The sequence below is a fragment of the Cutaneotrichosporon cavernicola genome (assembly GCF_030864355.1).
Source record: "Cutaneotrichosporon cavernicola HIS019 DNA, chromosome: 3".
NCBI lineage: Eukaryota > Fungi > Basidiomycota > Tremellomycetes > Trichosporonales > Trichosporonaceae > Cutaneotrichosporon > Cutaneotrichosporon cavernicola.
Genome location: NC_083395.1, coordinates 1,139,897 through 2,167,986, shown reverse-complemented (window position 1 = coordinate 2,167,986; position 1,028,090 = coordinate 1,139,897). Strand labels below are relative to the sequence as shown.

At 58.5% G+C, this 1,028,090-nt stretch overlaps 381 protein-coding genes across 381 annotated transcripts in view; 205 read left to right on the top strand and 176 right to left on the bottom strand.

The window, feature by feature from the left end:
• BET2 (uncharacterized protein) overlaps nt 1-194 on the bottom strand; it is a gene marked incomplete at both ends in the record, with an annotated part of 1,167 nt that extends 973 nt beyond the window's left edge. Inside the window, 2 exons of the mRNA XM_060599297.1 lie at nt 1-97; nt 132-194. The exon at nt 1-97 is cut by the window's left edge and continues 171 nt beyond it. Coding sequence (XP_060456005.1) covers nt 1-97; nt 132-194 — 160 coding nt within the window. The remainder of the gene's footprint in view (nt 98-131) is intronic.
• Nucleotides 195-1,301: 1,107 nt separating this feature from the next.
• On the bottom strand, nt 1,302-2,619 carry CcaverHIS019_0308090 (uncharacterized protein; the record flags this gene model as incomplete). Its single annotated transcript, XM_060599296.1, has 4 exons — nt 1,302-2,237; nt 2,273-2,407; nt 2,443-2,521; nt 2,561-2,619. 4 exons carry the CDS (start codon nt 2,617-2,619, stop codon nt 1,302-1,304), a joined length of 1,209 nt encoding a protein of 402 aa, XP_060456004.1.
• Nucleotides 2,620-3,432: 813 nt separating this feature from the next.
• Nucleotides 3,433-12,569, top strand: FMP27 (uncharacterized protein; the record flags this gene model as incomplete). The annotated part of the gene is made up of 11 exons (XM_060599295.1): nt 3,433-3,678; nt 3,787-4,572; nt 4,611-8,104; nt 8,140-8,357; nt 8,397-8,622; nt 8,660-9,425; nt 9,461-9,741; nt 9,777-11,097; nt 11,134-11,688; nt 11,723-12,319; nt 12,357-12,569. The coding sequence occupies 11 exons, from the start codon at nt 3,433-3,435 to the stop codon at nt 12,567-12,569; spliced, it is 8,703 nt and encodes a 2,900-aa protein (XP_060456003.1).
• Nucleotides 12,570-12,646: 77 nt separating this feature from the next.
• CcaverHIS019_0308070 (uncharacterized protein) lies at nt 12,647-13,582 on the bottom strand (the record flags this gene model as incomplete). The annotated part of the gene is made up of 3 exons (XM_060599294.1): nt 12,647-12,988; nt 13,050-13,418; nt 13,505-13,582. The coding sequence occupies 3 exons, from the start codon at nt 13,580-13,582 to the stop codon at nt 12,647-12,649; spliced, it is 789 nt and encodes a 262-aa protein (XP_060456002.1).
• Nucleotides 13,583-15,003: 1,421 nt separating this feature from the next.
• On the top strand, nt 15,004-19,731 carry TRS120 (uncharacterized protein; the record flags this gene model as incomplete). Its single annotated transcript, XM_060599293.1, has 7 exons — nt 15,004-15,756; nt 15,793-16,443; nt 16,485-17,424; nt 17,461-17,869; nt 17,906-18,571; nt 18,606-19,360; nt 19,394-19,731. The coding sequence occupies 7 exons, from the start codon at nt 15,004-15,006 to the stop codon at nt 19,729-19,731; spliced, it is 4,512 nt and encodes a 1,503-aa protein (XP_060456001.1).
• A 104-nt stretch (nt 19,732-19,835) lies between these two features.
• SMC5 (uncharacterized protein) lies at nt 19,836-24,046 on the bottom strand (the record flags this gene model as incomplete). The annotated part of the gene is made up of 21 exons (XM_060599292.1): nt 19,836-20,171; nt 20,208-20,489; nt 20,533-20,652; nt 20,689-20,804; nt 20,840-20,924; nt 21,027-21,151; nt 21,189-21,261; nt 21,304-21,446; nt 21,482-21,662; nt 21,695-21,793; nt 21,841-21,931; nt 22,089-22,226; nt 22,266-22,387; nt 22,424-22,603; nt 22,641-22,752; nt 22,787-22,932; nt 22,969-23,073; nt 23,109-23,262; nt 23,304-23,530; nt 23,604-23,769; nt 23,805-24,046. 21 exons carry the CDS (start codon nt 24,044-24,046, stop codon nt 19,836-19,838), a joined length of 3,243 nt encoding a protein of 1,080 aa, XP_060456000.1.
• Nucleotides 24,047-24,427: 381 nt separating this feature from the next.
• CcaverHIS019_0308040 (uncharacterized protein) lies at nt 24,428-25,256 on the top strand (the record flags this gene model as incomplete). The annotated part of the gene is made up of 4 exons (XM_060599291.1): nt 24,428-24,430; nt 24,477-24,518; nt 25,049-25,197; nt 25,244-25,256. The coding sequence occupies 4 exons, from the start codon at nt 24,428-24,430 to the stop codon at nt 25,254-25,256; spliced, it is 207 nt and encodes a 68-aa protein (XP_060455999.1).
• Nucleotides 25,257-25,480: 224 nt separating this feature from the next.
• CcaverHIS019_0308030 (uncharacterized protein) lies at nt 25,481-25,946 on the top strand (the record flags this gene model as incomplete). The annotated part of the gene is made up of 4 exons (XM_060599290.1): nt 25,481-25,577; nt 25,609-25,666; nt 25,706-25,734; nt 25,771-25,946. The coding sequence occupies 4 exons, from the start codon at nt 25,481-25,483 to the stop codon at nt 25,944-25,946; spliced, it is 360 nt and encodes a 119-aa protein (XP_060455998.1).
• A 267-nt stretch (nt 25,947-26,213) lies between these two features.
• On the top strand, nt 26,214-28,097 carry DPS1 (uncharacterized protein; the record flags this gene model as incomplete). Its single annotated transcript, XM_060599288.1, has 7 exons — nt 26,214-26,457; nt 26,493-26,585; nt 26,624-26,751; nt 26,788-26,955; nt 26,989-27,723; nt 27,757-27,826; nt 27,862-28,097. 7 exons carry the CDS (start codon nt 26,214-26,216, stop codon nt 28,095-28,097), a joined length of 1,674 nt encoding a protein of 557 aa, XP_060455997.1.
• Nucleotides 28,098-29,211: 1,114 nt separating this feature from the next.
• On the bottom strand, nt 29,212-29,492 carry CcaverHIS019_0308010 (uncharacterized protein; the record flags this gene model as incomplete). The annotated part of the gene is made up of 2 exons (XM_060599287.1): nt 29,212-29,379; nt 29,415-29,492. The coding sequence occupies 2 exons, from the start codon at nt 29,490-29,492 to the stop codon at nt 29,212-29,214; spliced, it is 246 nt and encodes an 81-aa protein (XP_060455996.1).
• A 1,236-nt stretch (nt 29,493-30,728) lies between these two features.
• On the bottom strand, nt 30,729-34,582 carry TEF3 (uncharacterized protein; the record flags this gene model as incomplete). Its single annotated transcript, XM_060599286.1, has 5 exons — nt 30,729-30,789; nt 30,835-33,773; nt 33,832-34,018; nt 34,108-34,168; nt 34,531-34,582. 5 exons carry the CDS (start codon nt 34,580-34,582, stop codon nt 30,729-30,731), a joined length of 3,300 nt encoding a protein of 1,099 aa, XP_060455995.1.
• A 2,750-nt stretch (nt 34,583-37,332) lies between these two features.
• On the top strand, nt 37,333-41,334 carry CcaverHIS019_0307990 (uncharacterized protein; the record flags this gene model as incomplete). Its single annotated transcript, XM_060599285.1, has 16 exons — nt 37,333-37,907; nt 37,948-38,176; nt 38,214-38,420; nt 38,459-38,519; nt 38,553-38,657; nt 38,692-38,775; nt 38,810-39,131; nt 39,166-39,362; nt 39,399-39,615; nt 39,672-39,856; nt 40,114-40,421; nt 40,467-40,568; nt 40,609-40,620; nt 40,664-40,712; nt 41,046-41,143; nt 41,179-41,334. 16 exons carry the CDS (start codon nt 37,333-37,335, stop codon nt 41,332-41,334), a joined length of 2,907 nt encoding a protein of 968 aa, XP_060455994.1.
• A 150-nt stretch (nt 41,335-41,484) lies between these two features.
• rpl22 (uncharacterized protein) lies at nt 41,485-42,112 on the bottom strand (the record flags this gene model as incomplete). The annotated part of the gene is made up of 5 exons (XM_060599284.1): nt 41,485-41,563; nt 41,600-41,652; nt 41,712-41,737; nt 41,808-41,991; nt 42,110-42,112. 5 exons carry the CDS (start codon nt 42,110-42,112, stop codon nt 41,485-41,487), a joined length of 345 nt encoding a protein of 114 aa, XP_060455993.1.
• A 113-nt stretch (nt 42,113-42,225) lies between these two features.
• Nucleotides 42,226-44,350, bottom strand: CcaverHIS019_0307970 (uncharacterized protein; the record flags this gene model as incomplete). Its single annotated transcript, XM_060599283.1, has 9 exons — nt 42,226-42,231; nt 42,272-42,340; nt 42,376-42,710; nt 42,749-42,848; nt 42,900-43,182; nt 43,219-43,547; nt 43,582-43,881; nt 43,922-44,173; nt 44,213-44,350. 9 exons carry the CDS (start codon nt 44,348-44,350, stop codon nt 42,226-42,228), a joined length of 1,812 nt encoding a protein of 603 aa, XP_060455992.1.
• Nucleotides 44,351-45,278: 928 nt separating this feature from the next.
• VPS26B (uncharacterized protein) lies at nt 45,279-49,524 on the bottom strand (the record flags this gene model as incomplete). Its single annotated transcript, XM_060599282.1, has 13 exons — nt 45,279-45,393; nt 45,442-45,611; nt 45,644-46,240; nt 46,289-46,861; nt 46,899-47,084; nt 47,119-47,259; nt 47,294-47,408; nt 47,449-47,628; nt 47,664-48,553; nt 48,607-49,105; nt 49,140-49,370; nt 49,420-49,437; nt 49,496-49,524. The coding sequence occupies 13 exons, from the start codon at nt 49,522-49,524 to the stop codon at nt 45,279-45,281; spliced, it is 3,744 nt and encodes a 1,247-aa protein (XP_060455991.1).
• A 1,004-nt stretch (nt 49,525-50,528) lies between these two features.
• On the bottom strand, nt 50,529-51,677 carry vps26 (uncharacterized protein; the record flags this gene model as incomplete). The annotated part of the gene is made up of 6 exons (XM_060599281.1): nt 50,529-50,538; nt 50,592-50,933; nt 50,968-51,132; nt 51,191-51,347; nt 51,385-51,457; nt 51,525-51,677. The coding sequence occupies 6 exons, from the start codon at nt 51,675-51,677 to the stop codon at nt 50,529-50,531; spliced, it is 900 nt and encodes a 299-aa protein (XP_060455990.1).
• A 621-nt stretch (nt 51,678-52,298) lies between these two features.
• On the top strand, nt 52,299-54,405 carry IKS1 (uncharacterized protein; the record flags this gene model as incomplete). The annotated part of the gene is made up of 10 exons (XM_060599280.1): nt 52,299-52,354; nt 52,412-52,932; nt 52,972-53,420; nt 53,457-53,530; nt 53,566-53,659; nt 53,698-53,773; nt 53,810-54,013; nt 54,129-54,138; nt 54,174-54,344; nt 54,399-54,405. 10 exons carry the CDS (start codon nt 52,299-52,301, stop codon nt 54,403-54,405), a joined length of 1,662 nt encoding a protein of 553 aa, XP_060455989.1.
• Nucleotides 54,406-55,310: 905 nt separating this feature from the next.
• Nucleotides 55,311-58,985, top strand: STE11 (uncharacterized protein; the record flags this gene model as incomplete). The annotated part of the gene is made up of 6 exons (XM_060599279.1): nt 55,311-56,625; nt 56,667-57,866; nt 57,914-58,144; nt 58,200-58,457; nt 58,493-58,677; nt 58,728-58,985. The coding sequence occupies 6 exons, from the start codon at nt 55,311-55,313 to the stop codon at nt 58,983-58,985; spliced, it is 3,447 nt and encodes a 1,148-aa protein (XP_060455988.1).
• A 91-nt stretch (nt 58,986-59,076) lies between these two features.
• Nucleotides 59,077-61,958, bottom strand: TSR1 (uncharacterized protein; the record flags this gene model as incomplete). The annotated part of the gene is made up of 12 exons (XM_060599277.1): nt 59,077-59,151; nt 59,199-59,506; nt 59,546-59,753; nt 59,788-59,961; nt 59,997-60,249; nt 60,287-60,392; nt 60,432-60,762; nt 60,802-61,170; nt 61,208-61,554; nt 61,591-61,749; nt 61,804-61,864; nt 61,917-61,958. The coding sequence occupies 12 exons, from the start codon at nt 61,956-61,958 to the stop codon at nt 59,077-59,079; spliced, it is 2,433 nt and encodes an 810-aa protein (XP_060455987.1).
• A 786-nt stretch (nt 61,959-62,744) lies between these two features.
• Nucleotides 62,745-68,287, bottom strand: MYO2 (uncharacterized protein; the record flags this gene model as incomplete). The annotated part of the gene is made up of 17 exons (XM_060599276.1): nt 62,745-62,803; nt 62,845-63,094; nt 63,137-63,222; nt 63,261-63,296; nt 63,333-63,876; nt 63,916-65,044; nt 65,081-65,168; nt 65,205-65,623; nt 65,660-66,345; nt 66,379-66,477; nt 66,513-66,602; nt 66,645-67,214; nt 67,253-67,490; nt 67,531-67,699; nt 67,737-67,770; nt 67,812-67,876; nt 67,936-68,287. The coding sequence occupies 17 exons, from the start codon at nt 68,285-68,287 to the stop codon at nt 62,745-62,747; spliced, it is 4,914 nt and encodes a 1,637-aa protein (XP_060455986.1).
• Nucleotides 68,288-69,590: 1,303 nt separating this feature from the next.
• Nucleotides 69,591-71,844, bottom strand: CcaverHIS019_0307900 (uncharacterized protein; the record flags this gene model as incomplete). The annotated part of the gene is made up of 7 exons (XM_060599275.1): nt 69,591-69,738; nt 69,791-69,918; nt 69,964-70,532; nt 70,574-70,693; nt 70,887-71,079; nt 71,123-71,546; nt 71,582-71,844. 7 exons carry the CDS (start codon nt 71,842-71,844, stop codon nt 69,591-69,593), a joined length of 1,845 nt encoding a protein of 614 aa, XP_060455985.1.
• Nucleotides 71,845-72,295: 451 nt separating this feature from the next.
• On the bottom strand, nt 72,296-74,569 carry ATG7 (uncharacterized protein; the record flags this gene model as incomplete). Its single annotated transcript, XM_060599274.1, has 10 exons — nt 72,296-72,485; nt 72,545-72,660; nt 72,700-73,017; nt 73,060-73,218; nt 73,265-73,409; nt 73,446-73,717; nt 73,755-73,907; nt 73,945-74,109; nt 74,156-74,267; nt 74,310-74,569. 10 exons carry the CDS (start codon nt 74,567-74,569, stop codon nt 72,296-72,298), a joined length of 1,890 nt encoding a protein of 629 aa, XP_060455984.1.
• Nucleotides 74,570-74,941: 372 nt separating this feature from the next.
• RPN6 (uncharacterized protein) lies at nt 74,942-76,628 on the bottom strand (the record flags this gene model as incomplete). Its single annotated transcript, XM_060599273.1, has 11 exons — nt 74,942-74,959; nt 75,007-75,075; nt 75,120-75,210; nt 75,250-75,406; nt 75,449-75,593; nt 75,631-75,861; nt 75,902-76,055; nt 76,095-76,230; nt 76,283-76,365; nt 76,402-76,471; nt 76,508-76,628. 11 exons carry the CDS (start codon nt 76,626-76,628, stop codon nt 74,942-74,944), a joined length of 1,275 nt encoding a protein of 424 aa, XP_060455983.1.
• A 2,665-nt stretch (nt 76,629-79,293) lies between these two features.
• CcaverHIS019_0307870 (uncharacterized protein) lies at nt 79,294-81,497 on the top strand (the record flags this gene model as incomplete). Its single annotated transcript, XM_060599272.1, has 10 exons — nt 79,294-79,365; nt 79,417-79,656; nt 79,702-80,048; nt 80,091-80,114; nt 80,167-80,550; nt 80,591-80,693; nt 80,729-80,960; nt 80,997-81,154; nt 81,208-81,435; nt 81,471-81,497. The coding sequence occupies 10 exons, from the start codon at nt 79,294-79,296 to the stop codon at nt 81,495-81,497; spliced, it is 1,815 nt and encodes a 604-aa protein (XP_060455982.1).
• A 179-nt stretch (nt 81,498-81,676) lies between these two features.
• Nucleotides 81,677-82,915, bottom strand: CcaverHIS019_0307860 (uncharacterized protein; the record flags this gene model as incomplete). The annotated part of the gene is made up of 6 exons (XM_060599271.1): nt 81,677-81,806; nt 81,846-81,989; nt 82,036-82,232; nt 82,286-82,403; nt 82,443-82,609; nt 82,673-82,915. 6 exons carry the CDS (start codon nt 82,913-82,915, stop codon nt 81,677-81,679), a joined length of 999 nt encoding a protein of 332 aa, XP_060455981.1.
• Nucleotides 82,916-83,653: 738 nt separating this feature from the next.
• On the top strand, nt 83,654-86,063 carry CcaverHIS019_0307850 (uncharacterized protein; the record flags this gene model as incomplete). The annotated part of the gene is made up of 8 exons (XM_060599270.1): nt 83,654-83,746; nt 83,799-84,086; nt 84,135-84,263; nt 84,593-84,650; nt 84,945-85,605; nt 85,639-85,822; nt 85,862-85,936; nt 85,971-86,063. The coding sequence occupies 8 exons, from the start codon at nt 83,654-83,656 to the stop codon at nt 86,061-86,063; spliced, it is 1,581 nt and encodes a 526-aa protein (XP_060455980.1).
• A 941-nt stretch (nt 86,064-87,004) lies between these two features.
• Nucleotides 87,005-89,459, bottom strand: DBP10 (uncharacterized protein; the record flags this gene model as incomplete). Its single annotated transcript, XM_060599269.1, has 7 exons — nt 87,005-87,049; nt 87,091-87,436; nt 87,481-87,566; nt 87,617-88,751; nt 88,786-88,881; nt 88,919-89,303; nt 89,351-89,459. 7 exons carry the CDS (start codon nt 89,457-89,459, stop codon nt 87,005-87,007), a joined length of 2,202 nt encoding a protein of 733 aa, XP_060455979.1.
• A 265-nt stretch (nt 89,460-89,724) lies between these two features.
• REI1 (uncharacterized protein) lies at nt 89,725-91,157 on the top strand (the record flags this gene model as incomplete). The annotated part of the gene is made up of 5 exons (XM_060599268.1): nt 89,725-89,936; nt 89,972-90,662; nt 90,697-91,048; nt 91,091-91,108; nt 91,150-91,157. The coding sequence occupies 5 exons, from the start codon at nt 89,725-89,727 to the stop codon at nt 91,155-91,157; spliced, it is 1,281 nt and encodes a 426-aa protein (XP_060455978.1).
• A 579-nt stretch (nt 91,158-91,736) lies between these two features.
• Nucleotides 91,737-92,481, top strand: CcaverHIS019_0307820 (uncharacterized protein; the record flags this gene model as incomplete). The annotated part of the gene is made up of 3 exons (XM_060599266.1): nt 91,737-91,755; nt 91,964-92,355; nt 92,401-92,481. 3 exons carry the CDS (start codon nt 91,737-91,739, stop codon nt 92,479-92,481), a joined length of 492 nt encoding a protein of 163 aa, XP_060455977.1.
• Nucleotides 92,482-94,584: 2,103 nt separating this feature from the next.
• On the bottom strand, nt 94,585-96,539 carry UBP6 (uncharacterized protein; the record flags this gene model as incomplete). The annotated part of the gene is made up of 14 exons (XM_060599265.1): nt 94,585-94,600; nt 94,641-94,728; nt 94,780-94,890; nt 94,927-95,222; nt 95,261-95,397; nt 95,435-95,661; nt 95,694-95,866; nt 95,904-96,007; nt 96,047-96,081; nt 96,114-96,168; nt 96,207-96,221; nt 96,257-96,327; nt 96,366-96,470; nt 96,506-96,539. The coding sequence occupies 14 exons, from the start codon at nt 96,537-96,539 to the stop codon at nt 94,585-94,587; spliced, it is 1,467 nt and encodes a 488-aa protein (XP_060455976.1).
• Nucleotides 96,540-97,319: 780 nt separating this feature from the next.
• Nucleotides 97,320-99,620, top strand: CcaverHIS019_0307800 (uncharacterized protein; the record flags this gene model as incomplete). The annotated part of the gene is made up of 4 exons (XM_060599264.1): nt 97,320-98,260; nt 98,322-99,023; nt 99,055-99,268; nt 99,321-99,620. The coding sequence occupies 4 exons, from the start codon at nt 97,320-97,322 to the stop codon at nt 99,618-99,620; spliced, it is 2,157 nt and encodes a 718-aa protein (XP_060455975.1).
• A 105-nt stretch (nt 99,621-99,725) lies between these two features.
• On the bottom strand, nt 99,726-101,805 carry VPS33 (uncharacterized protein; the record flags this gene model as incomplete). The annotated part of the gene is made up of 4 exons (XM_060599263.1): nt 99,726-100,504; nt 100,573-101,410; nt 101,540-101,620; nt 101,653-101,805. 4 exons carry the CDS (start codon nt 101,803-101,805, stop codon nt 99,726-99,728), a joined length of 1,851 nt encoding a protein of 616 aa, XP_060455974.1.
• Nucleotides 101,806-101,971: 166 nt separating this feature from the next.
• CKB2 (uncharacterized protein) lies at nt 101,972-103,205 on the top strand (the record flags this gene model as incomplete). The annotated part of the gene is made up of 5 exons (XM_060599262.1): nt 101,972-102,015; nt 102,048-102,081; nt 102,115-102,232; nt 102,367-102,479; nt 102,744-103,205. The coding sequence occupies 5 exons, from the start codon at nt 101,972-101,974 to the stop codon at nt 103,203-103,205; spliced, it is 771 nt and encodes a 256-aa protein (XP_060455973.1).
• Nucleotides 103,206-103,244: 39 nt separating this feature from the next.
• CcaverHIS019_0307770 (uncharacterized protein) lies at nt 103,245-105,809 on the bottom strand (the record flags this gene model as incomplete). The annotated part of the gene is made up of 6 exons (XM_060599261.1): nt 103,245-104,513; nt 104,549-105,337; nt 105,369-105,432; nt 105,480-105,502; nt 105,547-105,706; nt 105,739-105,809. 6 exons carry the CDS (start codon nt 105,807-105,809, stop codon nt 103,245-103,247), a joined length of 2,376 nt encoding a protein of 791 aa, XP_060455972.1.
• Nucleotides 105,810-106,190: 381 nt separating this feature from the next.
• On the top strand, nt 106,191-106,805 carry CcaverHIS019_0307760 (uncharacterized protein; the record flags this gene model as incomplete). Its single annotated transcript, XM_060599260.1, has 3 exons — nt 106,191-106,365; nt 106,398-106,525; nt 106,557-106,805. 3 exons carry the CDS (start codon nt 106,191-106,193, stop codon nt 106,803-106,805), a joined length of 552 nt encoding a protein of 183 aa, XP_060455971.1.
• A 330-nt stretch (nt 106,806-107,135) lies between these two features.
• Nucleotides 107,136-116,578, top strand: CcaverHIS019_0307750 (uncharacterized protein; the record flags this gene model as incomplete). The annotated part of the gene is made up of 10 exons (XM_060599259.1): nt 107,136-107,185; nt 107,246-107,730; nt 107,784-107,860; nt 108,014-108,083; nt 108,448-108,733; nt 108,805-109,091; nt 110,212-110,370; nt 110,434-112,115; nt 112,152-113,610; nt 113,652-116,578. 10 exons carry the CDS (start codon nt 107,136-107,138, stop codon nt 116,576-116,578), a joined length of 7,482 nt encoding a protein of 2,493 aa, XP_060455970.1.
• A 286-nt stretch (nt 116,579-116,864) lies between these two features.
• On the top strand, nt 116,865-118,664 carry CcaverHIS019_0307740 (uncharacterized protein; the record flags this gene model as incomplete). Its single annotated transcript, XM_060599258.1, has 4 exons — nt 116,865-117,265; nt 117,369-117,653; nt 117,760-118,376; nt 118,429-118,664. The coding sequence occupies 4 exons, from the start codon at nt 116,865-116,867 to the stop codon at nt 118,662-118,664; spliced, it is 1,539 nt and encodes a 512-aa protein (XP_060455969.1).
• Nucleotides 118,665-118,742: 78 nt separating this feature from the next.
• On the bottom strand, nt 118,743-119,835 carry CcaverHIS019_0307730 (uncharacterized protein; the record flags this gene model as incomplete). Its single annotated transcript, XM_060599257.1, has 4 exons — nt 118,743-118,823; nt 118,934-119,080; nt 119,273-119,392; nt 119,425-119,835. 4 exons carry the CDS (start codon nt 119,833-119,835, stop codon nt 118,743-118,745), a joined length of 759 nt encoding a protein of 252 aa, XP_060455968.1.
• Nucleotides 119,836-120,037: 202 nt separating this feature from the next.
• CcaverHIS019_0307720 (uncharacterized protein) lies at nt 120,038-121,984 on the bottom strand (the record flags this gene model as incomplete). Its single annotated transcript, XM_060599255.1, has 1 exon — nt 120,038-121,984. One exon carries the CDS (start codon nt 121,982-121,984, stop codon nt 120,038-120,040), a length of 1,947 nt encoding a protein of 648 aa, XP_060455967.1.
• A 194-nt stretch (nt 121,985-122,178) lies between these two features.
• Nucleotides 122,179-126,312, top strand: CcaverHIS019_0307710 (uncharacterized protein; the record flags this gene model as incomplete). The annotated part of the gene is made up of 5 exons (XM_060599254.1): nt 122,179-122,197; nt 122,231-122,691; nt 122,725-123,323; nt 123,356-123,826; nt 124,536-126,312. 5 exons carry the CDS (start codon nt 122,179-122,181, stop codon nt 126,310-126,312), a joined length of 3,327 nt encoding a protein of 1,108 aa, XP_060455966.1.
• A 232-nt stretch (nt 126,313-126,544) lies between these two features.
• On the bottom strand, nt 126,545-129,021 carry CcaverHIS019_0307700 (uncharacterized protein; the record flags this gene model as incomplete). The annotated part of the gene is made up of 2 exons (XM_060599253.1): nt 126,545-128,599; nt 128,638-129,021. The coding sequence occupies 2 exons, from the start codon at nt 129,019-129,021 to the stop codon at nt 126,545-126,547; spliced, it is 2,439 nt and encodes an 812-aa protein (XP_060455965.1).
• A 3,982-nt stretch (nt 129,022-133,003) lies between these two features.
• On the top strand, nt 133,004-135,518 carry CcaverHIS019_0307690 (uncharacterized protein; the record flags this gene model as incomplete). Its single annotated transcript, XM_060599252.1, has 4 exons — nt 133,004-133,297; nt 133,344-133,690; nt 133,744-134,369; nt 134,404-135,518. The coding sequence occupies 4 exons, from the start codon at nt 133,004-133,006 to the stop codon at nt 135,516-135,518; spliced, it is 2,382 nt and encodes a 793-aa protein (XP_060455964.1).
• Nucleotides 135,519-137,391: 1,873 nt separating this feature from the next.
• Nucleotides 137,392-139,204, top strand: CcaverHIS019_0307680 (uncharacterized protein; the record flags this gene model as incomplete). Its single annotated transcript, XM_060599251.1, has 3 exons — nt 137,392-137,400; nt 137,434-137,645; nt 137,830-139,204. The coding sequence occupies 3 exons, from the start codon at nt 137,392-137,394 to the stop codon at nt 139,202-139,204; spliced, it is 1,596 nt and encodes a 531-aa protein (XP_060455963.1).
• Nucleotides 139,205-140,646: 1,442 nt separating this feature from the next.
• Nucleotides 140,647-142,214, top strand: CcaverHIS019_0307670 (uncharacterized protein; the record flags this gene model as incomplete). The annotated part of the gene is made up of 5 exons (XM_060599250.1): nt 140,647-140,772; nt 140,809-141,300; nt 141,378-141,659; nt 141,704-141,979; nt 142,017-142,214. 5 exons carry the CDS (start codon nt 140,647-140,649, stop codon nt 142,212-142,214), a joined length of 1,374 nt encoding a protein of 457 aa, XP_060455962.1.
• A 2,139-nt stretch (nt 142,215-144,353) lies between these two features.
• Nucleotides 144,354-146,225, top strand: CcaverHIS019_0307660 (uncharacterized protein; the record flags this gene model as incomplete). The annotated part of the gene is made up of 7 exons (XM_060599249.1): nt 144,354-144,380; nt 144,416-144,472; nt 144,528-144,814; nt 144,859-144,942; nt 144,975-145,258; nt 145,297-145,488; nt 145,549-146,225. The coding sequence occupies 7 exons, from the start codon at nt 144,354-144,356 to the stop codon at nt 146,223-146,225; spliced, it is 1,608 nt and encodes a 535-aa protein (XP_060455961.1).
• Nucleotides 146,226-146,488: 263 nt separating this feature from the next.
• On the top strand, nt 146,489-147,249 carry RPL17B (uncharacterized protein; the record flags this gene model as incomplete). The annotated part of the gene is made up of 4 exons (XM_060599248.1): nt 146,489-146,491; nt 146,544-146,589; nt 146,712-147,078; nt 147,123-147,249. The coding sequence occupies 4 exons, from the start codon at nt 146,489-146,491 to the stop codon at nt 147,247-147,249; spliced, it is 543 nt and encodes a 180-aa protein (XP_060455960.1).
• A 447-nt stretch (nt 147,250-147,696) lies between these two features.
• CcaverHIS019_0307640 (uncharacterized protein) lies at nt 147,697-148,184 on the top strand (the record flags this gene model as incomplete). The annotated part of the gene is made up of 4 exons (XM_060599247.1): nt 147,697-147,801; nt 147,850-147,927; nt 148,031-148,135; nt 148,170-148,184. The coding sequence occupies 4 exons, from the start codon at nt 147,697-147,699 to the stop codon at nt 148,182-148,184; spliced, it is 303 nt and encodes a 100-aa protein (XP_060455959.1).
• A 257-nt stretch (nt 148,185-148,441) lies between these two features.
• Nucleotides 148,442-150,298, bottom strand: CcaverHIS019_0307630 (uncharacterized protein; the record flags this gene model as incomplete). The annotated part of the gene is made up of 4 exons (XM_060599246.1): nt 148,442-149,292; nt 149,452-149,675; nt 150,108-150,197; nt 150,231-150,298. 4 exons carry the CDS (start codon nt 150,296-150,298, stop codon nt 148,442-148,444), a joined length of 1,233 nt encoding a protein of 410 aa, XP_060455958.1.
• A 305-nt stretch (nt 150,299-150,603) lies between these two features.
• Nucleotides 150,604-152,021, bottom strand: CcaverHIS019_0307620 (uncharacterized protein; the record flags this gene model as incomplete). Its single annotated transcript, XM_060599244.1, has 5 exons — nt 150,604-150,699; nt 150,738-151,134; nt 151,166-151,443; nt 151,478-151,740; nt 151,778-152,021. The coding sequence occupies 5 exons, from the start codon at nt 152,019-152,021 to the stop codon at nt 150,604-150,606; spliced, it is 1,278 nt and encodes a 425-aa protein (XP_060455957.1).
• A 931-nt stretch (nt 152,022-152,952) lies between these two features.
• Nucleotides 152,953-153,951, top strand: CcaverHIS019_0307610 (uncharacterized protein; the record flags this gene model as incomplete). Its single annotated transcript, XM_060599243.1, has 1 exon — nt 152,953-153,951. The coding sequence occupies one exon, from the start codon at nt 152,953-152,955 to the stop codon at nt 153,949-153,951; it is 999 nt and encodes a 332-aa protein (XP_060455956.1).
• Nucleotides 153,952-154,109: 158 nt separating this feature from the next.
• GST2 (uncharacterized protein) lies at nt 154,110-155,066 on the bottom strand (the record flags this gene model as incomplete). The annotated part of the gene is made up of 3 exons (XM_060599242.1): nt 154,110-154,122; nt 154,173-154,777; nt 154,851-155,066. 3 exons carry the CDS (start codon nt 155,064-155,066, stop codon nt 154,110-154,112), a joined length of 834 nt encoding a protein of 277 aa, XP_060455955.1.
• A 780-nt stretch (nt 155,067-155,846) lies between these two features.
• Nucleotides 155,847-156,713, bottom strand: RPS0 (uncharacterized protein; the record flags this gene model as incomplete). The annotated part of the gene is made up of 1 exon (XM_060599241.1): nt 155,847-156,713. The coding sequence occupies one exon, from the start codon at nt 156,711-156,713 to the stop codon at nt 155,847-155,849; it is 867 nt and encodes a 288-aa protein (XP_060455954.1).
• Nucleotides 156,714-159,901: 3,188 nt separating this feature from the next.
• CcaverHIS019_0307580 (uncharacterized protein) lies at nt 159,902-162,757 on the top strand (the record flags this gene model as incomplete). Its single annotated transcript, XM_060599240.1, has 4 exons — nt 159,902-162,102; nt 162,140-162,229; nt 162,270-162,385; nt 162,441-162,757. The coding sequence occupies 4 exons, from the start codon at nt 159,902-159,904 to the stop codon at nt 162,755-162,757; spliced, it is 2,724 nt and encodes a 907-aa protein (XP_060455953.1).
• Nucleotides 162,758-164,035: 1,278 nt separating this feature from the next.
• CcaverHIS019_0307570 (uncharacterized protein) lies at nt 164,036-166,437 on the top strand (the record flags this gene model as incomplete). The annotated part of the gene is made up of 6 exons (XM_060599239.1): nt 164,036-164,247; nt 164,333-164,463; nt 164,529-164,927; nt 165,429-165,612; nt 165,649-165,939; nt 165,978-166,437. 6 exons carry the CDS (start codon nt 164,036-164,038, stop codon nt 166,435-166,437), a joined length of 1,677 nt encoding a protein of 558 aa, XP_060455952.1.
• Nucleotides 166,438-168,812: 2,375 nt separating this feature from the next.
• CcaverHIS019_0307560 (uncharacterized protein) lies at nt 168,813-169,028 on the top strand (the record flags this gene model as incomplete). The annotated part of the gene is made up of 1 exon (XM_060599238.1): nt 168,813-169,028. The coding sequence occupies one exon, from the start codon at nt 168,813-168,815 to the stop codon at nt 169,026-169,028; it is 216 nt and encodes a 71-aa protein (XP_060455951.1).
• Nucleotides 169,029-169,746: 718 nt separating this feature from the next.
• Nucleotides 169,747-171,788, bottom strand: PDK2 (uncharacterized protein; the record flags this gene model as incomplete). Its single annotated transcript, XM_060599237.1, has 10 exons — nt 169,747-169,927; nt 169,969-170,017; nt 170,053-170,135; nt 170,187-170,456; nt 170,490-170,688; nt 170,756-171,156; nt 171,191-171,261; nt 171,353-171,505; nt 171,635-171,658; nt 171,699-171,788. 10 exons carry the CDS (start codon nt 171,786-171,788, stop codon nt 169,747-169,749), a joined length of 1,521 nt encoding a protein of 506 aa, XP_060455950.1.
• A 3,332-nt stretch (nt 171,789-175,120) lies between these two features.
• Nucleotides 175,121-175,741, bottom strand: CcaverHIS019_0307540 (uncharacterized protein; the record flags this gene model as incomplete). The annotated part of the gene is made up of 1 exon (XM_060599236.1): nt 175,121-175,741. The coding sequence occupies one exon, from the start codon at nt 175,739-175,741 to the stop codon at nt 175,121-175,123; it is 621 nt and encodes a 206-aa protein (XP_060455949.1).
• A 5,995-nt stretch (nt 175,742-181,736) lies between these two features.
• CcaverHIS019_0307530 (uncharacterized protein) lies at nt 181,737-185,116 on the bottom strand (the record flags this gene model as incomplete). Its single annotated transcript, XM_060599235.1, has 8 exons — nt 181,737-181,758; nt 181,791-182,582; nt 182,655-183,025; nt 183,367-183,602; nt 183,637-183,948; nt 183,983-184,238; nt 184,275-185,064; nt 185,097-185,116. The coding sequence occupies 8 exons, from the start codon at nt 185,114-185,116 to the stop codon at nt 181,737-181,739; spliced, it is 2,799 nt and encodes a 932-aa protein (XP_060455948.1).
• Nucleotides 185,117-185,395: 279 nt separating this feature from the next.
• On the top strand, nt 185,396-186,774 carry CcaverHIS019_0307520 (uncharacterized protein; the record flags this gene model as incomplete). Its single annotated transcript, XM_060599232.1, has 3 exons — nt 185,396-185,706; nt 185,795-186,289; nt 186,324-186,774. 3 exons carry the CDS (start codon nt 185,396-185,398, stop codon nt 186,772-186,774), a joined length of 1,257 nt encoding a protein of 418 aa, XP_060455947.1.
• A 399-nt stretch (nt 186,775-187,173) lies between these two features.
• Nucleotides 187,174-187,969, bottom strand: CcaverHIS019_0307510 (uncharacterized protein; the record flags this gene model as incomplete). The annotated part of the gene is made up of 3 exons (XM_060599231.1): nt 187,174-187,215; nt 187,251-187,382; nt 187,415-187,969. 3 exons carry the CDS (start codon nt 187,967-187,969, stop codon nt 187,174-187,176), a joined length of 729 nt encoding a protein of 242 aa, XP_060455946.1.
• A 1,266-nt stretch (nt 187,970-189,235) lies between these two features.
• CcaverHIS019_0307500 (uncharacterized protein) lies at nt 189,236-190,158 on the top strand (the record flags this gene model as incomplete). Its single annotated transcript, XM_060599230.1, has 3 exons — nt 189,236-189,272; nt 189,311-189,498; nt 189,535-190,158. The coding sequence occupies 3 exons, from the start codon at nt 189,236-189,238 to the stop codon at nt 190,156-190,158; spliced, it is 849 nt and encodes a 282-aa protein (XP_060455945.1).
• A 2,789-nt stretch (nt 190,159-192,947) lies between these two features.
• serA (uncharacterized protein) lies at nt 192,948-194,642 on the bottom strand (the record flags this gene model as incomplete). The annotated part of the gene is made up of 1 exon (XM_060599229.1): nt 192,948-194,642. One exon carries the CDS (start codon nt 194,640-194,642, stop codon nt 192,948-192,950), a length of 1,695 nt encoding a protein of 564 aa, XP_060455944.1.
• A 530-nt stretch (nt 194,643-195,172) lies between these two features.
• Nucleotides 195,173-196,246, bottom strand: CcaverHIS019_0307480 (uncharacterized protein; the record flags this gene model as incomplete). Its single annotated transcript, XM_060599228.1, has 1 exon — nt 195,173-196,246. One exon carries the CDS (start codon nt 196,244-196,246, stop codon nt 195,173-195,175), a length of 1,074 nt encoding a protein of 357 aa, XP_060455943.1.
• Nucleotides 196,247-196,503: 257 nt separating this feature from the next.
• Nucleotides 196,504-197,451, bottom strand: CcaverHIS019_0307470 (uncharacterized protein; the record flags this gene model as incomplete). Its single annotated transcript, XM_060599227.1, has 1 exon — nt 196,504-197,451. The coding sequence occupies one exon, from the start codon at nt 197,449-197,451 to the stop codon at nt 196,504-196,506; it is 948 nt and encodes a 315-aa protein (XP_060455942.1).
• Nucleotides 197,452-197,902: 451 nt separating this feature from the next.
• Nucleotides 197,903-198,802, top strand: CcaverHIS019_0307460 (uncharacterized protein; the record flags this gene model as incomplete). Its single annotated transcript, XM_060599226.1, has 1 exon — nt 197,903-198,802. One exon carries the CDS (start codon nt 197,903-197,905, stop codon nt 198,800-198,802), a length of 900 nt encoding a protein of 299 aa, XP_060455941.1.
• A 1,321-nt stretch (nt 198,803-200,123) lies between these two features.
• Nucleotides 200,124-203,481, bottom strand: CcaverHIS019_0307450 (uncharacterized protein; the record flags this gene model as incomplete). The annotated part of the gene is made up of 4 exons (XM_060599225.1): nt 200,124-201,380; nt 201,425-201,596; nt 201,719-203,018; nt 203,382-203,481. The coding sequence occupies 4 exons, from the start codon at nt 203,479-203,481 to the stop codon at nt 200,124-200,126; spliced, it is 2,829 nt and encodes a 942-aa protein (XP_060455940.1).
• A 5,839-nt stretch (nt 203,482-209,320) lies between these two features.
• Nucleotides 209,321-211,761, top strand: PRD1 (uncharacterized protein; the record flags this gene model as incomplete). The annotated part of the gene is made up of 8 exons (XM_060599224.1): nt 209,321-209,333; nt 209,369-209,640; nt 209,805-210,169; nt 210,208-210,364; nt 210,399-210,747; nt 210,781-211,144; nt 211,182-211,478; nt 211,527-211,761. The coding sequence occupies 8 exons, from the start codon at nt 209,321-209,323 to the stop codon at nt 211,759-211,761; spliced, it is 2,052 nt and encodes a 683-aa protein (XP_060455939.1).
• Nucleotides 211,762-211,827: 66 nt separating this feature from the next.
• Nucleotides 211,828-213,248, bottom strand: CcaverHIS019_0307430 (uncharacterized protein; the record flags this gene model as incomplete). Its single annotated transcript, XM_060599223.1, has 6 exons — nt 211,828-212,065; nt 212,233-212,408; nt 212,449-212,481; nt 212,560-212,908; nt 213,051-213,187; nt 213,219-213,248. The coding sequence occupies 6 exons, from the start codon at nt 213,246-213,248 to the stop codon at nt 211,828-211,830; spliced, it is 963 nt and encodes a 320-aa protein (XP_060455938.1).
• Nucleotides 213,249-214,064: 816 nt separating this feature from the next.
• CcaverHIS019_0307420 (uncharacterized protein) lies at nt 214,065-215,133 on the top strand (the record flags this gene model as incomplete). Its single annotated transcript, XM_060599221.1, has 4 exons — nt 214,065-214,250; nt 214,296-214,486; nt 214,538-214,701; nt 214,751-215,133. 4 exons carry the CDS (start codon nt 214,065-214,067, stop codon nt 215,131-215,133), a joined length of 924 nt encoding a protein of 307 aa, XP_060455937.1.
• A 735-nt stretch (nt 215,134-215,868) lies between these two features.
• N19M (uncharacterized protein) lies at nt 215,869-216,520 on the top strand (the record flags this gene model as incomplete). The annotated part of the gene is made up of 4 exons (XM_060599220.1): nt 215,869-215,892; nt 215,991-216,048; nt 216,103-216,186; nt 216,474-216,520. The coding sequence occupies 4 exons, from the start codon at nt 215,869-215,871 to the stop codon at nt 216,518-216,520; spliced, it is 213 nt and encodes a 70-aa protein (XP_060455936.1).
• Nucleotides 216,521-217,715: 1,195 nt separating this feature from the next.
• Nucleotides 217,716-218,374, bottom strand: atg12 (uncharacterized protein; the record flags this gene model as incomplete). The annotated part of the gene is made up of 4 exons (XM_060599219.1): nt 217,716-217,838; nt 217,952-218,088; nt 218,244-218,318; nt 218,359-218,374. The coding sequence occupies 4 exons, from the start codon at nt 218,372-218,374 to the stop codon at nt 217,716-217,718; spliced, it is 351 nt and encodes a 116-aa protein (XP_060455935.1).
• A 220-nt stretch (nt 218,375-218,594) lies between these two features.
• Nucleotides 218,595-219,836, top strand: CcaverHIS019_0307390 (uncharacterized protein; the record flags this gene model as incomplete). Its single annotated transcript, XM_060599218.1, has 1 exon — nt 218,595-219,836. The coding sequence occupies one exon, from the start codon at nt 218,595-218,597 to the stop codon at nt 219,834-219,836; it is 1,242 nt and encodes a 413-aa protein (XP_060455934.1).
• Nucleotides 219,837-219,924: 88 nt separating this feature from the next.
• fcp1 (uncharacterized protein) lies at nt 219,925-222,931 on the bottom strand (the record flags this gene model as incomplete). The annotated part of the gene is made up of 9 exons (XM_060599217.1): nt 219,925-219,961; nt 220,002-220,358; nt 220,425-221,535; nt 221,571-221,687; nt 221,720-221,877; nt 221,914-222,347; nt 222,382-222,484; nt 222,516-222,602; nt 222,684-222,931. The coding sequence occupies 9 exons, from the start codon at nt 222,929-222,931 to the stop codon at nt 219,925-219,927; spliced, it is 2,652 nt and encodes an 883-aa protein (XP_060455933.1).
• Nucleotides 222,932-223,166: 235 nt separating this feature from the next.
• Nucleotides 223,167-227,639, top strand: SKI2 (uncharacterized protein; the record flags this gene model as incomplete). The annotated part of the gene is made up of 18 exons (XM_060599216.1): nt 223,167-223,734; nt 223,772-223,866; nt 223,905-224,006; nt 224,044-224,142; nt 224,176-224,208; nt 224,245-224,390; nt 224,426-224,558; nt 224,593-224,697; nt 224,732-224,838; nt 224,874-225,002; nt 225,039-225,511; nt 225,550-225,585; nt 225,682-225,926; nt 225,974-226,162; nt 226,198-226,863; nt 226,901-227,368; nt 227,406-227,574; nt 227,611-227,639. 18 exons carry the CDS (start codon nt 223,167-223,169, stop codon nt 227,637-227,639), a joined length of 3,792 nt encoding a protein of 1,263 aa, XP_060455932.1.
• An 85-nt stretch (nt 227,640-227,724) lies between these two features.
• CcaverHIS019_0307360 (uncharacterized protein) lies at nt 227,725-228,680 on the bottom strand (the record flags this gene model as incomplete). The annotated part of the gene is made up of 2 exons (XM_060599215.1): nt 227,725-228,177; nt 228,210-228,680. 2 exons carry the CDS (start codon nt 228,678-228,680, stop codon nt 227,725-227,727), a joined length of 924 nt encoding a protein of 307 aa, XP_060455931.1.
• An 871-nt stretch (nt 228,681-229,551) lies between these two features.
• CcaverHIS019_0307350 (uncharacterized protein) lies at nt 229,552-232,497 on the bottom strand (the record flags this gene model as incomplete). Its single annotated transcript, XM_060599214.1, has 3 exons — nt 229,552-231,998; nt 232,032-232,186; nt 232,220-232,497. The coding sequence occupies 3 exons, from the start codon at nt 232,495-232,497 to the stop codon at nt 229,552-229,554; spliced, it is 2,880 nt and encodes a 959-aa protein (XP_060455930.1).
• A 446-nt stretch (nt 232,498-232,943) lies between these two features.
• On the top strand, nt 232,944-234,266 carry CcaverHIS019_0307340 (uncharacterized protein; the record flags this gene model as incomplete). The annotated part of the gene is made up of 1 exon (XM_060599213.1): nt 232,944-234,266. The coding sequence occupies one exon, from the start codon at nt 232,944-232,946 to the stop codon at nt 234,264-234,266; it is 1,323 nt and encodes a 440-aa protein (XP_060455929.1).
• Nucleotides 234,267-235,514: 1,248 nt separating this feature from the next.
• On the top strand, nt 235,515-236,477 carry CcaverHIS019_0307330 (uncharacterized protein; the record flags this gene model as incomplete). The annotated part of the gene is made up of 1 exon (XM_060599212.1): nt 235,515-236,477. The coding sequence occupies one exon, from the start codon at nt 235,515-235,517 to the stop codon at nt 236,475-236,477; it is 963 nt and encodes a 320-aa protein (XP_060455928.1).
• A 1,262-nt stretch (nt 236,478-237,739) lies between these two features.
• Nucleotides 237,740-238,876, top strand: CcaverHIS019_0307320 (uncharacterized protein; the record flags this gene model as incomplete). The annotated part of the gene is made up of 1 exon (XM_060599210.1): nt 237,740-238,876. The coding sequence occupies one exon, from the start codon at nt 237,740-237,742 to the stop codon at nt 238,874-238,876; it is 1,137 nt and encodes a 378-aa protein (XP_060455927.1).
• A 203-nt stretch (nt 238,877-239,079) lies between these two features.
• On the bottom strand, nt 239,080-240,294 carry CcaverHIS019_0307310 (uncharacterized protein; the record flags this gene model as incomplete). Its single annotated transcript, XM_060599209.1, has 2 exons — nt 239,080-240,042; nt 240,100-240,294. 2 exons carry the CDS (start codon nt 240,292-240,294, stop codon nt 239,080-239,082), a joined length of 1,158 nt encoding a protein of 385 aa, XP_060455926.1.
• Nucleotides 240,295-241,049: 755 nt separating this feature from the next.
• CcaverHIS019_0307300 (uncharacterized protein) lies at nt 241,050-242,120 on the top strand (the record flags this gene model as incomplete). The annotated part of the gene is made up of 1 exon (XM_060599208.1): nt 241,050-242,120. One exon carries the CDS (start codon nt 241,050-241,052, stop codon nt 242,118-242,120), a length of 1,071 nt encoding a protein of 356 aa, XP_060455925.1.
• A 45-nt stretch (nt 242,121-242,165) lies between these two features.
• On the bottom strand, nt 242,166-243,866 carry CcaverHIS019_0307290 (uncharacterized protein; the record flags this gene model as incomplete). The annotated part of the gene is made up of 3 exons (XM_060599207.1): nt 242,166-242,808; nt 242,841-243,690; nt 243,722-243,866. The coding sequence occupies 3 exons, from the start codon at nt 243,864-243,866 to the stop codon at nt 242,166-242,168; spliced, it is 1,638 nt and encodes a 545-aa protein (XP_060455924.1).
• Nucleotides 243,867-244,218: 352 nt separating this feature from the next.
• On the bottom strand, nt 244,219-245,688 carry CcaverHIS019_0307280 (uncharacterized protein; the record flags this gene model as incomplete). The annotated part of the gene is made up of 1 exon (XM_060599206.1): nt 244,219-245,688. The coding sequence occupies one exon, from the start codon at nt 245,686-245,688 to the stop codon at nt 244,219-244,221; it is 1,470 nt and encodes a 489-aa protein (XP_060455923.1).
• Nucleotides 245,689-246,055: 367 nt separating this feature from the next.
• On the top strand, nt 246,056-247,977 carry CcaverHIS019_0307270 (uncharacterized protein; the record flags this gene model as incomplete). The annotated part of the gene is made up of 9 exons (XM_060599205.1): nt 246,056-246,325; nt 246,366-246,506; nt 246,539-246,796; nt 246,827-246,959; nt 246,992-247,222; nt 247,257-247,294; nt 247,330-247,706; nt 247,742-247,875; nt 247,910-247,977. The coding sequence occupies 9 exons, from the start codon at nt 246,056-246,058 to the stop codon at nt 247,975-247,977; spliced, it is 1,650 nt and encodes a 549-aa protein (XP_060455922.1).
• A 300-nt stretch (nt 247,978-248,277) lies between these two features.
• CTBP1 (uncharacterized protein) lies at nt 248,278-249,432 on the top strand (the record flags this gene model as incomplete). Its single annotated transcript, XM_060599204.1, has 5 exons — nt 248,278-248,377; nt 248,410-248,760; nt 248,791-248,927; nt 249,021-249,108; nt 249,140-249,432. 5 exons carry the CDS (start codon nt 248,278-248,280, stop codon nt 249,430-249,432), a joined length of 969 nt encoding a protein of 322 aa, XP_060455921.1.
• Nucleotides 249,433-251,020: 1,588 nt separating this feature from the next.
• On the top strand, nt 251,021-252,888 carry CcaverHIS019_0307250 (uncharacterized protein; the record flags this gene model as incomplete). Its single annotated transcript, XM_060599203.1, has 4 exons — nt 251,021-251,137; nt 251,172-251,473; nt 252,230-252,617; nt 252,655-252,888. The coding sequence occupies 4 exons, from the start codon at nt 251,021-251,023 to the stop codon at nt 252,886-252,888; spliced, it is 1,041 nt and encodes a 346-aa protein (XP_060455920.1).
• Nucleotides 252,889-253,257: 369 nt separating this feature from the next.
• On the top strand, nt 253,258-254,920 carry CcaverHIS019_0307240 (uncharacterized protein; the record flags this gene model as incomplete). Its single annotated transcript, XM_060599202.1, has 5 exons — nt 253,258-253,366; nt 253,400-253,558; nt 253,602-253,969; nt 254,029-254,301; nt 254,333-254,920. The coding sequence occupies 5 exons, from the start codon at nt 253,258-253,260 to the stop codon at nt 254,918-254,920; spliced, it is 1,497 nt and encodes a 498-aa protein (XP_060455919.1).
• Nucleotides 254,921-257,430: 2,510 nt separating this feature from the next.
• CcaverHIS019_0307230 (uncharacterized protein) lies at nt 257,431-259,409 on the top strand (the record flags this gene model as incomplete). Its single annotated transcript, XM_060599201.1, has 6 exons — nt 257,431-257,975; nt 258,008-258,499; nt 258,532-258,583; nt 258,616-258,760; nt 258,793-259,024; nt 259,058-259,409. 6 exons carry the CDS (start codon nt 257,431-257,433, stop codon nt 259,407-259,409), a joined length of 1,818 nt encoding a protein of 605 aa, XP_060455918.1.
• Nucleotides 259,410-264,043: 4,634 nt separating this feature from the next.
• On the top strand, nt 264,044-265,748 carry CcaverHIS019_0307220 (uncharacterized protein; the record flags this gene model as incomplete). The annotated part of the gene is made up of 4 exons (XM_060599199.1): nt 264,044-264,687; nt 264,722-265,029; nt 265,065-265,386; nt 265,439-265,748. The coding sequence occupies 4 exons, from the start codon at nt 264,044-264,046 to the stop codon at nt 265,746-265,748; spliced, it is 1,584 nt and encodes a 527-aa protein (XP_060455917.1).
• A 236-nt stretch (nt 265,749-265,984) lies between these two features.
• Nucleotides 265,985-266,948, bottom strand: CcaverHIS019_0307210 (uncharacterized protein; the record flags this gene model as incomplete). The annotated part of the gene is made up of 3 exons (XM_060599198.1): nt 265,985-266,590; nt 266,628-266,689; nt 266,726-266,948. 3 exons carry the CDS (start codon nt 266,946-266,948, stop codon nt 265,985-265,987), a joined length of 891 nt encoding a protein of 296 aa, XP_060455916.1.
• Nucleotides 266,949-268,119: 1,171 nt separating this feature from the next.
• On the bottom strand, nt 268,120-269,901 carry CcaverHIS019_0307200 (uncharacterized protein; the record flags this gene model as incomplete). Its single annotated transcript, XM_060599197.1, has 2 exons — nt 268,120-269,539; nt 269,597-269,901. The coding sequence occupies 2 exons, from the start codon at nt 269,899-269,901 to the stop codon at nt 268,120-268,122; spliced, it is 1,725 nt and encodes a 574-aa protein (XP_060455915.1).
• A 3,640-nt stretch (nt 269,902-273,541) lies between these two features.
• CcaverHIS019_0307190 (uncharacterized protein) lies at nt 273,542-275,210 on the top strand (the record flags this gene model as incomplete). Its single annotated transcript, XM_060599196.1, has 4 exons — nt 273,542-273,880; nt 273,983-274,056; nt 274,098-274,376; nt 274,424-275,210. 4 exons carry the CDS (start codon nt 273,542-273,544, stop codon nt 275,208-275,210), a joined length of 1,479 nt encoding a protein of 492 aa, XP_060455914.1.
• A 1,219-nt stretch (nt 275,211-276,429) lies between these two features.
• CcaverHIS019_0307180 (uncharacterized protein) lies at nt 276,430-276,939 on the bottom strand (the record flags this gene model as incomplete). Its single annotated transcript, XM_060599195.1, has 1 exon — nt 276,430-276,939. The coding sequence occupies one exon, from the start codon at nt 276,937-276,939 to the stop codon at nt 276,430-276,432; it is 510 nt and encodes a 169-aa protein (XP_060455913.1).
• A 953-nt stretch (nt 276,940-277,892) lies between these two features.
• Nucleotides 277,893-279,103, top strand: CcaverHIS019_0307170 (uncharacterized protein; the record flags this gene model as incomplete). Its single annotated transcript, XM_060599194.1, has 4 exons — nt 277,893-277,955; nt 277,998-278,090; nt 278,355-278,447; nt 278,501-279,103. The coding sequence occupies 4 exons, from the start codon at nt 277,893-277,895 to the stop codon at nt 279,101-279,103; spliced, it is 852 nt and encodes a 283-aa protein (XP_060455912.1).
• A 1,002-nt stretch (nt 279,104-280,105) lies between these two features.
• Nucleotides 280,106-281,569, top strand: CcaverHIS019_0307160 (uncharacterized protein; the record flags this gene model as incomplete). Its single annotated transcript, XM_060599193.1, has 1 exon — nt 280,106-281,569. The coding sequence occupies one exon, from the start codon at nt 280,106-280,108 to the stop codon at nt 281,567-281,569; it is 1,464 nt and encodes a 487-aa protein (XP_060455911.1).
• Nucleotides 281,570-282,007: 438 nt separating this feature from the next.
• Nucleotides 282,008-283,077, bottom strand: CcaverHIS019_0307150 (uncharacterized protein; the record flags this gene model as incomplete). Its single annotated transcript, XM_060599192.1, has 6 exons — nt 282,008-282,368; nt 282,404-282,483; nt 282,516-282,725; nt 282,761-282,900; nt 282,930-283,009; nt 283,046-283,077. The coding sequence occupies 6 exons, from the start codon at nt 283,075-283,077 to the stop codon at nt 282,008-282,010; spliced, it is 903 nt and encodes a 300-aa protein (XP_060455910.1).
• Nucleotides 283,078-284,318: 1,241 nt separating this feature from the next.
• On the bottom strand, nt 284,319-285,801 carry CcaverHIS019_0307140 (uncharacterized protein; the record flags this gene model as incomplete). The annotated part of the gene is made up of 3 exons (XM_060599191.1): nt 284,319-285,410; nt 285,452-285,608; nt 285,641-285,801. The coding sequence occupies 3 exons, from the start codon at nt 285,799-285,801 to the stop codon at nt 284,319-284,321; spliced, it is 1,410 nt and encodes a 469-aa protein (XP_060455909.1).
• A 1,857-nt stretch (nt 285,802-287,658) lies between these two features.
• CcaverHIS019_0307130 (uncharacterized protein) lies at nt 287,659-288,247 on the top strand (the record flags this gene model as incomplete). Its single annotated transcript, XM_060599190.1, has 3 exons — nt 287,659-288,028; nt 288,059-288,107; nt 288,139-288,247. The coding sequence occupies 3 exons, from the start codon at nt 287,659-287,661 to the stop codon at nt 288,245-288,247; spliced, it is 528 nt and encodes a 175-aa protein (XP_060455908.1).
• A 355-nt stretch (nt 288,248-288,602) lies between these two features.
• On the bottom strand, nt 288,603-292,300 carry CcaverHIS019_0307120 (uncharacterized protein; the record flags this gene model as incomplete). Its single annotated transcript, XM_060599188.1, has 9 exons — nt 288,603-289,679; nt 289,716-289,984; nt 290,018-290,814; nt 290,849-291,292; nt 291,380-291,584; nt 291,618-291,851; nt 291,921-291,976; nt 292,009-292,236; nt 292,284-292,300. The coding sequence occupies 9 exons, from the start codon at nt 292,298-292,300 to the stop codon at nt 288,603-288,605; spliced, it is 3,327 nt and encodes a 1,108-aa protein (XP_060455907.1).
• A 536-nt stretch (nt 292,301-292,836) lies between these two features.
• CcaverHIS019_0307110 (uncharacterized protein) lies at nt 292,837-296,093 on the bottom strand (the record flags this gene model as incomplete). The annotated part of the gene is made up of 4 exons (XM_060599187.1): nt 292,837-294,393; nt 294,423-295,333; nt 295,372-295,614; nt 295,649-296,093. The coding sequence occupies 4 exons, from the start codon at nt 296,091-296,093 to the stop codon at nt 292,837-292,839; spliced, it is 3,156 nt and encodes a 1,051-aa protein (XP_060455906.1).
• A 391-nt stretch (nt 296,094-296,484) lies between these two features.
• On the top strand, nt 296,485-297,842 carry CcaverHIS019_0307100 (uncharacterized protein; the record flags this gene model as incomplete). The annotated part of the gene is made up of 3 exons (XM_060599186.1): nt 296,485-296,683; nt 296,723-297,693; nt 297,744-297,842. The coding sequence occupies 3 exons, from the start codon at nt 296,485-296,487 to the stop codon at nt 297,840-297,842; spliced, it is 1,269 nt and encodes a 422-aa protein (XP_060455905.1).
• A 216-nt stretch (nt 297,843-298,058) lies between these two features.
• IAH1 (uncharacterized protein) lies at nt 298,059-299,424 on the bottom strand (the record flags this gene model as incomplete). The annotated part of the gene is made up of 7 exons (XM_060599185.1): nt 298,059-298,137; nt 298,174-298,305; nt 298,473-298,857; nt 299,015-299,100; nt 299,157-299,217; nt 299,294-299,351; nt 299,389-299,424. The coding sequence occupies 7 exons, from the start codon at nt 299,422-299,424 to the stop codon at nt 298,059-298,061; spliced, it is 837 nt and encodes a 278-aa protein (XP_060455904.1).
• A 274-nt stretch (nt 299,425-299,698) lies between these two features.
• On the bottom strand, nt 299,699-300,523 carry CcaverHIS019_0307080 (uncharacterized protein; the record flags this gene model as incomplete). The annotated part of the gene is made up of 4 exons (XM_060599184.1): nt 299,699-299,786; nt 300,105-300,128; nt 300,189-300,303; nt 300,367-300,523. 4 exons carry the CDS (start codon nt 300,521-300,523, stop codon nt 299,699-299,701), a joined length of 384 nt encoding a protein of 127 aa, XP_060455903.1.
• Nucleotides 300,524-301,276: 753 nt separating this feature from the next.
• Nucleotides 301,277-303,273, top strand: CcaverHIS019_0307070 (uncharacterized protein; the record flags this gene model as incomplete). Its single annotated transcript, XM_060599183.1, has 3 exons — nt 301,277-301,668; nt 301,701-302,428; nt 302,465-303,273. 3 exons carry the CDS (start codon nt 301,277-301,279, stop codon nt 303,271-303,273), a joined length of 1,929 nt encoding a protein of 642 aa, XP_060455902.1.
• A 2,001-nt stretch (nt 303,274-305,274) lies between these two features.
• Nucleotides 305,275-307,540, top strand: CcaverHIS019_0307060 (uncharacterized protein; the record flags this gene model as incomplete). Its single annotated transcript, XM_060599182.1, has 3 exons — nt 305,275-305,282; nt 305,951-306,082; nt 306,145-307,540. The coding sequence occupies 3 exons, from the start codon at nt 305,275-305,277 to the stop codon at nt 307,538-307,540; spliced, it is 1,536 nt and encodes a 511-aa protein (XP_060455901.1).
• A 596-nt stretch (nt 307,541-308,136) lies between these two features.
• Nucleotides 308,137-309,267, top strand: CcaverHIS019_0307050 (uncharacterized protein; the record flags this gene model as incomplete). Its single annotated transcript, XM_060599181.1, has 2 exons — nt 308,137-308,300; nt 308,343-309,267. 2 exons carry the CDS (start codon nt 308,137-308,139, stop codon nt 309,265-309,267), a joined length of 1,089 nt encoding a protein of 362 aa, XP_060455900.1.
• A 576-nt stretch (nt 309,268-309,843) lies between these two features.
• On the top strand, nt 309,844-310,760 carry CcaverHIS019_0307040 (uncharacterized protein; the record flags this gene model as incomplete). The annotated part of the gene is made up of 2 exons (XM_060599180.1): nt 309,844-310,089; nt 310,248-310,760. 2 exons carry the CDS (start codon nt 309,844-309,846, stop codon nt 310,758-310,760), a joined length of 759 nt encoding a protein of 252 aa, XP_060455899.1.
• Nucleotides 310,761-310,804: 44 nt separating this feature from the next.
• CcaverHIS019_0307030 (uncharacterized protein) lies at nt 310,805-311,588 on the bottom strand (the record flags this gene model as incomplete). Its single annotated transcript, XM_060599179.1, has 2 exons — nt 310,805-311,366; nt 311,398-311,588. 2 exons carry the CDS (start codon nt 311,586-311,588, stop codon nt 310,805-310,807), a joined length of 753 nt encoding a protein of 250 aa, XP_060455898.1.
• A 485-nt stretch (nt 311,589-312,073) lies between these two features.
• On the top strand, nt 312,074-313,507 carry CcaverHIS019_0307020 (uncharacterized protein; the record flags this gene model as incomplete). Its single annotated transcript, XM_060599177.1, has 7 exons — nt 312,074-312,137; nt 312,171-312,301; nt 312,337-312,471; nt 312,508-312,816; nt 312,872-312,961; nt 312,994-313,168; nt 313,203-313,507. The coding sequence occupies 7 exons, from the start codon at nt 312,074-312,076 to the stop codon at nt 313,505-313,507; spliced, it is 1,209 nt and encodes a 402-aa protein (XP_060455897.1).
• Nucleotides 313,508-313,776: 269 nt separating this feature from the next.
• On the top strand, nt 313,777-317,341 carry CcaverHIS019_0307010 (uncharacterized protein; the record flags this gene model as incomplete). Its single annotated transcript, XM_060599176.1, has 8 exons — nt 313,777-313,856; nt 314,000-314,479; nt 314,511-314,888; nt 314,920-316,278; nt 316,311-316,437; nt 316,650-316,754; nt 316,788-316,969; nt 317,200-317,341. The coding sequence occupies 8 exons, from the start codon at nt 313,777-313,779 to the stop codon at nt 317,339-317,341; spliced, it is 2,853 nt and encodes a 950-aa protein (XP_060455896.1).
• A 1,030-nt stretch (nt 317,342-318,371) lies between these two features.
• On the top strand, nt 318,372-321,117 carry CcaverHIS019_0307000 (uncharacterized protein; the record flags this gene model as incomplete). The annotated part of the gene is made up of 2 exons (XM_060599175.1): nt 318,372-319,361; nt 319,396-321,117. 2 exons carry the CDS (start codon nt 318,372-318,374, stop codon nt 321,115-321,117), a joined length of 2,712 nt encoding a protein of 903 aa, XP_060455895.1.
• Nucleotides 321,118-321,430: 313 nt separating this feature from the next.
• On the top strand, nt 321,431-322,546 carry CcaverHIS019_0306990 (uncharacterized protein; the record flags this gene model as incomplete). The annotated part of the gene is made up of 4 exons (XM_060599174.1): nt 321,431-321,491; nt 321,675-321,838; nt 321,878-322,004; nt 322,137-322,546. The coding sequence occupies 4 exons, from the start codon at nt 321,431-321,433 to the stop codon at nt 322,544-322,546; spliced, it is 762 nt and encodes a 253-aa protein (XP_060455894.1).
• Nucleotides 322,547-322,943: 397 nt separating this feature from the next.
• sgf73 (uncharacterized protein) lies at nt 322,944-324,547 on the bottom strand (the record flags this gene model as incomplete). Its single annotated transcript, XM_060599173.1, has 4 exons — nt 322,944-323,488; nt 323,837-324,040; nt 324,081-324,176; nt 324,304-324,547. The coding sequence occupies 4 exons, from the start codon at nt 324,545-324,547 to the stop codon at nt 322,944-322,946; spliced, it is 1,089 nt and encodes a 362-aa protein (XP_060455893.1).
• Nucleotides 324,548-325,384: 837 nt separating this feature from the next.
• On the top strand, nt 325,385-326,084 carry CcaverHIS019_0306970 (uncharacterized protein; the record flags this gene model as incomplete). The annotated part of the gene is made up of 5 exons (XM_060599172.1): nt 325,385-325,433; nt 325,520-325,559; nt 325,603-325,681; nt 325,733-325,932; nt 325,976-326,084. 5 exons carry the CDS (start codon nt 325,385-325,387, stop codon nt 326,082-326,084), a joined length of 477 nt encoding a protein of 158 aa, XP_060455892.1.
• A 925-nt stretch (nt 326,085-327,009) lies between these two features.
• Nucleotides 327,010-328,255, bottom strand: RPS8A (uncharacterized protein; the record flags this gene model as incomplete). The annotated part of the gene is made up of 5 exons (XM_060599171.1): nt 327,010-327,387; nt 327,435-327,618; nt 327,757-327,820; nt 328,130-328,167; nt 328,215-328,255. The coding sequence occupies 5 exons, from the start codon at nt 328,253-328,255 to the stop codon at nt 327,010-327,012; spliced, it is 705 nt and encodes a 234-aa protein (XP_060455891.1).
• Nucleotides 328,256-328,360: 105 nt separating this feature from the next.
• On the top strand, nt 328,361-329,216 carry URA5 (uncharacterized protein; the record flags this gene model as incomplete). The annotated part of the gene is made up of 3 exons (XM_060599170.1): nt 328,361-328,408; nt 328,459-328,616; nt 328,652-329,216. The coding sequence occupies 3 exons, from the start codon at nt 328,361-328,363 to the stop codon at nt 329,214-329,216; spliced, it is 771 nt and encodes a 256-aa protein (XP_060455890.1).
• A 703-nt stretch (nt 329,217-329,919) lies between these two features.
• Nucleotides 329,920-331,091, bottom strand: CcaverHIS019_0306940 (uncharacterized protein; the record flags this gene model as incomplete). Its single annotated transcript, XM_060599169.1, has 4 exons — nt 329,920-330,041; nt 330,073-330,375; nt 330,408-330,810; nt 331,077-331,091. 4 exons carry the CDS (start codon nt 331,089-331,091, stop codon nt 329,920-329,922), a joined length of 843 nt encoding a protein of 280 aa, XP_060455889.1.
• A 558-nt stretch (nt 331,092-331,649) lies between these two features.
• Nucleotides 331,650-334,378, top strand: PWP2 (uncharacterized protein; the record flags this gene model as incomplete). Its single annotated transcript, XM_060599168.1, has 3 exons — nt 331,650-331,780; nt 331,815-331,909; nt 331,944-334,378. The coding sequence occupies 3 exons, from the start codon at nt 331,650-331,652 to the stop codon at nt 334,376-334,378; spliced, it is 2,661 nt and encodes an 886-aa protein (XP_060455888.1).
• Nucleotides 334,379-334,912: 534 nt separating this feature from the next.
• On the top strand, nt 334,913-335,911 carry CcaverHIS019_0306920 (uncharacterized protein; the record flags this gene model as incomplete). Its single annotated transcript, XM_060599166.1, has 2 exons — nt 334,913-334,967; nt 335,001-335,911. 2 exons carry the CDS (start codon nt 334,913-334,915, stop codon nt 335,909-335,911), a joined length of 966 nt encoding a protein of 321 aa, XP_060455887.1.
• Nucleotides 335,912-336,168: 257 nt separating this feature from the next.
• Nucleotides 336,169-336,837, top strand: CcaverHIS019_0306910 (uncharacterized protein; the record flags this gene model as incomplete). The annotated part of the gene is made up of 3 exons (XM_060599165.1): nt 336,169-336,282; nt 336,320-336,655; nt 336,694-336,837. 3 exons carry the CDS (start codon nt 336,169-336,171, stop codon nt 336,835-336,837), a joined length of 594 nt encoding a protein of 197 aa, XP_060455886.1.
• A 134-nt stretch (nt 336,838-336,971) lies between these two features.
• Nucleotides 336,972-337,435, bottom strand: CcaverHIS019_0306900 (uncharacterized protein; the record flags this gene model as incomplete). The annotated part of the gene is made up of 2 exons (XM_060599164.1): nt 336,972-337,307; nt 337,343-337,435. The coding sequence occupies 2 exons, from the start codon at nt 337,433-337,435 to the stop codon at nt 336,972-336,974; spliced, it is 429 nt and encodes a 142-aa protein (XP_060455885.1).
• Nucleotides 337,436-337,949: 514 nt separating this feature from the next.
• Nucleotides 337,950-340,031, top strand: CcaverHIS019_0306890 (uncharacterized protein; the record flags this gene model as incomplete). Its single annotated transcript, XM_060599163.1, has 1 exon — nt 337,950-340,031. One exon carries the CDS (start codon nt 337,950-337,952, stop codon nt 340,029-340,031), a length of 2,082 nt encoding a protein of 693 aa, XP_060455884.1.
• A 217-nt stretch (nt 340,032-340,248) lies between these two features.
• CcaverHIS019_0306880 (uncharacterized protein) lies at nt 340,249-342,202 on the top strand (the record flags this gene model as incomplete). The annotated part of the gene is made up of 6 exons (XM_060599162.1): nt 340,249-340,510; nt 340,686-340,777; nt 340,809-340,956; nt 341,128-341,969; nt 342,014-342,085; nt 342,119-342,202. The coding sequence occupies 6 exons, from the start codon at nt 340,249-340,251 to the stop codon at nt 342,200-342,202; spliced, it is 1,500 nt and encodes a 499-aa protein (XP_060455883.1).
• A 215-nt stretch (nt 342,203-342,417) lies between these two features.
• CcaverHIS019_0306870 (uncharacterized protein) lies at nt 342,418-344,715 on the bottom strand (the record flags this gene model as incomplete). The annotated part of the gene is made up of 5 exons (XM_060599161.1): nt 342,418-342,588; nt 342,626-343,686; nt 343,730-343,971; nt 344,127-344,189; nt 344,339-344,715. 5 exons carry the CDS (start codon nt 344,713-344,715, stop codon nt 342,418-342,420), a joined length of 1,914 nt encoding a protein of 637 aa, XP_060455882.1.
• A 2,209-nt stretch (nt 344,716-346,924) lies between these two features.
• Nucleotides 346,925-348,179, top strand: CcaverHIS019_0306860 (uncharacterized protein; the record flags this gene model as incomplete). The annotated part of the gene is made up of 3 exons (XM_060599160.1): nt 346,925-347,540; nt 347,581-347,893; nt 348,056-348,179. 3 exons carry the CDS (start codon nt 346,925-346,927, stop codon nt 348,177-348,179), a joined length of 1,053 nt encoding a protein of 350 aa, XP_060455881.1.
• Nucleotides 348,180-348,995: 816 nt separating this feature from the next.
• Nucleotides 348,996-350,654, bottom strand: CcaverHIS019_0306850 (uncharacterized protein; the record flags this gene model as incomplete). Its single annotated transcript, XM_060599159.1, has 1 exon — nt 348,996-350,654. One exon carries the CDS (start codon nt 350,652-350,654, stop codon nt 348,996-348,998), a length of 1,659 nt encoding a protein of 552 aa, XP_060455880.1.
• Nucleotides 350,655-351,319: 665 nt separating this feature from the next.
• CcaverHIS019_0306840 (uncharacterized protein) lies at nt 351,320-352,031 on the top strand (the record flags this gene model as incomplete). Its single annotated transcript, XM_060599158.1, has 2 exons — nt 351,320-351,504; nt 351,551-352,031. 2 exons carry the CDS (start codon nt 351,320-351,322, stop codon nt 352,029-352,031), a joined length of 666 nt encoding a protein of 221 aa, XP_060455879.1.
• Nucleotides 352,032-352,814: 783 nt separating this feature from the next.
• Nucleotides 352,815-354,372, top strand: CcaverHIS019_0306830 (uncharacterized protein; the record flags this gene model as incomplete). Its single annotated transcript, XM_060599157.1, has 2 exons — nt 352,815-354,308; nt 354,340-354,372. The coding sequence occupies 2 exons, from the start codon at nt 352,815-352,817 to the stop codon at nt 354,370-354,372; spliced, it is 1,527 nt and encodes a 508-aa protein (XP_060455878.1).
• An 872-nt stretch (nt 354,373-355,244) lies between these two features.
• On the top strand, nt 355,245-356,079 carry CcaverHIS019_0306820 (uncharacterized protein; the record flags this gene model as incomplete). Its single annotated transcript, XM_060599155.1, has 2 exons — nt 355,245-355,335; nt 355,370-356,079. 2 exons carry the CDS (start codon nt 355,245-355,247, stop codon nt 356,077-356,079), a joined length of 801 nt encoding a protein of 266 aa, XP_060455877.1.
• Nucleotides 356,080-356,434: 355 nt separating this feature from the next.
• On the bottom strand, nt 356,435-358,009 carry CcaverHIS019_0306810 (uncharacterized protein; the record flags this gene model as incomplete). The annotated part of the gene is made up of 3 exons (XM_060599154.1): nt 356,435-357,106; nt 357,137-357,215; nt 357,246-358,009. 3 exons carry the CDS (start codon nt 358,007-358,009, stop codon nt 356,435-356,437), a joined length of 1,515 nt encoding a protein of 504 aa, XP_060455876.1.
• A 1,045-nt stretch (nt 358,010-359,054) lies between these two features.
• On the top strand, nt 359,055-360,931 carry CcaverHIS019_0306800 (uncharacterized protein; the record flags this gene model as incomplete). The annotated part of the gene is made up of 4 exons (XM_060599153.1): nt 359,055-359,677; nt 359,799-360,034; nt 360,066-360,791; nt 360,852-360,931. The coding sequence occupies 4 exons, from the start codon at nt 359,055-359,057 to the stop codon at nt 360,929-360,931; spliced, it is 1,665 nt and encodes a 554-aa protein (XP_060455875.1).
• Nucleotides 360,932-360,990: 59 nt separating this feature from the next.
• Nucleotides 360,991-361,976, bottom strand: CDC31 (uncharacterized protein; the record flags this gene model as incomplete). The annotated part of the gene is made up of 3 exons (XM_060599152.1): nt 360,991-361,078; nt 361,532-361,679; nt 361,721-361,976. The coding sequence occupies 3 exons, from the start codon at nt 361,974-361,976 to the stop codon at nt 360,991-360,993; spliced, it is 492 nt and encodes a 163-aa protein (XP_060455874.1).
• A 731-nt stretch (nt 361,977-362,707) lies between these two features.
• Nucleotides 362,708-364,301, top strand: CcaverHIS019_0306780 (uncharacterized protein; the record flags this gene model as incomplete). The annotated part of the gene is made up of 2 exons (XM_060599151.1): nt 362,708-362,926; nt 363,045-364,301. 2 exons carry the CDS (start codon nt 362,708-362,710, stop codon nt 364,299-364,301), a joined length of 1,476 nt encoding a protein of 491 aa, XP_060455873.1.
• Nucleotides 364,302-365,695: 1,394 nt separating this feature from the next.
• CAT2 (uncharacterized protein) lies at nt 365,696-367,940 on the top strand (the record flags this gene model as incomplete). Its single annotated transcript, XM_060599150.1, has 3 exons — nt 365,696-365,743; nt 365,797-366,236; nt 366,548-367,940. 3 exons carry the CDS (start codon nt 365,696-365,698, stop codon nt 367,938-367,940), a joined length of 1,881 nt encoding a protein of 626 aa, XP_060455872.1.
• Nucleotides 367,941-368,480: 540 nt separating this feature from the next.
• On the top strand, nt 368,481-370,084 carry NSR1 (uncharacterized protein; the record flags this gene model as incomplete). The annotated part of the gene is made up of 3 exons (XM_060599149.1): nt 368,481-368,552; nt 368,702-368,869; nt 368,918-370,084. The coding sequence occupies 3 exons, from the start codon at nt 368,481-368,483 to the stop codon at nt 370,082-370,084; spliced, it is 1,407 nt and encodes a 468-aa protein (XP_060455871.1).
• Nucleotides 370,085-370,438: 354 nt separating this feature from the next.
• Nucleotides 370,439-374,325, top strand: POL3 (uncharacterized protein; the record flags this gene model as incomplete). The annotated part of the gene is made up of 18 exons (XM_060599148.1): nt 370,439-370,556; nt 370,588-370,659; nt 370,694-370,881; nt 371,027-371,176; nt 371,224-371,310; nt 371,344-371,441; nt 371,480-371,640; nt 371,678-371,920; nt 371,958-372,223; nt 372,260-372,653; nt 372,689-372,840; nt 372,879-373,283; nt 373,321-373,415; nt 373,452-373,537; nt 373,575-373,691; nt 373,729-373,878; nt 373,915-374,034; nt 374,072-374,325. The coding sequence occupies 18 exons, from the start codon at nt 370,439-370,441 to the stop codon at nt 374,323-374,325; spliced, it is 3,156 nt and encodes a 1,051-aa protein (XP_060455870.1).
• A 66-nt stretch (nt 374,326-374,391) lies between these two features.
• On the bottom strand, nt 374,392-375,953 carry SEN54 (uncharacterized protein; the record flags this gene model as incomplete). Its single annotated transcript, XM_060599147.1, has 4 exons — nt 374,392-374,719; nt 374,769-375,006; nt 375,040-375,821; nt 375,856-375,953. The coding sequence occupies 4 exons, from the start codon at nt 375,951-375,953 to the stop codon at nt 374,392-374,394; spliced, it is 1,446 nt and encodes a 481-aa protein (XP_060455869.1).
• Nucleotides 375,954-376,238: 285 nt separating this feature from the next.
• Nucleotides 376,239-378,344, bottom strand: CcaverHIS019_0306730 (uncharacterized protein; the record flags this gene model as incomplete). Its single annotated transcript, XM_060599146.1, has 5 exons — nt 376,239-376,308; nt 376,346-376,656; nt 376,714-377,008; nt 377,043-377,598; nt 377,636-378,344. The coding sequence occupies 5 exons, from the start codon at nt 378,342-378,344 to the stop codon at nt 376,239-376,241; spliced, it is 1,941 nt and encodes a 646-aa protein (XP_060455868.1).
• Nucleotides 378,345-378,777: 433 nt separating this feature from the next.
• CcaverHIS019_0306720 (uncharacterized protein) lies at nt 378,778-379,801 on the top strand (the record flags this gene model as incomplete). Its single annotated transcript, XM_060599144.1, has 4 exons — nt 378,778-378,993; nt 379,038-379,383; nt 379,418-379,516; nt 379,560-379,801. 4 exons carry the CDS (start codon nt 378,778-378,780, stop codon nt 379,799-379,801), a joined length of 903 nt encoding a protein of 300 aa, XP_060455867.1.
• A 61-nt stretch (nt 379,802-379,862) lies between these two features.
• ALG7 (uncharacterized protein) lies at nt 379,863-381,583 on the bottom strand (the record flags this gene model as incomplete). Its single annotated transcript, XM_060599143.1, has 6 exons — nt 379,863-380,226; nt 380,265-380,453; nt 380,495-380,801; nt 380,836-381,079; nt 381,115-381,250; nt 381,285-381,583. 6 exons carry the CDS (start codon nt 381,581-381,583, stop codon nt 379,863-379,865), a joined length of 1,539 nt encoding a protein of 512 aa, XP_060455866.1.
• Nucleotides 381,584-382,257: 674 nt separating this feature from the next.
• Nucleotides 382,258-383,337, top strand: CcaverHIS019_0306700 (uncharacterized protein; the record flags this gene model as incomplete). Its single annotated transcript, XM_060599142.1, has 10 exons — nt 382,258-382,275; nt 382,309-382,330; nt 382,361-382,414; nt 382,453-382,460; nt 382,493-382,576; nt 382,608-382,689; nt 382,724-382,838; nt 382,870-383,030; nt 383,063-383,073; nt 383,107-383,337. 10 exons carry the CDS (start codon nt 382,258-382,260, stop codon nt 383,335-383,337), a joined length of 786 nt encoding a protein of 261 aa, XP_060455865.1.
• A 36-nt stretch (nt 383,338-383,373) lies between these two features.
• Nucleotides 383,374-384,709, bottom strand: MRF1 (uncharacterized protein; the record flags this gene model as incomplete). Its single annotated transcript, XM_060599141.1, has 4 exons — nt 383,374-383,532; nt 383,565-384,311; nt 384,385-384,489; nt 384,521-384,709. The coding sequence occupies 4 exons, from the start codon at nt 384,707-384,709 to the stop codon at nt 383,374-383,376; spliced, it is 1,200 nt and encodes a 399-aa protein (XP_060455864.1).
• A 2,351-nt stretch (nt 384,710-387,060) lies between these two features.
• CcaverHIS019_0306680 (uncharacterized protein) lies at nt 387,061-388,596 on the top strand (the record flags this gene model as incomplete). Its single annotated transcript, XM_060599140.1, has 1 exon — nt 387,061-388,596. The coding sequence occupies one exon, from the start codon at nt 387,061-387,063 to the stop codon at nt 388,594-388,596; it is 1,536 nt and encodes a 511-aa protein (XP_060455863.1).
• Nucleotides 388,597-389,423: 827 nt separating this feature from the next.
• XPT1 (uncharacterized protein) lies at nt 389,424-393,029 on the top strand (the record flags this gene model as incomplete). The annotated part of the gene is made up of 13 exons (XM_060599139.1): nt 389,424-389,435; nt 389,474-389,579; nt 389,632-389,650; nt 389,682-389,692; nt 389,725-389,796; nt 389,828-389,898; nt 389,928-390,018; nt 391,225-391,658; nt 391,694-391,747; nt 391,778-392,053; nt 392,090-392,330; nt 392,361-392,540; nt 392,578-393,029. The coding sequence occupies 13 exons, from the start codon at nt 389,424-389,426 to the stop codon at nt 393,027-393,029; spliced, it is 2,019 nt and encodes a 672-aa protein (XP_060455862.1).
• A 334-nt stretch (nt 393,030-393,363) lies between these two features.
• Nucleotides 393,364-396,279, bottom strand: CcaverHIS019_0306660 (uncharacterized protein; the record flags this gene model as incomplete). Its single annotated transcript, XM_060599138.1, has 2 exons — nt 393,364-395,522; nt 395,562-396,279. The coding sequence occupies 2 exons, from the start codon at nt 396,277-396,279 to the stop codon at nt 393,364-393,366; spliced, it is 2,877 nt and encodes a 958-aa protein (XP_060455861.1).
• A 3,265-nt stretch (nt 396,280-399,544) lies between these two features.
• CcaverHIS019_0306650 (uncharacterized protein) lies at nt 399,545-402,362 on the bottom strand (the record flags this gene model as incomplete). The annotated part of the gene is made up of 2 exons (XM_060599137.1): nt 399,545-401,947; nt 401,988-402,362. 2 exons carry the CDS (start codon nt 402,360-402,362, stop codon nt 399,545-399,547), a joined length of 2,778 nt encoding a protein of 925 aa, XP_060455860.1.
• A 4,142-nt stretch (nt 402,363-406,504) lies between these two features.
• Nucleotides 406,505-407,312, bottom strand: CcaverHIS019_0306640 (uncharacterized protein; the record flags this gene model as incomplete). Its single annotated transcript, XM_060599136.1, has 3 exons — nt 406,505-406,677; nt 406,917-407,018; nt 407,183-407,312. The coding sequence occupies 3 exons, from the start codon at nt 407,310-407,312 to the stop codon at nt 406,505-406,507; spliced, it is 405 nt and encodes a 134-aa protein (XP_060455859.1).
• A 597-nt stretch (nt 407,313-407,909) lies between these two features.
• On the bottom strand, nt 407,910-408,419 carry CcaverHIS019_0306630 (uncharacterized protein; the record flags this gene model as incomplete). The annotated part of the gene is made up of 2 exons (XM_060599135.1): nt 407,910-408,108; nt 408,139-408,419. The coding sequence occupies 2 exons, from the start codon at nt 408,417-408,419 to the stop codon at nt 407,910-407,912; spliced, it is 480 nt and encodes a 159-aa protein (XP_060455858.1).
• Nucleotides 408,420-408,503: 84 nt separating this feature from the next.
• On the bottom strand, nt 408,504-409,304 carry CcaverHIS019_0306620 (uncharacterized protein; the record flags this gene model as incomplete). Its single annotated transcript, XM_060599133.1, has 1 exon — nt 408,504-409,304. The coding sequence occupies one exon, from the start codon at nt 409,302-409,304 to the stop codon at nt 408,504-408,506; it is 801 nt and encodes a 266-aa protein (XP_060455857.1).
• A 715-nt stretch (nt 409,305-410,019) lies between these two features.
• CcaverHIS019_0306610 (uncharacterized protein) lies at nt 410,020-411,529 on the bottom strand (the record flags this gene model as incomplete). The annotated part of the gene is made up of 5 exons (XM_060599132.1): nt 410,020-410,280; nt 410,313-410,665; nt 410,698-410,910; nt 410,946-411,066; nt 411,104-411,529. The coding sequence occupies 5 exons, from the start codon at nt 411,527-411,529 to the stop codon at nt 410,020-410,022; spliced, it is 1,374 nt and encodes a 457-aa protein (XP_060455856.1).
• A 710-nt stretch (nt 411,530-412,239) lies between these two features.
• IFM1 (uncharacterized protein) lies at nt 412,240-414,857 on the top strand (the record flags this gene model as incomplete). The annotated part of the gene is made up of 2 exons (XM_060599131.1): nt 412,240-413,183; nt 413,219-414,857. 2 exons carry the CDS (start codon nt 412,240-412,242, stop codon nt 414,855-414,857), a joined length of 2,583 nt encoding a protein of 860 aa, XP_060455855.1.
• Nucleotides 414,858-415,141: 284 nt separating this feature from the next.
• CcaverHIS019_0306590 (uncharacterized protein) lies at nt 415,142-416,690 on the top strand (the record flags this gene model as incomplete). The annotated part of the gene is made up of 2 exons (XM_060599130.1): nt 415,142-415,421; nt 415,510-416,690. The coding sequence occupies 2 exons, from the start codon at nt 415,142-415,144 to the stop codon at nt 416,688-416,690; spliced, it is 1,461 nt and encodes a 486-aa protein (XP_060455854.1).
• A 1,180-nt stretch (nt 416,691-417,870) lies between these two features.
• On the top strand, nt 417,871-421,113 carry CcaverHIS019_0306580 (uncharacterized protein; the record flags this gene model as incomplete). Its single annotated transcript, XM_060599129.1, has 11 exons — nt 417,871-417,924; nt 417,961-418,044; nt 418,077-418,998; nt 419,036-419,689; nt 419,724-419,786; nt 419,828-420,008; nt 420,042-420,095; nt 420,129-420,204; nt 420,241-420,714; nt 420,747-420,969; nt 421,004-421,113. The coding sequence occupies 11 exons, from the start codon at nt 417,871-417,873 to the stop codon at nt 421,111-421,113; spliced, it is 2,895 nt and encodes a 964-aa protein (XP_060455853.1).
• Nucleotides 421,114-421,320: 207 nt separating this feature from the next.
• TIM44 (uncharacterized protein) lies at nt 421,321-423,044 on the top strand (the record flags this gene model as incomplete). The annotated part of the gene is made up of 3 exons (XM_060599128.1): nt 421,321-421,668; nt 421,922-422,277; nt 422,378-423,044. 3 exons carry the CDS (start codon nt 421,321-421,323, stop codon nt 423,042-423,044), a joined length of 1,371 nt encoding a protein of 456 aa, XP_060455852.1.
• A 1,332-nt stretch (nt 423,045-424,376) lies between these two features.
• On the top strand, nt 424,377-426,877 carry CcaverHIS019_0306560 (uncharacterized protein; the record flags this gene model as incomplete). Its single annotated transcript, XM_060599127.1, has 2 exons — nt 424,377-426,422; nt 426,476-426,877. 2 exons carry the CDS (start codon nt 424,377-424,379, stop codon nt 426,875-426,877), a joined length of 2,448 nt encoding a protein of 815 aa, XP_060455851.1.
• Nucleotides 426,878-427,600: 723 nt separating this feature from the next.
• On the bottom strand, nt 427,601-428,938 carry CcaverHIS019_0306550 (uncharacterized protein; the record flags this gene model as incomplete). The annotated part of the gene is made up of 2 exons (XM_060599126.1): nt 427,601-428,590; nt 428,624-428,938. The coding sequence occupies 2 exons, from the start codon at nt 428,936-428,938 to the stop codon at nt 427,601-427,603; spliced, it is 1,305 nt and encodes a 434-aa protein (XP_060455850.1).
• A 627-nt stretch (nt 428,939-429,565) lies between these two features.
• Nucleotides 429,566-431,881, bottom strand: CcaverHIS019_0306540 (uncharacterized protein; the record flags this gene model as incomplete). Its single annotated transcript, XM_060599125.1, has 3 exons — nt 429,566-430,879; nt 430,915-431,004; nt 431,297-431,881. 3 exons carry the CDS (start codon nt 431,879-431,881, stop codon nt 429,566-429,568), a joined length of 1,989 nt encoding a protein of 662 aa, XP_060455849.1.
• A 1,852-nt stretch (nt 431,882-433,733) lies between these two features.
• CcaverHIS019_0306530 (uncharacterized protein) lies at nt 433,734-437,343 on the bottom strand (the record flags this gene model as incomplete). The annotated part of the gene is made up of 7 exons (XM_060599124.1): nt 433,734-433,975; nt 434,032-434,144; nt 434,185-435,486; nt 435,524-435,721; nt 435,839-435,948; nt 435,982-436,436; nt 437,085-437,343. 7 exons carry the CDS (start codon nt 437,341-437,343, stop codon nt 433,734-433,736), a joined length of 2,679 nt encoding a protein of 892 aa, XP_060455848.1.
• A 172-nt stretch (nt 437,344-437,515) lies between these two features.
• On the top strand, nt 437,516-438,510 carry CcaverHIS019_0306520 (uncharacterized protein; the record flags this gene model as incomplete). Its single annotated transcript, XM_060599121.1, has 2 exons — nt 437,516-438,115; nt 438,154-438,510. 2 exons carry the CDS (start codon nt 437,516-437,518, stop codon nt 438,508-438,510), a joined length of 957 nt encoding a protein of 318 aa, XP_060455847.1.
• Nucleotides 438,511-438,549: 39 nt separating this feature from the next.
• TGL2 (uncharacterized protein) lies at nt 438,550-440,335 on the bottom strand (the record flags this gene model as incomplete). The annotated part of the gene is made up of 2 exons (XM_060599120.1): nt 438,550-438,579; nt 438,647-440,335. 2 exons carry the CDS (start codon nt 440,333-440,335, stop codon nt 438,550-438,552), a joined length of 1,719 nt encoding a protein of 572 aa, XP_060455846.1.
• Nucleotides 440,336-440,522: 187 nt separating this feature from the next.
• On the top strand, nt 440,523-442,881 carry CcaverHIS019_0306500 (uncharacterized protein; the record flags this gene model as incomplete). Its single annotated transcript, XM_060599119.1, has 6 exons — nt 440,523-440,738; nt 440,770-440,940; nt 440,972-441,017; nt 441,053-441,268; nt 441,307-441,551; nt 441,586-442,881. 6 exons carry the CDS (start codon nt 440,523-440,525, stop codon nt 442,879-442,881), a joined length of 2,190 nt encoding a protein of 729 aa, XP_060455845.1.
• A 96-nt stretch (nt 442,882-442,977) lies between these two features.
• Nucleotides 442,978-444,860, bottom strand: CcaverHIS019_0306490 (uncharacterized protein; the record flags this gene model as incomplete). The annotated part of the gene is made up of 3 exons (XM_060599118.1): nt 442,978-443,829; nt 443,929-444,512; nt 444,548-444,860. 3 exons carry the CDS (start codon nt 444,858-444,860, stop codon nt 442,978-442,980), a joined length of 1,749 nt encoding a protein of 582 aa, XP_060455844.1.
• A 422-nt stretch (nt 444,861-445,282) lies between these two features.
• On the bottom strand, nt 445,283-446,471 carry LSM2 (uncharacterized protein; the record flags this gene model as incomplete). The annotated part of the gene is made up of 6 exons (XM_060599117.1): nt 445,283-445,305; nt 445,378-445,480; nt 445,568-445,628; nt 445,979-446,065; nt 446,416-446,426; nt 446,469-446,471. The coding sequence occupies 6 exons, from the start codon at nt 446,469-446,471 to the stop codon at nt 445,283-445,285; spliced, it is 288 nt and encodes a 95-aa protein (XP_060455843.1).
• A 1,208-nt stretch (nt 446,472-447,679) lies between these two features.
• Nucleotides 447,680-448,057, top strand: CcaverHIS019_0306470 (uncharacterized protein; the record flags this gene model as incomplete). Its single annotated transcript, XM_060599116.1, has 1 exon — nt 447,680-448,057. One exon carries the CDS (start codon nt 447,680-447,682, stop codon nt 448,055-448,057), a length of 378 nt encoding a protein of 125 aa, XP_060455842.1.
• Nucleotides 448,058-448,825: 768 nt separating this feature from the next.
• Nucleotides 448,826-449,972, top strand: CcaverHIS019_0306460 (uncharacterized protein; the record flags this gene model as incomplete). The annotated part of the gene is made up of 10 exons (XM_060599115.1): nt 448,826-448,961; nt 449,005-449,036; nt 449,122-449,193; nt 449,223-449,273; nt 449,320-449,379; nt 449,410-449,619; nt 449,649-449,745; nt 449,775-449,804; nt 449,842-449,928; nt 449,959-449,972. 10 exons carry the CDS (start codon nt 448,826-448,828, stop codon nt 449,970-449,972), a joined length of 789 nt encoding a protein of 262 aa, XP_060455841.1.
• A 20-nt stretch (nt 449,973-449,992) lies between these two features.
• COQ2 (uncharacterized protein) lies at nt 449,993-451,227 on the bottom strand (the record flags this gene model as incomplete). Its single annotated transcript, XM_060599114.1, has 3 exons — nt 449,993-450,004; nt 450,037-450,342; nt 450,373-451,227. 3 exons carry the CDS (start codon nt 451,225-451,227, stop codon nt 449,993-449,995), a joined length of 1,173 nt encoding a protein of 390 aa, XP_060455840.1.
• A 273-nt stretch (nt 451,228-451,500) lies between these two features.
• Nucleotides 451,501-454,159, bottom strand: DNM1 (uncharacterized protein; the record flags this gene model as incomplete). The annotated part of the gene is made up of 5 exons (XM_060599113.1): nt 451,501-451,686; nt 451,721-453,061; nt 453,095-453,437; nt 453,474-453,640; nt 453,698-454,159. 5 exons carry the CDS (start codon nt 454,157-454,159, stop codon nt 451,501-451,503), a joined length of 2,499 nt encoding a protein of 832 aa, XP_060455839.1.
• A 2,936-nt stretch (nt 454,160-457,095) lies between these two features.
• On the bottom strand, nt 457,096-458,667 carry ERG26 (uncharacterized protein; the record flags this gene model as incomplete). Its single annotated transcript, XM_060599112.1, has 3 exons — nt 457,096-458,190; nt 458,245-458,287; nt 458,525-458,667. The coding sequence occupies 3 exons, from the start codon at nt 458,665-458,667 to the stop codon at nt 457,096-457,098; spliced, it is 1,281 nt and encodes a 426-aa protein (XP_060455838.1).
• Nucleotides 458,668-459,012: 345 nt separating this feature from the next.
• Nucleotides 459,013-460,203, bottom strand: CcaverHIS019_0306420 (uncharacterized protein; the record flags this gene model as incomplete). Its single annotated transcript, XM_060599110.1, has 3 exons — nt 459,013-459,250; nt 459,289-460,158; nt 460,190-460,203. 3 exons carry the CDS (start codon nt 460,201-460,203, stop codon nt 459,013-459,015), a joined length of 1,122 nt encoding a protein of 373 aa, XP_060455837.1.
• A 726-nt stretch (nt 460,204-460,929) lies between these two features.
• On the top strand, nt 460,930-463,061 carry FUM1 (uncharacterized protein; the record flags this gene model as incomplete). The annotated part of the gene is made up of 3 exons (XM_060599109.1): nt 460,930-460,956; nt 461,422-462,696; nt 462,888-463,061. The coding sequence occupies 3 exons, from the start codon at nt 460,930-460,932 to the stop codon at nt 463,059-463,061; spliced, it is 1,476 nt and encodes a 491-aa protein (XP_060455836.1).
• A 1,232-nt stretch (nt 463,062-464,293) lies between these two features.
• Nucleotides 464,294-466,768, top strand: CcaverHIS019_0306400 (uncharacterized protein; the record flags this gene model as incomplete). Its single annotated transcript, XM_060599108.1, has 3 exons — nt 464,294-464,570; nt 464,616-466,005; nt 466,045-466,768. The coding sequence occupies 3 exons, from the start codon at nt 464,294-464,296 to the stop codon at nt 466,766-466,768; spliced, it is 2,391 nt and encodes a 796-aa protein (XP_060455835.1).
• Nucleotides 466,769-469,291: 2,523 nt separating this feature from the next.
• On the bottom strand, nt 469,292-471,059 carry CcaverHIS019_0306390 (uncharacterized protein; the record flags this gene model as incomplete). Its single annotated transcript, XM_060599107.1, has 2 exons — nt 469,292-470,779; nt 470,823-471,059. 2 exons carry the CDS (start codon nt 471,057-471,059, stop codon nt 469,292-469,294), a joined length of 1,725 nt encoding a protein of 574 aa, XP_060455834.1.
• Nucleotides 471,060-473,848: 2,789 nt separating this feature from the next.
• On the top strand, nt 473,849-474,896 carry CcaverHIS019_0306380 (uncharacterized protein; the record flags this gene model as incomplete). The annotated part of the gene is made up of 4 exons (XM_060599106.1): nt 473,849-473,882; nt 473,974-474,051; nt 474,403-474,716; nt 474,855-474,896. 4 exons carry the CDS (start codon nt 473,849-473,851, stop codon nt 474,894-474,896), a joined length of 468 nt encoding a protein of 155 aa, XP_060455833.1.
• A 719-nt stretch (nt 474,897-475,615) lies between these two features.
• CcaverHIS019_0306370 (uncharacterized protein) lies at nt 475,616-477,610 on the top strand (the record flags this gene model as incomplete). Its single annotated transcript, XM_060599105.1, has 3 exons — nt 475,616-475,896; nt 476,048-476,351; nt 476,453-477,610. 3 exons carry the CDS (start codon nt 475,616-475,618, stop codon nt 477,608-477,610), a joined length of 1,743 nt encoding a protein of 580 aa, XP_060455832.1.
• A 407-nt stretch (nt 477,611-478,017) lies between these two features.
• Nucleotides 478,018-481,569, bottom strand: CcaverHIS019_0306360 (uncharacterized protein; the record flags this gene model as incomplete). Its single annotated transcript, XM_060599104.1, has 3 exons — nt 478,018-479,300; nt 479,338-481,389; nt 481,497-481,569. 3 exons carry the CDS (start codon nt 481,567-481,569, stop codon nt 478,018-478,020), a joined length of 3,408 nt encoding a protein of 1,135 aa, XP_060455831.1.
• Nucleotides 481,570-481,780: 211 nt separating this feature from the next.
• Nucleotides 481,781-482,847, top strand: SHP1 (uncharacterized protein; the record flags this gene model as incomplete). Its single annotated transcript, XM_060599103.1, has 3 exons — nt 481,781-481,959; nt 481,991-482,689; nt 482,724-482,847. 3 exons carry the CDS (start codon nt 481,781-481,783, stop codon nt 482,845-482,847), a joined length of 1,002 nt encoding a protein of 333 aa, XP_060455830.1.
• Nucleotides 482,848-482,928: 81 nt separating this feature from the next.
• CcaverHIS019_0306340 (uncharacterized protein) lies at nt 482,929-483,901 on the bottom strand (the record flags this gene model as incomplete). The annotated part of the gene is made up of 2 exons (XM_060599102.1): nt 482,929-483,126; nt 483,158-483,901. 2 exons carry the CDS (start codon nt 483,899-483,901, stop codon nt 482,929-482,931), a joined length of 942 nt encoding a protein of 313 aa, XP_060455829.1.
• A 1,466-nt stretch (nt 483,902-485,367) lies between these two features.
• Nucleotides 485,368-487,823, top strand: PRP43 (uncharacterized protein; the record flags this gene model as incomplete). Its single annotated transcript, XM_060599101.1, has 4 exons — nt 485,368-485,441; nt 485,489-485,621; nt 485,662-485,959; nt 485,995-487,823. 4 exons carry the CDS (start codon nt 485,368-485,370, stop codon nt 487,821-487,823), a joined length of 2,334 nt encoding a protein of 777 aa, XP_060455828.1.
• Nucleotides 487,824-488,219: 396 nt separating this feature from the next.
• PRP40 (uncharacterized protein) lies at nt 488,220-490,414 on the bottom strand (the record flags this gene model as incomplete). Its single annotated transcript, XM_060599099.1, has 4 exons — nt 488,220-489,870; nt 489,905-490,005; nt 490,161-490,343; nt 490,376-490,414. 4 exons carry the CDS (start codon nt 490,412-490,414, stop codon nt 488,220-488,222), a joined length of 1,974 nt encoding a protein of 657 aa, XP_060455827.1.
• Nucleotides 490,415-490,692: 278 nt separating this feature from the next.
• Nucleotides 490,693-496,933, bottom strand: CcaverHIS019_0306310 (uncharacterized protein; the record flags this gene model as incomplete). Its single annotated transcript, XM_060599098.1, has 7 exons — nt 490,693-491,054; nt 491,099-492,112; nt 492,238-492,383; nt 493,004-495,564; nt 495,600-496,121; nt 496,153-496,821; nt 496,877-496,933. The coding sequence occupies 7 exons, from the start codon at nt 496,931-496,933 to the stop codon at nt 490,693-490,695; spliced, it is 5,331 nt and encodes a 1,776-aa protein (XP_060455826.1).
• Nucleotides 496,934-498,536: 1,603 nt separating this feature from the next.
• On the top strand, nt 498,537-499,718 carry CcaverHIS019_0306300 (uncharacterized protein; the record flags this gene model as incomplete). Its single annotated transcript, XM_060599097.1, has 2 exons — nt 498,537-499,049; nt 499,107-499,718. The coding sequence occupies 2 exons, from the start codon at nt 498,537-498,539 to the stop codon at nt 499,716-499,718; spliced, it is 1,125 nt and encodes a 374-aa protein (XP_060455825.1).
• Nucleotides 499,719-500,727: 1,009 nt separating this feature from the next.
• Nucleotides 500,728-501,036, top strand: CcaverHIS019_0306290 (uncharacterized protein; the record flags this gene model as incomplete). Its single annotated transcript, XM_060599096.1, has 2 exons — nt 500,728-500,879; nt 500,916-501,036. The coding sequence occupies 2 exons, from the start codon at nt 500,728-500,730 to the stop codon at nt 501,034-501,036; spliced, it is 273 nt and encodes a 90-aa protein (XP_060455824.1).
• A 1,310-nt stretch (nt 501,037-502,346) lies between these two features.
• CcaverHIS019_0306280 (uncharacterized protein) lies at nt 502,347-503,900 on the top strand (the record flags this gene model as incomplete). The annotated part of the gene is made up of 4 exons (XM_060599095.1): nt 502,347-502,744; nt 502,781-503,197; nt 503,232-503,507; nt 503,543-503,900. The coding sequence occupies 4 exons, from the start codon at nt 502,347-502,349 to the stop codon at nt 503,898-503,900; spliced, it is 1,449 nt and encodes a 482-aa protein (XP_060455823.1).
• Nucleotides 503,901-504,913: 1,013 nt separating this feature from the next.
• CcaverHIS019_0306270 (uncharacterized protein) lies at nt 504,914-505,534 on the bottom strand (the record flags this gene model as incomplete). Its single annotated transcript, XM_060599094.1, has 1 exon — nt 504,914-505,534. The coding sequence occupies one exon, from the start codon at nt 505,532-505,534 to the stop codon at nt 504,914-504,916; it is 621 nt and encodes a 206-aa protein (XP_060455822.1).
• A 331-nt stretch (nt 505,535-505,865) lies between these two features.
• Nucleotides 505,866-506,921, top strand: CcaverHIS019_0306260 (uncharacterized protein; the record flags this gene model as incomplete). Its single annotated transcript, XM_060599093.1, has 1 exon — nt 505,866-506,921. The coding sequence occupies one exon, from the start codon at nt 505,866-505,868 to the stop codon at nt 506,919-506,921; it is 1,056 nt and encodes a 351-aa protein (XP_060455821.1).
• A 355-nt stretch (nt 506,922-507,276) lies between these two features.
• Nucleotides 507,277-509,466, bottom strand: TIM17 (uncharacterized protein; the record flags this gene model as incomplete). Its single annotated transcript, XM_060599092.1, has 7 exons — nt 507,277-507,413; nt 507,527-507,665; nt 507,708-508,086; nt 508,509-508,656; nt 508,766-508,952; nt 509,254-509,353; nt 509,435-509,466. 7 exons carry the CDS (start codon nt 509,464-509,466, stop codon nt 507,277-507,279), a joined length of 1,122 nt encoding a protein of 373 aa, XP_060455820.1.
• A 223-nt stretch (nt 509,467-509,689) lies between these two features.
• Nucleotides 509,690-510,219, top strand: RPB8 (uncharacterized protein; the record flags this gene model as incomplete). The annotated part of the gene is made up of 2 exons (XM_060599091.1): nt 509,690-509,740; nt 509,788-510,219. 2 exons carry the CDS (start codon nt 509,690-509,692, stop codon nt 510,217-510,219), a joined length of 483 nt encoding a protein of 160 aa, XP_060455819.1.
• Nucleotides 510,220-510,321: 102 nt separating this feature from the next.
• On the bottom strand, nt 510,322-516,285 carry STT4 (uncharacterized protein; the record flags this gene model as incomplete). The annotated part of the gene is made up of 3 exons (XM_060599090.1): nt 510,322-513,921; nt 513,958-516,193; nt 516,278-516,285. 3 exons carry the CDS (start codon nt 516,283-516,285, stop codon nt 510,322-510,324), a joined length of 5,844 nt encoding a protein of 1,947 aa, XP_060455818.1.
• Nucleotides 516,286-516,473: 188 nt separating this feature from the next.
• On the top strand, nt 516,474-517,604 carry CcaverHIS019_0306220 (uncharacterized protein; the record flags this gene model as incomplete). Its single annotated transcript, XM_060599088.1, has 3 exons — nt 516,474-516,662; nt 516,698-516,870; nt 516,908-517,604. 3 exons carry the CDS (start codon nt 516,474-516,476, stop codon nt 517,602-517,604), a joined length of 1,059 nt encoding a protein of 352 aa, XP_060455817.1.
• Nucleotides 517,605-517,695: 91 nt separating this feature from the next.
• Nucleotides 517,696-518,693, bottom strand: CcaverHIS019_0306210 (uncharacterized protein; the record flags this gene model as incomplete). Its single annotated transcript, XM_060599087.1, has 6 exons — nt 517,696-517,987; nt 518,034-518,156; nt 518,203-518,360; nt 518,427-518,497; nt 518,543-518,601; nt 518,644-518,693. The coding sequence occupies 6 exons, from the start codon at nt 518,691-518,693 to the stop codon at nt 517,696-517,698; spliced, it is 753 nt and encodes a 250-aa protein (XP_060455816.1).
• Nucleotides 518,694-519,085: 392 nt separating this feature from the next.
• Nucleotides 519,086-520,819, top strand: CcaverHIS019_0306200 (uncharacterized protein; the record flags this gene model as incomplete). Its single annotated transcript, XM_060599086.1, has 3 exons — nt 519,086-519,331; nt 519,369-520,152; nt 520,185-520,819. 3 exons carry the CDS (start codon nt 519,086-519,088, stop codon nt 520,817-520,819), a joined length of 1,665 nt encoding a protein of 554 aa, XP_060455815.1.
• Nucleotides 520,820-521,069: 250 nt separating this feature from the next.
• Nucleotides 521,070-523,450, top strand: CcaverHIS019_0306190 (uncharacterized protein; the record flags this gene model as incomplete). Its single annotated transcript, XM_060599085.1, has 4 exons — nt 521,070-521,954; nt 521,988-522,509; nt 522,542-522,728; nt 522,762-523,450. The coding sequence occupies 4 exons, from the start codon at nt 521,070-521,072 to the stop codon at nt 523,448-523,450; spliced, it is 2,283 nt and encodes a 760-aa protein (XP_060455814.1).
• A 378-nt stretch (nt 523,451-523,828) lies between these two features.
• CcaverHIS019_0306180 (uncharacterized protein) lies at nt 523,829-524,495 on the bottom strand (the record flags this gene model as incomplete). The annotated part of the gene is made up of 3 exons (XM_060599084.1): nt 523,829-524,216; nt 524,265-524,343; nt 524,381-524,495. 3 exons carry the CDS (start codon nt 524,493-524,495, stop codon nt 523,829-523,831), a joined length of 582 nt encoding a protein of 193 aa, XP_060455813.1.
• A 1,577-nt stretch (nt 524,496-526,072) lies between these two features.
• Nucleotides 526,073-526,936, top strand: CcaverHIS019_0306170 (uncharacterized protein; the record flags this gene model as incomplete). Its single annotated transcript, XM_060599083.1, has 2 exons — nt 526,073-526,382; nt 526,548-526,936. 2 exons carry the CDS (start codon nt 526,073-526,075, stop codon nt 526,934-526,936), a joined length of 699 nt encoding a protein of 232 aa, XP_060455812.1.
• Nucleotides 526,937-527,035: 99 nt separating this feature from the next.
• DBP6 (uncharacterized protein) lies at nt 527,036-529,262 on the bottom strand (the record flags this gene model as incomplete). Its single annotated transcript, XM_060599082.1, has 4 exons — nt 527,036-528,130; nt 528,165-528,950; nt 529,011-529,121; nt 529,152-529,262. The coding sequence occupies 4 exons, from the start codon at nt 529,260-529,262 to the stop codon at nt 527,036-527,038; spliced, it is 2,103 nt and encodes a 700-aa protein (XP_060455811.1).
• Nucleotides 529,263-529,387: 125 nt separating this feature from the next.
• On the top strand, nt 529,388-530,614 carry CcaverHIS019_0306150 (uncharacterized protein; the record flags this gene model as incomplete). Its single annotated transcript, XM_060599081.1, has 9 exons — nt 529,388-529,447; nt 529,478-529,506; nt 529,585-529,601; nt 529,632-529,690; nt 529,737-529,770; nt 529,809-529,853; nt 529,951-529,966; nt 530,035-530,210; nt 530,268-530,614. 9 exons carry the CDS (start codon nt 529,388-529,390, stop codon nt 530,612-530,614), a joined length of 783 nt encoding a protein of 260 aa, XP_060455810.1.
• Nucleotides 530,615-530,771: 157 nt separating this feature from the next.
• On the bottom strand, nt 530,772-531,733 carry CcaverHIS019_0306140 (uncharacterized protein; the record flags this gene model as incomplete). The annotated part of the gene is made up of 4 exons (XM_060599080.1): nt 530,772-530,847; nt 530,889-530,973; nt 531,008-531,547; nt 531,628-531,733. The coding sequence occupies 4 exons, from the start codon at nt 531,731-531,733 to the stop codon at nt 530,772-530,774; spliced, it is 807 nt and encodes a 268-aa protein (XP_060455809.1).
• A 726-nt stretch (nt 531,734-532,459) lies between these two features.
• CcaverHIS019_0306130 (uncharacterized protein) lies at nt 532,460-538,580 on the top strand (the record flags this gene model as incomplete). Its single annotated transcript, XM_060599079.1, has 19 exons — nt 532,460-532,541; nt 532,573-532,676; nt 532,707-532,886; nt 533,012-533,209; nt 533,249-533,343; nt 533,994-534,084; nt 534,247-534,436; nt 534,471-534,951; nt 535,008-535,872; nt 535,909-536,037; nt 536,074-536,219; nt 536,257-536,374; nt 536,412-536,591; nt 536,629-536,981; nt 537,018-537,308; nt 537,346-537,801; nt 537,837-537,981; nt 538,018-538,160; nt 538,196-538,580. 19 exons carry the CDS (start codon nt 532,460-532,462, stop codon nt 538,578-538,580), a joined length of 4,632 nt encoding a protein of 1,543 aa, XP_060455808.1.
• Nucleotides 538,581-538,959: 379 nt separating this feature from the next.
• Nucleotides 538,960-541,600, top strand: CcaverHIS019_0306120 (uncharacterized protein; the record flags this gene model as incomplete). The annotated part of the gene is made up of 4 exons (XM_060599077.1): nt 538,960-539,542; nt 539,606-539,734; nt 539,772-539,962; nt 539,999-541,600. 4 exons carry the CDS (start codon nt 538,960-538,962, stop codon nt 541,598-541,600), a joined length of 2,505 nt encoding a protein of 834 aa, XP_060455807.1.
• A 382-nt stretch (nt 541,601-541,982) lies between these two features.
• Nucleotides 541,983-543,930, top strand: TOM70 (uncharacterized protein; the record flags this gene model as incomplete). Its single annotated transcript, XM_060599076.1, has 3 exons — nt 541,983-542,358; nt 542,392-542,727; nt 542,765-543,930. 3 exons carry the CDS (start codon nt 541,983-541,985, stop codon nt 543,928-543,930), a joined length of 1,878 nt encoding a protein of 625 aa, XP_060455806.1.
• Nucleotides 543,931-545,267: 1,337 nt separating this feature from the next.
• Nucleotides 545,268-546,573, top strand: CcaverHIS019_0306100 (uncharacterized protein; the record flags this gene model as incomplete). The annotated part of the gene is made up of 5 exons (XM_060599075.1): nt 545,268-545,417; nt 545,449-545,648; nt 545,684-545,828; nt 545,959-546,221; nt 546,294-546,573. 5 exons carry the CDS (start codon nt 545,268-545,270, stop codon nt 546,571-546,573), a joined length of 1,038 nt encoding a protein of 345 aa, XP_060455805.1.
• Nucleotides 546,574-546,986: 413 nt separating this feature from the next.
• On the bottom strand, nt 546,987-549,223 carry CcaverHIS019_0306090 (uncharacterized protein; the record flags this gene model as incomplete). The annotated part of the gene is made up of 4 exons (XM_060599074.1): nt 546,987-547,233; nt 547,273-548,385; nt 548,419-548,507; nt 548,546-549,223. The coding sequence occupies 4 exons, from the start codon at nt 549,221-549,223 to the stop codon at nt 546,987-546,989; spliced, it is 2,127 nt and encodes a 708-aa protein (XP_060455804.1).
• Nucleotides 549,224-549,620: 397 nt separating this feature from the next.
• On the top strand, nt 549,621-550,597 carry PNO1 (uncharacterized protein; the record flags this gene model as incomplete). Its single annotated transcript, XM_060599073.1, has 6 exons — nt 549,621-549,986; nt 550,022-550,105; nt 550,140-550,239; nt 550,281-550,359; nt 550,415-550,497; nt 550,542-550,597. 6 exons carry the CDS (start codon nt 549,621-549,623, stop codon nt 550,595-550,597), a joined length of 768 nt encoding a protein of 255 aa, XP_060455803.1.
• A 310-nt stretch (nt 550,598-550,907) lies between these two features.
• Nucleotides 550,908-552,223, top strand: TIF34 (uncharacterized protein; the record flags this gene model as incomplete). Its single annotated transcript, XM_060599072.1, has 8 exons — nt 550,908-550,910; nt 550,960-550,978; nt 551,035-551,196; nt 551,230-551,350; nt 551,392-551,821; nt 551,866-551,990; nt 552,029-552,113; nt 552,161-552,223. The coding sequence occupies 8 exons, from the start codon at nt 550,908-550,910 to the stop codon at nt 552,221-552,223; spliced, it is 1,008 nt and encodes a 335-aa protein (XP_060455802.1).
• A 225-nt stretch (nt 552,224-552,448) lies between these two features.
• CcaverHIS019_0306060 (uncharacterized protein) lies at nt 552,449-553,165 on the bottom strand (the record flags this gene model as incomplete). Its single annotated transcript, XM_060599071.1, has 3 exons — nt 552,449-552,518; nt 552,924-552,999; nt 553,072-553,165. The coding sequence occupies 3 exons, from the start codon at nt 553,163-553,165 to the stop codon at nt 552,449-552,451; spliced, it is 240 nt and encodes a 79-aa protein (XP_060455801.1).
• Nucleotides 553,166-553,422: 257 nt separating this feature from the next.
• QCR8 (uncharacterized protein) lies at nt 553,423-554,323 on the top strand (the record flags this gene model as incomplete). Its single annotated transcript, XM_060599070.1, has 5 exons — nt 553,423-553,462; nt 553,495-553,505; nt 553,713-553,767; nt 554,067-554,211; nt 554,257-554,323. 5 exons carry the CDS (start codon nt 553,423-553,425, stop codon nt 554,321-554,323), a joined length of 318 nt encoding a protein of 105 aa, XP_060455800.1.
• Nucleotides 554,324-554,465: 142 nt separating this feature from the next.
• CcaverHIS019_0306040 (uncharacterized protein) lies at nt 554,466-555,296 on the top strand (the record flags this gene model as incomplete). The annotated part of the gene is made up of 4 exons (XM_060599069.1): nt 554,466-554,741; nt 554,772-554,934; nt 554,963-555,159; nt 555,192-555,296. The coding sequence occupies 4 exons, from the start codon at nt 554,466-554,468 to the stop codon at nt 555,294-555,296; spliced, it is 741 nt and encodes a 246-aa protein (XP_060455799.1).
• Nucleotides 555,297-556,510: 1,214 nt separating this feature from the next.
• Nucleotides 556,511-558,862, top strand: CcaverHIS019_0306030 (uncharacterized protein; the record flags this gene model as incomplete). Its single annotated transcript, XM_060599068.1, has 5 exons — nt 556,511-556,711; nt 556,937-557,048; nt 557,088-558,018; nt 558,082-558,327; nt 558,811-558,862. The coding sequence occupies 5 exons, from the start codon at nt 556,511-556,513 to the stop codon at nt 558,860-558,862; spliced, it is 1,542 nt and encodes a 513-aa protein (XP_060455798.1).
• Nucleotides 558,863-559,288: 426 nt separating this feature from the next.
• Nucleotides 559,289-561,192, top strand: rio2 (uncharacterized protein; the record flags this gene model as incomplete). Its single annotated transcript, XM_060599066.1, has 5 exons — nt 559,289-559,351; nt 559,456-559,772; nt 559,809-560,213; nt 560,247-560,631; nt 560,671-561,192. 5 exons carry the CDS (start codon nt 559,289-559,291, stop codon nt 561,190-561,192), a joined length of 1,692 nt encoding a protein of 563 aa, XP_060455797.1.
• A 430-nt stretch (nt 561,193-561,622) lies between these two features.
• Nucleotides 561,623-562,914, bottom strand: CcaverHIS019_0306010 (uncharacterized protein; the record flags this gene model as incomplete). Its single annotated transcript, XM_060599065.1, has 3 exons — nt 561,623-561,978; nt 562,026-562,350; nt 562,381-562,914. 3 exons carry the CDS (start codon nt 562,912-562,914, stop codon nt 561,623-561,625), a joined length of 1,215 nt encoding a protein of 404 aa, XP_060455796.1.
• Nucleotides 562,915-564,120: 1,206 nt separating this feature from the next.
• CcaverHIS019_0306000 (uncharacterized protein) lies at nt 564,121-565,291 on the top strand (the record flags this gene model as incomplete). The annotated part of the gene is made up of 4 exons (XM_060599064.1): nt 564,121-564,387; nt 564,486-565,085; nt 565,117-565,230; nt 565,286-565,291. 4 exons carry the CDS (start codon nt 564,121-564,123, stop codon nt 565,289-565,291), a joined length of 987 nt encoding a protein of 328 aa, XP_060455795.1.
• Nucleotides 565,292-565,476: 185 nt separating this feature from the next.
• Nucleotides 565,477-566,356, bottom strand: CcaverHIS019_0305990 (uncharacterized protein; the record flags this gene model as incomplete). Its single annotated transcript, XM_060599063.1, has 2 exons — nt 565,477-565,674; nt 565,709-566,356. 2 exons carry the CDS (start codon nt 566,354-566,356, stop codon nt 565,477-565,479), a joined length of 846 nt encoding a protein of 281 aa, XP_060455794.1.
• A 1,239-nt stretch (nt 566,357-567,595) lies between these two features.
• On the top strand, nt 567,596-569,700 carry CcaverHIS019_0305980 (uncharacterized protein; the record flags this gene model as incomplete). The annotated part of the gene is made up of 3 exons (XM_060599062.1): nt 567,596-567,865; nt 567,905-568,500; nt 568,542-569,700. 3 exons carry the CDS (start codon nt 567,596-567,598, stop codon nt 569,698-569,700), a joined length of 2,025 nt encoding a protein of 674 aa, XP_060455793.1.
• An 857-nt stretch (nt 569,701-570,557) lies between these two features.
• CcaverHIS019_0305970 (uncharacterized protein) lies at nt 570,558-571,307 on the top strand (the record flags this gene model as incomplete). The annotated part of the gene is made up of 3 exons (XM_060599061.1): nt 570,558-570,772; nt 570,919-571,196; nt 571,237-571,307. The coding sequence occupies 3 exons, from the start codon at nt 570,558-570,560 to the stop codon at nt 571,305-571,307; spliced, it is 564 nt and encodes a 187-aa protein (XP_060455792.1).
• Nucleotides 571,308-572,026: 719 nt separating this feature from the next.
• Nucleotides 572,027-573,184, top strand: CcaverHIS019_0305960 (uncharacterized protein; the record flags this gene model as incomplete). Its single annotated transcript, XM_060599060.1, has 1 exon — nt 572,027-573,184. The coding sequence occupies one exon, from the start codon at nt 572,027-572,029 to the stop codon at nt 573,182-573,184; it is 1,158 nt and encodes a 385-aa protein (XP_060455791.1).
• Nucleotides 573,185-573,608: 424 nt separating this feature from the next.
• On the bottom strand, nt 573,609-575,635 carry HFD1 (uncharacterized protein; the record flags this gene model as incomplete). The annotated part of the gene is made up of 10 exons (XM_060599059.1): nt 573,609-573,883; nt 573,921-574,070; nt 574,113-574,203; nt 574,249-574,528; nt 574,563-574,812; nt 574,847-574,982; nt 575,017-575,103; nt 575,159-575,196; nt 575,231-575,507; nt 575,585-575,635. The coding sequence occupies 10 exons, from the start codon at nt 575,633-575,635 to the stop codon at nt 573,609-573,611; spliced, it is 1,635 nt and encodes a 544-aa protein (XP_060455790.1).
• Nucleotides 575,636-577,504: 1,869 nt separating this feature from the next.
• On the bottom strand, nt 577,505-579,002 carry CcaverHIS019_0305940 (uncharacterized protein; the record flags this gene model as incomplete). Its single annotated transcript, XM_060599058.1, has 7 exons — nt 577,505-577,792; nt 577,911-578,000; nt 578,033-578,410; nt 578,451-578,589; nt 578,691-578,802; nt 578,835-578,887; nt 578,923-579,002. 7 exons carry the CDS (start codon nt 579,000-579,002, stop codon nt 577,505-577,507), a joined length of 1,140 nt encoding a protein of 379 aa, XP_060455789.1.
• A 714-nt stretch (nt 579,003-579,716) lies between these two features.
• FMO1 (uncharacterized protein) lies at nt 579,717-581,225 on the top strand (the record flags this gene model as incomplete). The annotated part of the gene is made up of 3 exons (XM_060599057.1): nt 579,717-579,996; nt 580,034-580,903; nt 580,936-581,225. The coding sequence occupies 3 exons, from the start codon at nt 579,717-579,719 to the stop codon at nt 581,223-581,225; spliced, it is 1,440 nt and encodes a 479-aa protein (XP_060455788.1).
• A 162-nt stretch (nt 581,226-581,387) lies between these two features.
• CcaverHIS019_0305920 (uncharacterized protein) lies at nt 581,388-583,330 on the bottom strand (the record flags this gene model as incomplete). Its single annotated transcript, XM_060599055.1, has 6 exons — nt 581,388-581,892; nt 581,927-582,932; nt 582,967-583,030; nt 583,063-583,113; nt 583,146-583,176; nt 583,209-583,330. The coding sequence occupies 6 exons, from the start codon at nt 583,328-583,330 to the stop codon at nt 581,388-581,390; spliced, it is 1,779 nt and encodes a 592-aa protein (XP_060455787.1).
• Nucleotides 583,331-583,714: 384 nt separating this feature from the next.
• SRP40 (uncharacterized protein) lies at nt 583,715-585,116 on the top strand (the record flags this gene model as incomplete). Its single annotated transcript, XM_060599054.1, has 2 exons — nt 583,715-583,733; nt 583,774-585,116. 2 exons carry the CDS (start codon nt 583,715-583,717, stop codon nt 585,114-585,116), a joined length of 1,362 nt encoding a protein of 453 aa, XP_060455786.1.
• A 344-nt stretch (nt 585,117-585,460) lies between these two features.
• CcaverHIS019_0305900 (uncharacterized protein) lies at nt 585,461-586,018 on the bottom strand (the record flags this gene model as incomplete). The annotated part of the gene is made up of 1 exon (XM_060599053.1): nt 585,461-586,018. One exon carries the CDS (start codon nt 586,016-586,018, stop codon nt 585,461-585,463), a length of 558 nt encoding a protein of 185 aa, XP_060455785.1.
• A 276-nt stretch (nt 586,019-586,294) lies between these two features.
• CcaverHIS019_0305890 (uncharacterized protein) lies at nt 586,295-587,155 on the bottom strand (the record flags this gene model as incomplete). The annotated part of the gene is made up of 1 exon (XM_060599052.1): nt 586,295-587,155. The coding sequence occupies one exon, from the start codon at nt 587,153-587,155 to the stop codon at nt 586,295-586,297; it is 861 nt and encodes a 286-aa protein (XP_060455784.1).
• A 433-nt stretch (nt 587,156-587,588) lies between these two features.
• CcaverHIS019_0305880 (uncharacterized protein) lies at nt 587,589-588,590 on the bottom strand (the record flags this gene model as incomplete). Its single annotated transcript, XM_060599051.1, has 2 exons — nt 587,589-588,508; nt 588,545-588,590. The coding sequence occupies 2 exons, from the start codon at nt 588,588-588,590 to the stop codon at nt 587,589-587,591; spliced, it is 966 nt and encodes a 321-aa protein (XP_060455783.1).
• Nucleotides 588,591-590,097: 1,507 nt separating this feature from the next.
• On the top strand, nt 590,098-591,158 carry CcaverHIS019_0305870 (uncharacterized protein; the record flags this gene model as incomplete). Its single annotated transcript, XM_060599050.1, has 3 exons — nt 590,098-590,423; nt 590,471-590,569; nt 590,606-591,158. The coding sequence occupies 3 exons, from the start codon at nt 590,098-590,100 to the stop codon at nt 591,156-591,158; spliced, it is 978 nt and encodes a 325-aa protein (XP_060455782.1).
• A 384-nt stretch (nt 591,159-591,542) lies between these two features.
• On the top strand, nt 591,543-592,934 carry CcaverHIS019_0305860 (uncharacterized protein; the record flags this gene model as incomplete). The annotated part of the gene is made up of 10 exons (XM_060599049.1): nt 591,543-591,779; nt 591,814-591,944; nt 591,987-592,121; nt 592,157-592,291; nt 592,325-592,392; nt 592,423-592,536; nt 592,575-592,615; nt 592,647-592,709; nt 592,745-592,866; nt 592,904-592,934. The coding sequence occupies 10 exons, from the start codon at nt 591,543-591,545 to the stop codon at nt 592,932-592,934; spliced, it is 1,077 nt and encodes a 358-aa protein (XP_060455781.1).
• A 30-nt stretch (nt 592,935-592,964) lies between these two features.
• Nucleotides 592,965-593,532, bottom strand: CcaverHIS019_0305850 (uncharacterized protein; the record flags this gene model as incomplete). The annotated part of the gene is made up of 4 exons (XM_060599048.1): nt 592,965-593,279; nt 593,311-593,361; nt 593,403-593,479; nt 593,514-593,532. The coding sequence occupies 4 exons, from the start codon at nt 593,530-593,532 to the stop codon at nt 592,965-592,967; spliced, it is 462 nt and encodes a 153-aa protein (XP_060455780.1).
• Nucleotides 593,533-593,745: 213 nt separating this feature from the next.
• Nucleotides 593,746-595,242, top strand: GCD7 (uncharacterized protein; the record flags this gene model as incomplete). The annotated part of the gene is made up of 5 exons (XM_060599047.1): nt 593,746-593,757; nt 593,792-593,850; nt 593,884-594,029; nt 594,088-595,132; nt 595,170-595,242. 5 exons carry the CDS (start codon nt 593,746-593,748, stop codon nt 595,240-595,242), a joined length of 1,335 nt encoding a protein of 444 aa, XP_060455779.1.
• Nucleotides 595,243-595,749: 507 nt separating this feature from the next.
• Nucleotides 595,750-599,534, bottom strand: GUF1 (uncharacterized protein; the record flags this gene model as incomplete). The annotated part of the gene is made up of 8 exons (XM_060599046.1): nt 595,750-597,482; nt 597,524-597,838; nt 597,874-598,079; nt 598,130-598,211; nt 598,246-598,333; nt 598,371-598,447; nt 598,482-598,967; nt 599,000-599,534. The coding sequence occupies 8 exons, from the start codon at nt 599,532-599,534 to the stop codon at nt 595,750-595,752; spliced, it is 3,522 nt and encodes a 1,173-aa protein (XP_060455778.1).
• A 1,352-nt stretch (nt 599,535-600,886) lies between these two features.
• TEL2 (uncharacterized protein) lies at nt 600,887-604,154 on the bottom strand (the record flags this gene model as incomplete). The annotated part of the gene is made up of 4 exons (XM_060599044.1): nt 600,887-601,898; nt 601,935-602,904; nt 602,940-603,023; nt 603,059-604,154. The coding sequence occupies 4 exons, from the start codon at nt 604,152-604,154 to the stop codon at nt 600,887-600,889; spliced, it is 3,162 nt and encodes a 1,053-aa protein (XP_060455777.1).
• A 148-nt stretch (nt 604,155-604,302) lies between these two features.
• Nucleotides 604,303-604,897, top strand: CcaverHIS019_0305810 (uncharacterized protein; the record flags this gene model as incomplete). The annotated part of the gene is made up of 2 exons (XM_060599043.1): nt 604,303-604,494; nt 604,556-604,897. The coding sequence occupies 2 exons, from the start codon at nt 604,303-604,305 to the stop codon at nt 604,895-604,897; spliced, it is 534 nt and encodes a 177-aa protein (XP_060455776.1).
• Nucleotides 604,898-605,081: 184 nt separating this feature from the next.
• CcaverHIS019_0305800 (uncharacterized protein) lies at nt 605,082-606,809 on the bottom strand (the record flags this gene model as incomplete). The annotated part of the gene is made up of 7 exons (XM_060599042.1): nt 605,082-605,289; nt 605,325-606,294; nt 606,372-606,434; nt 606,472-606,554; nt 606,652-606,673; nt 606,729-606,755; nt 606,803-606,809. 7 exons carry the CDS (start codon nt 606,807-606,809, stop codon nt 605,082-605,084), a joined length of 1,380 nt encoding a protein of 459 aa, XP_060455775.1.
• Nucleotides 606,810-608,939: 2,130 nt separating this feature from the next.
• CcaverHIS019_0305790 (uncharacterized protein) lies at nt 608,940-611,655 on the bottom strand (the record flags this gene model as incomplete). The annotated part of the gene is made up of 3 exons (XM_060599041.1): nt 608,940-610,267; nt 610,313-611,552; nt 611,587-611,655. 3 exons carry the CDS (start codon nt 611,653-611,655, stop codon nt 608,940-608,942), a joined length of 2,637 nt encoding a protein of 878 aa, XP_060455774.1.
• A 330-nt stretch (nt 611,656-611,985) lies between these two features.
• Nucleotides 611,986-612,273, top strand: CcaverHIS019_0305780 (uncharacterized protein; the record flags this gene model as incomplete). Its single annotated transcript, XM_060599040.1, has 1 exon — nt 611,986-612,273. One exon carries the CDS (start codon nt 611,986-611,988, stop codon nt 612,271-612,273), a length of 288 nt encoding a protein of 95 aa, XP_060455773.1.
• An 81-nt stretch (nt 612,274-612,354) lies between these two features.
• CcaverHIS019_0305770 (uncharacterized protein) lies at nt 612,355-613,089 on the bottom strand (the record flags this gene model as incomplete). The annotated part of the gene is made up of 4 exons (XM_060599039.1): nt 612,355-612,429; nt 612,462-612,568; nt 612,601-612,807; nt 612,840-613,089. The coding sequence occupies 4 exons, from the start codon at nt 613,087-613,089 to the stop codon at nt 612,355-612,357; spliced, it is 639 nt and encodes a 212-aa protein (XP_060455772.1).
• Nucleotides 613,090-613,703: 614 nt separating this feature from the next.
• Nucleotides 613,704-615,720, top strand: cmk1 (uncharacterized protein; the record flags this gene model as incomplete). The annotated part of the gene is made up of 15 exons (XM_060599038.1): nt 613,704-613,733; nt 613,842-613,867; nt 613,916-613,924; nt 613,993-614,023; nt 614,061-614,108; nt 614,151-614,165; nt 614,218-614,313; nt 614,399-614,469; nt 614,515-614,588; nt 614,632-614,702; nt 614,747-614,800; nt 614,836-614,918; nt 615,081-615,391; nt 615,426-615,568; nt 615,628-615,720. The coding sequence occupies 15 exons, from the start codon at nt 613,704-613,706 to the stop codon at nt 615,718-615,720; spliced, it is 1,155 nt and encodes a 384-aa protein (XP_060455771.1).
• A 3,447-nt stretch (nt 615,721-619,167) lies between these two features.
• CcaverHIS019_0305750 (uncharacterized protein) lies at nt 619,168-620,178 on the bottom strand (the record flags this gene model as incomplete). Its single annotated transcript, XM_060599037.1, has 1 exon — nt 619,168-620,178. One exon carries the CDS (start codon nt 620,176-620,178, stop codon nt 619,168-619,170), a length of 1,011 nt encoding a protein of 336 aa, XP_060455770.1.
• Nucleotides 620,179-634,732: 14,554 nt separating this feature from the next.
• CcaverHIS019_0305740 (uncharacterized protein) lies at nt 634,733-635,612 on the bottom strand (the record flags this gene model as incomplete). Its single annotated transcript, XM_060599036.1, has 5 exons — nt 634,733-634,756; nt 634,798-634,891; nt 634,937-635,382; nt 635,431-635,560; nt 635,596-635,612. The coding sequence occupies 5 exons, from the start codon at nt 635,610-635,612 to the stop codon at nt 634,733-634,735; spliced, it is 711 nt and encodes a 236-aa protein (XP_060455769.1).
• Nucleotides 635,613-636,132: 520 nt separating this feature from the next.
• CcaverHIS019_0305730 (uncharacterized protein) lies at nt 636,133-638,475 on the top strand (the record flags this gene model as incomplete). Its single annotated transcript, XM_060599035.1, has 4 exons — nt 636,133-636,166; nt 636,232-637,322; nt 637,373-638,030; nt 638,084-638,475. The coding sequence occupies 4 exons, from the start codon at nt 636,133-636,135 to the stop codon at nt 638,473-638,475; spliced, it is 2,175 nt and encodes a 724-aa protein (XP_060455768.1).
• A 2,933-nt stretch (nt 638,476-641,408) lies between these two features.
• PCK1 (uncharacterized protein) lies at nt 641,409-643,192 on the top strand (the record flags this gene model as incomplete). The annotated part of the gene is made up of 2 exons (XM_060599033.1): nt 641,409-641,501; nt 641,642-643,192. 2 exons carry the CDS (start codon nt 641,409-641,411, stop codon nt 643,190-643,192), a joined length of 1,644 nt encoding a protein of 547 aa, XP_060455767.1.
• An 879-nt stretch (nt 643,193-644,071) lies between these two features.
• On the top strand, nt 644,072-645,037 carry CcaverHIS019_0305710 (uncharacterized protein; the record flags this gene model as incomplete). The annotated part of the gene is made up of 2 exons (XM_060599032.1): nt 644,072-644,375; nt 644,409-645,037. 2 exons carry the CDS (start codon nt 644,072-644,074, stop codon nt 645,035-645,037), a joined length of 933 nt encoding a protein of 310 aa, XP_060455766.1.
• Nucleotides 645,038-645,247: 210 nt separating this feature from the next.
• CcaverHIS019_0305700 (uncharacterized protein) lies at nt 645,248-646,809 on the top strand (the record flags this gene model as incomplete). The annotated part of the gene is made up of 8 exons (XM_060599031.1): nt 645,248-645,263; nt 645,299-645,337; nt 645,381-645,456; nt 645,489-645,591; nt 645,625-645,698; nt 645,733-646,121; nt 646,157-646,726; nt 646,772-646,809. 8 exons carry the CDS (start codon nt 645,248-645,250, stop codon nt 646,807-646,809), a joined length of 1,305 nt encoding a protein of 434 aa, XP_060455765.1.
• A 382-nt stretch (nt 646,810-647,191) lies between these two features.
• sec1 (uncharacterized protein) lies at nt 647,192-649,759 on the top strand (the record flags this gene model as incomplete). The annotated part of the gene is made up of 7 exons (XM_060599030.1): nt 647,192-647,219; nt 647,324-647,449; nt 647,482-647,631; nt 647,667-647,759; nt 647,798-647,931; nt 647,967-648,544; nt 648,580-649,759. 7 exons carry the CDS (start codon nt 647,192-647,194, stop codon nt 649,757-649,759), a joined length of 2,289 nt encoding a protein of 762 aa, XP_060455764.1.
• A 930-nt stretch (nt 649,760-650,689) lies between these two features.
• CcaverHIS019_0305680 (uncharacterized protein) lies at nt 650,690-651,961 on the bottom strand (the record flags this gene model as incomplete). Its single annotated transcript, XM_060599029.1, has 3 exons — nt 650,690-650,805; nt 650,867-651,725; nt 651,854-651,961. 3 exons carry the CDS (start codon nt 651,959-651,961, stop codon nt 650,690-650,692), a joined length of 1,083 nt encoding a protein of 360 aa, XP_060455763.1.
• A 1,770-nt stretch (nt 651,962-653,731) lies between these two features.
• CcaverHIS019_0305670 (uncharacterized protein) lies at nt 653,732-656,653 on the bottom strand (the record flags this gene model as incomplete). The annotated part of the gene is made up of 3 exons (XM_060599028.1): nt 653,732-653,767; nt 653,809-654,698; nt 654,736-656,653. 3 exons carry the CDS (start codon nt 656,651-656,653, stop codon nt 653,732-653,734), a joined length of 2,844 nt encoding a protein of 947 aa, XP_060455762.1.
• A 999-nt stretch (nt 656,654-657,652) lies between these two features.
• Nucleotides 657,653-659,564, bottom strand: CCT6 (uncharacterized protein; the record flags this gene model as incomplete). Its single annotated transcript, XM_060599027.1, has 7 exons — nt 657,653-657,680; nt 657,719-658,172; nt 658,212-659,187; nt 659,230-659,265; nt 659,302-659,360; nt 659,404-659,446; nt 659,493-659,564. 7 exons carry the CDS (start codon nt 659,562-659,564, stop codon nt 657,653-657,655), a joined length of 1,668 nt encoding a protein of 555 aa, XP_060455761.1.
• A 323-nt stretch (nt 659,565-659,887) lies between these two features.
• Nucleotides 659,888-661,255, top strand: CcaverHIS019_0305650 (uncharacterized protein; the record flags this gene model as incomplete). The annotated part of the gene is made up of 3 exons (XM_060599026.1): nt 659,888-660,075; nt 660,112-661,033; nt 661,070-661,255. The coding sequence occupies 3 exons, from the start codon at nt 659,888-659,890 to the stop codon at nt 661,253-661,255; spliced, it is 1,296 nt and encodes a 431-aa protein (XP_060455760.1).
• Nucleotides 661,256-661,347: 92 nt separating this feature from the next.
• On the bottom strand, nt 661,348-662,041 carry CcaverHIS019_0305640 (uncharacterized protein; the record flags this gene model as incomplete). Its single annotated transcript, XM_060599025.1, has 7 exons — nt 661,348-661,383; nt 661,417-661,459; nt 661,494-661,695; nt 661,731-661,805; nt 661,839-661,902; nt 661,951-661,988; nt 662,020-662,041. 7 exons carry the CDS (start codon nt 662,039-662,041, stop codon nt 661,348-661,350), a joined length of 480 nt encoding a protein of 159 aa, XP_060455759.1.
• Nucleotides 662,042-662,434: 393 nt separating this feature from the next.
• On the top strand, nt 662,435-663,348 carry CcaverHIS019_0305630 (uncharacterized protein; the record flags this gene model as incomplete). Its single annotated transcript, XM_060599024.1, has 2 exons — nt 662,435-662,765; nt 662,810-663,348. The coding sequence occupies 2 exons, from the start codon at nt 662,435-662,437 to the stop codon at nt 663,346-663,348; spliced, it is 870 nt and encodes a 289-aa protein (XP_060455758.1).
• Nucleotides 663,349-663,866: 518 nt separating this feature from the next.
• On the top strand, nt 663,867-664,838 carry CcaverHIS019_0305620 (uncharacterized protein; the record flags this gene model as incomplete). The annotated part of the gene is made up of 4 exons (XM_060599022.1): nt 663,867-663,899; nt 663,932-664,101; nt 664,625-664,769; nt 664,803-664,838. The coding sequence occupies 4 exons, from the start codon at nt 663,867-663,869 to the stop codon at nt 664,836-664,838; spliced, it is 384 nt and encodes a 127-aa protein (XP_060455757.1).
• Nucleotides 664,839-664,955: 117 nt separating this feature from the next.
• Nucleotides 664,956-665,821, bottom strand: EGD2 (uncharacterized protein; the record flags this gene model as incomplete). Its single annotated transcript, XM_060599021.1, has 3 exons — nt 664,956-664,975; nt 665,021-665,187; nt 665,442-665,821. 3 exons carry the CDS (start codon nt 665,819-665,821, stop codon nt 664,956-664,958), a joined length of 567 nt encoding a protein of 188 aa, XP_060455756.1.
• Nucleotides 665,822-666,222: 401 nt separating this feature from the next.
• Nucleotides 666,223-666,600, top strand: CcaverHIS019_0305600 (uncharacterized protein; the record flags this gene model as incomplete). Its single annotated transcript, XM_060599020.1, has 1 exon — nt 666,223-666,600. The coding sequence occupies one exon, from the start codon at nt 666,223-666,225 to the stop codon at nt 666,598-666,600; it is 378 nt and encodes a 125-aa protein (XP_060455755.1).
• Nucleotides 666,601-666,896: 296 nt separating this feature from the next.
• Nucleotides 666,897-668,104, top strand: CcaverHIS019_0305590 (uncharacterized protein; the record flags this gene model as incomplete). Its single annotated transcript, XM_060599019.1, has 2 exons — nt 666,897-667,040; nt 667,091-668,104. 2 exons carry the CDS (start codon nt 666,897-666,899, stop codon nt 668,102-668,104), a joined length of 1,158 nt encoding a protein of 385 aa, XP_060455754.1.
• Nucleotides 668,105-668,896: 792 nt separating this feature from the next.
• On the top strand, nt 668,897-670,370 carry CcaverHIS019_0305580 (uncharacterized protein; the record flags this gene model as incomplete). Its single annotated transcript, XM_060599018.1, has 5 exons — nt 668,897-668,900; nt 668,938-669,161; nt 669,198-669,479; nt 669,521-669,940; nt 669,975-670,370. The coding sequence occupies 5 exons, from the start codon at nt 668,897-668,899 to the stop codon at nt 670,368-670,370; spliced, it is 1,326 nt and encodes a 441-aa protein (XP_060455753.1).
• Nucleotides 670,371-670,621: 251 nt separating this feature from the next.
• Nucleotides 670,622-671,367, top strand: CcaverHIS019_0305570 (uncharacterized protein; the record flags this gene model as incomplete). The annotated part of the gene is made up of 6 exons (XM_060599017.1): nt 670,622-670,676; nt 670,711-670,779; nt 670,864-670,932; nt 670,966-671,012; nt 671,168-671,245; nt 671,278-671,367. The coding sequence occupies 6 exons, from the start codon at nt 670,622-670,624 to the stop codon at nt 671,365-671,367; spliced, it is 408 nt and encodes a 135-aa protein (XP_060455752.1).
• A 1,270-nt stretch (nt 671,368-672,637) lies between these two features.
• On the top strand, nt 672,638-673,372 carry CcaverHIS019_0305560 (uncharacterized protein; the record flags this gene model as incomplete). The annotated part of the gene is made up of 4 exons (XM_060599016.1): nt 672,638-672,852; nt 672,888-673,076; nt 673,113-673,318; nt 673,353-673,372. 4 exons carry the CDS (start codon nt 672,638-672,640, stop codon nt 673,370-673,372), a joined length of 630 nt encoding a protein of 209 aa, XP_060455751.1.
• Nucleotides 673,373-674,138: 766 nt separating this feature from the next.
• On the top strand, nt 674,139-675,560 carry CcaverHIS019_0305550 (uncharacterized protein; the record flags this gene model as incomplete). The annotated part of the gene is made up of 3 exons (XM_060599015.1): nt 674,139-674,272; nt 674,454-675,213; nt 675,531-675,560. The coding sequence occupies 3 exons, from the start codon at nt 674,139-674,141 to the stop codon at nt 675,558-675,560; spliced, it is 924 nt and encodes a 307-aa protein (XP_060455750.1).
• Nucleotides 675,561-676,251: 691 nt separating this feature from the next.
• Nucleotides 676,252-676,995, bottom strand: CcaverHIS019_0305540 (uncharacterized protein; the record flags this gene model as incomplete). Its single annotated transcript, XM_060599014.1, has 4 exons — nt 676,252-676,282; nt 676,340-676,691; nt 676,731-676,836; nt 676,957-676,995. The coding sequence occupies 4 exons, from the start codon at nt 676,993-676,995 to the stop codon at nt 676,252-676,254; spliced, it is 528 nt and encodes a 175-aa protein (XP_060455749.1).
• A 173-nt stretch (nt 676,996-677,168) lies between these two features.
• CcaverHIS019_0305530 (uncharacterized protein) lies at nt 677,169-678,319 on the top strand (the record flags this gene model as incomplete). The annotated part of the gene is made up of 2 exons (XM_060599013.1): nt 677,169-677,566; nt 677,599-678,319. The coding sequence occupies 2 exons, from the start codon at nt 677,169-677,171 to the stop codon at nt 678,317-678,319; spliced, it is 1,119 nt and encodes a 372-aa protein (XP_060455748.1).
• Nucleotides 678,320-678,373: 54 nt separating this feature from the next.
• CcaverHIS019_0305520 (uncharacterized protein) lies at nt 678,374-679,275 on the bottom strand (the record flags this gene model as incomplete). The annotated part of the gene is made up of 3 exons (XM_060599010.1): nt 678,374-678,515; nt 678,552-679,128; nt 679,164-679,275. 3 exons carry the CDS (start codon nt 679,273-679,275, stop codon nt 678,374-678,376), a joined length of 831 nt encoding a protein of 276 aa, XP_060455747.1.
• Nucleotides 679,276-680,459: 1,184 nt separating this feature from the next.
• CcaverHIS019_0305510 (uncharacterized protein) lies at nt 680,460-680,693 on the top strand (the record flags this gene model as incomplete). The annotated part of the gene is made up of 1 exon (XM_060599009.1): nt 680,460-680,693. One exon carries the CDS (start codon nt 680,460-680,462, stop codon nt 680,691-680,693), a length of 234 nt encoding a protein of 77 aa, XP_060455746.1.
• A 165-nt stretch (nt 680,694-680,858) lies between these two features.
• On the bottom strand, nt 680,859-683,191 carry CcaverHIS019_0305500 (uncharacterized protein; the record flags this gene model as incomplete). The annotated part of the gene is made up of 3 exons (XM_060599008.1): nt 680,859-682,717; nt 682,806-682,911; nt 682,949-683,191. 3 exons carry the CDS (start codon nt 683,189-683,191, stop codon nt 680,859-680,861), a joined length of 2,208 nt encoding a protein of 735 aa, XP_060455745.1.
• A 1,070-nt stretch (nt 683,192-684,261) lies between these two features.
• On the top strand, nt 684,262-687,561 carry CcaverHIS019_0305490 (uncharacterized protein; the record flags this gene model as incomplete). The annotated part of the gene is made up of 11 exons (XM_060599007.1): nt 684,262-684,300; nt 684,684-684,749; nt 684,794-684,874; nt 684,914-685,031; nt 685,067-685,395; nt 685,429-685,599; nt 685,635-685,862; nt 685,897-686,408; nt 686,444-686,598; nt 686,635-687,270; nt 687,317-687,561. 11 exons carry the CDS (start codon nt 684,262-684,264, stop codon nt 687,559-687,561), a joined length of 2,580 nt encoding a protein of 859 aa, XP_060455744.1.
• A 220-nt stretch (nt 687,562-687,781) lies between these two features.
• On the top strand, nt 687,782-689,488 carry ARH1 (uncharacterized protein; the record flags this gene model as incomplete). Its single annotated transcript, XM_060599006.1, has 2 exons — nt 687,782-688,039; nt 688,202-689,488. 2 exons carry the CDS (start codon nt 687,782-687,784, stop codon nt 689,486-689,488), a joined length of 1,545 nt encoding a protein of 514 aa, XP_060455743.1.
• Nucleotides 689,489-689,946: 458 nt separating this feature from the next.
• On the bottom strand, nt 689,947-691,191 carry CcaverHIS019_0305470 (uncharacterized protein; the record flags this gene model as incomplete). Its single annotated transcript, XM_060599005.1, has 5 exons — nt 689,947-690,692; nt 690,733-690,803; nt 690,845-690,909; nt 690,945-691,059; nt 691,106-691,191. The coding sequence occupies 5 exons, from the start codon at nt 691,189-691,191 to the stop codon at nt 689,947-689,949; spliced, it is 1,083 nt and encodes a 360-aa protein (XP_060455742.1).
• Nucleotides 691,192-692,444: 1,253 nt separating this feature from the next.
• CcaverHIS019_0305460 (uncharacterized protein) lies at nt 692,445-695,033 on the top strand (the record flags this gene model as incomplete). The annotated part of the gene is made up of 8 exons (XM_060599004.1): nt 692,445-692,915; nt 692,950-693,462; nt 693,495-693,652; nt 693,688-693,878; nt 694,029-694,193; nt 694,224-694,429; nt 694,465-694,839; nt 694,875-695,033. The coding sequence occupies 8 exons, from the start codon at nt 692,445-692,447 to the stop codon at nt 695,031-695,033; spliced, it is 2,238 nt and encodes a 745-aa protein (XP_060455741.1).
• A 397-nt stretch (nt 695,034-695,430) lies between these two features.
• Nucleotides 695,431-697,677, top strand: CcaverHIS019_0305450 (uncharacterized protein; the record flags this gene model as incomplete). The annotated part of the gene is made up of 5 exons (XM_060599003.1): nt 695,431-695,734; nt 695,770-696,074; nt 696,113-696,444; nt 696,485-697,547; nt 697,582-697,677. 5 exons carry the CDS (start codon nt 695,431-695,433, stop codon nt 697,675-697,677), a joined length of 2,100 nt encoding a protein of 699 aa, XP_060455740.1.
• A 572-nt stretch (nt 697,678-698,249) lies between these two features.
• On the bottom strand, nt 698,250-705,950 carry STE23 (uncharacterized protein; the record flags this gene model as incomplete). The annotated part of the gene is made up of 14 exons (XM_060599002.1): nt 698,250-700,369; nt 700,406-700,661; nt 700,737-701,300; nt 701,334-701,364; nt 701,400-701,702; nt 702,088-702,145; nt 702,732-702,988; nt 703,042-703,079; nt 703,119-703,241; nt 703,285-703,948; nt 703,985-704,152; nt 704,194-704,526; nt 704,563-704,912; nt 705,021-705,950. The coding sequence occupies 14 exons, from the start codon at nt 705,948-705,950 to the stop codon at nt 698,250-698,252; spliced, it is 6,195 nt and encodes a 2,064-aa protein (XP_060455739.1).
• A 1,141-nt stretch (nt 705,951-707,091) lies between these two features.
• GCS1 (uncharacterized protein) lies at nt 707,092-708,486 on the top strand (the record flags this gene model as incomplete). The annotated part of the gene is made up of 4 exons (XM_060599001.1): nt 707,092-707,152; nt 707,266-707,355; nt 707,389-707,465; nt 707,509-708,486. 4 exons carry the CDS (start codon nt 707,092-707,094, stop codon nt 708,484-708,486), a joined length of 1,206 nt encoding a protein of 401 aa, XP_060455738.1.
• A 135-nt stretch (nt 708,487-708,621) lies between these two features.
• On the bottom strand, nt 708,622-709,951 carry NdufS8 (uncharacterized protein; the record flags this gene model as incomplete). The annotated part of the gene is made up of 5 exons (XM_060598999.1): nt 708,622-708,633; nt 708,667-708,785; nt 708,835-708,999; nt 709,315-709,452; nt 709,738-709,951. The coding sequence occupies 5 exons, from the start codon at nt 709,949-709,951 to the stop codon at nt 708,622-708,624; spliced, it is 648 nt and encodes a 215-aa protein (XP_060455737.1).
• Nucleotides 709,952-710,403: 452 nt separating this feature from the next.
• CcaverHIS019_0305410 (uncharacterized protein) lies at nt 710,404-712,501 on the bottom strand (the record flags this gene model as incomplete). The annotated part of the gene is made up of 4 exons (XM_060598998.1): nt 710,404-710,580; nt 710,614-712,090; nt 712,232-712,370; nt 712,444-712,501. The coding sequence occupies 4 exons, from the start codon at nt 712,499-712,501 to the stop codon at nt 710,404-710,406; spliced, it is 1,851 nt and encodes a 616-aa protein (XP_060455736.1).
• Nucleotides 712,502-712,666: 165 nt separating this feature from the next.
• Nucleotides 712,667-715,282, bottom strand: GBP2 (uncharacterized protein; the record flags this gene model as incomplete). Its single annotated transcript, XM_060598997.1, has 8 exons — nt 712,667-712,936; nt 712,978-713,351; nt 713,383-713,656; nt 713,693-713,786; nt 713,839-713,902; nt 714,393-714,825; nt 715,022-715,209; nt 715,261-715,282. 8 exons carry the CDS (start codon nt 715,280-715,282, stop codon nt 712,667-712,669), a joined length of 1,719 nt encoding a protein of 572 aa, XP_060455735.1.
• A 301-nt stretch (nt 715,283-715,583) lies between these two features.
• On the bottom strand, nt 715,584-722,097 carry RTC1 (uncharacterized protein; the record flags this gene model as incomplete). The annotated part of the gene is made up of 15 exons (XM_060598996.1): nt 715,584-715,629; nt 715,686-716,395; nt 716,480-717,621; nt 717,692-717,721; nt 718,463-718,687; nt 718,735-718,817; nt 718,855-719,074; nt 719,111-719,207; nt 719,244-720,240; nt 720,277-720,758; nt 720,792-721,073; nt 721,110-721,300; nt 721,337-721,510; nt 721,543-722,021; nt 722,069-722,097. The coding sequence occupies 15 exons, from the start codon at nt 722,095-722,097 to the stop codon at nt 715,584-715,586; spliced, it is 5,187 nt and encodes a 1,728-aa protein (XP_060455734.1).
• Nucleotides 722,098-722,461: 364 nt separating this feature from the next.
• MGR2 (uncharacterized protein) lies at nt 722,462-723,322 on the top strand (the record flags this gene model as incomplete). The annotated part of the gene is made up of 5 exons (XM_060598995.1): nt 722,462-722,510; nt 722,619-722,674; nt 722,770-722,789; nt 722,837-722,930; nt 723,200-723,322. 5 exons carry the CDS (start codon nt 722,462-722,464, stop codon nt 723,320-723,322), a joined length of 342 nt encoding a protein of 113 aa, XP_060455733.1.
• Nucleotides 723,323-723,427: 105 nt separating this feature from the next.
• CcaverHIS019_0305370 (uncharacterized protein) lies at nt 723,428-724,529 on the bottom strand (the record flags this gene model as incomplete). The annotated part of the gene is made up of 2 exons (XM_060598994.1): nt 723,428-724,420; nt 724,452-724,529. The coding sequence occupies 2 exons, from the start codon at nt 724,527-724,529 to the stop codon at nt 723,428-723,430; spliced, it is 1,071 nt and encodes a 356-aa protein (XP_060455732.1).
• A 991-nt stretch (nt 724,530-725,520) lies between these two features.
• kri1 (uncharacterized protein) lies at nt 725,521-727,736 on the bottom strand (the record flags this gene model as incomplete). The annotated part of the gene is made up of 3 exons (XM_060598993.1): nt 725,521-726,919; nt 726,952-727,687; nt 727,727-727,736. The coding sequence occupies 3 exons, from the start codon at nt 727,734-727,736 to the stop codon at nt 725,521-725,523; spliced, it is 2,145 nt and encodes a 714-aa protein (XP_060455731.1).
• Nucleotides 727,737-728,074: 338 nt separating this feature from the next.
• Nucleotides 728,075-729,709, top strand: COQ1 (uncharacterized protein; the record flags this gene model as incomplete). Its single annotated transcript, XM_060598992.1, has 2 exons — nt 728,075-729,187; nt 729,371-729,709. 2 exons carry the CDS (start codon nt 728,075-728,077, stop codon nt 729,707-729,709), a joined length of 1,452 nt encoding a protein of 483 aa, XP_060455730.1.
• Nucleotides 729,710-730,816: 1,107 nt separating this feature from the next.
• Nucleotides 730,817-732,301, bottom strand: CcaverHIS019_0305340 (uncharacterized protein; the record flags this gene model as incomplete). Its single annotated transcript, XM_060598991.1, has 2 exons — nt 730,817-731,532; nt 731,569-732,301. 2 exons carry the CDS (start codon nt 732,299-732,301, stop codon nt 730,817-730,819), a joined length of 1,449 nt encoding a protein of 482 aa, XP_060455729.1.
• A 2,045-nt stretch (nt 732,302-734,346) lies between these two features.
• On the top strand, nt 734,347-735,658 carry CcaverHIS019_0305330 (uncharacterized protein; the record flags this gene model as incomplete). The annotated part of the gene is made up of 3 exons (XM_060598990.1): nt 734,347-734,423; nt 734,475-735,209; nt 735,253-735,658. The coding sequence occupies 3 exons, from the start codon at nt 734,347-734,349 to the stop codon at nt 735,656-735,658; spliced, it is 1,218 nt and encodes a 405-aa protein (XP_060455728.1).
• Nucleotides 735,659-739,519: 3,861 nt separating this feature from the next.
• On the top strand, nt 739,520-741,667 carry CcaverHIS019_0305320 (uncharacterized protein; the record flags this gene model as incomplete). Its single annotated transcript, XM_060598988.1, has 2 exons — nt 739,520-739,651; nt 739,808-741,667. 2 exons carry the CDS (start codon nt 739,520-739,522, stop codon nt 741,665-741,667), a joined length of 1,992 nt encoding a protein of 663 aa, XP_060455727.1.
• Nucleotides 741,668-744,580: 2,913 nt separating this feature from the next.
• On the top strand, nt 744,581-746,391 carry GIT2 (uncharacterized protein; the record flags this gene model as incomplete). The annotated part of the gene is made up of 8 exons (XM_060598987.1): nt 744,581-744,678; nt 744,713-744,725; nt 744,782-744,823; nt 744,857-744,965; nt 745,007-745,189; nt 745,237-745,603; nt 745,639-746,027; nt 746,066-746,391. 8 exons carry the CDS (start codon nt 744,581-744,583, stop codon nt 746,389-746,391), a joined length of 1,527 nt encoding a protein of 508 aa, XP_060455726.1.
• A 1,810-nt stretch (nt 746,392-748,201) lies between these two features.
• CcaverHIS019_0305300 (uncharacterized protein) lies at nt 748,202-751,324 on the top strand (the record flags this gene model as incomplete). Its single annotated transcript, XM_060598986.1, has 3 exons — nt 748,202-748,215; nt 748,886-750,190; nt 750,226-751,324. 3 exons carry the CDS (start codon nt 748,202-748,204, stop codon nt 751,322-751,324), a joined length of 2,418 nt encoding a protein of 805 aa, XP_060455725.1.
• A 500-nt stretch (nt 751,325-751,824) lies between these two features.
• CcaverHIS019_0305290 (uncharacterized protein) lies at nt 751,825-753,358 on the top strand (the record flags this gene model as incomplete). The annotated part of the gene is made up of 6 exons (XM_060598985.1): nt 751,825-751,848; nt 752,196-752,213; nt 752,541-752,587; nt 752,766-752,915; nt 753,078-753,219; nt 753,299-753,358. 6 exons carry the CDS (start codon nt 751,825-751,827, stop codon nt 753,356-753,358), a joined length of 441 nt encoding a protein of 146 aa, XP_060455724.1.
• A 1,045-nt stretch (nt 753,359-754,403) lies between these two features.
• HHF1 (uncharacterized protein) lies at nt 754,404-754,762 on the bottom strand (the record flags this gene model as incomplete). The annotated part of the gene is made up of 2 exons (XM_060598984.1): nt 754,404-754,632; nt 754,680-754,762. The coding sequence occupies 2 exons, from the start codon at nt 754,760-754,762 to the stop codon at nt 754,404-754,406; spliced, it is 312 nt and encodes a 103-aa protein (XP_060455723.1).
• A 570-nt stretch (nt 754,763-755,332) lies between these two features.
• CcaverHIS019_0305270 (uncharacterized protein) lies at nt 755,333-756,757 on the top strand (the record flags this gene model as incomplete). Its single annotated transcript, XM_060598983.1, has 1 exon — nt 755,333-756,757. One exon carries the CDS (start codon nt 755,333-755,335, stop codon nt 756,755-756,757), a length of 1,425 nt encoding a protein of 474 aa, XP_060455722.1.
• Nucleotides 756,758-756,795: 38 nt separating this feature from the next.
• On the bottom strand, nt 756,796-760,107 carry MAK21 (uncharacterized protein; the record flags this gene model as incomplete). Its single annotated transcript, XM_060598982.1, has 4 exons — nt 756,796-759,049; nt 759,082-759,485; nt 759,521-759,844; nt 759,883-760,107. 4 exons carry the CDS (start codon nt 760,105-760,107, stop codon nt 756,796-756,798), a joined length of 3,207 nt encoding a protein of 1,068 aa, XP_060455721.1.
• Nucleotides 760,108-760,310: 203 nt separating this feature from the next.
• CcaverHIS019_0305250 (uncharacterized protein) lies at nt 760,311-760,834 on the top strand (the record flags this gene model as incomplete). The annotated part of the gene is made up of 4 exons (XM_060598981.1): nt 760,311-760,350; nt 760,386-760,433; nt 760,483-760,622; nt 760,793-760,834. The coding sequence occupies 4 exons, from the start codon at nt 760,311-760,313 to the stop codon at nt 760,832-760,834; spliced, it is 270 nt and encodes an 89-aa protein (XP_060455720.1).
• A 214-nt stretch (nt 760,835-761,048) lies between these two features.
• On the top strand, nt 761,049-762,398 carry CcaverHIS019_0305240 (uncharacterized protein; the record flags this gene model as incomplete). The annotated part of the gene is made up of 2 exons (XM_060598980.1): nt 761,049-762,222; nt 762,256-762,398. 2 exons carry the CDS (start codon nt 761,049-761,051, stop codon nt 762,396-762,398), a joined length of 1,317 nt encoding a protein of 438 aa, XP_060455719.1.
• A 15-nt stretch (nt 762,399-762,413) lies between these two features.
• On the bottom strand, nt 762,414-762,939 carry CcaverHIS019_0305230 (uncharacterized protein; the record flags this gene model as incomplete). The annotated part of the gene is made up of 4 exons (XM_060598979.1): nt 762,414-762,525; nt 762,560-762,683; nt 762,731-762,758; nt 762,796-762,939. 4 exons carry the CDS (start codon nt 762,937-762,939, stop codon nt 762,414-762,416), a joined length of 408 nt encoding a protein of 135 aa, XP_060455718.1.
• Nucleotides 762,940-763,136: 197 nt separating this feature from the next.
• UTP10 (uncharacterized protein) lies at nt 763,137-769,064 on the top strand (the record flags this gene model as incomplete). The annotated part of the gene is made up of 1 exon (XM_060598977.1): nt 763,137-769,064. One exon carries the CDS (start codon nt 763,137-763,139, stop codon nt 769,062-769,064), a length of 5,928 nt encoding a protein of 1,975 aa, XP_060455717.1.
• A 139-nt stretch (nt 769,065-769,203) lies between these two features.
• Nucleotides 769,204-770,915, bottom strand: HSV2 (uncharacterized protein; the record flags this gene model as incomplete). Its single annotated transcript, XM_060598976.1, has 3 exons — nt 769,204-770,548; nt 770,582-770,732; nt 770,765-770,915. 3 exons carry the CDS (start codon nt 770,913-770,915, stop codon nt 769,204-769,206), a joined length of 1,647 nt encoding a protein of 548 aa, XP_060455716.1.
• A 3,855-nt stretch (nt 770,916-774,770) lies between these two features.
• Nucleotides 774,771-775,449, bottom strand: CcaverHIS019_0305200 (uncharacterized protein; the record flags this gene model as incomplete). The annotated part of the gene is made up of 2 exons (XM_060598975.1): nt 774,771-775,171; nt 775,203-775,449. The coding sequence occupies 2 exons, from the start codon at nt 775,447-775,449 to the stop codon at nt 774,771-774,773; spliced, it is 648 nt and encodes a 215-aa protein (XP_060455715.1).
• Nucleotides 775,450-776,233: 784 nt separating this feature from the next.
• Nucleotides 776,234-777,210, top strand: CcaverHIS019_0305190 (uncharacterized protein; the record flags this gene model as incomplete). Its single annotated transcript, XM_060598974.1, has 2 exons — nt 776,234-776,270; nt 776,303-777,210. The coding sequence occupies 2 exons, from the start codon at nt 776,234-776,236 to the stop codon at nt 777,208-777,210; spliced, it is 945 nt and encodes a 314-aa protein (XP_060455714.1).
• A 281-nt stretch (nt 777,211-777,491) lies between these two features.
• On the bottom strand, nt 777,492-778,864 carry CBR1 (uncharacterized protein; the record flags this gene model as incomplete). Its single annotated transcript, XM_060598973.1, has 5 exons — nt 777,492-777,775; nt 777,992-778,232; nt 778,343-778,499; nt 778,610-778,703; nt 778,777-778,864. 5 exons carry the CDS (start codon nt 778,862-778,864, stop codon nt 777,492-777,494), a joined length of 864 nt encoding a protein of 287 aa, XP_060455713.1.
• Nucleotides 778,865-779,440: 576 nt separating this feature from the next.
• CcaverHIS019_0305170 (uncharacterized protein) lies at nt 779,441-781,461 on the top strand (the record flags this gene model as incomplete). Its single annotated transcript, XM_060598972.1, has 2 exons — nt 779,441-780,189; nt 780,234-781,461. The coding sequence occupies 2 exons, from the start codon at nt 779,441-779,443 to the stop codon at nt 781,459-781,461; spliced, it is 1,977 nt and encodes a 658-aa protein (XP_060455712.1).
• Nucleotides 781,462-781,642: 181 nt separating this feature from the next.
• Nucleotides 781,643-784,850, bottom strand: RPN2 (uncharacterized protein; the record flags this gene model as incomplete). Its single annotated transcript, XM_060598971.1, has 5 exons — nt 781,643-783,046; nt 783,085-783,332; nt 783,368-784,325; nt 784,366-784,781; nt 784,820-784,850. 5 exons carry the CDS (start codon nt 784,848-784,850, stop codon nt 781,643-781,645), a joined length of 3,057 nt encoding a protein of 1,018 aa, XP_060455711.1.
• Nucleotides 784,851-785,186: 336 nt separating this feature from the next.
• Nucleotides 785,187-786,077, top strand: CcaverHIS019_0305150 (uncharacterized protein; the record flags this gene model as incomplete). The annotated part of the gene is made up of 6 exons (XM_060598970.1): nt 785,187-785,190; nt 785,240-785,303; nt 785,393-785,520; nt 785,562-785,707; nt 785,771-785,851; nt 785,886-786,077. The coding sequence occupies 6 exons, from the start codon at nt 785,187-785,189 to the stop codon at nt 786,075-786,077; spliced, it is 615 nt and encodes a 204-aa protein (XP_060455710.1).
• An 83-nt stretch (nt 786,078-786,160) lies between these two features.
• On the bottom strand, nt 786,161-786,877 carry CcaverHIS019_0305140 (uncharacterized protein; the record flags this gene model as incomplete). Its single annotated transcript, XM_060598969.1, has 1 exon — nt 786,161-786,877. One exon carries the CDS (start codon nt 786,875-786,877, stop codon nt 786,161-786,163), a length of 717 nt encoding a protein of 238 aa, XP_060455709.1.
• A 411-nt stretch (nt 786,878-787,288) lies between these two features.
• Nucleotides 787,289-788,550, top strand: CcaverHIS019_0305130 (uncharacterized protein; the record flags this gene model as incomplete). Its single annotated transcript, XM_060598968.1, has 3 exons — nt 787,289-787,994; nt 788,026-788,295; nt 788,357-788,550. The coding sequence occupies 3 exons, from the start codon at nt 787,289-787,291 to the stop codon at nt 788,548-788,550; spliced, it is 1,170 nt and encodes a 389-aa protein (XP_060455708.1).
• A 178-nt stretch (nt 788,551-788,728) lies between these two features.
• GLE2 (uncharacterized protein) lies at nt 788,729-790,026 on the bottom strand (the record flags this gene model as incomplete). Its single annotated transcript, XM_060598966.1, has 6 exons — nt 788,729-788,955; nt 788,991-789,184; nt 789,235-789,524; nt 789,561-789,734; nt 789,769-789,861; nt 789,898-790,026. 6 exons carry the CDS (start codon nt 790,024-790,026, stop codon nt 788,729-788,731), a joined length of 1,107 nt encoding a protein of 368 aa, XP_060455707.1.
• A 423-nt stretch (nt 790,027-790,449) lies between these two features.
• Nucleotides 790,450-791,955, top strand: HGH1 (uncharacterized protein; the record flags this gene model as incomplete). Its single annotated transcript, XM_060598965.1, has 5 exons — nt 790,450-790,803; nt 790,837-791,202; nt 791,236-791,550; nt 791,592-791,703; nt 791,744-791,955. 5 exons carry the CDS (start codon nt 790,450-790,452, stop codon nt 791,953-791,955), a joined length of 1,359 nt encoding a protein of 452 aa, XP_060455706.1.
• A 1,845-nt stretch (nt 791,956-793,800) lies between these two features.
• Nucleotides 793,801-796,668, bottom strand: YME1 (uncharacterized protein; the record flags this gene model as incomplete). The annotated part of the gene is made up of 5 exons (XM_060598964.1): nt 793,801-794,095; nt 794,129-794,384; nt 794,431-794,625; nt 794,954-795,424; nt 795,462-796,668. The coding sequence occupies 5 exons, from the start codon at nt 796,666-796,668 to the stop codon at nt 793,801-793,803; spliced, it is 2,424 nt and encodes an 807-aa protein (XP_060455705.1).
• Nucleotides 796,669-797,515: 847 nt separating this feature from the next.
• Nucleotides 797,516-799,005, bottom strand: CcaverHIS019_0305090 (uncharacterized protein; the record flags this gene model as incomplete). Its single annotated transcript, XM_060598963.1, has 2 exons — nt 797,516-798,691; nt 798,745-799,005. 2 exons carry the CDS (start codon nt 799,003-799,005, stop codon nt 797,516-797,518), a joined length of 1,437 nt encoding a protein of 478 aa, XP_060455704.1.
• Nucleotides 799,006-803,134: 4,129 nt separating this feature from the next.
• Nucleotides 803,135-803,794, top strand: CcaverHIS019_0305080 (uncharacterized protein; the record flags this gene model as incomplete). Its single annotated transcript, XM_060598962.1, has 3 exons — nt 803,135-803,363; nt 803,591-803,659; nt 803,760-803,794. 3 exons carry the CDS (start codon nt 803,135-803,137, stop codon nt 803,792-803,794), a joined length of 333 nt encoding a protein of 110 aa, XP_060455703.1.
• A 7,449-nt stretch (nt 803,795-811,243) lies between these two features.
• Nucleotides 811,244-813,308, bottom strand: CcaverHIS019_0305070 (uncharacterized protein; the record flags this gene model as incomplete). Its single annotated transcript, XM_060598961.1, has 2 exons — nt 811,244-812,768; nt 812,869-813,308. 2 exons carry the CDS (start codon nt 813,306-813,308, stop codon nt 811,244-811,246), a joined length of 1,965 nt encoding a protein of 654 aa, XP_060455702.1.
• Nucleotides 813,309-817,837: 4,529 nt separating this feature from the next.
• POL30 (uncharacterized protein) lies at nt 817,838-818,980 on the bottom strand (the record flags this gene model as incomplete). The annotated part of the gene is made up of 5 exons (XM_060598960.1): nt 817,838-818,469; nt 818,506-818,611; nt 818,650-818,757; nt 818,796-818,848; nt 818,929-818,980. The coding sequence occupies 5 exons, from the start codon at nt 818,978-818,980 to the stop codon at nt 817,838-817,840; spliced, it is 951 nt and encodes a 316-aa protein (XP_060455701.1).
• Nucleotides 818,981-819,404: 424 nt separating this feature from the next.
• SAC1 (uncharacterized protein) lies at nt 819,405-821,780 on the top strand (the record flags this gene model as incomplete). The annotated part of the gene is made up of 9 exons (XM_060598959.1): nt 819,405-819,428; nt 819,465-819,630; nt 819,669-819,746; nt 819,781-820,139; nt 820,186-820,219; nt 820,259-821,250; nt 821,286-821,442; nt 821,476-821,549; nt 821,583-821,780. The coding sequence occupies 9 exons, from the start codon at nt 819,405-819,407 to the stop codon at nt 821,778-821,780; spliced, it is 2,082 nt and encodes a 693-aa protein (XP_060455700.1).
• A 109-nt stretch (nt 821,781-821,889) lies between these two features.
• On the bottom strand, nt 821,890-824,025 carry CcaverHIS019_0305040 (uncharacterized protein; the record flags this gene model as incomplete). Its single annotated transcript, XM_060598958.1, has 6 exons — nt 821,890-822,101; nt 822,207-822,436; nt 822,466-822,705; nt 823,201-823,390; nt 823,436-823,921; nt 823,983-824,025. 6 exons carry the CDS (start codon nt 824,023-824,025, stop codon nt 821,890-821,892), a joined length of 1,401 nt encoding a protein of 466 aa, XP_060455699.1.
• Nucleotides 824,026-824,955: 930 nt separating this feature from the next.
• Nucleotides 824,956-829,123, bottom strand: CcaverHIS019_0305030 (uncharacterized protein; the record flags this gene model as incomplete). Its single annotated transcript, XM_060598957.1, has 3 exons — nt 824,956-828,727; nt 828,763-828,959; nt 828,995-829,123. The coding sequence occupies 3 exons, from the start codon at nt 829,121-829,123 to the stop codon at nt 824,956-824,958; spliced, it is 4,098 nt and encodes a 1,365-aa protein (XP_060455698.1).
• Nucleotides 829,124-829,476: 353 nt separating this feature from the next.
• SSN3 (uncharacterized protein) lies at nt 829,477-831,196 on the top strand (the record flags this gene model as incomplete). The annotated part of the gene is made up of 8 exons (XM_060598955.1): nt 829,477-829,559; nt 829,594-829,634; nt 829,680-829,960; nt 830,050-830,154; nt 830,192-830,504; nt 830,544-830,693; nt 830,733-831,042; nt 831,094-831,196. The coding sequence occupies 8 exons, from the start codon at nt 829,477-829,479 to the stop codon at nt 831,194-831,196; spliced, it is 1,386 nt and encodes a 461-aa protein (XP_060455697.1).
• Nucleotides 831,197-831,429: 233 nt separating this feature from the next.
• NdufS4 (uncharacterized protein) lies at nt 831,430-832,520 on the top strand (the record flags this gene model as incomplete). Its single annotated transcript, XM_060598954.1, has 2 exons — nt 831,430-831,804; nt 832,398-832,520. 2 exons carry the CDS (start codon nt 831,430-831,432, stop codon nt 832,518-832,520), a joined length of 498 nt encoding a protein of 165 aa, XP_060455696.1.
• Nucleotides 832,521-832,763: 243 nt separating this feature from the next.
• Nucleotides 832,764-834,354, bottom strand: CcaverHIS019_0305000 (uncharacterized protein; the record flags this gene model as incomplete). The annotated part of the gene is made up of 7 exons (XM_060598953.1): nt 832,764-832,925; nt 833,015-833,122; nt 833,157-833,232; nt 833,278-833,532; nt 833,570-834,230; nt 834,275-834,292; nt 834,327-834,354. 7 exons carry the CDS (start codon nt 834,352-834,354, stop codon nt 832,764-832,766), a joined length of 1,308 nt encoding a protein of 435 aa, XP_060455695.1.
• Nucleotides 834,355-835,854: 1,500 nt separating this feature from the next.
• MPH1 (uncharacterized protein) lies at nt 835,855-839,977 on the top strand (the record flags this gene model as incomplete). Its single annotated transcript, XM_060598952.1, has 11 exons — nt 835,855-836,494; nt 836,531-836,719; nt 836,758-836,918; nt 836,956-837,055; nt 837,091-837,278; nt 837,335-837,412; nt 837,448-837,633; nt 837,672-837,902; nt 837,941-838,051; nt 838,104-838,211; nt 838,250-839,977. The coding sequence occupies 11 exons, from the start codon at nt 835,855-835,857 to the stop codon at nt 839,975-839,977; spliced, it is 3,720 nt and encodes a 1,239-aa protein (XP_060455694.1).
• Nucleotides 839,978-840,172: 195 nt separating this feature from the next.
• On the top strand, nt 840,173-842,545 carry CcaverHIS019_0304980 (uncharacterized protein; the record flags this gene model as incomplete). The annotated part of the gene is made up of 9 exons (XM_060598951.1): nt 840,173-840,191; nt 840,224-840,274; nt 840,313-840,361; nt 840,392-840,514; nt 840,547-840,693; nt 840,757-841,470; nt 841,504-841,823; nt 841,856-842,055; nt 842,123-842,545. The coding sequence occupies 9 exons, from the start codon at nt 840,173-840,175 to the stop codon at nt 842,543-842,545; spliced, it is 2,046 nt and encodes a 681-aa protein (XP_060455693.1).
• A 174-nt stretch (nt 842,546-842,719) lies between these two features.
• Nucleotides 842,720-848,524, bottom strand: GCN2 (uncharacterized protein; the record flags this gene model as incomplete). Its single annotated transcript, XM_060598950.1, has 20 exons — nt 842,720-842,761; nt 842,814-843,061; nt 843,096-843,594; nt 843,629-844,227; nt 844,263-844,273; nt 844,446-844,881; nt 844,917-845,190; nt 845,256-845,363; nt 845,402-846,156; nt 846,195-846,261; nt 846,315-846,481; nt 846,515-846,664; nt 846,699-846,841; nt 846,944-847,028; nt 847,062-847,125; nt 847,161-847,778; nt 847,813-847,929; nt 847,997-848,134; nt 848,175-848,306; nt 848,462-848,524. The coding sequence occupies 20 exons, from the start codon at nt 848,522-848,524 to the stop codon at nt 842,720-842,722; spliced, it is 4,716 nt and encodes a 1,571-aa protein (XP_060455692.1).
• A 282-nt stretch (nt 848,525-848,806) lies between these two features.
• CcaverHIS019_0304960 (uncharacterized protein) lies at nt 848,807-849,810 on the top strand (the record flags this gene model as incomplete). The annotated part of the gene is made up of 4 exons (XM_060598949.1): nt 848,807-848,846; nt 848,882-849,211; nt 849,374-849,605; nt 849,642-849,810. The coding sequence occupies 4 exons, from the start codon at nt 848,807-848,809 to the stop codon at nt 849,808-849,810; spliced, it is 771 nt and encodes a 256-aa protein (XP_060455691.1).
• Nucleotides 849,811-849,909: 99 nt separating this feature from the next.
• Nucleotides 849,910-852,953, bottom strand: CDC54 (uncharacterized protein; the record flags this gene model as incomplete). Its single annotated transcript, XM_060598948.1, has 3 exons — nt 849,910-850,971; nt 851,017-852,782; nt 852,818-852,953. The coding sequence occupies 3 exons, from the start codon at nt 852,951-852,953 to the stop codon at nt 849,910-849,912; spliced, it is 2,964 nt and encodes a 987-aa protein (XP_060455690.1).
• Nucleotides 852,954-853,249: 296 nt separating this feature from the next.
• On the bottom strand, nt 853,250-854,393 carry CcaverHIS019_0304940 (uncharacterized protein; the record flags this gene model as incomplete). The annotated part of the gene is made up of 2 exons (XM_060598947.1): nt 853,250-853,987; nt 854,142-854,393. 2 exons carry the CDS (start codon nt 854,391-854,393, stop codon nt 853,250-853,252), a joined length of 990 nt encoding a protein of 329 aa, XP_060455689.1.
• Nucleotides 854,394-854,804: 411 nt separating this feature from the next.
• Nucleotides 854,805-856,459, bottom strand: CcaverHIS019_0304930 (uncharacterized protein; the record flags this gene model as incomplete). Its single annotated transcript, XM_060598946.1, has 4 exons — nt 854,805-855,443; nt 855,478-855,912; nt 856,075-856,170; nt 856,310-856,459. 4 exons carry the CDS (start codon nt 856,457-856,459, stop codon nt 854,805-854,807), a joined length of 1,320 nt encoding a protein of 439 aa, XP_060455688.1.
• A 3,640-nt stretch (nt 856,460-860,099) lies between these two features.
• Nucleotides 860,100-862,781, top strand: CcaverHIS019_0304920 (uncharacterized protein; the record flags this gene model as incomplete). Its single annotated transcript, XM_060598944.1, has 8 exons — nt 860,100-860,155; nt 860,187-860,316; nt 860,349-860,726; nt 860,759-860,992; nt 861,025-861,164; nt 861,202-861,344; nt 861,383-861,780; nt 861,822-862,781. The coding sequence occupies 8 exons, from the start codon at nt 860,100-860,102 to the stop codon at nt 862,779-862,781; spliced, it is 2,439 nt and encodes an 812-aa protein (XP_060455687.1).
• Nucleotides 862,782-863,155: 374 nt separating this feature from the next.
• Nucleotides 863,156-865,588, top strand: CcaverHIS019_0304910 (uncharacterized protein; the record flags this gene model as incomplete). Its single annotated transcript, XM_060598943.1, has 1 exon — nt 863,156-865,588. The coding sequence occupies one exon, from the start codon at nt 863,156-863,158 to the stop codon at nt 865,586-865,588; it is 2,433 nt and encodes an 810-aa protein (XP_060455686.1).
• A 1,024-nt stretch (nt 865,589-866,612) lies between these two features.
• CcaverHIS019_0304900 (uncharacterized protein) lies at nt 866,613-868,493 on the top strand (the record flags this gene model as incomplete). The annotated part of the gene is made up of 1 exon (XM_060598942.1): nt 866,613-868,493. The coding sequence occupies one exon, from the start codon at nt 866,613-866,615 to the stop codon at nt 868,491-868,493; it is 1,881 nt and encodes a 626-aa protein (XP_060455685.1).
• Nucleotides 868,494-868,727: 234 nt separating this feature from the next.
• Nucleotides 868,728-871,692, bottom strand: GEF1 (uncharacterized protein; the record flags this gene model as incomplete). Its single annotated transcript, XM_060598941.1, has 12 exons — nt 868,728-869,500; nt 869,546-869,681; nt 869,719-869,902; nt 869,938-870,329; nt 870,376-870,561; nt 870,598-870,689; nt 870,735-870,849; nt 870,881-871,033; nt 871,069-871,274; nt 871,311-871,481; nt 871,519-871,544; nt 871,580-871,692. 12 exons carry the CDS (start codon nt 871,690-871,692, stop codon nt 868,728-868,730), a joined length of 2,547 nt encoding a protein of 848 aa, XP_060455684.1.
• Nucleotides 871,693-872,286: 594 nt separating this feature from the next.
• On the top strand, nt 872,287-876,087 carry CcaverHIS019_0304880 (uncharacterized protein; the record flags this gene model as incomplete). Its single annotated transcript, XM_060598940.1, has 5 exons — nt 872,287-872,324; nt 872,459-872,536; nt 872,705-872,724; nt 873,428-874,543; nt 874,586-876,087. 5 exons carry the CDS (start codon nt 872,287-872,289, stop codon nt 876,085-876,087), a joined length of 2,754 nt encoding a protein of 917 aa, XP_060455683.1.
• An 836-nt stretch (nt 876,088-876,923) lies between these two features.
• CcaverHIS019_0304870 (uncharacterized protein) lies at nt 876,924-878,218 on the top strand (the record flags this gene model as incomplete). Its single annotated transcript, XM_060598939.1, has 3 exons — nt 876,924-877,127; nt 877,359-877,645; nt 877,909-878,218. 3 exons carry the CDS (start codon nt 876,924-876,926, stop codon nt 878,216-878,218), a joined length of 801 nt encoding a protein of 266 aa, XP_060455682.1.
• A 246-nt stretch (nt 878,219-878,464) lies between these two features.
• Nucleotides 878,465-879,560, top strand: CcaverHIS019_0304860 (uncharacterized protein; the record flags this gene model as incomplete). The annotated part of the gene is made up of 3 exons (XM_060598938.1): nt 878,465-878,517; nt 878,553-879,007; nt 879,076-879,560. The coding sequence occupies 3 exons, from the start codon at nt 878,465-878,467 to the stop codon at nt 879,558-879,560; spliced, it is 993 nt and encodes a 330-aa protein (XP_060455681.1).
• Nucleotides 879,561-879,782: 222 nt separating this feature from the next.
• CcaverHIS019_0304850 (uncharacterized protein) lies at nt 879,783-880,847 on the top strand (the record flags this gene model as incomplete). The annotated part of the gene is made up of 4 exons (XM_060598937.1): nt 879,783-879,875; nt 880,007-880,083; nt 880,296-880,660; nt 880,693-880,847. 4 exons carry the CDS (start codon nt 879,783-879,785, stop codon nt 880,845-880,847), a joined length of 690 nt encoding a protein of 229 aa, XP_060455680.1.
• A 306-nt stretch (nt 880,848-881,153) lies between these two features.
• Nucleotides 881,154-882,014, bottom strand: CcaverHIS019_0304840 (uncharacterized protein; the record flags this gene model as incomplete). The annotated part of the gene is made up of 2 exons (XM_060598936.1): nt 881,154-881,320; nt 881,354-882,014. The coding sequence occupies 2 exons, from the start codon at nt 882,012-882,014 to the stop codon at nt 881,154-881,156; spliced, it is 828 nt and encodes a 275-aa protein (XP_060455679.1).
• Nucleotides 882,015-883,090: 1,076 nt separating this feature from the next.
• SSE1 (uncharacterized protein) lies at nt 883,091-885,709 on the top strand (the record flags this gene model as incomplete). The annotated part of the gene is made up of 3 exons (XM_060598935.1): nt 883,091-883,096; nt 883,293-883,396; nt 883,507-885,709. 3 exons carry the CDS (start codon nt 883,091-883,093, stop codon nt 885,707-885,709), a joined length of 2,313 nt encoding a protein of 770 aa, XP_060455678.1.
• A 580-nt stretch (nt 885,710-886,289) lies between these two features.
• TPD3 (uncharacterized protein) lies at nt 886,290-888,348 on the top strand (the record flags this gene model as incomplete). The annotated part of the gene is made up of 5 exons (XM_060598933.1): nt 886,290-886,463; nt 886,589-886,990; nt 887,028-887,640; nt 887,676-888,237; nt 888,279-888,348. The coding sequence occupies 5 exons, from the start codon at nt 886,290-886,292 to the stop codon at nt 888,346-888,348; spliced, it is 1,821 nt and encodes a 606-aa protein (XP_060455677.1).
• Nucleotides 888,349-888,869: 521 nt separating this feature from the next.
• Nucleotides 888,870-889,240, bottom strand: CcaverHIS019_0304810 (uncharacterized protein; the record flags this gene model as incomplete). The annotated part of the gene is made up of 2 exons (XM_060598932.1): nt 888,870-889,025; nt 889,058-889,240. The coding sequence occupies 2 exons, from the start codon at nt 889,238-889,240 to the stop codon at nt 888,870-888,872; spliced, it is 339 nt and encodes a 112-aa protein (XP_060455676.1).
• A 663-nt stretch (nt 889,241-889,903) lies between these two features.
• On the bottom strand, nt 889,904-890,154 carry CcaverHIS019_0304800 (uncharacterized protein; the record flags this gene model as incomplete). The annotated part of the gene is made up of 2 exons (XM_060598931.1): nt 889,904-890,032; nt 890,071-890,154. 2 exons carry the CDS (start codon nt 890,152-890,154, stop codon nt 889,904-889,906), a joined length of 213 nt encoding a protein of 70 aa, XP_060455675.1.
• Nucleotides 890,155-891,116: 962 nt separating this feature from the next.
• On the bottom strand, nt 891,117-892,439 carry ENV7 (uncharacterized protein; the record flags this gene model as incomplete). The annotated part of the gene is made up of 6 exons (XM_060598930.1): nt 891,117-891,167; nt 891,217-891,544; nt 891,607-891,954; nt 892,000-892,269; nt 892,317-892,330; nt 892,365-892,439. 6 exons carry the CDS (start codon nt 892,437-892,439, stop codon nt 891,117-891,119), a joined length of 1,086 nt encoding a protein of 361 aa, XP_060455674.1.
• A 227-nt stretch (nt 892,440-892,666) lies between these two features.
• On the top strand, nt 892,667-894,344 carry CCA1 (uncharacterized protein; the record flags this gene model as incomplete). Its single annotated transcript, XM_060598929.1, has 5 exons — nt 892,667-892,813; nt 892,855-893,103; nt 893,136-893,741; nt 893,775-894,059; nt 894,111-894,344. The coding sequence occupies 5 exons, from the start codon at nt 892,667-892,669 to the stop codon at nt 894,342-894,344; spliced, it is 1,521 nt and encodes a 506-aa protein (XP_060455673.1).
• An 88-nt stretch (nt 894,345-894,432) lies between these two features.
• CcaverHIS019_0304770 (uncharacterized protein) lies at nt 894,433-896,219 on the bottom strand (the record flags this gene model as incomplete). The annotated part of the gene is made up of 2 exons (XM_060598928.1): nt 894,433-895,436; nt 895,496-896,219. The coding sequence occupies 2 exons, from the start codon at nt 896,217-896,219 to the stop codon at nt 894,433-894,435; spliced, it is 1,728 nt and encodes a 575-aa protein (XP_060455672.1).
• A 389-nt stretch (nt 896,220-896,608) lies between these two features.
• On the top strand, nt 896,609-897,810 carry CcaverHIS019_0304760 (uncharacterized protein; the record flags this gene model as incomplete). The annotated part of the gene is made up of 7 exons (XM_060598927.1): nt 896,609-896,654; nt 896,686-896,756; nt 896,792-896,991; nt 897,023-897,224; nt 897,256-897,311; nt 897,342-897,610; nt 897,647-897,810. The coding sequence occupies 7 exons, from the start codon at nt 896,609-896,611 to the stop codon at nt 897,808-897,810; spliced, it is 1,008 nt and encodes a 335-aa protein (XP_060455671.1).
• Nucleotides 897,811-898,027: 217 nt separating this feature from the next.
• On the bottom strand, nt 898,028-898,597 carry HTZ1 (uncharacterized protein; the record flags this gene model as incomplete). The annotated part of the gene is made up of 5 exons (XM_060598926.1): nt 898,028-898,078; nt 898,111-898,247; nt 898,297-898,403; nt 898,435-898,457; nt 898,502-898,597. The coding sequence occupies 5 exons, from the start codon at nt 898,595-898,597 to the stop codon at nt 898,028-898,030; spliced, it is 414 nt and encodes a 137-aa protein (XP_060455670.1).
• Nucleotides 898,598-898,945: 348 nt separating this feature from the next.
• NUP192 (uncharacterized protein) lies at nt 898,946-904,493 on the top strand (the record flags this gene model as incomplete). Its single annotated transcript, XM_060598925.1, has 4 exons — nt 898,946-899,842; nt 899,875-903,427; nt 903,463-904,167; nt 904,201-904,493. 4 exons carry the CDS (start codon nt 898,946-898,948, stop codon nt 904,491-904,493), a joined length of 5,448 nt encoding a protein of 1,815 aa, XP_060455669.1.
• A 388-nt stretch (nt 904,494-904,881) lies between these two features.
• MTQ2 (uncharacterized protein) lies at nt 904,882-908,857 on the top strand (the record flags this gene model as incomplete). Its single annotated transcript, XM_060598924.1, has 6 exons — nt 904,882-904,910; nt 904,941-905,032; nt 905,255-905,373; nt 905,406-905,450; nt 905,653-908,535; nt 908,570-908,857. The coding sequence occupies 6 exons, from the start codon at nt 904,882-904,884 to the stop codon at nt 908,855-908,857; spliced, it is 3,456 nt and encodes a 1,151-aa protein (XP_060455668.1).
• A 310-nt stretch (nt 908,858-909,167) lies between these two features.
• On the top strand, nt 909,168-911,284 carry SRV2 (uncharacterized protein; the record flags this gene model as incomplete). The annotated part of the gene is made up of 5 exons (XM_060598922.1): nt 909,168-909,217; nt 909,251-909,264; nt 909,576-909,868; nt 909,973-910,401; nt 910,478-911,284. The coding sequence occupies 5 exons, from the start codon at nt 909,168-909,170 to the stop codon at nt 911,282-911,284; spliced, it is 1,593 nt and encodes a 530-aa protein (XP_060455667.1).
• A 27-nt stretch (nt 911,285-911,311) lies between these two features.
• rec14 (uncharacterized protein) lies at nt 911,312-912,547 on the bottom strand (the record flags this gene model as incomplete). Its single annotated transcript, XM_060598921.1, has 5 exons — nt 911,312-911,504; nt 911,537-911,999; nt 912,064-912,315; nt 912,425-912,458; nt 912,503-912,547. The coding sequence occupies 5 exons, from the start codon at nt 912,545-912,547 to the stop codon at nt 911,312-911,314; spliced, it is 987 nt and encodes a 328-aa protein (XP_060455666.1).
• Nucleotides 912,548-912,696: 149 nt separating this feature from the next.
• On the top strand, nt 912,697-913,557 carry CcaverHIS019_0304700 (uncharacterized protein; the record flags this gene model as incomplete). Its single annotated transcript, XM_060598920.1, has 9 exons — nt 912,697-912,716; nt 912,748-912,880; nt 912,931-912,950; nt 912,984-912,997; nt 913,032-913,044; nt 913,075-913,131; nt 913,180-913,276; nt 913,421-913,478; nt 913,511-913,557. The coding sequence occupies 9 exons, from the start codon at nt 912,697-912,699 to the stop codon at nt 913,555-913,557; spliced, it is 459 nt and encodes a 152-aa protein (XP_060455665.1).
• A 32-nt stretch (nt 913,558-913,589) lies between these two features.
• On the bottom strand, nt 913,590-914,800 carry RMT2 (uncharacterized protein; the record flags this gene model as incomplete). The annotated part of the gene is made up of 4 exons (XM_060598919.1): nt 913,590-913,777; nt 913,809-913,895; nt 913,929-914,258; nt 914,290-914,800. The coding sequence occupies 4 exons, from the start codon at nt 914,798-914,800 to the stop codon at nt 913,590-913,592; spliced, it is 1,116 nt and encodes a 371-aa protein (XP_060455664.1).
• Nucleotides 914,801-914,992: 192 nt separating this feature from the next.
• On the top strand, nt 914,993-917,156 carry CcaverHIS019_0304680 (uncharacterized protein; the record flags this gene model as incomplete). The annotated part of the gene is made up of 2 exons (XM_060598918.1): nt 914,993-916,808; nt 916,840-917,156. 2 exons carry the CDS (start codon nt 914,993-914,995, stop codon nt 917,154-917,156), a joined length of 2,133 nt encoding a protein of 710 aa, XP_060455663.1.
• A 212-nt stretch (nt 917,157-917,368) lies between these two features.
• CcaverHIS019_0304670 (uncharacterized protein) lies at nt 917,369-919,415 on the bottom strand (the record flags this gene model as incomplete). The annotated part of the gene is made up of 6 exons (XM_060598917.1): nt 917,369-917,508; nt 917,645-917,986; nt 918,069-918,634; nt 918,768-918,849; nt 919,061-919,094; nt 919,395-919,415. 6 exons carry the CDS (start codon nt 919,413-919,415, stop codon nt 917,369-917,371), a joined length of 1,185 nt encoding a protein of 394 aa, XP_060455662.1.
• Nucleotides 919,416-922,109: 2,694 nt separating this feature from the next.
• Nucleotides 922,110-925,543, top strand: CcaverHIS019_0304660 (uncharacterized protein; the record flags this gene model as incomplete). The annotated part of the gene is made up of 3 exons (XM_060598916.1): nt 922,110-922,175; nt 923,385-923,401; nt 923,635-925,543. The coding sequence occupies 3 exons, from the start codon at nt 922,110-922,112 to the stop codon at nt 925,541-925,543; spliced, it is 1,992 nt and encodes a 663-aa protein (XP_060455661.1).
• Nucleotides 925,544-926,221: 678 nt separating this feature from the next.
• On the bottom strand, nt 926,222-927,337 carry CcaverHIS019_0304650 (uncharacterized protein; the record flags this gene model as incomplete). Its single annotated transcript, XM_060598915.1, has 4 exons — nt 926,222-926,302; nt 926,340-926,752; nt 926,936-927,244; nt 927,283-927,337. 4 exons carry the CDS (start codon nt 927,335-927,337, stop codon nt 926,222-926,224), a joined length of 858 nt encoding a protein of 285 aa, XP_060455660.1.
• Nucleotides 927,338-927,927: 590 nt separating this feature from the next.
• On the bottom strand, nt 927,928-930,316 carry AKR1 (uncharacterized protein; the record flags this gene model as incomplete). Its single annotated transcript, XM_060598914.1, has 7 exons — nt 927,928-928,697; nt 928,753-929,167; nt 929,200-929,609; nt 929,642-929,714; nt 929,752-929,881; nt 929,912-930,141; nt 930,179-930,316. The coding sequence occupies 7 exons, from the start codon at nt 930,314-930,316 to the stop codon at nt 927,928-927,930; spliced, it is 2,166 nt and encodes a 721-aa protein (XP_060455659.1).
• Nucleotides 930,317-930,598: 282 nt separating this feature from the next.
• APC11 (uncharacterized protein) lies at nt 930,599-931,186 on the bottom strand (the record flags this gene model as incomplete). The annotated part of the gene is made up of 3 exons (XM_060598913.1): nt 930,599-930,759; nt 930,845-930,946; nt 930,988-931,186. The coding sequence occupies 3 exons, from the start codon at nt 931,184-931,186 to the stop codon at nt 930,599-930,601; spliced, it is 462 nt and encodes a 153-aa protein (XP_060455658.1).
• Nucleotides 931,187-931,594: 408 nt separating this feature from the next.
• Nucleotides 931,595-932,787, top strand: CcaverHIS019_0304620 (uncharacterized protein; the record flags this gene model as incomplete). The annotated part of the gene is made up of 3 exons (XM_060598911.1): nt 931,595-931,608; nt 931,646-931,727; nt 931,837-932,787. 3 exons carry the CDS (start codon nt 931,595-931,597, stop codon nt 932,785-932,787), a joined length of 1,047 nt encoding a protein of 348 aa, XP_060455657.1.
• Nucleotides 932,788-932,859: 72 nt separating this feature from the next.
• CcaverHIS019_0304610 (uncharacterized protein) lies at nt 932,860-936,384 on the bottom strand (the record flags this gene model as incomplete). The annotated part of the gene is made up of 5 exons (XM_060598910.1): nt 932,860-935,341; nt 935,483-935,739; nt 935,851-935,986; nt 936,077-936,267; nt 936,325-936,384. 5 exons carry the CDS (start codon nt 936,382-936,384, stop codon nt 932,860-932,862), a joined length of 3,126 nt encoding a protein of 1,041 aa, XP_060455656.1.
• Nucleotides 936,385-941,419: 5,035 nt separating this feature from the next.
• CcaverHIS019_0304600 (uncharacterized protein) lies at nt 941,420-943,154 on the bottom strand (the record flags this gene model as incomplete). Its single annotated transcript, XM_060598909.1, has 6 exons — nt 941,420-941,984; nt 942,018-942,215; nt 942,262-942,638; nt 942,672-942,766; nt 942,802-942,846; nt 942,890-943,154. 6 exons carry the CDS (start codon nt 943,152-943,154, stop codon nt 941,420-941,422), a joined length of 1,545 nt encoding a protein of 514 aa, XP_060455655.1.
• Nucleotides 943,155-947,011: 3,857 nt separating this feature from the next.
• CcaverHIS019_0304590 (uncharacterized protein) lies at nt 947,012-950,345 on the top strand (the record flags this gene model as incomplete). Its single annotated transcript, XM_060598908.1, has 9 exons — nt 947,012-947,098; nt 947,389-947,419; nt 947,571-947,625; nt 947,859-947,943; nt 947,978-948,141; nt 948,187-949,708; nt 949,749-949,783; nt 949,902-949,917; nt 949,959-950,345. 9 exons carry the CDS (start codon nt 947,012-947,014, stop codon nt 950,343-950,345), a joined length of 2,382 nt encoding a protein of 793 aa, XP_060455654.1.
• A 206-nt stretch (nt 950,346-950,551) lies between these two features.
• CcaverHIS019_0304580 (uncharacterized protein) lies at nt 950,552-951,566 on the bottom strand (the record flags this gene model as incomplete). The annotated part of the gene is made up of 3 exons (XM_060598907.1): nt 950,552-950,862; nt 950,991-951,300; nt 951,357-951,566. The coding sequence occupies 3 exons, from the start codon at nt 951,564-951,566 to the stop codon at nt 950,552-950,554; spliced, it is 831 nt and encodes a 276-aa protein (XP_060455653.1).
• Nucleotides 951,567-951,776: 210 nt separating this feature from the next.
• Nucleotides 951,777-953,274, top strand: RMS1 (uncharacterized protein; the record flags this gene model as incomplete). Its single annotated transcript, XM_060598906.1, has 3 exons — nt 951,777-952,170; nt 952,203-952,609; nt 952,645-953,274. 3 exons carry the CDS (start codon nt 951,777-951,779, stop codon nt 953,272-953,274), a joined length of 1,431 nt encoding a protein of 476 aa, XP_060455652.1.
• A 39-nt stretch (nt 953,275-953,313) lies between these two features.
• Nucleotides 953,314-954,907, bottom strand: CcaverHIS019_0304560 (uncharacterized protein; the record flags this gene model as incomplete). The annotated part of the gene is made up of 3 exons (XM_060598905.1): nt 953,314-953,658; nt 953,808-954,462; nt 954,495-954,907. 3 exons carry the CDS (start codon nt 954,905-954,907, stop codon nt 953,314-953,316), a joined length of 1,413 nt encoding a protein of 470 aa, XP_060455651.1.
• A 186-nt stretch (nt 954,908-955,093) lies between these two features.
• Nucleotides 955,094-957,720, top strand: SEC18 (uncharacterized protein; the record flags this gene model as incomplete). Its single annotated transcript, XM_060598904.1, has 2 exons — nt 955,094-955,509; nt 955,548-957,720. 2 exons carry the CDS (start codon nt 955,094-955,096, stop codon nt 957,718-957,720), a joined length of 2,589 nt encoding a protein of 862 aa, XP_060455650.1.
• A 275-nt stretch (nt 957,721-957,995) lies between these two features.
• Nucleotides 957,996-960,502, bottom strand: CcaverHIS019_0304540 (uncharacterized protein; the record flags this gene model as incomplete). The annotated part of the gene is made up of 7 exons (XM_060598903.1): nt 957,996-959,276; nt 959,310-959,365; nt 959,403-959,529; nt 959,567-959,726; nt 959,774-959,967; nt 960,030-960,313; nt 960,364-960,502. 7 exons carry the CDS (start codon nt 960,500-960,502, stop codon nt 957,996-957,998), a joined length of 2,241 nt encoding a protein of 746 aa, XP_060455649.1.
• Nucleotides 960,503-961,286: 784 nt separating this feature from the next.
• CcaverHIS019_0304530 (uncharacterized protein) lies at nt 961,287-962,969 on the top strand (the record flags this gene model as incomplete). Its single annotated transcript, XM_060598902.1, has 3 exons — nt 961,287-961,604; nt 961,655-962,672; nt 962,707-962,969. 3 exons carry the CDS (start codon nt 961,287-961,289, stop codon nt 962,967-962,969), a joined length of 1,599 nt encoding a protein of 532 aa, XP_060455648.1.
• A 1,562-nt stretch (nt 962,970-964,531) lies between these two features.
• On the top strand, nt 964,532-967,001 carry CcaverHIS019_0304520 (uncharacterized protein; the record flags this gene model as incomplete). Its single annotated transcript, XM_060598899.1, has 4 exons — nt 964,532-964,547; nt 965,442-965,465; nt 965,604-965,860; nt 965,976-967,001. 4 exons carry the CDS (start codon nt 964,532-964,534, stop codon nt 966,999-967,001), a joined length of 1,323 nt encoding a protein of 440 aa, XP_060455647.1.
• Nucleotides 967,002-967,219: 218 nt separating this feature from the next.
• On the bottom strand, nt 967,220-968,661 carry APA2 (uncharacterized protein; the record flags this gene model as incomplete). Its single annotated transcript, XM_060598898.1, has 6 exons — nt 967,220-967,271; nt 967,304-967,564; nt 967,616-967,829; nt 967,964-968,225; nt 968,271-968,468; nt 968,530-968,661. The coding sequence occupies 6 exons, from the start codon at nt 968,659-968,661 to the stop codon at nt 967,220-967,222; spliced, it is 1,119 nt and encodes a 372-aa protein (XP_060455646.1).
• Nucleotides 968,662-968,817: 156 nt separating this feature from the next.
• BUD31 (uncharacterized protein) lies at nt 968,818-969,636 on the bottom strand (the record flags this gene model as incomplete). The annotated part of the gene is made up of 5 exons (XM_060598897.1): nt 968,818-969,016; nt 969,201-969,221; nt 969,264-969,383; nt 969,461-969,544; nt 969,578-969,636. 5 exons carry the CDS (start codon nt 969,634-969,636, stop codon nt 968,818-968,820), a joined length of 483 nt encoding a protein of 160 aa, XP_060455645.1.
• Nucleotides 969,637-969,957: 321 nt separating this feature from the next.
• CcaverHIS019_0304490 (uncharacterized protein) lies at nt 969,958-971,133 on the top strand (the record flags this gene model as incomplete). Its single annotated transcript, XM_060598896.1, has 3 exons — nt 969,958-970,019; nt 970,139-970,271; nt 970,318-971,133. The coding sequence occupies 3 exons, from the start codon at nt 969,958-969,960 to the stop codon at nt 971,131-971,133; spliced, it is 1,011 nt and encodes a 336-aa protein (XP_060455644.1).
• Nucleotides 971,134-977,965: 6,832 nt separating this feature from the next.
• Nucleotides 977,966-979,125, top strand: NRG1 (uncharacterized protein; the record flags this gene model as incomplete). The annotated part of the gene is made up of 2 exons (XM_060598895.1): nt 977,966-979,070; nt 979,121-979,125. The coding sequence occupies 2 exons, from the start codon at nt 977,966-977,968 to the stop codon at nt 979,123-979,125; spliced, it is 1,110 nt and encodes a 369-aa protein (XP_060455643.1).
• Nucleotides 979,126-981,297: 2,172 nt separating this feature from the next.
• Nucleotides 981,298-982,026, bottom strand: CcaverHIS019_0304470 (uncharacterized protein; the record flags this gene model as incomplete). The annotated part of the gene is made up of 3 exons (XM_060598894.1): nt 981,298-981,334; nt 981,364-981,774; nt 981,860-982,026. 3 exons carry the CDS (start codon nt 982,024-982,026, stop codon nt 981,298-981,300), a joined length of 615 nt encoding a protein of 204 aa, XP_060455642.1.
• A 286-nt stretch (nt 982,027-982,312) lies between these two features.
• CAF17 (uncharacterized protein) lies at nt 982,313-983,550 on the bottom strand (the record flags this gene model as incomplete). The annotated part of the gene is made up of 2 exons (XM_060598893.1): nt 982,313-983,314; nt 983,374-983,550. 2 exons carry the CDS (start codon nt 983,548-983,550, stop codon nt 982,313-982,315), a joined length of 1,179 nt encoding a protein of 392 aa, XP_060455641.1.
• Nucleotides 983,551-984,322: 772 nt separating this feature from the next.
• MSS4 (uncharacterized protein) lies at nt 984,323-987,702 on the top strand (the record flags this gene model as incomplete). The annotated part of the gene is made up of 2 exons (XM_060598892.1): nt 984,323-984,446; nt 984,497-987,702. The coding sequence occupies 2 exons, from the start codon at nt 984,323-984,325 to the stop codon at nt 987,700-987,702; spliced, it is 3,330 nt and encodes a 1,109-aa protein (XP_060455640.1).
• A 312-nt stretch (nt 987,703-988,014) lies between these two features.
• CcaverHIS019_0304440 (uncharacterized protein) lies at nt 988,015-988,847 on the top strand (the record flags this gene model as incomplete). The annotated part of the gene is made up of 4 exons (XM_060598891.1): nt 988,015-988,183; nt 988,381-988,548; nt 988,725-988,789; nt 988,833-988,847. The coding sequence occupies 4 exons, from the start codon at nt 988,015-988,017 to the stop codon at nt 988,845-988,847; spliced, it is 417 nt and encodes a 138-aa protein (XP_060455639.1).
• Nucleotides 988,848-989,449: 602 nt separating this feature from the next.
• CcaverHIS019_0304430 (uncharacterized protein) lies at nt 989,450-992,707 on the bottom strand (the record flags this gene model as incomplete). The annotated part of the gene is made up of 1 exon (XM_060598890.1): nt 989,450-992,707. One exon carries the CDS (start codon nt 992,705-992,707, stop codon nt 989,450-989,452), a length of 3,258 nt encoding a protein of 1,085 aa, XP_060455638.1.
• A 778-nt stretch (nt 992,708-993,485) lies between these two features.
• On the top strand, nt 993,486-996,287 carry PRM10 (uncharacterized protein; the record flags this gene model as incomplete). Its single annotated transcript, XM_060598888.1, has 1 exon — nt 993,486-996,287. One exon carries the CDS (start codon nt 993,486-993,488, stop codon nt 996,285-996,287), a length of 2,802 nt encoding a protein of 933 aa, XP_060455637.1.
• A 238-nt stretch (nt 996,288-996,525) lies between these two features.
• SWA2 (uncharacterized protein) lies at nt 996,526-999,397 on the bottom strand (the record flags this gene model as incomplete). The annotated part of the gene is made up of 3 exons (XM_060598887.1): nt 996,526-996,547; nt 996,580-998,447; nt 998,504-999,397. 3 exons carry the CDS (start codon nt 999,395-999,397, stop codon nt 996,526-996,528), a joined length of 2,784 nt encoding a protein of 927 aa, XP_060455636.1.
• Nucleotides 999,398-999,562: 165 nt separating this feature from the next.
• CcaverHIS019_0304400 (uncharacterized protein) lies at nt 999,563-1,001,364 on the bottom strand (the record flags this gene model as incomplete). Its single annotated transcript, XM_060598886.1, has 5 exons — nt 999,563-999,584; nt 999,620-999,938; nt 999,981-1,000,270; nt 1,000,312-1,000,596; nt 1,000,643-1,001,364. The coding sequence occupies 5 exons, from the start codon at nt 1,001,362-1,001,364 to the stop codon at nt 999,563-999,565; spliced, it is 1,638 nt and encodes a 545-aa protein (XP_060455635.1).
• Nucleotides 1,001,365-1,001,588: 224 nt separating this feature from the next.
• On the top strand, nt 1,001,589-1,003,002 carry CcaverHIS019_0304390 (uncharacterized protein; the record flags this gene model as incomplete). Its single annotated transcript, XM_060598885.1, has 5 exons — nt 1,001,589-1,001,676; nt 1,001,711-1,002,317; nt 1,002,445-1,002,736; nt 1,002,767-1,002,839; nt 1,002,872-1,003,002. The coding sequence occupies 5 exons, from the start codon at nt 1,001,589-1,001,591 to the stop codon at nt 1,003,000-1,003,002; spliced, it is 1,191 nt and encodes a 396-aa protein (XP_060455634.1).
• A 112-nt stretch (nt 1,003,003-1,003,114) lies between these two features.
• Nucleotides 1,003,115-1,004,828, bottom strand: DUS1 (uncharacterized protein; the record flags this gene model as incomplete). The annotated part of the gene is made up of 2 exons (XM_060598884.1): nt 1,003,115-1,004,377; nt 1,004,412-1,004,828. The coding sequence occupies 2 exons, from the start codon at nt 1,004,826-1,004,828 to the stop codon at nt 1,003,115-1,003,117; spliced, it is 1,680 nt and encodes a 559-aa protein (XP_060455633.1).
• A 458-nt stretch (nt 1,004,829-1,005,286) lies between these two features.
• KIC1 (uncharacterized protein) lies at nt 1,005,287-1,007,675 on the top strand (the record flags this gene model as incomplete). Its single annotated transcript, XM_060598883.1, has 4 exons — nt 1,005,287-1,005,385; nt 1,005,417-1,005,707; nt 1,005,742-1,005,850; nt 1,005,883-1,007,675. 4 exons carry the CDS (start codon nt 1,005,287-1,005,289, stop codon nt 1,007,673-1,007,675), a joined length of 2,292 nt encoding a protein of 763 aa, XP_060455632.1.
• Nucleotides 1,007,676-1,007,716: 41 nt separating this feature from the next.
• Nucleotides 1,007,717-1,009,193, bottom strand: GPI14 (uncharacterized protein; the record flags this gene model as incomplete). The annotated part of the gene is made up of 3 exons (XM_060598882.1): nt 1,007,717-1,008,034; nt 1,008,142-1,008,427; nt 1,008,475-1,009,193. The coding sequence occupies 3 exons, from the start codon at nt 1,009,191-1,009,193 to the stop codon at nt 1,007,717-1,007,719; spliced, it is 1,323 nt and encodes a 440-aa protein (XP_060455631.1).
• A 243-nt stretch (nt 1,009,194-1,009,436) lies between these two features.
• Nucleotides 1,009,437-1,011,505, top strand: CcaverHIS019_0304350 (uncharacterized protein; the record flags this gene model as incomplete). The annotated part of the gene is made up of 11 exons (XM_060598881.1): nt 1,009,437-1,009,531; nt 1,009,563-1,009,597; nt 1,009,638-1,009,647; nt 1,009,734-1,009,841; nt 1,009,877-1,009,914; nt 1,010,019-1,010,085; nt 1,010,173-1,010,297; nt 1,010,332-1,010,548; nt 1,010,606-1,010,695; nt 1,010,777-1,010,828; nt 1,011,356-1,011,505. The coding sequence occupies 11 exons, from the start codon at nt 1,009,437-1,009,439 to the stop codon at nt 1,011,503-1,011,505; spliced, it is 987 nt and encodes a 328-aa protein (XP_060455630.1).
• A 1,236-nt stretch (nt 1,011,506-1,012,741) lies between these two features.
• On the top strand, nt 1,012,742-1,015,461 carry CcaverHIS019_0304340 (uncharacterized protein; the record flags this gene model as incomplete). Its single annotated transcript, XM_060598880.1, has 2 exons — nt 1,012,742-1,014,475; nt 1,014,532-1,015,461. 2 exons carry the CDS (start codon nt 1,012,742-1,012,744, stop codon nt 1,015,459-1,015,461), a joined length of 2,664 nt encoding a protein of 887 aa, XP_060455629.1.
• A 135-nt stretch (nt 1,015,462-1,015,596) lies between these two features.
• On the bottom strand, nt 1,015,597-1,016,651 carry CcaverHIS019_0304330 (uncharacterized protein; the record flags this gene model as incomplete). Its single annotated transcript, XM_060598879.1, has 2 exons — nt 1,015,597-1,016,367; nt 1,016,412-1,016,651. 2 exons carry the CDS (start codon nt 1,016,649-1,016,651, stop codon nt 1,015,597-1,015,599), a joined length of 1,011 nt encoding a protein of 336 aa, XP_060455628.1.
• A 1,069-nt stretch (nt 1,016,652-1,017,720) lies between these two features.
• On the top strand, nt 1,017,721-1,021,042 carry CcaverHIS019_0304320 (uncharacterized protein; the record flags this gene model as incomplete). The annotated part of the gene is made up of 4 exons (XM_060598877.1): nt 1,017,721-1,017,733; nt 1,018,678-1,020,501; nt 1,020,542-1,020,861; nt 1,020,947-1,021,042. The coding sequence occupies 4 exons, from the start codon at nt 1,017,721-1,017,723 to the stop codon at nt 1,021,040-1,021,042; spliced, it is 2,253 nt and encodes a 750-aa protein (XP_060455627.1).
• A 381-nt stretch (nt 1,021,043-1,021,423) lies between these two features.
• CcaverHIS019_0304310 (uncharacterized protein) lies at nt 1,021,424-1,022,506 on the top strand (the record flags this gene model as incomplete). Its single annotated transcript, XM_060598876.1, has 3 exons — nt 1,021,424-1,021,787; nt 1,021,907-1,022,037; nt 1,022,114-1,022,506. 3 exons carry the CDS (start codon nt 1,021,424-1,021,426, stop codon nt 1,022,504-1,022,506), a joined length of 888 nt encoding a protein of 295 aa, XP_060455626.1.
• Nucleotides 1,022,507-1,024,864: 2,358 nt separating this feature from the next.
• Nucleotides 1,024,865-1,027,704, top strand: CcaverHIS019_0304300 (uncharacterized protein; the record flags this gene model as incomplete). The annotated part of the gene is made up of 3 exons (XM_060598875.1): nt 1,024,865-1,027,414; nt 1,027,448-1,027,513; nt 1,027,546-1,027,704. 3 exons carry the CDS (start codon nt 1,024,865-1,024,867, stop codon nt 1,027,702-1,027,704), a joined length of 2,775 nt encoding a protein of 924 aa, XP_060455625.1.
• Between the last annotated feature and the right edge of the window lie 386 nt (nt 1,027,705-1,028,090).

Sequence of the window (1,028,090 nt, the reverse complement as noted above, 5' to 3'; positions counted from 1 at the left end):
GCGCATCCTTGTGTCCCATGATACACAGGGCTGTGAGGCCCCAGTATACGCCGTTCAGGCGCAGGTGTTCGGTCAGGTGATACGCCAAGTCCTTCTTCTGCCTGTCAGCAAAGGCGGAGGAGGAAGCGCACCTTATCGAGCTGCTGGATGTACTTGACGTGTAATGGCACGTCGAGGGGCGTGGAAGCTGGCATGGCTAGAGGGTGGCGATAGAAGATGAGTGAACTTGGCAGTGAAGATGACGGTGGTGGAGGGCTAGTTGATTTGGTTCCGTGTGTGGCGGCTGATGCCACTTCCTATCCCCTTCTGTTGTCAGACACGCGTAGCAGTGGTCAGCGCCGACGAGGTCTTCTCGTCCCTAAAACCGTACAGGATTTTGAATTGAGTACCCAAGGCCATGTCCATCTGTGATTGTGATTGACTCACTGACATCCCTCCAAGTCTGCCATTCACATTCCTGGTCTCCCTCCTCCCCACTCAGGTCACACAAAAAGATTCACTCAAACCAATTGCAAACTGTAAGATTGAGAATATTCCTCCTAGCCGACTCGAACGACTGACCTCGACATTACTAGTGTCGCGCTCTACCAACTGAGCTAAGGAGGAGATGATGTTGCGCTGATGTGTTGGAAACTGCCCGTTGAGTTGGCCGCAGAAGTGCCACCAGCCTGGAATTTCGCCCCCCCACCTCCATCTATCGCACAGGCCACTTCCACCCTCTGATATCTACCTAGCCCGCAGTACCGTTTCTATGCAACTACACATCACTCCTCCACACGGGCTACTCCGGAAGCTACATTCCTGCATCCCGGAGGACCTCCAGCTTCAATCTGGAGGCACAACATCTAACATGATGACCTTGTTTTCGCTGCGTGAAGCTTTCACAGCTCAGTTACCAGACTGAGCACAACCGACAGCAGGTCCCATGTTAACCAAGCCCCCCGTGCGGGTGTTTGAATCACGGGCCCCAGACGGGTAGACGCTAGCTGAGATATCCACCTGACCGGTTTCGTGGTCCTAGAGCTGTTGCGATGTACTTGCCCCTCGGTTCCAGTACCAGTCTCATTGCGGAGGGAGGTGAGGCTTGAAGCAGTTGAATGGGTTTCGGAGGTATCCCTGCCATTGTGCGCTCCTATGTGTCGCACGCACACAAGCCGCTCCCTTCTGCAACCTCGACGGCTGGGTTTATTAACATCTGCCCTCTTAGTCGACAAAGGTAATGTGGGCTCTCGCTGAGGCATCGTGGCCTTATATACATACAGATAGCCAAGATAGATATTAACACTGGGCGAAGCCAGTCCTCAACCCGACTTGCGCACCCACCCGCACTCTAGGCAGCTCCAGAACCCCATCTCACGCGGACCCGCGCCACAGAACTCGCACCACCAGCCGTCGTCGGTATTCTGCGCGGGACGCGGGGACTCGCACGCCTCGCAGCGGTGCGCAGACAGAGGATTGATTAAGGTGCAGATGCCACATGTCCATGTGGTAGGAGGCTTGGGAGGAGGTTTGGGTCGAGAGGCTGAGGCAGAGACAGGGACGGACGCGACCGGCTTATTGCCCTTGCTACTACTTGGCTTGGTGTTAACCGGAACGGAGGGCTTCGGATTAGCGACTGCCGAAGAAGGACGGGATGTCGGCGGGGTACTGGCCGCCGAGACAGTCCTCGACGATGGTGTCGACTCCGCGGAAGACCCTCCAATGGCCAAGGTCGGACGCTGACGTGACGGTCCAGGAACGTCCTCAGGATCGTCATCGACGACGATTGGGGCGTCCTTGGTCCCAGTCTCGCTCAGCGAGCGCTTGTGACTGGGCCCAGCCTCCACTTGGCCCGTCGCGTCCACGTCGGTTGCGTCGACCACTATACTCTCCTCCTGTGCTTTACGCGCCTCCTCCTCAGCCTCCTTCGAGTCGACCTTGCATGTCTTGTCATCCTTGAGCCGGCGCCCGGCTGCCTCCGCTACGATCTCGCGCATGCTCTTCCCACCAGTCCCTGACCCGCCGAGCACACCGCCGCGGCCCATGACCTTCTGCTGCTGAAAGCGCTTTTCTGCGGCCGCAAGCCCGCGCCGCCGCCCCTCGTACTCGTTCAGCCGTGTGCCCTGCAGTCGGTTCCCGTCGCTGTGGAAGCCCTCTCCAGAGAACCCCTTGCGCTTGAGATCGTAGTACTCCTCCTCGAGCTCGGCCAGAAGCTTGTAGAACGACGCGTCATGAGGCCCATGCACGATGTGTGTGAGCTTCTGTCAGCTCACCCCGGTTAAAGTAGTGTCACCTCATGCAACATGACAAGGACGAGCTGTTCAAAGTCGTAGAACCCTGACGGATTGTCGGGAGGACGCAGGCGTAGGTTAATACGCTGACCGTGGTTGATGTTGATCCCAAGTAGCGAGGGATTGGCGGGAAAGAACTGCTGTCAGGTCCATCTGTTAGCAAAATGCTCACCTCGCCGAGCACCCCAACCTTCCACCCCCGCTTCTTCATTATGGGCTTGACTTGACTGGCGATCTTCTCGAGAATAGGCCTGGAGTCAGTTCATAGCACCAGAACGAGAGCTACTCACGTCGCCTCTGAAGCCTTGGGCCGCCCAGGGAGATGGGCGAACTTGCCGATGAGTGACATGGTTCAGGAACTGGCTGTTGCGCTCCAAGAGTAGGGTTGCAGTTACGAGTCGAAGAGTTGTGAGAGAGTGAGATGTGGGTTCGGGAACATGTTGTGGCTTGAGAAGGGCAAACGCTTTGTCAGCGTTGAGGATGGGGATGGGATGGGTGTGCGCCCTTCATCCAAGGTGATCCACCTCCACCGCGAGTTAGGGAGTTAGCCGTCCGGGCGTGAATGTACGGAACTAAATTCGTAGAATTGTCAAATTCTATATCTAGTCCAAAATGTGGAGGAGTGGAGGAATGACGACAAAGGCATGGAAGGGAAGGCGGCCGAGGTTGTACACGGGCTGCATCGATCGTCACCTAGAACCTCGAGGTCAAGTGTACGTCAACGAGTCAATAACGCCTTCACTTTCATCCCACATTCATTCACTCATCCCAAATCTCACTCTTCGCTGCATGCTGGTCATCTCACACTCTCTTCTCATCTCCGTCAATACCGGCACGGGACTCCATTAAAGCCACCTGGCTTTTGTTGTGAATGGCACTTGGTAGGTGGTGATCCGCAAGATGTCAGCTGCGGCCAAAGGCTACGCTCCCCTCTATGGCCTTTGTCTCTATGGCCTTTATTGCTGATTTCGGCATCTCGCGACTCAACCAGTGAAACATTCATCTCACGCTTCATTTGTATTCTAAGGATACACGACGCTCACACGTTCACAGGAAACTCGTCCTTAGGTTCCGGTCTTCGTCATTGCTCTTCCCATCGCATCCCCTGCTCCGCCACTACATTTCCATCAGCATCCTCCCATCGCACTCCGACTTCGACGCCATGACGTGGCTCACGCTGCTCATCTGGCTCGTAGTCGTCGCGTTCATCGACACCCGCTTCGTCCTCCCATGGGTGGTCCGTCTGGTTTCCAAGTTCCGCATCACAGCGTCAGAACTATCGTTATTCCGGGTGCGCGACTTAGGATGGTACATGAAGGGCCAGGACAAGTCGACAGGCCCCAACCTTGGCGTCGAGTTAATCAACTGGTCGTTTGGAGGCTCAACGCCTGGAAAACTCACCTTCAAAGTCCAGGGTGTGTCCATTCGCATTCCCAAAACGCAACCAGACGACGGCAGTGACAAGCCACCCCCAATAAAGGCAAGCCCCAGCTGTGGGAATATGCTGACGCTGTAGCGCAAATGGCAAGTCCCATCCTGGTTCAAGCCCGTCGTCGATTACTTCCTCCACCTCCTACTTCACCATTGGATTGCCGTCTTGGACTTCCTCTCGGTCCACCTCACCGACATTCGCATCATCGTCGAGGAACTCGACGACGTCGAGATTCGCATCAGTGACGTGCGACTCGCGTTCGGGGAAGATATCTCAGTGCCGCCGGCATACCAGGACCCTCTTCAGCCTGACGAGTACCATGCGCGGAGGTCATCAACTCCAGACGCCGCGTCGGGGACGCCCCGGGCTCGCCGACATGCGCCGTCGCCATCAATCACACAGATGTCCAAGGCTGTGTGGTCGCACGCTATTGGTAATGCCATCGGCCGAATGGCTTTCTCTCTGCGCGTGCAAGACGTCACGGTCCTGCTTCCGCGCCCATTGGCAGCACCGGCGGAGGAGCTGCCACAAACGGAGGAGAGCCATGCGGCGCTACCCTCTCTCAGCTCTGTCCTCAGGAACCGGAAGAGGAGAAGCAAGGTCGACGCCGCCCTGCGGCCCTCGCCGTCCGGATATCAACGAATTGCGTCACTGGAGACTCCCTCCATTATCCTGTTGTCGCTGGGCATCGGCCCTGCGACCCAGGTCTTCGACAAGGACAACCTTCGTGCGGACGTGCAGCTCGGTCATCTCCAGCTCGGCCTTGAGGGTGTGGAAAAACTCATTGCTATCAATAAGGCTCGCAGGAAGTTGAAAAGCCCCTCGAGCAACACACGGTCACGGGTCTGGACTCAAGGCTCCTTGGCTAGGGTAAGTCACTCCATGGCTTGATGGGTGCTGACAATCAGCGAGTTGTTCGTGCACTCGAGTCTGTCACCACGTCCTGCGAGAAGGCTTCCGTGTACCATGCCCTTCCATTGCAAAAGCCCGACATTCCTTCTGCTTCTTCCGCAGTGTCCGAAGCGAGCGAAGTGAACGCGCCTGGTCTGGCCTTGTCGCTGGACGTCTCTGCGTTGTCCATGCGTATCGCGGCCACTCACTCCGGTATTGATCCGCGTATGGGCAAGGTCTTTGGTACCAGCCAAAAAAAGAGTTCGCGTGTCCACGGTATCACGGCGTCGCTGTCGTGGTTGGCAATTGAGCTGCAGTGCGTCGCACCTGGGGAACCAGCGGACGACAAGTCCCAGGTGGCCGCAATTCGCCAAGCCGACTTCGACGTACTCACCACTTGGGCACCCGAGGGTTTCGAACGTCGCGAGGCGCTGTTTAGCGACGATCCCGAGCTCTCCATCATCATTGCTCGCGGTTATGTGGCGTCTCTGGGGGTGTCGAGCGATTTGCAGCTCATCAGCGAGCTTTCTCGCTCTTGGAAAGACACCCACCCTGCCAGCTCCGAGGCAGTGCTGCCTCCCTCAGCTCCAAGGACACATTGGCCCAAGCCACCCCGCGTTCGGTTTTTCATTGACCTTGGGCACATGTCTGTGATTATCGCGAGCAGTGCAGCTGAGGACTCGGCGGCAATCAGTCTGTCGTCAGATGGTATCTCCCTCGGTGCGACCGCCAATTTCGATGACCATGGGGCGCCGTCACCTTCAACGGATGAATCCCCGTCTCTGTCCGCTGAGGATGATAGTTCGTCGACGTCGTCCATAGACAGCGAGCGTCCCACCTTCGGCATGATGGGGAACGGCTTTGCTGCCATCGAGCCGATCAATCTTCGCATCGTGCTTGGCACACAGAACGAGAAAACGTACGAGCTCGCCAAGGTCGGCCGCATCCAGACCAAGGTTATCGGGCACATCTCCGGCTCTTGTCGCACCTTGCAGTCGGGTGTGGATGACTACCGTCTTCTGCCCAACACGCTCGCGACCGACGTCGAGGTTGTCATCGACGATGGCGTCAAGATGCAGCTTTGGCATCCGGATGTAATTAATGCCCTCATTCACTTGGCACGCCTGAAGCAACCTGCGGCAGTTTCCAAGACCTCCAAGCAGCGCAAAGACCCACTGGACATCCTTCCCGGTGGCCTGTCCGTTCGACTGGCACTCGGCTCGGCCAGCATCTTCATTGGACATCAAGATCTCAACCCCACGTGCGACATCTTGCTGGCGCGAGGTATCTTCCTCCAGACCACTGTCGTGTTCGACTACGCTCGCTTTCGGACGATGAAGGCTAGTGGCAGCGCCCGACACTTGAGGAATCTGAAGATGCGTGACCGTCTCAAGCTCTTCAAGGACGTAACGGCGTCGGCGTTCGACCATACCCACAAGCTCGAGCATCGCGGGGCGCAGGCGGCGCTGTTCTCCTTGTTGCTCCGCGAGACGGGTGTCAAGACAGTCTTCAATGGCGAAGTCTTCGTGGAGAACGGAGGCACCGACCGGCTCATGGACCCACCCACTTCAAGCATTCCAACTCCACCGCCCGCAGACCCCGAGTTTGTGGCTTGGGGCTGGACCGGAGGACGACGTCGCGAGAAAGCGCCGCGCAAACCTCATCCCAGCCACGTCCCGCAGGCGTACATTTCGGCATCTCACCTCCTCTACGTCCCGCATCTCCACTTCACTGCCAAGGTACATCAGCCTGTGCCTCAAGAACCGTCACAGGTCCAAGTTTACGGGCGAGTCGAGTTGCTACATGTTGTTACGCACATCTCCGACTTGTACTGTGTATTGATCGCGGTACACTCTGTGCTGGAGATCGTGAGCGCACTCAAGCATTCACAAGAGCCTTCAGACGCCAAGGCAAAGGCAGACCGATCTGCACTCACCCACGCCGTTAAGCGCAGTATACCGTTCACCGTCGGACTGGCCGTCCACAAGGTGTGGCTGCACATCCACTTCCCGTTACAGGAGCAAGCCTTCATCGCCATGGAGAACGTCGGCGTGGAGCGCAGTCTTGACAAGCGGACTACCGCCAAGTCCGATTACGTGGTGTTGTACATCCAAAACGAGAGGCAGCCGGGCATGTGGGATGAGCTCGGTCGCATCAAGCGTCTCACGCTGGCGGTCGACCCTTCACACAGGGTGAACATCAGTGCGATCGCGTTCCGCATCCGCATCCCATACGCGTTCCTTATGTCGCAGCTCATTTTCAACATCAACATGGCTGTCAAGACCACCAAGCTCATCCTCAGAAACTTGCGCACAGGCAACTTCTCACTTTACAAGAAGTCCGGGCCTGAGCCCCCAAAGAAGCTGCCTCACATCCGCATTCAGGTCGACCTGGTCCACTTCGAGGCGCGAGATCATCCTGTCGAAAACACGCTCAATCTCGCCAACCGCGTCGGTCTCTACGAGCAGAAGACGCGCCTCGACCTAGACGAGCTGTTCGAGCAGAAGCTGGCCATTATGGCGGAGAACGGGGAGGGCACTCGATCCCATTCCAATCTCTCGACCTCACAATCGGTCACCGATGAGGAAGCGCGGTATCGTCTGGACTGGCATTTCTCGCGCAACTGGGTTCGCCGCATCCGCCGAGCCAAGGCTGAGCAGAGACGCCGCGAAGAGTTAGCGCAGAGGCGCTTACTCATCTCACCCTGCAAGCTGCCCATCCCGGTCCTCGAGCTCGAGCAGACGGTGCCCCTCTTCCGCTTCTCGTTCGTCGGCGTCAACGTCACCTTGGCGCCTCCCAACAAGTCGCGCGCCCAGCTGATCAAGTACATGGGCGACGTATCTGCGCCATTCAAGGACGGCGTGCAGTTCTCCCTCATGATTCCTTTCAATCTGACGTGGACCATGCTGGAAGCCAAGGTCCAGCTTCGCGACTATCCTCTGCCCCTGCTACGGATCTTACCGGGTCCAGACAAGACGGCCGGCTGGCATGTCACCACGCTCTTCATCATCGCTGAAGAGCTGTCGGATGACGACTCAACGATGTTCTTCCCGATCGAGATTGTGCCCGGACAGTGTGGCCACGACACGGTCGGGCCCCTTATCGTCAACATCGGTAAGGCCATCATGCCTACCAAGACGTACGCTCGTCCGATGATCAAGGTTCTCTCCCCTGAGGCTACGAGATTCACCTGGTGCAACTCGTACAAGCCTGGCATGTCCGATTTGACGCGCATCTTCGAGACCCTCAGCAATCCTCCACTGGACCCGTCGCCGAAGATTGGTTTTTGGGACAAGCTCCGTCTGGCCTTCCACTGGCGAGTCATCCTAGACTTCGCCAGTACCGTGCGTTGGTACATCAAGGGCAGCCAAAACCCGTATTCCATCACGGGTTTCGGAGCGGGCTTCGCTCTCGTCTGGCGTCGAAACGTGTGCATCGAGATTGGACAGCCGAACGCCGAGGGAGAACTCGTACAGGTCATGGCTGACGAGTTATTAGTCAGCATACCAGAGTACGTTAAAGCTAGTCGCCTGCAGCTGACTCCAGCCTCAACGAGCTCCAAGACCAAGCAGCGGTTGGCATATCGGACGATCAGCCAGAGATGGATGAAGACGAAGCCGATAGAAGACTCATCGAAAGACGAAGTACAAAGCCGTGTGCCAGATTCCTCAACGGCGTTCGCTTTGGTCTCGGCTTCGTTTTCGAGCGTACCTGTCGGCCTTGGTCCTGTGACAAGTGCGGTAGCACGCAGAACCTTCTCCATCGTCAGTGTCGGATGTTCGAGTTCAGACCCCACAACACAGTCGTTCTCAAGCACCCCAAGGTCGCAGAACGTCTCGCGATGGAGCTCGGCCACGCCTTTGACTCGTACGAAGGCTTCCGGTCCGACTACATCCACTTCTCCGTGTCTCTCGTGGCTCCACGCGAGGCAGGTGGTGTTGAGCCCATGGCGACGGGATCTGCGGCCATAACGCACAGCAGCATTCACATGAACCCAAAGGCGTTCGCGCACTTTTTCAACTGGTGGAAGTACGTGTTCACGCCTGTAACTGTTTGCTAACTACAGCTTGTTTCGGAGCAAGATCCCGGCGCCAATTCGACAGGGTAGAGCGTTCCCAGATAACCCGCGGTCGTCACAAAGTTTCGGTGCGTCGCTGGCGACCATCAAGTACAGATGCGACATCGCGCCAATCTACGTCTCGCACATGTACAGCGTCTCCTCTGAAGATATGTGGACCAAGGGCCTCGCTCAGAGCTTGGGCTTCAAGCTCCGTGCTGCCCGGTTTCGACTCGACGGCCATCAGCGTCAGCAAGAACAGCGGCAGTATAGCGAGGCCCTCAAAGGAGTCAAGATTGTCACCCATAAGCCGTTCTACGCGGCCGACCTCCTTTTGGACGAGATCACCTTTAAGGGCATGGTTGCCGGCTTCAACGAGGCACATATCTATCCTGACAACCCAGCTCTGGATACCACTTATCCGCACGCATCGGACCTCTCAGAGGAGGGCAAGGTCTGGTATAACTACTTCGATTTCATCGACGCCGACCAAAAACCATTTGACCGTAACCCTCGTGTGAAGATTGTGCACATGGGCGACTGCCCACATGTCTTCCTCTCGCGCCGTGTCAAGGCGGTGGCAACTACGCCCAACGACGAGTTGCTCAATCTGCCGCCAGGCAAGGAGGCGTCCAAGTTCGGACACGAGAAGACCCACATCTGCTATCTGGGCGCTGCTCTCGGCGTCGGTCCGATGCAGTCGCAAATTGCTCAAGAGCGTGTGGTCTTCTTGCAGGAGATCCTCAGCAGCTTCACCGAGGAGGACAGAGAGAACGTGAGATCCGCGAAGTTTGCGACGCTGACATGAAGGATCCCCAGCATGTTGCTTCGATCAAGCACCGCATCAACATCTTGGAACACCACATTGACGACCTTGCGCAGACCGAAACCCGCCACATGGACAACTCGACTCTGGGCCTTCCCGTTGAGAAATCTGGTGACGATGACGGAGAAGACGAGACAGTGTTCGACAACACGCTCCATGTCCACAATCCCCGTCTCTTCTTCAACAACGAGAGTCGCAACGTGCTCTACAAGTATCTTTACGCCAGGAAGAGCCGCAAGCGAGAGGAGTACACCACCTCTTATGCGTGAGTGTGGTTGACGCGAACACTGCTGATTACAGTGCGCTGAGGGCTATCCGGGACGGTGTGAAGCAGCGGCGGCAGCGGGCGGCGAACGGTTTGAGCCGAGACGACGTAATGGACAATGTCCCCGGGGACGAGGTCGCCGAGCTCCTTCGAACACTGGAGAAGAGGGCTGAGCAAGGGCTGTCAGCACGCTTCAAGATCGATGATAGCTTCTTGTCGCACCAAGGCACAGCGAAGTTGCCAGCGCAAGGTCTCCCATCTGACTGCGCCGCGCATCCCCAGTGGCGCGTCCTGGTCCTCAAACCGCAGATCGCGCTTCGCTCCACAGCGGACCCTGCAGCTGTCGTCCTCGTCACGTTGGAAGAGATGGCCATGAAGGGCTACGTCGTTTTAGACACGACGGCTGCCGACTCGGTGGTAAGCGAGGTTCTCTCTCGCTCGTTCGCCGTTTGCAAAGGGCTTCAAGCCTTCTATCCGACCACGGAGACGATGGCGAGGTCCACCACGGGGGCGCCAAACTACAGGGAGATGGACTTTGTCCCGCTCGAGATCTTCCTCGATGCGAAGAGTGAAGCGACCGACTACGATCGTATAATCCTTAGATCCGATATGGGTCTCGCTTGGGACGAGTTCAACCATCTTCGAGCTGCACGGGGCCTCGAGTGGCCCGAGACGGTGAATGATTTTGGCGATCCCATCGAGCATCTTCGTCTTCACCAGAACATGACGTCAATCTGCATGCCGATGCTCACCGCTACAGCCAACGCCACACACTGGACGGCGCTGTACTATATCATCACCGACCTGATGATGTACACGCTTCCTGAAGAACGGTTGAGAAAGCAGAAAGTGGATGGCTTCCTCCTCAAGTTTGATCGCCGAGACCGCGACCCACAGCAGCTGATGTGGAACTTGTTCGTTATCCAGCAGCACATGCGCGGCTTAGCGGAGTTGCAACGTGGTTACCAGGCCAATCTCCAGAGACTCACTGTCGAGGGCAAGCGCGAACTGTTCAACATCCGCGCCGATTTTCTCCAAGAATACGAGACGCTCAACACGGTCTTCGACGTTATCAACCTCAACAGATCGTATGAGGAAGCACGCGAGGCTCTGCAAACCCAGAGTCAGATCAACGTCGGTGTTGGCAACATTGCGTGGCACATGTTAAAGGACGACGTCAAGCCTCTACTGAAGCTCAACATGAAGCACGCACTGTTCGCAATGGACCACAACCAAGACGGGTCGACAGACTGGGCGATCGCAGTCGCGGACCTCGAAGCCCTCAACAGCAACGCTGATGCGCTATTCACTGAGGTGCTCACAAAAAGCTCCAAGGAGCTCAGCAAGATGAAGATGGTATGTAAAGTTGCGGCAATATACTGACACGGCCAGCATTCCAACTGCTTCATGTCGGCCTCATTTTCTACCCTCCCACAGGTTGGTGGCATCAGTATCATCAAGGAATTGCAGGCCTTCCTTCACCCAGTGAGGTTCCGTCTCGAGCAGAAAGTCGGAGCAGCCGTCATCGACTACATCTTCAACGACAAGACCAAGTCGCACATGGGGAGTAGTGGTGGCACCGCCGACAAGGATAAGCAGCCAGAGAAGACCAAGCAATCCGACAAGGGCAAGCACGCAGACAAGGGCAAGCATGACAAGGGCAAGCACTCAGACAAGGCCAAGCAGCTCGGACCCAGCTGCTCCAGTGCGAACAACGTTGCAGCTGTGCCGAACTCAACCGACAGCCTCACGTTGCCGCGCAACCAGTCGCAGATGACTGTGGGATCTGGACATTCCGTTGCGAGCACCTGCCCGCCTCAAGGTGACCAAGACAGGCACGACATGGACGGGGACGTGGACGCTGAGGAGATGCGTCGCCGCGCATCCCAGAACCGAACTTTCATGAACGTTGTGATTGGGTCAATCTTTATCGCCTTGGACTACAAGGTGGGCAGGCGGTATCTGGCACGACTGACACTAGCGTGATGAAACGAGAAAGAAGCACGGCTTCGTGCCCGAGATGGCCGACTTCAAGCTCACCGTCCCCGACCTTACCTACAAGGACGAGGTGTGGAGCGGCAAGGACTTCCTTAAGGCCGTTACACGTGACCTCATCCGTTCGGTTTGGTCGCAGAGAGGCGACCTGATGTCGCAGGTGATGAAGAAGACGTCGGTGTTTCGCTCCAAGAAGCACCTTCGCCACATTGCTGGTATCAACCCCGATGTGGAGAAACTGAGCTCGCCCAAGTCTCCTCTACGGTTCAGTGTCCAGCCGTCGACGCCATTAGACATGGACGACTATGAACCGGCGCCAGAGGAAGGTTCGTACCCAGCAGAGGTGGCTGCTGGTTCAAGCTCGAAAGCCGCGACGGAGGACATGACCCCGCGGAACACGCTCGAGGGCACCGTTACGCCACGCACGACAGGGAGACGACCGTCGCTTGGCGTCGCGAACAGCAACGGTAGTGGCAACGGCAACGTCGACGGCGGAGACGCGGACGACGAGGGCGATCTACCAAAGAAGCGCACACGATTGTTTAGTCGGTTACGCAAGCTTAGCAAGGGGGAGGACGAGAAGGTGAGTTCTCGTTTAATTGATCGAGGACTGACGGCAGGCAGTGGTGACGCCTCAAGTGCGCACAAGACTTGGGTCTGTGAGCGAAGGAGGGTACGCCTCACAGATGTCGCAGACGACGCCGCAGCAGCAGCGCACCGCGTCGGCGGACTACGGTGGCGGGGCGAGTTTGCGGTCATCGCGATCAGCACAGTCGTCTACTTCGCGCTTGACGCCAGAGGTAATACAACGACAGGTCAGCAAGGGAGGTTAATATGTAGGAGGTTGTAGCCATATTTGCATCTATTTTCCTATCAAGAAGTGGAAGTGGCTATACTACATACAGGGTATCTAGAGACGCGAAGGGGTGGCAACGGATCCACCGTCGATGGGGACGATGGTACCAGTGACCCACTCGCCCCCACGACCCGAGAGCCATAGGCAGGCGGCACCGACGTCCTCGGGGGTGCCGATTCGCTGGGAGGGGAGAACGCCAGCGATATGCTGCTCGGCGGCGTCGAGTGTCGCCTTCATCATCTTGGACCGGAAGGGGCCGAGGGCGAGGGCGTTGACGGTCACGTTGCCGGGGACCTGCATCGCGAGGTGGCGGGTGAGCTGGTGGAGTGCCGCCTTGGATGACGAGTAAGCATAAGTCTCCATGGCAGGAACAGTGAGGCCGTTCACCGAGCCGATCTTAGGTCAGCATGAGTGAGCTCGGAATGGGCGGATTGGGGGGTCAGCAAACAGCACTCACGTTGATAACACGCCCGACACCGTCACGGTCGGCGCCCTTCTTAATCATGGGCAGCAGCGCCTGCGTGAGCGTAAACACGCGCTGAACGTTGAGGGTGAACAGCTTGGTGAAGGCCGCGTCCGGGTACTCGGCGAGGGGAGCACCCCAGGTCGCGCCCGAGTTGTTGACGAGAACGTTGAGGACCTCCTCACGGTTGCCGATCTCCTTGGCCAGGCGCTGGCACTCGTCATACTTGCTCAAGTCGCCAGCGATGGCGATACACTTGCCCGGCCCGCGGGCAGTGAGCTCAGCTGCAGTGGCTTCGCATGCCTTGGCATCGCGCGAGGAGATGTAGACCTTAGCACCGTTGGCGACGTAGGTCTCGGCGATCTGGGATTAGGACTGGCGAGGGGAAGGAATAGTGAAGAGGTTGAAGGGGTATGGCTCGGCACAAACGCCCAAGCCAACGCACTCACCATCTCGCCGACACCGCGACCACCGCCGGTGACGAGGACAACCTTGTCCTTGACGTTGAAGAGGGAAGAGGCGTCCATGATTAAGGTGTTTGAGAGAGTGAGATTGGAAGGAGTCGCATGTGGAAGGCTCCTGCTTATGAATGATTGTGCAGTGGTGGTTCAGAAATGTCTTATGGCCGGGTATGGTACCGATGCCGAGCCGGAAGTGGGCCAGTTGGGGGCGGATCAGGAAATAGTCATGCGATACCCAGGCAAACGGCCCTTCTCCTTGACCAGTCTATATCCTGCTATATCCTGACCGGAAATGTCACGAGGGTCTCACGCGATGTCCACATGGATGATACCCTAGTTACTAGTGACCCTTGAGCCCAGATTGTTCCTCGGGCCTCGTTGCCTGTGTATTACCAGGGTTCCTAGTAATGAGGTCATGGCGGTCCGGCGATTGAACTTGGTGCAATGAACAATCTCTCCACCAAAGGGAAGACAAAGCATTCATTGAGTAGGCCCCAGTCGCCACCCAAGCAACAGTTTACCGCAGATCGAAAGCTACAGGCTACCCGCTACAGGCTACAGGCAATAAAACCAGTGGCGGAACGTAAATCAGGCCTGTTTCTCTAACTCTCATCATCAACAACCACCACTTGACCCAATCAACCAACTCGCTACACCAAAGTTGTATACACAACTCTCTACGCCTTTCCGCCCACTACTACCCTTTCTCACCCACATCTACAAACAATGTGCCGCCGCGCCGTTTGCCCCAATGACGGAAAGCCCACCTGGTGGGGCTGTGGTGAGTTTCAACCCATCCCATCCCATCTTTTCTGACGACAGGTAACCACATCGAGCAGGCGCTCGCAGGCGTCCCCGAGGCCGACCGCTGCACCTGTCCCCACGAGCCGGTCGAGGGCAACCCCACAATGAAGGAGGTCAAGAAGCGCACCGCAGCCGAGGCCACCGCATAAGCCAGCCCTACCCGCTTTATTCGCTCTACGCGGACACTCTTTCCTCTAGCCTTGTATGCCATGTCACATTGATCATCACAGCCTACCCAGGCAGCTGTCGCTACCAGAGCCATCTCTACGCCAGCTTGCTTCACGTTTGTGCAATAAGGACAAATATGGGAGATACTGGGTCAGACCCTTCTGGGCGGCGGGTCATCGGACTTGTTGCAGAACATCGAGGTTGACGGTGTCTCACAATGATTGAGCACTCGGCCATGTTCAGCTTTATCTTTGGCCCATCATTTTGCTAACTTGTAAGACGAGAGCGGGTTCTTTTGATAAAGGCACAGCTCAGGATTCGGTTCAACTCTGTCACGTGGACACCTCGTGAGGACTCTACCCTCACCACGCCAACCGTCGCGCACCGTGGCATGCCATGACATACGTGCCGCGTTTCAAACCTCATCTCGACTCTGGACGTTATCCAACACACCCCATCTCCCGCCCGTTGGCGTCCCTCCTCCAGCCTTCACCTCTGACGCGCAAGTTGTCGCAATGAGCACGCCGGCGCCGCTCAGCGCCCTCGCCGACCCAATGGCGCTGGCCCGCCTTCAGGTCCTCCTCGTTCCAGTGCATCGCGACGGCGCCGAACCCCTCCTCGAGCCCGTGTACGAGCACTGGTCCCAGCTCTTCCGGAACCACCATACACTGCGCGGTGACGAGATCGTGCACGGAACCCAGGGATCCCCGGCGCATCGACGTGGGGTACCCGAGTCGCCGCGCAGCCGCTTCCTTCCAAGCGCACCAGGCTCGTCAATCTCACGCGCGGCAGGCGCCAGTACCGTTCAGCTCGCGTTCCCCTCCCAGCCACCTTCAAAGCACCTGAACGCACTTAGTTTGCTGCGCATGTCGGCATTCCCTCTCGTCGTCATCGGCATTGGCGTTGACGACGCAAATGGCTACTCTGTCGGTAACGAGACGCCCACGCAGGACAAGACGGCCGCGGCGCAAGCGTGGGCCCAGACGTTCACCCAGGTTCTCGCAGGCATCATGCCCCCGACATCGGCGTTCCCTCTCGTCAAGCGCCTCGTACTCGTGCCCTCCCAGTTGTCAGCGGCCGACCCACGTTCTCCGGGGCGGGACACCCCCGGTGCGTCGTCACTGGGTACACAGCGGGCGTCGATTACCCGAAGCGGATCGCCCACCTTTAGTTTCATCCGGCACGCGCCCTCGGAAGGTGGTGACAGCTGGGTCACCAAGCTGTTAGGAGAAGCTGTCGGCGAAGTGTATGGCGAGCTCGGCGAACTGGTGAGGTAGATACGGCGCTCATGCTCCTGACCCAAGGTTGCATCACTCGAGTCTCAGGCCGGCATGAAGACGCTGTCGAGCACGCTCCTCCCGTCTCTTTGCGGCATTCCGGAACAAGGGAACACAGCGACACCTCGCTCCTCCATCCAGTCTCCGACGTCTGGGTCAGCGAGCCCGAGTCACAGTCGCCGATCCTCCGGTATGATCAGGACCAACTCGATGCCGGCGGTCCCGACAATGACTAGACATCCTTCCCGGACGCTCACGCCTGGCGGCCGTCCCATCTCTGTCCAGGGGCCATCTGCCCCTCCAATCCAGTCAAGCACGATCTCCCCCGCCGCACCTTCGCCGACGTCAGCGAACCTCTTCAAGCGCTCGTCGATGCTCTCGTCCCCCTTCAACCGCGCATCCTCTGCCGGTACTCCCGCTGCCAGCAAGGAGAACAAGGACTCGATGAGCGTCACGCGCCTCACATCGGCTCCCCTGACTGGTATCGCTGGCGGTCGTCTGCTCAAGCTCCTCGGCGACATGTACCTCCTCACCGGCAAGTACAACGACGCCATCATGTGCTACGACGAAGGTGCAGAGAAGTCGCGTGTCGTTGGGGACGTGCTGTGGGAAGCATTGGCCCGCGAAGGACGAGCGGTCGCCGGTATCGGCGAGGCTTGGGAAGGCCGAGACGGATCTGTGAGTAGAGCGGGTAGTCTTCAAGTCCCGCTGACCCGCAGACACACTCTACTCCATTCCCGTCATCCCCGATCCCGGTCGAGATCTTGTCTCACTACCTCTCGGCGCTAGCATGTCTGTCACGCGCCCCTCTGCCGTTCCCTCCCAGCTCGACGATCCTGTCTCCATCACCTCAGCGTGATTCGTTGTCCCTCCCACCCCCTGTCGCACCATCTCCAACCCAAGTTGGCACCGGAGAAGGGCTGCTCGCCTACCTCTACAGCGCGCTGTGTATCCGCATAAGCCACTTTGTCCTCACCATTTTTGCCGCTGGCGGCTGGGGCTCCATCGCTGTCTCGTCCCTCATCGCCCACACCCTCCCCCGTTCCTTCCCGCCCCTGGTCGAGGATGGCAACATCCGGAGCCTTCGCACGCGTCATTTAGCATTGGCCCAGCTAGCCGCTGAGTCGCAATTAACGCGCCACTCCATTCTGGGACACGCGGAGGCTGGTGTCGCGTCGTTTCGAAAGGCGATGACCAAGCCAGAGCAGCTCTCTGTGTTTGTGGAGGTCGTCCGCATCGCACGGTGGCTCGAGATGGGCCGCAAGGAGGCCGCCGCTACGAGAGAAGTCCTCAAGCTCGTAGCCGCGATCGTCGTCGAGGGCCGCGAAGAACATCGCCGGCTTCTGTCCCAAACTGTTGCGAGAGCACAGGGTGCCGATTCGTCCAGAATGGATGGTGCGGCGGTGTACGGCTTGGGCGTGACGATCCCTGCTGCGGTGGCTCGCCGAAAAGAGACGGCCGACGGTAACTGTGGTATCGCCGAACTCGTTGAACGCATCTGCGCCGTCCTCGGCGTCGATGTCCTATCATTTGGCGACCCTCGCAAGGAGTACGAGGTCTCAAGGCCGAGAGAAAATCGGGACGAGCCTCACTTTGGCTGGCCAGAGCTCCAAGTTGAGGTCATCAAGGAAGCAATCACCATCGCCGAGTCGCTGCCAGGTGAGTTGCAACACTGTGGGTCGCTTACACCGTCAGATCAGCTCAGCGTCGTCCGCCTCTGCCTCTCGGCGCTGCACTCGTTACATCCGTATCTCAACCAGTCGAACCAGACACAGCTGTCCAAACTCTACGTACAGGCGATTGCCACTCTGCGAAGGCGCGCCATAGAAATGGGGCCACTTCCGTGGTGGATTCCAGGCCGCATGGTGCTCAGCGTAGAAATTGCCAGCTTGACGCCTAACAAGGTGCCATTCGAGCACACTCGTGCGGAGATCGTGCCAACAGACAAGAAGAAGGGTGCCAAGGACCCGTTCCTATACAATCCTCGCCTGAAGGCTGTAGAGCAGGGCAAGACCGTGCTGGTTGCCAACGAGCAGGTGGACGTTTTCGTCACCCTCCGAAACCCGCTCGCGGTCGACTTGGAAATCCAGGACTTGTCTCTCCTGTGGGTGGATTGACATGTGCTTACTAACTCCTGCAGGACTTCGGGATCGCCGTTCGTCACCAACCCCTTGCCCCTTGTGCTCCCAGCGTTGTCAGTCCAGACGGTCCGCGTTACTGGCAATGCGCCTGTGCCCGGCGCACTCCAGGTTCGCGGCGTCAACATCCGCCTCGCGGACGGCTCGTCGGCCGAGTTCCTCGTTCCCATTGCGGACGTCTCAGGAAAGAAGAGTGGGAGCAAACGCCGCAGTGCCGCCCTCGCAGACCTCGCCAAGGTCAAGAGGCAAGGACTTGAGGCTCGGAGATCGGTTACCCTGGGCACGGATGCCATTCCTGTCTCTGAGGATGACAGGCAGTGGCTCGAGTGCACCGTAGTGGAGGAGCAACCTCTGCTGTGGATCAAGAAGACGTCACTCAACCACGGCACCGTCATGCTCTACGACGGTGAGACGTCGGTGATCCGCATCACTGTCGAGAACAGCTCGGCTGTGCCCGTCGACTTTGTCAAGCTCTCCTTCGAGGACTCGGTCACCCGTGAGGCACAATACCTCCTCTCGGACGGGGAACAAACGCCGCAGAAAGCGTACGAACTAGACTACGACATCTCCAAGCAGCCGGTGTTCACGTGGGACAACACCGCGCCCCTTTCTATTCCTCCCGGCGGCCGAGCGACGCTCTCGGTTCAGGTGTTGGGCAAGGTTGGATGGTGAGCTCCATCACTGGAAACAGCTGACATGAAGTACGGACGGCACGATTCACGTCAACTACGGCTTTGTGAACCGCGCCGAGTCGTCGGGCACGTTCTACTCGCGTCGACTGACGTATCCTGTGCTCTTTACAGTGTACCGGACGCTGGAATGTTTCGCGCTCGATCTCGCCAGCATGCGGAGCGACTCGCAGGCCGAGGCGCGCCAACGCTTAGCGAACGGGACCACGCCGAGGTCAACCAAGTTTGCAGCCTCCAGCGACGAGGAGCTTAAGCGTGCACTTGCCCGCGGCGACGACCGCAGCGTGCTCTTCTGCATCAACTTGCGCAACGTCTTCAGCGTGCCGTTTGAGGTAGCGCTAGCAGCGGCCGAGAGTGAGAGTGGGTCGGTGGTGACGCGTCTCGTCCCGCCAGGCGCGACGGAACGGCTCGTCCTTCCGATCCAACGACAGTCCCTCAGCGCTGAGCTGCGCGCACAACCGATCCCATCTGCAGGGCGGCAGTACGTCGTCGACAAGAAGAAGAAGACGGCCGACGAGCTCGCCCTCGAGCGCGAGACATTCTGGTACCGTGAGCGCCTGCTCGAGATGGTCAACGTCAGCTGGCGCGAGCCCAGCTCGCTCCGTGCTGGCCGCCTGTCGCTCCGCGAGCAGTCGCTCACAACCGTCCACCTCGACGCGCTGAGACTCAATGAAGTAGCCGTCAGCCTCTCGGTCATTCCACGCAACAACGACGGGCCTAGGGCCATGGACTTTGTCGACCTCCACATCACTGTCACAAACCACCTCGGTGAGTTGGAGATTCAGCGCAAACTGACAACAGAACGCAGCCTGCGCCCGTATGTCCGTCTCGAGGCCCTCCCGACCTCCTCGACCGATACCTCGTGGTCTGTCCCCGCCCCGCCCCCGGCGCCCCGCCGCTTGAGCAGCTTACCTGCAACGCCGATGCCGCTGCCCAAGACGGTCGCATTCGACGGCGTGCTCGCCGCCACTCTGCCTTCTCTCGGGCCAGGTGACAGTGCGAGCCACACCGTCGGCGCAATCCTCCTCGCCTCGGGCTCGTACACTTTCCGTGCTGCTGCCGAGGAAGTCTCTCAGGCAGTGGCGACTGCGCCTCCAAGCATTTGCTTCTCCCCCTCGGTGACAGTTCACATCCCCTAGACTCTACTCTTCATGGTCGTAATCTTCATACCCTGCATGCACAACCCATTGTATCAACACTAGTATATCAACCACACATCGTAACCGAGCAAATGAGGCACAGACTATCTGGTCGCGACCATGTTGTGCTTGTAGGTCGCCAGACGGGCAGAGAGCGCGCCAAAGTTGATGTCTGCCGAGTCGGGTAGGTACGACCCGTTGCTGACAGTGAGGACACGCATATTCTCGTGATAGTCGAGGTCGGTGAGGAGCTTGGGCGTGATCAGGAAATACTGCCCAGTGTTGTCACCGCCTGTGCAGGTCACCTTGACCATCTGGTTGTGCACACTGCGCTCTGCGCGCGCGTCCATTCCCTGATTGATTTCGTCGACGAGCGAGAACGGCGTGCGAGCCATCTCGGAAAGACTCATCAAGTATGTGACAGTGGCGAGAGAGCGTTCCTAAAGGTTAGTTTCAGATGAGATCGTTGCACTCACTCCTCCAGACTGGCGGCTGGCCCTCAGAACCTCGAGATCCTGCCCGTCGCGGTAGCTGACGAGAATCTCGATTCCCCACTCGGCGTAGTTGCCGGGTACGCGACTAACGCGCACCTCGCCCGTACAACCGATACGCTCGAATGCCGACGAAAACTTTGCACTCGTCTCTTGCACCAGACTATCGAGCGCGGGGTTGAAGTTGGACAAGATAGAGGAGACTGCGTGACGGAGCTGCTCAAACTGCGCCTCGGTTGTCGAAACATCGTGCTCCTTGGCTTCCAACTGCGTTGTCAGCGTGCTCTGAACGGGATTTGGTGGAACTCACGTCGTCCTTAAGACGGTGATATCGCTCGATGGTATTCCCGTCAACATTGAGAGATAGCTCGAGCTGCGCCTGGATGTCGTGGACGGCAGCCCTGGCCTCCTCCACAGATTTTGTCGTGTTCTTCCTATCAGTCCGTGTAACGCCCCAGTCACTCACCGCACCGGCTGCCTGGGCCTCTCCCCGGTATTCGTTGGGCATCTGGTCGAGAATTTGTTTCACATTGTTGAGCAGGTACGTCTGGCGGTCCTTGGCCCGTTTCAGTGCCTCCACGTCTGCGAGTCAGAGCCAGTATGGAAATCATGCTCACGCTCGTCATGTTCTTTGCCCAACGTTTCTATTCTCCCTTCACGCTTGTTGGAGACCTCGTCGACAGCTAGCAGATTACTTGCAGCCTGGCATTGGACCAAGACACCCTTGTCGAGAGTTCCACAGACGTCAACCATTTTGGTGGCCGACGACAGGACGAATCAGCTCAGCGATATCATGCCACCCACCATGTAGTCCTTCCACGCCTCGAACGCGCTCTTGGCATGCGTTTCGATCTGGTCGCGGAGGCTTTTACGCTGGGCTTCCGCGGTTGGTCTGCTACGAAGGTCCTTCAGACGGTTCTGATAACGCTCTGTAGTGTCAACGGGCTCCTGTCAGGGAATGCTCACCCAGATTCTGTCCAGCCAGGTCTGACTTGTTGAGCTCCTCGCGCAGCTTCCGGATGTCGACTTCAGATTGACCCTGTCTATTAACGTCTACTGCGAACCAAAACCAACAACGCACTTGGACATCCTTGAACGCCTGGATCTTTGCGTTGGATTGCTCAATGTCAAGCTTGACCTTGGCTTGCGGTTGTTCCAGAGCGCGCTGGCGTCGCCGAAGGTCGGCCATTTGGTCGGCGATCCGCTTGACAGCATCCTGATCCACTGGTCATGAGCATGAGGAATACACCAATACGCACCAGTCATGCCGAGGAAGGAGCGCTGGCCAGCAGGTAATGCGTTTGTCGTGATTTGCATATCACGTTTGCCGTATCGCGACTGGACTGCACGGCTGAAATGCGTTGATGAGAACCAGGTCAGGATGTTTGCCCGAAGCAGACGCTCGGGGCTGAGTTGGTTGTGTGGCTTCAGAGTGATACCCTGCTGTTAGATGATCAATCGCCACAACGCACGATGCGATCCAGTTGACCAACTTGGCATAGGAAAGTGCGCATGGCAGGTTCCGCCTCCATGAAGTCGACAACAAAGCCATCGAGTCCGAGATCTGCCATCTGTAAACGCGTCAGACACAAGCATCACAAAGAACAAAAAGGCGTACTTGGTCAGGCGGTGCATGGGGCGGGCCAGGATTCGCCGCCTCAATGGTAGCAAGGTTGAGTCTGACAGCCCCGCCGTTCGGAGTGCGCATCCTGTTAAGCTTGAGCAATGTCGAATAATCTTCCTGGTTTTGACAAACAAAGGTCTGGGTAAACACAAGCACCGAAAAGATGTCATACCTTTCGAGTTGGGCCCATCATGCTGTTCTCAACGAGCTTGGCATATCGCTTGTCTGGGACATTAAGTGACATAAGTGGAGGGTAGAGCACGCGGTCCCGGAGTTTGTCTTGGTTGTTCTCAATCCACGTCACGGCGAACTCGATGGAAGGGTCACTGTTGAACACTGCTCGCCGGCGGTGAGCCTCGACATTGGAGTTCTCGGCCTCCCTAGGGGATTAGAACGATTTCACACACTGAAGGGCTCACTCTTGGCTGAGAAGGTTCATGTTGACGGTGATGTCGCTCAATTCGCTGCGAATGCGCTCCAGCTCCGTATGTTGATTCTGTCTCTGTGCGTCTGCCGCTCGCTTGTCGCTACCAGCCTTTTGCTAAAAAGTCAGCTGGTGTCCCATGCTGCTACTCACTTGGGCCTTGAGTTTGACGTCGAGCTGTGATCGAATCGCTTCCTTATCCGAGTCGGGGCTTTCGAGGATCTCCTGCTGTTTACGGATTAAGCTCTCCGTGTTCCTGATCTGGTCGCGGATGCCCCTGGCATTGTCGTTGACGGCCTCGAGTTCGCCGGCGAGACCATCAGCATGACGCATCTGCGCTCGGTCAACGAAGCTGCAATTTGGCACTTACAGCACTGCGATGAGACCGGTCAGACTTCTCGAGATCCGCTGCTTCTCTCCTAAGGCCGTCCTCGAGCCTTGCGCGAACTCCCTGTGCCTTCTTTTCCTTCTGCACTTGTGCCCTGCGGTGAGCATTGGCAAGTCTTCGGCTCTTACTGTTGAAGTTCACGAAGAGGGGCTTGCTGCCGGTGCATGCTCTTTAGCTTCTCCTTGACCTTGTTTGCTGCCTTTTTGTGTTCCGCGGCCTTGGCCATGGAGTCCTTCCATAGCACCGACGCAGCCTCTACCTCTGCAATGTGGAGCTTTAACATTAGCTGCGACTGTACCATGGATCTCACCTGCTTCTTCAAACCCTGCTGTCGCTCGTAGTTGCGAACTTCCGGTTCCAGTTCGTCGACCTGAAGTCGCAGCGTGTCACGCCTCTGCGTCTTCGCAGTGAGAGACTGCAAGTTAACCAGAGCAAAGACATGAAACCCACGGTTTCAACTTCCCGCGCCGTCTTGCCGTTTGCGACCAGGTCCTCGTGCCACTGTGATAGATGCGGGTCACCCGCCGCGCGCATCGTCTCCTTGAGCACAGTGACGGGGTTCATCTTGGCAAAGTCGGCGACCTTATCCTGGGGGAGGAAGGAGCTATGGGTCAGCGAGCGGGCGCTTTGACTGCCAGCGCATACCAGAGGTTGTCGGCTTGGACGCCAAAGCTCTGAATGAGGTTCTGAATTTCCTTGCGCGTGGACGCCTTGCTGTTGAGCTTCCACTCCGACTTGTCCGAGTCGCGTCCGAACCGGCGCCAGATGACGGGATTCGCCTTGCGTTTATGGCCCTTGAGCTCAATTTCAATCTCGGCGACCTCTGTGCCTTGCTTGACGTATGAGCGCACATCATGTGCGCGGCCCATCACCTGTTGTCAGCTCGGCCCAAAAAAACAAAGGAAGGAAAGAAGCCCTCTCTGCCATAGGAAACTGCGCCCTCACCTTTGGGTGGAAGCCGAGGCCAATGGCGATGGCAGCGGCGATAGAGCTCTTGCCAGTGCCATTAGGCCCTAGGATCATGTTGAGATGAGGACCAGGCCGGAACTCGACGTGGTCGTAGGTCATGAAACCCGTGATCTTGACACGCACGATCGAGCCGGCAACGTAGCTATTGTCAACATGAGGTCGGTGGAAGTGTCTCACCCGTCCTCTCCGCGCTCCAGCTCTGGACGGTAGGCCTGTTGCACGACAAACTCGTCGTCGCCGCTTTCCGTGCCTTCGTCACTGTCCGGGACGATGGCCCGGCCTTTGCCCTTGACTCGTGATGGGGACTGGGACGCGTCCATGGAGCTGTTGCGCGCGCGGCGCCTTACTGGCGACTGCGCCTCGAATTCGTCGTCATCCGATACGTCTTGTACGCGGCGCTTAAGGCGGCGCTGAGACATGTTGTTCGGACAGAAAGAGGGGTGGAAATGGAGAGTGAAGGTGTAGGATCAGGAGGGAAGATGACAACAAGTTTGTAGATGATGTAACCCGGTCCAAGGTTAAGTGTGGTTCCCTGGATCCTGGATCCCTGGAACTGAACTCTTGATGATAACAAGTCAAGACGCGAATCAGGCACGAATCGATTCCACGTGGGTTATCACGAAAAAGGTTGAAAATGAGGTGTCATGTCCCGAAATCATCGCTAAACTTTTCGTTAACTCCGACACCTTGGACTTGCCTGATTGGGAAGGTGTACGGTTGCCACCTGGGTCTGGCTGGCCAAGGGTGGTTGGATGGTCAACGAGACTCGGCAGCCCTTCCCTTCAACCAGCAACAACAAAATGGTGAGCACCCCGCCAGCGGTAGTGAGAGCGTCGCTAACGTCAACAGGAGTCCAGCAAGACCCCCGTCAAGCTCGCTCGTGTCCTCAAGGTGCGTCGCGTCGCGATGATCGCTGTTTCCCGCGCGTTGGTGGAAGGATTCGATGGGGAAGACGGAAGGATGGCAGGACAGAGTGATGGCGGGCGGCCAGATCAGGATGAAGGGGCTGGGAGTGCGCGCGATCGTGGAGCATCCGTCGGTGCGAATGCGCGTGTGGATGCGCTAGGATCGCGTGCGGAGAGGTGGAACTGGCATCGAGGCGGTCCGCGCATGTGGGCGCCGGACGTGGACCACCACGCCGACCACCGCTTCGCGCGCTCTGCGCATCCCAGCGAGGAGGATTCTGTGTGGAGGGTGCGCACAGATGAGGAGCAGGATGTGTGCGCGCAGGGGATGGGATCGTTGTCTCGCCGCCCAGAGTGAATGCTGACCTTGTGCTTTCTTCGACACCGAATTTCTTTCCGTGCTTCACGACCCGTTTATCACACGTCCCCATCCCTTCTCCCACCGCTTCCCGACCGCTTCTCGATTACGCACGCGCTCTCGCCATTCTCCACTCGATCCTTGCTTTTCCTCTACAGGTCCTCGGCCGCACCGGCTCGCGTGGTGGTGTCACCCAGGTCCGCGTCGAGTTCATGGACGACACTTCGCGCTCCATCATCCGCAACGTCAAGGGCCCCGTCCGCGTCAACGACATCCTCGCTCTCCTCGAGTCGGAGCGTGAGGCCCGGTGAGTACCTTGGGCTATGGCTTCATGAACCCCCGCTGACGTGCAGCCGCCTCCGTTAAACACCTGGGATGGTTGTAGAGGAGTGTACAGCGTGGTAGTGTCTCTTGCCCTACGGGGCTATGCGATCCGGCATTCATATCATAGCTGTGCGTGCGTCGGCGCGCGCGGTGGTTTGGGTCATCAGATTGAGCGTTGCGCATCATGAACATGACAGTTGCTTCCGCCTGGATTTGTCAGAAGCTTAGATCGAAACTCGCCAGCTGTCAGCGTTCACCCACCCACCATGTCTGGCGACGTGCAGATGGCATCCACAGAGTCGCCAACACCCAAGGCATGGGCACCTCCGCGAGAGCTCCGACGCCAACAGGTGCTGCCTGACCGTGAGGGTTAGCGCTGCTCGATCTAATACAGGCGCATCGACTCGTGAGGACATTGCCAACGCGTTGGGCAAGGAGTCAGATCCCACACGGTAAGCTTCCAAGGTTCCAAGCCGCGGGGCTGACAAGAGAATGGGCATCTTCCTGTGCCTTCTGGACGGTGCGGAGCGGGAGCTGTGGTGTAGACTGACAACAGAACGCCCTCACCTCCACCCATCGCTTCAAGCTCTCCATGCACACCGCGCACGCGTACACGGGCGCCCAGTGCCAGACCCTACGCGAGAGTCACCGGGCCAGGGCTCAGAGTGGACAGCGTGGAAGCTCACGCCTGAAGAGGAGGCCCGGCGAGCAGCGTGGCTGGCCCATCCTTGAGCCCGGTCAGGAACAACGAAAGCCAGCTCGACTCGAACCCAGATCTGCGCTGAGTCGACACCCTTGTATCTAGTCACTTGAACTTAGTCATAGTAATGTACATGCATCTCTCGAGTCCCGTGTGAACTGTGCGGTGGTCAGCACGAGCAACCGGCCCATTATCCGGAAATGGATCGAACATCCACCGCCAGAGGACGAAACGAGTCGCAAATACTTTTCCTGAAATGCAAAGTGGAGGACTCTGAAACTACTTTCGTACCATCCACAATGTCCGAGCAGCCTCAGAACCCCGCCCAGCCTCCTGCTGCCGCCCCCGCCGAGGGTGGCCCCGCCGCCCCCTCCAAGTCGGAGATTAAGAAGCGCGCCAAGGAGGCTGAGAAGGCCAAGAAGGCCGCTGAGAGAGCCGCCCGCGAGGAGGAGGAACGCAGGAAGCGCGAAGCCGCTGCGTCCGTAGACAACGCCTCGCAGAACTACGGCAAGCTGCCCCTGCACCAGTCGCAGGAGCGCCTTGGTAAGACCTGAGAGAGGGCCGCGTCTGATAGCCAGGCCGCCAGTACCTCCAGTTCGACAAGATCTCGGACGCCGATGTCGGCAAGCAGGTCGTGTTCCGTGCGCGCATGCACAACACCCGCGCTCAGGGTGAGTCGGGCAGTGCGCGATGGGCCTACTGACAACAGGCGCCAAGATGGTCTTCCTCCAGTTCCGCCAGCAGACCGAGACGCTCCAGGGCGTGCTTGTCCAGTCCAAGGACACTGACGAGCACCAGGTCTCGAAGCAGATGCTCAAGTATGCGATCACCGTTCCCGTGAGCTTTGCAGGTACCATGCGGTGCTGATAGCAGGCCGAGTCCATTGTCATTGTTGAGGGTGTGATCAAGGCGGCTGAGGTCAAGTCGTGCACGATCCAGACGTACGAGGTCTCGGTCCAGAAGCTCTACACTGCCGTAGAGGCCCAGACCCTCCCCTTCTCGATGGCCGATGCGTCGCGTGACGAGGCCGACTTCCAGAAGGTACACCAAGTCACTGAGTTTGGCTGACAGCAGGCGGAGCTCGACGAGAACCTCCAGTACTCGCGCGTCAACCTCACCACCCGCCTCGACCACCGTGTCATGGACCTGCGCACGCCCGCTAACCAGGCCATCTTCCGCATGCAATCGGGCATCTGCCAGCTGTTCCGTGACCACCTCAACGGCCTCGGCTTTGTCGAGATTCACACCCCCAAGCTCCAGGGCGCTGCCACCGAGTCGGGAGCGTCCGTCTTCAAGGTTAAGTACTTTGAAGGGGAGGCGTTCCTCGCCCAGTCGCCCCAGCTCGCCAAGCAGATGTGCATTGCTGCCGACATGGAGCGCGTGTACGAGATCGCCCCCGTGTTCCGTGCCGAGAACTCGAACACTCACCGTCACATGACCGAGTTTATGGGCCTCGATCTCGAGATGGCCATCACCGAGCACTACCACGAGGCGCTCGAGGTCATCGACTCGATGCTCAAGGCCATCTTCCACGGCCTCAAGGGCAAGTTTGGCAAGGAGATCGAGGTCATCCGCCGCCAGTTCCCCAGCGAGGACTTTGTCGTGCTCGACAAGACGCCGATCATCGAGTTCAAGGAGGCTGTGAAGATGCTCCAGGAGGCCGGCGCAACCGAGTCGGACGGCTCGGCCCTCCAGGACAACGCCGACCTTAGCACTGAGAACGAAAAGTTCCTCGGCAAGCTCGTCAAGGAGAAGTACAACGGTGCCGACTACTACATTGTCGACAAGTTCCCCTCCGACTTCCGTCCCGTAAGCAGCCTCTTACTGCAAGGCTGACCGCAGTTCTACTCCATGCCCACCCCCGGGAACCCTGCGACTGTCAACTCGTACGACATCTACATGCGCGGAGAAGGTTCGTAACCAGCAGCTGGTCCCGCTGACCGTCAGAGATCCTTTCCGGCGCCCAGCGTATCCACGACCCCGAGTTCCTCACTCAGCGCATCAAGGAGCTCGGCATGAACCCGGACGAGCTGAAGGACTACATTGACGCCTTCCGCCTCGGCTGCCCTCCCCACGCCGGAGGTGGTATCGGTCTCGAGCGTGTGCTCATGTTCTACCTCGGCCTTGGCAACATTCGCCGCGCCTCGCTCTTCCCCCGCGACCCCAAGCGCCTTAAGCCTTGATCTGTCTGATGTCCACTTTATCTGAGCTTAAAACGTGATCGTACCGATATGCATAGCCTGGTTTTTTGCGCGGCCTCGTGGGATGGGTTGGTGTGTGGCTTCAGGCGTTGTCGACCCGAGAGGGCTTTGAGAACATCATCTACCCGTCTGGAAGATCCTTCCACCCTCATGTCCATTACCTGCTCGCTCCATTCCGACAGCTACTCCCACTCCCTGCTCCTGTCAGTGATGTTCACCCCCAATACGAAACTGTGGATCATCGTTCTGTTGCGGATTATCTTGCCGGTCCCTTGAGAGGCCATCCCTCTTCGGCCTGTCACCCAAGTCCAGACGTATCGTGTCTGCTGGAATGTATTTCATCACCACAACAGGCAAACGTTCGACTATGAGTAAGATGGAGGCAAGGGGCAGTTTCCGAATACTTCTGGACTCGTCTGTTGTCGAGTCCAGGCATGGGCGTTGGGTGACATGCTCCATCTGAATCTGTGCTGTCAGGAAGTCGGATCCACACATCGCCCCAGTCATGTTGGGTTACTTCCGTTTCAGCATCACTCGTCACTGACCACCAGACGAATTGCTAGTCCTGCAGAACCTATATCCGTCTCTCTGAGAGTTGGGCAAGGGCGCACACACTGTCCATTCCGGGGGAGCGACATTTGTGGCACTCGTTGCCACAGTGCCTTGTCTGAATGGTGGCTCTCGGGCGTCGGTGGCTCTCCCGTCCTGTCCATACCGCAGGGAATTTAGTAATAGCTAGAGTACATTACCCAAGTATCGACAGCAATGGAATGCTGCGTGTGGTCACACTATATATGTATGCTGTGCTATAGAGAGGGGATTATGTATAGTTACTGTTTCATTCAATTAACTAAACGAGCCGAAATAGGTTAAGGAGATTATATGCAAGTGGCGTTCGTGATGGCACACCGGTTGCATGTGTGCATTTCGCTAGACGATGGCATTACGGGCCAATGCAGCCGCCGCCTCCTCGAAGTTGGTGACGCCGAACTCGTCGTTGAGATCTGGCTGATCGTGCTGACACAGTCGCCGTCGCTCGGCGACTGTGTTGGCAAACGCCACAGCAAGGCGCCGGAAAACTCCTCGGCGGCGCACCTCACGACAGCCCTGTCGCGATTGCGGCGTCGGCGTTATTGGACCTGATGGCCTTGAAGAGACGCTCGGCCGCTTTGGGGTTGTTGTGGAAGAACTCAGGGTGGTGGGCCCACAACGCGGACGTCTCGTTGATCGCCGACGAGAACCACAGTTGCGGGACTGTGGCGCGCTTCGGAGCAGGTTTGTCCATGCTCCGAAACGCACCACAGCGGATGGTGTCTCCCTTGCGCGGTTGGTGATGGCCTTGCGGCTGAATCGAATGGGAATGTCGGCGCGGAGCATGTTCAAGATGGCTTGAACAGCCCCAGCCGGGAGTTGTTGCCCCTTGCGGCATGCGGCATACATGCATGATAACCACGTTACCTTGGCTGGTTCGTGCACGACAACGGCCTAGCAGACGGCGCGCGCGGCCGAGTCCGACAACAGGAGGATGTCATTTAGTGTCCCCAAGTTGCGCGGACATCGGGAGGCCAATAGGCCGTTGAAGTCGTTAAAGGACGGGGCCAAGGTGATGTGGCAGTGCGATGTGCGGCTGTCGGCCAGCTCTCGCCATGTGGATGTCGATCCACTGCCACCCGTCCAGGCGAAACGCGTTTGGCGCTCGTCGTCCTCGTCGACTTCATGGCTACGACTGATCTCGCGGCCGGCGTTGGCATCGATGTACATGCCACCAGTTGGTGCGACTGGCGAAGCGTCCACCGTCTCGTCCTCCAGGTATCCGTGTTGGTGTACTCACAAGAGGTGGCAAATGATGCCGACATTCTACTTTATGTTTTATCAAATAAGTGGAGGAGGCGCTGGCGCGTAAGCGACGGCTGGGTCGTTGTTTGGAATGGGTAGAAGGTGGTGAAGAGATGGAGAGGTGAACGTACCAGGTTTGAGGTGAATTTTGGTTCAGAAGAACAGTAGAAGACGCTTCCCAGTCTATATGAGAGTAGAAAGCCTACGGACGCTACTGTACATAAAGCCGCTCCTCGGACAAGAAAAGGTCTGGCCAGGGTGGGGAGATGATATGGATTGATGGGACCAAAGGTCGTCACCTTGGTTAGTTTGGCTGGTAGCTCGCTGCTCTTAGCTCTACCAGTACATGTGAGAAAGGCATTCAATTTCAGACCATCGTCGAGCAACATGTTACAAGTTGCGAGGAGTGAATTAGACGCAAATCATGACTAATCGTCATGATAGGCCCAGTAGACTAGAAGGGGACTGGGGAGGAGACGGTTGACGTTGACTTATAAGAAGAGTCCACTCTTCACTCTGGAACGGGGGGCTTGAGTGGTATTGTCGGATCACGTGATAGCGAATTGTTAGTTGAACAAGTTGGCAGGCGCCAATCAGGTACCTGCAGTGGTTGTGAAAAGTACAGTATTCTCTTTCCACACTCATCAACGACATTGTAAAGAGAGTCAGTGCATAGGGAGCGACTAATTATCACAATGACGGTCCCCATAGGTCTACCGGTCTAAGAGTACAGAAGAATGCCAAGGAATCCACTACACGACGATGAGTTTCTTGAGCTTAGAACTCCTCCTCGTCGGTGAACACCTCCTCGCCACGCTTGCGACGAGCCATGCGGTCCCTGCAAAGTCAGCAATGATTCAACAACAGCATTATTCAAGCTCACTTCTTCTTCTTGCGGAGCTCCGCAGCGTTCAGCTTCTTCGCCTTCTTGGCCTTGACGATGGGGTTGCCGAGCGCGTCGTACTCGATCTCCTCCTCGTCGCCCTCCTTCTTGTCGATGCGGGCACCGGAGCCCTGGCCCTCGACCCAGTTGTGGCCGGAGGCGACAAGGTAACCGTTGTTCATGGCCCACACCTCAGAGCAGACACCCTCCGAGAACTCCTTGTTGTGGGTAATGACGAGGACACCACCCTCGAAGTTCTTGAGGGCCGCAGTGAGAGCGGCGAGCGACTCGCGGTCGAGGTAGTTGGTAGGCTCGTCAAGGCAGATGATGTGAGGGCGACGCCACGTAGCGGCACCAAGGACGACCTTGACCTTCTGGCCACCCGAGAGACCACGCATCGAGTTGTGGGTAACGAACTCGGCCTCGAGGCCGAAGTCCTCAAAGTGCTTCTCGATCTCGCGACGGACGAGAGGGCGCATGAGACCCAGGCGCTGGGCCTCACGGGTGTCAAGCTCGAGAACCTTCTTCTCGAACCCACGCGAGATAAGCTCGTCGCGCGACAGCCACATGTTCTCGGCCGACGACTGGCCCTTGAACGAGACCTCGTACTCGTAAGACTGCTTGAGCTTCTTACGGGCAACGAGCTCGTCGATGGTGCGCTTGACGCCCTCGATGACGACGACGGCACCCTCGGCCATCTTCTTCTTCTCCTCCTCGGTGAGGACACGAGAAGCCTTGCTGAGCTCCTCGAGGTCCTCACCGGTCTGGTAGCGCCAGAGCATGTACTCGAGAGGAGTCTTGTCGAGGTGGTGGTCAATGTGGTGGAAGGCGTGCTGGGCAACGTAACCAATGACGAGGTTAGGGTGCTTCCAGACAGTGCCGCCGAGGTTGGGCTCGGTCTCGCCGGTAAGGAGCTTGACGAGAGTCGACTTGCCCGAACCGTTGGGACCGAGAACGGCGACACGCGACGAGAGCGAGACCTGGAGGTTGATGTTGTAGAGCTGCTGGACCTTCGAGCCAGGGTACTGGAACGAGACGTCCTTCATCTTCATCAGCGACTTCTCCTTGGTCTTGACACCGTCAAGAAGAGGGGGGTTGGGGAGCTTGAACTGGTAGTCCTCGGCCACGTCGAGCTGGAAGTACGAGCGGGCCTCGGGGACGTGCTCAACAAACTTCTCAAGGTTGCCGGGGTAACGCTTGAGCTTGAAGTTGTTAAGGTGAAGGGTGTCGGTGATGGTGCGGTTAAGGAAGTCCGAGTCGTGCGAGACCATGATCGACGTGCACTGGGTGAGCGACGTAAGGTAGTCGACCAGCCAGGTGATGTTGATGACGTCGAGGTGGTTGGTGGGCTCGTCGAGGAGGAGAATGTCGGCCTTGAAGATGATGGCGCGGGCAAGTGCAAGCTTCATCTTCCAACCGCCCGAGAGCGAGCCGATGGTCTCGGTCTGGCGCTTCTCGTCGAAGCCGACGGCCTCGAGAGTCTTGACCATCTCCTCCTCAGTCGCGACGGCGGTGAGGCGGGGGTCGGCCTTGACCCAGTCGATAATCGAGATGGTCTCCTCCGAGCCATCGATGTCGTGGGCAACGTACCAGGTGCGGACGACCGACGGGTCGGGGAAGCCCTCAACCTGGTTGTTGACAATGGCGTTCATAAGAGTCGACTTGCCCGAACCGTTACGGCCGAGGAGACCGTAGCGGTGGCCACGCTTGAGGCGCATCGAGGCGTGGTGAAGAAGAATCTTGGCACCGTAGGCAAGGTTGAACTGCTCAATGTTGCAGAGGTCTTCACCCTCCTCCTCGTCGTCAAACTTGATGTCGTCGGTAGTCTCCTCGTCGGCCTTCTTCTGGAGAAGTTCACGGACAGCCGGGAGGACATCGGTGCCAACAGCAGAGAGCTGGGCAAGAGGGGGGACAGCAGCCTCCCAGGTCTTCTGGTCGTAGATGTGGGCGTTGCAGATGGCAGCGGCGTAGACACCAGCCTGGGCGATACCGCTGTGGGTGGGGTCGATCACCGGGCCACCGAGCTTCTTGATGAAGTCAGCGAGCTCGGCAGCGAGTGCAGGGCCCTCGGCAACACGGAGGGGAGGAAGGTCGGTGCCGTCCGAGTCGGCAGGGACCTTGCCGATGCGGCGGAGGGTGACGATAGCACGGCCGGCAACGGCACGGGCCTCCGGGTCACCGATGGTGTCCTGGACCTTGATGAGGCGGGGGAGGAGCTGGGGGAGGAAGGGGCGAACAGTGTACTCAGAGTCGACAAGCTTGGACATGTTGTCGGCAATGAGGGAGACCTTACGCTTAATGGCGGTCTGACGCTCGTCGAGGCCACGAACAAGAAGGGGCGCGAGGAGCGAGATGGTGGGAGCAGTCACCTCAGCGACGAAGGTGGTGGCACCGAGCGCCTTGACAGCGTTGGGGACCTCCTCGACGGGGTTGATAAGAGCCTTCTTGAGCTCGGGGATGAAGCGGATAATGTCGGGGTTCTCGCAGAGCTTGCACACCTTGTCAAGAGCCTTGGTCGCGGCCTTGGCGACCTTGTCCTTGGTGTCGTGAACACCGTTGGCGAGGACAGGGACAAGGATGGGGGTGGCGAGGGCCATCTGGGTAGGCGCGGCAGTGGTGAGGGTCGAGATGAGGCTGAAGCCAATCTTCTTCTCCTGCCACTTGCCCGACTTGGCGACACGGTCGGTGATGAGGGGGAGGATGACCTGGGTACCCCAAGGGTTCATGTTCTGAACGGTCGACTTGAGCGCAGCCTCGCAAGCCTCGGCAACGGGCTTCTCCTTGTCGGCGACGCCGGCGAGGAGAGCGGCAAGAAGACCGTCCTGCGAGCCGTTGATAAGGTAAGGCTCGAGGAGCTGCATGGCACCGTTCTCGATCAGAGTCGAGACGGCGGCGGCAGCGCCCTCACGGGCGGCGGCGTTCTTCTTGTTGCTCAGGGCCTAATGCGGTGTTAGTAACCAGGGCTCAAATTTTAAAGCCACTAAAAATCCAACATACCTTGAGCGAAGCGTCGGCAAAGCCAATCTGGCCAAGAGCCTCGACACCGTTGGCCTTGACAAACGTGGCAAGGCTAAGCGAAGCCTCGTCACGGCCAGCCTTGTCGGCGACGAAGATCGACTGAACGTCGAACTTGCCCTTGGCGGGAGCGGATGCGGACTGAGCAGCGGGCGCCATCATTGGATAACTAAAAGGTCAGCAGTGATACTTGAGGAGGCAAACATTCGAGATCGACTAGTGATCATCGAAGAGGGTAGCAGTGTAGATGATACTCACCTAGATTGCAAGGGGGGATGATAAAGTGAGATGGGGGAAGAAATATTTTTGTGCTCGAAAGCTTTTCAACGCCTAGAGTGTTTTAGACGACAAAGAGAGACGTCTTTGTCTAAACGTGTGTTGTTGAGTTGTTGAAGCAGTAAACTGCCTTTTGGGAGAATGGGCGGAGTTGAGAGGGGGAGAGGGAGAAAAGGGGGGAGATGGATGAGAGAGTGAGATAGAGAGGAGGAGAGAGTGAGACAGGAAGAAAGAGGGGGCAAATGGGGTGGAGCCTTCGCCACTTAAGTAACAATCTTCACCCTGTATTCCCCTCTACCCTTGGTCACCATTCCTTTTCAAGCACGCTGGTTGGCTCCTTTGTCACATTTCACTTGCTGACGGGGGCAAATTTTTTATAATCCCCTTTGAATGGGCGTGTTTTACCCTGAATTGGCCCAACGGTTAGCCCATGACGCCCAGTAGCCCAGACAATCATAGTGTCTGAGTGGCGACAGTTTGAGGAGGAAGAGCAGAGGTTGATTTGAATTCCAAACTTGTACAATAAATTCAGTAATTAGTAATCATTAACATTGAATACGGGTCAAGTCGGGCTTGAATAGTACACTCGACTGGTCAGCCCCATTGCCTTACAAGCATACACCACACGACACCCCACCCGGTGGTCCTCCGATCCGCCGACCATTAGCGATTTGTGTGGCAGTTACTCTAGACTACTCGTAGACGTGTAGACTAGTAGCAGCCACTGACCGCCCACTTGACTCGGTTTCATGACACGACTGATTGGCTAAAATTGCCTAATCGATCATGGATCATGGCTAATAGCTAATGGGCCTTGGGTAACACAAGCATCTCATATCTTGTGTCTTACACTAAAGACATTCACCAATTCACCAACACTCGTACAGTGCTGTACTGTACAGCCGCCACCCAGTTCGATATTCATTACATGCTATTCATAACATCATAACATTCAATACGACATAATGTCACCTTTCCACCAGCCTTCATATTGAAATGCGCTGGCATTGAGATGCGGCGCTCCCAAACACTACTGTACTATTCCGATGTTCTAACTTGGCACGCGGGCCAAATACGCCCGGCCGCCCTCCCGCCCGGCCCTTTCAACACACCATCGCTTCTGAACATGGACAATTGATCCGAGGATTGCAAGGTCGTCGGAGGTGAATCTGAGAGGTGTTAGTTTAGAATACCCAAGGATCCAAGAGCCAATCGAGCCGAGAACGGGTTTAAACGGTCAATGGGTTTCAGGGTAGAACGCATCATCGATCCTCATGACACTGCAAAATTCCCTGAGCCCGATGCACAAGACCCGAGGGTTACTGATCGCCACTTGGCCACTATCCCATCGCACTTGTGTTCCGTATAGTATAACCGGTCAGGCAGTCAGTCGGTCAGGAGGTCAGGTGGTCAGACCACTGGTCTCTCTAGCAATAGCTGCCATTCCAGATACCCCAAGCCCACTACTAGTACGTTCATGGGGACACTGGATGGGGTTGACGTGGGGCCAGACATTCGCCACCGTATCTCTTGGCCATAGAGTGGCTCTTGCTAGCCTCTGGTCTCCTGCCCCATGAGGTACGACAATCCGCCGTTACCGTCTTGTCAGCCAGGCTTGCCAGGTGAGCCCCGAATAACGCACACAGCTATCGCTGCTTCTCGGCCGGTGGCCGGTGGCCAACGGACAGCGGGCAGCGGATGACGGTCGGATGACGCGTCGACTAGACCCAACATCCGTTGTCCCGGTCTGGTTGGGAATCTACGGAACTAGCATATCCAGCATTGTCATCATCGCGTTTGTGCGTTCACAAGAGAACAGATTGTCCGTCCTGCCCGCCCCGACCGACAAGTCTCAAATTGGGCGGGAACTCTTGACATACTCCAATACTCCAATGCACCCGTGGCTTCGACAAGCGGGCATTCATACCGCAGATCGGTGCGACTCTGCGGTCCAACGGCGAGGATTGTATTCCCTTTACAAGTGGAGTTGAGCCTGGGCCCATGTTTTTCAATCTCGCTAGTGAGCATACGGTACGTATAATACCTTATGTAGATTCTGCTGCATACCTGGAGATCCAAGATCCAGTTGAGCCAAGACTAGTACTGGCCTTTGCACCCAATCAATCGCACCATTACTTGCATCGTCACATCGTCACACGGTACAGACCTTTTGTCTTATCTCTGCATCTTTGGACGCTCCTAACAATTCTCAAGTTCTCGAACCAACTTGCATCGTTGGGCCTGAATGCTGCTGACACTTGCCACCTCGAAGGCTGTTGCGATCATTCTCCTACCTCGGCTCTTGCCAAACCTTGTCAGCTTTGAGGACGGGGCGTCACGCGTTGCCACCTGCTTCCAGCAATCTCGGAGGGCGTTTAGGATATTCAGCTCATCCTCGCATTGCAACCAAAGCGGCTGCCACCAGGTATGAAAAGGTTCGTGGCTGCTTTCTGTCCTCGATCGCCTCAATTGTTTGTTGCTTCTGCCTCACTTTAATGCGTTGGTTTTCGGATCATGCCGGCGGCCAGAGACATTCAAACCAGCGGCTAAACTTGAAACCAATTGCCTGTCTCGCGTCCCTTGCATGGGCTTGCATGGTTGTGGCAATAACACCTCCCACCCGAGTGATCAGGAGGCCAAGAAGTTTGAAGCACAAGGTCAAGTGGCCAGCATGAGGGATGAGGGATGATTGGGTAAGGTTGTTGGAAGGAAGATGTAACGCCGCACCGTCATTTGGCCAGAGCAGTAGTGGAGTTTGACCCTGATGCCGATCCAGCTGATGACCTTTGGACATTGTATAGCAAAGGGGCGCTGAGTGATGGCAGCGCAGTATGCTAGAGTGTTATTACTAGACACAGCTTGCATCTCATCATCATCATCTACATACTGGACGAGACACTGACTGCCACGTACTCTACGCTTCATAGATTGACTGGCTGTTTATTTTGCCATAGTTGAACAAAACAGCATGCGTGCGCTCTCATCTGGAGAGAGTTTGTCGGTTAGCTCCGAGGTTCTGCGAAAGGTTGCACGTGGCGTTGTACCTTCCTTACCTGGTGGCGCGTTGAATGGCAAAGGACCAGATGACTTGAAATCAAGGAGCAGAGAGCTCCAACTGACCTCCCGCCCACCAACTACCCTTTGCTCACCCCACCTTCACTCTTCTACTCTTACTCTCCATCTTGGACTTCCGGATCTCTTCTCACCATGTCTGATAACAGACCCATTCCCTCCGAGGTTGGCTCGTCTTCCAGCCCCAGTAGAGCAATCGCGTCAGTCACCTCTGGCACTCCTCGACTCGCCCAAATTCCACCTCGTAATGGAGCTGCTGGTTCCTTCCAGGCCGCGCGCTCTGTGGGCCGTGACAGCGGCATCCAGCGTACCGCGACTCCGCCTCCTGGTTCTGACACGGATCTCGGAACCAAAGCTCCGGTTGCGGAGCCGTCGCAGCCAAAGTCGGCCCTCACTGCCGCCTTGGGCAAATCGAGCACTGGCAAAGACGCCGCCTCAACCCCTGACCATGCAAGCGGCTCTGCAACTCCCGCCAACCCAGACGAGTCTGCGTTCTCCAATCTCGCCGAGGTCCCCGACGAGGAGAAGGCCCGCGTGCTTCGCCGCCATCTGGTGTCCGCCGAAGAACGTGGTGGCGGGTCCAAGGTCGCGACGCCAGGTCAAGATGCCACACCCGTGGAAGACAGCAGCCAGGCGGGCGACAGCTCTGTGGTGCAGGCGCCCGAAGAATCCTTCCCCATCCCGTACGACGCACCAGGAGGCGATGTAACGTACGTCACAGTCACAAGGAAGATCAAAGCTGACAGTTAGCCACAGCCTGTACAAGTGGCAGCAGGGTGCTAGACCGCGCCGCCCCAGCCGTGCTGCATCATTCTCGCACGCGGATCGCTCGGGTATCATTGACCCCGCTGTTACACAGATGAAGGAGCCTGGAGGCTTCCGACGTAACTTCTTGTCAGCAAGGGCACAGGAGCGCGGCGATGAGGTTCCGCCCATGATCCGCAACGTCGTCGACTTCCTCTTCCTTTATGGCCACTTTGTAAGGTTGCTGATTCGTCTTTAATACTGACCGCCAGGCTGGTGAAGACCTAGACGAGGACGAAGACGTCGATGACGACGACGAGCTTGCAGAGGCGGAGGAGGGCATGGATGGCTCTGCTGCCCGTGCTGGTCCTGCTTCTGAACGCACGCCTCTCCTCCAGCGGACCATGAGCAAAAACCGCAGACGTTCCAAGAGCGTCCACAATCAGGGGACGGCGAGCGTCACTCAGGCCGTGCTCATGGTGAGTCACATGCGTCAGTGCATCAACTGATCTGTCAGCTTCTAAAGGGCTTTGTCGGAACGGGCGTCCTCTTCATGGGCAAGGCCTTCTACAACGGAGGTGAGTGGGTTTGTCAGTCTGTTCTAACGGCAGGTATCCTCTTTTCGACTGTAGTGCTTCTCGCGATTGGCGCCATCTCGCTCTGGTCTTTCCTTCTCCTTGTCCAGACCTGGATGAAGGTCCCCGGTTCCTTTGGAGGTTGGTGATCTTGTGGCATGAGCTGACCCCGCAGACATCGGAGGGCAGCTGTATGGCAACTGGCTCCGTATCACCATCCTGTTCTCGATCACCGTGTCCCAGATTGGGTTCGTGGCAGGTGGGTAACAGCTACAGGATCAAGCTCATACCAGCGTACACCATCTTCATCGCCGAGAACCTCAGGGCCTTCTTCCTTGCAGTAACAGACTGCAAGCTGGACATCCCAACTTCCGCCCTTATCTTCGCCCAGCTGTTCCTCTTCCTTCCTCTCGCCATGATCCGCAACCTAGCCAAGCTCTCTGGTACCGCCCTTGTCGCCGATGCCTTCATCTTGATCGGCCTCATTTACATCGCCTCGTCCGAGATTGGGACTATTGTGGAGAAGGGTGTTGCACCTGATGTTGTCCTGTTCAACCCCGACCATTTCCCGCTCCTCATTGGAACTGCCGTGTTTGCGTTCGAGGGAGTCGGACTGTAGGTGCTCTGTAAGGTCGTCACTGAAACACAGCGTGATTCCGATCACGGAGACAATGAAGGAGCCGCAGAAGTTCTCGCGCGCACTCTCGGGTGTCTTACTCTTCGTCGCTGTGCTGTTCTCGACTTTCGGCGTCCTCGGCTACGCCGCGTACGGCAGCGAGGTCCAGACCGTGGTTCTCGTCAACCTACCACAGCAGGAGAAGTTTGTGCAAGTATCCCAGTTCCTCTGTACGTCCTCTGTTCCGGTTGCTTACTGATACGTAGACTCTATCGCCATTCTTCTCTCGATCCCTCTCCAGCTCTTCCCAGCAGTCCGCATCATGGAGACGGGTCTCTTCTCCCGCAGTGGAAAACACAACCGCCGCGTCAAATGGCAGAAGAATGTCTTCCGCGCCGGTACTGTAATCTTCTGCTCACTCCTGTCCTGGGCGGGTTCGTCCGAGCTTGACAAATTTGTGTCTCTGGTCGGCGCTTTCGCATGGTGAGTGAGACACGCCGCCGGCCCAACAGATTTGGTCCAAGCTGACTGTACCTCAGTCTTCCGCTATGCTTCATTTATCCTCCTATGCTGCACCTGCGCGGATGTGCAACCACACGTACGGCCAAGGCCCTTGACTACCTGTTGCTGGCCTTTGGCATCGTGGTTGGTGTCTACTCGACAGTTCAGACCCTTCGTAGTCTGTTTGCCCCAAGCAATGGGGACTCACCAACGTTTGGCAAATGTTAGTATGTAACCGTATAGTTTGAACGATGCTTCCACGTGTGTGAGGGTCCCTGTGCCTTGTGCCTGAGATTGTCGCATCTGGGTATTGTGGAGAGGGAGACAAAGGAATGACCCTCCACATTCCCTCGTCACTTCATCAGTGAACAGAACAATCGCCACTATTCATCCTCTGCCAACCTCAACTCCTCTCTCACCGTTTGACTCCTCACTTTTCCACTGCTTAGTGGGCGCAGCCATTAGGTTAAGTCATAGAAGTGTTCTCGCTTCCAAGTCCTTCGATGTCGACACCGCAAGCCTTCACCATTAGTTCCGAGGCCCTTGCTCGCTTCCCAGCCGCCATCCAAAGGACGATTGTCGACGTTGTCCAGTCTGAACTGGAGAAAGCTAGGAGCAACTGCATTCAGGTGCTCGCGAGCCCGCCTCGAGCGGAGCCTGCTTCCGCGCAAGAACCTCGAGCCCCAATGGATGAGGCCTGGCAACGTGAAGCAACCCGCTTCGTGCACTCGATTGAGGGGTTCCTCAACTCATGCCCGAGCGTCAAGCGAGGCCCGAATTTCAAAGCAGTGAGTGCTTCGGACAGTTGAGTATCCACACTGCTGATGGGCCAGAACTCGAAGCATATCTTAGAGGATGCCTTCCGGAGGTCGCAGTTCCTCAACAAAGCGGAGTGTCGAATTGTGGCCAAGGCAGCGGGGTTGTCTTCTCAACAGGTACGTTGCAATCCTTAAGTCTGATTGTTGATTACGCCAGGTCCGCACATGGGTCAGTCGAGCCCTCGTCTGGACTGCTTTATTGACGAATGCAGTTCCAGAACAAGCGTAATCGTTCCTCTAAGAAGCCGTCCAAAGCCACTGGTAAGCGGCCCTCACCCGGCCATTCCAGCAAGTCAGCTTCCAGAGCAATTCCCTCGCCTCTCGCTTCTGTGACGACCACTGCTTCTCGGGCGGCGTCATGCTCGACCGCCGGGTCGAATGGTTTTGCTTACCAAGCGCCGCCGGTTGAGACTGACCTGGCCTCGGGATCCAAAGTGATACTTGCAGTGCCTCACCGCATTCAAGAAGTTGGCCTCGCAATGCAAGGTGCGTACTCATTCACCCTTCATCTGATAACCTCAGGTGGTGCCTCTCATGTCTTGTCCTTGGGGCCCGCATCGTATTGTCCGGCGGTAAGCGACGCTTCATCGGCAGGAGAAGCTCAGTTGTGGTTTGAGGATGTGGTCGGCCGTCCAGGGTCCCCGTCGCTCCACACTCCAACTGCCGACTGGGACTGGAGCAAGATCCACCAAGTGAGTGAAGGCTGATAGAGGTATTGATGAACCAGAGTCTGTGGCTGCAGTACGCGGGCCCAAGCGCTGGTGTTATGTGGGACCCGCCACAGGTCCAGGGTGACAGCTGGCTGCCTCGCGACACAGCGGCGCTTGCCATGGCCGCCTCCAATTTCATAGATTTTCAGGAGCCTGCCACCGAATCTAAATAGTCACAAACTCGCAAGGCACGTGACAGAGAACAAGGCGGGGCCCAGAAGAGATAGCCTACGTCCCGCACAGTACGAAAGTGCAGATAGATCACACGCAGTAGATGTCCATCAAAGATCCCAGTGTACACACTACGGCGCTCAGTGAGCATATTACTCCTCGTCGTCGGCCTCGTCCTGGTCGACCTTGAAGTAACGCAGCGAGTAGGTGTCCTTGGAGGTGGCAACAACACTGGCATGTCAGCTCACGAAAAAAAAGTTCACGTACCGGAGGAAGTTCTCGAACGAGTTCTTCTTGAGGTGCTTCTTCGTAAGGTACTGCTTGGTTAGCCGGCTTTTTCATTGTCACTTGCCTTCAGGTAGCGCTTCGAGAAGGGGACCTGCGACGTGAGGACGAGCTTGTTGGCTGTATCGAGTCAGAGGCGGTCTGGGTGCCAACTTCGCACGAGTACCATCTAGGCATTCGCAGCACTTACCCTCCTTCGTGATCTGGATGGAGTCACCAAGCTGGCCGGTCTTGCCGTCGACCTTGATGCGGTCGTGAAGGAACTTCTCGAAAGAGGCAGGGTCGAAGACGTTGTCGTTGACGGGGACCGAGTAGTCAACGTAGAACTTGTGCAGGGCCTTGCCCGCGTTCTTGGTGGAGGAAGTGGCCTTGGGCTGTAGGGAACGCGTCAGAACAAACGATCGGCAGATGCGGGGAGAGAATGCCTCAGAGGACGATGGTGACAACGTGGATGGCCATGCAGATGCAGGCAGCGTTAGGTTGGAGACGTACCATGTCTACAGGTGATTTCTGCAAAACGATGGTTATTGTGTGGAAGAAACGAAGATAGAGGCTGCATAAAACTGAAAACGGCATGACCGGCGTTTCGGGATTTATCTAGTGGCATCTCAACCCTGATGTCAGGAACATAACACGACGACCTCCATTACTTACCAGTGCCTGGCGGAAACGCAACAACGGTGCAAGATCCTTCACAGGACACGCAAGTCGTAAGAAGTCGTGCTGCGTGTCAACTAATGCTAGTCGATGGATCATACCTTGAGCAGCTCAGTTGAAGTCGCACGGAAGTTGACGTCCACACATAGGCAGACACTCAGGAAGTGCTTCAAGTCCTGGCTCAGTTTGTCGGGTTGCTTGAGTGTGGGTGTGCCGTTGGTCGCAATGAGATAGAGAGCTTTGAGAGGCTCCTCGTCAAGATAGGGTGGTTCGTTCTCGATCATCTCGATGGCCATGATGCCCAACGACCAGATGTCAACCTTCGAGCCGTACTCCTTCTGCTTCACCACTTCCGGTGCCATCCAATACGGAGTGCCGACCATTGTCGCCCGCTTCGACTTCTGGTCTGTGAGTTTGGCGCAGAAACCGAAATCGGCTGCTATGTCAGTGAAGTCTCCGTGACGTCAGGCTCACTGATCTTGACCTCGCCGAAAGCATTCATTAGCAGATTGTCAGACTTAATGTCGCGATGAATGATGGAGCGCGAATGCAGATGCTGCAGCCCGCGACATGTCTGATTCTGTCAGTTGACCCATCACGTTCGTCAGCTCTGGTTATAGCTCACCTCGAGACAGATCGAGGCAATCTGGTCCTCGGCCAACTTGTTGTTTTCGATGACGTCTGTGAGGGCGCCGCCCTCCATGTACTCCATGACAACCCAGAGCTCGGTGTTCTTGACGAGGAACGCTTCCAGGAAGTTGACGACGTTGGGATGCTGAGACTCTTTCATGACGATAATCTCGTTGACAATAAGTTCCTTGCGAGGTTGTTGTGCAAGGTCCATTTGCTTGATGGCCACCTTCTTGCCAGTAGCAAGAGTCTTGGCGACAAAGACCATCCCAGACGCGCTGTTGTTCAGCGCTGGTAACAGGACCATGACTCACCCTTGTCCCACTTTCTTGATCTTGGCGTACATCGTTGATGGGTCGTCGGAGCTTACCACAGATCGCAGCTTGTCCATGATCTGGGCCTCGTTCATCGTACTGATCCTTCGTTCAACTGGCCTAGAAGCAGCGGGCGCAGCTGTCGCTGGAGTAGTGGCAGGCCCACCAGTCTCGGCAGGCTTCGCCCGCTGTTGGGTTGGTGCTGCGTTGGGCGCCATGGCCGGCGAGGCTGTCGGCTCGGTAGGCCTGCCAGGAGGAGCAACAGGCGGGCGTGGTGGTGGGGGGGCCTTGCGCTCCGCAGCAAGCTGAGGCTTCGGGACCGGCTTGGGCTGTTCGTCAGAAAGGATATCTAGAGTAGCTCACCTCATCACGCGTGGCTTCCATTTGCCTTGAAGGCGTGGGTTGCGCAGGGTAAGCGTCCCTTGAGGGTGTTTGCTGTGGAGGCTGTTGCTGCATGCGATACCCAGTGCCGTCAACGAACCGCGGCGCCGAAGAGGGCTGTCGCTCTGGTATAGATGCGGCTGGCGGGGGATAATCGGACTGCATCATTTGCTGGTTTGTGTAGAACTGCAGGACGTCGAGGACGGCCTCTGGATGGCGAGCAGCTTCCTCCTTAGTGATCGCAGACGAAGTAAGAAGCTTTGACCATTGAGGCGGTAGCCCCTGCGAGATGTCAGTCAGGTTCGTCAATCCAGTCACGTACGGTGAAGCCCCCAGACACCGGATCAAAGCCGACGTGCACTTGGTGAACGAAGTTGGTGGGCCGGCTGACGCCCATGAGCGGCGAGCGCGAGTAGATGTCTTCCATCCAGCCGTAGAGCTCTTCGTCGGAGCGGAACGCGAAGAACATCAACTTGTCTTTGATCTCAACCTCGATACAGAAGGGCTTGGCGTCGACACGCTGAACATCGACGACGTCGACCAGCTGGAGAACGAGGGAGGGGGAGGACGATTGCTGGAGTCAGGTTGCGAGCAGTTGAGCTGCAAAACGTACCTCATTCTTGAAGATCTGCAGCTCGTTAATGGTGAGGACGAGCCATTTCTTGCTCCATAGGAAGCTCCTGATGCCTTCCTCCTTGACACTCGCTGCACCTGTTCGAACGATGGCGCTGATAGCCTCATTCGAAGGCATCGCGCTCGTGTTGTGGAGGACGGGATAGGAGCTGGCATACGTGCGCGACGAGTAAGCCGCAACGCCCGGTTGCCTAGGTGGGCCTCGAGATGAAGGTGGTAAGCTGGATGGGGATCCACGCGCTCCCGGCGGGGGGGGAGCAGGCCGGGAGGGGGTGAGAGAGGCTTGGGACCATTGTGACATGGCCTCTGCGTCGCTTATGGGTGGTTGGCAAGCGCACAGTGAGAAGAAGCTGGGTTACAGTAAACCAGATGACGACGGGGCTGGTCAGGCCTTGGCTTGGGGCCTATGGTGAGGAACGGTTTGGCTTGGGGCAATGGCGGGTGAATGGATGGGGTGGAACGAGTAGAAGTAGGGATGAGCACTTAAGTTCTTGTTTGGATGTGGTGTGGTAGAAGTGGGGTTGAAGAGGGGAAAAAGGAAGGAGGGGGAGGATGTGTCTCCAGGAGATTGTTGAATGGATGGAGGGATTATTGTGGTAGTTGAAAGTGGTGTTGGTGTTTGATAGTCGGGGGTTATGGTGTGGTGGTGGTGATAATGGTGGTGGTGGTGGTGGTGGTCGTGGAGAGCGTGGAGGCTCGCCGGCCGTGCCGTAATGGGCTGGTGTGTGCCATTTGCCACGTGCCATGTGCAAAGGAAGGGGTCAAATGGGCTCAGAGCCCCAGTAGTCTCAGAAACCCCTGTACTTCAAGTCCATTTTCAACTTTGAGGCAGACGACTGTACACCTAAACGCTCCTGTAGTTTTAAGGGATTGAGGCATTGAGGGATTGGGCTCAAAAGAATCGTTGCCTCCAACAGGGATCTCAGCCCCACTGTGCTTCCTCAAACCGTCACCAATCTGGTTACTGTACTTATATCGAGGCAGACACGCTCTCAAGCGCCCAATTACACAGTGGATCATTACGGCTCATGTTAATGCTACAGCTTCTATCCACGCATCCCAGCCTGGCGACGGCTCTTACTCTTTGAACGGCCAGAATCCTCTAGCTTGACAGCATTCAGCGTCTGAATCTGTTGAGCTAGAAACTCATGCGTCCCTTCCCTACATGTCAGCAAGAGTCGGGTCCAACTCCTGCAGAAGTAGGCTCACCTCATTCGCAGAATCTTCATCATCAACTCGGTATGATTGCCAGCTTGCGGAACGGAGCGCTTCGCAGTCTTGCGCGCTCGGATGGTGCCCAGGTTGCGCTGTCCAATGATCGATTTGCTGGGTTTCATTGCCTTGTTCTTGAGTGTGCTTTGGAAGCCGCGAATGCATTCCTGATTGTCAGCCAACTCAAAATACAGCCTACTTCCATGAGATCATCCGTGCTCCAGTCGTAGTATATAGGCACGCTCATAATCTCGTTGAACTTCGCGTTTTGTAGCGTCGATAGAGGCACTCCGCTGTCATCACCTCCTGCGTAAAAGAAGTCACGCAGGAACTTCAACCAACGAAGAGCAACATCCAACTCGCTTCCCGACAGCGCCCTCATGATGCTCGGCTTGTCACTCAAAGGTGGCACGATGAGTGCCTCAATAGTCGTGAGAATCTGCTTCCAGAGCTTGGCCATGACCATCTGCATGGCGTCTGGCGACAGAGTCGACGCGAGGGTATGGTTGTTCGTGTCCAAGTAGTCAAACAGAGGGTGGATCGCCGCCTCAATCTCAGCGTCGGAGGGGCCACGCTTGACGGGCTGGGCGTTTGGCTTCGCCTGCTCAGATGGAGGCAGCGGGATGGCGTACTCATCTTGACCAGTACCGACTGCGTTTCGATAAGCAGCAGAGATGCGCCCAATGGCATCGTTTGAAATGCGAAGGGCATCGTTGTAATCAATACCTCCCACGTTGGGTTTCAGCACAGACTTGATGGCGTTCCGCGACAGAGTGTGGCGAAGAACGGGAGTCATCTTGGAGTCAGCTCACGAGCATGCGGCTCATGCATGTTGGGGTCCCACCTTGTCAACGAAAAGGCGCACCATGTCGGACTCGGTGCGCTTCAGCCATCGGAACGCTCGTCCAAAATGGAATTGAATGTCGTCGCGTTCGCCTTCCATGCTCACCCGCAGGAGTACATGTCCCTTGGTGGTCAATGGAAGCAAGACGTCCTTGCTAATGAGGTCAACATATTGAGAGGGGTCAAGTTGCAGGTACGCTCGCCCGATGAGGTCGTGCTTGCCAGCCAGGTTGCGATGCCGAATAGTGACCATGAACCACGCAGGGCGCCGCACAGCAATGTCAAATGTCTCGTCCCAGCGCGGGTCGTGGTCGTCGTAAATTGTGCGTGTTTTGGCGTACCTGTTGCCATGCTCATCAGACAGGACGACGAAAGCGTCTGGGGCTCGAGATGATCCCTCGGCCACCAAACCCTCTCCAAGAACGATCTTGATGGTGAAGAGAGAGGCTACTTGAGTGGGCGTTGCGACAGGCTTGTTCACGTCCAGAGAAGCGAACTCGTCGACACGCATCTCCTGATAAAGCTGGTCTAGTTCGTGTCGAGCGGCATCGATGTTATTGAGTTTGACGCACGACTGCCATTAGCGAGGTCAAATCTTGAGGAAGGCGTACCGCAGGAGTGAAGTTGAAGAACGCTTGGATCTTGCGGTCGCCTTGAAGATGCGCAATGGTGCTCCGTGCTTTCTCGATCCAAGCCTGCTGTTTAGCCGTGGACTGGTGGCTCTCTATTTGGTTCATTTCCGCGCTGAACAGTCGTTCGAGTTTGGTGCAGTAGTCGTCAACGGAGAGGCTGATGATCTGGGTTAGCGGAAGAATCAGCTTCGCAGCGCACCTTGGAAAGACGTGTCGCGAAGGCAGCCATCTGCTCCGGATCATCCCAGTCCAAGTCGAGAAGAAACGACATGGCACTGTGGAACGAGGCAAAGAGGTCGGTCACAGACGATGAATGCCCGTTGGCGGTCAGAGGGGAGAACTGGGTGTCAGAACGATCTAACAACGGTCCTCACGTCGTCGATGCGAAGAGCGTTGTCAGCCCATTGCCGCATCTTCACGGCGGTCTCGTCCAGCCAAGCCGAGATAACAGGCTCAAAAATGGAGGACAGAGAAAACTGTGACGGATCGCTTTGCGTTAATCCCTGAATACGACGATGGTATCACTTACATTCCAAACGCCACACCCATGCTCTGGAGCTTCTGTGCGCGGTGGTACATCGCGAGAGATTCTTCGAAGCCGCTGCTCGGCGCGGAAGATGGGTCATTGGATGAGGCCATGGCTTCCTCAAGGTCTCGAACCCAGAGCGACAACTGTTGCTTAAGTACCAACGCGACGATGTCGACTTGCCTTGGGCGTCAGAGAGTGGTAGCATGTGTACTTACGGTAGCAGCGGCTCTGAGAACCATTTGTTCAGGCGCTTGCCGTTGGACTCGATCCAAGATGCGAGGGCCATGGCAAAGGGCTTGTTCTTACCACCTTCCTGGGCGTACTTTTCACTGGCCTCTTCAATGTATTTGGCGTAGGCTTGTTGTCTCAGGCGATCGCAAATGGCTCGTTGGGTCCGCTGGAACGCTGGATGTTCATCGTTGTCAGCTCCGAGGTTGCACCAATGGTTGACTGCTTGGCGAAACTCGGGTGCCATGTAGCCGGCAGGATCGTTGAGAGATATCTCGATGTCATTGAGGAAGAAGAGATCGCGGCGAAGCAGGACTGATTGCAGTCCCGCTTGGTCAGAAGCCGCCCAATCCGATACTGGGAACTCCTGTGACGCACGGCCCACACCTCCAACCGCTTCAAACACACAGTCCGGGGGGACATCGCCTTGCTCATAATGGTCTTCAATCGCCTCGAAGAAGACCCACGCGCGAAAGGATTGAGGGATCCTCCAACGCAGGGCACACTCTCCCAACAGGGCCGTGTGCTCTGGAGACAAGATACCCAAGGACACATCCTGGTCCTCCGGGAGAGTTCGAAGAACCTGGAGATCGTAGTCCAGACATGCTCGCAAGAGCTGGCGAAAGACCTCGCGAGGGTCGGGAGGAACAAAGGTGAAGTTACGGTCGTCGAGCTTGAGGCCGTCGACCGACCGTACCAGGTCGATCTGGTCCGACCGTTCGCTGGCCATGAGCGGATCCGCCTTGAGCATGGAGACCGTTAGGTCAGACAACGCCGTAATCTCCTTGCCACGGTAGGCGGCCCATTGGCCATCGTCCACAAAATCCTTCGCACCATAGGGGATAGAGCGATCGGTGCTGAGACGCTGCAGGAAGATCTATGCAGTCAGTACGTTGTCCGGCGAAGCCGAGGGGGGTCAGTGCGTCGTACCTTGAGATCTTCCAGCGCCGCATCGACGGTGCAGATCTGGCGGATTGGCTGTAGACGCTCTGAGAGTGTCGTATTGTCGAGATGGAACAGCTCGGCGACCACGTTCGTGGAGATGATGGAATCCGACTGCAGCAAAACGGGGCCATCCTCTTCTTTCGAAGCCGTTGGAGCTGGCAACACACTTTTCCGGTTGTCAGCTTGGAGACCCGTTCGATATGTGCTGAGGCGACTCCGAAGCTCAACGGCTGTTGAGCCTATCGAGGTGAGATTGTCGCTTAACAGGGTGAGGAAGACGAGGATCTGCGAGTTGAGCTCGGCCTTCCAACCGCCGTCCACGAGGTCTAGCTCCTTCTTCAATGCACGCGTTGAGGCTGAAACGAACGCAAGGATAATATCCTCCATCTTCCGCGACTCCTTGAGCTGTCGCTGAAATGTCTTGTCTGCCCAGCTCGATGACCAGAATAATGCAATCGACCGTCGAAATCGTTGGTCTGTATGTCTTGGGTGTCAGCGTCGTCTCCGCTGACACTCACTTAGGGTCCTGTCCCATTGCAATTCGTTGCAGGGAAGTGTCCATGATCTTGATGAACTTCTCCGGGTAGCGAGGCGACTTGACGCTGTCACGACCAAGTAAGGATCCCAAGTCTAGAGAGAAAACTGAAGCCGAGTCTTGAGATTTACTGGCAACTGTGGAAGGACCAGGATCGGATGGAGGTGCAGGGACTGCCATGCGCCGTCGTCGCTCAATCTCCTCGTGGAGACATCTAGATTGTGGTCAGTTGTGTACAGAGGGGCTAGAACGCAGCAACCTACGCAACGCGAAGGGCATATCTGAAGAATTCGTCAGCGCATGGCAGGGTGAGGGTTCAGAGGGGTTCCAGCAACCTACTCTAGTGCAATGTCAGTTGTGTCTGACATTGCTCTGTTGACCCGGGTGCCGGGGGATGACGACGCCGAGTGGTAGAAAAGGTGTTGGATGTGGTCTGATGACGCAGGAAGAGGGTGGGAGTGAGGGTGAGGCTGATGATGACGAGGAAGGCGGGAGCGGTGGCGAAGCAGGCGAAGAGTCAGCTGCTGTTCAGGGATGCGTGATGTGTGATGTGTGATGTGTTGAGGGAGAGAATGAGATTGGTAGAAGGAAATATGTATGGATGTGGAAGGTTGCAAGAAGCGATGATGAAGGTGGTGATGATGATGATGATGATGTTGATGACGAGGAAGGGATGGTGAGGGTGGCGAGTAAGTACAGTAGTGGAGGACATAGGTTATAGGACGCCAGGCAGGACCCAGTACGCATTCAGGATATAGCTATACAGTGCACAGTGGCAGTGGCAGTGACCGTAACTTCTGACGCGCAGCCAGCCAGTCTTAACGCTTTAATGCATTGGCTGACCCTCCACCCTCCTTCTCCTCGGGCTCCTTTGACACCCCTCCCCACCCATACCCTTAAGCCTCGTTGATTGTTGCTTGTTCCTCTACCCTACCCTACCTCACCGAACATACTGTACTGTATCACTGTATGTTGGCCAAAGCAGGCCTTTGGATCCCATACCGCTTACAGCTCTTACACTTCAAACAGCTCTGACAGCCTTCTCACCCCACAGGCCCACAACCCACAGGCCTCACAGGGCCATAACCTGCTTCTTGACCCAAGTCAACACAGACAATTACGTAAACACACCCAACCACCTCCACCTCCACACTTCAAGTCTAACCCTCTAATATATCGTCGTTCGGCTCGCCTGCGATCACTCGGCCGCCAGCCGCCAGAACCTCGGCGACACCAGTCTCTAGAATACCTACTACTATACAATCAATCCTCCATCCCAGCTGTGTGTGTGCGCGTGAGTGCGCACAGCTAGCTCTTAATACCCCTGAAGCCGTTTCTTAGAAGGCAACTCCACACTCGACGGAATAAATTCTCAGTTTTCGCTTAAAGCGTGAGCACCATGCTGTCCTTTCGATGCGTCAACAGCCAAACTCACGGGATACGATAGACGGTAATCTCTTGCTGTTTGAAATAGCGTCGGTTCTCCTCGTCTATCAGAACAAGGTTCAGGTAATACCGGACCGAGAACTTCTTGTTCACGTCCCGGAATGTTGGTGTAAGCTCAAAGCCGCCTAGGAAGAGGCGGATGGGGATAGTTTCCCCTCGAACCGGAGCCCCATCCATGATCTCAAACTTGGTAATCGTCTCCGACTCGTTGTAAGGGTTGGGGGCGGCTCCCGTCGTCTCGCGTCGAATGATGGCGAGCTCCATGTGCTTGATCTTGATTCGGACAAGAAGAAAGTAGATTTTGCCAACAATCACGTCCTTGAGGTGGTACCTGGGCATCAGCAACGGGTGTGTCGACCACATACTTGGCCTTCTTGTACTCGAACTCGATATGAAGGCAGTCCGCAATGCCCACTTCCATCTTGATGCTCGTGTTACTGTCAGGTGGCATGCGGTACGAATGCACCCAGAACTCTCGCTCCTTGCTCATCTCGCCCGCGCGCCTCATCAGAGTCACGCGGATATAGTAGCTGTAAAGGTTAGCTCCAGACTCTGGGTTGTTATCCGCATTCACTGCTGGGAACTCACCGCAGTTTAACGTTGATACCCGAGTAACTCTCGTACTGCTTCTCCACGTTCTTGAAGGTGAAGTCGAACGACTGCGCCTGGCGCATCTCTCCCGGGCCTGCTAGTTCTTGGCTCAGAGATACGAACTCGTAATGGTTTCCGCGGTCGTAAAAGAGTTCTAGGTTGTGTGAGTTATGTAGGGCGCGGTCACTCACCAATCGAGCCCACAAGCTCGATGCGGATGCCATCATGCTGGAACTTCTTGCCGTCCTTGACGCGCACGAGAACCTATGACAGTTAGGAATGTGGCACCAGTAAATTGACTGAGGGAGACGGGAAGGGAGACGTTACATACTTGGCCATCGACGCTTTCCCCATCGTAATAGACTGGGCAGAGCTCCCTGCGATCCTTTTCGCCTTTGAGTTCGACTTGTTTCCGCTCTTCCTCGCCTTTGAGTCGAATTTCGACGTCAACTGGAGCTGCGGCAAAGCCGAAGAAGGAGGACATATGGGGCAGGACCGAGTGACAAGAGGGATGGTGGGACGAAGGTGGGATGAGAGATGAGCAGTCATCAAGAGTCAGCGACTTGCGCGACCAGTTGGCTGGCTAGCTGGCTACGCGGCGAGCTGCGTGTGATGACGAGTCTAAAGTAGGAGGGATGGGCGTGGGAGAGTTGGCCACGCGAAAGGCCTGGGGTATGTAGCATCAACCAACCGGTCGCTGACTATCTGAGCGTGGCTGAGCATCAATGACGCAGGACAATTGACGACAGCTGTACATCTATCTATACGCTATACACATACGAATGCTACCATAGCTAACATGACCGCATGACCGAGGTGGATGTCTTTCGCATCTATAGATCATCATCCATCATCCATCATCCATCATCTATCATCCATCATCCATCATCTATCATCCATCATCCACAGTTCAACAATCATTCTCCAGATCCCCCATTACTCCCTCAAACTCTCAATCTCTCTGCCCAGCTGCCCGTACTCTATCCACAGTGATCCATAAATCCGCTCCCTTCACTCCCAAATCACCTCAACTCTTGTTCAACCTTGAACCTCCTTCACGCTAGACCCAAGCACCTGCCTCGTCTCGGGGCTCGCTTCGACTTCAATGCAAGCTGGATTTGATACGGATTCTCCTGATAGTCGCTCCTGGACACCTATCGGGTATGTTGCTCGGTCGTCCTCGTGACTTCGTTGACGTTGGCTGACCACCCTCTTCAGTGAAACTTCGAATCAACTCATTGTCTATCATGCATCGTCTCATGCTATTCAAGTCGTTCCCCACCCTCGTCATGACCCATCTCATCCGTCCTCCTCGAACCAGCTTCGCGTTTTGCCAACTCAAGTCACCAAGGCCAAACCCGCCCGTTTGAACCCTCCGTCAGAATCCGACAAGTGTCCCTTGTGCGGACACGACCGTTTTCCTTTTGCCCAGTCCGCCCACGACAGTCCCCTCAGTTCCGACTATGATGAGGCTGCTGAAGGACACTACTTTCGTGTCCTCGAACGTGCTCACGAATCCAGTCGCCCAGGGACTCCAGTCTCAGCAAGACCGGACCGTTCCACCCACTCGCCGTCTTCTACCCCCACAGGCCGTGGCGAGCGCCTGCCAAACGAGGATGCATCTGATCTGCCCGCCATGGGATACTATCGGCGTTTTTTCAAGGAAGAGAGACGTCTAGGGATCGGCGCTGAAGGCAGCGTATTCCTCGCTACGCATGTCATCGGCGGCAACGTGCTAGGTATGTCTCAAAGGTTCGGTATTTGGCTAATCCTGGCAGGTCAGTACGCTGTGAAGAAGATTGCAGTCGGTACCTCTAAAGAGTATCTCGTGCGCATCCTGCGCGAAGTGCGCTTGCTCGAAGCTCTACGGCATCCCAACATCATCCCTTACTATCATTCATGGGTGGACGAAACCCAGTTTTCAGCCTTTGGTCCGCCCATTCTGGCGCTCCACGTCCTCATGATGTACGCAACTGCTGGTAATCTCGACTCGTTCCTTCTGAACCGGAGCTATGGCGATCCTTCTCAGCCTCCCCAAAGCGCTGCAGATGTTGGGGACGCGGAAAACATCGATCTGCTCCCCAAAGCGGAACGAATCAAAGCGTTCAAGCGCCGGCGCCAGAGTGGCAACCACGGTCGTCGGGGCGAGACTCGAGGAGTTCTCTTGCTGGGGCTCGATGAGATCCTGAAGCTGTTCGGGGACGTCGTGTCCGGCCTTGCGTTCTTGGTACGGTCCGTTATTTTGCAGGCTGACATCTTCTAGCACTCCAACTCCATCCTGCACCTCGATCTCAAGTGTTCCAATGTTCTCCTTCATTGGGAGGAAGGCGAGGTCATGTAAGTTGATGGCTGTTTGTCCGCTTACCCCCTAGCCCAAAGGCACTGCTTTCCGACTTTGGCACATCAGAGGAGATGCTTCGGGGCAGCCGGGAGCGATCAGGCCACACGGGCACTATGGAGTACATGGTATGTTGCATGTCGTTTGGAGCCGCCGCTAATGCAAGGCCCCCGAGACGATTGTAACTGATACGCGTGGCAACTGGAGGCCGTCGGACTCTCACGCTGACATGTGGTCGCTGGGTTAGCGGCTGTTGGCCGGATAGTGCTGACTGTCAGGAATGGTGCTCCACAAACTCCTTTTCCTTCGTCTGCCCTACGAGTTCACGGAAGACTTGCAACGACTGCATGTAGAGATCGTCGCCTATCCCGGCTTTGAGGCGACGCCCAGTCTGGTCGAGACATGCGAGAGACGCCACATTCCCCGAAACGTACTCCTGCTCCTGGAGAAACTTCTACACCTCTCGCCTGATCAACGTCCCAGTGCGGAGCGTGTTCGGCTGGCTATCGATGCCCTCCGAACCGGATCAATGCGTCGGAATGCAAGCAGGCCGTGGCGAAAGAAAGCCACAGGTACTGGCGCAAACGCTACCGACAGCTATCGAAACGTGAGTGTGTTGGCGATGTCAGCTGACCGCAACAGTATCAAAAGCGCAGTCCTGAATCAAGCTCGCCGATACGCAGTCTTCTGGCACTCCCTCCGCCTTCTGAGCCTGTTATTGGCACACAATTGCTGGAGCCAACGGTGGATATGGTTCCTCAGTCTGCAGTCTACTCATTCCAACTGGCTCGCAGCGTGGTATTCGTCCTCAAGGTGAGCGATGATGCTTAGCAGTATTGGAAGTTGGACCCGCTGACGATGGTACAGGTTCTAAGTGTGCAACCTAGTCTGGGTGGAGCTGATCTTGGGCCTGCTGCGGTGTTGATGTTGATGGGATTGGCTTTATGGGACGTGATAATCCCTGAGGTTGGGATAGAATGGAGTGTGGGGCTATGTCTTGTACATGTAGGTGTGGTAGTGGCTCGCATCTTGAAGGGTTAGACGTGGGTTGTGGCATGCATAGTCTTCCGTCATTTTACAATGGTTGTGCCTGGAATACTGGATACGGAGCCGGGCTAGTACAAAACGTACAGTACAGTACAGTTACAGTACAGTATATTACATTACATTATATTACATCACATTACAGTACATTACTGTCTACTGTAGTGTAGTGTAATGTACAAGGGCCAAAGGTTAAAGACCAAAGGTTAAATGACAACCGACTTTTGGACCCTGGATAATATTAGTTGTCAAACCCGTCTTTGTTTCATCACTACTCCCACTATCCCCACTACTCCATATCCTCACACGCCATCCACTCATCGATCCAACTCCTCCGTCAACACAACTCTCACATAACCGCCTCTACTCCTCAACGTCACCTTGCCATGTCACTCAGGCCCAATCGCTACCATCCACGTCAACACTAGTGTATTACCAACAATTCCCCCCCCCCCCTCTCATCTAGGCAGGCCGTTTACCCGTAAGCGCGTCACAGATTCCCTCAACCATTGCAAGTCTGCATCTCCTGTCAGTGTCTCACTTGTCCCGTTCTACCTCTTCCTCCATCGCCATGTAACTTACCATGGCCATCTCATTCATTCAGTCATTATTCGCTTCAGAGGCTCTTTCCCACCCTTGAAACGTACTGACAGCAGCTCCGTTTCACACTTAATCACGGCGTGTAGGTCGCGTGTTTGACAGTCGAGTCCATCTGCTGCGTACTGTAGGACCACAATGTCGCTCGCGCTTTCAGAGGAATCGTCCAACACTACACCAACTTCGGCCGGTTTCTCCTCCAAGCATGATGGTACCACCGACGCCATTCTGAACAGGCGTGGCGACTTGGCCGCTTCTCCAGCGTCGGATGCGCCAGGCCGTCGACCGTTGACGCCTCCCCTTCTGCGCCCTCCAAATGGCCAAACTTTCGTGGGCCACGTCAAGTCCTGGGGAGACTCTGAGATTGCAGGCTTCCTGAGCCTCTACCGGTGTGATCAGTACACCCCTTTGTTCCATCACAACGACATCGATGGTAAAGTCCTCCTCGATCTCGACATGTCCAGTCTCAAAGAGATCGGTATCACCAAGATCGGCGATCGTGTCAAGCTGCTCAGCGGCGTGCGCGAGCTCCGGAAACGAGCAGCCCGTGTGCCACTGCCTCCGCCACCCTTGAACAGGAGTGTTTACGTCACGAACGCATCGGCCGAGAACAGCCCAATCCCTCTCGAACATGACACCAAGGGTTCGCAAGTTCCCAAAAGACTGGCCACCGCTCTCGTCTCGAAGCGACTTCAGCTTTCACGGCCACCACCGTTGAACCTCCAACGACCTGGACCGGCGACGTCACCGGAGGGTGCACTATCAATCGCATCCCCGTCATCTCGAGTTGTCACACCCAAGTCCTACCATCCACCGAACACCTTCAAGACACCGGGACCAGCTGATCCGATAACAGGCAAGTCAACCCAGGATCCGACTACGTCGCTGCGGCCCCCTCTCTCGCGGGACTATCGACGGTCGCCTAGCCCAAACCTGGATGAAAGTGGGATTTCAAGCTTTGGACGAGCAGATGCGCAGAAACATCGTGCAGCAATGCCCTGGCTCTCTGACTCTCCACACCGGAATGACCCGAAAGCCATGTCTCCGACGCAACGTTCCGTCCGCGATGGCAATGCACCACATCCTTTTGCGTCCGCGCTGCGAGCAGACGGGAACAAGGCTGGCCCAGACGCCCTCCGAAGGCCTTTCTCTCGGCCAGTTCATCTTGGAAACCATGGAATGTCAGCAGACCCCTCGGTACGTCCGGGTCAGCCGTCGTTGGAGGATCTGCGTCGACACGTCGTCAAGTTTGTTAATTCTGAGGATGGACGCACGACAAAGCTTGACGTGTCCACATGCACGAGTGGAGTCGAGGTTCTCGAGCGGGTTCTCAAGAAATTTGGTAAAGGGAATACGGGGATGAGCAGCTTTGGGGCAGACAATGACAACGAGAACGATCGGCTGGAGGTTGATGGTTGGGGCGTCTTTATCCAGTCTGGAGGTTCAGAGGAAGGTAGGTGTGCCCCAATCGTTACCATCGCTCATCAAATGCAGAAGTTCCACTGTCGGAGTCTGCGTTGCTGGACATTTGTCAAGGGCACCGATCCGTTCGCGTTGGCATGCACAATGACCCAGCAGTGCTCAGAGAGAACGGCCTCGTGTTACGGCGCGTATCGCACTCCGTCAATCGCAAAAACATGGAGATCTTCTTTGGTGACCCACCGCCTCCACCTCGCTCTCCTCACTCGCCTCTATACTACAGTGCCGGAGTGCCTCGGCTCGGCGAGACTCGCGATCAGGAGTCCCCTTCAAAGGCGATCGCCAGCAAAAAGACGAATAGGGCCAGCACGGTGTCGATCATGTCCAGCCTCGGAGTCCCTGGAGCCATGGATCCGGCGCCGCCCACTGACTCGGCGAGGTCGTCAACGATTGGAGCCACTTCTCGCAAGAAGATGTACAACTTCTTCGGACACCGGCCCCCCAGCGAGCTCATTTCCAATCATCTTGCCGACTACTTCCCGTCTGCTCGTAAGCGCGATCTCGAGAAGACCGTGCGGCAAAGCATGATGCGTCTGTCTCAAGGCCAGGCTCAAGGCCTCGCCGTCGGTGCGGTCCACCCTGCAGCGGCTTCTAGCACATCCCTCCACTCAGGACCGTCCGGAGTGCAGGATGCGGCTAGCCCGAGTCGGAAGGCGCGACCTCCCTCGACGCGGACTGTCTCATCATCCACAACCCACGACGCCATTCCAGAAGAGGTCGAAATGTCTAACAAGGCAGGCGATGCAATGGCGTCCGCGACTGCTGAACACGCTGCTCCTGTTGACACCCACCCTCCTCTTCTACCACCTTTCGAGTCGACTGGCGAAAGCCTGGTAGATTCTCTGCAGCAGTACTCCCCTGCACCATCAACAGTTCGTCCGGCATTGCGTCAGGGGAGGCGTGGTTCCTCAGGATCCAATCTCAGTCGCATCAGCGTCATCTCCTCCATTCGGAAAAGCAAGGACAAGAGCGACACGGCGAGCCTTCTCACTGTCGACGAGATTACTGCTGAGGTCGAGAACCGCCGAGCCAGCATGTCCACCCTCAATGACTCCCAAGAACACGATCGCCCGTTCACGCCTGCCGCCTCGGATGTCTTCCCTAGTGAAGACGACACGTCCGATTCGAGTCCCTCGGACACCGAATCTGAAGAGTCCTGCAACTCCACTGATAGTGAAGATCATGGTCAAGGGCGTGCAATTTCCTCTACGGGTTGTGAGTCATTCGTGAAGTCCAATTTTCAGCGCTGACCTACCTCTCAGCGAGACAAATCATCAAGTGGATCAAGGGCGCATTGATTGGAGCCGGATCCTTTGGCTCTGTCTTTCTCGGAATGGACGCCCATTCGGGGCTTCTCATGGCCGTCAAGCAGGTCGACTTGCCCTCTGGAGACGCGAGGAACGAGGAGAAAAAGCGCAGCACGGTACAAGCCTTGGAGAGAGAGATAGAGCTCCTGAGGGAGCTTCAGCACGAGAATATTGTCCAGTACCTCGGTGAGCCGTCCGACCAATGTCTACATGTGAATTTGTGTTCTCGCTGATGACATAGACTCTGCCACCGACGGCAACAATCTCTACATTTTCTTGGAGTACGTCCCGGGCGGCTCTGTGGCCGCTCTGCTGAGTAGCTACGGGGCCTTTGAGGAGGCACTTGTTCGAAACTTCTCGCGCCAAATTCTCACGGGTCTCAACTATCTCCACGAACGCAACATTATACACCGCGATATCAAGGGTGCAAACATATTGGTCGACAATAAGGGTGGGATCAAGATTTCAGACTTTGGCATCTCGAAGAAGATGGAGAGCAGTGAGTGAGCAAGTGGACCAGCTGGCTGACGAAAGGCTTGATGGAGCGGCCGAATCGACCATCTCTCCAAGGCTCGGTATTCTGGATGGCCCCCGAAGTTGTCAAGCAGACTAGCTACACCTCCAAAGCCGACATCTGGAGCGTTGGCTGTCTCGTGGTGGAGATGTTGACTGGCACTCATCCTTGGGCTGATCTGACACAGATGCAAGCCATCTTTCGGGTACGTGACGTGCGAAAGTATAGACATTGCCAGTTGCTGACTACTTCCAGATCGGGTCACTTGCACGGCCAGCAACACCCAATGATATTTCACCAGACGCCACCGACTTCCTCCGTCTTACTTTCGAAATCAATCACAATGCCCGTCCGCCCGCTTCCACGTTGCTCAACCACCCGTTCATCGCGGCGCAACCAGCCTCTACGCGAACGCCCATCTCACTGGAGCAAGCAAACGCCACTTTGGAGGCCGTTGCCGCGACCCGAAAGCAGCCTATGCCACCTGGTATGGGCATGAGCATGGGCGGATAAGGACATGGCGCGACGAAGCTTTGGCACTCGACGAAGCGGTGCGAAAGCCGTACAAGCACATACACATACATGCACGCAACCCAGCATGAGATTACTCTAACTCCATGCTCGTGTTGTCATCCTCCTTGACGGCAGTCACAGTAGGCGGCTGGAACGTGGTCGACCACTGTGGCGTCAGCAAAGAATGCGCCAATGAACAACAATCCAACTTACCTTCGGGAACTGGCGCTTGTAGAGGCTCATGCAGACAGTATCCATCTGCTGGATGGGGCCGTCAAAGTGTGCCTTGAAATAGCCATGGGTTCCGAGAGCTTCCGTGATGTGTCCAGTGCGGCCATACTTGGTGTGAAGTTCGACAGACTGGAAGTACTGGACATCATCACGGTTGAAGAACATGTAACGGATGGTCGCTGTCTTCTTGTGAACCTTGAACGGATGCCCTGTGAGAACGATGCGCTTTGCAATAATCCGCGTAGGATCAGACGAAAGGAACGAGCCCATCGCCACCAAATCAGGAAGACCTGCAAGTGTCAATTGAAAACCGTTCGCTGGCAACGTACCACTTTGAGAATCTTGCTTGAGCAGGAGACATGGGAGCTTGCCAAAGCAGGCTGGGCCATACGTAGTCACAACAGTCGTCGATCCGGGCTTGAGATAGCGCTCCGACTTATGGACATTATTGACACCTCTTCCGCCCCCTCGAACATGCTGGGAGAAGAGAGGGTTGATGTTGTAGCGCCGCGGCCCGGCACACAACACCAGCGGATCCTAGAGGTCAGCTCCGACGGCTTCCTGAACCTACTTTGGCGCGCACGGGCTCCGTGTACTCGGTGTTTCTCTGTACCACGAAGTGAAGCACAGTCTGCTTGTGCTCGTGACGGAGGAGGCCATGGACAACAAATGGCGATCCATAACTTCTGCCGGCAATTGCCTTGCGCGGAACATTGCTGAGTACCAAAGTTACGCGAGTGCCGAGCTCATCGTCAGCACAATCCGGGCTGAACAACGTACCTCGACACCTTCCTCACGGGCCTCGCGCTCCACCCTCTTCTGGGTCGCTGCAAAGTTCTCGAACTGGAAGATCTCGCCATAACCCAGAGGCAGATTCTCGTATGGATCCCACGGGCTTGTGCGGAAGCTACGCAGTCCACGATAACGTTGGAAGCGCACACTGGCAGCCAAGTGCCTGGGGGTATCGATCTCATCCGGAAAGTTGATGTCGTCTCGCTGCGCACACTCGCGCTCACGGAGATATGCTTCGTACCTAAGAGTGAGCATCATCGAACAATATGGCTGCTCACTCGGCCTCTTCTTCCTCAGCTGTCATCTCTTGGTGAGCCTCGCTGCGAGCATCAAGTTCCACCTCCTCCAGCTCTTCCGTCTCGTCTTGGATCGGAGAGTCCAGGTCTGAAGAAGGTGAGCACGCACGACAAGCCAATGTCATACCTGATTCCATGGCTTCAGTGTCCATCATATCGCTGGCAGATTCGGCATCATCGCCCGCAGTGCCCTCATCGTCCTCATCGTCATCGTCGACGATCCAGGCCGCCTGATAGGCACTGGTACCTTTAGGCACACGCTTCACACGCTTGGGGAGGTCGTCTGTCTCAGTTCCTTGGGCTCCCATCATCTCCTCCTCGGTTGGCCAAGTCTGCTCGTTGGCAAGCAGATCCGGCACATTGTTGGCAGTCAAGTCATCAGCCTCATCGCCGGGCGAAGAAAGACAGACGGCCGAAGGGTAGCCATCGCGCGTGGACAGAGATGGTGCTGCCGAGATCTGTTCATGTCAGGACCATGAGGAAATCACCAATCTCACCTCGGAGATCTGGAAGTCCCCCAAACCAGGTAGATGCACAAGACGGTTCGCACTGAGGCGCCCGCCTCGCACAGTGCCAGTTACCCTGAGCGACCCGCACTCAGAGAGTTGCTGTTGATCGTTGTTTACTGTGTCCTCTGCCGAAAACCACATAGGCTCCTCTTCCGCAACCAACCATGCCCGTCCGTCCGGATGTTGAATGAAAGCAGGTGGCGTTTCGCATAATGCACGGGCCAGGAGAATCGCGTCGTTCACAGTATCGGCGGAGAAGACCTTGTTCACGGACGGAAAGAAGTAACGGGAGAAGGATAAGAGCGACTTGTGCACCAGCGACTTTGTTGCACCTGCCAGTGGTGTCGACTCTGGGGACTGCGATCTTAGACGTCATCAAGCGAAAGGAACATACCTGAACACAAGCGAAAGCGGTCACGCCACCAGCCTGTCCTTGGAGACACCTCAAGACGGCTTCGCCCTCGAGCTGGACTTCATCCACGCTGCTGAGGAGGAGGATGACAATGTCACTGGCGAGAGCGGCGTCGAGGGCGGAGAAGACTTGGAGCGGGGGCAAGATGTTGAAGTGGATAGACGACTTGAATCGGGGAGCCATGGTAACGAAAGACGAGTGGCCATCCCAATGAAGCCCAGCAATGTCGTTCTCGGAGAGGCCGAGAGCCGGCAGCAGGTCGTAAACCAAACGTTCACAGGAGAGTGACGGCAGAAGCGGGACAATGGAGACAATGCGGGGGACCTTGCCTGTCCTGGTAAACGCAATGCATTGTCGTCACTCACCTCCATTGGAGCTCATAGAGAAGAACTTGGCGTCCTCCCGGCCCGCACGTTGTTTGACGTCTCGCTTTTGAGCCTGTTGGTTCAGGCGAGTCTTCTTTGAGCCAGCGTCGACCGCTTTGCGAGTAGACGCATTGGGAGCAGTAATAGCTGCAGTCTTGCCTGAAACGTAGTTAGAGAACAGGCTTCCATATGAGGGTCGAGGATGCAGCTCACCTTTAGCAGCGGCCTTCCTCGCACCTTTAGAGGCATGCTTGGACTTGAACGACTTGTTGGACTTGGGGGAGCAGTGAGTAAATGAGGTTGACCCAATGTCGAAGTGGACTCACCTGTTTGAGAGTAGGTCGATGATGATGAGCTTGAGGAGCCATCGCGATGGATGTCGATGCGTCGTGCGTTGTGTCAAGCGAAGGAAGGCTTAAGGCGAGGGAAGATGACAAGGTGGTGATGGAGTTAACCAACTTTTGCGTTGTCGGCAACAAACCGAGAATCACGTGATCCCACGTGGCAGTCAACTGGTTTCCTACCTTCTTCTGTTGTGCCCAATTGCCCCATTGCCCCAGTGCGTCTTTACGCCTTTGCGCCAGTTGCACTCCTCAAGCATTAGCTCTACAACTCTTAACAACTATACCGACTCTCCTTGATCCTCGCGTATCCTCGAATACTATATCGACAAACTATTCTGTAACGAGCTCCTACGCGAATTCTAACCCACCACAAGGTCCAGGAATGGACAACTCTCTGTTTGCCTTCTCTGTGGTCGTCATATTCGTATGGTTCGTCCTCTTCATTCGGATCCTCTTGAAGAGCCTAGCTAACAGTTTGCGTGGCGGCTGTCATCTACTGCTTCCTCTCCACATGTATCGGGCAACAGATTTGTCGTTCCGAGGTCTGGGATGCCATTTTCCCCAGCCGGACTGCAGGGTCTCCTGGCTTCCACAGTGTCCAGCGTAACCAGTACCATTATGACGACGATAGTGGCCTGGTATGGGATCACGACCATCGGTCGCCTAATGAGAACATCGAGATGATGTCCACTCCAAGTAACCGATACCACTTGTAATTCATGTTCTCGGGCTCATGCCTGAAGCTCCGACGGTCATTCATGCCTCGTTTCATCTGTACATTGGGAACATGAGACTCTCGTTTCTATGGCATTACGCAACAAACGTCGCCAGACGGCGAATGAGGGGAACGTTGAGCCAGGCGGGGACATCTAGGAGAAGTGTCAGCAAGTGCGTATTTAAGACCACGTACAAGTCTCTAAGCCAGCAATATCACGCGGCGGTGGGATCTGGTACGGCCCAACCTCGTCCTGCTCTGTCTGCAAAAGTAGCTGGTCGTTCTTGTCCTCTGGGCGAACGCGAGCAGCTACCGCCTTGAGGATATCGGGGGAGATCGGAGCTTCGTAGTCGGCATTGTGGTATTGCGAGATCAGCTTCTGGATCTGAGACGGCGAGAGAATCCAGCAGACGTCGAACAGGATCTCGATATCACCGAGAGTTGCCTGGGCAGTGAGTACTCCGATCGAATACACCTGCACACTCACCTTCTTCAACTGCAGCAGCTTTGTAGCCTGCATGAGATGCTCGAGTTGAAGGAGCCCTTCGGGCATGTCGTGGGCCTTGCACCACTCTACGATGGGTGAGCAAGACGCAACAACTGCTACTTACCTTCGATGCGAGTAATGTTGTACTGGATCTGCATGGCTGCACTAGTCAGTTTCATCACGATAATGGACGTACCTCGCTTCCATGAGCAAAAGTTACGCCGCATGATGAGGTCATTGAAAGCGATGGTGCCGATCAACTTGAGCAGCTCCGTGACGACTTGCTGCATGACGCTCTCCTCCATGTAGTAGCTCTTGAGACACTTCCAGACCTTGTTGAGGAGATTGAGAATGTCGTCCATGCTCGCAGCTGGCTGGTTGTTGCCGCCGCCCATGCCGATCATGCGTGAGAACATCCTGCCACTGCCATCCGATGTGATGAATCCGGGCAAAGACTGCGACTCGATCAACGCCGGAATCACCATCTTGCCAAGCTTCTTCTTGACCTCGAGCATCCACGTGTGGTAAATGTTGTACTCGAGGCTGTCCAAATCATGCTTGACAATGCCAACAAGGCGCTCGTACGCTTCCCAGTCCAGCTCCCGCGCGCCCGGTTCGTCCATGCCTGGGGCAACACCTTGCTGCGCGTCCGACTCGGCGACGCAGATAAAGGAAAGGATTTCCTGGACATTGGAGAGCCAGAAAATGCCTGGCACTATCACGTCCTCGCCCTTGAATTGCTAACGGTCAGCTTCAACAAGATGAGGCCCGAAACTGACCATGACGTAGCTCTGGATGCTCTGCATGACGTTGGCGAGGAAGCGCTCGCTCTCGGGGATCATTCCAAGCTTCCACATCTCGTTGGAGACAAGCGAGATGAGGTGCGCAGGGAAGATTACCTCCTTCGCCAATGGCGGGTTGTGGAGGCTCGCTGCTGGGATCTTGAGGTTGGCAATGAGTCCATGGAGCACGTCATCATCTAGCCCCTCCTCGTCCTCAAGAAGACGAAGGACCTCATCTGGCGTCGAGTCGTTTACCGTCGGGAGGCCATTGGAGTCTCGGCCACGAAGAGCCGTACCCTGCGGATACATCACGGACACCGCCCGAGGGTTGTTGGAAGTCGATTTCTTGAAGTCGAACCCATCGTCATCAGAATGGACAACGGCTGACGAGCCGTGCCCGGTGGTGCTGTGCCGCCGCTGGCGTCGGCGTGTTGAACCGTTTCCTCGCTCGGCAGTATGGAGTCCGTTGGCAAAGTCACGGAGACCACGGTCAAACGTAGGAGACGTGGGAGGTTCGCGTGACCCCTTCGTAAGAGCGTGAAGTGCGTTGGCACGGCTGATTTGCTCCTTCAACGACGCTACCTCTTGCCGCAAAGCCGACATCGTCGCCGCGTCTTCGTTGTGTCTCGCCACTGCGCTGTCGATCGCTGCCTGTCGCTCGTGGAACTCTGCCGTTGCACGTTCCAGCTGACTGGTGAGGCGGGCGACGTCTTCCTCCTGCTCTGTAACACGCTTCATGGCGGCGCGCAGACGAGACTCGGCATCGTTCTTCGCGCCCAGCATGTCGTTGAACTTGGACTGTGGGACTGTGGGTAAAGCAAGCTTCGCCTCCAGGTCGAGTGCGCGGTTGTGGCTCTCGTCGTGCTTGGAGTGCCAGACTGCAAGTTCCTTCTCCAGGTCTGCGATGCGCACGTTGAGACTCTTGTTCTCGACAGTGCGCTTCTGCAAGGACTTGGTGAGCTCCACGACCTTGTTCTCGAGCTGATAGGAAATCTCCTTGAGCTTGGATGCAGACTTGGCCTCCGCCCTCAAAGCGTGGAGCTCACGAACAGCCAACTTCCTGCGCCAGAGCGTCTGGAGAATAATGATACGCTTCGTCTCCTCTGCAGCCCGCTTTCTCGCCGCACTGAACGTCAGTGTCAAGTTGTACAGATGGACATACCGTCCACGGAACAGGCTTTGCAGGGTCTCGGCCGCGGCCACAATGCGGCCTTCGTGGTAGCGTTTGCGGGCTTGATAGCCCCGCACAGCTGGGAAGTCAGCAGCGAATCAGACCTGTCACTAACCGGACTGAATAATAACAACCGCCTGCCTCGTCTGTTGGTAAGAGCGGCGCTGCATGTACGCCCGAGACGCGCGTTGAATGAGCACAGCAGCGGCGTGTTTCCGCGTCTCCTCAGCAAGTCGCCGACCGAGGACACCACGCCACCAGGCTTGAATGGCAATCGTCTTCTTTCGAAGATCCTGGTATTGCTTGTACGCAATGCGGCGGCGAACGTTCTTCTGGACGAGTGTGACGAGAGCGTTCAGCCTGGCCGTGCGTAAGGCTTCGAGTTGGGCGACCATGCCAGCGCGGAAGAAGATCTTCGAGAGGCCGATCTGATACTTGTCTTCATCGCGCAACGTCCGCTGCAGTAGCAGTTGGCAGAACGCCTTGACATCCGAGTTGCCTTCCCACTCCTTCGAGTTGACGAGGACGTAGTATCTGTATGTCAGATGATGTGTAAAGCCGTCAACTTACCGATTGGCGAATTCGGCAAATGTCCAACGACTGGGATAACCAGCACAGCTGATCCGAATAGTCTCCAGAACACCGCAGGCCCGCAGCTGAGAAAGCACTTGCTGGGGTTCGAACGTCCACGCCCTCTTCGACTCGTTCGGTTTGATGCAGCGAATGTAATGGACGTTGGTATTGTTGATCGTGTCCATTAGGCTGATGAGGGAGTGCTTGAAAATGGAGCCGAGAGAAGGTTTCCGCGCGGCCGGTCCACTGCGCTTCGCTCCTGACTTGGCGCCAGGAGCTGTTGATGCCGTGCTCGCCACGGCCAAAGACCGTTCGACTGCCTCCCGGAGGAAGTCGTTGGATGCGTTCTGCAAGAGTGTGAGGTGCTCGTCAGGGACAGTGTCGCGATTCTTCTCCAGGAAGCCATCCACCTCGTACGTTACGTCATGAGCATAGTGTGCGATGGTGAAGGCATTCTGATTGAACCGAGGCTTTTTGAAGACGCCCTTGTACACTGGCTTGCCGAGTTGCTGGTGGAGCTTGTTAGCAAAAGACGCGTCCGCCCCCGATGGAAGACGAGACTCTTCGTCAAGCAGCGCGAGGACACCCATCTTGCCCTCGATGACATCGATGCAAGCTTGGTTGTCCGTGAAGTCGATAAAAGTCCAATTGATCTGCTCTCGCATATACTCCTCCTGCTCAAGCTGATGTTAGCCTCGGCTGCTTTCAACCAGTACCTTGAAAACGTGAGCATTGAACTGTTGCTGAAGCTTCTCGTTCGCCCAGTTGATGCAGAACTGCTCAAACGAGTTCTTCTTGAAGTGCTCAAAGCCATACTGGACATCAGCACGAAAGGTTCGAGAGCACTCACGATATCCAAGACACCGATGAACTTGCTCGACCTCTGTGCACCAGCCCCATTCTCGCCGGCCAGACTCTCGTTGATGACGCTTACGAGCCACTGCAACGTTAGACACCAGCCATGACCAACAAGATGACGTACGTCAAAGAGACAAGAGTAGATAAACTTGGCAACCGAATCGCGCACAACAGTAGCCTGAGCCGCAGTCAGATTGGTTGTGACAGACTCCGTTCGTGTTGCGAGCTGCTTCTTGATCGTCCACTTCTTGAAGTCGGTGACTGGCAATCCCAAAAGGTTGGCAGCCAAAATCAGCGACTCATCGTCATCGGAGAGAACAGCGTCGGTCCGCGCTTGGGTGATGTTGACATTGCCCAGGTGAAGAAGTGCGGCCAGAACCTTGAAGATGCTCCACTGACGTTCGACGGAGATGCCGACTGTGCTGAGGGCCTCCTGAGTATCACGGAACTCTTTACTGTCGTCGACGCCAGGGATGGTTGATGACGACGGACCTCCTCCTGCAAGGTAGGCAAACTGTTGGGGGTCCATGGGGAGGGAGAGGTCCTTGCGCTCCTTTGACGGGGCGCCAGAGAGCAGTTGATAAAAGATGTGGTAGTTGCGTTCCGTCTCCGGTTGATAAACGAGACGCGATCGCTCCAGAAGGTAAGTCCGGATGCGAGCTCCAACGATCCTGTTCTCCTTGTCAAACAACACCTGTTTCGCAGTCAGTCACATTCAAGTTGGTACTTCACCTCAATGTACTTTCCGAAACGCGAACTGTTGTCGTTGCGGGTAGTCTTTGCGTTGCCAAACGCTTCCATGATTGGATTGCTCGCAAGGATCTGTCGCTCGATCTCACTCATCCCTTCCTCGTCGTTGCCTGCGCCATCGGTCCAGCGACGTTCACCGTTCGACTCGTTGCGCGAGTGGTTGTACACCGATGCAAAGTAACGGAGAATGTATTTGGCGGACACTGTCTTGCCCGCTCCGCTGCCCGTCAGCCAGCCGTACAAACCAAACCAAAGCTTACCTTTCTCCACTGACAACAATCGTTTGGTCACCCGCACCCGTGGGGTCCACGCCGCCTCCCCCACTTCCCCTGCGCATGTCGTCCAGCGCCTCTTCAGCGATAGCGAACAGATGAGGTTCAAGTTCGCCCTTCTTCTTTCCAGCGTATGCGTGAAGAATGTCGTTGCCATCTGCATATCAGTCTACGTTCCGACTGGGAAGGCTCACAGAGTGGAACTGGACTGAATGGATTGAGAGCAACCTGCACACATGTCAGCGTCCGACATCATCCTGTCAACTCACAAGAACAATACCGGAATAAGTGTACGGCTGATGTGCTTCGTAGCGGGTCGCGATGGCATGTAGCACTAGCACGTTAGCACCGTTGTATCAGAATTAGAGCGGGTCAGATGCAGTGACAACGCACCACTGGGCTCGTTGAGGTTACTCAAGCTGGCCAAGTCTTCCGAACTCTCGAGTAGAGGAGGATTGCGCAAGGGGGGCGGCACGTCTTGGGAAGAGTTGGCGGGAGAGGCAGAGAGCACACTCGAGTTGGGCTCTGAGGCTGCTTGGAGGGCCGCCAAAGTGCACTTGATGTCTTGAGTAGCTCCGGCATGATCGGCAGGTGCTCCGTCGACGGCCACCGAAATGGTGGCGACAGAAGACGGCTCCCTATCTGCTGGCAGGGAGACGGCAGTGACAGTTCCTGGTATCCAGCCTGCGGCTGAGTCGGGAAGCCAGACCCGCGTGCCCTTTGCGTACACTAACGCCGCCGCCATTGGGACAACGAGCGATGGAAACTGGTTGCAGGAGCGAGAGGCGGGAAAGGGTTAGCAGTCGTAAAAGGGTTGTCAAAAGACGACAACAGAGGTAGAACGACGGCAGTACCAATGTCAAGATACTGGGTTGTTGAGCGATGAGCGACTGTTGAAGCCAGTAAGCACGCGCGACGAGGGAGGGGTTGACGGGCAGATGCGGCTGGTTGGGCACTTGGGGAACCGTGCAGAGTCGTAATAGTCGAGGCTGAGAGGGATGAGATAGAGAGGAAGGGAGGAAGGGAGGGAGTGGTGGAAGGGTGAAAGGGTAGAAGCGTAGAAGGGAGAGGGGGGGGGGGGGACGAGTGGAGAAATGGCTAACAGAGAGTAAGACAAGCGAGAAGGAGAAGAGATGAAGGATAGGAATAGTATTAGAGTGGATAGAAAGTGGATTGGATTGGGTTCATGGGCGCGTGCGTGTGTAAAGCGCGTGTTATGGCATGGTCCATCGTGTCTCAGTCTTGCATTCTTGATCAGGTCTAACACTATTGCCACGCGGCCAAGCGGGAGCTCGGAGCAATAGGGTAAACTAGGGGGAATAGGGGAGGGGGGGGGGAGAGAGCGTGGATCAGGGGGAGGTGAGGAGATAGTGGGGTAGGTGGTGGGGTGGGAGGGGGGGTAGGATGTTGGACAACTACACATAAGTACGTAAGCTAACCAAGGGCTACAGGTTAAACAGACAAGGGGGGGAAAAGTGAGGAAAGTGACCAAGGGCTTTTGCCTTTGGTCCATGGCTCATTGCCCTCGTGAGCCTCAATGGCCCAACGTTTGCCACGTTGCCACGGTCGCTGGTCCTTGCCAGTAAAACCCAGTTAACCCAATGGCCTATCCAACAAAGTGCATCGGGTACATCATCGTATCTGCACATGTTGGCAAACCGCAGCTGACACTTGATCCCAAGCTTCACCACAAGCTCATTGTGGAGGTGGCCAAAAGTGAGTGAGAGAGGACCAGGTTGGGAACTGTAGCACATATTAGACGAGCTCAAGCCCATTGTGCTGCGCAGAGCGTTGGTGCAGGCGCAGGGAGAGGCACATGAGAACACACCAGACAGTCTGCTAACATTACACTTACCGCCATTACAATATTTCTATATGGGTTAGGATTAATCATAACCCTAGGGTTGGTGCTCAGGGCTTGCTAGGGCTGCCGGTTGGGATTGGATGAAGTGACGCGTCAGTAGTAATTCATGTACAAGCCACCCTGGCATACTATCGCACATACATAATCTCTGCCAACAACATCACATGTACGCCTCACAACTCCGTCAGTCTTGCCGCTCAGCAAAGCGCATCACCGACTCGAGACTCTCCTCAGTGCGACTTTTGCACGACGATATGGCCTCGACGTGACCGAGGAGTTCAGTGAGGGCTTGTACCTGGAGCTGCTGAGTCTTCTGTAGCAAGCTATCGAACCTGCACACTGTGTTAACCGCCATACTATTGCCACGTAGCCAAACCAACTTACACCATCTTTGACCTGTCCAGGCGAGCCTTGGCCTGCACCACCCCGCCTTGAGGCAAACCATTCCCCCTGACTTCCGCTTCAAGATTGGATATGGCCATCCCGTGCTCACTCTTCTCCTCCTTGAGCATCTTTGACCATAAGCTTCTGCTCGGCTGGTATGCGTGGCAACTCACCTCCCTCTGCTCGTCGACCTGCTTGCGTTCCTTGTCATACCGAATCTGCCGCCGAACTACCTCCTCGCGCTTGTTGTCGACGCTCTCCATCAAGTCTTGATGCCTCCGCTCGAGCGTTGTTTCCTCTTCACAAAGCTTGTCAACCTGGCCACGCGACCCTTGGGCGTAGCTGTCCAAGGCAGGCCGAATGGTCTCCAGTTTTGAGCGCCCACTCTGCAGAATCGCTTGAGCATCTTCGGCGCCAAGATGCATGTTGAGTGAATAGTCGACGCGAACAAAGCTGGATGGCAAAGGGTCGGCGGCGACCCCCAACGTGCCGATTCTGCCCCCGAGACGGTCGTAGGCATCGAGGTGTTTGTCGCACTCATCCATACAATGTGTTGCGCGCATCTCCTGGTCGTGACATAGACGCTTGGCCTCTGCGATCTTGTTACCTATGTCCTGCAGTTGCTGTGTGAGGGCAACCTTGTCGTGTTGCATGCGACTGATCTCATCTGGTGACAAATTCTGCGCAGCAACCTCGGCTTCGACATTGGCAAGATGCTGGCGGGTCGTGGCAGTTCGCTGGACTTGCGAGTTAGCCCAACACCAAAAGAGCGCCGTCACTCACCGAGGTCCATTATCGCCCCACCCACTCCTTCGATCCTATGGTTGAGGTTGTCGACTTTCTCGCGGTGCTTCTCAATAAAGTTGTCGAACTTGAGCTTGTCGCTCATGAACCGCTCATACTCTTCATCAATCATCTTGATAGGAGACTAGAGGCCATCAGCAATGACCGCACAGTAACCTCACATCGTCACTTTGGAGGAGTCGGAGTTCGGTTTCCCTCTCCCCAATCTCACGCTCCAGCCGGTCACATTCTTCAACAGATGACGCCGAAATCTTTTCTGAACGATCAGTAAACGTCACTCACTGCCGCTCACCGTACGCTTCCTCCAGCAGTCGCTGAGCAGGTCCAAATTCCTCGACGTCACTCTCGAACCACTCTGTGTATGTTTCGGAAACAAAGTCCCAGAACAATCGCTCTTCAAGCTGGGGATGCTGAAGAGACAGTTCACTTGCCCGGCAGAGAAGGGAATCAGACACTGATGCAGGATCTTGCCAACGCTGTTGCGCCTGTAACACGCGTCAGTAACTACAGGTGCCGTTGGAAACCCACTTTGCACAATCCTACCATCCAGTCGAGCATGGCGAGGATGAGAGGCCAAGATTGGTGACTGCCAGGGGCCGTGACAGCGGTCTTGCTGAGGGTGTCGAGAACGGGATAGTGAAGGTCGCGCAAGATGGACAAGCAGTCTTTCTCAAAACTCTTTCCCCATGGATAGTTCGGGCCAACAAGCCCGGTAGCGAGGAAGCGGAAGAGATCTTGGAACTCGCGAGCCGTAGGCGAGGCCTGCCAATTTGCGCTCAATGATAACTGTGCCCGACAACTGGCCAGGTACCCTGCAATGTTCTCTTTGCACTGGCTGGTAAAAGTGGGGACCTTGACTGGGCGGGGATCCTTGAACGTGTGGGATCCGTACGAGGGCGCGAGGGTTGATTGACGCCCACCAGTCGGGCCAAAAGCAGACGATCGACGAGTACTGAGCGTCAACTGGATTATAAAATGACCACATACCTAGTAAGGGCACGTCCCGGCTGAGGCGTTTTGCCATTCGAAGCTCCGTCGCTGCGGTTCGCGCTCGCCGAAAGAAAGCCATCGGCCGGACGGCTTGGGGGCATCATGCTCCGTCGCTTTTGATTGGGGCCGTCGCCCACGGCACTCGACAAACGAGCGAGAGGAGCATACGGATGCGACGCCATGGATGCACGCGGCAGCCCGCTGCTTCGAACAGGAGGCTTCCTTATTGAAGTTGGCAGGGCGGCGGGGTTTGCAGGCATGGCCGTGTTACCAGCAGGGCCGGTTGAAGTCAACGTTCGCCGCCGTGAATACATGGAGTGTGGGGAGCTAAAGGGTTGCGGTTGTAGAGCGAGCGATTGAGCGTCGAGTGTATCGTGATGGTGACGATGAGAATGGGAGGTGGCGAGTTGATGGGAATGGGAATGCATCAACTCAAACTGGACGCGCCTGGCTTTGTTTACATGAAACGCAGAGACGGGATCAAACTGTACAAAACATTACGTAACGCATACCACTGCCTCCCCACACTCATCCTACAACGAAGTCGAAGTATCACTTCCTTCTTCCCAGTCGACACTGTCCAGTGCCGCCTCCGCCTCCTCGTACAGCTTGTCCAGCCCAGTTACCTTTTCTAGCAAGCCTTGTTCGTTAAACACTCTGTAGAGGAACTCAACTCCACCGTCCTGATAGGCTGCAACTACCTAGATTCCCTTAGCACATAGTCTCAGAACTGCTCACCTTCTCGCTGCAAGCCGTGCAGCGCTCGAACGCATAACCTTCCACAATAGATGTGTTCCATTGGCGGAGAGCACCCCGGAGCTGATGAGGCACTGGTCCAAGGGGAGAGCCCGGTTGAGTTTCCGAGATAACATTGCCCGGCCGCTCGGCGGGGGCACCTCGCCTGATCGTTAGCAATCGTCAGGAGCATGATCGTAGTAAGTCTGCATTGGCGTTACTCACCCAAGAGGATGCTGAATGACGGCCGCAAGTAACTCGACAGCTGACGCCGCAGCGATAGGCGCAATGCCGGGGCGAGTGACTGTACACATTTGATCCAGAGTGCGGTCCGTCAAGGACTGGGTATAGTCAGCATCGGTGCTGCACAAGATCCTTACGTCCACCGGCGCGACGATGTCGTTGCAAAAATAGCAGCCCAAACGTTTCGAGTGGCTCTCGAACGCCCCAACACCGTGACGCATCACAAGGTAGCTATCGAAGCCGAGAGCAGCATTGATGACGAGTTTGCCCTGGCTCGCGGCGATCAACGTCGGCAGCCAGCGGGACTCCCGAGAGTCCATCAGGAGGAAAACGACGTCATGCTCAGAGATGAGACGCTCCAAGAGCTCTACACTGTCCTTGGCATCATGAGCCGTCTCTCTGTCACCAACTGGGTGCCCAGGCATGGGAATCGTGAACGAGTGTCCTATAGCATTCTGGCGTTAAAAGCTGGAGCGGACCGAACGACGAAAACCTACCATCGAAGGAAAGATCTCCCTCAGCCGCCCCGCAGCACATGCAGCCTTAGGCTTGCCTCCATCAAGACAGTCCTCAAATCGAAACAGGGGCTGTCGCACAGGGTTGGAGAATGACACTCGGGCCGAGTCGACAAATGTGATTGTTCTAATGCCCCATCCCTTCAAGTAAGCCCTCGGATGACAGGAGTGCTGAGATCACGCTTACCATGAGGGCGCGCGCGACGTAACATCCCAGTGTACCCGCCCCTAAGAGCAGACACCGTGTTGATGCCACCTTGTCCAGATCGAGTTCCGGCATAATTCGCCAGCGCATCAGCTTCAGGTTTAAATCGACGGCCTGCTCGGCGAGACTGCTATCAGCTTTTCGGATTATCTGGTGATCTCACCGAGCTGGGTCAAGAGAGGCTCCAAGGTCTGCTCGTTTGCTCGCCAAGGCCCCGTTATGGTCGCGCTCCCATCCAACTGCCTGTGGCTTGGCGTGCGGGTCACCAGAATCGGCAGTCGACACGCTTCCCACGAGACTGGCTTCGCCTTGACGGAGACAGAGGACGTTGACGGCGGAAATGCCCTGGTGCACTTGTAAGAAGTAGAGGGCGTTGCGCAACGGCCATCCCGGGTTGTTGGGAAGAGCTGACGGGTCATGGAAGACGACCATTCTCTGGCGAGTCAGCGACACGGCAGAACGCGCACCGTACCTCTTTATCAGGAATGCCGTCAAAGAAAGCTTTGGCTTGTGTGATGGGCGCAAGTTGACGCTGCCCTGGAGTACCCTTCACGATAAACGCATCCAAATTCTTGACTGAGAAGTCGGAATCATGAGCCACGAGCGCGCGAACTTCATCAACATCCTGCACATTAGCCAGGAGGACTCTACGCAGCAAATACCATTCTCTCGGCCTGCCTAAACCCGCCCTCGACTAGCCAGGCAGGTTTGGAGACCAGCGCCGGGAATGCAAAGCGATAGTGATAGCTGTACTTTTTGAGGTCGGCAAATGCAAACATGAGGAAGCTGTTCAAGATGGGCTGATCGGTTGTAAACGACTCGATCATCTACGTGTGAGTAATCCACCAGCAGGCTCCCCAATGAAACACCCACTCGCGCCACCATCGAGTCAAATAGCGCTTTTTTGGCTTGCGGAGAACGAAACTCCTCGAGTGTGTTGAAGTTTTTGAACTCGCCTTTGAAGACCATGGAGTGTTGGTTTGCCCTGGTGTCAGTGAGCGATAGGATGGCGGCAGACCTATCTCACGTCGTGACATTTAGCTCCTCAAAGGCAGTTGCCGACAGCAGAACACCACCATGAACATAGTGCTGCAGGCTATGATCCTGGGCGTTTTTCGTCTGGTGGTGAGACCCAGGAGTGGAGATTTGACGACCCTCATCGACAATCGCGTGGATGGGCAGAACGGAGTCGTCCAGCCCAAGCTTGTCGAGCTTGAGGGCAGTCAGAGATGCCCAGAACTCTGGCGTTGGCTGGGACTGCAATGGCTGAAATTGTAGCGTTGTCATGGTGTATTGGTGTTGATGGATAAAAGGCAAATAGGAGCGTTTGAAGAGAGACACGTATAGAAAAGATGGTGATTGGTGTGAGCAGATGAAAGAGTCGTCAGTCGCTGACGAGTTGGAGTGGTAAGAGGAGGAATGTCAAAGCGCAGAGCACAACCTTGGAACCTTGGTATCATGGAGCCCCATCCTTGCAACCTCGTTGTCATTTGCTCATCCTGCACTGGAACCAAACCCACGTGGCGACATCTTCCAGTCCCATGCAGATAGATGCAGCACCGACAGTAGCCCCCATACCAGGTTGTCATCGTCGTCTCATCTACAGAGGAATGTACCACATCGCCAGTCACCTACTGAACCACAATCGCTCCTTGTCGTCTAGGATAAGCTCGTCGCCTGAACATTAGCCTTGCACATGGGATCAAAAGCCTGTCAAGCCTTACCTTCTCATAGAGGGCTTGGATAACGCTCCCCATCTGCTTCATCGTGTCGTACGCTCCGCTGAGCAGACCCTGCTCGTTAGCACATTCGACGCCCACATTTCAAATGGACTCACTTCAGACTGCATTTCCCCAAAGACTTCCAGAGTCCCAGCCTTCTCGTTCAAGACGCCAAAGAATACCTGGTCGAGGATCATCTGGCTCAACCTGGCTATCAGCCTAACAGGGTCACAAGACTGCACTTACTTTTCCTCAACGACATCGCGCCCTTGACCAACTTCGTGCGCGATCCACGACAGCTCGACTGACGAGTACGGCTCAATGACACGAAGGAGGTTCTGCTCCAAGAGCGTGTCATACAGCGCAGAAAGATGGGACCGGATGAGGGGGTCCTTGTGGAGTTCTGATATGCGTCAATCGTGGATAACGAGTCTCCTTTGCTCACGATCTTGGTAGTCCTGGAGAGTCGTCTTGAACATCTCCAGACTCCGCTCCGTTTGAGCACGAGCCACTGCCTTCATAGCATCCAGGTCCTTGCCAGCAAAACGTGCCGCCGACTTCATAGTCAGAAGCGCCGTGACGTCGTCGGGCTGAAAAAGTCAGGAGAATCTGGGATAAATAACTCACCAGTCCCATCATAATCTTGCAGAGCAACATGTACTTGAGAGAGCTGAGTGCCCTTGGGTCGTTCTCGTCAACCTGAATGAAACCCTCGAACGCTTCGAAGAAGTACGAGTACCCAGTCTTATAGTCCTTGTCGTCCGCATTAAGAGCGCCCGCCTGCAAGTCAAGTTGCGCCTGCAGGATAGGAGGACAGTAGATCGAATTGGCAGTCGTGCGCGCCGAAGTCAGGGCGGCCTGGTCTTGTCAACAAGGTGCCAGGGTGCTCATCACGTACCTTTGAGCGAGGAAGGTTCTGGATGGCATGGGCGGCACGCGATTCCAGAAGGAAAACCTCTGTGAGAATGATCTTGTCGTCAAGCTGCTTGAGCTCCTTGAGCAACTCCTCAGTCATGGTAAGCGCCTGGCGATAATTCTGCGCATCGATGTGGCTGGAGAAAGAGTCAGTAACCGCAGTCCTCAAGACTCACAGAGCAACAAGCTTGATTTCAAGACTCTGACGCAGGAAGACGCGCTTCTCCTTCCTGGCCCACTCGATGTTCTCACTCGTGACCTGCATTTGGAGCTCGCGTGAGGAAGGAGGGAAGAGGTCGATCAGAGCACGGACTGAAAGGTACGTGTCAGCGAGGAGAAATATTCATAGGCATGGCCGACTCACTGAGCTTTGCCGTCTTGGCCTTGGCCACTGTGGACATGTATCCACGCGAGTCAACGACCAGTTGCGCAAGTTCGTTCATCTTCCTGGCGGTCAGCAGACAACAACGCCGTACGACTTACTTCCCGTCACGATACAGCGATCCCAGTTTGAGGAGAGCTGTCTCTTGGTCCTTGAGCTCCTGCTCATCGGCTGTGGAGGTAAGCCAAGCAAGATCTCATCACTCACTGGTCTGCTTGGACAGCACCGAGCGATAACCCGCCTCTGCTGCAGCTGGGTCGGACTGCCGGAGCCCGTTGGCCTGCTCCAACTGGCGCGCAGTGCTCAAGCCTTGAGTCTGGATGGTCATGACGTGGGCTTGGAGGTTGGATTGAGGAAACGAGATGATGGACACTTGAAGGCAGCCTGAGGTCGTCTACCGTTAACAATAATGACGACGTTCGCTGACATGGCTGGCATGGCTGGACGACGCGTGTTGGGACCACGTGAATATAGGATTAATCGAATAGTAATGTTGAAAAATAGATACGTTAAGCATACTTAGACCTCTTTCGCGGAACAAGTGCGACCACGGAACAGATGCACACTGTCAACGACTTGGAGAATTGGAATTCATGGCAGGAGAGGGTATTGGCAAACTATGCCAACACCACTCACTGTGCAGCCCTTGCAGCTTGCGACGTTGCGTCGGGGCTGGAATACATTACTCGGTGGGGTTAATAAATCCCCATGCCCACTGCACTGTTACACAGCTTTGTCCTGGTGATTGCAGGCCCTACACGACGGTAAACCCAGCCTGGAGCCGAACTGCAGATCCGCAGACCATTAGATGACTTGCAATGGGAACGCATCATGTGCAGAATGTGCGGACCAGTCGCCAAGCTCGTTCGTGAATTCGGTGACGAGCAGGTGTGGTCTTGGGTTCTCACGAGACTCAAGCAAGCATATTACCATCTACTCTAAAGGATTGTAAACCTAACTCAGCAATTACCCCCCCCCCCCCCCCCCCGGCCGTATGCTGCAGTTGGTTAGTAAAAGGGACATGGGAAGTTTAGGGCTAATCATCGTGTTGTTTATTCACAGTATGAGAGACAGTCACATTCATTCACATATTCACATGCAAGCAATCAGCTGGCAACGTGGCAATCCATAATCCAACGGAGTGATACCTACAGTATAATGGCTAGTAGGAATGACCACCCTGGATGCTTGGATGACCCTCAATCCTGAAGCCCTGAGACTTCTAAGGGCAATTGGGGAACGGCCTGTGCAGCTTGAATAATATACCTACAGTTACACCCGTACAGCTGATGCTACGCAGCATAACAGCGCAGCAGCTAACAAGAGGGAGCGGCCACTGGCCACCGGCCACTGGATCACGGGAGGATTCGGAGGAAAAGGGTACGGGGGGACTGTAACAGGGCATGCAGGGCCATATACAGGGTAATACTGGCATGAAGATCACATGCTTCAGCCATGGCGGACGAGTGCATCTCCTTTTCTCTCGATCTTAAGCTCTGCACCTCTGAAGCCATACTCGCACCACTCCCAGTAGACCCCTCAAACTGGGCCAATGTCCATCCCCACAACCCTTGCCAGCCACGTTTTCACTTAGTATTCTCGACATCAAGTATCAAGCTATATCAAGGTATCAATGCTATCAAGTACATCAAAGGAAAATAACATGAAAATTAATTTTGGAACAGATTTAGAATACAACTGGCTAATTGGCGGCTAAGTGATAGGAGACTTCTCAAACAAAGCCCTACAGAACGGAAAGCTGGGGTCGAGGGGAGTAAACCTTTGACATGTTGTGCCAAGTTTCATGCTTACTGTACCTTACTGGCCTACTCTACAATCCGGAACTACAGTATATTAGAGTCCCTGCCAAGGCGGTAGTTGCAAACTGGGCAGCTGGCAACTAGCATGCATCAAGCAGGGAAAGTGCTTTGGCTTACAAGTCTCTTTGAGCCGTACGTTTCAAAAGCCTTTCGAGATGGTAAATACGCAGTCGCTCAATAAATCAATAAGAATTGGCTGACACCCTTTGATTGGCAATTTGATTAGGTTGGAAACAATAGCAGTTTGAAGGTTGGATTACTGGTGTAGGGGAGTTTGGCGCGTGTAACAGTACGGTATATCCAGCGCTGGAGTTTGAGAGGCCAGAGAGTTGCACCGCCCCTAGTACGACACCCGTACACCCCTAACCCTGTTGACCCAACACACCAACCAGCACGCACACCTCACCTCTCCCTACCTCGCTCCTTCGTTCCTCGCTCCTTCCCCCCCCTCATTCCCTCCTCTCACCTCTCTCCTCTCTCCTCTCTCCTCCTGTCCTCTCTTCTTGCCTCTCACCCTTCCTTCCCTCTGCTTTTGCGTAGTAGACTAGTCGTCATCCTTGCCTGACTGCCCTCTTCCTGGCCCTCCTCACTCTGTCACGCAGGCTCCTTTGATCATCAACTCAACACCTAACAACCAACACATTCAACCCTACTCCCGATTCTCATCTCCTCTCAATCCTCAATCCTCCCATCCAGGTCATCCACACCTCGTCTCTTAACTCTTAGACTCTTATCCTCTGTTCTTCTATCCAATCCGCCTTCTACTTGAGATCCCTATCCACTTCCGAAACATCACCTCGCTCGAACACCAACCCCAACCTCCTCTCGCCCTTTCCCTACCTCCTCCGCCATCACCACTCCAACTTATACACACACACACAGCACGACTTGCCTTGCCACGGACAGCTGCGTACGACTCATACAAGGCACTGCATCACACTGCCTTGATCAACCTCTGTCAACCTCGTTCCCAGCACTTGCAGCGGTTTGAACCACAATCAAACCTCTGTGCGCTCTCCACTCTCCCACAATAGTAATTGGCGTCCACTTTGAGTCACGTTGCCGTTTGAGTTTTGAGACATCGCTTTCGAAACTTCGTGTCCAAGGCCAGAGTCGTTGCACAACACCCCTTCGGCGTCGTGTGCAACTAGCCAGTTGACCATCTCCGACACAATGTCGGCCTCTGGAGACCAAAGTGCGCTCTTGCCACCGGGCACTCGTAGTCCCAACCTCGACTACAGCCAGGTATGTTACGCCAGTCTTTCTGGCGGCAGGATCCCGTGCTGACTGTAGCAGCGATCCTCGAGACGCTACGGGCCAGCAGCTTCGACTGACCCTGTCCCCTCAACTGCATCTTTGCTCGGAGGCTCTGCTGGTTCGCGTTTGTCGTCTGGTTCGCGGTTGTCGGCTCCCAGGTCGACATCTACCCACGGTACCCGTGGTGGAGCAGCATCAAGTGCCAGCGACGGATGGGGCTGGAACGACCCCGAGGCTGACGACTATCTCCACAACCCAGACCCCAAGCGTGACCGCAAGGTGTGTCCCGCGACTGGAAGCGAACCTTGGCTGACACGGCAACAGAATGATCGCGGCGGCTCAATCTTCACTCTGCGTGGTATCGTGAACATTGGGTGCCTTGTCCTCCTTCTACTTTGCCTCATCACTCTCTTCGCTGGGTACCCGATTATCACCACCTACACGGACCGCCACCAAACTAACAACGGCGCGTTCAACCTCGGGGGCACGAATGCCACTGGCCAAGTCCCGTTGATCCCTGGGTTTCCAAGCCTCATCGACCCAGACACGCCTCTGGCGGCTCACAGTCGCGTGGGCTACGACGGGAAGGGTTACGACCTCGTCTTCTCGGACGAGTTTAACAAGGAAGGTCGGACATTCTACCCTGGCGATGATCCATTCTGGACTGGAGTGTAAGTTGACCCTCGTTTTGTTGTTCCAAGACTGACCGGAAGCGATTTGCATTACTGGCCCACTGTGTAAGTATTCGGCAATGACACACACATGCGCTAGGCTGCTACTGACTGTCAGGGACCTGGAATGGTACCACCCCTCTGCGATTACCACGGAGGGTGGGAACCTCCGGATCACCATGACGCAGGAGCCCATCAACGACCTCCAGTTCAAGTCCGGTATGTTGCAGTCGTGGAACCAGATGTGTTTCCAGTGGAGCTACTACTTCGAAATCTCCGTGTCCCTCCCCGGCAACAATCGTATTGGTGGCTTCTGGCCCGGTGTATGGACTCTTGGTAACCTAGGCCGGGCTGGTTACGGCGGCACTACCGACGGTCTTTGGCCGTACACGTACACCGCTTGCGACGTTGGCACCCTGCCTAACCAGACTTGGCCGGCTGGTTCTGGACAGACCACGCCTCCTGGTGGCATGACGACGTCAGACGGTGATCCGTTGTCCTTGTGAGTTGCTAGCCTGGCTTCTGTACGCTAACCACATCAGCCTTCCGGGTCAACGTCTTTCCTCGTGCACATGCAAGGGCGAGGATCACCCCGGGCCCAATGTTGGTGTAGGGCGGGGAGCGCCAGAGATTGACGTTATTGAGGTGCGTTAAGACAGCCATGTCCTTGCTGACTTTAGGGCCAAATCGACACGTCGAGGAGAAGGGGTCAGATGTCGCAATCTGCGCAGGTCGCTCCGTTCGACGCCGATTACCAGTTCGACAACTCTTCAGCGGGTGCGACCATTTGGGCCACAGACATCACCATGTGGAACTCATACCTGGGCGGTGTCTATCAGCAGGCCGTCTCAGGTTTGGTGTATGTGGAAAACAGCGTTTACACTGGCACCAATGGTGATTTCAACATCTACGGTGGGTGATTGTTGACGAATCGCTCTGACTCTGCAGGTGTCGAGGTGTTCGCCGACAAGAATGACGAGAGCAAGGGATACGTTACCTGGGTGTCTGGCAACGAGAAGTCGTGGACCATGGAGGCCAAGTCCACAGGACCGAACCCGCTCTCGGGTGTCAGCCAGCGGCCCATCACGCAGGAACCCATGTACTTGGTGAGCCTATGGTGGTCGCAGCAACCTGCAGCTGTGAATAAGCTAATGTTCAGATCATCAACTTTGGCATGTCAAACGGCTTCCAGCAGGTCGACTTCCAGAACCTCCAGTGGCCAGCTTACATGCTCATCGACTACGTACGTGTGTACCAGATCCCCGACTACGGTTATCTTGGTTGCGACCCTGAGGACCACCCCACAGCGGCGTACATCAACTCTCATCCCGAGCCGTACAACAACCCGAACATCACGCTTTTCAGCCAAGCCGGCTACAACTTCCCTGTAAGTTTGCCATTGCGAACCCGCTGACAATACAGAAGAACAGTCTGCTGGAGACATGTTAGGACTTGTCAACCACACTTATCTACCGCTCTCTCTTCCCAGTATGCAGAACATTGACCCGTAACCGATGGACTTTGATGAATAGATTAGACTTGTCACGATGGTAAAGCGTCTCATGTTGAATAAAGTTCATCTCCTCCAGTCAACGTAAGGGTTCGAACCCGAGGCTTCCACCTGCCAACTACTGAGTGTTAGAACCTTCGGGTGCGGGTTCGGTGGTGGTGCCCGGGGTTTGCGTTGTCGTAGGTGGAGCCGGTGGCGCCGGCGACGAAGTGGCCAAACGAGCATCAAGAGCCCTCAAGGCCAGCTCACTGGAGAATCAGTTAGATGTCGCAGAATGAGGCACTGACCGTCGGCGCTCGGCCTCCGCCCTGGCGCCGCCTGGACCAGGGAGCACAGCGTAGGGCGTGCCCATCGTGTCCTCCCAAGGCTGAACCAGTCGCATCTTCACCGCGAGGTGAAACACATGATTGGAAACGACGACAATGTAGGGCCTGAGGTGGTAAGCTTCATCCTCGCATATACGAATTTTGTGCTCACCGAACAATAGGAGGGAACCAGTACTGGAAAGCGAACGTCTCGCTCCTGTCACCTCGATACTCGCCGTTCTCTGACAGCTTGAAGAAGCGTAGGTACACCCAAGCGACAAAGAAGCCGAACTGGATCAGGATGTATGGAGACGGTCCAAGGATCACAACGAGTACGTTGGAGACGAGAAGGAAGACGCCAGGGATGGTCTAAGGCGTTAGTATGAGCGCGACGCTAACATGTCATGAAACCCCACACTCACCTTGACTCGCGCTTTCAGAACACCGAAAAGCTGAATCTGGTGCTCTGGGATGATCTGCGTAAACGCCACCAGAATGCCTGACTGAAGAGCAGACAGGCCATGGAACGGCAAGCCTGCGCTATACTGTCAGTCGATCCCTGCAGTAGCTGCAACTTACATGACCGCATCAGAGCCGAGAACGATGTAGAGGATCCAGGCAAACCCAAACGCAATGATGTTGGACGCCACGATGACCACGCATGTGAATCGAGCGAGCTCTCGGATGCCCCAGAGTCGTTCCAGATAACGACATGCCAGAGGGACCGTGACAAGAGAGAAGACGAGCTGCAGACCATGTCAGCAAGTAGGACCGATGGTGATGGGATTGTCGGAGTTGTGTTTGCTCACCTCGATGAGATTCAGCTCGACGAAGCCAGATGTGAGGAGGGTCCATGGAAACTTCCAACTCGTCTTTGGGACCAGTACCAGCCAGGGTAGTTCGTGTCCATATGAGGGCAAGACGGACGAGTTTTCACGAACGATCGAGGAAAGGACGAACTGCGTGAGGGAGGCAAAGATGAGGAGCGCGGTTAAGACGCGTGTGCCCCATGGCACAGTTTGTAGGAAAGGGAGGAAGGAAATTGGCGGCATGATGAGGCTTGGATGACGGGGAGCGGCAGGAGGAGGAGGGGGGGCGCGGGCAGAGAGAAATAGGGTTGACCGATGAGCTTCACGGGAGGGCTGTGAGGAGTGGTGAAATGACGATGGGATGTGTGATGTGATGTGTGAGCGAGTTGTTCAAGTAGTTGTGACAAGATCTCACGTCGTGTTCCAACGTTCCAACCGGGTCCTGGTGGCATCAAGAGACGCGTGCAGAGGGGATGCTGGAAATGCAGGGCTTGCATGGCCAGGGTAGCCACGCTTCAACCACGCGGTCAACAAGTTGAATGTGTGGTGGTTGTGGCGGCTGTGGCAGCTGCGGCGGCATGACGGCGATAAACAATTGTGGCCGTTACTGTAAGCAGCAGTTGGCATTTGGCCACCAAGCTAGATATCTAGACCGAACTAACCTCCACCAGCTTGCCAACTCCCCATCATCACCAGATCACCGTAACCATCAACATCAACATCACCATCATTATCATCATTACCACCATCCACTTCCCACTCCTCCCGACCCTCCTTTAACTGTGCCCTCGTACGATTGTGCGCTTCCTTCCTCATCCGTATCCTCGTCCTCATCCCCAACCACTCATCCATCCATCCCTCCTTCGTCTAGTCGTCCTTCCTTGGGCCCTCCTTCCTCAACTCCTCACATATCCTTTCCCCAATACCGATTGCCTCCTACCACTTCGGCCATCGCGACTGTTTATCACCTCATAACTCTACATGGCCCCCGAAAACGGACCTGCCATTGGGCAGTTGGCGGGGCCTGGTAATGTTCACCTCACAAGCGAGGAGATCAACATTCTCATCTACCTCGTCAGTATGATTGCGCGCTCTGCAACATCTCGATGTGCTGAAACCACTCCAGTATTTGCTCGAGTCCAACTTCAAGCACACGGCTTTCACTCTCCTATCCGAGTCGGCGCTTCCTTCGACTGCTCTGTTCCAACAGTTCAACCCTGGGTACCCTGTCCCCCCCTCCCAACGATCTGCTTCCAACACCTTTGGTAGCAGCCGCACCAACGGTGCTACCCGGGGGTCAGCGTCAGAAACTTTCGGTGCTCCTCAGGACAAGATCGCTCGCGGAGAGTTGATTCGCAAGCTGTGGAAGGCCTTGCGATGGGAAGAGATCGAGCGCCACACTACGACTGAACCTGTATGTCCTGCAAGGCCATAATCGCAGCTTTGTGCGCTAACTTTATAGGACGCGTTTATGCCAGCCTGTAACTCCCGGTTTCAGCTCCTCGTCCCACACACTTGCTCGCCTGAGGGTGAATTGTCTGTTCCAGGGGTGTCGTCCTCGCCACCCCCCAGACGTCCAGACACCTTTCCAGTCCGTCAGATACAAGAACCTCCTGCTGCTGACCATGGTGGTAACTCCCCTCCTCCGTCTCGTGACATGGACGTACCATCCCCACTTGCTATAGGCAAGGGCAAGAGGAAGAGTGCCAGTGATGCCACGGTGACTGCCAAGGCGGCAGACCTTTCGCGAAGTGGCCGAACCGCTAGCCCTCGACATGGACTAACGGATGCAAGCATCCCTTCCGGCGAAACGGGGATTACGACCCCCGCATCCAAAAGGATCCGCGATGACGATCGTAGGAAATCGAAGGCGGAGGATGTCAAGGACCCGAAGCTCGCATCAAGAGGCTCTAAATCCAGTGGCATCCTGGGCCTTGCTGCAAGCGAGGGAAGCTCCTGGACGGAGCATCGCGATGCTGTAGGTGACTTTTTTCAGGCGAGTTCCTCATCCGCAGGTCACATGCCTCGCCTGGAATCCTAAGGACAAGGAGGTGCTGGTGACCGGTAGCAATGATGGAACTGCTCGGCGGTGGCATTTCATGGAGGCCGCGGATTCATCCAGCCACGCCCTCCAATTGCAGCAGAAGCCCACGTCTATCAGCCACAAGGCGATTGATAGTTCGAAGAAGGCCGTCACTGCACTGGCGTGGCATCCCGATGGGACAGTGTTTGTGACAGGTACGCGTGTGGATGGTAAGATGCTGACGACAAGCGTCCGATGGTGTCGGTCGCCTTTTCACCCCCTCTGGACAATTGCAAGGCATTCTAAGCTACGGACGCGGGACCATCAATTCTCTCAAATTTAACCCCTCGGGCAACTCGTTATTGGCCGCCAAGGACGACTTCACAGTTTGCCTGTTCCTTCTCAACTTTGATTTGCAGTCACCCAAGCAACTGAGCTTCGAGTCACACACCAAGGAAGTGAACGATGTCGACTGGCTCGATGACGATGTCTTTGCGTCCGGCGGTAACGACCACACAATCTTCATCTATCGATCCAATGACCGTCGCCCACGATTCACCCTCAAAGGCCACTCAGATGATGTAACAAGGGTCAAGTGGTCGCCAGCTCGTCCTGGCGAGGGTGACCAACAACGCCTACTTGCGTCTGTCTCGGACGATGGATCCATCATGATCTGGAAGCTTCCACATTACCCAGCGGACCGTGGCACAGTAAGCCGTTCGCTCTCGCCGAGTAAGCAGCCCCGAGAGAAGGAGCCGTCGACGGACGAGTTTTTCCAAATGACGGTGTTGCCAGGATCCGAATACTGCGTCAATCGCCTCCAAGTGGTCAACAGCAGCACCGACAACAAGCGCATGAATACGGTCGAATGGGGCCCTACGTGTAAAGATGGCCGAATGATCATCGCAGCGTGAGCTCTCGTTTTCGAACTCGTTAACGCTAGGGGTGGCCAAGACTCAACGGTCAAATTGTTCGATGCGAGCTCAGGTGAATGTCTCCACGCTCTGGCTGGCCTTGAACATGGCACTGGCTCAATCGCGTTCTCACCAACCTCAAGCTTGACTCGCCCCGGGGGTGTGCTCGCGGGAGGCGGATGGAATGGCAAGGCCATTCTCTGGGACGTAGTGGTATGTTTCGGACGATGTTCGTATCTTAACTTACCCCAGACTGGCGAAGTCCTCAAGGAGTATGAAGTCGAAGAGGAACTGGAGCGACAAAGTACCCGTGACCGGCCGATGATGGTAGGATTCGATCTGATTTGACAACTAACTGAAGATGACAATGGCTTGGCGACACGACGGCCAACAGCTGGCTGTTGGGCTCCACAACAAGTCCCTCATGACCGCCTATGTGGGATCGCTCCTGTAGTTATCCTCAAACTGCTTCTTGGTATGAAAAGCTACCTGTGCTCCAGAACCCAGACCCATGTCCCAGTCACTGGTTGATGGACGACATGCCCGTCCTTGGTGCTCGTTGTCGGCTGCAACCTCGCGGGAATTTTGGCGACCACTCGCCACCTTCCGTCTGGGCGATGTGCCAGGAAGTCGAACCTCCTGGGAGAGTACGAGACGCTGACCCATCGGCAATGTTGAGAGGCTACAGCGCTGAGGTTGTTGCAAAGGACGTCGAGCGCGTCAACTTGGTCTGCTCCAGACTCTTGATTCGACGGTGATGAGCTGGGTAACGGGGGGTGACATGAGATCGCATCCGCTGTAGACTTGTCGACGAGGACGTCCCATCCATCAGCCGGCGTGATGGATCTCAACGAATTCAGGTCAAGGACATCAATCTCGTGAAGAGGAACTTGAAGGGACCAAGGCGTGTCGGACAAGTTGGGGGTCGGTTCGCGCGAATGCAAGCTTGAACTGGCGTAGTCGGCGTCTGAGACTGCAACCCGGTCACCGAGATGCCTTTGGAGTTCAATGCCAAGTGAAGAGGAGCCACATCCAAAATGGAGGATTGAGATTCGAGTAGTTGTCGATTTCAAGTCGCCGACAACCTGGGAGATGGTGGACAAGACGTCGGAGGAAGGGACGAGCCATTCGAAACCTTGGTCCTTCTCCTTCGAGAGGCGGACGCGCCAATAGCTCTGACTGGAGTAGTCGATGGCCATGATAAAATAATGTGTCTCAAAGCTCCATCGCCAGTAGTCCCTCGAGATAAACAACCGTGCGCCACAACGCTAAAGCCGGACTTCCCCGCTATTCATTCAATAGACACCGCGTTGCATGTTTCTTCGTTCATGTTTCTTTGATCGTGACAGCCTGCAGCCAGAAGAATCACCAGTCTCATTCACTCTTGTACAGCCACTACAACCGACGCTTTTTGGAAATGCGACCATTCTTCTGCTGGCGCTAAATCGGTTAGCATTGCAATTGGTGTGGCTACTACTCACCTTCTCCTTCTCACGCCGGCCCTTGAGAATGGTTTCAGCGTTCGCGAGGCCAGCCGAGTTTTGAGACTGCGGCCCAGTGCGCTGGCCTGAGAGTCGGTGTGCAGTCTTCTTCCATTCAGCGAAGCGGCCGCTCTTGAATGTGGCGGGAAGCAGTGCGCCACTCTCGCCCCTGATCATCTTCTTGTTGTCCTCGCCAGGGGTGTCCTTGACGAACCGCTTCCGCTTCTTGTCCCACTTGAGCTGGCTCGCTTTTTGAGCACGTTGCGGGTCTGCATCGTCGGCATTCAGATCCATCGTCGCAGACCGGGCCTGCTCCGCGAATGAGGTCCCTTCGGAGAGGGAGTAGCTGTTATGTTAGTCCGGGACGCACACATCACCAAGAAGTCTCACCCTTTGGATCGGTTTGTCTCAACATTCTCATGGGGCAAGAAGAAGTTGGGATCACGGTAAGACTTGGTGGGTTTCGTAACGTGAATCTGCTTGTCAGTGTCAAGGCATCAAGGCTTGGTGTTGCAATAGCACTCACGTCGCCATCAGTGTCGGCTGGATCAAACCCCAGATCAACTCCCCCTTCAGAGGCGAGAGGTTGTTGCCTGCGCGCCCGACTCCGAGCCAACGCCTGTCGGCGCTGCTTCATCACCACTGCCGTTGCTTGTTGGCCACCACGCGCTCCCACCTCGAAGATCGTCTCGTGAGGGTTGTAAGATTGGATCGCGGCGAGGAGTGTCGCCCTCTTTTCTTCCCCCCCGTTCTCTTCTTCGAGGGATAGGAAAGCCGAATGTGTACGGGTCGTATTCCGACTCTCCTTGCCAGCTTTGAGAGCGCGATAACCCTCACGACTCGCCTTGTTCCGGGATCGTTCGAACATTGCCTGACCACGCTTCATGACGCTCCGCAATGATTCAAGTTGGGATTCAGACGTCTCCAAGTTGTGGAGGATGTACTCCAAAGTTGCCTCGAGGCTGTCTCGAGGAACTGTACCGAAAGCGCCTGCGTCGGAGACGATGGGACGCTCCAGGAAGGTTTCTAGGTCATGTAAGTATGGCAGGTCATCGCGGGTGACCAAGCTCCAGGCGTGACCCTTTTGTCCAGCACGCGCCGTGCGGCCAACCCGATGCACAAAGACCCTCACTCCCGACGGGAAGTCGAAATTGATGACGTGGCCCATCGCGGGGATGTCAAGCCCTCGGGCTGCGACGTCGGTGACAACGAGTACCTCCGACTTCCCGTCGCGGAAGTGGCGAAGTTGCTGCTGGCGAGCAACTTGGTCCAGGGAACCATAGATGTAGGAAGTCCGGTAGTTCGCCGCTTTGAGTAGAGTCGAGATATACTCAACATGATGTTTTGTAGACGCAAAGATGATGGCGCGAGGGCTGTCGTCCGTGGCAGTACTGGCGACGGGGATGTGGATGACTTCGCGCAAGAGTACGAGGAGTGCCGCCTCTTTCTCGTCCGGCTTGACCGAAAGGAAAGCAAGTTCGAGGTCGGGGCTAATCCGATGCTCAGTGTCCAGCCGGATGAATGCCGGATTGTTCAAGCCGGCTTTGGCGAACTCTGCGAGCGTCGTTGGAAGTGTCGCCGAGAACAGCAAGTTGTGTCGCGTCGTCGGCAGGCGATGCAGAATCTCGCGCAGTTGCACCTCGAACCCCATCTCGAACAAGCTAAAGTCAGAACCATACAGCGGCAAGCGCTCACTGATCAGCTTCATCGTAAACCACCACCTGCACTTGCCGCAGGTCGAGGTCCATCTCAACAGCCAGATGGAGCAAGCGACCAGGAGTAGCGATGACGCTGGGATCAATTACTCTCTGCACGACAATCGACTTACATATCAGGGTTCGCAGACATTGCCTCAAACTGGGCATCAAGCGACTCGCCGCCCATGATGATGCTCCATTTCAATGGTTGGGCGCCTTTGTTGGCCCCGGCCAAGCTTCTCGACAAGTCTTTGCCGACTTTGAGGACTTGGACGGCAAGTTCACGGCTGGGACACAGGATTAAGGATCGAATGCCTGAGGATTCCTTGCGAGCTCCTCCAAGCGACTGGATGAGGGGAATCAAGTAAGCCAGCGTTTTCCCCGAGCCAGTGCGTGCCATCCCGAGAACATCTTTGGAAGGGTTGGCCATGGCTGGAGGAAGAGCGGCCCGCTGGATCGGGGTGGGGTTCTTGAAACCCCGAAGATTGAGGGCGCGGGCGAGTGGCTGGGAGACTCCTTCATAGTTGAGCGAGTGCAGTTTGGTTGCAAAATGCATCACTTACCGAGCGTGGCCCACGTTCCGCCCGAAGACTTTGTCTTCTTGGGATTATCGGACGAAGGAGCATTGTCTTTGCCAGTGATCCAATCAGCTCTGAAGTCGTGTGTTGACATTGTGGAGTGAGGGGGGAGAGAAGTGAGAAAGAGGGGAGGCAGATACAGATAAAGCAGCGAAGATTTCGAGAACCCCCAAAGTGGAGGTGGAGGAGTGGCCAACCAAATATTGAATCACGTGATTTTGCTTTCTCATCAGTTTCCAATTCAGAATTAGTGAAGCTTCAACTGACTCGGCTCACAACTCAACTCTTCATCTTCATTCTCTTTCTCATCAATACTTGATTTTCATTACTCTCTTACATCGCAATCCCTCTAGCCCACCATGTTCACCTGCATATCATGCCGAATCGCTTTCGAGACCGCTGAAGAACAGCGTTCCCATTTCGGGACTGACTGGCATCGCTACAACATGAAGCGTCGAGTGGCGAACCTTCCTCCTGTCGCCGCTCAGGCCTTCAATGAAAAGGTCATCGAGCGCCGTGAGCAAAACGCTGTGCGGCCAGACCCAAGGGGCATGTTTTGCTCGTCTTGCAAGTGAGAACATGGGAACCGCAGAGCTGATGTATTAGCAAGGCATTCTCGTCTGAGAACTCATTCCGCTCTCACGTCCTGTCCAAGAAGCACCGGGATCGCGAGGCTAGTCTGGCACGCGACACTTTACACCAAGCCGACCAAGGCCCGTCGGCAGCACCCCTGCTGGACAATGTTGGTCACGAGGGGAACCACGAGGGCGACGTAGCCATGTGGCCAAGCAGTGGCGCGGAGGTGATGTCTGGCGAAGGCGTCGACAGCGATTTGGACAACGATGTGGATTCGGATGCCGAAGCCGACGCCGACAGCGACATCGAGGCTCGTATCGCAGCATCGCGGCGGCGCATCAACCCAAACGACTGTCTGTTCTGCAACCATCGGTCCACAGATGCCCAGAGCAACCTGGAGCACATGTCACGAGCGCATAGTTTCTTCGTCCCCGACCGCGACCTTCTTATTGACCTGAGCGGACTGCTTGCGTATCTTGGTGAGAAGGTGGCAATTGGAAACTTGTGCTTGTTCTGCCCGAATGGCGGAAAGGAATTTAGCAGTCTCGCCGCCGTCCGCAAGCACATGATCGACAAGGCCCACTGCAAGATCGCTTACGAAACTGAGGAAGATCGTGTCGAGCTGGCTGATTTCTACGATTTCGGGGGCGGCCTCGCGTCGGACCAGTCTGAGTGGGAAGATGTTGACGAGGATGGAGGCGATGATGCGTTTGGCGTGGAGGTATGTGGATAATAACGCACGCAGTTGACCACAGGTGCCACGCATTGCAGGTGATGGTCTGTCCTTGGTGCTACCGTCGGGTCGTGTTCTTGGTCATCGCTCCCTCAAGGTGTATTACGCTCAGCGACTGCGCGGTGCGCCAATGGACTCGGACGATCCTGTTCGCGCGAAGGTCGCTGCCGTTCGTCAGCGTCTCGCAGATCCGAGCGCTGCTTTGGTTCCGGTGGCTGGTGGCCATGGTGCCTTTGGGCGCGGCCTCGATGTGGTCAAAGCGCGCAACGCCGGGGAGGCTAACTGGGCGAAGAAGCAGGGCAAGTCTTTCAAGGACCAGAAGGCAAGGGAGCACTTCCGCACCAAGATCGGCTTCCGCCACAACAGCCAAAAGCGTAAGTTGATTCTATTCTCCGTGTTGCGAAGCTTACTCGCAGACTTCAGGGACCCCCTCCGTACGTTCACGCCCTTCATGGTAATGTTACTAACTGGGCAGTTCAGTAGCCAGAGAACAAAGCGCGTGCTGCATGTGCCCTCAAGGCTCAGCTTTCAGATACTCTTATGTAATATACATTACACCCTGCTCCGTCTCGAGAGAGTCCTCTTTGTTCCTGTGGTGCATAAAGGTGGCAACACCCCATAGTCCCCTATTGAAACCCCTTCTCACTCGCTGTCCTCATTTCCCCCACTGCATATTACTCTACATTGCCCAACTCACCATGCGCCGTCCCGAGTATCCTTTTTGGAGCTCTGTTTGCCTCGTGCTTCTTCTTATCCCAGCTCCCTGGCACTGGAGGGCTCGCAATGCTCCCCTCGTTTGTCTCATCGGCTGGCTGTGGTTAACCCACTTCGTGACTCTGGTCAACACCTTGGTGTGGGCCGACAACTTCGTCGACAGCGCTCCCATCTGGAGCGACATCAGTAAGTCTGCGAATGGGCTAATCTTACCGACAGGCGCTCGTGTCCACATGCTCTTGTTGTATACCGTCCCGCTTTGCTCTCTTGCTCAGATGAGGCGCTTGGCCTCTGTCGCATCACCAAAACGCAACCTTGTGCTGGATCAACCGCGGAAGCGGTACCGCTATGCCGAGGAGCTCTTTCTGTGTGTGGTCTGCCCTCTCATCATGTTGCCCGTCAATTACACAGTACAAGGCCATCGCTACGACATCGCGGAGACGTGGGGTCCAATGATCCCCTCCGTTAGCTCCTGGCCAACACTGGTAATTCGATTCATCCTCCCCACCCTCATTGCCTGTGCCTCTCTCTTTTACGCCTGTGAGGCAAACACCCGGGTCCCCAACTGACAGCAGCTCTCTCCATTCACTGGTTCTTTGTTCGTCGCGCACAGTTTCGCTCAATCCTCTCTGGATCTGGCCTCACAACTGGTGTCTACCTTCGCCTGCTGGGACTCGCGGTCACAGATAGCATCCTATTGATGTTCGCCACGGTCTTCAACATTCTCTTCCTGCTGGTCGGCCACCCAGGCGAACTCCAGCCGACCGCAAGCTGGGACCGCACCCACAGCAACTTTGGTCTCGTTTCCCAGTTCCCTGAAGAGTTCTTCAACGGGGCCACAACACTAGATGTGCCCTTCTACCTCTCTGTGCTATACGCAATGAGTGTGTTCGCCTTCTTCAGCTTCGGTGAAGACGCTGTGGGCCAGTACCTAAACGTGTGGCGGTTTGTCAAGCGCGTCGTCAACGTGAGGCACAGAGAGTGAGTTTGAGATGAAAGCTGAGCTAACAAGGAGGACAGTGGAAATCCCGATGCTGGGATCCACAATTGTGACTCTCACGGGGCCTGCGTGGGAGGAGGAACGTCGTGTTAGCGGATGCGGCGCCAAAGACGAGAGATTGTCAGAGAATTGTCCTAGTGGAACTCGCATTGCCGTGACCGTGGAGCACTCGGTTGTTTGAGATGGATCTCGGTTCTGGTAACCTGAGATGCTGAGATTACTTCTATAATAAATGCCTTCGTACATACTTCGTAACTGTTCATATATGCAGATGATTGTCCCCAGTATAATCAGGGAACCTGCGTTCTCCGTCAGTGTGGCCCCTCATCCCTTTCAAGTGCGTCGACATTTCCGCGGTGGTTGGGCATTCAACACCAGTGGGGAATGCCCGAAGGAGCAATTCCTCTGAGCATCAAGGGAAGGCGATTAAGGACGGGTAACCATACACCTGTTCCCTTCGCGCTCGAGACATTCTTCATGAATGCTACCGCTACGACCTAATGGGCAGCCCAGGCTCAATGACTGAATTATATCAGGACCCAAGAAGCAGAAAGAAGGTGGAGTTTAGAGACTAAATATATGCATCGTTGCGACTAATGTATTGGAACGATGGGGACCGTCGAAGGTCGCGCACGTGAGCGGATCGCCTGTCAATTAGCTTGGACAACTGAGTTTTGCGTTGCTTACTTAGGCGATGGTGCACCAGAGGGCTGGGGGGTACCAGTTGTCGTCCGACTCGTAGTTCTTGGGCTGCTCGAAAACGGTGGTGAAGGCCGACATTGTTGGGTTGGTTGGTTGGGTTGGGTGGGTTGGTTGGGTAGGCTGGAGGAGCTGTTGTGAAGAGGAGTTGATGTTGTTGATGGGTCTAAAGAGCGTCTCCTGGTTGTGCTTATATGCGAAATCGGGCTCCACTGTACCGTCAAAATCGCAGACTTTGCAACCCAACACGTCCATGCATCCAAGAACTTGACTCGAATGAACAATGGCTGAGTATGTCTGCCCCGCCCCGCGCGGTTCGGTCAGATTGAGGGGAGTGTGACCACCACAGCCCCCCTTGGCTCCCTGCTCCCTCTCCCTTCGGACTTGGGTGATGTGCCCCATGCGTCCATTGTCTTGGACGGTATGTGGATGATCGCGCCCACATCGGCTCGTACGAGGGTGTATAGTGATGGCGGGATATGTCCAAAGCCATGGGTTGCGGTCCTCTGTGTGGGGGGATGCGATACGCCACCGCCGAGATGCCCAATCCAACCCGGTGAACAGGACTCACGATACCTCCGAGCCGCCCGCTCCGGTCAGTTTGAGGGAGGTGGTGGCGCGCATCCACCTGGGGTAAGGGTATCGGGCCAGCTGTTCATCTCACCATGTCACTCAAGTACTCAAGTACCGATCTCATTGACAAAAGAAAAGGGAAACTGAACGATCAGCCAAGTCGACATGCCGCTTTGCTTTGTGTGGCTTGTGTGGCTTGTGTGGAGTGGCAGATTGTTCAGGCACCACCCGATCTGACCAGTTTGATTCCATTCCAAAAGGAATCAGCCATTTCAGTGTCTCGTCACCGTGCAGTGGCGGCGGCGTTCGAAATCCGTCTCCGTGAGGGTGTAAGCAAACCCCACACACGCCACTGAAAAACGAGCTCGGACCATAGTGACCATATCGTACTGTCACTTTTGCAGCCGCCACCAGTCTGGGGTGTTCACGTGTTCAAAAGTTGGTAGGGTTACACAGGTTTAAAGATGGTAACGGAATGTGAATACAAGGTGCTTCTGTTGACCCCGACCTGTCTCTCGCCCGACAGTCTCGCACCCGATTAACGCACAGGTAGGTACAACTCGGCGTCAGCAACCACAGCCGTACGAGGCCGGTACAGTCAAGTGTACCCATCGAAATCGTTCCTCGTTCAACACAATGTTGTCGAGGATGTCGACGTGGAAGTGGAAGTAAAAGTGGCTCGGCACCCATCAGTAGCGTCTGGGGGGTTTCGTGGACCCAGACCACCTCTTGGCCTCCACATCCATCCGCCTAACAGTCTCACTCACACCCCATAGGCTCATCCTAGTAACATCGTACCTCACTCACTACATGCCCACGTGCAGCTACACGGCACAAACCATTGTCATGAAGCGTATGCATAAGGCTGCTGGGTACAGAACGGAACGATGGGGAAGGGATGCAGCCGAATCGTGTCTAGACTTTCTAGATGTCGACAGAGCTGCGAGTCAGTCGAGTCCGAGATTAACAGCAAGACGTACCGGTAGAGGAGGATGTATGCGACCGAATCCTCGCCGCCACCGTCCATTGACGTGATCTTGTCCGCCGTCACTTCCGAAACCTTGTCGTCTGGCGTCAGCCTCTCCTTACTCGCAATCTGGCAACCTCCTTCTTACTCACCGTCGAACTTGTACCACTCCTCTTCGCCAGACGGCACGAACCCGCCCTCCTTGCGCGCCCAGCCGATGTAGTGTCCCGAGTCGGCCGACGCACCCTTGTGCGTAACCATGGCTGCTCGTCAGCACCCGTCCTTGGCCATCGACTCACCACACAGCTCGTACATGCCCGACGAACTCGTGCCCGGTGCAACTCCAGCCTTCTCGATGAGCTCGGCGACCTTTTTGTGCTCCTCCTCGCGGTGCTGATCCTCTGTCTTCTCGTCGGCGGGGGCGTTCTTGGCCTTTGCGCGCTTGGCAACCTTGGCTCGGTCATCCCGCTCATTGAGCACCTGCTTCACTTCTGCGTTGACGGGGCCGAGCTTTTCCCGAAGCTCGTCCGTGGCGATGTCGAGAGCGTCCAGCTGGAGCGGGAACTTGACCTTGCGCATGATCTTCGCCTTCTTTCTGGAGGTCAGCCTCTGGCTCCAATGTTCTCAGCTCACTGGATGTCGCGGCGCCAGTAGAAGCGCACGAGGTGCACGACGAGGTAGCCAGGGAGTCTCGAGATGCGCGTCTTCTGGTTGTACATAACCGAGCGGCCCAAAGACGTACTGTTCTTCTCGATCTGCTCATCAAGGCTCTTTCTGTCAGCATTGAGTCGCTTGCCCCGAGCTCACGTCCATGATACCGGACATCAAGAAGTTGGTGTTGATCGAGATGTTGCACGACAGCTTGAGTGCCTTCTCTGTGGACGTCGATGGGGCCTCGTCCGGCGCCTCTGGTGTCGAAAGCGTCTTCGTGAGCTCAATCGACATCCAGTCGTCGACGAACGACCCCTGTGCGTTCTGGCCGGGGAGCGATGAGCGGAGCGCCGACACCACCTGCGTCCACGCCTCGTCCGCGTCTGCCATCAGCGATGCTACCCCCACCACCCACCCTGCTGAGCAAAGCCACCCCGCTGGTCCTGCTCGGCAAATTGAGGCGCCAGGGTGCGGAGATTGGAGATCAAAGCGAAAGGAGTGACCGGCTCGGTTGTCTGCGCCATGCCCGAGTACAGGTTCTTGACCGACATCGTAAGCCGGCTCTCTGGTCCGCTGCTGCTTGAGAAGCTGGGATCAGTGGGAGGTAACAGCCTGGGGAGCTCACTTTTCTAGCGCAGTCTGAAGCTGCGGCACCGCGCGCAGAGCCTGGAGGGTCGAATTAAGGTAGCAAGTGTTGCCGAGGTTGACGAGGCCTGGTGGGGAGCGGGTCTGCGGTTAGCTGGGGCCCGTGAAGTAGGAGGTACTCACCATAAGGGCGAGATCTGAGTCGTCCATGTCCTCAACTGTACGTCAGCGGGCTCACGCAAATACACACTGAAGACGACAGTCTGCTGCGGCGCCTCAGGCAGTGGGCCGGCAGTGCCGACGACCTGGCATTAGTTCTGCCACAGTTCGCTTAGGTACACACGGTAATGACCTGGCCCTGTCCGTTAGCTGGTTCAAGTGCGGTTAACCTACAGGCTTGAGGCCGAGCTTGGACATGTCGGCGTCGTCCTTGAGGATACCCTTGATCATGACTTTCATGCGGTCTGAGGTTAGTGGGCTCCTTCCTTGTCGGTAGACGTACCAGTCGGGACGCCGGTGAGCTGGTAGATCGACTGCTTGAAGGCGGTCGCTGGCGCGGCGACGTCGACGTCGACGGGATACGACTTGCCCGCGTGCTTGATCGTGACTGATGTCAGCTAATAGCAGCCGCTCACAGCTCACCGTTCATTCCGTCTGGTGTTCTGGAGGGAGGCATGAGATGGGAAGATGAGCAAGAGCTGTGTGGGGTTGACTTTGTACTCACTGCAACATTGCATGACGCGCGTCGAATGTTTACTCCCGCTTATTACCCACGTGGTCATTTGAACTAGGTTGTAATGTTATTAGGTTTGATTAATGTTATTAGGTTTGATTACTGAGCCACCTGGGTCAAGCAGTCGTCCATATCTCTCACCATGCAAGTCTGCAATGGGTTTTGATATTTCTATGGGAATATCCAAGTGGTATAGTTGAATAATCTTGGTAGAACATATGCATAGGATTTGGGTTGTCGGATTAGTCTTGCTGGGGTGGGCCATGTCAACTGACATATGTCAGCAACGCTACCCCTTCCTCAAGCTAAACACTTCAAGTATCCCCGAGCATGTGGAAGCTGTCCCCATATAGGAGGGATCGAGCTCGAAGGGGAAGAAATGTCTTGATCGAGATGCGGTAAGCCCAGCGAGGAGATGAAGGTAGGTGAACCAACCAAGTGCCGCATTTACCGAGCTAGACATCGTCACCACACATCCCCACCCAGGTCTAACATATCCACTAATAATATCACGTTACCTCTCTCACGATACTAACTGGTGTTTGAGAGATTCCGATGTCTAGCAGCTTCGAGACAAGCAGTTGGGTTCTCCCAACGTCTATCCCAGCGCCACAATCAAAACTGTCCGGTTCAGGATCTGTACCTCAAGGTCGCGTGGCAATTACGTTCCTGAACCCATCCTATCTGTGATCTGCAACAACAAAGACGCGTCTGACATTCACCATGCTCGCAGAGGTCCTCCTCGTCCTCGGCGGCTACCCCTCCTCCCTTATCACGCCGTTAGGCGTGGCCCCCGCCCTCGCCGAACACCTCCACCCCGGCGAGGTAGCGACGCTGGCCACCCTCGGCCGTCTCGCGGGTGACTACCGCACAGTACGCGACTGGGCTCACAGCACCCAAGGCGCGGCGCGCGGCGCGGTTCTCCACAAACCCCGACCAGGTGAACCACACGAAGCCGGGGTTGGACAATACACCGCTGTCCTGGCTGGTGCGGTGTGTGGCGTGCTGGACGAGTACATCGACCTCCTGGTGGAGACAGAGGCGCGTATCCTCGCGCGTGACAACGCGGTGGTCCAGCCCTCCGACTCTGGCGCCTACGTCCCCCTCTCACTTCTCTTAGCCACTTTTGACGAGTGGCACGCCCCACTCGCCTCACTCACCGCTCTCATCCATTCCCTCCCCCCAACGCCAGGCGAGCTCCTCTCCCACCTCTCTACCCTTTCCTCTTCAGGCCACACGACCTTGCGGAGGATATACACCGCCCTCCTCGGCGCCGTGTGGCGCCTATTCCTCTCCCACCTCTGCGTCTTCCTCCTTGATGGGCTCGCACCAGAGTCCTCTTCTCCTGCCGCACCAGCCCTTGGCCTCGACGCAGGAGCAGATCCACCCCACAGGCTGTACCGTCTCAACCCGGACCTCCTTCCCACCAGCGTTGGCGGAAGCGCGCGCGAGAGCATCCTTTATGTGGGGAGGGTCGCCGCTACGCTCAAACGCGAGGGTCGTGCCCTCCCGCGCGCCGTCACCGAGCCCGCACGACAGCGTGTCATGGCCTCTGACCCTGGCGGGCTAAACAAGGCGCTGCAGTGTGTGCGTGCCGACGTCGGCGAGTGGCTGTGGACGCACATCCTCACTGGCAAGCAAGTCGCCGATGCCATTGAAGGATTGTGAGTGCGGCAACTGACCAATTGCCGAATAGCTGCCTGTCGTCTCCTTCGCTGACATCAGCGCAAACTACTTCCTCACGCGCGATGCCGACTTTGCCCTCAACGTGATCCGCGAAATCGCTCGCCTGCGACACGACCGCCTCGTGACCGCCAACCCCACGAGCTCGTCTTCCGTCATCCGCCAGCACGACTTGGACCTGGCGCTCCTCCGCGCCTCAGTCGGGACGGACGTCGAGCGCGACAAGGGTCTCGAGGCGCTGCACTGGACGATGCCACAGGGCCCATTAAAACCCTCCTCGCTCCTCATCCCACCAAAGTCGGAAGATGTGCGCGGCCTCTTTGCTCCGGCCCTCCTCGGCGCCCCGATCCATCTCACAGCCACCGTCTCGTGGCCGCTCAACCTCTTCATGACGCCGCCGGCCCTCGCAGCATACGGTGAGATGCATGCGTACCTCCTCGCGTTGCGTGACGCCCACGCCCGTGTTCTGGACGTCTGGACGGCTCTAAGTCACGCACAGAGGAGGCGGAGACTGTACACGGGCACTCACGAAGGTGGCGCCGACGCCGAGGAGCAGGCACGACGAAGTGCGCTCGCCCGCTCGTCTTGGGGACTCGTGAGGGGGATGTTATTCGTCCTCGACCAGCTCCTCGGGCACTTCATGGCGGACATTGTCGGGACACAGCACCGTCGTCTCCTCGACACGTTGGGGGACGGCGGGACTCCGGGTCGTGGCACGGCGTATCTCGACTTCTTGACATTGCGGTGGGTACAGAGGAGACGGCGCTGACCTCAGACAAATGCATGCGCGACACCTGGCGTTCCTGCGTGAGGGGCTGCTGATAGCGGACCGCGAGAGCGCGTTGTTGGTGAGGGATATTCTCGACACGTGTAAGGGTTTCTGCGGACTCGTTGAGCGGTGGGGCGGGGATGTGCTCCCCGAACTGCTGTCCGACGACGAGGGGGACGTGGTCGGCGAGCGTGCAAAGGTGGTCGACGAGGTCAACGATGTAAGTTGGATTTGCACGTTGAGCTGTGCCCCGAAGACTCAGCTCACTCCAGACACTCCACGACATTGTCGCGGACCTCTTCCGCCTCCTGCTCGAGTCGCAGGCTCCGCCGCCTGTCGCCGACACGAGCATGAGCGGCAGCGCGAGTGCCACGGGCTCGGTGTCCACTCGCGCAAGTATTTCGAGGGCGAGTCTGAGCCGCCGCGTTGGGCTTATGAGCAAGAGCCGCCTTGACGAGGGTGAGGTGGCTGGCCGACACGTTGAACAGCTCCTCCTCCGCCTCGACTTCAATGGTGTCCTCACAGCTTGGCAGGAAGGACGAGTGGGCAGCGTGTTGGTGGGGTTGGATTAGGATGCCGGACAGCTCTAAGTGTATTCATATGTACAACTAGTCTAGTTCTGCTCAATCGCAGCTGCCATTCGGGTAACCTGAATGTAGCAGCTGCGCTTGCTATCACTATCGCTGCTGCTCTAGCGGCACCGGATCCGCATCGCCAAAGCTCTTGAGCAGCGTCGTGCCATTAACCATACCCGTTGTCGCGACCATAAACTGCCGCCCACCCTGGCTGCTCATGAAGCGCAGCGCACTAATCTCGGCATACGTGCAACCGCCAAGGAAGAAGACGAGCGTCGTCCCGGCCGCGTGACGGCCAACCGGCCCAGAGTCCGAGCTTGCACCAGGGAGGGCTGCGACGGCGTCCTCGAGCCCGCGGAAGCCCGTGATGGGCCGCCGGCCCTCCATGCGCACCACGTCGGCCTTGTCGCCGCTCAACCCACTGCGCTGAGAAGCCGCCTGCACGAGGCGGATACTCGCCGGCGCGTACCCGGAATACGCGTACGAGATGTCTTTGGGGTTGGCGTCGTCGACGTCGTCTACGACCAGGCGAAGCGACTTGCGGACAGAGAGAGGCGGCTGGGCGGGCGAGGGAGCGCGCACAAGCAGGCCTAACTCTTGCAGAGATACGAGGAGGGGCAGGTGGTGGTAACCGTACGTCTGGAGGAAGTCGCGCTTGAACGCCTCGAGAGGCTTTGGACGGATACCGCCCGCAGTTAAGGACATGAGCACTGCGCTGCGAAGGACGGCTGGCATGCTCGCTTCTTGCGCAAGCAGGTCCTCGATGATCACAAGCTGTGCGGCTGGGTCGAACCCCGCCACGAGGTTCTGCTGTGCCTCGAGCGTCTTGTTGAACTCGTCCGTTTGGGTAAGGGGCATGAGCTGCTCCGCAAGGCTGGTGTCTGGAGTCAGCTTGCAACGGGAGGGACACCAATGCTTGACTTGATCGATAAGCGTTAGAGACACTCACGCAGGCGCAGACTCTCCTGCTCACTCTTGAGCCCGCCAAGCTTGCCGACAAAGTCGCGCATCTGGGTGACGCTCTTGAGGTTCTTGGCGCCGCCGTAGTCGGTCTCGAGGCGGCGTGCGAGCTTGCTGAGCCTGCTCCCCACAACCGCAAAGTTGAGATCGCGCAGATCGCCAAAGAGCCTATCCGCCGAGGAGAGGTGGTGCTTCCTCTTCTTGCCGGCGCTGGCGTTGGGATCAAGCAGCTTGGGGTCGACCTCCATGTGAGCGTGGTGGATGCCGATAAACTCGTCGAGCATGCCCTCATAAGTGAGCTGGGTACACATGGGCGTGACCCAGTCGACGGCGCGATCGATGATGATCAAGCTGTCGATGTGCTCGCTGGGCGGCACGTCAGGCTTATGCCGGTTCAGCAGGGCGGCGAGTTTCTGCGCCGCATCACCTTTGGCCAGAACTCGTGGGATGCTCCCGAACGCGCGTTGCAGCGTACCAAGCGCGAGGGCCGAGTAGTAGATAGGCGTGTCGTCTCCGCGGAGGAAGATATCGCGCGCAACGTCATCGAGCTCGAGGCTCAGTACGTCGTTCTCGATCGGAATGAGCTCAAGCTTGAACTCGGCCAGGGTTATGTCGCCGACGACGCCTTCATCTTCCAGTACTCTCCGGCACAGCTCGGTGACGCGGGGAACGAGGAGGACTGTATAGACGAGGCCGGGGGCGGCGCGGACCTGCTCGGCGATGATGCGCATGTGTGCGCGCTTCGGGCGGCAGAGCCATACCACATTGCGGGTCGAGACGTTGAGCGGGCCGGGCTCGAGCCAGAACATCTTGTCGACGCCGTGGTGCTGGTGTCAGCTTTGTTGACGAGGAGGAGCGGAGTGGGCTAGAGTGCCCATGAGGCCAGACGTCGGTGACGGCTGGCGATTGGCACATCTCGCGACTAGCGAGGACACACCGCAGAACGACCGACCCACCTTCAAGCTCGCAACGTCCGTTACGAGGCCAAGCGGCCCCGCTAACGCCGAATCCAACACAAGCGTCTTGGTACCTTGCACCTGCCGTCAGCCCCACAACACAAACGACCTACCTCATTGAGGGCCTCGACGAGCGCCTGCTTCCCCAGCTCGCGCAGGACAGCCACATCAGGCCCAACACGAGGAGGAACGATAGACTCCGAGTCGCCCGACGTCGATGGGGCCGTAACCTGAGTTGGAGGTCGCGAGGGACCAGCTACGGACATGGTGGTTTAGAGATGGTGGATGGTGGGATGGCGGAATGCGCTGGCCAGGCTGGACATGGCCACCAAATCTCAGGCACGCGTGGCTTGGGGAACAATCGGCAATCCTCTCAACTTGCAACTCTCAACTCGATCTTGATCTTACATCCATCCTCTTGCGAGATATATCATGGACGACCTCTCAACGGGCACCGACAGCGATTACGCCAACTCGTAAGATGTCCCATGATGTTGCTGACGGATAGGTGGATCAGCTGGTTCCTCTCGACCAAGGGGAATGTGCGGACCAAACATGAACAGAACTGATGGTAGGAATACTTCGCAGAGGTCGACGAGGACTACATCCTAGACCGGTTCAACCTTACGGGACTTAACGGGGAGGTCGTGAGCGAGTACCAGCGCGCACTGGACTTGATCACCGACACGCTAGGTTAGTCGCGCTTTCACGCCTTCCTCCACCTTCCACCTCTCGTCTCTTTCTGTTCTCATTTGTATGGGACTCCCGGGGAGTAGAGGACGACCCTAGAATGTAGAGGCGCTCCAGGAAACCCCCCCTGACGCCAGACGATGGCGACCTCGACGAAGAGACGCGCGACACGGTCGAGTCGTCGGCGAGATTCCTGTATGGCCTCATCCACGCGCGCTACGTGATCACCACCCGCGGGCTTCAAAAGATGGTGAGTTCGGATTGGGGCTTGGGAAGCGAAGTGAAGAAGTCGCGAGGTGATGGACGCTTGGAAGGTTGGGTGGATAGAGGTGATGTGCGTGCCAGTCTTGGCATTGTCTTCTCCCCCAAGATCCCAAGCCTACCCACTGCGGCAGACTCTTCGCCGGTCGAGATGCGCCGTGCCGCTCTTGCTTCGCCTGCGTTTGCCAGCCGTTTTGACATCGTGCTTCCACCACGGTTACCCTCCCTCCGTCCTCGAACCCGCTAACTCCAGCTCGACAAGTACCGTAAGGCCGACTTTGGCCGCTGCCCCCGTGTCTACTGCTACTCGCAGCCCCTCCTTCCTGTTGGCCTGACCGACATTCCATTCCAGAAGCCCGTCAAGCTTTACTGCCCCCGCTGCGAGGACATTTACTCGCCCAAGAGCAACAGGCACGGCAGCATCGACGGCGCGTACTTTGGCACAACCTTCCCACACATGCTGTTCATGAATTATCCCCAGATGATCCCCAGCAAGGGTCAGCCGAGCGTGAGCGACCGCTCTGACCTGCGCCGCGAGCCTGCAGGCGTGGGGGCCATCTCTACTGCCAAGGCGGCACTCAAGGCCGAGCGGTATGACCCCAAGATCTTTGGTTTCCGGCCGCACGAGGACGCACAGCTCTCGCGCTGGCGTACGGCGCGGCGCGACGCGCAGATCGCACGTCTCGAGGCCCTCGAGAACAACCCCGACTTGTAATGATAGATACATGCAGTGGCTTATGATTCGTTGAAATGCTTATGGATCCGATGCGCTCCCATCCTGCGATGGATCGGCTGCAGAGTCGGGCATGGCTGCGCTTACCTCGCCCGAGTCGAGAAAGACGTCGTCGCCGTTTAAGCCATTCCCGGCCGCAGCGGCGTCCGCGCGCCACTCGGGAGTGCCGAGGTCGACTTCATCGTCCGAAAGGCTCGAATCGGATCCTCCGCCGAGCCAGGCTGAGAGGCTGCGCCGTGACCGGGAACGGTTCTTGAGCCCGAACGCGGCGAGTGGTGAGCTGCGCATTTGGCGGAACGTGTCGCCGAACGACGGCGCAGTGTTTGAGCGGAGGAGCTCGTTCGAAGAGGTGACGGCCTGCACATCCGTGACATTCAGGTTGCGAGGGATCTGCAGGCGGTCGGGACGTCTCCGACGGCCGCTCCCACTCCCCTGCCCGTCGGCACGACGCGCACGAAGTGCGATTGCTGTGTCCGCGTCCGACTCGATCGGCATCGTACCCGTTGGCGCCGCGCTTGGCCGTTCACGTGCCAGAGCCATGCGCACCTCGGCGCGCCCGCGGTAGATCGCGTTCTCGATCTTGGCACGGTTGTGCACCATGTGGACCGTCGGCCAAGTAGCACGCTGTCCGACGAGAATCATGCGCTCCAGGCCCTTGCGGTCCGGGTCGTCGAGGATGTGCAACCAGTCAAGGAGGCGGCTCTTGGGGATGAGGTTGAGGTCGCCGAAAAAGCGCTGCAGGAAGACACCACTCCAGTCACTCTGGAGGAGCTGCGGGAGAAGGTCCAAGTCGCGGATGACCTTGAAGTGTTTGGAGAGATCAAGCTTGATGTACGACTCGAGCGCACTGAGGATGAAGCCGCCTCGCCACCCGCGGCCCTTGCGGTGCGCCACAGGCCGCCCAACGGCGCCACGCGGTGCGAAGAAGAACAAATGGATGTGGGGATTTGTCTGCGAGACGATTGAGAAGTTGCAGTTGAACTGTGTGTGTAGGGAACTAAGCGGGATATCCTCGCGCAGGCTCCCGTCCTTGAACCGCGAACCGCCGAGGTTGTGCGGCCTCACCGAGCCGTCACGGTCCTTAGCCATGAGCACGACGGGGTTGAGGATGCCTGGTACAGCAGCGGAGGCAATAATCGCGGACCAGATGACGCAATTTGGCGCTGTGAGATGGTTGAGCAGGATGGTGGGCGAGTGGCGGTCAGCAGGCACGACTGAGACGTTGAGGGCACGACCAGTGCGCTCATATGCCTCCTTGAACGTGAGAGAACCGCGAGTGAAGTACATGGCCTTGCGTCAGCTTCGATCAGGTTCCGCTAGTTCACCTTCCGCGCCCACTCGAGGGCGGAGAAGCGGGCGCCCGTCTGCATCCATCGGCGGATCCAGACGGAGAACGGGTCCTCGAGAGCGGTGATTTTGTCCGCAAGTTCGGGCCGAATAAGCTGCTTGAGCTCCGAGTCGGTGTAGGTGCACACCAGGGCAGCGATCAGGCCGCCAGCAGACGTTCCCGTGATGATGCGCGGGAGCAGGCCGTGGTCGAGGAGGGCGCGCGCTACGCCAAAGTGGTAGTACCCGAACGACGCGCCGCCACTCAGGCACAGTGCTGAGGTCCCGTAATTCTTGTTGAGGCGGCGGAAGAATGCGCGCTTCTCCTCAAGCGTCACGCTGGACGAGGTGCGGACAAAGTCGAGGCCGGCAGCCACTTCCTTGACGTGCGCCTCAACGAGCGTCTTGGTGCCGTAGAACGTCTCCGAGTACATCCGTGCGCTCTCGGTACCGGCAAAGTTCGGACGGACACAGATACTTAACGCGTCCATGAGGGCCCTTGTGTCCTTGGCGACGCGGAGTTTGTAGAGCGTCGCACGGACACGCCGGACAAGGCTCGCGTCAAAGTACCCGTCATTGTCTGTCTCCTTCCAGTCGTCGAAGCCAAGGTTGTCGTCGAGCTCCTTGGCCGTCTTGCGCCACTCCTCATACGATTTAGATTTGCGCAGCTGCCGTTTGAGCACGCGCTTGATGCCGCGCCACGCGAACAGCCACTCGAACACATTCACCACTTGGCGGGTGAGAACGTAGGCGCTGAACTCGAGCCAGATGATGAGGAAAAAGAACATCTGTCGTCAGCGCGATCAGCTGCGCACGCACGAGAAGAGGCCATCGGATGAGGTGGTATGTGAGCCCGAGGCTCTGTTGCCCGACTGATCGGCGCCTTTAGTTAGCAGCAGCAGCAGTTTGAGGTTCTAAGCGGAGACCTACTTCCGCACGCGCGAATGGATCGGCTGGGGCGTTAGTCGATCACTGGAGTGAAGCTTGGGACACCCACCGCAAAGTCCGACGTCGCCGTCAGCTTCTCCACCCCTTGGGACCATTCCGGTGCGTCGTGGGGAGTCAGTGGTGGCGACTTTAGTATCGCGGGTGAAGCGTCGCCCTCGGTCGGTGCGGTGTCCTGGAGCGACAGTGCATGCTCGAACGCAGCGAGATGCCTGTGTAAGTTGAGCCACAATCCAAAGCTTACTCTTCGTTGATGTGATTGTAGGTCCAGAGCGTCGGGTCGACGCCCTCTGGAATGTCGTCTATGGGGCCCATGGTATCGTCTATTGCTGGGGCATTTGAGGGAAGAGACAGATTGATGCGATATGCAAGGTAGTCGAGTTTGAACAGATGAAGAGAGAGTGAGAGATGCAGAAATGAGAGATGCGATGCGTTGTGGGGTTCAGATGTTGGTTGTAAAGAGGGTTAATGGTGGCTTCTTCATTGTAATGGTACCTTAAGAGGCGCGATCAGTAAACGAGCACCTTCCCTCATTCGCCACTTAGGCGGCCAGTTGATTCATATCCTATCCAATGTCGTCACCATACCCACCCTTTGTCCGCGCAGCCTTATTGTAACCACCATCAACAATTACAACTGCTCTCTCCCTCTCTCTCTCTTCCACTTCTGCGCGCGCACAGTTCCCTGCACGCGGCCATGTCAACCCCGCTCCTCGCACAGTTCCCCTCCCTCGCCGCTTACCCTCCATCTTTCCTCAAGGACCTCCTCTCCTCCCCGGAACTCACCGAGGCATTCCTCTACTCGCTCCCAGAAGTCCAGGAGCTCGTTGGGGAGGTCGAGCAGCTGGGCCGTGAGAATGTTGAGCTAGCACGTACGTGCCCACTTATCCCCTTCTGATGGCAGAACAAAACCTCGCGCTGCGCGACGAGCTCATCGCTCTTCGGGACGCAACGGCGCAGTCTTACTCACACGCCGAGGCCCTCAAGGCGCATTGGGCCGAGCTTGAGAAGACCCAGGCCAACCTGTACCAAGTGCGTTTCCGCGACGCCGAGCTGACAGCAGCGGCAACGGCCATCGTTCCTGCATATGCGCCTGAAGCACAGCCTCACCGCGCAGGACGACGACAGCGAGAAGATTGCCACGACGTTCATCGAGGGCCGCACGGACTCACCTGCGGCGGGCGAGAGTGGACGCGATGCTGCGCTCGACGCGTTCATCGCCGAGTTCAAGGCCGCGCGTAAGACATACCACAAGCGCAATATTTGGGCTGAGAGGTGGTCACGCGGCGAGGTCGCCTGGCGCGACGACTGACGTTGTATTATATAACGGGTGTGCATAGCATAGCATTTCTCGGCGCCTGCGTTGATTCGCTTCGACGTGCAACGCCTGTCGAGAGCGTACAATGTCGCTTCAGCCGATTGGACTGAGCTAGCTGGAAAGGGTTAAGCCATCAGCGGAGTTGGCCGCCAGGTGGGCTGAGGCATTGGTGGCAACTGTTAATGTAACGACTGCGGAATCGGAGTCACTCCAAGCGCTCCCCCACTACCCAACCACAGTTTGGTATTCCCACCCCCTCATCTCTCATCTTGCAATCTCTCCATCACTTACCCCCATAACTTTATCACCAAAGAACACTCAAACATGTCCTCAAACCCAGACACTCGACCCCTCCCAGACGGCTGGGTAACCCAGTACGTCACCAGCGGGTCACTGCCCACCATCTCGCCATCCATGACAGAGCTAACAGCCAGGCTCAACACCCAGTACGGTACTTGGTTCTACGTCAACACAAAGGCCCCTGGCGGACCGCAGTCCCAGTGGGCGCACCCGGCGGACGACAAACCACCTCCTCACGAGTTCGCCTCCCCATCCGGCCCGCCTCCAAGCCAGAACGAAAAGTCATCCTACAACGCGGAGAAGAGCGAGTATGGCCAGTCTTCGCAGCAAATCCCCTACGACCAGCAACAGCAGTATGCACAGCAGCAGCAGTACCAGCAGCCGTACCAGCAGACTCCGCCGCCGCAGCAGGAGAAGCGTAGCTTCCTCTCCAAGCTCACTGGCAAGTCATCTGGCCAGCAGCAGGGATTCCCAGGCGGCTACGGCACTCCGCCGCCGCCGGGCTACGCCCAGCCCATGGGTTACGGCCAGCAGCCGATGTACGGCGGATACCCGCAGCAAGGCATGTACGGTCAGCAGCCCATGATGATGCAGGGCGGGCGCCGTAGGCCTGGCATGGGTGAGTGTCGCGTAATCAAAGCGCTCGATTGAAGCAACGGCGCTAACCTCCAGGTGCTGGTGGTGGCATGGCCCTCGGCGCGGGCGCCGGTCTTCTTGGCGGCATGATGCTCGGCAATGCTATGTCGGACGTGAGTACCTAGAAGCGTGCTGCAAACATCCGTGTTTCCCACTTCCTCACACGCCTCCACCACAGGTGGTACACTGGGCCGCACTTGTCACCATCACATCTCCCCAACCCCTCCAACGCCCTCTCTCGTTGACGAGCGCTGCTAACACACCAGAACGACGGCTCCTATGCCGATGGGTATCAGGATGGAGCAGGCGATTTCGGGGGCGGCGGCGGAGATTTTGGTGATTTTGGCGGGGACTTTTAGCTGGACGGTCCAACTCCGGCGTTGACAGGGGCATCTTGATCTCTGAGCAGACTGTTTGCGCCGCTCTAGACATCCATTTCGATTTATTGCCTAGTCCGTCTAGCTCTAATCCCATACACGGGCATGTTTTGCAATGTTGTTGATCTTGCAGTAGGGTGGAGTGGACGCGCAAGTGTTGGGCGAGGGATATATGCGGTGGCTGCACGTGGCGGTTGGTTGTGACTACCAGGTTATCAGGATGATATGATGTCACAGTTAATGTGGTGGTGCAAACAAGCATGACCCTATGAATATGTGACTAACCGCTTCTCAACTGTTCCACTTGTCGCACAATGACTTAGGCCCGATGTCAAAGCCCAAATCCTTCACAGACCTCAACCCCGACGTACTCTTGCACGTCGCCGATTTCCTCGCACCCCCTACCTGGGCGCTAGGGGTGCACTGGCTCAATGGTCCGCAGCCGCTACTGAGCAATGCGGACATACGCGCTCTCCGCTCGACCTGCCGGCACGCCCGCGACGCCCTTCCTCCTCCCGATCTCAGTCCGCGCATCAAGAATGGCTTCAACGTGGGCGCCGAGCTTAGGTGCTGGGCTCAGGCGCCGGCGGGCGTGTTGGAGCGGGCCAAGTTAGTCGGAGTCTGTACTGCTTCTGCCTTCCCTCATCCCAACCCCGCTAGACAACACCTATTCATGCCAGACGCATCACTCTCCCATCATCGGACCGACGCCAGGACGACCTCAATTTTCCGACCGCGCAATCACGTTTCGACGACTTCACCACCTTGCTCTTTCGCTGCCCGAACCTCACCACACTCGACATTGCGCACAGCCCCTTCTGCGTACATGACTCGTATGGTCTGGGAATGATACGCGCCTTTGCCCTCACACTGCCCCACAACCCCAGCCTCTCGATATCCACCCTCAGCGTAGCCCTCAAATGTAGGGTCTGTGCTCTGGGGCTCACGCGCGTCCTCGCGTCCTGGTGTACGCTCACCTCTCTTCGTGCGAGCGTCATGTGGTTGTACTCAACCCCCCTCATTCTCATCCCTCTTGTCTACCATTTATCGGCCCTACGCACCCTTCATTTGAAGGTTCCAGACGACTGGCAATTGACGGCGATACTCCACGCCCTGAGGCCGTGTAGGTTGCTGAGGGAGCTACACGTTGCGCCCTACGGAGCGAGCCGCAAGGTGGCCGTCGTGGACAACTTGGGCGATGTGCCACCCGTTGTCGGGTCTATGAATGGAATGGGGGAGGTTACAGAGGAGTTCCTCACCGCGCTCAGCGCCTTTGATCTCGAGGAGCTCGATCTCTGTCTCTCCCCTGCGGCATTTGATCGCTCCCTGGCGGACTTGGAGGATGGTCCGGTGTGGTGTGAGGGGGCCACCAGGGCAGCAGAGAGACTCATCGAGGCGTGTCCTACACTCCGTCGCGGATGGTGGTGGATCCAGGTGGTGGATCTGGACTACGGCCAACTCAAAGGGTATAAGCGCTGGAACTGGACGGTTGAAGATGGTGAGGTCACACTCTCCGACGAGCCGCATCACCTGTCGCCAATGTTGGTCCGGAACCAGGATGGTCAAGGAACGAGTGTGGATATCCCATCTGAAGAGTGGAATTAATGTACAGTATTCTCTCTTTTGTTTGTTATTGCATATGCGATTTAGTACTTTGTCATTTGACTTTGGGTATTATTGTGCCTGATTAACCAACATTACGACGCGTGGGTTTGTACAGTGAGCATCCCTGTGGCCCTGTGGCCCTGTGACCAGCCGTCTTATTTACCCTGAATGATACATTGTCATTAGGACGCGTCTGACCTTTTGCTTCAATTCCCTCCAAACCATTTCATTCAATCCCACTCTAAACATCCAAACCAAAATCACCATCATCACCTTCCTCTCTCATCTTCTCTTTCCTCGCTATCATCACCATTGGTCCACTAGCATACCATTGTCTCTCTCTCTCTCTCTCACTCCTCACCACTCCAACGCCGTGCAACACCCTCCAAACGCGTCATCTCTCCAGTCTTGATTTTGGCCAACCAGGCCACTGGACCGCGCTACTATCCCCCACCCTCCTCTCCGTCTTCACAACATGCCAGCCATCCCCTCGTCACGACCATCCGCGGCACCCTTCGTCAGCTCGAAGACCTCACCCTCCGTGACAAGAACACCCATCACGTCAAAGTACGCGGCGTCAGCCTTCACCACGCCCTCCACCGCCAGTTCGACGCGGCCATTACACGCGACCAAGGTCGTCCGTGAGTCGCGAATGCGAATCGACGGGAATCGCCGTCTCATACTTGTTCCACTAACACTTCCAGCTGGTACTGGTACGGAAAGGCGGAGAAGTGTTGCTTTCGCGACGCAGAACCAGACCAAAGAGTTTGCTAAGGACTCGCCCATTGTCCCTGAGACAGCCCCACCACCATCAATTCGCTCATACTCACCAGCCACTAGCTCACCTCTCCCATCCAGCGACCGCGCGTCATCACCATCGGGTCCACGACGGCCCATCCTCAAAGCCAGCGACCCGTCGTCCATTCGCGTGGCGCGAACTGTGCGCGAGGGCTCGTGGGCCAATCGCGAACCAGCTAGGAGGCTCGTCGTCGGAAACCATCCAAAAGGCATGGCGCGCGGAGGCTCCCTCGCTCAGCTCTGCGACACAGCAGAGGACGGTGTCGCGGGCAAGCTGCCCAGCGACGACGATGTTCCTGGCTCGGACGATAGCGCAGGCGGGGCTGACGCGCCGGGCGGCGACGGGAGTGACGAGGAGTCGGAGGAGATCGAGTGCATGCACCCCACATCTCTCGTCAGCGTCATCCTTGAAGGCGCCGAGGACCTCCTCACCCTCGAAGAGGCGTACTGCACCCTCACCGCCAAGATGCGCGAGGTGTTGTACAGCATTGGTCCGGTGACCGAGGATACGCAGCTGCACCTGGACACGGTCGCCGAGCCCATCTCGGATGAGGCGCCGGCCCTCGTCCGCGCCATGACGCGTGACCTCAGCCGTCTAATGGGCAAGGTTCCACAGTCTGAGCACTCGCAATCGTCGACACCGTTCCGCGGTCTGCAGCCAGAAACCAGGCCAGCGACAGCACGACTTCCCCCTTCGCCATCCAACACGCCATCAAGGAGGGGTTATTCCGAGGCCGAGATTCGGTACCGCCGCGAGGCGTCTAGTGTTGGTGCAGCGGCTCTCAGATTCCTCGCGGCCCTGTTCAGCTCCCCACGCCTCTTCAGTGCGTTCTCCGAGGCCGACCTCATCCAGCTGCTCGAGCAGGTCATCATGATCCCAAAGACACCAGTGCTGCCGACGCCCATTCCGAAGCGCACATACTCGTTAGCGCTCTCAGTAATGGCACACCTCAGATTTCCATCTCGTTGGGTCGCGCAGGTCCAGGACAAGATCCTCGACGCGCTCGACAGCGCCTGGAACACGCTCGGCAACGGCGGTCCTCCTTTCGCCTTCAAGGACTCAACAATGGTCAAGCGCGAGGCTTTCCACGCTCTCTCTTCCCTCCTCCGCTACTACCCGGAGATCATGGTCCCTGGATACCAGCGCTACCTGGCCACCTCGCTGCGCGCCGTGTCTGCGACGGACATAGAGATGCGCCGCCTGGCCTCGGGCGCTGTCTCAGCCTTCGTCAAGGCCCGCTACCAGCTACTTGCCGACGCCGAGTTGGCAGTGCGGTTCGAATGCGATGACCACGCCACGTTGGAGTGGGAGGACATGCGGAACCTGGTCCGCAAGAGCGAGCAGCACACGATCAACTTCTTCAAGACCATGGCCAAGTTCTCACCAAAGCGTTTCAACGACACCAGGTCGGATAAGGGCCAGCAGATGCGCTCTGAATGGAGCTCACTTGAGGCGGCGTTCAGGTCGTTAGTCGGCAAGCCCGAGGATGTTGCCTGGGCCTGCTCGACCTGGGCAGCTGTCGCAACTCTACTGGGTTCGTCGTACAACTCATCCCCATTTGTCCTCCACATGGACCACATCATGGACGTGAGTTACTCATTGGCGTTTCCGAACTGACAACAGCGCTCGCTACAGCCGTCAACCAACTCGGTCCGTCCCGTTCTTGCCTGCACTGCATGGCAGCACGCCATCCACGCCTACCTGCTTGCTGGATCCTCTTGTTCCATTTCCGACGGCCGCATGGTACGCTCGTTCAACCCCTTCATCGCGTCGTCGGGGCAGGATGTCACCGCTCGCGTTAACAGGATCATGTTTCCCTTCAGGACGGCTGTGCAGGAGGCCCTCAACGTCGACAATTTCGCGCGCGCGCTCGTCGAGTTTCCCGAGTTCCGCAACGAAAAGCGTTGGACGTGGAAGCGAGCCGAGAAGCCGCGCAAGACGGCGTACATGGTCTCAGCCGGTTCGATCGCACCGGCCATCGTCTACGCATACAGCACGCTCGCGCTCGACCACGAGGACCCGACCGCCAAGGAAGTCTCGCGGCTCTCGGGGTTACCGTCCTCTGACGGCGTCGCGCCCGATCTCACGCCCGAGGAACTTCGCCTGCCGCGGCTGGACAGGACATTCGAGCTTATTCTCTTGCCCATCTTGAAGCAATCATTCCCGATTTGCGGCGTCGACCCGCTCAAGAACCAGGCGTGGTCGATCCTAGAGGCCGTCACTGCTGAACCTCCCACCCCCACTCCTCAGAGGTCTATCGACCGACTCCTCTCGTGGCGGTACTTTAATGGCGACGTCGTCCACTTGGAGGCAACGGACCCGACACTCGTGCAAGAGCTGATCCGCGCGTTCGAGGGCGACCGCATTAAACCCTCCGAGATCCCGGCATGGGGCAAGCTCTGGGTCGCCAAGAGACTAGGCAAGCTTCTTACCCTATTTGTTGACGCGTTCGATGGCATTGGCGGCATCAACAACCTCAGCTCCGTCGAATGGGTGTGCAACGTCGACGGCATTGTGCTCCTCCCTCAGACGTTGTCGCATGTGTGGACCAACCTCCTCTGTGCCATGTCAATCACCCATGTCCCAGAAGGTGCGGCGACGCCGCTCTTCAAGATTGGCCTGTATGCTGTCACGAAGACGCTCCTCGAAATCTTTGACCGCGATCCCGTGGAGTACATGCCCATCTGCTTGCTCAACGAGGATGGCCATTCGACGCTGAGCCCCTCGGCGATCCGCCTCGGCGTGGTCATGCACCTCATCCGCGTAGCCGAGGAGGTCCTCGGTGAGCGTGCGCTCGGCACAGTGCAGATCGAGTCTCCCACTCAGTCCCGCACCCTGGAGGAAGACGAGGCTTTCGGCAACCCCACAGTGGCGGGACATGTCCTCAAGCACATCCTCCGCTCCAAGCACTTGACGCAGACTATGGACGACAAGACGCGCGAGCGGTTCAGGGAGCTCGTCTCGTGGCTCCTCCGGATCGGGTCTAGGCAGAACACACGTATGCTGGGACATGTCGCCAACGCGATGCCGTGGATCTTCGAGAACCACGAGCGCCTGCATTTCGACGTCTGGCGTACACTCTGTGAGCTAAACCCTGACCCAGCGAGCCCAAGCTAACACCAGCCCTTGCATGGATCGGCGCGGTTGACCTGCAGCCTGCGGACACGGCGGCCAAGACCAACTACACCGGCGACTTGTTGGTTAGTCTCCTCTCGTGCCCGTTCCGCAGCGAGAGCTCCGACTCGGTCTGGTACAATACCCCAGCCGACGAGGATCTCGCTGCGTGGGACTCGCTTCTTGAGACTACTGTCTTGCGCTTCCGCGCCAAGCGCGTTGGCTCGAACTTTGGCGTCCTCGAGACACTCGCCGCCCACTTGGAGGACTTTGCAGCTGTGTCGGGTGACTATGTCGAGACAAAGCGTCGCCTGGCCTCGCCGACCATGCTGCACTGCCTCGCGGTCGCGTCGTCCAAGGTCTCGTTGGTGCCTACTGAGCACTACCACGCGTCGCACTTCAGCATTAACGAGAACTATGTCCCCGTCGACTTCCTCAGTTTCATCTCGTCTGTGCTAGACGCATCATACCCCGCTGCCGAGCCGGGTGCAGTCGCTCGTCTTGTCAACACCGTCTCAGACGTCTTCCGCGCGCTCCCGGCCAACGCTGTGCCCGACGTCCTGGAGCCTCTTCGCACGTCGCTCGTCATGTGGATGAAGGACGAGGAGAAGGCCGCCGGTGGTGACCTTGTCCACGAGCTCGATGGGTTGTACATCGCCATCCTGAGCGCGATCACCCTCGCCATCGAGAGCGGCAGCATGCCTGCCTCGAGCGCTACGATGAACAGCCTTATCGACATTTATGCTCCACGTCTCTCGTGCGCTCGCAGTGCTGCCGTCCCCACTGCGTTCCAGGACTTCTGGCGGCGGTCGTTCCAGCCTGCGGGCCGCCTCGAGTACTCGGACGACGTCGCGGGATTCCTCCAGGACGTCCTTACCGCCGTGCCGGGTCTCATCATTGTCGAGGGTCTGTACTCTGACGAGTCACAGTCGTGTGCCAGCGACCGCTTCCCGTTCGCTGGATCTGTCCAGCCGCAGATCGCCGAGCCAGCTGTCACCCAGGACTCCGAAGACATCGTACCAGAGACGCAGAACAGCCGCGGCGAATACGAGGAGGAAGCGGATGAGGCTGTCGACCTGTCCCTCGACGAAGCTGAAAGCCCGCGTCCGACGCCTGCGAACCCGTCGACCGACTCTCACACCGACTACGACGCCGACGTCTCGCAGTCGCAGCCGCAGCTCAAGCGGAAACCCGAGGTGCTCATTGACTCGTCGCCGTCTTCGGCCGGGTCGACAGACGTCTTCGGCCCCAAGAAGCGCGCCAAGAGCACGAAGACGAGTCGCAGACGCACTCGGTCGAAAGCTGCGCGCTCGCGCGCCTCAAGCCCCGGCGTAGGCAACGACACGGTCATTTTCGGCACGGACATCGAGGACGAGCCGACTCCCCCACGCCAGTCGCGCGACGCGAATCGGCCCGAGTCGATTTTCGGCAAGCTCCTGCGCCGCGTGCCAAGCATTGGCTCGTTCTTCGCCGAGCACGTGCCCGCCAGCTATGAGCTGGAGGACACGGACGTTGACGAGGACGAGCCTGGAAACAACACATACGAGTCGATCAACGAGGAACATGTCGGGAACAACACGTACGACGAGTCAGCGAGCCAGGGCGACATTGTGGACGAGTTGCGCAAGGAGCCCGTCCAGCCTGAGGTCGTCCTGTCGGCGCCAGTTGTGACGGACGAGCCTTCTCCCGCCGAGATGGACGTCGAGTCCGTCGAGCCACCAGCACGCAAGCCGACACCCGCAGCCCGCGTGATGAGGCGCTCGCAGAGCAAGCAGTCGACGCCTTCGCTCGAGCCGACACAGGTCAACTCGGAGCCCGAGTCGCAGGTCGAGTCGCAGTCTGAACCGCGCAGACGCTCCCGCCGCGTTGCGAACCAGTCGCTCGCAGCTGAGGTGCGGCCCACACACTCACGCAAGACCCCAAGTGTTGAGCCCACTATAGCCGAGGAGCCCGAGCCTCAACTGGGAGTCCGGCCCGCTCTTCCTGAGCCAGTCACCAGGCTCCGGTCAGCTGAGCCAGCCTCCCAGCCCGCCGCCGCCCAGCCGGAGAAGGGCCAGTCACAGCGCTCCACACGCTCATCGGCCCGCCGCAAGCGCGAGTCGGAGAGCATAGTCGAGGAATCCGCCAACCGCCGTCCCAAGCGCCTACGCACGACTGCATCTGCTCCGAACCCAAAAACCGAGGCCAAGGATGCGCGCTCGCTCCGCCGTGAGCGGCGGCAGACGGTGTCCAGGACGACCAGTGCTGAGCCTCGGTCGATCGAGGAAACTCCAGAGGTGGGGGAGCCTAAAACCCAAGTCGGGGAGCCGATCGAGGAGGAGCCCGCCGAGGAGCCTGCCGAGGGCGACCAGCCCATCGCCGACGTTGCGGCCGTCGGCGAGCCGATTGAGGTCGACGCCCCAGAGGAGCAGCTCGAGCCGGAGCTCGAACAGGAGGAGCAGATCGAGGTCGACGAGACACCTTCCGACGTCGGCTTCTCTACTGTGGTCAAGGACCTCGCCGGACAGCTCGACCTTGAGGAGCCTGCGGACCGCAGCGAGGCCATTCCCTCTGCGTTCCAGGATGCGCCCTCTGTCCTCGAGGACGGCCCTTCTGCCTTCTTGGACGCGCTCGACCGTTCTGAAGCGATCCCGTCGGCCTTCCAGGATGCTCCCACCCCGACCCGCCCTGCTCTTGCACGTATTCCAGGCCCCGCCTCTGCCAATGAGGACGAGGAGGACGAGGAGGAGGTCGAGCGCCTGACTGCCCAGCACCGCCTCCTCGCGACGCTGGACGCGGCCGTGGGTGACGATACGGCATTGGTCAACCTCGACCTGACCGGCGCCCACGCGGTCCTTGGGTACGCGCGTCGGTTGCATGACGCTGCGATGGCAACTCTGGCTGCGTTTGCGCGTGAGGGTGAGGCCAGCCGTCTCCGCCGCACGCGCACTTTATAGTAGTATCAATTAGCATTTTGCATAGTTTGGTAGTTTGGTAGAAGGCAACGTAGCTTGTTGCAATGTATTGTACTTGTTGCTCTATGCATCGCGGAGCGGGTTGGACTTTGCATTGATGCTGTTCGTTGCAGCTTCCAGCTTCCAGTAGTGTACTTTGATTTGTGGTTTGAAACCCAAACAGAGTGGGGCAGAACTTCTCTCCTCCACCTTGACCAATTGTTACCCCGTTTTTCTTCCTGTATTCTTCACATCTCCAACCTCCACATCAGTGGTCCACTTTGACACAATGTCCTACTCCCCGCAGATGGACTTGACCCGCGAGCTAGAAAACCAAGCTGCCGTCGAGGCCGTGGCAGCAGCCGTAGCCGCGCAGGACGACTACCCTCCCCAGCCGGGCCATGGTCCTCCTCCACCACCTGCGTACGCGCGCGCCCGACAGGCGTTCCCCTTCGGCCCGCCGCACAGACAAGCCCCAGACTCGCCGTTGAGTAATGCACAACAACTCATGGTCCTCCGCGAGTTTTATGCCCGGAATCCGAACCCGAGCAAGCGCGAGCTGGAGATATTGGCCGAGAGGACCGGGAGGCCGTGGAATAAGATTAGGGAGTATTTCAGGCAGAGGAGGAACAAGTTGCGCGGACTGAGTGACTTGGAGGGGATGGAGGAGCCGGGAAGGGCTAGTAGCTGGTACGTTCAACACTTGTTCTCTTCTCGTTGTCTTCCCCTTCCCCGCTCCCTCCCCCCCTCCCTCCCTCCCTCCCTCCCTCCCCCTACCCCAACCTAACCCCAGGCTCCAAGTCACGTACCGTCCCGGACCACCCTCGGTCTCCGTCTCCCAACTAACCCTGTACAACGCCTACAAGTCGCGCTTTGATCCGTACTCCACCTCGGCCCCGCTCCTCGGCGGACAGGAGTTGATACAGCTCGCATGCTCTACCTTCCCCGGGTGTGAGATGGCGCGCGATGATGGCGATTACGTACTTCGTGGGCTTAGGGATAAGGATGGGGCCGTTATCGAGGCTGAGTGGGATCGCGGGGTTGATGCCATGGTTGAGCCGTTGCGGGGGACGACTTGGTAAGTGGCGAAAAGGTCGAGCCGGATGGTGGGGACGCGCAGACCAGCTGCAATCCAGGTAACCTGAATGTAGCAGCTGCTCTTGTCTGGCGGCAGCTGACACCAGGCTCCTCAGCAATTACCAGCACCAAGGTGAAGGCGTCGGGCCCTCACTTACCCAAACAGAGCTGTACACCGCTTATGCGGCGCGCTTCTCCTCTCTCCTCCCTGTGGCTGAGGAGGAGGTGGATCAAGTGGACCAAGCCGAACAGGTTGACCAGGTCGGCCACGAACAGGTGAACCACGAACAGGTGGACCAAATCCAGGTCGACCAAGTCAACCAAAGCGAGGTGGACCCGGTAGAAGGCGAGGTGGATCTCAGCGAGCTCGGCGTCGAGCACGCCGAACTCAAGGACTTTGAGGCCAACATGGGTATGGAGGGGGACATGTTCCTGCAAGATGCCGAGCACGCCGAGCACGCTCAGCGCGGTGAGCACGCTGAGCACACCGAGCACAACGAGCACTCACAACCCGACGAGCCTGACGACTCGGATGAACGCGTGCCGCCGCGCATGCTCAATCCCGTCGAACTTATTGCACTTGCACGCATGACGTTTCCGAAGTGCGAGCCGGCAGTGGATGAGGATGGACGATTCGTTATTCGCGGACTGGAACGGCGCGAGGGCGTCGAGAAGGGGCGGGGAGTCAAGGCTGCCGACATGTTCCCTTTTGCGCTTGCGAGCGGTGAGTCTCCGATCAATTCGGCTTGAGTGTTTTCTTTGGCAGCTGACGCCAGTGCCTGCACCTTCTGACCCTGCGCACCCGTTGACGTCCATACTCAAGCGCAAGCTTGCGCTACTCAACCCCGAACCCGACGAGCCGTCTAAGCGCCGCAGCGGTATCGGAGTCAACATTGCCCTCGACGCCGAGCCCGAGCTCACCGACGAGGACAGGGAACTGCTCGATGGTCTCCGGCGCTTCCGGTACTCCAAACTGGGGCGCGAGGTGCGCGACACGTGTGTGCAGCAGTAGCCATGTTGTATATAGAACAAGTGTACATCACGCCATGTAGTCATACTCTATCTCTACCGTGGCCGCGCACCATACCCACTACTCTGTACATGGTCGTACCGCGCCACGCGCCCGCCAGCAGCGCTCGTGGGCCGACTCCGCGACGGGATCCCCGTACCCCTCCCAGCAGTCCCAGTCCCAGACGCAGACGCAGCCGGCCGCCGCGTCCCAAACCCAGAGCTGGCGCCGAAGCCGCGTCCCCGTCCCCGTCCACGCGCTGCTTCGCGCACCCGTTCACGTTCCCTTTCTCGCTCGCGCTCGCGCTCCTTCTCCGCCTCGGCCTCGGCGAGTGCTTGCTCGGCTGCGAGTCGCGCGTCCTCCTCAGCCTGGAGGGAGGCAATGCGGCGTTCGTCAGCTTCCTGGATAGCGGCTACGTCCTGATGTCAGCTGAGATCGGGTACAAACAGCTTGACAATGAGATGGCAGATATATGATGAGGTAGAAGGGTGGGAGAGGGGCGGATGGAAAGAGAGAGAGAGAGCAAGGAAGGGAGAAAGACGGCAAGGGAGAACAGACGACAAGGAGAAGGAAGAAAGGGGAGAAGGAAAAGGGAGGAAAGAAACACCCACATCGTGCATCCCCGTCCACTTGGGATTCAACAGCAGCTGCTTGGTATGGTGCGTCTGGCTCATGAGGCCGACATAATCGTCGAGCAACCGTCGACTCTGCTTGACCTTCTCCTCTAGGCGCTGGAGTCAGTCCAATACTCAATCTCACGCACCTGGTTATGCCCCTTTACCGCTTCAAGGGCATTAAGAAATCCGTCCATGACGCCGTTGATGCGCCGCAGATCGGAAAGCGACCCGCGGAGTTGCTCGTCGCGCGCGGCATCGTTTCCCCCCTCTTCATGATCAGGTCGCGGTCCGGGAGTCGGGGATGAGCGAGCACTCGATCTCGCACTTGATCTCGTACTTGATCTAGCGCTGTCGTCTTGGGCGAGGCTCGCTGTCAGGCTTGAATCTTGTGGCCGGTATGGGGCGCGTGAGGACGACGCCATCGATGGAGGGGGAAGACCTAGCGGGTGTGCGTCCCCGTCAAAGGTCTCGTCCGCTAAGGAGAGGTCTGCGAGTTGTAGGGTCTCGTCTTCAAAGTCGCGGAGAGGGCGGAGGGTGAAGGGTGAGTCGGCGTCCATCGTAGGTGGAGGTGTGGAGGATGTTGCTGATGAGAGATTCATTCCGATCTCGACGCGTTTGTTTTTGCCGCCATCCGAGCGGGTATGCCGGCTATTTAATTCAAGGTGCCTCGTTCTCCGCCTATCCTCGTGCCCTCCCTCCTGCGTTGATTGTAATGTAACCTTGCATAGTAGTACAAGATGCAATGCATCTATTCATCCTCTAACCCCAGTTGGGAGGCTCCTCTTCCCTCTCCAGCTCCGTTGCTCCCTTGCGTTCCCTCGCCGATGCCTTCCACCCCTTCCGGCGCTCGGCCTGGAATGCCGCGCGAGGGAGGTACTTTGCAAACTCGTCGAGGTCGCGGTACAGTCGTGCGAGGTAGGTGTGGGCAAGGAAGGAGCGCTTGTTGCGCATGAATCGCAGTTCCTTTGGCGACACATCTGGTGGGGCGAGGACAATGCGCTCGTGCTCCCCCCCTTCCACGACCTTGAACTCGCAGTGCGGTGTCTCGGAGGCGGTCACCACCTCGATCTTCTGTGCCGTCCAAGCCACTACCTTCTCGAGGAGTGACACGGTGCGCTGTGCATGCCGGTCATACGCCTGGGTGTATTCCGCTAGGGCGCTGGCGAACCATTCGGGCGATATCCTCCCTGGCCGAGGCAGGTTGATCCTCTCCGCTGGAGGGGTGGCCAGGTACACCGAGAGCCATGCCGAGTCGGTTGCCAAGGCGTCTGCCACGCTTACTTCCAGGATGCGCTGGAGGAGGCCCCACTCGTCCTCCCTGCGCGCAGCCCTCAGGAGGAGCACTACCGTGTCCGCGTCGTAGCGTTCTTTGGCCGCGGGTTTCGAAGCGTCGGCGACGACTTGCAGAGGCCACACCGGCTTCGGGAGGTAGTCGGATACGGAGCGAATTGTCTGGAAGTCAGGTGGTGAAGTGGATGAGATGGGATCGGATGCATGAGACGGCGTGGGTTCCCCAGAAGGTGCAGGCGCCGACTCAAAGTACGCGGCCCTGTTCATCTTGCGGCCCCACCAGTTGGTGCGGTCGGGATCGCTCTCGGCCTGGGCCGTTGCGTTCGCGAGGTTCGGCACGTCATCGTCCTCTTCTTCTTCAAAAGCCCGTTTGTTGGGTACTGGTGTTTCGGACGTGAGCACGTCAAACGCCGCGAACAGCTGGTGCGCGTTCCTCCCGGACACACTGAGGTGGTCGAGGACGGCGTTAAGGACAACGGGAGGCATGGCGCGGAACTGGCCAGGTGTCTCGGCCAATCGGTCCGCCGAGCTCGGAATGGCATCAATATCGACGCCGTACCCCTTCTCCAACACCACGCGGAGGATGCGGTGGAGCGCCTCAAATGCGTCCTCGATCCGTGCGGTCTCCAAGCTCCGCTGCCCAACGCGGTGCATGAGCGCTGCGAGGTCGGCGCTCGCCACACACAGGATCCGGTGTGTGATGGGAACAGTCTTGACACTCGGGTCCTGGAACACAGTAAACGCGTCCCAGAATGCTCGGTATGCCGTGTCCAGCTCGTCCGGTAGAGGGGCGACGAAGGCGTCGCGAGCATTCTTCGCCCACCGCGACACAGTCCCCAAGCGGAGCTCGGCAAACTCGCGGTCCTTTCGCAGCTTGGCCGGCAGCACCTGCCAAATCGACTCGACGGCGCTGACCGCGCCGACCTTGAGTAACGTCTGGAGGATAAAATGCCAGTCGGCGCGGGTGTCAATGTCGCGCTGGACCATCTCGGCAATCACGGTTCGCAGTTTGCGGCCCCACGTGTCGGCGAGCGTGTCGTTCATCGCCTTGCGCTTGCGTGGAGAGGAGCGCTGCACCGCGCGCCATCCAGCGTCGTGCCGAGGGACGATGGCGCGCAGGATCGCTCGCATGTTTTCGGGAGAGAGTGACGCGCGCTCCAGTGGTGACAGCGACGTATAACTCTCGTAGACGTCTGCGCGTGCTCGATTAGTTCCTCGCTCCTTGGCGCTGTTGACAAGCGCGTTCATCTGGCTGGAGAGCTGGTCGGGGGGGAGGGGACGGAGGCGGCTGGCTTCGGCCAGCTGGCGATGCTCGCGAGCAGCGTGTGCTGGTGGTGGTGCCTCCGCGACAGCGGCAGAGGCCAGCTGTCGCATCAAGGAGGCACGCGAGGGCCCGGCGAGGCGGCGTGTAAGCATCGCGCGGGATGTCGCACAAGATGTAAGTTGTATGGTGTATGGCTTTTCAGAATTCGGCCAAAGTCGAGCTGTAGGCCAGTTCCAGCCGTGATTGTGCCTGAAACCTGACGTGGACTTTTTGGTACTTGTTTCCACTCAATGGGTTACAACCAACTTCGGCCAGTTGCCACCCAACGTCAACCAAAACACACGCCATGGACCTCGACGAGCTCGGTAAGCTGTTATGGCTGCACTAGCTAACACCAGTCATTGACAACAACTATGTGCTCGGAGGCTCGGATGACGAGCGCGAGCGCGAGCAGAATGCGCTCCTCCACCAGCAGCTGGAGCGGCGCAACCGCATGCGCTCGATGGCCGTGCCGACCGATGACAGCAAGGTGCGAGAGCGGCTGCGCGCGTACGGCGAGCCGATCACGTTGTTCGGTGAGGGCCCAGGGGACCGCCGCGACCGACTCAAGACGGTGCAGGAGCGCTATGAAGTGATGAAGGGGCGTCCGCTGGCGATCGACAGCGACGGCGAGAGCAGCGATAGCGATGAGGGCGAGTTTTACACTGAGGGCAGCAACGAACTTCTGCAGGCACGCAGGAATATTGCGCGATATTCGCTCGTTCGCGCGAAGCGGCGCATCGCGCGGCAGCGCGTCGAGAGCAGTGTGCCTCTGAGTCGCATCATCAACATTCGCAAAGAGGTGTTCTCTGAGCTCCAAGTGAGTCTATTCAAGATGTATAGCTGATGACAGACATTCCAGAACCTCGGCTCGCAGTTCGGCGACGACCGCCCACTGTCCACCATCCGCTTCTCGCCGAACTCGAAGCTCATCCTGACTACAAGCTGGACGGGCACGAGCAAGGTGTGGGACCTGCCGAACTTGAACCAGGTCGCTGTGAGGCGCGGGCACGCTGAGAAGATCTCGGGTGCCGCATGGCACCCTGACGCGACCCTCGGCCTCTCAGACAGCGCGGCCAACTTTGCCACTGGCGGTGCGGAGGGAGACGTCAAGCTGTGGTCCATGGACGCGGAGAAGCCCATCGCCACGCTGTCGGGGCACACGAACCGCGTGGGCCGCGTCGAGTTCCACCCATCGGGCGCGTACCTCGCCTCGGCGGGGTTCGATGGGACATGGCGGTTGTGGGATGTGGCGACGCATAAGGAGCTGCTTGTGCAGGAAGGTCACAGCAAAGAGGTGATGGCTCTGGCGTTCCAGGACGACGGCGCGTTGGTCGCATCAGGTGGCTTCGACGCCATCGGGCGCGTGTGGGACACGCGTACCGGGCGCACAGCGATGGTACTCGACGGACATGTCAAGGAGATCCTCAGCATGGACTTTGCGCCCAACGGGTGAGCCAGTGGTCTAGGCAAGCTGACATAAGGTTCCAAGTGGCAACCGGCTCTGGAGATAACACTGTGCGCATCTGGGACTTGCGCGCACTGCGCACGCAGCACGCCATCCCGGCACACAAGAGCAGCGTGTCTGACGTGCGCTTCTTCCGCGCGACCGGCGAGAACCCGTTCGTCGCGCTCGGTGCGGAACAATTGGGTGGAGAGGAGAACGGACACGCGAACGGCAGCGAGATGGACGTCGACGGCGAAGAAAAGGAGAAGGAGGAGAAGGAGGAGGAGCCAAAACCCGAGACACCTCTCCCCCGATCCGGCCTCTTCCTCGTGACGGGCGGGTTTGACGGACACGTGCGCATGTGGAGCGCCGACGAATGGGCACCGGTGCGCGACCTGGCCACAGACGCGGGCAAGGTGATGAGCGCGGACGTCAGTGGCGACGGGCGTTTCATCGCCAGCGCGAGCTACTCGCGCAGTTTCCACCTGTTTGGCGGCGACCATTCGTTGTAGGTGAGACAGATGATGTTGACGTGTGACTGCGTGGACCATTCCATGGTCTGTTGACCACTCACTAAAACTGCCAGTGGCGTTCTGTGGCAATTGATTCGGGAGAGACTGATTTAGACTGAGTGCGACGCGTGAGACTTTCCTCTACCAGTTCCCTAACATTTAATCGAGTCAACTCAGTCAATTCATCCCATCCATTTCTGTCTACCACCTTGCGCGTTAAACCATGACCATGCGGTGCCACGCCTCGCCACCGTGGCGATACCACTTATAATGTTCGCAACGACCTCTCTCAATCTTCCTTCTTCCAAACCTCCATCCTCGTCCTCTACCCCAGGCCTCCCTCTCGGCCTCCCCCTCGTCCATCCAATCCTGTCACCCTACTCACTACCACATTACACTTGCCCCCCTGCCACGGATGTTGTTTCCACTCCTCTTCCCTGTGTCCGTCAGCTTCAAACACGCACCTTCCTCTTCCTCAACAGAGAAATCAATCTCACCGGACTTGTCCCTTCGACTCCTGCCTCCTAATCCATTCAGCTACATCCACAACACGTCACCAGCACCCTTTCCCAGGCAGCGACCCTCCGTCTTGTCACCCTCCTGCTTCCAACGGCCGCAGACCATTGTAAACCGCGCGTCTCTCGCTCCCACAGAGAGCAGCAAATTTGTGGTGAGGAGCAAGCTGGAAGTCCCAAGACGGAACAGGAAGCTTGAGCTTGCCGAGGCCCAGAAACTCTGGGATACTGTCGCATTCGGCGATTTCGCAGAACAACACGCCACCCTGGTGCTGGAAGCGCAGAGGCTCACCAGGCTCATCGACACGTGTCCTATCACTGGCGACACTGAGACTCTCTTGGACACAGACGCGCTTGGAGTAGACTCGGACAAGGACCCTATCGACACGTACGTCACCGATACGCTTGTGCGAGACGCAGAGGCCTGGAGAGATCTCAGCATGGAGTTGAACGGTGGGCTCGAGGCGGATACCGACACAGTCATGGACAGCCGGGAAGAGTTTGAGGATGGCGACTGTGGTCCCAGCCCCGCAGTAGCCACACACTTGACCGACGACCCGACGGACGTGGACGACAGCAACGCACATGGGGATGAAGGGGACAGGCTGCGCGTAAACGACCGCGACGATGATGCCGTCTGTAGTTTCGGCGGGAGCTCGACGTTTAACATAGAGTTGCCCCTCCTTCACCACATTCCAACCCCTCCCTCGCCACGGCCGAGTCAAACGGAACACCTTGGCGCTGCTCTCCCACCCGACACGCCGCTCCCACCCGACACGCCGCCCCCACCCACGCCAAGTCTCCGCCCAATGGATCTCGGCATGTTGGTTGCTCTACCGCAAACCATAACCCCTCCACATGGACCCAATGCGCTCATGGCCGGGCAGGGCACTAGCCCCACGGAATTCGGCATTGTCGCGTTGGGCGGCGACGACGACGGCAGCGACGACGACCACAGGGCGATCGGCCCTGGTCTGCATCCCATTAGCATGTCGTCGTCGCGCCCATCGACGAAGCGTTCGTTGTCTTCCACGGAACCGCGTAGGAGGATATCCTCGCGTCGCTTGCCGAGAGGGCCACTTCCTTCCCTGCTTCTGCCACCGATCAAGCTCCCCCCTCCGTATGATGCCGCCCCGGAACCCAGATCACCCACCTACTGGACATCGTTGGTACAGTCTAAATCCCCCAAGATCTCCGCCGCGCCAATGGAGCGCAGTACTGCCCAGCAGGAGAGCATGAGGGATCCCCAGGCCTCTTCTTCGCCGTCTGAAAAGCTGCCCATCGGCTTCCTTCCCTACGGTAGGTCCAAGACACCGGCAACAAAGACTCTACAGCGAACCCATCGTCGGGAATCCATCCCGATCAGCCCCAAGACCTGTGCTAAGATTGTGGTTAGCACAATGTACGCGCGCAACCTCCGTGACCGCAATTGGCCCATCGCTGTGTGCATCGACACTGGAGAAGACGGCAAGTACAAAGGATATTTCGCTCCGTGTGCGACCCTGGGCCTCAGTCACTTTGTCTTCCCGGGCTGGTCCCATCTCGAGGTGGTGATATTCCACGATGCGCATATTGCGCTCCTGCGCGGCTCGGGGAGGGCTCGCCTCTTCCTCCCCTGCGTCGAGTACATCCTCGCATTTGGGCCGAACCCTCCTGAGACGGAAGAACCGTGGGAAAACATGGCCCAGATCGTTGGAAGCCTGATCCGTGTATTTGAGCAACGCGAGGTCAGCCGCGTCCAGGTAATCATTCCTTTTGATGCGTGTGGTACGCTCCTCCCAACCTTGGCGTGTGCAAAGCCTGGGACGACCTCTATGTCACCAAGGAGCCATGACTTGCCCTCCATGGCTCGGCACTTGATACTGGGCGACAGGTCAACGGATGTCGAGATCGACTTTCTCCCCGTTGAGTTGTTCAAAACCGGCTGCCCATCCTGCGGCCACCATTGGATCAGGACCTCCTTTTGACCGGACAATACTGCCTGGAACTGGGATGCGTCGAGGCACTCGATACTAGCTGATGAATCCTTTTGTCCCGTTCACGATCTATACATGCAAAGTGGAGCACAATGGCCCAATAGTGTGTGTGTATTGTGACAGTGGAATGCGTGGGATACGAAGAGGGGTGTACAAATACAATTGCAGTTGCAGATGGCAAGTCGCTCTCGTGCTGGGCTTCACAAACAGACTGGTGACTCGGTTAGACCTTGCGCTTGTCCTTGCGTCCGAATCCGCTGAACTCTTCTCGTGCGACGAGCCACATGGCTGTGACGCTCACGACGTCCTTGAGGTTCTCCTCCGTCAGGCACACCTCGTCGCGAACCCGCGCGGCAATGCCGGAAACAGGTCCCGACTTGTCGGCAGACGCCGGAACGTCCGTGAGCGACAAGCCCTTGAGCACCGACGGGACCCTGAGCACAGCGATGACTTTGGGGTGGTGCGGGGCCGGGGTGAGGGTCGCGAGCAGCTGGCGGTAGCCCGTGCGCTTGACCCACACGCTGCACGCCCATGGAGTCTCGCTGTCCTCGGGATCCGAGTCGTAGCCGTCATCCTCGGGCGTCAGCGGCTGGTCCGGCTCGTGGACGGCGGGCACGACGCCATGCTCATCCACGTCGAGGTTGACGAGGGTGACGTTCACGTCGGCGGACGCGGCCTCATCCGACGAGCGTGTTGTCGGAGGTGATACACGGCGCTTGCTCGGGGCAGGCGAAGGTGGTGCTGGCCCCTTGCGAGCCTTGATGGTCGCGTCGAGGTTGGTACGCTGGCGCTGCACAAGGTTGATGCGCGATCCGGCGGGGCTGGCGCCCGGGGATGGACTCGGCAGCAATGGGCGCGTACGTCTGAGGAGGTTGGCACCCTCTGACGCCGCTGGGTGGCGCCGGAGGGCCGCGATCGCGTCCTCGTTTGTTGTGCAGAACCGCATCTTGACCCACTCGAACACGACCTCATCGGCGCCATCACCCGGTATCGAATTGCCAACCATATCGAGGCCCGCCGCCGCAGCGGCGACGATGTGCGACGCCCATCCCTCCATGTTCTTCTTTGCCCATCGGCGAACCGTCCAGGTGTAGCCCACAGGGCGGCCAGACCGGACAATGTTCATCACGTCCGACTCTAGTCCTTCGGGCTTCGGCACGTCGCCGATGAGGCCGACAATCGCGCCGTTCATGTCGAGGTTGGTCACGGACGAGTTGCGTGCCATTATATTCGGCGCGAGACCGAATGTGGGATGCCCAATCTTCTCAAGCTCTGCAGCGCCGTTGAAGTGCACTGCAGGCGCCAATGGAGGTGTGGACGGGACCTTGAGGCCACCGGCCACATCAGGATTGAAGTAGGAGGTCGATCGCGAAACGCTTCCTCTTCTTGGCGGCTCGATTGGCTCAGCCGTCGCGTGGCGCTTGCGGAAGATCTTGCCAAAGAACTTCTTGGGGCCCTCATCTTGCACGCGGAGGCCATGGGCATCGACCTTACCAGGCTTGCCGCCAGTCTCGATATTCGGTCTCTTTACGTCTTCACGTGTTACGGCAGGAGAGAGGAGCGACATGTTAGAGATCATTGACGCGGGACGCGCGAGTCTCCCGCCATTATTGGGGTCGAAAGATGGCCGGGGGGAGTTGCCAGGAACCGAGCCCACTGCGCTACCTGGGAGAGGGAGCCACACTTCTGACGGTTCGAGGATCCCAACACCGTTGATGTCGAGATTCCGCTTGAGGAACTTGGCCACCCGGCTGTCGGTTCCGGCGTCCGTTACGATGGTCGGCTGGACCACGTTGTGCACCGAGAGGTTGTAAAGTGGGACTATGCGCTGCTTGCCCGAGACACTGCTGACCATCGAAGCATTGCTAGTCGAAGTTTGGGACCCGGTCGATGATCGCCGCCGGACGGTCGGGGCCTGATTCTCAGGTAACGATGGAAGGTTCGGAGCACCAGATGCCGCTTCAGAAAGTGGTGCGTCCGACGTCACGGACCCCGATGTCGTCGATGCAGCGACGTCCGATATGCCGTTGGGGACCCCGTCGCTAGCCAGAGACGTCTCAAATGATTGTCTGGCTGGCGTAGAGGGTTCTGACGCTTCTGCGGCGGCCTGCGCTGCGGGCAAGGTGGCTGTGGGCGTTGGGAGGGGAGGGATCATAGCCCTTGAGGCCGCGTCCGAACCTGCTCTAGGCCGTCCAGATTTGGCCGGCATGACGAGCTGGAGCTGCAGGTTCAACGGGTTCTTGGACGAGGTTGGTGGAGGCTTGACGAGGACGAACGTCTGGGAACAGTCAGCTAGAGCCGTGAATGGCAACGCACCTCGACACGCCCTTTACGTCGACCGACCGCTCCCGCGATTCCACCGGAGCCACGGCTTGCGGAGCTGAGACCCCGGCGGCGATTGCCCTCCACGTTTGTTCGTTGCCCATCGCCGTCCACACCAAGGTTTGCGATGACGACACTTGCCTTGCCAGGGCGCGATGGGCTCGACCCGGACGAGGAGCTGCCATCTGGGTCTGTCCGCAGTGCGGGTCGAATCGGCGTAGGCGACCCTTCTCCGGACTCTGGTTCAGCCACGATCGTCTTCTGAGGCGTGCTGGGGTTGGAGTTGAGGGTGAAGACATCAAGGCCCTTGGAAATCATGGAGACGAATCTAGACGCGGTTCCTTCGTCGGCATTTAAGGACTGAGCGTTGGCAGCCATCGAGTTGGAGGAGGAGGAAGATGGGAGGTGTTTGTTCGACGTGCTGGTGCTGGTGGTAGGAGATGATGGTGATTGTGATTCCTGTTGAGCATCGTCATTATTGAAGATGTTCAATGGGTTTGGGAGGTTTGAGAGGCCAGGGATGGCCGAGAGGAAGCCGCGGGACATCGTGCCACTCGAGGCTCTAGCCAGACTAGTCAGACTCTTTCAACCTTTGGGCTGAAGGGAATGACAGCGCGACAGGGCCCAGGTTGTCACGACGCACGATGCAGGATCAACTATGCACGGCTTTTGCCCCCACCAACGCAACGTCTATTTCAACGGCGGCCAGGCCTCTTAATGAGCAAGGGTAAGAATGGGACCGTCTGGCACGTCAAAGTGGAGGACGCGACGTGTGACGGGAAAGGGGGTGAAGTGTGGATTGAGACGTGTCGTGGTCGGGATAGGACTAGTTGAAATGGGTATTTGGATAATGATGATGATGAGGAGGAGGTTGAAGGGGAAAAGGTGAAGGGAAAGGGGAAGGTGGCGTCAAGGATGAACAAGAGCGGCCGCCGAGGGATATGATCAATGAGTGGCGATGTTTTGAGTGGCCAACTTGTAAAGGGTGGCGCGGATTGTTACCGAGGGGAGGGAGGGAGGTAGGGAGGTAGGGAACTTGTCTCGCCGTGACAGGAAAAGCAACAACTGGAGGAATGCAAACGCCGGTCGGTCCCAAGCCGAAGAGTCTTTGATGATGCTCTCTTTACAAGCAGTTCTAAATCTATCCGAGTCAGCGTGCATATGCGGTATTTATCAAGTCGTGTGATGGCGTACATGTGAGAAACTGTGACGAGTTGGAGGCCGAGGCAAGGGCGCAAGGAAGGCTCTTAAACGCCTTGGGGTGCGACGCGGCACAGGCGGATAGTGTAACGCAAACGCGCGACAGTCACCTCACTTGCTCAGTCCATTGCTGGCCTGCTGGCCACACATGACTTGGGATAATAAAACGTACCTGATGTAGAAGGAGTGATGGAATCAACGCGCGACTTTGATGATGGAGTAGTTTGATCAAGAAGAGTAGTAGGGAGTAGTAGTGATCGTTTGGTAGCTGAACAAGGTGTGATGGTGATGGTTATGGTGGGGTGGAGCTAAAAGGGTGTAAAGGGGCCCACAAAGATTCAAAGCAGGCGGCCTGCTGCGGAATCGGGGAGGTGGGGTTGGGATTACTTTCAAACGGCACAAGACCAGAGGTAGGAGGTAGAACCGAGTTTCACAACAAATGTCATTATGATGTTATTATTAATAAACAGAGTTCATTTGTTACTTGTAATTCAAGCCTTCAAAAGTCCATCCTATTGATTGTATTTTATATTGTATCCATGGCCGCCGGTGAGCGCATAGTTCGCTCCCCTCGTTTCCCCTTTCCCTTCTCTCCGGACCCTGAAAAAGGCAGCATCAATCGATTCAGGGTTGATGGGTATCAGGTATATCAGGGAAGATGGTAACTGAACTCTACCTATTAACCTATTGTATTGAATCTAGTCATCTTGTACAATTTCTTCCTTTATCAACATACATCATCATGATGACACGATGACAGATCTTGTCATCAGTGGCGTCCCAACAATGTCCACATGCCCAACATGGTGCTCATGTGTTCAATCCTGGACAATCACATGGGAACATTCAGTATCAATCTTGTGTGATCCGCAAGAGTCCAAGACGGTAAACTCCGAGAGCCTGGATTGAGGGCTTGAGGCTTTGAGGATGAGGGCGGATGAGCCGATCATGGTGGCGGGTTAAGTGGCGCCCGGCCCGAGCTCTTGGTCTCTAGACCAAGTAAAGGGTTTGACCAGTGAGCAAACTCGGTCTCTCCGGGACGCCGAGCCTAACGCGGATGAGATGGCTCGGACTGTTCCAAGAATACATTCCGAACAGCAATGTAGACTTGGCCGAGGGCCGAATGATGGCCGAGGTGGGAGCCGAGGCCCGAGGCCCGAGGCCGTCAGCGAGCAGGGCCGGCGGCCCGGCGGCCTGGCTATCTCTCACTGTCAGTCGTCATGGCGAGTCCAAAGAGGTACTGCCGCGATTTCTTCACTGCCCCTCGTCAATTCCCGACCTCGCAGTCGTAGCACAGCAACAGATCTGCAAACGTATACATCGGCTCCGAGTCGACACCATCACATGATTCAGTCCTTATCCAAGTCCAAAGGTGGCGGTGCACTGAGAGACATGTGCCCAGCTGTCGCTCCTTCTAAAGGCCAAAGTGACATGCTGGACCAAATCCATACATATCATGTCATCATCCCACATGCCCTCAGGATTAACATTAGGGAACGGGGCCCGACTTTGCAACTTTGAATGTACGTACACTTGAAATTGAACAGTTGCTGCGGTGCATGACGTAGTAAGGATATGGTAAAGTACGGAACCCGGAGACTGAAGATTATGCAGATCTGAAGCTTGTCGACCGGATTCGGCTGAGCACCTGGAACGGCTGTTTGAGCTCTGCCGAATCCGGTCGACAAGGAGAATAAGGAGGAGATTGGAGGACAAGACGCGTTTCCTTTCAGCATGCGCTAGAATTGTGCTGGGATTCCCGACTCGGTCGGGAAACCCCCATGTAACAAAACAATTCCTAATACCTGAAGCTTTCGCGTCATCCTGCATCATCCCGCATAGGGCCACGAGACACGGAGAGATCCAGACGGTAGACGATCGTTACAAAAGCAGTAGGCGAAGGCCAGAGTATGACATCTCCCAAACTAACCTCTCGCACAATGGCACATTGAGCGCGTACACATTAATGTCGATTGGCCGTGATGATATCCTCGATCGTTCCTGGGATAGTGGAACAAACAAGCTATTAGTCGAGCCACGTGCCAATCATATGCCTCGTATGTCAAGTTCAATACCTTGAAATCAGATCTCCAGCTCTCCAAATGTGGACAACAAGTAGCGCAGTGAGAATTGAAACCCTTGCGAGGCCGTCATGTATCTATGTATCAGGTATCTACGTAACAAGATGACACGGTGACAACCACGTCAAAAGTGGGAGCGGTCTCTTGTGACATTACAACTACTGGCAACATGACACGGCGCGGGGCTTATCATCTGCCAAGGTAGGTTTGTAAGTAGGTGGGTAGTCACCTAGGTGGTGACTTGGGTTGAAGATTCGCTTTTTGGAAAGCATCCGCGTCTCTTCCCCCCCCTCCCCCCCCCCTCCCCTGACACATTTTGTCGTTAGCTTCGGCCTCTGCTCCACTTCGGTTATCCCGCTCTCAACGTGTCAACCTCGCAAGATAACACGCCTCTTCTCCCTGCTCCAGCTTTAACATGGGCTCGTAGCCCGGCTGTCCCCAATTCTTCGCTGTCCTTGGTATGGTGCAGCTTGTGGCTTGCGGCGTGAGGTGCGGTGGCTGACTGAAATTTCATGGACGAACATGTGATGATGACGTGCCCCCCAGATTGTAGGTACTGTAGTATGGTGTGCCTTTTAAAGCATTGCTACGCGCGCTGTCCATCTTCGCGTCGTTGGCGAACGCCCCCAGCTGTGCCCCCCCTGGGTGAAAGAACGCGCTTTCCTTCATTTACATTAACCTCTACCTGTCAATGGGCTCTATATAACGCCAAGTATCACTCTACCTACACTACTCGACGCGATTAGAACAGCCTTCGTCTCCGACTACTGCGGATCAGTATTAGCATTCCACAGGTCAAATCGGTCCCAGGACCACCCAGCTCCACTCAATTCCACCCCTGCATACATACATCCCTTTCCACTCTACTCTGTCCGTCATTCTCAACTGGCAACCCACTACCAACCTTACATTCAACGCGCCAAGTCTTCCCACCACCACCACCACCACCTTTTTCCTTCCCGCAGCACCATCCTGCCTGAAACCCGCAAAGCCTTCCATCCCGATAGGCGGAACCTGATTCGCAACCAAGCTGCGACCAGCTCCATCGTCTTATCCTTCAAGCTTCCCAACCCAAACCAATGGGAAGCAGCTTCCACCCCTTCGACGTTGATGCGGCGCACTTAGCGTACACCATCCTCGGCGGGTTCACTGTCCTCTTCGGCCTCTTCTCCCTCTTCATCAAGGAAAGGCTCTACCTCGGCGAGGCGCCCCTTGCCACTGTTGTCGGCATCATCTGTGGACGCTATGCTGCCAAAATCTTTGATCCAATAAGCTGGGGTGGAAAGGAAAGCGTCATCGACGAGATCACCCTCGAGGTCACGCGTGTAGTCATTGCGCTTGGTGTGTTCTCCGTCGGCGTCGAACTGCCAAAGGTAAGTCATGTCATCCAGCAGGCCAGCCGAGGGTCGCTAACAACAGGCCTATGTCAAGAAGCACTGGCGCACCCTCTTCTTCCTCCTCGGACCCTGCATGATCTGGGGCTGGCTCGTGTCGGCCCTCTTCATCTGGGGTCTCGTCCCCAAGCTGACGTACAAGTCGGCTCTTGTCATTAGCGCATGCCTTTCGCCCACAGACCCCATTCTCGCGCAGGCCGTCGTCGGCGGTACGTTTGCTGAGAAGCACGTCCCTACACATATCCGTCACATGCTCTCTGCCGAGTCTGGTGTAAACGATGGAGCAGCCTTCCCATTCCTCTACATTGCACTTTACCTCACGCTCGACTCGAGCCCCGGGCATGCCGTTGCCGAATGGTTCTACATGACATGGTGAGTGGATCAGCGGAATTGGTTGTCGTCGTGGAGCACACTGATCATCATAGGCTTTACGAGGTCTGTTTAGGAACGGTAATCGGCGGGGTCCTCGGTTACTCGGCGCGCAAGGTCATGCAGTTCTCGGAGCGAAAGAAACTCATCGACCGTCAGTCGTACGTCGCACAGTACGTATCGCTTTCGTTACTCTCCATCGGCATCTGCACTTTACTGGGTTCGGATGATCTCCTTGCGGCGTTTGCGTGCGGAACCGCTTTTGCGTGGGATGGACACTTCAACAAGGCCACAGAGGACTCGGTCTTCTCCAACGTTGTCGACCTGCTCTTCAACTGTGCTGCGTTCATCTACATTGGTGCCATTATTCCATTCGCCGACTTTAACCACTTTGGCCTCACGCCCTGGCGCCTGGTCGTCATCACACTTCTCATCCTCCTCTTCCGTCGCCTGCCCATCATCCTTGCCCTCTACAAGTGGATCCCCGACATCAAGACGTTCCGCGAGGCACTGTTCAGCGGATGGTTCGGGCCCATGGGCGTCGGCGCCATCTTCATCTCGACCCTCGCGCGCCACCACATTCCTCATCCCGAGCCGGACGGCGACACGTCGCAAGTCGACCTCCTTCAGGAGACGATTGTGCCGGTTGTCTCCTTCCTTGTCCTGGCATCGGTTGTAACCCGTGAGCATCGAGTTTGGTATCCAGCTGACACCAGACGGCCTGTCCATCCCATTCTTCGTCTCGGGCCGCCGCGTGCAAAGCATGACATACACGTGGTCACGCAACCCGTCGATAGCACCTGGCGATGAGCCGGCATGGACAACGCACACGACGCGCGTGCAGGAGGCCGGCGACGTCGTTGTCAACCGCGACACCGATGAGGGCGACATCGGCATGCAGGGACGACCGGGGATAGTCCGTGAGAAGCGAAGCCGGGGCAGCTCGGGTGACAGCTCGGGAACGCATACGAACACGAGCGAGCACGACGACGAGGCTCCTTCGGATCCTCCGACTAACGTCCCACGCCATGCGGTGTACCGTGAGGGTCAACACTTGGTGACGGAGCGTACTGATAATGGGGGGCGCGAGGTACACGTCAACGTCGAGCGTAACGTGTTCAGAACCTCGGAGGAGAAGAAGGCGTTCGACGAGGATGGTGTGATTCCCAATCACTCCCTTGAGAGGGTCGCGAGCATTGGGGCGCCCATGAGGCCCCTGGAGCGCTCACCGTCTGCGGACAGCCACTCGACGAACGCCATGTCAGACGTCGCGTCCAGTAAGGGCGACGGCTTCCGCCGCCGACCATACCACTGGAACAGCCCGTCGCCAACGCCTCCGGCCGCCGAGCCCACGCAGTCGACACACTCGGACCGCGACCCAGCAGATGCGCCGACCAACCCGATCCACTCGTACATATCCGCCGATCGGGTGCAAAAGAAGCAGCCCGAGAGCGGCTGGCGCCGCGTCTTGCGGACCTGGACAGGTGACTCGAGCAACTCGAATCACTCGTACGCAGAGGAGGGGCGGGCTGGCGAGACGGGCTTCCTTCCCGCCCGCACGCGGACGGGTGATCCGCGCCGCCCAAGTCTCACGGATCGGCTAGCGCCGTGGAACCGTTCGCAGACTGGGGAGCCGCCGGGCGATGTCTCATTGACTCGCACTATTTCGTTCGCGCCACAAGCCGCGCCGTCAAGTGATGTGGCGCCTAGCGTGGCCAACTACGGCTCGGCCGCACCAGGTTTTAAGAAGACGCCAAGTTTGGGCATGTTCCGCACCTCGAGTATACGTCCCGAGGACGAGGGGGCGGAGGCGGGCCCAGCAGCGCCATGACGTGAGCCGCGATGGGCGAGCGGTGTCGTGTCAAGACTCTAGTTATGCTATGCATTGTTTGCGCACCAAGGTGCGAGCGGCTGTGGGAGGGCAGCCAGGCTCAATCCCCGTGCTGATGATATCAGCTGATGCTCTCCATACGCTGTCCGTGCTCGCCACGATCCACATCAAAAGGGGATCTCTTCGATCCTTTCCCACACTCTCTGACGGAGAATTGAACTCCGGTCTCCCGCGGTCAGTCATGACAAGCGAGCATACTAGCCACTATACGATCAGAGATGGTTGATGGAAATGTTGGCACCGTCCTGGTGTAGTCGCAACCCTCTTCACATATGGTTTGCTTTCACCTTGCATCCTCGCTCCAACTCCGACGCGTGCGGGGCAATCACCTCCACTCTGCATCTACGTGGGGTCGGCGAAGCATCATCAGCCTGGCAGGCAGGACGAGTCGTTATCGCACCCAACTCACTGTCGTTTCACCCATACCGCACTCTGGGCAGGTTGCGGGGCCACATTCCGCCCTCTGCAAGGCCCCATCGCACTCCTATCAGCTCTGCAAGGCCCCATCGCACTCCTATCAGCTCTGCACTCTGGCATCGCTGTAGACTGTAGATACGTAGATAACCTTCTCGAAGAGATATCCAGGCACGCCACTGTCGTCGGCTAGCGACGGCAACGGCAGACGGTCGGACCGAACACTTCCAGCCGATACCCGCCAATTGCCGCTCCTTCGGCCGTAACTCTGTCCCTCTGCCTGATCAAGCCTCGTGACCATCAGCGTGGGAGTGTTGAGTGATGGCCGCAGAGTTATGCAGTCAATCCAACAGAGGATCGTGTTTGATAGAGGGGAGGGCGAGTTGTGTTTTGTATGTCTCTTGTGATTGAACTCGGTTGCGTTGCAGCGAGCTGTTCCATTCCGTCTGCTTACGGTAATCAGTTACGCCCCGCTGTATCAGTTACAAAGCCCAAACCAGGCCAATCAACACTCACTACTCGCAATCAACACCGCCCAAACAATAGCGAGATAACCACGCGGCAAGGGATATGGCTCCAGTGTCGCTTGTAGGGTTGGAGTTGTACCCGACCAACCACCTCCACACTGAACCGTGTCGCCGGGCCGCCGGCGCGCTCTCGGGAACAAAGCATCGCCGTTAGGGTGACAACGGCATTGCGGCCCATCGCGAATCGTCTAGGCGACGCCGGCCCGGTTTCCGGCCCACCGATCCACCACAGATCGTGCCAACACTCCCATCGAGCCACATCATCATACACGTACTCCACAGTCACGTTTCTTTCTGTTAAGCTGATTCATGTATGCTTGGCCCACGATGAGCACAATGGGGGTAGGCTACCAGGGGATGTTGGAGTGAACAGTGATGGTGGAATGAGAGTGTGTCATCTCATCCGCCAATAACCGCCCCGTCATTCTTCCGGCATACCCCTATCTCCCCGCTCCAGGATGCTCTGGCCAGCTGAGCCAAGACCTCCCTAAGCAAACCTTGCTGCGGTCAGCTGTCAGGGACAGTATGGAGTAATGTACAGGCAGTCTCGCGGGGCCTTGCTCTGATGCCTCGACCACTCTCTTGTCAACAGGATCACCAGAGAATAACCGGTTTTGTCTTGGCTCATTTGCCCATCGCTCCAACACTTCTTGGCTCACAACCCTGGACCGTCCACTCGGGGGACCTGGGGCCTAATGGGGTCATTTCATGCTCATTTTGGTGCCGAACCGACGATTGCCTCCCATCTCCCACTCATTCCCGACATCTATACACCCGCGAATTGCCGTATCGGCCCTAATTGTTCCCCGCCACCGCAAGCATTAATAAGAAGCTGCAACTTACAGCTGACCTCCATTCCCCCCAAGTCCACCATGGCGACAGTAAGTGGTCGTACACGCGCCGGCTGACATAAGCTCTCCTCCTCACCTTCGCAGGACAACAGGACCAGTATCGACGTCGGCTCGCACGATGTTGAGAAGCGCCTCTCCCTCTCGCATCATGACATGACCAAGCCACACGACAGGGCGCTTGACGCGCTCGGTGACGAAATGGTCGAGATGACCGACGAGCAGAGCCGCCTGGTTTGCCGCAAAATCGACAAGGCGATCCTGCCGATCCTCATGTGGTGAGTTGCTGTTTGGGCCGTGCCCACTTTTGGGGTCATGTGCTCCATGCCGAGCTACAGCACAACTGTGCCCGCCGTCGAGCTAGGTGCTCGTTCTTGCAGTCTCCATTCCTGGATCCCTGGATTGACGTCGTGCCAAGCTCTGACGTATCCTGCTCTCGCTTTCAAACAGCGCTGACTCCAGGGTGTACTTCCTGCAGATTCTCGACAAAAGTTGCGTCGGTTACGGTGCCGCGTTCGGAATGAAGGAGGAGGCAGGCCTCGTCGGTGACCAGTACTCGACGGTCTCGTCAGCAGGCTACTGGGCCCAGCTGGCGCTCTGCTGTGGTCCCACCGCGTTCTTGATCGTCAAGGTCAAGACAAGGTTGCTGCTCGGTGCGTGCATCCTTTTCTGGGGCACGGCGATGATTGGCCTCGCCTTCTCCAAGAACTTTGGCGCCCTCCTCGCCAACCGCTTCCTCCTCGGCCTGTTCGAGGCCGTCGCCATCCCCCTCTTCACCGTCATCACTGCGACCTGGTACCGCCGCCGTGAGCAGCCCCTCCGCATTGCTTGCTGGTACGGCACGAACGGTGTCGCTTCCATGCTTGGCTCGCTGCTCGCATACGGGCTTTCGTTCATCAAGTCTCCCCACCTCTACGTCTACCAGATCTTGTTCCTGACTGTCGGCCTCGCCACCGTCCTCACGGCTCCGCTCCTGTACTGGCGTCTCGACAACTCGCCTGCCGAGGCCCGCTTCCTCACCGACGAGGAGAAGCGCTGGGCCATCGAGCGCCTCCGCGACAACCAGACCGGCGTCGAGACAAAGGTCATCAAGTGGAACCAGGTCTGGGAGACGTTCTACGCTCCCCCCATGATCTTCTACGCCCTCATCACTTTCTGTGTCAACACCGGTGCCTCGGTCACCAACACTTTCGGCCCCCTCATCATCCGCGGCTTTGGCTTCAACGCCCGCCAGACCATGCTGCTCAACATCCCCTTCGGATTCGTGCAGACCTGCGTGTGCTTTGCCGGCTGCCTCATGGCTGCGCGCTTCGGCTACAAGGGCTTCATCCTCATGGCCTTCATGATCCCGTGCGTCTTCGGCAGTGCGATGCTCTATGGCATCGGTAATCGCCTCAACGGTCTCCGCCTCTTCTCATACTACTGCATCGCCTTCCTCTTCGGCTGCAACCCGCTCATCTTCTCGTGGCTTGCCGCCAACACGGGTGGACACACCAAGAAGTCGCTCTCAATCTCTCTATGCAACGCCGCGTCCGCCGTCGGCAACATGGTCGGACCCTACATGTTCACCCACGGCGCACCACTGTACCACACCGGTCTTGGTGCTTGCATGGGCATCTTCTGCGCCTGCTTTGCCCTTTCTGGCGGCCTCGTCCTGGTCCTCATTGCCATGAACAAGCGCAAGGAGAAGCAACGCGTTGCCAACGGCAAGCCCGCCAAGATTGCCAACGCCTCCATGGAGAAGGAGTACCGTCGCACCGCTGATGGCGTGCTCGGCCAGCAGGCGTTTGACGATCTTACGGACCTGCAAAACGACGAGTTCGTTTACGGAATCTGAGGGAGAATTGAGTCGGACGGAAAACACAAAGGCGGAGGATACGTGTTGTTGTGTGGGTGTTGGACCTCTGGCGCAGAAGCAGATCTCCCAATCGTGAGGTTATTAGGACGAGTAGGATTTTTATAGTAATGCAGAAGTTGATTATTCAGTCGAGGTAGCCGGGGCTCATGTGCGGGATGGCGTGCATGACCAACCCTCACGTACGTGGTGCGTTCGCAGTACGACCGAAGGCGAGAGTGGGGGACTGACGATCGGTCCACTGCTGAAGCAACACTATGGATCAACTGGGTTTATCCCGTCTTGAACATGGCAGTGCGGTTCTGATGTGTGCCAGGAGACGCAGTTACGTCTGGTGCATGAGATATTAACCGTGTTTATCAGTGGTGCAACAATAACAGGTGACAATCAGCGGACCGAAGCTGCGAACTCTGCAAACGTGTGGTGGTGGTTTCATCCATGTAAACCACACGGAGACCGGTCAAATTCGACTGTCCGTCAATGTAAACCTCCAGCAGCCACCACTCGCGAAAGTCGAACTGGCCCTTTGCATTCTCCCGCACCCTGTACGGAACGAATTGCTCGTGCGCCGCGAGGTCAATATCGGATGCAGTATCCCGCAGCGCGGTGCGCCAAGAATCTAGCTAATTCCGACCAGTACGTTATCATGCGTCCCAGGCCCTGCAGCGTTGCGGTAGACATTCATCGCGAGCTTCATCTCCATCACCTTCTTATTCTGCCTGAGCCTTGAGCAAATTGAGCTCGTCTTACCGGCAACAAGGTCGTCCACCTTGCCGAGAGGCGTCTAAGCGGGAGTGTCGTCCGAAAGCGAAAGGCCCAAGGCGAGAATCAAATCGAGTAGCGGGAAAATGGGGAAACTAGTATTGTTATTCAGTACATGTATTCGAGAGGAGAAAGTATGCATCGCGATCGTGAGCGCCGGAAAGTTGCAAACAAGCCGACGGCTCGCGGCCGGGAGATTAGATAACTCGGTCCGAGTCCAAGCTCGAATCATTGTCCGCGGATTCTTCCTCCATTCGTTCATCTCGCCAACAACTACATCTTCAATCGGCATTGGACTGGACTTGGAGTTGGCACAAAAGCCAACATAAACAGTCCCTGACCTCATCGGCATCTCGGCTGCATGTCGTGCCCAAAACTCCTTAGGAACATAGGGCCACGGCGAATCAGCTGGGCCCACATGAGTGAGGGAAAAACATGCCCCACCTCCCCCGCACGACTGGTCCGTGGATTTGCCCATCTCAAGCCGCCGTTTAGCGCTCCCCACACGACGCACGCAATTAACTCGTGAATACGAACAGCAATGAAGGAGAAACAGTCGAGTCGTTCGGCCTAGTGCGGTGCCTTGCCGAGCTACTGCTCGCTACTGCTACTCTCGGTTGTTTCGCTGTTCAGTTCTCACTATCCCTCACTGACACATTGCCATGGACGTCGAGCAATACGCTATCGACAACAAGAGCGAGACTAAGATCGCCCAGGTCCAAGATGAAGCCTGGGTCGACCCGCAGGCCGAGCGCCGCCTCCTCTGGAAAATGGACCTACACCTTGTCGTGAGTCGCTCACCCGCCCCGCCAGTCTAACAACAGCCAATCCTCTGGGTCATGTGGACGTTCTCCAACCTCGACCGCTCCAACATCGGTAACGCCTATGCTGGCGGTATGAAGGAATCTCTGAAAATGAGCAGCACCGACTACTCAGTCGCCTTGCTTGTCTTCTTCATTGGCTATGTGGTATTTGAGATCCCGTCGAATATGATCCTCGTACGCCTCCGGCCCTCCATTTACTTGCCAGCTATCATGTTCTGGTGGGGCGGAGTAGCAATCGCTCTGGCTGGATGCAAGAACACGCCGTCACTCGCTGGCGTGCGCGTCATTCTTGGACTGGCTGAATCGGGATTCGCCCCAGGCGTTCTATACCTCCTCTCGACATGGTATAAGAAAAAGGAACTCGCACGCCGCTACACCCTCTTCTGGCTCGGCACACCAGTTAGCGGCATGGTCGGCGGTATTCTCGCCGGAGCGATTATCGAGCGCATGGAGGGCGTCTCGGGACTGCACGGTTGGCAGTGGCTTTTCGTGGTGCGTACTACAGATCAGTTAAAGCACACTTTCGGGTATAGCCGTCTCGATCGATATTAGGCTAGAGCTGACACCAGATCGAGGGTATTGCGACATGCGTTGTGGCGGTCGCGGCGGTCTTCATCCTCCCAGACTACCCGACTACCACGCGCTGGCTCTCCGACGAGGAAAAGGAGTTGATCGTGCGCCGCCTCAGCACCGAGAACCTCAACACGACAGGCGAGCACCTGGGCCACATGGAGAGTCTGCGCCTCGCCTTTGCCGATTGGCGCACTTACCTTTTCCTGTTCCTGTACGCCATGGCGACAGGTTCCATGACCATCACCTACTTCATTCCCACACTGGTCAAGGGTCTGGGCGTACGTTTAACCCAACTCCCAATCCCCAATTTGGCTGACATCAGTACACGGGCTCGCAGACGCAGTACATGACTGCTCCGATCTACGCTGTCGGCATTGTCATTGTCCTCATCGTCTGTTTCACCTCGGATTACTTTGGCGAGCGTGGCTTCTACGTCGTCGGAGCAGGTCTCATCGGGTCCATCTGCTTCGCCGTCATCATGGGCGTCACCAACCGTATTGTGCAGTACGTCTTCCTCTGCTTTGGCCTCGCTTGCATCTTCTCAAGCGTGCCCACGTTATTGGTATGGGCCTCGAATGAGATTTCACACCCTCGCGAAGTAAGTCATATCATAAAGATTAGGGGGCTGATGGAAGAAACGCGCCATTATCCAGGCAGCCATGAACGTCGCTGGAAACCTCGCATCCATCTACGGAGCGTTCCTGTGGCCGGCATCGGATGCGCCCAGGTACCTTACGGGCTGGGGGTGCACGCTCGCGTTCGTGTTCACTATGGCCGCAGTTGCGTTCGCGTCCCGCACTCTGTTCAAGAAACACCCATACCCCGAGGCCTAACCCTATATAGCGCTGAGGGAATGTAGGCGCGGCAGTGTGTCGAGGAGGCGCAGCAGTGTGTCGAGGAGGGCAAGCAACGTTTCAAAGATGTATTAGAAGTTTAAATGCCAGAGGATATTGACTCGAGCATTTCAGAAACGCCACACTGTCACACATACGGCCATCTTTCCTCACCGTGAGCGTCACAGGATACAACGTATCAGTTGTCTGTAATCTGCAATCCGTAATCTTTAAAGCACTCGGCAATCCTGTTGAGTCGGGGGTAACCTGTCCAAGAGCAACAAGGCACCGCCCCATGGCGTGTGGCGGCCGCTCCAACCGGATCTGTGGTGATTCATTGTCTACCATCACGCCGAGCGCTTCCTGTGGTACACGACTTGTCTACTCTGGTAAAGATCTCAGTACTATTCTCAACAGAGCGAGAGAGAGATGGCCAGAACACAGCGCTCCCCCTCTCATTCCACCATTCTGTACCACGACCGAGGGGTTTTTCCCAAAAGTCATCCATCAGCATCTCTGATCGTATAGTGGCTAGTATGCTCGCTTGTCATTACTGACCGCGGGAGACCGGAGTTCAATTCTCCGTCAGAGAGAGCGAGAGTCCGCGAGTGACTCTCTTTTGGTACGCGAGTGAACGCACAGGCCATCAGTGTGCTGGAGGGTCTTATTTCTGGGCGTCGAGATCATGTCAGCTGTGAAGGACACGCGTAAGGGAGAGGACCAGTCGACTGAGGCATGTACACCTAGGGGAGAACCACTCTTTTGGCTGCACGAACCCTTGAGCTGAATGACAAAAACTCAGTCACGGCTGAGAGGTCCTTCTGAGTACACCTTTTAAGTGTACTCGAACCCAGTTCCTATTCGTTCTGATGCTGATGCTGATTCCTAATTCGTTCTGATGCTGATGCTGATTCCTATGGTGGCTTGTCGACTTTTGCGCAAATGATGGATTTGCGGTGATTCGAACCCACTTCCGCCGGCTTTCTGACAGGGTGGCGTTATACACCTGTTATCCCCTGGGCCATGGCATTGCTCGCCATGGCCAATAGTCTGGTGATTCAGTCACACATATACCCCTCCAAACCTCTCCAGCCTCCGCATCCATCCACCTCGCAAGAGTCCAAACCCATCCAACATCCAGAGCATCAGTTTGCTTGCTTGGATGGATGATTGTGCACAATCATCGTATTCTTAAGAAATCGAATGCAGGGTTTAGCCGAACGGCGGAATGTCAACCATAAACTCCGACCAGGGCCAGTGCAGGTAGTCATCCCCTCTCCAGAGAGAGATGGGCCTTACGACGAGTAGTGTCACTGCAAGCAGCTGGCCGTACGGCCGTCAGACTGTTGTCTGGGCCGAGGTCATGATCATTCGCAACGGTAATCTAGATCTAGATTGTAGACTCTACCGTGCAGACAGTCCCAACGTCTATTCGTCTCGTGCAGAACCTCGGCACCGAAACCCCTTCAATATAAGAGAGGACGACATTCCTTGTGGGGCTGGGGCGTCCACCTGCTTCTCTTTGAGGACATATGCGGTAAATCGCGGCCCACTCGTCCGCGACTTGCCTAACGCAGTCTATTGTCTATTCGCGCTCTTGTAGTCCAGCTCTACGGGAAAACGAAGATGGCAAAAGTGTGCGGCTAGTCCTCACGTTGCTCAGGAGCTCCCGCAGTCTGCCGGAAGTTGGGGTATCCAGCGACTGATTGTTCGACAGCCATCGTAAGAGGGTGAGGGTGATGGTCAAACTGCTCGTTAACAGTTCTAGGTGATCCACTGGCTAGAGAGTTGATTATGTTGCGTTCCCTTAGGTGGGCCTTAGGCTCATATTAGAGCCGGGCCGGCGAAAGATCGTGTCCGCATGCGGCCTTGTCTGCCGACTGACTGCTGCTCGACCGCTTCGACAGGACGCCCCCTTGGCGTTTGTTGGCTTTCGTCTCGACATGGTGGTGATAGGAGAGTAGTGGGATGTCCGTGCGTTCCAGAGGTCAAGATGCCGATCGGGAATCGGTGTGGCGATGGCGGACGAGTGCCACGGCCGAGATTGAGCCAGTTTGACTGCTGTCACTCCTCCATCTTGCATTACCAGTTGTACGTCCTATTTGTCTTCCCCAACTCTTTCAAGTTAGCCAAGCAGAGATGACCCACGTCAAGGATATCCTCACTGTGAGGTATCATGTTTGTGACGCAGCTGATACCAGGCGCTCAACCTCAGCCGCCTAGCTGACACGGAACATGTTGCCTCCTTCCATGGTTCGGTACGTATCCCCGCGCAATAGAATGTCGACCTCGGTTGGATGCCAATAACACCAGGTACACCACTTTGACGTGCCGTATGTCGTGTTGGTGGGCACGCCCAGCGTCGAGGTCATTGCGCACATTGCGGCCGCCAACCCCCAGACCGGGATCGGGCTGATCGTGCCCCTCAAGGCTGGGCGGGAAGAGGAACACCGTGCCGCTGTGTCGGGCGTGTTCTCCGAGACAGCACACAAGATCATCGACGCGAGTGAGGTCGTATACCTCGGACCCAAGGTGTCGTCGGCTGCGGCATTCAAGGTCATCGAGGAGGCGATGTGGGGTACAAACACAATGATCGCCAGGTCCGTCGCGATTCCAGCTACCGAGTGGATTACTCTGATGACAGGGAGACGTATATTCTCGCTGCGAAGAACGGGGTTGACCTTAACCTGCTGTACGGCGCGCTCGCTAACGGCGCCGCCGGCTCTCAGTGAGTAAAGAAAGTTGCACCGCTGACACCAGGGCATTCCGTGATCTCTGGCCACATCTGCTCGTTGGCAACACATTCAAGGCCGACGCACAGCTCGCAACGGCCCACGAAGCACTGGAAGCCGGACTGGAACTCGCTGGCAACGAGGTGTTCTACGCGCCGCTCATGGGGCTGGCCAAACAGGAGGCCGTCACGCCCATGGGCAATGTGCGGCCGGCAGTCGAGAGCAACATCAAGCTCGAGGACATTACGTCGGTGGAGCCGAGCAAGGTCGGCTTTGTGGGCCTCGGCGCGATGGGCAGGCCGATGTCTCTTGGTACGCAGCTTATTCCACGCCACCTCAGCTGACGCCAGTCCTCCACAATGCGGGCCTTAACGTCATCGGCTACGACGTCTGGGACGGCGCGAGAGAGGCATATGGCAAGGCTGGAGGAAAGGTGGCAGAGACCGTCCTCGACTGCGCCGAGGGGAGCGACGTCTTCCTCCTCATCGTCGTCAACGCCGCACAAGTCGAGGACATTCTCTTCGCACAGGGCGCTCTGACTGGTGGGTGGTACCAGAAGCTTTACTAGCTGCTCCTCTCATCCAACGCAATACTGACCACAGCTCTTGCACAGGACGCCACAGTCCTGGTCATGGCGACCGTGCCATCCTCCGAGATCCGGAGGTTGTCTGAGCGCATCGCCAGGATACGGTCCGACGTATCCCTTGTCGACTGCCCTGTATCCGGTGCGACGCCACGCGCTGCCACAGGCGACCTGATGGTCTTCTGCGGCGGGCTCGACGAGTCGCTGTCCAAGGGCAAGGCGTACCGCGTGCTCCGCCTCCTCTCCTCATCGCAGGGCAACGAGCACTACCTTGTGCGCGTTCCCGGCGGCGTGGGGAGGGGCTCGGCAGTCAAGCTCTCGAACCAGCATCTTGCCGGTACACATATATCATGCGTTGCCGAGATTCAGGCACTTGTAGCCAAACTCGGCATGCGCGGCCGCGACGCACACCACCTGCTCATGACTGGGCCGGGATGGTGCTGGGTGCTGGGACACCGCGGGGTCAGCATGCTGAATGGTCTGATCCAGCCGCCGACGTCGGCCGTGACCATCTTTGTCAAGGACATGGGGATTGTCGTGGCCGAGGCGGGAGTGCTGCGGGAGCGCTGCCCGCTGGCGGCGCTCGTGCAGCAACAGTACGTGTTCGCAAAGAGCCTTGGATGGGGCAACGACGACGACTCGGGACTGGTGAGGGTGTGGAAGTTTGCAGAAATAGATGTCGCGATTGTGGAGTAGCTAGACTCATATGAGGACCATGGGAACAAGGCGACTTGGCATGCATTCATCTTAGAACAGTGCGCAAGCGGTGGGGCCAGTGCCACATCTCACCAGTTGACTGATTGAAAGAAACGCCGCTAACGCCGGATTGACCAAACTGTCAGCCCAGGTACCGTTGTTTAACCCCCCCTGTTAGTTTGAATGTGGGAGGGGGCAGTCGATGGATTCGAGGTCGACGTCCAACTCTGGTCTCCTCCTTGTCCAGCAAAAAAACAATCGAGATGGTGAGCACGGGCAACGGGGTGACATCGACAAGCACTTGAAGCTGACGTATAGGTTCGCTACGCCTCCGCCCACCTCGTCAACTCGAACCCCGAGAAGTGTGCGTATCGCGCGTGAGGCCCAGATTGGAGTTTGGTGGTTGAGGTGGTTGGGGAGATTTGGACGGCGCAGAGTTGCGGGTTGGGGGACTAGTTGACTAGTTGGGACTAGTGCTGATGGCAGTCGCCAAGGCTCGGGGCGAGTATGTTCGCACGCACTTCAAGAACACGCGCGAGGTTGCCGCCGCCATCTCGGGCATGAAGCTCTCCAAGGCGTACGCTTACCTCGGCGACGTCCAGGAGAAGAAGCAGTGCATCCCCTTCCGCCGGTTCGACGGGTCGATGGGCCGTACTGGCCAGGCCAAGGCGTTCAAGACGACCAAGGGTCGCTGGCCCGTCAAGTCTGTCGGCTTCGTTCTTCGTCTCCTTAAGAACGCCGAGTCGAACGCCGACGCCAAGGACCTTGCTTCGGACGAGCTCTTCATCAAGAACATTGTCGTCCAGCAGGCCCCCAAGACCCGCCGCCGCACTTACCGCGCCCACGGTCGCATGTGAGTCTTGTTACTAGGTTGCTAGATTAAGAGCTAACCCTCAGCAACCCCTTCCAGGGTCACCCGTGCCACATCGAGATCATCCTCTCGACTCCCGAGTCCGAGGTCGCGCGCTCCAAGGACCTTGACCACGTCAAGACCGGCAAGACCGTCGCTGCCATTGAGGCATGAGCGGATTTAGCATTGGGGGACAACGCGGGGACACCGCGGTGTCGTGTATGATGGATCATATCCTTTACGGGGCACACGAGGGACAGTTGCGAGTGGCGAGTGGGCCGACACGAGGGCAATGTGCAGTGAGCGAGCGATGCGGGGGCAGCGAGTGTGGGGTTGGAGCAGCAGCGGGTAGGTTGGGTTCGCGTTCGCGTGCAGATGGCCTGGATCACATGGGCTGTACTATGGCTCATAAGCACCGGTCAGAGTGGGGCAGGATATCAGAACGAACAAGTTGCTAAGTCTTTCAGCTCAGAATACTCCCGCTCCATTTCTGCACGTGGTTTAGATTCCGCCTTCATACCTCCACCCCACCCCACCTCCACTCCCGCGTTCCAGGTCTCCACTGTCATCAGTATCAGTCTCAGTCTCAGTATCATTATCCCCCCAGTCAGATTATCCGTCATGAGCTCGACTGGACCGCCCGCAGAGGCAAAACAGGCGCAGGCGAGCGCGTTGGCTGAACTCGAGGCTGCGCAGCGTAAGAAGCGGGCGATTGACACGACCTTGGTGCGTAGGAGGAAGGGAGAGCAGCAACATCGGGGTGGCTAACAACAGTCAAATCTCGAAGCGTCAATTTGGGCGTTTGAGGGATCGTACCTTGACGAGACGGCTGCTAGTGGGAACATTATCAAGGTGGGTAGGTGGAGCATGGGGGAATGTAGAAAGAAAAAGGAGAGCAGAAGAGCAGGATGGCGCAAGTGGTGATAGTTGTTACGCAGACATATGCTGATTCCAGGGCTTTGACAATTACCTCAAGCCGCCGGCTAGTGGGACTAAGAAGAAGACGGACGCAAACGAGGTCGACCGCCTGTTCTCCACCAGCAGTGTCACGTCTCACCAGGTGAGCTTTGACAAAGCATTCCAGCTCACACCAGCCTCTGCCCAAGTAGACCTTTGCCAAAGGTACAGCTTCAACATCCCGACTAGCGCCTCTACCTCCCCCACCCTGCTATCCCCATCTTACCCCTCTCGATCTAGTTGTAGTGTTCATTCAATGTACAGTAGTCTAGCGACGACTCTACCGGGTTAATGTGCTGCGGTATAGCGATGGTGGTTTGCGAGTTGCGAATTGCGAATTGTTGATAGATGCTTGTCGAATTGTCAAGGGCGAACGCGAGGCGAGGCGAGATCACAATGGTCACAGTCGTTACCGGTCCTCCTGGACGTGCGGGATACCGTCTTCCTCGGGCAGGCGGATGCTCTCGGGGGCGAAGAAGGCTGGTTCGAGAAGACCGTTGAACACAAACGTGCCGTACACGAGCAAGCCAAAACCAGTAACCTGGAGGAGCGAGAACGGCCACACGAGTTCCTCCCACCCTATGGCGAGCGAGACAATCCAGATACCGAGGGTACGGCACGTGTCAATCGTCGAGCGGGTTGTCGCGCTCACGCGGGTGGTGACGCTCAGGCCGAAGAAATTGAACGCGCCGATGCTGAGGGCAATCATGAAGGCCAGCCACATGACCGCCGGGTTCTGGGTAATCTGGGCCCAACCCCGGGGCATGTCAAAGTACGAGCTCTTCTTGTGGAACAGAATGTGCAGGATGGGCATGGCGCCCAGAGTCGTGAGACCGCCCCACATACCCTCGAGCGAGACGGCGGCGAGCGGGTCAATCGTGTAGTACGCCATAATCTTCTCCTCGACGACGTACTGTGAGGCCGTGAATATTTGGGCAAAGAGGATGAGCGAGACGCCGAGGGCTACCTTTGCCGGGTCGTCGTCGGCGCGAGTTGCGGCGTAGACGAGGGCGTTGACAATGTCGGTAGGGCCAGGGTTGGAGGGCAACGCGTCACGCTTGATGAGCGTGCCAGCCAGACCGACGAGCATGACACCGAGTGTGACGATGAGGAGCGAGGCCCACTGGTACAGGTAGAGGTGGCGACGAAGGAAGAGGACAGAGAGGACACCGACCCAGAGGACGAGGGCGCCGCGAGACATCTGGTAGATCGAGACGGGGGTGAGGATGAGGCCGACGTTCATGAGGGTAGTCCCGCAAACTGAGGGTCAGTGTGAGTGCTGGGGTGTGATGGTAACGAGGTCAGGGAGGGCGGGGAGAGCAAGTGTGCGTGTGCAACACACCTCCTCGTTCCGTCGATCCTTGCTGCACAGACACCATCGTCCGTCTCGCGCTTCGTCGCACCTGAGAGTAAACTCACTGTCAAAGAATGCTGGGAACCACATCCAGCAAACAGCCCACCCGCGCATCGGAATGTGGTCGAGCGTCTCCTCCTCCTCCTCTTCCTCCTCCTGAGAGATCGCGCCGTAGCTTGCTTGCGGGCGCTTGAGCAAGCGGTCGAGATATGACGCGCGCCCCTTGCGTGCGGTCGCAAACCAGTTCAACAGTAAAGGAAGGACGCAGAGGAACTCGCCGATGAACATGCTGATGTTAGCGAGTGTCATGGCATGGGGTGCGGTTTGGAGGAGCGTAGCGGGGTATAAGATGTAGTCGGGCGACAAGTGACAGTGCAGCCCCAAGCACGTTCATGCAAAAGTGCGATGCAGAGGCGGGTATATGTCCCACTCGGCGGGTGGCAACACTGATATGCGGACGGGACCAGTGGCGTTGGCGGTGGCAATCCTCGTCAGAGTTGTCCCCTCGTCACCCGTGACAGCGAGCACATGTCCAAGTACCTGGCCGTAATGGCGGCTTGCGCGCGCCCTCTTGGTTGTACAAAGTACGTGGGCCAAACTGTGTTGGTGGCCCGTGCGTCGCATTTCTTCGACACTCTGCCCAGTGCGCCTTCTCCCTTGTTCGCCCCCCAGCACGCGCCCCAGCCCGTGACTGCCCCGACCTCTCTCCGAAGCAACTCACTTGAGCGTCTGGTACACTGGCTGTTCAAAGTGTACGCGCGTTGCCATGTCGTCGCAGTTCTCGACACACAACATGTCCTGTTTCTTTGTCCTTTGTGTCAGCTAGCTCCAAACCAAGGCATACAAGAGGGAGTTGGCACATCCTGTTAGGAACATGCCCGCTACGAGGGAGCTGACTCCGATATCCGACATTGTGGGATGATGGTGTAGTGGTTAGTGAGTATTGAATGATGGAGATGAAGACGAGACGCGTGTCTGATATCTGGATGTTCTGCTCGACACGGGGCAGGTACACACAGCCTACCTGGGGTTTACCTTTAGGTGACGCCACTGGGCCACTCGGGGAAGGTAAGGTAACCCGGGACCGGAACCAAATCGCGTGCTCTGACGTAGGCATATTGACATTTGCCACCCAGGCACAGCTACTGTCATCGCATCAACAAACCAGACAACTGGGTAACATTGGACCTAAAGAGATACAAGCTAGCTTAACGCGGTTACTCCAACGCCGCGTAGATCGCCCGCTCCATCGCGTCCTTGAAACTCTTCGTGGCCGGCCCAGACCCGGGAAGAACCTGCGTTGTGAACACTGCCTATGGTCAGCAAACCTATCAATTGTCAAGCGACTCACAGCAATCCCCGCCGCCTCGTCGATCCAGTACTGTGTCCCGGCCGCGCCGCCCCACCCGACGCTTCCTGCAAGGCGGCCGAATCCCGCGCGCCTCCGCCCATCGGTCGGGGCATAGATCGCCATTCCAGTCGTCCAGTTGGCCTCGCCCAGCTCAAACTTCTCCTTGGGGCCAAAGGTCCACTCGAACATCTCGACTATGGCGGGGAGGGCAGCATCAGGCAGCGTACCCGTAAAGAGAGAGTTGAGGGAGGTGTCGGAGAGGATAGTTGTTTCGGGTCGGGTGGCACGGCCGGAGAGAGAGAGACGGTGCTGGAGTAGGTGGTGCAGAACCTTGATGTAGTCTGAGGAGGACGAGTAGATGCCTCCGCCGGCGACGGGGTATTCTATGTCTTGGCGCCTGGTGTCAGATAGAAAAAGAGGAAACATACTTCCTCGGAAGGGTTAGGAGTGGCAGTTGGTCCTTGAGCTCCTCATACCCGGTCTCAGACCGGAAGCGGAGGGGAAGGAGGCGGTCGGTCCACTCGGGATGGTCGGGGTAGAAAGACGTGTTGGCCATTCCGAGCGGGCGTAAAAGGTGAGTCTGGAAATACTCTTCCGTGCTCATCCCAACCAGGGTGGGGAGGATGAGGCCGAGCCATTCCGCCGAGTTGCCGTACTCGTACGACGTTCCCGGTGCGAAGCAGAGCGGTGTGTGGATGAGGTTGTCCTGGGGTCAGCCACAGATCCCAGAAGGAACTCACAATCTTGCACGAGTTGACAAACCCGGTCCCCTTGTCCGCGACCTTCTTCCAGAGAGGTACCTTGTCCCCAAACTCTTTCCCAAACCCGCTCGTCTGATTAAGCATCTGCCCTAGGGTGACTGGCGCGTCATTGCTTTCCATTATCGGCTTTCCCTTATCAAAGCCTTTAATGATCTGGGACGCAGCCAAATCCAGGGGTGGAAAGAGGGATCGCATGTTCGTGTCGAGAGTAAGCTTGCCCTCGTCCACGAGTTGGAGGTAGCCTATTGTCAGTGGTCAGATAGGTTAAGATAGGCTCACAGATAGATGTAAGCAGCTTGGTCGTGCTTGCGAACCACATCACGTCGTCGCTCTCCACATCCCTGCCTGGGGTGAGGGGATCAAATGGTCCAGCTTCGAGGTGGAGGAACACTCCGTCCGCGTCCGCAAGGGCGAGTGTGGTCGGCGCACCGAGGTCCTTTGCTGCGGACGAGAGCGCGGCTTGGAGTGATGCCGCGCCGTCAGATGTCAGGCGGAGGGACTTGGACTTGGGCGCGTTAGTCATTCTGAGTAGGGGGGAAGATGCAGAGACATGCTCGCGTTGGCCTAGTGTTATGCTTTGGTTGGGTGGATGAGTGTTCGGGTTCGGGACACCGGTGCGGCACCATGGTCAACACCGGCCCGGTGCCCGAGGATTATCCGGACGGGGTTGGAATATGCCGGTGCCGTTGATGGCGGTGATATTAATCAGCAGTGGTCAGCATCTGAATTAGACAGAGTGGTTCCAATGGCCAATGGGCCCATGTTGACTGGCAAGCTCGCTGCAATGGACAAGTCGCAGTGGGGTAAAGGTGAATTGGGAGAGTGATGATGATCCCGCGACCCAGCGAATGATAAGCCTTCCTCTTGAGGAGACCTTTCAGCTTTCACCGTCACATCAGCTCACAGCTCATCTTGAATTCATCCGTTATCGACCTACCGCTGAGGCGTGGATGACATGTGGGCGGCAACTGCTGGCGAGGTTGGTAGGACACGGACCACAATGGGGTTCTTCCGATGAAACAAGTAGAGGGTTGTTAGAGGGGAGGAGGATTGAGGAACAAGAACAAGTATTTGTTAAAGGCACTCGTCCCTGCTTCATACTCTTCATTCAAACTCACTCACTTGACTACTCACTTTCCCATGTATCACTTACTCAGGTCCTATACAACCCGACTCGTCAACCTCGCAACCCTGCAAACCCCACTCCCACCCTCACCCTCAAGCCGTAGGTCCGTAGGAGATAGGAGACCTCAGATGCGACCGAGGCCCAGGCTCAGTACACTCGAGCCCTGCGATCAGACTGTACATTATGATTCTCACAGCTCACAGCCTTACAATTTACACAACTAGCATATCTTCCATCTTCATTTCATCTTCATCTTCATCTTATCTCTCTCGTCCTCATACCATCTTGCATCTTGCGCGCCCACGACCACGACGACGCAATGTCCAACATGCTCGACGCCAATACTTACCCCCACATCCTGAGGTCCATCGTCACTGCCACTCCTCCAAACGGCCTCCTCTGTCTTCGAACCGCATCCAAATCCCTGCGCAACGCCGTCGATGCCCGCCTCTCCTCCCACATCCTGGTCTGGGAAAACGGGCGTATCTCCTCTCGTCTCCTCCCATTCCAGTGTCTTCCGAGGCCTCTTCCAGAACTAGCCGAACACGTAAAGATTCTGGACATCCAAGCTCCGCATGTCGAATGGGGGGACGAGGAGAACCGGATGTGTGACCTCTCCATCTCCAACTCTTCCCGCTCCATCTCTCGCCCCAGCTCCACTCCGACATGTCGGTGCGGCTGGAGCGCCTTACCCCACGCCCTCCCACCTCTCCCAAACCTGCAAACGGTGCGCCGCTGGGGTCCGCATACTTGTTCTGCGCCCCCTTCGCCACAAACTGTGACGCACTACGGTCCGGCCATCGATGCCGAGGGCGGACCCGTACCGGACAAATTGGTGTGGTATCTTCTCTCGCCGGCCGCCGTGTCGCGGTTTAATCGGATCGATGATGGCGGTGTGCCGCGCTATGTTGTGGCGGGGGCGCGGACGGGGGCTTTGTTCAACATCATCGACGAGTTGGGGTTTAAGAAGGAGGTGGAGGGTGTAGACGAGCTGGAGGCCGACAACGACTCCAATGAAACGAACGAGGCGGTGTCACTCGCCTACCACTTTGCGGCCCTGCTCTCCATGTTTTGGCTCGACGACGAAGACGAAGACGCGACGTGGGCGCTCGTCGACGTCGAGAGCTGGCCTCAATTCGAAGGGGTGGAGGTTAAAGACGCGATTCGGGCGCGTGTGGCCCGTTGCTGTGCTGCTGCGAATTGGGATGAGGGCCAGATGGAGGGCATTGACCAGAAGCTCAGGTTCCTTACCATGTCCCAATATCAGCAGGAGATCGGCGAGGTTGCGGCGCTCGAGCGGGATGACCATGGGTGGGCATTTGAGTAGCGAGGTAGGACCTAGGACATAGAGCATAGGATGTATCGTGCTGTGCATGGTATGCCAGGTGTATGTATGATAGGCAGGTATCAGTACTAGCCGGTAGCAGGTCAGTCATTGCATCAACCCTCACTCAGCATCACATCTATACATTCCACTGCTCGCTACTAAATCCGGCTCCTGGTCTCAGCCTCGCGCGACCATCGACCATCGACCCGCTCATGGCTCACTTCTGCTTAGCCGCCTCGATCTCCGCATCGGCCTTCTTAACCCATTCCTTGACTTCGGCGTACGCCTCGTCCTCCTCAGCCTGCGTAAGTGCCCGAGGAGCAGTAGGAACCTCGAGGCCCTTCTTAGTGGCCGGTCGGGCCTCGATCGTCTCAATCCATTTATGAAGCAGGGGGAATGGGCGGGTATCGACGCCGGCCCAACCATGACTGCGGGCCCATCCGAAAAGGTTAATGTCGACGATACTAAACTTGCCGCCGACGAGCCAGCCGTTGGTCCCCTTGAGTCCGTCCTCGATGACCGAATACAGACGCGCCGTCTCCTCAGTGTACCGCTTGATGCCGTAGGGAACCTTGACGGGAGCGTAGCGGTAGAAGTGGTTGGCCTGGCCCTGCATCGGTCCCAGACCGCCTTGGGCCCAAAAGATCCAACTGAGGGCGAGAGAGCGCTCGAGAGGGTCTGAGAACCAGAGCTTGAACTCGGGGTCGTAGTTTTCGACGAGCCAGATTTGGACCGAGGCGGATTCAAAGACGTTGTGGCCGCCAAAATTGTCGTCGGTGATGGCGGGGATGCGGCCGTTCGGGTTGATCTTGAGGAAGTCGGGGTGCTGGAGTCAGCGGCCGAGCGTAGGGGGGTTGCTGGTGGCGTTTAAAGCTGGTCCACGCCAGCTCATAGCTCACCTTCTGCTCATTCTTCCAAATGGAGATAGCGCTGACGTCGTAACTAAGCTTTCCCTTTGCCTCTTCGGGATAAGCAGCCCTCAGCTCTTCGAGAGTCACGCTAGCCTTGTATCCGTTCGGCGTACCGGCGGTGAACAAGTGGATTTTGGGGGGTCCCTGTCCGGGCACGGAGCCGGCCTGAGAGGGCCCAAGGGGCGGTGGGTGTGGGAAGGACATTGTAGTTGGGAGGAAGGGGTTGGAGAAGTGGCGCACAAAAGGAATGGAGGAGAAAGAGCCCAAAGACAAGGCGCGGTGTATAAGAGTGAATGGTCGCATGAGTATATCTGGAGTGGTGGGAAGTCGGGGTATTTTATTTGTGGGCAGCACGTCATTGCTCAGCAAGCGAGCGTCACCATCACCTGTTGGCGACCCTGGTACCGAGATTTGACGCGTGGTCTCCAGCCTCCGGCTTAGTAACTCTCCCCCATCGGCCGTGGTGAGATTCATAAGCGATGCAGGGTGGTCAAACGTGAGCCGGTACACCCTATTCGCGCTTTCCTATTCATGCTTGTTCAGCTAGTGTGCTTGCTGATAACTCTGCATCCTACTCGTTTTACGGCTTTGCACAAATCCGTACCGCCAGTGACTCTATGGTCGATCAGTGGACGTCTGAGCGTTGGAGGCCTTGATGTTTAGCCGCAATCACTGCTTGCGAAGCAATTTGTCATACGCCTAGAGGTTGCTGCTAGCCATCGACAAGCCAGATATCGGTAGCAACAGCTGTCTACGGCCAAGGGCGCTGCTTGGCCCACTCCTTCAACTCCGCTAACATGAACCTAGACCTCGCTCACCAACCAAGGAACAACTCGTGCTCATGACGCACACAAATTCGCTAATGAACAACCCCACTCTCGCTCACACAGTGCAAATCAGAACCGATCACATCTCTACTCCAGTACAGATGGGCGCGCGCGACGCATCACGCGCGCAACTTGATGCGGAACCCGAGACGGGCGATTACCAGCCGTCAGCGGCGTCGGCCGACGCGGCGGGCTCAGCCGACCAGTCGCCAGTGCCGGGCTCGGCTGACCAGTCGAGGCCCTCAGCGGCGGCGGGGGCGCCCGAGAAGGCAGCGTCAGTCTGGGTGCCGGCGGCCCACTCCTCGGTGGCGGCGGCGGGGGCAGCGGCAGCCTCGGCCTCAGCCTCGGCGGCGGCGGCCTTCTCGGCCTGCTCGCGCTCAATCTCCTCCGGGTCACGGTAGAAGAAGAGGTCGGGGAGGACGTCCCAGCCCGAGGGGCCGGTGGGGCCACGGGGAACCGAGCCCTTGAGGCGGAGGACCTCACGGCAGAGGAGGTACCACATGAGGCCGACCGAGTGGCGGGCCTTGTTGTTGCAGGGGATGGCAACGTCAACAAACTTGAGGGGGGCGTCGGTGTCGCAGAAAGCAATGACGGGGATGTTGACGTAGGCAGCCTCGCGGATAGCCTGGTGGTCGACACGGGGGTCGGTCACAATGATGATGCGGGGCTCCTTGAACGAGCGGGTGATGTAGTTGGTGAACGAACCGGGGGTGAAGCGGCCGGCGATCGCCTGGGCGCCGGTGAACGACGCAAACTTGAGAGTGGCACGGTGGCCGTAGGGGCGGGCCGAGATGACACAGATGTCGTTGGGGTTCTCGATCGCGGCGAGGATACGGGCCGCGAAGACGAGCTTCTCCCAAGTCTTGCCGGCGTTGATGACGTGGATGCCGTCGGCGCGACGCTTGAAGACGTAGGGCTCCATGGCCTTCTCGCAGTTCTTGGTGCCGAGGTGGGCCTGGGCAGCAAGGAGGAGCTGGATGTCCTCCTCAGTGGCGTTGAGGGCAGCGGGGAGCTTGTCCGACATGTTGGATAATGTGTTGGGGTTGGGGGGGTTGGTTTTAGGGAAGGCGGAGGGGGCTTGCAAACTTGAAAATGAGACCTCGAGTCAGATAGACCTGCTGTTAGATGTTGTCTGGGGTGGAAAGAGATCGGTGCACGAGCGGGAACGTGGGCATCGAGAATACAGTGAAAGAGAAATTTGGCGGCCTTGCGAATGAGAGCGACGAGTGGATGTTGGCTTTGGAGGACTTTGGACAGGATGAGATCACAGGAGCGCGTCCTACGTCTCGTACGAGGCTGCTTTGGTGCTTCGGGGCTGCCTCGCTGACTGCTGCGGACGTTGCAGTAGCTCGCCGAGTGAAAGGCCCAAAGCAGCCAACGCGGATTGGGTCCGGTTCGGTTCGCGATGCCGGACACCACCCTCACCGCCGCGACTGCGCCAAACACCCTCCCACGCGCTCCACGGCTTGCCTGTCCTCCTCACAATCCCATCTTCAATCATCCCTCTCGTAACACCGACATCTCCCTTCTCTCTCTCCTCTCCCCTCCGACACCTTCCCCGCCGGTCCGGGCCGCCGCTCGCGACCGCGACGCTCGCGATGTGCTGCCGGAGCAATGTCGATTCCCGCTGTCCGCGCGTGCCAGTGTCGAGTCAACTCACCAAGGACTAGATCAATATGTCGTGGCGAGCCAGCACGGTTTTGGTTAGAGAACAGAGACAGTGTGCAGACAACTCGAGGCCGTCGAAACTCAATTTGCTCCCGCGGTTTGGCGACGAGCTGCGGGATCAATTTGAAGGTAGTCACGTGAGTTTGGCTCAAGATAAGTTAACCGTGGGAGAGGTGATAGATGTTACAGCCCGTGGGAAAGTGAGTCGCGTGGTTCATCTGTTATCTTGTGGTGATCTGGTGACGTGTTTCCGGGGTTTTCCAATTTTTGCATACCGATGATCTGTGATTGGCTTTGACCCGGGGTGATCATTCAGGAACAAGGGGCATGGAGCGGTAGTGTATACAAAATGCGATTTGACTATCAAATACTCCCATAGGCCGAAAAGGCCCACAAGGCCTGGTGCACGTCCATTAACTCAGTGGCGGGGCCTTGGGGTACAACAGGCCGTAGGGCCATTAAAGACTCGGGCCTGCACCGCTTGCTTGACATTGCCACTGGCGCCGACGCCGACGCCGAGACCGAGCCTTAACACTCACTTACACCGTCCACTATTTTCTGGTGTCTTTTCCTGAACGAGAGATGGTCCCATGGCCATGGCCACTTTGGACAGAGTTTAATCAAGGACCCAGTTGTGCGGGTGGGTGGAGTGATCATGTGATGTTTTATAGGACATGATTGTCATTGGGCGACGATGACAAGAGGAAGACATGAGGAGGGATAAGACCAAGCCAGGGCTGTCAAAGGCTTGTTTGAGGCTCCCACACATACAAAGTGTTCGTACAAACGTCATCTCGGTTTTGCCCACTCCTTCTGCCCGCATCACCTGGTCCAACCTCGGATGTCGATTGTCCTGCAATCGCCTCTTCGGCACCTCGGCCGCCTTGGATGAGATGCATTCCATGCTGTGTTATACCAACTAGGCTGTGATGATGCCTCCTTGCCACTCGTATTTTCGTTGAGCCCGTGGTCTTGTTGTGGAGTGAGGTCGTAAGTAATAGTTGTGAGAAAGTAAGTCTATACTGTACAGCTTAATATTGGACTTTTTTGGTGGTTGGCCCCGCAAAGAGTGGTGAGTCTATTGATGGCCTTTCTCCACACCCTTCTTCCGGTACCTTTAGTTTTTTGCCCAACCCTGGTACCCTGCGCCCTGTCGCGAGATGGCCTGATCACCCTTTCAGGCGAGCCGCGCCAATACTTCACCCTTATGACTGTATCGGCTTCCCCCCAAACCCCAAACACGAGGTACTAGTGGCCTGTTGGACAACTGTACTACTAGTAGAGTGGCAACAATGGTTTGCCACCTTTACTTGGTCACTAATGAATATCTTACTTCCTTTCAATACCATCCCAATCCTATCTATTCTCATTCATCATCCTCCTCCTCCCCCCATCCCACATCACTATCCAACACTTCGCCTCCCCCCACCATCCCACATCACTATCCAACACTTCGCCTTTGCACTCTTACTACACTTGTCCTAACATCCTATCAGTTCATCATTACACGCACAAAACGCAAACAGCGCAAAAGGAAAAACTCGACCGTCGAGTAGGCAAGGAAGGCAATTGCCACCAACCAAACCAAACCTGACCGAGGTTTCGCCACCCCAGCCCTCGTAAACGTAAACCAACCGACCAACACTCTAGAGGTCTATACGGGTCACAACAATCAACCCGCACCTCATCTCACCACTCTACTCTACGTACACCACTCTTGACGCAATGTCCTCGTTCGAAACCGCCCGCGCTCTCGGTCAGCAGTAATATTCACCTCCGAAATTACCGCTTTCCTCGACGTCGGGCCTTCCAACTCCCCCTCCACCACTGTCACATCACTGAACGATCCTTAACTCGTTGTTTTTCCGCCAGAGCATCAACATCTGTTTCTTTGGCAGCAAACTTTGGGCACTCATCGTCGCTCGCAATCGCTTCTGGATCTCTTTCACGCCGTCGTTTGGTTTACTGGTCATCCGCTTTCCTCCCTATCCGTTACTACGTTTCAACAATTGGACAAACTCTATTCCCACCCAACCACCCCCCACCGCTTTGCCACCCGCATCTATCACACGCCACCCATCCAAAGTCGATCACTTCGTCGCCTTCGTCGTCTTCGAACTTGATTCACGCTGTGCAAACTTGGATCCTGAGCACGTTGTTGATTGCGTGGGTCATTACCGAATCGCCACCGATCCACCTTGCTCCGTCTTACATCCCTCCCCCCCCCCCACTTTTGCCACTCCAATTTGGCCCGAGTGTCTGCCTCTCCCTCGCCCTATTTGATCAGATTGATCGGCAAAGCCTCCGCCCTCCACCCTCCGCCCTCCGCCCTCCACCCTCCAATATCCACCAGCCTTGATCCGCCACCCTCCACTTTCACTTCCACTTGCACTTGTATCGTCGTCAGCCTTCCACCTGCGCACTAACACATCTCATAGTCGCAGACAGGAGCGAAGTGAACGGTCGTCATTTGAATCATAGCCATACCGACGAGCGCACTCCTTCGCCGACCTCCCCTTCCATCCGATCCCCAATCTCCACACCATGTCTCGCACCGCGACCCCGCCACCAACCCACTTCCCTCACAAGATCGCGTCACCGTCTGCACGCCATGCTAGCAAGGGAGGCAGCTCCGCGCTCCCTGCGGGGTATAGCTTCCCGAGCCGGATCAAGAAGGCCAGGGACAAGTCGTCCCCACTCAAGGCGTCCGCTGTTGCGCCCATGTCTGCGTCGGACGTTCTGGGCATCGACACGCCCAAGGCCAGCCCCGATCCGATGTCACGGGCGTTGTCGGCGTCGATAGTGGACGACGATACTTCGTCTATCGCCACATCGACGCCTTCGCTTGCCACGGACCGCTCAGTAGACTCTTTTGGGACAACTCTCGCCACCCCCGAGTCGACCCCATCTTTGTCCGGTGACGCTGGCAACGTCAACGTTGCGATGCCGCAGCCAGCCGCTTCACCGCGATTATGGGTGTCGGGCCTCAGCAAGGGTGTGGCGCGCGCCGCCAATGGCATTATGTCCACTTGGTCCCGCCGTCGCGAAGGAGAGTCGCCTCGGCTGACGGCGTCACCAGCGATGGTCCCGTCTTCCGCAATCGCACCCCTGCACCCTTCGTCGATTACGTCGACCTCCCCGTACATCGCCCCGTCGCCTCACAGTCCCGCCTATGTCGCTCCGTCACCGGCCATGTCGCCACATACGCCCATGTCGCCCACGGCTTACGTGCTGACGCCGGCGCCAGAGGTGGCCGAGATGCTCGATCCTCAGCCGCTCCCTCCCCATGCCCTTCCCCCTGCCATTGCGCACCCGCACAACATGCCACCGGCGCTCACGGCCGAGTCTCCAAACATAGACAACCCTGCAGAGGCACTTCGTCGCTACGAGTGGGCTGAGGAGCAGCGCAAACAGGTCACTGAGTTTGCCCGTCTGTGTTCGCAATGGCCACAGAGCAGCTATAACCTTGCCAAGTGGGGACCTAATGGTTGCCCACATGTTCAATACATTCCGCAGTCTTGGGCCAACCCGCGTCACGTCGTACGCACTATGCAGCGGCAAGCCGAGCTTGAGCGCGTCATGTGCACCGAGGATACGACATTCTACACCGCGGCTCCCCGATCGACCCGCAGCTCGTCTACGGACGAGGACCCAGAACCCAGCCTCTACTCGTTCGTGTCTTCACATTCGTCGGTGGCCACCACCGTCTCGCGTGGGTCCGATAAGGAGGGCCGGGAAGAACGGCTCTGTGCGGCCGTCTGGGCGGCAACGGCCACTAGCATGGTCAGCAAACCGTTGTCGACTGAGGAAGCCTTCAGAGCTACCGAACAGAAGACTGCTGCTGAACTTCATGCTGCCATGTCGTCGCCTATGGTCGATGCCTGGAGAGGCGAGGAGTCGATTGTCTCGGTGTCGTCTGCGGTGTCGGTTGCGTCGGTCGTGTCGGAAGAGAGCAAGACGACGTCGGCGTGGGCTTCCCTGGCCTGCTCGACAAAGTCTCTCAGTGAGCTAGACCGCATGGCGGACCTGGCGACGACCGATGAGATGGATGTAGACGAGCCCGAGGTCCTGGCCTCTATTCCCCATGTTGGTGGTTCGCATCCCTCGCCGCCTCGCTCGCCAAGCATGCGGCCGTCGTCGTGCCCCGCCAAACGGCCATTGACCATGATCGCGGACGACGAGGACAAGCGGCGTCGGGTCGACGACATGGTTGTTGATGACTCTACCCCAGTCTTCTCTGAGGAGCCAGCAGCGCTTCCTCCATACATGTCGGCGTCTGTGCCCAACCTCCGCATGGTCTCGGCTACCAGTAGTGGTCATGTGATCAAGACTTCTGAGACGCATCCCATCATCATCTCGCCCTTCATCCCCACCGAGATTCTGTCGGTGCTTGGCAAGTACCTCGTCACGATCCCGACTGAGGCTACGAAACCACTCCTTCTCAACTCGGACGTTGATGTTCCTTCGCTTCTGCTGTCGTGCGCTCCACCTAACCAGTGCGCGAGCGAGGCTGGCCTTGTTGGCACCACCATGTTCAGCAGTGGCCAGAAGACCTTGATCAGGAACCTCTACCGGCCGTCGAACGGTACGCGCCAACCTACCCGCCTCGGTAATCTGCTTCTTAGCTCGTGCCCCGGCAAGCGGCTGCGCATGGACGGCCCTGTCAAGGGCCGTGGACCCGTGTGCCGCGATCTGCGTGCTGACATGCGCCGCATCAAGGGAGAGGGTGTCGGTGCCATTGTTTGGTAAGTGACGATCAGTCGACGATTGCTAACCGTTCAGCTGCCTCGACGATGAGGAGCTCGCGCTCCTCGGTGTCCCCTGGGACTACTATCGCGAGGTTGCGTCTGACATTGGCCTCGACATCATCCGGTAATGCTTCACCCGCGACTCTTCCGCTTACCAGTTCCAGCCTGCCGATGCCTGATGGTTTCACTCCCGTCTCGCTTCAGCTCTTTGATGCGCAAGTGTCTCTCATCACTCAGAGGTATACCCTCCAGGGTATCAACGTCCTTGTTCATTGCCGCGGTTAGTTTTCTTAGTCATCCCGGTCCCCGTCGAATCTAGACTGATCCTCTTCCAGGCGGTATTGGTCGTGCAGGCCTCACTGCTTGCGCGTGGGCGATCAAGATGGGTTTTGTCCAGCCTCATCCGTCGCTGGTCAACACTGTTAGCAAGGCATCTGAGTCCAGCTCCTCGTCGTCTTCTAAGAAGAAGTCAAAGTCACGCTCCACGCCAGTGGTGCCGGCCAACGAGGACGAGCGGCAGATTGTCATGTCGGTTGTCGAGCGCGTCATTGCCATGATCCGTTCAAGACGCGGTCTCAAGGCGATTGAGAGCATGGAACAGGTCCAGTTCCTTTCGACCTACGTCACCTGGCTCCGCGAGTGCACCTCGTAGTGTACGCCATATGGATCTCATCAATGTTTAGCTAGTCCTGTATCTTGTCTCGTCCAATCCGTTACCCAACAACAGCCTTTCATCTCAAAAGGGGCGGCTTTGACCGCCCTATCCAACTGGCCCTCATTCCCCTTTACGCCATCTGCAACCGGCATTCATGGCATAGATATCCCGGTCGGCAACCCCGACCATCAAAAGCCCACCATCGCGTCGAAACATTGTATAAAGCGGCTAACCGCGTGCTGTGCGTTGTCCACTTGGATGCTCGCAGCAAAAGTATATTGGAGGTGGCTGCGGTGGGTACATGCTGCGCAAGATGAGGCAGGCGCATCCAGGTATGCGTCAAGTAACAGCTGCGTCTTGAGTCTTGATTGGATATCGCGCCTTATACTTGAAGGCACGAGCTTGCAGGGCGGGTTGAGGTTGGGTAGCGTTAAGCGGCCCCGCTTGATCCGGCGGCAAAGGACAGTGGGGGATCCGGGGATCCGGGGATCCGGAGTTGCTCATCAGGATATTCCACTCTTCTTCTCACTCTTCAAAAGCATCATCAAGGGACAGTCCCACCCATTTCCGAACCAATGTTTATGTCACCATCGACATGTCTGCCATCTCTGCATCATGCATAGTCCTTTTTGTTCATGTCTTTGATTGGGGCAAGGACGGATGATCCATGTGTGACCATGTGAATGACAGTGCTTATGTGTGCATGGCAGGCTCTGGCGCTAATGTTTAGCTGGATCTTTTACGTGGCTACATTCCGGCGAGAGGAAAGGGCAAGGAAGGGGGAAGGCAATCCGCCTAGTAGGATGCGGGTATAGCCCACCATTTCATCCGAGCTTTACCCACATGTATCCCACAAGTGAGACATCTTCTGTATCTCTCAAAGCATTCAAACGTTCAAACATATTAGTCTCTTACTCAATCTCTCTCTCTCTCTACTCTATCCAAACATCTGGACCTGTCAACACCTCGTTATCGTTAGCCAACACGCGATCGCTTCCTCGACATCTTCTCAGCCAGCCCCGGCACATCCATCGCTCATCGCCCATTGCCCATCGCCCATCGCCCACCCACTGGTGACACAACACCTACACCTGCTACCCAGCTACCCAGTCGAGTCAACCACTACATTCAACATAGCCCAATCGCAGCCCCATTCAAACTAGTTGAATCGCAATCACCCCAGACCATCTACCAACTGCCCAAAAATAGGCGGTACCACCTTCCCCCGGCACCATACATTTCCGCATCTCCCACTTGTCAATTCCGCCAACGTAGATGGCATCACCCACGACGAGCTTTTCCCTCGGCGCCTCGCCGACGAACCCGGCCGTCTCGCCTCCGGGCGAGTTCCGTCGCCGATCGTCAAAGGCCTGCGAACACTGCCGGGCAAAGCGGACGCGTTGCAGTGGCACGTCGCCTTGTGAAGCGTGTGTCGCGCTCGGACTGGGAGATGGGTGTTATGTCCGCGACAAGGCGAGGCCTAGACGGTGAGTCGTTGTGATGAGGCCATGTTTGGTCGACCGTGTCATGCAGCAACGATCGGCCAGCGAGTGCGTATGAGACTGACGCCAGCGCTCCGGCCGCTTCGAAACGGCGCAAGAAGAGCTCGTCGCCTAATGGTATCGGGCCACGTCCGGGGGAGGCACACGCCCATTTCGTGCGCGATGTCGAGCTGGCGATCGACTCGTGGCTCGAAAGTACAGGTGAATCAACATTTCTTCATCACCTCCTCCCTTTGGTGGTCGTTTATGACAAGCACTGACGGCAGGTAACTCTGAGCGTCTGTCGCTTCCCGGCCCAAGCCGCCTGAGCAGCTTCACTGCCACTGCGCTACCAGCCGACCGCTCCGACCTCGCGGTTCTCGAGGACCGCCTCCTTGTCTCGTACCGCGCCGTTCAGCACTTTGAGTTCCTGTCACCCTCCCGCGTTGCCGACCTGTATGCACGCCATCGCGATCTCCCAGAATCCCTCGTGCCCGACCAGCGGGCGCTGCTCGCCTCTGTGCTCTGCCTCGGACGCCTCAGTGAGCTCTCCTTCGAACTCACGAAGGAGGGCGGGAATCGCATGCGGCCCATCGCACCCGGTGAGGCTCGCGAAGACGTCACGTACTTTCGCATGGCGCTCGGCCATCTCGATGCCTTTGGGGCGGCGTCATGCACTGCGCTGTGTGAGTTTACCATCCACGCATCGAATGTCCGCTCACGTTCTTCCCGCTCTCCTTGCATACTTACTCTTACCTCACACCCAAACCATCCCCCTCAATCCATCACATAACCCCTGCGCACGTACCACCCACCGGTTGAATGGTCGTGGCTGAACTTGGCAACCGATCCCCATATGCCGGTGCCGCTTACCCGGTTGCCCACTCGGCATTCCACACCCCCTAATCGGCATCCTCCGGTTACAAACGCCTCACGCTTGTTGTGCATCAACACTGTCGCCTGGTCATCGGGTGGATGCCGCGTTGAGCGCTGGTTGACTGCGCACATTCGAAATGCGCTCAACTGATCAACTGTCCACTATGTCGGAACCCCACCGCCCTCCACATGCCTTGATTCGGTTACACTCCAAACTAAATCATGATGCTCCCGCAAACTTACGACTGGCTTCCGATACATTCCCACGCGTGGTCAAACTATACTACATCACTGCGGATGACGTACAATAGGCGCTCTCCATTGTCTGCACCTGTTTGCGCAGATCATCGGCGGGCCTGAGGACACGCGCGAGCTCCTCGGCGCCATGGCGTGGCAGGCTCGTGAGCTTGGCCTGCACCGCCGCGAGACCGCCGCAGCCTACCCCGCTGCTGACCGCGTCGGCCAGCTCTTCTTCAGCACAATGTACAAGGACACGTGAGCTGGTAGTCATCCTCAATAAACTGACATTAGCTGGTTTGCGACGCTCGTCGACGCCCCGCCATTCACACGCTGGGGCGAGTACGACTATGATCCGAGCGTGAGCACCGACGTACCGCAGACGCAGGGCATCCTCTCGCGCCTCGCCGTTCTCGAGAGCGAGTTGCTCTCACAGATCCATTCTGGACGTGTCGACACAACCACTCCCGACTTTGTGCTCTCAACCGAGAGTCGCTGGTGGCCGCTCATGCGCGAGTGCGGTGACGAGCGCAATGACCGTCTACTTGCCAGCATCCATCCGTACGCGGACATCCGCTTTAATTGGTGCGCCCGACGCCTACACGGAACTCTGCTGACTTTAGGATCCGCCTCCTCTTGCGCGCGCCCTGCCTCAGCCACCCGACGCTCGGTGCGTCTTCGACACCCATCGTCGCCCGCTCCCTCTCCCGTATCCTCCATACGTACGCGAGCCTCGCAGCTACGGACCTCTTTCACCCGTGCTACGCGCAGCTCCGGCGCATCGTCACGTGCGGGCAGCTGCTCGTGCTCTGCCACACGGCCCGCGAGCTGGGTCGCCACGAGGCCGAGGAGCTGTTTGCCGTCTTCCTCGGACTTGTCAAGGAGCACCGTGGCAAGTTTGACTTTATCCCACAGCTCATTGCGAGCTTTGAGAGCGTCGGCGAGTTGCTTGGTCTGGTGATCCCCGCTGCGCCGCAGCCCGCCGCACGGTTTAGCGTCGACCTGCCTATCATGTTCGACTACAGCCTCCCGACATGGTTTGACACGTTCTACGAGCCGCACCTCGCACCGGAGCCCATTTAGGACGTACCGCCGGCCATAGATTAATTATATGTATGGTAACATGGAGTGTTTACGGAGGGAAAATGAACCCGTGGTCGTCGTTCTCGAGGCGGGCCAACTCTGGCCCAATGTCGGCAACGTATTCGTCCCAAGTAACGAAGCCGAGACGCGGCTCGACAGCCTGTATCTGCTCCTCGCTAAGTCCAGCAACAACGAGGCGGGATCGAATGCCCTCCTTCAACCCTGCCTCAACAGAGAGAGGCGCATGTTTCTCATCGGACCAAGAAGGCCAGCTCCCAGCATCAACAAGCACCCAAGTTTGCAGCTCATCTGGGGGCATATTCACCCAGAAATCCGCAATAACTCGCGCACACCGATCCACCAACCCCGTATCCTCCTGATCTTCTTCCGGATCCTCCCAATTTATACTCCACGGATCCTCGGCTTGCCGCGCCTTTGGATGTCGTATCGCCTCTAGGATATGTCGAACTCCCTCTCCCGCCAACGCAAAGACTTCACTCTCACCCCGTCGAATCATGTTTGCGCGTGACTCGGAAGAGGGACTGAAAATATACCCCTTCCCCCTACCGCTAGTATATGCGCTGCCTAGATGTTCGAGGGCATTAGCCCCGCGGGGCACCCAGCACTCGTGTGGCCCCGACCTCCGGACCGTTGTTGAGGAGAGGTCGAGGCCGTTGAGTGGGGCGAGGTGGCGTGGGAGGGGTCGATGGGATTGGGTAGAGTTGGGAGAGTTGGGAGAGAGGGATCTCGAGCTTGAGGGGTTGTTGGAGGTTGGGAGAGAGTGTACTTCGCCACTCGCATCCCATCCCGTGGGAGGATGCATCGGCGCACCGCACGGACAGGCGTCGTCCCAATTTCCCACGTCGCGCAGTTCGGCCCAATCAAAGTGGGGACACTGGATATCCACTACTTGAACTTTGATTCCGGCATCCGCGAGCGCGACGGGGGTGAGGACTGGCAGGTTGGGTCCGCGGTGTTCTACGAGTGCGAGTGCGGCGAGATCCTCGCTCAGGCCCGGGGGAAGGAGAGGTATCCTTGCTCTTGGAGCTAGACGGGACGCGACGCGCCCATCCGCGAACACGAGGATATGTTCGTACAGTCGGGCATCGCATCTACTTCGGAGGGAATGGGATGCGGTGCGGAGCGCGAGGAGAGAAGGATAAGATGCGTTGGCGAGGACTGCGTCGAGGATGTGTGGGTAGACTGCAGCGTCTAGGGTTGGGGGGAGGGGGGGTGGGGTGGCTGGACGAGGTGAGGTGGGGTTAGGGATGGGTGTAGGTGAGGACATGTTACCTGTTGAGAGAGATGAGATGAACGAGAACAAGTGGTTCGATGAGGCCCACCTACAGTAGCATAAAGAGTGGTCATATTCGTGACGCAAGACTCAGACTCAGGGTGTCATTCGGGGATCGATGTCACGTGCCACAGTGCGGACATATTGTATGCATATATGAACACTGCATTGCTCCAGATTTGGCAACCACAAGTCGACTACCAGCCTGTGGATCAAATTGAATCCCTTGGCCATTGATTTTGGTTCTTGCCAGGCAGGACGAGGTTGAATTCAAAAGGTCAGAGGGTGTCTGATAGACTCAATGGGATGTGTGTGGCTCAAAACACAATCTTGGACTGATCGTCGAGTCACGGGTCGGTCGGGCTGAGGCACCAAACATGAGCACACGGCAGGCTCCAATTGAGCCCAGTCATTACACCCCAGCCCTGAATATGCCCAAACCCATCGCAAACAAAAACAAAAGATTGCGCGCACGCTGAGTCGAACAGCGGTTGGCTCAGATACAGAGAAAACTCCACAACGAACAGTGATAACCACCTACACTATACACGCGTTGGATGTTGCTGATCACAAATGACCAGGAAGGGTTATGTCCTGAAGGACAAAGTCGGTTCCTGCCCCACTCGGTCCAACTGGATTGGTGACATTCTTAGCCATGGACCTAATCCTCCAGAGTCCTTGAGCCTATACTTTTGTGGAACCGACGTGCGACACGTTCGACATGTACAACATGCATGTCTCGAATGCACCGAATGCGTCGAGTGCGCTCGAGCGAGTCGCAGCCACCCGTCGAAGCGCCTGAGCGACCTTTGGCCGAGTCGATGAACTCACCAGGCGAGCTCGCCGAGTTCGCTCGAAGTCAACAATCACCAACAGCGACATCCAAGGGACTTGTCATTGGCCACGGTGACTACGTCGCACACATGCATCTCCTCTCGATACGCTCCCCTGGTTGGAGATGTAGAGATGTGACACGACGTCGACCCTGACGACTTCGAACGTATCAGGTACTTACTCGACCCCGAGACCAACATGTGCGGGTACAAACAAGTCGAGGAGTCCGACCCACATAACGGGAATCATGTTGGTCGATTACGAGGGTTCGGAGTATGCGGCACACGCCAATAACCTGTACCGCCGCCGAGATTACGACTTTGAAGACAAGAACGTCTCGTTCCTCACCCTGGACGAGTACGTCAAGTCGGTCGGCGACGCCACCATGTACGACAATGATGGCCACCAGTTCGACATCGAGCCCCAGAGTCGCAAGCGCGTTCGACAGAGTCTCGGTCTGTAACCTGGATGGGCGGGGAGCGGTCGCGTTGATTCAGAACAATGACATTGGCGGTGGTGGTGGAAACCCTCCAACAGAGATGCTACGAGTGCATGTGGTAGTGGGGGGTTCTGCTTGCGGACTGCGGGGGAAAGCAGTCTTGGTGCACCTGACCGACTTGTACTTCAGTGTGGGAACGAACGTCAAACAAACTCGGCCGACAGCGGTTACGTTAGCCAGCAGTTCCTCTTGAGCTCCTCGGCCACGCTGAGGAAGAGACCAGCCGACTGATCGTAAGCCCACCAGATTCACAATATTGTTCAGTAGTCAGCGTTCACAAGTGCTTCAGTGGCAAGGCGCTGTTCTATAATATGGGACGACAACGCCGTCAGCAATGATGTCATCCCCTTTGACGACCAGCGAGGACGAGCCAGTGGTGGGGACCATCCGCATTGACACCTTGGAGAGTATGGGCAGCGATCCACTGCATGTTGACCAGTGTCACCAGGGCCGCGAGCAGGTGCAATCAGTTGTCGGTGCTTTAATCAGATCTGTAGTGATTGGCAGGGTTGCTTGTGGGAGGGCAAATGAGCCAGCCGCAGCAGTTGGGTTACGGAGCCGCCCGGCCGCCTCTAGGGCCGAGCAAGTGCATGCGATGTGTTTAGGGATTCAGAGTTACTTTTAAATGCCAGCGACTTCAGCTTTGGTTGGAGTCGATGATGTTTCGAGGTGAGTGAATGCCTCAGGGAGCCATGGCTCGCTCGACGGCCTCGGTCTGCTGGATGTGGGCTAGCTCTTGCTTCCGTTCTAGGGCGGCCCTCTGCTCATCGGTCGCCAGGTATTCTTCTGGTGAACCCCAACCCTCGTCGGGTGCGAGTCCAGCCTTTCCGGCAGATTGGAGCCAGTTGGGATCGATGATCGTGCTGTTCGATAAGTGCATAGTTCTACTGTACAGGATATTCACGGGAGAGGCTCCTGGCTGGAGGACAACTTGTTGAGGGAAATGTACACATCTGCAAAGTTCAGCACGCCTAAGTCGATGACTCACCGGTGCCGTATCCGTCCATCGAGATAAGGCGAAGGTCGCCACCGAAGTAGCGAGCGTAGAGGCGCGAGAGTGGTAGACCATAACTGTGCATGTGAGTGAGTGTCGGCCAGAGGCTAGTGGAGCGTTCGACTGACCCAAAGCCAGCCATCGGAGCCTTGAAGTCTGACTCCTGAATTGTACTCTCGAGGCCCTCGTCACTCATCGTAGTGTACAGGTAGGTCCAGATCATGGGGAGTGCTGAGCGCGGGATGCCGCCACCCTCGTCCGAGAGCTTGATGGTGATGTCCTCGGAGCCCTCAACGACGATGACCTTGACAGGCGGGAACTGGTCCTCGTTGTCGACGCCGTACCGCTCCACGACTGCGCGTAACGAGTTCTTGAGGAGCTCAAAGCAGATGTGCGAACTCAAGTTAACTACTGTGGAGTTGGAAACTCACAGATGACCAGGGATGTAAGGGAATGTAAGGTCGCGCGGGCAGAGGAGCTGGATGGGCGGTCCCTTGAAGAGACCGTAGTGCTCTTCACAGACAAAGCGCGCATTCTCAATGGCCTCGTGGCAGATGTCGTGCACGTTGGCATTGGTGCAGATGATGCCGACATAGTCTGGATGCGGCTTGAGGGTATTCAGGGCGACGTCTGCGACATGAGCAAGTCTATGCGGGCGGCGCTGATGCCAAGACGTCAGCCCCATCAGATAACTCACGCTGTCCGATTAGTGCGCGGATACCAATGCGCGAGAGGTAGAACCGGTCCAGCCACTCCTGGATGTTTTGTCCAATGCGGCCGTGCTTCTGTGATCGCTTCCACTCGAGAACGCCCTGCGCAACACTTGTGACAGTCGGGTCGTGACGGTGCTTGATCTTCTGGAGCAGCTGAGTAAACTTCTCGTTATACTCGTGCACCTCGGGAGGATAGACCGTATTGACGGGCGGCGGAGAGAAGTACATGCGGTCGATAGGGATCCTCATCCTCACTCCGCCCTTGCCGATCACATGCTGATGTTGGCGTGGGCGGTCCGAGTACAGGATGCGCGAGCCCGTTGGCCCTTCATTGAGAACGGGGTCCAGCGATGGATTGGGGATCGCCCTGGGAAAGGCAATCGGACTGGCGTTAGCTCAACGGACAACCGAAATATCACTGAGTAGGCGGCATGCGCAGAATCTCCTCAATGTTCGCCGGCAGCTTGGGCTTAGGGAAGCTTATGAGTTCCTGGGGCATCAGCACGCAGCCCTGCAAGGTACCAGTGTGGTTCTGGGTGTAGCCGGTGGGCGCTGTAACGCTGGGCGCAGCCGGTTCTTACCTCAAAGCTCTCAGCGTACCATTCCTTGACGCGGTTGATGCTCGGCATCTTGGACAGGCCATCTGGGAGCGACTCTAGCTCAACGACACGATGCGAGAGTCGGATCGGTAGCTCCTCACCGAGGAACTGGGCGGCCTTGATGAGCGTTCCTTGCTGTAGTGGGCAACGGTGGGTCAACGGCAGAGGAAGGTGTGGAGCGTCGCGTGACGTATGTCGATAGAGTATCAGTATGGCCTTCCTTCACAACCAGCAGATGTGCTGGCACTGCGAGTTGCGACTCACGCTCGGGCGTTCGCCAAAGAGGATCTAGAGAGGTTAGCGGCGGTCGTGCGAGGTTGTCGCTCACCATTTGCTGCAGCGACACACCCGTGGGCGGGAAGCTGGCAAAGTGGTGGATCTTGTCCCACAGCTGGGGGGTAATCTTGAACTTGGACATTGTTGGCCGACGTGCACTGAGGTGGTGGATGGATCAAACAGGCAAGGTCGGCGGCGGGGTGGGGCTGTGGGAAGACGAGAGCCGGTCCGGGGGTGGCTTGTTGGCCGGGAGGGGTGGAGGACCGGCGAGGTCGAAGTGGGTGGGAGGGGTTAGTTGATTGTTGTTATGGTCGAGTCTAATGATGACAAGATGGTACAAAATGGAGTTGGACAAGATGAGAGATGAAGGATCAAGTCGGAAGTCGAGGAGGACCGAGTCGAGATGACTAGTAGTGGGTTATGGGTGGGTGATGGTTGGTGTGGGTCAGTGCGGTCAGTGCCGGAAGTAGGTGGGGAGGGGAGAGGGGGGGAAGGGGGAAGGTGACCTCACATTGTAGTAATTGGGATTTGGCCAATGAACTTGAGCTTGGGTGGGGGCTTAACATGTGCAAAGGGGGGAAGGTGTGACGGAATCATTCGCCTGCAGATCCCGAGCACTCCATTATACCCGGTTACCCGGCAATTACACACTCTATTAGCGGAATCTTTTGACATTTAACAATGTGCCTAGTCGGATAATTAGGATTAGAGTAACCCCTCTGGGTTCAGTCTGAACCCACTCACCGAACAAAGGAAATAGAGTCCCCTTTGTCTCATGGAAAGGTACTTTCCAGAATTCTCGCCAGCTCGCTGGATCGCGTATCAATCGCTGTTCTAGATGACGAGATGCAGCGTCGTGTGTGTGCCATGTACCATCACTCGTTTCATTTACACCAGTGATGAACTTGACATGGGGTGGCACGGGGTGGGTGAGGGCTGATGGCTGACATAAGTGCGGGGATCTGACTCGGTCATCATATCATGGGGAGTGGTGTGGCTGACGTCACGTGACCATCATTATTAATGACGTCGAATCTCTTGATCAACATTAGATGTCTCCTATCTATGAATCTAGCTCACTCACGATCAGTGGCGCATCATCATTATATCAACGCGTTCCAAGGTGTGTGGCACTGAAGGTATAGGTCATCACTGACGAATTGACTTCAGTTGATCGTGTCCAACTTATTGATTGCTTGCACCCCGTTACCAGAGCTGCTCGTGGCTTTCATCAGCCTTCTTGGCGAAGAGACACCGTCCATCTTTAGCCCGGAGAAGTCGGTTACATGATCGTCTACCAGAGCATTTGGTCCTCATGGTGAGCTGCCTGATTTCTTGGCTGGGCTGGCTGGGCTGGCTGCTGCCAACATTGTCACAATGTCAGTCGATGATTGTGGACGACGATGCGCAGCAAATCGGCGACGGGAGAGGCCACTTTGGAGACCATATCTCTATCATTGGGCTATGAGGCTCCAGCCTATGGACGGGGTGCCTCGACGGCTGGCTACTCGCCTCCTCGCGCCCCAACCATACCCACACACCCCTTCCCGCCCGCCTCTCACACCCTCCTACTATCAACCCCATCCCGAGAACACGCCAAAGCCTTTGCCCCACTGTCCAACATCCCACACCGAAGGGCGTGCACGCCTTGTTCCCCACCAGGCAGCTGTACCCTTCTCTTTCGCGGTCATGCTGTCCTTTTTGACAGGGGGGCTCTCTGGCAGCTCTCGACTGAGAGGCGAATTTACTAATCGATATACTAGTGAAGAGGCTTGAAAAAGCGGTTTCGCGACCCCCAGGTCACCTCCGGCCTTGTGCGGGGCCGTCGGGGCTTGGGGCGGCTTGTTGTATAACAGAGCACGAGGTTCTGCGCCAGGTGTGGCGCTTATTCATGGGGTTATCGTTCAGCTAGAGGGGAGGGCAATGTAGGCGCCAGGGGTATCTTGGGAAGGAGGATGGGAAGTTGGTCGAAAAACGCGAAATTGTGTTGCCGGCGCGATTGCAGGAGTTCGCCCCACACTGCGTCCGCACTTCCACTGCAGCGGTTTGTGCCCGCTGGTGGCTGTCGGGCTTGTTCTGTATACGCCCAATCCTATCCGTAGTGGCATTTCAACACTAGATCAATTGGCATTCTTTGCCTATCGCAATGACTTTGGCAGCAGGCGGCAGTCTGATGGGCCGGGCCCTCAAACTCGCACAGCAAGAACTCGCACAGCGGCTTGTCGCCGCGCGTAGTCTCAAGTATGGCATGTTCGTCTCTCTTCATAGGTTCGGACCGAAGTCACCGGAAAACAACAACCCTGGGCCAGAGTAAATCTCATCTAAGCCCACCTGCCTCTCTCCTTCGCCTGGCAGCTTGAAGACGGACCGTGCTCATCGTCGTATTCGCCAGTCACAAGTTATATTGGCTTTTCAGGCTGAAGTTAATGCCTGCCAGTGAAGCAAACGTAACCTCCACTGCATCTTGGCTGATCTGCCAGATGCATACGACTACCAAATGACGTCCAGCGCACTGCAACGCCCGGCTGTGCCTTCCTCGCCATTTTCCCAACTCCCCCGCGAGCGCCACATCAGTGCTCCTACGCCAAAAATTGTCACCGGTTGAATCGTATAACGGTCAGTACACAAGATTCTGATGACAATTAGTTCTTGTAGCCTGGGTTCGACTCCCAGTTCGACCTGATGCAGTGGCCTGAGCCACTAGCGTTTTTGTTTCTTACAGCCTCTGTGTACGAACAGCGACCTGCGCGAACTTAGTTGTGAAGTGTCAGTGACAGTGAGCGGAACGGAGGTACCCGAGAAGAGTCGAACGTGCCGTAGTCCCGAGGCCTACTGCAGTTTGCAACACCGTTGCACCCAAAGAACCGGCAGCCATGCCGACACCATCCCTCGGCTTTACGCGCCAGCCGCGGTGCCTCACAGCGCGAATCATTGCTCACCCACCTCACGCCAGCACTCGCTTGCCCGTTTGGCGTGCGTACTCTGCCACCCCATCGGCGAAGAACTCACCGTGCGGGGCAAGCAGGAAGTCACCTTGTTGCGAAGCTGGCGGTAGGACGCGCGTAGCTCAAGGAGCACGCCGTACAGAGCTGCTGTGAGGATCCCGCCGCGGATATACGGGTATGTTTTGAAGGATAAGACGGCCATTTACTATAGCAGTTCGATGAGGAGGAGTAAGACATGTATGATAGGACAATCGGAAGGCGCAAGAGTCAGTCAGACCTTGGGCGACCAAATGACCTAATGGTGCCTGCCTGGGCTGGTCCAGATTGAACCATTTGGCTTTATGGCATCCCGGCCCGAAAACCAGTGGAGCAAACGTCGTGCAGTGCAGTGCTTACAAATATCTATGAATCTATCATTACAGCTGTGATGGTATGCGTACAAACTCGAAACCCAAATGCAGTCTAATGCGTGTGTTGTGATGCGTGTGTGGTGCGTGGAGCTACCCAGAACAATTGTGAGATGGCGATGTTACGCAGCCGTGACGCTCGGACGCAGCGCGTACAGACTCGAGAGGTGTTTGTCGAGGTTCCACCGGGTTCCGATGGGTGTACGCACCCCCTCGGCCTCCTCCTCGGGACACCGCCACTCGCGTATGGCTTCGAGGCGGTCAAAGTGGACGAGACCACGGACAGGCGCACATGAGCAAGGACACCCATCCTCGCCTTCACCAGAGCACGGAGTAGGAGGGGATGCGCCGGGCATAGCCTGCCCAGGGCAGTGGTAGCGGTCGATTTGGCGCGCCGTGCAGAAGATGAACGGCTTGACTGTGCGGGGGCGGAACCAACTTCTTCCACCCGCGACGGAGCGGCACCACGCGTCGACCATGGGCGCGATGTCAACGCCCTCGAACTGCTCCTCTGCCGATGGGGAGGGGCGGCGCGGAACGGCGCGGAGAGATCCATCAGGTCCGGCAACGATGTGCGCGAAACGCGCGTCGACGAGGGCCTTCATTCCTCGGCAGGTCTGGCGGAGGGCCAGAAGGGAGGAGAGGTCCGCCGCTTCGACGATGCCATCAACGATGTGCGGGTACGCGTCGATCTCGAGCGGCGTGGGCGGGGTCGGGAAGAGCCAGGAGTAGAGCGAGAACATTGTGGGTGGGATCGGACCGAACTTTCTGGGCCTTGGAGACTGGCTGGGGAGAACCGACTTGAAAGCGAGTTGACGTTGAAGCGCAATGTCAGGAGATGAGAAGATATCCGAGAAACGAGGAGATGGAAAGAAGAGATAAGAGGGAAATGGGCTAGATATCTCTTGAGGCATGCACGCCGACTCTTTTCCCCCACAATCCGTACAGCCAGCATGCTGGGTCAGGAAAAATCGACATCAATGCATGGGTGGCGATGGTGGTGGGGACGGCGTCGCACTCTCGCACTCTCGCTAGTCAGGGTATATCCCGTGCCATATCACTGCGTCCTATGTCTTGCTGCCGTTACTGTAAGTTGGCACAACCCCAACGTCCCTCACGTTCCTTGGTGCCTTCTTGACCCCTCACCCCGCAGTTCGGACTTGGGACGGGAGGACGGGGATGCCCTCCGATTAGGTGTGGCGCTCGGAAAGAGCCCGCTGTGCAGCGGGAAATCTGCGCGGGCATAGAATGCAGATCTGATAGATTGACATGAAAGTTGGAAGGGTTACATCGCTTCCGACCCCCGCTTGGGTTGACCTTGTTCAGCTCATGTGGAATGCTAAGAGAGTCTCGATTACGCGCCAACGCTCCACAACGAGTGACCATCCATTTCCTTGTTGAGCTGACGGCAGGCCTTTGGCATGAGGGACGGGTGCAGATGACGGGTGGAGATCAAGACCCACAACGGAGGGCATGCAGCCTATAGCCGAGACAGGCCCGATTAACGCGCGCCCCGAATCGACTTACTGGAATAGCAATTCGTCAACGTCCCGATACAAGAACGGGAGGCGGTTGCTGGTATAGAGCAGACGGGCAGCGAAATAGGACCCGCTCCCCGAGGACCAGAACCTAAACTGACAAGACGCTACCGGAGAGAGAAAATCATCAAGCACTCTGGGGCCGCCCGACGCCACATGTGCGCGGGCCGAGGCGGATCCACAAGACTGGGTGCCTTTGTACGGCAGCGGGTGTTCAGTATTGGCGACAAAAATGTTCCTGTTGGACATCTGGGTGCGGATGCAACTAGGCACTTTGCATTCTAAAAATGGGAGGGTGAATAGGAGAGAGCGACCATGAAAGGATGGAGGACGAGGAGAGGCAGACAAGGTGCTGACGTGAGATGTGCCTTAATCCGGAAACAGAATCTGGGGTGATCGGAGTGATGGAGACGATTTATCCGATCAACAAGAATTGTCCTGCGAGGCAAAAAGCTCGTATTCCGGGAAGCTAATCCCGATGGTCCTCGCCGCGATTCGAACGCGGGGCCACTCCCATAGCTAGACCCTAAGAGAGTATGATAACCACTACACCACGAGGACACGACGTTTTTCCAGCTCGCCTCTCAAACTGATTCTGACACCAGTGGCCAAACCCGCATCGCCGCGTTTTCTGCATGGCCGCAGCCTGTAAGAAAGCTTTGTTTTTGCCAAAGGAGTTCGGGAGAGAGTGCAGGGTATTGTGGGCCAGGTAGGAGAGCCTTCTGGATCAAGTTGCGCGATGGCGGGTGCTGAATGCTTGATGGACCTCCTTGACTCCTCGCCACCCTATGACATTCTCTACACCATCGGCCTAACGATGCACACCCACGGCACCGGTTCGTTACTCGGCGTCATTTCGCGTCACAGTCGGTGCAGCGTGACGGTGGCCGCGGAGTCGGCGTGACGGACTGTGTGACGTGCCTCAGGCATTCCGCCTTCCGCTCGTTCCTGTCCTCGCGGTCTCGGACTCCGTGACATGCGCCTAAGCCATTTCAGCTTCGCTCCAGGAGCGAATCCAACGTCCCGCGTCCTGGATATGCTGTTATGTCCTTCGCGGTGGCACAGGTGTAGGGGTACTGCATGGATCCTCACGTGACTGAGCCAATACCCATCTAGTGGTGTGGTCGCTAAAACCGCAACACTACTCACAAGACAGTGTCCTTCCATACGCTACTCTATCCGATCTCTGCCTTAGGGAGTGGGTTCCTACAGAGAATAACAGCAGTGTGTGTGTTTAGCGCCAGGCGAGATTTGACCATTGCTACATCTCGTAGAAGCTGGAGAAACGTTGCACAACTGTTTGCGGCCAGCTCTCACAGCTCTGCAGCCACTTTTATCCACCAAGCACCTCGATGATACGCGAGCCAAAAGATGTGCCCCCACTCAGAATCGAACTGAGGGCTAGAGATTATGAGACTCACGTGTTACCATTACACCATAGGGGCTGATATCTTTCAGCTTTTAGCCATGTTGGAGAGCGCGCGCGGAAGCCCCCAGGTTGGGTGCAGCGGACGCTTGAGAGGGTTTTCGCAAGCAGCCGACATGCAGGGCTTGCCGATGCTTGGGCAGGAGGCTTGCTGCTGTTGTGGGAGTGGCGGACTGTGGGGCATGTGAAGCCATGTAAAGCGATGTAATTGGGTGCCACATGCGCAAAGCCAACCTCCGCATGATTGCCATTGCCCCCTGTTTGACCCGTACAGCAACTCACGAAGATGGGAGCAGCTCTCTGACTCTGCTCCTGTCGTCTTTCAACGTCTGGCCTTCATCTAGCAGTTGCAGATCAATTCTTCATCGCCATCGCTCTGGTATTCGCTCTCAGCCTGTTCACGACGCGACAGTGCCGCCTGACGAAGGTGACCTGCTGGTGGCCATAAGGGACCGCAATTTACCAACTCCCACATCCCCTCATATTCGCTCTCCTCCAGACTTGAACACATCACCACCCCCTCCAATACCAAAAGAGCAAGTCTTCCCCGCCCAAGGCAGGAAAAGTACACCGTAAGGGAGTCGAACCCCTGCCGCGTCGACGTTCCTGTAACCATTGGAAGTCCTATGATCGGATGGCAACGACGCATGATACCGTTTCACCAACGGTGTAGACGTTTTTGCTTGGAAAATGTGTTTGAGAGTGGTACAAGTGCCGATTGTTATGAAGGTAGGGCGGGATCAGAACGGGTACATTCTGACTCGAAACCTGACTCTGTATCCCATACTATCCCTAGGCACTGTCCTTCCGTTCCTGGCTATGCCGCTCATTCGCGCTCTGCGAGGCGTCGCCTTCCACAGCGACACAATGACTCGGTCCAGGTGCGTAAGCAATTCAGTGCACTATAACCGCATCGACTGTAGGGCTTGCGACAGTCCCGACGTAGGCTCGCCGTTCGGTGCAAATTGTGCTGATGGTTATGAGCCGCCCAGAGTTGATTTTCCGAACAAATTGATCCCAGACCGCTCCCTCCAACCACACTCGCCTTCAACCGTTCGCGTTGCGGTATGTGTTGGGATACAGATGCCTAGAATGCCTCATTCGAAAGCTGTGCCAGCAGCAAGACCTAGGCTCAATTTTGCCACCTCGCCGACCGACCCCGAGTCTTCTTCTGCAGATACCCTCGAATTCTGGGAGTGGAGAGGGCCGGGACCAAGGTTGCAAACATGTCGGTGAGGGCCTGCAGTATAGCTCTTTTGTTCTGACAGGTCAAACGCCCGATTTAGCCATTCCCATAGGTCGAAGGGAACGAGGACGGCCTGTGAGCTGCAGCCCAGGGATGTCTGTGCTTGGAAGTGTCAAGCTGTGTGCGAGAGTCACCGCGTTTAGGGCGCATATGGGTGGCGGAAATCCAGGTATATCTATGCTTGAAGCTGTAGAGCTGTGGGTTAGTGACGCTGCGTCCAGGGCACATAAGGAAGCCCTTGGCCTATCTGTATTGGAATGGTAGAGCTGTGTTCTAGTCACACGCTGCTTGGCTATCCAGGAAGAAGGCAAAGAGGAACTTTGAGTCAGCGCCAACTCGGAGGGGCTCCGGGGTATTCAAGATCTTGCTGACATTGTTCGACGGGAAGAATGTGTGCAGAGGGTGAATGTGCAGTCTACTCGATACGAGCATAAGTGGGGCCTTGGGGCCAATCAGTGCGGCGCCCCGCCACAGCCATCATTTGAGGAATGTTCGGAACATTTTCCCGGCCAATGTATATACAACCCGGTTTCTACAGCCCTTCCACTCCCGTATGCAACACAAGGCTGGGTGACAGAGGCAAGCGGTGTGCCGCGGAGGAGTGGAGTGAAGCTGACGAGGGGCTTCTAAGCCTATGGTGGGCCTAGACACTACAACGCATATTCCTGGTCGCTGGCGCCGCTTTACAATCAAGTCTGCGCCAGCGATTTGCCACTGATACAGTGATCAGTGAGTGACTTAAAAGTCCTGACTGCAGCGGTTCTTTAGTCACTCAGGCTGTTGTCTGCCCACTCAAGTCCACCACCCCACCCGCACAAGATTCGTGGTTTAATCCGCACGCCATGTCGGATCTGGTCGAATCCACCGCCCCAACCTCTCAGACCGTGCTGGTCGAGACCTCGCCAGTCGCAAAGGACCCCAGTACAGCCACTCTCAACATCGACTCCTTCCCTCACATCCTCGACTCGATCCTCGACCACTGTTCATTCAGCACATTACTCGCGCTCCGTGGTGCCTCCCGCGCTCTCCGGGATCGAGCAGATGCCCACCTGGTCGCACATGTAGCGCTCGTCTTAATGAAGCCTCCATTTCCCCCCAGTAGCGTACGTTCGATGGCAAGCCTTCCAACGAAAAGTTTCGACATGGACAAATGGCACACTGAACTGCCCGAAGTCCACGATTGGCGGACGCATAGGTGGCCCATGATAAAGGCCCGTCGTGGAGGTGAATACCATCGTATCCCACGCAACTGCTGGATGGACGTACCGACGCTAGGTGCCGCGGTCCGTGTGCTCGACCTTAACGACTCAGCTTACTCGCGTTTCATTTCCCGCCTCAACTTTCTCACATCACACCTTCCCCACCTCGCCGTCATCCGAACCAATCACTGGTGTGGGCCCGACCCTGTCGAGATTCCCTGCCGAATTTGTGGCTATGCGGAGTGCCCAACAGCGGTGTCATACGCTATTTGGTTCCACGGCGAATCTGCAGAGGCTCGCTATCACCCTGTTTACGACACCAACAGCAGGCACCTCAGAAAGTGGCGTGTTCTCCCCTCCCAGCCCCTGCCTTCAACCGGTTGGCATTTTGTGGTTCTCGTCAAGGAACCCCATTCAATCATCAAGCGTGGCCTCTCGTCCAAAAGCGTCGCCCGAATTTCCCGTCAGCAATCTCTCAAGGTCGCAGTCATCCCCTCCATCTCAGCGGCTTTCCGGAGCGGTAGACCCAGTATCATAGTTGGGCTGGAGGAGTGGGCGCCGGACCTAGGCGACTCACCACAGAGTTTGCTGATCGACGAGCTCTCGACCTTGCTGGATGCCTACTGGAAGCGGGTAGGAGCCTCCACCTACAGCAAGGAGGAGCTGTCCGAGCGTCGCCATCTCTTCATCCTCATGACTCGGAGAGAGTACGTTGAGACCATGGGTATCGACGCAATGGATCTGCAGTTGTACGGATTAGGCGAATTGGTTTGGTGAGGTTCCCTGGTTGGTACTTAGGCTTAGTGGTTCCGTAGCTAGATGGATCAGCGCCAGGAACATCTTGCCGGAGTTTGGAGCAGATGGCGGCAGATGTGATGTCAGTGAGGTGGAAGTAGTAGCACCCGACCTCAGGTGTTATCTCAAGGGGAGCTGAGGCTGTGCCATTAGCTTGCAAAGGTTCAGATGGGCTTTGCTAATGTCAGAGATTGTGCGTCTCGCGAGTGATGCCTATAACGACGGCCCGCGCGTTGCTTCAGGTGAAAGGAATCTGGTGGTCAAGAGGCCCCGAGACTCCAGCCCGCAGAATGCGACACAGAAGTGTACATACTCGTACAGCAGCATGAGTGACTTTGTGGTATGGTGCACTGCGCTCGACCCACGTACGCTGGCTGGACGAAGATGGAGAGGTGATGAACCGCAAAGCAGACGTCGCGGATCTGACGCCCAGACCTTGAATGCGGTCTCAAAAGCTCATAGCACCATGTTTGACGAGCCTTGGCCATGGACAGTGCCCACTCGTCAAGACAGAAGCGCGGGCTGTCATCGCGTCTACGCCCACAACCGCGTGATCCTGCTGTCAGCCTAGCACATGTGATACCTTACGCTACTTCGTCTTCATCTCCCAACCCCTGCGCTGTAGCCAGCACGAACACCTGTTGCGCGGAAGCGGCAACTGGCATCGCAAGTGGGATGCTATTCATGACGTCGAGCACGCTCGACAGCTCCTCGAGTGCGGTGGCAACTGAGGTTTGATCGCGTCTTGTTCGGCTGACAGCGCGGTCGAGACTGCGGTCAGGGCTGCGTATGTCGATATCAGCCAATCGTTCGCCAGCACGTAGGCAGCGCATAGCCTCGCCCATGGTGTCGAGCACCCAGCTCCCGCCCGGACCCTGCGCGAGGCATTGTACGACATCCCCTACTTGCATGCCCAAGCCCGAGGCGAGGCCCAGCGTTTCAGCGAGAACAGCGGCATTCGCGTGGCGTAGAAGTCGGCGGATAATCTCCAGCCGGCGCGGCGCATCGACACTGTGTCCCGGTCCCGCCAGCTGTTCGGCGATTCGCCCAGGGGAGGGGTACGAGTTGACGACCGTCGCGCTTGGGTCGGTCCCGGACGTGTGTGGGTCGCGGTGCCATGACGCAGTTGAGATATAAGCCTGCCATGCGGCGCTGCGCATCGGCGTGGGGACGGGAGGGGAGAGCGAGGCCGCGAGGGTGATTGATATACGGAGGGCGGCGCGAGCGGTAGAGAGAGTCAGGCCTGGCGGACTGTTTTCTAGCTCGAGCATGGTGGGTCCCTGGTGCTCGATTGACCAGGAACGCCCCTGGCTCGCCATCATGTAATCGTACGCGACTTGTGATGTGACGCCGAGCGCGCGGGCGGATGCGCAGGCCTCGCTGGAGTCAGCAGGTGGGCAAGGCGAGTTGGGGCCAGAGAATGCCCTGGCGTCCGCTGGGAACAGCACTTACGCCGCTATGGCTGTCTGGACAGCCACGAGGCCCTCTTCGAGCACCCTATACTCGGCGGCAAGGCCGATACGCTCGCCAAGCCACATCATACCGTTACCAACTATCGCCGCGCGCGCTTCCGCGTCAAGACGACCTGCACATACAATCCGGCGTGCATGTCTGTGTACAGAATCCGGTGCCGGGTCTTTGTGTGCGATGGGGACGACGAGAAGTGTGCTTGACGGCAGGAGAGGGAGGAGGGCGGAGAGAGCGCGGTACCCGCTGTCAGCAATGACGAGGGTCCGGGTGTCGTCTGACAGCGAGGGAAGCGAGGTCGGGTCGAGGTCCGACGACCGCAGGATGAGGTGCGTCGATTGCAGGCTGCGGATGTGCTGCATCACGCTTGTTGTTGCTTTCAATGCCTGGATGCTTTGGTGGGTGAGGATGTGGTGTTTGCAGATTGTGGATTAGTTGAGTACCGAATCAGCCTGATTGGCTGACGTCATCAGCCGCGGTCCTACACCCATCATTCCCGTTCCTGCTTCTCGCACCTCTTGGCGATACATGACATGTATTAGCAGACAGGAGTATGCCAATGTTACTGCCATAACGATACACTCTGACACTACTCTGATCCAGCGGTCCACAGCTGAATTCTCCCCGACGTGTTACCCCCTACCACGCAGTCGACCCGCCCAGGATGAGATGCAGTAACCGCCGGTACAGCAGTCACGCCCTCGGCCCACAGAGCTACAATCTTGTCGCCTGTAGCGGCGAACACGTCCAGCGTGCGTTTCATGTTGCCCACAGTGAAGTGAGGCATGTAGTCCGTGTTCAGCGACCAGTTCGCGCGTAGTATTGTCAGCCATCGCCCTGTCTGGCAGTTGTGGATGATTGACTTGGACGGCTTGAATTGTGTTACCGGCAGCGGTTGGTCGAGTATGAACGACTGTGGGTTGAGAGTCCAGACTAATGTTAGTGACCAGGATTCAACTTGGCTTACTCCGCAACTTGTCGTCATAACTTGTGGTGAGGATACGTCGCCCTGTTGGGTCCCAGTAAGCCGCCGAGCAGCTCTTGCCGTGCTGGTACGCAGCACGTAGCAGCCCCTTCCCCTTGGAGCCCTGCATGTAGTTCTCGATTCTTTCGACGGGGATCGAGCTGGTCGGGAAAGTGTCCAGTGCTTCATCTGGTCGGTCTTCGGGAGGCGCCAGTGACTCGGCGGCCTTGGGAGTAATACGGCCCAGGTGCCGCACATCCCATATTCGGAGGTGCTGGTCGTTGCCTGCGGTGCAGATTAAGTGCGGCTGTAGTGCTGCTGTCAACCAAGACCAGAGACGACAACTCACGGTTCACGCTCACGCCGCCGAGCTTGGCCGCCCGCCCCCCCTCTTGCACCACCCATCGTCGGCGCTCTCCACCTTCACGGAAGTCGCAGTGAGAGATACCGCCGTTCTTGTCAACGAGCCACGCTTCCTGTCCGCTCGGGGTGAGGTCAAAATGCGTGATAAGCATATCGTCGTCGTCGAACGCAAACTGCTCTGTCGACACGCATGTCGCGAAGTCGAGCTTGCGCAGCGAGCAGTCGTATGACGAGGAGTAAAGCTGAATTCAGCACAAAACTGACGGTCACCAACTCACGCTGGAACCCGCGATCGGGTCGACCTTCATGCACGAGATCGAGTTCTTGGCATGCGCCTGTACGCGCCAGACACGCCCCTCCGTGTCCTCGCCCTCGTCCGCTTCGGTGAAGGACGGGCCCAGAGCGTCCCAGATTCCTAGCTGGCCATATTTGTCGCCGACGAGGACGAGGTTCTTGGTGGGTTCGGGATGCACGACCATGGAGAAGACGCGCTCCGTCGTGACCTTGGCATTGGCACTCAGAACCATGCCCTTGAAGGCGTCCTTGAGACGAGCCACTTCGGCCGGCAGCGCATCCGCGTCGGCGTACGCATCATGCGCACTGTCTTTCATGCTGGGGAAGGTCCGTGCCGCCTTCTTCTCCGCAATATCAGTCAGGAATGCCTCGAGCTCCTTAGCGCGCTCCTCCTCTCGTGCCCGCTCCACTTTGGCCTCCTCACTCTCGTCCTCGGCTTTTACTGGCGGCAAGTCCTCCTCGTGCATCTCAGCGATCGGCATCATCTGCCGTCTCGGCCGACGGTCGCGCACGCGCGCTTCTTCGACCGCCTTCTCCTCGACTGCCTGCTTCAGCGCCGCCTCGTACCCGTCAGCTTCTAAGCCGGCGATCCGTCCACTGCGCCGCCGCGGCTCGCGCTCGACCTTGGCCGGCGGGGCCTTGCGTTTCCGGGTCGCCGCGGGTTTCGGCTTGGGGGCTGGCGTCAGGTGGAGTTTGGCCTCGCCGCCCGAGTCGAGGCCGAGCGAGTCGAGCAGCGCCCGGTTCTCTGCGATTGTCTTCTGCCTCTCGAGCTCGCTACGAGTCAGCGTTGACACTGTGTTACTCACTATTCGTTATCTTTGGGCATGTTTGCAACGTGATGAAATGGAGTGAAGTGGAGGGAGGTGGTAATGTTTCGTGTCGCCACATTGCTGGACGCGTCCACCAAAGTCGCGTCACCGAGGCCCCGCGTGGATACGTGCCTAAAGGGTGTGGGAGTGTTTGGTTCCGCATGCCTATTGATGTGGGGAACCCCTTCCGGGTCTCCAAACACCCCCGCGCGCCTCACGGACTATGGGTGTTAACAACCGCGGCTTTACGTTGCTGACCAATGCAATATCTAACCTCCCTATCCACCATAGCCACCATGCCCGACATGCCTGACGTCCAGCCCTCTCGCGATGTCGTCGACACCAGGCACTCGTCTGTAAACCTCGAGGATACCACTCTTGTCCTCTCCAGTGATGCGCAGTGGCACACGGCCCAGGTAAACCAGTATCCCACCTGGTTTGAGGCGCGAGGCTACAGGGACTTTGACGACTTTATCGAAAGGCGCCGCCTGTTCTTTGACCGCACAGCACGGTGGAACGCAACTGACGGAAAGCCAACCTTCCTGACGTGGGCACTTGTCCCGCGCAGCGATCCGGGCACGGGAAACATCCTGTGTGGCTGCGAAACGTGAGTCATGAGAATAGCTTCAAGCTATGTGGTGTCTACGCTGCGGATGAGTTGCGTTGAGGCGTTTTACTATTGCAGCTGACCACAGCTACCTCCGTCCAGGCGTGTATCTGCCACCCGGTTCTTCGGAGCCCATCGACTGCACGAGCTACGGCATCGCGTGCGTGTACACGAATGCCGCACATCGTGGTAACGGCTACGCGCGGCATATGATGCGGCTGCTACACTATATCCTTGCGCCGGCTGACACACTGCCTCCCTTCCCATTAACGTGGGGCAAGCCGCCAGTGATTCCCTCCGGCATGCAGGACGCGGTATTTAGCGTTCTCTACAGCGGAGTTGGCAAGGAATTCTACGCCAAGTGCACGAAGGGCGAAAATGAGCCTGGTTGGATGCCCGAGGAGCTTATCGTTCGTCAGTGGAACGTCCAGCAGCCCGCCACGGAGCCAGACCTCGAGGGCTGGACGTGGCTGCACCGAGACGAGCTGCCTGCGTGGGAGCAGGAGGCATCACACCGTATCCGCCGCGACCTGATCAATAAGGGTGACAAGAACAAGACTCGCCTCGCTATCCTGCCTGATCCGTGAGCCCTATCCTACTACGCTCGTTAACCCAAGTGGCTGCTTCGGTGTGCACGCAGTGCGGTACGAAGTCATCCCTGGGGCGCGGCCAGAAGCAGCCTACGGCCTCGTGCTTCCGGAAGTTGATGGCGAACGGCCGTTCTTCACGTATAGCGTCAAGCCTGGGGCACGCAGGAAGCCTGAGGAGTTGCGTGACTCAGAAACGGAGCCGCAGGACTCTCCTGAGGCGTACAATGCTCACGACCGCGCACGCCTAGTCGTTATGTACTCGACCCCAGGCGTGCCGTGGTACGCGGTTGTTGCCGCGGCGACTCGGGAAGGGGTGAATCGCATCGAGGCATGGCAAGGGTACGGGTGGGATGAGGAAGCGGGGGGTGCAGTTATGCTCCCAGAAGAGAACCAGCCGTGTCTGGCAGTGTATGGGGTAACTGACAACGACGTCGAGTGGGAGTTTGATGAGAAGTGGGTCTGGGGCAGGCAGAACTGACGACAGGTACGCGTGGGTGTGAGCGGAGCAAGTGGGGGTAGAAACCCTGGAATAGGTGCTACAGTATCTCGCTACGGCACAGCTTCGACAAGATGGTCACAGCCCGGTCGTTGAATTCACTCACACATTGAAGAGCATCCCATGAATGTTTCACGCCCTCTCTCTCTCCGCGAGGTCAACCTGCTCGAGCAGCACTGGATACCCGAATCCCCCTCGCTGCCGCCTTGGACTGAATCAGAGCCCACACCTACGGACGGTGGCTATGACGCTATGATGAGCGTTATGTTTATATCAGAATTATGCTTCTCAAAGACACATCTGGCTTCGTATTCCACTCGCATTTGACTACGACTTCTGATTTGTTTGCATCTACATGGTCCACCTAGCAACTCCCAGGGTTTACGAGCACACGCCGTTCCAGCAGTTCTTGCCAGGCTCGCACTGGCTGTCAGCTTTCATCGGCGAGGTTTGCTCACCTTGTTATTACACTTGCCGCAGTGCCGGTTGTCGTTCTGCTTGTTGACGCATCCGACACCGCCACAGTAGTCCTGGGGACACGTCGTTTTGGGCGTGCAGGTGCCATCGACACAGTTCTGGCCATCTGCGCACTTGCGTCAGCTCTGCCCAACATAGACCTCACCATGACGCGGCACCGGCCGCAGTTCTCGTTGTCGTTCTGGATGTTCCGACAGCTGCCATCGCACCAAAGGAAACCCTTCTGGCACGATTGGTCTAGCAAAGGGGGGATAGGCGGTGCGTTCGCGTCGTCGACACACTCGCCGCCCTTGCAGGTCTGGTGGTCGCGGCAGCGGATAAAGCAGTTACCGCAGTTTGTCACGTCGTTCTGCAAGTCTGTGCAAGTGAAGGGGAAATACCCGCCGGGCCCACCCTCACATCCAGTCCAGCCTTTCTGACAGGCGTTTGGGTCGTTGGCCGGGCAATAGCCATTGGTACAGCGGCCAAAGGAGGCGCCGCACATTTCGCCGCACGCGCCGCAGTTGCTCGGGTCGTTCTTGAGGTTGGCGCACCATCCGCCGGTGCCGTCAGCTAGGACAGGGTCGCAAAGTGTGTCGCCCGGGCGGCAACCTCCATCCTGGGGGAGGTATCCACGTGTGCCGAGGCGCATGGAGACGAGACGAGCGGGCGTGGCGGTGACGACCGCCAGGGAAGCGAGGCAGAGTGAGGAGAAGAGCATGGTGGATCAAGTTGTCACTCCGGTAAGTCCTCGATGCATCCCCCTTTTATGTCATTCAGATGGTACTCATTACTTGGTCAAATGATCTCTCGCCTTGATTCACGACCTGCCCACTTTATCGTCCCATAGCCATGGTCCCCATCCGACAAGTACAGTTGCCATGCTAGCCGATTTCCAGCGGATTCCCATCGCCGATCGCCGCTGGTCATGCCGACCGGATGGTAGTCACCTAACGAAACCGTTTCGCACAGCTAGATGGCGCGTGGGGCCCTCCGGCCACAGGTATCTGCCTTCCCAGAAACACCAGGTACCCGGCCTCCCATGCCGACTGAGGCACGCCTCGTCTGATTACGTCCGGTTAGAAATGGGGTCTTCCGAGGTCTTGGAGCTTTACTGTGCTGAGCTTGGGCGGTTGATTGTGCAGCCAGATCACGATTCCCACAGATGTCTACAGCACGTTGGTATCCGTTCCCGAGGAGCCCGGGGTCCAACACGTCGTCGCTACCGATATCCATGTTGCAAGGCTCATTGCTGCCGCCATCTCGGGCCAGACACGGTACCTGCAACAGACACGGAGTAGCTTGGGTGTCATGTCAATGTTTGTGCGCGTGACCTCCCCGCATTACGGCTGTCTCTTTGCCCAGCCACATATAATCTCGGGTATCAATGTCCGTTGTTAGGTTGAGCATGCCAACGCCCGATGGGAAGCGTGCCTGTGCGTTCATTGATTGTTGCGGATGCTGGCATGGAACATTGTGATTTGATGGACATCACTTGGACACAGGCACACATTACTTTGATTACGACACAAGTCATGTCCAGCGTGCCTGGACACCTCGCGTTCCACCTCCTGTTTCGCGTATCATCTGCTGCTTTATCGCGCCGCGGTCATGATACTGTAGTACCGCCGCGTCTGCGGGTGCACTGATCCCCACTCACTCCCGTGAACCAAAGCTCGTGGTTAGCGCTTGGGTCGACCCTCGAACTTTGGGGTGGGGATGAGATGGAACTACCTCGCGACGCTAGTGCGCGGGATCGCAATACGTGGAAGTGAATGTGAACCGCGTAACTGCTGGTGAGGGTGGTGTGGTGAGAGGGGAGGGAGAAGCCGTCCGCGCAAAGCGGGGAGGAGACGGGAAAGAACTAGCTGAACAGGACGTAGTGCCACGACTGAACCTGGCTGGGATCCAGAAAGACATAAAAGCCGTCGGGGTGTGGGGACATGCTTATCCGTAAATATCTTCATCCATACTCGATACTCCTACCATGGTCTCCAAGATCCTCATTCTCTTCACCGCCTTGGGTTAGTTTCTTCCCTCTATCCGCCCACACTGACCCTAGCCACAGTGCAGGCGGCTGTTCTGCCATCATCAGACTCGGCTCCCACCTCCCCGAGTGCGACCCCGAGTCCGTCCGACGAGCCGCCCCGGGATACCCCTTGTGGACCTAACGGCGAGAAGTACTGTGGCGATGGCAAGTGCTACGATCTCATGAACGATCCCCTCAACTGTGGCGAGTGCGTTAACGAGGTGAGTTGTTGTGAGGTAGACCGGGGTTGACATCAGTGCTTGCGCGGCCAGGCATGCGAGAACGGCCAGTGCATCAAGAAGCAGTGCCAGCCTGGATGGGAACAGTGCCTTTTTGAAGAGGACTGTGTCGACCTCTCGAGCAATGCTAACAACTGCGGCTATTGCAACTTCCGATGCCCGGAGGGCATGATCTGCACGGGTGGTAGCTGTGACTGGCCTTCTGGTCAAAATGATACCAGCGTCGTGCCCGAGCCCACGTTCAGTCTCGTACCGGCACCCTCATTCAGCTACACGAAATCCCCAGCGCCTCCGGTCTACCCGAGTGCCAACCCCGAGGAGCCCAGTGTCAGCGCCGGCCACGCCTGCAACAACGGTGCGCAGGGCTTCCTCTACTGTGGGGCCACCCACGGACCCGGCTTCGAGTGCTTCAACACCCTCAACGACAACCGGCACTGCGGGTCGTGCGGGAACTGGTGCCGAGTCGGGGAGAACTGCGTCAACGGCGTCTGCAACAATATCGGGGGTTGCGGTGCCCAGACGTACTGCCCTGGCGGCCACACTGGCGAGTGCGTCAACCTCGACAACGATAACAACAACTGCGGTGGGTGCAACAACCAGTGCAAAGTTGGGCAGAACTGCTCGGGTGGCAAGTGTCGTTAGGCAGAGTGGTGGTAGAAACGGACAGTCCCAGCCTGAGCTGGTCAGAAATTAGAAGTTAATGCAGGTAAACATTGCATCGAAGAGGAAACGGTCGGGAGAAGTCAAGAGGTGGTGGGGAATGATGATGTGCCTGTAATGGACTGGCCTGTCAATACAGTTCAGTCTTGCTGCCTCCTGCAGCTGATCAAATTGACAATGATTACTGCGGTGGACGACAGTACGCCTCGAGGGCGTACATCTCTTTCCCGATCGAGTTGCGGTACTCGTACCGGCACATTTGACGCCGACTTGCTGCCACAGCTGTCCTCGCGGCCACTGGTCCGGTACGCAAACCAGAGCCTCTTGGCCAAACTCTCCCTGAACATTTCTTCGACGACGTCGCGGTCCAAAAAACCCCTTGTGCTCTTGGGCTGCTCATAATGGGGCCCATGCTCGCTCATACGCCCAACAGAAGGCAGCATCTTGTACTTGTCTCGATTCTGTTCTCTTCAGGATCAACTCCGTGACTGCGCCCCTGCGTCTGTATCCTTTCTTCGTTGTCTGTCGAGACGTTCAACCCGGTCCTGCGTCGTAGCGCTACCATGCCGCTCCCACCGTCGCCTCCAACTCTCTCATCTGCGCGAGCGGTAGACAAGTCCCCACCGAGGTGTGGGCGCCCCCATAGTCTATGGTTTGGGAAGACTGGACCTCGTAGGGAATCGCATGGTGGAAGCGGCGATACGAGGTTAGTGGTGAGGTCGTGGGAATGAAAGGTACCCGCGCGGGGGGTCAGGACTGGAGTGTGGTCGACTTTACCGAGTTGTCAGATTGCCAGTCAGCATGAGCTTGCATGTTCAACCAGCGCCGACTTGCTCACAAGGATACCTGGAGTTTACCATGTGGCAGTCACATGGTTTGCCTATGTGTACAGCTGTCCGGCGCTGTTCAACGACAGTTGTTCAATTCTGTTAATTAAATAAAAGCCGGGCCGGTTACGACCGGATCCGACATCAGATGAACCCCCGAGTAGTCCACTGGCCACTCTGGCCCTGTACACCACTTCTCCACCTCTCCACTTTCAAACCCAAGATGCGTATCCACTAGCCTCCCATTCCAGCGCAACCACTTTGCCAGGCCATCGCAAAACGCTTCGGGTGGACATCCGGTTCCCGCGCCCCTCATCCCACGCTCGTAGTCGAGGCTGACATCCACTCCTCGCCGGAGTAATGGGGCAACGAGGGCAGGCATGAGGCTTCCAATAGCCCACGTGATGTCTCGGCGCGGATGCGGGCCTGTGATATGGATCGCGGCGTTCGTCACCGTCCCCAAAGGCGACCACGGTCGTACGCCCGGGTTATCGCCTGTTGTGGAGATAGTCGCAACGAGCGTCGTTGGTGGCGAGTATGGGCCGTCCGAGAGGAGGGAGTGGAATACGATCCTCTCAGCGATAATGGGGATCGCGCAGACGTGCATTCCCCAGCTCCGGATGGTTTTAACCTTAACCAAAGCCGCCATCCCGGCCAGGAGGGGAATTGGGACACCACGTCGGGCACCGCACCAGCAATCTTGGGAGGCCCAGGCTGCTCGATGTCCCGCTGCGTTCCATGCGGAAAAGCCGGAGAGTGCTTCGAGGCGGTCGAGAGCCTCCCCCATGCTGATACGCTCCATGGTCCAGCGTACATCCCCACTCGTTGGGGTGAAGGAGCAAATGAGGTCGGCGGCGTTGGGGAGGGATACGGTCCGGACAGAGGGGACGAGGGAGAGCGTGTGCACTGCCTTGGCGTGGGTCCGCCAGTCGGCAGGCAGGCGAACTAGCTCGTCGTCCATTATGGCTCGCACTTCGCCGCCGGGAAGACGGACGGCCAAGTGTGAGCACAGGCGCGCGTCCACTTGGTCTCTGACGGCTTTGGAGGTCGCACGTAGTCGGAGGAGGGAGGGGTAGGAGGCGGCCGAGAAAATGGCGTCCCAAAGGTGTGGGTAGGCGTCCGCGAAGGTCATTGTTGGGAGTGGGGGGTGGGGGAAGGAGGAAACAGGAAGGAGGAAGGGAGGGAGCTTAGGGGAAGGCAAGGATGGATGATGGATGAGAGATGTAAGAGATGACGTTTTGGGGATCTATGGAATCTCTTAAGAGCACTGATCGTCGCGGGTGGGGATGGGGTTGGGCTGGATGGGATGTGGACTGGGAGGTCCGAGCGCGCACGACTTGTGCGAACCAAGAACTGCCACGACCCCTGGCTCTTCTGCCTAGCGAAAGCGGCAGGGGGGTGAGGAGTGCCGAGGTCCTACGGTTAAGACCCAGCAGTTGCTTGTCCTTGACTCTTGTCTGTGGCCTGTGCATCTGAGGAATCTGACCAGTATCAATTCATCAACCCAGATCCAGATTCACAACTTCAAGGTTCAAGTCGTACAGTGCATGGGCCTGGTCTGGATCCAGCAACGCCAGACCATTACACACGCCCCAACAACGTCTTCTCGCGCCCACGCAAGATGACAAGCCAACCAGACCCGTCTTTCTTGGTACTGTATTGGATGTGGACAGTCATTGGCTCAACCTCGTCGTTGCTTCAGGGCCAGGCTTCTGCTTCTGTCTCAGCGTTGCGGTCACCAGATCCCGTGTCGGCTGCACAAGCCCCTAGGCGATGCATGAATATGAATCTATTTACAACTGAATTGCTTCACTGTTTCCACTCTTTAACTCTTCCGACTTCCGACTCGCAACTATCCAGCACGATCCAACAAGATGCTGGCAAGTTGACAAGATCTCTCTCTATGTCTGTATTCTTCAGAAAGACCCTCTCCTTTTTCGTTCACTACGTCTCCGTGATCTCGATCTGGCGCAGCGTGTCGGCGGCAATAGCGTCGCGGAGCACCTCGATGAGGTCGTCATTAAGCGGGCTGTCGACCGTAAGCACGGACAGCGCGCGGCCGCCAGCGGTCGCACGGCTGATCTGCATGCCGTTAATGTTGATGCCCATCTCGCCGAGCTTGGCGCCGTACACGGCGACAATACCCGGGCGGTCGCGGTAGATCATGACCAAGTGGTGGCGCTCGAACGGAATCTCGAGCGTGAACCCATTAATGCCGACCAGCTTCTCAGTCTGCTTGGGACCGGTACACGTTCCGCTGACGCTGATCTTGCTCCCGTCCGCAAGAGTACCCGAGAGCGTGATGACGTTACGGTACTCGTCGGTGTGGTCGTCGACGACGAGCCGGACGTCGATACCGCGGCTCTCGGCGAGAAGGGGGGCGTTGACGTACGATACCGACTCGCTCACAATATTCGTGAAGACGCCCTTGAGGGCCGCGAGCTTGAGGATTTGCACCGGGTATGCGCTAAGCTCGCCGTGCACCTCGACATCAAGGGCCGTGACCGGAGAGCGCGCGAGTGCGGAGAAGAACTGGCCGAGCTTCTCGGCCAGAGGGATACCGGGGCGGACGTACGGGTCGATCGTGCCGCCAGCGACATTGACAGCGTCGGGCACGATCTCGCCGCTAAGAGCGAGGCGCACGCTCTTGGCCACGCTGATACCCGCCTTCTCTTGCGCCTCGTGGGTCGACGCGCCGAGATGAGGCGTAACCACAACATTGGGGAGAGAGAGGAGGCGAACGGCCGTTCCGGTGGGCGGCTCCGTCGAGAAGACGTCGAGGCCGGCACCGGCGATCTCGCCAGCCACAAGGGCGTCATACAGAGCCGCCTCGTCGATGAGGCCGCCGCGAGCGACGTTGATCACGCACGCGGTGGGCTTCATGTGCTTGAACTGGGGGCCAGAGAGCAGCCCAGTCGTCTCGGGCGTCTTGGGCATGTGGATCGTGACAAAGTCAGCCTCGGACAGCAGCTCGTCGAGCGTCTTGCTCTCGACGCCGAGCTGCTGCGACCGCGCGGCCGTGATGTAGGGATCGTAAGCGATAACGCGCATGCCGAACGCCTGCATACGCGTCGCGATGAGTGTACCAATACGGCCCAGTCCGATAATGCCGAGTGTCTTCTCAAACAGTTCGGTACCCGAAAACGCGGAGCGCTTCCACGCCCCAGCAGCCAGGGACGCGTGAGCGGCCGGGACGCGGCGCGCGAGCGACAGAATATGTCCGATAGTCAGCTCGGCCGCCGAGATAATATTAGACGTGGGGGCGTTAACGACCATGACACCCGCCTTTGTCGCCGACTTGATGTCCACGTTGTCCAGTCCGACGCCGGCACGGGCGACGACCTTGAGCTGCGGGGCTGCCGCGAGGGCCTCGGCATCAATCTGCGTCGCACTACGCACTAGGACTGCGTGCGCGTCCACCAGAGCCGCGAGGAGAGCCACACGGTCCGTTCCGTCCACATTGCGCACCTCAAAATCGGGTCCGAGCGCGTCAAGGGTTGCAGGGCTCAGCTCCTCGGCGATGACGACAACGGGAGCGGCGAGCGACATGTCCTTGATAATGGGCTTGATGCCCATGGGCGTCGTGGCGCCGTTTGGCTTTGCAGGCTTTGGGTTGAAGACTGGGCTCCAGGTCGTCATTTTTGAGAGGGTGAAGGGGGGGTGGAAGGGGGGTGGAAGGGGGGGTGGAAGGGGGAGGAAGAGTACGTGGAATGGAGATCAGTTATCTGTAACAAACAGAGAAGCGGGGAGTTTTGAGCCCCGCTCTGGGGAAAGCACGTGACCTACGCTCTCATTGGCTGATGACTGAGTTTCACACGGACGTTACTCTGTGCTTATCAGTTGTCGCCCTGGGCATGTTGGGGTCGGCGTTGCCGCGGCCCCGTGGGATTGCGGGGTCGGCGAATGATCGTGAGTGGCTATGGTCCACTGCATCACAATGACGATGAGCGTGTGATGCGGAGCGCTCAGACTCGTGCGGGGCAGATGGCATGTGATCAAGCGTTAGCAGCCATTCTATCGCCCCTTGCTCTGCTTCCGGTACAGCACTCATGCTACATTCGCAGAGGAAGATATATTTGTAGGATAATATGTGATGGTCATGATGGGAGGACCGGAGCGCGCATCAGAGCGCTCGTCGCAATACACCTGGTCTTGGCGCCCTCCTCCTCCTAAACCTCGATCTGCTCGCAGTACGCTTCAAGCACGTACCGCCACTTCCCAACCAGTCTGCGGTACTCCTCTTCCGTGAGGACGCAAACGTACCGGTCCACCCAGCGCTTCGCGTCCTTCTCGGGGACATGCTCGAAGTACTGTAGACAGTTGAGGAGCCCGAGCTTGACCTCTCTGCGGAAGTACGCGTCATACGGGGAGAGGCGCCACCGCTCTAAACCGACGAGCGTGATTGCGACGCCATTGGAGATCTGGCGCGCGAGGAGGCCAATGAGGGTGCTAACCGGGTGGGTTTCTGTGCCAGCGCTGTAGAGCGCCGCGGGTTCCTCAGTACGGTCCGTGTTCGCGGGCGGCGCGATACGCACGATGATGTGACCCACGAGCTGTGGAAAGTTGTGATGCTGGAAGACAGGCGTTGGCGTGTAGCCAATGTGCACGATGTGGCAGGATGACGTCTCCGCATCCCCGTTGAGGAAAGCTTGGGTGGGGTTCACTGTCGCGGCTGGAAGGAACGTTATCGTGCGTTGAGCTTCGATGAGCTGGCGGCAGCGGTGACCACGCCAGCGCCGAATGAGATCGACATGCTTGAGCCGCATCGACAAGTAGAGGTTGAACGAGGACGTGTCCACCGTGTCCTGATTGCACCAGCAGCGGGGTGTACCGATGGGAGGTGGATTTGACATGCGGTGCTGGCCGCGAAGTCGAATAGCCTCTGCCCGCTCGACGTTGTAAATACGCGCAGCTTCCTCGTCCTCTTGCGTCGCAATCATGTCGACGACCTGCACGGCCTCCGTGAGTTCGGGCAAGTCGAGCCAGTTCGAACGTGGGATGCGCTTGTGACCCTCTGGCAGGTTGGCCAACACCATACTCGATGAGTGGTATACCGCAACGTGGGTAACGAGGAGCTTGTCGATCGCGTCGCGCACCGGTCGCGAAACCGTGCGGAGCGCTAGAAGCCCTGCATGGGGAACATTGTGGACGAGGATGTCGAGAATGCACGGGTGAGAATCAAGCGGGATGAAAATGTGGGGGCGGGAGTCGAGTGTAATGGGAGTCACCGTGACAGGCCGCATTGCTGCCGAACAGAGGTGCAATGGGTGGTTCAAGTCGAGAGTAGTGGATAGGAGGTGTGAAAGGGATGAGCGATTGTGGATGCGGCGAGGTTGAGATATAAGTGACGAGGTGACGAGGTGACGAGGGCGAGCGAGAAGCCAAAAATTCTAGTGTTGCCGAGGACGTTGCGAGGAGCCGCGGGTGGCGTTGATGGTGGTCGAGTCGGAATCCCCGCCGTACCGCCCGATGTCTTTGCCAGATCGCAATAGCGCAGTGTTCATCTTGTTTCATCCCTGTCAGACTTGCCAGTCTCGGAATCATCCAGTAGCCGCGGCTGAGGCCATGTCTCAACAGTCGGTGGCTGCATGTAGGTCTCGAGCGCATACACCTCCTCGTCAGTCTCAGCGCGGTATTCTTCGTCGGTAATGAAGCGCAAGTGTTGTTCCAAGATGTCCGGTGCTTCGTCCTCCTCGACATAGTATTCGGAGATGAGCTCAACGGCGACGTTGCCCTTGATCTTCTCGCGCACGTCCACATCGCCCGCCCAGGCACGGAAGAAAGGCAGCTCTTCAAAGCCGACGAGCGTGACCCGCTTGGCGAGGCAGATTGGGCGCGCGAGATCGTAAGAGAGAATGGCGGCGTCTAGGAAATTTCTGTCGCTCGGCTGCGCGCGGATGATGACCTCGCCAAGCCCGGCACCTTGGCAATAGAGTGACCCAGGCGCACAGTGGAAGACGGCAGTCGGCGCCATGGTAGGTTGGGATACATTGTTGTGTTTCATGTCGGAGAGGAAGAACACACGGCGCGGGGACGTGATCTCAGCACACCAGTGCATCTCTCTCCACTCGCGCACGACCTGAACGCAGTGCAGCTTGGTAGCAAGTGGATCCTCAACCTTCCTTCCGCACCAGCATCGCCCCATCTCCCCCGTGGCTTTCCGAATTTCCCTTCCGCCAACTATTCCGCTGCAGAGGTCGACGAGACGCACTGCATCCGCCACGGCTGGAACGTCCCACCACTCTGCGCGCGGAATGCGAATCTGCCGCCCTTTCCAGGCTCCGCGAATGTCTTCCCCGAAGAAGGCGATGTGACCGACGAAGAGTGGGTCGATTCTGTCCCGCAGTTCGCGAGAGGCCGCGCGGAGAACGAGGAGAGACTCATAGGGCGCGTGGTCTAGGATTGCGTCCAGGATGTGAGGATGGGTGTCGAGTGGGATCGAGGTCATGATGGAAAGTGTTATCAAGTGGAATGAAGAAGCAACGAGTTGATAAACCGAGAGTGAGCAAACTATGACCAAACCATTCACTGGGTGGATCCGTGCAAACGGAGGGAAGGTAAAATCGGATATCCCCGACTGGTGCGACGACATCTCTCTCAGCAATTCAGCAACAATATAAAACAACAACCTCGTTGACAACCATTGGCATTCCATCAGATGCGCTCCGCTCGCTACCGCTTGACCCGCCTACCCTTCCCAGCCAATCCGGCAATGTCGGTTGCTGAGTGTAGCTCAGGGTTGGGCTTCAACCAATTAGTAGATTTGTAATGAGGTTGATTAGGGTTAGGAAGTACATTACAGTATTAACGGATGCAAATGGGGAAGTCAGGCGCGTTGTGTTGTGACGTGACGCGTCGCGACTCAATGTTCTCTCGTAGTCCCATATCACCACACCACCATGGATCCACCAACGCACTTGTGCATCCGCGTCTCCCCCAGCAACGAACTGAGCGTTCTAACGCCCTCTGGCGCGATCCCTTTCACCTCATACGCCGCGACCACCTCCCTCGCGGCCGTCCGCATCCTCGACTTGGACCTAGAACCTACCGCAGGTTCTGGCTGCGCATGTGGCCGCACGACCTTGCCAGCGAGCATGGCGCCACTCAATGATCTGGACCTGGACATGGTGCGCCGATGGACGCCGCATTCGTGTGCTGCGCCAAAGGCGCGGCGAGTCATCAACCTCGACTGTACGGGCTTATCTGGGGGTGGCGACGGAGACGAGTTCCACCTCGCAGGGCAGGAGGACGAGGAGAGAGGGGTGGGCGTGTATAATGGGTTGTGGGAGTATGACGAGTTCCCCCGGTTTGTTGTTGAGGGGCCATTGCCGGCGCAGGTGGTGGTGCGCGTTATGGCGCCTGGTGATGAGGAGGAACTGGAGGAGGGAAAGGAGGGAAAGGAGGGTGGGGAGCAGGAAGCGGGTGATGAAGAGGGTGATGAGGAGGAGGGCGTGTGGGAGGACGAGAATGACGACGCCGACGCAGATGAGTACGCGGACGACGAGCTCCATACCGACTCGCAAGAGGTCAAGATCCGCGCACTCATGGCCCAGACCAAGTACCTTCCCCTGGCGGCGTTCATCGCGCAGGCCAAGAACACGCGGTTCACGCTCGTCGACGTTGAGAGCTGGGACGAGGACGAGGACGGTGTCGAGGACAAGATCCGTGCCGAGATCGGCAAGGCACTCGCTGGCCGCGATGTTGACGACGTCGTGGGCTTCGTGTCGCTCGAGGCGTACCGTACTGAAGTGGGGCGGGATGCGTTCCGCCTCGAGAGCCAAAACTCACCGCCGTGGTAGCATAGTTTTGGGGTGCGGAGATGTATGCGTCGCGACGTCGTGGGTTACCGAGAGAGTTTAGTCCAAAAATATCAACCGCCCACACGCCCCGGAAACATGCATCCGGACTTATCTTCAGATTCAACACAAACGTACACAAAGAACAAGAAAGTTGTAACCAGAAATTTGAAAGTTACTGCGCGGAGACGATTGGCACCACCGCGACGCGCCCGCGTGCTCGTACGTCGATCACGAGTAGTTCTATTACTATCGAACGACTTGTCCGGGAAACTCGATATCTTGCGCAAGGTGAAGTAGACAGCGTAATAGGAGTAGGTCAGCTGGTGGCGGACTCTGCCAACACTCTTCACATTCTCTCCTTTCAAACCCTCTCCCACACACAGTATGCACACAGACCGTCCCCACACCCCAGCGAGCCAAAAGTTCTCCACCAGGGAGTTGAACCCTGCTCTTTCGCGGTCATGCCGTGCTCCTTGAACAAGGAGGGTGTCCAGCAACTCTCGACTGAGAGGCGAATATACTAACCGATATACTAGTGAAGATGTCTGGAGTGAGTGTTGAGATGGCAAATGACGGAATCGGCGTGCCCCTCGGCGTCACGTGACCTTATGACCCGATACGTTCTAGTCAAGCAACCGCTCGTATTCTATCGAAGCCGCGCGAGCGTACAGCGCTGCGGGCGGTTCCGCGCGCAGTTGCAGATACGCCAAATCTGCAGTTCCAACAGTGCGTACATCTCCGGTGGCGACGGTGGGGAGGACGTACGATGGTGAGCAAGGCCCTTATAGAGTGCAGTAGAGAGTGGGAAGGGTCTGCGCAGTGGTGGTAGGGCTCTGTTGTCTGAAAAACAATGAGGACAACCTTGTAACACCTCCAACTGAATGTACCAGTGTCCTCGTGCGGGGGTAGGAACACTTCAACTTTGAGACGGCTACTCTGCAAGGCCAAGGCACAGTTTCAATGATTCCACTACTGTATTGCTACAAACTCTGTCAACCAAATCATGTGCAGTAGCGGGTGTACTGCCAGTTGGCCTTGCAGTTATGCCAGGCGTACATGCGGGCACAACTCGTCCACGATCTGGGGTGTCAACCGTGGGAGAGGTCTTCCCGCCTCCAGTTACTCACCACACAACAGCTCAGAGTGGCGCTTCCAACAAGGCGAGCTTTCGCGGTAAGTCCCTAGTGCCAGCACGGTTCAGACGTAAAACCCATGTAGAAATACATGCCAGCAGAGATATTTGCTGATCTATTACAACGGTGTACAATATGTACGTGTATACTTCTGACTGTGCCGGCTCGTCGCCGCACAATTTTTGTCATCATGGCAGTAGTAGGCGCATGAGGACGTTGTGGTTATCGTTCATGACGCTCGTGCCAAGGGTGCCAGCGAGGACGGCGGCGTATGCGATCGGCCCGGCGCAGCGGTTTTTCCCAGGCATGGAGGGGAGGTGTTCGGGGCGCACGTGCCCAAGTCGGGCGAGGTAATCGAGTGCGTCGCGGCGGGCGAGAGTCGGCTCGACCTTGGCCTCCCCATTCGGCAGGAGAACCAGGTACGCTTCAGCGCCCTGGCGAGGTCCCTCATGAACAGCGGAATATGCCCAGATGACGAGCGCCGCGATGTAGATGCAGATGGGGGTGATGCTCGCCACGCGGGGATTACGCCGTTCGTGCGCCCAACTAAAGACGCCGTCGAGGAGCTGCACTGCTGCGTGGAAGGCTCGGGCGCCGTCCATGTTCTGCGCCCAGGCGCGCACGTACTTGTTCGCGGCACCCCACTCTGCCGCTGAGACTGAACGCCCGGCGGCTGCCCGTTCGCCGGCAAAGATCCGGAGCGATTTCGTGTCGGACAGCACGAGGATCTTGCCGAGTTGCGCGAGAGGAATGCCTGTCCAGTAGACGTGGAGGTCGAGGGGCGTGTCGTGCGCGGCCCGCCGTTGGGCCAGCAGCCCCGAGAGGCGGTCGCCGACAACACCGAAGGCGCGGCGCAGGCTGTTCTTCCATCGCCTGACGCGAGCCGCGGGGATCATGGAGAGGTCGCCGAGGTCGCGCCAGAGCACGGTTGAGGAGACGGACAGGAGCCCATGGAGGAGGATCCAGAGCGAGAACTCGGAGATGGGCGGGAGAGTGCCGCGCGCAATCACGTCCTTGAGCGACGCGTGGAAGGGTGGCAGACGAGGCGCGTCGCGCTGATACGTGCTCCACTCGTATGGCTCGCGTGCGTTCCATACCGCATCGCCGGCTGGCCAGTCGAGCTTGACGCTGAAGCAGTGCACGATGTGGACATGCCGGAAGAGAGTGGCGTTGGACGTGTCCATGAGGAACGCGAACCAGCCGACCCTCTTGCGCTCCTCAAATGCAACCCACTCAAGCCAGTGGTCGAGCGGGTTGTGCGTGCGGTGCAGTAGTGGTGGGGCGGGGACGAGGACGCCGGCCAGGCGCGCCATGATTATGCTCGACGAGTGGAAGACTTGCGCAACTTGATGCTCCTTCACGCCGCAGTAGGCGCGGCTGAAGTGGTTGATGAGGAGGATGGTCTGGAGGGTGTGGAGGGGGGCTTTGGGCTCGTCTTCGACTTGCTGGTGGGTCAGCCTGTGTCCGGGGAGATTCAAGATGGACTCACCTCGAAGATACGATTGCGAAGCCGTTTGTGGATCCGCATTGCAATGCGGAAACCCTCTCTGTCCTCGTAAAAGGTCGTACCAATGCACAGCATGGTGAGGAGGAGGTCGGGTGGGAGACGCCTGTATGCCAGGCTCGGACGGTGGATAATAGGGTACAGTGGGGCGAAGTGACTATAATAGCAGGCATGGGAGGTGCGGGATCGAGTCGGTAGCAAGAGCAGCGTGTCTCAGCACACCACTCTGCTCGATACTCGAGGCCGCACCTGGCGAGGTAGCGCACCATGCCCACTCACATAAAGTAGAGCTCGAGATAAAGGCGCATCTGGTTGAGGCTGAACGCGGGGGAGAGCATGTCGTCGCGAATCGACCCTTCGAACAGGTTCAGGACCTCGTCGCGGGCGCGGCCGTCGAGAACGTCAGCAGCTGGTGGCAGGCACCACTGCCAGCCCTCGCGCCACTGGTCCGGGAGGGGTGGAAACGGCTGGCCAGTGTAAGGGAGGGAGCGAGGGTTGGCCTGTTGCGAGGAGAGACGGTCGTCCAGACCGTGGATGCTCGAGTGGGGGGTCCCAGGCGAGGTGAGGAGAGACGAGCTCATGTCGGCGTCGGTGAAGATGGCGACGTCATCTTTTGCGGACTCGTCGACTGGCGTGTTGGGCCAAACCGCACTCGAGGCCGAGTTTGAGACGTTGAAGAACCATGAGAAGAGATCGTCGACCGACTCGTGGGACTCTGAGTCGGACCCCGACCCCGAGGCCCAGGTGAGGTCCGGAGTGACCTCCGCAGGCATGACACTGGGAAACTCGACCCCGGAGCCGGCCTGCTGCCCACTGGCGACAGGTGCGAGGGTGGGCATGCCGTCACCACCGAGGGTAAGATTGAAGCGCTCGGTACGGGCTGGAAAATCATTGTCAGGCTTGGGTGTGAATGAGAGAGGCCCTAGAGTTTCTGGCGTTGCGGCAAAAGCCGGGGCAAGGGGGAGGTCGAGCGAAGCACCGGCGCGGGCCGGTCCGTCGGCAGTACCTTCGGTCGCCTCGTCGCGCACAAGGCGGGGCGAGAGTGATGAAGAAGGGAGCATGGTGCGGGTGAAGCGTGGGCTGTCATCGAATTGTGGCGAAGTCGAGTCCTCGCGGTCGCTCAGGGCCGACTCTCCCTCGAGGTTCCGGAGGAGTTCGCTGCGCGAACCGGCGATGGCTTCGTAGCGCCCGTCCAGGCGCCCATTGAGGCGAGAGTCGAGGCGGCCAAGACGGTCGAGTCGGTCACGCTCAATGCTGTCGAGCCCGAAGCTAGAGTGTGGAGAGATGAAGCTGGAGGAGCTTGGAAATGAATAACCACGGGCAAAGGTTGGCTGCTTGAGGGGGCGTGGGTTGCCGTCGTCTGACCCTGGGCTGTCTGCCGAGACGTTGGTGTCGCGGCGCTGTGGGCGGCGGCGCTTGCGGGGTACGAGAGCGTCCTCCTCGGCAGTGGTGAGAGGTGCCGGTGCGTCACCGTCAGAACCGCGGCGACTCTTGCACGACGTTGAGAGGTGCTTGCGGAGCACGTCAGGACGGGCAAAGCCCTTGCCGCATGCTGGACAGACGGATCGGGGACGGGTGTCTTGTTGGTCAGTATGCGTCGTACGTTGGCGTCATGGTCAAGGTCCGTCCACCAAAGCTAGGTGGGGTCACAAGGAGCACGTGAATGAGGTCCCCCATGTTCATGTGCCATGTGCCATGTATGTAACCGAGGTCAAAACCAAGTGGGGGAGACGGGATGATGACGAGAGAGTGGTTAAAGGCAGAGTGGGGTGGGAGAATGGATTGCTAAACGGCAAGTCCGGTGCCTGTCGGCAACCTCGCCTTGACCAGGGTGGAACCTTGGACCATCCGCCGATTTCCGCTATACCCACTCCACATATGCCATACCTTCCTCTTGCATCCTCTGACCACGACCTGTCTCGAACACGCAGACGACACTCACGGTTCAGCTCGTGACGTTCAAGATAGTCCTTGCGAGCATAACGCTTGGGACAGTGCTGGCAGACATAGATGCGGTCGTTGTCGCTCGTTGGCGAGGCCATTTCGTGCAGTCGTGACAGGGTGGGGATTCGTGGCGGCTACTTGTGGGGGAAGGTCGGCAGTGGTAGTCGCCGGGGTTGGTGCCGAGAGGAGAAGACTTTGGACGTCGGCGGCAGAGATCAAGTTGTGGACGAGGACGAGCAAGGCAAATGGAACACTGGATAGATGTAAGAAGATGAGAGAAGATGAGATGAAGATGAGGTGCGGGAGAGGGCGAGGAATGGGATGGGACGAAGAGTCAGACCTAAAGAGCGAAGCGGCAGTCGGCGGATACGGGGACTGGCTTATCACATCTGAAGCGTACATTCAAGTCAGGTAGTCGTCGTATCCCAAATGATCAGGGCGCTGGCTGAGATTCCCCCGGGGGGCGCCACCTACGCCCTCCACCAGGATGTAGCCAAGCGCTAGACACGGCACCCTCAGCCTCGTGTTACCTTTTTACGTTTTGCCGCTGTACGCTGTACGGTTCAAGTTGAATAGTGGAGGTTGAGGTTGGGGGTAGGGTGGGGCAGAGAGGGGGGGCTGGGTGTCTGGCATCCGACCAGCGCGGGTTGAGGGTGACGAGCACGTTAGGGTAATAACCAGGGAGGTACGGTAAGGGCCTGGGTTAAGGTGTGAGGGTGGCATTGAGGGCTGGACGGCTGGACGCTGGACGGCTTGACGGCTGGCTGGACGGCTCTTGTGGTTTGAATACGGGTGTGGACGGAACACGGCACCAGGGCAGAGCTTGAGCGCGTATCTCAACCGTCGGCACGAACGGGCGGGTCAGCTGACATTACGCTCACTGGGTTGGACAACCGCATTCAGTTCTGCCTCATTACCCTTTACCCCAAGTCGTTAGTGGCGGCGCCCCCTCCTACATTTGTTTGGCTCGTTACGCGTTCTCCATCACCTCGCCGAGCTGCGGAATACCGAACAAAACCCCCAACGTATGATAGCATGTGTGCTTGGCTGTACTGTTCGGCCTGCCAAGGCAATGGCGCCATATGCCCGGGCAAAGCTGCGCTGCAGTGTATTAATATTGCTATTTCGTCACAACCCCTGCTGGCGCCCGTGCGCGGAGTTTCATCAATGCCGGGTCGCACAGAAGTTGGTCTAGGTGAACATATCCAGGCATATGCACGAGGGAGTCAAAAGGAGGAGAGGCAGAGAGCAGAGGATGAAAGCAATGGCCCTGGACATGCTGCCGAGGCCCGTTAGTCATTTATCGGCGGTGCCGCGGCACAGCGAAGAGGAGTGCAGAGTTCCTGCTAAATTATTCTGTGGGGCACCCTTTGCGGAATGTTTGTGTCTCGTTCGTCTTTCCCTTAGCTGGATCGGTCCGGTCGTCGTATGAGGCCATGAGGGTCTCGTATGAGCACGGCGCAAAGTCATCCCTTGGCCCTTGGTTTGCCCGTCATCCTCTGCTATTGTGCCGGTATCGTTTCAATGTAACAAACCAAGGCCGGGCCTTCTCTCCTTTGCACCCTCACACGCTTCTCCCTGCTGCCATACATTCTTGTCAGGGGCATCATTACTTGCAGTGCCCAGTGTAGAGGCACAGAGGCACAGAGCACAAAGGGCCAAAGGATCAAGAGGGTTCCAGGAGTACAGGAAGAGGCAACGTGGGAAGGTCCCAAGTCACTCCAAGGGTTAGTTGGAATGGTTAGAATGAATTTCGAACAATCGCCTATCGCTTCTCGTCGCATGCGGCCGCAATTCCGCGGAAGCCCGTTTGCCGCCGGCAAGCGCTACTGTTCTGTTTAGTGTCCTCAGAATGTCTCACCCAACAATACATGCATGCTGTTTGATCCACAGGGCGTTATCACCAGTACCAGCGCCACCGATTGCGGCGCACCGTGCATTGGCAGCGCCACTGTACGGGCTGCGAGAAGCACGAAGCACGCCACTCGCGGCACCACGTTCATCATTCAGCAAAGTTGGTTCACACTGCATGGCGTGACTCAGCCCCCATATCTAGCGCTGTGCCAGGAAGCAAAAGTCCGCTTCTGCCGGGTTAGGACAATGATTCAGTAGGCCGGGGGCCAGGCTGCCGCCGCCGGATCTTGTCGGAACCCTGGGTGAGGGTGGTGTAGGTCGAGTGTGGCAACCATATCGGCAGGCATCAAAGCTGAGGCGGGTATGGCGAGCAAGGCAAGGGATGGCAGTCGGGATCCGGAGGGTTCAAATCCGCTGTGGCGCGTGTTCGTCGACGTCACTGGCCCTCACATGCCAACAATAGATACCCAGCACCTCAACCATCCCTGTCCTGTCGTCGTCTCCAGACACATGCACCCTCCCTGTTTGGCAGTCCTCGCTGCTATCACATGGGACCCCAACCCCGCATTCCCATCCCTTGTGCCCCATTTCAGTGCAGCCATTCCCATTGCGTCGGCAGCAAGCGCTTGGAAATGGTGCGAGGAGACTCTCGGCATACCCCGGACATCGCCGAACCTGAGCCTTTCTCCGGCCCGAAGTCGGTAAACGAGGAAATAGTTTGTCATTGGACATCCGTCCTCCTGTTCACCCCAGTGTACCCCAAGTTGTACGTCGTCCAGATCCCAAGCACCACGTATGCGCAGTGCGTCTCCCTTTCCCCGTCCGTTAAGCCTCACTGCCACTAGAACCTTTGAGGACATCAAGAGGGCGCTTGCGCGCTTGGACGTTGTGTGCAAGCACGGTGTCGATCCCACATGATCACACAGGTACGCTCGGAGCTCCAGGTACACTCGGCAGGAACCTGGACCGTCACGGGGCCAAGGTGCCCCACACCTACCCCAGCGACCAGTCACGATGAGGGGAGCGCACTCTTACTGGACGCGCAAAGCCGTTGATCGGGCAGTCCCAAGTGAACCAAGCACAACGCCGACCAGAGCCGGCAGCGGTTGGTTGCGCGCTTCTTGCGATCTCGTAGCAGGCAGAGGCTGGCTTGCACCGGCGTGCGGAAGTCGAGCGCATGCTGGCTGGATGTGGTGACGGATGGTCGGGCAGATTCGCGTGGTGAGGACCGCGTCGGTTCGGTCCGCTAGACCGTTTGTGCCTAATCAGTTAGCGTCTTAGTCAGAACCGTGAACACCATTAATCGCCCAGGCGATGATGAGCTAGAGCGTCACGATGGCAGCTGATAAGACCGATAGAGAGAAACCCGTGATACGGCACATGACAGTTGTTTATGCTTGCTGATGCCCACCGACGATCACAGCGAGCGCCGCAGTGACTACCCCTCGTTTAGTGCCCACCATATCTACTCCACCAACTCCACGATCCGCAACGCGGTGATCTACATTGCCCTGCCGTACTCCACAGCCTCCCCCGGATTCTTTATCCAGCCTCCAACTCCCCTATTGTCGTAGCGGACGCGGAGTTGCGTCTCGCTTGCAGCTCACAGAAGCAGCTCTCAGAATGAAAGACATCGTCGCCTGATTGCCGGTGCCCAAAGCCAGCCGACAGGGACTGAGATATATTTCGGCCTTTGGGCACAGCCGCGGCAGAAGGCCCTGCTCCAAATGCTCCATCCTCATATTCACCGACCACATCGGAGCCGGCGCTAACCGGTGGCCGTCGCCGCGAGTCCTGTGCCCTGCCCCACTACCCCCACCTCCCCCACATGCCTCCCTCCATCTCCTTCCACCAACTCCCGCTTCGGAAATCAGCCTTCGAAATACGGAAATCCAATATCGCTCGTTCTAATGAGATCTGAAAATAATGGCATATTCTAACGAGATCTGACATGGATTGGATCTCCCACGGGCGGTCAGCCAGCCGTTCACTGCATCCAAGTCGGCTTGGACCGACGGTTCAGCATCATCCGCGGCTCGCCTATCCCAATGTCCAGCGGGTGTCAGCTTGTTCGGTCAGCTGCATGCATTGAGTGGGGGGCGATCTGGGTAACGCCGCGGCATGTTCTGCAGCCACCCATCACATGCCAAGGCGATCATAGCAACCCACCCCCACCTTCACTGATACAGTGTCTTAAGACGCTGTTTTACCTCGCTCACCCGCGTCATCACGAGTGACTAACAGCGCAGCTTTCCATTCATCTGTTACTCTCTGCGAGGCTCACGGGGCCGCGGGGCTTAGGACAGCCAATATACCCCACTACATTGCGCGATCGAGCGGCTGGGCACTGGTCATGGGACGAACGAAGTTGGTCACCAGAGGGCTTCTTCTGAACCATGTCGGCGGTGCGAGGGATGTGGCAGACAAGAGTGGGGCACAGAAGAGGAGCTTGAGTGTACCCAAGTTGCCCCTGCCCCTTCTGCCTTCAAGCTCCAGGCGCTGCTGCGCACGCCCAACGAACCGAGGTGTCACAAAGAGGCTTCGCCCTGTAGCCACAGTTACAGCAGTGTTGTCAAATGAGGCCCAATCCCAGCGACCTGCGCACTGCCCAACAATGACAGCAGACAAGCGTGCGTCAAGCTGTGCAGGTTGCTGTTAATACGATTGCTTCCAAGGTGACGCCACGGCACAAATTAAATTCCTGCGATAAAATGGATATCCTATGTGAACCGTGTGTTGACAGGTCCTTGCTGAAAAGCCCAGTCACATCCTTCGAGCGAATTCGAGCACAGGCATCCGGGAGCACATGCCCTCCAGAGCAACTGTACGGGCTCCGATCCAGGTCCAAAGGCCAAGTCGATGCTGTGCACTGATCACCGAATCGCGTGCTCTCTTTGACCCTTCTGCGCCATTCCTTATCCCGGCCCACATGGTCCGCGCCCATCTGTGGGCCGAATGCGGTTTGTATGTCCTTGGGCTGCCTCCACCCGCCACGATGTAGGCCACGCATAGACCTCACCATACCTTTCTGATTCACTCGGTTCAGCCGGAAAAGAGTGTTCGAAAGGAAGGCGGGGATGCAGCGGGGACTCCAGTCGTCACAAACCCCGGAGTTGCCTGAGTCTTGATCAACGTCCGCTGGACAAAGACCATACATTCTCACCCTCGGCAACAGAGAGACGGTGTTGTGGGACACAGGTGAGCACTTGGTCGCTGCTCTCGTCCCTCGAGACTGCCAGTTGCAAGAGGCAGTTACCAGCCATCAGGAGCAGGCGCGTTGAGGTCACGTACGATCCCGTAAGCAGATTTTCAGGCCTCTTCACTAGTATATCGGTTAGTATATTCGCCTCTCAGTCGAGAGCTGCCGGAAATCCCCTTGACGATCGTCATCGTGAAGGAAGGCATGACCGCGAAAGAGCAGGGTTCAACTCCCTGGTGGAGAACAGCTTCCTTTTGGGATCTGGGACAGCCAGTGGTCGATTTTTGGGACTCTAAAGGGAGACTCTTTGAAGCTGTGGGGTGGTTAGAGGAGAGGACGGTCGGTGAGTGCTGGTTCGAGGGTGTGAGAGGGGGTGGAGAGGCCGTTCGTTCTTATGGGCAGAAAAGAGGTCTGCGGCGTAGGTGTGACTTGTCAGCTGGTCAGATCTTTAGCTGTAAGTTGTTGTAGCCCATGAGGAAACAGTGAAATCGCCGTCAGTGTTGGTTATGAGGTTTGGATTGAAGAAGGTGCTTGTGAGAAAGAGAATTCCGGTCAAGTCCGGCGATCAAGTTTGAGTGAGAGTGTGCCTGAATTTCGGCCAAGTGGCAGGTTGAATCGATGACGCGTCCAACCCAACGCGCCTTCCCTCACTCGCTCACTCCATCGCTCCCTCGTTTCCTCGTTTTCTTTCATCCTCATCGTTCTAGTCCTCAGCACTACCTCTTCTACCTAGTTCACCACAAATCGCCACAGTGCTGCGCTACTGGGTGACCGCTCTCTTGTGTATGCTGCTGGCCTCGCTCATCCCCCGCATCGCCAGACTCTCTCCGCTGGCACACTCTCCGTACTTCACACAAATCCGCTCCCTCTCCCTCTTCTCCAACATGCCCGCTACCTGTGAGTGCAACACACCTCTTACGAGCTGACACCAGACCCTAAGCCCCCTACAGCGCCCCCGCACTGGGTGTATACTCCTAAGAACATCGAGACCAACGTCGAGAGTTACATCACTGATACGGACAAGCTCCTCGATCAGATCGCTGCGCTGCCCCAGGGCCAGCGCACGTTCGACAACACGGTCCGCCGCATGGCCTTCCACGACTCAGCGGCGGACAAGGGCATCGAGCCCGGGCTCTTCCTGCAGTACGTGAGCCAGGACGAGGGTGTGCGCAATGCGTCCGTCGACGCCGACAAGAAGCTCCAGGTGAGTATCGCAGTGACATGCCTTCTTCGAGTCCACGTACCTTCCCTATCACCCGCCGTCAAACTCCTCAAGTAGAGCTTCTCCCACCTTGGTCGATCCTCCCTTCTCGGTCCACGTCTCTAATCTCTTTGGCCTCACTATTCCTGTGCAGCGACTGATAACAGGAATACGGACTCAAGACGATTGCTCGCGAGGATATCTACCAGGCGCTCCTTGACGCCGAGGCCGACGCCAAGGCCGAGAACAAGCTCAACTCCGAGGAGCAGCGTCTCATGGACCGCATGATCCGAGACCGCAAGCGCAACGGTTTAGGCCTTGAGAAGAGCAAGCGCGACGAGCTTCTCAAGATCCAGACCAAGATCATGGGCCTCGAAGTTGACTTCCAGCGTGCCTGCAACGAGGAGAAGGGCTTCCTTCTCTTCACCGAAGAGGAGCTCGTCGGCGTGCCTGAGGCCGCGATCGAGGGCTACCCTAAGGAAGGTGACAAGTACAAGGTCACCTACAAGACTCCTGACATCGTGCCCATCTTGTGAGTGGCCTTTCCCGGGGAGTGGAGCTGACTTCCAGCCAGTACGCGGACAACCCCGAGACGCGCCGCCGTGCCCAGCTCGGATACGAGGGAAAGACGATTCAGAACGTGCCTGTGCTCGAGGAGATTATCGAGCTCCGCAAGCAGGTCGCCGACATCCTTGGGTTCGAGAACTTTGCCGACTACATCCTTGACGTAGGTGTTCGTCAGGATGTTCACTGACGCCCAGATCAAGATGGCCAAGGACTCAAAGACGGTGATGGACTTCCTGAACGACTTGCGCACGAAGCTCACGCCGCTCGGCGAGGCGGAGAAGAAGAACTTCCTCGAGCTCAAGAAGGAGGTTCACAAGGAGAAGGGTTACGCGCCGGACGACGAGCTCAACCTCTGGGACTACCGCTACTACGACCGTCTCTGGACAGAGCGCAAGCTCGCGCTCGACGACGAGAAGGTCAAGGAGTACTTCCCCGTGAGCAAGGTCGTGCCCACTATCCTCGACATCTACAAGCAGCTTCTGAGCGTGCAATTCTACCCTGTCCCTCGCGACGAGGAGCATGGGGGTAACACATGGCACAACGGTAAGCAATCGTGGCAGCTGCAGCTAACCTCAGACGCCGAGGCGTACGCCGTGTGGGACCACCAGGACGGTAAGGACACCGAGTTCCTCGGGTACATGTATCTCGACCTCTTCCCGCGCGAGAACAAATACGGCCACGCCGCCGTCTGGGGCCTGATCCCCGGCTGGACCAAGGAGGACGGCGGGCGCTCGTACCCAACCGTTTGCATGGTTGCCAACCTCGCCAAGCCTACGCCCAAGCGCCCCGCGCTGATGAAGCACTCGGACGTTGTGACGTTTTTCCACGAGATGGGTCACGCTTTCCACGGCCTGTGCTCCAGGACGCAGTTCAGCCGTTTCCACGGCACTCACGTGGCAAGAGACTTCGTCGAGGCCCCGTCGCAGATGCTTGAGAACTGGTGCGTAATGCGGTCGCGTCCGAGCCTCTGACCCCAGGTGCTGGCTCCCTGAGCAGCTCAAGAGCATGTCGTCGCACTACGAGACCGGCGAGAGCCTCCCGGACGACCTGATCCAGAGCATTGTCAAGAGCAAGAATGTCAACCAGGGCCTGTTTAACCTCCGCCAGCTCTTCTTCGGGCTGTACGACATGACGCTCCACACGTCCAAGGAGAACATCGACCAGACCAAGCTGTGGTGCGACCTGCGCAAGGACGTCTCGCTCGTGACCACCAAGGGCGAGTACATCGGTGGCCAGAGTGGCTTCGCGCACATCGTCGGCGGCTATGGTGCTGGGTGAGTCTTCCTTCCAGCCAACTGCTATCGGGTGTTAGCTGACCCCAGCTACTACGGCTACCTCTACTCGCTTGTGTTTGCAGCGGACATGTTCGAGACCGTGTTCAGCAAGGCACCAATGTCGCCAGAGAACGGTATGAAGTACCGGAATGAGATCCTCAAGGTTGGCGGCAGCCGTGACGAGATGGACTCGCTCGTCGCTCTGCTCGGCCGCAAGCCGACTAACGACGCGTTCCTGCGCGACCTCCTGGGCGGTGCAGAGGGTGAGGCTGCGCGCCTGTGAGAAGAAGAAGAAGCATGGTGTGCATTACTGGACATCGTATGTAGAAGAAGATAAAGCACGCATAGGTTACAAGCTGTTCATGATGTTGCGGCGCACCTCGAACAGGGCGGCGCGCGTCTGTTCCAGGCGTTGCAAAGCAGCCTGCGCAGCGGGGCTGCTCGAGCCGACTTGCCGCTGGACCTGCTCGATGATGACCCCGAGGCTCTTGCGCGCATTCTGTAGATGGGTGTCAGCTGCGTCAATCCGACCCTGGAATGCGAGCTCGGACCAGGTCGTGTCGAAGAAGACGTCGGCGACCATGTTGCTGCGGTCAGTACTGTCCAGTTTGAGGGCATAGTGAGGGCGTGTGTGTGAAGCTCGGCCATCACTGCGTGGAGTCCGCTGGTGCCCAGTCGTCTGAATGCCAGGCGTCGGGGCCCAGATAGTCTCGTTCTGTGGGCATGCTCTCGTGCTCTATTCCTCCTCACTCACCCCTTGGGTAGCTCCACCGCCTGGATTCCCGGCATACCCGGTAGCACCTGTCCCGCCTGCTGGACGAGAAGACGCGCCTGGTCCGCGTCGCGCTGCGCGCCGGCGAGCTCACTGCGCTCTAGAATATCAAAGTTGGCCGGCCCGCCGTATGAGTTGATCGTCGCAAAGTCTCCCGCCTTATGTCAGCCCTCCTCCCCTCATCTCTGATGGGCTCACTCCACGCGTAGTCTTGATCGCGCTACCCAACAACTGATCAGCTTCCTTAAGAAGCCTTAACGCCTCCCCCTCAGCCCATCTCGCCCCCTGCGCAGTCTCATACTCCCTTACAGCGGCGGTGTAGGCCCCCTCAACCGCGTCCTCCTGCGGAAACTGGGGAGTAGGACCATCAAACGCGACAGAGTAGAGGGCCTGCAGAGCCGCCGCGGCGCGGGCGTTCGAATCGGCCACAGAAGACAGTTGCCCAACTTGTTGCTGTAGAGCAGTAGATTGCGACTTGAGCAAATCGAGCCGGGCAGCGGCGGACAGTTCGGCCGTTCGCGCTGCAACGTACTCGGCCTCCTCTTTTGCTTCGAGGTCGGTCAGGCGTTCGCGGCCGTGGATCGGGTGCTTGACGCGTACCCATAGACGTTTGAGGGTGCGGGTTTCGATGTCGCGCCAGTCTTTGTGTTCCCTCTCACTGATGTCAGCTACAATCTCCGCCTCCTCCCGGACCTCCTCCCCACGTTTGCCTCAACTCCCCGACCTCGGCTGTTCCTCCACCATCCTCCACCCCACCTTCCTTTTCCTCCCTATCCCAAGGCCTCCACCTCGGCACTCACGTCCGCCGCTTCAGCGCGTCCAGGCCAGCCTGGTCAGCCGCGATGGCGGCAAGCACGCGCTCGGCCTGCGCACGAACCTGGGCGAGCGTGGGCGGCGCGTACGCTGTCGCGCTTAACTGCGCCTCGAGGTTGCGGTGCTGCTGTCAGAACAGTACGGGAGTTGCGTACCTCGGCGATGACTGCCTGAGTAATGGGCATGATGATGGCTGATGTGAGAGAAGAGTGAAGAGTGATGGGGATGAACGGGACTGACTTTCAGGGACGCGGAATGATGATCACAAGTCACAATCATACCCCCTGGTAATCCTGGTAATTCAGCCTCAAGCCTGCAAGAGCGCCGACGACCTCCCACCCGACTTGTTTCACCAGAAGAGCTGTTCGTCTCCCTCATGCTAACCGTTGGAGTCACAACAGCCGTGTGGTTGAGGTTGGAAGCGAGTATGTCCACTCCATCCAGCGGTAGTGGCTGTGACGTGGCTCGCTGCTGGTCGACACGATGCGTTTGTTCGTACCTCGAGGCAAAGCAGGAGGGTGGGACTCGGATCAGTCACAACGATAGTCACCATTATGTAGCTCCAGGATGTAAGTACGTCTCGCCAAAACGATCATAGAGACGCCGTGAGCGGGTCGAACAGAGCAGGGGGTCAGGGCTGTGTTGGTTGAATGACATGCCGCTCGCGGTGGTTCTATATGTCTCCGTGCTGCATTGGGGACATGTTCGCGATGTAGGGCAGCGGAATGCAGTGCGTCCCAGATAGCGGCGGTACTCTTGAGCCGTGGACCTAAGCTTATCCGACACCAGATTCCACGGCCGCGGAGGGGGAGGGGGTGTTCGGTTTTCGGCGTCGGGGATCGCCGGGGCCCACCTTGACCCCACACCGGTTATCACCACATCCCCATCGCTCGATATCGTCCGCAACGTTCTTGTCTTCTTGTTTCAGTGACACTCTATCTCTTTATCTCTCTATTTCTGTTCTCTGGCAGCTGCTCGATCATTCCCTCACCACCACCACCATGTCGATCCCCAAGATCCCCTCGCGCCGCCTGGGCAACCAGGACCCAGCTCACGTCATGGACTTCCCATCGCTCAACCTCGGGTACAAGCCGTGCTCAAAGACGCCCTTCACTCTCGTCGACCTCGACATTACAGTGTACGGTCTTGAGGAGATCAAGGGCGGTGACAAGCCCGTTGCGGTTGTTGTGAGTTGACGGCCTTGGTCATCCTGGGTCATGTGCTGACGTCAGATCGTGGCGCACGGGTGGGCGAACAACGCGGCCCAGATGGAGAATATGTGCCACGGCCTCGTTGGGGAGATGACCAAGCTCGGCGCGCGGAGGACGCGCGACGTCATTGTCGTGACCTACGACCAGCGTAACCATGGTACCCGTAAGCTCAAGAAGGACACACTGTCGTACAACAAGAACCCGCTTCGTCTGTGAGTATCCTGCCTCTCGGCTTCTGAGACTGAGGCTGAGGCTGACTTTAGTGTCGCAATGGCCACGACGCTCACGGGTGCCGTCGAGGACCACCAGCTCATCATGGACATGCTCGAGGACTACGTCTTCCCGCTGGGCGAGCGCAAGATTGTCGAGTTCATGTGCACCGGCGTCTCGCTCGGTGGACACGCTGTGTGGCGTCTGATGAAGACTGGTGAGTCGTCGCCTCGTGCAACTATTTTGGCCCGCGTTGCTCACACCAGACCCCCGTGTTCGCATTGCCGTGCCGATCATCTCGGTTCCTCCCGATTCGCTCAATCAGGTGCACACCACCCGTTTCCGCGCCGACGGAACAATCGGTACAGACAAGATGTACTTCCCCAAGGCGACGCGCGAGTTCTATGAGGGCAAGACGGCGCCCGGAACGTTCAAGGACAAGTACATCCTCGCTCTGTGTGGTGGTGTCGACGAGGTCGTGCCTCCGTCATTTGGGAACGAGGACTGGGAAAAGGTTCGGGCCGACGCACGCGCGACCGACCAGTGGATCCAGCCAGGGATCGGGCATATCTGCACGCCTGAGATGGTCGCGCGTGCCGCGGAATGGTTTGCGCGCTGGGGCCTTGGGGGTGGCAACGCAAAGCTTTAAGATATGTACATGATGTATCACGAGCTAAACATCCTCGACAGGAACAGTTATCCAGTGTTGGAGGAGCGCCGAGGGCGGAGGAGAGAAACTGGAGACCGCAAGCAGAGATTGTGGACTGTCACTACAGGCGAAGAACATAGGTGGAGCAAGGCAAGGCGGCTAACCCCGACTCATCAACACTCCTGTTGTTACCCACACTCTTGTCTATCATCTGTCACCTTCTACCGCACAGTACCTATATCAGCGCGCTGAACTGCCGAGCTCATACACCTCCTCATCCACGAGCGTGCGATATTCCTCCCCGGTAATGACCGTAAGACGGGTTTCTATGACCAGTATCGTATGCGTCGGTTTTCGGCATCTTCATCGCTCTCCTCCAAAGACGAGTTCCAACTCGGGCTCCAGCGCTCGCGGTTGGCCACAGGCGTAGCTGCACGCTACAACATCAAAGCCTGCCATACACCGAGCAGAACCTTGCGGCTCTACTATACAGCACAGCCCTGCAGCTGGCCAGTTGACCAGCTGACCAGTCACCAGGCTTCAGACTCTTCGATCTCGACTTATGGCAATTGACAAGCTGTGACAAGCTGTGGCTATGTCAGTTGAAGCACTGGGTGGCAATTTCACTTTCCCACGGTGGTGCACCCACGTGGAATTGGCTCCGCTCTTCCCAACGTCTGTACTCTGGTTGGCCAACCTTGGGCATCCCATCTCGACATCAGCAACAACATCGCCATGTCCGCCATCTACCGCGCTTTCGTACGTCTCAACATCAACGGGACGAGGACAGAGGGAGCAGAAGCGTCTAGCTTTCCCGGTCTCGTTTTGGGGTCAGGGGACGCAGAAGCTGACAGCAGCAACGCACTGCGCACGAGCAGCCCGTCATCTTCTACTCGCTCGTGATCGGCTTTGCGGGTACGCCTTGAGAGAGATGGGGGATGAGAGAGAAGGAGATAATGCTGATTGCAGGCCCGGCGCTTGTGTTTGGCGTCCCTCCGATTCGCAAGTCGATGGGCTGGAAGCCCGCGAACCGCGTGCCGACGACGTACCCTAGTGAGTTTTCCGCGAGGGAGTGAGCGGCGTATTTGTGGTCTGGGAGGGGGTAAGGGGTGGACGAGGATGTGGAAGGGAGAGGGGGAGTAGAGGGAAGGGAAGGGAAGAGAAGATATCAGTCGGTGGCGTTAGTGGGTTGACTGGATGATGGAGGGAGGTGGAGGTCTGACATGGCATCGGGGATAATTATCCCGCACACAATTGCTGGCGACTGGTTGGCGGCGGGTTTCCTGTGACGACGAGTTGGGCCCAGCTGGGCAACGCACCACGGAAGATACTGACGCCAGTCCCCGACCGCCCACGGCGCGCTGTGGCTGGGTTTGAGGACCCATAGACGATGTAACACTGTCTCGGCTAGACAGATGACCGGCAGAGTACTGAATAACTAACATCTGTCATTGATGGCCTCGCCTTACACGTACCTCTCGTCCGCAAGGTGTTCGTGTTGCTGGTGGCGACGTGTCGCAGCAACGCTCTGTTGGGGCACTTCGTGACATCCTACCAGAGAAGGAGGGTCAAAGTGTTAGCCTGCGTGAGGATGTGCTCTGAAGTGGGGTTGCTTGCCTTGTTGAGGACTGCGTCGTACTGGGCACTGAGAGACGGCTATCGTCGAGGCTGCGCTGAGGTGCTGGATTATGGCTGACGAGGTGTTACGACGGCCGGCGGGTCCGGATGAGGAGCTGGAGGAGTTACCGTCTTGGAAGCAGCTGCAGACACTGCAACGCGCTCCATGGATCGGTATTAGTCAGGGAAAGGAGAGGTTATCGCTCTCGGTCCAGTGAGACTGGTTAGGGGCGGTAGAGGACGCGGGCATGAGGCCACGGCTGACAAAGCTTGATGTTGTTCACCATGATTAGGGGTTAGGTGGCGTCGTCCAATGCTCTGCAGCGCTCTCCCATGCAGCGTTCCCATCGCGTCGGAGACCGGAGATAGCCTGTGCATGGGGGTAATGCTACCGCGGCCGAGTACGCCAACCAGTACACGCGTGCGTTTTGCAGAGCAAGAGCGTCTGAGACACATCACATCTCTGGAATGAAGTGTGCCTGTTGAGCGAAATTGACGGGACCCTCCACATCGTTTCCAAACCCTTCTCATGCCGTACTCGCGGCCCACAACCCTTCAGTTCTCCAGACCATCCATTGCCTCGAACAGCACGCTCACTACCTGGTCACGGCAGTCACGTGACCACAGAAAATAGAGAACGTGTGCAAGGGCGTGTAGCTCAGTTGGTAGAGCGTGTCATTAGCATTCATTAGCATTGCTATTAGGATCTCTTGACAAGGTCTTTGGTTCGATTCCTAACCCGTCCATAACAGCTTATCTTTTGGCTTGCAGAGCTTGTGCAGGGCATGGGGCACGAGAATGAGGGGGCTTATGATCGCGTAGATGGTGTTCCAGCGCCATATACCCGCACCAGCTCCTCTCAGCGGTCGTCCAGCTCCCAGTCCTCGAGGGCGAACCCCGTTCGGCCGTCCGCGTCAGCGTAAGATTACATGTGATGGTACAGCGGGTATGTCCTTGTCCAGCGCCTATCCCCAAGCCTGCGTGTTGCTGTAATTGACAATGAGCCGTTCGCCCGTCTGGAAGCAGTCGTACAGGTTACCGACGATGTCGTCGGGTGTTGGTGCAAACGCGCCGTTAATATACGTGAACTGTTGTCAGCTAGTGTACTATGAATAGTAGCTAGAAGATATGCGACAGAATGGGAGCCCCATCACGCCACAGTCCGGGGAAGGGTGGTGAGAGCAGTCTCAGCGGGACGCACCAGTGGATCTCCAGCCTTGAACCCCAGCTGCTTTCGCAGGAACGAGTTGACGGTGTGGAACTTGTTGTTCGCGCTAATCTTGAATACATTGTTCTTCATGATCGGTGCAGAGCCGATAGACTTGAACAGCACGACGACTAGTGTGAGCGCGAGTGTGACGCAGGCAACAATGGATGGGTCTAACACGCTCATGATGACGCGCTGCAGCTTGACGCGAATAGTCGGGGGAGCTGCTACGCCGCGCCACTAGACAACCACAGCCCAACGTCCGCGGTTCGCGCATCCCACTCACCCTTGGTATCCTTGTGTCCGGCCTTGTACTTGTCGAGCGCGGCTAGCGTCGCCGCCGGGATAGTTGGTGGTGGCGCTTCCATCAGTCTCCTCCCCTCCACTCGCATAAAACATACCCTCGACGGCCGACATGGATGCAGCTGGGATGGAGTTGGGAGTGTCGATGTCGACGTCAACAATGACCCCAAGCGCGTCTTGCTCGAGCGGTGGAGGTCGGTCCAGCGGCAACGGGATCAATTCCACGTGAATAGAGGGGAGCGGGCGTACCTGGGTGGCCACCGGGAACACTGTTGCCGATACACCCACTTCATCTTCCATCTTCTTCATCTCCGTCATCTCCATCGCCATCGCCATGCCCAACGACCCACCAGCTCCTTCCTCAGCGCCGCTCGGCGAGGCAGTATCGGCCCCCGAAGCAACTGTCACTCCGCCATCGGAGGCCAGCTTCGCTAGCCCTCCGCCGATCGTGGAGTCACCAGCAGTGCCCACCTCTGCACCAGCTGCTCCAACCGAGTCCCCGCTCACCTCTGCACCGATCGAGACAGCTCCCATCGAGACCGCTTCCACTTCTATCCCTCCTGTGCCTGCTGCATCCGCGACAGTATCTGCCACTAGCGCACCCGAGACAACCCCAGCCCCAGCTTCTGCCCCAACGCCCACGGCACCCGCATCCATTCCTCCCGCATACCCCGTGATCCCCGCCGCAGCCGCGGCCTTCCCTCCCACCGTAACGCACCTGAAGAACGCTCCGCGACCCCTCAGCACTTTACCCCAACAACTGAAGCGCCTTACGTATGTCGTCTCCCTCCTCGTCGGCGGTTCGGCCCTCCTCGCTGGCGCATGGAGTGTCTTCCTCCTCCCGCTACTACATGCGACCTATTCAGCACGTAATGCGATCGCCGGCGCGCAAAAGGACCGCTGGCGCGCTCTCCTCGAGAAGCTGCAACTCGTCCGCGGCCTCGGGATGTTCCCCCTAGCCCTGAATGCCGAGGAGACGGCCGAGCGCGACGAGGCTATCGCAAAGATCGAGGCCGAGCGGGCCGAGAAGGCTGCCGCGAAGGAACAGGAGAAGGACAAGCAGATCGCGCTGCCTGGCCAGGAGCCAGAGAGCCCAAAGTCGGCCATTACCAGTCTCGAGGACGAGTTCCCCCCAGCCACTAAGCCGCCCCCTGTCCCTCTCCGCGCTGATGTTGGCGACCTTTCTGCCGCGCTTAAGGACCTCGCGGCCAACCTTGATGCTACGGCTACTACCCGCACGTCGCTCGTTAGCACATTGGAGGGATACACTTCCGGGCTGCACCGCGAACTCTTCCTCGCTCGATCGGGCGGGCCGAGCACACCATGGGGACCGGTGCCGGGCGCCACCAACACTGGTCGCGTCGGCTTGGGTACCCTCAGCGCCAACCTCGCCAGCGCGGGTGGCAAGGTCGCCGGCCAACCCGAGCCGTCGCCACTCGGGATCCCGCCGGCTCGGAGCGAGGAGTGGGACAACGTCCGCCGCGAGGTGCGCGCTATCAAGGGCTTGTTGCTCAACCGCCGCAACTTTAACGTTCCAGCGCGGGCAGCTCCGACGATGTTGGAGAGAGCAGAGTAGATGCGAGATGGCGGTGTGTGAAGGGTGAGAGCTTGTAATGACCCGACGGCTTGTCAAGTCCTATGCATGCCTATGGCTACATGTCACATCACGCAATCGCGAGGCGCGCTAGGGCGGCAGAACTACTGGTCGTCAGCGAGGCTTGCCTCAAGCATCCTGGCGAACTCTTCATCATCGGAATCGGCAGCAGCCTCCGACGCGGTGCGTGACACCCCTTCCGCATTGGAGGACTCGCCGTTGGACCAGTCCATCTTGCCGCCAAATTCGAGTTTGTTTGCCTCGGGTACGTCGTCGTCGTCGCTCGGCGCCGTGAGCATGAGGATCTTGCGCTTCTTGCGCGGCGGATAGGACACGATCTCGCCAGGCTGTGGCTCTCTTATCCGCTCTAATGGCTGATTCTCGTCGTCAGCCCACGCGACCGTCTTGGGCGTCTCGCGCCCCGGCGACGTGTCACGGCCCGGGGATGGGGCTCTGGACAATATGGACGGACCGGGGGTTGACGCGCGCGACCACGAGTGCCATCTGCTGTCAGCCAAACTCATGGTCCTAGCAGGTTGTGCAACTCTGCGGCCCGTTTTCGTTACTCACTCGCCGTTGTCGATAACAGAGACGGGAGACTTGGAGCCGTCCAGGTCCTGGCGGTCATCCTCGCCAGCCGTTTGCGAACCGTCACCGTCGTCGCTCGCGTTCAGGAACTCCTCGAACTCGGCGTCCGCAGCTGCATCCCACGCCATCGCTTTTCGTCTGAACTCCTCATCCGAGTCCGAGTTTTCTTCCTCCTTCTCCTCCTCCATGGGCAGAGACGGCTCTCGTTCCCCCTCCTCGCGAGCCTTTTCCCATGCTGGATGTGAAGCAAGGAACGGCCCCTCTGGCTCGTGCTTCCACAGGGCGACGCAGGACTGAAGCCACGCGAGCCACACGATCTTTAGCCCCGGTATCCGTCCAGCGTCGTGCATCTTCTTGGTCTGGAGGTTCGCCGTCACGAGATGAGTCATGGATGGGTCCAGATCCCTCACGCACTGCGCGCCGAAGGCCTCTGCGACCTTCCAAGTCTCGTAGTCTTCGGGCGGTGTGTGGATTGGGATCACGCCCGTGAACCCGATCACGCATCCACGGAGGACTTCATCCTTGAGCTCCTGGATGATGAGCGTCGTGTCGCACAGCATTGGCAAAGTATCAGACGTCCGGTCGCGCCGGCTGTACGCCTCGTAGTACTGTGAGTGGATGACCCGGAGGATGCCACCGACCCGATCGAGCTCCACGTCGTCATCTTTGAGAACCGCTTTGCGGTGGTGCGGGTGCCGGAGATGCAGGACGTGCGGAGCATGCTTCTCTCTGTCCTCGTTGGACTGCTCGCCATCCTCCGACTTCTCCTCGGGCTTCAGTGGCTCCTTGTCGTTCGAAGCTTCGCCCTCTCCCTCGTGACCTTCGATACACTCGTCATCATTCTCCTCGCTCTCACGCTCGAGCTTGGCGAGTGGACGCGCCTCGGTCATTTGGTCAAGAATCTTAGACTGGAGCATTAAGCCATCCTCTGTGCTAGGAATGTCACTCGGGGTGGCAAGTGGTGGTGTCGAGGCAGCTGAAGACGAGCGATCGGAAACCGGTGGCTGAGTCCTCCCGGGAGGCATGGTAATGGTGGGCTGAGCCGGGGGTAAGAAGGAACTGTTGATGTCGCCGATGCCGACGAAGAAGTCGTCTACCGTTAGCCCAGGGGATCATTGGACAGCTCACAGGGCACGACCTTGATAAGGTTCGGGCTGTCAGCCCAGACGTCGGCGCGGTCGTCGATGATGACGACCATGCTCTGGTCTGTTGGAAACAAACGCATCAAGCTCTTCGAGCTCATGCCTTTTGTCAGCGCCGCTTATAGGGTCACTCACTCCCACTCTCGTCGCGGCTGAGAATTCGCCCGCCAAATATCTTGCCGTCCGGGTCGATGATGCGACAAATGGCGTCGGCGTAGGTCCGTGTGCCCATCGTGTAGACATGCATCTCGTACAGCTTGGAAAGGTCGGCGAGGAACTCCGGTAACCCGGGTCTTTGAGTTAGCTACATCGAACGGAAAGAAGCTTACCGAGGTTTGGTGTAGTACCATCGCGAGGGCGGTTGGCCCCTGCCCGGAATCTTGCCTGGGGGGAGGTCCTCAGCGAGCTGGAACCGGGCGACGTCCTTCAAGGCCTCGGCGTTGGGGTTGGGTTCCCGCTTGGGTTTGGGTGATCCAGGTGGTGTTGTGGAGGCCTCCGCGGGCCGGCCACTGTCGTCCTTCATAACCACCTCAGCTTCTTCGCCGTCCTTAGGCGTGCCGTCCGGGCCCTTCGTATCATCGTCGCCGTCCCTTGCCTTAGCCTTAGCCTGAGCCTTGGCGTCCTCGGCGCACTCGTCCAGCCACTCCCCCACAGTAGGGTCAACAGTTGTGTGGATGATCGTCTGGTCGAGATCAACGATGAGTGAGAGCTTCCTCGCCTTGAGAAGGCCGTCACGCGTCTGCGTCTCCAGCCGCTTCGCTTCCTGCTGTCAGCTATAGTCAACCATGGCAGTTCACGCTCGCCGACACAGTGACACCTGACGAGTCGTGTGCCATCTCAAAACCGCTAGGATAGCGTGAGGGCCCTGCCTCGTTAGAAGGCCTTGAGAGGTAGTCGTCGCTGCTGTCAGCACCGCCTCACAACTACACACTTGGTGATGTTGGCACCACAAATGCCACACATGCCGTTGAACTGCACAGGATGGGTGCAAGGCTGCTCTATCCTCACAACTGGCTTGCTGTTGTCAGCGCACTCTCAACTAACGCACGTCGCGCTGCGCCGCTCAAACAAGACGCCTGGCTTGACCGATGAATCCCACCGCTTGACCTCCCCATCGATGGGGCTCTCCCAACTGCCGATCATGTCGTTCCCGCGCAGCTGGGACGGCGGTTCTTTACCCTCCTTGGCCAACTTGTCGAGCTCTTTGCGCCGAGTCGCTGACATAAAGGAGTACTCGAGCATCCTGTCGCCGCGGCGGACGTTTGTACCTTTCTCGACTGAGACGCGTGTGATAGTAATGGGGTACGGGAGGTCCTCCGGGAGCTTGAGGGGTGTTAGGTCGCTCATGATGTTGGTTGAGAAGAAGTGAGTAACAGAACAATCGAAATGACGGAGTGTGGTCGGGTGACACCAGCCACCACCACCGCAGACCTCCACCCTAGTCCTCGCGTTACGTAAATGTATTCTTTCCATGACGGAGCCGCATGTCGACTCATCTCAATCATTGAAAGACAACACAACAGTTCAACAACGTTCTCTCTCCTCTCATCAAACTATTAGTCTCACCACTCTTTCCGACGACATGGGGGACAATAAAACTCCCAATGGCGGGTTTATCGATTCTGAGCGCTTCCTAGAGCTCGTTGCTGCCGCTGCGCATCCTGCAAGCTCCAATCTTCCTTCCGACAACCTCGCTCAGTCACTGGGCATCCAGGGCCTCCCAACCGCTTCCGATGCCATCAAGCAGCTGGAGTCTGACGTATTATCTCCTCCTAAGGACCTCTCTGAGGACTTGTGGCGCTGGCAGGTCCCTCTGCCTACGCAGGTTCCCTTCCCTCCGTTGACCCTAACCCCGCTTCCGGCAACGCACACCGTCGCCCCAACCTTCCGCGGCATTGACGGCACGTTCACGCATTGGCGCGATGCCCTCGCTCCTAAGCAACCGTTGCACCCCAACCTCTCGTCATCAATGCAGCGTGAGCCAGGCGCGCTCAAGAACTTTGTCCGCGGCAAGAGCACGAACGCGCCTTTCCTTCCAGGTGGACTGGAACCGGCTGTGACCCCTGAAGAGGTGGAGGAGGACCTTGCTGAGGAAGAGGGATGGAAGACGCGGGCGCCAGGCCTCAAGCGCGGCCTTCAGTTGGACGGCGGTAGGTTCAGCACGTAGGCATCGCTAACTCTTCCCAGCGGACGAGTTCCTCGTTGAGATGCTTGGGCAGCAGTCGATGGCAACTAAGGCAAGAAGGCGAAGGCGTGGCGGTGACGAGTCTCCGACACTCGAGGTGAACTCACGGTGTGTCTATGTGGAGCTGACTCCCAGGTCTCGCGGCTGGGTGACGATGACATCGCCACGCCGGACAGCGAGGAGCGGCTCGGCGCACCTTCTTCTCGCAAGAACGTGGACGATCTGCTACCTGTCGGCGTATGTTGATGCATATGGCCTGTGCTAACAACTACAGCGTTTGCCAGCCCCACCGCCGGCTCGGAGAAATCTTATTAAGGCGGCCGAGAAGAAGGAGTGGGCCCACGTCGTTGACGTTAACCAGGAGCTCGTCAACGTGAGCCCAGTTGTGTTATTTGACTGACAACAGTTCCGCGAGCTGGTCCCCGAGATGGCTCGAGAGGTGAGCTGATTCGAGCTGTTCCACCGCTGACCCTAGTACCCCTTCGAGCTCGACAATTTCCAGAAGGAGGCCGTGTACCGTCTTGAGATGGGTGACTCTGTCTTCGTCGCCGCGCACACATCGGCCGGTAAGACTGTCGTGGCAGAATATGCCATCGCCCTTGCTGCGAAGCACATGACTCGGTGAGCTGCGCCTTCCTGCACCAACTAACATTCAGCGCTATTTACACCTCGCCTATCAAGGCGCTGTCAAATCAGAAGTTCAGAGACTTCAAGACGACGTTTGACCCATCGACCGTGGGCATTCTAACAGGAGATGTTCAGATCAACTCGGAAGGAAGCTGTTTGATCGTGAGCTTCCGGGTCCTCGACGGGCTGACGACAGATGACGACCGAGATTCTGCGAAGCATGCTCTACAAGGGTGCAGACTTGATCCGTGACGTCGAGTTTGTAATCTTTGACGAAGTGCACTACGTCAACGACGCGGAGGTGAGCTAGACGGCATAGTTGCAACTGACGACAGCGTGGTGTCGTGTGGGAGGAGGTTATCATCATGTTGCCCGAGCACGTGAATATCATCCTGCTTTCCGCCACTGTGCCAAATACCAAGGAGTTCGCAGACTGGGTTGGGTAAGCTCTTAGGTTAGACGTCGCTAACTGTGCAGGCGGACGAAGAAGAAGAACATCTACGTCATCTCAACCCCCATGCGCCCAGTCCCTCTTGAGCACTTCCTCTGGGCAGGTAAGGAGCTGCACAAGATTGTCGACTCGAAGGGCCAGTTTTTGGGCAACGGGTGAGATGAGGGTTTACTTCGTTTACTGACGTACAGATACAAGAATGCGGGGGATGCGCTGCGGCGGAAGCAAGACAAGGAGCGCGAGGCCGCCGGCCTTCCTCCACTCACCCGCACCGGCGGACGAGGAGGTGCCCCGACAAAGGCGCGCGACCTCCCCACTGGCAAGCCGGCCCCATTCACGCGCGTCGGCGGCGGTCGGACACACGCCAACCGTGGGGGTGGCCAAGGCGCACCCGGTTCAGCTCAACGGGGCGGCGGCGGCGGCGGGGGTGGTGGTGGTGGAGGAGGTGGGCGTCGACCAGGTCGCGGGCAGCTCGACCAGAACGTCTGGACGCACCTCATCGCCCACCTGCGCAAGAACAATCTTCTTCCTGTTGTCAACTTCGTCTTCAGCAAGAAGCGCTGCGAGGAGTACGCGCAGACCTTATCGAGCACAGACCTGTGCGACGCCAAGGAGAAGAGCGAGGTTCACATTGTGTGGGACCGCGCGCTCCAGCGCCTGAAGGGTGAGCTGTCGCTCATGTAATAGTCGCTGACGGCACAGGGTCGGACAGGACACTGCCTCAAATCTTGCGCATGCGTGAGCTCCTTAGCCGTGGCATTGGGGTGCACCACAGTGGCTTATTGCCCCTCGTGAAAGGCAGGTTACATTGATAGGTATAATACTTACCCACAGAGGTTGTCGAGATCCTCTTCGCGCGCGGTCTCGTCAAGGTGCTCTTCGCGACAGAGACGTTCGCCATGGGTGTCAACATGCCAGCAAAGAGCGTCGTCTTCTCTGGTATCCGGAAGCACGACGGCACAGGCTTCCGCAACCTGCTCCCGGGAGAGTACACGCAGATGGCTGGGCGTGCTGGTCGACGTGGTCTCGACACGACTGGCACTGTCATTATCCTCAGCGGTGGCGACGAGCTTCCAGGTGTGAGTACCCAGCAGCTTTTTGCTTGTTCTATGGCTGATTCATCCAGGTCAAGGAGTTGCAGGAGATGATGCTCGGGGTGCCCAATCGACTCACGTCACAGTTCCGCCTCACATACAACATGATCCTCAATCTTCTCCGCGTGGAGGCTCTCAAGGTCGAGGAGATGATCAAGCGTTCGTTTTCGGAGAACGCGGCGCAGAAGCTCGCGCCAGAGCAGCAGAAGCAGGTCGAGCAGGTGAGCTCTTCAACAATATTGGGACCTGACGGTAGACGGAAAAGCTCCTTGCGAAGCTGCCGAACGTCGAGTGTGACGTGTGCAGTACCGACATCAGCGCGTTCTATGACCTCTCCACAGAGGTGGTGCGCCTGAATGCGCAGATCATGCGCCAGGCCGCGTGGGCCCCTGGAAAACAGTTCGTCCCTGGCCGCATCGTTCTCCTCCGCGATGGGCATTACCCAGGCAACGTCGCCGTCATCTTGAGGAACGCCCCGTCGATTGTGCAGGAGGGCACCAAGCGTGATACCCGGGCGTTCTGGGTTATTGCGCTTGTCACCAAGGGCCAGAAGAGCAAGCGTGAGGACATCAAGGACTCGGAAGTGATGCCGCGCTGGCCCCCAGCCCTGCCGAACAGCATTAATTACCCCCACTGGGAGCTCGCCGCGGTGGACTCCACTTCAGTTGCCTTTGTGACGAGCCGTATCCACAAGGCCGATGTGATATCGATCCTCGACAAGCGCTCGAAGGAGGCCTCATTCCAGACTATGGACGAGCTGGTTAAGATTCAAGCCGAGTTGGCATCAGGAAACTCGTTCGAGGAGTTTGACTGGTCGCGCCTGTCCAAGCTCGAGTTCCAGGATCTGCTCCGACACCGCATCGCGCTTTCGGACCGTATCTCGAAGCTGGGCTGCCAGCTATGCAAGGACTTTGAGGACCACGTGAGCTCGCCTGGCCAGGTTTTCCAACTGACTACAGTACGAGATCATCCATGAGCGCAAACAGGTCGAGAACAGCCTCAAGGCGCTGCAACTGGCGCTCTCCGACCAGAACCTTGAACTCCTGCCTGACTACAACTCGCGCATAGAAGTGCTCAAGGAGCTGCAGTTCATCGACGAGAACGCGACCGTGCTTCTCAAGGGCCGCGTGGCGTGCGAGATCAATTCGGCCCACGAGCTCATCCTCACAGAACTGATACTCGACAACGTGCTCGCAGACTATTCGCCGGAAGAGGCCGTCGCCTTGCTCTCCGTTTTCGTTTTCGTCGAGAAGACTGAGTCGCAGCCCCAGATCCCCGCCAAAATTGCGCAGGGACTGGACATTATCTACGCGATCGCGGACAAGGTGGAGAACACGCAATTACGGCAGCACGTTGCGTTCGATGACTTCCGAGAGAAGTTCAAGCCTGGCCTTGTCGAGGTGGTGTATGAATGGGCCCGTGGAATGGTGAGTCATCTTGGTCTGGTATTGGAACTAACGACAGCCGTTCTCGGAGATCACGAACCTCACGGACGTGCCCGAGGGCAGTATCGTGCGTATCATCACGCGCTTAGATGAGACATGCCGCGAGGTCCGCGACGCGGCGCGCGTCATTGGTGACGCGGACCTGTTCCAGAAGATGGAGGCCGCGCAGGCGCTAATTAAGCGTGACAGTGAGTATGATGAGTGCGGCAGCGCTGACATCACAGTTGTGTTCGCGGCCAGCTTGTACCTTTAGACACCTACAGAAGTTGACGTTGGCATTGTATGCTATATGGCTATCGTGTATGGCGTCAGGACGACCTTCTATTGCTCAACCACACTCATGCGTAAATCTTGGCCGGGTTGGCGACCATCATCTTGTTGAAAAGGTCCTCACCCAACCACTCCCGCAGCAGCGTAATCCACTTCGGCATGTCCTCAGGGTGGAATGTAACCTCTGTGTCTCCACGTTCCTTGCTCGCCTTGATCTCGGCGGGCGTCGGAACAAACGGCCAGTCGGAGGCCCACACAATGCGCTCCGGTGCAGCCTTTGCGACGGCCTTGACGAGACCCTCGAGCGCCTCGTACCGCGAGGTGAGGCGGTACGGGGCGCTGAGCTTGATGTACGTGTTCTTCCGGGATAGCAGAGCGAGCACGGCGTCGACGTGCGGGAGCTTGCAGCATTCCTCTGCGGTGGGAATTAGAGGGGGATTCTGGTTCCACGGCCCGGGGAGGAAGCCCAGGTGGTCGATCATGAGGATCTGGTCCGGCATAGTATCGACGATAGCGAGGAGCTGGAGTCAGACCTTCCTTTATGCAGACCTACATGGTCCCATACCCCCGGCGTCGCAGCCTCTTGGACAGCGACGGTCCATCGCACGCCGGCCTCCTGCAACCTCTCCATCATGGACTTTATCTCCCTGGCCTTGCCCTTTGCATCCTCGGCCTTTGTAACGGCGCGAATACCCCGCACCCCCTCCCTCTGGCGGTGGACGATCTCGTCCGCCCCCATATCGTCGGTGAGGAGGACGAGGGCGCGTCGCTCTCCCGCCCCACTCCCACCAACCCACTGTTCGAGGGATGAGAGGTCTGCGAGCGCAAAGCTATGCGCTAGGACGCGATTGGGCGTCCCGAGCTGTGAATGGAACCGCTCATCCTCAGATAACGGGATGCGGGGCGGCGTAAATGGTGCGTTTGGGGCTAGAGGCGCCGATGGTGGGAAGATGTGGAAGTGCGTGTCCCACGAACCCCTCGGGAGAGGGGGGTTGATGCGCGCAGAAGAGGGGGTGTAGGGCATTTTTAGGTAGATGGAGATGAAGATGGGAGATGGAAGTGTTCAAGATGCATTCAGGGGACTGGAACTGGCTTAAGAGCTCGAGATGAAGGCTTGGAGTGCTATGCTGGTAGTTGTGTGAGTCAGAGGTGGGCGACACGAGCTTGTCGCGTGTAATGACGGCAAGTCGCGGTATGCGGAGCGGGCCGTCGGTCCGGAGTCGGGAGGCTCCCGGACTGCCAAAGAATTAGAATCAATGCCAAGGGTGACAATGTCATTCCGCGGGTACATGTCCAAGGAGGATGTTGCATCGATGAGGCTGCTGCATAGATGAGGATGCTGTGCAATGCAAAAGCCACATAGTGGAGAGAAGGGTAGGTTGTCCGCAGAGGGAGTGATGGGGTTGCTTGTCCAAAACACCCAGGACAAAAGAGAAGCCTCGTGTGGGGCTCGAACCCACGACCGAATGATCAACCGGACCTAACCGCATTAAGAGTCATTTAATCTACCGACTGATATAACGAGGCAATGAAGACGCGATGAAAATTGAAGTGTTGGGTAGGTATTTATATCGCATTTTGGAACTCTGAGTGGCTGGAATCCGCTGTATCAGCTTGTCCCTTTTCCCCAGGCATGCGTATGTGGACTGCACAGGAGGTGTACTCGGTTCTCAAGAACTCTGCGTCATGTATACCAATGCGACACTTAATGGTCGTCACTCGGCTGGTGGAATGATTGCCACCAGAACCGAAGCCTCCACCTCATCATCACCCACTGACCAACTAACGACTAAGCACAGGCATGCATCCACAACTGAGCCCATTTCACACTACAAGCCAACGGGTATCGTACTAAGGTATCATTGTCAAGACAGGTATCGTCTTACAGTGTCCTCTTACACCTCCGCCTCAAACCAGCCCCCACCCCAACTGTCCTGGATGGGTTTGCGCGACCTCTCGAGGAAGTTGCCCAAGTGGCCCACCGCCCGCATATACTCCTGGTTAGTCGGGAACGTGATGCGCTCCTCGACCTCCCCCCACATCCGCCGTGGAACATGTGCCCGCACGCGTGCCTTGAACGCTGTCTCAAACGGCTCAAAGTTCCCGCAGAGCCAGTGGGCTGCGAACTCCCCACGCAGCGTGTACCTTGTTTTCCTGGAGATGCTGAGGTGGGTGCCTATTGTGTGGGCGAGTTCGTCAAAGAATGTGCGGTTGCCCACCATGTCACGGAGCATCTTGTCCACGACGTAGTATGGGATCCCGTCGTCGGGTTTGGGACCATGCACGACGAGCGTCTCGCCCTCGCGGCACTGGAGAAACTTACTGGGGAGGATGCGCGCGCCTTCGTCCGTTACGTGAATCACCAGCTCCTCGAGGTCGGGCAGTGGCCACTCGCTGCCAATGATGTGCGCGGGCCGGTCCCAGTGGTCCACACCCAGGGTGAAGGCAACGCGCCGCGCGCCCGCGGGTACATGTGGAGCGGGGATTGTGCGCTTGTCGATGGAGCCACGGAGGCTCTCGAAGAAGGTGAGTGTCGTCTCTTTGCCCCACTGCCCGGGCATCGGCACCTCGTTGCGCTCAAGGCGTAGGTAGGGAATCGCGTTGCGAGCGGGTGGCGGCTCCAGGCCAGGTGGGAAGGCTGGGGCGGGCGGTGGAGGAGGCGGCACCCGGATAGCCAGGGAGAGCGGTTTGGGTGCCCGTTTGTGGAACTTGGCGGCGAACGAGGGACCGGGGCCGAAGTCTGCGCCGCCATTGGCTCTGGCGAACTCGAACCCTGCAAGTGCGGGGATGACCTTCGTCGCCGTCCAGTCTGGCTTGAGGCATCCGGGCTTGAGAGGCGAGGGGATCTGGACAAACTCAGGCTTGCTCCAATCCGTGATGACCTTGAGCTGGGGCTTAGGCTGAGGCTTGGGGGGGAAGAAGTCGTCCTCCATCGCGTCGAACAGGATTGGCTTCGTGATCGACGTAGGCGAGTCTCGGTTCACGGTTGGGTCGAGGTAGTTGGCGATAGGGACAGGGACATCGGTACACTCGACGACAGGACCTTGGTTGCTGCGGCCCACCTCTGGCTGTCGAAGGAAAGCGACTTGGTCCTCGGTGTAGACTCTCGTCCACTGGACAGGAGGTGGATCGGAAAACAGAATGACCACCCGCTTCAACGGGCGCGAAGCGGGCTTAGGTTTGCGCAGGCACAAGAAGTAGTCCTCTTCCGTGTCGGCAAAGGGGTCGACTGTCTTCGCCGCAGGAGTCTTGGTACGGGAACCTGGCTTGGCCTCGGGCTCTGCAATGGTAGCTACCACGTCCTCGGCCTTCATGTCGGCAACAAACATCTCGTCCACGAGCTCGGGCTCGGCGGCGACTCGCTCGTCGTCAGGCGAGGCTACCCTGATCTCCACTCCATCATTGTGCTCTGGTGGCGTCACAGGGCCACGGCTGTCCTGGGTCAGGAAGCTATCACTCGAGCCCATCGGGGCCTCGGCGCTAGTGGTGGTGATGCGGTGTTTCTCCCGCATGTTCTGCTCAATGGCCTTGTGCTGTGTCCCAGCCATGCGCTTCCAGCGGCTAGCTTCACCGGGCCGCTTGAAGTAGTGGCTCGGGTTGACCGTACGGCGAGAGGACTTCGGCTTAACAGACACGATGTCGACAGACTCAGGGTTGGCCTCTGTCACCGTCTCGACGTTATTCCTCGCCTCCACGACCGACTCGTGCTCCTGGGGTGGCACGCTCGAAATTTCCTCGATCTTGGCGCAGGCGTCAGACGAAAGTTGACCCCACTTGGTCTCACCACCACCGAAGGTTGCAAGAGCACGGGCGACATCGCGGTGATCCATGTCCATGGGCACTAGTCGGGGCGCATCGTGGTAACGCGGGCGCTGATCACCCGGCTCGCTGGCGTCCTTGCGGCCCTCAGCCTCCTCAGTGTTGTGGGTGGCGGACTGGGAGCCGATTATCTCGGCATCCAAGGTGGGGTTATTCTTCTTGGCAAGGCGGCTCCACACAACGCTGAGGGGGGAGACCGGAGAATCACCCTTGGAATCACTGTTGACAGCGACTGGGTGTTCAACAGGGTTCGCCCGGCTCTTGGCTTGCCTGGGGTTCTCGTGTACCTGGTCCATTATGTTGTGTGTCGTGGCGTCCTCGTTGGTGTTGGCGGGAGCATTCGATGAATAGGAAGCGGCAAGAGTCGAAGGCGTCGATGTTTGGCCTACACCAACAGGCTGGATTGGCCCCTTGGGGGAAGTCGACTCAATGGCGGGATGGTTGATGTTCCGCAGGGAAGGAGAGGGGGCCGACTGGGTAATGTGTGGGGGACAAGTGGCCTCGATGTCGTTTGTGGCGGTCACTGACATCAACGCCACCCTACTGGGTGACTCACCTGTGACAGCCACGTCGTCAATCTGCTCCTTGGTGACGTCCTTGACGTTCTTACCAACGGTGTGGCTGGGAAGCTCTGCATCCGTCGGCAAAACATGCATGTCGAGATTGGCAGAGTCATCGAGCTCGTTCTTGATGCTGGCATTTGTGGGAGCACTTGGGTTAGATGGTCTCTGCTGGCAGACGCACCAAGTGGCGACGAGCTGGTTCGAACCCTCGTCCTCAATGCGAACGGCGTCCTCAAGCTCGTTGAGGTAAGTCGTGCCATTGAGCTCTTTGAGGTTGTTGCCAGTGGAACGGATGACAAAGCCCGCTACCGCTAGCAGGAGAGCGAACTTGATCGCGTCGGCGACGAAACCAACAACGACGGCGAGCGACGCATCGACACGGGCGAAGACAACAGGGGTGGCGATGAGAGCCAGGATGGCTAGGAGAGTGTGTAGAGCTGGGTGGGTAGTATCAAGCATGGTTGAGAGAGTGTGTAAGAAAGAGAAGGAGGATGTGTTGACTGCGAGTATTTGTGACCAGAAGTGTTTCGGCGGAGGATGTGTGATGCCTCGAGGCTGGAGGGGTTTGCCTTCACCTGCTACTCAAATCATACATTGTGATACAGTACGGTGATGGCGAGAGCAGTGCGAACGCTTGTGCTGTGTCATCGCGCCGTTTCATTGATCCACGATCAGTATATCACTGATGCCATCTTGTTCCGCGCAGATATCCATTGTGCCGCGCCAGCAGGTTGCATCGACATGGCTTGATGCACTCAGACTCCCCGTCTCGGCCAATTCCGAAGGTGGACGACCTCCACCACGGCAACCCGGTTCCACCCAGCAGTCATAACCGATGATGACCGATGATGTATTCCCCAAGCCCCACCAACCTACACTGTCTTTGTTCCACTCACTCATCCACGATGCAGCCGCCGAAAGACTACGGCGGAGCGGGCCGCGCCATCCAAGGGCAGATCTACTCTCTCGGTGCGGTGGGCCACAAGCCCAAGGTGCCCACCGACCCGCTCGCGCTTGCATACGCCGCATCGAACAAGATGACCCCCGAGGCGTACTGGTATGTCGCAGGTAGCGCCGGCATGCAGAGGACCGCCGAGGCCAACGTGACCGCTTTCGAGCGTTACCAGATCGTTCCGCACATGCTGCGTGACGTGCGCGAGCGTTCAACTGCCACCACAGTTCTCGGGACCCACGTCCCAGCGCCAGTCATGTTCGCGCCGATCGGCGTGCTCGAGATGGCGCATCCCCAAGCCGAAGTTGCAGTTGCCCAAGCAGCCGCCTCGCTCGGCGTCCCCATGGTCCTCTCAACCCAGGGAAGCCGGCCGATGGAGGAGACGGCTGCGAGCCTCGGACCCGCGCCGATGTGGTACCAACTCTACTGGAGCAACAACAACGACCTGATGAGATCGCTTGTCACGCGTGCAGAGGCAGCAGGCGCGCAGGCAATTGTGGTGACGCTGGACACCCACACCATTGGTTGGCGCACGCGTGACCTCGACCTCGGCTTCCTCCCCTTCGCCAAGGGAATGGGACTCGCACAGTACTTCTCTGACCCTGTGTTCCTCGAGCTCGTCAAGCAGCGCGTCGAGAACCCACCGCCCAAAGACGCGTCTATTCCCGCGCCCCGCCCAACCCTTGCCGCTCTCGGAACGCTGTGGTCCCAGGCCAGTCACTACCCGGGTAACACGTTTAGCAACCTCCTCTCCGGCTATCCCCGTGCTGCTGTGGAGACATTCCTTGACGTCTTCCCCTGCTCGGGTATCAAGTGGACCGACCTCGCCCTGCTCAAGAGTATCACCAAGCTCCCCATCATCCTCAAGGGTATCCAAACCTCGAGCGACGCTGAACTTGCCCTCCGCTACGGTGTCGACGGCATTGTCGTGTCCAACCACGGCGGGCGGCAGGTCGACGGCGCCATTGCCTCCGTTGACGCGCTTGAGGTCGTCGCGCGCGAGCTCGAGGGCCGCATCCCAATCATCTTCGACAGCGGCATCAGATCTGGTGCGGACGTGTTCAAGGCACTCGCCCTCGGTGCGAGTGCCGTCTTCGTCGGCAGGCCCTGGCTGTACGGCCTCGCGCTCGATGGTGCTGAGGGCGCCAAGGCGGTCATGGAGCGCATAATCGCAGAACTTGACATCACTATGGCCCTTGCAGGTGTCAAGAACCTCAGCGAGATTAACCAGCGGTGCATTAGACGCGCCGGGGCAGCGAGCGGCGCCAAGCTGTGAGGAGTGAAAGAGAAGGCTGTGCAGTAGTGACAAGTGATGGCATGTGCTTCAAAAGGTGATCTATGCTTTTCTGCGCATGCTGATGCGAACCTCTAACTCGCTACCATAGGTGCTGATGGCCGCATTCCGACTGTCTGGAACCCCCGCGGCGCGATCCGGTAGCCACGCACAGGCGATCAAGGGGTCGAGGGAGCGGAACACAGCCGGACGCCCTTTCCTCTTGTTAATGTGATGATCGTGTATGGTTTCGCACTGCCACAGCTGACACTACCCTCGGATGCGCTTGCCCCGAATGCCCCTCACGCTGAGGACCTTGGCTCCGTTTGGTGCCGAGATCTGCATTCGGTGGGGTCTACCCCTAGTCCGAAGCGTCCCAAACGATGGCACCCTCGCCCATACAGGTGCAAGCCTCCTTTAGAATCAGCAGCCTGACTTGGCGCCGCCACACGACACTGGCGCGCGTACATCACGCTTTACACATGCGGCATAAGAACCCGCATCGCCAACGGTTCCGCCACGTCACAAGACCAACATGCGCACCCACCAACAACCCTTCGTGTAGCCACATGCAGAAGGCCGCGCACTTGGCATCCAGGTGGAAGATTCTAGCCGAAGACTTCTCCTGGCCCACCCGACAACACGCTGCGCGCCGAAATCTCTCTTGAGATGGAGTTGCACATAGGTCCGCGCCTTCTGGAGCTGGAGAAGCGCTCATTCAACCAACTCGTTGATGAGAGCTCCGTTGCTTACAGGGGGTATTGGGCCCGGAAGTGGGGCTTCCGCACCAGATCCTCAACGAGATCCGCCAGGTGGCCCCGCCCGAGGCGGCCGGCAGCTCGGCGAGCGCTTCCCAGCCCGCCACTAGCGCTTCGCCTGCTGTGAACCACTACCCCTCGCAGTTCCAGTAGGGAGTCCTCGTCGGAAAGGTGACGCGTTCCGAGATCTAGTCTACGCTCGCCCTCCTAGCTCCTTTTGTATATCGTTTGCATATGATTAGATAGAAGCGTCAAGCGTGGCCCTTCAGCAGCCCTCGCACTCGTTTCAGATTGCAACCATGTTGCTTCAGGAGAATTATCAGTAGTTCGTCGTGGTCACAGAGCGAGTATGCACGACGAGCTGTCCTTGGCAAAGTGACCTGCCCTGCTATTGCAACACTTATTGGGGGCAGAGCTCAGCTACTTAAGGCCGCCCAACTTGTAACCCAAGGTCACCACAACTCCATCAACTTCTCCTCACGTTTCCACAACCATGGCCCGCATCACTCAAGTTTACCAGGGGACCTACCTCGCGCGCCCCGCGGACATCATGTCCCTGCCCGACCTCGTTGACCGTACCGCCAACGTGTATACCAACGCCACTCGTAACATGAAACTTTGGGAGGACACTCTCATCGCGCTTCCCCACAACCCCGAGTACCCCATTGGTAGTCCGAACCCGATCGATCCCAACACGATCAGTTTCCTGGACCTCACCGCGATTCCTGCCGGCTCTCCTGTGCCCTTCTTTCCCAACCTCCGCGCGGTGCATGTTCGCCCGGAGAGCGCCTTTGTCCCCGCTCCCGTCGTCATCCACACCATCCAAGCACGAGCGGGTGAGAACTGGGGCATCAACCCCGGCCTCATCCCCCGCGTTTACAATATGGAAGCATATCAGCGCATCCAGCGCGTCGTGTGCATTGTTCGTGCTGATACGGGCGTCGAAATCGCCGCCTCGTCCATGGACATCGACGAGTGGATCGATGTTCTCAGCAGCCTCGGTTCTGCTGTGACACGCGAGAAGGACCCTGGAGACAAGGACCGGCCTCCTTCTCTGAAACTTGTCCTCCGCATCCTCCCAGCTTCCATCCAGCGTGTCCCACTCCCTTCCAACTGGGACGTCAACTATTCGGCACTCGCCCAACTCGGTATCGCGGTTGGAGCTCACCTCCCTGACGTAAAACTCTATCTCGACGGCCCGGAGATGTGGGACATGGAGTGGCTCGGCTTCAACTTCTTTGCCCAGCGACCCGATTACCATGCGGCATACCAGCACATCGCGACTTTGGTCGGCCAGAAGCAGATTGGGACTTGGAAAGTTGTCGATGAGCATATGGGCTACGACAAGTGGCTTGAACGTAAGCTCATTGGACATGTCGCCGCGCTCCGTCAAGGCGAGTACGAGAAGGCCGTTCGTGCCGAGGGTCTCTGGGAGTTCGAGACTAGTCGCCAGTAGCCGTTACAAGGAGATAGCATGTTTTTCGTGGATCTGTGAAGGCTCAATGTATTAAAACTGAATGTTGGCAATCATCGGCAGAGATAGGAGCTGCTAAGGCATCTGACAGAGAGTAAGACGCATGCAGCTACTGTACTGTGGGTCAGTCACTTCCCCAAATAGCTCACCATATTCGTTGGCTCCACTACTGCCACCTCCGCCTCACCTCCACTGCAACAATCAGAGACACAACCATTCTCCCAGCCACTGCACCCCTCTTGCCCCTGTTCTTGGAGGTGTCAAATAGATGCAGAGGAGTGTACCCACCATGCCAAATTGCACCCCGAACCATGAAGCCAGAGGTGGGTTTGATGGCTGGAGCAAGGCAGTCCAGATCAAGGCTCTCATGAGCACAACAGGTTACCCAGATGCGACCTGCGGCACCAATCTTGAGCTGCACTTCCTCCCCAAATAGAGTGGCATGCCAGTTCCTTTTCCTGCGGACCAGAGCCCACTTGCGGCGCGCACGCGGTGCTGCTGCATTGAGGAAAGGCTTCCTCTTAGCAATGTAGCGTTTATGGCCAAAGGAATGCAGCTGCTTGCGGAAAGTGGTGAGTAACTTGATAGGTGTGAGGTGTTGGCACTTCTGGAGGAGCTCCTTCACTGGGAGCAGTGGCATCGGGGACCATCACATTCCCAACGTCACGAGGGATCTTAGAGGTGAACACGGGGACGATGTCGGGTACCCCCGCCTCAAGAACGACTTATAAAGTATACACTCGGCTCGCTGCTGAGGGGTTTGGCCTGGTGATGGCAGGGAATGGACCTATACGCCTTTCATATCACGCCATTGTCCACGTACAATCACTTGCAATCAACATTGAACTTATGCTCTCGTGTCATGATACACTCTCCCCAGCCACCAGACGCATTTTGACTTTTTTAGTAGTGTGCTTAACCGTTTCGCCCCATTATGGGTACCTTCAATTGTCTAGCAGACGCGTATGGCGAGTGGTTTCGAGGCTTCAACTGGTTCGCGTTGCGATATGTGAAGAGTACAGTATACACACGCCAAACAACACAACACCTCAACAGCCAAACCAAATCAACCACAACAACCTCGAATATGCACCTCCTCCCACAACCGCAACAACCTCGAATATCCATTCCCTCCCTCTTTATCCTTCATCTCTCGTCCTCTCTTCTAGCGTTACACAATCTCTCGCAAACCCCCAACAATGTCTGCTGGTTCGCCTGGTCAACAACCTCCCAACTCTCCTGCCATGTCGCCGAAGCGACGGACGATCCTTGAGCTAATTCGCACCGGCCACGGCATTAACCTCAGTGCTTCCCGCACCCATCTGCCCTCCCCCTTTAGACCCACCGAGCCCAACAAGCCCTCTGACAAGGCCAAACTTCCCCCTATCCTTGACGTCTCGATGTTCCCGCATCTCGTCGAGGAGCTCCTTCTTCATCTCGACCGCTCGACGCTCAAGAGCCTACGTGGTGTGCATCGCTCCCTCCGCGACTATGTTGACATGGCAACCCTCGTCAGAGCCACTCTCACACCCCAGGGCTTCCTCCAGACCTACCTTGGCATTAACCTCCGTATGGGGCTTGGTAACCTCGACGCTGCCCACGCCTCCCGCATCCGCCATCTCAAGACCAGCGAGCTTACCCACGGCTGTGGCAATCTTCTCGGCTGCATTCCACCCGACCTCAAACTCGAGATACTCGAATGCGGAGAGCACAGCCCATTGATTCCTGCCCCCCTGGTCATCACCACAACTCGTCTCTTTGGAGCCGAGCTCAATTTTACCACTCCTGAAGGCTTTAAACTCCACAAGCCCGTCCGTGCGGCTTTAAATCCTTGCGTAGCAGCCGAGGAACTCGTCTGGATATTCCAATTCAAGGACACGAAGAACTGGTGGCACTCACGTTTGCGCAGCGTTGACTCGTTCTACCCACACTTTGATACCCAGTTCCTCGGCAACCCTTACGATCAGCTAGAGCCCAACAGTCTGCACGGCGGTGCCAAGCTCCGCTTTCCATCTAATGTTAAGCGCGTCCAGTTTCGTGCCGAGCACGTGCCAGGAGAGTCATTCTCTTTGAGGTGGGCGGATCAGATGGTTTACCCTGTTCTGCAGGGCCTTGCTTGTATGATCGCCGACCAGCTTGACGATATCGACTTCACATTTGTGGGAAACTGGGAGTTGACCTGGATCGGCCCCATTGACGCTGAGAACCTCACTTTCAATGACATGTTCACCCTGCTGGTGGCACAGAGGCGCGCGGAGATGGACAAGATGGACGGCATCACCCATGTTTTCGGGGAGGAACTGAGCGCGTTGATGTTCGCGGACTATGATGATACAGCAGAGCTCAAGATCAGCCAGATTGTTCCGGGCGCTTGGGTTTAGGTGGGATGTTGATTAACATAGTACATTTCTCGATTTTCCATCATTATGCATCGTTTTTGCTTCTTGCGTCGCGCACCGGTCTAGCAGAATCGTCAGTCATGACGATAAATCAGGGTAAGGCGACGACCATTGCATTCGATCCCTTCCTGTGTTTCACCCCATCCCACTCTTCGGCTGGGAACACAAACCATCATTGTTACGAACTAAAAACTGAGTGAAACAAGTCTCTCCGAGTCGTTGAGCTCCTGGAAGCGGTCAACCTTGTCGAAAATGTCGTCGGTGTCGTATAGCTTCACGTTGCGAGCGAGCTCCTCCAGCACCTCGTCTCTGTCAACGAAAGTGATCTTCGGCATAGCCGCGCCTTCCTCCGCCACGCCTCCCTCCGCCGCGCCTCCCTCCTCCACGAGGTTGACTTCCGAGCTGGGGCCACCTGGGAGCAAGTCACTGCTACCAGACGCAACCTTGGCAACAACGGCGAGGAAGTCGTCCTCAAAGCCATTCGGGTTGGTGATCCCAAGCCATGAGTCACTCCAATGCTGGGCTCCAACAAAGTGCCACTCGACGTTGCTATGACGGACCATCAGTTTGGCCAGGCAACCGAAGAACCCTACCGGATTCTTTTTGCGGATCACGTCCTGGCGCCAGTGGAAATGAAAGGGGTTGAACCTCCGGAAGCCGGAAACTCTCTCTCCGGGAGGAAAGGGGGCAATGCCGTCGGGGCACCATACGTCGCTCAAGAGGCATTCGCCGCGCATTTGCCCTCCCGTGCAGGAGCACCAGAAGCCGTCGGGGATTGGTACTAGCGGCTCGGCGTCAACCCAGATGATTGTAACGCGCTTGACCTCGGGAAACTTGAGGGTGGTGGCCACGGCAGCGTTGGGAATTTCTTGGGAACTCCCGCTGAGGACCCAGAGTACGTGGTCGCTCACGATCTTGGGGTTGAGGCGAGCATACAGGACCCGACGTGCCTCCGAACGACGACGCGGCTGTAGGATAGATAACTGAACCATGAGGGGAGCCGGGATGGTAGGAGAGCATTGGGAAATCTCGACAGCCCAGAGGTTGGGAAGGGTGGTCGACACCTGGCTCGGAGATTTGGGAAGAACTAAATCACCAGACCGCTCGTAGAAAAGTAAACCAGTGAGGTTGAGGATCTTAATGCACTTCTTTCAGTTGTGGGGGAGGCTGTTTGCCGAAATAATTGCCCCCGACTCGGTGATTACGCAGAGGGGGTCGATGGTTGTGATCACGGAGTGCTCAAGGGAGCGACGGTCGACGGCCATCTTCCAGTCGTTGCTCACGAAGCGAAATTCGCGGAGGCTGGTACGATCCAGGTGGGCGACAATGATCTCTCGAAGGTGGGAGTACATCTGGAGGTCGAGCCAACACTCGTCGGGGGAGTTTAGAGGGTGCGACATATTTGCTGGGGCCGACGAAAACGTAGGAGACAGGGGGGGGGGGCGCTCCTAGTGTCTCGGGGTGGGGAGATTGCGAGTTGTTGTGGTGCTTTCAGAGAAGCTAGGCAATATTGTACCAGGGGTGATGGGCAAGTTTGAAAGGGGTGATGGACAGTGATCCCGCCTTAAATCTCGCCCACAGTCCCCCATCGCCCAACCTCTCACATACGTGGGGATATTCAGCGCTCACTGACGTCCTCTGTCGGTGGAATTTGGGACGACGGGCTGGGAAGGAGGCGCGGCGGAATTCTCACCAGAGCCTGGCGAACTGAGAACTAGATCGCCGCCACAGATTGCCTCCAATGTTCGCACACCGTCCCGGAAGCTTTGAGATAATTTCTCCGTCTGTCGTAGACCTGGGACCGCAACCGCCCCAGTTTAGAGTGGGACATTGTACGCGTTAGCATCCGCCGCCTCGTTGACACTGCTGAGAAGAAACACACGCCCAGATCCCTCACATGGGTGGGAAACCTGTCCAACACCGCCTCCTGTCGCGCGTTGAGTCATTTTCCCTCATTCTTCACAGTTTCCCAGGCGTAGCTAGTGCTCTGAGTTGCTCAACCCGTACGGGGGGTTCCGCGCCGAATCACCGGGCTAGATAATATCGGGGGCTCTGTCGTTGTCATCATCGACAACAACATCAACCCAGCTGCTCACTGCCATTTTCTCCCATTGTTCTCATAGCATTACATCACTTCGCCGCTGCAATCATCATCATGGTCTCCACCATCTCTATCATCGCCCCTCCCACCGCCGTTCCCATCAAGGGCAATGCCTCCATCTTCAACATCGGGAACTTCCCCGGCATCTTCGACCGCATCTTCCGCGCCGCCACCAAGAGCAGCCTTCTGGACGCGCGTGCCACCTGTCTGGCCTGGAGCAACCGGATTGACGAACTCACACTCGCCTATGCGACCATCATGGAGTACAAGTTCGTCGACTCCGAACCCCCTCCTTATGGGCAAACCAAAACCTGCTCTTTCCAGGTCCGCCACTTTGTTCGGAGCACCATCGGCGCCTTGTTCCCGAGCAGCATTCTCACCACACCTGCTGCCATGGTTATCACCACCCTTGACGTGCGCGGATGCACCTCGCTTCCACCGCTCGTCCTCCCAAACCTAACAGTGCTCGTCATTGACGAGTACTGCCCGATCATCCCGGCGCCCCGAGTCGTCCAAGTTTCCCAGCTCTTTGCGACTCATCTCAACGCGACGAGGAACGTTCACATCTCGCTCAACCCCGCTCTACGAGATGAGGTCACATGGCTCTTCGAATACGCGACGCACGAGGACTTCGTTTTCGCTCGCCACCCCTTGAACATCCCCACGCGTGTGAAGGCGGTAGCACTGGCGGCAGTGCGTGTCCCTCTTCGAGTCGTTCGTCCCAACTCATGGACTTGCAACAACTGCCACTTAGTGGTTCCAGACTGGTTCGCCGTTCCCACGGCCTCTGAGCCTCACGTCCATGACAGGAGCCACCTCCAGCCGGCTGACTTCACACCCGCACTTCTCGAAGACCTTGCGACGGAGGTGAGTAACAGCACAGCGACCACCTTCAAGTTCGTTGGGACATGGGACAGGCGGTGGGTCATGCAGTACCGTGACGACGCGTCATTCGAAGACAAGCTCCGCTGGGCGGCGTGTAACTACATCCCTCACGAAGCGTATACGGGGGAGGACTTTGACGCCGACTTCACTGTCCATCAGGTCCCCAACGTACAGTTTGTGGAGGCGGATGAGGGGGTGGACGATGTGATGGAGCGCATGGCGTCATTGACACTGGGATGAGGATTGTCATAGCACCAGTAGACAACTATCCATATATTTGCACATTTACTTAGTGGGCCACTCTGCTGCGTCATATCCATTTTGCACCGGTCCTCGTCCGACGCCAATCGTCACTCCCTCGAGCTTGACTATCGGGCGAACGGTGCGCACCACTGCGCCCTCACCATAACTTGGTGCTGGCAGCTCATGCCAGAACTTAGGGTTGACGAACACATCCGGGCGCCGCGCGTACAGCTCCGGGATGATGAGGGGCAGCATGGTCCCCATTTCCCAGTCGTGCCGCAGCTTGGCGGCGGGGCGGATCTTGTCCCACACGGCATCGGGGTAGCATCCGAGCTTCATGAGCCAGACGTCATAGTAAGATAGGGCCGCGTCGACGTTCCACACCCCGCCCTCGGTTGCACGGCGGTACAGCGCATTGAGCGTGCCGACGAGGCCGCTGGCACCCGCGCCGTAATCAGAGTTCGGGAAGATCGGGACAACACTCTCGCCATCCGAAAGACCGAGCTTCTCGCCAAAGGCATGCGACAGACCGACGAAACAGTCGGCGATCTGCTGCCACCCGCTACGGTGTGACCAGGGCCCGTGGAAGCCGTAGCAGTTCTCGCGGACGTAGATGATGTTGGGGTTGATCTCACGCACGGCATCGCGGCCGAAGCCGAGACGCTCGATTGCACCGGGGCGGTACCTGATATTAGCTGAGCGAGTCGGGAAGCCTACCCATCGATGACCACGTCGGCATCCTTGACGAGCTCGCGCAGCTTGGCTTTGCCAGTCTCGCTCTTCAGGTCGAGGATGGCGACATGCTTGCCCTGGTTCAAGTCCGGGAGGAGGACGCTCATGTCTGGCAGCTTGTCTGTAACGATGCGGAGGACGGTGGCGCCATGCTCTGCAAGACCCTTGCCAATGGCGGGAGATGCGATGACGCGCGTGAGGTCGAGTACCTTGATCCCGCTAAGGGGCTTGTTCTCGTTCGCCTCGGGCCAGGGCACAGCTTGTGCTTCAGCAGCCTTGGAGAGCTCGTACACTGGCGCATTGATAATGGCTTGGCCGGCTGGGAGAGCCTTGAACTCATCGAATGAGTAGCAGATGGTGCCGGCCTGTTTGAGTTCGTCGTTGGCGACGCGGTCGATCTCGACCGCGTCCCACTTCTCCACTGCGGCCTGGTAGATCGGAACGATTTCATTGCGGTCCGTCAACTTGAGCCGCTCGGGATCGTCGTGGTCCAGCCCGACCATTGTCATACTGGCCCGCGTGTTAAGCGAGCCGTGTAGGTGGAAGAAGCGGCCATCGCGCGTGCGGTAGATGTTGGTCGTGAATGCGCGCCAGCGATACTTGAGGGCGCCGGCAAAGTCCCAGTTGTCAACCTTGGCCGAGAGGCGTGGGTCGAGCGCGACCATCCCGTTGATGGTGGTGGTGAATCCTGAGAAGACGAAGAGCGCCGCATGGTCCGTGTTGATGATGACCTGCTTGGGCGTGGTACCGAAGCGCGAGGCGGCGATGGCGGACGCGAACGCTGCCTCAAGGCCCTTGATGGTGCTGATCGCCTCAGTGAACTTGAACGGGACACCTTGGGTAAGCTGAGAGGTGTCGGAACATACAGAGATACGGGAGGGAGGAGCCCTCGAACTCGACGTTGGCCGCCTCGACTACCGCAGGGGGGAGACAAAGGCGCTCGTCAGCAAGCAGATCGGCGAAGATGCCTGCTGCGGCTGTGGGCACATCATACTCTGGCTCTGTGACCATGATGAGATCGGAGATTGGGAAGTTGGGTTACGAGGGAGTGAGCTGTCATGGTAATGAACATTGTCTGAGCTTGGATTAAGTACAAGTCAGTGTCGGATAGGAGGCTGCCGACCGGTCAAGTGCCCGGCCAATTGCCCGGCCAATTGATAAGCGGGAACACCGAACACCGCTGCCTTACCCGCTTGAGACCAGCGTCCTGGCGGCCAGGCAGCCAGGGTTGGCTAGTCTGGAGCGTAGCAAGTCAGCTGGTAGACTGTTAGCCCTGTAGCTAACACACTGTTTATCATACATTGCCAAGCTGGCCCTGAGACTGGAGCCAGCTGATCACCGGCCTCTATCAACACCGCCAGTCCTACCAACCCTCCCACTCATCGGCTGTTACGAAACTGAGCTGCTGCTGGAGCTTCCTCGCCTGCTTCGGGTCAACTCCCCGCTCAGAGATCGCGGCACGCATCATCTCCCGGAACCGCTCTTTCACGTCGAAGCTGTCCACGGGGTACGTATAATACGCGGGTCCCAATGCCTCAGTGCCCACAACGACGAGCTTCAGATCAAGCCTTGCGAAGCGCCCTAATACCGCTGCGAGCTTGTCGAAGAAACCCACAGTATCCTGGATCGGACCAGGAAAACAGTCAAACAACGATCGTTCGGGGTTTTCAAAGTGCACGAGCTCCTGCCCCACCTCGAGCTCTGGATCGTCATTGGGATTGATCACCTCATCCAACACGCTATCGGGCGTCGTCGTGCAGAGTATACGCTCTGGGACGGGGGCGAGTTCGCCAACATACGGCTTGAGGACAACAGCTAAACGGCGCACACCCTGGCAAATGGTCCAGTGCGGGTTTGCACGCAGAAGTAAAGAGGTTGAGGCGTACGTGATCTCGTAGATGATGTTAGTGGGGTGCGTGAGGGTTGGGAGGCGGAGTGTCGGCGCAGTGATCCACTGTTGCTGGGTGAGGGGCGCAACAACGGCCTCAATGATAGCAGTTGGGGCGCGCACCGTCCATAGCGCTGGCAGGCCTGCCTGGGTGCACCGAACGCGGGTGATGGCCGTGAGGAGGTCGAGCCGGGTCGTTAGAGGGTTGGGCGGAAGAGAGCGAATCGTGAGGGTACGTGGCGCGCTGCGGAGGTGGGGATAGTTGATGAAGTCGGAGCGGGGTGGGCGACCGCGAGCTGTGGTGATACCAGAGGCCGTGATGATGATGTCTGCGAGGAGATCATAATCGACTCGATCACAGAGATGCTTGGTAACGAGCCGGAGAATGAGACGCGATGGGCCGTCGAGGTGGGAAATAACACCGTCGGTGATGTGAGTGAGAGCGGGGTGCTGTAGGATGGTAGATGGACAGGCAGACTGTGGATGGACGGGTGAATGCTCTGCCTCGACAGGAGGGGCTGTGGTCGCAAGCTGTGCTGAGTTGGACCCTCTGGACGCGCCCACGTTCGAGTAGACTTTACGTCCGACCACATCCTCGAGCCCTCTTCGAAGGTCCGCCACGCCGAACGCGGCAGATTTAGAGAACGTCGACACCGCAGACGTGGGTTTCGCAGATGATCGGCCGAGAACAGGCATCCCCAGCAACCCAGCGACGACATTGGGGTCGTCCATGGCCGCAACCTGCTCTTCGACACTCAATCCCGCCAGCTTTTGCACGAGGTTGAGATCGACCTGAGCCGCCAGCACTGGCGCGATGTGTTCCGCCGCTACAGGGGCCGCGGTATCGTGCTGGGAAGACTGGAGATACGCCTCGCGCGCCGAGGGCGGTAGGAGTGCGGCCATGCGCAGCCGCGTGATGTCGGCGAGCAGCCCCGCGCTGGACATGAGTGATTGTTGAAAAATGTGTTCTGCCGTTTGTGAGTTGTAGCCGTGCCTTCCTACCACATGTACCCTTGCTGGAGCTTGATTAGCAGGGTGGGGAAAAGCGATCGGGGTAGGGAATGTGATCAGATGACACAGATAAGTTCATCTGCGCTGCAGCAAGGCTCCGACATTACGGAAGTTCCAAGTCTGGGCTTGCATGCATCGTCTCATCATCTCAGTCTCCGTTCTTCATATGCACGACGACGACTTCCAGCCACTGCATGGCATCTCAGTCGATCCGGGCCACATGACCTCACCGACGCCAAGGACCCGCCAATATCAAGCGTGACTTCCCTCTCGATCACAATCTCTCACCCACTCCATCACCATGCTCACAGCAATCGCCTTGCTGACCAACCTCCTCCTCGTCGCCTCGGCGCCGGTGGGAGTCACGACAGCGGACGTCTTCCCGCCACCCAATACCGAGGTCGACACGGGCCTCTTTCCTGACCGTACGGTCGTCGGCTTCCCGCACGTGACGCGTACTGGTGCCGAGCCCGGTGCCTTCTTCACCGCACCGGCGGACCAGTTCCCCCGCGTACAACAGCCATTCGGACCTGTCGTACTACCTCGGCCCAAGGATGGAAAGGCTCCCAAGGTGAGCGTCTCGGGGGAGGGAAGGCTGTGCTAACAGGTAGAAGCCCAAGAAAGGCCAGTTCGAGCCCATCACCTCGTGGGGGTACCTCACGCCGCGTTACTCACTGGACCCGTGCACTTGGGGTGCATGCGACGCGTCACCCATTGTACCGGAGCAGTGTACGCTGAGCTCTGTCCACCAAGTGAGCCGTATCAATGTTGGAAGCTGATCCAGCTCATGCGTCACGGGGCCCGCTACCCGACAGCGGGGGATGCGGCCGAGGTCTTTGCCACCCGGCTCCTGAACGCTTCCACCATGGGCGACTTTGAAGCCAGTGGGGACCTCGCCTTCCTCAATGACTGGACGTACAAGCTCGGCAGTGACATCCTGATCCCTTTTGGACGGCTGCAGTGCATGGAGCTCGGCGTAAGAAGCCGCCTCGCATACGGCCAGCTCCTCAACGACTTCACCGAGAAGGGCACCCTCCCAGTGGTGAGTAGCCTGCCAACGAGGCTGAGCCAGTTCCGCACCGGTAGCATCGACCGGATGGTAGAGACGATGGAGGCATTTGGACAGGGCTTCTTCGGACGCGATTCCAACAAGCAGTTCAGCATGACGATCGCGATTGAGAGCAATGGCATCAATGCCACCGTATGTGAGTCACCTCACGAGATGGAGCTGACGCAGATCCTGGTGGGGGAACGTGCCCCAACTCGGCTCTGGACGTCGCCGCTTCCAAGCTCGGTATGGCCGAGTTCGTCAACCGCACGATGGCGGGGACGGCCGCCCGCCTCCAGGCCCATGTGAAGGGATTCACGATCACGCCCGCGGACGTGCAGACGATGCTGAGCCTGTGCGCTTATGAGACGCTCGCGTTGGGGTACAGCACGTTCTGCCCCTTATTCACGGAGGAGGACTGTAAGTTGTTCGTGCTGGGTGTCACTGATAAAAGTCCGGAACATGGCATACGCCTACGACATCATGTTCTACGTGAGCTATAATTGCCTATGGTGGAGCTCACGCAGTATGGTAATGGGTTCGGTGGCCAGACGACTGCGGCGCAGGGCAAGGGCTGGGTGCAGGAATTCCTCGCGCGGCTCACGCACACCCCCATCGAAGTGTACGACAGCAGCACTAACTCGACCCTCGACGACAACCCGGAGACGTTCCCGCTCAACCAGAGCATCTACGTGGACGCATCGCACGACTCGTACATGATGAGCACGATGGTTGCTCTCAACTTGACCGCCCTCAACTCGTTCGGGCGCCTCCCTACCGACGTGGACAGGAGTCTCGACGACCGCCCGTTCTACTCATCCAAGATTGTGCCGTTTAACACCAATTTTGTCGCGCAGGTCATGCGGTGTGATGGGAGGGAGGGGGAGCAGATCCGGTTCATCCTGTACGCTGGGGAGGAATGAGAGACGCTGACAGCAGCAACGACGCGATCATCCCCCTGCACGAGACGTACGCCGGGTGCGAAGGCGACGACGATGGACTGTGTGCGCTCGAACACGTTGTCGCTGCGCTGCAGACGCGGGTGGCTGAGATCGACTACCACAAGGCATGCAGTAAGTGGGGAATTGGTCCACGAGCTGACACCAGATGGGCCGCTCATCAACATCACGGAGACGAGCCAGCTGAGGGACAGTAACGGCATGCCGTACGTGTAATGGAGGCAGGACGTGTACCATAAGCCGTTATTAGTGTTGGAGTGTAGCGTTTCCGCGATGGATGAGTATGTGTGATGGATCTCTTGAAACCTGGATGTTAGCGCCTCGGAGCTCAGAGAGCAGTTGCCTCTCCCTCGGCTAGCGGGCGTCCTAGCGAGCAGTGCGCAGCTCGCACTTGTACTGAGAGTGACCATCTGGGACGAGCCAGCCTGAGTTGCCTTCTTCCGTCGGCCATCTCCGCCGGGGGCCCACCTAATTCCCGACTTTGTCATTCCTCAGCTCACCATCGCACAATCCACAATGGCCGGATTCTTCGCAACTCCTCCAACCTTGGAGGGCAAGCTCCTCACTACCGTTCCCAAGAGCCTCTATGCCGAGGGCACGTCGGACTGGTCTCCCGGTAAGTTGTTCCGTCGACTGAGCTGACGACAGGCAACGGACCCCCTCCCCCAATCTTCCTTGAGGGCATCACGACCGACACGCAGGGCAACCTTTGGGTTGTGGACATCGGGCATGGTCGCATCCTTCGCTTCGACTTGACAGGGGAACGGAAGGCCGCCACGCAATTCGACTCGACAGGGGAATGGAAGGCCGCCACACAGTTCCAGGGCAACCCGAACGGCCTTGCGATCGCGCGCGACGGCCGCATCATGATCGCAGACTACGCCGAGGGTATCCTCGCATACGACCCGACGTCGGGAGTCGCGCCACACCTGGCGCGCCGAAACTTGGAGCGCTTCAAGGGTCCAAACGACCTGATTGTCGGTAGGAATGGCGACCTCTGTACGTCTGAGTAGGACTGGGCTGACGTAGACTTTACGGACCAGGGACAGACGGACATGGCAGACCCGACTGGAAGGGTGTATCGCCTATCGGAGACTGGAAAGCTCGACATGCTGATCGGAAATGGACCGAGTCCGAATGGGCTGGTTTTGAGTCCCGATGAGAGTGTGAGTGACTTGCAGGTGCTGTGGCACTGATATGACTTACCCCTTTTCCTTGTGTACCCCACCCATCTCCATATCCTTGACAGCTGACAGCAGATCCTTTATGTGGCGATGACGCGCGACAACTCGGTCTGGCGCTGCCCCCTTCACAAGGACGGCACGACGACCAAAGTTGCCCGTTTCTGTAGGTGGATTTCTGTCAATGCTAACACAAGTCTCAACAAACGGGAGTACGGGCCCTGACGGTCTGACGGTTGACGTTGAAGGTAACCTCTTCATTTGCATGCCACCTCTTGGCGCCATATTCGTCATCTCACCCCTCGGCGAACCCGTTGCGCGGATCATCGCTCCGAAGACGGACAAGTCCGCCATGCTCACCAACTGTATCTTCGGGAGCCGGCCGACGGACAGGAAGCGCCTGTACTTCTGCGACTCACTGGCTGGCGCGGTCGGGTACATCGACTGGCATTGCGAGGGCGGAACGCCACTGCGCTCGACCAAGGAGTAAGTAGGCCGCAAGGGCGTGCGCTGGAGTGGTTCTGGTGGGCTGGGCACCGATCGCGTCGGCAGAGACATCTAGTGTTCTTGAGCTCTCTGTGATTACGCGTCTGGGCACTCTCCTCGCGCTCTTCACCTCTGTACGCCGCAACGCATCGTCTGTTTCCATCGACCAGGCTGTAACAACTTGCTGTCGATCGCTCTCACCCTGCCGCTCTCCGACCCCCATCAAAGGCGTACACCCACCGACCTCACAACCAGACTTTATCGACACGAAATCGATATAGCGTTCCTTATGAGAGCCTCGGGGACGACAACTTGTCACCACGAGCTTTATCTCCATGATGTCTGACACATGCTGGAAACGCAACTTGCCACCAAGCTTCCCAAACGGTCATGGTCCATTGAGATGGAAAAAGAGAAGTGTGGACGGGTTAGGAATCGAACCAAAGACCTTGTCAAGATCAGAACCAATTGGAATGCTAATGACACGCTCTACCAACTGAGCTACACGCCCTTCGTTGTTGCTACAAACTCCGCTATCTATATATAGAAACTTCCCCAGCATCCCGTTACCTAAAACTCGAACAGCTCAAGAGAATCAATCTCTGCCCTCCTCGTCAACCCCGATGCCTCTCCAAGTATCCCGCGCCCGCCGACAACACCGAGTGCTTTCAACACCCTCACATCCACACCAGAGAAATTCGCACTCACAGCGCGCTGGGTATTGTATGGCGTGGAGTTCAAACTGAACGAGTCTGTTGGACTATAGCCTACTAGTTTACGTGGCAAGGCATGGCGTTTGTTGATTTCCAGATGTGACAATCATAGATCCCCAGCGTGCCTCCTCCTTATGATTCTCACATTGCCGCCACCTCACCTCAATCGGAGTCACCTTATCAGTCACGTGTTGGGCAGCAACTGAGAACGCAGATCATGTTCCCCACGCCCCATCCCCACGAACATGGGTAAAAGCAACCTCGGTCCCTTTCCCGCCAGCGCAAGACCTCGGTTCGATTCCCACCGTGCACCGCTGACACGCCCATACGCACCCTTTGACATTCCGATGGTGTATGGAAAATACAGGGATGTGGGGAGTGACTTGAGGCTCCGTGCACCCCGTCGAGGTTATAATTGCGGCCCCAACTGCCCCAACTGAGCTCTTGAATGTTGTTACTGGAGGCGTTGTCAATGTCTTGGTACGTTTGCAATCCCCACGAGCTCATCAAAGTCGATGGGATTTCCCTCATCCTCTGGTAATTTGTCATTCCCTCCGCACTCACTCGGCGATCATCATTGATCGAGTCGCCATAGCGGCCTGTGCGCATTGAGGGATGGGTTGGGTTGGGTTGGGGTAAACAGACGCGTCGGCGCGTCGGTGTGGGTGGGTGACCCAATCACCCCTTTGGTTCATGTGACAAGCACACTCACTCGGCACCCAAACCTCAAGTCGCAAGTCGCACCTTCGCTCGCCCTCTGGTACATAATCAAACTTGAACCGCCCACTCAACCTTTCCCTCTTCTTCCTCATTCTTCACTCTTCACTCTCCACACTCCACTGTACACCTCACCTTTCCATTCTTCTCACTCTTGTAGCCATGGCCTACAGACGCGACAGACGTGATCGGCGTGGCATCTTCAAAGGCCTTGATATCTTCATCCACCGTGGAGCCCGCCATAAAGAACAGTTTTTCAGCGATATTAAAGCCCTCACCGTGAGTGCTCAGCTAAATGCATGCTCATCCACAGGAGAACGGTGCCGCGCTTGTGCACCACCCAATCACTTTCCTCGCCCCCATTCTGATAATCGTCGAGGTTTCCACATCGACGCGCGTGAAGGACTTTGTCTACAAGATTAACTCCGTCCCCGCTGGACAGTCTAGAGTCAGGGAAGAAGGAGAGGTCACCGACTGGAACTTGGACCAGGTGATGGGCTACTTTTCGCAAGCACCAAGGGAGATACCAGTGTTGCAGCACCATTGGATCAAAGACTGCCTTGAGCATAGGCGCATCCTGGGCAAGGCAGACAACTGGGGAGGCTGGCATGTCAAGTGAGTCACTCGCCTATTCAAACATACTTGTCAACTGGCAGCAATTGTGGCATCACGGTAGACATTATCATGAAGAGAGCGCTAACAACATAGGGCTACCCGTGACCCGCGGCTTTCCAAGTTGACAGACTCAGCGGCGGCAGTTCACGGAGCCTACGCTGCTCGTCGAGCCAACGTTGAGTCAGAAAACACGTCAGCATCTGATCAACGCCCCTCCCTTAAACGCCACCGCAGCGACTCGCCGACTCGCTCACCCTACCCCGGACCGCTATGCCGACGCGACGCCTTTGCTGCTGATCACCTTGCTAAAAGGGGGGTAACCTCATCTCGCCCCAACGGCTTCACTGCGCCAGCTTCTCTCCGCAGGAACCCCTCCCTACTACCTCGCCTGGATACAGTACCCACCCAAGGCCCAACCCTACCTTCCACCCCTGGAATGATGGAGCCTTCCCATGCTGACTTCGCCCACATGACAACTCCAGGGACGTTGACCAGCGCACCCAATTCTGGAGGGGCCAGGTTGACTTCCACTACTCCCATCAGATTAACTTCCACTACTCCCATCTCTCCGCTCGATGCAAGCATTTTAAGCACAGCATCAATTAACGAAGCGACAAGGGTGGCCGACTGCTTAGGGTTACCAGACAGCCGAAGCAAACACCTGCTTCCAAGAGGACGAATCTCGGCTGGTGTCAAAGGGGAGACCAGTCCAGGTCATGAGCTGGCTCGATGTGGGGCTTCGCAGAACAACCACAGCAACCTCAAGTTTAGGGAGGAATGCCTTCTGACCGTTCCGTCGGCATCAGGCCGTTCCCCGAAGCTGGAGGAGAGGAACGAAATCAAAGACGAGAGCGTTACCTCCACCCGCGACTCAACAGCTCCTTGCGACGTCGAGGTGGAGGACAACTCGCTCTTCGGCTCGCCAGACTCCCCGTCCATTAAGGCCGAGACGCCTTTTTCGAACCTTGACCAAGCCAGTGTTGCTCTCGAGGAAGGCTTATCCTTCCTTTCAGTGACCTCCAATATCGAGAAGTCTCATACCCAGCCCTATTCGGTCCCCCAGATCTTTGTGCTGGGGCCGAACCGCATGCTGTTCCATGTTATGGACTCACCCGGTCGCGCCTTTCTCCAGGCGGCCATTACTGTACGCCTCTCTGTTGTTACATGTTGGCTAACAGCAGGCGGGAGGCGGTAGCATGATGGAGCTCTGCTGGGCCACGTACGTGATTGTTGCTCCTGGCACAACCGCTGAGAGCATGATGACTTTCGCTTCCGATAAGAGCATCTGTGCCCGGCTGGTTCGCTCGCACTGGATCACCGACTCGATGGTGGCAGCCAAACTGCTGGATCCCGGCCCGTACGAGGTCAGCCATGAAGACCAGGCTAAGCTTCTCGGTGACGAAGTGCAATGTTGAGCATAAAGGGTATTTGGTACTTTGGGACTAGATTAGGGTGTATAGTGACAAGGATAGCTGTGGTGTAGTTTATGTAGTGTATTCGCAGGTTGTATTGACCGACCATGTATATGGTTGGGTAGGTTGGATGGGTCAAGGCAAGTGGACTGGGAAGAAGAGTCAAATCCAATGTATAGGTAGAGTCGAGCCACAAGGATCTGTTTCGAGTCTGACGAATACTTATCAACAAACTTCCCAATCTCGGCACATCGGCATCAGTTGTTGGCGAGATAAGCGAATGAGCGTGACCCACCCAGGACAGGCGAGCTTTGTGACTCGGCTTGTCAACACCACCCTCCACCATGTCCGGTTGAACGTACTCCATCTGCCATGTCTGAGGATAAAGAGAGCACAATACGCGTCGGGCGTGCCCCCGAGAGGAGCTTCTCGCTCCTCAGCTGCCTCGGGCTGGCGTTCACGACGCTGAACTCGTGGTGCGGTGCGTCCACCACTACTGTCCCGCTGACACCAGCCGTCGCGGCTTCGTTCCCCCTCGTCCTCCCGTCTGGCGGGTCTGTGTCCATGGTGTGGGGCCTTGTGGTCTCCACGATTGGAACGATGGCGATGGCCATCAGCCTGGCCGAGATCTGCCACGCTTTCCCAACAAGTGGAGGACAATACGACTGGGCGTGTGAGTTTCCCTCCTTTTGGAATGGCTGAGAAGCTGATGCAAGACATGCTTGCACCACCCGCCCTCAGCCGGCCCCTCTCCTTCTTGACGGCCTGGAACGTGACGGCAGGCTGGGTTGCGTTAGGCGCAACGGCGGCCACTGTTGGCGCCCGCTTCATCCTAGGCATCGTCGCGCTGTGGAACGGAAGTGCACCGCGGGCATGGCAGGTGTTCCTTATCACACTCGCGTTTGTGCTGCACGCGGCGGTACTGAACATCTTCGGCGCGCGGCTGCTGCCCCTCATCAACCGAGTGAGCGGAGTGTGGAGTATCCTTGGCATCATGGTTATCGTCGTGACCGTGCTCGCTTGCAGCAGCGGCGAGTACCAACCTGCAGATGAGGTGTTTGCGCGGTGGACAAATGAGACCGGCGTGAGTCACTCGATCTCGCAAAACCTGCTGCTAACAAGCTTTGGACAAGCTGACGGAAGTGGCCCGACGGAATGGCGTTCATCCTCGGTCTCCTCCAGTCCACTTTTGGACTCACGGCGTTTGACAGCGTCGCATTCATGGTCGACCACATGCCGCGTCCGGCAATCAACGCGCCCAAGACGATGGTCATCGCTGTTCTCCTTGGCGCAGTCACGAGCTGGGTATACCTCATCGCCCTCCTATTCTGCATCAAGGACCTGCGTGCAGTCATGTCTTCCCCCACCGGTCCTCTGTTGCAGATGTACTTCCAAGCGACGGGATCGAAAGCTGGAGTGAGTAATCTACTTACACGACTAACCCAAGTCGACGATCCTCATGATCTTCAACCTCGGTGCGATGCTCTTCGCTTCGCAAGGCCTCATCACCGTTTCTTCCCGTCTTGTCCTCCGCTTCGCACGTGACCGTGGCCTCGGCGCGCTCTCCTCACCTCTCTCAACCATCCACCCAGCACTAAATGTCCCCCTATTCGCAATTCTCGCAGTGACGACCGCGGTCCTCGCCATCGCGGCGATCAATCTCGGCTCAAGCATCGCACTCAACGCAGTGCTGTCCGCCACGGTCGTACTCCTCCAGGTCTCGTACACTGTACCCATCGCACTGCTGTTTATGCGTGGCGGCAGTGTGCTCGGCGATACCGAGCGGCGGTGGGCGCTCGGCCGCTGGCGCCGAATCGTCAATGGCGGCGCTCTCGTATTCCTCCTCGTCACAACTGTCACGTTCTTATTCCCGCCCAAGGTGCCCGTCCGCGGTGGGGACAGCATGAACTGGGTGGTCGTCGTTGCGGGTGTGGTGTGGCTTGCGTGTGGCATCACGTGGGCAGTCGACGGCCGACGACGCTTCCACGGACCCAGCGAGCTCGCCGATCGACTCGCAGCTGCCAAGGCGGCATAACTTCGAGTTGTCTGTGTTTGCGGCACACATCGCCGCGTAACCAGCGTATTTGCCGTGAGCTCCGCTACCACGCGATCAGCCCAGTCGTTCCGTCACTGTATATGAAACTTGTATGCTATCTATACTTGCCAGTAGAGTTGGACCTATGTTCCTCGCCGATACCCCACAGTTGCGATCCAATCACCAAACTGAGCAGCTAAATCAAGAGACCATGGACGACACTGCCGCCACTTAATCCAGAGGTTCAAAAGCAGGTTTGGCCACTAAATCCAGATGTTCAAAGCAGGTTTGGGGAGGTCAAAAGCAGGTTTGGGGATGTATAATCACGTGGCGCTCTTGGCCAAGAGGCTAAGGCGTGGTCTTCCGGTTTCGCACCGTTTGGCCAAGATCGTCGGTTCGACTCCGGCAGGGCGCTCGTTTTTGGCTCCGCTTGCGGTGGGTGTTCCTCAAGGTTCCGGTTGAGGTAAGCCGTGGAATGCGCAAAGACGAGTAGAGGTAGAAACTCGTAAGACGGAGTGGCATTCTTCGCCACTCCCGAATCCGCAAGAGAGGAACTCGAACTCTCGATCTCCGCTGCGGTCTCGTTGGAGCTAGCAGTAATGTGAATTCAGTCTACGAACGGGAAACTAGCGCCCGAGGCTCGTAAGATGAGATTCGGTCGGGGTTTGGGGTTGGCGAGCGACAACCAGGGGGTGGTGTGGTGTAGACTGAGGAAATTGACCTCCACCAGCGCGACTGACTTTGTCACGTGGCGACCTACCATACTCGTCTTCAAGACCTGCTATCGCTATCGTTCATCTTGTACACTGAACGCGCCTCGAACCGCTCCCTCCCCATCTATTAATGGCACTGACTTCTCGGCACACATACAGGGGTTATCTGTGGCATTTACGGAGCCCCTCTTCCCTTCTGCCCCACCGGGTTGACAAAAGAGCATACGCATCTGCCAGTGAAGACAGCTGGTCCTCGCCGCGATTCGAACGCGGGGCCACTCCCATAGCTAGACCCTAAGAGAGTATGATAACCACTACACCACGAGGACGTGTGCTGATGTTGTTGGGGCCGGTGCTTCCGAAGCAACCGAGTGTCGATGAGCACGACCCGAAGGGGTGCACGCAACCTGAAAGCCTGAGGCAAAAGGGAATCAGGGTGGATGATGAGGCGCACCCAGACGGTGTGCCACGGCAGGTGTACGCAACACCTGGACGGCGTGCACTTCCAACAGGGGCTACGCGCCAGGGCCGGATTCCACACGACAAGAGTTGGGCAATTAGACATCTGTTACTCGCTCACCTCATTTTCGACATGGGCTGTAAACATGACCATGGCCCCTGCGTTCTCTTCCCACGTCCCACGCTCCTCAGTAGGTCAAGTTTAGTTTTTGAGAACATGGCCAGATCACTTGCCTGCGAGTATCTGCTCCGAGCTCCGGCGTTACACTGGTTGCCCCAATTCGTCGGCGAGTGCGAGATATACGACTGAAAGCCTATGATCATGTTCGAGCCCCTCGGATCGTCGGATTCTCTCCCATTCTCGCCTGCTGCCTGTCGCCTGTGACCTGTAGGTTCCTGCACAGCTTTCCTCATCATTTGATGTGCTCACGCCTCCATTCGCCACCGGCCATCACACAAAGCCAATCTTCTCCTCCTTGGTTCTTGTCCTTGAAGCTTCACACGCCGTGCGCTTTGCGGCTCTTGTACACACTCGTCAGTAACGTGCTAACACTGCAAATCAGGTTCCTCAGGGCAGTTGCACAACTGTACCCTCAACTACGCCAATCGAGGGGATCCGTAGCTCGGCGATGCATGGGAGGTGATGTTGACCCCAGGACAATTGGGATCCCACCAGTTGGCTGCAATGCAGCTCGTGATAAAGTGTGGGATAAGGTGTGCTTGATGCATACAAGGGGGTTGGGTGAATGTGGCGAATGTGATGGATGGGGTGTCGATTCGTCAGGCAATGCCGCATAGCTCCTGCTATACTGCTACAAAGTTACGCATACTATGCTGCTTCGGTCTCCAATCCAGCATTCCTTGAAAGGCGCCCTGCCATACCAGGCCATCCCCTCCTCCCCTACCTCCCTCCCTCCCCTCCCTCCCTCCCTCCCAGTACTGATCCACTGATCTCCAAAGACATCCTTATCACAGCCACTGCCTTCACACTCCTTGATCCGTACTCCTCTGCCTCTACCAGTTTGAATGATAGGGTGGTAGCTGAAGGAGAGGCCATCCTTTGCGCCTGATCTACAGATGTGCGTTGGCAACAGAGTGGGAGTGAAAGGGATGGAGAATGCGGTGTTCCGTGTGGGTGAATTTGTTCGGGCACAACAACAACCAACCGTCTCACCCGCACGCACACACGTACGCATGCACATGAAGCCTGAGAATTGATTCGCCCCACCTTAGGTCCTCCATCCCCCCATCCTTCCTCCTTCCTTTCTTCATCTACTCTTCCATTTACCCATCTCCTCACTCCATCTATCAGTCAACCACTTGGTCATGGTTGCCCCCATGGTGGCCTTCGCGCTCGCTCTGGCGTTCGCTGTCTCCGTCTATTCGGTAACCGTCCCCATCACCTTCGACTCGTACAGCCTCAATGCGGTGTACTTGCCCCGCGTTAACGGATCGCTTACCGAAACCGGTTATTGGAACGCCAGTTTCACGGACACCCCATGGTCTACTCGTTCCCAAGGCACTGAAGGAGCCGGACTAGGTTACCACTACGCGTCCTATAACTCGAGCCTCGATCCACCATCCGTCTCGTACGGCTTTTACGGCACGGGCATTCAGTTCTTCGGCTACTGGGGCTACCTTGGTGAGGGAAAAATGACTGCCGGTGGCTCCGGGGAAACCACTCTGTATATCGACTCAGACGGATACACCGGCGTACAGAATATCGCACTTGAAGGCCGTTCCGATCAACGCCCTATGAAGAGAGCGCAGCCTACGCTTCTGTGTCACGTCAAGGATCTTCCCGTTGGGTTTTACACGGTGACCCTTAGGGTCACATCCGGGACTGTTTCCTTCACGCACTCTGTGATAGACGTGGACTTTGGGTGAGTCTAACCACTCGCCAGTCTGATCCCAGGGCAACACAGCCTGAAATTGACCTTGTGCGTCAGAATCCTGAGGTCCGCTCTCCAATTGTCGAAAACGCGCTGGGCGAGTCTGTGCGCAATGATGCCTTCGGTAACTGGAGTGGAACTAGCTGGAGCGTCATACCTCAGCGCCGTGTTATTGGCACATCTGCCATAAACGACTCTGTGGTTATCGACCTCGGCACAGGCAACTACTGGATGAGACTCAAAGGCGGCCGTGGTTATTCCGGTAGCTACTTCCGCTACTCGATTAGCCCGCCCCCAACCATGCTTCTCAAGCAGTCTGACGACCTGCGGACGTTCGCACCGTGGGAGGTGTACAACGTATCCCTCCTAGCCACAACCCTCGATCCCGGTCAGCGCTACAATCTAACGCTTACGAATCTTAACAACAATGGATGGGACTACGGGGTTGAGCAGCTCAACAATGCTGCTTCGTGGTTCGAAATCGCATCCCTCGAGCTTTGGAGGAAAGACATAGTGTGAGGGTTGTCGGTGAACTAGCTTACCCAAGGCCTCCGCCTTCGAAAGGTCTCCCCATCGGCGTGATTGTAGGCAGCGTTGTGGTGAGTGTATCCCAAGAAACTCCTAATTGCAGGGTGGTGTTTTCGCGACCATTGTCGGCGTTGCCGGGGTCTGGTGGTGCGTGTGGGGCCGCTGGCGTCGCCACGGAACCATCAGCCCGGCGGAAGGCTTTGAAGTCGACGAGTCACCCGGTGCAGTCTCAACGCCGTTCGTCACATGTACGTCTCTCCTGCGATCTCCCTGACCCAAGCCTCTTTCACAACGGAGAGTGGCCAGCCATCGTACTTTCCTTCCCGGGTGCCTCCCATGCGCGATGCCCGCGGCAAGCGAGTTTCGATGTCGTCGGGGCCGGGCGGAGAGATGTCCATGTCCCTCGTATCCGAGGCTGTCTCATCACAGAAGCTCCGTCAACTGGGAAACCAGCCGCTTTCCCCGGACCGCCGCTACTCGTCGGATTCGAGCGGCACCAATTTGACTCGACTGTAGGAGAGAGCCGTTTCACAGTTGACAGACAGTACCGGAGCCACGGTTGGGCAGTCCAATCTCGGCATAAGCAGCGGCATGTCCAACCCGTTCGGCGGTGATCGCCCCACATTCCAAGGCCTTGACGCGGGTCCCATCCAATCGCCAATGGAAGTTCCTCCTTCGTATGACCCCGAGTGGGAGCCGCGTGCGCGCGTCGAAAGCACGGCTCGGCAGTCCACGGCCACTTTGATGTCAAGCAGCGCCTTCGTCGAGGAACCTCAAGTCCTGTGTAAATCTGACGCTTCTCCTGAGGGCGTTGAGCTCTCTAAGCCGAACGCGGAGGTGGACGAGGGGCAGGGTCATGGTTCCTCTGCTGCAGAACGGGCCAGTCCCACGCCGTGAGTCGATGCGTCGCGGAGGAGGAGCCCGCCAAGTCTCTCACTTTGTGGGATTCTGTGAAGGTTCGCACGGCTTCAAACCGCGTTGGGGTTTAGGGATATCCATGGACGTTGATCGTTCTCGCCTGAACATTGTAGATCAAAAGAGCAGGCACCGTCGTTGTGATCACGGACATATGCATTGTATATCATGTGCACCTGGTCGCCTTGTCCCTTGATAGGGTTCTACGATATCTCTCTGGTGTACGGTTTCTGCGAACGTAGAGAGCCAAAATGGAGGACAACGCAGCGGGTCACGTGATGCTGGCCACCACCAACTATCAGCCACACTGATAGTGTAGTGGTTAGCATAAGTGCCTTCCAATGGATTAGCACTTGACCGGGGTTCGAATCCCCGTCAGTGTATCTTTTTCTGTGGGGAGTAGAGCTTTTAGGTGCAGCCTTGGGCGTTGGGGTCACCCGTTAAATCTGGATCATGGTGTGACTCTTCTGCGCTGGGTTGTCGAGGTCGCCCAGTTTCCTTTTTTGATACAGGGCTAATACCTGCTTGTTCTTGTGTCAGAGTGACTATCCTGAGTGGCGACATGTGTGATTCAGGGTCCACACTCTTTTCCACCACGGGCACCGCCCCCACCCCACCACCACCACCACCACCACCACAACGCCCTCGCTCGCTGCGCCCTCGCTCGCTGCGCCGCTCTACAACAGAGACGCCAAAAGAAGCAGACGAGCCGAGACAGTGATTCGAACACTGGAACCTTTCGGTAGTTAGTCTACTACTAGTAGCCAACCGCAATAACCACTATGCGACCTCGGCTTGGTGGAGCGTTCTCTGGGGCCTGGCAAGGCTCGCATCGGACGCCCCGCCTGCTGTCCATCCACCTCAATCGCAGCGCTGCCGGAAACAGTGGTGCACGATGCAGTGTAAATGTCCTATCAGTCGTTCTGATCGAAGGCTGGGCTGTAAGGTACCGAGGGGTAAGTCCCCGTCACTATTCCCAGCAGTGTTTGCCTCGCCACCCACTTGAGTTGCGCATGAGACTCAAGCATCAGAGGAGGTTTGATCAGCATGTGTTGCAGACCTCTGAACAGATCGGCACACAAAACATGCTTCCGCACTGTCTCGTCCCACACGGAAACGCAGACGTACGCGACATGAATCCAAAGGAATTGACTGCTGCCAGTGCTGCACTGCACCGACATTAGTCAGCCGCGCTAGCCACTCGTCACATCAGAGCCCCCGTCAGAGGGCTGATAAGAGTATGCGTACGACCGTGTCTACAATGCAAAGTATACGTAGCGAATATTCCCTCGTCAAATCTCGGGGACGGGGGTCACACGCCCTGGGGACGCGCTAATGACGTGGGGCGCTGGAGGCGCGTAAACGACGTGCGGGGCCGCTTGTGCCAAAGTACAGGTCGAGTTCGGGCATGACGGACCGCGCCGCCGACTGGTGCGTGTGCTTGACAATAGGGATGGGATGCGGTGGACACGGTGCTGGTCCGGTTGCGAGTCCCGGGCGCGGTGTATTCAAGGGCGTGGGACCGATTGCGGAGCTTGGCGTCCACTCGGTGTACCAGTGGAGGGAAGCACCTTTACTCCTCGCGCGCGGAACACCAAATGGGTGGGTGAGGGAACGCGAGCCTTCCGAGCCTCCCTCGCTTGCACTCTTACTCTTGAGGAACTGAGGCCGAGGTGGGCAAGGCTGGGCGGGAAGACAGAGACGGAAGATGGTCAGTGGGTCTGGGTGCGCGGTCCGCGCGAGCGAGATGGCAGTTGGACGGCTACGTGGTCCGCGACGAGCGCAGAAACTGCACTGCCGTGACGCTGGGGTAAGTGGATACCGAGGGGGTTTCTTGCCTTGAGATGAGGGACCTTGACACCAATCAATGCGAGATAAGGGGAGACGCTCGCACATGGTTTATGCCCAAGTAGACAAGTGGCGATGGCGGACATGGGCACTGTGATGACGATCACGATATGCCAGTCTTATATCAGCCAGGCACCGAGGCACCATCTCTACATCGTCGTGCGGTGCTACGGAGCAGGCTTGATGATCCAACGCCACCAGATCCGGGGCGCTCGCCGGTGGCGCCGCCGTCGACCTGCCGTTCTGGGATGGTGGTCTTGCCGCTCCTGACGGCTCGCTTGCATGCGATTACGGCGTCGTCGTGCGTGACGTACCCCTGCAAAGCTGGATGTGGCCGTCTGGGACCGTGCATAGCCGACTGGGGAATGCTGCGTCACGGGGGGTGGAGGGGGGCGCGGGCTGCGGGCTGCGGGCACGCGTCGTCGTCGGGCGTGCGCCAGGCATTCGCCTCGGGCCCGGGGCCTAGCGCTCGGTGTCACGATCTCTTGCTTTTCCTTGCTCTCCTTTCCTCGGCCCTCGCCGTCAAGGCGATGAGCCCATCCCCGAGCTACTACTCCCGTTCCCGATCCCAATGGTCTCTGTCTCTCGCACCACTCTCCCTGTCGCTCGCACCAACGCTCAGACACTGAAAAGTCTCGGTGCGAGTGTTTGTTGTCCCATCAGGGTTCTGTTGCAGAATGTACACTGCCCCGAGCCGCCGGTACAGTGTGGGGCGGAGAAACAATCCGCGTTGCCCCGGTTCGCCCCGCCGGTGCCCCAAGGCAAGGGCCCGGCTCGCAAGTGATCCCGGTGCTTGGGCCGGAGCACGGGCTGTTCGGGTGGCGTAGTAGCCAACCAGACAATGGGGCTGATGTCTGTGACAGGGGTAATGAGCTGATAAGCGACAGGCGTGTTGGTTTAGCGAGATGGGCAGGGCAGAGAGATGGAGATGGAGATGGAAAACTTCGGCTGTTTCGGAGACTAGACAGGGCGTAGGCGCCGATGTGTGGAGGGAAAGCGGAGGTGGATAGGCCTGTGGCCGAGTCAGTTGCGAGTGGACCCAGACGAGTCCCCTCTTCCTCTTCCTCTTCCTCTTCCTCTTCCTCTTCCTCTTCCTCTTCCTCTTCCTCTTCCTCTTCCTCTTCCTCTTCCTCTTCCTCTTCCTCTTCCTCTTCCTCTTCCTCTTCCTCTTCTCTTCCAGCACAACATCTTCTCTTCCAGCACAACATCTTCACCTCCATCTGAGCTGGGAACGCGCCTCCTTCGCGCCTGTCCTTGCGGGCTGTCCAGTCGGGCGGTATCACGAGGGACATGCCCGGCACCTTGGTCAGTGTTGCCAGCGCAGGTGACCATGTACTGAACCCAAGTCAAGGCTGGCAAGCAGACGGTGTAGACGTCGTCCGAGCTTGAGCCCAGCCCAATTACGTTGGCTCGGATACGCTGCATCAATGTGGGCGTGGCAATGGCGCTGTCGTGGCATTGAGCCCACGAGGTCCGGCTGATGGCTCCTTCCGGAGGATGAGACCAAGCCGACACGCTCCACCGAGTAGTTGTCCGTTCACCGACCCCGTTCTCAATGGAGACATGTCAAAGCGGTCGACTCGATGTCCATGTCCATGTCCAGTCCGAACCCTCGATGTCCATACCGCTGGTGCCATAGAAGATCGCGGTTGGGTCGGCGTCAGGCGTCAATGATGAGTGAGCGTCAGTGGTTTCGCGTGGGAGAAGGTGGGGGTGGGTGGGGGTGGAGGTGAATGGAGAGGTCAAGGTGGGTGTGCAAGTGGAGGTCAGCTGAATGTGAGTGAATGTGAATGTGGACCTGGACCTGGACCTGGTTTACGCATACGACTCCCAGTCAACATTGCGTTCTAGTCTCATCGGCGATATGAGATGTTGACATGTTGATGATGGATGTTGTCTCGCAAGTATTTGGACAAGAACGCTTCGGTAGTGGGTGCAGGTCACCAGCCGACCCTCAGATCTGGTCTCGAGGTATGGGTGGGGAGTGTATTGGCCTGGCAAGAGGGGTAGAGGAGAAAGCAAGAGAGGAAGAGGGAGAAAGCAAGAGAGAGAGGGAGAGAGGGAGAAAGCAAGAGAGAGAGGGAGAGAGGGAGAAAGCAGGAGAGAGAAGAAAAGAGCGGTCGAGGATGGAAATAGATGTCACCCCTTCCTCCTCCATCGTCTTAAACTGATGATATATGGCAAGGCCAGCCAGCGCGCAACTGCGTCTCCAAAACGGACAAAGTCAGTGAGAAGTTCCGAGTCTAATAGTCTAATATCGTGGGAACTGATGATTTTAGAGATCGCGCGAAAGGTGATAACAGTGTAACTAAGGCCCCAGAGTCGCCTGGAAGTGTCAGAAAACGTGTACGGAGACCTTGCGTAAACTTGCCTACCCCCCTCCACCGAGGGTCATGTTCCAGAAAATGAGCGTTTTGACAAGTGCCCCCACCAAGAACCATGGGCCTTGGGACCGCAAAAGCGTTTGCAAGTGTCAGACCGAGTGTAGCTTGAGCCTGTGCCTCGTATTCTGTTTCAGGACCAGGCGGGAGGCTTGACACCGACACCTTGACAGGCCAGACAGGCACATCTACTAATCCACAAACCAAACCAAAAACGCAGTTGGGCACCCCACCGACCTTGACAACCGTATCACCACGTCGCGTTACGGTAGCAAACTCTACACTTTAGTTACGGTAACCATATATGGTACCCAACCCACTTAGAGTCCACTACAACCCACGCGCCTTTGACTATGAACTTGAACTTGAACTAGCAACACACACATCATGGCCGTCGAGTTCTCTCTGCAGTTGCCGTCGTCCAGGCGCGCTCGACTGGGTCTGTACGCGGCCCTTATCGCGAGCTGGGTGCTCGTCATCTCCCTCCTCTTCACCACCCTCCAACACCCACAGATCGTATCGGGTGTCGCGCACTATGTTGTCTCGGCCGTGCGTCCGGGTCTCGGTCTCGATCAAGTGACCAAGGCCAAACTCGAGCGTCTCGAGACTCTCGAAGAGCAAGCCAACGCGTATGTCGTCGCGCATGGCAGGTGTGATCCCCACCTCTCGACTTTGCTGGAGGATCTCGACGCCAGGTGGGGCCGCACAGCTCTTGATATGAGTGTCGGGTTCGAGGGGAGTGGGATACGCGTTCGCCGTGTCGCACAAAAACTCCTCGCGGGTGAGCGCGTCGGCATCACTGTCCTCGGTGGCAGTATCACCTTTGGACACAGTATACCAGAAGGAGGGCGGCCGTGGCCCATCCTCCTCGCCGAGCAGCTCAAACGCGCGTTTCCCAAAGCCAACGTCCACCTCGAGAACAACGCCATCGGAGCGACTGGAAGCGACTACTTTGGCGCCTGTTACCCACACCACACAGCAGAGGGGACAGACCTGTTCCTCCTCGAGTTTGCCGTAAACGACGCTATCATGTGAGTCCACACGCAGGCACGCGGCTGACCTCAGCGAGATGGCCGCCCAGCACAAGCTCGACACAATCTGGCACTCTGAGCACCTCGTCCGCGCCATTGGCCACACCCACCCCGACGCCGCGCTTGTCTTCTTGTCCACATGGCAGAGACCTCAACACTACATGACTGGTGCAGACGCCCACGCTACCGTCAGCGAGTACTACGACATCCCACGCGTCAGCAGTCGCACGTTCCTGTACCGCTACATGCTCCAGCACCGCGACGAGATCGAGGACCACTATGTCCCTTCGGACAACTACTCGCATCAGAACCAGAAGGGCCACCAGTATATGGCCGACATCAGTGCGTAACCATGTCAGCTTGGATGCTGACCCCAGTGTTCCGTTACATCCTGCAGCAGGCATGTCGTGTGCAGGGTGCTGGCGGGGTCTTGGAGCAGCTGGTACGCGAGGCCGTTACCGAACCCGTGACCGGCTTTCGGGGGAGCCAACTACCATCGGCGTACGACCCGTGGTCCTTGCCGCCCCTGCGCGTCCGGCAGAGGATCGAAGACCAGGAGTTGCTGCCTGACGCCAAGCCCTTCTGCTCCAGTGTCCGCGTTCGCATCCAGGACGGCAGCGCGCACGGGCAACCCCAACTCCAGCCAAGCGCCAATAATGGATATGAGCAGTTCGAGTGGAACGACAAGTGGTTCTGGAAGTGAGTTGCCCAAGGTTTCGACAGCCGCCCGCCTGTCAGGCGCTTACTATAGGTCCGAGAACGCCGGTTCGCAGATCACGTTCCCCAACATCACCGTGGTCGACGGCACCATCTCCCTCTACTTCCTCCGCTCGTGGGGCCACGACATGGGTGACCTGCTGTGCTGGGTTGACAATGACGAGGGTAACGCAGCCCTTCTCACTGGTTGGTGGGGCTTTGTGTCGGTCGGCGCTCGACAGCTCGTGTCACAGGACATCAAGCCCGGGACGCACAGCCTTACCTGCCGAAGCCAGGAGGCGAAAGCCCACAATGACGAAAAGCCTGGGACGCGCACCCAGATCATTGCCGTCATGGCCACTTAACTGTTTCGATCTTCGATCTTGGGTCTTGAGTAAATTTAGAGTATCGCCGGAAAGGCTCAGGGGTTGATGCGTTCGGGCCGCGACCTGGACGCGATCTATGATCAGTAGGCATGGTCACGACGGTGTCGCCAGCCTCGGTTGTGTTCATCCTGGAGTGCGGGTAATTTGTACAATATGACTCTATACAACATGTCGATGAGAGTCTAGATGTAGGATTTGAAGAAGCACGTGAGATACTACCTGCGTTGCCCCGAGGCCTTCCGATGGCCAGTCCCGCGCGTGACCTTGGGTGCCGCCTCGAGCGCCGTTGTGTGGTCAGGAGACTGTGGAGGAGGGCTCAGGATAGATGAGACAGCAACTGCAGGAGCTAGGTCTAATACTGGTTCGACAGGCGCCTTTGCGCGCCGCGCATAGAAGGTGCGAGTGCGTACGGGCGGTGGCAGGGGAGGGACAAGCGCAAGCTTCGGCGCAGTCGTCTTCTTCTTGGGTAGGAGATCAGCGACGCCCTCGGCAGCCGTGGAGGGCTTAAACGCAGGCTTTATGCCAGCCTGCTTTGTGGTCGGAGCTTTCATCGCAGGTTTGATAGCCGTCGTCAGCCTTGCGGCTGCCTTGCGAGCCGCAGCAGGCGTACCAGTGGCAGTAGCTTTCCTCCCCGTAATGGTCTTCTTCGAGACGGCTATCTTGTTAGCTGCGGCGCGCTCAACGTTGGGCTCTTCTTTGACAACAGGGGGCCCCGGACAGCTTCGCTTCGGTTTAAGGGCAACTTCTGCCAAGGCATCGCCTTTGCGCTTCACGCCTTGCTTGGTCATCTTTGGGCTGATCTTGGTTAGGTTGGCTGGGCTCTGAATCGTCAGGCCTGCATCCCACATATGAGCTCACGTCGTAGGAGTCGTCCGTCCAAACATCCGTAAGGCTGCCGGCTCTGAGGTGCTTGTCTACATCTGCATGTCAGACCTTGCTCGTACATGATCACTCACCCGCGTACCACTGTGCAAAGCGTACCTGCGGGTCGACATACTCCAACCTCTTCCCCAGGCGAGCTAGCAAATCGTCGATGGGCTCCTCGCTGACATCGGACGGAGGCGCGGAAAAGTTGCTCGCTCTATCATCGGGGGCTATGTCGGGCACGCAGGGCAGCAGGTCTGCCACATGTGGGGGCTTGCGTTTGGTTGCGGCACGTTTCGAGGGACGGACGGGCATGGCAGTAATGTCGGGAATGTACGGATGCCTGAGTGTCACGTGGACCGGCTGTGAGACAAACTTCGGATCGGTGGATGAGTATGCGCTGCCGCGGTAAAGGGAAGGTCCGGAACGATAATGACGCGGCGCTGGGCGTTGGTTGAGCGACTGGGAGTAACAAGTCCGATCAGGTCGGATGTCGATTTGGAAGGGCGCAGACACCAAACTAGTATCGTGGAACCCGAGTGGAGTTTGTCGCTGGCAAGCTGCGAGTGGTGCTACGGATGGACCTGTGTCGTCCGAGAGTCGAGTGCTGCCTTCCGGCTGTTCGTTGTGTGGATTGTGGGCTGGAGCCGAGCTGGACAGCCTTGATCGAGTGGGTATGGGTCTGGGTTGGGTGGAGCGCAGTGGTGCAAGTGCGTGCGGAAGTGGGCTGAGCTGGGGCTGTGGGTGTGTAATGTTGGTTCGTAAGAGTGGAGAGGGAAGGAGTGGGAGAAGGATACCAGCTGTAACAGCGATTGAAAGGAAGGCAAGTGTGATGCCAAAGGACAGGTGGATGGATCGAGGATGAGAAGGACAAGTGTGTGTTGGGTGTTGGTCGTGTGGTGGACAATGCGGCCCTCGCCATCAACTTGCCTCCACTCACCACTCACCACCCAGGACAATACACACAGACCACCATCACCCCTCAGCTCCGCTTCCTCACCTCCACTGGAACAGTTGTACTTGTTTGCGCTCGTCATGGTGCAAGATCCGAACCCGCAACGCTGCGCACCTATCAATTGTACTGTGAGTGATGGGCATGTAGTAGTGAAACAGAATAGTAGCCTCCTCAGACTCTACTTGACTCACTCGCCAGCCTTTCGTGTCACCCGCCGCGATCACTTGCTTTTTTGCCTCTTCTTCGCCCCTCCGTCTCCGCTCCGTCGACCGTCGACCGTTGATTGTAACCTAATGACAACTGCTAATGCATGGCACAACCCATATTGGTGCGCAGGTATTTTGGTACGCGGCAGGCTATCATGGCGCCATGCCCGTCCATCCTCGTCCGACCGACCCCAACCGTGCCCTCGTCGATTTAACCATCGACTTTGACCTTGCAAACCCAGCCGGCCAGTCGCAAGTGTGGACTATGTGCTGTACAACCCTCTCGACTCCATTCGTTGAATCTTCTGAACCCTTCTTTCGACGTTTAGTGGGTGTTGTCAACCTCCTCTTCCTCGCTCTCCCCTGGGAGGACAACGTTGAGGAAGACGCCAAGGACTGCAGCGATGAGGTACGGCTCCTGGACGATGAGGGTGATGGCCTGGATGAAACCCTTGAGGCCAGTGTTGTCGCCCTTGTACGTGAAGATGTAACCAAACCAGTCGGGAACGCAAAGGGACGAGAAGCCCAGGGCAGCCGAGACGGAAACGACGAAACGGTCGCGACGAGTCCACTTGGCGTAGGCCATGACACGTAGACCAGACGTGGTGACGGCGCCGAAGAGGAAAGTTGTGAAACCACCAATGACGGCGGGGGGAGCGGCAACGAAGATTGCACCAAACTTGCCGATGATTCCCATAAGGAGTAGGAAGAAGGCGCAAGCGTAACCGGATGAACGCGAGGCATTGCGAGTGAGAGCAATGACACCAGCGTTCTGCGCAAAGGTGGTGAGGGCGGGGACGGTCACGAGACCAGCGATAGTGGCGGTGATGGAGTCGGAAAGAATACCGCCCTGGATGCGCGACATGAAGCGCTCGCCCTCAATCTCGAGACCCGAGACATCGCACGACGCGGTGATGTTACCGATGCACTCGACGATGATGATGCACCAAGCGGCAATCATGGGAAGGACAAGCTGGCCACGAACAGCCAGGGGGAAGCGGTGGACGAAGAGGAAAGTGCCGCCAGGTGCTTCCTTAATAACCTTGCTGTTGAAGTAGCCGGTACCAGCAGCGATGGCGAGACCAACAATGAGACCGAGGAAGACGGCAGCCGACTTCATGAACGCGGACCCGAAGACCTCGCAGATGATGATGACGACAAAGCACGAAAGACCGAGTCCGAGGAACTGGGCGGAACCCCACCTGTGAGCCTGGCTACCAGCAACGCAGTTGATGTCGTGGTTGGTGCGGCAAGGGCCAGCGCCACCAGCCCAGTTGGTCACACCCGAAGTGATGAGGACACCGCCGATGAGGGTAAGCATGAGACCGCAGATGAGGGGCGGGAAGAGCTTGCGGATAATGCGGGGAGGCACAAAGGCAAGGGCGATAGCAAATGCACCGGTGGCGACCGTTGTGCCGAGAATGGCACCAAACTCGGACTCGCATGGGAGCTTTGTGCCATCGGGAAGCGTTTGGCAAGTCCCGTTCTGGTACGACTGCTGGAGATACTTGAGGGCGACGTTGGCGAATGCGAACGAAGTGCCGGTGACAGAGACAATACCAGTGCCGATGTAGTAACGAGTGCCGAAAAGACGTGTGCGCTGAATCTGGATGACTGTTCCGACCGAGCACCAAATGAGAGAAGCCGAGATCAAGTACTGCTGGACTTCGGTAGGGAGGTTGGCGCCGGTGACACCACCAAGCAGCAATGGAGGGACGACAAGACCGCCAACCATGGCGAGAGCGCTGGTTGTTAGCCAGGGTTCCGGCAAAAAGGATTAACAGAAGATGGATATGACTTACTGTTGAAGACCGAGAATGATGATGAGGAGGTACGGCAGCTTGTCGTTTGGCCCGTAGAAGGGAAGCTCGCGCTTCTTGAACAGCCCCGGGATGTTGGGAATGAACAGTGCTCCGTAGTCGTAGTCTGCAAACCAGGCTTCCTTGGATTTCAATGACGCGCCAAACTCTTTGAGCCGCACACCAAGAGGGCGCTTGGTCCGTGGGGTGTGTGCGAGGTCACCTTCAGCAGAGTCGTCGACGTCCTGAATGTCGACCTTGGCCTCGACCTTTTGGTCCTCATCGTAAGCGGTACTTGGGGTAGTCATGCTGTGTGAATGTGGGTGTGTGTGTGTGAGGGCCGGGTTGAGTGAAGAGGAGTGAGGCTGAGTGAGCTCAATTGGCCATGGGATCCGTCGTATTGAGCTCGAATCGCGAGGTGATAAGTAGTAGTTTGGCCATTAGGTGATAAGAGATGCCAAGGGCGGGAGGGTGGGAGTAGCCGACCAGCACGGCCCATACAGCCCACCGCGTACCTCGCCTTGGCTACCTACGAGTGGAGGGGAACTCGCATAGCCGCGGGGTCTCAAACCTGGTTTGCAAATTGAGTACGGATGACCCACTTCCCCCACCCAGCGTGAGAGACGAGATTAGGCAATGCGCTCCGTTCAGGGCGGACGAGACAGCATTCGGCGTGGTGACTCCGCGGCGCCCCCCAAAGCCGAGGGTATCTCCCTGCCTGCGGCTGTCCCAGCCTGTACATTAGATCACGGGGTTCAGGTTGTGAGGCATGTCATTCTAACCCTCGCAGCTCGTAAGCCACTCATCACTGACGAGTCCTCAGGTCCCAAGCTCCCACAACTATATACCTCTGGACCCTGACTCGTCTCGTTCCTTGAGCCCCGATGAGGCCGGCATCCCTTCACAGCCAGCTTTCGAGTCAGCTGACCTCATCTTACCTTGCGTCGTCACTACCTCGCTGATCAGTACAGAGATAGTTGATCCTGGCGGCCTTGGCCGATCCTGGTTTCGGTTCAAGTGGCTTGAAAGCTTCAGGCAAAACCCTGGGTTGGGCACATTTACCGTTATCAGAGATACAAGGTACAGATGTATCATACACGCCGTTGTGTATCAGCAATGGCGTCGCTTTGGCTGATAACATCAGCGCCAGTGTCTGTGCGCTCGGGTCATTGCGCATGCTACATCGTGAGTCACTGTTGCCATGTCGAGGTAGACGTTGTGGAGAGCTGCCGAAGTCCGGGGGAAAAACCCGAACGAGGTCCGACCACGTCGGAGCTGCCTATGTACTTCAAAGGCCGATGTGGTCGGACCTAACAGGCGCGCCGATTGGGCCTATTTCTAACGTTGCCAGTGGTCAGGGTGAGGTTGGAGACTCCGCATGTGCAAGTGGTACTCCACATTCCAGCTGTTGAATAAATACTGCCCGCAGTACATTAGCAAGTCCAACAGTGTGAGTCCGACGCCCACGGCACAGCTGTAAATAAACCACATGCCTCCAGCTGTGCCGGCGGCAATGGCATGACCCAACAGGGCGAAGCGCTCCATGACTGTGTCACTGCCACAGGTCGTAGGACTCCACGGGCCCCGAATACACTCAGTACTTCGGCAAAGCTGGCCTCGAATAGAGGCCCGATGAGAACGGGGATTTCTATTTTGCAATACCCCTTGCCGCAAAATTCTAATCACGATCCAATACCGAGCTTCCAAGCCACCGTTGCCTGGCAGGCTCAGGTTTGAAGATAAGCGGTCGAGCAAAGTCGCCACGACCACATGCGCATCCCTTCCATGTCTTCCAAGCCCACCGTGCTCGAATTGCAGTTGCGGGGCCGTCGGTGCTCCGCGTTCCTGGGGAATGGGCATGCCCATGCCCCTACGATGCACCTGGCGCCCATCTGGGACCAGCGGAGCGGTGAGAGTGCAGCCGACGACAGTGTCCAGTGCGGACATCCCAAGATGAAAGAAGGGAGGAGAAATCACGGCTTACGTCAGCAGATTCCAGCAACACTCTCATCATAGCAAACCTCCACTTTCCATGTGGGTTTGCTCCCGGCTGACTTTGAGCTTGCGTTCCGACGAAATCATGCACGAGCCGCTGCACCTTGCAGAACATGGACTTTGCCCACATCAATCACCTCTAACTACCGGAGACCGTAGGCTACGCCACCTGCCACACCCCGCGGACCACCTGACCGAATCTGACATCTCTAACATAGAAGGTTCCTTGTTGGAACTGCCGATTTGACGTATCTGCAGCCGCCCGCGGACCGCCCGCGGCGTTGTACGCTCCCGCGACTTTGGATAGAATATGGCGGTGGCCTGAGTAGAACGGGCTCGCGCACGTGTAAATAGGGCTAATGGTCACGTGGTGCTCCGTTGTGGCGTGAGGCTTTCTTGCAGCAATTGCGTCATTGCGTCATTTGCCATCTCCGCTTTCCTGTCACGGTGATCGTCTAGTGGTTTAGGATTCACCCTTCCCATCGGTTTGGCAGTTCCTGCTTACCAGTTTAGGGTGTGACACGGGTTCGAACCCCGTTCGCCGTAGTTGTTTTTTTCCACTCGTCTGACCTCTTTCATTCCACTGCTGATGTTGATGGATGGACATGTATGTGCATGAGCGCGACGCTGACTAAACCGGCGGCCCGTGAAGACGATCGACTCAAGCCCTTGCGGCCATCGCCGCGCATTCCCTTGCGGTGCAACCGAATTAAGCTCTGCGAATGCGACTGTCCACATGCTCATAACATGTGTAATCTGTCATGAGTCACATGCAGCTTCGGTTCGGTGCGGGTTCGGTGGAGCCTCGATCGCCTTATCGAACCAGTTACCATTTCCAAGTATTCTATTTGAACTTGTTCGTTCTGGTCCTCACGGGTTCGTTTCAGCATGTAGATGATTGGTTGGAAGTAAATTGATTTCAAGTGGTTTACCCGCAAGCACGTACCCCCAATCGAACACCACGCCAAGTCAACACCAGCCACACGCTCAATGCCAGATAGTGGACGTGCGCGGCATGTCAGTCAGTCCTAGCCAGACGCCGTGCCCACCTCCGCCGCCCGGACGTTCAAGGTCTTGCTGCATGGCCGTCCACACCGCTTTACGTCCGCTCCATCTACATTCAAGGCTGACAAGTCCGTGCACCGGCATTCGGTGCTAGTGTTTTGAAACGCATTACATTGTGGCAAAGCGCGCAATTAACTCGCATTACATTGTGGCAAAGCGCGCAATTACCTCTCAACTCTGGACCTCATCCCCTCGCTGCTCCGCAACCGAGCAGTGCCCGTATCTGGGTTACTCGTGGCTCGGTTAGAACTTACGATATGCTCGCTCGCCTTGCCCTCTCACAGCATGCGATCAGACCACCCAAACCCGATTGGATTGGCGGCACGTGCCTGCGTGGAGCAATGTTACGCTGGCCAAAGCGTTGAGACCAAGTGGGCTCAATCTTGCTTTTTCCGGCTTGGCCCCAGATTCATTTTTCCCTACCCTACGAACTGAAAGACTTGATTCTCGGGATAAGCAACTTCGACAGCGACGCCACAGTTTGACATCCAGCCCACTCATGCCGATTAGATGCGCGTTTGTCACCGGGGCCAGTGGCCCGCTCGTTAAATCCAAGGCACGATCACACCCATCACGGAGGTGACTAGCGCCCCCCCCCCGCGCGCGATGGGATCCCCAGATCCCTAAACGGGCCCCCGCGGGTAAACGGTGGCGCACGATGGTTGTGTAAGCTTCCCAAGGCGGGGATTACCCGCCCACGGGGTCCCAGCACTTGCTTGCGCGAAAGTGATACGGAATGTACGCAAATCGGCCACTGCATCCACGTTAGCATTCTCCTCTCGACAGCTTTATCCGTTTCAGCTCGGTCAATGACCATGGGAAAGGTACATAAGCTCACGGCGACTAGGTTCCTCAACATTGACTCCACCCACTCTCACTCTTACTATCATGACGACCACATCGAAGAGCGACTACAAGGCCGATGTCGAGGTCGCCGAGGTGGCGGTGAACGAGAAGGTGACCAGCGTCAACGAGGGTCCCATCGACATCGACGATGGATACTCGCCGGCGTTCGTTCGCTCAGTCACTCGCAAAGTTGACCGCCGCCTCATTCCGGTCCTGTCCCTCCTTTACTGTATCAGTTTCATCGACCGTACCAATCTCTCGCTCGCACGTGCCGCCAACGACCAAGCTATGAACACCGAGCTCGACCTTGTCAACGGTAACAACCGTTATGGTATCGCCACCATGATTTTCTTCGTCCCGTACATCATTTTTGAGATCCCAGTGAGTGTTTGATCTAGAGACGAAACCGGTTGTCGCATTCCCGCCACCGCCACTGCCACCAATTCCGTTTATTTTTTCCTCAAACATCGAGGCTAACACCAGTCCCAACTTGGTCTCCGCGCGTTCGGTGCCCGCTGGTGGCTCGGCATGGCTTGCTTCCTTTGGGGTGTTGTGATGTGAGTACCAGAATTGGTTAGAATGACAGGCTGACCGGCAGGATGTGCTTCGGTTTCATCCAGACATGGCAGGCACTGATCGGTCTGCGTGCTGTCCTCGGTCTCTTTGAATGTGCGCTTTTCCCGGGTGCGACCTACCTCATTTCATGCTGGTACCCACGCCACCAGATGGCGACGCGTACCACTTTCTTCTACGTTCTGTCCGTGGTTGTGTGCGGTCTCAGTGCCACTCTGGCTTACGGCCTCTCCCAGCTCCACGGCCGTGGCGGGCTCAGTGGTTGGCGCTGGATCTTCATCATCAACGGTATCATGACCATGGTGTAAGTCGCCCGCATTTTTTTCACCAACAAAACTTGGCTGACAACAGCATCGCTTGCGTCGGTATGCTCTTCATCGTCGATTTCCCCGACAAGGCCAAGTTCCTCAAGCCTGAGGAGAAGGAGCTCATCGAGACCCGTATTGAACGCGACCGCGGTGACGCCGAGTACGACCCCATGACCATGGCCAAGTTCTGGTCGTACGTGTGCGACGTCAAGCTCTGGGTCTTTGCCTACATCTTCTGCACTTCCGGCACTTCGACCTACGCGCTCAGCTACTTCCTTCCCCGTATCCTTAAGCAGATGGGCTTCAATGGGTTCAAGAACGTCATTCTCGTCGCCCCGCCCTACGTGTGGGTCCCGATTCCTGCCATGGCCACCGCCATCCTCGCCGACCGGTACCACCAGCGTGCTCTGGCCATTTCCCTCAACTCTCTCCAGGTCATCATCGGCACTTGCATGTACAGCCAGCTGGGTGCTTCTCACCTCGCTGCGCGCTACGCCGGTGTCTTCATCGCTGTCGGTGGCTCCAACGCCAACATGCCCCTCGCCATCTCGTGGGCTCAGACCGCCATTCGCCGCCAGAGCAAGCGTGGATACACCTCAGCCATTGTCGTTGCATTCGGCGGTCTCTCGGGCATCATCGCCGGTGTCTCGTTCATCGAGAAGGAGGCGCCACACGGATACCCCACTGGTATCCGCATCACGCTCGCCATGACCGCTGCCTCGATCCTCTGCTGCTTCGGCCTCTGGGTCTACTTCAAGCTCGAGAACCGCAAGGCCGACCGCGACGGCAAGGTTCTCGAGGGCCACCCTGACTTCCGCTACCAGATGTAGGGTTCGAATTGTCCTTTCTGTTTGATATATAGGGGTTGGTAACGTAGTTGGAAGATATGTACTATGGTAATCAGTACTGGCGACATGATCCAAGAGCGAGCTCGAGCTCACGATCTGTTCCCGCGAGCGACCTTGCTCATATACCTGGCCGCAATCTGGCCGGGCTGTTGAGGAAGTGAGACAGTATCCCGCCGCAATCTCGGCAGGCTGTTGAGGAAGTGAGACAGTATCCCAATCCACCCGGTAAATGTCTCTGATAATGCTTATCTAAGCCTGTGGGGTTGAGGGCAGGTAAGACAGCCTGTGGGGTCGAGGGCAGGTAAGACCGGGGCCATAGATATTAGACAGAGTGATGATCGACCGGCTAAACCTGGCCTAAACATAAACCCAGACGGCGCTGACTGGCATCTACAGCATAACCCTCGCAAAAATCGTGAGTCGTGCGCAACCACGGCAGTCAGTACACTTAGCCAGGCGGAATCGGGCCAACAACAGGTGGGAGCGGATAGCTCGGCAGTCAAGCTGCCTGTGCCACAAACTGTGGGCAACTCTCGCGGATGTTACGTAAACGTGACATGAGCCAGGCACTGTGGCGGTATGTTCACCAACTGGGTCGGGACGCAAAATGTATAGAGACGTGAAAATCCAATAACCATCCGGCGAGATGGCCGAGCGGTCTAAGGCGCTGTGTTAAGGTATTCTCTGGAATATCCGCAGTCTTCGGACGTGGGTTCGAATCCCACTCTCGTCAAACGAGGATTCAGTTCCTCAGCCTATCCTTTTTGATCCACTCTCCTTGCCCTGTCCTCGTCGAGCCACTGCATACTCTCGCCGATTATACTGTCCTCTGAAGCCAACGCAGCGTGCGCCGGCACAACTTCTACAACTGTACAGAACCTGCGAGGCAGAGAGGGTGTCGCCTGTACCCTTGTGCTCGAGGCGAGAGGCCTCGTTGGCGATGCGCTCCACATCTGGGCTGTTTCCCCGCTTTCGCCGCATAGAATGAGGCGAGCGATTGAACCGTCTCCGCTTTGGCACTTGTATTTCGAGTGTTCGACGTGGCTTGGTAACATTCGAGACTAATCATCCACCTGAGCACTGGGTGTTTACGACGTCAAGAAGACGGGATGGCGTTTACGAGGCCAAGAAGACGGGATGGCGTTTGCGAGGCCAAGAAGACGGGATAATGTCAAAGCTGCACAGTCCTCCCTTAAGACATTCAGAGCGGTTTCTTGAACCCCTCATGGCTAGCGACCCATCCCAGCCGGGAATACAACCTGTGCGCCTCGGGACGCTTCTTGTCGCTGGTGAGCTGGGCAAACTGTGCCCCAGACGCGCGTCCCATGTCGTCGATCCACGCGAGGAGAGCGCTGCCAAGCCCACGCCCTTGCAAGCACGTAGCGACATGCAGGCCCTCAACCTGAAGGCGAAGGGCTCCGCCCCGCGTCAGGCCTGGGATGAGGGTGAGTTGGGCGCAGCCTACCACATGCTCCGACGAGGGGGAGGGGGAAGAACAAGCTATCATAACGGCGAGGAACTGGTGTGGGTCCGAGTCGACGTCCGCGAACGCCGCATAGTACCTCTCCAGCTGGCCCGAGGCTGGCTCGCGGGCCGCAGATATGGGGTCCTCGAGGAGGAGACCAGCGATGGCCGATACGTCATCGCGGACCGCGCGTCGCACTTTGTAACCTTGAAGTGTGAGGGATGGGATGGTTTCTGGGAATGGCATTGGGATGTGGAGACGTCGGTTGATGAACAGCTCGGTTCGATGTTGTCGACGAGAACACCGATACCGGTCTGGGCAAGCTCGCCGTGTTCCGCACCTGTCAATATATCCCTAGCCTCCAGCCTTGTATGGCGATCCCTATTGGCTCCACCCCTATATAGCGCATTCCCTATTAGCTCATCCATTAATTGCCGGCGTAGTTAAGTAGTTGAGAACGTAGAGGGCAGTAATCAAGGAAGGTGCCGTTATCGCGGATACGCGCCTGTTCGTTCCCGTTATTCGCCCGTCTCCCTGTTCCCAGCTCGCCCTGTCTCAGTTCCCGACTCGCCTCGTGGAAGTTCCCACCTCGCCTCGTCTCTAACAGCTTCTGTATCCTTGTATAATCGTGGGATCCTCATCCCTTCATTCGATGGATCTCATTCATTTTCCACAGGCGTGCCTCAACCGTATGGCGCGTGGCACGTGCCCTCCTGTTCCTGTACCGCACGCCATGGCCAGAGCAGGACCAACCACCACATGGCGGCCGTGCCTGAACCACACAACAGGACTGTCCTAGCAGCTAGCAGTCGCTGCGGCATTGCCCAGTGTCCGCCTTCACTCGTATCGTCTGGCCGTCTGATCGTATGCACCGCACCATATGTTATCCACACAGCTCCACTCAATTCACTCGACGATCTAACAGCAACCCCTGCACTACTCGGCACCGCCACCGTCGCCCACGCGTTCCCCTCCACGTCCGGCCACGCACCGCGACCTTCCCTCCCTTTCCCACAAAACCTCCAAGAGGTCCTCTCTTTCTCTCTCTCTCTCTCCATCTCTCTCTCCATATAATATATATATACATATATATATCTCTCATCTTTCATCTCTCATCTCTCATCTCTCATCTCTCATCAGCTCATTTCTCATCTCTCATCAGCTCATTCACATTTCGTATTGCAGTCCTCTTCCTCGCCATGATGCCCATTGAACAGCCCGAGGCATCGACCCCTGCCACCACCTTCGGAGACCCACTTGCGGTGGGTGCTCCTATTGACAGCGGTTTGAGCTAATTTGTACAGATTCTGGGCGCTGCCGATACCGGCGACGCGCATCGCCGCGAGGCGCTTGGAGAGTTGGGTGTCAACGAGCTGCCGGCGGGCTTCGTGCCGTGGGTAAGTTGATCCGTGAGCAGTCACCTTCCCCCGTCCACCCAGCAAGTGAAGAGTCACCTTCCCCCGTCCACCCAGCAAGTGAAGAGTCACCTTCCCCCGTCCACCCAGCAAGTGAAGAGTCACCTTCCCCCGTCCACCCAGCAAGTGAAGAGTCACCTTCCCCCGTCCACCCAGCAAGTGAAGAGTCACCTTCCCCACTGCCCAGCGCGCGAGCACCACCCACCGAGCACCCACGATCCCCGGTCTCCAATCTGCTAACTGCAGTCTGTCGACCTCCTCAGGAGCGTGCCGGACGCTGTTGGAGTCGCTCTCACTGGCGAGACAGACCCTGCAGTCTACCTTGGCACCAAGGCCCCGGTGGGTGTGCTGATGCAGAGGCTGACATCCCAGTGAAGGTGGCTGACGGCCAGAACGCCGGCGAGGCCGCCAAGAACGGTAACCGGCCCACCCAAACCTCCTCGAATGTGTTGCGGACGCCGTCAGAGGCCAAAGAGGCTGACCTCACTGCAATGACGCTCATGCTGCGAAATGCTGCCGTGATCGAGCGCCTCGCTGACCTCGCGTCTGTTAGCCGCGTCAATGCTCAGATTGACCTGGCGCGTCTCAAGCTTGAGGCCGTTCGCGCAGGTCAGCCCGTGGAGATTGCGATTGACGGCATTGACGTGGGGCTCATCGAAACCCCCTACCAGCTCGGCCCCAGGGAGGCAAAGCTCGCCCAGGCGAAGATCAGTGTCACCAAGGCGGCACCAACTGAGCCAAACCTGCTCAAACCTGGGCCGAAACGCGCCCCGAGGCGTAAGTCGCAGGTCGTGGAGGTCGAAGACAACAGCGAGGACGAGTTTATCCCCTCCACTAAGACTCCCGCCAAGGGCGCCAAGGGCGCCAAGCGCGCTAGGGGGGTCTACGAGAAGGAGCCTCTTGCGCCCAAGAAGACTGTCAAGCGTACACAGAGCGACAACAACACGAACCCGAAGGGCGTCACTGAGCTTGAACGTGATGAGCATGAAGCCTGAACGGTGCACGACGCGGTAAACGACGACGCGCGCTGCCAACTGAATTTCAAGTGGTGAGTATCATGTTTAACTGCCGGATCATTCTGACACATCGTAGCTTCCCAAGGTCATCTGTTGTAAATCAGTGAGGTAAATAGTTGTATGTAGTTCTCAGTTAGAAGTGATGACATGGACTGTGTAGTAAGTGTTGCGGTGTCATCCTGTGACCATGCGGCAAGTGTCAGAGCTCGGCCAGGAAGTGGGCGATGTCAATATATCCCTAGCCTCCAGCTATTCCTTGGATGGCGATCCTTATTGGTTCCACCCCTATATAGCGCATTCCCTATTAGGTCATCCCCATAGGGGTTCCATATATCCAGGATTGCGTGTGCATCCCCATGTTTATGTCATCCTCACAATCTGACATCGCCGCCATCCGACCGACAAGCGGTCGTACCTTGGCAGCTCACATGCTCTCACAATTCGAACAGACGGCACCAACCTCCACTTGATAATCGTACCGCAGTGTACTCGGGTCGGTGAAAGCCGTGCGGAATCGTAATCGATAAGTGCCTAGGCTGGAACTAGTCGGGTTTCCGGAACAATCCACAACGCCACAACCTTACCACTGCCTCTGCTATCTTACACCAACTCATGCTCACCGACTTGCGATAAGGCACTTGGACATACGATATTGCCAACGGCATACTATGTACTGCACAAGAACAACACAACCTGCCCAGGGCCGTATACGACGAGCGAGCGCTCACCATCCAGCCCACCACTGCGCGACCATCCTCTAGCCCACCACTGCGCGACCATCCTTCCTCTAGCCCACCACTGCGGGATACTCCGGATCGATGCGCGAGAGCAGTGGGGCCCAGTGACAACGAGTGGGGCCGGGTGACAACAAGTGGGGCCGAGTGACAACGAGTGGGCCCCCAATGGGGCCACATGTTAGGCAGATAAGCATCACTGGTTATATAACCAGGAGCTTGATGCCCCGTTCTCACCACGCCCACCATGGATGACAAGGAATCTATCTACAAGGAACCGTTCGCTGTCGCCGACCACCTGGCCGTAAACCTCCCCGACTCGCTCGCCTCCTTGAGCGAGGAGGAGCGAGAGGAGATTGCGAAACGCGCGACCCGCAAGGTGGACATCATGCTCATTCCCGCCCTCACACTACTTTATTTGCTCAACTTTCTAGACAGACAGAATTTGTCTTCAGCATTTGTTGCTGGGATCGCCCAAGACCTAGGTCTTTCGACGCAGCAATACGGCACCTGCGTTGCCGTCCTGTTCGCCGGCTATGTCGCGCTCCAGATCCCATCAAACATGATCGTCGGCAAGATCAAGTACCCAGCCTATTACCTGTGTTTCAACGCGTCGTTGTGGGGCATTGTGAGCGCAAGTACTGGCGCAGTGACGAGTTACACTGGTCTCGCCGTGTGTCGCACCATGCTTGGCGTCGTCGAGGCGGCCTTCTTCCCCGGCGCCGTGTTCCTTGTCTCGCTCTTCTACCCTCGCCGTCAAATGGCTCTGCGCACCGCAGCGTTCTACACTGGCTCACAGATCGGTAATGCCTTCGGAGGCCTGTTCGCCATAGGTATCCTAAAACTCGATGGGAAGCACGGACTCGCCGGCTGGCGGTGGCTCTTCATCGTCGAGGGAGCGATGACATTCGGCGTCGCTATCATGTGCGCGTTCGTCATGCCGAACCGTCCTCAGACCGTACGCTGGCTCACCCCGATCGAGAAGGACATGCTGCTCTGGCGCCTCGAGAGTGACCGTGGAACCAAGGATGAGAACGACGAAGTCCCCGTCCTACAGGCGCTCAAGATGGCACTACTCGACCCCAAGACTTGGCTCCTTAACCTCACCCTTCAATTTGCGTTCATTGCCGCTACCGTCACCAACTTTTTCCCCATCGTCGTCCAAGGCCTCGGGTTCAAGCGCACAACTACTCTGGCAATCACCGCGCCGCCATACATTCTCTGCGCGATTGGACTGCTTATTAACGGCTTCAGCTCTGACCGCACCCGCAACCGTTCGTACCACATCGCCATCCCAATGTGCTTTACTCTTCTCGGCAATATCATCGGAGTTGCAACTACAAAGACAGCGCCCCGCTACTTTGCCATGTGCCTCCTCCCATTCGGCTTCTACGCTGCGTCCACCATCATCCTCTCCTGGGTCGGTGCCAACATGACTGGCCCAAGTGCTAAGCGTGCAATCGTGTATGCGATCCTCAACGCGTTCGCACAGACACCCAACATCTGGAGCTCGTATCTGTACTTTTCGCCGCCGCGGTTCGTACCTGCATTCATCGTCAACCTCGTCGCCAGTGCGCTGTGCATCGGCATGGCTCTCGTCACTAGGTGGTACTTTAAGCGCGAGAACCGTAAGATGGATGAGGGCCGCAACCTGGGTCGGCACGGGCCCAGCGAGGTCCAGCTGGCCGCCAAGTTCCGGTACCAGCTGTAAGCTGTACTGTAGCGTTGTTTCGTTGTACATGGAGATGTAGCTGTCTGATGTTTGAAGGTCATGTTCCATCTTCTAGACTAAGGTTCGCATTTCGATTACCGCCTCTGCAAGAAAATGTGCATAACGTCACCCAAAGTCTTGAGAGAGATGGAATGGCTGTGCTCAACGTCGAGCCTGGGTTGGAGGTTGGGTTAAACCCCTCGTGTAACGAACGGCTTACACCCTTGATCACTGTGTAGTCTCGGCGGCCGCGCACGGACGGCGCGGCCGCCGCACCCAATCTCATTGCTGGTCCATGCGTCGCATCTATGGGGTATATGCGGTCGGGGTCAGGTTTGTACAGTAACTCCAGATTCTCTATTTCTGCGTTCTCTCCGTTGCCTAGGCCGCCGGCCGATCATAGCTTGTACCAGCTCATCACTCGTCGATTGCACTCAATCATGCCTTGTCGTAAGAGCTCCCAGTTGTGACGGGCCCATAAGTCGAGCCTCCCATGCTTGTGAGGTCGTACTCGTGCCCGTGCTCGTGCGTCGCAGCCCACTTGTCACTCTCGACAAGGATGCTGGGCGGCCACACGACGGCCCACACCACAATAGCCAGGAAAAGGGGCAGTGTGTCGAGGACGTAGTAGCACCACTCGGTGGTGCGGAGGTACCCGCTGTATCCTTGGGAGAACTCGATAACGCGGAAAACGCAGCGCACCATGATGCCGATACACGTCCACTGGAGGGCCCAGTAGAGCGCCTTCCAGCCTTTGAACCCACTCCCACTCGCCCACTTGTTTGAGTGATTACTGCGCCTGCTGTCAGATTCCGAAAGGAAGGGGGGACGCACAGACGGAATGCAAAGACGACGAGGAGGACCCAGAAGAGGCCGAAGCTGACGCATTGAATGATGAGGCCGATGAGTGCGATCTGGGTCAGTTACATTGACCGTTTCAACCTACTTTCTCGCCGGTGGACGCCATTGATTCCATGGCGGTCATACCGCCACCAGCCGCCTGGATAAGGAACGTGCAGATATCTGAGCCGATGAAGATTCGGGCAATGAGGCGCGACGAGAGGAACAAGCAGTCCTCGGCGTCGAGCCATGTTGCGAGACGAGGGAGGAGAACGTAATCCTGAGCAAGGAACGCGCAGGGAGAAAGAAGCGTGAACTTAGTTATGTCAGCACCATCTCGCCAATCCGTACCAGAGTGGTGGCGATGTAGATGCCCAGGCTCCCTGGGTCGTTTGTCATGGGGATGCGGGCGCCAAAGCCGACCGCCATCGTAAACGTGCCGATCGTCACCCATAACATGTATTTGGGTCTAGGCCTGGTGCGGAAGAAGACTCATCAGCGCCGCTTGAGGATGACTTACAGAATACGCAGCAGGCCGAGAGGAGGAAATATGCGGCGATCGCGACTCCCGTCAGCGCGAGCTTGGGCACGTAGCCCGTACTGCTGTCAGCGACGACATGGATGCGATAAGCTTACATGAGTCGTGTTCCGTTCTCGTCGTATTTCATGGTTGTGTGGTGATGGAGTGAGTCGGCCCCACTGCCCGCGATATATATTGCCTCTGAGCAGGGGCAACGGGATGACCGAACCGAGATCCGGGAAACCCGAATACGGGGTCGGAACCCCCAATGGTGATTTGGTGGCAGTGCAAACTATCGGTCCATCATGCAAGTCGGTCGATGCTGCGCATGGCCATTACGTAGAACTGTGCAACCATTCTGCAGGCTGCGGGCACACTCTCGGAGCATCTGCGGTAGCGAGATCCTTGACTCCGAACCAGAGTTCGGGGAATCCGCACGTTGCCGTCGCGTGCGTGCCTCTGACCGGATCTCGGACCTCGGGCCGGAATAAAGAGATGACAGGATGGATAGATTGGCTTGACCGACTCTTGAGATGACAGGATTGATAGACTGGCTTGACGAAACAGTCGGTCACGTCGCCACGATCCAGTTGATCAAGCCGACCCCTCGGCCCAATTCCGGTAGTCAAAACAGACCGGAAAAAATCCAAAAATTAATTCAGGTCGAACTGGGAGTCGAACCCAGGCTACAAGAACTGATCCTGCATCAGAATCTTGTGTACTGACCGTTATACGATTCAACCTATGAGTATAGCGGTTGCCAACATCCCCTTTATACTGGCCCGACACGTCTCTGGTCTCTGCATCACGGTTCTGACGGTCCACCTCTGGCCTACTTATCTCTGCATCATTGCTCTTACGGTCCACCTCTGGCCTACTTGGGCAGCGTCAGGAGGTTCGAATTTTCCACGCGTCGAGAGCGGTGAGTCCCAGTTTCGAGAGGCGTAGAGCGAGAAGGCAGCAATGTGCGCCCAGGACGCGACTGGCTGGGCCGGTCAGGAATCACCCACCACTTACGATATAGTTAGTGGTTGTCATGACCCTCGTCCTGCAACTTGAGGTGCATGGACACCTCGCCCTCTTTCGGGACAGGTACGGAGCCTTGTCATTCTGGGGCAGAGTCACAACAATGCCAGACGGGTGACTGGCAGAGTCACAATGCCAGACAGGTGACTGGCACAGTCACAACACCAGACGGGTGACTTTTTACGCGTCACTGCAGGGGCCAATCGCAGGCACCGGGACCGGGGTTGCAAACTCAAGCCGCGCCACGAGCCTAACTGGGCGATTTACTCGTGCATACACGTCGAGCATTATATGGTACATGCAGTGTCCAGGAGTTCAGAGTTCGGGACCAGATACTAGTCTGGGATGGGAGATGGAGGAGTTCTACTTGTGCCAGTGCCAGTTCCAGTACCCACGCCAGCCACCGTCGTCACTGCGGTTGTCGCTGTTGTCGCTGTTGTCGATATTGTCGCCGCTGTCGTCACCGCTGTCTCCGCTGTCGCCGCTGTCTCCGCTGTCTCCGCTGTCGTCGCCATCGTCGCCGCTGTTGTCGTCAACAGGGGCAGGTGGACCAGCGCCGCCTAGGGCCGGCTCGGTGGTGGACTGTGGGGCTGGCTGCGTAGGCTGGGCTGGGGCGGTGACAGTCGATGTCATGGTCGAGGTTGAGGACGATGTGGGGTTCGCGTCTGCAGGCGAGCTGTTCACCGTGGCTGCTGGAGTGTCGGCTGGAGGGGGCTGGACGGCGCCAGTCGCCTGTGCCGCCGCCGCAGCGGCAGCGTCCGGGGTGGCAGCAGCGTCGCCATCAGGACCATAGATCCTCAGGCTGTTGATGAGGAAGTACGCCTCGGTGAGCTTTTCGGGTTGGTTGAGGATAAGGTCATAGATCGAGCCTTGGCTTTCGCAGCCCTGGTTCTTGTAGTTTGCTTCGGCCCACTGTCCACCCATGGCAATGTTGAAAATGATCTGGTGGTCGGTAAACTCTTGGCTAAAGTCACATCCATCGCCAGCAATGCCATTCCAGAAGGGGAAGTCGGCGACCTTGAGGCCAAGAGCATCCTCGTCGACGGTGCCCCACCCATTCTTGATCGCGTCGGGAACGTTGCCATTGCGCTCGTAGAACCACACGGCGTACCCGCCGCGGTTGCGGCGCATGACGTACCATCCTCCTCCGTTGGCGTTGAACGGCGCAGCCCACGCCTTGGGGTTGGGGTCCTGAATGCTGCACCCGGGTCCACCGAAGCAGTTCGATATCTTCACGTCACCCGAGAAATCGCTCATGCCAGGGACCTTGGTCTTTGGGATGCTGCACTTGTCGGTGTCGGTGTGGAGGGTGATGCGGTTTCCCCAGCCCCCGTTGGTGCCTTCGATAATGTCAAATTCGCCGCCAGCCGGCCAGGGCCCGTACCCGTTTGTCCAGTAGGCGGGCCAGGTGCCACATCCAGTGGGCATGTGTGCAATGTCAGCGACGACGAGCACCTGGGTGTCAGCTGGCGCAAACTTTAATCTGCAACACTCACCTCGCCGTACCAACCCTTGGAGTGGATGCGCACAGAGTCGCGTCCGCGCACGGACGTGTCGTTGGGCACAATACTGGAAGTGTCGCAAGTCATACCGAACTGGTTACCGCGAGTCCATGCCAACCCGCGGTTCCGAGCAGTATCCTGGTCGACGTAGCTGTTGTCAGCGCCACTTGTTGGTTTGCTCACTTGGTCTTGCCCTTTGTCGGATCGTCAAAGGTGACAAAGTCAAAGTCGCGGTAAAAGTCTTCGCCCATGGTGGTCTGGAAGAGGCCCCATGTCTTCTGGGCGCGCTTGGTTTTGATGGGGGACGCGGCCGCGAGGGCGGCCAAGAGGAGAATGGTAAACATTTGGACAAGTCTTGATGGTTGGGAAGAAGCATGGACTGGGACTAGGTTATATGTTCTGCTGTGCTGAGTGTTTACCCAGTGAGCTACAGTAGTTGCGAGCTGGGATGATTGCTTCTCATCTTGCCCTGTGCTCGCATCCTATCAGTCACCGCTTCCTCTGTTGACGCAGCGGCGATCACCATAAGCTCCTTCACAACGACTGAAACGCATCCCGTTTCGCCACTCCAGGTATTCTTGGGACGCCAAGGTACATTGTTATTCCAATCGCGCGATGCAAGGTGCAAGGTGCAAGATGCAGGAAACAGATTGCAAGATATGGCCGGTCAGGGGCGAGTATTCAGTATAAGCGTTGACAACGGTACACGTCCGACGCGACATGTCAGTGACCCTGGGTTCAAGGTCGTTTTGGCTGGGGCGGGAATGCAACTATAACGTGGTCCAGAGATGAAAGTGTAAAGTGTGCCGTTAGAGGAGTGTAAACATGTAAACAAGCTCTCTACCTCTACAGTACCATCTCAACATGTTCGACCATCCATCCAAAATCCCAAGCAATGCAATGTTTGAATCCCCGCCATCGCATGCTCAACAACCGTCACTATGGCGATGGCCCACCCATCCCCATCCCACGGGCAAAGCAGCAATATCGGACCTGGACATGACATTACCGTGCCTGCTTGCAATGTCCGTCTACCCAATGGTCAATTGCTCCCGTCTCACCTCAGCTACGCCCGCCTAATCTCGTCCATCTGATGCACCCCTCGTTTTTCCACTCTTCTTGCTCACCTCGCGTTACGCGTGACAAGGCACATCCGACGCGACGCGCTCATGACTCATTCAGCGAGGTCCCGGGCCCCGGGTGACTCTGCGTCCCGGACATGGAGCTTGTCTGTCCCGGCGCTGCTCCGTCACCTCGACAGCCCAGCCAACCCAGCCTGCGTGAGGCAATCTGGGTCTGGACGAGTCTCTCCATACAGTACTTTGGACATTCGATCCCGCTGCCTGCCTCTTCACGAACCAACCAACTCCGGTAGACGATACTTCCCGCTGTCCGTCCCGCCTCCATTCTGGCTTTGCCCAAGTGCTGTGGATTAGACATCTGCACTCTAGCAGTGTCCACATCTCTGATCGTGAGACTTCCGATGTCAGGATCCTGCCGAGTGCGGGAGCGACTGTTCACGCAGCTAGAGAGTTACTCGTGACTCGTGACTGGAGTCCATATCATCCATTATAGACATGTTCTATAATGGACAGATGCTCAGATACGGCACATGTGTCGTCCTTGGGGCTTATTTGGTTCCCCCGGTTGTGTCCGCATCGCGTTTCCACGCTCACTGCGCTACACGACTAGGCAGAGGATGAGCCAGTTGACGGAGGCCAGAGAGAGGGCTTACACGAACACGGCACGGGTAGGGCCTGCTGCCTGTGTGTGGCTCTGCCACGCGACGTTTCCATCGGAACCACGGTGTTTAGTGGGGTTAAGGTTGAAACAACCTCAAACATGCTTAGGCAATCCGACGGGAAAATGTGACTGCAAAGACTCGAGCGGAAGTGACTTGGTGTTCCAAGGGATCCTGATACTGCGCCAATGGACGCAATAGAATATACCAAGTACAGTACTCACCTCAAGGCGGATACAGCCCGGGATGCCGAGGGGTATCGACGCGTCGTTCCGCTCTCGTGTCGTTCGGCTCCCGCGTCGTACTCATTCTCGCGTTGTTTCGCTCTCGCGTCGTACTCGTTCTCGCGTCGTTCTCACGTCGTCCTCGCTGTCGCGTCGCATCGATTGACGCGCTCTGAACAATATATATACCCCCCCTCTCTCCCTTCTTGTCCGTATCAACCATATCCTCATCGACCATGTTCGCCAAGACTCTCCTCGCCGTCGCCCTCGCCGTTTTCGTCGCCGCCAACGCCGATGCCGACATGGTCCCGAAACTATCCCTCGAGGCGCCGCTCCAAGCCCGCGCCCTCCTCGTCGACCGCCAGGTCTCTGGTTCTAGCTCCTCTTCCTCTGGCACTGGCTCTGGCTCCTCTGGCTCCTCTGGCTCCTCTGGCTCCTCTGGCTCCTCTGCAAGCTCCGACACCTGTCGGCCCGGTTACGAGGTTTGTGGTGCTGGCTGCATGTTGGCCTCGTCCACCTGCTGTGGCGCGACTGGCGACTACTGTCTCGCAGGACAGACGTGCTGCGGTAACGGCTGTGCGCCGATCGGATCAAAGTGTTGTCCCGGTACGTCAGAGTATGGCACGACTAATGTAGATGGAAAGTCGTCGTGTCCGGCCGGCAACACGTGTCTTGAGAACGGATGGTGAGTCGCATTCAGACGAGGCTGACACCAGCTGCCCGGCGGGCAAGAAGTGTATTGGCGGCGGCGGCAAGCAGAGCGGTGCGATGGCTCTCGCGCCTGGTCTCGCGGCCGTTCTCGGTGCCGCCGTTGCGTGGGTGTAGGTGGTGTGGCGTTGTGGTGGCCGTTAGTAAGGTCCCCTTGTGGCAAGCTGGCCTGGTGCAAGGTGGCCTTGTGGTGGTGTGGAGATAAATACTTGCGTGTTCTTCAGATGAATCCAAGATTGCTTCGAATTCCTGTATTCCGTTCGCAGCCGTGACCAAGCTTCCTTTGCTCGATGCCACTAAATACGCAGCCACTAGAACTCAGCATTACGCAGGATAAAAATCGTCGTGAGCGACGCCAGGACATACACTGGAGACGTAGGACATCAACTAAAATTGGATACAACTGGGTTAATCACCATCTTACTTGTGGTGCTATACGCCTCACACATACATGCATACAATTGAAATCTCTCTACTTGTCATCTGGGGCTGGGCCGACGACGAGCACGCGGTTCTTCGCGTCCAGTACAGCATTGCGCGTCGTGCTCTTGACGCCCTCCTTCCTGTTCTCGCGGACCTGCTCGGGCGCGACGCCGAGGTCGTCCTGCGGTAACCAGATGATGGGCTGCGGCTGGTGCGTGGCAGGATGGAAGAATGCTGCTGGCGACGCACTGTCGTCTGGTGGACGAATGACACCAGGCCCACCGGGGCGCGCAAAGTAGCGCCTAATGTCTTCCTGGTTGGCTTCGATCGACCGGCTCGTCGACGATCGGCGCAGCTCCCATTGCGGCGCCGAGTTGGATCGCTTATGCCGGTGGTCTTCCCACGGGGCCAGTGACATGGACCGACTCCGGCCACCAGAGACGAGGCGCGGCCGGTTAATTGGCGTCTCCGAGTGCAGGTCCTCGGTGACCTCGTCAGTCTGTGCGTCGTCCGACGTCGGGGACGGCGTGACTGCAGACAATGGGGATGGACCGATGGCGGATGTCGGGGTGTGAGGGACGGCGGATGTTGGAGATGGAGGGACGGCGGATGTTGGAGATGGGGGGACGGCCGACGTTGGAGACGGGGGGACGGCGGTCCAACTCGTGACTGTGGCCCGCCGTGTCGCGCGCAGGTCGCTCATCTCGACGTCCTCAGGTTTCGTGGCTACTGGTTTCGGTGAGGGCAGCACGAGTGGCGGAACGGCTGGGGAGCTTGTCGCGGACGGCCGCACGAGTGGCGGAACGGCTGGGGAGCTTGTCGCGGACGGCCGCCCGTGAGCACGAACGCGAGGAGAGTTCTGTGGTAGCTGCCAGCTTCGCATGCTGATCACGCTCTGGCGCTTGGAGACGCCCTTGCTGACCGGGCTGACCGGGTCCCTGTACCACATAGCGTCCTCGTCGTCCACACCCGTGGTCCCGTTCGATAAGTCGGGCACTTTGTCGTCCTGATCGTCGTCCGACTTGGCGTCCGCCGACGGCTGGCCGTGCGTGAGATGCGCCAGCGACAGGGGCAGGGGGTTCAGCAGGGGCTTGTACGCAGTGACAAGCATGTACTGGACCGCAACCTGGATCATTAGCATCTCCTACTCGGCCAAGCGTACCGATGCAACAATTAGGATGATCATCAAGATGGCCAGCGGCAGCGTATCGATGCCCTTGCCAAAGAAGATGATGGTCAGGGCGACTTCGCCGATATAGATGCCGACAAACACATGCGTGATGGCCCGTGGAAAGAACTCGCCGCCCGTGTCGAGCGTCGGCTTCTGTTCCAGGACCCACAGGTACAAGTACTTGTAGACGTGGTACGCGACGACGGCGAGGATGGCGCCGAAACCATTGATAACGGGCGCGATGACCATGTACACGATGACTGGGATTAGCCAAAGAAGATGCTGCCGCTCACGGATAACAAAGTACACGGTCATGTTTGGCCATTCCGATCCCCAGGCGGGGCTGTTCATCTTATACCGGGCGTTGTAAAACGATCGCGGGGTGCCGCTTCCAAGAATGACCTTTGAGTAGTAGATAATGAGCGTGATGGGCGAGAACAGCTGGACAAACTGGCCAGTCACCTGCAGGAGCAGTAGCGTGATGAAAAAGGTCGATGCCTGTGGGAGCTGAATCTCGAACGCCTTCTGGAGTGCTTTGGATGCGCCCTGGCTAAAGTCAGGCCACCATTGCACCTGAGTCGTGTTGCCTTCAGGGAGCAGTGTTGCAATCGTGGGGATGAGGAATCGCTCGATGAGCAGGAACGCAAAGTAGCGGTCCATAACGTCAAGCTCTATCTCCGTCTTGGTGAAGTTGTGCAGCTTGGCCAACTGTCGCAGCAGCGTCGGCGCAATCATCAGGATGAGCATGAGGAGGATGGGGGGTACGAGACCTGTGAGCAGGCCTAGAAGGAGCTTTGAGCCAAAGCCCTCCCCTTTGACAGCGATGCTGCCCACTCCCCACACGTTTCCGATAATGGACGTGTTGGCCGCTCGTGGCAAAACAAAGGTTGCAAGCACGACTGGGAAGATGAACGCGATCACCAGGCCTGCCGTAATCAGGAAAGACACAGCTGTGCGCAGGTGAAGCTCGTAATCCGACTTGATGCCCATGTTGCCCCAGATGACATTGTCAGGAGACAGCTCGATGTATCGGTGCGCCATGTGATATGGCTCGCCGTACGGCAGGAAAACCTTTGCGATATGAGCAGCACTATCAGTTAGCGCAATTACGCACAACCACCCACATTTGCTGATTGAAGCAGATGAACGCCGCGGAGAGCGGCTTGTAAAAGTCCTGGGCATTACCAGGTGTGAGGATGTCGTGCTCGAGCTGCTTCCGCTGCTTGGTGAGCGTGATGGTGCACTCCTCGACCTCTTTGCGATAGTAGGTGATGGCATCAACCTTCTCGCCCACGCCCAGCCACCCGAGGGAGAACGGTGCCCACGACGGCTTGAGTCTGATTTTCGGTCGGGAGGCATCCGGTACGATCTCTGCAGTCGCTGTCCCGTTCTCGCCCTCCTTTGACGGTGCGCGGAGTGACTCAGGAACGGGCTTGTTATGCGCTTCGAGGTTTCGAACCTTGTCGTCGATCTTGTTGGCCGTACGGATCAGAGCAGTTTGGGCGTCCTCTAGGGCATGACATGCGCTGATTCGCTTCTGCCACACCTTTGGCATGTCCCGCAGGTCACTGTGGTCAGATGGAAGCCCTCGTTGTCATCAGCCATCGCGCCTTCCTGGTACGTCCAGGGTGCAGGCTGGCGACAAGATCACTCACCGCTGAAGCCACACGCGATAGACACCACCAGGCAAGTACGAGTAGAGCTTGGTGAGCGCGTCCTCGTCCATGAGTTCCTCGGGAATGCCAGTGATGAGCACTGTACTGGCTTGCGCGGTGCACGAGTGCTTGGGAGACACGAGCCATTCTTGGCGGGTCTTGAGCCACACTTTCATCTCGAGCCATAGAAGCGTCATGATCCAGCCTGTTCGTCAGCCGCTGCCGATGTTGTACTCACCGTTGAACAAGTACGCGAGGCACAGGTGCGCCCAGTACCGCTTCAGTTTGGGGCTGTTCGACATGGCGAACATGTCCAGTCCCGTTCTACTCGCTCCGCCTACCGAGTTGATGGGAAAGAGAACGACCCAGCTCACCAGCCAGATGGGGATCACGGCCTTCATGAGCAACCGTAAGAAGCGCACGAAAATGTATGGGTCGACCCCGTTCTTGTTCAGAATCTCCTTTGGGTCGGCTGGTATCAGTTTCACAAGAGGCTAGAACTCGCCCATGAGGACCGTCCAGATCGGCTTGAACCAGTGACTGCCCAGCGGTGGGGCCTGCTGATCTCGTGGGGGAATGTACGTGCGCGGCTCATATCTCAAGGTCAGCCATGAAGATGGGGTACGTACACAGCCTTGACGACGCGCCGGAGTCCGTTCCATAGCAGGAACCACAAGCTCGCGAGCACCATGTTCGTCCACAACGACGCGAGGAAGGTGCCTGTGTCATAGGTCTGCATGAACGACTGGTCGGTCTCGTTGGACGAAGCCCCCCCAGCCGTCACGCTCGCCGCGCGGAGGACAAGCCCGAGGGGCAGGCTGGGAGGAAGCCAGCCGGCATCCATGGTCTCCATGTGGCTGAGGTGAGCTCGTGAGACGTCGGCAGCCGGGTCGCGAGGACATACTGTGGGGCATCGGGCATGATAGGGGCTCACGCCTGGCAAGTAAGGTATAGGATAGTGGGATGATAATCTAATGCGGAGGGATCTATGTTACATTGACAATAACAGTGGCGATGAGGAGTGGATGAGATGATGAGATGGTGGGAGGTGGATAGGTCGAAAGTATTCGGTCATGCTCGTTTCGGATCAGGTTCTACTGGAGTCCCTGTCTCCACTGCAGCCCCTGCCTCCCTGCTGGCCCTGCCGATATCCTGCTGATCCTGAATGGTATTGACCCAAAATTGCAAAACAAAGCACTTGTTCGGCCTGGAATGACGTCACACCACCTCCCATCATCATCATCATCATCATCATCATCATCACTGCGCCAACTTGGCCTACTGTGCACGAGTAGGCCAACGTCGTTTAGTAAGGCTGTCCAGGTCCCCATACTCTGTACGTAAAGCTGCACTTGGCAGTTGTTGTTACAGCAGCACAACTGCCATCTCCTTAGATCTAGATCACGCCCTGTCTGGGACGATCAAATACAGGGTTGAATCCCTTAATGTTTCTTCTTTCAACTGGTTAACTGGACAAAGTCAAAATACGCGCCACGCTTGGCGAGCATCTCCTGGTGCGTGCCCGTTTCTACGACTCCACCATCCGACATGAAGTAGATCATGTCCGCTTTCTGGATTGTCGATAAACGGGAGGTAACGGCGAGAACAGTGCGTCCAGCCGACGCATTGTCGAGTGCCTCCTGTACCACACGTTCCGACGCAGAGTCAAGTTCGGCCTTTTGTACCACACGTTCAGACGCAGAGTCAAGTTCGGCAGGCGTCTCGTCCAGAAGCAACACGCGGGGTTGGCGGATGAGCGCGCGCGCAATCGCCAGGAGCTGCCTCTGCTCACAGGAGAGCTGCAGGCCCTCGCTGCCGAGCTCGGTATTGAAGCCGTCGGGCAAGCCCATGATGAAGTCGTAGATGTTGGCATCGCGGCACGCCTGCTCGATTTGCGCTTCGGTTGCGGTGTCAGGCTCGATCGCGGTCAAGAGTATGTTAAATCTGATGGAGCCGGTGAACAACGACGGTGCCTGTGATACAAGCGCCATGTGGGAGCGGTACGAGGCCACGTTGAGGGTGCGGATATCGGCGCCGCCGAGGGTGACCGAGCCGCTGATAGGGTCATAGAGGCGTTGGATGAGCTGCACGGCTGTCGACTTGCCACATCCCGCCGGGCCAACTAGCGCGACGTACTTGCCACTCGGGATGTCGAGGGTCAGGCCCTCGAGGACAGGCACATCCGGGCGAGAGGGGTAGCGGAAAGTGACATTGTTCAACTTGATGTCACCGCAGGCCTGGGAAGGGTCCAGCATGATGCCGTCGGACGAGGTCATGTCAATCTTGGGCGTGTTGTCGATCAGTTTGAAGAGGTCGCGCAATAGCCGCGCTGCACGCGACGCAGTGGAGACTGACCCGAATATGCCACTCGCTTGGAGAGAGGAGAGGATGACCGCACTGAAGCAGATGAAGAACTTGTCCGTCGTGTATCGGCCTTCGGCGAGCCAGAGTGAACCCATGTAGCACATGGCGGCGGTGATGAACAAGAGAGTCGCTTGTGATATGGAATAGAGTGCTTGTGACTGCCACGCCATGCGAGTCGAGATCGTTTCAGCCGCACGGAGCGCCTGCGAGTAGTTGCTCATCACTTGACTCTTGCACGCCAGCGAGGTTACAGTACCGATATATACACACTCCGCCGCCTCGGTTGCCAGCTTGGTGCTCTTGGCGTATGTCTTCTTCAAGCGCTGTTCCTTGAGATCAATGGCGCGTAGACGGACGTAGCTTGAAGCCATGATGAGAGGTATGAAAGCGATTCCCATGAGCGCCAATAGGGGGGCATGGAGAAGACCGATGATGATACCTGCCACAATGGTCGCGAGTGAGGTGGCAACGCAGAATGTCACTAAAAACAGGCTCCGCAGCTGCCCCTCCTGCACGTCGTCCTCGAGACTAGCAGTGACATTCCCAGCCTCGTTCTTGTCGAACCACTCGACGTCGTGGCGCATGATGGCACGGAACGCCCTGGTGTGTAGTGTGGCAGTTACGTTCGACTCCATCTTACACACCTCGCACTTCAGCGAGCGCAATACCAGAGACTCACAAATGTCCAGGACAGCGAGTAAACAACTCCTGTTGCGAGTCCCGCAATGCAGTACCAGAAGGCTTTGCTGGCAAGGTTTCGCTTCACCTCTTGGAGGTCTGGGTTCTCGAAGGCAGCGATGGACTTGCCGAACAGAATCGCAGTCGCGGGGGGTGCCACACCGACCGCTACTGCCCCAACCAGAGCAATGAAGCACCACTGCCCGTGCAGCAGGTCGAGGTTGACGATGCGGGGAAATAATCCCCAAAGATCAACTATTTCATCCGTGCCTTCCTCGGGTCCAGAGGCCAGAAGCGTCCTGTCGACGCGCTCGAGGTCTGCTCGGCCTGGCCCACGGTTACGTTCACCCGAGTCCACGGCTCCAAGGGCAGGTTCCGTTTGATGAGATGCTGAGTCGATCATGGACACGGTGTCGATGGTGTGGAAAATCTTGGCGGCAGCACCCTGTGCGTTGACGACTGCCTCGAAGTTGGGCCTGGAAGGGGTAAACGGGCCAAGCATCACGAAGAGGACGCTGATGACCGCCACCACGTCAACCTTTTGCTGAGCGTAGAGGACACCACCAAAGTAGAAGGCGGTGGCGTGAGCCGCATACTCAAGTAAGACCGATTCGCCTATAAATAGGCCGGCGATGACGGCAACCTTGCTGTCAACCTTGTGCCGATTCTCGACGAGGCTATCAAACCGGTCGGCGAGAAGCTTGATGCTGGTCATCGACTGGACGGTACGGATCGATGAGACCGCTTCCCCGGCCAGGGAGGATGACTTTGCTCTGTCATCCCCCGGTGCGGCAAAGTACAGGTATACTGGAATCGCCACCCCCATGAGTACACTAGCAATGATAAACAAGATCAAGATCACGGTAGCCGTGCCAGCCAGGGATCGTGATTGGACATAGGCGACAACGAAATCTGGCGTGTCAGCGACCCATGCCAACGCCGCTACGTACTCATGATGCACGCCGAGAGTACCTCCATAGTGATTGGAATATTCTCGCCGATGCCGATCTGGACGAGAAATGAGTCCGACTCGATGCGCGACGCAATCTCACGCCCACCGAACGTGTCCAACGGCTTGACCTCTTTTCGCAGAACGGCTCCGAGATACTGCTCACGGATGCGTTGCGCCTGACGCCCTGATGTCCAGTTCCAGATGAGTGTGTACGTGTAGGAGCAGATCAAGGTTGTGATGCCTGGCTTCAGCAATCGCACTCGTACACTATGTACCAATTGCAGTGATCCAAAGAACTGTCCTGCTGGCGTCGTGCTTGAGGTTGCGTTTTGCGGCTTCATGTTCGGCGTAGATACCGCCAGACATGTTGTCCGTGCTGGGCCAGCCAACAATCCGTCCATAGTCTGTGAACACCTTGGCAATGTTGCCGAAGAGGAGCGGCATCATGCCCTGAGCGGCGCCTGACACGATGGCGAGGAGCAGGCCGACGGCGTTAACGGTGAGTTCCAGTGGAGTCGCGAAGCGGAACAGGGCCAAGAGGCTGACTGAATTGACAGTGTCTTGCTTCTCGTCCTCTGGAATGGTGAATGTTTGATATTCTTGTTGCGCCTTGCAAGGACCCAGCAACGGCCGCGTCTCGGACGTCACGCTGCCTGCATCGTGTGGCTCGATGATGGGGAGGGCTGTAGAAGTGGGTGATTCAAGGGGTTGATCAGGCATGGTAGTGTGCGTCACAAGTTGGGGTACTTGGACTCTTATCAAAGTAAGAGTTGGAGCCGAGACGCCGAGATGCCGGAAGGACGCGTACATTCCTTGAAGATCAGAGAGGTTGATAGGATGACGCAAATCCTCTGACTTTGCACCAAGTTCTTATCCCAACCCCCACCAACAGCGCCCTCGAGTCACTCCCTGTGGAGCAGTTGTCCCCATTAGCCAGCAGTTGCCCCTGGTATGTAATCTGGTCTGCAGTTACCGAGCCGGGCCTCATGTGACCCCGACACTGACCTCGTGGGCTCCGGCTCGTTGGATGCCGGGTCAGCCGGCGATGGCCGGGCTGGCCGGCAATACATAAGCTACCGCGTTCGAGCTTTCCCTCTCATTCACATCCACAATGACCGTCACTCCCAAACCTCAGCTCTCAGCCGACAGCAAGGCGGCGCTCGACGCCCTCCTGGCGGAGAAGGTGGCCGAGAAGAAGATCCCGGCAATCTTCTTCGGCGCGTCAAATGCAGATGGCGAGCTGTACTTCAATGCAATGGGCGACAAGGTGTTCGGCGAGCCGGACAAGGGCCAGATCGATGAGAATACCAGTACGTCGAGGTTTTGTTTACCCCTGACACTGACATCAGCTGTCCAGCTCTTCTCGCAGACCAAGTTCATCACCTCTCTCGCCTGTCTCCAGCTGTGGGAGAAGGGCCTTGTCGATTACGACGACGCCTCTCTTAGTGAGAAACATCTCCCCGAACTTGCCTCCCAGCAAGTTCTGGAAGGCTACAATGCCGACGGCACGCCCATCCTCGTCGACCGTACGGCGCCACTCACCCTCCGCCGCCTTCTCACGCACACGTCGGGCCTCTCGTACAATTTCCTCAAACCCGAACTGATCGGCCGCTGGGAAATGACCCACAACGTGCCCAGTTTCTTCGCCAAAAACGTCGGCGTCGAATCCCTCGTTGAACCCCTCACATTCCAGCCTGGCGCGCAGTACGGCTACTCTATCGGGATCGACTGGGCTGGCGTCCTCGTCATGCGGATCACCGGGATGAAACTCGGCGCGTACTTTGACCAACACATTTTCGGGCCTTGTGGCGTTAAGAATCTGTCATTCTATCCAACCCCGGAGATTAAGGATCGCTTGATGCAGCTCTGTGGGCGCGACGACACGCCCGAGAGAAACCTCATTCACATTGCCGGAATGCGCGATGTGCCTAATACCAACCCCGAGGATATTGGATTACATATGGGCGGGGCGGGTCTTGTTGGTTCACCTCGCGATTATATGACGGTCCTACGCAACGTCCTCCAGTGTAAGGATAAGGATGGACTTATCAAACAGTCGACTTTCCCAATGTTGTTTGAGAACGCCTTGCCTCCGCGTGAGGAGGAGGGGAAGAGCCACAACTGCTACGCCCACCTCGGCGGCACTCTCACGATCCTCGGCGAGACCGAGCCGCAGTTTGCCTCGGGCGACAAGGCATTCCACTCGCTCGCCCTCTGCGTCTATGACGCTGACTCGGAGTACGGCCGCAAGAAGGGCTCGGCGTTCTGGGGCGGCATCGCCAAGACCAAGTTCTGGATCGACCCGGCTTCGGGCATTGTGGTACGCTTGGGCTTGGCCTTGGGCTTGCGCGAGGTTGTGCTGACGTACAGGCCGTGTGCGGCACCCAGCTCATGGACCAGATCGACCAGACTGCGACGGTCGACGTCTGGAAGGCGTATGAGCGCAAGCTGTATGACATGCTTGAGTAGGCGTCGTAGAGTGATTGTCCCAGGTGTGTGATGAATTCAGAAGTCGATTGGGCGTATGGGTGTGATTACATACTGCAAGTCACCGCGTTACCTAGACTCTGGAAAAGGAGGCAGAGACCTGGTCTGGGCTTGGAGTTATGCAGTCCTTCAGTCGACATATGAGCTTCAGACATGTGTACATATGCCCCAGCAACGACCCGGTACATCCACATCTTGCTACAACTGCTCTGTGCGAATAGGCGGCAACCGCATACCGCCCAGGACGTCGGGCTTCGTGGCATCGACCTGGTCCCACCTGATGTCAGCTGGCACACACAGTCAGCTGGCTCACGGAGGCATGCGGAGGGGCAGGTCGTCGAGACTCTCCCAATCGAGGCCTCGGCCCTTGAACACAGTCTTGACGAGCTTGGTGTACTCGGCCCAGAAGGTGGCATAGCCCTCAGCCGTGAGGTGCAGTCCGTCGCTTGTGTCAGTGCGGTTCCAGGTGGCACGTAACCCGTATTCCTTCCCGCAGGGCGCATGACCCGCACGAGGTGGGTTGCCATTGCTATCCCCCAGTCTGCTCATGCAGCGGAGTAGAGCTCAGATTGGTCTTTGGCCTCTGCACGTTGCACACGTCGCTCGACTCACCTCAGATACTTGGCAAGTTCCTCGCCCTCACCTCCTGCCGCCTTGATCGTGGCGTCCCACATGTCCACCGTCCCGAGGCGCCAGTTTCCGTCCTTTGTTGCCTTGGCCGCATATTCTTCTCCCAGGCGGAGGACGACGTCGACATACTCCTTCGTGATAGCGGGCACGCGCTCACGGGCGAAAGGGCAGTCGCCCATAATCGACACACACAGCGGCGGCGGGGTCACCAGCACAATATTAAGCCCCTGCTCGTGAGCGACGGCGTATGGTGATGTGGGGGAGGTGAGGTTGTCGAGAAAGAAGCGAAGGTTGGCCTCGTACTCTGACAGCGGGACGTGTTGCGACACGGTCTGTTCTGCGTCCGCGAGGACAGAGTCATTAGCACCTGGTGTCAGCTGATAAATCCAGACTCTGTAGCTGAACTGATCGGTTCAAGGGCCCGTCTATGCAACGGAGCTCTAGAAAAAACCGGGTCAGACCGTATGCGTCCCCATAGCCAACAAGCTCAAGCCCGCAGGTGGCAGAATAGCAGAAAGACGTACCGAACCAGATAGTGACGAGTCTCACAGCAGGCACGTGCGCCGCGTTCTCCTTCTTCTCAAAGATCGTGTCAAACATCTGTCGTGCCCTTGAGTCAGCTACAGTGGGACGTCGACGTTCAGCTGTCCGCAAGCTATAACGCACCAGCGCGTGTTATATCCCCCATACCCGCGGTTTAGGATATCGAGCGTGCGTCGGTACGCGTCTGGTGTGAGCTGACATGACATTGTAAGCTCGGCACTTCGGCGCAATCCCCCCTCTGGAGAGGAAGGTAGACTTACCGCAGAAACGCGCCTGCATCGAGCCGGGAACATACTGCTGCGACGTGATCGAGTCGCCCTGCTGTCAACTCAAAGCCAAGGACGGCTGGACACACGAAGAGGACGACGGCGTCCTGGAATGGTGCGGCCATTGCGGATGAGTTGGGTGAAAGTAACAGATGAGGTGAGCTTTGGGGAGGAGAGCAATCGCCAAGGAACGTTGGAATGCAAGTCACTGAACGGGCCGATTTTCGGGCCGGTCTAGCTGCCCCACTCTATGCTTGTTTTTGTTACCAAGAACGCCACCGCCATCTATACGCTATCCTCTCCGAACCAATAGGCCCTCGCCTTATCGCGTATACATGGACAACGCTGCCGAGAAGACAGTCAAGGCGACAGAGCTCAGTGCGCTCTACATTTTCTGGACTACAGCTTGCCAGGCGGCGGGAGCTCGACGACCTGGTCAACCCCAGGATATGCCGGGAGGTTAAGTTGGTGCCTCTTTGCGAGATCGCTTCTGTTAGCTGCATCTATCCAAAGCATACTCTGGGACAAAGCGTCCACCCAGCCAGTGTTTGCCAGTATACGACCGCACGCCCTCCTTTGGCGCAGTGAGGCTAACCAGCACTTCGGGATCGATAGTCGGCACCTCGTTCCCATCGGTATTCGTGAGTCTCTGCCGGCCCTCCTCGACTCCCCACCCCGACGGAATATCGACCGACACCACCGGCTTGTGACTCTCCACCAGGGCCGTGAGGACGGTATCGAACGGCGCCCGCACGGGAGGATGGAACGAGAAGCCCGTATCAGCACCCCCTACTTGTCAACGTACCGAAGATGGCGTCCAGAACTACGTCTGTACGTTCAAGAGCGGCCGGGAACCCGTCTGTGTCAACTATGGGGATGCCCAGGTTACGCGCCTGAGTTAGGAGGCGTTGGTACAGGTCCTTGTTCCCCGGTTTGGGGTAGTAGATCGTCGGGGTGTAGGAGAAGTGGTGCAGGTGTCGCGCAGCAACCAGTCCATCCCCGCCCTAGAGTTAGATTACGAGTTATGGGACCTACTTGGTTGCCGGGGCCGCAGCAGACCAACACACGTTTGTGGGTTTGGACAGAGAACGACTTTGCGAGCGCCTGGGCGCAGCTCAAGCCCGCCAGCTCCATGAGCTGGTCGATTGAGAAGGCACCCGATGCCGACATGAGCTCCTCGTCGATCTGCTGTGCGAGTTTCTGGCCTATATACCGGAGTGCCATGATGGTGAGTGTCGCGATTGAGAGATGTCGCGAGAGCGAGGAATGCCTTCCTTTCACTTTGACGTCATCAAGTCACGTGATTACAATCGAGCTACCACGCGATTGCCATGCGGATTCCTCGGTGTCATACGGCCACCAAACTCTACCATGGCCGATGCCGAGGGCCGAGGTGACCACCACTCCACGTGAGCCAACTCGCCGATCACCGATGTCTAGATCTCCCTATTCAAGGGAGCGAGACTCTCGCAGTTTACAGCACTCGAGCGCCTCGACGCCTCGGATCTTGGCGAGTCCGGTATGCAGGCCGGTAGGCTGCAGGCCGGCAGACTGCAGGCCGGCAAAGAGACGCGCCAACGTGCCAACCGGCAAAGAGACGCGCCATCGCCGGCACGTTGGCCTGCGGGCACGCTGCGGGCATGCTGCGGATCCCTAAATGGAATGCGGAATATGCCCCGCCAAGCCCACGAGTAGCCTGCGCTGCTGCTTTTCCGGGAATGCAGTCTGAGCGAGCGCGCGAGCGCGCCAAGCACCATACTGTATTGGAGGTACCACTCGCCCAGACACCAAGATGCGCACCAAGATGCACACCTAGATGCATATACTTTGGTCGACTTGTCGGTCGCCGAGGGCTCGGTTCCACCGCTTGGTGTTTCGGGTCGATTTCGCCTCCCACCGCTAGCGCATTCCGCACATTTAAATAAAGCAACGCCAAACTCCAGCCCCACACACCGCCGTCATTTCGACATCGACATCATGTCCCCGCCACCAAGCACACACAGCAACCAGGCTGAACTGAACGCGTCGACGGCGTCCTTATCCCCATCATCGACACAGCATCCCTCCGCCGCCGCATCAGCAAAGGCGCCACCACTCACTTCCACAGCTCCATACTCCACCACCACCACCCCCGACACCGACGCCGACCCCGAAGCCCATCTCAATGGCCTCAAGACACCACGGAAAACGGGGCCCTCGGGTGCGTACGTCGAGTTATCCAGGATTCGATTCTGGGGCGTCATCATCTCCCTCATGATCTCCATTTTCCTGTTTGCGCTCGACCAGCTCATTGTCGCCACGGCAATTCCCAAGATCACCATCGAGTTTGACGCTCTCAGCGAACTCACATGGCTCGCTAATGGGTTCTTGTGAGTTTCTCTTCTAGTGGGTGCTGACCCAGCCTCCCTCTCTTCGCCTTCAACCTCATCTACGCGCAGTTCCTCCAGATCTTCCCGTCCAAACACGTCATCATTTTCGCCGTGTTCATCTTCGAGCTCGGGTCACTCGTGTGCGGCGTCGCCCCAAATATCAACGTGCTGATCCTTGGTCGCGCTATCGCCGGTGCCGGATCAGCAGGCATCTTCAGCGGTGCAATGGTCATTGCAGCCGAGATCACACCACTCCACAGCCGCGCACAATACATGGCCCTCATCGGAATCTGCTTTGCCATTGCGTCCGTTGTCGGACCGCTAATCGGTGGCGTGTTCTCCGACCACGTCTCCTGGCGCTGGTGCTTCTACATCAATCTCCCTTTCGGTGGGTTGGCGTTACTCCTCCAGATCCTCGTTCAGCCAGCCCGCCCGCCCATGGGCATGAAGGCGAGTTATAATGGCTACGGCAAGGCGATGCTTGGCCAGCTAATCCGCTGCGACTGGGGCGGCGCAGCCATCTCTATGGGCTGGGCGTGCTGCTTCATCCTCGCATTGCAGTGGGCCGGCGTCTCGCGCTCCTGGAAGGACGGAGGGGTGATCGTCTGTCTGGTCCTGTCTCTGGTCCTTATCCCCATCTTCTTCACATACGAGTGGTGGCTCGGTCCCAAACGCCAGATGTGCCGCCTCGACTTGTTGGTCCGGCGCAATATTCTCGGCGCGACCATTGTCCTCTTTTTCCTCTTCTTCGTCTTTATGAGTGAGTCCCTGCATAATATCAACTCGCTAACCGCAGTCGACGTCTATTACCTCAGTCTGGCGCTTCAGACCCAGTGGCGTTTCTCGGCTACTGCCGCTGGCGTCCGCCTCCTCCCGCTGATCATGGTCCAGATTGTCGTCATGATTATCACCTCGCGCCTCATCCCGCTACTCGGCTACGTGAAATGGATCATTGTCACCGGCCCCGCCCTCACTGCTCTCGGCTCAGGCCTCTTATACAGTGTCCATGTCAACACGCCTGTGGCCCACGTCTACGGATTCCAGGCCATTATTGGTGCGGGTATCGGTATGACTCTCCAAAACGCAATGGTTAGCATTCAATTCGACCTGCGCGACGAGCCGAGCCTAATCACAATGGGTACCGGAGTCGGCACATTCTTCGGCTTTGCGGGTCGTATCGTCGGTCTATCTCTGGCTGGCTCCGTGTTCGAAAACATGATCCAGGTCAACCTCCACAAATACGTACCAGATCTCCCCGAGCAGCTGGTACGCGTCATGACGAGTAACGCGAATGCCCTGTGGACCATTGTTCCAGAACCTCTCCGGCCCGCAACCCTGGAGGCGTACTCGCACACCATGCGGGTCGTGTTCCTCATCGGCGTGCCGGGCGGTATCCTCGGACTCTTGGGTGGACTGGTTATGCGCAACGACAAGATGCCCACCAAGGCTGAGGAGGCTGAGCGGATGCAGAAGCGCCGAGAACAGGAGGACGCCGCTGCCGAGCTCGCCCACCACACTCATGAGAAGAATGATGGCGGGCACGAGCACGGGCACGAGGAGCATGTGGAGAAGGATACCCAGAACCACCAGAACCACCAGGGTTGAGGCGCTCAACCCCGAGTCAATATATTGAATCGCCATTCAGATGTCGCGGGTCCCGTGTGATCCCGAGGTTTGTCCCTCCCCTCTCACTGTACTGTATTTATAGGTAGAACAATAATGAGTTTTGGCAGCAGGACGGTAAGTATGCAGGTGCATAGCCCTTTCCTTAAGGTCGGAGTGTAGTTAAGCGCGAGTGTGGCGCAGCCATGATCGATTCAGCCGTGTTCACCATCTAGTTAGGCTAGGTTCAGCCAAACCTAAGATCCATCGATGCATTGATCCATTGATCCATCGAAGAACGGGCTCTCGCCACGTCATTGTTCCAGACTTGTTCAATTCAACAACCTCAACCTGGGTACTCTAAGCAGCCACTTTGATATTGTGTACAGCTATTTAAGAGGGAGGCAAACAAATGGGAAATTGGGAAAATGGCTTGCTGGATTTACCCTGAACTGGGCCTTTCCCGGGAGAGGTTACGTTGGATCAAGCCACAGGGGAAATTAGAAGGAAAACTAGGGGGAACCAGGTGATTCCAAAGGGATTGAATAGGGGTCGGAAGGGGCCTAGGCCCTGCGTTTCACTAGTACAGTTTGATGACAGTCTATAGTTTGGATATTTGGCTATTTGGCGTTAACAACCAACTTGATCCAAAGCCACTTTTGAAGAAGACAAGGGAAAGCAGTCATCGGGGGATCAGGGGAGACAGACGTAATACTGCTTGTGTCACTTTAACCTCCTCCTACGTAGGTTGAAAGGCTTGCCGTAACGCCGGCTGCCTCATCCTTACTTCCCCCCAGGCTAATGCATTCAGTGACAAGGCATCGGGATCGGACAACTAGGACAGCTGTCACATCAAGACTTGACTTTGGGCCACCTTCTTCCCCCCACACTCTCTCTCCCTCTCCCCCTCGGTGGATTCATACTCACCCACTCCCTGCAACTGCAACCATACCAACAACCCCATTACCCCTCGACCCCTCGCGTTGCCACCTCTCACCTCGCATCCCATCCCTCATACATACCATTCCTTGTCTCTTTTGACTCCACCCACTCTACATCACAAAATCACACTACAATCATTCTCTTCCCACGCCACCCATAATCAATTTACGTTGAGCGCCACTTAGTTGCTCAACCAGTCGCGCAGTCGCATCGCCCACCTTGCTCAACCCGCAACCAAACACGCAACCGCGCACGACGACTTAGCTATCAGTGGGATAAGTGTGTCTTTTGGCCAACCATCCCGTTCCCGCCTTCCGTGACCCTGGGAGAGGAGAGTCTCACGGGTTGAAACGTTGTACACGGACAAAGGATTACCTGTGTACAGTTGAGATATAGTGGGCACACGACGTACATCACTTTTACGTTGAGTGTGTACCCATCCCCCTGTACTCGTTTCCCTTTCGCCCTCCCCCCCCCCTGGCTCCTCAGTCTACCGGTACCGACCTTTGGCCTTTGTCAACCCGTTCCCGCTAAAACTACGGCATCGTTTGTTTCTCTTTCAATCATCCATCATCAAATCGTCTTCAACCAGTCGCCACCCCTTCTCCAACATCCCATCTCACTCCTTGTTTGACACTGTTGACACGCGCCATTATCACCTATCGTCAATCAAGACACACACACACACACACACACACACACACATACATATACACACTCGCGCACGGACGGTCGCCTGCACAGACGCAATCTTCCCTCGAGCACTCCACCTTCCTCCTCACTCTCTCCCGCCTCCCGCCTCCCCCTCCCCCTCCTGCGCCCTCGCAGCAACATCCAACCAGCTCGGTACTCGCTGTTACCCGTGCCACGCCTCCAGTTGTCATCGTTGACAGCTCGACACGTACCTCGACCGTGTCACCGTTCATCCGGCTAGACAAACTAGGCCAACAGCCTGAAACGCGATCCCGATCGCGAGGAACGTGACGCGACCCAGATCCACACCAGACTCCGCGAATGGCAGCCATCAGCCCCGCACGTGCAAGGTTTGACTACCACCACGCAATGCATCCGTAAGTCCATGACTCGGAGTGTAACGAGACCGAAACATATGGTGGCCGCGGATGCAACGGGATCCACCATGGCCAGATCGTGTACAATGATCAGACGGGCGCAGGGAAGCTTGCAGCTGTGCGCCTCGCGCAGCCACTTGTCCGGCGCCCGTCGCCCACCTCGATGCCAAGGAAAGATGGCGGAGACCAAACCATCAAGGCTGGGGTTGAGGAACAGTGGGTATAGATGACGCCGGGTATAGGCCCGTGCGCAGGAGGGAGTTTGAATGACGGGGCAATGGATCTGGTGGCGGGGGGGGTCTGGCTAAAGGAGGATGAAACGACATTTCCGCTGACACCAATTTGCTTCATCCCCCCATTGTTGTCTCATCCCTCAATCGTACAAATACATCAACAACGCCGACCAACTCTGTCCCTCGACTCGCTCCCTGTCCCTATACAATGGCTCGAACTCCGTTTCCTCTTATGATTCACGTCGCCGCCGCATCCGCTGCTGGCCGGCCCCACATTAACGCGACTACATCGGCGTCCCCGTCGCCCCCTCCTCCTTCGCCCCCACCTGATTCCTATCGCCCATTGTCTCCTGCCCACCCTCATTCATCTCCTCGCCGACCTTTGCCTCACACTCTCGTCACTACTGTCTCTTCGCCTACTAATCCACTTCACAGTACTTCATCCCTTCGCGAACCCCCACCCAACACGACCCCACCGGGTCTGCGTAGCCCTTCTCCATCGACGGCCAGGTCGAGTGACGACCGTGACGACCGCCGGAAGGGCAAAGGACGTGAGCGCGACGAGCTGTGAGTGTACGCTTGTCGCGGCGACGCGACTGCCTTTGGTTGCGCATTGACTGACACACTAGTGCGGACGACGACCACCCGCGTCCAGAGAAGCGCAGCCGTACCGGAGCTGGGAGCGGCCGCAGTGGCCGTCACAGCGGCGACTCGCCCAGCTCGAAGGGCACTGCCAACTCGCCACCCCGCGAGACGCAACCAACCACCAAAAGCCGACCGGCCAACCTCGCACCCATCAAGCCTATTGGGTTTGCAGCTTCTCGTGAAGCACGCGGACGTGACGACGGTGGTGACCCGCCTGTTCCATCACCAGTGGTTCTGGGCTTTGATTTCAAGAGTATCGACGAAGATCAACTGAAGACGGTCCGGGACACGATCAGCATCAAGGAGCAGCAGCAGGCGTTGATCGCACAGAGGCGCAAGGAGATGGCCGCAAGCCAGCCATCGACGCCACGTGAATTGACGTTCAAAGGTTGGACACCAAAGGATCCGGAGAAGCGTGGCGTGGGTGCCCGCCGTGAGAAGACGCGTGACAAGGTCGAGAGGATGAGCATTGTCACCTCGACTAGTGACAAGGACGTTGTCCCCGGATCCAAGAGTGCGCCCCTCAACCAGGGACTTGCGTCGCAGCAGCAGTCGCCAAGGGAACCTCCTTCTGGGTCGCAGACTGCGATGCCGCAGCACATTCTCCCGCCTATGCACTACCCGGCACATCCCCACTCGGCACACTACATTGCAGATCCTCGCACTGCGCCCTTGTCGCACTCTCGCTCTGGGCGCCCAGAGGAAAGCAACTTTGCACGCCAACAACAGCCGTACCACCAGAGTCAGCCGCCGCTACATCGCTCAAGCGGGTCGGGCTTACCTTCCGCCAGCAGTGCATCGCGCCGCGACATGCGCTACCCTCCCGAGTTGGGGGCCCGACCGTCGCAACAGCAACAACAACAGCAGCAGCTTCCCCAGCAGCCCAACACGGCCGATCGTCGCAACTTCTCCATCCCCGCCCTCCACCCTGGTGGCTCTCATTATCCGCCGTCGCCTCACGGCGCCACACACCCGATTGGCCCGGGTCCACCCTCTGCGGCTCTCCGCAACGGTGGCGTGCATCGTCCAAACGGCTACTCGTTGAGCCCGTCGCCTCCCAGCCACGGGCGCGAACAGTTCCTGGCACCTTTCAACCAGCTGTACGATTTGCTGTCTGGAGTCGAGCAGCAGCGTTTCCAGCTGCAGGAGATGATGCACCGTTCGGAGCAGACATACACGAACCAAATGGCAGCCCAAAACGAGTTCAAGGCGACTGCGAGCAGAGCGTCGGGCCTTTTGCGTACACTGCAAGAGAGTGCCGATTCGCTCAAGGAGATGGTTCGGTACGAGGTGGATCGCGCAATTTCGTCGGACCGCCGCGAGGTCGACGAGTTGCGCGAGCGCGTGCGAGCACTCGAGGACCGGCTCGCCCACAAGTAGTTGATCGCACATGCCTCCCTGATTGTTTGAGTCCTCTCTTGTTCTATCTATTTTTGCGCGTACATGGCGACATTTCTCTATTTATGGATAAGGGACAGACAAGCAGCAGTCAGTGTAATCGGTTTGTGTGCGTTGCTGTAGATGACGCTGAGTGATGGTCTAGTCGATACATGATACATGTATCTGTGGATTGGATGGGAATGGTTTGGACCGTGGCATGTTATGTCATCGGACCGAACTGGGAACTGGGAATGGGGAACTGGGGGTTAGAATCAAACCCTGAGATTGTTGACTTTGTGACCGGTCGGGTCCTCTTCTGTTACCATTGTGGCGCCCTCTCGGCGCTCTCACTGGGGTTCTTGTCATTCAAACTGCCAGTAAGAAGGCAGCTAGAAGCTAGACTATAGACCAGTGACTTGCATTACATGATATCTATCACTACATCATTGCTTTCATCTTCAATCCTTGATCGTTAAATAGTCCTTGAACCTCGACGCTTGAGGATCAACCTCTCTCGCACTTCCAAGCCCCGGACTCCACCCGTTCCCCCCCCCCAACCCCGTTCCCAACCCCCCCCCCCCCCCCCCCCAACCACCATGTCCGACGCCCCCGCCCCCGACGCATGCGCACCGTCCTTGAGCGAAAGCCATTGGGGACTCCGTATCGGCGCAATCTTCATCATCCTCGCAACGAGTGCAATTGGTACCTTGCTCCCCATCCTCCTCCACCGTAGCAGTGTCGTCCCCCGCGCGGTCTTTGAGTGAGTCGGCGTCTCCCATCCCATCCCCTCCGCTAACCCAAGCTTCGCAAAGTACTTTGGCTCGGGCGTAATCATAGCCACAGCTTTCATCCACCTCCTCGCTCCGGCCTTTGACGCCCTCGGATCAGAATGCCTATCCGGCATCTGGCACGACTACGACTTTGCCCCGGCATTCGCCCTCATTGCCGTCTTTGCGATGTTCTTCGCCGAAGTGGCCGCCTATCGCATCGGAACGAAAAAGCTCCTCAAATTAGGCATGGTCTACTCGACCCATGTCGAGGACGAAACCGACGCCCACGCCCATTCACACCAACATGACCCACCGCTCGCGGTCGTGACATCCGGCCCATCTCTCCCAGGCCACGTCCACCCCGCTGCGGATCTTGGCGCAGCAGAGGCCGGTCATGGCCACGGAGTCAAGAGAGAGGGTGGTGACAGTGACTCGTCCTCCCTCTCTCCGGCGCCTAGCGAGGCCGAAGCCAGTGCCCAACTCGTCGCAGTTGCTGTCCTAGAATTCGGAGTCATCCTACACTCGATCATTATCGGCCTGACACTTGCCGTGTCTGAACAATTCATCATCCTATTCGTCGTCATTGTCTTCCACCAGATGTTTGAGGGGCTTGGTCTTGGATCGCGACTGGCTGGCCTGCACCTCGCCCCAAAACTTGGTTGGGCGCGATACGCTGCCGCCCTCCTTTATTCTATCTGCACGCCAATCGGTGTCGCTGTCGGCCTTGGGATACGGCACGGATACAACGACAATGGCGTGGCCAAGCTCATTGTGAGCGGAGTACTGGACGGGGTGTCGGCCGGTATCCTGCTTTACACGGGGTTGGTGGAACTTCTCGCACACGAAATCCTCCTCAATCCTCGCATGATGCAGAGCTCGAACGGCAAGCTCGCGTACGTGTTCTTCTGCATGTCGCTTGGGGCGGGCCTTATGGCGCTGCTTGGGCGGTGGGCATAGGCGGCGAGCGATATCGAGCCGCAGAGCTGGGACAAAAAGTTGGCATAGAGTGTACGATAGATGATAGATGATGCATTTGTAGCTGTACGTGTATGTGATTATGCCTGAGACGCGTCGGTGCAAGTCGAATTGGTTGATCAAGAGTGCCTGGTAAAGCTGGTAAAGACTGCATGGACCGGTCGGGTCCTCATTATGACGTTATCCAGCAAGAGTCGGTGTTCAGACCTGGACCTCGGATTCCAAGGACCATTTGGCACTACAAGGTGCCCCGCATCCGAGCGAGCGTTGCTAGTTTGTATTTCAAGCATAATGCATTGTGCTAGCCCACTGAGCTCCTCAATACCTCTCCACCATCGGCGGGAGCGATCGATTCCGGTCGGACAAGCGGCGCCGGCCCGGCCGCGACAATCTGAGTAAGCGGTGGGCTACTGCCACCTCTACTTACACCATTCCTCTACTGCCACCTCTACTTGACACCTCCATTCCTCATCCTCGTCCCACCCCCATCTCCTCATCTTTCCTCCAACCCCCCCCTCCCTTCCACCCCCCCTCCACCAACACCCCCCCCCCCCCACCATGCCAAACATAACCCTCTACTCGCTCACGGCGGACGCCGCGCGCCAGCTCCCGAGCCACTCGATGCATGTCAACAAGACGAAATCCGACCTGGCCATCCTCGGCATTGCGTACACAGAGGAGAAACTCACCTTTGCACAGGTTCGCGGAGAGCTGGCGAGCGACAGCGGGAACGATACCGTTACGGTGCCCACTATCAAAGTCGGACAAGAGTATGTTACGGATTCGTTTGCGATCGCTGAGTGGGTAAGTCGTTTCTTCCCCACGCTGACCCACACCCCTTCCTCCCAACTTACCCCCCCCCTTCCTCCCACCCTCCATCCCTTCTTCCTCCCCCTCCCCTCCCCCTCCCCCACGCTAACCCACACCCCTTCCTCCCAACTTACCCCCCACGCTAACCCCAGCTCGACTCCCGCCAACCCACCCCCGTCCTCTTCCCATCCCCCGATGCCCACCGCTTCGCCCGGTTCATCGCCTCCTGGACCGACAACGATATGGCTCTGTCGATCCGCCAACTCTTCCGCCCCCTCTTCTACGACCTGATGGACCCCGTATCCGCCGAATACTTCCTCCGCGTGCGGTACCAGGGCAAGGCGGACGAGCTCGAGTCCCACCGCTCTGCACTCAAGGATATCCAGCAGGTGGAGACCATGGCCGAACGCGCCCGCCAGAGTCTCAATCTGCTCGAGTCATACCTGGCAGCTACAAGCGGACCGTTCTTCCTTGGTAAAGAGGCCAGCCACGCAGACTCGATCGTGTATGGCTGGTACTGCTGCTCGCAGGTTAATGCGCGGGTTGTCAATCCCAAGCTGTGGTATCATCCGAGTTTGCCAAAGGTTGGGGCTTGGGTGGACGCTATGAAGAAGCGGACGGGAGTTGATGTTACGTTCCCCGAACTGGACGGATATGCTTACTAGTGTATATGCAGAGAAATGGGCTCGAAATGGGCTCTCAACCCAAACTATGTGCTACTCTGCCACGTATAATACCCATGAACCTTAACCCCGCCCCCCTTGTCCTCTGGCCACTGCGTAACCTCCTCACGGCGATACGTGAACCCATTCTTCTCCGCCACAGCCTTACTCCCAAGATTATCGACCGCGATAATAGCAGCGACCTCACCGACACCCATGATGGGCTTTACCCATCCCTGGAGGATACACGCGAGGGTTTCGGACATGATGCCCTGCCCGTAAAGCTCGGGCTCGAGGACGTATCCGATCATCCAGGATTGTTCGGCGGGAGGGAGGGAGACGACTGACTCTTCCGTAATCGAGCCTTTCTCCGTCGCTTGCCCGGCTTGGTACCGCCCCTGTCGAGCATCGTCCCACATCGGCTCGACCGTGTTGGGCCATATGAAGATATCCCCCACTACGCGCGACTGGGACTCGCTCCACAGCGCTTTAAACGGCCACACGGCTCCGATCCCCTCTGTCTTTTTTGAATTTGAGAGCTTTTCAAGAATTGGCGCCTGTTTGGCAAGAATGTCCAACTCCAACTGGTCCGCAAAGACGCGCGACATGCTGTCGTCAGATGATACCAAGGGAGACGCACGGGTACGGTAGGGCGAACAGCCGACATCCGACGGGCGGGTGGTTGAACAGCGTCACTAGGTCACTGGCGATACCCTCGCGATAAGGGATCAGACGGAGGTCGGGAAAGGACGGGAGCTGGAGGTATGGTTCGCCGCGGACGGCGTCCCATTTCAGGCTCGACGCGTACGCTGGCGAGCGGTCGGTGCTCATTGTGGCTGGCGGAGTGGCGGATGAGTGAGCAGTGCTGCGTAGTGGTGGATGTAGAGGAGCATGGTCAACAAGACAATCGGGCGAAATTGTCGACTTCGGATCTTGGCCCTAACCCGACCCATGTGCTCGTTCTCGGCTTCTATAAGTGATGACCACATGGTCACATGTGCTTGGGCATTTGGTCCATCGCGCTGATTTCTTCGCCCATTACCCCGCTCCAAATGATGCTTTCCTTCCAATACTGATAGCTGCTGGAATGCCGAGTGTTGAGACAAGACAGGTGAAAGAATAGGCATATGTGTGTAAGTGGGGAATATCCCCCAAGCGCGCGCTTGTGATCGCCTAAGCGCCAGCGGCTAATCTCGGCAATGGCCGCCGCTCATGACGTCCAACTTGAGCCAGACGTGCCCACTTGATATCATGTGAGGTCTCTGCTCTTTCATGCACTCTCACTCTCACTCTACTCTCAATCTCACTCACTCGCAATGCGCCTAACGGCTCTCTTCGCAGCGCTCACTGCCGTCGCCTCTGTCGCCGCCGAGCCATGGCGTGGGTACATCTTCTGATGCTAGCTAATGTCAGAGGAGAAATACGGCGGCACACCCGACCTCACGTACTCTGGAGTGGCGGGGTTCGGCCGGCTGCCGTGGGAGCGATGCCTCGAGAAACCAGGCTATGGTTTCGACATTGCTGTCCTTGGCATGCCCTTTGATGTGGGTTTACTTGCAGCTTCTGATACTCATGTTAGACTTCGGTGTCGTATCGCCCCGGAGCGCGGTTTGGACCGCACGCAATCCGGTCTGGATCACGTAGGCATGGCCCGGCGCGCTCGTTCCTCATCCCTTGGGGAACTAGTGTCACGCAGGATACTGGGTTGCATATTGTGAGTCGCCTATTGTAAACAAAAACCCAACCCCAGGTCGACTGCAACGACGTCCCGATCTCGCCGTACGACAACGCCTTGGCCATCGACGAGATGCAGGTCGCGTATGCCACCCTCCTCGACCGGCCCACGTCACCCGATACCCACTTTACCCGCCACATCGCAAAGGACGGCAAGGAACACCCGCGTATCCTCACTTTGGGAGGAGACCACACCATCGTGCTTCCCATCCTCGGCGCGCTTACGGATGTCTATGGCCCGATCTCGGTGCTCCACTTTGATGCGCACCTCGACACTTGGAATGGGAATGAGCTGGGTGGCGCGCATACCGAGCAGCACAAGGTTGTGAGTTGCGAGTGCGAGTGGGCGTGCAGTCAAACTCGCACGCAGCTGACACCAGACTCACGGCACGTTCTTCTGGAAGGCATACGAGCTCGGATACATCAACGACAAGACATCGGCTCACGCCGGGATTCGTACCCGCCTTAACGTGAGTTGAGCTCTGGCATCTAACTCACGCAGTCGATGCGCGACCTGCTACACGACGAGGCAGTCGGCTTCCAGGTCTTCACGACGGACGACATCGACGAAATGGGTCCCGAAGGTATCGCCACCAAGCTCAAGAAACGCCTCGGCAACGGTCCCGTCTACCTCTCCTTTGACATTGACACGATCGACCCCTCGATGGCGCCAGCCAGTGAGTTGTAATAAAACAAACAACCTGACATCAGCCGGCACGCCCGAGTCGGGCGGCTGGACCACTCGCGAGGTCAAGCGCATTGTACGCGGCCTTGTCGGCCTCAACATTGTCGGAGCGGATATTGTCGAAGTCTCGCCGGCCTACGACACCAATGCCGAACTGACGGCCATGGCTGCCGCCGACCTCGCTCAGGAATTCCTCGCCCTACTGGCGGCAAAGGAGGCCCCCGTCGCAGCCGTCAAGGGGGGCGTGTTGGACAAGAACCTCCGCGCCAAGGCTGAGGCAGACACGAGCGGCGCGCGCGGCCAATTCATCGACAACCGCGATGAGCTGTAGCGCTTCACTTCAACGGAGATGAGATCTTGTTTCCAACTGCCAACGACGCGGTGGTCCGTGCACTGACCAGCCATCCTGACATGCTGACCCTCATTAAAACTCCCTGGTGGTCTGTGGGCCTGTGCGGTTACCAAACACTCATTGTTCAATATCACCCTCTGTCCAGCTAAAACTCCCTCGCGCAATCCATCATTCCTCATGAAATGGTCCACCAAAACCAAGACCCATACCACACTCCATCCAACCCACGTCAAAGGAGACCAGCAAACATGAGCGCCGTCGAGCGCGCCTTGGTCGTCCTCCAAGACGCGATCCAAGACGAGCGCGACGAGCGAGCCTGCCCTCTCAAGTAAGTTTAGTGGCGCGGGTTGAATGACATGTGTGGCACCGATTGTCGTCCCAACCTGTCACTCATTCTTCCCACCTTGCCTCGTCCTCCTTCCCCACTCTCACCTCTCACCTTGCCTCTTCCTCCTTCCCCCCTCACACCAGCACCGACGACCTCAACGCCCGCCTAAACGCCTACAAGTGGGCGCAGGAACGTACCCCCCGCACCCCCGCGTCACCCATGCCCCGTTCCGCTTCTGGCCGCAGTCGGCACTCTGCACCGCCCCCAGCCCTCGCCTCACCCTTTCGCCATTCGGCCATGAGCGTACCACAAACACCCGCAACCCAGGCATCGGGCCTCCGGCGCGCCGAGACGCTCGGGCCCCACGACAGCATAAGCGTCGTCAACGTCCCTCGAGGCGGGACGGACAGGGACGGCGAGGATCGTCCCCGCTCAAGAGCAATCACTCCCCGTCCCCGCTCTCGATCCGTGTCGCGCGAGCGGCCCAACGACACCAGCGACACCGGGAGCTCATACACCAAGTTCGTGGAACGACCCCCAAGCCCCACTACCACGTCCTCCCCAGCCGGCGTCGAGACATACACCGACGAAGCTGACCACTCTCTGCACGCCCTCCAGTATCCGTACGTCTCCGCTCGACTTTGCTAATGACAGGTCGATGAAGGCTCATCGGGCTGCCCTAATCGCCGCCCAGAGGGAGAAGGAGGCCCGTGCTGACGAGGAGCAGGAAGACCGCCAAGCTGCCGCCGCCAAGGCTGAACAGGTCCGGGGAGCCCTGCGGCTCGCCGAGACCACTTCCCGTCTCAAGGAGGCCGAAGACGCCCTTCGGACCCTGCAGGCCAAACTCGTGGCTGAGAAGATCCGGACCGGAGAGGTGGAGAGGCGAGCGGCTGACACGGCGGCAAAGCGCGAGGCAGACAGGCGCGAGCTGGCCGTCGCGGTGTCTATTCTCCGCCGGGCGAAGGATGATAGTCGGCGGGGGGAAGAGGAGCGTCGGAGGCTGCTTCGCGCGTTTGAGGAAACAAAGGGCCGGTGAGTCCAAACTAGATGGAAGCTCACCCAGCCTCGTCAAGTACCACGCAGAGATAAGGGTGCGCGATGCCCGTAAGGTCGGACACGAGGAGGGCCGCACTGAAGCGTTCGCCGAAGCCGAGCGGTGGATGGGCCCACACCCGCCCCTGCCTGTTGGACAGCTGACTACCGCTCCCCCCGGAGACCTTACTACCGGGCCCGTTGCACAGCCTACCACCGCTCCCGCTGGACAGCCCACTACCGCTCCCAGAGGAGCCGTGAGCCAGCCGAACGACTTCTCGCTGTCTCCTCTCGGGGTGCGTGTGGACCGGCTGCCGAGTATGGGGTCGGCCGCGCAGCAGTTCCAGCAGCAGGTGCAAGCGATTCCGCAGGGACAGCAACAGCCCCAGCCACAGACTCAGACCCAGCGAGCCGCCCCTCCACAGGCTCAGCAACCACAGGCTAACAAGCAGCCTCAACAGCAGCGGCTCCAACAGCTGCAGCCCCAACAGCAGCGGCCCCGACAGTCGCAGCCCCAACCACAGCAGTTCACCCAGCCTCAGCAGTTCACCCAGCCCCAGCAGTTCACCCAGCCCCAGCAGACAGTCCAGCCCATGCCGCAACTGTCGGCGGCGACGTCCCAGCAACCCCCAGTCGTGCCCATGGTGACTCCGCTCCCAACGAGCTTGGGTGCGCAGGCAGCGCTCGGTAACTTGGCAACATCGGTGCCGCTCCATCTCGGCCCACAAGGGCCTCTGACTACGCAAGGCGCACCCACTCAACGGCGCATCCCAACCCAGCCATCGCACACGGGCCAGGCCATGGCTCCTCAGGTATACCCCGCTTTCGTCAACGTCCCAGCACCCAGCCTCCCTGCGTCAGTCCTCCAGCCTGTCCCCGTCCCAGTCCCTTCGCAACCGCAGCGCTCCCACCGCTCTGTGGCTTCATTGGACGGACGCGGCCCGCTATTCGACTCACGCATGAGCCAGTACTCGGGGATGCCCCGCGGGCAGGTGACCGAAAGCTTCATCGACCGCGTGCAGGGTACACCGGCCCAGCCTGTCACCCGCGCGCCGTCACACACATCCCGCGTGGCACCATCATTCATATCTCGCGCCGCACCCACAGTCCGTTCCAACCGCAGCGTTATGGGAGTTAACAAGCCTCTCCCCGAACTGCGGAACACTCGGGGTGTGAGTCAGCCTACAGATCTCGCAAGCGCTGCCGTGATGGGACATCAAGGTCCACACCGGGACAGCAAGTATCCAGCATGGGACGGACCGGACCCGAGCTTCGACAACCCCGAGGTGATGGCCATGAAGGCGTTCCAGGAGCGCGCGTCGCTTGTTGCCCGCAGCTACCGCGGTGGGAGCGACGACCTGGCGGCCGCGGCTGCTATGCCGCTCCCTTCGTACGTTGCTTAAAATGAGGAGCTGACCGCAGGTCCGAATCGGACTATTCGGCAGCCCAGTCCCGCCTTGCGCCCTCGCGGTTGGGCGACGTGATGAGGGCCGACCTTAGCCGGATTAGCGAGGAGCCGCCCACGCCTGCTCGCAGCGTCCGGGAAGCGGTACGTAGCGAATGGGTTGAGGGGGTGGGTTGGGCGGAGCGGCGTTTGCAAGCGTGAGAGGGGCTGGGGGAGCAGCGTTTGCAAGAATGCGGAGCAGCCGGGGGAGCCAAGGGAGGGACGAGGGACGGCAGAGGGATCTAAAACGGCCAAGACACCAACCAAGACGGCGGGTGGGAGATACCCATGATGTAGTTGCTAGACTCTGACGACAGGAACGGACGCCCGCCCGGTCCCCCCGGCCCATCCCCGCGCTGGGGATTAGCATCGGCGGCGCTGCTCCTGAGCTCTCGGACCCAATGTACCAGCGAGCGCCGTCGGTGAGCTCAGATTATTTCGCTAGCTGACCCCAGATCACGGTTCAACCGCCTGTACGCCGCACACATTACCGAACTGACGTCAGTCGAGCACAAGGACGCCCCTCGAATCGCGCAGACCTAGCGGGGCGCCCACGTGCACGCCCTCTCCTGGCCCGTCGCCAGTTCCACGGAACCGAGTCCCATCCCGCCCGCGTTCGTATCGCACAGCTGTTGAGGTGAGTCAGCGCGACTGCGCGGTATGAGTGTTTTGCCAGAGTCTCCATCACGATCTGTGGTATGATCAGCGTCTGGGCTATTCTCGTCCAGGCCGAGGCCCGGTCGCGAATTGAGAACCATGTCTCACCCGTGCCGAACTCGTGCCGGGCCTGAGATTTCGTAGCTTATCATATCTTGGACACTGTTTCTCTCACCGCATTCCCCACCTACTCTGTTCACACCACACCAGTCGCTTTCGGAGGAGGATGACCCGCGTCCTCGGTCGATTCTCAAGAACCGAGGGGAAACGCCGCTCATCGATCCATGTCGCGTTCCGCTACCACCAAGTCGGGCCAACACATATGCCCCAAGCGCCAGCACGGCCGGAGTAGCTCGGCGGGTACCACTCCCTCCCTCGGCCGGCACGCGATCTACGTGGAGGTAGAGCTCTGGCAGTCCAAGTTGGAAGACTTGGAACATGTAGATAAGGGATGAAAGGGGAGGTAATGCCGCTCACGTCCGACGGAATTTCCGATTGGAGAGGATGACGTTGATTTTCATTTTGTGTACGCGGGTAATGACAGCTTTGGACCAATACTAGTGTAGGGTTAGTTTCTCCTCGCGGTCGCGTCTCATTAAGCATTGACATTGGGTTAGTCACACTCAGGTGGCCAGCGAGACGCACGGACTGGCATCTAACACTACCAACGCCAGTGTGGAGAGGGAGATACTCCGCCCCGGAACCCTGGGCATTACTGACATTCGTAGATCTAGCCTTTGAATACTGGCATACCACTGTGAGTCAGCCACATGTGATGCGAAATGGTCTGCATGACACGCCTCGATGTTACAAGATGGCACTAGGGAGAACCCGGAGTAGGGAAACCCGGGATTGATCAGAGGTCAGCAAGTTTAGCTGATGTTGAGCGGGGTTTGTCTACTGTACCCTGATTATTCTGGGGTTAGAGTTTATGGGTCATGGCAAGGCTGAGTGGGCAGACGTCATTTTGAGTGAGTACGAGTAAAGGAGATTGACAATGGGGATACGCAGCCGTGCCACCTTGCTTTTCTATATTCACCACCACCACCCCTCAATTCAAAGTTCAATACACTGGCAACAACTGGGACTCTCAACCACTCAAACCATCCTGAACACAATTCTCCATCTTGCTCAAACCATCAAACACTCAAACAGTGACAACACCTACATAATTTACACAACTGCACAACTCTACACGACCAACTACCTTCTCTCGCACTCTCCACTTGTATTTAGCATTCCATCTCCCATTCCATCACACATAGCTCTCCACCACCCGGAACCACTTTTCGCAGCACAGCCCACCCGCGCAGCCTCTGACCTGACTGTCGACGAAATCACGGGGTCACCAGCGCCGACCCGTCGACACCCCGACACCACCCATGCCCCTCTTCCATCAAAAACGGCGGACCATGTCGGGCCAACATCCACCGCGTACCCCGAGCACGCCACACACACCTGGTACCCCGCCCATTGAGGTGACAGTCGAGTCGCTTGCACTGCACAAGCTGCGCACGCTGCTGCATCGCGGATCGAGGCTCAGCCTCAGAATCGAGAGCCAGCCGCAGAGCCGCCAGAGTCGGCAACCTACACCTGAAACACCTGAACCAAAGGCCCATGCCGAGCCACCTTCCCCCGCACACAAGGCGGATAGTGGGAGCGCTAGTATTACCCCGCTGAATGGGAGCGTATCACTCTCCGAGAATCCTACCGAAGCCATGAAACTTCTTTCCCAGGACGTCGTCGCTCCCATCGTCACCCCAGCGCCCGCACCACCAACCGCACCAGCACCTGTACCCGTCACCTCGGCCCCGGCCGCTCTCAACCTCGCCGCTAATCTCCACGCGGCCGCCACCCCCCCAACTGCCGCACCCGTCCCTCCCACCTTACCAGTGTCAACGTCACCCCGCCCACCATTGACCGTGGATACTGGCGCCTCACCGGAGGCATCGGCATTCCATACACCCCATACTTCGGTCCCTCCCTCCCCAGAAACACACTTTGCAACGACCTTGGAGAACTCGGCCATCACGGAAACCCGCGACGCCCGCCTCGGCAGCGATCCCTTTGCCATCGCTCGCAGGCGGGGATCAGCAGTCTCGGCAATCTCGGCATGCAGTGTAGGCTCGCCGCACCGCATGCCACCCGTCCTGCACGCTCCGCCGATGCCGATGCCCATCGCGCACCTGCCATCGCTCAACACCGGCAGCATGTCCCCTGGCTGGGGCACGCTTGCACTCCAATCCCCCGCTCTCTCTAGAACCAACTCGCGGGCGTCGGGCAGCTTCCCGTTCCCCACGCCCGTGGCCCAGTCTCGCAACAACAGCAAGGACCTCACGGACGCTGAGGTGCGCCGCGCGACAAAATCAATGGTGCGTTAGTGTTTCAGAGACGTGCTAACTCCAGCCTGTCATTCTTCGTGTCCCAAGTCGCCAGCCACAAGAACCAGAAGAGGAAGAAGACGACGAAGACGACGAGGGCGAGTCGGCAGATGGACATGTCGGCGCGACTCCCAGGGCCCACCCCGCGTCCCCGCCCCATTCAGCCTACATTCACAAGGGCCTTGGGCATCTCGCCATGGACCCCGTAACTGAGGAGTCGCGTTCGGGAACGCCACAGCCTGGCTCGAGGACAGCCTCGTCGGTCGGCTTAGCTGCATTGCAACGCGAGCAGAGTTCACCCTCAGTCTCAGACGACACGCCCAGCTCTCTCGGCGTGGCGTCAGTGCCCTGGCCTAGTGCCAATGCTCCCGAGGCCGACGAGGTTGGAGACGACTCGAGTGTGGAAGAGAGCTTTGACTCGGTGTCGATCGACGACAATGCGTCGGGGTCACTTGCGCAGACGTCGATTGCCACGCCGTCCCCCACAACTCCGTCGCCAGGATCAAGGCGGCCGTCGCTGTACTCGCAGCTCTCACAGTCGATGATGAACCTGTCCACCCCGCGGACTCAGCTCACAGCGGCTCCGGCGGTCGATTCGCCCGATGAGCTAGAGACCGTCCACGAGGTACAGGCAACCGCGCCTGATCTCGATCACGACTATGTGCGCCCACCACCGCTGAAGCGCCGCTTGTCTGCTGGTGACGCGGACCCAGCCCCTCCCATGTACGAGTCGGTGCACCTGAACCACAACGCGCCAGTCGTCGACCCCCGCGAGGAGGAGGGCCATGAACGCCTCCCGCCCTACTGGTGCGGCGTACACATTGAAGGCACGCTGTCGCGCAAGATGGAGTTTATCCAGCCAGGTGTCCAGGCGCGCGACCGCGCTTGGAAGAAGCACTATTTTGTGCTGCACGGCACCGCGCTGTTCGTGTACAAGTTTGACCCAACGAAGGTACCGTTACGAATGGGTGAGCCATACCTCACAGCGGACGAGAACGAGTCGTACTGTTATCTTCACGTACACCTCGCTCCCGATCACCACCGCGCGTCGCTACCTTCCCAAAACCCCGTGCAGGCGATCAAGCAAGCCCGTCGGGCGACCGTGGGACAGGAAGCCGCCCCGAGAATCAACGCGTTCGCGACGGCGCTGTCGAACGCGCGCAGGGGCACAGTTGGGAGCAGAACTCCGACACGTTACGACCAGGGCCCGGAGAGCAAGGACCGGACGCTTTTCGAGCCGCCTCGACGCCAGAGTGGCGGGGCAGACTCGGTAGCGAGTTCGACGGCCTCAGCCCCCATCGCGAGCCACATGCCCTTTGCTCACAACGTGCTCGTGCACGTGTACAGCATGCAGGGTGCGGAATCGGGCCTGGCTGCGGACTACAAGAAACGTCTGCACTGCGTCCGCCTCCGTGTCCAAGGACAGCAGTTCATGCTCCAGACGGACACGGCGCGGCAATGCGTCCAGTGGATCGAGGCGTTCCAGGCCGCCGCCAACGTCGCGCTGGACCTCGACACCCGCCCCATGCCCATACAACAGACGCTTCCCCGCCGGCGGAGGCGCAGGCGCCCACAGCCAGAGGTGGACCCCAACGCCGTGCCGACGAGCGATAACGCCAACGCGGCGTTTGCAGACTCACCGGAAGGTAACCTCGCGGCGGTGGTTGCGGCCGAGCACGCCGAGCACGAGCGCGATCGCATGGTGGCCGAGGACCAGGCGGCTGCGGGCGGCAGGTCTGCCGTTTAGAAGTATCCTAGGATTTAGGACTAGCATAGAATTTCTCATATCATAGCATCTTGTAATGTAAATTAGTGTACCGCATGCGGTGGGGGTGGCATAGTTGCTGGCGGGAATGGCCTGATGACTTGGGACCGCAACTGCACTTGTGCCACACAACTCGGCTGGTCAATGTCACGTGCGCGAGGCGTCCACAACAATCCAACTGTCACCCAACCGAGGAATTGATCCCGCCGTTCGTTAGCCCTCAACCAACTCTGAACCGACGCGACTTGCTCTCATCTATCCACCCATCTATCCACCCACCCACCCACCCACCACCATGCAAGACTCTGACGACCATCCACCAGCAGAACGGAGCGAGGACGGCGCAGAGGTCGATGGTGAGTACCCTCCTCTGAACCCGTGTGTCGCCGTGGGACCTTGACATGGACGTGCGAGCGTGCACTCGCACCTACCCTCTCACTCTGGTTCCTATCTTCCGCTTTCTTCCACAATCCCTCGCGACCTCCTCGTCTCATCCACCCCCCTTCCCCCCCACCCCGAAATGCCTACTCACTCGCCAGCGCCGGTCAAGAAGAAGCGCATCATAAAGTCGCGCCAGTCGCTCGCCGAGAAGGAGGTTGGCACGACCATGTTCCCCATTGCGCGCGTCAAGCGCATCATAAAGTCGGACAAGGACCTCGACATGATGAGCGCCGAAGCGACGTTTCTGATCTCGGTCGCGACCGTGAGTGCAGCTCCAGACTGCTCCGAGAACTGACAGCAGGAATACTTTGTCAAGCACTTTATGGAGGAGGGCTACACAAAGGCGCGCCTCGAGAAGCGCCGCATCATCAGCTACAAGGACATGGCCAACGTCGTCTCGCGCACCGAGGAGTTTGACTTTTTGAAAGGTGGGTCTTCCTCGAGGCAATGATGAAACTTCAATATCGTCAGAATCGCCCAGATGGCCCCTCCGGGGCCGAGGACGTGAAATCTTCTCCCTGAGCCGCTCTTCTTGTCTCTCAGAGCACGCTGACACCGAGACGTGATCCCTCTCCCGGTAACAATGTCCGAGGCGCTTGAGCGGCGCAAGGCCAAGCTCGTGGCGGACGAGAGCGCGATGATGCACGAAGACGACCAGCCGCGCGACCCGTCCGAGCCAGCTGGCGTTATCGGCGACAGCCTCGACCTGTCGAACGCGCCCGAGGACCTGCCTCCACTGGCGCTCAGCACCAACCCGCTCTTCCCAAACGCGATTGTCAAGCGCCCACCTAATACCCATGCGCGCTCCGCCGTGTCCCAGCCATCCAAGCCCGCACAGCCCCCTCCTCCCCCTGCACCGCCGCGCGTACACACCGGCAAGAACGCGCCTACGACGCCCCACGCGCTCGCGACCCGCAGCTCACGCCGAAGTATGAACGCCGCGGCGGCCGAGCCCATGCAGATCGACTAGATGTATGATAGTGTATTAGCAATGCAGCATGTATATTAGTCTGGCACTGGGTGGTGGTGTCGAGCGTTGTGCTCCATCGACAATGCCAACATGGCCTTGCAGTGTCCACCGGAGACACAGGAGAGGCAGCCGTCCCCAACACAAGATAGGTCGGCGATCTCACGAGGACACAGGGCGTGCTGGAGAGGAGCGCCGCCAACCTCGGCTCATCGATGACGCTGGTCACTGCAAGTTTGCGCTTTACGCACCTAGCCCACCCACCAATTCCTCACAACACCACGAGACTGGACGAGCGTGAAAGGCGATTACGTCGACCAGTGACAAACATTTGCGTCCATAATCTATCGCTTTTCTCCCTAGGGCACAAAGCATGGGTATAGCTACAACAGGAATACAACTAGGCGGTAACACTAGCCGGCGCCAGCATGGGTGCCACAACCGCTGGCCCGGGCTTGCTCTGGCTCCCCAGCCTCTGTGGAGTAATACTACTTGGTGCGGGCCGTGGGCGCGCTGCCAAAGCCTTGGTCAGAAGATCGCCCATACTGATCTGTTCGTAAGTAGTAGTCCGCCACGGGCTCGAAATAGGCCGCGGCGCCGGAGCGAGTTTAACGCGATCGCCAGCCCGCGCAGCAGCGCGAATAAGCTCGTCCATCTCGCGCCGGCCGTCCTCGTCCGCCCGCAGTCCCTCTTCGTCCGGCACGACGCGCTTCTTCTTGACCACCTTTGGGACGACTTTGGCTTCGCGTTTCGGGGCGGGTTCCTTGAAGTTTGGGTTGTGGGCGCGCTGCCATTCCAGGAATAGCTCGTCGTAGAGACGGGTACGGCCTTGGACTGCGCGTTTGGCGCCGACGGTATGCGTCTTGCATGTCAAGGAACGGGAGCACGGGAGACCCTTGTCGTTGATTACACCGCATTGGCGGTCGTAGTCGAGCGGGTTGTTGGCTGCTGTCAGCGGGGGGAGAAGAGAAGAGAAGAGAGAGTGGAGCTCCAAAAAGATCCGGACGGTCGCCTGGGTATCGCAGTTGGGCGCAGAGACGCCCGCCCCACTACCACCGAGCCCAATACCACCACTACCGCCGAGCCCAATGTAATGGCTGGTGGCGTGGGTCACCAGTCCGCCTCCAAGGCGACGCGAAACACCGTCACAAGCGCCATGTCATAGATCCGTGGGCGCCGAGTCACCCGCCACGCTCGCTCCAATCTCAGACCTCCAGAGCTAGAGCCACACCGCGCACAGTGGCCTCTCCGACCAAAGGCTTGGCGTGCCTGCGCGCTCCATCTGCCACTCACCCCGTGCCCTGCGCCGCTCTGCCGCCTGCGCCTTCTCGGCCTCCTTGGCAGCGCGCTTCTTGAGCCGCTCGCGCTCCTTGAGCAGTTTCTTGATCTCGCTCTTCTTGAGACCCTTGTATGCGGCGGGGTCCATCTCATCGTCGTCAAGCGACATCTCGAGCACTCGCGCCTTCTTCTTGGTCGGCGAGTCAGGGGTATCTGACACTGTACAGTTAGGAGTTAGGTTTGTTGGGTGGAGACGTACCCTCTGACGCCCGCCGTTTCTTGCCTTCGACCTTCTTGTCCACTTTGGCCTTCTTGGCATTCAGCGGCGTGCCATCCAGCACATGAGAGCAGATACCTGGTGTCAGCAGTCGTACATTACTAGGTTAGGGTACGGCGTTGCTGTGCGATGGATGTGGATCACATCACACCCCTACCCCCCACACAAACGAGCTACCGCCACCCATCCCACTCCTCCAACTCACGCATGTGTTCTCCCGCGGCCCACTCGAGCACAGTCCGCGCGCACCGGGTACACCGTACGACGCCGCGGCCCGGCTCTTCGCCGAGTGGCTGTGCGCCGTACATGTGCATATCGCGTTCGGTGAGGAACGCTCCTGGTGGATGCGGAAACTTGTTACTTGTCGCAGGTCCATCGTCGTCCGGCGGAGGCGCCACGCTAAAGCTGAACGGCGCGCGCGACGACTCCCGCGCCTTGAGACGGAGCATGGGTGGCGGTCGATGAAGAAGTGGAGGTTCCCAAAAGGCAAGCAATAAGGAGAGGGGAGCGCACTGCGAATATGCGCTAGGAGCTAGGAGCTAGGAGCCAGGAGAAGGTAGGAGCTAAAGAGAACCAAGTTGTTGGAGTGGCGAATGGATGTGGGTGCCACTGATCTGGATGAGAGAGTCAACGCCGAGCGGACATGGCGGGCGGGGGGCGGGCCGGTTGCATGGTTGGGAGCCAGAACGGCGATCACACCTCATTTCGTATCACATCATGATGAGTATCTGGCGGTTTAGCCGGTACGGACCATTGTAGTCAACTAGTGATGGCATCAGAACAACAATAGAAGTGTTCAAGATGACAAGATGGAGCGGTTCATCGACATTATTGCATCGAGTTATGGCTTATGGATTATGGCTTATGGATTATGGCTTGTTGGGTACCTTGAGACCTTGAGGGGTAGTGGTCGAGAATCAACAAGTCTCAATCTCGCAATCAACCTTGGAGGGACGGCGGAATCAAATTGGCGCCTGCCTTCCAGACCTCTGTGCCTGGACTGGATGGATTGCGCGCCGCGTTTGCCACGTGAAGGATGACTTTGAAAGAGTAGAGGATTGTAAGAATCCGGTTGGGATGAACAACTCGGCTTCCCATGGGCCCTGGAGGATCCTTAACCCCTTGGTAGCTCCCTACTCTCGAGTACAATACACGCACCCCCCCCTTGACCCCGACTCCCACCTTCCCCTCTTCCTCCTTGATCTCTCTTCCTCTCTTCTTCACACACACGCATCTCTCTCATCTTTATAACTCTCCTTGAATCCCTCACACAACCCAAAGTCACCATGTACACCGCCCTCCTCGCTGGCCTCACCCTCATCACCGGCGCTGCCGGTAAGTTTGTTTGTCTAGCCCCGCCTCGCCTCGCCCACACGCGCCACCTTCCCCGCCCTCCCCGGCGTCCTCCCACTAACACGCAGCCGAGATTGCCATCCTCTACCCCTACGCCGGTGCGACCTGGTACATGAACGACACGGTCCCCTACAACTGGACGCTCACCCAGCCCGCCACCGACCCCAAGGAGTTCAGAGTCCTTCTCTCGGGCGGCGGCATGGCCGGCCCCCAGCAGCTCGCTCAGGAGGGTACGTCTCCATTCAGAGGTAGCTGATTCAGTCTCCTCGGCCAACACGCAGGACGCCGTTCTCCTTCCTCAGCTCAACCCTGGCGATGGTTACTCTATCTCATTTGTCAACACCACCAACGAGGCCCAGGTCTACGCAAAGTCGAACGCCTTTAAGATTGAGCAGGGCATCGCGCCCACCACCCTCTCGAGCGCCAGCGCGTCCGCGACTACGGCCACCAACGCCATTCCCAACGTCTCGGTCGCCCCCACGTAAGTTGACCTGTTGGCCTGTGCTTATGTGCAGCTCGAGCAGCGCCAACCCCTTCGCTTCGACCTCGGCCAAGCCTAACGGCGCTGCCCAGATGGCTGCCCCCGTCGTTGCGGCCGGTGCCATCGCTGCCGCTATCATCGCTGCCATCTAAAAGCAGGCGACATGCCCATTCGGGTCAACGGACAATCTCTTTTCCTTTCTAGTCTAGCATAGTGACCCCTTTTAATGTGCGCCATTGCACGCATCGTCTGTTCAGGAGATATGCATTGTGGCAGCGGTGTTTGGGTGCTGTGTGCTGTGTGCAGGGAGCTGATGTTCTGCTGGCGTGTGGCTAGCTGGTGAGCTGGCGAAGGTTACAAGACGTCTGAGATGTTGGCACGAGCACAAATTGTGGCGAACGTGCCTTGGGCACGGATGTATGAGATCTTCGGGTGGCCGCTTGGAGACGTGTTTGAAGGAGCGGACGACCGAGGTGCAACAGAAGAGGCACTGTGGTGGGCGTGGCAGCTTCCCGACAACCAGTTTCAGTGGTTCTTCCGTTGGCAGGGCGCGTCAGAAGCGCCGTCTTCAGTCTTCTTGTGGACATGGCGATGGCGAGCTGGCGTGTGTCGCTTCTTTGACTCTTGCGCTGCGCGACATCACTTGGCCAATCGGCCGTACGCTGACGTCTACTACCACCGAGCCGATCGGGCATTGTCGCGGCAGTCTTGAGGGCATGACGACGGGCTACGCGGCATCCAGTTCTGCGTCGACCGAGGGCAGGGTGTGCTCAGCGGTGCGGCCGCTCCGTTGCCGACGACCCCGTCCTGAGCACATCCTCCTAAAAGAAAAGCAACCGCATCCAATCTGACACAAGCAGAACAGCGCACCCATCTTTGACACTGAGAGCAGACACTGAGGAGAGAACAGCGCACCCATCTTTGACACTGAGAGAGAACAGCGCACCCAACCCCAACCCCAACCCCAACACCCTCTATCTGATATTGTCGCATCTCCGCAGCGCCTCGGCCCGCGAACATGCGTTTTATGAGCATGAATCCATCTCTCGTACAAGCAGCGTCCCCTAACACTTCCGCTTAAGCGGCGTGCTTCTGCTTGCGGGTCTGGAGCTTCTTGAGGTAGAAGTCGAGCTCCTTGCCCTCAAGGATGTAGCCGTCGGCGCGGCCCGACTGACCGGGACGCGAGGTGATGACGGCGAGGAGACGACCAGCACGGAACTGCTGGGCGAGGTGCGAGTCGAGCTTGGCGTCCTTCTTGCGCTCGGCAAGGATGCGCTGGACGTGGTTCGACTTCTTGGTCTCGTCCTCGACAGGGGCGGCGCTCTTGGCGACAACGGCAGGCTGGGCGTAGTGAGACTCGTACCACTGGCGGAAGGGGGTGGCGTCAATCTCCACAACGGCCGACTTGACCAGGGTCTGGGTACGGAGGAGCTCGTTGTTGGTCGTGTTGTAACGCTATTTCGTTAGAGTCATTCAAAATTTAAGAAAAGAGTGAAACGTACAACAGCAATGAGACGCGTCTTGCGCGTGATGGCCTCGGAGCCCCAAGCAAAGTTGCCCGAGTCCAGACGGATGGCGCGGTACTTCATGTTACCGCCACGGGTGCGAACACTGTGGATGCGCTTGGTGGTGTGGAGCTTGGTCATGGCCGACTGGCGGCCGAGCTCGAACTTGCGCTTCTTGCGGCTGGTCGGTTAGCGTGTGCGACAACAGTGTCGGGTGTGCAGATTTCTCCTCTCCTCTCCCGTCTGTCCTCCCCATGCTCCATCCTCATCACAACTCAAATCTGCACACCCCGGCTCCTTGCTCGGCCAAGCGACTCACTAGTGGGCGCGGCGAGCGCCTGACGCACTGCGCTTGTGGCGGGAGTCACGAGAGATACCCATTTCTGGCGTTAGGAACTAAAACTTGAAATGGATGCCAAGAGCCACCCCAGAACCAAGACCAGAACCAGGACGAGGACAGCTACGTGGACAGGACTAGCGCAGACACAGCAAACGCAGCTGGATCAACAGCGCAAGTCGTATCGAAGGTGGATGGAGTCGCAGATTTGTCGATGGGGAGGGGGGTGTCCGCAGCGAAACTGCTCGTCGATGCTGCGCGCTCTGTCCTCTCGTGTCCTGTCCCGTCGCTGTCGTTGCCGCTGGTCGCTGGTCGCTGGTCGTTGATGGCTGAGGTGCTCGGCGTGAGGACTCACTGAGTTGTCGGACAAGAAACAGAAGGACCCACGCCGCTCTAGTCGTCAGCTGCCAGTCGGAGGCAGAGTTCCAGGTCCAACTCACTGGACCCTGAGACCCAAGTCGTCGGTGTTAAGACATGTCATCCCGATTCCCTTCGTCTCCAACATTTTCACGATTTCAACGGTATCAAACAGATCAAAATCGATCAATCCACGCCATTGTTTTTTGTGCCTGCCATTGAATCTTGGATGAAGTCAGAATCGCTATTACGGCCCAGTCGGCCACTTGGACCGATTGTAAGTCACCCAACGCCAGGAGACCAAGACCAAGCTTAATTACCTCGCAGAAACACCCCACACCACTAAACCAACCGAACACCTACTCCCAACTCCTACTCCCAACACCAAACACCACAATGGCAGCCAGCTTCAAGGACACGTTCATCGAGACGGCCATCAACACCGGCGTCCTCCTCTTCGGCGAGTTCACCCTCAAGTCTGGCCGGTGAGCTCCCTTCCCTCTCAGCCCTCTGACAGTAGCAAGTCGCCGTACTTCTTCAACGCCGGCCTCCTGTACGACGGCCAGCTCCTCTCCGCCACTGCCGACGCGTTTGCTTCTACCCTCCAAACCAACGTCGCCGACTTTGACGTCCTCTTCGGCCCAGCATACAAGGGCATCCCGCTCGCTGCGGTCACCTGCGTAGCCCTGGCCAACAAGGGCATCAACAAGGCATACTGCTACAACCGCAAGGAGAAGAAGGACCACGGCGAGGGCGGTACTCTTGTCGGTGCTCCTATGGCCGGCAAGAAGGTCGTCATTATCGACGACGTCATGACTGCCGGCACGGCGATTCGCGAGGCTATTGCCATCCTCCGCGAACAGCCTGGCGCCCAGCTCGTCGGCATTGTGCAGCTTGTGGACAGGCGCGAGCGGGGCAAGGGCGACTCGTCGACGGCGCAGGAGGTCGCTAAGGAATTCGGCGTGCCCGTCCTCCCGATCATTAGCATCAATGACATTATCGCCTACCTCAAGACTCGCGGAGGTTACGAGGACCAGGTCAAGGCTATCGAGGCGTACCGTGCCCAGTACGGTGTCGCCGCGTAGAGCTAGTTGTAATCGGTGTAGGAGGGGAGATGGGATATATGCCATGTGGGGTCGGGCGTCTTGGGCGTCTTGGGTTGCAGCACCATCATGTATAATATTCAATGCATTGCATGTTTTGTGTATGTCGTCGGTGTCGAGGTCCTATCGTTCTATCCCCTCCCTTACGCGCCCGCGCTACGACATGGCGAGATACTGAGCTTGGTGAAAGAGGTGAGCCGCTTTCGGAGACGACTAACCCGAGGTGCATGGCGTATGGTGGGAAATCCGGTGGGGGAGCGCCTGGACGAAGTTGAGCCGTATGAGCGCTTGTGGACATGTGGCGGTCTGGCCCTCCTCGTTGGCGTCGAGCGGCGATGGGGATCAGGTCTGGGCGGCAGTAAGGCGTGGGCGACATTGAAGCGTGGGCGACAGCGACAGTGTAGGAATATCATCCCCGGGATCAGGTCTGGTCGGGGACCATCGTGCGGCTGTTAGCTGTCGTCGACGGATCTCACGCTGCGATAACGCCGGTGCTGCTGTCGGACCGGAACGTGACACTCGCTGCTCACTGCGTCTGCAGGCATGGTTGGTGGATCAAGTGTGTAAGGATATTAGTGACAGTGATGAATGAGCCTGGAGGGGCCAACGTGAGGACAGCTTGGTTGTTGGCTACGCCCCCTCGCTCCGAACTCAGTCCTAAACCTGCACAAATACTTATGCTGACCTACTTCTTTCCCTTCTTCCAGCACTCAGCCACAAGCGCGCGCGAAGTCCCAACCACCGCCTCGACCAGGTCGCGCACGTCGTTCCCACGGACCTGCATGCCATACTGTGCGCTAATGAGACCTGAAATGAGCTCCGGCTTTATACTACTCACTCGCAACAGTCGACAGCGAGCCGGGACGGAGCCACTCAAACGACGCGATCTCGAACACGCGAGCGGCTTCCGATATGGGGACATCCGTAATTGCACTCCCCCCAACGGAGGCGAGGTGGGCGCGGTGAGGGCCCCACCACGCGGCCAGGGCGGTCGCGTCCTTGCCCGCCTGGGAGCGGGGGAGGGTCTTGAGGGTTGCATTGACCATCAAGTACATCGCCTGCAGGATGCGGACCACATTCGCATTCGTGGAGGAAGAGGATAGACACTCCACGCCATGGGTTTCGAGCGTGGGCCCCGCAGCTGTCTATCAGTCTAGCTGCGGAGATACGTACTTAGGACCGCCTGGAGAGCAGCGGTTTGGTCAAAGATTATGAGCAGGACCGCACCCGTGCCTCCACGCTGGTCACCCACGAGGTGATGGATCTCGGTGGCCGCCGTGTCGAGATGCATTTCAAGGGCGGGCGGTAAAGCTTGCGTCACCGGCACGGACGAGCGAGCCATGGGCATGACGGGGCGGCGCACGGCAGGCGACTGGAATCGCGTGCTGTCCGACATGTTTGAAATGGCTGGTGACGCAGAGGTACGCGCTGTGCGGCCGCCCACACTGGCTTGACGAAAGGCGGCGCGGATGCGCTCATCCCCGTCAGCAACATGACCCTTGCGATTCTCCGTGCCCTCGAGCTGAGGAGTGGTCGGTTTGATGTCGACGGTAGGGGGGCTCGTACGCGCGCGAGACTGACGTCAACGATGTCATATTTTGGTCTCACCCCGCGCGGGCCGACAACGAGGGCCATTCTCGTGGCCTTAACATTATCGCCGGGGCGAGGGTTCGCGCTGGAACGACGCGGAGCGCGAGACGCAGAGGTTGAAGCTGGGGAGCGAGAGCGGGGAGCGCCCTGTTGTCAGCTGAGGTGACATCAGCTTGGGGCGTTAGAGACGGACGCTTGTTAGCTGCAGGCGGTGCTGTTTATTAATGTAAATGTAATGAGTGGGCTGCTTACCTTGTCGTTGACCATGTTAACGAGGGAGACTGAGGCTGAACCAGTGAGAGTGAGTGAGTAATCTGATGAGAAAGATACGAGCAGAGGAAGAATGGAGCAGAGTGCGGTGAGTCCCAGCGGGGAAAGGAGCGTGAGACCGTCGGCGTACGCCCGCTGTTCGCCCCGATGCTCCTCGTCCCGGCACACAGCGCCCGCGAGAGGAATGTGAGTCGTGAGGGATGTGTGAATAGCCGAGATAAATAGACTTGACAAGTAAAGAGTCAGTGGTAAATCTGTGGGCCCACGCCGATACAAGTCGTCGTTGTCGTCTACGGAGAGAAGACCAGGTGAAACTCCCAGAAGCCAGAAGGGAGTTTGAAGTACATACCTAAAACCTCTTGGTTTAAACACAGCCAAAGTGGAGGTGGAGGCCACGTGAGATGAATATTTGCCACCGTCGATCCAAAAGTTGGCCGAGATGACTGGGAGAATTCGAGCCAAGTGACAGCCAACTTGCACCTACAACCCCTCCGACTCCTTCCATCGCGAGCTCATCCTCGACACACCTTGGACTTTGGCAAGGCCCGGCTCGCCATGAAGTCCAACTTTACCTTCCAGAACCTCTGCGGTACAGTGTACCGGCAAGGCAACGTCGCGTTCACACCCGACGGCAACAGTGTGCTTTCGCCAGTGGGTAACCGCGTGAGCGTGTTCGACCTCGTCAAGTGAGCTTTATGTGAAGCAGCCCGCTGACACCAGTAACAAGAGCCGCACACTGCCGTTCGAGAACAGCAAGAATGTCGCGGCGATCGCCCTCTCCCCTGACGGGCAGGTGCTCATTTCCATCGACGAGGGTGAGCTTTCATGACCGAACAGAGCTGACGCCAGATGGGCGCGCACTCCTCGTACACTTCCGCAAGGGTACGGTGCTGCACCACATGAACTTCCGCAAGCCGGTTGCAGCCGTTGCGTTCTCCCCCAACGGCAAGTACTTTGCCCTCACGCATGGCAACCACATCCAGGTGTGGAACACTCCGACGCACCTCGCTCGCGAATTCGCCCCCTTTGTCCTGCACCGCGAGTATACAGGACACCAGGATGACGTGCTCTCCATCACATGGAGCCGGACGAGCAAGTACTTCATTACCACCAGCCGTGACATGACTGCGCGGCTGTATACGACTGATCCGCTTGACGGGTTCAAGCCCAAGGTGTTTGGCGGGCACCGCGACGCGGTGGTCGGCGCATGGTTCTCAGACGACGAGAAGACGATCTACACTGTCTCGAGGGATGGAGCCGTGTTCACCTGGGCGGCAAAGAAGACGATTGCCGATGATGACAGCGACATCGAGATGGACATCCTCGACCTGCCCTCGACCTCGGCCAGCGCTGAGAAGGCGGCCGAGTTCGTCGCAGCCTACACGCGATGGGGTGTGGCTGCGCGCCACTTCTTCAACCAGGCCGGCACAAAGGTCGCGACGGCGACGTTCCACCCCCAAACGTCGCTCCTCGTGGTCGGGTTCAGCAGCGGCGTGTTTGGGCTGTGGGAGATGCCGGACTTTACGCCGGTACACACGCTCAGCATCTCGAACGAGAAGATCAGCAGTGTCGCCGTGTCTCCCAGTGGCGAGTGGCTCGCTTTCGGCGCAGCCAAGCTCGGCCAGCTGCTCGTGTGGGAGTGGCAGAGCGAGAGCTATGTCCTCAAGCAGCAGGGGCACTACTACGACATGAACACGCTGAGCTTCAGCCAGGACGGCCAGACAATCGCGACCGGAGGCGAGGACGGCAAGGTCAAGCTCTGGAACGCTGCCTCCGGCTTCTGCTTTGTCACCTTCCCGGAGCACAGCGCGTCCATCAGCGCAGTCGAGTTCACCAAGCAGGGTCAGGTGCTGTTCAGTGCCTCGCTTGACGGCACTGTGCGCGCATTTGACCTCGTGCGCTACCGCAACTTCCGAACGTTTACATCCCCGACTCCAGTGCAGTTCTGCTCGCTCGCGGTCGACCCGTCTGGCGAAGTCGTTGCGGCTGGGTCGCTGGACTCGTACGAGATCTACCTCTGGAGCGTGCAGACTGGTAAGCTCCTGGACATTCTGAGCGGACACTCTGCGCCCGTGAGCGGGCTGAGTTTCTCGCCTGCCGGCGACCGCGTGGCGAGCTGCTCGTGGGACCGCAGCGTGCGCATCTGGGGCGTGTATGGCCGCGACCGCGCGTCGGAACCCATCACCGTCTCCTCAGAGGCCACATCGCTCGCCTACTCGCCCGACGGCAAGGAGCTGTGTGTGAGCACGCTTGATGGGCAGTTGTGTTTCGTCGACGTCGAGAGCTCGGAGATCAAGAGCGTAATCGAGGGCCGTCGCGACATCAGCGGCGGCCGTAAGGCCGACGACGCTCTCACGGCCGCGAACAACGCCGCTTCGCAGTACTTCAACTCTGTTGCGTGGACCGCCGACGGGCGTTGTGTCCTCGCGGGCGGAGCGAGCAAGTACGTCGTCCTGTACGACCGCACCGACGGGGTCATGGTGAAGAAATTCACCGTGTCCGACAACTTGAGCTTGGACGGGACGCAGGAGCTGCTCGACAGCCGTAAAATGACTGAGGCGGGTAACCTGGATGCTCTGGACGACGCCGCTGCCGACGAGGAGGACCTCGCCGACCGTCTGGCAGCGGATGCAACGCTGCCTGGAGCACAGCGCGGCGATTTGAGCAAGCGCCGGACGCGGCGGGACGCTCGTACCAACTGTGTGCGATTCTCGTCGACTGGCCGGAGCTGGGCCGCTGCCTCGACTGAAGGTCTCCTAATTTTCAGCCTGGACGAAGGGGCGGCCTTTGACCCCGTCGACTTGGCTCTCGACCTGACCCCAGAGAGTGTCCTTTCCACTCTGGAAAACGGAGACCACCTCCTCGCCCTGGTCATGGCGCTGCGACTGAACGAGAAACCCCTCCTTCAGCGTGTATTCGAGGCGATCCCGCCAGCCGACGTACGCCTCGTTTCTCGCCAACTTCCCACGACACACGCATTGCAGATGGTCCGCTTTGTCGCTGAACACGCCGAGTCGTCGCCCCACGTCGAGTTCGACCTCGTCTGGGCCGCAGCACTGCTTACCTCGCATGGACGGCTTATGCGCGAACGCAAGGGCGAGTTTGCTCCTGTGCTCCGTGGCCTATTCCGGGCACTGCAGGATTGGGAGAGCAGCGTCGCCAAGATGTGCGACGATAATGCGTTTGCGCTCAAGTACATCATCTCGCAGAACCGTAAGGCTGAGGTGGAGGCCGAGGCCGAGGCGGGTAATCCTGCGATGGAGAATGGGACGCTGCTTTACTAGTGATCATAGATATGCATGGGTTAGTCTACGAGGGGGTACAGGTGATGAATGGGGAGTGGGGCAGTCGATCTGATACCTGGTGGCTTGGTGGGGATCAACTCTCGATCATCAAGGCACGACCCCTACGTGCGCCACCACGGCCGAAAACTCTTTACTCTGTTTGATTCTATGACAATTTACCATTCTGACAGCATCGAAAGCAAACATTCAGTCAAGAGTCAAATACGTCATAGAAAAGAAACACAAGACCACATCTACCTGGCTTGTCTAATGACGAGCATGACGGGGATGACGGGGAACAACGGGTTACATACCCATGATGATACATGCTCTTCATGGTCCTAAGGACTGGGCACGGATCGCGTACCGCAAAGGGTCCAAGCTCTTCCCGAACAACCTTAGCATGACGTGAGGACCCCAACCAATGGGCCCAATCCCCCTCGGATGCCCCATGCCCCACCCACTGACGTCAACATCTCACCATCATATACATTCAACTAGTCCATCGTCTTTCCTCACACCATCACAATCACAATGGGATTCTTCAGCAGCACCCCAGAGGAGAAGGAGGAGAAGCTCTTGCACAAAGGTAAACCAGTCCCACTGCTACCGCTGACTTTAGAACAGAAGAACGACGAAAAGGCCGTCAAACAAGCTCTCAAAGACCTGGAGAGAGCGCACAAAGCCCACCGCAAGGCGGAGAAGGCGGAACACGATGCCAACGAGGACCATCAGAAGGCCATTCGCCGGGAGGAGAAGCTCGCCGCCGAACTCATCAAGTTGCAGAACGAGCATGAGAGCTCTGTCAAGGCCAAAGATACGTTGGCCAAGGAAGTCATTGCCAAGCAGGACGAACTTGTCCGCCTAGGAGGAGAAGTTACGCGTGCCCAGACCATACTGGAGGAGACACAGGGCAGAGCGCGCGAGAATACCGAGCGGCGGGAGAAAAAGCTTGCCCAGCTTGCCGGGGCTGGTGCGGTGGCAGGCGCCGGTGTGGCGACGGCTGCGGCTGCGGCGGGCTCGAAACCCGCCTCGCCAGCCGGCACCTCGCCTTCTCCCTTGTCGGCCTCTAGCGAGGACAAGGCAGCGCTTGCTGCCCCCGCTGTCGCCGCCGGTACTGCTGGTGCAGTTGCACCAAACCTCCCCTCGCGCCCGATCGACACCAACGTACCAAACGCGGCCGCGATGCCCTCGGCGGCGTCACAGAGCCCGAGCGGACAGTTTGCCGCACCACCTCGACACCCAGTTGCTGACGCGGCAGCACCGCACATGACCTCGCCCACGTCGCCACAGGCGCCACCCCAGCTCCCACCCAGACAAGGCACGACTGACACGTTCGCGACGGCGCAGACTGGGGCGAGTGCGACTAGCGTCACTGCGCCCCAACTCCCCAATTCCGTGGTCCCGCAGCAGGTGGAGCAGGTGCCGCAGGTGCCGCAGGTGCCGCAGATGGAGGCGCTAAGCCTCTCCGATGCGCCAGCACAGGCGCATCCCATCAGCCTCAACCCGAACGTGCCCGGTCAGTGGCCGTAGTCTGGCTCTTTGGGCTGTGATCGTTTAATCGTTAATGAGTCGTGATTGCCAGTGATGATGCATCAGTGTCTGTCTGACGAGGCTGGCCTCGAACTCCATGATGTCAAACCCATCCAAGTGTCTGCAGTCTGGACCCAGGTGGGTAAGCAAGTGATGTCACATTCCATGAATAACTACCGACAGCTGGTTAACTTCGTCATCAACTCTAATCAGCCACCTCCTCAATTCTATCCAATCTATCCCTTGGCCTGCCTGCCATGACAACAACCCAGATCCACTGGGCCAACGACGAGCCTTACCTCACCGTTCCCTCACATCCGCACATAACCATCACGCCGTACAAGGACAACCCCGCAGACCTCGCGGCCCTCGTCAGTCCCCCCATTCTCCATTCCCACTGACGCCCAGGTCCGCATAGCAAACGACCCGCGCGTAGGCAAGTGGTCCTTCGGCCGTCCGTACCCCTTTTCCCTCGCCGATGCGAGGAAGCGCGTAGACGACAACGTCACTCAGGCCGAGGCCGTGGCAGAGCTCCGTGCTGGGAGGAAGGTGGGCGTCAATCCCTTCACGGTGGTGCGGTGGGACGGGGCTTATGTCGGCGACTTGGTCTTGTTTAAGAAGGAGGAGTGGGAAGTCGCGTACGCCCTCGACCCCGAGGTCCACGGACGTGGTGTCGGGACTGCAGTGATTCGGACCGTATTGGAATGGGCTGTTGCCGAGTTGGGTGTGCGGAGCGTTGAAGCGGTGAGTTGCCCATGGAGTGGCTGATGAAGACGGCGCAGACTGCCAACCCTGCAAGCACACGGATGCTGGAGAAACTCGACTTTGAGCGCGTCGAGGTCAAGATGCTCGCGTGGCCGGAACATAATGGGGGCGGTGAGCGCGAGGTGGCTGTGTACCGAAAACAACTTGCTGCACCGCAGTGAGGCCTTTTGTGTGCGCACACGAAGCAATTAAAGCCTGTCAATCATTCTCCGATCATGCATCGCGCGCAGGGTATAGGTATGCCGGGTATGGATGCTGTGAGCGTCGTGTACGCTATCTATTTCCACTATTCCCGCTACTCCTCGACCACCTCATAGTCGATCCCAATGTACTCCCCGCACCCTGGACACCCGACAACATCGACGCCTGCCTCGAGCTCATCGACGGTCACGTCATAAGACTGTCCGCATCGGCACTCGAGAGTGAAGTGCTCAGGTTCTTCGGCGCTCGGGTGCGCCGTAAATGCCTCAAGAGAGACGTGCTCTCGTATCCGCGGCCCTGAGGGCGGCGCGGCTGTGCGCTGCGCGTCAAAGTCGGCGCGGCGCGCGGGATCCGAGAGGACCGCACGTGCCTCGTTCACGAGGCGGATGTCGGTTTGTGCTGGCGCAGAACGCGCCTTGTCAGGGTGCGACTTGTGTCAGCTCCACGTCGGCTCCGAAGACTCACAGCCAGCACGAGGCGGCGCCAGGCAAGCGTGATCTCGTCGTTGGGGGCCGTAGGTCGGACACCCAAGACAGCATAATAGTCTGTTTGAGCCATCCTAGTTTTGGCGCGATGTTGTGTCGCGATGTGCCGCGGTTATATATCAAAGGATGACGGGAAACATTCAGGTGGTGGGTGCTGAGGAATCTGTGGTTGGGTGAGGTTGGGTGGCAAATTGTTGGTCTAAGTAACCCTCCCATTTAAAGTTTGCATTGTGCTGGATGAATCAAACAATCCTGCGTCAAGCTGGACTCTGAATCTCTGATCCTCTCCGCTCTCTCTCCGCATCATCACTCTTGCCCCGCACACAAACAAAACTCATCCCCACCTCCCATCCACTAGATATCCTCAAAACAACGACTACGAGCCGTACAAACGCCCCACGCGTCGTCATATCGCTCACTGCGCCCACCACTCCTTCTTGTCCCTGTTTGAACTGTAAGTTGATATTGCCCGATCACCCTCGCCACCCAACTCACCTAAAGCCTCCCATCCCCTGTAGTCACCGTCACCGTCACCTATCAAGCTATTAACATTCTTATCGCGCCTTACCCCACAATCGTCTAGCAAGATGACCGACGCTGCCGACCCCGCCGCCCCTGCGCCCAAGACCCACACGACCAAGCGCACCAAGACCCGCGTTCGCCGCAAGGCCCGCCGCCGTGACGGTGCTGACTCTGAGGACGACGACGGCAGCGCGTCCGATGCCTCGTCTAAGCCTGCTGCGCAGGCCAAGGGCAAGACCAAGGCCAAGCCCCTGTTCCCCGACATGAACTCGACGACGCCCGCTGCGTGGGCCGACATGACGGACAAGGGCGACGAGATCACGTTTGACGAGTTTGCCCGCAGCGATGCCGCGCGCCGTGGCACTGCGGTACTCGGTCGCGGTCGCGGTCGCGGCGGCAAGGTAGTGCGCGAGCCTCGCGAGATGACCGACGAGCAGAAGAAGTTGGAGGAGGACAAGGCAGCCGCGCGCCGCGACAAGCTCAAGGCTAAACGCAAGGCCAAGAAGGAGGCGGAGAAGGCAGGCAAGGCGGTTACAAAGGCGACTGTCGCGGCTTCTACTCCTCCCCCTGTTGCTGCCCTCGCAGCTGCCGACGATGTCGATTCGTCGCTCGCTGCCTCGACATCTGCGATCAAGCTCGACGACCCTCCCGCCCAGTCGTCCACGTCGTCTGGCCCCTCTGCTCCCACCGCTGCTCCCGCCGATGGCGCACCTCGCCCTGGTGTCCCTCGCACCAACCGCAACGCATACACGCAGCGCGTGGCTGAGGACCCCAAATTCACTCCCCGCGTTGGCAACTTCTGGATGCACGACCAGCGCCACTACGATGCCGGTAGCGTCGGCGAGGGCAGCTTCTCCGGCCTCCGCGGAATGTCCGACTTTTGGCGTGGACGCGGTAGGATGCGCGGCATGCCCCGTGGTGGCTTCCGCGGCGCGCCTCCTCCTCGAGGCCGTGGGCGTGGGCGCGGGTTCGCCTTCGTCCCCCCTGCGCGCCAGATGTCCCCCGCCCCTTCCCCTTCTTCCGCATCCACGTCCGCCTCAGGCCCTGGCCCCGCGCCCTCTGGCGAGGCATCTGTGCCTCCCTCTGCCTCTGCCTCTCCCTCTGCGTCAACATCCAACACGGGTCGCCGCATGGCCGAGATGGACAGGCTGGAGATGGAGCTTGCGCAGAAGGCTCGTAACAACCGCTCGGGAGCCAGCGAGGGCAAGTGGGGCCACGAGGGCTTTGAGGAGTTCGCCGCCCACGACCACCCCTCGCGCCACAACCAAATGATTCGTGGTCGCGGTCGCGGTCGCGGCCGTGGGCGGGGTGACTTCATTCGCGGCGGCCCTCCGCTCCGTCCCATGCCTCCCGGAGTTGCGCATCTCCCCACCCCCGAGGCGTCCCCCGACCGCTCGTCGTCCAGGATCGAGCCCAAGAACGAGGCGCCGACGACCACCCAGCCGACATCCGAGACGCTCCTCGAGGATTCGGGTGCGGTCAAGGTCAAGATACCCGGCGCGGCTCAACACGTCGATGTCGACCGCCCGCCTAGCCAGCCTATCGAGGTCCCGGAGCAGCCCAAGAACCCCTTCCCCCCGCCCTTTATCCCCTCCAACCCGTCCCCTGTTCCGTACGTGGCGAGCGACAGCGGCTCCATGAGCAGCGGGTACATCCCCGCGGGCCCCATGATGCCGATGCACACGGGCGAGTTCTACCCGAATGCCGCCCCGCCCTTCCGCCCTCCCGGAGCCTTCTACCCCCCGTACCGCCCGCAGAGCTTCACGCCTGAGCCGCGCTTTGTGCCGGGTCACCAGCCGCGTGGGTCGTTCTCCGGGCCTGCGCCCTTCTATGCAGGCGCACCCGCGCACGCGCGTCCTGGTTCCCCGCTCAACCCCTACCAAGCGCCGTATGGTCAGGCGGCGTACTTTGTTCCTCCGCGCCTGGCACAGAAGGTGTCGATCCGTTCGCCGAGAGGCAGTGTCGACGATATCAAGGCTGCGGTCGCCGAGCCCGAGGCGACTGGCACACCCGAGTTCACGGCCGCGCAGCCCTTCTACCCGCAGTATAACCCATACGCCAACGGTGAGGGCTACTACCCCACCTACTGGCCTGGGTACGAGGGCGCCGAGTATGGGTACGCTGAATACCCTGGCCAAGGCTATTAGAAACGGCGTCAGCCACCATAAACAAGTATAGTGTGTAGAATATGTGCATATGCATACGAATGCAAGGGCTGTGGTGAGCTGCAAGTGATGAGTTGCGAGATACCTGAAACGCGGCGGGATCAAAAGTTGAGTGTTGGGTGGCGACCCTGGAACGCGTGACCACGACCACGAACGAACACGACCACGACCACGGTCCAACAATCTACCATCACACATCATGGCCGCGACGCCGCCTCGTCGCCAACCCGCCGCCGGGCCCAGCACACCGCATGTACCCAGCGAAGGGCGAGAAGATCTATGGGCCGACATTCTACGGAGCGCGGACCGCGCCAAAGCCCTGCCGCGCAAGAACGTCGTCCTCTTAAGCGAACGGCATCGCGGCCGCGCACACCTCCTCGACAAAGTCGTCGGCAAGCGCCGGGCGCGCCAACCCCTAGCAATTGGATACGACCTACTGACAAGCGACGACCGGGACGACGGTGAGTGCTTGTGCCGTGGTTGCGTGCTCCGCATGCGCCTCCGCCTCCGCATTCCCTCCGCTCCCCAATCTCCCAGACCCCTTCCGCTCCCGCTTCCCCCCCCTCCGCTCCCCTCCCTCTTTCCCCCCCCCCCTCCCCTCCTCCCTTCCCCCCCTCCCCACCAACCTAACCCCAGACACACCGCCTGTCAGCGTCATCTATCCGCCCAGCTCGCATCCCTCCCTCCTCCGCCTCGTGGACACGTCGCTGCCCCCCCATCCCCTGCCGGTACGTCTTGAGTTAGCTGAACTAATGGGAGAATACCGCAGTGGTCATCGTGCTCGACTGGAGCAAACCTAGCACAATGGTGCGCGAGCTACTCGCATGGCTGGGATGGGTGGATGCTTGGGCGGCGCGTACCGCTCTCGTCGACATGTCGGTTGCGGTCGATGAGATGCACGAGCGGCGTGAGTTTCTTCCTTTCTTGGCTCATACCACAAATGGCCTTCCTCCCTTATCCCTCCCCCCCTTCCCCTCCCCCCCTCCCCTCCCTCCCTCCCTCCCTCCCTCCCTCCCCTCCCTCCCTCCCTCCCTCCCTCCCTCCCTCCCTCCCTCCCTCCCCCCACCACTGACACCAGTCCAATCACACCTGCAGCATTACACAGAACCAACCACCGCCGCGCTCACAAACTATGGCGCCGTCCTCCCACTCGGACAGGGCAGCCTGACGCGCAATCCATCTGGTGTACCCATCGTTGTGGTCTGCACTCGCGCAGACCTGATGGACGCCCTCGGTGACGAGATTGGCATGAAGGGCGGTGGATGGGAGGAGCGTACCGACTGGATCCAGCAAGTCCTGCGCACCGTGTGTCTAGCCTACGGCGCCGCGCTCTTCTACACGGCTCCGACCCAGCCCCAGACATACACCCTGCTTCGCGAGTACCTCTTCCACCGCCTGTACAGTTCTTCACAGGTCGAGGGTGCGCCGCAGCGTTTCCCTTTTCCCCACCGTGCGAATGTGCTTGATCGCGACGCAGTCATGGTCCCATCCGGGTGGGACTCGTGGGGGAAGATTACGATTCTGCGCGAGCCGTTTGATCCAGCTCGAGTGGGTAAGGCATGGGACGTCAGCTCGTCCCGGAGTAATAGTAATGGGGAGGAGGAGGCGGATGCCGAAGGAATTGAGGATCTTTGGGCCGCCATGATCCCTGATATGGAAAGGCCAGCCGTCCCCAACCCCGCCGCGGTGGCTGTTATCTCTGAGCCCGAGCAGGGGTTCCTCCAGCGCCAGCTGGACAGCCTCGTCAAGAGCGACGCAAAGGGCGTGTTCCGGCGCGCGGCCGAGAATGTCGACGAACGGTATGGCGTCGTTGGCCCAATGGGGACGGGCGGGCTTAGCCTCCCAGGCGTCGAGAAGGCTATGGCCGAGATGGAGGGGAATGCTGCCGAGGACGTGGCCACGCGCTTACATGCCCGAAAGGTACGCTCTTCTCAGCTACTTTGTCATGTTCAAGCTGACAACAGGACTCGAAGGCGTCCGGACCTGCATCGCCCGATAGATCGTCGACGGTGCAGAATGAGGCGTTGCACAACTTTGTGAGTTGGTTTCCGGTTGGCAGCTGACACCAGTTCCAAGGCCTGCTCGCCAAGAAGCAGGGCACGGCGTCGGCAAACGCGACGCCCACAAAGGCCGCGCCAAAGGCGGCGAAATAGACACACAATCATTATACGACGCTTTGTGCATGTTGTTGGGGATGTAGAGCGCATATCATGCTAATTGGATTGTTATGGCACATTAGTACAGATGGGTATGAGCGAGATGTGCAAGACATGTGCAAGTGGTTCGTAATGCCGGTTGTTGAGGTTTGTTGGTGTTCGTAATATTCGTTCAAGTTGCGGATTGTTTATCTCTGTTCTACACGTGGCCGCTAGACGTTCCAGCGACGGCCGATATACACGAGGCCAAGGGCCGAGGAGGCACACCCCGCCGCCGCGACCCAGAAGCTCGCGTTGAAGCAGCCACGGCCGTAGCAGATCGCCATGTCCATGACGCTCTCGTTCGTGTTGCTTTCGGCGGTGGCGAGGAACGCGTACAGGTACTGATGTCAGTTGCAGGCCAGGCGCATGTCAGCTCACAGAGTATATGGCGCTGCCGAGCGCGGGAAAGTACGAGATCATGCCCCACGATAAGCCGAAGCTGGTGGCGCCGAAATGCGTCGAGATGATGGCGGGGCTCAGCGTGAAAAGCGCGCCGTAGAGAGAGCCGACGCCGAAGCTCAGCAGCCACAGCGTGCCCTCGGTATAGAGCCAGCCAGCGGCCCACGCGAACACTAGAGCGAGGAAACCGGCACAGGTAGCCGCAAACATTGAGCGGTGCATGATGATCGGCTTCTTCTGCACAAAGTAGTGCGTGGGCGCGTCGGGGTCGTCGCTGTAAGGGGCGGGCACGGCGACCGCTGCAGGGGCGAGGTAGTCGGCAAGCACTCCTGTCACCAGACGCGAGACGGTCGAGGAGATGGAGAGGATGAACACGTGCTTGTTGCGCAGCATCAGTGCCTCGTCCTTGGCAGCAGTTAGCACAATAGGCGGAGTCGACGTGAGGGCCGTCGGGTTGAAGAGCTGGAAGGCCTGGGTCGTCGCCTGCCCCAGTGCCGAGAGGGTCAGCAGGGCATCGGGCGGCAGGAGCGCCGTGACAATGTTGCCAAACGTCGCCATCACAGTCTCGGACGGGCCGATGCAGCCCATCATCACCAGGCCAAACGCCCAGAAGCCCGGGTTGCGAATCAGTCCAACCGCAGTCCACCGCGTCGCCTTGCCCGTCTCCTGCGCCTCGACGTCCTCACGTGCCGCCTCTGGGCCACCGATAAGTAGCGGGCTACGTTCGTCCAGATGCAGAGACGCCGAGAGGTCCGCGTAGTCGTTGTATGCGTGGTCCAAGTCGTCCTCGCTATCCGATTCGACGTCGTCGTGCAGCACAGGCGGGTCGGGGGGGATGACGCGCATGAATACAGCAGCGAAGAGGTTGACAGCTGCGGAGAGGAGTCCGAGGAAGGTGAGGTAACGGACCGGGTCGAGTTCCCCGTCAACCTGGAACACGGCGAGCGACGAGAATGAGGACAGGAAGAGCGACGACAGGCCCATGCACGCTAGCGGAAGCGACAGCGACAGCGTCGGGTGGGAAGGGAAGCTGAGCGATGCTGTTGTCAGCTTGTAGCGACTGCGGAGTAGCTGAACACGCACCAGTGGTGAGAGCGGCAAAGTAGCTGCCGACTGTGGCCGCCCCGACGAGGAAGAAGCATGCAGTGAGGACGAGATAGGTGCGCGGTCCAGCGCCCTCGTCCTCATCGACCCGGACAACTGCAGCGAACGAGCAGTACCCAGTAGCCGCCACTAGGGCGCTCATGAGTGAGCCAGCGCGAGGTCCATACCGGTCGACAAGTGCGCCCATGGGCGCAGCGCAGAGGTAGACGCCCAATATCCCTCTGCGAGACCACAATTTAGGTTTAGGTGGGGGAGATCACGAGGGTGGTGATCGCACGATATCGGAATTTTGTGCGGGTAGTTGCAGAGAAGGCGTCAGTGCAATCCAAGCCAGTCCGCCGAGCAGACATGGTGCTCGGCGAGCGACACGACTTACCCGACGACAATGGTCTGCGCTTCGGTGTTATGAAGTCCCAACCTCTGCTGGACGATGGGCCCGCTGAGGTCAGCATGTTCCGATCAAAGGGTCGTGTGACGGGACAGGTGATAGCAAATGCACACGGGACAAGGAACGCGAGGTTCTGTGTGCAGGTAGTGAACTCTTGACCTTGATGAAACGAACAACCTCGCCGCCAACACGCCACTCACTAGGTCGGCCAGCAATACACGCCATTGGCCTGTACCGCGCTCATGAGCACCGAGATGCACATGAGCGCCACTTGGACGCTGCGCGTCCTCAAGCCGCACAAGTTGCCGCACATACGCCGGCGCTTCGCTTCCAGGATGGCGTGGACGTCTGGGGGGATGAGCGACTCGCGGCGAGCAGGGTTGGTGCCATAGTCGACCATGTTGGTGTTGGTGCGGGAGGATGTACGGCGGGAGAAGCGGCGGCGCGGGGGAGTGGTGGGGCTGGCCGAGCGCGAATGGTCACGCGAGTGGTCGCGCGAATGGTCGCGCGCGTGGTCGGCGTAGTATCTGCGTTCTGAATCGTAGATGATTGTGGGGCTAGGTGGTGGAGAAGTCATGATGATAAGGTAAAGTGGGCTGGGGAAGGAAGGTAATGAAGGTTGGGTTGATGTCGACGGGTGGCGGTCGATGATGGATTCCGGGTGGTTGGGGCGGTGGAGTTGGTCATTTCATCAGGTGAGCCCCATTGCCCCACTCTGTCACCGAGCCAAGTTGTACCTCACCATCGGAATCTCCCGACGACGACGCTTGTGACCGACGTCGATCACCAAGTCACGTGATTTTGCCAGTCAGGTGGGCAGCAATTCGGCGTTGCCCGTCTTCATGAGTATAACCCTTATGCCTATGCATGAGGCTTGATGCGTGACATGACGCCCGTCTCCAGAGGTGGGGACGTTTCATCCGCCATTGGAGGCTGGTCAGTTTCTCGGATATTGCCCAGATGGCGACGTATACCTGCACTCTCAGAAGCCAGCTGTTGAGCAACGGCATGCGAGTCTTCGCAACCATCCACTGGCCTTGAACGATCAAGCACGAGATCCGGTGACTTCTGGACATGTGGTGCTCACTGCAATAGGCGCTGGGCGTCCCTACGGCCACGATCAATGTCGCTGGGCCTGTGCATCGCCAAGGTTGGGCCCAAGCATGACCAGTGCCGTGATTGCGACGCCCAATGGTCAATGCTAGTCCTCACGTTGGTAGCGTATTCACTCTCTCGGCCCAGAGCTTGTTATGTATAGACACAACGTCATATTCTTATCGGCTCCAACGTTCGACTGTGTTCTACAGGCCCCTCCGACCTCATCTCGGGCTCGGGCAAACCCGCTTCCCTGTCGTGCATTTGGACGCGTCGCGTCGAGATTGGTATTGTCATTGAGGCAGGTATGCTGACGCGTCTCTTAAGTCGCATCGCAATGCGCCACGCCACGTCCCATTCCCGCCAAGTGCAACACACGGAGGCATTTCATAGTCCCGCGCCCAGACCATAGCCAAGGCAGGGGATCCGGGGAGCAAGGCAGAAAACGTGGCGATCAGTGCACCTCCAATCCTCCAGCATACCATGCATGCCGCGCTGCAGAGCAAGGCTAGTGCTCAAGTGCACCGTTCGTTGTTGGTGGATGTCACGCCAAAGAGCGACCGCTCGTGATCGTGCGAGGTGACAGCGAAGATGCGAGATGACAGGGTTTACTTTGACGAGGCACACGTTCCAAAGAACCAAATATGCGATACGTTGGTCATAGTAGGACTCGACAGTGCCTCTGTTTGTGGTAGGAAAGAAGCAGTGTAGACATGATATTGTCTTTGCTGTACGGGGGCAGGGCATTCTTTTGTTCTACGTTCCATGTCATGTGTCTGGAAGGGCGGGACCTGTAGGACTGATGCAATGCCAAGTCTTGTTGAGTGACTGGGCAGGGGGGGAGTCTGTCAAATGGGTAGGACATTGGCAGTGCACTGTAGCATAGCATTACAACAAAGGGTAAAAAGAGTGACGCGTACAGCCTGATACGCGCTCATTTGTAAGGGTTTCTTGAATAGCCTCCGTGCTTGGGCTGCATGGGCTGGCTTCGGGACGGAGGAGTCAGAGAGCGCGTCAGAATTTCAGGGTCTGTTGACTTTGGCTTGGCAGGAATCATTTTCCTGCACAAGTAGGAATACTACGACCCCTTTTGCAAGAGGTTGTCTTCAATTCCTCAGTCTAAAGTAACAAACCCTGAAAGTTGACGAGGTGCGTGGATTGACTGCGGTCATTGATCACTGGCCTCTTGGGCCAAATGGCAGCAAGAACGGGAGGGGATGACAGTGGAAGCGGAAAGGGGCGGGTTGTTAGGGTTCAGACACCGGCAATGGCGCATTTTGAGGGGGTCCTGGGACCTGAACCAAGCACTCTCTCTTCTTGTCCATAACTCCATGACTCCATGACTCAAAACTAATACTTGGCGTTTGAACGCATTAAACAAGTGGTGGAACCCACTAACGGTTCACTCCTGACGCCTCACACTGTCTTGGCTTTTGGTTTTGAGGGTTTGTACACCAAACATCCCCCTTTGCTCACCATCAACCCTTCAGCGGATAGGAAAAGGGGTGGGGGAGGTACTGGTCAGCTCTTGCCACCATCATTCTGTTACTCCTTACACTCCTAAACCACTCAACTCATGTTTGTATCCTAACCCCCAAATCTTAGCCCTCAATCCCCCTCTCTGTATACATCCCTCCTCACCCTCCACATCTACTTTCCTTTTCGACGCTCGCTCACCACCACTCCTTATCATGATACCCGTCCTCGCTGTGGCGTCCACCGCTGTGGTGCTCGCGGCCATCCCCGTCGCCGCTCAAGGCTGGCAGCTGGACCTGCCCCCTCGCCCCAACGTCGTCTTTGATGAGACGTTCTACCCCAACGACGGCATCTTCCACCTCAAGTCGGACATGGTCACCAATTGCATTGGTGGCCAGGGCGACTCGGCCTGCACCGCCGTCGGCTCGTACGGCGCCGCACTCGGCCTCAACTTCCTCGGCTCATCAGTCAAGGTCAACGGCGCCGCCTCCAACTCGAACGCCTCCGAGCCTCGCCCAGTCGGCTCATTCAGCCTCTACGACGGCATGTTCCCCGTCCCTGGTGACCAGCAAGTGCATGTCGGCCAGGGAGTCCTCGCCGCTCGTGAGGGTCTCGCTCCCAAGCCGTACCGCGGTAGCATGAACATCTACTGGGCTTCAGACGTCAAGGTCGCTAGCGTCTCGGTCTCGACCGGCATGTACGTCAACGACCCCAACGCCAAGAAGGAGACGGTTCAGTCCGAGACTATCCCCGCCATCCAGGGCTCGGGTCTCCACCCGTTCTACCAGCTCGATGGTTCCAAGTGGAAGGCCAACGGTAGTGGCAATGACTGTGAGTGACAACTCAAAACAACAACAACTCTGACGCCTAGCGTTCGCCGCCGGCTCTGGCAACGCCATGGTCCGCGTCAACGTTCCTCAGAACACAACCTACGTCAAGGTGCGCGGCCTCACTGGCCCGGAAGCCGGCCCGCTCACCATGTCCCTGCGTACCCGTGAGGGCACCACCAAGCCCGACCTGGCGTCTGGCAACGCAACCCTCGCGTCCCACCCCCAGCGCGCTTCGACCACGGGCTCGACGCTCTTTGCGCTCCCGCTCGATCCAACAAAGACCTACTACTTTGAGGTCCAGGCAGACTCGGGCAACTTCTACCTGCGTGATATGACCTTCTGGAGCTCTCTACCGTGAGTTGTTTCTCTGGCTGTGTGGGTTAGGGAGGATTGGTTCGGTTTGGCTTGGCGCCGGACAATTCTCCCGACCAACCCGACCAATCCGAACCATCCAACCTAAAAGATCCCATTCTCCACTCTCCACTCTTCGCGCTTTGGGCATCGCTGACAAACCAGCAAGGGCAGCTCTCCCGGCAGCGCGGGCGGTGGCGCTAACAGCGTCTTTGGAGCCGCCTCCATCACTGCCCCGGCGAACTTTGCTGTGCTGTTCGCATCGTTCCTTGTATACTCTCTCCTTTGAGAGTCATCAACCATCCTCTTCATCCTGCATCCTGTGTGCACCTTTCCCCCTTCTTTTTCTGTGAACAATTTAGGCTTATACTTCGCACCCAGCAGCTATGCCTGATTGCTGGCCAATGTGCTTTAGATTCGATCTCAATCCGGGTTAGGGCTGGCCCTATGCATGGTCATATTGTAAACACAGCCAAACGCAGCCGAAAACTGCACAGTCGTGGCTTGCGACTTGTGGTGCCACTTGCTTGGCAGGGCTGGGACCGGCATCGGGATCGGGATCTGGGGCGTTTACGCGTCTGCATCTCTCACTCGATCACTGGGCTTGTGGCGCCATGTCACACGGTATGCTATGGAATGAAACGCGTCCGTGTCGAGTGGGCGTGACTGGCGCTTGGGATCTGGAGATGAGAGATCGAGAGATCGATACAACTGCGGCGCCGAGTTGGACAAGCGAATGAGGACCGCTGGGTCGGTCTGGCACCACGCACCCCAAACCGGCGATCCGCGCTTCGCGTCCGCGAAATCCGGCGGTCGCGAGACACTGCCACATGCGCTTAAGGAGTAGCACCAACTCGGTCTCACCTCGCCTCCCAAGTATCCACAAATAGAACGGCCTTCCTGACCAGCTGCCCAGCAATATAGCATCGCAAATCACAAGCAGGCATACTCGAAACTCGTACCTGTTGCCTAGAGGCAGCTGGGATTCAACTAGAGTACTGTAGTCGAAGGGCGATTCAATTAACCGAACCGACACAATCTCGACTCATTTTCTGGTCTACAAATCTTACACAGGGGCGAGAACATCCTACACAATGAGAACATCCTACACAGGCGTGAGGACGAGCTCCTGTTCCGCCGCCGTCCGGGCGCCATCCCACGACCGCTGCGGTACAGTGACGGCTCCGTGTTTGGTGATAGCGAGGGCGAGGCCAGAGTACCGGTTCACCAGGCGGATCTTGTCTCCAGATGCAGCCGGGATGACCCACCACTGAGTCCCGATCCCAGGAGTCGGGAGGAGGCGGGTTCGGGTGTTCCACGCGCGGTCGGAAGGGATATCGCGTACGCCGAGGTATCCCGTACTGTGGATGGTGTATGCCCCATCTCCCGTCGGTTCGAATCTCCACTCTCCAAGGCCGAGACCACTAATTCGGTAGACGCCAGTATCGACCGGCTCGAATCGTGGCCCGTCGACGGTGATCTCGACGTACTCTGCGTCACCCGCCGAACACCCGAACGAGCAGTAGCCCCGGAACACCTTGCCCAGTATCCACTGGCCTGTGCGGCTCACAGAGTCGAGCATGAATCGGTAGGCCGAAGTCGTTTTGTAATCGCCCGTATCGCCAAGGAGGAACCATCTTTGTGAGTCGAGGTTATTCGTCGCATAGACCTTCTGCGGCGATGACTTGTTCTTGTCGATCGCGCTAGGCTGGCCAATATACAGACCGAGGTAGGCGTTGTAACTCACGTCCATCCAGAAGAGGGGGGAGGTTGGCGGCATGAGTCCTCGCGCGATCTGGTCCTCCCCACTCCCCGAGTTGTGGGGATCATACTCGCGTTCTGGAGCGATATATCCGTCCTCCCAAGCCCCATCCCATCCGTCGAGCTGGTAATCGATCGGAAAGAGTGAGCTCTCCTTCCCCCCAAGGCCTGGCTCGATCCACTTGCCGTCGTAAAACTTGCTCCAACTCCCCGCCTCTAATTTGCGGTCCATACGAGCACGCGCGACGTGCCATCCAAAGCCGTGCCACGTCCCATTCGTGCCCTTGTCCACCACCCGGCTGCCGTACCAGATATAAAAGTACCCACTCCTTATATCGGCCAAGAAACGCTGGTCCCCCGCGCCCCAGTAATACGTGTCCCCCGGAAAGGTTGTCGTATCGTTTCGTATAGTATCATAAGGGGAGGTGATGATATGTTGGCGTATGTCCCATGTCGCTCCATGGTCTTTCGAAACAGCAAGGTCGATGGCGTCAAAGTGCATTCTATCGCCAAATGGAGCCGGTGTGAATTCGTTATGTATCAGCCCGAACCAGTCCCCCGAGTCCGGGTCGACCCAGAGTCCCATGAGGTCGCAGTAGTTTTTCTGGCTATAGTCCATCGGGTCTGGCCAAGACCGGACGCCGTCTGGCCTATAACTCGACATTTTGCCAGTTGGTGAATTATTGCATCGCCAGGTAGTGTTGTCGTTCCGATCCAGCGGGTTGGTGGGATTTACCGCATGTGAGATTGGAGCCTCGGCAGAGTGGTCCATGTCTGCGCCGGTCCAGAAATGCCATTGTCGGGTTTGGGTTATGCCGTACGACGCGTCAGACGATTGGTAGTAGTACGTCCCGTCGCTGTCGAGGAAGGACATGGCTGGCGTGTCGTCGGGGTGAGTCCATTCGCCTATGCGCCCCGCTGAGACGCTGTAGTCCGTCACATGAGGGGAGGCAAGGGAGGCGAGGGAGAGCGCAGCCTGTGCGGCCTCGATGGGGATGATCATCGTCAGTGGTGGGGATTAGGTTGGTGCCCAGATTGCGCTGTTCTTATGCTGCAACATTTAGGTTACGATTCGTGTGCAAGGTGGTGAATGACACTATCTATCTCGCCGTGTTCGCCGTGATCAGCTGACCGCTTACCGCTGCTCCGAGAGATAGCGCCGCGGTAAGCTCGTGACCCACGCGGTGTTTCGGTCTCGTCCGGTGGTGATCGACAATGTTTAAGTTAGGCCATTACTGCTGTACAACACTTTATTCTGCTGTACAACACTTTCCAGCTGCTGGCCGGGGTTGAGATATGTTGTACTTGTGCTCTCAACTCAATCTTAGATCTCATCAAGCCAAGGCATGGGGAATGATGCCACATGGTGGCTGGCCCAAATTTGGTTCCGAGATGAACATGACGTATGACGCGTGACGTAGGTGTCAGTGCGATCTATATGCATTAGAAGCGGCTCCCAAAGATCTCAACAACTTCCACGACATCATCACTGCCACGTCTCGAGGCCGCACTCCAGATCTCCAGTCTTCTCCCATCACTGTCTAGAGGCTTTCTCTCCAAGCAACTCGTCTCCACCCTCGTTCACCTCCTCCTCACCCTCCCACCTCTCCTCAAGCTCCCACCTTACCCACCCTACCACCCACCACCATTCCCTTCGAGTTTGCGGCAATGTCTGGCGCGCCGATCGAGATGCATTCCCTCGGCGGAGGGTACCCTCCACCACCGCGACGTGAGGCTCCCGGCTCCCTCGGGCGCGGATATCGCGAGGCTGAGGATCGGGCCAAGGCCCAAGCCAGCCCGTCCGAGGGAGCAATGGATAACACAAGTTACTACGGCATGGCGGCTGCGAGCTGGTAAGTTGGGTTGGAGATTGAGACGCATGACAGATACTGACGACAGGTACGCCCTCCTCGCGCTCCCGCTCCTCCTGCTCCCGCGCCTCGTCCTCTTCTTTGCCTCGGACGACGGGCCGCGCGCGACCCGCCTCTCCCAGTCGTCAATGGGCATGACCGTCCCCGGCGTCGATCGAGGCAGCATCAGCCGTTTTGAGCGTCCCTCGCGCCTGACGAGCCTCGAGGAACTTACGCTCCGTTCTTTGGGCCTGGGACTGCTCGCCCTCGCCTCCATCACCGTGTTCGTCGTCGTACCCGCGTACAAGCCACACGCGCCTGGCCGCAAGGCCGTCACCACCGTCCTCGCCATCCTCGGCTGCGTGACCGCCGTCGTGTCCTGGAATTCTCCACTTGGCGCGATGGCTGTTATTACAGGAGTCGGGAATGGAGTGGTGGGCGCGTGGGGTTGGTACGCGATCATGTTTGGCGAGGACGACTACAAGTTCGGCAAGTATCTCAAGAATGACAGCCGGCTCAAGCGACTCTAGAAGAGAGATGTACATGTACACAGCATGGCGACGGGCAGCTTTCGGGCCATTCCGCATCGGCCTGTTTGTGACTGTCAAAGAGGAGTCCTGGGGTCTGTGCGCACTTGTTACCTATCGCTTCTGATGGAGGTGTGCGGAATACAGAGTAGGTTGAACTGGTCCTTGCCTCCTTCGGCGTCCACTAGTTAGTGGACGGGATTCATGATCGGCCGCGACTGGGACTTGACAGAGTAGACAAGACTGTCAATCCTCGGAGGCCGGGCGGGGTGGTGGCATGGCGCACAGTGGCGTTCCATTACGCCGACTCACATCCCTATCTAACCCAATGGCCTTGCATTCATTCGGCACTGACGCACAACGACTGACCTGACGTGCCTGGACATTATCTGCGCCACAGCAGGCCATCCGATATACCGATAGGCAAAGGGACGGCGAACGGGGGCCTCTGGCTCATGAGCTGGAGACTCTGGTTGGGACGGAGACTCGCAGACCGCGGCAATACGTGCCCGCTGATGGCGTTGCCTCCAGGAAACCAGCGATTCCCTCAAGGCGACGACAGTCGAGCTAACGGACCGATCTCCTTGACTTGACGCAGACCCCTCGCGTCGAGTATGTCACTCCGCACGGCCCCCACCACAAACCATATAAGCACCACGCCTCCCTCGTCATCCCCACCATTCTCTTGCTCCTCCTAGCTCGGTCCGGTACCAGCACCCACATTCCTTGAAACCCCACACCTTCAGACCACGCCACACCTCACTCCTTGCATCCCTCATCCGCATCATGAATCTCTCAGCCCTCATCTCCCTCCTCGGCCTGTTCTCCGCGGCTGCCGCAGCCCCCATCACCCCGCGCACCACTCTCCCCCGCCTCGGCGGCCTCAACCTTGCCGGCTGCGACTTTGGCATGAACGTCTGGGGCTGGTCCGGCACGTCGATGTGTCCCCCCATCTCCCAGATCGGCCACTTTATCGAGCAGGGTTCCAACGTCATCCGTCTTCCTGTCGGGTGGCAGTATCTTGTCGGCAACAATCCCGCCAGCACGACCCTCGACGCAACCTATTTTCCCATCTACGACCGCCTCGTCCAAGACGTGACCAGCCGGGGCGCCTACGCCATCATCGATATCCACAACTATGGCCGGTGGAACTCTGGCATCATCGGCGCGGACGGACCGTCCAACATGGCATTTGCCTCCCTCTGGTCTCTCCTGGCTAAGAAATACGCCGACAACGACCATGTGATTTTCGGCCTCATGAACGAGCCTCACGATCAAGACATTATCGGTGTCGCAGCCGCCTGTCAGGCCGCAGTCAACGCTATCCGGTCCGCGGGAGCTCGGAACACAATCATTCTCCCCGGTAACCAATGGACCAAAGCCGAGACCTGGACTTCTGGGGCAAACAACCCAATACTCGCAATCACTGACCCGACCGGCGGACTCGACCGCCTCCTCCTCGACGTGCACAAGTACCTCGACGCTGACGGCAGCGGTACGTCCCATGAATGTGTAACGGATGGTCTAGACGTTCTCGCACCGTTTGTCGGATGGCTCAAGACTAATGGCCGCCGAGCTATCATCACCGAAATGGGCGGGGCGAACACCCAGTCGTGCCAAACTTACATCCCCAAAATGCTCCAGTATGTCGTTGATAATAACGACGTCTTTGTCGGATTCACAGCTTGGGCAGCAGGGAGCTTCCAGCCTTACCCAGGCTACGAGCTGTCGCTTACACCAAACGCCGACGGCTCGGATAACGCCCTCTGGACAAAGGCAATCAAGCCGTTCCTGCCTGGCAAGTCGGGCGTCGTTTCGTCCACCACCACCTCGATCTCCAAGCCGGTCTCTTCGTCCTCTGTAGTCGCCTCGCTGTCGAGCTCCAAGCCGGTTCCGACCTCGTCGTCGCCGAGCGTCAAGCCGGCCCGCTCCTCGTCCTCTGCCCCCTCTGCCGCGTCGTCCTCCACAGCCGCATCGACCTCCAAGCCCGTGACCCCCTCATCCGCCGCCTCGTCCTCCGCTTCGGTCCCAGCTTGGTCGTCTCAGCCCAAACCCTCCGTTCTCGCTGGCAACTACCAGACCTTCACGGGCGCGCTGGGCGGCTTCTCCGCCCCCGCAGTCACCAAGGCCGGCAACAAGTACTATACCAACGGGCAGGAGTTCAACTCGCTCATCGACGCCCTCGACCGCTCCTGCTACACCCAGATGGACCGCTGCCAGCTCTCCGCAAACGTAAACGGCAACGTCCCTCCTCTGACTGTCGCCAACTGTAGTAACGCCGTGAGTTGTTCTACACCAATTCTGACATTAGCAATTTCAGGCGTGCATGGCTGCTGCCAAGTAAAGGCTCTCACCACCAACAACCTGCCAAGTAAAGGCTCTCACCACCAACAACCTGCCCTTGAAGGGCAAGTCTACGACTTGCTTCTCACTCACTGCCATACTGTGTATGCATCTGAAAAGCACAATCGCGTGTTCGTGGTCGGATTTCTACGGCCTGAACTAATTACGATACCCCCGAGACATGCATGGCGCGTCACTTCCAGCTAACCCATCACAGCGCATCCACCAGTCCGCCCTGCGCAACACGATACTGTACCGGGCAGACACGGGCACTGGTTTACCTACTGCACCCACGCTCTCACGCAATCTCCTCCGCAGAACACGGCGATGGGCACTTTGCCGAGTCCGCTCCGGTGTTCTGGCAAGATGCCAGCTGCGGGGCCGCAATGACAGGCAAACAGAGTCGCGTCACACCAGCAATAAGATTGGTGCCGCATTCCGCAATGTCCGGACACGTTAGGGAGCCAAACATGCTTCACCGCCTCAATCTCCCATCTCCCGCGGTTTCAACTGTCCACTCCTCTCTTCTCGCCATAAGCAGTCTCTTCCTACTGATGCCATCAGCGTCCCGGCCCGTCCGGCCATGCCCTCTGGCAAACTTGCAGCCCTCCGGAGCTGCCGGGCGTGCCTGACCTGGCATGTCAAGTCTCACCGGGCTGAGGCGGTGAACTTGCTGTGAACCCGTCGCAATGCTATGAGAATCCCGGCGTACACTCTAGCTTGTCCGAGTATTGCGGGGGTGTACTGGTTGGCGTGAGAGTGAGATATAAGGACGTAGCAGGTAGTCATCCTCTGCATTCAGCACTCGGTACTCATATTCACCTCTGCCAGCGACTTGCCCCCTCTCGACCGCCAACGTCCAATTCAAGCACCATGGTTCGCTGGAACCGCGACACATCCATCACCGGTCGTATCCAGACTGGTCTCCTCCTCCTTTGTTTCCTCTTGACCGTCCTCCCTTCCTGTGAGTATGAACTATTCTCTGTTCTGACAACTAGTCGGCCCACCTATCCAGAACGTCTTTGCGCTCCAGACCTTCAGTTCTACTAAGATGGGAAACGGCCAAATCTCCCAGAGAACCATCTGGGCCGGTCCCTTCGGCTACTGTTCCTCGGACAAGGGCTGCGTCCGCGCTTCGCTCGGCTACGACCTCGCCACCGAGCTCTCCGCCTCTCTGGCAGCCAAGTCGGACTGGGACGAGAAACTTATCGTTGCCACAAAGTATTTCATCGCCATCCCCATTTCTGCCGGTATTGCTTTAATCGCTTTCATCATCTCCTCCAAGGGCGAACACATCGGCAGTGCGATCACCTCGGCCGTTCTCGGTGTTTTCGTTAGCATCTCCTCGGGCATCGCAACCATCATGACTTGGTCCGCCTTCAAAGTCTCCTCGTATTACTTTGGGGGCGTCAATGGTGCCCAGTCCCGCATCGGTCCTGGCGGGATCATGCTCCTCATCGCGACCATTGTCTCGGGCTTCTGCTGGGTCCTCGGAATCGTCGAATGCTACCTTGCCCGAAAGGACAAGAAGCGCCGCAAAAGCCGCCACCGCACCGACCTCGAGTATGCGCCGGTCTGCACGGCAAAGGAGAAGGGGCAGGATTCCAGCGCGGATGTTAGCCTCATCTCAAACCCCGCCCCCCTCGGTATCGACCCCCACTACCAGGACCCGTACAACAACAGTCCCATCCCCGGCGCCTCGCACTAAAGCGGAACTCAACCAACCCACCTCAAATCCAAACACAACGGAATACTTCTGTAGCAGTACACGAACCTAAGATGTAGAAGATGTGCGATGATAGTGCGCTGGTTGATTCACCAATGCTAATTGACTACTCATTTCATCCAGGTAGTGGCGCGAGGCTAGTCCTGGATGCACCGACCATACCCAGACCTTCGCGGCACACGTCCAATCCCGCCGCGCGGTGTTTGTAGCCGCATAAATGCAGTGGCCGGGTCACACAGGTTCACTCGCCACCCAACACCCAGTCCTCCCCCCTCCCCCTCCGCTGCGGTAGTATCAGCAGTGTTTGCATACACGGGCTAGGCTACATATCTACAATCTACGCATCAATCATGTGGCCTTCACTGGCCGGTCTGCGTTTCGCCCGTCCAACTGCCAGCCCAAGCTCGTCAACAACCCCAGTGAGGATAAGCATCTCCTGCTCTGGCCCGAGGCCAATCTCCTCACTCGCGCCGAGATGTAACCCCATAACGCTTCCCTTGAAGTTGCGCACCTGCGCCCGGAACGCGGTGAGGTCGATACGTACCCTCTCAAGACTCTTGCTTGTCTCGTCGATCCCGCTAATCGTTGCCCGCGTCAAGTCAAGATCACGACCAATCCTTGTCATCTTGCTTGGATCGCCGCCGGCAAAGAAACGGCGCGACACATCCAGCGCCCTCTGCCAGCCGGGAAAACGGTCGTGCTCGGCCTTGAGGCCCGAGTGGACTTCGGACAGCTGGCGTAGCAGTGACCATCCCTTATCCCGCCCCCTGGTTGCGAGGGGGACCGCGCCGTCAACGGAGAGGTAGAGACGGTCGAGCTCGTGGTCGAGCCTATTGATGAGTGAGTCGAGACGCGCCCCGAGACGGTGCGAGCTCGGCCGCTGGGCCGGTGGCAGGGAGAGGAGCGAGACGAGGTTGGAAAACTCCCAGAAGAGCCAGGAGAAGACGTTGACGCTCATTGCGTTGATTGTCACGACCTCGTCTGTAATGTCCGAAGCGAGGTCGGCGAGCTGGCGTCAGCGAGTCCGAGGTAAACTCACCTCGATGAGCTCGGCGCCGATGAAGAACCGATCTTCGAGAGTGGATCCGGTCTGCACCGCGATACCCAGCTCGTGAATTCTATCGTCAGCCCGCCACAAATTGACTTACCGGAGATGTCCGAGGCCGGCGGTCATGCGCCCGTCCCCCAGCGCCGTGAGGCTCTCGAAGATATCCTTTGCCTGCCGCGCCTCTCGGCTCAGTCCCCGCGAAACAGCCGCGACGTCGACCGTACTTCCGCCACTGGCCATCTGCCAGAAAGGGCGTGCCGTCATATTCGGTGAGGCCAGCAACGACAATTCACACCCCACCCCGGCGAGGAAGCACGTCGGCGTAGCGAGTTCGCGGACAAGGGGTAACATGGCGATCACATTTGGCACCGACGAGGTGGAGGAGAACCTGGCTGCGAGGGTGCGGCGGAGCCACGCCTGCACAAGGTAGAAGCCGAGGAATACGAGGCAGACGAGGATGGCGACGTTGAGCAGATGCCATAACACAGGGGTGACCACGGCATGTATTGGCGCCAGGAGGAGACGGAGCGGCCCGACGAGGTACGTCAGTGTTGCCGCTAGGCCTGGACGTTCGCCCGCTTCGTCAGCGTCATCTTCATCTTTCCACTCGTCGGGTTCTCTTCTCCGCCGCCTTGGTGACGAGACGGGCCGACGCGTGCGCGTGACCACACGTTTCCTGGGCGTGGTGAGGCGAGCGAGGCTGGCCGCGACCGACTCCGAGCTATCTGAGCCTTCGGACGGGTCACGGGCTGGGTAAGGGACGGGTGGCGGAACTGGGGGAGGAGGGAGGGTGTCAAATGATGAGCGCGCAGGTGGTGGTCTGGGAGAGGGGTATGATCCTGGCGCTTTCGGTGTTGGTGACATTGACATTGCACCCGTATTAGGCGTATTTGGCGTTTTTGGCGGTACGGGCGGGGGCACGTCCGATCTCCATCTGAAGGTTGGCCGGGGTCCTGCTGGCCGCGTGGGAGGCGGTTGCGAGCGCAGTCCTGGGGCCGCCATGATGAGGTTAATGAGCGTGAGAGTTGTTTTGATGTTGATGAAGAGGTGACGTGCGGTGACTGACACTTTACGTTTGCCACCCAATAGTTTGCAGGGTCAGGTACACTATTTGCGGATAGAATACAACCATTAGGATTAGACCATTTCGCCCGGGGTCCTATTTGGTTCCGAAACTAGGAAAGAGGGCTAGAGGGGGTGCCAATTGTCACACTGATCACACCCGTCAACGAGATGAGATTGGCGCGTGGCGCGTTATGAGTTAAGACATCCACCAACTGATGATTTTATAAAGCTTGGCGCATCGGAGCGTTAACATCACAGTCTAACGGATCGCGGAGAGCTTGGAGATATCATAGGCGAAGGGGAGGGCTCTGATACAATGTTCAATGTCTGCGATCCTGACACCCTATCGTTTAACCCTCTGATGGTGAGAGAATCTGACACGATTGAGATTACGGACGGACGATCACTGATCTTCTGTTTGCACAATACTCGACCCACTCGCCACTCACCATCTCACCATCTCATCATCTTCCGACATCATTGTTCATTCACTTCTGATACGCCACTACGCACTACGTCACCGGGTACCTCTCAGGTGCCCACGTGCGCTTCCCACCGCGGTGAATTGTTGACATGGCCGCGTCCTAGACTTAACGGGAAGACGCGATACTGGTCTTTGCATTCTTGATTCTTGATTACATTGTCTCATCGCCATCGAGATAGACGCGCTCTTTCCGAGCCGCATTCCGCACTCGGACCCATCGCGCCACTGTCTGAGCGACTAGACCTTTTCTCTGTCATCTTGTCCCTCCCCTCCACACCTCCTCCCCAACCCTGTTCCACCCCCTACCCTCCCACCTCCAACCCTAACCCCAACTCCAACCCCACCCTCCCGGCCCCCAGCATGACGTCCACGCCCGTACAGCGCGTCGTGCCGCCCGCCGAGACCAAGACGCCCGAGTACGCGCTCGACGATGAAGGCCTCTCCAACTCGGTCAACGGGTACCCATACACCAATGGCAATGGACGCGAAAATGTCCCCCTCCTGGCACCGATGCCGAGGCTAGCCGTTCCCGTCGCGCCGCTCAGCCGCCCAGGCACAGCGGCGAGTGACAGGAGCGGACGCGGCATCCTACGGCGCATATTCATCGACCGCATCGGCACGCCGTCACAGCACCTCCTCCGGCCGACATTCCCGCCCGTCTCGCTTACCACCTACTCGCCGGTTCCGGTGACGCCCATGAGCCGTTGGGAATGGGTCCGGCTCGCAGTGCGCCAGACCTTTAGCTTTGTCGTGTCAACATTCTTCCTCGCTTGTGTCACAATGTGGGCGTTTGGTGCCGAGGCGATCATGCTACTGCCGACCTGGCTGAACCCGCCCGTTAAGCCAACGTACGACTGGGACGATGACGAGCACTGGCGTAAGGCGGATGCCACGGTCAGCAAGGAACCGCAGTTCTACGCGCGGCAGATCGGCATGGATATCGAGAACCAGACGGTCGAGACTGAGGATGGATTCCATCTGAGGTGAGTCGGCTTCGGCTTCAGGAGAAGCGTCGTACTGCTAGCGTATGAAACGCAGTTCCCCGAGATTGTGGAGGTCGGAACTGCGCCATGCTTTTCCATCATCGACGATGGCTGACGGCAGAATGCACCGCGTCATTGATCCTGAAGCGCGCCCCCACGCTGACGGGCGTGGCGGCTTCCCCGTTCTCATCTTGCATGGCCTGTTCCAGTCCTCTGGATCATTCGTCACGTCCGAGGAGCGCTCTCTCGCCTTCTGGCTCGCCAAGAAGAAGGGATACCAGGTGTATCTGGGCAATACTCGCGGCGTGTTCGACATGGGCCATCACAGCTACTCGCGCAGCGACCCGCGATTCTGGGGTGAGCCAGAGTGTTTCAAAGCTGACGGTAGACTGGACGATCCGCGATCTGGCGATGTACGACCTCCCGGCGATGGTGGACCACGTGTGCAAGGAGACGGGGTACGACAAGATTGCGTTCATTGGGCATTCGCAGGGCAACGGACTCACTTTTATCTCGCTCTCGCTCGGCATGGTGCCTAACCTCGGCAAGAAGCTGAGCGTGTTCATCGCCCTCGCGCCGGCTGTATACGCAGGTCCGCTGACCCATGGGTTCCCGTTCACGACACTGAACCGACTCGAGTGGCCGGCGTGGCGGCGCATCTTTGGGGTTCTCGATTTCATCCCCCTCATGCGGTGGGCGTATGATTACTGCCCGCCGCGCATCTTTGCGACGATGGGGTATATCATGTTCGCGTTCCTGTTCCAGTGGACAGACGCAAACTGGCTCCTGCGGCGCAAGACCAAGATGTTCCGCTTTACGCCAACACCGGTAAGCTCGGCGTCCATCTTCTGGTGGTGCGGCAAAGGTGGGTTTGCAGACCGCAAGTGTACCCTCGACGACAGCCTGGAACGGTGGTACGACGAACGCTTCCCCCCGCTGTCCATCTACTACGGTGGGCGCGACTACCTCGTATTGTGCGAGCCGCTGCTCGAGCGCCTCAAGCATAAGGAGAAGGATGTGCGTGTGCTCAAGGTCACCAAGCTTGACCTGAGCGAGCACTGCGACTTTTACTGGGCCGCCGAGGCTGTCGAGTGGGCGTACGACTCGTTTGTCGGTGAGTCTCAGCCAGAGTCTGAGCGAAGAATGGAGGTTTGGAGGTTGGAGCTGACGGCAGACGACATCGAGCGCACACGGCCACGATACCCCGAAGAAGAGGGGTATGTCGAAAACGAGAACGAGCACGTAGACTTGTAGCAGTAGAACCATAGGACCATGAATACATAAGCGACCAATATACACTGCACGCTCCTGCTCTACTCGCCGTCCATCATGATAGCGATAAACTCCTCCTGGCTGATTTCGCCGTCGCCGTCCATGTCGAACTCGTCGATCATTGCTTGGCTGCTGTCAGCGGGGCTACAATTTCGAGCAAGAAGGGAATCCTTGGGGATGAGGTGAGGAATGGAAGATCAAATCTGGAGATGCGGCCCTCCGCCGTGTCAGACGTCACGGTGCCGGCGACTTGATGGGGGGTGGCTGCATCGGTGGCGGACACACGAGCAACACTGGATCTTTCAGATTGCCGTTGCTCCGCATCGAGTCTCCGCACCAGCGACGCCTCCCCCACACGCCTTCCTCGTGCACTTGCACACCACGCCTCGGACACGTTCCAACCTTCCTCGGGAAGGAGAGCCTTCTCTACTTGCTACTCCCTCTCATCCCCCATTTTCCTGGCTCCTTGGCACGGCTCAACCCTCCCTTTCTCCCCTCTCCTATGCGCTCCTCTGCTATTCCTCCCCCCCCCCCCCCCCCCTTCTCCTCCTCCCCCTCCCCCGACACCCCACACAAACTCACAGCTCCTCATCGCCAAGATGCTCGCCAAGCTCCTTAGCCACGCGCCGCAGGTTCTTGAGACTAATCTTGCCCGTGTGGTCATCATCGAACAACGAGAAAGCGCGCCGCAACTCTTCCATCGGATCGCGAGACAGGATCTTCTCCGTCACTATTGTTAGCCTCCAACTATTGCCCCTCATCCAAACGCACTGATCTTCTCAAAGTCTGCTAGGCTCATCAACCCATCCCCACGATCATGCTCGCGGAGGAGCTTGAGCACCTCTGGCTTGCGCAGATTAAACCCCAGTGCCCTGAGGGCGACTTTGAGCTCGTGGTAGTCGATAAAGCCGTCCTTGTCCGTGTCGAACAGTTCAAATGCTTCGCGGACCTCGCTGCGCTGCTCGTCCGACAGGGCGGGGCGGGATGCTGGTGGCGCACGGCGGCCACGGGCTGGGAAGGCGGACATGTCAAGTATGGGTGGCGCCGATGGAAGGTGGGAGTGGAGTAAAAGATGGGGAGGAAGGTTGATGCGTTGATGATTGTTGTTGTTGGTTTGGCTTGACTTGGCTTGACTCGGGTGAGTGAAACACGTCAAGAAGACGCGTCGTGCAGTTACGTCAGCGCACGTGGGTCAACTCCGCTTTGCAGATTCCTTTGGTCAATGTGTCGTGTGAGGAGCATTTGGGGCGAGAAGAGCGAAGGCACACGACACGATGGGGACAGGCAAGACAGGCAAGACATGCATAGAATAAACAATGGCAAATAGCCCGCTACCTGGAATGCATGGCTTTTCCGACACAATTCTTGGATCTAGAGTTGTCAGGTGATGGAGAAGAGTGACGGCCGAGTCGTGGGGACATTGTATGTCTTTCCCCATGGAGCAGCTCCGAACCAGATTGTGAGATGTTCAGATGTGTGTCTGACCCACACACCCCACGCCGAGATTCCAGGCCACTGGAATTCGTCGCCGCAATTCATCTGTCTCGGCTTGAACAAACGCCCATCTGAATTGATCACCTAGCTGCTTGATCAGGAGTGAGATTCGAGTCACACGATCTTGTCCTCGACCCCGCCATCTCGCCACATTCACTCACGGCAGCCCGCCTGGCGGTCTCTCGCATCCAGTTGCGGGCTACAAGTACTCCCAAACCCGCTGGTTGTGTCGTTGCAGTTTCTCTCCATCCCACATCCCACACCATGCCACTGGCGCTTGGTACGCGTGTCCTCCGACCTCCCCACCCACCCAGGCCCATACCCGTGCGCCCACGCACTTATACAAGCTCGTACAACCTGTTTGGTCCTTTTGAGGGTCAAAGAGAGGCACCGCCAGCCCTGCGCCTCGACCTCAACATCAAAGCCACAGGTGACATGGGTGGCGGAAGCCTGGCGATCGTGCGCCCTGGAGTAATAGATGGAGTGAGTGGACCGTGCACCAGTCCTCGTGGGGCGGCGAGCGGCATGGGCGGTATGAGGGGTATGAGGGGTGCGATGGGGAACGTGAACGTGACATGAAAATGTTTGGGGCTAACCAAAGGATCCAGAGTGCAACGTGTTGTGCATTTGCGAGTCGCCTGATGCGCTTCACGCATCGGACCATGATACTTTTCTCCCATCCACATCAACAACAACAAGACCACGACGCGCATCATTCACCTTTGGCGACAAGTATTCGCCAGAGATTATTGCACGCGCTGCTGCCGCATGCCACGCCGACGCCCCAGCTGTAGCATTCCAGACGCGGACCCAATCCGAGTCAACCATCTCGCCAAGACTCAAGTCCATCCTCAAGAAGGAAAGAATGAACAGTGATGCCTCTCTCCCGTTCGGTCCTCGCAAGCGCGTGACCTGGAGCGACGAGGGCTCGGGCTCGTCCAGCACCCTCCAGACGCTCACCGAGACGCCGACTCAGCTGGCCATCGAACTCACCGAGGCTCTCGAAGGGCAGAAGAAGAGGACGATCCTCCGCATGCCCCGTATTAGGGTCATGCAGTCGCTTCGCCGACACTCGACCGATGCCGCAACTGTCCTCCGGAGAGTAGCGGGTTCCGTCGCAAGTGCTGGCAACGCGATCCCTGGCGTCGCATACTTCCGCCAACCGTGGGACTACCACTACCCATCGAGTGAAGACGAGGAGTATCCAGTGCGTCCCTCTTCGCCGGACATCGACTGGATCGCCGCTGGACAAGCATACACCGAGGAAGATCTCCAGCGCGAATATCCCCCATTGGCAATCCCCGACGAGACTGTCCACGAACAGCGCGGGCGTGGACGTGCTTCCTTGATCCAGCCGGCACTCTCTCGAGTCCAGTCTGCCCCTGCGGGCGGCACCAGACCCAGTCGTGCACCCAGTGACGCGAGTGACACGACCGATGACTCGGAACCACACTTTGACCCGCGGAGGTTCCAGCTTCCCCCAGGCATCCTCGAGGGCCGGTACCGCCGGCCAGTGTTCGAGTCCCACCCCGAGCCCACGGAACCGTCCCCTATTGAACGGCCCACGGCCTCGCGCAACGCGTCCACGACCTCAAACGACACATTACCCTCGCTCGACTCAAGCTTCTCCTCACTTGCAAGCGAGGGTCCAGAGGGTCCGCCCACACCATCCGGCTCGATTCTCCTCTCAGACGACATGCCTGAAGGAGCAGTCGTCATCGGCTCCCGACCAAAGTGGTCGCGCCACAGCGCATACACTGGTTCTGGTGCGTTTACTTTGGCGTGGGGGCTTACACAATGCCTTGTAACCCACTGGGTCCTCCTCATATTATTAGCGAACGCCAGTCCTGTCTTATAATCTGGCGGCACAGACACTTGACAACTGCATTCAATTTCGACTTTGCCCTCCTGTTAAGCTGTTACCCAGGTTCCTTTTCCCATACCGAATTGTATTTCCCGTCATCTCCTTCAACTGTATTTAGCATCGCCTCTGTAATCAGTTGTTATAGTCTGGTTCAGGAATGCATCAGTTAATCTGTCACGTGTTAATGTCGAGGTTGGGAGGTCACTCGGGTCAGCACGGCGAGAGAAGAGTGGATCATAGATCAGAGCTGCTGAGCAAACCAATGTCGATGCCCACTCCTCCCGCTCTGATTCGAAACCAGGCCATGGCCAGGTGGCCAGGACCAGGTAATCTCGGCCAAATCAACATGATGCTGCTCACCTCCCATCAACTGTTGGCAGCCAACCTTGCCCACATTAGCAGTGTGACGGGACGGCTCTGGACCACGAGTGCCGCGGCTCGTTGCTGTCGAGCGGTGTCCGGCGCCATTGAGAATTGGATAAAGGCAGTCCGACTCCCCCACTTGCATTGATAGCTCCAGTCCGTTTTGGACGGCGTGTATGTCACATGATGATATGCCGATGTAGTCGCATGAGGCCTCCACCTTGCCCCACATCAAGATGCGGGGCAATACGCACCCCGCATATGGCCACATGTACAATCATGGCCTACAATCTCCACTAGGACAGTAAGACGGTACACCCGATCTTCGGCCGACCCTCAGTCTTCCTCCCAGCCCCAGCCGGCAGCGGCTTACCCGGCTGGGAAATAGCCGGGGACACCAAGCACCACTGTTCCAGTACATCAACAGTGGAGATGGCGACGAGAAGCGTGAATATAATGAGCAGAGGACGTAGAGAACGTGCTCGTCACCATCTCACACTATTGTTTGTTCGTTCATTCACACTCGCTCCACCTTGCCGAACAACAACACAAGAAGAGTGGCGCAGCAAACTTGCCGTTGCCGAACTCCACTTTCACTCTCGCCTAAGTACCTAGAAACATTAGGACGTCTGATTAGACCAAGTGGTGGAGGTTGTAATAGCTTACCTCCACTTTGGTATATTTGTATTATCGGCTCGGCTGCCGCACTAGCGCCTTTTGTAGTTTGTTAGGGCCCACTCATCCTAGATCATCCTAGGTCCGCTAGCTCCGCTTGCTCCGCTTCCGAACAAACCCAATCACCTTGATTACGCCCCTCCACCTCCCTCTCCTCCGCTCACTCCTAAGGAATTGTGCCTGTCGGCTTGTGCATCTCGCCTACTCCTGTAGTTGGTTACGGCTGATTGCCCACCCTTTGACCGCCAAAGCCTACATTCCCAACCCCACATCATCCTCGTGCCGGCCGACTTTTAACCTTGCACTTGCCCCCAACCCCCGCCGATCGCTGGCACCCCCCAATCCCTCTTATGCTCAGACACGCCCGTCTCTCCGCCACCATCTCCGGGGCGTCTCGTGTACGTATATCCTCCCTCCTCTCTGTTTTTAAAAGCTCCACCTAACAAACCAGAATTCTACTCGCAACCTCTCCACCACCATGGCCAGGAAGAACGCTCCCAAGTCCGACAAGCCGCTCTACGCGAGCCAGGGCTCCATCTCTCACCTCCCCGTCCCCCGCCTCGCCTCGACTCTGTCCAAGTACCTCGAGTCTGTCCTCCCCCTCTCCGACCGTGAGCAGTACGCCAGCTCTGCAAAGGCCGTGCGCGAGTTTGCAAACAGCGACTTTTCCCGCGTCCTCCAGGGCCGCCTTGAGCAGCGTGCCGCCGAGAAGGACAACTGGATCTCGGAGTGGTGGAACGAGGCCGCCTACTTTGGCTACCGTGGTCGCCTGATTCCCAACGTCTCGTACTTCTACATCCACAAGAAGGGGATCGGCAAGGGCGCGAGCCAGACTGAGCGCGCTGCTCAGCTCACTCGCGCTGTCGTCGAGTTCAAGAAGCTCGTTGACAGGTAAGTTCTAGTTTGCCCGAGGTCTCCGATGGGTTTTAGGTGCAGGTGGCAACGTGTGCTCGGGGCACTGGTACTGGGGATGAGCATCGGGCCTACTGGTTGCGATTGCGTGTCTGTTTGTGCACGTCATCACAACGGTTCCCCGAAGACGGTGGTACTCCTCCGTTCCAATCCGGCAACAGTGGCCCGGTATCTCTGCCCCATATCTCCCGGCAATCGACGGCCGCGGTGGACTTTTTTTTTCTTCTTTTCTCGTTTTCCGGCATTCGGACTTGCCCGCAACAATAGTGCAGTGCAGCGCTGACACATAGCGAGAAGCTCGAGCCTGAGGCCGTTAAGGGCAAGCCCCTCTGCATGGCATCGTACAAGTACCTCTTCAACGCCGTCCGTGTGCCAACCTCGCCTGCCGATGTGCCCCTCGCCTACCCCAAGGAGCTCAACCACATTGTTGTCCTCCGCAACAACCGGTACTTCAAGCTCGATGTCGGCGGCCGCTCGGCTTCCGAGATCGCCAAGGCGATGGACGACATCAAGAAGGTTGCCGACCAGGCCGAGGGCTCCTACATTGGTGCGCTGACCGCCGACGACCGTGACGTCTGGTGCGAGGCCCGCCGCCACCTCCTTTCGATCTCCAAAACCAACACCGACTCGATCCAGACCATCGACTCGGCCATCCTCCTCTTCGCGCTCGACGACGCCCCCAGCCCCACCAACGACACTGAACGTGCATGGTCGTACTGGGCCGGCGGCCTCACTCCCAGCGAGAAGGGCAAGGGCCGTAACCGCTGGTTCGACAAGCACGAGTTTATTGTCGATGAGGCTGGCGAGGCCGGCTTCAACGGCGAGCACTCTATGCTTGACGGCACCCCTACTCTTCGTCTCAACGAGTTTGTCCTCGCGTCGCTCGACAAGGGCGTTATCCCTCTCGAGCTCCCCGCGGCTGAGCAGGCCAAGGGCGAGATCCAGTGGTCTGAGATCAAGTTTGACCTCGACGCCAAGATGGAGGACATTATCGAGAAGTCGCGCAAGGGCTTTGCCGAGGAGATTGGCAAGCAGGACCTCCGCATGACCGTCTACACCGGCTACGGCAAGGCTTCGATCAAGCCGTTCAAGGTGTCGCCCGACGCTTGGGCCCAGATGGTCAAGCAGCTCGCCTACTACAAGCTCCACAAGACTCCGGCCGTGTGCTACGAGTCGTGCCAGACCCGCAAGTTCCTCCTCGGCCGTACCGAGGTCATCCGTACCGTCTCGTCCGAGTCGCGCGCCTTTGTCGAGGCCATGAACGACCCCAAGGCGACCGACGCCGAGCGCGAGAAGCGCTTCCGCGCCGCCGCCACCCGCCACGGCCAGTACACTGCGTGGGCTGCCGACGCGCAGGGTGTCGACCGCCACCTCTTCGGTCTCAAGAAGGAGATTCGCGAGAACGAGGAGGTCCCCGCCATCTTCAGCGACCCCAACTTTGCCAAGTCGAGCCACTGGTCCCTGTCGACGTCCCAGCTCACGTCCAAGTACCTCGACGGCTGGGGCTACGGTGAGGTTGTTCCCGACGGCTACGGTTTGTCGTACGCCATCCACGACGACAAGCTCTGCTGGGGTATTACGACTCTGAACGGTGACGCCAAGGAGATGGAGGCGGCCCTGCACGAGTCGGCGGCTGAGCTCAAGGCCATGATGGACCGCGCAGCCAACAAGCCCAAGCTCTGAGTAGGCAGCTGAATGGAGTTCAATTGTAGATCGGGGCGGGAGGAGTGCCGTTTCTCGTCGGTCGTCTTGTCGGCCTCCCGGACCATAGAGAAAGTAGCAGAGCGTGATTACCGCGGATTTGTATGTCGGGCATGAGCATGCATTGTTTGGATGTCATGTGTGGGTGGGTGTGGGTTCAGTGGGTTAGTGGTCGAGCCTCATGAGACAGAGTGGACGCGTGGCCGAGAGCAGAGGTCAAACTTGTAGATGAGAATACCATCATCATTTGCTAATGGTGATCAGAGACCGATCCGACCAAATGGTTGGACCGAAATCTCACGCCGTCTTCGAGTGGCTTCCGAAAATCTGCGGTGGAGGTGGGGCCAATCTCCGTTCCTGAAAGGCTGAATGCCATCTGACTGAGAATCACTCTGTCTGAAATTATGCAGGGGGAATGGCAGAGACAAAGTCTTCAAGTTGGATAAATATTCAGAGACGAATCCCACACGACCTAACAACCACATCCTCCCAACCAACCCATCTGTATACTACATCTTCAAAATGGCCAAGGACAAGTCTGCCCCCAAGATCGACAAGAAGGAGAAGAAGGACAAGAAGGCTGCGCCTGTCAAGGTTAGTCGCTAATTGAGGTGGATGGTCACCAGGGCGTGGTCGCTGCCTCCATGAGTGGCATCGCGTCCTGCTTTGGCACCACCCCTCAACCACCCACCCCCAACCCACAGATCCAATACTGGAGAGCCTTGAACCGAACTGACCCACAGGAGGTCAAGGCCAAGGAGGTGAAGAAGGTCGCGGACAAGAAGGAGAAGAAGGAGAAGAAGTCTAAGAAGGCCAAGACCCCCACCCCCGAGCCCGAGTCGTCGAGCGAGGAGAGCGAGAGCGAGGACGAGTCCTCGGACTCTGAGTCGGAGGAGGAGAAGCCCGCTGCTGTGAGTGAATTTCGGCTAGAGAATTTGTGGCAGGATGCTGACAGACAGAAGCCCGCCGCCCAGGCCGAGTCGTCGGAGTCTGCCACTTCGTCGTCGTCGTCGTCTTCGGACTCTGACTCTGGCTCTGGCTCTGACTCTGACTCTGACTCTTCGGACGAGGACGCCGCCGCCGAGCAGGTCCAGCTTGACAAGGAGGAGGCCGAGATCAAGGAGGGCAAGCCCCCCGTCGACTCTGACTCGTCGTCAGACTCTTCCGACTCCGACTCCGACTCCGACTCCGACTCCGACTCTGACGAGTCCAAGGAGGAGCCCGCCGCCGCCGCCACCAGCAGCAAGCGCAAGGCCGAGGAGGACGCCGTGGCCCCCGCCAAGAAGGCCAAGGTCGCCGAGGAGGGTGACGAGGAGACCTCGACCAACGTCTACGTCGGTGGTCTCTCGTGGAACATTGACAACGACTGGCTCCGCTCCGAGTTTGAGAAGTGTGGCGAGATCGTCGATGCGCGCGTCATGCTTGACCGCGAGACCGGCAAGTCGCGTGGCTTTGGTTACGTCGAGTTTACCGACCTTGAGGGTTCGGCCAAGGCCTGCGCCGAGATGAACGGCGCTGAGATTGACGGCCGCTGGCTCAAGGTCAACTACGCCGTCAAGCGTGACCAGACTGCTTCGCGCGCCAAGGCGTTCAACGACAAGCAGTCGGCCCCTGCCGAGACTCTGTGGATCGGCTCGCTCTCATTCGACATCACCGAGGACCAGGTGTACGAGGCCTTTGGCGAGCACGGCGACGTCCAGCGCGTCTCGCTCCCCACCGACCGTGACACCGGCGCCCCCAAGGGCTTTGGCTACGTCCAGTTCGCGACCGTCGACGAGGCGACTGCCGCCCTCACCACGCTCAACGGCTCTGAGCTTGCCGGCCGCCGCATCCGCATCGACTACGCCCCACCCAAGGACAACAACCGTGAGGGTGGTGGTGGTGGTGGCTTCGGCGGTGGCCGCGGTGGTGGCCGTGGTGGCTTCGGTGGCCGTGGCGGTGGCCGTGGTGGTGGCCGTGGTGGCTTTGGCGGCCGTGACGGCGGCTTCGGTGGCCGCGGCGGTGGCCGTGGTGGTGGCTTTGGTGGCCGTGGCGGTGGTGGCCGCGGCCGTGGCGGCCCTCCCCGTGGCGGCGCGCGCACCGGTGGTATTGTCCAGGCCACCGGCACCAAGATGTCGTTCGACTAATCAGTTGGATTCTTGGACGCAAACCCAAAAGGGCTGCCTTGAGTGCGTGCTCTGCTTGTGATACATTTGATACACTAGCTCGTGATACTCCTCTGTGATGCCCAACGCCTAGCATAGGCGTCTTCTGTATGCATTGTGGTAATAGACTCGGCAGATTGAGATTGTGCGGTGGGCGTGTTTAGTCTTGATGACTCGCTACCAGATCGGACCCCCTCCCAGCATGGACTGATTTTGTCTTTCAGGAGTCACGTGGGATTATGTAAAATATGACGCGTGGTGGAGGTTGACGACGCGTGACTGGGCCGAGAACATCATTTCGATGTTTGTCATCTCTTCTTCTCCTTCCTCACCACCATGACATCTCAACCTCTATCCAAGAAACGTAGGCTCGAGCCCGTAACAGCCCCTGTCTCTCGCGAGCAGAAGAGCTTCACCGAAGTTCTGGAACAGCTAGACGCCGAAGATGATGGAGGTGGGTCCTCCTTCTACTATGTCTAACTCAGGCTCCATCGAGACGTCGGCGGCCTGGCCGCGCCCACAAGCTCCGCACATCGACGCCAAGAAGGACACTATTGGTGAGCAACAGATATATCTAATAGCTGATGGCAGTCTTCCAGCAGATCGAGGTCGCAGAGTCTAGTCATCCCAAACATGGACCGTCGCTGAGGTTGTTTGGGATAACAAACGCCGGAAACTCGGTCCTCGCACACGTACATGGTTTCAGACCGTACTTTTACGTCGCCGCTCCCAGCGGATTCCTACCGGCGGATTGCCAGGCTTTCAAGGATACGCTCAACGTGAGTTCACTTTCCGCTCCGTTGCTTCCCTTCCCCCCCTCCCTTCCTCTTCCCACCTCCCCCCTCCCTCCCCCTTCCTCTCCACACCTTCCCCTCCACACCTTCCTCCCTCTCCACCTTCCCCCCCTCCCCACGCTGACTCCAGGCCTCTGTACAGATGGGAACGCCAGCTGTCTCCCACTGCCTCACTGTGAATCGCAAGTCACTATGGGGATACCGCGGAGACGAGACGGTTCCGTTCATCAAGATCATGTGCTCTGAGCCAAAGGCCATTCCCAAAGTCAAAGATAGGTCCGTTTGTCACCTGTAGCTGACGTACTACGCCTCTTCGAACGCGGCCAGGTAGACTACAAGGGTCTGTTCCCACAAGAAGTCTTGACGTACGAGAGCAACATTGCGTTCACTCTACGGTTCATGGTCGACTCACATGTACGTGAGATGCCTCGATTGAACTAACAACAGATCGTCGGCATGAACTGGATCGAGGCTCCCGCTGGAACGTACGACCTGTTGTCCGGATCTGAGAAGCGCTCGAATTGTCAAATCGAGTTGTCTCTTCAGTAAGACGACTCTTTCCTCCAGAAGTACTGACAGGTAGCTACAAAGACCTTGTCTCACACACCCCGGAAGGGGAGTGGCTTCCTATTGCCCCGCTGCGCATCCTCAGCTTCGATATCGAGTGCGCGGGCCGCAAAGGCATCTTTCCCGAGGCCAATATCGATCCCGTCATTCAAATTGCGGCGATGGTGACGAGACATGGTGAGCTCTAGAGACACAATGCGTGCTGATCGCCAAGGCGAGGCCAAACCATTCATTCGCAACGTCTTCACTCTTAACACGTGTGCACACATTGTTGGATCGCAAGTGCTCGAGTTTCGAGACGAAAGGGACCTGCTCCTCGAGTGGTCCAAGTTTGTCCAGGCTGTTGACCCGGACTTGATCATTGGGTATAACTCTTCGAACTTTGACCTGCCGTATCTTCTTGATCGTGCCAAGGCTCTGAAGATTCCCAATTTTGCGTACTTGGGCCGACTGCAAGGTAGGGAGCATGCCCGAGCATTTCGCTAACTCACAAGGTGTCCGGTCAGAGGCACGCGACACCCACTTCTCATCCAAGGCATTCGGGCAGCGTGACTCGAAGGCTGTTAATATTGATGGACGCCTCCAGATGGACATCATGCAAGTCATTCAGCGCGACCACAATCTCCGGAGTTACACGCTTAACGCCGTGTGTGCTCACTTCTTGGGCGAGCAGAAGGAAGACGTTCACCACTCCATCATCACCGAGCTCCAGAACGGTACAGCTGACTCTCGCCGCCGACTTGCTGTGTACTGTTTGAAGGTGAGATACCTAAGATGCACCTACCGCTGACCTCAGGATGCCTATCTTCCACAACGTCTGCTCGACCGCCTCATGTGCCTGGTCAACTACACCGAGATGGCGCGTGTGACAGGTATCCCCTTCAATGACGTCCTTACTCGTGGTCAACAGATTCGAGTCGTCTCTCAATTGTATCGCAGCGCCGGTGATCATGGGTATCTCATCCCCGCCATGCGGAGTGAAGGGACAGACGAGCAATACGAGGGAGCTACGGTCATCGAGCCCCGCAAGGGATATTACGATACTCCGATCACCACGCTTGACTTTGCATCGCTATACCCTTCCATTATGATGGCGCACAACCTGTGTTACACGACATTGCTGGACAAGTCAACCATTGAACGTTTAAAGCTCGTCGAGGGCGAAGACTACGTGCAGACTCCGAACAACGGTGAGTGTTATGCCTGTTCATGTTCACTCATTCAGACTTTTTTGCCACGGAGAATCGCCGGAAGGGGCTGCTTCCCATTGTGCTCGAGAACCTCCTCGCGGCTCGAAAGCGTGCGAAGGCGGACCTGAAGGTGGAGAAGGATCCGTTTAAACGTGCCGTCCTGGACGGTCGTCAGCTGGCGTTGAAGGTAAGGATGCCAATCAGGACGAATCGCTAACTTGTCAGATCAGTACCAACTCGGTGTACGGCTTCACTGGCGCCACTATCGGCAAACTGCCATGTCTGGCGATTTCCACCTCGACCACGGCATATGGTCGACAGATGATCGAGTTGACGAAGCAGGAGGTCGAGAAGGAGTACTGCATCAAGAATGGGTACGAGCACGACGCACGTGTTATCTATGGTGACACGGACTCTGTCATGATCAAGTTTGGCTGTCCAGACCTGCCCACAGCCATGCGACTGGGTGCTGAGGCGGCCGAACTGGTCTCGGCAAAGTTCAAGAAGCCCATCAAGCTCGAATTCGAGAAGGTCTACTACCCGTACCTTCTCATCAGTAAGAAGCGCTACACTGGACTTTACTGGACTCGTCCGGACAAGTATGACAAGATGGATGCCAAGGGTATCGAGGTGAGCACTTCGGACTTCGGGCTGGTCTAACACTGAGACGGTTCGACGTGACAACTGCCGCTTGGTGTCGACAATGATCGAGACGTGTCTACTCAAGATGCTCATCGACCGCGATGTGAAGGGCGCAGAGGAGTAAGCATTCAACCAAACACGACAACTGACTCGCAGCTATGTCAAGCAGACCATTTCCGATCTGCTGCAGAACAAGATTGACATGTCACAACTCGTCATCACCAAAGCTCTGTCGAAGACTGGTGAGGCTCCCCGTTGGGATTAACTGACACTCTTCAGACTATGCCGGCAAGCAGGCCCACGTCGAGCTTGCGGAACGTATGAGGAAACGTGACGCTGGCTCGGCACCTTCTCTTGGAGACCGCGTGGCCTATGTCATCGTCAAGGGCGTTAAGGGTGAGTGGTATGGAACACTGTTTGCTAATCTTGCCAGGCGCTGCAGCGTATGAGAAGTCGGAAGACCCACTCTACGTTCTGGAGAACAACGTGCCGATCGACACGCGCTACTACCTGGAGAACCAGCTCTCAAAGCCGCTGATGCGCATCTTTGAGCCGATTCTCGGTGAAAAGGCCAGCAGTCTCTGTGAGTCCTCCGGTACTCGTCGTGCTGACGCGCCAGTGGCTGGTGAACACACGCGTAGCATTCAGATTGCGACACCTACGGTCGGCGGCCTCATGAAGTTTGCCGTCAAGACGGCGACCTGCCTTGGCTGTCGTACCCCGTTGAAGGGAAAGAAGGGTCAGCTGAAAGGAGCCGGGATGTTGCTAATCACCAGAGAGTGCCGTTTGCGTCAACTGCCGGCCGCATCTTCCCGAGCTGTACCAGAAGCAGGTCGCCACCACATCTGCCTTGCAACTCGATTTTGCTCGCCTGTGGACGCAGTGCCAGCGGTGCCAGGGCTCGCTGCACCAGGACGTCATCTGCACTTCGGCAGACTGCCCGATCTATTACCGTCGTACCGCCAGGCAGAAGGAGGTGACTGCCGCTGTTGCACAGCTCGACCGCTTCGAGGGAGAGATGACGTGGTAAATAAATAAAGTGTACGAGTTACTCAGTGTCATCAACGTACATCCGATGTATGCATATGTGGATCATCTAGACCATGGGGAAGTCTTCAAACCCGGACCGCCCGAACCGAATCCAGCCAGAGTTGCCAGAGTCATTGACAGCGACGATGAACGCGCGGTCTCCGTTCCTCATCTGCGCCATGGGATTGGTGTAGGGCTTCTCCTGGGGTGTTGTCTGCAGCCAAGGTAGGAAGCGGTAGTACCAGGCCCCCGGCGCTTCCTTCTCAGGCCCCTTGTTCGGCCGACGGTTCTCGTACTGTGGTCCAACACGACGAGGCGGGCCCTTTGGTTCATCAGGCAAACCCTCGAAGATATCCTCGAGCTGCCGTAGCGTCGGCATGGGCGTATTGCGTGATCTGTGTAAGTGACAAAGTCGAAGATGGAAGACGTAGAACAGAAACTCACTCGACGGCCGCAATGGCATAGTCTGGCTTCTGGTTTTCGAGGCCGACAACACTCCCCCGGTCCCACTTGGCCTTTGACCACGCCGTAACGGGCTTCCAAACATGGAAGAATGGTATGTAGGGGTTAGTGAGCAGGGGGGCGAATTGAGACTGGGACTCGGACTCGGACGCGGTTGAAGAGGGAGGAACGGGATGTGTATGGCCCGAAGGTATGAAGCGGAGATGCGAAAAGATTGAGGCTTGGATTAGATCTGCAAGAGGATGTAACTCACAATACGTCTCGCCCGACCAAGACTTCAACATTGTTCCGCCGAGTGGACCCATCATGCCCAGCCCAACTCGCGCCATACCAGCCACGAAGCGGCGCGGAACACCCATAAGGCTGGCGATACTTGAACGGACATTCAGACTGAGTCTGGAGAGGGCGGCCCAAAGCCGCGCCCACACGCCAACCTCTACGCGCGCCTCTTCCACAAAGTGCGTGGGAATAAAGCGCCGCGTCCGCTGAACCGTATACCCCAATCGTTTGAGGTACGCATACGCCTGGTATCTCTGCCATGACAATCCTGCCATCCCCATAAACGCGCCAAACACTTCGACGACGCTCATTTCGACAGCGCCCCGGATTCCAAACTCCTCTTCACTCCACGTCCCCAAGTCGGGTTCTTCCCGACTCGGTGCCGTCCCATTCCATATTTGCAGACTCCCACGTTCGGCGAGATAGAGTGCCTCTTCGGGCAACAATTCGATCCTGGCTTTGCCCGAGTGGCGCACTGTGATGCCCAGAGTGTCGAGGACGTGGCCGCGCGAGATGACGAGGTGCGGGAAGGGGGAGGCGGGAGTGACGAGGGCGTGCGAGAGGGATTTACTCGCGACGCCACGGACTCCTTGGAGGGCGTCGAAGAGGGCTTGGCGAGAGTTCTGGAGCATCATCTCTTGCAGGTTTACGGTTTCGGCTAGGGGCTCGAAATCTTTCTCTCCGCGTTTGGGAATGTTGATCTTGGGTCGGGACGAGGGGTCGTCGTCTAGTTGTTGTGGAACGCGCTGGATCTTGCTACACCGTTAGCTTGGCGGGGTTGTATACTCACTCGGCAAAGCCCTGGATGAAGTTGACGTCCATGTGGCCCTCGTCGTCCTCGTCGTCGTCCCCAGGCGGAGGGACCTTGGGTGGTGGTGGTCCTGACATTTTAGGTGGTCTGATCCTGTTGACACGAGTGGATGGTTGGTGGCAAGAGCAATGATGCGCAAAGACATCGAGTTGGCGCGAGTCGGAGACCCAAATCCAAAATGTTGGTGCGGGGTCTCCGCACTCCACATCCACTTCCCTTAGCTCTCAACAAGACAAGTCTTAACAATGCAGATGCACTCTCTATGATGGGTCAAACTATCTCGACAACCTCACGCGTGGTGAGAGCTATGGCTTGTGCAACCGGCTAGTCGACGGGTTTTCCACTCCGTCTGCGCTCCACGCTTAGAGGAAACCCTTGAAGCTCGCGTCGTCGCGGTCGTCCGCGTTCAGACGACCCCATTCGAGACAGAGACTGGCTGTCAGCTGTAATCAGGCAATCTTTGACTCACCGGTAGACGTAGATCTCCATGTCTAGCTTACGCCCAATAGAGAACATCCATTCCCGTCCCGCCTTGGCAATCTTGTGCAGCTCAGCGTCACCGTCCAGCTTGCGGGTGCGCAGACCCGAAGATTGGAACTGGTCACGAGTCGTGTTGGCAGCGTTGAGCATCGATGCCGACGGCCCAGAGAAGTACGCGTAGATGTTGTAGATCTCGTTGTACATCTGCGAAACGGGGATGTAGTGCAGCCACGGCTGCATCCACTCCGACATGAACTCGGTGTAAATGGTTGACTTTAGGACCGCGCTCTCAGACTTGAGCTGAAAATCGTCAGCGTCGCTGCGTCGCGTCCGCGTCGCGTCCTGGCGGTTACTCACCAGTGCAAAGAGACGTGCAGAGTAACCCATACCGTCAAGGTCGATTAAGTACTTATGGCGCCAGTTCTCGCCCAGAGGCACCGCGTCAGCAAAGCGGTGGTCCTTGCGCATCGCGTCACAGCCGCCGTTGGGGTACTGCGTGCAGCCCACAGCCTTGGTGAACGCGACGTCCATCATCTCGTCGTTCAGGTCACCAACAGCAACCTGCGCAGAGATAAAGTTGTCGGTCCCAGGAGGGTGGGCGAATACGACGGTGCGGTTCGCGCGCGAGTGGTCCGAGGTCATCTTGATAAACCTGCGGATTAGCCAGAACCAATACCATGACTTACCGGTGGCGCTGGTACTGTGCGAGGAAGCCAGCAGGGTTGGAGCCACCACCCGTAGTGGCGCCGCGCCAAAAGATGTCGTCCACCTTCTCCTCCCAGGGTGTCTCCATGTCATCCACGTCCTTGATGATCGTGTTGACAGGGTCCCAGCCGTACGTGTAGCGCTTCGTCGAGGAGAAGTAGTAGTGGCTCGGGATAAGAATGTCAGAGTAGCCGACACCTTTGGCCGGCGAGAACATGGGGTAAAGAGCGTGGATAGTGCGCCAGTCGGAGAAGAAGTGGCCCTGGTTGTAGTGAGCCCAGGGGTGGTCGCAGAAGTCATACTTGTCGTCGACATCTGGGGGGAACTCAAAGTCCTCGTCCACAGTGTCCGTGGTGATGCCGGCGTTGGCTAGGCGCGAGATGGGAACCTGTCCCTCCTTCAGTTGCGCGCGGAGGGAGCCAAAGAGGCGACGTGCCTGCGATGAAGGCTCGCAGGTGCGGCGGTACGACTCCCAGACGTTGCCGTCCCCCTTCCAGTCCGGAATAAACTCGCCGCCGAGAACGTGCTCGATGCCCTCTGGAAAGAGTTAGCAGGTTCGCAAACACACGCTCACTGCTGGCGTCCTTGGTAAGATTCGAGTAGAGCCTCTCCTCCCAAGGGACAAGGATACGGCCCTCGGCCTTCTCGTTGATGGGAAAGTCCATGTTGGGAAGGTGCTCCTGGAACTTCTCAAGCATGACACGGAAGCCCTTGGCACGCGCGCCAACCTCAGAGTCATCAAAGCCCTTGTTGACGTCAATGGTGCGAGTCTGGCCGTCCTCAACGCGGACCAGGTCAACAGACGGAAGGTAACCGACGTCGACGCAGCGCTGACGAAGGTCCTTGCCCGTGAGCTGCCAGAACGGCTCAAGGTCACGGTTAAGCTGGTCGTACTCATCGATGATGACAGCTTTGTGTTTCTTGGCAAACTCGAACCACTTGTCAAAGCCAGCGGGTGGGTCGCGCTTGTACCGGCGGCGGTACTCGCGGACGGCCTCGCTGAGGGTCTTGGACTGGCGCTTGACCTTTGCGTCAAAAGCTTCCCGCGCGTCGGCCATGAGCTTAGGAATGGGGTGGTGGATGGGTGGCCGCGGCGCCCCCGCCTTGGCACGTAGGAATTTTGAGCGGAGGACTGAGGACGAGCCTGTGGTCCATCGGTGCGGGCTGGCAATGTTGGAGGATGGGAAGATAAAGTTGAGGAGGAAGAGGAAGGTCATGAAGGCTGCTGCGACAGCGGCAACTCGACCTCTTGGGGAGAGTTCCCTCACGATGGTGCGCACCATCTTGGAAGACGTGGTAGATCGAGGGGCCCAGTCGTGAAGTGGATAGAATGACAAGATTGAGAGTTGGTGACAAGAAATGTCTTTGAAGGCTGCGAAGGCCTGGGGAACGTGGACTAAGGCGACGACGGGGAGGAGGTGCAGGGCGGGGTTACCGGCGATGGGAATGGGCAGAAATACAGAAATACACCATTCAATAGTCAGGGTGGAGAAAGGTAGAAGGGGAGAGGGTTCAGGGTTGTGATGGTGATCAAAGTGCAGGGTAAAGCTACAGGAACAAACCCTTAAGCTTGAATGTATCATCACGTGAGATCCACGCGAACGAACGTGTCACAAAGGAAATGACGCGCAAGTTGCACGCTTCAACCGGCGAGCTGCATACAATGCCATCTTAGTTTTGCCACATATTTCCTGTCTTCTTGCAACCACGCATCGTATGTCCGACTTGCCATCACCTCACGGAGAACCAGCACCCTTCGACGCGCGCCTCTTCGAGCCTCCACCATGGGTCAAGGAGCGTTTCGGCAACGCGCCACCCAAGCCTGCGAGCTCTGCAGACAGCGCTGACGACCACTTTGAAGATGCGAGTGAGGGCGATCTAGGTCTCGAGGAAATTGAGGGAATGACGCAGTTCTCAACCGACGAGCTCAAGGTATGCCACTTCCTAGATGACCTAGATGATCGCTGACTTTGTAGAAGCTGCTGGCGCGGGCAGTGACGCTCAAGGAGCAAGGCAACAAGCATTTCCTGGCCAAACCCCGGCAGCTGAGCATGGCGCGCGATTCGTATTCTGCTGCTCTTGACCATCTCCCAGATATGCCACCACGACCTGCCCAAGTTGCCCCCGAACTCAGCGGGATCCAGGAGGTGACGGAGGAGGAGGCAGACGCTATCAATGCCGAGAACGCGCGCGAGAAGGATACTGTGCGCGAAGATGTTGAGCGGGAGATACGCGAGTGTACCAAGGCCGTTTATGGGAACCTCGGGGCCGTGTATGTCGCACAGGAAGAGTGGAAACAGGCCGTAGACGCTTGCACCAGTGGTAAGTCGATGAGCAGCATGTGACCTAACCAAAGCTATCAAGATGGACCCAGGATATCTCAAGGCGGTTCACCGGCGGGCAGTTGCCAACGACAAGATTGGGTCATGGTCGTCGTTGTCGAGTGCACTGGAGGGTGAGTACACTTGGTACTGTCTGCTGTCTGTCTGACCGTGCAGATTACAACACCTTGGTGACCAAGCTGCCGCCGACGTCGCCCCAACTCCGCGAGGCGAAGAGAGCGCTTGCGACCCTCCCTGGCCGCATTGCCGCTCAGCAAGAAAAGGAGAAGGACGAGATGCTGGGTAAACTCAAGGACCTCGGCAACAGCCTGCTGGGCAAGTTTGGCCTCAACACCGACATGTTCAAGTTCGACGAGCAGCCGGGTGGTGGCTATAATCTTCGTTTCGAGCAAGGTTAGAGCAATAGACACCTCGACTTTTGTGTGTAACTATGATACAATGTGATATATTCATGATGGTCTATCGCCTGTCTCCGCCGTACACTAATGAACCAACGCCATATCGGATCGCGAAAGCGACCGCGCTGCCAGCAACTTGCCCTGCTCCGACAAGAAGGCAGAGTGTTGGCTCGCGCATCGGACCGAGCCTAACCAGCAGGACGTTGAGGAGAGTGAGATTCGTGGCTGATATAAGGTCACCATCTTGCGGCCATGAATCGGACGGCGTCTTCTCTCCGCTCTTGGAGTCGGCAGGCGGCGGAGCACGCTCAAGCCTTGTGAGACCCAAGATCTGGAAGGCCTCAAGGATGATCCGGCCCAACAAGGGTGGGGCGCGTTCGAATACTGCCTTTGAAGGCTCTAGCAGGCCTGTGGCCTCATTGAAACTGAATGGTTAGGACGGGAATTGCTAGCCGCAACTCACTGTGGCAGCCGATGGCGTGGACATGGAACGAGGCGGAAGAGTTGAGGGGACGACAGGAGGAAGTTGAAGATCTGGGGCAGGAAGAACAGCAGCATGGTCTTGGAGAAGTGGCCTTGGATGGCCACTGCCGAGAAGGCCATCCCTGTGAAGTAGCACAACGTGTCGCCTGGGAATGCCCGAGCGGGATACCTGGACGTCAGCTCCAGAGTAACAGCCTCTGCAACGCTCACCAGTTGTGCCACAAGAACCCTGCACAGACGCCGATGAGCGGGATCATGAAGTAGAGGCTCATCAGATGACGTGTGACGACCTGCCCGACAGCCCATGGTAGCATACGTCCAGAGGCTGGGTTCTCGACGCCTAGTAACGCGAGGAGCCATTCTGGCCAGATGGGCAGGAAGAACAGGTCGTTAAGAGTGACAGACATTGCGATGATCAGCGGCTGGATGACTTCCACGCCATTGATTCCAGCGAGGATGTTGATAGAGTTTGTTGTGAAGGTCGGGAGAAGGACGAGGTAGACATAGTAGAAGACATCTGGGGGTCAGAGTGGCCAATAGAGAAGACATACGCAGGTTGACCACTGGAGCTCCGGTCCATCCAGGCAATCCGAGTGAGCACAGCAGCTTGCCGACGCTCTCGGGCAGGACGACCCACGTCCACCCTCCTGTCGCGTAGTAGACTAAGAGCGTTGGAACCGCAGCAATCAGAGGGATTGGAAGCTTGTGTCGCCAGCGGATGTCGAACAGGTCGTCGATGAACCCAAGCATAGTCGCGGTGAAGAGCGACAGCAGCGACGTCAGGTAAAATGTGAGCTGATGTCAGCGCTGGTGCAACTGTTATGGCGAACCTCGCGAATAGGGAACTTTTCGCGACCGACACCGTTATTGCCAGCGACCTGGAAGATGTGCGAGAAGGGAAAGGGGATAAAGAGCATCATCAGCAGGAGGTACAAGGACGCGCAAGGTAACCCGAGGCACTCTGGACTGTTGTCAGGTGCGTCCTAGACAAGTAACTCACATCCATGGCCCAGATGTCCGTCCACCCGGCTTGAGCAGGTCGCGTCCCCTGATACCCTTCTCGATGAATGCTGGACCAACTTTTGGAACGATCAAGAGTGTCCCGACGAGTGCGAGGAGCGCGAAGCCGACGTTGGCCTGGAGGGCGGGGAAGGTCGGCTGCGGAGGCAAGGGAAAGTACTCTGAGAGGCCGAATACGGGAATGAGGGGATGAACAATGAGAGTGAGGGCGATGGGGATGAGGGTGCTGATGAACAGTACCGGAAGTGGCCTGCCCATCTGGGCAGCCGGCTCTGGCATGGTGAAGAGAGTGTAGGAGATGTCGACGCACAAGTGCCCAAGTGGCTGATGGTCGGGGTCGTGGTGGAGGTGGAGGTATCATGGACAGGGGGAGCTTATTTGGTCCCGTTTTGGTCCCGCACTCGCTCCCACCTTTAATAGCCGTTTGTATCTTCGTGCTGCCTTTTTCGATGTACACGTATTCGTCTCCACAGGAGGGTAAGTCTGTTGGGTTTAGCCCCTGGGATTGGTGGAGCTAGACCTGGGCTACCATATTGATGTATGTGATTCTCAACAAAGTCGCGTCGCGTCCCCTGTATCGCACGTGCTTGTTGAGAATCACACCAATAAATACCCGTCATCTACTCATACTACGTAAGGGCGTTTGATTAATATCGTCCTATGCGCCTATGCATCCTTTCAAACTTCCACGGTAGCTTAGCCCCCCAATTATAGGGGGCTAAACCCAACCCAGATACAATTCAATTAGTAGTAATCAATTCTAGTCGCCAGATTAACGCCAGGGCAATCCTAGTGCTGATCAAAGGTTTGGGGGTGGCAGTCACCGGGTTAGCCGGTCAACTCCGGCACCGGCATCACTTAGTAGCATCCATGACTAACGTCGGCCCTTTCGTCAGACATATTAACCATCTGTCCGCAGCGATTCACACTCTTGGCATTCTACACATCTCAAAATGATCACCATTACAATTGTGAGCAGTCCGATCAAGTCCAGCTGACAACAGGTCCGTCACGGCGAGTCGACTGGTACGTTCCCGCTGGTCTAACTAACCGGAGATAACCTGCGCTCGGTGTGGGCCGGATGGGCCGACGCGCCCCTGTCCAACCACGGTGCGTAATAACTAAAGATAAAGACAGGCTGACCGCAGGCATGAACGTAGGCCCCATATCCTTCTCTACTAATGACAGCAAGCCAAGGCTGTCGGCGCGTCATTTGCCGACGTTGCGATCGACGCGGTGTTTGCGTCTCCATTGAAACGCGCCCACTGGACTGTGTGTTAGGATTGAGCAGCGCTGATAATAGGCCCAGCAGATCCAGCTGCAGAACAAGTCGGATCCTCCCACGACTGTTTCGGGGCTTCTGCGCGAACAGCATTTCGGTGTTGGTGAGGTTATATTAGGGGTGGTGTTGACGTCTAGCCGAGGGGCATTATTTCGCCGGCGACGATGTCAAGTATGTCCGCCATCCTGGGCGTACGTTCAAGTTTCCTGAGGGCGAGACTTTGGGCGACGTGCGCGATCGCGCTAATCAGGCGTACGTGGATTCCCGATGTCGCTCACATCAGCATCAAGGAGTTTGTCGAGGACGCACTGCGCGAGTCGTATGGTTCCACGCCCGAGTCGAAGCATCTCGTATTTGTTGCCCACGGAATCTTTAACTACGAGTTCCTTAGTGCTTTCCTAACCCGCAGGCCTGAGGGCATTGACACGCACTGGGCGTACAAGGGTGAGTTTATGTCTTGCAGAGCTGACAGACAGGAATGACTAATGTAAGCCGCTGACAGAACAAGATTGACGACCAGACGGGCTGGACGCGACTGCACGTTGGTTACGCTGGCGAGTCGACGGGCCTGCCGCTTGACTACGACAACCTCCCTAGTCTGCCGCCACTCACGGTCGAGATCCTCGCGTCAGACGTCACTACCCACCTTGAGGGCGTGAACCGGCAACGCGGCGGAATCGGGTCAGCCGGCTTTGACGAGAAGCAGCAGGAGATCCGGGCGTTTTTCAGTGGCGCCCACGCGGCCGAGTAGACCACAATCAATTTAGAGTAATGTGAATGCAGACGTCTACTCGTCAAAGTCCTCGTCGCCAGCGAGAATGGCCTCCAGCCTGCGGGCATTAAAGTCTGTCCGCAGTGCTGCGATGACATTCTCGAGTCCGTCGCTGTCCATGATATCGCGCAGACCCGTAATGTTGAGCGCGATACGGTGGTCGCTCAGCCGGTCCTGTCCATCAGCGCCATCTTAGCTGTATTCACCTGGGGAAAGTTGTACGTGCGGATCTTGTCGCCGCGGTCAGCGCCCTTAACCTGACTACGTCGGTTGGCGCGCTTAGCCTCAATTTCTTCCTGGTGTTTGCGTTCGCTCAGGCGTGCCCGCAAGACATCCCACGCCCAAGCGCGGTTCTGGTGCTGGCTGCGCGAGTCCTGCATCGACACGGAAATGCCCGTTGGGAGATGGGTGAGGCGGACAGCCGACTCAGTCTTGTTGACGTGCTGACCGCCGGCGCCGCGAGAACGCATCACTTCAGACTTGACGTCCTTGGGGTCAACGAGGGGCGCCTCTGGCGCGTCGGGGTAGATGGGCATGACCACAATGGTGATGGTACTGGTGTGAACGCGTCCCTGCGTTTCGGTCTGTGGGACACGCTGAACGCGATGAACGCCCCTCTCCCATCGCAGGAGACCGTATACCTCGCCTTCAGAGTATGGTGCCGGCTCCATTTTCATGGTCATCTCGCGGACGCCGCGTCCATTCGGACCCTCGGTCTTGCTCAGGACCTCAATCTTCCATCCGTGCTTCTCAGCGAAACGGGTGTACATCCGCGCCATCTCTTCGGCGAAAAGACCAGCCTCGGATCCGCCCACCCCAGCATTAATGGACATCATGACCGGCAAAGGGCCCGTCTCGGAGGGTGGAAGGAGGAGGTTGGGTAGCTGTCCAATTGCGCTGTCGAGTTGTTCGTTGAGTTCGTCGACTTCCATCTCGAACATTTCTCTCAGAGTCTGGTCCGGATCAGAGAGGTGGGGCTGGATATCTTGCAATGCCAAAGGTCAGCGCCGCACTCATAACACCCACCTTGCGCGTCTTTGAGTAGGTGGTATACACATCGGCCAGCGGACCAATGTCCTTCTGCACCTTTGCGCGCTGGATGCTCTCGTCGACTGTCAAGTCATCTTTTGGCTTTGGTCAGTCTACTCTCAAGATTCCTCACTTGTTGTGCGGCGTTGAAGAGGTCAACCTTGGTCGAGGCTGCTTCCAAGATTTTGGCATTTTCCTTCTCAGTCTCGGTAAAGAATTTTGTCGCGGGCGTTGCGAGGCATCGCCGAGAGCCCGTACTCAATCCGAGCCGCGTTTGTGATCGGGATAAGCAGCGGAGGGCGTGGCTGCTGTGGAAGAGCATCGAGATGGTGTACGGATCAGCAATCGGAAAGGCCTGACGGACTTTTGCGGAGGTGGAGGTCAGCGATCAGTGACGGATGTACCTCGGATAACGGAGATCACGTGAGCAGGGACTTGTAATACACTTGCTGCTCGACTCGGAACTTTGTGAACTCTACTCTGGTGAACAACGAGCAAGACACGTTGTACGCGAGGCAGGCTGGCAAGATTGTGGATCGTGACGGAAGGCCGGCGACGTGTTCATCTTAAACCTATGATACATTGACAAGAGACGCGCTCACACTTCACACAGCTCCAACCGACGGGCAACAATCCCACTCATCAGGTTGGACGCGACAACAAGGAACGGAGTCACACCGTGTCTCGGTGGCGTCAGGCTCTCGAGTAAAGGTTGACCCCATTTCCGGGGGGACCAGAGTCTCCAGCTTTGCTTTTCACCACCTCCAATGTTGACGCGTCAGTGCCTCTGACATTTGTTTAGTGGGAGTGGAGGAACTGACACGTAACGCCGAGTCCGTCAGAACAGGATGGAGAGCGGCGTTGACGGAATGCGATCTTTGCTCACCTGGGTTTACGCAAGGAGGAGGGAGGAGAGGAGGCACGTGGGTTTCACTGGCGTTTGGACTTGCGTTTGGACTCGTTTGGTACCGCCTTGATCGGGTCGAGGCACTATACCATCGGATGGACGATGGATGGTTGGTGGACTTGGTTCCTGCCGCGACACAGCCCCGGCGGACGGTCTTGTTGGCGGTGTCGAGGAGTTCCGGTTAACATCGCGGCACCGAATACCTCGGCCGCAATGCATTGCTAGTTCATTGCGGCTCGGGGGAGGCCGGAGGATGGGGACTACAGGTGGGAACGATGCTCGATTCATTGCAGATGAGTGATCGACGCGTGTACGCTGGTAGTGGGTGGAGTGATGTTTGGTGTCGGTTGGTTTTGTGGGTCCGTTGTGAAGACCAAACCCCGGTACCCCAAGACGGGACTGAAACAGGACAAGATGAGAGGATGGAGGTTGGCCCTTGTATGTTATGATAAAGTGTTTCATCATGCATCAGGTAGATTGGAATCATGGTCATGATGTTGTTGTTCAACTAGATTGAGTAGCTTTGAGCATCGGGGATGGGACATGCTTTGTGTGATTGTCTGCTCCGTACAACAGTCAATACGCACAGACTGTACAAAAGGGATGGGGGTGATCGTTAACAATTCACAAGAAGCTGTAAGCGTCTTGCAAGAAGCAATGTAGTGCAACTAGTGACCAGCAGCCAAGGGAGGTTTATTATAGCATCCCGCTCATCCCGGCTGGGTAAAGTATACACGTACGTATGCGTTTGCATTGCATCACCAGCTCATGCAGCTCATCAGTCTCACCTCAGCCATGCAGCCAACCAACTCAGTCCATCCGCCAGGCCTCAGGACATCAAACCACAAACGCGTCCCCGTCCAACAACCCCTGATGAATACCCTGAGGTTAGACGCGGATGGTGTTCGTGATCTTGGTCCATTAGCTTGATTTCCCTGGAAACCCTAAGAATCTGACGCACTGTCCCCTCTAGCCTTTTTCGATGGTTGGAGGATTGGCCGAGGTCGCGTGGGTCGTCAGACTTTACTCCAAAACACGCGCGTTTTTGTACCTTTCTGCCCTTTGAATGCTTGGAGATTCTACATTGTCCCCTCTTTTCCCCTTACCCTACATTCCCCTTGGTAGCCAGACCCCAATACGACAATGAAAGTACTACTGGCGTGACAGACTGACTGTTACAGGGTTGTACAGGGTATTAACCGGGTCAGTCGGATGATCCCTAGGAGATGTAAATGGGATAGTATTGATGGGCGGCAAAGTCGGCAACGGCAGCGGGGGCGCGGGGGGGGCTGGGGAGCAGGGTGGGCCAGGGGTAAGGAGCTGCGGTGGAAACACGTAAACGGCAACGGTTCAAATCCATTGACCTATTTAGGTATGTTACCCCTTGACAACCTTGTAAAGTCACGTTGGCGTCGCGCACTCTCCTGATTCACCCTGTCTCTACACCCCGCAGTACCTTCCACCCCCTTTGCACACATCCTCACTCGCACCCTCACGACTTGAATCCACCTAGCAGCATACTACTACAACTCTCTACTCTTTCTCTTTCTCTCTTCATCCTTCAACATCCGTCCGTCACCAAGCGTTCAAGTGAGACACTTTCTCGCTAGATCTGCAAGTCACTCGTTATAACCCCCACACTCTTGTCAGCGACTACCAACTTGTCCATCCACTCAGCTTTAGGCCTGGCGTCAAAGCTGCATACATCCAATCGAACACGTCCTCTATCCATTCATCTTGCCTTTTTACGTTAAGATCCTTTGAACATGCGTTTCAACGCCGGTACCACTTGGGCACTCCTCTTTGCCCTCGCCACTGCGGGTCAGGCTGTCGCCGACAACAACCGCTGGGCCTCCCTCCGCCGCGCCAACTCGGTCCACAAGCGCGGGGACTACGGGTCTTACGGCAACGAGCCCGCCGCGCCTTCAGGTGAGGCGTCACCATCTGCCTCGTCTGCCGAGGATTCGGCCGTCTCCCCCTCGGCCTCGGCCCCGGCCACGGATGCCTCTGCTGCCACTTCGCCGTCCGAGGCCCCTAGCGCTATTCCCAGCGCGTCGGCGCCCGCCAACGGCACCGACCCTACCACCCCTGCCCCCTCGGCCCCGGCTGGTAGCAACTCGACCTCACCCGAGGGCGAGGAGGACGGCGAGGAGGACTGCGAGGAGGAGGATGATAATGGCATGACCAACTCGACCACTCCTCTCCCGGGAGCCAACTCGACCACCCCTGGCGGCGGCGGCTCGAACGGTACCAATCCCGACGAGGAGGAAGACTGCGATGATGAGGAGGACGGCTCCAACTCGCCTACCTCCAGCACTCCCTCAGCTCCCGGGTCCAGCTCGACTCCTGAGGATGACGGCGACGACGAGGACCTCCCTTGGTGTGACGAGGAAGACGACACTGGTACTGGCACTGGCACTGGCACCGGTACCGGCTCTGGCTCGGGCTCTGGCTCTGGCTCTGGCTCTGGCTCTGGCACCGGCTCTGGCTCTGGCACCGGCTCTGGCTCTGGCTCTGGCTCGGGCTCTGGCACCGGCTTTGGCTCTGGCTCTGGCTCGGGCTCTGGCACCGGCTCTGGCTCTGGCTCTGGCTCTGGCTCTGGCTCTGGCTCTGGCTCTGGCTCGGGCTCTGGCTCGGGCTCGGGCTCTGGCTCTGGCTCTGGCTCTGGCTCTGGCTCTGGTGAGCCCACTTCGCCGGCTCCTCAGGGGCCCGGCGCTCCTGCCGAGTCGTGCGACGGCGCCACTAAGACTGTGACCGTCACTGTCACTGCCCCTGCGGCTGGCCCGACCTCCGGCTCTGGCGCTGGCTCTGGCGCTGGCTCTGGCTCGGGCTCTGGCTCTGGCTCTGGCTCTGGCTCTGGCTCGGGCTCTGGCTCTGGCTCTGGCTCTGGCTTGGGCTCTGGCTCTGGCTCGGGCTCCGGCTCTGTCACTGCCCCTGCTGCTGGCCCGACCTCCGGCTCTGGCTCCGGCTCTGGCTCTGGCTCGGGTTCCACCACTCCGTCCACGCCTTCGACTGGCGGCGACGATGAGGAGGACTGCGAGGAGGACGACGAGACCTCGGCCTCCGCCCCGGAGGATGAGGAGGACTGTGAGGAGGAGGAGGAGGAGGAGGAGCAGGACGTGTCTGTTACCGCTAGCGCCAGCGCCAGCGTCTCTGTCGGTAGCGTCATGCCCAGTGGCAGTGCGGCCGTCACCAGCGCCAGCGCCAGCGCTAGCGACCCCGCCGAGTCCGCTGCCGAGTCCAGCGCCGCCGCCGAGCCCCAGGCTGCCGGCTACCGCCGCTGGAAGCACTGGCGCGGCTAAGTCGCCATCTGAATTGTACCTTCGTCCTCCATGAATCTCTCATGGACTTTTCTTTACGTTATACACCTGCTGAGCGCTGGTCGCGATGCATGTCCATGATTTGATGCTTTGTAAAACATATTCATAACTGCCATTGCTATACAACTGAAGAGAGAAGAGATAGAAATTATCCGCAGGCGCTACGGCAAGAGTTCACAGTATCTGGGTCAGCAATCAGCGCAAACGGATAATAACTCACCACCACCACGCAGATCGTTCATCGACATGAAGCCGCCGCCCCCACCCCCACCTCCACCTCCACCACCCCAACTACTACCTCCCACGCCTCCGTCGGTGGGCGCAGCGCGAGCGCGCCCAGTAACTGGACGCTGGCCCTGGCTCGGCGGAGTAGGGGCGGTGTTTGGGTTAACGATTGGCTGCCGTCAGATGTGGGATACTGGGGAACATACAGAAACGAGCGTCTCGACGAAGAGGTAGCCGATGGTCGCGTAGTCGCTGATAGCGTCGTAGACGCGCTTCGAGAGCGGTGGGGTTGTCAGCTGGCCGGAGGATGAGACGTATGTGGGTGCGGGCGGTGCGGGCGGTGCAGGTGGTGCCATTGTGATGGATGATGGATGATGGATGATGGAGAGGATGGAGAACCGATGGATGGAGCATAGGACAGTGGATTGGATCGACGGCTGCCAGGTGGCAACTGCGACGGGATCAAATGCGTAACCAAGCCTTGTCGATCGCACAGACTTGTGTCAACAAAACAATAAATGCACGAGCCATGAACCAAAGCATTGATACAACCACTACCACTCTGCCTCATCTCGCTCAGCTGAATGGTCAAACCTGTACGTGTTACGTTGTCGCATTTGACGGTCTGACTCAGATCCCTCGTAAACTGGTCGTGGTCGGCGATGGCGGGTGTGGCAAGGTAACAACACATTCCGCTACGGTGCTGACACAGTCTTCCCTCTTGACTGTCTTTACGCAGGGTACGTCTGCATCTCCTCTCTTCTCTTCTCCTCCCTGCGTCACTAACGCCAGGCTTCTTCCCCACTTCCTAGTGACCACTGCCAAGACGCCACTGACACCAGCGAGCCGACAGGTACGGAACTACTGGCCCTGACATTGACACAGTGTTCGAGAATTACATCGAGGTCGTGGATGTCGACGGAACGTCTGTAGAACTGAGTCTGTGGGATACAGCCGGTACGTCAAGGCATTCCAAAACTGACAAAAGGACAGGAGGACTTTGACCGTCTCCGCTCCCTATCGTATTTGGACACACATGTCGTGTTGATCTGCTTCTCTGTACGTCTTGAGCAATCAGCTAACGGAAGGTCGACGACCCGATATCGCTGGAGAACGTCGAGGCAAAGTGGGGACCCGAAGTGCATAAACAGTGTGCTGGAGTCAAGATCATCCTAACAGGTGAGTGAAGTTTGAATAAGCTAATGGTTGCGCTGAAATGCGACCTGCGACAAGATGTGGCTGTGATCGCCAGACTCGAGAAGAGAGGCGAGGAACCAGTGTCGTATGATCAAGGCCTGGAGGTCGCGCGGAAACTCAAGGCTAGCAGATACCTCGGTGAACATGATTATGGGCCACGCTAACTCTAGAGTGCTCGTCCAAGCTCAATCGCGGGGTTCAGGAGGCCATCCATGAGGCCGCACTCGTGTCTCTCTCGACGCGGGCTAAAGGACGGGGACGGCGTTCCGTGCCGGGCTGCTGCGTCATTCTATAATATAGTAAGATAGGTGTATTCAGATGGGGTTGTAGACATGCATACATGGTGGCTTTTTTTTTTGGTGATTGAACGGCAGAACAGGCAGTTCAGGGGAACCAAATATCGGGAGCCAAGCCAAGGCACGACGGCGATTGCATCAATTCAACTCGCGTCGCATTCGTTGTCAACTATTTCTTGTTACCAACCACGCCGTACTCACGCTGCACACCACTTCTTCACCCGGACCCGTACCGCCCCCCCCCCCCCCCCCTCCGTCAACCCGATCTACGCATCGACCATCACCGCACCCCTCCCTCCCCCGGACGTGTTGGACGCCCGGACCGCCAGCGTGATTCATGGCCCCGTCACCCCTGGACTCGGCAGCATGCTACGCCTCATCTGTTGACCCACTGCCTCCCACCCAACATCGCGGCGAAGCGCACACCAGTACATCCCGTGCTCCCAATAAAGCCGGTATGACAACCTTCCTGGCCAACCGCCTACGCGCGCTAGTGCGACCGCGCATCCTCCTCCTAGTGGTAGCCTGCTCCGCCCTCTTACTCTACCGGCACGCTCATCTTTTGTCATATCCAAATAATCCCCACCGACCTCAGGACAACCTCGACTCGCGCGACCCCCGCTACCGCCCCCTCGTCGCCCTTCCCCCTCCTCCATCCCCATTCCCTAACCTCCAACCCAACAATATACCAATACACTGCCTCGAGAGCTGGTTTCTCGACGGCGCCACCGATTGTGGGAAGGATGAGCTGGGGGAGGAACGAGTCGATGCGACCTGGACGTGGGTCAATGGATCTGATCGGCGGTGGCGGAGCGAGATGGAATATTGGCGCACACAGGAAGGGACATACTCGCCCGAACAACATTTCCGGTTCGTCGCCACACTTAAGCAGCTAATGACAGCGACTTTAACGAGCTGCTGTATTCTATGCGCTCAGTTCTGCGCGCGTTACAGGGTCATTTGAGGACTTTCCATCTGGTGGTGTACGACTTTGCCTTTGACGCGGAGCATGACGCGGCGCGCATGCCTGGTTCCTTGCCATCTTCGTCTACGGGGGATAGTTTGCGGGTAGCCCAGACGCCTACATGGCTGGACTTTTCGCGGCTCAACTCTACAGAGGGCCCAAACTTGCAGTACGCGGTGCACTCGGAGATCTTCCATCTCCCCACACCGGGTGCTAGCAATGAAGCAGTAAGCGAGTGGCGCACAAAGGCGTTGCCATCGTACAATTCCATGGCGATTGAGAGCCGACTGGCCTGGCTCCCCGGACTCGCCGAGACGTCTATTGCCCTCAACGATGACTTTTTCATCCTCCGCCCCCACTCTGTTCGTATCCTCCAATCCAACCTCGTTGACGATAGGTCGCGGATTTCACCTCGGCGCTCTATGGCAACGTGTTCAGGTTTGACAAGAATGTGAGTTATCTCAGTGTTGTTCTGACCCAGTACTATCAACAGCCCAAACCGGTATTGTCCAAGAAGCTATTCAACGATGCCGGCGAAACCAGCGGCCTCGTTCACGCGAATCATTACCTTTCGAATCGGTTTCCGAGACGCCGAAGGCCATATGTATTGCACGGACCACGAGTCATGTCGCGCACAATGCTCGACGAAGCGAGTATCATGTTCGCGGACGTGTTGAAGACCAGCTCGGCTCGTCGGTTCCGAGAACTCAAGCACAGCCCAGATATTCATATCATGTGGCTAATGACTGCGCTCAAGGTATGTTCAACCTGAACCAGGAGTGTCTGACTTTAGGTGGAGCGGTGGCGTGAGGCGTTTCTCTGGACGTACGTGGTGGCCAACCTAGGGGCTGAGGGGGTGTGGGGAACGTCGGCGCGCGAGGCCATCAAGGACTTTTTCGATATTCGCGACGGGGAGGATATAGAGGGTATCCAGGTGATGCGAGGGGAGCGGTGGACGACGAACCGGATGAGAGTGGACAAGACGTTTCACCAGATGGGATGGCGGCCCCCCGTCCGAGTCAAGTATTTGTTTTGTGAGTCTTTTCTCAGCCAGGCTAACTCAGCGTCTATGGATGGCCATCTTCCGCCCATTGTCGAGCCAGGACGCGCGGCCAACTCCACCGACATGTGCGATTTCGAATTGACCAGATGTTTAGGGCCATTCTGGAGCGATCACCTCGACATACCATCACAGGACATGTTCAAGCGCCTAGCATTTGAGGAGAGCCAATGCGGCGATTGTTGTGAGTCCTTATATGGCAATCTAAAATTTAACCACAGTGATAATGGCCCTAGTCTCAGCGTCGGGATACCTAGGCCTATCCGCTATATTTCCCCCACAAGACGCGACATATACTCGTCCACGCGGAACACCCCCGTCCGTCGTCCCACACCTCCCCCTCACACCTACGTGGCAAGAGGCCGACTTCTCCCTCGCCTCGGTTATGGCTAACTCTGCATTGCCCGGAAAAGTCAACCTCCGACACTATACTATGCGTCTTCTCGCGCGATACCTCTACGTCTCTGGGGCAACCGATGCCCAGTTCAAGGGACTCGAGAATCCAAAACAGACTAACGAGACTTTGCGAGAGATTGACCGGCTCAAGAATACCGCCGTGCTCGGGTTGAACGACAATGTCGAGGACGGGGAGGGGGAGGTCAAGGCCATTCTTGGGGGATGGTTTGAGAGGCGATGGCCGAAGCCTGCGCCTTGGGAGCGGACGGTTGGATGAGAGGAGAGATCATACACTTGCATATGGTACCACGCCTTGATATATCATGTCCGAGTGAGAGGAGCAGTCGGTTGGTGGTTCCTTCCTGTTCCGGGGTCTGGAAGCGGGGCCGTTGGTCCTCTCAAGTATATGAGCGCTCATCACATTCTTGCTCGCTCAGACAGGAATATGTCTGCAAAAGACTCAATGGATCACTAGGTGATCCCGTACACGTGAGCGACAGTGCCGCATGACGCCACTCGAACCCACTTGAACGTCAGCACCTAAACTGCACTCTCTGTCGCCGCGCACAGTCACCACAGCTACATTAATCTGTACAAACAAAGCTCTAAGATTACCATTGGTCCAGCTCGTCCTCCAGCCCAGAGTCTTCGTCATTGATCGCGCTGCGGCCCGCTGCCCGTCGGCCAACAGTCGACAACACCGCGACGAGCTTCTGTCTTGCACTGTCAAACGAGCGGATCGAAGTGTCCTCCTCCTCCTCGTCGAGACAGACAAAGTTGGCCTGCGTCAAAACGAGGCGGAGGCGCGCTGCCTCCTTCTGCACACGGAAATTGGCCTCCCGGCGGTCCACACCCTTGGCTGCCGAGTTGTGGCGCGAAGACGAGAAGAGCAGGTCAACGAAGCCGATACACGTCATGGCAAGGTTGTCGATTGCCTCAGCATTGACGCTAACGGAAGCGCCGGTCGCGCGCTGCGAGAACGACGAACCGGGGTAGAGGAGCTCGAGCATGGCAGAGACACACCGGAGTTGCGCGCCGGCGCCACGGAGCTCCTCCTCGGCGAGGGCAGAGACGAGTGACGCAGGCGACTGGTAGCCCGAGAACAGGCCCCAGAGGCCGAGGAGGACAAGCGCAAGGGAGCTCGTCGTGCTGTGTCGGGGAACACTCTGCAGGATGCTCTTAATCTCGTGATCGAGCGACTTGAGGTCGCCGGCCATGCCGCTCTTCTGGATGTTGGCAAGCATCGGGTGCAGGGAAGTCGCGTTGCCCGTGGCCGTCACGAGGTGGTTGAAGAAACGGGTGTACAAGTCGTACAGGAGGATGAGGTTAATTTGCTCCGAGATGGCGGCGATGGGTGCAAACGTGGGCGGAACAAGCTCGAGGCAGCGCGATGCCTCGTCCAGAGGAAGCGCCAGGACGGCGCCCAGTGGCGTGTCCGTCTCGCACTTTGTGCGAGCCTCGGCCCAGATGTGATCCGCGCCGTGGGCGTCACGAGTCATCAGAGCCAGAAGCGCAAGGCTGTATGGGTCCTGGGAAGACTGGCGGAGGCGCACAGCAACGTGCCAGCGGACAAGGGGAGGAGGATCAACGATACCACCGACAATGCGCGCGGCAAGGCTGGTCCACTCGGCAGCTACTGGTACAGGCGCGCCAACGTAGAGCTGCAAGAGGTCACGGCCGAAGCCAACAATGTTACCCGCACCAGTGCTCTTGTCCTGGTACCGCTTCACAGCACGCTCGAGGATCGGGCCGAGGATAACGAGAAGCGCGATAGTGAGGAAGAGGCGTACAGACCAGTCAACAATCGTGTGTGGGCCCGGAACTAGGGCGGCCGGAAGCGCTCTCGCAAGGAGACGCGAGCTGTGCTCAGCGGTGATGAGAGGCAGCCTGCCAATGACCTGACCGCGAGACATCTCGCCAGCGAACGAAGTAGCCCCGCTGACGCTCGGAGCCGGCTGGTCCTTGAACATCTTGGACGCGGAAGGCACGAGCGAGAAGGAGACCGCGAACGCCGCAAACGCCCGCATCCCCATCTTCGAGTCGACAGACTTCTTCTTGGTAGTGCGTGCGCGTTTGCGAGTCGGCGCCTCGTCCTCGTCCTCGTCGGACTCGACGTCGTCCGAGTCGTTGAGCGACGCGGCTGCCTGGGCAGCAGCCTGCTGCGAGGCGATGACGGCCTCGCGGTTGTCAAAGTCCGTGCGCCAGGCGTCAAGCTCGGCTTGCCCGCTGACAACGGCACGCCACGCCTCAAGCTCGGATACCTTGCGCTGCAGCATCGCGGTCCGACGCTGCAGGAGTTCGATGTACATACGAGCCCCAATGAGGATAGTAGCCTTGGCGCTGGCGTTGGGCCGCGTGACCTCACCAAGGCCGTCGACGGTGCCATCTGCGGCACGGACGTCCGTCTTCTTCTGCTCCTCGGTCGAGGTTCCATAGAGGACACGTAGCGCAGGAACCGCGTCGCGGAGGTCGCCCTGGGCCTGCTGCACCTTCTGGCGATAGCGGCGTTCGGTCTTGTTGTGCTTGCCGACGTTGGCAGGCGGTGATGACGAGAGCGGCTTGTTGATCGGCGCATTGGGAGCGCTGCGGCGAGGAGGAGGCATCGGCAGCGCAGTCATGGAAGTCGACTCGGGAAGGGACTGAGGCTGTGGCGGTATCTGTTGGAAAGACTGAGGGGCCATAGGCTGGGTGATGGGTTGAGGCTGAGACTGCTGCTGCTGTTGAGATTGTTGTTGCTGCTGGTGGGCCTGCTGAGTCTGCTGCATCTCGACTGAGCGTCAGTTGCAACTCTCAACTCGTTTCAACTCACGCTTCACCTGCTGCGCCTGCTGCTGCTGAAGGTGCAGCTGGTGTTGGTGGTGTTGCTGGAGAAGCTGCTGGTGGTGCAACTGTGCCTGCGACTGTGCCTGCGACTGTGGCGGCGAGTGAAGCTGCTGCATGGGCTGCTGCTGCTGCATGATGTTCTGCTGCTGAATGAACCACTGCTGTGCGTGGGGGTTTTGACTGAGGTCGACGCGCCACTGCTGGAGGAGGCCGTCAAACGTCGGCGCCGTCGGAGGCTGGATGGCACCCATAGGCATAGGTGGCGGCGCGTTGATCTGCTGCTGCGGTTGCTGCGGCTGCTGCTTGGCCTCGAGCTGAATAGCGGGCTTGAGGTACGATGGCATGTGGAATGGTGCAGCTGGCTGGTACGTCATAGAAAGGTCAAGCTCCTGCTTGATGTCCTCGGGGAAGATGAGCATGTCGAGCTCGTCCGAGGGAAAGTTTGAGTTGAGGAGGTACTCGTCGGTCGCAAAGGACAAGTTGGAATTGGGACTGTCCGAGGTGGCGGGGGGCGAGAGGGATGGGTGGGACAGACCCGACGAGGGCGGCGAAAGCGTGTTGGTGTTGGACGTGGGGGAGAGGTAAGACTCGTCGAAACCGGGAAAGGAGAGAGCTGGGGGGAAGAGAGTGGCAGTGGGGGAAGTCTGCGGGTTGTCATCACCCTCTTCAAAGGTGAATATGTCGGACAGTAAGACTGCAGACATGATGACTGTTGATGAGAACGAGAGAGAGTGAACAAGTGGTAATAGAGTTGGTTGTGGAAGAGGAAGGGAAACAGGAAGGCGGGAGTGTCTCCGTCTCCGCCGTATTCAAACGCCGTGGTGTCCCCTGGGTGTAGTGTAGGAGAGTGCGTGTGAAAGAGATAGAGATAAGAGAGGGATGTTTGAATGTTAGTTTGATGCAGATGGGAAGGAGATTGAGTACGAGTGAGTGGAATGTGTATGGACACGAGTACAATAGAGAGTGGTACGATTGACGATTGAACAGTCAAATTGCTATTTGCATTCAGAGTTGGATGGATCGTACCATCCATCGTACCACTTTCTCGCTTCAAACCATGAAACTACGAGATATACAGCCTTTGCCCTTTAAAGGACTCTTAACCCTCTCAACCAGCCCTCAACCACCACTTGGTAGCTTTATAGTAATGGCACAAGACATGGCACGATCCCTTTGACAGCTTTTCCCTGGATCCTGGAGCCCGTAGCCCTGAGCTACTTTCAGCGCAAACACCCAAGGTTCGGAACCAAATACCCCCACGTGGGTAATTAAGCATTCCACCAGGCCTCTCAGACTCCAATGACCTCATCGACTCCACAGATCCAAGCCGCCCCTCGCCGCTCAAACAGTTGTGGTAAAACTAGTTGCTGGGCCATTGGCATCAAACTGGATGGCGTCTAGTCTGTCTTTTATGTTCTACAAGTGTTGCACTGCTGGTACGAGAGGCATCTGAGAATCGCCTACTCGGGTCTACCAAAGACACGAGATAGGGGATGCCCGTCTTTGAACGCCATGTGCACATCCCTCAACATCGGACCACTGGGGGGTGATGACTGGCAATTCAGAAACTGCATCTGCCTTGTCGTCCTCGCTTGACGAGGCTCTTGGCATTGCCCTTGGAGTTTGCCGTAGCTCACTAACTCTCGATCTCAACGACGAGCGTCTTGTCCGCGATGTGCGCAAAGTCACAAGCCACGACCGAGCTTGATCGTTGCTGTAACCGGGAGCATAGGTGAACACTTACCACGGTGAGGCAAGAGAACGATGAACGGGGTCGTCTACTATCTCGAGGATGGACACCGGTACCCTGTACGAGGTGCTTTCCATGATCTGCCCGTTTTTCTTGGTGAGAGGCGCCGTCGCTAGAACGCCCACGAAAGTATGGCGGTAAACATGCACCGAGTGGCAGTGGGGACAACCCCAGTCGATCAGCGGGCGCCACGAGAAGCTCGTGCGCTGAGGGAGGAGGCAGAAGGAGCTTCAGCCAGCGAGAAGGTGGAAGCGTTATTGATCACGAGTGAAGCTGTGCGAAAGGAGCGTTGACGATGGCGCTGAGACGGTTGCCATTCGTCGTGGGCACTGCGATTGCGTTTTGGCAGAATCGTGGAGACGGTTGTAGAGCACGACGCGCTGGCGTGCAGGTCCGGGAGAGTGGAAGATTGCCGCTCTACAGAGAGTACAAGCAGAGCCTACCACAGGTGGGGCTGGGGTGATGCCTATGAATTTTTTGGAGTGGGTACGGACGATGCGTTGAAAGACAAGTAGAGAGAAGGGAGAATAGATGCAGGAGAAAGGTGTTTGGGACTGGAATAAGAAGTGCTCCGCAAGCAGCGGACTGTTGATGAGTGTCGAGACTACCGAAATGGGAGAAGAGCTATGAATGGAAGCTGTAACCTCTAATGGAGTCTGATTCCTAGAGCAATGATGGCAAGTGTTGGACTGGATCGAGGAGAGTGGCAGCATAAATAATCCTTAGCCGCAAATGGTCCTGTACATACTAGGACAAAGTCACGTGTCCCCGCCACACTGTCCAAGATCATGTAGCGGCGACCCAACTGGTACTCTTTCTGTCCAGCTGTATGTAAAGTGTAATGCAACACTTGGTACATCCCCGTGCCGTGTATACCCGCGCTCACCCCGTCTCTCATTCATATTGGCGCATTGTACTGCTCTCTCCGCAAAGGCCCCAGACACCAACGACAGGCTTCCTCCTACCCAAGACGGTCAACTATACGGCATCCTTAACGAGCTCCTATTCGACCATCCCGAGGGCGGAGACTACGATTGCCTTAATGTCAAGATGAGCGACGGCAGTATCATCTGTTATCCGAAGCTTGGGGGAACGGGCCCGGTCTGGTTGAATCCCAAGACTTCCGAGCCTTGAGTCGACTGGCATGTCGAGTGGGTTCAAGACGTTCGCTTCTTGTCCAGAGATATTATCCGAAAGAGTCTGTAGACCGCATCTGCATTGTTTCACGAAATCTGTTCGCGAGACTTGATGTAGCCCGTGCGCTCCTGGTGAGCTGTGGCGAGGCTGGACCATTCCTTTGCCGCGACTGCGGTTACAGGCGGCAAAGACAGTTGTAAAACCCGAGCCGCCAATCCTGATGATGCTACGCCCGGACCGTAGGGCTCCTGCCCCACTCCATAAGAACCCGCACCATCCCACACAAACCGCCACACCACCCGGTTCCCAGTCAACCTCCCACCATTCGACCCCTGCACACGGGTGTTTGAGCCGCATACCCAAAAATCAACCTCTGCAGAACACTCTCTCGATGACGTTGTGGCTCGCCTTCAGGCACAACCACATTCGTTTTCGGTTACGCCCAGACTTTGGCTGCCTATACCGTGCACTGCAAATAAATTAGCCGGCTTGTAGGGTTGAGTGTTGGGTTAGAATTATCCATTAGCTTTGGTGGTATCTCAGTCCTCGCTCAACGGCCTCGCTGGCGCCGGCTCCGAAGCGCGGACCATCTCATCTCTCCGGCACGGAGCCCAGCTTGCTTCCCAGATCCATGTTCAGGCCCGTCTCCCACGTTCTCGCCCTTTGGGACCACAGCGGCGCAGCCCCGAGTCAAGCCCCGAGTGCCGGCCGGAAATCGCCGGTGCCAGACCGAGATCCCGTTTGCGGTGAGCGCGTGCCTGCGGAGCCTCGGACGGTAGAGCAAGGGGTACGTGCTTGCGGTGTACGTGTCCGATCGTTAGAAGCAGCCAGTGATTGAGGCTTTTCCTCGTTTGGGCGAATTATCCGCAGACCCCGCTGGCTCGCTTGGGCAGTTCGTTAGAGCAATGCAACTCTCACTAGCATACGCTAGCGCGTCGCTCGCACTTCGTGCTCGCGCCCTCGCTCGGCCCAAATCCCACAGCTAGCATGGCGAAGACTCTATACGTACATAACAGGGTATCGAAATGAAAGAAACGACACTAGACGCGAACGTCTGTCCAGAGAGACATGAATGAGGTCAACTACATGCCGGCAATAACCTTCTCCCAGCTGTTCCAGTCTGCCTCGCGGAGGAGGTAGTCAATGTTAATGGCGTTAGAGCGCCAGTAGTCGAGCCAGGCGTTGACACCCGCGTGGCCTATGCTGGCGTTTGGCGAGCCCTCGCGTTGTGGCGAGGTCGAGCGGTCGCCGTTGGGCGAGAGGATGTCGCCGTTCGTCATGCCATTTGTCTTGTTGTGCGGCGAGCCGGACGACGGGAAGCGCGGGCCGTTGTCCACCTTGGTGACGACTTCGCGAAGGACGCGCACCGCTCCGCGCGCAAACGTGCCACCGTCAAGCGACGAGCTGACGCTGTCCAGCAGCTCCGAGCCGTCGGCGACGCCCGCGCGCATAGCAAGGTACTCGCTCGACATGCCAATTGCCTGGGCGGCAGTCGGCCCAGCCACCCAGCGCTCAACGTGCATAATAAGGGCCAGAGTGGCAGCAGCCTCGAAGACAGTCGCCGGGTTGAATAGCCGCGATGACAGCTTGGAGTCGAGCATCTTCGCACTCTTCTGCACACGGATGGAGGCGAGGCACACCTGCGCAATCACCGCACGCACACCAGGTGAGCTCGACGGCGAGAAGTACGCTGCCAGGTGCGCACGGTGCACACCCAGTCGGTACGAGAGGAGCGTCGAGTGCAGGCGCACGCGGTGTGGCGCCAGGTACGTGTGCGCCGAGTCAAAGCGGGTGTCCGTCAGAGGGAACAGACGGAGATACGGCGGAAGCGCGTCCTGGAATGCGTCAAGTGACGCATCAAACCGGAGGACGAGGTCGTGCGGCGTCCCAGACGGGCCCACGGTTGCAAAAGAGTCCAAGATCGGGGTTATGCGGCGCGCAAGATGTGTGTGGATGAAGAGCGCTGTGCACTGCGTCGGGCCAGCCTCGGTCGAATGTGGCGGGAGGGTCGGAACGTCAGGCGGGATCTTGTACAGATCCGCTTCAGAGATTGGCGACGGGAGGTGGATACCCTGGTGCGTGTCTAAGATCGTGTAGGGGAACGCGGTCTCAAACGCAAACTGCCGGTCGGCGACGTACAGCGCCCACATGACGCGGCGGCGGAGTTCGCGCTCTCCCTGAGGAATACCCTCCCATTCCTTGCTCATGCCCAACGCCTGTGCAGTCTTGATGGCCTGTGCGAGCCACCCACCCGCAAGCACGACACGGTCCTTTCTGAAGCCGAGGGTCGCGTAGCGGAAGAGGATGAGCTTGTGCACGACATACATGACTGACGGCGCGTCGCGCTGCTCGGCGATCTGTCCGGCAAGCAGCGCCAGCTCAAAGTAGCGCTGGTCGAGCGGCGTCGGGTCGGAGGGCGAACCCGGCTGGTTGGCAATAATGCGGCTCGCTGAGCGCGGGGCGCTGTTGGCGGTGGACGAGCCGGACGCGAGTAGCAACTTGCCTGTCTCCTCAGGTAGGACACGCATGGCGACGGCGAGAAAAGCAAATGCGTTTGCCAATGTAGTGGCGTCGCCCTCGCGCATCTTGGCCGACGCGCGTCGCTCAATCAGAGAGTGGAAGTCGTCCACAAACTGGGGCTGCAGGAGAGAGATGCCCTCGGTGAGGAAGGGGTCCTGGAAGAATGTCTGGAAGAGGATGGTCTGCGTCTCCGACGATGGCAGCGAGCCCATCAGAGTGAGTAGCGGAGCGCTGGACGCGTCCCAGCGCGCTGCGACCGACGAGTGGTGACCGGTCGTGGCCGTTTGTAGTGGTTGGGGCAAGATCTGCGCCGGGAGGCTTGCGCGGGGCGTGGGCCGAGCACGGTTCGACGAGGATGTACGGGGGAGCTCGGGCATGGAGGGGCGCACCCTCTTTTTCTTCGGGAGCGCAGAGGCGAGCTCGAGCAAGTCGTTGGAGAGGTCGTCGTCGACCGACGCGTCCCGCTTCTTGCTTCTCGGCGAGCCGGCCTCCTTCTCGTCTCCCGAGTCCAACTCGTCGACCTCGTCATCTTTGGTTTCGCCTATCATGTCGGCAAGGTCGTTGTCGACGGCGGCCCTGCGCGGCTTGGCTGGACCGGGGCCGTCGGTTGGGGCGGCGGCGCCCTCTTCATCCGAGCTCGAGCCGTAGCCATTCACAATGCGATCCCTGTCGAGGCGGCGTTTGCGGTCGGCACTACCCCCGGCGGCCGAGGTTGGGCGGCTAACGGTCGCCGTGCCGCTCTTCGGCCGAGAGGTGCTCGAGAGCCACGCCGGCGATCCACCTGCACTCTGAAAGCGCTGCGAGACAGCAACGGGCTTGGGGATCTCGATGTGACGGTCGCCGCTGGCGACGGCGACGGACACGGCGCGGCGGTTATGCACGTTGTTGGCTTCGGTCTCTTCAGAGTAGTGACATGGGTGGCCCTTGCGGAGACACGACGAACATGACGGGCGCACCTGGTCGCACTGGCATCAGCAACCAAAGTCTCTGGAAGCTGGGACCCACCTTGATCTTGCGGTGATGACATAGGTCGCAGGACGACTTGCGGCTCTTGGACCCCGACGTCGCCGGTTTGGGGCTTGGGACGACAGGAGCGGTTTGTGCGGGCGCTGGCGGAGCCGAGCGAACCGGCGTCGGTGCGACTGGCTCGTCGTCACGGAGCTCGTCAATCTCATCCTCCTCCTCACGTTTGGCGCGCGGCGTGGTACCGCCATTGGACACAGATGACTGGTGTTGACCGTCCATGTTGCTCGGGGGTGACGCCGACGCGCTGTGGCTGAGAGCCGCGCTGTGAGGAGCGGAACTACGCTCGCGTACTGCGGGAGTCGACTCGCCGCCAGAGTCGCTGTTGAGTCGGATCACGAGGTGCGTAACTGACATGGCGGAGGGTTTTGGTGAGGTGGATGAGTTGGACATGATGGATCGAGGAAGGAGGGGGGAAGGTCAAAGGGGGGTGACGGGGGGTTGGGGGTGTGATTCGCGACGGTGCGCACGGGGCGCCAGTCAGCGGCGTTGACGAGGGCCTGTGCGGCGTACGACTCGTGGGTGTCCTAGCCTTAATGATTAGGGCAGTGACCCAGTGGCGAGAAGCGCAGCGGCCTGTGGCGTGGAGGGCTGTGGGTGCGAAGCTGTGCCGCGTAACCTCGGCGGCGGCAGTGCGCGCAAGCCCTAGTTGTAGATGTAGTTGTGGATGTGGATGGTTAGATCCGACTAAAGTTGCAAGATGCAAGATGTAATGTGATGGAGACCTGTGTGGCAGTGTGGATGAAGCGGATAAGGTAGGAGGTGTGAGTGTGAGTGACTGTGGCTGATGGTGAGAAGGAAGGATGCGATGGGGAGAGGGAAAGAGGAGAAGGAGAGGGTGAGGCTGCGGTGCTGTGCGCGCGGTGTGCGTGCGGGGCGGGGCGGACCGTAGTTGGATGAAGGCTGCTACGGTGGGTTGTGGTTGTATGGGCTGTATGGGCTGTATGGGCTGTATGGGCTACATGGGCTGGTTTGGCTGTGGGGAAGGCTTTACCGGGATGGGCGGAGACGCCAGGTCACAAAGGCCACCCGAGGTCATTCAAGGCCGGGGCCGAAGAGGACGAAGGGCGATGCAAGGCATTTAGGCACTAGAGCAGAGGTAGAGGAATTCCGCCTGCCGGGAGACAATATCCCTGAAAACCGGTAGCCAAGGGCTTTCTACTGTTCAGTGGCAGCTCGGTGGCGTCCCCGACAGCCCCAACACCCCCAAGTCATCCAACCCCATGCCGCACCCTGCGTTTGTGCCCCGTTGCCCCCAAGCCCTCATCTCTCCCTCCCTCTGTCTCACCCACGACGCGAAGCTGCGCCTCGACTCTAGACCTCGCTAGAACCCGTGAAAGGCTCGCGCGCCAAGCAGACCAGCCAGGCCTCTTACGGCGCCGCACAAGCACACGACCCAAGGGCCCGAACGGCCAGTCCCTTCCAGACATGTTCGACATGTTCCGGCTTCTCAGCCGATGCATGCTTGACTCCGCGCTTTGTGCGCCGAGTAGACCGATATGTACAACCGATATGTACATACATACATGCACATCTATTGTAGGTATCGGTGTCGAGCGAGGGTGAGGCAAAAATAGCGGCGCACCCGGATGACCGCGGGTCTTGCCTTGCCTCAGAGGATCAGAGGATCAGATGCCCGAGCGCCCCATTCGGTGAGCCGAGTAAGTTGCGCCGAGACGCCACACCACATGGCCCGGCCTATGGCAGATTAATACAGATACGCCGGCCGAGCAGCTCGACTCAGCACGAGTACAGAGGAGAGCCGATCATCACTCGGGGTCAGCCATGCAGCCATGTAACCAGCGCCCCGTGCTCCAGCTTGCCTATTTGCCTATTGGACGTCGCTCGCGCCGCAGCGGCCACGAGATCTCCTCTCTCGGTCCTCTCCGGCCTCTCCGGTTCCAGCCCTAGGGATCTCGGCCTTTCCACAATTCGCAAACCGTAGCCCGCCGCCCCACGCAGCCAGCCAAGCCCAAGCCCAAGCCCAAGCCGAACGCTGCGTCAGTCCCAGCCCCAATCCCAGTCCCAGTCCCAGTGCTACGTATCCGGCCCCCGATGCATGGCGTGCGTCGTGCGTCCACTTGGTGAGCGTCGGCGCTCATTCCGACCGCCGAACGTGAGCAAGACCTGAGACCTTACAGAAATTTCAGGGCCGCCACCGCCCGACAACGCCGGCTTTCCCCAAGAAAGGCCGTGCCAAACGCCGCGCCGAGCTTGCGACGACACACGCGAGATACCAGATCGGGGCATCCAGTGCCTGTTCTCCCGAGCATGATTAGTTGCCTGTTGCACGCCGAGCTGCGAGCTGCGAGCTGTGAGACAAACCGTGACGTTCCTGCTTCCGCTAATTGGGAAGCACAATCTCCCGGTCCAGGCCTCTTTGTAACGGAATGCAGCGGATACGGATGCGGATGCGGGTGGTTCCGGTGCCCAGCGGTCAGCGGCTTATGCCGCGCTTGGCATGCACTCGGGGAGCGGAGCCGAATACCGCTACCGCTACCGCTAGCTTTAAGCCTGCACCTGAGCGCTCTGTTGAGGCCTTAAGTCCAGCCGGCTTACAGCGAGCGGGCGGCGGAAAAGGCTGGGAAAGTGAGATTCGAGACAGGAAAAGGACGAATACGAACCGAGGGCTCAAGGGCTTGAAAGTCACAGGGAAGCGCGCGACAGCATTCCTGACTAACAGCTCCTGGCTGCCAACTGCCATGATGCAGGATTCAAGAAGTCTTAAGGAAGGAATTATGCTTCACCACTCACCGCCACCACACGACATCTAGTTAACCAATATTCCCGGCCACGTCCGAGCTCGGCCTCGTTCGGAAGGACGGCCCTGGGTTAAGCTTGTTTCGCGTGGCTGTGCGCATTGCATTCTGGTGACCACCAGGTGCAGGGGGTAAGCCCAGGTTGCGGGATTGCGGAGCCAGACAAGGTTCAGAGGAAGTGGTAAGACGAAGCAAGGCCTCGGACGTGCAGGCACGTGGAAGTGGAGAGTCCTGGAGGGAAATTGTTGCCTGCGTTGTCGTTGTCTAATTAAAGAAGCAGAAGCCGAAGAAGGGACCAGAGCAATCACCAAGGTGGTCATGGCCGCAGCACGCCGCGGGGCTGGTCTGCCGTCTGCGGCCTGCGGAACTGGGGTGCGGAGAAGACACGCGTGGTCGAGTGCCATGTGCGGCTTTGCTGTGAATGGTTCGTGGCAGCTGGGTGGCAGAGGCTGCCACTGGTTCGTGATGACCTTGCGTGACCTATTCGTGGCAGACCTCACTAAGGACACACGTGTTCCACGTCGAAATCTCGCCGCCGTACTCAAGCGGGCGTGACTCGAGGGTATGAGGACTGGGCTGCGGGCCGCGGTATGGTTGGGCCACCGACGCCGTCCACCAGTGCAGTTGCACAGGAGGAGCCACCTTGTCGTCAGACTTGCTGCGCTTGGGCTGTGCGTTGTCCACAGAGCATGTACGCTGACGGAGTACGCGCGTTGACGCGAGTGTAAGAGTCGCAGTCGAGTGTCCGAGGCGTGCAAGCTGGATTTCGGGTACTGGGAGGGAGAATACATGAGCTCACTTGGAACGCTGAAGCCGATACGGCCATACGGATCAGTCTCCGTCAACCTAAGCAACCAGCCATTGGCCTTCGAAACAACAAGCCTCCATCTGTACTCGGGCCATATCCTCGTTGCAGAGCTCACCAGCTCCCACATCCTGTACTCGGAACACTCACGACCGCGTGCATCGCCCCAAGCGGCGTCATCGAACACCCAAACTTCAGCACGCCGGCTCAAATCGCCTCCCTAAAGTAGGCTATCATCGCCTCCCTCTTAGCTCAGTGGTAGAGCGCGTCACTAGTATCCAGCCGACTTGAACGAGTCGAGCGGTGCATGACGAGGCCAGTCGTTCAAGTCGGCTAGGGGGAAGTGAGCAAGGCTCGATCCTTTTGCTTAGCATGGGGCCCATGCGCCAGCCTGGAAGACCTGGTTGTGCCCACTCCGCAGATGGGGCAGGGAGGGAGAAAGACCTGCAATTGTGCGCGGAGGCAGTGGAGATCGCGTGTGAAGCCGAGGTCCTCCTTTGAGATGCGATGGGCCAGATCGGGCGGTACTTGAGTGCTCTGGGACAACCCTTCCCTTCTTGGTCTGGGCCATCCAGCACCGGCTGAATACCATGGATGACGTCGTCTCGTGAAGACAATGACGGCCAGCGCAATGGCGGTCAGTACGATGGCATGATTCCATTGGGGAAACGGGTGTTGTTGGACGGCAATAGAATGCTACATGACGATGATAGTGCGATCGTCGCATGGGGTTGGAACCTGGCGACACGGTGATGAGACTGTTGGGTCGCTGGTTAATGGCACGGGCCCCGAGGGCCTGTTGCGCATGCCGTTCGTGCGAGTCAATTCCAGACGGTGAGTCGTCAGCCCGTGCGCTCCTGATTAGCGTTCGAATAGCATTCGTCACTCTTCATAACGTGTATGATACGTCTTCTTCCGTTCTCCGTTTTGCAATTCTAGAGCCCGCCGAACTTCTGCTCCTTGTCGGCGATGAAGAACTCCTTCCCTGTAGCTGCCTTATACTTGTCGCGGATCATGTCCGAGATGACCTCGTCCTTCATCTGCTCGGGGGCGGTCTCGTTGTCCTGGGGTCCCTCGCCCAAAACGTGCTGCTGGACGAGGTCGACGCCTGTTGGTGGAATGAGTCAGGCAGTGGAGCGGAGGAGGGGGTAGGGGAATAGGGGGTAGGGGAACGCGGAGTGTCAGAGGAGTCGAGTGTGAGTGTAGTCGGCGGAGAAGGAAACAAGGGAAGCGGAAACGGGGGGAAGGTGGGGCCGTGGGACAGGGGAAGGTGGGAAGGTGGGAAGATGGGTCAAAGTGATGGAGAAGGTCGTCAACACCGTCCTCTCAGCATCTAAGCAAACTCACCCTTGTCAAGGTAGTCCTCGTTAGCCTCGCCCTGGGCGCCGCCGCCGCCCATCGAGTTGAGCTTGTCGCCGATGTTACCGCCGCCCGCGAGGCCGGCAACGACTGGGATCAGCTCTTCTTCCGGAGAAGGAGGTGAGGAGGGGAGGAGGGGGAATGGGGCGCGGAGGAGGCAAGGGCAGCGGGATGCGGGTTGGGTGGGAACGGTGGTTGCTGTGGGAGGAGTGAGAGAGGGGGATGGGGGAAGACGGGCGAAGGAAGGTACTCACGACCGCCGATGCCGCCGCCGCCGCCGCCGCCGCCCTGCTGCTGCTGCTGCTGCTGCTGTCCGTCCTGGGGCTGCTGCTGGCCCTGGCCCTGCTGACCGAGCTGACCCGCGGCATTCTTGAGGAAGTCCATGATTGTGTTAGATGAGCTTGGGTAGTGAGTAGTGGAGGGAGAGAGAGAAAGCAAGATGAAAGGGCGTGAGACTTGCTTTGAGCTTAAGAAGGGGGAGCAGTCGTGGATTGTGTCGATCGATGTACAGTCGTACCGTCACGTAGAGAGGGTAGAGAGCGGGCACGCGTGACAATCGAGGGAAATGATGTCATGATGTCATTCCCTTGGCCAAGGCTGCAGCCAAGACTACAACTTCAATTAGTTCCTCCTCGCGTCATTCTTGTTTTATCCCCTTGCATGCTTTGCAACTACCTTTTGGATGACATGTCGAGGTATGAAACGCGGTAATTCGCTGGGATTGAGGGTCATGTCAATTAGGTTCGTCATGTGGCAGTTGCGATCGACAGGTTCCTTTCAACATCCTCACATCCAGGATCAAGCTGGAATCTAGATCCCCGTCCAATATAGCTCTTGAAATCAACGTCACACCACCACAAAGCATGAGCATAACTGGCCACTAACACGATCTACGACTATCTACATGGGCACATCTGAGCATCTTGAGCACGGTCCACAAGCTCTTTCACCATCTCCTTCTGCCTCTGGCAGACCTCCTTCCTAATCGTGGCTCGCAAACACCCGCAGCCTCTGCCTGGAAACGCGACAGATCTGCGTCAGCCCGTCCGCAAAAAACTCACGACCAGGACACATGTTACGCGCGCCGCGCTCGAGGTCCGCCCGGCGGGCACACACCTCCCCTGTCGAGCGGTCGACGATGATCTTGCACGTCTCGGCCGGCGACGGCCCGAGGTTGAGGCTACGTCAGCTGATTCATGGGGGGACATACTACCACGCAAAGCCGAGGGAGGGGCCTCCGTCGGTGAAGTTGGGAAGGGCTGGGATGGGCCGCGGGGTAGTCGCCACGATGTGGGGGGTAGCGGGGGTGGGAGGCGGGGCTGAGAGGTTGGGACGGTTGGGCGATGGGCGCGGAGTCGCGTCAAGGGACAGCGCGTCGAGGGTGAACTCGCCGATCACCTCGGGACTGGAGGAGGGACTGGGGGGTGAAGTTGGCGCGTAGGTGGTAGTGATGGCGGGAGAGTTGGGCGAGTACGGAAGAGGGGAGGGCATGTTACAGGGAGCACTGAGCGGATTGAAAGGGCGTGGCATTCTCGGCATAAGGCGGCTGGAGATGGTGGACGGGTCACGCGTGAGCTAGGTAGTATCACAGTATGGCAGGCTAGGTGGGCGGTTGGGCAGCGTGGAAGGCCGCTTGTCGGTGGGAGGGGGGCGGGTGGTGAGGGTGCCTCGAGGGTGGAGGAGGCCGTCGACGGCAGTAAGGGAGGGGATGGGGTAAGTGGGCACGGTGCCGTCGCGGTGAGGGCTGAGGATACGGCTGCGAGTAGCGGCCATGGGAGGTGTCGACTGAGGCCCGTGGGTGGGCGCGCGGGGTGGCGTCGACTGGGTATGGCTTGTGGGCGCGGATGGGGTAAGGGGCTGGGTGTGGGCCGTGGGGCCCATGGGGAGCGGCGGATGTGTGTGGGTGGCGCCTGGCGGCTGGTCCGCGCGGGTGCTGACGATGTTGTCGAACGCCAGGATTGGATTGGGGTTGGGGTTGTACCTGGGGCGGCTGCCCATGGAGTGACGCTCGGGAGCGGAGGCGCTCTGGGTTGCAGGGTTGGCCGTGGTGTTGAGGTAGGTGTTCTGGATGATGCCGTGGGCGTTGATGTTCATGTGGTTCTTCTTCATGGACCCGCTACTATGGCGGCGGTTGGACGCGTCGCTGATCTTGTCGTGGCTTTTGGTGTTCACGCTCACTGCTCTGCCCTTGGTGTGCCCGTTGGCACTGCTTTTGGTGCTGCCGTTCGCCTTTGTCGTGTGGGAGACGCCGTTGGTGCGGTTGCTGCAGCTGGACCGATTGTTGGTGCCGTTGACGCCGTTGATAGGGACCTGGGTTGCCTGGGACTTAACCTTGGGCTGTCTGGGCTGTCTGGGCGGCTTGGACGGCGTGTCCATCACGCACGAGTGTGCGTGGGGGATGGGGTTGTGTGAATAAGTGGAGGATGGATGGGACGTAAGTGTGTATGTGTGGGACCAGGTGTGGGTGTGTACGTGAATGGAAATTAGGATATGAGCGGGTGATTCGACGCATCTTATATGGTTCGGAGAAGGTCTGGCTGGCGCTGGGAAGCCTGGCGACGGCTGCCGCGGGGAACGGGTGCGGGGGACGGGGAGCCTTAGCGGGACAGATCGGATGAGGGGAGACTGATGGTGGCTACGTGAGGGCTGGTCGCGGGAAGTGCGTCTGAATACGGTGAGGAAGGGCCAAAGTGGCAGGGTGGCGCTGTGGCAGTGGGTGGATTTGGGCATTGTGTAGCTTCGTCTGCGTATTGACGCGTGTGTAGCATGTAAAAACTTGAGGCTGAACAGGCTTGGTGTGTAAGCATTCAAAGACACATGCCTCGACGTACATGCGGGCGCCGTATGCATGGGCTTGTGGGAGTCGAGTGACTGCGAGTAACGTCAGCTGGCAGACAGGAGCTGATACACCTGCGACGCGATCACGATCTGGTCGCTAGTCAGCTGCCTTGTCGTATCAGCATCAGCAACATTGAACGGTGTCTCATTCTACTTCTACTGTGGATGGTAGTACAATGTACAGTGGTGTACAGAGTGGTGTGGGGTTGTATGCTGTGATGTCTGCAGCAGATGTGCTTGCTTCTTCATGCTGCTAAAACTCGGCGTCGGTGCGGAACATGCGGCGGTTCAATTGCCCCTCGTTGAACGAGTCTGAGCGTGCGCGCCCCGGCGTTGCGGACCGGCTGACGTTGGCCATCTGGTACGCGCTGACGCGCGACTCGAAGAAGTTGGCCTTGCCCTGCAAGCTGATGAGCTCCATCCAGTCGAACGGGTTTGTTGCATGGTACAACTTGTCATAACCAAGTGCGACGATTAATCGGTCCGCCACAAACTCCATATATTGGCACATGGACTGGCGTCAGCTCATTCTGTGGGACGACGTACCCCTGCATTGATGCCAATCAGGGCACATGGAAGCGCATCCGTCAAGAACTCCTTCTCGATCTCGAGGGCCTCGCCAACGATCCTGTGCACCTCAGTTTGCGAACAGCGGTGCTTGAGGTATTGGTAGAGGAGACACGCAAAGTCGGTGTGCATGCCCTCGTCGCGGCTGATCAGTTCGTTGCTGAACGTCAAACCACGCATGAGGCCGCGCTTCTTGAGCCAGAAGATTGCCGCGAACGACCCTGAGAAGAAGATGCCCTCCACACAAGCAAACGCGATGAGGCGCGTGCGGAATGGCATTTCGGGCGTAATGTACTTGAGCGCCCAGTCGGCCTTTTTCCGGATGCAAGGGACTGTCATCAGAAACGTCTGTGCTATGACTCACTGTTATCAATTCCCTTGAACAGGAAGTCCTTCTCTTCTGTCTCTTGCACATACGTCTCGATGAGGAGCGAGTAAGTTTCAGCGTGTACCTGTTCGATCATCGTCTGGAAAGCGTAGAATGCGCGCGCCTCGGCGATCTGCACCTCCATCGAGAACATGGAGATGAGGTTCTCGCCAACGATGCCGTCTGATGCGGCGAAGAACGCGAGGATGCCTGTGATCAGCTTGGCAAACGACAGGGAAGCTCACGGAGAATGAAATAGCGCTCATTGTCGGTGAGCTTGTCGTTCCAGTCGTGCAAGTCAGTACCCAGGTCCAGCTCTTCCGCAGTCCAGAAGCTCGCCTGCGCTTGCTTGTACGCGAGCCAGATCTGCCGTTAGCTGCCGCTGGAGGTCCCTTCAGCACACCTCTCGGTACTTGATGGGAAAGAGCACAAAGCGGTCCTCGGTCTCGCGCAGAATCTCTTCCTCTTCTTCTTCTGGGAAGCGGCGTGCTGGCGCCGCGAGCGTATCTGATGGCCCAACTTGCTTCCTGGCCTTGGTGTCGTGCCCATTACTGGATGGTGCAGATGGAGATTGGGTGGTGTGTCCGTTGAAATGCCCGTTCGTAGCGCCATTAGTCGCCGGGGTCAGCTCCTCGAGCTGTACGCCTGCCATCATGTCGGATACCCGCCTGTCGTAGGGTGCACGATGCTTGTCGATGCGGATGACCTCTGTGAGGTCTTCGGCGCTGGTAGCAGCGGAGCGGACAGAGGAAGAGGATGTTGTCCTAGAGGGCGCGTGGATAGAGGTGGGTTGTAAAGGGTGTGGTTGTGGCGACAGGATCGCGGCCATGCTGGTCGTTGCAGGCGGTGTTCGGGCGGTCAGGGTTCGCCTGCCGGCGATGGGTGGTGGATGGATGGTGGTCGATGTCAGGTGTCTCTTTGATGTTGATGAGATGCGATGTGAGACACGGGTGTTAGATGGTAAATGACAAGGTACGATCAAGTCCAGTCAACTCTTTACCTCTCCGTTCGTCATGCCTCACCTCATATCTACCATCTCTGGTGGCAAAATTATGTTATCCTCACGTGACATCCACGTCAGTCTCGCGTGGCACTCATCTGCACCCTTGGCTGGGCCCTGCAAAAGTCGGGAGAGGAGGAGGAAGCCTTCCTCCACTTGCAACCTCCATCTCTTCCCATAAAATGAGCGTGAGCATCTGCAGATGCTCCATGCTCGCTCCGCGCGTCCGCAGCGCGGCTGTCCAACTCCGCGCGCTCCATGTCTCATCCGCACTCGGCAAAACCAAGCCGATGGCCGCGACGAACTGGGGCACACCGCCGGCGAGGTCCCAGTCCCCGGCCAGGCCTCAGTCTGCAGCCAGACCCCAGCCCCCGGCCCCGCGCCAGACCCCGGCTACGCCCGAACCCCGCCCCGCCCGTTTTGCTACGAACTGGGGTCCGCCGCCGGAGCGCAAACCCCAACAGCAACGGCAACCTAACCGCGATTGGCCGCCACAGCGTCAGCGATGGGACGCCTCCGACGACGGGCCCGGGTTCGGTATGGGTAGGCCACGAGGCAATCGCCGGGAGGACCAGGAGGGCGGTGCCGAGCGGTGGAACCGTGGACGCCGTGATGATGGTGGGCGACAGGACCGCGGTGGCCGAGGCGACGTGGGCGACCAGGATGGCGACCAGAGGAGGGATCGCGGATGGCGGCGTGACGACGGCAACCTGTCTCGCGGTGGTGACCGTGGACGTCGTGACGACGGCAACATGTCTCGCGGCGGCGACCGTGGGCGGCGAGAACGCCAGCAGCCCGACCGCAATGGCGGACGTAACGGAGATGGTGTCAGGACGCTCAGCCGGAGTGTGTCTGAAGCTCCCGAGGATGGTGCACCGGCACGCGTGGGCAAGCCTGACGAGGGGGACGAGGCTGGGAGATCTGACGTTGAGGAGGCTGGAGACGAGGAGGGGCGCGGGCGGCGACGCCAGCAGGCGGCATCGCGCTCGCTGCTCCACTCACATCGAGAGGAACCTGAGTTGCCGGCCACGCACCACCACCGCTCCAAGGACAAGAAGAAGAAAGGTGAACGCTTCAACAAGCGCGAGTGGGTGCTGGACGAGGAGAACGACGCGGAACTGGCCGAAATGGATGCGCTCAAGCGCATGCAGGAGGAGAAGGCTGCGCGTGTGCGTGCCAAGGCTGCCGCGGAGGCACGCAAGGCCCGCGAGGCGCTCGAGAAGGATGTCTACATCCCCGGCAACATATCGGTTGCGCAGCTTGCGGACAAGTTTGGCGTCAAGGTCATGCACCTTCAGCGCAAGATGGTCGAGCTCGGGATGGGCGAGGACGTGCGCGGCGCGGCGTTCCTGCTCAACGTCGACGACGCAACCTCCCTCGCCCTCGAGTACAACCTCAACCCTATCATTGATAGTGACCGCGGCTACAACATCTACCCCGAGCCAGAGGACGACCCAAGCAAATCTCCCCTGCGTCCCCCTGTGTGAGCTTGAATTCGTGTAAGCCAGCTGACTCCAGGGTCACCATCATGGGACATGTTGACCATGGCAAGACGACTCTGCTCGATGCGCTGCGGCACACGTCTGTGGCTGCCGGCGAGGCGGGCGGCATCACGCAGCATATTGGTGCGTTCTCCGTCCCGCTCTCGTCGTTGCAGAAGGACGCCGACTCGGATTCTACCATCACCTTCCTCGACACGCCAGGCCACGCCGCTTTCACGGGCATGCGTGCGCGTGGCGCCAGCGTCACCGATCTCGTTGTACTGGTCGTCGCTGCCGATGACGGAGTCATGCCCCAGACCAAGGAGGTCATCAACCTCGTGCAGAAGGAGGGTGACAATGTGGGCCTCGTTGTGGCGATCAACAAGTGCGACAAACCACAGATCGATGTCGCCAAGGTCAAGGCTGGTCTCGGTGCCGAGGGCATCATCCTCGAGGAGGACGGTGGTGACGTCCCCTCCGTGCGCGTCTCAGGTCTCGCCCGCCTGGGTCTGGACGATCTCGTCGAGACGCTTGCCACGCTTGCCGAGGTACGCGACCTGCGCGCCCGCGAGGACGGCAAGGCTGAGGGCTGGGTGCTCGAGTCGAACGTCGACAAGGGCCTTGGCACGGTCGCGACCGTGCTTGTGACGCGCGGTACGCTGCGCGACGGTGCCCCGATCGTCGCAGGCAACACATGGGCACGCGTGCGCACAATGACGGACTCGGCTGGCAACCCAGTCGGTGAGGCGGGGCCAGGAACACCCGTGTCGGTCACTGGATGGAGGGATGTGCCGATCGCTGGCGACCAGCTGCTCGAGGCACCGTCCGAGGCCAAAGCCAAGTCCTGTATCGATAACCGCCTCCGTGACCAGCAGCGCAAGCAGCTGGCGGAAGACGCCGAGGTTATCAACATTCGCCGTCAGGAGGACCGCCTGCGCCTCGAGGCGGAGCGCGTCGAGGTCAAGGCTGCCAAGGAGGCAGGTGTGAGCGTCCAGCAGGCGCTGCACAATGCGCGCCGGGCAGCAGCCGAGGCGGCGGACTCGGGGCGCAAAGAGTTGCGCCTGATCATCAAGGCCGACGTGAGCGGCACCGTCGAGGCGGTTGTGGGCTCGCTGAGCGCTATTGGGAACAAGGAGGCTGGGGTCAAGATCGTGCACACGGGCGTTGGCAATGTGACGGAAAGCGACGTGATGTTGGGCGACGCGGCGGACGGCACGGTTATTGGGTTCAATGTCGTTTGTCCGCGCGCGATCCAGAGCGCAGCGAGCGACGCCGGGGTCCCCGTCATCACTGACGGCGTCATCTACCGCCTCATTGACAATGTGCGTGCGCGCGTGGCGGCACTGCTGCCACCACGCATCGAGACGCGCGTCATCGGTGAGGCAACGGTGAGCATGATTTTCCCCATCAAGAGCGGCCGCAAGGTAGTCAAGAACATCGCCGGGTGCAAGATCATGAACGGCACGATCGCCAAGGCGGACAAGGTGCGCGTGCTGCGCGACCGCGAGGTTGTGTTCGAGGGCTTGATGGACACGCTCAAGCACATGAAGAAGGACGTGCTCGAGATGCGCAAGGGCACCGAGTGCGGAGTTGCTCTTGAGGGCTTTGACGACATCCGCGAGGGCGACCAGATCGTGACCTTCCAGACGTTTGAGGTCGCGCGCGAGCTCAACTGAGCGAGGATAGCACCCTTCTCTGTACTACTCATAGAACACTACATGGCATACGCATCATCATGCATATCATCCTCTCTCCAGATTACATACGTCTGCCGCCTGAAACCTGCTGTCCTCAACGTGCAAAAAAGCCGTCGGGAAGCGGTGACACAAGCCACATGCTGGCAGCAATACGATGACGCTCGCAGTCAGGCACGGAACCAGAGCCGCAGGGCTGTGCACCACCCTGCCCTCATTAACTCGTAAACGACCCGCTGAATGAATTCTCCATCACACACTGCACCATGGTGTACGAACCCGCCTCCCCTTCCTCCGCAGCGGCTAGCCTACTCGACGCTACGGTTCCCGAACCGCCCCCGTCCTACGCCGACGTTGAGGCCGAGTCCTCCGCCGCCGGCCCGTCGACGGGTGGCGAATCGTGGCCTGCCGCCCTCACGCCCCTCTTTACTGGTCCACCGAATGCCGAGCCCCTCATCTCGCATGACCGCGCTGCCGCGCTGCCCGAGATCCCAACAGCCAATTTCGTCGGCCGCTTCGAGACGGCCGATCCGCGTCTGCAAAACCGTGAGTCATTTCTAAACCCCACGTCTATGTCCTGGCTTCCGCCCGCTTCCCACCGGATCCGCACCCTCCTTGGGCAAGCTAACCGCAGCCAACGCATTGTATGACTTCCTTCGCGCCAAGGCCCTCACGGCGCCGACAGTCAACGTCCGCGCCGCCGCTTCCCACTGGGAGACTTCTCAGCGCACGCAGCTCGTCGTAGAGCGCGGTGTGCCCCGCCAAGTTCAAGCGGGACAGCGCTTCCGCGTCACCGACTTTGACTTCACTATCGACATGAGCAAGGCCGTCGCGCACGAGTCCAACTCGGCCAATATCTCCCTCTTCACGCTACCTACCTCGATCCCCGCCCGCCGTGGAACTATGGGCCGCACTTTCGGCGCGTCCGTCGCGCCGTTTCCCGGCTCCCGTGCCGTGGGCCGCACCCCTTCCCGTGCAGAGAGGGCGCAGTGGGACGCGTACGCCAAGTTTCGGTACGAGCGGGGTCGCGCACCGTGGAGTGACATTGCGGGCGACGACGAATTCTGGGCCGGGTATAACCGTAATGGACAGGGGATTGCGCTAGGAGGTCGCGAAGACGAGGAGGCTCTCCTCTCATCTCACCATGGCGAAAGCGAGACGGCACTGCGTGCATGGTGCGATGCGTACACGGCTGACCCGGGACCTCTGAAGTCGTTCAAGCTCACCAAGACCGTGTATGGATGGGACATTGCGGCGCTGCGTAAAGCCATCATGGGCGCGATCCACTCGACCGGCTACATTGCCGAGGACGACCAGAGCGTTGTTGTCGACATCACCGTCGCAGACGGCGACATCATTGTGCGCCCACCCAACCTCTGCTCGAAGTACTACTACGGCTGGGGAGTGGGCCACATGATCATGATGCTGCTGTTCTGGTGGGCCGTGCCCCTCATCTGGCTCTGGCAGAGGCTAGATCCCCGCGCCGGTGGGCCGTACGAAGTCACGGTGGCGGCGTACGGCATGAAGGTGTACCCGCCGCTCCCGAACACGTTCAAGAATGAGTCAGTCGGGCAGGCGCAGCACCGCCTCGCATCGCTGTTCAAGACGCACCCCGAGATCCCAGCCAACCCCCGCCTTCAGCGCGGGCCAAAGGGGGTGCATTACCTCCTTGGGGAACGGGAAGGCCAGTGGTTCCGTGAGTGGGAGGAGCGGATCCGTATGGCAGTGCGCATGCGCCACGTCGGCGAGCTCGAGAATCCTCGCGTAATCGATGATGGGATGGAGGGACCTGAGCTTGATGGGTACACCGAGTAGAGTTGTAGTTCCCGTACACGTATGTTTATGTTTATGTGATTCATGTTCTCGTCGGCTGGCGCGTTTGACGTGAGAGTGCGCCGGTCAACGCAAGCAAGGAGTATATTCTTCGATGGAAGGCTTCCGTTCGTAACGCACTGAAGGATACTGTCGCCGTCTCTCCCATATTCAAGTCTCTACTCACAATACGACACAAGTGGGGTGGCTCATACTAGCCAACCTTTGCTATCACGGGCGCAGAGGAACAGTCGCCTGTGTCTACTTCCAGGCTCCGTGCCACTCCCTCCAATTCCATTTTCTTCTGGGTTCGAAGTTCCATGTGAAAGTACGACTGTCTCTGTGAAGCCCTTGAACACTTTGAAACAGAAAAAGCAGAACGTCACCCTCCCCCTTAAAAGAGCGATGATTACCGCGTGGGAGTAATCCTTTATGGGCCATGGCGAGCAAATTGAAGCCTAGAGCTTGTTAACGTACTTTGGGGGACACAAGGGTGGTCGATATCCCAAGAAGACGCAAATGGGAATCGTGCACTCTGTCACCTGAAGAGGTCGCGTACAGTAACTGTCAACATACTGGAAAGGGCCTGCAGAGGTAGAATGCCTTTGAGAAGCATCCGATGTTTGAACTCGCACTTCACCTATTCAGAGGGGAACCTAGTTGTACATGGGAAGGTGACGGGTTGGCTGAGAAACAGTAGATTGCGATCATGGTCAGTAAGAGTGTATGCCATAAGTGACAAGAGTGGAGGCTGACCACCATTTGCCACCCACAGACTACTGACGGAATCAATTCACCCCACATCCCACACCACAGCCCGTGTTGTTGCAATGCGCAGTCATCCACACCTCGATTCATCCTATTCATCCACTCGTCTACTAAAATCAACCCTTGCATGGACAGCATCCGTAGAGGCGATACCGAGCTCAACCAGTCGGTACACGCTTGAAACCCCGTCTGTGGCCCAACACCGCCTCCTCAACGCGGGTCGCTCCCAAGCCAACTCTCACATCTCTGGAGCTGGAGTGCAATCCTAGCTCAACTTGCAGTCAGCACCGTCTGGTCTTGGAACATTCCCTTCACAATCTTCCGGGCGTCTCGGCCTCTTTCCTCAACTTGCGTGGTCCATCTACGCTAATCGCGCTCCAACGCTCGTCGACCCGCTAACTGACCCCGCGCCGAGATGCTGCGGTCAGTCCAGGGGGGGCTTCCTGGGCGACCGAACCGGCCATTGACCGTGAGCTCCCTCAAAGCTTCCACGAACTAATACCAGGTCAAGTGCTCGTACGACAGCTCGACGAGGCGCGTGCAGTTCCCGAGCGCCAAAACATGCCGGCTAGAGTCGCTTAGGAGTCGAGTGAGCTACACTCAGGTCATTGTTAACGGCAGGTGGAGGAGGCCTTCTCGCTCTCCCAGTACCCGTTCTATCTCGTATACACCGACGATGACGGAGAGGAGTATCCGATCAAGAGTGAAGCGGAATTTACCGAGGCGATCGGATACTTCGTCTCGGGCGATGACAATCACAGCATCCGCGGCTCTGACCGCGGCATCGCCTTCCCAGCCCAGAAGATCACGATGAGAGTTGAGGTCGTTGTCGAGTACGACGGACCGAGCCTTAGCGATACCTCCAGTATTGCATCGCTGTCGCTGTCAATGTCGTCCGAGAGTGGGTGGAGTGGGGTGACACGGAGCTCGGCACGCAGCGGGTCGGCATCCTTCGTGTCGCGTGAGGGCACGGACTCGTGGTCCGTCGTCTCGCGCGACCGGGGTGTCCTTGCCCCCGCGGGCCTGAATACCAGTTACGGATCAAGTGCGATGGCGGCAGCGTCGTTCAGAAGCCCGGGTCACCGCACGTACTCGCTCGGCTTCGCCGACCCACCAGTCGACGCCATGGCTGCGGTGCGGGCATCGACGACCGGAGGCTCCCTCCACATACCTCCTGCACCCGAACCAAATGCCTCAGCACGGCGGCGGCCGATGCTCTCATATCACTCCGCCAATGGCAGCAGTAGCCTGCTGCGACCCACCTCAAGCTCACCACCACCGTCCGCAGTATCGCCGTTAACCGTCTCTCCCATCTCCCCCATCTCGCCAGCCGAAACCGCCATGCCGTTGAGAGAAGGTCCGTCTTCTCCATCAGCCCCAATGCTCTCGCAGTCTGAACTCGGGTCCCGGTGGTTGCGGGAACAGAGCCAGCTCGCGAGTCGAGTCCCAGTCCACGCGGTACGGCGGTACGACAGCGACAACGAGAGCCTGAGCGACGAGGAAGACATCGGCGAACTCGCATTAGTCCGCGACGAGCGGGGCCGTGAGTATATGACTGCAGATGTTAATGCTAATCGCAGGGTACTACTACTCATATCAGAGCACCGACGCCGCCTCGCTCTGGTCGCGGTCCGATGAGACCTCCACATCACGAGAACGACCGTTGTCCCGTCTCTCTGAGGCGAGCGGCGTAACTGCATCTCCACCTCTCACGGCAGAGCTCCAAGATGTGCGTCACGGACCTCCCCTACTCGCGTCGGACTGCTCGGCATGTGGCATCCGCCTCGATTACATGCGTTACGTGTGCACGACGTGCGGCGAGGGTGACATGTGGACTGTAAACGCCGTCAAAGCTCCGTTCGTGCCCCGCATCGCAAGCGAACACGAGTCAGGCTCGGACGGCACGGCCTGGGGCATGGCTACGCGGGCAGCTAGCACGTCCAGCGGTTCAGATGGGCAAACCGTACATAATGGGCGGCTGGGACGTGCCGCCTCCGACGCTGCGTCTCACGGCAGTGCAGCTTCGCCGGACAGCCTGCAGCCCTTGGAGACGGAGGGCCCAGACGGGTTCGAGGCCGCCCCGCGCGGGTACGAACTGTGTGCGAACTGCATCGAGGCGCACGGCATCACCCATTCCAAGGCTGCATCCAGAGCGGCGCGACGGCGGCGTACGGGCCACATCAGGCACGCGTTCCGCGAGAAGATCTGGGGAACGGAGGGCTGGGTGGATGTTGGTGAGCTTGAACTTCCCTTCGCGGCTGACGCTAGACTACTCGGAAGACGCAGAGTGCACGATCTGCCACGGCGCGATGTACCGCAGCTGGTATAAGTGTGAGTTTATCTGGGAATCGCGGCATTGTGACTGACATCAGGCGTGTCGTGCCCAAAGTTCGATTTGTGTCGATCATGTTATCAGAAGGTGCAAGAGATCCACCCCGCGCATGTCTTCCTCTCCATACCTGACCAACCCATTGCACGACTGCCCTTGCCGCCCCGGCCGAACGGGACGGCGGAGAGCGCACATGTGCGACATCCTGGCGCGTTCTGTCACAAGTGAGGGTGATGTTGGAACTTGCTGACGACCAGCTGCCTCCAGGACATTGTCGGCCCGCGCTTCCATTGCGCTGTTTGCCCGTCATGGTAAGCGCATTCTGATTCCTCAGCTGACCACAGGGACCTGTGTATACAGTGCGAAGGCGTCGGGGCAACAGGGGATGGATCGCATACGCCAGACCACATTATGATGAAGGTGAGTTGTTGGTGTGTCGTGTTTAAGCTCACTCAGATCCCTGTGCCCTTAGCGTCCAGCGAGGTCGAGGTTGTCAGTAGGCGTGCCCGCGATCGTTGGTTCCAGCAGGACTCGTCGACGGTGGCCGCAACACCATCCTCACGGTCAACCTCACCGACCATTGAGGTAGAGACGGTCTACGCCCCGGCGTTCCGGACCAGCGTACGCGGCCCGAGTCCTGCTTCTGGCCCACCACGGACAAACCAAGGACGGACCACGCCACGAGCAGCACCTGTCGTCGGTATCGGCGACGGCTTGGACCACAACGCACGTTGCGCCAACTGCAACGAGTGGATCATGGGACGGCGCTTTCAGTGCGCTAACTGCCCGTCGGACCCTATCCCGTACAACCTGTGCTCGATTTGCGAGCTGCGCAGCTACCGCGTGCATGACCCGCGGCACGTCTTCTTCAAGTTTGACCGGCCCGTGCACGTGCCGCTCCAAAGCCCCCATCCGCTGCTCCCCCTTCTGGTGAGTTACCTGGGCTCAACAGCTGACACAAGTACCAGCACCGCAGACCCGTTGGCAAAGTGCCGGCGACGGCTGTAGTCAACCCGCGCGATCCGACGTCGTACCTCAAGCATGTTCTGCACAGTGACACGCTATGCGACATTCACTCGGATCAGATTCGGGGCATCTGGCTACGATGCGCGCATTGTGCTGCAGGCTTTGACATCTGCTCCGAGGCTGAGGTGATGGCCTCGGTGAGCCACGACCCTACGCACGGTGAGCTTTTTTTGTGCGGCGTGGCTGACGACAGTGTTTGTCGTTTTCAAGGCACCCGTCGACATGGATCGCTTCCGCGACCTGGCCAACTTGAGAGGCGGGCACCCACGGGCTCTGCTGCAAAGGCAAGTGTATATTAGCTAGCTTGAGCTATGAGTTGTTAGTCACTTCTTAAGCGTTGTGTTTATGCGATCCACCCCTGTAACGGCACCTACCCAGCGCCTCGGCTCGCGACTCGGCGGGTCTACTTCGGCGACAACCTCAGGCACGCACTCTGGTCTTTTTCCATCGGCCCAACGGCAGTACGGCTAGTTAATCACTCAATCTACCTTCCACAATCATCCATCCACCATGAACCCTGGGTCATCTCTGCGTGCGCTGCGTGCCCCTCTCCGCCGCACCGCGTACCCGTACCGCGCGATCTCGGTCTCTGCGCGCCGCTTCAACGAGGCTAAGGAGGAGGCCAAGGACAAGAAGGACGACAAGAAGGACGACAAGAAGGACGAGAAGAAGCGCGGATGGGACGACAGCGCCGCCCCGCCCCAGAGCCCGTTCAAGGTGTTCCTTCGTGTGTTCAAGGAGGAGATTGACAAGAACCAGGGCTGGCAGCAGAATGTTGCGCAGCTCCAGGGCGATGTCGACAAGATGGCCGACAGTGAGGCGATGAAGAAGGCTCGCGAGATGTACGAGCGGACGAGGGTGAGTCCGAGCGCAGCACGAAGGTGGGGATGGAGGGGATGAAGAGGGAGTGGAGATGAGGGTGGAGAAAAAAGGTGTGGGGGGGGACTGCAAAGATGGGTGATTACGGGTGCGCGCCATTGCCGCTCCAGGCTCCTCCTCTCCTCTTACAACCCACGCACCGGTTCCCGCCCCCAATCCTATTCCAGCTCTCACCTTCCAAACCTATTCCCACTGTCGCTCTCGCTGAGCCCGAACTCGATGCTAACCGCAGATCACCAACATGATGAAGGAGAACCCGCGCCTGGCCGCCGCCGTGGAGGACCTGAAGAAGGCCGGTGTGAGCGTCAACGACGCCGTCTCGCGTGCGCTCCAGGACTCGGAGGTGCTCAGGGCGATTGCACGCGTGTCCAACTCCGTTGCCATGTTTGCCGACCACGCGACGGCGCCGATCCGTGACACTGAGGTCTACAAGACCATTGCGGCGAGCGTCGAGGAGGCGTTTGACGACACGGCCGGCTCGCACCTCCGTTACGGCGGGTATGTGGAGAAGGACGACCGCCGGAGGCGGCGAGAGGCGCGCCTCGTCAAGGCGGGGAAAACGACCAAGCGGGTGTCAGAGAACCCCGAGTGAGTGTGCCCGAGAAATAGCTAGCGGCGAGGCGAGTGGATGGTTGTCTCCGATGGCAACCCCACTCCTCTACGTTGTTGTGACATCACTGACACCCAGAGCCGGCGAGGCGCTTGTTCTCTCGGACAAGCAGGACACATCTTCGACGCGCTTCCAGTTCATCAAGGACCACCCGACGTATCAGCGCCTGCGTGAGCAGTACGAAGACTCTGAGAACCCTGCCGTCGAGACGTTCCGCTCAATGGCATCAACGATCGGCGGATGGTTTGACGAGAACGAGACGGCAAAGGTCATCCGCACGATTCGCGAGATGGACCCCGACTTTACAATGGACGGCTTCACCCGCGAGCTGCGCGAGTACATTGTCCCCGAGGTTGTCGACGCCTACCTCACGGCGGACCGGGAGAGCCTCAGGCAGTGGTGCGGTGAAGCGACGTTTAACGTCCTCTGGGCAACGATGGGGCAGTACATCAAGCAGGGGCTTGTGTCCGACTCGCGCGTCCTTGACATCAAGCACGTCGACATTGCGCAGGGCAAGTTGCTCGACAACGACGTGCCCGTCTTTGTTGTGAGCTTTGCATCCCAGGAGATCCTCCTCTTCCGCTCGGCCAAGACTGGCGAGGCCGTGGTTGGCGACGAGAACGCCGTCGAGGCATGCCGCTACGCCATGGTCCTGACTCGCGTGCCGACCGAGCTCGACAACGAGCTCACTGGCGGCTGGAAGGTTGTCGAGATGGCGCGCCGTGGCGCCCGTAGCTTCTTGTAGTTCTAGACAGCATCACGTAGGCATATGCACCATTCTTCCTCATTGCCAAACCCCTTGTGTGCTTCCGTCAAACCTTGTTGCGCCATGAGTTTGCGCCATCGATCTCTAACTTTGTCACTTGGGTACTTGCAACTTGCCCATCTCCCATCGTTTGGTCATTTTCATTGCCGCCACGGTCGTAAGAAGCCTCGGCCTCGTTAGCTCGCTAATCACTAAAGTATAAGCCATGGATGCGATCTCTTCCCGTGGCTGAATTTCTGGTACGAGATTGACAGATGAACAGATGGTCACTAAAAAGAGGGCACTCCCTCTCCCCCTCCCCCTCGGATTGTAAGGCATGTGGGGTAGCAAGAGGGATGTGACGAGAAACGAGACGGACGTCATCCTCATGTGTTGGTATCCGCCGACTGTCGTCATCAAGCCGACTCCAGCATCCATCCGATTCTGCCTGGCAGCGTGGGAGCATGGCAGAGCCTTTTCATTGCGCCAAGCCATACGAGTTAAGAATTCTGAAGAGATTTGGGCTACAAGCTAGATGCAGATTTTTACTTTCAAGTGGTCGTCTGAGGTGGGTTGAGGGTATGAGGGAAGGAGATGAGGAATGCAGGTACAAATCGTAATTGTAGACCTGTGCGTCTTGTACCTACAAAGTCAAAACGTCACTCTCTCTAACTTGTTACTTGGAGTCACCTGCCTCTTGTCACAAATAGCTCAGGTCCACGGATGAATGCAATCGGAGACTAGTCTTGCTATGGTATTGCAGTGTTGTACTCGTGACCGTAACCATTTACAAAAGAATCTTCATTCCATTCTCTCTCTATCTCTCTCTCTCTCTCTCTCTTAATCGTAGTCTTCTTGTATCATCCTCCCTATCACATCGCCTTCCTTCGCCACCACTCCACATCCCACCATCTATTACCGAGGGCGGCGATCCAGGTGTCTACACAGGCCGTCACTGCCTACCCGCTCCATCAGAGCGAGTCCATCTTATCGCCCCCAACCAAAGCTCTTCTTGCACTCCCCTGCACGTTGCAGGGATCGCCCTCTCCTTCGGGTTCCGGGTTCGGCGTACCCCGGCCGCGGACGACGTCCCACGCACCCGTGCTTCTGACGTCCAAGCCCTTATCAGACGCTCGCCACTCCATCACACCTCGCTTTCACTCCACCCCATCTCACCCCTCTCCTCCCTTCCTCTCCTCCCCTCCTCCCTCTTCACCAACCAACCCTCTCACCTCCGCATCCCCATCTCCCACTCCCGCCTCATCCCCATTCCAAACCCCCTCCCACTTCCTCCCCTTTAACCCTCGCCTCAATCCCACTCAACCCCACACAATGCTCGTACCCACCGCCCCCGTCAACATACCATCGCGTGGGCCATCTCGCGGGCCCACTCCGCCACCAGACCTCCCTCAACTCGAATGGTCCGGGTCACCCGAGTCGCCATCGCTGGCGACCCCTCAAACGCCCGCCATACGGACCCTCGTCGGTCCGCACCCCGTCGCATTGGAACCCAGCAAGCGCCACATTACGTACGCCTACGAACTACCCAGCACCTCGTTTCCCAGCAGCTACGGTGACTCGAGCAGACATCGGCGGCGGAGCAGCACCCCGTTCGCCTTCGAGCTCGGGGACGCCGCGATTGACGAGGGCTCCGAGCCCGACTCTGGTCCCACTCTTGGAGCCCCAGACCCTGCGCCGATGACGCCACAGGCAACCCCCGCCCGCGGGTCGGGAACGAGCACGCCGACCTCGCCCAGCTCGTCGTTCGGTGCAGCTATGCGCCGTCAGATAGCGCGCTCCAAGACTTCGATGCGGCAGCTGAGGGGCGACGACGATGAGGGCGAGGCCCCTCGGCAGCGCCTCAAGAGCCTCATAACCCGTCGTAGCAGGGCGCAGAGCATGACGTCGTCACCTTCACCGTCTATCATAGGCAGCGTGAGCTCCAGCGCACAGGTGAGCGTGCAGGCCTCCCTCGACATGGAGGGCTACGACGAAGTGGGTATCATGCCTGGTCGACGGGCGCGGGGCAAATCGATAGTCCAGAACGCGCGGGAGCGACTGCAGCGTCGGCGCTCGAGCTTTGCCGGGCTCCCAACGCCGTCAGTTACGCCGCCGTTCAACGTCGCGTTTACCAGCGCCGGTCTCCACAGTGCGGCACCACTGCCGTCGGACGAGATCGTGTGGGGCACATTAAGCTACCGTGCGCCACCGACGCCGCAGCCAGTAGACCACTTTGGCACCACGCTCCCGAGAGAGCTCAAGGTTGCAGTCTTCCGAACAGTCTTGGAGGACTGGGAGGCACGCGGGGGAAACGGTCGCTGGGACGGGGTAAACGGTGGACGCCGCGAGCTCGTCCGCTTGTCCAGGGTTAGCAGGGAGTGGCGTAGTCTCTGCTTCGACGGACAGCTGTGGGCCCATTGCGACTTGACGCCGTTCGTTACTGTGCTTCCCAGTGCGACACTCAGGACGATCCTCGTGAACGCCCGCGCGTGTGTCAAATCACTCTCGCTCCACGGGCTGGAATCACTCAACGGCTCGGCGCTCGTCTGCCGCAGCGAGCCCCGCCTTCCGAACTTCTCGTCGCTCGCGTCCCTCGATCTTCGGGGATGCCACTCAGTCTCCGAGATGGACCTCATCGACCTCCTTGCGCTCGCGCCTGGTCTCAAGGCGCTCAACCTCAAGGGCTCCCGCGTCGCTACCATCTACACTCTCGACGCGATCCGGAACAAGATTGACGCACTCGAGGAACTGGACGTCAGCCGCTGCTGGCAGTTACGTTTCCTCGACATTGATAAGTTTGTCGTCAGCCTCACCCTGCCGCAACGTCGGGCACTCACGACGCTCCGCGTCGCTGGCCTCCCAATGGCCTCGGGATACCTGCTGCAGCACATTCCCGACTGCGCGCCAAACCTCGAGTGTCTCGACCTCATGGGCTGCAGCTGGATAGGCATGCGTGACATGCAGGAGTACGTTGCGGCGCTCGGCGACCGTCCCAGCTCGCTCCGCCATCTCGTCATCTCGAACTGCACTGGTCTCACCCCTGAGGCACTAGAGCTTCTGGTGGACCGCATGCCAGAGATGCGCATTCTCGAGGCGGCCAACCTCGAGTCGGTCTTCTACCTCGACCCGCCACCTACTCTTTCACGTCTCGTGCGTTCGATGCCCAAGCTTGAGCGCATCGACCTCGACGGTTCGGGACGATACGGCGGTGTCGAGGACCGCCTCCTCCACGAGCTCATCCCCGGCGCATGCCGCGGCTCACCACTCGAGGAGAGCCGCCTGGTCGAGCTGCGTATCGGCAACGCCAAGTTTGTCTCCAAGGCCGCGATCATGCGCCTCATCGAGGGCCTCCCCAACCTTCTGATCTTCATAGTAGATGTGAGTAGCGGGTTTGCAGCCGCTTAGCAGAGTGGACTCGAATCTGACCACAGGGTACTGAGGCTGACGACGCCGTCATGAAGGAGTGGCACCGCCGCCACCCCAGTCCCGAGAGCATGATCAGCATGATCGACTGCTCGCTCTCGTCGGAGGCGTATGACCGGCTCGCGCCCAAAACCCGCCCTCGCCGCGGGTGGGCCGACTACCGCGGGGCGCCGTTCCGGTACACGTCCCTCGAGCTTGCTGAGCGTCCGGTCTTGCGTGCATTCTGGGCGTGGCGCCGCGTCGGAGTGCCCCTCCAGTGGCGGCAGGCGCGTGAGGCGGGCGAGCGCGAGCTAGAACAGCGCCAGCGCGATAGCGTTCCCAGTTATGACCGGTACTCGCGGCGTCCGAGCTGGTGGGCGACGCGAAACGACGACATCGACATGGAGCGCGGAGCGTGCACCATCATGTGAGCTGTATGTCTGCCCATATATACGAAGCTGTTGTATGATATTGTACAAGATGTATAAACTACTCTGCTCCTCGGGAGTGACGTGTCGTCAGTGCGAGGTCAGTGGAGTCCTAGTCCAAGCAGTGCCAATATGCGTCGCCAGACCTCCGCTCCTGTAGATAAGCGGCAGACCGAACGATCTGCGCGATCGCGAGTGCCACATCCGCCATACGACGCGTCATGCTCATGTCTAGACCGAAACCAAAATCGTCCATATCTCCCGACGCGCAAAGTATTCAGAAGAACGCTCCTGCTGGGTGTCCAATTGGGTGTAGGAAAACTGGCAAAGCATGGGCGATTTCATACTTGGCCCTCTAGACACTTTTGGAATTTTATGACCTTGAGACGGTGGCAACTGTGTGTTGAAACCGTTGAAAACCCCAACTTGCACAGTACAACAAACGCATAGCCCCAGGGCCCGCTGACAGCAATACACGTCCGGATCTTTGGGTTTACGGCTTTCCAGGCGCCTCTGTACGCCGTAGCGGTCCTCGCTGGACCATGGTTACCCAGCGCGCGTTGTCCAATATCGACGGACAGGTGTACTGTATCGCGTTTGCACTCATCCGCCACATAAACCTCCACTGCCTCTACACATTCTCTACACTGCCCTGCTCAACACTGACACTTGCTCAGACTGAACCGCGTAACCAATACATACACATAATAACTAATTCAACTTGGACTAAGGACGAGCCGCGATGTACGCCTCGACAGCGGCACGGCGGTCCTGCACCAGCCCGCGCAGGGTCCGCAGGCCGAGGAGGACACCTTGGTCCGGTCCCTCGCCCTCCTCTAACCAAGTGTGCGCAAAGTCAATAAGCCGCACAACGAGCGGGGGACACTTGTTTGCGCGGCGTGCGTCGGCCGCCGCCCCGTCGTCGTCAGAGTCCGACTCGCTCTCCTCTTCCTCCTCGTCCTCCTCATCTTCATCTTCATCGTCCGAGTTCTCGGGATTCAAGCTCTTGGCGGCAAGAGTGACGCGTTGGCGGTCAAAGCGTCCAAAAGCCGCCGCGAGGCGGTCCGCATCGCCCTCGTACACGACTAATACCGATGCGCCGACGGCACGCAGCTCAATCTGTCCCAACACCTCCTCCAGCCGACCCAGCTCAGCGTCCAACTCGACAAGTAAACGCTTGGCAAGGGGGGGAGGCAGCGCGTGGTCCTTGTACTCTGGCCCAGCCTCGCCATCGTCCGAGAGGAAGGGCAACACATCCGTGGGGAGGGGGAAGAACCGCTGGATTCCCTCAGGCAAGTCTTCGAGCTTGGCATTGTATCCGAACCCACGGGGCGTCTTGATGAAGCTTTGGCTCGAGGCGTGCCACGTCGATGCACCCGTTAGCCGCAGACCAGCTTTCCCCGTCGTCGTCTCGGCCGCTTTTTTGATCATGCGCGCCTTCTTCTCGTCGCTCGCATCGGGACCATGTAAACTCGTGCCCAGCTTGGCGTCAAGCACGCTCGGGTGTGTAAACCGATACGTGAGGTTTTCGAGGACGATACTCTCCGGAATATCTTTGGCACCGGGAACGGGCGTAATGTCGTTTCCTTGGAGCTGGCCAGTGAGGGCGAGGGTGCCGTAGAACTTGGGGAGGAAGGGCTTGAGGCCCGAGATCGGGGCCGTGCGAGGCGAAGACTGTGCGAGCTGGTAGAATGCGATCTCGCGAGGCAGGGCGGGCTGCTGTCAGCGCTGTCGATTCCGCAACCCCACCTTAATGACAAGACTGCCACTCTCGTCAACCATGACGCCGGCATGTCCGGCAACCTGGTTCGCCATCGCCGTCGCCCCCCTCGCCGCCCTAGCCAACACAGCATCCCCCCCTTCCTCAGGCACTAATGATCCAACATCAGGCGGTGGTGTACCCGTACCGACATAGGCCTTGACTTTGGGCTTTTCCTCGTCCACTTGCACAGGAACTTGGGTTGGGATAGAGGGTGCAGGGGGGAGAGGGAGGTTTGTGGATGGAGGGCTGTCGAGGTCGCCTGGACCAGGGACAGGAATGGGGGCGGGGGGAGGGGCCGTCATGATGTTTGGTGGATGGAGCGGTTTGAGAAGTGGAAACGTCTCAAGTTGCTACTCTTGTGTTGTGCTTGTGTTGTGCTTGGACCTACGGCCTACCTCCACTCTCCACTTTGTTAGCAACTTGCCAAGTGTGGGGTAAGCACCGCATCTCGTGCGAGATCGGGCGAGGGCAGCGGGACCAGATCCAGTGGGTGACGAATAAGGTACAGATAGCTGCTTTTAGGATATGATGTCATGGCAAGTCACCGGGATGTGGCACTTTCGATCAAACTTACGGGGGGCTGGAGATGCGGTATGAACAGCTAAGAGAGAATGTGACATGTCTGTGCGCGTGAGCTATGTCGTGTGGTGGTATGCACCATGCACGTTCGGTTATGTGGCATGTGGCCGTGCGTGCAGCGTCTTGGTTGATCTGCAGCATTACATCTGACTAACATTCACCGCACAATTAGAACAATTAAACCTTGAAGACGCGACACAGGGTTGCTCTCGTCAGCACACGCCCTGCGCGGCAGCAGACGAACCCTGGTCCCACGGCTTGGGGCACCAATCGGATACGAGGATAATACATGGCTGTCAACGGTGTGGTACATTACAATCAAGAGTCTAGGGATCACAAAATGGGGCAGTTCAGCGTAGCCGCGGAGCAGGCAGCGAGGGCGGTCCAGGTCGCGGACCAGGAGCGGGCTCGCGCATGCGCGGGTCACGGTCGCGTCCGTCCTCGGAGAATAGGACGCGCGACGTGCCAGAGAACGAAGATTGCGCATCGCTCTGCGCTCGCTTGCGCACCGGACTTGGCGACTGCGCGAGGTACATCATCAGCTCAGCGGCTGTCTGGTCGTCCTCTGGCCGGTTGGCCATGGCTTCCTCCAGACGCTCGTCCATCATGCGGTCCGAGTTGCGCTCGCGTTCGCTGCGGTCACGCTCGCGTTCCCGCTGCCGGTCTCGCTCCCTGGCCTCACGCTCGCGCTCAAAGTCCCGCGGCCGCCCTAAAGAGGGCTTGCCGCTGTGCGCCTGCCAGAAACCACCGCGGAACGCCGCGCTGCTGTCCATACTCGTGCCGCGGTTGCGTGTGTGGCTCGAGGCTGCGCGAAGGTCGGGCGGTCCCATTGGCGGGGGCAGTGTGCGTGGCGGGGCGCGCATGTCACCAGGCCCGGCAGCGAAGCTCTGCGCCCGTTGCCGCGGCGCATGCATCTCGCCTGGGAAGGGCGGCGGAAAGCTTGTAGCCGTCTGCAAAGGCGGCAGACGGTGTCCGTGGTGGTCGGGTGGTGGTGGGATGAAGTCACCCAAGCTCGGAAGCCGTTCATGAGATGGCATGTTTGGAGAACGGCTAGCCTCGAGCATAGAGGTTAAAGCACGCGCAGCATCGACGTCCTGCGTCGTGGGATGCTCGCGCAGGTTGCTGTGCGACTGCGATCGTTTCTTCGAAGACTTCTTCTGCCGCGCGACTGCGGGGTAAGGGTCGTTGCCGAGGAACGGCATGCCTGAGATGCTGCTCGTCGAGCGCCGGTGGGTCCCGTTGCTGTGGCCCACATTCTTGGAAGAGTGGCTCTGCGTGCGGCCGTGGCCATATCCTGGAGTGCGCATCGCAGGCGCGGTGGGTCGCGAGAGGTGTTCCTCCATCCGTCCGTGTCTGCGCGGGCTGGCGGGCGGCGGTCCACGGGGCGGCGCAATGGGCATCTGTAGTGATGCCATGCTGGGTAGCCCACCAGGCAGCGAGTGTGACGGCGTGTGCATGGTGTGCGGTGGGCGCCGGCCGTACCCCGGATGGTTGGGGAATGATGGAAGGGGAGGAGCGCCGTTCTGTTGGCCTGGCTTCGGCAGGTTCTGCCACAGGCTGTCAGCAAGCTGCCAGGGTCGCAGAGGCGAAGGAGGCTCGTAGGCGATTCCACGTCCTCCGGGAATGACAACTTGAGGGCGGCGCTGCTCAGTCAAGGGCAGGCGCTATTGTTAGAATGGTCAAGTAACAAATAGCTCACCGTTTCGATCTCGTTGATGCTCATGTCCGCCCAGCCATGGTTCGCTTTAATGCTAGCTAGCTGGAGCCGCTGCTGTAGCTGGGCCATTTTCTGCCACGTCAGTGTCATATCTCGAGAGGAATGGATGTGGAATCCATGTGTGGACGCGTGTGGAAGCACACGCCCACGCGTCGGGGCGCGTGCGTGATGCGTGGGAGCGAGACGCGCCCGCTCGCAGCATGTACGTCGCAACGGGCGACGAGGTCTCCCATAATGCAGGCGCAGGCTGGAACACTGGAACACTAGTTGGCGCTGTATGGCCGCGTCGGTCGCCGCCGACGTCACGCGGGCACGGGATGGCGCGTCCTCAAGTGAAACAATGGGTGGGGGAGGCGGTACGTACCTTTTCGGAATCAATGCGCCTGAGGAACCGGTCAAGGTCGTCGTCGTCGGTCGGCTCTGGCAGCGCGTCCGTACTCGTGCTAACGCTGCGCGCGATGCTTCTACTACTGCTGCTGCTCGAGTCCTCGTCGGGATGAGTACCGTTCGGCATGATGCCGTTCGTTGGCGCAGCCGGCCCGTGTCCGTTGGTGACAGGAGCGGGAGGGTCGGTCTCGATGGCCTCGCTGCCGTTGTTGCCGATGTTTGAGACTGGAATGGCAGCGTCGGACTGAGACGCCGTGGACTGGATTGGGGGAGTTGGAGGGTTGGTCGACAGGTGCGCCGAGGTCTGGGTTGCGGCCTGCGGCGATTGGGCTTGAGGAGAGGTGGTATGGGCCGACACCTGAGTATGAGGCGAGGCTATTGTAGGGGATGCACTGTGCTCCCGCGACGGCTCTCGAGGTTGCGTGAATGAAGAGAGCAGGGCGGTAGCGGGGCCTGGAGCAGACTGGGATTGAGATGGTTGAGAGGATTCGGTGAGTGTGACAGGAGGAGATTCCCGTTGCGGCTGGGTCACGGGAGTTGATGTGGATGTCAATTGTGACATTGTTGGCGTTGTTTGAGGTTGAGGTTGTGACTGGGCCAGAGACTGAGGCTCGACAAGGGTGGGCTGGGCCAGCTGCGGTTGTGGGGAGGAGCGCCCCGATGGACGGGGAGAATCGATATCCATGTCCTCCATGGCTCCGAGATGAGGAGTGTTGTGATTCCGAGGTTCGCGGTGGTTGTAGGAGTCAGTGGAAGGATGGGCGCACAGGAGTGACGAGGGGTGATTGTGTGAGGATGAGGTGCAATGTGCGTGGCGTTCAGCGAGTGGATAGGGGGATCGGCGTGACGCGCGCCAAAGTGAAAAAGTTGATGCTTAACGAGCAAGGTGTTCTCGGAGAAGATTGCTTGTGGTTCTGTGATCTTTTGCGGAATGAATCCGGGTTGAGAGTGACCTGCTTGATTTGTGAATAAGGATGAGTTGTATGCAAAGAGATTGAATAGGTTGTGATGTGGATGGATGGCTGGCTGGCTGGCTGGATGGTTGAGGGACGGATGGATGGATGGATGGATGGATGGATGGAGAAGGAAGGATGCGAGGCGCAAGATGGATATGCGAGGGTTGAGGGCGAGTGTGTGAAGTGTAAAGTGTGGAGTGTGGGGTGTGGGGTGTGGGGGTGTGATTGTGTGTGAGTGTGGGTACTGCAGTTGCGCGTTTGTCGACGCGCTTGAGCGAGGGGAGGGTGGCGGGCGCGCCGACGTGTTTATCCGTGCACGACGGGCCGAGGGCCGTTCGACGAGGGTCGGTATGTAGGGAGTAAGAAGATGGAGGAGGATTGACTGGATCCGTGCGAGAGACTGAAAGGGAAGAGTCACAAGGAGAGAGATTGGGATAAGATGAGGGCTGGATCATGAGTCGCGAACGACAGACCGCCGCCGTCGCAGGCTGGTTAGAGAGGAGGCAGCTGGTACAAGTAACTGGGTAACTGACAGTGGGGGGTTTACACAAGTACCCAGCTACTCAGAAGAGTAAGGAACCAGGAGAGAGAGAGAGAGAGAGAGAGGGTAGTTGAGGGAAGGGGGGAGGGTAGGGCGGAGGGAGAGAGAGGGCGCGATGAGAGGGAACCAGGCTTCGGGGAGCAACGTCGACTGGTGAAGCGCGCCCAGGCGGCAGGCGGGGGGGGGTGGGGTAGGATTTGCTGAATACCTAAGGATTGACCGGAAGCATGTCGCCTCGCGCCTGAAAGCTTTGAATTCAGGGTGTATTCCAAGGGACAGGGGTAGGGGTCAAAAGTTGTCACAGTCACGGGAAGCCAACTTGTCTCGTCGTACTGTACAATACTTCAACCTTGCAGCCACCTTAACCGCCCAATCATCCTGTGACTAGGCGTTTCTACTCATCAGGGCTTGGATAGCCATTTCAGCCACATGCAATCCAAACTCGACACAACCGTACACGCGCAGACTGATCAAATAACAGGTCGGTGCCTGTCATCAGAAAGCAAATACCCCAGGGCCGACAATATCGCGCTCTCATTATGTCTAGGAGCATGTCATTCTTCAGCCTGGGCTGGTGCCGGCAACCTTTTCCCAAGTGGCAGGTCGGCTGACCATCCAATCGTCCGTTCATCTCACCTCGCGTCGCCTGTCGCGATTTCCCGAACACCCAGATCCGGTCCACGCACAATAGCCCAAGACCCAAAGGTTTGACCCGCGTTCCCACCAATGCAGCACCCACCTTTACCACATGTCGTAATCTCCATCTCATGTCCGCATCCGCCGGCAAGCCAAAACTCCACCACTTGCCGCAACATACGTCACTCGGCGTGCCGCAGATCTCTACTCCTTTCCACCCTTCTACCACGCCACTCCCAAACACAACCTACTGGCTACTGGCCAGCCTCACGCCACAGATCCTACTGCGAAGAAGCCCCACGAATGACGCGTGCCGTCGCTGCCACGCGAAGACCTTCCGGGATGACGCGGTGGTCGTACCGGTATTGAATGGCACGGCCTGCCATGATGACCACATCCCCGTGCATCAAGGTCAGGTTGAGCACAGATGGGCTCTTGGGCGCGGCTTTGTAGCCAAGCTTGGGCCGAAACGACATAGTGGCAGGACTGCCAAGTGAGAGGGCCGCGACGACTGGTCCCAGCCCTTGGTGTCAGCGCTGCCGCAGCACCATGGCCAAGCAGTGCCAAAACGCGACTCACCATGCTCCCCGTCGTCGTGCCAGCTCATCTTCTGGCCCTCCCGATACATGACGCTGAGGACCTCGTTGAAGTCGACTGCCTCGTCAAGGACCGACGCCACGCACTCGCGAATTCTATCATCAGCTGACACAACCAAGTCATTTGACGCCTCACACGTCGAGCGCCTCCATGACGCAGTCCGGCGAGTCAGAGAACGGGTAGCTGAGCGTTTCGACAATGTATTTGTACGACGCGCCGGAGTTGATTGCAAATTGTTGCGACAGGAGCTGACCCTTGACAGCTTTAGTCTTGAGGGCGCGGCGTTGGAAGAGTGGTGACAGTGTCTGGATCGCTGCGCGCTGGTAAGCTTCCCAGATAGCGTCCGCCCGGCCGGTGGTGTCGAACATCACATGGTAAAGGGTGCCAGCTTGCGGTAACTCGTACGCAACCACTGTTGCAGAAGGGCCTGACATTCGGCTGACCGACATGGGGAGATCCGGAGAACCTTCGTCCGCCTCACCAAGTGGGTCAGCCCTGCCGTGCTTGATCCGCCAGGCCGGGACGACATCCGAGTCCGTCTGAGCCGCGACCTGGCGACCACACGCTCGACAGCTCAGGCATTCCCAACGATAGCGACAGTTGCTTCGTCCACAGATGCAGACGAAACCACGCCAGAGGGACCGGGAACCGGCCTCTTCTAGTACCTCGACCCCCGGCGCCGAGGATGGCAGAGGCGGGACGATGCTGTAAGGGAGGCTGGAGGCATCGAAAGGGGTAGGTATCACTCGAAGGAAAGATTCGTCGTAGCTGAGCCTCATGCACGGTGCAATTGGGACGATCCCAACTGCCGTCATCAGCATCCAGAACTGGGTGCACTCTGGGACGAGACAGGTCCAGCCCTCCACGTACAGCCGTGGGCTGTCGTTGGAGCAAGTTGGGCAGCTCTCGGCTGATACCCGCCATGGACTGCTAGGAGAAGGATCGTCGTGGTAGTTGGCCAAAAGATGGTCGCCAGGGAGCCTTCCGCCTCGAGATTTCGCAAGCGGCGAGAAGTACAGGTCGCCAAAGGGCGAAGTGCTGATCTCACTCGCCGGTGGCCTCGCCCAAACGTCGTGTGTGTCTCCGATCATGTGGTCGCCACTGCTCTCTCTGGCAACCCGGGGAGGCGGGTCTTGAGGCGGTGTTGGAGGGTTCACCAGTTGGGAGACCGGGACTTTGATGGCTGCGATTTGGGTAGGCTGCCCCAGCTCCTTGTACTGCGAGACTGGTGTGGGAGGCAAACGTCCGTCCTCGATTGCGACCACGACGTCATCCGGAGCAACCCACGGCTCCCCTTTTGTGAGCCACCATGGTGTACCTTGAGTATCGATCCAGTCGAAGCGAACCTTGAGGCGACGGAACCACTGTCTGTCATCTCGCGGCTCAACGCCATGCGCACACGGCTCGGCCTCGTACCAGGTGCACGAGACCCAGTACCTGATGTGAGCTCACAAGACTGCGGAAGAGGGCTTACCATCCTAACACGGCGTACGCGCAGCCTAGCTTCCAAGGAAGCAGAGCGTACCCTTCTCCCGCGAGGAGAATAATGGGCGACTGCCGCTGTGCAGCAAGAACGAGGGTATCGATCCGCGCGTCGTCTCGCGTGTGGTCCGCCGCGAGGGAGACAGAAACCTTTCCTGTCGCATCCGTGACCCGAACAGCTTGTCCACCCCTACGATCAGCGTCATTCACCTGGATGGACTGAGTACCCGTGGGAGATAATCACTCGGCCGTCGTCGGCCCAGACATCCCGCCTATTATCAGTGTTCTTAAGCAAGAGTTCGCTCACGGAGATGGAAACCCGTCAAGCAGGTATCCAAACGGCACACGCTTGCACATGTACATTCCTGACTGGAACGCGCGGTAGTACGGCAGCGCCTCGCACAGCTCCTGCCGGGACTTCTGTCAGCAGCGGAGCTGACAACTGCATACCTGAGCCCAGACTGGTGGTGCACGGGCCGGTGCTGGTAGCTTGACCGTTGGCCTTGGGGAGCGGGCTGGCTCGAGGCCTGCGACGAGGCGCATCACAGCCGCAAACGTGCTTGAACGTATACCACCGCGCGTGTCCACAATGAAGGGCCGTGTCTGCTCGGAACCTTCTTCCATCTTGACACGCTTGCTCTTCGGGGTGGCCACCTCTTTCCTCGGTTTGCCTCGTGGGAGATTGGGCTGGAGTGGGCGCCCCAACAGCGCCAACAAACTGTTATCGATGTTAACCAACAACATGCCGCCGTCCTTTCGTCTCGGCTTCTTGAACTCGAGGGGCAACGACTGCCGCTTTACTGCCTTGGGTGGAGGAGGGATATCGCTATCGGATCCGGAGCAATCCGCGTCCGTCATGTCTTCACGTTCCGGCGTCTGGATATGTTCGCTGCTGGGGTTTGCGTCTACCAGGAAGCCGTTGCTGTTGCCCACCCCGATCGTCCAGATCCGGGCCTTCTTCCGCGCCCTCCGGCGAGCGGTTGCAGTGGGTGGTGGGTAAACGCAATCGCGACCGAGATTGTTGCAGTGTTCGCAGGGCTCATTGCGATCGCATCTTCGCTTGAGTGCACGACAAGACGTGCATGCCGGCTGTAATTGAGATGCGTACTTGGTTTTTGGCGGCTCGCTTTTGGACTGCTCGACAGGCGCTGGTTTGGGCCCGGAGTTGGTACGGCGACGCTTGCGGGGCATCGGTTTGGGAGGAGGTGAGATGCTAGGAGAAGGGGATGGGGCAAAGCCAGGTGAGGGAGATGAGTCAAGTACGGTGAGAGGTGGGAAACATGAAGACGCAAAGGAAGGTAGTTCGAGTGACGGTGTGATATGCTGAGTACTGGGGCCTGGGGCTGAGGAAGGTGGGTCGGAGGAAGGTGAGGCGGAGGAAGGTATGACTGACGTATATGTAGAGTCGCGGAAACGCTGTGAATGCAGCGACCTCCTCTGTCGTATCCTCCTTGCCCCAGTTTGAGCTGGTTTCTTCTTCCCCTTCCTCGGCTGGGTCCGTCGAGCCCCAGCCCGCGCCTCGACTTCTTTCCGCGCCTGTGTCCGAAATCCACAATAGAGGAGATAGAGCACACGGAGACGGAACGGTGTGTCGACATCACCAGGCGTGACTGGACTCTCGTTTGGGTCTTCAGACTCGGACCTTGTCGCGAGCCGCTGGAACTCTGCGCCCATCCCGTCAAAGTCGCCGACAAACTGGTCGGCGAGGAAGACGACGACGGTATCGATGTCCGCGCGGCGGGGGAGGCTGCCGAATGCCGTGCGCAGAGATGGTGAGATGAAGCGCTCCGAGAGACATGCCGGCCAGGTCATGGTTAGTAGGCTTGAGGATAGTCTGGAGGATGAGACAAGCTGATAATCAAGGACGGGACAATCCCAGTCATGTGCGAGGGGAAGTGGAGGAGTGGAGGCGGGGCCCTTTGGCTACTTCCAATGGATAAACGTCTGAGCAACTCAACTCTTTGCCCTTGCCACCGACTTCAAGATGGGCGACGTCAAGTTCTACCCCCACGACCCCGCCTCCCTCATCCCCCTCCTCGAGTCCCACCTCCCACACACCCTCGTCCTCTTAGCCACCATCAAGGCGAACCGGCACGCGCCGACCGACCCGTCACCCGTATCAGCGCCCGACTGCCAAGTTCCCCCACCCCTCCCTCCCGTCTTTGCCAACTTCCCGCCGTCTTCATCTGTCTCACTAGACTACCTGCAATCCATCGGACTCGGACCGTTCGACTGGATCGTAGCCGTCGCCCTCCCAGAACCAAGCGAGCAGATCCGGTTCCACCACTCTCTCGTCGCCCACCCTTCCCCCTCTTCAGAGGAAGTGGCGGCGGCCGAGAAGGTAGTAGAGCAAGTGCTTCGGTTTATGGCGGATCATTATCCAACTCAGCTCGTTTGCGGAGCCACCCATGAACTGTGGGAGCCCGTCACGCGCAAAGTGCTGGGCGGACGTACACAGGTGCCGACCTACATTTATGTCGCTCCAGGTGGCGGATTCGGAACCACTACTATCAAGGGTGTACCACCACCTGAGGCCTGGTCCGAACTCGTCCTCGATCACGGGCGGGAGAGCGACAAGGACCTTGTGAGTTAGAACCGACCCCTGTAACCCAGCTGAACCAGATCTTTAGCGTCAACCACTACCGGCCCAAGGAGTATTATGGCGCGCGGGCGGCGCACCTCACCGTCCTCCGCCCACATGTACGGAATGGAGCTGTTCCGCCACCAGAAGTCTTCGTCCAGTGTCATGGAGATGGGTCGCTTGGTGCACTGCACACTCAGCCCCCGGTTAGACGGCGCGGGCTTGCCAAGGCTGTCCTTGCCGCTCACTTTAGGCGGTACGAGGGGCGTGTGCCGCAGTTCTGCTACATCGAGCCAGACAACGACGCGAGCATCGCCCTATTCAGGAGCCTCGGATGGACGCCGTTACCGTGGTCGACGTACTGGGTCTTTGAGAAGAGTGTGCAGCCGTCTGTATAGTCTAGCAGAATACATTAGAGTCTAGAGTATATGCCCAATCTAGAAGCCCTGCTCGGCAAGATAGTCCGACTGGTGTCAGTATGGTTTTGCTCGCCGAGCTTGAACGGCCCCAGGCCCTCTGCCATCTCCGACTCACCATCTCGAGATAGAACGTCGCGGGCTTGAACTCGATCGGCCTACCAGTCAGGCTCGACATCATATAGTTGAGCTGATTGACCCATCCGATCAAGTCGAGGTGGTTGACGCCAAGCAGGGTGCCGCGATACTCGCCCCATTTTGCGGACGATACGCTCACCATGCCGTCATTTGGCCCCTCCTTGGCGTAGATTACCGACCAGGGCCAGCGGAACGTGTCAAACAGACCTGCCTCGAACGACGCTCCCCACGAGTAATACTTGACGTCTGGGTGGTCGATGACCTCGGTGTTGAACTCCTTCATAGCACGTGTCCCGAGGGCCGTAAACGCCGCGCCATCCCCAGAGTTGGGCAAGTCCATCGCCTGCATGATGCCCAGGAGCTGGGCCAATCTCTCGCGGCCGATCACGTTGTCGATCACGTAGTCGGCGAACGGCGAGCCGCGGTGCGGCGTGCTGACCGTGGTCAAGGAACAGATGTTGAACTCGCTTGGCTTGATCTGCGACGCGAGGTAGCGGCAGTCGAGACCACCCATCGAGTGCGCGATCAAGTTGACCGTACGCCCAGGGAAACGGTCCTTGATTGAGTTATGCAGCACCTCGGCGCGTTCCATGATACTCCCAGTAGCAGGGACGCGGCATATAAGCACCTCGCACCCATTCTTCTCGAGCACCTCACGGATTCCTCGCCAATGACTAATCTGGAGGGAGGGGAGGTTGACCGGCCCGAGAAAGTCGAAGCCAAGCAAGCCATGACAGAGCACAATCGGGTTCTGCGGCGTCCGGTACTTGACCATGTGCTTGGCGGATTCTTCTTCCTTGGTCGGGGCCTGATCCTCCTCGGAGAGCATGCTGTCAATACGGCCCTTGCTCGTGCTGAACATGCGCTGGGCCAGTGCGCTCGTCGACGTGCTCAGTTGCCGTCGCTGTCCGTCCACACTACTCCGCACCTCCTTGAACGTCGGGAGACTCGGCATGCTCGGTATCCCAAAGAGCGGCTTGGGTGGGTCCGTTCCGCGCCGCCACTGCTCCGAGATCGTCCGCTGTACATGCCGGTCCTCCTCCACGCTTTCCTGTCGTGTGAGCGGCAGGCCCGTCGCCGGATCGAGCTCGGGAAACACGCTCGCGCCATGTCGTTCCATCAACATGTGTTGGTGGAAGTGTGCTGGTCCAGCCGCGTTCGGGCGCCATTCCCATTGCCGGTGCTCCTCGGTCGTGGACACGTATACCTCCCGCGGGCGGGGATGATATTCGTCTGCACTGGCGAAAGAGAGGGAGGCTGTCGGTGCCGACGTGCTCGATATGCGAGTCATGAGGCGGGGACGCAGACCGACGCCGGCCGCGCCAGCGTGATGTGCTGGTGGTGGTCGGGCGAGGAAGGGTGGGGCCTGAGGCGACGTGGATGAAGGGAGCGATTTGGAGGACCGCGGAGACTGCGAGGGGGAGGGTAAATCGAGTGGCGAGTGGAGCGCCTCCTCAAGCATACTGCCCAGCGAGGCCGTTGCGCTCGGCGGACGGAGTGGGCTACCCGGCGCCGCGCCCGCACGGGCCTTGCCCTTCTCTTTAGCTGTCGGAGAGGGTGGGGTGGGTGGGGACAGCGAACGCCGTGGAGGAGAGGGGTAGAGTGGGTCGGCGGGCTCGGACGACCAGTCGCCACCCGGCAGCGCCGCGGCTGGCGGGCGCGATGTCATTGCGAGTGCGAGGAGGCGGCGCGAGCGGATCGAGCAGAGCATACGCCGTGGATGGTTAGAAGCCAAAGCCAAAGTCGACTTAATGGTGGTGTGGTGCCTTTTTCCGAGCCGCATCGCGCGATCACCAAAACGTCATATCACCTGGAGTCAACTTGTCAACAATCCTTACACCAACAAACAGCAAAACATGCCAGACTGCGTCAGCACGACACGTCGTACGCACCGGCCCGCGCCACCATCGGTGCTGGAACGCCCACCAGACGACGAGCTCCCTCTCCAGCTGGCACTGGGGTGGGTGCTGCTACAAGTGACACCGGCGAATGAACAGGGCGCCATGATCGACGTATTTTCACGAACCTTTGTCGCGGACATCTTGGCTGTGATCGCAACGGAAGCGCTCGAAGTAGGCCCAACACATATACAGCTGACAGCAGGTGAACTCTACGCCCGCGACGTTTGGCACGCTCCGCACATCCGTCGACACGCTCGTGAACAAGGAGAGCGTGCGACTGCAGCATGTCATCAACAAGCGACGCGAGAAGGGGTTTCCAGTGTCTGATGACATGGCGAACTTGGCGTGCACAACGGGATGGCTGGACGCATTTGTGTGTATCCACCCAATCACGCTGACTCTAGCGCGAACAGTTCCGAGACGTGACGGACGGAGGAGCGACCATCGACCGTGAGCTTTCTCCCTTTCGTCGGAGCTAACAGCAGTGATCGAGCGCGACGTCGCAGCACGAATCGGCGAGGACGACGGTGTGATCCTAAACAACCCCGAGCCGCTGGAGCGTTTGTCTCCACTGGGTCTGTACTTTCGCGCTCTCGTCGTCAAGCTCCGCAAGCTTGGCTTCAACGAGACGGGCAAGCTCAGCGGGATGGTCGCGACGTGGTGTGAGGCTGGACTACAGGAGTACTCGTGGGAGACGGCGCGTGAGTGCAGCTGACAAGTTCTCGTAGCTGACAGGCAGAGGATATCGAACGGCGCGACCCGAACCCGTTCCCCGAGACAAGGGGGATGACACGTATCAGCCACATGGAGCAGCACATGGAGGCGCTCGCGACGGGGGACTTTGTCGGCGCACAGCAGGCGTTGGTGGCATTCTACGACTACCGAGCCCAGATGGGCGACTACGACGACAAGATGGCACCACACACACTCCTGAACCTGAGTGTGTTCCATTACAGGACAGGCGGAATGGAGGCGGCGCGAGAGGTGAGCTGAATACTTATGCTGGAGCTCACAACAGGCGGTGGAAGAGGCAATCCGTATCGCGCGCCGGGCCAACGACGCCGACGCACTCCAGCAGGCCCTCAACCTCCAACATCGCCTCACGACCGAGAGCGAAGGCGCCGCGTGGCCATCAGCGATGTTACCTGCCGTCAAGCAGGAGCCCGTCCCCTTGCGCCGGCTGATGCATGGCGTGACGCCCGCCGACGACCTTTGGTCCCTCGCTGCCGCGCTGGACATGGGCGAGCCTGTCCCTGTTGCCTTCAGGCGGATCTATACTGCTCTTGGCCGAGCGACGCCCCTCACTCCCAGCGCAGAGATCCAGCCGCTCGACCCTGGCGCGTGGCATGCAGCCCAAGCAAACTTGTGGGCATTGCTGGGCAGCGAAAGCCTGGCAAGCTTGCACGAGGACGTGGCGCTGGCTGACGCAGGGCCAGACGTCGCACTCCAAGTATCCATCTCCCGGGCGGAGCGCATGGCGCAACGCGGAGCGTTCGAGGACGCCCTCGCCCTCCTTCTGGGCCTGGCTGAGGGGCTGGACCACGCGGCCTACAGGACATGGACGCGGGCTGTGTGGGCTACCCTCGCACGTCAAGTTGCTCTCGCCCAAGATACCGAGGCTGACAAGGTCCTTCGTGGTCTCCACTCGGATTCGAGTGCACGGTTTGGCCCAGGCGGGCCGGCACGCGATCTGTGGGAGCCCAGTGCAGCGCCGAAGGAGGAGCGCGGGGTCGTGTTCGCTCACAAGCACGTCATGGACACCGTCAAGAGCGTACGCGCGGGGCTGGACGCCGACCCGCCCACCCCACCGCACCTGCTCCTGCCGCCCACTCTCGCGTCACTCGAGCTCTCTGCTGGGCTGGGTCTGTGGCCCACCTACCGCGCCGGCGTCGTGTGCCTCGCGGACGTGCTGCTCGGGATGGACCTGCCTCGCAGGGCGGATACTGAACTCGAAGCTGTGTGGGACGAGCTCGTCGCTGGCCACGATGCTCTGCTCCTCGCGCGAGGGGCGCTGGCTCGCGCCAAAGCGTGGGCGTTCCTGGCAATGGGAGGGAGTCAGGAGGAGGGAGAAGAAGAGAGAGGTGAGGCGCTTGCGCGCGCAAGCGAGTACGCCGACCTCGCGGCAGCCAAGGCGCGTGAGGCGTCCACTGCGCATGTCCTGGCGCAGACCGCGATTCTGCGCGAGATGCTCGCTGAGATGGGCGCACAGCCTGGGCCAAGCCTCGAGTTGGCCGGCGGACTCAGCGACACAGTTCGGCGCGTGGGCGAGGTCATGCGCCTCGTCGGCGTGCGCGTCGCCCAGGGTTGGAAGTAGATAGATCAGCTCATTTGTACCTAATACCCAATGCATAGTCCGGCTCATTGTTCTGTATATGTCCTGGGCAGAGTGCCGTCCACTCTGTACATTGCACTAGTCGTGCATGATCGCAAAGAGACGGAACTCCTTTCGATCCTTCGGATCGCGCGAGTCAGGCAGCAGCTCGCAGCTGAGGCGGTGTCGGCCTGGTGCCAACCCAGTCGCAACCTTGTCCACGATACCCATGTTGCGCTCCTTGATGTCCCAGTATCCGTCGAGGCGCACGCCGCCGATCCGGTCCGAGTCGACCCAACACCACACGGACCCAAGGCCGTAGTGCGCGCTGCGCTGGTACCCGATGGCGACTGTACCCATTGCTTCTGAGCGTGGGCGCTTCCTCCGTCCCTTCGCACGCGCGGAGGCACGCCCACGCCGTTTATCTGCCTCGCGGCGGCCGGGTCGACGCGTTTCCTGAGCCTGCGCGTGTTCGGCTGCGAGCCGGCGCTCCGGATGCGGTTCGTACTCAGCGATCGGATCATCCATGGGCTCTTCCTCATCCGCCTCAACTACCACCGTCTCAGCCGTCACAAAATCGAACGTCGCCACCGACCCGGGTTCCCGCGCGACCATGTACCGCTTCTCGTCCCATGCCCAGGTCTCCCAGCCAGAGTTGGTCGTGAACTGGATGCCCTGTTCGCCCTTCTCGTCCAAGTTGGTGCCCGAGACGCCGGTGTGCAGGCGGGGTGAGTTCATGCTCCTGCACACTGGTGGACGGCGGCCGGGCATGTCTGACGGGTTGAAGGACGCCGTTAAGCTTGTGCTTGGGACGTCGTACACCCGCTGTGCGGCGCGTAGGCGCTTGGCACCGAGACGGCCTAAGAGGCCGCCTGGGGAGACGATGGAGAGCTGCTGCGAGAGGTAGCTGATGATCAGACCTGCGGCGAGGGCATGGCCCTTAGCTGAGATCTGAGGTTAGTACTGAAGGCGTGCGTAGGTTGGTAGGCGGATGGGCGATGATGGGACACGGGAGGTTGGGGCGCAGGCGGGAAAGGATGAGTCACTCACGTGCATCAGATCGACGGGCACACCGCCCCACTCGCGCACCTTGTCGTCGCCGAGGCGCACATCGCCACCTGTCCGGAACCAGCGTGGCAGCTGGGCGTGCGGGTCGGCAAGGATACGAGGGAGAAGGATATCCCTGATGCTGAGGGAAGTCACATCATAGTACGCAAGCACGTCGGCGTGGAGCGCCGAGCTGCTCACGAGAGACGGGAAGAGGGTGGTGAACGTTTCGAGGTTGATGATGGCTGGAGCCGAGTCGAGCTCGAGCACGGATCGCACGAGGTGCTCGTACTTGGGCACGATATCGAGGGAGAGCATGTCGTTGATGCCTAGCTCAATGAGCACGAGATCCGGAGCGGGCGCGATATGCTCCTTGAAACACCACGCAAAGTAACCCGCGCCGACACCACCCTGCGCGCCGTTGACGAACGCGTTGTCGGGGTGAGGGAAGGTCGCGTTGAGCCACTCGAACACGAGCACATGTAAGTTTTCCGGAGAGTAGAGGGTTGAGGCGCCCATACCGGCGTCGGGAGGCGGGTGGACGTGGTCCTCCTCGCTTGGGTTGACAAGTCCGCGACCCTTGGACACTAACGTCAGCTAACCCAGGTGTACAAGGACGTACCGCTCCCCCCGATGGCGGCGACTGTGAAGGGCTCGCCGCGCTTGGCCTTCTCAAGGAAGCGGTGAATTCGCGCGCCCGTGCCAGTGTGTTGCGTCGCACGCGCAATCTCCCAGGCGCGGATTGCAGCCTCGTCCATGGTGTCTTTTCCGCCGAGGAGGCGATGGATGTATCCGGTCCCATTGGTGTTCGGGAGAAGGCCTAAGTCGGGGAACCGGGGTCTTATGTCGAGCGAGAGGAGGAGGAAGAGGCCGAGGAGCACCAACCCAAGGAGAGCGATACGCACGCGGGCAGTCTTAAACTTGGGATTCCTCATCGCATGAGTGTGTGTATTTGGTGAGTGATGGGGAGTTGTCAACGCATGACATGCCTGGAAACGAAAGGACAGGTGGTGGGGAAGCGAGTAGCCTCAACGATCGCCTGGTGAGGATTGAATTGCACGCGTTTACCGAACAATCTCATTGAAAGCGATTAAGGGACTTAAGACCAGGCAACATCCGGATATAGCCATCGTCGCTTTGCCGATGCCTCCATTGACATGCTGCTGTACATGAGGTTACATAGAGACCGTCAGGCCTTCTGCTCATCGTGCTCGTGCTATAGAGTCTATCACGAAATCGCCATCACTCCTGCCTCGCAATCACACGTCACCAGGCACACTGAGCCTCGCGACATCCAGCCACAAGCGGACGCGGCATGACGCCAAGCACAGTTGTGCGCGTCCTTAACCGCACACATCTACTTGGACGCGTTCTTGGCCTCTAGTATTGTCAGCTGGACGTCGTGATGTGGGAGCTGAACAGAGAAGCGGTTGTCTCCCCGCGCAGACTCACCCCGACGCGTCCCGTCCTCCAACAGAGTGGTGTCGACATCCCGTGCCGGCAGGCGGACGTAGCGCACAACTGAGCCACGGATGAACAGGTTCTTCACGGCCATCTGTGGTCAGCAGCTAGAACACCCACGTGAGAGCTACCGTCCGCTGTGCGCTGGTAACACCTCGGCGTCGGCGTGTGCTCAACTCACCATATGCGGGAACTGCGCGGGGTCCTTGACCTGGATGCCGTCCAGCCGGATGTTAAGGAACCTGGAGTTAGCGGGAACGTGGCGATGAGAGGATGGCGCGAAAGAGGAGGGGCGGTGGGGATGCAGCGAACGACGGATGGGTCTCAAAAGACGACGCCCACGTCCACCGCGCATGGCGGTAAGGGCAGCTATTGCAAGGGCAGCCCAGTAGCTCAGCAGCCACCGTCCAACCAGCCCATCACACATCATGCTTAGCGTGAGCAGCACCAATGATCCCGCCCCCAGCCAAGCTGCACGATGTGCAACTCGCAGTTGGGGTAGCGGGTGACATGCGCTGGACCATCCTCGGCAACCTTTCTCGACTGCCTTCTTCCACACAGCGCCTCCGGGTGCAGACATCAGCACACTCACTGGTCGACCGACTTGAGCGTGCCCGAGATACACAGGTCGTTCTTGAGCTCGACCTCGATCACCTGGTCGGTGAGGGTCTTGAAGAGGCTGGTGTCAGCTCAGCGAACGTACGGCACCTTGGGTGCCAGTGTATCTGCCGCTGGTAAACGTGGGACGCAGTCCAAGATGAGAGGGAGAAGAGGAAGCCAGGTGAAGCGGAGGAAGGTGGACCAGCGACGAACGTAGAAGGCATGCGCACATGCGCTATCCTCCATCCTCGGTGCACTCCGTTCCTCGTCACCTGTTACCTCTAGTATCCTCATACCTCCCCGTCCATTCTGTCAAGCTTAGACTGGTGGCCAGCCAGCTTTCCGGATTAAGATGAGGGCGAGATGAGGGCGCAGACGCTCTTGAACAACACCGCAGGACACTCGCACCGAGCCGTGGGGAAGACTCACGAGAAGATGAGCTGCGTGTCAGCTTTGGGTTTCATCATTCTAGCTGTACTTACCATGACGCGATGCTCTGCAGAAAAGGGGTATCAGTTGTTGAGTTGTGGCCGTTGTGGGAGGTTGATTGACATTGACGTCGAGAGGTAGGTAGGTCACTTTGTGTTTGGCACGTGGCTCTTATTTGAACCTCCCTTTAATCAATGGTAATATGTTCGACTTGTAATGAAAGTGCTGTTCCGAGCATTTCTCCGTGCTTAAACTACAGTTGTAACCGGTCAGACAGAGCTGGTGCTCCCCTCTTGTGCAAGATACTTTCCTTCATGGATGGTGAACTGACCTCCTCAATCCAGCGACGACAAACAATTATCGCAGAGTGCGGTATCACCACCCAGACGTACTTTCAAGTGTACCGACAAAGTACCAAACAATCCTCGGCGGCCACCAGGAGCAGACTGGTCTGGGTTCTGACCCAACCCAAGATCCGGACCTGGTACATCGGCTACAGAGATGAATTAATACTTATAGACGGCAGACTGTCCGGCGAGCATCGCGTTTCTCCGATGCAACCACAGTGACGGGCTATCTGGGCGGACGATTGCTCTCCACGGATATCCGAAACACTCCCGCCCGACTTGGTCGCTGAACATTTAGCGTGGTGCTTATACTCCAGGGCCGCGTCGCCTTACTCTTACTGGCCTTTCAGCACGGGTGCTTGGCGATCCAGTTAACGTGAATGTAACACCAGTAACCTGAAGTAGGAAGTGTCGTAATGTCACAGCAAGCCGTAATCCTAGGCTCCGATCCAAGACATTGCTCGGTCTGCCTGCATGCCACACCCAGCTCATGTACTGATCGGCATGAAACCAGCGCGGCACGGTCCCGCCACCCCCGGTACAAGTTAACCTTGTTCCAAGTATCGGTGCCAAGACTAGCTGGGTAGGTTGTGGTTGGGCCAAGAGATGCATGGGTAACGGAACTCGGGACGGGAGGTCCCGTCTCCTTCCTTCCTGGGCAGGCAACACACGTGTTGGCATGGGATATGGTAAACTATCTAGCTTGAAACGCCGGGTTATCTAGTTATCGGCATGGGACGCGTACCTGTACGGAGTGGTGATGGCCACCATGTGTGGGGTCTACCTATTTTCCTGTTCGGGCCCGTCTCAACTTGGGGTTGTATCGATCCGCGCTGCAGCCGTATTCTCTCTGGCTCTGGGCTATATAATCCCCATCCTTCCTCCTCCAATCTTTCATCCATCAATCTCACCTCACAATGAAGCTCTTCGCTACCCTCGCTATCGCTGCCTTCGCCGTCCCCGCCCTCGCTGCCCCCGCCCCTGAGGCCGAGGCCGCCGAGGTCTCGCACGACAAGCGCTTCCTATCGTGCAAGCTCAAGGGAGCCAACTGCCGCGCCTTCTGCGCCTCCTTCTGCTACAAGGACACTGGCCTCTTCACCCTCGGCCAATCGTGCTTCCTCGGCAAGTGCAAGTGCTTCACTCCCGACGGCCGCAAGGTCCGCTGGCCCGCCTGGGAGGTCGCCAAGGGCAACTACCCCAACTGGCCGTCGGCTTGCCACGGCGGCTGCAACGTCTGCGAGGCGCAGGACTGGTACGACCTCCCCACCACGACCGAGGTCGACCCCGAGGCGTAAACCAAGTCGCCCACCGAGCCCGAGATATTCTCTCGCACCGTCTCCGACGACTCTGGACGCCATTTCTCCATACTCCTATAGCCAATGCAATCTCCTCTTTATTACGACATGGTGTGGGAGGATTCCGCGTCTCAGAGTTTCGGGTTAGAGGGATACAGGGCGACACAGGGAAGGAGGGCTGGTTCCGCATTTCTGGGCCAGGGGCTTTGGCGGGATGCGTCAGAGGAGTCACAGTGCATCAAAGTGGGTTAGTCATGGGTCATAGGTAATAATTCTCAAAAACAGTCGCGTCAACTTGGGTACAGGCACTCATACCGACCGAAATGAGGTCTAGTACTCCACTTGACTTTGGTTTAGTTTGCAACTTTCAAGTTCAAGCTGCCGAGGTCGACGTCTCATCTCATGGCCTAGTCGGTCTAGAGAGTCTAGAGCAGCCCAAGACGGGAACCCGCCCGCGCCCCTGTCTCAGATGTCTGTCGTCGGCGACGGGGCCGATAGGAGACAAACAACAATCACGTGACAGATGGAAATCGAGTCTTCAAGCAGTCAACTGGCCAACTGTTGCATGCATCGCCGCTCGACACGAGTTATGAGTCAACTGAGTTGTGCTGGGCGCCAGTGGTTGCGATCTCGAGTGTGGATGCATTGCCTTTGCTGCGGGCTGCGGCCTGCGGAGGGTCTGTGCGGCCACGAGATTAGCAGGCAGGCACAATGTAAACAACGCCACCAACTCTCATCCTTTCATCTCCTTCATCTCTTCTCATCGACATGGCACCAATCAGCTTTAACGAGGGTGGCCTGTTCGCCCGCGCAAACTGGAGCTCGCCAGAACACTGGACTCCGAACCCGACACAGCGGGTCACCCTCATCGTCGCCGGGTGCTATATCCTCGTCATTGGGATATGTACGTGCTTGGGCCCTCTCCTTATCAGATGAGCTGACGACAGTGGTCCGTCCCCTCCCATCCCAACTGACACCAGTGGCACGTCCCGGTCCTCTGCGAACTCATCTACCCCTTCAAGCTCCTTGTACGCCTTCGATCTCCTACATTCAAAGCTAATCAGACCGTCGGGTTGCACGAGATGAGCCATGCCCTCGCTGGGGTGCTAACATGCGCCCGAATCGAGAGCATCCAAGTACGTCTCTCCAAACTTTGCTAACCTAGCTCGACCCAAACGAGGGGGGATGTACCCGCATGCGTGGTGGTATACAACTGGTGAGCCGCGTCTACATTTTCAAGCTCCCCTTCATAGCTGAAGCAGATCACCCTCCCAGCTGGATACCTAGGCTCGTCGGCGTTCGGGGCAGCCCTCATCGCCTGCGTAAGTCGTATCTGGAGTCACTGATTCAAGGGCTTCGACATCAACGCTTCCAAGGTCGCGTGCCTCGTTCTTGCGCCTCTGCTTCTTATCACCCTCTGGTGGGCGCGACGGAGCTGGGTCGCGTATGCCACGTTCCTCTTCACTGGCATTCTGATCGCCGTCGCTTGGGTCGTATACCATTCCGTCGGACTCCGCTTCCTCGTGCTCTTTATTGGCGTCATGTCGTGCCTGTACTGCATCGTGCGTTCGGATCGGACGAGCTGACCCAGTGGGACATTATCGACGATACACTTAAGCGCAAGATTGCGGCAAGTGATGCGAGTCAGTTCGCAAAGGTCGTGCACTTCGGCAACTCTTATGTCTGGGGTGAGTTTGGTGTGGGCGCACTGACGCAGGCACGTTTTGGCTCCTCATCTCCATCCTCTGTAAGTGTTGCTAGGCCGCACTGGCGAGCTCATACAGTTTTCGGCGCCGGTCTCCTCCTCGGCATCGCTGCGTTCAAGACGTCGTGGGACGACCAGATGGCCGCGGCCGACCGTTTCCTCGGGGGTGAGTCCAACTCGAACGAGCTGACCTCAGGATCGCCATGGTAATCTATAGTCCCAATGCATATCTAGAAGATGACCTGGTGTTAGCGCTATCGAGATTGCACCTCACCTGTGAGAGGTAGTCGGCAAACATGCCTGCCCAGATTAGAGGGCCGGTCACATAGCCGTTGGACGTAAACTTGTTCCAGCAGTCGGCCCGGCTGTCGAGGTCGACAGTGATCACCTGCCACGCGAGGTGAGCCGCGCCGCCCACACACGAGATGGCGTAGTACAGCGGCCCGGCACCCATCGCGTACCCGGCGTACGCGAGAGCGCCAATGAAGCCCGTGTACAGCGTGCTGATAATGGGCTTGGACTTGTCGCCCCAAGCCAGCGCAGTCGACTTGACGCCGGCAGTCACGTCGTCGCGCTTATCCTGTTGTCAGCGCATTCTTGCTAGACTCACCTGGTGCGCATAAATAGTGTCGTAAGCCACGCAATACACCACGCAACCGGCGTACAGCGGCGCAGCAACGCTCCAGTCGACGCTCCCCGCGACAGCACTCCATCCCAGAAGGGCGCCCCATTCGAAACATAGTCCAAGCACAATCTGGGGATAGTACGTGATCCGCTTCATGAAGGGATAAATGAAGATGAGGGGCAGACTGGCCGCCCCAAGGACGATCGAATACATGTTGAGCTGGGTGAGGACGCCGAGTCCGAGGAGAAGCTGCGATCCGAGGAAAATGGTTGCGGCCTTATGCGTGACTGTTCCCGCGGCGAGGGGACGTGTTGCCGTGCGCTCTACCTTTGCGTCCATCTTGGCATCCCACATGTCGTTGATGATGCAGCCTGCACCGCGCATCACCATCGCGCCAACACCGAAGACGGCCAGGTACCACAGCGGAACCCACAGCGGTGCGTGGGTCGCTGTCGAGGCCATGGTGATCGCCCATGCGCCAGGCCAGTAGAGGAGGAGGGCGCCGATCGGCTTGTCCCATCGCAGGAGGTAGAGGTAGGGCTTGATGCCGGCTGCCCAGGTCGGAATGAAGCGGTCAAAGGCGGTAGGTGGGGTGGCGGGGACAGATGGAGCAGTTGCCGCCGCTTGGGAAGATGATGCGGAAGCGATGGAAGAGGAAGCCGGCGTGTCGGCGAGGGAGCGGCGGGGAACGGTGTGCGCAGGAGCAAGGAAGGAGGTCTTGGGAACGGCGCGTTTTGCGGTTTGTGTGGAGAGACGCGCGAGGGGTGCAATGCGCCGGACACTTGCGCCGACTCCCAGCCCGGTGCGCGCGCATGCTGAGCGCGCGAGCAGAGGGATCATTTTGGAGATCGGAGAAGTGGTGAGTTACCAGAGAACATGAGCCACAACATTTCGGTTGCACCGATCACACCCGCATGCCAGGCACGCTTCTATCGCCATCTCGTCAATCTCTGCACCCTAACCACACCAACATTTTCAAACTCTGTGGTCATCTCGTAACCCCGTCTCGCTGCTCAACCCAACGCTAGCACAAGGAATGCATAACTGGAGCAGAAGACTGTAACATGTATAGCAGCAGCACAACATCGCGGTATGCATCAACAAGATCGCCATCTACGAGCTCTTGAGGGACACTTCGGACAGCACACGGAACGCCTCCTTGTACGCGTCCAACAGGGACTTGACGCGCGTCCGCTCCGCCACGAGCGCCTCGTCCTCGTGCAACAGCTCACCGAACAGCTCTGGCTTGTAAAGCTGCGTGACCAAGCGCTGCTGGATCGCATCCCTCGAGAAGTTGACCTGCGGTTAATGGTGTCCAGAAATGGAGACTCACGAGCAGGTGCATGATCGCCTTAGGGGTCAGGTCCTGGATCGTCTGTCGCACAATGCTGAAGTAGTTGGCAATGAGGGAGCGGATGAGGTTCGCCTCCATCTCCTCCTTCGGCGTCAGATGGACGGGCTGCTCCGACGGGTCGATGTGTTTGCTTAGGCTCTTCATGTCAAAGGCCGCGTTCGTCTGGTCCAGGCTGCCGGGAGCACCGCCAGTTCTACGCGTACCGAGATCCGGCAGGATGTCATGCGTCGACGTCGCTGCTGTGCGGGGTTCGGGACCGCCACGGCGGTGGTGGCCAGCGCCAGATGGCCCTGGGCCCATCCCGTTTGGCCCGTTTGGCCCGCCGAAGAAGTAGTTGAGGAACGTCTCCTTGGCATTGTTGGCGTTGTGGTTTGGCGAGCTACCGAGACCCGCTTGTGTCGACCCTGGGTGCGGTGACCGGGGACCAGAGTGCGAAGAGGCTCTGAAGTGTCCTGACTTGGCCGCGTCGAGGATCTTGGAGCCAGAGTTGCGAGCCTCGGGCACAGAAATGGTCGAGCCCTTGCCGTGATGGTGGCCCTTAGTGCTACCATTGACAGGGAGAGGAGCGTCCGAGTCGGACGAAGACTCGTCGCCCTCGAGAACCGACTCGTCAGGCGAGATGAGCGGCCTGGGTGGCGGGAGCGAGATCTGGGCGCCAGCACGCGCAATGGCAGCAGTGCCAGCCTGGAAATCGGGGTGGTTCGTGTTGATGTATGCTGCCTGGATTTGGATCAAGCTCGAGACGTAGTCGGACGTGGGCCCAAGACGCTCGCGGAGGAGCTCCGACACGACCTCTACGAGCTGGGCGTGGAGGCCGGGGAACCGCTGGAGCTCGGGGCTGGTCGAGTTGTGGCAAATCTTCATCAGTTCCTCGTAGACGAGCTCGACACAACGCAAGCTCGGTGACTCGAGCAGCCTGATCTGCGGCTTGACCAGGAGGTCGAACGCCACTTCTGGAACAAACATCGAGGGCCTGGGGCCGGTCGAGTTGCGGATCGCGGTGCGGATGTCGGTAACGGTGAGGTTCTGAGTGGGGTCGATCGACTGCAGAGCGTGACCAAACACATCGTTGAAGATGTAGTAGATGCGCGCGCCGCCACACAGCTCCTTGGTCGAGATGTCAAGGCTCGTACCCTCGATGGACGAGACAAAGTCTCGGGCAAACTCGGTCATGAGCTTGAGGATAAGCGAGCCGCGGTGTTGCTCGCCGAGGAAGGTTGCATCGCCAAACGAGTTGAGCTCCTGCTGCGTCTGACCCATCAACGTGTTGAGACGCGCCTTCATGTCTGGGAGCTTTTCCCGGATGTGGTTCATGAGCACCTGGGGTCAGTGGAGCTCAAACAAGGTGCGCACAGAGTTGAGAGTCTTGGCCAGGAAGCGCGTGCCGCAGCGGTGAGAAATGTTGCGGTACACAGGGTGCTGCGTGAAGAACTCTTCTTCCTTGCGGCGCGCGTCCTCCATCGGCAGGTCGAGGTTGATGTCTTGTTGCGAGCGGTTCACGACACCAATAAACCCGAGCTTGAGCGGGTATGTCCGCCCGGTGAGAACGTCGAGGGCGTTGGTCCCGGCGTCCATGAGGTCGAGCTTTGTGAGCACACCGAGCGTGCGAAGGCCACGGGGGTCGACCGTGCGCGCCAGCTTGAGAGCGTCAGAGTTGGCCAGGTCGACGTTGGCCGGGGAAACAGCGAGGATGACCCTGGTGTTAGTTTGTCACAAGCACACTGCAACGCACGCATTGGGGTTGGTGATGTAGTCGAGCACGAGGTTCTTGATCTGGCGCTCAATGTCGCTAGGCTGGTCGCCAACGGGCACCTTGGTGAGACCAGGAAGGTCGACAAGGGTGAGGTTGAGTACACCTGGTCCGTAGATTTTGAGGTTGATGGGCAGCTTTGAGACGCCCTGCGGAGGTCGTCAGTAGAGCTCATCGGCGCCACGAGCACACGTATGCGGACTCACCTTGTTCTGGCCAGCAACGCGGAAGGTCTCGGCCTCAATCTCCCGACGGACCTCGTCAAAGTCGGTGAAACGGCGGTTGAGGTGGAGGAATTCGGCATAGTCGATGCCAGTGTCGCCGCCCATCGAGCGGCCTGAGCCAGACTTGCCGCCGCCGAGGTCTGGAAGGTACCCGTCGTCGAGCGTGTTGCGGTCTGGCGAGCTGCGGCCACCTTGCGACGTGCTCGCCTGAGTGGCTCCGCCAAGGCCAGAGGTGTGAATGAGTTGGAGGACGAGTGGGCGGCGGGTCACGATGCCCGAGCCGCGAGGAAGAAAGTCGCGTCCGACAATAGTCTCGAGGACGGACGACTTGCCCGACGACTGGGAGCCAACGACGACGATCTGCGGCAGGTCAACTGCGTCGCCGCCGATGGCGTTGAACGTGTCCTGGAGCTTGTTGACGAGTGCGATGAGGTCGCTGTCCATCTCGGTGTTGCCTTGTAGGGTTGCGCCGAGCGAGGTGAGGTGTGGTGTGGTGATACAATGGAGTGGGAGAGTCGTTTACAGTGGAATGCGAGATATGCCGTGGTTTTGAGTGCGAGTTGGTTGGTTTGAGGCAAGGAAGGGAAGGGAAGGGTAGTTGGGTTGAATGTCAAAAGTCAAGTTGGTTTGCCAAAGCACCAAAGGTTGTAAAAAGGGGGGTTTGTAGGAGTGAAACGAAGTGTCCAATGCCGGTCGTGGTCGTTGTCGTTGAGGCTCAAATGGATTTGAAGCGTCGATTGAGTGGCAAGTGGGGGTACGGGGTGGAGTCAAGCGAGTTGGAAGGTAAGAGAAGCGGGCCGTGTTGATATGCCGAAGTGACAACGAAGCGAGTTGGTGGGGCCTAGACGGGGGGGAGGAAGGACGGGGGAGGAAGGACGGGGGGGGGAGGGGGTTAGTACTGGGTTGTGGGCCGTAGTCTCTCGTTCATATTCAAGTGTGTTTGATCATACTTGGTGTACCTAGGTGAGGGTGCGAGAGCCCGAGAGGCTTACAGAGTGACAGAGGCGACTGACTGACGCGTCAGGGTAAAGCGTGTTGGGGGGTTTGTGTGTGCGCGGCAGTTCGGCCTCGGCTCTGCCTCAAGGCTGCTTTCCCTTTTACTTTACACTTATTTGATTCCGCTCTCGCAATAGATCACTCTCTACAAGACTGCAAAACTGCTCTACGTCACTACCTTCTGATTGCAATGCACTCGACCATGTGGGTGATGACACCTTTGAGACCCAATAGAGCAAGACCACTTTGCAATATGCATATTGTAGCTGTATAACTCACACATCACACATCATCGACTGTCCAACGGTTCGTCGACGGATTGACGAATGTTAGGCACGTGGGGTTGAACAATGTTAGCTTTTTGGCTTGTTAGTCACGCTACAACTCTGCCACTCTGCCACTCTACCACTCTTGGCGCCAAAGTGGGAACCGCTTTTCAAGTGTGGCATCCTTGTTTCTCGCACTCGCACTCGCACTCGCACTCGCTGCCAACTCCCACGCTATCTATGGATCTCGCTGCCTTCCTCGCCTTGGTTGACTCAACCCTCGCACGCACTATCTTAATCGCACAACTTACATCATTTGTCGTTGTTCTTCACTTTCTCTCTCTTCTTTTTGTGTTTCCTTCCTGCCCTCGTATCTGTACTGTACCACTTGCAGTTCTCTGTTCTAACCACATCCCACTTCCCACCTCTCTCTCTCTTCTCTTTTCAAACCTCGAAGAGTCTGCCCAGATCTCCTTCATCCTCACTTAGACAAACTCCCATTTTGTTCCCTGTCACTCGGTGCCGCCCAAGCTTCGCGTCATGGGGAAGAAGAACAAGAAGGGTAAATCGTCCAAACCGCCGCTCAACACACCCCCGCTCGACACACTCCCGCTCGACACACTCCTGCTCGACACACACCCGCTCGACACACCCCCGCTCGACACTCAGGTTGTCCAGTCGGCCCCATCAGTCAACTCACTGCCCACAGTTTCTGACGAGGAGCCGTACGACGATCTTAAGCCGAAACGCCATCCTTTCCTTCGTGTGGACAAGGACAGTGCCATCCACGATCGAATGTGGCTCATCATGGTCAACAATGCGTTTCCCATCGAGTGCGCCTTTATGGGTGCCCTGATTCTCACAGAACCATGGCTTGCTTACGCCATACTCGGCGGTCCGCTTTGGGTGAGACAGCAGACGAGAGAACGCCACTGACGTGCCAGGACGATATTCTCAACTTGAGAAGGGATTCACTCTCAGAAAGCGCGTTGACGGTAACGATCCTCGGCTTTTGGGTTAGTTTCGTTGTGCATGACTCGCATCTGACCTCAGAAAGTCCTCTCCAGCACGAACCTGGAGTGTATCCACAACCTCTGTCGAGAGAAAGGCGTCTACCTCTTTCGTAGGGGCAAAACCAAGCGCCGCTGGTCCTTTACAATCATCGAAGGAGGCGCCCTGGGTCCCGTCAGACAGGTCCAGAATGTCGAGTTTAAATTCCAACTCGAGCCTTTCGAACGCATCCTCCGTTTGAAAGACAACTTTGAGGACCACCTCAGAAACATCAACGTGCTTGGTGAAACTTTTGATGCCTACACTGTCCGCCATGCCATCCTCAAGCTATTCCAACTTGGATGCCTTGGTGCCATTCTGTGTGAGAGAACTAGCACCAACAGCATGTGTGCGTGTCCCCTCCATATTCACCATCTCTGCTCAACCCCACGCTGGACCACAGCCATCCAGGTGTTTTCAAACCTCCCCTGGGGGCCAACCGCCCAGGAAATGTCTAAACGCTGGGCGGAATCGGGCACTTTCTTCTACGACTTCAATTTCGCCAGGGAGGCTGCCAGGCTGGTTGGCGGGGTTATGTGGGCGGACGATGGCTGGGTTGAATCTGCCTTCGACGTTGAGGATGTGCCGGCGCCCGACCCGACACGCAAGCACTGAAGCTCTTCAACCAGCGGGCGCCAGGGGCGTGCCCAGGTCTCAACCACTGTATCCGGGGATGACAGACCAGATCCGTGGAGAGCTCATCAGACTTCTTGTTCCGGGGGCGAAAGCCAGTTTCTGCCGTTCCAAGTTTCCGCATCACACCGATTCTGCAAGCCACAGTTCCGCATAACCCTTGGGCTTCTTTAGTCATTCCTTCATTTTCCACCCCCTGCTCCGCTGCCCGTGACTATTGTACAAGGTCATGTTCACCCACACCCTCAGAAGGGTGTTGTTCGTGATACGACCTGCCCGTTCTTGAAAGAGCCTTGCTACTGCCCGTCATAGAACACATTTGCCCCATTCAGGTACCGCCCACTGTGATATACCAATGCAACCTGTCCAACGTACCACGTACTCACGTACCCACGTACACGCTGCATATTAGTTCGGACTATGTATCACCCGCCTCTACTTGGTCTTGGCCGACTCGGCCTCAACGCCCTCGGTCGCCTTGAGCTCCTCAGCATACCACTTAGTCCAGCGGTCGAGGCCGTCGGTGATCCCCACGATCGGCGTGTATCCGAGGAGGCGGCGCGCCCGCTCGCTATCGTAGTATCGCTGCTGCGTGGCAAACGTAACGCGGAAACGGGTAAAGCCCGGCTCCTTTCCGGAGATCTTGGCCCACATCTCAGCCAGTGTGGCGAGGATGAGACCAACAGCCGCGGGGAGAACGATAGTGTAGGGCGGGATATGACCGAGTGCGGCCCAAACCGCCCGCGTCCAATCCCAGAAAGCGACCGGCTCGCAATTATTAATAAAGAACGCCTGTCCAGCCACGCGGGGACCCGGGGCATCGTCCTCCTGGTCCGAGAGTGCTGCGAACTGGTCCATCTTGGACCGGAGAACAGGGCGGAGGTCGGCGGGATCGACTTCGCTACTCTCAAACCGCTGGGCGAGGAGGAGATCGTGCTGGCTCGGGCTGGTATTGGGACCGAGGGGGTGGGCTTCAGAGGTAGGAATGCGGTGGTTGGGAAGCGACAAGTTAACCCAGGGGAGGGGCTCGTGGAGGCCAGCAACAGGATAGGTGTCGGCCAACTTGTCGGCAGCGAGGAGGTGTGCGTGCGCGACATTCCCGACATAAGTCCAGTCAAAGAGGTTCTCGTTACTCCCGATCTGGAATTTGGTCTGCCCGTTCTTAATGACCGAATGGAAACCGCTGATGGCCTGTCTGTCACCCGGCCCAAAGATACCGGATGGGCGGAGAGCACAGGTAAGCAGCCCTTCAGAGTTGGCCTGCAGTACCAGCTCCTCGGCCCGCGCCTTGGTGTCGTTGTACGCGTCCATCGGCACGGCTGGGTACGGGAGGCGCTCGTCGGCGTTGATCAGGTCTTCCTTGCCCGAGTAGACGACCCCGGCTGAAGATGTGTATACGAGTTTCGGTACGCCGGCGGCGCGGCAAGCGTCGATGACGTTCTGCGTGCCCGTTACGTTTACTGCCTCGTAGACTGCGGGACCGCGGCCGTGGGGCGGCGAGGCGGTGTGGATCACAATCTTGGCGCTGGACTGGGGTTAGGGCGACTGGGGTTATAGACTTGCCTTTGCAATCGCGTTCGCAACGTCCTCGAGCTTTGAGATGTCGCCGGTGTAGAAAGTGACGTTTCTGGTGTCAGCTGTATGGAGCAGTACAGCTGTGATTCAATGATTCAATGATTGAATCGAGGAGATGCAAGCCAAGGAGCAAGCGGCGATCATGTTGGATGTCACCGAGTGGAGAAGGCGGCAGCTCTCAGCGCTGAGAGGTGGCGGTAGCTCTGTAGAAACATGCTCTCTCCCACACGTGCCTGCCATCCTTGCCCGATTGACACGCTCGCCCACATCGAGCAGGCGCGCGACTCACTCATCAAAATGCCTCTGCACAATGTCAAACACGGCGACATTGGTCTCGCCGCGACCGAGGAGCGCGTCGACAATGTGCCGGCCCAGGAATCCGCATCCTCCAACGACGAGGTAGTGTTCGTGAGTGGGCGGGGACGTCGACATTGTGTGAGGGTAATGGGTAGTAGCAAGGAGTGGATAAGACAACTTGCCTTGCTGGGGTTCAGGATATCAGGATCATTCCAGACAGCTGGCAGTTGGGCACGACACAACGGGCCGAATGTGCGGGGGCAAATCGATCAGGCACCGTGACGTTGGTCGTGCCATCCACCTCCGCTCTGGCGATAGTGATGTGATTGCAACGTACAGTACAATGCATGATGTTACAAATGATGATGATACAAATGATGATGGACAAGTCATGCAAAGAGTCAATGTCAAGGAATGTACACCTATTCAACTGCGCTGCTCTCGCCCTCCGATATACCCGTTGCCCCTCAATGTACCCTTCTACAACTGTCCCTCGTCGAACACGCGAACGCCGCCCTTGCCCCACGCCTGCATGACGGCGCGCCCGCTGTCTGTCGGCTGGGAAAACGCGACATCGCCGGCAGTCGGGTCGAACCGGCATCCGTAAACGGTATGCGCGGCTGCAGCATCGAGCATCACGCGTGCCAGCCCGCATCCACGGTAAGCTGGAACAACGAACAGGCGGTGGATACCCAGTGGCGTCGGAAGCGGTGTGGGTCTGGTGTCAGCTTGTTACACGCGCCGAAGCAGACGTACTCGCACACAACACCGCCACCGCTGTCGACCTTGTCCTCAACGTCCTCGCCGCTGCGGAGGACTCGCATGGCAGTCTTGATGGGCTGCGCGACGACGACGCCAACGATTCGTTCCCGCCCGTCAACCTTGGCACGCTTTGCGTTTGGTGGTGGAGAAGACGTGATTGCCAAGACGAGCTTACACGCGTCCCTCATCTTGGGTGTGAGGGGCGAGGCGGAGAGGACGCCATCCACTGTGGAGTGTACGTCTTCCCATCGCCCTTCAGTCACGAGGAGGCGGGCACTTCCCCCGCTCCAGGAGATCGCGCCGGCGCTGACTCCACCCCGACTCTTAGGGAAGGGGATGCCGCGGGTTACACGAGCGTGGTGTGCCGCGTGTGTGCGGTCGTCTTCCCCTCCTCGCATATAGGACATGCCGCATTCGGTGCAGGAGCGCTGCGCACCGTTCATGAAGTGAAGTTGGGTGAGTTTAGTCCTGTCCTTGCTACCGAGCTTGAGCTTGCTCTTGGAGGTTGGCGGAGTGGATGGAGAGGAGGATGAAGGGGTAGCACGCGCGCGCTTGATCGGCCCAAAGAACGACGCGAGCGTCGCCTGTTTCGGTTCCTCCTTGGGCGGGAGGTTGGAGTCGAAACCCGATAATGGCCGTGCACGCTTGGACGGGACCTCGACTGGGTCCGAGTCGAGGATGCGCTTTGGGGTTGGTGAATACTGCACTTGTGATGCGGGTGTGGGTGAGGACATTGGGTATGGACGCGTCGGGGATTCTTCTTGGGACGCGAGGCGCGGTGATGATGGTGGAGGCGTGAAGAGCATGAGTTTCCGTGGCGGGGACGATGCCGTGCGCCGGCCATATGTTCGCCGTACTGGCGGTCTGGGGTCAGGTATGAATCGCGTTCACTCACTTTGCGGACTCCATAACAAGAGACTTGGTGGATGAAGAAGGAGGAGGAGGAGGAGGAGGGGGAGGAGGAAGAGGAAGATGGATGACGACTAAGGTTTGTGATCGAGTTGGGTGGCAAGAGGTCAGTCGCGAGTCTTACTAGATCAACGCCTCAGGTGCAAGCAGTCACGAGACATTACAATCAGCTCAGCAGGCACGACCACGTGGGTCGCCACTTATTATCATGTAACCCCGATAAGAGATGACGGAAATCCACGTCAATTAAAGTGCCTTTGGGTGGGGCCGGATTTACCGCCCCGCTTTGTCGGCAAGGAACGGGCGGTGCCGGCAGCTCGGGCAGGGGGGCAGGAGGTAGGAGTTCCGCAGGGTGTGTCTTTCTAGAGATCGGATTAGATCGGGCGGATGATAAAGGTCCGAGAAGCACCGACGAGGCGGTCAGTGCGGTCACACAGAGTATGGTGAGAGGTGAGAGGGTTATGGCCTTACGGCCAAGATTCAAAATATTGAACTGGGGAGGTGGGGGAGTGGGGTTTACGGGTTATACGGGTCGGACAGTCGGGGTATAACCCAACCACACTCCCTTTGCCCTCACCAGCCTGTCTAACCTGCTTGGGCTTGCCTGACCTGCCTACGAGTGCATGCAACCACTTTGATCTGATAAAGGAATAAGGGCTGCTCTTTCTGTTTTGCTCGTCGCTTCTCTTTCTCTACTCATCACCAAAAGTCGAACGTTCTAAAACGATGCTCGCGTCTCGTTCTTCCGCCGGCGTGAGTAACTAACCAACCCCTTCCTTTCCCTTCCATACCAGACGCCAGGCTCAAGGCTCTTCTCTCCCACGCTCGCCTAGCTCATACCACCCGCTCTTTCGGTATAACCGGAAGCGGACGATGTGTCTTGTTCACACGGGTCTATGAGGGGGTCTCCTCTACAGGGGGTCATGGGTCACTACCACACCAGTGGATCAGCACGGCTCCCACACATCTCCCCGCCCAGGCTCCCCCATCTCATCTCACCCCGGGGGTTCATGCATCAACCAGAAACACCCATCTCCACCTTCATCGACACGGTCCAGACATCACGTTCACCACGCGCGTGTCTTCCACCGTCATCTTTTTATAACATCGTCCACTCTCCTCCGCATCTCCGCATCTCCGCATCTCCCACCTTGCTCTCCATCTACATCTCCTCTCCTTGACCAGCTCAACGCGTCACGTACTAACTCTTTCCTCTAGCTTCGCGCCCTTCCCCGCGCGACCCGCACCTTCACCACCTCGTCCATCATGGCCCAGCAGTTCCGCGAGGAGCGCGACACCTTCGGCCCTCTCCAGGTGCCCGTTGAGCGCTACTGGGGTGCGCAGACCCAGCGTTCGATCCAGAACTTTGACATTGGCGGCCCCACTGAGCGCATGCCCCCTCCTCTCATCAAGGCGTTTGGTGTCCTCAAGAAGGCTGCCGCCCACGTCAACGAGACCTACGGCCTTGACCCCAAGGTCGCCAAGGCCATCTCGGAGGCTGCCGACGACGTCATCTCGGGCAAGCTCATTGACGAGTTCCCGCTTGTCGTCTTCCAGACCGGCTCGGGCACCCAGTCCAACATGAACGTCAACGAGGTCATCTCGAACCGTGCCATCGAGCTCCTCGGCGGTGAGCGCGGCTCCAAGACGCCCGTCCACCCCAACGACCACGTCAACATGTCGCAGTCGTCCAACGACACCTTCCCCACTGCCATGCACGTTGCTGCCGTTGTTGAGATCAACACCCTCCTCGTCCCCGCCCTCAAGGAGCTCCGTGACGCTCTTGCCGCCAAGCGCGACGAGTTTGCCGACATTATCAAGATTGGCCGCACCCATCTCCAGGACGCTACCCCCCTCACTCTCGGCCAGGAGTTCTCGGGCTACGTGACCCAGGTCGAGCGCGGCATCGAGCGCGTCGAGTCGTCGCTCAAGCACCTCCTCCAGCTCGCCCAGGGCGGCACTGCCGTCGGTACTGGTCTCAACACCCGCAAGGGCTTTGACACCGCCGTCGCCTCCGAGATCGCCAAGATCACCGGCTTCCCCTTCGTCACCAACCCCAACAAGTTTGAGGCTCTCGCTGCTCACGACGCTATCGTCGAGGCTTCGGGCCAGCTCAACGTTGTTGCCTCGTCGCTCTTCAAGATCGCCCAGGACATCCGCTACCTCGGTTCCGGCCCCCGCTGCGGTCTTGGCGAGCTCAACCTCCCCGAGAACGAGCCCGGATCGTCGATCATGCCTGGCAAGGTCAACCCCACCCAGTGCGAGGCCCTTACCATGGTCTGCGCCCAGGTCATTGGCAACAACGCCGCCATCTCGCTTGCTGGCACGCAGGGCCAGTTCGAGCTCAACGTGTTCAAGCCTGTCATGATTGCCAACCTCCTCCGCTCCATCCGCCTCCTCGCTGACGGTTCGCGCTCGTTCACCAAGAACTGCGTTGTCGGCATCACCGCCAACAAGGACCGCATCGAACAGCTCCTCCACGAGTCGCTTATGGTGAGTTCTTCAATTGATTGGACGGGGGGTGAATTGGACAGGTGTGTGGAGGCACATGCCTGGTGGAGGTGAGGGTGGAGGTCGGGTCGAGGTCGTCCACCACCTGCCACCACTCGCCTACAGCTCCAACACCTGCCGACGCTGTTTCTCTTCGTCTTCTGTTCGTGTTCGTGACGCTAACGCGCGATCAGTTGGTCACGTGCCTTAACTCTACGTTGGGCTACGACAACGCTGCCGCGATCGCGAAGAACGCGCACAAGAAGGGCATTACTCTCCGCCAGTCTGCCCTCGACTCTGGCCTCATCTCGGCCGAGGACTTCGACAAGGTCGTCCGCCCCGAGCTCATGATCGGCCCCAAGGACTAAAACGGTCCACACAGGAACCATGAACCATGATAGAGGATGTATTTATCTGCAGCATAGACCAATATCGAATATGGCGCGTGACAAGGACGTTACTCACTTGGCTGAGCGCGGTGAGTAGTGCCAGACCAACCTAATGACAAACCCAATCCGATCGACTTGGAGACGGCGATAGCGCATGCCGCCCCGTGCCCCGTGCCCTATCCCCATCGTTGGGAAACGGAACCGGGGCCGGCGGCATGTGCGCCGCCACCGGGAACACGCCACGCAAGGGTCACGTGAGCTAAAAGCTATATAACTTCTTTCGGCGCTGGCAAAGTTGCTGCGGACGGCGGACGGCAGACGGCGGACGGCTTTAACGGACAGGGCATAAGGAGCATTGGGCAAGCACACCAAGATATCCTTTCTGCATTCTGCAGTTCATTCGGGTACGGGGTCCTTGGTCCTTGGTCCTTGATCGATCGGATAATCGGCGCGATCAAATGTCGGAGACTGGCGACCCGCGAGTACAGTAGCGCCATGCCACGGCATCACCTGTCCACACAAGCCACAGCCACTGCACGGTCCACCTTGCTGGATTACAACCACACTCACATACTCACTCACTCACATTAAGCCGCACAAGAGCACACACCCACACGCCATGTCGCAGTGTGCTTGCCTGTGGATCTCACTCTCGCTAATCGCCAGCCAGCCAGCCGGCAAGCGACAAGTGACAAGAGGCAAGCCCGCCCTGCGCCTTGCCATGTGTTTCACAGAGAACAGCGCCATCACCCGCCCGCAATGTGTTTTCGCAGCGGCGCGAATCTGAATCTGAATCTGAATCTGAATCTGAACCTGAAATGTATCTGCGAATCTGCTCCGAAGCAGGGCACGCAGACGCGCAGAAACAAAGGATGCCCCCCGGACATTACTCAAAGTGTTGCCGCCACATCTTTGTTCCTGCACCCCGCACCCCCAAACTTGCTCCGTCATCCGTCGTCGGATGGGGTCCTCGCACTGCTCCTATGATTGGGGCCCTTGGCACCACCGCCATGCCTTGTCACTCCATTCCACTCCTCCACTCTACTCTAGTCTACTGGCAAACAAAAGGCCCCTCATCGTCCTTTGCTGCTACTGCTCTTATTCTTCAACACGTCTTGTTCGCAGTCTTGCCCGATCACATACACAACGCCCGTCAAACGTACGTACTCTCCCACACCCACGCCCTCTTACTAGAAGCCCACAAGCCCACCATGTCCGGACCGCTCTTTAGTGGCTTTCGCGCGCCGACTTCCTTCTCAGCCCATCGCGCAAACCGTGACGCTCCAGACTCGATGGAACCCTACCGCATCCCACAGCATCGACTACCCTCCGCACCCCCTCCCACTCCAATCACTGGGCAGCGTCCAGCACTACTAGCCCTCTCCTCCTCTATCGTCGCGCCAGGCGCCTTAACGGCGCCAGTACGCAGTCGGATGGCAGGGCAGGCAGCGGCCCGCGGCATCTCGATTGACGTGGCACTAGGCCGCGGTGAGAGAGGACCGACAACAGGCCGCCGCTGGCCCATAACCCCAGGCCGCACCCCAACGAGCGCGGGCTTTCCCCGCGCCCGAGGCCTCACTGTCGCCCTCCTAACTGGGGGCGGGGAACTGTACGCCGAAAGTGCGCCGGTTACTCCCAACGCCGGACTCAAGACCTCTACGCCGGCCGCCGGCGCTCTGGAACTCGTCTCGTCCCCTGGACTCCCGCTCACCACACCAGCTCTTACGCCGCGGCAGGAAAAGATCCTATGTCGGTACTACCACACGGCGGGTATGACTTGTACCTCGTCTCCATGCCGGTTCGTGCACAAAATTGAGGTACCCCCAGGTCCAGCGACGGCTGCACTCAGTGCCGTACCCCTTTTGTCCGAGAACACGCCCGACCCGACGAGCGGTACCTTTGCCGCTGCACAGGACAGCGCGCTTGCACTCTCCAATCCTGTCCAACCTGCCCAACCTGCGCCCTCCCAACCCGCCCAACCCTCTCAGTCCGCCCAGCAAGCCCAGCCAGCGCTGCTCCAAATCGACGGCGGCGTGCAGATCACCCCAGGCGAGCCGGTTACCCTGCAGACTCAAGCTGGGGCCGAGCTCGGCTTTGTCTATAAGATGAGCGGCGGGGGAAAGGGGCCAGCCGGTAAGAGTCGGCTCAAGTACCGTACTGTGCCGTGTAAGGACTTTGCACTCGGCACCTGTGCATACGGCGACGAATACTGCTCGTTCATCCACGACTCTGAGAACCTATTTGACGAGGAGAGGCACGGTAAGAAGGAGCTGCCGACACCCAAGAGCGCCAAATTCAAGTCGCACCGTAAAAAGCCCGAGTCGCCCCCCGCAGACGCGATACTCACCCCTCCCTTGGACGGACAGGACGTGGTGGTGCCCTTGTCCTCCCTCCCCGCTCCGCGACTTGCTCCTCCACCTCGCCGCCGCTTAAATGCTGCCTCGGAAGTCCGGTTCGTTCCTCAAGATGGGTGGGCGACCCAAGAACGCGCTTTACTCCAAGTTCACACTGATATCCCACCGACCCTCGACGAAGACTTCCCCCCCAACATGGGATATCCGTGGTCCCCTGAGTGGCCCGGAGCGGTATGGCCGTCCCCAGAGGTGGAGTACTCGCCCTTCTTTCCCATGTCTCCCATACATCACGACGAGTACGACATCGCCCACCCCCCGCCCGTCGTGCCGTTCACTCCTGGGTTTGTGTGGAACGGCGTGCCGATTGAGGATGGGCGTCCGGTCCCCCCTATGTCGGTGTTCCCCACTCTGGATGACGGATTCTGGTCCTACGACGGGTACGGACTCGGTATCATGCGGTCGCCGACCTCTCCCGAAACTCCAGGCCGGCAATACTGGCGTACCCGCCCGTGTCTGTATTGGGCCAAGAGCGGGGGCCGCGAGTGTCCGCACGGCGAGACATGTTGCTTGTGAGTTTTTTAAGTCTCCTTTCCTTCACTGACGGGCAGCCAGCACATCCTCCCCCACCGCATCCGCCGCTCCCCCTCAACGAAACCCAACACCAAGACTGTGCCTTGCAAGTTTTTCAACACCGCCGAAGGCTGTACCCGCGCCGACGCCAAGTGTCCTTTCGCGCACGTCAGAATCCTCCCCGACGGCCAGAACCTCCCCAAGCCAGTTCCGTTCCGTACCCGCCCATGCCGCCACTTCCAGGCTGGGAGATGTGCGATGGGCGCTTCGTGCCACTTTGCGCACGTCCTAGACCCGACGGCGGCTCAAGGGACCAAAGCGCCTCCAGCGACCCCAGCGACGTCGAGCACGCCGTTCATGGCGGACATAGTGCGGCGTATTGTTGCGGCGCGGGTGGGCGGGGTTGAGGAAGAGGGTGGTGGAGAAGGTTGGGTTGGAGAGAATGGAGGAGAGGGGGAGGTGGAAGGTGAAAAGGAACGTTCTAATAGCGCGCCAGCGACCAGCGCAAACTACGCTACCCTCGTCGAGGCCGCGTTCTGTCCCGACTGGCACGCGACGGGCCAGTGTTCACGTGAATGGTGTACCGCGCTACACGAGTCTTCGGGACTTACGGAGAGCGCGTTGGCTGCTGCGTGCGAGGTGCTGCGCGTAAAAGCGAGCGAGCAGAGTAGTGCCATCGAGAGTGATGATGACGATGATGACGAGCTCGAGATCGTCACGGCCCATAGTGGGCCTAGTACGCGGTCGAGCCGGAGTGTGTAGGTGAGCAGTACTTGGTCGCGGGCCCAGGACTTGGAGGGATGAGGGGGAGTGGAGGTGAGAGATTAGAAGAACAGGGGAGTAGAAAATGAGCACTTCTGCACGCTTGACGCGGCTTGTATATGATACTTCCAAAAACCATATTAAGCAAATCATCCCATGCCATGTATTTCTGCACTGCAAGAGGGGATTGAATGGTGCGACCTGTCCCCAAGATGAAGATAGACTGGAGGTCGGTCTCCAAGTTAAGCAGATGCGCTCGTGCCTATGGTGTCCCCAGAAAGGGAGACATCGAGCACGGTTGCCACGCTGACCAAGAGCGCTCAGCATGGTTCAGAACAGGGTATGAACATGGCTGCGGTACAGTGAGACTCGAATCTTGGTGCTAGATATGTTCCCGAGAGGCTGGGCGACATATATTGGCCGTTGAACACACTAGCCCTATGTCTCGCACCGACCGTACTGAGGGAATAATCACCTAAGTACCGATGCCGTTCCCAACGAGCGTAGTGGGAGTTGGCAGGTTCGTATCGCTAGTCGAGCGAGTCCTGCGTGTGAGCTGCGAAGTGAGGGTAGGGGTGAGCCGCCTCTAGCAGAGGCGCTGTCTATACGCGGCAACCATAGTGGGAACCAGACCGTAGAATGACATGACTAGAGTACAAGTTACTATGTAAGTCGGGTTCTGTACTCCACCGGCCTGCAGTGGCCAAGTTTACGGCACGTGAGGCATGCCACGTGATGAAACACGGAAATATATATGTAGATATGACACGACAGGAAGGGAATGATATGCTGATAGTCCATGACACCCTGTTCAGAACCTGTAGAACCTGTGTGAACAGTATTGTGGGACACGACTCCACAGAAGGAATCTGACAGCGGCAATTGCCTCTTCCCATTAGCATTCAGACGAACAGGTTGGAAGAAAGCCTAGACGCCAGAATCCTCAGCTCCCTTAGCTGGCCTCTCACCTGATGACGACTGAATGATGACATGAACATTGAAGGCTATCTGCGAAGCCCTACGAGGAATACAGGCGGATAGATGGGGAGGGGACAGCCGTAAGGCCGCAATGGTATCTGATCTGTTGGTGTGAGTCGTTCGAGCCAGCGTGTGTGTGTGCGGAATGTACATAGTGGCTTGGTGGTGTGAGTCGCGAACTGGGTTGGACAACCTTTCGCTCTCAACTAGCCAACCAAAGGAGGGCCGCAACCCCGCCGTGCCATCTCTTGTCGTGTTGACGGAGAATGAACTTGGCGCCCTCCATGAATTTCGTCTTGTGGTTGAGACGCGAGTGGGTGATCTCGATAATGTTCGGCGCTTCTGGCCAACCCTCTACACGGCTCGCCACGATGGAGAACCCTTCCGGAACGTATTGGCGTTCTGTAAGTAATAGTTCAGGAACGAGCAGAACGTGGCCGTGTCGAGGGGTGGAAACGTTTGGTCGAGAATGTCGTCAGGCTCTGATGGGCTGCCTGGGATAAGTCAGCGAGGCCGTCACGTTTAGGTCCTCGAAGTATTGCACCCACCAATTCCACGCCCATTTGTTCGCTTGAATCGGGTGATGTCCCTGGTGCACAGACTGTCCCGTTTTGCTGTTGATGTTGTTGCCAGAGAGGAAGAGCATGAGGGAAAGGCCGCGTCTTATGTAGGTGACGGTGTTGCGAGCCACTCTCTGAATTTAGTTCCGCCTGTGCATGCTGTGCAGAAGCGTGCGCCTCACAGGAGAGTCGATCTGTTCGGGCCGAGCGCAGTCGTTGTGTGCCCCGCTGTTCGGTAAACCATGTCAGGCAGGCGCAGCGTGCGCCTCACCGCGGCGTTGGTCTGTTTCGTCCTTCTTCTAGCCCGCCGTGACCCTCCGAGTCCCGTCTACCGAAGACGTTGGCGCCGTTTTCGGAGGGGATGAGTTGATTGAATATAATGTCAGACCGGTGTGCCGTGAGAGCGGCCTGTTCGTTCGTTCGTTCTTTCATCAGTTCGATTGAGTAATTTGTAAAACGAAGACTAGTTAGCTACGTGGAACGCCAAGTGGTCGGTGGTGGGGTAAACATTAGTACACTTCAAGGTAAAGAAGGCATCTATGTTTACAAATTAGAAGTCCGACAGGACTCGACCGCTTCCGAGTGGGCCCACTCCGCAATCCATCGGCGCGACCTTTGGTGGCGAGGCTCACAGTGTGACATCGAGTCACCCACTCGGGGACGGATCCGGCATCACGTGCCCGTGTGCGGTGGCTGATGCAAGTTTGACTGTACTCCTATCTTGCCGTTCCTCACCTCGGGCTTGGTGTGCTTGCGAGCGGGGAAGCGAAGCGAAGCGTAGTCGGACATCCCATCAGATCAGCTCGGCCGCTTGAAGGTAATCCCCAATTTCCGCATTCCGCTCGCTCCACCCCCCGAGGAACGCAGCCGACATGCCGACACGGACACGTGCACCAATGAGTGGAAAGTGGTATTCATGCTATTACTGTTCTAGTACGTCTAATTATAGGGCTACATGTAGACACTGGGGACACCTTTGCTGCACTCATGCCATGTGCATGTTGCCCGCTCCGCCGAGCTTGAGCATGTTGTGGTTGCGGATAAGAGCACCAAAGACGAGACTGAGGACAAGGGCGACAAGGATGGGAATGTAGCTCTTCGAAATGGCGGCAGTGTACGCGTGAACAACGGCGGCGCGGACATCGCTGGGGAGGTCGATGTGCCACATAGCCTGTGTGGACTGGCGCACAACCTCAAACGGCGCGGTGGGCGCAAACTCCTTGATGTAGCGGTTGAGATAGACGGACTGGACAGTGTTGACAATTCCGATGCCGAGGGCGGCACCAGTAAGCTGGAAGAACGAGACGATACCGGTCGCCTGGGGAATGAGCTCCGGGCGCGAGGCGTACTCGGCCTGGGTCGACATGATGAGGTTCTGGAAGGTGAGGCCGACACCGAAGCCGGCGAGAATCTGGCCGCCGATGATGAAGCCGTTGGAAGTCTTGGCGTCGATGGTGTAGAGCATGCCCACGCCGGCAGCGGCGATAGGAGGGCCAATGATGAAGAAGGGGTAGTAGCGGCCCCACTTGGTGACAAACCCGCCCGACACAAAGATGCCGATGCAAACCATGATCATGAAGGGAATGATGTCGATGCCCGACTTCTGCGCCGAGTGGTTGCGCGTTGCCTGATAGAAAAGAGGCAGTTGATAGGTTCCACCAAGCATGGTCATCATCAGGAGGAAGATTGCCCCGGAGGCGTTGACGACGGTGCGGTTGGTCATTAGCGCACGGGGGATGAGGGCATCCTCGTTGAGGTACCACTCCCATGAGAAGAAGGCGATGCAGAGGAGGCCGCCGAGCGTGAAGAGGAGAGGGATGCGCCAGTTGCTCCAGGCGTACTTGTTGCCGCCCCACTGGAGGGCGAGGAGCAGGCAGGTGACGAAGAGCATGGCGAGCGCCGATCCGATCCAGTCCATGCGGGAGAGGGCCTCGCGGAAGGTCGTGGGCGAGTTCTCGCGACGGATGGGCTCGTGGGCAGGGAGGAGGAGGAAGACCGCTACAGCGGCAACGCCACCAATAGGAAGGTTGATCCAAAAGCACCAGCGCCAGCTGAGGTGCTCAGTGAAGACGCCGCCGAGGAGGGGACCAATGACGGAAGCGATGACGAACACGAAACCGAAGCCGGCCAGGAAAGCGGCACGCTTTTCGACGCGAGTAACGACGGCAATGATGGCGATGATCGAGACGAACATGCCCGAGGCACCAATGCCCTGGATGGCGCGAGACGCGATGAGCATGTCCATGCTGTTGGCGACGGCGCAGAGGAGGGAGCCGAGCTCGAAGAAGAAGATTGCGCCGAGGAGGACCCATTTGGACTTGAGTACAGTGAGGAGCTGACCAGCGAGGAGGATGAGGCCGCACTGAGTGAGGAAGTAGGCGGTGACGATCCATGCGACGGCGTCAAACGCCTTGTACTGCGACACAATGACGGGGATGGCAGTTGATACGATCGACTGGTCAAGGGCAAACATCTGGGCGGGTTAGTGGCTGCGTGCATGCGTGGCGGTGACTCACGAAGACAGAGAGCATCATAGCGAGGAAGACGAGGAAGAGGCGCATTCCCTCGAGCACGCCGTCCGGGGCAGAGGCGGCGGCGGAGTTGACCTCGGCGGCCACCGACGTCTTCTCGACCTCAACATTCTCGACCTGGTCGAGGTCCGAGTGAGAAGCCATGCCCGTCTTGAGTGAGCCCGTCTTGGAGTGTGATCCGGTGAGTGTGCGAGTGTCTGCTGTTGTTGATCCACTGTCCATGTTGAGTGACGATGTGGACATGTTGAAAGGGAAGGATGTGACCGATGAGCGTTCAAAGTTTTTGGGTGTTCCAGTGGTTGTATTAGAGTGTAGTCTGTAGGACGAGTGGGTAGCGATGGCTGATGCGCAACTTTATGTACTGATGATATGCACAGACCTGTTCATTCAAAGAGCCATGGCCTTCGGCCTCGCAGACCCTGCACGGCCAATTGATTGCATCCCGGGCAAGATCGCAACCGCCAGGTGTGTGCGACGAAGCCCTTCGGCCGCCCACACCTACGCGTTCAAGCTGCCGGCCTCGGAACCGATGCGACACAGCCAGTCTTGAATCAATCTCCGATCGAATGGCTGTCGAGCGTCAAGTGGCCGTGGCCGTGGCCGAGGCCGAGTGGGCCCGTCTCGCAGCGTTTCTGTATCACACGCCCCATGTGCTAGATTCTGCCAACCTGAGCAAGAAACCTGAAGGTAGAGCGAGGGAGCGGAAGTGGGGAAGAGGTGTGGTGCGGAAAGGTGGTGCGGAGTGGCGTTGGCCCAAAATCGTGTGGTTGATTCAACCTGGAGTTAGATTGAGTGGGGATGGCCGACGGGCAGGCATCTCAGCGGCCAGGCCAGACGAGTGACGTTTGGTTTGGGTGGGGAGGCACGGAACCGAAGAGTGAGAGGAAACACAGATGATGCACATAACCCTTCAGCTTCTGCTCGTACGCTCGTGGGCCCCTGGCCCCTGGTTGGGTGGCAATTCCAAGGGACAAGGGGTGAGCCCCGTTCTTTCCTTTGCGGGTGGAATCGGACCTGCCTGTTTTGATCAGGTGATGCTCCAGTCTGTTCTCAAATCGCTGTGCAAAGCATCCGTGGATTACTAACCCAACCGTCACCTTGCAAACTTGAGCCATATGTTCGTTTCCGGCCAACCCCGTCATCTGTAAACATTAGGACGTTGTTGGCGAGTTGATCGGAGGAAAGGGCGTGCGGAATGCGGAATGGCAAAGGAGGCCGCCATACTGCCATGGTGACTGCCATGGAACGGCGGACTGAGGCAAGCGTGAGGTGCCACGTGAGCCCAAGTGTGGGTCCTCGGTGAATCCGGCGGGACTTGGGCGAGGAGGTCCGAGATCAAATGGTAGGTTCTGTCGGTCAAGGCAGGTCTTTGAGGAGCCCCAGTCCGAACTGGGCCCAATGGGAGGGTGTCTGTGAGCGCAATGGCTTCATGTCCGCCTGTTCGTCAAGTTGGGAAGGGGAAGACTCTCTTGCTCGCAGTATTTATATATCTTGGGTGAGGTAGGCACACGTCGGCGAGGGAAGGTTGTTTCGGGGTAAAGTTACAAAGCATGGCACGCGGAGTCAACGGGGCCCGAGGATCCGTCGACGACCTACGCCCAGGGGTGGCCAGAGTCACGGAGCCCCAGGCCGCGTCATCTGGCTTGACAGGATCGTACTGGGCTTCATCTGCCTCGGGGCTCGGCCTGCTGCGGAGAGGTGCGGATTGCTGTTCCGGAGCCGACGGGGAAGTGTAGGTCATTCCAGTTTTCCGCGTTGGATGTTGGATGCGCGGTAACTGCCCGGAGGCAAGAGGGAGTTGTGGGTGAGAATTGCGTCCAGATGAGGAGCATGAGGAGCATAAGGAGGAGGATACACTGAGAGAGATGGAAAGAGAGATGAGATGAGAGACAGGGGAGCTACGAGAGGAGGGAAGGTAAATGAACGAGAGTGAGTAGCGTTGCGCGATCTTGGGCGTATGGGCCGGTGTTGGGAAATTGGGCAGCAGGCAGCAGGTAGCAGCATGCAGATATGCACATCCAGCAATCCTAGACTAGCAGCTAGACTGGTTGACAACCTTCCTCCTCATTCAACTCTCACATTCTCACATCTGAACTCTAACACGTGAGCCACTCTAAACTATCTTGCCGTTGTTGATAATTATTTACAGATCCACACTAATCCCTTCCATCCAAGATGTTACAAAGCCACGTGAGTAGGCTCACGTTCGAAACACTTGACACTTGACGCATCCCACGCGACGCTGGAGATCCAAGCACCCGGCGCCCTTGCCACGCCAACCGAAGTATCGTGCCCTCTTGGCGCTCACACGACCCAGCGCGTTTGACGGACCTGTCAAGTAACATGCCCTGTCAGCCGCGCGTGGTAGAAGCAGCCAAGCCGCCCAAAGCACCTATGGGCAGGGAAGTGTTACAGACGCACACGTTTGAGGGTGTGGATGAGGGTGTTGTACGGGCGTGTATGTGTGGCGTTGTGGGTTGGCGAGTGGGGCGTGGATTGGACTGTGGGCTCATGCGTTGCCTACGCTTGGCATGCGCGGTCAAAGGGTAAACCGCCCGTGGTACGTGATATGGAGTAAAGTGGCGCCGGTACTCAGGAACAAATGGATTGGTTCCTGAAGCGCGGCGCGGTGCGGCGCGTTGTCCCAAACCTATCTATCTATGAATCCAAACTAACTATCCATAAGGAATGCATCCTGCTTGGTGTTGTCCAGCTGCCTCCCTTCCTCCTCTTCACCGAGTGCAAGGACCTTCCCTCGATGGCCCTCAACCCAACAGGTAGGTAGGTAGGCCCTCGAGCCCCATTGACCGAGTCTCACCATACCATCGTACTGTAACACAACCACTCATCAACCCCCCTTGACCTTGCTCAATCCTCTTCATCACACTCATTCTGCTAATACTCTCTCAATCTCTCACCACCTCCGCTTCTGCACGCTCTTTACGCCCCTTCACCGTTTACCGCCTTTACGCTCTTTAACACACCAATCTCCCCAGCATACCATATTCGACATGTTCGGTTTCGTCCTCGTCTGCTTCCTTTCCCGTAAGCCCCACTGCCGTTACTAAGACATCTACTAACGCCGTCTCCGCTTGGATCACCTCACGCCTTGATCTCACCTCCCTCATCCATGCAGTTGTCCGCGCCAACGACGTCATCCCCGACTGCACCCGCACCGCCACGGTCGTCGCCGGCGACACCTGTGACAAGATCTGTGAGTCGACATGAAGGCATCGAGGGGCAATGAAGAGGGGAAAAGCCTGTCAACCGGACGGGTGGATGCCAAGCACAATCGAGGCTCGTGCTCCCTGCAAATGGCGGGAGAGTATGTGTGGCCAATCCGTGAATCATTGCCCCAAGCGGCGTTGTCAATTGCTATCCTCCCGGCTCCATTGTCCGCCGCCTAGTGATTCTTGATTGCATGCTGACGCGCTCTCGAAATGATGTCGGACAATTACGCGACGTTAATCTATCACGCGAATCTTATCTACTATGCGCGCACGGCACGAACATTGGCCATGACGCGTCATTCCACCTCTTCTGTTTCGTGCCTGCGCCCTCTCAGCTACTCGTTACGGCGTCTCGACCTTCCAGCTCGCGCTTGTGAACACTCCCGAGATCAACGAGAACTGCGACAACCTTATGCCCGACCAGGTCGTCTGCCTGGGTGTCGCGGATGAGGACTGCACCAAGGTCTACACCGTTGTTGAGGGCGACACCTGTGACTGGATCCAGGAGATGTACGGCATGGACGCCAACACTCTCTGGAGCAACAACCCCCAGATCAACGCCGAGTGCACCAACATTTACACCGGCGAGGTCCTCTGTGTTGACACCGACTGCTTTGACTACCCCGAGTTCAACCAGACGGCGTTTGACGTTAGTGATTGTGGAGTGACGACGGGGACCCACTTTTCGCCACTTTTCGCTTGTGGGGTGAAAGTGTTGCGCAAAGTTGATTGGGTCCCCGCTTCCTTGCACATGAACCACGATATGATGGACATTGCTGACACGCAGGTCGTCGCCGAGACCTACGTCCCGTTCTGTGACGAGATCTAACTCGGCTGCATGCCGGTATACGTTTCGTAGCATGACCCACTGGTGGGCTGTGCCCATTTTCATTTCGCTTGATCTTCTGTGGACGCTCTGCGAGCTGTCATGCCCTTGCCATAGTTAGTTTATGAGATGGTCTGCTTTTCAATGGAATTGTCGTGGAATGGGCTTGTAAGATATGACGAGTTGGAGCGGCCTTAGAAGGGCTGTCCCAAATCAGGATGATTACAACTTGAACATGAGGCTACGTTTGTTGGCCAGTTGGCCAGTTGGGTCAGTTTGCAAAGTTGTTGGTTGGGTGAACCGGTTAAACCGCTGGGCAAAGTTGACGACTTCAGTGGGCCGAGTTGAGCCTCTAACTCTTCATCGGATGGACCCCACCTGATTCACCTCTGCCAGTACTGTCCTTGCACCCATGACAGCCCATGCCCGCCCGTCCGCCCGCCCGCCCGTGCAATCCGTCTAGGTGCGCGGTCAATGTCCGGGCCTCCACGCTATCTAGGTGGGCACGGCGTCGGCGACGGAATGAAATCACATACAGGCGAGGTCTGGTCGTTTACAGAACTGTATTCTCGGCAACAAACCTCGGACCGTATTACCCGGTCCTGCGGCCCCGCACATCGGTGCTTAGCCGACAGCGGGAGGAACATGTGCCTCAACCTCTCCTCACTCCAACTACATCTAGCTTTCAACTTGTCTCTTGGACTTTTTCCATTGCTACAACCATGCTTCGCCTTCCCCTCCGCCCAACCACCGTGGGCCGCGTGCCCTTGCTTGCGCGCACGCTCATCGCGCAGCCCGCTCACCTCCCCAACAATGCGCCCCCTAGCCCCCTCCCTACCCGTCTCCGCCTCACCGACCCCGAGACCAAGCTGGCTACCGAGAACATGCAGTCGCTCGTGGCAAGCATGAACGAGCTCAGGGCTAAGGCCCGCGAGGGAGGCGGTAAGAAGTCGCTCGACAAGTGGAAGAGCAAGGGAACTGGCAAGCTTGGTGCCCGTGAGCGGTAAGTGTCAAGTGAGAAGAAGGCGATTCGCGATTCGCGATTCGCTCGAGAAAGGAAAGCGGCGGCGTCCAGTCACGTCGAGCTCGGATGGAGCTGGAAAAGTTGCAGAGCTGCCGCCAAATGCATGTATCATGGAACCCGCTGACGGCAGTATCGCGGCCCTCCTTGACCCCGACTCGGCGTTCCTCGAGCTCTCGCCCCTCGCCGCGCACGAGGTGTACCCCGACAACCTCCCCGGTGCTGGTATCGTCACCGGTATCGGAACTGTGTCGGGCCGCCGCTGCATGATTGTCGCCAACGACCCCACTGTCAAGGGCGGCGCGTACTACCCCCTCACGGTTAAGAAGCACCTGCGCGCTCAGCAGGTCGCACTCGAAAACCGCCTCCCTTGTGTTTACCTCGTCGAGTCGGGCGGTGCTGCCCTTCCGTACCAGGCCAACGTGTTCCCGGACCACGTGAGTTGAGAAGGGGTTAGAAGCTGGGACGACGAGTATAGGTCTTGTGGCCTAGTCTCCTAGCACTACTCTCATTGTATGCCAACGTCACTGACAACAAGGACCACTTCGGCCGCATCTTCTACAACATGGCCCGTATGTCGGGTCTTGGCATCCCCCAGATCTCGGTTGTGCACGGTATCTCAGTCGCCGGTGGCGCCTACATGCCCGCCATGTCCGACGTCGTCATCATCGTCAAGAACCAGGGCCGTATCTTCCTGGCTGGCCCTCCCCTCGTCAAGGCGGCTACCGGCGAGGTTGTCGACGACGAGACTCTCGGCGGTGGTGAGATGCACACGTCCGTCTCTGGTGTCGCCGACTACCTTGCCTCTAACGACTCCCATGCGATCCGCCTCGCCCGCGACGCCGTCCTCGACCTCGGCAAGGCGTCTGTCCCCTCGGTCCCGCCTCCCCGGCCAGTCCGCGACCCCGTCTACCCCTCTTCGGACCTCAACTCGATCGTGCCAGCCGACACGCGCCAGGCCTTTGACATGCGCGAAGTCATCGCCCGCGTGACTGACGGATCCGAGTTCCGCGAGTTCAAGAAGGAGTACGGCAAGACGCTCATCACCGGCTTTGCCGAGATCCACGGCCACACCGTCGGTATCATTGCCAACAACGGTGTGCTTCTCTCTCCCTCGGCCCTCAAGGCGACTCACTTTATCGAGCTGTGCTCGCAGCGTGACATTCCCCTCGTTTTCCTCGTAAACGTCACCGGTTACATGGTCGGTACAGCTGCCGAGCGCGGCGGTATCGCAAAGGACGGTGCCAAGATGGTTCGCGCAGTCGCTCGTGCAAAGGTGCCCAAGTTTACCATGGTCGTCAACGGCTCGTACGGTGCCGGCAACTACGGCATGTGTGGACGTGCGTACGGCCCCCGCTTCCTCTGGATGTGGCCCAATGCCAAGGTGTGTGTCATGGGTCCCGACCAGCTCTCGAGCGTCATGCAGACCGTCTCGGGCAACCGTAATGCTGCCGATGCCGACGAGCGTTTCGCCAAGCTCCGCTCGCGTATTGAGAAGGAGAGCGAGGCTCTCTACTCGACCGCGCGGATGTGGGACGACGGTATCATCCAGCCTTCCGACACGCGTGATGTCCTCGGTCTCGCGCTCGAGGTCGCTGCCGACGAGAAGGCGTCTCGCAAGCAGGGCAGTGGTGGTAGCCGCGGCGAGATCGGCGCCGACGGCGACTCGGGCGACTGGGGCGTGTTCCGCATGTAAAAAGACAAACTGCGAGGGTGCACACCATCCGTCGTAGAGTAGAGTCAAGATCAGCAGTAATGGTATGCATCTAGAGTGTGTGTGTCAAGTGCTTTCTGCCGATAGCCTGAATCCGCGATCCTTGGTAAAGACAATGTGTGTAGTGGCGTCCCGAATACCACCGTACATCTCAACCACATATCGATACTTGTGCACCAAGTCTCGTTCGTGAGTAACGAGCCTTGTAGTGAAACGACAACCTCGTTGGTCAGTAACGAGCCGTCGTCCCTCAGTCACGAGGCCTGCCCGTTATTTCCTTGTCACCCAGTCAATACGGCTACATTGGAACTATATCCGCCTCCCGCCGGTCTCGAGCAGCAGACTATCGGTGAATACTATCTATCCACGACAGTGTGCCGGTAATGCATCTAGTCGCTGTCGCTATCGCTATCAAGCGCATCGTCTCCGCCAAGAAGCCCTTCGCCTTGACTCTGTGTTCCGGTGTCAGGCACGCCGCCCCACCCATTGATTGGTCTATCAGTCCCATAATCCTCATCCTCGGAATGATCAGACTCCTGCAAGACGCTGTCGTCGACATCCGAATCATCCGAATGCTCGTCGTCACTGTGGACGCCCTTCTGGACGTGGCTAGGGGCGCTTGCACTGGGTTGCGTAGCTAGCTCGTTCGGCGACTTGTGCGACTGAACACTGCCGTTGGGCATCGCTGTCTGTTCTGATGACCCAGAGGTCGAGACGCGGCCATTGGGTACTGAATCCGAGCCGCGGTCGCTCTCAGTGTCGTACTCATCGCCTCCGTCGACCACCTTGTCCGAGCTGGCTTCCCCGTCAGACTCGCCTTGCGACAATGCCTCGTGCTTCTCGCCCTCAGAGTCAGAGTCCAGCGCATCATCGCCTCCGATGAGGCTGTCTGTAGAGTGGCGGAAAGAGTTGGTGTGAGACGCTTCGTTGTCGTCAGACTCGTTGGCCACATCGTCCTTGCCGTCGTCGTGGACTTTTTCGTCCTCGTCGTGAGCTTCGTGGGCTTCGTCGTCGTCGTCGTCGTCGTGGGCCTCGTGGGCGTCATCGTCCTCGTCATCGTCGTCGTCGGCTTCATCGCTCGAACCGAGTGCGTCGTCGCCCGCAAACACTTCCATGGACACTCCCTCCTCGTCCGCCATCTCCATGTCATCGCTGTCGACCAGCTGATGGTCCACGTCCATGTCTTCGTCCCCACTGGCCCCATCGTGTACGATCACAGACGGACTGGGTGAACGGGAAGGCTCGCCCTCGTCCTCGTCAGTCGACATCCCCCCGGACGAGTCGCCGGACGCCTCCCATTCCTCACTCTCATCCGACCCAGAGCTGCGGCTGCGACGGGTTGGTTCCTCACGCGTCTTCTGTCTCTTGCGGAGTGTTGTGCTCTCTCGCCGGGGAATGTTCTCCTCCTCATCGGATTCAGACGACCCGACCTTGCGCTTACGCTTGCGCGGCCGTGGATTGGGATTCCTTTTGATGATGGTGACTGGACGCTCGTGCACCACGCCATCCTCCATCCACTCTTCTCCGAGAATGTGTAGCGGGACAGGCGGATTGAGACGCTGACGAGCGGCTGCCAACGCTGCCTGGTGACGGGGAAAGAGCTTACTCCGTTCAGCCATCTTTCGCCTGTGGCGCCGGTCAGATGTGACCCGGGCCATAAGTTCGCGGTACGCTGAGGTCAGATCCTGGAACCAATGAAGAAGGCTCACAGATGATTGCCCGCGCAAGGTTGGCACGCTCATTGAATGGCACAGGAACGATGGCGCGCGCCTTGCGCCATGCTCGTCCGCGCTTGCCGCGCGTATCGAGCCAAGCGCGGTCGTCGAGACGTTTAACCGTGTCGGATGTGGCCGCCCCCCGTAGCTGGCAGGCCATGACTGCGTCCAGCGCCGTATCCACCGCATCGAGGCGCTCATCGAGTTCCGAGTCCTCGTCGTCCGTCTCGGAGTGAAAGGCCACCCAGACGTCCGAGTCGCGCGGTGGCTCTGCGAGGGCCGGTGGACGGAGAGCGACCTCACGCAGAGAAGGAGCACGGTCACGAATCTTCACGCGCGGCCTCCTGCGCCGTACAACACGGTCGCCCTGGCCATCCGGGGGCCGCTGGTCTTCCTCGTCCGCGGAGTTCTCGGATTCCTCCTCGGGTTCCCCCTCAACGGGTTCGTGCTGTCCTTGAGTTTCCACTCCTTGCACGACACCAGTCTCCCTCTCGCGTACAATCTGGTTTAGGCGTTCGAACTCTTTCAACACGTCGCGGAGTTGCTGTTGCGGATCGGGAATGCCGTATGCGTCTAGTGCCGACTCAACGTGCCATTGCTCAATCTCCGTGGTGTCGGGATTGGCGGCGGTCGCGATTATGTACGTGCGCAGCAACAACTCCCGCAGGTATGCCCAGAGGTGCTTGTACAGGAAGTAAAGGACAGCAAACGACGTGCCGCGCGCAGTGGTGATAGATGCGCCATTGTACGTGAGGGTGGTAGGGTCGACGCCATGCGCGCTCTGGTGCAGCTCGATGAATTGCCGCATGTGGTCGTAGTTGAACAGCTCCCACCCGCGATTCTCGAGGTAGGCATCCAGTCCCAGGTCCTGGAGTTGGGTGACAGCGGGGTCCTCGTTCTCGAGGTTCGCCGAATGGTCCTTGCGCTTGGCGCCGCTGGCACCCTTCTTGACAGAGACGAAGGCCTTGTCCGGTCCACCAGCCGCGTCAATCTTGTCGTCAGTCCAACCTTGAGCGTGCAATCGCTTCCGCCGATATTTCTGGCGCATCTTGCAGCGGTTGACCAGCATCCAGAGCGTCTTGGTTTGGAAAGCCGTGCGATCCTTCTTCGGGATGGCCCTGATGAGGTCGATCATCCCGTTGTCGGCCTCGATCTGGTCCATCTCCTCTGCGCCTTCCAGATGTGGTAGCTCACGCGCTTCCTTTGGACGTGCTTTGTCTTCGGCCACCCTAAACAAGTCGGCGGTGAGGTCCATCTTGTCCGCCGTGAAGGTCTCGCCCCACTTCTCGACGGCAGTGCGCGACTCGGGCGTCATGAATCGGCTCCGTCGCCCCGGGACGCGAGGGAAGCCAGTCTGCCTCGATTCCATCGCTGTACGGTCGAGCAGCTCCACGAGCTCCGCATAATGTTCCTCCTTCTCTTCAAAGCCTGGAGGAGCTTCGTACGCGCCTTCGCCGAGCAGGCGGTCGCGCCAGGGCTGCGACTCGGCGTGTTGATTAATATTGTCGGGTAGCGCTTTGATGCTGGCCTCGATATGCTCGATGTACTGCGATACTTCGAGCTCGATCTTGGTCCCGATGTCATGCGCGATGAGGTCGGGTCGCAAGCGTGAGTGGCGTGCGATTGCAGCAAAGAAGAGGCCTTTCTCCTCTGGCGTCCAGAGCGTCATGAGCGGCGAGGAGATCGTTGCTTCCCATCCGATCGCGTTGACTTCCTGGCTGTATACACCACGTTGGTGTCGTTCGGTGATGCTCTGGTGGAGTTTCAGTTCGGCATTGTACCATGGGAAGCCAGGTGTATTGGAGACGTCCCCCCACCAAAAGCGCGTACGCCGTGGGCCTGGCCTGCGCCTCCGTGGTGGGCTCGGTTTGTCGCTTGATGGAGGGTGATCGGATTCTGCGTTTTCCAAGTCTTCAGGTGCACCTTTCCGCTCTGGTCGAGGTTCGTCGTCCTCGTCATCCTCGTCCAAGACTGGGTCGCCTGCTGGTATTGAAGAATATGTGGGCTGGGAGAAACGAGGGCGAGAGGGGCCGGCTTCGGCGTTCTCTGCATGTCAGCTATACCCCGGCCAAAATGCCTTGGTTACACCTTCCTCGTGAAATGTCATGGAAGCCCTGCGTGACCCAGCTCCACCATACGCCGTTTCAACTCACCTGCAAATGGGTTGTAGGCGATGCGCCGCGGTGCCGCGGCGTCCACCTGATTCCCACCCTCGCCTTCCTCCATGCGCGCAATCTTGTAATCGGCAGTGTTGGGTATGGTAAATGATGAGTTGCGAGTGTAAACATGAGCAAACAAACGTTAGGGTGCTCACGCGAGAGTCACGTGACCGTGCCTGATACCTCCACCCGCCACCCAACATGACGAAGCTTCTGGGAGCGCACGTCTCACCTCATTTCAACTTCCCATCTTCCCACTATCCAACTATCGAAACACAATGTCGGACGACCCGAAGGCAAGTGGATTCACGCTCGATGGGCGCCCAGTTGAAGACACGCTGCCGGAGAACTGGGGCCGGCCTGAGCGGCGCGAGGGTCGGATCGGGGAGTGGAGCGACGCGCCGCGTCCCTCGCCCAAGAAGGACGCGGCCGAGTCGTATATCGGTGGTGAGAAGAGGTGAGGCTCCATCCGTTCCAGCTGACATTAGTGGCCTGGCGGTGCAGAATCCGGAGCAGCGCGGAGGCGGAGGCGGAGGCGGCGAGGACGGGGAGCTCGTGAACGACATCCTGCGCCAGGCTGCGAGTCATGGACCAGCGGAGGAGCCCGAGATCCCACAGTACCCCTGGGGCAATGTGGGACACACGCTAGGAAGTGATGAGGTCGATTCTGTCCAGGTCGGTGAGGCGCAGGAAGAGGAGGGCGAGACCCAGACTCGTACCCTCACCTTTTGGGCGGACGGGTTTAGCATCGAAGACGGGCCTCTGCATGCGTACGACGCGCCGGGTAATCGCGAGCTCCTCCGCGCTATCCAGGCTGGCCGTGCGCCGATGGGCCTGTTTGATGTGCGCTTCGACCAGCCCCTCCAGATTGTCGTCCAACAGCGCACGGACGAGAAGTACGTGTCGGCGCCCAAGGTGTTCCGCTCTTTTGGAGGAGAGGGGAACCGCCTCGGATCGATCACACCCGAGATCTCGGGCGCCAACACCCCCGTCCACCGCGCTAGCCCCATCCCCGGCGCGTTCCCTTCCACGCCAGCTGCTGCACCCAAGCAGGATGAGGGCAAGATCGAGGTCGACGCGTCCAAGCCCGCGACCAATGTCCAGCTCCGCCTCTCTGACGGGTCCCGTCTCGTGGCCCGCGTCAATCTCACGCACACCGTTGGCGATCTCCGCAACTACATCAACGCGTAAGCTTGGATATCTAGACTAAGCTGAACCCAGTGCACGCCCCACGAACCGCGAGTACATCCTTCAGACGACGTTCCCTCCGCGCGAGCTACCGGACACTGAGACGGTCGAGCAGGCGAAGCTTCAGAATGCGGTCGTGATCCAGCGCCTGAAGTAGGCGCCAAAGCACTCGTAACAATTGTACACGAACCGGCCCATCGGTAACGCTACACCGTGTTCATTCCCTACATATGCTATATTACATGTACGCCCCGCCCCGCCCATGTCCAAACCGGTCTCCGAGGTTGGCAGCGTCCTTGATCTTCTTGACCCGCTCTTCACCCGACAACATGCTCCCGACGCCCATCATCCGTTCGCGATCCCAAATAGGCGGCGGCGAAGCGTCCTTCTTCTTGGCCTGGTGCTGTTCCATGAGGGACGCCCCGCGGCTCGATTTCTGTCGTCAGCCCCGTCTGTTTTAGACTCACGTTGTGTTCGTCGACACGGCGTCGCATCTCGTCGTCCTTGTCACGCCGGCGCTTCGTATCCCTATCCCGCTCATCCTCGCCAGTGGGCTTACGCTTGACTCCCTGCGCTTCGTCTCGCTCACGCTGTGCCCGTTCAACCGGCGTCTCCATCCACGCCTGGTCGACGGCGGCCGCCTCGCGCGACTTATTCTGGAATTGCGTTGGGCGCTTCAATGCGTCAATGTGTGATAGTCCTGTAGGTGGGCCCAAGGTCATCCACTCGTCGCGCTGTGGCTTCTTCGGCGCGTTAGCGGCCTCCTCGCGCGCGCGAGCAATGCGCGCCTCGCGATCGCGGAAGGTGTCGGCGGCGGATCGTTGGGGCACAGAGGTGACATCTGAGAGTTGTGGGCCAATCTCGTCGTCCGAGTCGTCGTCAGAAGGAGGGGAGACGGCCGGACCGGGGGGGAGGGAGGGACCAGGGGGTCTTGGGGGAAGGGCCCCGACACGGCCAGGAGGTGATGGCCCAACTGGACTGGGTCTTGATGGGCCGATAGGGCCTGGGATTGATGGGCCGATAGAGGGGCCTACAGATGATGGAGAGAGAGAGCGAGGTAGCGCTGGGCCAATGGAGGGACCAATCTTCGTTTGGCTCTTGGACGGCGAGCGCGAGGAACCAATAGACCGTGGAGGTGACGGACCAGTTGTCTTCTTCCGCACAAGTCCTGGCGGGAGGGCTGGGCCATAGGTTTCGTCGTCGGATGACATGGTGGTGATGAGTAGAATGTTGTGATGTGTATTGTTAGGTATGGTTGATCGGTGGAGGGTGGAGGCGGTGGAGGTCACAGGATTTGGATGGGTATAAAAGGGGTGGATCGGATACAGAGCAAGCGGTGAGGGTGTGACGAGGTAACCCTGGCAGAGCTGCTACTCTTTGACGCGCCTGCGTTTCCGAATTTCTGATCAACCAGTCATTCAGAGAGGTCAAAGGAAATTGGAGATGTCGAGGGCGTGCGTGCGCGCGCTGGTATAATAAGGTTGTAGCCGAGCCGGATGCGGACAGCTTTGCGATAATGCTCCCGTGCCAGACTTGCGAGGGGAGACTCGCGGGAGCTTGGCATCTCAATGATGCGGCCATGCAGGCTGCGATAATAGTCGTCTATAGTATGTCCCGGGGGCGGCGGAAGGAATACATGAACTACCCACAGCTCAGACCCAGGCTCGTTGACCGGTGCGTCGTCGGTTGCTGTCAGACTTGCTCGATCCAAGGGAAGAAGAGAAATCTCGTAGTTGATGTACATCCTGTGCACGACCGGGTCCAGGAGGATTAAGCACTCCAGAAAATCGACGCCAATGGTCCGTATCCCAGAAATCTCGATATAACGGTTCAGACCCCACGCCCTCGGAACCAGATGGGCGACTTGGTTGTGATGGTTTTTGCGTCCCGTAACCACGCACTGCTGGTCTCGCGACAGGACTTGGGCTCGGAGACTGCTCTGAACCATCAGCCCAGCAGAGCAAGGTAGGATTACGCCACGCGATTCAAGTGACCGCTCAGATTCCGTTTCATAAATGGTGATGCAGTTGACGCTGCAGAGGCGACGATGTACTGCGTTTGGAGCTATTCGTCAGCTTGAGCCCGACCGCCACCAACCATGTAACGTGAGTGTATATTGCCCAGCGCGAGGGACTGAGCCCTGGTCTACAGCAGTGCCCGTCTCCCGATCACGCCACACCGGCGCAGCACGGAACGAGTCACCTACGACGTCTTCTGCTACGTCTGTGATGTAACTCCAGCTTTGGCATTTGGTCGCCGCCAAGAAGGAAATGGGGATGGCCGCAAGCAGGTAACCGGAAGTGTTGTACAGCTCCACCGAAGGAGCACCCCACCACTGTACCGCCTTGCCCTGCAACATGGCTGTCAAAGTTCGAAGACAGACAAAAGGGATAGGAGTCAACAATGAACATAGTTGCGAACATAGTTGTGAACGTAGTGTTGTGTTTGCTGAGTCGTTAGTTGTCTCAGTCATGAGCATGTGATGGGACAAACAAATTGATAGGCGCGCAGGGTGGCAACTGGATTCAGCCATGATAGGCGCCTCTGACAAACTTCTCCATGTTGATGTGTTGAATTTGCCGCCCAAGGACCCACCCAAGCCGGCTTCCGCTCCCCATCTCTCAGCCACTTATCCATACCATCTCTCTCGTCGTTCGCGACTAAAAGGCAGTACACCATGTCCGAGCCACCTGCCAAGCGTTCCAAGCCTTCGACCCCGGGTGCGTCTACTCCCAAGGAGAACCCGTACCTGTGAGTGTGCCCCCAACTAGGATGTTCAGTTCCATAGCTGACCGCAGTGCTCACCTCGGTGGCGGACGTAGCCAGTCACCGGCTACTGGAGCCAATGGTGCGGGCAGCGGCAAGGTTGCCAACCCACTGGCGGGCCTTGTTCCGCGCAAAGTGACCGTCGACCAGGCCAAGGCGATTATGGTACGTAGCTGGATTGTCTCTGAGACACAGCTAACAGCAGGACGGCGAACACAACCCGTTCAAGAACCTCACGCCCTTCTCCGCGCAGTACAAGAAGATCCTGAAGCAGCGCAAGACGCTCCCCGTGTACGACAAGATGCACGAGTTCCTCCAGATCTTCGAGGACAACCAGATCACAGTGATGGAGGGCCAGACGGGTTCGGGCAAGACGACACAGATTCCCCAGTTCGTCTGCTACGCCGACCTGCCGCAGCAGCGCGGAAAGATGGTCGCGTGTACGCAGCCGCGTCGTGTCGCCGCCATGTCGGTGGCGCAGCGTGTGGCTGACGAGATGGACGGTGAGTGACAATTGGAGTTGTGGGCTGACCGACAGTGCAGCTGGGCAAGCAAGTCGGTTACTCGATCCGTTTCGAGGACATGACCGAGCAGGGGACAACGTTCCTCAAGTACATGACGGACGGTATGCTTCTGCGTGAGGCGATGAACGACCCGTTGCTGGAGCGGTACTCGACCGTCATTCTCGACGAGGCGCACGAGCGCACTCTGGCGACGGATATCCTCATGGGCCTCCTGAAGGAGGTGGCCAAGAAGCGCCCCGACCTCAAGATCATTGTCATGTCGGCCACGCTTGATGTTGAAAAGTTCTCCAAGTACTTTGGCGACACGAACCCGACGGGCCGCGCGCCCGTCGTGCGCGTGTCGGGCCGCACGTTCCCCGTCGAGACATTCTTCACGCAGGAGCCAGAGCAGGACTACGTTGAGGCCGCTATCCGCACCGTCCTCTACATCCACCAGGCCGAGGACGAGGGCGATGTGCTCCTCTTCCTGACTGGTGAAGAGGAGATCGAAGACGCGTGTAGGAAAATCCGCGCAGAAAGCGAGGAGTTGGAAAACAAGGGCATGGGCGGGCCAGTGCTCGTTGTCCCACTCTACTCGTCGCTTCCCCCACACCAGCAGCAGCGCATCTTCCAAGCAGCACCGCCTGCGCGCAACGGTCTCCCCGGACGCAAGGTCGTCGTGTCGACCAACATTGCTGAGACATCGCTCACCATTGACGGCATTGTGTACGTCGTCGACCCTGGGTTCTGCAAGCAGAAGGTGTACAACCCGCGTATCCGTGTCGAGTCGCTGCTGGTGACGCCCATCTCGAAGGCGTCGGCAATGCAGCGCGCAGGTCGTGCCGGTCGTACGCGCCCGGGCAAGTGCTTCCGCCTGTACACGGAGAAGGACTTTGTCAAGGAGCTCGAAGAGCAGACGCACCCCGAGATCCTGCGGTCCAACCTCGCCAACACGGTCCTCGAGCTGCTCAAACTGGGCATCAAGGATCTCGTGCACTTTGACTACATGGACGCGCCAGCGCCCGAGACGATCATGCGTGCTCTCGAGCTGCTTCACTACCTCGCGGCACTGGACGACAACGGCGACCTGACACCGCTTGGCGAGATCATGGCCGACATTCCGCTCGACCCTCAGCTCGCCAAGATGCTCATTGTGTCTCCCGAATTTGGGTGCTCGAATGAGATGCTCTCGCTGGCATCCATGCTCTCTGTGCCCATGGTGTTCATGCGCCCAGCCAACCAGCGCAAGGAGGCGGACCAGGCCAAGGCGCAATTCACGCACCCCGACGGCGACCACCTGACCCTCTTAAACGTCTACCACGCATACAAGCAGAACGAGGCCGACGCCAAGAACTGGTGCTGGAACAACTACCTCAACTTCCGCTCCCTCGCCCACGCCGACAACGTCCGCACCCAACTCAAGCGTAACATGGAAAAGTGGGACCTTCCCCTTGTCTCCACCGCCTTTGAAGACAAGAACTACTGGAACAACATCCGTCAAGCCCTCTCGTGCGGTTTCTTCATGCAAGTCGCCCACAAGGAGGGCGAGAAGGGCTCGTACTCGACCATCAAGGACAACCAGGTCGTTCGTCTCCACCTCTCGTGCGGACTTGACCACACCCCCGACTGGGTCATCTACAATGAATTTGTCCTCACCACGGCCAGCTTTATTCGCACGGTCACTGAGGTCCGGCCCGAATGGCTGCTCGAGTACGCGCCGCAGTACTTTGACCCCGAGAGCTTCCCAGAGAACTCGGAGACGAGGCGTGCACTCCAGCGCGTCATTGCCAAGAAGACGGGTAAGAGCAGTAGCAGTGGCAAGCGGTCAAAGGAGGACAAGAAGAAGCGCAAGGAGCGCTACTAGTGTATTAGAGATACAGATATGATAAGAGATTTCCGATACCCATCATGCATCGCCGTAGAATGTCACGGGAGAGGCAGTACAGGAATATGGGCCGAGTCATTCTTGACCTCGAGGCAGGGCAACTTGAACTTGAACTTGAACTTGACACAGCTGACCACGCGATATCTGAGATACGGGCCAAACGCACGAAAGACATGTCAGACGCAGAGCCGGGCACGCGCGCCATGACGCAGCGACGGTCGACTCACGCTCACCACGAGGTGGGTCGAAAACACCCGAGAACGATGTAGTGGCCGCCGCCCACAAGCCCGACTGTTTGCTGGCACAGAATCTCTGCAACTACTGTATGGTTGACATAGCTAGGATCTCTGCACGATCTCTACACGTACAAGAGACCTATATCTCGCCCTCCTCCTTGTCGGCCCGCGACGACGCAGGCGACACACGACGACGCTTAGTCTCGCGCTCACGGTCGTCCTCGCTCCGATCGCGTCTCCGCTCCCTCTGCCGGTCGTGCTCGCGCCTATCCCTCTCGCGATCCCTCTCCCTCTCTCTCTCCCTGTCACGATCCCTCTCGCGATCCCGGTCGCGGCGATCACGCCAATCCCTGTCCCTATCACGGTCCTTGTCCCACAGCTCGCGGCGCCTGTCCCGATCCCGATCCCGGTCGGAATCGATACTCATCCGTCGGTCGCGCGAGTCGGTGCGCGCCTTGTCCCTCAGTCGGCGGGTATGTTTTTCAAATGCAGTCCGCCGGTCGTCGTCCTCCAAGACCTTGAATTCAGCCAGGTCGGAGATGAGCGGAAGCGCGGCGTCGTACGTGCTCTCAGCGTCGAGGCCGCGTATGTGGCGCAGGGCGTCGCGCAGGTCATCGATGCGGTGCCGCCGCCTCCGCTCAGCACGACGAGCCTCTTCCGCCGCGGCCTTGGCTAGTCGCGCGTGGATCACTTCCAGCGCCTCGCGCTTCGCCTCCTCACTAGCGGTGACGCCAGAGTCGGCGCAAAGCTTGTCAAAGGCCTCAAAGGTGGTCTCGAGCTCGATCTTGGCGGTGAGCGCATTCTCGATCTTGGATGCGCGCTCCTCGGCCGCGAGCTGCATGTCGTCCACGGCGTCCATCCACAACTCGAGTGGAGTGCTTCCCGGCACTCCGAGGAGGCAAGTGTATCGCTCCTCCTCGCGGAGGAGGGGCAGCGTCTCCTTCCACTTGCTCGTGCGGGTGAGTTTGCCCGCGTCACGGAGTTCGCGGAGAAGAGCCCTAAATCCATCTCGGGCCTTCCTGGCACGCCGGCGCGCCTCAGCACGCAGACGCCGGCTCTCCTCGTCAAATTCGCGCTCAAGAGCACGCGCATACTCGTCATATACAGTGAGCATGTCCAGTGGCTCCATCTTGCCGAGCAGGGGATCGGCAGCGAACGCGTCGCTGCGCGCGATAATCTCCCGCGCATCGTGCCACCGCGTCGCAACAGTAATATCCAGCGTCCGGATAAGCTTCGTCAGCGCCGAGATGCAGTGCTCCTTCCGCTGCTTCTTGGCTGCGGCGTCATGGTTGGCCAACTCGGACGTATACTCGTCCAACAAGAGCCGACGCTCCTCCTTAGCCCGGCGCCAATACTTGTCGCCGGCGAACAACTTGTCCGCCGTCTTGACAGTATGGTAGCTCTTGATCCCGCCCTGTGCAAATAGGCGGCGCAGCTTGGGCCTCAACTCGGCGATACGAGCGTCCCGCGCAGCCGCCTTCTCGGCCACCAGCTGGGCTTGCCATTTCTCAAAGGCCGTTTGTTTCAGTGCAAGCGTCTCGAGGGCTTTGAAGAGCGGGTCCAGGACGACTTTACGCATAGCCGCGTCCCACGTCCACGTCTCATCGATACCCTCCCGTTTGAGGAGGTACATGAAAGCCTCTTCCGCATCGGGGATGTTCTTGAACCCTCCGTGGGGGATGGTGATCGGTTCATCCTCGGGTTCGGGGGTACGTGTGGGTGCGACGCGACCGCGGTAATGCGTCAACGCGCCGCCGTCGTCGCTATCGCTATCGGGCGGGGGGGTGGGTCTGGTGTCAGCTGTCAGCTCAGAATGACACTTACGAAGCTTGGCCTGTAGCTTTGCGGTGTTCGCGCTCGCGCTTGGCAAGTTCCAGCGCCTCAACCTCCTCCTTCAACTTGACCAGGTCCTGTGGGAGGTTCCACTGCCGTCAGCACCCTTGTACCCATACATCCTCCCTCTCCCTTGACATCCTCGCCGCGATCCTCGCTTCTCCTTGGCATCCTCGCCGCTCTCCACCCTTCTCCTTGGCATCCTCGCCGCGATCCTCCCTTCTCCTGGCATCCTCGCCGTACGCACCACAGTCTCCTTAGTGAGCGAGTTGACATAGTACGGTTTGCCGCCGCTCGCATACTGCTTCCATGGAGTTTTGCCCATTGCGCGCTCGAACGGCGTGCGCAGTTCATCCGGCTTCTCCCAAACCGACTGCTTGGTCACCCCATGCGACCAGTACACGCGCCCCTCGGCGTTCTTGTACTCTTTCTGCTAGTCAGCGATGGATGGCAGCCACATACCCATTGTGAAGCGGCCTCGGGGGCGGGCGAGGCAGACATGGTTGAGGTCGAGGTCGGAGGGATGGAGATGCTGCAATTGGAAGCGATGCTCATCAACAAGACGCGTGAGAGAATTTGCTCCCGCTGGGCGTGGGTGCCGAGAATGGAATGCCGAGAATGGAATGGTTCAGAGTGTGTACCTGGATTGTAATGTTGGGCGCAAAATCAATCTCTATGGTGATGCTCTCTTGGGAGCACGTACTTGAGATATCTCCAATGCCCAGGACCTCTCCACCACCGACCACATCCACTGCACCAAAGTATGCATACATACAGTTCTATCCGAGGAACGCCGTGTTGCCATCAATCTCAATGCCAAACTCCTCCCTGGCCATCTTCTCCATCTGTGCCTGCAGCCGGTCCTCCCAGTTCCCGGTAGTCCTTGAAAACCGGGCCTTGAGGCTAGTCCACCAGAACGCCCAATCGATAACCCACAGAGTGAAGCGGAACACGAAACTGTCGTACCTGTCCCTCAACCATCGGCGGAACCCGATATCTGCCAGCGCCCGCGATCCTGCAAACTCGGCGTATCCCTTGGCTGCCCACGCGGCGGTGATGTTGATCCGTTCACTCGGAGAGCCGAGGAGCTGGTTATTGGCCTGCAGCATGCGCTGGCATCGTCCGACGAAGATGAGTTCGCCTGGGGTTAGAAGAGAGAGGGAGGGAGGGAGGGAGGGGACGTACGGGGAATGAGTTGCTCGCTCTCGAGGAGCGCCTTGAATTGCGCTTTGACTTCCATCTGGATCTCGTATTCGGTCTTTGGGGGCCGGGGGGGACCTTTTGGGGCGTTCTGCTTCAGATGGGTCGGCTTGAGGAAGATTGCGCTGGCGAACATGTTGGGATCGATGCCCAGGCCCCACGCCTTGGAGATGCGCTCGATGGTGGGCAGGTCGAGCACGAACAGCGATCGCCAAAGGGTAGCGTATTCTTCCCGGAAGCTCTTCCGTAGCGTAATATACAAGCCGTGGTCGAGGACAATCAGCTGCGGCTTGCCCTTCTTGACCGGATGGGGCCGAACCAGGATATTGCCCGGGTGCGGATCAGAGTGTAAGAACCCCCAACTAAAAGTCATGGCGCCGTTCAAGCTGATAGCGAGGTCCATGACATCGCGCAGCTCGAGGCCCCACTCTTGGATCTGTGCCTTGTCATTTAGTCGGCACCCGTCGACCCACTCCATCACCAGCACCCGGTCGCTCTCGGGATACCCTTCGGCCTTGCCGAAGACTTTCGGAACGTAGATGTCGTCCCTCAATTCCGGCGTTTCGGCTAACAACTCTGCACAGCGCCGAGCATTAGCTGCCTCGTGTAGGAAGCTTGTTTCGAGGCGCATTTGAGAAGACACATAGTCGGCAACAAAGTAGAGGGGGATGTCGAAGGCCTTTTCTGCCAACCACATTAGGCTTCGGTACGCGAAGAGGTCCCAGTCCATCTGTTTCTTGATTGCGGGTTTCTGGACTTTGACAGCCACGAGTTGGTCGGGGTCGCCAAGCTCAGGCCGGAGCTTGGCTTTGTGTACTTGGGCGATGGAGGCGGACGCGAGGGCCTCGTGCGAGAACTCTTCGAACACGTCCATCGGGTCGATGCCCAAGTCGTCGCGGAACACCCCAACAACCTCAGAGTACGGCACCGACGGCGCCTTGTCAAACACGTGGGTGAAGGCCTCACGGTAGGGCTTTGGGAGGAGGGCAGCCTGGAGGCCTGGTGTGAGCGGAGTGGAGCGAGCAGAGCAGAGCGAGCTAGTAGAGCTAGTAGAGCGAGCAGAGCAGCGCTAGCAAAGCGGAGGAACGAGCTCGGCGCGGTGTCAGCTCCCGAGATGGACTCACCGATTGCCTGGCCCAGTTTGAGGTACATTCCCTGGTTTGTATCGACGACCCACCGGAGGCGCTTAGCGACTCGTTCATGCAACCCCTCGATCTTATCTGCCTTTGCTGGGGAAAAGTTGATCTTGTAATCGAGCGTACACAACAGTCTACTGTCAGCTAATCCACAGCTCAGCCCACCCAATATATCCGGTCCGCAAACTACGCGACAGGGCCGAGGCATTACACTCCCGATCGAACAGGTATATACCCCCTGCGGCGACGGCGACGAACGCTGCAATGCGTAACGGGCTTCTTCGGGGGGAGGGGGGTGCGGCAGAGAAGGGGGCGGAGCGGGGGTGGCGCGGGGCAGAGGTATGTAGTGCTCGGACGAGGACGAGTCGTCTTGGTATTGGTCTTGGCGGCATGTTTGAGATGAATGGGAGGTGGAGAGATGAGATGACAATCGACGGAGCGGATCAAAAGTCGCCTCATGCCTGATCGACGCGCGTCATCGCGGCAACCACACTCAGGCACCGCGTCGTTGGGGAGTCACCGGACAAAGCAAGCCGATGGCGGTCGCGTGCGTTACGGTGCATCCATGTCTTCCGTTGCGCATACGCACGCAGACTCATACACAGACTCATACACATGTGCATGATTGTTTGGTCCCCAAGCGAGTACGCTAACGCGTGCATGCAATGCTCTATCGTGACTATCTACTGATCTACACCCCTATCTACGGCGCTACAACGTGACGAGGTCGCCCTGACACGCCGAACAACAGTACATGATCTCGTCGCCGAACTGTTGCTGTCGTCGTCCGTCGTGGACAGGGCTAGACCGCCCGCTCCCAGTTTCGCTGACGCTGTCGAGGCGTAACCCACTTCGTTGGCGGGCGAGGTGCGGCCCCATACGTGCCTTGAGTGCGTTGAGGGATACCTGCCGCTTGTGTCGTACGCTGGCAGGCAGTCCGGCGTCAAGCGGCCGCTCCCGCCAGCGCGGAGAGCTAGGTGGAGATGGGGATGGCGCGTCGAGAGGAGAGATGAACAACCCCGCGGCACCGCCGCTGCCGCGGAGCTCGGCATTCGCTGTAGTCATGTCGGCCAGCTGGCGCGAGAGCTCGTGCGCCCGGCTGCTGGCCGTGTAGGAGGAGGACTCGAGCTGGCGAATCTTCGCCTGCAGGTCCGAAATCTCGAGAGCGTGCGCGGCCTGTGCCGAAGCCATTGCCTCCGCACCAGCCGACGAGTCTTTGGACGCGGCAGTGCGGGCCGCGGCGAGATCCCCCTTCAGCGAGGAGACGGCCTTCTCCGCCTCGGCTTCGGCCGCACGCGCAATGTCCATGTCGACCTGCAACGAAGTCAGACTCTCCTCGTGCTTGCTCGCGAGGGCGCGCACAGATTCCAGATCCGACTCGAGACGGGCGCGTGCGGTTTCGGCGTCCTTCGCCGCCCGCCTCGCCTTCTGGAGGTCCGCCTTGAAGCTGCCTGCCGTCGCTTCGTGCCCCTCGGATGTAGACTTGAGCACGTCGAGCTCGGCACGAAGCAACGAGGCGTTGTCTTCGTGCCCTTTCGCCTCCTTCCGCACCTTCTCGAGGTCCGTCTTGAATGACGCCGCCGAGTCCTCGTGCTTTGACGACGTTGAGCGCGCCGCCTCGAGCTCAGACCGCAGGGAGGCGATTGACGTCTCGGCCTCCTTGGCCTTCTTCGCCAAGGCCTCCACGTCAGCCTTCAACCCCGACGCGGCGTCGTCCTGTTTCTCCGACGCCGTCCGCGCAGACTCCAGCTCCGCTTTGAGCGATTTGATCAAGCCCTCGTGATCTTCGCCCTTGGACTTGGCCGAGGCCAGGTCGCGCTCGAGCGAAGACACTTTGTGCTCCGTCTCCTTGGTCGCCTTGCGCGCGGCCTTGAGTTCGCCCGTGAGCTTGGTGAGGCTCGACTCGGCCTCCGAGTTCTCCGCCTGCTTGCTGTCTAGGGTCGCCTTGTGCTCGGCGACGGCCGCACGCTCAGACTCAAGATCAGTCTTGAGGTCAACGATGGTGCCCTCGAGCTCGTCTGTCGTCTTGCGCAAGGCTGCCACGTCCTCCTCAGCGTTGGCCAGTTCCTTCTTGAGCGACGAGAGCGCCGACTCTTGTTCCTTGGCAGCACGCTGCGCAGCGTCGAGGTCCTTCTTGAGGCTTCTCGACGTCGCTTCGTGCTCTTTGGACGACTTCTGTACCGAGTCGAGGTCAGACTGCAGTGAAGTAGCCTTCTTTTCGTGCTCGGTCAAGGCTCTCTGTGACTTCTCCAGGTCCCCACGTACGGACTTGAGTGTCCCCTCGTGCTCGCTGACCGTCTTCGTGGCCGCGTCCAGATCAGACTGCAGAGACTTGGCGGACGCCTCGTGCTTCTGCGCCGTCTTCTTGGACGTGTCCAGCTCGGACTTGAGCTTGGAGATCGACTCATCACGTTCCGTCACTGTGCCCTGCGCCGCTTCAAATTCGGAGGTCAGTTTCGAAATCGAAACCTTATGATTATTGGCCGCAGTCTGAGCAGACTCGAGGTCTTTCCTCAACGAAGCAACAGTCGACTCATGACCCTTGTTCGTCGTCTGCAGGCCCTCGATCTCCGTCTTGAGCTTCGAGATGGCTGTCTCGTGCTCCTTTACCCGGCCCTCGGCATCCTTGAGTGATGCGGATGTCTTGGCGTGTTCGCCGCGAGTCGTCTCGAGCTCCTTGGCGTGCTTGCCCGCAGCGTCCTTCTGCGCGCTCTCGTGCTCCGAGCGCACCTTCTTGAGAACCGAGTCGTGGTCACTGCGCGCCGCCTCGAGCATCTTGCCGTGCTCTGTACTTGCAGCGTCCAGTGCCTTCTTGTGGCCGGCCTGCGCGTCGTTGAGCTCTTCTTGTGCCTTCTTGTGCTCCGCCTTGGCAGACTCCAACTCCTTCGCGTGCGCGGCCTTGGCGGCGTCGGCGTCCTTCTTGGACTCGGCGAGGGCACTCTCCTGCTCCGCGGCGGCAGCGCCAGCCTTCTCCAGCTCGACACGCACACTCGCAAGTGACGACTCGTGCTCGGTGACCTTGTTCTGCGCGCTCTCGACATCAGCGCGTAGCGTCTTGATGGTCCCCTCCTTCTCCAGGGTGCCAGCCTGCGCCAAGTCGAGCTCGCTCCTCAGCGTCGCGAGCTTGGCCTCCTGCTCTGACACCTCGGAATGTGCGGCCTCGAGGGCGGCAATGACGTTCTTGTGCTCGGCCTGCAACTTGTCGTACGCAGCCGCGGTCTCTGACAGAGACTTCTCTTTGTCCTTGAGCTGCGACACCTCGGCCGTGAGACTCTTGACGTGCTCCTCAAGGCCAGGCACCTTGTCGGCCTTGGGCTGTTGTCAGCTTCTGTACCGGTAGGGGAGCTCACCGTCGCAGCGGCAAGCTTGGCCTCCAAGTCTGCGCGCTCCTTGTCCCAGCCCTGCTTGGTCGCGACCCAGCTGTCAATCGTCGCCGCCTGCTCGGCCTTCTCCTTCATTGTCTGGGCGACCTTGCCGCGCAGCTCGTCAAGCTGCGACACAAGATCGGCATTGTCCTTGTACAGACCATCGCGCTTCTTCTCGGCCGCCTCGGCCCGCTTGGCGGTCTGGGTGAGATCTTCCTTGACCTTGGCGAGGTTGCCAGTCATCTTCTTGAGCGCATCCTCGGAACCCTTGAGCCCATTGCCGGCAGTCGCGTACTCGACCTTGAGCTTATCGTGAGATGACGCGAGCTCCTTGTGCTGTGCATCCAAGCTCGAATATGTGCTTGACAGCGTCTCCTGCTCCTTCTTAAGCGCGTCGTACGACGCACGGAGCTCCTTGAGCAAAGTCTCGCCTTTGTCACTCGATTCGCGCAGGTCGGTAAGCTCCTTCTCGGTCGACGACAGGTTCGATGCCGTTTCGGAGTTGCTCTGTTGTCAGCGCCGCCAGACTCACACGCACCTGTTTCAGCCGCCCGACCTCGGTCTCAAGTGCACCCTCTCGCTGTCTCGCACGTTCCAACGTCTTCTCGAGCTCCTCCACTCGCTCGCCCTCGCGCCCCTCCCGCTCCTCGAGTTCTGCTTCCGCCGCCTCTTTGGCACTGCGCGCATCCGCAGCCTCCTTCTTGGCGCCGTCAAGATCTTGCCGCGCCTTCTCGAGATCTGCGGCCACACCCTTGGCCTTGACGGCGTCCGCGTCGGCGGCCTTGATCCGCTCGGCCAATTCGCGCTTCTCTTCCTCCATCCGGGCGGTGGCCTCGCGCGCCTCAGCTAACAACTGCTGGTCGGCGCGCGCAGTAGACAACTGAGAGGTGAGGTCGGCAACTTGTTTCTGTAGATCGGATCTCTCGGCCAAGAGGTTTGTTATTGACTCTTGGAGGTTGGTGACGGAGTCGCTCGACGCGCTCTTGGTTGGCGCTGGCCGTTCTTCCTTCTCCAGCTCGGCTCCATTCGCGTTCTTGTCGATCTTCTCGAGTGAGAGAGACGGACGTTCTTCGAGGCTCAAGCTCGGGCGTGGCGAGGCTGAAGCAGGCGTCTCGATGCCCGTCACGGCCGGGCTGCCTGGTGTGGCTGGCGTGGCCGACTCGGACGCCTTGGCCTTCTTGCCCTTGTCCTTGCGTCGTTGAGCGAGCTGGTGTCAACTGATTGATCTCTTTCAGCTGTCCTCAAAGGGACTAGAGACGCACGAGCTTTTTTGCGCGCTCGGCCTTAGCCTTGCGCTCGGCTTCCGCGTCCGTCGCCATAACTTGTGTAGCGGACGAGAGGTGCTGCTGTCGGTAGAGGTTGAAGGGAGGAAAGTTGGACGCTGTGAATGAGGAACCGATGAGGAACCGACGTGTTCAGAGTGCGACAGAGTCAAGGTGAACATGTGCCTGGGCCCCCTCACATGGTAATGACGCGTGTGCCTGCCAGCTGCCAGGTGTAGGGTCGGGACCAAACACGCGTGATCGTCGCGTGGTGTTTAGGAGTGGGGCAGATCAGATATTTAAATAGCTCCGTTGCCGAACATACTACAGAATTACAGAGCAAAGTCAGTTTGTCACCAAGAGGAATCCACAGCCAGTCGATCTTGGCCGGCGGCCGTGGCCGTTGTACAGTACTATACATTCCTCATATTTGTGTACTATCGGGGACCCGTGCTATGCATCTGCGGTGCTTCGGACCGGTTTCCGACGATGAGGAGGGTCATGTGAGGTTGATGTTAGCGAGCGAGATCCGTCGATCAAACGCCCTGTGTATATGCATATGACCAGACCATTCTCCGAGTCGGTATGTAGTTTGTAATGAAAGTTGTAAGCCAATATTGAGCTCTGTAATCACCGCTTAGTTTCGGGCGGCGGGCGGCGGTGCGGAAAGCGCTCCACAAGGGTATTCAGGGTAATTTATTCGCGTATGTTCGCCATACTTCGGCTCGCAACTTTGTAATTCAAGGGACATTCAGGGTAACAAAGGTTACTGAAACCCGTAAATACCCTTCGGAAACGCGTCGCCTTTACTTGATGATCGTGCATTGATTACTTTATACCATTTGATTTGATATTCAAGTTTGAAAAGGAACAACAAGTTCTGGTCCCAAGCCTCTCTCATAACTCTCGTACCACCCTCCCTCTTCCCCGTTCCCCCTTCGGCTTCGGCGTTGACGGTTGACCGCTTGACAAATTAAACAATACGGAACGCTTATTCTACCTGAATACCAAATTAGAGCCTACTAGGTTGAGCTGACTGAGACGCCCAAGCCAACTGGTTATTCATCTATTCAAATTGCCACCCACGCCACCACTCTTGTTGTGAATAGATCTCTTCCCGATCCCAATACAAGAGGAGAAGCCTGTCACTGCTTTATCCCCTTTTCGACTCAATTACTCTACTACTCTACTACTGACACATCACATTCTCAAACACATTCTCTCTCGTAGATTTACTGCGGAGCTGCGAATCTTCCGATAGCAACACGTCATCCACCAACCCCCCTTTTTTTTTCACCCTCGCACGTTTGTCACCTCCACTTTCGTGGTCCAGCCTCTTAACAACAACAACAGGCTCCCTCCCCCCTCCCCATCCAACACTATATCTATCCAACACCTGTGAATCTCTCACCCTCACACTCTCACACTCTCACAACTTCACAACCTCTACATTCCTACATCAAACGTGTCTTCTCCCCGCTTGGCACTATCCCAATTGGGCCCCACCTACATCCGTTCCTGCAAGCCACCCCAACCTTTCGTCAACGCACGTTCGTCCACGCCCGTGTCTGATTACCATCCCAGGCCATTGCGGCCGACTATAATTGGAATCCTAGACGACTATAGACTACACGCTCGACACGTAATCGATACCCCAAACATGTCTACCCAAACTTCCGCTCCTAAGGCTACGCTCCTTGCGCCCCAGCCCGAGGTCTCGCTCCCCTCGTCACTTGAGGTCACTCCGACCCTCGCGCCCACGACTGACGTCTCTCCTGTCCTCTCTGAGATCATCTCACCTCACCTCGATGAGGCAGACAAGGGCTTTGACCTCGACGTGCCCGTTGTTCAGCTCAACCCGCTCCCCGAGTGCTGGGGCCATCGCGGTGCGTCGGCTTCGTTCCCCGAGAACACACGCCAGTCGTTCATTGAGGCGTGCAAAGCTGGCGCCGACGGCATCGAGACCGACATTCACGTCACGGCCGACAATGTTCTCGTCATGTTCCACGACCCGCGCCTTGAGCGCACCACCAACGGCAAGGGCCTCATCCACGAGCAGCCGTGGCATGGCGTCCTCGACAGTGTGCACACCAAGAAGTCCCCGCACCAGCCAATCCCCAAGTTTACCGAAGTGATCGATATCCTCATGGAGTATCCGCGCGTCAAGCTTAACGTGAGTTTAGTCTCTGCCATAGCGTTCTGAAGCTGATTGGGCTTCGGCCCCCAACAGATTGACTGCAAGGTCGAGAACAACCCTACCAAGCTCTTCACCCTCATCAAAGAGGCTCTTGCCACGGTTCCAAACTGGGAGACTGCCATTGCGCCCCGCATTGTGCTCGGCCTGTGGCACCCCAAGTTTCTCGAGCCTGCAGCTTTGATCCTCCCGACCGTCCGCCGCTTCTGCATCTCGATGTCAATCTCCGAGGTCCGCAAGTACTTCTTCGACAAGTGCCACGGATTTTCGGTGTGGTACCGCCCACTTGCGAGCGCGGAGGGAGCCAAGTTCCGCGAGGACTGCGCCAAGGCCGGCAAGGAATTGTGCACGTGGACTGTCAACTCGCGCGAGGAGATGCTCGAGTGTGCTCGCTGGGGTGTCACCGCCATCATCACCGACAAGCCCGAGTTGTGGCGCGAAATTAAGCGCGACCTTGAGGCCGACCGTGCAAAGGTCCTCAAGCGCACGATGCAGTCTTACGTCCTCCCATTCCTCAACTACTACAACTACTCTATCGGGTACCACGCCAAGGCGCGCGAGGAGTTTGACTACCTTGTGCACGAGGGCGGCGCGTTTGATGCTCTCGACGCGGCCGTCCAACCTCTCCACCCTGCCAAGCTCATCTAATTTGAACAATTGCGGCTCCAATCTCTAAATTCCCTGCATATTTATTTACTTTGTCTGGCCCATTTACCCCAAGAGCCATTCTTTGAATGGCCCGCACGCCTTCGCTTCCCTTTTCTTATTACATATGTTCTAGTAGCTACCGATGTATCTGTAGAAACACACCAGCGAGCCTAGTTTAACAACAGCCGGGTCTTGGGTGTCACGGCAGGAGGCGGCTGTGGAATGATGAAATCTGGGGCCGTTTGCTTCCCTTATTCGCCTGCTGCCTTCTGAATACCCGACCCCAGATTGTATCATCCTCTGCCCATTACACTCCACACCCACGCGGACGCCACTTCATCCATCCAAGACAAGTCTCAGCGTTGAATTGACTCCAACTCGAGCGAGATGGCCCCAGTACAGGCAGTACACCAGCTGACCACCCACGTCTGAGCGTATATACTGCACACATTCCCAGCTTCACAGCCTCGCTCCAGACTCGTACTTACGGACCTTTTCCTGAGGAATAGGCCAGACAAGGCCCTGGGGTGGCTGTGTCAACCCAACGGAGAATGGCTCGAGCGACTCTAGTTAGACGCTGGGGTATCAGCGCATCCTTTGCCACGCTGTCACGACCTTGGGTAACAGCTCACGCGGTCTCCGCCGGATTTAGCCAATTTGGTCACTTTCGGCGTCTCTAAGTGTCTAGTGAAGCGCGTGGGAGCTGGATCGATTCGGCTAGATTGACTAGATCTACTAGAGCGGTTAGTTGGTGCTGCGAGACATCGGGGTAAAAGCCGTAGAGACGTGTGTGGGAGGGGAACGGGCATGTATGAAACAGCCGTCAATTGGGTCTCAAGGCGCAACAGGCAGCGAGCAACAGGTCTTACTGACCCGCCCACGCATGTCATAGAAGCCTGGTTGAGCATTCCAGTATATACCAGAATCCCACTCGACAACTCACCCACCAACCCCACTACCCAACCACCAACTCTCCCATCCATCCAGCCGGCCAAGCCAATCCTCCACCATGCTCCTGTACCTCCTCTTCCTCTTCCTCTCCCCCGCGTTCGCGTCTGCGCTGTACATCGACACCCCACCCGAGATGGAGGTCGACATGAGCCGTGCCCTCGCCGTCGTTGGCGTTGGGATACTCGTGGCAATTGTACTTATTCTCCTCCTGTAAGTTGTCTTGAGATTTGGTTAACATTGTTCGAGTTCGCACGAGGCCGGATTGCTCGACGAACCACAACGTATCCAGGAGAAGAAGAACCCGGATAGGCAGGATGACAATGACAGGGGACGTGTGCGGCGGGCCGTTTCGTCAAGCCCCGTCTAAATGCTGTGCTGTGTAGAGGGTATGAGAATATAGTGGTGTGAGAGAGACCAATGCGGGAGGGTACAAGAAAGGACAAACGGACATTAGCCTATAGCCTATAGTAAGTAGTATTGTACTGTGATGTTGTTTGGGACGGTTGGGAGTTTCAAGTCCGAGAAACGCGGCGGGGTAAGGTCTGGTGAGCTGACGTTTATGCGTTGCTGTGTTGTACATGTAGGGCTCAAGTGTGTGTCCAGTAAAGATTTCATTGCGCTGGTAACCAGGAACCAGTGTCACCTCCTTGCACTGGTGTGCAATGTGCAATGTGCTTGTGCATGTGCATGTGCGTGTACGTTGTGCATAGATGTCCAAAGTGGGGCTCTGACGGAACTGGTCATCATGTGACCTTTAGAGAGGTTATAGGAGGCAAAATAAGCGTAATTGGCTCTGACTATTAACCTACTGCGGTGTCTTGAGACCCCTATTCGGTTACGGGAGCGATGCAATGCACGCTCAGTCTAGTCTATCCAGAGGCGATACGATGAGCTTGGGCACGTCAAGCAAGGTTGGAAGCGAATTTGGCGCTTTGACTGTGACTGTGACTGTGATTGTTAAGCGTTGGGTTGCGTAGACTCCAAGTTTATGCAGTGCTTCTTTGTCAGGCACGCACCGCTTCCTGTTGGTGACCCCTCATTTAATCACCCTACATCAAACCTCAAAGAACCGAAGAACACGGTGCGTGACCCAGTTTATACGGAATTTGCGGTACAAGCCGACCATGTAAAGTATTCAAAGCAAAGCGTACGGATCTGTGCTTTTAGTTGTGACTTGTGACTTGTCGAGTTTTAACAAAATCAGCCACTTGTGCGTGCAGTGCAATGAAATTGCGCACGTCCCTCGTGGGATCCATCCTCATCTAGCTTCTCAACACACAAAGGCAACCTCAACTTGACTCCCTCCTTCACACTTGCACTACACTTTACACTCGACTTTATTCCATTTCCCCCCATCTCTTGGTATCGTATCGTATCGTATCGTATACGTACCAACACTTGGACTCGGGATCCTCCCTCTCCCCCCCCCCCCCCCCTTCCCCCTCTCCCGACTCCACCCAACCCTCCTCAACAAAACCACCCCCGATGGTGTCCTCCCGCCCTCTCGTCGGCTTCATCGCCCTACTAGGATCACTTTGTGCAGCGCAAGGGCAGGGTGACGGATCGAACACAATCTTGAGTAGCACTGTCCGCCCGCAAGTCATCCCAGCGACCTCACAGGCATCGAAACTGAATGCTGGCCCTCTACCTGAACAATCCACCGTCTCACCTGCCCTCATGCCTGCAGCTTCCACTATCTCCAACTCGCCCGCTGAGTCACCCATCAAGCCCCATAGTTGGTCACCAGCGAGCTTGCGAGTCTACACTCTCATCCTCGACGCGAGCAGCCCCATGTTCCCTTATGGTTGGACCCCGGAGGGACTAAACGACACGTCTCGCTCCAACTCGTCTATCCTCTCGTTCCTTGGAACTGGTGTCACTGTGAAAGGATCTGCGCAACCAAACACCACCTACCAACTCACGAACCCTAACGACACGCACCAAAGTCTTCTAGAGCCTGAAGGCGATGTCCTCCTCAACAGCAGCGGCTCGGACAAGCTGCTGCAGGCCCTGAGTTTTGAGCCAATCCCTACTGTCACCAGCGTGGTGATTTCCAGTACGATGGATGTTGATGAGTAAGGTATTCTAGGTTTGCACGCTCTGACTTGTAGCCCGAACCGTCCGGAAAACCTTGATACGATTCCGCTGGTGGACGAGGTGGATGGTAATCATACCCTCACATCCGACGCCAAGGTGACCTTCACGGGCAGTACCATCAATGGTGATGTGGTATATCTGGCCGAGAACAACGCGATTGAAATCAAGCTACCCAGTAACACCACGCGAGTCATGGTCTTGGGCGTTACGGATCCCGACTTTGGAACGTACAGGGCCTCCCTCATCACGAAGAACCCCGACACGGATGTGAACACGTTCAACAGTTCTGCTTACCGTTCGGAGAAGAACCCGAACGAACAGCCCTACTACGACATCACGCTTGATCCGCAGCAGGACAGTGTGTACAGCGTCAAGGTGCTGGCCGACGGAAAGGGGATTGGCCTGAAGACAGTCAAGATTTGGTATTCGACGTAAGTTGTGGTTCCGGGGACTACTGACACCAAGAAAGGACAAGCCAGAGGATGTGAAGACGGGGAAAAACGCGGTCGGCAAAAACAAGTCTAATCACATTGGGCCCATCGTCGGCGGTGTGGTGGGCGGTGTTGCTGCAGTGGCCATCGTTGGTGGTCTATTCCTTTGGTTTCGCCGCCGCAAGCAGCAAGACGACAAGCTGGCCTACCGCCGAGTCGTTCCGTTCACTGGTGGCGCGGCTCACCCAAGCGACCCCGTCACGGCGGAAGTCGGCACTCCAGGTAGTCTCAACGTTTCGAGTCCGCAACTGTGCGTTGGAGTCATGATCACGCTAACCCTGGCAGGAATGCCACGTCCATGCGTGGAGTCAATGTGCCCGTCGCGGCCGCACCCCTACTCGTTGACGGTAGCAGCGTGGACTCGAACATGCATGTGCCACCTCTCTCTGCCACTGGGAATATTTCGGTCAAGGAAGAGCTGCCTGTTTACGACACCAGCTGGAAGAGCACGGCGTCTGGCGACGAAAAGCCCAAGCAGCGCGGGTTCATTCCGCGTCGCCGGTCGCAGCGCAGCGTTGCGTCGACGGACTCGTCGGTTTACGGCTCGGACGTCGAGGAAGACACTCATCTGCGCGTCGGCGATTCGCGTACGAGAGTTTCGCGCTCCCATCGCTCGTCGTCATCGAAGCGTCCCGGAAAGTGACCAAGCAGTGCTTGGGGCCAACGTTTCAGCGGGTCGACAAGAGTTGAAGTTGTTGCATTGCATTATGATTATGACGTGTGTATGGATTCTGTATTCTGTGTTAATCTACTGTATCATGGGGGCCCATGAAGTGTACAATCCTTGAGATTGCATTCGTTATGATCGAGGATGATGCCGGGCTGCCTGTCGAGAATGTTGGTCGATTTCGCGGTCTGTCGCGGGCTGTTCTTTCGCCTTTCAAGGTGGTCGGGAGTGGTTGGAGCTGGTCATTTGGGCTTTGGGTGTTTTTGAATTGTTCGGGTTGGACTGGGTTGACCAACTCGGGGGAGGGCGGGAATCGCACAAGGTCAGAGACAAGCGTCGAGGATGGCTTGCGACAGTTGGGCTCTAGTGGTGGTGAGTTTATAAGTCAGTCGCGTGACGGTGGCATTTGACACTTTACGTAAACACACTTTGTGAACGATTTTGGGTGGCGGGTGTCCACCGACGTACGTCACTACATTCCAGCGCGGGTTAGTACGCACCGCTTGATGGTCGGCGTCTGCCCAGTCCGTCTCACTCGACCAAGATGGTGCAGCAGACTGCCACAAGATCCAGGACTGACTCCACTCGGGACGCGATAGTGTGGCGCTCATCTCATCTCATCATCACACACACAACCCGCCTGACAAAGCCACCCACCAACTCGGATACAAACAGTACATCGATCCTACAAGTCGCGGAATGTCAGGGAGGGACAGCGGTTGGGGATTGGGTGTTGGTGTGGTTGGGGACTGGGTGTGGCGCTGGGGCCTCGGGGGCCCGCCTTGAGCCCAGTCCACCCGATTTCGGGGTTGCAGTCTCGCCTTCTTCTCGAAGGAGTGTGCGCGTTGCGAGTGATGCGAGTGGTCAAACTGGTCCAAGTGGTGCGAGCAGAAAACTCTCGAGAAGCAAGCAGGGCCTATTCTGAGATCAGACCAACCCCCACAATTTAGCCTCACGGATCACCGGCTCTCACGGTCGCTCACGGTCGCTCACGCCCCCGGCCACGCCAGGCGCACGCGTTTACCGCCAGCGCGGCCTGCTGCTGGTGCCCACCCGTCCGCCTCATCGCGGCGGATCATGTCCCATCCACTCTCGATGCGGCGTTTCGAGCTTGTGCGTCGCGTAGCGGTACTTGCGCGGCGGATCGATGCCCGACGGCGCCTTTGCTTGGACCCGACCACGGACGACCCCACTCGGGGTGCCTGTATCGGGAGAGGGAGAGGGAGTGAGATTGGGAGTGGGGCGACTTCAAGTGGCGGCTTGGACGAGCACGAGCTGTCCGATGCCGTGGCCGACGAGAGACTGGGGATGCTCAGTTCCTTGGGTTCGAGGACTTCGGGAATGGTTTCCTGACCCAACTCGCCTGGCCTGCGGCGGGTCCGTCGGGATGTTCGCGAACTCGCACTGGCTGAGCGAACAATACGCGAACCCATCGACGCTAGTGATGTCGAGTGGTGCGTCTTGGGGACGAGGTCGAGCTGGATCTCGTCCGTCTTGTCGACGTCTTCGCGACGGAGGAGGGGACGGGGATGGCTGATGGGTGTGGAGACTGGGGCGCGGCGACGACGGGTGCGTCGCCGAAAGAAGGGGAGGGAGAGGACGGCGCCCATTGTGTGATTTAGTGGAGGGAGAGTGGGAAAGACGACAAGAGCAAGTGTTGTTGACAAGAGTTTAGGCTCAGATCTCACTTGATTCCCTCTGTAGGTAGAGTAGAATCATGACGCAAGGGTTGCTATTGGCTTCTTGACTAGTCGACTAACTGGCACATTGTTTGAATGTTAGAATGGTTATTAGGATGGCTGGTAAACAAACACAACATTCATTTAACAGGTTTAGCAGGCTCCGATAGTACAAATTGCTTCCGCGGCAGCCAAAGTCGCCACCCAACTCAGTTCAGCTCCAGCTCTGTCTTGCTTTCTTGCTCATCACTCATCTCATCGAATGGAGGACGACGAGCGCGACGAGCGGTCCGGACCCTCACGGCGCGGACTGGGATTCCTCGCTCCACCAGCGTACATTCGCTCGCACATTCCACAGCCCCAAGAGGCGGCACCGCGCGACTGGGCCGCATGGAGGGAGCGGAACGACTGGGCCGCATGGAAGGAGTGGAACATCAACCCCGCCGGCCACGGGGGACGCAAGGGACCACCAGTCTTCGTGCTCGCCGAAAGCAGTTATGACGATCTTGGTCGCAGCGTGCTCGATGGCTTTGGCGTTGATGTCGAGGAGGGTTTGAAGGAAAACAAGGTGGGGGACGACGGCGCAGCCGTCGCCGACTGGTATCGCTCCCTGTCGGCGAGTGCAAGGGCGAGCCCGGCCCCGACAGAGGACCCAGATCACAAGGCCTCTGGGCCGGCACGCACATATGCTCGACCATCTACCCCAGCTGCGGCGCCGTCAGCCCCGATCCGCGTCCACCGCTCTGAATGGTTCATCCGGCGCGCGCTAGCCTCGGCCCCCAAGCACCCTACACCAAAACCATCCACCGCCTCCATTGGCTCAATGCTAAACATTGACACAGCGAAACCCGCACCACCCCCAATACCACGGTACGTTCTCGGTCCCGAGAACGTCGGTTTCTCTCGCCTGGCCGCACTGGGATGGGCCGGCGGCGGCCTCGGCCGCCCCGAAGGATGGACAGAGGATGAGGTAACGGCACAGGCCCCAAGGCCCAGTCCAGAAACCGGCGTGGTCGACCTCACGGCGGACTCTGAGGACTCTGAGGATGAACAAGATGAAGAAGAGATCAAGCACGGCCCGGGACGGACGGCCCCAATTGCGACTGCACTCAAGTTCAACCGCCTCGGCCTGGGTCGTATTCCGGCCGAAAAGCGAGTGTCGCATTCCTATGCCGAGATTGAACGCGCGCGGTTGCAGGGCGCAGGCAAGAGACATGATGCCAAGACTGAGCCGAGCAAGAAGGCCAAGATTAAGTGGGCGGAGCAGGAGCGGCGGGATCGCGAGCACCGCGCCCGGATCGCGGCCGCGCTGCGATAGCATAGCCGGAGGGAGGAACGAGCAAGCCCAAGTCAAGCTGGCATTCCTCTCCGTCTGTATATTTATTCATTAGAGTTGTACACTTGCACTTGCACACTTGCACACTTGCGTGTACTGTTGTATTACCATGAAGCATATCACAAGCTGGCGCAAGCGCGCTTCATGGCGTTCTCTATACATCCGACGGTACTCGTACTCGCGGCAGTGTCCAACCCGTCATCTGAACGGCACTGCGCACGTGAAATGACCAGAATCCAGCAAAATCCTCACCGTCAGATTCCTCACCATGTCCTCACCTGTCACAGCGCTGTTCACATCACGTGGCCGACTTGTACACACTGCATTCTGCTACAACCTACAGACGCTCGCGGGCCGCATGTTCCAGCCCAACCCAGTACTTGAGCTCCACAGCGAGCTGCTTGGCCTCGTGCAACTGCGGAGGGTCCTTGGACAGCGCTTCCTTGATCTGGCGAGCGACGTCGTCGGCTTTTGCTGGGGTCAGCTGTGCGGGGGATTGTGGATTTCTTGGTGGCTGTCACTGCTTCTTGGTCGAGGCCTCGCGGTGCTCCCTCCGCCGTCCTTCCCTCCCTCCTCCCCCCACTCACCCTGGTTGTCAACACGCAGCTCCTCGACCTCCTCGGGCGTCGCGTCCTCGAGTGTCTCGCGCGCATCCAGGATCTCCATGAGGAGGTCGTGGTCCGTCAGGTGGTCCGTTTCTTTAGTGTCGAGCCCGAACTGTTCGAGCTGGCATCAGCGTGACTTGACTTTGAGATAGGGGCGACTGACAATATACTCTGCCCTAGTCTGTGGATTCGCGAGCACTTCATAAGCCTTATTAATCCGGCCACTCAGAGCCGCTGCCATATCCTCATCATCCCGATTCCGGTCTGGATGGAGACTAGCCTGCCTGCGCAGCATTTCGAGGCGCAGCGACCGCGGGTCCAGGTCGTACCCGTGCGCCGGGAGTGATGCGAGTTCTGCGGCGATGTCATAGTCGCCAATGGGGTGATGGCCCATGTCCTCGGGCGAGAGGATGGGGTCGGATAAACCCAGGAGGGAATGGAGGGAGAGGCCGCGGGGGATGGGGATGAGGGCGGCGCAGGAAGGGCAGGGAGAGGCGGGGATGGGGATGGCGGCGCCGCAGGAGGGGCAGGGGCGGGTGGGGCTGTTGAAGAGATGGGGAGAGGTAGAGAATGAGGAAGAGGAGGGAGATGTGATGGAGATAGGGAAACGAAGAGGGAGAGCTGGCCTGCAAGACGCGGCGAGAGGGACGCGGCAGAGACGCCGTAGGACCATCCTTGACTTGAGCATGGCGAGTGATGAGTGATGAAGTGATAAAAGACAACAAACCAGGCTAAGGGGAGCCGGTGACTACGTCAGTCATCTCCCTCCACTCTGGTTGGAAAGTTGTGACGCAACTTTGGCAAACTGGGCTAATGGAACATTCGGCTACAGAGCGGGGCCACGGAATTTTCCCGCCTTGCCACTACCACTAGTCCATCACGTATGCATCATGCAGAGAGGTGTATGAGCTGGCGGCATGCCATGGGGAATCCAGTGTACATGTACAAACGGGTCTAAGCTTACGCGAGCGCGGGCTGTGCGGCCTGCTCTGGCAATTGCATCGCTGGGACAGGCTGCGCAAACGCGCGCGACATGAGCACACCGACGCCCTCGAATACGCCGAGAAGGATACCACAACCAATGGCACCGCCCAGCGCCGCCTTTGGTCCGCCTGGGGTCAGCGAGTCGTATATGGAACAGGGCTGGGTGTCGGGCGTGCGTGGCGAGCTGATTCACAGCAAGCGAAGCTCGCACCGTCACCCACGACAGCCGCTACTTACCGCGGAAGGCAAGGGTACCACCGACGCAGAAACCGGCAATGATGGCATTCCAAGGGTCCTCCTTCTGGCGGTACCCCTTGACGGCACAGTCATAGGATGCAAAGAGACCACCCCAGATACCAAAGTTGCCACCGAGGACGGGGGCACGCGCCTTGATGGCGGACAGAGAGCCGGCGAGACGCTCGCCCTGAGGTTAGCGCTGCACAGCGAGGCGGGGGGGAGGTGGGGGTGGGGGGGGGTTGGAGGACGGGAGGGAGGCGAAGCGAGGTGGAGGGTGGTATGGGGGGAAGGTGGGAGGGTGGGATGGAGGGGAGGGGTGGGGGATGGGGATATGGGAGGGAGATGAGAGCAGAGCGCCGTCACCCCTCGGCAACGCCGTTCACCCTCACGGCATCGCGCCAACAGGTCCACGACTGCGCTGCCGCCTTGTTCCCCGCTCGCCGGATACATCTGTCACCCTTCCTCATCACTCAGCTGGGATCACGCACCTTGGGGCTATTCCTGGCGCCCTTGATGCCGTGCCAAATACCACCGCCAATCGCGCCCATTGAGAACGCGCCGCCAAAGTCGTTGAGGATGACCCAGGGGCTGGGGTTAGTGTTTGCTCAATGGGTCCAGATCCATAGACGACCTAGGATCAAGGAATCAGAAAAAGAAAAAACAACGCACCATGGGTCGCGGGTATGGTCGCCGTGAGACATGGTGGATACGGTGGAGGAAGGGGCTTAAGCGCTCGGCGTGATTGTATCGAGTAGATGGAGAGGATGGACGGCGCGGCAAAGTAGATGGAGAGCAACGACGGCGCGGCGTAAAAAGACGGGTTTGGCTAATTGGGGCTCGAATAAGTACCAAGATTTCCACCCCCGCATTAACGCAACAACAATCCAACGACTCGGCATCCACGATACTCTACATCTACACACGATGAACGACGACCGCCCAAACGTCATCTTCGAGGACCGATTCACGGTGCTGGTGGGTTTTGGATTTGCCGATGCGATGCGCACATTCGCTGACGCTAGGCCGTGGATGAGGACGGGAAAAAGTTCGACCGCGTGTCGCGCATCAAGGCCGAGTCGCGCGATATGGGGATGCAGCTCCACCTCGATATTGCCATCGAGCTGTATCCGCTGCAAAAGGATGAAGTGTTCTCGCTTCTCCTCGCACGGTCGCTCAAGCCCGAAGACGACGTCGCTGAGGAAGGGGACGGGGACGGGGACGCGCCGCGTAAGATTAAGCGCGAGCTGTGGCGGGCCGAAGACCAGGGACTGGCCAACGACTACGACTATGTCTGCCAGGGCAAGGTGTACAAGTTTGACGATAGTGTGCGCGGCGATAACCAGACGACGGCATATATCTCGTTTGGCGGTCTGCTCATGGCGCTGCGCGGTAGTTTCCGCCACCTGGCGGGAGTTACTGTTGGCGAGAACGTTTATCTCCTCATGCGCAAGTAGGCGAGGGTGTTGGTTGGGCGGTAGAGGCGATAGACAGATGCATGTACAATTACAAGATTCTAAACAAGCTCAGAGCGTCACCGCTTCGCGACCTTGCCTTGCCTAGTACGGAATACCATTCTGGTACTTCTGGAAGCCGTCGTAGATGTCCGACCGCATGTTCTGGAACGCATTGTGGATCACACCGAGCATGTACTCGCTCGCACCGCGCTCGTTGAGATGCAGTGCAAAGCGGTCACGCAAACGCTTGATCGTCCCCTCGCCCTTGAACGACGGCAGGCCCGTACCGAGCATAAGCGCGACCGTGTCGACGAGCTGGTCCGCGTGCGGCCGGATGGCAAGGAACGCCTTGACCGTCAATTCGGTGAACATTCGGAACCCCTGGCTATCGCCGCCGCCCATGAGCGCCACCATCTCCTTGTTCAGCTTGAACGAGCCAGCCTCAAACTTGATCCCGCCAGGCCCAATGTCAAAGAGGAAGCCAAAGTCGATATGGACAATGTGGCCTTCGCCGTCAATCATAATGTTGCCGTTGTGCCTATCCTTGATCTGCAGGATGTAGCACGCAACAGAGTACGCCGCCATGCTCTGGATAAAGTTGAGGCGTGCGCGCTGGAAGGACACCGTGTCGACACCGCCGTACTTGTCCACAAAGTACTCGACGAGGTCGTTGATCTGCGCGCGGCCCATTTCGTCACGCGAAGTCGCATTCGGCACCACGTCGATCACACCGCATCCCGGCGCAGTGGCCGTCACGCGGTACGGGAAGAGGTACAGCGTCAGGCCGAGCTGGGTGAACACGTTTTTGAACATGGCAATGAGTTGGAGTGCAAGGACGTCCTGCCGGCAGTCGTCGCCGACCTTGAAGATGGCTGACTGCCACACATCGTACGTGACCTTGGGCGCATCGTCCTCTGCGTCCAGGTCGATACGTTCCTTGCGCACCTTGAACGTCGCCATGAACGGCGCCTTGGCATGGGATTGGAGCGGTCGGCCAGACTTGCGGTCCAAGTCCACGACTACACCATCGGGGTTGGAGGGGAGATACACGCCGACTTCTAGCTTGATCTTGGCCATCTCCTCGTCAATCTTGGCCTTCTTCTCAGGCTTGGTCTTCTTGATGTACGGCTTGAGCTTGCCCGAGATACTCGTCACCTCGCCGAAGAACCCAAACTCGCGGTTGTAGAATTCCTGGGCTTTGCCACTGAGGCTTGCAACGATTCTGTCGACCATGCCCTCGAGCGTCGGCTTGAGCGAGTCGGGCTCTTCGCCATTGTCGTCCTTGTACATGTTCGCCTTCATGTTCCAGATGATCTGATGGCAGAAGAGCTGCGAAATCTTAGACGTCTCAAAGATGAACCGCGCGACGTAGCCTAGCGGGTCCGCACGCAACGCCTGCACGACCTGTGGGACAAAGAAGAATGTCAGGTCGACTGGGTGCTCCTCGAGCACACGCATCGCGTACTGTAGGATGATCGGATCGTTTCCGTATCGCGGCTGGAAGTAGTTGAGCGCTTCGATGGGCGGAACCTTGTCCCAGATCAGGAGCCAGTGCAGGCCCCGGCGCATAGACGGCTCGAGCTTGTCACCGAGGAAGAACTGGAGCGCCTCGGGCACGTGTAGGACTACTCTCGGGTCCGCGCGGATGAGCTTGACAAGCTCGGGCACGACGGTAGTCGTGTTCTTGAACCGCTCGGCCATGTGCACGGCCATTGCGGGGTTTTGTCTCCACGCCTTGCGGACGAGGCTGGACCACTCTTCGGCCGAGACAGCCGACTCGACGGTGTTTCCCGTGACGAGATTGCGTCCCTTGTCATTGGCGGGATTGTACCACACATTGAGGCGATGGATCTCATTCTCAACGAATAGCTGCATGAGCCGCACGCGGTCGCGGTGCATCGCGGTGTAGTCCTGTAGCGACTTCGTACCGGGAATGAGCCACGCCGCGTCGCGATCCCGCAGCGACGTCGTGACGTGGTCGCCGCGGATCGTGTCCTTGGTCACCGCGTCCATAAAGTCTTGCAGCAGCTTGATTTCCGCACCGATCTGGATGCGGTCGCTGCCGAACGACCACTGCGGGCGGATGGCAAACCACGAAAACGCCGCTTTGAATAGTAAGTCGCGGAAACGCAGCTCGAGCAATGCCTCAGTCTTGCTGCTCGCCAGGATCTGGAAACCAAAGAGCAGCAGGGTGAAGCGGACCTCACGCGAGAGAGGGTGCGTGCTCATGTGGTCGGCCGCGCCGAGCGACCGCATCATGAGACGCGCAAGCGAGATCATGATCCCAGCCTCACTGTACTTGACCGCCTGGAACTGCGATGACAGCACCTGCAGCAGGAGGAGGTGAGGGCGCAGCAGCCGGTCGGCCTTCTTCTTCTCGACGTCCATGGTCTTCTTGTCGCTGGGCGTGTACTCGATCGGTGTCTCGAACGGGTCGTGGTAGTTCATGCTGCTGCTGAACAGGCCCTTGTGCTCGCGGATGGTGCTGAGCCACCCTGCCGAGATCTCACCCATGAGCGCGATCTCGGCCTCGGAGCGCTGACGGACGAGCCACGTCCAAGCATCGATGCCTGCGGCGATCGCAAGAGGCGTGAACACGGCCATGGGCAGCTCGACGAGGCAGTGAAGAATGTCGGCGTCCATGTTCGGCGATGCGATGAGCACGGAAACGGCTCGGAGAAGCAGGCGACGCATCTCGACGATCGACAGCGCATCCTTGGTGTGCACCTTGTTGATAGCGTCGGCCATCTGAGACTTGAACGCAAGGCGCTCCTTGTTCGAGGTAGTCGCCGGCGCGTCTTTCTGCAGCGACTGCAGGCCCTCGCGGAGAATATGGCGCGCACCGCTGAGCTCGCCGTCGTAGTAGTTCTTGGCGGCGTACTGGCTCACGACGAGGTTCGAGCAGTCCGACTGCCAGCCGCCGATAACCGGCATCATCGTCTCCTGCCGATCAAGTCTAGAGATGGCCTTGGAGAAGTGCAGCGCGAGGCCGGCTCCCATCTCAACGCTGTCGATGAGCAGCACGTCGCGCGACTCGTTGAGGTACGACTGCAACGTCGACTGCACCTCAAGCGGCGCACGCGAGATGGCGAGCGTGAGCCACCGCTGCGCAACGCTGTACAGCTGCGTCGTGATATCGTTGCGCACGGCGTAATCGTCCGTGAGCACGAGGACGAGGTCGAGCTTGTCCGAGCGGAAATCGTGAACAGGCGAGTACTCGTCCGTGTACTGCATCTCGCAAGAGCGGCGCATGAGGGTGAGGATTTCCAGCAGCGTGAACACGACCTTGCGATCGCACATGAGCGCTGAGAACGTCTCGATGACCTGCCTAGCCACGTGCAGCGCTGCCTCGCGCACCTGGGGCATACGATGGGTGCAGAGAACAAAGATCTTGCGCACCTCTTCGCTCACAGACGGCGGCATCGAGTGCTGCACGGCGCGCATGCTCAGCTGCCGCAGGAAGACGCTGGTGAGTCTCGTTGAGATACCCGTGAGCGGACCGAACATTGCGCTCTTGTTCACGGAGTCGTTCATAAAGTACCGCAGCGTGACCGACGGCTGGAGGTGCATGGTGCGCATTTCCTCGAGGTCGTTGATCGCGATGAGCAGCGTGAGCTGCGGCGTCGACATGTTGCGAATGTCAGACGTGTGTTTGGTAGACGGTAGCATCTCTGTGAGCGTCTGGCGCATGCGGCTGTTGATCTGATGTCAGCTCTGGTGCGGGTTCGTCTAGCTTACCGACTGAGCAAAGTCCTTGCGCAGGATCGTGTTGTACTCGAGGTCACTGCCGACAAAGTCCGTGTTCTGCTCTTGGTACAGCGCAGGCGTCTTGCTCGCGATGACAGAGAGGGCGTTTTCCTCATGCTCGGATAGGATCGACTTGCCGTTCCGCGAACTCAGGCCGAACGCCACACATAGCAGCCACATGTTGCGGAACTGCGACACCGTCTCGGTCGATGCGTTGTGGTCGGGATGGTATGTTGGGTGTGACAAAAGCTCGGCGATGGGCAGAAGCAGAGCCGCGAGCTGAGCCTTGGTGTCGCTCGCGCGCTTCGCGCTGTCGGCACGCATCAGTGCGTACTTCTCCTTGACGTTGCCATGCGTGCTCGAGATGCTCAGCATCTGAGTCTGTGTGCCCTTGTCCGCAAAGAGCGTGAGGAGCTCGGAGAGGTACCCGTCGGCGTCATTCAGGCGGTTACCGAGGCCCTTCGCGAGACGGGTCTGGGCGGCTAACACGGCGTTGGCGGACATTCGGGGATCCTCCGGGTGTGACGAGCGCGAGATTTGCGAGAAAGCGCGGTACACTTCGACGAGATCGGCGTCCGAACTCGCTAAGGCGAGAGGGACGAGGTTCGTGACGATTGCCGACTCGGTGGCAATGTCGACGCCACGCAGGCGCTGGAGGAGCATCGAGATGGCGAGGTGAATGATGTCTTCGCGACCCGTGTCAAGAGCTAAGCGAGCTGCAATCTCAACAGCCGTCGTGCTGATGAGCTGGCGCTGCTCGTCGGAGCGCTTGCCCGAGGCGAAGCTCTTGGGGTAGTCGCTGTTGGGCATGGATCTCACCGACATAGCGCCAGGCCCGATAGTCGTACCGTGGTTGAGCACACCGAGGAGTGAGTACAGTGTAGACGAGATGGCGTCGTCGTTTGGTGACATCTCGATGCACGTTGCGAGTGCTGTGGACGCGGCGCAGATGGTGGGGGATAGCTCCATGCCCGAGCCGTTAAACTCGCTCTCCAGTGCGGGTAACGGGCTCATAAGTAAACGGCGGAGGTGGTGAACGAGACCTGAGCCTAGCTCGGGGAAATTGCGCACCATGATCGCGAGACAGACAAAGGCAGCCTGCAGCACACGCGCGTCGGATATCGTCGACTGCTCCGAGAGGATGTTCTTGAGCCGCGCCACCTGGGGCGCTTCGGTGATGTGGTTGTGCAAGCCCAGTAGGTTGAGAAGGTGCAGTACAGCGACAGTCATGTACACGTCGTCGTCGGAGTCGTGAGCGCCAAACATGTTCGAGGTGCCGGCGAAGCCCGAGCCCTCCGGCTCCATGAGCTCGGTCCACCACAGCAGGGCGAACTTGTTGGCAACATCGAGCGCCTCGACGCCCTCAGCAAGTTCGGAGAGCTGGTCGTCCTCCACGGGGTCGGCGAGGAGTGCTTGGGTCTGGCTCTTCCATACGGGCGAGGCGAGGTTGTCCTCCTTGGATATGGTGTAGGTTCCGTTCGCGAATGCAGCCTGGTCGACCTCAGTCACGGGCGAGAGAGCGCGCGCGAGCACAATGTTTGCGATCTCCGTGACGAGGAGCGCGGCGCCAGCCGGGGTTGCGGGATGCGGCGCGGTGTTGAAAGCTGGGGTGTAGCTCCGCGCGCCCTCCTGAACGGCGTTGTTTACAGCAGCTGGCTGCCCGATGGCGACGACAGCGGAGAGAAGGTGTGCTGTCACGGGTGAGGGGAGGGCTGGGAGCGGCACGTGAGACAGGACGGTGTGGACGGCTGAGACGATGACGCCGGCGAAAATCGGCGACGTCGGCATGAGTTTGCCCGTGTTCTCGAGGAGCTGGGCGACGACCGTACCTGCCTCTCCTGCGAGGCCATCGACGCTCCATCCGACCCAGAAGATGGCCTTGAGCAGGGCGTCGAGAAGGAGCGCGTACGCATCGCTCGTACCTGGCGCCACGCCCGAGCTGCTCCCTGCCTCGGGAGCACCCTGTGCGACGAGACCAGCAAGCAGGCGCCGCAGTTCGGGCAATGCGGTGGGAAGGTATGCCGAAGTGGGAGGAAGGGACGTGACATAATGCGCGTACGAGATGGCGTGGTTGATCTCAAAGTTGGACCAGGCGTCGTCCTCGTCCACGGGTGGCGCAACGTTTGGAAGCCCATCCGAGATGACGGAGAGGTTATCCTCGTGTCCGTCGCGCGCGAGGTTGGACGCGAGCGCGCTGAGGATCTCGAGGTGGAGTGGTTCGTCGAGGCTGGTGTGAGCGGGCGTCGGGGTGGGAGTTGTTGTTGTTCCCGAAAGAGAACGGGGCCATTGGGAAGGAGGTGGGTCAACTTACCAGTCCATGTCTTTAGAGCGCGAGCGCGCGATGATGGCGATGGAGAGGATGAAGAGAAGAGAACGTGCGGTGCGGATTGAGCGGAGAGTCACTGGTACGGGCAACGTCACTCACCGAGCGGAACCAAATATTCCAACAGCGATCAACCGTTGATTGAACCTCTGCATTCCTCACTTGCAACTCTTCTAATCTCTTAATGGCAACTTCTGGCAAGCCCGATCGCCTGTTTGTGGGCAACCTCGCGCCGTCGGTTGACGAATATACCCTCGTCCAGGTGTTCAGCAAGTATGGCAAGATATCCAAGCTTGACTTGATGATGCACCACAGCGGGCCGCAGAAGGGCAAGCCGCGGGGGTACGCGTTTGTCGAGTACGAGAGCAAGGATGTGAGTGGGGTGGGGGGGTGGGAGGCTGATCCCAGGACGCAGTCAAAGCCCTCGTCAAGCTACACGACCGCCTCCTGCGCGGCCGCAAGCTAGTCGTGACGTACGCGAACGCCGCCCCAGTCGACGACGGGCAACCACAGCCTTTCAAGCGCCGGACCGAGATCAAGCCGACGAGTCTGAGCCTGCTCAAGGCGCGCAAACCGCAGAGGTACGTCGGCTCTCTAGACGGGATCAGCTGACGGCAGTACGGATGCCCAAATCGCTGTGATGGAGGCCAAGCTCGCGGTCCTGCGGAATCGGCCAGACCGGTCGCCGACGCCGGAGCGCGTGGCGGCGGACGAGCTAGAGGCTGAGATTCGGCGTGAGCTAGGGGAGGGGATGGGGGAGGAAGACCAGGTACAAGAAGGAGGGGATACGCCGCAAGTCGCAAGCCCAGATGACAGCATGTCCCGGCCACATAGCCCTGTGCATGGACGCGCTGGACGTGCTGGACCGGCCGGGTTGCCTCCCAAACCCGTGGCTGCAATGGACGCACTCAAGCCGCGACTCGAGGCGTCACCAAGGCGCCATGATCGGTATACCCCATGTCGCGATGGACCACCACGCAGTCGCGTTCGCGATCGCTCACCACGGCGCGACGAGTCTCCGCGATACCGTGACGAGACGCCAAGTCGCGATCGCTCTCCTCGTCGATACGAGATGCGTGAGGAGCCGCCAAGTCGCGACCGGTCCCCGCGCCGCGATGACGATTCGCGCCGGCGCGACCGCTTCCCTCGAGACTCATCTCGCCGGGAGCGCTCCTCGCGCGAACCACACAGTCGCGATCGCTCTCCCGCCAAAGACTCTAGCAACCGCTCTCTCCCACTCGCCCGCAGTAGCAACGCAGCCGTCGAGCGGTTCCAGGCCGGCCTTGCTGGTCTGCCAAAGAAACCGTCCTTTTAACCTCAAATGTATGTACTGTATCACATGTCTCTCTGTCTATGTAACTATGGTGCTCTACCAGCGGACTCGGTGTGTTTCAATGCAAGGTGGTCTAGGTGTTCTTGTCGACCCAGTCACGCACGGCAGCGAGCTTGGCCGGGTCGAGACGCCACTCGCTCCGCCCAAACCCTAGCACTTCGCCACGCGCACCCGTGGGGTCTGTCGGCGGCGTATAGATCCCACCGGCGGATAAGTGGGCCTCGTGTAATGGCACAATTTGTAGAACACGGGGTAAAGTAATGGCGTTGATTCCGGACGCGGGGAGGATGGAGAGGTGGGCCGGCGCAAAATTGGCCAGCTGGCGGAGCTCGGCCGCACCGTCGAGAGCAGTTGCCATGTGTCCGCTACTGTCAACTTGCATCTCCTGATTAGCTGGGCAAGGAAACGTACCTGGTGAGGATACGGGTGATGCCTGGAATGTTGGCGATATCTTCCAGGGCCGCGTGCCAGTCAGGGGTGACGTCGAACGCGCGGTGGAAGGTAACGGGTAGCGGGTGGGCGGCTTTGGCGAGCCTGGCGTCAGCTCATAAGAGTGGGGCTGGTAAACGGAGATGCTCACCTCTTTGCGGTTGCGACGTCCACGTTGCCGTCGCGCAGTAGACAGCCAAAGACGATACCGTGCGCCCCCGAGACTTTGACCGCCCGAATGTCCTCCAGCATGACGTCGACCTCGGCTGGAGTATAGACGAACGAGCCGGGCCGCGGTCGGATCATGACCTGGTGTGAGCGGCTGAAAAAACAAGACACTCGGAGGGTGACGCGAGGTGACGTGAGGTGACACACCATGAGCTTAATCTCGGGCATCAGTTCTCTTAGCATGAGGACGAGGCCCATACTTGGAGTAAGTCCACCGCCTTGTATCAGCTCTTCATCCTGCAAGTTGGTTGGGAAGGACTCACCAGCCAGCAGCGAGCTGCACACTTCGAAGCGGTCGCCGGGGCGGAGGTGGGGCGCCGCACTGAGGTCAGCTACACCCGGGGTACATACGGGGTGGACTTACGCGAGTGCGGCGTCCAAAGAGTCAATGCACACTTCGAGAGGGAAGGGCATTGTGAGTGAGTGAGTGAGTGAGTGACAGAAGGTGAGGTGGGTGAAGCAGTTTGTACCGAGTATTGAGGAGACTCCGCAGCGGAACAGCGGAGATCCGGTTGGTTCGCCTTGTTCGTTGTTTGGTCACACGTAGCAGCCTGAATGACTCCTGAACGACTGCTTGCGTTGCTCGCATCGCTTCTGCTGTCAACTTGAAGAGTGAAGAGTGCATGCCAGCGCACCAGTACAGCACACTCTCGCTCCGTCACGAGCAGAGACACAGAAGCAGAAGGGTATGCGAGGCATGCAAGGGACGTCAACAGGACCTAGCTGTCACTCTCCCGCTGAGCTCGCCCGTACGTCGTTGAAATGACCGGATTTCGGCCAACCAGTTACGAGTTGCTTCAAACACAATGTTCCGTACAGGCGTCCTTGGCCATTTCACGCGGCGCGCAGGCGGTGCACACGGCGGGCCCATCAAGTCTATCCCACTTGTTCGCGTTCCGCCTTCCGCCCGGGTGCTTCCTTTCGGCACAGCCAAGGTCGAGGACAAGGAGGCGCTCCTCCGCTTCCCCGAAGGCGGGTGGAGGATCAACGAGGGCGGCGAGGAGGGGTGGGCGATTGTGGGCGATGCGCCGGGTAGGAGGCTTGCGGTTGAGGTGAGTATCTTGCTAGATACAACTGACACCACACCAGACTGTGCTTGGCCGGCATCGGATCGCGCCCAACACACCACCGCCAGGCCCACTACCGGTCAACGCCAAGCACACCCCATCTGCCGCGATTGACAAGGAAGCGTGGAAACCCGTGCAGTACCTCGCCTTCGCCAAGCCTTCAACCACGGGCGAGTTTACAGACTACACTGCCAGGTATGGGGCGTTGCAAGAAGAGGACAAGATGACGGTGCGGCAGCGGCTGGAGATGAGTTTCGGACCGAGCGCGCAGGCGAGCAAGAACGTGTTCGAGGCCATGACCATGCTCGGCATGCATCACCTCGTGGACATGCCTTATATTGCCCTCTCGAGTGGGCAGACACGGCGCGCTCGCATCGCAACCGCCCTCATGACCAAGCCGGCTATGATGTTGCTTGAAGAACCTATGGCTGGGCTGGACGCCCAGAGCCGCCTGGTTGTGGATGACGTGCTCGGCTCGATCAATATCACCGAGAACGAGGCGCGGGTTGTCCTCGTGCTGAGGGATAGGGAGGAGGACCTGCCTCGCTGGATTACGAATGTGGTCGACGTGCGCGAGGGCGAGGTGTGGGTCGGTACGCGGCGGCAGTGGGATGTACGAAAGGCAGCGCAGGCGCGCAAGGAACAGCCAGATGACATGCCTGATGGAAGCCGGACGAGCTCCGAGGCACCGCTCGTCAAGCTCTCTCATGTGTCGGTGAGCTATGGCGAGGGGACGCGTCCGGTTCTCAAGGACGTCGACTGGGTCATCCGGCCCGGCGACAAGTGGCATCTCCAAGGCGCTAATGGTGAGTCGTTACAATACGCCACTGACGTCCAGGCTCTGGCAAGACGACGCTCCTGTCGCTAATCCTTGGACACCATCCGCAGAGCTACAGCCTCGCGCCGGTGGCGCTCACTCTCTTCTCCCAACCAAGACGGATGGTACCTACCCCCATTCTGCGGCGGTTAATTGGCCACACCTCGCCAGAGGTCTTCGCCGCCTTCCCGCGCAATATGGGGTTGACAGCGGCGCAGGCCATTGCGACGGGATACGAGGGCGTCTTCTCCCGCCGCCCGATCACCGACGAGCAGAAAGTACGCATCCTCGCCCTGCTCGAGTTCTTCAAGCCCCACCTGGCGACAACGCGGACAGGCGAACCGGCAGAGATGACGGCTCGGGAAATCGGGAATAGGAACTTTGCGCACTACACGCCGGCGCAGCAGGCGCTGATTGTATTCTTGCGCGCGATCGTCGCCCGTCCCCCCCTGCTGATTCTGGACGAGCCGACACAGGGCGTAGACGAGGGTATCTGGCGCCGCTGTTTTGAGCTCCTGAAACGCGAGTGGGAGGAGATGGAGGAGGCTGGGACTGGGCAGGCGTGCGTCGTCGTCTCGCACTACGACGAAGAGGTGCCGTGGCGTAATGGCAAGGTCCTGCGCCTCGAGGATGGCGTGGCTACCTGTGGATCCTAGATAGTCCTAGATCCAGATTCAGTGCCTGACCGCTTGACGTCCATCTCAACTATTGTAGTCGCATGCACATGTACCCTTCTAGCCATTTGTTTATGTTGTCTGTTGATGTGGTGATGGTTTTCCTGCACTCATCTGCCACAGTGACGGCGGTGGAGTGATCGGACATGCCCTTGACCTCCACCCTGATTACAATGAAATGGGACGGGATGACATCAATCCTGCGCCGCCGCTCCAATCCATCACATTCACCATGTCTGCGGTCACGGCTTCCACCGGCGGCCGCGGGCACGACGACGACAGCGGCGACATTTCTCTCTCGCGACCCCCCGATAAGCGGCCCTTGGCAGCGGGACCGGCAATGCCAACTCCACGCAACCTACAGCACTCTGGCATAGTGCGGAGCAGCTCGGCTCGCCTCGACCGTCCCCCAGACGGCGACGTTGGCGAGCGCGCCCGCAGCACGACCGGATACCGTGCAACTGCGTCACCGAGCCCGAGCCCAACCCCAACCCCAACGACGACCCCGACTCCGCGTCGCCAAGTCTCGGAATCTCCCCTCTCCCCATTACATGCGCGGAGAATGACGCGCTCGCGGTCCCTCAACGTCCGCATCCCCTCCATCGACTTGACGGCCAAGTCGGTCCAATCGTCCACCTCGGCGACGTACCTCGCCCCCGAGATATCTGCGCCGGCACCGTCACCCCGTCCGCCACCGCTAATTGATGACGAGACGGCATCAAGCATGGCGCGGTGGGTCAAGGAAATTGTCGTGTGTAATTTCGACCTCGAACGGGGTCCTGTTGTCGAGCGCCGAGCTGGCGGGCGGAGGTGGGGACCTGGCGTTAAAGAAAACGTTGCGTTCTCGTCTTTTCCAGATACGTCTTTATTCACAGAGGGAAGCATACAATTCAGCTTCAAGATCCGGCACGTACCCCCAGACCCAGCAGCGTTGGCCTTTCCCGAACCCCCATCGCCCAATCCCGCCGCTGAGAGCTTTAGCGACGCCGTTCTTCCGGAGAAGAGGGACCGCGCGGACGAGTATAGGAAATGGGACGAGCGAGGCCGAGAGTGGATGTACGGCTTTGTGTGGTTCCAACAACGCCGGGATCGCGGCATTGCAAGAGGATACATGCAAGTACGTTGTCTCCTTATAGTAATGCTAATGTAGAAATCGGTCGTCATCCTCACCCACCTTCCTTTCCCGGCACTTTGGAGCGCCGTGCTCTCCCACCTCGCGCCGGCATTCTTCGCACACGGCTACACGGCCCTCGAAGTTGCGTGTCGGGCCATTGCGACATGGCCCGATCCAGTCCCCGACGCACGCCTCGACCTCCCCCTCCTTTCAGAGGTTCTGCCCGTCAAGCTCCCCGACGCAACGGACAATCCTCAAGTTGGATGGGGTTGTGATCCGATCCTAGCCTCCCATCCACCGAGTTCACCACTACGCGCATTCGCAAGTTTCCTCCCTCACCTCTGGAGTATATGGGAATGTTTGGTCCTCGCCGAGCCCGTATTGGTCATCGCGTCGGATCCACGCACATGCTCCGAGATCGTGTGGTGGCTTCGAGAGCTGCTTCGGCCCATTCCATTGGCAGGAGACTTTAGGCCATACCTCCATATCCACGACCACGACTTTTCGTTGCTTGTCAACTCGAACAAGCCCCAGGCAGGTGTGCTTGTTGGCGTGACTGTTAGTCTTTGTCAGAGATGTAGCTAATCCAGAACCCCTTCTTCCGCAACGCAGCAAGCCACTGGCCCAACGTCATCGCTGTGCCATTCAAGGGCGAGCAGCGAGCTCAACGGGTGATAAACCCCGAAGGATTCATCAGCAAGCGCCAGCGCAGTGTACAAAAAGACCGCGCGCTGTTGAAGCAGCTTGAAATCCTCGTGGCGGCGGGCAAGCTTGATGGTGAGATCTCTTGTCTAACTTTACTAACCTTAGACAAAACAGGCAACATGGCGCTCCGCACCCACTTCCAACAACTGACTGAACGTTTCCTCGTCCCTCTAAATCGATACTTTCAAACCCTGGTCCCCCCGCCAACTTCGGGAAGTTCGACACCTCATCGACCGTCCCTCTCGCGCGGCTCGTCCTTCACTTCGGGCGGTGTCCTCCCCCCTCCGCCAGCCATGAGTTTGTCGGGTCTAAAACCATTCAGCCTGCCCAGCTTTCTTGCCCATTTGAAGAAACACGGTCCAAATCCATTGTCGTTCAAGTCCAAGGGCCTGGCAGGCAAGGCGCGGGTCGAGAACGACTTTTATGCCGCATTCTGTATGGGCGCCTGCTTTGCAGGCTGGTTGGCGGCGCGCGTGCAGAGCTTGGGCCTGGCACTGGCGCCGATGGGCAACGAGGGCCTGTTGACGGCGAGTGGGTTCAGCTCGGCCCGGGATAGTGGTGATGCCAGCTCGGCGCGGGGTAGTGGTGATGCCAGCTCGGCCCGGGTTAGCGGGGACACGAGCGGGACGAGCGGGACGAGCGCGACGAGTGGGATCAGTACCAGCGCGAGCGCGAGCGAACGGAGCAGCGTCGACGATCCGGGGGCTACGCCGCGCGCGATAGAGCCGTTCTTGCCCTTGGTGGGGGATGAGAACGCGGCGCGGAGACTGGGGAGGCTGGGGATCGCAGACTGAGTAGCATACGACCGGCCGCAGCCGGCGTTGTATAGATGCACTACTACATGAGAGTGAGGTTGGGGATGGCATGTATGTGGGTCAGCACAACGTCGGTCCACACGCCGCTTGCCAAGAAGCGCAGCACGATAATACCAACTGATGGCAGTTAGGTGGTCAGTGCGCCATGTCAATTTTTGCCCCAGTCTAACCTCATCTCTACTCTACGCCACCCGCCCTCGCCACTCGCCACCGTCATCGATATACCCGTACATGGACATGTAGACGTTTGTTCCTACACGCCCCCAACGCACTCGACGACCTCGACGCCCATTATACTGTATTCATTCTTGGCGACACCAGACGACAGGACACAAGACTCGACTCTTGGCGAGACACCTAGACGGCCGACGACGAGGCGACGTTGACGGGCGGCGCGGCGGGGGGCTTCTCTCCACGGGGCATACCACCAGTGGTGAGGTCGTGGAAGCTCTGGCGCCAAACAGACATGTCCTTGCCATAGTTGATGACGGTGTAGTACACCTCGAAGATGAGGGTGCCGAGGACGATGAATACGAGCAGCCATCCGAGGGCGATGGTAGCGTTACCGAGGCTCCCGAAGCTAGAGACACCGGTGTAGCCCGAGTAAGCACGGAACGCCCCTGCAACAGAAGAGAGGGAGCCGACCGAGCCGATACCAAAGACGAAGAAGAAGAAGAGGATGCAAACGTCGGCGATGATGGAGAGGAACGGGTTGGCGGGTGACACGAACATGAGTACAGCGAGGCTGGGGGGGTGGTTAGTGGATCCAAACAAGGCAAGGCAAGGGACATACGCTGCAGTGTAGTACAGCCACAAGAGGAGGCCCCATGCAAGTACGGCATTTGCGCTGTCAAACCTGTAGTACGAGTCATCTAATGTTAGAGGGAGTGAAAAGAAAGAGAAACTCACAGTAGGTCATACTGTTCCACTTGCCCACGAGGCCGGCGGCGACACACCATACGAGTAGGGACCAGAAGCACCCAACGCCGTAGAGGAGGAAGTGGACGCGGCTTGCGGAGATCATTGTTGATTGAGGTTGGAGTGAGGTTGGAGTGAGGTTGAAGTGAGGTTGACAAGTGAAGAATGAGAGAATGAGGATTGTGGGAAGAAGAGTTTTGTAGTTGTACCCAAGTATCCAAGGGGGATTCTAGGCTTGTGCGCAGATCTTGGACTACGAGGAGGAGAACAGGTTGAGTGGCGAAACGCGTTTATTGTTAACGCGCCAAATAATGGTGCCTGACATGTGATATTGAATTCATATTAGAGTAGATTCAAATCATTGCTGTGCTTGACAACGGGTGGGAGCATACTGCTGTGCTTTAATCCATAAAGCCCTGGAGGGGAAGAGAGACAATTTGCTTGGCAGGGGAAGGAGCAGGGAATACTTGGTTATTCTTACCAGCTCCTGGCAGCTGACCCTCAGGGTAATGCGAAGACTGGATTGACGAACAACTGCCACTTTGACCTTGACAGCAACACAACGCTACTTTGTCTTCTTTTCGTATGCATCTCGTCTCGATAGCTCGATCTTAGCTGTCTTGAATAACATCTATTTGCTGCGCTTGCTGTACAACTGTTTAACTCATATTCTACTCTATACCACTGCTTAGTCATCTAATAACGCCTTGATAGCCCTGACCACTCCCCGTCCTGTGCTGCAAAAGAGGAGAGTATGTTTGACTCGGTGCCAAGCATGACAGTATTCATTCCCATGACTCATGTGACACACAACCACAGCCACCAAACTCCTCTCATGGGCTCAACTAAAGAAAGCCCTAAAGTCAAACCCGTCAGTAGGGTATCGTCCGATTTCCTCCTACTCCTTCCTACCTTGGCGGGTTGACGGGCATCTCATTCACCCCGCTCAACCCATTCCTCCACCACTCCACCCCACCACCACTCCATCACTGCCCAAGCACACAGCACCCAACACGCTCCCGTCGACTCTTGGCTCTTCAAGACGACAAACATTCAAGGTGACGCCGAGCATTCCCCAGCCAACCCATGCTGTCGGAATGTGAATCAGCTTGGGCTGTACAGGTCGGGAAATGTATGACGGATGGGGTAGCTCGTATGCATAGTCTACCTGACGCCTGGCGTGGCGTTGCTGTGCGGTCACGTTGGCAAGCGTAAACGTAGCAACATGCATGCCGCTCGGATTGCTGGCTTCCCATTCATCCCGAACGTCCCGGTTTCCCTGGGGAACCTGGGAAACCTGGGGTTAAAGGTTACCAGGGAGTACGAAGCTTGTACCAATGTCAAGACAACCGAAAACAAGCTGCTGCGCATGAATGACATGGCTCTGACCCTGGAGCTTGGATCTTGGATCTTGGAATTGACGAGTCTGGGTCTCGGAGCCGAAATCGGAGATCGGGCATTGTGACTATTGACCCACTCCACTGGACCGAAATCTCCAAGCGAGATAACCGACATCCTCACCATGACCTATCCCGGTGCTGGAGTGGGGCAGGACACCAAGGTCTCCACGTGTCATACCTCCACCCGTCCATTCCATCAATCCATTTCTTGACGCGTCTCCACTCTTCCTCCTTCCTCCTTGCTCTCTTCCTTCTTCCCTCCTCCCTCCCTAACCCACCCACAATGACGACTCGCTCCGCCGTCCCCGACCGCGTCCTCTCCCCCCGTTCCGCAGCCACCGACAGGCGTGCAGCGCGCCGTGAACAACTGCGTGACTTCTACGGCCTCAAGGGCGCCGCTGCTCCCACTTCGCCCACACTCAAGCCTCGCTCGGGAGGTGGTACTCCACGCTCAGGGGGAGCAAGTCCGGACCCTAGGGCCGAGAGGAGGGATTTGTCTTCTACGCATTTCGTGCCGGCTGAATATTACGAGGAGCTCATTGCTAGGGCGGGGTTGCCAGAGTTGTTGAGCACCACTTCGACTTTGGCTACTGGTGAGTGGGGTAGTTGGGGAATGACAGCGAGGGGGGGGGGGAGGGGGGAAGGGAAGGGAGGGAGGGAGGTGGAAAATGGGGGGAAGGGAAGGGAAGGGAGAGTGGAGGAGACGAGAGCATGGCGATCGGGACCAGGTCATAAGACGCTCACACAACTGACTCTAGACATCGGACGCCTCCATTCCTCCCGCCACACACTCGTCTACAACCACCACCATCAGCTGTTCAGCGCTGGCGACACCATCAGCGCGCTTAACACCCGCACACCCCAACTACTCAGCATCGTGACCGACCTCCAGGAACGGTTCAGCGAAATGTCGCAGCTCGCTGACAGCGTCGCCCTCCCAGACCCCTCTGCCGTCGACGACGGCGTGCGCGCCCGCGCAATCGCGCAGCAGGGGATCGAGCGCCTCCGCCTGATGCTCGTGGCAGAAGAATCGCCCGACGCACTCCGCGAGGCGTGGGGCAAGGTCGAGGCGACACTGAACGGACACAAGTGTGAGGGCCTGGACCTGCTCCTCCAAAAGGGCCGCGCGATGGCGGCCACCGAGTAGTAGTGCATGGCTTGAACAACACCCCGCATTTGTGAGTTGTCGTGCATCTGCATCAATCCAACTCACACTAGGTATACCCTGTACATCATATGTCTAATACTACTCTCGTCCGTACTCGTCGCGCAGACGGGCCATGGCAATGTCATAGCTCTCGCGGTAACCAGCCAGCTCGTCCTCCTTGACCTTGACCTTCTTGACCTGCGGCTCGTGCCCGGCCGCCTTGAGCATGGCCTTGAAGTGCAACGCCTCCTGCTTCTCCACCAGCGTCCAGGCTGTTCCGGCGCGGCCGGCACGAGCAGTACGTCCCGCGCGGTGGACATACTTTGTCATGTCGAGGGGCACATCGTAGCTCACGACGTGCTCGACGGTAGGCAGGTCCATACCACGCGCAACGAGGTCGGAGCAGACCACGACATCCACGTTGCCATCCGCAAAGTCCTTGAGGAGGCGACGGCGCTCGGCGGGCGCCATGTCGCGCGTGTACGCGCGTACACTAACCTTGCTTCCGCCGACGTACGCATCCTCGAAGAACTCGAGGAGCTTGACGAGGCGCGTCGCGGCCTCGACACTCTTCGTGAAGACCAACGCTGGGGTGGCGTTGAAGTCGTGAATGAGGTGGATGAGGTTGAGCGGCTTGAGGGCAGGCGGCAGGATGAGTACTTTCTCGCCCAGTTCGGCAGGAAGGGCGAAACTGCTTCCGAGCGCCGCCGCACTCAGAGGATGGGTCGGCGATTGGACGATGAAGTAGCGGGGGTTGCTCAGGTCGAGCGCGGCGACCTTTGCCGGGTCACGGGTGAGAGTTGCGGAGAACAGGAGTTTCTGGCACGTGCTGGTTGGCGGCTCGGATCCCTCGAACGCGTCACTCGCCAAACCCAATGGAACGGCCCACGATGCGGCCACGGCGTCATGGGCATCCCGGGCTCCTGTCGCTGGGGTAGTGGGCGGGCGGGTGTGTGCCAGAACCTGTGCGAGCCAGTTCTGGAAGCTCTGGTTTAGGAGGCGGTCGGCCTCGTCGATGACGAGGAAGCGGAGGTGCTGGAGAGTGAAATTTGGCGTGGATGCCAGGTGGTCCATCAACCGTCCAGGGGTAGCGACGAGGATATCGAGCTTGGAGTTACCACCCAACGTATCGCCCAGAGAGACGAGTTGACTCTGTTCGTGCGCGAACGAGTGTTGGCCCGTAACGCTTCCGATCTGAATCAGCCAATTTGGTGTAGATCGGACGTACCAGTAATCCGGTGCCCTTAGCGAGAGTCTCGAGCGTTTCGCGGACCTGTACGACGAGATCGCGTGTTGGAAGGACGACGAGTGCGCGCAACCGCGGAGTGACCCGCTTAGAAAGTACCTGTACGATCGGAACGGCATATGCGAGTGTTTTGCCGCTGCCCGTCGGGGCGGAGATGAGGAAGTCGTTCAGCCGGGTGTATGGACGAGGCACGAGGGGCAGTGAGAGGAGGTGTGGGAGGATTGCAGCTTGGACAGCGAAGAAGTCTTCCACCCCCAACTCGGTCAGGCGCTTGGTAATCCGTTCGGAAAGCGCAACGTCTCCCAGGGCCATCCGCAGAGATTGGTCGATAAACGACGCATCGGCCAGTCCGGTCGGCAGACCTTGCCGACTCAGAACGTCGGCGGCTGGCGCCGGGGCCAGGCGCGGGAGCGGGAACGGTTCCAGTGGCGGCGGGGAGAGGCGGGCAGGAAGGTCGGGGATGTTGAGGCTCTCGACGTCGCTCTCGACATCGCCATCGGAGAGGATACCATCGACCTGCGTCTCGTCGCCCTCTGCAGTCGTCTCGTCCGCTTCGTCCGCGCCCTCTCCAGTCGTCTCGTCCGCCTCGTCCGCCCCCTCTGAACGCTTGGCAACGGCCTTGGACGCGCGTTCAGCCGCACGCCGCGCCTTGCGCTCCCCCCGCCTCTCGTCGCGCTTTGCAGCCTTTTCCGCTTGGCGTATCGCGCGTTCGTCCACCGCCGCGTTTGGTGCGACGTCGTCGCGTTCAGCCTCGACCTCACTGTCGACCTCTCCGTCTCCGTCTCCCTCTCCTTCCCCTTCAGAGACCTCCCCTTCCCCTTCAGAGACCTCCCCCTCCCACGCCCCAACCTTGGGCGCCGCCGCCTTGTTCGCCACCTTGATCTTGCGCTGCCTCCGTTGCCTCGCCGCATTATACCGCTTCTGCCGGGCGGACACCACCTTGCATCAGTACGGCCTCACGGGACTAACCTTGGGTTTCTTCGCTTTGACGGCGGCATCGACGACCGCCGCCCGGTCCGGGTGCACGCTTGGCCCCGCCGGGGACGGCTCAAACACGACGTGTTTGCGCTTCAGGTCCATGGTGTATATGGTAAGGAGGGATGGATGGAAATCTTAGATGGTGGAGGTCGTGGATGACCGTGGGAAAGTTGTTTGTTGTTCCCATACCACTAACCAATGCTGAGGTTCAATCCGTCGTATTGACCATGCCGTGGCTTATGAAGGCCGAACCCGATACGCGCATCGTCAGAGGCAAGGATGTCAAGGTATGGTTCCCGCTACTGGCCTGATGCCAGTTCTCGGTCGACGATTTCGAGGAGATGGGGTAGGTGGGATTCGAGGAGATGGGGCAGGTGGTTCTCGGTCGCGATGGGGTAGGTGCGGTTAGGGAAGCTGACAACAGCGAGTCGCCGTGGGATGGTATGTAATGGCTAGTGGCTACTGACGCAGGCGTACGCAACCACGAGGCCAAGAATATCATGAAGGACAAGATGAAGCTGGGCGACAAGGTCGGTTGGGAGGTTGGGAGGTTGCGAGGGCGTGATCTGACACAAGGTCCTCTTCTACCACAGTAATTGCAAAGTACCAGGTAAGCGCTTTGTTGCGACGAGTTCGAGTTGACGGTAGGGGTTTATGCTCTGGCGGAGATTAGCAAGGAGGGATATCCTGATTGTGAGTGTCCTCTTTCCCCCTCTCTATTTACTTCCCTCTCCTTCCCCCCTCTCTCCTTACTTCCCTCTATTTCTCCCTCCCCTCTCTGCTGACCCAGATACGGCGTGGGATGCGTGAGTTGTTCTCTGCATCGCTCACACAGCGACCACCCGTATTTCGATCCCAAGAGCAATGAAAATAGCCCCACATGGTACATGGTCAGCGTGACGTTTATCGAGCGCCTCGCGTACCCCGTCACACTGGCCCTCGTCAAGTCCTTCATTGGGCTCATGGCGCCGCCAGAGGGCATCGCGTATATAGGCGAAGAGGGGCTCAAGGCCGTGCAGGGCATGGCGCTGATTAATCGCGGGCGGTTGAGTGAGTTGTTGTGGAGGGATTCAGCGAGTTGTTGTGCAGAGATTCAGCTGAACACAGGCGTGCAACCCGTCGACGATGCCGCTTATGACGCTATTGTTGAGATGGGCAGACGCGGAGGGTTCGACGAGCCTGCAAAGGGCAAGGGCAAAGGCAATGGCAAGCGCGCAAAGGAGGAGCCGGGCGCAGAGGAGCCGGGCGCAGAGGACGCCAAGCCCGCAAACAAGGCCAACACCAAGCCACCGTCAAAGGTGGTCGCGGCGCCGTCCACGCAGCCACCACCCAAGAAGGCCAAGGCCGAGCACAAACCAACGGCCGAGCACAAACCAAAGGCCGAGCACAAACCAAAGGCAGAGCCCAAACCCCGCGCCGAGGGCTCACGCCGCAGCTCGCGGTTGAAGAAATAATCACATCTCGGACTATGTACTCCTTGCCCCCTTCGGAAGCTTCGGTACTTCAGACAGGTATCGCCGAGTCGGGAACGAATTAGAGTCGTCACTTTCGTAGCTTCGTAGATCCGCATAAAACAGAGCAAAAGCGGAGAGGAACTTAGCGGAGAGGAACTTAGTCGGCTGCGCCCGCAATGAGGGGCGCACGCTCCTCGTCGTGGAGGATGGAGCGGCCGGCACGGAAGGACGAACTAAGGTTAGTTGTCGCACGTAACCGCTGTCAACTACTCACTAGACGGCCTTGATCACAGCGAAGAGCGAGAGGATGAAGAACGCGAACGCCGACCACTTGATGAAGGGGACGGTCTGGTGCAGGTCTGGTGTTAGCTCGGTAACAAACAGCTCGCTTACAGATGGAGAAGAGGGCCCATGAGATGACGGCTGCGCCGGCGGGGTCGCCCGAAGCCGTGGCGAAGGCGTACCCGGCTGCAGTCGACTCGAGGAAGAGGAACGAGAGGAACACGAAGATCTTGGTCCAGACCCCGGCCTTGTGCGTGTCGGCATCAACACCAAACGCCTGGAACAGCGCGAGAACAGTCAGCACCACCGTCCAGCCGTGGTAAAAGCTGAAGGGAAGGTGAATGAACAGCTCAGTGGGGAGGGTGCACTCTTCCGTGTCCGCGTTGATGATAAAGTAGATCTGCGAGACGGAGCCGGCGACAAGCAGCATAACGATGAACGCGGTAATGTAAAACCCGCGCAGTGTGAGCCAGATGAAGGCCGTGTTGAGCAGACCGAGCACGGCGAAGCGGTACTGGATGCGGTCGACGATGATGGCCTTGCCGCGGTCTGTGAACTGGTAGATGATCATGCAGAAGAGAAGCATGTGGATGAGCGTCCAGATCCAGAAGGCGTACGCCGACGGCGTGACGTAAGTGTCATGCAGTCCGGCTGGGGTTAGCAAGGTGAGCCGAGCAGTCTAGATGAGGAGGGGCGCTCGACGATGTGGACGCGACACCGAGGTCACTCACAGTACGAGTGGTGGGGACCAATGACATTGTAGAGGTTGGACCCAAAGGTGAGGGCGAACACGACAATGTTGAGAACCTTGTATCCGATGCCGTCTAGGAGGGCCATGGTTGGGAGCTTGCTGTTTGGAAGAGAGAGAAGAAGAAGAGAATGGTGGATTTATGTAATGGGCGGTGGCGACTAGTGATGAATGATGAGGGGTACGTAGTGCAAGTGACCAACTGACCAACTGACCCACATGAACCCCACAACCACCCTTCCCTCCCCCCCCCCTCCCCACGTCATGGTAACCTGACGTCAGACTCTTATCCCATTCCGCCTATTTCGGCAGCATTAACATATCATTACAAACCCGGGGTATGTTGTATTCCTTCCCTTTGCTCCGCTTTTCCGCTTGTCGCTTCTCGGTTCGCGGGTGAAACGGGCGCGTTTGGAACTCAAAAGCACAACAGGAACAACCACATAGAGCTCTCTCACTCCTCACTCCTCGCTTTCCTTCTCCACCTTCCCCACCTTGACATCTCCACTTGAACGCACAACGTGGACTGCACTGATCTCATGGGCCCACTGATCCTCACTATTGCGCTCACCGACAGACAGGAGCGGTTTCCTTCCGTCCAGCCAGGCCCGCACAGACCACCATGCTCAGCACATCACAAAGTCGTAAACACAGGCCGGTTTGCATGAGACATATTGTCCACCATGCTCGTGGTACTAATTGGAACGCTGCTGCTCCATTTAGCTTTAGCCCAGACAACACCGACACTGCACATCTTCCCAACCCACCCTCCAGAACCTACGTACTACACCCCTTCGCGAACCACTACAACTCTCATGCCAGCGTCAACAGTCCCTGTCGGGGCGTCCATGGGCCTTGTAGTCCCTCGCGCGTTCCCCTACAAGGATATCTATCCCGGTACGCCTCTATATGACGAGTCTGACCGTAGGCGGACACGAACTCGGCTGGGTCGAGGTCGCACCTCCACAGCCGCCCATCGTGGGTGGTTGGATGCGGATGGTGTCGCCAGTCCTCATCCTCCCAGACTACACGGTGGGTCCATCAAGGCTCGTCTGATGGCAGGTACACATCCTCCCCGTCGTAGGGAGCGAGAATCCCCGCGATCCATACTATTACCCCCTCGAGGCTGACATGTGCGCCTCGTACGCAGTCACAGCACACATCAACACGTACGGCTTCAACTTCACCCAGACGGGGTGGCACATGCTGGTCGTGAACCAGACGTGGATGCGGCCGACTATGGTGCGTACCCCCTCCTTCTCCGCCAATGTAAGAGTGACGGCACATGCCATCTCCCGCTGGTCGACACCAAATCCTTCTTCGCCACGGCACTTATCAGCATCGCGCTCCTTCCCACCCGATCCCAGCCACGCCCAACTGGCGCGTATACGACGTGGATCGGCGTCACCACGGATACTCCAGGCTCTCTACCTGACCCTCCGGCAAATTGGGGGACGCGGGAGCGGATTGCGGTGGGCCTCGGCGTTGGCCTGGGCGGCGCAGGTGTCTTGCTGGGATTGTTGGCGATGCTGTGGATCAAGCACAGGCGATATAACAAATCAGAAGTAAGCTGTTGTGCGTCGTGCAAAAGGGAGCTTACGCAGCGAACCGCTTTCGACCGCATGAAGCCCGAGGAACAACATGAGTACCTCGCGACTAACCCGCGGTCGGTGCTCAATCCCAACCCACCGCCGAACCGGTTAGTTGTGTGGATTCGGGAGCTACGGGCCGACATTGCCATTGAGCGAGCACGCAAAGAGGCGGCGATGAGAGCGCCTCCGCCGTATCCTCCGCTCCATCGGCCCGGCGTCCCTCCCCAGGGGATCTCTCGCCTGTCTCCACAAGGACATACTCCACTGCTGTGGCAAACACCACACGCCCAGATTCCATATCATTCCCAGCAGTTCCACCCTCACTTCCGGAGCCTACCAGCCCACGCGCCAACACATCCACCATATGTACCACACATCCCGCATCCACCACACCCACCACCTCACTTGGACGGAGTATGGGCATGGCAGGAGGGACTGCCGAGGCGATTCAAACCCTGGGCCGTTTCGTAGCCACAACGTTGCTAGCGTAATACCGAGAGCAGCGAATTATGCATAGCACCAGCATCTATACTCGTATCCTACCCGCCGCTGAGCGCTGCAGATTAGGGCAACGCCGATTCCATGTCCGAGGACATGGTAGTGTCGTATTTGCTTCCGCGTTGAGCCCCGCTTCGTGTTGTGAACACCGGCACGACCGGCACAATCATTACCTCCCACTATCTCTCCGCGAAAGCGCACGAGCAATGGCGTACCAGGCGCGCGGGTCGCCCGCCAGGCCAAGCTTCGACCGACCAAGCTTCGACCGGCCAAGTTTCGATCGGCTGAGCTCGAGCGTATCGACTGGCTTCCACGACGACGGAAGCAGCAACTATGAGGACGACGAGACGGTGAGCCTCCACCTTGGTCGTGCGCGTGCTTCTCTTCCCCTGTTCCAAGCTCGAACCGCCCCTCCTCCCTCGCTTCCCTCCTCTCCGTTTTACCATAGCGACCTCACGGTCGTGCGCTGCCCCGTTGCTCGCTCCCCCCCCCCCCCCCCCAACTAACCCCAGGTTGAGAGCCTGATGTACAAGCTCGCAATCGAGCGCAGAGTGCAGTACGGCGCCGAGAAGATGCTGGACGTCATCGAAACCCGCACCGGCGCGGACAAGGACCAAGTCCGGAATAATATCACTGCGCAGTTAGAAGTTGCCAACGACCACATCAAGGCATTAGAGACACGCCTTGAGCGATTACGAGGCAGTGAGTTTGTTCTCTCCGGGCTTGTCTGACGCAGACTCGGCGCAGCGCCGCCGCCCACGACGCCCTAACGGACTCTCGACATCGGCTTCTTCCACCCTCCTCTCGGCAGGTGTGCGTCCCAAGGTGTCGCGCCAAGGGAGTTTCACCACCGACGACCACAGCGTTAGCACCCCGCCAGGGTCGCTTTCCCCCTGGCCACTGGAAGCTGAGGACGAGAGCGACGACGAGACTATCGTCGCTGCAAAGGAGAATGCAACGTCCCTCTTGGGCTGCTTGCGTGGCGCCGGCGAAGAGGCGTTGGAGACGTTAACGCGCCTCACCGATCTCTTCAAGAATCACCCAACGCTGTACCGCCACCTCGAGATCACCGAGATCATCCAGGCTGCCCTCCCACAGCTAGCGGACTCGTCGAACATCCGGAGGCGCTCGGCGGCGTATCGGTTACTACGGTACTCCCTCGACAGGCGGACATGGGGTTGCATGGTGCATGCGGGCCTGGAAGCGGTCATCATCCGGTGAGTGCGCGATGGTGAACCGACGGGTAACGCCGGTAGACGACTAACTCGAACAGCACGTTCACGCGCGACGCCAAGGCCGTCCTCGAACGCGAGCAGGCGCTGCTCCTCCTCCGGGCTGTCACAGCATTCCCACCTCCAAGCGTGCGAGAGAAGCGGGCATTAGCAGCGCGCGCCAAGGCGACACAACTGCCCGATCCTGTTGCGCGACTGCTCCTCCACCGCGTGCCTCTGCGGCAAGGGTTGGTGCGGGCAATCGTAAGCGCAGCCGAGAACATCGACGACGTGATGCGCACAGTCTGCATGGAGACGCTGGTGGAAATCGCGCTGCTGGATCTCGAGTGCTTATTGTCGGCCGACTCGTTCCGCGTCGTCCTCAACGCATTCAAGGACGGCCCATTCGAACTGGGGCTGGGGATAACGGGCATGCTGTGCTATCTCGCCAACACGCCGCACACGCGCCACCTCCTCATTCCCGGGAGCGACTTTGAGATCGTCCTCGTCGGCCTAACAGAAGAGTACGGCAAGGTGTCGAGCCGACACATGCAGCGCTACCTCGACCGTCTGGACACGTGCGTACGCAACGTCGGCATGGTACTCGGTACATGGGCCGGCGTGCTATACCTCTGCATGGATCACTGTCGGGCCATCAAGAGTCTCATCAGCTCCCTGTTCGTACCAATACCGGAGATGCGGAACGCGCTCTTGGACTTGTTCTTCAGCGCGTTCCGCATCAAGGCGCCGAGCTGGACCAGCGCGTTCCTCGACGGCCGCCGGCTTACTGTGTACAATCGCACGTACGAGGCGTCGACGCAGTTCCAAGACGGTATTGAGGATGAGGAGTTTTCTCCTCGACTCAGCATCGTCGACAATTACGTCGCGTTCCTACTTGCGGTGTTCATCGAGGCCGGATTGCTCGAGGTAAGCTAGATTCTTTTGCAGAGCAGCTGACACCAGTCTCTCGTCGCACTCATCCAGGAAGACGAAGTCGCCCACAATGTCAGCCGTAAGGCGACGCTACTCCTCGGCGAGATCCTCCAGCTCGCCAACCACACCCTACCGTTGCAATACGCCGCAAGGATCCAGGTGAGCTTCGGGAAACCATGATGTAGCTGATATCAGGCTCTCCCGCGCCTCTTCACTGGCGTCGCCGAGTTCACGAAGCCTACAGAGCGCAATTCTGCACTCGCGGCGCTGTCCTCAATCGACAGCTTGGCGCGCAACAACCTCAAGCGAAGTCAGGCTATTGGGGATAGGAACCGCATAGCGTAAGCTTCTTGATGCTCGCTCTCTAACTGACACCAGACCCAGGTCTGTCCAGGAATCGCTGCAGCGATCACAACGACAAGTGCAGCAGGTTAAGCTTCGACTTGGATTGCAAATAGAGGACAAGGCGTTCCAAGCCATGGTCAACGACTCTGGGGTGAGTTGACGCCCTCTAGCATTGCAACTGACACCAGGTACTCCTCTCGCGCGACCACAATAAGTGGAACTACGACGTGATTATGGAGCTGCTCCAGGGCCCACTACTCAATCCCAGGCGTCTGGATGAGGTCATCCGCGCGACCAAGTTTATCCGTCGCATCTTCTCCTTCCTCCACCCCTTCAACAACCGCTTCAGTGCAATCCTACGCACACGAGTGCGTGTTGAACTCCTTCCGTTCACTAACAACCCAGCCAAACCACAAGTGGGTGCGTCTTGGGTGCGCTCTCCTCAACACCATGCTCGTCAATCCCGAGGGCCAGCGCTACCTCGCCGATGACAAGCTGTTGCGCCAGATGGTCGAGTGCCTCGCCGAGCTAGACCAGTACGCGGGCCAACCGAGCGCGCAGCCCTTGTTTGCGCGCGATCGCCTCGAGAACACCCTCACGTACGGCTACTTTGAGATGATCGGTACCCTCACCAAGCACCACAAGGGCATTCAGCTGCTCGAGAAGTTCAAGTTCTTCACGTCCTTCTACCATCTGTGCGAGCTACGCAGCCGCGACGACATCGTCAAGCTCATCATCGAGTGCTTCGACTACTCCATGTAAGCTTTGATGTCCCCTTCGATAGCTAACGGCAGCGACGCGCACCAAAGAATCGTCCTCTCAAAGGCGCTCACATCGAGCTACCTTGACACGCGGTCGTTCACCACCCACCACCTCGGACGACTGCTCAACAAATCGCCCGAGCTTACGGACTGGGCGCTCACGTTGCTCGTCACGCAGCTGTACGACCCCGCCATCGATGTATGCGAGATCGCCGTCATGTACCTCGAGGAAGCGTGTACCGAACCCGTCAACCTCGAGAAGGTCGTGTACCTCTGCCCATCACTGGAGCATTTAGGAGAGCTGGGCGCCAACCTCTTCCTCCGGTAAGCTATCTTCTTTCCTCCCCAGAGCTCACACCAGCTTCATGTCTACGTCCACGGGGTTCCAGTACCTCCTCGCAGCGCAGTACATTGACTACGAGCTTGAGAGTTGGATGGCGGAGCACAACATGCTCTATGTGATCGAGGTCGAGACGTTCGTGTCCAAGACAATCCGCCCACTGTCCAAAGACAACTCGGACGAGTTCTGGGCTTATGAGGGCACCGCCCCGACACACTTCTTCCGCGAGCTCTGCAAGACCCCCGAGGGGTGCGAATACCTTCATCAGAAAGGGATCGTACCCGAGTTCGCCGAGATCATCCGCCTGCACGGCATGGAGACCGAGGACACTGGGGTGCTTAACAAGCTAAAAGCCGCCATGTGGGTCATGGGCAACATCGGGTCGACCGAGGGCGGCCTCGCCTTCCTCGAGGACGAAGATATCATTAAGGACATCATCGATATTGCCGAGCGGTCTCTGGTGCTCACCATGAAGGGGTGAGCTTTCTAAGCTGTACATTAGCTGACACCAGGACAGGATTCTTCGTCATCGGCCTCATCTCGTCGACGCAGATGGGTGCAGAGATTCTCGAGGAGTACGGATGGATTGCTGCACGCACGCCGCTCGGCCAGACCACCGGCCTCTGTCTTCCGAACGACATCGGGCGCTTCGCCTACGTGAGCTGCTTGGACGATAACGGAGCTGACAGCCAGATCGAGCCGTGGAAGCGTCACCAGAGCCTGTCGAGCGTGCCACCCCTCCCAGCGCTCTCGGGTCTCGAGAGCGAGGTCATGAACCTCATCTCCAATCTGAGCAACTACGTTCTCGCCGCCGGCGCGATGAACAACCTCAAGCGGTGAGCAAGAGTGACCACACCTGAGCTGACAGCAGCATCCGCAACCGCCACCCCCGCCTCTTCTCCTCGACGACCCTCTTCTACCGCGCCCTCCGCGCAATCTCGACGAACCACTTCCAAGCCCCCGTCAGGCGTTTTATCTGCGACCTCTTCAGTGTCGAGATCAACCCCCAAACCCTTCTGAAATTCATGCACCTAGAGCGGACATCGCCCGCCCCGCCGCCCGAGGAGAACGGATGGCGTTTGAGCACGGGTAGCGTGGACAGCGATACGCGTCGGCGCGCCCGTTCCTCTCCTGGACCAGAGCCGACCGAACCATATCGCTCCATTCGGCCGCGGGGGGTGACTGTCGGCGCGACGAGCTTGTCTGAGGCTGACCCGCTTCCGACGTGCGCTATGGACCCGCGAGGCACCGACTGATGACAGGCATGATTGCCACGTATGTATTTGTACAGCATGACTGGCGTGACGCGAGGTGGGTGGTGGTAGTGGCTAGGTGAGGCGGGGAGGCGGTGGATATCGATTCGGAGAGGGAAGGTGGAGGCGGGCGGGAGACACTGACGCGGCTGATTTGTGGGGGGAGTGATGGCGCCCGTGCCAATGCTGGCGATGACTGCTCCTCACGTCCATCTTGCTCCATGTCCTGCCAACTCTGGTGTTAACTGCACCACCTTCCCTCCTCCCATTACCCACTGTCCATTACCTATTAAACTCAACTCACCTTCACCCCACTCTCGCATTCACTTCATCTCTTATCTTCATCATCCACTACTCTTTTTACCCTCAATCCCACACACTTATGCTTCCAAACAACGGCCAACGCCAGCGCGGCGCGGCGCCCCAGAACCGCCAAATTTCCGCACTGTCTGGCTCACGGCGACCTGCATCAGGACCACCAGACCCATTTCCGCCGCCTTCCTCCACCCAGCAAGGATACGCTATACCCCCCTCCTCGCAAGGCTATCGGCAGACTCACCAGCAGCCCCTGTCAACTCAGTATGACGTTGAAGATGACTTTGTCGAGTCCCAGCGCCCAATGATACCCGAGTACCGCGCTACCCCGCCGCAGCCAACGATACCGGAATACCGCTCCACGCCCCAGCAACCAACGATACCGGAATACCGCTCCACGCCCCAGCAACCAACGATACCGGAATACCGCTCCACGCCCCAGCAGCATTACCCTTCTCCACAGACACCCATGCCGCCGAGAACCTCCCGCCCAGATCGCCAGGCCGGCTTCTACTCCGAGGCGGGCGCTCCTCCGCCTTCCCAACGCCGGGTCGCCGAGGTGTACGCCGACCATGTGACGCCGCGTTCATCGCCGAACATGGCGCGCCGCGCATCGGCCGTCCCGTCCGAGCAGGGAGGGAAGGGTGCCGGTGCACAACTCCTCGACTTGGTCACTAACAGCATGCTCCGATTTGGACGAAGCTGACACCCAGAGTTGTCTCCCAAGGTCGATGATCTCGTCAACCAGAGTCGCAACTTGCGTGACGCAACGCACGAAATCAAGGAGAGTCTAAAGGTTTTGCCCACACGCGAGGAGATAAAGGCGGACATGAACGACAGCTGTGTGTTGACCTTCCTCACCATCTACTAATAGGACAGTGGGCCAGGCCCTGGGCCGGTTCAAGAACGAGATTACCGAGTCATTCAAGGAGGTCCTCAGTGAACGCCACCGTGATCTAAAGAAGCATGTCGACGAGGAGCTTCGTCCCGTCAAGGAGAATGTGTCTCGGATTCTATCCGCTCTCGCGTTACTTCAACAACAAGGCGTGGCCAACCCCGGACAGGAAAAGGTGAGCCACTCTGCAACAGTCTTTAGCTGACAGAAGACGATCCAAACACTTGGGGAACATCTCATTGCAGCTCTCCGCCCAGTTGACGAACTCAAGAACGTACTCCTCCCCCTTAACATTGCTCAAACGCTCTCACAAGTCTTTGGTCTCACACATAGACTCCAAACGCTCCACAACAAGGTCGACCGGACCATTTTCAACACTCACGGCCTCCCTGGTGCTCACAAGGTCCAACAGGATGTTCTACTCCGTGTCACTAGGGTTGACGAACGCACGTCCTCGCAGGAGCAGATTGACAAGATCAATTTTGAACTTGTGAAGAAGTTGGACCAGAACGTCGGTTCTCTCCAAGTCGGCAACAATGCCAACAGCCAGGCGCTGAACGTTATCCTCAAAGGTGTGGAGAAGCAGGGCGAGGCAGTGCGGGACGCCGCTTGGCGACGGCAGAACTCAGCTGAGTTATCCACCCAGACGGACGTTCCTGCAACCTACATCAACAGCCAAGTCGGCACCGATGCCCCCGCGCCCTTCATCTTCACGATCCGCACCGAGCAGGCCCCGGCCAGCCGCAGCCGCCGCACTCCAACTATCGTCCTCACGGACTCTGACAACGACGTCGACGAATCGCTCGTGGCAGGGCCTTCGATTACAAAGAGTAATGCTACTCGCTCACCTTCTCTGATGGACGAACCCCAGGGCTTCTCGCCCGGCCTCGCACCCCCTACTCCCCAGCCTCCTGTCAAACGTAAACTAAAGCGCCGCGCGCCTGCCAAGAAGTCCGCAGCCTCGGCGCCCGTCCAAGACTCCGCCCTCGACGACTTTCACTCCACCAGTAGTAGCGAAGACGTCTTGGAATCAGCTCCGGCGCCGCCCACTGCGCCACCCGCAGCCCACCCGGTAGTGCCTGAGGCTCCTCCGAAGAGGCGCAAAACCGGCCGCAAGCCCAACAACAACGCGTCCATCAAAGCTGCTGTCTCACGTCGCATAAGCCGTGAGCGCAAGACTCCCGTTCGCTTCGGACAGGAGCCACCAACGCACGAGCAGGACGTTCTCGTGCCCGGGACTCCGGCCGCCACCTTGCCCGACCGCATCATTGCCCCACTCCCTAAGAAGGGTAAAAGCAAGGGCAAAGGCAAGGGCAAAGACAAGGGCAAAGGTAAGCCCGAGCCCAACATAGCTATGACCGCCACTGGCCAGATCATAGACTTGACGGTCGACAGTCTCAACAGCGCTGAGAGTGACGGTGCGCCGCAAGCAAGGGGCCCCACCGCCCGGCCTCTTCTCTCCGACAACACTTCTACGCAACCTCCCCTCTCGTCAACCTCGCGTAGCTTCCTCGCCACACAGCCCAATGGCATACCTGCGTCGTCGTTCCCCTCGGCTGTGCAAGAGACGCAACTCTCCAGCGTATCAAGAATTCAACCTCGCCACATTACTCGTTCTGCGAGCAATGAGCTCGATGCGCCAACCCGCCAGGCGTTCTTTACCGCGCAGGGTGAGAGTTTGGACCTGGACGACCTGTTACGCAACGCCATCGACGAGGATGGTGATGGCAACATCGGAATGTTGACCGGCTCTCAGATCCTGGGAGCCGAGGACGAGGACGAGTACGGTTATGCGTTGAGTCGGGGATTGTAAGGTGACCTTTATATGTGTATCTGGTGGCATGTCCAGGAACATTCAAGTTGTACGTGTGTGAGATGCGGCATCTCAATCCGTAGTCGCCCCTGCATCAAGCTCACTGGTCGTGTGGTTGATGCCTGGTCTGGTCATGTCCCTTGGATTTCCGGTCAGTTCCGGAGAGACTATTGTTTGTAGCAGAGGGGTCAGTTAGGGGCTTTATGACGGAACAAGGCAAAATGCTAGAGCGGGATCAAAAATCGTCTCCTTTCACATGACGGCGTTGCCGCTCGTCAACGTTCGGCGGCCCTCTATCGAAAACCCGACCTCCGTCCGACCGACCCACTTTCATTTCGGCAACGCTACTTCCCCTCCAACTCTTCATCCCATTCTTCAAAACATGGCACCCGTCTCCTCCCTCCCCCCGGCGCCAGATGCTGCCGCTGACGGCCTCATGATCAAAGCTCAGCGCTTCTTCGAGGAGAACCAGAAGGCGATCCTGATCGGCTGTGGTGTCGCTGTCGCGGCCGGTGCCGGCTACTACCTCTACTCGAGCCAGGCTAAGGCTGGTGGTGCCGCACCGGGTCCCTCGAGCTCGTCCTCAAGCTCTACTTCGACGCAGGCGCCGGCCAGCGAGAAGAGCACGACCTCGAAGAACAAGAAGAAGAAGAAGAGCAAAAAGTCCAAGTTTATCGAGGGCGACGGCACCGATGGCCCACTGCTCGAGGAGATCAAGCCCAAGCCGGCTGACAAGGCTGTCGAGGACCCATTTGAGGGTTAGTCTAAATTCTGGAGACTCTAACAGACAGGTGTTCCCGATGCCGCTGGCATCGAGGCCATGAGCGAGGCGGACCGCAACGCGCTCGGCAAGACGCTCAAGGACCGGGGCAACAAGCTGTACTCGAAGAAGGACTTTAAGAAGGCGGTCGAGTGCTACACCAAGGCCATCGAGGTGTCGGTGCAGCCTGACGCCGTGTTCTACTCGAACCGCGCTGCGTGCTACGTCAACTATTCGCCGCCCGAGTACGAGCTCTGCGTACGGGACTGCGACGAGGCGCTGACGCTCGACCGCACCTACGTCAAGGCCCTCAAGCGGAGGGCAACTGCTCTTGAGCGTCTGGACCGTGACGAGGAGGCTGTTCGGGGTGAGCTAACGACGGTGTGCCTTTGAGCTAACGGCAGATTTCACCGCTTGCACGATTATCGAGCGCTTCCAGGACGAGGCGGCGGCGGCGGCCGTCGAGAGGTGTTTGAAGAAGCTGGCGGCGCGCAAGGCCAAGGATATTCTTGCGTCGCGCGAGACCAAGCTCCCCTCGCCCACCTTTATCTCGTCGTACCTCGCTGCGTTCCGCCCCCACCCCAAGCCCACGCTGCCCGAGAACCCCCACCAGGGCGACAAGACGCTCGACCTCGCGTTCGATGCGCTCGACGCGGCCGACTATGCTCACACCGTGACGCTTGCCAACGAGGCGATCGACCAGGGCATCAGCACTAAGAAGGGCCAGGCTGAGGCGTACAACCTGCGCGGCACCTTCAAGTTCCTCATTGGCGACAGCGCCGGGGCCAAGACTGACCTGGAGAAGTCGCTCGAGATCGACCCGGCCTTTGTGCAGAGCTGGGTCAAGATTGCTAGCGTGCACATGGAGCTCGGAGACGCGCTCTCTGCGTTTGCCGACTTTGAGACGGCCATCCGCAACGACCCAACCGATGCCGACATCTACTACCACCGTGGCCAGGTGTTCTTCATCATGGGCGAGCACGACAAGGCCATTGCCGACTACAACAAGAGCATTGAGCTCGACGACGACTTTATCTTTACCCACGTCCAGGCCGCCGTTGCGCAGTACAAGCAGGGTGAGGTTGCCAAGAGCATGGCTGCGTTCCGCAAGATTCTCCGTCAGTTCCCCGACCGCGGCGAGCCGTCCAACTACTACGGTGAGATTCTGCTCGACCAGCAAAAGTACTCTGAGAGTGTGGAGCGATTCGAGCGCAGCATCGAGCTTGACAAGGACAAGAAGCCTCGCAACGTTTTGCCTTACGTCAACAAGGCGCTCGCCCTCTTCCAGTGGAAGCAGGACATTGGTGCCGCCGAGGCTCTGTGCAAGGAAGCTCTCGAGATTGACGGCGACTGCGACGTGGCTGTGGCGACGCTCGCCCAGCTCAGCCTGCAGCAGGGCAAGATTGACGAGGCGATCAAGTGGTTTGAGAAGAGCGGCCAGCTCGCGCGTACCGAGGGCGAGCTCGTCAATGCCATCACTTACGAGCACGCAAGCCGCGCCCAGGCGGCGTTCCTCAACAACTTCCCCGACTACGCTGAGCGGCTCGGCCAGATCGCCCAGGGTATCTAAGGCTGTGAGGGCGAGCCGCGGCGTGCACACCACCAAGCGCTGGGCGATGAGGGCGAGATGGCGCGCCGCAGAGCGCGCCGCAGAGCGTACACCGCGCGCGCGCCGGAAGAAGAGTCAATGTAGTTCCGTACCCCCCATATGACGCAGATTGCGATCGCATAGTTTGGCTGGTTTCCTATGCAACATCTCATGCTTGTGTGGTGGTGGGGGGAAGGTTGAGATGTCCGTGGTATAGGAGGTACGACGAGTAAATTTGCGTCTCAGGCAGCAGTTCTCAGCTCTTAGCTCTCAGTTCTCCGCGCCTCCGCTACACCTCTCCAACTTGTCCCCATCCCCCACAGTCCATAGTACGCAGTCAATCCATCATCATACAACAGTACGGTCCTGTCGTGCCCAACCAGTCGAGTCGAGTCGAGTCGTGTCGTCGAAATCTTCGTCTCGTCTGTTGGAATGTACGGCCCACCGCCCCACGCGCGCCGGTAAAGCCGTCGCGCGTCGGGGACTAAGATGGCCACCTCCTCTTGCCGGATCCGGGTTGACGCTCGACCCGACGTCTCACGCACCCACGCTTGTGGAGTGCGCTGGTCGGAGAGCAACACAGGGAAAAGTGAACCCGCGGCTTGCCGCACAATGAGGAGAACGAAAGGTGGTTGTTGACTTTTTATGCTGGCCGGAGGGGGGGAGGTGCGGAAATAGGCGTTTTGGGCGGTGGCGGAGGGAGGGGGGGTGGATGGCGCTGTGGTGGATTGGGTGATTTTAGGGGGTGTAGTGCTGTCCAGATATTATGACTGTGCTGTCACGTGCAGTGGATTCAAAAGATGTAGAGCCCTGTTCGAATTTCAACATGAACCATGCTGTGAAACCGACGTGAGAATTCAGGCATTGACAGCGTTGTTCAGAATGCGGTAACAAACAGAGCGCGGAGACTGTCAATCTAATCTCACTGATCACACTCAGCGACGGTTCGCCGAATGCAGATGAATACCAGTCCAACGCGATGGGCCCAGGTTGTGTAAGCGGTGAGCACAAGCATATGGAGCGTAAGCTGTCCCCAGTCAACCTCTCACCCAGTACAATAAGCACCCACACCCAGATACATGACTGACACTTCTCGGAGGATGAGCCTCTCGGGAGGCAAAGGCCCTCCTTGGCACGGTTCCTGGAATATGAGTTGGACGCGTCACTGAATGGCCAGTCGAGCCCACCTGAACGCCACCGACGGGCCATCTGCATTGCACGTGAGGTAGACTAGCCGGCTCAAGGAATGTCATCGCACCGGTTAATAGCAGCCGTCCCCAGCGACCTTTCCCACCCTCCCACCCTCCCACTCTGTCACAATGTCCCTCCCAACAATGAACAAGTGCGTCGTGCTCGCCAAGCGGCCGGAGCGTGGACCGATCACGCCAGCGACGTTCAAGAAGGACGCGGCGGCGCTCAAGAAGCCCGGTGACGGCGAGGTGGTCGTCAAGGTCGAGCTGCTGTCCATTGTGAGTTGTCCGTCGAGTTGGCTGATTCCAGGACGCGGCGATGCGGATGTGGCTCGTCGATACGCGCTCGTATATCCCCCCCGTCAAGATTGGGGAGGTGATGCGTGCGGCGGGACTGGGCCGGGTCGTCGAGACCCGGTCCGACAGGTACAAGGTCGGAGACCTGGTTCACGGTGTCCTTGGATGGCAGGAATATTGGGTTGGTCCTGCCCGTGTTCTCGAGCCTCGCCCGTGAGTTTCTCCTGTGACACACAAACTGACCCAAGCACGCCAGACGGGATGGAGGATATCGACCACCTCGGCCTGCTGGGCGTGTCGGGCATGACAGCCTACTTTGGCATATTTGACATTGGGCGCCTCAAGGATGGCGAGACGGTGTGCATCTCGGGTGCAGCGGGCAGTGTTGGCCTTGTGAGTGTCTTTTGGTCATGGGATCATGATCGTGATCGTGATCGCGGTTCCCACGTTCCTGCAGGAATCCAACTTTACATATTTACATTCCATGACGCGTTGCTAGTCCCAGTACCCCCACTGATGGCAGATTGCAACCCAGATCGCACTCGCCCACAAGCGATGCAAGGTTATTGCAATCGTCGGGTCGCAGGACAAGGTCGAGCAGCTCAAGGCGCTCGGGTGCGAGATCGTCCTCAATTACAAGCAGGAGGGCTTTGCTGGTCGCATGCGTGCGGCTGGTAGCATCGACGTGTACTTTGACAATGTTGGGGGCGAGCTGCTCGACCTCGTCCTCGCCCAGATCAACCCGTACGCCCGGGTTGTCATGTGTGGTGCGATTTCGCAGTACAAGTGAGTGCGGGGAGGGGGAGGGTGGGGGGAGAGGGAGAGGACATAGAAGCGGAGGATATTTACCAACGCCAGCACGGCCAAGCCATACGGCGTCCGCCTCACTCCTCAACTCATCTCGATGAAGGCCCGGATGGAGGGCTTCATCGCGTTCGACTACGAGAAGCGATACCCCGAGGCGCGGGCGTACCTCGCCGACCTGGCTAGAAAGGGCCAGCTCAAGTACTCGTACTATGTGGTTGGCGGGGGACTTGACGGCTGCGCAAAGGCTCTGCAGGACATGTTTGACGGTAAGAATATCGGAAAGACCGTCGTGTCGTTCCAGGACGAGGGCGATCGTAACCCCAAGCTGTGAGGTGAGGCTAGAAGGAACAAAAGTTGGAGACGAGGGCAGTAGGTGTTTCCTGAATGAAGTCTATGCCGATACACGCAAACTTGCACGGCCTTGTTGGTTGACCAGATTGAAAAGATCAAAACAACAGACCCATCTATTACCCCGGCATCCTCTCATTCTCAATCATCAGACAGAATATCGCCCTCGTCACCGCAACTCTTGTAGACGTCGGTTTCAAGCACGCCTAGATCTGATACCAGCTCACACTCGCGACATACCTCTGGCAGTCTGGTATGTACCCATCGGTACTATGGACAATGCATGCGGTGTAAACAGACATAAAATGTGAGGGACTAATCATACTGTACAAATTGAGGTGACCGGCAGCTGCCTGGTTCTATCTATGAGTCTTCTGAGTTCTTCTCCGTCTGCGTCTACTCGCTGTCCGAGTCAATGATGCGCTGGCGGCGCGGAATGCGCGGGCGCCGGACGGGCTCCTCCTCGAGCAGCTCGACGGACGAGTCGTGAGCGGACGAGAGCGTCGGTGAGCGTCGGCGGCGGCGGGTGCGGCCCATGCGGCGCGACGCAGGGGGCGAAGGCGACAGACTGAGACGATGAGTGGAAACGGCATGAGCTCTAGGCGAGGGACTGTGGTGGCGACCATCCGAAACGAAAGGCGCACTTGCGTTAGGATGTCCAAAACGGCACCCGAGAACTCACCCATACCGTGCGGCACGGCGACGGCGCAGCTCCTCAATCGACGGCTCGTCGACATGGCCTTCAACTGCTGAGCGCTCCAACAGGTTAGTGGACTCGTCGTGTAGGTCCAGGGCGTCGTCAGACACATACTCAACGTCATCACCGTCGTTGATGAACGACGACTCGTAGCTAGCGTCGGTGAGGACGCTAGGGGAGGCAGGCGGTGTTGCACGGACGCGGCTACGAGCACGCCCATGGAGAAGGGGTTCCTCTGGTGACCAGCCACGCGGCGGGCTCAAATCGGAACGATGATCATAGTAAAATTCGTCATGGCTGTCCATGGCATGACCCATCGCGTTGCTGTTGCTGTCGTCGTCGGTTGCGATGAAATTGCGATCGTCGTCCAAAACGTCGTCACTGAAGGCCGTGTCTTCCGAGTCGTAGTCGGTCGGAAGCCCCTCTGCAGCATCGAGCGTTCGGAACAGGTGCCTGTTATAGTCGTCCTCATCTTCCCCGGCAATACTGTCCTCGTCGTCCTCAGCCTCGTCATCCAGGAACCCACGCAGGTGCATGTGATCGTGAAGTTGATCGTGAAGACGATGGTGTCGTTCGTGCAGGTCGCCGTCGCCGTGCTCGCCATTGAGGGCTGCGAGATGCGGGTCCAGCAGGAGCCCATTCCCGAGATCGACCCGATCCTGAAAGTCGAATGCGGAGAGGTCGGACATCTCAGAGCCAGCCATGGAAAATGTAGCTCCGCATTGGACACACTCGCCGTAGTCGACCTCGAAGCCGCAGCTGGGACAGCGACCGACATTGTCGGCCTCGTCGCGGACCACCCAAGACTTGGGCTCAGGGGGGAAGATCTTGCTCCACATCGAGTCCAGCTCACTTCTCGACGCTGACTGGACCCCCGCAGTTCCTGTAGCCAGGCCGACCGACTCTAGCACATGGCTGAGTAAGATGTTGCGTGCCGGCCGGCGGAAGATAGGAGAGCGGCACATGTGGCAAGTCTTGGTACGATACGACAGGTCGTCGTCCTCGTTGATCTGCTCGATGTCGTGAGCGGGATACGCATTAGGTGAGCGGAACCACTCGTGAAGACACGTGCGACACGCCGTGTGACCACATTGGAGGCTTTCGTCAGCAACGTCCACCGTAAGGACCTACGTGTGAGGGTCGTCGAGCGGCTCCATACACACTCCGCAATGTAGCAGCTCGCGGAGAGAGTCGTTGCGGCTTCCGTGGGCATGAATGAGCTGCAGCGTTAGTGGGTAGCGATGATGATGAAGCGTACCTTCTCCTTCATCTCGATCTCGTCTTTGGTTTTGGTCATGTCGGCCCGCTGCATGGCGATGGTCTGCTCGAGCTCTGCGATACGGTCATGCAGCTTGCCAGCGAGACCTCGCGCCTCGTCGGCGAGCTTCTTGGCCTCCTCCTCGGTCTTGGCCATCTTGGCAACCTTTTTCCGCAGGTCCTTGACCTCACGTTCATGATTGTGGAGGAGCTCCGCCTGGGTGTGGTCGACGCCGTTGGTTTCGTGCTCAAATATACGGCGGCGGATAGCCTCACGCGCGTCGTGGTCGGGCTTAACATGCTCAACGACACGGTTGGGCGATGACGAGTTGCTATGTTCGCGGTGCGCCCCGTTCACTTCCATAGCACCCTCGGCGTGCCCGTTGGCATGGTGGACGGCGGGGAAGGCTGCCGGAGAGCCTTCCTCGATTGGGCGACTGCGCTTCTTCTTGTTCTTGCGTCTACGGCTTGATGAACTGCCCTCGGCACCGGGCTGGTAGATGGACTTGGGAGGTTGTGGGGAGTGGTTATTGCGGTGTGACACTGACGGCTGGGGAATTGACCTCTCGGTATTGATTCTCACTGGCGCATCATCGGTACGGGTGTACGGTTTGCTGACATCGTCGTGCGCGGCTTCCTTGCCCTTGCCTTTGCCCTTGCTCTTTGGAGCTTTGGGCATCGTGGGGCTGCCGAGTTTGTGAAAGTGTGTCTCGTACGAGTAAGAGTCAAGTGGCGATGGTGAGAGGGAGACAAGGAGTGATGAGTGAGTATTTGTTGAGACGCGTGGTACTATATGACTATATGACAGAAATTCAATATTCCAAACAGACTAAAGCTATTAAGGTGCCAAATACCAGGCACAACAAGGAGGGACAAAATAAACCTCCACCTGGGGAAGGGTGGGTGCAGGTTTTGCCACCCAGTTTCCAAGGCAGGGTAAACCATGTGGAATCCAACAAAAGTTGCGGCCTCTCCCCCTCCCTCCATCTCGTGATACCATCTCCCTACCATCTCCCCCAAGCAACCTCTATTGACATCACTTCCACTCTACTCTCAACCACTCACTCGAAACCACAATGGCCCACAAATCGCATCGTCAAAAGGCCCTCGCAGCCCAGCTCGAGGCGCGCCCCGAGATCTCGCTCGTCAAGCCCAAGAAGAAGCCCGTCTCTGAGGGCATGGAGCTCGACTCGGACGACGAGGGTGTTGTCGTCGGCTCGGCCCTCGCGTCCGCATCCGGCGAGGCGTCCTCGTCTGGCTTCGCTCCCTTGTCCGCGAGCGAGCAGTCGACCGCGCTCAAGAACGAGTTCCGTCGCATCCCCATCCCTCCCCACCGCATGACCCCGCTCAAGCGCGAGTGGGTCAACATCTACACGCCTCTGGTCGAGATGCTCGGCCTGCAGGTCCGCATGAACGTTATGCGCCGCGCTGTCGAGTTGAGGGTGGGTTTAGAAGACAGAAAATTGCTTACGGACAGAGCTCCGGCCACACCATCGACACCGGCGCCATCCAGAAGGGCGCCGACTTTGTCAAGGCGTTCGCGCTTGGCTTTGAGGTCAACGTGAGCTCAATCGTGTAGCCCAGCTGACAACCAGGACGCCATCGCCCTCCTTCGTCTCGACGACTTGTACATCGACTCGTTTGAGGTCAAGGACGTCAAGACGCTCCACGGTGACCACCTTGCCCGTGCTATTGGTGAGTTCTCGATTGGCACGTTGGATTATTCTGACCTCCAGGCCGTATCGCTGGCGAGGGCGGCAAGGTCAAGTTCACCATCGAGAATGCTAGCAGGACGCGTATCGTGCTCGCCGACACGTGAGTACCCTGGTGGAGCGGCTTCGTCGTCCACCATGAACACAGCTGACAGAAGCCACATCCACATCCTTGGCTCCGTACAGAACATCAAGATTGCGCGCGACGCAGTCGTCTCGCTCATTCTCGGCTCCCCACCTGGTGAGTTGCTCGAAGGTTCGACTTTGCACCAGCTAACTCTGCAGGCAAGGTGTACGCCCACCTGAAGACGGTCGGCGCGCGGATGAAGCAGAGGTTTTAGGTGTTGGGATTAGGCTCGATAGATCAGGCTTCTTTTACTATGTTGTTCATGCTATACCCGTCGTGCAGCGTGTGCAGACTGGGCCGGATGGGGTGCGGTGCGGTGCGGAGTGCAGATGAGACCGTTGCGATGGCATCCAGAGTAGATTAGAAAGATCAATTAACGTTCCTGATCAGAGTGATTAGAAAAGCGGATGCCACCGACTGTAACACCGTAAATTTCCGTGTTGGCAGAAGTTGCCGCCAAGTTGGCCACCAAGGCTCTATTGTGCGACCAACACCACCTACATCAACCCAAAAGCCCTTGCAACATGGTGAGTGCGGCGTCAGCGCACGCGTACGACATGCTAACGTCCTCCGCAGAAGCCCATCATTCTTCAAGGTTCGTTTTCCGCGCGTCAGCGCGCCATCTGGCCGCCCCAGAGTGCTAATTCGCAGGACACGAGCGTTCGCTCACGCAGATCGTCTTCAACGCGGAGGGCGACCTGCTCTTCTCGGCGTCCAAGGACAAGATCGTCAACGTGTGGTACACGTCGAACGGCGAGCGCCTTGGCACATTCAACGGGCACAACGGTTCAGTGTGGACCGTCGCGGTTGACTGTTCGTTATTGCCCTGGACAAGCTGACAAGCAGCACAATCGCGCTACCTCCTCACGGGTGCGGCCGACAACGAGATGAAGCTGTGGGACGTGTCGACGGGCAAGTGCCTCAAGTCCTGGGAGTTCTTGACGGCGGTGACGCGCGTGGCGTGGAGGTGCGTGCTCCAGGATATGAAACGGCGAGTGCTAACGGCAGCGAGGACGACGAGATGGCTCTGTGCATCACCGAGCAACGACAGGGCCAGCCGTCCGTCATCCGGACATTCAACGTCAACCGCGAGGACCCCGCTGCGTCGAGCTCCACCCCCCTTTCCGAGATTGTGCTTTCTGGCTCCAAGGCTACTGTTGCGATCTGGGCGCCTCTCTCCGACTTTATCCTCACCGGCCACGAGAGCGGCAAGGTCGCCAAGTACGACGCCAAGACGGGCGAGGAGGTGCTCAAGAACGACGAGAGCCACACGTCCCTCATCTCGGACATCCAGCTCTCGCCTGACGGGACCTACTTCATCACCTCGTCCAAGGACAAGACTGCGCGCATCTTTGACTCGGACAGCCTTGACGAGATGAAGGTGTACACCACCGAGACGCCGCTCAACTCGGCGTGCATCACCCCCCTTCGCCCCTATGTACGTCTGCTCTGATGTACAGCACCGCAGCAGACTGACCTCAGGTTATCCTCGGCGGTGGCCAGGACGCCATGAACGTCACGACCACCTCGTCGCGTGCCGGCAAGTTCGAGTCGCGGTTCTGGCACAAGCTGTTCGAGGAGGAGGTCGGCCGTGTTAAGGGCCACTTGTGCGTAGCTTCGATGGCTTCGTCTAGCTAACATTCAGCGGCCCCATCAACACCCTCGCTGTCCACCCCCAGGGCAAGGCGTACGCCTCGGGATCCGAGGACGGCTTCGTCCGTGTGCACTGGGTGAGTACTCTGCGCTCCGTAAAGCGCAGTGCAGTTCCTGACGGCAGTTCGACGAGTCGTACTTCCGGAGCAGGCCCTTCGGCGACCTCGAGCCCGAGGTTGAGGTGTAGGTTGGACTGTAGCTGCATTGTCTGTGGTATGCACGCATTTAGACATCATTGCGGGCTCGTGAGGCAACCCAATCTGCAGACGATGCCAGGAGCAATAGCTGGGGTATGGCAGCAATATCCAGTTGTTGGAACTCTGGAAACACCGACCTCTACACAACCGCACGTGTCCGAATCTGTATGCTGCATGCTGCGGTTGCCCGCGCCCTACTCTCTACGTTAACATGTTTATGCCGCGACACCCTCGCTGGCGCGGTTGGCCTCGAGGACCTTGCGCTTGTGGGCAATCAGCTCGTTTCTGCAGTCAGCGCTGCTAGTCATTTGGGTTGGAGTGGGATGAGCGAGGAAGGTATAACAACAGAACAGGACAAGACCGATAGCCTTCGGGCGATCCCAGCACCTCCATCCGGGAGTCGGCAACAGCCGTGACTGAGACAGCTTGAGGATAACGCAGCAGGAGAGGAGAGGCGATGGGGTTGGAGGCATTGATGGTTGGACCAACCACGCCGCGTCCAGACGTCATCTCCGCAGTTGCTCCTCGAGGATGGCACTGACGCATCACACCACCGCCCAGCTCGTCGATGTTGTCCCCTTTCCAGTACTGTCCAAGGCGCTGTGCTGTCCCGGGCGTCACCGGTCTCGGGCGCGATCCGTCGCTCATTCTCCCAGCCAACCCCATCCACTGGCGACGCGCGCAACTCACTGCCGCTGCTCCCCGTAGTACATGAAGTATCCGAGCGTGCCGAAGATAGCCGCGGCCGCGACGTGGCCCTCGGGGTCTGTCATCAGCTTCCATCCATACGCATGGTCCAGCAGCGCATCGACAAGGTTGCTAGCTCAACCAGACGCACGAGAGAAGATATTACGCCTCTGGAGGCCGAGCTGGAAGCAGCGGGCGCCGAAACCGAACGCGGAGAAGCCGACAATGGTGGAGAGAAGGGTCATGGCGTAGGGTGCGGTCGTCGGACGTCGGAGTAGTGCTCGCTGTATCTAGACTCTGAGTATGCATGGAGATGGTGCGGTGAACGAGGGGTAGCCAGGCAGGATGCCGCACGGCGTTATGCCGAAACGCCGAGGGCGGCGGATTCCAATGGGTGCCATCCCGATTGGACCCGCACCTGTACGGTGAGGCTATCCAGGCTAAGGTTAAGCTAGTTGAGGTTCAGCTCTCCATCGACACCACTCCAGAAGACAAAACAACAATGCGCGTTTCGGCACCAGTTAACGCAGGCATGCCCTCGGGTGAGTTGGCTGTTTGGCAGCACTGACGGCAGGCAAGACTTGGGTGCGTATCGCGGAGCGCGGAGCGGCGCTGTGATGGAGCCGAGAGAGCTTAAAGCGAGGTTCGGACTCGCGCAGGAAGAGAGGACGGGCTGGCTTGCGACGAATGCGGTGCGCGCGCATCCGCTAGGAAAGGAGGAGCGGGAGAGGGGAGAAGGAAGAGGGAGGAGGAGGAAGGAGAAAGGCGCACTCGAATCCGAGCTGACAACAGTCCGGTTGGTGGGGTGACATGAAGGGCCCCAAGCAGAAGGGCATCTACGTCTACTGTACGTTGCGTTGCGCGCGCATGTGTGCGGATCGCTGACGCTGTCTCCTCTTGCTCGCCGCCACCTCTCGCTCAATTCTACCGACTACATCGCGAACTGGCGCTCCGAAACGCACCGACCTCCACTCCACTCCCTCCGGCATGCCATCTCGCTTCATCTCGTGCCGCTTCCCAATGTCTCGCCTGCTCCCTCGATGTCCTGCCTCTCTCCCTCCCCCCCCCCCCCTCCCCCCCACTCCCCTGTTGATCCTGTCGCCGTTTAACCCCCTGCTCCTGTCTCTCGCCTGTTCTCCGCAACAGCCGTCTCGCCCTTCGCGCAGAAGCCCATGAAGGGCGCCCTCTCGGGCTACCTCTTCTGGGGTGCCCGCCGCCTCGCCCAGCAGGTCCCCTACTTCGCTCCCCCCTTCCTCGTCGGCTACTGGGTCTACTCGTGGGGTGCGACCAAGTGAGTCTCGCCAGCTACGCCTGTCTGGAACAGAGCTGACGGCAGGTACGCCTACTACAACTCGAAGGAGGGCCACCACGCGATGGCCATGGCTGAGGGCGGCCACCACTAAGCAATCGCTAGACAACATGCATTCCTGGAAGACACATGGTCTGCTCTCTGCTGATCCTCGCCTGCGGCCCGTGGACTTGGCCGTTCTTCTTCTCATGCGCCTCGTTCCCGCTCACTTCTGACACTTGATACTCTACCTCAATATGTCTGCCACGATCCCCCGGAGGAAGAAACGCAAACGGCACCGTCGCAAGGGAGGCCGAAGCAAACTCCCTGGTCTTCCGATGCACCTGCGTCCACCGCTGGACACCATGGACATGGACGCACGCCTCATGATCTCACGATACTGCCCAACCTCTTACACGCCCAGTCCCCAGTTCCTCCGCGATCCCCGCTTGCGGACGTTCGCGTGCGCACTCCTCGTGGTCTGTCTCGAACTCAATGCACGAGGTACAATGCGGTGGTGGATGTGCGAGCCTGTGAGGCTCCTACCCTCCTTTCTGACGCAGATCGCCTTCTACCACCGTCTAGTCCCGGCATACTGGGAGTATGACCACACCCACCTCCAGGCCATCTTCCACCGCCTCCTCAGCGTCTTCAAACGCCGTGCAGCCCACCTCTGGCACCGAGACGTCCGCGTCGCGCGGGGCGGCAAGATGTCCCGCTTGCGCAGTAGGTGCTCGTTACATTCTGACATCAGCGGTCCTGAAGCGGGCGCTATGGGAGGCCCCAAACCTGAAGCTGGAAAGTATGTGCCGGTGGCAACATTTGTGGTCGTTCCTGCGGTCGTGTGCGGCTGATGTCCGCAACGCCAAGCTGTTCTGGCCCCTCCCTGAGCCAGCTACATTTATCGACCCAGCCCAAATCCCGCTCTGCATGCCAGATTTGCCGTCAAGGGTGCGCCGCTCCCCGACATCACGCTGGTCCAGGCGCATCCCGAGGAGGACAAGTTGGAGCGCATGGAGAGTAGAGATGAGGAGAGTGAGGTCGAGGTCATTGAGGTCGACGACAGTGATGAGGGATCAGAAGACTAGTCGGAACGTACTGGTATGCCATTTTGGAGATTGTGCACCTTGTTCATCGTTCTTTGACCCACTTTGCATCCTCACTTCACCTCACATCATCCTTCTGTTCTCACATCCGCTATCTCACATCTTCTTCTGTCCATCTTATTGTGATCTCTTCGCCTGACTCTCCCTCCGTTTCTCAACCATACCCAGTCCTTTCGATTTACTGTCTGACTCTGACGAACTTGAGAGCGCGATCCCAAGCCCCTATCCCAGCTCCAGGTGCAAGAAGAAACCGCGGAAGGCGAAGAAGATGAACGAGCCGGGGGCCGGGCGCTCCCTCCGACCCCGCCCGCAACTTCGTCGACCTCGACCCGCGTGTGATGGTAGAGCACCACTGGCCAGCGATGCGGTTACTCCGGTCCCGCCATGAATTCTTCTACGATCCGCGGCTACGCACGTTCGCACGAGTGCTCCAGGTACTCTGTATAGAGCTCGAGAAGCCAGGAGCACTCTTCTGGGTAGTGGCGAGGGCAAGGAGTGAGCTTCATCGAGTTGGGTAGCTGACAACGGCAACCCTCGAGACGCAGCTATAGCACGCGCGGGATTGTTATCTCCAAGCCCTCGAGGCAGCAAATGCCAGGCACGTCGCATCGTTCCTCTTCAAGTCGTGTGCGCAAGACATTGTCAACGAGCCCTTTCCCCCTCTTCCAATCCCGCGTCCATCGGCCCGCGCCGAGCCGGGGCAGGTGCCCATCCTCATGCAGTGCTACAGGAGTGACCGTCAGTATACCTCGCTGCACCTACCCTCAAGCCTCGCGAACGACCAATTCTTCCAAGGCCTGGTGTTCATGGAAGACTCAAGAGGACGAGTAAGAGGATATGGAACCAACCCGTTCCAAACCGCGACATTCCCCTCCACCTACCCATGCTGCCCATCAGCCGACCCGCATCATACATGTATTTCACACCGAGTACATAGTCCCATACTGTAAATCTGCTTGGTAGAGCTCGAGAAACCTGCATCTGATTGCATGAGTGATGGACCGATGTGGCGAGGTGGCTCCGCCGCATAATGTGTGAATATGATGTACACTGGCGCGAATCAATTTCCCCTCGCAATAATACGCGCCCTCTTTATAAACACGCCTCCCTCACATCTAACTGTTGGCTTTCATTCTCTCTCATCATATCCTCATCACCTTCCTCCTTCCTTCTCCCTCTTACCTTCTTCGGTCGACATGTCGCCAGACGTCGTCGACCTCCTCCTGGCGCCTGCTTATGAAGCGGTCGAGTACTATCTAACCAAGTCAGGGCGGGGCTCCATCTCGCCCGAGTCTCATATCCTTCTCGACCCGGGCGTGCGGCTGTACACCTCCTCAATCGTCCGACTCGCTCTGTGTTTCAAGTACTGGGACACAGAGTGGACTGATGTTGTCCCGGTGAGTCACACACCCAATTGCACCCAACCCGCAGCGTCCCCGCAACGTCATAGATCAGCTTTCCTCGGGACACTTCCCCTTGCCCAGTTTCGCGCTGTTCTGGAGCTCTGAGGTTCCCACCTGTGCCACCTTCCCTTGCGTGGCCATCCTCCAACCTTCCTCCATTCACTCGCGCCCCTCACTCCAAACCTGAACTCGCGCTCTCGTTATGTCGGCTGACGTCAGGCTATCTACAAGCCTGGAACTAAGAGGGGGTCTGCCTACCGTGTAACTCTCGGGGCTCTGCTTTCCCGCATCGATACCCTCAAGATTACGACTGACGGCAGGGAGGACACCTGTGAGCAGGATCTGACGGGGATAATGCCACTGATACCAGCAAACGTTGGCATGCTGCTCAGGCGCCTTCCTCGGTTCACAGCGGCGTCCGGGGGGACCGCTCCCATTTTCGGCACGCTTACTGCCACAGACCTTCCAGGCCTCATTGAAGCATGCAAAAAAGATATCATGAAGACCGAGCCCATAAAGCACATCAAGTATTTTACCGATGCCAACCTCGCCAACAATCCCCCTCCTGGCGTAAAACTTCGGGTAGCCCACCCATCGATTTCGCAAGCGCTAGTCTCTCATCCAGGTGTCACTATAGGGACCTTCGTCACTCCTATCAACTCCGGCCCCTCTCTGCCTCCCGCAGCCACTCCCGCTGACTCCATTACCTTCCAGCCTTCGGCAACGGCTACAACATTGGCTCCTACAACGGCTCAGCTTCTCAGTAGCCGGGTTACGGGTAATAACCGCAGGAAGATGTCCAAACAAGACTCCGCAATCGCTCGTCGCAAGAAGCAGCGTGTCGACGAAGCCCTGCCCGGGATTGGATTCCGCTGCCTTCGGCAACCAACAAGCTCGTCGCACCAGAATGTCTCATCACACATGGCCGCTCTTGTGTACCCAGCCCACTCATGGGGCCCAAGTGCAGTACAGCTTCACCTGGACCAAGAATGGCGTTGCCATAACTGTGCCTTCAAGAACCCCGCGCAATTCGTCAAGAACGAGGACTCCCAAGGGAACGACGAGGACCCTGTCACTTGCTCCAACTGTGAGGAGCCCCATCGCCAGAGTGAAGACCTCCCGTCGGAGGACATCAGCTGTCCCGAATGCCAGGAGATCCTACCAGAAGGTATTCCTGAACGCGAGCGTCTCTTCAATCCAGACCTCCTCAAGACTCACGTACTCGAATGGCACAGTGATTACGCGCTCGCGGTCTCCTGGCGAGACCAGCAGAAAACGGTTGCAAGTGGTACGGTTGTTTGGTCTTGTCCTTCAAAGCGGTGCCCATGGAGGTAGTATTTTCTCGTATTCTGCTAACGCTCCAGCAGCTTCACTACTCCCACCCGCTTGGAAAAGCATCTCCTTGTTGAGCACATTTCCACCAGCGAAAAGCGAATCCCTCCAAAGTACCTTTACGCCATCGCTCGCAAGACATGGGTTGATGATATCTCATCATACCGGCATTATCAACTGGAGGCCCTCGAGAGGCGCAAGTTCCAGGCCGAGGACGACGCGCTCGCTGCCGTCAGCTGCGAGTTGGCCCGGCTGAAGAAGCTTTTTGCTGAGCAATGGTGAGTGTCTCTAAGATACACTCATACTCAACAGAGCAGTGCCAGAACCGGCGACAAGAGCGAAGAGGATGGCTGTGACAAATAGGGCGGCGAAGCTGGTACCCAACGCGAGATGAGGAACGTCGACGAGCCTTGACAGAAAAATGTTCAGAACCGTCGTAAACTGTTGCCAACGTGGGGTTTGCACAAGAACGCGTGGAAGTGTATATGCTCTGGCAAAAGCCCTGCACCGGTAGTTTGGAGTAGAATTGTACCACTTTGTAGATGGAATCAGATGTTGATAAGAGTGGTGCAAAACCGCGGTCATGTCGAGTCGGATGGGTAAATTGGTGAAGCGGGGTACGCCGGTACGCCGGGGGGTGCTGGGGAGTTGGAATGTTTTGATGTGTGACCCAAGTTCAGCGTGCGGTGCGAGGCTGCGGTTGACTCAACCACCTCCCTCTTCCCACAAGATCCCGATATCTTTTTGCCGCTAACAAGTAGCGCCGAAAACCAGGAGGAGGATGAGCTCGATGTGAAGCCCGAGATAGGCTAGGAGAAAGTGGTGAAACGGCAGCAGGCGATGGAGGTGGACGAATCCGAGTGACTTGGGTGAGGGCTGTACCATTTTGAGGATAGTTATGCGGATATTGCTTTATTTGTTGCGCCAGAGGGTTGGTGCGGCTTCAGGGCCGGTTGCCACATTTCATGTTCCACCTGCGACACTAGACCTACATTGTTGGCTTCACATTTGTGGCCTCACGCTTACAATCATAGATGATATGTACAATGACTACAAGAAGCTCTCAATGCATGCATAAGAGGAGCTCCTGGGTGGGCTTATTGGAGGATTGCGGCTTCCGTCACGTGACTTGGTTTGCCACCCAGCGGGGCCAAATATTCTGCGCGATTTCTAAAGTGGTGTGACTTGGAGCGGAGCGATGGAGCTGGAGCAGATGTAATCTTATCCATCCATCACACGATGAGGCTCGACGCCACAGACCTCCGCTACATCTCGCACGAGGAGTTCCGTATCCTCCAGGCGGTGAGTGGACGCGCACTTGTCTTCGCCCGTTCCAGTCTTAGCACCAGCTCTGCACTCGTGACTGAGAGCTGGCGTAAGGCGTTTCGGACACGCACTGACGCCAGGCCGATATCGGCTCGCGTAACCACGAGGTAGTTCCAACGCCGCTCCTTGCGGAGCTCTCGGGGCTTCGTGGCGGCAATGTCGCCAAGCTGTGTGGTCAGCTCGCGCGGCGCAATCTCCTCGCTCGCGTCGCCAACACCCGCTACGACGGCTACCGCTTGACGTACGGAGGATTGGACTACCTCGCCCTCAAGACGTTCAACAAGCGCAAGCCACCCAGTGTCGCGGGTGTGGGCTGCAAGATTGGCGTGGGCAAGGAGAGTGACATCTATCTCGTCCAGGACGGGGAGGGCGAGAAGCGTGTGCTCAAGCTGCACCGGTACGTCCACCTTCCACGGCAGTGAATTAACCTCAGTCTTGGACGTATCTCGTTCCGCGCGATCAAGAGCAAACGCGACTACCTCGGGAAGCGCGCGTCCGCCTCGTGGATGTACATGTCGCGCCTGAGTGCTCAGAAGGAGTTTGCATTCATGAAGGTGCTGTACGACCACGGTTTCCCCGTACCCACGCCCATCGACCAGGCGCGCCACTGTGTGGTCATGTCACTCATCGACTCGCAGCCTCTCCGCGCAGTCATGAGTGTACCCGACCCGGCCAAGTTGTATGGCGAGCTCATGGAGATGATTATGCGGTTTGCGCGCGCGTCGCTCATCCACGGCGACTTTAACGAGTTTAACATTCTCATCAAGCGCAAGACGTACGAGCCTATTGTTATCGACTTTCCCCAGATGGTGTCGACGCGCCACGAGAATGCCGAATAGTGGGTTTGTTCTGGGAGGCGTGCTGACGGAAGCTTCTTCAACCGCGACGTCAACTGCATCAGGCGGTTCTTCCGCAAGCGTTTCCGCTTCGAGGGCACGACCTGGCCGGTGTGGGCGGATGTTGTTGCCGAGTGGGACGAGTTCGAGAAGAGCCAGAAGGAGGCGGTGACCGAGGCTGCGGCCGAGGTTGCGGTCGAGGGAGGGGTGGAGGAGCAGGAGGGAGTCGCGGCTGAGGGGAAGAAGGTGGACGAGGTCGCGACGGAGCCGCCAGTAGCCTCTGCTGTCAAGTTTGAGACAGCAACCACGGAGGACGAGCCCGACAGCGATGATGAAGCCGACGAGCCGCAGTTCCTCCGCCTTGATCTCGAGGTCGAAGCCAGCGGCTTCGGACAGGAGATGCAGCGTCAGCTCGAGGACGTGAGTAGCTAATTCAATTGCTACGTTAGCTAACCCCAGTACATGATTGAGGTGCAGGACGTGCCCAACGAGGACCTGTCGGGTGGGGAGGAAGAGTCGGATGATGACAGCGAGGAGGAAGAAGACGAAGACGAGGAGGAGGCACCCGCAACGGAGGACACGGCGGAGGACGCGGCAGCAAAACTGGAAAAGATGCGCATCCACCGCGCGCTCGGCAACGACGGCGACCCGGACGACGAGCCACCAGCGCCAGTCTCGCTCTACTCCGAGGAGGAGGAGGAGAGCGACAGTGGGGACTCGGACGGCTCGGTTGGCCCGGCTCCATCCGACTATACGCAGTATGTGCGGGCACCCCGCGCGCCGCGCCAGAGAGTGAATGTCTCGCAGGTGTCCAAGCTTGGCCAGGTGGACGAGCTACGCGAGACCGTCGCGGGTGAGATGACGCGCGCTGCGCGCTCCCAAGGTCCGCGGACTAAGGGATCGAGCAAGGTCGGCCGCGCCAAGGGCCACAAGTGGAAGTCGAACGCGTCATACCAAATCGGCAAGGACACGGGGTGGTAGAGCATGCAAGATCTGGATCTGGAACACTCGCGGCTGGCTTACCACATTGACCCCACGTAGTCAGCCTTGACCCTCAGCCATCACCAGCGGCCTTGTCACGTTTTCAAACCAGCCTTCTCATTTACTTGACATGCTCGCATTGAATAGGTCTAGTTGAGCCCATGCATGCACCCTTGCCACCAGTAGGTAAGCTTTGGCGCTTGATGCGTGCTTGAAACGCCGGAGCCTCGACAAAACGTCGACTTTCCATCTCTGTATTTCTTCTCACCGTTGTCTTACCCCCTGTCATCTAAGGCTGGTACAGACATCTCGCTCTCTTCTCGCCACACTGTCCTGGGCCTCAGCGAATACTGGATCTAGAATTCAGTCTAGATCAAGTACATTGGTAGCCATTCTTTTCGCCAAAATGTAGGATAATAACTTGGATGGGCTAATGCTCAATATTGATACTTGGTCTGTGCCGATGGCGCGTCTCCCCCTTACCGAGTTCGACGTCGAGCGTCGCGACGCTCTTCTCCTCTGCCTCCTCCCCATCTCCACTTCCACTTTGCGTCTTCTCCCCTCCCCTACTCTTGGCGATCTCACGTAGACGCAGCCGCTCGTCCTCGGCCGCCTCGTGGGCTGCCACCTCGTCTCGCGCCCACCAGCGGAGGAGGGGGACGACAACCTGCGCCATGGCCACCTGTTCGCCCTGGTAGATGACCAGAGCGAGCGAGAGCTTGGCCTGAACTGCTAGCTCGCGGTCAGCGTAGAGGATCGCGATGGTCGGTGCGCCGACGGCGACGCCTGGGGTTAACCTAACCTCTTCTCTTCTTTTCCCTCCTCAGACTCACCCTTAGCCGGGCCACAGAACAACAACGCAAGGCTGTCGCGCTTGCTCATGCGCCACCATGCCGCCGCTCTTCCGGGTACGCCGGGCAGGCGGACCACGAGAAACACCAGCGCCGTCAAGATGAGGTAACTCGCCCAGCTCATGAAACAGAGATAGATGATAGACGCGTGCGAGGCGGTCAAGAACGCACCCGACGCAAAGGCATTGCTGAATGAATGCCACACACACAGGCTGGTTAGGAACGCAGCGACCTTTGCGAGATGCAGGACAGTGCGTATCCTCGCAACAGGCCTAGGAAAGAGGTGTTGGATAAACAGGCCGAAAAGCTGGGTTCAGCTTGTTCTGGATGGGCTTACCATCGGACCCAGGAGTGCGGCGCTGAGTTGCTTTGCCATGCGGACGTAGATGGGTGTGAGTTCGCCATCGCCCGGCTGTGCTGCCGCCCACCCCATATGAGGTGTGAGGAACATTTTAGCCAACAACGGGGCAATAAATGGCCCCAATGTATTGGAGATAAGAACTTGGATGCTCGCCAACGCAGTACTTCCCCCAGTAGCGAGAGTTGCGCTAACATTGCTCGCCACGGTAGTCGGAAGACCGCCAGTAACAACCATCCCGCCCATGACGTAGACGTCTAGTCCGGCATCGCGGCCCGCCGTCCCAAACCCCAATGCCAGAGCCGGGGCGACGAGGTACGTGAACACGCTACACACGGCGTGTGCTTGGATGTGCGGGAGACCTTTCTTGAGTGCATCCAGGGAGAGGGAGAGGCCGGCAATGAGGAAGATGAGGGCGACGCCGCCCCATGTCACAGTGTATTCTGCGCGTACGGACCCGCCAGTCATTCCGACGCGGGGGAAAGCATAGGCTAGGGCGATGAGGGTGCCCATGACGATGAGGTTCCATTGCGCAACGACGTGGCCTAGTATTCGACGCCAGAGGGGTTTGGAGGGTGTGGAGGGTGTGGAGATTGTGGGCATATTGATATGGTGTGGTGGGGCCGCTGCTGCACAACAAGTAAAGAATGCAGCTGTCATTCAATTAATTGAATGTCGCCGCAGCGGCGACTACCTCTCCGTGTCGGCGCACGCGCCTCCTTGAAGATACGACGGGCCAGTTCACCGACATGAATGTCGGAGGGATTCGCAACTTCGGTCCAGCAGACTGCTGCGCAGCTCAAGCGCGGCGTGATATGATACTATCGGAGCGGATAGGTAGCGAGAGGTTCGAGTGGGTCGAGCACGAGCCCAAGTTGGTCGGCCGAGATGTTTTCGAACGCACTCAAGTGAGAGTAAGTGTGGATGAGGGATGGGCCGAGGACGCTCCGTGTCATGTATCGGGCTAGTCCGAGATTGGTGAGATTGATTGTGGGGGAATGGAGCGGAGCTTACTGCGCTTGCACGAGGCACCACGTGCCTCCAACTCGACTCGGACCGCATCTTCGTTGAGCTTGACCAACTTGTCGAGGTTAGCAGCGGAGATGGCCGTGGCCTGTATTAGTCTCCTGCCAATTCGCCGATCGCGAGTTCCTTCTTCACCGACTTGGCAGAGCATTGCTGCTTAGCAGCGCCGGAGTCGGAGAGTTCCTCTGAGAGCTGAGAGCGTTGGTTCGCCTCGGCAGCTGGCTCACTACACACGTCTCCACGCAGCGCCATCAGCAGTGAGACCCATCGAGAGACTGCCCATCCACTCCGACAAGACGGCGTACTCTGCTCGAGCCACTCGGCCACACGAGCATGGTTGGCCTTGCCGACTTGCGGACTTTGGTCGGCGACGCGAAAGACATGGCATCTGAACAAGTTGTCCGAATGTCAGGATGCACCTCTGACAGACACGGTTGTTTACACTTTGGGCAATAGCGGGATCAAATGGAAAAGAGGCCGTGCTAAGCCACTTTAAGCCACTTCCAGCCCCAGCCTCCCTTTCGGCCCTTGCCACTCGAGCCGCCAACAACGCCGTCCACTTCATCCTCACCACTTCAAACCCCACGCTCCCTACTTGTCCTCTCCGCCTCGACTCCGCCTCGACTCCAATTCAGACCCCGCTCACGCGACTCCTCCACTCTCCTCCCCTCCTTTCATCTCATCTCGCCCACCATGTCCACCGCCGACCCATCCAACCCCATCACGAGCGTTAACCCCATCACGTCCGTATCGCCCGGGTACCAGGCGCCGGGGATCTACACGAACCAGGCGCTGCTGACGCGTCTCAACCTCGACCTGCGTGGGCGTATGTTCCCCGTCGAGCGCGAGATGCTCATGCTCCTACCTGAGAGCGTGCTGCTAGGTCTATTCCCCCAGGGCCTGATCCTGTCCAAGCCGGCGTCGTGGGACGGTGGTGACGACGGCGTGTTTACGGTTGACGTGAGTGTGTTGGCGGACAGCGGTTACCCATTCACAGGCTGTGTTGGCACGTCGTCTCCTCTCTCCGCCCTTCCTCGCTGGCTCGACGCTAACCCCAGTTCGACCCCGACTGCTTTCAGTACATCCTCGACTTCTGGGCCGACGCCCAGGCGTCGTTCTACGGCACCCCAACCTCTCCGGGCCTCTTCCACGCACAGCAGAGCATCCCCTCGTCGCCCAGCGACCCCAACTCGGACGTAAACCAGAACCCCCTCCTGACCAAGCAGGCTATCATTGTCCTTCGTGAAGAGCTCGAGTACTTTAGCATCACGACGCCTGGTGCGCTCGCGCGTGTCGACGCGCAGGGTCTGGCCAACGATGAGCTGCGTGCGCTCAAGCGCGCCGCGGGCGAGGCGCTCGCGTCCAAGCGCCAGATCTTTACTGCCCTCCAGCGCAACGTCAACAAGGAGAACAACCAGGCCGAGCAGCACCTCATCGACATGTTGTGCATGAGCGGCTTCAACCGCGACGACGAGTGGGGATACCGCGCATGCGAGCCGACGCGCAATGTTATCAGCTCGATGGCGCTCGTCCTCCTCAAGACGGGCATTATCCACCCTGGCCAGCCCGGCGCCCCCGCTGACATCACTACCCCGATCATCGACGACAAGCAGATGGGCACCGCGCAGAAGCTCCTGTTGTTCTGGCGCAAGCCTGCGGTGAGTATGAGGCAAGTGGAGCTGACAGAAGCGCAAGTGCTGGTGGGACGGCGTCGTGGTCGAGATCCCCGAGTCGACGGCGTCGAGCAAGCCCATGACCGTCAAGGTCTGGGCGCGGCGTGTGTGGACCCTCGAGTTGTCTCTTGTGAGTGGTGTGGATGTAGCCAGCTGGGGTGCCCTCGGCGGAAGCTGACAAGCAGATTTAGGCGTGTTGTAATGTGTATATCTGGCATAATTCACTTCGTCGCCATGCATCGTTGATACCCGGAAGCGTGCAAGTAGCTGGGCGTTTAGGTGCTACCGTCGTCCTGAGCACATCACTTCGCTCAGGTGGTGTATGACTGCATCGCTACCGTCTCCGAACTCTTCTGATCATTCCTCCTTTCCAAGCTTACGGCGCAAGGCCGTAGGCGTACAAGCCTGGCACGGGCTCCGCATCGGGCCCAAAGACTGGGAGGAATGGGCCCCGCGCGGCCCCAACATCTTTAAATCCAAAGTCGGAAAGGATCTTCTGTATCGACTCGAGGGAGAACGTATCGTGGTGGTGTCCTGGGGCATTAACGGATCCCGCAGCCTCCGCCGCGGCGTTCTATCATCAGCCCCTCAATCGTCTGTAACCTCACTTTGTCCTTTTCGGCTTTCATTGCCCGGTTCTTAGCAACGACATCGGTGCCATCCTCCGCTAACGTAAACTCGGTAACAACGATCACGCCGCCCGGCCTCAAAACACCCTTCACGCCCTCCATAAAACTGTTGATATCATCAACGTGATGCAGCACAAGGTTGACAACAGCGACGTCAAACATGACCACCGGAGGGGCCGCCGTTCGTTCCGGTTCCGCTTCCGTTGGCGACGGGAACGCTTTACGAGCCTTGAACTCGTCCTTGGAATTCGGCCCCAACGAAACAAGTCCAAAGCTGACATTGTCCCTCTGCGCCACGGGCTGGCCTGAGAATGTCTTGAGCATATTCGCGCTCAGTTCAGTCGCGTAGACTATCCCGAACGAGTCGGCAAGGTGTTGCGTGACGGCACCAGGACCGCTGCCAACTTCGATTAGGGAGAGGTTGTGGAGGTTGGCAGGTGCGAAGCGGGCGTGAGATTGCGAGAGGAGGGAGAGAGCCGCCAAGAGGTTGGCCGCATTGATCGAGGCCGTCTCTTGGACCCCGGGGCGGGCGAGGTAGGCTGCGCCGTCCCAGAAGTCGTCGGCGTGATGGCCGTGGGCATGGCCGTGGCCGTGAGAGTGGGATTGGCCGTGGGCGTGTTCAGCCATGTTGGTGATGATGTGGTGAATGCAGCGACGTCGATGGATGATGTATGCTAATGAGTTAAGTGAGTTGCTGCGAGAGCCGATCCGATGACGTGAGGTTCAATCGCCGGATCGCCGACGAGGAGGCGGAGCGGAATCATGCGGAAGTTGAATCTAACAGTATGTGAGCTATCGCATTATTGAGCGATATATCTGTGAGCGAGCGGGTCAACAATTGGAGCCAACCTGATCCTGCTGCGACAGCACAGGTTGAGTCATAGCGAGAGTGAGGAAGATGACAATGGAGGAAGAAGACAAGACTCACGGCAGAAAGCGGTCTATGAATGCCAAGTTGCGCCAGAATGTGCTCCTAAGCGGTCTGCGCTGGCCCAGGAATTCCAGCAAGCTGATCCACTGGGTCATGCCAAACGACAGCTCCATCGTCGTTTGTCATGTGCCAATGGGCCACCAACGACGGATGCCAAGACAGACTAACGGCGTGAACGGCGGCCGGTGAGCGAGCGCAGCACGCCAAGAACGAGGTCATCGCTTGCCTGAGACATGCATTACGTGTCTCCGCCGACGTCGCCCTATTCCGTAGGCTGGTATGACACATACAGTCCATGGTCATAACGCATGTGGGTGATGTGAGGCTGTGTTAAAATGCCAGTAACGCTGCCAACACCAGGGACGACGACGACGCGACGACGATAAGGGGGAGCAAAGGAGCGACACAGGAATGTGGGATTCCAAGGACGAAAGAGGCGCAGCTTGAACGGTTGAACGCGACCAGCTCACAGACTTGCAGCAACGTCCGTGCAACAGAGGGCCATAGCCACAACGACAACGCATGAGTGTCAGAGGTCATGGCTCGTGGAAGTAAGTGTAGAGGAGATTGAACAGAGAGCGTAGCATACGAGTACAGCATTGAAGAGGTGTTCCTGAATTACGCGTTCGAGATTCAGGGACTGGCAGAATCGGGGGCCGACTTTGCGGCCGGGGTTTCAATCATTTTAGTGTAATGCAATCAAGAATGTTAGAAATGACAACGTCAGTTCAAGACGGACCACCGCACACCACAACCCCCGCCTTGACCTCTCCGACTACTTGACTACTACTCTCGACATCGCCTCATTCAACGACATCATCATCTGCCACTACTACATAAAAACACCCCCCACCTTCCTTGACTCCTCCCACTCCTTGACTCCTCCTTGACTCCTCCCACTCCTTTCCGATTCCACACCGCCCCTCCAGACACACATGCACACTGGTATCGCCCTCGTCGCCCTCGCAGCGGCCGCCCAGGCCTTGGCCCAGGAGCCCGACAACCCGCAATGGGACCTCGCCAAGCGTGAACTCGGCTGGGAAGTCCGCCAGGCCATCCAGCGGGACACTGAGGTGATCGATCCTGCCGACGTCCCCGATGTCATCGCCAACTCGGAGAGCTTCCTCCTCAGCGGCAACAAGGACTACGTACCTTACACCGTTCCTTGCCCACAGGACGTCACCTGGATCCGCTCCTCCACCGGCGTGAGTCCTACGTCCTACGCATGGCTTTGCTAACATTAGGGCGTTAGCCAGAGTGAGAAGGACTACCTCGCCAAGCGCAAGCCGATCCTCGACCAGGCGTTCCAGAACATGATGTCCAAGGCCGGACTGTCGACGCCTCCTCGCACGCCTGTCATCGCCCTCTCCCTCTCGGGTGGCGGCTACCGTGCTATGATCAACGGTCTGGGAATGACGCAGGGCTTCATGAGCCAGAGCGAGGAGTCGAGCAACGCCGGCACCGGTGGATGGATGGACGCCACGTCCTACATGACCGGTCTTTCCGGCGGCTCATGGGCGACCGGCTCGTTCATGGCCAACGGCGGCATGCTCCCCACCGACATTCTCCAGAAAGTGCTCAACCTCGACTCAAACCTCATTTTCCCCGCCGATGGTAAGGTGTCATTTTACTTTAACATGGTTTCCAACGTGCGAGGCAAGGCCGCCGAAGGCTTCCCGACCGCTATCACAGACTACTGGTCCCTCGCACTCGGCAACCACCTCCTGCCCCCACAATGGCGTCTCGACACCTCGCCCAACATCACCTTTAGCGGCCTCCTTGACAATGTTCCGCAGCTCCAGAACGCCGAGCTCCCCGTCCCGATCATCATTGCTGCCGAGTAAGCCTCACCTGACAGTCGCTGCTGGAGCTGACACACAGGCGCGAGCCGGGAGAGACGGTCGTGCCGGACAACTCTACGGTCTGGGAGTTTACGCCCTGGGAGTACGGCTCGTGGGCCGTCGGCCAGAACAACAACAAGACGAGCGGCTTCTTTACACCTATCGAGTACATTGGCACGAACATGACCGGAGGCAAGCCCGCCGACATGAACAAGTGCCGCAAGGGCTTTGACCAGATGAGCTTTATCATGGGCACGTCGTCGACGCTGTTCAATGCCGGTCTTCTCCAGCTCGCGCAGGTCCAGTCGTCCAGCCTCATTGACCTGATCAAGGACATTCTCTCTGATGTCGCCAGCGCCAAGAACGACGTCGCCGAGTATGTCAATTTTGCTGCCAACTACCTCAACCTCCCGAACGCCATCTCCAACCTAGAGCACCTGACCATGGTCGACGCCGGCGAGACGAACCAGAACATCCCCATCGAGCCGCTTCTCATGCCCGGCCGCAACGTCGACGCCATCATTGCATTCGACAACTCAGCCGATACCACGTACTCGTGGCCCAACGGCTCGTCGCTGGTGACGACGTACAACCGTGCCCTCAAGTTCCAAGAGGACTTTGGCATCACCATTAGAATGCCCAAGGTGCCGTCGACCAACGGTTTCGTCGCCCAGGGCCTGAACCAGCGCCCGGTCTTCTTCGGGTGCAACGACACCGAGGCACCCATTATCGTCTACATTCCCCACTACCCGTGGACGTGGTACTCTAACTCGTCGACGTACCAGCTGCAGTACGACACTCCGTCGGCCCTCTCTCAGATGGAGAACGCGATGCGCTCGGTGACGCTGAACGGTACCGTCTCCGAGTGGCCCAAGTGTCTTGCGTGTGCTATGTCGGACCGCGCGTTTGGTTACACCGCCGCCAACCGCACGCAAGAGTGCCAGGCGTGCTTCAACACCTGGTGCTGGGACGGCACGGATGTCGCCACGACTGTTGAGGGCGACTACGAGCCTGTGATGGGTGTGACGCCGACGTGGCTCGCGGAGAAGGGTCTCTCGAACAATGTCCAGACGTCGGGCATCACGTTGGCTTCCGCGACCGCCAAGCCCTCGGCTGCCAAGCCTCTTATTGGTGGTGCTTCGATCGTTGCTGCCCTCGCGGCTGCCACACTGGGCGCGATCATGACCGTCTTGCACTAGAGGCTCAGCCCAGTGCTCGAGTGCTCGAGCTGGCTCGAGCAGACTATTATAGGTGGCAAGGCGCTTTGTCCTCGCTGTCTATCTACCTCACTGTATCTATACTCATTACCATCGATTCTAGAATGCATGGCGAGTGTCCGGCATGGCATGGCCTCAACCTCGACAGCAGAAGCAAGTTGGAGATGAGACGTGCCCTGTGTAATTGAGCCCAGCTTTGGACAGTAAGTCAGTGCGTGCAAGCTTGAAATGCCACATGGCAGTTAACCAGCTGATGACGAGGCGATCTACTGTAAGACGCCCCACCGCACGGCCCGCTTACAGGAGACGGCAGCGGGCATGGCGTGTGCAACTGCAACTGGGCTTGGGCCTTTGGTCATGGGTCTGAGCTTGAATCCAAGCCAAGCCTAACCCAAGTATGAACCTTGATCCGTGCGAGGAACCAAGGTGGGGCCAACGCACAGCTGTCAGAGAATCAGACTGTCGCAACTAGCGTGCATGACGTGGGTGGCATCAACCTCTTGCATCTGTTACTGACGGCAAAGGAGCCAGGGCGCGGAACCCAACCCTCGCCGACTACCCTTCTCTTGGCCCGAGGGTTGGCTGCATTCCGTGTGTTAAGACGTTGTTTGGAGAAAGGGAATCTCGACTAGCCCTTCTATTCGCCTGGGTTCTATAATTACCCACTAATAAGTACTACCTTCTCCTATGTACACTCTCTCCCTGACCCTTTGACGGATGGATAGACCATCCCCAGGCCCCACCCGACTCTACTTTTCCTCTTAAACCACCATTCAAACACGCCCACTCCACTTCATCATCACCCACTCTCCTTTATCTATATTTTGACAACTCTCATAATGCTCGCTCTCCTCAAGCTCTCCGTTCTCGCCGCCCTCGCTGCCGCACAGATCTGCGCTCCCGGCGGCGGCGGTGGCCCCTCGACCACCACCCCTCCTCCCACCACCACCCCTCCCCCCTCTGCGAGCGGTACCGTGATCCACCCCGGAAGCCACACCAACCTCTGTGTCGATATCGCCGGGGCCAAGATGGCTAATGGCACGCCTGTCCAGGTGTGAGTAGAGGCATGGCCGCGGGGATGGAGCGATGGAGGGATGGGGCGATGGTACGATCGGCGCCCGATTGAATGCCTGTGCGCATCGTCCAAGTTGCCTCCTCAACGCCCCCTCCTCCCCCTCAACCCACCCGCTCACGCAACAGGTACCAGTGCAACGGCACCCCCGCCCAGGCGTTCACCCTCGTCCGTGGCAACCAGCAGGTCAAGGTTGCGGGCACCAACTTCTGCCTCGACGCTGGCTCCAACCCTGCCAACGGCGCCAAGCTCCACCTGTGGACCTGCTACTCTGGTCTCCCTCAGCAGCAGTGGTACTACACCAACGACAACCGTCTCGCCCTGACCAACATGGGTCTCTGCCTTGACCTGACCGACGGCCGCGCCAGCAACGGCAACCAGCTTCAGGTCTGGGCGTGTGGTAACGGTGAGTCTCTATAGTCGAAGAGGGATAAACTGACAAAAAGGCAACGCCAACCAGGTCTGGACGTCGAACGTTTCTGGCGGGTCGGCCCAGCGCCGCTGGTACCACGAGTAGGCCGCTTGTTGTTGGCCTCGAGGCAATGCCTCACTTTGGACATTTGGAAGGGACTATGCTGTTTATTCCGTTGGCTAGTCTGCCCATTCTTATGCATAGGACATTTTGAGACAGTGGAGATGGTCATGGTCATGGTCATGCTGCATGTGGGCATGACTGAGACGATGCAGACGCGCAACCACGCGTTGTCCAGGGTTGACGAGTTGGGGCTTGGAATCAGGGCGCCAGGTCCAGTTCCTGGTGTGTCGGTTGGTACTTTCGGGATCCTGTTTGTTTGTCGTTTGCGGGTTGGGAGCCGGCTGCATTCACTGGTCTGCATTCACTCGTCTCGATGCACCCGACAGAACACGTCGTGTCGTGTGCTCACAAAGTGTCTTGGTGTCTTGGAACCAAACATGGTGCAGCAAGCACCAAGGCTGTTTCACAGATCAATTACGAGGCACTATAGGCTAGGCACATCTTGGATCGGACCCACATCTTGGGCTCGGTCATTAGTCATGGCGTGTTGTTACGAGAACACGCGCGTTCCACCATCCGAACGGAGTCGGCAACCTCCACCTCGGAACCAAAAAAGCTGCCCAACTATCACGACAACATCTCTCTCCACCCACAACATCTAATACTCTACACCCACTACATCTACTCTACACCCGCAACCCTCTACTCTACATCCACTCTCCACCCCCCCCCCCCCCCCTCCTCCCCCCCCCCCACCCCCCATGCCAAAACTCAAGTCGGCCCTCGGGGCGCACCAGGCCGGTGTCGCGCGCCGCGCCGCCGAAGCCAAGCGCGCCGAGAACAAGGCCCGGATGGCCAAGGAGACGAAACACAGCGTGGCGGAGAAACGGGCTCTAAAACGACAGAGGAGGGAACGCGACGCCCAGTCTCGTGCTTTGGAGGCCAGGGAGGCGGAGGCGCAGGCGAGGCAAGACGCCGCAACACTCGCTGCTGAGGTTGGCATGGTGGAGGAGGGAGACACTGCAGAGAGGGGAGACATAGAGGAGAGGGGAGATGCGCTGGCGGCCAAAGCCCTCGCCCGCGCTACCATCCCCATCGCCGGGGACGACACTGTCCTCCTTCTCGGAGAGGCGAATTTCAGTTTTGCGCGTGCGCTCGTTGGGCGCGGACACTCGGGACATTTGATCTGCGCGACGGCGTTCGATAGCGAGACTGAGACGTTTGCGAAATATCCCGACGCAGAGGAGAATATCGCCATGCTTAAAGCAAATGGAGTTCGAGTCGCATTTGGGATCGATGCTGGCGCCCTCGAGAAAGCCCACAAGGTCGTGGGACGCGGCCCGCGTTGGAGTCGCATAGTCTTCAACTTTCCCCACGTCGGTAAAGGCATCACCGACCAGGACCGGAATGTTCGTGCCAACCAGATCCTCCTTCTTCGGACACTGAAGAGTGTTGCGCCACTCTTGACCGTTGGACCAAGCGCATTTCCCCTCCCGAAAAAAGGCAAGGATGGATCGAAATCAAAACATAAAGCTCCAAAGGTTCCAAGAACCCGTTCGCCCTCTTTCTCCGACCACGAAGACCAAGGCCTAGACGAAACGCCGGTTCCAGCAAGTTTCACCCCGCCAGACAGACAAGGATCGTTACTCGTCACCCTGCTTGCCCAGCCACCATACTCTGAATGGGAATTACCCAAGCTCGCCAACCGGCCGCCACCCACGTGTCCCGGAACAAGGGATCCACAGCCCCGGTTCCGCGTGCTGAGGAGCTTTGATTTCGTGCCGGCCGCTTGGCCGGGCTATGCGCATCGTCGCACTATCGGGTGGCGCGAGGGACTGAGTAAGGCCAACAACGAGGAGATTACCGGACGGCAAGGACGCGCCAGGACGTGGGAGATGGCCGTGTGGGATGGCGAATAGGTCTATGGTCATTTCTGACCTATAATCTTGTCCAAACCAAGCTCCGAATGATGCGTAATCCGCATCACCAGTCACTTCTTTCTCTCTCATATGTACAGTGTAGGTACAGGCACAGGCTATCACCTCTCCATATCCATAAGCACCCTCATGCCGGGTTCGCAGGCATGCCTTGTATCTTGTATTGTGTCACTATTATCGCCCCCCCCGTCCCATTCCATTCTTCGTGTTTCGTTTCGGCACGCGTCCGTACAAGGGCCGTCGAAACGCCGTGACACTGGGTCATCATTCCGCGCTGGCCACGGCTGTTTGATGCCTCGCCTGCTATGCATACGTGCCTATGCACGCCACGACAGGGAAAGATTGTAGCATCGGTACACTGTATTACGAGAAGACGAACGAAGGAAATACACAATCAAACGCAAGATTAAACGCCAATCTTGGCTCTAAGGGCCGCAAAGATGCTGGTGATCTTGCGACCGCCAAAGCCGAGCCACGCGCCAATCGCGACGAGAAGCACACCAATGTAAAGGTGGCGGCGGGCACGCGAGCGATCAAGCGAACGCTGCTCGTGCTCGACGCTGATCGGGCGGGGGAACTTGACATTTGCGCCCAAGAACCTGCGCACCATCTTCTTGTTGAAGTTGGGCGCATAGCGCGCCTTCTGGGCCATCTCCAGCCAGAGCGGCATCTCGATGACGGCTGCAGTCAGCTTCAAACTGCATTCAAACCAGCTCACCCTTCTGGTGCGAGAACGCGAGGAAACCGTAGAAGCCGTGGTAGCTACCCCAGCCCGACTCGCCGACACCGCCAAATGGAAGGGTGGTCGCGAGAGGCGTCATGCTGAAGTCGTTCCAGATGGCAGAGCCACTGATCGTCTTGTTGATGACTGCCCGTCAGCTACACAGGCACAGGAACACAGCCAGCTCACCGTCGAGGAAGACCTTGCGGCTGCTCGAGCAGACGTAGAGCGCGAGAGGCGTTGGGCGCGCGTTGACGTACCGGATAGCGGCATCGACGTCCTACGGGTTAGTGCCAGTTGCTCAGGCAACAGCTGCCAGACTTACGTCCACCGGGATAATGGGGATAATGGGGCCAAAGGTCTCTTCGGTAACGAGGGTGGTGGTCTCGCCGTCACCGTTGTGGTTCAGGCGCACAAGGTTGATGCCCATGCGGAGGCGCGACGGGTCGGTCTCACCGCGGTAGACAAGCTTACCCTCCTCGTCGACCGCTTCGATAACCTTGACGAGACGCTCGTAGTCGCGCGAGTTGCGGATACCCGAGGCGAAGTCGAACGAGTCACCGATAAGCGAGCGGTCAGAATTGGGAGGGTAGAACTCGTCGAGGCTTGAGGTAAGCGAGAATCATTCCTCACACGTACGTGTCCTTCATGGCCTTGACGAGCTCGTCAACGCGCTCCTTGGCGCAGAGCACGTAGTCGGGGGCGACGCAGACCTGGCCGGCGTTCAGCTGCTTCATGCTGAGCATGCGGCGCGCAGTGATAGTAATGTCGGCATCCGCCGAGACAATGACGGGACTCTTGCCGCCGAGCTCAAGCGTGGTCGAAGTCAGCGTCTGAGCGGCTGCAGTGGCGACAATCTTGCCGACCTGGCCGGAGCCGGTGTAGAGGACTGACGTCAGCTGGCAACACTTTCCTTTGCTCACTGTGGCCCCAGCGCTTCTGGAGAAGGGCCGTGGCCTGCTCGGGGCCGCCCATGACGAAGCCGTAAGCATCCGGGTCGAGGTACTTGGGGATAAGCTGCGCGAGGAGAGCGGACGAGGCCGGGGAATGCTCAGAGCCCTGATGTAAGCTTCCTATGCGAGGGTCAACTGACCTTGATGATCGCAGGGCAACCGGCCGAGATGGCCGCGATGAGCGGGCAGACGACGAGAAGCACGGGGAAGTTCCAAGCGCCGATGATCTGGGCGTAAGCAGAAGTCCTTTGGTTTTGTCTTTGGGGACGGGGCGCAACGTACCAGCGAGACGCCCTTAGGCTGCTTGACAACACGAGGACCTGTGGTTAGCTGAAGGCGAACAGAAGAGCTCACGAGCAAGCTTGAACGAGCCGGTTGCGTCCTTCGACTTGCTCTCGTCGGCCATCCATTCAGGGAGACGCTTGATGGCAAGGTCGATGTCGCCGATGGCGGGCCAGACCTCGGTGAGCTCGACGTCGAACGGCTTCTTCTGGAGGTCGGCGGCGAGTGCCGCCTGGAAGGCCGGAACATTGTCCTGCAACATGTACGCGAGCTGCTTGAGGTTGTACAGGCGGAACGCGAGCGCGTGCGTCTTGTGGCTCGCAAACGTCGCGGAGAGGCGGTCATAGAGCTAGTGTCAGGGACAAGGAAGATAACAGAGCCGAGGAAGGCAGCCACAACTTGACTGTTCGGATCAGGTAGACGTACCTCATCGATCTCATTGAGAGGGGTGTCAACGTGCTTGACGATGTCTGTCATGTTTGCGGAAGGTTGAGTGAATGTCAGTTATGGAGAGATAGAGATAGAGAATGTGAGAGTGTGAAGAAGGAAGGAGGAAGGATCGGGATGTGATTGATGATATAGTGGTTGAGCGATGGCGTGGTACCTTATGCACTAACGGGAGACAATGTGTCAGGTTACGGGCCAGATATTCAGTACGGCGACCACCAAATCCATTACAAAATGACGACACTGATTAGGATCCAGCTCAATCCCATCTACACTTAAGGTTTTAAGTGACCCGCCCCCGAGCAAACCGGTTGCGATACCCGCAATCACCGCAAGGTAACCTGTTGCTGCAGCCGTGACGCGTAGACACGCCGAGCTAAAGTCCTTTGGGGTCATCGCCGCCGGCCATTGCGCACATGACCAGTCTCAGACGGACTTGATTCAAATATAGCGACTGATATTTGAATCAAGGAACTTGCGATACAAGAGCCTTCGGCGCGGTCAATAGACAGCGTTTCGGCTATCCATTGCCGCTTGTTGTAGTCCATCCTCCGACGCCGTTGATCCATTAGACATCTCTCGGTCTGCCACTGACTATCATCACACCAGAGTGTCCTTGCGCAGACTTTAGTTTGAGCAAAACTGCCATCCAAGTCGGCCAATCTGAAAGGCGTCACGGCATCACGCATCGTTCGAGTTCTGGTTCCTCGAGTTCCGGTTCCTCGAGTTCCGGTTCCTCGAGTTCCTCGCGGGTGCCTCACTGTCGGGTTCTCCACTTGGCCCAAGCGCGGTTGGTTGCAATGGCATTCGCAGGGATCTGCTCAGGGAGAATGCAGGGTGTTACTGGGCCCGGGAAACAAAGTGCAAAAGGTCGCCTGCTTTCGCAGGCTTGCTCGCACGCTGAGTCGAACAGCGGTTAGCTCAGATGAGGGAACTCCACAACGAACTGTGATAACCACCTACACTATACGAGCACTGGAGATTTTGGGTTTTGCGCCAGTTTAATACCCATCCGGCCCCCACCGCCTCAAAATACTCCCTCAGTGCATGCCTCAACGACGGTCATCAGTTGCGTCGCGCCCAGTCTGAGATGTACACAGTTCGGTAAGGTAACTAATGCATTGGACGTTGTGCTAAGCTCATATCTGGAGCGATGCTGGTGCCATGGCTCCCGCAGGAGATCCGCTCACGTGACCAGGAGGAGACTGCGGAACCCGAGCGGCAGAAATTTCGAAGCCTCCGCTGTGACGTTGCTCGCGCGAGCGTCCTCTGACGGGTCGATACAGCTTCAACGGCTCAGGAGTGACAAGGGGATAGCTGGGAAAGGCTAACGGGACATAGGAGATCCAGTTCAAGTAGATTGGATGCATGGCGAGGTTTCCGTCCCCCCACACCGGCACTTCTACTGATCTTCTCCTCCGTCTCCGAAAACAAAACAACCTCGACGCTAAGCCAAAAGTTGAGCTATGCAACTCTAGGTCACGACGGGGGTCGAACCCGCGATCTCCTGATGACGACCGGATTAACAGAATCGTAGTCAGACGCGATGCCATTTCGCCACGCGACCTTTGATGTTGGTCATGTCTCGAGAGAGTATATATACCCCAAACGGCTCAGCTCGGCGTGATTCTCCCTTTCTTCAAGGTCGGTCGCGCAAGTCGTTCGCATAGCCCCATCCCCTCATCCGAGTCGGCGCGTCAGGCTGGTGAACAAAGTAACCCTGTCTCTAACCGCGCACAGGTACATGGCTTGTACGGCTGAAGAGGGTCATGAAGGATGCGTATGGACGGGTGGGATAGCTGAGGGTGGTCAAGTCTACGGATAAAGGTATGTGCGTACGGCGCGGCGCACATAAGAAGGGTCTACAAATAGTAGGCGCGGGCACGCCAAGCGGTGGCGTTACGCCGCGGCAGCCACGAGGACGGGGGAAGTGAAGGCGGGTACAGGGGCGTCGACGGCCCCGCCAACCGTCTCTGCGACACCGCCGCCCTCGGGGACAACAGGGGCGACATGCTTCTCGCCGATGACATCCGAGTTACCGTTGGTGGTAGTCTCGCTGACCTCGACGTCGTTTGGCGACGAGGCGTTCGCTTTGGTGTCGAGGCCATCGAGGTTGGGCATCTGGAGGGGTCCGGGGGCATAGCAGACGGTGCGCATGAGGTCAAGCTGCGCTCGCTGGAACCAAAGCTGCCGTTTCGGATTCCGGTGGGATCGGCAGGGGCAAAGTTGAGGAAAACGGAGGGGCGGGCGGAGAGAGCGAACCGCGTGAGCGAAGATAGTGACGAACGAGGAGACGGGCGCATACATGGGTTGCAGAATAGTACTTCCAGCTGGACCAGGGGAAGATCCAGCCTCCGAGACCGGGGATCGGCAACTTTGCGGGGTCGGCGACGATCTACCGTCAACGCAGCCAGGTAGCGGACTCACCTCGTCGCGGAGCTCAACGAACGCCCCGACCTTATCGGTAAGGATGGCCTTGATACCCCAGGATATGGCGGTACGCATCTCGCTGGGGTCATTGACCGTCCAGACACACACCTCCTTTCCGGCCGCGCGAACGTCGCTGATAAACTGCTGACCCTCGGCGCCAATTAGCATGGCAAAGGCCATGGAGAAGCCCTCGCACACGTCCCAGAAGTATTCGCGAGCGAGGGCCGGCGAGACACCGATGTGGTACCGCCGCAAGAGGCCGAGGTGCTCGTATGCCGGGCGGATGAAGATGGGGTGCCAGAGGCCCAGGATGAGACGTGGCGCCAGCTTGGTCTCCCAGTCGGGGTACAGCTGGATGATGCGCGCCATCTCGGGCTGCGGTGAGCTCACCGTCCGAGGCTCGTATAGTACTTACAAACATGACATTAGGGTCATTCTGCATCTTGCAGTCAATGTTGAGGATTACGTGCTGGTTCTCGGGCTCCATGATGAGCGAGATCAGCTCCTCCAACAGCGGGATGGGCTGCACCGGCTCTTTCTTTGTGCGCACATGCCTGCGGTGAGCGGGGGAGGGGTAGGGGTGGGGGAAGGGAGAGGAGAACGAGTGGCATCAGTGTGACACACGGCGGATGTGAGAGGAGCGCGGCTGACGCACTCGATGGTGCCGTGCCACGGCTGCGAGCGAATGGTGCCAGTCCCATTAGTCGTCCTGTCAAGCGTCGGGTCATGGAACATGAGCACGACGCCATCCGACGTCATGTGCACATCTAGCGTCAGCCCGGTCCCCAATTCTGCCTACCGCTCTCGATACCGACTGCGCCTTCCTTGATGGCCGCGCGGAAGCTAGCCAGCCTGGGGTGTTAGTCCCCGGCGCCAACGTCGCCTACGTGTTCTCGGGGAGGAAGGCCGAGGCGCCGCGGTGGCCCCAGCATTCGATGTCCTTAGGTTCGTAGAATGGGGTAGGCATGGCCGTGCAAAGGAGGGAACGGCCGGGTGGCAAGGAAGGGATGAGGATGAGTTAGTGGTGCAAGTCAAGGTGATTGTTGTGAAAGTGGTCGTGGTGGAGGGCTGTAACGGCATGTGGTGGAGAGCAACTGAGGCCGACGGTGACACGTAAACCAAGGTCCTCAGTTGACTAGAATAGATCTATTGGCTACAAAGCCCAGAAACGGAAACAGGGTGACCAAGGTGCATATGCAACATGGCAGCGGAGAAGCCACAACCCCGATTTATGGCCGGAGGTCCCCCACATGGTGGACCATGGCTCTGTATGCTTGACTCATCTTAGCTCGTACGTTAGGATGTCTGCCTCTGCAAAAGATATGACGAGATGATGGCGCGTCCCAAGCGATCACTAGTGCGATTGCCGCATCAGATCGCGCATTGTAATGAGGAGCCATCAACGGGCAGTTCACGGTTCACGGTTCACGACAGCGACAGCCGGCCATCTCCGACTTTCCCACTCGCAACCTAATGACATGGAGAGGAAGCAGAAGCAGACGATGTCGATGCATCTGATGTACATGAGACGGATTCGACAAGACATCGTTGACTGACAGTACATTTACTGATGCGTAGAGTGAAGTAGCAGAATCCACGGAAGTAGCCGAGTCATGTTGAGCAAATCGGCCCCCTTATCACATTACCGGCCCACTTTGTCATCTTACATTGTTCAATCACCATGACCCAAGACCTGGCCCCCGCCATCCCCCTCCCCCCGCTCTTGCGGGTCGCAGTGGTCGGCGCCGGCGGGCCCTCGGGTCTCGTCGCCGTAGCCCAGCTCCTTGCGGCTGGAGTTGAGCCGTCTCTCATCCTGGCATTCGAATCGCGCAACAAGGCCGGCGGGGTATGGAACTTTGATGCCGAGCCAGGACAACAACACGTCCACTGGCGTAAAGACGGTCCGCCAGTGGTCCGTTCTGATGCCGAGCTCGCAGCTGATGGGGCCATTGGACCTTCAGGTATGTCTGAATATATTATGGTGTAAGCTGAGATGAGCCATGTACGACCGCCTGCGCACAAACCTCCCAAACCAGATTATGAACTACCGCTTCTCACCTTTCGCAAAGGACACCCCGGTCTTTCCGACACATCAACAGGTCGCAACGTACCTTCAGGACTACTCTAAGCGACACAATCTTAATGATCTGATTAGGTGGGGCGTCCGCGTTACCAGCGTATACCACACCCCAGGTGGAGGTGAGGCCGACAGGTGGACCGTCCAGACGACGGAAGGAACATATACTGTGTCCCACGTCATCCTCGCTAACGGCCACTATAATGAACCGTACCTCCCCTCTATTCCGGGGCTGGACGCTTTCACGGGCCAAGTGGTACACGCGCGGTGGTGGCGTAACCCGCGCCGCTTCCGGGGCGAGAATGTCGTGGTGGTCGGCTCGCGCGCCTCGGGGAGCGACATTGCGCGTGAACTCGCGCAAGATGATGAGTCGACCGACGTGCCAGACGGAGCCGACGGAGCTGGCGGCAGCGGGAGTAGCGCGCGTACAATCTACCAGAGCGTGAGGGGGTACAAGCCCGGCGACAAGGTGTGGGACGACGCGCTTCCGTGGACGAAACGGATCCACGTCGTCCCCGAGATTGTTGAGATCCAGCCATCTCCCTCCGGAAGTGTTCTCGTCCTCGAGAACGGACAGAGACTCAAAGGGATCAAGGCGATCGTGTTCGCGACCGGATACCTCTTCTCGTATCCCTTTGCCACGAAAGCGCCGTTCGACGAGTATCCACTTACGACGAGCCTCGCCGCAGCCGAGGACGGACTGCCGGCAGCTGGAGGACAGGATATTCTTAACCTCAATAACACGGATACATTCTATGTTCCCGATCCCACGCTAGCACTGATCGGTCTGCGTGAGTCCAAGTACTAAAGAGGCTGACTCCAGATTATCAGGTTAACCCTTTCCCGCTTGGTGAGGCTACGGCACGCCTCATCGCCCGCTCGTTCACCCGGGGCCAAGTACCCCCCCTCCCGCCCCTTTTACGGTTCACCGACCGGCCGGGCGAGGTCAAGATCGGCGCACCGGCCGAGTTCGATAACCAGGACGCCTGGCTGCGCGCGATTGGCGAGGGCGGCGACGAAGGGACGCCAGAGTGCTGGCCACGCAGCTCCGAGGCGACGCGTGAGGCCCGCGTCAATGCGCTTAAGATGCGTAAGGCCGAGCTGGGGTATTAGAGGATCTAGAGATGTCAGGGATGGACTACAGTGAGATGGATTAGTTTCATGCCAAGGAACAGCAGCGGCGAGACATGGGATACATACGTGACACGACCATTAGCCCGACAGACATAGTCTACGCAGAGCCGAAGCTCACACACCCAAGTACCCAGCTCAGACCTACTCGCTCTTTGCATCCTCGTCGCCGCTCTTCTCGGCCCAGTACTCGTCGCTGTTGGCAGATCCGAGCCTCGCGCCCCGCCCGCGGAGGAAAGGCACAACCTCACGCGCCTGCCGAATGCCCTGCTCCCACTCGCGCTCGTACTCGCCCAGCCGATCACTTGGCACCACCGCGGGCTTGAACACCTCGCCGCCGTATCTCTCTGCAAGCCAGAAGCTCGCCTTGAGCTTGGTGTCCTCGCCCTCGAGCTCGAGCAGAGTGCGCCCGAGGTCGCGCGCGGCCTCGATGCGCTGGCGCAGGACATGGCGCACGAGCAGTCGTGACGGCAGGTGCAGGGGACGCTTGTACTTCTCGCGCGGGGTTCCGGGGGGAAGGCCCGCGACGGCTGGTGGGTTGGGAGCGAAGGACGCAACGTCATCCATGAAGCTCTGAATCGACATCTCGACGCCCGGACCGAGCCATACACCCACCAGCACGCGCCAGGCGGCGATCAGGCGCTTCAAGCTATTGTCAGTGACGACTGCGGCGGCTAACTCACCCGTTGTAGTTCTGGTCGATTAAGGCGGCGTGGTACTTGTTCAGGAGCCAGACTGCACCGGCGGCCATGGGGAACGCCAGGGGGATACTCCAGAAGAGCCAGAGGAAGAAGAAGAAGAAGATGGGGTACATGACGATGCTGAGGAAGAGGCCAAGGAAGACCTTCATCTGGGCGCGCGTCTCCTCCTCATCCTCGGCTAGCGAGGCGCCAAACATCCCGATTGCGTAAACGGGAATGTGGAAAAGGAAGGGGATAACGAAGAAGGGGAACTGAGCCGAGCTCACGATCGTGTCCTTGATTAGGATCGCGAGTGTTCGCAGGCGTCCCGGCACTGGGACGGGCAGCGCGGGGTCGAGATCCTTGGGAAGAGGAAGGTCAGTGAGCGCCGCGTTCGATAACCGCGCGGAGAAGAGGAGCTGGTGGTACCGCACCAGTGTGGCCTTGAGGCGGTCAATGCGGTCGTCGTCGGTCGCAAAAAGGTCAACGAGGGTCTGCGCGACGTCCGCATAGTCTGCAAGCGCGAGATTGTCCTCCTTGCGCCACAGGAGCTCGGTCGCCATCTTGGCAGCGTACATCGTGTCCCAGTCGGGGGCGTTGACAGTCATCTTGTGCATCTCGACCTCCATGCGCTTCGTGAGCCGCTTGACAGTCGCCTTGCGGAGTGAGTCATCGCCGTTCAAAAAATCGTCTTTGTAGTCGTCCATCGAGATCACGGGACCATACGTGACTGCCAACCGCGAACGGTATTTGGACTTGTTGCAGTACGCGATGCCGACCGGCACGACAACGGCAGGGCGTCCTTCCTTGACGCCCGGGTTGTCCTCGGTACCGCCAAGATAACGGACGTACTCGAGTGCGGCCCACGACGTCCCGTCCTTGAGGGGGATCAGATGAGGCTCGGTATGCGAGGTGCCTTCGGGGAAGACACCGATGCACTCGCCCTGTGCAAAGGCCTCGAATGTACCGCGGAACAGCTGCTGGTTGTTCTTATTCTTCCGGTCGACGGCTGTTGTCAGCTGAATCTTGATATGTAGATTCACGAATGTTGCCCGCGTTCGTCAGGAGCACCTTCATGAACGGATTCTTGAACAGCGAGTCCTTGACCTGGAGTCAGCGAGGCGACGCGTCTTGCTCACCCAGTAGTGAAGAAGGTGGCGATGGGGGATGGTATTGCTCAGCACCGCGGGCTGGGGTCAGCTAGAAAGTCAGTTGCACATACATCAATGGCCATGTTCGTGTGCGTGCACGCGCTGGAGTCAGTTCCATCACGCGAGCAACGTACAAGATGATCGGTCCCTCGACGGGTACATTCTCTGAGCCGTACACCTCAATCTTGCGGAAGAAGGAGGTGATAGCGCTGCCGGCGAGATGAACGAGGGGCTCATGTGTGAAGCCAAACGTCATGGTTGCTGGTTGCGAGTGGCGGGGTATAGATGGATATTAAGAAGTGTTGTTGAGTTTAGGTAGCGATGGCCATTGCGTTCTTTGATCGAGTAAGGAGGTTTGCCTCCACTTGACGGCCTTCCTTGCTCCTTGCTGCTGCTACCCTGACCCACGCACATTCAACTCTCCCATGGGTAACGCCAATCTCAATCTCGGCTCATCTCTTCCCCGGCCACGTGGTAAACCCATCACAGCTCACCTCCCGCATAAAATAACAACTATTACTTGAGAATAATAAATTTCAGATCCGTCTTTGGTAATGAGCCCCGCGGTTGTTGGTGGAGGGGGGGTTAATGTCAACGCACCAGTGAATTTTGAGTACACACTTTGTATTCCAAACCAACAATGGCACAGGACACCAAAGGTACCCTCCAACGCTCATCGCTGGCAACCACTGACTCCAGCCCTCGACGCCGCGATCCTCGCGTACCTCGCCGCCCGCGGCCTCACCCGCTCCACCAAGGCGTTCGAGAAGGAGACGGCCGCCTCGGCCGGCGGCGACAAGGATGCCCTAGAGACCGCTTGGGCGGCCGTCAGCAAGGCGACTGCTGCGGCTGTGACCGCTGCTGCGGCCATTGATGTCGAGATGGCCTCTGACTCGGACTCGGACTCGGACTCGGACGACAGCGGTAGCGAAAGCGACAGCGAGAGCTCGGACTCGGACTCTGACTCGGACAGTGACTCGGACGACGAGACGAGCAGCGAGGGCACCGTGGAGGCCGTGGTTGCTATGGCTGCCTCGATCCGTGAGAGCGCCATCGCTGCCGCCGTCGCTGCCGCCGCTGCGGTCCCTCTGCCCGAGTCTGGCTCGTCCAGCTCAGGCTCGAGCTCGAGCTCGAGCTCGTCTGACTCTGGCTCTGACTCGGACTCAGACTCGGACTCGGGTTCGTCGTCGTCGAGCTCTTCCAGCTCGGACGACGAGGATGACAAGCCCGCCGTCAAGGTCATCGAGGTCGTGGTCAAGCCCGAGTCGTCTAGCGGCAGCTCGACCCTCAAGGAGGGCAAGAGCAGCTCTTCCGACAGTGACAGCGACAGTGGCGACGAGAGCGACTCTTCATCGTCTTCTTCGTCGTCTTCGAGCTCGTCCTCGTCCTCGTCCTCGTCGTCTTCCTCATCGAGCTCCTCGTCGTCTTCTTCCTCGTCGTCTTCCTCGAGCTCTTCGTCCAGCTCTTCGTCCAGCTCGTCGTCCAGCTCTTCATCCAGCTCGTCGTCGAGCTCGTCTGGGTCGAGCTCATCCTCGTCGTCTTCTTCCGAGTCGGAGGCCGAGCCCGAGACCAAGCCTGGCCTGGGCGCCAAGCGCCGCCGTTCGCCCTCCTCCTCCCCCGCCTCCTCGGACGACAACAAGAAGCGCAAGGTCGACACCCCCTCCACGAACGCTCCCACCTCATCGGACTCTTCTAGGGCCGTGGTTGCCCCAGCGGACGAGTGGACGCCGTCGAACTCGTTCCCTCCTTCGGGCACGTCGACCCCCAACGGACCCAAGGGCAAGGGGCGGCCGCAGAACGCGCGCTTCGAGCGCATCAAGTCGAACAACGTCAGCTTCCATGACCAGCGGCTGATGGACAACTCGTTTGACGCGCACATCCGTAACGGCGCCTCGAACAATGACTTTGGAGCGCGCGCGTCCCGCGACCTCATCGTTACTCGTGGGGCCGGGTTCCGGAAGGAGAAGAACAAGAAGAAGCGCGGGAGCTACGCCGGCGGAGAGATTACGCTCGCCACAAACTCGATCAAGTTTGACGACTAAGCGTAAAGAGTTTTGTATCCACCACCTCACGCGCCAAGGTGTGCGCACTGCTGTGCTGCTGCAATTCATGTAGCTGCAGCTCATACCCGTCCGGTTATTTGTAGTATGCATAGATCCTATACAGAGCCCGAGAGGCTATTGGGCTTGATGCGTGATGGGTGCCGAGTGAAGTGTTTTAATGGGCCGTGAGGAGACGGGGATGCTCTGATGGAGCCAAGAGTGCTATGAGATTTGCGTTGGCCGGCGAGTAGCCTGCCACCGACCCCCATGGACGGGAATTATGGCGGCTGGCCGTCGCCCAGCTGGTGTCCTGTGATAGGCACGGAAGAGACGATGAGCGTTACTTATACGACGGGGCGCAAGCTCCCCATCGCCGCGCCGAGGAAACAGGCCCAAGCCGGCAAGTCGAGCAGGATCGCACGGACAAACACTGCCCTCCTCCATCGCCAAGCTGCGTTGGCTCGTGCGTAATCGTTCGGCGCCGAGACGAGATCACGCACAACCCTCTGGAGGTAAGGTTGGATTGCGAGATGTGCGGCGGTGAGAGCGAGGCCTGCCAGATATAGAGTTGAGGGGGAACGCCAGTCGATCGACCACGAGGCGGCCGAGGCCACCACGGAAGCACCGCCCAAGGCAGCTGGGTTTGCTAGGGCAACTGGGACGGTTGGCGACGAGTGTATCAAGTTCATCGCGGCCCCGACGACGGCTGCGAGGCCAGTCGTATTCGCCTCGTATAAGGAAAAGAGAGCTGCTAGAGGGGATGCGCGCGATTTGGGGGAGGGCGCTGGGGCAAAGTCTAGGAAGAGGGTGTGGTCGATGTTGGCCCAGACTGTACATGTTGCTGCTAGGAGCGGGGACATGCGGAGGAGGGTTGAGGGGTCGAAGATTGTGCGGGACGCCATGGTGGTGGGGTAGCGGGCGGGCCCGCAGAGATAGAAGAGGAAGAGTGGGTCTTTGGGGACAATGAGAGATGGTGGATACCAAGTTATGTTATGCGATGTGATGCGAGGTCAAAGGATGGTGATCTCAAGATGTTGTGCGTCAGTAAAAGGATCGCCGCCATATGATGGGCTGGTCGGAATGTCCGTGCCTGAAATCGTCAGAGGGGGCCGGCACTGCCTCTTCTTCCTTCTTTTCTCTCTCTCCCTCTCTCTCTCTCTAGCCATATGCATACACAACTACTGCCCAAACTCGAGTTTGAAATGCGCCGCCATACGATCCTTGACCCGCTGGTCCTCTTCTGGGTCATGCTCATAAATCCCGCGTCCCGTCTTTGAGCCCAGATCGCCGCGCCTCACCGCCTCCTCTATAGCCTGGGGAGTAGTCCTGTCGGCCGCGAGAAGGGGAAACAGCTGTCCCGTCACAGCTTTCCAAATATCCATTCCCCCAAGGTCGGTGACCATCATGGGTCCCGCCGCGGCCCACCGGCTCCCGAGGCCTGCGCGGACGACTAGATCGATATCTTGGGGGGAAGCAACTCCTTCCGCGGCCAGAGCGTAGGCTTCACGATAGAGGGCAGCTTGGAGGCGGTTGGCGACGAATCCGGGTACAGCGCGGTTCAGGACGACCGGAAGCTTGCCCGCCCTCTCCATTACCTCCTTTAGCTTCTGAAGAGTCTCGGGGGAAGTTTGGGGGGCCGGCACGATTTCGACTAATGGTACAACAGCGGCGGGGTTGAAGAAGTGTGCGATGGCAAATCGGGAGGCTGGTTCGAGGGCGGCGGCGAGCTGCTCGGCCGGAAGACTGGACGTGTTGCTCGCTACTATACAGGTTGCGTTGAGGGCCGAGATGCGGCGATACACCTCCTGCTTGATCGCCAGGTCCTCTGCGATTGCTTCGAGTACCAGGTCCGCTCCGACTACCGCTTCGTTTAGGTGAGTTGTAGTGCGGATACGCGCGTCGAGCTTGGCGAGGGCGTCAGGACGCACGTCCCATGACACGACGGTGTGTCCTGCATCGGCGACGACTTGGGCCATTCCCGCGCCCATCTGGCCCGCGCCGAGGACTGCGATGCGCAGTGGGTTCGGGTCCGTTGGCATCTGGTTACCTAGGAGATGGAGAACTGGTTGGTAGCTTGGAATGGGCGAGTGGATGGTTTGTGCCAGTCTGTGGTCATGCAAGCGGAAGGATGCGGTGGTCGTCATTTCAGGCACGCCGGTGTAATCGGATGTGGAGGTCGAGGCACGGTGGGCAACTTGTTGGCTGCGACCAGAACGGAGGTCAAGAGTTAGCAACCACCAGCGCGGTTCTGCTGTTAGCTGTAAGCGGTGCTGATATCGCCAGCTGGTTCGCAGTCAGCAATCAGTAGCTCAGCCACAGGCCCACCCTCTCAGTAGTTGACAACATTGCATACATGCCTAGAGCGCCTCAACCGCACACTACCGTGTCTAGCCTGGGAACCCGTCGAGATGAAAGAGAGAATTTGGTTGACTTCCGATGATCCGATAATCTATACCGCGTCCCCCGCGGATTTTAGAGCTTGGCCTTGGACTTCCGCGTGACGGTCGCCTCGATGAAGCCCGATGGGTCGGCAACAGGGTGGAAGACCTCGGCGCCGCCCTCGTAGCCGAGACCGTTCTCGAGGCCAAAGGCCGTGAGGTTGATGGGGATAAAGTGCTTGTTGGGGAGCGAGTACGAGATGGACTCGATGACGGGGCAGTGCTTCAGGATGAGCTGCTGGGTGTTGTACATGGTAGCCTGGACCGAGGCCGACTCGTCGGTAGCAAAGACCTCGAGCGTGTCACGGCGGACAATCTCGGCGACCTTGGGGAGGTTGAGGGCCTTGCCGATCGCGCCAATGTTGTCGATTGTGAGCGGAATCTTCGGGAGGGGAACAGTGTACCAGCAGTCGACGTCGGTTGAGAATATGCGGTCCTTGACTGCGACGAGAGTGGTGTACTCGTCAGTCCAGAAGTCCTCAAACGAAGAGCCCGAGGTCTTGGCGACCGAGAGGTCCCGGAGACCACACTGGAGGTTGGCCTTGAGGTTCTTCTTGTCTGCCGCATCGACAAAGCACGACACCTGCTGCTTCTCCTCGCCATCGCGGACGAACGACCACTTGTGGGGCTTGCCCTCGACAGGGATACGGGTCCACTTGTGGGTGGTGAGGTCGACGTAGGCCTTGTTGATATGGTCGTAGCGAGTCGCAAAGTGGGTGGCAATGTGGAGCGCGAACATGCCGGGGTCGAGGACGTGGGGCGAGGTCTTGGCAAGGACATTGACAGTGTTCTTGACAGTGTCGGTGGGGACGACACATTTGTTGTCGGCCTTGGTGTACGAGCTCTCAATGTCACCGTCGATAAGGGCACGAACGGTGTACTCGATAAACGAGTGGCGCTCCTGGCCGTAGATGTTCTCGCGGACAACGCGGGCGACGCGGACGAGGCGCTTGCCTGCAGGTCAGCACAAGTCGGAGAGTGAGAGCATACCGTAGCGGTGAGCGGAGACGTAACCGGGCTCGTTGGAGGGCGACATTGCTGTTGAAGTGTTTAGGTTGGAGAGGAGTAGAGGTGATGGCTAGAGGGAGACGAAGAGACCGAGGAGTGGTTGGTTGTGAGAGTGGTGACGAGAGTTTCCGCGCTACGTATTTATGTGAATCACTCTTTCTCTGGTGATGGGAGCGGTGAGACGTCGGTGGGGTGAGGAACAGAAGGCACACAGGGTGGGCAAGCGTGGAGGAACCGCGGTATAGACGGTAACTTGGGCGTTATCAGGTGACCCCCCTGTGGCCCGCCTCGTCTTTCTAGCCAGTCTCTTTGTTCGAGTTCCAAACCGGCAACACCGGGATAGAAATGACATAGAATCGACCATAATGACATAGAGTCGTCGAGTAATGACATAGAATAGAGAAACATGACATAGAATGAGGCGACGATTTGCAATTGCCCATGCTGTTGATAGCCCTTATCCAGATGTTCCAACAGTCGGAATGGTGCAAGGGCTCTCGCTCACCATACGCAGTCCCGATATCATCGGGCTTGATTGTTGACCTCCGATGTCATCGCATTTACTTGGTCCGGTTGAGCCGCAACTTGTCGTGCCTGGGTTGGCGGCGGGGTCAAATCAGAGCTGGCCGGTCTCGACCTTGCTGCGACTCCTGCGACGCCGGCGGAATGCCTCTGGCGACGTCGACTTGGGACTAACAGGCCTAGGCAACAACCCAGAGCGCGCTAAAGTCTCCTCGGCCTCGGCCAACATGTATGGCCATCATGGGACAACGTGATGTGCGATAGGCAGAAGGACCCCAAGCTGCAGTGCCAACCATGATCCTGATTGTGCCTGGTTCTGGAATGCTCAGTGATGGACATAAGATGTTGGCTCAGTCTGTGCACTCATGAACGCATTATCTCTCGCCCATCACCCCGATCCCGGAAAACCACGGGCCTGCCGACGCCGAATAGAGCTCCAGGCTTCTAGCGAGCCTTGGGTGGCTTAAGGCTGCCGATGCAGCCGAGCAAAGTCGCCAAGCGTATCGACATGTCGGCCTGTACTGTAGGCCGTCCTCATTGTCAGTTGCTGGCCGATCGTCGCCGGACGTCAAAAGCGGTGAGACGCCTGCTGAGATATACCAGAAACACGCATTTGTCGTGTCGCGTGGCGCTGCGTGTGCAGGCTGACTGCTGACTGGTTGATGCAACGCGTCAGAAGCGGCGGTTGACACTCCACCTCCACAGTCTGCTTGTCAAGGCGGAGATCGATCACATCTCCGAGGGTTGAATACCCGACCTCCGACTTGAACTCCCACGTGTTTGCACGTGAGAGATAGAGCCGAGACCCTGAGATTATTGTAGAGTTGGCGAGGTTGGCAGGTGGATCCGCGGGTTCATTTACAACCGGTTTAGGCATATCCTATTTGGCTTTAGGTAAAGTCACTCTCAAGCCTCTCACAGCCCTCTGCTACCATCGCCAACGCCTCCCTGCTTTTCCTTGGACTCCAACTTTGACCGTCTCGACTTCTCCGTCTTCTCTCCATCACACCAAAATGCTCGCCGCTATCGCCCGCCCTGCCCTCCGCTCTCGCACCGCCTACGGCGCTGCCGTTGGCGTTCAGCGCCTCATGTCCACCAAGACCGACGGCATCAACACCATCACCATCTTTGGTGCTGGTCTCATGGGCGCCGGCATTGCCCAGGTCTCGGCCCAGGCTGGCCTCAAGGTCATCCTCACCGACGTCACTGACAAGGCCCTCGAGAACGGCCTGAACATTATCAACAAGTCGGTCGCCCGTGTTGGCAAGAAGCAGCAGCCCGATGACATTGAGGGCTTCACTAAAAAGGTCCTTGCCAACATCACCACCACCACCGACGCGTGAGTCTCGTTTAATGTCTAAAGTGAGAGAGCCAACTGACAGCCAGCGAGCAGGCCGTTTCGTCGACCGACCTCGTGTGCGAGGCCATCATCGAGTCGATCAAGGTCAAGCGCGACCTCTTTGCCTACCTTGACAAGAAGGCTGGGTGAGTACGCCGCCCTTAATTGTAGGCTGACCATAGCGCCAACACCATCTTCGCATCCAACACCTCGTCGCTCGGCATCTCCGAGATCGCCGAGAACTGCACCGAGGAGCGCAAGGCCCTCTTCGGCGGTCTCCACTTCTTCAACCCCGTCCCCGCCATGAAGCTCGTCGAGGTCGTCCGCACCGACAAGACCAGCGAGGCCACTTACCAGGCCCTCTTTGACGTGACCAAGCGCATGGGCAAGGTCCCCGTCGCGTGCAAGGACACCCCCGGCTTCATCGTCAACCGCCTCCTCGTTCCCTACCTCCTCGAGGCCGCCCGCATGATTGACCGTGGAGACGCCACCAAGGAGGACATTGACATTGCCATGAAGCTCGGTGCCGGCTACCCCATGGGTCCCTTTGAGCTCCTCGACTACATTGGCCTCGACACCACCCAGTTTATCGCCGACGGCTGGGTCGACAAGGCCAAGGCCGGTGTCCTTCCCGAGGCCCTCGTTGAGCCCACCTCCTCCATCGTCGACCTCGTCAACAAGGGTGAGCTCGGCCGCAAGAGCGGAAAGGGCTTCTACGACTACACAAAGAAGTAATCGGTCGTAGTGGCGTAGTGGAGCAGTAAAACGAGCATAGGACCACCTGGAGCATGCATTGCGTCAGTGTGTCGGTGGAGGCGAGCGAGGTGGTGCCTGGCTGGTGGAGGTGGATAAGTTGGGCGAGTTGGGCGAGTTGGCCCAGTTTAGCATGGAGAGAGACGAGCCGCGGGCTTGCATGGTCTGCATGGTCTGCATCTTGTCTCTTGAGCTTGTCTGTACGAGATGCTTTCACGTTGTCTTTGGTGCACATTGAATTGCGACGCGCCACATCGGCGCCAATCGTGCATAGACGATCCGTAACTTGGAATTCGTCGCGTCGGTGGAGGTTGACTGGACCCGAACAAGTTGACAAGTTGTCACCACCCACCAAACACGCCAACAATGGACCCAGCCCTAGTCGATCTTGACGTCTATCTCGCCGACCCAACATGCGCTGCGGCACAGGCAGAAGCCCAACGCGCGGCCGAGTCATTAATCCTGACGGGTGCGCTGGTCGTCCGCGACTCGCGCGCGCCAAAGGAGGCGAATGACCGCTTCCTCGACCTCTTCGAGGACTACTTTGCACAGCCCGACGATGTACTGCGCACAGACGAACGGCCTGAGCTGGGATACCAAGTCGTAAGCCACAATATGACCTTGCTGACATAGGTAGGGCGTGACCCTCGAGAACACGGAGAAGCCAAAGTGCGGGCGCGATGATGAGTGTTTAGCAGTCATAGCGGCACTCGACCCCGCCGAGCGGCCCCTCGACCTCAGCGGGCACGCGGCTGACCCCAAGTGCCGGTGAGTCATCGCATGGCGCTTGAATATCGCCGCTGATACCAGGTTCTTCCACCGCATGACGGAGAGACCACCGTACGAGTCCAAGTTCCCGTACTCGACCGCGCCGAATGTCGTCCCGGCCGCTATGGAGGGTTGGGAGACGCGCGTCGATGAGTGGGGCACACACATTAAGGAGGCGTGAGCTGTCGCACTGCAAGTATAGCTGACAGTAGCGTCGAGGGTGTGGCGCGCATGGTTGCTGTCGGTCTTGGGCTCGAGGAGCGCACTTTCCTCGATGCGGGCCGGTATGGTTCACACCTACTCGCTCCCACTGCTACTGACCTCGAAAAGTATGGCGAGCTCAACACGTAGGTCTCACGCAGCTGTTGATCTAATCGCAGCATCTTCGCTGGCTTCCACACGGACCTCAACTTCCTCACCATCCACGGACAGTCGCGATACCCCGGATGTAAGGTTGGCCGTGGCACAGCTGACGCAGTAAACATATGGGCGCGCAACACGGGGAAGCGTATTCCTGCTCGGGTGCCTGAGGGCTGCCTGCTCGTACAAGCGGGCAAGCAGTTGGAGTGGCTCAGCGGCGGCCTCATCAAGGGTAGATGGCTGCTGGGCGATACGCGTAGCTAACGGCAGCGGGTTTCCACGAGGTTATCTGTAACGAGGCGACTCTGGCTGTATGTGAGTATGCGAAAATGCTGACTCCAGGCTCTCAAGCGCCGCAAGGCGTCCCACCCCGACCGCCCCCATATCCGTATCTCGTCCACCTTTGTGAGCCAAGGAGATCACGTTACAGCTGACACCAGTTCTGGCACCTCACACCTGACTTTCGCCTCGAGCCGATGCCCGATCTCACGGAGCGCGCCGAGAAGCGCTTCGGCCCACAGAAGGAGTACGGGGCGATGCTCGTCGGCGACCAGGTCCGACAGTGAGCTTGGATTGGTATGTCATCAAGCTGACACCAGGGAGCTGGGCCTCATCGCGCTCATGTCGTAACAGTCGTAGTGTCATGTACCCTACTTGTACCTAATACAATTTCTTGCTGCTCTCCATCTCCTCTAGCTGCGCGACCAGCTCGTCCATCGGGTCAGCCTCCTTCTTTGGGGAAGGCATTGGCGGGGATGCTGCTTTGGGCGCTCCATCGCGGTGCGTGGGCATCAGCATTGCCGCAGGGTTATACCCCGGCGCGACCTTATGCAGCGCAGCCTTCTCACGCTCCTCCTCCTCGACCTCGCGGGCGTGGAGGATGGCGGCGTTGCGCGCGCGCCGCTCGGCAATCGCGACGTGCGGTGGCGGCTGGAGCGAGACGACGTGTTGCTCGAGTGTGAAGGGATAGACAAACTGCTGTCAGCGAGAAAGACTCGAGGCGCACGTAGGCCGTTATGTCCTCTGGAAGGGGGTGAATGTCGGAGGGCAGCTCGACCTGGTGTCAGCTGTTCTCATAGGACATAGGACATAGCTCACTGGTGGTGGGAGCCAAAGGGAAGGCGACTTGATGAGCGGCACCGTCGCTGCCGCCGCGTACTGCTGCGAGATGGGCCCTGGAGAGTTAACGCGCTCGATAGACTAGCCTACCTATTTGTGATGCGGACATGGGAGATGGGCAACAACAACACAAAGTCAGTATGTTGGACAGCAACAATGACGCACCACTCTGGCACCATTAGCCTCAATCTGAATTCCTACTTAATGATTAGCGGGACCAGATCTCAAATCGAGTCACGTCTGCCTGAATGTCTGAATGTCTGACTTGTCTGTGCGATTCTCGAGCGATTCACAAAAGGTCTCCATCAACAACACTACAACAATGGCCGCAGAGGTGAGCTTATCAGTACGGTCAGAGCTGACGGCAGACCAAAGCCGACCCAACTGGGAAACTCGTCGAGGCGCTCGTCGTGCGTCTGCGCCGGAGGTGAGCTCCTCATCCATCAGATGCTGACAGCAGGCAAATCGTCGGTTCGCGCAATGTCGCGCTCGCGACCGCGGCGTTGATGCAGAATGTCGTTCGCAGCATGCGTTTTAGCACAATTGACGAGCTCATCGAGGCGATCCGCAGCATTGGCAAGCTGCTCAACGAGGCCAACCCGAAGGGTATGTGAATGGGCCTTCCCTGGGCTGCTGATAACTCTATCGATGCAGCTGACACTAGAACTCGCTTCGGGAAACATTGTGCGGCGTATCATCAAGCTCATCCGTGAAGAGTACCGCGCAGCTGCGGCTGCGCACCTTTCCCAGCCTCCCTCCGTTCCCGGCACCCCTGGGGCCGCTACGCCAGGCTTTGCAACGCCCCCAAACTACTTCAACTACTCCCCCAGTGGCGGTAGCGTCCCCGGAACGCCTATGCCTCGGCCCGCACCCAATCTGTCCAACTTTGTGGCCATGCGTCACTCGCGCGTGCAGTTTGAGCGCCAGGGCACCCTGCTCGACATTAGTGCGGCCACGAGCAGCCTCTTCGCCACGCCCCCACGCGTTCTCTCGTCCCAGAGCCACAGCCGGCACGAAAGCATGTCGTCCCCAACGCCAGGAGAGGTTAACGAGATGGAAGAGCGCGAGCGCCAACAGTTTGCAAAGCAGGCCGGCAAGCTCAAGCCCATCCTCATTCAGGCGATCGACGAGGTTATTGGCGAGCTCGAGACGACGCATGAGGATGTCGCCCGTGGTGCAAAGGAGCACATTCATTCCGGTGAGGTCATTCTGACGCTCGGCCACTCGCGCACCGTCGAGCATTTCCTCAAGAACGCGTACCGCGAGCGCCAGTTTAGTGTCATCGTGCTTGAGAGCGCACCCAGCTTCCACGGGCAGGCCATGGCCGCCGCCCTCGCCCACCACTCCATCCCCACCCTCCTCGTCCCCGACAGCTCGCTGCACGCCGTCATGCCCCGCGTCACTAAGGTGATCTTTGGCGCCCACAGCGTGTCCGCCAACGGCGGTATGTTTGCCTTGGCAGGATCGCTCGCGTGTACGCTTGCCGCGCGCACTCACGCCAAGCCCGTCGTCGTGGTGACTGGCCAGTTCAAGTTCGCCCCGTCTTGGAACTTGTACCACGAGTACGACACGCTCGACTTTCAGGGCCCGGGACCTGTTATTGGGTATGACCACACGGGTGGTGGCGGCGGATACGAGGGCGTCGAGGTCCCCGACCCTCACTTTGACTATATCCGTCCCGAGCTCGTCAACCTTTACGCGACCAATGAGTGAGCTAGCACTGGTAATATGTGAGGCTGACCACAGTGGCGACCACCCCCCGTCGTACATCTATCGCATCATCAAGGAGGCGTACGACGACGACGACCTCGTGCTGTAGTGTAGAGTTATAGTGCTGTGCTAGTGGCCTAGTGAACGAGATGGGAGCATGTGATCACTGTGGCTGTGACGGTGTTGTGCTTCGTCTGCGTGAAGACGAGCCCTGAAGCCCAAGAGCTGCCTAAAGGCATCAGAACAATCGTGAGCAGAGCTTGGGACGTGTATTGATTCAAGTGGCATATCGACTCTAGACCTGATGTCAGTGGCGCAATTCGAGCCGGATTCCTCTCCAGCCAGCGATAATATCGAGAGATGAGGCTGGTCGGACCGACAAAATGTCCTTTCTCGCAAACGCGCTGCATAAACCCACATAAACCCATGTTCTAGGACCACTCGCAGACTGAGCAAAGAGCTGACGGCATGGTGGGGTTGTACCGTATGGTGATGTACGGTAATGTGGCAACCCCCTAACCCCACGTCACCTCAAACCATGCAATCAACCTGGCTCAGATCGGTCCAGAGCAGTGACATGCCAATATAGTATGCAGGGTATCGATGCAATCTCCATCTACTCCATGTCCAACACGGCGCGGATCTTCTTATGCCGCTTATCCTCATGCCACCCAACCCACCCCTCCTCGTTCCCCGGCCCAAACTTGGACTGCATGGCGCCAAGAGCTGCCCGCACAGCATGGGTGTCAGCGTTAGTGACCCGCCCGAAAGCCAGGAGGGTGCGGTAGACGGCGTTGGCACTTGGGGCGCGGGGGAGTGCTTTTTTAGTCTTGCGCGGCGGAGGTAGGGCGAGGAAAGAGGTGAACAGGTCCTCGAGAGCGGTTTGTGTCCACAAGTTTGCGGGCCGGTAGTTGGAGCCGAATTGACCATGGTCCTCGTCGCCCCATGGGTTGTCAAGGCCGGTCGTGGCGTGGTTGTCGTGCCAGAATGGCAAGGCGGCTGCTGCGTGGCCAGCTGTTCCCTGCCCGATGACGCCGTGGCGCGCAAAGCCGTGGAACATCGCCATGTACTCTGCTACGCCTGGGGCGTGCCCGTCGGCAAACATTCCTCGGAGGACGTTGAGCGCCGCTAACAGGTCGCCGCGGAAGGTGTGCGCCTCAACTAGGATGGCGGAGGTCACGCGGTCTGGCGCCAGTGGGGTCAGGGGCTCTGCTAGGGATTCAGGGAGGCCCCCGTCGCCGAGCGCGCGCGCCACATCGTCTGGAGAACGGGCGGACAGGGCGGCGTGCAGTGCGCTGGCAACGTCCCACCGGTCGCCGCGGATGGCCATCCACAGCGCAGCGTTGATGAGCACGAGCGCGTCTTTGCCCTCGACCTTGGGCAGCGCAAACGCCAGTTCGGACATGGCACCGTCGACGTTCGACATCCCCCCGTAAACCAGGATGCGGCTGAGGTAGGACCACGAGTCCGGCGCGATACCCTCAGAGATCATCTTGCCCCACCAAGCGTTGAGACGCCCTGGCGAGCGAGCCAGCGCACACATGTGCAACATGTGGTTGAAGCACATGCGGTACCCGGTAATGTTGGACTTGGGTGGCGTGGGGTTGAGCGCCATGAACACGCTCTCCGTTCTGCGGAGGGCGCTCTGAGACACGTGCCGCTGCGTGCGGCTACCCGAGACCACAATAGCCAACTCGAGGCCGCGCATCGAGCCTGTCTGTTTCCCCCCCGTCTCGCGGAGGGCATTGATGACGGTTTCGAAGCGCTCGTTGGCCGACCGCATGTTGACCTTGAAGCGGCGGTCGATTGCGTGCATCGTGTGCGCAATCGTACGGAGCTCGCTGGGCGTGAAGGCGTTGGTGGTCGACGCGAGGTACAGGCGAGTAAAGTTGGTGAAGAGGGCTTCGGACGTAATGTCCAGTTGGCCAGACGTTTGGCTCATAATGGTGGAGAGGAGCGCCGAGCGCTGCTCAGGCGAGAGGTCGTGGCGTCCAATGGGGGTAGTCTTCTCGAAACCGAGCGCCAGCTCCGGAGGTGGTAGCGGCACCTCAGGGAGGTGCTCTAGAAAGCTGAGACTCTGGCGTGCGCTGGTCGAGAAGGTCCGCGGACGCGAGGACAGCACGTCAAAGAACGCCGTCTGGGGGATGTCGATGTTGCCTGCCAGGCGCTTGAGACGCTTCTTACCCTCCTTCTGCTTGTTGAGGTGCTTCATCTTCCGCTCGTAGTGACCACCGTACAGGCCGGCGGTGACGTCCTTGCGCATGGCCGAGAGTGACTCACGCGCGACGACCTTGTTTCCCACCGACGCCTGGATCGCGAGCTCGAACAGCTGGCGAGGGAGTACGTCCTCTGCCTGTTAGCTTCGGTGTCCTATCTTCAAAGCTACTCACTGAGCTTCTTGACCCACTGCCGACCAATGAACTGCGCGGCGTCCTTGTGCACGATGAGGGAGAGGGCGTCGACTGGCTTCTGGTTCAGCAGCATGTTGAGCTTGACGAGGTTGGACCGCTCGTATCCGCCCTCCTCGTAGTCGAACGAGGCGAAGCCCGAGCTGGCACTCTTAAGCTCGGAGAAGAAGTCGGTGACAATCTCTGCGAGCGGCAGGCGGTACTTGAGGATCGCGCGATCCGTGTTGTCAAGGAACTTGTACTCCTCCTGGATGCCACGGTACTTTGCGCACAGCTCCATCATCGCACCGACGTATTCTGCAGTCAGCTAACATGTGAAAGACCTCGCTCACCAGTTGGGACGAAGATGGTGGCGTTGACCATGGGCTCCTCGACGTGCGACACCCGCAACCGTGTGTCCGACGTGTCGGGGAAGTCGGTGGGGTTGGATATAAACTCCTCGACCCGCTGCTTGCCGCGCTGGTAGACAACCTTGTACGGTACGGTCGGGGCAGTGATGATGACGTTGGACGAGTACTCGTCCTCGAGGCGCTGGCGGCTGTCGTCAGCGGGGTAGGGGAGGAATAGGTGAGTGAGAGAGTAACTCACAAGACATCCATGTGCAGCGTACCGAGGAAACCGAGACGGAAGCCTTGTCCAAGGGCGGCAGATGACTCGCGCTCGACAGAGACTGGTGTGAGCTTGACGGGATCGTAAGAGCTCACCACTTCGGTCGTTCAGCGTAAGTCGCTCAATTGACTCCTCGAGCTGCGGGAACTCGCCATTGTCCATCGGGAACACGCCAGCGTACACCTGATGTCAGCTTACAACCAGACCACACAAAGCTCACCATCGCCTTCATGGGCTGGAAGCCTGGAAGAGGCTCAGTCGGCTCGTTGGCGAGGCACACAGTGTCTCCGATATGCGCTGCTGTCAGCTCTCAGCATCCTCCGCAGCTCACCCTCTTCAGAGTTCTTCATGTTGACGACGAGGTACCCGACCTGTCCCTCCTTGAGCGCGCCAACCGGCACCTCCTCTGGATTCTGTATCCCGACCTCGAGGACGTCGTACTTCTTCCCGGCTTGGAGGAACCTGACTTTGTCGCCCTTCTTGACCTGGCCCGACTTGATGCGGACGAGGGACACAACCCCGCGGAATCGGTCGTAGAACGTGTCGAACACGAGCGCGCGGAGCTTGTCGTCTCCCTCCCACTTCGGAGCCGGCAATGCGTCAACAATCTGACGGAGCACAGTGTCGACGCCGAGCCCACTCTTGGCGCTGATCCGCATACAGTCTTCGATGGGCAGTCCGAACGTTTGCGCAATCTGCTCGCTCGTCTCCTGCGGCGAAGCATGGCCCAAGTCAACTTTGTTGATGACAGGCAGTAGCTTGAGGTTGGCCTCGACAGCGTGGTGAAACACACTCAGTGTCTGCGCCTGGATTCCCTCTGGTGTAAGCTGCATTACTTCCAAAGCTCACGAGTACAGTCGACGAGCAACAAACCGCCCTCGCACGCCCCTAGCGACCGCGACACCTCGTAGCTAAAGTCTACGTGTCCCGGTGTATCAATAAGATTGATGAGGTAATTGTTCCCGTCCGTGTGCGTGTGTATAATCGATACAGTCTGGGCCTTGACCGTGATCCCGCGCTCGCGCTCGACCTTGAGCTTGTCGAGGAACTGCGCGTCCGCCTCTGGAGGCAGCGTATTCGTCATCTGCAGCAACCGGTCCGCGAGCGTACTCTTCCCGTGGTCGATGTGCGCGATGATACTCAGGTTTCGAATGCGCTCAGGCGGAAACTGGTCCATGTCGATTTTGCGCGACTTGCCATCCGTGCCGGCCAGTACGCGGGCGGTCGACGCGAAGCCGCGTACGGAGACGAGAGAAGGTGGTGGAGTCACTCGGGTGCGAAGAGAAAGAGGTGTCCGTGCCGCCAATAGGCTCACGACCGGGCGCATGGGCAGCGCCCTCCGCGGCGCTTGCAACGCGCGTGTCGCTGCTCGGAGCTGCCTCATGTTGATGAATGGATGGTGTTGTCACTTCCGAGTGGCGGCGATCCGACTTTCATTGAGAAAACGGAGATGTGTCACAGTCCGCAATCCAATCTTCAGCGTCGAATTGCCACCCAACCAAGGCCTCTCTCACCACATCCTCTCAGCGATGGACACTCCTCTCTCAAGGAGGGACTCAAGATACACATAAAGATACTATCCACATCAACGTGTTATCACAAGAAGGGGCAGTGTCTGGGCGGCAACCGCCGACCTCGCGCCTCTGCTTCGATCGTCAGTGATCTGCAAGAAAGGGATAGTGGTGGTTCATGCTGTCGACATGATCGACTTCTGGATATCATGGGTAGCGGTTCGCCTCGTTCATTAGAGCGACATGGATTCCAAGGAGTAGGAGGAGCATGCAGAACTCCTGAATCCGGGTTGTCAACCCCAACACGAACTCCTATTAGGCGGAGGTCACAGACAGTCGTCAGCAGCATCACATCGCTATAGCTTAGTGGAAGAGCGCGAGGCTCATACGAGTATGATCACCTCGAGGTCCCAAGATCGAGACTTGGTGGCGATAGCTGCTCAGCGCATCCTTTTGGCATCCGAGTGTCCCGACATGATCGGGTGCGAGGAGGTGCGGGGATTTGGAGGTGCTTGAAGGGCGCATGTGATGCCAGTCCGATAATCCTCCTGCGGCTCTTGAGCCGCCTATCTTCTGCCTTCTTTCACTGCCTCAGTACATTTAGGCATGCGCGCTGCTGGTCTGCCATGACGGACACGCCACGTTGAGCCTGCCGGGGCCTCAGAGTACCTGCTCATGCCGAGGTGTTCTGTCCCCCCCTTGACCTTGTTCAAGCCGTGATCTGCCATGTCCGAGCAACATGGAGCCGTGCAGTGCCGCTCTGGGCCATGTGATACCGCCGACCTGAGCGCTGAACAGACGATGTGCGCTGAACTGGCAAGCACCCGCGGAACTCACCAACGCACACGTTCCATCGGACATTCAGTCTCGCGGGGGATTCGCCGAAATCGGCCTTGGGTCACAGCCACCCGCCCGTGCGGGCCGCAAGGTGCCGGAAAGTACCGCATCCAAGCTTCGGACCGCACTATGCCTACCGTCTCGTGCTGCGACCCCAGGCCGCTCGGCTAAGCACTTGCCAGCGGCAGATGGCGGCCCACGGCGGGTTGTGGACGTCAGTCGGAGACGGAAATAACCAACTCCGATCGGACATGCGTAATCCGAGTGGGAATCGGGGATCGCCCAGCCTTCACACAGACAGCTGCAATTCAATGAATTGAATCGAGCAGCTTCAAGCAGCCAGTATGCAAGGATTATTCATCTCCCAATCTCCCAGCCCTGATCACCCTCACCTCCCCATAGCTCCGCCGCCCCACTTCTCCCCGACCTCGGAAACCTTGACCACAACGCCTGCCGCTGCTGCGCGCAGGCGGGCATCCCTGCTTCCCATACCCGCGACGCTGTCGCTGTGGGCCTCGAATACGGCGCTTGCCCATTCGCCGGTGGCGAGGACGAGCTCGGGATGGTCAAATGCCATTGTACGCCCGCCGTCGAGTTCAACTGCCGTGTCTAGGGCCGCGAGAGCCAACTCTAGCGCAGCACCAACTACTTGAGCCTCTGGAGCCTGCTCACCGCTGTCAGACATCATGATTTGGTTCTGAGGGGCTGCAGGTTGCCGCGCGCCGATGGTCACGGCAAGCTCGACTGCACTAGGGGCCAGGACGGCAAGGAATGCTGGAGCGTACCGAGCTGCATGTACCAGCAGAGCGATGGTTGCGAGATATTTCTCTAGGCTGAGCGGGGAGAGGACCATGCCTGTACCCGCACCGCGGAAGCGGCCGCCTGTAGAGATAGCGCGGGTCTCGCGCACGCTCGCGTCCTGGAAATAGTCCCAGAAGCGATTTATCAGGGGCAGGACGAAGTATTCGGCCGCGACGGTGCTGTAGGACACCACCGGCGGGGCAGCGTCGCCGGTATGTTCCTGTAGTGGTTCGCCACGAGCGGCGACCACGCTCCCACCGGCCAACTTCTGTCGCTTGGACGCGACGCGGAGGCGCTTTTCGCGCGCCAGCTCAGGTACCGTCTCCTCGCCCTTCTTCGCGCTCTTCGACAGTAGCAGGTTACGCATGCCGCTGACAGCGTCCTCAAGCTGGCCAGCGTACGTATAGTCCGCTGTCGTGATGTATTTGTCGTGCAGGGCGGGAGGGAGGGTCTTGGAGGCGAAGTCGATGGCGCGCGTTCGTGGAGTGTCTGGCACTGGAAGGCCCGCAAGCTCGCGTGCGCCCATCGCTAGCGCAGTCAGCATAACCGACTTCTGGAGGAGCGAGTAGCTTGCAGAGAAGTACTGTTCGGCGAGGAAGCTGGTGTGAGTTGTCTATTAGCATAACGTGACTCACGGAGGCACATTGTGCGGCGAGCACGCCACGAGGGCCGTCACGAGGCCCTGGCGTCTCGGTTCAAAGTCGTCCAGGTTGAACGGGTTTGAAAGGGCCAAAGCTGAAGCCGTGACAGCCACCGCGTTGTCCACGACCTCGGTGCCAAACCCACGCTTGGCGCGGACGAGCCCCTCACCCCATTGGAGCGCGAGTTCGATCGACTCGGGCTTGTCCTTTTCGCGCAGCAGTTCGGTCAGCTGCCGCACATACACGGGTCGCTTGAGTTTGCGCTTCTTCGTTGCGTCAATCGCAAGGCTGGGGTCGGCTGCAACCTCCTCGAGGAAGGAGGGCGTGGGGGATGGCGAGCGGGAAGAGGAAGCAGGCGAAGCGTATCCCTCGAGCGGGTCGGCGGCCTGGTCATCGTCGAGCATGACGATCTTGGGCTTGACCTTTGGTCCCGTCTTTGGGATGGAGGAGCGTCCGCGCTTCGCCTTCGGCGATAGCGGTTCATTCGGTGGATGCGGTGCTGGGACCTCGGCTGGCTCAGCGCCCCACCCCAGCAGCCAAGCCTCTGGGTCGTCGCCTACTGGTGCGTCACCGTCGCGCACACCAACACAGCGACGGAGCCATGCACACTCCTCTTGTCCTTGCCCGGTACCTTCCCAGATGCCGGTGAACCGGAGCTTCTTCGCCCCTCGAGATGACTGGGGCCCCTTGAGGGCCGGCTCGCCCGTTTCGTCGTCAACCTCGAGCCCTGCCCGCAAGTCGTCCATATCCTCCTCAGCAGTTGGCCTAGCGCCGTCATCCTCCACGATCGTCCTATCACTGACGACCTCCGCGACGAGCATTCCCAGCCGTCGGATCTGGGCGTCGGGGTGGAAGAGGTACGCCTGGACAGCCTGGATAAACTTGGCGCGTCTCGACAGCGCAACGAGATGTGGGTCGAGTGGCTGTAGCAGTGAGATAGCCAGGAGTAATGTGTGTGTGAGGTCTCAGTCAGCTTGGTATCGTGTCTGTTAAGCTCACTGAACTGCGCTCCGAACAGGCCAAACTTGATCCCCTTCGGGTCGGCCCATGCGTCCATTGTGGAGTCCACGAGCGCCCGTGACGCTGATGTCAGCTTTCAGCCGAGTATTCCAGCTCACCATCTGACCCCGCAGAGCCAGCCCACGCAACGACCATTCGCCGGCGGGCATGTTGCACCTCGTCGCTGAGAATAGAGCGCAACTTTCCGTGCAGGAGGGCGTACACGACCGGAGCCTGCGCCTCGTCATCAGCCGGGCCGAGGAAACTCCCCAAGACGGAAGCGGCGCGGCGCACACGGGGATCAGGGGTGTCGGGTTCTAGTGCGGGTGGAGAGAGGCGGTAGGGAAGGTGGGCGAGGAGCGCGTCGGCGAGCGCGGCGACGGTCGAGGACGTGAGGGGGAGGAGGAGGGAAGGGAAGAATGTGGCGGGGTAGGCGTCGAGTGCCCCAGGAGGTGGGTGGAGATGAGCGAGTGCGCCGGGAAGCAAGGGGGGGAGGAATGAAGGCGATGGACTTTGCTCCGGTGGGGGTGAGAGGAGGCCAAGTAAGGCGAGCTTTTCCAAGAGCGGACGAAGTGGGGCAGCGTCTCCGCCACTAAGAGCGAGTTCGTACGCAAGTCCCTCGGTACGGCGGACCAGAGCGTCAAAGTACGCCCTGGGTACTAGAGATGGTGGTACGTCCCCGGTCCATCCGGCGTCGCGCCACCGCCCAACAGCATTCGCGACCTTGCCAGGGATAGAAGTGGCTGCACGCACAGCGTCGTCCCAAGCAAGCTCGCCGCGGGCTGCCCAATAGAGTGCGTCGATGCCATACGTCGCAGTGAGTTTCGTCAGTGTTTCGAGCACAAATCCCCGGCTCTCCAGGGCAAGAGGTGTGGGCGGTGAGGCAGCGAGGGACGACGATAAGGTCATGTACGTTGTGAGCGCGACGGCATTGGAGATTGGTGAAGGAGGGGGAACAAAGAACGCGTCCAGTAGTGCGCGTCCGTGAGAATCGAGGGCGGGGAGGAAGGTGGGAAGGACGGAGAGTAGTGCCGTCTGTACGCTTGGGAGGTAGCGCAGCCTGGTATCCGGTTTTGAGCTCACCACGACGCTTGGGGAGAGGCCGAGCTCGCTGAGCGTCGACGACAGGCGGAAGACAAAGTCGTCGACGTCGGGGATGCCGGCGCGCAGGGCGTCGCGTAGATCGCGCAGTGCGTCGGCCTCGGCGTCGGTCATGGTGATGTGGTGGTGGAGGAAGGTCATCGAAAGTGGAGGTGACGGCACGTGAGGATTCAGGAGAGTTCTAATTCCGCCTACATGAGCATTACGAGTTGTGTGGAGGTGAACGACGCACATTCAATTAAGAGGAGGTTGACAACACACCATGTCCCTTCTCGAAGAGTCGTTCGAGGCGCCCGCGCCCGCGCTCGCGCCACTGTCCGCAGCGCCACCAACCCCGATTCAGACGTTCCAACTGCGCCGTGAGATCGGCGGCCTGCCAACTGAACTCGTCCTCCAGACCTTTGACGACCGCATTTTCGTCGTTGTGACGCAGAGCGGTAAGGTTGGATGTCTCGTGAGTCGCAGGATTGTCACATCCGCCTTCCGTTAATCACATTGTGCGCAGCTGACAGCAGACACAAGCGTCCCTGCCCCCAGTGCACCAGCTCCTGGCACCGCCGGCAAGCGCACCCGGCGACGCAAAGCTCGCGGCCCTTCCACCCCCTCCAGCTAGTATCGCACTCACGCCCCTCCTCGGAAGCCCGCCGGACGCGGCACTGCACGATCTCTACGTGTCACAGATCGCTACGCTCGTGTGGTGGGCCCTCCAACTAGTGCATGCGCCGCGCCGCGCTGTCGTTGTTGGCCTTGCTCTCAAGCGTATTGGGGAGGGCGTCACCGACGAAGAGCGCGCGCGCTTCGGCGGTGTCATGGATATGGTGGCGGCATGGCCCGGGCCTCAACAGAGCTCGAGATAGAGCATACTAGAAAATTCACAGCGCAGCGCAATTTATCCGGACGAGATACAGGTGCAGAAGTGCATGGCGTAAAGGTCCATCATGTGTTCAATAAGAAGCTATGGAGGCGTCCGAGACGCTAGTGTAGTCTATGATGCAAGTCAATGTCTAAGGCCTGCAAGTGAGGGGATGTCTAGAGGCCTTCCTAAGCCCGGTACGGGTTGTTGACGTTCTGTGCCATCTCAACGTCGTATGGCCGAGACTGCGATGATTCAGGTTCAGTCTCGACCAAATGGCTGGGCTTCTCGTTGTTCATGGCTGCCGTCGTGGCGGTGGCCGGGTCTCCGATACCCGAACGAGTGCCCCACCCGGTCTTGTGGAGAGTAAAAAGAGCGTAAATCTTCATGACGGCGCTGGAGTCAGCTTAGGGAAACTTGTAGAGGCTCACAAATAGTATCCGAACAGAATGAATGCTGGGACATAGATGATGTCCTTGGGGCGGTCCCAGAGGTGGGGAAGAACCTTTAAGGTACGTGTGCAGAAGAGCCAGACAATGTACGAGACCGCAATGTCCCAAGCCGGCAGATGGTAGCCGCCCTCATCAACGGGTTTTGTAGACTTGTATAGCAGGTAGCTGACGAGCACAGGGCCGACAAGCAGGGTGAGCGGGTTGATAAACTTGTCAATCATCGTGTAGGCGACGTATGGGTGCTTGGTCCAGACATAGCGCTCGGTAAAGATAGAACGGAAATCGGAGCGCCAGGTGTTGCGAGTCCATCGCAGGACCTGCTTGAGGAAGCGCCAGTTGGGCTTCATCGTCGAGAGCAGCTCGGCCTCCTTGCAAACCTGAACATACGTGTTCCAGCCGTGCGAGACCATCCAGCGAGTGAGGAACTTGTCGTCGCCCGAGTTGAGGTGGTACTTGCCGAGCCAGAGGTCGTTGGTGAAACCGTGGAGGAAGTCGGGGTCCTTGAGAATAACGGTGCGGTATGCGGCGGTGCGGCCTGAGAGACACGGAATGCCGCCATCAATGTGAGTGGCCGAAGCAATCTCAATGTTGCGGATCGTGAGACGGAACCCAGCGAGAACCTCCCAGAGAGTCATTTTGTTGCCGACCGACTTGACGCGCTGCGAGGTACCGACGCCACCGACCTGCTGGTCCTCAAAGCATGCGAGGACGTACGGAAGGAGCTCAGGAGGCCAGATCGCGTCGTCATCAGCGAAAACGATAATGTCCGTGGTCGTGTTACGAATGCCGTGGGACATCTGCAGGCGCTTGTTGGCAAACGGTACCGTCAGGACACTAATGCGGCTAGGGTCGACCGAGTTTGCGAGTTCCTGGAGGGGGCCCAGCATCTTCTCCTCCGTGACGATGATGACCTCCTTGGGGTTGCCGACGAGCCATGAGAGCGCGGCCTCTGATAGATGTCAGCCTCCAGATTGATTGAGGGCGCAGGCCGACGCTACTGCACCGCCTCGGCGAGTAGGCACGTACCACGGAACTCTTCTCCAGCGTCGATAGTGGGGACAATGATGGTGACATCTTCGTCGGCGCGGTCTGCAGTGTGAGCGCAGCTGTGTGTGTTTGCGCGTACATGTTGGCGTCTCGGGCAGTGGAATGGGTCGGTACACGTAGCGGGCGACCAAACGGATGCAATACCACAGGTAGCGGTAAAACCTATGTTGTCAGCGTCAGCATCAAATACAAGGCTGTCAAGCCATAGCCGTCGCCGTCGGACGATAACGTGTCCACGAAGCCGAGGGTGTGCACGTACCCGATGACGCCGAATGGGACGACTGAAGGGGTCAGCCAACAGCTACGAGATGATATGTGGAGAAGTGTGTTACTCACAGACTGGGAACTTGTCCGCGGTGAGATCTGCAGAGGTGTCAGCGCGTGCACGGAGAGAGGATGATTCCACGCACAAAGCATGGTGGCGAGCGCGCCTTGCGGCGATGGAGCAAGGTCGGGACGATGGGGATTTGGTGCGGTTCGTGAAGCGACGTGGCGAGAAAGAGGTGGGGAGAAACGATGGACTCGGCGACAGGCGTGCTCTGCGCGGAGCAGATGTCGAGGCGACTTGTGCCCGAGCCAGAGAGGGGAGGGAGAAGAGGAAGAAGAGAAGAGAGAAGAGAGAGATGGAGAGGGAGAGATGGATAGAGAATGTGTTGGCAAGAAGACGTGAACTTTGCTAGTGTTGCGGGCTAGTGAAGGTCTAGGGAGGGCTACGAGTGAGGGAGGAAGGTCCAGGCAAGGATTAAGCTGGTTGGGTGATGAATGAGGATTGCTCTCTCTCTCTCTCCCTCTCTCTCTCTCTAGTTGCTTCAGGGGTTGGAGAGCGATTGATGAACAGAGGAGAGAGGGAACCTTGGAAAGCGGAGGGGATAGGGAATGAGCCAAACGGGGGGGTTGCAGAAGAGAAAAGGTGCCAGGAGGGGGGGGGTTCAAAAGGGTTTTTGAGGATGCGCAAAGCAAATGGCATTAGAGCCGCGATCGACCATTTTGCAACTTGAAACCACCCTGATTACCCTGACTGACCATTTCTAGGGGTACTATAATGACGTCGTGGCCTGGGCTTATAGTTCCTTAACTCTTGGCCCCCCACATCCTTATAGTATTAGGGTAACAGTAGGATGGATTAATGCTGGCCAAGAACTGGTCAGTGTATTTCGGTTCACCAAAAGCAGCACAATCCCTCAACGCCCCTTGAACGGGTTCCCAACGCCACTCATTCGAGGTTGAGAAAATCACACTCGCACAGCCGCGCCAATCTCTGAGCCCACTCTCCAGACTGATCTCTGATCTATTATACCTGCAGACTTACTCCACAATCTATCGCTGGTGGTACAACACAGGTGGATACAGGTACGCAGTCGTGGTACCTGGAGCCAACAGCTTGGCAGAGAGAGGTGCACAGCCCCAGCTTCTGGTCGGCCAATTGTTTGGTCCCTCTTTGAGGGTTTGAAATAGAGGCACGGTTTGGGCAACGGATGTCTGTACAATGGTGAGATCCAGATCAATCAACGGCGTGCGGCAGAAATGTACCAATGCCACACAAAGGGTGCCTTTAACCACAGATCTGCAAAGATGTGAACCGTGGCCCTAGGGCGTAGGGCGCGGCGCTTTCTCCTATTAATCCTATTGATTGCCAAACAACGCCCACTTTCGCCCCAGTATGCAAGTGTTTAAAGCAGTGAACCCCTAATCATCGCATTACCCCACTTTAACCACCTGATGACTCCTGGAAATTTTGATATACATGACCTGAAATCGCAAATGCAAGCCTGATGTTTGGCTGCGGATGTCACCAATGGAAGACGCGTCGAGTCGCGTGTCCTGCGCTCCTGGTGGCGCGTGAACAAGACCTGAACACTTTGACATGGCGTACGGCTTTTTGCGGCTTGTTTACTCTATTCTGGCCCCATGATTCAAGTGTAAACTTGGCACGCGTGTATGCGTCTCCTCTGGCTTCTGGTTCATGGCATGGTCCCTCTTTGATTCTTGACATCACTGCACTGCTCAAGGGATACCCAGGCTCTCCAGTCGCACAGCGATCCAGCGAATCAATCTATACGTCAATCTAAAGATATCCTAATCTCACGCCCACAATCTTCAGATGGGGTCGTCTGGGCGATCCGATTACGCAGCTCGCTGTGGGGTGGTGTTGTGGTGGTACAAATTGTGCATACACCCCAGAATCAAATCTAGAAAATAAAACACTCGCACTCACGTCTGAGGCCTCAGGGTCACCGCAGCTACAGCACGACCGAGAACGAACCCCCGCGCCGAAACCATTTCAGAGCTTCCGATCAAGCATTCGGCCCTCTGTAGAGATCTGCACAAGATCGGCTGCGTACGCTTCGTAGTTGTAACATGTGCAATGGGGAATGTCGCTCACTTCACACAACGACGTGTCCAACCAAACCCTTTTGCCCTTAATCGTGGCGTCCGCGTCTCATCAATGCCTCATCTCCCTTGAATCCTCCAATCCTGCTGGCCTTTGTTACGCCCCATTGCGGTATGAGCCGACTCGCCTGATCGGGGTTCCGAGCCACACGGCCATCACACAAACTGGGCGTCGCGTACACGCTTCGCCTCGGCTCGTACCTTGTGCTCCCAGTGGCGCTGGGCGAGCGTGTCCAGCTCGTACAAGCTCGACGTGAAGGGGTTGGCCAGCTGCGGGTCGTCGATCTCAGGGCGGTACACACCGTCAAACGTGCGTTCCTCGGTGTCGAGGAGGTTGGCCAGCTTGGGCTCCTTTGAAGCCAGGCGACGCACAAAGATGAGTGCCTCGCGTGCGGTCGCCGGTGGGAAGAGGAGGGCGCACTCGCACAGGCGTTTGCCAAAGGCGGCGGCACGGATGGGAGGCGTCCGGCCCCAGCGAGGGAAGAAAATGGCCTCAAGGCAGCGGAAGAGGAGGGCCGACGTGCTCAGCGTGTGTGCAGGCTGGCGTTCGGCTGTCGCACGCGATGCGCCCGCCTTCCTTTGCTGTGCCGCAGCTGCGGCAGTGGCCTCTGTCAGGATGGGCGGGTCTTCGACTCCTGTGTCGAGGGACAAGGGGCGCAGGAGCGCGTACAGCTCAGTGACAAAGTCGGCGAGGTCGATGTTGAGCGCCTCGCCTTGCCCCGAAAGCAGATCAAAGGCAGTGACGATGCCCAGCATGCGAATACGGACACGCTGTGTCTGCCCCACAGGGTCGAGGTCGTCGGCCTCGTCGGCCTTGCCGTCGGCGATGATCCGCCGGAGCACATGGAGCAAGTCGCGGAAGAAATCGACATTGATCAGGTGGGTAAAGTGGCATAAACCCTCGAGGGCGGCGGGCAACAAGGCGCTCTTTCCTGGGAACTTGAGGATAGAAAAGTAGAGGACGAAGAGGTTCTTGAGCGTCTCGGTCTGGACCTGGGCGCGCTCCTCCTCATCGACCTCGGCTTCAGCCTCAGCCATCTCACGCTGAATCTCCTTCATCTCCTTCTCCTTCTTCTTTTGGTTTTTCGTCTGCCACTTCTTGCGGACATCGCTCTTGAATGTCTTCTCTTGCGCGGGCCCGCGCATGCCCTTTTTCCGCTTCTTGCCGTCCTGCATTTGGTTGAGCTCGGTCCGCAGACGAAGATGCAGCAGGCACGAGAGCACGTTGGGGTGCACCTGGAACTTGCGCTCCTTGATCATACGCGCGATGAGGCGGACAAGTGCCTGTGAGTACGTCCCCGAGACGTCCTGTTTGAACACGCTCACAAACGTGCCCAGGATCAGGTCCGAGTCGCTGTCCCAAGTCCTCCGGCCCAGGCGCGCGACGAGCGCAGCCATGATGGCAGACGAAAAGTTGAAGTGTGTCACAGATGCGAGCAGGTCGGCCATACACTTCAGCGCGACCGGAGAGAGAGGTGTCTTGCCTGAATGTCAGCTTTGCGAGGAACTGGCTCAGTGTGTTGACTCACCCTTGATCTCCACCTCGAGCATGCGGAGGTAGCTCTTGTAGTTGCGTACGAGCAGCTTCTCGCCCTCACGCTGACGGCGTACCTCCTCACGCACCTTCTCGGCCTCCTCCTGTGCGGAGAGAGGACGGATGCTGTAGCCGGGAATGATGTCCTTGAACACAGCGAGCTGCGAGAGGAACGCTAGCGCGCGGATCGAGTTGGGAATAGGAAGTGAGCCCTTACCCTCGGGAGCGGCAACGGAAGTGAGTGCGAACGTCGAGAGGCGCGTGAGGGTAGGTCCGATGTCCACCAGCTCGCCGCCACCCAGGATCTCGGCACCGAGAGCCGCAAGCTGCTCCTTGGCCGCCTCGAGACGCTGTGCGTTCTTCCACGGAGCGCTGACAATGTCACCGACGTTGAGACGCCCAAAACGCCCAGGCTGTGCGGCCATGCGCGCAGCATCGCGCCCGTCGTCCGATTCTTCCGACTCGCTCTCCTCCTCCTCTGGCTCGCTCTCGGGCTCGGGCTTGGCGGGCTTCTTGCTCGGCGGCAGCGCTACCCTTGTCGTCCCCTCGACGAGCTGCACCTCGCCAGTAGGCAGCTTGATCGGCAAGCGACCGACCTCGACACTGTCTGCCTCCTCTTCCTCCTTTTGAGCCCATCGCGCACGGCCGGCCGTTTCGTATTCGGCCTCCTCGGAACGTGCCCGCCTCTTGCGCTTCGGAGCCTCCTCCTCCTCCTCGTCCGAGCTGACATCGGACAAGCCATCGTACACGTCGTTGAACTCGTCTGACCCGTCCTCGTCGTCAGAGCCAAGCTCAGATCCGCTCTCGGAGAGAAGGTCGACATTCGACCGCTCGTCGTCGCTCAGCTCAACCTCCGAGTCAAAGTCGTAGTCGGAAATGTCCGAGATCGAGGAAACGCTCGGCGCGCGCTTCTTCTTCACGACAGGCATCTCGTCGCGATCCCTCTCGAGCGCGTGGATACGCTTCGTTTCCTTCCGCGTTCGCGAGAGCATACTGGGATCGAGCTTGGAGAACGCAGCAGCGGCATCGATCTCGAGATCCTCATCCTCGCCCAGATCGCTCAGCTCGTCCTCGTCCGCGCTGGCATAGTCTGTCCTAGGAACAGGGATGAGCTTCTGGTCACGAAGCTTGACCTTCTTCGGCTGGTCTGGCTTGCGCTTCGGCCGGCCGCCGCGATCCGGGCCGCTCTCGTCGTCAAGTGCGCTGCCTTTGGGGCCCTTGGCCTTCTTCGCCACCTGGAATTAGCTGACTGCATGCGACCCAGCTCACGTTAGCCGCAGGGGCTGGTGGGGCCTTGCGCTTCCCGAGCGCCTTCTTGCTTGGCCTTGGCTTGCCCATCGTTGTGTGAATGTTGTTTTGCAGTCGTTGCACTGATCAAGATGTGCGCTCAAAGTCAGAAATTCTTCACGTGACTTGGGTGGAGGCCACGCGACGGTCAACATTTGGTTCCGTCACTCTGACGTGGGTCGTGACGATCCCTGTTATCTTGACGAACAGCAGTTTGCTGCAAGTTACACTTCCTCTGCATATCTCAGTTGTTGAGGCCTCCTAAACGCTCCAGCTACAAGCTCCAATCCAACACAACCTCACATCTCCGCCATTGCGGCCGACGCAACCATACGTTCCCTTGCCTTCTTCGCCTTGGCCTTCGCGGCCACCTCCATCGCCATGCCACCAACAGCTATCCTTCCCGGCCACACATACATCCATATCACGTCGCGCGTCTCTCCTGAAGATCTCTCGAAGAGCCTCACCGACTCGCCGGTCAAGCTCGAATACCGTGGGCCCGTCGGCGAACTCGAGGGGGAACATGTGTTCGAGGTCGTCGGGGCCGCCGAATCCGACGTGTGGAAGCGCGATCACGCCGACGTCCTCCAGAACATGCGCAAGAAGGACGGAATTAAGGGTGCGACAGTGCTCGAGGCCAAGCAGCGCGCAAAACGTGACGAGTTCTAGAAGCGCCCATGGGGACAAGTAACTAGTTGTACATCGTTGTAGAATACACTTGCGTCTTACAGCCACGACCATACAGACCCGCTAGACGGGCAATCGTGATATCTCCTCGCGCACCTGGTGCACTCGCTCTGCGCGCTCTAACTGCTGCGGCGCGATCTGGAGTCAGTTCGGGCCCACCTAACACCCACCTCGACCAATTCGGACATGTTGTCGACAACCTTGCGGAACGTGTCGACCACCTCGCCATATCGTGGGGGTGGGGGGTGATCTTCGGCCCGCACCTCCTTCTGCGCATCTGTCCGTCAGCTCGCCCAACCAAGCGCTCACCTTCAATGGCCTGTTTGAGATCGGCCTCCTGCTTCTCACTAGGTGCCCATGTCAACCCGTCGCGCCGCACCTCCATGTCTTCAAGCACGCCGGCGGTCTCGTCCGGCTTCTTTCTCCGCAAGTTGTTGACCTTGCAGACCCAGTCGACGCGCTCCGCGTTGAGCGGCCACAGCGTGCGATCGAGCGCCTCGTCGAACGGTTCAGTGGCTACGTCAGCTATACCAGTGCAACTGCCTCACTCTCAACGTATTCCTCATAGTTAAAGCCATTTACACGTAGGTTGGGTTTGGTCATCTCCCACATGCGGTCCCGTATTGCATTGAGCTCGACCTCGAGCTTCGGCCGCAATCGCCGAGCCTCGTCTAGTGGGAGCGTGCGCAGGCGGTCCTCGAGAGATTGCTTCAACGAGGCGTTTACATTCTCTTGCACGCGTAACCAGTCTACCTGGCGTTCGACGGTTACGCGAGGGATTTGATCTTGTTCTTGCATTCGTGACAAAGGTCGTTTGGTGGGTGATAAGTTGATTGTTGTTGGATCGCGGTAAGGGTTTGTTGTTGACGGATGCAAATGGGGGGGGAAGGGGGGTTTCCCACAGTCACGAGGTGGAGGGAGGTCTGGCCAGACTCTAGGCTAGCGGTTGCACGGGTTGCACTGCTTTTAGATATTTGACAAAAGATAATGACGACAACATGAATGAATCCCCACGTTTTATTATGTAAATGGTTTGAATAGCACTGCGTCAGCACTCGCGTCTTGGTGGCATGCCAGATGGTCAGGCGTCCAGGCGTCAGGCCATTGAATGGTGTAGTAGCCTTAGTGCTGACATGGGCTGCATAGACTGGCAAAGGAGGCCAAGGACCATTTAGCTCTTAGGAACCTTCCCTGTTGCTTCAACCCAGCTCTCCTTCATCCTCTCACTCTCTCTTCATTCCGACTGGTTTGAACTCCTCATCGCCTTCCCACATCTTACTTGTCCCATCCACACCCTCCCCAACGCGGAACACGGACTCGTCTGTTCACAACACCGAGTCTCATTTCGTCCCCCACACAACCCCAAGTCTCCATCCCCTGATCTCCCCAAGCCGCTCGAACCGGACCACACCATGTCCAAGCCCGTCACCGTCCCGTGCCAGGTAAGTTTCCCGACTCCAGCCCGCCAAGATGTCTCAGGCCGATGGATGCGCTTTACACGTGTGAACACCAGGGCATTGTTGGCTTTGCGATCCCGCTGACATTCGCAGTACAAGACTGGCAAGACCTTGGGCAGGTTAGTTTCTCGCTCACTCCCGATGTGCGATGTGTGCTGACAGTGTAGTGGAACTTAGTGCGTTGTCGCCTGCGATTCCTGTAGCATTAGCAGGGGCGTCTCGCGGTTCTGCGTACTGACCACAGCGCTGTCGTCAAGGAGTGTGTCCACATCAAGGTGACCCTAATACCACGGCCAAAGCTGACGTACCCAGACCGGCAAGTACTATGCGTGCAAGGTCCTGAACAAGAAGTTCCTCACTGTCAGTGATCGTGACGAATGAGGACATTCGCTGACGCGACAGGGACGGGAGCACATGGTATGTGACCTCGGAGATCTCTCGACTCACCACCCCACCCACTGACTAAAAGGTCCGTAACGAGATCAAGATCCTCAAGAAGGTCTCGGAAGGCCACCCCAACATTGTCCAGCTGCACGACTTCTTCGAGACGACGCACAACCTCTACGTAAGTAGACAAGGGGAGGCAGGGAGGAGGCATCACACATCATTCCGCCGTAATGCTCGGACCTCAGCCACTGACGTCGATCCAGCTCGTCTTCGACCTGTGCACCGGTGGCGAGCTCTTTGACCGCATTTGTGCGCGTGGAAGCTACTACGAGAAGTATGTCGCCAACACAGGCAGGGGGTAGTGGTGGCTGACGCGCAGGGACGCTGCCCACCTCGTCACCACCATCGTGTCCGCCGTCAAGTACCTCCACGACCAGGGGATCGTGCATCGCGGTAAGGACCTCGCCGATCAGAGATCATCTGAGTCTGACCACAGACTTGAAACCTGAGAACATTCTCTTCAAGTCTAAGGCCGAGGATGCCGACCTCATGCTTGCTGACTTTGGTGTACGTGAAATCTACGGAAGTATGGCGCAACGCTCACATCTAAGCTGTCCAAGGTCTTGGACGAGGAGAACTTCTCGATCCTGACGACCACATGCGGAGTGAGCTCATTACACATGAACACCGCTGACCGCAGACCCCGGGGTACATGGCGCCCGAGATCTTCAAGAAGGCCGGCCACGGCAAGCCAGTCGACATCTGGGCAATCGGCGTCATCACGTGAGTAACTCGTGCGCGATGGTGGCGAGCAACTGCGTCACCTGCATTTCCTGTGCGCGTGCACAGCTGCAGAACCCCGCGGAAGCAGCCACAAAAGAAGTTGTGCCTCCTTGTTCCACAACCAAGCACCAGCCCACTCGACACTGCAGCTGCTAACCCTAGCTACTTCCTCCTCTGCGGCTACACGCCCTTCGACCGTGAATCGCAGTACCAGGAGATGCAGGCCATCTGCAACGGCGACTACAAGTTCGCTCCGGACGAGTACTGGGCTGGCGTATCCGAGACAGCCAAGGCCTTCGTTCGTGCCTGCCTCACTGTCGACCCCGTCAACCGTCCAGCGGCTGCAGACCTGCTCCAGCACCCATGGCTCAGGTCGGAACAGGCACCCTTTGTCCAGGACCCCGAGAAGCCCTCGGGCGAGAGCGTCAACCTGCTGCCGAACGTCAAGAAGGCCTTTGACGCCAGGAAGACTCGTGCGTTTCCCCCTTGCGTCGTCACTGACATCAGTCCGTCGCGCTGTCCTAAGTATGATGATGGTCAACCGGCTACAGACCCAGACGGAACGGCATCAGAGCATGGGCGGCATGCCAGAGGAAGCGCGCGAGCGACTGCGCAAGGAGGTCGCCGCGTTCAAGGAGGAGGCCGAGAAGGTGAGTGTGTGACTATGGATTCACCGGCCCTTCCGTGCAGAACCCGCTGACATTCACAGGAGGACGCGTCGCAGGTTCTAACTGCTGGCGAGATCGCTCCTGCTGGCACGCCGGTGCCTTCTTCCACGCCGACGCCCGCTCCCGCTGCCTAGGCATGCGGCGGACGACGGATGCTATCTTGTGCTATAAGTCATGCTTTGTGCGTATTGATAGTCATCGTGGCCAGCAGCCACGGGTTGGGTCCGTGACATATCCTGCCATACTGTTTCTATAGAATACTGTCACATGGCTGCCGTTGGCGTTCTGCGCCACACGAGTCCAGCTGGGTATGCACAGTTTTGTGAGAAGCACATTCGATGTCGGCGTGCACAAAATCTCGGCGTAAACAGCCAAATGTCGGTGTGGACCTCTGGGAGTTGAGTTATGAGCGCGATGCGGCAGATCTCCGCCCACCTGTTAGCACCAACAACCCCGAGATGTCCACCAGTCAGTGACTCACCGGCACCCAGTCGTCCTCTCAGCCAGCAGAATGAGAACCGCCAAGCTCAGAATTGAGGCATGCTGGGTACATCTCAACAAGAAAGGACCTTGGTCACGTCCTCACCGTCTGTCCCACCAACGTCACCAGCAGCGCCCAAACTGCAGTCAAACAGAATGACACCGGGAAAATGAACACGGTTCGCAGGCACCTACATTCCGCTCGCGGCGTTGATGAATACTGAGCCCGACGACACGCCCCCCCTCGAGTGCCTCCATTGAACCTCTCGAAAACAACGCGATTTTCCGGTGTAAGTTTTCGTGCTACGAGGAATTTCAGCGGTTGCCATCCTCAACTGCATTCGGGAAAGGAGCGTCAGCCTCGGCACGCGATGCGTTACCCCTGAGCGAATGGCGCTACGAGGAACATCCAGCTGCGATCTTGAGCACAAAATCTGTCAAACTCGGCCACAGGAACTCGCCGAACTGGAATGGGAACTCAACAAACTTGACGACAGGAACCGCCAACATTCACAGGAACACCTTGGGGAATTAGGATCTTGAATCCCGGCCCGACCTAGAGCCCGCGGCCCTGCCGGCACTGGACTTGACGCTGGATGGGCCGACGGGACTGCGGAAGGCCCGTCAATGCGCAGGAGAGCGTGGAGGAGAAGGAAAGAAGAGACGGGAGGCTCCCCCGGTAACAATGGCACCAAAGACAATACTTGCCACACCTGGGCGCTAGGAGGGATATGTTTTTTGCGTCAGTTAGGCAGTGTCGCGCGACCGGTATTCCCTTTTCATGGTTGACCTGGGGCAGCGCTGCCAGTCATTTTTGGCGAGTAGCTGTCCATTAACTGGCGCAGAATGGGACAGTGGCGCCTCGATCGGCGAATCAGTTTGCAAGCCGCATTCGGGGCTTGCCGGGTTCGCACCATCGTGAGAGCAAAGCTGAAAATTACTTTCCTCGCTTGTGTAGCCATTCGTCTCGTTGAGGATCTGTCGGCCGACCGGGAACGCCACAGTCCCCCAGCGCTTCATTGACCGCGTTAACCTAGCTTCCCGCTGAGCCCTACTGTCCGCTGGACTCGTTAGGCAATGACAGAGCTTGACAGGTATGCCACTCTTCCTTCGCCCTCAACCCGCTAGGTTTTCACGAGCGCCTGAGCGTCAGAAGGGTCAAGAATTACGATTAATGTTTGTGGCTCCACTTTTGTTCCCCAGCATACCTTTGTCCCTGCCGGCGCCAAGCCTCGCTGCGCTCGCTGCGGCACAGCCAAGGAGACCCTTGAACGCGCAGGATCGTTCAGTGGCAGTCAATGTGATAGCGGTGGCACTTGTCTCGGCGGCGCCTCCCAACGCGTGCCGGAGCTTGGCGTTCCCGGGCTCGGAGATTATGCCAGTGCGCCGTGTGCCTTGCAATCATCAGTCTCACTTGTCTTCATTGCATTCATTGTGTCAGGTAGATCAGGGCGCACAAACGGCCGATTGTCTCAATTGTCTGACCTGTGCAGAACCCTTGGTCATGCCGATCCCGGCCCGAGGATAGTAGACCCACTTCGTGTCAGGGAGAACTCGACCGCGATCGGAGTGCTAGTGAGAAACGTGGTCCAAGAGGAAGCGCATAGGCAAGGTGTAGCGTACGGCGAATGAACAGCGGGCTGCAAGGCGGAGCACACCTCAAACAGCTGCACACATCAATTCGCAGCTCAATCGCCTCGCCCACTGGTCGCATGGCCCAAGAAGGACTCATCGAGATTTGGCGGGTATTCCGAATTATGCGTCACACGATGGCTGTATTACGCTAGGAGAGTTTGTGTGGTTCATACCATATTCAAGCCTTAGACCCGGCGTTTGGGCTCGCTTGAGACATGCTCCTGGACCCATGTTTCAGAGTAAAAATACGGGGTAAGACAACCAACCCGGCGTCTGTAGCTGTGACGACGGACTGCTCACCGTTTGGATGAGACGTATAGTCTCGCGGAGAGATGTGTGGCGGCCGGGACGGGAGGCAACGCTGGTTGGTGGAAGGTGGGCGGCGGTGCCTGGCCATTTACCAGGATAGTGTGGCGTCGTTGTGGGATACCGCTCGAGCGTCCATCGCCTCCTTGCACTATCATGAGGAAATTGTTCGGGGCGAGCGCGATGCGGCGGTTGGCAAGGTTGTGATAGATGTCTGGTGATAGGAATATGGGTAGCAGCGTTCGTTCGGTCGGCCCAGCACGTACGCCAGAGTAGGCCCTGTGTTCCATTGTTCCAACGTAGGTCAGAGCCTCGCAGGAGACTGATCAAAAACGGGATCTGGATGTAATGAACAATAAGTCTGGCGCGACATGTGACGAGGTGGCTAACGTCACCCGTGCTGGGAACGTCAATACTGTTGCCAAAAGCGGATATCCCTTGGGGGCCCGTGGGTCTCGCCATTCCGAGACGGTTTGTAGACAGCTTGAAGGAAGGTCTGTTGGAGGAAAGCTTGGTGAGGGTAGGTACCGGGGCAACGAGCTTTTCGTTATTCCCGGACGAGGTGGGGATTTGTCAGTGTGGTGAGGAGAGGAGGGTGAGCTGCGCAGCCGCATAGAGAGGAAGGAGGTGAGCGCAGTCCCAGCTAGAGGTGGAGATTGGTGCGATTCGAGAAGATGCGACTTGAGGAGGAATGGGAAAAACGAAAATTGTACGATGGGCAATCTCGAAAAAGTGAAGGTGACTAGGAAGAGGGAAGTCGATATGACGGGTAGGTTCGGACGATCGGACAGGACTCGGCCCATTGACAAACCCCGGTTTTGGTCGTTGACCTCTGATGCAGCAACTATGTATTCGTCGAGCCATTCTCGAAGGTACGGGGCCGGGTATCCAGAGGAATGCAGGCAGTGAAGACGAGTCTGCCAACAACAGGGGAACCGATGGCAAAGTGAAAGCTCCAAGGGATAGAGGCGGGTAATGACATTGAAGTAAAGATGGCCTGGTGCCAAATGCATCTAATCGTCTACCATGCCAAGGGAAATACTGGCTAAAGATATGCCCAATATATTAGGAGCGAAATGGGGGTGGATGCGGTTTGTACATGCTAGAAGAATAGTGCGTCGTTCAAAGAATCGTTGAGGCACGGTGGAGATTGCCATCTTTTACTGCCGGTCCCAGCCGCGATGGTAGTCGGGTGGAGGCGCCCCACTGCCAAGCGCTCCAGGTGGGGGCAGTGGATGCCCGTGGCGGCGCCACTCATCGGGGTGAGCGTCGAGGCGACGGTCGTAGGGGCCGCTCGTCGGCAGGTAGTAACCAGGTTGTCCATGAGGCGGGGGATAGCTATGGTATCTGGAGTATGACCCATGACCACCGGGCGAAGGCGCGCGTGGGCTCAGGCCAGAGTGGCCAGGCGGATAGGGAGTCGAAGAGGAGGTTGACGGCCGTGAGTAGTAAGGGCCACTCTGTCCCGGGGCCGATGGCGGTCGATGGTACGTCTGCGCGCCAGGCGAATCCGCAGCTGCAGCGATGGACGAAAACGAGGGAAGCGCACCTGACGGTGGTGGTGGTGCTGGTGCTGGTGGTGCTGAGGCATAATGGGATGGCCGACGCCCCTGCGGGTCTTGCAAAGAGTCTGAGGGCACTGGGAGGCAAGAGACCACGAGATAAATTTTCCCGAGAGTATCCTTCTGCCACAAACTCCCTCCAAGCCCGCCGCCCAGATGCATGCGCACGTTAAAGGGGTAGATCATCCCATCTCCATGGAACATGCGAACGGTCTGATGAGGGAATGGGTCGCCCATCCCTGGTGCGGGGGACTTGAGCTCCTGCTCGTTGGCGGTCACAATCGCCACACATGTTTCGCGGCTGGTGTGAGGGGGAGTAGGGAGATAAGAAACGTTCAGCAGCTGATCGCGAATCTGATTGATCAGGTGATGGTCTGTCGTATGAATCCAGCGGAGCAAGTCGAGGTTGAGGAGTTCGTGCGGATGGAAACCGAGATACTCGTAACAGTCGGCCGAGGCGCGCAAGATCTTGAGATCGGTCGAGCAGAATAGCGTGAAGGGCCCAAGAGCAGAAGGATGGGCGATAGTATGGGCTGAAACGGAAGCAGGAGGTTGCGCCGAGTATGGGCTCTGTGCTGCTGAGTCGTAAGAACCCGGCGGGGCGACCATGGCTGTTCGAGGTGGTGAGGGCATACGAGGAGCCAAGGAGCCAAGTTGCACTGGTGGCGAAGTCGTGGAGTACGGCGAGTCATAATTCGTGGGAGGTCTCCATTTCCTGTCGTCCACAACGGACGGTGGAGGCGGTGCTGGACGCTGTGCTGGTCGTGCATAGGGGTCGACACTTGGAGTCTTGTTGACTTTTGGCCTACCGCGTTTCTTGTGCTATTGCATGCGTCAGCCCCATTGGACCGGAAGGCGGAAGACAGTAACTCAAAACTCAAACTCACAGGCACATCCTCGCACTGGTCTTCTTTGCCAATGTTCACGCAACGCTTGCATGGACGTGCGGGGTCACAGGCCAGGTGCGCTCGTTTGCATGGGCCACACGCGCTGGACACGTTGGCCTTGTTTCCAACGCGTCGGATGACAGGCTGCAACAACGCCGGATGTTGTTGCTGAGCTCCTGAAGTGTCGTTTCCCACAACCCGAGGTTGGTGCGAGTCGTACCGTTCTCCACCACTTCTGCTGCTACTGTACGCTGGATCATCACGGGCCGGCGATTGGTGGGAAGTGGCAGTCGAAGGCCCAGGTTCGCCAAGGATGGGACGCGCTCCCGGGCCGTCAAACCAAGACGAACCTCGCCCAAGACTCGGGCGATTACTCATGGTAGAGACGGACCTGAACGAGTCCGGACGGTACCAGTCGTGACCCGTGGTGGCAGACGACAATGAGGCGCGTGGAACGTTGAAAGTGGCGGCGCAACGCCGTTCGATCGCGACGTCGAGTGCTCGGTGGAGGAAGGTCGTGGCACCGGTATCGTTGGAAGATGCAAGTGGTCGTTGCCAAGGACGCAGGGTGACCCAACGGATGCAGATTTAGAAACTGGCGCCACAGAGCATATACTGCGAGCTCCACAGCCGTAGTCAATCAATGCAAGGTTCGCGCTTCGAGGGACGTGAGGTTGAAGCGTTGACCGATGAGGCCAACTTGTCCAGGGAAGCGCCGACAGTTGGATATGGATGGGTAGATGTATCGTGGACGATGTACAGGAAGGTTGACCAAGGATGGCCACAGGAGTGAAGTTGGTTGAGGTGTTGAGGGAGAGTGAGGAAAGTGGTGGTTGTGGATAGTGGTACCTTACCAGGGAGGACAGTTGGTACCAAGGGGGGGGGGGGGGGGGGGGGGGAGGGGGGAGGGGGGTGGTGGTTGGGGATGCGGCTGTGCGGAGGAGTTGGGGGTAGTTGATGCTAAGGGAATAGATGGTCGTTGGGTGCGGAGCCTCGCACACTAAGGGAACCCGGCCGTATTCGTCTGGATTCTTGAATTCGTCTGGATTCTTGAATTTCGAGTTGGCAAGGACGGTCGAGAGAGTCTAAAGTCGGAAGTTGAGCGCGAAAAAGGGACAAGAAAGGTAGGACAAAAGAGGAGAGAGACGAGACGAGACGAGACGAGATGAGACAAGGGGGCCTGTGAGGGAGAATGTGTTCGTGTATGATTGAGCAGATGGGGTAGGGGAAGGAGGTCGAGAGAGAGTGAGGGAGAGAGTCGGAGTGGAATGGAAAGGGAGGAAAGAAGAGGAAGAAAGAATGCAGATGTCAAGGTTCGAGGAGAGGTGAGGTGAGGGGCCTGGTAGGGAAATTGGGGGATAAGAGGGATAACCGGGGGTGGATGGGGTGGATGGCCGGAGCGATTCAAAGGACGACACGGACAGAGATTGTCAGGGGGTTAAGCGGGGCACTGGCCAAGAGTGGAAGGGCTCGAAGGGCGAAGAAGGAAGATTGGGTTGGATAAGGTTTGCCGAGCTGCCTAGGCAATTCTGAACTGTCACCACTCGTCTACAGTCTCGTGTTGATCTCTAGATCGGCCACACGAATCTCGTAATGTTGCGAGGTGGGGGCGCTTGCGGAACCAGGTGAGAGGCGAACAAGGTGACGCGAGGAGTGGCAGATGACAGAGGTCGGGAAAGGAAAGAGAAGTAATGGAATATAGAATCCTGGGGTGGGATGGGGAAGGCGGTCAGGGCGTAGGGTTCGGTAGGGTTGAAGTGGACTCGTTGCTCCTGGGTAGGTAAGGCAAGGAGGGAGGGAGTGGAGGGTGAGGTAGAAGCAAGCACGAATGTTGTGGAAGCAACGTCTGTTAAACCTAGAGCTTGCAAGCTATGATGCGAAATGGTAGGATAGCCAAAGCATCCAAGCGCGTTCAAGACCAGGCCCAAGGGGAGGGTACCGGGTACGAAAGTACGGGGTTATGACGTTGGTACGTTACACACCAATGGTCGATCCGACGGCATGCATTGCACAAACTTGAGACCTGCACCTGATTGCCGGTCTCTTACCCTGCGAGGGTCCGATGTCAGCCTGACCTGACCCCGTTCCAACTTCCAGGGAGACTTTAAGTGGGGGATCGGGGAACACCGAGCACCCAGGCAGGCAGGGTGAATGTCAGGAGTGCTGCCGAGAGGGAACAAGGGATACCAGACTTGAGAGCAAACAGGGAAGCAGAGGAGCGATGGACTTGGACGCGTAAACGAGGATGTAGAGGGTGAGGGTGGGGGGGCTGAACGAGGGGCTGGGACAGAGAGCGGGACAGAGAGCAACGTTGTAAGATTGAAAACAGTCAGGTCATGAGGGCGAATGGGCGAGGGCGATCGAATGGGCGAGATGGACGAGGTAAAGTCAAAGGAAGAGGAATAAGGAGGGCAAGGAAGATGCTTTCGAGAATGTGGGATTCAGTAGGCCCTTTGGAGATGGTTGTATTGTAGCGTTGTAGCGTTGTCGGGTGGCCAGATTGGGCCTGGGCCAGTCCAAGTTTAGGTCCATGTCAATGCAACTGAACAACTGGGTGATGGATGTTGAGTGATGGCCGATGTCCACTGGCTCATGACCTCGGAGACTCGGGGTATGGGGTCTACTCTAGGTACAAAGGTACTTAGGTACTGTACCTCGCTCCCACAAGCTCAAAGTTCCAAGCAGCCAATGCAGCCCGAGGCGCGAAACAACTGGGCGACATGGTACGAGAGTGGGGTTGGAAAGTATCAACGGCAGTTGAGCTGGTTGGGAAATACGTGCCTTCTCTTGACCCTTATCTTCCTGACCTCCCTGAGATCTCTCCTCTTAGCCCTGATGGCCTCTCTAAAGTCTCTAATTGGTTTAGACCCTGACTATATGTTGGTACGTACGTTTCGACTAGCCACCCGTCAATAACCCCTAATTGTCGCAATCGGTCTAGTTCTCCCGGCCTCCAACCCGACATGATCTGTGCATCAGGCATTGCTATTATCCATTGAACAGAATAAGTGTCCGCCAGCCACAGAAGAACGAGGATCTGACATGATCCCCAACCTCTTAGCCTCCGATTCCGATTCCGAACTCATCCGGTTCAACCAGGAGCAGGAGCAGGAACGACGGCGGATCGATATGTCTGATCAGAGTTCAGCGGAACCCCAGTGCAAGGTATGCATTGTCTTCGGGTGGCGTCGCGGTGGCGGTAGTGAGTAGGTTGAACACAAGTCGGCAAGACCGAGACGTCCTGTCCTGCTCCAAATGAGGAGAGGACGGAACTAGGTGAGCAACACGACGTGGAAGACCCGATCCGGTTGAGCCACGATGATCCGATGACGTATGGAGCCACAATTTCATGAGCATCATGGTCCTTTGGTGTACGGTATGTACGGGTCAGAAAGTCTGTACAGTTGAATGTCTAGGGAATGAACATTGAGGGAACATTGCAAAACCCAAGTAAGATAGGAGATGAGACAAGGATATTTATACAAGCTGGGATACAAGCAAAATCGGTGAATGACGCCCAACGTCGCGGCTATCGTCCCCAATTTGAACCCTTTTGGCGGCTATTCTACAGTCAATCTAGCATAGTTATTCCCCTAAGTGCCTGAAGGCTTAAAAGCTCTGGTCCCTAGATTCAGGGGTCAAGGATGACCCAAGACTTGGTTGCTGCCACAACTAGAACATGATGAACACACGAACACACAACTTCCAAACCTCAAGACGCTTTTCTATAATTCCTTGCTTTTCACCATCCCACATGCCTCATATAGATCTGCACAGATCACATTAACAATATTCCAATCCCCCGAGCATGTTCGACCTCCCCTGTGTCTCACATCTTACATCCATTGTACAAAATCCCCATATATAATGGCTATTTCCCATTGACTCTGCACGGTCCGTATTATACGACCAAAGCGACACAGAAAAAAGATCGCGATCGAGAGCAAAAACCTGGCAGGCTGGTAGCGGTCAAGCTGCCCCGGTTGAACTGGCGTGACCGATGTCTCGGGAGAGATGACCCAGCTCGAAACATGAGCACTGGTCGGAATCTGGTCGGAATGAGAGGAATGCAGGGAGGGGTCGGGCTGGGTGAACAGGGGCAAAGATTGTGGGTTGTGAGAGAGAGTGGAAACCTTTTGGCGCAGATCTCATCATCGCAGGACATGCTGGGCAATCAAACACACGGACGACATGGACGACATGCCAGATATGTCAGATGTGGAGGAGGTGGAGGTGTGGAAATGTGAAGGTGTCAGACGTTTCAACACGCCAAAGGAAAGGTGGTTCATGTCGAGGGGTATCAGGGTATCAATCTGACACAAGGCAGTTGTACCAGGAGATGCTGGGCGAGCAAGGGGGCCAATCCGCAAATACGGCACATGCCTATGCCCGAAAGTCACCAACTTTAAGGGACACTTTTGGCTGATGGGCTGGCTTGGCACGCGTCAGGCTCACATCATCATAAAACATCCCATGTGCTCAACGATCGCACATCGCTGCGCAGTGGCACCAAGGCTATTCTAATCAGACTGAATTGTAGGCAAGGGCATACTGTAACGGTCGATGAGTCGAGCACGTGCTGTGCATCGCGACTCGGAACATGCCAACGACTCGGTCCCCAGAACCCGCGTATCTCTTACAAACTCACAACTCTGAGAAAGTGGAATCATATCGCTGCTGGTGTCCCAAACTCCAACTTTAATCTAATGCTGTATCTGAGGTTGAGCGCTCTTTGTATGAACAATACGTAGAGCCTCCTTGGGAATACCTTCGGTAAGCTTTGAGAGACCGTGTGAGTATTGTCGAGGTTCTGGTCAAAGGCCCGACAATTTCCTCTAGGCAAACGGTCACATGTGGTGATCGTGTCACTTTTATTGTTATGAGTCTATCCCCTGGATGCTGGAAAGTTCCAACCCGTTGGACTCGGTCTACGATATCCCCGTCCTGGCCTCCGCAGCAAAGTCCCTGCTCCCGCCCCCCACCCCGCCCCCCACCCCCCACCCCCGGTGCCCTGGCACCTGATGACTCACGCCTTCCTCACATCATTAATTCTCCTTAGATGGAGACGGAGTCGCGCTCCCCGTGTCTAGACTTTCACGACAGGCACTGGTGCGCCACGTCAGCAACTGGTTGACTGTTCAACAGGTTGAAATGATGTGCGACAACATAGAGCAACGGGGTGTTGTCTGTGTTTTGATGGCGTGCCAAGCGGGAATTGATCGTTGAGGCACTGACAGGCACTTGGAGCATCGGAGCGGAGTATGCAGCATTAATACAAGTGGAGCGGAGAATGAACATGTATTGTGCATGTAACGGTGCGACCTGACAATTTGCCGATCTGCCGAGATTGCAGTTGCCGTTATTGCGTTATTGGTTGTAGAGGGTGGTGGAGTTTATGGGTGTTTGGTTTGACTATGATTTTGTTTATTCAGGCACTGTCATGGAAGGTGGACACGACTTTTAGAACGTGTTGAGATTTGTAAGGGGCATAAGGGGCAAACTCATGTGATCTGTGATCTGCAGGGTTGGAAAGGGAGTTAGGGATGAATCAAGGATAAAATGATCATCAGCTCAAAAATGGGCGGCTCTTTCCCGCCTGACTTTCAGGTCTCGGTCTAATAGGGTCCAAGGGGGAATGGGGCTTGTTTAGCTCAATCTTTCCTGGAATGAAAGGACTCTAAGAGCCAAGTGGCTCAAAGGTAATAAAAGGTCCAAGGGGTTCCAGGGCCGGTGCCCTTTTACAGAACGGAATGCCAGGTTGGCCCCAAACTATAGACACAAGTGGTGTACGACATCACAAGAGAATCACTCACATCACATGATGACCTCGACCTCAAACACTCGACGAGTTATCATACAAACTCCTTTTGCCGTGTTTCCGGTTTAGCCTCAACAACAACATTACACCAGTTCACCTCTCGGCTCGGGCTATGCTCGCTTCTCCCTCCGCTGCTTCAGAGCAGAGGGCCAAGTGACTAATATTGCTCTGTGGCGTGTCACGAACTCACGGGACGCTCTCTCGCTTACGCCAGTCCCTAGAAGTGGCAGTTGCTCTTCGGTATTCGGTCACTCGTTGATTCCCCGCTATTAAGGTCGCTCATCACATCACGCTACGTCAGGCACTCGGGGAACGAGTCTCAGAGCGACAACGCGCCGATCACACACCTTGACCACACGTGTCTCGGGTCACACCGAGTTGCCATCGGTCGTGTTGTCACCAGGAATCGGGATGCCAAGCGAGTAACGGTACCCGGGTTACGGGAATCCTCGAGAACCGAACTCTTGGACCCGGTGCTTTCAAGTTGGCCCTCTCATTTGGAGACTTGACGTGCCCAACATTGAGCCATGGCGTGAGAGGAATGTGCCTCTACAATGTCACGATCTGCTTGTGGGACAAGGGCTTGTAGCACTCCAGGACTATTTCGTGGGCGCGCGCGTCCACCTGGACATCGATAATTGGCAGGACATTTCAAATGTGGCACCACAGAACAGGAAAGCCCTCGTTGTGGCGACTTGTCCCTCTCCAGGATCTTGTCAGGTTCATGACAGATACCTCAACAGTTCGGATACTGAGGAGGAGGACCACCTCCAATACACCAGTGACCCGCGCAGCGCACCATTCCTTGTCGCGTTGCTACAGACGGCCAGTGCTACCTCAGATCGTCGGCAGTGTGCCCCGGCCTTGGTGAAATGACCGCGTACAAGGCTGTCGAGGAGAATGAGGGATTGACGACCCCACTTGAACGCTTCCGACACAACGACCCTCAATCAAGCCTGGCTCTAGGTCTCGTTCTCGGTCTCGCCTCGTTCTGGATCTCGGTAGGGCTGTTGGTTTGAAGCATTTCGCCTTGGGACTAGGTAAGTGAAGCGGAACGTTGACCCGTGCGCGCTACTAATGCTGGTATCAAGTATCAACGGAGACGACGCAGACAATTGGGGCTGATTGAGCTCAGTTGGATACAATTTCCGCTACTGTCACCACATGCATAGCCCTTCTTGGCCTCAAGAGTAGTGGGCGACGATTCGTGGATTACCCACTCCACTGATTATTTTGCGACTCACTCCAGTGCTATCGGTGACGTGGTTCAGAGGCTGTAAGATTGTGAGTCCACCTGTGATTCCGAGACGGGCGAGGAGGCGGTCCGTCCCGACTCGGACTCTCAGGTATATTCCTGACCCACTCCAAGTCGAATGCGTACACTGAGTGCTCCATGTCGTCGGTCGATACCCGATCTTGATGCAACCAAAGCCCAGACGTACGTATCGTATCGTGACCCGAGCGAGACTTGATGGCATACTGCGCTTTTTGCATACCTGCATGGCCGCATGTCAGCTGTAAGCTCTGACCTCAGGCGTTCAGACGACCCTCGGACCATGGTTGTAGCGGTCAAGCGGCCAAGCGGCCAATAGCTGCCCGCTTGCCCCACCGGACTGGGCAACCTAAGCGATTAGCGACAAACATTCGTCTTGTTATCGCTTACCACGGGCAATTTTGCAAATGCCAAGCCGCCAAAGTCATCCCTTTTAAAGGGAATGTGGCGCTGGCAGAGGCCCGCCCTCCATGCTGCAGCGGCTGAATTTCCCCGGCTACTTTTCTGCTTGTCGGTTGCTGCCACACACGATCCCGGGGCGTTTGATTTCCGGCGATTGTGACAAGGATAGTCACCTCTTGCTAGAGTTAGGCTTTAACCCTGAAATGGTGCCCCTACGTCACCTGACTTGGCTACACCATGGCTCGCGGTGCAAGGCAAATATCACAGACGCCACCCTTCTGACCCGTGTTCGAAAGCACCAGTGGCGTCGTGCGGAGGAGGCGTGATGATGTGCCCAATTCAATCATCAATCCTAAACCCTCTACAGGAGAGGTACCACCGCCGCATTGCGGAGAAAACGTTCCTGCATGCCGTCGGAGGTCGGCCTTTCGCACCAGCCCGAAAAAACAGCTAGGGCACTTGGACGTCATCGACGCAATAGACGCCATTAACGCCATCAAAAGAGGTCAACGGGGTTTGGGACTTTAAAGTCCCACACTAACAAGTGAATAATTCATTTGAGCCGATTGTCTGCTGCCAACAACCTCACTTGTTGGCTCGTACTTGTTCTTTGATGCACTTGCTACCTCATGGCTACTCGGAAATCGGGGATCTCCTGTATTGTTCCTAGGATAACCATACCCGTGGCTTTCATTCCCACGTTCCTGCTCGGCCAAGATGGGTTCACCCTAAACTATAGCAAACTTCTATCGATTGCTTACCCCATGCCCACCCCGCTTGGATTCCGTAAGGATGAGTGCGATCACGTAATCTAGTATCTAGTCATCGAGATCCAAGCAGCGTGAGACTGTGAGACGTTGTAATATTCCCTTAAAGGGTGTCGAGCACATGACCCTTGAGGGCAAAAGTCTAGAGGGACTATCTCAAACATCCAGGGAATGTGGGACTTCTTTACCCCTTCCTTCCCTGATATCTGCTTCCTTGGGACAATTGTCATGCCTGCGCAGCTTGTGGCACTCCCTGCAACTCACCGCACCCCAGTCTCGTCATGCTCGTTATGCTCGTCGACATGGCATGGCCTTTGGTTACAGGTCGAGTCCATGGATCCTTAGCCCCTGCCTGGTCATAGTGCACCCTTGCTTATCAGCATTCCTAGTGGGAGCCCCTGCACAAGTCTCTGTGTTAGCAGGTGGGCAGAGCGGAGTGGTTTCCCCGACAATTCCGGCCCCTCAGCCCCTCAAGCTTCTGGCCAGGCCTGGCAGACGTCACGGCGTCACAACCTAGTTGACAAGTAATCAACTAGGCTTTAGGTGATAATTAACGGAATCAATCAATTGTGTAAGACCTCACGGATGGTCTCCTACACTCACAGTTCTTGGGAATGCAAATACATCTGCACGCAGTGGAGCACGTCGGCGTCGTCACTCTCGCCGACAAGATCTCGCACCGGAACCGAACGTCGGGCGTTCGATATCAACAGTTGTGGTTACCCTGGGATGCTTATCCCAAAGTCGCAGGGCTTTGGGAAGCAAGCCGCAACCTGGACGCCTCTCGGAATATGCCGCACCCATTATCCATCCATCCTGAAAGAAGCTTCGACACTCCTCATCCCCCACAGAATGCACCTTCAAAGGTGCCACACACAACTACTTAATACCATCAGGGAGTGGGTAAAAAGGTGTATCTGAGCACCGGGCTTTGCGTTATGCTCTCCTGAACCGCAATCGACGATTCAGAGGACAGGCCAAACCGGGTTGTCGAGGACGGCTCTGGAGGAAGGAGGTAGGACCGGCTGGACAGGAACGAGACGATGACAACGCTCACGTCTGAAGATGCGCATGAGGGTCGGTTTGAGCAAGTGTGATCAAGGCCCACTTGCTGTGTTGCTGCGAGAGCCAGTCGCCCCCGCGACTGGGTGGATGGCAAATTTGGCGTTCTCGCCAATCACCGTTACCTGCGTCTCTGGATTGTGGGCAGGGTGCACTGGGACCGAGCTGCCTCATTGTCAAGTGTTTCCTCCTCTCGTCGTCTCCGTCTCGCTCGTTTGCGGGAATACTTGGCACCTGGTGAGTGGCGAAAATCGTTGCGCGGCCACACATCGTTTTCTGCGCTTCTCCACGGTTCTTTTCCCAGCTGCCAACCTGCCCCGTCGTCAGGTGGTCCATCCTCCACATCCGTCTTAGTTTTCTCCCCAGTTGTCCCTGTGGTCCACGCGTCGTGGTTACCCATCAAACGCGCATCAAGCCCTCGGAGCTCCTGGCCAGACTTGGTATCGCCGAGCGACGTTTTGGCGGACATGGATACGGGCCCCGCGTACCACCCACCCGCATAATGCACTGATCCAGCTCACCTGAACTCATGATCGTGTCGTCGCGTATGTCGTGGTGCCAGCTTAATTATGGACGCCATGTCTACCAACACGCGGTCAGGTGACCGTGAGCGAGGCACTGGGACTGAGTCGAAGCTTGACAGAACATTGGCTGCACGACGTAAGCTGGAGCTACAAGGTACGTGGGAGCAAAGCGGCGCCATTTTTAGAGAGTACGACCTACAGGGCGGTTTTGGTGCCAAACTCTATCGCGATGACGACGAGGGGCCAACAGGCATCGCTGTTGTCCTTGTCGCCGTTAGAACAGCGCACACAATTTACGTCAATGCACGCCTGTCTGTGGCGGCCGAAATCCTTAGTGTGAGTGCCAGTTGAGGCGAGTGGAGAATGGGAGACTTGAGGTGGTTCCGCGGGAAGCTGGGGTGAGACGGCTTGGTGGACTGCCGGCGTCCCCATCTTGTCACGGCGGAGACTGCGAGACGGAGACGGACAATGACCATGGGGCTGTTGTGGTAAACAATGGTCTCAATCGCGTGGTGCCCGCGGATCATGAAGCTAGGGGCGGTGTACGTGTTCGTGCTGGAGAGCCCATTTTCTGTGGCATGGCTGCAACTGGCACTGACATTGTTGGTGGCGCTGTTGGAGGTACAGCAGCCGTGCCGACGACATTCGGCGTCCTCTGCAGCTCACGTGTGTTGAACTCGAGAAACAAACCCAGGCGGTCCGAGTTCGTGTTGCATCTGGACAAGACTTTCACACGGCGTCGGATTCCGGCAATGCCAACCGGTCTTGAAAGGGCCTACTGCCAATCTAGGCTCTCGGAGCTCGCGTCACTCCACCCGGCTCGGTCAGTGGAGCTCGACACAGTCGGTGGCGAGAAAATACCGAACAGCGAGGGTGCTGTTTCCGACTCGAACCCGGCTCCTTGAAGCCATTCACAACCCGGACTAGACTATTTTATCGAGTACAGAGTCGTCGTGAGTTGACCCCAGTCCACGCAGCTCACACCAGATTGTTCAGGCGTCAAATATCTTCTACGTGCACGTTGCATCTCGTTCTGTCCGCCGACACGACCATGTTCGATAAAAAGTGAATTAACCCGACTGTCAAATGTTCAGGCATTGGGAAGCGCCGAGGACAGAAATGCAAACGGCTGGCAGTTTCAAGACGAGGACCAGCAGAAATATGTACCAAACGAGCGGGCGTCAGCTCGAGTGGCGAAAGACGTCAGTCGATTGTGGACCGCTTTTCCGTCTTATGACGTCGTTGAACACATCGACGGGAATGTCGCAGTGGACTTGCGAAATGGTTCGTGGCGGACTCAGCACGTCCTGTGGGCTTCCGACTCGACGGTATCCTCCAGCACGTCGACGGCACTCATACGTCAAAAACCATGAGACGGAAACGCGGTCATCGCCTGATTCGTTTGGAAGAGGGGGATGAGGCATCCCTACATGCCAGTCTCACAGGCCATTATGCTGGTGATGGAGGCGGCATGATGGGTAGCTTGTGGTTCTGGAGCGTGACCTCGCATGGTGACGATGAAGCGGAGCATCCTTCAACAGGAACTGCAGCTTTATAAATGACGGGTTGCTTAACCCTCCATTATTATTGTCGAGAGGACAGAGCCCACTTACATGAAGCCACGGACAGTGTCTTCCGATCGAGCGTCCTGTATTCACAGTCTGTTATGAGAGCGAAACTCGACCGAACAAAAGGTGGTGAGTTCAATGGTGCGTCCGATGGTCCATCGCTCCAGCTTGGGGTGGACGAACCAGCCAGCAGCCAGCATTCGAATGTCCGAATGACCCAGACATGGCACGGTAGACATTGCTTGTGTGCCCTCGGAATTCAGAACAGCAACGGCAGGCAGTTCAACGGCGCCTCGGCTTGGTGTGCCAGACTTCACTCGCGTTCGAAAGACGGAGTGACGCAGCAAACCCTCTAAGCTGGCGAGGCGGATGGAGGCGATTGCCTGTGTGTCATTCAACGGCCTCCCCTCTCGCACGGTGCTGCAGCAATCTGCCCCAAAGCGGGTGCATGGTCCCTCAACGACGTCCAGGCTCCTGCAGCCAGAGTCATTGTCAACTCAGGAGAGTTCTCGGCGGCTCAACCACTTCCTCGTTGATTGACAGCACGAAGGTGAGTAACTTGCTAACTTATCACAACTCACGGGGAAGGGATTATCATCTTGATGTTCCAGATGCGCCAACGCTTCTTCAAAGTTTTCGCTCGCCAGATCGCGCGTTGTGAGCCTCCAAAAAGTCACTCTCCAACATACGTGTCATACCATCTTCTCAAACGCCTTCAACTGCTCTCGGTCGGGTCACAAGTTGCAGGCCTTCCACTCGCCTTAGGACACTGGTGGCGTCCACGGCCTGAGATCTTTGCTCCAAATATCAAGGGTTGACCTCGGCAGCCCGCCAGCGTTCCCGCACCAACGTCCGTATCCCGCCTTCCCCAACTCATCCATGTTTTCCGAATGGTGTCCATTCGGATTGGTTGACTCATTACCTCGCCAACATCATATCAGGTGTGGCGCTATGATTCGACACAACCCAAACTCGGCACGCCACACTATAATGCCCTTCGGTCCATTTTGGCGCAACCAGCTCCTTGCCGAGCTGACGACTGGCACACGGCACACGGCACACGGCACTGTCCCAGGACCAGCCGTTCGATTGGTTCTACCGACGGAGCGTGATTGACGGCAGCGGCTCGGAGCAAACTCTATGCCTATCGCCGAGCCACTGAATTGACTGGGGCGGCAAGTGCGCGGCCGCACATCTGACGGAGCACGATGTGGCATAACCGGGTGGCATGGCTAAGACAGGCGGAGAGGGTTGGGCATGGTGAGGTGAGTACAATGTCAAATTTCCGGGATGGGAGCTGCTAGAGGAGGGAGGATTCGTGAGGAGGTCGGGTTCCCACCCGCATAGAACGCGTACGTGCTCGTTTACGGAGCGGTGCGCACACAACGCAAGGGCAGGGAAATGGGTCAATGGAGGCGACGGTGTGCAATGCATCCATTTTATCTCATGTGTGGATTGGCTGACCGTGGATGACTCACATATACACCAGATTGACAGATCTCAACGCCGTTCTCACGCCTATGGCCTAAGATCATCGACAGATAGCCAACACGTTGACGGCAGTGAGGACGACGCGTGTGGGACGTGGACGACAGTGAACTGCACGCTTGTGGACGGCGTTGGATTAACCTCGTCGCTTCGGAATGTGTCCAGATCAGTATCTTGCCCCCGGTCCTCACTCTGGTTCGGTGGAGAGCGGACACTGCATTAGATTACAGCTTGCTTCTACACGGCTGATCTCTGTGTCAGGCGGCGAGCCAAGAATGGACCTCAACATGGCAATCAGCAAGCCGCCGCGCTCCTGTGAGCTATGAAGCCACTCCCCGCTGGCCGCCTCGCCAGCCTGTACTCCATCCAGCTGTTGGAGACCAGAGATATCCCAGCCCGGCACCTGATTACCACGGCCGACTCTCTACTGCAGACCACTCGAGTGGGACGGGCAGAATAACTAGTACTCGCCTTTCACCGTCCGTCATTGCACGGCGTCGGCCAAGTACGGATCCACCGCGCAGGTCAGATTCAGTATACCCCCTTAGTGTCCTATTGTACAGGGCGGTGCCCGATGCATACTCTACACCTGCGAAGCAGGGGGTTCTAACATGGTGGTGGATGGGGCTGAGGGTGTTCTCGAGAGAGTAGACGAGTGGATGAGCGGAAGCAACATAGTATGGAGGTAGCGACGCGGTGTGAGGGTGAACGAGATCGAGCAGCCTGTGGAGATGCGCAGTGCGCGTAGTAAGGCGCAATCGCTGTCCGTCCAAGAGCGCCCCTGCACGCCAACTGAAGATGACGTTCGCTGCTTTACCGCCCGAGGCCGCTTCCGCTCATTGCCGCTCCTTGATGCGCTGTCCGTTGACAGAGACAAAGTGGTACGCGAGGATGAGGAACATGGCTGCGACGCCGAGGCCGTTCGAGAGGTCTGTGAGGGTGCCGTCCGAGATCATGGTGATGGGGAAGAGAGCGTGAGAGTCTGCGACGATTCGTTGGCGCTGGTTTAAAGATCCGACAGTCTTCGTGTCAGTTGTCGTAATGACCTCAGTGCAGCTGCTGCGGGAGCCACCAGTTGAAACTCACGATGGCGTTGTGTTGTACGAGTTGGAGAGCTGGAGAGGAGGACAAGACGCGCGTGAGACGTGCGACACGTCGGACGTCATGGACGGACGTTATTTGAGCCCCCGCTAGTTATGAAATCGCACATTCTTAATTCAAGCATTAGGACTAACCTTAATGCCGGCGCCCACCTGTCTCACTGTCACCAACTGCATCCCAAGTCCATATCATACGGTGTCGAGGATGGCCACAACTTCAATATACAAACCGCCCACGCCGACACGCAATCGACACTTCACTTACCGTACTCACCTAGACCTTGGCCTTCTTCGCGTCCTGCTGTCAGCTCTCCGACCGCCTATCCTCTGAATACCCACGGGCTCGTCACCACCGTTTGTTATAGCGATGCCGAACTTCTCGGCACGTTTTCGCTTCTTCTCCTCCTCCTCGGCAAGGCGTGTAGCCTCCTCTCTGCGACAGGTTAGTCCCAACCACGGGCGGCTGTATGGTACGTACGCGCTCAGCTCCTTCTTCTCCTCCTTGACAGGCGACTTGGCTTGGACCGCCTTCTTCTCGGGCAGACCAAACTTGGCGGCACGGCGCGCGAGCACCTCAGGCGAGATGCCGAGAGGAGTCGCGTCGATGGCTGCGGGCTTGACGGGCGTCTCATTCTCCACCTTGGGCTGCTCGGTGGGCTTCTCAACCTTCGGCGCAGCGGCTGGCTTCTTCTGCCGCACCCAAGGAATGCCAAAGCGCTCGGCACGCGCCTTCTGCTTCTTCTCTTCCTCAGTGAGCTCCTCCTCCGGCTGGTCTTCCGTCTCGGACGGTGCAGTCGCCTGTTCTGATGGCACAGGGACTGCGGGAGCTGGAGCAACGGCAGCCGCAGCGGGAGCTGGAGCGGCAGCAACAGGTGCAGCAGCAGCGACAGGCTCAGCGGCAAGCTCAGGCTCGTCGGGGTCAACCTGGTATCAGCACGGCTATACACAGAGAAACCCGACGTGACCACTTACAAGCCTTTCAGGCTGTTCGCCCGTGATCCCAGCGTCGAGGAGACGCTTGATGAGCTCATCCTTCTTGCCGGACTGCACGAGACCTGCCTGGGAGAGCATCTCCTTGAGGTCGGTGACCTTGAGCTTATGGCTGCACGGTTAGTGGATCCAGGGCTGGTGACTCACAGCTTGGCCTCGACCATTTTCCAATAGTTCAATGTTCTTGCTGGAGCGGAGAGGTGGAGAGAAATGTGAGTTCGGACTTGTCCTGCTGAAGTAAGGCGGGAGCTTGAGTTTTGCAGATGTTGATATGGATCAGGAGAGTGAGGAACAATTGGCAAAGTCAAAACAATGCAGACGTCAGTCGCGAGCTGGCGATCATTAGCGAGTCAACCATTGTTAGGCACGGAGATCGGCCCTCCCAGTCCGTTTGCTTCCGCTCGCCACTGGTCTCATCGCTTTTGACACGTCTTTGTTTCTCGTTTGTTTGTGCCAACTACTCGCTACAGCATCCAGTCCACAAGACGTCAGCCGCGACTCTGGCGCGACACTCATCGAAACCACGGTTCCAGAACTTCAAGAACTGCACCCAAGAAGCGCCGCTTAAGCTCAGCTGGTCTCGCAGCTTGAAGACTAAACTATCGTGCTTGTACAGCCCATCGCCTCTCCACTGGCTGACATCACAGGGTCCAGCATCCGGCTGAGCAGCGCACATTCTCTGAGATGGAGCCAACACTAGACTCGGCGCTACAGATTGGTGAGTTGCAGAGAACATCTTCCTCACTGCACCTTCCTTGCTGACCCCTGATCCCTCCCTGCAAGATGCGGCGTTCGAGGCAGCACCACCTGAACAGCCGACGCCTCCGGTGCAGCAAGTCGAGCACGTTGAGCATGTCGAGCATGTCGAGCATGTCGAGCATGAGCATGTCGGCCACGTCGAGCACGCCGAGCCGCACCCCGTGATCCCAGCAGATCCCACGCCGGACCCACCACCGCCCGGCTTCAAGAAGGCCGCCGACCCTATCCGGCGTGAGGCGAATCGGCGTGCGGCGGAACGTTCACGCGGACGACAGCAGGAGAAGATCGTGGCGCTCGAGATGGCGGTCCAGACCCTCAGCGACGAGAACTTGCGACTCAAGGACGAGATCACTCGTCTGGAGGGGAGAGATGTGGCGCCGGAGACGCTGGCCAACATGGAGCCGCCGCCGAGTGTGGCACCGACTGAGTCGAACCAGTCTCTCGATGCCGCAGCTGCAGCAGCTGTCGCGTCCCACGTCCAGAATCAGCAATTCCTCGATCTGCTTGCGCAGGGCGGCGATATCCCATGGGCACAGCTGCTCAGCGAATCTGAAGCCGAGGTCGACGGGCGCTTGGGTCAGCTGGCGGCCGTCGCGTCCAATCAGGCTGGGGAGGAGCCGCCACAGCCCGCACCTGCACACACTACTGAACTCGGTACCCCGGCCAGGGCCAGGCCTGCGCCAGTATCCTCAACAGCCCTCACATCCGAGCTCGAGAAGTTGCTCCTGGAGGAAATTGCCAGCGTCAAGAATGCAGTCGCACGCGCAGACCGTGAACTTGCGCGTAGGCGTGGACACCAAGTCTTCGGCAGCGATGTTGCAGAGGACGCGTACCAGCCTATTTACCCCGAGTTGTATGCGGCAGACGATGCCGCCCTTGCCGAGCACAGCACGAAGGCCGAGCTCGACATGACGGAGCTTGATATCCAGGCCAGCGTGCTGCGTGAGGTTACCGCGCGAATGCGGGCCTCGATTGAGGAGGAGGAGACCAAACTGCTTCCTCTGGAGGAGGAGCTGCGCATGCTCAACGTTGACGGGCAACGAGACCGCGAAGGAGTCACCGCAGTGCTTCGAGCTTTCAGAGGGCACCTCACGTCATTAATGAGCGCACCAGGGGTACGTGCTGCCAGGAACTGTGGGAAGCTCTTGCAACTGACATTGCGCAGGGATATATGCCGGGTAATCTGCTTGTGACCCCGTTTTCGTCTCCGGCGACTGCGCGTCGCCGACGTGGGCGACCTCCAAAGCACGCTCCAACCACCAGCTCCGCCCAATACACGTTCCCGTATGATCACTCGCCCACGTCGTCTGACTCGGGTACGGAGCTCCCAGAGACTCCAGGCGGGCGACCAGCCCGTGCCTCTGCCCCTCGCAGGAGCCGCCTGGCCCAGGAGCTACGCTTTGAACCCGAACATCCGCAACAGCCGCCAACGGCTGATGCGGGTGCGAGCCACGCACTGTCAGGAAGCGTAGAAGCTAACGTCGTTGCCGAGACATCACAAGCTACGCAAGACTATCTGCTCTCCCACTTTGCGGCTAGCGACGCTTCGCGTCACACCCCGATCACTCTCGACAGCTCGTCCTTTGTGGCTCTCTTGCCACAATCTCCACTAGCCGATGGGCACCACCAAACCCTCGACTCGTCGCTTGGTGCGACCGGACCGCATATTCCTGAAGACACGAGCAACAGTCTCTCTGAGACGCCGAATGTCATGTCTAGATTCAAGCGCGGACCACCAGGCAGCTGCGACATTTGCTCGCGCACACAAACCAGCGTGTGGCGCAAGCTGACATACGAGGGTGAAGAACTCAGGGTGTGTAACGGTGAGTACGCGTGGTCGATGTCTGTGCGCGATTGCAATGTTGACACCAATCAGCATGTGGACTGTATCACTCCAAGTTCCATATCCCTCGGCCGCCCGAGCTCTGGGGCGACGGGCGGACCATCAAGAAGCGCAAGGCCGGCCCCCGGAACTGGGAGGGTGTCAAGCGGCGCAGAGAGCAGCAGCGCAAGTCTTCGCAGTACGGCGAAATCGAGGGAGTGATGGGTATGGAGGTCGATCACCGTGTGCTCGAGGATCCAACCGCTGTCCATGCAGTCCATGCGCTAGGGGTCGCTGAGTCCGAGACCCCAGATCCTGGGTTACAGCATGGGCTGACGACCTTGCAAGAGGTCGGCCAGGCGGTCGAGAACATGTACGCCGTCCAACAGCAGGAGGCGGAACAGCAGGAGCAGGAGCAGCACCAGCACCAGCATCTGGAAGCATAGCAGCCGTCTGTAGTTGTATGAGCGGCAGTCACAATGTCCTGTCCATGTTGCAATGTTAGTGTGCGAGTGAGTGACACGGCAACGCATCAGCGCGCGTTTGACAACACCGGACGGTGGTCTGAGCACGCGACGTTATCTCTTATCGAGCAATATGTATGCTCTTAGAGTAGGACCGCGGGCGAGCAGGCTGGAAGTGTTGTCAGGCGTTGTCCGGCGTAGGTCGGCTGTTGCGACAATCTAAAACAGTCCCACACCGAGACGGCAGGCCGAGATTCTCCAAGCGGTTAGATCGGGATGTTCCGGGAAAGTGTGGAAGAATGTCATGAGAGTCTTGGGTGAGCTAGTGACTAGCACATTCGGGAGGATCCGGGCGTATTGGACCTCCACCCTGTGGGGGACTGATCGGTGAACGACTATCGGATAAAGCAATCAGGCCGAAAAGGATGGTGCCTGGCTGCTCAGACCCACAGCTATCCCGCGGAGCACGGTTGGTGATGCGGTGACGCGGAGAGTGTCGCGTCCCGGACCATGTCGCGGTGGTAGAGGAGCGCCGTCTCTCCGCAATGTTTCCGCATATACACGTAGCAAGTTGAAGCCTGCAGGGTCCTATTGTATCTGCGAAGGTGGAAAGTTTGGGAGGATCTTGGGATCTTGAGATCTTGAGAGCTTGAGAAAGGAAGTGTCGGACACGCCGTATGCGGACATGCCCGGCAGGTCCATGTCCGGGGGAACTGGACGCGATCAAGTCCCGGGGTCCGGATTTTCGAATGGGAAGGGTGCGAAATCGAATGAGTAGGTGGCTCGTTCGTGGCTCATGCTCAGGTGCTGCTTGGATGACATCAGACGTAGGTGGCTGTTAGCTAGTATGCATAGGTTGACGAGCTGAGGAATTTCTCGCAAGCCAGACTATGGACAGGCAAAGCTAGGGAGGGCCGCGGGTCAGGCGGGTCAAGCAAAAAGTGCCCGGGGTAACTGATTGTGATAGGAACCGCCGATTGCGGCTCATGTTTTCGAATGGGCGCCTTGCTGTTGATCATGTTATCGAATGGTTATCGAATGCTCCGGCCCCGTTACGTACCGCCGCGCCGTGTGCATCTGACTCACACCCATGACACGGCCATAGTGGCGGATCGTGCACTTTGACCCGCTGCGGTTATGAAAGTGCGATAGTGCACGTCCTGCACGTACCTGCAGCTCTGAGCGCAGGGATGGGAGCTCTTTGATGGTACCAGGTCATTATTACATTGGAGGCATGGTGACGCCAAGTCAGCAGTCAGTGGTGCCATTACAAGTGACGCTGTTGAGGAGAGGAAGAGCAGCGTCCAGGCTGTGCACGGTGGTGTTGAGGGTTACTTTGGTATTGTACGCTGTACGGAAGACCTGAAAGATCGACCGCCATGTCCGCCCAAAGCCGGGACGGCGCGCCGGGTCGGCTGGACGGGGAGGCCCTAGGATTAGACTAGTCACCATTGTCATGTGCTCAAATGCTATTATGGAGCCATCAAAGCTTTTGACCTTTGAGCTTGTTCATCAGCCTCATCGGTCCAGCCCTACACCTCCTACACCTGTCAAACCCTGAATATAGGTATTACCCTAACGCCATTTTCAAGGAGATCCATTGTTGTAATACAGAGAGAAATCTTTTCAAGGCGAGATTAGCGGAATCAAACGCCATTGACGCAACTAGCATTTGAGGGGTTTGACCAGCCAATAAGCAAGGTTCCGACCAAAGCCGAACTGCGTAATGGCTCATTGGCAACGTTTAGGTGAGCGTTTGGAGGGAAGGGTAGTAGCGGGGCTCCCCCAAGACCTTGGACGCCGCATGAGACCCATCCCCATCCACCACCTCCGTACCTCCACCAAGACGCAGCTCCCCGACATTACCCGGCCCACACCCATCTACGCGCCACTGCCTGCCTACATATAAGCACCGAGCAACGTTCCAACGAAAGGCACCTTTGCATTGACCGCATACCAAAGACCAACGTCTCGACTGTTTGACCACTGTTTGAGTACTCCTGGTGAGTTTGTGTTCCCTTGTCTCGAGAGTTGGGAAAGGAAGGCCATGTGGTCGCGTGTGGAGTGGAGGTGGTCACCTCGTGTGCCTCGCCTCACTGGTGTTCGCGCGACACAGTGAGGACTATGGCAAGGCAGGCTAGCAGGCTACCCAGCTGGCTGACTGGCTGGCTGGCTGGCTGGCTGACTGGGCCTGAGTGGGGGGCGTGTCTCGAGCGTGGATACCTGGTACCTGCCTTTGGTCGGATCAAGGAACAACTGGTCAGCCGGTCAGCCGAATGCGGTACGGCTGGCTGGCGGGCGGGCGGTTGTAACAACTGCGGCACGGTTGCCAACTAGCCGAATCTTGGGCGGGAAGCCAATGGTCACCTGCCTTGTCTCTGGTCTGGACTGCCACACAGTCACGGATCCAACCAATCCAGCCAGCCGCTGGCATCTCATTCTGCACATGATCCCACAGTTGATTCGGTTGATTCGGCTTGTTCGGATGCAAGCGGATCTCCGGACCACCTACGGGCTACTGGCTGGTACTGGTGGGGGTGGATCGCAGAAGAGGATGACGAACAAGGGCCGAAGGGGGCGCCTTTTGCCTTTCAGATGCTCATGAGGTTAGCGCCTCTTGGTCTTCTCGCCCTCTGTAATTCACCACCACCACTCTGCCTCCCAAGCCCTCTCATTCCCCATTATCCACTGCATTTCGCACAGTCAATTATTACTTTCCCTCTCGCACCGCGGGCTTGTAGGAGCTTGCCAATGACTCAATGACTCTTATATCCCGACTTCAACAACGGCTGACCCTTTTCCCAGCATTCATCCATCCACCACCAACACTACTATCACCCCATCCCCCCACCCCCACTTTTGCATTTAGATCACTACACCGCGTAGCCCGCATCCCAAGCATCTACACTCCCACCATGTCCCGCTCTACTCAGTCCAACGACTTCCTCGGCAAGGAGCTCAAGTACTTCTCCCAGGCCGGTTTCGACCTTGACCGCATCCACATTAAGGTGAGTTGGTGTGCCCCGCAGGTCTCCGCACAGGGGCGGGTGGGGATGCGATCGTCGTCATTGGGCAACTCCCGCAATCCCTCCCCGCACCTTTGCTTCATCCATCATGTCATTGTTGCCCACCATACTAACCATCTCAGCGTAATGCTCCTGTCGCTTCGCTTTACGAGGATGCCATCAACAACGAGGGTGCCGTCATCTCGTCGAACGGTGCTCTGATCAACTTTTCCGGCAAGAAGACTGGTCGCTCGCCCAAGGACAAGCGTATCGTCTTCGAGGACAGCTCCAAGGATGACATTTGGTGGGGTCCCGTCAACATCAAGATGGACGAGCACACCTTCGAGATCAACCGCGAGCGTGCCATCGACTACCTCAACACCCGTGAGAACGTCTACGTCTTTGACGGCTTTGCCGGCTGGGACCCCAAGTACCGCATCAAGGTCCGCGTTATCGCCTCGCGCGCCTACCACGCCCTCTTCATGCACAACATGCTGATCCGCCCTACCCCTCAGGAGCTCGCCGAGTTCGGAGAGCCCGACTTTATCATCTACAACGCGGGCCAGTTCCCTGCCAACCGCTTCACCACCGGCATGACCTCGACCACCTCGGTTGAGGTCAACTTCAAGCGCATGGAGATGGTCATCCTCGGCACCGAGTACGCCGGCGAGATGAAGAAGGGTATCTTCTCGGTCATGCACTACCTCCAGCCCGTCAAGTTCGGCCAGCTTTCGCTTCACTCGTCGGCCAACCAGGCCAAGTCTGCCGACGGCGAGTCGGGTGACGTTACCCTCTTCTTCGGCCTTTCGGGCACTGGCAAGACCACCCTCTCTGCCGACGCCAACCGTCTCCTCATCGGTGACGACGAGCACGTCTGGTCGGACACTGGTGTCTTCAACATTGAGGGCGGCTGCTACGCCAAGTGCATCAACCTCTCGGCTGAGAAGGAGCCCGAGATCTTCAACGCCATCCGCTTTGGCTCGATCCTCGAGAACGTCGTCTACAACCCCGCCGACCGCGTCCCCGACTACGACGATGTCTCGATCACCGAGAACACTCGCTGCGCCTACCCCATCGAGTTCATCCCCAACGCCAAGATCCCCTGCATTGCCAACCGCCAGCCTTCGAACATTATCATGCTCTGCTGTGACGCGTTCGGTGTGCTCCCGCCCGTCTCGCGCCTCTCGCCCGAGCAGGCCCAGTACCACTTCATCACTGGCTACACCTCCAAGACCCCCGGTACCGAGGACGGCATTGTCGAGCCCTCGCCCACCTTCTCGACTTGCTACGGCCAGCCGTTCATCATCCTCCACCCCAGCCGCTACGCGTCCATGCTTGCCGAGCGCATGTCGAAGAACAACGTCGACTGCTGGCTCATCAACACTGGCTGGACCGGTGGCAAGTTCGGCACTGGCCAGCGCTGCCCTCTCAAGTACACTCGTGCTATTGTCGACGCCATCCACGACGGCTCGCTCGCCAAGGCCGAGTTTGTCAACTTCCCCGTCTTCAACCTCCAGATCCCCAAGGCTCTTGCCGGTGTTCCTTCGGAGATCCTCGACCCCCAGCAGGCTTGGGCCGACAAGGCCGCCTTCAAGGTCGAGGTCGAGAAGCTCGGGACCATGTTCAACAAGGCCTTTGCCAAGTACGAGTCGGACGTCTCCGCCGAGGTTGTCGCCGTCGGCCCCAAGGTCTAAAAGGGAGGATGGACATTATAGCATGAGTATTTGTACTGGTCTTTGTCATTCATGATGTATACTTGACACGCGCGAAGAAGAGAGTTGCATGGGCTAAAGCCTTGGGAATACACAACTGAAAAGTGGGCTGTTTCATGTTGCATTCCACGGCGCTCGCTGTGCTTCTGCAGCCCATCACAGTGGTGACCGATACACCGAGATAATGACGCGCTATCGGAACAAACCGGGGTCCCCAATGATCAAGGATATGGCGCACAGGGAGCGGAAAGTTGGGTCTCCCCCTCGGTCTCTCGCCCCAACCTCCTCTTATGCCCAACGATAAATCATCTCAACAGCGAGTTCGAGCACCTCCATGCGCAGTTTCCAGCTCACTCGAACGTCGCCACCTTGATCAAATCCACGATCTGCAGCGCTGTGTCAGCCCGGTGTCGGAGTGACGGAGTAGCCCGGGCCTCCGCTCAGGGAGTTTTGGTGCCAAGCGAGAAGGGAGAGTCTCGGCCTTCGGTCTGAATGGGTTGTCAACCAAAAACGGATAATCATTACAATGTCCGTCTTGTCCTGTCACAATCCTCACACATCGTCATACCCTTGTCCCCACCCACGCAATCCGCAAGGAACAATACATCTTCTCACTGTCGCGCGCCACCGCGACCGTTACTCTGGTTCTGACACCGGTTCCCTCCCAGATGTCACACGCTGGATACTAGATACCATCCTTAAGCCTGAGGCCAAGCGCACCGCCACACGCTACACCCATGAGGCATCAGGATTGCAAACTGATATAAAGGTTACGTTGGCATGCTCTCACGACAGTCTTCTTCACCCACTCCCAACCCATTCCACACTACTATTTCAACTCAACTACCCTACAACACAACCATGTCTAAGAACGTCATCGTCTTCGGCGGCACCGGGCACCAGGGCCAGGCGTTTGTCAACGCCCTCGCCGCTCAGAATAAGAGCTCGGCGAACCCAGTTTGGACCATCCATCTCCTGGCGCGCAACCCCGAGGCACCCTCTGCCGAGCGCCTAGCCCGTCTCAACGGCGTCAAGATCGTCCACTCTCCACACTACATGGAGTCGCCCGATGAGGCATTCGATGCGGCAGGCCTCGAAGTCGGCCACGTTTATGGCGCCTTCCTCGTCTGCGGCTACATGGACGGCGAGAAAGAGGTCGCGCAGGGTTAGTCCCCTATCTAACTCTTCTAACGTTTAGGTGTGCGCGTTATCAAATCCGCTGCTGCCCACGGTGTCAAGCACATCGTCTTTGCGTCGGTCATGTTCGACGAGTCCAAGGAGTTTGGCGATGACGGGATGGACCCCAAGCGCGACATCGAGCGCGCAATCAAGGAGACCAACATGAAGTGGACGATGCTCCGCAGCTGTGACTTTATGGACAACTGGCTCCCGACCGACGGCACCATCGGACGCGTTTGGCGGACTATCTTGCTCAACAAGGCGTTCAAGAACCACCCTGACCGCGCGCTGCCCATGGTCGCGACGCGCGACATTGGCCGTGTCGGCGCCCTCGCCATGACTTCCGGCGACAAGTACCTCGACCAGGCGATCCCGGTGGTTGGCGACCTGCTCACCATTCCCCAGATCAAGGAGATTTACTTCGAGGTCATGGGCACCGACATCGTGCAGTCGTGGGGCATCACTACCTCGATCGCGCTGTGGTCCGATGCAAACACGGCCAAGCTCGCCAAGTTTTACGACAGCGACCAAGGATTCGGCGACATCGACCTCAGCCTGACCAAGGATGTCCTGCCCGACATCGAGAACTTCCGCACCTTCCTTGAGCGATACAAGCGGGAGCAGGCTGTCGCCAAAGCCATGGCCTAGTGGACGAGTGAGATCATGATTTTCTGGTACTGTAGACCGAGTACTATTTGTATTGTCAATGTAATTATGAGTTTACTATTCCCCACAACTGGGTGGCGAATGACGTGTGTGTCTGTCTCCGCAGAGTGGAGGCCGTCCCAAGCACGTTTGGCTTGAGGTAACCTTCCTTCCACACATTTCCTCTCCTCATCTCCCACAACTTGTCGCATCATGGACCTCGTCCCTTGTGAACTGCGCCTTGTTGACTGGAGCTGATCCCAGTCATTTTTCATGAGCGCCAGGAGCCGGGTTCACAGCTGTGTTCGTTGCACTTGAACCTGCGTCAACTCTTAACTAATCTCAGGTGCCCAGCACTGCCTCAACAACCTTCTCCAGCAGTCGGTCTATAGCGAGTTCGACCTGGCCGACGTGGCTCGGAAGTGAAACGCCATACGTACGCTGCTGACGTTAGACTTGACGACCAGGAGAACGCTGCGCGGTATGCAGGCCATCCAGAGGCCAGCTCATACAACTATGACGACACTGGCTTCTTCTCTATCTCAGTGCTGGAGAAGGTGAGGGCGTTGGCGTAGACGCACTAATCCCAGGCGATGCAGGTGTGGGACCTCACGCTCGTCCGTTGGCGCGGCGAGGCCATGAGGCCGTACCAGGATGAGCCAGAGTACGTCAGTGACGCGTCGGTGCTGACGCGATAGAGAGCAGGCCGCGTTCGTCCTCAACCTCGACTCTCACTGGTTCGCCATTCGCCGGTTTGGCTGCTACACACGCTGGTACAACCTCAACTCGTTCCTTGAGCGTCCCGAGTGGATCTCGCCCATGTACCTCCACATGGTGCTCAAACAGGCCGAGGATGAAGGATACTCTGTCTTCGTTATTCGCAGAGCTGGGGAAGGTGCGGGACAGGACGCGTCTGTTGATCCAGGAGAAGCACACGGTTGGGGTGACGGAGGTGTGGGGGAGTTCCCCGAGTCTGCGGCGGACCAGATCGCGCTCGAGCTCGGTGAAGTGTCCAGCCGTAGTGGTGCAGGAGGCGATGACCGGGGTGGATCGCCGATCAACCACTTTCCCTCATTACAGGCTGACCGTGAGTTACGAGTAGTGGCGGTTAACTCATCGCAGCATCTGACACTTCCCCACATCGTGATCCTGAGCTGGCGTCAGGAGCCGGCAGTGGCCGCCGCCGTCGGAGACAGGAGGACTTGACCTCGGACGGTGTTGAGGAGCAGGACTTGCTTCCCGGCTCGTACACGGGTAGTGGATCGAGAACACCGCAGCCGTCTAGAAGCTATGTCGAAGTCGCGGCATCTGGTGCCCCAGGCGACGAGGGCGAGGAGCTCGACAACGACATCCCAAGCAGCAGCTACGCCGGCCTAAACCTCGACGCTCTCAACTATGGCATGTACGGCGGCGTGACCGACTTCCAGTTCAATAACCGTTCTTATGACGACGAGGACGAAGCGCTCCAGGCTGCGTTGCGAGCGAGCATGGAAGACGTGCCGGACGGCTATGTGATGCCGGAGCTTACACCCCTCAACGCCGTGCCTCCACCTCGCCCGTCCGCCGAGCAGCCCGACCCGCCTGCGGCGGCGCCCGAGGCCCCAAGTCCTGCACCAGCCCCGTCCGAGACGCATGAGGATAGCATTATGGATGACACGGACGACGACGAGCCGGCGCACGAGCCGTCTCCAGGTAAGTTGGCATGTCAGCCACGCGTTTCACGTTTCTGACTTGCAGAGGAGCTCCGTCGCGCTCGCTTGGCGCGTTTCCAGTAGTCGGCGATCGGGCAATAAGCAAAGTATGGCGCATCAATGTTGGTAGAGGCAGTGTATCGAGCATGCTATCTGTGCTGGCTGTGCTGGAAACCTGTGCTATGGAGAGAGATGGGAGACGCGATCGGAAGCCGGAAGCAGATGAATAGTAGTGGGACGAGGAAGGGTTTGTTAGCAAAGGGGAATGTCAGGGTATAGTCACGTCACACAAGCCACGTCCGCAAACCAATCCTCACCCTGGGAACCCACACCACATCATCATGACACTCACAACCCCATCCAACATCTTGAATCCACAGTCCACAATCTACATCAAACTCTCCCCTATAGTCACTACTTGACTCTCTCCACCATCCTCGACCCGCAACCTGGCAGCGGCAGCGGAATGCCCCTCAAGAATCTCCTCAAGGAACGTGAGTATGCCTGCCCACCTCTTCGAGAGCCGCCACCTCGGCCTCTTCAGCCCGCAGGGAGTCTGTGGTTGTCGACATTGCGTGACCACATGCTGACACTGTAGGCTTTAGGAGCGCAATCCAGTCCATCCCACAAGGACAGTGGAAGGCTCTTGTGACAGACGCGCACTCGCAAGCGCTCCTCGACTCGGTCTACACCAAATATGACATCCTCCAGCAGAATGTGACCTGTGCGTTCACCGCCCCGCAGAGCTAACCGCAGCCATCGAGCCACTACACTCGGCACGTGGCCCCATGCAGGTCGAGGGTCTGTACATTCTCACCCCCACCGCGCAGAACGTTCAGCGTGTGATTGCCGACTTTGCGAACGGCCGCAGGACGTACACGTCAGTCCACCTTTATTTCATCGATGGTGAGCTGGCAGGGAGTGGTTGTTCTAACCCAAAGGCATCGACGATCGACTCGCAACCAGGCTCACCGACGCATTGCAACCAATGGGTGTGCTTAGGGCATTTGTCGAGTTGTACTGCAACGTCGAACGTAGGTCGTGTGACCAGTGGACCAAGTTCTGACCCCAGCGACCGAGGACCGCGTCTTCTCCATGAAGACACCGTCGGCCTTCTTTTCGTTCTACGGCCAACTGGGAGGACAGATTTCCGCCGACTTTGCAATGGAAGCGTTCCAAGACGATCTCGCCGTCACTAGCCGAACAGTGAGCTTCTGCTCGTTAGACACTAGCTCACACAGATCCTCAACGTCCTCGCCACGCTCAACGAGAACCCTTACATCCGCTACTACCAACCACACCACCACGCGCCGCTCGGCCCTCTGTCAGAGCGCGGCGTGCAGTCGTCGCGTGTGGCCCCAATAGAACCAGAGCAAAATCAGTCCTTGCGGTGGCGATCTGCTCTTGGGTCGCGATCCTCACAGAAGGCGCCTGTCGGCGACTACCTGAGCAAGAAGATTGCGGAACAGGTACAGAGCGACCTCGACGAGTACATGACCAACAACCCGGAGTTCCCAGAGGCGTCTGAACGACAGCGCGGCGTGCTCTTCGTCGTGGACCGTACGATGGATCCAGCGGCACCACTCCTCCACGAGTTCTGGTACCAGGCCATGGTCAACGACCTGCTCAAGATTGAGGATGGCACGCGGTATAAGTACAAGTACGAGAACACTGTCGGCGACAAGGAAACGCGCACGGCGGTCCTCGACGACAACGACGAGGTCTGGGTGTCGATCCGCCATCTCCACATGAAGGACGCGATTGACCGGCTCATGGCCGACTTTGGGCGATTCGTGCAAGAGCACGCTGGATTCCGAGGGTGAGCTGGACTGTCGATTCGCAAGCTGACATCAGGAACACCAACAATGTGCAGATCAACGACCTGAAAGACATGCTTGCGAGCTTGCCCCAGTTTCAGGAACAGCGCGACCAGTACTCTCTGCACCTGGACATGGCGCAAGAGTGCATGAACATGTTTGAGCATCGCAAGCTCAACCTTTCGGCCAACGTCGAACAGTGCTGTGCAACAGGTTTCACGGCAGATGGCAAGACACCCAAGACGATTGTCGAGGAGATGGTCCCACTGCTGGACGACCGGGACATCAGCCAGCTTGACAAGGTGCGCATCATCGCCCTGTACTTGATCTTCCGCGAGGGTGTCGCCGACGAGGACCGCCGCCGCCTGTACCAGCACGCGCGGCTGTCGATCACGGAGCAGGACATGATTAACAATCTCGTACACATGGGCATCAAGGTGATCAAGGACAAGGAGAACCGCTTCCGTGGTTCGCGCGTTCGCAACAAGTACTCGTCCAAGGACGACCAGTACGACCTGTCGCGGTACAAGCCGGTTGTGCAGATCATGGCCGAGGACCAGGCGTCGAACAAGCTTGACCAGTCGTCGTTCCCCTACCTGCGTGACGCGCCACAGGAACTGGCGTCCAGCAGCTCCATGCGCTCCCGCCAGCCAACACATCCCGCCGCCGCTGGCAACTCGCTCCGCTCAGCCCGGCCGATGTGGCACAAGGCGACGTCAGCCCGCCAGACCACCGATCACCAGCAGCGATACATCATCTTCGTCGCGGGCGGCATGACATACTCGGAGATTAGGCAGGCATACACGCTCTCGGCCGCGCTCGGCAAGGACATTGTGATCGGCTCGACTCACATCGTCACGCCGGAGAGCTATCTCAAGGACGTCAAGTCGCTTGGCCGCGGCGGCATCGGCGGTAACCCTCCAGGCGGACTCCCACAGCATGCCAACGCGCCAGGGAGGCCGGACTGGCGTAACCCCGCCGAACCGATGCCGTATCAGGCCATCCTGGACCAGCGGTATTGGGAGCCCGAGGTTGGCCCACCTCCAATGCCGCCACCACCCCAGCAGCAGGCGCCGCAGAAGCGAGGCGCGCTCAACGAAACGACGCGCGCGTTCTCGGAGATGAGCGTGTCGTCAACGGCGTCCAAGAACTCTAAGCACGGCGGGGAGAAGGAGAAGAAGAAGCGCAACTTGTTCAAGATGAAGTGGGACAAGTGATCATTAGGTGTGCATATGCATGGAGCTGGAGTGTAGCGTAGCTGGGTAGAGCTCTCTGGGACGAAGAGCAACATTTCCATGTATTACCAGGCCGTGCGATGTGAGGCACTGCTGTACGCCTTTCAGCGAGGAGTGGGTGAGGTAGTCTTGGCATAACTTGCTAATACAACCTCACGCTTGCAGGAGCCAAAGAAGGACCACCTAGTGTTAGCATGGACGAAAAGACATCACAAACACTCGCCCGGACTGACTCTCCTCCGTAACCCACGACCGTCCATAACTCCCGTTCCACCAAGTATTCAAGATAAAGCTCTGGGGGTGTGCTTGCTGTACCCCAGAAGGACCCGTCAGAGCAGTATTCGTGGTTCATACTTGACGTTCTAGGCGATTTTGTGGGATTTTATCATCCTCGAATTGGAAACGTTGGAAATGGATTATCTCCATGCGCGCTGGGACAAGCCTACCTGGAATTTTTGTGTGGACAGTCGCGGTGACATAAATAGAGCTCTGGATACATGGCCAAAGCCGCTGAGCACTCGCCGAAACCTGGGCCGTGTCTGGAGAGTGTTGATCCTCCACCGCAACAGAGAGCTGGCCAACACCTGCAGAGTTTATATCTGGCATATCAGAAAATCCGCGCTCAATCGTCCAGCAAGGCGCGCAGAGGCTTGGACGGTTCGCAGCATGCACGGCCTGCCCCCCCCCCCCCCCCCCCACCCCCCCAAATGGCAAACCAGATTTCAGAATATGAGACGTATTAGATGGCCGTCAAACACAAATGTTATTGTACCTGGATCAGTTGGTCAGTCCTCAAAACACGTCCTACCAATGCATATGCTAGCCTATATCAGATCATGAGTCGTACGTGCTGTGCTCGACATCGCAGCCACATTTGTGTATGCTGCGAGCAGGGGAACCGCCCAATTGCGATTAGGGGAGGACAATGTACGACCGGAGGTTCTCTGGGATGGCCTCGAGCAGACCCTTGGACTGGAGCCAGACGCGGCTGAACAGACGCGCCTGATAACGATAAGCCCCGTCAGCAACTGCAAAGTCAGCAAAACAGCCCTCAACCTCGCAAACGTCTTTTGGAAACAAGATACTTACTAACGGTGACCACGGTTGATCCCTTGCCCTTCTTCTTGGCAATCTGCTGGGCAGCCCAAACGTTCAGAGCACTGGACGCGCCGACGTATAGCCCCTCCTCGTCGAGAAGACGATAGATCATGCGGATACTCTCGGCGTCGGGCACGTAAACGGCACCAGAGAGGAGTTCGAGGTCGGGCTTGAGGTTCTCGGTGACGCGGCCCTGTCCAATACCCTCCGTGATGGAACCCGTGCCCTCGCGCGCAAGCTTGCCGTTTTCGACGAGGTTGTACAGCACTGATCCGGGCGGGTCGGCGAGATAACTCTCGACCCGCCCCTCGCTCTTCTCAACAAGGTAGCGAGTCACGCCGGCAAGCGTACCTCCCGTACCAGTCGAGCAGGTGAATGCGTCGAGCTTACCGCCCGTCTGTTCCCAGATCTCAGGACCCGTCGTGACAATATGCGCATTCCGGTTGGCAATGTTGTCGAACTGGTTTGTCCAGACGGCATTGTCGAGCGACTCGGCATACCGCCGCGCCTGGTGGTTATAGTTCATGTCGTTGTCGAACGCGACGGCCGGGACGGGACGCACATCCGCACCAAGCATGCGGAGGAGATCAATCTTCTCCTGGCTCTGCGTGTCCGGCATGTAGATGACACAGCGGTATCCGCGCGCACGGCAAACGTGAGCCAGTCCAATACCAGTGTTGCCTGCCGTTCCCTCAACCACCGTGCCTCCGGGACCGAGCTGGCCCTTCTCCTCCGCATCCTTGACGAGGTAGAGCGCCGCACGGTCCTTGATCGATCCGCCGGGCGACATGAACTCTGCCTTGGCGAGGATGTTGGCGCCCACCTCGTCCGAGACGTGCTTGAGGCGGATCTGGTGTGAGCAACAGCAAATCGAGCAGTCAGATATGACGAGAACACGCTATCACACCCAGCCACCAGCGTGATCGCGATCACGCCCGTGCATTTACGCGCCCAAAAAAGTCGGCAGCCAAAACTCACGAGCGGCGTGTTGCCAACTGCACCGACAAAGCCGTCGACGACGCGCGAGCGCGCCTCGGTCGCAAAGCCACGCGAGAGGGGCCGGAGGGCGTTGCGGAGCACAGACATGGGGTTGAGTGAGATGCAGAAAGAGCAACGTAGCGACGTTCCAACGTCGGTGACAGCTTACAACATTCATGTATTGAGTTCGGAATCGCGTGTTCCATGACGTGCTCCGTGGCGTGATCTCGCTTCCTGATCTACCCAGTCCCAAGACACCGATCGCCCGGCTGACAGAGCCAAATCGTTCACCGAGGCACGCAAAAAACGCCAGAACAAGCGCGCCACTGCTACAATTGCGACAAGACAAGACCAAAACCTAGAACCTGCTCTCCGGCTGGACTTGGACAGCGATTCAAACATCCTCGCTCAGTTGCGTGGACATGCAAAAATGGATGGTTACAAGCAGTCACGGGGAAGGGGCAATCCAGGGCACAGCTGCACTTTTCCGCTTCCTCGGCTCATTTAAGACCGGAAGTTGCGGAACACCTCCAAAAAGCCCGCAACAGGGATCGAACCTGCGACCGTCTGGTGTCCTTCGAAGCCAGACGCTCTAAAACCTCTGAGCTATACGGGCTTATGCTTTTTGAACTTTGGTGTTCCGCTAAGTTCTCAGAGTTCCACTTTCGTTTCTAGTCTTTGTGGTCCATTACAACCTCTCACAACTTCCTCTAGCATCCCTTTATGCATGGATGAATGAGATGTTTCTCCCGGTCGGTGCTGAGGGCAAGCATGAGGTGCGGAAGCATGGGAACGGTGGTTACAGAGTGCGTGTGTCGTTGCGAGATGAGCGTGCCTGAAAGTGGTGGTCCAAAGAGGTGGCCCGAAGAGGTCAGCCAGAGCAGAGCCAAGGATGGATGATCGCGGCAAGTTGTCCTGTCGGTATCGACAGTGGACTGAGAACAGGTCTCTGAGGAGTAGGTCGGAGGTGCAAAGTTAAGGATAGACGGGGCAGACCCAGATCTCATCCCAGCGGCGAGGGTGAAGACGAGTACCTGAAGCCACGCTTAGTGACCCCAGCGCCGCCAGGAAGATATGGAGGGAGCTGTACCGGCGGTCTGGAGAACGTATCGACCCGGGCGATGTCGTTGGTGTCGTGAACAGCTGCGCTGGGGTACCGAGATGCGGAGTAGGAATCCCATGTATGAAGTTGGTTCTCAGTCCGCCGACCTGTCGCCTCGTTCGTGGGAAGAGAGTTCTTGCATCCCTTCGTTCCTCACGCTATACATCTACATGGGTGGAGCGATTGGTCGGGGCGGTGCACGCTGTTGAGTAGGGGGATGGGAAGGATGGCTTGTGTGTGGGAGGGGAAAGGAGGCGTTGTCACCACCAGTGTTTATCTCGATACGATGGACAGCGTCGCATGTATCGCCTGGATGACGATGGGTTGTTGATTGTAGGGAACAAGAGAGAAGGACTGGACTACGGGAGGCAAAGGTTGGGTACGAGGAGAATGTGCTCACTGATTCAGAGGCTGTGTTTACCCCGATGGTCCGCGATCCGTTGAGCACGCTTCACGGTCGGCCCCCCCCCCCCCCCCCCCCCAAGTTGGTGAGATACGCCAGTGCACAGGTGAGGTTCGAGTTTAATCTCGCCAGCTCGCCAGCATCGGTACGTGCCCCGTCGTCACAGGACGTCCGCCATCAACAATAACTCACCAAACTGCCTCGCGCCAAGCATACAGATTCAAACATCCAAGCTCAAGCAGTTGAACTGCAGCGCACCACGAGACCATCTCAATGACCAGACATCTGCCCCAGCTGCCCTCAGCCCTTCCCATCCCTTGTTCGCGATACATTGCATTGCAGTGTGATGATTAATTAGTGCAAAATGATGGTGTTACTCGTCGTCGCTGACCTCTGATTGCGAGTCGTCCTGCCTGTCAGCTAATCCTCCGAGTATCAAAGCGAACTTACATGGCCGAAGAATGCAAACGCCTTGGGCTTCTTGGCCCCGACGTGTGGTGATCCAGAACGCGAATTGCTACTGGCGCGCACCTCGCGCGCTCGAGACCGCGACCTAGACCGGCCCTGGCGCGGTGTGCGCCCGCCGTCATAGCTGCTGTTTGAGCGGCGGCCCGCACGGTCATAGTGGTCGGGCGGGGCGAGCGTCATGTCGCTCTCTGTACGGGCGATGCCCTCTGGGAGCGGGGGTACTTCGTCTTCGGCCTCGGCGCGCTCCATGTGATCGACTGGTAGCGGCACGGTGATCGCAACGGGCGTACCCTCACCCCCAGACGAGACGCTTGGCGGGCGATTAGTAGAGTCCTGGATTTCTTCGTCGTCGTTGTCGTCTTCCTTATGGTCCTGAATCTCCACGCGCCTGAGCTTGCTCTCGACCTTGGCCAGCGCGTCGAACAGGTGCCGCTGGCTGATTGGAGGCGGGCACTCGTAGCTCGACGCGAAGCGGTCAGGAGACTGCACACCTGAACGGAACTCGCCATCGTTGTCCCTAAGATGGCGCAGCTGCGTGTGTACGCGCAGCGGCTTGGCCGGCGCAAAAGAAGTATCAATGTCGTCCCTTGGAGGAGGCGTGACCTCGCCCGCAGACTTGTCGTCAATGTCAAACTCGTCCTCTTCCGATGAGCCGTCCGAGTCGTACTCGTCGTCGCTGTCGCTGAGCCTGTTCTCCTCCTTGTGAGGGTCATACGGGTGGTCCTCCTCGACGACGACAAACGACTTCTGCCGCTCGCGCTCGTTCCACTTGAGCGTGCGCTGGATACTGCGGAACCAGTCCGTGCTCTGCTTGTCCGCACACACAGTCGGAAACGGGTACTTGGACGCAGTAATCTTGATGTGGTCGCCCTCTGATTTGTCAGCAATGGTCTGGGGTGGGTCACTTACGCTTCAGCTCCACACGGCCACGGCCGTCGAACGACGCCCACGCAGTGGAGCGAGAGTTGTAGGGCACACAGACGCGCAGTTCAATGCCGTCTGGGAGAAGCATTGGCCGGAAGGACAGAGTGTGCGGGCAGATGGGGGTGATAAGAATCGCCGGGATGCCTGGGTGCACCAGCGAGCCGCCAGCCGAGAGCGAGTAGGCGGTGGAACCGGTGGGCGTCGACACAGTGAGACCGTCGGCCTGCACGGTCGTGAGGTGGTGGTCGTCGCCAAACACCTCGAGCAGAGACACGAACGGACTGGGTCCGCGGTCAACAACGAGGTCGTTGAGCACCTCGAACTGCTCCACAGGCCTCGTCGTAAAGCACATGATCTCCTTGTCCTTGCGGTGCGAGCCCTTGTCAACGCTGCCGATGGGTGTGCCGCCCTCAAGCGCCTCCCATCCGTCCCGGTCGACCTGCTCGATGAGGATCTCGCCGCCGGGTTTACGGATCGCCTTGCGTTTCCTTCCCTTGCCGACGACCATGGATGCGTCTGGCGCGACTGCGCGGTACACAACACACGTAAAGCGCATGCGGAGGTTGACGCGTATACCGTCATCGATGCACTTGTCGAGCGTTTCCTGATACTGCTTGAAGTCAAAGTTGGTGAGGAAGCCGAGTGAGCCTAGCGCAAACGGCAGAACCGGCGGCACGATCCGCTGGAATAGCCACGAGGTGAAGAGCACGGTGCCGTCACCGCCGAGCGTGACGACAAAGTCAAAGAGCTGGGGCGAGTTAGAGCACATCTCAGCCGTCCAGTAGCGCAGCTGGCCTCGGTCCTTGCGCTGGTCGGCGCCCGAGCCGCTCGTCGCGCTCCATGAGCTCGCCATGGTTGAGATGCTCGCGCTGCTCGCACTCGCACTCGCCGAGTTCGACGACCTCCGGCGACTGGCGATCGGCTCAAACAACTGTGGGTAGTCGCGTTGCATGCCGGCAGCGTCGAAGCGTTTCGAGCTGCGCAACTGGTTGTCGACGTACACGATCATGCCGCGATCGGGCGACATGTTGCTTCTCTGGCGCACATCGGGGTTGTTGCCCGTCGCCGCCGGTTTGCGAAGCATGCAGTACAATGCGAGCTCGCGGGTGAGCGTAATGAGGCGATTGTCGCGCGCCTTCGTGACAACCAGGATCGTCTGGATGCGAGATCTCACCCGGGTGCGGCCGAGCTCGCGGCTGACCTCACGAACGCCCTGTGCCGTCTCGGCAAGCTGCCGGCTAAGCGACGACGGCTCGTCATCGTCGTCGTCATCGTCGTACTCCATGAACCCGTCGTCGTAGATGGCATTGCCGTCGAAGCGCGAAACGTTAGCGCCCTCACTTTCGTAACCCCGGTCAATCATCTCGAGTCTATCGGGGAGTGGAGGGTGTGCCGGTGTGAGGGGCTTGAGAATGCCTGGCCGGCGGGGTCGCGGCGGTACCGGCTGCTTGGCCGGCTCGATGGGCTTGCGGAGATCGTTCTGCTCATCCCGACGTCCGCGCGAAGGGGGGTGCTCGTGCTTGCCGCGCAGCCAGCCCGAGAGCGCCCCGTGCTTGTCAAGCCCTGAGTGAATGTAGTAGGGCGTCTCATTGTCGTCGACTTCGGGGCTCAAGTGCACCTTTTTCTTCGCAGGTGGATGGAGTGGGCCAGGGGGATGGACGTTGCTCATGTTGAGCGAGTTAGTCGGGGACACGCCGAGTGAGGTTGCCAGAGGCAAGGCCTTCGGTATCGAGACCTGTTGTGACAGTGGTGATGAGACGATGGGGCGTGTGCCCGATGCGCCGATGTTTGGGAGGGAAATGGTGCCGTCGGACTTGGCGCTTGACTGGAGAGAAGTCGAGGTGCCGCCGATGGCGATAGGAACCGAGCTCTTGGGCTGACTGTTGACATGAGACTGAGGCATTTTGAGTCTGGGACTTTATGACCAAGCCCGAAGCGGAAGGAACGCAGGTGCAGGCGGCGACAAAGAGGTCTGTAGGCGCACGGAGATCAGCGACTCAAAGGCCCACCAGCTAAACAGACTGGGTGCGTAAGACGGCCAGTGCACGTGCGCTTCTAATCCTTACTCGAACGCAGTCCGTCCGTGGGAGAGGCGCCGAGCGACTGTGTGCCAGTCGTGACGAGAGAGGGGTGGGTGCAGTTTGGGTGTGTGGAGACAAATTGGCCTTTGTCGGCAGAAAGCGAGGTGCTACGTCAAGAACTTTGTCGAGTGGCGTGGGGGCTGGGGGCGGGAGGCGCTAATGCCCGGAGGATTGTTTTGGATTATGGGCAGGAGCCCAGACGCCAGGCTTCGCTTGAAGATGGGTAGGACAGGACGAAATGCGAAGATGAGAAGTATGAGGAATGGAGTTATCTCTGTTATCGCTGTGAACAGTGAGGTTGAGAGGTGGACGAGGAGGGAGTATAGCTCAGTATCAGTGGTTGACGGGATGTCGGAGATGAGTCGGTGTAGGCTGAGGGTGGGTAGTGGGCCAAGCCGATCGAGAGGGTTGGAGAAGTGGAGGGATAGTGAGGGGTGCATTGTGGAGGGTGGAGGGGTGGAGGTGTGAGCCTGCCGGGCTCATCGGGCTCTCCGATTGTGCCCACCAAAACCTTTTTGGTGGAATGGCGGTTCACGGGCCGTTTGACCAGACTTTGATCCATTCCCAGGCCCTACCTAGCTACCTACGCCAGGCGCAATCGCGTCACTCTGGTTCCACCGGCCCAAGCCTCACTCCTGCCCAAATACCTCAAGCCATTTCGCCAACTGGATATCGCAAGCCCTCAAAGACAAGCATCTCAGCTCCCAACAAGCATTCCCCACACGCAATCTAACCCCAACGTGCAATGCAAACAGATCAGCTATGAGAATATCTCAACTCGGCGTCACGTCCCGACCTCTCGCATCTACGCATCGTCTCTATTACATGCCATCAGGACCGGGCTTGAGCCTGCTCAGTCAGTATCAGAAATGGGCGCAACGACTCACGATGACCGGCCTGCGCGCAGAATCTCGTCGGTACCGAGCAGGTTGACCGCAATAACCGAACAAGAGTGCAACATCTGCCGCTTGACGCGGTAGTTGTCCCACACGCCCTCGGTCACAGGGTTCATTGGCTCGCCAGACTTGAGGTCCAGGCCGACGGGGTCGTCAGTCTCCTCGGCCTCGGTCTGCAAAGCGACAATCGTGTCCTGCACATCGAAACCACCGTTCGCCGCCAGCGTCTTGGGGATCACGAGCAGCGCATCTGCAAATGCCTGCACACCGAGCTTGGTACGCCCCTTGGCCTTGGCCTTGACCTCGTTTTCCAGGTAGGTCGAGCAGGCAATCTCAAACGCACCGGCACCCGGGATGAGGCACTTGTCCTCGATCGCGTTCTTGACGGCTCGGAAGCCGTCGCGCAGCGCATCCTGGATCTGGTTCATGGTGTGCGCGTTGGGTCCTGATGTCAGCTGTCACTGTGAAAGTCTCAAGAGCTCACCCTTAATGAGCATGGTGACACTCTTGGGCTCCTTGACGTCCTCGATGAAGGTGTACTTCTCCTCGCCGAGCGTGTGCTCGTACACAAGGCCGGCCCAGCCGAGGATGTCAGGGGAGAGATCCTCGACCGAGTTCTGCGCGATACCTCCACAGGCGAGCTGGAGGCGCTCCATGTTTCGCCGCTTGGCACGGCGGAGGGCAAGGATACCGTTCTTGGCGAGCACATCGAGCGACATGGGGTCGATACCCTTCTGGTTGACAATAACAAAGCCGCGCGGCTTCTCGTCGTCGTTCATCGACTGGTCACACACAAAGTTCTTGAGCTCGACAATCTTCTTCAGTCGGTCGTCGAGGAAGCGGCGCTCCGACTCGACAAGCTTCTCGCGCTGCTCGGCTGACGAGTAGAAGAAGCCCGAGTTGACCTCGGTCTTCTCGTACTCGAGCGAGACGTTGAGGGTGAGGATGTACGCGTTCTCTACACGCTTCGGCATGTCCGGGTGGCGGGCGCCGTGGTCCATGACGAGACCGCGGATAAGCGTCGTGTCCGTTTCGGTGCGGTGCTGCATCTTCATGACCTCGATCATGTGCAAGTCGATGGGCTGGCGGTACGCCTTGGCGTCTGGCGAATCGACGAGGGGCGCAGGTGGCTGGATTGCAAGGACGGCGTCAGTGACGTCGTTGGCGAGCTTGCGCGCAAGCTGGGCGTAAAGCTTGGTCGAGAGCGAGGTGTGCGCAACGTTGATGAGGTTGGCGCGGTCAAGAGCAGGCGTCTGCTTGAACGAGTCGAGGAAGGCGAGTGCCTCCTTCTTCGCAATGTCGTAACCGTCACCAATGACACGAGGGTGCACACCCTCCTGGATGTAGCGGTCGGCCTGCTTGAGGAGTTCGCCAACAAGGAGCACAACCTGGGTCGTGCCGTCGCCAACCTGCTCGTCCTGCGCAACGGCCGTGCGCGCAATCATCGCAGCAGTGGGGTTCTATTGTTAGCTGAGTCCGCTAAAGGCCACAACCCAACTAACCTGGATCTGCATCTCGGAGAGAAGGACCTTGCCGTCCTGTGATTGTTAGTGCACCTTCCTCACACCACCAACCTTGGTCATCTTGATCTGGCCCGAACCGTCAACAAGCATCTTGATCGTGCCACGCGGGCCTGGTGTTAGATGAGGGTTCAACCGATGTACGGTTACACCCACCGAGGTTGCTCTTGACGACATTCGCGAGACCGACAGCACCAGCCTGTCTGTTAGCTGCCGTAGCCTCCCCAGCTATGAGCGCAACGTACTGTGTTGACCTGGAGCGCCTGTGTCCGGCGCACGCTCTCGGCGCGGGGGTTGATGAGCTCGAGGCTGCTCATGGCGGCGTCGCTCTGAGTGATGGGAGGAAGGAGGCGGCGCTTTTGAGCTGTTCGACTGTGTCGAAAAGGGTGGGTTAAGTTGAAAGGCGGTGGTCGACGCTTGTGAGAATGGTTGGAATGTCTTGGAATCGCCTCCAGACCGATGTGCGTGTTCGTTGAAACCTCTGAACGCGTGTCCAACTTACCAGGTGGAGGCCACGTGGCATTATCCTCCCCTTGGTTGTTTTCGCATTTCTCCGCGCCTCAACTGATTGCCACCCAACCCTCATTACAGCCTGTCACCTCTGTCATCGTCGCATCTACTCATCTTCACGGCAAATGGCATGTCTTCGCTGAACTCGGTCGTTAACAAGCTTGTGAGAGCGGCAGCTTCGGTCTCCACGGAAATATCAGACGCCGACCTGGACGCGCATGTCGCCCGCATCCTCGCAGAGGAAGCCAAGGCCAACGACAGCAAGTGGTCGGAGCTGGGCCTCGGCGCGTACCTCAAGCGCGAGCAGACCCGCGACTCGTGAGCTCACGCGCCCAGATAATAAGCTGACAGCAGGCCGGACCCGAACGCCCCAAAGCCCAACAAGCGCTTCCTGTCCAGCATCATTCGCCAAGTCGACGGGCACAACAATGCACTGCTCCGGCAGCAGGCAGAGGCGGCGCGGCAGGCGCAGCGCGCGCGCGAGCCCGTGAGAAAAGCGCGAGGGGACGGAAAGACAGGCGCAAACCGGCTATTCGGCGGTGCGCTTCGAGGGTTGGGTGACAGAGAGCGGAAGCCGTCACGTTCTGATCGCCGGGAGCGTGATGGCCGCGACCGCGAGGAGCGCAAGGTGGATGGGAACGACCGTTCTCGAAGACGCGAGCACGAGCGTGACCGTGATTCCGACCGCCGTCATGATCGGAAAGAGGAAGGCCGCGACCATCGTCATCGTGAGCGTTCTCGCTCACGCTCGCGCTCACCGCGCCGCCGCCATCACTCGGACGACGACGATGAGCGCAAGACGCGGCGCCGGTACGATTCGGACAACGAGGAGCGCCGGCAACGTCGACGCGAACAACGGGAGCACCCGTATGACGATCGCCGCGGGAAGGAGCGTGACCTCTCACATGAGCATCGGTCCGAGGACCGCCGCCGCCGCCGCGACCGTCCTCGCTCTCTCTCACACAGGCACGAGACGGAGCGCAGCAAGTCGCATCGCGATCGCGATCGGAGTCGTTCTCGCTCCCCGTCACCTCGCCGTTCTCCACCAGCTCCTCCTGTACGCTCTCGCACCCGCACCACTCAAGACACGGACGACCGCCCTCGCGAACCGTCGTCCTCACCACCGCCCCCTCCGTCGCGCATATCTCGCATGGACCGGTACTTCAAGCGCGACTACGACCCACGCCTCGACATTGGCAAGGTGCCCAGAACAGGGCCAGTGACCGCTGTGGGTTGGGACAACATGCTTGCTGTCTTGAAAGAGCGCGGGAAGAAGGTGAGCCATCCAGTCGACCTTGCAGCTAACAGCCAGCGCCGTCGAAACTCGCCTACGTTGTCGTCGTCACCCGAGCCTGAGCGTAAGGCTCGTCCCAGTGGCCTTCCACCCCAGCCTGCCGTGAGCTCGATGCCAGCGGAGATGAAGGAGATCATGGGGATGGAGTACACGCTTCGCGGCCAGATGCGCGCGTGGGACGTTGGCAAGGACACGTCTGATTAGAGCCACCAACCCCCCACCGCAGCACAGAGACACACTGAGTGTATCCATATCGCATTGTTGTATCATACAAATGGTATCCTGAACGCACGCGTCTACGAGATAAACCTGTTGAAGAGACCCTTGACAGCCTGGCGTCAGTGGTGTTCATTCGGATAACTCACATCTCGGGCGTAGGGGATGTATGAGAGCGAGTACCACAGCATCCTGACGTCAGTTGAGTCATCTTGTTCCAACTCACGCGAACCACTGGATAACGACGAAGATAATGGCCACGCCGCCGCCCACGAGGAAAGCCATGACAAAGGTCAGAGCCAACGCTACCAGCATGATGATGGTCGCGACAATGCGGACGGGCTTGAACATCAGCTTGGCCTGGCGCTTGAACCCGATGAGGAAGCCAGTGCCGACGAGACTGATGATGGCACCGACGCCGAACAGGACTGCTGTTAGCTCACTTCGCACTCTCTAAGCTCACCGGCAAAGGCGCCCGACTGGCCCGTAATGAGCAGAATCGCGCCGAGCATCGAGCACGCAAAGCCGCCGAAGAAGCCTGCTGTCAGTTCCGCTCATCGAGGTAGCTCACACCCTGCGAAGGCCATGAGACGCTCAGTGCGCGAGAGCCCGAGGCCTTTGAACGCGCCTTCCTCCTGCCTGTCAGCTTCCTTGCGCACTTGGTGGTCAGGTGATCTACTCACGCCTCCAAACGTCATGTTCTCTGGCAGAGCGTCGAGGTCTGGGTGAGCAGGATCGCTGCTCGGACATACTCATCCATCCTTGAGGAGCCATTTTGTCGATGGTTAGAGTTGACGTGTAGAAACAAGTTTGGTGGCAAGTTCTGTTGACACTGCCTCACTGTATGTTGCTGGCTAATGTGCTCGGTTCCAGCTTTCCAGCTTCCTTGATCGCGCCTCCTGAAACGCGCGCAGCCATGCCGTACTGCCGTAGAAATCTAGAAATCGGTGCCACGCGTCAGTGCCTGATGCCTTATTTCATAGAACTTAGTAGAAACCTCCGTTTGTGAACAAAAAGGTAGCCGCTTTTCATAATTCTTTCCCGAAGGATCGAATAATGACTCCAAAAATTGACGTGGCAGTGATTGGCACTGCTCTCCACGCCTTTTGCCACTCAAACCTGGCTCCGACAACTCGATCCTTCTCACCACCTCTCTTCGCCACAAGGATGATGACGATGGTCAGGATCCCGGCCGCGATGCCCGTCGCCCCGGGCCAGTCGTCTCCGTCTCATTATCCGGCACTCACGCCTCCTCCGGCGTCCGCCTTCGAGCCGGTTCCGCCGACGCTCGATGCGGCTCTTGCCACTGGTCCGGCGGGCTCGCACGACGTACTCCGCTTCGCTCGTCTGAGCCTGCTGCACTCGCTCCCGAGTATCGGCCTCGCCTGGTCCCTCTGGTGCGGGCACTGCGGTGCACTGCGCGAGGTCGGCGAGGATCCCGAGCAAGTTGCTCGTGCGAACCGCAAGCGCGATGCTGAGGGTCTCCTCAAGGCTGAGGGTGTGTATCCTGGGATACTTTATGCCATCCAGTACTGACAAAAGCCGAGGACGAGCTCGAAGCCGAGCTGAACGCGCACTTTGCCGCGCTCGAACGGCAGGAGGAGGAAGAAAAGGCGCGCCCAGCGCGCCCTCCCCAGCGCCGCCGCCGGGCACCGCATTGCGCTGCGTGCGGAACCAAGTTCCAGCGGCCGCAGCCTACCCCACCGCCGTACCCTTCGGCTAGAGCGGCGCGTACGCGCCGCCAGAGTGCGCTCGCGGCGGATGCGCAGGCACAGGCCAAGGAGGCGGAGAAGTCGATGTCGCCAGCCGGCACCCTCGACCCAGCACAGCTCCTCGGTCAGCCCTCGCAGAAGCCTGCTCCGGGAATCAAGAACGTCGCTGCAGGCAGTCCCGTCTCGGCATACCCTCAGCCGAAGAGCGCTCCGCCTCCACAGCCGAACGGCGGTATCACGACGACGCTTCCCACGTCGCCGCCGCCGGCGAAGAAGCGCAAGACCAAGAAGTCTGGGCTCAAGCAGCTCCTCGCGCAAAACGCCGCTCGCCAGGCCGAGAACGGCTCGGGCAACTGGGGCCTGGGCTAGTCACATCGAGGCAGCACCGAGTGCGCGGGTTGTACCAGGGCCTCCATCGGCGATGAGCGAAGCCGACTACAATTCCCACGCGACTTCGGTCACTGTAGCAGTATAATTGTATCTTTAAATCGCCTCTCTCCTCACAACCTTCACTCCAATATCGGAGCGGCACACGGCTAGGCAAAGGTGGACTCCCGTGGGAGGTGCTCGACGCAGGAATGCGAGCCAACCAACCAACCCGGCCCAGTGCTTCTCCTAATAATTCCCTCCCTGTCGAGAGTCGTTAGTGTCAGCGTTGTTAAAAAGCAGAAAACCCATTATGTATGTGTGTGGCCGTGACTCGGTGCAGATGGAGGTGCGGGCAGTGACAGTGGAGCTGTGGAGTGCTGGGACAGCGAAAACGACACGGACTCGGATGATGACAGGTGGAGGCGCGTGCAGAGACGCGTGTCATGACCATGACCTTGACCGACTGGGATTTCGGGACCAAATGACCACATCTTCCCCTTCTCAACTCTCCAACCATCATGTCCAACCTCTCCGACGACGCTCTCAGGAGGGTACGTTTGTGCCTTGGCTCCACTGATGGCAGATCCTGCAGCAGATCCAGACGCAGGCGGTGGCCAGCCAGCGGCAGCTGGGCGTCGTGCGAGCCCAGACGCAGGCCAAGGAGAAGGAACGTCGGATTCTCGAACTCACGATGCGTGAGCTTGGCACGGTACCGGCCGACGAGGGACGGATGTTCCGCGGTGTGGGCAAGATGTGAGTGTGCAGGGGGTGAACGGGGAGACTACGGTGGTGGGGAAGGACGGCGAGTGTCAAGGTGGACCCCGCGCAAGCTGAGCTTGCTCTACGGCGGGTCCATTTCAGGTGGCGCAGGCGCAGGTGCATATCCTCCAGAACAGGGGGAGTGAGGGGTAACAGCGGCGCTCCGTGGACGAGATGAGGAGTGAAGGGGAGGGAGAAAAGGTTGAGAGCGACGTGTTGGCGTGTCAACGATCCGCGTAGCACCTGCGTTTCGGTGAACTGGCGCTTGGCCGTCGATTTGGAGCTTGGCGTTCGAAAGGAAGATCCTTTTCGGAGCTTGGGAGGCCCTATCGCTGTGCGTGGCGAGTAGATTTAACGCAGACCGCCAACCGTCTCGGACTGCCCTGGACCTCGTCTCTCTTCACTTTTCTGGCTCTCCAGGTCTCCATCTTGCACTTGGTCTCTGGTTCTAACATAATCTTCTTCTCCTGACCACACTCCCTCAACGCTTTTGAAACGCGACTCATTCTGACCCCAGGTTCATCGAGCAGCCCCGCGCCGAGATCAACCGCAAGCACGAGACGACGAAGAACTCGCTGAGTGACGACATCAGCAGTCTCCAGAAGAAGGCCAAGTACCTTGAGCGCCAGCTCGACGAGGCCAACAACCAGCTGCGTGACATCGTAAGCTGTGTGATCCTCTTGAGCTAACGCCAGTTCCACAGCCAGCAGCGCGAGGCCGCGCGCCAGTAGCAGCAGTATAGACCGGCTCCCAATACCCCTTCGTGCGCGTACATACTCTCTCATCCCACTAGTAGATCCCTAAGCGATGCATGGGAATGTAGCTACTACCCTGTCTGCGGACTCCTTTTACGCGCCGACACGCATGACTGAGGTCAGTTGAGCTCTGATGCAGGAATGTGGTGGTTACGCACTTGCGTTGATGAGGTCGCCCTTCTCGGCCTCGAGGGCCTCGCGCGCCTTCTCCGGGGTGCAGCCGGTCTGGGCGACGACAAGCTTGACGTCCTCCTCCTCAACCTTGCCGCTGCCGCCAGTCCCGACCTTGGGCGCGACCTTCTCGCCGTCCTCGAGCTGGGGAGCCCTGCGGTGTGAAGACGGGAATGACCAAGTGTTGAAAGCAGGTGAGTTTCAATCAAGTGATAAGAGGTTGTGCGTATGCGGTTAGGGTGTGTCGAGCAGATGTGGGGTCAAGGAGCGTCCAAGAAGGCGAAGGATGGGGAGACGGCGGTTGTTGACGAATGGAAAAACAACGGATCAACAAGTGGGCACAAGATGTCGCGCGTCAGCTCTATCCACGAGTCTCCTGCTCTTGAGACTCTTGAGAGCCAGACTCACTCGTCACCGCCCATAAGCTCCTCGAGGGACTGGGGAACGCCGTCCTTGAACCCGCCAGCGGCGTGAGCAGCCTGCGCGGCCTGAGTCGAGGCCTGGAGCTGCTGCGCGGCAGCGATCTGAGCAGCCGAGTTGGGGTCCTCAATCTTGGGCTCGCCGAACACAATGTAGCAGTCGGACCCCGGGCTCTTGTAGACCTCGGGGTTGGCGACGACGACGAGAATGTTCTTGGCGCGGCGGAGGGTAACGCGCTGGATTCCCGGCACCTTCTTGAGGCCAAGGCCCTCGAGAGCCTTGCGCGCCTTGCGCTCGGGACGCGAGTGAATCTCGACGGTTGCGCCCTCCTCAATGTTGAGGTTCTCGACCTGGTTCTCAAGCGACATGTTTGTGGTAGTGGTGGGGACGGAGACGGAGATCGAGGTCGAGCTTCGAGATCTGAATTCGAGGTGACGAGCAACCGGCTGGCCGAAGTGGCAGTTTAGGGATTGGTAGGTGGAAAGTCTAATTGACACGTATTCTTTGATACATTTGGTACCGCACCCCATCATGAAAGGCCATGTGGCTAATCTGGTCAGGTGACCACCCGTGACTGCGCGCGGCGGTGCTGCTCGCTTCCCCATCGCTTCCTTCCATTCTCTTTCGGACTCGTCGCCGCTTGATAGCATGCGACGTCACTACTTGCTTTGGCAAGGCGGTACACTTTGTTGTGGCTCAGTCCGACTCCGCAGCCTCATAAAGAGCTCATGTGATTGACCCTCCCCGAAACTGACAACTCGGACCCGCCATGGTTGTAGGCTACATCATCTCCAGCACCATCCGTGCCGCCACCGACGCGCACACCGACTGGAAATACGGCATGCAACCCCGCTACGACCACTCGCTCATCTACAAGCCCGTGTACAAACTCACCACCGTCATCGAGAGAAAGGTGAACCCGAACCCGAACCCGAATGCGAACCTGAACCCGAACCCACACCAACGCCGGGTCGCGCACTTGCGGTCTTCACCCCAGCCCATCGTCTTAGCCCATCCTACTGAGAGGCGTCGCCGAAGCCCACGCCGAGCCCCGACGGAGATCGATTGCGAGTTCCAGGACGAGGACGACCCGCCCCCTCCGTACCCCGGCACCAGCACTGTCATGCCCCCACGATACCAAGCTTGATGCCTGCTGCCGTCTTTATGTTGTAGAACTCCAAAATAGACTATTCATAAGGTCCACCGATAATCGGTCTACAGATGCATAGACGCCCTGCTTAATGACAGTGTTGTCATGAGGAATTTATCTGATTTAACCATTCTTCGGATCCGATTTGTGGGAGCGATTTGGGACCCACTAGCGTCAAGATGGCACAGCATTCGGCGCTCACGACTATTGACAAACGGCTGAGAGACTCCTCCAAGCGCAGCTTAAAGAGGTAAGCAAATGTTTGCGTCTTGCTGCTTCCCCACCACTCAAACATGGGCTCGAGCCAATCCTCCAGGCGGTACACCTCGCATGCGCAACCGCCGCGTGTCGGCAACCGCTTCGCCACCCCGAGCACCGAGTATAGGAGTCTTAAGGAGAAGGCCGCTAAACAGAAGCGACAGCAGCAGGAACAGGAAGTGAGCTCCGCTCCATCCGGAAAACGTTGGCCCGAGGCTGACAGCAGCAGGATGTGCCGCCGCCGTATGAGATGGCAGGTGAGGTGGTTACCAATGCCGTCGCACCTCCACACCGCACGCCGACGGGATCGACGCACGACGCCGACGACTACGATCCCACGGTAGACGGCGTTCTGGATATGGTCGATTGGGCGCTGGATAGCTCGGACGACAAGGCGAACAGGGCTGAGAAGAAGGCCAAGAGCGCTGAGCGGAAACGAGCGAAGGAGGCGAAGAGGGCTGACAAAGCCGCCGACAAAGCAACGTCGCAGGCATCCAAAGAAGGGGACAAGAGCACAAAACGCGCGGCCCAACAGGCTGGCAAGGACGCCAAGCGCGCCTCCAAGGAGGCTCACCGGGTCATAAAGAAGGACGAGAAGGACAAAGCTAAGGCGGAGAAGAAGGCCCGTCGCGCACTGCGCAGGGCGACGAAGATGAAGCGCAGAAGCGAGAGGATTTCCGCATCCTCTGTGGTGAAGGCCGAGCGCGCAGCGCGCAAGGCTAAAGCTCGGGCAGAGAAGGCGACAGCTAAGGCGCACCAGAAGGCCGAGAAAGCGCAAATGCTAGCCAAGACGGCCACAATTGCCGCTGCAACGCACGCGAGCTCGCCACGAGCCCCGCTCAAGGTCAAGGCCAAGGACAAGGTCGAGGCTGCACCTCTTTCACCTCACACCACGCTCCATCCACTTCCGTCTCCCTCCATGTCCTCGCCCGCATCTCGGTCCGCCCTCCTGCCACAGGGCTTCCTTTGGGATTCGGCTTCGCCACACGCATCCCCGAGCCTGTCCTCGTCCAACACGAGCAGCTCTGGTAGCCAGCAACCCGTATCTGCTCCTCTCCCCCTCCTCCCTCGCGGACACGACCCTCCCCCGCTGCCACCGCGGAAGGAGGATAACTCTCTGCCGCATCTGACAAACCGTGAGGGGCTGTCAGGCTTCCCGAGCGACGACAAGACCCGACTCGAACTTGAATACGAGAACCTTGCGATCGAGATGGCGTACCCCACACACGGACACACTTTGTAGAGATCAGGTGGATTTTGCTCTCGGATTAGATGACATTATACTTGTACAATGTCGTGCAATGTATTGTTTAGAGCAGGTGTGCGACAACGGCAGCGGCTGCCAGTAGAAGGCATGGGGCGGTGCTGTACGTGCCGGATGTCGGTGTTGAGGTTGGTGTTGAGGTTGGTGCTGAGGCGGAGGCCGATGTTGCTCCAGACGCAGTCGAGGCAGGTCCAGAGGAGGATCCGGAAGCTATCCCGCTGGAACTTACCGCACTCGTGACAGCGCTGACAGCGCTTGATTCCCCGGAGCGCGAAGCGGGAACGGCAGAGCCTGAGGCAACGGAGGACGACCCGCCTTCACCCGGAGACGGGGTCGCCTCCACGGGCATGACACTGCCGTTGATCGTTGTTGCCCCCTTTGTCGACACCCAGATAGGCGGGCCTTGGACCTCGACGTCCTGAGTCTGGGAGGCGGACGCGGTTATGTCCTCCGGATAGGTGGGGAGCATCTTGGCGGACGCTGCCACAAAGAGCGCTTGTGTGAGCTGACGTTGCCAGAAATGAGCTCACCTGCAAAGTAGAGAAGCTTCATGTCCGTTCTGCGAGTGAGTGTATGACGTGAACAATTGAGCAAGTGAGAGTTGGGGAAGGTCAATGAAGCGGAAGGGGCTGCCTTGTTGTCCCATCTCTTTGCCACCCAAGTGCAGCCGTGCCTCAACAACGGATCCAAACAACCTCCACTTGAACCGTCAACCAAGATTGACCTTGGCTCAACACATCTTTCTGCTAACAACTATCGTGAAGCACAAAAATGCGTACGGCTCGCAAGGCGAGACATAGAGCTTAAACCAGCCTGGCCAAGAGTATTCGCAAGAGAAGAGGACGAGGTCCGTCTCGCGGACACGACGGTCGACGGCGCCAACGAGACAACGGTCATCCTCCCAAGTCCCCAAACCCGCCAATATGTCGAGGACTACACGGACGGCACGACTCTCTTCCCGTGGCAAGACATGCCAATATTCATCGTCAGCACTGTCGACTCGGATCTTAAAAAGCTCCTCAAGATGAGGATTACCGTCAGCTCCGTTGTGAGTATTGGGAGCTGACAACAGGCTGCCGGCGGCAAGGTCGTAAGAAGGTTAGACAACGCGCGAATCATCGTGATACCGCACGACCCAGAGGCGAGCGTCGTGAATGCCCTCCGGGAGATCAAGTCCGTCCAGGATTCGAGTGCATCGATTGTGAAACCGCACTGGGTATTTAGGACCTTCTTCGACGGCATTGCCGAAGACTTTGAAACGAGCTCTCTGCCGCTGAAGTGGAAGAACTTAGCCACCGCAGTTGCAGACCTCGGCGACGACGAACTCCGTCTCGATCTGATGATAGCTCTCGAGGTGCGTTTGCTATCACGGATAGGAAACCAAGCTGAAGACAGCGTGAAGGAGCGGTCCTCGTCCCCTTCGACGACTGTAAGGCATGCGTCCTGCCGTCGAGGCATGCGTACCTCCAAGAGCCGCCAGCAGCGTACGAGCACCTGCGATTCTTTTCACCGGAAACCGTCTTCGAGTATCTCGGGATCCGCAGACCGATCAAGCAGATGAGACCTGAGCTGGTCCGAAGGCGAGTGCCCCAGCCCGCACCCCCTCAGCCCGCACCCGCCCAGCCCGCACGAACGCCAAGTCGACAACCGGACCGCACACCGGCACGACAATCAGCTCCAGCGGCCCACAGGCGACAGGAATTTAGCACCGAGGACCGCGACTACCTCGCGCGCTATATCGCCAACGCGTGCCCAGACGAGCGGGGGCGCACCTCGAAGAATCTCTACGTCAACCTCGTGGGAGGCACCGTGCAAGTGAGCTCTCCGAGATGATTCAAGTTGACAGAAGCGTCCAACGGACTCATGGGAGTGGGCTACACGCCATCCTGCCGAGGGGTGGCGGCAACACTACCGGACGTATAAAAGGAAGCCGTGGCGCGACGACACGGTGCTTCACGACCTCATTGAGCACTATGTCGAGGCGGGGATCGACTCGAACCTCCACACGGAAGAGGAGCGGCGTCATCTCGGGAAGAAGGCGAATTATAACCATCGTGGACGCGGAGGAGCATCGTCTCCGTCGTCACCTGCTTCAACCCTCAAACAGAAGCGGCGTCGCTGGCTCGATTCTGAAGATGGGATGAGGAGACAGCCTAGGAGAGGCACCAAGAAGAAGAGCCGACCACAACCAACCAGCTCGTCGGCATCCGACGACGAGTTCATTGACGAGCAGTTAAGTGATTAGATCAGAGAACATTGTGTGCATGAACAGTTTCCTACCCAGATGTCTAGCAATCTTGATGATCAGATGAAACAGTTGATTGTTAGGGTGGGGTCCGAATAAAGATGTTGTGGGCCGTTGTTGCCGTCCTCAATGTCGATCAACGTCCGCCACCGCTACCTACTCATACCATCCAAACACAACCCGGTTCATCACCTTTCAAGCGTCACTCTACGGCGCAGCCCACTCCTCATCCTCCTCTGAACACGTAGAGGATGGACGCGCTCATCCAGTTCACGACGTCGGGCTCGCTTGTCGACCTCGTCGACAGTGCGTCCCTCCCAATTCGCCGCACTAACATCAGAGAAGGTCCTCGTCATGCTCCGCGACGGGCGCAAGCTTATCGGTGTGCTCCGCTCGTACGACCAGTTTGGTGAGTCTCCAATCAACCGGAAGTTCCGTGCGGCCAAGGCAGCCGTCGCTTCAGCCCGTATTGTGTTGTCTGAGCTAACCCCAGCCAACTTCCTCCTCGAATCCACCGTTGAGCGGCTACACCTCGGCCATGAGTTTGCGGACGTCGACATCGGTAACTTGGACGCTCGGCCTAAGCTAACACCAGGCGTTCTGTTGATTCGTGGCGAGAACGTTGTCGCGCTGGGCGAGATTGTAAGTCTCGTGGAACCCTCACAACCATTCCTTCCCCTTCGCCATGCGGCACTCTTCCTCATCACTTAGCTACACAGTCCGTAGCCACGTCGAGCCATCCTCGCCGCGTCTTGTACTCCTTTCTTCCTACCTGTCACGGAGCGAGCTGATTCCAGGACCTTATTGCCGAAGACGAGCTGCCCCTCAGGCAGATCCCCGAGGACGAGATGAAAGCCAAGATCAAGGAGTTTGAGGTGGGTCTCCACGAGATGGGTATTGACATCAGCGTCGGCGAGAACGGGACAATGCCATCAAGGACCGAGTCATGGCGTCGATTGGGTTTGTGTCTGACAGGCATGAGGGTGATGCGTACTAGTAGCATGCAGCGACGACGGAACGAGCGACGACGAGGAGCGTATGCAGGGGCCTCAGGCGTAAGCATTGACGATATCGGAGTGGGGTTAGGGTGATTAATGGCCTTCGTTGCCGTTGTGGACTCGGCGGGTGACTAATCTATGCCATCTAGCAATAGTCGAGCCAAATATTCACCACTTCACCACCTTCTCTCATCCTCTCCATCACTCACTCTCGGATCCAGCGCCGATTCATTCACCTGTGGCCCGCTGGTCGCTATCACACCTCTTCTGCGCCATATTCTTGGGTGGCCAGCACCCACCACTGGCTGTCTATTACATGTACGCTGACCGGCTGCGTTTGCGGAACTGCCAACCTTCCTTGACGCGTCCATACGCTCGTCCATACCTCCGATCGCCCCCTCGTTCCAACCCGCTTGGCTCTTCGCCTTCACCGAACAGCCATCGCTTACGCCTGCCGAGAAAGCCCGTCGACACTGATACTGAACGTCACTGAGCGGTAGTGCCTTCCGCTCAACGCATCATCAAAACACCGTCCTCTCTCCCTGCCCAAGGCCACATCCTTCTTTCTCGTCTCCTCCTCTTCAGCCAGACACACCATGGACGCACCCTACCCTTTGCCACCTCGCAGAAATGCGCCCAGAAGAGGCCAGTCCGGGCCAGCTAAAGAGCTCATACGGCGAGGTGACGACCCGCCAGCGTTTCTAGAGTTTACCACATGTCAAATCTGGTGGCCAATTCTCCATGTGCTGGAGCTGACGACAGTGGATGCGACGCGTACAGCTCGGTTACGGACGGGCGCCAACGCCGCTTCTATATGACGAACTGCGCGCACGTTTATTGTGACGACCGGTCACACCAGCGTGAGTGGACTGAGGGACACACTGAGCAGAGACCGCGCCGGCGTGTGCACTCTCTGTCACCGGCAGGACACCACGACGTACGAACTCACAGACGCCATTCATCCTCCGTTGCAGTTGTGGTTCCAGTCACCGGGAGAAGTTAGTCGCCAACTCGAAGGCAATGTTTCTGTTGTCAAGTTCCAAAACGAACAGCTCGTACGACTGGTTCGCACTTTGCGACATAAGGTACAAGCGGATAAGGTGAGTCCCGAAGACTCGCGTCGCTGACTGCCAGGGGTTGTTAGAACAGGCGGCGCAGACTCTACGTTCTGTGAGGGATGAAAACGGCAAACAAAAGCAGTGAAGTCAGCCCATACCACAATCGCTGATGCCCAGAACAATCGAAGACATCACCCGCCAATTCCGCGAGATGCGAGCCCAGCGAGACGCCGCGTTGAAGCAGAACGAGAACCTCCGCAGCGAAGTCACCATGCTCCAAGCCAGTGCCAACCGTTACGCGCAGCCTCATCGTGGATACGGCAACCCCCCGATAGACGAGCCGATTCCCCAGCCACCGCTCGCGAACGATCCCTTTGAGAGATCACGCGGCCGTCCGTACGCCGTCAGGTCGGGCGAAGAAATGGAGTGAGTGTAGCTCTCATATAGTGCTGAACACACAGCCCGTTCTCGCAGCCTGGGACGGTTCTGGAACTCCGACACCGCCCAGGCACAGCAATGCCGCAAATGCCGCGCCTCTACCAGGACGAGGACGAAGGGATGCAGTCGGGCATGGTGCAAGCTTCGCGGACACCTCCTCGAGCTCGTAGCGCAGCCCCATACGGCGCCGGAGGCGTCCGCAACAACCTCAGGTGAGTCCTGAGTTGAGCGTATGGCTGAATCATGAGTCATTTCCGTTATCGCGAGGCTCCTGCTGTCGGACCTATGCCCCTGGCTCAGCCTCCTCGCCCATCCTTCACGCTTGCGGATCCCGGTCGCCGCCACCAGAGGCCGATCAGCGCCCAGCAGGGCTTTATCTCGCGGTCACACAACGTCATGTCAGCGCCAGCTCGCTTTGACAACATGGACACCATCAACGAGATGGGCGAGGAAAGTGAGCGGGATTCGCGTGGCCAACCTGACACCAGTTGATCCGTTCCAAATATAGGTCCCGACCCGTCAGGAGGTGCAATACAATACCTACCCCCGGCTTACATACAAAGATTCAGCTGCCTCTCTTTCGACAGCATCGGTACAAGAGAAATGCGCTCCCCTCGACCAGCTAACCGTCACCCGAACCCACTTCACGTCTCACGCCTTCCTGACTTCCGTCGTCCGTCGAACGGTGCGGCGCACACACACAATACAGAGAAGAAACAGGTCCCCGATGTTGTCGTACCAGTGTTGTCCGCTACCACAAGGCTGGACCTTTATATGTTCGTTCTGGGTGATGGACTCTGTATTTGATGCGTGTGACATAAATGACTGCCGTCAAGGACGCGTGGCTACGTGGCTGGTCCAGTTACCTTCAAGCTAAGTGATGATGACCTTCCTCGGCCCCGGTTGACTCACCAGGAGTATAATTACAATTACATGTGGAATCTCTCCTTCTTCATCACATTCTTGTATTCTAACACATCATTCTACTTTCTCCTTACCTCCCTGCTCCTTTCTGCCTCTCTTTCACCTTGGCTCGTATATGGCTTTGCCGTATCAACATTCTTACTCCTTCTCCAACCCCTCTAGGCAAGAGCGGCGACAGGCGCCTTTCTGACCTCAACACTCGGGCACCCTCCTTCCCCACCGCCGCTAGGCCACCTCGCCCCTGTATTTTTCCTCCTTACCTTAGCTAATCCTCCAACCGTGTCTCATACCACCACCATCACTCCTTCCGTGGTTACCTGGCAACTGCCATTCAAGACATTTGGGTCGCCATGGCCTTCCTTGACCAAAACTCGGAGAATGCTCTCCACATCAGCAAGCGTATGGAGGGTGCTCGCGTCGTGGAAACGTGTATGCTTTCCCTACTCGTCGTCCTGTCGGGGTTTCTCACTGGCCTTACGCTAGCGTGAGTTCCCCATCAGAGCCAAGGACGCGGATACTGTACTTACAATAGCTACTTCTCAGTCGACTACACTAGGCTCCGAGTGGTGGCGATGTGTGGCAAACCCCGCGAACAAATTCATGCCTGCCGGGTCCTCTTGTTGCGGTGAGTGTGTCACCTTCGACTGGCAACAGCTAACGGGCAGCAAGGACTCGTACCACCTTTTGACAACGCTGTCGCTGCTCAACATTATCGCCATCGGGAGCATCCCCGTTGTAGCCCAGGGCGTGATTCAAAATAACCTCCAGTCGGCGCTTATCTCTACCGCCGCTCTCCTCGTCTTTGCCACTATCATCCCTCAATCCGTTTGCCTACCTTACGCCCTTCCAGTCGCCGGTTGGCTGGGCCCAGCTGTCCAGTTCCTAATCTGGATCACCTTCCCCCTCACGTGGCCCATTGCCAGGCTCCTCGAATGGACTTTCGGCAACCAGATTCCTCCAAGGTTCCGTCGTTACGAGCTACGCGAGCTCGTCCGCCAGCACCGCACCGATGTTGATGGCGACCTCGACATCTTTACTGCGGAGATGACTTGGAATGCCCTCACGCTGTCGCTCCACACCGCCAGACATGTAATGGTCCCCATCCATAAGGCGTTCATGATCCCACTCGGAAGACAACTGGACTACAAGACCTTTTGCGAGATTCAAGAGGCGGGCTGGTCTCGCATTATCCTGTATACTGAGGGAGAGGACGGCCGAACCATTCTTGGGTATATCCTCTCCAAGAACCTGATCCTTGAGAACCCTCAAACCCGCACGCCAATGGACAAGCAAATCCTGTACGAGCTCCCCCTCGTCGCCGCCCAAGAACCCCTAACGAATGTTCTCAAAGTTCTCCTTGAGCGCCAGCGGCACATGGCCTTAGTCTACCACCCAAAGTCGACCTTCAGCGATGACGAGAGCTCAGTTATTGCAACAACTTGGAAAGAACGATTTCAGTCCAAGATAGCGGCGAGGGTCTGCAGGGGGGAAGTTGACACCGAAGACTCAGAGAAGGCCATCAACAGCGAGCAGCGAAGCATGGCAAGCGTCAACACCAGGTTCGACGACAGCACAACCAGACGGTCGGGAAAGGCTACTCTTCATCCTCGTATCCAAGTCGAGCCGATAGGTATTATAACTCTCGAAGACATCATGGAGAAGCTCATCGGGGAGCTCATTCGGGACGAAACCGACTCGGCATCGCCGAGATATCCACGGACCTTCCTCTCCAATCACCTTAGTCGCGCCGCCTCTCTTCCCAGTCGTCCTAATTACTACGGAGCTTCAACAGAACATGTAGCCAGAGCAAGGCCGAGCAGCATTCACTACCCAATCTTGGAGACAGTGGAGGAGTCTAACTCTAACCCGACCTCGTCATATGGAGCCGATGGAAGAATCGCTCATCGGCTCGAAAAAAACGACTCGCACAGTGACAGAGGCCACTCCCTCACAGGCTCAATTTCGACCCAAGGCTCGGACGGGCACTCAACACGCAGGTCATTCCACACCAACGGACAGGAGGGCATGACGGCTATCTACGTTCCCAAGTTCGAGCAGTTTCCAGATGCTAAGTATCTCACCAGCAGACTGAAGCGCACTCGGTCGTGCCGACGCTTCAGCTACAGTCACCAAGAACTTATCGAGATGGAGGGCCATGTTTCGGCGAGCCTTGTCCGACAGCGCCTTGGCCTCGGCGAACCTCCTCCTTCTTCACACCGGGCCGATTAATTGGCTCACCGACCATAGCAAGAGTGACATTTCCTTTCGTATACTTGTAGTGCAGACATTATCTTGCACCGTTGACTGTAGACGCGCATTGCTGCGAGCAGAATGGACCTGTGGTTCTCTGTGGAGGTGACGGCAGCCGCGGCTGAAATGCATGATACAACTGAATGAATGACTACACAGATAGTACAAGAAGAGTTGCGGTGGCCGGCGAGATGGCAAGCCAAAGAGGGTTGACTATAGCACACGAGTGAGGGACGAGTAGCTCCTGTGCGTCAGTGGAAGTATCCTTTCCGACCCACGCCCGTTTCTCGTGTAGACTCACGCAATTATAAGGACGACAACCTGGATCATGCCCCACATGAACGGCACCCACGTGCTCATTGCGAATCCGCCGGCGCTATACACGGCTGCGAGTGCGAACCCGACAACCGTCCCTGATACGAGCGACACGAACGTTGCGATGGCACCCATCGCGATAGGGATGAGGAGCAAGAGGTAGAACGGTGCCCGGCGTCGCTGTCGGAACTTTTTCTGTCGCCCGGCGTTGGCTGCGGCGTCTCTCTGTCTCGCTGCACTGCGAGATAACAGCTGCGCTAAGACGGCGAGAGCTGCACACGCCTCGAACGTTGTGCTCATCAAGATGAGCGTCCAGTAGAACGTAAACTTCCAGATCGCTGCGGTCAGCGCTGCAGTCAACGAGTGAGACGACGCACCAGTCGCATCGTGCAGGAAGAAGCCCCGCTGGTGCTTGGTCGAGACGATGGAGGGATTATACAGGCTTGGAAAGGGAGGGACGACATAGCCTTCAGGCGCGCGGGACTGGTATCAGCGTGTCTGAGCGGAGCGCGGCCAGCCAAGCCGTCACGCCAAAGTGTGTAAGGCTCAAGGCACAGTTCGGTGAGGTGAGATACGACATGCGCGCATACACTACCGACTCACGGTTTGGTCTGGGTCAAAGGCCGACTGGACCTGGCCCATATTGAGTCTGCGATAAAGGTGAGTGCAACGCTGGGATCGGGCTCGAGCTCGAGCTCGATATCGGCACCTCCACCATCCAGGCACGGCGGGAGTAAATGTTCGATTTTGCCACCCAACCGAGTCTCTCAACACACTTGTTGCCTCATTCAATCTCATCATCGTTACAGCCCAAGATGTTAAAGGACAGCGTCCTGAGGCAAGCAGCTCCTCTCTTCCACCGCGCATCCTCATCAGGACCATCAACGCCTGCGCTCTGGCGCGTTCGCCTCTTCCATTCCCCTCCCGACTCCCACCACGACAATGCCGCAGACGAACCATCACCACACACCGTCTGGACGAGGTCTGCGACGGGGATGGTCAAGGACATGTTCACAAAGCACCGGCTCCTAAAGTCGCAGGACATATGGCGAATGGGCACTGAGGGGACGCGGCCAGTGATCCAGGCGACACAAGCAATTGACGACGAGGGCAGGATCAGGATGAAGCGGGTCAGCAACATTCGTGAAGGGCGGCGCGTCTGGGTTCCACCACCTGTGACGCCGTTGCCTCACCATCCCTTCCAGGCGATGCGGTTAGTCCCACTGTGTTTTGCCCTAACCCCAGTTTCCTTAAGAACAACATCCTCGGTGGCCTCGAGGCGCATAACCTTATCCACAAGGCCAAGGTGATGATGCCAATCACGACCGCGCAGGGGATTCTCGACTCTGAACGGGCGGCGATGCGGGCATACCGCCGGAAGGTGTTTGAGGCGAACAAGATGGGCCGGGATCCACCGACGGAGGTTCCCACACCGCGCACACACATGCCTGAGTATTACTGGGCACTCGGTCCGACACCAGACGTCAGGCCGACCTACGACGAAAGCGATTTACAGAGGCCAGTGACCAAGGAGGAGGTCGAGGCCAATATGGACGAGCAAGGGTGGAGTCGCGCCGAGCAGCTCGAGAAGGCGTACCATGAGGCCAAGGCGCTTGAGCGCGACCTCATCAGCGCGCGTAGGACTGTGCGTAGGGCTGCGCACAAGGCCGAGCGAGAGAGGGAGAAGGAGGAGCGGGCGCAGATGCTCGCCATGGGCCTCGGACCCAAGATTGCGCAGGAAAAACGCCGAGCGGCTGCCATTAAGAGCATTGAGAATTATGCGCGCGAGACGGGCGAGGACGTCAGCGACTGGATCAAGGAGCTCGAGGAGGCACACCTGCCCACCGACCAGTATCCCGAACGCATCGGCGAGGTCGTCAACCCCACCCGTGTCGATGGCAAGCTACGCCTCACCCCTGCCACTCCACGCACCAACTCCGCCAAGATACACAAGAGCAGGAGGTAATCAAGCACTAGACTTAGATTGTATATTATGCATTACCACTCCCTCACCACCCCTCTACTTCTTCTTACTCGCGGCTTTGGCCAGCGCCTTTGCCGCCACACCTTTCCCTCCTCCTACAGCGCCACGCGCCTCCCGCCGCTTCTTGAGCGCCTCCATCCGCGCCTTGAGAGCGTCGACACGCGCATCCGCATCTTCTCTGTCTGTCAGCTTTGTACAAGAACGAGTGACTCACTGTGCACGCTGCTCCTCCTCCAGACGGGCGAGCACTTCTTCACGCTCCTCGCGAGCGAAGCGAGCACGCCGCTCCGCCTCAGTCTCCTCGGGTTCGGGCGTCGCTTCCCGCTCCTCCTCATTCTTGTCCTTGACGAGCTGAGGCGCGGCAGAGTACGACGCAACCCCATCTTCCTCCGGCTCCTTATACGTACGGCGCTTCCTCTGGGCAGGGGCAGGGGCAGGGGCAGGTGCGGCAGTAGTTGCAGCGGATTCTGGCTCGTCCTTGAGTGAGGCGAGGAACGCATCGAGCTCGGCGTCGGCTTCAGGCTGCTTTTCCTTTTCCTTTTCCTCTTCCTCCTCCTCCTCCTCATCTTCTTGGGGTTGAGGCTCATTGCCAGCCGAGAAAAAGCCCGCTGGCAACTTTGACCGCCCCTCCTCCTCACTTTCCTGGGTATTGCTGATCTTGGCCCGCTTCGAGGAACTTTCAGCCTCTTCTTCTGCCGCCCGCTTCTTCTGCGCCGACGCCTCCTCCTTCTTCTCCCTCGCCACAGATTGGCGGTGCGCCTTGGTGAGGAGGTGCGCGTCCCATTGCTTCACTGGGTGGGTCAGCTACAAACATGGGTAGACGTACCGGGCACGGCGCAGATTGAGCACCGGAGTTGGCCGGCGGCCGAGTAGGACGCGTAGGGGTGTTGGATACGCGATCCGGCCTTCTTGGCGCGCAGGAGGGATTTCGCGTCCATCGTACTGAAGAGTGGGTGGTGGTAATGTTGTGTTGTTAACGGAATGGAATTTGAGGTGGAGGTAATCTTGCAACCTCCACATCGTCCATCTACTATCCACTCTCGACGGAGATGCGCCTCTTCTTCCTCACGCTGGTGCTAGCATGGCTGGGGATAGTGATGGCAGACACAGAGATCATCAACTTTCGTATCCCCCTCCCATACTCTGAACTGCCCGACGTCAAATTGTGAGCTCTACCATCTCTGCCATGGCCTGACAGCAGGACCCCGATCACAGCAGGACAGAGGGAGACATACACCCTCTCCTCAAACGACAGCGACGTCTACTTCCTAACTAGCCTAGACGCGGGGAGATGGACAGCCCGAATCTCCTGGCCCGCCTCAACGCCGACCAAGTTCCAACTCATCCCTCTCCATCATCCAGACGGGGCGGTATTCCACGTCCGCGCAAGCGCTCTCGCCCCGCGAGTACCGTACTTCAACACTCAAGGTCTGGCCGACTCGGACTTTGAAACGACCTTCCATATCCTGGTGGAGCCGCTGCTGTTTGGTGTGCTCCCCCGAACGGCGGTCAGCGCGGTCAGCGCTATTGCTGTGTGTGTCACGTTGGCGGTGGTGGTGGCGCCGAGGTTCTTGGAGTGGTTGCAGGGGGTCGTGCGGCGTATTGACGACGAGGAGACGAGGGGTAAGGATGAGTAAGGGGTAGAGCGTAGATGAGATTTAGAAGAGGCAGTCAGCCAACCATGACGTCTTGAGCCATGCTCGTAGCGATCCCTTCCGGAGCGAGCTTCTGACATGTCGCATCTGACGTCTCACACCTCACTTCTCATTTGGACTCGGTCTCAGCTCTGAGGCCCACGGCATCCTCTATCCTGCCCGCCGCCACGCTCATCTCCGAGGAGGCATCGTCTCCGTGTGAGCGAGCGAACCAGGACTAGACCCGCCCTGCAGTGACGCATGCTGGGAGTGAGGGAGCGTCGGTGCTGTCGAGTGTGGGAGGTACACACTCGAGTGGACCAGATGCTCACGCGCTTCATAGATCCACACGATGAAGCGCCTATCTTCCCAGCCGCGATGTGCCAGCGGGCCACCTTGCAGCGCCGAAGCACTGCGAGCGCCATCTTGCCCAACTGGACCGGCACCACATATAATCCCATCCCTTCGATATCTTTCGGCCACCAACAATGCCCTACCCACACAAGAATACCAAGCCCACGCCACAGCCGCGCACGACAAAGCCGCGCATCGAGTACGTCGCTCAGGAGCTTGCCCTGCTCGCCGCTAACGCCAGCATCGCGCCCACCCGTCCCCGGCCTGTTCCCAAGTTTTCCAAGATGAGCTTCACAAAGGTCATCTACTGTGGACAGTGCAACATGTGCTGCTGCGAGCATGCTATTCAAGAGCGCCTCCAGCACTAGCAAAGACGCCGCCAAAAGCGCAGAAGCCAGAAGCGAACCCAAGTATCCCAGCTCATAGTAGTCAAATGTAAATCCATGCTCTCCTTCTGAGCTATAATCTATGCCTGTTGCTGTCGAGCACTTCGCAGCGATGGTTCGTATAGGTCTCTTCCAGCGTCACTCTGCTTAGAGCTTGGCCTTGTCGCCCTCCTTCTGCGCGCCACCGACCTTCTCGCACAGCTCGCGCAGGTCGCGGAACGCCTGGGCAATGCGGTGCTTGAAGCGTGCGGTCGAGGTCACGTCGCACGACACCTTGGACTCGAGGCCGAACTTGATGAGGAAGGGACCGGCCATGTAGTTGAGGCCGTACCCATCAGGCCAGGCCGAGCCGAAGCCAGTCGCCATGAAACGGATACCCGACGACAGGCCCGAAGTGGAAAGCTTCCACTCCTGCGACTTCGAGTACATCTCGTCCTCAAAGATGGGGTGGGTCTCTCCGGGGCGGAGCTGGACCTTGAGGCCCATGAAATAGCGGTCGATGCCCTGGCCGTTCGACGACTCCTTGGTGAATGTGTTGTGGGCGATAGTCGCCTTCTGGAGCAAGGCGTGCGTGGTCTCGTCAGACACGGTGGGGTCCTGCATCGCCTTGACAAACTCGCGCGACTCGGGAGTGAGCGAGCGGATGACGTCTGTCCGTCCGTGCTTGAACGCGCGCGTCGAGGCCGTCTCGTAAGTTGCCGAGGCGTACCCCTGGTCACGGTACCACGCGAGCTGAAGCACCTGCTGGATGAAGGCGTCAGGTGCCATCTTGGCCTGCTTCTTGATCCAGTCGGTGCCGTACTCGGCCCACCAGAGGGTGCTGACGTCGCTGTCCGAGATAAGCGCCTGGTTACGACCAGCGCACGCCACAATCTCCTCCTTCATCTCCTCGTCGACGACGAAGTCGTTGCGCAGCCAACCGTTGGCCGAGTCGTTAAGGGCCGCATCGTACTTGGACTCGTCGACGGCCTCCTCGAGCGCATAGTCAATAACAAACGAGGGGATGAGCGCGTCAATGGGCGAGTGCTCGCCCATGACGGCGGCACGGCCGGAGTTCTCCACGACGACGGTCAGGCACTTGTCGTACCAACGGTTGCGGCCGCCGTTGATGCCCGTGAACGCGTTGCGGATCTGGGCGTCGATCGGGGCCATACGCAATGGGTCCTCGGTGGGAAGAGTGGGGAGGGTGTAGCGGTCGAGAGTGACGGCGATCAGCGAGCGGTTGATCCAGTCAAACGACTCGCGGTTCTTGGGGTCGGTGAGCAGGATGCGCTCGCGGTTGACGGCCCAAGTGTCGCGGTGGTCGGCAGTGAGGACGCCGACCATGGACGCCTCCTCGCCCTCCTCGGAGCGCTTGCGAGCGTCCTCCGAGACCTCCTGGAGGAGGCGCTCGATCTCCGCTGGAGGAAGCGCGTCGGCGACGCCGTCGGTACCCGGCTGCCCAAAGACGTCAACCGAGTAGATAAAGTCGTTGATGAGGACAGTGACGTGGCGAGCCTTGTTGTCCTGGCGCGAGAACGCGTCAGTCCCAGGGAGAGGGATGCGAGAGATGTTGAACAGCAGCTTGTACTGGTTCATGTCGAGAGGCCCAGCCTTGGTGATGTCCGGGCCAATCTGCTGGCGGTCGACCATGGCGCGGTACTGGGCGAAGCGGGAGATGATCCACGACGCGCGGCGGAGCTGCCAGGGAGTGTTCCACTCCTGCTTCGTGACCTCCTCGTACGCGACCGGCTGGTAGTAGTCCGACTTGTCGGTGTGAGACTTGACCCACTCCTCACCACCACCCTGCGACCCGGCAGGGACAGAGGAGAGAGGGAGGGCATTGAGAGGGAGGGGAGTGTTGTTGGACGCGCCCTCGGCGGTGGGGGGCGGGGCGTCCTTGGGGTCGGGCTGGAAGGTGAGGAACCAGTTCGAGTTGACGAGCATGGGGGCGCGCCACGTGTGGTACGCGAGCGCGAGCCAGAGCGTGTCATCGAGCCAGTTGTTGGGCGAAATCTCGTCGAGGTCTGCACATCAGCATCAAATCGACAAGGCGGCCGGGGCGCAGGGTGGCGCGGGCATCTTTATCCGGCTTGCCAGGCTGCCTACACGTACCCGTCAGACGCTCGTGGAGAGCATGGCCGATACCGCCCTTGGCAGCAAAGTCGTTAACAATCAGGCGACGCTTCTCAATCTCTTTGGGCAGCTCGGCGGCAGAGTACTGGGCTGTTAGTGTGGTTGATGAAAGTGTCACGCACCTTTTGCTCAAGGAGGGGCTGGAGCGACTTGAAGTAAACCTCAACGGCGTCCTCAAGCTTGGGGACGGGGAGGCGGGGGAGCTTGTCCTGGTTAGAGAAGGTGGGGTCCTTGCTCTTTGGGCCGGTGTGCGAGAACATCCTGGCGTGCACAAGTGGGAGAGTGCGAGAAGCAGAGGCGTTGGCCGCGATGCGCGCCATGGTCGAGCTTTTGACAAGTTGAGGGCGGAAGTGCGAAATGGGCATGGCGTTCGGCTGTGTCCTGGACCGGGTTTAGACTGGGCACAAGGAGCTCGGCTGTTGTCGACTACGTTCGGGCCTTCTTTCGGCGAGAGCAAGCAGACGAGCAGAGATTATGTGTCGAAGTGCTTTTGAGAAGCTAAAGTGTGTAGCTGATCTACAAATGGATCAAATGGAGTATGCTTTATGAAGAGAGGAGGGATGAAGAGAAGATTGGGGTCGGTTTGAGCTGGTAATGATGGGCTGTGGATCCGTAAAGCGCTTCCTCGCCAAATGTCCCACACTGTTTGAAAGTGTCCATTGTAGGTGCGAGTGCCGAACTGAACCCTCTGCCGAACTTGCTCTCCTCGTTAGGCTATAACCTACCTAGTCCCAATACCGGTTAAGCTCCGAACCGACCCAACCAGGCTGCACCAAAAGACGTCACCTGTACCATTAAATGTCCACCATCCAATGCTTAGCCTGAACAACCTGTGTCACCTCCACACTCAGGCTCCAACGCATTCCTCTTCATCAACTCATCCGGACCTCGGGTCCCTTACGCCCGCGGAACGTGCGGACCATGACACGACAAGCATGTTGTTGGCAGACCAATATTTCCCTGGTCGGCACGAATCTACCACCGTCGGCACCAGTCTTGATGAAAGTCCGGGGACCCCAGACTTTATGAGATGTGGAGGTAGAGGTCGCGTGTCTAAGCTTCAACACGTGTTGAGCCATGCCCGCATCACGGCCCACGCCGCGCTCGTGGGAAACTTGGTGTTGTGAGTGATATCTGTGACCTCACTTCATTGTCTCACTCTTTCACTGTCTTCACTATTCATTAACTCGACCAACATCAACATATAGTCAGCGCAACCAACACTCCTGCCAAACTCTGCTTCTCGATCATAGCCCTATTAACCCTCCTACTCCTCGAGTGACCCACATCAGGCGGGGCGGTCTAGAGACGATTGTCAAGAACGCGTGCTCCGGATCCGAAACAGCAACAGCGACCAATAGCTGATCATCACAACCGCCACCCTACTCGTCACATCTCTCACTCACAGCAACTCATCACCCATCAACAGCCCAACATGTCGTTAGAGGCATCCATCACCCAGCTCACGGATATGGTGGGTAACTGCGGGACTGGCGCTGCGCAGCGCGTGGCCCGTCAGAGTGACTAGTTAGCGTCGAGGCTGCATGAAGAAGCGAGCTGTCCAGCGCTGCACCCAGTGGTGTGTCTCCTGGTGTGTCTCCTGGTCAAAGACTAGGCGCACCTGATCGGGTGCGAGATGGGTGACTGGACCTTTCCCTTCCACCTTCCTCGATCGGTGCGCCGTATCGTTCAGGATGAAACACACGACGGACTTCCCATGAACGATGCCCGACTACGACGAGGCCGGCGAAAGTGTGGGTGGGGTTTGGGAAAGCCCAGGGTCCCAGAGACATGCAGGTCCTGTTGGACTCCGTCGTCGCCACCCGACGCGTTGGTCGGAGCGAGACTGACCACCAGGGCATCCCGCGACCGCGAGCCCGTGCCGCCCTCAAACGCTCCAAGGGTGACGTTATGGCTGGAGCAGTGAGTCCCATCACATTCATCTGGGACTCCCCTTACCGCTCCAGGAACGCGTCTTTGGAGGCGAGTTTGACTATATTGCGTCGGATGCGGAAGACAGCGGCAATGAAGACGCAACAGGGCTGCAGGTAAGGATGTTGGCCCTTGGACTGGCTGACCTGCGGCAGACGCCTATTTCTGGATCATCAACGCGTGAGACCTCAGCCATGGACGGTGTGGTCAACAGACCCGACTCCGAGAGCAGCGATTTCGACGATGACGATGTGGGCATGATCGAGCTGGGAGGTGAGTTTGTCCAGATTGTGTGTAGTTGACAGAAGACTTTGCGGAAGAGCCGCGCGGAGAAGACCCGTACGCAGGCGTGTTCTTTTCCAAGGACCGTGCTGAGCGGCTTGTCGAACCTGTGTTAGAAGAGATCTACGCAACCATCAAGCTGCCACCAGGTGAAACGGATGCACTTGGCAATCCAGCGAGCCAACGCAACACTCGCATTCTCAGTCGCGGCGAGTGGATGAGCGGTTGCCCCGAAGGAGGCGAGCAGAGTTTCCTGTTCCAGCTCTACAACTACCTCTCGGAGGGCTCGATGGCGTGCGCGAACGACTGTGGACACACAGTTCAGCGTAAGCCTGAGCACTTCTTCCCTCTTTTCGTAAACTAGGCGTCACGACGCCGCTCACGCCAGTCCGATTTTCCCAACTACACCCGGTATCTCTCCAGCATCATCGAACAGTCCTGTCCGCGCTGTGGGCAAGTGACTTGCCTCGCATGTGGAGAGCCCGCTCATGGCAAGAACAAGGCCAAGACGTCCTCCACTGGCGAAATTGAGTCGCTCTTTCACTGCTCAAACATCCAGGTTTGTTTGCACTCGTTAGAATCTGACACGTACAGGGCGTTACTCTTGGCGTAGCCCTACACATGATCGAGGGGGCGTTCGGAAGCACCCTTGACTTGTCCCAGGTGGAAATATCCTCTCCGGCGCCCAAGAAGCGGAAGATCAAGTCTTTAGCCAAGATGATCATTGGAGCAGCGCCCGATAGCGACTCGTCGTCGGGCGACGATACGGTCCGCCACGGCGTGAAGAAGGGGACCGGGTACAGTGGTTCATTCCATGAGGATGTGAGCCAAACACCGAGAGCTTCGCTGACGCCAGACATCAGGACAGGCTGCAGCTGAGAAGGCACAGAACGAGAAGGACGAGAAGACGGCGACGTTGCTCTCGCAGGTCGCTGTGTACCTGCCAACGTTGAAGCGCGAGAGTGGCGCGCGCACCTCCGACCTGCTTGTTCATCCTACATCTCTCGCCCATCTTCGGCGTCGCAGTGGTTTTGTCAATGACCTCCTTCGAAATGACTCACTCATGGACATGTCTAACCGCTCTATCATCTATAGAGCACTCATGGACTGGCTTGAGATCGTCTCCAGCCATGAAGCTCTCGCCACGATGCTTGCGATGCCGTCAATGCGCCCCGCCAAAATCGGACCTGGACCCGACTCGCAGTCCGTCAGCATTCTCTATGAGGGCAGCCCCAGTCCCCGCGAGCTGCTAGAGAACGTTGTCATCCAGGCGACGGCGGCGCTCAAGGGTCTCTCGGGAAGCACGGAGAAGCCCGAGGACACCGACGAGAGCGAGTGGCAGAAGAACCGCGCTCTCTACGACTTCTGGTGAGTTAATGAATGCTGCATGCGCTCACCTGTAGCCAGCGTTTACTGAAAGCGCGCGACAACATCGACAAGCTCTTGGCTGCAGCCAAGGGCAAGGAGTTCGTGGACCGCATGCTTGAGTCGTTGCCTCGTCTCGGCGCTCCCAACGGTGGAATGGCGACATCTGCTATTACCGACGTGAAGGAAGTCTGTGAGCAGGTTGACACTTCCGTTTCGCTAACCACAGATGAGGAATGGGCAACCAGAGTGCGCTTCGAGTACTGTAGCCTTCGCAGTCCCGACGACGAGACCCAGTTCCTGCACGCCTACAACGATGCGGCGCATAAGCTTGTAGGGATGGACATTCCTCGACGCTCGCTCGCCATCGCGAAGGAGCTTGCCATCCTCACCACCAACTTGCCCACCGCGTGGGACACGTCGATCTTCCTCCGCGTCGACGACGAACGTGTGGACCTCCTCAAGGCCTTGATTGTTGGTCCAAAAGACACACCATACGAGAACGGGTGTTTCATCTTCGACATCTTCCTTCCGCACAGCTACAACCAGACGAACCCGCTCGTCAAATCGATGACGACCAACGGTGGGCTGTACCGCTACAACCCAAACCTGTACGCAGACGGGAAAGTCTGTTTATCGCTTCTCGGCACGTGGTCTGGGCCCGGATGGATCTCGGGCAAGTCGACACTTCTCCAAGTCCTCATCTCCATCCAGAGTCTCATCCTCTGTGAGGAGCCTTACTGTAACGAGCCCGGCTGGGCCACACAGGGAGGTTCCGCGCAAAGCAAGAGGTACTCGGCCAACATTCGGCGCATGACTGTCATCGACGCCATGGCGAACAACATCAAGTCACCTCCAAAGCCTTGTGAGTAGCAGCTGATTAACCGAGTCCGAGTCGAGACTGACCTCAGTCGAGGCGGAGATCAAAGAGCACTTCCGCCTCAAGGCAGACGCGGTTCGCGCGCAGCTTGAAGCGTGGAGTGTGCTGGATGACGGCAAGCCCACTGTGGGCGAGCCGTCCGACTTTCTCTCAGGTGTGAGAGGGGGCGTGAAGTTTGAGGAGGCAGCAGCGGACCTTCGCAAGCTGCTGGACGAACTCTCCTCACCGACGCCGGCGGTGCGTCGCAACCCAACCCGTGCGACGCGCAAGGCCTAGTATGTCAGAGGAGCATTGTGTTGTAACTGTGTATCTTACATCATGCATGATGTGCCATGTTTAACTGATCAAGTCCGAGGTTTCAGGCCCGTATGAATCTGTCTGGCATGATCTCAAAAGCCTCCCAAGCTGTGAAATGATAGGTATGGATGGAGGGACTGGATGGAGGGACTGGAACGAGATTTCGGACCTCCACCTATTTCGTCACCACCACATCACAATGTTCCGTCTCTCGCGAGCAACATTGCGCGCACGCCATCCATTGCGTGCGTACTACACGACAGCGCCCGGTGCGCCGCTCAAGGTGGCTGTAATCGGCGCCGGCCCGTCGGGATTCTACGCGGCCAGCCGCATCCTCCAGCTCCTTCCGGCTTCGAGCGATTTGGGCTCTCGCGTCAAAGTGGATATGTATGAGCGCCTGCCAACGCCGTATGGACTTGTGCGCTACGGTGTGGCTCCAGATCACCCCGAGGTTAAGGTGAGTCGGAGACGGGCATGCGCTTCGGAGGAGATATCACAGAGGTGGGGGGGCCAACGTCACCTTCCTTCCACCTGCTCCTGACTCGCACTCTGCTTCACCCAAGCCTCCGCCGCACACGTTCTATCAGCTGTCAACTTGTGAGGATGTAGCTGACCCAAGAACTGCCAGCACAAGTTTGACGAGCTGGCCAGTGACTCGCGTTTCAACTTCTTCGGCAATGTGTCGGTGGGCACCGAGCCGCCGTCGCTCTCTCGCGACCGCCTCTCATCCTACGCTTACCCGCATGCGCTGCATATCCCCCTCCCCGACGTTGCGGCGCACTACAACGCCCTAATCTTCACATACGGAGCCTCGCTTTCCAACCCCCTAGCCTCGGTATCGGGGAGCACGTCGACCGACAGTCCGCTGGGCAACGTATACCCAGCCCTAGCATTCGTGGGGTGGTACAATGGTCATCCCGCTTTTGCAGACCTGAATCCTGACCTCTCGACTATTAAGGACGTGGATGTAGTCGGACAGGGTAATGTCGCGCTCGACGTGGCGCGTATCCTCCTCTCGCCGCTGTCTGCGCTAGACAAGTCGGATCTGCCCCAGAACATCCTGGACGCACTGGCCAAGAGTAACGTCGAGAGGGTTCGGGCGGTTGGTCGGCGTGGGCCCGCCCAAGTCGCATTCACAACCAAGGAACTACGCGAGATGGTCAAGCTCGGCGTCAACTTCTCCGGCGTCGACGCAGGCCTCATGACCCAAGCCAAGGAAATGGCTAAGGGTGACCGCCCACGAACCCGCATGCTCGGATTAATGGACACGTCAGTCGACGTACCAGGCGGCAAGACGTTTGAGCTTGCGTTCCTTCGGTCTCCCGTGGCTTTCCTTCCCGACGCCTCTAATAATGTTAGAGGCGTCGAGTGGGCGATCAACGAGTTGGTCGAGAGTGAGCGTGGTATGATTGCGCGTGCGACGGATGCTCGCGAGACGTCGGTTGCGCAAATGGTGATCGAGAGTGTCGGATACCGTTCGGAACCGATTGATGGACCGAGCGCCATTGCACCCTTTGACGAGAAGAAAGGCCGGCTGAACAATGACGGCGGGAGGGTCCTCGATAACGAGGGGCACGTTAATGGCGCGTACGCTGCTGGGTGGGTTGCACGCGGCCCGGTCGGCGTCATTGCCAGCACAATGCAGGATGCGTATGGGCTCGTCGAGGCCCTCCTCGAGGATTATGGGGAGGGGTGGCCTGACCGTCCAAAGGGCAGCCCGATCCCGGTTATGCCCGAGGCTGGAGTCCCAGAGGCTATTGAACGGGGTCTCAAGGATGGGACGGTGGTGGATATTCCGCGGTGGTTGAGGATTGATGCGGCGGAGAGGGAGCTTGGGAAGAAGACGGGGCGCGAGGAGAGGGAAAAGTTCCGCACTGTCGAGGAGATGCTCGAGGTGCTCGGGTAGATGCATCGAGTGTGATCCGCTGGAGGCGTGGAATCAGTCTGCAGTGCTGCCTCGGTCGTGTGTGCGCAGGTTGGCTCCCTCAAGGACTGTTGAGTTGGCCCCCACCACACGAGGCGTCTTCGCCGCTTGGCACGAGCATCGCCGTGCGAGTTAGTCTTCACGCATCACTCTCGTCCCTATCCACTCCTCGCCGTGCCCGGTGCGACTTGCTCGTCGTGGATGCTTGATGGTAGTCGAACGATTCTCATTGGCGCGACCCCTCGGCAGCTGTGTGAGTAGCACCGACACGGAACTGCCCACTGGCTCACACCACTCTCGGCTCTCAGCCACTCTCCTCTGCTCTGACCGCGCTCTCACCCCCCTCGCCGCTCGTGGTACAGTCATGCATCGATTGTCCATGCGGTCAATGTCGTGTGTAATGAAGGTGTGGCGTCCATAGATAACGCCCGAGTCTATAGTTAACCGCGGTAGCGCATGTTGTTGCCCTGGCCCTGCTGGTCCATGAGTAACACCTCCGAGTCGTCCGAACCCGCCTGGCTCGCCTCACGGCGAATGTTTGGAGGAAGGAGGCCATTCGAAGTCGAGAGCCCCATACTGTCCTGCTCGGTATAGAGCGAGGCGCGCGCGGCGTCGGCCGACGTGTTTACAGGTAAGGAAAGGAGGCTGTTCTTGGCGTGCGACATGCTCATGATGGACTGGCGGTACGCAATCTGCTCGTTGTAGTACTCCTGGAGCTTGACCTGGTTCTCCTCGCGCGCGCGGCGGTGGAGGAGCCACAGGCCCCCCATGACGCCAACGAGACAGATGACGATTGCGAGGCCAATCACCACGTACACCCACGTCTTGGGCTTGAGGGGCTCGTCGGCCTCACGACCACACACGCCAGACTCTCCAGATTTGGCGATGACGCAGTTGTACGACTTGCACTCCTTGTTGGCCGTGCATCCCTGGCCCTTGTCGCGCTTCTGGTTGCACAGAGCCGTCGAGCCGTCGCAGTACGTGTTCTTGCGGCAGTTGTCACGCGAGACCATGTACGAGAATGTGGTGCCGTCGTCCGCAATGCCCTCGTACCAAGTGTTGTCAAAGATGCAAGGCTGGCCAATCTCCACGTTGGCATAGTAGCACTGGAAGCCGAGGCAGATCGATCCATTGACGTTGAGGTACGACGCCAGATCCTTCTGGTTGGGTGGGGGCTGGCACTGGTCTGACACGTCAGATCATCGAGACAAAGGTGTGCAACTGACCATCGCGATCTTTCTGGCAAGGGCCGCCCAGCGGGCTCTTGGGTAGGCAACCACTTCCCTCGTCGGGGCAGCTATATGTCAGGGGGCCGCAGAGGAGCTGGGGGAGACGTACAACTCGGTCTCTTTGCAGAGGGAAGGGAGCTGGTCGTACGGTGTACCATAGTAGCCGTAGGGGTACTGTCGCGTCAGTGGCGCCGTGCAAAGGACCTTACAATGTCGCGACGACATCCGCGCTTGAGGCAAGTGTTGTCTGGCCCGCAATACGTCTGGGGGTCACAGTCGCTAAGGAAGTTGTAGGTGCCCTGGTCGAGGCGGTTGCGGGACGGGCTGAGCGTTAGCTGGTGATGGAGCAAGGGCAAGAGAAAGGACGCACTCGCAGGCTTCGCCTTCGGTCATCTTGCCAGCGCGCACGCCGATAGCGGAGAGAGCGAGGAGGACGAGGGGTGCTGCGAACAGCATCGTGAGTTGAGTTGAGTTTGGTTTGTGTTGTGTGATGTGAGGTGTGAGGTGGAGAGAGTTGGATGCAAGGACAAGTTTGTGGTTTGGGAGGTATACGTGCTGTGAGGGAAGGATTCACAAGGGCCCTTGGGCTGCGAGCTGTGAAGCAAAAGGGAGGTCTGCGAGATCGGCACAAGAGTCCCTGAATCTCAGATCTCCCTTACATTGCCTTTATGCCTTTCAAACAGGTCAAAAGTAAGGGTTATTAGGAGGACCCAAGCAACCACCTCCAATCCAACGAATGAGGCGGAATCAAATTGAACACTGGGGTGCACGCAAAATAGTACTAATACCCCAGGGTAGACTTGAAACCCTCAACATGCCAGGAACTCGTGGAAGAGCGCGACTTTCGTGACGTTGCGTTGTGAACGCAACAACAACCCCCCGCCGCCTCCATCTCCCATGACCACTTGGTGTATACTTGTATCCGCATGTGCGTTGACGTACAGTATCGCGCATGCCGTCCAACTCTTACTCGGTACTGGAAACAACCTTTCAGATAGTTTGGAACCTTCTAATTCCCCTTTGCCGGCTTAGCTTGGGTGCCCCCCCTGAAGATGCTAATAACTTGTATCAATGATATTTGTATTTCGTATTAGAGGTAAATTGACCATTTGGACCAGCAATTGGTCAACCTCCACCTCTGTTTCGGGTTGGGAAAATGTCTACATCGACATGCCCTTGAATATTCGTTGATTGTTGATTCCGTTTACTTAGCACTCGCGAGGAACCGCGTGTAGATGAACAAGTTCCTTCCCCACGGTTCATGCGGTTCTCCGGTCCCTCCGCGACTCACGACAAACGGCTCTACATACCAATAAGCCAATACAGTATGCCACCAATATCCCCGCAGGCCTCCACAACCACAAGCACACAAGGCCACTTGTAGCAGGCTGGGCGAGTAGCAAACGCGGCCTTGTTGCTCCGAAACATTTCCACCTCAGGCAAACCCCAGGCAGGCAGGCAACCCCCAGGCAACCCACACCCGCCACTGCAAAGCACATTGCCCCTCCCACCCCTCCCACCACCATCCACGCAGTCTTCCCCACCATCAACACCTCACCTCTCAAACCCACTGCATAGAAAACTCAATCCCATCCACCAACAACCACCCCTGTTCACATAACCTCTCCCCATCCAAGTTCAGAGACACCCATTCTACTCCCCACCCGGGCCTCCTCCATGCATAGGACTGGCCCAGGGCCTCTGTAACGATGCTTTCCTCCTTACTCAACAAGGACCCATCACCTCCGCGAGTCATTCCACCTTCCCCCGCAGCATCCCCCTCGGCGACTTCAAATCGCGGTCCACCCTCGGTTCATCGATCACCCTTCAACTCTCTCTCACCAACAAAGCGGCCGCACTCCCCATCAGACCATGACCCAGGTCGGTCCAACCCGAACACGCCATCGCGCAATGCGATCAGCAACCTCGTCAACGCATCTGACGAATCACCCCGCACTGGCTCGCGCATCGCGTCACGCGCGGTGACTCCCTCCGCTGTCGACACGGTGGACGAACCCGACGCTGCGATGGCGATTGACGAACGGCTCGAGGACGACGGGGCCGGTTCTGGCGAGCCAATCGAGGTGGATGACGACGACGATGATGATGACGACGAAGACGACGATGAGGACGATGACAGCGAGGATGATGATGATGACGACGACGATGACGACGACGACGTGAGTGCATTCAACGGATGTAGCTGAAGCGTAGGACATTATCGCGCTCGACGGCCCAGACGGAGCCGATATCAACCTCGGTGACGCCGTCAAGAAGGAGCCTGATGACTCCACTGCCAACGGTCAAGCCAAGCCCGATGGCGAGACCAAGGACGAGAAGCCGAAGAAGAAGAAGCGCAAGCGCTCGCCGTCCGAGGACCTTGCGCCGCCTCCGCCGCCCATGCCGACTATCCGCCTCGAGGTCCAGTTGCCAGATGAAGGCATGCTCGAGTGGAACTTTCTACAGGAGGCCGCAAAGGCCGGATACGAGCTGCAGGACGCCAATGGCGTACCGTATGTCGTTGTCGAGGACATGATCGCCCAGGAGAACGGCGAGGGACCACCTGACGGTGCTCCCGAAGGCATCGAGGGGGAGAACGGCGAAGGGCCGCGTCCTGACCCGTTCGGACCTTCTGGCTTTGGCGATGAGGCCAGAGACGCCGAGGCTATTGCTGCACGGCTCGAGGCCAAGTGGGCCAACTATGGCAAGACGGGCAAGAAGAAGAAGGTGAGTCCTGCTCGTGACAGGGCTGACGACAGCCGACCAAGTCAGGCCGCCGCGCGCCACGTGAGCTGTACGACTTGAACGACGAATTTATCGACGACTCGGACGTCTACATCGACCTCCCGACGCACGTCGCGCGTCCGAAGAAGGAGGGATTCTTTGTCCACCAGGGCCCGCTTGAGCTCTTGGAGGAGTGAGTGTCGTTGGGAACGTTGCTGACCCAACCAGAGAAGGCGGAGGACCGAAACGGCCCAAGCCTGTGCGCCGGGGAGTTAAGACTCCGCGAGAGGCGCGCCCAAGTCTCTCAGCCGCCCTCCGGGAGAAGTTCAAGCCCAAGAGCGACGCAAGGTCGAACAGACAGGAAGTCATTGTCATCGACGACGACGACGGCCCATCTCAACCAAGGCCCGTTCGCTATCGTGAGTTGACTTTACTGTTGCTCTTGTCGAGCATCACAGCCGAGCTGGACTCTTGATGCACCGGCGATTCACTCGCGCGACCGGCGCGACGCACCTCGGGCCCAGCCTTTGCTCTCTACCTGTTCAGCGTTCGTTGCTCACACCACCCAGGCGCGATGTCCCCCTCACCTGAAGGAGGGGACCCTACCGAAGGACTCATCGACCGCTCGCTATTCAGGAATGCTCCGAAAGAGGAGAAATATCTGCCTCCTTACGACTCCTTCCCAGGGGAAGTGGCGCACGAATTGCGTCAGTTGCGCTACGCGAGCACAATGCGTAAGTGAACTCTGGTCCTGACGCTGACAGAAGACGGTTGGGATCCCAACAACAAGGGCAAGTTCCCCGAGCATCTCAAGGCGCTGCTTCAGCACGCTGGCGAGGCCGCATTCCATCACGACCTGCTCTGCGTCGTCGACAAGGAGCCGACCGACACGCGCTATGAAGCGTTCAAGGAGAAGGCGTTCGTGTTGGCGCTCTGTGGGATGTTGCCATACAACAAGTTGACTCTTGGCGTGAGTTTCGCTAGTGTTATTCAATCTGACAACAGAAACTCGTGCTCAAGTTGTGCTACCATGAGTACTGGAAATGGCTGCAGGCGTGTGAGGAGGAAGGCCTGATGCAATGGAAGGAGCTCCTTGAGCCGCATCTTGACGAGATGCAGGATGACTGGGCGAGGCAACAGCGCGAGTACCAGGAGAAGCAGGAGCAGCAAGAGTTGATCGACGACATGGCCAGCGATAAGAAGAACGAGCTCAAAAAGATGCCCTACTTTGCACAGGACCAGGACCTCAAGGACATCTTCCGCCAGCTCGTTGAGAACACGCAGGAGATGGTCGAGATCAACAAGAAGATGGAAGAATGGGGCCAGCCGATTCAAGGCCAGTCCAGCGAGCTGAACATGCGCAAGATCCTGTACAACAAGGTGAGCTGTGGTTTCATGTATAGAGCTGACCCCAGATCATCAAGATGTACCCGGGCGACTTTATGACGTCGTTGCATCTCTCGCGCCAGTTCACCAACTACAAGCGCTCTGGGCAGGGCGCGGCCGCTGCAGCTGCATTGCGGAGGGGTGAGGAGCTGCCACCGCCGCCAGCAGCAGCACCACCGGCTGAGTAGGGGACGTGACGAGCTGTCAGGATGTGGCACCCACGTTGCTCCGTGTTGCTTTAGGGCCAAGCCAGCTTTTGTCGCACTACTGTAGTAGACTGAATGTAATGTATGTAATGTACGAGGGCAAAGAACGGTATTGAATTGGATTGGATTGGAAAGTGTAGCCTAATGGAGATGACAAGGCAAGGTTGAACTTGCTGATGGATACGGTCACATGCTGTTTGATAAACGTGGCGGCAATGACACAGTATGGTACGGCACGGTGGTACGGCGGGGGAAGGTTGGGTGGAGGAGGCCAAGTTGGGCGGGCGCGTGCCCTGCCCGTTTCACGCCATTCATGATGGTGGCAATTTGAGTCGAGCATTTGTCGTCAAGACATCATTCCTAGCAAAGCGACACCACCATGCCTCCCCGCGGCTCGCCGCGCGTGGGAGCATCCACATCGGCGTCAGCACGTACAACGGCGGGGGACGCGCTCGGACCCAGCGCGCGCCTGACTTTGCGCCCGCGTGGGCTCTCAGACAACGCGTCGAGCGACGTGTCGGCCGCGAGTTCACCCCTCACGCCAACGAGCGAGGCGAACGATGAGAAGAAGGGCAAAGCGCCGGAACGCCGCGTTTTGCCAGCCCGCATCCGGCGCGCAGCAGGCGGAGCGGAGGGGATACGCGAACTCGAGGAGATGGTCGTCGACTGGCTCGAGCGGTACGGTACGTCTCACATTGCAATAACAATCTAACAGTAGCCGACCGCAGTTCTTGCCCACCCAAGACACTGCAGATTACGCTTGCGACGTTGCCGTGCGCGCTCATCACGCCGAAACCGTACACGATCGCGATCAAGGCTAAGGCTAAGATCGAGCCCGCAGATCCCATCCCACCGCAGCGCGAGGCGGGCCCATCGCGCCCACGTATCGAGACGCCGAGCTGGGTGTTCGTGCGCGCAGGTGAGGATGACCGTGAAGAGGCGCGCGAGGAGCTTGCTGCCGCCCGCGCGCATGTCCCCCACTCGCCGGCAAAACGGCTACGCGGCGGTCTCGTCGGACACGAGGTGGGTCGTTTCATTGTTCGGAACTGGCACTGACCCAGATTGGCGAGGACACGTCGGACGCATACTACGAGAAGCAGCACCGGAAATTTGAAGTCTTTGAGCGACGACAGCGTATCCGTGAACGCGAAACACTCAGCTTTGAGCGGTACAAGATGCGTTCTCGCGTCGACCACCTCCGCGCGCTTGCCGTGCCGCAGTGGGCTGCTGTCGTTGGTGGTGTCCTCTCCCGCCCCGATGGGGGATGGGATCGGGGACGCGCAAAGTTAGCTGCAGAGGGAGCGGACTGGCTTCGCCGTCGCCTAATCCGTGAGGGACGAGAACTGCTTAATCGCTACGACCAGCTTTTGCCAAACACGGCCGAGAGTAAAAAGTGAGTTTCGCAGAGGATGAGGATGGAGATGCTGATGCAGACCCCGGTTCTTGGATCCTCCAGACTCGCCGCCGAGGCAGAAGGAGAAGAAACGCGGTCCGAGTCGCCTGCATTCCGTCAACCCCGAGACGTCGCCGCGCAAGCGCGCGCACACAACTCCCGAACCTGATCCAGATACCGACTCGAGCTTAAGTGATCCGCCGTCACCTACGCCGCCTCCAACGCCGCCACGCAAGAAGATTATCCTCCGCCTTCCCGCACGTAGCTCACTCACCCCCCAGCCGTCGCCGACGTCAAGTGGCCGCAAGCCTCCCAAGGACCGAAGCGCGCAACCGCCACCACCACCACGTATCAGGCTGCGGGCGCAGTCGGGGCTCGTGCAAACCAAGTTGACGTTTGCGCCGTTGGGTGCCCCGAGACCGCCAGATAGAACAAATCCGGGTCCGGATCGCAAGCCGGAGATTGCTCAAGTCGATCGCAAGCCTGTTGATCTTGATCGCAAGACGCAGGTTCCAGGTAACGAGAGCGCGGCTTGGCGTTCATTACCTTCACAGCACTCGCCACCAGCGCGGTGGAGAGACCCACATCTCCCAGATGCTCCTGTCCCTTCACTTGGGCCAGCGCAGATAACGCCTTGGACCGCAGCACATGACGCAGCGCGTCCAGTGGCAGCACATGCCGCGGCGACACCGGCGGCAGCACACGCAGCAACAGCACAAGCCGCTCCTCACACACCGACCCCTTTCCCGCCACACAACCTACCACCCCCACTCGCAACCCCTACCCTCCCACCCACGTCTCCTGTATCTCCCTCATTTCCCAAGCCCGTCTGGACCCCACACACTCCCGCCGCGGCTCATCCTCCTGCAGCGCCTCAGACATCCCCCCGCCCACCTGTCAACCGATGGTGGACGCCACAGGGCATTCCTCAGTCTGCGCCGCTCGCTCCGCGTCTACCACCAGACCTGACGACCCCCACCATTCCCATGTCCGTGCTGGAGAAAGCAGCGCGGAAGCGCGAGTTGGAGGTAGATAACGGCAAGAAGAAGCGTGTCCGCGCATTCGGCATGCCCGTCCCCCCCTCGGTCGAGCGCAAGTCTGAGGTACGATTGCCCCCAAAATGAGCTGACACACAAGTTTGAGCTACCGGACAACGAGTACAGGCCCATCCTGGCCAAGAGGCGTCAGTCGGAAGAGATGGATATGGAGGGCGTAGAAGAGGCCGTGGTCTAGTGGATGTATAGTATTGTTTTCGCACGTTACTTGTTTGGCACCGTGTTGCTATTTGACTTGTCTTGGAACCCATCACACAAAGTATGGGCGTTTTCATACTTGACCCTCTGGACGATGTTGGATTTCACCATTGCAGTAGCAATAGCTCGATGCCACGTGTGATCAACAAGGTTGTGCGGGACGCGGTGAGGGATTATGCCAGTTGGATTATCAGAACGTGGTTCAAATTAGGGAGTGAACTACGCTGTGGCTGGTGCGAGTCTCGTTTGGTGGACTGAAACACGGCTTCCAGGTGAATTTACGTCCCCAGCGCTGTTCAGAATGCAAGGTTTGAAGAGGAGGAGGAGAGGAGAGGAGGATTGACCAGTCCTATCCACGGCGCTGTTCAGCTCTTTTGACAAAGGAAGCTAAGCTGCTCTCACGCCGCTGCTCCCAGCTCAGAAGCATGCTGCGCATATCGCCCACAGACCTCGAATGCACTCGCATTACATGCTCCACACGCATTCACACCACGCGCACTGTCAATGAACGGTCATACCCAATACTACAAACTATAAGTGTAGCTCTCTATTCTAGAGCTTGGACACGGCGAGCGGCTCGAGCGGCACAGCAGCCTTGTTGGGCGTCATGAGCGCCTTGAATTGGTGCACGTCGCTGATGTAGACGTTCCCTGCCGAGAGCTGGGGCTCAGCCTCCTCGGTACCGCTGACACTACCGGTGCCGTTGGGCTGGGCAGCGAGCGCGACAATCAGGCCGTCGAGCTCAGTCTTGGCCTCCTCCGACACGTTGGCAGCCTCTACAGCCTTGTTCGCAAAGGTCTGCAGCTCCTCGGGCGCAGGCTTGGTCGCCAGGAGGGCGCCAACCGCTGCCTGGTCGACAGTCACTCCGTGCTTGCCAAACGCGGCGAGGAGAGCCTGCGCGGCAGCGGGATCGAGGGTGGCCTTCGAACCAGGCTTGACCTGGCTGCGGAGGTGCACCGACAGCTTGCTGCGGGTAGACGAAGATGGGTCGATTGCCGACAGGTACATGTCGAGCACGTCCTGCTTGGTCGTCTTGCGTAGCTGAGCAATGTCCGTGGCCCTCTTGCCAAACTCGTAGTACTTGTCGGTGATGCGCGACCAGAACCTCCGGCTCTCCTCGCCCAGATTCTTGGGCTGCTCCTCCTTCTTGTGGATGAGCGCCTGGCGGTGGCGGTCAAACTCTTCGTCGCTCATGTTCGTGATGGTGTCCTTGATGGACGTGAGGAACGACTCGATGCGCGTCTCGACATAGACCGGGTCGCGCTCCGACTGGACGATTACCCGCAATCCGGTGCTAGTCGCCTGCGCCATGGTGATGTAACCAAGCTGCTCCTTGGTGCGGAGTTGGTTGAACGCGGGCTCCTGGACAATCTGACCTAGCAGCATGAGGCGCGCACGCGCGACCGGGTTAGTAACCTCGCCAGTGTACAGACAGTACACGACGCAGTTGTTGGGTTCGGCAGGGTTCTTAACCGGCAGCTCCCACACACTCAGCGATTTCTCCGGGAGAAGCAGGGTACGACGGTCGTTGTGCTCGGCGGGTGCGAGAGCGCGAGCAGAGATGATACGCTCCAGAGTGTCCTGCAAACTCTTGGCATTCTCCGCAGAGAGGTTGCCATGCACGAGCGTCTCGAGGTACAATCTCTGGAAGACCTCGCGGCTGAACGCCTGGACGTCGTCAGCCGAAATGTGATCGAGCTCCTTGAGCTTCTCTTCGGGAGACCACACGCGCTGCGCCGTCACGTAGGTCGACCAGTAGTGCGCGACCTGGTAGGGCTCGGCGAGAGGGAAGTTGGACCACTGCATCTTGGCCTGGTAGACGAGCTTGTCAAAGCGGTTAGGGTCGACCGTGAAGTTCATGAGCTTGGTCAACATGGTCTCAGTGAGCAAGGGGAGCTTGTCGCTGAAGCCGCCAATGAGGACACCCATCGAGTCGCCCGAGTACCACAGGTGGAACGACAGCTCGGCGAGCTCGGCGTCGTAGATGTCCTCGGTGATCGAGTCTGTGAACGCGTCGCAGAGGAGACGGGTGAGGACCGCTGTACGAGGCGTGGCCTCCATCAGAGGGCTGCGAAGTTCCAAGTGGACGTTGGTCTTCGGCAGCCAGAAGCGGTCGTCGTGCTTGTGCCAGAGACGCGAGAGTTCGTTGTCGCGGAGGAGCTCGGGCCGAATGGTAGGCTTCTCCACGTTGCGCTTCTCGACGCTGAGGTCCTCAGGAATGAAGCGGTTAGGGTCCGGGAGGTGGAGAGCGGGAATGGGCTCGCCAGTGGTTGCCTCAGCGAGGAACGCTTCGGTTAAGCGCTCGCGGTGGTACTCAGTGCCGTAAACGGCCTCCTTCAAGTCGTAGGTGGCCGGCACGTCCTTGGGCAGCTCCTTGCTGAGGATGCTGACTGTACATTGGCGGGGGTCAAGCAACTGGAACGCCTCGGTCATTAATTCGGCGTCCCACTCGCCGAGCAGCCAGTTGGAGCTAACAATCTGGTCGCGTTCGACGGGCTGCTGCATCCAGCCGGCCAGCAGGGTGACATAGTCGCGGGTCTCGCCACGGTCAGCGTACTTGAACGAGATGTTGGCAAGCTGGCTGATCTCCTTGAATGCCGTCTCCGAGGGAGGCGAAGCACGCAGGAGGTCAAAGTACTTGAAGACGGCGAGGACGACATCGCGCCAGGCCTCTGGTTGTCAGTAGAAGCGACATTAATGTAACTCACCCAGGCCCTGAGGGGTCAGCTGCATGGTGACCTTGAAGAAACCGAAGCCGTTGCCATCGTGCGAGGCCCCAGCCGAGAGCTGGTTGCACCAGCCCTGCTGCTTGAGGTAGGAGAGAAGAGACCCACGGCCCTCGTGGCCGATAAAGTGGCCCATGAAGTTGAACGGCTTAATGTGGGACAAGTGGTGAAGGTCGGGGACAGGAACAACAATCTCCAGCCCACGGACGTCGCGCACAGACTTGGCAAAAGTGACAAGCTGATTGTTAGCATGTCCGACGAGAAACGAGGTTCGCTCCCGTGCATGGGAACTTTAAAGAGGCAAGTGACTCACACCACGCTCCTCTGGACCGTACGGGTGATCCTCGAAAGTCACGCGAACGCCGTCAGGGCCGGTAGCCGGAGCGCCCTCGGTGCGGACGGGGACGCGGTCAAAGCGCTCGCGGACCATGCGCTCCAGAGTGTCAAGGTCCTCGCGGCCCGCGACGGCGAGCTTCATGCGTCGCGCGCAGTACTCCTTCTTCCACCACTCGATGAGCTGCTGGCGCGGGTCGCGGCCGTCAGCGCGGGGCTCCTCCCACAGCGTCTTGAGGTTGCCAGTGCCAAACTTGCCGTAGACGTGCCCGGGCTTGGACAGCGACTTTTCGAGCTGGAAGGCACGCCATCGGTCGTGCTGGATGTTCTTCTGGTGCTCCGAGTTGACAGCCTTGATCTCGCGCTCTGTGCAGTCCTCGGAGAAGAGGGGCTCGGTGAAGAAGCCCGAGAAGCGGTCAAGCGCGCCTTCAAGCGCGTCGGGCGCAACGTCAAAGTAGTAATTGGTGTTGCACATGGCAGTCCAGGCGTTGCTCTGGCCGTTGTGGGCCGAGAGATACGACGAGTATTCATTCTCGGAAGGGAACTAGAGTCAGTGGTGCCGTGAGGGAAGGTGTACAGTCTTGGTTCCCATGAACATCAGGTGCTCGCTACGTCGTCAGCAGTTTTACGTTCTCCAGCGTACCAGAAGTGGGCGCAGCCCGCGAGGTCGACAGGATCGGACAGGTGCCCGACGCCAACGTCCATCGAAGCGGCAGCCTTGTCAGACTTTGGGTCGGACACGATAATGACCTCGAGACCATTGGGAAGCGTCAAGTAGCGATGCTCGCGGTCCTCAGTCGGGGGAAGCTTGATGTCGACCTTTCCGGTCGCAGTGGGGATAGGCGGCGGAGGCGGAAAGTCGAGGGAGGGAATGGGGACGGTCATGGAAGGCGATTGCTCGGCGAGGCGCCAGAGCGGGACAGAGGGCGGAGGAAGGTCGGGCGTCCTGTAGAACCAAGCGAAGAAGAGAACCAGCGCAGCAGCAAGAGGCAGTGCGCGAGTGGGCACAGCCATTGGCAAAGATCGACCACCAGACGAGTCGAGTTGAACGTTGACGACGAGTGAGAGGTGGGAGGTGAAAGCAAAAGATTGTGAGGCAAAGTGGAAATGGAAGGCGTTGCCAGTGTTTGCGTGTATGTTTCACCAAGCGCGAATCGTGAGTTAAGGAGCCACCAAAACCATACGCCACAGAAGCACAGGAGCACAATGATGGGCCGCGACAAGGGAGAGGAAGCGGACAAGGCCGAAGGGATGGAGATCCAAGGTATCAGCGCCATGCAACGTTGCAACGGAATCTTGTGCCTCGCGGCAGGCCGGTGATAGTGACGTACCGGGAAAGGGTGGCGGCCGCGGTGCTGGCACGTCGTGAAATGAGGGACGGGGTGGTGGCTGCGACGGCGGCGGTGAGTGAGCGAGGGGTTGATGAACGGTAAAGGTAGGAAACGCGCGTCGCGGAGGAGATGAAGCGTTTGGGTTGAGAGTGGGTGTTGAGGACCAGAGTCCTTCCGTTTATACGTCCAGTGAGGGAACGGAGCATACGCAACAAGACCAAGAGTGTCGAGGACAAAAGGTTGTCTCGACTGTGGACGGGGCGGTGTGGGGAGGGGGGTTACGGGGTAGGGGGTGTGTGTGTGTTCGTAGGGCCGTATGAGACACTCTAGCCTTTGAGTAGTAGTGATTAACCGATAGTAGCAATATAAAAGCGATTCCGCTTGATTACCGGAACCAAATTAACCTAATAGGTTGGAAATGACTTGGCATTGACGCCCGGCTACCGCTCAACCGTGACCTGTGCTTCCCGGCCCAACACGCGTTCACGGCCCGCGTCTGGTTCGTTCGCTAATGTACACGCTGCTTAGATCCATCTCGCGTCTCCAAGTCAGATCCCTTGGCACAGGAATGCGCGAACGATTTACGTGCCAGCCCTCGGTATCTCGGCATCTACTACTGTACAAATACTAGTCGACCATCTTACCATCGACCACGACTCTTCCACGGTGATCGTTGTCGTACCCGTCGCCCTTCATGAATTCCATCTCGTCGAGCGTCGCCTGACGCATGCCCTCGGCTCGTCTGACTTGAATCCTGGCAATGTCATGTCGCTTTCCATACACCTTGAGCGCCTCAAGGACAATGTTGAAGTCGGCCTCGATGTCGGCTGCCCCTGCTGAATCACCGATCGCCTGAAGGCGTTTAGTCTCGCGGATGAGAATGTTACTAATAAAGAACCACCTGAACGTTAGCAGGTGGTAGTATGATAAGGATGGGACACTCAAGACACTCACACAATAGATATGAACACGTCAAAGTCCGACGCTAATCCCTGCGAGTCAGTTCAAGAGTCCCCGCGAGTTGGACGAACCTGTGGGAATAGGGCCTTGATAGTGTGTGCAAGTCGCCTCGCCACCGCCACAGCCGCCGGGTTCTCGGCTTGGTACGAGTACACGTCGAAAAGGAACATCCACGCACAACCGCGCAGGAAAGTCTGCCATTAGCTCCTGCGTAGTTTGTGACAGCAAGTGACTCACCACAGTCGACCACTCCCTTGAGGGGTTGTTGTACAGCCACGCCCCCAAGCGTCCGTCCCATTTGCCCCACGGCGTGCGGTGGTCAGGCGGGAGGTCTGCCTCGAGGCGCAGCAGCGCTGCGTGCACTTTTCCATAAGCCTTGGGCGTGCGAAGACGCGCGCATCGCATTCTACTCTTGGCAGCTGCAGCTGCCGCCATTTGCCGCATCGGCATGTTCTCCGCGGCGTAGTTTTGGTAGTTCAGGTAGTCATCAATATCGGACGAAGGGGAGACAGAGGTCATCTCGGGTATCTCGTGGCGCGGCTCGAATGTCGCGCTTCCAGTGCCCGACATGTCGGACGCAATGGAGGACGGTGTGAGATGGTCGTATACGGGCGAGTCCCTCTCGACGGGAAGGTACATGAGCTTGCTTGCACGCTCGAGCAACGCCAACGAGCGGATGTATAGAATAGTCGAGTACGCGTCCATGTCGCTTGGCATTTCTGGAGGCGGGTTGACATCGTCGTCCCCAGAGTTGAGAGTATAGTCGTCCTTGTGTGTCGTGAGACCCAGCTCGTACTCGTAAAGCGGCTTCGGGAATGGCGTGCGGACCTCGTAGTCCGGGATAGACGCTGGCTGTTGGGACCCAATTGCGCCAGTCCTGTCGACAATGTAGATGTTCCAGCTGTCGTCAGTTTACATTCCGTGAGATTCCACTAACAATGCCCAGATCCGCTCGCCCAGCTCGATCGAGTCCTTGGGTGGGAAGAGGAGCCATGCGCGCGAGCGCATCACACCCAGTAGCCGCCCGCGATTTGGGTCCGTAGGAATGCGACTTGGCTGGAACACCGAGCTCGGAATCTGGTGCAGTCCGCACGAGAACGCCAGTCTATTGTCAGCGCCATACCCCGGAAATGACCGTTGACATACCGCGCCGCTTGTCCTATCATCATCGCCGCAGCCTGGTAATACGCCTGGCTGTAGTTGTACACGGTAAGAATTGTCGCAGCGCGCGTGGCATCGAACGGGCGGTCGACAGCCTTGACGGCGTTTGTAAGCTGCGCACTGGCAATCTGGTAGAAATGGTCCTCGAGGCGCTTGAGCTTGGGAGCCGGTGAGAAGAGTGCTACGAGCGCATACATTGCGTACACAAGACATGGGTGTGGGCGTTTGGTCGGCGCCATGTCGAGCGCTGCTTTGAAGCGCGGGATATTGTAGCCCCTGCTGAGGCGCGTCTTGTTGCTGGAGAAGAACTGGTTGAGACTGTGAGTGGTCAGTGCGATCTCACAGGTAACGTACAGCTCGTCACGCGCCTGCTTGGGTAGGTCGTTCGGATCGTACCATCCACCGACCAGATCGAAATCCGTCCATTCGCGGGGCAGCGTCGACGCTCCTGGTGACTCGTCGTCCTCGGTTTCCTCGATGAAGGCACCCGACACGCGGCCTGTAATGTCCTGTGCTGCCGCCGACATGTACGCGTGGTTGTGGTTGGCCGTGAGCACTCCCGCATGAGCCACTGTGGCCTGGTTGTACTGCTGGTATGGTGAGGTAGCCGGGCCCGGTTGTGGCGGTGACAGCCGCTCGGCCTTGGCTTGAGAACCCGAAGGTCCTCCTCCCGCCGTCGACTGAGAGTATCCGAACTGTGGCTGCTGAAATTGTGGTTGTGGAAAACGCTGCGGGTGTGGTGCCGATTGCTGTGGCGGCGCTTGCTGTGGCGGCGCTTGCGAAGATGTGCTTGTTTCCCCCATTTGACTGACCATGCTCATGAACTCGGGGTCGAGCGTGTCCCAGTCAAAGTCTGTGGGACGTCGTTGCCCCGGCATTTGCGACTGGGATGGTTGGGGTTGCTGGGGCGGCCGTGTAGGCATGGGGTGGTTGGGATGGTCTGGCTGCGGACCTGGGATTGGGGGAAGGTGGACAGGCTGCAGCGGTGCGTAGGTGGGAACGGTCTGCCCGACGCGGGACGCCATTGTGCGCATCCCGGGCGCCGGCTGGAAGTTGTCGAGGACGGTAATGTCCACGGTGGACTTGTCGATCGTACCTGGTGGGAACGAGTACGCCATCGTTGACTGAGCAGGTGGGGAAGGGCCTTCGGGTCGGACAGCTGAGCCACCTGGCGGGCCAGGCGGGCCAGGCGGACCATGAGGTGGAGGAGGACCAGGCGGGCCTTGGGATTGAGTCGCATTGTATGACATATGCATGCCATTGTTCACGTCGACGACGCCCATCGGCATCGGTGGACGAACCGAGGGGTGCACCTGCGCCTGAGCATGAGCGTGGGCTGCGCGCCCGTTTGCGTCTGCAACGGCAGCATGCGCCTGGGCAAGGTGTTGTTCGAGCTCCTGGATGCGGTTCTCGAGCTTGCGGACGCGACTGACAGGCTTGCCAACATCATAAACACAATCGCGGTTGAGCTTTGTGCAGTGGTGACATGAAGGCTTTGTCGCGCTACAGCGGATGCGTCGCTTGCGACAGTACAGGCACGCGTCGCCTCGCTTGAGAGGTGGCGGGCGATCGCCAGCACCGTCTGGGCCTTCGTCGAGGTTGTAGGACGAGTAGTTGTACTCGTTAGAGTAGTAGTAGGGCGCAGAGGGTCCGATGGAAGCGCCTACATGATATGGATAACCCGAGCCAGATTGTGGAATGTCGGGCTTCTGCTCGTAGCCGTATCCCACGTCTCGCGGCATGGCGTGGTGGGTAGGGTATAATGAAGAGTGAGATGGTGAAAGGAGGGTGTAGTTGTAGTGAAGAAGAATAGAGAATAGTGTGGGGGATGGGATGAAGGGAGGAAGGGGAGGAAGGGAGGAAGGGAGGAAGGGGAGGAAGGGAGGAAGGGAGGAAGGGGAGGAAGGGAGAGAGGGGCTAAGGAAGGGGAGTTTGTTGGAGAGTGAGTGTGGCAAGCCACAGTCGAATGGGCTTTAGTGATGTACTTGAGGGTATAGAGACAGAGAGAGTCGTAGAGAATGATATACTGTAGATGTTGATAGGAGAGAGGGAGAGAGAGCTTATTCATTTCAGGCCAGTCATCTTTGACCATTGGCATTTGGCACTACAGTACGTGGTTTTGTGGCTGATGGCTGATGGCTGACAACTAACCCAGTTGGGTCACTGCCTCAGACATCGGCTTGGCTTGGCTTGGCTTGTAATACTGTACCTTGTCCTTAGAATGATGGAGTGAGAGTGATATGAAAGGGGGAAGAGAGAGGGGTAAGAGTCTAAGGGATGGTTGTCGGGGGCTAGTAATCGCAATCATGGCTGGGAATCAACTCATTAGGCACTGGGTGCTAAATAGCAACTTTAAAGCAAAGGTATTAAGGAATTGTTTATAATGAATGTCACTCAGGAACAAAGGAAGGGTATAATATCGGCTTAGGGCTCATCCAGGGTTGAGGGGGGTATGGGATATCATTCAGGTAATGAACCTCTTGTCTCGCATTTAAAGGGTACTTGGAGGGCAATTACAATAAGTCTAGGCTTGATATGGCGATATGGCTTGGTTATAGTCTGGTAAATCAAAAGGATCAAGAGACAAAAAAGGTACCAGGTTCCCCGTCTTTTCACTCCCGAGTTACTCTCTCCTCCCCCACCCCCCACCCGGCCCCCACCCGGCCAGTGACTCATGGTGATCCGTGGCTTCTCCGGGTTCTCCGGTCATCCAAATCTTGAAATTGCACGTGAGTCATTTACTCCCGTTACCACCCCGCACGTCACCGCCCTCCATGTTTCAACGTCCACTGTCCAGTTCGGCTCCAGCGCGATTCAGATTTCCCCTTTTCGATATCCCGATAACTCAACTCGTTCAAACCACGCAGCCACTCCATATCCAACATGGCCGAAATCTATCAGAAAAAGGAGCTACTCCAGCTCATGAGTACTGGAGCTAACAAGCGTGAGTGAATCGCGACCACTGACCCGCCAACGGTGCAGATCAAACCGTCGGTCGCGACGTCCAGACATGACGCTAACCTACCTGATCACCCACAAACAAATCGCTAACCCCAGTTTGTGTCGACTGCAACTCGCCCTCTCCGCAATGGGCCTCGGTTTCGTACGGCACCTTCATCTGCCTCGAATGTTCTGGCGTTCACCGCGGTAAGCTAAATCACACATGCAAGCTGATCCCAGGTTTCGGCGTACACATCTCCTTCGTCCGCTCAATCACGATGGACAAGTGGTCGGAAGAGCAGCTCAAGAAGATGAGGGTACGCTTACGTCTACGCCCTATCTTGTTCGTGCTGACGTTAGAACGGCGGTAACGCCGCCTTTAATGAGTTCATGGACTCGTACGGCGCCGACGGGGGATACACCAAGGGCATGGGCATGAGCGAAAAGTACAACTCGTGGGCGGCGACCCAGTATCGTGACAAGTTGGCTGCGACGTGCGAGGGCCGCGAGTGGAGTCCGTCTCCGGCGCCAGCGGCACCCTCGAGGACCGCATCGGCCCAGGCGACTCGGAAGGCGCGCGCAAGTGGTGTGGGGAGCGGCGTGGGGAGTGGTGTTCCCTCCCGCACCGCTTCGCCTTATAATGATGCGCCAAATGGGAACGAGGCGTATTTCGAGCGAATGGGGGCGACCAACGCCTCGAGGCCCGATCATCTCCCTCCTTCCCAGGGCGGCAAGTATGGCGGGTTCGGGAACACGCCCGAGCCGGATGCGTCGGCACAGCACCCTAGCTATGGGTTGAGCAGTCGCGCTGCTCCGACACTCGACGAGTTCCAGCGTAACCCCATGGGCGCGCTCACCAAGGGATGGGGCCTGTTTAGCTCTGCTGTGGTAACTGCGAGTCGCGAGATCAATGAGAGCGTCGTCAAGCCTGGCATGAGCCGCGCACAGGAAATGTACGACCAGGGCGCGAGCGACGACGTCAAGCGCTACTTTAACCAGGCAGGGACGCAGGCGCGCTCAGCAGCCAACTGGGCCGGTACCCGGGCGGCCGACGGATGGGACCAGGTCAACGACGTCGCGCGTAACCAGGCCGGCGTGGATATCAACGAACGCCTCGGGCGTATGGGGCTCGGCAAGGGGAGCGCGCGCGATCAGGGGTACGGGCAGGTGCCAACGCATTCGCAAAAGGACGAGGACGACTTTTTTGACGCGTGGGACGAACCCGAGAGCAGCAAGACCACCAATGCGCCGCTCTCGGGCCCGTCGACCGTGCCCAAGCCACCTGCGTCCAAGGCGGCCAAGAAGGACCAGTGGGACGACGAGTGGAAAGACTTCTAGATCCGCATTAATCAGACATTCTTAACCCCATCATGTCATGCTAGAGTGCTCTGCACGAGTGCATCATCTATGGCCCTCGATTGGCCTGCTGCTTCTAAACTGCCAATGCATTGGATTACGACCTTTTCTATCTCTTTAGCGGTAGAACTGGTGTCAGCACAGTTAGGCACACGAGCTCACGTGGTCGGACTGGAGGTTGGCGGCGATCTCGGCCTCGGCCTTGTCGCCGTTCTGGAGCAGCTTCTCCTTGTTGTACAGGAGCTCCTCGCGCGTCTCGGTCGCGTACTCGTAGTTCTGGGCTGTGGGTTAGCCAAAAGATGCCGCGATGATGGCGCCAAAGTTACTCACTCTCGACAATGGCGTCGACGGGGCACGCCTCCTGGCAGAAGCCACAGTAGATGCACTTGGTCATGTCAATGTCGTAGCGGGTCGTGCGGCGCGAGCCGTCGACGCGCGCCTCGGACTCGATAGTGATGGCCTGGGCCGGGCAGATGGCTTCGCAGAGCTTGCAGGCTGGGGTCAGTATTCAGCACGTGAGGCGTAGCCGAGTGTGCGGTGCGATGCGGGTAGCGCGGAGCGTGACGAGGTGGAGCTGGGGAACGGGGGAACGGCCCAAGCCAGAGCAATGGTAATCGGTGCGTCAACGCTAACGTGCCAACGCTGTCGTAGTCCCCGCCTCATTGGCCGTCTTGTCACTCTGCTCCACCGTCGCAGCCACGCTCCGTCCGTCCGAGCACACTCGCAGCCTGCAGCTGCAATTCAATTAATTGAATGGAGCAGCTGCAACATTCAGGTGACCTGAATCCCAGCTGCTCGCTGTCAACTCACCAATGCAGCGCTCCTCGCCGTTAGGGTACCGCCGGAGGGCGTGCTCGCCGCGGAAGCGGGGGGAGAGGGGACCCTTCTCAAAGGGGTACATGATGGTGTATGGGGGCCGGAAGAACTGTTCGAGGACGACCCACATGCCTTGCGTTAGTGATGTCTCGATATGCGCGGTAGGAGGCGGCGGGTCTGGGACAGTTGGGCAAGGTGGTTGGTGGTTGGTGGTTGGTGTTGGCGTCGCGCATAGTACGCCGTATCGTGGGCGCGGGGCACTCGAGTGTGCGGCATAGCGCCGCATCGGGGAACAGCGCCCCACCTGCCATCCGATCACCCTTCGGCGACACCAATCCGCCAAACCTCCAACCCTCCAACCCTCCAACCCTCCAACACCGGCTCAACCCCAACCCCAACCTTCCCATCTTAACGCACCTCGGAAGATCTCCGTCATGAAGAACAGCTGGCTAGCCTTGTCGAGTGCGCTCGGTCCCTTGGAGTAATCGGGACGCCCATACTGATCCTTTGGGGTCATGTTCTCCTCGTACGGGCGCGGCATAGAGACGGAGAACGCGCGAACGCCGATGCGGGTCGCGAGAGGCCGCGTGCGCAGTGTGCGCAGGCCGAGGCGCGCAAGTGGTTGGGACATGGCTTGGCGAGCTCCGGGGTTGACAACGGCGGGACGGCGAGTGGTAGGGGTGGAGATGGATTGACAGTGGGTGGGGAGGAGTGGCCGGCGAATGGGGGCGTTCCGAGTGTGGCGGAGGGCTGGCCAATCCGCGGCAGGGGAGTGCACCTCAAACAGTCAATTACCAGTATGTTGTTCAGTTTACCTCTAGACTGTAGTGGAATGCGTGTAGATATACATTATAATGACTGGGTATCGGCTCGAGGTCACGGACGCATGCATGCTCATCGGCAACGGGGAGGACGGCGATGATGAGGACAAGGCCCAGGGCCAATGACATACCTCGGAATTCTGTATGGCACTGCTTGGCGCGTGTTCGATTCTCAGCGTGGCCAAGTCATCAGGCAAAAAATTGGCTGCACCTCAGCGTTGCTGCATACGTCCATGCATCGCCACTACAGTACAACTAGCTGTCATACATGCCCACTGGTCACCTGTCCCTCGAGCAACACCGTCGCCTCGTCGGGCACGACCTGGAGGAACTGTACGCGCGAGTATATGTTCCACCAGTCCCAAACATTCTGGCTAAAGTTGACTGGCTCGGCAGCCGTATGCAACAACGCCAGGATAATCCTGAGAACCTTTCCGCGCTGTCTGTCAGCCTGTCCTCACCAATAACGTACCATACTCTCCCCGTTGGAGGCAAGAAACTCTAAAGGCACACCAGAGAGGGTGGCATAAGCTTTGCGAGCCATCTCCTCGCGCTCCGAGCGCGTATCCTCGTCCGGCCGGAGACAGGCGCGGAAGTCGAGCAGCGCAAATTCCGCACATAACGCAGTGATGCTGATATTGGCTTGCTGGATCTGGAAGAGGCTGAAGTTGCATGGGTCGGCGCGTTCGGCCGCACAGCTCACTTGCAAGTCCATACAGAGGGCGGGTGGGAGAGCCGAGAGTATACTCCGTAGACGCGCTTGTGCACCAGCGATCCAACGGACCGAGGCAGCTTCGTCGAACTCACCCATGTCGTCCTCGTCCTCGGCCCGCGCGTCGTTGCGTGGCCTGTTTGCAAATGCCCTGTGGCGGGCAACACACCCAGAGACGACCTGGAAGATTCGGAGGATGGAGACGAAGCCGACCATGATGCTCGGTCGGCCGTCTGGTTGAGGCAGATGCCCTGCTGATGTGAGGTACTCGTCGTCCACGAGGAGCGGGTGGGGCGGCACGCCTTCAAAGTCGTGAAGGATGATTGGGCGGCCCGAAAGCGCGTCAGTCTTGTCTTTGGCGTACATGATCCAGTATAGTCTCCTCCTGATCTGCATCTCAATTGGGTCGGCGTTGAGCGGCTGCGTCTCGTTGAGGTTGAGCGCGTGGGCGAGGCGCGTGGCTTCAGCGACGATGAGGTCGGCGACGGGCCGCCCAACCGCCTGCGCCGTGATCCAGTCGAGCAGGGTCGAGGCGAGCAGTTCCAGGCTCGGTAACAGACGTTGTCTGTACCGCACAGCGTCGGTGGCCTTGATGCACCGGTACAGGATTTCGACTAAGCGCCCGCGCTCGTATGCGCCTGTCATGACGGAGATGGGACACTGACAGATCGTGAATGCCACCATAGAGCAGAGGAGGCCGCGGAACGCCTCATCAGTGCGGTCACGCCGGTTGAGGAGGTCAAGCGCAAAGCTCGGCTTGTGGACGACGGGCACGACGCAGTGCTGGTCCCGGAGAAAGAGGGCGAGGAAGTGGCATGCATCCGGCCAGGGGAGCACGGCGTCGAGGCTGTGTCCGTCCGGGTCAGCATCGGGAGTCGGACCCAACGGCAGGGATAGGGGTTCTTGTGGGGCTGGTGTGAGGTCCGGTGGAGCTGGTGTGGTGTGAGTCGAGTGGAGGGGAGTGGTGTGGCCAGAGAAGGCGTGGACTGAAGAGACGAGGGCGGCGCCCGTGGGAGCTGGTAGGGCGGCTGTAACGGGCGGGAAGAGCTCCGCGGCGGCAACCTCAGCCAACTCAGAGAGTCGGACCTCAAGCGGCGCCTCAATGGAGTAGGGGTACAGGGCAGTCCGAGCGCTCCCGAAGATACTCCCTGACGCTGGTCCTCTACCAAGATCGAGTCCGAGCGGGACGCCTGCAGAGTCCGTTGGTGCGGGTGCGGGTGTGCGTCGCCGACCACTCCTGCTGTCAGCTCAAGTAAGATGCGAGCAGCTGCTATTCAAGGGGCCCGGACTGATTCAGCTGCAACATTCAACCCGTTGAATCGCAGCGCTCATGTCGCACAGACATCGGCAGGAAGGTTGGGAAAAAGGTCGCTCTCACCCAAGTGGCCGACCAGGCTTTTTGTGCACGTAATGGTGTGTACACTCCATCCCAGCTACGAAGCATCCTCGACACCTCTCGCCGACACCCCGCACATGATCCTGCTCAAGCTCGTCGTCGTTGAGGAGCTGGCATTTGACTGCGGTCAGCACCTGAGAGAAACCCCCCGAGAACAGAGCTCAGCCTGAGACAGCTGGGGTGTACACACTCACCCTTCCGGCTCCGGCAGCGGTCGCAGCTCGCGCTCTTCTTCTCGCGCTCGGGGGACATGATGCCCCAAAGCAACGATGCGGTGGTAAGTAGTCAGTTGTCAACTAACAACTGATCACCGGTCGGAAGGTTTTTCAATTGCTCTCAACAATAACCTTCCGAGCCAGGATAGCAGCTGTCCCTCGCGACGTCCTCACCCTAGCATATACATGGTCTAGCTACAGACTACTCCTCGGCACCGCGCGCCTCATCCCCGCGCGCTGCATCAGGTCCAAACTCGTGCCAGCGCGGGTTGTACTGCACGTCGAGGTTGACGCCGCCATACGCATATCCGTTGAATCTCGTAATAGACTCGGCCGCATCGGCTGCGCTCTGGAACTGCACGATGCCCTCACCGCGGCTCTCGCCGCCCTCAAGTAGAATTTCAGCGAGAACGACTGGCGCGACCGTGGCGAATAACTCCACGAGGTCCAGATGCGCTGTCTCGCGAATGAGCTGGGGTCAGCTTGCCTGCCTCTGTTTAGCAAGGAACTCACATTGCCTACCCAGATCTGCGGGCTGGGTTCGGCGACGGCCGGCTGCTCCATCACCTCCCTCTGCACCTGTGTAGGATACGACCCATTCGTCGCAGGAGCCGCGGGAGGTGGTACGGCGCCGCCAAAGCCCTGCGCCGGCGGGCCCTGCTGGAACCCACCGCTGAAGCCTTGTCCGAACCCGCCGCCGCCAAAGCCTGCCCCTCCCCCGAAGCCTCCCCCGAAACCGCCCCGCCCAAAGCCGCCCCGCGGCATACCACGCATACCGCCCCGTATCGGTGGCCCACCGCGAATCGGCGCGCGGCCAGGCATCGCCGCGAAGCGGTCCTCGCGCACCTCAATCACGCTGCCGTTCCAGTCGAACCCGTGGAGCTGGCCTGCTGTCAGCCTACACACTGCTGGACGTACGAATTGCGTTCGCCGCTCCCTGTGCGTCAACGAAGACGACGGTACCGTTCCCCTTCGGTCGCCCGTCAGGCGTCATCGCCACATCCGCGCGGATCACCTCGCCAGCCTGACGCATCAGGTCCTTGAGGTCCTGCCATGACGCGCCGAATGGGATGTTGTTGACGAACACGTTACGATTAGTTGGTTGGCCACCAAAGGACGCCGCTTCGCCGAGAGCCATGCCGATGCGTCCGGGGATCGGAGCCGCTCCGAACCGTGCGTTCGGCTCACGGTCCTGCGTGTCAGTGGCCAAAGAGACACCACAACTCACCGGGCGTAAGAACACAGGACGGCCCATGAACATCTTCTCGCCAATCTCGTCAATGGCAACACGCGCCTGATCGCGTGTAGCAAACTCGACAACGCTCACTGTCAGCTGGATCCCTCTGCGTGGCAATCTTGCACCACCGCACCTACCCGCAACCCTTCGAGTTGCCCTGCGGCGTGACGAGGATCTCAGAGAACACGACTTCGCCGCCAGCTGAAAGAGTCAATGATGCTGATCATTCATGTGTATGAGGGATAGTAGTGGTTCCAGTCACATCGCTGCAAATCGCAGGGGTCCCTGACCGCCCAGAGCAATCTCGATGCCATCCAATCCAACTGCCAGTCCCAGTCCCAGTCCCAGTCCCAGCCCCAGTCCAGTCCAGTCCTTCTCCAGTCCAAGTGCCGCCTTTTTGTTGCCCTACTCCCAGCCCATTGGTTTCCCCACCCTTCTCGGGTCTCGAACCCGCCGCCTGATCCAACACATGCCCCCAGCTCGCCTCCAGCCCGGTGGCCGTGTTCCACGATCGCGACTTTGTGGGATTCGAACCCTCGGACTCGGACTCGGACCTGGAAGCTGTTTTGCGGTTTGGGCAATGACCCGCAGTTTCGACTTGGGAATTGGCTTGTGCCGTCTCCAGCTCTGGTTTGGCAGTCGCTTGCGCGCTTGCCCATCCCTGCTAGTCCCAACACAACCTGTTACGTACCTTGGCCCATAAACCGCTCGAGGTCCTTGAAAGTGACTTCGTACTTGAGGTTGCCGACGTATAACCGGTTCTCGCGTCGGCTGACTCGGGTGTGCGCCTCAGCAACACCAACCGGGGCGTTCATCGGCCCACCCTCGCTGCGGAGCACAGGTTGCGGTCCAGATGTCGATCCCCACCGACGCGGAGGACGATCACGGTTGCGCTCGCCGCCGCGCTCTCCCCTCCGCCGCTCTCGCGGACGGTCACGATCGCGCTCCCGCGAGCGAGAGCGCGACTCGGTGGGCCGGTAGAGGTCGTCATCGCGGTTAGAGTGGGACTCGCGGCGTGAGCGCTTGCGATCGCGATCACGGTCGTGGTCGCGTTCGCGGTCATGAGAGCGAGAGCCGGAACGCGAGCGGCGTCGGGGTGAGCGGGACCGAGAGCGTGAGCGGCGCTGGTGTGAGCGACACAAGTGGATGCGAGTGAGCGCGGAAGGGTGACCGCTCGTTGGGCGTAGTGGCCAGAGGGGAAGTGGTGACCGTACTGCACAGATCGCGGCTTACACGTCCGAGTAACAAAACGAGGAACAATGGAGATGCAGAGGGAAGGTGTGGCCTGACTTGTCGCCACAGCGCCGGGCAGTCACTCACGCGTTCACGGCGACGGTCGTCGCGCTCCACGTCGTCGTCCCTGTCGCGGTCGCGGTGACTGTCGCGGCGTTCGCGCTCACGACTCCGACTACGGTCACGGTCACGCCCATGATCCCTGTCGTCATCATGGTCGCGCTCGTCGCGGTAGTCGCGCTCGTCGTCACGATCATCCCGGCGATCACGAGTTTCTGATGTCAGCTACAACCATGTAACATGAATGGATGTGGATGTGTACGTACCGTAATCTCTGTCGAGATCCATTGTGGACATGGTTAGTGTTGTGTTGATGATGAGAGTGACTGTTGTGCCAAAGTGTCACCCACATGTGGGTGGCTCGCCGCGTGGGGTGTATACAGGGTGAGTCGTCTGGATGTGTCAACATGACGCACTCTGCCGGACGTTCGGAATTTGCCGAGTGTGGCGCTTTAGTCCCAAGCCAAGTTGGGCCTAGCTTCATGCAAAAATTGGATAGCCGCATAGATGACAACGAAACCTGTACATAACCCGAATCCTATGCTGTACATTGCCTCTTCAACTCTTTGACCACTCGTGCTCGTCGTGATTAATGGTGATGCTGCTTGTTCTGGTGGCGTTTCAATGCGTCCTGCCTGTGGAATGTCAGCTTTGGCCCTCTCCACGGAATCTCAGAACAGTGGCAACTCACCTTGTAAAGTACTCCAAGCACACCTTGCACCGAATCTGCGGCTTATCTCGGATCGTCTTCCAGAGCATAGCCTTCTCTTCAGGCAGCTTGCCTTCCGAGACGAGGACACCTTCTCTTCGCGCATGACGCGCCATGTGCCGCGGAATGTCGTATTTGCGAGTAAAAACGTCGGGGCACCGTTGGTAGGGTGGGAGTGGGTTGACGTATTCGCATTGCACGCCGCCCGGTTGGATCGCCGGCTTGCCATCAGATGCACCACTTGGCCGTCTAGGCTTGGGCTGCGACTTCTTCGCCGTAGGCGCTGGAGAGCCCTTGCTTGAAGACGGTGACGCCTGAGCTGGCGGCATCGGCAACGTTGCGCGCACACGCGAGCCCTTGTCCTTGGCTGAGTTACGGCGATTGCGCTTCTTGCCCACATTGTACTCGCTGTCGGACGCACTGCCGTGTAACTCAATGTCCGAGTCCTCGCTCGGATCGCTGGGTGAGTTCCGAAGGCTCGGGTCAGGAGCCTCGAGGTTCTTCGTGCTTCGTCGTCGCTTCTTCGGCCGCTCGCCTGAACCCTCGTGCTGAGCATGGCCTTCCGGAGGAGTGCCGTCAAACCCAGGTGGATTGTCGTAAATAGGCGGGATGGCGTGCTGGCGCCATTGCGCAACAGCTTCAGCACCCTGCTGACGCTTGAGATAGGTGTTATACGATCTGTTCCTCTGGTTCTTGTGTTGGTCAACTGCCGTCATGGCCAATAGGTCCAGAGCACTCGGAGAGGACGACGACGGTGACCCCTCGCGAGGACCTACTGTTTCGTCATCCTCATCATTGTCCCCTGGACCTTCTGTGGCCGTGTCCGCTGAGTGCGTATTCGGAAGCGTAATCTGTTCCGCATTGGGAGTTACGAGACCGCTCGATGGCGGCTGATTGAGACTGCCTCGTTGGGGCGAGCCGGGTTTACGATTGCCTATAGTCGGTGGCGGCGGCATGTTGGGGTTAGACGGGCCGCCCGGCTTGGTGTAGTAGAATTGGTAGTTGTAGGTGTTGGACGGGACTGGCTGTGACACCGAGTTGACCCACGAAATCCCAGGAAGGAAATCAGACTCCTCTGACGAGGTCGACGAGCCAGAGGATACGAACGACCCGCCAGTCTTGAGATCACCACGCTCGCCTCGCAATTTGCCGGGCGCCGGGCGTCGGACGAATGCAGCTGCCGCACGCGGGAGCTCGTACTGGTTGGAGGAAGGCGCAGAAGGCATCATGTTGCCAAAGCTTCGCTGGACGACGGTAGTTGTGCCGTTGATCTGGCGCACGGCCTCGTCCGTTTGAGCGAGCTGCTTGGCTATAGCCTCGCCGTCGGCCACAATACGCACATCACTGTCCTCGTCCTCGGACGACACAGGATAGTTGGGGAAGCCCTCCTGGTTGTATTGCGAGCCGAGGGTGGCCTCTATGCCCATGCTTGAAACGAACGATTCGGTCGAGGTCGACCGCGCCTTGGTCCAACGGCTGGGACGAAGAGGTTTGTGTGATCCATTCGAGGTGGGCGGGGCGGGAGTCGCGAACATCGACGACGGAGGTTCCACAGACTTCGGCTCGTCCGCAATCTTCTGCGTGTTGAGGATGGCGGTGCGGATCTCCGTAGACGGAGCGCCGGCTGCGTCCAACCCCACGGAAGACTCCTTGCTGGGCGGCGCAGGCGTGTTGGCAGGTGATGAACACAGGTTGGCCGAGATCACGAGCGGAGGAGGCGCCAAGGGCAGCTGCTGGTGGGCGGGCATGGTGGTTCGCTGGACGAGTTCGTCTTCGCTACTCATCGTGGGAGTGGGTGACGGTGGTCGAGCTAGTCGGCCTGAGACGAGGAGATAGGGGACAGGGACGGCGTCCGGGGAGAGGAGACGAGGACAAACCGTCTGCCAACCAGTATTGTAGAACGAACCTGGCCAGTGATCTGAGAACATTGGGTAAGCGACAGGGATGAGAGATGGAGGCTGAAGCACCATCGAGATCTTGATACTTGCCTTTGAAGTGGATGGAGCGCACCTGCGGACCTGTGGGAATAGGTTGTGGGGCAGATAGGGGATGGGATGGGTTGGGAAGCAAGAGTAATGACTTCTGAGCGGGGGCGTGACACGTGAGGGTGATGGAGGGGGTTTAAGAGGATGGGGAGTGTAAGAAGTATAAAAGTAGGTGATGAGTGATGGATGAAGGGAGTAAGAGTGAAGAAGGAAGCAGTGAATGTCTACAAGAATCGAAGTATTGAGAGGAGAGACAGAGAATGGGTGATGGAGCTGCTAGTTGTTACTTACAATGTCCTCTGGTGCTGAGGGTTGGGGGGGGGGGGATTCTTCCAAGCTCTCAGTTGGGCGGCGAAACGACAAAGAGGCGGGGAAGCGGGACCAATTTCAAGAGTTTGCCACCCAACGTATCCAACTAACCAGGGAACGAGTTTGCCACCAATCATTTGCCACCCAGCAATGCCCAGGCCCCAAGCGCCCAACCAATATTTGATTCCGCGATCGTGACTCACACTCTCGGCTGAAGCGACTACTACTTGTATTGTCAAGTAGCCAAGCACAGCAATGCCTCACAGAGATCTTTTGGTGGCACCGCTCTCCCATGCTCCCATTCACTGCCAATAACAGTACAACATGCAGATCTATCTTATCAACAGCGTCAGTCCTCCTCGCCCTCGAGCCCCTCTCGACGTACGGCCGTGCGGCACACATGCCCGCATCCAGTGGGACACTTGCTCGTAACCACCACTGTTCCACCCTCGCTTTCCCCCTCACCCGTTCCATCGGGGATCACGAGCTCAACCTGCTTGACCCTGGATGACAGGCCTGACGACTCGTATGACGTAGCAGCCAGTCCGCTCACGTTTGACCCATACGATGACGAGGAGACGCCAGTCTGCTGCTGGTTTGAAGAGCGCCGCCCAACTTGCCCGCCAGGGCTCGGCGACGGTGCTCGAGACGCCTCCGGTGCTGGCACGACAGTGACCGTGACGGATTTGGCTGACGTCAGCTATGTTTACCGGCGTGTCCAAGGTATCGGTACTCACTGTAGTACGAGCGCATACATCGTTGGTGCCCGCCGTGCCGGCACGTGTTGCAGCTCATCCACAGACCCTTGACCGGTTCACGGCTGGTGTGAGTACAGTATGAGAGGCACAGTGACTCACCAAATCGTGCAGATCTTGGCGGCGCGACGGCACTTGGTGCACCACCAAAACGTCTTGGTCTCGCTCGTGTCGTCGAGCGAACCAGTCGACTTGCCGCACTTGACGCAGTATTGAACGTGGCTGATGCCGTCCATGCCCGAGACCGTCTGTGCGTCGAGGATGTTGGAGAAGCGGCGGTAGTACGCCAGCGGGACGGGGAGGTGGTGCGCCTCGAGCATGTCTTCTGTCAGCTACCACCCACAACACGGCAGCTCACTGAGGTACGTGTCAAGGACGCGCTCGACCTGCTTCTGCGGGAACCTGATAACTTTAGATCCTACAATACATAGTGCTGTTGCAAGCTGCACCTCGCCCTGCTGTTAGATGACCGCCCACAAACATCAACTCACGTCGTCGATGTATGCCTCCCACCAGTCGAGGAACGATTGGATCCGTGCCTCGCGGTAGTCGTCCCACTGGAGAGGAGGGAACGCGTCCTGTGCCGGCCGGGTGAGCGCCACAGGCTGTATCCGGTCTATGGTGCGTTCTGCGACCGACGGCCGCTGGCTTCCTCGCATGGATCCATTGGCGCTGCGGCGCCCGCTCGTCAGCTTACTCGGCGACGGGGGACGCGTGCTCTGTGGTGTGGAGCGGGACGTGCGCGAGCGGGCATAAGCCGCTTCGAGCGCGGCTGATATGCCATATGCATCGGGGTAGTCCATGTCCGCGATTGGGGTCAGGGATTCCTCGTCGTCAGACATCGGCGTGTCAAAGCCCAACTTCTTGGGGACGCGCATCATGCCGCCTGCGGCAAGAAGGGAGGAGCCGGACGACGCCAAGCGTCCTAGGTTGGGTCGCTGCCCGTTCGCTGTCGGCATTACGAACGACTTGAAGCGGCCCTTCGGGGGCGTCTCCAGGCCAGATTCAGAGGAGCCCGAGCCGTCCTCGGATCCTTCGAACTCGGGCGCGACAATCTCCTCGCCGCGCACCATCGGGATGCCCTGGAATATGCCCGCGGTGATCGTCTCGTCGCTTGTTCGTCGTGTCTCCAGGCCATGAGGTGACGGCGGGCGCGGCTGGACGACCGTCGCTGCCTGCGAGAAGACAGACTCGTTGAACATGCCCTCGTTCAGTTTTCCAAACTCGTCAAATATACCGATAAGGAAGTGCCACACGCGGGCATCGTCTGTCCTATCGCACATTGATGCAACGTCGCGGTTGTACTGGCAGAGCTGCACGGGAGGCATGCCTTCGAGGCGGTAGTGACTCGCGAGGTACCTGAACTCATCGTTGTCGATCCAGCTCAATGGGAGCGTCCCCATGGCCTGGGTGGGCTCGTACGCGTGGTCTCCTGGAGCCTTACGGGTACGGCCGCCCACCTGCCAGTGCGCCGAGTACTCTGCTTTCCTACCTATCAGCTGTCATGTTGTAGAAATTACTCACACGTCGTCGAAAGGGATCTCACCCGGCTTGAAGCGATCGACAGCGTAGGCCACCTCGCCCTTGCAGCTGAACGCGACGACCTGCCGGGGGATAGTCTCAAGCGGAATTGTCTTAGGCGCGGCTCTGCTGTTAAGGTCGATCTGTATGAGGCCGCCGTTCTGGTAGCACGCGACGACTGAGTCCTCGTCAACCCATGACGCGGCGATCGCAGTGCTGTCGTGTCCCGGGAGTGCATACTTGGCGATGTAATGTCGCCTGACATCCCACACCTCTAGAGACTGCTCCGACTCGAGGGGCAGTGATGGCGAGGCCTCTGGCCGATTCGAATCCGGCGATGCCGTCGCGGCGAGCTGATCCCACGGTACAACGACGAGCTCGGTCGAATGCGACGGGCGCCAGTCAACACCCCGGACCGCATAGGTCGTGTGGAGAATGTGCGTGGCCGTCGCACCCTTGTCCCATGACTGAGACATGTCCCAGATCTGCAGTGAGCGCCCTACAACCTCATCACGCACCTGCACAGTCCTATCGCTACCTGCGCTTGCAAGCCAGCCCTGGCCTGGCAGGGAGAACTCTTCGCTCTCCTTCCACTTGAGGTCCATGACAGCTTTGGACCCGTGAGCACCCCACAGCTTGCCGATTGCCTTTCCTGGCACACGCGAGTCGTAGCGGTACAGCCCACCCGTGTCGGTGCCAACGACGAATTGATGGGGATCATCAAGACAGAGTGAGAGCGCTGTGATGGACGCGTTATGCTTGTAATATTTTCTATTTGCTGGCTCAGCAGCACGTAAGTCCTGGACGTCAACGCTTTTCATCGTGACGACACTTACCCAAAGTCTAACCTGCCCCTCTTGTCCACCAGTCAGCACCATGTGCGCAAACGCGGGCATCTTGGAGGCGCGGATGACGTTGACGGAGCGGGTGTGGCCACCCCCGACCTCGCGGTCCAGCTTGCCGCGCTCCAAATCGAAGATCATCCAGTGCACGCTCGGTGTGGCCGTCACGATCTTGTTCTCAAAGTCTGCCTGTCAGCTAATATCAACAGAAAGTAGCTCACTCCCACATCCCCAATCGACGTCGTTGACGCCTTTGTTGGGACTCCACGATGGGCGCCAGAAGTTGACGACTTCCGAGATACCCACGCCGCCCGGTCCACGAGCGAACGGCGTCCGCGACTTGGGCAACCCCTCGTCATCTTGAGATGGATTCGTGATCTCGAGCACGCGCAGGTCTACAGTCAACGCGGCCAGCGATTCAACCTACATTGGCTGCCGCCAACGACATACTGCCCTTTGGGGCCCTTTGCCATGGCATTCAGCCGACCGGTGGCGGCAGGCGCTGCCGAGTTGCGGTTGCGGCGAGGAGGCTGGACACAGGCGGCCATGAGGTTGACGCGGAGGGAGCGGTCTGGTCCGTTGCTAAGCGGCGCGGTGGGCGTAGAGTTGTCGGAGCGTTTAAGGCTGTGGGGCCTAGAGGAAGAGGGGAAATCGATATCAAACTCGGTGGGACGGCGCTGACGTTGGGTGTGCAATGTCCCTCGGTCGTCATCAGAGTGCGAACGATCAAGGGTTGGTGGGGGCGAGAGGAAGCGTGTCGCGCGAGGATCGTCATAGATTGACCGTGCGCCCACATTCACACTCAAAGACAAGCGTCGCTCAACGGGCGATGCTTGGCCCGTTACCGAATCCTGAGGAGTGGGGTTGGCCGGTGACCCCTCAGACCCAGCCGAGCCAGGAATTGAGCTGGTGTCAAAGGAGGAAGGGAGTAGTGTGAGGGAGATGTAGCTTACGGGTAGAGGACGGTTGTGAGGCGGTTCATGCCGCGTACCGCACAGTGTGGGCAAAGATGAGAGCGTCAGTGTTGAACGAGTCACTCTGATGTTCGCGTTGGGAGTTGGCGTTTAGTCAAGCTATACTAACTGTACTATTCAATATTCAATACTCTTCAATATACCGCTGTATTACATGTTTGTCAATGACGCCCATTGATTGCCCTGGTGGCCATTGGCCCGCCTTCAGGGCAATTTCACCAAACGGACATCTCACCCTCTCCGCACTTCCTTCATCTTCTCTCCCACACGTGACCCATCTATGGGTAGACCGATTGAAAGAGGACAACGAGCCAAGACATCTCGGATCCCGGCATCCTTCTGATTTCTAATCTCGACAAAGCTACAAAAACAATGCCGCCTCCTCCGACCACGACGCAGGGTGGTTCCAACTGGGACAAGAGTGAGTCCGAGTGGATACGGCCGATGAATGCGGCCTTGCGTGCTGGGAAGGCCACTCTCATGTCGCTCATGTCCCCTCAAGGCCTTGAGAACCATCGCTAACGAGCAGTGAAGATGGGCTTCGTCATGGGAGGCGGTGTCGGCCTCACCATTGGCTTCATCTTCGTGAGTGCATAACCCCGGTTAGGGGTTGAGCTGGGTGACCGCCGCTGGAAACCGGCGCAACCTTGGCCTCAAGCTGAGAATCTAGCTGACAACAGGGCTCGTTCTCCATTCTCCGGTGAGGGGTTTGGAGAGCTCTCGCATCCACGCGCCAACTGACAACAGTGCCGGCCCTGGCCCGCGCGGTGCGCTCGCGACCCTCGCTCAGTACATGGGCTCGTCTGCTGCGACTTTTGCCTTCTTCATGTCGATTGGCTCGGTAAGTGCGCTTGGCTTGCACGTGGAATCAAGGCTTGGAGGCTGGGCCAGAATGTGGAGAGCAGCACAGTTTATGGGTGGCGCTGTGGGCAGTCACGTCGGATGCGGCTGTCGGCCGGGCTCTTTTTTCCGCTTGCTACCAAAGTATCATCTCCAGCAAGCGTGGCATCGTGGCATCGTGGCATCGTGGCTGAGCGCACGCATTTGCCAACTGTCCAGTCTCACAGCCGAGCCCACATACCATCTACCCTCTACGCTGGCTAACCCCAGGTTATCCGTACGGAGGACAAGTACGCGTACGCCATCAAGGCCGCACAGTCGGCGCGTATCCACACGCAGCCTTCCCCGTGGACCGCGGTGTACCGCAACGCCATGGCGAACAAGGGACTCTAATCTGGCGCGAGCATGCAGCATTGTCATTGCAGTGGTGTAGAATGGGAGCTTCCAGAATGACGGGCCGTAAACTAACAGTACTTGCATCTCCTTTAGCTACAAGCTCTACTTGAGGATCGGCTCCCCCTCCTCGTCGAAATCAACAGGTACACCAGTCCGGAACGAGTGTGTAAGCGCGACGGCAATCTGTGCGGCCTTGAGTGCGTCTTCCGGAGGTGTAGGCACCTTGTCGTCGTCCAGCACAACCTTTACGAATGTGTTGAGCTCGTTGACGAACGCCTCCTTGAAGCGTTCGTAGTACGTGGGGTGGGAAAGGCTGCGGACGCCGTGCAAGTCGCGAATCTCAAGCCTGTTGATCGCAGGGTTACCATTCACGACGGCCTTGCCCTCGGTCCCGAAGAGTTCCGTGACCGTGTCATGTCCATGAACAGCAGTGCGGGAGAGGTGGATCATGGCCCGCGCGCCATTACTAAACTCGATAATACCCATTCCGTTATCGCAATCGCCGGTCTCGGCGAGTTCGGGGTGACGAACATTCGTCCCGCTCCCATACACGCGCTGGACTTCTTTCTTGCCACTAGCCGACGTGTTGAGCAGCCACCGAGCGAGGTCGATATCGTGGATCCCGCAGTCGATGAAAATGCCCCCGCTAGCCTTGGAGTATGCGACAAAGAAGCCCGTCGAGTCGAACATGTCGTTCGTGCAGCTCTTGAGAAGATAAGGCGTACCCAGCTCGCCACGGTCGAGCATAGCCTTAGCCTCACCGAGGGACTCGTCGAACCGACGCGAAAACCCGATCATGACCTTGACATTCGACTTTGCAGCGGCTTCGACGACTGGCCGAGATCCCTCGACGTCGACAGCAATCGGCTTCTCGAGGAGGACGTGCTTGCCGGCCTGGATGGCGGCGACCGCGAGCGAGGCGTGTGTGCTCGTCTCGCTTGCAATCAAGACCGCATCAACGTCAGGCGAGCTGATGAGGTCCATGCTGTCCAACGCCGTGCGAATGGGGGGAAGCTCGGCTGCCGCGGCCTGGAGGACTGCGGGCTTGGGGTCCGCGATGCCCACCAGTTCGGCGCGGGGTGCAGCGTACGCGACCTATCGTCAGCTAGTCAGAGATGGGACGTACGTTTCGCGCGTGGCGCAGACCCATACGGCCTGCTCCGAGGACGGCGATGCGCAGCTTGCGGGGTGTGTCGGTGGTCATGGTGGTCAATGTGGTTGGGTATCAACAAGAGAGGTACTGTATATAAGGGCCATGCTGATGGTTGAACATATCGACCGAGGCTCGGTAGATGATCGGTCCGTATCGCGCGGAGCTCTCGGTCGATATCTCTCCGGACCGGGTTAGCGTAACGAGGCGTTTACCTCCGCTTCGTTCAGTCTTAGAGAGAATGAAGAGCGTGTGGGAGACTGGCATGGTGTCGTGAACAGGCGAAACCTCCCGAGAAGACGGAGAGTAGGCTGATGGTGTCCACCTACCCTCCTTCGTAATCCTGTGTGCGATCACGTTCAAGTAATCACGGGTGCGTATTATGCAGCATATGTACAGCCTAGAGATGACACAATCATGGCCACGGATGCGTTCTGTGTAACTGTGAAAGCCTCTTGCTGCGGAGAGAATGGTCGGGTGGCGAATCGATCGTCCATCGGCATTCAAAACACCCGCCCTACCTTCCGGACGACCACACTCTCTTCATGGTAAGACGTACATGTAGAAATCAGCGACTTTTTGTCCTGTGATATCTGATCATTAGTCAGTGAAAATCTTCTTTCACACCGCGGCTTCTTGGTATAGTGGTAGCATGGCCGCTTCGGGCAGTCCCCGCTCCGATAGGAGCAGTTGATTGCGGTCGACCCGGGTTCGATTCCCGGAGAAGCCCCGCTTTTTGCCTCCTCCCTTCTCTGCAACATTGCGTCCGCATGCAGTTTAGTTACCTGGACAGGCTGAACCAGTGCAAATGGTAGATCGTTGACGCCGGTATCTGATACTGTACGAATGTGGATTGATGGCTTGGGAGGTCTCGGAGTGGACAGCGAGTGGCGCTGTGCACTGTGGAGAAGATTGAGCGCTGATGGTCACTCCTCGCAATCGTTTTCCACTCGTGGTGCTTCGCTAGCTGCTGAAAACAGCTCCATCATTGCCTCACGCCCAGCGCCACAATGGAGTATATCCATGTCATCTATGCTACCTACGCCTACTCCGCGGCCTTCTTCTTCTTCCTCCGGCGCTTCTTGCCCTCCCCAGCACCCTCCGCCAGCTCCACGCCGGGTGGGAGCGCAGGCGGTTCCTCAACCTTACGCTTTTTCGCGCTGGGTTCCTCCTGGGGCGCTTCTGCCACGTCTGCCGACTCGGCAGCCTTGCGCTTCATCCGCTCCTTCTTGCCGAGGCGCTTACCCGGTCGTCCGCCCTCGTCCGTCTTTCGCTGTCCGAGAGGCTGGGCATTGGCGCCACCAGGTCCGTGGCGCTCGATACGCATCGATTGGGTTTCGCTACGTTCGCTACGCTCACCCTCTTCACCCCATCGCCGCCGGGAGAGCTGGACCTTCAGGTCACGGACCCTCCGGCCCAGACCTACACCTGCGCGGCCAAGCCCGCCACGCCGATACGGCTGCATGTGCTTGAAGCTCACGAGGCCGTTCAATTCGGCGTCGGTGGACATGAGGATCTCGGCAGTAGTCAGGCCAAAGCCCTGCGGCGCAGTGCGGGTGTACTTGAACCGCGTGCGGAGACCGCCTACCTCGTCCTCGTGGTCGAGGTCACGCATCTCGTCCGCAGCCGCCTTCATACGCTCTGCACGCTCCATCACGCTCAGCTCTTCCTCCTCCTCATCGGGCTCAGCCTTGCGCTTCTTCCGGTCCTTCTTGTTGGTCTTCTTCGGCTTGTCAAGGGCGATAAAGTCCGCGTCCATGTCGATCGGGCCGTCCCAGTTCTCCTCTTCATCTTCCTCCCAAGCCTCCTGTCCATCCCACTCGCCCTCGTTGGCATACGCCGCATCCTCGGGGTCGGCCGAGTCGTCCTCGTCGTCCTCGTCCATGTACTCGTCGCCGAACGCATCGTCCCACGCTGGCTTCTCGTCGTCGTCGTCGTCCGCATCGGGTCCAGCGAGGATCCCACCAACGACCCGATCCCACTCGGCCTCATCCCAATCGCCCTCGAGCACCTTCTCGAGGCCAGTGAGATCGACGTTGTCCCCGAGTTCCCTCTTAAGCGCCGCGAGCTGCGACTCCATCTCGCGCCGCTTCGCGTCCTGCTTCCTCCGCACCTCCTCTTCTCTTGCGGCCTTTTCGGCCGCCTTGCGCTCCTCCCGCGCCTGACGCTTGAGCTTGCGGCTATCGTCGCCGCGACGCACCGCCGAGTCAATCTGACGCGGGTGGGTAACAATCGTCGCAGCGCCTGGCTCCTCAAAACGGAAGTTGTACTCGGTCTCAAACTCGTCCGCTTTGTCGTCAAACTCCTCCTCCTCGTCAATCTTGCCCCACGGCGTGTCCTCGTCGTCGTCCTCGGAATCGTCACCACGCTCGCGACCAACAATGTCCTCGTACGTCGGCACCGCCTTCTTCTCCTTGTCGATCCATCCGCGGTTCAGGATATAGCTTCTGTCAGCTGACTCTGTTGTCCAACTCACTCCATGAGGAAGTCCTCGTCCGCCTTTCCGCGCTTGGCTTGACGCTTGGCCTCACGCTTGGCCCGCTTCTCCTCGCTCATCTCCTTCTCCTTCTTCATCTTCTTGGGCGTCTCCTCCTCGTACTCGCGAAAGTCGGTCGTTGGCGCATCCGCCATCCCGAGCGCCGCGCGCACCTCAGCCTCGCCACCGCCCATCTCGAGCAGGAACTGGCGGTACGCCGCATCTTCGGTCTCGTCCTCGCCGTCACCCTTCTCGCGCTTGATGAGGACCTCTTCGTCATCCGAGTCGTCACCGAACGCAGCAAAGGCTGCGCGTGCATCGGCAGCGGCCCGCCGCGACATCTGAACATTGGTGAGTTGCTCTTCGTCCTCGTTATCGGAATCGACGCCGTCAAGCAAGTTCTGCCGGTGCAAGTCCTTGAGCAGGAACGGCTTCTCGGCCTTTTGTGCTGCACGTGCGCCTAGACCCCGCTCGCCAGCTGCGGCTTGAGCCGTCGCCAGCTCAGTTTCGAGGATCTTGTCCGTGCCGTACACGCCGTCCTTTTTGCGGATCTTGGCGAGAGTACGGAGGATCGCGGCATCCATTGCGGGCGTCAGCTCCTCGCCGTCCTCGTCTTCGACCGTGTCATCAGACGAGTCGGACGAATAGTCGGAATCGGAAGGCGATGGCGATGAAGACTCCCTCCGAGACGGCTCGCGCTTCGTCTTGGGCTTGTCGCCCTCGGCTGCCGACTTGACTGCAAGTCAGTTCTCTCTGTCCGAATCCACGAGCTCACTCTTTCCCATGTTGGCTAACTGCAGCTCGGTATAACGGAGACTTGCTTCTCCTACTCTTAACTTGATGATCAACTTTTGGGTGGCGGGTGGAGGCGGTTCAAGCTGTTAATTCAGCATGGAAGAATACGTGTGATTAAAATTTAAAGCCTTGCAAGTCCGCGGTTGCCCGTATCAAAATGCAATCTCGAGTGAACACCCTGGGGCTGGGGTGAGGGAGGAGCAGCCAGGAGGAGACTGGAGGATGGTCACCCAACCCGTTGCGCCGACTTTTTCTTCGAGGCCAACCCGGCCAACGCCCCATCGCACTCCTCCCACCCCACACCACCACAAAACAAAACCCACAGGCCATGCTCTCCCGGGCCGCCAAATCCGCGTACCGCCGTACGGCGGCGCCAACTCTTTCGCTGCGGAGTGTTCGGGGCGCACACAGCTCGGTGCCACGCCCGGCTTCGGCCGCAACCGCAACAAGCGCCTGGGCGGCCGCAACCGAGCATGCGCACTCGGTCCTTGCCAAGGCGCCTCCACCACGGCAGGCCGATGACCGCTTGGACCCGCTAGCGGTGATCAAGACGGAGATTGGGGCGCTCAAGGGCTCGCTGTTCCACATGCTCGGGTCGAGCCATCCGGCCCTCGACGCCGTCGCTAAATACTATTTCAACGCTGAGGGAAAACACCTCCGCCCACTGCTTGTGCTGCTCATGGCGCAGGCTACGAACGGGATCGGAGAGGGATGGGGAGGTGTCGCAGCCGAGGCCGAGGAGCAGTTACGTTCGGGGAGCGGTGGGATCGACGACGCTCTCACGAGCGAGGGCGGTGTACTCAACGACTGGAACCCCGAGAGTATGGGTCCAGAGCCCAAGGGCGCCCAAACATTCGCATCGCCGTTTAGGATACCCCCTGTTGGTGCTAGGCCACCATCACCAGCTATCACGCCGAGCCCCTCGGCGTCTCTCCTCAGCACGGGCGGAGCGACCGACGGCCTCGCGGCAACGATTCTGCCGACCCAAAGGCGGTTGGCGAGCATCGTTGAGATGATTCACGTCGCGTCGCTGCTTCACGACGACGTTATCGACCACGCCGACCTCCGGCGTGGAGAGAAGAGCGCACCATCAGCATTCGGCAACAAGCTGTCTATCCTGTCTGGCGACTTTTTGCTTGGGCGCGCATCGGTCGCCCTCGCCCGTCTTGGGAGTCGCGAGGTCGTCGAACTCCTCGCGACCGTCATTGCCAACCTCGTCGAGGGCGAGGTTCTTCAGCTACGCGCTACTGCCGACCCAGCAAAGGAGCCCACAGTCCAGGGCTTTGAGGAGTACATGCGCAAGACATATCTCAAGACGGCGAGTCTGATGGCTAAGAGTGCACGTGCGGCCGTCATTCTCGGCGGGTGCGATAGCACCGAGGCAGCGTGGCTAAAAGACGTCGCATACGGATACGGGCGCAACCTTGGCATTGCATTCCAGGTGAGTTTCGGGTGACTCGCGAGTGGACCAAGTGGCGCAAAGACAAAGACGGCGTGCTAGCAGCGTGTGGGCAGTGTGCACCGCACTGTTACTGGCCTTTAAGCTTCGGCGACTTGTTTCGGCCACTACATAACGGCACCCCTCGGCTCCGATCGCTTCGACCCGAGTACCAACTGACACCAGCTCGTGGACGACATGCTTGACTACAAGCCGTCAGACGTGGACCTGGGCAAGCCCGGTTCTGGAGCGGACATGCGTCTTGGTCTTGCGACGGCACCAGCCCTCTTTGCGTGGGAGGAGTACCCGGAGCTTGGGCCGCTCATTGCGCGCAAGTTTGAGGGAGAAGGCGACACGGAGATCGCGCTCGACCTCGTCAACCGCAGCAGGGGGATGGAGCGGACGGCAGCCCTTGCCGGCGATTTTGCGGCCGAGGCGCGCCGGCTGGTCGAGCTTTTACCGCCTAGCCCGGCGCGCGACGCGCTGGTGGGACTTACGGTCAAGGTTATTGACCGTGTCAAGTAGATGCCGGCCACTTGTAGATGAGGCCAGCACCCACCCCGCCCTTGTTCATCTGAGACGAATCAGACGATAGCCCAAACGCACGAGCGTAAAACCGATTACGGACCCATAGAGAGGGGACCCTACCCACATATCCGCCGTATAGGCACCACCACACCGCTATGCATTGCATCTGATATCCGGGATGGGGGAGAGGGCGGGAGGGGGGTGGTTTGGGTGTGGGTGTGGGTGTGGGTGTGGGTGTGGGTGTGGGTGAGTTGAGGAATGGGAGGTAAGTGTTGGGTGGGATTGGAGCACGAAGAATGCAACTAGTCTGGCGATGGCGGGAACAATGAGGCTGGCGATCCTGACTCGCAGTGATCGATCAAGACGCGATGACGCATTCCGCGGATCGCGTCTGAACGGGGACGGGGCACGAGAACAATCTGATGCAGAGACAAGAGTAATGTTCCTTTGTTTACAACCTGCTAGACTGTGTGTTAACCGGAAACCGCCGGCTTCAGAGCTCCCGCGTCTGGGCAGGTGGCCATCACATACCGCGGCTGGACGGGTGCGTGGCTGGAACGCGGAGATGAGGGGATGTATGGATAGGGTCCCCTTCGCCTTCACCGTTCACTAGACCAGACGAGACCAGACGAGACGAGACGCGCCTCACTGATGACTCAAGTGTACATGCGGGCAGAACCGGGCCTGGAACCCAACCACGCTTTCCGTGCCCTTCCGTGCTCTGTTCCTTATATACGGATGCTAAAAGAGGCCGAGGCTTCTATTCCTAGCTCGGATTCTTAGGACTCGAATGGCACATCACAGTCGGCAACAGGAACGAGTGTTTGTCCTGCAATCCTGCAGGAACTCATGTTGGTGGGCGCGTCCGCTAGAGATAGCACGGAGACATGAAGGCGTGGCCCCATTGCGCGCTACACGTAATGCATTTGGCTATGGAGCACAGGCAGGTGGGATGGGGGGTGACCAACGACAAACCTTGTTACATGTAGGGCGTGGAGTGCCTGCACGGTCCACGCTATAGGGCGCCAGGCCCTAGAAAGATAAGAGCAGATGAGTTACGCGCGTCGACCAGCGACGCGCGTCGGGTAGGGTTGAGATTTGGGGTTAGGACATGGAGAGAGACCAGTCCTTGAACCAGGCCGTCTGGTCGCTGGGTGGGGCAAAGTCCGACGAGCCGCCGCCGAAGAACGTCTGCGCCATGATACCGTAGAGCTTGGCGTTGGGGTTGGACGTGATCATGACATTGTTGAGCTTGATGACGCTCTGGCCGTTGATGAACAGCTCCTGCTCGCCGTTCTTTTGTCCGGGGTCGTTGAGCCTGAGGCGCTGCGAGATAGTGTTCCACTGGCCAGCCTTGAACTGGAACGCGCCGCGGCCGATCGAGTCACCAAAGCTGGGGTTGCACACCGACTTGGGGGGGAAGTTGCAGTAGTCGTTCTTGGCGTCTGGAGGGAAGTAGTTGTAGAGCTCGCCGTCGCCGTTGGCGCGCCACATGACACGTGCAGAGAAGCATTCGTCGCGGCCCTCAGAACGGCCGCCCGAACACGTCTTGGCCGCGTCGAGTGACGTGCCACCGTAGATGCCTGGAAGCTTTCCGCCCTTGGTCCATGCGAAGCCGTCGGCAAAGTAGACCGAGTAGGCAAAGGTGATCTCGCGAGTGCCCTCAACGTTGACACCGTTCTTGTCACCACCGCAGTAGAACGAGTAACCCTTGCCGTACTGACCGCCAGGGTAGACCTGCTGGAAAGCTACGGCACCGTCTGGGGCAGTGCCGACGTTGGGGAGCGAGCCGAACTGGAGAGGGAGGAGAGCCTCCTCGACTTGGGTGTGAGTGAAACTCGTGGGGAGGGACTCACAGGAAAGACCGCCAGAGCTGGTGGTCCAGAACGCCTTGCCGCGACCGTTAGGGAAAAGCATGTGGTCGAGCTCGCCGTTGCTCTGGCCACCGTCAGTGGGCTTGGGCTGCTCCGAGCTGGAAGTTGATGATGCGGACTGGCTGTCCCAGCTGGACTCTGTTGCGGACTCTGAAGAGGTGGCAGACTCGGTGGCCCAGGTAGACGACGATGTAGAGGTCTCTTCATTGCCCCAGGAGGACTGCGAAGAAGAATGGGACGCGGTCGAGGACTCCTCGCTGGACGAGGGCGACGGCCTGCCGTGCTCGGTGGTGAAAGTCGTGGTAGCCGAAGATGACCAGTTATCAGACGAGCTGCCATCGACGCCCGGGTGGTCGGACCAACTTGACGATGAGCCGTGGCCCGATGTCGAATTGTTGTCAGGCTTGGACCAGGTCTGCGTCCAGTCGCCGCTAGTGGGAGTCGGTGTAGTCGTAGACGAGGAGGTGCGAGGCTGGCACTTGCGAGCACGCTTGCTCTTCAAGCGACGCACCTTGCGTAAGCCGGAGCGGTGGCCAAACCCCTGACCAGCCCGGCGACCATGGACGTGGTCAGACACAAGGGCAGCGTGGTCGGCCCGGGCAGCCGGAGGAGCGGAAAGCAGGATACTGCGGCGATCAACGCCGCTCATGTCAAAGCGGGTCGGCAAAGCTGAAACGGCAGCCGCTAGGAGGATGAGAAGGAAAGTGAGGCGCATTATGTCGGGGTGTTCGTTCTGTCGATTCGGCGTGGGTGTAGTGTCGTGATGGGTGTTGTCGAGTCGAGTCAAGGCTAAGGCTTCAAGTGTCCAGCACGCAAAACCTGTAAATGAATGTCGAGCTTGTCGAGTGTTGTTACCGTCACAGACGGGTTGTCGAACGAGGGTGTAGCAAAAGTAGGAGGAGGGTGGGTGGCCTGCCACGCACAGATGGATCGTTATAAGGATGTTAGAGGAGGAGGGAGGAAGATGGAGATGTGAAGAGAAGAGAAGGTCTGTGCGTGTGGGGACCAAGTGGCACCAGGCCTTGGTAAGGAGGAAGGAAGGGGGGAGGGGGGGAGGTTGTGATTAGAAAGGAGGAGTGTGCGTTTGAGAGATGGTATGAGGGTATTGAAGTTACACAAAAAGGCTTTACTGATCTACTGTTCATCTTCACATTAGCCAACAGGTGCACGGGGCGCAAGGGGCTCGGACGGCCTCATGGCACGTTGGGACACGGAGCAACACATGGACTGGGCTCCTGGGCCAAGCCGGCCATGGGCCATAGGTGTGCCTCACCTCAGCGACGATTATGGGAGCCTGAAGCATCGTTGCTCCTCTTCTATTTACAACCTGTGCTTTGTGGTCACCTGTTGCGCTGTGAGCATCCCTGTTGCAACCCGACCTAAACCCCTGGGGGTGCAATGAATACTGGGTTCTTTTCTCATGGTGACGAGTTGACCAGAGTACCAGAGTGCTATTTACAAGTGGTGGGTCTTCTACCTTGTACTGCTCGTATGCCTTGTTTGTATCCTGTATCCTGATAGTCATGTCTTCCCTTACTAGCGCCAGTTCAGCCACATATTCAGGATAATCGGGGCATGAGAGCCTACTGGACGCGACACACATAGGGTCATACCAAAGGGGGAGTGGCTCGTCCATTGCACCAATGGCCATTGCGTCTACAGGGAAACTCAAGGGTGGGGATGAGGTTCAAGGAGTTGTACCAAAATGTAAAGGCCTCAGTCATCCAAGTCATTACTCTAATGGTCAAACCGGGACCATGTCCCGTTCGTTGGGTATAATTGGGTACAAACGCGTCCTTGTGTTCCTGAGGGATACCCTGAAATTCTTACTCACGTTCGCGTCCTCTGCGCTAATGTGGCTTGTCTTAACTGACCAGCCACTGTGTGGTACGCCTTCTTACATACCCTGATGCCTCTGCCTTTGCGCTACTTTGGGGTATCCTAATACCACAGTTGTGCGCCACAAATAATCCTAATCAGGTTAGTCCTTGCTTTGGTATCTGCCACGTGCTTTACAGCAAAGAGTAATGTAGCTCTTATGTAGCGTATGACGTATCCAATAGAATTTAAGTATTCAGCCATCTTGCAAAGAGAGTGGCAAGGTAGTTGGGAGTGGGGTCATGCATGGGCCCATTGGGCCATGGGGGTCGCGTCTAGCTTTTCCCTTCAACTGTCATCTTGTTTCCCTTTTGCAAACACACGCAAACCATAGTCAACGTTGAGAGTCGAACACAAAACATCCTGTTTCTCATCCAACACACGCATCACATCTTATCACTTCCCCCCTCTCCACCCCCCTTACCCGTCTCCCCTCCCTCCTCCACCTCCGCAACAACAAACATCCAAAGTAGAGGCCCCTCCGGTAGGGACTCTCGACATCACTCTTTGCTTTCTACTCGGCATCGCGGGACGATACCTCATCACCCTTCCCATCATCCTCATCCTTATCCTCATCCTCATCCTCGCACACTCTACACTCCTCATCTCCACAATCAACGCGTGAACAGCGACACGCATCCTTCACACCGCCCCTCGCCCCATTGTTTCCCACACGACAACGCCAACGACGCCCCCGACGGCGGTCATCACTTCTGGCACCCCTCGCGCTCACTCGCATCCTTTGTTCGCCAGTCCTAACCACACCCAGTTGGCCTTTCACTTGCACATAACCATTGCTCATTCATTGCTCTCCTCGTCGTCAAGTACCCCTTGTCCTCATCACCCATCATCAGTGACCGCGTCAAGATGGAGTCACCCAACATGCCGTCCATCTCCATCGACCCTCCGCGCAGCGCCGAGCGCCGCCGCCGTGGACGAGGAGTCGACGTCATGTCAGCGTACGTCGTCGCTCACCTCCCGCTGCAAGTTGAAGCTCACGTTTCCCACAGTATGCCCACGCCCGAAAAGCCGCAGCTCCACTTACCGACGCCCGTGACCCAGCGTCGCCGGACAGACACCCTCGCACCGTCTGATCACTCTGGCATCCACCTTCCCACGCCCCAGACTCTTCCACGCAAGCGCGGATCCCCCAGCACCGAGGATCCCGCGTCACCAACAGGGCACACCCAGTTCTTCTTTGCACAGTCGGCCGCTGAGCCTTCTGAGCCTGCTGAGCGGGTGCCGCCACGGAGACGGCCCGGACTGATGTTTGCGCAGCAGATGGGGCTAACGCAGGCGGATGGGACGTCTGATATCAAGTTTGGCGCAAGGCTTGGTGTTGGCGTGGGAATGGGCGGAGTGATGCGCAGCTCGCACGGGCCTGTCGACAAGGTGACTGTCGACCACCATGAAAACCCTTTCCTTGTGCAGCCGTCCAGCTCGCGCACGGCCAACCCGTTCCTTTCCTGGTCGTCTTCCCAGTCTCGGCCTGTCCCGCCTACGCCTGGAACTGAGACGTCCTATGTTCCTCAGGCATTGCGCCCGAGCGAGGAGCGTTCCCTGTCACCGCACCCTCGGAGACGCCCTCGCGTCCCTGTTGGGCTCGACCGCACTTCGGAAGCGTTAACCGCGGCCGCACGGCGACAGGCGATGATGGACGAGGATAACCCATTCATCGCGAAGCCGGGAGAGGTGGTGCGCGCAAACCCGACTCGGGAAGACAGCCCGCATGTCACCTATGTTTTGTGAGTTGCCGTGCCACTCTAGAGAAGCAAAAGCTAACGACAGCCGCGGATCCAAGAAGGTGTTCGCCAACCCGTTCTTCCCTCCCGAAACGGAGTATGCACCATCTCAACTCGACCCGACACACCCGGACTTTGACCCACATCCCTGCCCGAAACCTCGTCTGCTGTTCCCAACGCCTGCGATACCCGTCGCACCCGCGACGCAGCCCGAGCCCGAGACGCCACCACGAACGCATCGCACCCTCGCGGGCTTCCAGTCGATGGACGTGGACCAGGGGCCGATCGGCGACGACGACGATCTGCAGGCTGACCTGGTTGACGACAGTGATGAGGAGGAGGAGGAGGAGGAGGAGATGCCGGCGCGGCGTGGCATGCTATTTGGGCCTGGAGGAATGAAGCGCGACAGAGGGTCGTCTGGCTTTAAATCGCGTAAGCGTGCACGTGCGTAGGCGCGTAGCTGTAGAGGCGAAAGTACATGTGGGCCATAATCGATATCATGCGCGACAGTAGTTTATAGATGCCCTTGCTAGGGGGCCGAGTATAACTCGGGTTGTAGATGACCATGCGACATGCGTGTCTTGTGTCTTGTTTTAGGTTAGGAGCTTTGGACATCTGTGGTGGTCCAGGCCCGGAATACGGCAAGGCGGGGAGGAGGTTGGTGTTGGTACGCGTGACGCGTGGATCCATCGCCGCGCTGTCGCGTCGCAACCCGAGCGATAGTCTCACTTGGCAACTTGCACACATGGACACAGGCACATGACAAGTTGCCATGTCCATATGCATGTGTCCATGTGTCCCGCACGGGAACGTGCGCGCAGTTGGTTTAGAATCATAAATCGTTCCTCGTGTCGCCTCGTAAGCAGTTATGAGCAAGCCCTGCAAGCAGTTGGACGGGCCGTTGCAGACCACCAGCGAGGTCCCGATCATCAACGTCATGACAATCAGCGCTCGCAGTTATAAATGAGGGTGAGGCCAACATTGCATGGCGATGCACTGCCCCTCATGCCCTCACGTAATGGACCACGCTGACGCGTCTGTCACTACTGAGCTTAGAGCCTCGAGTGGTTTTGAAGTTCAATCAAGGCTGGTTTCGACAAACGTCACGCAATCCCCGCTCGCAGCAATCATCGCTCGCGTAACAAGCGAGAGTGAAGCGAACACGACCATGGCGATGCAGTGCCTTTTAATCTCACGCAGACGCCCCGCCAACCGGCCAGACTGCCAAGCGGGGCGCAGCATCCGCTTGGCCGTCTGCTGCTGAGCGCTTGAGCGTATTCTATCTCGCCAATCGTCAAGTTCTCCCACGTGCACCCAGATAAGCTCCGTTCCAGCCACAAGGACATGCGCTATCTCTCTGCTCCACCCAATGACCTATGTCTAATAGGGGCCTATTAAACTCCTTTCCTAATGTCCAAGCGGCTTATTGAACGGCTTGGTCCCCAACAAAAGAGAAGCGTGTCACATTGCGGTACTCGGACTGAAGCCGGTTCTTCGGTTCCTCGGTGGCCAAGACTTGGCCTACTACACCGGTCTCAGAATGTGGCGTTTCTTGGCGATACCTCCTCTGCATCCTCGGCGTCATCGGCCCCCCGCATTTCTTGGCGATACCTCCTCTGCATCCTCGGCGTCCTCGGCCCCCCGTTTCGGCGTCATGCAGGATTTGAATGGATGAAGAAGAGGAACAGGCCCGCACTCACGGCCCGTTTACCGCCCAGAGGCCCACACCACATCACATGCCTCATCCCTCCCTCGGCAGTCGGTAGTTCCTCGGCATGATGAGCACCCGAGTCACCGTATATCCAGCTCAGCAGAGGTACCGAGGATGACCCGCAGGCTGGGGCTGATTGGGCTGTTTCTCCGACTTTCCCCTACCGACCCGCCTAACCCGCCTTTAAGCTCCACAAACCCGGGATCCCCACTAGGCCCCACATCAGCTGATCAAAGACACCCCACCGACCCAAATGTCGGTGCGCTCGGAAGGGGACCCGATCCGAGATGTGATGGGGGGATGACGTCTTGTCCGACTCGAATACATACGACTGGCGACGGCGTATCCTGGTGGGATTAGGTGGGGAAGGGGGAAGAGGGGATCCGGGGAAAGAACAAGACAGGAATGGATGACGCCACAGGGGGACATACGGCGATCCGTGCATGGTGGGCAAAAGACAGCGACGTCGCCACTCGGCCTGGTATTCTTCTGTAGATGCTTGAATGCGCACGGGTACGGCGGCGCCGTTGGAGGATACGAGGATGTCAGAGTGATTGCATGGCTATTGCTAGATGAAACGAGGCGGTGGCCGTGGGGGTAGTATATGAACGCCCTTGCCACTCGAAGCCCGCCACATAACAAGGCGCTGTGATATAGATGAGTAGATGAATTTGCGGGTCTCCCGAGATTAATGGCACATTAGGATGTATGATGACGAGATCTAGAAGTAGGCAGTACGCATACGCAGTACCCCTCAGAGGCAAGGATATTGGATGATAGGGAAAGTGGACTGTTAACCCTGAAGGATCTCGCGTGGGGATAAGAGACGACATGTTGCTATTAACTGCGGCTCAGCAGGCCAGAACTCTTGGGACAGGGATTTGACCAGGCCCGGGCTTCGGGCCGGCCACACATGGGCATGACACCCCTGCCTGCCCGCTGTTAACCTGTAGAATCGAAAAAGCAGGCGATAGGTCGCCGAGACATTGCCGACAGGCCCTTTTGCCCCGCCCAGCTGAGCGCAGCCCCGCTAGCTGCTGCTGGACTGATACCCGCGCCCAGACCACGGCCACGGAAACCCGGGCTATCGGGCTACGGGCTACGGCGTTGAACCTAACGGCCCGGCAGCTTGGCTTGTTTTTGGCCCATCTGCGCACGCCGCAATGTTCTGATCTCTGCATCATACTCTTACTCCTTACTCTACTGCATCGCATCGCATCGCATTGCGTTGCATTCAATCGTTCTCCCCACACTGTAACCGAACGCAGCATCGTAGCGCGCCTGATACGGTCAACGCCACACTCTCACATTGGCTTTTTGCGTGACTCGGAAATTCCCCCGCATCTCACGCGACACTTTTTCCTACCACCTATCCTCGACATTGCTCTTCCTCGACTTGTCACTCTATTCTCTTGGATAACATTCGACCTCGCCACCTTCCCCATCCTATCACTCTCTCTGGCTGGCTCGTTGACAAAGCCATCACATCACGTCTCGCGTAAAGTGAGCCGGGATCCGCCCTGCCTCCACCTCCACCGACCCGGGTATTGTCGGAGCGGAATTGACCGCCTGTCACAAGTCTCACTTGGACGCGCCCCACGTCCACGTCGGACCCACGCTCGCACGTTCTAGCACGCTCCAGTACGCAAGAATAGTATCGGACACGACTCTCGACAGACGGCTACGGATAGTTTGAATACTCGAACCGTTATCTACGCCTCGAGTCACTACCGCGGTCATTGAAGGATAGAGACGGTTAAAGCGAGAAGTTTAAAACCCCACCCCACACATACGAGGCACAGCTGGGCCCAGAGGATCAGAGGAAACGCACAACAAGACGGACACACAGCACACAACAGGGTAGGCAAACAGAGGGGAAAAGTTACTTCCTCCTCCACCTTACCATTCAAGTGGCAAAGCAGGGCGATCCAGTCCAGACCCGGGCTATTTCCACCTGCGGAGTCTACCGCCAGGATCTCCCAATTTCCCTGTCTACAAACCCCGTGTATACAGACAAGGGCAGAGGACAGAGGACACGTTCCAGGCGCATTCCCCGCGTAAACCGCCTAGGTTGATCCAAAAGGATAGACTATCCAACCGTGGCGCATTAGCTGCGCAAAAGACAGTGATCCACTTTGATCCAACCCAACAAACACAATCAAAGGGTACAGCCACCGCCCTTGCCTTCCCTCAATCTACCCGCACGTGTGGCTTGTGACTTTAGTAGAAACTAAAGTGAGTCTGGGCCCAAACCCCTCATTGCTTTTCATTCAATCATCACCTCACCTTGATCACTAGAATCGATTCATCATCAAACGCCCACCGCCCCCACCTTGATCACTCTCATCACTCCTTGACTCCATCGATCCATCACTTCAATGCTCTCATCCCATCTTCCTTAATCCTTCATCCCATCTCTTTCACCTTCCCCTCCCCATTCTACACTCTACATCATGGCCTCGCATACGTCTTGTCTAGTCTAACCCCCTCAGCCCACCGCGCTACCCAGCCACATCATAATCAAATCAACACCGCGTCAAACCCTGAACAATCCCATTCAACCACGCCTCCTGCTATTCCCACCAGCGTGTCAACCATCACCATGGACGAGTCTTTCCAGAACTACTGCATTGTGTGCGACCGTCTCATCGCGCCACCACCACCAGGACCAGAGGACAAGAAGTCTTTGAATGCTGGTGGCAAAAAGCGCGCCGCGCCTGCAGGTGCTATTCGGGTGAGTCGCAATTGGCTTTGCGGTTTGCGGCAAAACTGGGCGCGTTGGCTGGGCAGTAATTGCGGTCCAACCGACATACCTCTGGCGCGTCATCCGCATCACTGCATCCGCTGCGTTACATGACTGCATGATTGTACAGGATTGACGCAATTACAGATCAAGAACCCGGATGGCACAACAACTACCCGCACAGCAAACGGCGTAAAAACAACAAGGCCCACCCTTCGGCCTGTTCCCCGTCTTGCCAACCCTGCCGTCGGCGCCAAGCTCGCAAAGGTTGTCCCGAAGGCACCAGCACCCTCCGCCACACAACCACCCCCACTCACCACCTCGCCTTCTTCTTCGGGGAGTGGCAACAATGTCCCCTCTGCTTCTCCGAAGATTGACGCCATCAAGGTGGTTACGCCACCGCCTCCCGAACCGTTTGTCTCGAGCATCTACTGCACCCGCGAATGCGCAGACAAGGATGCCGGGTCGTCATCGGCAAATGCCACTGATCTTAGCCGTGCTCTGGGCGTTGGTTTCACGTACTCGGATGCCCTCGTCGCCGCCGGACTACATGTTTCACCGAGTGCAGCCCCTCCCTCCCCTCTCCTCGGTTCGGACACGGATTCCTCGAACGGGGTTCGTGGCGTCGCAAGAACTCCCGACGCATTTGGATCAATGCCAAAGACGCTGGACTTCTTCCGGCTTGCTCGCGACTCTCCAGATGACGCATGGCGCGAGAGCCGTACCCTGCGTCCTCAGGTCGACGTCTCGGTCCAGCAGCAGATGATGCGCCAACGTTCGTCTGGGCCCCGCTCCGCCTCTGGAACGTCGAGCGACTCGCTTGCTTCCCTCTGGAACGGCGACCAGGACAACAACTCCAGGCGTTCGTCGTCCAATGTCGGCTCCCTTTGCGCCATGACGCCTATGCACACTCTCACGCCTGACAGCATGGCAAGCGCTCGCCGCTCCATGTCGTCGTCGTCGGATGGCTCGGGTATCCAGCGTGCGGCTCTGACTCGTTCTGCGCTTAGCCACACTTCGCTTGGTGGCCTGAGCTCGCCTGCCCTCTGCGCCGCACAGCAGGAAGTCGGCTCGGCACCATCGCACACTGCCTATCTGATGCAGGCGTATGCGTCGGGATTCCCTGCACGTGACGGAGGCGCCATGTCGCCACCGCTCCTTGCCGGTTCGGCCACTCCCGACAGCCGGAGCACGAGCGTCTCGATTGCCCCCGTTCCTCAACGGTCAACTTCTGGTACGATTCGCTGCATGCGGACTCGCCAGGGATCTACTGGCGCCACCTGGGACAGCTTTGGCAAGGCCGAGATCCGCGACCGGGCGCGTCGTAACACCGGCTGCTCGGAGAATGGCTTTGTTGTTGGCTCCCTTCCCCAGTCACCCGACCCGGAGCGTCGTGGGCGGCAAAACTCGTACTGTGAGGTGACGCCTAAGCAATCATTCGAGATTGAGCACGGCGGCTGGCAGATCCGGTACATGACGCCTGATCAGCAGCGCCGCGCCGCTTCGCGGAGCCGCAGCCGCTCGCGTGACCCCAGCTCGCGCTATGGTACCCTGTCGCCAGTGCCTGCTGCGTCGACTGCTCTGCCACTGCCGATCCCCGTCCGCGCCCGCCCCGGCCCGAGTGCACTTGCGTCGTCCAGTTCGACGGCACGCAGCCGCACGCCCCAGACGGGCGGGACGCCGGTACCTTCTCGTGGTGCCAGCACTGTGGGCTTCTCGCCCAATGGCTCGCGCTACGGCTCGTCTGCCGCGCTCCCGGACATTGCCGGGCTCCAGATCGGCGCTCCTTCCAACTCGCTTAGTCTCGCCGCGGCCTCGCTCTCAAACGGCACTGCCACGGGTCCAACGAGCTCGACCACGTCGCCTTACTCGGCGAGTCCCCGCCTCTCTGGCTCGATCCCGCGCCCCGGTTTTGACTGGGAGAAGCGTACCGAGCACCGCACGTACGAGCTTCCCAAGGGCGTCGTGCAGAACCCCAACAAGGGCTTGTTCTATTTCAACATTTAAATCGTTTAATATCGCCTCCTATGGCGCCACGGACACCATTCTTCCGGGCCGCAACAACGAACGCGTCCTTGACTCCATTCCATTCCATTCCCATTACCAGCATACCAGCACGTTTTCACCATTGCATTCAACGGACATGAGCACATAGCATTGTAAAGCACCCCGCCACGGCGGCAGTTGTACGTGATATGAAGCAGACGCATTAGCAGAGTATTAGAGAGCGTTGCAGAGTCGCCACCAAAGCTGGCTACAAAGTCTAGAACGAGGCAAGCCAAGGTAATGAGGGTAATGAGGGCTGGTCTAGAACAGATGGACGTCATGACGTGATGACAACAGGCACTGTACTGTGGAGCCACAGCGTCAGCTGTGATGTCTAGACTTACCTCATAACCACAAAGGCACCGCTCGAGCCACCGATCATGCGGCCCTGGGCGCTTGGCGCGATCATAGACGATCATAGGAAAATGCAGCTGCTTGCTTGAGGCGGTAAATGAGGCGCCAATCGGTAATCGACGGGCTTTGGCCTCGACATGGCGGCACCGCATCCATATCTGTGCCGCAGTCAATTGCCATCTGCTCGGTACCGTGAGGTATGGACCGCGCGTGATCGCAGGTGCAAGGTGGGGTAATGTCAGTCACAAGACGTTGACGTCAGTCGACGTCAGCTGTCTGTGGTTTTCCCGGTGCCTCCGTGTGTGACTCATAGGGTGGCCAAAGTCAGTCACGCTGACAAGAGGTGGATCCATTACTGGGTAGGCGTTATAGGAGATACAAAAATAGGTAGCATGCTGGCCTCAGTGATCCAGACATGTGGCATTCAACCTCTTGAGGCGAGACAAGTAGATCAACCCATATACATGAGCACCCCGGCTTATCGCTCGCCACGATGCTTGCCTACAGTTGTATATCTGTCTGAAGAGAGATTGGCCGGTCCAGACTCTCGCACTCTACACCAGATGTACCCTGCCATTAACTCTTGTGAGAATTGCATGTACTGGACATCAGCTCGCCGCTCCGTGTCCACATAAAGGGCCACGTCTGTAGTCGAGATCACGGACTTACCACAGCCCATATGTCTCGTCTTCCCCCCCAGCTGCGACATTCAGGCCACCTGCATTGCCACGCCGCACATCGAAGCCCAGCAGGACAAGGTTGGCGTCCAAGGCAAGGTGCTCCCCGGGCCGTGATGCATCCTTTCCTGGTAAGCCTCTTCTAGGCTACTTACCCAGCCGTTCCGACGCCTAGACCCTCGACTGGCTACCCAATCCGCTGGCCGGCGTAGACGGCGCCTGATTCGTAGACGTAGCGTCGGAAGTCCTGAACAGGCTTCACGATCTACTCTTCGCTGGCCCCAAGGAAGAGTATGTTACGCTGTCGAGTCGAGTCCAGTATCGAGATACGCTCGGGACTGATGGATCATACTGCTCAACTTTGACCAAGCAACATGAACCCAGGTGGGGTGGACTCGGCCAGTAGCGCCCTCGATGGGTGTATTGGCTCAGCCCATGTCGGACTCGAGATGAGCTAGTCCGAGATGGGCTGTACCGCAATGCGACACCTTGCAAATCGGACATGACCATCTCCTCCATAGTAGGAACAAGCACCCACGGAGATTAGCACTGTACATGGATCAGCCACTGCTTGTGATTCCGCTAGATGTAGCAGATGCCGACACGACGAGTTGATATGGCTCAGTGGAGGCGTCAGTGGCGCCGACCCCATGTTTCGGGTGGCGACTAACGTGTAAAGCAGACGCCACACACACGATGACAAGAACTGTCAACTCGACATTCCTCGCACGTTTGTGATCCCAACATCTGCCTACCACGATCGTTCAAGATTGCCTCGGTTTTTCTAGGTCTGGCCTTTGGTCTTAGTCTTGGTCTTTGGAAACGGGCGATATCCTAAAGTAAGACAGCACGAATGATCGGCCGTGCACGTTCGTGCACGCGTCAGGATTAGTTTGAAAGCTTTCGACATGAGAGATGAGGACGTGCCAACCTGTCGACTAGATTAGCAACTGTGACACAGTCATGAACGTGTCTCGAGTCTGTGTCTTGGACATGGCCTACGAGCCTCATACAAGTGGTGAAGTGAACAGCCGTCACTGGGCAGCGTATCATGAGCACGTTCATGCAACGTCGTGTGGTGCCTTTCGTTTGCCAAGCTCAAATCCAAATTGGGATGGATGGATCTTCGGAATGTCCTGGTTTAAGCCCGTACCACTGTCGATCAACAGTGCTCTGACGTCATGATGCTGTTGAACGACAAAAATCCAAAAGCAATCGCTTGACCGTAAGTTTGACCGCGTGGAACTTTGTCATGTGCCGTGTTATTCTTGGCTTGCTCACAAGTGCCGCCGAGTACTTGCGCTGTTTCACTGCCTGAGACCACAACGGCTGTCGCAGGAGGCAGTGACACGAGCACCATGACACTCCGATCCGACATTCACGCATGCGCGTTCGGTGTTGAGAGCAGCGAGTCAGAATGGAGGATTCAACGTCACCATGAGCTGATGGAGCTGACGGAGGCAAACTTGAATGCCGATGTAAGCATGTGGGTCCCCTTCGGTTCAGTTGCTATTCTGGGTATCAGATCCGCCCCACGGTCACGTCACGGCAGCATTTCTATGCCGCGGATCGGGCATCTCTGCCGCTAACACTCTATCCTTCTAGCCCGTGTGGCCTCTCGCGGCCTCTCGCCTCTTGCCTTTGGATTCTGGCTCCATGCGCTCGGGCTCGTCACGCCCAGGGAGGGGGGAGATGCCACCTGATGAACAGAGACAGTCATGACGTTGGGTCACTTTGATCCTGCCCGCTTGTTTGGTTTATATAGCATCTCAGACAAAGACTCTCGTTTGGCCCCCTCGACTCCCATATCCACTGCTACATTCTACACTGAACAACACTGAACATGCGCTTCTTCGGAAAGAACGCGCCGCCAGCGGATGACAATGTCGTCCAGGAGTCTACCGAGGTTAAGCGCAAGCGCAGGCTTGGCAATGTTGGAACGTGAGTGCCCGATGTGACGGTGCTGACATGCCAGCGTCTTCGCGGCCGTGAGTACCGAAACCGGCAGCGACAAGTCTCCCGTGGACTGTGGACTGACATGCAGGGCTCAGCCATGTTCTCGGACGGATACAGTAACGCGTCCATGGTGAGTTTCCTCCGCCCCGCGTACTGACTCTAGGGACCAGTGAAGACAATCCTCAAGAAAAAGTATGGAGCAGCCGTGACGGCCGAAGACACGTCGCTCCTCTCGGCCATGACCTTTATGGGCATGATCATCGGCATGTTCAGTGAGCCGAGCCAGGCGCCGACACGGAAATCTAACATATAGCCTTCGGATACGTATCGGACAAGATTGGACGCAAGGTTGGCATGTATATCTGCACGGCCCTCATTTTCATCTTCTCGATCCTCTCGGCAGTTTCTGGCGCCGGCGGAGCCTCGGTACAGGTCAAAATCAATAGCATCATCGCGTTCCGTACGCTGCTTGGTATCGGATTGGGCGGAGAATACCGTGAGTTCCTTACTGTACACGACTTTGGACGTGATGCTGATCCTCAGCGTCGGGTTCGGTGACAGCTGCAGAGGCCACCGAGAACACTGGCGTCAAGAAGAGGAGCCAGCAAAAGCTCTTTGTCTGGGCCACAAACACTATGTTGGACATTGGATTCCCCATGGCCTGGTTTGTCGCTCTTGTTCTTCTCTGGATCTTTGGGACGGATCACCTGGCGGCCGTGTGGCGCGGTACGTTCTTGCTTGGTGCCATTCCACCGCTCGTGCTCCTCATCGCCCGTATTTGGATGGTCGAGCCGGAACTCTACACCAAGAACAACATGAAGCGCGCCCCGATCCCTTACTGGCTCCTCTTGAAGCGATACTGGTTCCGTCTAGTCGGCATCTCCATCGTTTGGTTCATCTACGACTGGATGTAAGTTTATATATATATATCTGCGCTGACAACAGTACATACCCCTTTGGCAACTATGCCGACACCATCACCACCAAGGTCAACCCCAATATGAGTCTGTACGAGACCATCGGATGGGGATGCCTCATCAACGCGTTCTACGTTCCAGGAACCCTTGTCGGCTCTTTGATCGTCGACTACCTCGGTCCAAAGTATACCCTCATCCTCGGCTTTGTCATGCAGGCCATCTTCGGCTTTGCTCTCTCGGGCGCATACAACAGTCTCACAAAGGACTCGATTGTCGGGTTTGCCATCATGTACGGTATCTTCCTGTCATGGGGTGAAGTTGGTCCTGGAAACAATCTGGGTCTTCTTGCCACCAAGGCAATCTCGCCCACCGCCGCCCGTGGTCAGCTGTACGGTATCGCGGCGGCTATTGGCAAGGGTAAGTCTTGGGGGCAGTGGAAGCCGCTAACACCCCAGCTGGCGCGTTTATCGGCAACTACACGTTCCCCCAGATCCAGGCCTCGTTCGACAAGAAGAGCAAGTACCTCTCCAACACGGGTCTGTTCTGGGTTGGCTCTTCTCTTGCCATCTTTGCTGCCATTGTTGCCATGGTCGCCATCCCCAATATTGGCCCCGACTGGATGAACAATGAGGACATTGAGTGGCGCGCCTTCCTCGAGCGCAATGGCTACGACACCTCGCACATGGGCACAGAGGAACACCTTGAAGAGGAGGCTCAGATCGAGGCCGGCAGGAAAAAGTCGGAAATGGTTGACGTCAACACTGTCCCCGTCACCCAGTAGTTGCGCCGGGGAGGGAGACCAGGCTGTGTGGGGACAGCTTGTTCCGTGTAGTACAGCTTGTACCGTGTGTTTCGACCGCGTTTTTAATGCTTACTGGCTTGAATATAGTTTATGTGGGTCTCGTAACTTGTTGCACGCGAATCCGAACCAGAGAGGCATCTCCGTGCATGACTATGGCAGGGGGGATGTCCCGTCATCGTGTGGAAAAGACGAGCAGCTGAGGCTGACCGGTAAGGTGGTGTGGGTCGACCGGAGCCGAAGTGAGGCGGTGAGGCGGTGAGCCATGGCCCATCAGCTCATTCCTGCATCCAAGTCTCGGCGAGCGCAACCTCATGACCAGCCTCCGCCGGCCGCGTGTTCTCCGACGTAAGCCAAGACATGCTGTGCAAGTGATCGTGTGCCTCGCAAGTGCTGGAATCCCAGAGCGACGATGGGACCGCAACGTTATCGCCAGATCAGAGAGGCGTCTCTGCATTTCTAGGTCTGCTCACAGACTTTTGTTCTCGTCGGCGTCGCTGCCCACCTTGACGACGTACCTGGATCTGTAAAGTCAGTCACGGCGTGACTCTTGCATGGTGTCAGTTTGATTCGTAACCAAGAGACTAGCATCTGGCAGTTTAACAAGTTTGTAGCTGATAGCGATCACCGTGTGACGGGTAACGCCAATCTCGAGGTAGCACCCAAGTGGAGTTTGTCGCCGATCGCATATCGTGATCGACTTGCGAGCGGTGCGGAACGGATTCTCCATGCCTTGATCTCTGCCCCTCTCTGCCCCCAAGGGAACCGAGCTGCTGTCACTTCTACATTGTGATCAGAGTGGGCGCCGCTCATGACATGACGTCAATGGTCAACAAGGTCAGTACGAGGCTTGTAAATCGCAGTCGGCCGTTGCCAAGCCTTGGCAACCAAAAGATGCACTGCTGGTGTATGAATCAACGTGATAACCTTGTTAGTTTGGGCATGGTTCAGTCACTCGGAGTGATCAGCTGTATAAGCAACCGACCTGGTGACTGCTGCACTGCTGTAGCGAGGATGGCGGCCTGCGCCTTGCGTCCTGCGTCTTGCGTCTTGCGTCTTGCCAGCGTGCTCATCAGTATCGTGCGGAGACGCCTGCGGCATCGCACATGTGATCCGTAAAATGTCAGTCGGCCGAACTGTTCGATCTGCCTTGGCATCGGGGAAGACGAGTCAAGGTACGAGGTACGGCTTAAGGAAGGAACAGTGGGGAAAACTAGAATGACAGCCATGACAGTGGAGCAAGCAAGTAGAATAGCGGGATCAAAAGTTTGTGAGCCGACAAGTTTACCTCGGCGCCCGAGACCTTGGGTTCGGGCGGCGGATGAGAAGGGTAATGTTTTGACAACTAGTTACCCTGGATTAGGATGGGAGGGACTACGAAGCTACGCAGGTAGGTGGCAGGGGCACAGCTCTTTACCCTTGTTCTTGTTCTTCAACAACATGGTGGGGTCATGCATCACGCCGCCACCCATTTACAATAATCACAATTACTACTAGCACAAGCTCTATCATCTGTTGATCGGTTTTCAACCAATTACACAGATTCCGTCGCATACTCTCACTCAACTCCACCATCCACATCTTGCCCATCACCGCGTGACCATTTGCTATCCCCTTCGGCCATCCCCCGCACCGCACCAGAGCATTGCATTTCCCGGCAACTCCCAACCTGCTCGGTTCGCTCGGCGCCCGTGCCCGTGCCCACGCCGACCGACTGGCAACCGACCGACAGGCCGACTTTCCGCTTGATTTTCAAACAAACTACGCAGGCCCACAATAATCTCACTCAACCATGCCTCAGAGATCGTGAGTCACAGATCCCACCCACCTCCACCTTCTTTCCCCTTCCTTCAGCTCTCCTCCAAAGAGGCCAAGCACTGTTGGTGAGGCGTAACGTTGCTCTTGTGGCGTATCACCGCATCTCTTCTCGGCCGACGGGCCCAGCTTGCAGTGCAGCCCTTGAATTGCTTGCAATTCCAATCTCCTATCTCCATCTTGTTCATCTTTACTGCATCACACATTCATTGCGGCGGCCTTGCATGTCTCGCCCCTCAATTCTCACCCATTGAACTCGCGACAACGCCACACTCCACACGCACGCATCTTGTCCCAAAGTCGGTGTGTGCCAGGGGAACTTGCGGCCCTGTACCATCCAGCGGATCCGCGCGCACTGCGGTGGCCTCTTTCCGCTTCCCTTGTCGCTCCCACCCCACACTCTGTCTCTCTCTCTCCCTCTCTCTCTCTCTTCAACATTTCACTATCCCCATTCATATCGTCGTCGCTCTCACTCCCACGCTATACGCGCCAATTGTATAGATTCACCTTGCTCAGACTCTTGGCAAACACATCGACACAATCCAAGCTGACACAAACCCCCTCCCCCATATACATGTCGACATAACTTTCCCACTCCACTCTACTGTCCACCGCTTGTCCATCACACTCTCCACCACCGCGTCACCTCGTCCATCAACAGCTCCACCGCACCCCAACCACGTAGACTGCGAGCGCGCACGGCGACTGTCTCGTTCGGCCAGATGTCGCGCGATATCGCAGGGGGTGTCATGGTCGAGACGCCCTCAGAGTTTGGAATAATCGGGCCCATTGCATCGTCGCCAGTCTCATTGGGTGGCTCAAATAGCCTCGGCGTGCGCATAGGAAGACGCACCTCCAAGTCGGTGTCCGGCGGTCGCCCGCCACTGTCCACGAGCGCATCGTCTCACAGAACCCTAGGGTACTCTAACCCATATGCGCCTGAGGCGGGTCTATCAACAGGCGGTCCGAGCGGCGGGTCCCCTAACCTCGGTCCCACACGCGTGCGCAACGGACTCAAGCGCCGCATCTCGACTCCCAACCTATTCAAAGGCCGCTCGCTCGTTCCCGACGACGATGGCGGAGCCGAGCCAGATCGCACCACGACGCCCATTCCGTCTGGACTGCAGGCCTCGTCCAAAGGCAACAATGTTGTCGAGACACGCGCACGCTCAACTTCGACTTCGATCGTCGTCCCTCAGACCTTAGTTCCCCAAGTCGAGTCCTCCACCACCTTCGCGGAAGAACCCACCATCGTCACACTCCCTTCCCTGTCGTCCACCGCTCTCCCAACACCCCCATGGAGTGGAATGTACGTCACGCCCCCGTCGCCGCCCTCGACGGCCGGCCCACGCCAGTACCAGCAGGACTATGAGCCGCACCGGCCCGAACAAGATAACACCGACCTGCTCTCGTCGGCATATGACATGGGCGAGACTGTTTTCTCCCGCGTCATCTCGTGGGTCAGGCCAAAGCGGCAACGGCGGTCACGCAGACCATCTTATGGGTCGGACAACGACTCTGAAAAAGGCCTCAACGGCTCAGAGGACGAGGAGTTTGACGAGAAGGACGGAGGAGACACGCGCACTCGGTCAGGTCCTGAATGGAACGTGATCCCTGGATCGCGTCTGCCGGATTCCCCGAGCTACTTTGCTCTGCCTCCGACCCCACCAGATGACTGCCCGTATGACCAGATGGGGTATCCTTCCCTGCCCACTCCAGCCATCTCGTCACAGTCGCTGTCGCACGGCGGCCCGACGAAACGCCAGCGTCGAGCATCCCGTGCTGCCGCCCTCAAGCAGGCGCAGGCCGATGGCTGGTGGGTCAAGGTGTACCGCACCGTCTCAGTGTCTGGCAGCGGGAAGACTGCCGAGGTGCTCCGCGAGCTTGGCTGGACAGTCGGGCTCCTTGCCCTTCTTTTTGTTGTGTCGTTCTCGCTTGTGGTCTACGCCGTTATGAGCATGCCTATGTGAGTTGAGCGACTCGTAATGTAGCTGACCCCAGCACACACTTGAAGTCGATGCCCAAGTCTACGACCGACTTGCAGCTCCTCTCGGCCGACATTCGCGCATACATGAAGAGCTCGAACTCTGGGTGGTGGCACACGGTCGGTGTGCTCACCTACGTGGGGTGCTGGAAGCACGCATGGAGCGTGCCAGGTGCTGTGGTGCTCAACATCCTCGTCGGTTCGCTGTTCGACACGGTTCCCGCCCTCGGACTCCTCACGTTGATCACCGCTTCTGGCTCACTAGGCGCGTACATGCTGTCTCGCCCACTGGCGCCTCTCATTGGTGTGCTCTTCCCCAAGCCGCTCGCGCTCGTCCGCGCGGCTCTCGCACCCGACTCTGTTCCCCATCCTTCCAACGTGACCAGCGTTCGCGGCGAGACAATCACTCCCGTTCGCGTATCTGACGACCCGCGTGAACCACCGCTCGGCTCCGCCGAAGACCGTCCGAACGTTTGGAGCCGCCTGTTCCTCATGCGCGCAATGGGCTTCGTTCCGTGGTCAGGCATGAACGTCGCGTGCGGTGTCGTCGGTGTTGACTGGCGCATTTTCTGGCTTACGACGGCTGGTGGCTCTGCGTCGTGGTCGTATGTCACGGCGTCCGTCGGGAACATTCTCGGCAGCCTGGCGCTTCCAACACAGGGCGAAGACGGTGTCGATGTCCAGAGCGAGTCACTCACGAGTCTGCTTCGCGACCCGTGGCTCATCTTCAAACTTGTCGCCCTCACCGTCCTGACGGTGCTGCCTGTGCTCCTAAAGCGCCGCATCGGCCGCAGCCCCGTCGACGACACAGACAGCGACGACGACTCGCTTAGCGACCTGCCCGAGCGGACGCTGCTCCAGCCTCACTCCATGCTCGGCCTTGACACTGGACCTCCCAGCCTCTCTATCCACACAGCCAACCTCGACTCGGGTGAAGAGTACCCGTCCGAGCCAGCGTCACCGCTGGCCATGTCGCTTGCGAGCTTCACCCCGACGCCACACATGTTTGACCTACTCTCCTTTGGCCGCACAGCGATGCGCCAGGGTGTGCGCTTCGTCGTCGGAGGAGCGCGCACAGCCGTCACGCGTGCTCAGCGCGTGCTTGGCGACCAATGATTATCCTGTACATTCGCTGCCTTTACATGATCTCATGAGATCCCTAATGCCTCGTTGCACAAATAGTGTATTTGTACTCCTGGTCATAATGTCATGTGAATATCACCAGTGCGCGAGGCTGTCGCTGCGAGCTAGGCGGACAAGAGTCGCCGACGTGCGCTCATTCAAGCAAAGACCATCAGAGACAGGCACAAGAAGTGTGCGACTGAAGGCAACGGAGCCCGGACGACCCATCTTGTGTCAGCAGCCAGCCAGCGACGCTGGTATGCCCGAGGCCGAGGCCGAGCCCGACCCGCCACAAGGCCCAAGCGTTTGAACAACAAAATGGACACATGAAAACAGATTATCAGAACCCCTGCGCACCGACCACTCTCCTGCACGGTGGCAGAGGCACGTTTCAGCTCATTGCTAATTGCGTGTGGTCCGACGCGACGCGTACAGACATGTCAGACATGCCATCCGGGGCCCGGCCAATGTCGCTGCAGCAAAGCCCGCGAACCATGAGCGCGTCCAGGCCATTGCGGGTGAGCCCGGCCGGAATGTCCCCGGTTCTGGCGGGCAAGCCGTTTCGTCAGCAAGCGGAACGTAAAAGCCGGCGAGATGCATGCTTCAGAGATCAGAGAGGCCTGACCGAAGAACCCGACATCAGAGGCCATGACCGAAGAACCCGACATCAAAGAGGCCTGACCGAAGAACCCGGCATTGTCGACCGAAACGGACTTGCCACGCGACACCGGTATGGATATGTTTCATGGACCTGGCCGTTTTCAGAGTGAACCATCCGGGCGGAGAAAAGCAATAAAATGATGACAGATATTCATCCGGCGAGGCTGACCACCACCATCACGCCCGATTCGTCCGCTGTACCCAGACCAGAGCATCATCGACAGTGAGTACGCCGCCGGCGACGGCTGCGGCGGGCAGGACGAACCCGGCATCAAGTGGACATCGACCAGCGGCACAACAAACACAGGGTCCGATGCGCGGCGTGCGCGGCGTCTCGTTGGGTCTTCCTCAGAGCGACTTGGCGACTGCACGAGACTTGCGCAACGCCGAACACGACTGGGTGTCCTGTCAACACACCGCTGCACACCCACGCTCCGCTGCACAACCCACGCCTCGCTGCGCTCGCTCTGTTCGCCGTTCCTTGCCCGTTGTTCCTGCCCCGCCCGCACCGCCCGCTCCGCCATGTTCCCAAATCCACGGCTAACCCCAGATGTCCCACCCGAACGCCAACCCCAACGGCTTCCACGGTTTCCGGCAGTGCGTATTGCGCATATGAGAGGAGAGGAGGCTGGGCGAGGCATAGAGGAGACGGAGGTGGATGACCGAGATGCCCTCGGACCCTCGAACCCTCCTCCACCTTGCCTCTGTGCCCGTGCTCCTCCTCCAACATATCTCCGCGCACATCTGCACACGCGCTCAATCACGCTAATCCCAGGGACATGCCGCCGCCCGGCGGCTACGAAAACGTCAAGTTCAAGCGCAACCTGCCTGTGCGTGGCGTCGGCGGTATCGCAATGTTCGGCGGGTGCATTGCCATTTGCGCCCTTGGTTTCTGGCGCTACGGCGCGGGTGTCAACGAGAGGCGGTGAGTGTGCGCGCAAAGGGAGGAGAGGTGTTCTTGAGTCGGCGCAACTGGAGGGAGCTCGGGTGGTGGCTTGGGTACGCACAGCTGTGGACAAGTTGTTCAGCTGTCGAGATATCCCCATACCCTCCTCCTCGCTTGCAATTCGAGTCCCGCTAACACCAGTGAGCTCGCGCGTGAGAACGCGTGGTCGCGCATCTACCTCGTCCCGGCGATCCTGGCAGAGCAGGACCGTGACGAATACCGCCGGTCACAGGCGGCGCTGGCGCGCGAGACGGAGATTATGAAGGACGTTGAGGGCTGGGAGGTGAGTTGCGTGCAGACCGCTGGAGCAGCATGTGTTGTTCTGGCGGCAGTTGTACTCTGTGTGCTCGAGCTGACATCAGGTCGGCAAGTCGGTCTACAACACGAAGCGGTATAACCCTGGCACTATTGCCGTCCTCTAAGCGGCAGAATGTATACATGGCAACGGCGGTGGTGGTGGTGGTGGTGGTGGTGGTGGTGGTGGTGGTGGTGGTGGTGGTGGTGGTGGTGGTGGTGGTGGTGGTGGTGGTGGTGGTGGTGGTGGTGACGGCATGTGGCGTGGCACTGACGCGTGGCATGATGGTGTGGAGGTTGGCGGTGGTGGAGTGGAGTCATGAAGCTTCGAGGGCAAGGTTGGTTCATCTAGGCTTGTATGGCACGCTTCTGTGTCATATCTCAGCTTGTGGCCTTGTGGTTAGGAGCCATAGGTCATGGGGCCTTGGGCCAAGCGAAGACCGCACCTTTCACTTGAGCGCGTTCTCTGCGCGCGCCTGGTCCCTCTTCTACTACCCACGTACATGCACATAGAAACCCATGATGACAAATGAGAGCATGGGTTCAAGTGTGAGGGAGCTTGCGGATGCGCCTCAGGTAGACATGGGGTCAGAATAGCCATGGTGGGACAGGTTGCTTGACCTCGACTGGCGCATTATTGGTTATTGTGGGACAGGATTCGACAAGGCGTGCCGGCAACCTGGCAGATGCCCTCACCCCCCAACAGGCTAGCAGTACAACCCAAAGCAACCAGGCGGCGTAGATGTTGACCAGCAATGGCTGATGGCTGGCAGATTGCCAACGCCCCACCCAACTCAGATGCAGACGATTTTCGCAGTCGACGGTATACCCCTGACGTCTCCGAGCGCCCTGTTTCTTCCCCCGTCTTCCCATCACCGCCGCTCGCCACCCAAACGGCCTTCTTCGCCACCACCCATTCTCCACCGTTCTCCCATCCACCACAAACCAACTCTAGCACAAAACAGCAACAATATGTAACAAGCAACTTCGAAATGCATCATCGTCGCGTAGTTCTCCCATCCACCACAAACCAACTCCAACACAAACAGCAACAATATGTAACAGGTAACTTCGAAATGCATCATCGTCGCATAGTGCGACGGCAAAAAGACGAGCGAAAACGAAAACTCCTCCTCCTCCTCCAGCGACCTAGTGTCGCGAGTACGATGGCACTTAGGCGCCGAAACCGTAGAGGGTGCGGCCCTGGCGCTTAAGAGCGTAGACAACGTCGAGCGAGGTGACGGTCTTGCGCTTGGCGTGCTCAGTGTACGTGACCGAGTCACGGATGACGTTCTCGAGGAAGATCTTGAGGACGCCACGCGTCTCCTCGTAGATGAGGCCCGAGATACGCTTGACACCACCACGACGGGCGAGACGGCGGATAGCGGGCTTGGTGATACCCCTGGTTGTCAGCAACAAGATCTGTTGAGCAAGGAGAGGCAGACTCACTGGATGTTGTCACGAAGAACCTTGCGGTGACGCTTGGCGCCGCCCTTGCCGAGGCCCTTGCCACCCTTTCCGCGACCGGACATTGTAGTGTGTTTGTTGTGGGGGTTGTAAAGTGGGAGTAGTAGAGGGTTGCTCGAGAGCGGTTGTGGAAGACGAAGACGATGTGGATGATGTCAAGAGAGATTGTGCCAAGGGGAATTATATACCTCGACTCATGGGAGGTGTCAGGGCGGGGGCTGTTTGTAACATGGTCTGTGTTGTGATCTCGGGTTCTTGGTTGATCAAAACGTCACGTGATTAGAACCTTGATTATGATCTTGCAATACTAAAAGTGATCCTTTACCCAATCAACAAAGATTCATCACGATTACCTTGTTTGACCCCAAGATCAAACATCTAACGCAGCTGCAAGCGCACGCCACGCAGCAAAGCAAGGAAGATGACATGCATGGCTGCTATCAAATCCGACAGTTCACTCGACGTTGCCCATTCCACCATTACCATGCACAATCTTGCACCCAGACCGCAGTACCACATCGCAGAGCAGCGGTGACACCCGCGTGACACGCGACCAAACACGTCGCCGCCACTAACCAAAGCCAAAGCCGTACCATACCATCCTCCACCACCCAACACTCTGCCAAAACACACACATGCCGCGTCCAAGGCGGCGCGACTTGCCGCTTGCACAGCAACTCCTAGCACCCACCGGCCCAATCAGTTCGCGCACAACTTGGCCCCTTGCATCCAAAGCTGAGCCGGAAGTGATCCTTCTCCCGTCCCTCTTCCCTCACCCTTCAGAAGAGGGGGCGTCGGTCTCCGACCTCCACGATAGAATCTACCACCTCATCGCCCTCGCACTCCGCGCCTACATCCAACAATGGTATGGCCGGTTGAGCCGCGATACAGCCCTCCTTCCGGCCATCAATAGGGACATTGTTGCCCCAGTAGCCCGCAGCCTCACACTCGACCGTGACCGTCTGCATACTTTACTCCTCTCCCACCTCCCCACCCTACTGGCAACACACCTGCACACCCTTTCCTCTGCTCATGGATCGTCTCTCGCATCCGTCCCAGAGGCATATCACGCCCGCCTACCGCTGCGTGTCGTCACCCTCGCTCCAGCCCCCATCTCCTCCCATCCAGAAGAAGAATACGCCCTCAACCCCGCGTACCTCACCGCTCTAGCCGACGCGCTCCTTGCGCACGCCCTCCCACCACTAGAGTATGAGGCGGATGCGCAACGGCTCATCGTGCGTGAAGTCGTCGCTCGCTCGGTCCTAGGCGGCGTGGGGAAACGTCTCGTAGCGCCGTGGTTCTGGGCTGAGCTCCTCCTCAAACACCTCGACAAGCCCGCCCTCCCATCTACACCATCTCTGCCGACCAAAGGTTTGCCAGCGAAACTCGGTGCCCACGCCGCATACGTCCTTGACGCCGTTTTATATGTGTGGACGTGCCTCCTTGCCTTCGTCACATTGCTTTGGAACGGCGCAATCTTCCTCACTGCAGCTTGGAGTGGTGCGCCGCCTCCCACGAAGAACCACGTCCTCGATCCCTGGGTCGTACTCTTGCGCGAGAGTGCACTCTTCCTCTCCCCCGCCCCTCGACTAGGGCTCAGATTGACACTCGGCGCTGTCGATGTCCTTGCTACTCTGTTTGGACCCGCGGCCGACCGTTTGGCACCGTACCTCCTCGACTTGCTTCTTACGCCTGAGATGGGGGTCAAGGTCGTCGCGCTGCTCGAACGCGTGCTCTTCCCTGATGGATGGCCCGGTCCGCCGCCAGTCGAGCCGAGTGCGGACGAAGCGGACGTCATGAAGGAGCGGTTGAGGGAGATCTTGAGGAGACGTGGTGGCATGGGACTCGGACTGGATTTGGGGAGGGCAGTAGACATGCTTGGCGACGCGGGGTGTAATGCCCACCTCGTGGGGATGGTTTACGATGCTGCCGTGCTCGCGCTCGTGCCCGAGCTCGCGGCTGATGCGGAGCCAGCAGGACCCGGGATGAGGGAAGAGAAGGCCAACAGGCCGCCATTAGAAAACAGATCCATGCCTGAGATAAGACTAAACTTCACTTAATACACTTGGCAACCAGGGGTGTAATGCATCTATAATCCCTACTCGCTGTCCGCCTCGATAAGCTTGGCGTAGTCCTCGTAGCTTGCAAACGCCGGCATCTCCTTGCGCTTCTTACGCCGTTCCTTGCGCTCCTCGCGGCGCTTGCGCTTGGCACCTGCTGCGGGGTCCTCCTCCTCCTCTTCGTCCTCCTCACTCTCGGCATTGAGAACCTCGTCCGGCATCTCGTCGAGCGAGATGAGGTCGTCGTCGTCCTCGGCGAACGATGGGAAGTCCTCGTCGTCCGACACGTCGTCGCGGTCGCCAGCGTCGTCCGACTCCATGCCCTCATCCTCTACCTCCTCCTCATCATCTTCGCCCTCCTCTACCTCCTCTACCTCCTTCCCTTCTCCTCCCTCCTCGTCGGACGAGTAGTCGACGTCCCCATCCGAGTCGTCAGACAGGCCCATGTCGTCGCCAGCGTCCGGCATCGTGCCCTGCATGGCCTTCCAGATCTCGGCCTCTTCCAAGTCGCTCTCCTCGTCCTTCTCTCCTCCTTCTTCCTCCTCCGATCCCTCCTCATCCGAACCTCCCAGGCTCTCCGGGAACTCGTTCTCGCTCATCTCCTCGTCGTCCGCACCGCGCTTCTTTTTGGAAGCCTCCTTGCGTGCGAGCTTGGTTGCGAAGAACTTGTGGAAGAACAGCTGGTCGGCAGGCACGTCCTCGACCTTCTTGCGCCAGAACGACTCCGAGTTGACCGCGTCGCCACCTGCGCGCGCGCCGCGCATCCGAATAACCGTTCCAGTGTGGTCGCTGACAGCCGCGGGCTGCATGATACTCGCGCCCTTTGCCGCCGCCGTCTTCTTCGGGTTGCGGTACACAAACTTGTCGAGGAACGAGATGAGCGTGTTGAGCGAAATGTCGGGCGAGCCAGTCAGCTGCTCGCCCATGAGCAGCTGGTTGGCCTGAAGCGCAACACTGGGATGGAAGTGCGTCGTGAATGGCAGGAGCTCCCAGAGACAGCTCGTGTCGGCGTGCGCGTACTGAGGCTCGCGCTTCTTGCCGTCATATACTGGCCCAGAGGTCTTGTTCGCCTCGGCCTTGGCCGGCTTGTCGCCGTCGGCATCGACAAAGTGCTCCTCGCCATCGTCCTCGGGCTCGATGAGCATGCGCCGCAAACCCGGCATGGTGTTGAACAACTCGCCGAGGAGGTACAGTGCGCCTGAGATGAAAGGCGGCTGGTGCAGCGTCAGCATCTGCAAGAGGCGCTTGACAAAGGCCATGACGCGCGGCAACGACGTGTCGTGCTTGAGCGCCTTGAACAAAAGGTTGAGGTACATGGCTTGCTTGGAGGACATGAGAAGGCGAGAGTCAAACAGCGACTCATACAGTGTCCGGTAAAAGCGGTCGCTGACCGTCTGGCGAGACTTGGACACCTGGAAGATGAGCTGGAGCGCCTGGATCGAAGTGTTGAACGTCCCCGCGTGGCAGATCTTGAACAGAGTCTCCATGTACCCCGAGAACAGGCCCTCGTCGAGCTTGGCGAACGGCAGCGCACGATTGATACCGGTCAGAACGGCCGCGATGAGCTTGGCCGCGCCAGACTCGACAAGCTCCTCCTCCTCCTTGCGTCCGCCCTTGGCCTTGGCACCCTTCCGGCGTCCCTGCCACTTGCCGACCTTGCCGGTGATCTTCTCGCGCTCCTCGTCCTCGTCGACCGCGTCGCCGCGCTTCTCCTCGTCACCCAGGATCTCGCGGAACACCTCAAAGTATACCTCCACCAGGCGGCCAGCAACGTCGTTGTCCTTGCTCGTGAGCGTCATCTGGTTGAGCGTGATGAGGCCGTAGTACCGCCCGTGGTCGTTGACCTCCTTCTTCTCCTCCTTCTTCTTGGGCTCATCGTCGTCGAAACGCATATGCGCGCCCGAGGAAGCGGCGCCAGCGGGGCCCGTCAGTGTCGTCTTGAGCACGAGTGCCGATACCTCGCGCGCAACCACGGCCTTCATAGCCGGGTGGACCTGCAGCAGATGGAGGAGATGGTAGCTCGCCTTGGACGCAACGGCGCGGTCGTTGTCGCCGAGCTTGTTGACGCCGAGGCGGAGCAGGTTCTGTTCCTGCTCCGCGTTGCCCGAGAGCAGCTGGAAAACGACGTCGAGCGCCTTCATACGCACGTATGGCAGCTGGTCGTGGGTAAGCGCCTCGAGGATCTGGAGGAGGTTGAAGAACCACTTCTTGAGGAAGTCCTCGAACATGAAAACGACGAGGTGCCGGTCCGTGACGTCGGGGTGAGCGAGAAGCGGCTGGTCGGCAAAGTATCTGGAGTCAGAAGCGCCGTAAGAAAGACTCACTTGAGCTTGCCTGCAGCCTTGCCGCCGCCAGTCACCCACCAGTCGGCAAGCGCGCGCACCGAAGCCAGGCGCAGGTCACGCGCTCCACCGCCAGGTGCACCGTCACGCCATCCGGCCATGTTGCGGAGGCGCTCGAGCTCCGAGACACCGTGGATCGGGCTCTCGCGCACAATGAGAACCAGAGCAGACAGTTTGTCGTTGTGGGTACCGCTCGAAAGGATCTGCGAGATGAACGCCGCGTCGCTGCTGCTGCCGACGCGCTGGGGCTTCGGGAGCTCTGAGAGCAGACGCTCGCCGCGCTGGCGGTAGTTATTGAGAATCTCGGGGGCAACGCGGCCCAGTGGCTTGTTGGGCGTCGAGAGCTCGGGCACGAGGTCGGCCCAAGTAGGCTCGGCGGGGACGGCCTGGTGTCAGCTCCGCTCTAACAATGTCAACTCACCCTTCCACTGGTCGGCTCGGGGTCGGTTCTTTGAGGCGCGGCCTCGGGTGTAGGTTCTGGTGCAGCCTTGGGCTGTGGCTTGACCTCGTCCTCCCTGTGGTCCTCCTCGTCGCTCTCCTCCTCCTCCTCGTCCTCCTCAGCCTTATCACTGCCGTCGGACTCCTCTTCATCCTCATCCTCATCCTCATCCTCATCCTCATCCTCATCCTCATCCTCGCTCTCCTCCTCGGCCTCGTCCTCCTCCTCGGCCTTGGGTGCCGGCGCACCCGCATTCCCAAAGTCGAGGCCCTTCATGAAGTTACCCAACGCTTTCCGCAGGTCGCCCTGTTGTCAGCTCCACACAACTATGCCAGCAAACTCACCTCATCCATAGCCGCCCCCTTGGCCGCGATCACATCATCCCCGTCGTCGTTGTCTACGCCAGCGATGAGCTCGAGATCCTCATCGTCGCCGCCGAGGTCGGCCACAGCCTGCCGAAGCTCGTCGCTAATCCCCCCGCGTGCAGGCTTGGAGCCCTCGAAAGACTTGCGCGCCTTGGGTGCGCTGGGCCCGCTGGGCCCGCTCTTCTTGCCCTTGTTCTTGAACATGGTGTTAGTTGTGGTGGAGGTCAACAAGGTGATCTTCAGAAATTATGCAGTGGAGGCCTCAATCTCAAAATTAATTGCGTGGAATTCGCCGCGTTCTGATATGACCCAAACGTCACCCGTGACGACCCACCGACAGGGTGAGCGTCGCTGTTGCTGTTGCTGTTGCTGTTGCCATTTACATCCCCCATCACAACCAGTCCAACATGGTCCTTAACATTAGGCCCGTCGTCTCCCCCGGCATGGGTAAGCATGTTTATGTGCTGCAATCTGACATGCAGCGGGCTGCTGTACCGTTCTCTCGTTCTTCGGCGTCATCATCCTGTCCGGTGCGTCTTCCTACACCTTCCTCGCCCTCACTCTCGTACTGACGCCCAGTGTTCGGATACTTCTTCAGCCACCGCGCATATGGCCTTACCAGTTCTCACGAGGATCCTGAGGACCCGGACTTTGTCGCCAAGCTCTGTTACACGTCCGCGATCGTGTATGCCGTGTTCATGGTGTTCTGTGGCTTGCAGGTGAGTGCCAATGTCTTTCACTCAGGTCACGCCTCGACTCCACTCTGCACTCTACCTGGCGCCTACCCAAGGGCGCAGAAACTCGGATGTTGTAGCTCTGGCTGCACCGCTAGCTATACTCTCGAGCAGCCTTCCCTCCCCCACTCTCCCACGGGCGATGCTGACCGCAGCTTGGCGTGCATGCCCGCTACCCCAGAGGTGTGCAGCTGTAGAAATAGACAGATGGAGAAGGACCCGATATGTATTGTATTTGAACCCGAGGTGCCGCATGCATACCACCTCGGCGTTCATGTCCTCGGTGCAGTTAGCTAGGGGGTGGGCCATCGACGTCAGACGCATTTTGCTCCCGCTCCACCCAAGCTGAATGTTGACATTCGCCGCTCAGAATAACGACTCGACATCCCATCATATACCCCACCACCTACTATGCCTGTCAAACGGACTGGAGGCGACCCATCCGGTGCACCCAAGCGGACACGCTTCGCTGAGCCGAAATCCGAGGCTGGGCCATCGAGGCGTGCGCGCTCGCCCGGCTCGGCGTCCAATGACGGAGTAGATGACCAGTTCCTCGAGGCTGACATCACCGAGACAAGTCGTAACGCAAAGAAGCGGGAGCGCGCAGCCCTGCGCGACCAGAGCGGCTATGGGTCCGACTCGTCCAACGACGAGGAGAGCGTGGTGCCCAGTCGGCGGCCAAAGGAGGAAGCCGACGACGACGACGACGTCGACATGTTCGGGGACGATGACGACGAAGGCAAGGGGAAGGACAAGGAGAAAGAGAAGAACAAGGAGTTCATGGATTTGCGCGACGTCGAGGGCCAGGAGGACTTGGACAATGGGGAGGGGAAGCGGTTCAAGCGAGCCGACAACGAGGACTCGGACTCGGAGGCGGAGGAGCCGGGGACCGGCTTAGATGGGTCGATGGGCGTCGAGATCACACCCTTCAACATGAAGAAGGAATTCGAGGAGGGACGCTTCACCGAGGGCGGTGAGACGTACGTCGAGAACGAAAAGGATCCGCACGAGCAACACGACCACTGGTTAGACGGGGCGGACAAGGACGCGATCAAGAAGGCGCGCCGAGCGCACCGCGAGCGCGAGAGGGTCGAGAGGGAGCGCGAGGCTCGCGAAACTGAGCTCGCTGTTGGCGAGGGCAGCGAGGAGCGCGAGCACCAGCTCATGCGCAACGCCGTACAGCTCATGGAACGTGGCGAGACAGTGCTTGAGGCACTGCAGCGCTTAGGCGGCGAGGCCGAGACCAAGCGCCGCAAGGAGGAGGTCGGGAAGAGGAAGAAGTCGTGGGCTGAGCGCCAGCGCGAGCGCAAGGCTGCAATGGCCATCGACACTGCCGACCCCGAGCACGGCTCGCCATTCGGACGACTCACTGCCATCGTGTCCAGCCTCCAGGCCATTGGGCAGTTGGACGTGTATTCGCTCTCGCGCGAGGCGGTCCAGCGCATGCTCCCTCGTGAGGAGACAGCATCGGCGGCGGCGCCAGCAAGACCACCATCAGTCAACCGCGCATTCCAGTACCGCTTCTCGCTCGCCTACCTTCGCACGCTCCCCGAGGACCAGCGGCCTGTCGAGCGCGAGGTGTTCGGTAAGCTGACACATTACTCAAAGCTGACACCAGGCCCATTCAGCCTGCTTCAGCTGCGCGGGTGGAAGGCCACGGGCTTCTTCGGGCCCAACTGCGAGAACATCGAGGTGCACGTTGTCAACCCTGTTGAGGAGCAGCCGTGGGGCACGTGGGATGCAGTCGTGGAGAAGAAGTAGTCTATGCATATACCTCTATTGGTCCTTGCGCGTTTCTGGTGGCGACGCGTCGTCGGCTGGGATCGTCATGTCCGTGTTGGGCATGTTCTCGGGGTTGGTTTGCACCGCCGTGGCCATCATGATGAACCTGATGTCAGTGCAAATGGCAGAGCCATACGTACCAGACCATTGCAGCCCACAGGATGACCGACGTGGTCAGGAGGGCCAGGACGTGCCAGTCCCAGTTAGTGATGGCCGCCAGGCCGACGAGAGTGATGACCAGGAGGAAGAAGCAGACATTCATTGCTGGTGTCAGATCGCGTGCGAGTTCAGCCCATCTGATAAGTACTGACCCATGACAACAGCCGCGTTCGCTCCGGGCTTCATGTCAGCTTGCGAGGACACCTGGCTAGCTCACCTCAAAGATAGACTTGACGAGGAGGTCGGCGAAGCCCGGCGCCTCTGTTGCCGGAGAAACCGCAAAGTCATTCTCAAGTGCGACGTTCTTCTGTACCGGCGACGAAGACGTCGATGAACCCGATGGCGAGTTCGTTGTGACCATACTGACAAGGGCGATGCATAACACGTTCGGGTTTGTAGACTCTCGTCATCGCCGGATCGTAGATGAAGAACACGCATGAGCCACGGAGATGCCCGATCTCCGTCCACGTGTCGTCAAAAGTTCAACTTTGAGTGATCGGCCATCCTCATCAACATTCTGTCACTGCCTAAACCACCTTTCAACCCACAAAAGACGCCATGCCGTCCGCGCTCGCGAGCCAGCTCGCGAACATCGCGTCGCTCGATGCGGACCGCCTGACGTCCCGCACCGGAGCGCCATCCTCCAAATCCTACCTCTTCCCCATCGCCGTCGCGGCTGAACAAGACCTCGATGCCGTTCACGCCCTCGGCCTCTCCGGCTTCGAGGAGCTCCTCCAGCTCGACCCCGGAATGGAGGCGTTTGAGGACGAGCTGTTCTCTGACACTGCTCGTCGTATCGACCGCATGATACTCAGCGCCGAAGAAAATGCCGCACTCGATGTGACGCTCGAACGCTGTCTCCGCCGTCTTGGGCGGTGGATCGGCATCATGGCCGGAGGCAAGTGCGTCGAGTGGCTGGTCCGTCGCTTCCGCGTACACGAGATGAACTCCGAAGCGCTTCTTCAGACCTTCCTTCCCTACCATGACTCGCAGAACTTTGCGCGCATGCTCGCCATCCTCTCCCTTCCCCAGAGCTCGCCTTACCACGCCCCTTTCGCCCCACTCATCAAGAAGGCCCAGCCAGTGCCCAGAGAGTACATCACCAACGCTGTGTCATCGGCACGCGACCCTAGCCTCCGCCTCCTCAGCAACCTCGTTGGGAGCGTCCAGGCTGCCCTCGAGGAAGGTGTTACCCACCGCGCCCTCCTTGCCTTCTGGAGCGCGACGCTCGTCGATCTCATCCAGCGTGCGCGTACTGGCGCTGGCGGCCGCATGCCAGAGGGCGTCGTCAAGCTCTTAGTTGAGGCATTCGCCTTCCTCCTTTCCGCCCACAAGGCCGGCCCCGAGGTCAACGCTGCCGTGTATGCCCCGCTCGTGCTCCTCACCCGCACAGTCTACCTCGCCGAGGCGCCATTCGCCGCCATCGCCGACGCTCTCCTCACACCAGCCACAGGTGCGGACTCCGGTCAGCGCCTCCTCACGACGCTCGTCGTCCTAGACCAGCGCAAATCGTTCGCCGGCTTCAGCCACGGTGCCGCGGCGCACCTCACCTCCATCCCCCAGCTCGGCGGCCTGCTCATCGCCGCGATGGAGAAGTACGGCTTCGAGACCGCAATGCAGGCTGTCGTTGGCGCGCTCGGTGACGACGTCGCCGAGGCCAAGGACGTCCTGACCACCCTCGTCGACCACACCGCCCTCCCGGTTTCCGTCGTCAACGTCCTGGCGGCTAAGCTTCTCGCCGCTCCGGCCGACCAGCACGAGACTGCGCGGGCGCTCCTCAGTGTTCTGAAGCAGCGCCACCCTCACATCATCGACAACGCCGTCCTTGAGGCTGGTACTGTCGACCCTGCGCTTGTGCAGTGGTCAAGCGCCGAGACGGCCTTCGTTGACGTCCACTCTGCCGACGTCTCTGACCGCGTTAGTGGTGTTCGCGAGATGTACGCCGTGGCCGAGGCTGCGAACCTCACTGCAGCCAATGCTGCAGAGATCCTCAAGGACGATGAGGACCTCCAGTCGGCGCAGACCGCGATCGTGGCGCGTCTACGCGATACCGAGCCTGCAGTCCTCGAGGCCGTCTACGCAAAGCCCGAGCTCCTCCTCGCCCTCCTCACGGGCCTGAGTTATGTTGACATCGTTGCGCCCACGTTCGCGGCGGTCAAGGTCGAGCGGGACGCGCTCAGCCTCCACCTCGCCTTCATTGGCGCCCACGTCACCAAGCCTGAGGACGAGCGCAAGGTGTTTGAGCAGCTTCTGCTCCCCAATCTCCTTTCCACAGAGGAGCGCCGCGTCTTCGGCCCCGAGCAGTGGCCCGCGGTTGTCAAGGCGTGCCGCTTGCTCGACCGTGTCAAGGGAGATATTCCCCTCAACGCGTCAAAGGACGTGCTCGTCAAGTTCAACCAGGACCTCATCAACAACCTCGCGGCGGCCATCGCGTCCAGCGGTGACATCGGAGCACGAGTCGACACCCTTGTCGCCACACTCACCTCGGTCTCCCGCAACGCCCGTTTCCTCGCGGCCCTTACGCTCGCCCAGCTCGTTGCTAGCGCTGGCGGGTACCAGCACGTTGTGGCTGTGCGCTCGCTCGCTGCGCTCGAGACGTTCCTCGCTGGCCAGGCCCTGCGCGATGTCGAGGACATCGAGACGCCTCTCAGCGACAACCTCATCAAGGCAGTCGTCCACAAGCCCTCGGCGGGCAAGACGCAGCAGCGCGTCTACCTTGCGCTCCTGACTTCGGCTGTCGCAGTTCCTCCCTCGCCCAACATCCTTACAACTGTGCTCGGTGACGTTGATGCCTCGTCCCCAGAGGGCCAGACCCGCATCATCGCCGAGGCGCTCTACCGCTGGGCGAACAGCTCCAACCTTTCCACGGCCGTCGCAAAGCATCTTCTCCACTCGGTATTCACCCAGCTCGGTGAGGACGCACTCGTCTTCCTTGCCTCCGTGTGGACGAACCCAGAGATCATCTCTGCACTCCGCATTGCGGCTCTCCGCCACGCTGAGGCGTTCGTCAAGGCGTACACCAGCGCTAAGTCTACCGACTTCCAGCTCGTCATCCCTGCGACCCTCATCGCACTCCAGGACGAGGCCAAGCCCGTCCGTCAGGCGGCTGCCGCTCTTGTGCGCGCCATTTCGGCGACTCCCCAGTCGTCTAACGCCGACATCTACGCGCTCGAGTCTATCTACGGCTCTCGCTCGGGCCTCACTCAGCTTCTCAAGCAGTCCGACCTCACCAAGTACCTGGAGACAATCACGCGTGCTCTTGACGAGATGGTGATTGACGCGAGCCGCCTGGCCCTTGTACAGGGTCAGCAGCTCGACCTGCAGAGCAAGAACGGCCGGAAGGACATGCTGTACCGCCGCGGCGTTGTCGACTGGCTCATGTCCCACGTCCTCGGTTGGCGTGCCGACAGCCCTCGTCGCGCACTCCTCTCCAGCCTCGACCGCGCCGTCAACATCTCGTGCCTTCAGGGGGCATTACCTCTTCTCCAGCCGCTCCTCGACTCGAGCAACGACGAGGACAAGTGGCTCGCTAGCCTCCCGGCCTCCCACCGCGCAGAGTACCTCGAGCTCGTATTCAACTCGTTCAACGCTCGCAATGCCGCCGCTGTCACCAGCGAGGAGGGCGAGCCGTGGAAGTTCCTCCTCGCTCTCGAGGACGAGTGCGCTGGTACTGGCCTCGAGATCCGCGCTCTGTCCTTGCAGCGCATGGCGGACGGGCTCTTTGCGGCCCTCCGCCCAACCCAGAAGGTCCAGTACATTGTCAAGCTCATCCAGTCCTTGCATGCGCTTCCCATCAACGACAAGTTTGCGTCGAAGGAGACTCTCGCCCAGCTGCCCCTCAGCACTGTCGAGGCCAGCAGCACAATCCAGGCGCTCCTGGAGCCCCTCGAGGCCTCGCACCCTCGCAGCAAGAAAGTCAAGCACGACGATGCTGCCGACACGACCGAACAGGCGATCGCCGACCTCACCGTATTCATCACCTCGCGCGACTGGAAGGACCTGCCCGGCGACGCCAACCTCGTCGCCGTGCTCATGGGTGTTCTCTCCGCAGTGCTTTCCAAGCGCCAGTCGATCAAGGAGGGTGTCGACTACCTCGAGCAGGAGGTGCTCGGTGCGACGCTCGCCCAGCTCGAGAAGATCCAGGATGCTGGTGAGATTATGCGCGCGCGCGTTGGCATCGAAGCGATCGTCAAGGTTATCCGCGCGTCGTCAAACCCTCGCACCGCGCAGCGTGCCCTCCTCGTCGCGTCCGAGCTTGCGCGTCTCATCCCCGACTCTGTCCTCCACAACGTCATGCCCATCTTCACGTTCATGGGCAGCTCGGAGCTGCAGCGCGACGACGCGTACTCGTTCGGCGTGGTCGAGAAGACGGTCGAGCGTATTGTGCCTGTCATGACTGCGTCGCTCAAGGACAAGGCGGCCACCAAGCACGAGCTGTACACGCAGAGTCTCGCCTTCCTGTCGATCTTCACAGACATGGCCGGCCGCCTGCCCAAGCACCGCACCCTGCCGTTCTTCGTGCACCTGGTCAAGAGCCTCGGTGCCGACGACTTCCTCGCGCCAGTGTGCATGCTCCTCGCCACGCGTGGAAAGGCCGACGCCATCGAGCTGCCTCTTTCGCTGGCGGCTTCGTTCCCTGCCGCGGTCCGCACCGAGGCTCTCCTCGATATCATCAACGAAGCCACCAGCGCCACCGAGAACGAGGAGGAAGAGGGGCCCACATTCCTCCCTGTCGGAGAGCAGACGGCCTCGACCCTTCTCCTCCTGGCCGGCGGCTTTGCCCGTGGCCTTTTGGGCAAGGTGTGCCCGCAGGCATCGCTCGAGAAGATCGTGCGCAATCTCATTGCTCTTGCGCCCGAGCTCGACGACGACGAGGCCTCAGAGCACCTCGAGGTGGCACTTGGCAGCGTCATGCGCCTCCTCTCGGTCGACTCGTTCCTCGAGATCACGGCCCAGATCCTCGCAACCGACACCGAGGCTGACATCAACCGCTCGCTCGACCTCTTCAGCCAGCGCCTCGCCCTCATCAAGCCCGAGCTCCGCCAGCGCTCCAAGTCGATGGCGACAATCATCTCCAAGTCCGCGGGGCTCCTCGACGGTCCCAGCGGACAGCACGCCCTGCGCGCGCTCGAGCGCGTCGTCGCCACCGCTATTCCTTCGGAGGACTCGGCGCTCGCGGCAATCGTCAACCCCGTTGTCAAGGCTGCCCGCGCTGCCGACGCCGATTGTGCAGCTGGCATCCTCACTCTCCTCTCGGCCCTCATCCGTCGCCTCGGCTCGCGCACCATCCCCTTTGTCCAGGCGATCCTCGACGCGTGCCTCTCGCTCATCGGCTCAACCGAGCCCCTCACCGCCGCTGCGGCGTTCGGTGCTCTCGCCGCCCTCGTCGAGACCGTCCCGACCTTTATCTCGTCCAAGCAGCTTGTCTCGCTTCTGGGCGCTGCTGCCGCCTACCGCGGCGCGGACGAGGCCGCTTCGGCGACGCTCATCGCGGCGGCTGCCAAGCGCGTCCCGACCAAGACTCTCATCCCCGTCGTCATGGACCTGTGGAAGGCGATCAAGGGCGGCGATGCGGCACCGACCGAGGCTTTCTTCGCACTCCTTCGCCATGCCCTCCGCAACGCCGACCGCAAGGTGCTGCCCGGCCTCACCAAGCAGCTCTTCGCCTTCTTCCTCGACGTGTTCGACCTGCGCCACCGCGCCGCCGCCAAGCTCGAGCTCGCCACTGTCGACCGCGTTGAGACGAGCGCCATCAACAGCTTCCTCGAGCTTGTCACCAAGCTCTCGGACGCGGCGTTCAAGCCTCTCTTCGTGCGCCTGTATGACTGGGCTGTCGTCGACCTCTCAGCCGGCGTGGCGGACGCGCATGTCATCGCCCGCCGCATCATCCTCTTGCACGTCATGGACGGCCTGCTGGACCGCTTCCGTCACCTCCTTACCCCGTACATGGCCACGTTGCTGCCGCTCGTCGACGAGCTCCTCGCGGCGTACAAGACCGGAGAGGTTGCCGACTACGGTCTCTGGGCGCTCCTCCTCTCGGTCCTCGCCAAGAGCATGGATGTCGACGATGGCGCGTACTGGACCGACGCCGGACTGCTCAAGCTCCTCCCGGCTGTCGTTGCCCAGCTCGCGCTTACCGACGACGAGCTCGCGGTCGCTGCGGCTGGCGCAGACTCGCCGCCTGCCAAGACTCTTGCGGCTCTGGCGGCTGCTACGACCTCGGAGACGACGCTCAAGAAGGTCAACGGCACTGTCTGCCTTGCCACCCGCGCCGACGAGCCCAAGGCCCGCATGGCCACCCTCCGCGCTCTCGACGCTATGTGGGAGCGCCACTCTGACGAGCTTATCCAGTTCGTGCCAGAGACCGTTGCCGAGTTCCTCGTCGAGCTCCTCGAGGACGAGAACCTCGAGGTTGAGGGCCTCGCCCGCAAGGTGCTCGCCCGTATTGAGGGCGTCACTGGCTCGCTCAAGGAATACCTCGAGTAAAAAGTCGGGCTCGACCATCGAGCTCGCGCGGGCGTCACTGTCCGTTAGGAAACAACTGTACTATCATCAACTACACTACAACCATGCATGTAACAGCGTACAACAATGAGAGGTGGAAAGTGAAACAAGCTTGCTATGTCTACCAGCCACCGCCCCCGACACCGAGGCGGCGGTACTCTACAAGTTCAGCCTTGGTGCTTGCGTCAAACTCATCCGTGTTGCGAGGCAGGCGGAGGCGATACCAGTCGCCCGAGTGGGTGACGACGACGAGCTGGCGCTCACGATGAGTGCGGCGCAGGACGACTGTCGAGTGAGAGTCTGTGCTGGCCTTGCGCCAGCTTATGGGTGGGACGGGAGAAGCACGACTCTGGGCCATTGGTGTTGAGGCGTTCGAGCGGCGGCCGCTACCGGTTGGCGAGCGCCGCTCTCGTGCGAGGGCGGAGCTGACTGTGGCAGCGGTGGGTGTGGCAGAGCGTCCGCCGCGCGGCGTCGCCGTGCGCGTACTAGTCCCTTCCGAGCCGAAAGAGCTTCGCTCTTCGCGCGAGCCCATGGTTAACGCGGAGCGCTTCGGTCTAAACGACGTCGGGGCGCCACTGATAGTTGTGAGAGGTGGCTCGTCCTCGTCGTCCTCGACGTCGACTTCAATCCAGACCACGATGTAGTGTTCGGCCCATTCGCGCTCCTCGGGTTCCTTGTCGCCATCCTCGTTCAGCTTCATGCTTGGCAGACCCGCGGCGTCGACTGCGCTCCCGATCGTGCTGGCGAATGCGTGCGGATTCTTGCGCGGAAGGTAGTACTGTGCTATACTGGGTGCGGACGAGAAATAGTTGGGTAGGCTCTTGGACAGAGAGAGCGCCTTGCCAACCATGAGGCCCAGCATTGGTTGCGCCTTGGGTTTGATGGGCGCGTCGCCGCCGGCCCACACGTGCACAGTGCCCTTGTCGCTCCAGCCCACGACGCGCCCGCCCTTGCGGCGGAGCGCGTCGCGACGGCGGTCACCGTCAAGCGGACGCAGGTCGATGGCGTCCTCGAACTGCAGTCCCCAGATCTCGGCGCGGTCGACGCCGCGTCGCAGCTCACTGTCCTGCGCTCCTCTAGCTGTATCCCACACGCGCACAAGCGTGCCCCGTTCGCTGGCCGTCAAGAGATGTGCTCCTGACGCCGAGCACGCGAGCGCGGAGAGTGGGTGTGCGTGCGCGAGTAAGAACGGTGAGCGGAATGCGGCCGGAGGCGCACTGGCCCCTCCACAGGGAGGCAGGTTTATCAGGTGCACATGCCCAGCTTGGCGACCCGGAAGAGCGAGGAGTGTTGCGCCTGGAGCGGTGGCGAGCGCGATAAGGCCAGCCTCATTGTCGGCCGTCTCCCACTCGCCGAGCTTGGTGAGCTTGAACCCGCTCTCCAGGGAGTACTCATAAGCGATCGCACGCCTGAGCAATACGACGACGACGGTGCGGTGTCGCACAGCGATGCCGCGCACACGCTCGCTGCCGTCAGCTTTCGAAGAGTCACTTGCTCACCTGAACTCGAGGTCCGCGACCGCTGCCCCGCGCACGTCATGGTACAGCACAACCTTGTTTGGCGGGAAGAGCGGGTCTGACCCGCCACCCTGGAGGGCCAGCAGCGGCGAGCCGGGTAGTGGTACGGCGCGCGCCAACATGCCCGGAAGTGCTGGAGTCAGAATAAACTATGGACGCGCTCACATTTACGCCGCAGCAGGCCGAGGGGGAAGGTGCGCCAGACTTCATAGCCAGTCTCGGTGGCGACAGCGAAGACCTTACCGTCGTGCCCGAAGGCGATACCAAGGATGGGTGCAGGACGCAGTGTCGAGACGGAATAGCGCCCGAGCTGCATGATGGGCTATCACGCCGCGGAGTGTGGGCCCAGGTGGCAAGAGATGGGGGACGGTTGGATTGTGTGTGGACGAGGTGTAGGCTGGTGGCAACGCGTTATGGTAGTCACGGAGCAAGCCGAGTTGCTAACCAGTGTTACCACGGCCAGTTCCGAGACGTTGTGGGTATGCGCTGCGTGTACTAGGCGCGCTGGAGCACAGCGATAGCGAGGTGTGTGTGGTACGATCAAGAGATGAGATGGGCTGCAGGCTTGCGAGCATGTGTTGACCGATGCCGGAACCAGTTGCAAACAGATGGTGACAAGTGGAGGCGGGGGAGGGGGGGGGGGGGAGGTCGATCGATCGATTTGCCACCCATTCAATAATCTATTGAGCGCACTAAATCTGCGGGGACGTTGCTATTTCCCGTTGCAAACGTCTTGATCCTTCACTGCGCACATTCAGACCTCGATGGTTCAACATCTGAACACTCTGGCGGCGCGTCGCGTGCGACCCGAGACATACTGATCCGTAAACAAAAAGGAGCAAAAAAGCAATGTACTATCGCGAGGTAGTCTCGATCTACCGACCTCAAGGTATCAATGAGAAACTCTCATATGAGCCTTGCGCTCTTCCACTAAGCTATCGCGATTGTATTGCTGATAATCATGTGCATTGCGTGATATTTATGGTGAATCGCCATTTCTATTTCTATTTAGACGGGGCTCAAGTTTTGACCATATCTGCATACGTCAGTCGGGCACAATGTAGATGTAGCGGAGACGTGGGAGCTCGCCTCTTCGTTCGCTGCGCTCTAAGTGAGTGTCGGAGTTACATACAGTATCCACATCCTCTTCTCCTTCTCGCGATAAACTGGCACGCTTACCTAGGGCTTGGTACCGGACGGCGACCCAGTCCCAAGCAGACGCTTGTCACTGGAAGAAGAGTGGCAAGAAACCATCCCCTTACGTCGCTCAGCGCCGTCCCCGTGGCCTCGGACAGCCCATCAAAAAGGGCACAAATCCACTCCACCAAACATTCGTTCTGCAGTCTTTTTCAATGTCTCCGCGCACCAGCAACTTCAGGAGGAATCTATACTCCAGTCCTATACCTTTAAGAGACGCAAAGCACTAAATCCAAAACTCACGTCTCCGGATCACTTTCCCTCCCGCCCTCACTCCCTCTACCTCCTCACGGTACGCCCGCCAGATCGCCAAGTCCCTCCTGCAAATATCCGTGCTTGTCTGATTCTGACGTTTTTAGGAGAACCTGGCAAGTTGGTAGCCCCGTGTTCACCTTATGCCTCCTCCTGTTTCGCACTTGTCATTTCGGGATTCGAGCTGAAGAGACGTCTACCTTCACCAAACCTTCGAAAAGGAATACCAGCCGCAGTTATCCATCTCGCGAGACTAATGTCAACAGGTTGCGGGGTGATTGGTACACCGGATGTTCCCCGCAGCTCAAAGGAATTGTCGTAGTCGAGCATACGTGGAGTGGATCCGACGAGTGTTGAATCACGTGTTACTCCTTGTCACGGCTGAGTTAAACCCTTGGTGTCTTGGTAGAAGATGAAGAGCCATACCATCCAGGTGGAATCCGAGGAGACGGCCATGGACAACCATTCTAGAGTCCACCAGGCGTGATCATGATTCCCACCGACTGCGTATCCCATCGCTTCATCAGTCTGTCGTCACACCACAGCTGAAGTGTGAGCCAACACGCCTCTCACATACTTCACTTATCTCCAGCTTTATCTAACAAGCGTTCTGCCCGAGTTACTGGGTTCATACATTTTCTCGTACTCAAGGTTATACGAAGTGCCACGCTGCCGTGTCCCCATCGACCACAAACAGCAATCCCATAGCTCTTGCCGGATGACGACTCCGCCGCCGGTATTCCCAGACGGCATATACTCAGTACAGATGTTCAGGAAGAAACCCCGCTATCCCAGAGGAATCGGGAGTTCAGGCGCAGCGCCAGACCTCCCCAAAACAGTGGTGAACCCGGTGGCTGACCTCCACCTGCGAAGCTCCCGATCTTCCCCGCACTTTGCCGCGTCTCGTCAAAGCACATAAAAATGCAAAAGTATAGGCAGAGGAATTGAATCCTCATTTGACTAGAGTGGGATTCGAACCCACGTCCGAAGACTGCGGATTTCCGAAGAAACCTGAACACAGCGCCTTAGACCACTCGGCCATCTAGCCTTGATGTTTGGAAGGCTTCGGGCGAGAGCCATGTTCCGGCACAGGAAGGATAGTTCCAGAATATGATATTTGGAGTGTGGTGTGTGTTGAGCACAAGGTGTGTGTAGGAGAAGCAAGCATGGAGCGGTATGAGGAGTTGAAGCAGAAGTGGCTGCCTGAGTTGGTGCTCTTCTGTTCCATCAACGAGCCATCTCCGCTCGTGAAGCTCCTCTTCTACCGTTCCCACCAGAAGCGAAAGTACAGGTCGTTTTGGCGTCCTGCGACCTCAGCTGTCTGTACACTTTGGTCTGTGAGGCAGGGGGAGGAGGGAATAGTACTGATCAACCAATACCACCGAGGTTGGGCTCAGAAACCCCCTCCAGATTGGGGCAACTTGCCACCCAACGCTGCGCGTTCGAGCCAGTCTAGGCCCCAGCCCCAGGCCTTATCTCAATGAACTGGGAAAGTGGCGCCCATGTTGCCGACCTCAACCTCGCTCCACCAGGAACACTCAGTGATTGCCGTCGATTCATGCCGACCGTTTCTACGCAGCAAATCAAGGCTCGCCTAATTGCTATCCTCGATGTCAGCTGACCCCAGCGGACTGCAGAGAGCTGAGAATGAAGGGAGCTCGTACCTTCATTCCCCATCGTCCCTGGTACGATTGCGTCACAATGTCTGCAAACAGCTACGAAGCCAGGCAACCACATGGCCCCCCCAAGTAGTCAGCCGCGGCTAACTGGGCAGCGGAGTGCGATAACAATAACAGAATGTCAACGTGCGTTGGTGACTAGCCCTAGCAACCCGCGGAATTTGCCAGTCTCCAGCTAAATGTGTGTCGAGTTGGACACAAGTGTTTGTCCTGTGACAGGTTTTCCTTTCAATGTACCGTACATAGACCTGGCCGCGAGGTTCGTCTGTATCCACTGCCGAGGTAACGGTCTCACCACCACCGCGTTAGGCCTCACTGTACGACGCACACCGGCGGTTGCTGACACGCAGACGGACGCATGGCGGTGCCAGCCCCGACTAGTGAATCGCGAGCTGGCTTAGTCGAGCCGGACACAATCCGGACGAGCTCGTATATGCACCCACGCTCATCCGTGGCGGGTTCACCCGCGCCTTCGAGGCTCAAGGCCTGTCTCGCCATCCAGCCATCTCTCCCCCTCCCTCATCCACGGCCCCTTCCAACGCTCCCTGCGTCTCATCGCGCAGGCGCCACTCTTACCAGACGTAGTGGATATGTGGTCGGCTCCCTGGGTGGAGACGGGGAGGACTGGGGGAGCGTCGACACGGTGTGCCGCACCATTGCTGAGGACCAGGTGTGCAAGCTCCTCTTGCGGGAGCCCGAGACGGCGGGCGTGTGCGTAGGCTCCACGTTGCTCACATTACGGAGCCACGGTGAGCTGAAGGTGTTCCAGGGGTTTGAGCAATGGGTGTGTACGTACGAGCATGGGTACAAAGAGAGTGATGTCGCGATTCACCCGCGTCACTGGGAGGGTACGAGGAGATATCATTATACCGCGCTTGTCGAGATGCGTGTTGTGTAGTCGTTGAACCTAATCGGAAGCACGTGAAACCACCCTCACTCGCTCACGGAGGATATGTACAGAGAAAATGCATTCAGCATCCAGTTCTACATTGTACCACGACATACACGCGATCTACATGGCAGCCACAAGATCACCGCCACATCTAAGTGTACACCCGGAGCCACCCGGTCACGCCGGCGCGGCACACGAGGCAATGTGCCTCAGCCTTATCAGCCGGTGCAAGGGCGACGCGTCCGTCTCCGTCGCGCGACCGCGCGAGACCCCCATTCTCGCCAAATAGGACGTCGCGTCCACGCAGCTCGCCGCCCCGGAACCCCTCGGCTGGCGGCACGTACCCGCCGATACTCAGCCGCCGCGAGCGCGGTGATCCCTTGACTGCCCGTGTGAGTGCGACGTTGAACGGGATGCGGCCGAGAGTGCGTTCCTCGTCCCCGCGCTCACGGGCTGCCTGCTCGTCCTCGACTCGCTGGATGGCGCGGCTCTCGGTTGCACCCTTGTGCATGAACAGGGGTGCGCAGAGGTAGCAGAGGTTCAGGTGACAGCCTAATGTCAGATCGGCAGGGGTAAGACTTACATGGAAGAAGCACGGCTGAAGGGGTCCGTGCGAAGCATAGGAGACACAGAGGCCCCGAGCTGTCAGGAGCACAGTCGAGTGGGCGGCACGGAAGGGAGGGGGACGGCCTGCTGCTGAGCGACGAGGCCGGCGATACGGAGGAGTCGCTGACGGCCTGCATGGGTATCGCCTGGGCCTGTGCTTCTCCCCGTCGCGTGCGCCGAATCGAATCGAGCTCTTGCCCGAGGTCTGAGAGGTTCAGGCTCATGGTGGGAGGTTTGGTCTTGTGCAGTCCCGGTGTGCGCGCGCGGCTGTATGGTGGCGGCCGTCGCGCGGATCGGCTAGAGCTGTAATTGAGAATCAACACAAGAGCAGAGGTAAGTGACAGAGTGAGGCTGCGACATGCCCAATGGCAGGGATGAGTGGGCCACAGTGGTCACATGGAGGGCGTTCCATACGAGCAGGTCGGTTCACCGGTTACTCCAGGCGCGGGACCCCGGAGGAGGTGACATACCCGAGAGTCTCGTTACGCGTAAATGCATCCGCATTATTGGAACAAACAGCAAAAGAGTTGTTAGGTCACGACGGGGGTCGAACCCGCGATCTCCTGATGACGAACTTGTTACGTAATCGTAGTCAGACGCGATGCCATTTCGCCACGCGACCCTAACTAGAAGTTATTGATATTTGAGCCACCGTCCCCTCTTATATATACCCGACCCCATACTTTCATTGCAAGGGGGTGTCTCTCGAGCCTGATGGATCCCGCTGAGAGCAGTTTTGCGCAATGTTTCTCGAGCCTCCTGTCCTTTCGGCAGGCTAAGGCATTTGGACATTCCGTGTATGTGTTCAGACGCCCCGCCACTCTCATGACGACCGGCGAGATTGCTCCTTTGCTTCGCCTCCTATGCCCTTCAATACCAGTGTGCTGCAGGCCATGTGAAGAACGGAGCGCGATTCTTTGATCCGACAAAGAATCCACGACCATTTGGGTCAGCGTCCGCGCTAGCATATAGGCTCGCCTGCCACTGCCTGCGTTCTCCACATCTAACATGGTCACGATCAGACGAGCACGCGTCGGGCTGCTGGGTGAGTGGTATTGGAGCGACGCTGACTGGCAGGTGCGCCCAAGCGGCGCCTGGTGACGTCGACGACAACGGAGCTGGCGGGAGCGGGGCCGGGTCGGAAGCCTGCAACGCTCGCAGATGCAGCGACCTCGACAACGTCGCGCTCTCTCTTTAACTCTAACGCTCCCACCATCAGCATCAAGAACCCCCCGTCTATCATCAACGCCCTCGCCGCCGTAAACCTCCCAGGCCCCACTCTCAACATCTTGGCCGACACCGCGACCGCGTCCCAGCCGCACCGCACCGAGGGTTTTCCATGGGGCCACTCCACCACGCGCCCCGGGGTCATCGCTGGCGCGACGGTCGGCAGCGTCCTAGGCGCAGCGATCATCGCCCTCGTCTACCTGTGTTACGCGCGGCGCATGGCATGGTGCTTTGTCCATAAAGGTCCGAGGGCCCACACTCCCTTGGAGCGGTTCGAGGCCGCAGAGCTGGGTCGGCCCGCTAGCGTTATTCCGCATTTCCACCCTTCTGCTGACGCCCTCCACGAGTTGAGCCCGATCGAGGCGAACGGCGAAATGAGTGGCTACCCGCACACGTATCTCAACGTGCCACCACATCTGCACGAGAGCCCCACTCCGCCTGGCACGCCGGAGACGCCCGCGACGTACATCACCTGCCGGTCGGACCCGTGGGCCATTCCCTGGGGCGAGCCCGCCCGAGCTTCAACACCTCCACCGCTCCGGCCGGAAGTGGACGAAAACGGTACCGTCCTGTCTGTCGGACACGACGGCGCAGACAGCGTAACCAGACCCCCCAGATACTCTCCAACCCTTGTCGTCCCCCAGCCACAGTACTACACCACCACGCAGCGCCTTGGGTCGCGCTCTCTGTCCCTAAGTGACAAGGCAACAGAGATGGGCCTCGAGAGCCCTGACCAACTCCAGTTAGCACACAAATGACTCTCTGTTCCCAGCACTCCGCTGGAGCGCTCAGTAGGCGAGCGCGGCCGGGTTCGGACCCCGCCATGATACGTTGACATAAGTAGTTCAGTTCGGACTTGGTTGCCGTTCTTGACGCGATATCCATTGTAGAAGTGTATGCTACGCCTTGCCCTTGGCAGCCAACGTACCAAAACGCGGACTCCAGCCGCGCAATGTTCGTGGCACACGTGCCCGCCAATCTCTACGCCTCGTGACGTTGATGTCGACCCGAGACACCTCGCCTGACCTGCGCTCGACGCCTAGAAGAGGAAGACCTGGTCGTCCAGCTTCGAGACGGCACGGGGCGCCGGGTACCCGATCTCCTTGAGGTGGCCCTTCATCGCCGTCATCATTGGGGGAGGGCCACAGAGGAGGACCTTGGAGCCCGATGCAACGCCGCCGTGATGCATGTGGTTCTTGATGATCTCCTTGGTGATGAATCCCTGGCCACCCTGCCAGATGTCAGGGACCTTGTTGAGAACGTGGTAGACCTTGAGACGACCGTTCGAAGTGGCGATGAGGTTGTTGAGCTCGTCACGGAGGACTGATGTCAGCAGGTGCGTCATCAAGATGTGGGCAAGAGGGGTGGACGCGGTGCGAGGATATCCGCAAAGCGCGGGCGCGGGGCAATGCGGGTTATCGAGAAGTTAAAGCCCGGAGCAGTCGGCCCCGGTTTACCCGCCCGCCGATCGGCCGATCTGCAATGTAACCGGTGGATCGGACCGAGATCCAAACGAAACCACAGTGCACAGATACTCACGAATGTCGTTCTCCTCAACGTTGGCGTACACGAGAGCCATCTCAGTCTTGTCGTTGGGGTCGGCAAGGGAGGACTTGATAATCTGGAACATGGGAGTGAGACCGGTGCCGCCAGCGATCATGAGGAGGTGGGGCGAGAGGTCCTTTGAGTAGTTGAACTTGCCCTTGGGGCCGCGAACCTGCACAGAGTCGCCAACCTGGAGGCCGGCGAGGTACTTGGAGATGTTGCCCTGGGGGTAGGTCTGCAGGTTTAGCCGGGGTTCAAGTGGGAATGTACCGAGGTGTGCCTTTCGTCTCGGCAACAAGCTCGGTGTTTGAAGCCCGTTCACACAGGTCGCCAATTGGTACTCACCTTGACCACGAGCTCAAAGTAGCCCTTGTCGTTGTCGAGGGTGGTGGGCGTGTAGCTGCGCATGACATTCTTGCCGTCGATGTTGGCCTGGATGGAGATGTGCTGGCCGATCGGGAGGCCGAGGCTGTCGGTCTCCTTGGGAAGGCCGAAGCGGTACCTGTGTGTGAGCAGTTGTTCGGGGCACTTTGACATGTGGGAGCACAGTTTGTACGCTGCAGAAGCTTGGAAGCTTCAGAGGCATGAAAGAGTGCTCGAGCAGCGACTCACCGAGCAGTGTTGTGAGTCAACTGCGTCTTCTTGACGAGCTTGAACTGGCGGAAATCAGTCGGGTGGAGAACCGGCTCGTCCGCCTTCTTGCCACCTGGAGTCAATAATACGTCCATGAAGAGTACGGAGCCAGTAGACCGAGGTTGGTGAGTTGCAGCTGGACGTACCGAGGAAGAGGATGGCTAGGAGGATGACGACAAGGGCAGCGCCGATCTCCTTGGCGTAAGGCTGAAGCTTTGTGATGATCTCCTCCATTGTGGGTGACGGTGACGGTGACGGTGAGTGGCAAGGTTGGGCGTCAAGAAAAGGATGAACAGAAATTAAAGTAAGGAGAGGTAAAGATAACGATGATTGACTGGGATTCGAAAGTGGGCCTGACACGTCCACACTCGGCACTCCTTTACCCCTTATACACCTTTTAGGGGCTGACAGAGTCCTGACTGGCTGCCAAGCAGAGTACAATGGTCAGCCGGTTCTGTGGGGTGACAAGGGTTGACCGTGGGAGACTAGATGGGGTTGTGGGGTCTCCAACCGGAGCCGTTGTCAGCCACGTGCGAAGATCTCCGTTCAAGGTGGTGTCGAATAAGCTATTAGCGAGCAGGCACAAAGGTATGCAGGGACAAGGGGAAGTAATGTCAGGTAAAAGTACTGCGAGGCTGGTCCCCAGTCCTGACCTTCCGCATGACTTGCAACTTTAGCCCACCGTAAGATGATCATACACTTGACATCTCACTCAACTGCTTGTCACTTGTTACTGTCCGCTGCCCATTTGCTGTGACGCCCCGGTGAGGCTCCATCACCAGTGGTCGGCGCCAAGCCCCTCAGCCCACCATGTCGACAGCCGACCTAGGGACTGCGCACGCTGGTCCCTCGACATTGTCCCTTCGACTCCCTTCCCCAGCCCCATCAGACCGGAAGAGCGTCTCGACGGAAACGAACACGGGCGCCATCTACTCCGCTGATGAAACGAACGACTCGGCGGGCAACAGCTACGACACGGACAACTACGACGCAGAAAACTACGACGTTGAGCGGGTTACACCCAACTTGGAGGACCGTGCGCCATGGGCTAACTCCATTGGTCGGGTGAAGCGCAGTCTCCTCTCCCGCCCACGTATCTGGCGCGCAGTCAACGCCATGAACTGGATCCTTGGGCCTACTGAGTATCGCGAACCCCCACCGCCCACTGCGCTAGCGTTAACATGCGCTTGTACGGGGGGGAGGAAACGTGTCGTGGCCCCGCTCGACCCGATTGCAGTGCGGGCGTCGAAACGCGGCAAGCTGAGACACTTCTATCTCCTCTATCTTGTGGTCTGGGCAGCGGGCTTTATTCTCCTCATCCGCGCAGCTTATTACCAGCCTGGCAGTCCAGAGGTTGTGTCATGTACGTCTGGGCTGTGGGATGACTGGCCGCCCGATACGTGTGGGCTCGACATGACTGAGTGCGCGGCGATGCTCGAGGAGGGCACGTACCGCTGTCCGGGGGGATGTCAGCGTGTGAAGCTGGGTAACCCGCGTTGGGTGGGCGGCGAGGAGGTGAACAAGAAGCCTCTGGTCATTGGAGGTAACGGAGTGTACCGGTACGTTACTTTCTCATGATGGCGTGGTGACCAGCTGATTCAAGTGCCGACTCGTGGGTATGCGCGGCCGGACTACACGCCGGCATCATCAGCCATACCTATGGCGGATGTCTGCGGGTCATGCCCATGTCGTTCCCAAAAGGAAGTTCGAACTTTACGAGCTCTCGCGCGAACGGCCTCACGTCCGAATCGTTCGCGCCCCACTTCCCCGGCGCGTATACTCTCGAGCCAACCGGGTCATGGAGCAGCTGCTTGGACTACCACTGGCCGATTACGGCGTACAATGTCGTCGCGCTGTTCGCTTTCACGACTTTCTTCGCGCCGCGCCCAGCCGTGCTCCTAACCACAATCCTTGTGATGGGGTACGCCCACGTTGTGCTGGTAAGCAACCCGCCAAACCGCCCGCCCCTCTGGAGCAGAGTGTTTGAGGGCGTTCCCACAGCCCTCCTTGCCGGCTTCTGGGCGTGGCACGTGTGCTTCCGTCGCACTCTGAATGGGTTTTACGCTGCCCAATTACCGGTCGAAGTCGCGCTGTGGCAGGGCGCAGGTCTCTGGATCGGCTTGGAAAGCAGCACACTGTTCTCGCGCATCCCCATCTCGCGCCTCGGGTATGGGAGTCTGGGCGTGGACGGCACAATCGCCCTCATCGTCGTTGTGGTCCTCGTGACGGCTGTCGTGCTCGTCCAAGCCCTGTCGTTTCGCCGACTAGGGTTGGTGCGGTACTACCTCGCCAGATATCTATTCCTCGTCCCGATTCTTATCGTCCTCGCCAATCTCGGCCACGATTACTACCTCCGCCTGCACCACTACCTCCTATCCCTGGCTGGCTTGCCCGTCATGTCTCTCCCTAATAGAATTAGCCTGTTCGGCAGCGCCTTCTGCCTCGGTTTCTTCCTCGACGGCTCGGGGCGGTGGGGATGGGCCAGCATTGTCGAGGGCGGGTGGAGCCTCCTTGGTGACGCCGCGTCTGGGGCCGACATGCCCGAAGTCTCCAGTGTTGTTGGACCCAACGGATACATTTCGTGGCCGGCTATCAACGCCACGCTCGTTGCGCAGGGCATCCTCAGCGTCGGAATCCTCTTCGACGACGTCCTTAAAAGTTCCAACTTTACAGGCACCAACTTCTCCATCGCGGATGGCACAACGGACCGCTCGGTAGACCATTATTTCCGTATGGCGTACATCGCCAACGGAACGAGCCTCGACTACACTGACCCGTTGACTTGGTATGCGTCAAACGAGTCGTGGTCGACGGTCAAACCTAGCGACTAATCTCACAAGCGTCTAGATATACAGATCGCCCATGTTGTAACATCAGACTAGACACTTTTAGGCGGACTTTGGATGTACATCGGGTTGCAGCCCTAGGGGCACTTACGCCACACGTCGCCTGTAACGCATTTATGACAAATCTACTGCTAGACCATGCATATGAACTCTACACTCTGTCGTTCTAGTCCTCAAACTCCCACTCAAACGCGGCGGGCATCTCGCCGTCCCAGTCCATGTCCCCCTGAGCCGCGGCCGCCGCCGTAGGGACAGCAGCAGCCGCAGCAGTCGCCGTCGATGCGGCTGTTGGTGTCGGTTCGGGAGTGGCCTCCCACAGAGCCTTATCGAGCTCGATGTACTCACCTCCCTCTGCACTCTCACCCTCACGCGTGTCGTCCAGCAGAAGAATCTTTCCGCTCCAGTGCACGCGCGAGCGGCCGTCCGCCGCACGGCCGGCGTCCCACGCTGCCCCGTCACCTACAGAGCGCAGTGGAACGTAACGGCCCTTCTTGGGCTGGATGGGGCTGGGCTTCGACGGAGTCGCGGCCTCGCCGCTCGATGCGCCGTTGGCAGCACTTGATGATGATGCGATAGGGTCGTACGGGCCGGTGATGTAAGGGAGCTGGGTGGGAACCACACGCGTCATGTTGTTGACGATCGACTGTGGTGGCTCGGCAGTCTTCCGCTTCTCCTCTTTCGGCTTGGCGTCCTTCTCAGGTGCCGCGACGTCGTCCTTGTCGTCGGTGTCCATCGCGTCGCCACGCTCAGCCTTTTTCGACTTCGCACGTGCCTTCTCCTTGGCAGTCGTTGAAAGAATAGCAGTCTGAGCCTTCTTCTTCTCCTCCTTAGTCACGGGTTTGGCAGTGGTCGGGTACGCGAACATGCTCGGCTTGGCCCACGAGACAAAGTCGACCTTCGGGATGCGAAGCTGCGCGTCCACACCGATGATGGTCGTTGGGCTGAAGGTGAGACCCAGGAAGTGGGCCAAGGGGTACCAGTACCAGAACTGGCAGAAGAGAACCATGCCGACGATGGCCTTCATGTCAGGTGTGCCAGCTGGGGTGGCAAGGGAGATGGTCATGTTGCGGCCACCGGCGTCGATGATGCCCTGGGCAAGGGAGGCACCGAACCGCGCCAGAGGGTCCTCGCGCTTGTCGGTGACAACCTTGTTGAAGAGCTCGCGAATCTCGCGGACCTTGGGCGACTGCGCCTCGGTCTGCTGAATGAGAACCATAGCAAGCGCCATGTAGGCACCCTGGCGCACAAAGTCGACGGGGTCCTTGGTCATGGGCTCGAGGAGCTCGATCGCAGAGTTCAGGCCGGTGCCCGCGCATGAGATGCCGAGGGCGAGGGTGGCGCCGTGGCGAACATGGGGGTTGTAGCTCTCGGAGAGGAGCTGGACAACGCGGGGGACCTGGGTGTAGTTGCGGAAGAGGACAAAGCCAAGGGCGATAACGGCAGCACGGCGGACGTCGTCGTTGACGTCGGAAACAGCAAAGTGAAGCAGCTGCTTGATGACCTTGTTGTCGCCAGTGCCGACGTAGGCGAGCGCGTAGACGAACATGCCACCGTAGCGGAGGATAGCGTCCTGTCAGAGTTAGAATGACCTCGTATAAACAAACTCACGTTGCTGTTCGTGAACTTCTTGATCACGTCGGACGCGGCATGGCGCTTGCCGTACATGACGAGGGCGGTACCGATAGCAATACCGCGGACGATCTTCTCATGCTGCGTCTCGCTGGCGTATGAGATCATCTCGTCAAGCACGCGCTCGTTGGGCTGGCCGAGCATGACGAGACCCATAGCGTAACCGGCAGCCTCCGACGAGGTCGCGTTGTCCTGGAAGAGCATGTTCTTGAGGTCGTCGTAGATGTCTGGTGTCAGTTACCGCTTAGGAAATTGAACTTACTCTCATCACCCGTGGCGAGAGCAGCAACACCAAGACCAAGGGCTGCGCCGTGCTGGACAATGGGGTCGTTCACCTCCGAGAGTCCCTTGCGGAGCTCCTCCTCGGCCCCCTCCTTTCGCCCCGTGTAGATCAGGCCAAGGGCGAAGAGCGCACCGCCCTCGGAGAACTTGGACGGCGCATCCCCTCCCGGAAGGTACGGCTTGACGACGCGCCTGCCGTTGACGTACGAGCCGCGGTGGATGAGACCAAGGGCAGCAGTGGTCGAGAACTTGGCCCAGTTGGACGCGCGACCGAGCCAGTCGAGGTTCTCGCGGAGGAAGCGATCGGAGGTGGTGCCGCAGTTGGCAAAGGCGTTGGTAAAGGTGATGGCTGAGTGGTAGATCGAGTAGCGGTCCTCGAGTGACTCCTTGGTCACCTTTAGGATGCTCATGTCGGTCTGGTTGTTCTTCTTGAGGAAGTTGAGGTAGAGCTGGGCGACCTGGGACCCGTTGAGAATCTCGTCAAGCGCGTTCCGCTCCTCGTCGGTTCCCGAGTGCCCATCTGGTCCCCAGTACCGCTCGGCGAGGTGGCCACGCAGGCGCTCGAGGAAGTTCTGGGGCGCCATTTCGGACACGTCGAACGCAATCTGGTAGGCCTCCAGTCTTCCCTTTCGTCCGCCTTTCTCCAGCAACGTGACCATGTCGTCGCCGCATGCGACAGCGTCGTCCAGTAGCACCCAGATCTGCGTTATCGAGTAGTAGTCGGGTGGGGTGGAGAGCTTGAACAGCTTGAGTAAGACGGCGAGGAGCTCGCGGCGGAATGAGTCGGGCCACGCGTCGCTGCCACCTGCTCCCCCGACGGTCTCGGCTAGAATGTAGCGGAGAAGGTTCTCGTCGTGTGTACCGGACGACGAGCGCGAGTTCTGGTAGATGGCCTCGATGAGGTTGAGGCGGCGGAGTGACAGCGCGAGGCCGATAGCCTGCTATCAGCTACGTCTGTATTTAAACGGGCGGACTCACGAGCTTGGCACCATCGCTGGACCCTTGACGGATGACACCGTCAACAATCTCGTTCAGGCGCGTGTCGCTCTGGTTGTTCGAATCCGTCTCGGAGATGGCGCGGTCGATGCAGCCAGCAATGATCGTCTCCTTGAACTCTCCATATGGCTCCTTCTCAAACGCAGCGGCGGCGCGGAGAGCAAACTCAACAGCCTCGTCGCGCTCGCCGAGGTAGAAGTAGACCTTGGAGCAGAGGAGCGCCGCGAGCGGCCTGCTCTCGGGTGGAAGCTCGGAGAACTGGGGGTCCGCGAGCGACTCGATGTAGGGGAGCTCTTCACTGATCTCTGCCCAGAACTGCGGGACGATGGTGAGGAGGTACTCGAGGGCGTAGATGCGGACGTCACGGTCCTCGTCCTTGAGCAGGGCGAGCGAGCCGGCTGGCGGATAAGCATGACTCAAACGCAGGAGTACTCACCAGCGCTGGTAGTGACTGTTGCCACGGTCATTGTGTCGTGGCTCCAGCTACTGTTTGTGGACGGGGTTTGGAAAGTGTAGAAAGTGGGATGGTAAGTGATTGTTGGGTGTGTTGCTGACCGTCACCACCTGCCACCCGTCGCCCTGCCAGAATGACGATGATACTCGCGCATGCGCGTCGAGGTGAGCCCTCACCTCACCCAGGAATCAAGTCCACGTGGTTGAAACACCGCGCAATGTGGCGGTGGAGGTTGGCCGATGATTGCCACCCAAGATAGGTCGTGCCTGAGCTTGGAATCTTGACCAGGTTGAGCGTTGATCAACACGAGACATATCACATCTTTGTCCAAAGATCCAAAGAGCAAGCAATGGGTACGTATCGTAGGCCACTGTAGGCCATGGTTCAAACACCAGCTGACAGCTGGTCTCCTAACCATCATCCGGAAAAACAAGGCCAAGGCGCGCGAAATGCGCGTCCTCTTCCTGTAAGTCACTCTGCTGTACCTCTGCAGAGGCTGACGCGACCTTCCCTCCTCACCAACTCATGGGCTCACTACCTTCCTTTAAACCCCAGCGGCCTAGACAATGCTGGCAAGACTACGATCCTGAAGCGCATGTCCGGTGGCGACATCAGCTCCATCTCCCCAACCCTGGGCTTCAACATCCAGACCCTCATGCGCGGCGAGTACACGCTTAACATCTGTGAGTACAGCTTCGACTCTCGCAGGCCTAGCTGACATCAGGGGACGTAGGAGGCCAGCGTACGCTGCGACCATACTGGCGCAACTACTTTGAGAGCACGGACGCGGTGGTGTGGGTGGTCGACAGCTCGGACGCACTCCGCATGGGTGACGGCGCAGAGGAGCTGCGGGCCCTACTGTCTGAAGAGGTATGTGCCTGGCTTGGAGGTGCATTGCCATTCACCACGCTGGAGCAAGTTAGCTAACACCAGCGCCTCGCCGGAGCAACGCTTCTCGTCTTTGCCAACAAGCAGGACCTTGCGGGCTCCCTGAGCGTCGACCAGATCCGTGAGGTGAGCTGTTGTCGTTATCGTGAGCTGACATCAGGCGCTGGGACTGGAGCAGATCGATTCGCACAAGTGGCGCATTGTGCCGTGCAGTGCGATCTCGGGCGACGGCCTCGATAAGGGTATGGACTGGGTCGTCGGTGAGATCGCGGGTCGATTGTACTGGAGCGGACGGCAGGCAGCAACAGTCGCAACGGAAGAGGTCGTACGCTCACCCACCGTTTCCGCCTGAATCACCTGGGATTTCGGCCCAAATTTATAATGGCCATGTATGTACGACACCCGACTTGTTGCACTTGCTACTGCTTGCATTCACTAAAGCTGCGCCGAGAGGGTGAGGTACGGCTCCTCCCAGTCCTTGATGGGGCTGATGGTGATCTGTTCGCGCTTTTCAAGCTCCTTGAAGCTCTTCTCGGCGCGCATCTCGTCGTCGAAGCGCCGGATGTGATGGAACTTGCGGCTCAGCGCGTAGATAAACCCGTCCCAGCTCATGGTGGCGCAGAAGATGTAGTCGACAATAGTGGGCCGGCTACCGGCGAGGTACTTGCGCTCCATAAGGAGGTGGTCGAGGACGCCGTACATCATCTTCAGGCGGTCGAGGGTGAGCAACCGAATACCGTGAGCGTACTGTGGGGCGCCATCCTTGTCGGCATACATCCAGTCGCGGAGGGCGGGGAGGATGCTGTTGACGACAAAGATGAACGCCTCGTCGAACGCAGCGCGCTCGGCCAGGGGCGCATCAAGTGCTGGCTTGAGGCGGGCCTGCGGGTGCTCCTCGGCAAGGACGAGGGCACAAGCACCCGTCTCGGTGACCGTCACACTGGCACCGGTGGAGGGGTGCGCGACGAGGGTTGGCACTCGCCGCTTCCGGTTGATCTGACCGTACTCCTCGGTCTTCTGATCACCCTGGGGAAGGTTGATTTCGGAGAAGTCGAACTTGATGCCCTGCGTCTGCTCGAGGTGGATGAGGAGCCAGTGGATACCGGTCGATGCCGTGTTGGGGCATCCGTAGAGAGTGTAACTGGGTGCCATGGTGAGATTTAGGTGAGTGTGGTTGAGGTGATATGGGAGAAGGTCGGGTATCAAGTGGACTTGACTGGCTGATGGTTTGGAGACGAGAGGGCACAAACGACAGCAGGGCCGGAGAGCCGACTTCCCCGTGGGGTGGTGAATCACCGGTCCGATACAGGGCATTCCATTTCCCATTTAGATATACGGAGGCGACGCAAGCAAACAATATCCCATTTCTCTTTATATCCCATTGTGTAAACATATCCCATTCTCTTGTGTAAACATATCCCATCTCATCATATCCCATTCCCTTCTCTTTTTCTCGACAGACTAACGACGATAACTTATAATCCCTTGTCATCTTTAATCCCTTCTCCCAGCGTTCTTTTCTCTTCCCGTCACTCATCGGCCCCACCTTGCCACCCGCCCACCATGTCCCACACTCCCATCCCCGAAGCCACCGAGGGCCGCGAGCACCGCGTCCTAGTCCTCGGAACGGGCGGTACGATCGCATCTGAACGCACCGCCGAGGGCTTCAAGCCTCTAAACGAGAAGAAGGCTCGCGATGCCTTCTACCGCCGCATCGCACGTCACCCGCAGCTCAGCGATGCGGACGCCTGCGGCGACTTTGACAACATCCCGGCGACCCTGGTCGGGCGAAACACACGCTACCCTCCCCTGCGTACGCCGGCGCTCGACGAGCTCGGCAACACGGTCGTGTACGAGATCCTCGACCTAGAGAACCACATGGACAGCAGCGAGATGACGCCCAAGGACTGGAACATTATCGCCTCGGTTCTGCACGAGAACTGGGACGCGTACGAGGGCTTTGTGGTTCTGAGCGGCACGGACACGCTCGCCTATACGGCCAGCGTGCTCACCTTCCTCTTCGTAGGCGCGGGCAAGCCGATCACCGTGACGGGCGCCCAGATTCCGCTTCGTGAGGCGCGCAGCGACGGATGGTACAACCTCCTCGAGAGTCTGATTGTCGCGGGATGCCTGCCGTACGCGGGAGTCGGCGTATGCTTCAACCACGAGGTGTTGCAGGGATGCAGGGCCAACAAGTCGTCGCCTAACCTCCTGCACGCGTTCGAGACGCCCTCTGTGCCGTCCTGGATCCGGCTGAATGTCCGAATCAGTGAGTTGACCCAAGACCTAGCTGACATCAGCGGCGCTCCCCAACCTCGCGAGGCGCAGCGCCAATAACCCGCCCCCGCTGATCACGCTGCAGGAGGCACCGAGCGTCCTCTCGTGCGCCATCTACCCCGGCATCACCGGGAGCATCCTCGCGGCCCAGATCCACAGCATGCCCACGTGCAAGGCCGTCATCATCTCGGCGTTCGGCAGCGGTAACCTCCCTGTCAAGGAGGAGAGCGGCGTGTTGCAGGCCCTCGAGGCGGCTGTCAAGCGCGAGATCCTCGTCGTTGTCGTGTCCAGCTGTAAGTCTTAAAGAGGCATGCTGTTGTCGCGCTATAGTGCACAAATGGAAGCTCACACCAGGCCACATTCCAAACATTTACCCCCTGTACGCCCTCGGCGTGCGGTTGCTCAGCATCGGCGTGCTCCCGGGCTTTGACATGACACACGAGGCGGCGTTCGCCAAGCTGTCGTGGCTTGTGTCGCGCCCAGACCTGAGCTTCGAGGAGCGACAGCATGTGTTCCAGACCCCTATCGCGGGAGAGATTACTGGATAGAGCTCGTTTCTATTGAGGGCGGGCGTCAATGACTTAATGGATAGACACTGTAGCGCTTCCTGGATTGGCCGGGCTGGAGCGCTCTCGCTCACAGCATAATGCATGTCGTACATGGTATCGGGTGTCTACATTCCGCCACGCCTCGCGCCCACTCGCTGACATAGTTAAATGCAATCCTCTACTTCTTCTTGCGTGTCACCTCGTCAGGCTTGACCATGTGCAGCATGATCTTGGTCGCGCCGGCACTGGCGGGCGGCACGCCGCCGTGACCCTTGGACCAGTCGTACGACATCGAGTACGCCAGGATGTCGCACGTGTGGTTGAAGGCAGAGGACACGATCGGCATGCCCCACACTGGCGGCCGCGCATCAGTGTCGCCGTTGTTCAGGTCCTTGGCAGAGAACACTGGAGTCAGTGCACTGACAACTTTTAAAACCCACTTTTGAGCTTTGTGCGAGCAACACCGTCCCAGAAGATGATCGAGCCGTCTCCACCTCCAGTGCAGAACGTGCCCTGGACCTTGTGGAAGGTGATCGTGTTGATAGCGAAGACGTTCTGTGACCCAGTCGTCGCGGGTGCTCCCATGGTCCCCGCTGGAATGTCGACGCGGTGGCACTTGAACGAGAAGCTCTTCCTGGTTGTGTTAGGCTGCACACGGGAATAATATCAGCTTGTGCAACTCACTTCTCGTCGCTCGTGTGCGTGTACTGGAAGCCGACGCGTCCCTCGATACTGCCAATGGCATAGCCGTTCTCGCCCGTCACAGACTGTGGGAAGCAGGCAATGGCCCGTGTTTGCCACTTGAGTGGAGACTCGACCTGGCGGTACTTGGTGAACGGGTTCGAGAGGTCGTAGATGTGCACCTGGCGGTCGGCGGTACCAGCGACGACAATCTTGTCTGTGGCATCCATGGCGTACGCGCGGTCACTCAGATCTTGCACGTTCATGGGGTTGGACGAGCGCAAGTCCCAGTACTGCCATCAGCAAACTCAGCCAGGACGCGAGCCCACCTTCAGCTTCTTGTCCCAACCGGCGGTGACGAGCACTTGCTGCCCGTTGACCTCGACGTATCGCACGCACTTGATGGGAGCGTCGTGCGCAGCCACCTGCTGTTTCTGCATCGACGTCATGTCAAACATTTGCACAGCGTTGTCACAGCCGGCCGAGAAGAGATGGGAGCCGTTCTGAGGTCAGCAACGCCGTTGAGGCAACAAGTACCTTGGTCCAGCAGAGGTCGAGCACTGGTGCTTCGTGGCTGTACATGTGCTTGGGCTCGTTCTGCCCCTGATTCGAGACATTGTACAACCGCACCTGCTGTCAGTTGATAACGGGTGATTGTCATCTCACGTTGTTGTCCCAGCTGGCGACCGCAAGTACGTCCTGCGTTGGGGAGAAGTCGATCTTGGAGACCGAGTCGGAAGGGGGTTGGAGCAGCTCGATGTCTTTCGAGCCGACGCGGAACGATGAGCCCATCATCTTGGGCAGAGGGTGGCGGGTGGAAGCGGCGAGATGATGGAGGCTGCGGAGGTAGGGGAGATTCGGCGGGGCCTGGCGCGCGCTCTACCTGCAGAGATGGATGTGTCAGAAAACGATGTCGCCAAGGACTGTCAAGTGGGTGGCGCGGGTGTGGATGTAAGGATGTCAGATGTGAAGGGTGGGTAAAGATGTGGATGTGATCAAATGTGTCTTGGTCCTTAACTAAGTGTTGTGTGGCGACTGATGATCCAACAGAAACAATGCGAGGCTACACCGTGGGAGAGTTGGAGGTGAAATCAACCGTGGGAATGTTGTGACAGCATTTCAAGAAAGTTGGATGCGCGGAATCGTCTGGTGCTCGAACTCAGGTGCAACGATCATCCACGTCTTACCAAGCACTTGTCCATCACCATCGCAACCAACATGGACATCACAGAGCTTTTCGAGTTCCTCTCGAGCCCTAACCCCCAGGCGCGCCACATTGCGCTCAAGAACATTGTCGGGCACACGCCAAAGAACGACTCGAAGCGGAGTGCCTTCATCCCGTCCTCGTTTGCGGCGCTCCCGGGAGAGTCTGAGGGCCTCAAGCGCAAGGAGGGCGCCGAGGCTGACGACGTCAAGGTCAAGTGCCTCCACGACCTCGCCAACCTGTGCCGCGACCAGGGCGCTATCGCACACGATGCGCTCTCGGCCCTCGTCAACCTGTCGGACAACCTGGCTGTTGCGCGCCAGCTCGCCACCGAGCCATTCCTCATCTGGCTCGTGTCGTACACTGCCGTGAGCTACGTCGCCTGGTAAAGCTGACCCCAGAACACGACGTCTCCCCTCTCCCCCCTGACCGCGATGCTGCTGTCCAACCTGACCTCTCACCCCAGCCTCGTGCCCATGCTCGCCAACCTTACCATCCCCATCGTCGGCCTCCCCAAGGCCAAGGCATACCCGCCATGGTTCCTTCCCGCAGCTGCCTCCGCCTCATCCACCGTCCACCCCGAGTACCGCGATCCCCAGTTTTCCGCCAACGAGGAGGCTGGGCAGGAGCCTGAGCGCGAGGTTGAGGCCGTGCGTGCCCTCGTCCAGGCGTTCGAGGACGGCGCGAGCGACGGCGTTAAGGAGGGCAAAGGAAAACGCAAGGGCGAGGTCCACTTCCTTGCATCGGTGTTCGCCAACCTGTCTATGGTGAACTTAGAAGGCGTCTCAAGCTGACAGCAGGTCCCGGCGACCCGCCATCTCCTCCTCACACCTCAGCCCGCGTTCCCTGCTCCATCATCGGCAACGACACCTGACGACGAGCCGCTGCTTGCCAAGATTGTCGTGTACACCGAGCACCTGGACACGATCCGCCGCGGTGGTGCGCTCGGGTGTATCAAGAACTGCGCGATGGACAGGGCGTCCCATGCGTGGCTCCTGGCGAGTGAGCACGACCGCGTCCGCCTCCCTTCAGACACCTCGCGGACCGTCCGTGGCGTCGATGTCCTTCCATGGGTGCTGGCTCCGCTCATGGGTCCCGAGGAGTACGACATGGACGTGAGTGCCAGCTATGTTGGATGGAGTAAGCTGACAAACAGGAGATGGAGAAGCTCCCCGAGATCCTCCAGTTCCTGCCTCCTACAAAGTCAAGGGAACAGGACCCCGTGCTGCGGATGATGTGTGTGGAGATTCTTTTGTTGCTCTCGACGAGTGAGTAACATGCTTTAGCCGAGGGCAGCACTGACCCCAGCCTTCACGGGGCGGAAGGCTCTCCGCGACCGCGGGACATACTTTGTCGTGCGTGAGGCGCACAAGAACGAGGCCGACCAACAAATCAAGGACGCCATCGAGCGCCTCGTGGGCCTGCTACAGGGAGATGAGGGCCGCGAGACTCGTGCAGACGAGATCCAACACCTTGTTTCGAGGGGGGCTGACGACGAGACGGATGTCGTAGAGGTCTAAGTGGACAAGGTTGTGGACCTGTGGCCGCGACTCTGGGACGACTCACGTCTCGGAAGCGGACTGGGCCTGATCCACTGCCATGGATGTGGGCAGCTGTGGGCCTGTGGATTTTGGGCGCGAGTCTCAGAAAACCACGCCCAAAACGCATCAAAACGTACCTTGTGCCGCGATATTTGTCCTTTTCGAGGACGTTTTGGGCCTGGTGCCTATGCATAGCCGTTAGAGTTTTGTGGCGTTCCAGTCTTGTGGCCAGCGCGTCGATTAGGCTCGGTACCTCTCCCAAAATCGTCAACGGGAGAAGGTGGGGAAGCCAGACGGCTTGTTCTTCAGGATCCAGAACGCATCAATGTGCGCACCCAGGCTCCAAGCTCCAGGCTCCAAGCTCCTCCAAGCTCAAAGCTTCAGCGGACTCTGTATAATACTCGTCTGTTTGCGTCTTTGGGTCTTGGTGTGGCAAGTGCCTGGCCCGGACGAGGAGTGGGGTGCACATTCCATCGCACATTCCACCATGCTCTCGTCATCTCTGACAATTGTTGCAAAAAGGTGTCCTAATTATTTCCCTTCCAACCTGTACATGCCATAGACTCTCGGTGTTGCGAGGTCAATGTCGAGGTGGAGGTCGGGGCAGGGGACAAGTGGGGGAGGGAGGGCCGGCACGGTTTCATCTCACTTCACCGTGAAGGACGATTGTTAATAAAGCGTGGGAGCTGGAATTGGAGCTGGTAGATTTGGTGATTTGCGGCCCTGATCGCCAACCGCGATTGAGGCCGACTAGTTCTCTTGACTCTGACTTCTGACTCTGACTCCGAGGGTGAGGGATGTAATGGCGACGGGATTCCGAGGGAGGCGGGGAATGATACTGGCCGGCTTATCGGAGCCCGAAACACGAGGCCGAAACGTTTCATAATGGCCGCCTAGCAACAGCCGCGATCTCACTCCACCATTCTCCCGGTCAGCTGAGACGGTCGTGTGAGGTGGCAACGTAGGATGAGACGTCGCGCGAAAGTGTCTTAGCGAATGGAGAGGCAGGACGAGGCTATTCCTATTGGTGGTGGAGCATTCACACATCTCCTCCACAGCCTGCCGGATCGGTTCGGATTCACTCCTACCGTGTCTCCATCGGTTACCAGCGAGCGATGACAACCATCCTAGTCGCCAGTCGCACTCGGTCGACCAGCCTCTGGAAACGGTCTATGTCGGTCATCCATCCTCTGAGCCCTTCATTGATAGGGGACTAGGGCTTACCATTCAGAGGTATTCGCGTTCGCACTTCAGTGGAGCATCTTTCTGCGTGGACTGGGTTCTCAACGCCTAGCGCCCCTCGGCCCTCATGGTTGGTTCGCAAACGCGGGAGAGACCGTCGCATACCCCCGACGCCGGGCTACGAGAACACCAGTTTAGCGGGCCCTACATCACGCCAAATCCCTGGCGCCGCGACTTTCGATGTGACGCGTGCAGATTTGGCGTTGGTGGGCTTCTACATGTGGCTTTCTGAGCTCTGCTAAGCCCAGTTCATTTTAAGCCGTTTTTTGTTCAGAGCGACCTTCTTGTACGGCGTCCAATTCAGTTTGGTGGCGCAGGCGATCTGAAAATCAGCCGCCAACGCCACCATAACCGGGCACCAAACTATTTTCGGATCTCGGGGATGTGATAGCCGTCGTTGAGATTGAGTTGGGGGATGCACCATTGTTCTTGCCACAAACCCGTCCCTACGCCAACTCGGCACCACGTACACCCTCGGGCCTTGTTAGCCTGGGTTTAGAGATGTATGCATGCAATGAGTTGGGGTCTACTCTAGCCCCATAGGGCGTTTAGTGATGGTAATGCGAGTCAGTGGTGCTGGCACTACACTTCGCGCGTGGCGTCTTGGGACACAGGAATAGGCTGAGGGACAAGGCCATTGCCGGATGACACCGGCTTGCCGTCGAGAGCCTTGTCGAGCGCTTCCTGTTCCTCCGCCTTGGTACGAAGCGCGCTACCCGACGCGCCGGGCCGGTTAAGCTTCTCGCCGCGCAGCACCTGCTTGACCTCGTCCAGATTGAGCGTCTCATACTCGATGAGAGCGGCAGCAAGAGTGTGAAGCTCGTCCTCGCGCGTCTTGAGGAGGTGGCGCACGCGGGTCATACCGTCGTCCAGGAAACTACGGTCAGCGGTGCTGGGGCGAGTTACTCACATCTTGATCTCGCTCTCGATCAGGTCCTTGGTCTGGTCCGAAAGGAAGCGCGACTGGTCGTCGCCGTGCGCAACCAGACCAATCTTGTCGCTGTAGCCAAATGTCCGGACCATGCGAGTCGCGACGTTGGTGGCATTCACCAGGTCGCTCGAGCAACCCGACGTGGTGCCGTCCTCACCATAGATGAGCTCCTCGGCAGCGCGACCGCCCAGGGCAACGTCAATCATTGCAAGGTACTCCTTGCGGTTGCGCGAGTCTGTTGTCAGCTACCGACTGGCGCATTTCACAGGAAACAAAATCACCCTTGTCCATCTCGGGAAGGAGGAACGTGATCCCGAGCGCACGTCCGCGGGGCATGATCGTGACCTTGTGCAGTGGGTCCGCGCCAGGGGTGTGGAGTGCAACGAGCGCGTGTCCACCCTCGTGGTACGCAGTGGCCTTCTTGGCCTCCTCGGTGACAAAGTGCGAGCGGCGCTCGGCGCCCATGCGTATGCGGTCTGGACGTTAGTTATTTCCGAGGTATGCGTGACTGCGACGCAATGTTCGCCGCGCGTGTCATATCATGGTGACAAGTAGTGACAATTGTAACAAGCGTCGAGGCCTAGGCACAGGGCTTGTGTCAAGTCGGCGTGACACGCGGTTAATTACGGTATCGTACGTCTCCAACAGAGAGACGCAAGTCGTGACCACTGTCACCGCCAGTCACCGCCGTCGCCGCCGGCCGCCGATGACGCACAGTCACTGCTCAACCAAACAGTGACCGATGTGACATACTGACGCGCTCGGAACCAACAGTCGATCCGCGAGGAACACGGCAAAACTTACCCTTGGCCCACTCAAAGTCATCGAGAGTCACATCCTGGCCGTTGTGACGCGCAGCCTTGACCGCAGCCTGGTTGACGAGGTTGGAGAGGTCCGCACCGCTCATACCGGGGGTACCGCGAGCAATGACAGCAGGGTCAACGTTCGGCGCGAGCTTGATCTTGGTCATGTGGTGGCGGAGGATCTCGATACGCCCGCGTACGTCGGGGAGGGGAACGACGACATGACGGTCGAAACGACCAGGACGGGTGAGGGCCTTATCAAGAGACTGAGGGAAGTTGGTAGCAGCAATTATGATGACACCCTCGCTCTGCTCGAAACCGTCCAGCTCGACGAGGAGCTGGTTGAGAGTCTGCTTCATGTAATGCTGGTCCTTGGAGGAGCGCTTCGAGCCAATCGCGTCGAGCTCGTCAATGAACACAATGGCCGGCGCCTTTTTGCGGGCAGCCGCGAAGAGCTCGCGTACGCGCTTGGCTGAAGGTTAGTCCTTCACAGAGCAGAAAATACTCACCGCCAACACCAACAAACATCTCGTCAAACGACGAGCCAGAAGCAAAAAGGAAGGGAACCTCGGCCTCGCCGGCGACGGCGCGAGCGAGCATCGTCTTACCCGTACCGGGCGGGCCAGTAAGCAGGACACCCTTGGGAAGCTTGCCGCCCAGGGTCGAGAACTTCTCGGGGTTCTTGAGGAACTCGACAATCTCCTGGAGCTCCTGCTTAGCCTCTTCGACACCGTGGACGTCGGCAAACTTGACAGCCTTACCCTCCTCTGGCTCAAACTCGGCGGGGCCGGGCCCGGCCTTGAGCAAGCCAGTGTTCTCCATGACCATCGAGATGATGGTGAAGATGACGAAACCCCAGAAGAGCAAACCGAGGAGGTACCGGAGGACGCGCCATGTGTTGGTCTGGGGCGAGTTCGGGGCGAGCTGGACATAGATAGGCTGGAGCGGTGAGCCGGGGCCAGTCGTGGCACCCGTGGCCGCGCCTGTGGGCGGGGAAGGTGGTGGAGGAGGAGGCGGAGGGTATGAACCAGTTGACGGAGGAGCGGACGGGGTGGCAGAAGCGTAGGCCGGCGGCGGGTGGGTGGCAGCAGAAGAGGCAGCAGCGGAGGTGGACGCGACACCGGCAGCGGCACCGGTGGCGCTGGTAACATGTCTTAAAACGTCGGAGGCAGAGGCCACAGGCGCGCCGATACGCTCGTCGCGGTGGCGCGTGGCAGACGCTACCTCACCGAGGCGACCAGTGTACGCGAGAGCGTGCGAGTAGAGCTCGAACGCCTCGTTGGAGCGAAGGAGCGCATCGGAGCCCTCGGGCGAGCCAGGCTCAGCGAAGGCGACGGCCTCGTAATACTTGCACACTCCGTTGTTCTCGCCACCTTCGGCGAGGGCGCGGAGGAGCGCGATCTGGAGCTTAGGATCGGAGCTGGAGCGGGATTCAAGAGCGTCAGTCTCGAGGGCTGCGATGCGGCGTTGGAAGTCGGTGAGGGGCTGGCCGTCAATGGGGTGGGCCTGAGCGTTGGCAAGGTCCTGGGCAGTGATGTTCGGTACGGAGGAGTCGGAGACGGGAGCGGCGACGTCTTTGTCGGACTTGCGAGAGAAGAGGCCAGAGCGGAAAGACGAAGAAGACAACGGGCGGACGAGGCCGACGCGCACCAAGTGGGCTGCGTCGCGGCGACACAGGGCCCGCATGATGTCTAGCCCGGCGGGTCGGAGCGCCATTGTTCTAGCGCACGGGCTGACCAGAAGGAGAATGATGAGTGGAAGGAAGGTGAGAGGTTGAGTTGTTGACAAGAGGTGAGCAAGTGATCATTCATACAAGACGCGTGTCCCTTCCCATTTAGGTTCCTTTGGCTATTCTCCAGGCCTCCAGGCCTAGTCTTCCATTTCTCTGTAAGTTGGAACAATTTGCTTCCGTCAACACGACTCTTGACGACAATACCACCATGCACCATGCCACCGCCACCATGCCACTCAAACTACTCTTTACGTTGATCAAAGGAGAGACTGCTTGCATTGAATCTATATCTCGATATCTCGGGTAATTGTTCGCTCTTTACTACTCTACTTTAACCTGAATGATACATGGGAGCAAAGGTATCTCTATCTGAGGCGCGGCTTACGCTACGCACCAACACCGGATTATCGGGCGAGCTAGTTGGGGACGCCTCAACTACTTTAATGTGTGATGCGTTGTATTGATAGAACGGGCCAGATGATTTGCCGTCCTCTGTCGGAATGCAGTCGGGGTCATGGCGCAGACATCGATCCGAGGGAAGACGACAGGAGCTTGAGAGAAACGCTACAAATGACAGATTGGGAGGCGGTGCGCAGATTGATGCGGCTGTTGGGTGAAGGAGGGAAAACGTTGCCAAACTGACGGCGCGTCGCGTGCGATGGTATGGCAGTAGACGCGTTTTGGGGGTCGTCGCCAGAAAGGTTCGGTTTGAGTGAGGGGTGGGTGTAGTGATGTTGGAATGATGCTTGCGTACGTGAAATGAAACCAATGCAAAATGTTGTGGGGTGGGGAATTCCGAGGGTGGAATGAATGGCCGATGACCTATGCAGACTAGCTGCTTAGCCGACGCACTGCCCGCTGCGGGATTGCGAGCGAGCTTGGGAGAGCATGGAGCGCTGGCCGCGCCTGGTACGCCGACGGTGGGGGCATGGCCTTACTAGCAGATGACCCGGAGGGTGCGATGTTCTCCTTGATCGCCACGTAGTGGGCGTCCTTGCCAGTAACGAACGTGGTGTCCTTGGCCGAGACGTAGTCGACGTCGACGATGGTACCAGGATGCGAGGTGAGCGGCGTGATTGGGGTGATGGGTTCATCCCCCGCCTCGGAAGAGGAACAGCTGTACGAGCCACCAGGGCTGGGGCTGGTCCGAGCCATGGCGCCACGCTTGCCCCCCCAGGATGAGGGAGTGAGGCTTGGCGTGGGGAGGCCGTTCGAGTAAGGGGTACAAGGGGTCTCGGGGTAGGGGCGGTAACGATTGCCGTTACGGTAAAACTGGCGCACGATCCCAGAGATTCGGTTGTGCCACCCGATGGCGTACTTCTTAACAACAATCTCCGACAGCGCGAGGGGTACATCGTTCAGGGCGTCCACAAAGGTCCTGTCGATCGCCTCGGCGACACGCGTGGCGGCGGCGTCATTCGAAGGGGTGATGAAGTCTGGGGCCGGCTTCTTCGCGTCCTGGTCAAGGATGTAACGGGACAGGCGGAGGGCTCCCCATGCGATGACGTGAGGGCGGACACCGATAAACTCGCGGCGGTAGAGGGTGAGCTCCATGAGGTACCGAGCCATCGACGACACAGTCGCGTCCTCGTTGAGGGCTGCTGAAGGGTCCATGGTGAGGTGGCGAAGCCAAGCCTCGGCGGAGGGGTGGCCGATGGCCCACTGGATGGTGGTGAGGATGTGACCCTCCATCTGAATGAAAGCCGACTGCTCGTATGCACCGCAGCACATGTCGTAAAACTCGCGGACAAGCGGGACACGCTCCTTGGAGTCCTCAAACTTTGCGGCGATCCAAAGCGAAGCACAGCCCACCAGCTGGTAGTGCTTTTTGTAGACGACGCGTCGCGAGACGTAGCGGTCGATGATGTTGCACGCAAGGTACAACACTTCGGGGCGCAGCCTAAACTGGAGGTGGATCTCGATGATGAAGTCGATCAGGTACGGCCGCATGCGCCACTGAAGCTCTGGCTGTTGGTCCATGAGCTCGGGCTGGGCGAGCGTCTGCAGCTGTGATGGTGTCAGCATTGGGTTGATGTGCAAGGTGACTGGGTGACGCGTACCTCCATCTCGAACAGCCACGCAAGGTGCTCGTCGCGGTACTCCTCCTCGTAGAAGTAACCATCATCTGAGCGCTTGGGGACGAACTGCTGTGGCTCGGACACAAGGGTGGACGTGCCACTGATCAGTTCAGGGCTCGGCTGCAGGGCGGACGAGACCATCTTGCGAGATGGTGGTGCTGCCGATGCGGGTGAGACGGAGCGCTTGCGGCTCCAGCCTTCGATGGATGTGCGGGCAAACTTGGTTGGTGGTGCGGGGGGCATGATAGGTAATGGATGGAAGGCGACGAGAAGGTGTATGATGACCCGGGATGGAGGAGATGATGACCGTTATGAGACGGATCACCGAGGAGGCGTGAGAAAGAGTGCCGGGCTGTTGAGTGGCGTTGGCGTTATGTCGGGAGGGGGAGGGGGGGTTGATGACAGCGTGACACTTGAATACTGGTGGAATGTGAACGCGTCGCTGATCTAAGTGCCGCTGCGGGAGGTAGGATGAGTGGGAAAGACTTGATGACGTTGAGAGAGGATAGAGATGCTGATGCAAGTCGTGAGCAAAGCACAATGCGTGGCGGGTCGTAAACGAGTGGATGGCCAACAACGCGAAGAGAGAGAGACAGAGAGAGAGAGAGATGTACTACAAGACTGGGCCGACCACACTACGCGCCAGGCTGAGGCGGGATGTGATGGGCGCTCCCGAGAGGCAGTCAAGCTCTGGAAGCTGGCGCAGTTCTACGAGTTCCAGCGTGTCGTTCGCCAGAGACAGGTAGAGGGAGAGGGAGGAAGCTGCGCGCGCGTCGCAGATGTAGAGGAGGATTGGCGAGGGAGAGCGTTGGGAGGAGGACAAGACTCGAGGGGAGTGACCTGCTAGAGGTCTTTAAAGGAGGATGGTACAGTGGGAGCGAGTCCCAAGGGGAGGGAGGGCCAGGGGCTGGGTGCAACCAAGTGAACTGGGGTGCGACCCAGCGAGCCCACAAGGTCGGGACCGTTTCGCAACAGGAGCGGCAGGCCAGGGAGGGGGAGACAGGCAGCGCCATTGAGAGGGTGCATGTATGGTAGGGTCACTTGAGGGCGACCAAACTGCCCGTCATGCGTACGAGGCAGGGAAGTGTCGCCAGACCATTGCCCGTTGCTGGCGCCAGGGGAGTATTCAACCCCAAGTGCCCCTGCAAGAGAAAACTCAGACACGAAAACCGCGACTCTGTGGGTAACGCAAAATCAATCATTAAATGAAAACTCGAACAAGAGATTTCAGGGAGGGTCAAGTTTTCACAAACTCACCACACCATTGAGATGTCAAAACCCTGATGTTGGACCCCCGGAAAATCCCCTTTTCTAAACTTTCTATACCCCGCAAACCCAAACTCAAACCCACAACCAGAAATCTCAGGGGGACGAGTTTGTGGATGGAATCTCTGAACTCACCCTGCTCAGAATACGTTCAAACTGTCGGCCCGCCAACGTGATGCGAGGTGTGCGTAATCGGCGGATGCCAGGAAAGCAAACGCCTAACAGGGGCCGTACCCAACTAGACCATGTTAGCGCGAATCAATACGACATGGGCACAGCACAGAAGCATGGTCATGTCCGACCGGGCCTAATCGCGAACGACCGTGCTAGTTCTAAAGTGGCAAGACCAGCGCGCGTCACAATTAAGAAATGAGGGTCAAGCCAGCCGAGGCCCAATCCCACAACACATGAACGAGCATCGGGCAATGGCGTGCAAGCCAGTTCCCTACGTAGTTCCACACCACGCCGGATTCAGCCGGCTGTCGGTGACCACCGGGTTGCCTCAGAAGGTGGCACGTGGAGGGTGACTCCACTGAAAGGCAACGCCACCAGTACTCCCTCCAGGAGGAAGGCTTGAAAGTGTGGCGCCAGCGGACCCTCAAGGGAAGCGAGACGCGTCCCGCTTTGAAGAGCAGGAAGGCCCCACACTGGTGATTGGGACCGAGACATGTGCCACTCACTTGGATGTCGCTTCTCGCCGGCCTGGAATGAGATCAAGAGCTTGGGCAAGTACCAGTCTAGCTCGGCCTTGATAAGGAACGGATGATGATGGTGTTGGCTTGAGTCTATTGGGTAAGCGAATGTCCTTGATAAAGTACGTTGATGATAAGGAGTGTGGGGGGGAGGGGGTAATGAACGTGGAGTGTAGAGGGTGCTGATCACAGAGAGATAAGGGAAACGATGGCCGAGGGAATAAAGAAGAAGAACGAGATGCCGAGACAAAAAATCGCCAGCCACAAGACCATGGAGAGGAGACGGGCGATGATATAGGGGGATAGAAGGAAGTGGTGAGTGAACCGAGAAGCAAGGTGGGATGGTTGTTGACGAGGGAAGCGGCCACCTTCTTATGTGCTCACCGCCCTCGCTCGTGGGGTCACAGCTGGTTCGCTCGCCCCACCACCGACGTGACCAAGTAAACAATAAACACGACACGACACGATGCAGTGTTGTGGGTGGGGCTGAATGAGACGGTGGAACGAGTGGGCCGAGCGCGGGGCAATCACGGATGGGATGAGGGTGGGTGGTGGTGGCGGCAGGGGAGGAGAAAGTGGAGGTGATGCGCCAAGGGGCTTACTCGGGTGACTTGCTCGGACGTCGCCGAGATGGCTTGAGTGCGAATCAAGTGGTTGAGATTGTGAAGAAGAGAGATGAAGAAAGGGAGAATGGAGCTTGAGATGTAAGAGAGTCAAGCAAGTGTGAAGAGAATAAGATACAAGCAATCAAACAGCACAGACGCCAGAGACCAGCTTCAAGGAAACAGTCGAGGAAGGTCGAGGAAGGTGAAGTGTGTTCCGGTTCCGGCGCCGGATAAGTAGCAACAGATGTGTGTGTGTGGGGAGGGGGGGGGGGGAGGTAACATTGGGACCGCGGGCCGCGGGCCGTGTGGAGTAGTGACGATGGATCGCCTTTGACGTCTTATGTCTGTGTGCGACCATGAAGGTGGGCGTGCGCTCAACTCCGCCAGGCCCCCAGCACAGGTGGTCACCTCCTCTCCAAACCTCCTTCCAACTCCGCCCCATACCATCCCATGGTTATGCCGACGCCCGACCGTCACCTGACTTGAACTATTCAAGGAAGGAGCAGATAACGACAGGCGCAGGAGACGATCACTCACTTTGTTGGGCCAGAGGAGACGGTGACGTCCAAGTCAACCTTTTGGACACGGCGGTGACAGGGAGGACAGAGCCAGCTCGGGAAAGTGGGACAAATTCTTTCCAGTCTTGTTCTTGTTCGCCCTCTGGAAGTCGAAGCAGACAGACAAGGGGCTTGCGTGATGCGGATCGTGGGGTTCGTGTTGTTCGTGAGTGCCGTGGACGTGCAGACAATGCAAGGAGGTTTGGTTCAGATGAGGAGAGTGAAGATGGCTGGAGTGAGGGATGAGTTAAGTAAAGCCGTCGAGGAGCGCACTGCGCTGTCTTTCGGGCGGTCGGATGAGACGAGACTCGCGTGCTAGCGGCTCTTGACTCGAGGTGCGAAGGGATGCAGGGAGGAGTAAGAGGAAGAAGGAGGGGAGAGGAGGGGAGTAAGGGGTAGATGGAGGAGCGAGGAGTGAGGAGAGGATAGGATAGGAGAGGTGGTGAGTGTGGAGGGCAAAGTTTGTTGAGAGCAGGATGAGCTGACATTACATATCTGTACGCAAGGGATTAAAGACTTGTGTGCACTCTATGAGGGGCGAGCAGTTGGCCGAGACCTGGCTATACGTACCCTTGGGACACCGTTCACTGTCGCCCGCCGTAGTCCAGATGGGCCGGGGTAAGTGGTTTGCATGGACGGTGACAGTAAGAGCCTAGCCAAAGGCCTAAAGGAGGTCCGGGGGGTGAGCCCGAGGGACTCCAGCTGAGGCCAGAGCGGACGGGCTCGAGGTCTAGATGAGGGTTGTTCTAGGTGTAGTTAGTATATCAAAGGGAGTGACCGTTGGTGGTAAGAAAAAAAGGAAACAATAAAACTAGTTGGGTCATTTACTATTTGGATCGTCTGTGCGTTTTAGGTTGAGGGATGATTACAACGCACAAGTCGTCTAAAGGACACACAAGGGGCCGAGTCCTACTTCTCCCTTCTCCCTTCTCCCTTCGACTCCTGCGTGACAATGGATTCGGCCGGATGACTGTCCGGCCGTCGAAAGGAGGGCAGTGGAGCTCGGGCACATAGCCACCGGTACCAGTCGTGACTGCAACTCAGTGGCGCTCTTACAGAGATCAGAAACGCAAGAGATGGTGAGCGACACCCTTGCGGAGCAATACAGAGAGTGGCTGATGCGCATCCCAAACTCAACTTGGCGGGAGGTTCCCGTCGACATGCAACGTGTGATTACCTGCAGCTCTTTGTGCTCACCACCATCTACGCTACTTGCAACCGGCCGGTTCAACGGCGCAGTTACGCTCAGGCCATGCTTCCCGTCCCGGGGCGTTATGCCTCCTCCTCGCACCTCGTTGCATGCCTCGCACTCAATCTCGCCCCTTATCGTCGCGGGACCCCGGGGTTCACGGGGGTCGCGGGAGGCGAGCCAAGGCTTCTCCCGGCGAAAGCCGCCCGTGTCCCCGTCCTCGTCGCACCCGGCGGTAAGCACGCGCCACAGGTCCAGAACACGTCGACTGACAGTTCCGGCGCTAGTACCTGTTAGTGCTCGTTGGCCGTAGCGCGCAGTCCACAACCAGCAACTCCCTCCCCAAGAACCTGGCTTGGTATTCTCAGTGCCTGTCTGCCTCGTGTGCTCCTGTCCTCAGGAGATCACTGGGCTTGCAATTGCATCTCTTCGGATACTGGCGACGACTGGAATGCTGAGGCCGCCGTCACTCTTTGGTTGGTCCTCCGATCCGATCAAGACGCAGCAGTGTGAGACCAGCTAATGCGGTATGGGGCGCACGGAGGGCGGTGAGGCTGTGGCTGAGACGGCGTCTCTTTTTGCAGAAGAGTAAGTGAGTGCGTGTTCATCGACGGCCCGTGTGCTGCCGCGTGTGGGCGTGCTTCGTGATCGGAGACGAACCATGGTTATCGGAGTCACTGATTGTCAGAGGCGAGTGACAAGGGGCTCAACTGCATGGTGTAGATGTGTGGAGAATGGAGGGAGGGGCGGGAGGGGGGGTGCGAGGAACGCCATCTAAGGCCTCAAATTCAACCGGTGTAGAGAGAAGAACGCCACTTTGCCATCTCGTGAATCGCGTGTGCGCGTAAATGGGTACAAGTGTGTGTGTGTGGGCGGCTCGAGCGCTGCAGTCATGGATGAGAATTGGCTAATTTGAGTCAGTCGGTGAGAAGCATGGTCAGCTCACAAGTCGATCCAGACTCGTCGGTGCTCGGTGACCAGCGAGGTTTGGCTGGATCCATTGCGCCCGTGCTCACCTGATGAGAAGCCAAATCCTGTTCCCTCACGCTCAAGCGTCGATCGTCTTGACCTTGACAAAGCTCATTTCATACCACCACTACCACCACTCTCGGCGGTGGCGCAGAGCTCATTCGGTTGATGAGGATGCGGAGGAAGGGAGACCTCACGCTGAAACAGCAAATGGAGATAAGAAGCTGGTTTAGAGTGGGATCTGGTTGACAGTGAAGCACAGCCCAAAGGCTGGGCAAGTACACGGACCGCTTTGTTGACGCCATGGCAATCCACCCAGTGAACAACTCTCACTCACATTCTCACCACAGACCACTGCACAACAGCCACCGCTACTGCCTTTGGCGGCGCTGCTTCACCTGATGACAGTGTCAAGGCTCACCCCCCAGTTTCAGCCACGTCGCAGCAGTGTCCGCGCGTCAGTCACGGCGTACTCTGGCCACTTTTGTATTCCTACTCCCTGGTTCTCACGCACCGACACTGTACATCGGCAAACGGCACGCCGCCCGGCCATAACTCCGGCGGACACAGCCGCCATACCGTCCAGATTACAGATACGGGGTGCAGAGCAACGAGCCTGGTCCGCATGTCCGCATTGAGGGATGAGATCGGGGGGTGAGAACCGGAAGATCAGCCTTTGAGTGGAGGTGCCAGCAGATCGGGGACCCGATCTACACGGCTGACTGATGCAATGAAGTTTGTGGCCTTGTGGCATCTGCTAACGACGCCTAATGTGACCTAACATCCCGCAGTACCTATTTCGTTGTCACCCGTTTGTCGCTCGTAGAGACCTGGAGGTCTGGACGGCCTGTGAAGACGTAAACAGGTGATCTACAAGGCAGCAAAGGCTCTCAGCGGGATGCATTCCCTGCTGTTACGGCCCAGAGCTTGTCCAATGTGACACCCGTCTCGAGAAGAGTGGGGGGAGGAATGTAGAGACAATAACATGCCAAGCGAGAGATGCATTGAAACGTTGCTGTGACGATCTGGCCATTCGGGCAAACCGGGCCAGCCGGCATGCAAGTCGTACTCTCTCCGGTTCAACCCCTGTCAGCCCACAACCACCCTCAAAGTGATCGGTTTTGGTTGAAATACGTCACATTCTGCCGGCAACATATTTTTCGCGTCAAGAAGAGTGTAAATTTAGTCTCTATTAACGTCCTGATATTTATGCATAACCGAGAAATTCCGTGGCTTGCGCGCTTTGTGGGGGGAGGGAAAAGGAGAAAATGAAAAACTCATCCAAAATTCCAAGAGTGCGACGTCAGCCACAAAGCCGGGGCATCAAAAGGTGAATATTTCAATATTTCCTCTAGGTGCCAAATTGGATTGGGTCGCCTTGTCCGGCAAACTTGGCTTTGAGGGTGCATGCATTCTTTGGGTCTGAGGTGTCACTTTGCCTGACCCGAAGCGCGTGGTACTAAGCCTTAAACTCCTAAACTACTAGTATCGATCAGTGCGACCAGGATGGGGTTAGAAAAGGGAATGCAGGATGCAAAGGGGTTCGGCATTCAATCAGCGGCTATTGAAGGTTGCATTGACAAGGGAGACAGAGGGTCTGGTGGTGGTGGGCCCGTTAGGCTGGACTTGACGACGATGCAAAAGTCAACGCGACGGAAGCATGCACGGACGGCTGGTCGCCCAGAAGGTAGACAGTAGACTGCGGCCCTAATAGACAGAAAATGCCGTGCCGGTAGATGAAGCACGACGCTGCCGTGGCCAAAGTACCTTTGTTGTCCCTATCATCGGGTGGCTGAGGAACCAGTCTCCACTCTGTAAAACCGCGGAAGCTCGCACCAGAGCCGTGGCGAGTACGACGTGCGAGGTCCAGAAAATACGCAGTGGGGGCCGGTGCTCTCCATCGCAAGGGCACATGGAATGGGCGAGAGACATAGAAACTGGTGACTAGTGACGGAGACGGCTTCTAGAATGCCGAATGCGCCTCCAAACCTGGTCAGAGTTTCGGCGCCACGAGACGCCTCGCCAGTGACTGGCGATGGACCGTTACTGAATAGTAGAGACCTCGGTGACCTCAAGGAATGCTAGATGGCAGATCGGGCCTCTGAACACGTCGGTGGCTTGGGCGAGTGGGAACGATGGGAGGGTGGAGAAGCCCCTGTTCTGAGCCTGATATCAGCAACTTGCAACCTGACCTCACTAGCCTAATTGATAGAAACCAGCCGTGTGCTCGCCCTGGAAATTTCCATTCTACGCAGATTGGCGCGTGGAGCATGAGGACACCCTGGCCTTTAAACTGTAACCATCAATGAATAGCAATGTCGGTGAGATCCGCAACAGTGTCAGACAGAGCGTGCATATGCACGTACCAAGCGCGTCGAGGATTGCAACAGTTCGGGACCAGGAAGCAGAAAAAAAATGTCTCGATGCTTTACACCGAGCCTTATTGTGTCTTTACTTTCCGAGCGCATTGTCCCATTGACCTCCAGCCTTTCCCCCCCTTTGCGATTCCCATGCATTGTCCTTTGTCGATGGCGGAAGATGGGTGACCCCTCAAACACAATTAGGTATAAGCGGGCTGAACAGGTCAGTCTGAGACTTGCTCGCCCCCTCATCGAAATTTAGGTAGGGAAGAGGGTGAATATTATGCAAGATGCAGGGCGACCTTTTGTCGTCTATGGAAGCAATCTGGCCAGGATCGCCGGCCGTCCTACTCCCTACTCCCTGGCAGCTGTCTCCTCGCCGACCGCCATCACCCTATGATGTCTCTGAATGGTCAGATGACAAGATCCGTCTACCGCCAAAATGTTCACAAGCGGGGTTGGAATCTTGACAGGCTATGAGACAGTAGCCATCTGCAATAACCGGACCCGCCGCCGGACAAGGCCCGGATAGTGACAAAGCGCTCATTGCGTGCGCAGTGCAGTGGAGCGCAATGCAGTGCGAGGAAGGTGGGAGGGGGGGGGGGGGGGCGAAGTGGTGTAAGATAGGTCGAGCCAAGACAGGCGCGGTGTGCTGAGCCCTTGCACCGATCAGAGAATATGTGAATACATATCGCCCTCGCATCCCCTTCGCGGAATTGTCCAACTCGTTACTATAAAGTGCAAGCAGCCCCAACGTCAGCCCACTTGCTCGGATTATTCTTTCACTATCCATATACTAGCGGTACTTATTCAACTAAGGGTGACCACGCCCGCTCCCGTGTCCAGATCCGATCCCCGCATGATCTGCAACTCTTGAATGGTTACCAGCCGGTGCCTACAAAGTGCCACCACTTTTATCTACGTCCTGAGAACCTAGCTCCTCAATTCGACTAGAGTATTAGATTTCGCTTCCTGGAACTTGAACAATAGTCCTAAGCTCCTGCAAGTCCGTCCTGGAGCTAATGCAATATGTAACGGCATCCATATTCAGTGCCACGGAAAAAAGCTCTGGCGAATTTCTATGCGTCTTCCCTAGTGGCGTCGTGTATTGCGTACTGTAAGTCTGGCCGCAAAGGTCCGAGGGTGCTTCTGCTCAGTGCTTTCATCTCTTGGCTCGGCTTTTCATTAGGGCATGAACATTGTGCCGGGGCCTATGGAGTGATGTGCTTTCCCGATACACATGCAGTGGAGCACGCTCGTGCATGGGCCATGGGCCAGCTTGCGCAAGACCGGTCCGGTGGTGCGCTCCGCCTTATCCGTGCCCACTTGGGGCTGCGGGGTAGGTTGGCAATCGGGGCGAGGGCGTGGGAGACTACGGCCGAGTTAGGTAGCGAGGTAGTGAGGGGCCACTAAACTACGGCCGCATTGCAACCCCGAATTGTTCAACTTGGCCCAGGGAGCCCCAACCCACCATCGCGCCTCTACCCTGCACGTAGTTGTAGCTTTGAGGACGTAGCAGCCGTTCCCGACGCCATCTATCCACAAGAGTCCAACATTGGCTGTGCCCCGTTCCATTAAGCTTGAGCTTGAGTCACGGTATGCCGGCACAGGACGCGAACCGAGTTTTACGACAGTACGACGAGGTTTGATACTCTAGCTTCGGGGATGGGTACGACGCGACCGCCCCGCCTAATGGTACAAGATAACCCTGCTTACAGTTCACTAGGCCGCTGGAGCTCGATCTTGGGCCAGACAACACGCTTGGGAGGCGGGGATGGCGACGCTCGACACACGACACGACACTTCAATTCCGGGATTTCAGGCATTTTGCTCCCAGGCTGTAGTTTTCATGTTTGGTGCTAGATCTGTGAGATTCCACCGGGCCGAGGATTGAGTTTTCCCAGGTTTCGCGACGCGTCTCTGAGATTTTGAACCATCACCCTTGCAATTCAAACCAATTTGCGCTAGTCGAGGATCATCAACAGGAATGCATTAATAGAGTTGGTCATGGGTCGTGGGGATTCAACAGGACGGGTGTGGAGTTTGTTTGTCCGATGCTTTTCTAGGTGGACGCCAATTGCAGTGTTGATTCATTCTTTCAATAGCAAACTCGATCAGAAATGTAGGCACATTACAGCTGACCTCCGAGTGGTCCAGTGGCGTCGCCCCTCGTGTCGTGTTGACTGCCACGGTTGTGAATTTTACTGTTCAAGCCGAGGCAGATGAGATGGGTCACGTGTGCCCAAGAACAAGGCGTCTGGTTGTGGAGTGGGAGTGGGAAGATTCTTATCGACCAGCAGTTTGCCAAGCCCGCCTCGGCGAGCTATTCCCAACCGCGATGAGAAAAGTGAGAGACAAGTAGAAAAAAAACGGCACGTCGCTTGACATCATGTTGGGCCGCGACCAACGGAGGCTTGTGCATACCCAAAGACGGCGCCGTTTCCCGAGTGACTGACGAGGTGTCGTACCATTCATTCCCAAATCACAGCGTCGTCACCAGGCATCCCGGGCTTCGCCACACTGCGGCATTTCTGGACTGTGATTGTGCCTCGAGCATGGGCCTCGGGCCTGTCACACATTACAGTCACAAAAGACAAAGTATAGTCACGTGTAACGAGATGGTCTCTACAGTATTACAGTATAGTTTTGCTATAAGCTTGTCGCGTGAGCGTGAGCGTGAGTGGAGCACAATGACCCACAGACCTCCGAGCCAGAGCTAGATGTAGGTTCGGGGTACACGGCAACGGCAACACATTCACAACTCGGCGTCGCGACACCGCAACCTCGACCAGGGTACGTCGACGTGTCCGTGTCTATGGATCCTCGGTCGCGATCCGTCGGCGTAACCGTACCCTACATTTGCCGTCACTGACGTTGTCAGAAATCACCGCAAGATCTGCAGTCTGGATGTCTCTTAGATTCCTTGAGCTCATGGTCGCTGAAACGCTCCCGCGGATGATGCGATGCCGACACATGCCGACATGTGCCATGTGTGTAAGAGTTGTAAGACGACGTCAAATCCTGGCCCCACTCAGGAGCCAGTACGAGTACGAGGTGGTGAGTCACCATGCGGATTTTGATGCTTCAAGTGTCAGGATGTGTTTCAGCATTTCAGGTGGGACTTTTCTGACGTCGCAAGTTGTCCGATGGGTTTTTGCACCAGTTCATGCCGGCAACTATCCCGTTACATGTCAGATGAAATGCGTTCCGCCTAACCCCAGCGGATGTCACTGTCCCCGTTCACCAGAATGTGACATGACATTCTCATCGTTCCAGACGTGGACGGGAAGGTGAGCTCGATCGTAACATTACGGGCGGTACAAGTTGACGCTTTGTCCATCATCCGCGGCATGATGCGTGCGCTTTTCAGACTACTACCATACCGAATGTCAGGTCCGATCCCAAGTGTGCATGTGATTTTGAGATCACCGCAGTTACCAGCTTGTCAACCCGTCGCCCGATCAGAATGACATGCCACGCGATGTGGGCAGACGTGGGCACAGGAGCTGGCGTAGCAACAGCCGGTCCCCCCGCTTTCCATCACATACTGGCCCATGGGAAACCCGGGAGCACTACTTGCAACTTTCAGAGTGCCGGGACTCGACTGGATGGATTACCGGGAGTGCAAATGGAAGATGGAAAGGCAAGGGGCAGAATATTCATCTTGCGTAGATGAGTAGTAACGACAGGATATAGGTCTTCCAGGGATACGAGTAATGTGCTCTCGGAGGGAATGTTGCGAAACACCAATGACTGCCCGACTGACTGGTACACCCAACCGGTGCACTACCATGAGGACTAGCTCAAGGACATTACAGGCAGTGCTCAGGCAGTGCTCAGGCAGTGCTGTCCCACACTCCATTGGTAAATAGATGAGCCTTAGCGGACTAGTTGAGTTTTTTATTTTTATTCAGCCGGTTCATGAAAAGCCGCCAACACCCTAAGATGCACCTCAGTGAACATGCTGAGGACGAGTCTTTTGCAGCGATAACCCCATTGCGGATCGGGAGCATCCGCCAGCGGACACGTTTAGGGCAGAGAGGGTGCAGACTGGAATCTACGGTGTTCTCACACGTCCCCTCTGTTGTATTCCTGAAGTGCTTCCGAACAGACCCGACCACAAAGTTCTCGGCATGGTCTACTTCAATTCTGGGGCGCGCCTGCTCGAGTTTGCAGGATGAAACACTGTTAGGTTTGGGTCCGCAAGGCCTGGGCGCGCTTATGTATCAACCGCGCCGTACGACATCCTCCTAGAAGCGAGGTGGAACCTGAGAATTATGCAGGACACATGATGCGTCATCTGAAGAGGGGAGTCGGAGCGAATAAGGTGCCCGCTTAGGTCGGACGGGAGATCATGAGATTGCAAGAGGGGTCATGAATCTACGACGAAAGGGGGCGGGATGTCTCACATTGCATCACGACCTTGCGACCTCGCTTCAGACTAGCTGATGCCCGGAATTCCTACCCACAATTCATCCAGTACTCTACTTGTGTGCCGCATAAACGGTGCCGTGCTATGTGCAAGTGCAAGATGTATGTCATGCCATATGCCATCGCGTTGAAGTACTGAAAGTAGAAACAATCTAAAGTAAAAGTATGAAATAAAGACCGAGCACGCGCGCTTAGCCGTCGAGAGAACAGGTCGACGATGGCTCTGGCAGCAGTGGCGAGCAATGGCAGCAGCCGAGCACTCCGGCAAACACACAATTTGCAGGAACCACGCGACCAGGCCACATGGACACTCGCCCGCGTCCAGCCTGCTCGGAAGAAAAGAGTCCTTGAACATGTGGCCACACTGATGCAGCTTGGGTGAGCACCCCTTCGCGGGGCACTCGCGAGCTAGCTAAGCTCGCGCAACCTTAACGTCGCAACGTGCCTCGAGGGCAACACCGAGGGCGCGGACCCACTCGGTCGCTGTCATGACCGCGATCTTGGATGCGTTGTCGTCCACGGGCAGGGTCGCGAGCGAACCAAGCATGCTCTCGATCTCGGGCTTGTGAGCATCCGCAACAAGGGGGCCGTTCTCCTCAGCCGGTCCAAAGCCCGAGAGAATCTGACGCTCGTACTCGGCCTGGGTCCAGCCCCAAATCTCAGTCACCTCACGGAGGCGGAGAGGAGGGTTGGTAGGAAGTGCTGCGAGCGCAACGTTCGCGCGGCGCTGGATGAGGTTGAACAGCTGGACAGACGGAAGGTCCTCGAGCGCGTCGTCGAGCTTCTCGTCCGCATCGTCATCAATGTCGTCGCGCAGACGGCGAACAGAAGCAAGAATGCGGGCCGACGCGTTGTCACCGTGCGAGGCGGCAGTCGCAATGGTGGCCGATTCCAAAGCCTCAAGGGCCTCGTGCAGGGCTTCGCGCGCAATGTGCTCCTGCTCCTGGTCGTCCGTGTCCGCCGACGAAGGAGGCGCGGTGGGCGGCTGGACGAGGCCATTCACAAGGCGCTTGACCAAACCCTCGAACGACATGAGCGAGTGAGTAGCCGGGTCGAACTGCGAAGCAGTGCGTGGAGGGGAAGGAGGACGCGAGCCCGCGCCACGGGGCGTGAGAATCGAGAGCGAAGTGATCTTGGCAAGCGAGGGTGACTGGGCCACAGTTGGCGTCGCCTCCTTGCCGAGGCCCGACAGCGCCTTGTGCACAGTGCCCGGGCTCGGCGAGCGGTTGGGGGTGTGGTCAGCCTCCATGATGACGCGCATGCCGCGCCACACAACGGCAACCATGACCTTGACAATCCATCCCTCCCCATCATGGCCGCAAGGCGCAGCAACGGTCTCGAAGACCTTGCGCGCACCGTCGACACGGCTGGCGAACTGCTGGAGGTTTGCGGGTACGGCGAGAGCACGGGAGTAGCCACCGCCCGAGCTCTCCCTTGCGAGGCGAGGGAGGCCTGTGTTGCTCTTCTCACGCGTCAGAGGCGCACCGTTGACAGCAGCGGGCACGGTCATCGAGCCAGCCGACGTCTTGGGGGCACCGCCGCCCGTGTTGCTGACACTGGCCTCGAGGTCGACCTTGAGCTGGAGGAAAATCGGGCGGACAACTTTGCCGACAACAGTGTCGAACTTGTCCAGAGTGGGCCGAAGGCCGTCCTCGAGGAAGCGGGGGTACTGCCCGAGGTCAAGCATCTGCTCAATCCTCTCGCATGTCTCCCACGCGGCATGCGCCACCGACACTGCATAGGCCTGGGTGGAGTTAAGTGGCGATGCGTGGTTGTGGGTCGGGATCAGGTTGAGCGGAGCCGAGAACTGTGGGTCCGAAAATGCCGGCAGCAGGAGCGCATCGAGTCGAGAAGCATAGATCGAGAGCGCCCGCACGGCATTACGAAGGATCGCGCGAAGCAGGTACGTGTCCGTCGGCGCCGTGTTGCCGAGTTCACTGTGCGGTTAGCTACATTCTTCCAAATCGCGAGATCTTGACTTGTTGGCACATTCCATGTCTGACAGACAAAATCTGCCCGTGGATGACGAGTACTCACTGAGCAACGCTCTCGCCAACAGTCCAGCCCGCACCCTTGCGGAAGCCCTTCTTGGTCTTGGAATCGACGCCAGTCAGTGCGCGATTTACGGCGTCGTTGAAGCGAAGGCCAATGGCGTCAACGTGGGCGCCTGCCTGAGGGCCGTCCATCCCTGAACTGTGGGGAGTGGCTGTGCCGCCGATCCGCGGAGTCGCCGACCGACTGCTGGGAGGGCTGGCCTTGCGAGTGATAGGTCCCATCGACTGGGAGCGGGGGGCCACCGTCGGAGTAGGGATCGCGGTGTTGCTGGAGGGGTGGGGAGTGTGGTGCGCACGAGGCTCGGGGACCGGGGGCGGACCGAGCGGCTGTACAGCAGCTGGACCAGTGGCCTGAACAGTAGCTGTAGGCGTCACAGTGCGGGACGGGCGGTTGATGAGGGGGAGAGATCGAATGGCGTTCATTTCGAGGGAAACTTAGTTGTGGAACAAAGCGCTTGTCGGGGCGAGTCGAGGTTTGTATTGAGGAATTAAGGGTGGGGGTAACGGGCCAGCTGTTCCCGGTGGCTGCTTGCGTGGAGAACCTGGTGATGGAGGGTTTCTTATCCCATGTACGACGGTATTGAGGAGGAGATAGTATGCGCTGCGACTAGCAGCGGATGCGCAAAGTAGCGCAACGGCGGACTCGACTGTTTGTCGAATTAGGGGGGCTTCTCGCCGCTTGCGAGGAGGGTGTAGATCAGGGGTGGGAGGCGAAGTTGAGACGAGCCGGAGAGAAGGCTGTAAGGCAGATCCGTTATCATGAGGGCGCGTGTGCAAGCCAAGAAAAACGATGCGGTCAAGTGATGAAAGAGGTCGAGTGTAAATGTGAGCGAGATTGTGGCGTGTGATGCGTGTAATGGTGGCAACGTGGGATGAAACAGGAAATCCGGTCAGCACGGGCTCTCCATGAATTTGTCGCACGACCACGTTCAAGGCACTCGCCAAACCTTGCGCTGTAGCATTTACAGCGCCCATGAATGTCGGGCGCATCCACGATGTTGGTAAATGGCAGAGGTGCAAGAGCATGTCGCGGGCGCGATTGTACTCACTTCCGAACGTCTCCTTTAAGACTGCTGTAGGCACTACAAGGAAGTTTAAACTTCTTCATTGAATTGTGGGCCGGGTGAGTCGGCGCGGATCTGTCGAGTTTGGGGCGGTTTGCGAGGAGCTGAAGCTCTTGCGAATGACCGTCAGGTAAGGACGATGCTGTTGCGTAAGGTAGATGATTGGATGCGTTGTGCACCGAGAGTGTTGTTGATGTAAAGTGAGTGTTGTGATGACGAGAAAGTCAGAGATGAAGGATATATGCAACTCTACTGAGAGTATGGGGGACAGCGAAAAGGCAACCCAACGGGTTGAAGGACTTCAGGGTTTCATCAATTGGGGGAGGGAGCGAGGGGAATGCGGTCGATTATTGGAAGATTATGATTGGTTAACCATTTATCCCTCAGGGCATTTTGATTCCGTTGTCATTGCATTGCTTTGGCCGCTCCACAAATGGAGAGGATGATGAAAGGGATAGTTAGGGACCATCGGAGGAGGATCACCGCTCAACTATCGACTCTGAAAGTCTCAACGTCTCAACGTCTCAACATCAGAAACCTTATCTCAATAATAAAGATGGATGTTTGTGAACGATTGATACTAGTCTGCACAGCTGCACAGTTATCATTGCCAGTCCGTGCATAGTAACGGGTCCATGGTCTATGTGTTACGACTGTCAAGTTGTAGTGTCCCCTGGCAGCTAGCCGAGTTTGGCGCTCAATACGTCCTAAGGTCTGGCCACTTGACCATGCCCACCCAACGGCCAACGGAGATCTACGCAATGACCGACCTCGACATAGTCGGCAGCTGGCAGTTGGCATCTGCAGTTGCATTCTCGTCCGTGCATCCCGCTGTCAACGCCAAGCCAGGCGAGAGAACCGATATTAACTCAAGCGCCAGATTGCCAAGGCAGTCGGATGCGACCGCATAGTAGCGATCAGGGGTGATCCATGCCTGGCTGGCACAACCCGACCACAAGGACATTGACCATGACCATGCATTCACCCTGTCCAGCTGTTCTACAAGCAGAGCTGGAAATTGGTATTTGAATTTCGGGTAATAGGGTTTCAAATACTATTTGGAGGTTGGTTTATCCAACTTGAAATATTAGTAGTGGACTTGAGATTCAAAGCATCAAAGTGAGAGAGCAAGCTCTATCCCACATGTGCGGCCAAAGTGTGCACGGCTAGATGACTATGGATGCCAAGACTACCTGCCAAGATTGCTAGGGAGGTGCGATCCAAACGTAGCAGCAGCATGCCACGTCCAGGCCCATCATTCATTCGTCCCTACTGATGAGATTGTGGCCTGTGAACCGCCAATGCCGCTCACTCTGCCCACCGGAGACCCCGGCACGGTTCCCTTACCACTTGTGCGTACAAGACTCTGCTCAGTGGTCAAGTTTGGCTTTGCTCTTTGTGAGGCCACGCCCACTCAATCTCAGATCATTAGATGCAATGACAAACAAGCAGACATGACAAGCGGTATGAAATTTCATAACGTTCTTCGCCACCTCCCACGCCACGTCCGCCACCAAACCATATATTTCACATACCATCTTACCCTTTCTTTAGAACCAAAGAACGGTTCTCGACCGAACAAGCAGTCGGGCGTGATCAACCTGCACATGCTGCGCAAACCTCGGTGCAACATCCCTATATGTAACGCTGACTACTAACGGTTAGGCAATCAAACTAATACTATCCTACACCACAACTTGTAACTAGTAACGCTAGCTCAGTTTTCTATCGGTGAGGCGCAAAAGCTTCCGGACGCCACCCCATCAGTAAGTAGGTCAGTCAGTCCAACTCTGTTACTGTTCTGGAACATTGGTAACAGTCGGCGTACATGAGTGTCGATCGTCATGTCACCAAGCCGACGTACCTTGTGACAACAACTTGCAACAGTCGACCCATCATGAACGGGACTGTTATTGACCAAATACGTTTCAGCGTCTCAGTGATCAGCAACCGACCGTTTCATGTTGTAACCCGCTCACACTTGCATTCCCGCTGTCTCTAAAGGATGCCGGCACATTGTAAACGAAAATCTCAACCTGCGCGATGGGACGAGTGGGCTTGCGGTAGCGACAGCAGTCATGACGACGAAGCCTCAGTGGGCCTTGGCGCTTATTACCTTGGACGCCGTAAGCAGGGATGGAAGCGTAGTGTTCGGAACTGGCAGCTGATCATCAGTCTATGGCGGTACGCATGGCGGTACAACCGTTACGGATGAGTGCCGTGGCGTGTGTTCCTGGTAAATAATGGTAAATGAGAGAGAAAAGACAAGCGCGCAATCTCGATGACCTCATACCTCCGACCCTCGTTCTGGCTCTACTTTACATCACCAGGCGTGACCGTCACTTCCACTACGGTCATTCATCTCTACACCAGCCATTGCAGATGAGCCCATCTTCCCTCGGCGCTGCATAGTCTAGCCCAAGTCTGAAATCTGGGTCGAAATCTGCTTATGCCTGAAACTTGGGATTTCACCGTTTTCTATCCGAGTTTTGCGGAGTGAGACATGAGATATCCATTCAAAGAGTTGTATTCAAGACCCACACAGAGGCACAGAACAGAGAAATCTCGACGCGCCTGACCTCTCCCCTAGCTGGTGGATCTGGGTCGGGCGGTGGGCCACGACGTTTGCGCCTGACTGCGTGACCGCCTGACCTACATGATTGAATGGATTAGTTGAGGTCAAACCCGCAGGGTAATCATACGCCGTTCACTCTGAAATACATGTGGACAACCTGTTCCAACCCTGTCTCAAGCTTGGTTCAAGCCTGTCAAGCCCTATCTAGCAGCTACCCACAGAGCCGGGTATGCTATGAGGGTACGAGTGGCGACCGCCGCTCAACGCTCACCGCTCACTAGCCACCTGAATGCAACCGATGTTCAAGGGCTACAGACCAAAGAGGGCCTACTTAACCCAAGTCCATACTTGCGACAGACATCCCGTCCTAAGTCGGGACCGTACGGTCCCATTCACTCATCTGAGTCTCACCCTACGACGATCATAGACGCGCTAGTCGCAAAACCCATTGTCTCAGACAACCTCCTCATCCCTCCCTCCCTACTTCCCTACATCCCTCATATCCGTAAAAATCTGACACCGAACACCGACACTTCACATAGGACGTCTGAAGCCGTCTCGATACCAAGGACAGCGACGGAGTGGCCGAATGGTTGGGGAGACAGGGAATCTCGCATCTCGCATCCTCTTGTGAATGGCATCGGCCCGTCAGTGGGAGACGAGCTCACCTGACGCTCACTTGACGCTCACTTGGCACTCACCTGACACCCAACCTGATGCCATCCTGACATCGCTGAGCCCGTCACCCTCACCATTCATGTCTGCAGAAATTGTTAGTCGCGTTTGGCGACGCCACGCGACTACCCCAGAATTCACAAAACGGTCACATTGAACCAGCGTCTCCCTAGAGTATGGTACTGAAAGGAAAACACGACCACTGTAATTGCAGACAGGGTACTTCATTGATGCGAAATGGGCAGTTTAAGATCGATATAATGACGTCCAAGGTTACCCGCACCGTCGTATCATATCCGCCTCCACCGAACCGAGTCTGGTCGCCACCTGCTGTGCGTGGTCAATGAGCATTTCCAGGTCAGTTTTTAGTTTTTAGTTTTTTTGCGCTGCAGCCGTGCGAGGTAAGACAACTGGTCGGGCCGTGACAGGGCCGTGAAATGACTCATCTCAGCAGCGGCCCTCGCGCTTGGCCTCTTGTCAGATGAGCACATCCTAGGATCAGCTGAGGAGTTAACGCCTCAGTCAGTCCCCATGCCAACTGCACTACAAACACTACCTCGCAAGCTCGATCCATAACACAAATGACGTGGTACAATACGACTCTGCTCCCAGCCACGAGTCAACCTCTCGCTCTAGTCCTACTCGTCTGAAATCTTTGGCGCAAGGAAGAACTGGAGCGTGCCCTGCTCAAAGTCAAACTGGACGAGGAGCGGCACGTCGTTGCTCATGTTGAGGCTGACCTCGCGGGCGAGCGGCGCGCTCTTGGCAAAGTTGGACAGGTACTTCAACGAGAACGTGAGGCTGACCTGCTTCTCGAGGATGATGGAGACACCCACGTCGTCGTCACCGGCGCCTGCCTTTGCCTTCTTGCTGGCCTTTGCGCCGCCGTTGGCCTTGCGCTTCTTCGGGCGTTCCTCGTCGTCCATCTCCTCCTCGCCGTCCTCGTCCAAATCAGGCTTCTTATCCTCGTCATCGTCCTCATCCTCGTCCGGGTCCTGCTTGGCTGCCCTGTTGGAGCGACGGTCCGAGCCTGCAGTCTGCTTGAGCAGCACCGAGCCGGTGCCGACCTCGCCCTCCGACGAGAAGCGCACACCCTCCTTGGACGCCTCGATCTTGACGCTCTCACCCAGAGCCGCGAGGTCGCGGCAGATGCGCTGGAACTCGGCCGAGGACATGGTAATCGTCGCGTCGTACTGCGTGTCCGGGATACCCAGGTGCTCCTGGTCGATGTCCATGAGCTTCATCTCGTACTCGCCGACACGGTCCTCCTCTGTCTGTCAGCTTTGTTGGATTCGTGGGAGCTCACTGGGAGACTCGAAGACGAGGCCGAGCGAGTCGGCGTCGTCGGCCGCCTTGAGAGTGACAATGTCATTGTCCTTTGCGCATTTGAGGATCTTGGTGAGCGAAGTAAGCTGGGGTCAGTTGTGTCCATAAGCGCTTTGCAACTAACGTTGACGCCCAACGGGATGTTGCGGTCGCAGCGGTACGACTCGAATTGGTCAGCCTCGAGCTTGAGCGACACGAGCGCGACGTGAGAGTTGTCCATCGCCTGCAGTTGCTGCGCGGTCAGTGCCGTGCCTGTCAGTCGCCACTCACGATGCCCTCGTCCGAGCAGTCGAGGTTGCCGTCAGTGACGAGCTCCTTGATGGCTAGATAATGTCAGTACGCGTCGTAAGGTATAAGGTAATGTTTGCTTGGATCTAACGCGCGGACCACGGTAGTGACTCACCGTCAAGGAGCTTCTTGAGGACAGACGCCTGTTTAACACGAGCCTCGAGCATGTTGAGAGTGGGTTTACGGGCGGAAGATGGAGGATGGAGAAGGTGACTTTAGAATGGAGTGAGAGATGGATGATGGCGACGAGCAAGAGAGGGAGGAGTGGGGGCAAATGTTGTCTTCAGGCTCCAGGGAGGGAGGAACGCGTCGTGATGTTCATCCAAAGTGGTTGACGCGTACTGGTTACCCATTTACTCAATTTCCACGTCATTGATTTCACCACGCGGACTGATACGAGACCTCGTGTATCTGGATACGCGTCACTGTAGCATTGTATGACTGCCTGAAAGTGTCAACCTCGTGCTCTACAGCACACGTTTCATACCAGTCCTCACTATCACACTACACCACTCTTTCCTTCAGCCTCTTCATCCCCAGACGCCCACTGGACATCCTTGTCTGTATACTCGCCCTTGGTTCCTCTGAAGCATGGCAGCGTACAACTGTCAGCCGGTAAGCCCACCGCTGCGCCACCGCTGACCCTCCCAGCTGTACGAGACGTACAATGTCTACGTCTCTCCCAGCTCGTACGTGTTCGAGCCGTCTAGTTCGACGCTTCCGGCTCTCGGGACCGATTCGTCCCGCTTGACCAACGAGAAGGATGTGCGCGAGAGCCTTGTCATCGACCGCCGCACAGGGCAGATCTCGCTCGACGGTGAGCTGCGCGATGCTGTCGCTTCCGCTGACAACCAGTATCTTCGACGATCCCTGTCGGGCGTGACAAGGTGATCGCCTGCTACGGAATCCTTGGCATGATCACACTGGCCACTAGTGAGATGAAGCCAAGGACGGCAGCTGACAGCAGCCGACTACATCGTTATCATCACGCAGCGCGCGCCGAGCTGTCGTCTCCTCACCCACCAGATCTACCTCGCTACTGACTTCCGTCTCCTTCCCCTCAACCCCGCGTCATCATCGCAGGCCATCCTCGGCAACCCCATCGAGAATGAGCTCGTCTCGCTCGTGGAGCAGGGCCTCAAGGCTGGCCCGATGTGGTTCTCGTACAGTTGGGACCTCACCAACACCCTCCAGCGCCAGAAGGTCCTTGAGGACGCTGGTAAGGGGCCTAACCGCGAACCTCTCTGGAAGCGCGCCGACGATCGGTTCTTCTGGAACCGCTTCCTCCAGGACCGTTTCATCAACCTCACCGAGAACGGCACAGACGTGAGTTCACCGGAATGTGTAGCGAGGGCAGCTGTTGACGGATCAGTTGAGCCGCTTCATCCTCCCGGCCATGTTTGGATGTATGTCGCTGAAATTCCACTTGGAGAAACTAACCCCAGTGCTCGAGCTCCGCTCGGCTGTGATCAACAACCGTGACTTCCTGTTCTGCCTCGTTGCCCGTCGCTCGCGCCACCGCGTCGGCACCCGTTACTTCACGCGCGGTATCGACCACGACGGCAACGTTGCCAACTTCAACGAGACCGAGCAGATTGTGCTGTATGATCCCATCGACGACAACAAGACTATGCGTGGACGAGTCGATGGCCGCGAGCGCCAGTCATTCGTACAGATTCGCGGAAGCGTACCCGTTTACTGGGCCGAGATCAACAACCTGCGCTACAAGCCTGACCTCCAGATCATGGACAAACCTGACACGGCCGGGTCGTACCGCCAGCACATGCACCAGCTAGTCGACACGTACGGCTCGGTGTATTCGCTCAACCTTGTTAACCAGAAGGGATACGAGAAACCCGTGAAAGAGGCGTTTGAGACAGTCGTTAACGCTGCCAACAACAGTGACCACAAGCTGGCCGAGCAGACCAAGTACATCTACTGGGACTTCCACGCCGAGTGCAAGGGCATGCGCTTTGACCGCATCGAGACCCTCGTCGGCGATTTGCAAAACAATCTCCTAGCAGATGGCTGGTACCACTCGGTCTCTCCGGCGGCGTCTGGGGTTGGCAGCTCTAGCGGACCAACCAATGTCCTCAGTGTGCAGAAGGGTGTCATCCGCTCCAACTGCATGGACTGCCTTGACCGCACCAACGTCTCGCAGGCCGCGTTCGCCAAGTGGGCGCTCAACCAGCAGCTCCGCCAGGCTGGAATCCTCAGCGTCAAGGAGGGTGTCGAGGACCACTCGGACTTCATGCTCATCTTCCGCAATGTCTGGGCCGACCACGCGGACGGGGTGTCTAAGGCATATGCTGGCAGTGGCGCACTCAAGACCGACTTTACTCGCACGGGCAAGCGCACGAAGGAGGGTCTGCTGCAGGACGGCATCAACTCGCTTATGCGCTACGTGAAGAACAACTTCTTCGACGGTGACCGCCAGGTGAGAGGGTGGCCAGGAGGGGTGGCTGACCACAGGACGCATACGACCTCGTCACGGGCGCGTACGTTGTCCGCCGCGGCGGCATCCCCCCGCTCAGCGACACGCGACCGCTCCTCCTCCGCTCGATGCCGTACATATTCGTGTTTGCGCTCACGATGATCCTCGCCGCACTCACGCTCCCGCGCACGTCTGGTGCGTCCCGTCGCCAACACAGCTGACACGCAGAGTGGTCGATCTACTCGTTCCTCCTCCTGTGGCTTGCCCTCGCTTTCGTCACCGGCACGTACATCTGGGGCAACGTGAGTAGTGTCATACAGCCCCGCTGACAGCAGGGCACGTCGTACGTTGCGTGGCCGCGCCTGAACCCGCCCCACGAGATTCTCTCGTACGAGGGTCCAGGTTTCCGGGGGACACGCCGCGGGCGCGGCATGAGCATCACAAGTGCCGTGCCGTCGGGCAAGAAGGGGCGCTCCAAGTCGCGAGTCTTCGACGACATTGATCTCAAGAAGAAGGGCTCGCTGATCGATTAACGGCGAGAGAGCTCTGTGTAGCCTCTTGATGGATATGCGCGTTACACGATATAGATTCGTACATGGCGAAATGTTACTATATTCGACTAGCTAACGTGTAGGAAGATCCTTACGCCCATGGCACCCGCTCAGACAGCGCTGCGAGGCGGTGCTGTGCGGAATCGCCATTCCATAGCTCCCCATCTGTTGACACACTCAAAGACGGTGGTCCGAGCTGTTCGATAACGAAGGATGCGGAAACCATCCCGTACAGCGCAGCTGTATACGGGTCGCCGGTAAGGCGGAGTCCGGCGATGTACCCCCCGATAAATGCGTTTCCCGCTGTTGTCAGCCATTTCTTTGACGAGAACGCATATCAGCTGACGCCAGGCGGTCGCGAAATCCGAATCCGCCACACTGATACCCATCCAATTCCCTCGTACTCACCTCCCGTGACGTCCCGAACGCGGTGCTGCTCACCCTCAAAGAACGAGGGTACCCACCGCAATCCTTCAACTGTGCCAATACACGCCCCCGAGGCTCCACATCGAACAGCCACGACAGGCACCCCAAGTCCGAGGAGATACGCCACAATCTCCTCGACGACCTTCCTAATCTCCCCCTCTTCCTCCAGTACCGGTCTGTCGTAGAGAGATAGCAGTTCTTCGTGGTTCGGCCTGCATTAGCGATGCCATGACAGACTTACGAGAGGGCGTGGACGCGTTGTGCGGCGGCTTCAAACGCCCTCCGTCCGGCAGGGTGACAGCTGCTCGGCGCTGGTTCGAAGACTACCTTCGGGTTCCAGGAGGAGGGTAGGTCAGATAGCAAGTTGAGGAGGTCAGAGGAGGAGAAGGGTGGTGAGACGTGAAGATATTCTGCGCCGAAGAGGGGGCCGTGGGCGAGGTCGAGGGCGGTACGGGGTACGGGTTTGATTATGTGTGCGTAGCTTGTGTTAGCTCGATGCTGAGGGAAGGCTAGTTCAAGAGCTTGGATTATTTGGAGTGGCGTGAAATTGCAACTGCAGCAGTGGGGTGGGCACAGAAGCACAATAAAGGAGGGCATATTCGGCGCCGGGTACAGAACGGATCGCTGACTGCTCCATCCACTTGGCCATCCTCACCATCAACATCACTCGATCCACTCCAGGCTCTGAGAAGGAAGGTGTTTAAGCCAAGAGGGGAACATAACCCGAGAGTCCTTGCCGGTGATATTTTTTTGGAGTTCTCGTGCTATCATAACAGCCAGCGGTTGGCTCCCCATCAACACCTTCCCCCGACACTGCCTTATCCCCGTTCTCCAGCACTTGTCGTATCCCGTCCAACTCGCCCAACCTTCAACCCTCAACACCTCTAACCCTCCAATCCTCCCACCATCCATCTCTCGGAAACCACCTATTCGGTCCTCCAGGAGCAATGACAAATCCTCCAAGACACAAACCCACCTTCTAACAGCCCCGTTGTACCCGATCCTCGCGCGCGGAACTCGTCCCCCGGGTACCCGATTAAATACCCACATGTTGGGACCGTACGAAAGCAGTTCCTCCTCCAGTTCACGAGGGAGATCGTCGAACTCGTCGGGATTTTCCCTCGCCGGTAGCGATCCTGGAGGAGCTGCCGTCACGCCGCCTTGCGCTATCGATGTCAGCCTCTCTCTCTTCTCTTCTGATTTTCCAACACCTTCTCCTTCCACTCTTCTCCTCCCCGGAGATCGGTCGATAATCGTGCGCAGAGCAATTGGGGGAAGCCACACTCTCGCCCCGACGATGGCGTACATCGCGCCTCCCCCGATTACCATCCTTCCTCCGAGCGGGATTTCACCCACCGCCTCAATTTGTGGTGCTTTTCGTGGGGAGGGCGAGATCTCAGAAGGCGAGGAAGAGAACGACGCTGACGTTGGAAGAGACGAGGAGATTAAGGGAGTTGAGGAAGGCACCTTCGGATGCAAATCCGAGAACGACACCAACGCCGACGGCGATGCCAGAAGAGGCAAGGGGAGGGAGGAAGTGGGACAAGGCATGCTCGGATGCAACTCGCCAGTCGAGGAGCATCCCAGCGGGGCCGAGTCCGTCCGGCCTGACGAGGACGCCGCCCAGCTGGAGACAGCCGAGGACGTTCCCAACGAGGCGGCAGATTGTGGCTCAAAGATGTCAATGAGGACAGTGCCTGCCATCAGTGCGTGAAATCTCAAGGCAGAAGAGGGGGGTGGGGGAGCCAGCTTACGCACCGATGGACGCTAGGACGGGAGGCGTCTCCAGACCGCGTGACATATCGAGTGGCGCATGTAAATGGTGAGATCGGAATCGTCGCGGAGCAAATGCCCTCCAGGTTGAGGGTGGAACTAGGGGGCTCTCGCATTGGCCAAATACAATTGGCGCGCTATCGGCGCGCCGTTCCGGTATGTCAGGCGGACCCGTTTGGTCAGGCCAATGCGAATGACCGTCTTCACCAATGGTGGAGAAATATGAGGCGAGTGAGTGTGGAGAGCAGGTAGCAGAGGGTGGCGCGCGCCACATTTTGTCAGATTTTGTGCGAGCGCGTCTAGGGTAAAGAGCTACGTCGCGCCGCTCTCGGCCGCACCAACGCATGTTCGCCACTCGGCTTGACAAAGTTGAACACGACGTGTTCCATTACGAAACCTGGGCATCGCTTGCCTACATGTATTGCACATACCTTAAGCCGGACACATGCTGTGGCGATTGAGTTCAAGGATGGCGCTGATTGTGATGGAATATCCATTCCTTCGGCGTGATATTGTCGCGGGCCGATTAAGGCTGGTGTGGGCTTTGGTAGAGAGTCAAGTACGCCCCCCGAAACGAAGACCGAGACTAGCTCGTCGCAGCGGCGTGGGGAGCTGTGTCGTTTTTGGCCGGTGGGGCTGACATTCTGAGAGAGGCCGACAGAGTCACCAACCGCTTCTGGCCCGCAGTTGGGAATCTGGAATTGGAATATGTAGAAACAGGGTGGGATCGATTAGGAGCGGGGTGCTCGCGTACTCGTGCGATGAGTGGCAAATGAAGAAGGCCACGTCCTTGGGGCGATCATGGTACTGCTCTGTGATGGGAGACGGCGTCTTCATATTGCGTGTACGAGCTGAGCTCTATTCACTACGCGCTCCTCGGTTACCCGCCGCCACAACATGAAACCTAGCACAGATAATATCAAGTAGCTACAAACCATTCTGACCTACAACCCAACCGCTAAGAATACAGGGCGGCCGCTTCCGCACAAGCCTGGAACAGCACGCCCGCGAGGCTCAAATCCGCGCTTGCGAGCGTCTCACGTGCGCGCTCGCGCAGTCCCCCCGCGTCGACACGCCCATATGCCGGTTTGACCTCGACCGGGAGAGCGCGAGCAGCTTCCGGCCAACTGGTGAGCACATCCGGTCCCAACGTCAGTGATAGGGACGCACGCGCCCGAGCCTTGGGAAGCACGAGGGAAGCATTCACGGTGAGCGTGGCGTTCCCGACCTCGTACGCGACTGGGTAGTAGAGAGCGAGACGGCGGAGCTCGTCGCGCACGCCCCGTGCTGCGCCCCAGAGCTGCGTGGTCGTGTCGATCAGCGCGCGGAGGGAGGCGGGGTGGGCGGCGACCAGGGCCGCCTGTGCGAGGGCAAGTAAACCTGCGTCCGGGCCTTGTGGGTCCTTGAGGCTGAGTGTGGCGCGCTCCAACGCGTCTACGGGCACCGCGAGTCCGAATTCGCCGAGCTGCAGCTCGAGGCGAGGGCCCGCACGTACAACACGCCACCCGTGCAGTGCCTGGAGAGCCTCGAGTTCGGCGTCGAGGCGCATCACGTCGCCCACTGTCGCCTGATCACACATGCTGTGAGCGGCGTCGATCGCCACCTTGTGTGCGTCACGCTGTGCGGTAAGAGTGACGAGCTCCTCCTCCACCTCGGCGTTCTTCGCATTCTTGCCCTCTAGCTCAGTACGGAACCGCTCGAGCTCTGTGTCCTGCTCCTCAATGCCTTCGCGCAGCGCAGCGATCTCCTCGGGGTCACATGCGAGGACCGCTTCGACCTGGGCGCGGTGCGCAGCCAGCTCGGCCTCGAGTTCGTCCCGGCGCTTCCGGAGATCGGGGAGAACACGGTCGATCGTCTTCCGCTCGGCAGAGTGCCGCTCCTCATCGGCCAGCATATCATCGCGGATGTCGCGGATGTCTGCTCCAACGCGCTCGCTCAAGATTTGGTGCTTCCAGTCATACCATCGGGCACGCGCGCGGAGATACGTCACGCTTTTGATCTGCAGGAGGACGCCCTCAAACATGGCGCGGTCCTCCTCGTCGGCTGCGAGGTAGTCGTGCACGACAGGAGGGTTGTCCTCTGAGCATAGACGCTCGATGGTCGTGAGGATTTCCCGACTCTGCTGGATCTTCTGTGTGATCTCGGCGTCCGCCCAACTAAGCATCGAGAGGAAGACAGACTCGAGGTTCGCCTCGACGTATTCGGGGAGAGGGAACTCGTGGCCCTTGGCGAACTGCGACTTGATATTATCGGCACGCACCGCCAGGCTCTTCCGCCCAATCAGGTCGTCCTGCCAGAAAATCCCCACCATCTCGAGGAACGTGGACAATGGGACGTTTTGTACGTCGACCCCAGGTTGTGATGGGAGATGAGTCATGAGGTCGACGGGCTCGATCTCAGGCTCCGGCTTGAGCTTGGGCTCGGGCTCGGCGACTTCCGGCTCCGGCTCAACAAAGATGGATCGACGGGGAGGGCCTAGGGACTTGCGAGGCGTGCGGCGTGGCGTGCTACGTCCAGACGCATCACGACGGATCGGGGTGTAAGAAGGAAGGGGCCGCTCTTCCACGGGATCAGGTGTGACCTGACGTTCCTGATAAAGCGCAGGAGTTGGCTCATGAACCTCCTGTTCTGGCGGCTGCTCGCCCAGCCACAGCTCAGTTCTATCCATAGCCGTCGGCGTTGGCTCCTCGGACTCTTCAAGCGACATGTCCTCCTCGCCGGTCCCGATGCTAGTGGACCTGGGCGACGAGGGAACAACGCTAGATCGGCGGCGCTTGGCGCGATTGATCTCCCTTTCGTGATCCTCCGCCTCTCCTTCATCCTCTCGTGCACGCTTAAGTGAACTTGGAGATGGTAGCAGGTGAGGAACCGAAGATGTACTTGGCGTGGCCCTGGGGGTTGTCGAGCTCGAGGCCACCTTGGGGCCAGCTTTGGGTGTGGCGGCCTTGGGAGTAGCCATCTTCGAGATTGTCTTGGGTGTGAGTCCACTGGGGGTGGTAGACGCGGATGTAGCAGGTGTGGAAGCGCGGACCCCGGTGGAGAAGTCCAGTTTCTTCGCGACACTTGCAGCCGTCTCGAGACCCGTTCCAGACTTCATCGGTGTGCGCAGTTTGGAACGAGATGGCGTCGGTTCACCGTCGGGCTCTGGCGAGGCGCCGAAGATGTTGCGCTTCTTTTGCTGGGCCGCGGTAGGGTCGGATTTCTGCGCGGACGGGGACACCTCACGTTTCCGCTGGGCGGAAGAAGGTACCGTCTTCTGCGGCATCGGGGAAGGCTCACGCTTCTTTTGAGTAGACGAGGATGTCGAGCGCGCAAAGGACGGCGTGCCAACCGACCGCCGCGCCTTGCGGCCGGGTGTCCCACCTGTTGGGCGGGCTGGAGTCGCCGATCCTCCTTGCACGCGGGGCTGAGGGACGATGGGCTCCTCATCCTCGAGAGTGGGCTCGGGCGACGGCTCAGGTGCCCGCGCGGAGACGGGTGCGAATGGTGTTAGGGCGGGCTTGATGGATGCGCGTGGGCGTGGAATGCCCGAGGTCACTGGCGTCGGGGCGAAGATGTTGAATCTCGTTGCGGGCGTCGTGGTCGGGCGCGCGGGTGACTTGGGCGCGGGCGTCAGAGCTGGCGTTGGCGCCGGCGCGAAGATGTTGGTCATCATAGTCGTGGCGGCCCCGTAAACACTTGTGCTCTTGTACGCGATTCCGCCACCTGCTGTCGTGAAGTCGAGTGCGCTAGTGTTGCCACCCTCGGTTTCCCAATGAGCGCGCGTTATTGTCATATCCGCCTCGCTGTCGTTGATGCCGCCATGCACGCGCGTCATCGTCATGTCCATCGCGCTCTCGTTGGCGCTGCCATGCGTGCCGGCCATTATCATGTCCATGCCGTTGTGGTTGATACCGCCCTGGGCCGCGGTCATAGACATGTCCATCGCGCTTTCGTCCTGGTAGATACCGCCGCCGACGGAGGTGAAATCCATGTTATACGTTGCGGTGTGGTCGCCGGCGCGGTTGATGTTCGAGTTATCGGACGATGACGTTGACTCGTCATTGTACACCGCGCCGTACGCAACCGTCTCCTCCATCTCCATTGTCTCGTTATCCGAGACAGCGTCACCGGGAAGGAATGGTGACTGTCCGGGGGCGGAGGGCACAGAGTATCCGATGGAGGCGCGGCCCCGGAGCGCGTCCTGCGGTGGCACCCGAGGCATTGGCCCGCCGAGAGCGACGGTGAAGTCCATCGTCATCTCCTCGTCTGTATCTGCCGCGGTCCCCTCGATGCTCATGTCCGAGCCCGAATCCGAGTCTGACTCGGAGTCGTCAGCCCATCGGTGTGGGACAATGCCACCCCTGATAACTGTCTCGTCCATGTCCATCTCGCTTTCAGCGTCAACGTCGCTAGAGCCGTCGGGCGCTGGGGTATGCACGGGAGTTGTTGGGCGCATTGCCTGGACTTGTGTGAGGATGTCGTCCGAGTCTTCGGTGCTAGACGCGTACGACTGGTCGCTCTCGATCTCCATGGATGCCTCGCTCATCTCGTCCCCTTCGCCCAAGAAGCGCGCTCGTGGGCTCGTTGGAGGGGCTGAACCGGGCAGAGACGAGCGGGAGCTGGGTAGGACAGGGAGGGAGGGACGGGAGCGGGACGGAGACTGAGATGCGGTGGTGCTGCTGTTGCCGAACTGCCGGGGGAGCATGGACGATTTTCGCCGCAGGCGCTTCTCGGGCTGGTCAAACATGCTGATGTCAGTGGGGAACCACTTCATCGCACTCACCGAACGTGGGTGTTAGGCGCGAAGCTGACCCTACGCCGAGGTCCTAAGCTCATCCGAGGATTCACCGGCATGCTCGCGCGTGGTCCGCTAATCGCCCGATCCAGTCGCCCGAAGTCGATGGTCGCCGCCATGTCGACTTTCTGCTCATCCCACTCTTCCGTTGGGGCTGGGCCCTTGAGGATCGACTTGCGTGGTTTCTGTGCTGTCAGCTCCGCTAGGGACCAAGACCCACAGCCTGCCGCCGCAACATCTGGGTTTCGCTTAATATATCTATACTCCCCCCAATGGAGACGCCGCGCTTGTGCTTGCGCTCGTTCTTTGTGATGGGGAGAGTCATGTTGTTGTCGTCAAAGCGGTTCATGTCTCTGTCGAATAAGCCGACACTTTTGCGGCGGGCGGGAGACGCTGATGCTCGCGACATCTCTCTATCGATCGAATGGACGCTGGCAGCTCTCTGATCTCGAAAGCGCGGGATGCAATGGTGATGGGGTATAAGAGTGCGAAGTCGACTAGTGCAAGGTCTGGCCACCGCGATTGACTTGTTTGTTTTGATTTCAAGACAGCGATTTGATTCCGGTGCCCTCGTGGTATAACCCGAGATATCCCCGTCAGGCACCGTTCACTCCATGGATCATCCCACAAATGACTTGGGATCCTTTTATCATTGCCTGTCTACCTTCTCTTCTCACTCTCTACTTCTTCAGATACACCTCCATGATGGCCTCCTCGCGGCCCCAAGGCGCCATGGCCGACCCCATGCACGCTTACCGCGCCAAGCGGGACCGCGAGCGGCGCACGTGAGCTCTTATCTGAAGGTGATGCTGACCACAGTGTGCTCAAGGCCTACAAGATTCTGGGCTTCATCTCTTCCGGTGAGCTCTTCCTTCAGCTAGATTTCGAATCTTAGCTTACCCCAGGAACGTACGGGCGCGTGTATAAGGCGGTGCTCCTCGCACCACCGAAGCCCAACGGCAAGAGCGCCTTGCCCAGCTCTGCCCGTGCCGCCCTCGGCGTGGCCAAGTCCCCATCACCGTTCATCTCCGACGACCCTTTAAATAACCCCGAACTTTGTATGCGCCCAGGTGACCTTCCTGCAAAGGAGGGTGACGTCTTCGCTATCAAGAAGTTCAAGCCCGACAAGGAGGGCGATCAACAGACGTACGCGGGCATCTCGCAGAGTGGCGCTCGCGAGATCATGGTGAGTAACCGGAGCTGGGGAAAGGCAGGGCCAAATCCCTTCAATCTACCAAGACGAAGCGCTGCTGCAACGAACCAGACTGACACCAGCTAAACCGCGAGCTGCACCACCGCAACCTTGTCGCACTACGAGAGGTCATTCTGGAAGACAAGGCGATCTACATGGTGTTCGAGTACGCGGAACATGACTTCTTAGTATGTCCAAGTTCACGCTACGAGTGCTAATGATCAGCAAATCATTCACCATCACTCGCAGACGTTGCGCACGGCGATTCCCCCAACGACGCTGCGCCGCCTGTTGCACCAGCTGCTGGCAGGGTTACACTTCCTCCATTCCCAGTTCGTCATGCATCGCGACCTCAAGCCGGCCAACATCCTCGTCACAAATACTGGCGTCGTGAAGATTGGTGATCTGGGTCTGGCGCGGCTCTGGCACAAGCCACTAGCGCAAGGCGGACTGTACGGGGGCGACAAGGTCGTTGTGACCATCTGGTATCGTGCTCCTGAGCTCATCCTGGGCTCAAAGCACTACACGGCCGCTGTTGGTGAGTATAGTTTCTTCAAACTCTCCAAGCTAACCTCAGACCTCTGGGCTGTCGGTTGCATCTACGCCGAGCTGTTATCGCTCAGGCCCATTTTCAAGGGCGAGGAGGCGAAGCTCGACAGCAAGAAGACCTTACCTTTTCAGCGTGACCAAATGGCCAAGATCTGTGACGTCCTGGGCGCTGTGAAGCGTAAGCTTATATCCGCTCAGCACTCGAACTAACAACCAGCGGAGCACTGGCCAGGTGTTGTCAACATGCCGGAATGGAAGACATACTTGGCTCAAGGACCTTATCCTACCGCCTCGCCCTTACCGACATGGTACGCGAACCGAGCTGGCTCGAGCAACGGCTACGACCTTCTTACGAAGCTGTTCGAGTGGGACCCAGCGAAGCGCATTACGGCGCGAGAGTCGCTTGCCCACCCATGGTTCCAGGAGGAGGGTGGTTGCAACTTCGACAGCGTCTTCGAAGGTGCCAACGTCAATTACCCGCATCGTCGTGTCACGCACGAGGACAATGGTGACCCCAAGATGGGCTCGTGAGTGCTTCTCTGCTCGGGCTACATAACCCACGACGGAGCTGACCCCAGACTTCCACCGTCACTGGCTGGAGGCCGCCTGCCAAGTAGTAGCAACTTCCGGCCCGCCACTGGATCTCTCCCTGCGGCCAAGCGCACGCGTCTTGCACGATAAGTGTCAGCATTTAATGTTGTATTCTATGCATTGTTGTCGCATGTTCAGATGTTGGAAGGAATCGCTGAATTGCCGGCACTGTGACTGGAGCACTGGTGCCACAGTGAACGCCACGGGACCTAATCCCGAATTCTCCGCCACCGTAGGGACTCTCCACCCACCGCCCTCGGCCTGCCTGCCTGCCAGACCTCGGAGCTCATCTCGGCGTTGCGACAGTGACAACACCCAGCACCATGTCCCTCCGCGCCTTCCGCCCATTCTCGACCAGCGTGCGTGCGCTGCAGCTCATCCCGCAGACGTACCCTGCCGACGTGGTCGCCGGCAAGGCTCCGGGTCCCCCCACCATCCGCCAGACGCCCACCGAAGTCGTCGTCGCGACCGTGTCCGATGCGCCCACCGAGCTCCAGAGCCGCCAGGTGCGCATCTTCAAGCCGACGAAGAACACGATGCAGTCGGCCAAGGGCAAGACCAAGGTGTGGCGCATCGACTGGGACGTCCTCCAGGGCTCGGGCCGCTGGACCAACCCGCTCATGGGGTGGCAGTCGTCGGCCGACTACATGCAGAGCACCTCGCTCGCCTTCCGCACGCGCGAGGACGCCGTCCGCTTCGTGAGTCACTCGCGGGCTGAGAGGAGGATGTACGGAGGAGGGAGAGGAGTTGGAGGTGGAATGTCGCCGATTCGGTTGCGAGTGGAGAGCGGCAGAGCAAGATGAGAGGGCAAGTGAGATGACGCTGGTGTGGCGGACGTTGTCGCGAAGATGGCGATGATCCAAGCAGCCAACCTTGGCGTCGCCCTCCGACAGGAGACGCGCATGCAGCGATAAGCGCCAAGGGTAGCTGGTGGTGCAATCGTCACCCAGGCTTGCCGACACTTGAGTGCGCGGCGTGCACCATGGTCGGTTGTGTCGGCTTGGGACAGAGGCTTGGGGTAACACGCCATCTCCGGGTTGGCCGAGCATCTTTCCATCACCTACAGCGAATCACTGCCAAACGCACTCTCTCTATCACGGTCCTGTCCACGAGGGATAGCCCTGCGCCGTCGACGCTGTCTGCGTACTTCAGTGTCCAAGTCCAAGCACTCTGTTGTGCTTGGTATCTTCGCGCGCCTCATCGCTTCCCGCGCTCCACTAGCTCCTCCCCCTGTCCATCTCGCCGTCCGTTGGCGGCCATGCCCCATTGCCCCTTTCACCGCTGACCCCAGGCCGAGCGCCAAGGGTGGGACTACTACATCTCGGAGCCCAAGAAGGCCCGGATCCCCCCCAAGAGCTACGCCGACAACTACAACCACGTTGCTGGTCCTCTCCGCATCTGCCACACGAAGTAATCGTGTAGACGTTGGTAACGAAATGCTAGAGCTGTAACAGTGTGCCAGCGTCGAGAGGCTGGACCTCGACCGTGCCAGGGAATGGAGAACCGCGGAACGTGAGCACATTGGGAGCCTTCGCCCAGAGGAAGACTGGTAGTGTAGAGATTTGTTGAAGGTGCGGCGACTGAGCGACCGCGACACCCACCCCCATCTGCAGCACCAGCATCGCAACCTTCGAGAATTCATACACATTGATCTATCTCAGTAGTCGAGCATCGTCAGAGGTGGCCGCTTGTGGAGGTGCTCGCCGCGGAGCACGGCCTCTGCAAGCTCGTCGTACGCGTCTCCCAGGAGGTCGAAGTCTGACAACTCTACCCACACCTGGCCCGAGATACGGGTGTACCACTTGCCGTTGTGCACATACTGGCATCAGTTGCGTCCACTGTGAACTAGTTTTCGGTCCACTCCTTGTCCTCCAACTCTTGGTTGCGGCTTGTTTGGTAGCGACTTACCATCGTTGCAAAAATGTCGGCTTCCATCAGCATGTCCTCCATCCATAACTGCATCATCATTTGCTCCTCGGTGTCTCTCGGCACTGCGATCGGCAGCTCGACGTTGACCTGCTGTCAGCTTGTTCAATTCCCCGCTGCTCACCATGCAAGCTGTAAGCTCGCCGCGCCCGTTCTCCAGAATCGATGTCGACCAGCGTTTCGCAAGGCGCTTGCCGCCGCTGCTGTCAGACGCACGGCAGGTTAAATTGGCCTTGACCACTCACACAAGAGCTATCGAGCGGCTGTACGCAATGATACGCTCCTCGCCACCAATGTCGCGGCGGAACTTGAGCGCTACAGGTATAGTGAGATAGGACGACAAGTCAATGGTGCCGTTAAAGTTGAACTGTTCGGCGAACAGCCATGGTCGACCTGGCCTCGGATACTTTTCCGACTCGTAATAGTTGCCTGTTGGGAACGAGGTGCGGATGAGGATCTGGTTCCGCGGGGCGATGTATGTGATTGAGTTAGAGAGGTGGCTAGTGTTAACTGCCACAACCGAAACTGGAAACTTACGCGTACAGCCACTTGTGCATGTTGGAGACGAAGAAGTCGGGGTCAGCCTTCTTGACGTCGACGGATTGCTGCCCGATTAGGTGGGCACCATCAACGAGTGACAGCGCTCCGTACTTGTGGCAGGAGCGGGTAATGTCCTCCCAAGGACTGATGACGCCGGGAACGCAAGAGATTCCGTCCATGACGACGAGGCGCACGCGCTCCTTGTCCACCACACCATGCGAGACTGTGGACTTGTCTCCACCGCGAGTGACACCAGTCGGCTTGTTGTACTTGCGGAGCACTGCTTCGGTAGCCTCGACAATCTCCGAGTGATCGCAGGGGAAAGTGACGTCAATGATCTCGACGCGAACGCCTTCATTCCTGTCGCACACGCACTTTATCATCTGCGAGATGGAGGAGAACGTCGTCGAGTACATGACAATGATGTCCCCTGGCTCGTATTTTAGGTTGTATAGGATCGTATTGATGGCTTGCCTGGCATTCTTCATGATTAAGACGTTGTCACCCACTGTGCCCAGCAGGGGTGCGACCTCTTCGCGTACTGCACTGAGCATCGGCAAGGTGTGTCGCCGATCCCAGGGGTCGGGGCGGGCGTTCATCTGCCACAACATTTTCATCTTTGCTTCGATGACGCAGACGGGCGTGAAGCCGAGTGAGCCTACCATCAGCAATCTTTGACCGTGTTCCGTTCAGCCGACTTACCGTGGTTCAAGTTGATGTCTTCCGATTAGCATTGGTCATCTCTGTCACCCACAGTTGCTCTCGGGCCAGTATTTCTTCATGTTGTGCCCAAAGTCCGGGAAACCTTGGGCCTTTGCAGCGACAATTTGGTTTTGATCCGCGTCGACCTCTGTAATCTTTCCATTTGCTTGGGAATAGATTGCTGCTTTGTTCAACTGTTGCTGCTTGAGGTGCAAAACAGGCGTGGTCACTGGGATAGGCATTGGACTGGCTGTCAGCTAGTGACCGCCACTCGATCTCACAGAATGAACTTGTTGATGAGTTTCAGTGACGTGGTTGGCGAAGAGGTAGGTTAAGAGGTTGATCAGTCTTTGTTTCATTTTCGCTCCGTTTTCAATATGGGACCATTAGGGCTTTCGAGGTTACGGGGGCGATGAGGGCGACGAGTGCAATGAGGCAATGGAGGACACCGGGGGGGGCGAGCGGATCGTGGGTAATGGTGGCCATTGGTCCGTGAGTTATCGGACGCGAATAGGACATAGCTCCGCTGTGGACGTGCGGCAGTGGTATTAGGTTTGTGGAACAATAGTCTTGTTGAATATTCCCATTCTCTGGTGGGGTTGCGGTGCAAAATCAGATTCTGGGCCAACCTTTGTTATTCTTTTTGAAACAGCAACATTTCCAGTATGTAGAGATCGGCAAGATCGGCATGCCTGGATCCCACTGGATCGAGCAATGTAAACACAGACATGCATCAATTCATCCCTGAATACCGTTCTTCATAACTTTTGAGCGTTTGAAGGTTGCTCATAATCCTCATTCACAATAATCTAGGCGGCCAAAGTATTGTTACGCAAGGGCTGACTTGGTCGTCGTTGGTCACGAGCAGCATTGACAGCTGTTTCAAGCCCTGAGAAGAAATTGCAGACGGCAGTTGTATATGCCCTTGGAAAGCATAATCAAAATCGGACCCGATATTCTTTGGGGGTTCATTGCTTAGTTTACATATGATTGAGGACCGAGCACAAGGATATTGAGTTTAAGAAATGATAAAAACTTGTCAGGAAATGTTGACCGATCTACGTGGCATGGATGCGAGTCTTGGATGCGAGTTTAAGAGTAAACAAATACAGATCTAGACTATCCGTATTTACAAGTTCAGACCTCTTGTCTACCCGATTACCCCACTACCCGACTCTTTCCTTTTGCCGGGAATCCACCGTGCACGATCGTGGACGGACCGGACCATCCAGCCAACAGCTTGTTGATCAGTGACAAAGGCAACCAAACGATCTAGACAATCTTGAGGGTGCATCCGAGGAATCAGTTTATCCAAAAGTATTAGCCAAATTCCAATTCCCAAAACAAATGGCTTCCTTAACTAGCTGCTAAGCCTGTTGTTTCCCCGCGGGGAAGTGGAGGTTGTTTTGATGACCACGTGGCTTTACACACCTCACCTCACCTGATGGGCCTGATCGGGTCACCCATGTTGACTGTTGACTTGACCCTCCTCCTCCTCCATCTTGTTACCTCCTCAGAGCACTCAGCTTTGCCTTCCCCCCCTTTTCCTCAAGCATGACCAACCCCTTTTAACTATAACCATGTCAGACTCCGACTTTGACGATTTCGATGTCGACTTCGCCGTCGATGACTCCTTCCTCCGCCAGCTCGACGACATTGAAGGCAAGGTTACCCCACCAACATCGACGCGTAATCCCTCCATCGTCGCTTCCTCTCCTCAACTGCGGGCCCCACCCTTCCTCCAGAATGCTCAAGCCGGTCCATCGCGTATTGGCAATACGAGCTCTGGGGCGTCACGTCGCGCCGCTGCTCTCGGCCTGCGCTTACCTCGGCCCGCACCGCACCCTTCAAGCGACGATTACGGTGACATGAGCTTCACTGCTGAGTCACTCGAGCAGATTGACCTGGCTACCCGAACTAAAGGAACTACCATCCTTACTTCCTCTGGCATCTCGCGCCAACGCACCTTTGCACGCACCATGTCGGGAAACATGCTCCAGACCCACCTGAACTTTCGCCGCGAGAACCCGTACACCAAGGGCAAGCGATGGGACCGCACCGGCTTCGCTGCATCTGGTCGACGGAAGGTGGCGGTGAAGAAGAAAAGGAAGGGAACGGCGAGGGCGCGTTATGGCGATGACGATGACGATGACGAGGGCAACGACGATGAAGACTCTGACGAGCCTCTCGCGCCCGACCCGACGCCGCTCGTGGACACTTGTGAGCTCGACAAGTCCCAGTAGAAGCTGACAACAGCTAAGCCGTACGAGCCGCAGAAACACCACTACGTGCAGTCCACAGTTGGCACCTACCTCTATCCCACCAACCATCCCAAACGCTCGTACCAGTATGACATTATCCGCTCGTGCTTCACGGACAATACTCTCGTCGCACTACCAACCGGTCTTGGCAAAACCTTCGTCGCAGGCGTGGTTATGCTGAATTGTGAGCCCCACAAGACCTGACGTCAGCTGACGCGATAGTCTACCGCTGGTTTCCTACTGGCAAGATTGTCTTCCTTGCCCCCACGCGTCCTCTCGTCAACCAGCAGATCGAAGCGTGTCAGCTAACTTGTGGCATCCCAAGTCAAGATGCGGCGGTTATGACCGGGCAGAGCATGCCAGCCAAGAAACGAGACGTGATGGTGAGGCAATTCCCGTTTGTGAGGGAGCTAATCACAGTGGGATGAGCGGCGTGTTTTCTACTGCACACCACAGACTCTGGATAATGACCTGCGCCGCGGAGCTGTGGACCCGCGAGACATTGTCTTGGCAGTGTTTGGTTAGTTGACGCCAAGCTCCGTAGCTGACTTGCAGACGAAGCACATAGAGCTTCGGGCTCCTACGCGTACACAACAATCCTCGCCCTCATCACGGCCCAAAACCCATATTTCCGCGTACTGGCCCTCACTGCCACTCCAGGAAACGATGTGCCCAAAGTCCAAGGTGTTGTCGATGCGTTGCACATCAGTCGCATCGAGATTCGCGAATCCGAGTCACCAGAGGTGCGGCAATACATGAACCAAAAAGTAATGTCTTTGTCTCAGACAGAGCTAACAAGAAGCGGACAGAGAAGCACGTCATTTTAATGGGGCCCATTATCATCGAACTCAGAGATCGTTGGGCTGCGCTGATGAAGGTACAGTTATTCACGATTCCAGGTGTTCACCGTAGCCAATTATCCAGAAGCTCGTTGAGCGACACGTCTTGACGGAACGTGATCTTGATGCTAAGCGTCTCAAGACGTTCCGTGTTACCTCAAGGCGCTTAGAGATTTCACGGGACCCGACCTCCGGTCTGAAGTGGGCGATTGGGACGCTTAACAACCTCGACAAGATGTGCCGCGCCATGGCCTATCTGGTCAGCTATAGTGTGCAGAACCGACGCTGACGTTGCAGTTGGAGTTCTCCATTGGCATGTTTCATACTTGTGCCATGGAGGTAGCCGGCGAACCCACATCCAAGGGCAAGGCTGGGAATTCGCGGGGTGGCGCCATGAGTTTGCGAAACAACATTGAGTTCCAGCGTCTCATCCATGACGTCGAGGGGGAGATGAACGACATTAGAAGGCATCGCGATGGCAAAACGCTTGTCGACTCCCATCCCAAGATGCAGAAGACGTTAGAGCTGGTGAGCCCACGTTATCTCGAACTCATCTGACATTCGAGCTTCTGGCGCATTTCGCGCAAGCGGAGGAAGATGAGAAGGAACATGGAATCCCCAACAACACCCGGGCAATGGTTTTCTGCTCGTTCCGGGAGTGTGTTCTAGAGCTTGTTGTGAGTGAGCTCGCGTGCTCGCACACCTGCGCCCATGAAGCTCACAAGGCAGGACATGCTGAACGAACACCCTCACTTGCTCAAGGCCACCAAGTTTGTTGGCCAGTCCCAGGGCAAGCTGGCCAAGGACCAAGGGTTCACTCAGAAGGAGCAAAAGAGGGTGAGGTTCCTTGGACTTGAGCTCAGCGCTTACGTGAGACAATCGAGGAGTTCAAGGAAGGCAAGTTCAACATCCTCGTGGCAACTTCTATCGGGGAGGAAGGCCTCGACATCGGCGAGGTCGATTTTGTCGTCATCTATGACATGCCCAAGCAGTCAATTAAGCTGCTGCAACGAATCGGCCGCACTGGGCGTAAGCGCGATGGGCGAGTTCACGTTCTCATGTCTGAGGGCCGCGAGGACCTCAACTGGGAAACGGCACAGCAAACTCATCGTGACATCCAGGAGGAGATTCTTCACAGCCGCAACCTCGAGCTATTTGAAGACGTCGAGCGTCTCCTACCCCCAAAGTTCCCAGAGTGTATTGAGAAGGAAATGGAGATCGACCCTTGGGATCCGGCAGAGCAAGGACGGATGCTACCGGCGGCCTCCCAACCCCAAAACGGCAAAAGCGGAGGCAAGTCGAAGAAGGCGGCACCAGCCAAGAAGAAGCGTGTCTCAGGGGTGCCTCCTGGGTACGAGGGATTCAAGTCAGTGGCGCAGTTGCTCAAGGAGGGCACGTCGAACCGCAAGAAACGGGGGCGAGGCGATTCGGAGTCGGAGGAGGAAGGGTCGCTCGAGGAGTCGAGTCTCATGGACGAGGCCGAGAACGGGTTCCAGAATACGGGCGCTGCGTCCTCGCGCGGGGGGCACAAGAAGTCGACGGCGCGGACACGAGGTTCAAAGAGGGTCAAATCGTCAGGGCCCAACTCGTCCTCGGAGCCCAAGACATTGACGCGCGCCGAGGAGCAGGCGATCGAAGCCGAGGCGTTCGAGCGCAAACGCGATGACCTCAACCGCAGAGCGTTAGATTTCTTCAACACCCAGGGACCACTCCGTGGGCGTACCTCGTCACCGGCGCGTGGAACTCCGCCCTCCTCTCCACATGCGTATAGCACTGCGCCTGTCAACGAAAAGCTGTCGCCACGCGCTGCCGAGATCGCCGGCTTCAGCCAGATCGACCTGAGTTTAAGCAGCGATGAGGAACTCGAGCTTGTAGAGCCGACGGCGTCACCGCACCCACCGCGCACCTTTCCCTCACACTCCGCGACTCGGCTCTCCAACATGGCACCTCCACCAGTACCCTCCTCACCCACTCGTCCCAGTGTAGTTCACGAGACCCCACTCTTCCGTCATACTGGGCAGACGCCCTCCACTGGTGGCACTGAGCCAACACCGTTCCCAGTGCGTCGGGGGGGTCGACGTGTGGCTCTGCCTTCAAGTGAGCAGGACAGCCCGGGCCCGCGTCCTCTGCAGCGCCTTCGTCGTCGGCCTCCCTCATCGCCAGCCATGGACCCCGATACAAGCCCAACTGTGGAACGTCATGCTCGTCGCTCGCACCCTCGGCTGGATCTGGCGCAGTACCTGGACATCGATGTCGGCGTGTCGGGTTCCGAGAGCTCGGACGAGAGCTCGGGCGAGGAAGACGAGTCAGACCGCCTCTTTGCGGGCGACTTCCAACCTACCCAAGCACCCCGTGGGTACAACCAACGTGCGATGTACCGCGCAGGTCTGTCGACGCAGGTGGGTAGCCCAGCAGGTCTGGCGTTCGCGTCACGGGACCGCCATCCGGCGTTCCTTGCAAAGGCGCGCAAGCCCGTCTTGCTTTCGGATGACGAGCGGGACCGGAGTAGTGAGAACGAATACCAGCTCGGCAGCTTTGTGTGTGATGACGACGAGGACGTGGGGTTTGATTCGTCGCAGCGGAGCGACGCTCTCAGACTGTAGCTAGTAGTGCGTGTGTGTAGCATGTGCAGATCTAAATCATTCAAGGTGTCTCGTTTGCGGCTAGACGTCTTGAGTTTGTGCTTTCGAGTGGACAATGTAGGTGGAGGTTCGGCTGGAAAGTTGCCGGCATCATTCTAGATAGCCGGGCTATCTACCCCGCTGTTTACCTTTGTGCAGTCCACCATCCCCCACAACATGCCACCCAAGGAAACAAGTAAGGCTGGCACGGACGTCTTTAACGTGCAGGTCGTTCACCATCTGTTGACCTCAACTTTGTCCTCGACGCGGATGGTGAAGGTGGGTGGAGGTTCCACTTTGGCACGCTCTCACACCAGGCTCATCGTCAGCAAGTACGCGGCAGCGTGCTTCAGCAGCGTGTCTGCAGTGCGTCTCCACCCGACTCAGCTAACGCAGATGCCGTCGCCTCAAGTCCAAGTGTCGCCGCAGCGGTGACGGGTCATGCGACCGCTGTACGGCCCTGTCCATCGAGTGCGAGGTTGTCAAGTCGCGCCGCGGACGTGTATTAGGATCGCGGAAGTACGATGCATCAGGGGGGCCGCTGACGGCAGTAAGAAGACAGGACTCGAGAAGAGCGTAGCGCATGTCCAGGCCGCGCTGGACCGGATCCGGAAGAGCGCACTAAGCCCTGCTGCCATGGCTGAGGAGGTCGCACAGACGGAAGCCGAGATGAGCGTCTTGCGGTCACCGAAGAGACGGTGAGCTCGACATGTCTTGACCCACACAGGTGTCGACCCTGTACCATCTCCACCTGACACCAGCCGCACGTCCGACCCCGACGTCGAGCCCGTCTCGCCACCATACGACGCCGACCTCGTTGTCGACAGCGCACGCGCCTCGCCTGACCCTGATGAACATCCCCTCCGAGTCCTCTCCGATATCGGCTCCTCCCTCCGAGTCCTTTCCGACATTGGCTCCTCCCTCCCGGCCGCAAGTGTTGGACACGGTGTTCCGGGGTGGACAGGCGCCCAGCTCGCCGCGGCAAGCGCACGGCGCAGGACATATTTCCGTCATCGGCCAGGCGCGGCCAAGCGCGACGTCGCGGCCGTGTTGGATCCAATTTCAAGGGGTGTCGTGGATGAGGAGTTTGCCACTCTGCTCGTGAGCCGGTACTTTGACAACAACGCACCTCAGATCGGGTTCATGGACCGTCACATCCACACGCTCCCCAATTTACGGGCGAGGAGTGCACTGCTCACCACCGCAGTTCTGGCCGCAGCGTCACTGAGTACCGAACGCCAAGTCGCACCAAGGCTGTACGCCCACGCTGAGCGGGTACTCATGACTGTCCTCGCCCGGAATGCCAAGAGTGCCGAGATTGTACTCGGCCTCATGGTGCTCCTTTTATGGCCCATATGTCCAGCCCGTATCGTGGATGATCGGAGCCGCATGCTCCTCGCTCTGGCGATTAACATGGCGCTCGAGCTGGGACTGAACCGCCTCTCACCCAGCGAAGGAGATGAGGAAACACAGCGGTTAGTCCCAAGCTTGAGGCGTGCTGATACCAGGTTTCATCGCGACAAGATTCGCACCTGGTGCGCCCTCTTCATCCAGGACCGTTCGCTGGCCGCGACATCGGGAAAACCATTTTTGATCCACGAGTTTCCCGACGCGGCCGCGATGCGGCGGTGGTTGGAACACCCGTTCGCAACGCACGGAGATCGGATGGTGGTGGGATACCTCGAGTTGCGGCGGATCGAGCGCGACGCACGCGACCAACTCCGCGCCGTCCCGCGCGCATACCTGGCCAACGGGGTACGCGAGGGCACAAGCGTGATGCTAGAGCAATGGTTGGATGAGTGGCTAACCCCCGAACTAGCGGCTGCAGGTGAGGAGAGTGGGGCCGGAGCTAACGCCCAGAACCAATGAACATGATGCGCGTGTTGCGGCATCACATCAACCTCCTAATTATCACGGCGAGTAATGCTCCCCCAGAAGTGGTGATACACAACGCTCGCGCCGATCTCACCTACGTCCTCGAGGCATTTGGATTGCGGATGCAACACATCATCCGCACAGTATGTGGGATGTTGAGCTGGGCCGCGGTGTTGCTACTACGAGTACGTTTCGGACAACCCTACTGGCTCGCTGGACGGTGTGGGTAGCTAGCAAGAATACTGACTCCAGTTGGACCGGGCAGCGTCAACCGAGCTGGTCAAAAGCGTTGCGCTGGCCATGGCACCTAGTGGCGACGGGCCAGACAGCTACGCGCAGTTCTACGGCTCGTTCCTCCTCGGTCTGTGTCTCGACGCGCCCAACGTCAACCAGAGCCCACTGGGAACTGACCTGCTGTCCCTCACAAACTTTGCGCCCAGCCTCGCCCAGCCAACTGTCCCCGCGCGCGCTCTGGATCTGGGGTTCAACACTGCCCTGTTTGACGATATGCCCTTTGAACTGCCGCTAGATATGCCGCCCAACGACCTCGCGCCAAGCCTCGACTGGCTGCTCAACGATAACACTGCCGCTGGCGATAGCGCGTTATGGGGCTTTGGATCGGATTGGGCAGGGAACGCAGGCTGGAATCCCGACCTCACGCAGTTTAGGACGTAGAACGGATGGAGAGTTGGTCTGACATTATGTAATGGCCCACCACGCGGCGCGCAGAGCTTGTTTGGGATATTTGGAATACCTTGGAGGGGGCAACACATGTGCATATACATTGGGGTAAGCTGTAATATTGCTGGGTAATCAATCCGTCAAGGATCCACGAACAAGTATACATGTCTATCGATGGTTGGGCGCAGCCGGGAGCTGCAGGAGGAACCCCTGCGAGTCAGCTCGCTAAACGGGCCAGTCGATTGGACAACCCTTCACTCACCCGCGCATCGCGCACAGAGAACAGCCAAACGCAGCCACCCGTGCTCTTGGCGTGTTCGACAACGGCACGGCGCACCTCTGCGGCATACCCGCGCTCCGAGTTTGGGAGGGCAGGCTGCGTGAGGGTGCGCCACGCCTCGTCGTCCGTGATCCACGCTGTCTCCAAGGCCATTGTTGACAGCAAGTCGGGAGCAAGGTCGACACCGATGACCGGCAGTGTAGACTTGACGCTAGCCGCGAATTCGTCCGCTTGAGTCAGTGCTGAAGCCTACGCAGAACCCACCCTTCTCATAGTACACCGATTTGGTGCCGTGACGGTACTTGCGAGTAGCCTTGTTCTTGACGCCACGTGTGGTGAACGGCTCGGGCGGCAGGACAAGGTTGATTTCCACGTTGGTCACGCGTGTTGTGAGCTGCTGTTCCTGCGCCTCCTTGGCCTGGTTCTTGACTATCGGAGTCGTACCATCGGCATACGCCTGGTCGATGCGGCGCTGGCCGTCGATAGCGGCCCGGAGCCACCCGACGAGCTTATCCTCGGAGACTGACTCTTCCGAGTTCTTGCCAGTCAGGACACGGATCACTTTGGCTTCGTCCCTGTGGCCTCGGATGATGACGACGTAGAGGATACTCTGGTCCATGCACTCCTCGATCACTTGCTGAAGCGTGCGGCCATCGTCGTACTGCAGGTCGGCTCTAATCCCCGCTCGCCAGAGCTGTCCGCACATCGCGAGGCGCTCGCCGATGGTGACTGCTGAGGTTGACGAGACGTAAACATCGCAGCGCTGGGGTTACCAACCTCTTCACGCATTCACTTACATTCGGTGCCCAGACGCCAAACGACCGTTCGTCTGCATTCTTCTTCTTGGACAACAGATCTTTGGCGTTGGCAAGCTCCTGCTTGCGTACCATGCGAGTAAGCATGTCAGAGGCGATGGAGAGGTTGACGCCGTGCACCGGCCGGGAGATGATTCCTGGGTCCTTGAAGTGGTCGAGCAACGAGTCATGACGTCCACCGTACCCAAGGACCTCACTGTGCTTGCTGTTGCGCACGCACTCGAACATAATACCACCACGGTAATACTCGCAGTGTTTGGACAGAGTGGGTCTGAAGAGAATCTTACGCTTCACGCCACTGGAGCGAGCGAGGCGGATCGTGGTCTGAATCTCTTCAAAAGCGAAGGCAAACTTGCGCCTCAACTGCGGATACGTTTCCTCCAGCACCTCCTTGACGGCGTCAAACTCATCCACGGGGCTGACCTTTTCGATATCGTAAATGCAGTTAGAGGGAAGCCCTGAGATCGATGAAAGCGACGGCCGTGAGTGACCAAACGCGACACCAGTCGCAGGTCCCTTGAAAGCCTTGAGGACTTTGGAGCGCATTTGGGATGGGCAAGTAGAGAGCAGCGCGGCGAGAACTGTCCGTAAGCAACATACCGTCCTCCAGACTCACTGCTCTCGTGGCTGACGTGGAACTCGTAGTCCACCACCGCACTCTGTTTAGGCCCCAGACATTCTAGGACGACGCAATCCATGAGTTCCAGTAACTCGACCTCCGCAGCCAGCGACCGAACGGGTGAGATGATCTCGAAGCAGATGTCAGCTGGACCCCAGGACATGTGGCAGCAGAACTCACCACAGCTCAGTGTGCGTGCCGGGCTGGCCTCCTGCTGGGAGCTCGGTATAGCGCTGAGTGGCGGCATAGCGCTTGATACGTTCAATCCTCTGGCGTGAAGTGGAACGAGCCATGCCAACGAGATTGGACGACGGTAGCCTCACAAACCTGCCGCCCGAGTCGAGCAGTCGCACTGGGGAGCGTTCTGGATAGGGTTTGAGAAGGGTCGTTTCCGGCAGCAGCAGCGGGAGGTACACCTCCATGGCACCATGGCGACGGAACAACTTCTTGATCCGGCCATTGACAACAGTCTGCCACGAGAAGAGGGTATCGTCGTGCTCGTTGTCGTACGTGTAGTCCTCGGTACGGTTGTCCATGTGGTACTTGGACTTGGCGTCCGTCTCGAACAGGGCATCGATCAGTGCGGGGTATTTCTCTGAGCGCGGGTTGGTGATTTCTGCTTGTCAGTTCAGAACGAGACTCGCAACCCACCGGCAATGACGCTGTCGTAGAACTGCTCGCCCATGTTGATCGTGGGCACTAGCGGACCGCTAAGCAACTGCGTTGCTTGAGGGCGCATGGATGGGTCGTGGCACATCAGCAACGAGATGATCTCGCGCTGCTTGGGCATCTTGCTGGGAGGCCACTCATCTGGGAAGACCACGTCTTTGGAACGGAGTGCACCGAGCACGTTAACGCGTTCCATGCCAGTTTTGAAGGCATAGCACATCTCAAAGAATATGACGCCAAGAGAGTACATGTCGGCCTGGTCGTCAGCTGTGGACAAACTTCTTAACTTGCCTTCTCGTTGTATGACTTGGAGACGAGCACCTCGGGCGCAATGTACGAGCTCGTGCCGATGTTTGAGGTGCGATCGACATCCTCAGTGGACAGCTCCATCTGGCCAATAGGTAAGTCTGCCGCGGGCAGATCCGTCGTCTGAACCAAGTTAGCGTCTCAAAGCAGGAGCAGCTCACGGAGAGGCCGAAATCCGCAATCTTGACATTCCCGTTAGCGTCTAAAAGAATGTTGGATGGCTTCAGGTCGCGATGGACGATGCCCGACGTCGACATGTGTGCCAGGGCTTGAAGCATCTGGACCAGCAGGCGCCAGCACTCGTCCTCATTGAGGCCAGCGCTGATCGCCTCTCTGAGAGTCTGCTTCTCCACGAACTCCATCTGAATGTAGAGGATTCTCTGGACCGAGTCGTCATTGTCGGTGGTTCCTGTGTACGAAGTTGAGTACTTGGTCGAGGGCTTGGAGATAGCAAGCGGCTGCGTCCGTGTCTGCCTGGGTACCGAGGCTGAGGGGTCGGCCACCGTGTGCTCACTCGCCCACCCGCTGCTGTCGCTGTCGCTGTCATCGTCGCTGATCTCGCCGTCACCATTCTCCTCGTCATCATCGTCATCGTCATCATCGTCGTCAGCGAAGCGGATACGCGGGAAGGAAGCGCTCTTCGAGAGGTCTCGTCGCGATATGGACTTGTCAAAGTCGTCAAACTTGACAGCAAAGATGTCGCTCTCGGACGACGCGTTGGACGAATTGACGGCGGACGAGTTGACAGACGACTGGATGGCCGATGAGTCATCACCATCCGGCCCGTCTGATAGCCCAACATCTTCAAGCCAACAGCTGTAGTATCGTACGATGTACTGATGGCTGACGCGCGACAGGGCGTTGACCTCTCGGAGAACGCGATGGACATCATCCTCGGGACTAAGCTTGACCTTCTCTTCACGTCAGCCACGGTGACAAAAGATATTGGCTCACTGATCGCGTAGGGACGGCCATCCAGCTTGTTCCGCGCTTTGACGACTTCGCCGAAACCCCCTTTACCCTGTAGTAAGCTCCAACATTGCGATCAGATGGTAGCGGATGCGCAACACTCACAAGAAACTCGACCTCCTCAAAGTCTTGACGGTAGCGTGAATAACGCAAGGAGCCTGCGGGCACAGGCGGGTAGTAGAAACTGCCTTGTCCCGGTGACTTGCTAAACAAATCAGGATGAAAGCTGGAAGCGGTGGACACGATCCCGGTGCCGGAAGCAGTTTGGCTCACTGGGGTCAGTTCGAATGCTTGAGTCCACTTACTTGGCAGCGAACGGGGTGGACGGGTAGTGGTCTCCTCCCCGACTGCACGTAGCCGCTTCAACGCCTCGTCAGCCGTAAACCGTCGCCGGGTCACAGGTTGTATCATCCCCTTCAACAAATCCGCCACCGAGGTCGAGACTCCGCCGGGTGCTAGTGTCAGCGGCAAAATCTGGGTAAGCCTCACCATGTTGGAGGAGTGTTGGTAAGTCATGGTATGTCCACAAGCAGTTCCGGCCGAAGAGCATCTGCAGCAGGACCAGGCCCGCTTGCCAAATGTCCCGCTTGGGCGTATACGTGTAAGGCGCATCGATCTCGTCTGGAGACCACCTGGTGGTAAGCGTCGGCCACAGGACTTGCTTTTACCATGATTCGGGATAAGATTCTGGAGATGCCTTGAGGAATGGGTTAGAGCGATGATACTCGATTAACCTTTTGGCGTATCCAGTCCCGGAGATCTTGACGCGAATGTCGTCGTCGTCGCCAGCGCTCAAGAGGACGAGATCACAGTCCAGTTCTGGGGTCAGATGAGGACTGGACGATAACTCACGCTTCTGCATGGAGTAAGCATTGTGGCACTCTGACAATCCTTCGAGGATCTGGATCATGTACTCCTGCGGATCAGCTCAGAGCCCACTTTTGAGCTAACCTTCGCCAGGTCCTCCCCGAACCCATCCTTAGGCAACCACGTCCGCAACCGGCCCGCCTCTGGGACACGCTCGACGACTACAATGAGACGCTCCCATCCCTTGTGGCTCTTGGTCTTCTCGACGGCAAAGACGCGGGCGACGTGCGGTGAGCGCACTTCCATGAGACGAGATAACTCGCTGATGAGCGTGTCGATCCGTTTCTGGCCGTGGGCGCCGTTGTAGTAGCGGTTGGTGAAATCGACAACCTGGACAGTGACGGTAGGCGTGGACACTTTGGCGAAATTGGGGTCCTTGTCAGCGGACACGGGCTCGGCGGTGTACGATGTCCACAGTTGTTCGCGGCGGCCAGCGAATACGGACCACTTGGCCCACTTGCCTTGGTAACCGTCGACGGAGATTGGCTCTTTGAGAACGAGCTCGCGCATCTCAAACTCTCCATCCGCCAGGGCCGACACGCGCTCTTCCCGTTGCCTGCGGTTCTGATCGATGAGAGCCTGGCGCACGCGTTCTTCTTTGCGCGACGCGTCGAGCTGGATGCGCTCGTTTAGGACGCGCTTCTGTTCTGCTTCTGCTGCCAGCCGATGTTCTCGTTCCGACTGCTTCTGTGCCTCCTCGGCCTGGCGTTAGGTTCTAAATAAGCTCAGCACCTACAGCACGCTGCGCTTCTTCTCGGATAGCCATCTCCTCCATCAGTGTCGGTTCTGGCTCGCCTGGCTTGGGCAGCGGGACGTGGTTCTTGTCCATCCACAAAGAGATGAAGTCGGTCAGCTGGTGGTCAGCGCAGCAAACGAGGGGTGAGAATCGGGATCTGGTGGCGCCTGCCGGTCGTGCTCACGTCAAATATGTAGGCGGGCCCACCGACGAAGGACTTGGCCTTCTCGTCGAGGGCACGCTGGAGCTTGCGGACATGTTCGGCGGTGAGTTTGATGGGTTCAAGTAAGTAGAGTAATGGTGGGGCTGTGGCGGGGTAGTTCTGAGGTCAGCATGGAAGGTGCGGAAAGTGCGCGACGCACCTTGGGGAAGCGACCCTTCAACCTGATCCGTACGCGCGGCTCCTCGTTTCCGCGAAGCGCAACCTCCCACCACCCTTGTTCGCTCTCAGTGCCCCATGCTGTCTTCTTGGGTGGGATGTCTTTCCAGTCGTCCTGGAGTGAGCAAGAGGTGAGGGGAGGTGGCTGCGGGCAGCACGCCGCACGACGTGGCGGCCCGCTTGATGGGCCCCGTGCTGGCAGATTTACGAAAAACACCAGCCAGGCCTGCTATCGAATTGCACAGCAGCTGGACATCCACAGACACTCACTCCAAATATGGAGCGGAGAATGGCGAGCTCCTCTTCCTGAGCGAGCTTGTTGGGCTCAGGCATGGGACATAGCTGTTCGGGCAGGGGGATAACAGGAAGTAAGTTGGATGTAGAGCAGGGCAATGCGCCGCTTAGTTTGAGAGGAATGTAGAAATGAGCACTTGTTGAGGGACGTTTGGAGGATTGTTGTCGAACAACATGTCGCACTCTCTCGTACAGTGACGTTTGACCCAGGCACAACCACGTGACACACCTTCCCCACATACCCCACCTCCACTTGACTCGAGCAGTACGACTCATATCCAACTCGACTCGGACTTGTTCAAACTACCTATCACCATCAAGATGCAGGGGCGCGTCCGGCTCGTCCTGTTCGACGTGTTCGGTGAGTTTCGAGTTCCGGCCGGCAAACTGATATAGACACGCTCTGCACACCACGTCTACCAGTGCACGAACAGTATGCCATCGAGGCGTGCAAAGCTGGGCTCAACGTCACTCCGGAGCGGGTGCGGGCTGGCTTCCGGCCGGCGTTCAAGGAGATGAACGCTATCCATCCCGTGTATGGGAAACACTCGAACCCGCCCCTCACACCTGAGGGCTGGTGGACCGACCTCATTCACAAGTGCATGGCGCATGCCGGGGCGAGCGAGCGAGACCTAGACAGGGTCGGGCCCACGCTCGCTCACTCCATCTTACAGCGCTTCGAGTCGACTGAGGGGTACATTGACTTTCCAGAGACGTTGGATGTTTGTGAGTGGGAGTGGGGAGGGTTGGAGGGTGGGGTGGGGGGGAAAGGAGGCTAGAGAGGAAGGGGGGCGTTAGGAGGGCAAGGTTGGAAGGCGCGGGGATGTGGATGGGGAGGACGGCCACGCGGCAGCTGTTGGCTCAGCGTGGAGCTACGACTGACACCAGTACGCGGCCTGCGCGAACTTGGGGTGCCAACATCGGTCGTGTCGAATTCGGACCCAAGAATTCTCCTCTCGCTCGATGCCCTCGAGATCTCCCAGTTCATCTCGTGTGGTCCCACACTGAGCTGGGACGTCGAAGCTGGCAAGCCCGACAAGCGGATCTACGAGGCTGCGTGCAAGGCGTGTGGTGTTGAGCCTGGGCCAGGTGTTATCATGGTCGGAGATGAACTTGAGGCGTAGGTGGTTATTATGAGGAGGAGTGTTGACACCAGCGACTACCGCGGATCCGTCGCGGCGGGCCTAGAGGGTCGCCTTGTCCGGCGTCATGGCGAGTGGTCGGACGGAGCAGTACGCGGGCACGCAGAGGACTTGGAGGGTGTGCATGTCATTCGTAGCCTCACTGAGGTGCTGGATGAGGTGAAGCGGCGGAACGCTGAGTAATGTAGTGTAGCATAGTACCAAGCCCCATAGTCAATGGAAGCACGAATGAATACACGAGAATCAAGAAGCATACATCTACACTATCGTACCAACTACACTCTACTCGGCGCCGATGCGCCGGATCGTCCTACGCTCCCGCTCACCAATGACCTGCACGACACCCTCGTCGCGCAGCGCAGCCACGGCCTCGGCGAACTCTGCGTGGTCGATCGGCACAGAGCTCTGGCTCTCGAGCGCGCGGATCGCCGCGCTCCAGCGAATACCGCGGCCGCCGGCGTCGTCAGCGACCTTGATGACTTCACGCTTCAGGTCGGCGCGCTGGCGTCGAGCAGACACACCCGCACCCGTCGTGATGAGATCCAGGTCAATTTGGCCTGTAAGCGGGTCGGTCGCGGACTCGCGGAGAGCCGCACGGATTAGGCGGTTCGCCTCGCGCACGTCCTGGAGCTCGACCAAGTTGCTGAAGCGCATGCGCGCATGAGCCTCTGATAGGCGGATCATGGACTCGAGCTGACGAGTGGTGGCCGTGATGCGACGCTCTTGACCGCGCGTGTCCTCGCCCGCCTTGCGCATCTCGACGTACGCGGCCACGAGGGCGTCCGACGCCTCCTCTGTGAGCTGAGGGTGGATCTTCTGCCGAGCATACGTGATGTACGCCGTCAGCTTGTCGACGGTCAAAATGTCCTCGCCGAGCGTTTCAGGCCGGTCCTCAAGGTACAGACCGACAAGATGGGCAGCAAGACGCCGGTCGTTCATCTCGTCGACCTTGTCCAGCACGAGGTAGAGCAGGTCGAAACGCGAGATGAGCGTCGGGGGAAGATCGATGTTGGCCGGAACGGGCAGCTTCGGGTTGTACTTGGACCCGATGGGGTTGGCAGCGGCCAGAATCGACGTGCGCGCATTGAGCGTCGTGATGATGCCCGCCTTGGCGATCGAGACGGTCTGCTGCTCCATGACTTCGTGCAGCACACTTCGCGTCGCGTCCGACATCTTGTCAAATTCATCGATGCAGCAGACGCCACCGTCCGAGAGCACGAGCGCACCAGATTCGAGCACGAGCTGCTTCGAATCTGGGTCGCGCGTGACGTACGCCGTGAGACCGACAGCTGATGAACCCTTACCCGAGGTGTACACACCACGGGGGGCGATCTTGTGGACGTACTGTCGTTAGCTTCCTGCGATACGGACAAAGCTCAGCATCCTCACCTGCAGGATCTGCGACTTGGAGGTACCCGGGTCACCGACCATGAGGACGTTGATGTCACCACGGTACCGCGGCCCGCCGCCACCACCGCCAGTGGCGATGCTCTTGTTAGTGCCGCCGAAGAGCTGCAGCAAGATTCCCTTCTTGACGTCGTCCATCTCGTAGATACTCGGCGCCATTGAGCGCGCAAGCATGTCGTAGATGTCCGGGTGGTGCGAGAGCTCGATGAGGTCCTGCTGCATCTTTTCAGCAGCCGAGTAGTTCATGTCGATATCGTTGTCCTCGTCATCGGGGACTGTGCCCTGCAGGATCTCCAGGTCGTCATCCTCGCCGCCAACGCCGACACCTGACGGCTTGACCTTGGAGTCGCGTGTGCTCGGGTCGTAACCCATACGGCCAACGTTGGTACGCTTGACATGCACGCAGTCGACGTACGTCTTAAACAGTGCCTTGATGGAGCGCTGGCGCGGATTGAGACGCACGGGAATGCTGCGGAAGATACCAGTCACGACGACGCGATCACCCGGCTTGACGAGGTCGACGAGCTCGTCGTACACGCACAACGACACGGTATGGGGCGTCTGGCCGTCCGGCACCGCGTCGGGCGTCTCCTGGAGGCGGATGACCTGCTTGTCCATGAACGTGCAGCGGTTGTGGATGAGGATCATGGACGCCTGCGATTTGCAGGCATCACGAGGACAACGAGTTGGCTCGCGGATGCGGCCACGATCAATCGCTACGGTGGTGACGTGCTGACAAACGCAGCAGCGGAAGAACGCCGTCTGCATGTCTGGGATGACGGGCGTCGCGCGGATCACAAGACCCTTGACGGCAATGAGCTTGTCTGTGTCACCCGGGTTGAGGTCGCGCATGTTGATGGTCCTCTCGCCGCCGAACGGGCGGACGCGGAAGATCTTCTCTGGGCCGTGATAGTCACTGTGGACTTTCTTAACCCGTTCGAGTTCGGAACTGGAGACCTGGCCTTGTCGGTACAGTTCCTCAACCTCTTTCACCTTGTTCGCCGCAGTCGTCTGCATCATGTCGGTGAGCACAGTGTCGAGTGCAGGGATCACTTCCTGGGGGTAGTTGAGGCACTGCTTGTAGAGTTTCTTGCTGGGGGGCCATGCCACGATATTGAGCAGGTCGAGGTTGAGGCACTCTTGGTCCGTCTCATACATCTGCTGGATGTAACCCTCGTACAGCGGGGTGTCTTCCTGCGTAGGCGTGAGATTTTCATACAACGGAATCGGTAGCGGGGCGATGCCGCCGGCCTCGACGATCTCCTTGGCGACCTGCTCGTTGTAGTCGCGGCGGTACTTGGGCTTGAACCCCTCGATGAACTCGCGGAACGAGTTGATCACGGATGCGAGCGACACATCCGTTCCCCAGATGATCTTCTGGAAGTCTTCGTCATTGATACCGTCATCGCCCTCGCTGTCCGCCGCGCCCGAGTACGTGCGTGTCGACGCGGGATCGCCGGTGCGCCTGGGTCGTGGGGTGGACGGGTCCTCAGCATCAAGCTCTTCTGCCGTCATGCCCATCGGGTCGCGGCGCCGTGCCGTATAACGGCGATGGGAAGGTGTGGATGCGTGGATGTCACCGCGGCGGCGGCGCGTAGGGGTGGGAGCGCCCACATCCGAGATATCCGAAGGGAAGAACAGGGGTTCCCGTCCATCACTTTGTGGAGCATTTGGCCTGCTTGAGGGCGTTGGACCAACGGGGGAAGTGGGGAAGTGGAGAGACGACCCAGTTGCTGGGGTTGGCGCATCTTCAATGTCAGTGGCATTCAAGAAACACGCGTACCAGAGGTCTGGGGCCACTGGACTGGGGAGGTATGGCGGTGTACAGCTGGCGTGTTCCTTGCAGGGGTGGATGCAGCGGGCGTAGACGCCAGATGCCTGCCTGAACGCGGCGTGCGGTTCGCGCGCGGGGTCGACATTGTGTTGAGTGCGTGAGGGAGTGAGGGAACGGAAGGTTGAAGGTGGCTTGAGATGACTGAGATGACTGAGATGATTATGATCGATTGTGGTTGCTTTCCTCTTGGCGGAACCAAACGCGTCCAAGACGCGTCGTGCTATTCATGACGAAGGAACAACAATCAATCACACGTAAAAATCACAACTAATCAAAGGTGATGTTAGCTAATCGGCATTAGGCCCTATCTAATCTAATGGTCAGGTCTAGAAACCCAAGATGCATGATCTATCCACAATAAACCCCGGTACATTGCCTCATCTACGCAGACGTCCCCCATCGCCAGAACCAGAGCGCTGCTCGCTGTACCATCTCGGGCGTGCACACGTGCCCCCTCTCCTCCTGGATCCAGAACTGGACGTCGCCCGGATACTCCTCCATGACGCCCTTGAGCGCCTCCGCACCGAGCGCGTAGGGAACCATGGCGTCGACCTCACCGTAGAGACACAGAATCTTCTTGCCCATATACGCGCCGGGTGGGGTTGCGCGCTCATAAACCCTCCGCAAAGAGGCGGGGTATGGCTTGACCGCTGTCCCCAATGTACCCTCACGCTCGGAGGCGATGGTGAGGAGTGTGCCGAGCTTCTCGGGCGGAATGCTCACGATAGGCACACCGACGCGCACGCGCGGATCGTCGCGAAGGAGGCGCCAGGCCACGTGTCCACCCATGCTGACACCGCTCGCCATCCAACGCGTGATGACACGCTCGTCGAGCGGGAAGAGGTAGGATCCGAGAAAGTCCATCACCAGCTGGTAGTCGTGTACGCCACCTGTGACGACGGTCAACATGTCTGCTGGCCGCATTGGGTGGCGGTAGGTGCTGAGGCCGTCGGGGTTGCGCCTGCGGTCGCCGTGGTTCCTCTGGTCGAGGGTTACAACGAGCATGTCGTGCGTCACCTCGCGATCACCTTCCCGCGCCAGGCGCAGAGACTCGCCGACGAGGCCCGAGGCCATGGCCCCCATCTGCTTGGCCTTGTTGGCCCATCCGTGGGCGAGCATCTGGTGTCAGTGGGAACGATGCGGGTGTGCAAGGCTTGGAATGTGTGCGTGGGTGGTTAGGCAGGAAACTAGAGAGCGTAAAGAAGTCACAAGTGGGAGAAAGGGAAGAGATGTGAGGTAGATCCATCCACAGTCAGTCCCCAGTCACACTCACCACCACCGAGATCGGCCGGTTGCTGCCTTTGATCTCCTCGAGGCCGTAGACGTTGACGGCAAGATCCACGAGCCATACATTCTTGTGCGACGCGGTCGGGTGTCCAAGGGCAAGGTTACCAAAGTCCATGACATGAGCCGCGTCCATGGGGTTGATCTTGCGGGCGTCCATCATCGCGCGGTCTGTTGGAATTGGGACGTGGTCTGGATGCGGAATGCGAACGTCATCCGCGCTCTTGAAATGGTCCTTCATATTAGAGTGCGTCGCGAGGCGGTTGAAGAGTGTGACAGAGGTGTAAAGAAAAGTCAAACTGTGCCCCAAGAGATGGTAATGAAGAGGAAAGATAAATGTTGTTGGATCAAGCAAATGAAGCGGAAATCAAAGAATCAGTCTATAACCGAGCCGAATACCGGCGGTATTGCGGTCGGACATTGCCGATCCCCGAACAACCGTTAAAAGCAAGCATCAGAGTGGAATCGAAAGTTCATAGCTCAATACAAGTGTGAAGCAGGCAAGCGTGATGAGACGCTGCAGTGTCCGGTACAACCAGGTGGACAGTGGACAAGGAGACAGAGTATTCTTGGCGGTTTCGTTCTTACGTCGTAGTCTCGTATTTTGGGTACGTGCGGGTCGTGAGGGCTGAGGGCCGAGAGGCCCGTGATGTTAATGGCCCTGGGCGGGGTACTCGGGTTGATATCTGTGGTACTGGGGTTTGGGCTTGTACGCGCTCACAAACTGCTGGTAATGGTACTCGTACGCGTATCCCTGCACGGCGCTCCCAATGTAGGCGGGGTGACACGGGGGATGGTAGTTATCTTGGAACGTGGGGCCGTGGGTGAGCTTTTCGAGAACGGCGGGGCCAAAGGGCTCGGCGAACGACATGGTCTCGGCCGGCGGCGTGAGGAGTACACTCGACGCTGTCGAGGTGAACGAAATGGCCGAGTTGCGACGAGCAGAGTGGCGCTCCAAAGGCGCGTCGTACGCCAGCTGTATTGGTGGCGACGAGTACTTGGGACGGCGGTCGCTATTGCTGCTCTCAAAGTACGAGGCCGCAAGGCCGCGGTACCCCGACTGCCGTGGGACGGGTAAGGATGGGGAGGGCATGACGCCCGCATCGAAAGGCAGGTCGGTATCGTACGTAAGGGCACGAGGGTTAGAATGGAACCCCGCGGGGGGAGGGATAATGGGTGGGCGGCGCGTGCGGCGCTCAATCCACGATGGAGAGGGCAGCTTGCCATCCAGCAAACTCCAGCGCACGGGCGACGTGGGAGTGGGTGGAAGGATGGGGCTGCGGACCTTTTCCTGCTTTGTCAGCGAAGCCGGTGATTGGACTCACCTCCCATGCCTGGGTGCACAGGCCCAGCAGGGCCTTGGCGGCCGTATGCTGGTCCTGCTCAGCGGGGGGCAGTTCGACGTCGACGGACCCAGCGGGGAATGTCGTGGTTGGGGCGGGTCTCTTGGTCAAGATCGCCGAGGGACGGCGACGGGCACGGACACGCGGCGAGGGCGTACTTGGGAGACGGGGGAGAGGCTCCTCGGGTGTCTTGGGGGGAAGCGGCAGCATGTCAGACGCACTTGAAGAGCGACGAATGGCAGCTATGGGCATGACAGGAGCCGCCGCGTAAGACTCGGGAAGGAACATCTCAATGGGCACATTGGCAGGGTCGGCTCCAGCCACAATGGCGGTCTTGCGGGCCTCCAGGGCGTCCTCGTGGGCTTTCTTGAGCCACTTCCACTGCTCCTTTGGACGAGGGTATCCCTTTTCGGCAAGCTATGCTTGTTAGCTACTATCCCTGGGTCGATTGTTTGCGCTCTGGTCCCTCTATGTGGCTGTGGCTATGGCTCTCTGTATCATGACACATAGGGGTGATGACAAAATGGGGATTGAAGGAATGGAATGGGAGTGAGGATTGGATGGGAATATAGTACTCACCCAGAGGCCACAAGCGTTACACAACATGGGTCTATCACCATGGTTCTTGCCGGCGAGACCACCACCACGGTCGCTGCGCCAGAGGTTGGTGTAATGCTGTTTGTTAGATCTAATCTGTGCAGGGGTGATCGGGGTTGAGGTGTGATGGTGGCGGAGACGTGGCGGGTTGGGTGAGTGACGAATGGACGGAAAGGGTCGGTGCGTGCGCCTCCGAGAAACAGGTGTCTACACTTACCTCTGTGCAAGCGCAATTGGCGCAGGTGCCAGGACGGATCGAGCGAGCCTTGCGGGCACGCGAGCCGCTAGACTTGTTCGAACTGTGCTTGCGAGCACGGAACGACGAGGTCGTGCGGCCCGCACGGGTCTTGGGGATGAACGGGGCCATTGTAACTGCCGGCGGCCACGTCCCAGTATGAAAGAGGAAGAGATAGGAAGGGAGATAGAGTAAATGGAATTGGAGAGGTGGGAGCCACGAAAGAGGAGGAACACTGTCAGCGATCTTGTACGGCGCGAAAAATGAGGTTCCGTGCCACCCCCGACCACGTCCTCGTCAACCCCATACACGAGCCAGCCGTACCCATCGCACAACCTTGGGGTCAAGGTCAGGCACTGGGGGGACATGGTGTGTGGCGTCGGGGGATTCGTGTTGGTTTGCCCGCTGCAGCCAGTCATAGATGCCATGCTGTTGGCGAGTGTGCGATCGTGAGACTGACTGGGAGGGGGCACACACGACGAGGACAGATGGGAGGCAAGTGTGGAAAACAATGTGTTGTGTGGGAGAAACTCACGGTGTGGTGAGGATATTGGGAGATGGGAAGCAGGTGTGGAGAGGAGAGCAAGGTAATTATAGCAAGTCGGGGAGGGAGTCGACAAGTGCTATGAGATTGATTGAGATGTGAAGGCAGACGTCCACGTTTGAGTGGCCGAGGTCGACTGGGCTGATGGGGACGGTGTTGAACTTGTGTACTTTGTAGCTGCTTCGTTGCCGGAAGAGTCGCGTTAGATGCCAACAAGAGGTGGTTCGATTCCCTGTTGGCGTGGCAGGCAGATAGACTAGATTTTGGTGGCTGCTTTAGAGAAGAGAGCACGGCGTGTATGCGTGTGCGAGTGCAGGGATGTGGGAGGGGACGGAGGAATACTTTAGAAGTGGGAATGTACAAACTCCGGTGCAGACGGAGGATGTGGAGATATGGGGTTGGGGTTGGGGGTGAGGTGGTGGCTTAGCGGAGATCGTCCAGCGAGATGTGCAAGGAGGATGCGTGAGGCAGTGATCAAGCGATGAGATGAAAGGATGGGGGCGAGAATGGATGCGCGATGGGGATGGGGGCTTATGAGGCGCAATCCAGTGTTTGGGATGAGTGGGAGGGGAAGACAGTGTAGTGAGGCAGTCGAGCAGCCAGGCGGCAGTCACAGGAGTGGTTGGAAGGAATCGACAGAGGGCGCCACAACACGCAACCACACCTTGATCGTGCTCGCCGTGCTTGGACCGCTGGAATCAAAGGGACCTCGTCCACGACGTGCAATAACGCCACTTGTCCTCCTCTGCGTCCTCTGCGTCCTCTGTTCCATTACCGTACCTTGCCCTCAATGGTGGACGAGACGAGACGCGCCTCGATTCATGTTGCCATGTCATGGCACACTTTTTTCCTTGTTTGTTCCTGTGTCTAGTCTATCCCTGCATTCCTGGCGGGTCGCAACCTCTGCTGCCGAGCGGTTGGGAAGGCGAGGCGACTAATTGCTTCTCCTTCTCCTTCTCCGCTATTCCTCTTCCACCTCGAGCCCCCCCAGGCAATCACCAGAGGCACCAGAGAACCTGGTCGTGAATTGTCAGTGCGCAGGGTATTCCTGTTAGTTGCGCCCTGTGGAGCTGGTGCTCCGACTATCTCCAACCCTTTCAGTCTCTGCCCACGTTCTAAGCCCCATGCGCGGGTTGCCTTTCGGGTACTCGGCAGCCCAAGCCTCCAGATCCAGGCACACATCATTGACCGCTAGGCTCGAGCGCCAGGCGATGCAGGATTGCAGGCCACCCCGGTTGCGAGCGCTTGGATATTTAGGACACCAGGCCGCGGCCCGGCGGCATGTGCTGTATTCTGCAATACGCACGCTCATTGGGGCTCTCGGGTCGTGCCATGAAAAGGACATTTCTGCGCCGGAGAGACTCTCGGCGTGGACCAATGGTTGTTCCGCGAATAATGGATCAATATGGATCAATATCGCGCAATTAGGAGAGGGGGGACAGGAACACCTTTTAGGGGGGGTGCACAGTCCGCGTCGAGGTGACGATATCTGCGATTACATGCCAAATCAGTTGACCAGTTCCCCCAAAGTGGAAGTGGGAGAGAAACGGTGCACAGCTGGATACAGCCGTGCCAGGTTTTCAGGCCATCAGCTGCGCCAGTCTGTGCAGCTGCTGTCTCAATCCGGTATGAGGTGCCAGTGCCGCAACTACTGTTGACACTGTGGATTCCGGCAGAGGTTAATCCCTCCTGGGTCCCCTTCCCCAGGGGACCCCACACATTATGTTGACAGGATGGGGGTGCGACTTGATCCGCACAATGTGCCCGCCTACAGTTTCCGATAGCATGGCCGCTACATTTCCAAGTTGGGTGCCAACCTCGTGTATCGGCGATGGTCGGCCTTGGGCCCGGCTGGTCAAAGGAGTGTGAGCATGTAAAAGCAGCTTTAGCAGAGTGTGGTGCAGGGTAGAGATGGCTCTTCCCTACCTGGGGATGGAGACGCTCAGACATTTCAGACGCGAGCTCGGACCGAGTCCTAATGTGCGTGGCGCAGGATCTGGGAAACATTCCGAGGGCCGTACCTGCGTCAAGCTCCTGACGCACGGCCCGGCGGATGTTGACTGGTTCAGCGTCAGACATGTCAGAAAGGTGTTTGGTATGTTGAGGCGTCATATTCCAATCTCGATATTAGTTAGCTGTCGCCTGCGGAATGGTTAATCTCGGCGGAGGAATGCAAGCGGGGCCTCCTCACCGGACCGCCGGTTCGGCAAGCCGAGATGCCATCTTGGTTTTACCGCTCACTCGCCCGACGACGATGTGAGGGGTCATCAGCCTATGGTCGGCGCCGTGTCAGGCGGATCAGCTGCATCAAGATCAATCAATGCGAGATCATGGATCAATGTGGCCAGTGCAGATTGTTTGCACGCCAGCACGCCAGCACACTTGCAGTATGTATGTATGTATGCTTCAACTTGTCATTGCCAAGTTGTCACAGAAGTGTCAAGCTGTATTGCACCCTGCAGTCAGCTGGCATGCCCAACCGACGCCTCCCGGCACTTCCCCGGCGGTTCCGCGCCCGGGGCGTTCATTACAGTCGGCACAGATTGTGTCTGCACGGCCTACTCGGTGGCGCTACCTCACAATGCCGCCATCGACGCCGCTGCACAGACCGCTGAGCCTATTCCCAAGTTCCACCTCGGAGTATCGAGGCCCAGAAGACGCCACCTTCCCTCGTGTTGATCGGTGGCGCGGCATCGTCACATGACTCTGCACGGTTACCTCTACCGGAGACGGGCGGTGTGCCGAATGACCCCGACGGAGACACTGTGATGGTGGGCATTGTTTGATGATTAGACAGTTCTGTTAGAGAGAAGAAGTAGCCTCAGATCGGCCCCCTTTGTTACGAGGCGTTGGTGAGGTTGTGGTGACGGTGGCTTGATCAGAGTTGAGTGAGTGCGAGATGAAAGGGGGGGGAAGGTGAGAATCACAACAAGTATTGAAATGTGCGATGGTGAAGGAGAGAGTCAACAAAACGATTACAATCGTAATTTACATTACATTGTTATCGCTCCTTGTCGTTCTTCCCCCCGCCCTCCGCCGCTGAGGTCATTTTTAATCCTTCCTCACAATAACAACACTCGCAAATGAAAGGAGGCATTTCAATCCACGTGCACATCACGTGACATCTGCCACCGTCCGGGGCCAACATGATGATGTCGTCAACACGGTCCTCACTCAAGCTCGCCAAGACATAGTCTGAGACATCATCCTCGACAAGCCGCTATTGCAATGTCATCCCACGGCGGTGCTGGCGCCCTCACGCGCCCCCCGGCCGCAGACATACGGTGCGCGTTCTCAGGTCCCAGCTGACTCCAGGTCGGCGTGGAAGGCACTGTTCTCGGACCCGATGCTGAGCGCGTCCAGCCTCAAGGCTGAGGCGATGGGTGCGGGACTGGGTCCGGCAGGAGCAGACGGCGGTATAATCCTGCGCTCCGTGTACTGGCGGGTACGCTGACCTGATTGCTGTACTGACCACAGTTCTACCTCGGCGTACTGCCGCCGCCGGACGACCTGGATCACTTTCCGCCCGCGCTGGCCTCGGCGCGCAGAAGCTACGATGACCTGCGCGAGCGCTTCCTCGTTGCTCCGGACGGGCGCTGGGCTGATGACTGCACTGGTGGCGAGGGATATGCCATCAGCTCTCCCGAGACGGCGTGGGTTGACCCCCTAAGTCTGGATGGCGAATCACCTTGGAAGACGTGGTTCGCATACTTGGACCTCCGCGCTACGATCCGGCAAGACGTCGATCGCACCTTTCCCGATATCCCTTACTTTGAACAAGAACACGTTCGGCGCGCACTCACGACAATGCTATTCCTGTTCGCCATCACCAGCCCCGACGTCGGGTATCGCCAGGTACATCAACCCAAGGTCCGACTGACGTTTAGGGTATGCACGAATTACTGGCGGCGTGCCTCGTGACTGTCGATCGCGACTCACTTGTAGCTGAGCCTGGGAGGGCGCGCGCTTCACCCCTCCTCACTACTCCCGCCGCCGTGCGAGACGAGGCAATGGTCGCCACTCTGGATCGCCAGTATACTGAGCATGACGCGTTCCAGCTCTTTGTCCAGATCATGAAGCCTGCCAAGGCGTTCTACGAGTGGCGCTCTGAAGAGGGCAGGGTACGTCACCGGCGTGATGGAACTGACCCCAGCCACAAAGGACAGCCACCACTGAATCTGTGGCACCCATCATTAAGCGATGCTCCCATATCCAGGCACTACTCAGACGGGTCGATCCACAGCTATGGGAGCGACTCGAGACGGAGGGAGTTGAACCACAAATATGGGCCATGTGAGCTATCATACCTTGACACCAAAGCTGACAGCAGCCGCTGGATCCGCCTCATCCTCACACGAGAGCTGCCGTTTGGCAATGCCCTCCGCCTATGGGACGGCATGTTCGCTGAAGACCCGACGCTAGGAATTCTCGACTATGTCTGTCTTGCAATGCTTCTCTTGATCCGTAACGAACGTGAGCTTGTTGTGACAAATATCGAGAGCTCACATCAGTCATTCATGCCGACTACCCTACGCTACTCACTCACCTCTTGCACTATCCATCACCTTGCGACACGTACCCATTCAAGCCAGCACTTATCCTCTCACAGGCCAAGATCCTACGGTCTAATCCAACTTCGGCGTCTGGCGCCGAGGTCGTGATGCAGAACCACGAGATGCTCGGTGTCAACGCCGGCGGTCCCGATATCACCGACAACCCGATCGACCCCGAGGCCACGACTCCAACCTCGCTCTTCTTTAGCAGAGGCACGCTCCCATCGCCGCGTCCCGGGTCTGCGACCCGTGGTAAAGCACGAGCGGGAGTGCAGGGGCTAGCACAGGGGCTGTTTGAGCGCGCACAGAAAGCCGGACTAGACAAAGCGTTCATGTCGACGGTTAATGACTTGAGGGTATGTACCGTTTTCTCACCCTGTGTGCGCTCACCGTGCAGAGCTCGCTCCCTGACGGCACCTCTGCCTACTCATTCCTCAACTTTTCGCCCTCACAGACCCCAAGTACCCATACATCCGGGCCGTACTCGTCGATTCCATCGTCGACATCCGTGCTTCCGCGCCCCGTGTTCCAGAAGGAGCAGAGCGATGACACGGCGTCCATCTCGTCGGTCAAATCCTTACGTGACGCGGAGAGGCAGCTGGCCGAAGTGCGCTTGGCCATGCTGGGCATGGGCAAGGCGATGTCGGAGTGGTTGACCGTGTTGCGCGAGGGCAAAGAGGGGCCTGAAGCCGCTGAGGCGTGGGCAGGTCTCGATCGGGTGCGGGACACGCTACTTGAAGCCGCGGGCCAGGAAGTTGATGACCTGGTCAAGGACTGGGCGTGGAACGATGCGCTTGATGCGTCTCGTAGCCGCTCGTCTAGCGCCCAGCCGACCCCTGTAGAGGCTCATTCGGTCTCTTCACTGCCACTCCCGCCGCCATCACTTTCGCCGCCGCGGACGGAAGAAGCGCAGATTACGCCCAAGGCCCAAACGTCGGCACGCTTGACGGATAACAACAACCTCCCCGCGCCGCCTGGGCGGACGGGGCCCCAGCTACATCTCTCGAAACGGCACGACCAGCCCGCGCCGGGCCTAACGCGCACGCTGCACCACCCACGGCCATCGCTCGGCTCCAACCCGGCCCGACGGCTCTCCAGTAACCTCGCGTTGGACGCGTCCCAGCCGCAAGCTAGTAGTCAGGCGGCGCGGTTAGCCTCGCCACCAGCCTCGAACTCTCCACCGCAGGATATCGACCCGCTGGCGGCCCTTGGCGTGGAGGGCGTGGAGGCGATCCCACTGGATCAAGCTCCCGAGTCGCGTCGGCGTTCGGCCATATTCCGCGGCAACCCGGGCGGCGGCGCGGGAACGAGACCACGTATGGCCGCCGGCAGCGACCCGCTCGGGGTGCACCTGTAAGCCAACTGTATGCATTGTATGCGTTAGTCAGACCGTGATAGTGTTGATACGAGATGGCCGACGGACAGGGTATTAATGGAATGTTGGAGGGTTTGGTGGAATATTCCGGATTAAATTGGTATCTCGGTGAAGGTTCGGTCAACGCATTTGTGCCTGACTGAAACGGATGACGAATGTGGCTGCGAGTTGTTTGTATGACAACTGTTGCTGAACAATGAACTCTTGCATACCCATGACAAAGTCACCCTAGTGTTCGAGTGGGTTCCTCGGTCTCCTCGGTAGTCGTCAGCGTCTCGTCATCCTCTAGAGCATGTATAAAGCCCACTTCTCACGCTCCTCTCTTCTCATCATCTCATCAACTCATCAAGGCCATCATGTCCTACTACGGCCACCCCTACGTCATCACCCCCCAGGGCTACTACTATGCCCCCCAGCAGGGCCAGCAGGCTCAGCTGGTTCAGCACGCCCAACAGCAGCAGGGCACCGACCTCGCCCTCGAAGAGCGCCAGGCGCTGGCATACCTCCAGTCTGTCCGGCGTCGCCGTGAGGCCGCCGAGGCCGCCATGGCTCTCGAGACCAAGGAGAGGCAGCGAGCCCAGGCCGAGCGCGAAAAGGCCCTTCGCGCCGCTGCCGAGCGACACAACGCCCTCATCCAGGCTTCGCGTCGCGAGCGCGCCATCCGCGAGGCTCTCGAACGCGAGCGCCAGCGCGAGGCCGCCTTCCAGCAAGCACTCCAAGCACACCAGGCGCAGCAGGTGCAGGCTTCCATTGAGGCTGAGCGCCGTCGTCAGACCCAGGCTGCTGAGGCATACGCACGCGCCCTCGCTGAACATCGCCAGCGCGCCGCCCCGCGCCAGACTCCGGCCCCGGCCGCGCCGATCGCCCATGCCCACACCGATGACGACGAGGTCGACCTCGATGGTATCAACGCTCTTTTAGGCCAGCTCTTCGGCTTCAACCTCGCCACTGAACCTACCGACGAGCCGCCCGCACCCAAGCCCAAGAAGGAGGAGGCAAAGAAGGCTGAGGCAAAGCCCGAGGCCCCTAAGGCTGAGCCCAAGGCTGTTGCCCCAACTCCTGCCCCAGCTCCTGCTGCTACTCCCAAGGCGGCAGCATCCAAAGAGGTCGCTCCCAAGGAGGCGTCCAAGGAAGACGACACTGCCGAGCTCCCCGAGGACCTAAACGCCCTCCTCAACCAGTTCCTCGGCCTCAACGTCGGACCTGCCGCCGAGGGTGAGCGCGGTAACCCCAAGGCATCGCAGCAGCTTGTCGGTAACGCTGTCGGCGACCTCAACTCATTCCTTGCTCAGTACGGCCTCGAGTTTGTCCCCGAGTCCGAGTCCGAGTCCGAGGGCGAGGACGAGGCACCTAAGGCTGAGGTTAAGAAGGACGACGGGCCCAAGCCCAGGATTGTCAACGAGGCTGGTTGGGCCGCGCTCCCCTCCGAGAACGACAAGAACGACAAGAACGCCCAGGCCACCACCGGGTGGGCGCAGCTCGATGCTTCGAACAACGCCAACGCTCGCTCTGCAGCAACCACTGCCGCTCTTGCGAGCCCCGCAGCTCCTGCCGCAGACCCCATAGCCCCCGCTACGCCAAAGAAGGAGGAACGTCCGCGCCAGGCCGCTTGCGAGCCCGACGAGGAGGCACCCTTCACCTCGACTCTTGGTAGCTACCAGGACCTGCCTCCTTACCTCCGCGATGTTCTCTCCCAGATGGAGGCCGCAATGTGCGACGAGCACAGCGACGCCTGCTCGTGCGACACGACTACCAACACGCCCTGCGCGCACGGCTTGAACGGTCAGCCTTGTGCTGCACACCGTAAGCAGAAGCGCCGCGAGCGCGCGATTGCCAAGAAGCGCGCTTCCAAGAACCGCCGGGATGCTCGACGCGCAAAGAAGTACGGCTCTCAGGAAGAGAAGGACGCCGCCGGGATCCCCTACGACGCGAGCCCGGACGACACTATCCTCCACCACGACGTGTACTCTCAGGCAGCGGTTGCCGGTCACGCTGTTGAGCATGAGGTCGCCGACGCAAACGTGAGCGCAGAGGAGGCGCGCAATGAGGCCATCCCCAAGGGCGAGCCTGGGTGGGCGGTCGACGAGCACCGCTCCGCTGCTGCCCAGGCCGCCGCTGTTGGCACGAGTCAGCTCCACGAACCCAAGCCTATTCCTCCTCCTACCAAGGCTGCGATCGACGCCAAGGAGGCCAAGAAGGAGGCGATCCCAGCCGAGGCCACTCCCGCTGATGTTGCCGCTCACCGCGAGGTTGCTGGCCAAGCCGCAGTCGAGGGGGCTGCTGAGCTCCACTCGCAGCTGCATGCCAACGCAGCCGATTTCCACCCCAAGTCTGAGAAGAAGCAGAAGCAACACAAGGACTTGAAGCCATCCGGTCCCGAGGCCGAGAAGGCGATCCAGAAGCTCAACGCCATCTCGCAGCAGCTCCATGCTACCCGCGACAAGTTTACTTTCCCCCGCTACCTCTCGTTCTCGCCTTCGCTTGCGGACGCCACCCAGCCACCCCTCCTCTACACGCGCAACAACCACGCATACCACGCGCAGGCGCACAGCCTCATGCAGCTGCTCCTGGCAGTTGACGACGTGCAGAGCCACGGCGACAAGGCCGTGCGCCACCGCCGCAAGGAGGTGGTCGCCGAGATCCAGGGCGCGCTGAACGACCTCGAGAAGGGCCGCGACGCAAAGTGGGCCGAGGTCAAGGAGCGGCGGGAGCGCGGCGAGAGCGACGACGACGACGGATGGGTCATGACTGGTGACACGACCGACGTGACCAGCGACGTTGAGGGGTAGACGACGTAGAAGTAGAAAATTTGTAGTGACATATTCCATTATTCCCGCATAGCCAACAAAACAACATAAGCATGTATTGTCTCAAGCAGATTATGAAGAAGAACACGTGACAGGGACGGCCGGCACAAACATAAGGCACTGACTTTGGAAGATGGCGATGTGAGACAACGTTTCGTCATTAGCTCTAGAAGGTGACAACAGCCTTCCATCATTACCCGGGGACTGAGGAACGCCGACTAGATCTTGCGCCCACGGGCATGAGCGCCGCCAAGCCAGGAAAACAGCTTCTTTCACCGTGTCCTGGACATTGCAGCCAATGCTATGACAGCAGCGCCGCCGCGTCAGCCCTTTCCCATTCAACGCGCCACAGTGAGGGAGGCGCACGGTTGGCTCTGAGCTTGTTTGGTTTGCATGAATAGAGTTGCCAGGACCCAGAACGCCAGGACCCAGAACGCCAGAACGCCAAATTGCAGAAGCAGGATGGCGAGCGATTACAAACCAATCCCAGCGCAGAACCAGATTCCGACGAGATTCCGACGAGCCTGATTTTTCTTCTGTTCCCTGTAAAGTCGACGAATGTCGGTACTTTGATGGCATCCATCTTGCCAAGCTGATGACCATCTCGTAATCAATCTCTCATCTCATCGCAGGGCCAGATAAAGCCCATCCCCGAAGGCCGTGCCGAGGAGGCGCTGGCCCGTCCATAGGTCATTACAATTCAAACATACCCTCACGGCATGACGCCAGCAACAGCGGCGCATGACCTGAGCGAGACAAACCTACAACTGACACATTGTGTTCTACCGCATCAACCGGCGACGCCGGCCAGCTGATACCCTGGACGCCACATTAGCCAACAGATGATGCTAGCCACTACCATTCCGCCACTACCTCAGCCAAGAATGGTATACTGCCCATCCTTTTGCTTTCCAGAATAGCTTAAGAATAGGCCCATCACTGACTGTTGGCCCACTTACCCACTTTCACCGTTCAGCGAGCCAGGTGCTCTCTAACAGTTTTGATCATGGCGCTGGCCGCTCTCTTCATCTCCGCCTCTATCTCTGTGTCCGGCGCACTGGCTGCGCCGGCCCCAGCCGCCCAGCCCCAGCCGGCTCTGCGGGAACGATACTATGGCGACATCTTTGGACTATCTCCTCCGCCACCGCTCTTGGAGAGACGCGCCGTCCTCCCTGCCGGATGGAATTATGACGGCTGCGTCACCGAGAGTAATGGGGTGCGGTTACTACAAGGTTTCGGGTTCAGCTCGCCTTCGAACTCGCCGTCTTTCTGCATCGCCGAGTGCGCGCGCCGAGGTTTCTCAATCGCAGGTACAGAGTACGGCGGCGAGTGTTATTGCGCCAATGCGTTGACTGGCGATGGAGGGAGGAAAGCACCAGACGACGTGTGTAGTATGGCCTGCCAAGGTGAGCCGGGAACAAAGTGCGGTGCGGCTTGGTACCTCTCGCTGTACAAGTTGAACCCGAGCACCGGAGGCTCGGGAGGCGGACAGGTGCCCTCCAACTGCCCAACGACTTCTTCCCCCTCATCGACTACCAAGGCCACCACCACCACCACCGCGACTACTGCCACCACCAAGTCCACCACTGCCAGCAACCCCACCGCGACGGGCGTCGTCGTACCCGTCCCCCCCAACGTCCCGGCAGCAACTGAACAACCTTTAGTCTGGGCGCACCACATGGTCGGCAATACATACAGCTATGCGAATTCCGACTGGCAAGCCGACATCAACGCAGCGGCGAGCCAGGCAATCGACGGCTTTGCCCTCAACATCGGCATTGAGGGGTGGCAGACCGATCAGGCCGCCGTAGCCTACCGTGTCGCCGAAGCACGCGGATCATTCAAAATGTTCCTCAGCCTTGACATGACTTCTCTCCCCTGCGGTTCGGCTGCCGATGCCAACCGCCTCGTCAACCTTGTGCGGCAACTTGCCTCTTCCCCCGCACAGGCAATGTACCGGGGCAAGGTCCTAGTTTCGACCTTTGCTGGCTCGGACTGTACTTTCGGCACAGGCACAAACGCCGGATGGCAGACAATGTTTGTGGATCCCCTCGTGAGGGCAGGCGTCAAGATTTTCTTCATCCCGTCCGTGTTTATGAACCCGGCCGACTTCTCCAAGCTCACGTGGATGGACGGCGAGCTCAACTGGAACTCTGCGTGGCCTGTCGGCAACAAAGAAATTGACACGGCTACGGATGTAGCCTATCGCGCAGGTCTTGGTGGAAAGACGTACATGACGGCCGTGTCGCCCTTCTTCTTCACCCATTTCGGCGTAAATTCATGGAACAAGAACTGGATCTACCGCTCCGACAACTGGTTGTATTGCACCCGCTGGGAACAGATCATTGCCCAGCGCGGTGTCAGCACCATGACCGAAATCCTCACTTGGAACGACTACGGAGAGAGCTCGTACATCGGCCCTATCCGGGGTTCTCTTCCCGCCACCTCGGAACGATGGGTCAATGGGTTCGACCACTCCGCCCTAGCCCCGATTACAAAATACTACGCAACGGCGTACAAGACGGGTTCCTACCCTCGGGTCGACAAGGACCAAATCATCCTCTGGGCACGACCGCACGCTGCGCGCGCTCAAGCGCCCGATCCGGTTGGACGCCCGACCGGCTACGACTGGACCGACGATAACCTCTACGCAGTCGTGTTCGCTACCGCCCCATCAGTCGCTACCCTCACGTCTGGGGGCAACTCCATGTCCTTCTCGGTTCCCGCTGGACTAAGCAAGATCAAGATGCCTCTCGCGCCTGGCACCATTGGCGGTACTATCGAGCGCGGCGGACAGCGCGTCGTGACGTTTAGCGCGGGCGCACAGTACTCATTCACGACCACGCCAACGGCATACAACTACAACTACTGGGTCGGGAGCAGCTAGCTACGCAGCCCTCCACTCAAGTAGATTCGCCGTCTAGCATACGTTGAGCAAGACTCCGTAGCCCGGTCGTGCAACTCCGAGATCTAATCGGGCATGTTTGTAGTATTTTGGGTACAGTAGCTGAGAGGCCCAAGGCACTATCGTTAGTCTTAGTCGTTAGTCTTGGAAACGAAATCTTGATGCATTAGGAATTACAGTCATGCATGTCTAGAATCTACGACAGGGCAGTCCACGTTACCCGCTCCGTCGTCCGTCGTCGTTCATCTCAAACGAATATGACTCGCGGCTAACTCGCATCGCGCCAGGACGGGCGCTGCGCACACGTGAAATCACCTCGTTGACGACACCTACGCCGTGCGTCTGAGCCCACACCAGTCCGTCCTCGAGGAGCCCCTCAAGTCTCCCGCCACCGCGCGAGTCTGGTGTAGGGGCCCACTCGCCCCACGAACTCGAGCGCTGGTGGCCTGTGTCCGCGACAGCGGCGGCGGCGGCCACCTCCTGTGCAGCCTTCTCGCCTGCCTCATGTCGCAGCAGGTCCTTGATCGTCACCATGCCTGCAAGTTTGCCCTCGTGGTTGACTAAGATGACACGGGGTCCCATACGGCGGAATAACTGGAGGACGATCTCGAGCGGCATCTTGGGTGGTACGTTTAGCGGAGTCTCGTCCACGAATTGTCCAAAGTCGACGGTATGCACCTCTGAACCGTACGCGACGTCAGGCACCACGACGTTGGGATGGGGAAGGAGGCCCGAATCGTCACCTTGCGCGTCCGCGGACTCGGAGAACGTGCACAGCGCGTCAGGGGAGAGTTTATAGTTTCGCCGCGCGCGGTCGAGCGCGTATCGCAAGTCGTTCTTGCGGATGAAGCCCTTTATTGTGCGGTCTACCGAGGAGCGGACGACGGGGTATCCCTGGTACTCGGTGCTCTGGACAATCTCGCTCAGTTCTGCCAGTGAAAGGCCGTCGGACGGCATGACGACAATGTCCTTGCGCATGATGTGTGAGACTGATGTCAGTGTAGGCCAATGGATAACAGCAGCAGTCCACTCACTTGGCTCAAGGAGCGACTTTCCAGACTCGGCGTCTTCCTTCTCCAAGAATGGGAAGCCGTTGAAGCGAATCATCTGTTCCGCGATGCCGCCCTTGCCAATCTGGTCGTTGACAGCCTTGGTGACGAGGACGACAATCTGGTGTCAGCCGATAGCCTCGCAACAGCCAGCTCACCATAGTGGGAAGGATGTAGGTCAATGCCCCGGTGAGTTCGAACATGATGACCACAACAGTAACAGTGAGGCCAGTGATGCCGCCGAGGGCTGCGCCTGCACCGAGGAACGCATACGTCCCTGGCGTGATGCACGGCTGGTCAGGCAGACACGCGGCAGCGAACCAAGGAGCGTTGGGATTTGCCCTGCAATTAGCTCTCGATCCACACACCATGCTCACTGTTGAATGGCCTTGACGATGATGCCGACCATGCGGCCAAACGTTGCGCCGACAGCCATGGACGGCACGAAGATACCAGCCGGCACCTTACAGCCGTATGTGACGATGATGAAGCCGGTGCGGAGGATGCTCGCGATGAGGAGCGAGTTGACAACGCTCCATTGCGAGGAGGCCTGACAAAGGCCGTCGGTGTCACCGCCGCCCTCGCACTCGCGGAAAAGGATCGACATCATCTCTGTCATGTCGATGCGCAGGAAGCGGTTCAGGTAGGAGATGAAGGCGGTAATCGTAGCCAGGATGACGGCTTCGGCGACACCGTGTGTCGCGAGGTGCTTGCGTCGGAACGCAGCAACCTGGATGTTGAACTTTGACACGAACGCACCGTAGCAGCCCTGTATGTTAGCCAGCCTGGCGCCGAAAGACAACAGCTGGACTCACGCCAAAAACACCGATCAGTATGTATGCCGGGATCTCGAAGTAGTGCCAGTCTCGGTCGTACGAGACTTGGAACAGGACAAGCTTGCCGGTCCGGAATGGGTCGACCGAGGCCAGTGTGAACGTCGCGACCAAGGCACATATAAAGCTGCGCCACATAGTCCTTGTTGAAAAGGCCTGGTTCATTTCCTGATGTTAGTCGACATCGGGACTTCCAGAGATTACCTCAATCGAGAACAACACGCCGCCGATCGGCGATCCGAAGGCGACAGCGACACCAGCAGCACTTGACGCGGTTAAGATCTCACGCATCTTGACTGAATGTCAGCCTGGCGGAGAGGTAAGGTCGACAAGCAACTCACGTTGGCTGTCGCGATACCGAGGAAATAGTCGTGCGACCACGTTGCCGACGGCACACGCGACGTGGACGGAAGGACCCTCCTTGCCGAGAGCAAGACCTGATCCGATAGCGAGAGGCTGTAATCAGTAATGCCTCAGCAAGACTCACCAGGGTCAAGGCCTTGAGGATGAGGGTCTCGAGCCCGAGATATCCCTTGATAATGAACCCGCCGAGAATGCACTTGATCTCCGAGATACCCGAACCCGCGGCATACGGGGCAAAGTTGCGCACGAGGTAAGCCGCTGTGAATGCAAACATCGCCTGGAGTCAGCTTTAGCAGCGTGAAGATTGCTCACCGCGTACATGACGTAGGCGATCCAAGGGAACGGCTGGAACATGCCCCAACGGCTCCACTCCTCACAGCTCTCGCCTTCGTCCGCGACCTCGAGACAGCAGAACTTGCGACTGAGCCACCAACCAGTCGAACACCGCCCAAGTTTGAGGTCGGCGAGCCAAGCTGTCATGATCGACATGAGCGCGGCACTTAGCCCGATCCCGATACCTGAGGTCAGTCTGATCAAGATTCGGGTAGACGCACCGGTCAGAGTGATGATGACATAGCTCTCACCCTCGACCAGAGCACGCATGAGGAGGCGCCACAGCCATCCGAGCACGCCGTCGAGGTGGTTAAGCCGGTCCATCACACTCCCTGGCTTGGGCTGACGTTGCGAATACGGATGCCGCTCGCGTAGCGAGTCCTGGACCCAGTCTGCGGTTAGTTGCAGATTGTGAAAGATCTAGCTCACCTACGGTGCTAAAGTCATCGTATCGCCTGAGATTAGCTTGATTGAACAGGACACGACGTACTTGACATGTTGCAGCTCAAGCTCCTCGGCAGTTGGTGGTAGTGGAGAACGGGCAGGGGTCACCATGGGAACCTGTTCCTCGTCGCGCCCATCGGGGGCTGGAGAATAAGACATGGCAGGCCCCGCCTTGTTATTGTAGTGGAATGCGAGTATAGAGAGATGAGAGTCTGTGGGCCAAAGTTGGACGAGGTCCCTCTTGTCATATGGGCGGCGATGGTGGAGACTTGGAACGGCGCGTGGACAGAAGGAGTGACGATCAACTTGGGTGGAGGTCAAAGTAGCACGTGGCCTTTGGTCGAGTGCTTAGTGATTCTTGGCGAATGAGCCAAGGTGCGGGATCAGAAGTGCCACAGCCAAGTCGCCGCGCTTATTGGCTTAAGGGTAATCACCCAAGGAAGGTCTCACCCATAGACTCTCAGGGTTGATGCAATTGTGAGTTGACTCATCAGATCACCATCACCATTTACTTGATTCAACTTCAACTCACTCACTCACTCTTCCCACTCTTCACACGTCTTATCTTCACTCCCCTATCGCTGAGACACTGTTGCTATTAGCGCAACAGTTGTCCCTCTTAGTGTGCAGGTGCAACAACGTGTACAGTTGGTCTCGTGCCCGTCTGTAGTTTTGTTCCTCCCCAGACGTGACCTTGGTGGTCTAGTTCCCCCAGTCGGCGAAACCTCATTCTCTCCTCTATTGTCTCAACGCATGGCCAGCAACTTTGGATCGTTGCCACAGCAGTACGCGTACGCATCATCCATCTAGTCTGTGTGCCCTACAACTTACGCGCCCCTCCCACGCACATCAACTCTTGAACACTCTCCTCCGTTTCGTCACTCTCGCCTCTACCTCGCCCCAAAACCACACTTGCCACCGACAGGCACGTGCCGCATCTCGCCGCGTGGCTGCAGCAGCAACTAAACGACCACCCTCCACTGCAAAACCAATCACAACAGGAGTGGGTCCGCTGGAGATCCAACGTCCTAAAGGGCATGTCGGAAGCAGTTGCACTGCAAGCTGCCCAGAACCCTGGGATGTTTAACGTAGCTCAAGCGCCAACCACTCAAGCTCAAGCTCAACCAGTCTTGTTTCAACCGCCGCAACAGCAACAAGCGCAGCCATCCAGCATTGCACCAGGGCTGTACAGTAAGTGTCATGGACCCTTGGGGTCTATGCAAATAAGGCATCGAATCTGCCTTTGGAATGAGGCATGGGAAAGTATGAACATGGCATTACGTTTGAGAACACTACCAGAATGCAGCCACAGGCTTGCGAGAACGGGAGCGGACACTTGTGGCCGAGAACCCTTGGACGTATGTCCAGGTCTGTCTTGGATCTGTGGCAACCAGCATGGCTTGGGCGCGGGCACGGGCACGGGCACGGGCATGGAGGCTGTGAGAGACATTGCAGGCTTGAGGCGATAATGCTGCGGGATGCGGTGTACCACTATGGTGTGTACACTGTCAAGGGGTGGTGGGTGGTGGGTGACGACGGCTCGTGCCTCTAGGTCGGAGTTTGTTGCGCTCTACTGAGTAATGGCCATTGCTTTAGTCTTTTGTCAAAGGCATTGGGCATCTATGCGCTCTGCCTTTGAAAAGCTATTGTGGTACCAACTACCGCCCAACCCCATTCCAATCGCAAGCCACTTTGTCTCTGAATATCCGGATCGAGCTCGACGGCTTAATTGGTTCCACCCTGAGACACGTCATGCCATTTTGGCACGCCTTTCTCCAGATCCTCAACGCCACGTCATGCCTATTTTTTCCCCCTTTCCGTGCCTGTTCAATCCCCCTTCCCCCATTTGCTCCCGCTCCTCTTTCTTCCTTTGTGGCACTCGCTGACGTAATAGACAACATGGTCACCCAGAACGCGTACCAGCAACAACAGCCCACGATCCAACAAGAAACAGGCTTCGTCAACATGAACACCATCCAGTCCAAGCCTATAAACATGCAGGTTAACCAGGTGCACCAGGGTCAGGTTTACGGCAACGCGCTTGCTGGCCCCAGTGGTGGCGTTCAGTTCTCAAATGGTACGATATCGCACCCGATGCACCTTGAGCCCCAGCAGATGCACCTTCAGCCCCAGCATATGCAGCCCCAGCCCCAGCATATGCAGCCTCAGCCCCAGCACATGCAGCCTCAGCCCCAGTACCAACCAGTTGCCTCAACCTCTACGCTCATGTGGCCAAACCCGTATGCGCCTTCTTACCAGCACGTTGCTCCCAATGCCCCGCTTGCTGTGGTCGACCTTCCTGGCGACAACAGCCCAAAGTCGCCAGCACGTGACCGACTTTTACAGGATGAGGAACCATCGCCGTTTGACAATCTTGGAAAGGGACATACCGCGCAGGCCGCACGACCCATTGCAGTGGTTGACACCGTTAGCCGTGCCGTGGCCGTCCCGCGCGTGTCCCCAGACTTCATCCCTCCTCGCGTGAGTTCGGCAGAGGTTGCCGACTCTTCCTCCTTTTACCAAGCTCCTCAACGTCCCGCCAAGCGTCCAGTATCTGCGGCGGCGTCATCAAGCAAGCATACATGGTCTGGGCCCGCCATACCCAACAACCCTGAACTCGGGTCACTCGCACCTCTCCTCACCGCCGGCTCGCTGCAGCGCGAGCGACCTGGGCTGCTTTTCAAGTATTTCCGTAGCCGTCGAGAGGAGGATGATGACACGGAGAGTCGACCTCTCTTCAAACCAACTCCACAACAGCTCCTCCTGGTCCTCGACGCCCTTCAGCAGGGTGTCTCGAACACGTATCTTCGCAAGCTGGCAGACGACGAGTACTACACCGAGGTTCTTGTGCGCTGGGTCAAGCTCATGATCGCGGACCCCAAGACATATGAGCTTGGTATCGCAAACATGTTCAATATCCTCGCCCGCACGAATATGCCTGTGGACTTGATAGAAGAGTTTAATGTGAAGGAGTTGACGGCGCAGCTACGCGACAAGTCGGAAGAAGCAGGTTAGTGCATTGGTGTTGATTCGAGCTGCGCTAACGTGTCAGGCCTCCAGACGATGCCCACAATCGAGCGCGCGTACAACCGCTACTTCAACTACGTCCAGGACGACTTGATGCGCAAGGGCCGGCGCCTCAGCGACGACGACGACTCGTCGTCCGAGGATGAACGCACCGCCAAGAAGCGCAAGACCGCCATCAAGCCCGATGTAAAGCCCACGATGAAGCCTATGGCGAAACCAGGTGTCAAGCCACCTACCCGACCAGGTGCCAAGCCTGACGTGAAGCCATCCGTGGGCAAGCCGTCGAGTATGTCGTTCTTCTCTGGCCCGCCAAAGACGGACACGAAGCCGAAGATCCCGAACCTGCGTGGTATGCCTGCGATCAAGAAGCGTCCAGCACCCTTACAGACGCCCAACGCTCCGGCCGGCCCAGCGCGCCCGCCGGGTGGCTCTCTACTCGCGAGCACTATGAGCCGGCTGAAGAACGGCCCAGTGTCCCCGTCCCCCATGAAGGACAATAAGCCTGATCTGCGTCCTGAGCCGAAGAAGGAAAAGGTCAACCGCAAGGGACACACTGTGCGTTGGGTGGACAACGCTCCGGGCTACAACCCTGCGGGCGAACGGCCGCTTGTCGCCGTCCGCGAGTTTGTCGAGGCGGCGCACGAGCTGGAGCCGGCGCCGTGGAGAATGGAAGAAGGTGCGGCTGGCCGGTCGATGCAGGACATGAACCGTGCCGAGGGCAACGTCATGCACCACCGGGTGTACGACGAAGTAGAGGTCGCAATGGACTGGGCGGGACCAGCGCCGTACGACGCGCCAGAGATCGGTCTCACGCAGCCTTCTCCCGAGGCGGAGGCTCAGGAGGCCCGCGAACGCGCCATTCTCGCGAGCTCTTACGTGCCTGGCCAGGAGCCTATCACTCCCGACGATATTAGCGTGCGCACAGTTGTACAAGACGCCACAACTATCCAGATGAACATGCGGCGCCACTACCCAGGCAGTCCCGCACCGGCGGACGCCCCGCCTGTTCCAACACCCGCCGCGCCCATCGCCGCCAACTCGGTTTCCGACCTCCTGAGCAAGCTCAACCTCCCGAACTTGACGCCTGCGGCGCCTACCGTGCCGGTTCAAGCCACCCCACCCTCCTCTTATGGTTACGACTACAACCAGAACCAGAACCACGGCTACGGCTACCAGCCCACGCAATCGTCCTACCAGTCCTCAAGCTTCCAGCCGCAGGGCCAGTCTTCGAGCTACCAGGGTCAGAGCTACCAGTCCCAGTCCCAGTCCCAGTCCCAAAACTACGGCTCGCAAGGCTCCAACGCACAGCAACAGGGCTACACGCCCCAGACCTCGGGAAGCCGCTGGGACCAGTCGCGCGCACCTGGCTTTATTCCCCAGCCTGCACGGCCGTCTCAGGGCGGGCGGGGACAGTGGGGCGCTGCCGGCCGCCCAGGCGCACCGTACCGCACGAGACCGTGCAAGTTCTGGCTCATAGGCGATTGCAAGCAAGGCGAGACGTGCACGTTCCTCCATGAGCGCAGGTAGTCCAAGCACGCAAGCAAGAAGCATCCCAAAATAGAGACCCACCGCGTTCTTTCCTCGCAGTACCATAGAATCTCATCGTAGCATGACCGTAGCATTGTGCATCTGCATTTGGCATTGTTGACCGATGATATGGCAATTCTCTTACCCTGTGTATTCCGGGCGTGCACATCTAGCACAGCTGTGCGTTGTTGATATTTGAGTCTTCCATTCCAGCGACGGATCCAGGCTTCTCTTCCGTAGTAAGTATGTATGTGTCCCAGAAACAGAAGTACCGCTGTTGAGAGGTTGCCTTGGCATGGTGTCCCCTCACATGCATATTCGAGGGTTCACCATTGTTTCGCGCTTGCTAGCGGTATGTGGCGCACCCCACATGGGACAAACTGTTGTTGGCTGGGGCCTGCTCCTGCCCATGGGGCCTACAAGTATGCATCCTTGAATAGAGGTATGGGTATTGGAGAATGTGAACAAGCACGCGTTTGCATTGTAAAAATCCGGGGTAAGTGAAGGCGTGGGCGTGAGGGATATCAAGGACTTGCCAGTATAAAGGATGGGTCTGTGCTCTCGCACCACCTCTTAACGATGATTCAATTCCACTCGTCCGCGATTATCCGCTCGTCACTGTCTCCTTCCTTCATCACTCGACCGTTCGTTGTCCGTACACGCTCCCCTCTTCTCCACTCCTCTCCCTCACAATTCCGACTCCGCCACATTACTACCTTTCGTCGTCTGCGCCAGAGGCCTATACCCCCTTGAGGGCCGAGCCCTCCCGCCCTCTTTCCCCTTCCCCCCGCCTTCTCACAGGCTCGAAAACCCGCAAGCCCACAAGCTTGCCCACCATGCCCCTCGTCCCTCTTGACGGCGCGATCGCAGTCAACTGCCCTAACTGTGCGAGCTGTGACCCATCGCAGCCAGCGTGCGCGGCGGAGCGGCATGCTGCCCCATCGAGATCCGCCCAGTCTGGGGGAAAGGACAAACTCACCCTCATCCTTGCCATCGCGGTGCCGGTCGCCGTAGTGGTTCTTGGTCTGCTGGTGTTCGTGGTAAGTCGGCTTGGCGACATTGGCACCCTTTGAGAGCGGGAAAGGGGCGGGAAAGGGGCAATCGAGCTCCGCCCGCCAGACATGTGCGACCTTGCTCGTCTCACGAACACCTCTAGTCCTCGCCTCGGCGACACACTCTGTGACTCTGCACCCTCCCTCTTTTTCTGCTTCCTCGCCGTGTCCACTCTCTCGCTGCGATCCCTATTTCTGACGCACGCCCACTCACACCAGGCCTATCGCATCTACAAACGCAAGAAGCGCTCGGTCCCCGTCCTGGAGCCTGCGCCAGTACCTGTTCGCGAGGTCAAGGCTAAAGGGAGCTTGAAGAGCGTCAATAGCACCGCGACCGACGGACAGAGTAGCGGCACACACATCAGCACACTCCCACCATACTCGCCTAGCAGGTCGAGTGGGAGCCCCGATTCGCGCGGTCCGCCTCCTCTCCCACCGCGCCACGAGGTCGGTGATGGCGTGTGTGTTGGCCCACCTGACGAGGAAGAGTACGAGGACGACGCAAGGTGCGTTCATAGCGGTATTAACGGGAGGGAGATTCTTGCAGACTGTATTTGTGGCGACGGGATGTCTTCCGAGATGTCCGAGGTTGCCGGCCTCCACCATGACCTCACCGTCCTCCACCTTGTCCCCCCTCCACCACTCCACCACTGCCAGACATCCTGCTCCTCCACTTCCCCCTCGCCTCTCCGGCTCTAACCCACTTCGCTTGCAATGTCCGCTCTGAAGGGACACTTGACCTCTCGTTGTGCTTGCTTGCTCACTTCAGCTCCACCTCCTCATTCGGTGCCATAGCTCCCCAGCTTGAATTCGACACAGTCTTCACGCATACACACCGCTCTCTGTCTCCGGTTCCAGAGGAGCGGGAGAGTATGATGACCCGCAACTCGGCGTATAGTGCGCCCAGCCTGCGCACACTGGCTTCGGTTGAAGACATGTGGGGCCCATCTGCCGCCCAGCAGTTTCGGGACATGACGCTGGCACAATGGCCCACGACGCCGCCTCCACCGCCGCCGTGCCACCCCATGCGCGCTCGTGCGTATTCGGGCCCGAAGTCTGGGCCGCCGGTGGTCCTGTAAGGCGCAATGTACCCACCGGCGAGGTTGTAGTTACAGCAAAGAACCGGTCACCGGCGACCGGTGAGGTTGGGCGGGGATTCTCCGGCCTCCACCTCCACCAGAGATGTCACCATGTCATGGGAGTACGGAACCGAGAGCGTGATACTTAAAGACGGGCTGCAGGCTGCTCTTCCCCTCTATCTCTCAGCAGCTCTCAACAGCATCACTCACTCTCACCTTAGTCTCGCACACTCAACTTGAACCACAATGCCGAAGACTCTTGCCTTCCAGGACATCCAGGTGCCCGTCCCGGGCTTCGGGTAAGTGCCACAACGACTTCGCCAGCTGACATCAGTGCCATGGGCCTCTCCCAAGGCTACGGTCCCGCCGACGAGGCGACCTCTATGAAGACGCTCAAGCACACCCTTGACATCGGCTGCACGTTCTGGGACACGGCAGTAGTCTACGGCAAGGGGCACAACGAGACGCTCCTGGGCCAGTTCATCAAGGAGAACAACTGCCGTGATAAGCTCTTCATCGCGAGCAAATGTGGCTTCGACATCGAGCCCCCTCCCGGAACCGAATTCTCAATGAACCCAACCAACAAGGCAGAGCACATTGCGAGCTACATTGAGAAGACGCGCGAGCGCCTCGGCTCCTATCCCGACCTGTACTACCTCCACCGCATGGACCCAACCACGCCACTAGAGGAGAGCATCGGCGCGCTCCAGAAGCTCAAAGACCAGGGCAAGACCAAGTACATCGGATTGAGCGAGTGCGGTGCCGACACCCTGCGTAAGGCGTGTGCTAGTGAGTCTAGAGTGGGAACGTCTCGGAAGGGTGCCAGCCACTCGATTCCAAGCTTATGCTAACCTCAGTCGCGCACATTGACGCGCTCCAGATCGAGTACTCGCCCTGGTTCACAGACCACGAGCAGTCCGGCCTCATAGCGACGGCAAAGGAGCTCGGCGTGACCATCATTGCCTTCAGCCCACTCGGCAAGGGCGTCCTTACGGGTTCGATCCGTTCGACAGCAGACTTCAAGGAGGGGGACATCCGAAAGACTATTCCCCGCTTCGACAACGAGCATCTCCCAGCCAACCTCAAGCTGGTTGATGCGTTCGTAAGCCTGGCCGAGAAGAAGGGATGCACGCCGGCGCAGCTTTCTTTGGCCTGGGTTATGGCACAGGGAGCAATCCCTATCCCCGGCACCAAGACGTCCTCGCGAGTTGATGAGAACTTTGCCGCGCGTAATGTCGTCTTGAGCGCTGAGGAGGAGGCCGAGATCCGCAAACTCATCGAGGAGGCCAAGCCTGCTGGAAACCGGTACAGCGACTTCCACATGAAGCTTGTTGGACGCTAGGCAGTGTAGATAAGCAGTACTGTAGATGCAATTGATTACCCTGCAGCAATTCGGCAGTTGAGTAGGAAGAGAGTTGGAGTGGGGCAGAGGTCGGCTATGACCACACCGGTCTGGCGGCATTCGTCATGCAACCCTTTCCTATCAGCCCACCCATATCCATCCGTCATCAATCGCACTGTATATCTGACCACTTGCCACTTGATCACTCACACACTCACTACAATGGCCGAGACCGTGTCAAAGCACAAGGCCGTTCAAGCCCACGTCGACGACGACGACGACGACGATGGCACCAGCGAGTCGATGGAGAAGGAGGTAGGTCGTCGATCTCGCTCCTGGACTCGCAGCTGTCCCAGCACATCATCTCTGCGTTTCATGACTCTCTATTCCCCTCCCCCCCCCCCTTCCCCAACATTCACAGCTAGCCATTCACAAGCTAACGCCAGCTCGCGTTCTACATGTCCTACCACTCGAACAAGACCAACCAGCTCATCCACTTTATCTTCATCCCCCAGATTCTGTGGTGAGTGATCTCCACTGGGCGTCCGGGCCCCGAGCCCAGAGCCCACACGATGCTTCGCACATTGAGGCATGTGACGGCAGTGGAGGCTTCTCGAGATCGAATACTGGACGGTTTCACGAGGCTACGCCTTGCTGCTGCTGCTCCTCCTCACACTGCGCGGTTATGCTCCGCCACGCGACGCCTCAACATGCCTCGTTCTAAGCTGACTCCAGGTCCTCGCTCATCCTCCTCGCGTTCTTCAACTTCCCGGGCTTCACCTACATTGACCTTGGGTCAATCTTTACCTTCCGGCCGAACGGAGCGATGGTACTAGCGCTCGTGTTCCAGATCTGGTACATCATCCTGAACGAGGTCGTCGGCGTGACCTACCTCCCCATCATGACGACGATGTACCTCACCGCCACCCACCTCGTGAACCATGTGCCCGAGTGGTTGCCGTGGCGGTACGCGTTCGGCCCAGAAGCCAGCGCGCTTCCCTTCGGCCTGGCCGTCTTTTTCAATGGCTGGTTCTGGCAGTTCCTCGGCCACTTTGTGTACGAGGGCCGCGCGCCGGCGCTGTTCGACAACCTCACGCAGGGTGAGTAGGAAGAGAAGCAGGGCTGACCCCAGCACTCGTCACCGCCCCATTCTTCGTCCACATCGAGGCGCTCTTCTTCCTCTTCAACTGGCGGCCGTCGCTGCACAAGCGTATCCGGAACCTCGCGAGCCAGCGGATCGTGGCCATGAACAAGGAGAAGCGCGAGAAGAGCAAGAAGGTACAGTAGCACTTAGCCGAGGGGGATGAACCTGATCACGTTTGTGCGAGTGGCGAGTGACTGAGTGTGCTGATCATCTCATCCAACCGAGTGTAATATGTACTGTAGGGGGTCTGGCTCCGAGTGCAACCAAGATGTTGGCGCTGACGCACTGACGTACGTACTAACTCGACGAGGGGCAAGGAAGATTCATAAAGACAGGAGCGCACCCGCCAGCGAGTGTGCATGCAGCGAAGAAAAGGCGTTACGGAAATGAGCCGGAGATGAACGATCAACGACCAGTGGCATGACAAAACGTCAGCGACCAATGTCGTCTTAGCCCAGGATAGTCCACTTGACGCCGTCCAGCTCGCCAGAGTTTTCCGGGGTGGGGCTCTTCTTGTGGAGCTCATCAAAGACGGCGGCGGTGAGGTCCAGATCGTGCTTGTCAAAGCAAGTTGGGCACGTGTCCTCGATGGTCACCTCCATGGACGCACCGTTAACTGACGTCAACCACCTGCATCAAGGCCACTTACACTCGAGGAGGACCTTCTTGCCACACAGAGGGTTGGCGTACGAGTTGCCTGACACCGCACCCTGGTAGTGGTCGAAGAAGTCCTGGTGGACGGCAATGATCCTGTCGTCCTTGGTGTGGTCCTTGCCGCACGCGCCGGGCTGCCCGCTCGCAGGAGGGTCGTACCACGTCGAACGTTTCGCCGTGTACGTCTCGCCACCTGGAGTGTCCTGGGGTTTGTCGTCCTCCGGAGATGGCGTCTCCTCGGCCGGAGGTGGCGTCGACTCGGCCGAGGCCGGAGTGGTCTCCGTCTGGGAAGGCGACTCGGCTGAGGCCGGAGTGGTCTCCGTCTGGGAAGGCGACTCGTCAGTGTGGGAGGGCTGTTGGTCCTGCGGCTGGTCCTGCGGCTGGTCCTGCGGCTGGTCCTGCGGCTGGTCCTGCTCGCCCGCGTTCTTGGGAGGCTCACCGCCTCCATGCTGGGGCTTCGGGCGAGGCTTACACTTCTTCTTGCCATCGCCGTGGTGCTCACCGCCGCGCTTACGGGTGTTGGCCCAGCGCTGAGGACCAGTCCCGGGACGATAGTGAGGGTTATACGGGCCAGGGCCCCCGCCATTGCCGCGAGGCGCGACGTGCTCGGCGAGCGCGACGATGGGGAGGAGAGCAAGGAGGGCGGTGATGCGCATAACGAACGTGAAAACGAGTGTGGGTAACGAGCGTGAGTGGAGTTGGGGCCGGGGTTGGCCTGTGGTTGAATAGAAAAGCGGTGGTGAGAAACAGCTCGAGACCTTGTTGTTATTACGGACGAGTCGTAAAAGGTGGTCGCCAGCTACTGGCAAGTCGACGCGCTGCCACTCCGCGGAACGACACTGCCACACGCGCTCTGGAGGGGACACAACAAGTTTACTTGAGTTTCTGACTGGACGATGTATAGCGGAACTACCGAAAACGGCATGAGACGACTACTCTAGTCGTAATAAGGTTGTCTGTTCCTTTCCCGTGTCGCGGCACGACTGAAAGGGAGGGGTGAGGATCAGGGATCCAGTGTTTGACGTTTGCTTGGGACTGGGACTGCTGTGGTCTCGGAGGGGTGACACGGTCTGTTGCACATGCTGTGTCTGCTGCGTACGCTGGGTATGCAATGCTACCGAGGTCCAAGGACGACACCTTTGGATTGTTTCCAGTGATTCCTGGAGTCATAATCAGGGCATGAAACCTACGCAAACCCAACAAAGTCACTCAAACGCGTCCATCCAGAGACGCGCGTAAACCACGCGACAATAGTGAGATTAGTGATCAAGGTGGATTCATATGAAATGCCTCCGAAACCTCCAACAAGTAACATGTGGTCCACGTTTTATTCACGTGATTTACACGTCATCGACTTTTGTCTCATTTTTCACCAAAGTTTTCAATAAAGCACAGGTCAGTTTTGAAAGTAAAAGGGATCAAAAAGGGAGTGGAGGTAACAAGAATGTAGTAGGTTTAGATCTTTGAAATGGAATACGGTAGTATTTGCTAGATTCTTTTTGACAACCCCAGCTCAATTATTATTTCACTGATACAACTTGGAATAGACCCCTGACAATCCATCACCGTCCTCACCACCCCACCCCCCCCCCCCATACCACATCAACTCCCACTGGGTTTGCTCCAATCGCACCAAGCTTCATCTCGTTGTCTCAAAAGCTCCAAAGAGAGCAGAACACCACACCTCTACATTCCCTCCTACACCCCCCACCCCCCGCATTAATCAATCACAATGGCCGTGAGTACACATTCAGACTACAACCAGACTCGACGAGTCACGTCCGAAACACCTTCCTCGTTGAGCATGACTCGGTCAATGTCGGCGCTGGGACCGAGCTCCGCAGCGTCTGACCTGCGTCGAACCTCCAGCTCTGAACACTCCTCGCGTAGTCACATCACGCCGCACCTTGCCTAGATGGTTTTCTAACCCCCAGAGCGTCGTCGGTATCGACATCGGCAACCTCAACTCGAAGATCGGTGTCGCCCGTCACCGCGGCATCGACATCATCACGAACGAGGTTTCCAACCGCGCTACTCCGTGAGTTGCACCATCACATTGCCAAGCTCGTGTACCTTTGATGCTGACGCGGCGCTTTCCCTACCTTGGCACTTGCCACGCTTATCCTCGCGCACGCTCCTCTTTAACAGTTCGCTCGTCTCGTTCACCCCCAGACAGCGCCTGATCGGTGAGGCCGCCAAGACGGCCGAGACTTCCAACTTTAAGAACACTGTTGGCTCGCTCAAGCGCATGATCGGTCGCCAGCTCAACGACCCCGAGATCCAGTCCGAGGAGAAGAAGTTTATCAACGCTGAGCTTGTCGAGGTTGCCGGCCAGGTTGGTGTCAAGGTCAACTACCTCGGCGAGCAGGCCGAGTTTTCCTACACCCAGCTCGTCGGTGCCTACCTTGGCAAGCTCCGTGACATTGCTGCCGCCGAGCTCAGGCAGTCTGTCTCGGACGTCGTCATTGCCGTCCCCGGCTACTACACCGACGTCCAGCGCCGCGCTCTCCTCGACGCTGCCCAGATCGCTGGCCTCAACCCCCTCCGCCTCATTAACGACACCACCGCCACTGCTCTTGGCTACGGTATCACCAAGTCTGACCTTCCCGAGAGTCAGGAGGACGCCCGCAACGTTGTCTTCGTTGACGTCGGCCACGCCTGCTACTCTGTTTCGGTTGTCTCCTTCTCCAAGGGCCAGCTTGTCGTGAAGGGTGTTGCCCACGACCCGAACTTTGGCGGCCGTAACTTTGACTATACGCTCGTCGAGCACTTTGCCAAGGAGTTCGACGCCAAGTACAAGATCAAGTGCTTCTCGTCGCCCAAGACCATCTTCCGTCTCACCGCCGGATGCGAGCGCCTCAAGAAGGTTCTCTCGGCCAACACTGAGGCTCCCATCAACGTCGAGTCGCTTGCCCCGGACATTGACGCCACTGGGTCGCTCACCCGTGCCGAGTTCGAGACCATGATCGCGCCTCTCCTTGAACGGTTCCAGGGTCCTCTTGACGCTGCGCTCAAGCAGGCTGGCCTCACCAAGGAGCAGATCGACTCGATTGAGCTTGTCGGAGGCTCGACCCGTGTTCCTGCCATCAAGGAGCGCCTCCAGGAGTACTTTGGCAAGCCGCTCTCGTTCACTCTCAACCAGGACGAGGCCGTCGCCCGCGGTGCCACCTTTGCCTGCGCGTCGCTCTCGCCCGTTTTCCGCGTCCGCGAGTTTGCCGTCCAGGACATCACCCCCTACCCCATCCAGGTCAACTGGGAGAAGGAGCCCGGAAACCCCGACGAGGACACTGACCTCGTCGTCTTCAAGGAGGGCAACGACATTCCCTCGACCAAGCTCCTCACCTTCTACCGCCAGGGCCCCTTCTCGATCAACGCAAAGTACGACGCTTCGGCCGCGATCCCCAAGGGCACCAACCCCGAGATCGGCCGCTTCACCGTTAAGAACGTCGAGAAGACTGCTTCGGGCGACCTTGCCTGCGTCAAGATCAAGACGCGTCTCAACCTCCACGGCATTCTCTCGTTTGAGGGTGCCTACCAGGTCGAGGAGGTCGAGAAGGAGGAGACCATTGTGACCGGTGAGGGCGACGACAAGAAGGAGGAGAAGAAGATGGTCAAGAAGCTCGCGCGCAAGGGCGACTACCAGACCATTGCCCAGTACAACACCATCCCCTCCAACCTCATCAACGACTACCAGGAGGAGGAGGGCAAGATGGCTGCCTCTGACAAGCTCGTTGTCGAGACCGAGGAGCGCAAGAACGCCCTCGAGGAGTACGTTTACGAGACCCGTAGCAAGCTCGAGGACCGCTTCAAGCTCTACGTCCAGGCGGCGGAGAAGGAGACGCTCCTCAAGGGCCTCATCGAGGCCGAGGACTGGCTGTACACCGACGAGGGCGAGGACGCCTCCAAGTCGGCCTATGTTGCTAAGCTTGACGCGCTCAAGAAGGTTGGTGACCCGATCGCCCTCCGTCACCGTGAGAGCGAGGCTCGGCCCCGGGCCGCTGCCCAGCTCCGTGAGGTCTGCAACGACTTCTTGAGCAAGGCTCAGAACGGCGAGGAGCAGTACTCGCACATCTTGGACGAGGACAAGCAAAAGGTCATTGAGAAGTGTGCCAACACTCTCTCGTGGCTCGAGAACCAGCTCGCGCGCCAGTCTGAGAAGCCCAAGAACGTCAACCCCGTCGTCACCTCTGACGAGATGGAGAAGCGCAGGGAGGACGTGCAGTACACCTCTGCTTCGATCATGAACCGCCCCAAGCCCAGGGCGAAGGTCGAGACGCCGGGGACTCAGACTCCCAAGGAGGACAAGATGGACCAGGACCCTGCGCCCGAGCAGGACATGGACATCGACTAGGCTCATGTATGAGTGCGCAGTATCATTAGGGGAATAGATGCATTGTGTTGGATGAGAGGGTGTAGTGGGTGTAGTGGGTGGACATGGGATGTGGAGGGATGTTGATCGAGTTTGTTGGTGCCACACTGACGGGGATATTATGGGATGGACATGATCGCGTGGCCAAGTGGAGGGATGGAATAAAGAGTATTGGCGCGCTACGACCTTCCCCTCCCCTTTGCTAGGGAGAGTCCCCCCCCCCCTCCTATGACCTCCTAGCCCTCCTAGCCCTCCTATCGCCTCCATCCACACGGCACGCGTCACAACTAACACCTCAATCCCATCCTCAACCCATCATCAACAACTACCATCTGCTTCCTCACGCCTACTCTTCCCCCTATCTCTCCCTCTCCTCGTCATCCTCCCGCATCTCCCTGCATAAGCCTACAGGCGCATCCGCCCCTTACCCCTTACCTAAACGCATTTGCACAAGCTCTCAATCCCAATCCCCTTTCTGTGTTGGCTCCTACCCGCCTCCTGTCCTTGACTTTGACATTGTCCAACATCCATCCCACGACAACACGACGACATTCTCCACACAATGTCGTCCCCATCCGGAGCCCAGGCAGGCTCCCTTTACCCTATCCACTTGCTCATGGACGAGCTCAAGTCAGACGACGTCGTGCTGCGTCTCAGCTCGATCAAGCGTCTGAGCACCATCGCCCTCGCGCTCGGTCCTGCGCGGACCCGTGATGAACTCCTCACTTTCCTCCAGGTAGGTTGATGTGTAATGTGCGCCCGGGGGCAACGGCCTGCAGCCCGTGATGCATGTGCACAACGGTCATGCACTGCTTTGCGTGCAAGCGCACGTGATCTGACTCGCCCCGCTGACGTACTCAGGACCAGCTCGACGACGAGGACGAGGTGTTACTGGTGCTCGCGGAAGAGCTAGGCAACTTTACCGAGTATGTCGGCGGCAAGCAATACGCGTGGACGATCTTGGGCCCTCTGGAGAACCTTGCTGCTGTCGAGGAGACGCTAGTCCGTGACAAGGCCGCCGAGTCGATTTCCAACATCTCCAAGGACCTCTCCGCCCAGCAGATTGACGAGTATTTTGTTCCCCTCCTGCGACGCCTGTCGATTGGCGACTGGTTCACGTCGCGCACATCCGCATGCGCCCTCTTCGCAGCTCCTTACCCCAAGGCCAACCCCGAGGCGCAGGACGAGATGCGCCGCCTGTTCTCGACACTTGTGGCCGACGACACCCCTATGGTTCGCCGCGCAGCCGCTCGTGCTCTTGGGGTATGTCCCTACTACTGAACTAGACTGACACTTATAGCCCTTTGCCAAGGCCGTCGCTCAGGTACCCCAGCAGCACGCGCTCCTCATCACCGACCTGATCCCCCTATACCGCCGCCTCGCGGCCGACGACCAGGACTCTGTGCGTCTCTTGACCATTCCCGACCTTATTGCGTTCGCGTCCAACCTCTCGCACGAGGAGACCAAGGAGCAGCTTCTCGAGCCCCTCCGCGCTTCTGTCTCGGACAAGAGCTGGCGCGTTCGTTACATGGTCGCCAACGAGTTTGTCGGCCTCGCCGAGTCGGTCGGGCCCGAGATTGTTCGTGACGAGCTCGTCAACGCATTTGTTGGTCTCTTGAAGGACAACGAGGCCGAAGTCCGCACCGCAGCTGCTGGCCAGGTGCCCGGCTTTGGCAAGCTCGTCGAGCCCGATGTCATCCTCAACAAGCTCCTTCCCTGCGTCAAAGAGCTCTCCAACGACTCGAGCCAGCACGTCCGTGCCGCCCTCGCCATGCAGATTTCCGGTCTCGCTCCCCTGCTCGGCAAGGACGCAACCATCGAGCACCTCCTGCCCCTCTTCCTCCATTTGCTCAAGGACGACTTTAGCGAGGTCCGTCTCAACCTCATTTCCAAGCTCGAGATGGTCAACAACGGTGAGCTCTTTTGTCCTGGACACTACTGACAGCAGTCATCGGCATCGAGCGCCTTTCGCAGGCCCTGCTCCCTGCTATCATGGAGCTCGCCGAGGACAAGCAGTGGCGTGTGCGCCAGGCGATCATCGAGTACATCCCCCTGCTCGCGACTCAGCTGGGCGTCAAGTTCTTTGACGACAAGCTTGGTGCGCTCTGCATGTCGTGGCTCGGTGATACCGTGTTCAGCATCCGTGAGGCGGCCACTATCAACCTCAAGAAGCTCACCGACGTGTTTGGCGTCGACTGGGCGCGCACCACGATCATCCCCAAGGTCCTCCAGATGGGCGAGCACCCCAACTACCTGTACCGCATGACGACCATCTTCGCGATCACGACCATGGCGCCGTCGCTCAACACGGCCATCATCCGCGACACTGTGCTCGACGCGTCGTTGAACCTCGTCTCGGACCCCATTCCCAACATCCGCTTCAACGTTGCCAAGTGTCTCGAGACTCTCGCGGCGGTCCTTGCCAACGACCCTGACGGCCAAGACCTTGTGCAGCGTCGCATTCTCCCGACCTTGCGAAAGCTCCAGGAGGACTCGGATGCTGATGTCCGGTAAGTTGGCGTTGTCAGCTTTTGAAGCCATCTGACCCCAGGTATTTCGCGACAAAAGCGTACGAGCGCACGACGGGCGACGACCGGTCAGAGCCCATGCAGCTCTCATAAGCGCGAGACGCGAGGTGGAGTGGACGATGAAGCAGCACGGGTGTAGGCCCATATTTCCCCTTCTTACGCTCATTAGCCGCAAAGACATCGAACAACAATAAGAGTGCCCAGCACACACAGATTACAGTCCGCAGTTTGACAGGTAGATAGATACCCTGGACAGGCTTCGCCTAGCTTACAGATGGCGATGTAGACGTCCGCTGAGAGGAGGTGGTGCTGGGGGGTTTCCGGGCGTGGGTTGCAGGGGCCTGTCGGGCGAGGTGTGCTGATGGTGGTAACGGTAACTGGTTGCAATGAGGCCGAGTGGCGAGCGTGCTACTCAGACTGACTGGCAACTGGCTGAAGATGACCTTGTCATGCATGAACACCCCTCCACCCGGACCAACTTTGCAGCTTTGCTCTGGAGACAAGTTGAAATTGAATCGTCCACCACGCCGCCCGGTACTTGGCCCCGCCGCAACCTCACCAATGCCATAAGATACAAATGCTATGCTATTCACCCCATCTCAGTGTTCTGTTCGTCATTCTTCTTCTGATACGGGGGCGATGATCGCTGCGATCCCGTCAGACGAAGCTGTGAAGATGCCCTCGACGCGAATGAACTCTTGTCCCTCGACGCGGACTGATTCTTCCGTACCCTGTGGTTCGGCGTGGTTTGGTGGTGGCAGGTCTGGGATCTGGTGTGAGCGGGGCGTCAAGTTGGACCAACCTTCATCACATCAAATATGAGATACCCATGTCCGCCCGTCCGTTCTTCATCGTATACCACGGGAGCCCAGAGTTTCGCCGCATCGATCCACTGCCTGACTCGGATACGGTCTTGCGGGCGGACAATGGCGTAGAAGCTCGTATCCTGGGCGGCGGAGACTAGGAGCCGGTTGCTCACGAACATGATTCGGGCCGTATCAGTGAACCGGTCCAGGAGGAAGAAGGTGCGGGGGCTTGGAGGGGCTCGGACCCAGTTTTCTTCCCATGGTTTGTCGGGGAGCGGTGATCGGGGGATTGGGGAGGCGGTTGGGGAGCGGGAGCCGGCCGAGGTGGACCAGCGCTGTGTGTTAGGGGGAGTTTGGGGGGGACGCTGGCAAGTGAGGAGAAGGAGAGGAGGAGTAAGAGGGAGACGGAGGAGGATGACGGACGAGTGAGATGATGAAAGACGAAGATGACGGACGAGTTGGACCAAGACACCAAGACCGAGATCGAGACCGAGGCCAGATTTGGCACCAGACCAACACCCACCCTCATAGTAATTCCATCAACCCCGCCACGCGCCTCGACGACTTCTCTTGCGGTCGCAGCCAGTCCTGGTTATCAGCGCCATCTCAACCCCACCCACGAATAATGTTCGGCCCATTAATGGCACGCGTAACAATGCCCACTGTGAGGTCGTAAACCGTCGAGCTTACGTCAGTCTCTTCTCCTCTCTAGACTTACTAAGTAACAGCACAGTCGACGTAAAACCCCCGCTGATGAAGTAGTCGCATGTACATGATACACCCGACTTTTTCATGTTGCAGTGCATAACTGAGTCAGTAGTTGTTTTGGAGCTTGGAGCTTACTAGTGTATCTCGCGGAGGAGCGGGATCTCGTCGGGATGGAAGATGAGGTAGCTCGTCTTGCCGACTAGGTCGTAGGGCTCATACCCAAGGATCTCGGCGATACTTTCCGATACATAAACCATGACGGCCTGGGGTTAGCCTTGTGTCCTCTACTAGTTCAACTCACATTACGCTCGCCAGTGAGCACAAACAGCGCGCTCAGGCCCAGCTCGCGCGCCATGACCGGCGGTGGCGTCGGTGGGTCCGCCATCGGTCAAGGTTGGCTCAGAGTATAAAGAATCGCGACAAGTGTTCTGGCTGCGCTGTGACTCTCTAGTAATATATTTCCTCAAAGCGGGTTGGAAAGTTGGAGTAAATGTCATTTGGGGGGTGTTTCGGGTGTCGCGGGCCGGCCGATGCCGTTCATTAGTGGCGGTGCTTTAGTCGAGGTCAGCTGATCAGCAAGCACTGCCATCATCAAACCAACTTGTACGTTAGAGATAGACAGTCACCCGGGCACACAAACTTAGGCTTTGAAGCGTAACATGCACGTGAACAAGCTGGCGAGGACAGGGGTCGTTTTAAAACTAACTCACTCGGAAACAGCACTGCCCGTCGTCAACCGACAGTCGCCACTGTACTGCCTCCACCGGCGGGTCACCCAGATGGCTGAGTTTCTAACAGTGACGCACCGCCACTTTACAATCACACTCCACCCAACGTCTTGTGACCAAAAAAACAAAGTACGTCATCCACGTTTTTGCAAGTCTGATACCTCGTCGATCAATTAACAAGGTGGCTCTGTATGAAAGATGGACCACAGCGGGGTGGAGTGGGGTGGAGTCGGGTTGTGGATTGTACAGGCACCGTGGTGATCACCTGGTGGTGCAAAGGGGACTGAGGTAGTCGGCCACCCACAGCTCGTGAGCCTTGTCAAACACCGAGAGCTCGGGTCGGGCGGTCCGCGAGCACTGGCTCACTGTGATCGCGGCTGGCTCGCCGACCGCCCGACCCGACCATGCTTCAGTCCCACTTTACTCTCTCCACTCTCCATCTCTTCAAACTCAATCCCGCTACCAGCACGCAGCCGACACAGCACTCCACAGTGAGCAGTCTACTCCTCCACACAGGCAAGGCGGTTTGAAGCGGATCCCCTTCACTTTGCTCTTCCGCCTGTCACATGTCATACAGATACATGTTCAGCCCACAGATCACCCCATGCTCCCTCAGCCTCTAGTTGGAATGCGGTCCTGTCCGCAGCGATGCCTCCGCAAGATCGATGACCTGGTGTGAGCGAGTGCAAGCATACCATGTAGTCAATACTATTACCCACCGTCTGGATATCAGGGCGCTGTGCCGGATCCACAACAAGCATCGCGTCAATGAGCTGCGTCACCCGGTCAGAAAAGCCACCTGGGTGCCGGTACCGCCCAGACATGACGGCCATGGCGATGGACGCGCCGTCAGTCTCGAATGGGCTGAAGCCGTACGCCACGGCATACAGTGTACACCCAAGGCTCCAGATGTCAACTTTTTCGTCGAGCGTCTTGCCCGTCTTGACGTCGAACAATTCTGGTGCGCGGTACGGCATTGTGCTGTGCTCGGCCGCGATGTCTTGTTCCAGAAGCGCCTGTTGGCGGTTTGCAATGGCAATGCGGGCTCTGTGTGTCAGTGCCAGTATACAGACAAGGATCAGGTAGCTGGGTGTATTGGTGACACCCACTTTATAGCTGATCCAAAGTCCATGAGGATCGGTGTGTCGTCGTCTGCCAGCATGATATTGCCCGGTTTGATGTCGCGGTGGGCGTATGGGACGAGCTCACCCTCCTGCCCCGGCTCGTCCTCTGGCGCATCGAACACCAGTTCAGGCTGGTTGAGCAGCGGTTCGTCGTCGCGCGTCGGAGGATACGTGGCCGAAATGTTCGGCAGGCGGTACTGGTGCATCGCGCGCACGGCCAGGCAGGTGCCGCGGAAGATGCGGAGGAGGCGGTCCTCGTCGATCCGGTTGCCTGTTACGCCGTTTTGCGTCATCAGGTCTTGCAGGTTCCCCCGCGGAAAGTAAGGGAGGAAGCTGGTGTGAGCATGCGGGGCTTGGCACACGTTGGTGTCCACTCACAGATAGATGATCTTGCCGTCGCCGCTCTCATCCTGTTGCACAGCCGAGTCTAGGAGCTTGATAATGTTCGGATGGCGGAAGCGGCGCATCATCTCGACTTCGCGCATCGCCTGCTGCACGCCCTCCTGTCCCGTTGTGACGAGCATCTTCTTGAGCGCAAAGAGCTGCCCCAGGCTCGTGTCATGGATGAGGTAGACGAACGAGAACCCGCCCTCACCCAGCAACTTGTCGACCTTGTACTGCCGCCCGTTGATTTTGAGCGTTGCATCGCTGGTGTCAACACTAGTCTTGAAGAGGATGAGACGTCCGGAACTTACGGGCGGCAGATGCACTACAGTTAGCAAGACCAAAGAAGGAAAACGCACCTGGGTGACAGTCATCAGCGCATCCTGCGCATAGAACTTGATTCGATCAAGCGCGATGAGGAGGTTATCGTTCATGGTCGATGGATAGTGTGGAAAGTGTGTAAAGTCTAGAGAGTAGAGTTGAAAGTGACGCGCCGAGCCGTGCGGGTCGCCAACAAGGCGAGGAAGGGGGCCCCATGCGGTCCCTACTCAACTCGATTTCCTTCCTTGCCAACTTTGGCCACCTCATCTTCTGCATGCTTCCCTCCCCCTTCCGCCTAGACTCTCTACGCTCTCTACGCTCTCTCCGCTCCTTACCCCGCATGGTCGCCGCCGCTCCAGTCACGTCTGTTGGCGCCATCCGTCTCTCCGAGACCGAGGACAAGTTCGTCACTCTCCTCGACGAGTTCTCGCGCGGCTACAACCCCCCAATCGAGTGCCGCATTGCTGGTGGCTGGGTACGGGACAAGGCGAGTTCCTTTCCTCCCCTTCCTTTCGGTACTGACTTTAGATCCTCAATCTCCCCTCTCACGATCTCGATGTAGCTCTGTCGACCACGAGCGGGTACGCGTTCGCCGAGGCCTTTGTCGCCTTCCTCCACGCCCGAGATGTGACTACTGGCAGCGTGGGGAGGGTCGCCGCCAACCCCGAACAGAGCAAGCACCTTGAGACGGGGACCACGCGTGTCCTCGGCCTCGAGTGCGACTTTGTCGGTCTCCGCAGCGAGACGTACACGGACAGCCGCATCCCGGACCAGGTCGTGAGCTAATCCGCATGCGAGAGCTCACACAGAATCTGGGAACCCCGCTCGAGGACGCCGAGCGCCGCGACCTGACCGTCAACTCGCTCTTCTTCAACGTCCACTCGCGAGAGGTGGAGGACTGGACGCGACACGGCCTCGCAGATCTCGAGAAGCGCATTGCTCGCACCCCTCTCCCGCCGCGACAGACCTTCCTCGACGACCCTCTCCGCGTGCTCCGTTGTGTGCGCTTCGCGTCACGCTTCGGCCTCGCCATAGAGCCCGACGTGAGCGCTGCCATACGAGAACTCGATATCAAGGCCGCGCTCAAGACCAAGGTCTCGAAGGAGCGAGTGGGCATTGAGACGACCAAGATGCTTGAGAAGCAGCCCTTGAGGGCGATGGAGCTCATCGACGAGCTAGGGCTGCACTCGAGTATCTTCATCGTGCCCGATCAGGATGTGCAGCCTCCCCATGACCGGGGCGAGGCGCTCAAGGCGACGCAGATCCTCGCGGCCGTCTTGGGACGGGAGGGCCGTTGGAAGGCCAGCGAAACACTGTGGCTCGCTGCTGCCGCGTGCCCGTTCCGCGGTGCGGTCGCCACCGAGAAGAAGAAGGAGTCACCAGCCGCCGCTGTCGTCGTGTCAGAGGGCTTGAAGGTGCGCTAGACATTGAATGAGAGCTGACGGCAGCTCTCCAATGAGCTCAAGCTGGGTGTGCAAAACTTGTTGGAAGCTGCCAAGCTCTTGGATCCCAAGACGGAGGGACGCGCACGTATCGGCACGATGCTGCAGCTTCCAGCCGTCAAGCCGTGGGAGAGCTCGGTCGTGTGGGCCGTCGTCGACCGTATCCTGCCCACCTGGACGGGAAGCTGGGGATCAGAACAGGAAGCGATCCTTGCCGAGTGGGTCGCGTTCTATGACAAGATTGTCGCGCTCGGTCTGCCGGAGAGCATCAAACAGCCACCACTCGTCAACGTGAGTTCTTGAGGGCCAAGCTGGGTAGTCTGTATAATCAGCTGACGCCAGGGAAAGGAGGTGCAGAAGATGCTGGACCTGCCGCCGGGGCAGCTCATCCAGGTCATCCTCAAGGCAATCAACTGGTGGCAGCTCGACCATCCCGAGAAGACGAAGGAGGATGCGGCTGCGTGGGTCGCGGAGCAGTGGGCGGGTGAGGCGCGGGCCAAGTGGGAAGCCGACATCCCACCGCTCATCCCCAAGGCGAAGAAGAAGGGCGCGGCCAAGCAGCAGAAGCGGCCATAGGGGGGCGCGGCGCGCGGCAACGAAAGAGCCAAGCGCCAGTGCGTGCGATAGATATTCTACATAGTATACATCTACAACCATAGTAGCCTCACCAAACGACGTTATGCAGAGTAGCCATGCGGGCCGAGCGCCCGACCCAGAAGTCGCCCGTGACTGGCAGGTCGCCGATCTCAATGTCGTCCCCGACGCCCAGATCCGCACGCACGTCCACCACGCCACCGATGCCGGCGTTCGCCCCACCCTTGAAGATCACCTTGCTGACGAAGCCACGGAAGAGACCCTCACGCCCCTCGAGTATGTCGAGTGGCACGTTTTCGAAGGGAGCGCGCACCACCAGAGCGTCGGGCGTCGCAGGGTCGTCGGAGCGCGCCGTCGTGGCGTTGAGGTAGTGCGCCGGATGGATGCGGGCGAATGCGCCTTCAGGTGGGTTATGAGGATCGGGCCGGTCGTCGTGCCCATTCGAAGAGCCGTCGAAGATGAACACGTCTGGCTGGATGGACGAGACGTCGAGGTCCACACTCTCAAGGCCGGGCGGGAGTTGCACAAGCGCCACAACTGTGCCGCTCGCCTCTATCACCTCCCCGCCGCCAAACTTCATCCCTTCGACGGTGACAGAGCGGACAATATCCGGTGCAGGATGAGGCGCAGGGAACGTGAGGTCCAGAGTGAGGCTGGGTAGCGTCTGGAGGACGAACTGTGGCGGCGAGGGTCCCCGGTATCTCCGGGGCATGTCGTGCAGGCCGCGCACGACGATTGGTGAGTCCTGACCGTGCAGGAAGCGGCGTAGGAAGTCGCCTAGTGCGTCCGACGATCCCGCAGCCGAAGCCGCCACGATATCGCCCTCGAGCGCCAGCTCGATCTTCTCGCTAGAGATTGTAGCGGTGCGTGCGACAACCTCGGCCATTCGCGTGCCCTCGAACTCAATCGCGAAGGGGAGCGGGAAGGGGATCTCGCCGAGGCCCGGGTTCGGAAGTGCGGCGAGTGCCGCAATTCGCAGACCGTCCGCATTGTTGAACGTGTAGTTGTGCAGCGTGACGAGCTTGCTCAGGTTGAGCTTCTTGCCAGGCTTGGGGAAGTTTGGGAGCGCAGGCACTGGGATCAGAGTGCGAACGAACGGGGCACTGCTTCAGCGCCGTCTGGAAACAACTCACCGTCAAACTTGAGAGGAAACGCGAGGTCGGTCTGCGAAAACGAAATACCGAGGAGACGGGCCTGCGCCTCTGGAACCCCAAGGACGACCTCGGCGTCGCCCGCGGCCCATGCCTTCTGCGCCCAGGTCCAAATCTCGCCGACGGACGCAATCGGGGCCCCGAGCGCCTCTACCGCCAAAGGACGGAGCTCGTCTCCCCGCACGAGCGGAACGAGAATCTCGCCAGGCAGGCTGACGTTGAGGAGTGGCAGACCCCCGCCGCGCGGGTATACCTGTAGCTGCGGGATGGTGACCCGAACGCTGTCAGGAAGAGGGAGAACGTGCGCTGCGCCCCGCCGCACGCTCTGCCACCAACCCTGGCCGCGGCGCCCGTCAACTGCGAGCGCGGAGTAGGTGTCGAGACCACCCATTAGGGTGACGCTGACGTGCACTCCGTCATCGCCGATGTTGAGGATGTTCAGAGTGGGCGAGTCATATTTGAAGCTTTCTGGGAGGTCCTGGATTTCACGCTCCGAAGGAACAAAGCTCGCAGCCAGGAGGGCTATGAAGCCTGCACCTGCGAAAAAGGCTACGAGTGACGCGTAAACCCCCCACCGGCGGCGTCGGGGCGGGGGCGCTTGATCATAGACAGGGCCTGAGGACGAGGAGGAGGTACTTGGAAGGAGTGGTGTGCGTTCGCTAGGCGGGTCGGCGCGGGCCTTGCCTTTGGCCTTGGCTGAGGGCATGGTGTGACAGAACGATCAGAGAAGGGAAGGGGGGTGGGTGGCAAACTGTGGAGTGAGTGAGTGCTCTCAGCGCATCCAGTCTTGAAGTAGCTGGAGTTGAGGGGGGATTGGTCTGGGTGTCTCCTATTTAGTGGTCGAGACTCTGTACAGAGTGAGGGAGTGTGATGAAGCGTCAGAGAGCTGGAGAGATGGGGCTTGAGAAGTGATGACAAGGTAATGTCATGTAGTGCCTCGGTGAGATCTCATCTTCAGGGCTGCAACCGGCCCTCCCAATAACCATGAGGGTCTTGAGGTTTCAGTTGAATGCCACTTGGTTTTCATCTCCGTGCCGCCTCGTGACTGAAACTCTCAACCTGTTAACAAGCTCCGTGACGTCTTGTCTGTGCGCCATGTTCGACCAGTCCACTCCCCCCTCAGGGAGGGTGGCCACGCTGGGTAAGCAAGCGACCTACCGAGCTGATTCAAGGCATGCTGATCATCGACCATTTTGCGGTACACGATGCGGGCGGGCGCGAGGTGCCGGCCGACGAGCCTATCGTAAGCTGGAGGAAGAGGTGTGGGCCTGATATCAGTTGGGCGGTGGTGGCCTCTACGCCACGGTGGCCGCACGCCAGTTCCTACCTGCCTCAAACGTCGGCTTCATAGCCGATGTCGGGCCAGACTTTCCTCCCGCCTTCCGCCAGCAACTGGAGGGCCTCGGTGAGATGGTATACTTCCGCTCGCGAGATGTGACAACGCGCGCCCTCAACATCTACTCTGGCAGTCGGATTGGGTATGTCCTATGGCGAAGGGGCTGACTTCAGCGAGGGGGCCCAGAGCTTTCGCTACCTCGTCCCAAGGAAGCAGATTACCCCGCGCGACTACCTTCCCCCATGCCCGGTTGGAGGGGTGAGCTGGCTGCACGTCGTGTGCGATACGCAGCGCGCCGTCTCAATCTTAGAGGAGGCGGAAGCGTTCAAGGTGGAAGGCTGGAAGGGGAAGATGGCATGGGAGCCACTTGTGCGGGTATGTTGGAGCCAGGGCGAGCTGATGGCAGACCAACGCCGATGTGGCCGAGTACGCAGCACTAGCGGCGCGCTTTGACGTTTTCAGGTGTGTCCGCCGCCTACAGTTCTGACCCAGTCCGAACCATCTGGAACTACAGACGATCGTTGGCCGGGACGACGGGGTCGAGGCCAACGCCGCTGCCTTCCAGGCGCGCTGTTCCACGCCGATTGTGGTGCGCGCTGGTGCGGACGGTGCGTTTGCCCTCTCCTCAGACTGGAAGGGCTGGGTCCCCGCATTCTGGAGGGTTGGGGAGGAGTCTCACATCGTCGACGTGACGGGCGGCGGCAACGCGTTTGTGGGCGGTCTGCTAGCCGGCCTTCTCCTCACGCGCGACTTGCGCGCAGGTGAGTCACCATCTGGCCCTCAATGCGCTCACGCAGCGTGCATCTACGGCACGACAGCGGCGTCTTTTGCCATCGAGGGGAGGGGAATCCCTCGACTTTCGACTGAAGGCGGACACGAACTGTGGAATGGCGTCGACGTGTGGGAGCGGCTCAAAGAGATGGTGCGGCGGACGGAGCTGCTCGAACAGTCGTCCAGCTGACACACTCTGCCCATCACGACACGCCGCTCATCTCAGCATCTCACCTCAGCATTCTAAGCAGCGCACCACATCACACCACATCGCACCACGTCGCACCACACCAATTCTTCTGTTTGCGCATACCGCACTACGGCCCCGACGGGTCTCAAAAGCATCACCTGCATCCAAAGAACGAAAAGGGTCCATACAGATTGCAACATACACGGATACACTACACCTACGCCCCAACCTTCTTCGGCTTGAGGCCTGACGGCTTGGTGACAAGGGTCTGACATGAGAGGAGCCGGGCCCGCGACGTACCTTGTGGATGTGTGGGAGCACACCACCGCCGGCGATGGTGGCGCGGATGAGGAGGTCGAGCTCCTCGTCGCCGCGAATGGCCAGCTGCAAGTGGCGCGGTGTGATGCGCTTCACGCGCAAGTCCTTGGCCGCGTTACCTGTCATCAGCTTGTCTCCCTGTGCTTGGGGTGAGGGTGGAATGCTCACCGGCAAGCTCAAGAACCTCAGCGGTCAGGTACTCCATGATGGCGGCGACGTAAACTGCGGCCTTGGCGCCGACGCGCACGTTGTTGGCGTTCTTGTTACGAAGGAACCTAAAGTCAGGCGCGTTAGTGCGGGGCGTACCTGTGAATACGGCCGACAGGGAACTGTGGGGTGGTTAGGGGACTCATGTGATGCAGGGAAGGCGTACTTGGAGGCCCGCTTTGGATGAACGGGTAGTGAGGACTTTTGCCTCGGAGGATGTCTTGGCCTTTCCTCCCTTTCCGCCCGTGGTCTTGGATGACATTGTTGGCTTGGTGGATGGATGGATTGGATGGAAGTGTTACTCGAGTGGATGTAGTGGGATCGAGTTGTAGACTGCCGAGACGTGGTTGTTTTGATCCATTAATGACCTTGGATACAACCTCGTGTCTGGGGACATTTGCTTCCGTTACCTTTTTAAAATCACGTGGTGTTACCTAACATCATCTCCTCCATCCTCCACTCAATTTGCCTCCGCTTACCTTGTGGAGACTCTCACCCAGTCAACCACCCAACTACCACAACTTTGTCCAGTGTACCAACAACCCAACCCAACTCAACTCACCTCCTTTCCATCCATCACACCCCTTTCCCTTCTTCCTCCTTCTCCGCAATGTCGCGGCTCCCACTCGCGCAGTGGGATCCATCCCTCTTCACCGAACTACTCCACCTTCTCGTCCTCATATCCTCTCGCCCGTCCACATCTGTCTTCCGCCGCTTCTTCGACAAGCTCGACACTGCTCGTCCGTGGATCATCGCCCTCACCGCCCTCCCCACCCCCAACAATGAGGACAAGGAATTCATTGCAACGAGTCCCATCTCCACTCCCGACGGTGTCGAGGTTCGCGTCACCGACGAGCTCCTCGTAACCACAAACACCATCGCCGAGTCACTCAACCTCTCCCACCTCCTCTCCGCCGTGTTGGCCCTCCACGCTGTCCAGCAGCGTCCCAGATTCCCCGAGCGGTCCGACCCAGAAATCGCCGTCTACCTGCTTCACGAGTATCTGCAGAGTCTGCTCGACTTTGTCACAGACCTGCTCAAGATCACGTTCGGCGAGGATGCCGAGGAGGGTGTGGCGTTTGACGAGCTTCGCGGTTGGGTCGAGGACCTGCTCAGCGAGAAGGGCGCACAGGGCTTCCTCCCTGACGTTGCCGTTGACCAGATTGACGTGCTCCAGGGCCGACTCGACGCCGTCGTGCGGACGCAGGCGTCTGGTGCCCAGTTCGAGCTCCTCAACTTCCGCGCGTCGAGTCTGCGTCGTGAGCAGAACCGCCTCGCGAGCATCATCGCAACCCTCGGTCAGAGCGGCCTATTCAAGACGTCTCAGGTGGTCAAGATTGTCAAGTGGTTGAAGAAGTCGCGCCCAGATGCAGTCGTCGGCACCATTCTGGCTTCCATCATCGCCGCAACACCACCAGTGCAAACAATCGCGAACACCCCCCAGGACGAGACAGTGCAGACATACGCCAGCCTGCCAAAGTTCATGCTGGTGCTGTGCAACCTCATCGTAAGGTTGTTGGTGGCTTGGGCTGATGGCAGTTTGTCGAGAAGGACTGGCAGAGCACTGAGCTGCAAGACGCGGTCAAGCTGCATTGGGCGGTATTCTATGCCAGCGCAGTCTCATATGACGCGTCATTGAGTCAGGCTGTTGGACTGGACGCAAACGGTGCGGAGCGGCACCTCCAGGAGGCGGTGAACGGCCAGGCGTTCAAGTTCCTGACCAATCTCATCGCACACCTCGAGGAGGAGCCCGAGGATCCGACCACTGCGCTCGCAACGCGCTCCGATCCTGAAAACAACGCGTTCATCTACGCCCAACTTCAGAAGCTTGTAGGATGGCTCGTGAAGCAGCGCCATTTCATGCGTGGGCTCAAGAACAAGGAGGAGGATGTCGGCGTCGTGCGGCGGTCATCAGGCTCCGCACCGGCCCAGAACTTCCAGTCGTTCCTCACTCTCATGGCGGCGGTATACCAGCGCTTGCCACCAGATAGCGCGACGGCGCTCTGGGACGAGTCGTCGTTCACCGGCGTTGTCCTTGACCTCCGTACCGCATACCCCCCAGACGCATTCTGGGACTTGATGTGCGCAATTTCCAAGGGACCAGAGTGTGCGAGTAAATGCTTCGAAAAATTCAAGGAGACGCGCCTGTCATGGAACGCCCTGTTCAAGTTCTACCAGCACTACATCGAGCTCATGCCACCTCTGTACGGTACCCTCAAGACGACGCACCAGACATCTATCGAAGGCATGAGCCACGACGAGTATTTGGTCGCCGACGGGTGGACGCGGTTACTCGCCAACGTGGTACGTGACTCGACTATTGCCCGCGGCGCACTCCTCCAGTCCAAGCCGCACCCGCTCCAGACTCTCTTCGACATTGTGAACTGCGACATCGCAACCGACCTCAAGGCGGCCGTGTTCGAGGCGATCAACGCGTTTGTTGAGCGCCGCGGCGACTCGGCCGACGACGACGTGGTTGCGCGAGCGGTCGACAACTATGAGCGAGTTACGTTCGCCGACCCGACGCTCGACGTACGTGAGGGGACCCGCGTGCCACAGCCCATCGGCTGGATGCAGCGCATGGAACTGGCCGAGCAGGACCTCGGGCTCTACCCGCTCACACGCGCGTACATCGGCTTCCTCACAGCGCTCATGCCTTCAGAAAAGGCGCGCGTGAACGGTGCCCTCCGCCGCGGGGCTATGTACGTGATCGATCGCGTTCTTCTGGGGTCCCGGCCCCAGGCATCAACGACGGAACAGTGGTCCAACTATCAGGCCATCATGGCGTTTTTCGAAAAGGCGCTGCAGACGTTCGACCTCACAGACCTGCTCTCGCCAGCACGTGGCACCGCCGCTGCGTTGTCAGAGCAGCCAGGATTTTTGATCCTCTTGCGGATTCTCAGCGAACCGGCCGTGTTCGCGCCGCTTGGCGACATTGTCGACGGTGCTGTGCCCATGGCCCCTAACAGGCCGCGCATCGCCAACGAGTGCTTGCTCCGCGTGCTCCGCATCTACCACCGCATACTCGACATTCAGCTCGTGTTTAGCGACGTGCTCCTCCTCACACTCCAGTCGACAACTGGCTTCAAGCGCCCACTAGGATTCCAGTCGCTCGACCACTTGCTGTTGAACCGCCTCTCAAACGTCATCAACATTGCCTTCTCCGTCGGGGACCGCGACGATGCCGTTGCGTTTGTCAGCCTCAAGATTATTGCGGCTCTTGCGCAATCGCCTGTCTTCTCCAGCGCGGACATGTTCCACGGCGTTTACGCAAAGGTCATGAACCGCTTGGCCGGTGTCATCGACTCGTCCGACGAGTCGATCCGCATCGCGCAGGCGTTCTCATCCAAATTGTCCGAGGAGGGTGAGGACCTCTCACCTGAGTACGTCGCGCTCGAATCCAAGGCTGTCCTCCGTGGCGAGGACTCGGATCACCTTCCCATCCTGATGCGATCCGCGATCCTGGATATGCTGGTCGACAACACGGCGGATGCCACGGGTCCCAACATTGCCCACTTCCTCCTCGGCTTCGACTTCCGGGCGCGCGAGTTAGGTCTGCAAGACCCTCGTGCTCCTGGGTCGCGCCGCTCGTGCCTCCAGGTCATCCTCGAACAGCTCAACGAGAAGCCGCCGATGATCCAGCTCCACCCCGTCCTCGCTGCCAAGAGTGTACAGCTCATCCACCAGCTCTTCGCGCACCCAGTTACCGGGCCGAGCACCATGGCCTACACCGAGTCGTACGACGGCTTCCCGGCGAGGCAACTCGGGGCGTTACCTCGGACATGCCCTGCTGTGGCTACCGATGTCGTGGGGCTTGGCATCGCATCGACGTACACGGACGAGGTCGAGACCTCGGCCGATGTCCTCGTAGCGTACCTCAACTACCAGCGTTTCATCCTCGCTTCGGTCGGGATCCAGACGTTTGCGTTCGAGGGTCACGGTGCGTCGTCCGAGTACATCTCAAAGCAGCTGTTCGCCGACGAGGATGAGGACGAGGAGGACCAGCGCCCGCCGCTCCTCATCGACCTCGTTTCCAACATCGACATCCAGTTCGTCGAGGCGGACCCCGATGCCCAGCAGGACAAGACGCTCGAGTTCTACTACAACTTCAACTTTGACCAGTACAAGCAGCCAGGGACAGACTTGTTCGACCTCGACGTGCTCGCGCGTGCGCTCAAGTCGAATCGGCGCCAGCTCGAGCGCCAGGGGGCCGTTATTCAGGGCACTTCGGCGGACGCAATGGCCAAGGAGGCGCAGTACATCCTGGCGCGCCTTGCGTTCAAGAATCGTCAGAACGAGATCTTTGTCGCGAAGGGTGACTTCCTGGAGGCGTGGAACGAGACTCTCAAAGTCGCACTTGCACTGCTCTTCCACCACGTGCCCGAGGACAGGCAAGAGGTGCTGCTCTTCGAGCTCCTTTCCGCGGTGCTGGACAGAATGAGCGGTGACCTCCCACCCGGCGTTCTAGACCTCCTCTCCGAAGCAGCGCTCATGTCGGTCAACACGCTCATGACGGCCCTGTCGACACTCGACGCTACCAACCTCCCGCTTGACCAGATGTCGACCGTCCTCACCAAGATCATCGACGCGGTCCTCAAGCCAGGTACTACCGAGATCGTGCGCGGTAACCTCTACGCATCTATCACGCAGTACCTCCAGCTCGTACCCGGCGGGGACAGCGCGCTTCGCCGTTCGACCATTACCGACCTTGCCGCGCGAAAAGACCGTTTCATCCCGCTCCTCTGCCGGGACGCGATGGACATGCGCGACGTGTGGAAGACGGAGTATTTCTCGCTCCTTGCCAGCATCGCCGCACTTGGCGACCGTGTGATCCTCGCGCCGCTTGTCACGAGCCGGTTCCTCGCCCAGTTTGTGCGCAGCATCAAGGACCGCGAGCTGCAGCTCCAGGAATGCCTGGTGCCGGACCCAGACGGCCTCCACGCTTTCTGGGTGTACGAGGCCAACGCCGCTTTCCTTACGGCCTACGCGAGCTCGCCGAAAGGCGCAAGCGACCTTATCGACGCGGGCGTCTTTGAGACGTTGGCTACATGCAGTTTCATGGGTGTGTCGCCTTTCAACGACGACGTCCTCTGTGAGTACTGAACACCGATGTCAAACTGAAACCAGCCATCGGATCGAACGCCGAGGCGGTCGAGCGCCAGCACCGCGTCCTGATCTCGGCGCTGCAATTGCTCGTGCGCGTGCTTTCCCACACCTCCGTTGTGGGTCAGAAGAACGCACTCTCGTTCCTCGGCGCGCACCGCGACTCGTTCCTCATCCTCCTCCGCGAGAACCAGGCTTACATCACGGGTACGGGTATCGACGAGTCGCGCCTCATCGTGGCGCTCTTCACCGCCGTCGTTCCCAAGGTTTCTCCTGACGAGGTGCGCAGCTCGTCGGGCTTTGGCGCCTTCCATCACTCCGTGCTCTTCCTTGCGGCCAAGTTCCTTGAACCCTCCTGGGCTGACAACGTCCACTCCGACGCCCAGGAAGCGAAGGACAAGGTTTTGCAACTCAACCAGGTCATCATTGCGTACCTCGTAGTGACCACCACAGGGCTCAAGGCTGGCTCCCCGTCATCCCCGCGCCCTGTCTTCGTGGTTGACGCAGCTCGGTCGAACGGTGCGGCTCGCATCGGTTCCGCACCATCCCTCCTGGCAGCCGTGGAATATGTGGCCGAGCTCGCAGAGACGCTACAGGACGTCTCGAACGCCTATGACGACGTCGCAGACAAACTTGAGGCCGGGGAGGATGTTGGTGCAGCCGGCTTCGAAGCTGGCTCTGTGGAGGAGCTGCAGGCTAGCTTCGTTGCGAGGACCAACGCCATTTCCAGTGAGCCCACGTGCGTGGTAGTACTAACCTCAGTCATGATCGAGTCCCTCCTCCTCCTCATTTGGCGGCACATGATGTACTACACCGCGGATGCGGGCGGCGAGGGCGTACGCCCAACTACGCTGAGCCTAAGCTTCAGCTCTGCGGGGATGAGCAGTGCAGCACCCGGCGCAGTCAGCATGCGGGCCCTAGAACGTGTGGCCGCGTTCCTCCGCGGCGTGTTGGACCGACTGGACGACGTCGATGTCGCGAACCGCAAGGACGACGCATACTACGCGATGCTGGTGCGCCGGCTACGCGAGCTGTGTGGTGGCCTAACCGAATAGACAGTTTAATGTACCTGCGAGTCAGAGACGCAGAGACGCAGAGACGCAGAGACGCAGAGACGCAGAGACGCAGAGACGTAGAGACGTAGAGACGTGTAGCAGCATGCATCAGGAGTCTTGTTAGTGCGGTTAAGCCTGTTATTTTTCGCAAATGGTGACCTGCCCTGGTAGCCCCAATTGGTGCCGTCTACGCGGTCATGTGCTTTGGGACACGGTTTGGGACAGGGTTTGGGCCACCACCAGAGTAGGACGCGTATCACTCATCTACTATCGTTATCTTAAACCCCATCTCCATTTCCCAAGCTCCCAACATTCTCTTCAAATCACTCCGCTCCTTCTCTCCACCCTCTCTCCTTATCACTGTCATCCCTGTAAACACACCGGCGCCATGGGCGACCGCGAAGATGAGCGCGCACTGTACGACTCCTCACGATCGCGCTGACCCAGAAATCTCGCGTTCCAGACCTTACTCGACGGCACACGCGAGGCGACAGAGCAGCGCGTCGAGCTCACTGCGCTCCGGAAGCTGTGTTCGAGAGGTACGTTTCCATGCTGCTTACAGCGTGCTGTCTTCGATATCGCCTCCCTTGCCACCTCCACTGCCGACCTGAACGTTCCCCCATCATCTTGATCCAGCTCTACACTATCGGCCACTCCGTCTCCCACACTCCAGCGCACCCAATCGCCCCATTCCACCCTGCTTCCGCCCTGCTGTCCCTCTCCCGCCCGTCTCCGAGTTCGGCAGCAGTCGCTAACCTCAGGCATCCCCTCCCAACCGGCTTTTGTACGCCCGCTCGCATACTCGCTCCTCCTCGGCGTCCTACCTCCCGAGAAGCCCGCATGGAGGAAGACTCGCCGCGCCCAGCGCGAGAAGTATTACGTATGTCCTGCCGCAGCGCTCGCTGACATAAGAACCTCGTCCGAACGGTCATGGACGAGTTCGATGCCGCACCTTGTGTGAGTCATTTTCACCACCCTGCATTCCGATGCACGCAATCGGTGCTCCGACACTACACACGCGGACATAGAGCTGGCAAATTGACATGCTCTATGCTCCCGAGCTGCACGTCGCACGCGGCACGCTGCACTTGAGCTCATCGTCACGTTCGCCTCCGCTTCTAACCGCTCTGTTTTCGCTGTCCCGCTCGCTAACACCCAGCCCACCGACCCGCCCGCGCCGGTAGACGCACTGCTTCTCCGCATATCTCAGGACCTTGAACGCCAAGCCCCGGACATTGTGCCCTTGCGGTCACACACGCTCCCGCCTCGCTCTTCCCCTCTCGCGCCTGCGCGTGTGGATGATGTATCTGCTGCCGACGAAGACGACGACTCGACCTCCGAGGAAGAGGAAGGTGTGCGCAACGAGGATGTGAACCGCCGGTCGCGTGAACGGCGTAGGAGGCCCCGCCCACCACCGCTCGTGTCCAGGCGCGCCCTGTTCGCGCGCCTTAACGGCATCACAGCTGCTAAGAACGGCATCTTGGTCAAGGACGAGCAGAAGGAGACAAGTGGAGAACCTGAATCCCTCTTGTCGCCAAAGATTGTCCTTTCACCAGAGGCTGAATACCCTCTCGGTCAGGACCGCAGCACCACTCCATCACTCTCCCTCACCATACCAGGAGATAACGACGGCGCACAGCCACCATCACCAATCACGCTTCTCTCGCCACAAGCCGTGCGCGACAGCGACCACACCTCGGACCCCGAACGGGCTGACACCCACATCGAAGCCATCACCCGTCTCCTGTTCGTCTTCACGCGCTCCAATCCAGGATGGGCGTACACACCGTCATTTGTCGACATCGTTCTCCCGCTCTATTTAATCTATGGGGAGCTTATCGATCGCAAAAGAAGTGACCCGGTGCAGGGCAGCCACGCTGAGGAGGAGACATTCTGGGCATTGACCGCCATCATGGGCGAGCTCGGCGACGTCGTCTCCTCAGGTGAAGATGGCAACATCAACCTGGCTATGCAACGCTTAGGGCGGCGCATGCGCTGGGCCGACGAGCCGTTATGGCAGATGCTCTGCAGCCGCAACCTCGATCCCGCACAGCCGCTGTACACCTATCAGTGGCTGACGAGCCTCTTGACACACGACAGGGCCAGCCTCCTCAACACCTGGGACTACCTGTTCTCACAGCCACCCACGACGCCCGAGATGCGGCCGAAGCTTGACACCCTCATCGACCTCTGTGTCGCCGTGATTTGCATGCTCAAGCAGCGTATCTACTACCCTCCCGCACCATCACCGCGCAAGCGCAACACGATGTGGAACGAGCCCGAGAACATTGTCGCGCCAAGCATCATCGACGAGGAGGATCCCGAAACCTCGTTCGTGCGCGTGCTCCAGCTCTTCCGCAGCTATAAGCTGAGCGAGCTCGGCGGGACGCCGCACCTACTTTTCACCGCGTTCGAGCTGCACCAGGAGCGGCTGACAGCCATCATGGATGGTACCGATCCAGATGCTGTTGGCTGGGCCGAGGAGCGTGACAAGGCTGCCGCGAAGAGCAGCTGGGCGACTGCCAAGCTTCGCGCAGCGGCCCAGGGCGCGTGGACGTCGTACTCGCAATACTCCTCGCAGATCTCACAATCGAGCACCGCCGCTTCTCTCGCGCGAGCTTCCGCCAACGCTAAGGCTGCGTCGCAAGCTGCAATGAGCAGCGCCCCGGCAGGACCCAACTGGAAGGGACTGAGTGCAGCGGCGGGCGCAGCCGCGGGACGATGGCTGAAACGTGCTCCGCGGGACGACGAGTCGATAGACGGCGAGGAGTTTGAGCACTTCTCGTCGCTTCCCTCGACTCCTGGCAACCCTCGCTCACCAATACACGGCCCCTTCTCGCCTGAGAAGCGCAGTAGTTTCTCGGGGCAAGTACCGCGGAAGAGGAGCGACAGTGTGACGTCCAACTCTACCATGTCCGTGTTGAGCCTCCACGACAAGCTCGCTGGCCTGGCTTCGACCTTTGGCGCTACCAAGGAGAATCCAGAGGTCCCGGAGGAGGACGCACACCTCACGGCCGGACCTCGCCCGCTCCTGCTCTCAACGTCGGCTAGGCGCGCGAGCAACTCGGGTGGTCAGTCTGGCGGTCGATCGCCAGCCCCTCGGTCACGGGCGAGCAGCCCGCTGCCTGTAAACAGATCCCTGTCGTCGGGTGGGCGATTGCCCAATAATCGTGCTAGCGAACCTCTGCCGGGCTTATCTACTCCTCCGCCACCCGGTGTGCACGGTGGGCTGTATCGGATAGGCAGCAGAAATCGTAAGCCGTCGTCGCCGACGAAGAGCAGTTCGGACGGGTACCGCAACTCGGTGACGAGCTTTGGGAGCGGCGACTCGGACCGCACGCGCGACAGCGTCGCGTCGACACCATACGAGAGCGACGCATCCAGGGGATCCAGCGGGGGATGGCACTCGGCCATAGGCTCCACACCCAAGGCAGTACAGGCGCGCCTCGACGCCGCCAAGTCGCCGACCTCGGCGCACGCCCTGTCTATGGTGACCTCCGCGCCTCCGCCTGACCCAGAACCCGAACCCGAATCCGAGCCTGAAGAGCCCATCAACATCCCGACACCTGCGATCGGCCACCTCACCGAGGATGACTACGAGCACGTCTACGAGCCCGCCGAGGACTCGTTCATTCTTCTTGACGCGTTGGAGCAGGACGCCCGGGCGATCAGAGCCGCCAATCCCGCGCTGTGCGTTGAGATTGGCTCCGGATCAGGCATTGCGTCGACATTCATGGCGTCGATGCTCGGCGCGTCGAACACGTACGTTATCTCGACAGACATTAACAAGTATGCTGCGGACGTCACGCTGAGGACCGGTGCAGCCAACGATGTGCCCCTCAACCCTGTGTTATGTAACCTCCTCGACCCGTTGGTGCAGCGCCTAGCCGGTAAGATCGAGCTGTTCATCTTCAACCCGCCGTACGTCGAGACGGAGGAGGCTGAGATGACGGCGACCCAATCTGGGCGTGACATTGGCGGCGCGTGGGCCGGCGGCAACTTTGGTATGGGCGTGACGAACTTGGTGCTGGAGCGCCTTGAAGTGAGTTTCGTTGATTATCCTGAGCTGACAACAGATGCTCCTCGCTCCAGGCGGTCGGTTCTACCTCGTCGCGATTGCGCAGAACAAGCCCGACGAGATCAAGGCGCGCATGCGCGCGGCCGGCCTCGATTGCAAGACGATCATCAAGCGCCGCGCTGGCCGTGAGCTGCTGAGCGTACTGCGCATGATGCGTCCGGCTGCAACCAGCCCGGCCTCGAGCCGTTCGACGAAAGTCCTCACACCTGTGTCGCAGAACTTTGTTTCCGTCTCCAAGGACAAGGGCGACGACGAGTATGGTGGCCTGCTTGATGCGTACGTGTAGATTTAGATGTAGTGTTCGTACAAATATGCATAGCCTCATACGAGCGCAGCGGGTGGTGTTGGGGGAGGTCAGAGAGGGGAGCTGTGAAGCAGGATGCCAAGCCGCAGTGCATGTTCCAAGCTTACCTCCACTCTCTTAAGTGGGGCCCGGATAAGCACCACTGCCGATCACACACTCGCCCTGACGTAGCCAGCTCAGCACCCTCAGCACCATCAGCCAGCGACCTCCATACTCACTACTCCATACCACTCATTCACTTATCGCTATCATCGTGAGTCATCTACTCGACACCGCTGACCCAACCCAGACCATGGCCCAGGCTCCGCCCACCACGGGCCTCCTCCAGCTGAGCACTGTCCTGTGAGCTAGATGCATGAGTGAGCTGACAGACAGCAAGCGCCTCGACGGTGCGTGTGATCGATGGAGATGGGAACCGGGGTGTAACACTCCGAAGAGGGAGACGGCGTGACGAGGCCGAGCGATGGGCCGGAGCTGCGGTGTGTGTTTGGGCTTGGGGTCAGCGTTGTTCGTATCCTGGCCACCCGGGCATGACGGGCATGACGGGCATGCCGGATATGCCTCACCCAAACCCACCCCCCTTCCTCCCCCTCCTCCTCCCCCCTTCTTCTCCTTCCCCCCGCCCTCCTCCTTCACCTTTCCCCTCCTCTCCTCCTCCACCCACCTCAAGGCCCCCCTCCCCCGCCCAAACTGACCCCAGCCGTTACCTCGCGCCTCGAGGATGTTGCCATGTCGCAGAGCTTTGGGTCCCTCCGCTCGGCCACTGGCGCAGCACACGACTCGCTCGTCGGTACAGTCCCGGCGGGCGCGGTGGGCATGTCCCCTTCGCCGTCGCGCGGCGGCGCAGCGCCCACTCCTCCCGCGCCTCCTCCCCCGCCCCCGCCTCAGGAGGAGGTGACGCCGCCTGTCAAGGCGTACGTGGACGAGGTCGGGGAGGCGACCAAGGAGTTTGAGGCGCTTGGGAAGAAGGTCGGCGGAATTGTGGGGCAGGCTGTGAGTATGGCTGCCTAGTTGTGGCTGTGGGTGTACCGCCTGCTACGCAAGCGTTCGTCTTGGCTCGCGGTGCTCCCCTTCCGGCCCAAGCTCGCTGACTCCAGTCCGCCCTCGTCCCACCCCTCGTCGACGCCCAGTATGCATACCTCAAGATGGCGTCTGGTCACTGCAAGCCCCCGACCGCGGCTGAGGGACAGGGTCTGCTCAAGCCCCAGGCTGACGCGATCGGCGCTATCATGGCGGCTAAGGACAAGCTCGGCCGTACAAAGGAAGGGCGCGACTGGGGCTCTGCCCTCAGCGTGCTTAGCGAGGGCGCTGCCGCGTTTGGCTGGGTCCAGGTCGAACCTGCCCCGGCACCGTTTGTGGGCGAGATGAAGAACTCGGCTCAGTTCTGGATCGACCGTGTCAACAAGCAGTGCAAGGAGACCGACCCTGACGCCGTCGCGTGGGCTCGCTCGTTTGGCGCGATCATCGAGGCGCTGCAGAAGTATGTCAAGAAGTGGCACACGACCGGTGTGGTGTGGAACCCCAATGTGAGTGGGCGCACGAGCCTCGAGCAGTGTCATGGGGAGATGGTCCTGCACACAAACCAGGACGCGCTGACTCCAGGGGCCTGGAGCGCCCGCTACTGTCCCTTCTGCCTCGACTGCTCCCAACGGCGCTGGCGCTCTTTCCGCCCCTCCACCACCGCCTCCCGGCGGCTCGTTGACCCCCAAGGCGAGCGGCGGTGGTCACTCGGCTCTCCTTGCCGACCTGAACCGCGGCGCGGGCATCACCTCTGGCCTCCGAAAGGTTGACGCGTCGGAGCAGATGCACAAGAACCCCGAGCTGCGCACTTCCAGCGCCGTGGCCGACAACACGTCACCGAAGAGACCTACGCCGCCGCCGACCAAGCCCAAACCTGCGTCGTTCAGTAAGACGCCGCCCAAGAAGCCCGCACGCACCGAGCTCGAGGGTGGCAGCAAGTGGATTGTCGAGAACCACGAGGACAACAAGGACATTGTGATCCAGGACACAGCCCTGTCCCAGACGGTGCACATTTTCGGATGCAAGAACAGTGTGGTTCGCGTGGTGGGCAAGGTCAACGCCGTGACCATGGTCAACTGCAAGAAGACGTCGCTGGTGGTCGACTCGCTTGTTTCGTCGCTGAGCTTTACGAGCTCGCCTTCGTTCGAGGTGCAGATTACGGGCGTGGTGCCCACGATCCAGGTCGACAGCACCGACTCTGGCCAGGTGTACCTGTCAAAGGCGTGTGTTGAGACGGTCGAGATCATTACGTCCAAGACGTCGGCGCTCAACATCTCCATCCCCACGTCGGAAGATGGTGACTACGCCGAGCGTCCAGTCCCAGAGCAGATGAAGAGCCGCATCGTCAACGGCCGCCTGGTGACGGAGATTGTCGAGCACGCCGGCTAGCGGCTAGGTTGTACAGAATGCATGCTATTACACAGCCCCCGCCGCGCGGTACAGGCTGACCTTCTTGTCATCGCCCGCGATGGCAAACTGCTTGCCAGGTGGGAGCGCACCCTCGTACTCGCCCTGCCACGCGACGGCCCACACCTCTGCCTCGGCCGTGTTGGTGCTCACGCACGCGCGCTGCCCCACATCCCAGAGCTTGACCGTCTTGTCCGCGCCACTGTTGTCAGCTTCCTCCTCTTGTCAACTCACCCTGAGGCGAGGAGCTTAGAGTCCGGGCTCGCAGCCGTGGACAACACCCAGCTCTGGTGTCCCTGGAGAATAGCGACTGCGCCCTCGCCGCGGGCCCCCTCCCCACCAGCCCGCACATCGTGGAGCACGATCCGCGCATCGTCGCTGCCGCTGTACAACCACTGGCTATCGGGGCTCCAATCAAGGGTCCGCACACACATCGCGTGTGCTGCATAGCTGGCAACCACGGCGGACGTAGCGACATCAATAACGGCAACATGTCCGCTCTCCATCCCGACAGCGAGCTGCCGCCCATCAGGCGAGAACTTGACGGTCATCCCAAACCGCCCCTTCTCGAGGGTCGCGCGGCTGTCCTCACCCGCCAGGCTGTCGGTTATACGGCGGAGAGCGACAGTCGTCCCGCGCCCGACCCACGCACACGCTTCAGCTTGAGGATGCATGGCGGCCGCGTATGCCGGGACATCTGGGGTCAGTCCTTAGGCTCCCCAAGTCGTCCCAAGGTGATAGGAGATGGGGAAAGGACCCACCACTTTCGCGCGCCGTGTCGACCCGGTCGACCCACTGGCCGTCCATGGCCAGGGCGACAGTTCCGTCCAGACTCGATGCGAGGAATTTATCCCCCGCCCCACTGAGGGAGGAGATGGCGAGTGGGAGCGCGTCGAGCTCATTGAGCGGGAGCGAGAGGTCGGTTGCGTCGTGGATGCGCACGATGCCGTCTGCGCCACCTGAAATGAGACGGGGCCCGAGCCAGGTGAGCGCCCAGAGGGCGTCGTTTTGGGCTGCTGTCAGTTGTCAAAACTGGTTAAGCCGGGGAGAGGGTAGGTTGCAGGAGGGAAGGTGAGGAGGAGAGGATGAGGAGGAGAGGATGAGGGGGAGCCGGGAACGCACGCGGAGTCGCCTCCTGCGGGAGGTACACGAGAGACTGATGTCAGCTTCCCGCTCCTAAAGAAACAGCTGCACGCTCACCATTGAAGTTGTTGTGATTCTGGTGAACGAGGATCGCGATGTCATGGTTGCGGACATTGGACGTAGCGACCGTGGGAGATCTGGCCGGGTCAGTCGTTTGCGTCATTGCGATTGTGGACTTGTTCCCCGCTCTCCATCTGCGCCCCTTCTCTCTCCTTTCTCACTCCATCTTGACTCACTCCCTAACACTGACCATGCCGTGGCAGAAAACCTTGTTTGTCCAGCTCAGACGGGGCTGACCGTAGCCGCCTCCCGCACTACACGAAGGGCATGCACCTTGTGACGCGCGACGTCGTGCGCGAGTGCGAGGAAGGTCTGCGCGGCGTCGAAGTGGGCATCTTTACCCTCAACTGCCTGCACACGAGTGCGGGTTTGACTGTGGGTGTGGGAGGGCTTATCTGATAGAAGCTGACCATGGCTGACATCAGGTCAACGAGAACGCAGACCCGTGAGCCCTCTGATCATCCCGATCTAATCCCAGCTCGGTGCGAACTGGTAAGCTGCTGCGCTTTCATCTCAGCTAACACAGATATGGACATGGCGTGAGGCCCAACCCGGAGGAGCTGATGCAGTCTGGACCGGATCGTACCAGAGTCTTTCCCCTGGGAACATACCGATGAGGGGCCCGAGTGCGTGCTACTTGGCTAGCTCACCTCTCGAGACCTAGCTGACCCCAGCGACTCGGTGTCGCATCTCAAGACATCTCTTGTTGGTAACTCGATTACACTGCCCATTTCACGTGGCAAGCTCGTGCTCGGAACTTGGCAGGGGTTGGTACGGATAGGAACGCGGCTGACGGCAGTATCTATCTCGCCGAGTTCCGGTACAGTGGTAACGGGTGGGCGGGACACGGGGAGGGCCGGAAGGTCGTTGCTACTATCCTGTGAGCTTCACTACAGGTCGGACAGCTGACGCCAGGCCGTGAATGCCCAGGCTCTCCACCACCGAGTGGGGCTGAGCACGGAGCACAGGTTCCGTGAGCATTGACACAAACATAACTGACACCAGGCTCTCCGCAGCAGCTCGTTAGCTGGATCATCGTCTCCCGGAGCTAACCTCAGCCTGTAGACAACATCTGCATCTATCTCTATGCAAGCCGCATCTTAGCGATCGGGAGGCGGTAGCCCGGCAGCTCCCAGTACTTTCGCCGGACGCCGCGCCACACCTCCTCCGCGAGACTCTGGGGGATCGCCACGTCGTGCCACGTCGTCTCGAGCCCCACGTCGTCCATGTGCAGCTCGGCAAGCGACGACGAGACGGCATAGATGGTGGGGTCTGGTGTCAGCTCGGTCGCTTCAAAGCTCACTGGTCGCGCCGAGGCCGTTCCAGAACGAGAAGATGCCGTGTTCAGCCTCGAGGATGTCTGGCAACACCTCGAAGAACGCCTTGAGGTCTGGTGTCAGCTCCTTCTTCCTCTTACACATACCTTCGTAGCCCTCGGCAAACGTGTCAACGAAAATCGCATCAAAGCCCATCCCCCCACTTGCCTCAATCAACTCGCCCATCCGCTCCCCCACAAAGTCCTGCCACCGTCCCTCGAGCACCCTCACTCCAGGCCACTCGTACACCCCCTTGCTCTTCATATACGCCAGGACCTGGGGGTGCGCCTCGATGATGACGTGGTGGAGAGGCTGTGTAGCCTGGAACAGGCGGTCGACGATACCGAGCCCAAACCCGACATTGAGGATACTCATGCCGTCCCCACCCTTGTCTTTCGCACAAATATGGTCGGTCATGTGGCGCACGTGCTCGCGCACTGTCGTCAGCCCAAGCTTGAGGGAACGCACTGAGCGGCTCCTCCCATCCCATCATGACGCCGTTCCCGTCGGCGTCGAGCACGCGCTCGCGTCCGTCCTCGCCCATCTCCCACTTGAGCTGGCTCTTGAGGAACGCGAGGTTATCTCCCGCGCTGCTTTTATCTTCTGCGCGCAGGGTCATAGCTCCCCCCGAAGCACCACGCATGGCATGCACAAGCATCTCGGATCGCACACCCTCATTCCGAATCGCTTCCCACCCCTCCCGGTCATTCAGAGAGAGGCAGACCTCGCCAGCCGTCCGGCCCCAGTGGTCGACGGCATTCCACACTGCCCCACCCCGGAGGAGGGTACGGAGAAGTGCCGGCTCGCGCCGCTCCGCGGCGTAGTGAAGCGCACTCCAGCCAAGAACGTCATCCTGGTACCATGCTGGTGCACCGCGATCGAGTAGCGCCTTGACGTCCGCGATGGGAGAGGCCTGGGCTGCTGCTAAAAGAGCGTGGGCGAGCGCTTGCGCTTCAGGCGGAAAGGCGTCGACGTCCATGGTGATGATAGTGTGAATGAGATGAACAGTGCGGGATGCCGAGGTGGACAATATTTCGATATTTCTATGGCACGTGCCTGAAGTACTCAAGATACAAATATCTAGAAGCTGGGCCCAAGCTGGGGCCCTGCTTCACTCTCGCACCCTTCCCAAGTCAACTCTACACCATTCACCTTGCCTTGCTCACAAAGGATGCCCGACTCCGAGGGCAAGCGGAAGCGCCGGCGACGTGCAAAGGCAAAGGGGCTCGGCCCCGCGAGACCACCACCAAGGGTCGTCGCGGAGCATGTTGTCCAGGCTCAACCACAGCAGTCGGGAGGCCAACCCAAGCAGCCCAAGCAGCCCAAACAGCCCAAACAGCCCAAACAGCCCAAGCCAAGGCCCAAGCGCTTCAACCCGGTTCACTCCGCCCGAGCGCGTGAGTACATCGCACAAGCAGCCAAGACGGACCGGCACGCGCTGCACATTGCGGCCCCCTCGGAATGTGACCCGGCCGAGATTCAGGCCTGTATGGCATGTCAGCGATCCGCAAACGCCCAGGCCGAGCTCATCAGCATCAAGCTCCGCGTGATGGCGCGTCATGGGGTCGGCACACGCGTTGCTGCGCTCAAGAAGCTGCGGGGGAGCGGGGCTACGCCGCCCGTCTCTGGCGGGGGGACCCATAGTGCCGTCGCGTGGAGACGGGCTCGGCGGCGCCCACGGCCTAGTCCGCTCGGGCCTAATCACGAGAAGGATCCTGAGAGGAAGAAGCGGAGAGAGGAGGAAGAGCGGCGAAGGAAGGTCGAAGAGAGGTGGCGCGAGAGGGTGAGGGAGAAGGTTGCTGAGGCTCGGAAAGAAGCGCGGAGCAGAGGGGAGATCGTCCGCCGCACGCTCGTCAAGCTGGGGTATATGCAGGACACCGAACGGACGAACGGAGGGAGGAACACTTCCGACGACATGGAAGACGAGGACGAACACGGGGCCGCCAGTGATACCCGCCGCGATGCCGGTCCCGACGACGCTGGTCCCTCCCGACAGCCTGTGCTCGACATCGACAACCTGCCTGAGCCCGAGATCGACCCGGCCCTCGCGGCTATGGACGCGGCCGGCGCCCTCGACCTGCTCCCGGCGAAATCCGCACATGTGGCCTCGATGGTGCGCGTCTCGGGGGCTTTGGACGACGAAGATGATCCGGAACAAACTGGCGAGGGCGACTACAGTGGTCATGAGCCAACTTCCGACGATGAAGGCGACGATGGAGATGACGATGAAGGTGACGATGAAGACGCACCAGAGCAGAACCCTTCCCCGGACGAGCCAGAAACCAACCCAGCAGATGGCCCAGAGACGCTCGAAGCCGCCGTCGCACGCGACTTCGACACCGTGGCGGCCGCACGCGCCCGCGCCCGCGCCAAGGCCGCGAACATGACGTCCACGGTTTCCGACCGCGTGCGGTTGGGATGGGAGAAGCGCCGGCGCGACATCCGTGCAGCCGAGAACGTCGCTGCATACATGGATCTGCAGGAGCTGGCTGGGGCGCAGCTCAAGTCGATCCTCAAGACTAGTGTACGGAAAAGGAGGTCCCGGAAGACTGCAGAGAGACCCCCCAAACCAGCGCGCAAAGTGACTTTCGCACCCGTTGTGCGCGTGTATAGCCTCAATGAGAACGAGGACCTCGATTACCCGCACCCCACCCTCTGTTCGGCCATCGAGGGATACGCGCGGGCCTTCTATATGGAAGCGGGGGCGATGCAGCCCGCGCGGAAGCAGAAGCCAAAGGAGATGGTGCCGGGGATGGTGTCCAAGCGGCGCGAGTCGATGTGGGATCGGGAGCGGCGGCGCGAATTGGAGGAGGCAGGAGTGTGGGATGAGGCGCGGGCGCAGGAGCAGCAGAGGGAGATGGAGAAGGAGAAGGGAAAGGGAAAGGAGAAGGACGACGGCAAGGTGAAGCGGAAGAGGGAGGTGAACGGGCCGTATATCAACCGCGACATGACCGACGCGTTTGACGGTACGGCACTACTTCATCTCGGTAAGTCTGAGTATGGTCGCGCTGATAATAGCAATCCTGATGGAGGAGTACATGGCGTACCAGCTGCGCCAGGTGGGTTGGAAGAAGAGCGAGAGGCGGAACGAGGGTGATATCGCCAAGGTTCCCGCAAACGTTCCCACAAACGTGTTGGACCCGAACGCGCCACCGGATCCGCAACGCGTGTTCTACGCCGACGTGGATGGAGAGGAGCGCGTTGCGCAGGCTAAGGCAGCTCAGGTGGCCAAGACGCGCCGAAAGGTGCGATTCGCGAGCAGCAAGAATTCCAAGGCGAAGCAGCCGATGCCCGAGATCCCGACGATCGTGCTCAGCGACAGTAGCGACGAGTAGCACGAGGAGAAGAGTGATGAGGACATGGACGACCCCATGGAGGTCGACTCTGACGACTCGGACTAGATTGTAGACATCATCGCATTGAGCATGACAAGATGACATTGTACAGTACTTTACCGAGCCTTACGCCGGTGACGCCCACAGTCGTATCAAGCGTGCATGTCTACGAGCGCGGCGAGCCTGTCTGCCGCGTGGAATCTATCACCTCCTCACGAATTCATAAAGCTGACCCAGCGCTGCGTGCAAGAGTATCCCTCAAAGTCAAAGTTGTCCTTGGGGTCGCATGTGCACTTGCCGCGCGTGTGGTACTCGCCTTGCGGGCAGTGCTGGAATGGCTCGTGGCGGTATCCTGGGGTCAGCAGATGGTCATTCGCGACAGCTGGTTTGGGGCTGCGCCATGCAGCTTGGCCATTGGTCGTCTCGCGCCACCGTGTCCCCAAAGCAGAAGCAGCTAGCCCCCAGTGCTCGCCTCGGTCGCGACTCACCAATGTCCTGGAACCAGTGGATCTCGCTCCTGTCGAGGAAGAGTGCCGCGGCAATCGAGTGCACGGGAGCATCTCCCCAGCGCTCGTAGTAGAAGCCACCCGCCTTCTCAAGGTGGTTAAAGTAGGCCGTGTACGCCTCCCCACGCCAGAAGTTGAGGTCTCCAATCTCAAAGTTGGACCAGAAGTGGCACAGGTTGTAGCTCTCGCCGCCGTTGTCGCTGATCCAGGGCATCGCACTGTTCTTGTGCACATACTCTGGGTGGTCCTGGATGAACTTTTTCGTCTCGGACCAGAGCGTCGGGATCGTGGCCTCGTACTCGTACAGCGAGAGAGTCCAGCCGTCTGCCATCAGCGCCATTCCTCTCATCTTCCTCCTCTCTCTCTCCCTCTGGCCCCCGCCCCTCCAAAGAAAAAAGGAACTCACACTTGTAGCCGTTGTCCTTCATGGTGAGGAAGGGGTCGTACGCGAGGTCGCAGAAGAACTTGACATCGGGCTCGACGCGCCAGTAATAGTCGTAGTCGGCTAGCAGTGGGTGGTGGAAGAAGAATCCCGAGTTGAAGCGGCACATGTTGCGGTACGGTACGCTAAACCCGTAGATGACCTGGTTACGAGTCATCTCCTCGCGGCCGGCCTTTGCCCGCTCCTCGTCAATCCAGTCTGGCTGGTGCCAGTGGTCGTGCTCGATTAAGCCGTAGTGCGCCTTGGTTCCAATGATGTTTGAGGTGAGCTGCTTGAACGTGTCGTCAAACTCCTCGTCGTTGAGGAACACATAGTCGTACTTGGCCCAGTAGTTGAAACGGTCCTCCATCTGCCTAACGCTGTCCATGGCGCCCGCGAGGTCCGAGTTACGCGCGAGGATTACAAACACGGCCTTGGCCTTACGCCTGTTGGTCATCTGCGCGCTGTCCTTGGCTGCGCGCAGATCCTCAGTACTTGGGATGGGCGGAATCGTGCCCGCCCCCGGACCAGAGGGGAGGTTCAATGCCAGCCTGTTGGGGTCATCGGACTTCTCTTCCCCACTGGGAAGGAACCCGAAGCTTGTCTTGTCCCGATACGATGGGTGGATGCTTGCGAGGAGGTGGAAGAGGAACTGGAATCAGAGCGCAGTGACGGGTGACATACGATGACGCCGAGGCCGACACCGAGGTATCGTAGCCGCAGGATCGACCACATGGCAGTGGAGGGTGCGGAAGAAGTGGCGGGTCTGCGGTGAGTGGTGAGCTGAGAACATGGGTGGTAAGAGGGCGCGACGGCGCGACGGAACAGTCGCTACAATTGAATCCATTGAGTATAGCAGCATCCACTGATGCTGCGGGATTGGTGTCACCGCAGAGATTGAATGTATCTGCCCTTCTCACGACGATGTGGAGGAGCATGCGGGTCATGGCCCGGATGAGATCGGCTTATGTACTGACCAGTTACGATAGTGTGCCGAGCGTGGAGCCAGCGCTGTGGATACGTGCCAGTGTTTTAATACGATATGAGACAATGATTTGGAAGTTGGAAGTTGGAAGTTGGAGGGTTGGTGGGTTGGAGGGTGGAAGATTACGGTCAGTCGAGATGTAAGACGTGACAGAAGAGTAGCGCGCCAGGTAGGTACTTTGAGGTACTTTGAGGCGACCGTAGGCCCAGGCGCGCGCGAGATCTCGAGATCTTTAAATGTGGTACCTGAAGGCCTGAAGGCTTGAAGCCATGAAGCCACCTATGGCCACCACGGTCTTTTCAATCCTCCGCAGCACATTAACACACCTTTAACACTAAATCGCGCATGGGCCTTGTTCAAACTTTTAGAATCGAACAAATGGAGACGACTGATAAATGGACCATGCTCGTCATTGAGAATGAAGCATCCCGTGATTCTCGGCAGAGATGCCCTTGATCCTATATATACCCGGGGAGACGACGGACATTCAATACGGTGATGCTGATGGGATCCTGAGAATGGGATTTTTGAGGCACAGGAAAATCGAGAATGACAAGACTTGAATAGAATTATGTGTGTCGGCGGCGGCGGCGGCGGCTGCGACTGTAGCTGCGCTATTCAGTTAATTGGATGTAGCAGCGCAGCGCTGCGCAGCGACACAGCTTTTGAGAGCTTCATGGACGTCGTATCTAGCGCATCGGCATCGGATTACGCCTCCCACTTGACATTGCGCTGGTAGGTTCGTCATCTCGTTGGTGCGCAGTCTAGGCTAGCTAGCGACGCCACAAGCGAGCCTAGGGTACCCATGCCCTCACCGTCGAGTGGCCAAGTTCACATGTAGCTGAATGCATCAGCTGCGCAGGTCGAAGATCGGAGAGCTGTTGAGCTGTAAAGCTGTAAAGCTGGTAAAACGCTGTAAAGCCGTCGAGGTTTACGTACGTGTACAATAGTATGTAGGATTATATAGGTAGAATAGAAGTAGTACAGTAACGTCATGTGCAATTCCGCGATTGTGCCATTTGTGTCTTCACATTGCACTCGGCGGCACATGTCCGTCACGATAAGCGAAATCAGCGTGCCCAGGAAACCCTTGGCCGAGCGCTTAGCGGAGCGAGGGGCCGGTGCGTCCGCTCACCCTCCACTCTCCCACGGTCCACTCTCTCACGGTCCACTCTCCCACAGTCCTCGTCCTGAACTCTGTCAAGGGAGTAAGGCTGACCGTGGGAGAGGTGAGGGATGACGGAGGTGACGGGCCGGAAACCCCGCGACAACACGACGCCACGACCGCAACGCAAGGCGGTACTGAAACACTCCTGCAGGGTGACTGACCACTTGGGCGGCATGCTCCGGCTTGCTAGCGCACACCATGTTGCCCAGCTCTCAGCTCCTAACAGCCATATCCGTTCCCCGTCGTTATGGGGTCAGGCGGACCAGGTTTGTCCTTTTTCATTGTGCAGGCACCGATGCGCGGATGTGCATTCCATCATGCAACGGGCGTCGTGCACTTGATCCTACAAGCTTGCAGCTTGCAGCTTGTAGCCCTCAACCCGGAGCATAAACGAGTTGTTTGTGTGGCGTTGGTCGCGTTACCAAGAGCGACCTGGCTACCCTTGGGGACGACGGTCCAGGATTCCAGAAACGCCGATTGACCCATTAAAAATGATCAATCACCGAGTCATCACTCACCACTCACCACCCACATGGAGTCTCGCAAGCGGGCCCCGGTTCCAGACCGCACGGGCCCCTCGCCGCTCTCGCCCCCGAATCACATGGCCTCACCAGTCTCTACTTTCTACAAGTAAACATGCGTCAGATAAGTGAGGAACGACAGACCGGGACCTAGCGGGACCTTTCTGTAAGCCCTGTTGACTTCCGCCCGTGTCACCAAAGGTAGCCCAAGGGTGCCCAAGCGGAGGCACGAGGCGTTGAAGCATGCCTGCAGGGTGGTTGAGGCGGTGCAGTGGCGCGTGGTGAGCGGGTGAGCGGGTGACACGATGGCGGTTGCTGATGGCTGATGATGGTCATAGCTTATCGAGGTCGGTGCGTTTAACAAGTTGATGAGAGGAATATTGAGTATTTCAGGTTGGTTGCAAGTTGGCCAGGCGGGCCAGGTGGGGTTGATTCCAGTTGCACTGACAGTATCATGAACGACGATCAGGCGCCAGGAGATGCCCGTCCGGTAGCACTTGGTATGGGAGGATGGACGTGTTGGGTGGACGTTGGCCCGCGACTGACTTTGGAGGAGAGGACGTACGACTCCCGATCTAATCGGCTTGGGCTGAGTCACTGAGATGGATCGGAATCGAGGAGAGTGTGCAGGTTGCAGGTTGCAGGGCTGGTGTGCAGGGTCAGAGCAGAGAGGAACAGACGACGACGACGCAAGGACAAGCTGATGAACAACACACCTTTACACCTCACCGCCACTGAACACGCCAACAGCTAGTGTTACACCTGTGCCTGCCTTTGCTACCCAACCACACTGACCAGCCTGCAGCCAACCAACCAACCAAGACTTTGCTGTTTTGCAGAATCAGCTGCGGAACGTCGGGCTGCATCTCGCCATCATTCCTCCCTGCAGGCTTGAGGAGCGCCCACAAGGTCACGGATTGTCCTGTTGCCCACCTTGGCCACCTTTGCCCAACTAGTTCACGTGTGTCTCGATTGATTGGCTGATTGACGCGCCATCAGGGAGTGGATTGACGCGTCGCGCGCGTCCCGGCCATGCCGTATTCCTGCCGGTGTCCCTGTCAAAGTAGGGTAGATGGTTTGCCGCATTTTCGATGATGTTTCTTGGAGGCCCCGAGAGGCCGGGAATCTGCCTTTACGATACAAATGAATATGCAGATACCAAGCCAATGACAAGCCAAAGTCAATACCTCGCCAAAGAAAGCAAATGGTCCAGGCTACAGGGAAGGTTTCTAAGGGTTTGGTGTATGGTGTTTCATCTACCCGGTTAACCCTGAGGCCCAAAGTCTATAAGCGGGAACGTTGTTGTTGGCTCCATCATCATGGATGATTAAACTTCACCAGCCCCCCCAAACATGTCGGTGTTTGTATTTGAGTGTGTACTGGGTGTGCAGCCCTCAGCTTACAGCTCGAAGAAGAGGGTGAGGAAACTGACTGCTTTCGTTCGGCCATTCCGATGAAATCGAATTTTGGCCGCCCAAAGGTGGGAACGAGCCAAAGGATTCAAGGATCAAAGGAACACAATAGCCGCGCGAGATCCGTTCAAGGGACCTCTAGATATCCAGGTATCCAGAGATCCAGAAGAAGCTAAAGGGCCAAAGTGGCAAAAGGGTGGCACACGGCCAAATCAGGGTTAAAGGTTGTTAGGATTATAATACAGAGGTTGTGCATCAAAGCAAAGGAATGATTCGCGACTGATTTGACACACTTGAGGATCGAGGCACGGGTCTTGGTTCAAGTTCGAGGCTTCCGCGTGCGTCGACGAGAGAGGCGCTTTTGGGTAACTTGGACTTGAAATACCCCAAGTGGAAGGTGGCAAGTTGCGACAAACAAGACCCTGTAGAGGTAAACAGGGTAAACAGGGAAACAAGTTGGACTAAGTCGATGATAGCCCAAAGCCCAAGCCCAAAGTAAAGGAGATGCTAGAGTGCTGTTTGCTGGTTGTCAAAGAAGGATGCCTACTGCATGACTGCAGTTGTTGACAAAGAACTCTAGAACGAGGGTTAGTCAGGATGTCACTTGCGGGAGGCGGAAACTGTGATACAATAGATCGGCTGTGCTCGGTTTGATGCAGTTTGAGTTGCACCAACAAGTTCCCTGTTGACACTAAGTATTGTTTCTAATACAACGTCACATCTTAAACTAGTAATACTAGACGTTTGAGAGCATTCCCCCCCTCCCCTCTTTTACAACTGCACAAACACCCCCCCACCCAACCCAACCCCTTCATTCTAACCAACCCACACTCGTTTATCCTTGCTCCTCCGACATCGTCCCCTTTCTCTCCCTCCTCTCTCCCCTTCCTTTTCCCGGCCCCAACACCCAACACCCGCAGAGACCCACTCGTTCCTCCTTTGCTCCTCCCGGTCCCCTCTCCCCCCCCCTCTCCCCTTCCTCCCCTCCTCCCGACCACTTGGTATCGTTCCTCCTATCCTCTCATCTTCCCATCCCACACTCTCTCTCGACTTTTGCAAGCAGCAAGCGGTCGCCACCAAGTCGTACGCTTACCCCTCTCAAAGCGCTACACTTGCACGCCCCTCGCGACACCCCCCTCCGCCCCGCATTCCTTTCTCTCTCCTTCCTTTCGGCACTCCCCACCGCAACGCTGCCTGCGATCATTCTTCCTTAAGTCTCGGTGCTGGCACCTGTGAGTTGGTCATTGCATTCTTCCTGTTCCATTCTCATCCTCCTTCCTCTTTCTCCATTCTCCTCTCCTCCCTCTACATCCCTCGTATCTCCTCCCCTCTCCCTCTCAGCACCGTACTCCGGCGCCGAGAACCTCTCCCTTACCCCGAACATCACTTCCTCTCCTCAACGCCTGGAGCGTCGTCGAGTTTACGGCCCAGTCGCGCGCCAGTCCATGGAGTGCTAACACGCCAGCACTGCCCCACCGAAGCCGACCACAGTCACTCCTTTCAACACTTTCACTCCTTCATTTGTTCGTTCGTCCTTCTCGGTTTCCCTCCCAACAAACCCCTTCTTTTCTTCTCCTCGCCCCCCTTTCCTTCTATTCTTCCCGCCCAACTCTTCCAAGTCCAAGATGCCGCGCATCCCCTCTCGCGAAGAGCCATACCACTCTGTGGCCAAGTGCAACCGTCACTGGAAGACCAAGCGCGAGTTTGTCACAAAGGCCGCCAACAAGGCGTCGCACGTCGACGGCAGCCACTACCTGCTCGTTTGCGTCACCCCAAAGGGCAACATTGAGGTGCACGCCAGTGAGCACTTTTTCGACGACGCCAGCCAGACCCGACTTGACGGGGTCATCAACTGGGAAGTCTTACGCCGACGCGCCACCACTATCCAGTCCAAGAACGAGGAGCGGTGGTCTGAGATTGAGCGCCAGGAAAAGCGCTTCGGCGTTGAAGGCGAGGACGGCGAGGACGAGGCTGCCGATGATGACGACGTTGCCAGCAGCAAGGGTGCTCGCAGCCACCGCGGTAGCACCGTCGACTTTGACCCCTCGCTCATGGACGCCACAGGTGTTGATGTGGCGGCTGCCCAGGGCCGTCACACCCCTGCACCTGGACAGCATGTCTTCTCCGCCGCCAAGGCTTCTCCCCTGCGTCCCATTGCCGCCCTCACTATCAATCCCATGATGCTTGAGTCTGTCTACGTCGACCGGTTTACCAACCTCGGACAGACAGTCTGCGCCAACATTCTCAAGGCTTGGATCAAGGTCGTCGAGCCCAAGAAGCAGACCAAGTACCCCTACAAGAACAAGCGTGGGGATGAGGGTAAGGCCCCTCCTTGGTGGCCTGTCGGTATGCGCCACATCGAGCCTGACCATCTCCACAAGGAGGAGCGGCCGCGTCTCCTGGCGAGCATTATCCAGCAGGCGAGCCGCCCTCGCGCTGAGGGTTCCGCGGCCATTGCTGCGGCGACCGCTCCGGACCTCCGCGAGCTCACCATCTCTCGCCTGCACTTTGCCACTGCTGAGATCTCGTCGTCCATTCCTCCGCGTCAGCACTACGAGCTCCGCCAGATCTACCTCATCGCCAAGGAGGTCCGCAAGGCCAACGAAGACAAGGTTCGCGAGCAGCGCGCCCGCGGGATCAAGATTGAGGACCGCAACGCCCATCTCTGGACCGAGATGACTGTCGAGTTCTTTGAGAAGCCCCCTGTTGGTGGTGTGCACCCTGCTGCCAAGCGCAGCTACGACGCCACGGGCATGGGCCTCGCGTTTGAACCTATGGCCGACAACAAGGAGAATGTCGACTTTGAGCGCCACATCAAGCGCGGCAAGCACATGTCGAGCCCACTCAACGACCTCCACCACCAGCACGTCGCGACTCCATTGGCTGCTCACCACAACGTCTACGCCGTGCCCAGCTACGGTATTGAGCCGCACACTCCGCACACGCCTTATGGCGGGGGCTGGACCGTGGCTCCCATCTCGATCCCTCCTGTCCAGGCTGCTACCCCTACGTCTGCTCCACCCACCGCTCACCTCGTGAGCGGTGGCCACCAGGCTCAGCAGCAGCAGGCTTACTACCGTGCAGCCATGGCCACCGAGATCTCGCACAGCTACCCTGCCAGCAACGCTTCGTACACTCCTCCGCAGTCGCAGCAGACTCTGCACTCGACTTCGGCGCCCGGCCCTGCGTCTGCGGGCACCACGCCTGCGTATGGCAGCACGCAGAGCTACTCGTACCACCTCAACTACTCGAGCTCTACCCCTGCCACATCTGCAACCCTGTACACGGCTGGCAGCACGCCGCCCGGGTACGGCGCATACGGGCCGTACGAGCAGCAGGCCTTTGTCAACGACATTGCGGGCCTCTCGGCGTAACCTCGTCTTCCTCACCTGTAACTCCTCGACCTGGCCGCCAACCCCTTTAATCGCCAAGTCGGTCGCATCATGGCCCCCTGCATCTCATGTCCATCATCTCAGACACGCTCACAACTCCTGTGCTAATGCGCGCTTAGCCACCCACAAACCCCGGGCGCCCGGCGCACCTGATCTCTGTCTTCTCTCTCGGTGTGGGTGCGGCTGGCGTCGCGCCGTAATGTAGTTTTTCCGTTTTAGTTTGTCGCCGTGCAGTGCATGTAGCGAAATTAGGTAATCGAAGGGGGGGGGGGGGTATTTGTTTGCGATTGTGGATCTGACGTGAAGCGGAAGAAGGTGGATCCGCAGGATCTAGGGACAGAGATGTCGAAAGGTGAATGGAGAGGGCAGAAGGTCAGGTTGTTGGCCGATCGTGTCCAGAGCAAGGCGGAGCAAGGCAGGCTTGCCGGTTCCTTGACCATTTCCCATCCGCGCTTACACGACAGGCAGTCAGGGGATGCACCTACCTCAGTACTCGACATCTAATGACATGCCTTTGTGAATGTAGCGCTATGGGAGTCAACTACAATACCGAGCGCAAACTCTGCAGAAGAGCACCTGATGTGAGTACATTGTGCGTATATTGTGCCTATCTGTTATGCCTGACGCTGGCATCGGTGCATCATCCTACTCCTAGGGAGACTAAAAGCTCGGAGCTCGTAGCGGCGGCAGTGGGGCGAAGAACGGAAGAACGCGCGCCCTCAGCGGCGTGCCGAGTGGTGTCTGGATTAGCGTGGCCGCCAGGCTTGAGGCAACTCACCTCGAACGAAATGAAGACGGTCACTTCCTCGGCGAAGGGGCGCGGACTCCACGGGGACTGGGGCTTGCAATTCCTGCTGGCCTTTGGCGCTGACAATGGACAGCAGTTGCATATACGTTCCTCGGCTGGGAGTGAGGTATTGTCCGGACGCATGAATGGTGATGACCACCGCGGCTGGAAGGGGATAAACGGGGAGTGTGTGTTGGCGAACATTGATCCGGGGAACGGGGACATGGGATGGTGGACGGGTGTTGGTATCGGTGCTGACATTGTTGGCGCTGGCATTGCGCCAGGAATCGGCATCGGTCCAGGTGCCGCCCAGTATACCCCGTGGCTCGAGTAATGCGCGCTGGTGTACTGGAACCCGCTGGGCGGGTCGTGGCAGGTCCGGAACTCGCAGTGCGGCCCCGGACCTGCGTAGGACGGTTTGGCCTGGGAGTCGGCGTGGACGTGGGCGTGGGAGTCGGCGTGGGAGTGGGCGTGAGCGTGGGAGTGGAAGTAAGGTGTCTCGGGGTGACCACGAGAATGGCAGTGGTGAGACGTGTGGCAGTCACCGCTTTCCTCGCGACGTCCACCATCGGGGTTTTCGGACGCACTAGCACTACTCGGTGCACGCCGGCGGAATCGGGATCCGAAGCGGCGAGGAGCATGACTAGCAGCATGTGCGTGAGCTGGGTGGGGCTGGGTGTGTTCACGCGCTTCGTCGTATGCGCGCCAATACTCCATGTCGATATCTGTGTCGGCGGCCTTACTCGCCCAGATGCCTTGCGACATGTCGTACGTTGCACGCCTTACGGGATCGCAGAGCGTCTCGTTAGCTTCCGAGACGCGTTGGAAGGCTTCCGTCGAGCCGCCGGCCTTGTCGGGGTGGTGTACGAGCGCTAGGTGCCTGTATGCGCGGGCGACTGGGTTAGTTATCGACGCGACGCACGGTGCCACTCACTCTGGGACGGGGAGGCCATGGACGCCACCCCGAGGACGTCGTAGTGCGTCTCCATTGTAGGGGTTTGAGACAAGAGATGAGGAATGAGGGATTGGAGATAGCATCGGTGGGTGACGCAGTCAGTTATGAGTGGAGTGCAGTCTGTTAGAGCCGCCCTGTAGCCTGCAATCTGTGGGTTGCAAACCCCGGCGGCCCGTGCGCGCTTCTTCTGCTTCCCTCACCAGCTTCGTGATGACCGGGTGGCAGGAGCGAATGATGAGAACGGGTAAGCACAGTCGTCAGTGACAAGAGGACAAGGTGGCGAGAATACGGCGTCAGGCAAGGCAAGGGCCGGTAGCCGAAGCGGATCTGGTGGGGTGGTCGCTGGCTGTGCGCTTCTGGGAAGTGATGCGGTGTATGAGAAGACTAGCGAGGGGATGATTCGCTGTACGTGTGGTGGTTCGGGGTGGCGTGGTTTGGGCGTGGGTGGTGGCAGTCAGACACAAGGCAGACGCCAGATCGGAAGCAGATAGAGGGAGAATCATCGTGCGGATAAAAGTGTGCACGAAGTGGCGATCGCGTCAGTGGCGTGGCGGCAACCTCGACTCTCGCAACTGCCCAAGTCATCCCATTGCTATGCGATTAGGTGACAATGCATACATTCCTCTACACTTCTTCGCGCGCGACCGGCACATACCCCTTGCCACCCGCTGCCAGCTTGCGGCGGTACGCGACCCAGCCCTCGGGCGGCACTTCGTACAAGTGGAGGTAGTCGACACCCTTTGCGCCACACCAGAAGTCGGAGCAGTTCTTGGTGACACCGAGATCGAACGGGTTCTGGTCGCGCCCGGCACGAGCCATCCCGCTCACTGCTCTACCCTGAGTGAACTGATCCAGGCCGACAAGGCGGAAGACGGGGCCGGTTATCGCAGCGCCAAGGGCCGAGCAGATTCGGCCAAGCGCACCGCATCGGTGGTGCTGGTGATGGTGCGCTGGGCTAGCGCTGGGTGGGGGCGGGAGGTGGCTGAAGTCGCTCTCGGTGTCGGGCATCGGCACGAAGACTGTCGAGCCGCGCACTGCCCCACTCTGGTCTCGTAGCGAGGTGCCACCGCGTCCGCCCATGTATCCGTAGCGGCCGAGGTTGGAGACCTCGTATGTCGTCATCTGTCTCGCGACCTGCCACAGCTGCGAGCAGCCAAGGATGAACGTCCAACTCAATTGCAAGGTTGCCCAAGCGGCAGTCGCGAGCAGGAAGCCGTCGTGTGCTGCACCGCGGCACACGGTCTCGGAGATGTTGCAGAGTGTAAGCCCCTGGCTTGGTGTCGCTGGTGGAGTGCTCTCGATTATGTAGAAGTAAGCCAACCTGACGAAGAAGATGACGCCGATGACAAGGGTCAGTACGAAGAGTAGGAAGTAGCGGTGGTTGTTGAAACCGACTGACATAAGCCTGGGTCATTGTCGTAGGGCCGCAAACACGTTTGCGCGACTCACCACAGTTCCATATCCACGGGCAATGGTGGTCAAACCTTCCCACACATCGGTTGCACTGTCGGCAGTGTTTGGAGCGCAGCGGTTTGCGCACCATGCAGAAGATGCACCAATTCGTGCCGTTGAGCCTCCCTTGGTCGGTGAGCTCGTCGATCTGTTCCTTCATCTCCTCGGCGTCGGCGCGCGGCACGTATCCTGGGTCGGTGCAGATGGCCTTGACAAACGTGAACACACACGCCGAGAAGCCGGCGATGAACAGTGCCTGGCTCAAGAGGTGGCCGGGCGCGCCAAAGACGAGCCGCGTGAGCCACGCATATCCCACAACCACGAACGACGCCGTGATAATGGCCGCAAAGTAGGGTGAGGTGAGGACGCGGTCCGACATCGGCTTGTCCGCGAGGAGCACCTTGACTGTGGTCTAAATTAGCGACGGAGGAGCAACGCACTCACAATCTGCATGCCTCCAAAGAGGACGACGAAGAGAGGCCATGAGAAGTACCACTCCAGCGAGCCGAACGCAGTGAACGACAGGGAGAGTACCAGGAGCGGGAAAGCGAAGATAATCCCGGTTGTCAAGCGCGCGGAGAAGCGCGCCTGCACGCGTTGCCCGTACTCGTTAAAGTTTGCTTCCTGGAGGGCGCGGTTGAGCGGCGCGGTCGCCTTGAGCTCCTCGGCCATGTCGCGCGGCGTCTTGCCCTGCTCCTCGCGCGCGTTGAAGTCTGCGCCCGCCTGGAGGAGGTGCTTGATGCACACGACCGAGCCCTTGACGACGGCCCAGTGGAGAGGGGAGAGGCCCGCGTGGTCTCGTGTCGTCACACTCGCGCCGTGACCGAGAAGCAGCTCGACGCTGAGCCCGTCGCCTGCTGTCAGCTACTCCAACGCTTAGTCTCACCCTGGTAGGAGGCCCACATGAGCGATGTGTGCCCGTCGCTGTCGGCCTCGTCCACTGCCACGGGCTGTTGGAGCTGCCGTCAGCCCGAGAGAGAGAGAGAGATGACTCACCATGTAGAGCAGTGGCATGACGGCGCTGCTGTGGGTCACGAGGTGGAGGGTGTTGAAGCCTTGTCCGTCGCGGATGTTCGGATCGGCGCCATGGCTCATGAGGAGGTGCATCACGTAGAGATGTCCGTTCCTTTCGTCAGCGCGTCCCCGTCCAACTCACCGTGCAGCCCATTGTAGTGGCGTGGCCTTAAGCTCACCACCAACAGCGTCGACGTCCGCTCCATGCTCCAGGAGCCAGCGACACACCCCGACGTGCGCGTTAATGGATGCCCAGTGCAGCGGTGTGACATCTTGCCCGTCGCGCTCGCTAAAGTCTGTGTGCGGTTCTTCCGCGAGGAGAGCCTCGAGACCTGCAATGTCGCCCTGCTGTGCGAATGCGTGGACAGTGGGCTGTCGTCAGGCTAAAGCTCGGTAGAGAGGGACTCACAGGCGGAGGCAGCTCCTCCATCATGGTCGCGAGGCCGACCTCCTCGCTCATTCGGCCCAACGGGTCATCCTCTAGGCGGCTCGGCGAGCCTGTTGGTGGCGTGGCGGCCGTCGTGGTGATTTTGGGGACGTTGGCCATCACGGATGTGGGTGGATGGATGGCCGAAGTGGAGATGACAGAGAACAGTGCGTGGCGATGCAGACACTTACTGCGGCTGGGATTCCTTGAGCTTGGCGGTGGCAATTCACGTAAATACGCGTTCTTGACCGCGTTGGCTCGTGCAGGGGACGGGGCGAGAATAACAAAGCGAACGGGCCGACAGTTCAACAGCAAGTAAGATACAAGTATGCATGCACTATTGTACACATTGTAGGTTGCACGTCTGGGATGCTGTGCGCTACTGCGTCGTACGCTTTGCAGTCATCCGTGCGTCCCGCCCGTCGCAGCCATTATGACGCCGTCGTCAGACTCGTCGCCCATCTCCTCGTCCTCGTCGCCGTGGATCAGGCCGGGCGCCATCGTCGCGACCGGCGCACCGTCCACGGTTGTGGGTAATCTGTCCGGTTTGCGATCGGCCGTTTCTGAAGTCAGCTCCGAGGTATCTAGTATCTGGAATGGAGAGAGAGACGGCGAGATGTGGAGGCGGAACGAGAGAGCACAACTCACCCCAAGTGCGCCGGTCGAGCGGACATTGCTCTCTGCTCTGATCCGTGTCGAGCCACTTTAGCAGGCAGTGCATGTGAAAGACATGCGTACAGGTGCCCCAGACTGGCGTCAGCTAACTATGGGAGGCAATTTAGCAAACGCACTTAGCGGACAGTCATCACCCGGCATCTTGCACGATGGGCAACAAGACTCGAACGCAAGACGGCAGATGCCGCACTCCTCATCCTCGTCATCATCGTCCATGATCCCACCCGTGCTGTAGTGGTAGAGCTTGTGGGGCTCGGTGGACGTATCCCACTTCCAGACCGCTATGGGGCGGAGGGCGTTGATCGTGACTTTCATCGTCGAGCTGTGACGATACCCGAGAAGTAAGGCGGGACAGAGAGGGGCCCTATGTGAAGTGTGGGGAGTGGGGAGTGTTAAGAAGGAAGGTGAAGAGTTGGCGTGTGGATAGATGTGATGAGAGAGGGTGCAATGTTTGTGTCGAGGAAGGTGGAGGGTGGAAAGGCGTGTTTGTACCAGCCTGTGCCACCGCTATGCACGCAGAAAAGCAATGCCGCTCAGTTCGCCAACCGCCGATGTACCAGTCAACGTCGCGCCGCGTCTCTTCTTTTGTATTCAATGCGCAGAGTCGAGGTGGTGGTCGTAGTGGGAGGTGGAGGTTAATGTTGTGACAACAACATTTCAAGCCCTGTCCAACCCGAACTTCTTGTCGTCCATATCATCACTCGCCACTTATCATCTATCCAAATGGGGTATACCATGTAAGCTCCGTCACTTCGATTGCTGAGCTAACACCAGCCTGATGCAATGGACGCCCGCGGCACCAGCGCGCATGAGCACGTCTGAGCTGGTGCTAAACCGCGTGCTTGAACACTACAATGTATGTCCCCTCCCTTCCTACCAGCCCGGAGCTCGATCTGAGCTCCAACCCCCTCGTGAGCTCAGAGGCCTTCGTCGCTCGCCTCTGTTGTAGTTACAACTGACCACAGATAACCCACCCCCTCCGCTCCTCGATCCAGATCCGGACGTACCGCGCCGCCTTCCCCGACGGCGAGGGGTCGACGACCCGCATCCTCTCCACCGTGACCTACTCCCAACCCATCCCACCGGTACGCGATGTGTCCATGCCAGCGGGAGCGCGGGATGACTGCACGTACCTCTTCCTCGAGGACCGAGGGGTGAAGCCCGCAGCGGCAGCGAGTGAGAAGAAGGGAGAGGGGGGGAAGGAGGACAAGAAGGAGGAGGAGGGAGAGAACAAGAAGGATGGGGAGGACAAGAAGGAGAACACCGACGTCGAGATGAAGGGGGACAAGGAGGACAAGAAAGAGACGAAGGACGAGCCGGTCGAGATTAAGGACGATTTGGAAGAGGACGGGTTCGAGATTATCGAGGCGCCCAAAGACGCTCCTGCCCCGGTCCCCGCCGTAGCGCCGGCGCCAACAGAACCCGCCGCTCCACCCCGCCAGAAGCAGCGGTTCAAGACACTCGCCGTCAAGCCTGCAACGTCTGTCATGCCGACGCTGCACAACCTCCTCTCACCCTTCGTCCTCGGCTTGACGAAGCAGGGACGTGCGGGCGCGAGCACCACGGGCCAGGCGGCCCAGCCTTCCCGTCTCGCAGGCAGCTCACTGGCCATTACCACCCTCACCTTCCCTCCACCCAGCCATCCGCAGCCTCCGCTTGCACTGAGCGTACACGTCCTCCCAAACTCTGCCTCCACGATCTTTCTGGAGGCCGAGTGGGAAGGTGCGAACCCGAGCGACGCGAATAGAGCTGTCCTGGAGGAGTTCCTCCGCGGATGCGTGCCAGACGGCGTGCAAGGAACGGGGAAGGTGTTAACGTGGGAGGGAACCGAAGGAGAAGGGTGGACGGGCCTGGAGAAGACGCGACGCATGACGACAGTCCTCTGCCGTGCGCTGCGAGAGAGCAACCTGATCTAGTGACTTGACGCAGCATTAGAGCGTGATGAGATGAAGATGCTATGCATATGCCACGAGAGTAAATAATGTAGGCTACGCTAACGATACTGCCGTCGCGTTGCCATATGTCGTGTTCGCGAGGCCACGTGCAACGAGGGCAAACTCGTGCAGCGCCTCACGCATCTTACGCGTCGTCCGGCTGCGGAGGACGACGCCCTTGAGACGGGCCTTAGCCTCAGGCGTCGCGCGCGGGTCCGGGAAGCCTGGCTCCGCGAGGATGGTGTCGAGCCAGGCGGCGATGTCCGGCCCGCTGACACGAGTAACCAACGAGGCAAGGAGCTCGGCGAGGTTGGGAATGACTGAGCGCGGCCCTTCTGAGCCGGCGCTGAGCAAGAGTGCACGGAGGAGGCGCGGGCCATAGTGTCTCACCAGACGCTCGGCCGGTTCCTCGAGTGGACTGGGGTACCGCGTGTTGGCGAAGAGGGCGACGAAGAACTCGGCGGATGACTTGAGCGAGAAGCGTTCTTGCGTGCCCAGACCCATGATGCCGAGGGACATGTAGACGTCGATGACGGGTTCCGGGAGGCGAAGGAGCACGCCAGGGAAGCGCGAGCTGACAGCGTGAGAGAACTTGAAGAAGCCCTCCACGACGTCCGGGTTATCCCGCATCGCGCCGTCCGGACCTAGCATGCGCCCGGCCATGACGGCGAGGCGGTTCGCAGCGTCGCCGACCACCTCCCATCGCTCTCTATCTTCCTCAAGTTTACGCTGGTCCTCGAGCGAGTTCTTGTGCTTCTTCAATTGAAGCGAACTCGTCGCCGTGCCGATACGCAGCGTGAGCGTGCTCGCGAGGCTCATCCACAGCGCGCTTGGCGCCTGCTCGCACGCCGTGCACACAAGGGTCAAGAGCGGAAGGGGCGAAAGCGAGATCAGCGTCTCGGAGGACGAGAGCGTCGCCTGCTTTAGAAGGCTCGAGATCGCGTCGGCCACCTCGCTGTCGCCGTTCCACACCTGGATGACCGCGGTAATCGCCTGCTCGGCCCGCTGCCGCAGTGCAACCGTTGATGGCGCCGCGCGAGCCTCCATCATCGCCGCGTCCTTGGCTTCGTCGTCGCCGTCGAGCGAGTCAAACATGTCATCGTCAGATGGCGAGAAGCCCTTGAAGCACGCTGTGAGCGAGTTCATCGCCTGCACGAGGTCTGCCGGGTCCCCAGACGTGACAGCCTGGCCGAGGCGATTGACGATCGGCCCGAGGATGCCCTGCACAGGTCCGATGGCGTCGGCTGGGGCTAACGCCTGGATAACGCTCGTGATTCCTTCGATCACCTTGGTCTGCTCGTCTGGCCCCAGGTCGGCAATCTTGCCATGCAGCTCGGAGAACGCACCGATGTGGTCAACAAGCTTTGTCCGACATATGTCGCACAGCGCCTTGAGCGAGTCCGCAGCTGACGGTGATACCAACCGGGACGACGTGAGCGACGAGACAAGGTAGGAAAGGACGGGCAAGAGGTGGTCGGGGTGGTACTTGAACCATTCTTCGTACGCACGGATGAGGCAGACAAAGGTGAGACGCAGGCGTTCCTCACCAAGGCCAGCGTGTGGGCGGTTGGACAGCCCGCTGATGAGCCGGTCGGAGAAGATAATCGGGAGGGACTTTTCCTCGCCAAGCGGCACCCCCTCGCCGGAGTACCGGATGCAGTGGAGTGTCGCCTCGATGTCCTGCCACGGCGCCTGGTTGGCGATCTTTTCCGACGCCGTCGCTGTCAACGACGACAGCATGTCGTCACGAAGGATATAGTACGCGCCGACGATGACCTCTCCCGCGTCCCGACGCCAAGTGTCGAACGTCTCGCGGTCCTCGCGGTCGAGACCGCCCAGCGACGCCTCCTCACCAGACCCTGGCCAGCGCACCTTGCGTCTTGTGACATCGACGAGCTCACGGAAGAACTGCTTGGCAACAGCCCACGACGCTGACGTCTCATGCGGCTCGGAAAACACGTCTGAGTCCATGATCGCTTCTTGGATGAGAGGGTAGATCGGAAGTGTGAGCTCGGAAACGCTCTCGTCAACGCCTCCAACACCTGCCCACCCGGTGACGCGGAGGATCGTGGCGAGGAACGCCTGGACGTCGGGTTGTTGCAAGCGCGCGACAAGCCATTCAGACGAGTGCTCGACGAGGGCGCACAGCATCTTGGTGAATGCGATGACCGCATCAGAGGGCTCGTCCTCGGTGCTTCCTAGCAAGCCCTGTCCGTTCGGTCCGATAACCCACGCCAACAACGGCTCGGTGAGGATCTTTGACCCCTTGCCGAACTTGAAGATCGATTCGGAGAGGACCTCGGCAATAGTAGTCGACGCGGCAGGGAGAGGAAGCAGGCCGAATATGTGCGGAAGCAGGGCGGAGAGTTCGTCTGCACCAAGGCCGTAGTTGATCCAGCTGTCGGCGCACCTGCAAGCGGCCTCGGCCGCGCGGATTCGGTCCACAGGCGACTGGAGTGGCTCTCCAGTCATACTGTCTGTGATGGCCGCCATAACGGCTGGAACGTCGGAGTCGATGTGACGTCGAAGAGCAGTGCTGGTGTGAGCGGAAGTGAGCGAACGCAGCCCGCGAACGGGCAACAGCCGCTGCCGAAGGCGGTGCAGGATATAACGGACACAGCATGTCACATATGCCAAAGCCAACCGCAGTGCTTCTTCCGCCTCGGTGTGGACTCACCGCTTCTGTTCACTCAGCCCAGCGCGTGCAATCTCCTCAACACAGATCCCACACCACTCAAGAGCCCACAGGCGGACGCGCTGTCTCAGTCCAGTGGTGGCCGATCCTCCGCCGGGCACTGGCGTCGAGTACCCCGACACAGGGGCAGAGGGTGGGAGAGCCGTGGCTCTGGCAAGCGCGTTGGACAACGTCTGAAGCACGGTCGTGATTGGGTCGGGAAAGCGGTAAAATGGGAGGCGGAGGATGAGGGAGGCGAGCTGGGGTTAGTTTGGGCTCGTAATTCGAGTAGCGGCGTGTGGAGGGGTAGCAGAGACACTCCAAGGCATAAGTGAAGGTTGACTGCCTCCAGCACTCCACTCGACACTCACACACCCGAACAGCTTGCGCACGACAATCGCGTTGCCGGGCTGGTAGGTTGTCGTGTTGGTGGGCGAAACGGCCTCGCCGAGTGTCTCAAGGACCAGCGCGAGGAGCGCCGGCTGCATCTCGGCGGGGAGCGTGTCCCTGGTGTGAGCTGATGAACAAAACCCAAACGATCGACTTGCAGCTGTGCTAGAGGAGCGGTCACAGCTAACGCTGCAGCCGTACACTCACCAATCCCGTGAGATCTTGACTTGCGCCGTGTGCGCGCTGAAGAAACGCACGTTCGCGTCATCCTGTTTCGCCAGTCCGGCGATCAATCCCCACGCCTCGGGTCGCGCTTGCAGATCCTGTAGCTGTTGCTGGAGCGACTTGGCGAGTGCGGGCTGGGCGGAGGTTGCAGGGTCGAATAGGTGGAGGATAGTCTTCCGTCAGCGGCTCCTAACAGAGCGAGAGTCAGAGGGAAGAGAGAGTCGACGCACCGCTGCGACCTGGTCTATGTCGCTCGCTGGGAGGACCGGGAAGGCCATCGTCGCTGCCATGGTTGGAGTTGAGGAGATGAAGAAGGTGTGATGTCAACAACTGTGGAAGTTCGACCATGGCCGCCACGTGACCCAGGCATCCCGCCAGGCACGACCCGACCAGTCCTTGCAATCCATAACGAACAGGATAAGCTCTCGCTTTCGTTCCAGGAAACACTAACCGACTGCCACCATAAGGCAGAGAACCGTTAGCTACAGAAAGGACTTCATGGGAGAGAATGTACACTGGATGTGATCCTGGGAAATGGCAGTACACTGGATGCGATCCTGGGAAATGTCAGCTACTCCTGTCACATCCGTTTCCCACCACTCACTCACCTCCCATGCCAATGTCCAACTGCTCGGATTGGTCCCCTCGTTATCACTTACTCCGTGTTCCGTTTGCTTTCCCCTCGGTATTATCCCTCGCACCTAATCGTGTCCCACAGAGTTGCGAGACTTTGCCCAGCGGCAACCCGTACACGTTAGGATGTGACATATCGTCCATTCCTCCTTTCCACGGCCCACACCACACATCACTGAATCTCACGCATCCGTACGCCACTTGGCCTTGGCTGTGCTAAAATTTCCCACCGTCAGTTCCGCTTCTGCACACCATTGGCCTCGGCTGGAGGATAAAAGCAGCCCAACTTGCCCAAGAGTTGCCCCATCCCTCTCTCCACAGTATCATACGGTACTCATACTCCCGAGAGCTCCCCTATCCACATCCATCGCCCATCGCCCAACTCCCTCCCTCACCCTCCTGCCAGGCTCATCCGCACCCCGACCCCTCCCCCTGGGCCTGGCGATCGACTGACACTTGTCGCCTCGCACAGAGAGCATACCCAGCTCTCTGGAAATCTTCTTGATTTTCTTGAAACTGAAACCTGCATACCAATCCCAACTTTCTTGACTACCCAGCATTCGTTCTGTCGCCTCTCGCCTGCTACAACGCCACTCGCCTTACCGACCCCTTTCGCCCAACTCGATCTCTGACATATCACCAACATACAACCAACGCCAACTCGATCTCCGACATATCACCAACATACAACCAACTCACTAACATACAACCAACAGCGGCCCAGCAACCACCATTTTCATACCACCAGCAGCCTACTGACCTTTGCACCAGTAAGAGCGCACTTAGAGAAGATGCTAACCGGAGAACGACATTCTTGCCGCTCGTAATCGACCCCACCTCGACCACTGTCCAACCATCCCAACACCCATGGCCCAACGCCCACTATATTCGCCCACTATTTTCCCCCTCCTGCGGTGGCCATTCATGAGCCACCGTAGCTTGCACCTCCAGGTGCAGTAGGGGATGATTCTTCCTCATTTCACGCCCTTTCCATCTTTTTCCTTAGTTGATCTTCTCCCTTCCTTCCCGTCTCTCCTCCTCATACAGTACAATGATGACACGGGCGGCGTGGAGTGCTTTAAGTGCTTCCAGAGACTTATCTATGTCGAAACCATGGCCAGCCAATTGTCTGAGTACTCTAATCGTATGTATCCACCGCCATTTCCTGCTCCTGCTCCTGTAAACCGTGCCTCAACCTCAGGGTGCAAGTTTGTATGCCTTCATACTGAAACGGGAGTGAAATTCCCTGGTAGGCACCAGGGTAACCGGCCTGGCCGGTTGCCGATTGTCATTGTAGTTCTCGAGTCTGGCTCTTGGAGCTGGGCTGAGGCTGGCTAGGCTGGGACACGCTCAACAGGGACTCGAAAAAATGGTTTTCATACTTACCTTACTTGCTCGGTTCAATGGCCCTCATCCTGCCATCCGAGAGGTTTGCTCCTCGACCATTGCACGGCGACTCATAGTCCTAGTGGAGGGGCCTGCCTTGTGCTGGCTTCGGCTGGTTCACTCGTTCAATATTTGGCTCTGCCTGTCTCCCCTTCGGGGGTAGCGGGCTACCATTTTTGCCATATTTTGCTCCCCGCGATTCTGCACCTTTTCTCCTCATGCATAGACTGTCTGTGCGGAAAGGAGACCAACATGGACCCACGTCCATGAAATCAGTCGCGCCTGCATCCGCCCAGAAATCAACTACGCGTGCATCGCGAGTGCAGATCTGTCACGCCTGAGATGGCGTGCATGCGCCCACCGTAACGTGATCGGATTTACATGCATACACGTATACAACGGGCTGGCATCGCGACGCAAGTTCGCAAATGGTGACATTGTGAGGCTGGTTGAGCATCGGGAGGTGGGCATTCTGTGGTGGTGGTGGTTGGGGGATGTCCGTGTGTGGTGGCGGTACACAGCCCCGCAGACCCATCCTCGCGGGCGATCTCTGTTCTACTCTTCAACTCGTCACAATCGTCCCATTGAGACCGTTGCATCCACCGCTGCAGCCAGCAGAGCTGGAGCAGACCTTCGAGAGCTGGATCCGCACTTCAAATCGCTCTCGGGACAGATCTGGTATTCCCTTCGGCCCCACCCCCCCAACTCCATACACCTGTCTATTGGACGAGGTATGGGACCTCTTCCCTGCGTCCCTCGAGGACAGGGCAGTGGTAGCCAAGTTCTTCGTGGTGGCAGACTACCATTCCCTACGACAGCACCATCTTGATAGGGGAATCAGCGCGACGCGAGTCGGGGCGGGTATTTGCCACGAACCGAGTCTATTCAATGGGGGGGAGGGCGTACCTGGGTGTATATAGGGTTTCTGCCAAACGGTCTATGAAGTGGGGGGGTACTGCGATCACTGGGAAGTGGATATATGGATTGTGGTCTTGGAGGAAGAAGAGGATATGGAACCGTGGTCAAGGTGAGTGCTCAATAGTGGCGGCTGACCTAGCAGGGAGGAACCCAAGTCGAGAGAGAGGAGTCGCTCTTGGTGTTGTTCCATCATGTGAGCTATGGAAAATGGCAAGTGCTTCCACAAGAATACAACCCCACAGAGCTTGACGATGGAGCAAAGTTCAAAAGCCGTGATTGTCGTCGATAGTCCGTTCTGATGTTTGCTTGCAATTCATCTTACACTTGCTTGTTTGCTTGCTTACAGATCAGTGAACTGTGAATGTGCGTGATTGTCTGACAAGAGCCCGCGGATCTCGAGTCACTCATGCCGCCCATTCCAGCAGATGCTACATTGACTGATTCGACGGCTCCAACGCCTAATATCAACCATACTGGACTTGCTCCCAAGTCGATTGATTGGTCAGGCCTTTATCTGTAGCTCGAGGGCCCTCCTAAATACTGCTCCCCATCCCTAACTCGTGCTCCGCTACCATATCGGGCCGCTCGTTTCCCGAGCTGCTGGGATCAAGAGACCGAGACCGAAGCCTCCACAATCGCCCACCTGTCCTGCGCCACCGAGAGGCTCAACTTACCATTGCCAGTGACACCTTTTACTAGATCTGATCCGCGCTCCCCGCAAGGGTCGAGCATAATGGATGGACCAAAAGGATATCTGTAGCTGCCACAGCTCCTCGACGAAGACCTGATTCGAACAGGCGCTCCCGAAGGAAATTGATCGCTCTCTCAGAGACAAGAGATATTCGAGTCAATCGCGTTAACCACTCCGCCACTTCGCCGATGTATGATAAGTGATTGGGAAAGGTTATACCGGGAAGAGAAGGACATCCGCATAACGAATGGAAATGCAGAGCACCTCCGTATGTTGGGGTCTGGACGGTTCCAGAGCTTGTAATCGCGTCTGGCACAGTGGACGCTGCAGATGTGGCATTTGGGCTGTTGCCTGGCGCGCGGCGGACGTGGCAAACGTCGTAAATGTGGCACTGTAAAGCGAGGAAGGAATCTGCGCTCAACGAGTGGCGGACGTGGTGGCTGGCTCGAAGACTCGTCTGTCTGCGTCTGCCGCCGTGGGATTTCTCACAGTCTCGGATAGTGCAGCTAATCCGCATTAAATCGAAACGTATCCCCCATACTGCATGTTTTGTTTTCTCATCGACAATCTCCGCTTCCTAAGAGTGGAATGTGATACAATGAGCGCCCAGGTGTAGTAGGACATGCCAGGCCAACTTGCACGGGATGAACGACAACACAGTGACACTTCTGTCAGACAGTGGCCAACATGGCTGGGAGATACCTTGGGATATGCGGCTGAGGCGCAATACCAGCGTGTGTGGCGGCTCGCCAACGCCTGACATACCGGGTTTGGGAGTTATCGTGCAGTCGCAGAGTCGGGAAGCACCCGCTAGGCCACCACTTCCGCAGTTTTGCCACAAGAGTTATTCAAGGAATTACTGTATGAAGGATGCAGGGCGAGCTTCTACAAGATCAACCTCCAACACCCACCTGTCCACTCCTCCACCAGCCGACAAGTGTACGTCGCATCTCACTACTTTTGGACGCCCACAAATACCTCTAACAGCTGAGCAAACGGGCTGGTCACCCAGGTACTTGGGTAGCTGCTGTCACCTCTCCACGCACTCCCAACCGGACGACAACTCTCCATATCACTCCTCTCCGTTGAACCCCATTGTCCATTCCTTCTGGTCATCCAACGTCGGCTGCACTTCCCGACGACGGGCGGCACCGATGCCCCACCCTATCCAAGCTCGAGAACCAGACATTCATAGGTCGTGTGGCGAAATGGCATCGCGTCTGACTACGACTTCTGCTCCTCCAAGGACGCGTCGTTCATCAGGAGATTGCGGGTTCGACCCCCGTCATGACCTGGGCGCGAGCATGAGCTCGTGTATGCTTTTTCGCCGGGTTAGTTAGGGTTGAGCTGTTGTGAGGGAGATCGTTTTGAGAGCTAGAGATGTTTGATGTCGACGATCAGGTCTGTCTGGCTGGAGTCATTCGTACAGGTCAGCTCGAGCAAAGTCAGGCGCCAGCCAGGTCAGCCGCGTCTATTATCAGTCGGTCAGCCCAACTCCAGTGAGTCCGACGATGTACGAACGAGTCATGGCGATCGCGAAGCGACGGCTGATAAGCGCCGCCATGTCTAATGTGTCTATGCATCTATTCTACGCAAGGGCGAGTCGGTCCGATCTCGACGCGCAGCTCGTTGTGCTCCAGCCGTCCGCGTCAACTTGCATGGTGGGGAAAACACTCGCGGCTGGACATTGGCCGCCACTACACCTCGCCGCCAATCCATGCGAACACGAGGAAGCCGATGCCCCATGGACCGACGGACGCGACGCGCCACACGACGCGCCCTGCAAGACGTGCGGCAACCTGCAGAGGTCCCTTGGCCTTCGCCTCAGCCTTGTGCTTGGCAGCAAGCGGAGCGTCGTCGCGGTGGAAGAAGCCCCGCAGTCCATGATGACGCCACACATACTTGAGCGGGTGCTTACAGCGGTACGGGACAGCCTTGCCGGCCTCGTGGAAGCGGAGGGACTCGGCCGTGGCAGTGCTCGCGTATCGCTGGCACGCGCGGAACGGGCGTCCCGAGATCTCAGCCAAGTGCGCTGCGACAACGCCGCCTGTCACAATCGTGAGCGCCTGCGCGAGGCGTGCAGATGTCGGGGTCTGCGAAGGTGGGGCGCGGGCTGCGGCGCGCAACTCGGCCGCCTCGTCTTCCGCATTGGCAGCGCTGCCATCGACAGGCCCGCCAGCGCGCCGGCTCATCACCGCCTTGACGCGAACCCCGACACGGCGCGTGACATCGAACGTCGCGAAGAAGACGCTGTAGCTCATTCTGGATGTCAGCGGTTCACAGGATTATACGCACGCGTCGCGCGCCACAGCCCAACGCCAGCCAGTCCACCATTGCCGCGACTTGTGCCACGTGTCGTGTGCGAGGAAGGTGCGGAGGGCCTCGACTGGGGAGGAAGGCGGTGGGCCCAGAAGTTGTGCAGATTGCGGAGTAGGCAGGTGCAGGAACCGGGCCGCATTTGCTGACAATGACGAGGCGGACTGCTGAATCAGGCTGCAATGTTAGTGGCGGTAACTGAGGGCCACGCCGGGCCACTCACCGGACAACATTCTCGATGGGCGTAAAAGCAGCACCCTGGATCACCCCGGCGCCAGCGCCTGCGATGGCCGAGAGCAGGGTTGGGTGCTTTGGGATGATCTTTGGTCCTCGGAGGACGTTCTCCAATGTGATCTCTTCCTCGTCTGGTGTGCCTTCGACCTTGTCACCATAATCGCCGTCAATGTCGCCTAGTGGGTCACGAAGGCGGGTAAAGTTGATCAGGTCGTTCTCGTCTTCGGGGTCGCATTCGATGCCACGTTGAAAGTACGGCACCCGAGCGAGCGCCAGGGAGAAGAACGAGTGCGAAGAGAAGAGGAGGAAGCCGAGCGTCGTGTTGACGAGGAGCGGCGGGAGGAGAGATGCGGCCAGGACCATCGGCTGCGAGTTAGTGCCGCAACTCGAACAACCTACCCCGCCCTTGAGTTTGAGGATACTACGGACGAACGTCGGCGAGAGGTTCTGATCGGCGCTCTCGGCGAGCCTGCGCAGGCCTGCCCATGTGTCTACTGTTTGTCAGCTCTTACGACTGTCGCCAGCTCACATCGATTCGGCCGGAAGAGCTTGGACGGGCGGCGAAACAAGAAGCCTGGGGTCAGATCCACCTTCCTTCCGCTTTCCTAGGCACGCACCGATGAATAACAGCAGCGAGCGAGTGAACGCTGCGCCTGCGCTCGTAGCCTTGTTCGGCTGCGGGATGGCTACCTCCTCGCTCTGCTTCGGCACCAGCAACGTTGTTGTGAGCCCATGGTCAACTGGGACATTTAGGTGAGTTGTTAGCGCTGCTGCTTTGCCTGGCAGTCCTGGGATTGCGCAGCTCAATGGCGGCCCAGATGGTGACAAGAGCACTGGTTGACGCCGCGAGTCGGCTCGTGGTGTCGAGGGAGACGTAGTCATGAGCTGGGCATGATTGAGGGAATGTTGAGCGTGGGCGCGAGAACTGAGCGATGGAGCAGCGAGGAAGGATGCAGGAGGCGCGAGAGGGAGGGCAAGCCAATTGAGTGATGGCCACCTTTCGAGGGAGATAGTTGGCGCTCAAAAGGTTCCGTCCGTTTCAGGCACAGTGACTGGAACACGCGCTTTTGGCACACGCACCCATGCTCCTTTGTCGTGGCTCAGCTTGACCGTCCCAAGGGTAATGCAATGTATTAGCCATCACAACCAGCACACAGAGAGGGCGAAAACCGACTAGAGAGGATGACTGAAGGAGAGGCAAGTGCTGGCTTATGTTGTTGTCAAGTGTTTGCAGTCACGCCCATCCTGTGCTCCTTGAGCTGTGTAGCTTTCAAGGGAGTGCGGGCGAGTGATCGAAAGAGGTTGAAATACCTGGACCGCCCCTGTGCCCTCGATCCTCGAATGACTTGGAGAGAACAGAACAGCAGGGGATGAGGGCAAATCGAGGTCCGTTTCTATGGCTCAGGGTCACATACATCAGTGGGTCACCAATGAATCATTCTCGCCTTAGCTCCCCTTCGTCCGTTGGCTTGGTTGGCTATTTAGGGGCAGGTCTGAGTAGGTGGAATCATCGTTTTAGACGAGCGACATGACAAGATGGGCATGGCACAGAGTGTCTCACGTTCCGTATCTTCAGCCTACAGATGACAATGGGAAAGTGACTGGCTCTATCCTCTGACTAGTGTGGGGTATTCACACACCTTTGGTGAGATGCGATAACGCAAAGTATGGTAGTCTCGATTAGGCTGCTTGGTACTAGACCCTGAAGCTTAACGATCAAGGATAGCTGGGATAGCAAGACGGCACGAGGGGATCACGGCACCATGACCCCGTTCACCGAAGTAGCGAACCACAGCACAATCTCCATCTGTCCTGTGACACCTGCGACGCCTTTTCTCCCCCTCCTGCCTCTCCACAGTCCTCCATTCACTTGCCCACCGTGACAGGGTGCTGCGATCGCTGTAACAGGAGCAGATGGCTTGATGGTCGAATTACTGATGAACAAGCTCCGCGGCTCCTTGTCCTTTTCTCCTTACCTGGTGCGAGGGGTTGGAGAGTGGGGCGAAGAGGTTAAGACAAGCAAGGAGGCGCGTGCGGCCATGGGATGGGTGTGACTAGCTGTCGGCACTGGTAGGCTCGACTTTGAATGCTGCTGAAAGGTTCGGACGGCATGACGGCAGGGGCCACCTGCCGTTTCCCACTCTGTACGGTATCTGCAGGGAGAGATTTGGATGCTTGGCGAAGAGGAGCAGGAGCGGTGACGCAGCCACCGCGCATTTTGGGTAGCTGGATAGCTGAAGGGTTCAATCCTCACCGGATCTGCTACTAATTGTTGTCGGATATCAAGGGTATTCCGAGTTCAAACTGGACCTGCCTTGGCCCTACTGTCTCGGCCCATTGAACCATTCGCAAGCCAGGCAAAGCTTAGGCGTTATTCTTGCCGTTTGGCGCAGAGTGTGCTGTGGTCTAAACCGCCGCTGCCCTCGCAGTGTCAGCGTTCATGTCCAATGTCCACGGCATACGCAAAAGTCAGGAGCCGGGAGCGGGAGCCAAAGCCTTCCGGCGTGCCAAGTCAGAAGCCAGAGGCAGTCCACACCTTGGTTTCATCCTGTCAGGTCCCGCCGTTGACCTGGTCCTGGAAGTGTGCCCGAGATCTCAAGAAACACCAGACGACATCAGCCGCCAGGTGGAGAGGATGGTGGGTATGTGCGCCACCACCCGACGCCCAGGCCCCAACAAGTCTCCTTTGAGCGTCACTGCTGCTTTAAACCGCCTCAGTCGGCCCTGCCAGCACTTCAGGCATTTGGCGCGATGCAAGCGCAGGGCTGAGCGTTTTGCCCCCATGCCTTATGCGCATATCCAATACCTCCTACATATTTCCCCTGCATGCTGCGTGCATGGTCTCTGCATGCTGCCTGTTCATTGCCACCCAACTGCGAGTGACCTGGACAGAACGTTCCAGGGTTCAAACCAACCAAAATGGGCGCAGATCATCTGTGTCGCGGCCCGTTCCCTGGGTCGGCTAGGCCCCTCAACCCACAACCCACCGGTGAGCTTACGGCGTGGGCTTGTGGGGAATTGCGGGCACTGGGCACCGGGCTATCAGGCTTAGGCTTCAGCTGCGCGACTCATGCTCGAGGTCCAACAATCTAGGATAGTTAGGCCTTAGGATAAGATCCCACGCATCCAACGACAAGCAGCAAGGGAACTCCTTTTTTCTTTCCCAATTCCCAAGGGGCACAACGAGAATCCACCTCACTGCAGGTACCTGGGTCGGGAATTCTCATCCTTGCATCTAGGCTCCATTCCCATAACTCGTTACACCGCTGCTGGCTTGCTAGGCGGCAGCCCTCAGAGCCCAGAAGAGGGTCAATTGCATTCGTGTCCACCGCATTATTGCTTCCTTTGCTGCCGCTATCTCACTCCGCCTCACACTGGGCCCTTGGGCCAGCAAGCCCGCCCTCGCGTGATCCTCCTTAAGCCACCTCCCCATATACTAATCCCTGCCACTCCCTTGCCGGGCCTGCCGCATTGCAGCGGCCATGTTACTCGGAAGACATCGTTGAGTGTGGCTTGGAGTCAACTCTACAGGCCCTCAACTCCCTCAATCCTCTCGGCTCAAGCGTAACACCCGTACACCCCAACCCACCCCCAATCCAATGGTTCATGGTCCACGTCCAAACGGCCACTAGCGGCGTAAGCAAGGAGCGCGCACCCAACACAAAGGCGGAAGGGCCGTGCATCTCTTGTCCCTCTCACCGGCCACCTCGCCTCCGCCTCCTTACCTCCTTCCCCTTCTTCTCCCTTTAGTCCTTCCTCCACTCACGTTGGTGCTGTTGGCTGGGCGCATCACCTCGCCTCGCTCCCACAATTCCACCCCACAAGGGCAAACGTTAGACTACGTCCTCTCTTATGCCCCACCCCCTCTCTTGCCTTTCCCCCACTCACTCTCCCTCCTTCATCTTTTCTTCTTGTCACTATCCTCCTCCATTCACTCCTACCACCGCTTCCGTATCTCTCGATCGTAACCCGTCGCCACTGCTCCAAGCCAACACTCCCTTCCGCACACCTCACAACGAGGTAACCATCCCTGCTACCGCATGGCGAGCGCGCCGCATTCATCCAACCTGCTTCCCTCTTCGCAATGCCCTCTGGAACACTGTCGTTCCTCGTTGGGTTGACCAGCGCTAGCTTGCAACAGTCGGCCAGATTCAGGACGGTCATTCTACTCGTGATCCTCATTGTCTCTGCATGTGCGGAAACAGCCAGCCTGGTTGCATCATCAGTGTGAGCCTGATGGCGCTATCCACTCCCGCGCCCACTCTCCTCGTCGCGTCTGTAGTACTTGTAGAAGGTGCTTTTGTGGTGGTTGGTTGTATCGACCACCAGCGTACCAGCTGTTGTCAGCGCAATCGCGACCAGTCGAAGTGGAGGCTTGGATCACGGAGGTTGATTCAACTCCGTGATTGAAGTGCCACATGGCGCGGTAATAGCGGAAATATTGTGATTGGCAATCAACGTTGAGGATTTGGAATCAAGATTGTAGGAATCGGAGACGGAAGGCGAGATCGGCAAGGGAGAATGAGTCAATTAGGCAATCCCTGGCGTGGTATGTGTGGGTCATTTGGTGATATTGGCGGCCTGGCGGTTGACAGTGCTCTGTGCCACCCAGTGAACCCAGGGGGAAACTAAATTGGAATAGGGCCAGGAGGGACTCCATGGCAGAGTTTGCCACTATAGGTTATCCTATCGGCACTGTAGCCCAGGCCTAGTCGGGGTTTTGGCGATTTTGGGGGTCAATGTTTACCGCTACGCCCCCTTCGTTGGCTCCATTGGCCCTCGTTGTCACAAAGCCCCTCGGGTTTGGTGGGGGTTCGGTGGACTCGGTGGGCTCTGGAATAACCCTTTGAGTCGCACTTTCCCTCCCCCCTCCTTTGCCTGGTTTGCATCCAACCCATCCACACCCAATACCCACACACACCACCCACGCCCTCGCCCTTGCTCCTTCTCCCTCTTTGCTCCGTTATTCTTCCCTCGTCTCTCCTCTTGTCCCTCCGTTAATCTTCGTACCACGTCAACACGCGTTGCACGCCCCTCTCCCTCTCCCTCTCTCTCTTCCTTCTTCCCCTATCCCCACACAAGCCTCGCACACCGCGTTACTCCCGCGCCCCCGTAGCTCGCGACTGATTGCCTTGGCCTCTCCCTTTGTACGTCCCCGCCTCCTCCTCACACCATCCGGCTCCACAACACACAGCACGCCGCCGCCTCAGCACGCCCTCCTCTTGTCCTTTCCCTACTAGCCTCCTTTCTCCTCGTCTCTGGCGTTGTGTCCTGGAACCAAACAATCTAATCAGACAGCAAAGGACGCGCGCTACCGCCCCACTTGGCTTCTTCTTTGCAGAGAACACTTGCGGTGAGTGATGATCAGAAGGTCCAGTCATGGATGCCCACGATGCTGACGCGGGCGACCGACCATGGATCATCCACCCTTTCCTCCTGCTACTCTCGTCTCTCCATCCTACTCCTTGCACCCTCACTGCATCATGTCATCCACCTCGACTTCGACGACTACATCTAACATGGCTTGGCTCATATCTGCTCATGTGTTTGGATTGTGCCACCTGACCGTTGCCACCCACCGCACAGTGGTCAACTGAGACCGCGATTCATGCACACACAGTCGACTTCAACGGCTGTTCATCCAGGACACCTGGGACAGCATTCGCTTAACGTGAGTGCGTGCTGTGAGCATCGTTTGACCATAGCCCATCTACATGTATCCCAACAGCAGCGCCCACCAGCGCAACACGGCGAGCCCCCGCGCTTACGAAGCGGGTGCTGCCGGAGCGCAGAATGGTGACGACCAGTACAACTATCAGGCCGCCGGCTTCGGCGGTCTTAGCGGGTACAACTACCAGAGCCAGATGGGGTGAGTGGACGTCCAGACGAATAAACATGCAACTAACTTTGACAGCATGTACAACACTTCGCCCCAGCTCCCCTCAGGGTCTCGCCGAACTTCGAACCCAAAGGCTAGCCCGACTCAGCCAGCGTCGGCCACGGCCACCACCTCGCCTTCGGCTTATTACCCTCGCCAGACTCAGCAAGCCGATGTGACCCAGTCGCCCTACCAGCAGAACGCCCAGCCCCACCTGTCTCAGCAGTACGGCGGCTACTACCCCCACTATGACCAGTACGGCGGGCACCATCCGAGCCAGTGGCAGCAGTCTTACAGCGCCCAGTCCAACTTTGGCCAGCAGAGGCAATCTTCGTCTGGCTCCATGCCGACTGGCGCGACTGCGAGCACAAACGACGCCGCCCAGTCGTCAAGAGCATCTGGTGGGTCATTCGACTACTCGACATCGCAGGGCCAGCAGCAGCAGCAGCAGCAGTACCAGAACTGGGACCCCTCCAGACAGGCACAGGGCCACCAGTGGGCTCAGCAGGCCTCGGCGCAGCAGCCATCGCAGCAGCAGCAGGCGTCTTCGCAGGGAAGTTCGCAGCAACGCAGCGGCGGCAGCAGCGCTGGCCAGCAGGCTAATGTTGTCAACTCCAGCCCCTGGCAGGGCTACGGCGCCGGTGCACACCAGCCGTTCCCTCCTCCGCCGCAGCCTGTGACTCACTTGGGTGGTCAGATGCCACCGGGCCAGTATAGTGGTGGGTGGCAGCAGTGGCAGGGACAGCCCGGCTATGGCGGTTACCCTCCTGCTCAGGCTCAGCCTACAGCGGCGCCTCCAACCACCGTTCCTCCTGCCGCCACCACAACTGCTCCGCCTCCAGCTGCTGCCCCACCTGCGCCGGTCCCCACAACCAAGGGCAAGAAGAGCAAGAAGGAGGATGCGGCCGCTGCCGCAACCTCGCCAGTGCTTGGTAAGCGTAGCTCCGACGACGGCCACGACGACAGCGAGAAGAAGCATAAGACGAAGAAGAGCAAAAAAGATGAGGCCAAGCCTGCGCCCAAAGCTCCCACCAAGTCGCACCTCAAGCCCCCCCGACAGGCACCTTCAGCCTGGCAGCTTTTTTTTGCAGACGAGCTCAACAAGGCCAAGGCGGCCGCTGCCGCAGAAGCTGGGTCCACACCTGGCGGCACCCCTATCCATCCCAAGCTCAACGTCGCACAGATTGCCAAGGACGCAGGTGCTGCTTACGCTGGCCTGACCGAGGACCGCAAAGCTCACTACGCCCGCAAGGTCGAGGAGGGCAAGGTGCAGTACCAGAAGGACCTGGCTGCTTGGCAGGCAACCCTCACGCCTGAGGACATCAAGGCCGAGAATGCATTCCGAGCTCAGCAGCGAAAGGACGGCAAGTCGCGTAAGGGCAACCTCAAGGATCCGAACGCGCCCAAGAAGCCTTTGTCGGCCTACTTCTTGTTCCTCAAGGGGATCCGCGAGAACGACGACTTGCGCAAATCTGTGTGGGCCGAGGAGAGCGAGACGACGCGCCAGAGCGTGCTCGCTGCCGAGAGGTGGCGTGGTCTCTCTGATGATGAGAAGAGGGTGGGTAGTACTAATTCTGGACCCAACTCACGACGCGCAGCCGTACCTCCAGCAGGCCGAGAAAGACAAGCAAGAGTACGAAGCTCTACGCAAGATTTACGAAGACGATGCGGCTGCCCGCCAGCGTGGCGAGGCTCAAAGCGACCGCCCAATCTTCAAAGAGATTGAATCAGCCGTGATCAATCCCCCCAAGTCTCTGTTGGAACCGCGTAAGGAGGGCGACTTCCCTACTGGGTCTGACGCGCCCAAGGTTAAAGTCGGTGCTGGCACCGCGGCGAAATCGAAGACGACGACGACGAAGACGAAGAAGGACGATGATTTCTCAAAGATACCAACAACGATCAACCCGGCGTCGACAACCTTTACGGTTGTACACGAGTCGACGCCCGATCCCGATACCAACCCGCTCGCCACGACGGGCAGCGGGTTCGGCCCCACTCTCGAGATGGACGAGTTTCGCGGATTTGAGGACATGGAATTGACAGGCCTTGAGGGCATGACGGGCCATGGCGAGTCAGCTGAGGGACAGTGGGACCACTTGGGGTACATGGACGGTGCAGAGGGTGGCGATGTCGAGGCGGCCTCTGCCGCTGTCGCTGCTGCGACTGCGGCCGTTGAGCGCAAGGCCAAAGCGTAGGCAACCTAGCCCGCAGCGGCGGTCTGCAGACCCTTTCTCTGTTGTATTCCATGTTGCTTTTTTGGTCACATTTCTCTCTCTCGGTCTGCCCCTATAGTTTGTACCAGTTTCGTAGACGAAATGTGATAAGAACCTCGACTTGTAACGCATGGCGGAAATGGGTTTCTGTGTGCAATCGCTCAACCCTTGAGTATTCATGGTACGTGTTACAACTCGCGCACGCCACGCTCCACGCGCTCGCCGGGGATCGCCTCAACCTCGTCCACCTGCCGCCCAAGAGCCCCTTCCATGCGCCGCTTGGCCGCCTGGAGGAGCTTGCGCTCCTCAGTGTCCTCCAGCTCCAGCGCCCGGGCGATATCCTCAACCTCGACGGCCGCCAGAGCCGCCCGCAGCCCTGCACCCCCTTCCACAGGCCTAGGCATACCGCGCTCCTCGCCCTCTTGAAGGAAGAGAGGTCCGAATGCCCACGCCCGCGACGCCGCCAACGCATCAACAGCGGTCGTGAGCGCCTCTAGACCTGGTAACGATAAAGTGTGAAGTCGGTCAGCCAGCATGACCAACACGGGGTAATGCAAAGCATAGGCCATGGTGAAAAGCAGTGGATGTGTCGATTCTGCGTCAACTCTAGTACTCAGATAGACGTACCAGCAACTGCGCCGGCTCCAGCCAGGGCCGCACTCGCCTCCACCGCAAGGCCGACGTTGGCGCGCCAGTGTGTCCGAGCCTCGCGCGCGAGAGACGCCGCATCCTGGGGCAAGTGAGCGAGTATGGCGGCACGGATTGCGGTTGTGATCAGCTCGCGCGGCAGCTGCTTGGGCGGCAGAGCGCGGATGTCGGCCAGTGCGCGGGCAGCATCTTCTGCATCCTGGGGAACAGTGGCACGGTAGGTGGACGCGTACTCGACGTGCTGGCGGTCTTTCTTGGATGGGCCCGCTTGGTCGGTGCTGAGAAACCACTGCTGTCAGCTCTCCAGACTCTGCGAGCTGGTTAGGAAAATGAGAGGAGACTCACACCCCGCTCAGTATACCCATGCTCAAGCTTGTATTCTGTCCTGGAGCGGACGACGGCTGTGGCGATCCGGCGTGCGCGCGCGTCAGCCTTGGTCTCCCCCAAGTCTGGAGCTGGAGATGGGGGGGCAAAGCGGGGAGAGGGCGGCGCAGGTGTGCCCTCTGTCGAGGTGGCGGCTGAGTGGATGCCGGGAAGGTCGAGGGGATTGTCCATGGTGAGTGGGTGTCAACAATGTGGCCGGCCAACTTTTGCGACCTCCACTCTTCTTAGCCCAAGTTCTGCGGCGTGGATTCGAAGGGCGTCCCCGTTCAGATAGTTCTCCGGTGCAGAATCGAAGTGCGTCCACCTCCACTCCCAGCCTCCAGAATGTTGTTGACGGAAATTTCCCTTAACTGACAACACCCATCTTATCGCCATCTCACGATGAACTACGACCACCTCCTATCCTCCATGGCGGCGTCTGGTGCCTGGTGCTCAGACGGGTTTACGCTGCAGCAGGTTGAGGGGATGGGCGCTGGTGCGATCGCCCGCCGTCCGATTCCCGCAGGAACGCCGCTCTTTCATCTCCCCCTGTCGTACCTCCTCACACCGTGGACCAGTGCCGTCGGTCCGGCCCTCGCTGCCGACGGGGGCGCGCAGGAATGGGAGCAACTCGCCGAGAAAGGGTGGGCACAACTCATGCTGGCTATGATGTACGAGAGCAGCCTCGAGCAGTCCAAATGGGCGGGATACCTCGCGACGATGCCGAGTGAATTTGGGGCGCCGATGTGGTGGTCCGACGACGAGTTGGTAGGATTGAAGGGGACGGATATTGAGGGTGAGTTCTTTGGTTTAGCTAGCTCACACCAGACCGTATCGGGAAAGCGTCCGCGAATGACCTCTACACTTCAACCTTGGAGCCGCTCATGACGGCCCATCCTGCCCTTTTCCCCCCGGGATCGGAGCACTTTAGCCTGCGCGCTTTTCACGTACAGGGCTCACGTATCCTCTCGCGCAGCTTTACAGTACCCCGCACGCGTGCTGGTGGTCCCCCGCCCGGTGTAGATGAGGACGGGGACGAGGAGGAGGAGGAAGAGGTGGCCGTCATGGTGCCTATGGCTGACATGTTGAATGCGGCTTATGAGATGGACAATGCGCGCCTCTTCGCGGACGGCGGGGACGACGACGAGGCTGAGGCTGAGGGCGTTGAACGCGCTGAGTTTGGAGAGGGGTATACGATGATTACGACCAAGGACATTGCCGAGGGCGAGCAGATTGTAAGTTCCTCCCTCCAGAGAGGAGCTGATCCAAGTACAACACGTACGCTTCGCCTCCCAATTCCGAGCTGCTGCGCAAGTACGGGCACGTTGATGACTTGCCCCTTTCCCCTCCCATCCTCGCCCTCCTCACACCCGAGGAGATAGGGAACCATCCTCGCGGAAATGCGGGCGACGACGTCGAGGTCCCCGGCGACCTTGTCGTCGCTGCTGCTGGTGCCTCCAATCTTGAAGAGAGGGTAGAGTGGTGGCTCGAGGAGGGGCAGGAGGACGCTTTTGCCCTGTCGTATCCTGAGGACGACGAGGTTCTTCCGCCCGCACTTGTCGCGTTCGCGCGTCTCCTTTCCTCTGATGCTGAGTGGGCGCGCGCCAAGGGGAAGGGCAAGCTCCCGCGCCCGACATTGGACGCCTCGAGTGCCAAGATTATCGGCAAGGCCATTGCGGTCCGGAGGGCGAAGCACGCTACGACCCTGCAAGAGGATCTGGAAATTATCGCTGGGCCAGCTGGACGCGCTCGCGATGCCGCCGTGGTGCGCCTCGGCGAGAAACGCGTACTGGGCGTGGTTGGGAGGCTAGTGGCGACCGAGGAGGAGAGGTTGCGGAAGGAGGAGGGCGGGAAGCGAAAGGCCGATGACGCTGGCCGGCCGAGCAAGCGGCGCAGATAGAGGTGATATATGCATGGTATAGATGCTAGATTCTACAATCTACAACTGGTCGTCGACCGCGAGCTCATCCACGCCAGCGACGATGCTCTCCACCGCCTCCTCCTTCCGCCTTTTGGCCTCTGGGTCCTCCTTCGCAGGCTTCGTCGGGGTCTTCTCCCGCTCGCAGCGCGCGCAGTCGCACCAGAAGCCGTAGCCCAGCCGTAGGGCCTGCTGGCGCTCGTTGCGCGGCATGTCCAGCGGAACGTACGAGATGGTCAGCTCGTCGCCTGCAGGAATGGTGTTGCGTGCAAGCAGAGTAAGCTTGTGCGTGCCACGCTGTAGCTGTTCGGGGAGAGGCGCAGGGAGAGAGTCGGGCGGCGTCCAGCCCTTGGGGAGGTTGCGAACCTGGCGTCAGCGATGGGTACGGGATGTCGCGATGGGTACAAGCTGGACCTCTTCTCATATCAACGGATGGAATCCAGTGTCACCCCGGCCGTGGAGTGGGGCCGTAGAGTGGCCACCCAGCCTCGCTTCGCTCGGCAATCGGCACTCACCTGCACGTTCGGCTCGCACGAGTGGTTCAGATGCGCATGCAGCGCATACAGACCCCCCGAGTCCTCGAGGTTGAGGTTGACCATTCCCAACAGTTCGAGGAACGCTTGGTACGAGAACCAACGCTGCTCCTCCTCGTCAGTGAGCGGCGTGACCTGGCGACCGCCCTTGCGCAGGATCTTGGTGAGGCGCGCCTGCTCGACCTCGGTCTGGGGATGCAGCGCGCTGAGGAGCAGCTGATGGCCCATGCCCCAGAGGGCGGTCATCGTCCCCTCTTGGGCCCGGAAAGAGGGGTTGTCACGCTCACGCTCCTCCATGTTGACGCGGGCAAAGGAGAAGACGCGATTCTCGAACGCCTTGGCCGCCTCGGCACCCTCCCACGCCCGCGAAGTCAGGAAACGGGCGAGAATGCGCGCGACGATGCCCAGCGACCGCCACTCGCGGCCCTGGACAAATTCGTTAAGCGGCGCAGCGGCCGGGTTTGTACCCTCGCAGAGGAGGGGATGGTGCGAGCTCTCCTGAGCACGCTGAAGACACAGGCGTGAACAGAAGGACGCGGGACACTTGGGACAGGCGGCAATCGTACGCGGGAGGTGGTCCCACGCCATGAGGCAGTGGCTACACATCTGGTTGCTGGCCAATATCGAGTGCAACGCACTGCTGTCAGCTCCTCCTTAATGGACACGTACGGTGAGGCACAAGCGACGAACGGGTCCTCGCGCCAGATCATCTCGCCCATCTGCAGCTCCTCGGCCGCAACCAACCCCTTGCCCCGCGCGTCATTGAACATCCTCGCATTAACCTTGGGTGCGATCGTGGCAATGTCAAGGGTGGAGTCGAGGTGCGTCTCGGGCTCGAGGTGGTCACCGACGCGGCGGCTCTTCTTGCCCTTCTTCTTCTTCGCGCTGGGCTTGGCTGCAGCGCCCCCACCCGCAGCCGTGCCACCGACGTCGGCCAGTGCCTTGCGGAAGCGCTTCTCGCTCAAGGTCCAACCCTTGGCATCCTTGATTGCCGCCAACAGCTTGAGCGCGCCGAGATCGGGGTTGGCGTCACGTGCATCACGCACTGCGGTGCGCAGCTCGTCGTCGCCCGGCGTAGACATGGTTTTGGTGATGAGTTCGAAATCGATTGATTACAACTTGGCCGTGGTCGAGAAGAGTGGAGGTGCAGGTAGAAGAATTTGGTCCCGCTCCCGAGCGGAAAGTGGGGACATCTCCGGCCCCACGTCGCCACCTCCACCTTACTTGATCCACGTAGCGATCATTGCAATCTCTAACATCTCCATATCATGTCCTTTTTCAAACGCAACGATCCCAACGCGCCCGCTGCGCGCAGAGCCGGCGGCGGACCATACGACCGTGTGCCCTCCGAGGCGGGCTCGAGCGCGTCCCTCCCCCCCTCCCGATCGCCAGCACCTCCCTCCGGATTCGGCGGACAACCCCAGCCATCCCCCAGGTACGGCGAGCAATACGGAGGCCAGCAGGGCGGATACGGTGGTCAGCATGGCGGGTATGGAGGCGGCAACCAGGGCGCATACACTCCGCCGGCGCCACCACCCCAGCGTCACGACCACTACGGCTACCCCGAGGAGAAGGTCGAGTACCGCGCACCAGCACCGCCTCAGCAGCGGGCCCTTCCACCCTCCCCGGCGCCACGTCAACAATACACCCAGCCCCAGCCGTCCAGCGGCGGTGGACGTGGAATGTGAGTAGCTGCGCGTTTTCTGTCCAACCTAACCCCAGCTTCGGCATTGCGCCATGCCCATCCGACCCCCTGGCGCTGACTAACCGCCTCGTCGTCAACCCCGCCGACTTCCCGCAGGACGTCGAGAACGTCATTCTGCGCGGCAAGTACATCCTCTCCATTATCCGAGACAACACGGGCACGCTCCCCCCGCGACACCTCGGTCCGTCCAAGATCCAGCGGCAATGGATGGGCCTGTCGGCGGTCGGCGAGACCGTCGACTGCGAGCCGTACCGCGCGGGGAGCGGCGACTTTGCGTCCGACGTCGAGCTCGAGGTCGGTTTCCTCGTCAAGCGCAAGGAGACGGCAGACCTGTTCGACGCCGAGAACATGTCGACTGCATTCATCAACGCGTTCCCTGACCTGCCGCTCACACCACTCCAAACCCTCGTCTTCGACTACCGCGGGCACCAGCTCAAGGTGCTGGTGCGCAACGTATCTACGCTCGATGGCAAGGAAGGCGCGACGGGTATTGTCATGGACGGCTCGGATATCCTGTGGTCCAAGGACCCTGGATCCAACATGAAGCTCAAGAGCAGCTCGAAAATGCATGCGCAGAACAGGATCCTCGCGCCCAACTTCAAGTTTGAGGACATGGGCATCGGTGGCCTCGACACCGAGTTCTCGGCAATCTTCCGCCGCGCGTTCGCATCGCGCATCTTCCCGCCAGCGCTTGTTGACAAGCTCGGCATCCAGCATGTCAAGGGTATCCTCCTCTACGGCCCGCCCGGTACCGGCAAGACGCTAATGGCGCGTCAGATCGGCAAGATGCTCAACGCGCGCGAGCCCAAGGTCGTCAACGGCCCCGAGATCCTGAACAAGTTCGTCGGCCAGTCTGAGGAGAACATTCGCAAGCTGTTCGAAGATGCTGAGAAGGAGCAGAAGGAGAAGGGCGACGAGTCCGGCTTGCACATTATCATCTTTGACGAGCTCGACGCGATCTGCAAGCAGCGCGGCTCAACCAACAGCGGCACTGGCGTCGGCGACTCGGTCGTCAACCAGCTGCTCTCCAAGATGGACGGCGTGGACCAGCTGAACAACGTCCTCATCATCGGTATGACGAACCGTCTGGACATGATCGACGAGGCACTCCTCCGCCCCGGCCGTCTCGAGGTACACATCGAGATCTCATTGCCGGACGAGAACGGGCGTCTGCAGATCCTGAATATCCACACGGCCAAGATGCGCGACAACGGCGTTATGGGCCATGACGTTGACCTCGCCGAGTTGGCTGCTCACACGAAGAACTTCTCCGGTGCAGAGCTCAACGGTCTCGTCAAGAGCGCTACGTCGTTCGCCTTCAACCGCCACGTCAAGGTCGGCTCAGTCGCGGCGTTTGACGACGTCGAGAACCTCAAGATCATGCGCGCGGACTTTATGCACGCTCTCGACGAGGTGCAGCCCGCGTTCGGTGTGAGCGAGGAGGAGCTCCAGCAGGTCGTGACTATGGGTATGATCCACTACTCCAAGTCTATCAACGAGATCCTCAACGACGGCTTGCTGCTTGTAGAGCAGGTGCGGCACTCTGAGCGCACACCGCTCATCGCGGCGCTTCTCCACGGCCCCACAGGCGCGGGTAAGACGGCGCTGGCAGCGACGATTGCGATGCAGTCCGACTTCCCCTTCATCAAGCTCATCTCGCCCGAGCAGATGGTCGGGTACGGCGAGGCGCAGAAGATTGCACACCTCCACAAGGTGTTCTCGGACGCGTACAAGTCACCCTCCTCCGTCATTGTGGTGGACAACATCGAGCGTCTGCTCGACTGGAATCCTATCGGGCCCCGCTTCTCCAACGGCGTTCTCCAAGCGCTCGTCGTGCTTTTCCGCAAGCGCCCACCCAAGGGCCGTCGCCTCCTCATCCTCGCAACAACCAGCAACAGGTCCATCCTGGCGGACATGGCCGTGCAGGACGCGTTCGACACTGACATCCCCGTGTCGCCACTGAGCAGCCTCGACGCAGTCGAGCACGTCCTCAAGGAGATCAACATGTTTGACCACGCCGACCTGCAGAAGTGTATGTCCATGCTACGGGAGGCGCGCTTCGGTGAACAGGGCCGTCCCGAGTTGAGCGTGGGCGTCAAGAAGCTCCTCACGCTGAGTGAGATGGCGCGCCAAGACCCCGCACCGGCGTTCAAGCTCGCTAGCTCGCTCATCCGCGAGTCGAGCTTGTAGACTAGCTTGTAGATTAGAGTTAGATGGAAACTATTGTTTAAACGACATTATGCGCTGCTTTGGGTGTGGGACAATACCCTGGTGTGCTTGCAGTCATTAAGGTATCAGAGTCGGCCGCTATAGTTTATGGTGGTCACGCCGTGACCTTCAGAGAGGTACTGCAGCGACTCTGGCACCCCCCAACTTGTCGGGTTCCCTTAATGCTAACAGCCTATGCATATTTAGACCAAGGGGTCCACAACAAACGACCAACACACGCCGCGCCAACGCTTGCGCTATCCCACACGCCGGCTCTTGCTCCCGCGTAGCTCTCCGTCTCGGACGGCGTGCGACCGCGTGCGGCTCGCTGGGCTCCTTTGTTCGGCAGCTAAGCGCGCCGTCGCGGCGCGGGTTACACGGCCGTGTCCAGGCGCTTGTTCCGCGCGCGGTGTGGTCTCTCTATCGGCTTGCCCGTTGGCAGCCTTCACTGGGCTCTTCTTGGACGCCGCCACCTTCTTTGGTGATGAAGTCTTTTTCCCTGCTGTCTTCTTTGGCGGTGTGGCCCGCTTCCTTGGGTGTGCGGTCGGCTTTGGTTGTTGTGGTGGAGGAGATAACTCGCCGGACGAGAAGGCGTCGGCCAGGAACGGCATCTTGCGCTTCGCTCCCACAGTCACTGCGGAGGAGTCGACGTCCATCGGAGCGTGCTTGGGTGAAGAGCCGATCACGTTCCCAGGCGTAGGTGTGGCTTCTCTCATCTCAACTGTTCCGTTGGGCCGTAACGGTGGTGACGCTGTCGCCTCCTCACGTGGTGGTGATAATTGGTTGATCTTGGCCGTGCCAAGTCTAAGGTTCTCCATGGGTTGAGAGAAGCTGTCGTTGCTAGATACGCTGGCGCCGCCGAAGCTTGCTCCCATGCTGGCACTGCCAAAGTTGGTTGCACTCATGGTAGCTGGGCGCGTCCAGTCGGAGCGTGTCGCGTCATCGTTCATGTCGAGGTCGCCGCCGTCGCTTGTACCAGCCTCATCCGAGCGGAAGTCCTTAATATTCCACATGGAGTCCCCGAACAGTGGTTGGGACTGGGATGGCTCGCTCGGGAACGAGGATGGGCCGGATAGCCACTCGTGCATGAGGGCCTCCTCCATCGTCATACGCTTCGTAGGGTCTGGCTGGAGCAGACGCTCGATGAAATCAACGCCGGCTGCAGAAACATGGTACCGTTCCAGCTCGACGCGGTCAAAGTCGATGGTCGCGCGAGCTCTGATGCGTTGCTCCAACGACAACTCGCTGTTGTCGTCGAACGGCAAGCTCTTTGTGAGCATACTGTAGACGATGATTCCGATTGACCACGAGTCGACGACATTCTCGTAACCCGGGCTCGTCTTGGTCTGCATGACGACCTCGGGCGCCAAGTACTGTGGCGTGCCGACGAGCGACTTGAGCATGGTCTTGTCTTCGACCGTGATCATCTTGGCCAGGCCAAAGTCTGCAATCTTGATAAGCCGCCCTTGACTCTCGCTCTCCTTGGTTACGAGGATGTTCTCGGGCTTGAGGTCGCGGTGCGTCACGCCCTTCTCGTGCTGGTGTTAGGCGAATCGATATCGGAAACTCACGCAGAAGGCCATGGCTCTGCAGATCTGAAAGGTGAAGTCTTGGGCCTCTTCCTCGGCTGCATGTCAGTTACCGGATAACTATTGTGAACTCACGCAATGGGGAGTTTCCTTCGTTATATTCCATGATGTAGTTGAGCAAATCACCGCCGTCGATGAACTCTAGCACCAGGGTGATGTGCTGGGGGTCCTCGAACCACTCGAGCAAACGGCAGATATTCTCCTGCATGTTAGCCTCGTGCGAACGTCAACCAGCTCACATGAACAAGGGTGGTGCAAATGTCGATCTCCCGTTCGAAGAGCTTCAGAGTCTTGGGGTCATGGTCGAAGCGGTGCTTGACGATTAACTTGATGGCACGCATGTCACCATTCTCGATGTCGACCGCCTTCTTGACCTCGGCGAATGTGCCTTTGCCGAGTCTGTCCCATCAGCACGGCATCACCGGCGTCTCGCCATCACTACTCACGTTTCCAGGATCTGGTATCGTTGGTACACCTCGCCGACATTCCCATCCCGGGTCGTCCCTCCCCCACTACGCGTGCCAACCGAGCGGAAGATGTACCGCACGTCGTGCGACTCGGCTGTGCCTTGATGCCCAAGAGAGATCTCGTCACCATTCTGCAGCAGTTGTCGCTGCTTATTTAAACGTTTCCCATTCACCTGCACATCAGCAACTGCGCGCAGCGTTTGTCATTATGATTTCGTCGTGTGCAACGACTCACAAAGGTACCGTTACTGCTCTTGAGGTCCTCGATCCACACATCTGGTGCCTCCTCGCGACCGAGCAGCTCCTCGAGAATGTCCTCTTCCGTCATGTCCATGCGGGATACCTTGAGCTCCTTGACACCTAAGGATATCCGACAGTGTCTGTTCGAGACGCGCTTCTCCTCTAAGACGACATCGTTGCCGACGTTTGCAATTTGGCCACGCCCAATTTGGATCACGGTCTTGGACCATGGCAGCTTGAGGATCGAATGTTTGGAGTTCATTGGGATGAACAATGCCCCTGTCGTTAGTCCACAGCAACTGGACGAAGGACCAGCGACCTCGACTCACAATACTTGCGGCGCGGCTCCATCTGGGAGTTGTCGGGTTGCGTGTTTCGCTGCGAAGCCCTGACGGGCTGCGACAGCTGTGTGGCTTCAAGGCCGTAATCATCGTAGTTGACCTCTTGGGACTCGGGGATGAACGCCATTGCGGGTGGTGACGTTGAAAGAATGTCGACTAGACGAGAACGCGAGACGAGGGAGGCACCCAAGGGATGGTAAGGGTGATCGGTAGGCTCGCAACCTAAAGATGGCAAGAAGTCAATCGCTGATGGTGAACAGATCTAAAACGAAGTGGACACTTTTGACACGTCCACCCGCCCAGCTTATACCCCCCCTTATTCTGTGTGATCTGGAAGAGTGATAAACCTAAACGTAGCGTCAGACGGGCGATCGGTTTCGTTGCGCGTCGTCTTGGTGATTGGGGGCCGCTTGCCGTACGTTGAGGTGAATTGAGTGGAACGAGGAGGCCGCCGACAGAATGCCCTCCTTTATCGACTACGTCTGGGGCGGCACAATAAGAAGGAGTAGAGAGGAGTAAGATGATGTATGAATGCGAAAGTACAAGGATGTTGTTGTCGCGGAACCTTCCCAATGCCCCACCGCACCTGCCCACTGTACCACGCTACTCCTGACCCACCCCAGGCCCCCGTCCCACAGTACCAAGGTTCACGGTCCACAAACGACGCGTCCGAGGCGATCAAACAATGTCACACGTGAACATCACGTGGATAAAGATATACGGAGGCATTTGACTCGCCACCCAATCTCACCCCACTCTTCAAGGGTCATCATCACACAGGTCAATACAGTCGTCACAACCCCATCTTCCCACATCGTCGCACTTGAACACCAAAGACCGGAGCTCTCCTGTGCCCAAGTATCCTCATCGGGCGACTCTAGATACCTATACTTAATCTCAGCGGAATCGCAATGTCCGCCGACCCCAAGGCACCAGCGATCTCGACCGACGATTCGCCCGCCCAGCTACCCTCTGAACCGCCGACGCCGGTCGCCGCCTCGACGTCCGCCGCCCAGGAGGCCAAGTCCCCGACCGCAGCTGAAGCCGCCTCCTCTGCGGCATCGCAAGCGGCTGGAGCTGCCGCAGCTGCTGGCGCGGCTGTGCAGAACGCTGCCAACACTGCGAGGGCGCGCGCACAGCAGCACGGGTTCTATCAGGGTAACATAGAGGAGGAGCTGGGCCAGGTCGTCAAGTCGCTTGGCAGCTTCTGGGGTGGTTTCAAAGCGAGGGTACGTGATGGTGATGGAGACTGCACAGGCACAGACCCACTGACACGCAGTCTGCGTCCACGTTCACAACCCTCAAGGCCGATGCTGGGAAGGGCCTTGCCCAGGTCCAGAACGACCTGAAGCAGCTCCAGGACGTCAAGGTCGAAGTCGGAGTCAAGGAAAAGGAGGACTGGGAGCGCGAGCAGGAGGAGGAGCGTAAGAAGAAGGAGGAGCATGAAGCCAAGGAGGCCGAGGAGCGCGAGCGGGAGGCGGCATTGAAGGACAAGGGCAAGGGACGAGCCCTTCCCGAGGACGAAGCCGGGCCTGATGGCCTGACATCTCCAACCAGCGCATTCTTCTCTCGCCTGACGAACAGCACGTCGTCGCTTCAGGCGACGTTACAGGGTACGCTCAACTCGACTTTGGCAGCCGCCAAGGCGAACCCGGCACTCAGCAACCCAACACAGCTGAGAGACCAGCTGGCCGAGAATCTGCGCCTCTCGAGTGCGCGCGAAAACCTCACTCTGTCACTGCGACAGGCCGAGGCACTGGCCGAGGATTACCTGAAAAAGGGCAGCGAGTGGGCCCGTAACGCCGAGCAGGCGGCCGAGAAATGGGTTGAGGAGAACGTCAAGGTCGTGCCTCCCGAGGGTATTGGCGCGACACTGGCCATGGCCTCATGGGACACCGGCGAGCTGTACTCGTTCTCGACGATGGTGCCGGAGAAGCAGGAAGTGCCGACGGGTGAGGGCGGGCGTACACCCCGCGCGTCGCTCTCGTCAGCGGCCGTGGCGGGCTCGCGCAAGGAAGCGCTCCTGCGGCGCCTGCGCGAGGACATGGAGCTCCTCCTCCTCGACCCTGGGGCTAAAGCCGAGACCCAGCAGCGTCGCGACGAGTTCGCGGCCTGGGTCCGCGACACGTGGCCGACTGCGCAGACTACTGGCCGTGAGGCCGAGGTCGGCAATGTCGGAGGTATCCGCATGGCGCTCGTGCCCGAGCACCTCACGGATGAGCAGTTCTGGCAGCGCTACCTGTTCCACAAGGACATGATTGAAGCAGCTGACAAGAAGCGCAAGGCGCTGTTGGAGGGTGAGTCAGGGGTCCCCTACTCTACTGACAGCAGCATCCACTGCCGATGACGGCACGGACGATTTCAACTGGGACGACGATGAGGAGGAGCACGCGGGTCCCAGCGCTAAGGACGACAAGCCCGTATCACCCGCTCCCTCTGGTCCCTCTGTTCCCTCGTCCGCAGCGACGCCCAAGCCGCCCGCCGTGGCCAAAATCACCCCCGCAACGTCGCCGCGCGACAGCGAGGAGAGCTACGATGTAGTGCGCACGAGCACGGCCGCGCCAACCGAGGACTCTGACTCGGACTGGGAGTAGGTAGACTGTCTGTAGAGCATGTACGATGAGCTTTGTCTATTGCACTACACACAATGATATCAGCTACGCAAAGACCCGCATTGGCAGCTTGGACAACCTCCAGCGGTTGAGATCAGCCGATGTCCCGGCATTCGCACCGCGCACTCGAGCTTGATCGAGCAACAGGCCAGACGCGATCTCTTGGATACCTCCACCACGCTCACCGTGCTAGAGGTCCCACCTTTGATCAAAGCCTTGAAGCGTGACGCTTGCTCTTCATGCGCACGCCCGAGAAGCAACGAAGCCACAAGCGCAAAGGGCGTAAGCGGGCGCAAGGCCCCCTACCTCGTACATATATACCGAGACACCACTCACTATTCCCCAAGTGGCAAAGTGCAAGGTACAAGTGATCAAAGGGCAAGCCGGGTGTAGGGCAACTGCAAGTAGTTGGGCAAGAGAAGAAAGAATCAATCAGCGGTTTGAAGGGTGATGGGTGATGTATGCTAAGATGAAGTGTCAATGTCTCGCTTTCGACACTTGCAGATCCGCAGAGCGCCGTTCATCGCCGCGTCCCAACGTACAGTATTACCACCTGTTGTCTCCACGCCTGCGCCCCCGCGCCCCGTTTCACGCTGCTCATCCGTATCCACACTGCCCTGTGCCCCAACACTCGTTCCCCCCTCCCCCAAACCACGCCAAAGTTCACCCGCACTGTCGCTCGCACTCTCACTAGTTGAGTCCCCCCATCCCCTCACCCACCACCCGTCAATCATGTCTGATAATCAACGCTCGATCCACAATCCAGCCAACCTCAAGGTCTGGGTATCTCCGTCCGATCGGGCCCATCTTCATTCCTTGTGCCTGAATCCACATTCCGCTCGACCATCAACACCGGGTTCCCCAATATCGCCAAAACACTAGTGTGGGGCTATGCGTGGCAGTGCATGGTTGGCCACTCGATTGTTTCGAGACCCGAAGAGTAAGAGTGGGCTGATGCAAATGCGACTGTGCGCGTTGGGTGGACTGTGCGGTTACCGCTATGATTCAATTAATTGAATCGGCAGAGTGCGGCAGCCACTGACGACAATGAGATGTGATGAAACGGGCTCAGGAATTGAAGAGAGAGGCGGTGGGGTGTAGGTAAGTCAAGAGATCAAGATATGACCCAGCAACGACTCCAGGGACTTGTAAGAACAATAGACAGCTTGGCAAGACAAAGTTGGTCTGTGCTTGTAACGGTCAAAAGCCTCTGACTCACTCACGCGCTCCCATTCTGATCACCCTGAGATCTCAAACCCTCGCCCTGAACCTCGAGGCCCATGTGTTCTCGGCAACTTGACATCAGACTAACTTTGATAGATTCAATGAGGAGCAGAGGAGCGGACGAGGTTGACAATGTGCAGCCACATGAACAACCAGCGCCTTTGACGGATCAGTAACAGCTATGGGTACTGACTGACTATGCTGCACTATCATGCTGGCGTCATGTTTTTGATGCTGCTCGCTGTTCTGTTAGACAATGTCCCCTCTACCTTTCTTTACCTAGGTAGGTACCTACCTTGGGTGCCTTTTTGACGCCCCATATGGTCAACCTGGATCGTGCGTATCCTTGTTCCCAATTGCTCGCCGCTCGCAGCAAAGTGTCCCATGCCGTGTATCGTGTACTCGCACCAGGCTAGAAAGCTAGAACTAGAACTGTGCGCGAGCTTGGGCAGTCTAAAGAATGCTTTGACTATGGGGTGCGGATTGGGATCTCTGGGCTTGCAAGCGCCAACGGATTTGGCTGACCAAATGATAACCAAAGGTCTCGAGGTTGCAAGCCAGTTTGGTTGTTGGAATAGTCGGTTCCGCCAACACTCTGCTTGAACCCGATACAGAGAAGATCGGCGACGGCGACGGCGTGGGAACAAAGTGTCAATGTCGTCAATCCTAGCTTATCCAACGGCTTAGGATCAATCCTCATCCATCCTTCATCTTGTCCGCTTCTCATCACCTTCCCTTGCCCTTTCCACCTTCCCCCTTCCCCCTCCCTCTTCCAACTTCCCTGTCCCTCCCTCACGTTGAGACGTAAAGAGATCAGTGCGTTCTTGTATCCTTTACTCTCACAAAGTCCCATTCCATAGTCCTCACTCACTGACTGACTCACTCACTCACTCCACCACAATTCATCCCATCACGCGCGTCTTTCCACTTTGCCCTCTTCATCCTGAACACCCCTCCTACTTCCTACTTCCTACTTTCTGCTTCCCACTTCCTGCATCCTGCACACACCTACATTGAACGCATTGGCATCCCCTCACTCCCTCTCCCCCCCTCACCCCTCCCAGGTTCCCCATCCTCCGGGCTGCAAGATCCGCTTGGTACGCCACTCCTAGTGGTCAGTTTACACATCTCAAAACCACTGCTAGCGCACGAGCATCCTCGCCGTCTACCTTTTATCTAGCGGAAACGCGTCTTGCCTCTTTCCTCATCCCACACTCACTTGCTTTCTAGCACAACCACCCCTTTTCCCTAAGAGTGAGTTCGTCCTCTCTCGGTCCTTTAACTCTGATGCGCCGCGCAGCCATTCTCGGCCTCGCCGTCTCGGCCTGCGCATACTGCGCGACCGCACTCCAGTCCCAACCCAAACTAGCTCACCCCCGCTGACCCACCCAGAAACTATGGCCACTGATCTTTTCTCGCTCCGTGAGAAGTTCTTTACTCTCCGCACCACCAAGGAGGAGGCGACCAAGCGCGCCGAGGACGCCGAGGAGAGTGTCAAGGCGCTCGAGGCCGAGCTCGCCGCCGCCCAGGCCGTGGCCTCGGCCGCTGCCGACGACACCAAGCGCGCCGACGAGGCCCAGACCAAGGCCAAGGCCCTCGAGGGCGAGCTCTTTGCCATTCAGCAGGAGCTTGATCTGCTAAAGGACAAGGTACGTGGATGTGGGACGATAACGGATCAGCAGCCAAAGGCCGCCTCCACCTCGATCCACCCTGGAAAAAGCGTTACCGCCACAATAAAAGATGGAAAGAAGGCTAACCGCACAGGTCGCCGGCCTCGAGAACGAGCGCGCCGCTGCCGTTGAGGAGGCGAAGAAGGCCCACCAGGAGGCTGAGGCTGCCACCAAGGAGGCCGACAAGGCCCACAAGGAGGCTGAGGCTGCTCACAACGAGGCCAAGGCCGCCCACGACGAGGCCACTGCCGCTCACAAGGAGGCCGAGGCCGCCCAGAAGAAGGCTGAGGAGGCTGAGGCTGCCGACGAGCAGGCCAAGGCTACTGCCATTGCCGAGGCCGCCGCTGCCAAGGAGGCTCTTGCTGCTGCTGAGAAGCGCGCCACCGAGGCCGAGGCCGCCACCGCTGCTGCCGCTGCCAGTGTCGCCGAGGCCGCCAAGACCCAGGATGCTGCTGCCGCCGCCGAGGCCGAGGCCGTCGCTGCTGCCGCCAAGCAGGAGCTCGCCACCGCCGTTTCCCAGAAGGAGGCTGCCGTCGCCGAGGCCACCGCTGCCAAGGAGGCTGCCGCTGCCGCTGAGAAGAAGGCCGCCGACGCCGAGGCCAACAGCAAGGTCGCTGCTGAGGAGGCCGCTGCCGCCGCTACGGCCGCTGCTGCCCAGGCCGGAGAGGAGGCTGCCGCTGCTTCCGCCAAGGCCGTCGAGGTGGCCGAGGCCGAGACTGCTGCTGCCACCAAGCGCGCTGTCGACGCCGAGGCTGCCGTCGCTGCCGCTGCCGAGTCGGCCAAGGAGGTCGCTGCTGCCCAGGAGGCCACCGCCGCCGCCGCCGCTGCCGAGGTCGAGGCCGCCAAGAAGGAGGCTGCCGAGGCCAAGGCCGCCCTCGAGGCCGCTGTCGAGGCCAAGGCTGCTGCCGAGGCCACGGCCGCCGAGGCCCAGGCCGCTGAACCCAAGGAGGAGGACGTCGCCGCCAAGGAGGCCGAGGCTGCCGCCAACGAGGCCGCCATCCAGAAGCGTATCGAGGCCGCCGTCGAGGAGTGGAACCAGAAGCACCAGGAGCTCCATGCCCAGTACGAGAGCATGAAGGCCCAGCAGGCCGAGTTCCTCGCCGAGGCGAACAAGTGGTAAAATGTTAGTAGACCCCCCCCCCCCCCCCAAAATCGTTATTACATCCTAAACATTCTACGCTACAAAGTCAGTAGTTGTATGCACATTCACAGTCACAGTATGAATAAGATTCTGAAAAAGATTAGGTGCGGAGTAAGTCAGCGCAGGAGATATGAGTCTCATCAGTGTGTGATCGAGCAACAGTGCCACGTCAGTGGCACGTTGGTGGCATGCTCGATCTACATTCTGGGCTTTGCGGCTCTTCCATCGGTATTGACATTGGCCTCCTCGCTGCGATGAGCCTCGCCCAGCGACACGCTCACTGGCCATGGAGCTGCTCGTCCGAGCCGAGGTGTAGTGTCGCCTCGGCCTCTGCTGCCTGTTCACCAAACTCGCGAGGGATAGCGCACCGCGTCAGGATGTTGATCAGCCCGCCTTCCTTCTCCGCAGCGCGGTCGAGCGCCGCACCCTCAGCATCACTCTTGACGAGCAGCATTCCCGCGTATCCAAGCGAGTTGATGTCGAGTGTAAGCCCCTCTGTGACGAAGCTCGGCGCCGAGCGTGGGATGAGGTGCATGTGGTCGCTGGGGTCAGCTGGTCACATCGCTGAACGGCTAGCGTCCACCACCACTCACAGCGTCATGAGCAGATTCCAACCCTGCGAGCGGTCGCCTCCCGCCCGGCGGAGGGCGTCAAACGCAACGTCGAGTGAGCGCATCAGGAGCGGTGCGAGGCGGTCCGCCAGTTCCACGAGATCATCGGCACTCATCGGCGACGGCAGGTTGTGTGCCGGCGGGAGCGGGCACACAATGTGCAAGTACGGCAAGTTGGGATGGATGACGGGGTAGTCTGGTGTCAGCCTGTGTACTGGCTGCAACATTCAACTAGCTAACTCGCCGCCGTGTCTCCTGCCCACTGAACGGCCCGGCATACACGACGCCGCGCCCTCCAGTTTGGTCTTACCTCTCCCAAGCGCTACTCACTAGGCCGCTCAAATGTCATGCCCCGAACCCAGGACTCGATGGGCGCGCGCGCCTCGACAAACTGGAGGTGACGCCAGCGCTGGCTCGCTCCAGCCCCAGGACCACCATTGTAGAATGCCAGCAGGTCGCGCCTCTCACGGTTCGCGGCGAGGATGAAAGCAAAGGTCTGGGCGAGTTGTCCGGGCGTTGGGGGGAGGGATTGCGGCTCCTCCACGACGGGGCAGAGGAGGAAGTGCTCGGGAAGGAGGGAGAACTTGTTGAGCTGATATCAGCTAGATCCAAAACTGATGCTAGCGGACAGACTTACCAACACGCTCATGTCCACCTCACCCTCGACGCCGGCCACACTGCCGACATACAGCCCGGGAACGTAGGGCGGGCGGAAGGGGGACGGGCGCTCTGGGGCGTCGACGCGCTTACGCTTTGTCTCGGGACCCTCGGGACTCTCGGCTTCCTCGGTGGCAGCCTTCTTTTCACCAAGCGCGGGGGCCGTACGGATCTCAAACTAAGGTTAGATGACAAGGTTGTGGGAAGGTGGAGGCTCAAGACTCAAGGCTCAGACTGACGGGAAACTCGCCGGGCACGGAGCGCACCGTGCTGTCATAGAAGACGAGGTCACCGGCCTTGCGTGCGGCGTCAAAGGCCGCGGGGAGGCGGGCGAGGATGTCGCCTGGGTTGACGGCGGTTGTTGGTTCCATGATGGAGTGGGTGGAGGAATGTGGTGGAATGATCGCGTCACCAGCAAGTCCCAGTCCCATCATTTCAGGAGCGGACACCATTCGAATCACCGCCGCTCCACAGTCCATATTTGCACCAACAGACTATTACTACATGGATAGGAACGAGAACATGCACTAGTCACCGGATGCGCAGCCACGGCAGCCTGGTGTGAGCTCATAGTAAGCAGTGGTGATCTTACCGCAGTTCGGGCACTCGACGACGATACCCTTCTTGAGGCTTGCCTTGGGGACGCGGCAGATGCAGGTCGAGCCCTGGAAGTTCGAGTCCTTGACCTGGACGCAGCGGACGCAGCAGAGGCGCTCGTATCCTTGCCTGGATGATGACGGTGATTCAGATAGAAGGAGCGGAGCGAGGGAAGTTAGAGCAGCAGGCATAGAGGATCGCGAGAGGCAAGGTGGCCGAGATGCAGATAGTTGAGAGAGCGGACAGGCAAGGATCGCGTGAAGAGAGATTCGTCAGCACAACAACACACCACACGGCCACACGCGCAACTCACTTCTTCCACTTGGCTATCAAGCTGCCGTCAGTGTTGCTCTGGTTTCCCTGCATGCATACTCACTTGGCATCGGCGTATCCCTGCTTCAGGAGCCAGTCGTACAGCTGTCGCGAGATGAGCTCGCGCTTGTAGTACAAGTCGTAAATGTATCGCGAGCGCGCGTGCGAGATACGCATGATCGGCCTGGTGTGAGCTTACCTTTGCATACGAGATCTCGCCGCTGATGCATCCCAATGCTACACAACGTAGAGGCAACTCACCACACCGCCTCGACCTTGCGCTTGCCTTCGTGGCTCTCGGTCTCGGCATCGCGCATCTTCTTCTCGTACTCCTCGAGTATGTCCCTGGCGTCAGCTCGATTGGGCTTCCAAGCTCACTGGATGTCCTCAAACCCCTCGGGAGGAGGCTTGGTGCGGCTGGTCCTGATTTTGGGCATGATGGTGGTGTTGAAATCGAGCTCAGAATGTTGGGTTCTGTACAGTGTCGATCGTTGGTAGAGGATTTGCTTCCGTCGCCACCCACGCGAGTTGGACTTGGCGTACGACGACGACCAAAAGCGTAACTCACAAACACATCCTCCGCCACCTTTGACTTTGACAACATCCATCCGACGCGGGCTGGATACCACTCTCGGGCACTGCTTGCGCTGATTGCAGCTACGTTGGACGCGCTGGACGCGACACTTGCCACCCAAACCCACCTCACGTGTGACGAGAACGAGAGGATCGAGAGCGACCCCTATCGAACAGACCGAGAAATGGGCAAGCCCGCGCCGCGCGAGGCGGACAGCCTCGCTATGGACATGCTCCGCGCGATGCAGTGGGTGTTTGCTTCCGTCACCGCTTCCTACCTGTTGCTGCCTTCCCTGTCCTCCCTCTGACCTTTTCGGCCTCTCTGCAGCGGTTGATGCTCCCTCTCACGTCATCCTCTGACGCCAGCCGCGAGGTCCTCACGCGCGAGCCGCTGCGCACCCTGGTGCGCGAGGGCGACGACCTCCGCCTCCAGACCATCCTCGACGCCGCCGCGTCAGGTGATGAAGGCGTCATGGCTGCCTGGGAAACGTTCGTTAACGTACGTCCTTGGCCTCTCATCGTCTTCGTCTCATGTCTAACACCAGCGATTCGCGGCGGACCGTGGAGGGGCCGCCCTGCCGAGGCGTCCACCAACTTCGGATCCACTGTTAGACGCGACCTCCGCGACGCCGAGCCAGGTTGCGGCGCGGGTGCTCGCGCGCGACAGTGCCCGCTCGGCGGCCGGCTGGACGCCCTTCGCCGAATCGTACTGGAACGCGGAGGGGCGTTCCAGGCGCATCGAGCGCGCAAATGAACGCGAGGCGACACCAGCCCCGACATTCGTGTACGACGAGCCACCCGAGCACCTGCAGCCGGGCACCCCACGGAACCAGCAGGAGGACAACGTGCGTCCGTTCGGCGTGAGCGGGAGCATGAGTGCCAGCGGGTCAGTGTCGTTCCCGCGCACCCTTACGACCGGGTTACCCCGACGCCGGCGGCGTTCCCCGTCCCCACCCCTGTCCGAAGAGAGCATGAGCTGGTTGCGCGAGTATGGAACTCAACGGCGGCCGCGGGACGAGAGCCCACCCCTCCGTCGTGTCCGGCGCCGACTTGACGGGCGGCGGTTCGGGATCGTGTTCGACACATCGGGCATGCCGATTACGGCCGGAGCTACGCCCGATGAGGTCAGTGGGAGAGAGGGTGGTGAACCGAGCGAGAGTCGGGCCGCGGTTGGAGAGGAATCTGAGGCTGGCGGAGGTGGAGGTGAAACCCCGCCAGCGGAAACTGGACCTGGAGCTGCGCAGGACGTGGTGGCGGTGGCGGTCGATGCCTATGACCCGGTGCTGGACCTTCCGTTCCCGCTGATGCCACCGCACGACATGTTCCTTGGCATCGAGGACTTCACTCACGAGGAGGTATAGGACCTGTACACGTTGTATTCATACGTGCATGCATGCTGTAGCGTTGGGAGAGCTGGGTGGGTGCGGGTGAGACTCGAGAGGGGGTTGGCTCACATCTGAGTCTCAGCGGCTGGCAGCCGGGCGTCAGCGCTGTCCCTCGCGAGCTGCTGTCGTTAGCTCTGGGGATTGCGGAGCTGTATAGTTGGCTTGAGGACTCGGTGACGTGACGGAGGTGAGGAGAAAGACAAACACAGAACCCGAGTGAATAAACCCGGATGCTACCTACCTGCTGACGACCTCGCCACTTCCGCATCTCGCCATCTCATCCATACCTTCCTTATCATTCTGGTTTTGACTATTTGTGAAATGTCAGTGATGTCAGCACTCTGTAGCTCAAGAGACCCGGTAAGCCGTCAACCCCGAGCCTCCCACTGTCCGACATCATCCAAACTTTCTCCCTTCAATATTACCAGATACCCACTGTCTGCTCACCTAAGGATCCAGGATATGCATGGACCATGTCTTGGTCCATTAATAGGCATAGTTATCCACCCCAGTTCTGTACGGGACCATTGCCGGCCAGTGTCGAGTCCCCTCTGGATCCGCTCGAGTTTGAACGTCGACGCAGAAGCCTCAACAGCGGCCTCGTGTCTGCACAGTGCGCCGCAGAAACATTTGCAGCCGCCACTGTCTTTTCTCCATCCCATCTCTCCTTCTTCTCAATCACCCATCTCTCGGATCGCACTCCCAGGCCATGTGTGCCAGAAAATTACAGTAAGTGCTTTCCCAGATCATTGGTTCATCCATCCATTTCCCCCATCCATCCATGGACGCTCGCCACCCGCCCCGGTTCTTCTTCCAATCCCAAGACATCCAATACTCATTCATCCAAGTATGTCTGCTATACATCACCGTGCTCTCATGCATCCTAACTCCCCTCTTACCGTAGAACGCCGTACCACACGAACAGAGCACATGGTAATCAGCATCCAAGGGTTGGAGACGTTGGAGATACCCTGTTTCAAATCGCGGCCGTCAATTGATGCTGGCATCACATCGTATTGTTTCGCGGGCGTTCGGCGATGAGCGACTACCGGTGTGGGTTTGGGTTCTAGTGTAGCTTTTGATCCAGGCCGACCTTTAGATCTCAATACATCTTTAATACCCCGCACCTTCCCTCTCTACCCCCTCTGTCTCTTAACGTCCAACCCCTCTTGTATTCCTCATCGTTCTCTTGTATCCATCCTAGCGCTTTCTCGACTCCTCGCCATTATCGTCCCACTGGAACCTCTTCCCGCTTCCCCTCCCCTGCTTGTGCGTACGTATCGCACCTTCCATCACTCCACCCCGAGCTGTTTACCGGCTTCTCTCCCACTCATACAACCCACAGGCCTCTTTTGTGGTACTCGACCGTTGCTTCCCCACTCCGACGGCTTCGATTTGAACGCACAACACCTGGTTGACCCGTCAGCAAGCGCTCTCTGCGGCCAACATGCTGACCAACACGATTTGTGAGAGCAAATATTGTCATCCAGATACTCTTGAAAGAAAGTCAGTCGCGTGAGATCACCTAGCCAACAATGCGTTCACCAGCACTTCTGCATCTGTACTGTTGCCACCTACTTCTAGGCCTGCAACCAGCGCACTCCAAGCCCGCTCGCGCCTGGTCCCAGAACTAAACATTCCCTTGGGTCATTGGCCACTCTCGAAGAATGGGTGCTCCACAACCTTGATACTGAGTGCCTGAAAGCATGAAAGATCGACTTCTTGGCATGACGATGCCATGGGTTGCAATGGCTGGTGGATCCGTGGATCATTGAGTAGCGTCAATCCATCGGATCGCAGCCACGGTAATGTGTCTCTGGCATTTACATTGCTTACCGACTCGCAGACAAGTGTTCAGGCAGGCCTTTGGAATGGTCAGCTTCCTGTACAGCTAGCTAGCTACAGAAATCCTGATTCAAGCTTCTGGCCCGCGGCCAACACCGTCATCCCCTCAACTTTGTTCCGCTGCAGGAGGGAGACGATCGCCAAAGACCTAATAACATGGTCCAGCCCGCAGGCCACTTTTGACTCGTTATCTCCCTCCTCAACTCCATTTCGAGATGAGGCCCTGACCACCATCTGATAATGTGTGCGCACGGCGCGCGGAGAAGCTGTTTCCGTATATGATTCCACCCTCACGACAGACACCCTCACTCTCATCACGGTCCCTCGATCCTGCAGGCTTATCTTAGATCTCGGCGACGGCCACTGATCAGCCCTAGCTCCCTCCCTGCCACCAGGGTGCGATGACGATCGATCAGGCCACCAACTGTCCAGCTGAACTGACACGAAACTTCGAGAAGCTGATAACGCGCTGGCTAGGGAGCTTATCAAGGGATACGACTCTCCAGTATGCTCGGAATGTCGGGCCGCGGACAGTGAAGCTCAAGACATGGCTTACGCAGCTACGTGACAGAAACCTTGACAGCTCGAAACCAAGATACATGCAACTGTATATGCACTGACAGCAGTACGATTCAACGCGCATGCTAATCCTGACTCTGGTACAGACAACCAGAGTCCAAAGCCGATCGCCCAACATCTCGGTGCCATCAACGTGCACGCCGAAACAGCACCCAGGAATCGGCGCCAGCCTCTAGCCCTGGGATCCTTCAACTGGGCACCTGTTCGTCCCTACCTCGGTATGAAGACACCTGGGCACCCGTCCTCAGGAGACACAAGCTTGTTTACCTTCGCTTCTGCATAGAGCCAGAGACGCACCTGTCCAATTCACTCCATCAACAAACGTTGATGCTGCAAGACTTGCAGACGAGTGCCATGACGCAGTCAACCGTTTCTCGCCAAGGCTCGCCATCGGGGTTATACTCGCCTCGGGTGGGTCGGAAGAGCCGCAGGCAAACAGAGCGCTGAGTGGATCACGAGTTGGGTCCGTGCGGGGGCCGTGGCGCATGAGCCTCGGAATGGTGCGAATGCGAATGGGGCACGGGTACAGTGATAAGTGCTATTGTGCATGTGCACTTTGTTGGTCATGATACGAGCATTCCACGACGCCGTGCGGGCGCCGACCACGGTTGGCTGCCACCATCGGGCAGGCTTGGATGCGATGCGTGGGGCCATGGGGGAGGGCTGACGACGTGCTCATGACGGCGTGAGGGTGATGTCAGATGGACGGCACAGCCGCAGTCGCAGTCATTGGAGCGGAGGGTGGCGTTTGCGTCTAATATGCTATGCTTGGGAACAAGGTCAAGTTGGCATGTGGGATGAGGAGGCTTGCTGACTAGAATCGAACAATTCAAATCAAACGCGCTTCACTTCCCAGGGTTCCCAGGGTGCCCGACGGGCATTCAGGGTCTATTCAAGGGTAGTCGGAACGCCTGAGCACTTGGCTTGTTAACCCTGGTTGATTTATCCGATTCTACAGCTTTGCAGGTGACAGATTTACTTTACCTCTTGTGGTGTTACTCGTCACCGCTGCTCCATAGTCCCTGCTCAAAAGTTCCAAGGCAGTGTCCAGTAATGCCAGTAATACATCTCTCGACTTTGAAAGCTCGCAAAGCCGACTTGTCCCTAAGCTCCAGGGTCTCACTAGGGCCCTTTCAAGGCATTCAAGGGTTGAATGGGGTGGCGCCCTTGATCATCCGCACATCTTTGGCGCGAAGCCTTAAGCCCGGTCGGGCAATGCGGTCAGGGGAGGTGGCATGGCCGGCGGATGCTCTGGTCAGCATGGTCAGCAAACCACTCCAACTCCGACATCGGACTGTGAGCACAAGGGTCAAGCTCCTACTCTTGTCTTCCTGCGGGTTTCTAGCCTGATGGTGAGCACAGCCGTAATCCGCGTGTACCGTTGGTGAGTTTACAGTCGGAATGTAACAGTGGCCATGAGAAGAAGAACGGTTCGGCTGGCGGGAGTGCTGTGACAGGCACGGCGCATTGGTCACGGTAGTACGCCATGGAAGAAGCATCGAGCGCCACGGGTTGATCTGATCTGACACGGGTGACGGCGGAAGATGCCAACGTTGTTCGGTGGGATTGCATGGGTGAATGCGTTTGCGACATGGATCCATTCGATTGAAAGTTGAGAGCTGGTGAGTGTGTGAGGTACCGAATCGGAGGATCGGAGGACACCGAGATTTTTGCATTTGGATATTTCGATGGCTATATCCTAGGTCAAAGGCTCCAAAACGGTGGGCAAGGGGTTGGACCTGATTCCCCTTTTCCATGATCCGGAGTCCTGGGCTGTTTGGCTCTTGTGCATGACCCACACACTTGACCCAACAAATCTCATTTCACTGTGGAGCAATTAGAGGAAAGAGCGTTGAGCTGCGTCAGGCAGACAACCAGCCATACTTGCGGTCCAAAAACAGGGTCCCGAATCAACAGAACCCCTCAATCTGTCAGGGTACATTTTCTATCACAAGAGAAAGTGCAATCGTTAATCAGGGTCCTATGATTCAGGGGGATTGAGAAGGGCCCTAGTGCCCGCCTCTGATGTTATGCCTTTTTGGACTTTTGAAAGTTTAGGTACAACTCCCCAGTTTTCGTTGACTTTTGGTTGAAATCACGTTTCTCATTCGACCTACAATGTCATATGCCGTCCATCGCGTGGGTCGGCCGAGTCCGCAGGCCCCTTTTTCCCTATTCGCACCCTCGCACCTTGAGCCTCGAATAGGAATGTCCTCTCTTGACGCGCTCTGATCCCCCCTGCCTGGCTTGGCCTCAATGCATCCTTGGCTCTTACAAAGAACAAGGAATTACATTCTTGAATCCTCTGCTCTCAAGCCCTTCTGACTTGACACATGCCGATAGCCTTGCCTTGCCTTGCCTTGCCTTGCCTGGTCTTGCCTTGCTTGCCTTGCCTTGGTCCCACAGGTCAAGTGAGATCGATTGGCGCAAGACGAGTTAGACCAAGTCATGCGCGTGTGCTTCCTTCCCCCCTCTGCCGCACTGTTCTGCCCGCAGTAAGTTTACCAGATCCCAAGAGCCAGACCCCACACTCGTGTCTGACCAACCCAACCCGTGCTCCTGCGCTCCCCCGCCTCTACCTCTGCTTCTGCTAGAGTCCATTGTGGGCATACGGCGATACCCCGACAGCGACTGGTGACTGGTAACTGGCTGCTCAACTTGAACCGCACCCACCCACCCGCACGACGAACACGACATCCCCACGGCGAGAGCCGCTAAACTTTGGCCGCAGCGCGCTCCGAGATATCCTCTCTCTCCCTCCTCACACTATTGTCTCCAACGCTCCTCCATATCTAACACAACGCGCTCATCACCCTTTCCCTATCCCTAACCATCACCCAAAGCGAGCTCACTTACGCCAATCTCCTTGTTGGCAAACTACGGCCGCCGTCGAAAAGCCCCCGCCCCTCCAACCCCCTTCCAACGTCGGTTGCAGATTTTTAATTCAAGTCGACTTGGTCTTGTTTCTTACCGCCACCCAGCAAAGGTACGTTCCTTCCCTCCCCTGCTCGCGACCATTTTGTGCATGCTCGTCGCGCCCCAGCGCCGGCGGCATGGAGGGCTGGGCGCCGTGATGGTCCATCCGTGCATCTTATCTTTCCCTAATGTGTCGAGACAACCTGGACGCGGATCTAGGGGCCTAGCCCTGGACAGCGGACCTGAGCCACCTCGACACCTGGCGACATGGTGAACACCACTTGGTCCATGTCGGGCACGCACCGGACTGCGACGACGACGAGTTCCCAGTAATACAAGGTGGATGCGGGCAGCGTGTGGATGCAGTGGTGCAAGGTGTTTGGATTGGAGCGACCGCTCACTGGGTGGCGAGCGAGGCTGGTGGGTGTGACCCCACCTAACCACGCGTCACCCAACCAACCAACCAACCATGCCCTGTTCCAACAGCCCCCAAAGCCTACTCGGCCCCTTCATCTACGCCTTACTTTTGTCGTCGGGTCGGTTGCTGGCACTCGTTGCTTGTTAAAGCATCCATCCATGTGTTTTTTTCTGTTACTCGGCAGTGCATTCATGGCGCGGTGTCTCGCACCCGTACCTCTTTGGTTCATGTTTGTTGGCTTGCACACGGTTGGGAATAGTATGCCCACAATAGTTTGGATTAACTCTTCACCCTCTGTTTGTGTCTCTCAACCCCTCTCTTTCTTTCTGTCTTGCACGCGTGCTCTCCCCGATATTGGCTTGGTTTTACCAGCGGCTGACGCCTGGGTTATTACACTATTCGTCACCTACACAAACTGCGTGCCACACAAACCTCGTTGCGCCCGTCCGCCCTCCCCCCGTTCCCCCCCGTTACCCTTTTCTCGTCACTCTCTTCCCTCCTCACCCACCCAACCTTCCCTCACCCCTTGGATCCAACTATCATCCTCGTCTCAACAACGTCATCACCATCCTCATCCCGATCGTTGTTGTTGTCGACCTCTTCGCCGTTCTTGAACCGGTTATTCTCTGTCTCACGAATTGTTTGTCGACACCGGCAACTTTGTGACCTTGTTCCGATTGATCGGCCGTCCTCGTCCGCCTTGCCCGTAACCCCCCATTGGCGGGTCCATTTTTTTCAACCAAATCCCCCCCCCCCACCTTGGGTTGCTCCTTCCCTCCCCCTCCCCTCTCTCCCTCTCTCCCTCTCTCTCTCTCCCTCAACCAACCCAACCTTCCCTCACTCAATCCCCTTCAACCCTTCACCCTTCTCACCTGCATACAACATTTACTTTGGTAACTTCGGCACGATCCCATCCTATCCATATCATTGCGCCCTTCCTAACCACGCACAAACGTCTCAAACGCACGCCCATCTCCCTCAACAGTCTGATCGCTCCTGGCAGCAACTACCACCTCTTCCCCTTGATCTCCCTCTTGCCCATAGCCTTCAATGTCCAACTACGGCCAGCCCGTCGGAGGACCCCCCCATCTCGGTATGCCTCAATCTGATGCCAACCGAGGCTACGAGCAGGACCAGCAGCAGCCGCCATCTGCAGTCCCGCCTTCTGATGGAGCAAATGGTGCGCCTGCCCAAGGCGGCCCACCTCCTCCTCCGCCTACAAAGGGCAAGAACGGTGCGACTGGGCCTGCCGAGGGCAAGCCGAAGCCTCATGTCTGTCCCATCTGTCAGCGTGGTTTCACTACTGGCGGGCACTTGCAGCGCCACCAGCGTATTCACACTGGTATCAAGGCTTTCAAGTGCCCGTACCCAGGATGCGAGACGCGTACCAGCCGACAGGACAACTTGCAGCAGCACTACCGGACGCACCTTTCGCCCACACTGCGGCGTGGCTCTGGTACGGCGGCGCGTCAGGCTGTCGCGGCGGCGATGATGGCCGCAGGCCTCAAGTCGTCTAACAGCCGGCAGCCTCGCAAGTCCAAGGGGTCGAACGCGGGAACGCCCAACTCGTCGGCTAGCTCGTCTGTCACCCATGGCCAGTCGCCGTACCAGACTCCTACCCAGGCGTCGGCCCCTTACGGAGGCTACATGCACGACGCGAACCAGTACGGCGGCTACTCGTCTGGCTACCCTCTTCCTCCTCCTCCCGGTGTCATGCCCAGCGCCGCCACGCAGTCGGCGCAGTCGAGCCGCGTGGCGTCGCCGGTCAACGGCCACTCTGCAGCATCGTCGGTAGCCAACACCCACCACCAGCAGTTTTACTCTCAGCAGCCATTCGCTCCAGCCTACGCGGCGTACCCCGGTGCCAGCCAGTACGCACAGGGCTACCGCTACGCGCCTGGCACAATGCCGTCTTATGGTGCTCACTCGCAGTACTACTCGCAGGGCGTTGCCCCAGACCACACGCAGCAGCACATGTACCAGGGCATGCAGAACGGCGCTGTCCCTTACTCGCGCGAGTCGGGCTACTCGATGATGACCGCTGGCGGCTACGCCGCGCAGCCGCAGATGAGCAATGGCTACCCGCCTCGAACCCAGTCGTCGACGCCTGGTGATGATCTTGACCCGCGCTACCGTGGAAATGGCGCAGCTCCCCGTGAGCCTTCTCCTAGCTCTGTGTCCCGCCGTCGCCTAACGCCTTCCCAGGCTAACAACGTTTCCGCGGGAGTCGTTGACCCTTCGAGCGTCTCGTCGGCGCCGGCTTCGGCCGGCATGCCGTCGTACGCATACGCGAACGGCGGCTATGGCTACGGTCACGGCATGCCGTCTCGCGCGTCCACGCTGGACGAAGTCGCGTCGTCTTCAAGCAAGGGTGAGTTTACTTTTTTGGCGCTTGTTGCTAACGCTCCTAAAGGTCAGCATAACTGAACACGACTCACTCAACTCCAATACTCCTCCATCCCACCCGTACTATTGCCACTCCGTAAATAACTGTCTCACCAGCGTCATACATTCCAGTACCAGTACCACTTCCACTTCCACTTCCACCACCACCACCTCCTCCTCCTCCACGAAGCGCGCCCAACACCAACCATTACCACCACCATCATCGCTGTCCGGATGTCAACTTGTTGGTTGACTTCTACGGGTGCAATATGTCTCGCCGTGTTCGTTTTGGGTCTTTTCCATGCCACCGATATAGAGTCCTCTGCATTAAAACTCCACAAACACCGACTTGATTCCTCTTCTTCGTCACTTCCACGCGCCATGAACACTACTTAGACACGACGACGAATTTGTTACGCGTGGAGATTCGATAGCTCTTATACCTCAGTGTTTGTGCAACGGTTTGATAGGAACTAGCAATGCATTTGTTCCACGGAAACACGGATTTGGTTGTTGGGTTTGTTTTGTTGATTGTTGGGTTTTGAAGGCACTATCTGGCCATTTGGCCCTGGATTCTGGTGAGGTGCGTGTTATCAACTGCGGATTGATGTCAACAAGGTCTTGCGGGTCTCGATCCGGTCAGGGCAGATAAGCAGCATTGCATCTTTGATATGTTGAGAGGGGAGGGATGATGTGTGGGATGCCCTGGGGTGATAAGCATGGTGCGCTAATGATTTACAGGATATCAAGGCGTGGGAAAAAGTCGAGGGTTGAAGAGGGTAAGGTGATGGCTGGTATATGATGATGAGGGCAGATGAGGGCATGTAGAGGGCATCAAAGCATGAGTTGCAGGGAGAAGGTACGCAATACCCAACCGTCATTTCTTACGCTGTACGCTGTCCATGTCCATATTCCATAGTGGGCGGCATGCAACAACGTTGATTCCTGAACTTTGTATTTGTGCTTGGGACCTAGCCACCGGCAGCGATGGTTGAATCGTGACTTGATGTCAGGGTGTCCTCTCATTGTAGCCAGGGTGGTAGTGGGAGACCAGGACGATGCCGAACGCAGGGCTGGGCTCGCTAACGAGCATTGCTCGACAGTTCCAGTTCTGGTTCTGGTTCTGGTTCAGGAGAGTGTGCAGCGTGCTAGACTTGTGATGAGACCGCGCGGGGGAGCTGGGATGCGCTTATGCGCCTCCATGTTTCCCATTTCCCAGGCAGCGTACACTGTCGTGGGCTAGGTGTTAGCCAAGCTCTCGCGGGAGATTGGTAGACTTGCATGTCGAGTCTGCGAATGAGTGAGGTTGGCGATGGCCTCCAGAGTTGAGAGTTGGCGGGTTGCACTGTTGCCCTGCAATTCACCCTCGGATCAGGTCGACCAGGTCGACCAGGTCGATCAGGTCGATCAGGTCGATCCTCTGATCTAGTCCCAGTTCCTAACTGATCCTAACCATCATGTGCCTGTCCATTTATCCCTGTCTCCTCTTCAACTGCCCCACTCCTCCACCCAAACACTGCCCCACTCTCATCTCAATCTACAAGTACGTCCCCTCCCCCCCGGCAGCAGACCACGCTCTCTCCCCCGCCTCCTTCTCCGATCGACTCAACATGGCAACATTCATACCCCACCGCGGGGTACGTCTCAGGCCAGCCATGACTTGGCGCGTCCACTCTCCCCCGGTACCAGTGTCCAACGACGTCAGGAGCATGCCTAATGACTCGGGGTCCATTGTGGGCGAGAGGATGCGGGGGATGATGTGGGCAGGGTAGTGGCGGAGATAGGAGAAGCGGTGGGGTGGTGTGAGGGGCCGAAGGGCGCGGAGGAGGGCGAGGCCGGCGCCAGGAGAGGTGGAGGTTGGGTTGGGCGGGATGGGGATGGGGGTGGGTGCAGGGTTGGGCTTGGACGGGGCGGTTGATGCTGGTGAAGGTGATTGCGCAGGTGCTGGTGGAGGTGATTGCGCAGGGGCTGGTGCGGGAGAGGGAACCTGCGCTGATTCAATCAAAGTACGAGCTAAAGTCGACTTTGTCGAGACTGGCGTCAGGCCCGGTGCGTGAGCGTACGCCGGTCGGGCGTCGCGTTTTCCGCGCAGTGCGGCGAAGCTTGTGGCAGGTTGTGCCTGCGCATGTGCTTGTGCTTGTTCTTCTTCCTTGGCAGCCTTGGCGTTATCCTCGGCGATCTCTGCCTCCTTTGCCTTGTTGCCCGCGTCTTCCTTCTCCTCTGCCTCCTTGACCCTCCCAGCAGCCCTCTCAGCCTTGGCCGCCTTGGTCCCCTTGACAATCTCGGCATACACCTCCGCCAGCTCCTCCCTTGCGGCAGGGCTGTCGTCACGCGCAATGACCGTGCTCAGGTCGGCTGCGGCGCCGTCCAGGTCTCCCAGGCCGCGGCGCGCCAGGGCCCGCCGATATCGCGCCTTGATGTGCGTAGGGTCCAGGGCGAGGGCGGCGGTCGCGTCAGCTGCAGCGTCGGCGTATCTGGTATCAACGAGGTGCTCATACTGTCTCCACTCGTTCTACTGCAACTGCATCCTCGCTATACTCGCGGTGCTCGGTCACTCACTTCTCAAGCTTCAACCACGCCATAGCGCGATTCGCGCGCGGCAGCGCGTCGCTATCGTCAGCGGCGATGGCGCGGCCATACGCAGCTGCGGCGTCGGCCCATCGTCCGCGCCGGAAGAACGTATTGCCTTCTTCGCGGGCACGCTTTGATGCTGCGGGATCAGACATGCGATGAATGGAGTCGAGTTGTCAAGATTCGCGACAGGCAGAGTTCACCAAACGAACCTTTTACTCAAGCCTGGTTCCAATGCGGAGACCCCACACTACCAACAGCCCACCAACCGACTCTCTTACCTGTGACCCACACAAACGTGCAAGATGTGGTAATGCATATGCTTCTGATGCAGTTCTATGCTACTTTGTACTGACTCCATTGTGGGTAACCCCGCTCCGAGTTTCCACTCTGGGCCAAGCTCTGGCTCTACACTCTGGCTCGCCGGCTCGCCTCTCACACCTACGTATGCGCCATGTCCTCCTCGTCGTCGTGCACCCGAGGAGGCGGCGTCGCGGCCAGCGCAGCAGCATATGCCTCTCCCTTGCCAACCCACACACCCCACTTCTCTCCGTTCAGCTCGACACTCAGCGTTCCCTCGCCATCCCAAGTTCGGCCTGCCCACTCGAGGCGCACGAGCCCGAGCCCGACACCAGCCGCAGAGTCCGAGAGCGCAAGCAGCTTGCCGGCATTGCGGGCCTTCTTGCTAGCTGCCGACTCTGGAGGCGTGTACATGATGTCCAACTTCTGCGGACCGCCCTTGGGGCCCGTGAGGGGGAGAGAGCCCAGCGACTCCAGGGAGAGGGGAGAGGTTGCGAGCTCGCCAGGTCCGCTAGCCAGTGGATAGAGGTAGACGGGGAGGATGCGCTTGCGGGTCGCACCGGTGTGGTATGTCCGCACGGTGAGCTCCTGGCCGAGGTAGCAGCCCTTGCGCACGTCCACACCGCCGTGGATGTCCAGGTCGCTCTCAAGCGGGAGAGCTGTTCCCGGGATAATCTCTGCCGAGCCCTCGGGCACACCCAACACCATTCGGCGAAGGTTGTACTCGTCCGTGCTCGCGACGTCATGCGATGCCAGGACGGACGGCTTCGCTCCCTTTGGGACAAAGAGCTGCTGCCCCATCCCTCCCGGTCCAAAACCAACACGCAAGTCCCAGCACCCGAGTTCGCCTTCGGCCAGGCTGAGCGGGGCAATCTCCCCCTCCCAGCTCCAGATACGTTCCGCCGCTCCACCGTTGCCGAATCTCCAGGCGCTCGTCGGATCCGGAGAAGCCTCGGAGCCCCACGCGCTCCAGACGTCCCACTCGTCCGAGACATCGCGGATCTTGATCTTGGACCGGAGGCGGAACGGCGGGAGGAGCTCCATAAGGCCCGCGGGGTGGTTGGGGCCACTCTCGTGCGAGATCAGATACGTGTTCTTGCGCGTCGGCGAGGGAACACAAAAGACGGTGTGGAGGAGGCGGCCCTGACGTCAGCACAACTGGTGTGGTGGGAATGGGAAAGGAGACATGGACGAAAACGTACGCTGGCGTTGAGGAAACCCGAGTATCCGCCGTTCAAAGACTCGACGTTCTTGCACATTTGACCGTTGAGGAACTTTTTGGCATCAGGTCCCGTCACCTCGAGCACGGAGCGAAGGGGTTGCGGCGCTGCGCGGGGACCAGCGCCCAGTAGAGATCGGACTACAGGCGTACAGCGCATCTTGTGTGAGTGGTGATGCAAAGTGGAGGTTGATGAAGTGAGTAACAAGGGAGGGCGGCATCAAATGGGTCTAAATCCATGGCATGGTCAAATGGCTGACATTCTAGTTGTAATGAGTCATTTGTCGCCTCGGCGACCGATTTTAAATGAGGGTCATGACACGGAACAGGGACGAGAATCAAATAAACGCGTGACACAAACCTATTGTATTATATGATCCAAAGCTAAGTAGACTACGTTGACTGTCTGGGTACCTGCTACGTGGGTACGTGGGATTCCGGGGATCCGGGGGGAGTTTCAAGCTAACAACACAGCAACAAGTTTTGCATACCCATATCTTTCATCAACGGGCCATCTCTATATACATTCATCTCCATCTCTTGCTCGCTCTCAACCTGTAGTCTCACTCTCCGTCTCTCTCTCTCTCTAGTTTTCTTTCCGACGGTCTTGTGTTTCAAGTTGAATTCTACTTGCTACAATACATTGGCACGTGGTAACCCAAGTCTGCGCAGTCGTTCCCCCTGGCTAGTCTCCGGTTACCCTTTGACTTTGACCTTATCCCTGTGAGCTTGCAACAAGCCAGCCTCAACCAATCCACCTCGCCCCTCACCCACACGCTCAATACACTTTACCTCACAACCACCATCTCAACGCTCGTTGTCCACCTCGCTGCTCACCGTCTCCTCACACCCTCCCTCTCTTGCCATATCAGAACCGCATCGCGCTCCCATACCTCATCGTCCTCGCCCTACCCCCCCGCCCCGATCTGCCCATGGCGGTGCACGCCCCGTCCGCGCCCGTGCCCGTGCCGGCGCCCGCCTCTCCATCCCATTCGACGCGCAGCGACGACCCAAACTCCAAGCAAAACGGGGGATGGGTATCCCCCACCACAGCCCGTGAGTATGCCCTCTCTTGAGCCGTCCTAGACGCGTCTAATTCTCAACAGGCGCGACCTCTCCACCCCGCATCAACCCTCAGTATCTCTTACACCACGGGGGCTCGGAAGACCTCCTTCCCCCCCTCCCACCCCATCTCCAGCGTCTTGCCACTGGTGAGGCCAACAGCGACGACGACGTCGATTCCGACACGTCGGATGACGATTCGGACGTAGAGAGCGACGACGAGTTTCAGAGCGCGCGCGCGCGCTCCCGAACCCCTCCGGTCCCGCGCCAGGCTACCTTCTCGTCCCTATCACCCTCCCCACCACCACAACAGCCCCAGCGTTCCCCATCGCCCACCGGAAATGAGAACACCTCTCGCAAGATCATGAAGAAGGTCTCGCAAGTGTTCCGCCGCAGTGACGACGCGTCCCGCTCTTCCTCTTCCACTTCCACTTCCTCTCCCCCCGTCCCCCCCGTCCCGCCACTACCTCGGGAAATCCCTGCAGGTGCAAAGGCTGCTGCGCGCCTCTCTCCCGGTGTCAACGTGTCGCCGCAGCGCCGCTCGCCAGTCATGCAGGGCCCTCCGCCAAGTCCCCCGTTAAGCGACGTAGGCGACAACGATGGCGGCGGCACAGACTACGCTCCAAGCGTCGCCGTGACTGAGGCCACTATGGACATTCCTCATCCAGATCTACAGCCCGACAGCGCCCAGCTGGAGACGCCCGAGCGCACAGCCGCCCCGTTAATGCCCGTCACTGAGGCCGGAGAGTCTAGGCACGCCCTTGTTGACACGCCGCCCCCTTCGGCGTTCAATCCTAACGGTCGACCAGAAAGCATGACCTGGGTGGAGGAGGCAAACGGAGACGCGAGGGATGTGCCGCAAGCCACTGGATCTTCGTCTGTTCGCGTGTCCAGTTGGGAGCGTCCTCCTTCTGCCGCTTATCTCGGCGTGGCAAGTCAGCGTCGTGTCTCGAGTGGCTCGACGTCCAGCCGTGCCGGATCGCTGTCCATGGTGCGCAGCGGAAGATTGGCGCCCCAGCGTGACCTTTCGCCGTCGCCTCCCTCTGTATCCATGCCAGTGCCAGTGCCGACAGGCGCGCCCATGCTGCCCCCGACCATCTTGCCCCCAACATCGTCCCCAGATTTAAGAGCTCAACATCGTGTACTCCCAGCCATCGAAACAGGTGACGAGCACCTCCGCCGCGCGCCTCCCACCGACGCTGTATTCTTGGGTGCGTTATCCGAGTCGCCCATCTCGTCATCGCCAGGCACACCCCAACCGGGAATGCAGCGCCGCAACACGAACCCGACTACGGCTTCGCCGTCACCGCTCTCAGGCCGGCCATTGACACACTCAGTGTCGATATCCGGCCACGGGCCGTCGTCGTCCGTTGGCAACTATGACGAGTTCAACTTAGCCCCAGACATCCTTGCGCAGGCGGACGTCATTCGGCGCGAGAGGTTAGAGCGCAGACAGAAGAAGATGAGCCTGCTCATCACGTCACCGCCTCCTCCGCCAGCGATCGAGATGCCCGTACCTGTTCCATCCGCCGCCACTCCCGTTGAGGCCAAGCCGGCCGCCAAGCGCCGCGAAACAGAGGAGACCAGGGTCCTCGTCGGCAACCTCGTCGGCGAGGGTCACCGCAACTATGTGCTAATGTACAACATGCTCACGGGCATCCGTGTCGCCGTGTCGCGTTGTCAGGCCAAGATCCGCCGGCCTCTCTCCGAAGATGACTACTTGGCCCGCCACAAGTACTCGTTTGACATGCTCGGGAATGAGCTCACGCCCTCGGCCAAGTACGACTTCAAGTTCAAGGACTATGCGCCGTGGGTGTTCCGAGAGCTGCGCGACGACCACTTCCACCTGGACCCGGCCGACTACCTCTTATCCCTGACGGCCAAGTACATCTTGTCCGAGATTGGCTCGCCGGGCAAGTCGGGCTCGTTTTTCTACTACTCGCGCGACTACCGTTTCATCATCAAGACGATCTCGCACCGGGAGCACAACTTCCTGCGGTCCATTCTCAAGGACTATCACGAGCACGTGCGTGCCAACCCGCACACGCTGCTTTCGCGCTTTTATGGCCTGCACCGTGTCAAGATGCCGCGCGGCCGCAAGATCCACTTTGTGATCATGAACAACTTGTTCCCGCCACACCGCGACGTCCACGAGACGTACGACCTCAAAGGTTCTGCGTTTGGCCGCGAATACCCCGAGACAGAGGCTAAGAACAATCCGCGCGCCGTGCTCAAAGACATCAACTGGGTCAACAGGGGCCGCATGTTCGAGTTTGGGCCCGAGAAGCGTGCACTGTTCACCGAGCAGCTGCGCCGCGATATGGAGTTCCTCAGACGCATCAACGTCATGGACTACTCGCTTCTTGTCGGCATCCACAATATGGAGCGTGGCAACCGAGACAACCTGCGTCTTACCAAGCTGCGGGTGTTCAACCCTGCCACGTCCAAATCTGGCGTCGTGAACCGCAAGCCCAGTGCGGTCAAAAGCAACGCCGAGGCCCACAATGTGCGCCGCGCTGTCACGCGGTCCGACCCGAAGAGCATGCTCGACGCCAGCGTGAACATGCGGCTTCCGGAGGAAGGTGCACCCGACCGCCGCCACTTCATCTTCTACCAGGACGAGGGCGGCATGCAGGCGACCGACGAACAGAACATGCCCATGGACATTATATACTACCTGGGCATCATTGACATCTGTACGCCGTACACCATGGGTAAGCGCGTCGAGCACGCGTGGAAGAGTGTCACCGAGAACCCCGTCACCATCTCGTGTGTCCAGCCCGATTTTTACGGGCATCGCTTCTACGACTTCCTCCTGAGCGTCATGCGCGGCGGCGACGTCAAGTTACGCCCGCAGGGCCTCGAGCCGCCATCCGCGTGCACAGAGTCGGTCGTCGGGGCGATGAACCCACCCGCGTGTGCGCCAGCGTCGTTCGGGCGCGATCCGACCGTCATCGCACAGCGCCACGACAGCGAAGCGTACGAGATTGCCCTCCAGACCTCGCCGACTATTCCCATTGGCCGGCTTGAATACGATATCCACCAAGACAGCAATGCCACGATTGAGGAGACGGCGCTGTCCGAGAACGAGACGATGCTCCCCAGTCCCATCACATCACCGCCAGCGCCGATGGCCGGCTACAGTGTGGCAGTCGAGAAGGCCGCTGCTGCCGACGATGAGCGCCACAACTACCTCGACATGAACGGTCACGGGCCGCCCGCCATGGTCGGCCACCTGAAGGCTGAGTAGAAGAGATTCCCACGCATGCGATACCAGTCGTTGTCATTCCATTCCGTTTTCATGCCCGCAAGGGGACTGTAGTTTGTATGGACGCTTGTGCCAGAGTCCTGTGTATGCAACAGGTCGTAGGAGCTATACTGTATGACGCGTCTGTTCCTGGTCTGCATCATGCTTGGGCAAGGGCCATCCAAATTTCGAGGCTTGTGCCACTCAAAACCACATTACATTTGTTGATCTGCTCAACCTTTATATTCCAGTCTCTTCATCTCGTCTTCCCTCTGCCCATCCTCTCTCCCCGCCCTCCTCCTCTATTCCCCCACCATGGCCTCGCCCACATCCCTCGTGACCGAGCTACGGCCCGTCACCTCGGCAGTGCTCACCGTCCGCATCATCAAGAACTTTCCCTTCCGCACCGCCAAGAACCTTGTCCTCCGCGACGTCGACCTGACGACGACTACAGTCGGCCAGCTGATGGACAGGTGTCGTGACGGTGAGTCGAACGAGCAGGTGCGGAGCATGAGCATGTTTGCGGGTACTGGTACTCTGCCCGTTCCTCCTCTTTGTTCTCTTCCAGACCACCTCCCCGTCCTTCCGCATCTCCCCGCCCCCCCTTCCTCCAACCCCACTCCTCTAACCCCCTCCTCTAACCCCCTCCTCCAACCCTCCCCCCCCCCCCGCTCACCCAAGCCATCAAGTCCCAGGTTGGCTTCAAGCACTACCGCACGGTCGCGCTCGACACGATCAAGAAGTACACGGTCGCGCACGGACACAAGTCGCAGAACCTCATCATCAACCTCGACAACGACGAGTGGATCCTCAGCGACCTGGACCAGACCCTGGCCGATGCTGGGTGTGGTGAGTGTCGCAGTGGGGACGGGGACACAAGAAGCGCCTGGCGGCCAGCTGGCAAATTGTCAACAGCTGGCTCGTACTCTGGTGTTCGAGTCGAGTCATCACCGGCCAAGCGTGGGGTTCTCTATGCCTACCTCTCAAGCCATCCCGGCTCACATGATCGTTATAACTGACAGGAGAAAACGAAACCGAGCTCTCGTTCTTCAACCGCCAGGCATACGACGAGTTCAAGGCGCATCCCGAGGTAAGTCCAGCTCCTGTGTCGTCTCCGCACAAGCTAATCCCAGACTCGGTGGGACTAGATCAACATGCATTCTGGGTTTTAGTTGTACAAACGTCCTCGCTATATGGCCTTGGAGTCGCGTTGCATGGACGCACCTCGCCGCTCTGCACACATCGTGCTTTCAGCCAAGTCCCTCGGGGCCCCTAACGCACGTTGACCAGCGGACACGGCGCACGCGTTACTGAGAAATCCGACAGGCGGCATCGCAGAGAACGAGATGCAGGTGAGGCGGTTGACCAGGTTGCAGATGGACCGCCCACTCGCGTAGACCACCTCGGACTTGCCAGCATCACTTGTCAGGTGATAGCTTATCGGGCGGCGGACGACGGATCGGGTATCCGCACGAGGGTACGGTGTATTAGCATGGAGAGCGATACCAGACTGGTTCTTACGCACCTTGGAACAGGATGGGAAGCGCTCATTTGAGTGCAACGGGTGGTGGTCCAGCTGCTGGCACCAGTTGTCCTGCCCTACTCGACCGCTCTCGCTTCACTAGACGGCAGACAAAGGTTACATCTCAGTATACACAGACAAGTATCGAGTGCCCGCACTCATGTATAGCTTACTATCTCTATTTCTCTTCGACACTTCTTCAACTCGGACACTGCTTCTGAACCTCTTCTACTCTTCGACACGCGTCATGGACGCCTTCTCCACCGTGCGCGGTACCATTGCTGCACGCGGCGCGCGACCCGCTGGCGTGGCAGGGACTTGCTGCTCATCGATTGACCGGCGGGTAGTGGAGGTGGGACGCGAGGAGCGCATGCCGACCGCGCCGGCGGGGATGCGTTCCAGGTTAGGAGGGGCGGATAGCTTTGGGCGTATGCTGGGTGCGCGGGCCGAGGCTGTTGAGGCCCGGGGCGCGAGGGAGGTGCGCGATGACGACTTGGGGAGTGCCGGAGCCAGAGACGGGCGCGAGGACGACTTGGGAAGGGATGGTGCCAAGGACGGGCGCGAGGACGACTTTGGGAGCGTCGATGTTGGCGCAAGGGGCGGCCGAGAGCCCGAACGCGGGAGGGTGCGGGCCGTCGGTGCCGCGAGCGAGGGCCGGGACGAGGACTTCGGGATCGTCGATGACGGCGCAAGAGACGCGCGAGACGAGGACTTGGGGATTGCGGCTGTCGCAGCAAGGGACGGACGCGAAGTGGACTTGGGGATGGTCGTGGACGGAGTGATTGATTGACGTGGGGCAATCGACTGGCGGGGCGCGAGCGACTGGCGAGGTGCAATCGACTGGCGCGGGCCGAGCGAGCTGAGCGGTGCAGTGGCCGCGGTCTTGGGTGGCGGCGCGGACGCGGGTGCGCGAGCCTTCGGCGCGACGCTGGTGCGCTGTGGCATTGCGCGGTTCGGGATAGGCGGGGGAGGCATGCTGCGCGCGTCGGCAGCACGCTGGGTCGCGGTTCGCGTCGCCACGGGGCGGGCCGTCGCGCTGGTGGCCGGTGCGGAGCGGCGCTCGCGCCCCTCGGTAGATGACGACGTCACGCCTAATGCCTGACGCACACTGCTGGTGCGAGTGAGCCCGCGTGCTGCCGTCACGTTTGTGGCGGTCGTAGTCCCTCCAGCGGTGTCGCGTACCGAGCGCATCGACGACGTGCGTGTCAGCCCGGTACCAGAGTTCAGACGCCGCGTGCTGTGGCTAGAAGGCAGGCCACGAGAGGCAGCTGCAGTCGGCGCGGTAGGCTTCAGCTCGGGCACGAGGTCGCGCTCGATGGCGTCCGCCCACCGGTCATCCGATGAGCCAGAACGCACGATGCCGGACGAGCCAGAACGCACGATGCCGGACGAACCAGAGCGGACGATTCCTGCACGCTCCTGAGCTCTGCCCCGCATGGAGAAGGGGACGTCGGGGCGGTCGCGGTTTGGCGTGGCTAACGCCGCCAAGCGCTGGCCGCTCCCAGAGGGCGGCACACCGCTCGTCGGCCGTGTGAGCGTGCGTGTGCTCCCGGACCACTGGATGTCGGACGTGGGCCGCTGGCCGTCGTGGGTTCGCGCACTGTCTGACCGTTGGATGATTGACGACGGACGAGCGCCCAGCTTGCGTGTGCTGTCAGACCGCTGGATACCAGACGTAGGGCGTTCGCGCGGCAGTGCCCGAATGCTGTCCGACCGAACGATCTCGGACGTAGGCCTTTCGCGTTGAATCGAGCGCACGCTATCGGTGCGTGACATGCCTGAACGCAGGCTCTCCGGGCGCTGTGAGGTCGTGGTACCAGAGGAGCGGTCTGAGCGGAGAGACGACGCCCGCTGAACACTAGCTCCTTCAAGCTTGGCTTGTGCAGCGGCGAGAGCCTTCTCGCGGTCACTCTGTTCGTGTCGCGTCACTAGCGGCGGCATCGATGCGGCCTGCATTTCCGGGAGCAGACTGTCCTCGACGTCGGACAGATCGGCGAGCTGCTCTGCGAGTGTGCTCACACCCAGCCCGAGCATGCTTCCCATCATGCTCTCCTCACCTACAGACCGGCCTTTCGGCTGTCCGCTGAGCAGGAGCTGCTTGAGGTCGACGGTTATGTCGGCTGTATCGTCAAACGAGGCGGGCCGGCGGGCAGGAGTGCGGTGCGGTGTGTTCATGCGGTTTGCTCGTGCTTCCAGCCTATGAGTCCTAGTCTCGGCTGGAGGCGATGCGAGGTACTCCTTCTCCTCGAAAAGCTCTCGCGCGCTGGGTCTGTTGCGAGGTGGAGAGAGGCGGAAGCTGCTCGCGTCAAGCAGATCGGGCGCGCGCGAGTCCAGTCGACTCGCCGCTGCCTGGCGGTCGATTCTATCCCAGCGGAGCGAGGCGTCGGGTTTTGGCCCTCCAGGCGTCTTCAGGTCGGGCAAGACGCTACCACCGCCCAAGCTGCCGAGTGAGCTAATGCTTCCGATACGAGGGAGGGGTGATGCGTGCGGCGATGGAGCACTGCTTGTGCGACTTGACAGGCTGGGAGGTTGATTGTGTACCAACTTCTGGTCACTGTCCATAATCTCGCGCAACGGGCTCGGCCGACGTGGAGTGTACCGAGACGCCGAGGGGGGGGTGAGGTCCGTCCTCTTTGGCACTGGAGGGGCCAGCATCATGCGACTGTCGCGCTCAGGCGGGTCTGTGTCAAAGTCACGCCCGTCACACGGGGAAGGGGGAGAAGAGGGTTGGGATCGTCGGAGGTTGGGCGACTCAAGAGACCCAGGATCGTCAAAGCTATCGCCTGGACTAGGTGGTAGTGGTGCGCGCAGCGCCATGCCAAAACTGCGCCGCCGGTTGTTGTCCATCACTGCCACCTCAAGCTCGTCATACGTGCAGTCGCCGACCGAGCCGAGGAAGCTCTCCTCAGTTCCTAAGTTGACGCCTCCAAGGCGGGAAGCGTTAAGGCCTGGCGAGGAATCGCGACGACCGAAGCGGGTCGGGCGAGAGAAGGAGACGTTGAAAGGGGATGACTCGTAGTGCGCAGGTGGGCGGTACCGGATAGAGCTGGGGCCCGAGAAGGGCGAAGCCGCCGAGGCAGACGCGAGGGCCTGGCCGACGCCGAGCGAGGGGGGGGAGGAAGAAGGAAGGGAGGGGGAAAAGGCGGGGGAACGCCGTGGCGATTCAGCATCGCGGAAGGGCGAGTCACCCATCGCTCGGCCCTGTGTTGCTTCGGCCCGCATGGGGGAGCCACCGTACTCAAAGTACTCGAAGCGCTCGCGGTATGCGCTCTGGGACGAGACAGTGCGGCGAGTCTCGGGACGCGCAGACGACGCGAGCGGTGTGCTGGGTACACGGGGTACGGCTGCGATTCTTTCGTTACGGACACTGGGCGGAGGTGTTTGGACTCGATGCAGATCAGCACGAGGGGCTGGTGTCGGTGGCGCTCTGGGGACTGGCGTGCCGATCGCGGTCGCGAAGGACATGTCAAATGTCGTGTCGTCCATGATGGAAGCGACAGATGTCTTTACTCTACGTGTATCTCAGTGTTGGTTGAAAGTTGGGTGAGTGGGTGGATTGCGGACTGCGTGGGAATGAGTTGAGGGATGAAGGGATGAATTGGACGTCAACAACGCGCAACGCTCTAAACATTGTGGGTCATCAGACAGCGGAACCAGGACGGGGAAATCATACGCGCTCTCTACCAAACTGACACGTGACAGTCACGTGGTGTCTGTTTCGTCGTGGTGACAACTTTTAGGAATGGAGGTAAGATGAAGCATAAAAACAAAATGGATGGTGGATTTAGTGGCAAAGCAATCTCAGTAGCGATCCATGCACCGCCACTCTTCTTTTTTAACTCTCTCTCGCACCGGAGCCCACGTCAACAGTTCCGACCGCGAGGTTCTACTCGATTTCTTCGAATGTTCGCGCCTAGCATCCCTTTGGCATGCTCGCTTATCCCGTGGCCCGGCCGAAGATCTTGGTACAATACCTCAGGTGCAACAGCCATGACATAAGCATTACGATCTCCCATAGCCGGAATAATAAAATAATTTCTATGTCGGCATTCGGACGCGGGACTCCCACCGGCCAGCCAGCCCTAAGGCCCAGACCAAAGCTGCGTTAAAGCGCTCCACATGCACATGAACCACTCAAGCCATCAAGCCATCGTACCGCCACGGCCGCCACAATAGAGCCCTTGCTTGGCTTTAAGATGATCTAGTTAAATGTTCATGGCGCCGCTAACGTTCACTTCATCACAATCACAATCACTCGCGCTTGATGATGGTCGCTGACAACCCGTTCGAGCCTGCGCCCGAGCCGTTTACGCCATCATCTGAGCTGCGCGAGTCGCTTCCATACTCTGAGCCCGCCTCGGAACTCGGTTCAGCGCCCCATCCACCAGCAGGAGGGTCCGGGATGGAGAGGACGCCACGACGCGTCCAGTGGAACACGGACCATGTCATTGATGTGGCAGACGACGACGACGACGACGACGCACTTCTCGACAACGCACCGGATCTTGCCCTCGTGAACCGCGCTCTCGAGGATCTGAAGGACGACGACTACGACTACCGATTCGACCCAGACCCTGGAGATATTGAGGAGAAGGAATTGGAGTCGCCAGAAGATGAGACGGAAGCCAAGGAGGACGAGACGATCCACAAACTCCTCAAGCCCGAGGGCGCCGACCACGTGCGATGGCACGTCCAGCTCGGTGAGACGGACGGGTTACCGACATACCGTCCCGAGGAGAATGCCGCGGCGCTGGTGGGCGAGCACACGGGCAAAAGTCGGTGGTCGAGCATCCGGCGGCGTGTGCGTACCGGATCCCTCGCCCGCAAGGGACGCAAACAGCAAACGGGGCCGACCGTTCCAGAGCACTCGGCCATCAGCAAGGCCGAGACCGATGCGGCGCGCACGTCGGCCAATCCGCCTCTCTCCGCGCCCAAGCACCAGGCTGGCATGCCTCACCTCCCAGGCGGCACGTCGGTCCTGTCCTCTCTCCTGGCATTATACAACTCGTACCATCACCTGGACAGCGGCCCGGGCTCTGCAGCCTCGACGCCAGGGAGCTCCCGCCCTCCAAGTCCCGAGTACGATTCGCCGGAGCGCGGACGTCAGAAGAAGCGGCGCTCTAAGAGCCCGTGGCGACGCTCAGCAAGCGACACCCCGTCACCAAGGGCGGCTTCGGACGAGATGAGGCGTAACAAGATCCCCGAGGAGATGAAGCGTAACAAGAGCGCGCAGTCGCTCTTGCGTGTGGTACATGACCTACGCGACGACCGACCACGACAGGCACGCTCTGGTGCTGGTGTGTTCGGCGCACTCGTCGCCAACACGGCGTCTATGGCGGCACCGGCTGCTCCGTCTAGCTCGACGCTGGTGGCCTCCGCAACCAAGCCGGGATACCACCTGAATCGATACAAGTTAATGGACAACTCGTTACCGTCGGGACCTGCGAGCTTTCCTCCCTCCCGGCCCTCCAGTGCCTTGGGCGCACCCGAGTCTCCGCGGACCAGTGTCTTCGGAACAGACTCTGAGAGAGCGTACTCGACCGACAACCTCGTTGAGATGCGGAAGCGCCGCTCGCGACCACCTCTCCTACCCACGCGAAGCAAGGAGAAGGTGCTAACCGCTGAGCAGATTGAGGACGATCGGCGGCGCAAGGAGTGGGAGTCGGAGAAGAAGCGACGCAAAAAGGCCAAGGAGGCACGCAAGAAGCAGGAGGTGTACATTATCCAACACGTCGCGGCAATTTTGAGCAGGCAGCAATTTATCATGAAGCTCGCTCGCGCGCTCATGATGTTTGGGAGCCCGACGCATCGCATCGAGACGCAGATCCAGGCGACAGCGCGTGTGCTCGACATCAACGCACAGGTGGTGTACTTGCCGAACATTATGCTCATTTCGTTCGCGGACGAGTCGACGCACACGAGCGAGACAAAGTTCCTAAAGCAAGCCGGCGGGTCGGATCTCGGCAAACTCTTAGCGACGCACAAGCTGTACTGGGAAGTGGTGCACGACAAGATGAGCGTCGAGGACGCTGGCCGCGAACTTGATCGCCTCATGACCGATCCGCCGTGCTACAACGCATGGCAGATGATCGTGATCGCGGGTTTCTGCTCTGGTATCATTGTGATCACGTCATACTTTGGTTCGTTCGTGGACGCGCTCATGGCCGCGCCTCTTGGCATGATGCTGCAGGCAGTACAGCTCATCGCGCTCAAGAACGACCTCTTCTCTGGCGTCTTTGAAATCGTCATCGCCACCGTCATCTCGTTCCTCGCGGCCGTGCTAGCGAGCACTGGCAAGTTTTGTTACACCGCCCTAGTGTCTGGTGGCATCGTCCTCATTCTGCCCGGCTTTATTGTTCTTTCTGGCGCCCTCGAACTCGCGTCCCGCAACATCACGGCCGGCGCGGTCAGAATGGGATACTCGGTCATATACTCCCTCTTCCTTGGCTTTGGCATCTCGATTGGCTCCGAGGTGTACGTCAAGATCCGGGGCGAGCACGTCCGGAACGCCACAAACAACACGTGCTCCGCGACAAGATACGACGGTGCACCATGGTACCTCTCCAAGCCGTCATCGTACTGGTACTTCCTCACAGTCCCAGCCTTCTCATTCTTCCTCTCCCTCAACCTCCAGCAGCCTTTACGCGGGCGCACCGCCCGCCGCGAACTGCCCATCATGGTCCTCTTTGCCTGTGCAGGCTGGGTCACAAACTACTTTGCGGGCCGTGCGTTCCCGGGCCGCTCGGACATTGTGAGCGCAATTGGCTCGTTTTGCGTCGGCATCCTCGGCAACCTCTACGGCCGCTTCTCAAAGGGCGCAAGCTTCCCCGTCATGGTGACGGGCATCCTCATGCAGCTCCCCTCAGGCCTCAAGGAGGGTGGGCTGTTCAACTTTGCCAATGACACGGCTGGCGGGAGCGTCGCGCAGTGGGCCACGGGCTTCCGCGTCGCAGGCCAACTCGTCAGTGTCGCTATTGGTCTTACTGTCGGCCTGTTCGTTGCGGCCGTGCTCGCACACCCGCTTGGTGGATCGAGACGGCGCGGCGCGGGCATCTTTTCGTTCTAGGATATTGCTTTCTCTTGCGTGATTGGACACTGAATGTTGTATGCATTATGGCTTGTCTTGTATGGAGGTGATGTGAGCAAGTGGATGGTGAGCTGGATGGTGAGCGGTCATTTCATCGTGCATTCGGGAATTTAGGTGGAGGAGCACGACGTCTGCTCAACCATGATCGGAGCGGATGATCTGCTGAACCATGCACCAACCCCCAACAGCGGGATCTCACAAATGCATCTATGATCTACTAAGCGTTGAACGCAGCCCATCTGATGTCAGCTTGCAAGATAAAACAACTCACGCCTCGCTCAGGGTGCCAAACACGCCGTTGGCCATCATGCGCTGCTCGACGGTCGCGCCAGCCAGCTTGTCCGGGTGCAGCCGTGCAATGACCTTCATGTACTTGATCTTGACCTGCTTGTCGGTTACCAGCTCGTGCATTCCGACCTTGAGCACGACCTCGGGCCAGAGCACGAGGTCGAGTGACGCAAGAAGCGCGCGGATGTTAGTCTCCTTGCCAGTGCGCCATGTAGAGAGTTTGGCGTCAATGCCGTCTTTGAGAGCTGCGCGTTGCTCGTCCTCGGCCTCGGCAGCGGCGGCGGCGGCGCGAAGTTCCGACACGGCTGCCGACTTGCCAACGTCGACGGGCCGGACAGGCCGAGGGGTAGCACGCGGGGTAGCCTTCGGCGTGGCCTTCACAGCTGGCGCTGGGCCGGAGAGCATGCCCTTGGAGCGGCGGACGCCGTCGCTCGCTTGTCCCTTGAGCGCTGCACCGCCCAACGCGGCATCGTACCCCAGCACGCGCTCCCAGTCGTCCAGCGCGAGCTTCCACTTCTCCCCCATCTCGTGCGCCTGCGCCCGCTTTGCAGTCGCCTTGACGAGTGCGTCGCCGAGCTTGACTCCGTCGGCATCGGGTGTGGCGGGAAGAGCGGCCTCCTTCGCAGGATGATACCCCGCACCAATCAGCTCGATCACCGTTCCGCAGTCGGCCGCCGCGCGCGCCGGCTCGCCGAGCTTGAGCCACGTGGCCGCGCGGTTGTTGTGCAGCGGTACGAGATGCAGATGACCAGCTGGCAGAACCACGATCGCGCGCGAGTAAGCAGCCTCGGCCTCGGTGAAGCGACCGAGCTTGAAGTGCTCGTTGCCCACATTCTTGTGCTGCGCTGCCGTCGACAGCGCGTTAGCAGGCGCCGAAACGAGAGCTCGTTCCTTCAGCGGCGAGGGCGGGCGAGCAGGCGTGGTGGTCCGCGGCGTAGCCCGCGGCGCAGCCTGTGGCGCAGGTGACGCGCGACTCTTCGGATGCCGGTGCGGCGAGACGTATTTCTTCGGCTCGCCACCCAGGAGGTTGGAGATGCGTTGGACGTTGCTGGGCGGGGCCGGACCATCCGTACGTGGCCGCTGCGGTTCAGGCCTCGCCTCCGGACGCCTGGCTTGCTGCAGCTGGGCCTTTGGCCGGGGCGCCTCGCCCTCGTCATCCGAGTCCTTGAACCCAAGCGACGCGTCACCAAACTCGTGGCTCAGCGGCAGCCCACCGCGCTCAGCCTCCTCCGCCTCGACCATCCAACGGGGCCGCCCATCCGTCGGCGGCCCGTCGTTGTGGTGGGCGTCGTAGGCCTTTCTCTGGTCCTCGTATGCCTTCATCGCCCTCTCCTTGCCCTGGTTCCAGAACGACAAGCCCTTGCTGAGCATGGTGGCACCGAACTCGTGCGCCTGCGCCACGACCTGCTCAGCCTGTTTGGTCAGGTCGTCCGTGTTCATCCCGCTTGGCCCGCCGTATTCCTCAGCACGAGGGCGCACTGCCTCACGCTTGGGCCCAGCCCGCCGCGCTGCGTGCCGTGCGCGTCTGGCTGCCTCTCGATCCCGCTCGTCGTCTTCGTACCGCCGCGCGGCTGCACGTTCGCGGTCCCACTCATCCTCCTCGTCTCTGGTGTCGCGTGCAGGTGTCCCACCACGACTCGCGAGCAGGCTCTCAAGCGCAGCCTGCACGTCTTCGCCCGTCGCGGTGGCCGCGAGCGCCGCGCGCGCCTTGTCGGGAGGAAAGCCCATCTCGACGATCTGGCCGATGACGTGCGGAGGAGGTGAGCTTGCGCGTGCGCCGGACGGCCGCGAGGCAGGGCGCGATACCGGCCGGGAAGAGGGTCGTGAGTTTGGTTGGGGCTCAGCACGCGGCTAGTGTCAGGGCTGTGAGAACAAGGGAGTGCGCGATCTGCGAGGAGAATACTCACGCTGGGTTTCCTCGCAGGCCGCCCGAGCTCGCCGAGCAGGTCGTCGTCGTCGCCTCCATAGTCTACTGCAGGCGCACTCTTGGCGGGGATGCTGGAGGACAATGCGTCAAAGTCCCACGGGTCAGCCGGGCCAGAGTACGGGGTGGGCTTGGAACTTGAGCCGAGGAGTCCGTCATTGTCGTCCCACGAGATCTCGTCCTTTTGAGGGGCTTCTGCGGGAGCCGGCTTCGAGCCGTTGAGGAAGTCGCCACCACCCCAGCCTCCCTTCGATGGAGGGGACGGCGACTTCTTGCGTTTGTCAGGCTGGCCAAGGGCGCTCTCCACGTCCCAGAAGGTACCAGCACTCTTCTTTGCACTAGTGGCGGAGGTCGGTCTGGTAGACGCGGCACGCGAGCCGGTCGTGGATGAAGGCTGGAGCGCTGGTGCCAGGCTGATGGGCTTCGCAGGTTGAGGCGCCATCAGCGGCTTCTCAGACGCGGGCGCAGCGGAAGAGGTGGAGGAGCCACCGAGCTGGTCCCAGAACGCATCGTCTCCCCAGCGGTTGCGCTCCTCTTCGGCCGCGTTGGCCTTCTGCGCGGCTAGCTGCGCCTGTCGTTCCGCCATGCTCAAGCTCTTTCCTCCTGGGGCGGTGGAAGCACCGAGTAGCCCGGAGAAAGCATCGCTGACTGGAGGTGGGCGTGGAGATGCTGTGGTCCGCAGGCCTGGTGTGGCCCTCATACCCGCAAGGTTCGCTGACGAGCCAGTGTTGGACGCGGGCTTGGACGCGGCTGGTGTGGACGCGCCCGAATAGTAGTTCCCTTGTGGCCGGGATAGCATGTCGAACGCCGAGCCACCCATGCCCTTTGCGGCGGGATTGGGCTGCTCGGACCACGATAGGTCGAGGAGGTCGTCCATGGGAGTGAGTATGTGTGGTTGACAGTTAGGATCGCGTGGATGGGATGATGGATGTGGTGGAGGTGGGATCTATGTGGAGGCCAAATACATCCGCCCTGTCTGTGCGCCACTGTGATCATGTCATGCTGATGCGACTACAGACTCTACAACAACCTCTAGGCTGCTCTAATCCTCGAAGAAGATGACGCTGTCGTTAGCTGCGTACGCAATTTAATACCTCACGTTACGGTCATGTCATCGCGGAAGTAGCGCGCGACCTTGCCATTCAAGGAGAGGAGCTCGCCGCGGAGCTTTCGGTCACCACCGCCCAGCGCGTTGCGGATGAGGTGGGTGGCCGCGTTTGCGTCGCCCTCGAACACCCACTGGCCCTGGTCGCGCTTCCCAGATCCAGGCAGGTCCTGGACTGGGAAGGGTCGCGGCTCGGTCGTCTTGACAGGGATCTCCTGCACGAGCTTGGCCTTGTTCACGTCCGCGCGTTTCTTCTCAGCCAAGTACGCAGCAGTGAGCAGCGTCGCCTCCTCGGACGTGATCCGGTCCCACACTATTGTAAGCTCAGCACAGCAACGGTCAAGCAGAAACTTACAGCCATCAGTCGCAAGCACGATAAACCGCAGCTTCTCGCCGTTTGCTCCCTTGAGCCGACGGTACTCGACCACGGGCCGTGCGGTCACATAGGGCGGCGTAAAGTTCCACGGGCGGATACTCCGAGGCTTCTCACCCGCGTCCTTGATAAGCGCGTTCACTGCCTCGCCCTGCACTGTCGTCCACTTGTAGACTGCGTCGCCGAACGCGCGCGTCGGCTGCAGACCACCCTGCACACGCCCGTTGCGGATCACCGTGTCGCCCTCATATGGAGGGTGCTCGGCGCGCATCCTGTTGTCAGCTTGCTCAGGTTAGTTCATGAGGATACTCACCTGGCCACCTCCTTCGGGTTGTCGCCCATCTGGTCTTCGCTCAACGTGTCGGAGCGCCATCCGTCAGGTCCCTGCCAGCCGGCCACGGCACGGCAGTCACCCGTCACCGCGACATAGACGCTGTCATTCTCAGCGTCGACAAGTGCCGTACCAACGACTGCACCAGCCGCCGCGGGCGCAGCGAGTGCCGCAAACTTCTCACGAGCCTCGTCGGACTGGTCGGTGAGCATATCAGGAAGAGCGCGGATCGGCGCAGCTGAGATGTGGTCGTCGAGCTTGACAAAGCTGCCGTCAGTCAAATGCAAAAGCCCGAAGCCGGATAGACACTCACGAAGCCTCGAGGCTCTTGGAAATGTTGATCGGGCTCCAGGTCTTGGCCCAGGTAAGGATGTCGTAGATCTGGCCGTACCACGAGCGGCCTGGCACAATGCCAGCCTGCAGGCCGGCGAGACCTAGTGAGAGCGCGGGGTGCAGGGTGCGGGAGAGAAGCTGGGACGTCGCAGAGCCGGCGTGACCATCAATGACGGAGAAGAAGGCGAGATCGCGCTGTCCCGTCTCCCCTTCCTTGCCTCGGGGGACAATGTCCGCCGCCCTCCGGTCCTCGCTCGGCTCATTGGAAGCGATAGAGTTCGTGTCCCACCGCGCAACGGGATTGCCAGGGCGAGCGGGTACCTCACTGGCCTCATTCTCATGCAGCATCTCCTCAATCTCGGTGTTGGTCTTGCGCTCGAACGTCAGAGTCTGGCGGTTGACATTCCGCCCCACGACCACAGTGAACTCGTCCCGGCGCGCAGTGGAGGGGTAGACGCCCATGCGGCTCGTCTCCCAGTACCACAGACCAGCAGCAGCAGCGATAAGGGCAGCAGCGATCATCCCATTGCGGCGAGTCGTGTCCTCGGTCACCACCTTCTTGACCTTGGGGCCTTCGAACGAAGAGTAGGAAGCGATGCGGCCCTGAGCGGTTATCGGAGAGGGCCGGGGCGTAGCACGCAGTGTTGAGCGCGACGCGAGACTGACGCGGGATATCGCGAGCGGCGCGCGAGGAATGAGCATGATTTGTGAGATGTGGAGGATGAATGGAATATCAAAACAAGTCAAAAGAGGATAAGGTGGGATGGAATATTGGGACGCGCCATGCGTCACGGTCCACGCGCCCCAACTGACTTCCCCCAAAACCACAAGTTCGTCAACAACCCTCGGTTGGCGCTCTGTCACCCCCTCCACCTTACTCGCTCCCGTCCGTCTTTGGCCATCGCGACTCCGTCGCTCCCTCCGGCATGCTCGCCGGCGCCCTCTCCTACTTTGGAGGCCTCGCCACCTTTGGGCAGGTCCTCTTCGCCCTCCCCATGGCCCTCGACCTCCTCGGTACGTTCATTCTCCTCCCTCCAACTGACATTAGGGCCGCCCTCGTTCCTCCTCCTCTCCCTCCTCTTCACCCTCCACCACTTTGGTTATAGCACTCTCCGACTGCTGCTCAAGAACACAGTCTTCGCGCCACTCATCACCGTGTTATCCTTCTTCTCGCCCCTCATCAGCGGCCTCTGCGTTCTCCTCACATTCTACTACTACATCACGCCCCCAGAGAACTCGCGCTTCGGGCACGTCCTCGTCAACGTCCTCCCGTACCTGTACGCGAGCGTACTGCGCTGGGTATCGCCTCTCTTTACCCTCATTGAAGGAATCTCGACGCTTCTCGTCATCCAGATCACGGGCCGGATCGGCAAGGGCTGGACTGCCGATGACGACAAGGAGGAGGGTTTCGAGTGGCGCGGACTCGTGGGGCTCGTTTTCTCTTCGCTCGTCTACTCAAGCGCTTTGTGGCTCATCGTGTACGCGTTCCCAGACATGCCCTTCCCGGCATTCCTCCTCGGCGTTGCGCTTGCGGCTACAGTCTTCCTGAGTGTCACGGGCTTCACCCTGCGGCGAACAAACGTCATCGAGACGGCGTTCGTCCTCCTCTACGTCGCGTATTCAGCGTGGTTGTCCGGCGTGGAGAGAGCCATGGAGTGAGTCTGCGAGCCGACCCGTCGCGATCGTGCGGCGATCTCGGGCATGGCGATTGATCACCACTGAAGCCGCCGTCCGGTTGGGCGTCTCTGCGAGCTGCAGTCAGGTCTATGAAGCTGACACCAGACCCCGCCAGTTCGGCACCGGATGGCTCTCGCACGACTGGGCAGTCCCGAAGAGTGTGTCAGCGCCTAGCGTCAACGCGCTGGCGCACTACGCCGTCGGCTCGGCGATCGACAGCGTGTGGGCCGTCGCGGGCGCGCTGCCACCGCACGTCCTCCTGTCTCTCATCTACCGCGTAGTTGTGCTGCACTTCGCCGCTCGCATCGTGCCGATGATCCGCCGCGGTTGGGAGGATGGGAGCGACACCGCGGGACCCAACTTCTGGGACGGCCGGAGTCTTGGCGAGGAACCAACTGTGAGCCGTCTCGCGATAAAGCTGACGCAGAACATGCGCATTACTACGATCGTGTTGTCGTACCGCCGTGCGATCCTCATCGCCGTGTACACCCACCTCCTCCGTAAGTCTTCCTCACATGACGAGCTCACCCAGTCCTCGACGCCGGGTCACAAACGTGGTGGCGGTGGGTCAACATCGCGCTGTTCCTGTCTGTATGGAGCCTCGAGTTGCTGCTCGACCCCGACGACGACGCGGAGAGCGTTAAGCCCTGGAAGACCGACTAGCACAAGCATGTCTACACTACAAGTACATGCATTCTAGCATTCTATCTCTGGGTGAGCGGTGGTACTAATGATATGGTGAGGGTGATGGTCAGCAAGAACATGGGTCTTGCCTCTACGCCTCGATGCATTGCGCTTCCTCACGCTCGAGGCTCTGACTCCGCCGCCGTTCTTCCTGTTCCAGCCCCCGCTTCCACTTCTTGTGGTTCTGACGCATCGAGTTCTTCTCCTTTTTCCGCTTGTTGCGGGCCGCAAACTTGGCCTCGTGGAACTCGCAGCCCATGCCGACAAGTCCGCCACGGAGCGCGGACTCGAGCGCCTCGCTGGCGGACAATGGCCCCTCCTCCGCTGCGCGGATCGCGCGGCAGTGCAGAACGCACGCACCGGTCGGGCAGCGTGCCGCCGCCGAGCCACCGCACGGCTGGCCGATGCACGGTTGTGCGGGAGGCGCAACGTTTACAGGCGACGGCGCGCGGGTCGGAACGGCACTGGTCGCTGCACTACCGGCATATGCTGGGTCAGTCGGCACCTTGGCCGACTCGGGCACCTTGCGGACGTACGGCTGTGCGACCCACTTGGGCAGCTCGCGGTAACCGCCCTCTCCGATCGGGGTGGCGGGGCAGCCGACCTTGGAGCCGTCTTCACCCATACGCGCCTCGATCTTGTCGAGCGCCTTGCGGTACTCGTCGACCTTGCCGTCCAACAACCCCGTGCGAGCGAGGAGATCGCGCAGGTCTTCGTGCTGGTCGAGGATGGGGCGGAGGACGCGGAACATGTGGCTCTTCATTGCGTTACCGCTGGTGGGCGTCTTGAGCTTCTCGTTGATGTCAAGGTACCGTCTCGCCAGCAGCAGCATGTTGGGGTAAGCCGCTTCGTGGTCTGGAGGCATGAACAGCGCGGGGTTGGACAGGTTGCCCTCGGCGCTCATGACGCCATCGACGCCCGTGTACTCCAGACAGCGCGTCGCGTCATCGCCGTACAGGATGTTCCCATTGGCGAAGACAGGGACCTTGACAGCGGCCTTTACGGCCTTGATCTGGTCCCAGTCTGCGAGGCCGGTCGCCTGGCCTTTCATCTCGCGCGTGCGCCCATGGCAGGTGAGGATCTGCGCACCAGCCGCCTCGATCATCTTGGCATACGCGATTGTCTTCTCGACATCAGGGAAGATGCGGAACTTGGCGGTAACCGGAACCTTGAGGTTCTCGTGCAGCGTCGAAATGAGGCGCGAGACGAGATCCCACTCGTCCTGGAGGAACGAGCCGTAGTGCCCCTTGCGCGCGATGCCCTGCGGGCAGCCGAAGTTGATATCGACAGCGTCGCAACGGTCTTGCACCTTCTGTGCGGCAGCGAGAAGGGCGTCTGGGTCGTTGGCGCAGAACTGTATAAGCTACGCTATCCAAATGAAAGCTTACCTGCACGAAGAGGGGCCTGTCCCCGCCCTCAATACCTGCGAGATCTTCTCCGCTGCCTTCCTCGCCGTGCTGGATGTTAAACACTGGGTCCTTGATGCCCTTCGTCTTGAGGAACACTTTGGCATGTACCATCGGCGTGTAACTCAGGTGCACGCCGCCGACGTAGCGCTTGAGCACCTTGCCCTGGGGTGTGGTCACTGTCTCGATGGGGCCAGCGATGTCGGGCGGCAGCGGTGCCTTGGACAGGAGCCTCCACGGCAGCTCGCTCTGCTCGACCATCGGAGCGAGAATGTTCTTGGGGCTCCCGATCGAGCGGTAGAAGTCGTACCCTCCCAGCTTCTCGTGCTTGGGCGTTGGCGGCGACGCCAAAGGATATACGCGGGCAGCCGCCGGAGGCTCTTGAATCGCCTTGGCCATCGGGGGGGCGGGACTGGATGTGATGCGGAGCGCTCGGAGTACCGAGCGCAGGAGTGACAGGTTGGAGGAGGGGGCGATGCGCCGACGTCTGTGAGAGTGGGCGAAGGTGTACGGCGAATATTGCAAACAAACAGATGGTGGCGACTAACGCCCAACATTTTCAAGATGAGTCAAGTACCCTTATATTATTTTCTACCGATTAGCTTCACTTGTAATGTTTGAATTGTCGGGCTAATCCGCCGTCCTGGGCATTAGAACCGGGCGTTGATGAGATCCCTCCACCCCCGCCCATCACCATTCACGTTCCAACTTGCACATCGCCTTTCTCAATCTCCCGCTCAACACATCTCACCGTCTCTTCACTTTACAGGACAGGATTAGGCCAGGACAGCTGCTGAGCTTGCTGAACCTCTGTGCCGCTCCTCCTCATCCCTCCGCCACTTCCTTAAACCTCCACTATGGTCGCCCCGTTATCCGTGCTGGCGCCGACGGAGCCGGCATACCTCGCCGCGCTGGCGCGGCAACCAAAGGACGCACGTCCGGACGAGACCTATGAGGTATGTCACCACTTGGCTGAGCTGACCGTAGAAACTCGAGATGGTGGGCAAAGGCGCTTACGGCGCCGTATACCAGGGTCGGCACAAGGAGAGCGGTCACGTTGTCGCGCTCAAGATCATCAACCTCGACACGGAGGACGACGACGTCAGCGACATCCAGAAAGAAGTGTCGCTGCTTCAGCAGCTCATGGACAGCTTTGCGGCGGGCTCGGGTGGGGCGGGCGCGATGCCGAACGTCATCAAGTATTACGGGAGCATGATGGAGGGGCCCAAGGTGTGGATCATCATGGAATACGCTGAGGGAGGAAGTATCAGAACATTGGTGAGCTGAGAAGCTGAATACAAGCTCACAGTAGTCGAGAGCCCAGCCGCTCAAGGAGCTGCATATCGCGCTGATCATGCGCGAGGTGCTTGTCGCGCTCACGTTCTTACATAAGAACGTCATCATCCACCGAGACATCAAGGGTGGGCTAGAGAGTGAAGTAGGCTGACAGCAGCGGCTAACATCCTCATGACGACGCAGCCCCCTCGTATCTTGCTGTGCGACTTTGGCGTCGCCGCGCTCCTAGCTTCAAACACTTCCAAGCGCTCGACGTTCGTCGGCACGCCGTACTGGATGGCGCCTGAGGTTGTCACACAAGGGCGTCTCTACGACGTCAAGGCAGACATCTGGTCGCTGGGCATTACCCTGCTCGAGATGGCACATGGAGAGCCACCGATGCATGGTCAGCCTGCCACACATGCCGTCAAGATCCTAGGCGACAAGAAGCTGCGCGCACCCCGTCTTGAAGGCGGGACGTGGAGCAAGGAGATGCGCGACTTTGTCGTGGCGTGCCTCAACGAGGAGCCAGCAGACCGACTCAGCGCCGAGGATCTGAGCAAGACCAAGTGGATCCGGCAGCAGGCCAAGACGCCCCTAACAACCTTGAACGAGCTCATGGTCCGCTTCCAGGCGTGGAAGGAGGGCGGGGGGCAACGTATGTCCCTTGCGCCTGGAGTCGGGGCGCAGATCGACGACGACGCGGCCAGCGTCGACGGCGATGACTGGAGCTTCACAGTCCGCTCGAGAATGAGCATGTTTGAGGTGCCGGACGAGCCAAGCAAGATGCCTCCGCCCGAGAGCCTGCGCCGGCTCTTCCAGGACGATGGAACGACTGATCCCTTCAAGAGCTTTGCGCCGGTGACGCTGGAGCCCGCGTCGTCATTGTCAGAGGAACCGGAAGAACTGGAAGGCTCGGACGCCGGCGGGACAGTGCGGCAAAGCCGCAAGCCGCGACACCTGTTTATCGTCACGAACCCGTCCAACCCCACGGCGGAGGGAGAAAGCGCGCAGTCGACTCCACTCGCGCGGCCGAAGCCGAGTGTGGACACGTTCGCGTCTGCGCCCACAATGCGGACGGGGCCGACACCAGAGCCGTCCTCAGCTGCAGCTCGCCGGCGACCCTCAGGCTCTGACGCCGCATTGAGAGGCTTCCAGTTCCCACTCATGGCGGGTGCCAAGGCCCCTCCTCCACAGTTCCCCAAAGCGCAGGCACAGTTCCCCAAACCTACCGCCGACGAGCTGAGTCCCCTCGACCAGCCTGCGCCGCCGTTCGCGCGCCCGGCGATGATGCGCCAGGCCTCCGCGACAGTTATGGAGGGCCGCGCGGCCAAGGAGACGCACGCACAGGCCCAGGCGCAGCTAGTGGCAGAGGTGCCCGCGTCGCCAACCAAGATCCCGGGCCTGGGGGTACCCGGCAAAGGGGCAGCGATGATGCGCTCGCGCTCCGGCTCGCGCGTCGACGACAGCCAGGTCGGCCTACGCGACCTGCTCAAGCTCTCCCCCGCGGTGCCAGAGAGCGCGGACCTACTCCCTCCCTCACCCAGCACGATGGCGCTCAAGCCGTTCGTCGCTTTGCCGAGTCCACTAGGGCTAGGCGAACAAGCACCGGGGACTTTCCTGGCTGGTGCTGCCTTCAACCCGAGCAACGGGTTTCCAAGTACGAACTTTGGGTCAGGTTTGGGGGGACTGGGAATGGGCATGACGAGCGTCAGCACGCCGGCACTCGTCGCGTCCCCCCTCAACCACTCGTCCACTTCCTTGCCGTCTTTGCTCCCCAGTCCTGGGCTGGCGCAGTTCAACGGACCACGCCCGCTCGACCTCCCACGCCTGGACGACGTGGGCGCCGCAACGGCCCAGCTCGAGACGACCGTTGAAGAGCTGCGCCGGTGGCTTGACATGGTGGCTAGCGGGCTGGACCACCTCCTCCGTGTTGGTGAGGACGGGGACGAGGAGGGTGTGGTTGCGTAGATGCATGTTGTAATCTAGTTTCTATCGTCTCCTGGCTTCTCTCACTTCGCTTTCTCCGTCCGGGCCCCAGTCTCGACGGTCCCAGGGGGCTTTGTCACGGGATTAAATTCAGCTAAAGATGTCGGCTCCCTCGTCCCCTCTAGCAGCAGGCCCAAACCCCACACACTCGCCGCAAACAGAACCAATCCGGCGGCCCAGACGCGCACCCACACGCTCTCGCCGAGCAGTTCGAGGCGGTAGGCCTGGCTGAGCCAGAGCGCCTGGCCTGCGATCCAGGCGGCGAGAGCGGCCGCGAGGCGGGTCCATGTCAGCGACGGAAAGGTGAGTAGAGGTACCAGCGGTAGCGGCCAGAGGAAGTACTGGTGTCAGCTGGGTACCGTCACCCGCTCCAAAAGCCGACCTGCGGAGCCTCCCCCCGCTCTGTTTTCCCACGAACAGCTCTGCGGCCTCAGCACCGGTCACTCACCTGGCTCGTGCAGACTTTGTTGAAGACAACAAAGAGTGCTGTCTGGAAGAACATGGCGCTCTCGACTCCCAGGCGGGGCGTGAGCACGAAGCCTGCACCTAGCACTAGCGACACCTGCGGCAGGAAACTGGCGAGCGGATTCCGCAGCGCGTGCAGCAATGTCCCACCCTCGTCAGACATGGTGCGCGCGAAGTAGATCGGGAGGAAGTAAGGAGAGAAGTTGTGCCTGTGGTCGAGGCGGGAGAGATGGTAAAGGAATGTGTGTTCAAGGAAGGGCTGGCCCCAGCTGCTCATTAGTTGCTGCGTCGGGGACTGAGAGCAGCAGCCACTTACACAAGCCACAGTGCGCCGTTGATGACTAGCGCAGTGGAGGCCGTGATGAAGCCAAAACGCCAGACCCCGGCGCCGAGCCACCCATACACACGAGCGAGGGCGGACCAAATGGCCGCCACGTAAATGACGGGGTAGATCTTGTAGCTCGTTGCCAAAGCCAAGATGACGGCCGCGGCCGCCTCCCACTTGCCTCTATGGGAGCTCGAGCCTCGTCTCCCCAGCCCTGCTCTTCGGAGGGTGAGGGCGAGAGCAGCGGTGAGGAGGCATGGGAGGGCCTCGGGGCTCCCGCGTGTACTTATATTAAGCACGACGGGGTTGAGGGTCCACAAAGCATGTACCTTCGACTCAACTGCGCCCGCGGCTAACAGCACAGGCGGCACAGCGAGGGTCAGTCCAACCAGCACCAGCCGACCGAGGACAGGTGCGATGGCGGCAGGAGAAAGGACGAGAACGAGGAGCGGCGTGTACCGGAATGTTGCACGGTGGTATGGCGAACCAATGCTGAGGGAGGGACCTAGTGGGCCTTCTGCGATTTGGTAGGGTTTTGGAGAGAAGGTGGCATGCAGGCCGTCGAGGACAACGCGCCAGTCGACATCGGTGTACTTGAGGCCGCCAAACCTGTCGGGGTGCGCGTCGACATAAGCTGCGTAGGCTACTAGAGCGACCTGGATTGCGGCCGAGAGCGCGATAATGGGCGCCGTGTACTTACTCCAGCCCATGGTGTGATGTCAACCTCTTGCGCTCAACAGATGTCTGATGAGGTGGAGGCAAGGCAGAAAGGTGGAGGGCTAGGGTTCGACTCTGACGCGCACGCACTCGGCCCGGGTTCCCACCGGGATGACATGACATTCCTCACACACTTGTTCCAGTCTCCTTGCCCATCCTCCCAACCTTGCAATCCACTCATCCCATTGCTCTTCTTCACACTGTTATCCTCCGCACTCCGTCGACTCAGCCGCACAATGAGCGGCGTTACTACCACCCCTGCGCGGCATTATGCCCCGCTCTCTGCCTTCGATGACCGCACTATGAAGGTCTCGGACATCCACACCATCCAGTGCGCACAACGGCAACGCCGCTAATGACAGCTACTGGCAGGCTGGTAACCCCAAGGGCAAGCCTGGTGAGCTCAGCTTTGTGAACTAGGAAAAAGCTAACCGCAGTTATCTTCCTGTACGTCTGACCTTGTCGAGCGTCACCCCCGCCAGAGGAGGCGTGCAGCATGCCACCTTCCTTCCACGACACTGAGCTAATCCCAGCCACGGCGGCCCCGGCGGCGGCACTTCGTCGTCGGACACCATCTACTTCAACCCCGACATTTACCGCATCGTGCTCATCGACCAGCGTGGTGCGGGCAAGTCCGAGCCGTGAGCTGGTCCGACAAAGTCATAGCTGACCGCAGGACCGCCGAGCTCCGCGAGAACACGACTTGGGACCTCGGTGCGTATGCTGGCAAAGCAGGTGACGCGGCAGGCGAAACATGTAGCTTCCTTCCACCCTCACCTTCCCTGCAGGCCAGATCTGCACCCACGTGCTAACCTCAGTCGCCGACATCGAGCGCGTCCGCGAGGAGCTCGGTATCGACAAGTGGCTCGTCTTCGGCGGCTCATGGTTAGTACCCCTCGCTCGGACACCTTCTCTCCACCAGGCCCCTCCGTCTCCTTTCCCTTCCACTCCGTGTACCCGCACTGACCGCAGGGGCTCGACGCTCTCCCTCGCGTACGCCCAGACTCATCCGGACCGCTGTGCAGCCCTCATCCTCCGAGGCATCTTCCTCCTCCGCCGCTCCGAGTTAGAGTGGTTCTACCAGGATGGCGCCAGCCGTGAGCTCGCAGCGTCGTAGTCAGCTAACAGCAGACATCTGGCCTGAGGCGTGGCAGGGCTACCTCGCCCCAATCCCCGAGGACGAGCGGCACGACCTCATCTCGGCGTACTACAAGCAGATGACGGACCCGGACGACGCCAAGTCGCTTACGGCTGCCAAGGCATGGGCGACGTGGGAGGAGAGCACCTCCAAGCTGTTGCAGGACCCAGCCCTGGTTGAACTGGCGGACAACAACGCCAAGTGGGCTCGGTGAGTAACACATCAATGGCAACCTCGGGTACTTGCCGAGAGTGAAGCTGAACCCAGCGCGTTTGCGAGCATCGAGTGCCACTACTTTGTCAACGCGGGCTTCTTCCCCGAGGGCCACCTCATTAAGAAGGAGCAACTGGACAAGATGTAAGTGGGCGGAGCGAGAGTACAACCTGCATCGCTCCTTGAACTGTCGCTCCAATACTCTGAATGGTCAGCTGACTGCAGCCGCCACCTCCCCTGTGTGGTTGTCCAGGGTCGCTACGACTCTGTCTGCCCGGTGAGTGTGGTTGGAAGGATCGACATGAATAGTGCGGAGTTGGAACTGGTCCTCCATCGCGCCTCACCATTGCTGGAGCCGAGAGCTCTGCAGTAAACGTGCAGCGCTCACTTGGATCGGCTGGTCATTTGGCGCTCATGCGCTGGTTCAATGACCTGCATCGTGTCGCGACCGTTTGTGCGCCCTGGCGTCACTCCAGTGCCTGTCCATCTCTTTCTGGTCGGGGCAGGGCGCGCGCGTCTCGATGTGACGCGTGTAGGTTCGTGCGCAATCTCCAAGAGCTGGGCCCAGACTCCGCGCGGCTTCAGAGCCGTGTACTGCCTGACTGCCTTGGGCTTATCACCTTTGGCTTGTCGCCTTGCTCGGTCGCAATTGTGAATCCGTGCACGTGGAGGACTGGCATGAAGTGCCTGGCCACTCTGCACGTCACATTTGCCTCTTGGCACTCATGACACTTGCTCCTCGCTTGCTGTCTGGCACCTGTCCTTCTCTTATGCGCCTGCTCGCTTGACCAAGACTGACGGCAGGCGCGCTCGGCGTATGACCTGAAGCAGGCGTGGGGCGAGGGTCTTGACCTCAAAATGGTCGCTGACGCTGGTCACTCTGCGCATGAGCCGGGAATCACCAAGCTGCTCGTTGAGGCGGCTGACAGGTTTGGCGGAGAGCTCAAGTGGTAAGAGCGAGCCGAGGTCGGAAACCGATGTGTCACTGGCGACGTGTCATAGACAAGGGGTGTTTCCACCGTAGGGAATGTCAGTCGCGAAGTATTATGCAAGGAATGTTTACTGTTTATGCTGTTTCAAGATGAGTTATGTGTCTCTGAGAGATAGAAGAGGGCGGGAAAATGATTAGAGTGATAATAGCTTTACTAGTTGCACGTTGGTACGTATGTCACCTTGGGATGAATGAGGTGGCGGTCATCTTGTTTGTGAGCCCAGTGTTGACATGGTCTAGACTAGGTCTAAACATTTGAATGAATTGACTGAGTGGGCTGGTCTGTGCCAACGTTGACATTGTGCCTAAATGTATCCTTGGGCAGCGGGTGGGGGTAAAGGTGTCTAATCAGGGTAAAAGAGAATCCAGCCCAGCACCCAGGCACTCCTTCACCTGAACTGGTTTCAATCCGCACCTCCTGGAAGGGCCATGTCCGCTCATCCCTACTAACCCTACTGACACTGACGCCGTCCCCCCATTCAATCCTTTTCTCAATCCTCTCAGCCCGGAACGGGGCGACAGTGAGGGCACAGCCAAGCGCCCGGTAGATTTGTAGCATCCGTAGAGCTCTCTCGAATAATAGCGAGTAGAGGACACGCCGCGTATCGGCGTGATGAGGGCAACCAACGACTAGAATTGGTAAGATCGGGGAATACGCCGCATCGCATAAGAGCAGAATGGCACAAACGCGTTCCTGCCCCGCAGACCATGAGAAGTCCGCACAGACTTAACTCTGGCTTGCCTAACGACTTGGCATCGGGTCACATCTTGATACGTTTTGTGCTTTGCTTTTGCTTCATCTACAGTCTCACGACATCAACATCGTCTCTCACAAAGCTCCCAACACGATCGACGGTGGCGGAGCCTCGTGACCCGAGTCGAACTTTTCAATTACATTACAAAAAGTCAATTGTTCAATTGTTACGGCCCCGCACCTTTCTTCACCCCAACCCCACATCTCATCGCTCCACCGACTCGATTCGACTTGTCACTTGTCACTTGTCACTTGTCCATTGTCACTTGTCACCTACCACTTACCACTTGCCACCTACAAGTCACCTTTTACCTGTGGCCACTGTTGAGGGTCTCAAAGTGCCAGAGGTCTAGTTATTTTGGGCCCAGCCCCAGATATAACGCTCCAACCCGGGCCATCTTCCCCCACACCACCATCTCACCCATCCACACACCTCCTTGCCGACATGCTGGTACCACCAGCGCAGCCCGCGCACCCTTTCAGCGCGTCTCCAACGCCCTCAAGTAGCGGATCACGCAGTGGATCACGTAACGACCTCTTCTCTACATCCTTCACCCCGGCACCACCCCCTCCCCAGCTGCCCAGCAACGACCTGTTCAGCACCAACTGGAGTCCCAGTCCGCCTCCCCCTCCATTGCGCAGCAATGACCTCTTCAGCACCACCTGGAACCCATCTCCCCCTCCGCCACCATTACCCCGCAACGACGTCTTCTCATCCGACTGGAACCCCACGTCGCACGACTTGACAACCCCGCGCCGCTTGGCCAACCTAGAGCTTGACCTCCACTCCACCATTTCGCACCACCCAGCTTCCCATCCTCCTCACCCCTCATCCCATGCATCTGCTTCCGGTACCACCCACTCCACACCCGGCCCGCTTCCCCCTCCCCCGATAGGAGCGCCGCCCGTCTCACCCCCTGGTAGCCCCGACCATCGCAGCGGCGCGTTGCTCACTCGTAGACTCGCTTCCGCAAAGGGCAAATCGACGATGAGCGAATTTCTCGAACTCGATACGACCCCACCGCGCACCTCGAGTCTCTCCGCTGCTTCGGTAGAGTTGTCATCTGCCGACTCGCCGCGCACACCGGCTGAAACCAAGTACTCGCCCCTCGCGCACTTTGGTGATCCCGTCACAGACCCGGCTTCGCGCCCGCCGTCTCCACCCAGCCCACCACAGCCAGTCGCTGCAGCGTCCAAGACGAGCTCGTTTTTCGCGAGCGCTGGCGTGGCCATGCCTCCGCCAGCGTTGGCTAATGTCTCGCTTCCCCCGAGCCCATTGGCGCTCAGTCGCGCGGCCAGTCTGCGCCGCAAGGGCCCTGGTACGTCGCCAAGCTCACCCTCGTACTCGCCAACCCACACCCACAACAACTCGCACGCGAGCGCCATTTCCCACCTCTCCATCTCGCCGCCCAACCTCAGCCCGCTGCACCAGAGCCCCTCGCTTGCACTGCAGTGGGTTCCTCCAACGCCGCACGTGAACGACGACGTGCAGCTCCGCCTCATCGCCGAACCGGGATACCTCCTGGGCGAAGGGCGGTTCGCGACTGTGTACCTCGCGGCGTATAAACGTGCGGCGATGTCGCCCGCGTTGCTAAGCTCGACCCGCGACAATGGCGAGGACTCGGGTTGGAAGCTCTGTGCAGCGAAGCGTCTCGCTCCTGACCGCGAGAGTCAGACCATGGGTCTGCGCGAGGCGTTCTTCCTCAACCGCCTCGGTACTGGCAAGGGTCGCGGGCAGGTGTACGTCGTCAAACTTGTTGCGGTCAAAGACGACTCGTCGCCATCCGTTGGGGCGCCAGGCGCCCCCGCACCGGCGAGCCCATATGTGCCGGTCATCAGCGAGTCGCGCAGAGTCCAGCGGGAGTTGGAGTCCGATTCGCCTCCGCGCCGCCATAGAGCCTCATCGATTTACGCCAGTGGGCGTGGAGCTGACCCCGAGGCGCCGGGCGGGGTTGCCGCTGTCGGGGCTGGCCCGGGACCCTCGGTTTCGGCACCGTCGTGTCTCCTCCTCGTCGTCGAACACGCACCCCTCGGCACGCTTGACCGTCTCCTTCGATCCAGCCCCGGTCTCGTCGGGCCGCAGCTGTGGGGTCGGTGGGCACGAGAAGCCGCATCCGCCCTTGAGTGGGCGCACGGCAAGGGTGTGGTGCATGCCGACGTCAAGCCTAGCAACCTCCTGGTGAGTACCTTATGGACGCTTTCAGGATCAGCATCGGGGTTAGTCACTGACAGCAGCTCACGGCCGACCTGCACCTTCGTCTGTCCGACTTTGGGTCGTCGCTCCTCATCCACCCCGAGCACCCACCGATGGACGGCGTCGGGCTGGGCACACTCCCCTTCTCTCCTCCCGAGCTCGTCGACCCCGCCGTGCCGTTCTCCTTCCCGGTCGACATCTTCGCCCTCGGCGCGACGCTATACCAGTGCCTCACAGGCCGCGAGCCCTACCGCGGCGCGGGCCCTATCAAAATGATGCACTATGTCCGCAATGGCGGGCTGTGGCAGTGGCTTGAGCGCGACCGCCTCGCGCGCATCGGCACAGAGGGCATCTTCTCCGCCACGGCGAGCCCATACCCGTCCGCGTGGCGGGCTGACCCTCTCCCAGGCGCTGAGGTGCGGCGCGGTGGATCGCTTCGCGTCCACCACCACAGCCACAATTCGAGCCTCTCAGTCGAGATCCCCTCCACGCCCCTCCGACGGGTAGGCAGTGCCGAGAGCATCGTGGCGTCGGCGGACGCTGGTCGGAGCGAGGAGGACTCGCCGGCGGGCGTGCGTCTCTGGGCAGCATGGCACCATGGCCGCCCCAACGCTGTGGATCGCCTGCTTTCGGATCAGCCCTCGCCGCCGCACTCGCCCATCTCACGCGCGTCCAGCATCCGTTCGCCTTTACGCCACGTACATGGCCCAGACACGAATGCACTCCCCGACGCCGTCCTCTCACCAGTGGCAGGGGCGGGGGGGTACGCGGACGGCTCGCCGGCCATGTTCTTCCTCGGTGCAGGGATGGAGGGGCCCACGCGCGTTCCGGACGGCGTGCGTGACCTCCTGCGCGCGATGATGGAACCTGCGCCAGAGGGACGGCCGAGCGCAACCGAAGTCCTGGGGACGTGGGATGAGCTCGGTGTTGGTGTTGGCGAGGACGAGGAGGGTGAGGATGGTGAGAAATGAGGAGTGAAGTGAGGAGTGAAGTGAGGAGTGAGAAGTGCAGAGGAGAAGTGCAGAGCGTCTGGACGGATTGTCAGAATCAGGTAATCATTGTCGGGAATAGCATTGTTGTAGCTGTAGTACTAGTATTCTAGTATCCTAGAACCCAAAGATGTCATCCATCGTGCTCTTCTTCTTGGTCTTTTTGGACTTGGATTTGGATATGCCCATGGCGTCGGACTTGGCCTTGTTCGGCTTCTCGGGCTTGGATTTGGGCGAGGCGGTCGCTGAGGCTGGTGTGACGTCTGTGTCGGGCGCCGGGGCCTCGGTCCTCTTCTTCTTCTTCGGCTTGGTATCGAAGATATCGTCTATCCCATCGTCCTTGGTCCTAGCCTTCTTTGAGGACTTTTGGAAGATGTCGTCCATCCCCTCCTTGACATTGTTCCGGTTGCCAAAGATAGCGTCTATCCCGCCGTCCTTGTTCTTTTGCTTCGCGCCAATCTCGTCCATCCCCTTAGCCCTTCGCTTCTTAAGTATACCTTGGGCCTCAGTCCGATCTTGGTCGGGGTGGGATTCGGGCGCAGGATCGACGGAGACAGTTGTTGTTGACGCGACAGACCGCGCGACGATCTCGCCAACTTCGCCGACCGTGACCTCGCCGACCGTGACCTCCCCAGCCTTGACCTCCCCAGCCTTGACCTCCCCAGCCTTGGCAGGAGATTCCATCACCCCCGCCTTCCTGCGGATGGGTTTCGCGCGCGACTCGGATAAGAGGTTGGCCTGCGGAACGCCAAGCGCAGAGCCCAGGGCGAGGCTGACTGACAACAGGCGCGCGTAGCATGCGAGCAGTGTCGTGTGGAGTGGCACAAAGTGGTTCAAGTCGATAATGGCCGTCGAGGCGGCAGCTGCGCGGAGGAGGTTGGATATGAACTGTTGTCAACACCATTCTTGCCTTGTGTCTGAAAACGGCATACCTTTGGAAGCAAGCCAAGTACCTCTGCATATGGATCGACCTGGGACGACGAGCCGTCACGCCTTGGAAGGGCTGCAATGACTCGCTTCGAGAGACGGAGGACGCCTTGGAGACGTGAGAGGAATATTTGTGATCTGTGCTGTGCTTTTGAGCGATCGTAGAGGACTGTGAGGAGTGCGGTTTCTGTTGCGAGATGCGAAGACGTGCTTGAATGAGGATGAGGATGGGATTGGGGTTGCATGGCTGATGTTGATGTTGATGTTGATGTTGATGTTGAAGGGTGTTTTGAATTGGCTTTATGAAGATTCGTGTTGAAGAATGTGGAGAGGTGGAGGTGGAAGTGGAGGTTGAAGTGCGGTTCAAAGCCAAATGGTTCAGGGTTAAAGTGGTATTCAGGGATGTCCACGGGGGTTAGTGTTCAGGGATAGCGTGAGCATTTTTCAGCCAAAACCCCAAACTTGATCTGATTTGAATCCAAGTCTCAAGTAGAAAAACTATAATCTCACTCAATTAGATTCTAGTCTACAACTAGACTAGAACCTTTGACACTAACTTTGGAACAAGACACAGGGAGACTATAGGGCAAAGAGGAGATTAGGAGAGTAGATTACTGTGCAGTTGTCTTTCAAAGACCATGCAGGGAGACAATAGCTACAAGTACAGTAGTACAGTAGTCTAGACGCGTCGTGTGTCGTGTGTCGTGTAACAGACCTAGACCTAGATTGTACCGACCTTTGTACCGAGGTCGAAGGTTACACAAGTGGCCAGGTGGTGGGCAAGAGCAAGACGGGCATAGGAGCAGGGCCAACTGGGATGCTGGCATAGGTTGGCCTTGTGTCGAATGCAGATGTCATCTCCACGTTCTGCCGCCGCCTATCGTTTCCGCGCGGCCCACCCAAACTCAGACCCCAGCTACGTTGCCTTGGGCAGCTACGCCATTCACATCTCGGCACACCTGTACACCTACCTACCTAACACCTAACGCCTGCCCACGCCTGCGCCTGCACCTGCACCTACGCTCGGCCGCCAACCTCAAGCGCTCCCACTCGCCCGCCACTATTCTTACCATTCCTTAGTCCATCCACATTCAGACCACGGATCACGGATCACGGATCGTACATTACGTCCCATCCATCATCTTCTCCATCCATCCATCTCAAACCAAGACCTAAACGTCCTTTCGGCTCCCCTCTCCCACCCCCTCTCGCTCTTCCCTCCCTTCCCCTGCGCCCACCCCGCCCAACTACCTGCCTCGGCCCCGCACGCACACGCCACCGAAACCCTAGGGAACGCTTTGGGCTCGAGCGACAATGGAGGCGAATGGTGCGTGCAGATCGGCGCGGGTTGCGGCGGGGGTGGGGTCTTGGGTGGGGGGAATGAGAGAATAGTTGAGGAGCATGTTGGAAGTAGCGTACACAGTGGGGCAAGGTGTGAGAGTGGACGTGTTTTGGTTGTTGGATGCTGACTGTGACGCGTTTTCTGGGTCTCTGGCATGTCTTTGATGATACACTTGTCTACGTGTTTTTACATGTCTACATGTCAACATGTCAACATGTCAACATGCCACAATCCAATGTCGATACATGGGGATACATGGACTTGCCCTTCGTGGTGATTCTACGTTCCAAACTATGGTGCGACTTGTTCGACTGGTAATCTTACGACTTTACGACTACACTACATTGATACCATTTGGCCATTTGGCGCACACTACCTTACTACCCCAACTCTGGTCTACCTGGCCCCTTATCCCTCCCCGCTATTCTACCAACCAACCCGGTCAACCCATCCACCCAAACGCCCGCAATCCGATCACCCTCCCCTTCCCCCTTCCGTCTTTCCCCTTCCCCCCCTCCTCCTCACCCTCACCCTCACCCCTCCCTCTTCCCTCTGCCCTCCTGCTTTGAATTCGCCCACGCGCCCACGACTCACCCCACCATACATCATACACCATTCATCATACATCATACATCATACACGGTGATACACGCTCATACACGCCCACCGCCTACACGTCTCCTTCCCGCTCTCAATCTTTCCTTCGCTTTACTTGATCCTACCCCGGACAACCCCTTTTGACTTTGCTTTCCACCTTGTTACCTCCTCTACTTCTTGACACATACATACAACGCAACGATACACGACACGCACCCGATATTTGGAAACAAACCGCTCGGTCCTCTGTTTCCCCGCCTTGTCCTAAATACAATTATATATCTCCATCTTTGTCGACGCCACTCCCTTTCCTCCGCGTCATCAAACTTCAGGCCGACAGCGCGCTTCCCTGTCGGGTTCATCCACCTTTCGACGACTGCCGACCCTCACGCGTTCCCCATTTCGTCGTGCAGAGAAGAGCTCGTCCCCGACACGGCCCCCACCTCCATTAGAGACAGAGACCCTATCTCGCAACAACAACTCGGCATTTCCTTCCCTCGCACGTGTCGTCGTTGACGATAGCTCACTGAGCTCGGCCCTCTTTGGCTCTCAAATCTCGTCCATCTCCGAAGACGCGTCGACAACCCCTAGTCTCGTTCCTTCTTCCGCAACCACCACCAGCCCCCTATTCCAGACACTATCACTACACCAGCCTCAACAAGGCAGCGCTTCCGCTTCCGCAACCACGTCGCCCATCATTGGCACTGGCCTCGAACTGTCATCGTCAATCCCTAAGAGCGCATCGACAACTGGGTTTTACGGAGCACTCCCTTCATCCCCTATATCTCCGTACCCTTACTCGACAAAGGTGTCCCAGCGTACGCCCATGCCTGCGACGACCCTCCCTGCAATAGGGTCTTCTCCTGTCGCTGGCTTTGATCTCCAACCCATCACCTACCCAGCACATTTGGCTCAGACACGTCCACCACAACCACAAGACAGCACTGCAACTTCCCCTTCCTCACCCATTCCCTCCAACACTCCTGCCGCAAGCAGCCCACCCCAGGCATCCGCGTCGTCCGTGCCCGGCGGCACCCCTGGTGCGGCTCCCGCTGTTCCTGCGCGCTCCGCACATAGATACCGCGACTTCACGCTCGGCAACTCGCAGTCGGCCTTCGCTTCTGCCATGAACCTCACGACGTCCAACCTCCAACCACCTGCCTCCATGAGCTCGCTAGGTATCAACGGAAGCCAGTCGCCTGCGCCGCCTGTTGACAGTGGTGCGATCGGTTTGCCTTCTTCGTCGTCTGCGGCAGCCGGGACGCGTAGACCTAGCTCGTCTGGGGGTCGCAAACCTACGGCCTCGGCGCAGGGCCCCGCAAGCAGAAGCGATCGTCGAGGCGGCGACAAGGACGACCCTGACTCTGCAGAGGACGGAGGGAAGCGTTCGCGACAGCCATCAGAAGGTGGACAACACGTTCGTCGGCCACCAAAAGCCCGCGAGCGCGGCGACGCGAACAAGGCGACCGCGGACGATGGCGAGGTCCTCCTCGCGCCCATCCTTCCCGCCGCAAAGGTTGCGCGCGCTCCCGCGTCGTCAATGTACTTTTCGCCCGTACCCGCACATGGCAGACCACCAGGACAGGCGCTACGCGCTCACACGGGGACACTCGTGGGCGACCGCATTTGGTTCTTGGGCGGTGTTGACGCGCGCTCGTGCTGGCGAGGAGTGGCCAGCTTCGACACCGAGTCATTGCAGTGGAGCACGGTTGAGACACACGGTCAGGCGCTGCCACCACTGCGCGCACACACCACAACACTCGTCGGTGACCAGCTGTACATATTCGGCGGTGGCGACGGGCCGACATACTCGAACGATGTGTGGGTGTTTGACACCATCACACATCGCTTCTCCAAGCCGCACATCAGCACACCCAAAGCTAACCTTCCCCCACCGCGCCGCGCACATACGACCGTCCTCTACCGTCACTTCCTCGTCGTCTTTGGCGGCGGCAACGGTCAAGCTGCGCTCAACGACGTCTGGGCGCTGGACGTGAGCGACCCGAGCCGCTTGACCTGGCACGAATGGCGCACAAGAGGCGACGTGCCGCAGAAGAAGGGCTACCACACGGCCAATCTGATCGGCGACAAGATGATCGTCTTTGGCGGCAGCGACGGGCATGCGAGCTTTGCAGACGTACACGTGTTGAACCTGCGTAAGCGGCTCTCATGGCTACGGAACTGTACTGACAACAGAAACCATGACGTGGACGCTCGTGCCAACGGAAGTCAAACACAACCGCCTGTCGCACACGTCTACACAGGTTGGCTCGTACCTTTTTGTCATTGGCGGGCACAACGGCCAGACGTACGCGCAGGACGTGCTGTTATTCAACTTAACGACGTTGGCCTGGGAGTCCAAGGTGCCGAAGGGTGTACCTCCTCCAGCACGAGGGTACCACGTCGCGGTATTACACGACGCGCGCATCTTTATCTCGGGCGGCTACAACGGTGTGGCCGTGTTTGACGACCTCTGGTCTCTTGACCTTGGCGCAGGCGCGTACCTTCCTCAGGTGGTGAGTAAACTGAGTGAAGCTGTTCGGTCACGGATGTGACTCGCGGCATGACCACTCCTCGTACGCCTATCTCGACTGACGCAAGACGACATTCGAGGTCAATGAGCAATCGGACCACTTACGCATGATGGGCTCTGGCCCCACGAAGAACGGCCCGAGCGGCGCTGGTGGCCGCATCTAGAGGCTGAACCATGATAGAACTCTTGATAATCTTGTAGAAGGGGTGTGGGTGGCGAAACACATGGGTGGTGTAGGTGGGGTAATGGTGGTATGCACGCGAGGTGCGTGGGGTGTTGGGGAATGGGTGAGAAGACTGTCGTATCCCTGCATGCGCGAGTTTGGCACCCGCAGAGTTGGAGGAGCTCGAGGATCGAGGAGACAGCCATTCGCATCTTGTAGGTGGCGGCTGAGGTGTGGGCTACATGGCAGAGATCAGGTCTGGCCTGAAATGAACGCGTTTGAGGGATTGCCACGTGAGATTCCGAAACCACTCACGCGATTATGCCCTAACATGGCAATCTGCACGACACGTCAATCACCAACTTGACCATCACCATTCACGATGGAAGCCCTCGCCTCCCTTTGGGCCACCCTCAAAGCCTATCAAGGACCGCTAGTGACGCTTGCGCTCATCTTCGGTCCCGGGCTCTTACGGCGCTTGAACGCGCTCCTAGCCCCAGCCCCACCAGACGCGACGACTCCACCCCGCTCGAGAATCCTATGGTCAATCCTCCTTCTTCACGCCGTATACGCCATCCTCCTTATCCTCTGGCCATCATATGACACTTTCACGTCTCTCGACCTCCTAGCCCCCTCGGATATTCTCCGGCCCTTCGTCCTGCACGACCTAAACCAACCCGCCGACGGCTGGACCCAAGTTGATCCTCTTGTCGAACTCTTCCTTGCCCGCCTTGGCACAGTCGAAGGTCGAATCGCATACTCACGTTGGGGACACGACACATTCTTCAACTGCGCGTGGTGTCGTCAACGGTCTGACTACGCCCTCGCGGCAACACCTCGCATTCTGGGACCATACGTCCTCCAGGCATTGGTGTTGGGGGCTTTGGGTTGGAATTCGGTTGCGGGGGCCGGAGCGAGAGAGAGGGCGAAGAAGTGGCGGCATACTATCGGGTGTGGGATTGCGGTGTGTGCGGCGGTGGAGTTTGGGGTGCGGTGGTGGGTTGAGATGCGGGTTGTGCATGGTCATCTGGCGCATGTGAGCTTTTCTGGCTGCTTGAAGTGCTGACTTAAGCTCTCGCCAACGCTCACGACTGCCCGAGTTATCGCTCAACTATCCCTCACGATGGCCTATATCCTCCTCCCCGTCCGCCCCTCCCCGGCCGACTTGACGCAGGCGCGCCTAACTCGCACCCTCGACGCGGCGTATAACACGCTCAACCTCGCGCAGGCCGCGCGTGCTGCTATCACCCGCTCGCCCGCCATGTCCCGTTCTGCTGCGGAGTGGGCCACCATTCGCGCCAAGGCTGAAGATAATGCGCGCTCTGATGCTGCCGTGGTAGGGGCGGCGTTGGATTCTGGTGTGTTTGAACGTTCGGCCGCTGGAGTGGCGGGACATACTAGCCAAAGTCGGGAGGGGGCGGGGCGGTTCGTGAGTGCTCAGTGGGCGCGGGTTGTGCGGAAGTAGTAGTATGTATGTAGCGATGGACGAGTAACATGAGATTGCAAGCAGAGGAAGGTTGACTCGACTGTCTGCCACTTGACAAAGTCGAGTGAGGTGTCAAGTCGCCTTGGGCCAGATCCAGTTAGGAATTGGAACGATCCCAGGGCGCCTTGGTCCTCACTGCCATGACGATATGACGTGGAGAGCACGGCCGAGAGGATGGGCGAGAGGACGGTAGACGGGAGCACGGACAGGAGGGAGGTAAGTACGGCGGAGAGAGCGGCAGGAAGTGGAACCGGGACAAGTTGGCTGTTAGCTGTTAGGGTGCTTGACTCGATGCATCACAGTTACAATGTCTCGGTCACAGCTTGATGCAACTCAGCTTTAACCTGATGCCTGATGCCTGATGACTGATGACTGGGGATGGATGACTGCTCAAGCCAGCATCTGCCAAGTTTACTATCTCGAGGATCCGGAACCTTTTGATACCAAGGACGAGCATCGCTTAGGAGGCTGATCGGCTGATCGGCTGATCGGTGTTCACGAGGAACTGGTCAGCATCGTTTGTCGCCAGAGCGGTTCACATCGCTTCACGCTGCTGGCCTCGATTCGGAACCACCGGATCCCGTCAGTCTGTGCAAAAGCAAAATTCCATTTGGCCCTGTGGGCTTGATACTCCTCGGCTGACCTCCCGACGGGTAATAACGAGATCCTTGTTCTTGTCCGGGATGCAGACATTTCGGGGGAAAACAAGGAAAGGTCGGCACGCGGCTCGATCAGGGGAGGGCCCCACGTCAGTCGGCAAACTGGGTGCGTCATAGCGTCCATCACAATACCAATAACGCTCTTGATCATGCAACTGCTTGGCCTCGGTTACCCACAATGCAAATGTGGAGCAGCAGCAGCCGGATCGTTTTGCAAAGCTGAGCGGCGGGAGCGGCGGCGGCGGGGGCGGCGCATCAGGTGGGAGGTGAGACTGTCTAATGTCTACAGCACATATGTGACACCTGCTGTAGGCGGCGACGGCCGAGTGCCCAAAGCCGAGGCCCTTGTTACTCCACCCACGCCACCCCACGCGCTGGAAAGCGGAGGAAGAGAGGGGGGTTATGGCCGGAAGTACCGCACTGATCCTCATCTCTAAGCTGTACGAGGGTACGTTTGCCTCTAAATAGGACCCATGGACAAAATAAACGATGGGATGATATTCAAAGATGGGATCTCGGTGCAAAGTTCATTCCGTCATTGTCCAACCTCATCCCCCCCCCCCCTCCTCCTCCTCCTCCTCCTCCTCCTCCTCTTTCTAATGCCCAGAGATCCAACAACCAAGCCACTCTCTCAACTCTTTTTTTACAGTACACTTGGACCATTCTCATCCCAACAACCCCAAGTCGGGTAACGGCCCTTTCGACACTTGGCACTGGGCACCAACCACCACACAGGGCTCGCATCCTTGCGACTACGCCAACGGCCGACATACACCGCATACACCGCATACGCTGCAATTCTGTTCGGCTTTCTATGCACCAACACTCTATCCACTGCCGGCTTGACTAAGACAAGGCAAAACAGCTGACTTGTTCTTCCCTTTGGACTCCGCTCTTCTCCGCCCGCTAGACTCAGCACGCCAGCCAACGGTCCACATCGCACACACTCAATCCGAGACCAGGCCAACCAACACCTGGCACATGGGGACTTGACACCATCATGTGAGCTATCATTTAGTACGACACCAGGCTAACAACTCAGCACCTTCCCTATCTGAACCAGTACAACTGCACAGTGTCTTGCCACCGGTTTCCACGAGATTGAGCCCGAGTTGACGTTATTCTTCCGCTCCGACTAGCTTTCTGTTACACCCAGTACGGTATTTATCCTTTCTCGTCTCCCTTGCTCTCTCCCATTGTATCATTCATCTTCCTTCCTCGCCAAAAAGTGAACCACCACACATCGTGAGAGTGAGTGTGAGCCTACGAGCAGCGAGGACGCCCGACTACACGATCCCACGCCACGATGGCACATCTACCTTCCTCAACGTCACCTGTACATGCGGTGCAGACTCCAATATCTCAAACATCGCCACCGTCCCCATCTCGGCCTTCCCCCACCACATCCAATTTGTCCCACACCGCAGCTCCTACTGTTGCACCTACATCGTGGACATTATCTAGGGTGCAGTCAACGACTCCCGCCAAGCGCTCGAGCCCCAGCAAGCAGGACCGGGTCTCGAAGCGCCATTCCCCATCCTTCCCCACTGCCAGCACGTCGTCCCTAAGCCGTGCAAGAGCTAGTGTAGGCTCAGCCTCGGCTGAAGCCGCGACACCAGCAAGTTCAGCGACGACATCGCCCTGGGGACCGAGCATCAGCTCCCGGCAGCACGCCACCATGTCGGGGTCAAATGCTTCCGAGCAAGTGGAGGCGTCGTTTGACCAGACGCAGGCACACATACGGTCACATTCGGCGACCTCCGCCCAGCCGCAATCTGGCGCTACACCATTCTCACTTGACCCAGAGGGCTCCAGCGCGTCTCGTTTGTGGACGCGGCGACATTCCCTAACGTCGACGATTCTCCCGCGCCCCTTCGATTCAACTGGAGAGCAGAGCTCGACTCCATCGACGTTGTCGGTGGCGCTCGCCTCGCAGGATCAGCAAGGCCCACAATTCAACCCCGAAACCGTGGGTAACCGAGCCGGTCCATCTCCGAATCGGGCTGGATATTCCGCTATCGCACGATCGCCTGCATTCCCACGCGGACTGGAACAGGAAGAGGCATTCGGAGACCTCTCCATCCTGGGCTATCCTGTGCCACAACACCGCCCATCCCACCGCGCGCCTGAACGTCTAGCTGATACGCCTGATGAGTGGGGTATCCTCTCCGCCCTCGGTCCCGTGAGCCAGACGGAGCTCGTCAGCGTTGGAGACTGGCAGCCTGGGCAACCCAACGGTGTCGAGACCCTGGTGCAAACCGCGGCGGCCGCTCACCAGGCCGCTGCAACGCCGTCTGAACCACATGTTGGAACCCCTGCGGTCGCATCCGCTGCCGTCGCTGAGCAACCGCAAGCGGCACAGGCTAGCGCACGGCAAAATGCCCTCCTCGCACAGGCTGTCCGCGACCTTGAACTCATCGAAGCCCGAGTCAGGCATCTGCAACACGCCGCCATGGCTGTCAACCGCACCGTACACGAGGCTGGTGACTCTGACAACTTCCTAACTCAACTTAGACGGGCTGGACGCATTGCCGAGCAGGCAGAGCAGCGAGACGGAGATCTTGCCCCGGCTAGGGTAGCAGCTCGAGAGGAGGTGACGTCGGCTCGTGGTAACGAAAGACCACAGCGCGCATCTATGGTCCAAGGTACAGGCGACTCGCAGACTCCCCAACCTAACGCGGCTCCACTGGTGACGGTGGCCACTACTGTTCAGCCACCGCCTGCCGCATCCGCAGATATACCAGTAAACGTACCTGTCCTTGACTCCCGCACTACTATTCCCCGAGTGGAGAGGAACAACGCTGTTCGCGATTGGCGGAACGGCGTTGCGCAGCAGCCCCAGCTCCCTCCATATACGCCATGGGATGCACAGCCCAACCCCGCGCCGGCTGAATCGTCCTCGCAGGCTACCAGAGACGGGCCTCCAATGCCTCAGTACCGCACTCTCCACGTACCGAGCTGGACCGCCTGGCGTCCTCCCAACCTTGAGTCCAACCAGGCTGGTCCGTCGGCCTCATCATCAGCGGCCGAACGGCATCAGGCCTCGCAGTACTCTGCCTTCGACTCGTCTAGCGGCAGCCACTCGCCAAATCACCTGCACAATAATTGGAACCGGATGCGCCCGGCCGTTGCTGAGCCATCACATCAATACCTGACCTTACCAATGCGTCCCAGTGCCAATCCCTTACTACCTCCAGCCACCGATGCCAACCTGCATTACGGGCAGAACCCGTTCGAACATGCTCCCACTCGGCTTGAACCTGGATCTTCCTCAGTTCGTGCACGTAACCTCGCATGGCGTCGGGGGGTGCGAGAGCTGGACAGAGAGCGCGGATCTGATATAGCGGGGCCGCCCCCCGCGGCCAGCGGCCTTCGTCCTTTCTTGTTAGGGGCTCATCCTCCCTTCCGGGTCAGCCCCAACTGGGACGAGTCTGGGCGCCCGTTTAACCAGCCGGTTAACCCGGCTGAGCGCAATGTTCCATCATCGGCTTCGTCGGCACGAGCTACCTCCGGCGACCCACCTACAGTAAACGGCGGTACATTGTCACACAGTGCCGTTCCTCTGCCTCCTGGTCGTGGCGTCCCTCTGTACGGAGGCCTTTACACTCGCAACTCGGTGGGGGACGACGAGGCTGCCCGCCACTATTTCTACAACACGCATAACACTGTAAACCCCTTCCAGCACGGGTTCCGAACCATTGAGCGCTCTCCCGTGCCCGTCCCAGCATATGGCAACTCGGGACAGGTTGACGGTGGAGACCCCGTCGATCTCTCGGACCGCACGCTTCGCCGTTCTGGAACACAACCGAACCTCATCCAGCCGCCTTCAAGTGCCTCGGGCGCTCCTCCACAGGCCCAGCCCCTCACACCAGCCTCAGCCACCACGCGTCATCGGCACCCATTGAGAGACCTCTATGCGCGAATTGCAGTTGCCTACTCTGATGATCCTGAGGAGCGCGTAGTTCGCTTGTTAGCTGTCGCCCTCCTCACCTTGGATCCAAAGACATTCATTGATGGCAAGGTCGGCGCTCCGACCGACTTCCGGCTGCACACGGGGATGACGGCGGCGGCCCGCACAAAACTGTTCACCCGTGTTGCTCGCGCAGTCGCCATCTTCCCGATGTTGAGCCGTCGCCAGTTCATGACCAACGTACTCGCCCGGAGTCGCTGGGCGAATGCGCAGGTCGAAGGCGAAAAGGACGAAAGCTGTGCCATCTGCCAGGACGACGTGAGTGGCTTATCGCGCCGTAGCTGACAGCAGTACGAACCCTCCCAGTTCGTCTTGGTCACGCCCTGTAGCCACATGTACCATAGCAGCTGCCTTGAGGTACGTCAGTATCCTGCTGACTCTAACCCCAGCGATGGATCAAGACGCCAAACGTCTCATCCTGCCCTATGTGCCGCCGCGATTTGGCTTTACTCCATGCCACCAGTCTGCTCTGCGACGAGGGTAAGGACGCAGCACGCCAGGTCTGGATGCAGATGCCGACAGATCTGGTCCCTCCGCGCGACCACTGAGCACCCAACCCCTGTACCTGTCAAATCCGCCATCGCTGCACGCGTCTCAAGCGTTGTCGACAAACCCCGAACTGTGACATTGTTCCTCTTACCGCACCTGTGACATTTATCCCCTCGGTTCCACACATGCACGACTGTACGGTGTTGTTATTCTATATGCTACAGTATGTGTACGTGCCAACCCGCCGCTTCATTCAACGTCCGAGGCGGAACATGGCGGTTACTCGCGAGCCTGGGCAACAATGGCGCGTTGCGACGTGCGATGCGCGCACTTTTTTTTGCGCCCTCGCTGGGCCCATCCATGACCGGCCTCGTCCCGCGCGATGCCGCCGTCATCACTGGCTGTCGCTGAAGACCCGCTAGATCTTATCACTCGTACTCTGTCT